Source organism: Schistocerca americana, chromosome 4 (assembly GCF_021461395.2).
Source record: "Schistocerca americana isolate TAMUIC-IGC-003095 chromosome 4, iqSchAmer2.1, whole genome shotgun sequence".
NCBI lineage: Eukaryota > Metazoa > Arthropoda > Insecta > Orthoptera > Acrididae > Schistocerca > Schistocerca americana.
The window spans coordinates 107,734,710-108,784,901 of record NC_060122.1 but is presented as its reverse complement, the minus strand read 5'-3'; the positions used below and the strand labels follow the sequence as shown (position 1 = coordinate 108,784,901).

Below are 1,050,192 nucleotides of genomic sequence, written 5' to 3'. Positions count from 1 at the left end.
ACGAGTTTAGAAAATTGGATTATTTATTCAAGAGAAAGTGTGTCACAAACTGAGCAAGTCAATAATGCATTGGGTCATATCTAGCCCTTATGAAGCAGTTATTTGGCTTAGCATTGGTTGATAGATTTGTTTGATGTCCTCTTGAGGGATATCGTGCCAAAGATTATCCAATTGCCACATTTTATCATCAAAATTTCGTAACTGGTCGGAGGACCCTACCCAAATGCTCCAAATATTCTCAGTTTGGGAGAGATTCAGCAACCTTGCTGGCCAAGGTAGGATTTGGAAAGCACAAAGACAAGTAGTAGAAACTCTTGTCACGTGCAGGTAGGCATTAACTTGCTGAAATGTAAGCCTATGATGGCTTGCCATGAAGCTCAACAAAACGGGGTGCAAAATATTGTCAACATACCACTGTGCAGTAAGGGTGCCACAGATGACAAACCAAGAAGTCCTGCTTTGAAATGAACACCAGACCATCACACCTGGTTACTGGACAGTACAATGGGTGACCATCAGGTTGGCATCCCACAGCTGTCTGGGGCATCTACAGGCACATCGTCACTGGTCATCAGGGCACAGTTCGAAGCAGGACCCATCACTTATGACAGTTCTACTCCAGTCAATGAGATTCCCATCTATATATCTCTCACTTAACCTGTAGTGCAGATCTCTGTCGATCTGGAGGCAGGTGGTGCTGTGGTTCTAGTAGGTCTCTCTTTCTTGTAGCTTTCTAGAAAAATATTCAAAAGATCCTCAGGCACTTTAATCTACTGGTAATGTCACAGAAAATTTCAGCTACTTTCTAATTATCAGCACTGATAACCAGTAAGACCATGTTGTACCCAGATTTTACTGAATTTTTTAAACATTTTCCACATTTTTCAATATTTTCCATATGTGAATGTACAAGTGTATAAATGCTCTTATTGCTTTCATAGCCAGATGTGGCTTGCAATTTTTTTTACACAGTCCAACTTTGAAACAGATTCCCAGCCTGCTAGGATAAAAGTATACTTATTCCTCCCCAAACACACACACACACACACACACACACACACACACACACACACAGATAGAGAGAGAGAGAGAGAGAGAGTAGCCAACCTTTCAACCTTTGCACCACTTTGAAATACTATCAAGATCTGACTGAATAATTATGCATCTTCTTTCAGACAGTACTTCATTGTAGATAACTACATCATCTGCAAAAAGTCTGAGGTTACTATTAATATTGTCTGCAAGGTCATTAACAGACAACATGAACAGCAAAGATCTCTACACACGTCCAGGGGACACACTCGAAGTTACTTCTACATCTAACAATGACTCTTCATTTAAGATAACATGGTGCAGCCTTGCTACCAAAAAATCCTCAATGCTTTCACAAATTTCGCTTGATACCCCATATCAACGTGCTTTCGATAAGAAACATAGATTTGGTACTGAGTCAAATCTTTCCAGAAATGAAGAAATTCTGCATCTAGGCCTGACAACCTTGATCAAAAGCTTTCAGTATGTCCTGAGAGAAAAGTGTGAGGTGGGTTTCACATAATCAATGTTTTCAGAATTTATGCTGGTTGGCATGGAGGAGGTCATTCTGTGCGAGATACCTCTGCATGTTTCAGCACAGAAAATGTTTTAAGATTCTAATACAAGTCGATATCGAGGTTGTTAGTGGAAGTTTCTTCTAGTGCGCTGCTTCTAAACTGGTGTGACCTAAGTCATCTTCAAACAACTAGACACGATTTTTTGTTCGAGGGATCTACGATAGATTATACACTACTGACCATTAAAATTGCTACACCAAGAAGAAATGCAGCTGATAAACTGGTATTCATTGGACAAATATATTGTACTAGAACTGACATGTGATTACATTTTCACGCAATTTGGCTGCATAGATCCGGAGCAATCAGTACCCAGAACAACCACCTCTGGCCGTAATAACGGCCTTGATACGCCTGGGCATTGAGTCAAACAGAGCTTGGATGGCGTGTACACGTACAGCTGCCCATGCAGCTGAAACGCAATACCACAGATCATCAAGAGTAGTGACTGGCGTATTGTGACAAGCCAGTTGCTCGGCCACCATTGACCAGACGTTTTCAATTGGTGAGAGATCTGGAGAATGTGCTGGCCAGTGCAGCAGTCAAATATTGTCTGTATCCAGAAAGGTCCGTACAGGACCTGCAATGTGTGGTCGTGCATTATCCTGCTGAAATGTAGGGTTTTGCAGGGATCAAATGAAGGGTAGAGCCACGGATCGTAACACATCTGAAATGTAACATCCACTGTTCAAAGTGCCATCAATGCAAACAAGAGGTGACCGAGACGTGTAACCAATGGCACCCCATACCATCACATCAGGTGATACGCCAGTATGGTAATGACGAATACATGCTCCCAATGTGCATTCACCACCATGTGGCCAAACACGGATGCGACCATCATGATGCTGTAAACAGAACCTGGATTCATCCGAAAAAGTGACGTTTTGCGATTCGTGCACCCAGGTTCGTCGTTGAGTACACCATCGCAGGTGCTCCTGTCTGTGATGCAGCGTCAAGGGTAACCACAGCCATGGTCTCCGAGCTGATAGTCCATGCTGCTGCTGCAAATGTTGTCAAACTGTTTGTGCAGATGGTTGTTGTCTTACAAACGTCCCCATCTGTTGACTCAGGAATCGAGACGTGGTTGCACGATCCGTTACATCCATGCGGATAAGATGCCTGTCATCTCGACTGCTAGTGATACGAGGCTGTTGGGATCCAGCACGGTGTTCCGTATTACCTTCCTGGACCCACAGTTTCCATACTCTGCTAACAAGTCATTGGATCTCGACCAACGCAAGAAGCAATGCCGCGATACAAAATAAACCGCAATCGCGATAGGCTACAATCAGACCTTTATCAAAGTCGGAAACGTGATGGGACGTATTTCTCGTCCTTACACGAGGCATCACAACGTTTCAGCAGGCAACGCCGGTCAACTGCTGTTTGTGTATGAGAAATCGGTTGGAAACTTTCCTCATGTCAGCATGTTGTAGGTTTCGCCACCGGCGCCGACCTTGTGTGAATGCTCTGAAAAGCTAATCATTTGCATATCACAGCATCTTCTTCCTGTCGGTTAAATTTCACGTCTGTAGCACATCATCGTGGTGGGGCAATTTTAATGGGCAGTAGTGTAGTTACGAGAGGGGCTGACTCAGCACGAAATTCAGTATAGAATCTGTTAGGGATTCCATCGGGCCCTGGACTTTGTTTAATTTTAACGGTTTCTGTTGTTTCACGACACCACTGACTCTATACTCCGTTCCGTTCATCATAAGAATCAAACTCACATGATCATTACACTATGTATTCTTCCGCATTTGCTGGAACCTCATTGGATTTCGTTCCATGTGGAGCAGAAGCCAATCTGTCCCGAGTACAGTTAAGTATGATATTTCTGACTTTAACAAGGGTAATTTTTCTGCAGGAGCTATGTGCGGCCTAAAAGTGCACTGCTGGGATTTCACCATGTAGTTAAATATTGAATCCACTGAAGGTATTACCATGGAGGTAGAATAAGGGGAGATGGCGCTACAGACTTGCGCTGTACGTTGTTTTGAAGCCAGTGGGCGAGGCCTGCCGCCATCTTGGATCCCCCAAAACATTAGCTGACGAGTGTTTACAATTGCTTCTTGTTCGTTATTTATGTCGTGTGCACGTGATATTTGTTTTATATAGTAAATGTTACTCGGTTTTAGTGAACAACACAGCATAAGGGACGCAACTTCAAACGTTTTTCTAGTCTTAAATGCGTATTTGATACATTAATACGTAAAAATGTTACGCTTCTTGCCTCAGTACTGTAATTCCTTTTTGTTTATACACTTAGAATAACCGAGAAGAGACGTATGTGCTATGAAAACAGTGCTTTTGTAATCCATTTCTATTCACTTTCATTGTGTTTGTGTCGATAATTGATAAAGCCAGAACTCCAAAAACAATGATTGATAGTTTAGAGGAACCGATTTGTATTCGTTGCATTTTCAAGTCAAATGCAAATTTTAAATGTTCACGTTTGCAAGAAACTTACCTTATTTCTTTTGGTGTCCCATAGATGTATGCAGGGATGATATAAACAAGCCAGCTGTCATGTCAACAAAGTGAAAAATACGTTAAATTACGAAGGAACAGAACTGAATTTAAGATTGTTAGGCCCATTGCAATTTCCACATCTGCTTTCTTTTTAAATTGTACCTACCAAATGACATTCAATGTGGCAAAGAACAGAAATTTACAAGGTAACACGACAACACAGTGATTAATGTAATGATCTAAGCCTGGACTTCGATAGGGAACTTTGCTTTAACAAATATGTAACCATTTAAGTACTTATAATTTAACCACTGTAACAGGTGTTCCACACATTTTACTGAAGATTTAATTCACTACATGTAGCTACATTAGTTTTACATTAAATTATTGCATTTTAAAACATTAGTCCTCATTTCCAGGATATTTCTTGCCAGGACTTTTCAGTTACTTCAGAATAACCACACAGTGAAAACCAAGTGTAATGCTCACTTCCAGACAGCTCTTCGCCTTGGATTGATAGGAAGTCTAAAGTTAAATCACAGAAATAAAACCATCCTGTAAAACTTTACAGTGCATCAGAATTTCAAGTATATATAAGAAAATAGCACTTAAATAAGTCCACTTACGAATGAAATGTGATTTGTTTAAACTTAAGACTACAGTCAGAACGATTAGTACACCCGTGAGCGACGCAAGCCGGCATTTTTTATCAAAACACTTCACGACTACACGGAATCAAACCACCAGAATCGAATGTTTTGGGGTAGCTAACATGGCGGACCTTCTCTTGGATCGGCTTCAAGTTTGTGACGTCATGACAACTCCTCTTATTTTTACCTCCATGGGTATTACACGTGCGTCTCGCGGGCCCCGAGGAATCGCTTCATGACGTCATCAGTAAGGCTGAAAGCGTGACAGCGCTGCCTGGTGACTAGACCTGTAAACAACTCTGTTGACGTAAGTGACGTCACACGTTGGCCACAGCGTTTGTGCTGACTTGCCATCAGCCATTGTTTTGGAACGTCAAATCAATCCAGATTATTTGAATGAAGCTTCCATTAACAGAATTAAATGTAGAAAGAAGGTTTGAATGCGAATAATCTGGATTATGGTGACATAATAATCCGCAGCGTAGTCAAAGTTACACATTAGAGTCTTACGTGATTGATTGAAGCCAATTGATAACAAATTATTGGTCGAAAGGCAGAGTGATTTATAGCATAACACATATTATGCATTGAGGACAATGTGTATAAATGTTTTTAACGCATTAACTGCAGCTTACCAATGTAGGCTAACTACCACTGAGACGTTTGCAGCACGAATTCGTCTTTGAACCCATACCAGCAGTAGCAAATGCGGAAAAACAAATCAAATATGGTAAAGGATACGTAGTGGAACGCCCATTACATTTTTCCAGTTTGTGTACGATATCTGTAAATAATATGCATCAAAACACGTCGGATGATTGTTCATTTTCTAATATGTGTTTTTTGGTGATGACCCAGTAGTTTTATTTTTTTATTGTGAGAAATGCATTAAATGTGGGAAAGTGCATTTAAATAAGCCACAAACAAATATTAGGCAAAGCCACACGTCTGTCTGTTATCACAACCGTTATTTCTCATTCGCTGTGTTCCACAACTGTCGACGAAATTATCGCTTTTCAACCTAATGTAGACCTCAGACTATGCTACAAATAGTTATTACTCCAGCCAAGGTTTCTAGGGAAATGGGGGGAAGGGGGCGAAATCCAGTATAGTGCTCTAGCCCAGATATGTGCTCTTGCCCAGTGTGTGTTACCGATATGCTTAAATTTTGATCGCTGTTCTTCTGTAAACAAACAGCTATATGCCAATCACATCTCCCTGTATGTAGTTTCTCAAAAATCCAGTTTATGTGATCTTAAGATAAAAAGAGCTCAATGAGGGAATATTAATAGATCCAAGCAGTAAGCCTACTGACATCTCCAAATTGTAAAACTGCTATAGATGCAAGTCACTGATTGTCAGTGTGTATCAGTGGGACAAAACATTTGAAGTAAATCACAAAGCTTAGGTTAGTTCAACTATTACTTCTTAATGTAGTAGGCAGTCACAATTTTCTTCCGTATTTTGATGTACATACATACTACACAAGCAACCAAATGGTACCTGGTGGAGGGTACCTTGTACCACTACAAATCATTTTCTTTCCTGTTCCACTCACAAACAGAGAGAGGGAAGAAAGGCTATCTACCATCCGAACCCAGATTTCTCATGCCTTCTAAATTTTCTCAATAGTGTTGTACAAAAAGAACATTATTTTCCCTCCAGGGATTCTCATTATACTCACACATAGTTTGAAACTACTGGTAACATATCCTGAGTTGCTTCAATGTGTTGCTTAAATCTGACCTGGATCTCAAACATTGGAGCAGTACTCATGAATGTGTCACATAATTGTTCTATACGGGTGGTGTAAGTGATCTTCCCCTCATTTCCAGTCACAAACTATATTCATCTTCCCAGAGGAAGGAAGTAACAACCCTGAAAGCTGGAAAGGTTTTTTTTTTTTTAAGTGCTGTTTTTCTCTCATACTTTGTACAAGTCATTTCATAATTTTACAATGAGTACTGTCAGCTGTTCATATAATGGTAACATTAAAATCCTGTTAATTTGAAACTTAGTGTTAACATTAACTAGCAATTGCATTCGTGAGTCGAAACATTATGTTTAATTATAGTTATAGAAGGAGAAGCTTATAAAATATTTTTTTTTACTTTGTATTTTATTATTACCTTAGGATTTTCAGTTTTCTGCCTGATGTCTAGCAGCAACCTGTTAAAGACTTTCAATCAGAATGTGATATTCCATTCTGAATTGTAGGCAGGGATGTATAGTCTACATGGACATTGTTTTTACTTCCAGTATTTTGCAAGTTCATTTCACTGAACAGAGTAAAATTACCCCTATTATGAACAACAAATACTATTAGGGAGTAAATATGTCGACATGTAAGTGAAAGACTCCGAAGGACTCTGAAAAGACTTCTGTAAGAAGCTGCGCTATCAATTTTACACAATAATTTTACTCACATGGATAAAAAGTTTTGTTAACTTGCCACATCAGATTTGAATAAAATCGCAAGCTTTTCATAGCAGCCTCCATCACTGTCACTAGTAATGGTACTGGTGTGGTGTACTGTAGCAGCACATTAAAAGTGAAACTTCCTGGCAGATTAAAACTGTGTGCCCGACCGAGACTCGAACTCGGGACCTTTGCCTTTCACGAGCAAGTGCTCTACCATCTGAGCTACCGAAGAACGACTCATGCTCGGTACTCACAGCTTTACTTCTGCCAGTATCTCGTCTCCTACCTTCCAAACTTTACCGAAGCTCTCCTGCGAACCTTGCAGAACTAGCACTCCTGAAAGAAAGGATATAGTGGAGAAATGGCTTAGCCACAGCCTGGGGGATGTTTCTCATTCTGGAAACATTAAAAGTGTTTCAGTTGAATTGATTCTGCATTATTTCTCTTGCTCATGTCCTTGACATTAATGCTACCAAGTTGTGTTCTTGTACAGTAATTAGTTTCTATGTTATAACATGTTAAATATAGTAAGTTTAACTGTAACCAAGCAGTAGTTTTCTTTGATGACAATATCAGTTCCAGTGCACAACTGAATTTCAAAATCTGTCTTGTGGGGTGAAAATCTATTACTGCTGCTATCTTGTGCTGACAATGAGATGACTTTCATAGAAATACTGAATTATTTCATTTGTAATACAGTTTCATAGTTTTTGTAGTTGCTCATGACCTTTACACTTGCATGCAATGGATGTAGCATCAGCATACAGAACTATCCTTGAATTTGGGGAGCAGTATTTTGTCATTTACATAAATTGACAAAGGAAAGTATCCCAGTACAAAGTCCTGGGTACCCTGTATTACATATCAGTAATTTTAGATCAGTGTATGCCACTTGCCATTCTTAAGAGTGAAAACTGATTTGTGTTAGATAAGGTTTCATTAAACTGTGAACAATCATCAGCATTATTACCCAGCCGTTTTCCCAGAGTATTTACTATCTCTCTCTACAAGCAACTGATAGAGACTAGCTTTCCCATCTATAGCTTATCGCAGAAAGTTCAGTAACACCTTCAACATGTAAGGAATTGAGCACCAACTATTGGCACTTTTGCAACATCACCATAAGGTTTGATATCCCTACTGAAAGACGAGCAGAAATTTTTTGTTAATTGGTGCATAATAAGGTTCTTTTTTGGTATACCAGTGCTCAGTAATAACTGAAACATCTGGTTTATTAAAACATGCTATTATGTCCAAATCATTGTGCTTACTTCCTAGGCTCGTAAAGTTTTGGAAGATGATCTTTGTTTGCAGGTTGCATTGTCACCACATGTTTTTTCTTTTTTTTTTGTTTGTAACCATAAATATCCTCATTAAGTTAATCAGATGTACTTGTCAAACTGGGAAGAGGACACAAAAAGGTCACACATGTACAAAATAATAATAAAATGAAAGATTCAAAACGAGTTTCTTACAGCAAAATGTAAAACTTAATTGTTTTTGGATATATTACTTACTTATATCCTTCATTCAAAAACTTAAGAAGGCTGTTAGTTTAGTGTCTTCAAGGCATAATGCTGTTTCATTGAGCATCGCAACAATCAAGCCTGAGATGGTAGTGTACTATGATACTACCTATGAAGAAATTGATGCACTGGATGCGAAGTGCATTGTTTAGTCTACCCAGCAGGTGTTCCAGAAGATGGCCCTGTACTATTCTATAGCATCATAAATATTTGTGATGTATATACATTAGTGATATATTCATCACTGACAGAAAATTTAATAATCACATTTTTCCTTCAAGTTTCTGAAATGGCAGTTGATGAGATCGTATCTGAAGAGACAGCTATCAACCCACATTTTCAGCATGAAGTAGGACTACAATTACCAGAATTCTGAAATGTGGATCTAGTAAACCTAGAGTTGCTCTAGGAAAATAAGTAAGATGTGACATGTGTCCCAGATCAAAGATGAGAAAATGAAAGGTTGCTGTATTAGTTATAGCACACAAATATGCAGTGACTAAGAAGTGTGAAATGACTGTGTTCAAAGCTATGTAGACTTGTTTAATTCCTGGTTTAAGTCATTCACATTATTTCATTGCTGTGTTTCCTGCTGCCATCCATTAATACCAGAATGTCAACAACTACTTTGTTACTTCAAAATCTTCAACATGTTCACTGTGGCTGACACAAAGGTCAATAAGAGCTACTAGCCACGAGCTTTTAAGTATCAGCTACAGTGAATGTGCAAAACAAGAAAATTTTTGCAATTTAATTTAAAGTCCTATTCAGCTTCCTTTTTCAGGCGTGTTTATTTTTAAATATTAAAACTGATGAGAGTTTCATTACAAGACCCCTAATTTCGAAATCTGGATGACATCATCCCAGCACTGCAACAGAATATGCACCATACACAACAGGTTCAATGCAATCTCTCCTCTCCACAAATTTGCACCTCAGATGTGTTGTATGTCATATAATACTACAGTTAATTTTCCATATATCTGAGCAAAACGAGTTATTGTGTGTCCATGTTTATCTCATCTAGGCATTGCATCTTTCCCTTAACTTCAGTGTGCTTTACAAGAAAATTTGTATGAAAAGTTTTCTGTGTAAATTACCTATTCTACAGCTAATGCTTGTGTAACCCAGTGTGCCATTCAGGTGGGTTTACTGGTGTGTCAATATAATTGTCAGGTTTGGTTTGAAAGGGGTTCTTGAAATATATTCCCACATAAATTTTTATCTGTTCTCAGTTGCAAAATATATTACACACTGTCAGTGCCATTTCAATGCAAAGATTTTAAATCATGCTGGGGAATATACCAATAACACAGTTGCAGCATACCTCAGAAATTTAATTTTAGTTGCTTCAACCAATGACAATTACGGACCAAGTCTTGCACTGCCCTGTTTTGTGTATTAACCCGTTGGCTGGCATGAAGGTGCTGGTGGTCACAGCAGATTGCTCTGCTGGGGCCAGCACTGATCTCATGGTAACAACCAGGTATCAGCAATTTTACACTTTAATCTTACCGAGGAAAAATATTTACTTATATTTGATATCCCTTACCATTTCAAGACAATTTTTCGGTTTGCGGTATTTTTATTTAAATGACTACAAAGTTATTCATGAATTCAGTTTTAGATACATATTTAACATAATATATTTAACTGTGTAAAGGATAATTCCTGAAACAGTAATTAGCATTCTAGCTGTATCTTTTTAGCCAAGGCTGTACAGATGTATATACTTCACACTAGTTCCTAAACGACTGCTTAACACATTGACTACCATGCTGCTGACAGCAGAGCAGCACACTTAATGCTGTATTCCAGACCTAATCATGTCAGGGCCAAGAAATGCAGCAGATAATCTCTCAGGGAGTACTATAATGTAATAATGTAAACTTATAACTAAAAAGGCCATTTCCAATTATGTCTACCAAGCAAATTATGCTTTGAGTCAGTGATTTCTTTTGCCATAACTGACTAGTGAACACGCATGCCATAGGATGGTGAATATTTATACTTTGCCTGTGGGAAGCAGCTATGCACATAGTCCAATTTATGTTGAAATTATCACCTGGGTATTTTAATTAAATTTGGTCTACTATAAGCAACATGATAAAGGAATCAAAAGAAAGACACACACAGATTTAATTTCTTTATTAACAATGCTCGGATTTCCACATCACCATGGAGGTACCAAGCTGGATGCGTTACTCATTTTTTTACATGGCGAGTTTCCCCAGTAGGCCTATAAACCATGAAACAGACAAAAAAGCTACTTCTCGTTGTCTTCTCTTCCTTGGACTTTCACTTCAGAAACTCTGAAACAGCCATTACAAAAACACATTACACCACTCACAAACCTGGATTCAGTCACTGCAATTCATATCTATTTTACTGTCAAAAATACTGACCATGATCAATGATTAATTGTGAACATTCAAAAGCTTTCAAATGTGCAGGTTACTGTTAGAATACAGTTACTACACAATTTTTGATCAGGAAAAAGTTACGATGATTGCAACTTAAATACTGAAGCCATTTGTTATGAGAATACGCCGTTACCACAAATAATCCTCATAGATGCATTGAAAGAAACTTTACTGAGTAACATAATGCATCAGAATACTATAGGCACAAAGAATGAAATTTCTGCAGATTTACCATACATTTTACTTTTCTTGCGCATGATAAAATTACTAACGGAAGTTACTCACCGTCCATTGTCTGGAATATAAACTATCCTTTCTCGTCTGCAAACACGTGCTTTTGCAGCAAGTATTATCAATTTTTTTCCGTGATTGAAAAGCTTTAACGCACACAAATCCCGCCATCATACACAAATCCACAATGCATCAGCATGCCATGTTCAAAGAATATCCGCGTTTCGAAAACTACCAGCGATATTGGCTTGCATGATGACGTCATGATTCCTCGGGGCCCGCGAGACGCTTCTCGACGTCATGCCATGATATGACGTCATGATTCCTCGGGGCCCGCGAGACGCTTCTGGGTATTACAGCCAGTCGTTGGTAATCTCTGAACTTCTTCCATGTTGGACTCCGAGGAAAGAGGTACGTTTGAGTACTGCTACGATGATACGGAGGCGAGCGACAACAGAATTCCAAGTCACCAAAAAGTTCACCTTTCCTCCTCCACCTTTTGACGTGCTGCTCTGCATTTTGCCATCGTTCGGCATTGAAGTGTCATAAAACTTCGTCCATTATAACGCGTTCATCATAAGAATAAACCTGATGTAAACAAACACAAACATCATGATTGGTCAGCAGCCGTAGCTCCGGAACACTGATGACGTTGTTCCGCTCTTGGAAGTAGGTCCAACTTACGTATGAGATATTTTATTACTATGTTACTGTAAAAGAAAGTTTAAGACATTCTGATATATTAACAGCTATCAAAGTTTTTCTTAATCATACTTTAACTACGTAATTTTTATTTTAAAAATCATGTACAGTCACAGTCTCAGCGCTACTTGTGCTGTGATTGTCTCACTGTGCAAATGTACCGCGAAAACGGATGACTCTGCTTCCTGCTTCGTAGTGAAACACGCACGCGGAACATCGTTAATAGCTAGCAACAAATTGTTCTTAATGTTTTTCGCAACACTGCAGAGAAAAATGAGCTTTGACGTTTATTAGGAAACACCATGTATTAAATGTAAGAAACACGGATGTATCTATAATCGCGGCGTAATCGGAAACGTCTGTAGTAGATAATCGGGGAGATTAATGGGCTATGGTTCAAAATCCGTTGTGACTGACAGTTGTTTTTTTTTTTTTTTTTTTGTTTCATATATCAATATGTGATAATTAACTCGTACTGAACCACCATTTTTTCAAGAAAAATGCATGTCTTCTGGTTTCTGATTACATGTCACACGCAGAATTCTGGTTTTCATTCCAAATACACATTCTTAATTGCCTGTATACACACATCAAAAGAAGTTTTGCATCATCCCAGTCCAGTTCCCACAACTCCTGAAGATAGACGTTGACTGTGGGTATTGTATGACAGACACAGTCGCTTTGACTATTCAGAGATATCACTAAACCTGCCCAAAGATGTAAACAACCATGTACGAGCAGCGCCTATTATGCTCGGTTTACACTAGCAACTTATCACAGCAATTTACTTGCGTGGAGGAACTTGCAGCGCGATTTGCAAGTGTAAACATATCGCCAAGTCGACTTGCGACCGTAGCAATTTATTGCGGAAGTGACTTGCTGAACGTTTTCTGCTTCCAGTGTTAACACCACGCAAGAAGTATCTGCAAGTAACTTGCAGCTTTTAGGATTTAGTTCTATTTCCTGCAAGTAGGAAGAGCAAGTTATAGTATGTCGTCTGCATAACACTCATATTTAACATTTTACTTAATGTCTGGCTTAATTTTATGCAAGCATCTTACGTATTATATGCAAACAAATTTCAGAAATGGAGGAGAAACGGGAATGGATGAAGCAGGATACAGAACATTTATTGAAGCCGTGGAGAGCTACCACAAAATATGGAACGTGCGTAACCGAGGCTTTAAGGATAGAGTGAAGAAGATGAGCGCATTAAATGAAATCTCGTCTATATTCGACTCATCTGTGAAAGAAGTACAGAGACAGTAGCATAACTTGAAGACACAAGCCCCTTTACCACCTGCATCCACTCGCTTGTTGTTTCAGGAGTCTAGAAAAAGACAATGTGTAATTATCACATGTTCTATTTAATTAGCTTGACACTTTCCATTTAAAGAGCATTAGAAAAAAAAACATTTTTATAAGCATATCATTCTGTAAAATGCAGTTTATTTCATAAAAATTTAATTTCATTGTTTTGTTTTCACATACCTTCAAATAATTTTTCCCTTTTCAAGATGTTAAAAATGGCTCTACATACATTGGGTACGATCAGAGCAATCGTGCTGACGGGAATATGAAACAAGTACATTAGGGACTTGTATGAGTCTCCTACAAAGAAGAGATTTGAAAATTCAAACTTTTTTTGATTGTATGTTTCACATAAATAAATGAAATGCCTATTTTATTCGTAGCTCACCGATAGCTATAAATCGTAGAGTGACTAGCAAACGTTCCTTTGCTGAAATAGCAGTACGGAAGTTTGTGTCTCGTTTTGATATGACGGGCGCTATTAACATCAACAAATATTCCAGATCATTTGAGGACATTCTGCAAAAGTTTTCAAAAGTATCTATGCTCTCGATACTAAGTTCTTGCAAAAGGTTATTATAGGCACCATTTTGCGATCTTCTCAGTATCTACTTTTTTTCTTTTTCAGTTTTGCATTAAAATTACAAGAGCTGCAGCATATCTCACTTGCCTACTTGTCATTTTACATTTTGGCTGACACTCGTAGTGGTACTGAAAGCATATGTGAACAGTATCAGCAAGTTGTCGACGCAAGTTCCTTGCCAAAGAACTCGCAGAAGAATCTTGCTTAATTCTTGCACTGCTGTGTAAACACAGCTGCAAGCGGCTAGCAATAACTTGCAGCAATAACTTCTGCAAGCGACTTGCTAATGTAAACCCAGCTTTAGACGGAGATGGTCCGACAGCCGATCAGTTCCTTCCAATCATACCACGTGGATGGAGGTACACGGCTTGTATTGTTTGTATTGTACAGCCGTTATGGCGCCTTCCATGACCATTAGTAGGGTAATTTTTCTGAGCGAGCTATGTGTGATGCAAAAGCATACTGCAGGGATTTCACCGTACTGTTAAATACTGATTTGAACAAAGGGGATTATTTGACAAAGGTGAGAAACTATAAGGAAGTTATTAGCGAGATCTAGCATGTGGTTATCGTAGTGTGAACAAGCTTACATTGAAAGAGTGAAGAAGGATGATTCAGACAGGTAACAAAGTGTGTGGTTATGGGGCTGGTGTCACAACTAAAGTGGAATCCGAATGAGGATAATAAAAGGAAGTGATAATGGGTATTTCCTATAATTTTCAAACTTGTCCATTTAGAGATAATTTCCGCAAGACAGAAACGATGCAATGCATCACAAAGACAAGTCATCACAAGTTAATGAAACAACAAACTAATTACGTTACGGAAGTTACAGAACTCCACTTCAAGATTATTTGATTTCATGAAACTTGTTTGCAGGGCACTGGAACTATAAGTAACTTTCATTTGTAGTTAAACTCAGTTCTGAAATTCAGTAAGATCTCATATAAAACACAGCCAGATTAAATAATACGAACAGTTATAAGATTTCGATTGTGCTCGGGCATTGATAATTTACAGTCAGCCGTCTGGTAATATCTTAGCTTCTTCCTTATTCGAATCCGAGAAATACATTTCAGTACAGTCTGCTACGTTGATAACGAGTCGATCAACAACAGAATCCACGAAGCCCCATCCAGGCGCTGCATTTTCTTTTCTTCTATGTCCCGCCAACGCTCGGCAGTGGCATGTGAAAAACCTGCGTGCGGTTCGTTCAAGTACGTCTGGCAGCTTAACAGTCTTTTTATTTCTCGGGCCAAACTCCCTTAAATTGGCGATTCGGTGGCGACTTAAACCAGCATTCATTTACTGAATAACTTATCAAGCTGCTACGCTAACTACACCACTGGCCATTAAAACTGCTACACCACGAAGATGACGTGCTACAGAGGCGAAATTTAACCGACAGGAAGAAGATGCTGTGATATGCAAATGATTAGCTTTTCAGAGCATTCACACAAAGTTGGCGCCGGTAGCGACATCTACAACGTGCTGACATGAGGAAAGTTTCCAACCGATTTCTCATACACAAACAGCAGTTGACCGGCGTTGCCTGGTGAAACGTTGTTGTGATGCCTCTTGTAAAGAGGAGAAATGCGTACCATCACGTTCCGATTTTGATAAACGTCGGATTGTAGCATATGGCGGTTGCGGTTTATTGTATCGCTACATTGCTGCTCGCGTTGGTCGAGATCCAATGACTGTTAGCAGAATATGGAATCGGTGGGTTCAGGAGGGTAACACGGAACGCTGTGCTTGATCCCAACGCCCTCGTATCACTAGCAGTCGAGATGACAGGCATCTTATCTGCATGGCTGTAACGGATCGTGCAGCCACGTCTCGATACCTGAGTCAACAGATCGGGACGTTTGCAAGACAACAACCATCTACACGAGTAGTTCGACGACGTTTGCAGCAGCATGGACCATCAGCTCGGAGACCATGGCTGCAGTTATCCTTGACGCTGCATCACAGACAGGAGCGCCTGCGATGGTGTACTCAACGACGAACCTGGGTGCACGAATGGCAAAACGTCATTTTTTCGGATGAATCCAGGTCCTGTTTACAACATCATGATGGTCGCACCCGTGTTTGGCGACATTGCGGTGAACGCACATCGGAAGCGTGTATTTGTCATCGCCATACTGGCGTAATACCCGGCGTGATGGTATGGGGTGCCATTGGTTACACATCTCGGTCACCACTTTGAACTGGGGACGTTACATTGCAGATGTGTTATGACCCGCGGCCGTACCATTCATTTGATCCCTGCGAAGCCCTACATTTCAGCAAGATAATGCACGACTGCATGTTGCAGGTCCTGTACAGGACTTTCAGGATACAGAAAATGTTCGACTGCTGCCCTGACCAGCACATTCTCCAGATCTCTCACCAATTGAAAACGTCTGGTCAATGGTGGCCGAGCAACTGGCTCATCACAATACACCAGTCACTGCTTTTGATGAACTGTGGTATCGTGTGGAAGCTACATGGGCAGCTGTACCTGTACACGCCATCCAAGCTCTGTTTGACTCAATGCCCAGGTGTATCAGGGCCGTTGTTACGACCAGAGTAGATTGTTCTGGGTACTGATTTCTCAGGATCTATGCACCCAAATTTTGTGAAAATGTAATCACATGTCAGTTCTAGTATAACATATTTGTCCAATGAATACCTGTTTATCATCTGCATTTCTTCTTGGTATAACAATTTTAGTGGCCATTAGTGTATTTCGCTATATCATTTTTGCTCTTTTCATTTTGCTTTGAATTGTTCATTGCGTTTGGTCTGTGCTGACATTACTTGACATGCGTTCAAGTCGATCGTTGATTCCTTTACTCATTTTTGATTTTTATTACAGAGAGCAAGCTTCCCTCTGACCGAACATGCTGAGCTAACGTGTCGGCCTTGACAGTTGCGAATACATTTGAATACTTAAAGTTTCGTTTAACGTAATTTAGTAATAATATATGTAATACATAAACATGACCTACTTCATGGGTGCAACAACACCAGTGTACATGTGCTACGACTTCTGACCAATCACCGCGTTTGTGTTTGTTTACATCAGGTTTATTCTTATGAGGAACAGAGTATAAAAGGCACTCAGGTACAACGAACAGCTCTCCCTGCCTCACCTCTCGCTACCTCCCTTCTCTCCCCCCCCCCCCCCCCGATTCCTTTTGTATTCCCATCCTCTGCCTTCCCCACTCTCTGTCGCCTCTGCCCAGGACCCTCCACCCCTCTTATGGATCTTCATCCCCCATTAGCTCCTTTTCCCCCTCCCCCTTTCACTTTTCCTCACTTTCCCCCCTTTTTTTATTTTCCGTTCACCTGTCCATTTCCCCCCCACCTGCTCTCGGCTGTGGTATGTCATATTTTAGTGCAGTGTTCCAGTGAATGTTCAGTGTTGTTTCGTCTTTCCAAGTGTTGTGAACAGAAACCATGCTGTCGCTGGGTGTGAATTTTATGTGTTTTACGAACAGAAACCAGACTGTCGCCGTGTTTTTTTAATTGTCTGTGTATTATTTTACCTGTCTGCTTCATATGTATTTTATTAGCATCATCATTCCTTTGTTCTCTGTTTTAAGTTCCACGATTTTTTCGCCATGTCGCCCTTTAAGTCTACGATTTTATCGCCTGTTTTTTATTATATATTATCTTCACCTTTTTAAAACAAAGTCTGTAGGCTGAAGTGCGGCATACTAAGGTGCTGCCAGCCCGCCCCCTTTGGGGGGAATCGAAATTCAATAAAAAAAAAGACGAACAGCATCCCCTCTCCTCTATTCTGGCACATGGCTATGCAGTTTCTTATTTCAGAGTTAGCGCCGTGTGTAGAACCACGCTGGCAGCCAGTCGGCAACCAGTTGCTGCATAGGTCGCCTGCACATTGCGTTCCTTTTCAGTCGCTCTGTATACAGACTGCTTGAAGCTGTCGCGCTGGAATCGGGTGGCCGGTATAAACATCCAAGAATTAACTTGATTTTATCTTGATTTGCTATACGCATCCAGATAATTTCATGGAACAATGCTTGTTTCCCAGTGATGACGCTGTGTTCCAAGATGACACAGATCCAATTTGCATCGTCCAGGACAGGTTTTGTGAGTACGAGGATGAATTATCACATCTCCCCTGGTCAACACAGTCACCAAATCTCAATATTACTGAGTCTCGCCGCGCGGGATTAGCCGAGCGGTCCGAGGCGCTGAAGTCATGTACTGTGCGGCTGATCCCTGCGGATGTTCGAGTCCTCCCTCGGGCATGGGTGTCTGTGTTTGTCCTTAGGATAGTTTAGATTAAATAGTGCGTAAGCTTAGGGACTGATGACCTTAGCAGTCTTCGATGTCTGCTTTGGCAAGAATAGTGCGTAAACGCTATCCACCTCCATCAACCTTACGTGAACTTGCCACTATTTTGCAGGAGGATGCTATAAGATTCCCTTCAAAACCATATAGACCTGTATTTACTCATTTAGAGACGACTGGAAGCTGTTTTGCGTAGTAACAGGTTTCCTACACCGTAATAGGCATGCTAATGTATGGTGTTTTTGTTGTTTCCATATTTTTGTCCGACCCCTGCATATATGGAAGTTTCGATGGATCATTGGTTGCTGCCTCTGGATCATGGGGTTCTGGGTTCGATTCCCAGCCTGGTCTGGGATTTTTCTCTGCCCGTGGACAGGGTGTTTGTGTTGTGCTCATCATTTCATCATCATTCGGGAAGGTGGGGAGACTGAACAGTGACAAGATTGGGAATTTGTACAGGTGCTGATAACAACGCAATTGAGCGCCTCACAAACCAAATATCATCAAAAAAATGGTTCAAATGGCTCTGAGCACTATGGGACTCAACTGCTGTGGTCATAAGTCCCCTAGAACTTAGAACTACTTAAACCTAACTAACCTAAGGACATCACACACATCCATGCCCGAGGCAGGATTCGAACCTGCGACGGTAGCGGTCGTGCGGTTCCACCAAATATCATCACATCATCATCATCATCATCATCATCATCATCAGATCAGCGTTTGGGCGTAGCTTGTGCACTCATATCAGACACATTTTTCGGTGCCGTAATCTACGTATGTCGAGTCTCATCTGTAGCTTATGTGAATAGATGATACGTGAGACAGCAGTGCATGTTATGTCCAACGACAGTAGCTTTTACATTTCTTTGCACGTAATTGTAAGCCGTTTTGGCTGCTCCCGCTTGACAACTGGATTATACGGGAGCAGCTTGCATGCTCATGTTTGTGAATTGTTTTATTCTATTTTTTTATTAGCGAGCTGCACGCCTTTTGGTTTAATTACCATTTGCATTGCAGTCTGGTGTTTTGTAGCTTTTGTTATTTTTAACAAAACCGTCTCCTCCTTATATTTTATTCTACACACATCAAAAAAAGTTTTGCATCACCTTCGGTTCTGTGAGTTCCGGAACCTATTCAGAAAACTGGACTAGAGATCAACATATACATCATTTCTTCACTTTTTAGTGATCTTGAAAACCACACATTGCATGTTGTACCACCATACAGCGACACCTTCAGAGGTGGTGGTCCAGACAGCTGTACACACCAGTACCTCTAATACCCAGTAGCACATCCTCTTGCATTGATGCATGCCTGTATACGTCGTGGCATACTATCCACAAGTTCATCAAGGCACTGTTGGTCCAGATGGTCCCACTCCTCAACGGCGATTTGGCGTAGATCCCTCAGAGTGGTTGGTGGGTCACGTCGTCCATAAACAGCCCTTTTCAATCCATCCGAGGCATGTTTGATAGTGTTCATGTCTGGAAAACATGCCGGCCACTCTAGTCGAGCGATATCATTAACCTGAAGGAAGTTCAAAAGTGGTTAAATGGTTCTAAGCACTATGGGACTTAAAATCTGAGGTCATCAGACCCCTGGACGTAAAACTACTTAAACCTAACTAGCCTAAGGACGTCACATACGTCCATGCTCGAGGCGGGATTCGAACCTGTGACCGTAGCAGCAGCACGGATCCGGACTGAAGCGCCTAGAACCGCTCGGCCACAACGGCGGGCTCTGAAGGAAGTCATTCACAAGATGTGCACAATGGCGGCGCGAATTGTCGTCCATGAAGACGAATGCCTCGCCAATATGTTGCCGATATGATTGCACTATTCGTCGGAGGATGGCATTCACGTATCGTACAGCCATTACATCGCCTTACATGATCACCAGCGGCGTACGTCGGCCCCACATAATGCCACCCCAAAACAGCAGGGAACCTCCACCCCGGTGCACTCGCTGGATAGTGTCTCTAAGGCGTTCAGCCTGACCTGGTTGCCTCAGAATACGTCTCCGACGATTGTCTGGTTGAAGGCATATGCGACACTTATCGGTGAAGAGAATGTGATGCCAATGCTAAGCAGTACATTCAGCATGTTGTTGGGTCCATCTGTACCGCACTGCATGGTGTCGTGGTTGCAAAGATGGACAAGATGGACCATGGCATGGACGTCGGGAGTGAAGTTGCACATCATGCGGTCTATTGCGCACAGTTTGAGTAGTAACACGACGTCCTGTGGCTGCACGAAAAGCATTATTGAAAATGGTGACGTTGCTGTCAGTGTTCCTCCGAGCCATAATCCATAGCTAGCGGTCATCCACTGCAGTAGTAGCCCTTGGGAGGCCTGAACGAGAAATGTCATCGACAGTTCCCGTCTCTCTGTATCTCCTCTATGTCCGAACAACATCACTTTGGTTCACTCCGAGAATCCTGGACATTTCCCTCGATGAGAGCCCTTCCTGGCACAAAGTAACAATGCGGACGCGATCGAACCGAGGTATTGACCGTTTAGGCATGGTTGAACTAAAGACAACATAACTGTGTACTTCCTTCCTGATGGAATGACTGGAACTGTTCGACTGTCGGACCTCCTGCGTCTAATAGGCGCTGCTCATGCATGGTTGTTTGCATCTTTGGGCGGGTTTAGTGACATCTCTGAACAGTCAAAGGGACTGTGTCTGTGATACAATAATCACAGTCAACGTCTATTTTCAGGAGTTCTGGGAGCCGGGGTGATGCAAAACTTTTTTTGAAAAATGGTTCAAATGGCTCTGAGCACTATGGGACTTAACATCTATGGTCATCAGTCCCCTAGAACTTAGAACTACTTAAACCTAACTAACCTAAGGACAGCACACAACACCCAGCCATCACGAGGCAGAGAAAATCCCTGACCCCGCCGGGAATCGAACCCGGGAACCCGGGCGTGGGAAGCGAGAACGCTACCACACGACCACGAGATGCGGGCAAAACTTTTTTTGATGTGTGTATAATAAGTAAAGGTAATAATCTGCGTATTACATCTATTTGCGTTAACTGCTGCTAGAAAGATTTCGTACACTTCATTAAAAAAAAAAATGTTGTTGTTGAAATGATGGGAACTGGCCTGCAGCAACAAGATCTTGTGTGCCAGAATAGAGGCACGTTCCTCGTCTCTGCACGGCAGTCTAAAGCTAGGTATACAGGTGAGAGTTTTTTGCTTTCAGATAGCTTTTGCGAGTAATACGTATCGTGTAAAGTGTAAACAATGCAGAGAGTCAGCTCGCGACAGTGAGACAAGATCTCAGTCGTGCTCTGCGAATTTAGACCTCCCTCGAGGGCTGCTCGCCATAGCTTACATACAAGAAAAACTATACCGGCGTTGTTGGGAGAGTTGAGAGTACTCGTTGAATGGTGAGCCGCCATATTGCGTCCAGGACTTGTGTCTTAGTTTAAGTTTTTGCGCTAACATGTCTTGATAATATATTTTACCGTGAGCATACACACGAAACTGCGTATTTTGAGTTATAATTTGTGACCACAGCACGTTTCTGAGCGAAGGAGGGGGGAGGAGACCAAACTGCGAGGTTATCGGTCTCATCGGATTAAGGAAGGATGGGGAAGGAAGTCGGCCATGCCCTTTCAAAGGAAACATCCCGGCATTTGCCTGAAGCGATTTTAGGGAATCCTAAATCAGGATGGCCGGACGCGGGATTATACAGTCGTCCTCCAAAATGCGAGTCCAGTGTGCTAACCACTGCGCCACCTCGCTCGGTGAGGAATCAAAGTAGTTTTGTAACATAGATTAATTAACATAGAGAAAAAGAAAGTGAAGTTAGGTTTGAAACTAATCATTTAAGTCGGAAAATTGTCATTTAACTTCAAGTAATACAGCTGTATACGAAATTTATCATGAAGTGATATTTATTGATGTTGTTGTTGTACTGGGTGTTGAAGAACAGATCCTCAGTAATTTGCAAATGGTTTCTTAAGTCAATACAAGTAAAACGTTCAAATAAATGTATGTCCGGAAATGCTCCGTTTATTGGATATCCACCCTGTTTTGCTGAAGAACGAGTATGGGTATCAAGGTGAAATCTACTATAATATTTTTCATCGTAATTGTTACTTAACGAAAATAAAAGAGAATAAATGTAGGAGGGGTGTTCAAAAGGAAAAAATACGAAACAACACTGTGAGTATAACTGAAGTCTTTATTCAAAAGTAGCTGCCTGAAGCCTGAGCACAACTATTCCAATGTTTCACGATCCGCAGAAGGATTCCCTTCTCCCAGAATTCCTGTGCTGTGACAGGAGACAGTCGTTCACTGTCTTCTTCAGTTCATTGCCTAGTTTAAGCGTTTACTCTGAGATGTTTTTTTAGCGGACCAAACTCATGTCCAGAGTGTAGGCCGGACGCTCAAGGTGGTCCCACTTGAACTAGGTTGTTTCACTTTGTGTGTCTTGGAGACGTGTGTACGCGCGTTATCGTGCAGCAGAATCACTCCCTCCGAATGCAGCCCAGGACGATTGCTCTTGATAAATTTACAAGGGCTGCAGAGTGTCTTACAGTACACATTACTGTTGATGGTTTTTCCGTGCTCGAGGACGTCGAAAAAGACGGTGAACATCACCTTATCCGTTGAGCGCACAGCTTAGCTGTTTTTAGGGTGGCGTGACGACATACATTCGCGCCCCTAGATGAGTCATTACATTGCCCAAAGTGGCATACGCGAATTTCAACTGGTTTGGCTGTTACTACATTTCGAACCTTTTCATTTGAACATTCCTTGTACCTGATGCTGCAAATCTTAGTATCAAAACCAGTCTGTCTTTAACACTAAGCTATTTAAGCATAATAGTGTCTAGCATGGGATTTTTGCGTCTAATTACAAGGAGTATTTCACTCATCTCCGTCGCTGTCATTCTCGTAAAATTTCCATATTGATGTGGATCTTCCATCAGAAGCTCTACAATGAAATTCTTGCATGCTCCAAAATCAACCTGACCCCTAATCCACTTTTATCCAACGTAAGTGCAGCAGCGCAACATTCTTTCACCGCCAAAGTATTATCCGTTATTACTGTCCCATGCTTCATAGTGTCTCAGAGAGACCACAGATTTCTTGTGTATCATCCAGCTTTTCCTCAGAACTGCTCTTTGCGTGTCTCTATCTGTTGAGATCAAGAATAAGCTCTTATCGCGTGGAACGACATCTGTTTGCACATCCAGGGACAACGTATTTGTACAGCATCTGTGCAGTGTTATTTAATTATCAAAAATAATAATACATGTCTACTACATGTGCAAACTAAGTTGACACTCGGCGGAGTGGCTGGTGGGAGCACACCATAAAGGTACAGGTCGTTTCAAAAAGGACTTTACAACTTTGAAAATTCGTATAAATTAATTTATAGTACCTACAGAGGTGATTGTAGTGTCAATTAGTAGGGAAATACATCATGTTTTGTCTTGTGTAGTTCTCTAGGTCCGAATCGCAACCTATCCCTTAAATGCACAGTGTAGCTGATCAGCTACAATCGATTCCTCTTCTATTCAAAGCGCATGAGTTTCTTTCTTAATCGGATTATGTGCCGTTTTCGTTTGTATACATTCTCAATTCGACTTATAGTACAATAAAAGTGCAACAGATGGTACCACAAGGCTGCTACAGTCGATATTTCATAGAATTGCGTCGCTGCTGAACCCCGCGTTTGGTTTCTGAAAACGAAAGTCCCGAAAGTGTGTTTGTACGCAGATTACTGCGTATAAAAATTTTCCGAGACATTAGTAAGGTATGTGGAAACTATTTAAATCACAATATGTTTATATTCTAATGTATAAATCGTAGAAAATCGTGAAATACTGTTTGTAGCTCTTCAGTTACAATGTGCACTTACCGTATTCCAGAACGCAACCTAACCATGACAAAAAGAGAGCAGGAGAATGATATATTGAAGTGGCTGGAGATCCCTTTATGCAGTGAAGATAGTCTGGACTCATCATCTGATGACCCTTTACTAGACCCAACTTACATTATGCAAGAATATGAAGATTCTGGCAACTGCAGTAATAATGAAAGACGAAGTTTGCGAACACTGCAGACTTCATAAAGCTTACAATCTACTCCTGGGACAGTGCTACCTACTTCTTCTGGAAATAGTTCTTCGATAATATCACCATGTAGCGAAATAAATTATTAGGAATCTGAAAATACTAACAACGAATGCGATTTCACAAGTACGAGTGCGCCAAATAAATGCAGAAATGTTGTTTGGAAAGAGGAACATTTAGTTATTTCTGAAAGCCATTCAAAATTTCATAGAACCACAGGGTTACCTGCTGAAATAATGAACTTAGATAATTCTTATCAGTTTTTTACCCACATATTCCCGCCAGAATTTTTTTGAAATAATTGTTGAGGTATCGCACAGGTACAGTGTTTATAAATATCCCAATAAACCGTTAGCTATACCCTGTGATGACGTGAGAAATTTTATTGGTATCTCTATTGTAATGTCTGTTGTACATGTGCCCAACACAAGAGATTATTGGGATACTGTCACTGGTGATAAATTGATTAGCAGCACAATTTCAGTAGACAAACTCTCCATTTCAATGACGACAGTAACATGATTCCTACGGGAGAAAATTGACATGATATACTTTTGAAGTTGAAGCATGTAACTGACCTGCTGAGATCTCGATTCCAAACAGTTCCAATTGAAGAATGCTTGTTGGTCGATGAGCAAATGTGTTCCACAAAAGCGAGGAGTTATCTCATACAGTATATGCCAAATAAGCCACATAAATATGAGTACAAGCCATTCATTATTAGTGGGATCTCAGCGTTAGTATATGATTTTGAAATTTTCACTGGTGATGAAAACTGCCCTGATAAAAGATTGCCTGGGGAGGAGGATTTAGGAGCCAGTGCAAATACTGTTGTTTACCTCAGCCGAGTACTCCAGAGAAATGTAAACCATAAACCTTATTGTGACAATTACTACACATCATTAGCACGTTTAGTTTACTTACATAAACAGGGCGTTTATTGTTTAGGAACTGTGAGAATAAACTGAGTGACAGATTGCAAGCTTCCAAACGAAGAAGGTTTGAACAACTGGAAAGTGGTATGTGTTTTAAACGTGTGGCAACTGTTGAAGGAGTTGAAGTCTCCAATGTTGCTTAGAGACAGAAATACTGTTATGCTTCTTTCTACTCTTACTGGGAAGGAACTAGTGGGGGAAGTTAGCAGGTATAATACGAAAACAAAAACAAGAATAACAGTGCCATGTCCTCAATTGAAAAAAGTTGTACAACAAATATATGAGAGGTGTAGATTTTTTAGAGAGTATTATGGGCAGACATAAAATTCTTATGAGATATCAGAAGTGGTATCTTAGAATATTCTATCATCTGTTAGATATGGGCATAGAAAATGCATAGATTTTGTACAAAAGAGTAGCACACTGTAAAGGAAATCAAAAGACCATAAAGCTAAGGAAATTCTGCATGGATTTTGCTTAATGTTTATGCCGTGCTGGGACTCTAACACCAAAACGTGGGAGACCAAGCAATGAATTGGATCAACAAATCCAAGCAAAGAAGAGTAGAGGACCAACTGCTCATATACCACCAACGGGTGTAAGACTGGACCAAGTGTGTAATCTCACTTGGAAATAAGGCGGAGATGTAAATTTCCTGGATGTAGTGGATTTACACGGGTTTATTGTGAAAAGTGTGTAGTACCATTATGCTTTCACAAAAATAAAAATTGCTTTAAAGAATATAATATGCAATAGGACTCTTGAACATTCCAAATTAAATTGAAAAGTTTTAAATGAATTCTGTGTTACATTTAAATGAATTTTTGTGCTGCTTCTGCAACCTACTGAAGCTTATGTAATTTTATTATTATTATTGTTATTATTCCTTGCTTAGTGTCAGTGAATAAGTCTCTGTGAGTGTGTATGGACAATCTTCACTTTTACAATGGAGCAGGATTCCCAAGCGCAAGCTGACGTAAAGTTGTCGATGTAGTATGTCAGTTAACTGGTAAATGCATTTTTTAGCTTATCAGCTACAAACCATTAATTTGTATCTAAGAGCCTCAAATTTTGAAATAATTTTTTAACTATTTTTCTGGCTTTTAACACCCCTAAATACTGCAGTGGGAATGTTTTCAATAAAAATAAAAAATTCATGCATTTAAGGGATATGAAGCACTAGCTGCATTTGCATTAAAGATGGCTGCCTTCACTGGACCGAAGCGTGCTAGCTGTTAGTTTTGGTTTGAAGAATCGAAGTTGGCGACAACAGTTCAGCGTAATTTCCGTATGAAATACGCTAAAGGTCCTCCTAGTAGTCCTACAATTTATGAGTGGCATAAATGTTTTGTAGAAACAGGGTGCCTGGTAACACATGGGAAATCATTTGGTCATCCAAATACATCTGACGACGTCGTTGAGCAAGTGAGACAACGTTACAACAACTTTTGATACCACATATCGATGAGGAAGTCCAAGAACGAACTGTTTACTTCTTGCAAGATGGTGCACCACCCCACTATCTGGCTAACGTCCGGGATTTCCTCAATGACTGTTTTCCAGGTCAGTGGATTGGCTGTGATGCGCCAACTGCACGGTCCCCACGTTCCTCAAACCTGAGATTTTTTTTGGGGGGGGGGGGGGATTCATCAAGGATATCGTGTTTGTACCTCCTGTCCCAGCTTCTCTACCTGAACGTAGAGCAAGAATTTACGCCGCCATGGAGCAACTTACTCCTGCAATGAGTGAGTTAGGGAAGAAATGACTTCCGATGGGATGTGTGTGGGGTATTCAATGGTAACCAATTCAAGCCACATACTTACTGAAAGTTTTTAGGGGTACCTTATGATGAATGCAGTCAAACACCTTACTAAGGTCACAAAGTATCAGTGCTACACATTCTTTTTTCTCTGAACCTTGCTTTACCCTAGTAACCAGAACTAGTGCTGCTGTTGTTGTAGATTGACCTTTTCGAAAACCATGCATTGTATATGTGAAATGTTCATTAATTTCAAAGTAATTTCATATTTGGTCTTTCATTGCAGTCTCAATGACTAGCGAAGGCTGGAATTTATTGAGACTGTTCTGAAGCTTGCCATCATGGGCGGGTCACCCTTTTTGTAAACTGACACTGTCCGTGCAAATTTCAGAAGCTCTAAAAGTACATCAGCAGTGAAATACTTATTAATTACCTTAATTAATTGTGTGAGTTGAGTGTGAAAGTTGATATTTTTTAAAGTTGTTATTTAGTCATATTGAAACTTCCGTATTTAATAAGCAGTTATTGTTATCTTGTGCTGCTATAATGCAATTTCGATATGCTTATAAGAGTTGTGGACTAAAGTGCTCTTTTTACGTCATACTGGTACAAGCAAATGATTATCTATGTTTACGTTTCACAGGATTTTAGACATGGAAGACATGATTATCTATGCAGCATCTGCCGTGACAGTGCACGCATTAGTCGCTAGAAGAAGGGCAGAACGACGGCGTAATGCCAGGAGTCGGAACTGGGTTCGACCCTGACTGGGAAAAAAGAGGTGAAGGCTGGGGTATATACTCCCTGTTAATGAAGGAGCTGAGGCCTGAAGATCTACAAGAATTTGGGAGCTTTGTCAGACTACATATGCCTTGTCGATCATACATGGTGGGATTCGCGTAAATGACGCAGTAATGACGGAAGCTATTTCACAATTGTGCGATCTCAACAGTCGTCACTGGTCACCGCCAGCACAACAGCTTTGACTCTTGTGGCTATTCTCTCAACACTGTCCTTCCTGATATGCTGAAATAATACAGATGATGCAACCAAATCAAACACATGCTTTTACCAATTAAGCAATATGTATACACACTGAAAGTATGCACATGTACGTGTAACACATAAACACAGAATCAAACATTTGTAGACGACCTAATTATGCTAAAGCGACTGTGGTACAGCGTACCTAGAGGATCATACATACTTTTTTGCTTCAATAAGCGCGCTTATACTTCCTTTGTTTCATTCCATTACTTCAATAAGAAGCTAGCGCTGGATATACAGCTTTTCTCAACAGCAACACAAAAAAGAGAATTTTCATTTATTTTATAGCTATGTTTATGGAAAATTACTTACTGAAAAATGTGTTGAATATCTCGCACAAAAGCCAAAAGAGTCCTCAACAGTTCACATACCGTATTTCTTGTCTGCAGACCACAAGTGAAAACAATAACAAGTAGAAAGCTCGCCTGAAATGCTACGTTCTGCATGTGCGTCCATACACTTCTAAACTCCTACAATCTAACATACTGTGCTACTAGTACACAGTTATGGTCTTCAGTGCGAAAACTGGATTGATGCAGCTCTCCATGCTATTCTATTCTGCGCAGTACATCATGTACTAAGGAAGAAGGAGAAGAAGAAAAAGAAGATGATGTTGACGAAGAATACGGATCGGGGATGTTTAAATAACTGTATCCTGACAGCGATGCATGCAGCTAAAAGCACTCCGAAGCATAAAGGAACAGTTAAAACACCCAGGGTTCTGCCGCTACCCAAGACATTGTGTGGAATTATTCCATTTCTCTTTCCGGCCCTCACAAGTCTCTCTGCAGTGGGTCTCTTGCTGGTGGTGTTGCAGCTATATCCAGAACAGCCAGGAGCGCAAGGGACTCCCAGGAGCAGCTAGAAGAAGCAAGAAGGTATAATCTTACGATGGAAGCAGCAGCCATCTGGTAAGGACAATACCTAAAACCACACAGGGAAGGGATAGGTCTACTCATAAAAAATAAAATAAAATAAAATAAACCTCAGCTACCCTACAGGATAAAGCGCCTAGAAATACAGATCTGTTTAAGTTTGTTAGAAACAATTCAGCTTTCCAGGATTCTGCGACGTGTTAATGCGGAATACATTACCGGAGACTACGTAGATATCCAGAGAATGTGGAATTGTAACTTTAGATGCTGCTGGAGGACCTAGAACCCACCGGGTGGCGTATGTTAAAATAATACAAATAATGTCTGCTGTTTATAATCATTGGTAACTTACAATCTCTAGACGAATTACAACAATACTTCATCAGTAAAAGGCAAGTATTCTACAATTTTCAACGCTACCAAGACTTTAATACTTACCTGTGTGGTCATCTATGAATCATGTTTCTCCCAACTTTTACGAAGAAGAATATATAAGGAAGTGCATTAAGCATCCAATCACCAGTTGAGGTTCAGATGCAATGTCATATACCCAGACGGAGGAGGACATATAAGCATGAAGGATATATAAGGAGGTGTGTTAAGCATCCATTCACAAGCTGAGATTCAGATACAATGTCGTATACTCTGACTTTAAAAGAAAGATCGTCTGTATTACGCGTGAATTACTTACCACTGATCGATTTAAGCATTGGAGAATGGAGTATTACGTTGTTTGGGTTGGAGGCATACAACAGTATCCTGGATATCAAAGAGGCTAACGATAAACTTCATCTGGAAATTAATGGTAAAAATAGTAGCTTTTGAAGAGAGAGTCTAATTAATTTTTCAGACCTAATCAGACTGTAGATATAATCCGTATTGAGTGTAACATTGCAATGAACTCCTGTCTCAATGATAGATTCATTCATACAGTTTACAAATTCCTCCCATCAGTTGGATCAGAGGGTAAGAGTGTTGAGACTCCCATCAACTCTATATACCTTCCAGTGACAGCACAGACATTGGACTATCTGAAGCTGAGTATTGTGGACCAGAATAATCAACTTGTTGACTTTGGTAGTGAGGAAATCATAGTCTGATCACATCTAAGACAGGATTGATTTAAGGTGTAAAACCAGTACACATAACCCACAGCACAACACTACACAACAGAACCATATGCCACACGGGGTAGCTGCGCAGTCTAGGGTGCCTTTTCATGGTCCGTGCGACCCCCACGTCGGAGGTTTGAGTCCTCCCTCGGGCATGGGTGTGTGTCTTGTCCATAACGTAAGTTAGTTTAAGTTAGGTTAAGGAGTGTGTAGGCTTAGGGACTGATGACCTCAGCGGTATGGTCTCATAACACCTTACCCCAAAATTTCCAAATTCCCAGAACCACAAAATGATAACATGCTTGAACTATGAGTTTCTTAAATCAGGAGACCTGAAACCCTGCAATGACTTCCCTCAATATAGCGGTCCCTGTTGAATATAATGAGCGAATTATATGCCAGGAATACTGTTCACATAAACCTTATGCTTTAACTACATTTAACAAGAAAGACAAAATTAGGATTGTCATCCAGCACCAAGACGTTTTAAGCTTCCCACACAAGAGTTTCATATGTTTGTATGGTGTATTTAGGAAAAATGATGTTTCTCCCACAGTGAGGTTGAAGCATACACATAAGGCTTTGGCATTCCTGTTTCAGGAGATAATATGTGAAATGAATGGGGTTTAGATTACTCTTTTGTACGTGTAATATAAGCTGAGCATCAACCTTTAACACATATATCGCTGCCTTGCCCGCAAATTTGGGAGGTTTAGAAAATGCAGGATGGTTCACAGACGAGCCAGTGGGTAGAACAGTGGAAGAGTACAAGAAATTTACTGCATACATACGTCTAAACCTGCTTATGGGATACTTCAAGGACATGCAGCGAATTATTATGAATGCTAATCATGAACTTATACTGGTATGGAGTGTGGAAGGTAACAACTCACACATTCAAGGGCCCCAAGAGGAGAATGAGAGCATCATCAATAAAATAATATGGAGACTATCTCACATCACTGTAGCAGATGAGGAGCATTTGCAGTTTTTAAAAGTTCTGAATGGTGGTGCATATCTGCTATTAGGTGTCTGTTTAAGGGGGATTTTTGAATACCCAATGCTACTGATGGCAACCAAACAAATGTGGGCTATTAAAACCTCTGTTCAATTGGAGGCACCCAGATTAATAAGAAACTTCCTGGCAGATTAATACCGTGTGCTGGACCAAGACTCAAACTCAGGACCTTTGCCTTTCACAGGCAAGTGCTTGGTAGAGTATATGCCCAAGAAAGGCAAAGATCCCAAGTTCGAGTCTCATCTGGCACACAGTTTTAATCTGCCAGGAAGTTTCTTATTGGCACACACTCCGCTGCAGAGTGAAAATTTCATTATTGACCCAGATTCATTATAGTTGCATTTCAGACCAATAGAAGGAAGAATATAGAAAATCATTCCAGCACATTTGACAATTGCAGTTTAACTGATGCCAAAATCTACTTGAATTTGCAATGCTATCCATATGACAATTGACTGATACAGTGGTGTGAAAATGTATAGACTGTAGAATTTGACTTCTATGCAAAGCTCCTTGCTTCTTACTATGAGGGTGCTGACAAGGAAGGATGTCTACTCGGCCCATGGAAATTCAATTAGCTGGAACCAATCATCATAACAAAATTCCCAAAGCAGAATGAGATAATTAAATCAGGGCTGTTAGCTATATCAACTGAATTTGAATCTTCATCAAATTTCGCAGACCACACTGTGGCATATGCTCTCGTTTTACATGACCATTAAGATGCCAGTATAGTAGAGACATTCTCAGTAAACATTGCATCACCAAGGTCTTTCAGGGATATGAAGTGTGCTAAAACGTGAATGAGTACAAATTGGTTAACACGTTTCTTCCATGGAAGTCACTGGGAAAATCCTGGTATACAGTGTGAAGATACAATGACATCGCTTCGATTATTAGATTACATGGACACCATCACCTATGTCAAAGGGAAGGAGAGAATCACATGGATGTGTCAAATCTTCAACACTGCAACTATCAAGACATGGAATTCTGTGGGCGCCCTACTCTCAATCAACTCAAGAAGAAAATAGTGTTGTGTTTGCTTATGAAAATGTGAAATTAATTGTAAATTGGATGAGAGATATATGAATTTTTAACTTACATTCTGTGTACTTTTTTTACAGATTTCACCCTGCTCACACTTTGATAGTTATATAGTGTGCAACTTTGTCCAGATGCTACATCTATGGTTCTCCTCAAGCACAGGTGACATAATTTTAGACATGTCTGCTATATGTCTCTGGAAGTGGATACCATCACGTATCACTTCCTCCCATAACCCAATACATGCAGCATGATAGGTGAAGATCTACACAACCAATACATAAATTTTATTATTCTCCATCTGAAACTTCACCTCCTTAATAGCACTCATGTTGAGAATATGGTCATATGTGTGTCTCACACATGCTTTATATGTACAATACACTGGGTGATAGGTTTTCTGTAAATAACAATGCCAAAGACATTTGCCGGTAAAGTTCATTTATTTCATTCTCACAGATATATAGATACTACTTTGATCTTTTGATGCAACTTGATTCTTTTTTCACAACACTGATACAATTTGGCTCATGAGATACAATTTGATTGTTCAGATACAACTTGGTTCTTTTTCATAACACTGATACAAATTAGTTCTTCAAATACTGTTTGATTCTTTTACACAACACTGATACAGTTTGAATCTTCTTCACATTTTTGTTCAGTGTAGAAATACCTTTTTATTTACAAACTACTATTAATACTAGTAACTATGACATGAAAGAAAACCCACAGTACACCTGGCAGTAGTACTGGTTGAGAATTTACAATTTTTGGGTCACACAAGCACTGGTTGAAAATATTAACTATTTTTTTTGATGGGCTGGGGTTAAATATTCTACACTAAAAAATAATCATACATGGAGGACTAACAGCATAAGAAACTGAAAAAGTGTTTTACTTAGGTGATGTGCAGGAATTATTTACAAGTGTACACATTTTGAAAGGCTATTTACAAGTATGAATTCTGTCACTATACATGATTTGCATATTTTTTACACAATTTTTGTTGTATTTTCGTTACCACTGTACACATGGTGTGCATATATTTGCAAGTGCAGAACTATGTCAGCATATGTGGTATGCGTATACATTTATACTAAAAAATATTTACACTATAATAAACGGTTCATGCAGTTCCACATACAACCACTACTCACGTGCAATCTCCCTCTTTCTCATTCACACCACTCTCATTAAGCGGATATTGTGAGTACGGGCGAGTTTCAGTCCCGTTCTGACAAATGACCTGCTTATCATCATGAGGCGACAGACCAATTTTCACAATGTACACCTTGTGCCTTTGCAATTGAATACTAGTTAGCTGTACCACATGCTGCAGATGAGGTGGAGAACTACAAATACTGCTGTATGTGCACTGAAAGTGAGGGCCCTTGACGCCACGTAACTCACACCCTCTTCCGACCTCTTGGTAGCACCTCCCAATGTACAATATGCATACATTTTGGCTCTAAGACCCACAAATTCCGCAACCGCTCACCTCGTCTTTCCTCAGGCCAATAGCCTTCTTTTCTGTAGAAAAATACTGTAGGGATTATTGGCTGTGTAGGAAGATGTGTCAAATGCATTGACATGGCATCTCATTACTTCACATGGTTCACAACCCTTCATCTAATAGATGAAGTTACATGGATCCATATAAAGTAACTTTGGATTAGCGAAATGAGTGTTTGCAAACTCATAATGGAATCGGTAAATGTAGAGTTTGGACAGGTCCAATATGCACATCCCCACAAAGACAGGTGTCATGAATGATATTTGGAAGCTTTGCCATTCCACAGAAACTAAGTTCTTATTGAAGATAGCGACTCTTTTAAAATTTGGTCTGCCAATTCATTTCCTTATGCCTCAATGCCCAAACCGTTGCGTTCTAACCAGAATTTCGTGATTAATATAAGAAAATAGTTTCCAAAACCATTCTTTGCGGAACCCCTCTTCTTGGTATCTAAATCAATATACTCCTTTAACCAGAGTGACTGCTTGAAGGACATAGCATGGGTGATTTCAAACAGCTCCATCACTAAGCTGGGACACTACTGGAGGTTTCTGTAATGTAAGACATATCATCAGTTTGGGGGTGGAGTCTCCTTGAAAAACTAGTTGCTCTGGATATAGCGGCAAATCGCTTTGTGCATCACGCAAACTAGGAAGGTCATTGAGGTCTGCATCCTCAACATACTCAATGTCAGAATCAGCCGCCACGCTATAAATACCTCTACCAAATCACTTGCATTCGTTTTCGGACAGCCATCAACACTTGCCAGTCAGCAGCGATTTTTGCATAGCGTGCCCACATACGTTATTTACACCCCCACAGATCTCGTATTTGAAGAAAGGAAGCATGTATTGGCCAGTAGTTCAATGTCGACTTTCGTTTTCCTGCACATAGCTTCCCAAGACAACCCAGGTGACATTTGACGAGTTACTAACCAGGAGCGAATTATATAATTTTATATTTGTGCTTTGATAGTTTAGTTTTTGAATTTCTGCATGTCAATTTACTATTTATTAGACATAGTTCTCGCGTTTTAGTTTGTGTGGGAAAGTAACGGATTTCGTGAAATTTTAAGAGTTCCTAACGAGGAGCGAATTATTCAGTCATCGCTGTGCTTTGGTACTTTAGTTTTTGAATCTCTGCGTCTTAATGTGGTTTAGCAGACACAGTTCTTACATTTGTGTCAGTATCTACAACACTCTTTATGACGTTAATCTATTCAAAAAAGAATTTCCTCAATGGAAATTCATAAGGGTAATGAATGAAGAGGCAAAAGGAAATTTCAACCAAAGGTTGCAGCAAATGGATTGGTCTTTAGTATATAGCCATGATGATGTTGATACTAAATTTAACTGTTTTATAAATGAATTCTGTGCTCTTTTTGAAGAAATATTTCCCAACAAATGGGTCAGAAACAGTGCTTCCAATTCTGTAAGTAAGACTTGGATTACAAAAGGTATAAAACAGTCATGTAAATCCAAAAGGGAAAGTTATGCTGCAATAGGATTCTGTAAAGATGTAGAAAAATGGGAACACTATAGATTATACTGTAAAATTTTGAAGAAACTAATACAGAAATCAAAAGCCCTTTATTATGAGAAGAAAATAGATAATTCTAATAATAAAATAAAAACAATTTGGAGCATTGTAAAAAAAGAAACAAGAAGAGATACAACAAGCAAAGAAGATGTAAATAAAATCAGATGTGAATGTACCCTAGTAGACAACCCCAAAATGGTGCCTGAGATTTTTAATAAACACTTCCTATCAGCAACTCAACAGATTGGTTGCAAGCCCAATGTTGATGAAGCTGTAACTCTCTATCAAACAGTATATTCAAACACAATTTCAGAAATGCACCTTAATCCTATCACTGTAGAAGAAATTCAAAAAATTTTCATGTCTCTAATAAGTACGAACTCTGCAGGAGTTGATAATATATCTGGTAATTTATTGAAATATTCTTGTGTGTGGATATGGGACATTCTCTGTCATATTTTCAATGCTTCCCTTCAGAAAGGTGTTGTTCCCAGTAGACTTAAGTATGCCATTGTGAAGCCCCTTTACAAAAAGGGCGATAAATCTGAACTAACTAACTATCGACCTATCTCTTTGCTGACACCTTTCTCCAAAATTCTAGAAAAGCTAATACATGAAAGAATTACTGATCATCTCATGAAGAATGGAGTTCTCAGCAAGAGCCAATTTGGCTTTCAAGAGGGCTGTTCAACAGAAGATGGAGTCTATGCACTTGCAAATGAAGTCCTAGAAACCCTTAATGAAAAAATGCTAGCACTTGGTGTCTTCTGTGATTTATCTAAAGCATTTGACTGTGTTGATCACCATATTCTCTTGCAAAAAGCAAAATTAGTAGAAATAAGTGGTGTTGCAGGCAATTGGCTACAGTCGTACCTCCAAGACAGAAAACAAAAAGTTGTCTTGAATAGCTCAGGTGGAGTATGTGGCGTGTCCTCAGGTTCTGAATGGAGTTCCATTACATGTGGAGTGCCTCAGGGCTCAATTCTTGGGCCACTACTATTCCTGATTTTTATAAATGATCTACCATCATGTACAAGCCTGCCATGATGATACCACAATTTTTATGAGCAGTAGAACACACAACAATCTTGAGGAACTCATTAATCACATACTCTCAGATGTGGTTAATTGGTTGAAGGTGAATGGTCTCTCATTAAATTCCAGTAAGACCAGCTTTATTCAATTCTGTACAAAAACAGAAAGAGGGAGAGAGATAAGTGTGACATGTGGTAATCAACCAACAGAAAGAATGGAAACAACAAAATTTCTTGAAGTGCACATTGACAAGAAAATGAACAGGTCTTTACATATTATTGATCTCTGTAAGAGGCTTAGCTCTGCTACCTATGATTTACAGGTTGCCACTACATGTGTTGAACCTAACATTGCAAAAGTGGCATACTATGGCAATTTTCATTCAATCTTTGAGTACGGCATTATTTTTTAGGGCAACCAGTCATTAGCCAGGAAAGTGTTCATTGCACAGAAGCGAGCTTTAAGAATTATATGTGGTTTGCGCCCAAAAGTCTCGTGTAGAAATAGTTTTCGTAAACTTAAAATACACACAACTACATGCCAATATATTTTTTCTCTCATTTGTTTTGTTTGTAAAAATATAGAAATATTTCAACCAAAAAGTAGTTATCATGAGGATAACACACAGAGGAAGAATGACATACACAGCGAACTCAGAAATTTGAGCTTGGCACAAAAGGGTGTCCACTACATTGGAGCAAAACTCTTCAATTCTCTTCCTCCTGAAATAAAGACAGAGATTCATAACAAGAGTAAGTTAAGAAAACACTAAAAATATTTCTGCTAGAAAAAGCTTTTTACAGCCTAGATGAATTTTTAACTATATTAATTGTAATATTTTAATATTATGTAATACAAGTTGACATAATGTCATTAAGAATGTTACTTAACCTGGGCTCTGTATCTGTGTGTGCTCTGTATCTGTTTTCTGTAGTGTTTTAATGATTCTAAGAAAATATGTATTTTCTTTTTCTGTATTGCTGCCCAAAGAATTTACTGTATTAATTTTTATATAATTATGTACTCAAATTTCTGTATATGCTATAAGATTATCAGATGTATTTGTAAAAAACTGACTCATTCCACGTCCTTGTGTATCCAACACAGTTGGACCTATGGAACACGAAATATATAAAATCAAATCAAATCAAACAGAGTTCCGCAGTGCGTGTCTATAGTCATTCGATTGTCTGTGTGGCGTTGTTTTCCACCATCTTTTGTACGGATAGGAACTGTGTGTCTATAGTCATTCGATTGTCTGTGTAGCGTTGTTTTCCACCATCTTTTGCACGGATAGGGACTGTGTGATTGCTATGTGTGGATGCAAACTGAGTTGGTGACACTTCACTCTCAGCTCCAGGTTATGTTGGCTTCAGTTACACAGCTTGAAGGTGCACTAGCAATAGTGGTTATCGTTGAAACAGCCGGTTTTCGGTTATACCGGTTCTTTCCCACGTCACTTAAATGTGACTGTTAAAACCGGCCACCATAACTGGTTTCTGTAATAACCAATTTTTGGTTTGTTGTTTTTCTTACTTCCGCTTTGTAGAAATCAACTGAAAAATTTTGACTCTCTCAGTTTCAAGATACATAGAATCAAAGTACCATATTAAATTAATTAAGCAAATAAAAAAAACTTAGTCCACCCACCATTTGCTTCTTTTCTCAAAAGCGATAATTGGTTGGTTCAAATGGCTCTGAGCACTATGGGACTCAACTGCTGAGGTCATTAGTCCCCGAGTACTTAGAACTAGTTAAACCTAACTAACCTAAGGACATCACAAACATCCATGCCCGAGGCAGGATTCGAACCTGCGACCGTAGCGGTCTTGCGGTTCCAGACTGCAGCGCCTTTAACCGCACGGCCACTTCGACCAGCGATAATTGGTTGAATACCATAAAAACCCACCAGTATTCTCCTACTGAGTCAAATTTTTTGAAAGTCTGTACAAAAATCATACTGTAATCGGACATCGTACCATTATTTGGGCATTACAATTAGTCAGGGTGAAAAGGGAGGTTCGAGAACTGTATTTTTCTTGTTAATTTGTCCGTTTTTGTATGGCTGCAGGCAGATAAAGGCATATTATGTAGACACCGGCAGCAGATAACCGACTTTTTATTTTTATTGCAAGCAGTGAACGAAATGTTGTCAAGTTGTTATCATTATTTCACTCCCCTTTTATTATTTTGTAGAAACGGCAGACAAATGATTAATCTTTAAAGCAAATGAACATTGTACTTCATTGCTATGTCACTTCATGCAATATTTCCAGACTGGGGTTCATGTCATTCTGACACACAGCAGATGTCCAGCAACGAATTTACGGAACTATCATATACACTCCTGGAAATTGAAATAAGAACACCGTGAATTCATTGTCCCAGGAAGGGGAAACTTTATTGACACATTCCTGGGGTCAGATACATCACATGATCACACTGACAGAACCACAGGCACATAGACACAGGCAACAGCGCATGCACAATGTCGGCACTAGTACAGTGTATATCCACCTTTCGCAGCAATGCAGGCTGCTGTTCTCCCATGGAGACGATCGTAGAGATGCTGGATGTAGTCCTGTGGAACGGCTTGCCATGCCATTTCCACCTGGCGCCTCAGTTGGACCAGCGTTCGTGCTGGACGTGCAGACCGCGTGAGACGACGCTTCATCCAGTCCCAAACATGCTCAATGGGGGACAGATCCGGAGATCTTGCTGGCCAGGGTAGTTGACTTACACCTTCTAGAGCACGTTGGGTGGCACGGGATACATGCGGACGTGCATTGTCCTGTTGGAACAGCAAGTTCCCTTGCCGGTCTAGGAATGGTAGAACGATGGGTTCGATGACGGTTTGGATGTACCGTGCACTATTCAGTGTCCCCTCGACGATCACCAGTGGTGTACGGCCAGTGTAGGAGATCGCTCCCCACACCATGATGCCGGGTGTTGGCCCTGTGTGCCTCGGTCGTATGCAGTCCTGATTGTGGCGCTCACCTGCACGGCGCCAAACACGCATACGACCATCATTGGCACCAAGGCAGAAGCGACTCTCATCGCTGAAGACGACACGTCTCCATTCGTCCCTCCATTCACGCCTGTCCCGACACCACTGGAGGCGGGCTGCACGATGTTGGGGCGTGAGCGGAAGACGGCCTAACGGTGTGCGGGACCGTAGCCCAGCTTCATGGAGACGGTTGCGAATGGTCCTCGCCAATACCCCAGGAGCAACAGTGTCCCTAATTTGCTGGGAAGTGGCGGTGTGGTCCCCTACGGCACTGCGTAGGATCCTACGGTCTTGGCATGCATCCGTGCGTCGCTGCGGTCCGGTCCCAGGTCGACGGGCACGTGCACCTTCCGCCGACCACTGGCGACAACATCGATGTATTGTGGAGACCTCACGCCCCACGTGTTGAGCAATTCGGCGGTACGTCCACCCGGCCTCCCGCATGCCCACTATACGCCCTCGCTCAAAGTCCGTCAACTGCACATACGGTTCACGTCCACGCTGTCGCGGCATGCTACCAGTGTTAAAGACTGCGATGGAGCTCCGTATGCCACGGCAAACTGGCTGACACTGACGGCGGCGGTGCACAAATGCTGTGCAGCTAGCGCCATTCGACGGCCAACACCGTGGTTCCTGGAGTGTCCGCTGTGCCGTGCGTGTGATCATTGCTTGTACAGCCCTCTCGCAGTGTCCGGAGCAAGTATGGTGGGTCTGACACACCGGTGTCAATGTGTTCTTTTTTCCATTTCCAGGAGTGTATATCAGAAGGATATGTACACACATACCATTTAATAGGCGATGTCATATGTTAACAGCTACATTATTGTCTCTGCAATGCTGTACCAATGCTAAGTGTTTTTTGCTCATTTCTGTCAGCATTACTATTAAAATAGCAATGATCGTTTTTCCCATTTGTTATTAAAAAGCGGTATTTAAAAACAATACAAACTTTATGAATAAAAATTCTTCAATTTTAAAAATGGTTTATTTAAAAACAAAAGAATTTACACTGCTGCTATGGCTTATTGATATTTCGGTTTTTTACCCAGTTATTAGCAAAAAATAAAGAACATCCGATATAAATGAAACCAAATAAATACCGAAAAAAACTGGTCACTCAGAACCAGAATACTGGTATCAGATATAACCGTCGGTTTTCCCATCTCTTGGTTGCAGTGGATAAGCATCCCTGTTGTGGACCGGCTGTGGAAAACCAACGGATGTCCAGCACGACCCATGAGTCTGCCAATCAATCCATATTGGTCACCAGCCAAGTTACTGCTCACACTGAAGTTGTCTTCTCACCTGTGTCCTAGTGGGAGGTCGCCTTAAGACATGGCAGGTTGCAAAAAACTTCCTGACGCTGATGAACATAAAGCCTTCTAGTTTTGTCTGATAAACAGGTTCTAGGCGCTACCTGTGGCTGACAATGCCCCTCAGCTAGATGCAATCACTTGTCCTGTTTCAGAGTTAATCTCTCAGCCTGCAAGGTCTGAGCAGTCACAGAGGATAGGAGACCCAATACTAGGCACATTGTGTGGCTCATTAGAGACATGGCTGCCAAGGAGGGGAAGAAAGCCAGTGTGAATACCTGGTGAAGTCTTTCCAGACGTGGAATGGGTCGTTCCAGATGTCATGAAGAGTACATGGTGCAGCCAACAGCAGTTTGTGGCTCAAGTCGGTACCAATGATGTGTGTCGCTTTGAGTCGCAAGAAATTCTCTCTAGTTTTGAGAGGCTGTTTGCTGTGATAAAGGTTGCAGACTTTATTGTGAGATGAAAGCGTAGCTCACCATTTGCAGCATACTCGACAGTACCGATTGCAGACTTCTGGTACAGAGCCAAGGGGAGAGTCTGAATCAGAGGTCCAGACAGTTCTGCAACCGTGCACATCGCAGAATCCTCGACCCGCACTATAAAATGATGGGGTTTCTGGTTCTGCTAAATGGGTCAGTAGTCCGTTACACAGGGACGTGGTTACGTGGGTAGCGGCGGCTGTGTGGCGTGGACTGGGCAGTATGTAGGTTAGAGGCTCTCGGGGGGGAAAAAATGGGCTCCAGTCTCTAAAAGGAACACATCGAAGACAAGAAGAACATAGGTCTAGGAACCATCAATATAACGGATGTAGAATGAGATTTGCACTCTGTAGCGGAGTGTGCGCTGATATGAAACTTCCTGGCAGATTAAAACTGTGTGCCCGACCGAGACTCGAACTCGGGACCTTTGCCTTTTGCGGGCAAGTGCTCTACCATCTGAGCTACCGAAGCACGACTCACGCCTGGTCCTCACAGCTTCGGTAGCTCAGATGGTAGAGCACTTGCCCGCGAAAGGCAAAGGTCCCGAGTTCGAGTCTCGGTCGGGCACACAGTTTTAATCTGCCAGGAAGTTTCATAACAGATATAATCTGTCGTAGTTGTATTGTGACAATATCAGATTTCCAAGCGATAATAGAAAGCACTAAAGCTCAGATCGTTATAGGTACTGAACCCTGCCTGAAGTTGGAGATAAGTTGAGCCGAAATTTTTGTGAAGGACCTACAAAAAAATGGTCCAAATGGCTCTGAGCACTATGGAACTTAACATCTGTGGTCATCAGTCGTCTAGAACTTAGAACTACTTAAATCTAACTAACCTAAGGACATCATACACATCCATGCCCGAGGCAGGATTCGAACCTGCGACCGTAGCGGTCACGCGGTTCCAGACTGAAGCGCCTAGAACCGCAAGGCCACACCGGCCGGCTTGCAAAGGACCAACCTGTGTTTAGAAAGGATAGGCGAAGTACAGTTGCCCGTAGCGTGTTTATAGTTGTTTGAAGTAATTTAACTTGTAGCGAAATTCAAGTAGGTATTTCCTGTGAGTTAGTATGGTTAGAGCCGGAATAAAATAATGATTGCATCCTTCCACCGAACTTTCGACTCAGATGATACAACTGCTGACAGGTTCAGAGAAAACTTTAGTCTAATTTCAAACATGCACGCATTTAATACAATTATAGTTGGGGGTCACATCAATTTATTCTCGATATATTGGCGAAATTACATGTGTAAATCCAGAGTATGCATAAAATATCACCCTAAATTATGCTAAACGCATTCTCTGAAAATTATTTCGAGCAGTTACTCGAATAGTAAACTGTTGTTGAATCACACTTGACCTCTTATCAACAAATAATCCTGAGCTAACCATGAGCACCAAGTCGGATACAGGAATTGGTGAACACAGGGTTGTCGTAGCGAGACTGAACACCTTGTCTCGCAAATCTATCAAAAATAAACGAAAAATACATCTATATAAAAAAGTAGATAAAGATTAACTTGACGCACTCCTGAGAGACAGTTTCGACTGCTTCCAAATTAACAATGTAATTGTTGACTAAATGTGGCTTCAATTCAAAGAAATAATGTCGACAGCAATTGAGAGATTTATACCATATAAATCAAACGCCGGAGCTGATCCTCCATGGTACACAAAACAGTACAGAACACTGTTGCAGAAACAAAGAAAGAAGCAAACCAAATTTAAACGACGCAAAGTCTTTAAGATCGTTGATCGTTTTCAGAAGCTCAAATATAGCGCAGAATTCAATGCAAGATGCTTATAACAGTTTCCACAACGAAATTTTATTTCGAAACCTAACAGAAAATCCAAAGACATTCTTGCTAGCGGCAAGACACAATCAGTGCCTTCCTGCACTTTTGCAACGGAAATACTATGGATGATTGGATGACAGTGCTGCTAAAGCAGAGTTACGAAACACAGCCTTCCGAAATTGTTTCACCAAAGAAGAAGACGGAGTAAACACTCCAGAATTCGAATCAAGGAAAGCCCCCAGCATGAGTAACTTAGAAGTAGAAATCCTCAGAGTAGTGAAGCAACTTAAATAACTTAACAAAAGCAATTCTTCTGGTCCAGATTGTGTATCAATTAGGTACCTTTCAGTGTATGCTGATGCAGTAGCTCCATACTTAACAATCGTTTACTACTGCTTGCTCGACGAAAGATCCTTAACCAACGACTCGAAAGATGCACAGGTCACCAGTATTCAAGAAAGGCAATGGTAGTAGTCCACGAAATTACAGGCCCATATTATTAATGTCGATGTGCAGCAAGGTTTTAGAACATATATTGTGTTCGAACTTTAAGAACTAACTTCAAGAGAATGGTCTATTGACACACAATCAACACTGATTTAGAGAATATCGTTCTTGTGAAAAACAACTCATAAGAGGTGTTGAGTGTTATCGACAAGTGATTTCAAATTGATCTCGTATTGATAGATTTCCAGAAGACTTTTGACACCAAACCCACAAACGGCTTGAAATCAAATTGTGATCTTCTGCAATATCCAGATGGAAATAATGAAGTACATTGAGAAAGTTCAAAGAAGGGCAGCGCGTTTTGTATTATCGAGAAATAAGGGAGAGGGTGTCACAGACATGATACAGGATTTTGGGCGGAAATAATTGAAACACAGGTGTATATATATATATATATATATATATATATATATATACTTTCACAAAAACTTCATTAACAGTACATTATAAAAGGCTCCAAAGATAATATAGTTTTTTTGTAAAAGAATATGGTTCAAAAAATGGTTCAAATGGCTCTGAGCACTATGGGACTTAACTTCTGAGGTCATCAGTCCCCTAGAACTTAGAACTACTTCAACGTAACCAACCTAAGGACATCACACACATCCATGCCCGAGGCAGGATTCGAACCTGCGACCGTCGCGGTCGCGCGGTTCCAGACTGTAGCGCCTAGATGCGCTCGGCCACCCCGGCTGACAAAAGAATATATATATATAGACAAAAAATTCATTAAAGGTACATTATAAAAGGCTCCAAAGATAACATAGTTCGTTTATCTACAATACTTTGGTCTTCACTCAGCACTGCGAAGAAAAGCAGAGAAAAAGTAGAGGACATCAGCATCGGCATGTTATGAAGTTACTTTCCTACATTCGGCATTTTGAAAATATTATTTTGTACATCTGTCATACTGGAAGTCGTTATATACACAGTTTTACATTTGTTGTAGTTTCCCTTTGCAATGTATACTGACACACTATTTAATTTTTTATTCGAAGATATTTTTAACGCTGTAAGGGCAAATACTGATCAAATGTCTTTTTAATTTTCTTTCAAAAAGAGATATACTTTCCATCATCTTTATACACTGCAGTAAACTGTTGTACATTATGCATCCAGCATTTACATGTTGTTTGTTAATTTTAGCCCAGTTCCTTCTACATGATAGTCATTTCTTCTTGTATTATGTTCATAATATTTTCCATTTAGCAATGCAGTTAATTTTAATTAGATAATTGTTTGATATATATGTATATATATTTCTTTCTTGCATTATGTCCATGATATTCTCCATTTAACAATGTAGAGCTGTTAATTTTTAAGTACCATACATAATTGTTTCATATATATATATATACTGATGCTACTGTTAAAATTTTTTGCTCCCTGAATTTATTCCTGCAGGATTCTCTAGATAATAATTTTGCTATGCATCCTAATACTCTCTTTTTGAATCTTAATACCCTTTTTGTGTGCACATTTGCAGCATTTCCCCAAACCAGGATGCCATATGAGAGGTGCAAATGGTCTGGTCCATAGTTCATTGTTTGTAGAGTATAGCTATTTACTGACCACGACATTTTTCTCATCAGAAATATGCTTGAACTTATTTTGCTGCAAATGTTATTTATGTGAGTCTCCCTTGTCATGTGACTGTCCACTGTTACACCTAGAAATTTATAGCTGTCTCTCTCCTTTAGTTCTGGGTCTCCACACTCGACAGTAATGTTGTCCCAAGTGTGTTTTTTGTTTCCACGTAACTGCATATATGTTGTTTTGTTCCCGTTTATAAAGAGATTGTTTTCCCTGAAATAATTGCTCCCGCTTTTTGTATTTTGCGAAGTCTTTTCGTTCAGGTCATCTATTGTAGAACTGGTAATAACAAATGAAGTGTCATTTGCGTATATGACTGCACTATCGGATAGTTACAAAGTAACAGAAAGGGGAAGCTCGCACCTTCAAAATCGCCAAAGACAGAAAACAAGCAACGGGTTCCATCGAGAGATTCAAAATAACATATACGGAAGAAGGTACCCTTCTTACCCAGCCTGCGACATCGCTTTCAGAGGAATAACTGACAGGCCAACGGACAGTTTCATGGTAGAGGTTACAGCAGACCTCGAACACACCCTTCAGCCATCAGACCGCGCCCAACTACGCTTGCAATCACTGTTTACACGAGGACCGGTCGGCAAGTAAACTGTATGCTCCCTCACATATTGGTAGACCCAACTTAAAAAAAAAAAATTGTGACGTCTGACAAACGATGTACCACAGAAAGTGAATAGTGTTCTCTGTGAAGTTTAAAAATAGTGTCTATGCCGCTGTCGGTGAAGTAACTGATGCTGAATCTCTTATATTTGTTGTTCGTAGTGTGTGTTTTTGCGAGGTAGAAATAAATATTTATTTGAAGCAACCTTTCGCATTCTTTAGCAAGAGATACATGTATGATGAGCATCCCATTTTATAGTGGTTCGCAGAGTATAGGTATAGATGTAGTTTGTCCTTTCCTTGATAAGTTAGTTTTCTGTCATTACTACAAAAACCGACGTGGTGAATTTTCGTGCAGAACATTTCTGCACCATTGAGAAATTACTGTAGTTGTTTGTTTCGTGTTTTATATGCATCATTTTGCATGACAAATTATTTTATCGCAAATTATTTGTAAATACAGCTGAGCGCTGAACATTTATGAGTATTTCTTCTGAAAGGATTGTTGCAAGTTGTCTCCCATCGTAGAGAAAACAATAGGTAACGCAACAATAGGCTGTGATGAGCAACGTTTGAATGCGACATTGTTGTGCGCATTAACGTAGTGTGCTGTCGTGTCTGGCGCGTTCGTTTTAAAACGGTTGGAAGAAGAAAGGAAGTAGATTGGAGGAAGATTAAATAATTTAGAATGTCGACGGTTAGTGTAACGTATTCTCTACTTTATATGTACTTTCAAGAATTTAAAAAATATGTCTGTCATATTTTAATCAAAAAAGTGCACACAATTTTAGAGTCTCTTGGTTGACAGTAAAATGTAGAGCTAATACGCATACTGTTTGAAGTAAAAAACAAACGCATCGTTTCGTTATTCACAATTTTATCTATTTCATGAGAGAAATATTGGTACTGACATTGCCCGAAACATTGTGGTGAAATTGAATTAGCAGTCGCATGTTAGAAATGTTGCCCAAATTTTTCGTAACAGCTAGACGTTCATGTTGCTATATTTCATTGACATTTGTTGATGTATCCATGCTACGCTATTTGCCCAATCATGCTATGCTAATATCATTAATAAATGACGAAAGTGCACATTGCCTACTGCAACCTTTTCCTTACAGTTATTAATGTTATTGTCACCTTATATTTGAACCAGATTCCATCAGCCACTAAGGAAACAAGTGCGTTAATTTGGCTGCAACGTAATCAACAAATGTACAGTTGGGCACCCTGACAACATCGTGAAAGTAGTCTTCATTTACTCTCCTATGAAGTTTGTTAACAACAATAAATCTCATTTTGCAAACAACAGTAACATTTATAAATGTGAAAGTTCTGTGTTCTGTTGATAAATGATTGGTTACCAACTGTTTTCTTGTAATAAAGACTGAATCAACAGTTGATGGTAACCTTTAAAGGAGAGATAGTCATCCTTTTTGTTTTTACCCACTTTTGTACCTCTGTTAGTAGTAAAATTTTGTAATCACTTACCAGTTAACAGGAATGGTATATAGAATGTAGGAAAGTAACTTCATAACATTTACAAAAGAATGTTACAGCAAGTTAAAGCATATAATAACAATTACGTACCTAATAGCCTATCTCCGAATTTTATGAAAAGATAATGAAATTTTAAAATATCTGCTGCATACTATTCACTGTGATAGCTAGAATGCCCAGTAGTGGACAGTAGGGACCAGGTTAACTTCCATTACTGTAAAGTGTTTTTATTTTAAAAATGGTGACATTATTTATAATAGGTTGTCTCAGGTAGTTCAGCTACTAGTAACAAATATAAAGTACAGTAATTGTGATATGCTATAACACTCATGTCTGTTGCCAATGTAGTATGTATTTTTTTAAAATTATGTGTGCAACCTGCTTCCCAGTTCTGGCAGTCTCCTGTACTCTTTACTGTTTTCATTTGATGGCTTTGATGAGCATCTTCTCACAATTGATTTTCTTAGATGGGTTATCACTTTTAATGTGATTTACACATGTTATTGGGACGATCTAATGTTGCAATTTGTAGCATTAGCAGCCAAAATCACTTGATGTGGAATAGTTTATTTCATGACCAGTTTTGACAGTAACTAGCTGTCATTATTAGATTCTCTGATCTCCAAGAGATATAATTACTCATCAGACTTATTGATATATTGACAATGTGCTCCAGTTATAATACAGCTCCACACTGGTTTGTGAATATATAACAGTTGAGAGTCTACCTGAGTTGTTGGCGCATCATTTTTACTAATGTACCTGTTTTTGCTCCTGTACTACTTATTGTTGCTATGAATATTTTGTTTTATAAGTTCTGCATATTTGAGAATACATTGTGGAGCTGTATTATAATGGACCGTGTTCTCAGTAAGTCTACGAGACTGGAGGTGTAACTATATTTCTGAGAGATCTGAGGATAATAGCTGGTTACTGTCGAAACTGGTCATCAATTAAACTATTTCACATGAAGTGATCTTGGCTTCTAATATTATAAATCAACTTCAAAGTTGTTAGTGACTGATGCATTAAAGTTTTGTTCTTGTTCTGCAGTGGAATAGAATATTTGTAGATGAATGAATGAGAGGTATTCTCTGTCTCTGTCTGTCTCTCTCCCCAGCCTTACTTGAAAGGAAAACAGTTTTCAAACAAGGTGATAGCTTAATAAATTTGTTTTACTTCTCATCCTTGTGATGAGTGCAGTAAATATCTTTTCAGTTCTTGTCGTAGTGCAATTTTGGAAGTACTAAAATTATGCCTTTTGGAAGACATGAAATCAAAAAGGGAGGGGGGGGGGATTGTTAGAATAATTATACTTTAACATCCTCATTGATATAAAGGTCGTTAGAGACTAAGCTCAGATTGAACCAAGGTAGGGAGGGTGTTGATTGTGTCCTTTTTGAAGGAATGAACCTTGCATTAACCATATGTGCTGAGTAGCCATAGTTGATTAGCGATGTTAGACAGTTGCTACAAAAACAAAAAAAGCTTCATCACAGATTTAAGCCAAGTCAGATCACAGCTGACACACAGAAGTTTAATGAAGTGAAAAAGAGTGTAAGGAGAGCAGTGATAGAAGTATTAAATGAATTTGAAAGTAAAGTTTTGACAACTGTTTTGATTAAAAACCGTAAGAAGTTTTGGTCTTATGTAAGGCCAGTAAGTACCTTGAAATCATCTGTTCAATTGCTCAGTGACCACACTGACAACAAAATTGAAATACCCGGAAATTATTAGAAGAAGAAATACGCCGGGAAAATTTCAGAAGTCACAACAAAATTGAAGGTGACAAATGAAGGCCAAAATACTGAATTCGGTCTCCTAAAACTGTTTCTCTGCGAAAGATTGTAATATGAATCCTCCTTTCAATTATCGCATGAATACCGAAATCTTTGACCAGTTAGTGTGTCAGTAAAAATTTAAATCATCCAGTCGTTTTTCACAATACACACTCAATTTAGAAATCATCATAGAAATCAAGTGTTTTATTGGGTTTGTGTCAGCAGTGTTGTGTCAGAAGGAAACTGATAGTAGCAAAGAGATTGATATAACAGAAATGATAACTCTGAATAAAGCTTACACTGGATTACTGAATCTGTGAAAATATTTATGGTGTTAGTTTTTCTCACCAAAGGCTCCATTTGTGATCAGTTGAAGACATACAAAGAATTTGCTGTGACCCTTTAGAAGTATTAAGAATTATTTGAAAGTTGTTTCTTTAACCATGGGAAGGAAGTATAAAAATATTGGACATATCCCAGGTAGGCTACTAAAGTTTGTATAATGTGCTGTTGTAAGGCAGTTTTATCTCCTACATTACATAGCTTACCAAGGACAGATGGAAGTGAGGTTGAAGACCCAGAATAAACACCAGATCCTTCTTCAGCCATTGAAAAAATGAGAGTTTTGAATGACTTAAATTTTCATCATTTAAAATTACCAAAAGAACAAAAAACAGGTGTCGAGAATATACATGTGATCCAAGTCTTGTTGCTTAGCAGTAAAATTCCAGCATACAGCATCAAGTGCCACATGTTCCAACAGAAAATGTGCCTGAAGAACTTGGTAGTTCTGAACACACAGACTGTGTAATTTAATGCAAAAAAAGAAAAAAAGAGAAAAAGCTACACATTTGTAGCACTACTGAATACACTGTAAAGAAATCAAGGGTACTGCTAAAAGAAAACGGCATTTTGTAGAAAGACAGCTATAAAGTGCGAAGTAGAATAGTGAAGGTTGCAGGAACACATATCCAGATTTTTTCCTGTGATGGTGATGTAAGTCATCTGCTAATAAGAGACACTACCTGTCTGTCCTTTCAGAAAATGTCAAAAGAGTACAAGACAAAAAGACCCATTTGTATCAGAAGGATATTTTCTTATCCTTCAAACAAAAAAATCCTATTTGTTTTACAAAGTCTGTGAAGTTCACACAATAGAATGAGTTACTGTAAGCACTTGCAGAATGCATAACGTATGTGTTTGCATTTATTACCAAAATGTAAAACTATTAATGAACATTGTTCATTTGAAAGAAACCCACACTGAATAGGTATAAAAACTTGTTTACAATCTGGAAAATGAGAAGTGAACGCTGCAACACTGTTCTGAGTGCTGAAGCAAATGAACTGCATTGGACACAGTGATGAATACAGTCAGTGCATTTGTTGGGTATCTCATTCAGAAACTGCAACACTTGCCAAAGATCAAAATCTAAGAATCCCTGATTAAAATCAAGCATGGAAACCGACATACCTTTACTCGTGATGCGCCCAATTTCAGAGAGCATATGTTCATACAGTTCACAGACCCACTTATAGAGGCCACATGGGTCGGCTCCCCCTGACGTGTTCTGGAGAGCCGCCAAAGAAGTAGCATTATTTAAGCAAGTTTGTTATAGAAAGAACAAACACAATTTATGAAACATAGTACTTTATAGAGCAACACGTAAGATGCAAGTTGCGTGTAGCACTGAACACACTGACTAAACAATGGTAATGAGGAATACGCTGAGCACTCATTTGCAATCACTTAAATAACGCTATTTCTTTGGCAGCTCACCAGATTGTGCTAGGCGGGCTGACCCAGATGCCGTTCATCCTTTTGTCATGTACTATAATACAGAGGTCTGCATTAAATAATGTCATTACATTGTGTACGTGATTGTTTGCAGCATGTTACACACACACACACACACACACACACACACACACACACACACACACACACTCACTGTGTTTTTTCAGAAAACAGTTCTCACCTATGTACTGAAGCAGATACCTCACACCCAACATACAATTTACTTCACTGATAGAACTTTGTAAATTTGTGCCATCACAAACAAGGTTATGGTGTAACCACAGAATGGACTTTTTTTGCTACTGGTTGTGGCAAAAATGCATGTGGTAAGTTGGTGAACTATTTTTCACATGTAGTCGCAAGAGCTAATATACAGTGTCCTTTCGACAATCACAATTGAAGTCCAAAAGATCTGTTTACATTTGCCAAAACTCATTTTCCAGGAGTAACAAAATTGAAAAATATGTTACAAAAATAGTGTGATACTGGGACAGGGGTTCATCTTTTTTTCAATTCACTGAATGGCAGGTTACTGATAAAGCATGTTTCATCATATACTAAATTCATACAAGTTCACCTTTGGCTTCAAAACAAGGCCTCTTTTCCTATTAAAGAAAAAAAATGTTCATCTCAGCTACCTATGATAACCAGTGATGGTTTTGAAAAATTATGGAGACCAGTGTAGAACATAGAAATGAAAAGGTCATATTCACGAGACCAAGTGGACTCTCTTCAGTTTATTTGTGGCCACTGCATGCTAATGTTTGCTGGATAAATTATGAAAATATTTCAATGACATTGCGGATGGATATGGGTGTGTGTGCAAGTGTATACCTGTCCTTTTTTCCCCCTAAGGTAAGTCTTTCCGCTCCCGGGATTGGAATGACTCCTTACCCTCTCCCTTAAAACCCACATCCTTTCGTCTTTCCCTCTCCTTCCCTCTTTCCTAATGAAGCAACCGTTGGTTGCGAAAGCTTGAATTTAGTGTGTATGTTTGTGTTTGTTTGTGTGTCTATCGACCTGCCAGTGCTTTCGTTGGGTAAGTCACATCATCTTTGTTTTTAGATATATTTTTCCCACGTGGAATGTTTCCCTCTATTATATCCATACAAAACTTACATATATTTAAAAAAGAATTAAAGAGGCTACTATTAGGTCAGAGTTTCTATAATGTTGACGAATTGGTTTGCTATCTAAACAGTTAGTGCTCATCTTTTGATTTTTCTGCATAAACTTCGTTTTTCCAACTTGCATATTAAAAGAAGACAAAATAAGTAAAGTGTAATTAAGAAAATGTTATTTCCCTTAATAGATTTTTTTTGTATAAACCCTGTAATTTTCTTTCATCTTGCATGTAAAAAGAAGAAAAAAATATGTTAAGTGTAATTAAGAAAATGTTATTTCCCTTAATTATTAAAAATATAAATCATGTTCTCTCTCTCTTTCTACATGATAGTTCCTATATCATGTATATGATAAAATGGACGATGATAAATTGAATTGAATTGAAACAAAAATCTGAGAAATACCATTATTTTAGATTTGTAAATATTTTATGGCTAATTCCAGCATGTTAATAATTTTGTATCATACTTGGCACCTTTATTTTTCTAATAATATGAAGTTGGAATGAAATTGATTCATAAATAAAAAAGTTATAGCGGTAACAAATGTTTAACCCATCACTCCTACTAACACCACTTTACAAAATTAAACTGTAACCATGGATTCGATCCAAAAATTTGTGAAAAAAATATTGTAACCCTCTTTCATTTTGTACTTTCTTACACCAATGCTTCATTAACTTATGTGACATGAGGGCAACAAAGTTTCTTTGTTTTGTGTGATTTTAAATGAAATGAACCTTATGGAACTTATGTTATGCTCATGTCTTATGACCTATTTATAATTTGAAAATCACCTTTACAAAAACAAATTGGCTTCTGCAAACAGAGGTCTTGCAAAACTTAGTTCGATCTGTTCTCTGTGAGACACAGAGTGCTGTAGACATTGGCGCCCAGTGAAACACCATGTTTCTTGACTTCAGGGAGGAATTTAATGCAGTTCTACACTGTCATTTAATGAAGAAAATACGAGGTTACTGACTACTGGACCAGATTTGTTATTAGATTTAGGGCTTTCTTGCAGATAGAAGTCAACATATCAGCACAAAATTAACAATTGCAAAGATAATTTCAGGAGCACTTCTGAGGAACTGTGATAGGGTCATTGTTGTTTACAATGTATATGTAAATGATGTAGTGGATAACATCAGAAGTTTGATAAGGCTGTTCGCTGATGAGGTAGTTGTCTGTAAGAAAGTAACAATGTGAAATGACTGTAGCGGGTTGTCTAGAAGAAAGTAGCAATGCCAGAACACTGTAGCAAAATACAGACAGACCTGCAGCAGATTGATGATTGGTGCAGGATTGGCAGTTGACCCTGAACATAAATATATGAAACATATCCTGCATAAATCGGTGAAGAAATGACCCACTGTGTGACTTTCATGAGTAGGTCTATTCGTTGTCAGTCTGGGAACCTTACAGGGTTGGACTGATAAAAGAGTTACTTCAGATCCAAAGAAGAGTGATGCTTTTCATCACAGGATCATTTAGCCACCTTGAGATCATTATGGGGATTAATAAAGGCCAGTTGAAAGTCAGATAAACAGGATATGATAGTACGTAAAGGCTATTAGTGGCACCGAAGTTAATGTGTAGTCCCTAGCAAATGAGCCGGGAACTGAAACTGAGGGTAGCAAAGAAAAAGCTGAAATGCTTAACTTTGTTTTCAAATGCACCTTTACAAAGCAGAATGCAGGAGACCTCCTAATTTAATCCTCATACCACTGAGAGGATGAATGAAATAGGTATTAGTGTCAGTGGTATTGAGAAACAGCTCAAATTGTTAAAATTAAACAAACCTCCAGGCCCAATAGAATCCCTGTCAGATTGTGTACTCAATTTGCAGCTGAGTTAGCCTTTTTAACAAACCTCCAGGCCCAATGGAATCCCTGCCAGATTGTGTACTGAATTTGCACCTGAGTTAGCCTTTCTTGTACGTATAAACAAAAAATGTGCCCAATTGTTGGAAAAAACAACTGGTTACACCTGCCTACAAGAATTGTAGTCAAGGTGATTCACAAAACTACCATCCAATATCCTTGACATCGATTTATTGTAGATTCTTATAACATATTCTAAGCTCAAACCTAATGAGATATCTTGAACAGAATGACCTGCTCAGTGCCAACCAGTATGGATTCTGAAAACATCGATCATGTAAAACTCAACTCACACTTTTCTCACTTGACATACTGAAAGCTTTGGATCAAGGCAAGCAGCGCTTGACATACTGAAAGCTTTGGGTCAAGGCAAGCAGGTAGATGCAGTATTTCTTGATTTCTGAAAAACATTTGGCTCAGTACCATATCTAAGCTTATTGTCAAAAGAATGACCATATGGGGTATAAAGTGAAATTTGTGATGGGACTGAGGACTTTTTAGTTGGGATGCAGCAAGTTATGTTGGATGGAGAGTCATCATCAGACGTGGAAGTAACGTCAGGAGTGCACCAGGGAAGTATGTTGGGACCTTTGCTATTCATGTTGTATGTTAATGAGCTGGCTGACAATATTAATAGTAACATCAGTCTTTTTGCAGATTGCACAGTTATGTGTAATGAATATGATAGAAGCTGCATAAATATTTAAACAGATCTTGATAAGATTTCAAAGTGGTGCAGAGACTGACAACTCGCTTTAAATATTCAGAAATGTAAAATTGTGCACTTCACACAATGAAAAAAAGTAGTATCCTATGACTATAATATCAGTGAGTCACAGTTGGAATTGCCCAACTCATACAAATACCTGGGTGGAACACTTGGTAGGGATATGAAATGGAATGATCCCATAGGCCCAGTTGTGGGTAAATCAGGTGGTAGACTTAGGATTATTGGTAGAATGCTGCAAAGTGCAATCAGTTTACAAAGGAGATTGCTTACAAATCACTCATGCAACTGGTTGTAGAATATTGCTCAAGTGTGTGGGACCTGTACCACATAGGACTAACAGGGGATATTGAACATATACAGAGAGGGGTGGCACGAATGGTTGAATGTTTGTTTGATCTGTGGGAGAGTTTTCACAGCGATAATGAAGGAACTGAACTGGAAGACTCCTGGAAATAGAAGTAAACTATCCTTAGAAAGTTTGTTAACAAAGTTTCAAGAATTGGCTTTAAATGATGAGTTTAGGAATGTACTACAACTCCCTATCTATTGTTCACAACCCCTATGTATTATAGAGATTGTGAGGATAAGATTAGAGTAATTACTGCACACACAGAGACATTCAAACAATCATTTTTCCCGTGTTCCATATGTGGTGAATGGAATGGGATGAAACCCTAATAACTGGTACAATGAGATGCATTTTCTGTCATGCACTTCATGGTGTTTGGCAGAGTATAAATGTAGATGTAGGCAGTTGGTAAGTTGTACAAGTAATGAGGTGGTGGGTGTAGAGTCTGAAGCATGTTAGGAGAGATAGTGTTTGATAGTGGCATGGCCATGTGCATTACAAGGGTTCATTTATATTTATCTTGTTATATATATTTATCTTGTTATATATATTTATCTTGTTTATATATCTTGTTACAGGAGACCTTATGGGTAAAAAAGACAAGCACTTTTTCAATGCATACATGTATAAACGTCTCGTCATTGGTATTGCTTGACAGTGTGGTTGCTGCAGAAGACTCTTTGCTGCCCTTGACTTCTTTACCTGTCAAGACTCCAAGTACATCTTCAACTCTCTTGAACAGCACAGAGACCAGGTGGAATGCCTCATGCACATAATAAAATACATGAAACAGGACTTGTCCCCCAATAAATCATCTTACATAATAATTAAAACTTTCTATTCTGAATGATTATTCCGGATAACAAGAATGCATATCATCCTACAAAGAAAGCTTGTTCATTTATATTCAAAATTAATATGAGATTTCACTTCCACTCATCAAAACTATTTATTCCCTAAGGTGGTATCAGCAGTGATGAGTAGGGGTCCAGGAGCTAACGGAATGGGGTTGATGGAAAGACAGTGAAGGAATTGGTTAGGATCTTTGATGTGTGAGGCTAGGTTTCTTGCAATTGCTTTGTGGTGTTGAGCAACAAGAGCGGAAATTCTTTGGGGGGGGGGGGGGGGGGAGCACTATAGCCAGCGTCAATGGGGCATCCAGGGTTGTTGGGTTTGTAGATTTTGGGGAGCATGTGGGTGTATACACCTTCTACATGTTTCCCAATATCCACAAATCCAACACTCCTGGCGTGGGTGTGCCCAACTTCTTTCTACATGCTCCCCAATATTCACAAACCCAATAATCCTGGATGTACCATTGTAGTTGGCTGTTGTGTTGCTACTGAAAGAATTTCTGCTCTTGTTGACCAACACCTCCAACCAGTTGCCCAAAACCTAGTCTCTTGCGTCAAAGATATGAACAACCTCCTTCCCCGAGTTTCCACCATCCCCTGCCCTCTTTATCTCCTGCTGATTCCCTATTAGCCTACTCATCACTGTTGATGCCACCTCCCTGTACACCAACATCATTCATGCCCATGGACTTGCTGCTATCGAATACTACCTCTCCCAATATCCTTCAGGCTCCAAGCCCACCACTTCATTCCCTATATACCTTACCAAATGTGTTCACTTTTTCTTTGAAGGTAAGGTGTACAAACAAATCTTGCCACAGTTGTGGGCACCCACATGTCACCCTCCTATGCCAACTTGTTTTATGGGCCCTCTTGTGGAAACTTTTCTAGCCTCTCAGAAAAGTTCACAATGCCTTGTCTGGTTCAGGTTAATTAATGATATCTTTGTGATATCCACTTAGGGCCAAGAGATCCATCCACTTCCTTTCAGAATCTAAACACCTTCTCTTCCATCTCCTTCATATGGTCCTCTCTTCTTTCAACGCACCACCTTCCTGGATGTTGACCTCAACCTCTGATGGCTCCATCCACACCTTTGCCCAGATTATACCCATGAACACTACCTGCATTTTGACAGCTGCCATCCCTTACACACAAAAAAACTCTCCCATACACCATAGCACCTTTCCCAGTGCACTGAAGGCCTGCCGATGGCCTTCACAGACAGGCAACACCTCCCAAAACTAGTCCACAAACAAATTTCCCATGCTATATCCTCACACACCCTGAATCCTCCCACCACCCCCAAGAATCAGCTACAAAGAAGCACCACGTTGCCACCCAGTATGTCCTGGAACTGTAACAACTGAACCATATTCTTTGCCAAGATTTTGTTTATCTCTCACCCAGCACTGAAATGAGAGACATCATACTCAAGATCCTTTCTACCCCTTCTAGAGTGTTTTTCTGTTGCCTATCCACCTGGACAACATCCCAGTTCATCCCTATGCCAATCCTACTCATAACACTTTTCCTCTGAACTCATATTCCTGTGGCAGATGGAGCTGGCTAGGATCATTGTTGTGTACAATGTGTATTTAAATTATGTAGTGGATAACATCAGTAGCTCGAAAAGGCTGTTTGCTGATGAAGTGGTTTCCAGTAAGAAAGTAACAGTGCCAAACGACTGTGGTGGGTTGTCTGTACGAAAGTAGCAGCAAAATGCAAACTGATCTGCAGGGGTTTGGTGATGGGTGCAGGGGCTGGCAGTTGACCCTGAATACGAATAAATGTAACATATTCTGCATACAAGGTTGGCTCAAAAACTTCCGAAACATTTCTAATTTTGTACCAGTGGTGTGTTGGAGCAAAATACAGTTAGCAGTCCTGCGCACACCTGTGTTTAATGCATAACTGCCGGAAGTTTTATTGTTATTTGTCTGTTAGTTATTGTTTCCTGCTGTACTGAGTAGAATGTTGTGTCACACAGTTTGCGAATTTTGAGATGGCAGAGCTAGAGGAGAATGTAACATGTCAGTTGGATCATGTCATGAAGTCCTGACACAAGATCTTGGAATGCATCGTGTTGCCACCAAGTTCGTTGCTTGGCTCATGCATCAAGACCAAAATGACTTCCCCCTCCCAATCTGTGAAGAGCTGTTGGATCACGCAAATGAGAACAAGATGTTCCTTAAGATGATCGTAACTGGTGATGAGACGTCGGTCTGCAGTTATGATGCTGATGCTGATGGGGTTCAGTCTTCCCAATGGTTCAAGGACTGTTCTCCAAGATCAAAAAAACCTCATCAGGTCAGATCAAATGTCAAAGCCATGCTGACAGTTTTCTTTGACTTTGAAGGATTAGTTCATTAGGAATTTTTGCCACAGGGACAAACTGTTAATTGATGGTACTATCGGGATGTGTTGCGATGCCTCACAATATTGCACCCACACATTCGTCCCTGTTTGTGTGTGACTATTGCAAAAAAAATGAAGTCACTGTGCTGCCTCATCCTCCACACTCTCCAGACTTGGTCCCTGCAGACTTTTTTTTTTATTTCTATACCCGAAAACTCCCTTGAAAGAACAAAAGATTTCTGGTGATAGGCAAGATAAAAGAAAATTTGTGTGATCCATCAAGAGGCTTACCAAGACTGCTTTTGGAAATGGAAATGGCATTAGGAATGGTGCACCAATTGAGGAGCAGAGTATTTCGAAGGAGACCATGCACAAGAAGTGAATGGTGAGTGTAGAAAAATATTGTGGACAAAGTTTCAGAATTTTTTGAACAGATCTCGTATATAGGTGAAGAAGTCAGCCACTGTACGAATACATTGCTGGGCTGAGATTCAATGGAAGAATCTTAAGGAAATGTAGTTCATCCACTAAAGGAGAGGCTTACAAAACACTTATACCGACTCTCGAGTAGGTCTACTGCTCTTTAACCCAGTCCACCCACCCAGCACATCCTACTCCCAGCCTGTCATAGGTTTATCCTAACCCATCAAAAGCTGGGTCACTTGCGAAAGCAGACAGTCACATACCAACTCTGGTGCAAATACTACACAGATTTTTATATTGGTATGACTACCAAACAGTTGTCTACCAGGATGAATGGCCACCAGCAAACTATTGCCAAGAAGGGTGTTAACTGTCTTGTGCCACAACATGCAGCTGGGCACAGCATGTTCAATTATAATGGCTGCTTTGCAACCCAGGCCATCTAGATCCTTCCCTCCACCAGCAGCTTCTCTTAACTACATATATAGGAGTTATCCTTACAACATCTACTCCACCTTCCAAAATAAGAACATTGTCACTGTTAGCCCATCTGGCACTATGTAAGGATATGGACGTGTGTGTGTGTGTGTGTGTGTGTGTGTGTGTGTGTGTGTTCTTTCTTTTTTTTTCTTCAGTATACATTTCACTCTGGCTCATGAAGGAACAACTCAGAAAGCCAGCAAGTTTTCTTCTTTTGTGTGTACCTATCTATAAACCAGTTCTGCTTTTCAGTGAGTGTTCTCCTTTAGTCCAAAGGTATTTACATTCTACAGGAACTTCTCTGCAACAAAAAATTTTATATAACATTGAAAACAATCAATTATTGCCAAAATTATTGAATTGAATAGACAAAAAAATCGACTGACCAAGCGGCGGCAGAACACACACGTAAAGGACTGTTGTAATTGGCAAGCTTTCGGAGTCAGTGGCTCCTTCTTCAGGCAGAAAGGTTGAAGGGGAAGAAAGAAGGGTAAAGGAAAAGGATTGGAGAGGTCTAGGAAAAGGAATAGATTTCAGGAAAGTCACCCAGAATCACGGGTCTGGGGAGACTACTGTACTGGAGGAAAAGGAAAGACTGATTGTTAGGGATTGCATCGGATGAGATCTGAAAATCTGAGAGCTTAAGGGGTGGATGCAGTGGAAAATGTAAACATTTATTTAAAAAATCATTACCGCCATATTTATTAATGTACAAATCTAAAATTTTGCATGTGTAAACTTAAACATCTGTGTTTTAATGGAAAAATATAATAAAATATTCAGGATTAATATTTTGCCAGAAATTTGAATTTTTAATTTTTCATTGTCTTTTTTTTATAAAAAGCTATAACTCAAATTCTGATCATGCAATTAATCTGAAAATTTTGTTGTAGTGACCAGAGAAGATTATAAGACCACTAAACTACAGTTATTAATTTATGGTACAAACTGTACCATTAACAGAGTTTTTAATTTTGCACATCCAAAATTAATTTTTTTTCTACATACAATCATCTAAAAATCAGAATGTAATTGCAGGATCTCATGTTTTTTTGTTACAGGGAAACAGCAATACGTTTCAAACAGTTCCTGAAAATTTCATAACATTAGCGCATATACTTTTTGAGAAAAGGCTTCTGTTAATGTAAAAAATGTAAAACAGAGAAAATGAGGTTCAAAGTTTTTCTGCTCATACTTCTACATGCAATCAGATTACCTCAATTTTAAAATCCTCCATACTTATACTCCTCATCCTCCAGGTTTCTCTTCTCGCCTTTTTGAATCTGCCTGGCCTGTATTTGCTGGTAAGACACTGATCTGTTAACTTTCTTGACCCTGCTCTTGTTAATGGTGTAAAATACTTTTTTTTGTAAACACACCAGGATATATACCAGCTCTCTTCCACACTTCAATTTTGCCATTGTTTCGATTATTGTATCTTAAAACTGCATCATAGACACCAATTTTGAGTTCTTCGAGTCCATAGAATGTCATCAAAAGCTGGGTCACTTGCGAAAGCAGACAGTCACATACCAACTCTGGTGCAAATACTACACAGATTTTTATATTGGTATGACTACCAAACAGTTGTCTACCAGGATGAATGGCCACCAGCAAACTATTGCCAAGAAGGGTGTTAACTGTCTTGTGCCACAACATGCAGCTGGGCACAGCATGTTCAATTATAATGGCTGCTTTGCAACCCAGGCCATCTAGATCCTTCCCTCCACCAGCAGCTTCTCTTAACTACATATATAGGAGTTATCCTTACAACATCTACTCCACCTTCCAAAATAAGAACATTGTCACTGTTAGCCCATCTGGCACCATGTAAGGATATGGACGTGTGTGTGTGTGTGTGTGTGTGTGTGTGTGTGTGTGTGTGTGTGTGTGTGTGTGTGTGTGTTCTTTCTTTTTTTTTCTTCAGTATACATTTCACTCTGGCTCATGAAGGAACAACTCAGAAAGCCAGCAAGTTTTCTTCTTTTGTGTGTACCTATCTATAAACCAGTTCTGCTTTTCAGTGAGTGTTCTCCTTTAGTCCAAAGGTATTTACATTCTACAGGAACTTCTCTGCAACAAAAAATTTTATATAACATTGAAAACAATCAATTATTGCCAAAATTATTGAATTGAATAGACAAAAAAATCGACTGACCAAGCGGCGGCAGAACACACACGTAAAGGACTGTTGTAATTGGCAAGCTTTCGGAGTCAGTGGCTCCTTCTTCAGGCAGAAAGGTTGAAGGGGAAGAAAGAAGGGTAAAGGAAAAGGATTGGAGAGGTCTAGGAAAAGGAATAGATTTCAGGAAAGTCACCCAGAATCACGGGTCTGGGGAGACTACTGTACTGGAGGAAAAGGAAAGACTGATTGTTAGGGATTGCATCGGATGAGATCTGAAAATCTGAGAGCTTAAGGGGTGGATGCAGTGGAAAATGTAAACATTTATTTAAAAAATCATTACCGCCATATTTATTAATGTACAAATCTAAAATTTTGCATGTGTAAACTTAAACATCTGTGTTTTAATGGAAAAATATAATAAAATATTCAGGATTAATATTTTGCCAGAAATTTGAATTTTTAATTTTTCATTGTCTTTTTTTTATAAAAAGCTATAACTCAAATTCTGATCATGCAATTAATCTGAAAATTTTGTTGTAGTGACCAGAGAAGATTATAAGACCACTAAACTACAGTTATTAATTTATGGTACAAACTGTACCATTAACAGAGTTTTTAATTTTGCACATCCAAAATTAATTTTTTTTCTACATACAATCATCTAAAAATCAGAATGTAATTGCAGGATCTCATGTTTTTTTGTTACAGGGAAACAGCAATACGTTTCAAACAGTTCCTGAAAATTTCATAACATTAGCGCATATACTTTTTGAGAAAAGGCTTCTGTTAATGTAAAAAATGTAAAACAGAGAAAATGAGGTTCAAAGTTTTTCTGCTCATACTTCTACATGCAATCAGATTACCTCAATTTTAAAATCCTCCATACTTATACTCCTCATCCTCCAGGTTTCTCTTCTCGCCTTTTTGAATCTGCCTGGCCTGTATTTGCTGGTAAGACACTGATCTGTTAACTTTCTTGACCCTGCTCTTGTTAATGGTGTAAAATACTTTTTTTTGTAAACACACCAGGATATATACCAGCTCTCTTCCACACTTCAATTTTGCCATTGTTTCGATTATTGTATCTTAAAACTGCATCATAGACACCAATTTTGAGTTCTTCGAGTCCATAGAATGTCATCAAAAGCTGGGTCACTTGCGAAAGCAGACAGTCACATACCAACTCTGGTGCAAATACTACACAGATTTTTATATTGGTATGACTACCAAACAGTTGTCTACCAGGATGAATGGCCACCAGCAAACTATTGCCAAGAAGGGTGTTAACTGTCTTGTGCCACAACATGCAGCTGGGCACAGCATGTTCAATTATAATGGCTGCTTTGCAACCCAGGCCATCTAGATCCTTCCCTCCACCAGCAGCTTCTCTTAACTACATATATAGGAGTTATCCTTACAACATCTACTCCACCTTCCAAAATAAGAACATTGTCACTGTTAGCCCATCTGGCACCATGTAAGGATATGGACGTGTGTGTGTGTGTGTGTGTGTGTGTGTGTGTGTGTGTGTGTGTGTGTTCTTTCTTTTTTTTTCTTCAGTATACATTTCACTCTGGCTCATGAAGGAACAACTCAGAAAGCCAGCAAGTTTTCTTCTTTTGTGTGTACCTATCTATAAACCAGTTCTGCTTTTCAGTGAGTGTTCTCCTTTAGTCCAAAGGTATTTACATTCTACAGGAACTTCTCTGCAACAAAAAAATTTATATAACATTGAAAACAATCAATTATTGCCAAAATTATTGAATTGAATAGACAAAAAAATCGACTGACCAAGCGGCGGCAGAACACACACGTAAAGGACTGTTGTAATTGGCAAGCTTTCGGAGTCAGTGGCTCCTTCTTCAGGCAGAAAGGTTGAAGGGGAAGAAAGAAGGGTAAAGGAAAAGGATTGGAGAGGTCTAGGAAAAGGAATAGATTTCAGGAAAGTCACCCAGAATCACGGGTCTGGGGAGACTACTGTACTGGAGGAAAAGGAAAGACTGATTGTTAGGGATTGCATCGGATGAGATCTGAAAATCTGAGAGCTTAAGGGGTGGATGCAGTGGAAAATGTAAACATTTATTTAAAAAATCATTACCGCCATATTTATTAATGTACAAATCTAAAATTTTGCATGTGTAAACTTAAACATCTGTGTTTTAATGGAAAAATATAATAAAATATTCAGGATTAATATTTTGCCAGAAATTTGAATTTTTAATTTTTCATTGTCTTTTTTTTATAAAAAGCTATAACTCAAATTCTGATCATGCAATTAATCTGAAAATTTTGTTGTAGTGACCAGAGAAGATTATAAGACCACTAAACTACAGTTATTAATTTATGGTACAAACTGTACCATTAACAGAGTTTTTAATTTTGCACATCCAAAATTAATTTTTTTTCTACATACAATCATCTAAAAATCAGAATGTAATTGCAGGATCTCATGTTTTTTTGTTACAGGGAAACAGCAATACGTTTCAAACAGTTCCTGAAAATTTCATAACATTAGCGCATATACTTTTTGAGAAAAGGCTTCTGTTAATGTAAAAAATGTAAAACAGAGAAAATGAGGTTCAAAGTTTTTCTGCTCATACTTCTACATGCAATCAGATTACCTCAATTTTAAAATCCTCCATACTTATACTCCTCATCCTCCAGGTTTCTCTTCTCGCCTTTTTGAATCTGCCTGGCCTGTATTTGCTGGTAAGACACTGATCTGTTAACTTTCTTGACCCTGCTCTTGTTAATGGTGTAAAATACTTTTTTTTGTAAACACACCAGGATATATACCAGCTCTCTTCCACACTTCAATTTTGCCATTGTTTCGATTATTGTATCTTAAAACTGCATCATAGACACCAATTTTGAGTTCTTCGAGTCCATAGAATGTCATCTAATTCAAATTAAATTATTGAGGCCTTCATTTGCATTTTGTGTCTTTCCGTGAAGAAACTTCCTCAATAAATCAGGGTTTGCAAGAAACCTGAATGTGGACTTAATTGCATTCATAACAGGTCCTGGTAATGAGTGTCTATGTGAAATCATCTCATTTCTGTTGCTGAACTTACACGAGTTGCCTTTCAGACACAGAATGTGCATTGGTCTTTGGTCAGTGGATAGTTTGTGGAAAAAAATTGCCCACACATCATGCCTCGTTGCCTCTAAATTATGTGTGTTTTTCCTGATATCTTTACCATAAAATAACTGAAGAGAACCTTTCTTTCAGAGTAAGCCTGCCTTTTCCTCCTAGTGGTGTTCCATCCTTGAGTAATTCACCTCTTTCAACAAATGATGAAGCCTACCCCCAAGCCTCTTTTGGATGTGGCCAACACATTCCAACTTTTCTGTTGTTGTGTTATATGGATTTTTATCTGTTACTGCGTTGAATGAAGAGGAGTGTCCATCTCTAAGATATTTATTATATCTAACACCATACTGGTCCTCAGATCTGGAGAACATCCTCACAACTGCAGCAGCCTCCATGCCCCCACTATAATTTTTAGAGCATGCTACTGCATGCTTTTTTTGCTGCAGTTTCTCACTGTCTTCATTGCTGGACATTTTCCTTGTTGCTCACTGGTGGCAGTATTTAGACATAATTTCTACATCTAAAACTTTACCTGAGTCAATACCAATAACAGATGCAACTCCATACACAGATGTATGGCCCCTTTTCATCCGGGTCCCATCTACAGACACACACAGGTCAGTAACAGCTGTAGGAGATTCACTGTCATGAATATCTACCCCAGGTACCCCCAGGGGACTCACAGTCCTGTCTTGAGTACGTGCGCGGTGAGAACGGGGCCCCAAGCTATTGCAGCCTTCCTTCTTTCTTGGGCTGCATTTCCTTTCCCTTCCCCCCCCGTTCCTGTCTTTGCTCTTTCCCCTCCGCCCTCTCCTTTCCCTCTCTTGGTGTCCATGTTTATGTTGGCCCCACTATCCTCCTGGTTATGCTGGCTTTGCAATTTGGTTTTGTTGAGCAATTACCTCATCCTTTTGGCATTCTCTGGTCCCCATCTGGGGTTTGACCTTCATTACTAAATGTCTGTTCCGTAGTGTGAGCCATTTGGAGAAGAGCACCTTACCTAGTGTCTCCGGCGTGTGCCCTCCTAGTTCCTTCCATCTTTTCCTTCACGTCGTTGTCTGATGCTAGGGTACATAGCCAGCACGGTAGCCACCCCCTTGTGGTGGGGTCACTATGTACCCTTTTGGTAAAGCCCCTTGAAAACACAGGGATCACATTTCTAATACCTGAGCTGTCACCTCCTCATGTAAGCCTAGGAGTGGTTGCTTGTCATCCTGGAGCATTGGAACTCTCGGCAATGGCTGCCGTACCAGACGGCCCTTGCTGTGGTTGGGTGGCGCCCGTGGGGAGAGCCCCTGATCGGAGTGGGTGGTATCAGGGCGGACGCTATGCAAATGAAACACATACAGGTCCAGAACTGTGGCCGTTCTATGGCTGTCTCTTTGAATGGAAATGATTCTTTTACTGCTGCTTCTTCTGCCCCTTCCCTTCTGTGGCTACCCCCTGAGGGCAGGGTCAGGCTCATCAGCTAGGGGCGAAACCTTTCCCCTGCTATTTGGTTTGCACCAGGAATGATGGGGATACTTTTATTTTTTGTGGAACATGTTGAAGGCAAGTTTGGCGAAGTGGACTCTCTGAGCTAGCTGTGGTCAGGTTTGTTGTTGATCCAAACTGCTTCAGCTGCCCAGTCTGCCACCCTCTATGCCTGTGACTATCTTGGCTCAGTTCCTGTGTCCATTACTCCCCACCATTCTTTGAATATGGTTCAAGGTGTAATTTTTCACAGGGACCTCATCCTTCAAACTGATGAGGATCTTAGGGACAGTCTAGGATGGCGGGGTGTTCACTTTGTTCGGTGTGTTCAGAAGGGCCCGAAGGACAGTCGCATTGATACTGGTACCTTTATCGTGGCCTTTGAAGGGGATACCCTCTCTGAGAAGGTCAAGATTATGGTTTATCGATGTAGTGTGAAGTTGTACATCCCACCACCTATGAGATGTTTTAAGTGCTTGCGTTTTAGATGCATGTCTTCCCGCTGTTCGCAGACCCCTCTCTGTGGTGACTGTGGACATCCATTCCATGAGAGGAATTCCTGTGTTACCCCTCCTGTGTGTGTTAATTGTCATGGCAAACATTCTACACCTTTACCGGATTGCCCAGCTTATAAGAAGGAAATGAAGATACAGGAGTATAAATTCCTTGTTCGTCTAACCTACACAGAGGCTCGAAAGAAGTATGCATGTCTTCATCTTGTGTCAATGACGTCTAGCTATGCTTTAGCTACATGTTCACCCCTTTCTCCCCTTTCCTCACCCCAGTCTTGAACCTCTCTCCTCCCCCCTCCCCTGTGGTTCCCACACCATCCCCTCCGGGTGCCACTCCCCCTCCCCAGCTGGAGAAGTGTCCCACTTCTTTGGCGTCTGCTGGTCAAGGGTGCCCCTCTCAGGACCTCCCATTCCCGGACCTTCCAGGTCAAAGGTCTGCTGACACACTACGACCACAAGAACCACAGTCTGTGGGTCCCCAGGTCGCCCACTCTCTCCCTCTGTTCCAGATCTTGCTGCAGCTGGCTCCCTTTTGCGGCACAGCCCTCCTCGATCTCAAACAGAAAAGAAGAAGAAACATAAGTCCCAGTACAAGGAGCCTCTGGTGTTGCCAGGGGTCCCGTCCCCACCTTTGCAACCTGACTCTGACCTGCTGTTCATGGATGTCGCCTCCTCCTTGTCAGTGATGGCTGGTGACCTGGTGGCATGACTGGCTTTAGCCTGTTCATCCCCCATTTGAATCATCTTTCTGTGGTTATCCAATGGAACTGTAATGGCTATTACCATCACCTTCCGGAGTTGAAATCCCTTATTTCGTTTTACTCTGCAGCTTGTGTGGTTCTACAGGAATCTCATTTTACTGACGATCACTCACTGACCCTCTGTGGTTTCCGCACTTTCTGTCGCAATCGGGTCAGCCCCCTGTGGGACTCTCCTTGCAGGAGAGCTTCTGTAAATTTTGGAAGGTAGGAGACAAGATACTGGCAGAAGTAAAGCTGTGAGTACCGGGTGTGAGTCGTGCTTCGGTAGCTCAGATGGTAGAGCACTTGCCCGCGAAAGGCAAAGGTCCCGAGTTCGAGTCTCGGTCGGGCATACAGTTTTAATCTGCCAGGAAGTTTGAAATCTTCTCTGGGTGCTTATCCATATTTGGCTCCAGGGTGACTTCCTTTCTCAGTGGAGGGATAGCATCGTGGTTCCCATTCTTAAGCCTGGTAAGAAGCCCCTGTTTGTCGAAAGCTATTGGCCAATTAGTCTGACAAACGTTGTTTGCAAGTTACTTGAGTGGATAGTAGCCTGTCGGCTCAGTTGGGTCCTCAAATATTTGGATCTATTGTCCCTTTACCAGTATGGCTTCTGAGAGGGACGGTCTCTGATTGATCATTTACTTTGATTGGAATCTGCAGTTCGGTAGGCTTTTCCCAGCACCGTCATTTGGTTGCAGTATTTTTCAACCTTCGCAAGGCCTATGATATACCTTGGCTCCATCGTATCTTACTTACACTTCATGAGTGAGGTCTTCGGGGCCCACTCCCTATTTTTATCTGCCAGTTCCTATTCCATCAGTTGTTCAGGGTTCAGGTTGGTGCTGTTTTTAGTTCTCCATGGACCCAGGAGAATGGCATACCCCAGAGTTCTGTATTGAATGTACTTCTTTCCTTCATTGCTATAGACAGACTTGTGGCCTCTGTTGGTCCTTTGGTCACCCCTGCTCTTTATGTATGTGGTTTCTGCATTTGGGTTATTTCCTCATCAATGGCCTCTGCAGAGTGGCAGCTCCAGCGTGCTATATGGCGTGCCTCTGCGTGGAGCCTCTCATATGGGTTTCAATTCTCTCCTTTAAAATTCTGGGTGATCCACTTCTGTCGCCGTACTACGGTCCACCCCAATCCGGAGCTCTACCTCGATGCACAGTGATTACCTGTGGTCCCATAGTTTCGTTTCCTGGGTCTTCTTTTTGAAACCAAGCTCACTTGGCTGCCTCATATCAGACTTCTGAAGATAGGATGTTTCCGTTGTCTCGCTTGGACTATGGTTGTCAAGTTTATGGTTTGGCTGCTCCTTCCACCCTGCACCCCCTTGATCTGGTTCATCATCGTGGTATCCATTTGGCCACCGGTGCCTACCCTACTAGCCCTATTGATAGTCTACTGGTTGAAGCTGAGATCCCCCCCCCCCCCCCCCCCCCTTCTGTTCGGCATGCCCAGCTTCTGGATTCTTATGCAATCACTGTGTGTTCCTCTCCCACTCATCCTTCCTATTCTATCCGCAGGTTTAACGGTTGGGCTCCATCTTGCGTCTCTTCACCGTGATCTTCAGCTTTCTTCTTTGTCCTGTATCCCATGTCCACCCCCCATTAGGTGAAGGGGCATAGGCTGAGGTTGAGGCCTCAACCTTCGTTATTCATTGTCCTCACCCACCCAGCCCCTTCCGTGTTCCCATTCCAGGACTACACAGCCCTCATTCCACCATCACACCCAGTCTTTTTACTTCTCTCCTTTTGTGCTGCAACCTATATCCTTATGAATTAGCATACTGTATCCATTTCTTGATCTCTCTGTACCTTTTTTGCCTCCAATACTACCCTCCAGTACTAAATTGGTGATCCCTAGATGTCACAGAATGTGTCATATTTTCTCTCCAGTTCTGTTCAGTGCCTTCTCATTAGGTACGTGATCTACCCATCTAATCTTTAGCACCCTTCTGTAACACCACATCTCAAAAGCTTCTATTCTCTTCGTGGCTAAATTGTTTATAGTCCATGCTTCACTTCCATACATGGCTATACACTGTATGAATACTTTCAGAAAAGACTTCCTAACACTTAAATCTATATTCCATGTCAATAAATTTCTCTTCCTCAGAAACGTTATTCTTGCCATTGCCATTTTGCCAGTCTACTTTTTATATACTCTCTCCCTTGGCTATCATCAGTTAGTTTGCTGCTCAAATAACAAAACTCATCTACTGTTTTAAGTGTTTCATTTCCTAAAATAATTCACCTGATTTAATTTCACTACATTCCATTATCTTTGTTTTGCTTTTGTTGATGTTCATCTTCTGTCCTCTTTTCGCAACACTGTCTACTCTGTTTAACTGCCTTCCAAGTCCTTTGCTGTCTCTGACAGAATTAAAATGTCATTGGCAAATTGTTATTTCTTCTCATTGAACTGCAATTTTTTTTTATTTCCTGTACAGCTAGCTCAATGTACAGATTGAATAGCATCAGCAATAGGCTACAACCTTATCTCACTCTGTCTCAACCAGTGCTTCCTTTTTATGTCCCTCGGCTCTTATGGTTTTGTCCTCTGGTTTGTGTACAAGTTGTAAACAGTCTTTCACTCCCTGTATTTTACTCCTTCTACCTTCAGAATTTCTAAGAGAGTTTTCCAGTCAACATTGTCTAAAGCTTTCTCTAAGTCTACAAATTGTATAAACGTAGATTTGCCTTTCCACATCCTATTTTCTAAGGTAAGTCATAGGATCAGTATTACCTAGTGCATTCCTACATTCCTCCGGAATCTATACTGATCTTCCCCGAGATCAGCTACTACCAGTTTTTCCATTCTTCTGTAAAGAGTTCGTGTAAGTATTTTGCAACCATGACGTGTTAAACTGTAGTTCGGTAATATTCTTACTTGTCAGCACCTGCTTTCTTTGGAGTTATTATTAAGTTCTTTTTGAAGTCTGAGGGTATTTTGCCTGTCTCATATATGTTGCACACAAGGTGGAAGAGTTTTGTTGTAGCTGGGTCTCCAAAGATTGTCAGTAGTTCTGAAGGAATCTCATATACTCCCAGGGCCATGTCTAGAATTAGGTCATTCGGTACTCTATCAAATTCTTTTCACCGTATCGTATCTCCCATCTTCTCTTCATGTATGTTTTCTTCCGTGTAGATAATATTGCCTCGAAGTTCATCATGCCAAGTGGTTTAATTTCAGAAAAAGTTTCCACATGATGACCATGGGTTTTGCTGAACTTTAGTCATTTGTTTAACCCCATCGAGCAGTTATCAACAGTGCACTCGTGAGTTTTCGACAACTTTGAGACGTAATATCTCCAGTCATATATTCTTAAAAGAAACAAAACCAGGCCAACATTTTTTTCAAATTTTGCGTTCTCTTGAACAAAATACTAATAAAAAAAGATTTCCTGAGCAATTTGCTTATGTATAATTTGATGCAAAATCAGACAAAGAAATAGACGCTTGAAAAACATGTGAAGTTTAACTTTTTATTTCTCCGAAAGTAATTGTGAGGTAAATCTGAAACTTTGCATATAATAACTTGGACTAATACATGGACTTAGAATGTCAAATGTCATTATCCTACTACTTTTCAGTAGTTTACAAATTGAGGACATAGTTGACCATTTTTCTAAAAACACCAAAAATGGCTATTTTTGGCCCGCTTTATTGAGAAAGAATCTTGTGTGAATGCTTTCAAACCATCTTCCTTTGAAAGTCCAGGTTCTAAACCACCTAAAAAACTATATTTGGTTTTGCAGTGTGAGATATAAGGATTTTAAAAAAAATGACAATGTGGAGGTGCATTGAAAATGCACCCATATTTCACTGGTACTCAAATTAAGTCTGGCATCTTTTATTATGTTCTTCAGTTGTTTGGTACTCTTTGTGGCAAATAATGAAAGTCCTGATGACTAGGAAATCAGCCGAGTAAAAAGAAAAAAAAAAAAAAAACTGGAAGTAAGTAGTCTCTTTTTGTTTTTGATTTTTTAGACATCTCTACATCACTCAGCAGTACAAAATTATTTTTATAAAAAATCAAATGGGTCGAAGAGCCCAGGAAAGAAAATTTTTTTTATATTTTTTGTGGCATTAATAATTTAAGGTAATCACATCTGAAAAATGTAATTTTCTGGGTTCTGTCTTGTAAAAATTTCTTCCCAAACAGTCTCATCAGTGACATCATCTGGCCTGCGGTACAGTTTTCCTCATAACATTCTACATCAAATTAATGACATCCTTATAAAATATAAGTAGCTTGAAGTAAACATAAGCTTAGGATCCTAAAAGAGACATCTTCTAGCTTTGGCTTATGACATAGAAATGTATCATCAGCTTGGGATGCTGTGTAAAGAAACCATTATCAGGTTTGAAAAACCTGTGGTAAAGAAACTCACCTGTAGCTGCTGTTGCACAGTTGTCAGACATGGCGATTGGGATGCTGGTTTTCTCACTTTAAAATGAACCAACAGCGGTTAAGCCACCCTGCACCATACCAACTCATTTATACAATTTTTCAAGTACGCACTAATGTTCCTCTTTGACTGTAAACTGTGGTAACACAAGCTGTATTATTTCTTACACCAGAAGTAAACAAACACAGCAATAGCAGTATACCATAAAAAGATATACATAAGAACATTTATCTATAACATGAATCCATTCCAAATAAAAAAGGTCAGAAAGACTGTTCTTCACTAAAATTTACACAATGTGATACTGGTGTAAAACCGGAAGGCTCTTTATAAAATATGTGCTGCAGCTATTGTACAACAAGTTTACTACCATTATCTCCACTGACATGGTTGTGCACAGTCAGACTGAGACGTTTATAATCTGTTTGATTTTGCAGTTATAGCAGCAAAACAGACTAAAATATTTCACGATCAGTCTTGACAAAAGACCCCTGTTTTTTTGAAATTTTTCCCTCTTATTCGGACTTTATTTCTCTTCCTAATCATCAAGACTTGATATTGCTTTCCCCAGAGTGGACTAAACAGTTGTAGAACATAATAAAGTATGTCAAATTTAATTTGAGTACCAGTGGAATGTGTGCCAATTTCCAATGCACCTCGACCTTGTTCTTTTTTAGCACCTTATATACAATGCAAATCCAAATGTAGTTTTTGAGAGAGATTTAGAACAAGACAACATGGCCTTTCTAAAAAAAAATGGTTTAAAAGAGGTTTTCGAATTAACAATATGCAAATCGTTCAGAAATCTTTTTTTTATTATTTTGTTCAAAAGACTGGAAAAGTTGCAAAAGGTGGGCTAATTTTGTTTCTTTGAAGAATATATTGCTGGAGATATTATGTCTAAAAGTTGTTGAAAACACGCGGGTGCACTGTTGATAGTTGTGCATCGCTTCAAAGAAATGACTATATCTCCAGAAATAATGAGTTAATGATCTTGAAACTTTACAAGTATTCATTGGGATCATGTGCAATTGTTCATACTAAATTTCATTGAAATCTTTGTTGTCCTGCGGGAACATCTAGATCACTTGGCATGGGAAGACCCTATACTCCTTCCACCTTTCACGTTCCCCCCTTTGCTTAGCACCTGTTTTCCATCTGAACTTGTGATATTCATACTCTTTAATTTTCCTGTAGGTGGTATCTGTCTTTCTCCTAATGAGATATGCTTCTGAATCCTTACATTTGTCCTCTATCCCTTCCTGATTTGCCGTTTTGCACATCTCATCAGTCTTATTTTTTTGACATTTGTGTTCCCTTCCCCCTGCTTCATTTTCTGCATTTTTATATTTTCTCCTTGCATCCATCAGATTCAATATCTCCGTGAAATCCAAGTCATAATCCATGTACATCCCTGGAAATGTCTTACAATTTAAAGTTTTGTTCCAAAATTCCTGTCTTACCATTATATAATCAGTCTGATAAGTCATGGTGTCTCCAGGTCTCTTCCAGGTATACAACCTTCAGTCATGATTTTTAAACCACGTGTTAACCATGATTAAATTTTGCTTTGTGCAAGATTCTACCAGGTGGCTCCCTCTTTCATTCTTTTGGAAATTTGAAAGTTTGTGGTAAGGTCTTGTGGGACCAGACTGCTGAGGTCATTGGCCCCTAAGCTTACACACTACTTAATCTAACTTAAACTAACTTACGCTAAGAACAACACACACACCCATACCCGAGGGAGGACTCGAACCTCTGACAGGGGAAGCCGCGCGGACCATGACATGGCGCCTCAGACCGCTTGGCTACACTGTGTGGCTTCATTCCTTTCCCCCAGTCCATATTCACCTATAATTTTTCCTTCTGTTCCTTATCTTACTGTTGAATTTTAGTCTCCTATCACAATTAAATTTTTGTCTCCCTTAACTATCTGAATAATTTCTTTTATCTTACCATACATTTCTTTGATCTCTTCATCCTCTGTATAGCTAATTGGGATATAAGGTTGTACTGCTGTAGTAGGTGATTACTTTGTGTCTATCTTGGCTGCTACAATGCTTTCACTATGATGTTCATAGTAACTTACCCACATTACTATTTTCTTAATCATTATTAAACCTGTTTGATTTTGTATTTTTAATCCTATATTCACCTGATCAGAAGTCCTGTTCCTCCTGCCAGTGAACTTCACTAATTCCCACTATATCTAACTTGAACCTGTTATTTCCACTATATCTAACTTCAACCTCTTCATTTCCCTTTTTAATTTTGCTAGCCTACCTGCATGATAAAATGATTTGATATTCCACACTCCAATCAATAGAATGCCAGTTTTGTTTCTTCTGATGACGATATCCTCCTGAGTAGTCCCCTCCTGGAGATCTGAATGGGGGACTATTTTAACTACTACACAATATTTTAGCCAAGAGGTTGCCATATTATTTAACCATATAGTAGATCTGATCCCCCTGGGAAAAATTAGGGATCTAGGTTCCCCTTGCTTTCATCCGTACACAGCATACTTGTGCAAATTTGTTATGTTACAATTTCTAATTTTTAGAATGCTAGTTGTAATAAAACATTGATAACATACATTGTTCTTGTACCATGAACTTGTGTGGATGCCTTACCACTTGCATTTAGTTTTCAATAAATTTAAGGGGAAAATTATGTCATTTACATTCTTCAGTACAGTTTTTTCATAAAATAATTTAGTTGAAATAAACGAGTGTCAAACCTAAATTCAGTGAACTTCTCCGTTATTACTGTTCATGTGCACCATCACATTTTGACATCGATAAAAATAAAATTGTTATAGGATTTGTACAAATCCTAGGACTTTACATGTGCCAGACTAATACCACACATGTCAGCTATCTCACCAGTGCGACAACCACTGCATCTTTAATGTACAGTAAGTAAATTCGTTGTATCCTCTTTCTAAGGAAAATAGCTCATGAACATAAGTCTACCAGGGTCAATGGCTGTATTGTGTAACTACGTGACCATTTGGTCCAGTCTTAAGTCCCTGTTCCCAACTCTGTGTCCTCCCCTTGTGGAAAAGAAATCATTGTGCCTGTGAAATTTGTTTTTGAAAGGCTCCATAATAAATAAGTTATGTACAAATGAGATAAAATATTTCCATAAAAGGCAGATTACATTAGATTTTTATAATTATACTGTAAATGAATGCCAATCTGTTTCTGATTGTTATGTTATTCAGGGCATTTAGCATACAGGTGTATAGTATGTGGCAGTGTTCTGTTCATAATAATACTGTAATATACACTGTTTCCACCACCTCTTGTTTCTCAAGTGTAAAAACGATGGTAATGCTTGTGGTCAGGTCTTCAGTTCATTTATTGCAATTAAATACAATGATTGTGAGAATAGGATGGTAGATGTCTTATCATCTGTAGTTCATACTGAAAAATTTTAAAGGCCTATAAAATTGAAATGTGTTATTCTCTACAGTTTTTGCATTTGTGATAGTGAGATATCTCATGAACTGCAAATTCACAGCATTAATAAACAGTTAGTAACACAGTATCTGTATCTTCCCTACCAATGAGTGCTTCTGAAAAAGATTTTTTATGCTACCCTCTTCACATCCTTTTTCCTAAGTTGATGAATCTTCTCGAAAATTACATACTATCATTTTGGTGTAGAAAGCTGAAACTATCATTTGCAACTGCCACTCTCACAAATAAGGTCCGCCAAAAATGATGATTTTACCACCAGCCACACTAGTTACTTGCTACCTAATGGTTTTTTGTATTTTCCTTATCAAGCCCTTTTTTGGTATATTTCTGGATCTTGTAGATCACATTCTAATGGTGGCACCTGGTAGAACACTGGGCCCTATACTCCATCCTGCCACACTATACATCAGTTGCCCTCTGATAAGATCTACTTCATCAAAGTGGTTGCCAGTAAAACATCATGTGGTACAGACCTGTTGGCATGCTACCACTTTATGTCAACAAAAATAAATTGACATTGACAGCCTGTAGTAGTGTCTATGTACAGGTCACGTTAGTGTGTTAGATTAGATTTGATTAATACCTGTTCCATAGATAGTGAATATTTATAATGATGTGGTACATGTTGATTTAGCAAAAAATTTCTTTACCTGTTATAATTCAGCATCTTTCTTTCTTTCTTTTTTTAAATTAACTGTGTGATTACTAATTTATGTCTAATAACTCATCTATTGAGTAGAAGAAGTTGTCAATTAGAAATTCTTATAATTTGTTATTAAATGATGTTTGGCTATTTGGTAAGTGACTAAAGACTTCTGTGGTAGCGTAATTCACCCCTTTCTGTACCAAAATTAGAAGGCAGAGAATGCTTAGCCTTGCTACACTGCTGCTTTGCTGTGAGGTAAGTTTGAAGTTTCAGGGAGAGCATAAGGGAACAATTGACAGGAATGGCGAAAAGAAATACAGTAGAAGAAGAATGGGTAGCTCTGAGGGATGTAATAGTGAAGGTAGCAGAGGATCAAGTAGGTAAAAACACAAGGGCTAGTAGAAATCTTTGGGTAACAGAAGAAATATTGAATTTAATTGATGAAAGGAGAAAATATAAAGACGCAGTAAATGAACCAGGCAAAAAGAAGTACAAACATCTCGAAAATGAGATTAACAGGAAGTGCAAAATGGCTAAGCAGGGATGGCTAGAGGACAAATGTAAGGATGTAGAGGCTTATCTTACTAGGGGTAAGATAGATACTGCCTACAGGAAAATTAAAGAGACCTTTGGAGAAAAGAGAGCCACTTGTATGAATATCAAGAGCTCAGATGGCAACCCAGTTCTAAGCAAATAAGGGAAAGCAGAAAGGTGGATGGAGTATATAGAGGGTCTATACAAGGGCGATGTACTTGAGGACAATATTATGGAAATTGAAGAGGATGTAGATGAAGATGAAATGGGAGACATGATACTGCGTGAAGAGTTTGACAGAGCACTGAAAGACCTGAGTCGAAACAAGGCCCCGGGAGTAGACAACATTCCATTAGAACTACTGACGGCTTTGGGAGAGCCAGTCCTGACAAAACTCTACCACCTGGTGAGCAAGATGTATGACAGGTGAAATACCCTTAGACTTCAAGAAGAATATAATAATTCCAATCTCAAAGAAAGAAGGTGTTGACAGATGTGAAAATTACCAAACTATCAGTTTAATAAGTCACTGCTTCAAAATACTAACACGAATTCTTTACAGACGAATGGAAAAACTGGTAGAAGCGGTCCTCGGGGAAGATCAGTTTGGATTCCGTAGAAATGTTGGAACACGTGAGGCAATACTAACCTTACGACTTATCTTAGAAGAAAGATTAAGGAAAGGCAAACCTACGTTTCTAGCATTTGTAGACTTAGAGAAAGCTTTTGACAATGTTGACTGGAATACTCTCTTTCAAATTCTAAAGATGGCAGGGGTAAAATACAGGGAGCGAAAGGCTATTTACAATTTGTACAGAAACCAGATGGCAGTTATAAGAGTCGAGGGGCATGAAAGGGAAGCAGTGGTTGGGAAGGGAGTGAGACAGGTTTGTAGCCTGTCCCCAATGTTATTCAATCTGTATATTGAGCAAGCAGTAAAGGAAACAAAAGAAAAATTTAGAGTAGGTATTAAAATCCATGGAGAAGAAATAAAAATGTTGAGGTTCGCCGATGACATTGTAATTCTGTCAGAGACAGGAAAGGACTTGGAAGAGTAGTTGAACGGAATGGACAGTGTCTTGAAAGGAGGATATAAGATGAACGTCAACAAAAGCAAAACGAGGATAATAGTCGAATTAAGTCAGGTGATGCTGAGGGAATTGGATTAGGAAATGAGACACTTGAAGTAATAAAGGAGTTTTGCTATTTGGAGAGCAAAATAACTGATGATGGTTGAAGTAGAGAGGATATAAAATGTAGACTGGCAATGGCAAGGAAAGCATTTCTGAAGAAGAGAAATTTGTTAACATCGAGTATAGATTTAAGTGTAAGGAAGTCGTTTCTGTAAGTATTTATATGGAGTGTAGCCATGTGTGGAAGTGAAACATGGACGGTAAATATTTTGGACAAGAAGAGAATAGAAGCTTTTGAAATGTGGTGCTACAGAAGAATGCTGAAGATTAGATGGGTTGATTACATAACTAATGAGGAGGTATTGAATAGAATTGGGGAGAAGATGAGTTTGTGGCACAACTTGACAAGAAGAAGGGACCAGTTGGTAGGACATGTTCTGAGGCATGAGGGATTACAAATTTAGCATTGGAGGGCAGCGTGGAGGGTAAAAATCATAGAGGGAGACCAAGAGATGAATACACTAGGGAGATTCAGAAGGATGTAGGTTGCAGTAAGTACTGGGAGGTGAAGAAGCTTGCACAAGATATAGTAGCATGGAGAGCTGCATCAAATCAGTCTCAGGACTGAAGAAAACAACAACAACAACAACAAGTTTGGATATGTCCCAGAAATATACCTCACTGCTTTGTAGGTGAGAATTTACTCTACGTGGGGTGCTTGGTTTGTGCGTAGTAGTATGATTGGACAAATGTCTGCATTTAATTAGGCATTGCTCTGTCCACCTCCTTTGTGTGTATGTGTGTGTGTGTGTGTGTGTGTGTGTGTGTGTGTGTGTGAGTGAGTGAGAGAGAGAGAGAGAGAGAGAGAGAGAGAGAGAGGGAGAGAGATATAAGGGGGGATCCAATGAAAGCTTCATAGTTTTGTTGCTGGTCTCGCATTGTTAATAATGTGCTTTACACAGACTGAACTATCTTATTTAACAGTATTAAAGATTATTGTTAGCCACATGTTAAGCTCCTGATGTTACAAATATAGAAAATTGTTGTTAACTAATAAATAGCAATGTTGTTATGTAAAAATTAAACTAACAGTAAGAGATAAACAGTAGCTTTTTAATGGAACTATGGAAGCAGCAGTGTTTTTCAATAGCAAAGGCTTTTCTGTTACTGTTATTTTGTTCAGTTTAGTTTGATTATGCATTTACTGAGTCTCTGAGAGGTTCCCATACCTTTAGGTCAAAACAGTACACTGATTAGCCAAAACATTATGACCACCTGACTAATTGCTTGTTTGTCCACCTTTGGAATGAAATACATCACTTATTCAGTGTATCAGGGATCTGACAGATTATTGGTAGGTTTGTGGAGACGTGGCATTAGTTGCCTATGCATAAGTCATGTAATTCACATAAATAATGGGCCATAGATTTGTGTACTCAGTGATGGCGCCTGATAGTGTCCTAGATGGGTTCCATTGGATTTACATCAGGTAAATTTAATCGCCAAGTTCACTATAATGCTCCTCAAACTACTTTAGCATGTTTCTGGCTCCAAGACACTGTAATAAAACATGGCAAAAATGTATTTGGTAAAGTTTGGGATGTGTTTAGTAGTTTAACACAAGAAAAACTATGTTCAACATACCACGTCTTAAGACATTTTTTTCTCCACAAATATATATGTATATCTTGTGTAATCCTAGGTGCTGCCTCTTGATGCTACCATAGGTTCATTTTGATGTAACTGCATTGACACATGGAATTTATGTAATAGTTTCAATAAGTTTCAGTGCTTCATGTTTACAGTAGATTTTATTTCACGCACTAGACATTTGGCAACGAACGTAAAACTGTTGAGTCTGACCACATGCTGTTGATACAATATTTGGTCTAAGACTGAAGTAAGACTGACCCAAGACTGACATGTGATGGTGTACAAATTGCTTCTATTTATATAGTTTTAAATAATTGCTATCATTGTTACATATTGAATTTTGGATTTATACAATTAAAGCTTTTACACAGATCTTCCAAAATTACATAGAAATTTACATGGAACAAAAGTGAATAATTTCATACAAAGACAGGAAAGAATCTGTTTCTATTAAGACTATAAATTACATGTTTTATCATTGCAACAATATATTTCTTTAATTTGCATATATTATTTTACTGACTTAAAGGAATATCATCCTATCATTTTCAAGTGAACTTAGTGATTAGTTTTATTCAATAAAAGTCCTGGATTCAATTAATCAAGTTTTGTACAAGTAAAATTTTACATTTCTATATGGTTGTAATTACAGTTCTGTTAACTAACACCGATAAAAACATAAGTATCCTTAATTCTGACTAAAAAATCGTTGTGTCATATTTCTGCTAGGGATACAAACAATTTCTAGCTTGATAAAAATAGCTGTAGCTCGATGACTTGGGTATACGTGAATTTTAATCTTTAATTGCTCCATAATCCCAATAGCAAAATTATCCCTACCATGTGCCTGAAGTTTGCATTGTGTGTAAATTATGATGGTGCATTAATTTTTAATCCAATATGTTTCCTTCATTCTATGTGCTGATGTAAACAATGTCAAAACAATAGTTTAAATTAGTGTAAATTACTAATATTGTGTGTGTGTGTGTGTGTGTGTGTGTGTGTGTGTGTGTGTGTGTGCCCTCTTTGGGAGGGGGAAGATGGGATGGAATTAGGCAGGGGGTCCCAAGGGATTGTGGTATTACAACACGGGCCGTGATACTGCTGAAAGATGACATCGCCATTGTGGAAGATGTTATGAATGAAGGAATGCAGGAAGTTTGCAGCTGTCAGCATATCTATGATTACTACCAAAGGTCCCATGCAAATGCAGGAGAACGTCACCCATAGCATAGTATTGCTCTCACCAACCTGCATCCGTAGTGCACTGCATGTTTCGAGCCGCCATTCACCTCAATGACAGCATTTGTGGAGATGACCATTGACCTAGTGTAGGAAAAATTTTGATTTAGCAGAAGAGCTGACATGTTTCCATTGATCAGCAGTCGAATTCTGATTGTCCTGTGCCCAATGCAAACGTAATTGATGATGTCATTGTGTGAGCATGTCAATGTGTAGGGCTGGTCTGCTACAGAGCTCCATGTTCATTTATTTATTTATTTAGTCCTTCAAATCCTATATGTATAGAATATATACAAGGGTATTGGACATGGTTGGGTATTTACAAGATAAAATACAGTTTGTATTGCAATCCTAAGAACTAGATATTGAAGTCATTTAGCAAAGATTCATACACACAACAAACATTACAGAACATACAAAGTAGAATATTAATAATGCATCTTTATTTTTGTTGTTTGGCTTTTACATATTCTGTCAGACTGTAAAAGCAATGATCAATTAAATATGCCTTTACTTCAGCCTTAAAACTACAGAGTTTACCTATTGATTTAATATGGTTAGGTAGATTATTGAAAATCTTTATCCCAGTATGTAGTGTGCCTTTTTGGCACAATGATGTTCTCACCTGTTTCATATGAAGGTCAGATTTTTGCCTTGTATTGTGTGCATGTATATCTTCATTTTTAATAAGATATCTGGGTGTCTATCGATATATCGTTTGATGAAAACTGATGTTTCGTAGATAAAAATGCAAGGAAGAGGAAGAACAGACAGTTTTTTGAATATGGGTCCGCATGATTTCGTATTGTTTACCCCTCCAATAATTCTTAGTATTCTCTTTTGCATCCTGAAAAGTTTAGTATTTGTTGTTGTATTGCCCCAGAAGATTATGCCATATTTAATTACAGAATGCACATAGGAGTAGTATACATTTAACAGGCTGGCTTTGCTGCAACAAGTTTTTAAGATCCGTATCATGTAACAGGTTTTGCTTAGTTTTCCTTGCAAATATTCAATGTGTACCTCCCATTTTGTGTTGTTCTGGAGCCAGAGTCCCAGAAATTTAGTGCTGTGAACACTTTCAGGAACTCTGTCCCTAAGTTCTATTTCTATTTTTGGGTGGTGTCTTCCTTTTACATTATAGAAGTTCAGTGCTACTGTCTTTTCTTTGTTTTTAATTAGCTTGTTGTAGCTGAACCACTGTTCTACACTGTTCATTGTTTCGATAGTGGAGTCTTTAAGTTTTCTTCTGTTTTACCACTAATAAGGAAGCTTGTATCGTCTGCAAATTGGAGGGTAGTTTGGCAATACTTGTTGTACATAAGGTCATTGACGTAGAGGAGAAACAGAATGGGTCCTAATACTGATCCTTGGGGGATGCCATATTTCACATTTTCATAACCTGAATAGTAGTAGCTGATTTTGTTATGGTCAGTATATTGCACTTCAACCACCTGTTTGCAACAACATAGGTATGTCTTGAGCCACTCATTGGATATACCTCTAATTCCTAATTGGTCAAGCTTCTGCAGTAGTGTATTATGGTCAATGACGTCAAAAGCTTTAGATAAATCAAGACATATGCCTGTCACAAACTCACTTGCATCCAGTTTAGTATAGATTTCATTAAGAAATTCAAATATTGCACTTTCGGTTGAATAGCCTTTCCTGAAGCCATGCTGTGAAGGAGAGAGAATTTTATTTTTATTTAGGAAATCAGACAATCTCTTACAAAAAACTTTTTCTAAAATTGTTGAAAATTTTAAAACACATTCTGGATTTCCTTTTTTGAACAGTGGTTTCAGTTTGCTGTTTTTAAGCATGAATGGAAGATTTCTGATGCCAGTGAGTTGTTGCACAAGTGTGTCAAGGGTTCAGCTAAGGCAAGACAGCATTTTTTAATAATTGCATCTGGTATTCCATCAATTCCACATTAGTACCCTGTTTTCAAGGCTTTTATAACTGATAAAATTTCTTCAGTATTTGTGGGTGAAAGGAACAAAGACGTAGACACATTTCTCACACTATTGCATGATGGAGGTGATATTTTGTTGTGTTCTTCCTGTCCACTCACCAACTGTTCACGTATGTTTGCAAAATATTTGTTGAACGTCTCTGCAATTTCTGTTGGGCAAGAAATCATTTGTCCTTCATAACATAAGTTCATATTTTTATATTGTTTGGTTTCACTTGTTGCTTGAACTTCCCATATAGCTTTAGATTTGTTTTTTTAATTTTCAATGTATTTGTCATTTGCCATTGTTTTACCTTTCCTTACAACATTTTTGAGGATCCTCTTGTAATTCTTCAGGTACAAATGAAATTCAGGAGGCATGTTCTCTGTCTTTGCTATATCGTGTAATCTTCTTTTCTCTGCACAAGAGATTCTAATACCTGTTGTAATCCATTAGTTCTTTTTGAAGTTAGGTTGACATTTTTGTTTTTTTAATGGAAATGCAGCTTCAAAGTATGACATGAAGATTTCCATGAATCTTTCAAACTTTTTGTTGGTATTTTCACAAGTATACACTTCATACCAAGTTTCTTCACTTACTCTCTGTACAAAAAGTTTATTTGTATGTTAGTGAATTTCCTTGCTTCTTTTACAAGTTCCTCTTTCTCAGTTGTTTCACTTGGGGTGTGCAAAGCAATAAACTGTGCATAGTGATCACTGAAGCCAGTATTAAGATTTCCGGCACAGTAATTGTGATTTACATTTGTGTTTATTAATATCTGATCAATTGTTGAGGTAGTTGTTGGTGTAAATCTTGTAGGAGAGTCTATGGTGGCTTTTATGTTATATGTTTCCAGTAGGGTCATCAAGCTTTGCTGGTCTTTTGAGATTTCTTGAAAATCAATATTAAAATCTCCACGTATGATCACTGTTTTGTTGAAGTTTTTTATAGTATTTAAAGCTGCTTCTAGTTGATGACAGAAATCATTTAAGTTCCCATATTTTTTCCATAATTTGGGAAGGATGAAAGGAAAGAGAAGGGTACTCATATTGCAGAATGGGAGGGACTTGCTGCCTGTTGTGAGAACTCATTCCTTCCTGAGGACGGAACTAATAGTCTTGTAAGCTAGGAATTGTCCTTTCACTTTTAAATGTGTGTACCAGAAGTACTGGAATCTCAGTTCCTGAAGATAAGTGGTTACCAGTAATTCTATTTCTTTGTAGTTTGTTATTTACTTATGTGAATTTTTCTTTTGGTACAATATAAAAGCATTTTTGTTAACAGCAAATAAAGCCATTTGTAGAGTGCAACTATTTGCACCTGATATTTACTTTGGTGGCAATATGTCATTTTGGAGCTTTGTTTGCAGTTGTTGAATTAACTTTCAACTGAAAATTATGCTAAAGACTAAGTACAAGGTCCCAAACACTATGTGTTCCCAAGAAACAATATAATCTAATAGAAGTCATATCACATATCCAATCTGGTTACAAAAGAATTTTAATTTTATTGTCTTTTCTGTTTCAAGTGATGTTTACTTTGAAGTACTGTATAATTAGCAGAGTGATGAAAGCACATAGTTACAATTTCAGTCAAATGATGTAGGGAATGTTACACACAAATTGTCCCCCTTTAGCTAAGAAAGAACTTTTTGTTGAATAGGATTATCCAGCTTCTGAGAAGATGTCTGTCATTTAACAATATAATTCTTTTCGTGTAAGACACTATGTTTTTTTGGAAATGATATCAAATAAAAATTATCTTTTGCTGGGGGAAATTCATTGCATTATATGACACACTGAATATCAGCATTACATATAATTGATCTTGATACACTGGATGTAAGTGATGTATTGTTTCAGTTTCTAAAAAGTGCTGTTATTCTAAACATCAGCAGAAAAATTTGGCAAGCTTGGTAGTTTTATGTCTGTTGATATGTGATCAATTACCGTATGTGTCTATAAAGTTTCTTTCCTGCTTCAGATTTCTGTCCAGAATGCAGCAAGTTGTGAAAGAAGAAAAAGAAAATCAACAGTCACAAGCAATTTGGAAAAAACTGAGGATTGGACAAATGAAGAAAAGTGTCAACTGTTGCAAGCACTTAGGAAGTATGGACACTTGGACATGAAGAATTTGTGTAAATCAGTGCCCACTAAAAACAAAGAAAATATAAAGCTTTTCATCAACTTGTTATGGGGTACTGCTAACAAATCATCAGGAAACTACACAAAAAAATGCCATTCAAAGAGAGGGGGAAATGCAGAACTGGAAAAATTGTCTGTTATTGACAAATGGCTTCATTTGCTTCTATCTGCCCAGCCAAGGAAAAAATACAGTGAAATAAAATGCCTTCCTATAGCAAGAGCATTCTACTTCATATCACAACTTGAGAAGCATCCAGATCCAGTGTACTGTAATGGCATTGATTTCAGGTAAGTTCCAATCTTCATCATTAAGCTCCGGTTTTGTGAATAATGATCAGGTCAAGCAAATTTTGCTTCAGCACTTCTTCTTCTTCTTTTTTGCGAAAAGTACCACTACAAGGCAGATCTGGTATCACACACTAAATCTATTAAATATTCTGTCCAGCTGTATATGAGAAAAGGCATAATTCAACAAACACTGAGTGATGCCATAATATCTTAAATTTTTCATGATACAATTGTATTATATTTGATGGGATTACAAGCAAAACCATTTTATATCTGAATTCATGCTGTAGTGAAATTCAGAGTATACTGTTTAGTTCCCTGTGTGTAAGATTTAGTTTTTTTGTCATGTTGTTGTTGTTGTGGTCTTCAATCCTGAGACCGGTTTGATGCAGCTCTCCATGCTACTCTATCCTGTGCAAGCTTCTTCATCTCCCAGTACCTACTGCAACCTACATCCTTCTGAATCTGCTTAGTGTGTTGATCTCTTGGTCTTCCTATACGATTTTTACCCTCCACGCTGCCCTCCAATGCTAAATTTGTGATCCCTTGATGCCTCAAAACATGTCCTACCAACCGATCCCTTCTTCTAGTCAAGTTGTGCCACAAACTTCTCTTCTCGTCAATCCTATTCAATACCTCCTCATTAGTTATGTGATCTACCCACCTTATCTTCAGCATTCTTCTGTAGCACCACATTTCAAAAGCTTCTATTCTCTTCTTGTCCAAACTTGTTATCGTCCATGTTTCACTTCCATACATGGCTACACTCCATACAAATACTTTCAGAAACGACTTCCTGACACTTAAATCTATACTCGATGTTAACAAATTTCTCTTCTTCAGAAACGATTTCCTTGCTATTGCCAGTCTGCATTTTATATCCTCTCTACTTTGACCATCATCAGTTATTTTACTCCCTAAATAGCAAAACTCCTTTACTACTTTAAGTGTCTCATTTCCTAATCTAATCCCCTAAGCATCACCCGATTTAATTTGACTACATTCCATTATCCTCGTTTTGCTTTTGTTGATGTTCATCTTATATCCTCCTTTCAAGACACTGTCCATTCCGTTCAACTGCTCTTCCAAGTCCTTTGCTGTCTCTGACAGAATTACAATGTCATCGGCGAACCTCAAAGTTTTTATTTCTTCTCCATGGGTTTTAATACCTACTCTGAATTTTTCTTTTCTTTCCTTTACTGCTTGCTCAATATACAGATTGAATAACATTGGGGATAGGCTACAACCCTGTCTCACTCCTTTCCCAACCACTGCTTCTCTTTCATGCCCCTCGACTCTTATAACTGCCATCTGGTTTCTGTATAAATTGTAAATAGCCTTCGCTCCCTGTATTTGACCCCTGCCACCTTCAGAATTTGAAAGAGAGTATTCCAGTTAACGTTGTCAAAAGCTTTCTCTAAGTCTACAAATGCTAGAAACGTAGGTTTGCCTTTTCTTAATCTTTCTTCTAAGATAAGTCGTAAGGTTAGTATTGCCTCACGTGTTCCAACATTTCTACGGAATCCAAACTGATCTTCCCTGAGGACCGCTTCTACCAGTTTTTCCATTCGTCTGTAAAGAATTCGCGTTAGTATTTTGCAGCTGTGACTTATTAAACTGATAGTTCGGTAATTTTCACATCTGTCAACACCTGCTTTCTTTGGGATTGGAATTATTATATTCTTCCTGAAGTCTGTGGGTATTTCGCCTGTCTCATACATCTTGCTCACCAGATGGTAGAGTTTTGTCATGACTGGCTCTCCCAAGGCCATCAGTAGTTCTAATGGAATGTTGTCTACTCCCGGGGCCTTGTTTCGACTCAGGTCTTTCAGTGCTCTGTCAAACTCTTCACGCAGTATCTTATCTCCCATTTCATCTTCATCTACATCCTCTTCCATTTCCATAATATTGTCCTCAAGTACATCACCCTTGTATAAACCCTCTATATACTCCTTCCACCTTTCTGCCTTCCCTTCTTTGCTTAGAACTGGGTTGCCATCTGAGCTCTTAATATTCTTACAAGTGGTTCTCTTCTCTCCAAAGGTCTCTTTAATTTTCCTGTAGGCAGTATCTATCTTACCCCTAGTGAGACAAGCCTCTACATCCTTACATTTGTCCTCTAGCCATCCCTGCTTAGCCATTTTGCACTTCCTGTCGATCTCATTTTTGAGACGTTTGTATTCCTTTTTGCCTGCTTCATTTACTGCATTTTTATATTTTCTCCTTTCATCAATTAAATTCAATATTTCTTCTGTTACCCAAGGATTTCTATTAGCCCTCGTCTTTTTACCTACTTGATCCTCTGCTGCCTTCACTACTTCATCCCTCAGAGCTACCCATTCTTCTTCTACTGTATTTCTTTCCCCCATTCCTGTCAATTGTTCCCTTATGCTCTCCCTGAAACTCTCTACAACCTCAGGTTCTTTCAGTTTATCCAGGTCCCATCTCCTTAAATTCCCACCTTTTTGCAGTTTCTTCAGTTTCAATCTGCAGTTCATAACCAATAGATTGTGGTCAGAATCCACATCTGCCCCTGGAAATGTCTTACAATTTAAAACCTGGTTCCTAAATCTCTGTCTTACCATTATGTAATCTATCTGATACCTTTTAGTATCTCCAGGATTCTTCCAGGTATACAACCTTCTTTCATGATTCTTGAACCAAGTGTTAGCTATGATTAAGTTATGCTCTGTGCAAAATTCTACAAGGCGGCTTCCTCTTTCATTTCTTCTCCCCAATCCATATTCACCTACTATGTTTCCTTCTCTCCCTTTTCCTACTGACGAATTCCAGTCACCCATGACTATTAAATTTTCGTCTCCCTTCACTACCTGAATAATTTCTTTTATCTCGTCATACATTTCATCAATTTCTTCATCATCTGCAGAGCTAGTTGGCATATAAATTTGTACTACTGTAGTAGGCATGGGCTTTGTGTCTATCTTGGCCACAATAATGCGTTCACTATGCTGTTTGTAGTAGCTAACCCGCACTCCTATTTTTTTATTCATTATTAAACCTACTCCTGCATTACCCCTATTTGATTTTGTATTTATAACCCTGTAATCACCTGACCAAAAGTCTTGTTCCTCCTGCCACTGAACTTCACTAATTCCCACTATATCTAACTTTAACCTATCAATTTCCCTTTTTAAATTTTCTAACCTACCTGCCCGATTAAGGGATCTGACATTCCACGCTCCGATCCGTAGAATGCCAGTTTTCTTTCTCCTGATAACGATGTCCTCTTGAGTAGTCCCCGCCCGGAGATCCGAATGGAAACATTTCTTCCTGAAGATAACCAAACAACACTTCATTCACTTATAAATGTAAATGGAAACAGACAGGCCAAACAACATTTCATTCACTTATAAATATGAATAGAAACAGACAGTGTAAGTACAATTTTTATTGTTATCATTAGTTTAAAAATATGCAGACTGTGGTGATACAATTTGTCAGTGTGTGATAAACTTGTAGCTCTGCTTTGAAGATATAGTGAGACTAATCAAAGTTGCTATATGGTAAAATGTTTTATTTTGCCTTCAAATTCCATATAAATGATATGGGAACTTATGGATCATCATAGTGATTGGAAATTTATTTTGAGTGATTATTAACATTCTCAGTTATAACAATAAACAGTAAAGAAGAGATTGCAAAAATCAGCCAACCAGCTGCAAACCAAGGGTTTAACCCTTGGCCTAGGTTTTGATATTTATAAAAATGTCTTCTTCAGAAGGAGTGGGCCTTGTTATACTGTGGTAAATTATATTATCTGAAGCCAAGCGTCTCTTGTCGTCAGCTTCAGCCTATGCAATTTACCAGTATGTGATATAAACAAGGCCCATTCCTTCTGAAGAAGATATCTTTATAAATATCGAAACATAGGTCAAGGGCTAAATAACCCTTTGGTTTGTAACTGGTTGGCTGATTTTTTTCAACCTCTTCAAATTTATACAGTTGCAGAATCGCAACCATGTTTAAGATTTTGATAAACAGTAAACTGATATTTAGAAAAAAAATGTGGAAATACATAAATATTAACACATATTGCGTAGAGCTCAGGTCATCTGAAGAAGATGTGAATCACACAACAGAAATACTAGTTGTCCATACCATTTCAGGCAATGCTACAAGATTTTTTGTAAATAATATTGCTATATCACACATGGAAAAACTGGTAGAAGCCGATCTTGGGGAAAATCAGTTTGGGTTCTGTAGAAATGTTGGAACACGCGAGGCAATACTGACCCTAAGACTTATCTTAGAAGATAGATTAAAGTAAGGCAAACCTACATTTCTTGCACTTGTAGACGTACAGAAAGCTTTTGACAATGTTGACTTTTAATACTCTCTTAGAAATTCTGAAGGTGGCAGGGGTCAAATACAGGGAGCCAAAGGCTATTCACAATTTGTACAGAAACCAGATGGCAGTTATAAGAGTCGAGGGGCATGAAAGGGAAGCAGTGGTTGGGAAGGGAGTGAGACAGGGTTGTAGCCTATCCCCAGTGTTATTCAATCTGTATATTGAGCAAACAGTAAAGGAAAGAAAAGAAAAATTCAGAGTAGGTATTAAAACCCATGGAGAAGAAATAAAAACTTTAAGGTTCGCCGACGACATTGTAATTCTGTCAAGGACGGAAAAGGACCTGGAAGAGCAGTTGAACAGGATGGACAGTATCTTGAAAGGCTTTAGAGGAACATCAATATAAGCAAAACAAGGATAATGGAATGGAGGCAAATTAAATCAGGTGATGGTGAGGGAATTGATTAGGAAATGAGACATTTAAAGTAGTTGATGAGTTTTGCTATTTGGGGTGCAAAATAACTGAATATGGTCGAAGCAGAGAGGATATAAATGTAGACTGGCTATGGCAAGGAAAGCGTTTCTGAAGATGAGAGGTTTGGTAACATTGAGTATAGATTTAAGTGTCAGGAAGTCTTTTCTTAAAGCATTTGTATGGAGTGTAGCCATGCACGGAAATGAAACTGGACATTAAATAGTTTAGACAGGAGGAGAAAGAAGCTTTCGAAGTGTGTTACTACAGAAGAATGCTGAAGATTAGATGGGTAGATCACGTAACTAATGAGGAGGAACTGAATGGAATTGGGGAGAAGAGAAATTTGTGGCACAACTTGACTAGAAGAAGGGATCGGTTGGTAGGACACATTCTGAGGTATCAAGTGGTCACAAATTTAGTACTGGAGGCAAGTGTGGAGGGTAAAAATCATAGAGGGAGAAAAGGGATGAATACACTAAGCAGGTTCAGAAGGGTGTAGGCTGGAGTAGTTTCTCAGAGGTGAAGAAGCTTGCACAATATAGAGTAGCATGGAGAGCTGCATCAAACTAGTCTCTGGACTGAAGACCACAACAATATCACACATCTGTGCAAAAGCTAACAAATTTTTCTTTTTTTGTTGTTGTTTTAATATTATTGTTAGCTAAGCCATATCTTCATTAGAAACAACCAAGTCTAGTCTGTTTCTACAGTCCTTATAAGAATCAAGAGCAATGAGAGCTCAGTACTAACCACACTAACAACTGGTTGGATGAGTCTACATAGCACTTACATGGAATAGCAATGCATACAAAAGCAAGTTGGCTTCTTTTGACATCCTCTGTTGTGGCAATTAGTGCCATGGGATTTCTCTATGTAACCATGTTCCAGCACTCTTATTGCCAGCATCTTCTGCATCTCACTTGCACCCACAATGTCTTGCAGTTGTATGTCCTCAGAGTCAATAAGGGCCACAATAATAATCCTTCCCCTTCCCTCACACAGGGCTGAAATGCCCAGATTTGTGCACCCCTCCATTTGGGTGTGGGTATAGATGAATTTATACCCTTGAGGAGGGTGTTGTGATCTGTAAGACCTAAGTTTGCCTTTAGTACCTCAGTGACACCATTTTCTATGTTTGTGAAGATATTATGTAATAGGAAAGATAGAAAGTCTGTTATTTTACTGGGTCTGTAAACAGTGGTTTCATGTGAAAGGTTTTTTGTGATACTCAGCAGTTGTCTATTTTCTTCACTTTCAATCAGCATGTTAATGTTAAAATCCCCACATTAAAAAATTTCACTTCATTATTATATAAAGTGCTTAACACTGTCTCCAGCATTAAAAAAAAAAAAAACATGTTTTTGTCACCCAGTGGTGATCTATATGTTGATATGACAATTAGCTTTCTACTCTTCTCCTCAGATTTTATCTCTATGGCACATGATTCAAAATGTCTCTTGATATTTAAATGCTTCACTCCTGTTTTTGCTTTAAACTATAATCCTGTTCTTGTACAAATGCATACTCTTCACCATTTTTACACACACTGCAGCAGTAGTGAGATGCTAATTTAAAATTATTTGTATCTATAAGATTTAGTTCATCTTCCTTCCACCAGTGTTCAGGTAGACAAATACATAAGACATCACCAAAATTATTTAAAGCTACTTCTAAATCCAACACTTTGTTCTTGAGGCAATGTTATTTTTGTCACATTATCCTGAACATTCTGCAAGTATTTTTGTTTTCATCATTATGTGGTAATGTTCCGCTTTTTTCCTAATGTTTGTCACTTACCTGCAAATTTTCAGCCTGGTTTGTCACAGTCTTTCCCTTTTCTTGGTTTGAGGCCATAAAAAATTCTCATTAATTGGAGTTGATGTACCTTGTCTTTGGCTCCTCCTTAAACAGTGATGTGCTTCTACTACTGCTCTTGTTGCTGTTGGTGCTGATGCAGATGGGATTCTTTGGATAGTAGCTGTCTTTGCTTCTTTTACTGATGCTGCTGGTGCTGCTGATGTTGGATCTGCTGTTTTTGTTGATGCTGGTTTTGCCCCTGCTGATGATTTTGTTGCTGTCACTGATGATGATTCTAATATTTTTGCTGAATCTTCTGCTGTTACTGATGTGGGGCTTCTTGTTGTTGCTAATTCTGTTGTTGTTGTTAGTGGTGGTCGTGATGTTACTGCTGCTGCTACTTGCCGTATTTACTTGAATCTAACCGCACTCGAATGTAAGCCACACCTGAAAAATGAGACTCGAAATCAAGGAAGAAAAATTTTCCCGAATCTAAGCCGCACCTGAAATTTGAGACTCGAAATTCAAGGGGAGAGAAAAGTTTTAGGCCGCATCTCCAAATCGAAACAATGTTGGTCTATTGTAATATGACACACAATTTAGGTCGAACGAATGACGATACAGCTAAAGAACTTTGGTTCGAGTCGTAAAGTTAGCAGTTAAGCCAGGTAGCCATTGCTATGCGTCAGGCGTTCCGTCCGTATTTATACGGTACCCTTCGTTTTTCATGTGCTTCGTCTGGTTTGAATTGATTGCTTATTTTTCTTTGATCTGATAAGTGCCGTTCTCTTTGTTATAGGTGTTTACGTCACTCTAAGCTGAAAATGCATTACTGCACTGTGTCATGCATTGTTTGTCGCATTCTGATAATGAGTGTTCATGACCCGTCGCCACTCGTGTCATGGCTTGCTTTGGTGCACGCTATCGCTGCTTACAATTTAAAAGAGCGAGAGAGAGAGAGAGAGAGAGAGAGAGAGAGAGAGAGAGAGAGAGGGGGGGGGGGGGGGGGGAATCATCTCATTAGCGAAACAATGGCAAGAGACTGCTATTTGTTGTTATTTACACTGCTGTTTTCCTTGATAATGATCAACAAGAACCAAATAATAAACTGCGTATGATAGAAAATGTTCTGAACGAGAGTTTAGTGAAAATTTTTCTCCATCTGAAAATCTTTGCAGATGCCTCTTTAGTACATTACTTTCTGCACAGAAATTACAGTCATCTTAGATTTAAAAATCTAGTCAATTGCCGTACTTCATTTCTGACTGTATCACTATTAGGCATATGAATAATACGAGTATAAACATGACATTATATGAGTATTCTTCCGCGTTTGCTATTGTCTCACTCTAGTTTCGTAGTTTATTAGCCAGACAGGATTTAAATGAGATAGTAGCAAACACGAAAGAATACATTGCAAAATGTTTATATTCATATTATTCTTATGGTGAAGAGAATACTGCATGTGATTCACAATTCATGAAAATTCCCATTAGCAACCATCTCTTCTCACAGGTAGGAAAAAATTCAGAACGTAGAATTGGTCACATTGACAAACATCGCAAACACTCTTGCCAGTCGGATTTTCGTAGTACATTAAAAAGGTGCTACATTTGAAGATGAACAATACGGAATTTGTATTTATTTCGTTGGATAATGTTTGAAATTGCAGTGGTCGAAATTCGGAGCGGAGAAAAAAAGCTCGTCTTCCACCTTTTTTTTAATTTATTTACTGAAGCAGAGGTTTTGGCGTCAGTGTTTATCTTTGTGCCTGCAAAGCATGCCTGTGTAGCGCTACATATATTCGATGGCAGAACCTACCAACATATATCAGAACTTCTGCTTACTTTGCACTCTGTTCTAAGCCGCAGGCGGTTTTTTGGATTACAAAAAAAAGTGCAGCTTAGATTCGAGTAAATACGGTATTTTGGTTGTATCAGCTGTTACTGATGTTTGTGATGATACTGGTACTGGCTCTGACACTGTTATTGGTACTGCAGATGCTTTGCTGGCTGGAGTGGCCGAGCAGTTCTAAGCGCTACAGTCTGGAACCGCGTGACCACTACGGTCGCAGGTTCGAATCCTGCCTCGGGCATGGATGTGTGTGATGTCCTTAGGTTAGTTAGGTTTTAGCAGGTCTAAGTTCTAGGTGATTGATGACCTCAGAAGTTAAGTCCCATAGTGCTCAGAGCCATTTGAACCATTTGTGCAGATGCATGTTTGTGTTTATTGATTTCTTCCAATAATTACTGTGTCACAATTTGCTTCATTAAACCATTCCAGTGAAGTCCATGTGAAGTGTGAAATCTGCGCCCAATGCTATCAATGTCAACAACACAGACATTTTTGAACTATTTGCACACAGTCAAAAAACATTCATTAGCAGCACTAATCTCCTTGTTTACACAAGACCAATGGGATCTTCATTAAGAGAATATTTGTGTGTGACAAAATGAGCCAGGTGACTCTCTGATTCAGTGCAATCTGTGGATGTTTTGTTCTTGTATACATCATTTCAGCCTCCAAACAGGGCTACAAAAGCATTTGAAGACAGCTTGATAATTTCTTCAAGGTGGAAATTTTTGATTATCTCAGAGAGCGATGCGCCAGGCTTGACAAAACTAGTGGTTTTCACAATTGATTCTTCATTAAGATATGACGCGATTCTGCATCCATGGCTGTCAGCTAGAATGTGCAGGTTCACTAGGTGATTATGATGGAAATATTGGAATATGGTCAATGCACTGTTCACACCAAAGAGTAAAAGCAGATAATACGACATGAAATTGCATTAAATGACATTTCTTCTGAACAGAGGGAAGATCCAGCACTGCTGACAACCATAGAAACCTTGAAGGAGGAGGAACTGACCAAAGGAGAATTCAGACTAATTAATGGGGTCTTGTATAAGAGAAATTATGATTCAAGGGGGTGGAAATAGTTACTTGTCATCTCAGCTCATCTAGGGCCCACTATCCTGAAGTATTTCCTTGGTGCTCCAATATCTGGTCACATAAACAGAATCCAACTCACGTAAAACTGGCCAAATCTTTACCAATCCATTAGACACATTGTGAACCACTGTAAGGAATACCAACAATGAAAGTATGTGCTTGAATTACCCTGGGGCACCTGATACCAATCCTGCCATGTGCCTGAATTACCCTGGGGCACGTGATACCAATCCTGCCTGCAACACCATCATACCACTGAATTGGAATCAACCTCTTGGGAAGGTTCTTGATCTCAATAAACAGTAATCAATGGATAATAGTACACACTGACTACCTACACTCTAGACGGTCATTAAAGCTATATCAACTGCCAAAACTCTGGAAATTTCGAAGTTCATTGTAGAAGATATCATTTCATCATTTTTGAGCACCCCATGTGATGATTTCTGATTGTGGAAAAATTGTCCAGTCAAGACTGGTATCAGACATATTTTACTTGCAACATCACACACAGGATGACAACTGCCTACCAGCCACAGAAAATGGCCTCACTGCCATCCAAGATTACATACTGTGTCCTCTGTACCAAAAGGTCCTCAATCCAGTGAGAAATTTCACTTGATACCCAATATGACTACTTTTGACAATAAGTGTAGGTTTGGTACTGAGTCAAAGCTTTTTAGAAATCAAGAAGTATTCCATCTCTCTGACTGCCTTGATCCAAAGATTTCAGTCATGTGAGAAGAATGTGAGTTGGGTTTCACACATGATTGATGTTTTCTGAATCCATGCTGGTTGGCATGAAGGAGGTCATTCTGTTTGAGATACTTCACTATGTTTGAGGCCAGAATATGTACCGGTACTAAGATTATACAACAAATTGATGTCAAGGATATTGGAGTATAGTTTTGTGGATCGCTTCTACTATCCTTCTTGTAGATGAGTGTGACCTGTGCTTTGTTTTCAAGACATAGGCAAGGCTTTTTGTTCAATGGATATGATAAATGATAGAAGAGGAGCTAACTCAGCCTCAAATTAGGTATACAATCTGACAGGGTTTCCATTGGGCCCTGCAGTACATATGAGGATTAAATTAGGGCAATTTTCCTGGGTTTCCTTTGTAAAAGAACACTTGAAAATGGAGTTAAGTATTTCAGCTTTTTCTTTGCTACCTTCAGTTTCAGTGCCTGTCTCATTCTCTGTGGACTGGAAACTAACTCTGGTGCCACTAACAGCTTTTAGATACGACCAGAATTTCTTTGGGTTTTCTGAAAGTTCATTTTACAGTATTCTGCTATGGTAGTAATTGAAGGCATCATGCATTGCTCTCTTGACAGCTAAAAGTGTTTCATTCAGCATCTCTTTGTTTATAGCTTTTTGCTTTGTTTTATGCCTATTATGCAATGATCTCTGCTTCTTTAGGAGTTTCTTTGCAATCAGTTTGACTGTATACCATAGAGGTTCCCTCATTTGGTAGTCATTGTTGCCACAACTGCATCATGGTCATTGATGCCAGTTTCGATGTCGCATCCTTAAAGAGGTCAGGTCTGTTTGTTACAATTAGGTCCAGTATGTTCCTATCATGAATGGATTTCTATCTGTTCTAGGTAGTTTTCATAGATGGTATTTAGTACTGCTTCACTGTATGTCTTACCATGATCACCACTAACAAAATTGTAACTTTCCCAATTAATTGGTGGATGATTGGTCTCCACCAATGATTACAGTATGACTGGGGAACTTAATGTACAAGTTAACTGAGGTTTTCTCTAAAGTTTTCGGTTGCATCGGGAGACAAATCTGGTGGGTGATAGAAGGATCTATTTATCATTTTATGCTGCCCATCCCTGATATTGAGTCTTGCCCCAACAATCACACATGCAGCTTCAATTTCTATCTTGAGGGATTTGAGTTTCTTGTGTACTGCAACAACTACACCACCTCTATACCTCATTTGCCTATCCTTTGAATATACACTTAGCCGGCCACGGTGGTCTAGCGGTTCTAGGCGCTCAGTCCGGAGCCGCACGACTGCTCCGGTCGCAGGTTCGAATCCTGCCTCGGGCATGGATGTGTGTGATGTCCTTAGGTTTAAGTAGTTCTAAGTTCTAGGGGCTGATGACCATAGATGTTAAGTCCCATAGTGCTCAGAGCCATTTTTGAATATACACTTAAATTTTCCCCAAAAAACTCACTGCTATCAATTTCAGCTTTCTGTACCTAGTATTATGTGAGATTCACTGTTTTTCATGAGCACTTCAAACTCTGGCACTTTGCTGCAAATGCTTTGGCAGTTTACCGTTAGGATTTTAATACTGTCACCTGTTGGAGACATTTATTTCAATCCTACACTGATACTTCTGGTTTTCCTACACCCATCATTATCTGGAATGGATGGAGAGTCACCTAATATAAAAAACTCATGTGCAGCCCACACACAGTCAACTATCTGAGTTGCAGCTTCTGATGTGTAGAGCACAACAACCCATTTTGGGGGACCCTACAGTTCTTAGCCCCGTGGTGCAAGTCTGGGAAATAACAGGCTAGCTTGTCACAGAACCTTTGAAGTTTCTGGTTCAGTCCTTCCACATGACTTGGAACCAAAGGGCCATGATCAGTTCTGGGGACAATGCTGCAAATTGTGTTACAAGACAGTGAAAAAATAACTTTAAATTAAGCCCACTAATTGTCTTTTAATATGTTGAGATAAAAACTTCTAACATCATCACCATGCAGTTCATTAATATTTGAAATTTGCGTCTCACACTTAGCTAAATAATAAGTGTTCTGAGCCTCAATTTAATCTAACACTGTATCTAAAGAATGATCATGTTGTTTCAAAACAGCAGCACAGATTCCATCATCACAAATACTTTGAGTTACAGTGTCACACAGCATGACATCACTGTATGATTATCCGAAGGACACAAAAATTTGCAGTGCCTAGTTAAACCTTGTAATTCAGTGGATGGATCATTTCAGATATTGCATTTCACATCGCCTGTCAGTGCCGAATTACAGCTCCCAGATCGGAAGTTTGTACTTCATTTTGAGCACTTAACCAAGTATGAACATAGTGATATATCCTGTAGTGGATTCATCAAAACTCAGTAAGAATCATTTGACGCAGAAAACACTGCACATGAACCGTGATTTATTTTCAAAGAATATTCTTAAGAATTTATTTTATTTACTAGCGATTCATCAAGAACATTAACACATTTAATCTCACTATGTAAGCATGGAAGTAGTTGCCAGGGAGTAACTGATGAAATCATAAGCAAATACCTTTTGACAAATGGGAATTTTATTCACTGTAGTGACTAAAAGCATTTTTTAAAAGAAACACATTTAAAATTATAATCAGAAAGCACCATCTAAATATCAAGTTACAGTTTATTCAGAGGCAGAAAGAAACAAGTTTTGACTGTATGAGCTTTCGGGTAGAGAACCTTGCTGCTCCCTTTTGACACGGCTGTACTTACGACTGCTCACAACAGCCTCTGAAAGACTACACTGGTGCAAATCTGCAACACATCAGATTACTTTAAACTAAAGGTTTTAGCAATTTACACAAGCACACAAACTATGCACCCCCGTAGGAGGGATGGAAATGGTACAAAACACTAAAAATTAACATATTAACTTTGCCACCGAAGGTGCAACTTGATTTTAACTTCTAAGAAAAGTCTTATGGTGAAAGGGTGGCAATTTTATATACTAAAATGATCATTTAAATAAAAGCCCATGAAATGCAATCTTATATAAAATTCTACAAGGTTGGCCAAACAAGTTAAGATGCTCTACAGTACACAGATACCGCCTCTCAAGATGATAGGCAAGATAAAAACATATTTCAGAAATTAGGCCATTACACTCCAAGCAAAAAATTTGTTAACACACCAAATCCGACAAACATGACAGTGGCAGCTACTAACGTACGGTAGATTGATAGGGAGATTACCGAACAACCTGAACCGCACGTTTCTCTAACCCACCCCTACTCCACAAGGGAAAAACGGACCACCCAATTTATAAATAACCACCTTCCCGCGGGTGGGAAAACGGAGAAGAGTGGTGGGATGACCTCAAAGCAAAACGGCTGGTGACCTCACCAAGAAAACAAGTAGAATTTAACAAGAGTAAATGAAACAACATATCACCAATCACTTAACTTCTAATAAACTGCGATTTCTCGAGAAGACCTGGTGCAGCACCCCCAAATCGCTCTCCCAAACCGTCCGCTGCCAACCGCTTCTCACGTCTCACGGCGTTGCAGCTTGCACCGGCCAGACCAATGTCGTGAGTTGACTCCTGTTGCTCTCGTATTGACTGCGAAGCCACTACCCTTCACTATATGGTGCTGCCCACTGGACTGATGTGGCAACCTCACATACGCCGATGCTCAAGACGGACAAGTCATCTTGGGTCTCAGTTGTGCAATCGACCAACCCATCGATCCAACCACCAATGACCATTGCCTGAGCAAACATGAGCAGACTGGCGGCCTAACACACAGACTCAGATGCAGGAACTAAGCCCCGACCGGGGGACCACTCACTGAGATCTCTTACTGGTGGAGTGGAAAGACTCTCATTTTGTCGGCTTTAAAGGTTGATCCGAACGAAAGACATACTAGCACTCTGGACGACAGACAGACACGAACTGTATGTGGATGAGAGACAGGCTAGCAAGCTGGGGACGAGAGACTGACCCAGACTGACTGACCGGCGAGCTCATAGCGCCCCTTAAATGCACGTGAACAGGCAATGTTTCCCCTTTCCCACCAGAGGGAGACACCAAAGCTGCGATTGCCACAGCGGCGCCACCGCCAGAAACGGAGGGCGACTGCTTCACACTACATGCTGCAGTGCGCTCTTCAAAACAGCAATTTTTACCATGGCTCAGCGCACTAAAACTCTTACACAGCAACTGATGAGTTCACATCGCTATTGTATACGTTCTGCCCCTCTGTACAATTGGCGATCTAGGAATTGTGAATGAATTTTATCATAAATCTTGGGTGGTAGTAGAGTTAGTATTTTCTGTGTCAATCTATTGTTTATCCTTGCTGATGTTTCTGTTGTATTTTCATCTCAACCAGGCCGTGACAACTAAAAATTTTTTCTAAGTGTTGCATTTGTGCTGTTCTTGTAAAGTTTCCCCTGTGCTGTATAGTTTTTTAAAGTGTTAATTTGTTATTATTGCTGCCATTGGATTGTTGCTATGTGCAATAGTCTGTGCATTATGGACATCTGGACTTTGTCAAATATGGCAGCTACACAGCCAAGCCTTTTGTCTGCTGCACGACTGTGTTCTAATGGGGTTGTACCTCGGTTCCACATGACTGGCAAACCTGGTGCTACTAATGCATCTCTGCTTTTACAGTTGTATGTTACACACACTCTGTTATCCCACAATTAACTGGTATGACCTTTTCAGTCTCTTTTTGTTCTTTTACTTGTCTTTCTATATTTTATTATCTACCTGTATTACGGAATGGCATTGTCATATGTTTGCATTATTTCACTATTTTGAAACATTGTCAACTTGTAGTTTTCACTGCTGTCAGGTATGGTGAAGTTATGTTCAAGGTTTACAGAATTTGAAAGATCCTATTCTACACTGAACCAAACCACCTATTGTTTAACTGCCACCGAATAAGCACAACCCAGCACTGCTCCATGTGCCCTGTCTCGGAGTAGACATTGGCGACACGGTGAAGCATCTTTTGTGGGCTCCTTTTCTTCTTGGAACGTATTGAAGACAAGTAACAAATTCAGCTTGTCCCAGAATTAACTGTTCGAATTAACACAACCTTTGTTCCATAGCATAAGATTCAGCTAGTTGTTCATTGTTCCATACCCCATTCAGGTTTCATCTGTGTATTGAAATTGGAATTTCTCTCCCCATGCATATCGAGTAATGCTACTTAATAGCAGACTTCTACTCAGAGCAATCATTTACTATATCCTGGAACATGAGTTTCAGTTCCCCACACAGTTGAAAGAAACTTTGAGTGCCACTATCGAACCATTCTTGTTATTCATATGGAATGTAACCTCTCCCTCAGTGCACATTCTGCCTTATAAGTTCTTCCGGATATTAACAGTAGTGAATTGCGTAATTCTTTGGATTACTTGGGGTGGCACAGAAGCACCAACAAATTGAGCTGCCATCCATATTACAGTATTCTACCACATTTTACTTAATATAACTGTTCTCGCAGTGGCTCCCACCCTGCTTTCTATTCTAAAACTGAACATGCCTATATACTGATGTTTCACAAGCAATTTATGTAGTAAAACACGTACAGCCACTCCACCTTACCATGTGCTTCGGCAAAGTTTCAGTGCAAAAGTTATGATGACTTTTATTTTCCTGCTGTGTTGAACTGTAATTTTGTAGTCTCACTTAGGATTGTATTCTTTAATTAAACCTATTATCTTGTACTTGTCTTATGAAGTGCTTGCTCGTGACTTTCAAACACTAGTCCTTTATTATTATGCTTATTTGTTAATTTGATATTGTTTTATTGTCATGAGTTATTTTTACAATCTGTCTGTTCAATTTCACTGGTCTTAATTACTTTGCTTTTGTGATATTGTAAATTTGGGTCAAAGGTATCACCCTTCAGGTGTTTGTTGTAAATGATTTATTATTTGTTTATGACACACATTGATACAGTGGGAAGCATCTTTTTATGCAGTTGTCATTTTATAGTTTTATTAGTCAAACCTGTTTAATTTTGGTTGATGCTCAGAAAGATTTAATCGACTAGGTGCTTTCTGCACATTAATATATTTTCAGTGTGCTTAGCTTTTGTTGGGGCAATTAGATTGTCACTTAGAGGATGTAATCAATGGTAATAATAAATTTGAAATAAATTTGACTTACAATGCTTCTGTCCTCCATGATTACAATTACAACTAGGGTTGCCATTCATCCCACTGTATAGGGACCATCAGCGTTATGGATCTTCTTGTGATGACATACTGGCAACACCCAATTTTTTTTCCCTATTTTGCAGAATACTACCACGAGCTTGTTTCGGGCACTGAAGTAACGCCTTCTGTTAATGCAATGTGTAAATGCAGTAACAGTTAGTCTTATTTATGTCAACAAGTTAATGTTGACAAGGTCGTCTCACAGATGGCATCGCATGTTGCGTATCCTGTATTGACAGTGTAAGCACATTCTAGATCTAGCGCCATCATTCGAGAAAATATGAGACTTCTCCAGTAGTACAGAACTGGAACTGTTCAAGCAGCACCATGCAGAAGAATCTGGCAGCTCCCATTTCAATAGCGATTTGATAAGACAGGTCTTTCTAAATGTAATACGAACAAAGAGTGCCAGTTATAATGTTTGAAGTGTTTACTGTGACTATATAGGGTGTGAAGTGTATAGTAATGCGCACTTCGATGACTAAAGTGTTATTGTCAACTGTTTATCCTCTACTAAACTTACCATAGATTACAAAAATGCCTAAGGATGGGAAGAGAAAGTATCACTTTTCGAATTATTATGCAAATGAATGATGTTTTGTCAAGAAAGAACTACCAGTCGGGAAGTCTTGGATGAGATTTATAGCTGCTTCATGTCATTAACTCGTGGAGGTAAAACAGATGTGAGACGTCACATTTCTATGAAGAATCATGCAAATAGATTCTTGGTAGTGTCAACATCAAAGCCTATTTCTACTTTCATCATTAAAGATGATATCGAGGAAGAATTGCTCATTTCTGTTGCAGAACTAACAGAGCCTTATAAAGTTTTCAAGGATCACCAATCCTTCAGTTCTCTTGACTGTACTGTAAAATTGAATACCACAATGTATCCTAAGTCACTGCAAAGCAGACTACAGCCAGAACCAAAGCCACAGTGATTCTTAAAAACATTCTCGCACCACACTCTGTGCCTGAATGCATAAAACTATGCAGGAATTTTCATCTTATGACATAGACATTGACATATCAAACCACAAGGCTGAAAAGATGTTTCCTTTAATTGTTTAATATGTTACCAAAACTGACAGAATCCAACAGAAGCTGTTGAAGTTTGATTTTCTGAATGACAAAACACTGGAGACAATTGCAAAGTTTGGTCTAGACACTTTGAGGCAACTGTGAATTCCATTACATAAATAAATCACTTTTTGTGGAGACAATACTAATACCAAACTCAGAGCACTTCATCAGTGCAGCCTGTGGGATGTGCTTCACCAAATTAAAGAAGAACTAGGAAATAGTGTAGAAGGAATTGGGTGGCCTTCCCATATTCTCCGTAATTCTATATCAAGTGCTGCTGTTGTCTTAACTGTCGACATCATCATGAAAATATTTAATTATTTTTCAGTGTGCACGGTAAGGACAGAGAAGATGAAAGAGTTCTTGGAATGAAAGAGTTCTGCTAATATGTTGATGTCAATCATCAGACTCTTCTCTCACACCCAAAAACAACTGTAATGCCTGCAGCTGAGAGAATTATTAAGCTTTAAATTCCATTGAAACAACTTTAAGATGCTGAAGACAGGCCCCCTAAAATAATGTCAGATTTTTTTCAGTTATCTGATCAGTGAAATTTACTTCACGTATCTGCAGTCATTCTCATCATATGTCAATGGTAGGAATTAAATCTTGAGCCTAATTAACAAAATATAGGTAATGAATCGTTTAGCATTGTTAGAATGGTTATTTCAGCAATTTCAATATTAATGTGATTTTTTTGTGTTTAGAGAAGTCTTAAACTTGTTCTAGCAAAGTAGGGAATATTATAGAGCGTTTCATAATGTTGTTAAACTATTTCATATTATAAATTATGTTTTGCATTATTATAACCAGTAGTACATTGTAAGAAGAGTATAAATACTCGGCCTCGAGTATTGTTAGGGCAGATGAGTGTTGGACCCACTGGAGGACAGATCTGTGTATACAGATGAGATAAGTTCTTGGTGCATGTTTCAGGTTTAGATTTACAATAGAGCAACTTGTGTGTTGGACATTGTCTAAAACAGCATATTAGAACAGTGCAGTGTTGGACTTATAGTGAAATCCATTATGGTATCCTGTATATATTGAACAAGCATATTTTAGCTCATGTATGCAGTCATCGAGGTACACCAAAGGCAAGATATTCACAGGTATTTAAACCGCTTTTAACTGCTCACTAACGGTGGGACGTTACATATGGTGCCCCGGGTGAGGAAAGCCATGACATTTATTGTTGTATTGTGCGGAAAAACATATCACATATAGTGCTCTGTCAAGTGAAGAACTGTTATTGAAATTAACATTTGCAAATATATTGGAGTGCGTGTAGTTTTTGAAACTGTTTACTTCAAAATAACAACAAGTACAAAGTTCGCCATCGGGGAAGAAGGGGACGGCGTCGGTTCAGAAGATGCAGTCTTTTGGAAGTTCTACAACCACATACTTTGGAACTTCAAAAGTAGCAAGACGCAGTTTGTTTATGATGCAGATGCAGCCAAGTACCTGGAAATGGCGGATGTCATCTGAAGGAGGAAGAAGGGAAATTGACTGCCTAGAATAGGTATATACATAGTGTTAAACATTAATTTTGTGTGTAAACATTGTTGAGTTGTGTTAATATAGAATCATTAGAGAAAGGGCAAATGGAATATGTATCATTTAAAGAAATGAAGATATGCCTGTTTTTAATGATTTAGAAAATTAATGTCTGGAGAAGGGAGTGGAGATGATGGTGGTGTAAAATTAGAGGATTCAAAGTTTCACGATGGAGAGAGTAACAGTTCCACAATGGGTGAGACTGCAGGTGTAAAGCCTTGTAATTTTGATATCCTTAATGTTAAAGTTGAAAAGACTAATGTAAATCCAAATAGTGATGATGTTGTGAAAGAGCAAAAAGTTGTCTCGAAGGAACATAGTGATGTAAGGTTAAGTTTTGAGAATATTGAAATGTTAATGGCGATGGCTAGTCTGATCAATAGTAACATTGACAAAAAATTCAGTGGTCTGGCTAGTAACATGAACAGTAATATGAGTAGTTTGAGAAGTGATATGTGTACTAAGAATGACGTAAGTAGTTTAAAGTGTGATACTGGCAGTAACAATAGTAGTTTCCTATTGACAGCAAAATTAGCAAGTTGGAATCAAGCTTTGACCTTAAGTTACAAAAAAGTCAGAAGGACCTTGCAAAGGCTTTAAATGCCTCTATTGAAAATGTCACTAGTAGTTTGGAAGCAAAAATAAGTACAGAAGTCAGCAATTGTATTACTAGAATTAATAGTGTAGTAGAATACTGTGATGGGAAAGTGGAAGAAGGAGTTGATTCCTGTATTGAGAAAGCTAACAGTAATTGTTCTTATAACAGAAAGGCTGTAGAATCTCAAATCCAAGTTACTGCAGATAATTTCGAAAGAGAGTTGGAATCATTGGGAAAAAACCTAGAAGGGAAGTTCTTGACCACTATTGACAGTAAAATAGAAAAGCTAGGCAAGAAATTCTTGGAAATTGAAATTAAAGTAGATAATGTGCAGAATGTAAATTGTATTGGTAATAATGTAACTTCTCACGTAAATTGTAAGAGTTTTAATAATTTTGAGAAATGTGGTAAGGTGCATCCCTTAGATTTTATTAGGGAATTTAATAATCTGCCAAAGAATTGGAATGACCAAGAGAAAATGTCTTTTGTATATGAAATTTGAATCTTACAGTTGGGCAGCTGACATTTCAGAAAAATCTGCTTCGTGGGAAGAGTTCAGGCAAGTTTTTCTAGACCAATATTGGTCTAAAGATGAGCAACAAAGGATATTGGATGACTTCTGGGGTGAATGCATATATGATGATAGGAAGGGAACGATTACAGAGTTTTGTGAAAAGTGGATTGGAAAAGTGAAGTATTTGGATCTTAGTTGTGAGTCAGTTATAATGGGACTGGAAAATAAGTTGCCAAGTAAAATAAAAGACTGGCTTATGCCAGCTCCTAGAGATAATATTAGTAAATTTTTGGGTTATGTGGGAAGAATAGAAAGAGCAAAGGCTCCAGTGGAAGGAAGTAGGGGTTATGGAAATAGGGATAACCACAATAGAGAACCCCATGCTAACAGGGTTAGACAGTTTAAGAACAGAGAGGATACAATAATGATAGAAATTCTGGAAAGGGGAGAAATTATAGTTATGACAGTGGTCATAGAAGTAATAGGAATTTCCAGAATGAACAGAGAAGAGACAGGAATTCCAGAGAAGATAGAGGTTATAATGATGATAGTAGTTACAGTAGTAGTAGGAATTTCCAAAATGCTAGAGGGCATAATGAGCAAAGAAGAGGTAGCAACAATAGGAGTTTTAGAGAGCAAAATGGGTATAATAACGATAATGCTTATAGGAATGGTAGAAATTCCTGGGTTGAGGCAGTACCAGATGATCAAGGGAGAGAGAGGAATGACAGATCAGACAACAGAGAGGGTAGGAATAACAGTGGGAAACACCATATTTTAAACTGACTTCTGCTCCAGTCAGGGTCCAAACTAGGGCAAGAGATTCAGCTGGGCTAAGATTTAGACAATTCAAACCAAGTGTAACCTATAAACATGACTATAGGGCTACTGAAGATATTAGAGTACCAAATATACAGGTAAGCATTGTAGAAACGGTTTCCGAAGAACAGGAACCCACAGATGTGATGGAAACTAACATAGAAAGCATGGATAATTCAGGGTTTGATCAGTATGATGATATAAGCTGTAATAGGTTACAGTGTGAAAAACCATTAAAGTGTTTGGCCTTATGCTCTGAAAAGGAAGACAGGGAACAGTTGGTTAGTCAGGCATTAGAAGGAGAGGATAGTGACAACAAGGTTGGTTTGGATAGTGATTCATCAAGTAATAGTAATGCTAGTGAAGTAGATGAAATGTTTGAATTTGTGTATGATGAGAAAGATAACCTAATTAGCAAAGAGAGGATAATGGTTGAAGAAGTGAGAGATGAGGAAGATGCGTGTTTTGCAGGTGACATTATTGAGGAAGGGGATCATGCGGTTTGTCACTTGACTGTAACAGAACCAGATGATAGTTTTTCAAGGAGAAAAATCAATGAGGATTTGTTGTATGAAGAGAACCCTAAGGATAATAATAATAGTAACTGGCATCCTATAGTTATGGCTAAGTTACTAGGTACACCCATAAAATGCTTGTTGGACAGTGGAAGCGAATTGAATGCACTATCTCAGGTATGTTTTGAATCAATTAAAGACAATAAAGAAGTGGTTATCATGCATGTATCTGGTATAAGGGTAGCTGGTGCTACTGGAAAAATGACTAAGTCGATTAAGCAGGAAGTGCTTTTGACTGTTGAAATTTGTAATCAATTACTTGAGTGTAGATTTTTGGTGGTACCAGGACTCAGCCTGGATATGATTCTGGGGACAGGATTCTTGTGTAAACGGATTGTGAATATAGTTTTTTCTGCCGGTAAATTTAATTTTGTATGTGGTGGGAATAGATTTGAGATGAGTTTCATAGAGAAAATGATTGATGAAGAGAATAATGATTTAGATTGTTCGTTGAGATATCTGGCCAATAATAATGTAAATGGATTAGACGAAGGAGAGAAAATGCAAAGGGAGATACAGGAGAAAGTAAACAGTATTGAAGCTATAACCGAAGAACAATGGGGGGAGGTGAGACAGGTGTTAATGGAAGCTAAAGAGGTATTTTTAGATAGGTTGGGGTTAGTAAAGCAAATTGCCTTTTAAAGAACACGAGCCTTTCTTTGTCAAACCCTATGTTATCCTGTTTGCAAAAAACAAAGCAGTTAGGAGAGAAATACAGAGGATGTTACAGTGGGGAATAGTTGAAAGATCTAACAGTAGATACAACAACGGCTTAGTCCTGGAGAAAAAGAAGAATGGGGACGCGCAAGTGGTTTTAGATGTCAGGAAATTAATGAGATAGTACTAAGAGAAAGGGATAGGCCAGCAAACATAGAGGAAAATGAATAGCTCTTCCCTTGGCTGAGTGTTTGTCATACTTCTTTTCTGATGCACTGTCTTGACTTCTATTTCTAGAATTCATGTTTTCTTCTATCTTAGTATAGTGTAATAAGTAATGAAAAATCAGTGTTATTGTACTATGTTTTTGTGATTGTTGGAGGCTACTACTCTTCTACTATACTGAAATGTATTAAAGTTTATATTTGACTGCAACATGGAGTGTTGGGACTGTGACAAAAGTGACAGTGATTAATATTATGGTGAAGAGCCATAACTAGTGAAAAATAGTAGATAATTGTTTTATTCATGTATTGTAATGTGCTAGGCTGAATTTGTGGCTATCTTAGGTTAATAATTTAGTTTTGGAGGGTGTTATTATCATATGGAATTGTTGTAATTTGCCATTTAATATATCAAAGAAATTGGAGAAGCAGGGGGGTTAGTTCAAGGTTTGTACGGTATTGCAATGATTTGGAAACTTAAGTGAGTAAATGGAAGAATATTGGCAGTCACGGTATGTAACAGCATAAAAAGTATTGACTGTAAGAAGTTGAAGGTGATTCTTGTCCTGATTTAAGAGGAACATAAAATAAAGTGGTTTTGGAAAGTTATATTTGTTGGATTGATGACCAAGTAGACGTAGTGTTGCAGTATATTATTGTACAGTGATTAGACGAATAATCGAGTATTAAGGTGTAATGGAGTGGTGTAATAATGAGTTGAAGAAGTATGACATTTATTATGATGTTGAATCTAGGTGAAGTATGATGTTATGATGATGTTGATGTTGATGAAGTTTGAGGTTGAAATATGAGTAAGAAATCTTCAAGAATTATTATGATGTTTATGAATTTTGAGGTCATTGAGGATTTTGGTGAAAGAGTAATAAAGCTTATGTTTAGGGACTCAGTGTAATGAGATATAGTAGGACATGTTTAATTGGTCATGCGGAATAGATTGATAGTGAAACAGTGATAATTTTGAGAAGGCAGTTAAGTAATCTTTGGAAAGAGGAAAGGTAAATCTGGTGGTGAGCTTATGGTGAAAATACAAATATGAAATAAGATGTGACTTGAACTGTGAACTAATTGATGAAGTCAGGGTTAAGTAGTGGGTCAGCTTAAGCAGAGTAGGAACCTGAGTGAACAAACAGCAGTCAGAGTTGTATTATAAATAATTATGTAATGGCCTTTAACTAGTGATGACAGAATTTGAGCATTTTGTGGGCACAATAGTATTTAAGGAAATTAGTAATAAGTTTGAAGGTGTCAGGTTCAATTGTAGATTAATGGTAGTAAGTTTTTGCGAGTGTTCATTCTGTTTCATGGAAGCATTTTGTTTAGGGGCTTCCACTTTCTTAAAAAATAACATGTAATGTTCTTAATAAAAATTTGGTTTTGCAGGTTGAATTATTATTATGTGTATGCAAGAAATGTATATAAATGACTAATGTAGTGACATTCTCGTAGTTTCAAGATCAAGTATGAAATAAGTTATGAAATAGTGTCTGATTGTATGTATTTATGTTACCACGCATCACCACATTGAATGGAAGGAGCAGAGGAACTGAAGAGAATAGAGGGTGCATAAAGGACCATAGAAATCTAATACACTGCAAGAGTTCGCTGTGATTGAACATCAGTGAAAGTGAACATAAGTGCTGAATTGGTGATGTGTTGAAAAATGTATTGTTAATTGTATTCAACAGCAGGGAAAAAGGATATGTGTATTCAAGTAAAAGTGGTAACTGTAATTGTTTTGAAATATGTAAAATTAAAAAAGCAAATTTGTATATTTGTATAAATAAGATTTTAGAGCCCGTGATCATAGTAGGAATAAGGAGAAAAATATGAAAAAAGTGTATAGAGTTAGTGTCAGTATGATGACTTGCCATTTTTGTATATTTTAGACTAGCAAATCCATCAATTTCCATTTCATATAAATTTATAGATTGGCTGGACGGGGAAAGGGGGGGGGGGGGGGTTTCTGATGTTCCAGGCTTATGGTTACCACACCTGCATCATGTATTACTAGATCAATACTCTCCAGCTATAATTAAATTCAATTACTTATCATAATAGGAAAAAGGCTTTTAGAAGAATAATAGCAATACCAAACGAGAGTAGTTACAATACCCTTTGTACCTAAACAGTCAAAATCAGAATGACATGTGACTTTATATTTGTACTTTGTTGAGTATTAGTGTTCAACAATGCAATGGACCTCACACCCACATTTCTATTCCTACATCTGGACTACTTAATATCACCAGTGTAGTAGGATTGACCAAGAGCTCATGAGATACAGGTTTTAATGTGAATAAATCTATGTACTAGTTGTGGCCTACATCATTGTAGTGAAATCCATTATGGTATCTTGTATTTATTAATCTAGCATATTTTAGCTCATGTATGCAGTCATCGAGGTACACCGAAGGCAAGATTTTTAAGGCAAGGTATTTAAACCATTTTTAACTACCTACCAACTGGAGGGACGTTACAACAGAAAGAGAGAAGGGTCATACACTTTCTTCTTGCTCAATGCAAAGAAAATGTTCAGTTTAGGGCTATCATGAATATCCTGCAATGTTTCAGTCCTACAGTTATGTGTGCTAACCTTGCCACTTAAGTGAAAAGTCGACTCAGCAGAAAAGATTATTTTGTCCGAGAAATGTAATCGATTTAACATATCCACACAGAAGTACTTGCAAGTAATTTTATCAATTTCTTTTTATTGCTTGTATGATCATCAATCTGTACAATTTCAAATGCAAATGGTTTCTCAACACATGCCAAACAATCATATTTGGGATTTACAGTTCGTGAGATGCACGTTGGGTTGATTTCGTAGGGCTGTTGACAAAACGTTGTCTCACTCACTCAGTGATGTTAGATGTGCTTGGACGATCTGATGATTTCTCATGTTTACTGATCATATGCCCCCCTTCTAACAGCCATGTACCGCAAGTCTCTAGAGGAACGGAAGGTTCCAAATGATTGGAAAAGAGCGCAGGTAGCCCCGGTCTTCAAGAAGGATCGTCGAATAGTTACGCAAAACTATAGACCTATATCTCTGACGTCGATCTGTTGTAGAATTTTACAACATGTTTTTTGCTCGAGTATCGGGTCGTTTTTGGAAACCCAGAATCTGCTCTGTAGGAATCAACATGGATTCCAGAAACAGCGATCGTGTGAGACCCAACTCGCTTTATTTGTTCATGGGACCCAGAAAACATTAGATACGGGCTCCCAGGTAGATGCTATTTTCCTTGACTTCCGGAAGGTGTTCGATACAGTTCTGCACTGTCGCCTGATAAACAAAGTAAGAGCCTACAGAATATCAGACCAGCTGTGTGGCTGGATTGAAGAGTTTTTAGCAAACAGAACACAGCATGTTGTTATCAATGGAGAGATGTCTACAGACGTTAAAGTAATCTCTGGCGTGCCACAGGGGAGTGTTATGGGACCATTGCTTTTCACAATATATATAAATGACCTAGTAGATAGTGTCGGAAGTTCCATGCGGCTTTTCGCGGATGATATTGTAGTATACAGAGAAGTTGCAGCATCAAAAATTGTAGCGAAATGCAGGAAGATCTGCAGCGGATAGGCACTTGGTGCAGGGAGTGGCAACTGACCCTTAACATAGACAAATGTAATGTATTGCCCGCATCTCGTGGTCGTGCGGTAGCGTTCTCGCTTCCCACGCCCGGGTTCCCGGGTTCGATTCCCGGCGGGGTCAGGGATTTTCTCTGCCTCGTGATGGCTGGGTGTTGTGTGATGTCCTTAGGTTAGTTAGGTTTAAGTAGTTCTAAGTTCTAGGGGACTGATGACCTAAGATGTTAAGTCCCATAGTGCTCAGAGCCATTTGAACCATTTTTTTGTAATGTATTGCGAATACATAGAAAGAAGGATCCTTTATTGTATGATTATATGATAGCGGAACAAACACTGGTAGCAGTTACTTCTGTAAAATATCTGGGAGTATGCGTGCGGAACGATTTGAAGTGGAATGATCATTTAAAATTAATTGTTGGTAAGACGGGTACCAGGTTGAGATTTATTGGGAGAGTCCTTAGAAAATGTAGTCCATCAACAAAGGAAATGTCTTACAAAACACTCGTTCGACCTATACTTGAGTACTGCTCATCAGTGTGGGATCCATACCAGATCAGGTTGACGGAGGAGATAGAGAAGATCCAAAGAAGAGCGGCGCGTTTTGTCACAGAGTTATTTGGTAACCGTGATAGCATTTCGGGGATGTTTAATAAACTCAAGTGGCAGACTCGGCAAGAGAGGCGCTCTGCATCGCGGTGTAGCTTGCTCGCCAGGTTTCGAGAGGGTGCGTTTCTGGATGAGGTATCAAGTTTATTGCTTCCCCCTACTTATACCTCCTGAGGAGATCACGAATGTAAAATTAGAGAGATTCGAGCGCGCACGGAGGCTTTCAGACAGTCGTTCTTCCCACGAACCATACGCGACTGGAACAGAAAAGGGAAGTATTGACAGTGGCAGGTAAAGTGCCCTCCGCCACACACAGTTGGGTGGCTTGCGGAGTATAAATGTAGATGTAGATGTAGAGCATCCTGTTTCTACAAGAAAATTATCCCACTCATAAATTGTAGGTCTACAAGGTGGATCTTGGTACTTGGTATGGAAATTACGCTGAACTGTTGTTGCCAACTTCGATTTTTCAAACCAAAGCATACAGCTATCATGCTCGGGTCCAGTGAAGGCAGCCATCTTTAATGCAACTGCTGCTGATGCTTCTTACAGTGCTATTCGGCACACGTGAACTATACGAGACAAAACTTGATGTAGTTCCCTACAAATTGACGCTACAATCACCTTTGTAGGTACTATGAATTAATTTATATGAATTTTCAAAGTTGTCAAGGTCTTTTTGAAACACCCTGTAGTTATTTCACTATCTACTCTTTGAAATACAATTTGAAAAGTTAATGCTTGGTTGTAATGAAAGTACAGCCAAGCTTCTGATATAGGATTTTCAGAGAATGATACGATAACAAATGGACATTTATTTAGAGATCCAAAATATGTTTTCAGTGGATCAAAGATGGAAGACGTTCAACTGCGAGGAGTAAAGCAAGCCACCATGTTTTGCTATAGTCTAACTCATGTGTACTCCATTACGCCGGGTGATATGCCAGTATGGCGATGACGAATACACGCTTCCAATGTGCGTTCACCGCGATGTCGCCAAACAGGGGTGCGACCATAATGATGCTGTAAACAGAACCTGGATTCATCTGAAAAAATGACGTTTTGTCATTTGTGCACCCAGGTTCATCGTGCCTGGTTACACGTCTCGGTCACCTCTTGTTCGCATTGACGGCACTTTGAACAGGGGACATTACATTTCAGATGAGTTATGACCCGTGTACTTGTATGAATATCAAGAGCTCAGATGGAAACCCAGTTCTAAGCAAAGAAGGGAAAGCGGAAAGGTGGAAGGAGTATATAGAGAGTCTATACAAGGGTAATGTACTTGAGGACAATATTATGGAAATGGAAGAGGATGTAGATGAAGGTGAAATGGGAGATATGATTCTGGGTGAAGAGTTTGACAGAGCACTGAAAGACCTCAGTCGAAACAAGGCCCCCAGAGTAGACAACATTCCATTAGAACTACTGACAGCCTTGGGAGAGCCAGTCCTGACGAAACTCTACCATCTGGTGAGCAAGATGTATGAGACAGGCGAAATACCCTCAGACTTCAAGAAGAATGTAATAATTCCAATCCCAAAGAAAGCAGGTGTTGACAGATGTGAAAATTACCGAACTATCAGTTTAATAAGTCACAGCTGCAAAATACTAACACGAATTCTTTACAGACGAATGGAAAAACTGATAGAAGCCAACCTCGGGGAAGATCAATTTGGATTCCGTAGAAATGTTGGAACACGTGAGGGAATACTGACCCTACGACTTATCTTAGAAGAAAGATTAAGGAAAGACAAACCTACGTTTCTAGCATTTGTAGACTTAGAGAAAGCTTTTGACAATGTTGATTGGAATACTCTCTTTCAAATTCTGAAGGTGGCAGGGGTAAAATACAGGGAGCGAAAGGCTATTTACAATTTGTACAGAAACCAGATGGCAGTTATAAGAGTCGAGGGGTATGAAAGGGAAGCAGTGGTTGGGAAGGGAGTGAGACAGGGTTGTAGCCTCTCCCCGATGTTATTCAATCTGTATATTGAGCAAGCAGTAAAGGAAACAAAAGAAAAGTTCAGAGTAGGTATTAAAATCCATGGAGAAGAAATAAAAACTTTGAGGTTCGCCGATGACATTGTAATTCTGTCAGAGACAGCAAAGGACTTGGAAGAGTAGTTGAACGGAATGGACAGTGTCTTGAAAAGAGGATATAAGATGAACATCAACAAAAGCAAAACGAGGATAATGGAATGTAGTCGAATTAAGTCGGGTGATGCTGAGGGAATTAGATTAGGAAATTAAAGGTTATTTGGGGAGCAAAATAACTGATGATGGTCGAAGTAGAGAAGATATAAAATGTAGACTGGCAATGGCAAGGAAAGCGTTTCTGGAGAAGAGAAATTTGTTAACATCGAGTATGGATTTAAATGTCAGGAAGTCGTTTCTGAAAGTATTTGTATGGAGTGTAGCCATGTATGGAAGTGAAACGTGGACAATAAATAGTTTAGACAAGAAGAGAATAGAAGCTTTTGAAATGTGGTGCTACAGAAGAATGCTGAAGTTTAAATGGGTAGATCACATAACTAATGAGCAGGTATTGAATAGAATTGGGGAGAATTGGAGCTTGTGGCACAACTTGACTAGAAGAAGGGAACAGTTGGTAGGACATGTTCTGAGACATCAAGGGCTCACCAATTTAGTATTGGAGGGCAGTGTGGAGGATAAAAATCGTAGAGGGAGACCAAGAGATGAATACACTAAACAGATTCAGAAGGATGTAGGCTGCAGTAGGTACTGGGAGATGAAGAAGCTTGCACAGGATAGAGTAGCATGGAGAGCTGCATCAAACCAGTCTCAGGACTGAAGACCACAACAACAACAACAACAACATATGACCCGTGGCTCTGCCATTCATTCGATCCCTTCAAAACCCTACATTTCAGCAGGATAATGCACGACCGCATGTTGCAGGTCCTTTACGGTCCTTTCTGGATGCAGAAAATGTTCGACTGCTGCCCTGGCCAGCACATTCTCCAGATCTCTCACTAATTGAAAGTGTCTGGTCAATGTTGGCTGAGCAACTGGCTCGTCACAATACGCCAGTCACCACTCTTGATGAATTGTGGTATCGTGTTGAAGCTGCATGGGCAGCTGTACCTGTACACGTCATCCAGGCTCTGTTTGACTCAATGACCAGGCGTATCAAGGCCGTTATTACGGCCAGAGGTGGTTGTTCTGGGTACTGATTTCTTAGGATCTATGCACCCAAATTGCGTGAAAATGTAATCACATGTCAGTTCTAGTATAATATATTTGTCCAATGAATACCCATTTATCATCTGCATTTCTTCTTGGTATAGCAATTTTAATGGCCAATAGTGTATAAACCGTGCTTTGCTTTGAGTTGTTAATATCTTTAAATTTTTCATCAAACTGATGCAAAACAGGAAATTTTGGGAATTATCATTAATGGCATTTTATGCTGTTAAGTCATTTCCACTAAATAGGGACATTTTGGTGTCCTGTTCTGCCTTGGAAAGGGTGGAACAGACACTCGCTAATACAATGCTGGAGTTATCTCCTCCCACCTTCCAAGCAATCCTCATTAAGTAATCTCCATGAGTAAATAAACTTGAAGTGTGCAATGAGTGGTTTTTGCCTTTCAAAACTGTCGTACTGTGAGTCAACTGATGCTGTAGATACAGGTGACAGTAATTGAATACACTTGGTAATCCAACAACTCATTTATTAACAGCAGTACATACACACTGAGAAACTCATAATGTTCACATTCGAAATGTCCACGTGGGTGATCACGCAACCACGTTGGGCCACTGATCCTGTAGAGTACACACTCATCAGTGATTGAGTGCGCAGTGCAGTCTCTACACATGACCGGCGGAGTGTGTGAATTGTCTCCTGTTTTTCAGATACCATCTAACTTGCAGGCATGAGAAACATAGTGAATGAGTGGTTCTGTCAAGTTTGCGTACTCACTGGTGGGGAGTGTGTGTCATGGTAAAACAATGTAGACTGCGACTTGAGAGATCGAAGAATGGCATAGACTTCCATATGGACAGAGCTGGGTGCACCGTGCCTGACTGTCCATCAGATATAGAATGTAGTAACTCGAGGACAAAATGAGATACTGTTCTGCTGTCAGTTTTAAATAAAATTTTGATATCTTATCTTCATTTCATTCACTGCAGTGTATGAGCGAAAATCAACCACGTGCAATGTTTACGCAATGCATTTTTTTTACCTCTGTGAACTCTTGAAAATTTCATGCAGTGTTTTACTAAATTTGATGCATTGCATTAAATATGATGGATTCAGTTCGTTATTGAGCAAAGGTATCAGACTGTAAGGTGCGCAAAAATCAGCTGTTTTCACCTAATAGTTTTTGAAAAATGGGATGATAAGTATTTCATATCAGCCAGAACACTGTCCCTCAGCATAGGCATTTGGTGAACAGTACAGATGTAACAAAAGCTGTCTTAGCATGGAATGCAGTGAGCATGTCTGTAGTAGCAATATAGTTAAGAAACATAGCTACAATGTTTCAGCATCCTGTGATGTATGCAGTCCACAACGCAGCACTAAAAACACAGTACATTTAATTATAAGCACCTGATATGTTGCAGTCTTCATTTGTTTCAATGTTTCAGAAAGGATTATCATTTATAATCATTTTATGACTAACCTATTGGTTATGTTAATTTTTATGAAAATGTACTGTATTTGCATTTGTTGCCTGTTCTGGCCATTTTACTTGTAATCCTCGTATTGATACCAAAAATTCCAAACGAATTGACTTGCAAAACGTATTTGTTAATATGAGGGTAAGCTGAAAAGTGACACCTCTGATTTTTTAAATTCTATTCTCAATATTTGTTGAGGTTTTACATATAATGCATATTACTCAATCAACTTTCCTGCTTTGCTGATACAAGTTGTAACACTCTGCCTCTTAAGGGCTGCAAATTGTAGCATGTAGCAAAGTGGTGTGTTAATGTAACTATGTTGGTGCATGAGAAACAGTGTGCTGTAATCGAGTTTCTAGCCGTTCACACGTAGAGCACCCTCTCCTTCAGCATGACAATGCCAGGCCACACACATGCGCTGCAATGCCTGCCAGAATCTGACGCCTTGGTTTCACTGTCATCAGTCACCTTCTATACAGTCCCTTCTCCACCTCATTTGTTTTTCATGTGTATCCAATGTTAAATAGCACCTTTGAGGACTTCACTTTGATAGTGATGATGCATTGAAGACAGAGGTGATGCTGTGGCTCTATCAACAAATTCAACATTCTACAGTGACAATATAAACAAACCGGTAACTCATTGGGAGAAATGTGTTCATTGTTGGGGTGACTAATTTGAGAGATAAATGTGTAGAAGTGAAGAATAAAGATGTATAGTGGTAATAAAGTTATTTCATTTAAAAATCTTTAAGAATTTTCAATACTATCCTTAGTATCAGCATTCCCAAAATGTCAGAAATGTTCATGGTCAACAGACAGCTTACCTGGGAAAGCATAATATAGTAGTAACTCAAGCACAGCATGGATACCAAAAAGGGAAATCAACAGAAACAGCAATTGAGTCATTTACAGAATTTATTGTACACGTCTTGGACAACATGATGCAGCATCTGGAGTTTTTCTTGACTTATCCAAGGCATTTAACACAATCGTGCAATCTTAGTAAAGAAAATAGAAAATACTGGTATTTGTGGACAACCAGCAGACTGGATAACATCATATTTCAGTAACAGGGGCCATGATGTAACCATTAACAACTTATAGAGATCAGAAGCTAGAAGAAGCATTAAGTATGATGTACTTCAACAATCTGTAACGGATTCTACTCTCTTTCAGTTTATTTGTAAATAATGTATAAACATATGAAAATGAAGATAAGAAGCTTACTAAATACTTAGAGGAAAACTCCTGTTTGTACTCACATTCCCCTATCATCGGTGGAGGCTATAATCATCCATTTAATTCAGAATATTACAGTTTTATTAGTAGTGGGCGTGATAAGACATCCCTTGAAATATTACTAAATGCCTTCTCTGGAAACTACCTAGAACAGATAGTTTGAAACCCCACCCATGATAGAAATATAATGGCAACCAAATACTGTACACCTGGCCTCTTTGAAGATGTCCACATCGAAACTGGTACCAATGACCATATTGCAATTGTGGCAACAATGATTATCAAAGTACAAAGGACGGTTAAAACAAGCAGAAAGATAAACATGTTCAGCAAACTAGATAAAAAATAAGTAGTGTGATATCTCAATGAGGAACTTGAAACTTTCAGCACAGGGCAGGAGCTTGAAGAGGGACTGTGGCTCAAGTTTAAAAGACTAGTGTACCATGCACTGGATAAATATACACTAAGCAGAATAGTTCATAATGGAAGGACCCACCAAGGTGTACAGTCATTGTAAAGAAACAGGGACTACTGCAAAATAGGTGTAAAACAAAACATAGGACTATAGATATTCTGGTTGTATGTAAAGGCTGTTAGTGGCACCAAAGCTAGTGTCCAGTCTCTAGCAAATGAGACAGGAAGGGAAATTGAGGGTAGCAGAGCAAAAGTTGAAATGCTTAACTCTGTTTTCAAATGTATCTCTACAAAGGAAAACCCAGGAGAATTGCTTCGTACCACTGAACAGATGAGTGAAATACACTGAGGTAACATCCTAATATTGTGGCGGACCTCCTTTTGCCCAATGTGGCATGGTCTCAAGTCATTGGAAGTCCCTTGCAGAAATAGCTGAACATAAGCATTTCCAGTCAATGATCAGTTCAGTTGGATCAGAGGACCCAGTTCATTCCATTTAAACACAGTCCACACCATCATGAAGCCACCACCAGGTTGCACAGTGCTTTGTTGACAATGTGGGTCCATGTCTTTGTGGGAACTGTGCTATGTTCAAGCCCTACCCTCAGCTCCTCCCAACTCATTTGACCAAGCCACAGTTTTCCAGTTGTCTAGTGACCAACTGATTAGGTCGTGAGCCCAGGAGGTGCACTACAGGAGATAATGTGCCCTTAGCAAAGACACTTGCATCGGTTGTTTGCAACCATAGCCCATTAACGCCAAATTTTGCTGGACTGTCCTAACGGATATGTTCATGATATGTTTCCACATTGATTTCTGCAGTTATTTCATGCAGTATTGCGTGTCTGTTAGCACAGACAACTCTATGCAATCACTGCTCTTTATGGTCATTAAGTGAAGGCCATTGGCCACATTCTTGTCCATGGTCCTCCTGGCACACACTTGAAATTGTGGATCTCGGAATATTGGTGATTTCTGAAATGGAATGTCTCATGGATCTCGCTCCAACTATCATTCTGCATTAAAACTCTCTTAATTCCCATTGTGTAGTCAAAATCACATTTGAGACCTTTTCACATGGATCACCTGAGTACAAATGATACCTCCACCAGTGCACTGCCCTTTTATACATTGTATGCACAATACTGCCACCATCTGTATAAGTGCATGTTGCTGTTCAATGACCTCTGTAGCTTCAGTGTAATTATGAATGTCAGTGGTGTTGAGAAGCAGCTGAAATTGTTAAAATTGAATGAAGTTCCAGGTCTGATGGGATCCCTATCAGATTTTATACTGAATTTAAGGCTGTGTTAGCCCCTCTTCTAACTACAACCTCTCATAGATCCTTAGAACAAAAAGCAGTGCCCAGTAATTGGAAGAAAGTACAGGTCACAACCATCTACAAGAACGGTAGTACAAGTGGTCTACAAAACCACCCTCCAATATCCTTGACATCAATTTGCTGTAGAATCTGAAAACATATTCTGAGCTCAAACATAATGAGGTATCTCAAACGGAATGACCTCTTTCATGCAAACCAGCATGGATTCAGAAAAAAATTCATCACGTGAAACGCAACTCACACTCTTCTCACACGACAGAAATCTTTGGATCAAGGCAAGGTAGATGCAATACTTCGTGATTTCCAAAAGCATACCACACCTACACTTATTGTCAAAAGTACAGTTATATGGGGTGTCATGTGAAATTTTTGACTGGATTGAGGATTTTTTGGTAGGGAGGATGCAACATTTTATCTTGGATGGAGAGTCATTGTCAAATATAGAAGTAACTTGCCACAAGGAAGTGCGTTGGACCCTTGCTGTTCATGTTGTTTATTAATGACCTGTACACAGTATTAATAGTCACAGACTTTTTGTGGATGATGGAGTTATTTGTAATGAAGTACTGAGAGAAGTGGCATAAATATTCAGTCAGATCTTGATAAGACTTCAAAGTGGTGCACAGATTGGCAACTTGCATAAATGTTCAGAAATGTAAATTGTACACTTTGGGGGGGAGGGGGGGGGGGAAGACCACACATAATATACTATGACTACACTATCAATGAGTCACAGTTAGAATTGGCCAATTCATACAAATACCTGGGTGTAACAATTTGTATGGATATGAAATGGAACGATCATAGGGGCTCATTCATGGGTGAAGCAGGAGGTAGACTTCAGTTCATTGGTCTCCAAAGGAAATTGCTTACAAATCACTCCTGCAACCCACTCTAGAATACTGCTCAAGTTTGTGGACCTCACACCAAATAGGACTAACAGGTGATATTTAACATATACAAAGAAGGACAGGATGAACGGCCACAGGTTTTTTTGGCCCACAGAGATACTGAACAAAGTGAACTGGCATAGTCTTCAAGATAGACATAAAGTATCCCAAGAAAGTCTACTAACAAAGTTTCAAGAATCGGCTTTAAATGATGAGTCTAAGAATATAGTACAACCCCTTAAATATTGCTCACATTGGGATCAAGTAATTAGAGCACACACAGAGGCATTCAGACAATCATTCTTCCTGCACTCCATACCTGAATGGAACATGAAGAAAACCTAATAACTGGTACAAAGGGATGTACCCTCTGCTGTGCACTTCTGGATGGTTTTGCAGAGTATATATATAAATTTAGATGTAGAATGCTCCTTTCAACTATTCCATAAGTGAAATAGATTACCTTTCACCCTTTCTCTTTTGTCTGATAATTCCTTTGGGCTGTTCTCACTTACCTCTAAAACATAGGTAACACTATCTTCCACCGACACTTGTTGAATAGCAATATCATTAGTAGTACTACCTGTATCATTCCTTTCATCTACTGATGATAGTAAGATAGTTGCACCAGTTGTAGGAGCATTTGTTTCAGTACTATCATCTACCACTAACACTGGCATAACCACATTAGTAGTTGAAGAAATTAATTCTGCACTGTCGGTTACAGACAAACGGCTTCAGTGGTTGGTATATTTAAATTTATGCTTTTAACAACTGATGACTGGAGTATAACAACGTCATTAGTATGGTTATCATGTTAGATACACTGTTAGGTTCCCACTGATCTATTACCTCAATTTCAACACAAGTATTTTCTAATTATATTGTGGCTGCTGAATTTGCTTACTAATATACAATACGCAAATGTGGTTCTGCCTTGAGCGAACATAATTCTTCTTGTTTTGATACCCAAACCTGTTTCAGAGAAGTTTTTCCATCTTCAGTGGGCCCAATCATTCTCTTAGTATTACATGTTGATGTTCAAGTGTCTTTACATTTACAGTACAGCTATTATTTTTCTCCAGTTTGTCATATGCATTTTTTGTAGATTTTTGGTTTTTCACACTTCTGCAGTGTGGTTGAGCTGTGCTTCCCAACACATACTATTTGACTCTTTGTGTTATGTTCACTTGTAGCATTTGGTTGATGTTCACTTATTCTGCTTGGCTACAAAAGATCAAATTTCTATGACTGATTTTTTTTCTCCTGATACCTGCAATCATCCAGTAAATATTCCCATGGAAACCACTGTTATGGATCATACTATTCAAATATCACATAATTTTTTGAAAATTAGCAGTGAGTGCATACACATTTCAAAGTGCCTTCAATTAAAAATGAAACAGTATATATGTTGTAATTTTTCTACTTTTTTAACTATCTAACAAGAAACAAACTGTTGAAAAACTAAATCAAATTTTATTTTTTCAGATGATTATTTGTATCGTTGCTTTGAAAATATCATAGTCTTAGCAAGTGAAGAAAATCTTCCTATGTGTTCTCTTGGTGACTTTGATGCTTCAAGTCACTATTTGCTGACCTACGATTACAGCAAAAGCCTGCGAAGGCTTAGAAACTTTGCTCCTGAACAAAAGGAACTGTAGTTGAGTCATTCTGACGTGAGATTCAGTAACGAATCTACAGTTTGTCTTCATCATAAAGCCATTTTTCTGACAAATTTTAATTTCTGCAAAGTGCATGTTGTAACCCATTTTCAAAGAACAATATTATTTTCATTCAATGTTACTGAATTTATGCTACATTTATTGCTGCTTTCCAACAAATATCCTGATCTTCTTAAAATGTAATGCTCCAAAATAGTGATCTGCATGGGAAAATTTGCAGAATAATATAGACCTCCAGAGGAAAAAGACATCTTTCAAATTTGATATTCTGTAGAGAGAAAACTTCTCTTTGAAATGGTTGTTATGGCAAGTAAGGATCAGAAATTCTTGTTGATGTATTAGCATTTAAAGGAATATTATTTTTGCAGCAAATTTTGTTTTTAGTTAATTAATGAAAGGCTGCTCCAGTTGCTGTTATGTACTGTATTGAAATCCACTAACAGTTTTGGCCTTCACATTGAGACCATTTTCAAGTGGCCCAATATATCGTGAAATTATGAAGCTAAACATGGCAAGATTCGTAAGATTTATATAAATAGGCTACTAGACAGCAAGGTTTACAAATAGACTACTAGACAACAGAGGCACAGAAGGAAATCTTCCTAAGACAGTTAGTTGTGTTATAGTGTCATTATCATATAGTACAGAGTCAAAGTATGAATGTTATACACTTCCTCCTGCTTATGCAAATGGAGCAAATTATTTGGTTCTTTTCATATTTGATGTGGTCAATGGTGGGCCTAAAGAGGCTTATGGTGGCACCATTGGTTCATGGACAGTTCCTTATAAAATATAAAAAAAGAGCGTTTTAACCTTTTTTCACTCAAAATCCAAGCCATATATTCCTCAGTTCCTGATCTCAAACAGCTTGGAAAATTTTCTTGATATTTTTGCCCGTTTCCAAGATGCAGAAGTTAAAAGTTACCTTATGTGGACATTGTAACCCTTACATTTTATATTGCTTTGGAATGTTATGCCTAGATATTTAATTAATTTGATGTGATAAGCAGCACACTGCATCTGCATTAGCTTATATTTTTCTACATTTAGAACAAGCCACCATTCATCTCACCAACTAGAAATTTTTTTCTAAGTCATCTTGTATCGTCCTACAGTCACTCCATGACAAAACCTTATTATACACCACAGCATCATCAGGAGACAATTGCAAATTGTTGCTCACCCTATCCATTGGATTATTTATGTATATAGAGAATAAGTGTGGTCCAATCGCTCTTCCCTTTATTAATGGTCTGCAGTGGGGCAGCATATCAGATAATTGCTCGAAATCTACGAATGTGGAATCTACATGTTGCCTTCTTCCATGGTTTGCAGGATGTCATGTCAGGGGAGGCTGAATGTTGCATGTGTTATGCTTTCCAGATCCTTGCTGATTTGTGAGCAGGAACTTTTCTGTCTCAGGGAAATTTATCATCTCAAGTCAGAATCTGTTCAAGATTTCTGCAGCAAACCAATGTTAAGGATATTGGTCTATATTTTTATGGGTCCTTTCTTTTACTCTTCATATGTATATCAGAATTGCCTGTGCTTTCTACCATTCACCAGGGATGTTGCACTGTGCGGAAGATTCACTATAAATTCAAGTTAAGTAAGTGGCCAGTGCAGTCGAGCACACTCCGTGAAATCGAACTGGTATTCTGTCTGAACCAGCTGACTTATTTGTTTAAAATCTTTCAATTGCTTCTCTACTCCACGGGTGCTTATTACTATGTCCTCTGTAGGAGAGTCTGTGCAGTGATCAAACAATGGAACAGTGGTATGAAACTTCCTAGCAGATTAAAACTGTGTGCCGGACTGAGACTCGAACTCAGGACCTTTGTCTTTTGCGGGCAAGTGCTCTGCTATATGAGCTACCCAAGTACGACTCACGACTCATCCTCACACCCTTACTTCTGCCAGTACGTCTCCTACCTTCCAAACTTCACAGAAGCTCTCCTGCAAACCTTGCAGTACTAGCACTCCTGGAAGAAAGGATATTGTGGAGACATGGCTTAGCCACAGACTGGGGGATGTTTCCAGAATGAAATTTTAACTCTGCAGTGGAGTGTGCACTGTTATGAAACTTCCTGGCAGATTAAAACTGTGTGCTGGACCGAGATCAAACTCGGGACCTTTGCCTTTTGCGGGTAAGTGATCTACCATCTGGCCTTACTTACTGGTGGAAGTAAGGCTGTGAGAACGGGTCGCGAGTCATGCTTGGGTAGCTCAGATGGTAGAGCACTTGCCCACGAAAGGCAAAGGTCCCGAGTTTGAGTCTCGGTCCAGCACACAGTTTTAATCTGCCAGGAAGTTTCGTAACAGTGCACACTCCATTGCAGAGGGAAAATTTCATTCTGGGAATATCCCCCCGGCTGTGGCTAAGCCAATGTCTCTGCAATATCCTTTCTTCCAGGAGTGATAGTTCTGCAAGGTTTGCAGGAGAGCTTCTGTGAAGTTTGGAAGGTAGGAAACCAGGTACTGGTGGAAGTAAGGCTGTGAGAACGGGTCGTGAGTCATGCTTGTGTAGCTCAGATGGTAAAGCACTTGCCCACGAAAGGCAAAGGTCCCGAATTTGAGTCACGGTCCGGCACACAGTTTCAGTCTGCCAGGAAGTTTCATAACAGTGCACACTCCGCTGCAGAGCAAAAATTTCATCCTGGAAACAATGGTATGTTTGTACAATCCTCCTGTGTGAATGATTTGTTAACCATGAAATTTAAACTTGAGCTTCCCTTCTGCTGTCTTATATTGCTGCACCAGACTGATCAACACGTGGCTGAATAGAAGTCCTCAACCCGGTTAGCGATTTTATATGGAACCAGAATTTACGTCAGGTTCTTGGGAAGGTCTTTTGTTAAATTATGAAGGTGGAAATCATTGTACATTGATATTTTTACAACTGCATGAATTTCCACAAACTTTTGCCTGCCACAATTTGCACATTCTTTTTTTGAACTGAGAGTGCAACAGTCTCTGCTTCTTCACCATTTTACAAAGTTTGTTACTAAACAGGATGGGTCTTTTCTGTCCTTAATTGACTTGCCCAGCATGCACTCCTCCAAAGAATGATTTATCATAAGTTTAAACTTTGCCCTTAGTTCCTCTATGTGTATCATATTGGTGCTAAATGATGTCCATTCATTATCAAAGTGGGATGCTAACAACTGCTTAGCTGCTCTTTGTAGCAAAAATACTTTTCTAGCATTCTTGATTGAGTTATTTCTTGAGTAGCAATTGTTGTTAGATGACATTATGTTATTGTGACTCTGTCAAATGCTTTCTAAGAATCAATAAATGATTACACAGTTATAACTTATATTCATGGTTTTTTTAAAAGTTGCTGTAAGATTGGTAAGGACTTTGTAAAAGTATTGTATACGTTATATCTTTTTCCAGTGTGCTGAATTTCTTTCTCAATTTTCCTGGTCGTACTTACGAGATGCACTCTTTCTGAAAATCTGTTATTTGAGTTTTGTTGTTATTTGATATTCTCAAATAGGGAGACAAGTAATCTGTTATGTTACAATGTATGGATTAAAAATCCTGTGTCAGGATCACAGAAATCTTTATTGATAACTAGTTTCAGCTCATTTAGGAGCCATTTTCTTATTAATAAAATTGTTATTTTGTTCAATGTGAATCAGTTCTGTGACAGCTGCAGTCCAGGTATCTCTTTGTACCTATAGCTACTGATGGGAGTGATACATCTCACTTACATTGACATGTGGGCTATGTAACTGTTACCATTGTCAGTCAGTTTTGTGTAGATGCACTGAACCAGCAAGTGAAAATTTGTACAAAAGCCGGGAATCAAACCCATGTCTCCTGCTTACTGGCAGGTCTGCTAGCCACTGAGCCACCTTGGCCCAGCAGTACGCGTAACTGTGTGGATTATCCTAGCATGCCTCCCTTCTCAATCCAAATCCTCACTGCCGCCCCAGACTTCTTTAAATTTCCTGTTTTCATGGCAGGGAAATTTGTGCAGTTGTACAAAGCATGTGCCATGGTGGCTCAGTGGCTTGTGCACCTGCCTAATAAGCAGGAGAACTGGGTCCAATTACAGGCCTTGGTACAAATATTCGTCTTGCCTGTATGAGACGAGTAAAGTCTCTAGTATTGTGGCATTTGCGAGTCACTTTGTATTAATGCACAATTGTGGCAGTATCAACACTGGATCTATGTATGATAAATGGTGAATGCCGTGAAAAGTCAATCTTTCACTTTAGCATGTATTTGCCCATATGGTCCTTCAACTTAATAAGAACAATGCAGCTCAACACAGCATGACAATGTGTAACGCCTGATGGCCGATACGCACCAGAGAAAATAATAATTTTACATTGATCTTACATTGATTTTTGAAAAAATCTTCAGCAATCATCATTAGTAGGATTTCTCACTTAATTTTAATAGTGCTGTTTGACATGCTGACTCATAGAATGTGATATCTACCCAGCGTAAGAAACTGTTCCTTTTTTTCCCAAACTTCAATTGTTTTTCACTGTCTGAATCACAATCTTCTCATGGTACTTTCTGACAGTTTCTAGTAAATGTTTCTGAATAGCTTTGTTCAATTTAATCAGCTCCATCTGACTTCTGTTAGTATTTATTTTTATTGTTTTCTTCATCAGCCGCATTGTGTCTTCTGAAATTTTGTTTCATTTGTCCCTCTTTGTTCCTGCATCTCTAGCTGTTTCCAGAATGATATTTGTTAAAGCATTATTTCTTATGCTTCAAGATTACAGCTTTTTCATTCCCAATAGCTTCCAACCTGTTTGTTCACTTTAATTGGTATTATTTTGTTATACAGTGGAAACTCGATTAACCGTCATCTTCGGGACCGTGGTCGTGACGGTTGAGCGAATAGACGGATAACAGAAACACTGTATTCCTCCAAAACGTAACCTCAATCAATTATTTTATGTATATACACATATCACTCTCACAGTAAAATAATAATATTTCAGAGCAAAAACAAATGAAACACGATTGTAATAGCAAGTAAAACTATTTATTACATGATAAAAACATCAGTACAGTAGCTACAAAAGTTGCAAAATACGTAATGTACAGTACTGTACTGTACTATAAACTTACAGGTGAAATAGTTTATCTAGCTTGGAAATAGTCAGTCAATTTCTTCTGCCTTTTTGATGTTCGAGCTTTCACCGCGGCAATATTTCATATTTTTCGGAGCAGTAGTGCCTGCGTTGCATTAGCCTCTTTTTGACTTTCAAACCACTCTATACACTTGGACAGCATTGTTTCGGCCTCTGAATGGCTAATAGTTTGTTTTTCTTCATGGTTTGAACACTCGTCTTCATCAGCCCCTTCTTCTTCTTCTTCTTTGGTGGCACTTATGCTAGCAACAGTTTAGTCATCACTCAAAATTTGAAAACCCCCGTCCACTTTGTCACACTCTAACCACTCTGATACTTCTTCTGACTTCAAATTTGTGCTGATTTGTAAATTATTGCACAAATTGAGCATCTTGTCAACTGTCACACACTCAGGTTCCTCCGATTCTTCACCTCTAGGTTGAGGCCAAAGTTTATTCCAGCCGTTCTTGAGATTTGACGCTGACAAATCACTCCATGCACTGGCAACATTGAAAATGGCATCTTTAATACTGTAAGACCTCCAATAGCAATAGCGCTTTCTGTGGCAACTCTTTTTCAGCCAAATGTGCTTTAACTTGAGGTACAAATTGTTTGTGAAACCACTCAGAAAAAATTATTTGATGCATCCAAGCACTCTTCTGGGCGTAATATTGTGCAGGGAGAGCATTCAAATTCAAATTCTTGAATGCATGAGGTTTTCTTGATTTACCAATCACAAGTAGGGGTAGCCTATGATTGCCGGTCGCATTTGCGCAAACCATAGCAGTGATGCGATCTTTTTGTACTTTGAGACCTGGAGCAGCTTTTTCAGAGAGTGATGCTAATGTCTTTTGTGGTAAAGCCTTTCAATGAAGCCCAGTTTCATCACAGTTGTAAACTTGCTCCCTAACAAGATTCAATTCAGGCATTTTTTCTTTAAATTGTTCCTGGAACTCTGCAATTTCAGAGCTATCCGCGCTGAGTTTTTCTCCACTGATATCAGGTTGGCGAATGCCATGACGAAATTTAAACTTGTCGAGCCATCTGATACTTGCTTTAAAAGATGAGTCACCATCAAGTTTGTTGTTCATTTCAACAGCCTTGGCCATTATTATAGGCCCTGAAAGTGGAATCCCCTGACTTCTTGCTTGTATAAACCATCGATACATTGCAGTGTCCAATTCATCATATTTTGCAGGTTTCATTGTCTTTCTTGTTCACACATCTCCATCTATGCTCTGCATCGGTGACACATGTTGTTCTATCTTATCAGCATCACATTTTATATCGTTAACTGTTGTTCATCCAATACCATAAATCAGCGCTACACTTGCCGCAGTTTCGCCCTTTCTTAAGCGTTTTATAATTTCAAGTTTTTGATTAAGCCCTAAAACAACATGTTTACGTTTTTCAGACATTTTATCAATTCACTGTATCACACACACCTGCACTAAATATGTTAGTGTAAAATATTAGTCAATAAAGCTTATTCAAGTGGAAAACAGGTAACATGGCACAGCCTGCTAGATACACTGCGACAATTACAGTCTTCTCGACACAACTGGAAACCGATCCAGTGGTGATTGTTGACTCACAAGTGAGACAAAGACAAGAAAAGGGGGAGATGTGTTAGCACATCAACTGAAGGTCATATTTTATGTGCCATTCTACGGCGGGCGGGTACATTCACTTCCCACTACAATAGAGTAAATAAACAAACGAACACGTCACTGCACCGTAGAGCATTCTGTTATTACAGTATTATTATGTTGTTACAGCAGTGACGGTTAACAGAAACTGACGGTTTAAAGAGTCACGGTTAATCGAGTTTTTTTGTCCCTCTAGCACACAGTGATCTGCTTGTCACTATTGATGCCACCTCCCTTTACACTAACATCTGTAATGCCCGTGGCTTTACCTCTATTGAACATTACCTTTCCCATTGCCTGACAGATTCCAAAAAAATAACCTCCTTCCTAGTCCCCATGACCAACTATATTCTCAATCACAATTACTTCTCCTTTGAAGGCATTACCTACAAACAAATTCAGTTATGGCTATGGGTACCTGTGTAGAACAATCTTATGCCAACCTATTCAGGTCTAGAGGAACCTTTCCTAAACACTCTGAATTCTAAACCTCGCACCTTGTTCAGATTAATTTATGACATCTTTGTGATTTGGATCGAGGGTGAGGACACCCTATCCACATTCCTCCAGAACCTCAACAACTTCTCCGCTATTTGCTTCACCTGGTCCTACTCAACCCGACAAGCCACCTTCCTAGATGTTGACCTTCACCTCAAAGATGGCTGCATCAATACCTCCGTCCATATCAAACCTACTAACCACCACCATTACCTTCACTTTGACAGCTGCCACCCCATACTTATACGTCCTAGCCATCCATGGTCGTTGCATCTGCAGTGACGAGCAGTCCCTCTCAAAATATACTGAGGGTCTCACTGAATCCTTCACAAAATATAATTATCCTCCCAACCTTGTACAAAAACAAGTCTCCCATGCCTTATCTTTCCAGTCTCCCACCACCTCACATAGTCCCACTGTCCAGCCACAGAGGAGCATTCCCATTGCAACTCAGTACCACCCAGAACTAAAGCAACTGAATTACATTCTCTGCCAGATTTTAGACTACCTCTCGTCAAGCCCTGGAATGAGAAATGTCTTGCCCACTATCCTTCCCAGCCCTCGCACAGTGGTATTCTGCTGTCCACCAAAGCTACACAATATATTCGTCGATACCTGCACAACCTCTGCTCCCAACCCATTACCTCTTGGCTCATACCCTTGTAATAGACTTAGATGCCAGACCTGTATTATACATCCTCCCACCACCACCTACTCCAGTCCCATCACAAACATCACCTATCCCATCAAAGGCCAGGCTGCTTGTGAAACCAATCATGTGATCTACAAGCTAAGCTGCAACCACTGTGCTGCATTCTATGTGGGGATCTCTTCATTATTGGCCACCGACAAACTGTGGCCGAGATACAAGCTACCAAACATGACATCCTTCATTTCACTGACTGCTTCACAGCCTGTGCCATATGGATCCTTCCCACCAACACCAACTTTTCTGAATTTTGCAGGTGGCAACTTTCCCTGCAATATATCCTACGTTCCCGTAACCCTCCTGGCCTCAACCTTCATTAGTCAGTGTCCTCTCCCATCCAGCCCCTTCTCTGTTCCCGTACTAGCACTACACAGCCCTCATTCCACCATCGCACCCAGTCTTTTTACTTCTCTCCTTTTCCACTATTCCCCTTCTCCACCTCTCCGCTGCCCTCCGCTGACCTCCCAACTGCATATAGCTGCCCTACCCTCTTTTCACCTCATCCCTGTGTGCTCCAACAGCACTTCACTGTCTGCCACCCCTACCCTACTATCCCTCCCCATCCCCACCCCAGCCTCCTTCTTACCCCCACCCAGTCACCATTCCCATCATGCACTGGTGCTGCTGGTTGCAGTGTGGCCTCAATTGCCTGAGAGAGCAGTCATGTGTGTGTGAGTTACGTTTCCGGAAGTGTGTATGTGTGTGTTTGTCATCTAATTTTGACAAAGGCTCTACTGCCTGAAAGCTATATTTGTGACATTCTTTTTGTTGTTCCTATGTGCAACTCAGCATCTTCGCCATATTTTTAACAATTAAATTGGATTTGAACCAATGTGTTGAGTTCTTCCTAACTTAGTGTCTAGTTTTATTTCACACATCACTAGCTGGTGATAACTAGAAAGCCAAAGATTCACAGGGACAGTATTTAGTAAAGAAACTACTATATGTCTTATAACACATAATTTAGGTAGAAAGTAACAGAAATTTCCTTTTTTTGCAGATCTCTGTACGAAACACTGTATAATATGCTTTGTGGTTATCCTATCAGAAATATGGATACACCAACAAGTCAGTTCTTGCTGAAGTCATTTAAAGAACTAGGGCAAGATATAAAGCAACAGAATTTGGATAAGAGAATACAATTCCTTAATGAGCTGAAATTTGTGAATTATGTAGATCGTTACAGCAAAAACAGTCTGCCAGACATAAAGGTAATATATTTGTGTGCTTTATCTGTCAAATTTTAACTAACAGATTTTGAATCCTGTGGGAAGATAGGATATAATATCATAATTGGTTATCAAAGTGAAGTTTATTGTGACATCTAGCAACAAACTCTTATAGCACCTGAATTTAGTGTTTGACATATACATAAGATATATCCATAACAGCAGCAGAACATTGCTGACTGCTGATTCCATAATACCATACTATCCCTTCTCAAATGGTATTTTAGGATTGCTTTAATAAATTTATATTTCTAGTGTTGAGATCAGTTTAATTCATTAGCTATATCTTGCTACATGAATTATAACGACCAAGTACCATAATAGGGGTTATAGGAGGACCTATGCATTTAGCTAAGTCCAAAATTGTGTCATGTATTATTAAAGGAAACTGTTGTTAACTATTAAAATTCAGTTAAATGACAGTTTTGAAAAGTAACGTTTATTGAACTGATACTGGAGAACAAAAGATTGCATTTTACACACACAACTGTAACCCCATATAAGTCATAATTAAATTCTCCATAACTTCAGAAATGTTACAGACTTGCAGAACCTAATAGTAGATTTGGAATCAGCTGTACAAGGTGCTGCCAGGCCCTGCACACAAGAAATTTTTATGAGGCATGTTCAGAAAGTAAGTGTACCATGGCCATAACGGGCTGTGGTTTTTTTTTTTTATATTTTGATGGTTGGCAACACTGAGTGGTTGGGTGGAGGGAATACCCCGATCAGAGCAAGCATTACAGGAACATGGGTAGTATGTAAATTCACTTTGTTTTGCCCAGTTGCGTGAAAAATGTTGGTTAAAAAATCTCATCAAGTGCGAGTTAAGTGGTGTGATCTACTTCCTACTCACAGAAGGAATAACACCTGCCAGAATTTCTTCATGAGTCAAAGTAGTTTACAGCAAAAGTGTTATGAACAGAATGAATGTGTTTAAGTGGTGTAGGGAGTTTTTTGGAAGCAGAACAAATGTTCATGACAAACAGAGGAGTGAAAGACCTTCCATTTTGACTTATGAATTGGTGCAAAAATACGAGGTGTATTCAAGTTCTAAGGCCTCCGATTTTTTTTCTAATTAACTATTCACCCAAAAACGATGAAACTGGCATTACTTCTCAACGTAATCACCCTGCAGGCTTACACATTTTTCACAACGCTGACGCCATGATTCCATGGCAGAGGCGAAGGCTTCTTTAGGAGTCTGTTTTGACCACTGGAAAATCGCTGAGGCAATAGCAGCACGGCTGGTGAATGTGCGGCCATGGAGAGTGTCTTTCATTGTTGGAAAAAGCCAAAAGTCACTAGGAGCCAGGTCAGTGAGTAAGGAGCATGAGGAATCACTTCAAAGTTGTTATCACGAAGAAACTGTTGCGTAACGTTAGCTTGATGTACGGGTGCATTGTCTTGGTGAAACAGCACACGCGCAGCCCTTCCCGGATGTTTTTGTTGCAGTGCAGGAAGGAATTTGTTCTTCAAAACATTTTCGTAGGATGCACCTGTTACCATAGTGCCCTTTGGAATGCAATGGGTAAGGATTACGGCCTCGCTGTCCCAGAACATGGACACCATCATTTTTTCAGCACTGGCGGTTACCCGAAATTTTTTTGGTGGCGGTGAACCTGTGTGCTTCCATTGAGCTGACTGGCGCTTTGTTTCTGGATTGAAAAATGGCATCCACGTCTCATCCATTGTCACAACCAACGAAAAGAAAGTCCCATTCATGCTGTCGTTTTGCTTCAACATTGCTTGGCAACATGCCACACGGGCAGCCATGTGGTCATCCGTCAGCATTCTTGGCACCCACCTGGAGGACACTTTTCGCATTTTCAGGTCGTCATGCAGGATTGTGTGCACAGAACCCACAGAAATACCAACTCAGGAGGCGATCTGTTCAACAGTCATTCGGCGATCCCCCAAAACAATTCTCTCCACTTTCTCGATCATGTTGTCAGACCGGCTTGTGCGAACCCGAGGTTGTTTCGGTTTGTTGTCACACGATGTTCTGCCTTCATTAAACTGTCACACCCACGAACGCACTTTCGACACATCCATAACTTCATCACCACAGTCTCCTTCAACTGTCGATGAATTTCAATTGGTTTCACACCAAGCAAATTCAGAAAACGAATGATTGCACGCTGTTCAAGTAAGGAAAACGTCGCCATTTTAAGTATTTAAAACAGTTCTCATTCTCGCCGCTGGCGGTAAAATTCCATCTGCCGTACAGTGCTGCCATCTCGGGAACATATTGACAATGAACGCGGTCTAATTTTAAAACAATGCGCATGTTTCTATCTCTTTCCAGTCTGGAGAAAAAAAATCGGAGGCCTTAGAACTTGAATGCACCTCGTATTGAGGAAATTGTTAATGAAGACTGCTGATTGACATTGAATGAAATTTCTGTTATGTTTCCACAACTTTTCAGAACTGTCTTACAGGAGACACTCATAGAAGCGCTGGAATACTGGAAACTGTGCGCAAGATTGGTCCCAAAACAGCTGACAGAGCACCACAAGAAAAATCAGATCAGTAGTGGCCACAGATTTCTTGAGTGATTTGAATTGGAAGGTGAGGGTTTCCTGAGCTCTGTTGTGACTGGAGATGAAATGTGAGTGGCTCATTACATGCCTGAGACATAAAGACTGTCATCACAGTGGCGTCACACCAATTCCCCATCTGCCAAAAAATTCAAAGCCACAATTTTGAGGAAAAAACAACATGGCCTAAGTGTTTTGGGACTAAAAAGGCATAATTTTGTTCGAATTTCTGCATAAGGGGGAGACCATCAATGCACACTGATATTAAGAGTCTCAAAAGATGCATTTAAAACAAAAAAAGGAAGAGAATGCTGATGAGAGGGAGAGGGTGTGTTTGTTGTGTTGTACGACAATGCCCATCCTCACATGGCCTTAGCCAGGATCCTACAGATTATCATCTTTTCACCTCCCTGAAGGCACACAAGAGTGGAATTACATTTTCAGCTGATGAGCAGTTGCATAAAGAAGTTCTCAAGTAGGGGGAGGGGGGGGGGGAGCTGTCTTCTACAAAATAAAAGAAAATCTAGTACACTTCTTTCTGAAAATGCCTCTTATTATTTAAATTTTATAAAGAGGATGCCTTTTTTGTCCATAATTTTTCATTTGATGTGACAATAATTGACTGGTTCATGCCAGAATAGGCCCACTCTTTGTTAGCAAAGCTTCCTTGCCAATAAAGTCACATCACACAATTACCTGAGACTGAGGAGGACTTTTGGAGGGTGGTTTATGGCAGCATGAAAATTCTTTGAGATGGGGCACTTTACATGTCATTCTAAATTTATTTTGTTTTGCTGAGATGACAGACAGGTTTGTGAAAATAGCAGCATATGCTAGTATGGTCGCTACCACATTTACATATATTCAAACTAATTTAATATGTAAAGTAAAAACGCCTTTAAGTTAATAGTCATATAAATTGAAAAGCACTTGCCTTCAGGCAATGTAATTCTGTCATTAATTACATGTTTAGACTTCATTATGGGAGGGGTGTCTTTAAATAGATTTTATGGAGATGCCAAAAAGCAGTTCAGAATAAACTGGTGATGTGTTAGTTCATGTAAACCTACAATTCTTTTAATTCCTGTGAATGGCATCCAAATGTAGGTTGACAACTGTGCATAAACATGTCCAATGTGAATTGTTTATGTAATAAATATTGTGCAATGAAGACATGTTTTGCTTTGTGAATTACTAAAACCTGATAGCACAACTGAATTTACAACTGAGCCATTCCATACCATATCATCAAAAAATATTAAGAAACCTTGAAATCTTGTGTCATGGTAGTTTATCTAGATCAGTGAACATTTCCAAAATTTAAAAGTTGCGGGTTGAGGACTATTTCAGCTCTGGTGGAAATAAATCATATAGATTCGAGAACTCAGGCTTCCATAGACGAGCACTAGTAAAATTTATGTTTTTGCAGTAGAAGCTTGACTTTTTTTTTAATTTTAAAGGAAGGTTTATATTTTTATATTCTTTCTTCGTATATTGAATATCCATAATCTATGTAATTTGTAAATAATATATTTAAATAAATGAGCATTACTGTGTTTTTAAGGTAAGGCCCTTTCATAGATTTCTTTGAAAGTTTTGCAATATTATTATAAATGTTTCTTTATGTTACATAAAAAGAATAAATTTGTAGAAATGATGGGAAGATTGTAAAAAAATATATATGTAAATTGGGTGGGTTACATTCTGAGTCGTGTGTTCTCTGAGGATGCAGTCTGAGATCTTGTACTGAGTTGAATCGCATGATTCATTGTTGGCCATAAAGTTTGTTGGTGCAATTTTTCAACTGTTCTGTCCTAAAATAAAGGTAGATATTATCTGTTGTATGAATGGTGGTGTTTGTTCTTTAGGAGAAATCTAAAATAAGTAATCATGGAGGACATGGATGACGTACGCAGATAGGTGGCGCTAGGTGGGAGTTTGAGTCAGCTGGGGATCATGCTGAGGTAGTCTGTATATTTACAATGAACAGACACTTGTGTCTGGGTCATGCAGTGGTTAATACAATTGCCTAGTAAGCAGAAGATCAAGGGTTCGGAGTTCCGGTCTGGTACACATTTTCACTCATTGCTGCTGGTTCCACACAAAGTCCTGATGCAGCTGATATTGTTAGTTCCTTCTTTTTCCTTTACTTTCTCCCTCTCCTCCCCCTTCAATTTACATAATAAGTTGAAAATAGTAACAGTTATATATATATATATATATATATATATATATATATATATATATATATATATAGACACACACACACACACACACACACACACACACACACACACACACACACACACACACATAGTACAGTGGAACCTCACTTAATGAGCACCTCCCATAATGCACAAGTCACATAATGCGCAAGACAAATTATAAAAAATGACTACTTAACAAGTGATGTTTTACATAACAAGTGTAAATAATGACTCTGTTATTGAGGGATGTTTTGTATAACAAATGGCTACAATTTAGTGTGATTTAGTATGACATTACATTCAACAATATGAACACCTTTCATTGTCAGCAGCGTCATATGCACAATGTCTGTAGTATGTACTGCAGTCTGGGTTTAGTGCTCTTTCTGCTATACCATCTTAGTGCAGCTTGTGATCACACATTTTTCTAAACGTGTTCACACAGTGTTCTTTCGTGTGCAAATTTTAATAGCCTCTGTAGAAGTGTCCCTGAAAATAAAGCCGCAAGAAGACGACTGTAAGAGAAAGAAATCAGAGCTCACAAGGATAGATTTACAACTTCATTTTCTTCATGTCCTGTTCAAGACAAGAATAATAGAGAATTATTGTGAAGGTGTCAGTTAAATTTGATTCGCAGAGTATCCATGTAGATGTAGAAAATGTCCTTAGAAATGAAATGTAAAATCATTGAAAAACGTGAATGTGGTGTGAGCAATGCTGATTTAGCATGCACATACAATAGGTCTACATCAACTATTTGCACTATCCTCAAGAACAAGGTCAAGATTAAGGAGACAGATGCTTCAAAGGGAGTGACAAGAGTATCTAAACAAAAGTTTTGTATTCTGGACTATGCTGAAAGTTGCTGCTTATATGGATAAATGAAAAGGAATTGCAAGGCAACACTATTAATGAGAAGGTGAGAGTGATGTTCACCAACCTTATTAAGAAGACGCCAGGATCACCAGTGGCAAAAGAAATGTTTAAGGGAAGCCTGAGTGGTTCGAGAAGTTTAAGAGAACAACCACCATCTGCAGAGTCATGAAGCACGGGGAAGCAGCCAGCTCCGACACAAAATCAGCAGAGAACTTCATCAGCAACTTCAATACACTCGTAGATTCTGAGGGTTATCTGCCACAACAGGTTTTTAATAGTGACAAGACGGGTCTATTCTGAAGAAAGATGCTGAAGCATGTCTTTATAACCACAGAGGAGAATGCATTGCCAAATCACAAGCTAATGAAGGCTGTGTCATACTGCTGTTCTGTGCCAATGCAAGCAGTGATTTGAAAATTAAATTGCTGCTTGTTTACCATTCAGAAACGCCACAAGCCTTCAAGAAGCATAAAGTCCAGAAGAGCAAGTTGAATGTGATGTGGAGGTCCAACAACAAGGCTTGAAAGACACGGTGATCTTTTTTGTGATTGGATTAATGAGATGTTTGGTCCTTCAGTGAAAAAATATTTGCTTCAGATGAATCTGGGACTCCACGTCTTGCTTGTTATTGACAACGCTCCTAACTATTCTCCAGGCCTACAAGACCACCTTCTCAAAGAACTTCAATTCATCAAGATCCAATTTCTGCCTCCCAACACCACTCCATTACTCCAGTCTATGGACCAGTAGATTATTTATAACTTTAAGAATATATACACTGAAACATTCTTCGAACATTGCTTTGAGTTGACTGAAGCTATCAAGCTCAGTCTCAGAGAGTTTTGGAAATATCACTTCAACATTGTTGCCTGCATCAAGATGATCAAAAAGGCATGGGAAGGGGTTGTCAAGGGAACTTCACTTCTGCTTGGAAGAAACTTTGGCTGGAGTGTGTTGTTGAATGTGACTCTATGAGGCATTTGAGTCAGTATCTGTGGAGCATGTAGTCAATGATATTGTGTCTTTGACCAAGAGAATGGGACTAGAAGGGGATAACAAAGATGTCAATGAATTGGTGGAAGATCACAGTCAAGAAATGACCACAGAAGAGATTATGGAGTTGCAGTGTGTTTCACAACAGGAAGTTGTGAGAGGAGTTCTTCAGAGGAGGAGGAGGAGGAGGAGGAGGAGGAGATAGTAATAGCAATGCAGTAATCTTCTGAAGCAATAAGAGAAATGCTGAAAGCATGGGAATTGGATGCATCATACATTGAAAATCATCACCCCAATAAAGCAGCGGCTATATGCTCTACAAAATTATTTGATTATAATGCTATGTCGCATTTTCTCCAAGTGTTGAAGTGAAGTGTCAGCTATAGATAGTTTCCTAGTAAAAAAGAATTAGTTATGTATCGTGAATAATAAAGTACATAATACCAAACGAGAAAGCGCTGGTAGTAGACACAATAAAAAACTAATTTATTGTGTCTATCTACCAGTGGTTTCTTGTTTGGTAAGTAACAGCATCTTTTTCAACTTTTATAGTCCTGTCTTCCTCAGTTGCGTGTAATATTACAGTATATTGATAATTTTTACTTATGGACCGTCTGACAGCAACTGAATAAAACACAATTTTAGTGCCAAACGCGTTTCGCCTTTATTTTCTGCAAGGCATCATCAGTGGCAGGTTGCGTGGACAATTTCTTATATATTACGCTCCTGTTGCATTTTTGGTGTTGTCCTTCTTCTTATGAACGCCAATTTGCGGTTTTTTCCACAATCCACAGCACTATGCACTGAATGCTTGTTTTAATGCAATGTTTTGGTTTCTGTTGCCGACTGTCTGCCTTGCAGAAAATAAAGGCGAAACGCGTATGGCACTAAAATTGTGTTTTATTCAGTTGCTGTCAGACGGACCATAAGTAAAAATTATTAATATACCGTAATACAGCATCTTTGTTTTTTATATATAAAGTACATGATACTGTATGCATAATTTTCTTTGAATAAATAGCATGGGTAAGATAAACTTTCAGTGCTTTTTCAGCATGGAAGGCATTATCGTATTTTACATTGATTTATACGCAATAAATTGTTTCACTTAACAAGTATTTTGCACTACGTAATATTCTGTAATGAATTATGCTTGCTATGTGAGGTTTCATTGTACTTTGCAATGATATATAATGAATATAATTATTCAATCACTTTTTAGGGTAGGCTAACATATTTTGTATTATTCATGACAAATGGTGATTTTATTCATCAGGCAATATGGAAAGTACAAGTAGGCAGCATTTTCTTGGGTAGTCCTTCAAGTTTTCATACGATAGTGTCCTGGCAAGTGGGAATGAACTGACTGGTGAAGAAAAAAACACTTTATTATGGTGATGTGGTATTCATTCAAACTGATTATATGTGTGTGTTAAACACAAACACATGTGCTGATTCTCTCTGTATAAGAAAATTTGCTGTGATCCCTTTCTTTCCTATAAAGGATCTGTTCACCTAGAGTGCATGAAGTTAGTTTAGAAAAGTCAAAAACTTTAAAATTAGAGATTTTAGCATTATTCCTGGAGAAAAAATGTGCCTAATCTGTACGAAGCCTAGAAGTGAAAAATGAGTAAGTGATGACATTTCCTCAAATGACATAAATGTCAGTAATGAGAACATGCAGACTACTGAAAATTCTGTGCTCAATTCTGGCTTAACTAGCCTAGAAATATCTCCTGCAAAGTTGCATTGGTTGCTAGGGTTAGTTAGTATGCAGCAGCCAAACATGCCTGTTAGTTGAAATCAGCAACTAGGGCATTAAAAACTACAATTTCACATGTGTATCAGGATTAGATGGCTACTGATTGAAGTAATACCCCAGTTGGTTTTTGATAGTACTTGAAGAACAGCCAAAACATCACAGTGAACACATGGATAAAATAAAACAGAAAATTGAACATGCAAATAATCATGAAAAACTTCAATTACTGACACATGTGCCACAAACCTGCTCTCGACAAAAAGTCAATTACACATTTCAGATTTTCTTTGGTGCTACAAGCAAGAGCTCTTGTAATTGAGAAGGGTATTTTATTGATGGCTGAGCAAAAAAGAGGAAAGGCATAATCAATAGGTGATGAAAACTCAGTGCCTGGGGAAAAAGTGAAGTGAGCATCAGCAAAAATACATATGAACAAAAGCACTTTGTATTGTTATAATGGAAGGAAACATTCCACGTGGGAAAAATTATATATAAAAACAAAGATGAGGTGACTTACCGAACAAAAGCGCTGGCAGGTCGATAGACACACAAACAAACACAAACATACACACAAAATTCAAGCTTTCGCAACAAACTGTTGCCTCATCAGGAAAGAGGGAAGGAGAGGGGAAGACGAAAGGAAGTGGGTTTTAAGGGAGAGGGTAAGGAGTCATTCCAATCCCGGGAGCGGAAAGACTTACCTTAGGGGGAAAAAAGGACAGGTATACACTCGCACACACGCACATATCCATCCACACATACAGACACAAGCAGACATATTTAAAGACAAAGAGTTTGGGCAGAGATGTCAGTCGAGGCAGAAGTGTAGAGGCAAAGAAGTTGTTGAAAGACAGGTGAGGTATGAGTGGCGGCAACTTGAAATTAGCGGAGATTGAGGCCTGGCGGATGACGAGAAGAGAGGATATACTGAAGGGCAAGTTCCCATCTCCGGAGTTCGGATAGGTTGGTGTTGGTGGGAAGTATCCAGATAACCCGGACGGTGTAACACTGTGCCAAGATGTGCTGGCTGTGCACCAAGGCATGTTTAGCCACAGGGTGATCCTCATTACCAACAAACACTGTCTGCCTGTGTCCATTCATGCGAATGGACAGTTTGTTGCTGGTCATTCCCACATAGAATGCATCACAGTGTAGGCAGGTCAGTTGGTAAATCACGTGGGTGCTTTCACACGTGGCTCTGCCTCTGATCGTGTACACCTTCCGGGTTACAGGACTGGAGTAGGTGGTGGTGGGAGGGTGCATGGGACAGGTTTTGCATCGGGGGCGGTTACAAGGATAGGAGCCAGAGGGTAGGGAAGGTGGTTTGGGGATTTCATAGGGATGAACTAACAGGTTACGAAGGTTAGGTGGACGGCGGAAAGACACTCTTGGCGGAGTGGGGAGGATTTCATGAAGGATGGATCTCATTTCAGGGCAGGATTTGAGGAAGTCGTATCCCTGCTGGAGAGCCACATTCAGAGTCTGGTCCAGTCCCGGAAAGTATCCTGTCACAAGTGGGGCACTTTTGTGGTTCTTCTGTGGGGAATTCTGGGTTTGAGGGGACAAGGAAGTGGCTCTGGTTATTTGCTTCTGTACCAGGTCGGGAGGGTAGTTGCGGGATGCGAAAGCTGTTTTCAGGTTGTTGGTGTAATGATTCAGGGATTCCGGACTGGAGCAGATTCGTTTGCCACGAAGACCTAGGCTGTAGGGAAGGGACCGTTTGATGTGGAATGGGTGGCAGCTGTCATAATGGAGGTACTGTTGCTTGTTGGTGGGTTTGATGTGGACGGACGTGTGAAGTTGGCCATTGGACAGGTGGAGGTCAACGTCAAGGAAAGTGGCATGGGATTTGGAGTAGGACCAGGTGAAACTGATGGAACCAAAGGAGTTGAGGTTGGAGAGGAAATTCTGGAGTTCTTCTTCACTGTGAGTCCAGATCATGAAGATGTCATCAATAAATCTGTACCAAACTTTGGGTTGACAGACTTGGGTAACCAAGAAGGCTTCCTCTAAGTGACCCATGAATAGGTTGGCGTACGAGGGGGCCATCCTGGTGCCCATGGCTGTTCCCTTTAATTGTTGGTATGTCTGGCCCTCAAAAGTGAAGAAGTTGTGGGTCAGGATGAAGCTGGCTAAGGTGATGAGGAAAGAGGTTTTAGGTAGGGTGGCAGGTGATCGGCGTGAAAGGAAATGCTCCATCGCAGCGAGGCCCTGGACGTGCGGAATATTTGTGTATAAGGACGTGGCATCAATGGTTACAAGGATGGTTTCCGGGGGTAACAGATTGGGTAAGGATTCCAGGCGTTCAAGGAAGTGGTTGGTGTCCTTGATGAAGGATGGGAGACTGCATGTAACGGGTTGAAGGTGTTGATCTACGTAGGCAGAGATACGTTCTGTGGGGGCTTGGTAACCAGCTACAATGGGGCGGCCGGGATGATTGGGTTTGTGGATTTTAGGAAGAAGGTAGAAGGTAGGGGTGCGGGGTGTCGGTGGGGTCAGGAGGTTGATGGAGTCAGGTGAAAGGTTTTGCAGGGGGCCTAAGGTTCTGAGGATTCCTTGAAGCTCCGCCTGGACATCGGGAATGGGGTTACCTTGGCAAACTTTGTATGTGGTGTTGTCTGAAAGCTGACGCAGTCCCTCAGCCACATACTCCCGACGATCAAGTACCACGGTCGTGGAACCCTTGTCCGCCGGAAGAATGACGATGGATCGGTCAGCCTTCAGATCACGGATAGCCTGGGCTTCAGCAGTGGTGATGTTGGGTGTAGGATTAAGGTTTTTTAAGAAGGATTGAGATGCAAGGCTGGAAGTCAGAAATTCCTGGAAGGTTTGGAGAGGGTGATTTTGAGGAAGAGGAGGTGGGTCCCGCTGTGACGGAGGACGGAACTGTTCCAGGCAGGGTTCAATTTGGATGGTGTCTTGAGGAGTCGGATCATTAGGAGTAGGATTAGGATTAGGATCATTTTTCTTCGTGGCAAAGTGATACTTCCAGCAGAGAGTACGAGTGTAGGACAGTAAATCTTTGACGAGGGCTGTTTGGTTGAATCTGGGAGTGGGGCTGAAGGTGAGGCCTTTGGATAGGACAGAGGTTTCGGATTGGGAGAGAGGTTTGGAGAAGAGGTTAACTACTGAATTAGGGTGTTGTGGTTCCAGATTATGTTGATCGGAATTTTGAGGTTTTGGAGGGAGTGGAGCTGGAAGTGGGAGATTGAGTAGATGGGAGAGACTGGGTTTGTGTGCAATGAGAGGAGGTTGAGGTTTGCTGGAAAGGTTGTGAAGGGTGAGTGAGTTGCCTTTCCGGAGGTGGGAAACCAGGAGATTGGATAGTTTTTTAAGGTGGAGGGTGGCATGCTGTTCTAATTTACGGTTGGCCTGTAGGAGGATGCTCTGAACAGCCGGTGTGGATGTGGGAGAGGAAAGATTAAGGACTTTTATTAAGGATAGGAGTTGACGGGTGTGTTCATTGGCTGAGTTGATGTGTAGGTGAAGGATTAGGTGGGTGAGGGCAATGGATTGTTCAGTTTGGAACTGGTATAGGGACTGATGGAAGGAAGAGTTGCAGCCAGAGATGGGAACTTTGAGTGTGAGGCCTTTGGGGGTAATGCCAAATGTCAGACAAGCCTGAGAAAATAAAATATGCGAGCGTAATCTGGCTAGGGCGAAGGCATGTTTGCGGAGGGAATGTAAATAAAACTTAATGGGGTCATTGTGGGGGTGTTGTGAGGGTGACATGGTATTAGAAGGTGGAAAGTGTAACATGAGGTGAAATGAAAATGAAAATAAAAATATATGGGGAGAGATAAAGGTGAACTGGAAAGAAACTGGAGATCTGGAATGAAAAAAGGCGAAAGGGTGTTGGTTACAGCTGGGCTATGTTGGACTTGGGTTGGTAGAAAACGATGTGCATAAAGGTTAGGTGGTTGTGTTGCCGCCCAAACACGTTAAAGGACGGAGAAATTCGGGAAAATTTCGAAAAAACTACGTGTAGTATATTAAAAGGAGTGGTATTGTGGTGGCAGATTATGAAAATGAGGCTAACAATTGTCTGACGAAGAAATAATGGCGTTAAAACCTGTGGGAAGCGGCTAAAAATGATCAGTGATGTGGGAAAAACGGAAATGCAAATAAAGCGAAAGTTATTAGAACTGGCCGAAATGGTTGTTTAAAAGGTGAAAGGAGCTGTTTGTGAACTAGAAACGGTGGATATTATAGCGACGGTAGTGCTGAAAGAGGCAAAAAAAAAAAAAAAAAAAAAAAAAAAAAATATATATATATATATATATTTTTTTTTTTTTGGTTATGGTTTGGAAGTGGGTTACGTATTATTGAGTATATATATAGGCGGGATAAAATAGTATAGCAGATTACGGTAAAAAGGAGAAGGTGAATACAAAGTGAAACTACTGGCAAAAACAGAAAGAGGAAAATAAGACGACAGAAAAGATTTCGAAATGCAACAGTGACAATAACAAACGTAATTGTTGGATTCAAATTAATGATATCAATATAATGGAAGGAAACATTCCACGTGGGAAAAATTATATATAAAAACAAAGATGAGGTGACTTACCGAACAAAAGCGCTGGCAGGTCGATAGACACACAAACAAACACAAACATACACACAAAATTCAAGCTTTCGCAACAAACTGTTGCCTCATCAGGAAAGAGGGAAGGAGAGGGGAAGACGAAAGGAAGTGGGTTTTAAGGGAGAGGGTAAGGAGTCATTCCAATCCCGGGAGCGGAAAGACTTACCTTAGGGGGAAAAAAGGACAGGTATACACTCGCACACACGCACATATCCATCCACACATACAGACACAAGCAGACATATTTAAAGACAAAGAGTTTGGGCAGAGATGTCAGTCGAGGCAGAAGTGTAGAGGCAAAGAAGTTGTTGAAAGACAGGTGAGGTATGAGTGGCGGCAACTTGAAATTAGCGGAGATTGAGGCCTGGCGGATGACGAGAAGAGAGGATATACTGAAGGGCAAGTTCCCATCTCCGGAGTTCGGATAGGTTGGTGTTGGTGGGAAGTATCCAGATAACCCGGACGGTGTAACACTGTGCCAAGATGTGCTGGCTGTGCACCAAGGCATGTTTAGCCACAGGGTGATCCTCATTACCAACAAACACTGTCTGCCTGTGTCCATTCATGCGAATGGACAGTTTGTTGCTGGTCATTCCCACATAGAATGCATCACAGTGTAGGCAGGTCAGTTGGTAAATCAAGTGGGTGCTTTCACACGTGGCTCTACCTCTGATCGTGTACACCTTCCGGGTTACAGGACTGGAGTAGGTGGTGGTGGGAGGGTGCATGGGACAGGTTTTGCATCGGGGGCGGTTACAAGGATAGGAGCCAGAGGGTAGGGAAGGTGGTTTGGGGATTTCATAGGGATGAACTAACAGGTTACGAAGGTTAGGTGGACGGCGGAAAGACACTCTTGGCGGAGTGGGGAGGATTTCATGAAGGATGGATATCTCATTTCAGGGCAGGATTTGAGGAAGTCGTATCCCTGCTGGAGAGCCACATTCAGAGTCTGGTCCAGTCCCGGAAAGTATCCTGTCACAAGTGGGGCACTTTTGTGGTTCTTCTGTGGGGGATTCTGGGTTTGAGGGGACAAGGAAGTGGCTCTGGTTATTTGCTTCTGTACCAGGTCAGGAGGGTGGTTGCGGGATGCGAAAGCTGTTTTCAGGTTGTTGGTGTAATGATTCAGGGATTCCGATCCATCGTCATTCTTCCGGCGGACAAGGGTTCCACGACCGTGGTACTTGATCGTCGGGAGTATGTGGCTGAGGGACTGCGTCAGCTTTCAGACAACACCACATACAAAGTTTGCCAAGGTAACCCCATTCCCGATGTCCAGGCGGAGCTTCAAGGAATCCTCAGAACCTTAGGCCCCCTGCAAAACCTTTCACCTGACTCCATCAACCTCCTGACCCCACCGACACCCCGCACCTCTACCTTCTACCTTCTACCTAAAATCCACAAACCCAATCATCCCGGCCGCCCCATTGTAGCTGGTTACCAAGCCCCCACAGAACGTATCTCTGCCTACGTAGATCAACACCTTCAACCCGTTACATGCAGTCTCCCATCCTTCATCAAGGACACCAACCACTTCCTTGAACGCCTGGAATCCTTACCCAATCTGTTACCCCCGGAAACCATCCTTGTAACCATTGATGCCACGTCCTTATACACAAATATTCCGCACGTCCAGGGCCTCGCTGCGATGGAGCATTTCCTTTCACGCCGATCACCTGCCACCCTACCTAAAACCTCTTTCCTCATCACCTTAGCCAGCTTCATCCTGACCCACAACTTCTTCACTTTTGAGGGCCAGACATACCAACAATTAAAGGGAACAGCCATGGGCACCAGGATGGCCCCCTCGTACGCCAACCTATTCATGGGTCGCTTAGAGGAAGCCTTCTTGGTTACCCAAGTCTGCCAACCCAAAGTTTGGTACAGATTTATTGATGACATCTTCATGATCTGGACTCACAGTGAAGAAGAACTCCAGAATTTCCTCTCCAACCTCAACTCCTTTGGTTCCATCAGTTTCACCTGGTCCTACTCCAAATCCCATGCCACTTTCCTTGACGTTGACCTCCACCTGTCCAATGGCCAACTTCACACGTCCGTCCACATCAAACCCACCAACAAGCAACAGTACCTCCATTATGACAGCTGCCACCCATTCCACATCAAACGGTCCCTTCCCTACAGCCTAGGTCTTCGTGGCAAACGAATCTGCTCCAGTCCGGAATCCCTGAATCATTACACCAACAACCTGAAAACAGCTTTCGCATCCCGCAACTACCCTCCCGACCTGGTATAGAAGCAAATAACCAGAGCCACTTCCTTGTCCCCTCAAACCCAGAATCCCCCACAGAAGAACCACAAAAGTGCCCCACTTGTGACAGGATACTTTCCGGGACTGGACCAGACTCTGAATGTGGCTCTCCAGCAGGGATACGACTTCCTCAAATCCTGCCCTGAAATGAGATCCATCCTTCATGAAATCCTCCCCACTCCGCCAAGAGTGTCTTTCCGCCGTCCACCTAACCTTCGTAACCTGTTAGTTCATCCCTATGAAATCCCCAAACCACCTTCCCTACCCTCTGGCTCCTATCCTTGTAACCGCCCCCGATGCAAAACCTGTCCCATGCACCCTCCCACCACCACCTACTCCAGTCCTGTAACCCGGAAGGTGTACACGATCAGAGGCAGAGCCACGTGTGAAAGCACCCACGTGATTTACCAACTGACCTGCCTACACTGTGATGCATTCTATGTGGGAATGACCAGCAACAAACTGTCCATTCGCATGAATGGACACAGGCAGACAGTGTTTGTTGGTAATGAGGATCACCCTGTGGCTAAACATGCCTTGGTGCACAGCCAGCACATCTTGGCACAGTGTTACACCGTCCGGGTTATCTGGATACTTCCCACCAACACCAACCTATCCGAACTCCGGAGACGGGAACTTGCCCTTCAGTATATCCTCTCTTCTCGTCATCCGCCAGGCCTCAATCTCCGCTAATTTCAAGTTGCCGCCACTCATACCTCACCTGTCTTTCAACAACTTCTTTGCCTCTACACTTCTGCCTCGACTGACATCTCCGCCCAAACTCTTTGTCTTTAAATATGTCTGCTTGTGTCTGTATGTGTGGATGGATATGTGCGTGTGTGCGAGTGTATACCTGTCCTTTTTTCCCCCTAAGGTAAGTCTTTCCGCTCCCGGGATTGGAATGACTCCTTACCCTCTCCCTTAAAACCCACTTCCTTTCGTCTTCCCCTCTCCTTCCCTCTTTCCTGATGAGGCAACAGTTTGTTGCGAAAGCTTGAATTTTGTGTGTATGTTTGTGTTTGTTTGTGTGTCTATCGACCTGCCAGCGCTTTTGTTTGGTAAGTCACCTCATCTTTGTTTTTATATAGCACTTTGTATTGTGTAATATAACTGAAGTATGTTCTTTGTATGAAGAAAAGTAGCCTGAAGTCAAAGTAGGTTTTTAAAAATTTGCTTCTCTTTACCAAAACAGTGTATACTCACAGGATTATCAGGATTGTCTACCGCATGTGTCTGCACTTATCACCAAAATGTTAAATTGCTTCCAAATTACATTTCTATTAAAGAAACAAACCAAACTCTAATTAAATTATAGCATTATGTAATAACCGAGCCTGTATACATTGACTGAGTGATAAATGACCAACCAGTTCTTTACTTCAAACACACATAAAATGAAATAGAAGACTATGATCCTGATGAGATGATTCAGAACAGTCAGTGAGTATCAACTGACAGAATGACTTTAAGTGTTCAGATCACTACTCTTTCAGAATTCTGTGACATATTAATTAAGAAAATTGAAAAATTAACACCACACTCTTTTTATTCTCAATCACAGTCTGATTACTTGAGAATGAAGAAGGAAACGCAGGGTATCATTGAAAAATATTACCTGCACTCTTAATGTGTTTGTTTGCTTTTTTCACATGCAAAATTGTTTGTCTTATTTCTTAGGATCTGGAACATGTTGTAGCTCTGTTATATCAGACTCATAAATGTGGGTTTCTTGAAATTTCTCTTGCTTCTGCTGAATATTTCACTGATGGATGTGCTGCACAGTACAAAAATTGTGAGAATTCCAGAAATAGCTGCTACCATGAACAGTATTTCAATTTGAATTTTGTGCAACCAGCAATGACAAATCTCCATGCGATGGTACTTGTGGCACTGTTAAAACACTTGTCTCAAAAACAAGTTTTCAAAGACTATATAAATATCAAGTACTCCAGTATTGCAGGTATTTCAGTTCTGCTGGGTGAAACTACAGGGCATACAAGTCACAAATTTTCTTTTTCCACACTTTGAAAGTGCAGATACGTTTCCTGGAACACAGTCCATGCGTTACATTATACCGGTTCCTACAACCAAGGTTGGAGCAAAAACAGCTAAGCTGTGATACTGATTTTAGTATCAGACATGATTTCTATGCACTTCTGCCAATAATTCCAGAATGCTCATTGCAGCCCAACTGCTATCTTGCATGTGCATGTGACTCTTCTTGATATTTGGGGATTGTTGAGGAAGGGAAAGGTGAGAAAGGCGATGTTACAGTAAGGTTTGTGCATCGCCGTGGAGCCTTCCTGACTTTCTACTGGCCCTATAATGATGTTTGTGATGTCCCACTCTCTCATATCCTGTATGAGGTTGATGTCACCATATCAGCAAGCTGAACTTATTCTCTAAGCAAAGAGTCTTCAAGGTTGGTGAAGGAAAAATAGTCCTCATAAAAAAAATATTTAATTCGAATCGTTAATGTGTCTTCTCACATGTATAGTTCCAAATGAACTTTAATGCAGATTGCAGCAGCAGCATTTTGTGTAGTGTTGAGACAGTATTGATTTTTGATAACTGTTCAATCACTGTAAACAAAGCTCTAAGTATCATTGCATTGAGTTAATTCAGTTGTGATATAGCAGTTATTGTTGTAACAAAGTTATTGTTCATATGTTACGTTATGTATGACTACATTCTATAGTTTGTAATTTTGTTTTATATTGCACTTTTTGTTGCATTTGTTGTTAATATTTCTTTGGTAGTTAATATTATTTTTCTATAGGATATTGTATGAACGATAACAGCTGAGTGGAACTGTTTCCAAATTCATGACATTATTATTCTTTCTTTTGTGAGTGCCATTAGGTTCTCAAAACTGATTTTGTTGTGATGAAACTTTATATTACTTGTAGAATACTTTCTAATTCCAACACTAATGACAAATTATTATTCTTTTTTTGTGAGTACCATTCATTTCTCAAAACGGATTTTTTTGTGATGAGACTTAACTATTTGTGGTACACTTTGTAATTTTTTTTAGTGATTTTCATGGGGGTAAGTGTCCAGTTTATTTTTTTATTAAAAAAAATTAAATTAAATTAATCTAAAAAATCTTATAAGGCCAATCCTTTCATGTTTTTGTGGATCTATATGTCAGAAAAGATACGCAGGGAAAAAATTGTCAGCCTACTTTTTCCACTTATAGTTGCAACCAGTTTTCGGATTTTCGCAGTTTACTTTAAAATAATCAGGGTGTATACGACCCGGGAGAGCAGGGAAAAACCCGGGAACTTTTTCATCTGGGAGAAAACCGGGAAAAACCCAGGAATTTTTCTGAATCTTAGGAATTTTTCATTGTTTTAGCTTTCAGTTAAATTTGTGACTTTTAAGAACTGATTCTCTAGCAGAGAATGTTACTGTATCCTGCTACTGGAGAATTATACTGCAGCAATAAAATCTAATGTTGTTGTGGTCTTCAGTCCTGAGACTGGCTTGATGCAGCTCTTCATGCTACTCTATCCTGTGCAAGCTTCTTCATCTCCCAGTACCTACTGCAGCCTACATCCTTCCGAATCTGCTTAGTGTATTCATCTCTTGGCCTCCCTCTATGATTTTTACCCTCCACGCTGCCCTCCAATACTAAATTGGTGATCCCTCGATGTCTGAGAACATGTCCTACCAACCGATCCGTTCTTCTAATCAAGTTGTGCCACAAGCTCCTCTTCTCCCCAATTCTATTCAATACCTCCTCATTAGTTGTGTGATCTACCGATCTAATCTTCAGCATTCCTCTGTAGCACCATATTTCGAAAGCTTCTATTCTCTTCTTGTCTAAACTATTTATCATCCACGTTTCACTTCCATACATGGCTACATTCCATACAAATACTTTCAGAAACGACTTCCTGGCATTTACATCTATACTCGATGTTAACAAATTTTTCTTCTTCAGAAACACTTTCCTTGCCATTGCCAGTCTACATTTTATATCCTCTCTACTTCGACCATCATCAGTTATTTTTCTCCCCAAATAGCAAAACTCCTTTACTACTTCAAGTGTCTCATTTCCTAATCCAATTCCCTCAGCATCACCCGACTTAATTCGACTACATTCCATTATCCTTGTTTTGCTTTTGTTGATGTTGATCTTATACCCTTCTGTCAAGACACTGTCCATTCCGTTCAACTACTCTTCCAAGTCCTCTGCTGTCTCTGACAGAATTACAATGTCATCGGCGAACCTCAAAGTTTTTATTTCTTCTCCATGGATTTTAATACTTACTCCGAACTTTTCTTTTGTTTCCTTTACTGCTTGCTCAATATACAGATTGAATAACATCAGGGATAGGCTACAACCCTGTCTCACTCCCTTCCCAGCCACTGCTTCCCTTTCATACTCCTCGACTCTTTATAACTGCCATCTGCTTTCTGTACAAATTGTAAATAGCCTTTCGCTCCCTGTATTTTACCCCTGCCACCTTCAGAATTTGAAAGAGAGTATTCCAATCAACATTGTCAAAAGCTTTCTCTAAGTCTACAAATGCTAGAAACGTAGGTTTGCCTTTCCTTAATCATTCTTCTAAGATAAGTCATAAGGTCAGTATAGCCTCACGTGTTCCAACATTTCTACGGAATCCATACTGATCTTCCCCGAGGTCGGCTTCAATCAGTTTTTCCATTCGTCTCTAAAGAATTTGGCGTTAGTATTTTGCAGCTGTGACTTATTATCATGGTATTACACTATCAAATTTCTTTGTCAAAGATTTGATCAAAGATCTTTGACGTAGCGCTAGAAGGGGTGTTACACTGTCATCAAGTTTTTCATCGAAGTTCAAGATGGCTGACAACAACTTGTTATTAACCTCAGCAGTTGCACGTACCGCAATTGCATTGTGTGCACATGGGGAAAAAAAGTGGGGGAAAAAAAAAGGAACCATACATACGAGGTAGACAGTCATAAATTCCTGGGATCACAACTTGATAATAAATTCAGTATGGAGGAGCACACCACAGAACTGCAGAAACGATTTAACAAATCTGTATTTGCAATTCGAGTGTTAGCAGACATAGGCAACATAAAAATGAAAAAGCTTGCATACTTTGCCTACTTTCATTCCGTAATGTCATATGGTATAATATTTTGGGGTAAATCTTTGAGTCAAACAAAAGTTTTCAGAGTCCAAAAGCGTGTAACACGTATTATTTGTGGAATAATTCACGGACATCCTGCAGAAACCTCTTCAAAGAACTGGGTATACTAACTACTGCCTCTCAGTGTATTTACTCCTTAATGAAATTTGTCCTAAATAATATATATCTCTTTCCAACAAACAACTCAGTTCATACATACAATACCACGAACAAAAATGATCTGCACAAGGACTTAAGAGCACTTACTTTAGTTCAAAAAGGGGTCCGCTACTCAGGAACACTCATCTTCAATAATTTGCCAGCAAACATAAAAAAATTTAGTTATGAATAAAGATCAGTTTAAAAGGAGCCTGAAAGACTTACTAGTGGCCAACTCCTTCTACTCCATTGACGAAATTTTTGATAGAAACAAATGTATTGTATTTATTCATACTATTAGTATTGTTATTTCAGCTTAAAAAAATTGACATGTTCCACATCCATGAGGATCTCCTCAGCACGGATGATCTTTGGAACGAAAAACTAATCTAATCTGGGTGAAGCTGTGGGTTTTACGACGACATGATAAAAGGATTCAACAAAACTTGTTATGTGAGCTGACAGTGGAAGACGTCAAGTCGTACATCAATTACTTAAGATTGGATGAGCATACATTTCTGTATGTGCTCAGTGAAGTGTATCCTCATATCACAAAGCACAATATTCACTTAAGAACTGCTACAACTTCAGAAGACAGGCTCACTGTACCACTCCGATTCCTTGCTACAGGGGAGGGTTAGGTTAGGTTAGGTCAGGTCTGGTCTCCAATCTTCTTAATCTATTTTTGTATCCAGTGTGCCTCACATTGTAAAGGGCCCCATTAGCTTCATACATCTCTATTAATTTTGCATTTGTCGGCACACACCAATTGTATTTACCGCCAAGGTTTATAAAATCACTACAGACTACAGTACGCTGCAGCGATGCTAGCGCTCCATGTGGTAACATGTCACATTGCAGTGAACAGAAGACAAGTGATTTCTTTGATCAAATCTACAGCGAGGCCCTAGATTTGATCAGATATTGGACGACATTTGACAAAGTTCCTATTACAGCATGAAATATCTTTGACAAAGATTTTTGAGAAAGATATTTGACAAAGAAATTTGATAGTGTAATACCAGCCTAAAGTACCTTCCCCCGCGTCCCGCTACTTACAGTTTGGCTGTTAGCTGTGTAGGCAGTAGCAGCAAGCAGCTAGATGCAAACGAGAAAATTTTTTCTCGCGCGCCCTAGCTGCTGGATTCGCGCATACACAGAGTTGTCTGAGTTGTAGTGGGGAGGGTGTTAGTCTCCACGTGACCTGTGTGTGGCGACGTCATTTATCCACTGTGCCAAAAACAGTGGGTGAAAGCTGCAGCATGACACAAGGTCAACCCATTGCCTTCCGCCCGCGGCGTCTGCCTCGAGAGAAGCTGCTCGCGGCGCGAGCTGAGTTCGACAGACTTCTAAAAACAGGTATTGTAAGTAGGTCTGATAGTTCATGGGCATTTCCAATTTACATGGTCCATAAAAAAGACAATTCATGGAGAGTATGTGGAGACTACAGGGCGCTCGATGCCCGCACAATTCCCGACCACTACCCAGTACCCAATGTGACTGATTTTAACAGTACGATTAGCAATGCCAAAATATTTAGTGTGATTGATTGCGCCAAAGCATTTTCCGAGATTCCCATGGCTCCATCTGACATTAAAAAAACAGCAGTTATCACACCATTCGGTTTGTTTGAGTACAATTTTATGCCATTTGGCCTCAGAAATGCTGCCCAAACATGGCAAAGATTCATGCATGAGGTGCTTCGAGAATTACCATTCGTATTTTGTTATATGGACGACATTTTAGTATTCTCTGGTTCTGTATATCAGCATGTCGAACATCTGCGGCAGCTTTTCCGCCGTCTGACAGAGTATGGCATAATTATTAACGAAACAAAGTGCACGTTTGGAAAATGCGAGGTTAAGTTCCTGGGATATTTGGTTTCAGCAGCAGGCCTGTCACCTTTGCCTGAGTAGCGCGTTGAAGCAGTACAACAGATGCCCCTTCCCACAACTTACAAAGGACTTCGCAGATTTTTAGGCATGCTCAACTATTACAGACATCACTTACCTAAATTAGCTGCCGCCCAAGAGCCACTCACAACGTTACTTGCAGGTAAAACTACAACAGGAAATCGTAAAATTCCATGGGGTCCAGATGCTGAAGCAGCTTTCCATGACTTAAAAGAAATGTCTCTCTCGGGCAACACTACTGGGACATCCAAGATTGAGCGCTCCTTTAGTGCTCATGGTTGATGCGAGCCAAACAGCAGTGGGTGCAGCGCTACAGCAAGAAGGTGATGGCAGATGACAGCCGCTCGCATTTTTCTCTAAAAACCTGACTCGACAGCAGCAAAGATGGAGTGCTATTGACCGTGAGTTGCTTGCTATTTACTTAGCCATAAAGCATTTCGCACGTCTGTTGAAGGGAGGCACTTTGCAATTTTTACCGATCACAAGCTGTTAGTAGGTATATTTCAACGAGACACAGAGCTCAATTCACCACGTCAGTGCAGGCAAGTCGAGTACATTGCACAGTTCACAACTGACATGCGTCACATTTCAGGAAAAGACAACCTGGTCGCAGATTGCCTGTCTAGGAATTGTGCCAGTTTGAATTCAATTCATTGGACTGAGTTAGCATCTAAACAGCGAGAAGATCCTTTCTTGTGCCGTCTAATAGAGGAACAGAGAACTGCGCTGCAGCTCAGACGCGTGTCTGTCCCAAATGTTCCAGACGGAATTTGGTGTGATGTAGCAAAAGGAAAGGAGCGCAAGATTTATAGTGCACTACATAACCTATCACATCCAAGAGTACAAGCTACAGCCAAGTTAGTTTCCTCCAAAGTAGTGTGGCCTGGAATACAAAAAGATTGTCGTGCATGGGCAGCGTAATAAAATCAGCAGACATGTCTTTGCACCTATTGCTGACTTCCCGACGCCATCTGCAAGATTTTCACATACTCATGTGAACATTGTGGGCCCACTATCATGCTCTTCAGAACAACGCTATTTGCTCACAATCATTGATCGTTTTACCAGGTGGCCAGAAGTAGTTGTAATACAAGACATTTCCGAGGAGTCGGTTGCAAAAGCACTGTTGCATTCATCGTTCTCCAGGTTTGGTGTTCCGCAAAACATAACAACAGATCGCGGAAGGCAGTTTGAAAGCCAACTTTTCAATGAACTTTTACTACTGTGCGGGTTCAACCACCTACGCACCACAAGCTATCATCCATCTAGTAATTGAATGGTGGAATGACTACGCCTCACGCTCAAAGCTGCATTAATGTGTAGTTCCACTTCATGGCCTGAAGCACTACCGCTGGTCCTACTCGGATTGAGAACGGCCGTGAAGGCGGACTTACAATGCTCTTCCGCAGAATTGGTTTATGGCGAGCAATTGAGGGTTCCTGGAGAATTTATCGTTCCAGCATCTACACAGCTGTTCGCCCCTAAGCTATGCACGCAATTCGCGAGGCAACTTAGCGTTAGAAAGAGAAACATCAAACCCAGTAACCCTGTCAGACATGGAGACCGGAGACTGTTTGTACATAAAGACCTGCAAGCAACGTCCCACGTGTGGCTTAGGGATGATATGGTGCGCCCGCCGCTTGTTTTGCCTTATTCTGGACCATACAGGGTAATCACAAGAGGAAGCCACAGCTTCAAAATCAATAAGGATGGTAATGAAGAGACAGTCTCAATTGAGCGGCTTAAACCTGCTTACACCGAAGAGGGTACACTCCTTCCTCGGTCTGCAAAATCACCCTCAAACGTGGAGGCCAAAGAAACAGCAGATAGTCTCGCCGAGCCCTCGGTTTCAGAAGAGGATAACGAAGCAGCAAGTGCAGAACAGGAGCAGCCATTGCCTGCACCAAATGTTTTCACGAGAGCTGGTAGAAAAATCAAGTGCAAGTTTCCCCACATACCTGGTGCACCCGGTTTCAAAAGGAGGGGGGCTGATGTGGCGATGTCATTTATCCACTGCGCCAAAAACAGCGGGTGAAAGCTGCAGCTGATAGATATTTATCTTTGCCGTAGTCGGCTTGGTTACAAGTTGTTTATTCTTATTAGTTTTTGATCTGTGCTTGGAAAATAAAATGTTTTCTCATCTCATGGAAAAGCTGTTACTTCATAAAATATAAAGGCTCCCATATGTGTTTACGTTAAATGATTCCGCTGCTTCTCTTCGTGTACAGCTTCCATGTCAAATGAAAACAAAACGGATTTCTGTGGCCGGGAGCTATCAAGTAAATTAAAATATATTCACATAATTACGGAGGGCAAAAATACATTATTAGTTTCAGTTTTCTGATTTTTTTTATTTCCAAGTTAGTAGCAGTCAAGCATTAATCGCTTTGCAGGACAATGAAGTTATTTTTGCAATTTTACTAATGAAATTTGGCATTATTAATCTTTCCAATGAGGCAATCATTTTATTTGAAACGAAGTGTTTCATTCTACAGTATTGGCTAGTTCCAAATGTTCGCTGAATCTGAAGTGCACGTTATCATCTTCTGCCATGTATGGCATTATGCCATAATAAAGACCCAAAAATGAGTTCGTAGAGTGCTGGTACTCCAAGAAAAATTACATCCCAAACACCACACTGAAAAGCTTAATATCAGATGGGACCTATTTCATAGTGAATCTGGAAAAAGCCAATTTGCACTTCAGGCTGAATTATACATTTTAGTATGGTTTACGAAATTCCGATGCTCTTTGGAGTATCCTCTGATGCCCTGTTTCTTTTATTATGGTGTAATGTAAGCTCTCTTAGTGCTTTATACACACGAACATGCGGGCTTCCTACACCACTGCAGTTGCACACACACAATAATGTCTTTTTTCTGGCGCTCTCTGGCAAATGGTAAATCGAACCTATTTCTAACAGCCTCCTGATAGTATTGCGAACGGTGGTTACAAAAGCGTTACTTTCAAAGTAAATTTCTTTTTACGCAAGATGAATTATGTTACATGTGAGAAAGTGGGATGGATTTCTAAATCACAGAGCGTTCGAAACTGGATAGTTTGAGGACCAGCCACTTACAAGAATTTCGAGCCGAGACATTTATGTCATAATTTTTAATATACTGGCACATTTGTATGATGTATCTTAAAGTATAACACACGCAAAAAAGATCAATATTAAATGTAAAAGCTTAGCTTCTGTTGTACCGTGTTAATCGTAGAGACCAATATTATGTGTGAAAGCTTAGCTTTTCTTGTAGATATACGGTACTGTGTACATTACTGTAAACCGTTAACTTTTCCTCTTGTGTGTTCGCGCTATGTAACCAGTGATCTTGCTATTGGCTGACTATAACACGTGCCCTTTGCTCTGAATAGCTGCTGTCATCGGCTGGTGAGATCTCGTGGCTTGAGATGTGACTGGCTTACAAAAGGACATCGCAACCTCGGTTTCAGCGCTCCGGAAACTAAAGCGCTGTGTTTGGTGCAATTAGAATTCATACTTTCCTAATACGAAAACATGCAGCATATATGTTGCTGGAAATCTAAGGTCTTCCAAAACTTCTCTCCTTTTTAATAAAAAGTCTCTCCAAAACTTCTCTCCCCCATCTTTTCTTTTTTTTCCGGGAAGTTCTACGCAATTGTATAAAACGCAAAATGATTCAGAGGATTGATAAGTTTTATACTTCAGAGGGAAAATCTACGGAAAACCTACTGTCACTTAGCACAGAAAAAGTGTATTTTCGCCTGGGAAAAAGCATATTTTTTAAACGGGATATCCGGGAATTTTATTTCCTTGTCCCTGTATACACCCTGATAATGCATTGCATCAATGTTTCTGCAGTTACTACCAACAAAATTCATATAAAGCAATAATAGCTGGTATAAGTTTATGAAATTAAGTACAATAGCAGTACACAAAATCTAAGTTCTCAGCTAGACTACTGAGTGTCTGGCCTGGATGACTTGACATGAAAAGACCCGCCATTAAAATGTGTCATGTGACATTGATGAAATCCACAAGTGGGATATGTGGCACGATTGAATTTGTATTGACAGAAGATGCACCACTAAATGGAATATGTGTTACCATTGGTGGGATGAAAGTGGTAGGCCAGATGAGAGCTCCTCATATAAAGTTCTCTATTTAAATTTTTAAACGACTTAGGCTGTGAAGGACTGTTTGTTAATTGCATGGGTTCTTTGTATGTAGATAAACAAATTGCAACACCAAGCAAGTGGCATTTATTACTCAGTTGACTTGGTTTGGGCAGTCATTTCATTAATTACACAATCCCATTTTTATCAAGTGGTATTCTGTGGAGGCAGTTAGTGTGTGAAGGGTATTTTAAGAATAGCGGAAATTATGAACAGCGGTGTCAGCATCATTACTGTTTCTAGTACAAACATTACGTTGTAATTAAAGAGAAATTGCAGCCTCAGTATTAATGTCCAATCACATGTAGGAAATCACATGAAATTAAAGGTTATTAGTTAATCAATTAAGGTGTGTGCTTTCTAGGAGTTTCAATATCAGTAACAAAGATGAGTAGAAGTGCCTTGAAATGTCTTCTGAATTAAAATTCAAATAAAAAGTACTTCATTGTGCTCTTAAATGTAAAATTTTTAGACGAGATCAAATCCAGATCTTAACTGTACAAGAGACCAAATTCCTAGACTGCAACAATGTCAAAACTAAACTCTCACTGATCCGATATCTCAGTAATCCAGCCCACATCCAGCCTCTAGTTGCTCAAGCATAAATGAAATGTACAATATTTAATTCTTGTATGCAGCAATGTTGTTAATTAATTATAAAGTTAAACAGTGGTATACATGTTTAAAATTTTGGCTACCATTCTGTATTGTGCCTTCTAGAAGGAAACACATTATGCTAGACCTCAAACAGAAACTTGAAATTAGAGATGATTTGAACTCGGGTTCTTCACAGGAAGCCATTGCTGCCGAGTACTAAGTTGTAAGAGATACTATATCTGCATAAACTTTAACAGAAAAAGGAATAATCAAAAGCATACAGGAAATGTATAATGAAAGTGATGAAGAAGACCGCACAGGAAGAGGGAATTTGAAGATACCTCTCACTGCTGACATTTCCCTGCAGCACCCTATGCAACAATAAGAAACGTGTAGTACCAGTGTAATTCTTGTAAGGCCATTGTGTAATAAAGCATATTGTCGCCACATACCATCATTGTGACAACTAAAAATTTTTGGACATGTTTCGTAGTGAGTGATACTACTCTCTATGCACACACACTAGGACTAAGTTTTCTATGTAAATAAATGTACATTTGCATTTAATAAAGTATAATCCCTATATGTTTACACTAAATTTAAAACTCTTTCTACAATCTGACATTTCCAGTAGTCTGGCACCCATGTGTGCAAGAAAGAGCCAGATTAGCAAGAGTCTAGTGTATTCAAAAGAAAACTGGTAGCAAAAAGTAATGATGAACATGGCTCGGCTTGAGACTGCCTTTTTCGTAACCAGAAAAACAGGCAATAGTGTGCCTATAAATTTACACCAAATTTAAAATACGCTCAATAATCCAACACTTCTGCTAATCTAGCATCCATGTGTGCAAGAAATCGCTAGATTAGCAAGAATCTATTGGGCTCAAAAGAAAATTGGCAACAAAAATAATGAGGAACATGCTTCTTATTGAGACTGCCCTTTTACGTAAACGGAAAGATAGTGAATAGTGCTGCAGAGCTCATACTAAACTGCAAAAGATTATCACTGCTTACATCAAATGCAAAACCCAAAGTACATTCAACTGTCAGTGAAGACAAGAAGAAGACTCCACAAAAAGTGGACAATTTCAGAGATCTTTTGCAAACTGAAATCTCATGGATACATCAGGAGAACTGGGAATTGTAGTAGAACACTTGGAATATTAATAGTATAATACTTTAAATATAAGAAAACAAATAGGAACAGGGAAAGAGTTGTAGGATTTAGTAGAGCATTCAGTTTAGACTGCAATCAACACATTTCAGTAAACTCCTGAGAGAAACCTGCATATCCATAGCTCCAGATCTAGGAAGTTCTTTGTCTGGATCATGTAGCAATATCTAGGAAAAATTCAAAAGAAGTGACAAATGTCAAGGTGATCAGAAATGGTGAATTTGATTCTGAGCACTACATTTCAAAAGTCAAAATCTGTTCCGTCCCACTAGGCCAAAATAGAGACCCACCCAGAATAACTAAAATAACTAAATGCAGTATAAATGATGATATCCAAGGTATCACTGAAGAGTTCAGGGAATAAGTATGTAGCACTAAAAAGCAAAGCTGTCAAGAACTCTGTACAAGAATCAGTGAAACCACAATAAAGGTACTGTGGCTTGTGTCAATTGGTGTAAGGGTATGCTCAAACATTTGAACAAAGAAATGAAAAATCCATGTACAACATTGTAATGGGAGCCCCGTTTGGGTATACCTGTCGTTTATAATTAAATTGATAGTGTTCTGAGTGCTGCAGTATAGGCTGCAAACATTAAAGGCATGTTCATTAATCAGAGTACTTATGGAGTATGCTGAAAAAAATAATACTTTCACTTTCTGTCACCAGGTGAGGATCTGGTGCTGTAAGCAGTCAAAATGTGGTGTGGGTGCAGCAAATTGGAGGAATGATCAAACACGTGATAATGGTGGTTCTAGCACATTACACTGATTAGGATATGGTCACAAGATACAACATCTGTTCATTGAGGTCTCTGGACTCAGCAACATGCTGTGCCCAAAACACAGCATGGTGTGCAATTGTTTGCAGCATATCCAGTGTAATTGGAGCGATATGTCATTGTATGCTGTTCTTCAGACCAGGAAGAGTTTGGATCCTGCTGGCATGATCTTTCAGGTATCCCCACAACCAGAAGTATCGTTGATTTAGGTCAGGTGATCTGGATTATCACACTTCTTGAAATTTCTTACAGATGATGTGATCATTTTCAAAGGTTTCTCAAAGCAGCTCTTGCACCTGGCGAGCAACATGTAGTGTCATCCCACCTTGAATGAAAATTGTGGTGTGAATACTGTTGTGTTCTTGTAAAGCTGGAACTATGTGTTTCACAAGGAGGTCCTTACGATATGCAGAAGTCACTGTACACCTAACAAGTCTGTGAAGCATCATCTCCTCAAAGAAAAGCAGACCAAGGATGAAGCAGCTTGTTAAACCACACCACACAGACAGATGAAATGAGTGCAGTGGATGTTCCTGCACAAAATGTTGGACTGTGACCCCATATGAAACTGTTTGTGCATTCACGGCACTGTGTAGAGTAAAATGTGCCTCGCCTGTCCAAAGGATATTCCCTGTCCGCGTGTCAACCATATAATACAGGCATGCCAAAAAGGAAGGGTAAATCCACAATTCTGAATTGTGTGAGGATACCAATGTAAAATGGGCTACAAAACTTTTGAGCTGTTGATCAGGGTATAGACAATTCTTGTGACACAGCTCGAGCACTGGCTGAAGGATTTGAGGCATGTGCTGCATAGTCTATTGTAGCTACAGCAACTACATAACAACCACTGCCGTGGGAATGGGCTGCCTCCCTCTTTGTGTTTCACCACCTAATTCACCATATGCTTTAGTCCATTTACTGACACAGAGCATCTTCACAGATGTTTCTGTCAGTGATATTCCCACAGTGCAGTGCTGCTATTGCTGCCATTGTGCTATAACAGCTTTACCAGAAGTGCCCTGTTTCCTCTCAGTAGCCATTGCATTTCATACAGAAAACCAATCTTCTTCACCCTTTACATCAACAGTCATTTACCTGATATTTGTATGAGCTGGAAACTAAATCCTGTGTGTTCCAAGATGAACCAAAACCAAAAAATGTAGCTTGTCCATGAAGCACTTCCAGAAAATTATTGCTTGTTTCGTTGGTTGCACTGGACATGTCACAATTGTTGTTTTAGGGGATCATAGAACAGTTAATGCTGTGAATGATTTACAAAAGTTTGTTTGCTCTAGTCATTGATTAAACCTAGAAAAACAACAGAAATCACCGCAACATTCTTCACTGTGAAAATACCAGTTGGCATGCAGCACAGCCGGCCGGTGTGACTGAGCAGTTCGAGGCACTTCAGTCTGGAACCGCATGACTGCTACGGCCACAGGTTCGAATCCTGCCTCTGGTGTGGATGTGTGTGATGTCCTTTGGTTAGTTAGGTTTAAGCAGTTCTAAGTTCTAGGAGACTGATGAGCTCAGATGTTAAGTCCCATAGTGCTCAGAGCCATTTGAACCATGCAGCACAGTCAATAGTTGAATACTTGATGAAGAGAAACATCGAATTAATGTTTCATTCCCCATGTCCACATGTTTTGTCATCAAATAGCTTATTTTTGTTTCTTTATGTGAAACAAAAAATGTGTGTACAATGATTTTCATCACATCAAGCCACATTTTTGCAGTACCAACACAAGGGGCAGAAAAAATGTCTCCGTAAGTGGTTTGAATGCATGCAAAAGTGTATAAATTTTAAATGTGAATATTTTGAGCTACAATAAAATGATTTGTACAAAATGTTTTGTAAAAAGGCAGCCCTTGCAGTCTTGTACTGCACATGTAATATTCCTGTTCTAGTTGGAGTGCCACTGTAGTTCTGACATAGGATATCTTTAATGTCCTTTGTCCTGTACTTTCTTTTTCTTGTCATATCCTCAACTATCCACAGGTCACATTTAACTGATTGGGAAATATGTGATACAGCTTCTCCAGACATTTCTCATGCTTCCTTCAAAAAAGTTGTATCATCTGGCATTAGTGGTTGGTCTATGCAGGCAATTTAGCATTCCTATACATACAAATCACACTATATGTGATTTGGTACTATTGGGGAATTAATTTTTTGTTGAAGTGTTGGTGTTACATACTGTGCCTTGGACAGTTGGGTTGTTTGGGGAAGGAGACCAGACAGTGAAGGTCATTGGTATCATCGGATTAGGGAAGGACGGGGAAGGATGTCGGCCATGCCCTCTGAAAGGAACCATCCCGGCATTTGCCTGGAGTGATTTAGGGAAATCACGGAAAACCTAAACCAGGATGACCGGATGTGCGATTGAACCGTCGTCCTCCCGAATGCGAGTCCACCTTGGACAGTCAATAGATATTTACACACATAGGCACAGCACTTAATGTTTAGTTAAATTTCCTGAAAGATTAACAAGACTCATCTTTTGCACAATTTGCACAATCTCCTTTACATTCTCATTCAGAAAGTCATCATTTTGTTTACTGAAATGGATGACTGATATTTTCATTTCATTACATATATTGAAAGCATGGAAGCTTCAGTACATGGGACAGTTTATCCACAAAAATTTAATTTTATTGGTATTATTAGCTGCTGCAGATGCTAACCTATAAACTTCCAGAATCACTTTCTTTATTGTTTAACGATATTAGGAAAAGGGTAGTTTGCTACTTTTCTTTTCTGAAGAAGGTTTTGACCAAAAGCTGAATGTGTAGCAGTCTTTTATTGTGCTTGTCTGCATCTTAGCATGTCATCTTTATGGTAAGTAACCATCTATTCTTCCCCTATTATTGTTGATATTCCAGCTTGGACTTTTCATTGTGTTCTTTATTGTTTATCACTAAGAGAATCAAAACGCCTACATAAGCATCGACCACAAATTTGCTGATTCATATTTTTCCCTCTCCACTCTCATGACTTTTATGAGTCAGTGTTTCTACGAAAATTACAAATAGCATACTGGACAACAGATGTCCTTGCTTTACCAATCTTTTTACTGTGTATTCCTCTGTCAAATAACTTTTAAGTTGATCTCTTGAGAACATGTATATGTTAACAGATAAAACTATATTTGTTCTTGATTTAGGAAAGTGAAGTTCACCCCTCAGTTATTCATAGCTGTCTTTTTCAAAGGCACAGTCTGAATCAGTATTGAAGATGTCAGTGCTTTGTTTTGGTTTCTTTGTACATGTAGATGGCAATTTCTTTGTGTCCCTATTCCTGTTGATGTTGGAGGTTTCCCTGAAAATACCATAGTTCGAAGGTCAGAAATTATGTGTAGCTTCTTGTTTCAATCTTGATTTTTATAACCCTGAAATACTCATCACATATATGCCATTATTTAGTGTAGAATCATGTGAAATCTAGATATCGATTTCATGGTAGATTTTGTTATTGTGGCTTTCATTTCAGCTTATCTCATATACACTGTCAATGCAGTTTTGCTTTATTTGCTTAACTTCTGTCTGTGGCCGTTTTAACAAAGCAGTTATCTATGTATTACTGGTCAGTAGGTCTGGATGGTTTCAGGTCATTTTATGGTTGCTGACAGTTGTTTCCGTATTTGTCCCTACATTCTTTGATCTTCTCTCTATAAATGGTAAAGATCACAATTCTCACTACATTGATATGCATGGTTTTGCATCTACCAATATTCTTTGTGTGTGTGTGTGTGTGTGTGTGTGTGTGTGTGTGTGTGTGTGTGTGTGTGTGTGTGTGTCTGTTTTGTAATTCATGTGATTTCTTCCTAACTGTCTTTATATCTTCTACTCTCTTAGCATCATTTTTTGTTTGTTTGTAACTCTTATAAGGCACTGTAATAAAAGTTGATGGTACCCTGTCACCCTTTGTACATTTGATATGAAGCATTGAGTGTGAGTCATATAAAATAATTTTTTCCTTTTCCAGTAGGAGAATTCAACACTGATATTTGTTCCAACAACTTTTTTGTCAAGTTCTGACCATCATCTTATTACTGCTAAATTACAATCATGATTTGTCACAGGCTTTTAGATTGTGCTTCCACAGGCTTTATTAATTTTTGTGCTTTCTAACTTCATCTCAATACGGTTTACACACAGAACTTTCTCAGTTCATCCACACAACACCGAGTCCAACCTACCACTCTCTGGTCCTAAAAAGCTTTACATTAAAGATGTTAAATCTCAGCCACTCTGAACTCAAAGTGAGCATTTCCAAATAATAATTTTTCTTTATAAAGTTTCAATTCAAATTTATATCAGCATTACTCTAACCTGTTTGTGCTAATATGTAAATATTTATCACATAGATGATTTTGTTTTTGTGGTGCCCATCATTAACAGATGTATTGATTAAAAGGAAAACCTCATATAGAAATGTAAAAAAAAATTACAGAGACAGATGGGCTGGCCAGTACTGAGCGTTGCTCAGTACAGCCGCCAGTCACACAAAAGTGATGATAAGAAATAAAACCTGTCTATCCAAAACATGTTTCTTCATCAGACAGGATGGAGGGAAAAATGGGGAAATAAGGGAAAATTGATGCAGGTCACTCACAACCTAGGTTATGAAGGTCAAGGGGAAGGCACGTGAAGATGGAGTAAAGGGTCTCACAGGGAAGTCAAAGGTAGCACATGGCAGCTACAGAGCAATGAAGATAGATTAAGAATTGAAGAGGTATATGTGACGTGAATAATACATTTTGAGTATAGTTTCAGCTGTCTGAGACTGCAGATGTGTGTGCAAGTTGTGCTTGCGTGAGTGTGTGTGTGCGTGTGTGTATGTGTGTCTACTGCTGACAGGCCTTAATGGCCAAAAGCTATGATTGTGTCAATCTTTTTATTGTGCCTATTGTGGCTCAGCATCTCCGCTATATGGTGAGTAGCAACTTTCCTTCTCTCGTATTGATGAATAATACTAAGTAAGAAGAGAAAGGTAACAAAAATAAATAATGAAATGCGATGAAAAATAAAGTCTGAAAAATGGGAGTAACACACACGCACACGTGCCCACACACGCACGCACACACACACACACACACACACACACACACACACACACACACACACACACCTATATACTGGGTGATCAAAAAGTCAGTATAAATTTGAAAACTGAATAAATCATGGAATAATGAAGATAGAGGGGTACAAATTAACACACATGCTTGGAATGACATGGGGTTTTATTACAACTAAAGGAATACAAAAGATCAAAAAATGTCCGACAGATGGCCCTTCATCTGATCAGAATAGCAATAATTCGCATAACAATGTAAGACAAAGCAAAGATGATGTTCCTTACAGGAAATGCTCAAATGTCCACCATCATTCCTCAACAACAGCTGTAGTCGAGGAATAATGTTGTCAACAGCACTGTAAAGCATGTCTGGAGTTATGGTGAGGCATTGGCATTGGATGTTGTCTTTTAGCATCCCTAAAGATGTTGGTCAATCACGATACACTTGTGACTTCAGGTAACCCCAAAGCCAATAATCGCATGGACTGAGGTCCTGGGACCTGGGAGGCCAAGCATGGCGAAAGTGGTGGCTGAGCACACGATCATCACCAAACGACATGCGCAAGAGATCTGTCGGACATTTTGTGAACTTTTTTTTCTAATAAAACTCCATGTCGTTCCAAGCATGTGTGTTAATTTTTACCTCTTTATCTACATTATTCCCTGGTTTATTAAGTTTCAAAATTTATACTGATTTTTTGGTCACCCGGTATATTGGACACAAACATGTGGAGGGGAAAAAACGAGTAAAGACCAAAGAGGAGAAGAGAGTAGAGGTTAACACATGTACAGGGGGATGGTGGCAGGAGATCAGCTTATGGACAAGGTCTGCAGGGTAGCTGCAGAACAGGAAAGCACTAGACAGGTTTTTGGCGTAGGTACTGGGGGATTTGTCATTCGAGCAGATACATTTATCATGCATACCTAGGCTGTAAGGAAGGGAGCATTTGATGTGGAAATGATGGCAGCTATAAAAGTAAAGTTGCTGCTGTTTGTGGGTTTGACAGATGTCGACAGATGTGACTGTCAAAAGTGAAGTAATTATAGTTGAGGATGAAAGTAGCAAATATAATAATGGAGGATATTTTACAGAAGCTTTCAGGTGGGCTTTGGGATAGGTTGTGGTCAATGGGAGAGAGACCATGGCTATGTGGGGTGATGGTGTAGGGAGATGTGGCATCTGTGGTGAAAAGGGAGGGTTCAGGTGGAAGAGGCATGAGGATGAATTTGAGTTGCTCCAGGATGTGGTTTATGTCTTTGATATAGGATGGGAGGTTGTGGGTGATAGGTTGGAGGTGGTGGTCTACAGAGCTGAGATGCATTCCATTGGGGCTTTGAAGCTTGCTATGATATGGTGGCCAGGATGGTTTTCTTTGTGGACCACTTTCACAAAGCGACTCTCCTCCCCTCCCCCAAAACATTCTCTTGCAGCCGTTACAGGAATCCTCACATCCAAGATCACGTCACAATCTTTCTTGAAGAGCTGCATTAATGCAGCTGAATTTCATGCCATTTTGGAGTTGAGAGCAGCCCACTCTGTTACCATCCTCCCAGCAGATAAAGGCCCCACAGCTCTGGTACTTGACTGTGGGAAGTTTGTGGCAGTGAGGCTGTGTCAACCAGCAGACTCCTCAATCTACAAAGCTGTTGCCTCCATGCTCCCATTCCCTTTATCCAGGCCGAGTTGCAGAAAATGTTGCAGAAAATCGTAGGCCCCTCACAAGGTCTCACAACTAACTTCATATATATACTCACTCCACCTGAACTATGAATCTCTATGTTCTACCTGTTACCCAAAATCCACAAAGTGAACCATCCCGGTCACCCACTGTAGCAGTCTTCAAGGCCCCAATGCAATGCATCTCAACTCTGGTAGACCACCACTTCCAACCTATTACCCTCAACCTCCCAGTTGGTTAGTTACTCAACTGTAAAACTTCCCCTTCTTAAAACTTTTTGGCGTGTTTTGGGAATCCCCATGTAAATATAAATATTTTTTTAACTTGTTCATTTGACTATTGTAATTTTTAGTTTTTTGATTTTGCTGTTTTTTATGTTAATTTTTAAAATGTAATAAAAAATGTTGATTTTTATCATCACATGCATCCATAGTAGGGCTGTTGTATGATGATTGAATCAGTCAGTGATTAGCTATTAAGATGTAAGCTTCATTGCAAATCTCTTGGTGGGCATCAATCATTTTGTTAACATTGTGTAGTCAGTCAGTTAATCCATGTGTTCCTGTCAGTCAATTAATTCATGTTCAACTATTAAAATGTTTCATCCTTTGTGATTAAGCCATAAAATATACATTTCTTATCTAGTATGAATATTAGTATGCCACCAGATGACTGTAATATAGTGTCTATGAATATATGTGGTATAAATAAGCATGAAGAAATTGAACATTAATTACTACAGTGTGGTATACATTACTTGATATATGTCTGTAAGATACTTTCATAGCAGGAAGATCGTCAGCATCAAGCGATAGTGCAGCCACCAAAGGTTTTATGCCAAGTAAGCAAAGTTATTTTTGGTGACAGTTGGGTAGAGTGTCTTCCAGTCTTGGCACCACTAAAGGAATTTGCAAACTCTGAAGCACTAGACATTAACTATATATAAACAGTGTTTACAAAACATTCACAGCAGGCAATTGATGACAAAGCAATACGAACATGAGAGGAACATCAAGGATGGAACCGTGTTGCCAACCAACCACTGAGGAAGCAGAAAAGCCAAGAGGTAATGAGCCATATTGGGATGTCTGTACTCTGGTGTGGGAAGTCTGAAAGCCTGCTGCATTAGATGGTACTGCTACATCTTCAAGTACTGGTGTCACTGCTGCAGCACTGGCTGCCACCAGATGACTGTAATATAGTGTCTATGAATATATGTGGTATAAATAAGCATGAAGAAATTGAACATTAATTACTACAGTGTGGTATACATTACTTGATATATGTCTGTAAGATACTTTCATAGCAGGAAGATCGTCAGCATCAAGCGATAGTGCAGCCACCAAAGGTTTTATGCCAAGTAAGCAAAGTTATTTTTGGTGACAGTTGGGTAGAGTGTCTTCCAGTCTTGGCACCACTAAAGGAATTTGCAAACTCTGAAGCACTAGACATTAACTATATATAAACAGTGTTTACAAAACATTCACAGCAGGCAATTGATGACAAAGCAATACGAACATGAGAGGAACATCAAGGATGGAACCGTGTTGCCAACCAACCACTGAGGAAGCAGAAAAGCCAAGAGGTAATGAGCCATATTGGGATGTCTGTACTCTGGTGTGGGAAGTCTGAAAGCCTGCTGCATTAGATGGTACTGCTACATCTTCAAGTACTGGTGTCACTGCTGCAGCACTGGCTGTGAAGTCGCACAGCCTATCAGTGCCCATGGTTGCTCTTTAAAGCTAGCAGCACAGCAGCTCAATCTTCATTCATGATTCTGCTGCACTCTTGTATCATTCTCAGTACACATCATTGTTTCAATCACAATATTTGCTATGCCTTAAGTTTTTGCTCTTGGATTACTTGATGGGCTTGTTATTCTTCTGTAACATCTCCATTGTTGTCTTTCTCTTGGTGTGGTTCTCCTTTTGTTCTCAGCGACTCACTGTTGACAGCCTTGGATGGGTGGCCAGTTTCTGCAGATTCTCGAGCCATTCCCTGTCTAGTCTGATTCTAGCCACTGTAATTGACGATGAGGAGAAAGGCTAGCAGCATCCTATCACCACAAGACTTGTGGAGTTCATTTAACAGCACCAGTAACGTATACTCCTGCAGCAGCAATTACAGCAGCAGATCCAGCAGCAGTTTGAGAAACAGCAGCAGAAAACTGAATTGTTCTGAGGAGAATTCAACTTTTGAAGGATCAAATGTTCAAATGTATGTGAAATCCTATGGGACTTAACTGCTAAGTTTATCAGCCCCTAAGCTTACACACTACTTAACCTAAATTTACCTAAGGACAAACACACACACCCATGCCCGAGGGAGGACTCAAACCTCCGCCGGGACCAGCTGCACAGTCCATGACTGCAGTGCCTTAGACTGCTTGGCTAATCCCGCACAGCAAGGATCAACTGCAAGTTCCTGGTGCCCACACCATGCAGGCGGTTGTCACTTTCCAGGCAGATTGCTGCCCATCCATGTTTGTGCCTTTTAACAATGCTACCTGTATTTGCAGTGGCTGAAACAGCACTTCATTGCCTTGTAGGTCTGTGATGATGCGCTCCAAGAGTCACTCTTCCTTTCTCCCTTAGAGATGTTTTTCTTACTTGAGAAATTGGGCCCTCTTTCAAATCCAGTTGCACTCACTTAGAGGGGATGTGCTCACTGCTTTCAGACTGTTATTCACACTGATTGCATGTGGTCACATTGCATCCTAAGTTTCATCAATACCACAAGCAACCTGGTCATGCGTTTCGCTCGTGGGTGACAGATTTCCAAGGGTTGAGTCACCATTGTGAATGCACTTGTGGGAATTCAGCTTACAGTTCATATGGTGGTCCAGTTGGCTCCTGATCCAAAAGAATGCACAGCAGTCCTAAAGCTGGATAACCCTTCCTTTAGCAATATTTTGAAAATCAAACATTTCAAAAGAGTTGTACCAGTTGTCTGTCCCACAGTTCATCCACAAGTAGCAACAGTCCAGTCCCCCATCATGCCCTAGGGCTCAGACTACTCATATGTCTTTTTCCCTGTGGTGGACCCATGATTAATCTTTTTTCAACATGTTGAAGGCATCTGTATAGACAGCCACATCCCACCGGGCAGGGCAGTGCAGTGAGGTCTCTTGTTATATCCCAACTGCTTCATAGCACACCCATGGGTGGACTGTCTGGATTGCTGAGCCCACTGCATCCATTTTGGGAGAGATAGGTACCTCCACAGTCTGCCATACTGTCAGGACAATGGACACGACTCCCCACATGTGTCAAGGAACAGTGCACAAACTTAAGGCAGTTTTCCTCATTCTACTAAGTTGTTAATCAACCTGACAATTGTGAACCAAAAAGTTCATTTCCAAATGGACACAGGAGCTACCATTTCCTTGGTAAACCTCCAGATGTATGATCCGTCTATGTCCCCTGAATTGGTCCCACCCTCCTGTATGTTATCACATTTTTTGAACATTACGTTTATCTCTGGAATCAGTTCACAATCACAGATGCCTACAAAAAGCCACACAGCTCATAATGCTATTTGTGGCTGATAGTCACTCAGCCAGCAACATTCTCGGTCTGGATGCCCTCTCATTCTTTGGATTCTCCATCACTGATGAGATTCATCTCATCCCGGTCACAGTTCCCTTTCAGAAATTTGATGACCTTTGTGTTGCTTTTGCACCTATATTTGATACCAGCCTTTGGTGTGCCACAGATTTCCAGGCTTATATCTTGAAGCCTGGAGATACTGACAGATTTTAGATAGATTATATAATGGTAAGACAGAGATTTAGGAACCAGGTTTTAAATTGTAAGACATTTCCAGGGGCAGAATGTGGACTCTGACTACAATCTATTGGTTATGAACTGTAGAGTAAAACTGAAGAAACTGCAAAGAGGTGGGAATTTAAGGAGATGGGACCTGGATAAACTGACTAAACCAGAGGTTGTACAGAGTTTCAGGGAGAGCATAAGGGAACAAATGGCAGGAATGGGGGAAAGAAATACAGTAGAAGAAGAATGGGTAGCTTTGAGGGATGAAGTAGTGAAGGCAGCAGAGGATCAAGTAGGTAAAAAGATGAGGGCTAGTAGAAATCCTTGGGTAACAGAAGAAATATTGAATTTAATTGATGAAAGGAGAAAATATAAAAATGCAGTAAATGAAGCAGGCAAAAAGGAATACAAACATCTCAAAAATGAGATTGACAGGAAGGCAAAATGGCTAAGTAGGGATGGCTAGAGGATAAATGTAAGGATGTAGAGGCTTATCTCACAAGGGGTACGATAGATACTGCCTACAGGAAAATTAAAGAGACCTTTGAAGAAAGGAGAACCACTTGTATGAATATCAAGAGCTCAGATGGAAACCCAGTTCTAAGCAAAGAAGGGAAAGCAGAAAGATGGAAGGAGTATATAGAGGGTCTATACAAGGGCGATGTACTTGAGCACAATACTATGGGAAAATGAAGAGGATGTAGATGAAGGTGAAATGGGAGATATGATACTGCGTGAAGAGTTTGACAGAGCACTGAAAGACCTGAGTCGAAACAAGGCCCCGGGAGTAGACAACATTCCATTAGAACTACTGACGGCCTTGGAAGAGCCAGTCCTGACAAAACTCTACCATCTGGTGAGCGAGATGTATGAGACAGGCGAAATACCCTCAGACTTTGAGAAGAATATAATAATTCCAATCCCAAAGAAAGCAGGTGTTGACAGATATGAAAATTACCGAACTATCAGTTTAATAAGTCACAGCTGCAAAATACTAACGCGAATTCTTTACAGACGAATGGAAAAACTAGTAGAAGCCAACCTTGGGGAAGATCAGTTTGGATTCCGTAGAAATATTGGAACACGTGAGGCAATACTGACCCTACGACTTATCTTAGAAGCTAGATTAAGGAAGGGTAAACCTACGTTTCTAGCATTTGTTGACTTAGAGAAAGCTTTTGACAATGTTGACTGGAATACTCTCTTTCAAATTCTGAAGGTGGCAGGGGTAAAATATAGGGAGCGAAAGGCTATTTACAATTTGTATAGAAACCAAATGGCAGTTATAAGAGTTGAGGGGCATGAAAGGGAAGCAGTGGTTGGGAAGGGAGTGAGTCAGGGTTGTAGCCTCTCCCCGATGCTATTCAATCTGTATATTGAGCAAGCAGTGAAGAAAACAAAGAAAAATTCGGAGTAGGTATTAAAATTCATGGAGAAGAAATAAAAACTTTGAGGTTTGCCGATGACATTGTAATTCTGTCAGAGACAGCAAAGGACTTGGAAGAGCAGGTGAACGGAATGGACAGTGTCTTGAAAGGAGGATATAAGATGAACGTCAACAAAAGCAAAACGAGGATAATGGAATGTAGTCGAATTAAGTCGGGTGAAGCTGAGGGTATTAGATTAGGAAATGAGACACTTGAAGTAGTAAAGGAGTTTTGCTATTTGGGGAGCAAAATAACTGATGATGGTCATAGTAGAGAGGATATAAAATGTAGACTGGCAATGGGAAGGAAAGCATTTCTGAATATTAACATCGAGCAGCATAGATGTAAGTGTCAGGAAGTTGTTTCTGAAAGTATTTGTATGGAGTGTAGCCATGTATGGAAGTGAAGAGTGGACGATAAATAGTTTAGACAAGAAGAGAATAGAAGCTTTCGAAATGTGGTGCTACAGAAGAATGCTGAAGATTAGATGGGTAGATCACATAACTAATGAGGAGGTATTGAATAGAATTGGAGAGAAGAGAAGTTTGTGGCACAACTTGACTAGAAGAATGGATCAGTTGGTAGGACATGTTCTGAGGCATCATGGGATCACCAATTTTGTATTGGAGGGCAGCGTGAAGGGTAAAAATCGTAGAGGGAGGCCAAGAGATGAATACACCAAGCAGATTCAGAAGGATGTAGGTTGCAGTAGGTACTGGGAGATGAAGAAGCTTGCATAGGATAGAGTAGCATGGAGAGCTGCATCAAACAAGTCTTAGGACTGAAGACCGCAACAACAACAACATCTTCTCATGGAAGATAGGTTAAGAAAAGGCAAACCCATGTTTATAGTATTTGTAAACTTAAAGAAGGTTTTTAACAATGTTGACTGGAATATTTTCTTTCAAATTCTAGAAGTGACAGGGGTAAAATACAGGGAGCAAAAGGCTATTTACAATTTGTACAGAAATAAGATAATGATTATAAGAGTCAAGGGGCACGAAAGGGAAGCAGTGGTTGTGAAGGGAGTGAGACAGAGTTGTAGCCTCTCCCTGATGTTATTCAATCTGTATATTGAGCAAGCAGTAAAGGAAATATAAGAACAATTTGGAGTAGGAATTAAAGTCCAGTGAGAAGAAATAAAAACTTTGTGGTTTGCTGATGACATTGTAATTTCGTCAGAGACAGCAAATGACCTGGAAGAGCTGAACAGAATGGACAGTGTCTTGAAAGGATGATAAAAGATGAACATCAACAAAAGCAAAACGAGGATAATGCAATGTATTCTAAATAAATCAGGTTAGGCAGAGGGAATTAAGATTAGGAAATGAGACACTAAAGTAGTAAATGAGTTTTGCTATTTGGACAGCAAAATAACTGATGATGGTCAAAGTGGGGAGGATATAAAATGTAGAATGGCAATGGCAAGAAAAGCATTTCTGAAGAAGAGAAATTTGTTAGTGTTGAATACAGGTTTAACTGCCAGAAAGTCCTTCCTTAAAGTATTTGTATAGAGTGTAGCCATGTATGTAAGTGAAACATGGATGAGAAACAGTTTAGAAAAGAAGAGAATAGAACCTTTTGAAATTTTGTGCTACATAAGAATGCTGATGATTAGATGGTAGATCACATAACTAATGAGGAGGTACTGTATTGAATTGGGGAGAAGAGAACTTTGTGGTACAACCTGACTATAAGAAGAGATCAATTGGTAGGACACATTCTGAGGCATGAAGGGATCACCAATTTAGTACTGGAGGGAAGCATTGGAGGTAAAAATCACCTAGGAAGACCAAGAGATGAATACAGTTAGCAGTTTCAGAGGGATGCAGGTTTCAGTAGTTACTCAGAGATGAAGAGACTTGCAGATGATAGAGTAGCGTGGAGAACTGCATCAAACCAGTCTTTGGACGGAAGACCACAACAATATATCTTCTTGTGTCAAGACACAGTCTCCTGTTTCTGTTGGGCACAACCTGTACTCATGTCTCTACAGATAGCCGATAAGTGGGAATGTGATCACCTTCGTGAGCCTGGGGTGACTGAAAATGTTGAAACTAGTAGATGGGCCAATCGCCAATGGCTCCCTATGGTTCTGCAAAGACTTTAAATTGACAATCAGTGCCCATGCACAAGTGGAAATATATCCCATACCACATCCAGAGGACCTCTTCACAAAGCTTGTATGAGATAAATATTTTTTCAAGATAGAGCATGCCGATGCATATTTGCAGATCCCACTGGACCAGAAGTCACAGTGTCATGATTTTTAATACTTCCTTTGGATTATACAATTACAAGCACTTGCCTTTTTAGATCTCTTCTGCTCCAGCAATCTTCCAGAGATACCTGAAACAGTTAACCATGCCTATCCTCTGACAACTTTATTATCTGCATAATAGGTGTCAAGAACACCTGTGAAAGCCTTTGCATGCTCTTTACTGTCTTGCATGATGAAGAACTCAAGTTCCACTTATGTGAATGCCAGGTTTTTCAGGAGCTAGTGTAATACCTCAGACACTTGCTCAACAAAGAAGGGACCCAGCCCATTGAGTGCAACATTGAATCTATTGACTCTTTACCCCACCCCCTGTACGCTTTTTTGAGAAAGTTTCAATTATAACTCTAAATTCCTCCTACAGTTGACCCATATTATATATCTGCTAAATCTGTTGCACTAGAAAGGCATTCAGTAAGGGTGGACAATGTCTGTGAGCACAGTTTCACACAGCTGAAATATCCGCTGTGCTCAGAACCCTGCTTTATGCTCTTTCCCCCCATTACATGCACTAGTTTGAGCTACAGATGACTCTCCGTATGGCAATGCTGCAGTGCTGGTGCATAGGAATGATGACAGTACTGTGCAACCAATTGGTTTTGCATCAAAGACACTGAATCCTTCTCAAGAGAACTACTTGCAAACAGAGAAGGAAAGTTTGGTGATTATGTTTCCAATTAAAAAGTTCCATGTTTACCTGTTCAAAACCAAGTTTATCCTCGTTACAGGTCACAAACCACTGGTGATGTTCTTCGAGCCATGCTCCCTGCTTCCAGAGTGAACAACACAAAGGGTCCAGTGTAGGATGCTTTTCCTCAGCTCCTGTAATTATGCCATTCAATACAAGCCCACAGCACAATACACAAATATGGATGTTGTATCTCACATACCTTTGAGACCAGACCCAGTTTTTGATCAGCCTGAACTCTCATTTTTCTACAATGACACGGAACGGTAGCACACCTTGGACAGGTTTCCCATTATGGTTGTCAAAATCACTGCAGACTCATGCTGGGACCCTGACTTACAGCGTGTCATGCACTTTGTGCTCCATGGGTAGCCCACTTATTTTTCATAGAATGCCATTCCAGAGCTCTGCGCCTGACTCGCTTTTCCCACCATTTGTCAGTCATCATGAGTGTTCTCCTGCTTGACACAGAGGCAGATACTCACTGTGTTGTCATCCCAGTTACCATGCAGCTGCAGGTCTCAGAATACCTCCATTGTTGACAATGGAGTATGTCACAGATGAAAGCCCTTGTGAAGTGAAATGCCTACTAGCCAGAAGAGATATGAAGGATTAGGAAGCCATTGTCCACAGCTGTTCAGCTTGCGCCTAGTGCCAGGCTGCTCTTCCCCAGTCTTTTGCCCCTCCCTGTCGTACCTGGGACCGGACCATATACATGTGGACTTTGGTAGCCCCTTTTGGGCTCTGTATCACTCATTGTTGTAGACACTTAACTCTTTTAAGTACCCATATGTGGTCAGCATTATGACCACCACCAGTGATGTCATAATTGAAGCCCTCATCCAGATTCCAGCCATCAAAGGGCTTCACCAAACCATTGTGTCAGGCAGTAGGCACCAATTCATAGCAATGGCTTTCTAACGATTCTGCACCTCAAGCAGCATAAAAAACCTATTTTGCCCACAGTTTCACCAATTCAATGGTGAATGAGAGTGTATGGTGTGGATGTTAAGCAGCAAATGTTGAAAGTGGTGGGAACCACCGCCACTACAGTTGCACTCATGATGTTTCTGGTCACTTACAGGACCACCCATGTCCATGACCAAAGCTTAGCAGCACTCCTCCATGGGTATGGTGTGGATGTTAAGCAGCAAATGTTGAAAGTGGTGGGAACCACCGCCGCTACAGCTGCAATCATAATGTTTCTGGACACTTACAGGACCACCCATGTCCATGACCAAAGCTTAGCAGAGCTCCTCCATGAGCAGCAGCTGTATACTCTCTCCATCTCCTCCCCCAGAGACTCCGGAACACCAGACCCAGCACTCCAGGCACCATTCGCTGGGCTTGGATGCCGGTTATGGTGCTTACCACGCCTGGCAGCACAGCATTTGACACTCTGAGGACTTTGGAGTGCCACCATACCAACTAACCCCTGTCCACAACTACTGATTGTCAGGCCTGGAATGCCTGCCCTTGCTGATCCCACCCCCACATGAAATAGCTTGCAATCAGGGCACCAGTAGATATTCCAGCATATGCAGATATGGAGGTGGTGGTCTCGCCAGAAGGCATGGAACTTGATGACAGCTGCTAGGCAGCACTGCTAAAACTGCTAGTGCTGGCATTGCCACTGTAATGCTGGCTGTAGGGCCATGCCCATCTTTCGGTGTTTGTGACTGCCCTTTAAAGCTAACACCACAGTGGCTCAGTCTTCAGTCGTGGTTCTGTTTTTGTATCGTTGTTTTTACACTTCATTGTTTTGGTCACAGTATTTGATATGCCTTAGGTTTTCACTCTTGGATTACTCTTTAGACTTTTATTCTGCTGTGCTGTCTCTGTTGTCTTTCTATCTTTTGTTCGTGCTCTCTTATTTTTTCTCAGTGACTTGCTGTTGACAGCCTTGGCTGGTCGTCAAATTTCCCCAGGCTCATGAGCTGTTCTTGGTCTAGTCAGATTCCAGTTACTGTAGAGTAGAAGACTTGAGCCAGTTGGAAGCTATGGATATTGTCGATGTTGGGAGATGACCAGATGTAAACAAACGGGTCCAGTGGGAGAATGAAATACATTGGGGGCAACAAGCAACACAACTAGAATTAAGGTGAAAGTGTTTATTTTATTAAGTGTTCAGCAACTGTTGACTAGAACAGAAACAGAGAAGTTGATAAGAGTGTGTCAGATAGTGGTAGCAAAGATTAAAAAGCAATGATTAAAACTATATTTTAATTAAAAGTGAAAGGAGCCAATAAACAATTCTAGCAGTGACATCAGAGAAATGACATCAGTAATTTGAATGCAAGATTGAAGCAAACTATCAGTGAAAATAATAATTTAAGGTCTTTGTCATTTGAAAACAGAATTGGGCCAAAAAATGGATAAGCTCAGTGGTGCTTTAAACAATAAAATTGACTCGCTGCAAGTTTGTCAGGAAAGTAAATTTGAAAATGTAAAAGAAAACTGGGAATCGAATTCAGTAATGAAAGGGCTTACAAGGCAAAGAAAATTGAAAGCCATTGTAGTGAGCAGATGGAAGGTGCTGTTGATTCTGTCAGGTCAGGTCATATCAGAAGAAGCAGCAATTCAAAGATGTTCTGATAATGGCAATAATTGTGAACTGATTCCTAATTCAGAGCAAACAGATAATGTCAATGTTAAGAATATGGAGGTAGTTGAGGAAATGGTTTATTCAAATAGTGATGCATTTGAAAACATTGTGACAGAATGCCAAGTTGAAGAGTAGTATAAAACACTAGTCACTGAGAGAAATTAAGTGCAGTTAGGTAAGACAAATGTAAGACATAGGCAGAGGTTGTCCGGATTAGGAAGGTAAAGGCTAGCAAAGTGGATTTTACCTAAGCAAATGAAACTGTCAATAATAGATGCATCTAAAAGAATCCAGAGTGTATGCAGGTCAGAAAGGTAAAGGCTAGCAAAGAAGATGTGCCAAAACAAATGAATTTGCCATGGAACTTGCTGTAATAGATGTATCTAATAGAACCTAGTACATTGTCCTCAATGACAAGTATTCATCAGAGGCAAAAGTGTCATTATAAGCACCACAGGGAAGAGAGATAGGACCGTTCTTGTTGTGTATATACATAAATGATATGATGGATAGGGTGAGATGCATTCTGCCATTGTTGCTGCTGATGCTGTAGCATGCAGGAATATTGTCATTGGGTGACAGTAGAAGGATACAGGATGACTTAGCAGAATCTCTATTTGCTATGATGAATGGCAGCTTGCTCTAAATGTAGGAAAATGTAAGTTAACACAGATGAACTGGGAAAACAATTCTATAGTATTTGAATACAGTATTAGTGGTGTGCTGATTGTCACAGACATGTTGATTAAAACCTACACACATGTTCTGCTAGCCACCATACATTGCATTCCTTTTCTGTTCCAATCTTAAACAGCAAAATGTATGTTGGCAGCAGTAGAAACATTTTTCAGGTGCCCCTAAATGCTGGTTCTCAAAATTTCCCTTCACAGATCCCAATTTGAGATCACAAAACATCTCCTTAATACTTTCATGCTGTTTGAACCTACTGGTTACAAACCTAGCAGCACATCCCTGAGTTTCTTTGATGTCTTCCTTTAATTCATACTGATGGGTATCCCAAACAGTCACCCACAGTGCTAAAAAATGAGTCACTAGCATTATACACGTCATATTCTTTGAGGATGACCTACACTTCCCAAAATTCTCCCAATAAAATGAAATTGAGCATTTGCTTTCCCTACTACCAACCTGACATGGCATTCCATTTCATATCATCTTACAGTGTTACACCTGGATATTTAATTGATGTGACTGGCAGGCAGGTAGCCTACTAATGCTGTATTCAAATGTTACAGTAATTTTTCCTACTCATCCACATTAACTTACATTTTTCTATGTTTAGAACAAGCTGGCATTCATTACACTAACTAAAAATTCTCCAAGTCTTTTTTGTATACTCCTGCAGTCACTCAGCAACAACACCATCCTGTAAACCACAGTGACATCAGTAAATAGCTGTAAATTGCTGCTCACCCCATCTGTCAGGTGTATACCTGGACTTAACATTGCAGCCCAATATGAAATGGAATGGGCATCTAAGGACAGAAGTAGGAAGGCGAATGGTCAACTTCAGATTATTGGGAGAATTGTAGTTCAACTGTATAGAGCATAATGAGACTGATACTTGAGTACTTCAAGAGTGTTTGGGATCGCTGCCAGATTGGATTACAGGAAGACATCGATGCAGTTCAGAAACATGCTGTTTGATTTGTTACTGGCTGGTTTGATCAGTATGTGACTGTTACATAGATGCTTTCTAAACTCAAATGGAAAGCACTGGTAGAAAGTCTACGTTCGTTATGTGAGACACTTTTGAGAAAAGTTAGAGAAGTGGCTTTTGCTGCTGACTGTAGATCATGTCTACTATTGACATCTTTAGTTGTCGGGTGTTCTGCTGGATATCAGCGTCGTACTTGCACGATATTTCGGTCACGTAGCTCGTAACCTTCATCAGGCGCGACCTGAGACTGATCCTCGAGTGGACCTGGTCCAGTGTTTATGCCTATGGCCTTCCCCCTCCACCAACGGCTGCAAGCGCTTCCTCTGTGGTCCGCGCCCATTCCCTGCGACCTGCTGGAGCGTTGCTGCTCCGTTTTCCGTCCGCTGCGGTTCTAGGTGTTCCCTCTGTGGTCCGCGCCCACCAACCCGCTCCTGGGGGATATCTATGGTCTGGGGTACCAAGCGTTCCCCCTGCGGTCTGCGCCCGCTCACCACGACCTGCTGGAGCATTGCCGCTCCGTTTTTCGTCTGCTGCAGCTCTGGATGTTCCCTCTGTGGTCCGTGCCCACCAGTCCCACTTCTGGGTGTTCCATCTTCGGTCTGGTGCGCCTGGCAGTCCGTCAGGGGCTCGTTTTCCATCTCCATGTCTCTGGTTCTTCTGTTTGTGTAGTGTTGCAGCTGGCCCCGTTGCTCCTTTAACAATTCCAGAGCCGGATCCCAGGCTCTGCTTAGCTGGTACCCCATGGCACGGTTCATAAGATCGTCAACCATTTTAATTTCTATCGATTCTCTTGTAACACTGTCCCAAAATCTGGGTGTTTGTGCTAGAATCTTCGTATCCTCATACTTCATGGCATGATCTAGTTCTAGACAGTGTTCAGCAATGGCTGACTTAGTCACCTGTCTTAATCTAGTGTGCCTCTGATGTTCTTTGCACCTGATCTCCACAGTTCTTGTCGTCTGGCCAATGTAGGACATGCCACATTGACAAGGTATATTGTAAATCCCTGGTTTTCATAACCCCAGGTCGTGTTTGACACTCCCCAGCAGTCCCCCGATCTTGTTGGATGGACAGAAAACACACTTGATATTGTGTTTACGGAGGATCCTACTGATTCTGGCAGAAATAGAGCCAGCATAGGGCAGATATGCCACCTTCTTTGCTTCATCTTGGTCTTCTTCAGGAACCTGTGGTATAGTGGCTGGTTGGAGTGCCCTCTCAATTTGTCTGTCCGTGTATCCATTCTTGGAGAAAACTGTTTTGAGACGTTCTATCTCTATAGGTAGATTCTCTTGGTCTGACAGGGCACGTGCTCTGTGGACCAAAGTCTTCAGAACCCAATTCTTCTTTGCAGGGTGGTGACAGCTGCTGGCCTGCAGATATAAATCAGTGTGTGTTGGTTTTCGGTACACACTGTGGCCAATTGATCCATCTGCTTTCCTCTGGACTAGTACATCCAGAAATGGCAGCTGGCCATTCTTCTCCAGTTCCATGGTGAACTTGATATTAGGGTGGCATGAGTTAAGATGTTCAAGAAACTCATTGAGCCTGTCCATCCCATGTGGCCAGATCACAAAGGTGTCATCCACATACCTAAAGAAGCATGTGGGTTTGAATGTGGCTGTCTCCAATGCCCTCTCCTCAAAACTCTCCATAACATGTTGGCAACCACAGGGGACAGTGGGCTGCCCATAGCTACACCTTCAGTTTGCTCGTAATATTGGTTTCTGTACAGGAAATATGTGGATGTCAGTGTATGACTGAACAGGTCCAACAGAGCACCGTCAAATTTCTCTGCAATCAGTTCTAGTGAGTCCTTCAGTGTGACCCTGGTGAACAGCGATACCACATCAAAACTAACCATGATGTCCGAATCTGTGATGTGCAGTTGCTTGAGGCGTTGCAGGAAATCTTCTGAGTTGCGGATGTGGTGAATACATTTGCCCACATATGGAGACAGGAGACCTTTCAAGTACTTGCTGTTGTGTACGTAGGTGCCCCAATATTTTTGACAGTTGGACGTAGGGGCACGGCCTCCTTGTGTATTTTAGGCAGACCATACAGTCTAGGTGGCACTGGCGCTTTTTCCTGTAGTTGTCTGATGATCTTATCGGGCATCCCTGTTTCCTTCAAGAGAGCACTAGTCTCCTTGGCCACCTTCTCCGTGGGGTCACACTCCAGAATTCTGTATGCAGGGTCCTCCAGAAGTTGGCGCACTTTCTCATCATAATCCACCCACTGCAAGATGACAGTGGAGTTCCCTTTGTCTGCTGGCAGTACCACAATGCTGTTGTCTTCCCAGAGTTTCTTGAGTGCAAGTCTCTCCTCGGTTGTGATGTTCGATTTCGGCGGCCTGGCCTTGGTGAGGACCCTGCAGGCCTCTTGGCGGACTTCCTCTGCCACATTAGGTGGAAGTGTGGCTGCAACTTGCTCTACTGCACTGACGAAACCTGAAATGGGTACGTTTCTAGGGGTCGTAGCAAAGTTGAGACCCTTGCAAAGTACCTTTAAGGTTGTATCATCAAACTGTATGCCACTCAGATTCGTCACAGTGCGTGTCTCTTCCATCTGCTGTGCTTTCTTACTCATGCGCTCAAACTTTACAGATTGGCAAGATGAGGCATTCCTTCTAGCACACTCAGCTAAAGACCAGGAGGCACGGTCTACCCAATCCCAATCTTCTCTTGTTAAGGAGGCTGCCATGTACAGATCAATGTGTAACAGCTCCCTGGCCACAACATCTAACCTGTGGCACATATCTCGAATCCTCTCTCTCACCAGTGCCATGCTGGCTCTGCGTTTTATCTTGTTCGCCGCTCTGGAGTTGATGTGATGTTTAATTCTGGCAAATACTGGTACCACTTCTTCATCTCGACGCCTCAGCAAAAAACTGAGAGAACTCAGCATCTTCCCTTTCTTCTGCCAAAGCTTGTCCAGCTTCTTGATATTCTAATACATCTCCTCCCCGTAGAGACTTTTGATGTAACTCTTCAGGCTTTCCCAGCGATCTAATGACATCTTGGGTTGTCGGGTGTTGTGCCGGATATCAGCGTCGTACTTGCACAGTATTTCGATCACGTAGCTCGTAACCTTCATCAGGTGCGACCTGAGACTGCTCCTCGAGTGGACCTGGTCCAGTATTTATGCCTATGGCCTTCCCCCTCCACCAACGGCTGCAGGCGCTTCCTCTGTGGTCCGCGCCCATTCCCTGCGACCTGCTGGAGCGTTGCTGCTCCGTTTTCCATCCGCTGCGGTTCTAGGTGTTCCCTCTGTGGTCTGCCCCCACCAAACCCCCTCCTGGGGTTTCATCTACGGTTTGGGGTACCAAGCGTTCCCCCTGTGGTCCACGCCCGCTCACCACGACCTGTTGGAGCGTTGCCGCTCCGTTTTTCATCTGCTGCAGCTCTGGATGTTCCCTCTGCGGTCCGCGCCCACCAGTCCCACTACTGGGTGTTCCATCTTCGGTCTGGTGCGCCTGGCAGTCCGTCAGGGGCTCGTTTTCCATCTCCATGTCTCTGGTTCTTCTGTTTGTGTAGTGTTGCAGCTGGCCCCTTGCTCCTTTAACAATTCCAGAGCCGGATCCCAGGCTCTGCTTAGCTGGTACCCTGTGTCAGGTTCATGAGATCATCAACCATTTTAATTTCTATCGATTCTCTTATAACACTGTCCCAAAATCTGGGTGTTTGTGCTAGAATCTTGGTATCCTCATACTTCATGGTATGATCTAGTTCTAGACAGTGTTCAGCAATGGCTGACTTAGTCACCTGTCTTAATCTAGTGTGCCTCTGATGTTCTTTGCACCTGATCTCCACAGGCACACTAGATTATGACAGGTGACTAAGTCAGCCATCACTGAACACTGCCTAGAACTAGATCATGCCATGAAGTATGAGGATACCAAGATTCTAGCACAAACACCCAGATTTTGGGACAGTGTTATAAGAGAATCGATAGAAATTAAAATGGCTGACGATCTTATGAACCGTGACACAGGGTACCAGCTAAGCAGAGCCTGGGATCCGGCTCTGGAATTGTTAAAGGAGCAATGGGGCCAGCTGCAACACTACACAAACAGAAGAACCAGAGACATGGAGATGGAAAACGAGCCCCTGACGGACTGCCAGGTGCACCAGACCGATGATGGAACATCCAGAAGTGGGACTGGTGGGCGCGGACCGCAGAGGGAACATCCAGAGACGGAGCGGCAACGCTCCAACAGGTCGTGGTGAGCGGGCGCGGACCGCAGGGGGAACGCTTGGTACCCCAGACCGTAGATGAAACCCCAGCAGCGGGTTTGGTGGGCGCGGACCGCAGAGGGAACACCTAGAACCGCAGCGGACGGAAAACAGAGCAGCAACGCTCCAGCAGGTCGCAGGGAATGGGCGCGGACCACAGAGGAAGTGCCTGCAGCCGTTGGTGGAGGGGGAAGGCCATAGGCATAAATACTGGACCAGGTCCACTCGAGGAGCAGTCTCAGGTGGCACCTGATGAAGGTTACGAGCTACGTGACCGAAATATCGTGCAAGTACGACGCTGATATCCGGCAGAACACCTGACAACCCAAGATGTCATTAGATTGCCGGGAAAGCCTGAAGAGTTACATGTCTACTATTATTTTGTGTATGGATGATGAAGACAAGACCAGAGAAATTAGGGCTTGAATGGAGGCATAAGATAGTTGTTTTTCCTTCACTCCATTTGCGACAAGAATAGGAAAGGAAATGACTATTAGTGGTACAAGATACCCTCTGCTGTGTACCATATGCTGGCTTGCAGAGTGTGTTCATAGATGTAGATACAAGTATAAAATTTTCGAAGTTTACATCAGACTAAACAGTGTGCAGAAGGCAGATTTCAAAGATTATTCAATAAGTAGTGATAGGGTGTCTGTGAACTATGTTATGTCCAAAGATTTTGACCTGCATTGTATTATAATGAGTGGTTATAATTAAACTTTCCCTATTTAACACATTATAACATGGAAACTTATTATGGTACTTTGGTAGCATTTGTGGTGTCAGGGAATCCTGCATACTCGTTTTGCTAGATGAACATTGAAACAAATCATATTAATGACTTATATTACAAAAAGAAAAGGTACAATACTTAACTTGAACAATTACACAGATGTGTCGCAAGCAAAGGGTGACACACAAAATAAGCAATCTTCTTCAGTATAGACTATTCCAAGTTCGTGCTACATACAGAGTACAAGAGAAGTGATCTAGCATTGATGCTGCTCTCCAAATCCCTAATCATGAAGCTGCTATTCAACTGGGGCATCATCAGTTGGTTGTGTCACTTATGTCCTCTTCACATAGGGGCTGCGCTCATCCTGGAGAGGGGTTGGTCAGCGTGCTATTGGCTGATTTCTTCTCACAACCTTCCCTTCTTTGTTGTTCCTGACTGGCGTGCTGGTGCTTGACTTTATGTCATAACAGTGTTAATGTTGAGGACATGGAGAAGAGAAATAAGACAGGATCAGTACAATTGAAACTCTTTTGACGTGCTGCTACAGTGTCTAGAAGAGTCTGAGAGATCAGGATTGCATTCTGACCAGTAGGTATACTGGCTACCTCTCTCGATGTGCTGTTCTGCAGATCAGGACATGTATGAATGTTCCCCCGGTAAACCCCGTCCTTCAGGAAGCCCCACAACCAGAAATCACTGGGAGTGGGATCTTATATGGATACCATTCATAATGGTTCAAAGCATGGGATGTTCAACTGCCATGGCACAGCACATGCACTGCACTGCTTAACGATCAGGAATTGCGCACAGTGTTGTCTGCTGCCTGTCATAGCAACAGCAACTTTGTCAACCATTTGTGGTGCAGCTGGTCATCGGCCTATTCCTGGAGAGACGTCCAGTTCTCCAGTTGATTCAAACTCTTTATCATGCTCCGCACAGCAAGTGGAGAAAGAGGACCCTTCCGTGATCCTTTCAGGTGGCGATATTCTCGAAGTGCAGCTGCAGCGTTACTGTTATTCTGATAATAGAGCTTCACCAGTAATGCCCTGCTCCTTTTGTCCAAGCTCATGTTGACATGTCAACAACTGCACTCCAACTGGCCAGGTGTGAGACTATGAATCACAATGACTGATTACAGCACCTGATGCCTGTAGTTGGAATCGGATGGTGGCGCTTCGTTTTATTGGGCAGAATGCAATCCTGCGCTTTCAGACTCTTCTGGACACTGTAGCAGCACATTAAAAGTGTTTCAATTGAACTGATTCTGGTTATTTCTCTTCCCCATGCCCTCAACATTAATGCTGTTGTGATATAAAGTCAAGCACTGGCACACCAGTTGGGAACAACAAAGAAGAGAAGGCTGTGAGAAGAAATCAGCCAATAGCACGCAGACCGAACCCTCTCCAGGACGAGCAGCAGCCCCTGTGTAAAGAGGACATAAGTGGTGCAACCAACTGACGATGCCCCACTTGAATAGCATCTTCATGGCTAAGGATTTAATGTTGTGTAGGTCGACAACGCACAATTTTTAAACTACGGAAACTTGGCGCCACATGTTCCAAGGGCCTGGGGATGAATCCGCCGGGGTCCCGACAGATCCATTGCAGTTTCATTATAAGATGTACTGGGAACAAACCCATCAACAGCTGTTAATTCGTCTACAGAAAGTCTTTTGCAAATTTTGTCAGCCCCGAAAGGACCCTTTTTGTCACTAGGACATTGTTTACTTAAAGGAGGTGCTTGAATTGGCGACCGTCTGACGCGACACATGCTTGGTAACATCGAACGGTATTTTGTCAAACTCTTTCAAAGATTCCTGGCATTGTCCTGATGTGATTAGGGGCATGTTGCATGTGATCCATCAATTCCTCTTCATTTCCATGTGGTTCACATGCATGTGGGTGAACTAGAACGTTGAAGAATCCCTACAGGAAAAAGTCCGTCGGCGTGAGGTCTGGCGATTGTGGGGGCCATGTCCTACGAGCACCTCTGCCAATTACCTGACAGTCAAAATGTTCATTTAAATATCCATGCACAGCATGACTGTTATGTACAGGCACCCCCTCATGCTGTAACCACATGCATAGCCATGTGTTCAGGGGGACATCATCCAGCAAGGTGGGTAGAGTTTATTGCAAAAAGTGAAGGTAATATGTCCCAGTAGGTTGAGGAGGTAGACGGACTGGCCCAGTCAGATGGTCACCCGCAATGCCTGCCCAAATGTTGAGTGAAAATTATTTCTGGTGTCCATGGACGTACGTGATGTGAGGATTTCCCCTTGCCCAGTAATGAATGTTTTGAGTGATGTAAAGGCCATCCCGATGGAAGGTGCACTCATTGGTAAACAACACAGTGGTGGGGAAGTCAGAATCTCGTGCAACACATCACAGAAACCACAGACAAAACCCTAGCCTGTGTTCACACTCCGCTATGGGATTTAGGTCTTGGACAGGATGGAAACTAATTAGATGCTGGCTGTCATCCCTCAAAACCTCCCAGACTAACCAATGATTGACCCCCATGTCATGTCCAACTGCTTGAGTACTTGTCGTAGGTGCTTCCTTGAAGCCCTCGAGAGCAGTCTCTTCAAATGCAGCATTCCATTGTGTTCGAAGTCTTCCAGCATGACCGTGATATCCTGCTAACAAGCCTGTTTCACCAAGTCGCTAAAACTTTTCTTCAAACGATTAGCATAAAACAGTTCATTTGTCTAGGCTTTATGTATGTCATCGATTGACCCTTCACAACAAAACATAGAATAGCAACCAAAATAAATCTATTATATTTACCTGTTCATAGACACATTAATAAAACTTTGCAAATTATTGGTAGAACTGGAATGAAGCTGACCATCTTTTCTCAAGCAGTTCATTTATAAACAAACATTCATGAATGTGACAAGAATGTGACCTAAGAATGCAACAGCAATTTGGCACAGTGGATGCAGTAACAGTTTCTTGTAACAGTCTAGTGGTGGAGTGGGGAAGTCATTGTGGGAAGTGTCGGTATGTTAACTTACGAATTTGTCATGTAAGTCGCAGTTCTGTTTATTGCATCATACAGTTGAGACCATAAGAGTTGTCAGCATGAAAATGATGCATATGTAAAAATGTATATCGGGTGAATTGAAGGAGTGTAGCCTACATATTTTAGAATTTTAAATGGAAAAGTAAACATTAACAAGCCCAGCGAAATGTATAAAATTCCAAAGAAACCAATTAAACAGGGTTCATGATCATCATGTTTAAACACAAGATGGTCAGCCAGCTTTTGGTGCTATAGAAGAAGGGTATGTGTTTCTTTGGGATTTTGCAAAGCAAATTTATGATCACATATTATTGCTCTTAAACTTCCTTTGTATGTTATTCTGAATTTAGTATTAAAATTTAATTATTATGCCATATGTGTTTTTCAATTATTGATAAAGTTTCACAACAGTTAAGTCACTCCAGAATCATAAACAAATCACTGTTATCAGATACCAGACAGTTGGTCAACTTCATCCCCAGGTGGGGGGAACTTGACCAATTCAGTTGTTTTTTAAAATTTTATGATCTGTTAAGCAAAAGGTAATATCGACCAAAAATATTAATAGTACTCCATGTAAAAGGACACCCTCCCCTAACATTACTTTTATTCAACAGAAGTTATAGATACCAAAAATGCTTTCTACCTTTTAAACAGGTTAATATCATCTCAGCTGTTTAACTAAAAGAATTCCATATTACTATGTATATAAAATGTATAAAAAGAAATTACTTCATTTTGTTTGTTACAATCATTATGTACTAGCTCTATAATTCCTATTAATAATTATGCAATGTGACACTAATTATTAAATTTATTTCTGGATTCATTTATGAAATAATAACAGAAATTAATAGAAAATCAATTGTCAACAAGATTTGTAAACTCTTCAGAATATTGTTAGTAGGGTCATTCCACATCAAATCACCCAATAAAAAATAAATTTTACACCCACCTCCTTAGATTTTCATAAAATTTGGCTCAAATGGTTCTAATACCATCCTGACAACACCTGCAAATTTTTTTTGCTGTATCTCTTATTTTTTTTTATAAATTTTTTAAGTTTTTATGTTTTGTGTTTTCCGAACCTTCCAAAATGGTAAATTTAATTTGTATTCAAAACTTAAAAATTGCATATCTTAAAAACTCTTCTAGATAACATCATGAATTTTTGCAGCAAGTTTATTTATTATACATATTTGAAGATAAAAATGATACTATTAAAATATATTAATATTTTCTATGAAAAAAATATATATATGTATTTTTTTCTTTTCTTTTTTTTAACTGATGTTTTGTTTTATAAGAATTGCAATATCTAGAGTCTCAGACCTGATAGAATGCTCAAATTTGTTTTAATTTGCTCTTAAACATATAGGCTACTTGATAAAACAAAAATAATGATGGCTTTTTAACATATTTATTAATTATAGTAGATTACATTAGAATTATGTACAAAGATAGTGTACTTACGACACATATGTATCACCCAACTGATTGCTTGAAACATTGAATTTTTTGAGTAATTTTGTCTTTTTAATAAACATTAATGCTGATTCAACTTGTTTTTCCACTTCATCCAAGAGCTTTCAGTTCTTTTGATACAGTCTTTATTGAAGTAATACATTCTTCCAGTGCCGCTTGATTGACGTGCGTCTACTACACAGACTATGTGCTCCAATGGCACTATGCAAGAATCTTCTCTTTCAGGCCAATAAAATGATGCAGCTGGTCCTGAAGGATGTAGAAATAGAATTTCTGCATCTTCTGCATCATTGAATATTGTTTTTACCAGTCCAAAGTACCAGTTACCATCATAATTTACAGCCACATAGCTATTTATGGATGGTTCAACATGAACCCAATCAGAAGATGAATGGAAAGAAAAGAGTAAGGAGGGTTTTACACTATCTGTAGTCCTTCTAATTTCAAGGTTGTTTGTTGGAAGTGGTTTGAAGGTATGAAAACTTGTTGTTCCAGGAATGGTTCGGGTTGCTGAAAAACGGTTTTCTAGTTTTAACCGTAGCAAATCAGCTTCTTTTTTGTCAATAAAGTGAAAATGAACACACATCGATTACTGTCATTATTTGTTCTTTGTCTGAAAGCTGTAGACTAGCTTTCCTTAAAATTCTTTTAATAGTTCCTCCTAGGCCATCACAAATTGACTTCCCGTGACTTGTTGCAAAAAAAGAGTGTTGGGCCTTCAAATTAAAGTCTCTCAAGTGTTCAGTCAAATTTTTAAAACTGTTTCTATTTTTGTACTGCCCAGCACAACCATCTGTAAAGTAGTGAACTGAGTCAATGTCAGTATGATGTGATGACAGCCACTTTGTAATTTCTCTTTGTACAAAGTTAACAAAACTAGTATCACGTTCTTGGTCATCACTAATAAAACATTGGTTGGAAACAAAAACATTGTTTTCCTCATTTCTTAGAAAAACTCCAACTGGGTGTAGAGTACAACCACCTCTATTCCAGTGGTAACTTTGGATCTCATTTTGTATAACGAAGGAATAATTTTCACTGAAACCCATCACAATAATTGCTGTTTTGGGTGATGGGTCTTCTTTCAATCTTTTAAAGGCTGCTGATTGGGATTTTGCTATAAACAAGTGCGGGGTGAGCTTTTCCAATGACCTAACCAATAAAGAAATGTAGTCTTCAACACTGATACGACTGTTTGATCATTTCTGCCCTGTCTGTGTTAACCCACTGACTGATTACAATTTCTTCTTCTAAATCATAATCTTCACTTAGTTTTTCAGATAAGTACTCAGTTAGTGCAGTATTTGCAGTACAGCTGTCGCAATGACGTAGCATGCAGTTTTGGTTTTCCGTGTTGCACACAAGCATCTTAATTAGGTCTTTATAAGATTCTTCAATTTCCACAGCATCCAGTAATAGTTTAACATTCTGGTGGATACTGCATACACATACAGTGTGTGTGCCTGCAGCACCAGCAAGGATACACCATTTAGGTCTCAAGAAACAAAATTTTGAAAATCCTACTTCTACCTCGGGATTCTCCAATTAGAAAGAATAATAGAGTTCTCTCAAGTTACACAAAATGAGTCTTTTTTGCATGTACACATTTTTTTGAACACTTACTTTGTCTTTTGTTCCAGGTAGCACTCTGGAACTTTCATCCTTTTCATAAAAATCTGTTACAAGTCTTACTGTATTTTCAGAAAGAGTTTTACCTTTTTTTGGACCAGGAGTTTCCAAAATACCCTTTTCGGATTTTAGCTTTCTAGCTTGTCGCACCATTACATTAAATTCTTTCATCACTTTATTTTGACTCCAAGAATCTGGAGCCAAGATCAGGATCTGGATTTTTCTAGACCTCCCAACAGATGAAATCTTCTCTTTCATAAGAGAAATCATTACATCAAAATCCTTTGGTTTCTCAACCACACTTGTATCTTCTTCGTCATCATCAGAACTTGGTGCATCATATTTTAATGCTTTTGAAACCGCTTTTTTGCAGTCTTTTCAATACTGCTAACCTTCCTTTTAAAATAAGACCCTTTACTTTGTTCTGACAAGCCATGAAGCTCTATCAGTGTTAAACCTAAATTATCAAGAGCAATGTTTGTTTGTACGAGGGATTCATTTCTGGATTCCTGTGATTCTAATTCAACCATGACTTCATCATCTGTTTCACTTTCATTGACTTCAACTCTTTATTTTTCCTCACAAAAGTTACGGCATGTTGAGCAAAACTTTTGTCCAGGTTTTATGCTAATATTTTTTGTCAGTAATTGTTTAGAAAGATCCAAGCCTACACTTCTCAATGATTTTTTGATGGGCTTTTTGTGTTTTTTTAGTGGGTCTACACATGTTGTTTGATACTTTTCAAAAACGTTTAAAAAGTAGTAGCTGTGGTATGAACATATATTCTTAAATTCACACAGATTAATTCCAGATCGTAAGTGGATCAAATCTTTTTCTTCCTCACTCAATTCAGATACCAGCTGTAACTGTTTTGAAGGTGTGTAGGTTGTTTGGAAACAGTCAGATTTTTTAAATAACCCTACGCTACAGGTTTGAATATCTGACATACTGATTTCACTTTTGGTCTGATTACTGTTCTGGTTACTTTTATAGGATATTGGAAAAGAATCTCTGTAAACTAAGTAACAGTACTTACTGAAAGTTCGAATAAACTTAATAAAATACTATCCAAGCACTATTTAACACTGTAATAATTTTTTACTTCAAAACACAGGAGTAACAAAACAAAATCCAAGCGTACATTGTTACTCGAAGAAGACAAAAACTTATTTTCGGTGTCTAAGTCACTTGGTACTTTTTATTTTTAAAATATAATTAATATTATTTTAAAAATTAGGTAACTATTAAACAGGTTAAAAAGCCAACATAATTTTTCTTTTATCTAATAGCCTATACAATTAAGAGTATTTTAAAACAAATTTGAGCTTTCTATCAGGTCTGAGACTCTAGATATTGCAGTTTTTGTAAAACTAAACATCCGTTAGCTAAAAAAAAACTTGTAAATTTTTATTCATTTGGAAGGTTTTAATATATCTTTATGGTAATTTTTTTTAACATTTAGATATAAACACAAACTTATTCCAAAGTTTCATACTGATATCTTGAGTATTCTTTAATACACAAATTTTTTTAGTTGTGAGGACACGTTTAAGTTACGATTTCCGACTGCTGAAACAACGCCAAATCTAAAAACTTTAAAAATTTATATAAAAAAAAAACCTATAAGAGATAGAGCAAAAAAATTTTACAAGTGCTTTCAGGATGATAAAATAAGTAATTGTACCAAGTTTCATCAAAATCTGACATGGTTGGTGTCAAGGCCTGGGTGACTTGACATGGAATGACCCAGTACTGCAGAGTGAAGGAGTACTGGACATGCCTCTGATGTGGCCAGGTGTGTTTGTAATTTTGGTAATAACAATGTAATTTTTGCTTTTAAAGTGGAAATTGTATAGACAGTGTGATATAGAAAAATGTGAAAAAATAAAAGCAAGATAAAAATAGCCAATTCTTCAGTAGTTATTACGAAAATTGGAACCATGAGAATCAATAATATCAAAAATTTCAGCTTCAAGAATCAACCCCTAGATGTGAAGAACTGGAGCCAACTATGAGAAAAGAAGATAAGTAAAAAGTTTATTGTAAATCTTACTCCTCTCGCAGCTTATTAAATGCCTTTATTGTGAAATGAGTGACAGTCAACAGGTGATGTGAGGGAGGGTAAGATTACAATTGGCATCGTCGTCTGGGATCAGTTGACTGAAAATGAGGTTCTGTCTGTTGCAGAAGAAGGAGAGTGATCTGTGTCATTTGCAGTTTATGTATAAATGAGTTTCTGATCGCACAAAGAAAGAAGACCAAGAGCTGCTCAACAAAGTCCTATCAACAGTGACGAGGCGCTATCAACAATGATGGATCGGATCAAATGAAAGAGGACCTTAAAACTATGATGAAGGACTGCAAAACAGAGAGATAAGTACAAACTATTTGTGAAATGAATTTGTTTGTGGACTTGTGTGCTTGTTAACAAAATGAATAGAGATGAGGGTAGTAGTGACGTAGAAGTGAAAGATCTAGGACCCAGCCAGGACATGTTTGAAATGAGTGAAATCGTAGTCAACAAAGAAACAGTAAAACTGATATTTTGCAGTTGATTTTGGCAAAAGTAGAGGAAATGAAGACACATAACAATCGCAAATTTAGTGCAGTTAATGATCAGTTAACTGAAATAAGAACTGAAAGCAATTGTAAAATGGACAGGGCACAATACCAAATAGATCAACTTAGGAATCAGGTTTCGGAGCTAAAAAATGGGTTGTCAGAGGGATTAAAAAGTGTGAATGGATAAGTTAATGTCTTAGAAAATAAATTTATTGTTTGGAAAATGATTTCATTGTTGAATCTGCAAAACAGACGAAGAATGTTAATGACTTCAGAGTTGAACAGAAGGCTGTAGCGGAAAAATGGAACAGAACTTTAGTCATTAAGATCAAAAAATTTGAAATGTTGGAAAGAATATGCAAACTGTAAATGTTTTAGATCAAAAAATTTCAGCAGTTCAGGAAAATTGCATTCACAAAAATCTGTATTCAAACAACGGTGATGCGTGGTCCAACATTCCTGTCAAATGTTTTCCATCAGATAATTTACATGCGGTGGATTTTCTGTGCCACTATGGAGATAGTTTTGTGTCAGGCGTAAGTGACAATCAAAAAATTAAATTTGTTAAAAGATGTCTTGAAGGCAAAGCCCTGTCTTGGGTAAATTTAAATTTAAGTCAGTGGGAAACATATCAAAGTTTCGAAAAAAGTTTTATAAGTAAATTTTTATTGGAAGCAGAATAGGGGAGAATAAAAAGTGAAATTCTGAATGGTCCTAATTATAGGAGTAGGGATGGTACACTGATATAGTTTTGTAAGAGCCAGCATAAGAAATTAACACACTTGGACAAACCATTTCACGAAATAACATTGATTGATGCACTTAAAAGGAGATTACCAGAAACGTTGCAGTGGGATTTAGTACATGGACCTGAAAATTGTTGTGAACAATTTTTACAATATGTTAACAGGCTGGATAGGGCAGAAAAAAGAAGTATGTACCATAACAATCAGAATCATAGAGGTCACAATGGTAATAACTACAGAAACAGAGGTAATGGTGACTTCAATCAGGGTCAAAATGTTAATAAAGACAGATTTTGAACATCAGCAGAATAGGAATAATGGGGATAACCATGAGCAATTTTATTGGAGAAACAATCATAGAAGTTACTATTCAGGAAATGGCAGCTCACTTCAGTGAAGGTCCACAGTTTTGGGGCGAGAAAACACAAGAAGCACCAGACCCCTAATTTACACTTGCAGTTAGACAATAGCAGCAGTGTTAACAATACGGCACAGGAATTTGAAGTTGAACAGAAGAAGTATCAGATTTCTCATTTATGTTTTGATCAAAAGTTTTGGGATACTATGTTTAATTATAGTGATGTAGGTACTAATCAAAAACCAGAATGTTAGAGTAATGAGAATTTTGATGTAGTATGTATGAGGTTCATCCAAATGAAACCTGGTCAATGTGTCTACCTTTTTCTTACACGTAAGGTGGCACCATGTAACTGAGGATACGGTGGTGCCATCTATTGGTAGAGAGACTGACGTGTGTACACTGTTTGATGTTGCATAGCGCCATTATGGTTTCATGCCAAAGAGAAGATGGTCACACAAGTAATCGTCCACTAACGAACATGCTGGCAAGTAAGTAGGAACAACGAGGAGTGATTCGATTTTTGATGGTGGAAGGAGTTGGAGGCCGTGAAATGTATCAACGGATGAAGGCCATGCACGTTGAGTACAGTCTGAGTTGTTCAAGTGTTATGGGGTGGCACAAACGATTTCTTGAGGAGCACGAGTCACTGGAAGATGTTGCTTGTCCTGGACAGGCTCATCATGTCATCACATCAGAAATGGTTGCGGAAGTGAATGCTTTAGTCTTGGACAACCGCATAATCACCGTGTGACTTTCATGTGTTTGGACTTCTAAAATAAGCTATTCGCAGACATCGATTCACAACGGATGATGAATTGTGTGACTGGGTCCAGGTGTGGATCCGACAGCAGCCTACTAGCTTCTTCAAGGATGGAATTGACTGGCTAGTGTCCTTATGGAATAAATGTGCCACCAGTTTTGGCGACTATTTTTGAGTATGTGTAACTGTTGGCAACAATTTTTGAGTATGTGTACTATGTATAACTACATTTGAGTTAATAAAATCGTTACCATTACTTTACACTAGCGACCGAGTTTCATTTAAATACACATTATACTAATGATCTCTTCTCTTGGTCAGAAAACAGTGTTATTGATGTGTGTAAATCAGGTGATGACTGTATTGGATCTGAACTAGGTGGTATTTTTGATGTAGATATGAATTATAGCTGTGAAATAACTGAGGTTGGTAAGACTGAGACTGGTAGCTTATCACAAATGAATGGAGGTGTTGATGGAGATGAGACTTGTGTTGTTAATGATGTTGATGAAGTAATTTCGGAAGAATATGATAGTAATGATGACGAGTGTCATCTATTTGTGGAGTTTAAAAGCAATGAAGTTTCAGAGTTATTGTGAATGATGTTGACAATACAGATAAGGTAAGTGATGTATGTGATGATGTAAGTGAGAGTTATAGAATACCAGTACAGTCAAAGCAGTTTTTCATTACTGTCATACAGAGTAGTGATCCAAACAGTAAAGGTCAGTTATCTGTAAGCCTAGAGAAAAATGTGAAAACTTTTTGAAGTTTGTTTGGGACCAAATTGATGATAACGTAGATAAATGTGCATTCTGGAATAAGTTAGCTGTGGTTAGTCAAAATTTGTATCCAAATTGATTGAATGAAATGAAAGAAGATGTAAGTAGGAAGTGTAATTTTGACAGTAATATATTTTGTGCTCCTTTGTAATACATGATATTAAAGTTCTGTTCCATTTTTCCACTACAGCCTTCTGTTTAACTCTGAAGTCATTAACATTCTTTGTCTGTTTTGCAGATTCAACGATGAAATCATTTTCCAAACAATAAATTTATTTCCTAAGACATTAACTTATCCATTCATTGTGTTCAATCTGTACCTGACAAGATGGGTAACCAAAGTAATGCTATGATACCAGTAACGTTGGGGACTGATGACCTCAGATGTTAAGTCCCATAGAGCTCAGAACCATTTTTGAACCAGTAAAGTTGACAAAACCTGCAAAGACAGTGTAGATGTAGCACTTAATGAAATTGAAAGTGATCTTTTGCATGAAGTGTCTAATAACAGTTACGGTGATTCATATTTGATTGATCGGTGGGAAGGGAACCATTTGATTGATACAGGTAGCCCAATTTGTGATATATCTGAACAATTTAGAGACAAGATTACATATAATAAGAATTTTGCGGATATGCCTGTTGCAGGGGGGAAGATAAGAGGTGGTACAGGTGAGCAAAGCAGATTGGTAAGATCTCAGGTACTTTTAATGTTTAGTATAAAAGACAAAACCTTCGAACCTGGATGCTTAGTGATCCCTAGTCTGGAAGAAAATTAATTCTCAGTATGAATTGGATAGTAAAAGTTGAGGCATGTTTTGGATGGAACGTTGAAGAATTGTTTATTTTGGAACCTAAAAGTAATACTTATGTAAAAACTAATTTTTGTATTTTAAAATGCGGGAAAAGTTATACCTACTTGCAAAACATTGTGGACCAAGGTGAGTACCAGGTGTTTGATGACAATATAGATTTTAATGAGACTGAAGATCAAAATTTTGAAAGTGTAGTAGATTCTAAAGTAAGGGAAGCTACAACTCTTAATGACCAACAAAAGGAGCAACTGGGGAGTTTGTTATTAGAGTTTTCAAATGTGTTTAGTGAAAAACCAGGGACAGTGAAAGGCTATCATGGATCATCAACCTTTCTTTCTCAAGCCATATAATATACCACTTTCAAAAAGGAAAGATATGGAGAAAGACATTCAGGAAATAGAAATATGGGGTGTAATTGAGAGAAGTAGGGGTGCTTACAGTAATCCTTTGGTTGTGGTAAGTAAGAGAAATGGTGGAGTGAGAATTGTTTTGGCCTGTAGACATCATAATAAATTTCTTATCAGAGAGAATGACCATCCTGAGAACATGGATGAGCTGTTACACAAATCTGATTGTTTAAAATACATGAGTAGTTTGGACTTGACCTCTGGGTTTCACCAGATCCCACTTGAAATTATTTCTAAAAAGTATACAGCATTCTTGTATGGAGGTAAGTGTTTTCAGTACTGTGTGGTGCCATTTGGGCTAAATGTATCTGTATCTGAATTCGTAAGAGCTTCGGATTCTGTATTGGGAAGTGAAGTGAGTTCAAAATTAATTGTGTATGTTGATGACACTTTGGTCACTGAAAAGATTTTGGAACAACGTTTGGATGTGTTAAGAGATGTGTTTTCAAAATTATAATCAGGAGGTATGATTTTGAAGATAGGTAAGTGTAAATTTGGTGTGGAAGAAGTAAAATTTTTGGACATGTTATATCTGAGAAAGAAATTGCACCTGATAAAGAGAAACTTGATGCGATTGCTAATTTTCCTATTCCTCACAACAAAAAACAGCTTAAATCATTTTTTGGTTTGACTGGATTTTATTGAAAATTTTGTAACCACCAAACTTTGAATGCTCCATGTTTGCGTGAACTTTTGTAGAAGAATACCATTTGAGATTGGAATCAGGAGTGTCACAATGCTTTCAATGAGATCAAAGAACAGTTGTGTCAAAGTCAGATATCGTTCAGACCAGATTTATCTCTTCCTTTTTGTATTGTGACAGTAGTGATGTTGGTTTGGGTGCTTATTTATTTCAGGAGGTTTAAGTTGATGGTGTTATTGAACATAGATCTCTTGCATTTGCTGGTATACTATTGCAGAAACATAAAAAGATATACACTGTAACTGAGACAGAACTTGTGGTGGTACATTGGTTATTCAACAAGTTTAAAAATTATCTTCTAGATCACAAAGTCATCATCTATACTGATCACAAAGCGTTATGTTATCTTAAGTTGTGTAAGCTATACCATAAGAGAATTACTTGTTGGGCCTTGGATTTAAAGCAGGTCAATTATGAAATCAGATACATTAAGGGCACAGACACTGTAGTTGCTGATGCTTTATGTAGGCTTCCCTTAAGGAGAGAATCATCTAAGAACTTTGGAGAAGGAGAAAGAGTTTAAAATTATGTAGTTGAGAGGTGTGAAAGAGGAAAAAGGGATCTTGAAAATCTGCAAAAACATCTGCAGGTATCAAAATAATGATCAGAATTGGAAATTGGTTAAGAGCATGTTGGGTAAGAAAGGAGGAGGAAACATGGCTCAGTATTAAAAGGTACACAAGGGGTTTTTATTCAGGAGACATAAGACTGACTTGGAGGATTGGAAACTATGGTTGGCCGGAACAGTGTATTACTTATACACATGAGAATTTTAGTTATTGTGGATCAACCAGCTGCACACAAAAGATCCAGGGAAACATCTTATTTTATAACAGAGGAAGGAGAGTCAAGAAGAAGATTACTGGCTGTGACAGATGTTAAAGAGTGAAGGTAGGTAACTGAACAAGTAGAGGCCAAATGCAAAACATACTGCCTAATAGTAACCTAGATCTCATGTCTGTGAATGTTTATGGATCTTTGCCTAAGTCTAAGAATGGATTTTGTTATTTTTTTGTGGTGGTTGATGCATTTTCGAAGTTCATAAAGCTGTTTCATCTTAAGAAAGTTACCAGTAAGCAAGTCATATCTACGTTTGGAAACACATATTTTCATCAGGTGGATATTCCTAAAACAGTTTTATATGATATGGTTCTCTGTTTACATCACAAGCTTGGAAACAATTTATTGATCATACAAAAATAAGGCATGTTCTAACCTCAGTAGGAGGAGGAGAGTAGTGTTTAACGTCCCATCGACAACGAGGTCATTAGAGACAGATTAGGGAAGGATGGGGAAGGAAATCGGCTGTGCCCTTTCAAAGGAACCGTCCTGGCATATGCCTAAAGTGATCTAGGGCAATCACAGAAAACCTAAATCAAGATGGCCGGATGCAGGATTGAACCGTCATCCTCCTGAATGCGAGTCCAGTATGCTAACCACTGCGCCACCTCACTCAGTTCTAAACTCAGTGTACCATGTTTTAAGTAACCCTGCAGAAAGATAAATGAGAGAGATTGGAAGACTGTTGAAAGCCAAAGAGAATTCTAAAGTGTTAATTTTGTGTTAGCAGAAAAGCCAATACTGTGTTACGAGTGGAGGCCGAAATGCATGTTTTAGCTCACGCAGGCTGGCGTGAGGAGGGAAGAACTATACTGATGTGAGGTCTGGAACATGACAAGGAATGAGAATTCAGAAAGCGGACGCAATTAGTTTGATACTTAACTTTAATCCATTAATGATGAACGTAGCTCTTGACGGTACATGATTCACAATATTATCTGTTCAGAATACATTCTTGAAGATAGTAATTATAGTAACTGAATGTGGTGCCTTGCTAGGTCGTAGCAAATGACGTAGCTGAAGGCTATGCTAAACTGTTGTCTCTGCAAATGAGAGCATATGTAGACAGTGAACCATCACTAGCAAAGTTGGCTGTACAACTGGGGCGAGTGCTAGGGCTTCTCTCTAGACTAGACCTGCTGTGTGGCGGCACTCAGTCTGCCATCACTGATAGTGGCAACACGCGGGTCTGACGTATACTAACGGACCGCGGCCGATTAGAGGCTACCACCTAGCAAGTGCGGTGTCTGGCGGTGACACCACAGTTAACATCTAAGATAAAGAAATTTTTCAGTATTTATATTGGACCACTTGAAATTCTTGAAAATCCATAACCGAATGCATACATCCGTGTATATCCTAAATCTAAGAAGTTGTTTGGATTACGCAATATCACTGAACTGAAAGTGTATAGAAATGATCCATAAGTATCTAAACCTTTTGTTTATTTGTTCATTTTCCTTTGTAGTGATTGTAGTAGGTAAGATGATGTGATTTTTAAATCTGTTGAGTGAGTTTAAATCTAGTTGCAAATTTATATGACTGTGTGGTTGTGTTTTGTTTGTCATGAATTTAGTATGTAAGATGATGTGATTTCTAAAGTTGTGTCTTATCTATTGACTGGGTTAAAATCTATGATTTGTGCTTTAGAATTTGATACATATATGTCATGAGACTAAATGAGATAATCCTTTTGCATTTTTGAAATGGGACAATGTTCATAATTTGTAATGCAAAAATTGGGAGTAGTATCTTTGTATATCTGTGTTTATCACCTTGTTAGTTCATTTTTTAATTGCATTTAACTCTCTTTCTTAATGTTTCATATGTGAATACTTTTTAATCTTATCTGCCGTAAATCCTACATAATTGCTTTTGCAATATAAACAGGGAGAGCATATGACATGTAATGTGAGGAAGGTATTCAACAGCATATTTAGTACACAAAACAATGTTTCAGGATTTGATGTGAATGCTAGACAGGATGTTACTTATTTGTTGGAGTGTGAGATGAGAACTCTAGGGAGGAAAGTGAAAAATGAGGGCAGATCCACTCTCCACACAGCTGTATGGCTGTACCTTGTTGGACCAGTCGACTTATGATAGACCATAGGTGCTGGGTAATGTCCTCAAGCATCAGTTTTGTGACTGACATTTGTAAATTGTTAGTCAAGACTGCCAAAGACAGTGTTATTTCACATAAATGTATGTTTTTTCAAGTAGGGGGATAGACTTCTCAATACATTGTATAACTTTAAATCAGTATGTAAATGAACCTTCTAGGTCTTTATGTATGTAGGTTAGTTTGTGTGGACAATCCGCAAATGGTGTGGAAGACATTTACTAGTATAGAAAATATAACAAGGTGTATAAATGTCTGCTTTCATACACTGATTTTGGTCCTCAAGCTACTCAATTATGTCATCATTCAAAGCTATTTATGACTGTTTACCTGTATTTATCCTGAGCACTGCAATATTGTATCTGACTGGAACTTGAGTTGTGGACAAACTCATGCTTAACTCTTGTTTTGGGTACCCCTGGTCATCACGACTGTGTGTGTGTGTGTGTGTGTGTGTGTGTGTGTGTGTGCGCTTGTATACTTCACGACTATGTGTGTGTGTGTGTGTGTGTGTGTGTGTGTGTGTGTGTGTGTGTGTGTGTGATTACTCAAGGAGACTGCACAACTATTGATTGAGACTAGATGCTTCTTACAATTGCTCTTTGCATATGATTGTAGTTTTTCATACGATTATGAGCTTTATTAATTTTGTTGTCTTGAAATGTTTTTTTGCTGGTTTATGCGTCTTGTGTTTTGGATTCATTGGTTGATCCCCACATCGTAACCTTAGGCCCTAACATTTTTTTCATTATTTTGTCCTTTCATGAGTCAACATATCCTTAAATACTTTGGCTTATGTGGCTGATTGATTTTGTGCTATATTCCTGCTCAGGACTGAGTTTACTCTTGTGGTCTGTACCCGTCGTTGTGTTTTTCAAGTTGCCTCACACATCAAACACTTAGGCTCTGATTTTTTCCTCTTCTCTTTTGATGACTTTGAAGGTGTGATTTTATGGATGTAAACTTACAATTTGTAATTCTAGTAATTGACCTTGTCTCTGTAGTTATTCCTCTAGGATAGTGGAGCAATGTTGTGGTTTTGACTTTGTATCAATTGCCTTGTGACAGAATGTTCCACAGATCTGAAAATCTGAATGCTATGTTCTGATATATGCACATATTATGACTTGTATAGTAGATGTTATTCTTATGTTTTCTGTAATATATTATGTATCAGATGCTTCTATCATTTGTATTCTATCTTTTGGCATCACATTGTACACCAATTCGCAAACATTATAGTCTGTCACAAAATATTGTAAACACATTGTTTCCAAATTTTGTGAGGGGGTATTGTGAAGGGACACCCTTCTCTAACATTATCTTTTTTCAACAGAAGTTAGTGATACCAAAAATGCTTTCTACAAACTCTACCAGAATGAAGGAGTACTGGGCATGCCTCTGATGTGATCAGGTGCATTTTTAATTTTGGCAATAACAATGTAATTTTTGATTTTGAAGTGGAAATTGTAAAGACAGTGTGATATAGAAAAATGTGAAAAAATAAAAATCAGGATAAAAACAGGCAATTCTTCAGTAGTTATTACGAAAATTGGAACCATCAGAATCAATAATATCAATAATTGCAGCTTCAAGAATCAACCCCTAGACATGAAGAACTGGAACCAACTACGAGAAAAGAAGCTAAGTAAAAAGTTTATTGTAAATCTTACTCCTCTCAAAGCTTATTAAATGAATTTATTATGAAATGAGTGATAATCAACAGGTGACTTGAGGGAGGGTAAGATTATAACCACAACACTATTCCTCTGAAAGACAAACCAATACATTATATTAATTTTTATTCGATTTATAACATTCATGTTTAAAGCCCAAAATTTTAGTTTACAGCTCAAGTTAATGCCCTAATACTTCTCTTTTCAACAAACATATTCCCGTTTCCAAAAATTTCCAATTCAAAAAGTTATTTGCATTTAAAATTCAACCGAATCTTAAATATTAATTATTATCAAACTCTACCATCTGGTGAGCAAGATGTATGAAACAGGCGAAATACCCTCAGACTTCAAGAAGAATATAATAATTCCAATCCCAAAGAAAGCAGGTGTTGACAGATGTGAGAATTACCGAACTATCAGCTTAATAAGTCACAGCTGCAAAATACTAACACGAATTCTTTACAGACGAATGGAAAAACTAGTAGAAGCCAACCTCGACGAAGATCAGTTTGGATTCCGTAGAAACACTGGAACACGTGAGGCAATACTGACCTTACGACTTATCTTAGAAGAAAGATTAAGGAAAGGCAAACCTACGTTTCTAGCATTTGTAGACTTAGAGAAAGCTTTTGACAATGTTGACTGGAATACTCTCTTTCAAATTCTAAAGGTGGCAGGGGTAAAATACAGGGAGCGAAAGGCTATTCACAATTTGTACAGAAACCAGATGGCAGTTATAAGAGTCGAGGGACATGAAAGGGAAGCAGTGGTTGGGAAGGGAGTAAGACAGGGTTGTAGCCTCTCCCCGATGTTGTTCAATCTGTATATTGAGCAAGCAGTAAAGGAAACAAAAGAAAAATTCGGAGTAGGTATTAAAATTCATGGAGAAGAAATAAAAACTTTGAGGTTCGCCGATGACATTGTAATTCTGTCAGAGACAGCAAAGGACTTGGAAGAGCAGTTGAATGGAATGGACAGTGTCTTGAAAGGAGGATATAAGATGAACATCAACAAAAGCAAAACAAGGATAATGGAATGTAGTCTAATTAAGTCGGGTGATGCTGAGGGAATTAGATTAGGAAATGAGGCACTTAAAGTAGTAAAGGAGTTTTGCTATTTGGGGAGCAAAATAACTGATGATGGTCGAAGTAGAGAGGATATAAAATGTAGGCTGGCAATGGCAAGGAAAGCGTTTCTGAAGAAGAGAAATTTGTTAACATCCAGTATAGATTTAAGTGTCAGGAAGTCATTTCTGAAAGTATTCGTATGGAGTGTAGCCATGTATGGAAGTGAAACATGGACGATAAACAGTTTGGACAAGAAGAGAATAGAAGCTTTCGAAATGTGGTGCTACAGAAGAATGCTGAAGATTAGATGGGTAGATCACATAACTAATGAGGAAGTATTGAATAGGATTGGGGAGAAGAGAAGTTTGTGGCACAACTTGACCAGAAGAAGGGATCGGTTGGTAGGACATGTTCTGAGGCATCAAGGGATCACCAATTTAGTATTGGAGGGCAGCGTGGAGGGTAAAAATCGTAGAGGGAGACCAAGAGATGAATACACTAAGCAGATTCAGAAGGATGTAGGTTGCAGTAGGTACTGGGAGATGAAAAAGCTTGCACAGGATAGAGTAGCATGGAGAGCTGCATCAAACCAGTCTCAGGACTGAAGACCACAACAACAACAACAACATCAAGTATCAAGGTTTTGTGGAAAGATTTTTCTGATTAAAAATATCCTGGATTTTGCTAAAATAACTTGTTACATTGTTAATTTCTGTGTTTGTAAAATTTCACCTTCTTGAAATTTTTTGGTAGGCTATGGGAATGCCTGCACAAATAGAAATGATTTTCATAAAATGGTATGTAGTTTTGCCATTTTCCTGGGTATACACCTTGCAGACAAACAGATTTAGTGTTTTATGGATTGTAATTTTGTATTCTTTGATTTTGCTGTCTTTCATGTTAATATTTAAAATGTAATAACAAATTTTGATTACTATTGTACAATGTGGCAATAAATAAGCACATTGTACAATGATTGAGTCAGTCAGTTTATTTATTTATTTATTTATCCATTCGTAGACAATCGGGATTGTATGGATGTTGTCAACATAAATATACACAATAGGTACACAGATTTATAATTATCAAAATTGTAATTAATAAATACTGTAACATAAAGATACATTGTTGAGCCACTTAATAACACAGTTGATAATTTTTACATATATCTATAAATTTATATCATTCCAAGTAATCCTTGACAGTATAAAAACACTTTTCCAAGAGGTATTTTTTTAGCGATTTCCTTACGTTATCTATTTTGCTTATATCTTTGATCCCTTGTGGAAAATTTCTGTACAATTTAATTCCGTTATATAACATGCTATTTTGACTTTTTGATTTGTTTTTCCTATAGAGGTGTAAGTGTTGTCTGTGTCCGGTTTCATGTGTGTGTATGGAACTCTTTATCGGGAACTGATCAGTGTGTTTTTTTAAGTTATATTACTATCTGCAAAATGTATTCACCCGGAACTGTCAATATACCCAAAGATCTGAGTAACTACTTGCAATGGGATCTATTGTGATTTGTACAGCCCTTTTTTGCAACTTAAATATTTTTTTCTGTTCTGCCCTGTTGATCCCCAGAAGGATATACAGCACTCCGTCTTCAGGCCACAAGTGGCCTATTGGGACCATCCGACCACCGTGTCATCCTCAAATGAGGATGCGGATAGGAGGGACATGTGGTAATGCACCGCTCTCCCGGTCATTATAATGGTTTTCTTTGACCGGAGCCACTACTATTCGGTCGAGAAGCTCCTTAAGTGACATCATGAGGTGGAGTGCACCCCGAAAAATGGCAACAGAGCATGGCCACACCCGACAGCACTTAACTTTGGTGATCTGACGGGTACTGTGTATCCAATGCTTCAAGGCCGTTGCCCGAGAAGCATATGCCATAACTAATTATAGAGTGGACATATGCAAAATATGCAGTTCTAGTACACAAGCTACTACATACTGAATTTATTATCCTAAGTGCACAGGATGCTGAAGCTATTCGCTTTCCAAGTACTGTGGTGTACTCTGTCCAACTTTCAGGGTGTATACAACCTGGGACAATCGTGAGATCCAGAAAAAACCTGGGAAGTTTTTCATCCGGGAGAAAAACGGGAAAAATATGAGAATTTTTTAGAATTACAGGAATTTTTCGTTGGTTTAGTTTTGAGTTAAATTTTTGTAATTTTGACTGGTAAGACCCAATACTCCAACAAAGGATATTACTGTATCCCGCTACTGCAGAATAATACTGCAGCATTAAAACAAGAACAAGAGAAAAAACCGAAAATAAAACTTAAATTGTAAAGAAAATGCACCATATAAAATAACACAGTGCACGTACAAGTGTCTGCCAATAGGAAAATGTGTCAAAGGCTGTAGGAAGACTATGCAATGCATCATAATGACAATTGCCTCTGATGAGCGTAACATCACAACTGTTTACATTAGACTCATTTAAGCAGTTATGAGTGGACTCATGCACACACGCAGTTGAGTCACGTATGAGTAATACTTTCTCCCGCTTCTGGTTACAGAAATGTGGCTGTTGGCTGTTAGAATGAGGAAGGAGAAGAAACGGGGACGTCACACAAACTATAGAAGAATATGAGTAATACTTTCTCCCGCTTCTGGTTACAGAAATGTGGCTGTTGGCTGTTAGAATGAGGAAGGAGAAGAAATGGGGACATCACACCAACTGTAGAAGAATATGACTATTCCAAACTTATAGAAAAATTTCGTTCTACCACTTTTTGGTCTTGTGCTTGCAAGACTGGAGTGTATGAATGAAATGTGAAACTATTTGCTAACATTGTAGTAGGCCAAATAGGTATTTCGTATTGGTACTTCGTGAATTATGTTGTCGTACTCTAAAAATGATCATTATTGCCAAAGCAGTTGTGTGTGTTGCAATTGCTGCAATATTATAAAGGCCAATTTGGTTTTATCCAGCACACAGTGACAAAATAGACATCATGAGATTGAGAAACCACACCAGTCTAGGGTACTATTTGCATTAACAGCTTTTTCAGTATTAGACGATGACATTTCGATTTTTCATGTAGCAAAACATTTGTCAGACTTTGTTGATGAGGTAATAGTTCTTTCGCAGAAAAGAAACTGTGCCATGTAAAGCCGTAGCAAGATTAGAGAGAAAAATCGCTAGGACCTAACGACTGAAGAAATGTGTACTGTCTTGTCTGTCTCTTGCCTTTACTGGTTTTAGGTATCCAATATTTAATTTTATGTCACACAGAAAGCAAGTTATTAGCTAATAGGCAATAAAGAGTCCAGATTTTTTGAAGAGTTCTTGTTCTCCCAGTTACAAATAATCCCATCAAGTATTAATTGTGATTTTTTTCTGTATTTTTAAGAGGAGCAGGAGAGGCACTACATGACATTTTAATTTACACTGTCCTGAAATAGCTTGATGGCGTCCATTACGAAATATACATCTTTGAGTTCGACAGAGCTAAATACAGTGACGTGCGGTATAAGAATGTTTGAAGAGGCGTGACACTCCACTTACGCACACTTGAGACCAAATAACATGTCTTACATTTCCTCGAAGATATATGTTTTATGTATCAGACTCTTTAGAAACGTGTGCTACAAAATGAACTTCTTTTTGAAAAGTGATAGTGGTGGAGAGAGAGGGGTGGGGTTAGTCTCCATGTGACCCGTGTTTACTTTTGAGACCAAATAACATGTCTTACATTTCCTCGAAGATATATGTTTATGTATCAGACTGTTTAGAAAGATGTGTGCTACAAAATGAACTTCTTTTTGAAAAGTCTTTTTTTAAATTTTTGACGTTCTGATGCGTAGAACTTTTTAAATTTTTGACGTTCTGATGCGCAGAACAGTCTGAGTTATAGTAGTGGGGAGAGAGAGAGAGAGAGAGAGAGAGAGAGAGAGAGAGAGAGAGAGAGAGAGAGAGAGAGAGAGAGAGAGGGGGGGGGGGGGCGGTGGGGAGGGGGGGGGGGCAGGGGTAGTCTCCACTTGACCTGTGTTTACATATTTATTGATTTTTCTGTTTTCTCTTCATTTACTGCTCTCACATCAAATGAAAACAAGATGGATTTCTGTGGCTGGGAGCGATCAAGTGAATTAAAAGTACATTCACATAATTATGGAAGGCTAAAATATGTTACTAGTTTCAGAGTTTATTTTATTTCCACCTTTCTTACAGTCAAGCGTTAATTGCCTTGCAGAACAGTGAAGCTGTTTTTGTTGGTTTGCTATAGAAATTTGGCTTTTATTAAGCTTTCCTGCTGTGGCAGTTAATTTATTTGAAATGAAGTGTTTAATTCCACACTATTGGCTAGTTTCAACTGTTCGCTGCATTTAAAGTGCACGTTTTCATCTTCTAGCACGTATGCCATAATAAAGAAGCAAACATGTGATGATGCAGTACTGGTACTGCAAGAAAATTTACATCCCGGAAACCGCACTGAAAAGCTTAATATCAGGTCGAGGCCTACGTCATTGGGAATCTGTACATACGAATGTGCACTTTAAGGCGAACTATGCATTTTAGTATGGTTCACGAAATTCCAATGCTCTTGGAGTATCCTCTGATGTCTTGTTTCTTTTATGACATAATATAGGAGAGATCTTTTAATGTTTTAGATGTACGAACTTACGGGCTTCTTGCGTCACCGTAGCTGCACAGGCGCAGTGACGCCTCTTGTCTGGCACTGTCTGGCAACTGCTGAAATGAATCTATTTCTAACAGGTCACGGGAAAATATTTCGAATTGTGGTTCGAAAAGTGCTATTTTCAAAGTAAATTTCCTTTTACGCAAGATGAATTATGTGAATTTTTTAAATCACAGAGTGTTTACTCTCATTTAAAAATCAGCTCTTTGATGACGAGCCATTTAGAAGAATTTTGAGACCAGAAGCTCAGAGATTTATGTCAGTATTAAAATTTTTACTGGCATATTTGTGTGATGTATCTTAAAGTGTAACATGCACTAAACAGATCAACATTATTTGTGGAAGCTTAGCGTCTCTTGTAGCTTATTAATCTTTGAGACAAATGTTATATGTGACAGCTTTGCTTTTCTTGTAGCAACGCTATGTATATTAACTTAAACCATTTTTTCCTGTTGGTGAAATTCGAATTTATACTTTCCTAATACGAAAATAAATAGCGTACGTGTTGCTGCACATCAAAGATCTTTCCAAAACGTGTTTTTTTCCCCGGAGTTTTGTTTTCTAAAGTACCGTATCCATTCAAAGGACTGACAAGTTTTACAGTTCCAACAGAAAGTATACTGTCACTTACTATAGAAAAAGTGTATTTTCACCCTGGAGAAAATGTATTTTTAACTGGGAGATTCGGGACAAATCCGGAAATTTTTTTCCTTTTCCGCGTATACACCCTGTAGTTGAGAGTTAACATGCATACCTAAAAATTTTGTTGATGGTACACATTCTATGTGCTTGTCATTAATTTTTAGCTTGGTACTGTTCAGTTTTCTGTTTAAGTGTAAACTAATACTGTTGGTTTTTTTACATTTGGGGTTAATTTATTAGTCTCTATCCACTGGCATGCATGCTTCAGTATTTCCTCAGCTTTTTCGTTGAGTACACTTTGAGACTCAGCTTTGATTAAGATATTACTGTCATCGGCAAACAGTACTGATTCACCATGTTTAACACTTTGTGGAAAATCGTGGATCTATATTAAAAAGAGGATTGGGCCCACCACACTTCCTTGGGGGACTCCTATGTTGATGTATTCTGGGTTTGAAAGGTATGAAAAGGTATGATTGGAGTTAGTTTGAGTGATCTCCACCTGTTGGACCCAGTTTTGCAGGTATGAATGAAACCGCATGTTTGTTACTCCTCTTACTCCTAGTGCATTTAGTTTGTTTAGCAAAACTGTGTGGTCTGCTGTATCAAATGCTTTGGTCAAATCTAGGAAGATCCCTGTTATTACGTGGTCTCCTTTTTTTAGTGCTTTGAGGCTAACATTTAAGAAATGAGCTACAACTGAATTTGTACTTTTGCCAGCCCAGAAACCAAATTGCTCTTTACTCAGAAGATTGAATTTTGTTAAGTACCCCATGAGCCTGTGTTTCATTATGGTCTCTATGACTTTTGAAAAGTATGACAGTAATGAGATTGGTCTATAATTTTCTATGATTTCTGGGTCACCTTTTATATGTATAGGTAGGAGTTTTGCATGCTCTAGTATTTCTGGGAAGCAACCTGTGGAGAAGTATTCATTGGTGTGCACTAAAGGGTCTTTGATGTTGTCTATACAGTCCTTCAGTGACCACACAGGTACTTCATCTATGCTTGCTGAATTTTTGTGTTTTAGGTCACTCACAACATTGCATACTTCTTCTGCCGTGCTTGGTCGTAGTATCAGTGTGTGTGATATTTTGTTCAGCATTTGTGAGTGCTTTGTTTTGTTGAACTTATGTTGTAGTTTGGTTGCGACGTTGCTGAAATACTTACTGGCAAAGTTTGCTAGTTTTTTGGGGTCATTTATTTTGGTATCAATGTATACAAACTGTATGTTTATTGGCTTAAATTTTTTCCTATTAATTTCCTGTTTGGTGATTTTTCCTTACTGCTTTGATTTTATTATCAGCCTTTTCTACAAATTTGTCATTTTGGTACCTTTTAGTCGCTAATAATGATTTTCTATAGATCTTTCTGTAAGTATGATAATAGTTATGAAATGCTAAATCGTTACGGTAGTTTTTCATTGAGCTAAGGTGCTAGAGGGTTTCAGAGGATTGCCGTATCCCATTGGTTACCCAGCTCTTGTTGTTGCAGTTCTTCAAATCTTCATTCATTGCGCAAGTCCATTTGTGTGTCACAGTCAGTCAGTTGATTTGTGTTCAGCTATGAAAGTATTAAATCAGTCAGTTAATTCATGTTCAGCTATCAAAGTATTAACTTCTCTGTGATTTAGCTGTCAAAAATGTACATTTTTTTATCCAAACAGTATGAATCTACATATCAGTATGCCACCAGATAACTGTGTCCACCCCCAGTAGCTGAGTCAGGAAAATCATTAACTGTGACATGGCATGGACTGGAATTTACTTGGTAATATAGCCTTAAAGTAGCTCACACTACACCTAATAGCATATTGTTTATAGTATATCTTTTGTTGTGGATATACTCCATGGTTTGTGTGCATCATATGTAGGCCACCTTTTACTAAGTCGTGACGATTTGGGTCCAGTGACACATGCAGTTGTACTTTGAACAATTTTTTAATTAAGTGTGGCTTTTAATTGTGTCATTTACAGCGACTCTTAATGCAAACTGCACAGTGTTATCAGGAACTAATGACAGCTACACTGCAGGTAGTGTAAGTGTTAGCGAATCTAAGTAGGACATCTTCTGTGCCACTGTGTTTGTGGCCATTCAGCCATACAAGCAACCTGAAAAGTATGGACCTTTGCCATCAACAATTGCATTTGTATATTTTTGGTTGTCAAATTTCTGATGCAGTGAGACAAGACTGTACTGGTAAAATTAGAGCCATTAAAAAATCTTGAATTTTGTAGGTTGTTTTCTCTGCTGCAAGAACATTTTTCAACAAAGAAACATATTATTGGGGCCAGATTAGAATTTTCTAGTGGAAAAAAGTTCCCAGTTAATTGTATGTGGGCTGGGCTGCGGATCTGTCTGGATTAAGTAGGAATTACAATTTTAAATATTTGTGTGAACAAAATTACAATTGCTCTCCAATCAGAAATTGTTGTAGTATGTTTAACATCTACAGCCCACTAAACTGCACACTCAGTCCAGAGTTTTATGGTAGAAGAAGACTTTATGGCAGTAAGCTCACAGGAACGAGTCATGTGGGAAATCACACCACCTCTGGTGAGGCCCTCACATACTCCACAGCGTGAGCAACCTTGTAATCCACCACATCACGACAATGGGCCACATCAATGTGAGCGCCATTGCCTGATTGTGAATATTGTTTCCTTCATTCCACCATTCTGTTGAATCCCACAGAAGAAGCATGATATCCTTTTTAATGTCACTGGAATATATTTGACAATATTTCTTCTGTTATTTTCTTCTTGTCGTTATGAACCAGATTATAGTGCTGTTCACAAACTGGAGGCACACTATGTCGTTTAATACAGGGACTCCTTCTTGTAAAAAATGCTGCTATTCTTTTGTCTTTCATCTGTAGAATTCTAATATTCATCTGAAAGAGTCCCTTCTGAAGTCCCATGTGTTAACACAATTTTCTGTTTTCTAAAAGAAATTTTAAAATAAGTTTCAGTCAGTGGAAGTAAAATGTTTGGTAAAGTGTCGTAGCTTAAGGGGAGTGCATTGACTGAAGTTAACTTACCACTTTGTTAAACTGATCTGCTTTTGTCGCTGTTCTCTTTGTAGTTAGCATTGGTGGCATTGATGTTCCTGTTGTCATTATCAGATTTTTATTAAAGAAGAGCTATGAAATGTTTCCTTTGTACTCACCCATTACACTGACGGCAAGTAGTTTGTATTTGATGCTGTAGTTGACTGAAGATTATCTATTGATAATGGCATACATTTCTACAATATTGTGTATAAGCATGTGTTATTTCATTGAAGATGTGTGCACCTAAGAAAGTATTTGGAAAATATGTAACGTGTCTTAAAAATCCAGCAAATGATAAAACTTGTTGTCAGCAAAATGGTGTGGATCTGAGCAATTAAAAAAAAGTTAAATCAAACAATAGAAAGTGCAGAATAGAATAACAACAATACCAAAAGCATACACTCCTGTTCTCCACATAGAGGAGGCATTGAGCCACAGACAGGCGCAATGAAAAAGAATGCTAGAAATATTTCATGTTTTGGACAAAGTCCTCCTTCAGAAGCCTGAAGCGCGCGTGCCCACACATGTGCACGCGCGCGCGCGCGCGCCACACACACACACACACACACACACACACACACACACACACACACACACGATCACTGTCTTCAGGCACTAAGAATTGACTTGGTCCCTAACATCTGGACACAATGGTCATATGTGCATCAATTTTTCTTTTGTGAATGTGCATCTTTTCTCCTTCTGAAGAAGGACTTTGTCCGAAAGATGGAATGTTTCTAGCATTCTTTTTCATTTTTCCTGTCTGTGTCTCAACACGTCCTCTATGCGGTGAGTAGCAATAACAGTAAATGCTAGATAGAAACTCAAACATAATATCAGAACTGTTTGAAATGGGAACTGTACATCTACTTACCAGCTGTCAAAACATGAACGATTTTACCATGTTTGTCTCTCTCTCTCTCTCTCCCCCCCCCCCCCCATACCCACCCACTCAGTCACCCACCCACCCACCCACCCACTCACACAACACACACACACACACACACACACACACACACACACACACACACACACACACACACGCACACGCGGGAAAGGAAGACATGATGACCTAATTTTTGAAATGTTTTAAATCATCTTCCTTCCACTTCTTTGTGTGTGTGTGTGTGTGTGTGTGTGTGTGTGTGAGAGAGAGAGAGAGAGAGAGAGAGAGAGAGAGAGAGAGAGAGAGAGAGAATCAGGTTGGAATGGATGGAGGGAATAATAATAATGATAAATGTCCAAATGATATCATGATGAAGGCACTGCTATAAATATCACAAATTAGAGGTTCAGCAGCCCCCTTCCTCGCCGTACATCAGTATCTGTTGGCTATACTTCTGTCTTCCTGTTTCAGATGCTGACATGATAACTGTCACTCAGATGAAGAGAAAAACGATCACACTGTATTAGCAAATTTTTTCATTATGCCTACTACTTTTGTAGTTCCCCTGTGCCTCTATGAACTTTTGAGTTTTAGGAACTGCTTAGTTTGGTATCTAATTAGTATTTCAGTAGTAATCTGGGCTGGCATTGATCTTTTGTGTGTGTTTCTTGTTGCTCACTGAAACCACTTACTTGCCTGTCAAAATTGCAGTATGCTTATAAATAATAAAAATATGTTTTCTGTTTCACATATGGGTGCAGAATGCTGGAAAATGCATAACGGCATTGTCTCGTGTACAAGGCTACAATCCACTGGTTGTTCCAGTTAGTCTTTTAAGACTGATTAAATGCAGGTCAGTTTTCTTAAAATACTGTGTAAAATTGTTTGAATCTAAACAGTAACATTTATTTACACAGAGAAAATATGCATCCAGTTACAATTTTTACATACAGTTAGATTTCTCATGCATTTAATATATAACTAAATTCACTCTAACAGACCATTATATTATTTATATATGTATATATACTTTATATCTGTATGTATAGCAGTGAATTTTAAACTGTGTGTGTGTGTGTGTATGATTATAAATCACCCTGATCCAAACATTAGTTGAAGATATGTAACATTTCCAGGCAAAACATGTCAATGAAAAGTAATTATTAAAATATTATGTTATTCAATTTGCAGACAAAATTGATGTTATGACTTTATGTTTGGTAACAAAAAACTCATCAGTCATCTATTTTCAAGTGTAGTTTGCCATTGCAACTTTGCCTTGGAGGATAGTATATTTGATGAAAAGAACTTTTCTTTAGATTTCATGATTTCTTCAACTTTTTAAAATGCTAAAAGAGAACGCTTGTCCTTGCAATTATGATTTCTCAAATAACCAAACACTGGCACACATGATTATTGTGACTGATATCACAGGAATTGCAGTAAAACCCTGATCTTGCATTTATCATATAAAAAATGAAAAAAAGGAAATCCTAAAAAATTTAACTGTGCAAAGAAAGTACTATAAGCTAATTTGGATGGAAGACTTAAATCTACTGTGTAGCTACATTCTTAGATCCTACTGGATTTAAGGGGAAAGATAAAAAATAAGATAATTGTTGTCCAGTGATTTATGCAAGAAGAAACAGAAGTCTTTGTTGCTATTTCAGATACTCAGTGTTATGCATAACTTAGAACTTTGTCTATGGAAATAAGAGCAAGAACACCATAAGCTGTGGAAATTAAAGCAAGAACACCATAAGCTACATGTTTAATCTAAAAAGCCATTTTGTTAAGCCTGTCAAGCTTTACTTGCAGAATAGATGAGTAGTATGCTTGTAAATTGCTTTTATATAAAGGGAACATTCAGTACCAGTATCATTAATTGTTTTTGTTTTCAGATTAAACATGAAATGTGTGTAAATGCTTTTAAAGAATATGAATACTTATTATCAGTGTCATACTGATATCTGAAAACTTTACTATTCACATGTGCATGTGTTGCTTGACAAGGAATACAAACCATTCTTCAACTGAGAGATCAGTAGCTAAATATATGTCTCATGAAAAAAGAAACTAAAGTTTGAGAATTCATTAATAAGTTGAAAATTAATTGTGAGATCACAATTATTACCATTTTTGTTCACAAAAAGCAAGCTATCAAGAATAATTCATTGTTAATTTGTGGAGCACATACACAGATTGCCTTGTAATTTGTGAGCACCATGAGAGCACTGATTTTTCCAACATATACTGCTTATCTCCAAGGGATTTATGTGAAGTTTTGTGCCCATAATATATTGTGGCAAAGAATAGTTCAACAGTGTGGTGTCCTTTCTTTTTGTAGGTAAGGAAAATGCTACAGATTCTTTGTCATAAGGCTCAAGGGCAAGTTATGCAGAAATGGAACACAGCAGCTAGTAAAAAGTGGAACACCAAGGGCAATGAAACACAATGATTAGTTACATATCATGTGACTAGCAATGTAGATGTAGTTTTGTTTTGTGTTGTAGTTTTTTATACAGTTGTGTATTCATTAACAATAATCATAAGTGCAAGAAATTAAGATAGAGGCACGTACCAGAAATTAGTTTTAGCTGAACCCAACACTGCTGTACCTCTTTGTTATACCATTGTTGCATAAGTGAGTTTTATGATATCCATTTTTTAAAATAAATAACTAACCATGAATTTATGTGTGTGTGTGTGTGTGTGTGTGTGTGTGTGTGTGTGTGTGTCCGTTTTTGTAATTCTGTTGCAGTTTGGTGTGATGAGATTGTCATCATATTTTTGCAACACTACATATCAGATTGTCATATGGCAAAACATCAAGATACATTTTTTAAAAATATCAGTTTTCATACTTCAGTCATTACTCTATGCCAATAAAAAAGATTTGCTATGTCAGCTAGGTCATACTTTGAGCAAATAGCACAACCATTGGAGCATCAGCAAGTAGGAAGAGAGTTTGTGTAAATCACATATGTTGTGTACAATGTTAGAATTTTAGGTACATACAAAAACATATGCATATATGATTGTATAAGTGTATCTGAGGATTGAAATAGGAGACAAGGAAGTTATTTTTTTCTGTACATTGACAACTGATTGGCTAAAAATAATATGCATTGATAAAAATATATTATTAATGTATTAGTGTGTCTTTTCAATACATAACAGATTTAACCCATCTGAAATATTTGGTTTTAATTAGCATTCTTGTGTATAATTAAGTTATATAAGTAAGTGTAAAGATTTCTAGCATAATACATATTAAAAGAGCAGCCTTCAAACAGTTTATTACAGTTGTATAGTTATGTTTTTGAAATATTGAAGAAAGACTAGGAGTGCATTTTAATGTTTTGAGTAGTAGAAAAAATAGTCAAGTTTGATATAAAGCTTTGGTCACAGATGGATTGTCAAGGATTTGTAAAAGGCAGGTGAAAATTTTGTGAGTTATAAGATGTATAACATTAGAATGCTTAACTTCAAATAGGTTTGGAACATTTAACAGTATATTTCTGATTCCAAGTAACGTTTTGTTTAACACATATGGATGTTAGCTTGTGTTAAATTGGAACCCACAAATGAAAATTGTTACCAAGTTTTAGAATCTTTTTGAGAGAAGTGACAAGAGACTTCAATATGTTTAGTGGAAGGAAATATACAGTTTTAAAAGATTACTTTTATTTCTTTTACTAGATTGCTCTTAATACCACATGCAGTTGAGGAAAGCATAATTTTTGTGGTTGTGAAATGCCCAGTCTGTAATAGATTACTGTGTATTTAAAATTCATTTCCCTCTTATGAAATCTCCTTCCACCAAATAAACCATTTTGTTCCACTACAATATTCTACTGAAAGTAGGAATTTTATGTTACTGTTTATGAGAAAAGACTTAATATCTAAAATTATTATTTCAGTTACACTGTTATGTGGTTTTCATAATGTCTAATGTGCAGATGAGATCAGAGAACCTATAATTCCCTGAGGTTATGGTATGTCAGCATTTGGCAAATATGAAAAATGAACTCAGGAATGTACCATAGCTGAAGTAATTGTTTTTAAATTGAAATTCTGTTGCTGTAACACTGTTTTAAGGCAGCTGTAGTTTTTATAACAGGAAAAGCCATGAGCTATAATAAAACTCAAAACTGTTTGGTTACTTATTGTAATAGTGACAGATCAAACATTGTTTCACACTGTGACAATTAGAAATGACATCATCTACCTTACAGTGCATACACTTTTACAAATTTCAGATTGTGATACTTGTGATAGAGAGCAAGTTCTGTTAATAACACTGGGCATTATAAAAACATTGAAATTTTGTAGGAGCATAAGAGTGTGATTTATGCAGTAAAAGTATTGTCATGGTGTATTTTAATATGTATAATTATTTTTCTGAAATATCATCAGGTGGTATTAATTACTGTTTAACAAAACTAACTGATTGTGATTAGAGATGCCTGTTTCATATTTTCATTTTGCAAGGAAACAGAATTCTGAAAACAATTAAAATGGTTTTATTTGTAATTTAATTGAAAGAATTCTGGTTAAATAGATGTATTGTTAGGCATAGTGTATGCACATATTTGTTCATTTTATGTTTAGAAAGCTTTATTATGCTTCACTACATCATTAAACATATTTTAGTTGATATCTTCATAAAGGTATAAAGGTGTTAAATTCCTTTACTTTGATAAGGCAATGCCTAAATAAATCATGTTATATAAATATTGATTGTTTGAAACTGAAGATCTTGCTCATTTTTAGTTAGGTACAAGTGTGGGGGCTGTGTACCATTCTCTGCTATTCTAACGTAACATATTCTACAAATGGTAATATTCAGAATTTTTAGGAAGTCGATTTAAGTTGCCCTTTTGAAGTGCATAGTAGCTTTAATGGTAAGTGTTTTGCACAAAAACTTCTGTTGCAAAGAAGAGAAATTGTGTTCTGTAAAGACATTATTAAGTAATATCAAAAGGTGTTATTGCTGCTGTTGGGTTGTGATTCCCTCTCTGACCGACTTTCCCTCAGTATATTTACAGCTGTTCTTATTATAAGGATGTCTAAACAATTGCAGGTACTGAAAATGTTTATGAAACAGATTGTAGACCTAGTATTTATTGATGACTGGAATATTATAATATGGGTACACAAAAAGAAGATGTTTCAGGGAGATGGGTGAAGAAATAAAGTAACTGGAGAATAACTTTTAAACTATGTGAAATGTTTTACAGAATTATGCCGACATTCATTTAAAAATGAATAAGAATGCAACAATGACAGATATTCATAAAAATAATAATACAGGAATGATAACAGTAGTTATAGTTTTGAAAGAATAAATAAGGTACAGAGTAGAAAGTTGAATTTGAAATTCTAGGTTTCATCAAATGTGATTAAAGATAACTGTGTAGGAGAAGATTGGAAAAGTGTGAGATGATGTTGAGCAAAATGGATATAAGAAACTGATAGGTGGGAGAATAAATACTTACTGAGAAACAACAAATATATCAACGGCTTGGAAACAGATTCTAGTTAGTGATGCGACAATGGCTAAATACTACACTCCATTAGCACTGGATCAAAATAAAATGATATAGGGCAGTGAATCAGTGTTTCATAGAATTTTACAGACTTGAGTGCAACAAAGGCAAGAGAAGACCATAAGATAAATTAAAAATAATCTCATATTTAAAAAATAAAGGTGAGATAGTGCAAAAGCTATTGCATGATTTTAAATAATACCATTATTTTAGAACAATATGTATATGTATAAATGGAATCAAACCTTGATTTTCAAATGGAAATTCATGGATAAGTGTGATGGAAAACCTATAGGGCATCCCCAACTTAATAATACCAAATAGAGTCTGTTTCAGAGAAAAAGTTATAAATGACAAATGACTTGATGGGAAGTAAAGCACAGCCAGTTGAGAACTACAGATGCATAAAGAAATTAATGGCACTGGACGTAGTGCACCTGTAATTGAAGCAAGGACAAAACTCTCAAGTAACATCATAAACATTGTCAACTTTCTATTGTCTTGCAACATAAGATTGCTGAAGGAATGATAAGAGGAATGATCAACTAAAATATCTAAAAAAATGCTCATAAAAGCCTTTCTATATTCTGATGCATTTGAAAGTTAAGTAAAATTTAGTAGTATGCAATGAGATTAACAAAGCACAGAGAGTGGAGGAACATGTAGTTGAAATACAGGGTTTCAGATGGAAGTGCACTAAAAGAAAGGGCAAAGGTGAAATAAACCCATCAGCATCATGAAAGACATCACAGTATGGCAATGGCAACAATAAAGCACACAAAAGATGAGTATCTTCGGAAGAAGCAGCAAACCTTTCAGACTACTTGAAGGGGAAAAAATTATCTACAAAGTCATTACCAATCATATAAAATGTTACATAGGTGTACATATCATTATTTTAGGCTGGAAGCAATATGTTTAATTGGAAAGAAGTTGAGGCCATTGGTATAAACCGAAAAGGATGTAACTGTACATCAATTAAACTGCTGAATGCGATGTTCTTTCTGTCCTTGCTCATGTGTGTGCGTGTTTGTGTGTGTGCAGGTCTTCTTACTGTCGTATCAGAAAGTTCTTGTATATTGCTCAATACAAAGCAAAACATAAAACAACAGAACACACCAATGGCAGTGTAGCAATTCTTCATTTCCCCCATTTTAAAATAAAAAGTGCTTTCGTAACATAACTTATGTTCCACTACTACATATAAATTTGAAGAATACAAATTCTCTAGATAGTGGCTTATTATGGCATAATAGTTAATGATATATTTTATCTGAGTAAAATCAGTTTCTCTTGTAGACTGTGGAAGATTAAAAATAAGAAAGATCTGTGTGAATTAACCAATTCAAGTATGTCCCCTGAAAAATTGATACAATTATGAAGTTGAGTTTCACTCTTACATTTAGTTCACAAATTATTTTAACTGAACTTGGAGGTTATTTTGGATGCTTAATAAGACTTGGCTTGGTCACAGCCATAAATATGTCTTTCACAGTTTCATTTTATCATGTTTAGAAAAGTGAATATTTACCCCAAATGTTTCAGCAGTCTTTTTATATTTGTTTACTTAATTATTGTGTTTTTCCCAGATTTTTATCCATGCCCTGTATAAATATTGCATATGATGGTGCTATTTTTGTATAGTATCACAAACTGGAGTAACTATCGTACATTCCTGGGCAATAAAATTTTGGTTTTTGGACCCTGATTTAACATTATTGCTTTCCTGATTTCAATCTAATTTGAATTTTAAGTTTTTATAATCTGCATTTAAAAGAAACCAAAAGTCACAAAATTGTAATAATTGATGGAGTGGATAAATGAATAAATTTTTCAACTAAAAGGCACTCTAAGATAAATTGATTTGTGATAGTATTCTAATACAAATAAAGCCAACTGCTTATTGCCCCAGTGTTGTAATTAAACATTATTTGAAGTCACAGATGCAATAATGTGTGACCTAGCAACATGATGTTAGAATATTTATATATAAGAATAAATTATCTTACATATTAATTGGTGTATGCATTATTGGAGATATATTCCTATATTATACATTTTTAATACCATGACAATAACTCTTAAAAAATATTTTTACACAAAGATATGATTTCCATTCAGAAATCACTAAACTATTTATGGAGTTGTATCTGAGAATTGTTTTTTTTTTCCTTATAAAGAGCAGTAATACTAATAGGAAGTAACAATTGGTGTATTCAGTCATTGACTGAGATAAAACTGCCTAAAATTATCAGCTACCTACAGACAGAAATATTAGATTAAATAATAACCTAAGCTGATAAAGATATTTTGAGTTCCAGTTGAAAAATTTTCTTTAGCTGACATTGTGTTGCCTTCATAGTTGTTGTATTTTTATGAAAATTATTGGTTGTAAAAGCCTCCAAGCATGCTGTAAATGAGAACTGAGAACTGTCATATAGCTTTGATATAAAGGAATGTCATTTTATTAGTTTAAAATGTACCACTGGTGTTCCTGTACTAAAACAATTCAATATATTAAGTACCCTCCCTTAACCGAGGTGTTCCTATCATTTTCATGGCACAATCATTTTACAATGACTTGTGGTTTTCAGAGGCTGTGCAACTGTCTGATAATAGTTTGATTATTCTCATTCATTGTGAGACACTGCATTACTAATAAGGGTGACTTGTAGAATAAACTGTTGCATTGTGCATCCAGTCCTGTTGGGAGTAGTACAAACTGAGATGTGGTTTACATACTGCCACAGATGTACTAAATACCTTAAAATTTATAATCTGTCTTTCTGCATTTGTTGTGTATCAGTGCGTGGTTTTGAATCTTTAGAAAGACTTCACTTCATCTCCACAAGTTCCTGTAGCAATAAATGACAGTCTTTGTAGAGTATTGATACAGAATGATCTGTTTAAGCCATTCTTCCAAATATTTTTCAGCTCATGTTCCATACTTGATTCGCATGCTTATATCTAGTACGAAGAAGTGAAGTGCTCTGTGCCATGGTTTTCCTGCTCATTATTATTGCTTTTTTAAAAGAAGTTGTTATCTTATGCTTTTTTGGGTTTAGAGCAAAGTTGTGTAATTTTTAATTTGTTATCAAGTATTAGCATTTACACAAAATGAATGAAAGACAGGACAACATGGAAGAACAACTTCAAAAATTTAAGAGGTGAAAATTGGAAAGTATTGCACTGAGGGACAAGACATAAATATATTTTCCTTTCTTAATGATAGGATGAAAGAGCCTTTTTTTAAATCTTAAATCTAGTGTTTCAATAAGTTCATTGCAACTGTTAGTATTAGTTCTAAGAGCCATATCTTTGTTTGTTGAAATTTAAGGAATGCAAAGGCTACCTAATATAGATCTTTATGGGTAGATTAATTTTTGCACTGTTACTTGTATGTTAATTGCCTGTGATGTACTCCTGAATGTCTCTAATGGACAGTGTTCATAGCACAGAAACTGTATTTTATTTTCGCCCATCATGTGTTTCTGCCTAAATAATGTTCTGTCATGTATCCAAGTTCAAGAATGATGTTGAATTGAAACATGTAGAAGATAGATTATCAGGTGGTGATCATTATGAAAAGAAACATGCAAAGACATGTTGCGGTTAAAATTACATTTATATTGTTTAGAAGGAATATTGTGTAAATAACATTCTATTATATCTAGTCACATATAAAGACAAACTCTCAGTTTTGTGAATAAAAAAATCTTATAATAAATAAAGCATTTAACAGTGCAGAAACGGAAATATTGCTGTATTTGTAATGTGATTTATCACAAAATATAAATACAAAAAGTAATCATTGCAACTATATATGATCACAGCCACAACACATAGGACACAGTCAGTGTTGCACCAGATTCACAAATTTGGATCTGTGACAAGGTAATTATCTAAATTCTCTGGAAAAAGACACATTATTCTGTTTTATTTATAGTTAATAAATCACTAGAAAAAGTAACTTGGAAATGAAAAGCACCATGGTGCCAGCTATGTTAACAAGGAAATATGGCACTGACAGAAGAAAGGGAAAAAAAAATTAATTAAAGTGGTTTGGAGTATTCACTTTCATGTTACATGTAAACTGAGTGTTTGCAGCAGAGAGTTTCAAACAAGAAATATATGATGCCTTCCAGCTGAATAAATTAGCACAGGAGAAGTCAGAAGTGCAACAGTAGTAGTATGAGAAGATGATGACAACATTAATAATGGACCATTTTAGCCTAAAATGTACAGTTTGGGAATATCAAATCTTAATTAAGAAGAAAATAATAAAATAAATTGTACTGTGTGATGTTCATACAAATGGCAATTTCTATAAGAAATAACTGAAAATATAGGCAATGAATAATGTGCAGAGCTAAATAAGTCACTCTCTTCGAGCAATGTGAGAAAGTCCCTCATTTAGAGAGAAAAAATTAATAAACATAAATACAGTCACTGGATTTTGCTGCAGAAGGGAGAAGTCCTAAGAATCAACAAGTAGGAAGCAAAATGAATAGCTATACAGAAAAACTGAAACAGTAATGAGATCAGAATATTATTCGCTTATGAGAAGTTCTTCAGCAACAATATCACTACCATTCAGTTTATAATGTTGACCTCTAATAACAATAGTTCTATTTAGAAAACACTGCTGTATCCAAATGCTCAATGGTGCAAGGGAATTGTTGACAGTACTATTGTAAATGGCAGCAAAAGACAGAGAACGGTATGCTGTCTTTTCATTTTAATAATATAGTGTGCTGTCATGTAAAGTCAATGAAGTTACAGTGTGTATGAATCATCATAATGCATTCTGAAAACTTGTCATTGCTGAATCACATTGAAAATGTGGACTGACTTTGGAAGCAGCTTCATGACTCAGTTTTTCTTTCCTTCTGTTACATGTTTTCTCAAATTATAATTGATTTTATTGTTGTGCATCTGCATCTCTTCTATGAATCCATTCTTGCACAGAAGCACATATTTTTATCTAGTCCATTTCTTTCTACTTGGAAGTGATGTAAGAAAAGAGAGTATAAAGCTTTAAGAGGAAGATAATGTACACTTAGAAATAATATTTATTTCTTTAAGAAAACTTGGTATGATTAAGAATTTACATTTGAGTAGTAATGGTTATAGCACATAGAATTTCACTATGTCAGAGACTACTAAATTCCTGTGCACTTAATATGGGAGTCAGTAGAAATGGGCTAAATCTCTTTAGTAGTCAGGGTGAAGTCTCATTCTGAAGCCCTATTATGTGGTCCTGAGAAATTTTATTCACACAGGTTGATCAAGGTTATTTGAGTTAATACCAAATGATTTTTCAAATTGAGTTGCTGCGAAATGTTGAAAGTGGAACTTAGAAGTTGAAAATATCCACCAGTGACAGAGATAACTTGTTCTGATTTGATATCCATAGGTATGCAATAGAGAACATATAACTTCAGATTTTGTGCCATGCTAAGTGACTGGACCATAATTAAATAATTAACTGTGTTTACTAACTGTATTTGATGATTCAACATGATCATCACACAAGGGGGGGGGGGGGGGTCCAGAAAGTGTGCATAAACTCATCAACACATCAGCTGATAGTGTAATAGCCAGTGTAAACCAGGAAATGACCCTGAATGAATATGTTAGTCTTCATAATGACACATTTTTCATGATTTCATAGCAATGAAATGTGATGCATGTACAGGTTGGCAAATTGCAGTGTTGGATTTTGGCAAATTATTTTTTAGGCGACTAGATGTCTGAAGCTTTAGTGTTATATATATTTACAGTTCACTAACTGTTTATTTGTGGCTTGAAAGAAACTATGTTAACATTTTAGAAAGGAAGATTTGGACTGGTTTTCCCCATTTATTGAAGATAGAGTTGTTATCTAACAAATTGTAAATGACTATTCATTACAATAGCTGTATAATCAGACAACAAGAGTGAAGTCTACTACGAAGATCACTATTTAATTTCCCTTAATGCTTCACCATCGCCTTGTAAGAAACGTGTGAATGATTTGTGCCATGTGTGATTTCTTTTCCTCCCAAAAATGTACAGGTAAACTGGAACTTGTCATTGACTGTACTATTCATATAATCATGTAATAGTATGAGTTATTTGTGAAATTAGGTGATCCTCCAGTTAAATATATTGAATCAAATATATTACAGATAATAGAATAATGGGCTATGAATTAATGCAGAAATTTGCCCATAAAAAGATTTCAAGAGAATAATTTCAGCCAGAACTCAAAAGAACATTATCAGCTTGCTACATAAAAATTCAAAAATATTTTTTTCCAATATTTGTTCATCTGTAGCCCAATCTAAGTATAATTTTCAGCTCTGTATCCTTCCACTGCAATTATAAATATGGTCTTCTTTAGCCATCTTCATTTACTAAATACACACACATCAAGTTTGGTTATACATCACACATTTCAAAAAAGATATGTTAAATCACTAGGTTTTTTGAGGTCTGTGTCTTTATTGCAAGAAATATTTTGGTTTGCATAGTCTTCGCATAATCACTGATCTGTCTATGATCTTCCAGAAAATAGCTGATACTGAAACATTAATGAAATCAATTAACATACAGGCAAAGCTTATGTTTCTTGGAAACTACACAGGACTAAGGGGAATGTATAATGCAAATAATGTACTCATATGCACTGTCTTACATTTGGCACTACAAAATACTTCTAACTGTGGGAATGAGGTCACACACATGTGTGCGCACATATACACACTCTCTCTCTCTCTCTCTCTCCCTCTCTCTCTCTCTCTCTCTATGCCAGCTTATGCTACATTCAGTACTGCTGAAGAAACTACAGAGCTAGTATTTGCTGTTATTAGCAATGGTAAAATAGGTAAAACCCTGCATAATTTGTGGCAGGCTTTGGACCTCTAAGATCCTCTAGTACATTAGTAACCTCAAGAAATGGCAACACTTTAAATAAATGACTGCTGAGCAGAATGCAGTTGGCACAGTCGTTTTGAATATAACTTAAGAAGGCTCTACATAACTTTTCAGAATTTAGGTCTTTCTTTCCTAGGAATTTCACATGAGTGTAAAGATAAAGTAAGTGTAAAGCATGCATACTACCAAAATGCACAAACAGATATGATGGCGAATTTACTTGTAATGATTCTACAACAATTTATAGCGATTCTGTACCATATTTATTTTTTTTATAATCCTACTGGAAACTAGACAGGTACACAAGTTGCAGTTCATTTCTGAAGGTATGGTGCTTACTGTATTAAACGTGATTTTATCTCTGTCTGTGATGCAGGGTAGTTAAGTTTATGTATGCTATAGTCTGCCTCAGCATAGCAGTAAACTGAGGGATGCATGCATGTATTAACTACATTTATTGATCTAGTGATCAAAAGTATTTTATTTAAAACTATGTAATGGTGAAATACAACCAAAGAGAAGCCGCCTACGTCCAGGGTCCAAATGAAAAATGTTACCTATAAAGATGTTAATGTGTGTGGTGGGGGGCGGGTGGTAGCATTTATAAGTGAAATGGCTCAGACAGGATTTCTGCCATGATGCCAGCCAGTTATTGCTTAATTTAAGAAAATTCATACCAAAAGCTCATTTGTATTCTGGAAAAATAAGTAAACTGATTGTAAATTATGGGTCATTTGCAAGGTTTTATTACTGCTAGTTTCTTCATTATTGTGCAAAAATTATTATAATATTTATAGTACTTGGTTGTGTGAAATCTTTATATCACATTCAGTGGTAATCACATATAATTTGTGATAACCTGGTAAATACTTTTCTGCATTTACATTAATAACTTTGGAGAGTTGTATCTTTTCTTCTAGGTCATTAAAAGCGTACTGATATAACAGTGTATGGAAAGTTCTGGTTGAGGATTACAAATTATTTAGGAATAAAGGAGATGACTTGCAGAAAGGCAGAAACACTGTGTCGTCAATAGGTATGGAAACAAAAGCTTTGCTAGTTTTTGGAATGAACTTCCTTTTTCAGGCTTGTAGGAGAAACATGCGCACCAACACACACGCACTCACTCACAAGCACACGCCTATCTCATAACATATACTTTTGGAATGAACTTCCTTTTTCAAGTTTATAAGAGAAACACCTGCCCCACTGCTCCTGCCCAATTAAATCACGTGCCCAGCCATCTGCCACCTGCCCCTCTACCTGCGCCCATGGCTAATCCACAGATTACTCCCCACTCTCCCTCGAGCCACTAGACACTTTCCCCCGACCTCTCTATGCCTCCCACCTCGCTTTATCCCTCACCCCACCCTACCCCACCCTGCACCCCCATCTTACCCTGGTACACTTGCCGTGGGCCAGGAAAGAGCTGGTAGTCAGCTGAGCATGTTGTAGGGAGACAAGCATGTGCATGTGAGTGATTGTGTGTGTGTTTATGTGCATATTTCTCCTACAAGCTTAAAAAAGGAAGTTCGTTCCGAAAGCTAGCAAAGCGCTTTACCTTTTGTTTGTGTACCTATTGACGACACAGTGGTTCTGCCTTTCAGTAAGTTGTCTCCTTTATTTCTAAATAATCTGTAGAATTGCACTGATGTAGCCAAATGATGGCACACTGCCACATCATTATATGTTCTTTTACATAACTTCATTTCTATTGATTTTTACTTTCAGTCATTGTTACCGTATATATAGGCCAAAACTTTATTGTCACTGGCCACTGTGGGGTTGAATGCCATTTGGTGGCCTTGCAAGCACATGATGCAGTACGAAAAGTTGTAATGGAACTGGTATTGATCCTGTACTTGATGGATTAAATATGCCCTTACGCTTCTTTGCTACAGCACAACTGCATTACGTACAGGGGTGCCCCATAGTTCTAGAAGGGACAGTGTGGCACCTGGAGATCATATGGCATGAAGGAGTGAGTCAGTTGTGCTACAGTCATCACACAAGTAGGATGTGCATGTATGTGGGAAAATCAACTGTTTTGAAATTAAAATGAAACAAAAAACTATGTCATACAACAATGTTCACATATTGCAACATCTTCATTTACTATTAGAATACTTTGCAAAGGACTGAATTTCAGAACAGTGTGGAAGAATAGATAGGGCACATATCACATGCACACAATCAGAACTTTAATTATCGGTGCATGTACCTTGGGGAGTAAGTTCACCCTCCAAACTGACTATGTCCGACACTTATTTTTGTAGTGAGCCAGGCTATGGCAAGTAATAATCAAATAATACAAAGTGGTGCCTTACAAAGTCTGTTAGCAGAACAGACAAATGCAGAATGATTCCGTGGATGGTATAAGGGTTGTAAGGGGGGAAATCCACTGACCTAAGCAACTCTGACAGAGGACAGATTGTTATGCCCCAGTGCCTAGGAATGAACAGCTTGAAATAGTGAAACTGTTAAGCTGCTCAGACACTGCTATCAGCAGCATCTATGGAAAGTGGTTGAAGGATGTTGAAATCACAAATAGGTGACAAAATGTTGGATATCCATGCCTCATTACAGAACTTAGAAGACAGGGACTTTTCCACTGCATACATTTGTGCTTGAAGCCCTGTCTGACAGTGATTCCATCTTCCAGCAGGATAGCTGTCCATGCCACAATGTGTTAATCATGCTACAATGGTTTGAGGAGCATGATCGACTCATGTTGATGCCTTGGCCACTAAACTCATTTGATCTGAACCAAACAGAACATATCTGGGATGCTATTGGATAGGAATATACAGCTGCAAACCACCAGCCCATAATTTACAGGATTTGTGTGGTACATAGACACCTAGAGCCACAAACCTCAGAAAACCCACTGAGGATTTGTTGAATCCATGTTACACAGCATTTCTGCTGTATTGCATTTTGCACGTGGACCACCGTGCCATTAAACAGATGGTCACACTGTTTTGATTCCTCAATGTAGGGAGGTCAAGTGATTGTAAAAACGTAATATATCTCAGGAAGACTTACGAAGCTCAGTGCTTGATGCAAAGACTGGTATTTCTCCATTGATTTAAGAAAATGTAACATTATGCACCTAGATATATCTAAAAATCCAATATCATTGAACTACATAATTACTGACTATTCACTGTTCCACTTCCAACCATCAAATATCTGACAATATCTGTCTGATGTGTTAGTTGAATGACCACGTCAATACAACTGTAGGGAAGGCATTGGACGATTACTTAAAAAGAAAATACTAGAGAGATACAGTTCACCTAAGAAGGAGTTCACTTAAACATAACCCTTGTTTGAAATTGTTGGTCTGATATCCTTGCTAACTTATGATAACTGAACGCAGAGCAAAGACTCACACATCATGAGTTTGTTCTGTCACTGTGAGAGTGCACAGAAACAGGTAAACAACTCCAGTACTACAATAAAGACATCGTGTTTTGTGGAGAGCCCACCCTCAAAATTCTCATATGAGCTAAGAAATTTGGGCTTTTACAGAAGAACACTGACAATGTTCTTTCCTGTAAACCATCTGAAAGTGGGAAAAGAAAGGGGGAAAAGAGGGAGCCTCCATGACTGACAGTACGGTGCCTCGCTGGATACAGATCTAGCTGTTTCAATACCAGCAGACAAATTGATAATGATATACCAGCAGACAAATTGATAATGATGGCTGAACATCAACATTTCTAAGAACAACTTTAAATTCGCTACAAGTGTTGAGTACATTACAGTGGCCATACATGCTACAGAATTTTTAGTACGAAAAAAATAAGTCTTTTGTGTATAGTAAATGATTATGAAGGTGTAAGATATGCCTGTAATTTTATGTCCACTGTAGAACCATGTGTAGACACTGATTTTCAGTTGAAACTAAATACTGCTCTCTCCCTCCACCCCTTGTTAGTCTGCTTATGCATCATGCAAATGAAAGAAAGATTGTTGGTTCTAAAATAAACCATTATTCTTTATTTGTCTGTTGTGTTTTAAATACATTTAGAGACGCAGAAAGTAAAATGTTTACTGTCATATACAAATAACTGTATGGCAAAGTGATTGTGCAGACATCACCTACTTTTGATAATGTGTGTGGACAAATGTTGGTGCAGTCTGATATCAAATTTCCTCTAATATGAAATATGGAACACATTCAAATGTTTTGACCACTATTGCAGATGACAGTCAGGGTGAGAATCTGTATTACGCTATATGCTATTGCATTCTCCTGCCCCTATTATCATGTGATGGGTGTGTCACCAAACTTGTTTTGTGGGGGATGGTAGGACGAGGGTGTGGTCTTAGGTTAATTTATTTATTTGATAACAGTCAAATCAAAAGCAGTTTATAGAAAATTGAAGGAGGGCATAGATGATTGTCTCAATTTATTGATAACAAGTTTGAATTACCCAGTACAAATCAGATTAAGAGCAATGTATAGAAAGCTATATTGGTACTAGACCAGTACTGGGTAGTATAATTGACCCCATGAAGAAGGTCATTCACAATATGGTCAGAATGTTGGCTTTCTTACACACTCTTGGAAGAATTTATTGAAACTCAGGATAGAGGTTCAGAAACAAACCTGTGTGAATTATAGAGAAACCAGGTATTTGATGAGTAGATTTATGTCTTTTAAACATTAGTATTTTTGTCTAACGTTAAGGAAGAATCTCAGTTCAAAAACGGCAAAGAATTTTTTGCTATAAATGCAGATAGATTATGATCATTCTAACCATGGCTCTTATCAGTGTCAACTACAGAACTTAACAATACTTGTGTTTTTATAACCTTAAAACACAATTTTTATTGTTTATCCATAAATTATTGGACCAAATTGCCGTTAGTACATCATGTAGTTTTTTACTGTGCATTGGATGCAGAAGGGAGCCACCAGAGAATGTGAAGCAAAGAAAACAGCAGGGACAACATGTTGATGACTTAAATAAGTACCATTTAATATTGGATGATTTTGGAAGGAGGATATGAGAAGAAAATTAGTCAAAGATATTGCTTTACAACGCTTAGTTGTAGCTCATAAGTATTGCCATATAAGTGTGTATTATAACATCTTAACTCTTTAGAGTGTTGCAGCAACAGATTTCAATGATGTATCGTAATCACTCATATGTCAGTGAACGTACTTGACTCACAAAAAATGATTCACATATGAAAAATGATTGTAAAGCCCAATGAAGAATGATAAGTCACTCTAGTGAGAAGACAGTGACATTTAATGCTAAGTCAAAATATCACTACAAATTGAACTTTTTCTAGGATTCATCAACATTGTACATATAAAGAAAATCTGAATTTCATTTTAACCTTGATTGAAAAGGTTGCTCTTTTTACAGTACATGGTTACAAGATGTGTGTTAATTTAATGTGACAAAATTTGAGATTATCCTGTGCAATACAATACATGCTACATTCTTGTCAATTCCATTTCTTATTATACTATATCAGAGCTCTTTCCTACCATTGTAAATATTGCAACACGTTCTGTCACAGCATAGTAGTTAATTATTTTTTTTAAATGTTTTATCACTGTTGGCAATATTCTGGCAGTAATTGTACAAAGCTCTTGTAGCTGCCTTTAATTCAGCTTTGTAAACATGAAAGAAACATTGTAATGTGTTTCCCACACACTGGAAAACATGTGGCAAATGTGTGCTATTAGCAGCATAGGATGATTATGCTGGGAGAGCTTCCTGGAAGTGTGACCTGCAGCTTCCAGAGAGACAGGATGAATAGTTTACTTTCAATGCACCAAAATGTATGGCACAGTTCGTACACAAAAAGCTTTGAGAACGCAACATTTTCAAGCAGTATTTAAGTGGAAAGTTCTCCGTATAGCAAATTGTAGATTTTGAAATAAAAATTATCAATAGCATTTTAAACATGAATTATTGATTAATTAACTATAATGTGTATAGTGGCCATAGTTTCTGGAATTCAGATAAAAGGTGGCAGAGTTGTTATTTCTGTGATACTGTGACTTTCCTAAGATGGCGGCAATTGAAGTAGTCTTGTTACTATAGATTAAGACTACATCGTATTATGGAGGGTACTTTTCTTAAATTTTTGTACTTGAAACTGATGTTCTATTTGTACAATAAACAACCAATATCATAAGGACTTTCATTGTCATTTGAACAATAGTTGCTATCCCTTACAGAAAAAAGAGAATGCTGCAGCTCGAACAGCTGAACCAGTACTGTAGATGATTAATCGTGATGGCTATTTGTTCAAGAATTCTTGTTAGGAAAAAGCTTTGCAAGTGCATGGTACAGGCACCACTCACAAGTTTTGCTTCCTTTCAGTTCCATCCACATCCATAAGTAGAATTCTATAGTTGATTATCAGCAATAGTACCACACATTTAAAAGTGAATTGTCAAACAAGTGGTTGATAAGTATCTTACATACTTGTTAGATGTGTCTTATACTTGGCAGAACTAATGTGATATTATCTGTAAAGACACTGGTTCTATTTAGATGCATGGGTCCAAACACATAAATTATAACTTAATGTTAATGACACTTCTCACAGTTGTACGATCATATATTTGTTATGTTAATTATTACTGTTTCTGTTATTAGCAATATAAGGCCCCAGAAAGTGGAGAATATAACTGTACCTGATTTAAAAAACGACCTGCAACCACATAAAAGGAGTTATGATTAATTCAGTCCCCACACAAAACTATTGTAGGTTCTGTTCCACAATCTGTTTTGAGTTTGGCCTGTATTTTGCACTTCTGGTTGGTGCTTCTAAGTAATGTATGTAATGCACTAATAATAATCTTGTACTTTCTGATTTTGGATTCATATACATTCTAAAATTCACTCTATTTTGAGGAGGTAGTGATTTAGAGCCTCTGTAACTTTTTAGGGCAATGATTGTTTGCACACAGTTGTATTGTCACTTTATTAAACAACACGCCTTCAGGCGAAATGTGACATTATTAATCATCTGCCTGACAGGTCATAAATATTAACAAACATCATACCATAAACCAATATACCACACAATAGGTAATGTGCTCCAACGTTATAGCTTGATTTAACATGTTGGTGGCGTGATCCTTGTTAGTACGAGGGTAATCCCAAAAGTAAGGTCTCCTATTTTTTTTTATAAGTACAGTACTTAGACCTGTTTATTTCTACAATGGTTTACATTAGTTTACAGCTTGAACATTTAGCTATTTTTTGACATAATCACCATTTCCGTCGATGCATTTTTGTAGATGCTATGGCAGTTTTTGTATGCCCATGTCATACCAGCTTGCTGCCATGCTGTTCAGAAAGTTGTGAATCTCTTCTTTCACCTCGTCGTCAGAGCTGAATCGCTGGGACCACAGTTAACGCTGACAGGTACTGTGGGACTCTGAAAAAACTCAAACGAGCAATTCAGAACCGGAGAAGAGGAATGTTGAGCAAGGGCGTACACATTCTCCATGACAACACTCACCCACACATCGCTCGCAAACTGTTGCTCTCCTGCAACAGTTTCAGTGGAACATAATCGCCCACCCACCCTGTAGTCCTGACTTGGTGCCCAGTGACTATCACCTGTTCCCTAGGTTAAAAGAACATTTTGGAGGAAAGCAATTCAGCTCCAACGACGAGGTGAAAGAAGAGTTTCATAACTTTCTGAACAGCATGGCGACGAGTTGGTGTGACATGGGCATACAAAAACTGCCACAGTGTCTACAAAAATGCATTGACAGAGATGGTGATTAATGTCGAAAAATAGCTAAATGTTCAAGCTATAAACTGATGTAAACCATTGTAGAAATAAACAGGTCTATGTAGTTATAAAAAAATAGGTGACCTAACTTTTGGGATTCCCCCCGTAGTTATGATTTCTCGTGCATCTCATTAATGATGTCACATTATACATGAAGACAGTCTGTTTCCAACACCACCCAGTTGTTAATACAATACAGCTTTGTACAAACCATGACTTTCCTAAAATTCTAAGACTGTTTGACATTATAAAATGAAAGTACTTAGTTCCAAATATTCTTATGTTGTGTGCTTTTCAGTGTTCAGATGAGTTGTGGATTCCATTTTCCTTCATAATATTATGACAACTGATATACTTGTCTGATTCAGGTGCTGCGAGCTGTGTTATTATGCATATTCACACTGGGATTTCAACCAGGCTATGGAATGTTGTTGCCACATCACTATTTATATCTGAATTTGACCCCTGTCATCCTCTATGCTTATGCTTATTAGTTTTTTGGAACATCTACTGCTATTCCATGATGCACACATTCTTTCAGTGTTTTCCGGCTTTGATTGATGAGATGGCCAAAGAGATCTTAAGAAATTGTATGCTATATCCAAAGTTTTCTTTAAATTGAAACTTCTGTCACGAATTTATTAGGTTTTGTATCATCTTTATTTTGAGAGACTCCTTAATTACACTGGCCCAGAAACTTGTGTTTCATTTCATGATTACATTTGAGGCATTGCTTGGCAACAGGTGATTTATTCAGTTGTTTTAGTCAGGTGTATTGCTCATTTTCTCTGCATTTCTTCTTGACTAGTCTAATAGTCTGCCCTCACATAAGACCTACCACTTTCAAATGGAACGCAGAACACACCCAGATTTTGGAGACATAGTCATCTTTAACATTAAACATAAAACTTTGTACCCTTGTCAACGGGAGCAAAATACACTGAATGCTGTTTTTCCACTGGAGTCTATTGATCTTTGCAGAGATCTGTTCAGTGTTAGCGAAATAAGTGATTCTTGGCTTTTGTTTATGTTATGAAAGACCAATATTGTTATGCAAATGCCACGAGATCCAGCACTACATTAAGATATTACCAGCCATCCCATCAATCAGAGCAGGAAAGCTCTGAATGTGATCTACAGAATAACAGAGTATGCTGTGAAAGAGAAACGAACATTAAACTGTATACGACACGCTTCGAGCCAAATTCAGCTGTAAATAGTCTTGTGGCACCAACAGTATTCCACATGCTGATTGGAGTCACGATAGTGAGTGCAAAATATTATAAGTTGCAGGATCCAATGATGATGTCTATGTCAGTTGCTGAAAAATAATGCAGAAAGTCTAAATTGACAACTTGTCTGAAGACCCAGAGATAATAAAAAATAAATAGCAATATTATGAGAAGGAAAGTTGCTACTCACCACATAGCAGAGATGCTGAGTTGCAGATAGGCACAACAAAAAGATTTTCACACTTAAAGCTTTTGGCCAATGGCCTTTGTCAACAATAGACACACATAAGCACACACACACTCAATGCAAATGCAACTCACATGCACAACTGCAGTCTCAAGCAACTGAATCCACACCACGAGCAGCAGTGCCAGTGCATGATGGGCGTGGTGACTGGGTGTGGGAAAGGAGGAGGCTGGGGTGGGAGGAGGAGGGATAGTGTGGTGAGGATGGTGGACAGTGAAGTGCTGCAGGTTGGGTGTCGGGCAGGGGAGACGTTGGGAGGAGGGGGGGGGGGGGGGGGAGGAAGTAGCGGAAAAGGAGAGAAATAGAGAAAAATAAATAAAAATTTTCAAAAAATGAAAAAAAAAGACTGGTTGTGGTGGTGGAATGATGGCTGTGTAGTGCTGGAACGGGAGCAGGGAAGGGGCTAGACGAGTGAGGACAGCGACTAACAAAGGTTGAGGCAATGAGGGTTATGGGAACGTAGGATTATTTCAGGGAAAGCTCCCACCTGCGCAATTCAGAAAAGCTGGTGTTGGTGGGAAGGATGCATGTGGCACAGGCTGTGAAGCAGTCATTGAAAAGAAAGATATTATGTTTGGCAGGATGTTCAGCAACAGGGCACAATGAGAGGTAATCGATTACCTCTCATCGTGCCCTGAAATGAGAAATGTCCTGCCGACTATCCCCCTTCCACAATGGTATTCCACCATCCACTGAACCTACACAATATACTCGTCCATTCTTGCACAACCACTACTCCCAATCCTTTACCTCATAGCAAATACCCCTGTAATAGACCTGGATGCAATACCTGTCCCATACATCCTACCACAACCACTTACTTCAGTCCAGTCACTAACGTCACCTATCCCATCAAAAGCAGGGCTACCTGTGAAACCAGTCATGTGGTCTAGAAGCTAAGTTGCAACCACTATGCTGCATTCTATGTAGGCATGACAACCAACCTGCTGTCTGTCCACGTGAATGGCCTCCGACAAACTGTGGCGAAGAAACAGGTGGATCACCCTGTTGCTGAACATGCTGCCAAATATGATATCCTTCATTTCAATGACTGCTTCACAGCCTGTGCCATATGGGTCCTTTCCCCCAACACCAGCTTTTCTGAATTGTGCAGGTGGGAACTTTCTCTTTCTACATTCCCGTATCCAGCCCCTTCCCTGCTCCCATTCCAGCACTATACAGCTGTCATTCAACCACCACACTGAGTCTTTTTTTTTCATTTATTTTATTTATTTATTTATCTATATTTCTCTCCTTTTCTGCTACTCCCCCCCCCCCCCCTCCCTACCTGTCCCCTACGTGACACCCAACCTGCAGAACTTCACTGTCCACCATCCACACCACACTAGCCCTCCCCCTCCCTGTCCCAGCCTCCCCCTTTCCCCTACCCAGTTGCCACTCCCATCATGCAATGGTGCTGCTGCTCACAGTGTGATTCCAGTGGCATGAGATTGCAGTTGTGTGTGTGAGATGTATTTGAGTGAGTGTGTGCATGCGTATGTACGTCTATTGTTGATAAAGGATATTGGCTGAAAGCTTTAAGTGTGAAAATCTTTTTGTTGTGCCTATCTGCGACTCAGCTTCTCCACTATATGGTGAGTAGTAGCTTTCCTTCTCATAATCATGTTACATTCCATCCTGGATTTTCCATTGTTTAAAAAATAAATAAAATTTACATGAACAAAAGTACATTAGATTTTTTTAAATAAAAAGATGAATACTGTGATACTAAGAAAAAATGAATTAAAGAGGATACACAAAAGAAAGTGGGTGAGAACCCTGGCAGTGAAAAAGTCAAGTAAGTTGCGTTAAGGCACAGAGAAAAGGTGCAACTTATACTAAGGGTATATGTATGCGTGTTTGGGTGGGGCAAGGGGGGGTGGGGAGCACACATGTCCCTACAATTACATTTATGTCAGTATCTTGGAAAAATAATATAATAGTGAATGAATGCGGAGAACAGATTTGGGTATTGGATGTGCAAGCACAAGCCATGTTGTTGCTGTGACATACCTATGTTCTTGTCATTTGAGACCACATTTATTTATCCACCTGCTGAAATGACATTGGACTGAATTATTTGTACCAGAGAGAAGGCCTGTTGGTGACTATTTCAGCCATCATACTACTTGGATAGCATCATCAAAGATTAAAATATTTATGTACAAAATTATTACATGAGTCAGCTCATCTGGAAGTTTGCCTGCTATTTTACCATTCTAAACATGGATAAATGATCATGAAATGGGCAATATTCAATACCTGAAAACATTTAGTGATACAAGAAAAAATTAGAGTACTTGCTGGAGTCAACTGTTGGAGATGCTGCCAAATTTACAATACAAGCTCTTCCAGATCTCTCCAGTATATTCTTATTTTATGCAGGCAGTTTCCTTATGTTTCTGATGTTTCTCACACCTGTACTCCATATGGTTCTACATGTTCTTTTATTTCCTGGCCTTTGTCTTTATTCTTGTCAGCCACCAAGCATTCCCCATGTTTACTGCCATGTACGGTATTGGTTCTCCCCTTCAACCATCCATTCATGTATAACATTTTCCTTTTCTCTGTTTCTCAATTTAGCTCATGTCAGTAATTTAATTTCTAGTATTTTGATTCACTTCACCATTATAATCTCAGTCCTTGCTCCAATTAAGAGATCTGATCTGTCTCATTCAAGATTTAGCAGTTGGAAATCTTCCTTCTAAGGACTGTCATTGATTTTCTCAGCATCTTAACCAATCCTTTCAAGCTTATTTCTTTCTTATCATTTCCTTCTCTTGTGTGTAATGTGCCTTTCTTCATTTACAGCATATTATCTTTCTTTAGGTTATAGGCTCATAGTTTTCTTTTCCTGTGTCCATGAAGTGGGGGGAAAATTCAAAAGAGGGATAGTGAGTACTGTAAAACAGAAATGAATTCAAAACAAATGTGTAGCACAGTAACTGGTTATAATTAATATTTATGATACAACATGAAAGTCATGTCTTCCTATTTTCACTATATATTGTTCTCAGTAAACAGTGTTGACCTGTAATGTTGATGAAAAATGAGGACAAAAATATGGTTGAAAAAAGCAGTGGACAGTCAATGAGTAGACTGTGAAAGAAGAACGTCAAAGGTATATTTCAACTGCTTATGAAAATCAGTATCTGAGTTTTTCAACACATGTTATGGAACTATTTTACTGCAGATCTCATATTTCTTATATGAGGCTCAAATCATGCAAATAGCAGAACTAAGACACGTTCATAAATTGTGTATTTTGTGAGAACACCAAATAGGAAGAAAAGCAATGATTATAATGGATTTCATCAGAACTGGCTCAGATTTGATTTTGTGTATTCAGTATTATACTTGAATTTCTAAAAGATATTTGAGTTTCATGTAACTAAACTGTAACAGATGCTGTATGTGTTAAGATTTACAAATGATTTATGAACTATTTTAGTATACAGGGTGTTTATAAATGAATATTGGGGTTTTAACACTTTATAATATTTATTATATTAAACTTACAGTTACAAATGACATGTCAAATGAAAGAGCAATTCAAACAGTTTTACCAAGAACCTTATAAATGTTAAATAATAATGAAGTACGCAGCTGGTTGAACTTCACTGTACCCAAGCGCTGGATAGGCCGCAAGGTGCCCAATGACAGGGCTTGCTTTGCGCATGGCCTCCACGTTCACCCGACGTAACGCCATGTGATTTTTTTCCTTCATCAAGGATCATGTGTACGTGCCTCCCCTACCAACAGACCTCCCTGAATTAAGAAATTGGATTGAAGCAGCTGTTGCTACAATCACTGAAGACACACATATCAATGTTTGGGAGGAACTCGACTATGGACTTGATGTGTGCCGTGCGACAAATGGTGCTCACATTGAAAATTTATTAGGTTCTTGGTAAAACTGTTTGAGTTGCTCATTCATTTGAAATATCATTTATAACTGTAAGTTTAATATAATAAATATTATAAAGCATTAAAACCCCGATATTCATTTATAAACACCCTGTATTATTTTTAGGATTACTATTTGAATGAATGACTAATATCTGATAGACCAGAAGTACAAGGCATTAGATTTTCTATTTTGCTGCAAGTGTATTTTTAGACGATAATGGAGACTACAGACTTAAAAGTGTCTGCAATTTTGTTGCAATATTTATCAAGTAATACATAGATGTTAAAGATCCCATTTTCTTGTGCCCAAAACATCTTATCGGCATTGTAGAATATTTAATTATATGTAATAAGAAAAGGAGGCATCAAGGGATCACAAATTTAGCATCGGAGGGCAGAGTGGAGGGTAAAAATCGTAGAGGGAGACCAAGAGATGAATACACTAAGCAGATTCAGAAGGATGTGGGTTGCGGTAAGTACTGGGAGATGAAGAAGCTTGCACAGGACAGGGTAGCATGGAGAGCTGCATCAAACCAGTCTCAGGACTGAAGACCACAAAAACAACAACAACAATAAGAAAAGTGTGCAATGAGAGTGAGATAAGCGATTCATTCTTCAATGCAAGATGAAACATGAGAATGAGACAACCCATACCAAAATTCTATCAATAATTTATAGTTTTTTCTATTTATATGGCAAAACTATGTAACACTCCTAAAACCAACGCCTTGCCTCAAAATGGTACATTTCTCAATATGTGGGAATTACCTAGTTGTTCACACTCAATTAAATTGTTGATTTCTTTATTTCAATAAGTTCCTCTTACACTTTTTATGGGCATGTGCATGGCACATCATCCATCTTAACAATTGTTGTGCAACATTGCTGTATATTTTCTGACTGTTATATTTGTTAGTCACATATAAGCATACTGTTTTTTTGTAATCAACAAACATAGGTACAAGTTTGCTAATGGTGTGTATGCTTTTTTTTACTGTAAACTAGAAATAATGTTTTTTTTTATTTACAGCTGTGCCTTTCTCTTGTCAATTAACTTTTCACCAGTTATCTTTCATACTGTTCTCAAGGTTTGTCTTTCAGCCCAAATCGATTTATCACTGTTAAATTTTTGTCTGGTTATTTTTATTGGCTTATTTTTTCAGTTATAGGAATTTTCACGGTTTATATACTGTAGAGCTGCCGGGCTTTCCTGAATGAAATAGTCTTGGTTTTCTTGTCACATCAAGCATTGATGGTATCTGTCACCTTCCAGAGCTGACTGTCATAACTAATTCTATTGTAATTAATATTGTGGTGTTATTTTATAACGCTACGTGCTCAGCTTCCATAAGTTGGCCCAGGGGATAGTCTACATCTACATCTACATTTATACTCCGCAATCCACGCAACGGTGTGTGGCGGAGGGCATTTTACGTGCCACTGTCATTACCTCCCTCTCCTATTCCAGTCGTGTATGGTTCACGGGAAGAACGACTGCCGGAAAGCCTCCTTGCTGACTGAAATCTCTCTAATTTTACATTTGTGATCTCCTCGGGAGGTATAACTAGGGGGAAGCAATATATTCGATACCTCATCCAGAAACGCACCCTCTTAAAACCTGGACAGCAAGCTACACCGCGATGCAGAGCACCTCTCTTGCAGAGTCTGCCACTTGAGTTTGTTAAACATCTCTGTAACGCTATCACGCTTACCGAATAACCCTGTGACAAAATGTGCTGCTCTTCTTTGGATCTTCTCTATCTCCTCCGTCAACCCGACCTGGTAAGGATCCCACACTGGTGAGCAATACTCAAGTATAGGTCAAACGAGTGTTTTGTAAGCCACCTCTTTTGTTGATGGACTACAATTTCAAAGGACTCTCCCAATGAATCTCAACCTGGCACCCGTCTTACCAACAATTAATTTTACGTAATCATTCCACTTCAAATCTTTCTGTACGCACACTCCCAGATATTTTACAGAAGTAACTGCTACCAGTGTTTGTTCCGCTATCATATAATCATACAATAAAGGATCCTTCTTTCTATGTATTCGCAATACATTACTTTTGTCTATGTTAAGGGTCAGTTGCCACTCCCTGCACCAAGTACCTATCCACTGCAGCTCTTCCTGCATTTCGCTGCATTTTTCTAATGCTGTAACTTCTATGTATACTACAGCATCACCTGCGAAAAGCTGCATGGAACTTCCGACACTACCTACTAGGTCATTTATATATATTGTGAAAAGCAATGGTCCCATAACACTCCCCTGTGGCACGCCAGAAGTTACTTTAACGTCTGTAGACGTCTCTCCATTGAGAACAACATCCTGTGTTCTGTTTGCTAAAAACTCTTCAATCCAGTCACACAGCTGGTCTGATATTCCGTAGGCTCTTACTTTGTTTATCAGGCGACAGTGCGGAACTATATTGAACTTCTTCCAGAAATCAAGGAAAATGGCATCTACCTGGGAGCCTGTATCTAATATTTTCTGGGGCTCATGAACAAATAAAGCGAGTTGGGTCTCACAAGATTGCTGTTTCCAGAATCCATGTTGATTCCTACAGAGTAGATTCTGGGTTTCCAGAAATGACATGATATGCGAGGAAAAAACATGTTTTAAAATTCTACAACAGATCGATGTCAGAGATATAGGTCTATAGTTTCGCGCATCTGCTTGATGACCCTTCTTGAAAACTGGAACTACCTGTGCTCTTTTCCAATAATTTGGAACCTTCCGTTCCTCTACAGACTTGCGGTACATGGCTGTTAGAAGGGGGGCAAGTTCTTTCGCGTACTCAGGTCCAGTGGACTTTCCTCTGTTGAGTGATTTCAGTTGCTTTTCTATTCCTTGCACACTTATTTTGATGTCAGCCATTTTTTCATTCGTGCAAGGATTTAGAGAAGGAACTGCAGTGCGGTCTTGCTCTGTGAAACAGCTTTGGAAAAAGGTGTTTAGTATTTCAGCTTTACACATGTCATCCTCTGTTTCAATGCTATTATCATCCCAGAGTGTCTGGATATGCTGTTTCGATCCACTTACTGATTTAATGTAAGACCAGAACTTCCTAGGATTTTCTGTCAAGTCGGTACATAGAATTTTACTTTCGAATTCACTGAACGCTTCACGCATAGCTCTTCTTATGCTAACTTCGACATCGTTTAGCTTCTGTTTGAGAGGTTTTGGCTGTGTTTAAATGTGCAGTGAAGCTCTCTTTGCTTTCGCAGTAGTTTCCTAACTTTGTTGTTGAACCACGGTGGGTTTTTCCCATCCCTCACAGTTTTACTCGGCACGTACCTGTCTAAAACACATTTTACGATTGCCTTGAACGTTTTCCATAAACACTCAACATTGTCAGTGTCAGAACAGAAATTTTTGTTTTGATCTGTTAGGTAGTCTGAAATCTGCCTCCTATTACTCTTGCTAAACAGATACCTTCCTCCCTTTTTTTATATTCCTATTTACTTTCATATTCAGGGATGCTACAATGGCCTTATGATCACTGATTCCCTGTTCTGTGCTTACAGAGTCAAAAAGTTCGGGTCTGTTTGTTATCAGTAGGTTCAAGATGTTATCTCCACAAGTCGGTTCTCTTTTTCATTGCTCGAGGTAATTTTCGGATAGTGCACTCAGTATACTGTCATTCGATGCTCTGTCCCTACCACCCATCCTAAGCATCTGAGTGTCCCAGTCTATATCTGGTAAATTGAAATCTCCACCTAAGACTATAACATGCTGAGAAAATTTATGTGAAATGTATTCCAGATTTTCCCTCAGTTGTTCTGCCACTAATGCTGCTGAGTAGGGAAGTCGGTAAAATGAACCAATTATTAACATAGCTCAGTTGTTGAGTATAGCCTCTACCCATAATAATTCACTAATAATTCACTTCTATTTCACTACAGGATAAACTACTACTAACAGTGACAAACACGCCACCACTGATTGCAAGCAATGTATCCTTTCTAAACACCGTCTGTGCCTTTGTGAAAATTATGGCAGAATTTATCTCTGGCTTCAGCCAGCTTTCTGTACCTATAACGATTTCAGCTTTGGTGCTTTCAATCAGCGCTTGAAGTTCTGGTACTTAACCAACACAGCTTCAACAGTTTACAATTACAATACCGATTGCTACTTGGTCCCCAAGTGTCCTGATTTTGCCCCGCACCCTTTGAGGCTGTTGCCCTTTCTGTACTTGCCTGAGGCCATCTAACCTAAAAAACTGCCCAGTCCACGCCACACAACCCCTGCTACCCGTGTAGCCACCTGCTGTGTGTAGTCTTCTCCTGACCTATCCAGCAGAACCCAAAACCCCACCACCCTATGGTGCAAGTCGAGGAATCTGCAGCCCACACGGTCGCAGAACCATCTCAGCCTCTGATTCAGACCCTCCACTCGCCTCTGTACCAAAGGTTCGCAGTCAGTCCTGTCAACGATGCTGCAGAGGGTGAGCTCTGCTTTCATCCTGCTAGTGAGACTGGTAGTCTTCACCAAATCAGATACCCACCGGAAGCCAGAGAGGATTTCCTCCGATCCATAGTGGCACACGACATTGGTGCCGACATGAGCGACCACCTGCAATGGGTGCACCCTGTACCCTTCATGGCATCCAGAAGGACCCTTTCCACATCTGGAATGACTCCCTCCGGTATGCACACGGAGTGTACATTGGTTTTCTTCCCCTCCATTGCAGCCATATCCCTAAGGGGCCCTGTTACGTGCCTGACGTTGGAGCTCCCAACTACCAGTAATCCCACCCTCTGCGACCACCCAGAGCTTGCAGACGAAGGGGCAACCTCTGGAACAGGACAAGCAGCCATGTCCGGCTGAAGATCAGTATCAGCTGGAGACAGAGCCTGAAACCGGTACATCAGACAAAGTGGAGAGTCCTTCCGTTCAGCCCTCCGGAATGTCTTTCGCCCCCTGCAACACCTCGAGACGACCTCCCCCTCTACCACGGTAGAGGGGTCAGCCTCAATGTTGGCAGTATCCCGGGCAGCCACAGCCGTAGTCTGATCGGGGGATGCATGGAACGAGCTGGCCATCCCCGACAAACCCCCATCCAGACACCCACAATGATGCCCGTTGGCAACAGCCTCAAGCTGTGTGACCGAAGCCAACACTGCCTGAAGCTGGGAGGGAAGGGATGCCAAATCGGCCCGTATCCGAACACAGCAGGCGCAGTCCCTATCTATGCTAACACTGTTGTGCAAAGAACGTCTGAACTAATCTACAGAGAGAACAAACAATTCGACACAAAATTTAAACGGTTATTAAAATACAAGACCGCCTAGTAAATGCAGTAATGCTGCTACTTGCGCACTGCTGACGCACTGCTCAGTGGCAGACGGCTAACTGTACTGTCAGTAACGTACAAAGACTATTTGAAAGAAATAAACAAATGACACATGACTACACAACTTTACACGTCACAGATATAAAAATGCAACTCTGCCCCTGCTAATTACAAAATTACACAATAATTTGACAGATTTTGAATGCATCAGTATTTAAATAACTGGAACATTTTTTTAATGAGGATCACCTGTATTCCAAAATTGGCAGAATATATTCCAAAAGAAAAGCTATAATGAATAAGACATTGAGTTAATGCTCTGCAAGAAACAATTGCAAGGTGATTCATGTAAACTACCGTAACTCAACTGTCTGTTGAAGTACATCTAACAAAATAGAAGCATTATGGGTAGATATGAAAGTCACCCATTTTCTGACAACCCAAGAGGATGAAAAGCACACTCTGCTCAATAAAAGACAGTCTTGGTCTGAGGGTTCCCCAGATTTGTAACACTCCTAGTGTGCGCAGAAATTGTTTGGTCTCTTCATACATACAGTATCAGGATATTGTGCAGATCACTAACACCACATATATATTGAGATTTGAACAAATTAGCAGTTGTTGGGCAATGTCTCTCTAGAAAAGCTTAGAATTATATTGGATGAGATGTAAACCTTGTTCATTGCACCATCTTTCTGGTGTCTGGTCTTGAGAATGCTATTATGTTTAGAATGCACAACAAAAACAACAGCTACTTTAACAGCAGATATACTCTTAGTGGAATATAGGAACATGCTCTCAATTTTGAGTGGCAACACAGAGGTATGCTGTGTTTTTACTTTTCCACATGATATGTGGTGCTAAAACTATCGCTTCAGTGTTAGCATCAATGTAATTGGTGGTTGTATATACAAATTCTTTTACTTCTGCACATCATCATTTTGATGCATGTTGCCCAGTTGGTAGAGTCATTACATGTTCAATTATGATAGTTGGATCTTGATTACAACAGAGGAAATTGATCATTGAAGCCTGAGTTGGCAAGAAAACTGAAGATTTCATTCAAGAATGTTGTTGCAAGAAACTGTGTTTCTTGCAGTAAGAAAACTATTTTCCTTTCTGTGTGATCTCATTGAATTACAATTAGTCTCTGGATAGGTATGGATTTTGCAATTGTTTGCTCACTGTTGTAGTGCAGACATTGGAAGTTTCATTGGTAACAATAGAAGAAATATGACTGTTTAAGTAATAAATTGTCAGTGTTCTTTCACAGGATGTTAAGAATTGTGTTTGCTTACTGCTCATGGAATTATTGGGAAGAGAGTTGCCTATAATGTTCTTTCTTTTCCTGTGTGCAGTGAACAGAAGAGTAATGGAAATATAAAATGAAAATAATATTTTGAGAAGCAAATGTTGAGTCTTGAGCACCAGGAGTTTTTTGGATGACCAGATGGTATCACCCAGAGATAAAGATAGGAGTACAGATTAATGGGAAAAGAAAGAGGTTATGAAACTGTAACCGATATTTAAGCTAGAACATCATGAAATTAGTTTTTCCTTGCTATATGTCATTAAAAATGTTCTGGAAGATATTTTCTGACTTTCCCACACTTATCCACTGAAAACGAAAAATTGAATTTTGGCTACCTGTCACATGATGAAAAGTGGAGAAGAGTTTCTTTAAATGTCATGGAGGCTTTCAAATTTTAAGGATCTTCTCGAAGTTTGAAATTAAAACTTACCACAGTAGATTGTTGAAATATAATTTTCTGAGACGTGTAAAAATGCTCTCTTCTTGCGCTGCATTTTATGCAATAAGGCTATTTTAAAGTATACAAATGTTCTGATAAAGTAAACAGTAATTACACTCTGATACATATCTTTCTGGATACTGGTTATATTAAAAAGTGTTGGGTAACTTTACCGATTATGTATAAAAAAATTAGATACGCACAATGATCAGATTAATGTTGTTTATTTAGTTGATTTATGGTTCTTTCATTCCTCACATTATTGTTGAAATTCTTGGAGAATTACTTGTCTCTTTACATTGCATGTACCTGCAAAACCATTTTATTTTCATGCATGACGTTGGTTGTTCATTGCTATCCTAAAGAATTTTTTATTTATGGTAGTGTCCTATAAGTACATGGATAACAATGAAAACTGATGTTGTAAATATGTTAATATAAAGTATGTCAAACCATTAACTGTAAATACTGACATTTCAAAACACTGATACACCTTTAACAATTTTTCATTACATCTAGTCTGTATACAGTAATTTTGAATAGTAAAAATATGGACCACATTTCAAAATACTGAAGATATGTTGTCCTGAATCACTATTCATTTTCATTACTAATGGAAGTGTATAACATGAAACAGATCCTTTTCTCACTGTACCACAAATAAGATTGAGGAACAATATTTTACAAGGTATGTATGTCAAAAGTCATTGTTGGCCATTTTAGCTTGACATTGGATTTGATGTTTGTTTGATTGAAGTTGTTATTTTATATTCCAAGTGACAGCTCAAAAATAATTGAGATAATAATACCTGTATGAATTATTACAATGTATACTTGTTTTTGAAAAAGTAACTAATTAACTGTTGGAAGTAGAACTTAATAATTCCAGCATTGAAGAAAGTATCATAGTGATGGTATGATATGCAAGTATTTCTCTTTCTCTAGAGCAGAGGCACACATAGTAAATCAAAGTGGATATATATTCATTTTCTCAAGGCACACATTTTGTAATATCTCCTTTACATAGGATTTCTTTAACCAAATCTGTTTTTACTTCACAGGAGTAGTTCTTTTATCCCTTTTGTATCTACATGTGTGTGAGTACAATATTGTGCTCTTTTCAGCAATTAATGGGTGATTCTGTCAGTCAAAGTTTTAGCTGAAGATGGCCCAAATGCATGGAAAATCTAGCAGAACTGATGATATGTGTACAATTTATTATTCTTTTCTGTTCACATGAGAATGTATTACTGGAAAGGAAGAATCAGATAGCCTATGTAGCTCTGTAAACACTCAAAGCCTCTCTTAATTTGTATTCCAGACTCATTCAGATGATATTTTAATCTGCTAACTTGAATTGGGGCATTATTTGCCAGAGCAGATTGAAAATGTGAATCCCATTCTCTGTCACTCTACTTCTATTTTTGCTGTGGTGTTGTGTGTACATGTGCATTAGGATTTCCTTTTCAGTGCTAATGTTCCCAAGTTATTTCAAAAATAGTTGCTTTCTCTTATTGTCTTTGAGTTCTTCCAGCACTGGATTGATCATTTTATTCCTGTGATGTCTTGCTTATGCAGTTAGGTGCTTTAGTCTGCACAGTAAACTACCATAACTCATATACAGTGTAATACTGCATTTAAAGTATTTATGTTTTACGTAAAAATAAATTTTTCCTGTCTGTTGATTTAAATTCTTCAAGGTATTGTACCATATCATTGTATAAAATATATTAATTACAATCTGCAAAACTAATTTTTTGACCATATTAGAGTGGCCTTCCTCGTGGCAAGACTTGTTTTGGTGGAGGAAGGGTGGCTCTATTTATAGCAGATGATTGGTGTCAGTACGTCACATTTGTGAACTTTTATTATTGGCCTTAGAATATAATAGGCTAGTCAAGACCTATTGGGAGAAGGCAGGAAAGAAGATATTTGTGGGCTAGCCAACTTGTCAGTGATTGGTGACAGCAAATCAGCTCTTGGCACCTGGTGGGCATGTTTTCTTCCTGGTATGTATGAAAATGCAGTGACAATTCTCCTGTAGGTGTTTGGTTAGGGTGTCACATCCATGTCCAGGGAGGCTTCTGCTCTGCAACCACTCATGGCCTCCTGGACAGGGATAGCTGACATCCAGGATAGCATAAACTTATAGCCATCCACTCTGTTAATGTTATTTGGTGTTAAATAATTTCAGGCACCTCTCGAATTTTGCTTTGGCACATTCATGACGTTTTTGCCAGCACATGGGCTTCTGGGAACAAGAAAGGTTGTCCACAGTGAAAGTGGTGTCCCACTATAGTCGATTTCTTATGCTGTGCCAATTGCACAAACTGTTCATGTTCTGGTACTTGTGTGATAACGTTCTTGTTGCCTCCCCTATGTAGGCAGCTCCACTCTCACAACATAATTCATATGCTTCTGCAGTGTTTATTTTGTTGACTTCATTCCTGGTGGAACCTATGATGTTGTGGGTCCTGTGGCTGCTGTGGAAAATAGGTTTGACTCCTCGTCGGCAGAAGATGTTGCCTAGCCATTCACTGATGCCATTCACGTATGGTAAGTACACTAGCAGAAGCTTCTCTTCCTTGCTTTCTTCTCTCGGTTTATTTCGCTTGGCCTTGGTCATGTTCCTTACAACATTCTTCTCATAATTGTTGATGTGAAATGGGTGGTGTAACTACTTCAATTCTTCTTTGCTGCTTTTAGTGTCACTTATCTGACAGGGACGGGTAGTCAGTGTGTGCAGAGCTGAATGGATTCTGAGCTGAGTGATGGTGGCTGTCAGCATGCAGGTACCGATTTGTGTGGGTTGGCTTCTGGTTCACTTTGTATCCTAGTGTACCATTCACAGCTCTGTATATCTCCTTGTCCAAAACTGTGGATGGTAAGTGTACTGGAAGCCGACTCAAACAAATCGGTACCTGCACGTGGAGAGCCACCATCACCCAGCTCAGAAGTATTCAGTTCTGCATTTTTTGACTACCTGTGCATACCATGTAAGAGACACTAACAAGAGCAAAGAAGAATTGAGGAAGCTACACTACATGTTTAGCAGCAACGGTTATGACAGCAATTATATGAGAAAGGCAACCAAGGCCATCTGAAATGAAACGAGAGAAGAGGGGCAAGGAAGAGAAGCTTCCAGTAGAGCACTTCCCATGTATGGAGGGTGTCAGTGAATGACCAGGCAATGTTGTCTCCGACAAGGTTTCAAACTAATTTTCCGCAGCAGCCACATGATGCACAACATGGTAGGTTACACCAGGGATGCAGTCAACAAACTAAACACTGCATGAGTATACAAACTATGTTGTGAGTGTAGAGTTTCCTACATAGGCGAGACAGGAAGGCCAGTCAGCACACGAGTAGCACAAAATGAATGATATGTGGGATTAGCACAGTATAATAAACAGGCAATAGCAGAACACTAGCATGACAGTGGGTAGTGTACCATCTTCCAGGACGCCTGTTTGCTGATGAGAGAGTCATGGAGGCACCAACGCAAAAGTCGAAAGTTAACTGAGGTTATTAATAAGGCAGCCAGACACCATCAATAATGAAGATGGCTACAAACTTCTGGTATCCTGGCTGCTAGCTACCCCTGTCTAATGGGTCGTGAGTGGTTGTGGCACAGACACATCAGACCTTTTTTTTTTAAAAAAAAAAAGAAGCTATAGGAGAACACCACAAAGAAAGTGTGCCCACAAGAATGCAAGCGGTGATTCGCTGACTGTTGCCAGTAACTTACAAGTGGCTAGCCAATGAATAGCTTCCTTCCTACCCTCTCCCCTTTTATCATGAATAGCCTATAATATTGTAGGCCTAATAAAATTTCACAAGAATGATATATTGACACCGATTGTGTGCAATAAACTTTCATCCACCAAAATGAGTCCTGCCCTGAGGAAGGCCCTGGTAATATAGTTGAAATGTTGGTTTTACTGTTCATAATTAAAGTATTTTGTACAGTGACATGGTACAACACATAGAAGAATTTTAATCATCATGACACCGGCAGTGGAAGCCTACATAGTTATTGTCCTGTCTGTGTTTATCATCAGGAAAATAGATTTTTACAAGGTATTTTTTTTTAAAAAGCTGTAAAATGGCAAAATTATCTCAATTATCTTTTAACAGAGAAAGCAGAATATAAAACAACAGGAGGAGTGGGAGAACATGCAGTAGTATACTGTACTACTTTATGGGAAACATGAAATTGAATTCAACTGGATCTCTACCATGAAATTAGTTGGTTCTCTATGAGATATGAGCCGAATAATCTTATACCCAAAGGTTGTTTCAAAGATATACAGGGGCTGTGATATTTGTACACCTACTGTCATGCTCTCGACTTTCTAATAATTGCATTCCATGATTGTCAAATGCCAAGCAAAAGCAGCCATATCACAAATGAGCTGAATCAATATTTAACCATCTACAGCATAAAATCTCTGAGCTGTAACAGTCTTATATAATTATCTATCAACCAACAATCAATGCTAAAATATTTTTCCATATTAATAAATATTACCATCAGATAAACAGTAGGAGTAAAGACTCAACAAGAAAGATCTCAGTGTTAATTTACACATATATGATGCTTGAAACAAGAGTAAGATAAGTTTTTTAAAGTGAGATACATGTCTTAGGCACAAAAGACACAACACAGAACAACAAGTTAACTTCCTATATAAGGTAAACATTCCATTTAACTGTTACATGGAATTTGTCATGTTACAATTGCCTTTATCTTCAAGTACATTTGAAAATTTACCATTTTAAAATATATTTTTACATTTGTAGAAGAAATATATGTATATATATACTTTTTGATTTCATACTAAGATATTCTGCAGGTGTGAATGCTAGGTTCAACTGGCAAACACAGTGGCAAGAATGAAACTTGTATAGTATTTGCTTTCTGTGAGGATGCAAGTTTTGCTGAAAATCATGTTGTTTACTACATATGTTTAGCCTCTTGGAAGATGTCCAAAACACACTTTCTTTCCTTTTAATATATTGGCTTCAAAGTCAGTCATATTTGTGTAATTTACCTGTACCTTATTTTGCTTGACAAATACTTACTTTCGGAAATTGCAAATTCAGAATAATTATGTAAGATATTTTATGTTTGTAATTGAATATAGTTTATCTATCTGTCTTGTGTACCTAAATCACAAATTTGACAAAAACAAGGTTGTTTGCTGTTGCTGTATTCTTGTTGTGTATCTGTAGAAACTGTTTCAGCAGTTGGGCTCTAATGTAGTATATTAAACATTTGCTTGTCAACTTGTTTACAAGAGAACGTAAATAATTTTGATTGGTTATAATGGGCTGTATTTTGCAACTAATGGATAAAACAGATGCATAATTGCTTCAAAAGGCAATTAAATTTCAGTGTTATGAGTATGCCATGTTGATGGATGCTTCTCCATTTTATACTGACTCCTCAGATCTTTGTTTTTCATATCCATTTGTAAATATCACAGAAATAGTTCCCGGTACCTTGTACAGTCTATATTAGTTTCACTTTTCATGCCTTGGTTTGGCTTATAACAATTGTACAGAAATAATAACAGGCATTCTTACACAAACTAAAAATATAACTTGAAATCATAATATAATGTTAATGCTACCTGAGACTTATAATTGTGCTCTCATCTTTCTGTTCACATTTTCCTTTCTTGGTGTATTCCCATGTTAGGGCAGGACGAAGTTGTCAGTTTCCAGTCAGAATTGTCATTGAATACCATTTTGAGTTCAGTAATTACTTAAACTAACATAGCTGGCAGTGTTGTAGCTAGGTGGCTCAGCTGGTGTAGCATCAACATAGGAACAGAAAGGGTTTGTGCTTGATTCTCACATAGTCCAGACATCCTTTTTTTCATATAAGTTGATCTCCATGTCAAATCATGCTTTATTATGTCAGCAAGACATGGTAAATTGTATCATGTTGTATTCTGTGTTGAAACTGTCAATACCTCAACAGCTGTTGGACTGAACTGGTTTTCAACTCATTGCTATACAGGAACATATCAGCTGCCACATTACCACATTACCAAGCTTAGTAAAATACTGTTGTGTTCAGAACAGTGTAGAGTTGATGAACATTTTTAAACCAATGTTATACTCTCAGCTATTTTATGAATTCTGATTGACAAAGCTAAGAGGTGTAAAGCGCAACAGAAGGAGAAATCCGGCAAAAAATATGAAATGAGTAAACACAAATAACCATTCTGTGTACTGAAGAGGCATTGAATAGCCTAATGAACAGTTAAATAAAATAGAAGTGGAACATCAAATCTCAGCATATGTCCATCCATCATTTACTGTGAACTAATTAATATCCAGCAAAATGCGAAGTTGATACTTATAAAGCACATACAATAATATGATTATGGATTTTTTTAAACAAGATAACTACGCTTTGTCTGTCTTCTCCCTTTCTCTTCTTGAAACAAAGGCCCTCAAGCAGGGAGATAAAAATGTATGAGCAAGTATGTCTGATAACAATTTATGGCGGAGTATATATCATAAGACTGAAGAGTAAAAGATATAAGTGGTTGTATAGACAATGCAGATAGTTAAGAGTGTGCTACTTAGTGGCAGTATTCAGCCAACACAAAATTTACTTCCATTCGTTGTTTAGCTACTAAAACCACTTACAATAAAACTGAAACTAGTAAAAATTTTAAAGTACTCAATACAAAAAATAATATAATTACTGTTAGAAAAATCTGAGAACTGAACTTTCCAATTCATTGTCCCACAACTATGGAGTCTCCAGGATCACATACATTTTAGTAAAACAGGACACAAGAAGTAAACTGTGTGAACTGCAGGTACAAAAAGACAATTCCCCCGTCAATCAGACAGATGTATTTTAAGTTATTTGCCATGAAAGCACTATTGTTTTTGAACAAGCTGTTCTTTCATTATTTCCGGTAATTCAAAACCAAAAACTGTTTTAAGAAACATCACAAATGAAACAGTTATGTAATGTAATGTTAAATTCCCTGTTTTATGCTACTATCAGTCATTAAGATCACAAGCATTTAAAAGCACCTTGAAGTTAAGTGAAACATATCAGTCTCAAAAGTATTTATTTAAAGAGTGAAGTAAATCATTCAGTATGTCTATCTTCACCTAAGAATGGTTTCCTGATCTGTACCGATGGTAATATTTGATGTTAAATGGATTTTTCTCTTGCTGAATTATCAAACAAGATTGAATAAAACAGCAACTTTACATACAGAGGCACTGGATGTACATAAAGCAATACTGAATACTGAATGAACAAGAGTGACAGGAGCGGTACGATGTTTGCATCCAGAAGGTAAGGTAAGGTGAATGCTAAAAAATGAAGACTCACAATAAATAATGAAAACATATATAAGACAGATATTTGTAAACAAATGTACTGAGCATAATTAAAGAGTATGAGACAGGATAAAAAGGGAGAAATCTTTAAGGGCAATTATATAGGCAGTAAGGAAAAAGATAAAAATATAAATGCAGAGAGAATGAAGAAGAAAAAGAAAGTAAGCAAGGGAATGAATGCACATACTGCATGTAGCAATGCAGGGTGCAGGAAAGAGTAATAATAAGTTGTCAGGACTTGCTATCGAGCCTCTCATTTCATTTGCTATTTCTGTTCAATTGATTACATATTCCTTATAGGTATTATAATATTATGAGGATATTTTTTCTTTACAGTTATCTTATGCATTTGCAATTTTCATTTATGATGTTTCCTATCCTACCTGCATTTTTCAATTCTTGTTGTTCATTTCTGTGCTGCTGAACTGGGACTCTTAATTACATGTCATTTATACTTCACCTTCCTTGCCTTGCTCTGGAATGTAGGCCATTGATTAGTAACTGACAAACCTCTTCCTTTCACATATACTGTTGTGATTTATTTTATTTTATTCTGCATAAGGAAACTTACATGAGATCCTATGTGAGCAAACAGTTATCAATGTTTCTTTGCACTTGTTTGCTGTGCTGTGATCTCATTTTGCTGAGTAATACATCTTTCTTCTGGAAGCTTTCATTTTAGTATCTCATCTAGGTTTTATGTTTGTTACTCTTCTGAATGGATACTTCTAAACTTGTTTGTAATCTTATATGTTATGTTGTCAGAGTTTTACACTCAGAGAAAAATAAAATTTATGGGAAGACTTTTGCTGGTTATTAAAGCTTTAAGAGATGACTATATCTATTTTGATACAATAAGGTTTTTCACTTTCTACTTGCTAGGAGAAGAACATGAAAATTATATTATGTAAGTTTCTGTTGGTTTTTGGATGACCAAGCCAATATTAACATATGTTACATAGCAAAATTAGGAAGTCATCCACAGTTACTTGATTTATATATATAAAGGGACAGATTTTACAAAATTATTCTATTAATAACAACAAATAGTTTTGGATATGTGAAGCCTCTATTAAATTAAGAGCATTCAAGACAGTTGAGGTTTTGGTTTTGGAAGTCATGAGATTTTTGTGAAATAGTAACCCTGAGAGATATAGAGTTGGTAATTATCAAGTTACCAGTTTGTGCTGATATTTCAAACAAGCTGTATGTGTAATTATTTTAATAGATAAGAGCAATTTAACTTTTGACTGAAATCAGATGTTAGGTACTAAATATGTAAGACAGGCACAATAATTGTTGTGACATATTTGGTCACTTTTATTAAAGATATGCTTTAAGAAAATTATAGTATATTGATTGCATACACACTGGCCATGAGTGCACTACATTAACTGTAAGAAGAGGAATTCTCACTTTCAATAAATGATGCACTCACTGTGCTTAAAAGGAACAGGTACGAGAAAAAATGTGAGTGTAGTGTATTTAGTAATGAGAGCTAAAATTCAGTTATTAAAAAGTCACTTCTTCCAAAAATTATTGATTTCACACCATATTATGCACAGTGACACAGATATGTATTAGTAAAATTGAAATGCTAGAGGACGGAAATAGAAAAGGCATCAAAGACTGGAATGTCAGTAGAGATCCATGTATTAGATTAGAGGCACACAATCTGAAGTGTAATGTCAAATTTTGGTTATTTCTACTGTTACCACATTTCAGGAAATGCAGGTACACTGGAAATGTAGGTGCTGGAAATAGTACAGAAGAAGGAGCAAGCAATATGTCATTTGATGTCAATGTTAATATGTAGTCATTATTGGAAACAAGACAGCATGGTTTGACTAAAGAGTTCTGTCTCCTAATTAGTATCAAAAGCTATCAGAATAGACTGATGCAAAAAATATTCTGTTGAGAAATATTAAAATTGTGTTGTCCAACCTCATTTGTCATGGATTAATACCTGTTATGATTGAATTATTAAGTATTACATTTATATAATAGATACTTTTTGTAGGAAAGTAGCATTTAATGTCATTATTGGTCTAAGATTTCTACCAGTCTAGGTGTGTAATGAATTTCCAATGTGTGTGTGTGTGTGTGTGTGTGTGTGTGTGTGTGTATGTTTGTGTGTGTATATAAATATTACTCTTTGAAAAAATAAATTTGTATTTTTTATAAGTATGTTGTTGTATACAGTCAGTGGGATTATGAAGTGGACTGTATCACTCACTTTTTACAGATAGACTTCATGCAACAAAGACCAGCTTGATGGAAATGTATCAGTTTTTTGCAGGTAAATGTCAGTGTATAAAATATACATATGTAACTCAAGTGTGTATGTCCAAAAGTTAAAAACATAATTGTAGCAAAACTTGCACCACTATTTTTTTTAATCTGTTTCATTTTCTACATCCAAGAAGGACATTTCCTGACACTAGCAGTCGTTGGTAATGCCCTTCCATTCACAGGATGGTGGTAAGAGGGTCCTAGTGTAATCTGTCTTACCATGCCTGATCCAAGCTGCTGCAGTAGTCCTGATCCTTGAGAGCTGGACAAGCATGCGGATGGTCGCCGTGAGCGTATGCTGCTCATACTGGAACTCAGCAAGAATGGAACACTGCTGCTTGTGTTTGGCATGCTTCCCCCCTGCATAGGACATGAATACAATTTTTTATTAGCTGCACATATTACATATGTATAGGTGCATCATTTGTGTTAGTGCATGTTCACGTAGATGTGTTTTATTCTGCACAATATGATTTACTGACTGAAAAGTTTCATTAGTTTACAATAGTATGCTAACTTATTTATTGTTTGTGTGGAGTAATGTTGCTAGCAGATTTTATTTTGATATTACCAAAGATGAAGTCTATTTCACCTTGTATGATCAGTTACCAATAAAGATTCTTTACTGTAGATGGTCATTTACTTCACTGGCATGTAGTATGTTGAAGTACACTGATGTTATTCTTACTGCTTACTTGCTCAATGGTAATATAGTTATTATATGTTATTTTTCTGTATTTACATTTAACTAAAATCTGCAGTTTGTGTTATAAGACATTTCAGAGTATCAGGATGATTATTCCATGTTCACACCAAGTACAAAAGTATGAACATTAGGTTAGATTGCTATGTACCACAAAGTGAAGGTGTTAAACAGCAGACTTGTACATTTAATAGTAGGTGGTTAGATATGAGCTATGGAGCAAAACAGTTCATCAAATGGAGAAACACACACACACACACACACACACACACACACACACACACACACACACACACACACACACCTCCTGGAGACGACAGTGGCCATACATGTGTTGTTGTTGCAGTCTTCAGTCCAGAGACTGGTTTGATGCAGCTCTCCATGCTACTCTATCCTGTGCAAGCTTCTTCATCTCCCAGTACCTACTGCAACCTACATCCTTCTGAATCTGTTTTGTGTATTCATCTCTTGGTTTCTCTCTATGATTTTTTCCCTCCACGCGGCCCTCCAATACCAAATTGGTGATCACTTGATGCCTCAGAATATGCCCTACCAACTGATCCCTTCTTCTAGTCAAGTTGTGCCACAAATTTCTCTTCTCTCCAATTCTATTCAATACCTCCTCATTAGTTATGTGATTTACCCATCTAATCTTCAGCATTCTTCTGTAGCACCACATTTTGAAACCTTCTATTCTCTTCTTGTCTAAACTATTTATCGTCCACGTTTCACTACCATACATGACTACACTCCATACAAATACTTTCAGAAAAGACTTCCTGACACTTAAATCTGTACTCGATGTTAACAAATTTCTCTTCTTCAGAAACGCTTTCCTTGCCATTGCCAGTCTACATTTTATATCCTCTCTACTTTGACCATCATCAGCTATTTTTCTCCCCAAATAGCAAAACTCATTTACCACTTTAAGCATCTTATTTCCTAATCTAATTCCCACAGCATCACCCAATTTAATTCGACTACATTCCATTATCCTCTTTTTGCTTTTGTTGATGTTCATCTTATATCCTCAAGAGTATTAAAAGTCAACATAGTCAAAAGCTTTCCCTAAGTCTACAAATGCAAGAAACATAGGTTTGCCTTTCCTTAATCTATTTTCTAAGATAAGTCGTAGGGTCAGTATTGCCTCACGTGTTCCAACATTTTTGTGGAATCCAAACTGATCTTCCCCGAGGTTGGCTTCTACCAGTTTTTCCATTCGTCTGTAAAGAACTCGTGTTAGTATTTTGCAGCCATGGCTTATTAAACTGATAGTTCAGTAATTTTCACATCTGTCAACACCTGCTTTCTTTGGGATTGGAATTATTATATTCTTCTTGAAGTCTGAGGGTATTTCACTTGTCTCATACATCTTGCTCACTAGATGGTAGAGTTTTGTTAGGCCTAGCTCTCCCAAGGCTGCCAGTAGTTCTAATGGAATGTTTTCTACTCCTGGGGCCTTGTTTCGACTTAGGTCTTTCAGCGCTCTGTCAAACTCTTCACGCAGTATCATATCTCCTATTTCATCTTCATCTACATTCTCTTCCATTTCCATAATATTGTCCTCAAGAACATCACCCTTGTATAAACCCTCTATATACTCCTTCCACATTTCTGCTTTCCCTTCTTTGCTATGTATCAAGTGTGTTTGCGCCCCCCCCCCCCCCCCAATCCTCCCCCTAACCCTCTGCCCTCCTTCTGATGAAGGACTTTCTCTGACAGCTCAATCTAACAGCCCTATTAGATGTGCCTGTCTGCTGTTCAATGCCTAATCTATATGGTGAATAGCAATCTATCCTAAGATTCATATTGTTATTGCATTCTGAATTTTCCATTGTTTGATTTTCCCAGATATAAATATGGTGTAATAGCTTATCAAATCTTTCTTTTTTTTATTTGTATCCTGCTGTTTTACTCAAGAGTTCGTTTTATTAACAATCCTCTCACATTGTGAAAATATTTCTGATTATTTTATTTGTAGCAGTAATATATTTTTGACAACGTATTCATTGTTGATTAATGATGCTTGCTGTCATTCTGACAGTTACCTTCAGTTTGTCTGTCATTTACACGTAATTTCTGGAGCAACATTGTCTTCATTAGTCATTTGACTTCCAGTGAATGAAGAAATCCTCTACTCTTTCCATGCATTGCAGTCTTCAGTTATGAGTATACATTTTCGGGATATCTACATCCAAATTGAAATTAAAATAGTGTGTTTCAGTGGACTGGGAATTCTATGTCTGTTTAATTAAGATCAGACACAATCTCATATTTTTTCCTTGTGTGAAAAGTAAGTTATGGAAAAAGTACTCAGTTTCTTTCTGAACAGTAAGAATTTTATATTTCACACTGATTAATTTTTTTCTTTCAGTCTTACTTATAAAACCTGATTTATTGTTCTAGTTCATATAGAAACAAACATGCAAAAAGTTAGCTGTTAGTTTGACCTCACTTTTTAGTTGAAACTACTGCCTTACCTTGCACTAGAAGTAACTTTGCAGGAACAGAAATCTGTAAGAAAAAAAGGTTCTACCCCTCCTCTTGCTAGAAACAGCTTCTGTGATACACAAGCGCACGCACACACACACACACACACACACACACACACACGGGCAGAATTTTGCATTCACTTAAGAAGAAATTATTATTTACAAAAAATTACTGAACTGTCCATTGTGTATTTAAACTACACATGAAATTAAGAACTGCTTTCAGTATTTGCAGTAGTTGTCAGTGTTAAGCACTGAATGTGCAGTATTCTGATGAATCTGTCTTTCACCTACATTAAATCTCCCTTTTATCTATTGTTACCTTGTTTGAAACTATCCACTGTGTCAGTCTTTCTGTTTCTCATGTTCTTTTCCTCTTGCTTCCCTTCTTTGATTTATTCATTCTAACATGCACACTATCTGATCATAAGTATCCAGACACCTATTAGGTAGTAGACGTCAATATGGGAAGTGTCCACCCTTCATTTTTATGACAGCTTATGCTCCACTGGGGACACTTTCATTGAGATACAGGAATGTCTATGGAGGAATGGCAGCTAGTTCTTCTCAAGAACCACAACCCGAGATGGAAGTGATGTTGGATGCTGGGGCCTGGAGTGAATTCAATGCTCTAAACCCAAAAATGTTCCATTGGGTTCAGGTTGCAGCTTTAGGCAGACGACTTTATTTCACGAATGTTATTATCCACAAACCATTGCTTCACAGATGCTACTTTATGACAGTGCATTTCCATGCTGATACAGTCAGTGCCTGATTGTTCCTCTACTGAACATAGTATGCAGTGCTATAAGTGGTCTCCATATCCTTCTTAATTTAGTGTCTTCTTAACTGCAATAAGGAGACCACACCCTAACCACAAAAAACATCCCTACATTGTAACACCAGCTCCTCTGTACTCCAGCATTGGCACTACGAGTAATGGCAGATTGATTACAGAACTGTGTGGCTTATGAGAAGCTGCTTGACCATTGTATGCTGTCCTTTTTAACTCCTTCCATACAACCCCTGTCCTAGCTGAACTGCTGGTAGCTCTTTGGAACTCACGAGCAATTCATTCTGCTGATTTAAAGTGATTTTAAACAACCAACCTCCGTCGTGCTTGATGAACCATGTCGGATAGTAGATGAGTTTTACCTGGTCTTGGTTTAGTTGTGACTGTTCCTTCATGTTTTCACATCAAAAATCACATGACCAACAGTCAGTTTGGGTAGCTTTAGAAGAGTTGAAATGCCGTGGATGGATTAATTACTCAGGTGACATCCAATGACCAGTCTGTGTTCGAAGTCACTGAGCTTTCCTGACATACCCATTATGCTGATACTGATTCAGTACTGACAACGCAGTTCTCCTTGCCTCTTCTTATATTGGTAGTCTGCCTCTTGTGACATCTAGTGACCAATTTTGCATTACATAGGGATGTCCAGATACTTTTGATCAGATAGTGTACCTTGTTCTAAAGTTGTTCTACACTTTTCAGGCTTGATTCCTTGTCCTGCTCATATAACTTTTATAGTTTTATCCAATTTATTGGTACTAATTTGCAACAATTCAGTAACCCGGAAGAGACATTTACTTCCATTGAATCTTTCTGCTTAATTTGATGCTTTACCATATTCAGTTTTTTATTTATGTGTCACATTTTCATTTTGTCTTTCACATTACTATATCCACCACTAATGTTGGGGGATCTACTTTTGTTTCTTTCTGTGACCAGTTATCAGTAAAGCTTTTTTGTTCCTTTCTCATTACCAGTGACTCTTTTCTACACCAATTTTCACTGTCACTTAATTCTGTTTTTATTTTGATTCCTATTTATTTTGAAAGCCTCATGTTTTCCTGTATTTAATTCAAATGAAGAATTCCCCATAACCCCTGATCCCTTGAGACATTTGTATTTTTCAACATTTCTGTATATCCTCTGTTCTAGCTACTGTTTCCTCATCTTTCCATTTCATCCAATTATCAATGCAGCTAAATATAATTGTTGTGACAGTGCCACGACATTTAACAGTGCCGCCACGACAGTACGTGCAAACGGCGATAGAGGCGCTCCGCAACTCGGCTGAGCGCGGGAGCACCACCTAGCTACGAACGGTGCCAGCCGCATGTCACGGCACGGCAGTCGAATGAGAGATACTGAGTTGTTATCATGTAACCAGTTATTGTTCATAAGTGAGTGTATTTGAATATCCACGCAATTATTGGTGATTAAAGGTTATAACACTTTTTGGCGATGAGGATGGGATATTTTCACTGCGTTGTGGATTTGTGTGTTCGTGACAGGGCAGACATGGAACAGCTTATGCAAGCACTCATTGAACAACAAACACAGCTGACGGCTTCAGGCGTTGTCGATGTCGCTTACTCATCGTCTGTCTTCCTCTTCTCCACCTCCATTCCCTCCTTACGATGAGGCTGCTGAAGACTGGGGGGATTATGAGAAGCTTTTGCTTCAACACTTCTTGGCTTTCGGCGTTGTCAACGCTCCTATGTGTAAGTCGTTATTTCTATCTTGGTTTTCCCCACGGATCTATCAGCTGCTATCTCAGTTAGCCCCTCTGTGGAAACCTGCCTCCCTGTCCTTCCAAGAAATGTGTGACTTATTGTCTAACTATTACCGCAAAAACACCCACGTCGTTGCCGCCCGTGTGGCGTTCTACCGGTGTCGTAAACAACCCCATCAATCTTACTGGGCTTGGGCGGCAGAACTACACGGTCTGAGTAGGAAATGTCAGTTTGTCACAGACACTCATCATGAGTCTTATGCTGATTCAATGGTTAGGGATGCTATTCTATGGCTTGCTCCTGATAAAGAAGTTCGGCAATGTGCCCTACAACTGCCAAACCCATCGCTGTCGGAAGTTCTAAGCATCGCTCAATCCTTTGAAGTGTCTCATGCTGCTGATGAGCAAATAGACGCGTGGTGTGATGTAGGCGCTGTACAGTCAACCTTCAACATGGACACTTTGCCTGCTTCACAGGAGAACGAAGATGTGGCGGCGGTTCACTCGCGTAAACGACGTCGCATTGGGCTGCAACGCTCGCAGCAAAAACAGCAACCACAGAAGCAGGTTCGTTCCACACTTCCTTCTTGTCCACGTTGTTTCATACAGCATGACAGGGCCGCGTGTCCAAAACGTTGGGCCACGTGTAATTCATGTAGGAAAAAAGGCCACATTGCTTCTGTGTGTCAGTCCGCTAAAGTTCCTGTCGACAAGGACGAGGCATTGGACATGGTTGTTAACTGTGTGCTTTCTCAAACAAATAAGTTGTTTGTTACTGTTCGTGTTCTGGATAAAGACATTCGCATGCAAGTGGACACTGGCTCTGCAATAACTCTCATTAATTCTCGCACGTATTTGGAGTTGGGCTCCCCTCCCTTGTCTCCAGTTACGCGAAATCTGAGAACTCATAATAAACAGCAAATTCCTATCATTGGCCAGTTTAATGCTTCCACTGCCTACAAGTCTGTTGTTAGGCCCCTCATGTTTTATGTGGTGGATCATGCGGGCACTGAAAACCTGTTCGGTTATGATGCTTTCCAGTTGTACGGGTTCTCCATTGATGATGATGTGCACCTCATATCTGAGGATATCCGGTATCAACAGCTGGATGGATTGTGTTCTGAATTTTCGTCCGTGTTCTCTGCTGGTCTGGGTCATGCCAAGGATTTTGAAGCCCACATTACTCTTAAACCTACAGCTCGCCCTTAAGTTTTTCCGGGCACGCCCCATTCCGGTGGCGTTGCGTGCACCTGTCAAGGCTGAGATAGACAGGTTAACAGCTTCAGGGATTCTCCTTCCTGTTACCACCAGCGAATGGGCATCGCCAATCGTGGTGGTTTCTAAACCAAACGGGAGTCTGTGATTGTGTGGTGATTTTAAAGCCACCGTCATGCTCAGAGCCTCATTGACACTTATCCTCTTCCCCATCCTGAGGAGTTATTTACCAAGCTCGCTGGGGGCCAGTTCTTTTCCAAACTTGACTTATCGGAGGCGTACCATCAGTTGCCGTTGGATGCTTCTTCCAAGGAATTTCTCGTCATCGACACTCCTTGTGGGTTGCATCAGTACCAGCGGTTACCATTTGGCGTCGCTAGCGAGCCGGCCGTTTTTCAGCGGTTTTTGGAACAGCTCACGGCTTCCGTTCCCGGCTGCATAAACTATCTGGATGACATTGTTGTCACAGGGGCCTCCACTGAGGAGCACCTTCGCAATTTGCATTCACTGTTTCGGGTTTTGCATTCGGCTGGGTTGAAGTGCAATCTGGACAAGTCCCAGTTCTTCCAACCCTCCATTCTGTATCTTGGTTTCCACTTGTCCCGTGAGGGTATACGTCCTCTACGTCAGCACATTGTGGCCATTAATGCTCTACCCCGGCCGTCTACGGTCAAAGACCTTCAGTCATTTCTAGGCAAGATTGCTTATTATCACAAATTCATTCCATCTGCGGTGGCGGTAGCTCATCCTCTGCATCAGCTGTTACGCAAAAACGTCCCTTTCTGTTGGTCCGACGAGTGTGAGCAGGCTTTTGTCCGCCTGAAGGCTCATTTGCAGTCGGCGCCTTGTCTTGCCACATTCCGTCCGGGTCAGCACTTGGTTCTGGCGACTGATGCGTCACAGTATGGCCTAGGGGCTGTTCTCACCCATCGGTATGAGGATGGGTTGGAACGGCCCATCGCCTATGCTTCCAAGACCCTCAATGATGTGCAATGGCGTTACTCTCAAATCGAAAAGGAGGCACTCGCTATCATTTATGCTCTAAAAAAGTTCAGCGTTTTTTTTGTATGGTTCTAAGTTTCACCTCACCACCGACCACAAGCCGCTGGTCTCTCTGTTCAGCCCATCGGCGTCGCTTCCAGATAAGGCAGCTCACCGCCTGCACCGTTGTGCCTTATACTTGTCTCGTTTTCACTATGAGATTCACTATTGCCCCACGGCCCAGCACGCCAACACTGACGCATTGTCGCGGTTGCCGATGGGCCCCGACCCGGTTTTCGATCGTGATGAACTACTCTGTTTCCACATTGATGAGGAAGAACATCGTGCAATCGAGGGTTTTCCACTTACAGGTTCGCAGGTCGCGTCGGCTACTGCACGGGACCCGGTCCTGCGTCAGGTGATCGGTTTTGTTCAACGGGGTTGGCCGGACAGGACCAAGGGCCGGGCATCGGATCCCCTTCGCAACAACCATGCCTTGCGCCTTCGTCTGTCTGTTCGTGATGGTGTTGTTCTTCTGGCCACGGATGGTGCATCTCCACGGGTCGTGGTGCCAGCCTCTCCTCGCAAAGATGTTCTCAAACTGTTGCATGAGGGCCATTGGGTTATTGGGTTATTTCTTGGACAAAGTCCCTGGCCCGCAGGCACTTTTATTGGCCCGGTATTGATTTGGACATCGCCCACATGGTTGCTGCCTGTGGTCAGTGTGCTCAACAACTGGCTGCACCTCGTACAATGCCTTCTCCATGGCCTGATCCGGTGCAGCCATGGGAACGGGTGCACGCTGACTTTGCCGGCCCTTTCCTCGGTACTTATTGGCTACTGTTGATTGATGCCTTCTCGAAGTTTCCGTTTGTTGTTCGATGTCCGTCGCCCACCACTGTGGCAACGACGCTGGCTTTGTCCAAAATCTTTGCTCTAGAAGGTCTTCCATCCAGGATCGTCACGGACAATGGCCCTCAGTTCTCTTCGCAGGCCTTCTGTGATTTTTGTACTGGACAAGGGATTCATCACGTTACAGCACCGCCCTTCCATCCGCAATCAAATGGGGAGGTCGAGCGCCTTGTTCGCACTTTCAAAACCCAGATGAAAAAATTCCTTAGTGATTTTTCCACAGATGATGCTCTGCTGCAATTTCTGAGTTCTTATCGCTTCACACCTCTGCGTGATCGCAGCTCTGCTGAACTCTTGCATGGCCGCCAACTGCGCACTCTACTGCACCACCTTCACCCTGTCAGGCCTTGTGCTGTGTCCCCTAGTGCGGGAAAATACTCGGCGGGCGCTGACGTGTGGGCACGAGGGTATGGATCTGGCCCTAAATGGATTCCAGGGGTGGTCAAGGCTCTTCGCGGCCGCCGGCTTTGTGAAATACATACGGACGATGGCATGGTTGTTCGCCATTATGACCAGATGCGCCCACGAGTGGTGGCCACGCCGGTGCCACTGCCCCTTCCTTCGCCTCCACCAGCCCGAGAAGCCAGTCCTGTTGCTGCTGCCGCTCTACCGTATGTGTTGATGCAGCCGACGTCGCTACCGCTTCCGAGTATGCCGGAACCGGCCCCAGTCATGACGCCTTCTTCTCCGGGACCCATCTTGCTGGAGCACACCCCCAGTTCCAAGACACCTGTGGCTGCTGCTCTGGAGTTTTCACCCATCATCTCATCCAGGAGGCATGTTCCACGCACAAGCTTCCATCCTGGACATTTTCGACCATACTCTCGTATCTCTCCGCGGGATTTTCTCGGGGCCTCACAAGAGGCCATGGATGTCTCCGCACTGTCCATGTCTCCAAGGAAGTCAGTGGTTTTTTTTTAAGGGGGGGAAAAGTGTTGTGACAGTGCCACGACATTTAACAGTGCCGCCACGACAGTATGTGCAAATGGCAATAGAGGCGCTCCGCAACTCGGCTGAGCGCAGGAGTGCCACCTAGCTACGAACGGCGCCGGCCGCATGTCACGGCATGGCAGTCGAATGAGAGATACTGAGTTGTTATCATGTAACCAGTTATTGTTCATAAGTGAGTGTGTTTGAATATCCATGCAATTATTGGTGATTAAAGGTTATAACAATTATCTTTATTCTTTTTATATGCAAGCTTTCACCTTTTACGAAAAGTACCCATTTATTTCAATTTTTAAAATCTTGGGATGTGTGGTACCATAAAAATTAAACACCTCTAGCTGAATACATTTCTGTACCAAATGTTCCTGTTCCTCATTACAACCATAAAATTGTTCATTAAGCTAGTATTTCATTAGTCATTTTAGTCATACATAACATTGCTAGTCTAGTGTATAACATTGTATATGCAAGTGTAGTCAGAATATGAGTTTGCTTCTCTTGCCAGTGGCAACATAGTCCATATTGGTTCATGTCAGTATGTGTAGACTTGCTGTATATAATGCGCTCATTTAATTCCTCATTTTTGCATACAGCTGAAATCAGGGCTGGTTTGAGAACATATCTCTGCACAAGCGAATTATCATTTGGCACTGTCACTTCCTCCTTTTTCCTCATACATTTCCCCCCAGTGCCTATTTTCACTACTAATTGTGATATACCATGTATACAGATCTTGTACTTGGGTGCCTCTTGGCACCCATCTCTGCTTGGTGCCTCAAGTGGCCATTCTAATTGTGATAAGTCCTGTATTAGAAATCTTACAGTTGTGGTGCTGCTGGTGCCCCAAGTGGCGGCTTGTGTTGCTTGGTTAATGGCTGGAATATCTGGTAACAGAATGTACTTCTCACTTTCATGGTAGATGTTAATATGTCATTTAATTAGCCCAAAGACACCACATACTTTTAGTGGAGCCACATACAGAACTGAAGCATAAACTGATCGGCAACAACTGGTGACACAAAATGTTGTCAGTCTGGATTTTATATCCTCTCTACTTTGGCCATTGTAAGTTATTTTGCTGTCCAAATAACAAAACTTTGCTACCACTTTTAATGTGTCATTTTGTAGTCTAATGCTGTCAGCATTACCGATTTAATGTGGATACATTTCACTACTTACATTTTACTTTAATTGACGTCTCTGACAGAATTAAAGTGTCACCCAAAAACTTCAAAATTTTATTTTTTCTTCTTGAACATTAATTCACTTTCCAAAATTCTCCTTGTTTTTCATCACAACTAGATCAGAGCATGAATAACATTTTACATTGGAAATGGGGTAAAATCATGTCTCACACCATTCTCAACTATTGCTTCCCTATCATGTACTGTAAATTTTTATCAACAGCAATTTGGTTTCTGTACAAGTTCATATATAATAATGCAAATACTATGAGTTAAGTCATCTCACTGCACCAAAATGGCTAATGGACTCTTTGTGTTGCAATGTACTTGCCATGATAATCTGTTGCTGCTGTATGTGAGACTAAAAGTGTTTCACTTACCTCAGTATCAAACAGAGATCTCATCGTTTAATGAGCTATTGCATTTTTATTTACATTTTATTTGATTATAAATTAATATCAATATAGTTCTGACATTGTGATTTGTTGATTTTGTATGCAGGTATAAATGAATAATTGAAAATCCAGGATGGAATAATGACAATATTATGAAAAGGATGTAGTGGAGATGTTGAGTCGCACACAGGCACAACAAAAAGACTGCTAAACAAGTCAGCTTATGGCCAAAAGCCTTCTTATGAAGTAGAGAACACACTTACATTTACGCAAATACAACTCACACATGCCTGACCACTGTCTCTGGGTGCCAAGGGCAGACTGCGAGCAGCTGCGTGTGGCAGGAGAAGAAGTCTGGATGGTGGGGGTAAGGAGGAGACGGGGGTGGGGAGGTGCACATATAGCATGGTAGGAGTGGGGACGGTGAAGTGCTGCTTGTGGAAGCATACAGGGGCATGGTGGGGAGGGGGTAGGGCAGCTTGGTGCCATCCGGGGGGGAAGTGGAAAAGGAGAGAAGTAAAAAGATTGTGTGAGTGTTGGTGAAGCAGAAGGTGATATTTTACTGGAGTGGCAAGAGGGAGGGGGATACCTGGGTGAAGAGCAATGATTAACGAAGGTTGAGGACAGGTGGGATTATGTGTACATAGGATACATTGCAGTGAGAGTTCCCACCCATGTAATTCAGAAAAGTTGGTGTTGGTAGGAAGGATCCAGATGGCATGGCTGTGAGGCAGACATTGACATGAAGAATGTTGCATTTGGCAGCATGCTCATTAACTGTGTAGTCCAGCCATTTCTCATTCACAATTTGTTGGAGGCCATCCACGTGGGCAGACAGCTGTGTTGACTGTCATGCCCACATAGGGCACAAAATGGTGGTTGCAGCTTAGCTTGTAGATCACATGACTGCCTTCACACGTGCCCCTGCCTTTGATGGGGAAGGTGGGTGTGGGAGGATGTATGGAACAGGTCTTGCGTCTAGGTCTGTTACAAGGATATGAGCCATGAGGCAAGGGTTTGGGAGAAGGGCTGGAGTAGGGATGGATAAGGATATTGTGTAGGTTCAGTGAGTGCTGGAATATCACTGTGGCAAGGGTGGGAAGGACAGTGGGTAGGAAATTCCACAGGTCTCATATTGTTTCCCCATACTTCATCCATTCTGTCATTTTTGTTACTTTCTTCCCCATATTTTTGCAAATTTTTTCACATGTATTTCTAGGTTATTTGCAAATTTTTATGTGTTTTTATCCTCCACCTTTGTTCTTCTTGGATTCTTACTCTTTCCATCTGAGCTAATACAGAAAATTACAGTCTCACACACTGTTTATGCAGTGTTGCCTGGCTCATGGAATCCCCCCATAAATGATCTTACCATTGAATTACCCATCTCTGCCTACAACACTATGACCTCCATCAGTTTAGATTTTGCCAGCCCTTAACCTTCACCAACCTAGCCCTGCAAAACCAAGTAAATCAAGCCCAAACCTCCTCGCAGTATCCCCTCTCCATCCATAAAATTCTCCTACTGTGCATCCCAAATTCCTGTATCCCATCTCTCACATTCAGATTCTTGCCCTACAGAAACTAGAACAGTATGTGCATTGCCACCTTGAAAACTGTGGAACCTGTTCACCTCCTACTCCTCCCTTGGACTACCACTATTCAGTGCCTCTACAACAGGCTCCAAACCACTCCCACCTGCCCTCATAGCTGACAAACACTGCAATGTTTAACATACCCTTGAAAACTCCTTCCCACCACCGTACAGAATCCAGAACCTAAACAGACTTGGAACACAGTCATGAACCTTCCCTCCAAAAGTCTAAGTCCCTCACTACAGTGGAAACTCCTTTTCACCACCAACCCTACCAATAAGATTCAACTCAAAACCAATGATGAACTCCATTCATAAAATTCTCCTACTGTGCATCCAAAATTCCTGTATTCCATCCAATTGTGATCCACCACCACTGCCCCAAAACCATGCCCTCTTAACTTTTCAGAATTTCTTAACCTTGAACCTTGCCTCACGATTATTCCCCAAATCCTTCAACATGCAAGCTAAGCTTTGTGCACAGAAAGAACTGCAGTCCCCTACCTAAAAACTGACTCCGACATTGTAATTATACCTGTTGCCAAAGGCCCCATCACTGTGGTTTTGAACCCAAGGACTACCTGGCAGAAGGACTCTGCCAGTTGTCAGATGCATCCACCCACAAACCCTGCCACAGTGACCCCATTCCAGAAATCCAACAGGATCTCTGGTTTCTCCTCAAATCCTTAGACCCATCCCAGAATCTCTGGTCTCACAGACCAACATCTTTAGCCTGTTATCTGAAACCTTCCCAAAAGATGCCAACCATTCCTCCACGGAGTCTACATAGTTTCTGTTGCTTTACCACATGATGCCCTGCATGTCACTATTAATGCCACCTCCCTCTACACTAACATTACTAATGCCCATGGCTTTGCTGATATTGAATTCTACCCTTCCCAGTGCCTGATGGCTTCCAAACCTACAACCTCCTTCCTGGTCAACATGGCCAACTACATCCTCACCCATATGTAATTCATCTTTGAAGACAACACCTACAAACAAATCCATGGTATGTCAATGAGTACCTACATGGCACCATCCTATACCAATCTATTCATGGGCCATCTAGAGGAATCCTTCCTAACCATCCAGAATCCCAAACACGTCATCTGGTTCAGATTCATGGATGTCATCTTCGTGATCTGGATCGAGGGTGAGGATACCCAATGCACATTCCTCTGAAACCTCAACACCTTCTCTCCAATTCTCTTCTCCTGGTCCTCCTTGACCCAACAAGCCACCTTCCTCAATGTTGACCTCCACATCAAAGATGGCTACATCAGCACCTCTGTTCATATCAAATCGACCAACCACAAGTAATACTTCCACTTTTGACAACTGTCATCCATTCCATACCAAGAAGTCCCTTACATACAGCCATCCCACATGTGACTATCACATCTACAGTGATGGTCAGTCCCTCTCGAAATATAACAAGGGTCTCACTGAGGTCTTCACAGACTTAAATTATGCTCCTAACCTTGTACAGAAACATGTCTCCTGTGCCTTATCTCTCCAGTCACTAACCACCTCCCAGAGTCTCACTGTCCAGCCCAAAAGAGCATTCCCCTCATGACTTAGTATTATACAGGACTGGAACAACTGAATCACATTCTCTGCCAAGGTTTTTGATACCTCTCACCATGCCCTGAAATGAGGAATATCCTAGCCACTATCCTTCGCACCTCTCCCACAAAGGTATTTCATCACCCACTGAACATTCACAATATCCTCGTGCATCCATATTCCAACTCTGCTCCCACCACCTTGCCTCATGTCTCATATCCCTGTAACAGACCCAGGTGCAAGACCTGTTCCATACATACTCCCATCAACAGCTACTCCAGTCCAATCACAAGCATCATATTATCCATCCAAGGCAGGCCTACCTGTGAAAGCAGTCATATGGTCTACAAGCTAAGCTGCTAGCACTGTGCTGCATTCTACGTGGACATGACAACCAACAAGCCATCTGTCTGTGTAAGTGGCCAGTAACAAACTGTGGCCAATAAACAGCTGGGCCACCCAGTTGCTGAGAACACTGACCAATACAACATTCTTCATTTCAGTGACTGTTCCACAGCCTGGTCATTCAGAATTACGCAGGTGGGAGCTCTTGCTGCAATATAATCTATGTTCCCATAACCCCCCTGGTCTCAACCTTTGTTAGTCACTGTTCTTCATGCACATATCACCTTTCATGTTCACACCCCAGCACTACACAGCCTCCAGCTCAACCAGCACACCCAAAGTCTTTTTACTTCTCTCCTTTTCCACTCCCCCACCCAACCCTCTCCTCTCTCTCTTCCCTGCCTGCACTGCACCAAGCTGCCCTACCCTCTCCCCACCACACCCCTGTATGCTCCCACATGCCCATTAGCCTTACCCCTCCATAGCCCAACCTCCTCCTTATCCCCACCATTCAGATTGCTTTTCCCATCATGCACAATTGCTCGCAGTCTGACCTCGGCGGCCAGAGACAGTGGCCGCGTGTGTGTGAGTTGCGTTTGTGTGAATGTGTGTGCATTGTCTACTTCTATCCTTTTCATAATATTTGTGCAGATGAGTATAATGTATGGTGTGTGTGTGAAATTGTTTTGAAGTTTTGCATTTTCTGACATGATACAGAAAATCATCTTAAAAATGTCATTTAGAGTTTGAGTCTTATACGTCATATGTTTCCACAAAATGAATTTATATGTACTGTGGCTCCTCAAACTGTTCAGCATGGTATTTAAAAGACAGATGCATTCTTATATTTGCGCAATAATTAAAAGTAACTGCATAACTACAGTGTGCTGAGTCTTGTGAGACAGCAACTGATTTTAGATTGTGAGGCAAAAATAGAGAGCCAGAGTTGTAAATAAAATGGATGTTTATTTAGTTGGCGAACAGTTTTGGGGTATGCCTGTTCATTAATGAACATTAGTTGGGACCATACACATACACTCCTGGAAATTGAAATAAGAACACCGTGAATTCATTGTCCCAGGAAGGGGAAACTTTATTGACACATTCCTGGGGTCAGATACATCACATGATCACACTGACAGAACCACAGGCACATAGACACAGGCAACAGAGCATGCACAATGTCGGCACTAGTACAGTGTATATCCACCTTTCGCAGCAATGCAGGCTGCTATTCTCCCATGGAGATGATCGTAGAGATGCTGGATGTAGTCCTGTGGAACGGCTTGCCATGCCATTTCCACCTGGCGCCTCAGTTGGACCAGCGTTCGTGCTGGACGTGCAGACCGCGTGAGACGACGCTTCATCCAGTCCCAAACATGCTCAATGGGGGACAGATCCGGAGATCTTGCTGGCCAGGGTAGTTGACTTACACCTTCTAGAGCACGTTGGGTGGCACGGGATACATGCGGACGTGCATTGTCCTGTTGGAACAGCAAGTTCCCTTGCCGGTCAAGGAATGGTAGAACGATGGGTTCGATGACGGTTTGGATGTACCGTGCACTATTCAGTGTCCCCTCGACGATCACCAGTGGTGTACGGCCAGTGTAGGAGATCGCTCCCCACACCATGATGCCGGGTGTTGGCCCTGTGTGCCTCGGTCGTATGCAGTCCTGATTGTGGCGCTCACCTGCACGGCGCCAAACATGCATACGACCATCATTGGCACCAAGGCAGAAGCGACTCTCATCGCTGAAGACGACACGTCTCCATTCGTCCCTCCATTCACACCTGTCGCGACACCACTGGAGGCGGGCTGCACGATGTTGGGGCGTGAGCGGAAGACGGCCTAAGGGTGTGCGGGACCGTAGCCCAGCTTCATGGAGACGGTTGCGAATGGTCCTCGCCGATACCCCAGGAGCAACAGTGTCCCTAATTTGCTGGGAAGTGGCGGTGCGGGTCCCCTACGGCACTGCATAGGATCCTACGGTCTAGGCGTGCATCCGTGCGTCGCTGCGGTCCGGTCCCAGGTCGACGGGCTCGTGCACCTTCCGCCAACCACTGGCGACAACATCGATGTACTGTGGAGACCTCACGCCCCACGTGTTGAGCAATTCGGCGGTACGTCCACCCGGCCTCCCACATGCCCACTATACACCCTCGCTCAAAGTCCGTCAACTGCACATACGGTTCACGTCCACGCTGTCGCGGCATGCTGCCAGTGTTAAAGACTGCGATGGAGCTCCATATGCCACGGCAAACTGGCTGACACTGACGGCAGCGGTGCACAAATGCTGCGCAGCTAGCGCCATTCGACGGCCAACACCGCGGTTCCTGGTGTGTCCGCTGTGCCGTGCGTGTGATCATTGCTTGTACAGCCCTCTCGCAGTGTCCGGAGCAAGTATGGTGGGTCTGACACACTGGTGTCAATGTGTTCTTTTTTCCATTTCCAGGAGTGTATGTACCCACTTTATTTACTGCTATTTTGGATGAACATTTTAACTGACATACATTGGTTGGTTTGAGAATGGGCATGTTCTGAAGCCATTCACCAACTAAATAGACTTTCATTTTAGTTGCAACTCTGGCTGTCTCTTTTTGCTCCACGATTAAAAGTACAGTGAACCATACAAGCTTGAGCTTGTAGTGGTCAACATGTGTTCATGTAAAAGTGCATCTGAAGACAGATGGAAAATTAATGTACACCATAGTAATGACAACTACAAATGTTTACGTCTGTATTTTGTTGTGATTTCGAAAATAATATTCATTTTACAATAATAAGTACGTCACAATACTTTCATTTTTAAGGAATAATATGTGATTGTTCTCCTTCAAAGGGTACAATAATATAGCAAAAATTGGAACAACAGAAATATTAGATAATGATGGAAACATTCAGTAGCAAGCAAGACTTTTCACTACAATCTCTACTACATCTATTTCTATAGTCTTCAAAAGGTGTATTAACTAAGAAAGCAAGCATTTCAAGCCACAGTTATTAACACTGTTAGATTAGCATGCCTCTGTGTTCACAGTGCTAGATATTAACTAATGGGACATTTGACTGAATCAGTGGTACCACTGGGGAGAATCACATACAACCATCAGTGTAGCCAATATTCCCATTTCATTCTCTGCATGAAACATGGAAAATATTGTTTTGTTATTGTTGCTGAAATTAATGCTAACAAAGGAAAACAGATAGGTTGAACCACAGAATATAAAGTTTCCAAATAACTTCATCCTTTTAAAAATATAAAGTACTGTAGAATTCTCACAGTTTATAGAAACAACCAGATGACTTGGGGCAAATAGGCAGATAAATCTCACACAAAAATAAACTGCAAGCCTTTTTTAGATGCAGGACAACAGATGATATAATTACAAGGTAATATTCGAATTATACTGGCAAGTACCTTTCTTGATTAGATGCATTCATTGTGATCAAGTTCTCTTATTGTGTGTTAATTAAAAGCGAACAACACGAATTTTGAGCTAGGCAACAAGAACTTGGCTAATGTGTAGGGAATATCATACTGTTATAGTTCACAAAAACTGTCTGATAATATTTTTTTGGAGCTCCCAGTTTGTCAGTTTGTATGCTTGGTTAACAAATATATCAATTATAAGTGACACTGGACCAGGTAAGGGAAAAAAAAAAATTCTGAAAAATTTTTTGTTGGGTAGTATGAGTGTTGTCTGGGGACTAAACATTAATTTCAAAGGAAATTTTTCTGAAGCTATATTTATTTTCTCTATAACCATCAATGTCCATACATTTTGTGGTCCAGGGTATGAGTTTTGCTTTTCAATATTCCATGTGCTTGCTCAGTTACCCTTTTTACCACCTCTCATTATTAATTGTTATCTATTTATTCTTCACTTATTTCTTGAAGTTTGTAAATAAGTGAAACTTGACTACATGTCAAAGCTTTCCACCTGAGGGAGAGGACTGTTTCTGGGTGCTACATCAGTTCGTGTGTAGGTGTAGGTATGCAGCATTTCAGGTTGTCGGTTTTATCAGTTCGGTACTGTTTCTGTAACACTTAACAACAAACATGATCTTGATTTGAATTTTTCTTTGACACTGAGTTTGTGTACCATTCTGCTTATACTTGTTCTTCTTCTATCTATCTCTCTCCCTCCCTCCATTTCTTTCTTTCTTTCTTCTTTTTCTTTTTCTTTCTTTTCTTCTTTTATTTTTTTTTTTTTTTAAAAAAAAGAAAAGGTGTGTTGTGACCTTCCCAAACTCCCCTTTCACTGTATAACACAGAAAGCCATCTCATTGTCTCATCACAAAATAGTACTAATATTAGCTGTAAAATCATGGTTTTAATGTACTTTTTGAGCACAACAGTAGTGCATAATAGCTGTGGATAATAGTGGTGCATCATGCAAACAACAGTGGAAAAAGTAGTGCCAATGATTGTGACAAGTAAGTTTCCTTTTGATTGTATCAGGTTTGTATTTTTACTTTCTGTGCAACCATAATATTAATCAAAGAAGTTAACTCATATGACATAATTGGTGGGAGACCCCAAGGGGTAGGTTCAGCCACCTACTGGGAGAGGCTTTTACTATCCTTCGCGCACACCTCCTTTACAAAGTGGTAGCTTGGTGTGCATAAGTGTATCTGATACATTCAGTTGACTGTAATGTGTGTGTGTGTTTGTCATATGGTATCATGTTTGCGCTGTACAGTGATGAGAGAAGGGAGTGGGTGCAACCAGTGCCAGCACATGGCCTACTTCTCTCAAACAGCACAAAGAGAGCCACCAACCTTAATGTTACCATGCAATGAACATATCAGCATCATCAGTGTCATGTGCACTCCCTCCATGAGACACTGTGGAGAGATTTGGAATTTAATACAGAACATTGGCGCAAAGTCTGGTGGTCAGGAACTTAACGCCACCACCCCTCATCCATTTTGCTGGAGAGGCAAAGGGAAAATTGCCAAAAGTGTTGTGACATATCTTTGTGGTTACTCATTCAAGTACTGGCCATGCCTGGCATTGCTTAACTTTAGTGATTTGGTGGAAACAAGAGTGAAAAAGCCATTGGAATCATATTAATGAATGCATGGTTTAATAAAACTGATTTTCTGCTACAGTTTAATATCAGTAATACCAGTACGCAGAAAGAAGTAAGAATTCTTTCACGCCAGTCACCATAATGTAATAATTTTAGGAAGCAGCAATTCATCTGTATTCATAATCTTCAAATAATTATGAAATGTACCAGAGGAAATTTTTATTTTATCATTTGTTAGTGTTTCTCACTATTCTATACACATGCCAAGCATGAAAACAGATCGAGAGTGATTGGTTAGTACCAAAAGTCTATCTTCACCATCTCCACCCCAAAAATATGAAAAGGGATGAAACATATACACTACTTATCGTTGTACTAATTTGAGCAGGGTTTTGCAGGATGTATTGCATCATTATTTGAGTGTCTGCCTTTTCCTTCTTTTTTCTGCTGTATTTTTGTAGGTGACTATGACCTGTAATATTTTATAATTCCTGAGAACTGATTTGATTCTCATTCCTGCAGTGGTGCAGTACTTCATTCACAAAGGAACATTTGAAGACAGAACTCAACTCTTTTTCTGTTCACAGCACCTGTGGCATTAGTTTTGCCTAATCATCTAGCTTGCTTACTTTATTAAATGATGACAGCCCTTCTGATTCTTTAAGATGTTCAGTTAATCCTGTCTGTCAGTAAGATATGCATAGAGATGTGTTTGTTAGATCTATGCAGCAACAATAGTGGCCCATTGGTGCCTGTACCTATCATTGCTGATATAGATGCACTTTCTGATGTGTTTTATCTTGCCAGTCAATCTTCTTTCAAAGATGAACAGTGAACAATTCATGTGAAGGATATCTGGGTGAAGGCAAATGTGGGTACTGGTCTCATGACTGTTCCTGTTCACCATAATAATAGATAAAGGGTGTTGCTGGTATGATGCCTGGACCAACGCAAGTTGCTTCATCCAGTGAGAATTCAGCAGGACTTGCACAAAAGGAAGGGTTTCCTCATGAGTGAGGATGACATAGGTGACAGAGACTCCCAGGAAAATAGTTGCTGTCATAGGAAGAAGATCACTGAACAGGGTGGCAATTCTTCTGGAAAACCTGTAAATCTCAGGGAATTACTTATTACTTGGAAAAATTGAGGAAATCTTAGGGAATTTCAAAGTATGTTAATCATATGAATATTATCCCATATAAATTATTGATTGTGGAGAACTATTGCTTATGACTAGTATATCTGAGTCATGAAGAAAGAAAAGTCTTCATCGTGAAACTCTGCTCCCCCCCCTCCCCCTTGCCACCCGTGAAATTATCAGGGACCTATTAGGACACCATCATGCTCCCCATGCCTGGAAATCTCAGGGAGATTTTTTTTTTTTCAAGTTTGAGTAGCCACCCTGATTGTATTCTTAATATACCTAGTTTGATATTTAAGGAGTTTCTACTAACAGCTGTTACACACATTAGGTCCAAGATTCTTGTTACAACTACATACACATCTACAACCTGCAAACCACTGCAAAGTGCATGGTAGAATGTACTTCCTGCTGTACCAGTTATTAATGCTTCTTCGCTTTCCATTCATGTAGAGAGCAGGGCAAGAATGATTGCCTAATCACTTCTGTGCCCTGTAACTAGTCTAATCTATGCTATGTGTAGCGGGTTCTATGTTTCTATATTTCTCACTTAAAGCCAGCCCTTAAAATTTTTGTAATAACTAGATAGTTGTCTACCTGTGAGTACCTGCTAGTTCAGGTTTTCTAGCATCTCCATGGTGTTCTCCTGAGGGTCAAACAAATCTTTGACTATTCATGCTGTCCTTATTTGTGTTTCTACAATATCCCTTAATAGTCCTATTTTGTGTGGGATTCACATACTTGAGCAATATACTAGGATGGCTGGCACAAGTGCTATACAAGCAGTTTCCTTCATAGCCATATTGCATTTTTCTAGTAGATTCTTCCAATGAATGGAAGTCTGCTACCTGCTTTACCTAAGACTGAGGCTACATGATTCTATTTCATATTGCTACAAATTCTATACCCAGGAATTTGTATGAGTTGATCGACTAAAGTTGTGATTCATTGATAAAGCAGTCCTAGGATACTATGTTTTTTTTTCATTTTATGAAGTGCACCATTTCAAATTTCTGAACATTGAAAGGAAGCTGCTAATTCTTACACCACTTTTAAATCTTATCAATATGTGACTGAATATTTGTACAGCTTTTTTAGACAGTACTTTATGCAAATAAATGCATCATTTGTGGAAAGTCTGAGGTTACTACTAATGTAGCTGCAAGGTTTTTAATATAAACCGTGAACAGCAAGGGTCTCAACACACTTCCCTATGGCACACATTAAGCTACTTCTACAGCTTGTCAATGACTTTTCATCCAAGATAATATCCTGCATTATTCCTATCAATCACAAATTTCATTAGATACCACATATGATCATACTTTCAGTACTAAGCACAAGGGTGGTAATGAGTCAAATGGTTTATGAAGAAAAGATATTCAGTATCTACCTGATTGTTTTGATCCATGGCTTCCAGGATGTCATCTGAAAAAAACTATGATTTGGGTATCACACAGATGACATCTTTTGGAATCCATGCTGGTTGGCATGGGGGAGGATATTATTTTTGAAATACCACATGTGAGCTCATAATGTATTCTAAAATTGTACAACAGACAGCTGTCAAGGATGTTGGATGGTAGTTTTGTACTGGTACATTCCTGTACTTTCATTCAACTACAGACACAACTTCTTGTTCAAGGTATATGTGGTTTTGTGTGGTTTTGGCTAACTCTCAAATTCAGCATAGAAACTCATACAGATGCTATAGAGCCCTGGAGCTTTATTCAGCTTAAGTGACTTCAGCTGTTCCTCAACACCGCTGACACTAATACCTGTTCACTCATCTTTGCTGTGGTGGAAAATTAGACCAATACTCCTGGATTTTCTTTTCTAAAGGAACATTTGAAAATGGAGTGTAGCATATTTATATTTGTTTTGCTACCCTCGATTTCATCTCCTGTGTCATGAAATGAGTGTTTGGACACTAACTTTGGAGTCACCGACAGCCTTTACATGTGACCAGAGTTTCTGTGGGATTAGTGAGATATCTTTCAATAATTTTCTGCTGTAGCAGCCAGTGATGGCTCCACACATTGCCCACATGTCATTCAAACACATTTCACTCAGCATCTCTCTTGTCTCTAGGTTTACGCTTTGTTTGACGTCTATTGTGAAGCACTCTCTGTTACCTTGGAACTTTCTTTACAGTGTCTACATATCTTGGAGGGTCCCTCCCACAATGAACTGTTCTATTAGGTATACATCTGTCAATTACATGATCAACTATTATTTTAAACTTCAATGGCAGTTCCTCTACATGCTCTCATTTATAGTTAAGTGTTTCAAGTTCTTCATTCAGACATAAAATTACTGCCTCTCTATCTAGTTTGTTCAACATATAAATCCTTCTACCTGTTTTAGCTGGCGTTTGTGTATTTGGTTTATTTGTTACTGCTAGATCAAATATACACTGGAAAAAAAGAAATTGCAACACCAGTGAAATAATTAATGTAGAGTAATGAAATTTTTGGAATACATTTGTCCAGATAAGCGATCAACATTGCGAGGTAAGCCACTATAGATGTGAAATGCTGGTACATAAATAACTGGAGTAACCACCAGAATCTTGAATGCAAGCATGCAGGCATGCATGCATTGTGTTTTACAGGTGCTGGAGGTCAGTTTGTGGGATGAAATTTCTTGCTTGTTGCTCTTGGTCAATACAGGGAAGGTTAATGCTATTTGTGGAGTATGCTGGAGTTGTCGTTCGATAATGTCCCAAATGTGCTCAATTGGAGACAGATCCTTTGACTGAGCAGGCAAAGGTAACATGTTGACACTTTGTAGAGCATGTTGGGTTACTCAACGATATGTGGCCGACAGTTGTTCTGTTGGAAAACACCCCCTGGAATGCTATTCACAAATGATAGCATGGCAGGTCAAATTACCAGACTGATGCACAGTTTTGTGATCAGAGTGCATGGGATAACCACAAGAGTGCTCCTGCTGTCACAAAATCACACCCAATACCTTAAGTCCAGATGTAGGTCAGTGTGTCTAACATGCAGACAGGTTCATTGTGGCCCTCAACTTGCCTCCTTATAACCTACACACAGTGATCATTGGCATCGAGGTACATCCAGATTCCATCAGAAAACACAATAGACCTCTGCCCTGCCCTCTAGTGAGCTCTCACTTGAGACCAATGAAGGTGCAAATGGTGGTGATTTGGGTTCTGTGCAATGCACACAACAGGGCATCTGGCTTGGAGCTGTCATTGAAGTAACTGATTTGTAACAGCTTGTTGTGTCACTGTGGTGCCAACCATTGTTCAAATTTTTGTGCAGAGGCAGTACAATGCACCAGAGCCATATGCCAAGCACAATGGTCCTCTGTCTCGGTAGTATTGCACCGCTGTCCGGAGCCGGTCTTCTTCTGTCCACACATTCTCATGATCACCACTGCTAGCAATCATGGACAATGGCTACATTCCTGTCAAGTCTGTCTGCAGTATTGCAGAGGGAAAATCCAACTTCTTGCATTTCATGAACTCATTCAAACTCAGTGAGGTGTTGATAATGGCGTCTTTGTCACCTTAAAGGCATTCTTGACTAACATCAATTCACCAGGTGCAATCGCAAAGGTAACTAGCACTCATGACCATTACAGTGTGTATTTAAAGCAGATATGATATGCCTCCTCATAGTGGTGCTATTAGTGCCACTCTTTAGTCAGTAGTCTCCTTCTCCAGCATTCTGTCCTCCCTTCCCACCTACCTCTGCCCCATTTAGTAGTGCACAAAACACTACTATCTTGAGCTTTTACTGGTGCTGCATTCCTAACTCCATTTCTCAATGGGTCTTTCATCTCCTAAACCATACCCCTCTCTTCCGTTTTCCTGTTCTCTACTGGCCTCATCCAGTCATCTTCCTCATTCATGTCAGCTACTTCACACAACACTAACATTTGCCACAGATAGATTGCTGGACCAAAACACTGACCAATCATACAGTAAGCATAGGTGGACACATTAACCACCCAACACTCAACTGGAAAAATCACAGTTTAGTTAGTGGTGAATGAGATTAGCCATCCTGTGAAACATTACTAAATGATTTCTCTGTGCTCTCTGTTAAAAAGGAGGTGCTCTATACATATCTATGTTTTTTGTACATTAACTTTGTTTTTGAGTTTGCTAACAACTATAATTAACCTCAAAAAGTTTCAGGAAACCAACAATTTTTACCACAGGTTTTTCTGTTGCCATAATATAAATCTTGTTTTGTGTATTTGCTTCAGTTCTTACAGGTAATTAGCAATTATTTAGCTCAAGAGATTAAAAGATGGTCTGATCAGCAGGATTTTTTGACTGCCTTATAATGCACCAGCTGAAATGCAGCCCCGCTGTGAATGATGTCCTTGAACATGAAATGAATTGTTGATATTTGTAAGAAGCTGGAAATCACACTGACTACTATCAAATGATTGGCAGCTGCTATGAGCTGATGTGTTGGAAGAGCTTCCGAGAGTCATGTACCTGTGGTACCTGTACTAAAAGTACTTCAAGTACTATACACTCCTGTGAATCCTGTCTCCTCTGCAGAAAGTATGGGATCTGTCATTACTCATGTACTTGACTGTGAGCGGCATTCCAATGGTACAGCTAGGGATCCTGTGAGGGTGGATGGGTTGATACCTGTTGTCTGGGCTCCAAAGTCATACTTGAGTCATTCCAGCAGCTGGCAGAGAAGGTTAAGAAGACCAGCCATGTGCATTTTGGTTTTGAGTCAAATCACAGGACTGACTTGAAGACTTCAAAGGTTCTGTGATGAGCTAGGCTGCAAGTTCCGGACTTGTTGAGAACTATAGGATCCCCCTAAATGGGTCATGGGTGCAGTACACATCAGAATCTGCTACTTAGGTAGCTGACTGTATATGCGGTACACGCGATGGCCTTTTAGATTAGATGAAACTTCATTCAATCCAAGTAACAATAGCTGTAGGAAACCCAGAAGAATCAGTGTAAGATTGAAAGAAATGCCTCCCACAGGTGAGAGTTTTAAAATCCTAGTGATTAACAGCCAAAGCATTCACAACAAAGCACCAGAGTTTGAAGTGCTCCTGAAAAGCAGTGAATCTCACACAATACTAGGTACAGAAAGCTGGTTAAAATTTGAAATTGCTAGCAGTGAGATCTTTGGAGAAAATTTAAGTGTATATTGAAAGGATAGGCATATTGGGAATGGAAGTGGTGTATTTGACACTGTAGGCAAGGAATACAAATCCACCAAGATAGAAATTGAAATTGTGTGTGAGATTATTTGGGCAAGACTCACTGTTATGTTTGGGCATAAAATGATAATTGGATCCTTCTATCGCCCACAAGTCTCATATTCTAATGTAACCAAAAAATTCATAAGTTGACCAATCATACATAAGCATAGGTGGACACTTTAACCACCCAACACTCAACTGGAAAAATCACAGTTTAGTTAGTGGTGAATGTGATTAGCCATCCTGTGAAACATTACTAAATGATTTCTCAGAAAATGATCTGGGACAGACAGTTCAGAATCCCTCTCATGATGGAAATATATTGAATCTAATGGCAACGAACAGATTTGACTTCTTTGAGGATGTCTACATTGAAACTGGTATCAGTGACCATGACACAGTTGTGGAAACAATGATTACCAAAGTACAAAGGAAAACTTAACCAAGCACAAAGATATATATATTCAGTATACTATATAAACAATCAGCTGTGTCATATCTCAATGAGGAACTTGAAACTTCCATCACAGGGTAGGAGCATGTAGAGGTACTGTGGCTGAAGTTCAGTTGAAATGCACTGGACAGATATGTATCCAGTAGAACAGTTCATAATAGGAGGGACCCCTGTGGCAGACAGTCACTATAAAGAAACTTCTAAAGGAACATAATAGATGTCATACAAAGCAGAGGGCTACAGATAGAGATATGCTGAATGAGATACATTTGGCTGTCAAGAGTGCAATGCATGTAAGCCTTCAGTAATTACTGTAGTAGAATGCTATCAAAGCATTTTTCACAAAATGCAAAGAAATCCTGTTGTGTGTAAGGGCTATTAGTGACACCAAAGTTAGTGTCCAGCCACTAATAAAGGGACAGGAATTGAAATATAGCTTAGCAAAGGAACGGCTGAAATACTTAACTTGGTGTTCAAATGTTCCTTTACAAAGTAAACCTCAAGAGAATTGCCTCAATTTAATCCTCCTACCACTGAAAAGATGAGTGAAATAAGCATTTGTGTCAGTGGTATTGAGAAACAGCTGAAATCATCAAAACTGAAGAAAGCTCCAGGACCTGCTAGTATCCCTATCCGTTTCTATATTGAATTTGCAGCTGAGTTAGCCTCTCTTCTAACTGTAATCTATAATAGATCCCTCAAACAGAAACCTGTGCCCACATATTGGAAAAAAGCGCAGCTCAGGCCCATCTACAAGAAGGGTAGTAGAAGTGATCCACAAAACTACCGTCTAGTATCCTTGATGTCAGTTTGTTGTAAACTCTTAGAACATATTCTGAGCTCAAACATAACAAGGTATCTTGAACAGAATAACCTCGTCCATGCCAACCAGCATGAATTCAAAAAACATCGGTTAAATGAAACCCAACTTGCACTTTTCTCACGTTACATACAGAAAGTCTTGGATCAAGGTAGTCAGGCAGATGCAGTATTTCTTGACTCCTGGAGAGCATTTGACTCAATACCATACCTATGTTTATTGACTGGACTGAGGACTTTTTGTTAGGGAGGACACAACGTGTTTATCTTGGATGCAGAGTCATCATCAGATGTAGAAGTAGCTTTGGGTGTGCCCCAGGGAAGTGTGTTGGGATCTTTGCTGTTCACATTGTATATTAATGACCTTGCAGACAATATTAAGAGTAACACCAGACTTTTGGCACATGATGGAGTTATCTATAATGACATACAGTCTGAGAGGAGCTGCATAAATAATCAGTCAGATCTTTGTAAGAGTTCAAAGTGGTGCAAAAGTTGGCAACTTGTTTTACATGTTCAAAAATGTAAAATTGTACACTTCTAAAGAAACTGTAATATATGAGTCACTGTTGGAATAGGCCAACTCATACCTAAGTGTAACACATTATGGGGATATGAAATGGAATCATCACATTGGCTCATTTGTGGGTAAAGCAGGTGGTAGAACACTGATAAAGTGCAAGCAGTCTACAAAGGAAATTGCTTACAAATGACTCATGTGACTGGTTCTAGAATATTACCCAAAAGTGTGGGGCCTATATCAAACAGGCCTAACAAGGGTATTGAACATATAAAGAGAAGGACAGCATGAATGGTCATAGGTTTGTTTGATCCATAGGAGAGTGTCACAGGGGTACTGAGGAAACTGAACTGGCATACTGTTGAAGATAGATGTAGACTATCCCAAGGAAGCACACTAACAATATTTCAAGAACTGGCTTAAAATGATGGCTCTGGGAATATACTACAACACACTATATATCGCTCACATAGGAATCGTGAGGATGAGAATAGAATAATTATAGCATGCACAGAGGTGTTCTTCCCACACTCCATATGTGAATGGAATGGGAAGAAACCTGAATAACTGGTACAAAGGGACATACCCTGTACCATGTACTTCACGGTGGTATGCAGAGTGTAGATTTAGCTCTAGCTGTAGAACACAATTTCTGGAGCTGAGATAATTATTCCAGCTCTTGTTTATGTGTCTGTCTACCACATATTGCCTTCAGTGTAAAGTGAGTGGTTATGGTTACTCATTCCATTCTTTGTATTTCAGCCACCACTTTCCAGTATTGGTATCATTCATTACTTCATCTCTAACATGTAATTAGACAGTTAATATTTAGAGACTATTTTTCTTTATCTCAGATAGATTTGTGGTACTTTTGATACTGTACAGGCATAATCACTGTGTATGATGGGGGGCGGGGGGGACTTATGAATTACAGTGTGTGTGTGTGGGGGGGGGGGGGGGGTTGGGGGGGGGGGGGAGGTGTAAAAGTATTTGTGGGTAAATCTGGTGATACCTCTGAAACTACCCACCACTAGACACTGGTTTTTGTATTTGATGCTATCCTTCAACTCCTCCTTCAATAAAAAAAATTGACAAAGAAAAAAATATGAAAAATATTTAACTCCAATGATACAGTGATGTACCAAGATAAAAGTGTCAACTTGCCAACAGAATTACTAAATCTGTTCAAGGCCCCTAGTATGGTCTTACAAAAAAGCTTCTAAAAACCATCATAGAAGCAGAAATATTAAACAAAAAAGAAAGAGGGATGTCATTTACAAATTCCACTCATTTCAAATAACTTACCATTCAGCTATATATGTCTCAAATTCCTAGTAAAATTAATGTGTAGTATAATGTCAATGAAGCACAAGGGCAAATATTCCATTGCTGTGGAGTGCATTTAGAAGACTCATTTCTTCTGCCATGGACAACTTATTTGTCTTTGCACCCAAAAGCTTAACAGCAAATGTAGTTTATAAGACTGTACTTTGAATAAGTTATAGCATATACCAATGATATGATCAGTTGCACATTTTTTCAGTGCAGGAAACAAATGGGAAAACAGACTTAGTAATGTGCCCTTTTTCAGCTAGTAATGAAATGAAAAGGTCTATATGTAAAAAGGAAAAGGGCTGTCAATAATTGATGAACAAACTGACAGCATAAAAGTACTGTGTGTCTAGTAGGCATCTTTAGGGTCTTTATAAGTATGATACGGGATAAGTGGTAAATGGGGGTTGGACATTTTCTGGTGAAAACTGTCACTAACTCTGGAGAAGGAAAACTAAAACAAAAATGCTTCACTTTATGGTTAAAGTGAGGGAATGAGCTGTGCAGTGTGTGTTAAAAAGCAGCATATTTGCACTCACCTTTGTAAACAAGGCATAACATCTTAATTAGATGATATACTTCAAAATTACTTGAGGCAGCAATGGTAATAATTGTGACTGAAATGCAAACATCAGCAGACAACACCAAAACATACAGCATTGCTGTTTCCACAGAGATGGTACTCACGATCATGCTCCGTGCAAGCTGGATAGAAAAGAACAGATAAGCAACAATCAGAAAACATAGAACATACAACTAGCACTCAGTCTTTCATACAGTGAAACTCTAATTTCATATTTGAGACACTGGAGTTTATAAGCCTTTTCTCTTTTTTTCCCCTGGATATTTCAAGGTCAAATAACACAAGGAAAAACAAATTGTGATAAACATCTTTAAAATGTGTGGTATTACTGTTGAATATATTTTCTTTGTGTCCTTGAGCAATAAAGAAAAATGTTTGTCATTTGAACTGATACAAAATCAATGAAATTAATATGTGCATACTGAAAACAACAAATAATAAAGTCACCAAGGAACATTAACTCAAGACAAAGACAAAGGACAAACACATACACATTTGAACCCAACTTGGATCATAAAAGTTTTCTAATAGATCTTCACATTCACACACACAGATACACACATAGACAAAACATCAATGGCAGAACACATAGGACTGCCCTGTAAGGCTTGAGTTAACTACAGGAAGTGCTCATCTGTTGTAATGGTGACTATCACCAACATTTATATTACAGCTCCAGATGTTGCATTAAAAGATGAAATTGTGAAAAATTGGTTCTGTCATGCTTGTATTACACTAATACTTGTAGCTAGATAAGTCTGAAGCAGATTTTATTTATAAAGACAAATGTATTTCATAAAAATATATATTGCATGACCACTGAGCACAGTTGTACACATTTCTTGTTATAGTTCATTGTCTTTGAATGGATTAAGACATTGATGTCTTTTGTGGAAGGTTTTCCATTGAACACTATGTACTTTTAATGCTCTGCTTTGACAGTAATGTTCCAATATATTTGATCACATGTGATATTGTAAGTTTAATTTAACAGTGTATCATATTTTCTTTTTCATAGTGCTATTCTTCAATTGTCAAAAAATTTCGCTGTTTACCATATGGATTTTTGAAACATCTTTCCTTTTTCCCTGAGAATTTGCAAGACCTTTCTTTTGTCTAAATTTACTGGAATGTGACTTTCAGCGGTGTAGGCAATTAAATATAATGAATTGTTGCTTTTGTTCCCTATTTGTTGGAAATGGTTAACATTTCTCTTTGTAGTACCATTTCAGAAATATAAAGAAATTAAATAAATTCTAATATTACATCTATTGTTACAGTGAAGAATAGGAAAGTGTCTTAAAAACACCTGCCTCTTACTTCAAGAAAATCTTTATGTTTTGAAAATTAAAAGTGGAAAAAGTAATCCAAGCATCCTGCAACTCAAGCCATACAGGGAAGTATTTTGTGTGCTAACTGTGAGCTGGAAGAGAAAGAAAATAAATGACGTCACAGGAACACAGGACACACATTGCGTTCGTTGTGACTTACATACGTCGATGGCACAGACAGACTGGAACCTTCCCTGGACACTGAACTGTAGTGGAGACCCTGTAGGGGACAACATCAAATTCAGACCTGCATGTAACCTCATTCACGCAGAGCCAGTAATCAGATAAAGAGGGGGGAAAATATATACAAATATGTGTTTGTGTTTTGTGCATGAGAGAATTACAGATAAATAGATAAAAGGAGAGACAGATAGAGAGAGAGACAGAGAGAGAGAGAGAGAGAGAGAGAGAGAGAGAGAGGCACACACAGAGGCACAGAGAGAGAACAATTTATGTACATCATATATGCTCACATCAGAATGTTATGTATATTTTCAGTGATGGTAGAGAATGGTATTGTACCCCTTACAAGCAAATATTGTCTGTAATGTTACAGACAAGAGATAACAACCTGAACTATCTCTGTAATTCGACAGAAAAGAGCAGCAAATTTCATTTGCAAGTGGTGTTTTGCTTCTCTACATTTTTTATCTTTTGTTTTCTTGGACATTGTAATTTAATGGTATGCATTTTATTATGGGACTGAATTTAACTTTTTATATTCATACAATATTTGCTTGAATCTCAAGTATGAGAGACAGTCTTCAGATCACATTCTTTCCTTACAATTTTTTCAATTCTTATCCTGCTTCTGCATCAATAAAAGAATAGTTATTCTCAGAGATCACAGATAATAAATCAAAACTGTTATGACAGTGGATGATTTTGTATGTAGACACATTTTTACATTACATATACTAAAAACAATGAGAATTTCACTTTACATTTCCATTTTATGTGTACAGATTGTGGCTATAACATATGAAAAAAATTATGTTACCTTTGTAATGAGACACTAAACATTTAATATGTGTTTTGCAAGACACAAATACTGCTTATTGCTTTGTAAATGTTTCATTTTTATTGTTCATCAGATATTTTCCCTTTTCATTGTTGTCATACATAAACTCCTTTGTAAGTATCCATTACCTCTGGGAATAATTTATAGCATACCAAACAGTTCTCATTTTTATGTAAATAGCAAAAGTGATAATGAAAAGTACCTGGATATTCTCATGCCTCACAGGTTTTTTTTTGGATTAGCTTGGTTCTTTTTCAGTTTTTGTTGAAAGTAACATATGCACACTTCCACAATTGTTTATGTACATGTTATTTGATATAATTGTAGAGTAATCTGTAAGGGAGAAACTCTTTTCCTTTGTAACAACCTAAATCAAATTATTATAAATAACAGTTATATATTTAAGTTCAACAATCTTGCCAGTATCAACTGTGCTTAAAGTTACAACTTAAGGATAATATAATTCACTTAATAGTATTAAATTAATCTGTTCAAAACACATTTAGGCATTAAACTCTTAGCACATGTAGTCAGAAAAATATTTTTTAGAATTTTGAAATTAAATGGTAATAAATAGGAGTGAAAATTATTTGTATTGTATATAAAATTGAGAATATTGATCATATATTAGGCACTGATTGAAAAGAAATGAAAATCACTATTATTTATTCAACCCACTTTATAGAAAGAATGCAGGTACACTTGGTTGGTGGTAAAATCTCACCTGCACATGGCTAATAATGCATAAATAAAGAAAAGACTGAAAAATATCTCTGGTCTAAAAAATGCTTCATTGCTTCCACATCTTTTTCTTCAAGAGAAGGCTTATGACCAAATCTCTCAGACAGCCATCTTGTAACCAGAACAATAACATAAGGAAACAACAACATAGGGACAATGAAGAAGGAAAAAGGTAGCTACATTTGATTTTTTAAAGTTTTCTTGAAGAATCTGAAAGGATGGAGGAGAAGGTGACATAACTGTGGCAAAATTTAATTAATTAATTTTCATTTTTTGTTAGATATTTGTTCTTTAGCAAGTCCTCCGTCAGTTAATTTTGGCAGTTTTGTAACTTATGATGTCTGTGGCGGTAACTGTAGTGATACCTGAAGGTTTTTGTATTATTTGGAGAAAAGTAAATGGCTACACAACATACCATATTTGGATCGTAGAATGTACATAGGTCATCCATAAGGTTTCCAGAATAAATTTTCAGTGTGTAGCCACTAGTACTAACTCTGACTTCTCATAGCAGCACCTTGTTGAGCAGTTGTTTCTATTGCCATGGTGGTGACTGTTGTGAGGAGTGAGGCACAATTTCTTTTTTCCTTTTGTTGCAGCATATCTGTTCACCACTGTTGGAAAATGGACCAGTATGCGGCTATCTTTTTTTTTGTATGAATGTGTGAAAACTGCACTGAACATATTTAAATGCTGACAGTGTTTGTTGCATTTGAATTTGCCTGAGTAGTACAAGGAAACAAAAAGTGTGCACCCATAATGTCACTGTAAGTCAAAAAGCATGGGTAAAATTTATGCTACATTTCCTTATACACAAACAAAAGTGATTCTATCAAATAGCCAGAGCCTAATTCCAATTTTATTACGTTCTTAACCAGTCATAATACAACATGGTGCTTTGAGTCTGATCCATACACATTACACATAACCAGTGAAATGAGAAGAGGAAAACAGAAACCCAACAAAAATGAGAGGTGTGACGAAATGACAAACGGTCTTTGTCTTCCACAGTGTCATTTACACAGACTGACAGACTGTTACCATTGAATTCTCCGACAAGTATCATCTCTTCAAAAGATTAAGATGTATGTAGAGCTCAAAATTTAGAAAAGCATGGAATGTTTAGTACAGCACAAGAATGCTTTGGTGTATGCCTCAACTACCATGGCTCTGCCTCTAATCAAAAATCAAGTGATGCGCTGCTCTGTTTCTGTGTCACTTAATTTGGCACTTACAGACTACTTTCTTTTCCCAAAACTGAAGGGTCCCCTGAAAGAAACCAAGTATGAGTAAATCTCTAGCTTTAAAAGGCAATGATCAATTACCTGTAAGTTTAATCTCCAACTTTAAAACGCAATGATCAATTATCTGTAAGAAATCTAAAAAAAGACCTCTAAAATGCATTAAAAATTTTCTCAAATTATAAGAACTGTGTTTTGACAGAGAGGGTGATAATACAGAAAGTAGAATGAATACAATTTTTTCTAAACCCTTGTTCCAATCTTGGAAATTCTCTGAAGAAAATGAGCATAATTCACATGTGTAAAAACTGCTGCATAAATAAGCAGAGTGTGTGACCTGCAAATGAGTTTTCTGGAGGGTTGTAGCAATGAGGATAGAAAGTGGAAGAGAAAAATGACAATCAGATATTTGAATATCTGATACTTGACCTTCATATGCACAGAAAGATTGGAGTATAACTTCCAGAGGATTGAATCATATCTGTGCACAGATTGTCATATTAGAGAATTGTTGTTGTAGGACTCGAGCTAGCTGAATTTTAGATGAGCATTATTTAAGATGTACCAGTAAAAGGCAACAAAATTAAAGTTTTAGAAATAGAAGGTTTTTCTAGAACATACCAGAAACAAGTACTGTAATCATTATGTAACTTGAAATGATACATTGGTAATGTGATGCAGGATACTGCTATCAATGAAAATTTGTCTTATAATTTGATCTTTTGTGTAATATGGATGAAATTTCATGTCAATGCAAAGCAACATGCTAGAAAACACTATAAAAATTCTAATGAAGCACAGTGATATGTCACCACAGCTATCACTGATAACTGTCACAATATAGCATGGAGTGACACATATTACGATTTTTATGAATGATATTTAGTCACTGGACTGTGTATACTACAGCAATAAAATTAAAACATGATTCCTGTGTGCACATAAGAGAGCCAAAATTTAAGTTCTCAGAGAAACAATAAAAGAAAGCTGTTTTGATACATACTGAAACTGGAAACAAGATTTCCATTCTAATTTTGGTGCTTAAGGGGAAAAAAATAGATAAAAAATAAAATAAAAAAAGAAAGCATTTTCGCAAGATTCAACAGTTTCGTGAGGCACTTAAGATCATTGTACACACAACTGTTATTTCATCTGCATCCATACTCTGTAAACCACTGTGAAGTAAGTGGCAGACGGTAAATCCCATTATATCAGTTATTAGGGTTTTTTCTCAGTCCATTCACCTATGGAGCATGAGGAGAATGATTGCTTAAACATGTCAGTGTGTCTTGTAATTAATCTTGTCTTCGCAGTCCCTGTGGTAAGAATACATAGGGGGCTGTACTATATGGCTTGATTAATTCCTTAAAGTTTGTTCTACAAACTTTCTATGCAGGTTTTTGTGGGACAGTTAGTGTCTTTCTTAAGCATCTGCCAGTTCAGTTCTTTCAATATCTTCATGACACTCTTCCATTAGTTGAACGAACCTGTGACCATTTGTGCTGTCCGTCTTTGTTTCTGTTTAATATCCTTTGTTAGTCCTATTTGTTATGGATCCCACACAACTGGGCAATATTCATGGACAAGCTGCATTAATATTTGGTATGCAGTCTCTTTCGTAGACTGACTGCATTTTCCTAGTGTTCTACCTATGAACTGTAGTTGCCATCTGCATTACCTACAAAAAAAGTTTTCAATCCAGTCACAAATGTCACTTGATACCTCATATGATAGTACTTTCGATAATAAACGTAACTGTGGTACAGAGTCAAATAGTTTTTGGAAATAGTGGACTACTGCATCTGTCTAGCTGCCTTGATATAAAGCTTTCAGTATGTCATATGAGAGAAGTGCAAGTTCATTTTCACATGATTCTTGTTTTTTGGAATCCATGATGGTTGGCATGGAGGAGGTCATTCTTTTCAGGATACCTCATTACATTTGATCTCAGAATATGTCAGATTATCCAACAAATTGGTGTCAAGGATATGGGACAGTAGTTTTGTGGGCAGGTGTCACCTGTGCTGTCTTCTGACTACTGGGCATCATTTTTTGTTTGAGAGATCTATGGCAGATTATAGTTAACCTAAGAGTTTGTTCACTTGTAACAGTTTCAGCTGTTTCTCAATGCCACTGACTTTAATATTTATTTCAGTCGTTTTTTTGGGGTATCAGGATTAAATTTGGGCAATACTTTTGGTTTTTCCTTTGTAAAGGAATGTTTGAAAATGGAATAAGCATTTCTGCTTTTGCTTTGTTACTCTAATTTAATTTCTTGTCTTGTCCATGAATGATTGGTCTCTAATTGCCACAAACAGCTGTCATATGTGGCCAGAATTTCTTTGGGTTTTGTAAAAAATCTTTTGACAATATTGTGCTACAGTAGTCATTGAAAGCTTCACCTATTGCTATCTTGACAACCAAACACATTTCATTTAACATCTCTCTACCTGTAGCTACTTTGCTTTGTTTGACATCTATTATGCAGCAGTCTGTGTTCCTTCATGAGCTTATTTACAGTGACTACATTCCATGGAGGGTTCCTCCTGTCATGAAGTATTCTTTAGGGTATGTATCTATTCTATCTGGTAATAATATTATGATTGGGAAACTTACTTTCCAGTAAACTGAGATCATCCCTAAAGTTTTCATTTACATCAGGAGGTGAGTCTTTTGGCTGACAGAAAGATCCAATTATAACTTTATGCTCATACATAATACTGAGTCATGCCCAGATGATCTCGCTTGCAGCTTTAGTTTCTATCTTGGTAGAGTTAAGTTTCTTGTCTACTGCAACAAATACACCACCTCCATTTTGCATTTGCCTATTGTTTCAATATGCACTTGAATTTTCCCCAAAAATCCCACTGCTTTCAGCTTCAGGTTTTAACCAACTTTCTGTACCTGATGTTATGAGGGCTTCACTGACTTTTAGGAGTGTTTAAAATTTTGATACCTTGTTGCAAATGATTCAGAAGTTATCATAATGAGTTATCAGAATGTCTTTCCATTCCCATTCCCTTCACATATGGGGCACGATGAGAATGATTGCTTAAACACATCTGTGCCCATTCTCATTTGTCTAACCTTGTATTCAGGAGTCCTATGAGAGTGATGTGTGGAGGGATATAGTACACTGAAGAGCCAAAGAAACTGGTACACTTGCCTAATGTTGTGTATGGCCCCTGTGAGCATGCAGAAATGACGCAAAATGATATAGCATGGACTCGACTAATGTCTGAAGTAGTGCTGGATGGAATTGACACCATGAATCCTGTAGGGCTGTCCATAAATCTGTAAGAGTACAACAGGGTGGAGATTTCTTCTGAACAGGACGTTGAAAGGCATGCCAGATATGCTCAATAATGTTCATGTCTGAGGAGTTTGGCAGCAGGTGGAACTGTTTAAACTCAGAAGAGTGTTCCTGGAGCCATTCTGTAGCAATTCTGGACATATAGAGTATTGAATTGTCCTGCTGGAATTGCCCAAGCCCATCAGAATGCACAATGGACATGAATGGATGCAGGTAATCAGACAGGATGCTTATGTATGTGTCACCTGTTAGTGTTGTATCTAGAAACATCAGAGGTCCCATATCACTCCAAATGCACATGCCCCACACCATTATAGAGCCTCCACCAGCTTGAACAGGGTGCATGGAGTCATGAGGTTGTCTCCATACTGTGCACATCCATCTGCATGATACAATTTGAAATGAGACTTGTCTGACCAGGCAACATGTTTCCAGTCACCAATAGTCCAATGTCATTGTTGACAGGCCCAGATGAGCTGTAAAGCTTTGTGTCGTGCAGTCATCAAGGCTACACTAGTGAGCCTTTGGTTCTGAAAGACCATACTGATGATGTTTCGTTGAATGGTTTGCGCACTGACACTTGTTGATGGCACAGCACTGAAATCTGCAGCAATTTGTGGAAGGATTGCACTTCTGACACGTTGAATGATTCTCTTCAGTCATCGTTGCTCCTGTTCTTGCAGGATCTTTTTCCAGCTGCAGCAATGTCAGAGATTTGATGTTTTACCAGATTCATGATATTCACGGTACACTCGTGAACTGGTCATAAAGGAAAATCCTCACTTCACCACTACCTCGGAAATGCTGTGTCCCTTCGCTCCTGCTGAGACTATAACACCATGTTGAAACTCACTTAAATCTTGATAACCTGCCATTGTAGCAGCAGTAACTGATCTAACAAATGTGGCAAACACATATTGTCTTATATAGGCACTGCTGACCACTATGCCATATCCTGCCTGTTTAAATGTCTCTTTATTTGAAAACACATGCCTATACCAGTTTCTTTGGCACTTCCATGCATACTCCTAGAGGCCTCACTTAAAGCTACTTCCTGAAACTTTGTAAGTAGCCTTTTATGGGATAGTTTGCATCTGTCTTCACACATCTGCCATTTTACATTTTCCAGCATCTTCATGACACTTTCCCATGGGTCAAACAAACCTGTGACTATTCATGCTGTTCAATATCTATGTTAGACCTGTTGGGTGTGGGTCTCACGCACTTGAGTGATATTCTATGGTGGGTTACTTAAGAGTTTTGTAAGCAATCTCTTTTGTAGACTAATCACATTTTCCTAGTGTCTTACCAATGAGCCAGTGTCTGCCATCTGCTGCACAATGACTGTGCCTGTGTTATTGTTCCATTTCATATCACTACACATTGCTTCACCCAGGTATTTGTATAAGTCAACTGATTCCAGTTGTGGCTCATTTCTGAACATTTAAAGCAATTTGCCAAACTTTACAACATTTTGAAAATTTAACATAACCCAACTGATTATTTGTGCAACTTTTTTCAGAGATTACTTCATAACAGATAAACACATCGTCTATGAGAAGTCTGAGCTTACTATTAATATTGTCTGCGATGCCTTTAATATACTACAGCGAATGTCTGAACACACTGCCCAGGGGCATACCGGAAGTTACTTTTACATCTGTTGATAACTATTCATCCAAGATAACATGCTGCATCCTCCTTACTAAGAAGTCCTCAATCCAGTGACAAATTTCACTTGATACCCTTTGAAAATAAGAGTTGGTGTGCCACTCAGTCAAATGCTGTTCAGAGTCAAGGATGTCACAATAAATCACCCAACAAAAGCCTTCATGTGAAATTTACTTTTTTTTTCACAAGTAGTTGCTTTAAACACTCACTGTAAAAAAGCTACTTGGCTATTCTTTATAATCCTTCATTTCAACAATAAATATGACAATTTTTAAAATTACATGAATGTAACATCACAATAGTGCCATGCATGGTTATTTGTAAAAGGTGACCCTTATTGTTAAGGCCAGCAGCCAGAAGACTAGTTTCATGTCGCTCTCTGCATTAGTCTGTCCTGTGGAAACCTCTTCATCTCTGCACATCTATTGCAGCCTACAAACATCCTACTTCTGCCGCCCTTTCCCTGCTCGCACACACTTCCATCTATATTAACTATTCCTGGATATCTCAGGATGTGATCTTCCAACTGATCCCTTCTTTTAGTTGTATTTCAAAAGCTTTTAAACTCTTCTTGCTGTGTTCCATTCACGTATTGAGTGCAGGAAGAATAACTGTTTGAATGCCTCTATGTGTGCAACAACTATTCTAATCTTATCCTCACTATCTCTGTGTGAGTGATACATAGGGGGTCGTAGTAAAGTCCTTGAGTAATCATTTAAATTGCCCCTTTGGTATCTAACAGTTATCAAAAACATTGTTCTGATAATAATTTCTGGGTATGCAGCCGGATCCCGTCGACATTCTGCCACGATATTTCGGCCCAGAGACGTCCGGCCATCATCAGGTGAGTACACAACTACTGAAGAGCGACTGCACCTGGGCTCTTCAGTAGTTGTGTACTCACCTGATGATGGCCAGACGTCTCTGGGCCGAAATATCGTGGCAGAATGTCGACGGGATCCGACTGCATACCCGGAAATTATTAGAAGAAGAAATACGCCGGGAAAATTTCAGAAGTCACATTGTTCTGATATTTTGCAGGTTTTTGACATATTTACAGTGTCCGCTCTCCATGGCATGTCCTGGACATCTTGAAAAATGATGCTGCAGCTACATTTTCTTGAGGGTTGCTTGATATTGCTTGCTCTTTCATGACATCCATATGTTGACTTCTTTCAGTTAAGTTTCTTCAGGCCAGTTATGTATCTGGTGTGATACCTTTTAAAAAACTATTTTGTTTATTAGTCACTAACAGTAATGTCTGTGGAGAAACCAGAATTTACCAGTGTGCCTGCAGGTCTCTCACTGAGAAAAATGTTTTGTTTTCACTCATTATGAAATTCTCTGTAAGTTCAAAAGATTTCATCAAAATCAAGTGTACACAGTTTCTTCATCAGACATTGGTGTTTAACTATCTCCAAATGCACATATTAACTCTACCATTCCACTGTACAGGGCAGGTCAGAAGTCCCAGTACCCCTGTAATTCTATGTAGTATAAAATGTTATTATGCAGGTTGGTAGCTATGTCCCTTCTTACCTTCATATTTGCATGTTTTCGCAGTTGCAGTCAAGTTTTAATTTGTAGCTATGGCAGATGTGAGTGGTTACAGCTACACTGTTGAGGAGTACTTAGTGACAACTGTGTGAGTGCACAAATCACAACACACAGGGAAGACAATGAGACAGATTGTGAGAGCATTCCAGGAAAGATTTAATGATATGAAAGGCAACACTTTTGGACTGGGAAAGATGTGCTTTTGGTTTTGGCAGTGTTAAAAAGACAGGCTGTGGAGTTGAAGGAAGAAAAAAAAAGTGCCACAATCTCTGCTTCAATTGCACAATCTCATTTGAAGTCAACATGTAAAGATGCTTCAGAATTCAATACACTGAGGATGACAATATGCAATATCGCTTGAAAATAGATCTCAAGCTCAGACCATTTTGACCAATGTTCACAAACAAGTTATTGGCTACAGACCGGAATGAGCGTATTTTAGCATGCTGTGCTTTATTAACTCAATTTCAGGTGTAGTGAACTGTGCCAAGGTATACTTTCAGACGGATGTGCTATTTATCACAACTCACATGCTAGAAATATTGTCATGTGGACCAAAGCACTACCACCTCAGCTTGAGGAAAGGGGCGTCACAGAGTGCATATGGTTGCAGCAAGATGGAGTGCCTCCTCATTACACTCTTGCAGTGTGTGTGTTTCCAGGACAGTTGTGGTTCATCAGCAGTGCCAGCTCCCTTGAAATGGTCATCAAGAAGGCCTGACCTTACCACACTTGACAACTCATTTTGGGGAGTCATTAAGGCACATATATCTGAATGTAATTGTGCTATAAAAACATTGCACAATGCTGTTGAGGATGTGTTCAGCACCACAACACTAGACATACTAAAAATATGTCAAGAAGAATATGGTGAACATATCAATTCACTGGACACTTAAACACAAGTAAGTACTTTTTCCAAAAAAACTCTAATCAATTAGAATCACATTTGATTCAAGATGTGTATGTGGCACATACATGGTTCAAGAACCAAAAGAGGAGGCTCTACACATGGAAATCATCCCTTGGGTCACACAAGAAATGATTTTCAAGATGGAGGAGAGAAGAAAATTTAAAAAACAAGAACACTGAAGATACAAGAAAGATGTACCGGTGGTTAAATAATGAACTGTGAAGAAAAACAGAAAAAGAGGAATATTATGCAGTTGAAGAACTGGACAGGAAGGGAAGATATGACTTACTATACAACAGAGTAAAGACATGGGATTAAAACAGAGCAGGAAGTGCTGCTGCTGCTATGAAAATTTTGAGTAAAGACAAAGAGGTAGTGTACAAAGATCATTACAATGTCCTCCAGAGATGGGAAGAATATCTAAAAGAACTGTATGGCACAGATCACAAACCAGAAACTCTGGAACTTGAATGATGAGAAAGGACCAACCATCATAATGGAAGAAGTAAAGTCTGCCATAGCTGCAATGAAAAATGGCAAAGCGGTAGCACAGATACAATACAGGGAAAAATATTAAAATGCTTGAACCAGGATGGAATAAGAGAACTATATGACAGTGGTCTACATCTACATCTACATCCATACTCTGCAAGCCACCTGACAGTGTGTGGCGGAGGGTACCCTGAGTACCTCTATCGGTTCTCCCTTCTATTCCAGTCTCGTATTGTTTGTGGAAAGAAGGATTGTCAGAAAGCTTCTGTGTGGGCTCTTAATCTCTCTGATTTTATCCTCATGGTCTCTTCACGAGATATACGTAGGAGGGAGCAATATACTGCTTGACTCTTCAGTGAAGGTATGTTCTCGAAACTTTAACAAAAGCCCGTACCGAGCTACTGAGCGTCTCTACTGCAGAGTCTTCCACTGGAGTTTATCTATCATCCCCGTAACGCTTTCGCGATTACTAAATGATCCTGTCACGAAGCGCACTGCTCTCTGTTGGATCTTCTCTATCTCTTCTATCAACCCTATCAGGTACGGATCCCACACTGCTGAGCAGTATTCAAGCAGTGGGCGAACAAGCGTACTGTAACCTACTTCCTTTGTTTTCGGATTGCAGTTCCTTAGGATTCTTCCAATGAATTTCAGTCTGGCATCTGCTTTACCGACGATCAACTTTATATGATCATTCCATTTTAAATCACTCCTAATGCGTACTCCCAGATAATTTATGGAATTAACCGCTTCCAGTTGCTGACCTGCTGTTTTGTAGCTAAATGATAAGGGATCTATCTTTCTATGTATTCACAGCACATTACACTTGTCTACATTGAGATTGAATTGCCATTCCCAGCACCATGCGTCAATTCGCTGCAGATCCTCTTGCATTTCAGTACAATTTTCCATTGTTACAACCTCTCGATACACCACAGCATCATCTGCAAAAAGCCTCAGTGAACTTCTGATATCATCGACAAGGTCATTTATGTATATTGTGAATAGCAACGGTCCTATGACTCCCCTGTGGCACACCTGAAATCACTCTTACTTCGGAAGACTTCTCTCCATTGAGAATGACATGCTGCGTTCTGTTATCTAGGAACTCTTCAATCCAATCACACAATTGGTCTGACAGTCCATACGCTCTTACTTTGTTCATTAAATGACTGTGGGGAACTGTATCGAATGCCTTGCAGAAGCCAAAAAACACGGCATCTACCTGTGAACCCGTGTCTATGGGCCTCTGAGTCTCGTGGACGAATAGCGTGAGCTGTGTTTCACATGACCGTCTTTTTCGAAACCCATGCTGATTCCTACAGAGTAGATTTATAGTCTCCAGAAAAGTCATTATTCTCGAACATAATACGTGTTCCAAAATTCTACAACTGATCAACGTTAGAGATATAGGTCTATAGTTCTGCACATCTGTTCGACGTCCCTTCTTGAAAACGGGGATGACCTGTGCCCTTTTCCAATCGTTTGGAACGCTACGCTCTTCTAGAGACCTACAGTACACCACTGCAAGAATGATGAATGGCCTGAGAACTTTCTGACAACAGTAATGATTCTATTACCAAAAAAACAAGGAACCAAGAAATGCAGTGAGCACAGGACAATTATCCTCATTTCACATGCAGCCAAAGTGATGTTAAGAATACTTAATAAGAGACTTTGTAGCATTACATGAGTATGTCCAATATAGTCGGATCTACTTTGCATCACATGAATGTAGGGGAGTTGAAAAAAGCAGTGACCCATGACATCATATCAACTTGAAATTTTATTTATACATGCAATTCATTTCTAAATTTTATTGATTATTTGCAGAGTAAAGAATTTGATTATGTACAACATTTAATAGATAATGAGTTTTAATGAGATAGATATAAATATGTTTTGACATAGCAAATCACCTTGTTGCATTATGCATGATATGTTTTCTCTTCTGCCGTGCTGCTCGAGTGCGCGATCATGTAGTCATTGAGTGCAGATCTGCTGTAACTTTCATGAATGGGCATAGAATTGTTAATTTACAACCCAAATTGATTTAAAAATTATTCAAGGGACCACAGCTCAACTTTGGTGCAAACAAATTGCGCGCGAATTCTCAAGTATCAGCGCGGAGTTTCAGATATGTGGCTGGATATTGGGCATTATCGTCGCGTGTAGGATTCAGTAACATTAACCGCAATTTACAGATGTTAGCTTGATAATAACTATCAAAGACTTATATGAGTGGCATAGTAATTGTATTGATGCTTAAAGCAAGTGAGAAGTGATTTACTGTCGGAAAACAGCAAATATCAATCATTGCATAGTTAGCTTGTTGATACGTAGCTTAGCGACTCATAAACGGACAGTGATAGAATTACTGAAATGATCTTTTAAGCATCAATGACCACTACACACACATCAGAAACTAATTACTCTAATGGTGAGTGACTTCTGGATTGGATGAGTCTTTTTTTTATTTCAGCTAATTGGTATTAATAAACTTCTTTCGAGGTTGAAACTTCATCAATGGTGTCATGCTCATTCAGTTTAGTAGAACGACAGATAGTACTAGCTACACTACTATTTATAGTTTTAAAAGAAAAGAGAGCACATACCTGTTTTTATTCTGAGAAATGTTTGTACTTCAGCCATCAGTCTTCTCAAACCAGAGGCACGAGTGACGCTCCCTTACGGCACTATGATATTGTGAACCACCACACACATGTGCCCCCTTCTCACTACATTTCGGCATTGAAAACCATGAGATACAGCCGCGGTATGAAGAAGGAAGAAAGAAGAGGAAAGATCAGTGAAAGAAATGGAGCAAAGAGAGAAGTGAAGGTCACAACTTGAAAAAGTAATGGAGGAGAATCTTGGCAAGGAGCAGTTTGGCTTTAGTTGGAATACGGGCACCAGAGATGCAATAGGGCTCCTACAAATATTTGGAGAAAGGTTTACTGAAAAAGGGAGAGACCTCTATATGTGCTTCATCGATCTATAAAAGGCATTTGACAATGTGGCTTGGGGCAAGCTGGCGACTATAATGAGGGAAAAGAGAGTGGACTGGAAAACCAGAAGACTTGTAAACTCGTATCTGAATCAAAAAGCCTGAGTTTAAGTGAGAGGAGAAAGTACAAACTGGATTGGACTAAGAAAAGGAGTAAGACAGGAATGTTGTCAATCACCTACTCTTTTCAACTTCTACTTGGAAAATATGATTGACCAATGCTTATTAGATGACAAAGGAGTAGAAATTGGAGGAAGAAGAGTAGGGTGTTTTAGGTTTACTGATGACTTGGTCCTTCTGGCCACAGGGGAAAAATAATTACAGGATTTAATGGAACCCACTGAAGCTAAGGGAAAAAATTATGGAATGAAAATTAACCAAAGAAAACAAAAGGAGGGAATAAAGAAATAAAAATTATGCTGAATGGTGAAATATTAGAACAGGTGCAAAATTTTAAATATCTTGGAAGCAGGTTAGGCACCAACTGGAACTGCAGCACAGAAATTAAAACAAGGATATCAATGGAAAAAGAGGCATTTTATAAAATAAAAGGAGAATTTTCTGCAGCAGTCTGGACAGAGAACTGAGGAAAAGACTCATAAAATGTTTTGCATGGAGCGTTCTTCTCTATGGCACTGAAACATGGACTTTGAGGAAGAAAGTCAGAGAAAGGCTGGAGGCTTTTGAGATGTGGACATGGTGGAGGATGAAAAGAATAAGTTGGATGGACAGAGTAAGAAATGAAGAGGTACTGAGAAGAGTGGGAGAGAAAAGACAGTTACTAGATGTAATAAAAAGAAGAAAAAGAAATTGGATTGAGCTCATATTACGAAAGAATGATGGACTGATAAAAACAGTGGTAGAAGGTTATGTAAAAGGGAAAAAGAAGCGAAGAAGGAAGAGATTTCAGATACAGGATGGCTTGATGGGTGGTACAACATACAGCAGCCTTAAGAAGGAAGCAATAGATCGCAGGAAATGGAGAGGCAAAGGACCTGCTAATTTAGCAAAAAACTGATGACGATGATGTGTATTGGGATTTCTTGCCCACCCTGTGCAATGCATGAAAGACCTGTTTTGGATACGGTGTGAGTAAAAAATTGCTACGTAGGCATCCTTATTTGCCCTGATTGCATTGACTTGATACTCATGATCACTGCATTAGATGTAGGCATATCACGGAGGCAGTGGAAATATTGCACAGTCTGGCTCAGATTTCAGTTCTCTAATAATGTACCATTTCTTCTAGTGATTCCAATTGCAGTTCTGTTAGCATGTGTATTGCACATTAATGTGAGTCATATCAGTGAGCCCCTATCCTCACGGTACAGCCCTAAGTTACTTTGACATCTTCTGTCAGATCTGCTTCATAACCACAGACACTAAATGAGAACTTTACAGAAGGTAACAACAGAGTTTGTATGCTGTTTCCTTAATGGATGCACTGCACTTTTCCACATTCCTGCTATGTATCAATAGTTGTTTGCTAGTCATGCACATCTTCATGGTACAATGCTAGGTCTGCTTTTAACAATATTATGAAATCGAAAGTTGCCACTCACCATATAGTGGAGCTGCTGAGTCGCAGGTAAGGGCAACAAAAAGACTTTCACAAATAAAGCTTTTGGCCGACACACACACACACACACACACACACACACACACACACACACACACACACAAACACAAACACACAAGCAACTGAATGTGGTTTCAGTTGCCTGAGACTACAGTCGTGTGTGAGAGTTTGCATATATGTGTGTGTGTGTCTATTGTTAATGATGGCCTTACTGACCGAATGCTTTATTTGTGACAGTCTTTTTTTGTGCCTGTCTGTGACTCAACGTCTCCGCTATATAGTGAGTAGCAGCTTTCCTTTTCATAATATTGTTACATTCCATCCTGGATTTTCCATTGTTAGGTTTGCTTTTACTATCACTGGTGTTCATGGTGGTCAGAACTGTTTTACTGTTGCTGTACTTTGTATTGACAAGACTAATGCTCCAGGAATCATAGAGACATTGTTGCCCACAAAATTTTAATGTCGAGTGAAGCAGTACAGGCTTTTTCTGGTAATGCCATTGCAAATCTTCTTACTGATTTTACATGTTCTTGCTGTCTGACATTGTTTTTTGGCATAATGTTTGAAAATTTTGAAGATGTGTCAGTTCCCGTAAGTTTACCAGTAATGTTGTAATCAGAGATTATTGACTCATCTCCCCTTTTTCATGAGCATTATTTTGCATTTATGAATATTTCATAGAGCGGCATGATGTTTAATGCCCTTGGTGATCCTGCCTCCGTCTTAGTCGTTCGGAAGCCACTTCTCTCGACTTGTTCAACATCTACATACATATCCACAAGACACCACATGGTGCATGGCAGAGTGTACCACTAAGAAAACACAGAAGAAGCTAAATACGTAACTTGGCACTTTCCAGGTCTGTACGAGATGACAGTAGGAGCCTGACTGACTCTTACTATTCTCCTCATGTCTCCCCTCAAACACTTAATGTCACTCTTGACGTGTTGAGCTTACTTTGTCTGAGCTTCAGAGGCATTTTGCTCCTTAGTTCAGGGTCATATCCATAAACCCAACTTTCCTCACCAGTGGCAAGTTTGGATTGTACTGAAGCAGTTATTTAAGTTCCCAGCAGACTTCCAAGCAATGTTCCTTCTGATTGCCTTGAAGCAGTCATGGTGTAAACCTGTCTGCAAGCCTTCTCATCTTTAATTCTTCTGACAGAATATGCACACATGTAGCATAACTCTAAGCTGCAACTTATTCCCTAGATTAACTTCTCATGGTTGGGATTCACAGTCATATAATATTTCTTAAAAGACGTCATAGTCGCCATTTACTGTATAAAATATTTATTGTTACTATTGCAATTTTGGCCTTATGGCCATTTTCAAGTAACACTGCAAAGTTACATTCTGTCAGAATATAAAACAATCTGACAAGAGTACATGTCGTCATCAAAATGCAGCCTTTTGACTGTGGGAGTCCCACAAGATCTGATGAGTAAGACACTTATTACATCATAATATGTTCTAATAATCTTGTATGTGTGATAGATTACTAGAATGGTGGTAACATTGACAGTCCAGTATATACTTAACAACATATTACAATGTAATAAGTGTCATACTCATCAGATCTTGTGGGACTCCCACAGTCAAAAGGCTGCATTTTGACTATGACATGTACTAATGTCAGATAGTTTTATATTCTGACAGAATGTAACTTTGCAGTGTTACTTGAAAATGCCCACAAGGCCGAAATTGCAATAGTAATAATAAATATTTTATACAGTCAACGGTGACTATAATGTCTTTTAAGAAATATTCCCTAGGTGTTACAGACGTCTTGGATGGTCTGTCTGCAGTCTTTCCGAATCAGATCCTTCACTTTCTGAGCATTTTATAGTGTGATGCAATTTGCTGGCTGACCAGAATTGTTGTCACTATCAATTGGTGTATGCCAATTTTTGAAATACTTATACCAGTCATAAATCTGTGACTGTGTTGTCACCAAAAGTTTTCTCCACTTTTTTGTGCATTTCTGCAGTGGTTTTTCCCAAGTTTTAAACCAAACTGTATGCAGACACATTACTCTTTTGGGTCAGTCATTCCAAAACTGCAAACTCATAGAAACATTACAAACACTAACAATGTATCAAACCACTCAGCTCACCACTGGTGTATGGAGAGACACCTAGTGATATTTCAGTTAACTTTGACCATTTACGCATAAAATTCAAATACTTCAATCTTTTATATACCACCTCGTATCTGAGGTTTAAGAAGCTCTGAAACTATGGTTTAAAACTACTCTTTTGTTCAGATACACAGGTTGCTTCAAAAATTGTGCATATACTTTGAACTGACACAGAACATTTTATCATGTTTCATTACACAGGGGAACAGTTGTGACCAGCAACAGTAGTAACTAGTAGAAGAAGAATGAGTAGCTTTGAGAGATGAAATAGTAAACGTAGCAGAGGATCAAGTAGGTAAATAGATTAGGGCTAATATAAATCCTTGGGTAACAGAAGAGATATTGAATTTAATAGATGAAATGAGAAAATATAAAAATGCAGTAAATGAAGCAGGCAAAAAGGAAAACAAACGTCTCAAAAATGAAATTGACAGGAAGTGCAAAATGACTAAGCAGGGATGGCTATAGGACAAATGTAAGGATGTAGAGGCTTATCTCACTAGGGGTAAGATAGATACTGCCTACAGGAAAAATAAAGAGACCTTTGGAGAAAAGAGAATCACTTGCATGAATATCAAGAGCTCAGAGCAAAGAAGGGAAAGCAGAAAGGTGGAAGGAGTATATAGAGGGTCTATACAGGGGTGATGTTCTTGAGGACAATATTATGGAAATGGAAGAGGAGGTAGATGAAGATGAAATGGGAGATATGACACTGCGTGAAGAGTTTGACAGAGCACTGAAAGACCTAAGTCGAAACAAGGCTCCGGGAGTAGACAACATTCCATTAGAACTACTGACAGCTTGGGAGAGCCAGTCCTGACAAAACTCTACCATCTGGTGAGCAAGATGTATGAGACAGGTGAAATTCCCTCAGACTTCAAGAAGAATATAATGATTCCAATCCCAAAGAAAGCAGGTGTTGACAGATGAGGAAATTACCAAACTATCAGTTTAATAAGTCACAGCTGCAAAATACTAACATGAATTCCTTACAGACGAATGGAAAAACCAGTAGAAGCCGACCTCGTAGAAGATCAGTTTGGATTCCATAGAAATGTTGGAACACGTGAGTCAATACTGACCCTACGACTTATCTTAGAAGAAAGATTAAGGAAAGGCAAACCTATGTTTCTAGCATTTGTAGACTTAGAGAAAGCTTTTGACAATGTTGACTGGAACCACTCTCTTTCAAATTCTGAAGGTGGCAGGGTAAAATACAGGGAGCGAAAGGATATTCACAATTTGTACAGAAAGCAGATGGCAGTTATAAGAGTCGAGGGACATGAAAGGGAAGCAGTGGTTGGGAAGGGAGTGAGACAGGGTTGTAGCATCTCCCCAATGTTATTCAATCTGTATATTGAGCAAGCAGCAAGCGAAAAAAAAGAAAAATTCGGAGTAGGAATTAAAATCCATGAAGAAGAAATAAAAACTTTGAGGTTCGTCGATGACATTGTAATTCTGTCAGAGACAGCAAAGGACTTGGAAGAGCAGTTGAACGGAATGGACAGTGTCTTGAAAGGAGGGTATAAGATGAACATCAACAAAAGCAAAAGAAAGATAATGGAATGTAGTCGAATTAAGTCGGGTGTTGCTGAGGGAATTACATTAGGGAATGAAACACTTAAAGTAGTAAAGGAGTTTTGCTATTTGGGGAGCAAAATAACTGATGGTGGTCAAAGTAGAGAGGATATAAAATGTAGACTGGCAACGGCAAGGAAAGCGTTTATGAAGAAGAGAAATTTGTTAACATCGAGTATAGATTTAAGTGTCAGGAAGTCATTTCTGAAAGTATTTGTATGGAGTGTAGCCATGTATGGAAGTGAAACATGGACGATAAATAGTTTAGACAAGAAAAGAATAGAAGCTTTCGAAATGTGGTGCTACAGAAGAATGCTGAAGATTAGATGGGTAGATCACATAACTAATGAGGAGGTATTGAATAGAATTGGGGAGAAGAGAAGTTTGAGCACAACTTGAATAGAAGCAGGGATCGGTTGGCACTACATGTTCTGAGGCATCAAGGGATCACCAATTTAGTACTGGAGGGCAGCGTGGAGGGTAAAAATCGTAGAGGGAGACCAAGAGATGAATACACTAAGCAGATTCAGAAGGATGTAGGCTGCAGTAGGTGCTGGGAGATGAAGAAGCTTGCACAGGATACAGTAGCATGGAGAGCTGCATCAAACCAGTCTCAGGACTGAAGACCACAACAACAACAACAATGTCATCAGAAGATCAAAACCAATTGCAAGATGATTTATATAAGATATCTGTACTGTGAACAAATTAGTAATTGACCCTAAATAACCAACAGTCTAAAGTCATCCACATGAGTGCTAAAAGGAATATGTTAAACTTTGGTAACATGTAAATCAATCAAATCTGAAGGCCATAAATTCTACTACATACCTACGAATTACTATTGAGAACAACTTAGATTGGAAAGAGCACATAGAAAATGTTGTGGGGTAAGCAAACCAAAGACTGTGATTTACTGACAGAACACGTAGAAGATGCAACAGATCTACTACGGACCATATAGTGGAGATGCTGAGTCGCAGATAGGCACAACAAAAAGACTGTCGCAAAATAAACTTTCAGCCAAAAAGGCCTATTTCAGAAATAGATCTCTCTCTCTCTCTCTCTCTCTCTCTCTCTCTCTCTCTCTCTCACACACACACACACACACAAATGTAACTCACACACACACATGACCACAGCCTCTGGCAGCTGAAGCCAGACTATGAGCGGCAGCAGCATTGTGTGATGGGAGAAGCAACTGGGTAGGGATAAGGAGGAGGCTGGGGTGGGGAGGGGGAGGTATAGCAGGGTAGGGGTGGTTGTCAGTGAAGTCCTGCTGGGGGGCATGCAGGGACAAGGTGGAGAGAGGGTAGGCCAGCCAAGTGCAGTCGGGAGATTTGATGGAGGGCAGGAGAGATGGAGGTAGTGGAAAAGGAGAGAAATAAAAAGACTGGGTTCATTGGTGGAACAGAAGGTTGTGTAGTGCTGGAATGGGAACTGGCCAGGAGCTAAATGAGTGTGGACTATGACTAATGAAGTTTGGGGTGTTGGTGGGAAGGATCCATATGGCACAGACTGTGAAGCAATCATTCAAATGAAGAAAGTCGTGTTGGATGGTATTCTCAGCAACAGGATGGTCCAGTTGTTTCTTGGTAACAGTTTGTCAGTATCTATCTGATACTGCCTACAGGAAAATTAAAGAGACCTTCAGAGAGAAGAGAACCACTTGTATGAATATCAAGAGCTCAGATGGCAACCCAGTTCTAAGCAAAGAAGGGAAGGCAGAAAGGTGGAAGGTTTTAGAGGGTTTATACAAGGGCGATGTACTTGAGGAGAATATTATGAAAATGGAAGAGGATGTAGATGAAGATGAAATGGGAGATACGATACTGCGTGAAGAGTTTGACAGAGCACTGAAAGACCTGAGTCGAAACAAGGCCCCGGGAGTAGACAACATTCCATTAGAACTACTGACGGCCTTGGGAGAGCCAGTCCTGACAAAACTCTACCATCTGGTGAGCAAGATGTATGAGACAGGTGAAATACCCTCAGACTTCAAGAAGAATATAATAATTCCAATCCCAAAGAAAGCAGGTGTTAACAGATGAGAAAATTACCAAACTATCAGTTTAATAAGTCACAGCTGCAAAATACTAATGCGAATTCTTTACAGACGAATGGAAAAACTGGTAGAAGCGGGCCTCGGGGAAGATCAGTTTGGATTCCGTAGAAATGTTGGAACACGTGAGGCAATACTAACCTTACGACTTATCTTAGAAGAAAGATTAAGAAAAGGCAAATCTATGTTTCTAGCATTTGTAGACTTAGAGAAAGCTTTTGACAATGTTGACTGGAATACTCTCTTTCACATTCTAAAGGTGGCAGGGGTAAAATACAGGGAGCGAAAGGCTATTTACAATTTGTACAGAAACCAGAAGGCAGTAATAAAAGTCGAGGGACATGAAAGGGAAGCAGTGGTTGGGAAAGGAGTGAGACAGGGTTGTAGCCTCCCCGATGTTATTCAATCTGTATATTGAGCAAGCAGTAAAGGAAACAAAAGAAAAATTCGGAGTAGGAATTAAAATTCATGGAGAAGAAGTAAAAACTTTGAGGTTCGCCGATGACATTGTAATTCTGTCAGAGACAGCAAAGGACTTGGAAGAGCAGTTGAACGGAATGGACAGTGTCTTGAAAGGAGGATATAAGATGAACATCAACAAAAGCAAAACGAGGATAATGGAATGTAGTCAAATTAAATTGGGTGATGCTGAGGGAATTAGATTAGGAAATGAGACACTTAAAGTAGTAAAGGAGTTTTGCTATTTAGGGAGTAAAATAACTGATGGTGGTCGAAGTAGAGAGGATATAAAATGTAGACTGGCAATGGCAAGGAAATCGTTTCTGAAAAAGAGAAATTTGTTAACATCGAGTATAGATTTAAGTGTCAGGAAGTCATTTCTGAAAGTATTTGTATGGAGTGTAGCCATGTATGGAAGTGAAACATGGACGATAACTAGTATGGACAAGAAGAGAATAGAAGCTTTCGAAATGTGGTGCTACAGAAGAATGCTGAAGATAAGGTGGGTAGACCACGTAACTAATGAGGAGGTATTGAATAGGATTGGGGAGAAGAGAAGTTTGTGGCACAACTTGACTAGAAGAAGGGATCGGTTGGTAGGACATGTTTTGAGGCATCAAGGGATCACAAATTTAGCATTGGAGGGCAGCGTGGTGGGTAAAAATTGTAGAGGGAGACCAAGAGATGAATACACTAAGCAGATTCAGAAGGATGTAGGTTGCAGTAGGTACTGGGAGATGAAGAAGCTTGCACAGGATAGAGTAGCATGGAGAGCTGCATCAAACCAGTCTCAGGACTGAAGACCACAACAACAACAACAGTTTGTCAGTGGCCATTCATGCAGACAGATGGCTTGTTGGTTGTCATGCCCATGAATAATGAAGCACAGTGGCTGCAACTTAGCTTGTAGATCACATGACTGGTTTCACAGGTAGCCCTGCCTTTGATGGGATAGGTGATGTTTGTGACTGGACTGGAGTAGGTAGTGGTGGGAGGATGTATGGGACAGGTCTTTTATCTAGGTCTATTACAGGTATAACATGCACTGAAACCCTTGCCCTCCAGGGACTACAGTAACATGCACAATGCCACCTCAAAAAACTCTCCACCCTGCTCACTTCCTACTTCTTTATTGGAGTACCACTGTTCACCTCATATACAACAACTTCGAAACCTCTCCCAAAACCTGTCTCGCAGACCTACTACTTTTACCCCACCATCCAAAACGCCCTCCCACTACCACACAGAATCCAGAACCTAAACAGACATGAAACATCGTTATGAACCTTCCTTCCAAAACCCTTAGGCCCACAGAAATATCAGTCCCTTCCAAATGCCTGACGTTTTGCCCCGTTCTGAAATTCAGTCATGCAGGACTTGTTGAAGTTCTTCTCTCCATCTCCCAGTCACTACAGTGGAAACACTCTTTCACCACCAATCCTACCAATCAGACTCAACCAAAGACCAATGTTGAACTGTGCCTGACTCAGTTCACTCCTCCATCCAACTGTGATCCACCCCTACTGCCCCAAATCACCCCCTGTTAACTTTCCAGAATTTCTTAAGCTCGAACCTTGCCTCACCATCATTCCACAAATCCCTCAACATCCAAACTAACCTTACATCCACAGAAAGAACTGCAGTCCAGCAACTAAAACCTGATCCTGACCTTATGACACAACCTGCAGTCAAAGGCCCCACCACTGTTGTTTGACAGGCAAAGATTACCTGGCAGAAGGACTCTATTAGCTGTCAGATAGCCACAGTGACCCCATTCCAGAAATCCAGCAGCATCTCTAGTCTCTCCTCAAATCCTTAGGCCCATTCCAGAATCTCTCCCTAGAATCCATCTCTCTGCTCACCCCTACCACTCCCCACACTTCTGCCTTCTACATTCTTCCTAAAGTCCACAAACCCAGCCACTCATGGCGGCCAGCCACTGTGCCCACACTGAGAGAATATCCACTCTCGTAGACCAACACCTTCAACCTATTACCCATAACCTACCCTCCTACATAAAAGATACAAACAATTTCCTCCACCGACTCTCCACAGTTCCTTTTCCTTTACCACATGTTGCCCTGCTCATCATTGTTGATGCCACCTCCCATTGCACTAACATCCCTAATGCCCTTGGCCTTATTGTTATTGAACATTACCTTTCTCAGCACCCAATGTATTCCAAACCAACTACCTCCTTCCTGTTCTCCATGACCAACTATACCCTCACCCACAATTGTTTCTCCTTCGAAGGCATTACCTACAAACAAATCTGGGGTTTGGTTATGGCCAGCCACATGGCATCATCCTAAGCCAAACTACTCATGGGCTGTCTTGAGGAATCCTTCCCAAACACCCAGAATTCTAAACCCCTAAACTGGTTCAGATTTATTGATGACATCTTCATGATATGGATTGAGGGTGAGGACACCCTATCCAGAACCTTGACACCTTCTCCCCAATTCGCTTCAGCTGGTCCTACTGAACCCAACAGGCCACCTTCCTAGATGTTGACATCCACCTCAAAATAGGCTACATCAGTAACTCTGTCCATATCAAACCTACTAACCACCAGGAATACTTCCACTTTAACAGCTCCCACCAGTTCCATATCAAGAAGGTCCTTTCATACAGCCTAGCCACCCTGAGGCCTTTACAGGATGTAATTACCCTGACAATCTTGTACATGCCTTATCTTTACAGTTGCCAACCATACCCAAAATCCCACCGTCCAGCCACAGAGAAGCATTCCTCTCATAACTCAGTACCATCCAGGACTGGAGCTACTGAATTACATTCTCTGCCAGGGTTTCAATTACCTCTCATCATGCTCAAAATGAGAAATGTCCACTACCCTTCCCACCCCTCCCATGCTGGTATTCTGCCATCCACCAAACCTACACAGTATACTCATTCATCCCCACACAACCCCTGCTCCAAATCCCTTGCTTCATGGTTCATCACTGTAATAGACTTAGATGCAAGACCTGTCCCATACATCCTCCCACTAACACCTGCTCCAGTCCTATCGCAAATGTCACCTACCCCATCAAAGGCAGGGCTACCTGTGAAACCAGTCATATGAGATCTACAAGCTAAGCTGCAATTGTTGTGCTGCATTCTACATGGCCATGACAACCAACAAGCTGTCTCTTTGCATGAATGGCCACCGACAAACTGTGGCCAAGAAACAAGTGGGCCACCACGTTGCTGAGAACATCGCCCAGTACAAATTTCTTCATTTCAGTGACTGCTTTACAGCCTATGCTGTATGGATCCTTACCACCAACACCAGCTTTTCTGAACTGCACAGGTGAGAACTCTACCTGCAATATATCCCACATTCCCATAACCCTCCTGACCTCAACCTTTGTTAGTTATTGCCCTCACTGATCTAGCCCTTCCCTGTTCCTACTCCAGCACTCTATTCCACTAATGCACACAGTCTTTTTACTTCTCTCCTTTTCATTTACACCCATTCCTTCGCCCTCTGTCTAACCTCCCAACTGTGCCCAGCTGCCCTACCCTCTCTCCACCTCATCCCTGGATGGTCCCAGCAACACTTCACCATCACCAACTCCTACCCTGGTATCCTTCCCCCTCCCCACCCCAGCCTCCTCCTTACCCCCACCCAGTTGCCTCTCCTATCGTGTGCTGCTGCTCCTCGTAGTCTAGCTCCAGCTCCCAGAGACCGTGGTCATGTGGTCGTTTGTATGTGAGGTGTTTGCATTAGTGTTTGTGTGTGTGTGTGTGGGGGGGGGGGGGGGGGGGTGTCCATTTTTGACGAAGGCCTTGTTGGCTAAAAAATTATTTTGTGACAGTGTTTTTTTTGTGCCTATCTGTGACTCATCATCTCCACTATATGGTGCGTAGTAACTATCCTTTTCATAACATTGTTATGTTCCATCCTGGATTTTCCACTGTAAGATCTACTACAGAAATTGCCTACACTGTGCTCGTCCATCCTCTTTTGGAGTATTGCTGTGCAGTGTGGGATCTTATGAGAAAGGATTAATAGAGTGCACTAAGAAATTCTAAAGATGAGCAGCATGTTTTGTATTATCAAGAAATAGGGGAGAAAGTGTCATAGACGTGATACAGTATTTGGGGTGGACATCATTAAAACAAAGGCATTTCTTCTTGTGGCAGGATCTTCTCAAAAATTTCAATCACTAACTTCTTTCTCCGAATGCAAAAATATTGGAAGAAAATAATGGAAATCAGAGGTTGCATGAAAAGATATACATGTTAATTTTTTCTGCACTGTTTGAGAGAGGAATAACAGCATATTATTGTGAAGGAGGTTTTATGAAACCTCTGCCAAGCACTTAAGTGTGATTCACAGAGTATCAATATTATGAAAGGAGAGTTGCTACTCACCATATAGTGGAGATGCTGAGTCTCAGATAGGCACAACAAAAAGACTCTCACAATTAAAGCTTTCATCCATTGGACTTTGTCAATAATAGACACACACACACACACACACACACACACACACACACACACACACACAAACTCATGCAGACTCAACTCACATGCATGACTGCAGTCTCAGGCAACTGAAACCATTGGTTGCAGTTGTCTGAGACTGCAGTCATGTGTTTGAGTTGCATTTGCATGAGTGTGTGTGTGTGTGTGTGTGTGTGTGTGTGTGTGTGTTACACATGTATGTGTGTCTATTACTTTCATTGTGAGAGACTTTTTGTTGTGCCTATCTGAAACTCAGCATCTCCGCTATATGGTGAGTAGCAACTTTCCTTCTCATTATATTGTTACATTCCCTCCTGGTTTACCATTGTTTGATTCACAGAGTATCCCTGTAGATGTAACTACAGACAGCATAAGATCATTATCCACAGTGTTGAGAATGGCTATGATGTGGGGTCTGAGTGGGGCACAATCAAATTGGGAGTGTGCCTGGGATCAGTGTTGGGGCCAGGCACCACTACTGTTCCTTATTTATGTAAATGATGTGCCCTCTAGTATTACAGGTGATTCTAAAATATTTCTATTTGCTGATAACACTAGCTCCCCATTTCCTACATCTCATCAGTCGTTTTTCCTTCACCTCTTTTCCATCCCCTTGTACCCTTTTGCCAGAAGGAGCAGCCACAGCTCTGAAAGCTTGATAAGTTCCTTAGCCTTTCTATGTGTGTGTTATCCTGCTGTTGCTTAGTCAGTAGATTTTTTTGTCTATCCAGTTACATTATATTTTCAAAAACTAATGAATGATTATTTTTGTTGATGAAATAAAAGGTTTGATAATCATGAGACATATTTTTCTCCTGGAACTTCAGATCAAATCAAAGACCCACAACTGTACAGATGGCCATTTCCAGACCTGATGCAGAAGAATGGAGACATGCTATGAACAAAGCGATACAAGATTTTGAAGACAACAGTACTTGGTAAATCACAAATTTTCCAGGAAGTGGCAGTGTTGTGCAGTGTAAGTGGTCTTCAAGATAGGAGTCAGCAGTGAAGGTAAAGTGTAGCATTGTGCTAAGTTCGTGGTAAAACTCAGAAACCAGAATCCTGGGAGTGATTCCGATGAAACCGTGGTAAGGTGTTCTACACTTAGAATTCTAATGGCTATATCTGTTGAACTAGATTTAAACATCACACATATTCATGTGAAGGTGGCTTTTTTAAATTGCATTCTCAAAGAGAAAACTTTATCAAAGCAATCTGAAGGGTATAATATTTATAATAATAAAGATAAAGTTTTGAAGTGCTATAGGGGTACGGGTTAAAACAATCATCCAGAGTGTGAAATAAAAGGGTAAATGATGTTTTTAACCGTTTTGGGTACAAAAGGTATAGACTAGTACCTTGCTAATTAATAAAACACAAGTTGCTACAATCTTATTTGTAGATGATTTCTACACTTTTTCAAATGATGCCTGTGAGAGTGAATTCTTGAAAAATTAAGCTTGGTTTGAAGCAAAGGGCTTAGGAATAGCTAAAACCTGGTTAGGGATGGAAATTAAATGTGATAAGATTAGTAAAGTGTTAGCTTGAAATCAAGAGAAGTAAACTGATCAGCTATTGGAAAGGTTCAGTATGACAAATTGTAAAATTGCAAAAACTACTATTGGATCTATACTTGATTTTCTGATTTGAAAAGAAAATAAGACTGATGATTTCCTTTACAAAGCCCTAATGAAAAGCTAGATGTATTTGTCAGTACTCATAAAACCAGATATTTTTTTCCATGTGCATTATTTTAGCCAGTTTAATAATTCATATAATGATAAAAATTGGGAATGTGCTAAGACATTTTGATATATTTGAAGGAAACTAAGACTTATTATCTATAATTTACAAAAGCTGATTTAGAATTCTGTTGTTTTGTAGATGCAGACTGGGCAAATTGTTCTTTAGATAGAAAATCATGTGCTGCTTTTATTGTTAAGTTTTGTGGCTCTGTAGTTTTATGCAAAGTGCTAAACAGGCAACTGTTGCTCTTTCTAACACAAAGGCTGGGTATATGGTTCTTTCTGAGGCTTGTCGAGACTTATTTATTGAAGAAGCTTTTGTATGAACCGATAAGCTATAATAAGCATACAACTTTATTTATAACCAGAGTGCATTAAATTTTCTTGTCAATCCACCAAAGCATAAAAGGTCAAAGCATTCCGATAATGTTCGGATCATTAGTACATGGGAAGGTGTATCCAAAAAAGCTGTAAAAATACTTTACTTACAGACAAATGATATGCCAGTAGTAGAAAGGATTGAGGAAAAAGAAAAAAAAAACATTACGAATTTGTGGACTAAATGGGTCTAGGTATTTTTTAAGATGATTATTTAAATGTTTTGAAGTGGGTGTGTTAAGATTTGCCAAAGAATTTAAATGAGTATCTGTGGTCTCACTGTATATATTGTGAGCCACTATCTTTTGTATGTTCTCTTTCATTTAATATAGTTGTTTTTATCTTTGCTTTTGATATGTATGAAACTTTTAGTGTACATTGTGCAGTGCAGTAAAATGTGTGAATCCTCCTTCACATGAAGACTTCTAATGAAGTGTTAAGTGATATGTCAATCAGTCTTCCCAATACAACAAAATAATGACAGGATCCTAAACATGCAACAGACACCTCAGCAAAGGTTATGCCCCGCACAGGAGTCAAATCGATTGGCAAAAAAGAAAGACACTTCATCTGTATTATTGTCCATTGAAGAATTTGAATTAAGTATGGTATCTATGTAGTTGACATTTGCTGGAAGCTATGCAGAAGCTCATACACAGAAAATTATTCATAAAATACTTTCACTATTTAATAATTATCAATTCATAACTTATTTAGAATCAACAATGATTTTCATAATGAAGTAACGATTTCCAAGTTATTAACAAGAGGAAAAGTCATTAAATGCATGAAGAACAACATAATGGAAAACATGATTTTGTGCCTATATGCTATCCAGACTTTTTCAACTTTATCAGTGCTATCCAAAGGCTTCATATGAGTACAGGTTTTGATCTGAGAAAATGTATCTGGAGTAAAAATGTTTCAAGTGTATCAAAAGATGCTGCACTTCTTTCAGCTGCTGCATTTAATCTGTTTGTGAGCTCTCACCAAATGCAAAAGTGCTTAATTAACAACATACTACGAATTCATTTCAGTGTACCTTCCAACAAATCTGAACTATATAAATGTAACTGACATGCCGACACACTTTACCATTACTTTTGATATCCACACTTAGGTTCTATTCTGTCCTCATATCATACCTTAACAAGAAAAACATTAGCCATTAATTAGAGTATGAGGATTAGTTGTAACATATTTAGATACATAGCACTACCTAAGAGATCTCAGTAGAATTAAATACTATTATATCATTCTGGTCTTCCAACAACATGAGCTGGTTCAAACTTCATGAACTTTTGGCTAAAGACTGCACAGTCATCTTTAGACAATGGTTGATGTTTACCATGTAGCTAACAGTATCAGTCTAATGTAGTGATAATGCTGCTTGTGAATGACTGCTGTCTACACAATAATTACACAACTGCAGCAGGCCACTGGGTTTATTGAGGATCGTATGTTACAAGGCTTTAAAAGTTGGCAGACTTTTCATGGAGCCATGGGCAGTAGTAATTCCTGTCTTTCCAAGAACATAATTGGAATTAACCAAATTTAATTAACTGACAAAATAACTGACATAAAAAATTCAGCTTCTCTAAATTTCAATCACCTATTCTCCTTTAACGACTGCAAGGTTTTGAACTTTGACAATATAACTATATTACCATATTATATATAAAAACAAAGATGAGGTGACTTACCGAACAAAAGCGCTGGCAGGTCGATAGACACACAAACAAACACAAACATACACACAAAATTCAAGCTTTCGCAACAAACTGTTGCCTCATCAGGAAAGAGGGTAGGAGAGGGGAAGACGAAAGGAAGTGGGTTTTAAGGGAGAGGGTAAGGAGTCATTCCAATCCCGGGAGCGAAAGACTTAGCTTAGGGGGAAAAAAGGACAGGTATACACTCGCACACACGCACATATCCATCCACACATACAGACACAAGCATGTGTGGATGGATATGTGCGTGTGTGCGAGTGTATACCTGTCCTTTTTTCCCCCTAAGGTAAGTCTTTCCGCTCCCGGGATTGGAATGACTCCTTACCCTCTCCCTTAAAACCCACTTCCTTTCGTCTTCCCCTCTCCTTCCCTCTTTCCTGATGAGGCAACAGTTTGTTGCGAAAGCTTGAATTTTGTGTGTATGTTTGTGTTTGTTTGTGTGTCTATCGACCTGCCAGCGCTTTTGTTCGGTAAGTCACCTCATCTTTGTTTTTATATATAATTTTTCCCACGTGGAATGTTTCCTTCCATTATATTAACTATATTACCATAATTTTTTGAATCAAACAATACCGCTCACTAGTTAATTCAGCCAATAATTGGGATTTTGAATAATTTAGAATCATGAAATGGTTATTTCACAATGGATGCCATACTTACAAGTAGGGGATTTTAGATCAGACATAATAACAATGTTCCCTGTACTTTTGTGGATAACCTGAAATATGTTATTCAAAAGCCAACCTAAAATCAAGTCTTATGAGTCCATATTATGTGACGTACCTTCACTCACGATGTGCATGATTTCAGAGATCATGCATTCATACAGGCCACATTCTGCTTATAGAGGCCACCTGGGTCAGCCCCTTGACACACTCTGGTGAGCCACCAAAGAAACAGTATTATTTAAGTGATTCCTAATGAGTGCTGCACCTATTCTGTAACCCATCTTACTGTTGTTCAGTCAATGTGCCCAGTGCCATTCACAACCTGCATTTTATTGCATCTTACACATTTCTCTATAAAGCACTATGCTTCATAAATCGTGTTTGTTCTTGCTATAGCAAACTTGGTGACAAATGAGGGTTACATTTTCTCTGCATGTTAGCATCAGTGCTAAGTCACCCGATGAATGTCTCAATGGAATAAATATTCCAACCTATCATTGCTCACCGGCAGGCTTTTGCAGAACAACAGCAGGTTCTCACCACTGCCCTAAGTCAAGTGGCATCTCCATGTTCATGGCAGGTCACTCTCCCATCTGTGCAATGGTCATCCTTCTCTGGCATACGATGACTGGCTGAAGACTGGGACTCTTATGAGACACATTTATACCAACATTTCTAGCTTTTTCATGTGAATGATGCAAACCTGTGTAGAGCTTTCTTCCTTTCCTGTCTTTCACAATGTATTTATCAATTGTTGTGCCAACTTGTGCCTCTGCAAGAACCGGCCAGGTTATCATTTGATGAAATGTGCAAGCTTCTCTCTACCTATTACTGTGACAGAATGCATGTGACTGATGTGATGCACGTACTGGAAGCTGCTCAGTCAACCCCTGTTAGGCACACTGTAGGTGTTCAGGATGTCAAGGAAGCGATTGCAACAGTACAACCTTCAACTCAGCATCACAGAGGCTTCCAGTTTTCAGGCCCACATTACCGTGAAAGAGTCTTCCCACTTCAGTTTTTTTTGGCATGACAGGTGCCTGTCACATTGTGCAACTCGGTCGAGGCTGAATAGACTGACATTGCTTGATGTCATTTGGCCTATTTTTTCCAATGAATGGGCTACACCACTGGTCATTGTTAAGAAGCTGACGGGTAAGCGTCACCTCTGAGGGGACTTCAGTGTCATGACAGATATATTCTTTTTGCCCCACCATGATGAGTTGGTCGCAAAATTGTGAGGTGGCCACTACTTTTCCAAGAGTGATTTGTCAGGAGGATACCTCCAGCTCCCCTTGGACGTGGCCACCAGATGCCTTCTTGTTGTCAATACAACTTTCTGCCTGTGCCAATATCAATGCTTGCCTTCTGGTGTCACTAGCATGCCCACAATTTTTCAGCATTTTTTAGAACAGCTGATAGCCTCTGTACCTGGCTGCATCAATTACCTAGATGATATCATTGTTTTGGGTTCTTTCACCAAAGGCCACCTCGACCATCTCGATCGTCATTTTCTTTTTTCCAGTCTGCGGGTCTCAAGTGCAACCTTTCCAAATCTCAATTTTTTCAGCCATCAGTTGAGTAGTTTCTTGTACAGGGGTCAAGCCATTGCATCATCATGTTGACACAATTGCGGCTTTGCCACAGCTGACCTCCATTAAGGAACTAGGGGAATTTCTAGCTAAAGTTGCGTACTACCATATGGTTTTACTGATTGCATCCACTGTTGCTCAACCCCTGCACACACTTTTGCATTATATTGTGCCTTTTTTGCTCCCCAGCTTGTGACCAAGTGTTCATTTTGCTTAAATCTAAGCTTCAATCTGCCTTGTGTCTGGCCACTTTTCAGCTGGGTCAGCATCTCATGTTGGCTACAGATGCCACTCAGAATGGTCTTGGCATGTTGTTGGTGCAAAAATACATGGACAGATCTGAATGACTCAGTGCTTATGCTTCTAAAACTTCAACTCCTCCTCAGCAGCAGTATTCTCAGATTGAAAAGGGGGCTTTAGCAATTGTGTATGCACTCAAGAAATTTCACGTCTTCTTGTATGGCTCTAAGTTCCATTAATCCCAGATCACAAGCTATTAGTTGCCATTTTTAACCCTTCAGCTTCTGTTTCGGACAAGGCAGCACATTGTTTGCAGTGGTGGGCTCTCTTCTTCTCCTGTTATCATTATCAGATCCATTACCAGCTGATGTTGCGACACACCAATGCTGATGCCTTATTTCACCTTCCAATCGGGCCAGACCCAATGTTCGATAAGGACGAGTTGCTTTGTTTCTATTTAGATATTGAGAAGCAGAATGCTGTCTGTAGTTTTCTGATCACTAGTGCCATGATGGGATTGACCATTGCCGTGGATGCTGTACTAAGTGGATTCTCTCTTATGTGCAGCACAGCTGGTCAGAAAAACCTCCAGGCCCTGCCTTGGATCTCTTGCATAGTTATGTCTCCCTCCAGCTCTACCTTTCTGCATCTGATGGGGTTCTACAGTTAACTGTGAAGGATACTGCTCCCCTGTTGAGATTCTTACTTCCTTATGCCATAATGTACTGTGGCTTCTGCATGTCAGTCATTAGGTGACCACTCACCTCTCAGATTTGGCTCCTGGCATGTGTGCTGACCACACACAGACGGAGACATTACATGCTTTATTGATTCACTTATGCTCACTGTTTTCAGCAATATGTGGTCATGACAGCATCTTTTTCACCCTGGCCAATGCCACAGCATCTGTGGAAGTGTCTACGTATTGATTTTGATGGGCTCTTCAGTATTGGCTCATTGTAGTGAATGACTGTTCCAAATCTTCCCACAAGGCGCATTGTTCATCCGCGTGCACAGTGGCCACTATTTCGGCCCTCTCTAAGATTTTTGTAATTGAGGGACTTGTGCATACTGTGATTTATTTTTTGAGAATTTGTATCTTTTTGTCAGGCTACTGGTGTTCATCATCTCACAACTCCTCCATTTCATCCTCAGTCTAATGGTAATACTGAACATGTGGTGGGGATGTTTAAAACTCAGATGCAGAAGAATATATGCGGCAGGTCCCCTGAAGCTGTTTTAGAATTTTTTTTTGAATTTGTACCATTTCATTCCGGTGGGAGACAAGAGCCTGGCAGAGCTGATAAATGGATGCCAACCATGGACCCTCCTTCAATATATAGTAAAATCTAACCTGGCCAAATCTCAAAACACTAAGTAGTTTCAGAAATCACATCGTGTTCTTACACTTGTCTTTAAATAACCTCTCCCAAAATTGGCTATCTGCAGCTGGCCAGTGCATAGATATCTCTGTAACAGATTTCATTAGATTTTGTGATAGGCAAGCATTCGGATAACACTGTTATGTTAGTTTGACTGAAAGACTGTGCCTACATAGCATGATACTAACATTGTATTCATGAAAGGACATTCTGCTCCCCAACATAATATTCATGACAAATACATTTGTAAATAGTCTGAAACTGAGGAATATCTTTGTGTCTTAAAATCTTGGGTGAACTAGTAAATATACAGCCTAAAAGTGTTCTTCTAGTTACTGGACCATGTCATTAATTTTGTTCATTTTACTGCAAATTATTTCATGTGCACTGTCACTTTCATTGTTTTGTCACTGCATATTATGCCACTGTGAAACTTAACAAATACTGTGACTATGATTAATGTTTGGGTGAGTTTTCTCTCTTATGCGTTCACAGTGGAAGAGGTATAAACTGGAAACCGTAAAACTGGAACAGGCCATCAACTATGGTATATTGCAAAAAAAAGTGAGATAACTATCTTTTAAAATTCATTTCTTGTTCAGTCTAATCATTTGATAATATCCTTCATATCATTAGTTTCCTGGATATATTTATGGTACAGCAAGACATGAAACTTCAAGTTATCGCAGAACAAGTGCAACGTCAGACAACAGGTAAGCGGACCATCACAACATGCGTTCCTTACTTTAGCGACCTTGGCTATGGAAGATAGCTTGAAGAAACAGCAATAAATGTAGCATTCCTCATGTTCTGGGGCTCACAGATGGGAAAAGAGTAAAACTACAGAAGTCACTCCACTATCAAAACCAGAGGACCCTGAACCTTGCAGGCGTTGTATCTCATTTTAGTAGCTACTCAGTTAGCCTCACATGGCTGAGTGCTCCCCTTTTCAGTCCTCAAAAAAGATAAAATCCCTGGCAGTACAAAGAATTCAGCCCATGTCCTACACATGACAGACACACTGACAGCTCAGCTACAGAGGTGGACATATTAAAGAAAGACATTGATACATCAGATTTCAATCCTCCACAATAATCTGTCAACTGCTGAAGCCTGTAAAGGGCGGTCTTTGTTTAAACTCTGTAGTTTGCAGCAGATGAGAAGCAAAAACACTGACTTATACAGGGTTATTCATAAGTAGCTCTGGGGTTTCAAAAGACAACATGAAAAGTACAAGACATATAGAAAATAACAAAATAGGGTATCAGTGGATAGTGCAGCTCTCCAAGTTTTTAGCTCACATTACAGTAGCTGCTGCAAGTCATTACAAAAGCAAAAACAAAGCATATTGTCTCATATAGTCAGCATTCAGTTCTCTGCTTGCACTTGTGATCTGTTTCTTTGATCTCCTGATAAATGATTTCCATACGAACTTCACCTTCTCTGATGACGATTGCCATGGCCCGCCTGTTATTTGCTCCATATAAGCAGCCAATTTCACGGAATGTGTTGTACTACCTATTGACTGTTTTGTCTGTTGGAGCCTTTACCTGATATCTGGTATGAAATTGACCTTGAACTGTCACAACTGGCTTGCATTTAGTGAATTCAAGAACGCAAAATGCAAAATGTGTCACTCTTATAGATGTCATGTTCCTACATGCCTGTGCCCCCCCCCCCCCCTTCTCCCTCCAGTGATGTGACAGTGATGTGATCTGAAACATCACCACAGTGTGTATTAAGAATCGAAACTTTGAGAGGTGCTCCTTCCACTGATATGTATCACTTCTCTCTGTGTCTTTTAATTTTTGGGCAGACGCCTTCTGAAACCCCAGAGGTATTTATGAATAATACTATATTTTGAATATAATAGAGGGAAACATTCCACGTGGGAAAAATATATCTAAAAACAAAAATGCTGTAACTCACCAAACGAAAGCATTAGTAAGTTGATAGAGACAAAAAACACACAAACACACACACACACACACACACACACACACACACACACACACACACACACACACAAACGTGTGTGTGTGTGTTTATGTGTTTTTTGTCTCTATCAACATACCAACGCTATCGTTTGGTAAGTTACAGCATCTTTGTTTTTAGATATAATACTATATTTTGATTGACAAGGCAGCAGTGATAACATGGCAAACAGGAGATGTGGTGTAGTAAGCTGCAATGGCATGCGGGGTAGAAAGCCGCAAGCTCTGTTAGTTTGAACCACGTGATATGGCTGGAAGTCCAGAAAATTTTTGAATAAGTGTGATGCGACAGTGATGAGAGCAGCAGAGTCTGAAGCGGCGACTGACCGTTGGTGGCGACAGGTTGACAGCAGACCCACGCCGCTCCTGTGGGCCAATGCTGGAATGCCGGCGCACGGGCAGGCCACCGCCAGGCGTGCCACCAGGCGACGAGGCGCAGCTAGGTGCCACGCGGATCTTGGGTGGCATCATGAGTGCATTGTCCGACAGCCGCCGGTTGGGGAAGGCATTATGTACGCGCAGGAAGTTGCTGTCTGGTGACGATGGTGATGCACCAAACCACCAGCCACCTAGCACACCTGAGTCTGCACACAGTACATTTTGCCAAAGTCAGAGGTAGACAGTTTTGTTTATAAGCATTTTTAAAGGGTAGGGGTGGACCTGGAACAGAAAATATCTACATCTATATCTGTAAAATGTAAACCACTCTGAATTGCTTGGTGGAGGGTACATCTCAATGTACCAGCTATTAGGACTTTTCCCCAGTCCATTCATGTATGGAGTGCAGGGACAAGTATTGCTTAAATGCCTTTGTGTGTGCTGTAATTAATCTAATACTGTATTCACAATCCCTATGGGTACAATATTGTAATATATTGTAATATATTCCTAGATTCATCACTTAAAGTTGGCTCAAAACCTTTCTAAATAGGTTTTCAGAGGATAGTTTTTGTCTTTCTTCACGAGTCTGCCAGTTCAGTTCTTTCAGCATCTTCATGACACTCTTCCAAGGGTCAAACAAACCTATGGGCCATTTGTGCTGCTCCTTTTTGTATCCATTCTCTATCCCCTGTTAGTCCTATTTGGTACAGGTCCCACACACTTGAACAGTATTGTACAATGGGTTGCATAAATGTTTTGTATGCAGTCTCTTTTGTAGACTCTTTACATTTCCCTACTATTTTACAAATGAACTGCAGTCAACCACATGCCTTACCAATAACTTCTTGTCCATGATCATTCAGTTTCATAACCCCACAAACTGTTCCACCCAGATATTTGTATGAGTTGGACAATGTATGCAGCTTCTTTCAGACAGTATTCCATTAATGCATCATCTGCAAAAAGCCTTAATTACTATTAATATTGTCCACATTGTAATAAATATACAAAATGAACAGCAAGAGTCTCAACACACTTCTCTTGGGCACACCTGAAATTACTTCTACATCTCACCCAATGTAACATGTTGTGTCCTCCTTACCAAAAAATCCACTCACAAATTTTGCTTGATATTCCACAGAATCATACTTTTGGTAATAAGCATAGATGTTGTACTGAGTCAAATGCTTTTCAGAAACTAAAGCATCTATGTGACTGCCTTGATCCATGGCTTTCAGTTTATCATGTGAGAAAACTGTGAGTTGGGATTCACATGATCATTGTTTTCGGAATTCATGCTGGTTGACTATGAGGAGCTCATTCCATTTGAGCTCAAAACAAGTTCTAAAATTCTGCAACAAATTTATGTCAAGGGCGTGCTTTGTGGCACAAAAACATATGCTTCTTTGCTTTGCGTTACAATAATGCTTGTATCATGAACAAATAGGAGTAATATTCTGCCTCCTGATTAAAAAAAAAATAGTGGATCAAACTAGTAAATCATCAACATAATGGCCAAACAAGACTGAAACAGTGATTGAATAATGGACAAACAAGACTGGAACAGTGATTGAACACTGCAGAGCTTGCATTGTAATTTCTCTCCATTTGTATGATGTAGACTTCATCCTTTAATTATTTGGAACAGTATTGAGTAACTGTCTGCATTCTGTTCTTAAATAAGAACTAAGTGAGGCATATGCAGAATTTCATATTCCTTAAAGAATTTAACTTCTGTAATAGAATATTATGATTAACACAGTAAAATGTCTTTGATAAGTTACAGAAGAGCTGAACTGGTGATATTTTGACATTTAAATATCTTATTATGTGTTTAGTGAATGAATAAATAGCTGACTCAGTATAGTGGCTCTTTTGACGTGGTGTCACTTCGATTCACTTGAATGGGCATATTTATGAAAGTATTTACTCTAGAAGTCTGTGATTTATGTTGTTTTGTAGTGGATAGCTTGCTCGACACAGAGTTTGGTTTAAAGTATTTTTTAATTGTTCCAAATTTATCCTCATGAATTTTGATGGAAATTAAGCTGGCAAATACATATTTGAGCTTCATAAACAGTTAAATTCAACTAATTTTGCTGTAGGGCTATGATACTGTGAGTCTTAGAAATAAAAAACAACATATTGATATTTTTGTGGTGGATACAAATAATACAATTTTAATTTACTGCAACTGCTGTTCAAAATTCTTTTTTCTTCCAGTATACAAGATCTTCTTATCAGAAATAGGGGGCACCAATATTTCTTGTGACTCAGCAAGGTAGATGTCTGATTCCTTGAGCCTTCTACAACCAACTACAATGGACAAAAATTATACAATTCATGTGTTATGCAATAGCTGTTGAGTACTAAATGCATAAAATATTACGTATTTTGATTCAGTGCAAGTGTTATGGAACTGAATTATCTTTGAGAAAAGTTTCATTGTTTAAAAACATTCTGTAAGAATAATATCTACAATCATTTTTAAAGAAATTATTGCAGTAGTGAAAATTTTAGAATATAAACATCAAATAACAACCACTCATCTGTCAATAGCATACTGTTAAGATGACCACACTGAACAGTATTACAGAACAAGATACAAGCACTGAAAGGGTCTAATGGTCAACTTTTCTATGATTTTCCAACCTCTCTGCTGTACAATTTCATTGAGACCAAGTGAAAGGTATGGCTTGACATTATCACTCTGAATCATATAGTTGTTCATGAAAGAGAATGTTAAATCCACAAAATTGTAAAATGATCTGTATAGCTGGCACTGACAGTGTTGTTCTTATGAACAGGATCATGATCGAGATAATCTCAACTTGGAATTCTAATACATTGTATGGACTATAAGACACACCTTAATTTTTAAGCTATTTTTTACAAAAATAACATTTTTATTATTGGATTGCAAAACCAAACTAAAAAAATTCTTAGTTTATAAAACAAAACTGACCTTTAAGGCCCCTGAAAATATTCATACTTCTTGTTCTTGTTGTTGTTCTTCTTCCTCTTCATCATCATCATTGTCCTATTCATATATAAGATGGTCTTCACTGCCATTGAGAGGGTTACTATGCCACACTCCTTGAAAGATTTAACAATAATGTATTCTCTCACTCTACACCATGACAGTTCTATCCATTGACACACTTGTTTGGTTGTCGGTTGTTTTAAAGCTCACTTTGGCATGAATTCATGTTGCATTTCATCCATCATCCATTTGTTCCATTCCTCTCTCATACACACTGTAAATGATTTATTTATTGAGAAATCAAGTGGTTGCAATTGTGAAGTAAGTCCTCCAAGAGTAACAGCAAGCTTTGTATTTATGTGTCTCAATTTCTCTTTCACAGAATTTTTCAAATGACTCCTAAACTGATCTAGCACAAGAAGAGAACTCTTTTTCAATAAAGCACCTTTACTTCTCTCCCCCACTCTGTTAATCCATAATTTCATACCAGCCTCATCCATCCAATCCTTGTCATGTACACAAGCAACACCACCTGGCAGTATTTCAGAAGGTTTTGGCATTGTTTTGTGCTTGAAAATGATCATTGGATTATGTTTAGTACTGTCAGTGCCTCATGAGAGGACAACAGTGCAGTGCATTTTTTCATGTACCCTTGTTTTTGTAGTTACAGTTTTAGCACCTTTCACGGAAATATTTATGTTACTTGGCACATCATGTCAGAGGAGTTTTGCCCATATTTGCTGTTTGGGTTAGTTCCACACTGATTTTCTTTTGATGTTGAATAATAAAGCAATGGAAGGATAATATTATCTCATCACACTCCTGTGGCATTTTCTGAGATATTTTGGTTTTGGTTTGCGTGGTAAGTGCATGATGCTTCATAAACCTGTAGCACCAACCAACTCCACCCTTAAAACCTGTTAAGTACCATTGCAGCACTAGTTTGCAAATTGTATTTGAATCATTTTTGTATTAATTCCAATGCCATTTTGATGGTGTCTTTCAATCCATTTCAATACATCATCTTCTAGTTTTGGCCATTTTGTGTTCAGTCCTCTGTTTGCACATTTAATCTTCCATATTTTTTTTCAATTCTTCTTTACTAGCCTGCCAATTGTGAATGGTTTTTCTGTTGGTAGAGGGCTGAAAAGCCACCCAGCCCCTCTGTTTCAATGTTCGTCTACATATGCCATTACTTTCAGTTTATAGCCTGCATCTTATGAATACCTTTCGTTTTTTTCCATTATGAAACTAGCTGTTAACAAAGATATTGTTCTGTTAACAATAACACAAATCACTTTCAATTGAAGTTCACTGGCACCATAGACTGCAATGACATATCATGGGCTAGACAGTGTTCTGGGTCTGTGATGGTTGGGCACAAGTAAGGCAGTGTTAGCAATGTTGTGAATCCCCCCACAACTTATGTTTGTCATGTCAGTACTGTGCTGCCAGTTGAATTCAATGTTTCCAGGTAGAGATGAGTTCCCCACAGCATCAAATATTTGGCCATTTTTAAAACTGGCAGGAATTTTAAATCACACAAGTTACATTTTTATATTAATTTTGAATATAAGATGCACCTGAATTTTGGAGGCAATTTTTCGAAGAAAAAAGGGCGTATTGAAGTCCATAAAACACAGTAATGACATTATAAGGTTACAGATTTTGTAAAATTTTGCACATTTGTAGGGATCAGCATTGTACCATACTGGTTTGAAAGTCACATTAGTTCAGGCTCATCAACTTAAGTAATCTGAAATGGTTGGCAGACTGTTTATGAATGGTAGATATAAAAACAATAATGAAGGCAATATGAGGATATGTGCCAACAGATGCGCCAACACATAATCACAGTGGGCAAATATGTCACTCCCCTAAAAGAGCTTACTGTTCACTTTGAAGTATTGTAAATGGTGTAGAACTTATACCACAAAGTCATGTGACACTTGATGACACAAGTCACAGCAGTAAAATACATGCCAGTCAGTTGTACCGAATTAGCGCAGTAATATGGTTTGATATGGAGACTTGATACAATGGCAGCTCCTGCCATTTTTCGATGTGCCCACAGGCGCACCATGAATGAAACTGCCTGAAAGTGCAATAGTCATCCACGACTACAGAAATAAAAAAAAATTAAAAAAAAAATTGTTTAGCACTGAACCAAGATCACTGTTTACCTTTATTAAGAGAACATAAAATACAAACAGTCAAATGATATATATCTCATTGCTACACGTTAAACTGAATGTAAAAGAATTTCATGTGAGAGGAGATATTCACTGACTGAACCCTAGAGACAAATTGTATTTCAAACCACCATTCACTCTGGTCAGTTTACTAAAATCCTTTAATAAATTATTACCCTCAGATTGGTCCAAGCCTTGGAATTTATTTCAAAATAAGTTGTGTAGCTGGTTGGCTGAAAACCCATTTAAAAATATACCAGGTTTCTTTGATGTAAATACTGTTAACATGATAGGTTTGTGCAACAATGAACATGTCACTGTTCCACCATTATCTGCTAGGCAAGACTGAACTTCACACTCTGTGGAGTAGTGAAGCACTCAAGGGCAATATGACTCCTGGGACCAAACTGAAATGGATTGCTGCTAGATAGAGCAATGGCATTACAATAGGTGATGGCAGTTTTAGTGTGGTTTTTCAATTTTAGCCATTGCAACTATGCAGTTGACATTGGATTGGATCAAAGAAAGTGACAAAGTTGGTAAACATATAAACCACTTACAGGAACAAACCTCTGCCTTCTCAGTATCTGCTGAGGAAATGTTTGCTTCAAATTTAGGGGAAGAATTAGAAGTGAACTGCTTGGAAGTCACAGAGGGTAAACTGAATATTGTAGTTAGATGGGGAGGAGAGTTGTTGATAGGCAGAAAGGGAGCACAACAGACCAAGAGTGCAGTGATATTTTGGTAAGCTACCAAATCCTGTACTCAGTTGTTACAAGGAAGGTAGAAAATTGTTGATCAATGCCTTAAGGCAGGTACGGTTTCTGCTGTGGTTCCAAGTCAAATTACAGGACTAAGGTGAAAATAGTGACTTTGGAGAACAACAGATTTAAATCTTCTATGTACAAAGTGTACAGAGCAGTTAATGCATTATGTTAATATAGCAAGGGTGGCACTATGTAATCTCACTGAATTCTAGGAGTATTTGAGTGAGGAACTGATACACCCCACCTGGGCTCTGCAGGAATTTGTACAAAAGCTGTATTTGAGGGTACAACAAACAGGAGAGCCATTAGCAGAGTTATATGTGTAATATGAGGTGCAAGGTATGGTATTGTCTGTGTTGAGACCACAGTCATTTGAAGATTTATGAAATGTATTAATCACAGTTTGGTACTGTCTGTTATATGGACATGAAATGAAAGACAGAGACTGGGATATGGGATTCAAAGGCTACCTTACAGATAACAGGATGCCATGTAGGTGTTTTAGAAGTAGGAGCCCTGGCCATTTTAAACAAGATTGTCCACACATACAGTCGAAGAACAAGGAACATTCTGACTGACTAGAGGTGAGCAATAGGATCAAAGTTAGAGTGAGGAGGCCCAGAATGAGTGGTAGAATAGTGACTTCGTCTGTTGCTCCTATTCCATTTATTTGTCTTAGCGTGAGTGAAAAACCAGACTATGGTCTGCTTGACATAATGCAATGGAAGTGATCAATGGTTCGTCATTTGCTATGTGTAGTACTTATAGATACAGATAAAGAGAGGATTACTCGATACACTGCAAGCATTTATTATATGATACAAACAAATTTAAAATAATTATTTCACATTTTGTATCATTTTAATAATATGTCAGGCACTTCAAATAACTTGATTGTTTTTCACAATACTGGATTTATTTTGAAACTTACTTATGCAGTTTTATTTCCATTTGAAGTCATCGACATTAAAATGGTTAATTATAAACTTTCACATCAACTTCAGAGATAAGATTATAGATAAGTAATTAATTTGTTATGTGAAGGAATCACTTTGGTGTGTAAAGAATCTCTATCCTTCTTAGTGTATTGTGTGAGGTTGTCGTTGTATACGGTCGGCAGGAAAAATATGATGTGAAACTTGGTTTTATATCACGTACATGCTGCATTGTGCCTGTAACTATTTTATTTGAAGAATAATTATTTGAAAGCTTGGAGTAAATGTGATATTTGTGAAAATGAACACCTGTGACTTTTATTATTGTTGTTAAGAAATTCTGCTGCTAAAGAACCAATATCTTTCTGCATCCATCAGGAATCTTAGGAACCTCAAGTCTACTGTGCTGACAAAGGGAAGAAAATGTATTCATTGTCAAGGAAATGAGATAAATGAAACTTGTTGCCTCTATTCCTTATTGTTTAAGAAATTAAGGAATATTTCATCTAAACCAGATCACTGTAAAAAAATGAGTTTTGGAAAAAACATTTTGAATTTTTTATTATTTTTCATGTTATAAGATATAAGAATATGGGCTTGTTAGTATATTAATACTGTGTGTATTAATGCAATAAAATGTTGCAGTAACAGACTCAATAAAGATAACAATGTGTATGGGGCTGGAAATTCCAAAAAATACATTTTAATAAATGACCTGTATCCTGGAGGGTAATTAGGGACTGGTATTAAACTGGTGACAGGAAAAGCATATACAGACTTGTGGGGATAAGAAATAAATTTCTTTTACAATAAAGTGTTTTATTTGGTTTATTGTGTCGTGAAGAAAAGAAATGTAGTAAAAATGACCAATACAGAGCCAAAGTTGGAAGTAGGAGCGGGTGGGGGTGAAGATTTAGCTGACATGGGAAACTTAGACAAAACAATTAAACAAGAAGATGAAATGTTTGAATTAATAGAGCAGAGGCATGATGATGTAAAAATTATGTTAGTGGGAATAGTACAATTTTTTAAACAGAGTTTAATCGAAAATCAGAGACAATTTCAAAATATGGGACAATCACTTATGAGTGTCAATTAGTCAGTTGCTAATCTCCAACTGTCTACAGACTAGAAAGTTGCAATCTTTGAACAGCTATTGGCAAACAGACTCATAATCTTGGAGAGAAAGTAGGGGGTTTGGAGACCAGAGTTTTGGCTGTAGAAATGAGTGTGGCGGAAGTAGAATCTTAACTGAGTAGTGAACTTAAATGAATAATAGAAATAATTAGAGCAGGCAGAAACGAGTCCAAATTAACAATGAAAATAGTTATGCTGAAATCAAAAATATAGATGAAAATTTCAAAACTTGTACCACTAATGTTAAAACTAATATCAAATAAAATGTTTTCCTGCTGCGAAAGAGAAATTCTGACCTGAACAATCAAAAATAGATGAACTTCCAACCTTAGTTATTGATAACTGTTTGGAATCTGTCACTTCAAAGGATTTATATGGAAAGAAGTATCTGAATTTTTCAAAACTGTATCTGTTTTTCAAAGATTATTAAGGTTTCACACTCAGTTACAGCTTAACTGCTGGTCAAAGTACCTGAAAATTTTGTAATTTTCACGCACATATTTCAGTCACTGATAAGAAATTACACAAACTTATTTTGAAGCAATACTGTAACAATGCTATTGAGTGGTGTAGCTATTTTGTATGGAATGCTTGTTTTTAATGAAAAATGTTGTTATTTTGAGCTGACACTTGTTTCAAGTGAGAGAGAGTAACCATAATCGGTGAAAGTAAAGCCATATCAATTTTTGTTCAGAGGTGATGTCATTTTAGTATGAAAGCAATTTTAAAGAGAAGATTAACAGTACAATATGAGAGTAAAGTGCCACAGAGTGTGGAGAGTAAGAAATGAAAGAAGCCGTCTAACATCACTGGATAGCAGTGAGGTATAGTGTAGTATGCCAATTTATGTTCGTAAGAGAACAAGTTACTTTCTTCCTTTTGCTATGGTGTGGGTAGTGCATGATTCTATATCAGTGGGTAGTGCATGGATCTAGGTCATATAGTACACTTTAATGATTTTGTTGAGTACTATCTAAATGATTTACTACCCTGTGGGAAAAATATATCTAAAAACACAGATGATGTGACTTACCGAATGAAAGTGCTGGCAGGTCGATAGACACACAAACAGACACAAACATACACATGAAATTCAAGCTTTCGCAACAAACTGTTGCCTCATCAGGAAAGAGGGAAGGAGAGGGAAAGACGAAAGGATGTGGGTTTTAAGGGAGAGGGTAAGGAGTCATTCCAATCCCGGGAGCGGAAAGACTTACCTTAGGAGGAAAAAAGGGGTATACACTCGGACACACACACATATCCATGTCTGCTTGTGTCTGTGTATGTGCGGATGGATATGTGTGTGTGTGCGAGTGTATACTCCTTTTTTCCCCCTAAGGTAAGTCTTTCCGCTCCCGGGATTGGAATGACTCCTTACCCTCTCCCTTAAAACCCACATCCTTTCGTCTTTCCCTCTCCTTCCCTCTTTTCTGATGAGGCAACAGTTTGTTGCGAAAGCTTGAATTTCATGTGTATGTTTGTGTTTGTTTGTGTGTCTATCGACCTGCCAGCACTTTCGTTCGGTAAGTCACATCATCTGTGTTTTTAGATATATTTTTCCCACGTGGAATGTTTCCCTCTATTATATTCATATCACTGATTTACTACCCTGTTCTATATGAAATGATTAACAATTTTGTATGATTTGGGCAAGGCTAATGGAGAGCTTTTAAATGTTTAATGTTTTCTGTCATATTTAAATTTACTTTGAAAACAAGATTAGCTATACTGTGCAGTTTTTAAATTAATGTATGTAGTGGACAGTATACAAAAACTTAGGTAATCTTGGGGTAACTTGCGAACATTAGATATAATAATAAAGCTAATGATTGAAGGAAGAAAACAGAAGTTATCAAAGCTAGTATTGAAGGCAGGGATCTCAGTGAAAGTAGTTGTGTAACTAGTTATGGTAAACAACAAGGTGTGTGGTTTGAGAGTGGGTGAGTTAGCATGTAACTGGTGACCACTGTAGCAATAAATTGTGTATTCATGCAACTGTGACTGATAAAATAAAAATTTATCAAATATTTCTCTATATTATACAGTTGTGGACCTTCCGTTCCAAACCAGCATGTCTCGGATCAGCAAAACATTCTTTTTCAACAAAATTTCTAGTGCTCAGTGAACTGATCTCATTCTCACACATAAAATACATTTCACACATATTAAATATATTTCACATGTTTTTGTACACCTATTTCACCTGTATGTCTAGCAAAGTTTACCCTTCAATTTCATTACGATGTAGTTCAACTTTTATGGCATTGTATCTCCTGAACTATGTGCTGTGCAGTCATATAATTTTGCAGGTACATCCAGAGGTATATGTGGCTACTGTCAGCAAAACGTGTTTGAATAGAATTAGTAGTAAAGAAATAGTAAATTAAAATGTCATGTATGATGCAGCAGTTTCTCATGTATCTCAGTGTTTATGATATCATATCTTTTGAACTATGTGTTGTACAATGCTATATTTTTGTAAGTACTTTCAATGGAAAATGTGGATACTGTCGGCAAAAGCTCTTGCAAATGGAATAAGTAGCAATGAAATAATGGATTTAAGCCTCTTGCATGATGCAGTAGTTTTACATCCATTCCGTGTTTGTCATATCCCCCAAACTAATTGTTGCAAATGATGTAATTTAAATTCAGTGAATGCTGTCAGAAAAATGTGTCATTCATACTGTTGCTAGTAAAAAAGTAATAAATGTCTTGCTTCATGTGGCAGTTTTACTGCATGAACAGCGACAATGTAGTAAATAAAAAACCTTTTTACTTTCATAATTATATGGGGCTGTCAGTATGAAAAACGTTTGTAAAGATTTGAAACTGCGTGTAAAGTTTTTTGCAAATCTCCAAGTCTCTCATTCTCAAATAATGGATGAGCAAATTATGGGTATTCTCATGCCGTAGCTACATTGCTTTTTCTCCCCCCCCCCCCCCCCCCCGCCTTCCCCCCTCCCCCCTCCCCCCGCCCCACACACACACGCACACACACACCTTTGACACATAGGTGTTTCTTACCTCCACAGTGATTCTTCCCAGGTAGTAAATGATATGTGTACCACGATTATTTGAAATTGATCTAGCGGCCTAGAAGAGATGTGGAACATATGTATGTACATATATACATAAAAATATGGTTATAATAGAGGGAAACATTCCACGTAGGAAAAATATATCTAAAAACAAAGATGTAGTGACTTACAACTACATCTTTGTTTTTAGATATATATACATAAAAATGTACACTGAGGTGACACAAGAAATGAGATAACCTCTAATATCATGGCAGACCTCCTTTTACCTTGCATGATACAGCATTGACTCAACAAGTCCCCTGCAGAAATACCGAGCCTTCTGGCACTATAGCTACTCTTAATGGCAAAAGTGTTGGCGGCACAGGATTTTGTGCATGAACTAATGTCTTGATTATGTCCCATAAATGTTCAATGGGATTCATATCAGGTAATCTGGGTGGTCAAATCATTTGCTCAAATTGTCCAGAACATTCTCCAAACCGCTCATGAACAGTTGTGGCTCAGTGACATGGTACATACTCATCCATAAAAATTACATTGTTGTTTGGGATCATGGAGTCCATGAATGGCTGCAAGTGGTCTCCAAGTTGACAAACATAACTACTTCCAGTCAATGTTCAGTTCAGATGAATCAGAAAATTGAGTCCATTCAATGTAAGTAGAGCTTACAGTGTTACGGAGCCACTACCAGCTTGCACAGTGCCTTGTTGACAACTGGGGTCTATGGACTCATGGGGTCTGTGCCACACTCAAAACCTACCATCAGTTCTTACCAACTGAAATTGGGACTCATCTGACCAGGACATGGTTTTCCAGTCATCTAGGGTCCAAACAATATAGTCACGAGTGCAGGAGAGATGTTGCAAGTGGAGTCTTACTATTAGCAAACGCACTCACATCATTTGTCTGCTGCCATAGATCATTAACACCATATTTCACTTCACTGTCCTAATGGGTCCGTTTTTCATACATCCCACATTGATATCCATGGTTATTTCGTGCAGTGCTGCTTGTCTGGTACCACTGACAATTCTACGCAAACACCACTACTCTCAGTCGTTAAGTGAAGGCCATCAGGTTCTATGTTGTCCTTGGTGAGAGTTAATGCCGGAAATTGGTATTTTCAGCACACTCTTGACACTGTGGACATCAGAATAATGACTTCCCCAATGACTGCCACAATGGAATGTCCCATGCATCTATCTCCAACTACGATTCAACATTAAAAGTCTATTAATTCCTGCCATGAAGCCATAATCACATAGGACACATGAATCACCTGCGTACAAATGATGGCTCTGCCAATGCACTGCCCATATTGCTATCCCAAGACTTTTACCAGCTTGGTGTATAAATTGTACAGTAGGACGCTCTCCTCTATCATCATCTTTTTTTTATAGAAATAGACGATACCAGGAATATTTTCGAATCTTGTATAGGTTAAAATTATCTCAGCTGTTTAACTATAAGAATTTCACTTGATTTTGTATACGATACATTTTATTTCAGGCCAAAATGTAAAAAAATAAATTACTTTATTACAATCAATATGTATGAACTCTTCTTTAAGAATATATAAAATATTGAAATATCTGGTATACTTAAAATTCCTATTATTAATTATGCAATCTTATGCTAACTATTAAATTTACTTCTGGATTCATTTACAAAATAAGGATATAACTTGGTGAAGATCCTTCTTTTGTCAAGAAAGTCTGTAAACTCTTTTGTTTTGTAAACTCTTTGGAATATTGTTAGTACCACAGCATGAGTTAAGGGTACTGGGCATGCCTCTGATGGAATAAGATGTATTTTTATGTTTGGCAATAACAATGTCAGTTTGTGTTCTAAAGTGGAGATTGTAAAGTCAGTGTGATATAGAAGAAAGTGAAAAAAAGGTGCAATCAGAATTCATGCAACAGGCATTCTTAATATTTATCTAATCATCTGGAACCCACAAAGTTAAAAATGTCAGCCTCAAGAATCTACCCCTAGATGTACTGCAGCCAACAACGAGAAAATGAAGATAAGAAAAAAAGTATTTTGTACATCTTACTCCTCTCAAAGCATTTGAAACCAAGCAATTAATCTCTCGGAAGAGACTGAAAAATTTACTGGTGATGTGTGGGACGGTAAGATTACAATTGGGGGCTCATCTGGGATCAGTTAACTGATAATGAAGTCTTGTCTATTGCAGAAGAAGAAGGGACAGTGAGTTGTGCCATTTGCAGTTTATATATAAATGAAGTCCCAATCACGTGAAAAAAGAAGACCCAGGGACTTCCTGACAAAGTTGTATCAACAGTGACGAGATACTATCAACAATGACAGAACAGATGAATTGCTAGAGGACTTTACAACTATGACAAAGGATATCAAAAAGCAAAGATAAGTACAAATTAGTTATGAAATTATTTTTTTTTTTTTTAGAGGTACCAGTGATGACGTGAAAGCTGTAGGACCCAGCCAGGACGTGTTTGAACAAAGTGAATGTGTAGTCAGCAAAGAAACAATAAAAATATTTTGCAGTTGATTTTGGCAAAACTAGAGGAAATGAAGATGGATAAAAATAGCAAATTTAGTTCTGTTGATGATCAGTTAACTAAATGAAAACAGATAACAATAGCAAATTTACTGCAGTTAATGAGCAGATAACTGAAATAAGGACGGACAATGACAGCAAATGTACTTCACTACAAGGACAATTAAGATACCTAAAAACTGAAAACAATAGTAAAATGGATGGGGTACAATGTCAGATATACCGACTTAGTAATCAGGTTTCAGAGCTAAAAAATGGCTTGTCAGAGGAATAAAAAGGTGTGAATGAAAAAGTTGATGTCTTAGAAAATAAATGTACTGTTTTGGAAAATAATCTAGCAAGTGAATCTGCATGACAGACAAAGAATGTTAATGATGCCAGAGTTGAAAAGAAGGCTGTAGCAGAAAAAAATGGAACAGAACTTGAGTAGTTTGGATCAAAAAAAATTTTAATGTTGAAAACAGTATGTAAACTAATGTAAATGTTTTAGATAAAAAAATTTCAGCAGTTTAGGAAAATTGGATTCACAAAAATCTGTATTCAAAAAATGGTATTGTGTGGTCCAACATTTCAATCAAAAGTCTTCCATCAGACAATATACATCCAGTGGATTTTCTGCACCACTGTAGAGATAGTTTTGTGACAGGTATGAGTGACAATCAAGAAATTAAATTTGTTAAAAGATGTCTTGAAGGTGAAGCTCTGCCTTGGGTAAATCTAAATTTAGGTCAGTGGGAAATGTATCAAAGTTTCGAAAAAAGTTGGTTGGAAGCTGAACAGGGGAGAATTAAAAGTGAATTTTTGAATATAATAGGGATGGTACTTTGAAAGAGTTTTGTAAGAACCAACTTAAGAAATTAACACACCTTGACAAACCATTTGGTGAAATGACATTGACTGATGCACTAAAAAGGAGATTACCAGAAAGGTTGTAGTAGGATTTAGTACACAGACCTGATGATTGTCTTGAACAATTTTTACGATATGTTGACAGGCTGGATAGAGCAGTATAAAGAAGCATGTACCATAACAATCAGAATGATAGAGATCACAATGGTAATAACTACAGAAACAGAGATAATGATAATTTATATCAGGGTCAAAATGGTAATAGATAAAGAAATTTTGAATATCACCAGAATGGGAATAAAGGGGGTAACCATGGGCAATTTAATAGGAGAAACAATCATAGAGGTAACTATTTGGGAAACGGCAATGAAGCTCCACAGTTTTGGGGCAGGAAACACAACAACCACAGTACCCCCAAATTACACTTGCAATTAGATAATAATAACAGTGTTAATAATGTGGCACAGATATCTGAAGTTGAAAAGAAGGAGCATTGGATTTCTCATTTATGTTTTAATTAAAAGTTTTTGGATATTATGTGTAATTATAGTGATGTACGTACCAATCACCGAACTAGAATGTGAGAGTAATGAGAATTTTTATGTTGTATGTACTAATGATTTTTTCCCTTGGTCAGAAAACAGTGTTATTGATGTATGTAAAACAGGTGATGACTGTATTGGATCTGAATTAGGCAGTATTTTTGATGTAGAGATATAACTGGGGTTCGTAAGTCTGAAACTGGTAGCTTACTGCAAATGAATGTAGGTGAGGTGTGTGACTTAGATGGTGATGAGACTTGTGTTGTTAATGATGTTGTTGATGAAGTAAGTTTGGAAGAATGTGATGATGATAATGATGAGTATCAGGTAGTTGTGGAGTTTAAGAATAATGAAGTTTCAGAGTTGCTTGCGAATACAGATAAGGTAAGTGATGTGTGTGATGATGTAAGTAAGAGTCATGGTATACCAGTCCAGTCAAAGCAGTTTTTCATTAAGGTCATGCAGAGTGATGATCCAAACAGTAAAGGTGAGTTACCTGTAAACTAGAGAACGAAGCTGAAAGCTTTTTGCAATTTGTTTGGGACCAGATTGATGATAACATATATAAATGTGCATTCTGGAATAAGTTAGCTATGGCTAGTCAAAATTTGTATCAAAATTGGTAGAATGAAGTGAACGAAGATCTAAGTAGGAAGTGTAATTTTGACAGTAACATATTTTGTGTTCCTTCTGTAATACATGATGTTAGTTGTGCTATGGAATCCATTCATTGTGTTCAATCTTTACGTGAAAATATGAGTAACCAAAGTAATTCTATGATACCAGCAAAGTTGATAAAACCTTGCAAAAACAGTGCAGATGTAGCATTTCATGAAATTGAAAGTGATATTTTACATGAAGTATCTAATTTTTTGTTTTGTTTGTTTGTTCTTTTTCCATTGGCATGAATTCAGTATGTAAGGTGATGTGATCTTTAGAGTTCTATCTTATCCATTGACTGAGTTTAAATCTATTTGTAGATTCATGAAACTATATAATTGTGTTTAGCTTGTCATCAGTTTAGTATGCAAGATGATCTGATTTCTAAAGTTTTGTCTTGTCTATTGACTGAGTTAAAATCTATGATACATTATATAATTATGTTTGGTAATGGATTTGTGCTTCAGAATTTGATACATATGTGCCTTGAGACTAAATGAGTAGATCCTTTTACAATTCTGAAATGGGACAATGTTCTTAATTTGTACTATAAAAATTGGGGATAGTATCTTGGTATATCTGTATCACCTTGTTAGTTCATTTTATTTCATTGCATTTAACTCTGTTTATTAATGTTGCATATGTGAACACTTTTTAATCATACTTGACATAAATCCCATATAACTGACTTTGAAAAATGAATAGGGAGAGCATATCTTGTGTGATATGAAGAAGGTATTGAACAGCATATTTAGTACACAAAACAATGTTTCAGGATTTTGATGTGAATGCGAGACAGTGAATTACCCATTTGCTGGAGCATGTGGTGAGAACACTAGGGAGGAAACTAAGAGATGTGGGGGCATCCACTCCCCACACTGCTGCACGGTTGTACCCTGCTAGACCAGTCGAATTACAAGAGATCATAGGTGCTGGGTAAGGTACTCTAGCATTTGTTAACTAAATCAGTGATGTGACTGAGATTTGTAAATTGTTGACCAAGACTACGAAAAACAGTATTATTTAACATAAATGTATGTTTCTTCAATTAGAGGTGTTGACTCCTCAATATATTATGTAACTTTAAATCAGTATGATTTTTTTATCAGCTGTGAATGAATCTTCTAGGTTTTTATGAAAGTAGGTTTGTTTGTAGGGAAAATCAGCAGATAGGGTGAAAGACATTTACTAGTATAGACAATATAACAAGATGTATACATGTCTGATTTCATACACTGATTTTGGTCCTCAAGCTACTGGACTGTGTCATCATTCAAAGCTAACTATGACTCTGTTTACCTGTATTTATCCAGAATATTCTATCTGAGGTTGTGTATAGCTGGCTTTGGATGGAGGGATTGGTGGCAAAGAAGTGTTTCCATGACAGGAATCAGGAGAAGGAGAACAGGTCTTTGACAAGTCCAACATGGTTAAATTTGGTTCTGGGACTAAAGGTGAGGTCTTTGGATAGGACTAAAACTTCTGTGAGGCTGAGAACTTTGGTGTGGAAAGGTTTACAATGATGTTACTGGAATGGGTTTACTCTGGTTTTGGTGGAGTGTTGGTAAGGAGTTTTCAGGGAGGTTGTTGTTGTTGTTGTGGTCTTCAGTCCTGAGACTGGTTTGATGCAGCTCTTCATGCTACTCTATCATGTGCAAGATTCTTCATCTCCCAGTACCTACTGCAACCTACATCCTTCTGAATCTGCTTAGTGTATTCATCTCTTGGTCTCCCTCTACAATTTTTACCCTCCACGCTGCCCTCCAATACTAAATTGGTGATCCCTTGATGCCTCAAAACATGTCCTACCAACCGATCCCTTCTTCTAGTCAAGTTGTGCCACAAACTTCTCTTCTCCCCAATCCTATTCAACACCTCCTCATTAGTTATGTGACCTACCCATCTAATCTTCAGCATTCTTCTGTAGCACCACATTTTGAAAGCTTCTATTCTCTTCTTGTCTAAACTATTTATTGTCCATGTTTCACTTCCATACATGGCTACATCCATACAAATACTTTCAGAAACGACTTCCTGACACTTAAATCTATACTCGATGTTAACAAATTTCTCTTCTTCAGAAACGCTTTCCTTCCCATTGCCAGTCTACATTTGTATCCTCTCTACTTCGACCACCATCAGTTATTTTGCTCCGCAAATAGCAAAACTCATTTACTACTTTAAGTGTCTCATTTCCTAATCTAATTCCCTCAGCATCACCAGACTTAATTCGAATACATTCCATTATCCTCATTTTGCTTTTGTTGATGTTCATCTTATATCCTCCTTTCAAGACACTATCCATTCCGTTCAACTGCTCTTCCAAGTCCTTTGCTGTCTCTGACAGAATTACAATGTCATTGGTGAACCTCAAAGTCTTTATTTCTTCTCCATGGATTTTAATACCTACTCCGAATTTTTCTTTTGTTTCCTACACTGCTTGCTCAACATACAGATTGAATAACATCGGGGAGAGGCTACAACCCTGTCTCACTCCCTTCCCAACCACTGCTTCCCTTTTATGCCCCTCAACTCTTATAACTGCCATTTGGTTTCTATACAAATTGTAAATAGCCTTTCAGTCCCTGTATTTTATCCCTGCCACCTTCAGAATTCGAAAGAGAGTATTCCAGTCAACATTGTCAAAAGCTTTCTCTAAGACTACAAATGCTGGAAACGTAGGTTTGCCTTCCCTTAATCTTTCTTCTAAGATAAGTCGTAGGGTCAGTATTGCCTCACATGTTCCAGTATTTCTACGGAATCCAAACTGATCTTCCCCTAGGTCAGCTTCTACCAGTTTTACCATTCGTCTGTAAGGAATTCGCGTTAGTATTTTGCAGCCGTGACTTATTAAACTGATAGTTCAGTAATTTTCACATCTGTCAACGCCTGCTTTCTTTGGGATTGGAATTATTATATTATTCTTGGAGTCTGAGGGTATTTCGCCTGTCTCATACATCTTGCTCACCAGATAGTAGAGTTTTGTCAGGACTGGCTCTCCCAAGGCCGCCAGTAGTTCTAATGGAATGTTATCTACTCCCGGGGCCTTGTTTCGACTCAGGTCTTTCAGTGCTCTGTCAAACTGTTCACGCAGTGTCATATCTCCCATTTCATCTTCATCTACATCCTCTTCCATTTCCATAATATTGTCCTCAAATACATCGTCCTTGTGTAGACCCTCTATATACTCCTTCCACCTTTCTGCCTTCCCTTCTTTGCTTAGAACAGGGTTTCCATCTGAGCTCTTGATGTTCATACAAGTGGTTCTCTTTTCTCCAAAGGTCTCTTTAATTTTCCTGTAGGCAGTATCTAACTTACCCCTAGTGAGATAAGCATCTACATCCTTACATTTATCCTCTAGCCATTCCTGCTTAGCCATTTTGCACTTCCTGTCGATCTCATTTTTGAGACGTTTGTATTCCTTTTTGCCTGGTTCATTTACTGCATTTTTATATTTTCTCCTTTCATCAATTAAATTCAATATTTCTTCTGTTACCGAGGATTTCTACTAGCCCTCGTCTTTTTACCTACCTGATCGTCTGCTGCCTTCACTATTTCACCCCTCAAAGCTACCCATTCTTCTTCTACTGTATTTCTTTCCCCCATTCCTGCCATTTGTTTCCTTATGCTCTCCCTGAAACTCTGTACAACCTCTGGTTTAGTCAGTTTATCTAGGTCCCATCACCTTAAATTCCCACCTTTTTGCAGTTTCTTCAGTTTTAATCTACAGTTCATAACCAATAGATTGTGGTCAGAGTCCACATCTGCCCCTGGAAATGTCTTACAATTTAAAACCTGGCTCCTAAATCTCTGTCTTACCAATATATAATCTATCTGAAATCTGTCAGTATCTCCAGGCTTCTTCCACGTATACAACCTTCTGTTATGATTCTTGAACCAAGTGTTAGCTATGATTCAGTTGTGCTCTGCGCAAAATTCTACCAGGCGGCTTCCTCTTTCATTTCTTAGCCCCAATCCATATTCACCTACTACATTTCCTTCTCTCCCTTTTCCTACTACTCAATTCCAGTCACCCATGACTATTAAATTTTCGGCTTCCTTCACTATCTGAATAATTTCTTTTATTTCATCATACTTTTCTTCAATTTCTTCGTCACCTGCAGAGCTAGTTGGCATATAAACTTGTACTACTGTAGTAGGTGTGGGTTTCGTATCTATCTTGGCCACAATAATGTGTTTATTATGCTGTTGGTAGTAGCTTACCCGCATTCCTATTTTTTTATTCATTATTAAACCTACTCCTGCATTACCCCTATTTGATTTTGTATTTATAACCCTGTATTCGCCTGACCAAACGTCTTGTTCCTCCTGCCACCGAAATTCGCTAATTCCCTCTATATCTAACTTTAACCTATCCATTTCCCTTTTTAAATTTTCTAACCTTCCTGCCCGATTAAGGGATCTGACATTCCACGCTCCGATTCATAGAACGCCAGTTTTCTTTCTCCTGATAACGACATCCTCTTGAGTAGTCCCCACCCGGAGATCCGAATGGGGGACTATTTTACCTCCGGAATATTTTACCCAAGAGGACGCCATCATCATTAACCATACAGTAAAGCTGCATGCCCTCGGGAAAAATAACGGCTGTAATTTCCGCTTGCTTTCAACCGTTCGCAGTACCAGCACAGCAAGGCTGTTTTGGTTAGTGTTACAAGGCCAGATCAGTCAATCATCCAGACTGTTGCCCCTGCAACTACTGAAAAGGCTGCTGCCCCTCTTCAGGAACCACACGTTTGTCTGGCCTCTCAACAGATACCCCTCCATTGTGGTTGCACTTACAGTACGGCTATCTGTATTGCTGAGGCACGCAAGCCTCCCCACCAATGGCAAGGTACATGGTTCATGGGGGGGTTCAGGGAGGTGGCAAGTTGAAAAGCTGAGTTAGGTAGGGTCTGTGTGCTATGAGCAGTTAATGAGAACACTGTGAGTAGGTTAAGGGTTGGATAGTAATGCACTGAGGTGGCAGTAGGATGTCAGCAGGTGGATAGCTCATGGGAATGGTGTCCGGAATGCACCTCCAGGTGCTGGAGAGCAAGGGATTCCTGTCTGCAACTCAACATGTCATCTTTACAGTGAGTAGCAGTGTATCATTTCCTTATATAATTGATATTCCAGCCTAGAGTTCCCACCGTTTGATATGTTAAAGTAATTGATTTCAATTCTGATACTGGAAATGATACAAAATTCCTAATGTGTTACATCTGTTCCTCAGCTGTTTAAGAAACAGGAGTATTTCATCCGAACTGGTTTGCTGTAAGAAACAATGTCTGGAAAGACAGATTAGAAAGGGAAGATCATTATCACTGATTAGTGAAGAATGATACTACAAGCACCAATCACTCTGTCAGTTTCTCCTGTAGAGTACTAGACACAGGACTTGCAGAGTGATCAATTCTAGTAAACTGTATGTGTTGGGGGAAGTCACCATTAAGTTCAGGATCCAGAGTTTCACTTGGAAATGTAAGGTGATGTTAGCACATCAGTTAGCTGTTTCGATTTCTTGGTTCTAACTTTATCCAACACATGGGCCACGTTGTTGATTGTAGGGAATAGGAATTTCAATTCCTTTGTCATATGGAGTGTAGATGTAAATTTGGTGAGCATTCTTGTGAGTGACCAATTCATATTAAAGGTGTCAGAGAAACAGATAAACAAGAGCCTGATAATTTTAGCCATCTAACTTCCAAGCAGGCTGCCCAGTTGTACCATGTATTTTAATCATGTGTGGATTTGCTTTAAAATGTTTTGGGGTTCACTAAATTTGGTGAGTACAAGAGTGAATTATGAGAACATTGAAAATACCAGGTCAATCAGAGGTTCCATGAGTGATTAAAATCTGTATGAATTTAATTGTGTTCCATTTGAGCCCTCAACCAGGGAAGCAGTACTATCCCATCTGCTAGGTAGTATTTTTTTGTATATCAGATTTAAATTTGTCTACCACTACCTGAATGATTTGGTTATCTTCAGTGAGAATTTTTTGAGCATGTTAGGCACATCAAGGAGCTCTTGTATTGGTTAAGGGAGATGGGGCTCACAGTCAGCCTTCTAAGGAAAAATTTGCTGTCACACATCATTTTTGAACACATAGTTTCTCTCCAGGGAATTACTGTCAATCAGAGCAGTGTTGAAGCTATTCGTAACTGTCAAGCACCTGAGTCCCAAAGATGCAAGGTTCGTCAGAATGATAAATTTTTTTGGAAGTTCATTCCTAACATCACCTAAATTGGAGATTCGTTGAATGAATTGAGAAAGGAAAGAAGGAAATTTGAATGGTATCCTTCACAAAAAGTGACCTTCGAGGGTCTTAAGATGGCACTAGCAACAGTGCCTTATTAACAATTGCTGAGTTTTCAAAGCAATTTATAGCTTAGTTGATGCCCCAGTGATGGGTGTGGCAGCTTATCGTTTTGAAAGAACAGCCATTAGGGAGATGCCAGATAGGGTGTGGCTCTTGCAGTTTGTTGACACTAAGTTAAATATTCAGTTTACAAATTAAAATTGTTGAGTTGTGCTGTTTGCCCTCAAGAAATTCTAGATATATCGGGAGCATCATCAGTTCATTCATGAAATGGATAACCAGGTCCTTAGCTGGATACTAGGAAGACTGAGATGGACAGAGTGCATTGCCAGATGGGTAGTCTGGATCTCCACCTTCCAGTTTACAGTGAATCACATACACAAAGTGGAAAGTGTTATTGTTGATGGCACTAGTTGTATGTTTGTGGAAGACAGTAATGAACATTCTAGCGAAGAGACATGTCAAGGAAGCAGTCAATGGGAAATAATGTTCATTAGTGCTGCACTCACCCATGTGCAAGGGTTGTTTAAGGACATTGTGGAACACCAGGATTCTAACATTAGGTTAAGGGAAATTAAGGTAAAAATGAAGGTAAGTGGAAGAATGAAGCCTTATCATTTAAATGGTAATGTTCTGTGTCGTCCAGAGAGGAAAAATAAATGGATCAAAATAGTTTTACCATCTGAAATAATACCAGTCATATTTAGTACCACAAGTCACCGACTGGTATTCATTTCCAGACACTTGAAACTCAGATGAATGCGGAGAATTTTTTATGGCACATCATGGACAAAGAGATCAAGATGTGGGTCCAGTCAGTGTGCAGTAAGTAAACCAACACTGAGTACCTGACAGGGATTCTTAACTTCCATGGAGATGGTGTACATAGATTATGTACATAGATTCTGTAGGCCCCTTTCCATAGTCATAAACCAGAAATAGGTTCACTCTGTTTTGTATAGATGCCTTTACCTACTTTTTCTGTTTGTTACTAATGCATAATGCTACCATGCAACGGAGCATCAATTGTTTGCAGTCCTTGTTTGACACTTTCTGGCAATTTTCTTATCACATCACAGCATTCATCTTGATGCTATTGTGGGGCTTACATTGTGGAAGGGGAATTGTGCATACCACTGCAATCCCATATTACCCTAAAACTACATTCCAGGCATGTTAACCACAGTTTGTACTCTGCCCTCATAGCCTACCACCATCAGGTTCATTCCAGGTGGAATCAGCCACTTAATTGGTTGGCTTTCGTCTTCAATATTGCTGCCCAAGAATCTCATTAGCAAACTTCTGCCAGCCTTATGTTTGCATGCAAGTCCAAATCACTGCTAGACAATATGTGATGGTTCTACCAACTGTTGCCTAAACAAATTGATGCAGTGCAAAATTGTGACATTTGGAAGTGGGAAGGGGTAATCTGAAGCATAGTCTTTCACAGAGATGCCCAGAGATACAAGAGGAGGTGGCCATATGATCTCAGTCTGTGTGGCAGTGTCTGGGTGCAGAACTTTCTGGTGGTGACTAAGGAGAATGTAAACAGTAATTGGGAAGTTGCTGCCATAGATTATGTAGCTGGTACAAATTCTCTGGTTTGTAACTCCAGTCACTATACTCGTCAAAAACCCACAAAGCAGAAGGTTTTTCTGTGTTTATTTATCCAAAACTAAACCTGTAAGAAATAGTCTAAGAAGTAATTTATATTGATTTTGAGCCTACGTAAGGAAAAAAATGAACTTATTAAAATTGTTGTGTCTATTTGAACTGCCACTGATTTATGTATAAATATAGATTTTTAATGTACATTAAATTTCATATTCATAAAGAAGTCATGATAGTTCTGTAAGCTCTATCCCGATCCATACATGTGATATTTTTTGTAATTTTTTTTAAGCTTATACCTTTATAATTAACTGGAGTCACGAAAATGGTAAAATAAAGAAAGAGCTGCTTCAGCAAGGTGATTTGAACAATATGTCTTAACTGTAGTCCCACCACTGAATACAGAAATGAACATTGTTTGTCTGAATTGTCCTGCCCAGAAACTTGCTCCATGGAGATGTTTTGAGGGTAGGAGGATGAGCTGTGATGGACACAGCACCACTACACTTGTGCCCCTTGGGCATGTTTGAATTTTGCAGTGGCCACCACGGCTACCTATTAAGTGATAGGGGAAATAAGGTCAGTGTTGGCCTTAGAGCAGCGAGGTACTCGCAGACAGTATGACTCCTGGGCCTGAGCTGAAAACATTGAATGGGTGTTTCGCTCGGTGATTGCTTCCAGATATAGCAGTGTCCTTAGCACAGGTGACACACTTGGAAGTCTTGTCAAGTGTGGTGGAAGTTCTCTTACATGACCACATTAACAAGTTTCAAGATGCAACTGCCACATGCTAATAAAGGACACCAAGAAGAGCTTTCGTAATCGTGTGTTAAGGGCAACCTTGAGTAGGTATACTGCAAAATTGCCGTTTGTCTTTTTCTTATTTGAGTACTGGTGCCACTGGGAGCTTTAATGTGGCTTTTCAGTTTTGGCTGTAGTACCTATCCAGTTGCATCCTATCTGTTAAATTTTGATGTTGTCCACAAAGTTTGTGCCTTTTTTAATTTGGCCATATCTGTTATTATGATGTCTATAATAAAGTACAGGGTGGAAAAAAAAGGAATGACCAAATTTTCAGGAAACATTCCTCACGCATAGAGGAGCTTGAATTATCCAGCAAAAGTTGTGTTTCTGATGATTAATGTGACTATGAAGAGAAGTAAAAATAAGCTCTAACATCAAAGTGTTTGTGGACCCATGTCCATACAACATTCTTTCTTCTTCTACATTTGAGAAATGTTTCCTGGAAGTTTAGCCATACCCTCTTGTTACACTCTGTATATCTGAAATTATATACGTCTGTAATTTTGTAGCTTATCCCATTGTATATGTGGGCAATTGTGAATGAGGATAAAGATTCTGATTCTGGTGAGTGTCATGCCACATCAATGACAACCGGTTTCAAACTATACAGGAGTTACTGTAGTCAGTGTATGTAAAAGCATCTCAGACAGTGTTCCAGTGATAATTGTGAAGAGAGCTATTTGCAATGGGCATGCAGTCGGGTCCTTCACAAAAGGCCATTGCTCACAGTGACCTTTAAAATTGCACACCTTCATTGGGCCAAATGGCACAGAAACTCAATAGTAACTGACTGATGGCATGTTGTGCAACTCGATGAGAGTAGTGATTTTGTCTCTTTTCAAATAAAGCAAGATTTTGAGTGCACTTATTGCGTGTTGAACTCACAGTGTGAGGATGCCATAATTCACGATGAAGGTGGTTATGAGATGTTTTGGGGGTGTACTATGGCTGGAGCTCACTCCTTTGGGTTACCATGGACACAAACCAGGTTGTTATTTTAGCATACTTGGTGGCCAAGTGCTGCCCTTCCTTGTACATTTTGATGATGAGTACACCACGAACACTACTGTCCTCTAAGATGAAAACAGTCATGTTCACAAGGCTGTATGCATACATTTCTCATTCAACAAACACTTAGGCTCCCTGTTGCACCTTGACTGGCCTGATAAAAAGTCCAATCACTATCTGATAGAAACTGCTTGGGTCTATTTGGAACAATGGGTGAAATGATTCCTGCAGTTTGATAGCTCTGCTGGATCCAAACATCAATGAGTAACTTCAGCTGGATTAGCATACTGGTGGAAACTTGTGAACTCTCTTCCTCAATGAACTGAGGCCATTATGAATGCTATAGGCGGTGTTACGGGGTATTGGTGATGTGTCCCCGGGTGGTGACTAATTTCTTGTGCAGTATGTTTGATATACATGATGTCTAGAAATAATTAATGGGTATCCGTATACAATTTGCATTCTGTTGATTCCTGAGTCAAAGGTCTCTTTACCAGAGAGTTTCAGCTCTCCTGACTTGTGTATATATTTAGCCTGTCTACTTGTTTTATTTTAGTCAGATTGGTCAGCAATGAATACTCTTTATGCAGACTTGATGTTTATTGTGAGCTGTGAGGTGCAAATGTTGCATCCATATGAAGTTAATAGATGTCTTTAGCAGCTGCATCAAGAGAGAGTGAAAAAGTCACAATTTCATCTGGAAGTGCTAAATAGTAAATAATCAGACACTTACACTTTACAGCTTAAAATCTTTCCTAGTCATTTCAAGTGAGCAATTTTTGATTGAACAGAATAGCAGTGATTATATGCTATCTTGTTACGTCTGTTTGCAATTTAATCATAAAAAACATTAATTTGGTATGGAAATTACTGTTGTCATTGCATAATGCTTTTTGAACACAGATTATGGTAACCGTGTCTCATATTAGTTTATTGAACGTCAATGAAAGTTATTTTGAATGTTGATGAAAGACAGATATTTTTTCTCACATGGTACTTGAACAATGGAGGGTTATGAGTACACAGAGTCGAGAGTACAAGTCTCGATGGGATGACAAACATTAGACAAGTAAAATACACAGTGTGAGTTTGTATAGTCAAAGTGGTCTCACCAGCTGAGTTCTTGCGTGCCATGTCCTCGGCACTGGAGGTCTTGCGCTGCTCGATGCGCAGGTTGGGGATGTTGAAGGGTGGCACGTGCATGTTATCTGAGCTGTACTGGTGGCGCAGTGGGCGGTGGCGCTCTGGGCTTGGCAGTGTCAGGTTATCCAACTTCAGTTTGTTGCGCTGGTTCCTGTGGACACCGCACGTCCACATCACTACTCGAGTCCTCACTCTCCTCACCCACTCTCCACTGTTGCAGCCTGTGGCTAATGACTTGTTTGTCTATGTGATTGTCATATATACAGGGTGGTCCATTGATAGTGACCGGGTCAAATATCTCACGAAATAAGCATCAATCGAAAAAACTACAAAAAACAAACTCGTCTAGCTAGATGGGGGAAACCAGATGACGCTATGGTTGGCCCGCTAGATGGCGCTGCCATAAGTCAAACGGATATCATCCAAGTGTCCGGACCGTTCGCAGGATAGTTACGTTAATTAAGGAAACAGGAAGTGTTCAGCCGCATGTGAGATGTTAACCACGATCTTCAACAAATGATGATGCCCAAGTAGGTGTTTTAGCTGCTGTCGCGGCTAATTCGCACATCAGTAGCAGACAAACTGCGCGAGAATCGGGAAGCTCAGAAACGTCGGTGTTGAGAATGCTACATCAACATCGAATGCACCCGTAGCATATTTCTATGCACCAGGAATTGCATATCGACGACTTTGAACGTCGTGTACAGTTCTGCCACTGGGCACGAGCGAAATTACGAGACGATGACAGATTTTTTGCACGCGTTCTATTTAGCGACAAAGCGTCATTCACCAACAGTGGTAACGTAAACCGGCACAATATGCACTATTGGGCAACGGAAAATCCACGATGGCTGCGACAAGTGGAACATCAGCGACCTTGGCGGGTTAATGTATGGTACGACATGGTGGGAGGAAGGATAATTGGCCACCATTTTATCGATGGCAATCTAAATGGTGCACTGTATGCTGATTTCCTACGTAATGTTCTATCGATGTTACTACAAGATGTTTCACTGCAAGACAGAATGGTGATGTACTTCCAACATGATGGATATTCGGCACATAGCTCACGTGCAGTTGAAGCGGTATTGAATAGCATATTTCATGACAGGTGGATTGGTCGTCGAAGCACGTTCACCGGATCTGACGTCCCCGGATTTCTTGAAGGATATTTGCTATTGTGATCCGCCGACAACGCCTGACAACATGGGGCAGTGCATTGTCAATGCATGTGCGAACATTACGGAAGGCGAACTACTCGCTGTTGAGAGGAATGTCGTTACACGTATTGCCAAATGCATTGAGGTTGACGGACATCATTTTGAGCATTTATTGCGTTAATGTGGTATTTACAGGTAATCACGCTGTAACAGCATGCATTCTCAGAAATGATAAGTTCACAAACGTACATGTATCACATTGGAACAACCGAAATAAAATGTTCAAACGTACCTACGTTCTGTACTTTAATTTTAAAAACCTACCTGTTACCAACTGTTCGTCTAAAATTGTGAGCCATATGTTTGTGACTATCACAGTGCCATCTATCACAAAGCGAAAAAAGTGGTCCAACTAAAACACTCATATTTCTTTACATACTACACGACTATGTAATAAAAAATGGGGATTCCTATTTAAAAAACGCAGTTGATATCCGTTTGACCATGAAAAGTAAATCTAATCTAATCTAACCTAATATGGCAGCGCCATCTAGCGGGCCAACCATAGCGCCATCTGGTTTCCCCCTTCAAGCTAGACAAGTTTCGTTCTTTGTAGTTTTTTCGTTTAACGCTTATTTCGTGAGATATTGTGCCCGGTCACGATCAATGGACCACCCTGTACACAGACACACACACATTATATGTACTGAAAGAAAAAGAAAAGGAGTTGTGCGACATAAACCCAAGTTGGCAGGCATGCTTCTACATATGAAAAATGTCTAGATGCTATTCAGGTTTGCTTTAAAGACACACTGTAACGGTCGTGATTATTATTTATCTTTGCAATTGATATTAGCCAATAATGCCTTTAAGGTGACAAAGACGCCACTATCAACACCTCACTGAGCTTGAACAAGGTCACGTAATAGGGCTACGAGAAGCTGGTTGTTCCTTCTGTGATACTGCAGAAAGACTTGGCAGAAATGTTGCCATTGTACATGACATCCGGCAGCGATATTCTCGAGAATGTACAGTAGCAACGAGACCATGTTCCGGATGGACACGTGTCACTATCGAGAGGGACGACCACCGTGTTCGATGTGTGGCTGTGGCGCCTCATACTGCATCTGCAGCAGCGATGTGAACACCAGTTGGCGCCACAGTGACACAGCGAACTGTTACAAATCGGTTACTTCAAGGACATCTCCAAGCTAGAATGTAATGTGCATTCCACTGACCCCAAACAACTGCCATTTGTGATTACAGTGGTATCAAGCGACAGCTCGCTGGATGATTTCTGTTGTGTTTTCTGGTGAAGGGTGGTTCTGCCTTGGTGCCAATGATGTACATGTTGGTTAGAAGGGGGCAGTTGAAGTCTTGCAATCAACCTGTCTGCGTGTTAGACACACTGACCTACACCAGTAGTTATGATCTAGGGTGTGATTTTATATGACAGCAGGAGAACTGTCGTGGTTATTTCACGCAAATTTTATGTCGGTCAGTTGGTTCGACCTGTTTTGCTGTCATTCATGCGGCATTCCAGGATGTTTTCCAGCAGGATAATGCCCACCCACTGCTGCAGACCCAACACGCTCTACAGAGAGTCGAAATGTTGCCTCGACCCACTCGATCACTGAGCAAATATTGGATATCAATTACGACAACTCCAGTGACAGCCACAGACAGCATTAACCATCCACATTTTGACTGATCCAAGTGCAACAGGCATGGAACTCCATCCTACAAACTGACATGCACAAAACAATGCATGCATGTTTGCATGCTTGCATTCAACACTGTGTTGGTTACACCACTTATTAATGTACCAGCATTTCCCATTTGCAACGGTTTATCTCGCACCTATATTAACCAGTGATCTTGTAATGTTGATCACTTAAATACATAAGTGTATTCTCGAAATTTAATAACTTTACATTAATTATTTTTCGTTGTTGCAATTTTGATAAATGGGGACAAATACCAGGAAACGATCCCGGGAAAATTAGTACCAAATTAGTACCCATTCAGAAACACGTTTCAAGGACGGTACACCCACTAGAAGCTGGAGATGTAAAGATCTTCGTCAGTATAGGTTTCATTGACTAAAAGCACGCAAGGGAACACAGCAGGCAAGTGGAAATGTTTTAGTTCCACACTCCAGAGGGCAGTGAGCTGTAGCTCCATCATGTAGTAGCCACATTACCCTTCGTACCAATGAAGGCACGTCATCCAGCGGGGGCGCCAATGTCACACACAGAAGTGCAGATATGCCTTGATTTTAAGGCATTGTGGGAGAATGACTGGTCATGTGAGGCAGTCGCCCATAACCCTGGACCACATATTGAGCTGAACTGGTGCTGATGGCTTGCTGTCATTATACCATGGCCATTCTACAAAACCCACATGTGGGCGTTGCGAAGGATGATGGTATTGCCTCTCGTAAAGGTAGCCTCATCTGTGAATAGTATGGATGACAGAATTCCCAGCACCAGGGTGACCAGAGTGACTAGCAGCAACAAAACTGTCGCCACAGAGCCAAGTCTGTGAGTAATAAGTTCTGTATGCATTGTAAGTGATACAGACACTGGCAACTGTCGTGAAGACTATTTCACACTTGTTGTCTGGCCTACCCCATGCTGGCAGGCCACCTGTCTGGTGCTGACACTACAGCCACTGTCAAAGATGTTTTATCTCCACCTTCAAGTGGATGTGAATACCGTATGTGCCTACCATATGTCCATATGACCTTTTTTGCTCCTAATTTTCCAGTGATCGTTTCCTACAGTTTTCTCCATTCATCATAATAACTGTAAATTACTACATTTACAAATTTGTCAAGTTATTAGAGGAGATAAAAACAAACATTTTTGTTATGTGACACAGATGTCAAAGGTACAGTTGGGCTCTTGAAGACTTTGATGCTGGACATGATTTTCTTAGCCCAATGTTCACAACTGTTTTGACTTTTTCATTGATAATCAAATCTGATTTACTACAGAATTAAATCCTAATGCTATGAAGGTTGGAATTTCATTACGGCTAGCAGTGGCGACATCGATGGATAAACAATTACATGGTTATTGTTTACATGATTTAGCATTTAGATGAAAGTTTCTACTGATGTTTACAGGTTCTTGAGGGCTGACACTAAATACCTCAAATGCAGATGTATGGAACGCCCAGCATGACATACGCATGCATCCATTCAAATATCAGGGGGTACAAGACTTGTCAGTTAATGACTTTCTCTACTGCGTGCATTTCTGCCAGTGGATTTACATCATTTCTTCTAGACGTGTATTTTGTTTACTGATGAGGGTGCGTTCACAAGGGAAGGAATATTGAACAGCCATGTCTGGGAGTTGGAAAATCCCGAGGCGCCGGCCGGAGTGCCCAAGCAGTTCTAGGCGCTACAGTCTGGAACCGCGCGACCACTACGGTCGCAGGTTCGAATCCTGCCTCGGGCATGGATGTGTGTGATGTCCTTGGGTTAGTTAGGTTTAAGTAGTTCTGATTTCGGGGGGACTGATGACCTCATAAGTTAAGTCCCATAGTGCTCAGAGCCATTTGAACCATTTGAATACTGAGGTGACACACAACTATGTGGGCTGGTATTGTTCACGGCTGAAACCTTTGCCTTACACGCCCGGTGGAGGAAATTACTATACCTTTTACCATGAAATGCTACTGGAAATGCAGGAGAGTGTCCACCGCAAGCAGTCAGACAATGATAATGGTTCCAACATGACGGGACCCCACTCCACTTTGTCGTTGATGTAAGAGGAACATTCAGACATTGTTTTCCCCAAGTTTTTGATTTGTGAGGGATGGGCCAGTATCGAAATCACCACGTTCTCTTGGCCTCAACCCTATGGCTTTCTTTTAGTGGGAGGCGGTCAAGCGTTTAGTTTGTGAGACAACGATAGACACTCCAGAAGAGTTGATTGCCTGGTTGGTTGAAGCTGCAGCCATTATTTGTTCTCAGCAACGTTTCTAAATCAATATTTATCACATGGCAGTTTGGGAACCGTATCTGAACATCACTAGCGTCAAAACTTTATGGTCACTTGAGGGGGGGGGGGGAGGGGGGGGGGGGGGAGCGGTGCGCCTGTGACATTTTTGCTACATAAAAAAGTATTACTTCTTATCTTGTCTAAACGCTCTAAAATTTTGCATATGTACGGTAAATGTTTTACACCCTGTATACTATAAACATAAAAAAGAGAAAATATTGTTTGTTAGTACGTGTATTACAATCGAACGCTCATGTATAGAATAACGTGCAAATAATGTAGACATCAAAAACTGACACTGAAGATGCTTTAAATAAAATGAAAAGCGTCTGGTCCTAATAAGACTTTCGACTGTCGTAAATGACAGAAAAATTTCCGTGTTATTTGAACAGAGAAACATTTGTCGTCAGGAGATAATGCAAACCAAGAAGAACGTACTTGGTGGTGTAGTAAAACTATCTGTGTGAATTATTTTCTACAATTGTCCATCAAAACTGTTTAGTTTCAGCGAAAATTAGTTGACGCAGTAGGAGCATTCGTGATTTCTACATTGAAATAAGCTGTGACTTACCAGGTCATGAAATAAATTGATGGTGACATATCTCTGAGATCATGGGAGAATGAATTTCACGGAATTTCTCGAACATTACGAAATAACGATCGTTTTCGTCGTCGGAGAAGCACCACAAGGTAAAAATGGTTCAAATGGGTCTGAGCACTATGGGACTTAACAGCTGAGGTCATGAGTCCACTAGAACTTAGAACCACTTAATCCTAACTATCCTAAGGACATCACACACATCCACGCCCGAGGCAGGATTCGAACCTGCGACCGTAGCAGCAGCGCGGTTCCGGACTAAAGCGCCTAAAACCCCTCGGCCACAGCGGCCGGCCAACAAGGTAAATTTGAGGAAAAAAAAATGGTTCAAATGGCTCTGAGCACTATGGGACTCAACTGCTGAGGTCATTAGTCCCCTAGAACTTAGAACTAGTTAAACCTAACTAACCTAAGGACATCACAAACATCCATGCCCGAGGCAGGATTCGAACCTGCGACCGTAGCGGTCTTGCGGTTCCAGACTGTAGCGCCTTTAATCGCACGGCCACTTCAGCCGGCTAAATTTGAGGACTTCATGTGAAGGCTGAGGAGCTTTGTCAAATGGGATGGACAGTGATATGATAACTCCGATTCAGTAACAATGTAGCATGACTGGGGTTCTGCCCGTCGGGATAAGTAAAGACTACTCTGCATGGGAAAAATTTTCGAGTTGACAACAATATCGTTGCATGCGCGACGAAAGTGGCTTAACGACCAGTCTGAAGGGTTTTGCTGCGGTACATTCTTTAAGTGCAAACAAAAATGGATGTATGCATGTCTCGTACATTGTGCGTCATTTCAAAAGGGGTAGCCACGCGGAGTAGCTGCGTGGTTAGAGGCGCCATGTCACGGACTGCGCGGCTCCTCCCGCCGGAGGTTCGAGTCCGCCCTCGGGCATGGATGTGTGTGTTGTTCTTAGCATAAGTTAGTTTAAGTAGTGAGTAAGTCTAGGGAACGATGACCTCAGCAGTTTGGTCCCTTATGAATTCACACACATTTGAACTAAAGAGGTTAAGAAACAATGCTTTTACTTGCTAAATTTCATTGTTCTAGTACACAGTATTACTGAGTAGATCTGATGTACTATTTGAGTGTCCTTTTTTGCTTGGATGAGTCCTGCACACATAAGTTACAAAACTAGCTAGAAGAATGATTAGTTTTTTTGACAGTGGAATGGTGATTCTATATATATTGTAACAAAACAAGACCTACAAATTTGGAATGGCAGTAGAGGGTATCTTGAGAAGCACTACGAGGGTAGGAACTCAGGTATGGAAACGTCGTCCAAAGATACTGCAGAACGTCGAATCAGTAGGGACAGCGCCTGTCACGAGGCTACCCGCCTGGCAGCAAACATCGGTTTGGACGCTGGCGTGTCGTAAGCAGACTCGACGTTGAATCCTAAGCTTTCTGGGATCGCAGCGAGGCTCCCGAGAAAGACTCGTCGGCCTCGGGTCGCAGCTCGTGACGTGAGCCGCCAAGTACCTGACGCTGCCGTTAGATGACAAACTCAGCGAGCTGTTCTTTTCAAGACGTCAAAATGACTGCAATGTATTGAAGTTATTGTCGGACTTGTTACACACACTATCATTTTTGCACTCTTCTCAGTAGCAGGCTGTATAGATTTTATGAGCTTTTATCAGACAAGGGGACTAGACGGACTGGCTATGTTCGATGTTCGATTTCCTTTACGTACATTCATAGAACGTGAAAATCTGTGCCCAGCCATCAGTTTACTAAATCAGTGCGACACAGTTTAAACGGCAAAACATTTCAAAGGTGTTTCGCAGAATGTGTAACGTCGAAGACTGGTCTCTGCTTTGAATCTTCTTAACAACATTCTTTTTCTACTTTTACTCAAATTCTATATTTTTTTCAAGTGGAAATTATAATACAGAAACAATGAATTATAATTTTCTACCGAAAACAATCATTGTTTTTTTTTTTAATATGGGTCACATAGAATATGGAATGACTCATATTCTCCAATAATACTGCAGAAAGAATTTTCACTCTGTAGCGGAGTTCTGCTGAAATTGAACTTCTTCACAGATTAAAACCAGATTATTCTGTCAGGTAGTTTCGTCAATAATACTGGTGCATTTCACATGCTCGTTTCTCCATGGAGTGAAGAAAGGAAAAATAGTGGATATTAGCCGTAAACATAGGAGATATAGAGACAAATTCATAGTCGAGTATTATTGATGAATGTAAGTCATTTCACATGTCTGTATCAAATTTCAATTTGTTTCATATGAGCCATAATTTAAAATGATGTTACTTTCATTACACAATTACGGTTCTGTATTTCTTTATTACAGTTTCAACCTGACAAAATATAGAATTTAAATAAAAGTAGAACAAATTACAGGTAATTCGGACCAGAAACCTTACGCACTCAGCTACAGGCATCTACGAAACAGGTGTGAAATGTTTTGCAGCGGAGTACGCGCTGATATGAAATGTGAAATGCTTTGCACTTAACAGCTGTCGGAAATCAACTCATTTTCAGAGGCAACTTGGTTGAGTTTTTCTTTTCTTGAAGAATTGTGCAGCACTGCTTTAGGAGACTGATGTCTAGGCACAGATTTTCAGATCCAATAATATACGTAAAGAAAATCGAACATGGGCAGTTCACAAGGTCCCCCTAAAATGTCACATATACGCTGACAGGTTAAAATCCATACAACCTGCTTTCCGACCGGAGTGCCACAATAATTCAAATACGTTGCAGTCATTATCACATCTCGAAGAGAACGATTGGCTGAGTGCGTCTCGGGAAATACAGATTTTTCACCGTGTGGTTTCCATCTTTTCGCCAGGGTGAAAGTAGATCAGGGGAGAAGAGGCTCTGCGTCGAAGAGAACGTTCACACAGCACTTCTCGAATGGCTCCGCGACCAACGATAGGATTTCTATCGTCAAGGGACTAAGTAACTGGTAGAAGCAGAATATTGTGACCGTTCTTTTCAGAGACTTTGCGACTACGTTGAAAAATAATGTCGTGTGTCTGTGTCACTTTGAAGTGTAGCGCAGCGTTCTATAAAAGTTACTTGGCCTGTCATAGCAATGGGTAATTTACTATATTATAAGTCGCCCCCTAGTCAAAAAATGTTGTTATAGTGAAATACTGATTTTTGTATGAACATGAATCTCAGCCTTTTCATTCTCTCTCTCCCTCTCTTGGCCCGCAGCTCGTGGTCGTGCGGTAGTGTTCTCGCTTCCCGTGCCCGGGTTCCCGGGATCGATTCCCCGCGGGGTCAGGGATTTTCTCTGCGCGTGATGACTGGGTGTTGTGTGATGTCCTTAGGTTAGTTAGGTTTAAGTAATTCTAACTTCTAGGGGACTGATGACCGTAGATGTTAAGTCCCATAGTGCTCAGAGCCATTTGAACCATTTTTTTCTCCCTCTCTTTCTTTAAGGCCGGCCGCGGTGGCCGTGCGGTTCTAGGCGCTACAGTCCGGAACCGTGGGACTGCTGCGGTCGCAGGTTCGAATCCTGCTTCGGGCATGGATGTGTGTGATGTGCTTAGGTTAGTTAGGTTTAAGTAGTTCTAAGTTCTAGGGGACTGATGACCTAAGATGTTAAGTCCCATAGTGCTCAGAGCCATTTTCTCTTTCTTTAAACAGTTGTTTATAGCATGTTAACAAATCCGGTTGAGAAACTTAATGATTTCAGTTTTCTACATATATTTTAATCTCGTCAGTGCACTAAAGCACAAATTGTGTACTGAAATTTTATAATAAACCTTAAACGTTCCGTTATATGCTTTCCACCGGAAAAATTTCTAAAATGCTTTTTGGGTGGGTTAAAACATACTTTTGTCTGGTGGGGTCCATACCACAGGTGCAGCCTACAGTTACAAGGATCGTAAATACTGCCCTGTTCTGGGCACGAGCTCCTATCTTGAGTTCGTTCCTCATGATATCTTCTATAATTCCTTAAAATTTGTCAGTATCGACTGGAGTGAGGTAAGACAGCCAGTGTAAAATGTTAACTTTCCTGAACGGACATCGGTGCGAATCTCTAGTGGCGGCGAGGGAGGATTGGGGGAGGGGGGGTGGGAAGAGAGGGTTGGGTGAAGGCTATCTGTACGCACCTGTCGATGTGGTCGAGCATCTCCTGCAGTACCTCGAGGAGGTTGGTGAACTGGTCGAGGTTGAGGCTCGGGTTGACCGTCTGCGGCAGCAGCGACGGCATCACGCGGGTCGCCATCAGGTTCACCGACAGGCCGTACTTCTTGTCGCTCAGCATCAGCCGGTAGATGTCTGCAACACAAGCACCCCTCCTCAGCATGTGCTCCTCTGTTTCACACTGCTCGCTGCTCTGTTTCACACTGCTCGCTGCAATCTCATAGACAAATGTTTGCAAGAGCTGCAACACTGAGAAAGGATGAATCCTAACTCAGATATCTAGAACACTACATCTACACGTACACTCCGTAAGATACCTAAGTGTGTATCACTCCCCCCCCTCTTTTCCTGTTCCCATCACAAATGGTACGTAGGAACACGATCGTTGCTAGGCCTCCATGTAAGCTCGAATGTCTCTAATGTTACCTTCAAGATCTTTTTTCGAGATATACCTAGGAGAAGATAATACAGTGGTCGACCCTTCTAGGAGCGTACACTCCTGGAATTTTTATAGTAAACAGTAACGTGATTTAGAACACCTCCACGGCAGTGATGCCACAGGAGCTGGATGACCATATCCGTGACTCCTCCATTCTAATTAAACAAACCTGTGACGAAACAAGCGTCTGATTTTCGGATATACTTGATTTCCTCTATCAGTTATATATGGGAAGGATCGAAACAAGGTCCCTGGGCTTAACGAAATTCCATTAGAACTGCAGATATGAGAGAGTCAGCCATGACAAAACTCTTTCATCTGGTGTACGGTATGAGACATCAGAAACACCGCCAAATTTCAAGAAGAAGGTAATACAATGCCATAAAGAACAGTAAAAAAAACGACGCACCTCAAAGGAGTTATCCGAATGGGACGGAAATCGGTAGACTGATATGCATGTACAGACAAACAAATGATTATAATTCCAGAAAAATGGGATGATTTATTGAAGAGAAAAAGCGTCACAAATTGAGCAAGCCAATAACGCGTTGGTTCACCTCTGGCCCTCATGCACGCAGTTACTCGGCTTGGTATTGATTGACAGAGTTGTTGGATGTCCTCCTAAGGGATATCGTGTCAGATTCTGTCCGACTAGCGCGTTAGATCGCCAAAGTCCCGAGCTGGTTGGAGGTCCCTGCCCATAATGCTCCAAACGTTCGCAATTGAGAGACCTGGCTATCTCGTTGGCCAGGGGAGGGTACGGGAATCTCGAAGACAAGCAGTCTCTCGCCGTGTGCAAGTGGACATTATTCTGCTGAAATGTAAGTTCAGGATGGCTTTCCATGAAGGGCAATCAAAGGGGAGTAGAATATCATCGATGTACCACCGAGCTGTAAGGGTGTCACGGATGACAACCAAAGAGCTCCTGCTATGAACAAATGGCACCACAGACAGTCACTCATGGTTATCGGGCCATATGGCAAGCGACAGTCAGGTTGGTATCCGACAGTTGTCTGGGCGTCTCCAGACACGTCTTCGGCCTGGAATCTCATTGACTGCAGTAGGATTATCTTCAGTGATGACTCCCGCTCCAAACTGAGCAATGATGCTCGGCGGAAGCGTGTCTGAAGACGTCCTTGACAGCTGTGGGATACCAACATGATTGTTTGCTGAACTACACGATTCACTTTTTTTACGTTCACCTTGATTATATACCTGAAATTTTGATTAATGTCACTGACGAACAAGGTGAATACTTTCACGAAGACATAATGACGATATCAGGGCCACTTGACTAGCAATATGGTTGGATACTACTGCTGATCACTTCACCGAGCAGCAGAACAATCAGTTCACTGGAGGAAAGCCGTAATAGATGCTTTATGGGCAGAGAAATGAAATAATCATCAGCTGACACGTGATACTCACTTAATCAAGAGGTTCCTGTTGAAAAAATTAAATTAGTGTTATAAAATTTCCATTTTATAACGATGTCATATTGTGACAAAACTACGTGACAGGAAAATCAAACTGAGGTGAGACATTGATTCTGTGCCCAAAACGCCATAGAATTAATCTCTCACATGACAGCCGGCCGGTGTGGCCGAGCGTTTCTAGGCGCTACAGTCTGGAACCGCGCGACCGCTACGGTCGCAGGTTCGAATCCTGCCTCGGGCATGGATGTGTATGTTAGGTTAGTTAGGTTTAAGTAGTTCTAAGTTCTAGGGGACTGATGACTTCAGCAGTTAAGTCCCATAGTGCTCAGAGCCATTTGAACCATTTTTTTGTCACATGACAAATAGTGGTAATAATATTTTTTCGTTGCCCTGTGTAATTACACATTTTAACTGACAGGCGAACTGGTTCTTGATTTCAAATCTAATTTTCCTGGGTGTAGCGTGTGACTAATTACGTTGATACAGTTATACTTCGTACACTGAGCTGCTACTTGCGAAACAATTCTTGGTGTCATGTCTTTAAAAGTGATGATCGGTAATGTGGTGAACCACCTCCATATACCCCAGTGATTCCCAAAGTGGTCTGTATCGACCTCCACGATCGATTCCACCTTCGATGGAGAAAAAGGGGTGCATTATATGCACTGAGGACAAAAATTAAGATATCTAGGAAAATTTGATAAGACACGTCAACCACAGTCAACCCCCAGAGCTCTGCTACGCCTTGCCATTCTCTGCGAAGCAGAAAGAGTATTTTATGCTGCGTGTGATGGGCCAGGAACCGCTTCGTCACACATCAAGAGATGTGTTAATTTTGAACACGACACAAACGGCACAACAAGGGCGGTCCACGAGAGTGGATCCCATTTAGGCAGGTTGCAACCAGAATTCCAGATTCTTCTCACAGAGTTGAAGCTCGCCCCTAAGTGTGTCACTCAAAATGGTTCAAATGGCTCTGAGCACTATGGGACTCAACTGCTGAGGTCATTAGTCCCCTAGAACTTAGAACTAGTTAAACCTAACTAACCTAAGGACATCACAAACATCCACGCCCGAGGCAGGATTCGAACCTGCGACCGTAGCGGTCTCGCGGTTCCAGACTGCAGCGCCTTTAACCGCACGGCCACTTCGGCCGGCTAAGTGTGTCACTGTTTGTCTCATCTGCTGAGAGAGGGGTGGAGCAAATTTTCATTTTCGTTCTCCTGCAGGCAACATAATGCGACATTATTAACAATTTTGCTAGCTTCACTTCATTAGTACTGTACATAGTCCTTCTTCGAGGAGTAGAAAGCGTATCTGGCACAGCCGGTGTTGGGCCTATAACCGTTTCGTCACACATCAAGAGATGTAATAAACTTGAACATGACACAAATGGCACAACAATGGAGACATACGGAAAACTGCAAGCTATCAAGGAACAACTGAATTTGTCAGCCATTGAAGAGGTTTTAAAAACTGCTCTACACAAACCTGCTTATGATACACCTGTACACAAAAGAGTACCTTTGAGCAGCAACACATTTCAAAGGCGTACTGCTGAAATGAGTTCTGATGCTGAAAGCATATTGTGTAATTATCCATTTCTCCATACAGCTGAGCGAATCAGCTTGCCTGATAATGATGCATTTTTACTGGCAATGTTCGTTTTGTTGTTGTTGTGGTCTTCAGTCCTGAGACTGGTTTGATGCAGCTCTCCATGCTACTCTATCATGTGCAAGCTTCTTCATCTCCCAGTACCTACCGCAACCTACATCCTTCTGAACCTGCTTAGTGTATTCATCTCTTCGTCTCCCTCTATGATTTTTACCCTCCACGCTGCCCTCCAATAGTAAATTGATGATCCCCTGATGCCTCAGAACATGTCTTACCAACCGATCCCTTCTTCTAGTCAAGTTGTGCCACAAACTTCTCTTCTCCCCAATCCTATTCAATGCTTCCTCATTAGTTATGTGATCTACCCATCTAGTCTTCTTCTGTAGCACCACATTTCAAAAGCTTCTATTCTCTTCTTGTCCAAACTATTTATCGTCCATGTTTCACTTCCATACATGGCTGCATCCATACAAATACTTTCAGAAATGACTTCCTGACACTTAAATCTATACTCGATGTTAACAAATTTCTTTTCTTCAGAAACGCTTTCCTTCCCATTGCCAGTCTACATTTTATATTCTCTCTACTTTGACCACCATCAGTTATTTTGCTCCGCAAATAGCAAAACACATTTACTAATTTAAGTGTCTCATTTCCTAATCTAATTCCCTCAGCATCACCCGACTTAATTCGACTACATTCCATTATCCTCATTTTGCTTTTGTTGATGTTCATCTTATATCCTCCTTTCAAGACACTATCCATTCCTTTCAACTGCTCTTCCAAGTCCTTTGCTGTCTCTGACAGAATTACAATGTCATCGGCGAACCTCAAAGTTTTTATTTCTTCTCCATGGATTTTAATACCTACTCCGAATTTTTCTTTTGTTTCCTTCACTGCTTGCTCAATATACAGATTGAATAACATCGGGGAGAGACTACAACCCTGTCTCACTCCCTTCTCAACCACTGATTCCTTTCATGCCCCTCAACTCTTATAACTGCCATTTGGTTTCTATACAAATTGTAAATAGCCTTTCGGTCCCTGTATTTTACCCCTGCCACCTTCAGAATTTGAGAGAGAGTGTTCCAGTCAACATTGTCAAAAGCTTTCTCTAAGTCTACAAATGCTAGAAACGTAGGTTTGCCCTTCCTTAATCTAGCTTCTAAGATAAGTCGTAGGGTCAGTATTGCCTCACGTGTTCCAACATTTCTACGGAATCCAAACTGATCTTCCCCGACGTCGGCTTCTACTAGTTTTTCCATTTGTCTGTAAAGTATTCGCGTTAGTATTTTGCAGCTATGACTTATTAAACTGATAGTTCGGTAATTTTCACATCTTTCAACACCTGCTTTCTTTGGGATTGGAATTATTATATTCTTCTTGCAGTTTGAGGGTATTTCGCCTGTTTCATACCTCTTGCTCACCAGATGGTAAAGTTTTGTCAGGACTGGCTCTCCCGAGGCCGTCAGTAGTTCTAATGGAATGTCGTCTACTCCGGAGGCCTTGTTTCGACTCAGGTCTTTCAGTGCTCTGTCAAACTCTTCACGCAGTATCGTATCTCCCATTTCATCTTCATCTACATCCTCTTCCATTTCCATAATATTGTCCTCAAGTACTTCGCCCTTGTGTAGACCCTCTATATACTCCTTCCACCTTTCTGCTTTCCCTTCTATGCTTAGATCTGGGTTTCCATCTGAGCTCTTGATGTTCATGCAAGTGGTTCTCTTTTCTCCAAAGGTCTCTTTAATTTTCCTGTAGGCAGTATCTATCTTAACCCTAGTGAGATAAGCCTCTACATTCTTATATTTGTCCTCTAGCCATCCCTGCTTAGCCATTTTGCACTTCCTGTCGATCTCATTTTTGAGACGTTTGTATTCCTTTTTGCCTGGTTCATTTACTGCATTTTTATATTCTCTCCTTTCATCAATTAAATTCAATATATCCTCTGTTACCCAAGGATTTCTATTAGCCCTCGTCGTTTTACCTACTTGACCCTCTGCTGCCTTCATCCCTGAGAGTTACCCATTCTTCTTCTACTGTATTCTTTCCCCCATTTCTGTCAATTGTTCCCTTATGCTCTCCCTGAAGCTCTGTACAACCTCTGGTTCTTTCAGTTTATCCAGGTCCCATCTCCTTAAATTGCCACCTTTTTGCAGTTTCTTCAGTTTTAATCTACAGATCATAACCAATCGAGTGTGGTCAGAGTCCACATCTGCCCCTAGAAATGTCTTACAATTTAAAACCTGGTTCCTAAATCTCTGTCTTACCATTATATAATCTATCTGAAACCTTTTAGTATCTCCAGGGTTCTTCCATGTATACAACCTTCTTTCGTGATTCTTGAACCAAGTGTTAGCTATGATTAAGTTATGCTCTGTGCAAAATTCTACCAGGCGGCTTCCTCTTTCATTTCTTAGCCCCAATCCACATTCACCTACTACGTTTCCTTCTCTCCCTTTTCCTACTACCGAATTCCAGTCACCCATGACTATTACATTTTCGTCACCCTTCACTATCTGAATAATTTCTTTTATTTCATCATATATTTATTTCTTCATCATCTGCAGAGCTAGTTGGCATATAAACTTGTACTACTGTAGTAGGCATGGGCTTCGTATCTATCTTTTCCACAATAATGCGTTCACTATGCTGTTTGTAGTAGCTTACCTGCTTTCCTATTTTCCTATTCATTATTAAACCTACTCCTGCATTACCCCTGTTTGATTTTGTGTTTATAACCCTGTAGTCACATGACCAGAAGTCTTGTTCCTCCTGCCACCGAACTTCACTAATTCCCTCTATATCTAACTTTAACCTATCCATTTCCCTTTTTAAATTTTCTAACCTACCTGCCCGATTAAGGGATCTGACATTCCACGCTCCGATCCATAGAACACCAGTTTTCTTTCTGCTGATAACGACGTCCTCTTGAGTAGTCCCCACCCGGAGATCCAAATGGGGGACTATTTTACCTCCGGAATATTTTACCCAAGAGGACGCCGTCATCATTTAACCATACAGTAAAGCTGCACGGCCTCGGGAAAAATTACGGCCGTAGTTTCCCCTTGCTTTCAGCCGTTCGCAGTACCAGCACAGCGAGGCCGTTTTGGTTAGTGTTACAAGGCCAGATCAGTCAGTCATCCAGACTGTTGCCCTTGCAACTACTGAAAAGGCTGCTGCCCCTCTTCAGGAACCACACGTTTGTTTGGCCTCTCAACAGGTACCCCTCCGTTGTGGTTGCACCTACGGTACGGCTATCTGTATCGTTGAGGCACGCAAGCCTCCCCACCATCGGCAAGGTCCATGGTTCATGGGGGGGGGGGGGGGTTAGTTTTTTTTCTGGTCATCAGGCTACTGACTGGTTTGATGCGGCCCGCCACGAATTCCTTTCCTGTGCTAACCTCTTCATATCAGAGTAGCACTTGCAACCTACGTCCTCAATTATTTGCTTGACGTATTCCAATCTCTGTCTTCCTCTACAGTTTTTGTCCTCTACAGCTCCCTCTAGTACCATGGAAGTCATTCCCTCATGTCTTAGCAGATGTCCTATCATCCTGTCCCTTCTCTTTATCAGTGTTTTCCACATACTCCTTTCCTCTCCGGTTCTGCGTAGAACCTCCTCGTTCCTTACCTTATCAGTCCACCTAATTTTCAACATTCGTCGATAGCACCACATCTCAAATGCTTCGATTCTCTTCTGTTCCGGTTTTCCCACAGTCCATGTTTCACTACCATACAATGCTGTACTCCAGACGTACATCCTCAGAAATTTCTTCCTCAAATTAAGGCCGGTACTTGATATTAGTAGACTTCTCTTGGCCAGAAATGCCTTTTTTGCCATAGCGAGTCTGCTTTTGATGTCCTCCTTGCTCCGTCCGTCATTGGTTATTTTACTGCCTAGGTAGCAGAATTCCTTAACTTCACTGAATTGGTGACCATCAATCCTGATGTTAAGTTTCTCGCTGTTCTCATTTCTACTACTTCTCATTACCTTCGTCTTTCTCCGATTTACTCTCAAACCATACTGTGTACTCATTAGACTGTTAATTCCGTTCAGCAGATCATTTAATTCTTCTTCACTTTCACTCAGGATAGCAATGTCATCAGCGAATCGTATCATTGATATCCTTTCACCTTGTATTTTAATTCCACTCCTGAACCTTTCTTTTATTTCCATCATTGCTTCCTCGATGTACAGATTGAAGAGTAGGGGCGAAAGGCTACAGCCTTGTCTTACACTCTTCTTAATACGAGCACTTCGTTCTTGATCATCCACTCTTATTATTCCCTCGTGGTTGTTGTACGTATTGTATATGACCCGTCTCTCCCTATAGCTTACCCCAACTTTTTTCAGAATCTCGAACAGCTTGCACCATTTTATATTGTCGAACGCTTTTTCCAGGTCGACAAATCCTATGAAAGTGTCTTGATTTTTCTTTAGCTTTGCTTCCATTATTAGCCGTAACGTCAGAATTGCCTCTCTCGTCCATTTACATTTCCTAAAGCCAAACTGATCGTCACCTAGCACATTCTCAATTTTCTTTTCCATTCTTCTGTATATTATTCTTGTAAGCAGGTTCGATGCATGAGCTGTTAAGCTGATTGTGCGATAATTCTCGCACTTGTCAGCTCTTGCCGTCTTCGGAATTGTGTGGATGATGCTTTTCCGAAAGTCAGATGGTATGTCGCCAGACTCATATATTCTACACACCAACGTGAATAGTCGTTTTGTTGCCACTTCCCCCAATGATTTTAGAAATTCTGATGGAATGTTATCTATCCCCTCTGCCTTACTTGACCGTAAGTCCTCCAAAGCTATTTTAAATTCCAATTCTAATACTGGATCCCCTATCTCTTCTAAATCGGCTCCTGTTTCTTCTTCTATCACATCAGACAAATCTTCACCCTCAGAAAGGCTTTCAATGTATTCTTTCCACCTATCTGCTCTCTCCTCTGCATTTACCAGTGGAATTCCCGTTGCACTCTTAATGTTACCACCGTTGCTTTTAATGTCACCAAAGGATGTTTTGACTTTCCTGTATGCTGAGTCTGTCCTTCCGACAGTCATATCTTTTTCGATGTCTTCACATTTTTCCTGCAGCCATTTCGTCTTAGCTTCCCTGCACTTCCTATTTATTTCATTCCTCAGCGACTTGTATTTCTGTATTCCTGAAGTATTTCTTCTGTTACCCATGGTTTCTTCGCAGCTACCTTCTTTATACCTATGTTTTCCTTCCCAAGTTCTGTGATGGCCCTTTTTAGAGATGTCCATTCCTCTTCACCTGTACTGCCTACTGCGCTATTCCTTATTGCTGTATCTATAGCGTTAGAGAACTTCTAACGTATCTCGTCATTCCTTAGTACTTCCGTATCCCACTTCTTTACGTATTGATTCTTCCTGACTAATGTCTTGAACTTCAGCCTACTCTTCATCACTACTATATTGTGATCTGAGTCTATATCTGCTCGTGGGTACGCCTTACAATCCAGTATCTGATTTCGGAATCTCTGTCTGACCAGTATGTAATCTAATTGAAATCTTCCCGTATCTCCCGGCCTTTTCCAAGTGTACCTCCTCCTCTTGTGATTCGTGAACAGGGTATTCACTATTCCTAGCTGAAACTTGTTACAGAACTCAATTAGTCTTTCTCCTCTTTCATTCCTTGTCCCAAGCCCATATTCTCCTGTAACGTTTTCTTCTACTCCTTCCCCTACAACTGCATTCCAGTCGCCCATGACTATTAGATTTTCGTCCCCCTTTACATGCTGCATTACCCTTTCAATATCCTCATACAATCTGTTCGTCTTCAGCTTTGTTATGGACCAAGAAATCAATGAATAACTGGTCTTCGCGAAAAGTGTGACACCAGACACCAAAGATGAATCAATATTTAATGTTTTGAAAGATTATTTCATGGAAAAAGCGATCCGTTTGTGCAACATAATATTAGGGATAGAAGATGGAGCACCAGCCGCATACGGGCGCTGTCGTGGATTTATAAACCATGTAAAACTAAATGCGCTGGGGATGATTGCAATATATTGCGTCGTCTATCAACAACATTTATCTGTTAAAAATCTAGGTGGTAGATTGAATCAGTCTTTTGAATTTTTCGTTAATGTAGTAAACAAAATTCAAAGCAAAGCGTTGAATTCTAGATTATTTACGCGGTTATATGAAGAAAATGATGAGAGCTTCGATTCATCGCTCCTCACTGATGTGCACTGACTGTCAAAAGGCTTATGATTGACAAGATTTTTCTCACCTTTTGATACTGTGTTAGAATTTTTGGATGCGACAGATCCAATTTTAAAAGAAAATTTAATCACGTGGAAACGTGCCATTGTTTATTAAACATATTTGCTCATTAAATTTAATGAGGTTAACATGCAATTACATGGTGAAACACAAAATTTAATAAATACAAAGTCCATCGTTTCAGCTTTTCTTGCCAGAATGAAACTAATGAAGCAAAATATTGGCTGGCGCGAATTTTCTCAATTTATCATAGACAAACTGCCAGTATGATGATGTTTCAAGCTACATTTAAATGTTCTTCTCACACACTTTGAAACTAAGTTTGAAGGTGTTTTGACTATGGAAATACAGTGTATTATCAGTCCATAAAGTGATATTGAGGAAAGGGATGTCGTATTGCATGAAGAACTAATCGGAATAAGCACTAACGAAGAACTCAAGGTACTGTTTGGAAAGGGGTATCAGCAATTCTGGCTTCAGAGAGAGACATACCTGTTAGTTATCGCATAGGCCTATTGGGCTGTTATAGACTACCGCAAGAATGTTTTGATAACTTTTCAGCCTTCATACCTCGTGCAAAGCGGTTTCAGCACGGTTGCCAATCTTCTTTCACACAAATATAAAGAAACGCATTGTAAGTCACTGAATCAATGACCGAAGAGATTTAATGTTAAACTAACTAAATTGACACCGAATACTTAAAATTTGCTAATGAAGTACCAGATTCATCCCTCCCTTTAAAAGCATTTATATATTAATTGTATTAGATTTGCATTTTGTGTCGTTTAGTTACATAAATGCATAAAACTTGCATTTTTATTTTTTAAGTTTTTCACTCTGAACTTCTACAGTTAAACCTATCAAAGCGAGTAGAACTGTATCAGTCTTAAAAAACACGTTTCAAGTTGATGAATTTGTAGAAATTTAATGTATGAAAGAGAGGTAGTCTACTCTACGAGACAAAACATTTGGGGACATCAGATACACACCACTTTGTAATTTTGTGAGTTCTGGGACTCTAACCCAAACACGTCCAGTTGATGGATTGACCGTACTTACGAAAACATTTGCAAATGACGTGACAGACAACACTGGCGACAATCGAAACTAAATAAGGGGATGTTTTCATCCATACAATGACAGCCAATGTCGTAAAAGAACATCTTTCGGACAGTTTATCACGGTGTTGATATTAGTAGTGTATTTTCTACCGCATTAGTGTTTTCTAAAACAGATATGTTAAAAAGTAGTTATAAATTTGACCGAGATAACTACATGGCCCACGGAGCAATGTTTACTCTGTTTCTTCTTTCCCATTTAGTTTCAGAACTGTCTCTCTGATTATCTAGCTGCTAACAAGTAAATCTAGCTGTTTAATTGGGCAGCAGCTGTTTCCTCGGCATACAATTCCATCTGGCACCACATTCGCGTTAGTTGTGCGAGCACGTCGCAGTCCGCGTTGTGTAACTAACATCCCATGAACGGAGATCGAAAAATAGTGTTAACGTGGAAACCAACAGCTGCCAATAAGCCGATAACTCAACAGGCGCTGGTAAAATGTACACACGAGCCGGCCGCTAATTACGATTTACTGATCACAAATGGAGACTCACCCCTGCGGCAGGCACCAACATGGAACACGATTGTCTGTTTTAGTTTATTAAAAGAATTTTGAAAGAATGCAATTCGCTTCCAAAAAAAGAAAAGAAATAAATAAATTAGGCTTTAAATGTCTATCAGAAGTTTCAAACATGGTCTCGTAAAAGTAATAGTATGGGATTAGAAATAAGAGATGGAATTTACCTACATCATTTATTGTTTGTTGATGATCAAGTAGTCGTAGCACAAGATGGGGAGGATGCTAATTATATGTGCAATCAACTAGCAGTAGCATACAAAACTTGGGGTTTGAAGATTAATTACCACAAAACAGAATACTTGACTAATGATTCAGATGAGCTATACATTGAAGGAAAGAAAATCGAAAAGATAAACACTTTCTGTTATTTAGGATCCATTTTAGAAATCGAGGGAAAATCAGAGTCAGAAATCAATAAAAGAATTAGTAGCGGACGGAGGGTCATTGGGATGCTTAACTCAGTCTTATGAAGCAGGAATGTAATGAGCAGAACTAAAAAATTAATATACAAATCCATATTAGAAGTGTGCTTCTGTATGGAACGGAGGCCTGGACTATTAACATCAAGCACATTAAAAAATTACAAGCTCTAGAGATGGACTTCTGGAGAAGATCGGCAAGAATCTCCAGGAAAGGAAAGATAAGGAACAGCGAAATAATAAGGAGAATGGAAATAAAAGAAAGAATATATGACGTAATGGATAGGAAGAAATTACAGTGGTACGGGCATGTACGACGAATGGAGAAAACCAGAATACCAAAATTGATACTGGAGTGGGAACCGGAGGGGAGAAGAAGAAGAGGACGACCTATGACCACCTGGCTCCAAAATGTAGAGCACACAATGAGGAGAATGGGCGCAGTGGAAGAGGACACACAAGATCGAAACACCTGGAGAAATATTTTGAAAATATAGTTTAAGAACGTTTATTGTTTGTATTGTAATTTCCAAGTAAATTATTATGTTGGATATAAGCCTCTGTAATGAGGAAAAGCTCAAAATAATAATAAAGAAGTTTCAAACGATGAATTATCGTACATCGAATTTCTCAGATTTTGTTCTTCGTTTCGAAATCAATTGTTTCAGAACTTTAATATGAAATTTTGCTGCTGCTCAAATTTGAAGATATTTTTAGTGGTGACCACCTTATTTTCACAGCATCTTGAAACTGAAACCGAGCGAGGATTCGCAGCAGCTAACGCACTAGAATTTGGAGAGAACGTCGCTCATATCGCAATGCCATCATCGCAATTGAAGTTTTCCGAAGTTTCTCTATGTCGATTAAAATACGAGGTTGACCAGTCCTTGCCCAAATCAAGACTGTGCTTTGCCTTTAGTGATCGCGTTGTTGGCGCGACGTTTTGACTTGGGAAAGCGAAGTTAGACTTGATCAAACACAATTTGCGAGCTGATTTAATCATACATAATTGATAACGTTTATACGATAGTGGAACCGGTCGATGTTAGCAGTGTACGGAACTGTGCAAATTCCGACTGCCCCAGAATCTTCATTTATTTACGAATTGTCTGCTATACGACAGTAAGAAGCCGTTTGCAAAATCTTTGATATCCTATGGTTTCTCCTGCGTGTTTGAAACCCACCAAAAGAGTTATCCCCCTCAGTCAAAAGGAAACAACTCGGCGATGTGGTCCAGAAGATCGTGCGATCCTGACGGCAAGCGACCGAAGGCACCACTGAACGGTATTCTCTCATTTCTGTATTGCAGTACTTTCTGAAAGGATAAGTCTACAACGCTACTGGGAACCGAACCCACTAACTGTATGATTCGTTTAGCAGTCAGTTATGGTGACGATTACATCGACAAAAGACGTGTCAAAAATGAAGTTGATACACATGAATATCGAAAAATATTTTAAAATACAGTGTGACTATATTTTTAAAAGTTTAAATGTATCATAGGATTTTGCTGCTATTTATTCCAATAATGTAATTTTATAAATAATAATCAATATTTTATTTATTTCAAAACATCTGTTTATAACCCTCAATATGCTTTACTTGCTTCTCAGTATCCTAGTTCCAGCCCCTAGGAAGGCACCATCCCTTTCATCTATCGAATGGACTGCTTCAAAGTTCACCCAGAGACAAGAAACAAGTTCTATGCATAGGTTGTTTCAAATCGAGAATAAGGCATGGACTGTAGAAAACGTGATGCAATATTTTCCGATAGTAATAGTTCATGACATTTCCCATGTGCAGCGAGCGTTTCCGTGGGGAATAAATACTTCAGATCCAGGAAAGCGGTGCCCATTTTCGTGCGTTACACTGGGTAGTTTTCGCATGAAACCACAAAACTGCTGTGACATATGTTCCATATTGAACTTTCTAATTCGTGATGACGCATTGGCGGTCACAGGCAAATTTAATTATCAGCTCTGGCTAAAAGTCACAAGTTTCACCGGTACCGAATACTTGACCTCGAAATCGAATCTTAGTTTCAGTAAGGGTGCAGGAAAACTCTTAAAAACTATGTGCATGGCTTGATGTATCTTGGGAGTGTCGGGAGGGAGGGGGGCGTGGGGGGAGGGGGGGGGGGGTTGGGGAGCAGACCGTGTTACATAGTCTAGAAAAAAAGTTATTTTAATAGCGGACAAACTGATTTCGTCCGAATTAAAGTTAACCTTAGTATTACAGCTCTTTACCATTGTCCTACATAGAATAGCGCCAATTCACTTCAGGGACAAGAAGTTTCTTTTTTATTTTTATTTTACCTCGGAATCTAGCCGTCAGATCCGGACGTTGTATTAATTCACGAATCTTGTATGATCAGATTTTTTACAAGTAAGGGTTTTTAGATTGACATCTAAAAATAACGGACTGTTCTTGAGATTTGTGGATGATAGCGATACTTTGCTTAGAAGGACCAAAAGCACCCATTAATAGGAGCATGTAGCGAACGATGTTTGTCACATTAATATGACCACCTGTCAAAAGCCTGAATAACCAACTTTTGCAGCGCAGGCGAGTCATTGAGGTTCTGGAAGATACCAGAAGGGATGTGGAGCCATGACTACTCCAGTACTGTGCCCAACTGCGCCATGTTTCTCGGTTGAGAACCCATGATGCATACAGTGCCATTGAGGAGGTCCCGTAGATTATCGATTGAGTTTAAATCCGGGAACTCTGGTGGCCAAGTAAGTACGGTAAACTCATCCTGGTGCTCTTTGGACCGCGTACGTAGACTGCGAGCCGTGTGACAGGTAGCACTGTTCTGCTGGTAGATGCCATCGTACCGAGGAAAAACAAACTGTATGTACAGGTGGACATGGTTCCCAAGGATAGATGGATACTTGTGTTGATCCATTCTGTCTTCCAGAACGACGAGATCACCCAGGGAATGCAACGAAAACATTCCCCATACGACACTGCTCCGTCCTCCGACCTGGATCATTCAGAAGATTGTTGCAGGATGTTTGCTTTTATATGTATCACACCGTACACGCCAACGGCCATCTGTGCGATGGAGCAAATAACGTGATTCCTCTCAAAAGGCCATTTGTCCCGACACAGTGGACATCCAGTTGCGGTATTGGCGTGAAAATTCCAGCCTTCGTTGTCGTTGAACAGCAGTCAGCAAGAGACGCCTGCTGCGGAGGTCCATACGCAGCAAAGTTCACTGAACGGTCATTGAGGAGACACAATTGGTAGCCCCTTGGCTGACACGAGTGGTCAGTTGCTCAACAGTTGCACATCTATTCGCCCGTCACATCCACACCCATGTCATCTACGGCCCGTGGTACGCCGCAGTTGCCTCCGCGCCACTTTTCGACAGCGCCATTTTGCCATACCTGGTATGCTTCAACCACTGCGACATGCTAATGGTTTACAGCCTTAGCCGTTTCGGAAATGCTTCCATCCTTGGGCCAAAAGTAGATGATCACGCTCTTTTGTAAAAATCGTTCCCTTTCCGTATTACGAAAAGGACTGCACTGTTTTTCCGCGTCCCTCGGGACAGTTTATATACCCTCCACTGCCAGTGCTGCCGCCTGTAAGTGGTTAATACACGCTAATGTCGAACATAGGTTCAAATGGTTCTGAGCACTATGGGACTTAACATCTGCCGGCCGGGGTAGCCGAGCGGTTCTAGGAGCTACAGTCTGGAACCGCGCGACCGTTGCGGTCGCAGGTTCTAATCCTGCCTCGGGCATGGATGTGTGTGATGTCCTTAGGTTAGGTAGGTTTAAGTAGTTCTAAGTTCAAGGGGACTGATGACCTCAGAAGTTGAGTCCCATAGTGATCGGAGCCATTTGAACCAACTTAACATCTGAGGTCATCAGTCCCCTAGAACTTACAAGGGGAAGGCCTCAGACACGGCCAACCGATTCGGCTCAAATTTGGCAGGTCGCTTGTGTACAACCTAAAACGAAGGCCTCTAAGATATTTTGGGTTAACACCACGCAATTTTGAGAAAATCACCCCTAAAGGTCATGACGAGCAACCTCATTTTGTTAGTTACAGTTCGTTGCAGTTGTTCGTGGCGTGGCGCCCGTTGAAGTTCATTATTGATCCATTCACTCAGTTTTTTCATTACAGAGGGAGGCTAACCCGCTGACCGAACACACTGAGCTACCGTGCCGGCTACCTTGGCCGTTGCGCTATCGGCGCAGTCGGCGAAAATCGTTTACCGTGTGGGTATAGAAGTGACAGCTCTAAAATTTTCTTACCTCGATGCGTTTTCGGACCCCATACCTGATGAAATGCTCTATTTACAATTATCTATCGATCCCGCCAATTCTGAGTCGATTGCTTGTCATAACCTTTAGGGGTGATTTTCTCAAAAACGCGGGGGTGTTGACCCGAAATATCTTAGATTCCTTCGTTTTAGGTTGTACACAGGCGGCCTGCCAAATTTGAGCCGAACCGGTTGGCTGTGTCTAAGGCCTTCCCCTTGTTAGAACTACTTAAACCTAACCAACCCAAGGACATCACACACATCCATGCCCGAGGCAGGATTCGAAACTGCGACCGAAGCGGTCGCGCGTTTCCAGACTGAAGCGCCTAGAACTGCTCGGCTACTGCAGCCGGCGAGGGTCACGTTAATGTGAGTGCACTGTGTATTTACGAACTGTTTAACAAAGACTGCAGGCATCTTCTGTTTGCGTTTTCAATAGGCTTTTGCTAGAGTTGATGGCTATTCATGACCAACAGGTGGTTTCCAATACAGGCTTGAAGATTGGTACTATTTTCTGCAAGAATAATATGTGTCAAGCTTACTGTCTTATGCGAATGTAATTCACTGTAATCAGTGGAAAAGTAGCCAGTAATATTGATATGCTAGTCATGGGTGAGTACTTTAGGTCAGTTTGACCGCTGAAGGATCTTCCCTCATTAAAATTTTGTTGGACTTACGGAAGTAAGTAAAAATAAATGGGAAGATTATAAAAATTTCTACCCGTTCTATGTACATCAAAACACTGAGTTTGAGTCTGCATAATTTTGACGCTAAAGAATGGAAACGCTTCCTTAATTCTAAGTACGAGAGCGATACTGTTGTTCTACACCTACATCCACGTACGTACGCCAAAAGACAGCCATGTTAAGTACGTACGGTACTCAGCGTGGTAGCGCATGTGTCTTCAGGTTACAATCGCGTGTGGAACGCGGAAAGAATGGCTCCTTAAAAGCTGCTGTACTAATTAGTCGAATTCTTTCTTCACGGTATGACACACAGAGAGACGAAGAATATCTCTAGATGCTTCACCTCGTACTGGCTCCTGAAATTTGGTATGGATTTTGTGGGATTATTATGCAGTCTACCATCTCCGGTTTTTGACATTCTGTGAGTCAAAAAACATGTGACCATTGTTTGTATGTGTCTGAAATCCCCACTTCACTTGGTCCCGTCTGGTATGGGTCCCGCACACAGTGGCAATATTCTAAGACGTCACGCTCAAATTATTTGTAAGCAGTCTCCTTTGTAGTCTGACCACGTCCTCCCAATATCCTGCCAACGAACCGATGCCTGTCAACTGCTTTCCCTACAACTGAGCCTAAGCGATTGTTCCATACTGTCTTATCCAGGTATGTGTGTCGCTGACAGATTCTAATTGTTGTGGATTGACAGGAGACCAACCCACTAAATTTAGAGGAAGCCGAAAGGCACGCGTTTAAGCTCACGCAGGCTGGCGTGAGGTCTGGAACAGGACAAAGAAATTAGAACTTAGAAAAACGGACGCAGATGGTGGAATACTTAACTTTAATCCATTAATGTTCAACGTAGCTCTTGTCTGTACATTATTTACAATATCAATAGCAACTGATAATGGTGCCTTGCTAGGTCGTAGCAAATGACGTAGCTGAAGGCTATGCTAACTATCGTCTCGGCAAATGAGAGCGTATTTTGTCAGTGAACCATCGCTAGCAAAGTCGGCTGTACAACTGGGGCGAGTGCTAGGAAGTCTCTCTAGACCTGCCGTGTGGCGGCGCTCGGTCTGCAGTCACTGATAGTGGCGACACGCGGGTCCGACGTATACTAACGGACCGCGACCGATTTAAAGGCTACCACCTAGCAAGTGTGGTGTCTGGCGGTGACACCACACTCATTGTGAATTTTTTTTTCATTTTTTGAAGTCCAGAATTTTAAACTTCAGTACATTTAATGTAAAGTGCCAAGTTTTGTACCAGTTAGAAACTTTACCAAGATCTTGTTGAATGTTTCTGCAGCCGTTTCTCAGACTAGTATTATGAGGAACTGCATCATCTGATATTATCCTTGCGACGTAAGTGACTGCTTTCTCACCGCTTGGAACGCTAGTATCGCTCCAGCTGTCAAATTGTAACAACTTTCGCAACAGAGAGTGTCGTGACTGTATTATTACACTGCGATAGCACATCTTCAGATACGCTAATTCACTCACTATGTACTGTAGTAAAAGTAGGTCGGACGTCTGTACACGTTAAGTTGGACTGACAGTAAACCTATTTTGTCGGTTTCGGAATGATTTGTATTATATTAAGTTATGAAGTTTTTCATACAGTAATCCATTTGAGGCGCTCAGAATCATAAGGGCCTGAAGCACATCACCGTCGATTGTGAGACAATAGCATTTATTCATGCTCCTGAAATCTGTTGTTGTTGTCGTGAGTCAGGTTTATCTGTGCTGTAAGCCCACACTGCGAACATGAAAATTCACAAAAAAGCTGTATCACTGTTTTCTCTGATATCCACTTAAATGTGAGATCGACGGCGCTGTGCTTTAGACCCTTATGGATCTCAGCGCCTCATTTGTATTCTAGTCAAGTGACCCTGTTGATAGATATTACTATTTGAGATTATTCATTTTGACAAACGGCAGTTCGTGTTTGGAGTTTGTTGTTTATTGTGCGGTAATCGGCTTTCGTGTGCAGTGCAAACACGAACTATGTTGAATCTATTTTAAATGCTAATGGAAAAATGAAGCTGTGAGGCCAGGTCGTGAGTCGTGCTGGGGTAGATCAGTTGGTAGAGCACTTGCCCGTGAAAGGCAAAGGTCCGGAATTCGAGTCTCGGTCCGGCATACACCTTTAATCTGCCAGGAAGTTTCATATCAGCGCACACTCCGCTGCAAAGTGAAAATCTCATTCTGGGAACAGAAGAGTAACTTACCAGAAAAAGTTAGCCTCAAAGGAACTAGAGTCTCCGAGAACAGATCCTTTGATTGAGAGAGAGATGAAATTAAATAAGCCTGATTACAAGCGAATATTTAATAAGGAAGTGCACGTTGTTTTGTGGGTGCAGAGTAAGAATATCTGACTTTCAGCCGGGAAGTACATTCGTGAACTAATACATCTGTTAGGGATCTTGTACATTTGCCCGAAAAAAACGGAAAAGCATGAAAACTACCACTTATACAAAAATGTGAAACGGAGAGTAGCAAAAGCTTACACACTATTGCCTAAATTTAGTTATGTGAAAAACAACAAAATTCCACGACAACAATTATTTCTTTTGTCAGATTAGTTATGCATCTTATTATCATTATTATTATTATTATTATTATTATTATTATTATTACTGACAGCGGTTGTAGTTGTATGGACTTGTTGAGAAGCATAATTTGTATATAGCAGATGCTATCAATTTCACACTCTCAAATTTACCTGAATCTAAAAATCTGTGAACTGCCAGAATGTATATTCACGAGCTGCCACTGCTCGTATGGTTAAAATTAGAGCTAACTCTGCTGCCATTTCGTATAGAATCTGACATGGATCCTATGCTGATGAGAGTAACGCGATATGTAAGACAGATGTGTGGCGCTCGGCTGGTAGCACTGTAGGGCAGAAAGGCGAGCCGGCCGTGGTAGGCTCAGCAGCGGCAGCGGCGGCGGCGGCCGCGCGGGTCGATGTATCGATTGTCGACGCCGCGGGCCCGCCGCGCCGCCCAATTAATCTGCGGCACAATGGCCCGTCACCAGGGCAGCCCGGCAGCGCGCTGGGCCAGCAACAGGTAGAGGGGCGGCCCAGCCCGCGGACAGGGGAGCTCACCGAGGCTATAGTCCTCCGGGATTTTATTCAGATCTCGATGAGATGATGTACACCTGGTTTAGATGAGACAAGATCATGTTGTGTAAAGGTAGGATGAAGCAAACAGCTTGGTGGAATGACACAGTCAAGGCAGCCTGTAAAAGGAAAAAGAAGGCGTATCAAAAATGGCTACATACTAGAACTCAGGTAGACAGAGAAAGTTATGTTGAAGAAAGAAACAAAGCCAAACAGATAATTGCAGCATCCAAGAAGAAATCTTGGGAAGACTTTGGAAACAGGTTAGAGACTTTGGGTCAAGAAGCTGGAAAACCATTCTGGAGTGTAATTAGCAGTCTTCGAAAGGGAGGTAAGAAGGAAATGACAAGTATTTTTGACAGGTCAGGTAAGCTGCTGGTGAATCCTGTTGATGCCTTGGGCAGATGGAGGGAATATTTTGAAGAGTTGCTCAATGTAGGTGAAAATACGATCAGTAACGTTTCACATTTCGATGTACAATGGGATAGGAATGATGATGGAAATAGGATCACATTTGAGGAAGTGGAGAAACTGGTCAATAGATTGCAGTGCAATAAAGTGGCTGGAGTGGATGAAATTAAGTCGGAACTCATCAAATACAGTGGAATGTCAGGTCTTAAATGGCTATACAGGATAATTGAAATGGCGTGGGAGTCGGGACAGGTTCCATCAGACTGGACGAAAGTAGTAATCACACCAATCTTTAAACATGGAAACAGAAAAGATTGTAACAACTGCAGAGGTACCTCTTTAATGAGCGTTGTGGGTAAAATCTTCTCAGGTATTGTTGAAAGGATAGTGCGAGTATTAGTTGAGGACAAATTGGATGAAAATCAGTGTGGGTTTAGGCCTCTTAGAGGTTGTCAGGACCAGATCTTTAGCTTACGGCAAATAATGTGGAAGTGTTACGAGTGGAACAGGGAATTGTATCTATGCTTTACAGATCTAGAAAAGGCATATGACCGGGTTCCTAGGAGGAAGTTATTGTCTGTTCTACGAGATTATGGAATAAAGAGACAAACTTTTGCAAGCAATTAAAGGTCTTTACATAGATAGTCAGGCAGCAGTTAGAGTTGACGGTAAATTGAGTTCATGGTTCAGAGTAGTTTCAGGGGTAAGACAAGGCTGCCACCTGTCTCCACTGTTGTTCATATTATTTATGGATCATATGTTGAAAACAATAGACTGGCTGGGTGAGATTAAGATATGTGAACACAAAATAAGCAGTCCCGCATATGCGGATGACTTAGCTTTGATGGAAGATTCGATTGAAAGTTTGCAAAGTAGAATTTCAGAGCTAGATCAGAAATGTAAGGACTATGGTATGAAGATTAGCATCTCCAAAACGAAAGTAATGTCAGTGAGAAAGAGATATAAACGGATTGAGTGCCAAATAGGAGAAACAAAGTTAGAACAGGTGGACGGCTTCAAGTACTTAGGATGCATATTCTCACAGGATGGCAACGTAGTGAAAGATCTGGAAGCGAGGTGTAGCAAAGCTAATGCAGTGAGCGCTCAGCTACGATCTACTCTCTTCTGCAAGAACGAAGTCGGTGCCAAGACTAAGTTATCTGTGCACCGTTCAATCTTTCGACCAACTTTGTTGTATGGAAGCGAAAGCTGGGTGGATTCAGGTTACCTTAGCAATAAGGTTGAGGTTACGGATATGAAAGTAGCTAGGATGATTGCAGGTACTAGTAGATGGGAACAATGGCAGCAGGGTGTCCACAATGAGGAAATCAAAGAAAAAGTGGGAATGAGCTCTATAGATGTAGCAGTAAGGGCGAACAGGCTTAGATGGTGGGGTCATGTTACACGCATGGGAGAAGCAAGGTTACCCAAGAGACTCATGGGTTCAGCAGTAGAGGGTAGGAGGAGTCGGGGTAGACAAAGGAGAAGGTACCTGGATTCGGTTAGGAATGATTTTGAAGTAATAGGCTTAACATCAGAAGAGACACCAATGTTAGCACTGAATAGGGGATCATGGAGGAATTTTATAAGGGGACTATGCCCCAGACTGAACGCTGAAAGGCATAATCAGTCTTAAATGATGATGATAATGAAAGATCATGTCAGCCGTAAGTTGCACTTTTCTCAAATGACGTCCTGAAAGTCATAGATCGAGGCTGTAGAATGTAGGAGACTTCCAGCGATTCTACAGTTGATTACGATGTGTAAGTGCAGCCTCAGGTAACGACTTGGGCGCATAACGACGTTTTCAGGGGGGGGGGGGGGGGTTGACTACAAGAGAAAGAAGACTGAGGGGTCCTCCCCTTGAAAGTCAAGGGAAAAAGTGTTCAAAAACTACAGCTTTTAACCTGTTTTGAAACTTAAAAATGTGGAACAATTGCTTCACTATCATTCACATTTTTACTCTGATCGAGGTGTAGATGTTCAGAAAAATTCAAGAAAGCTCACTTTTCACTGCCTAAGTAAATGCAGAAAAACTAATTAATTTCATCAATTAGTTTGATCCATTTACCACCTGAAGACGATGGGTGAACAACAAAATACTTTGTGCTTATCAAGTCAGACGACTGATATAGAAATCGTCTGTATTTTCTAATTTAACTTCACAGTCACAGCATCAAAAACAGTCCACTATGTACGAGAAGGCGTAAAAATTTATGAGTAATCTCACATAATGTTGCTTTAGTAACATTAATTCCGAAATTAACTAACGTAAGAACAAAAAGCACTGGTCAGTGTAATACGCAAGGAGCACTTACATGTTGTCTTCTGTTTTTTTTTTTGGAGAAGAAAGACGTTATTTTTGAAACCCGTTTCATGTGGCACAAATCTGAAAAACTGCACTGATAAGACGAACGTCCCCTTCACACTACGTTACCGCTGGCGGATCATTGTTTGCAACAGGGGCCTTCACGTGAGACCAGTCGGTGGTGTATTTGACCGGCCAAGCCTCTCATCGCCGCTTATGAAAAGTCCGCACGTGACAGCGTACTATAGTTCAATTCTTTTATCTTGACGGTTGGCGCATGCCCGCCCAGACGTGGGAGATTGCTGCGTTGCCAGTTGCACGCGCCAAGAGAAGCACCGCCATAGTATAGTTCGGAAACTTCCGTTTAGGGGGGAGCGCGCAGTTTATGAAGTAAAGCCACCAAGGCCTCATTAACCCTTTCGCTGATATAGAGACGTGCTCCCCGTATTCCGCAGTGTGCGCGATTTATCCATCACTGCACTGCTCGCCTGTGCAGACACATGGTGTTTCGACTGCTTTGACACACTTTATCATACGATTTCACAAAAACTGTTTGGCCCAAAAATTTGATTTTTACACATCTTCTTGACTGATACGTTCCCCCCAAAAATGACTTAATTTGGTTTCGATGTTCAACGCAGTTATTGTGCAGCATTAGATGAAGTAAACCATTGGAAGAAATTTTGGTGAGTTTGCAGAGGTAAAAGTCCATAGCGTATACTTTCCGTATGGTCGATTTTAGTTGCCACTAGAATTTCAAAAAATTACATTCAAACGAATAAAATTCATGAAGTAAGACACTTCGATATTGTTTTTAAATAAAGAAAATATTAAGCATTGAACAAGGTTAGAACTTTGAACCTTTCACTTAGCAACCAAACGCCTTAACCATTATGCTAACACAGCTCACCATCCAGTGCTTTACCCGGAGGACTTATAATGTCACGCAAAATACTGAAAAACACTGTTGGTATGACTATGAATTACTCACGTTTCGTCGAAGTAGAATAGGAAATAAACAATTACCACTGTTCTTTATTGCGAAAAAGCTGTTAGTGAGAATGATACAAACACCTTTAATTGCTATCGCCTGAATTAGGAGGCTTATTGCTTGTTTGGTTTAATTAATTAAGAGAATATGAATCAGTTGGTATAAAGAATGCTTTTTCCAAACTTTCTATAAAAGAAAGTCTGCTATCAAGACATTGCTTTTGTTCAATTACTTTATTTATTAATGAACGTTTCTAAAACTGAAGACACTCGTCCATGCTCTGCACTGCAGTCGAACTCTGGCAACGTCGTTCTCTGTTCATTGGCTGACTCTGTTTTGTGTCGTCAGATGCGCAGAACGAACCTAAACTCGGGCGCCGTCGTAAATTACGCGCACTTTAGTAGCAGCAATGGCATCCACAAAGCTCCTCGCGGTAGTATAAAACGCTGATCGCAGCAACAGCGGCAACTGTTCTCCATGGCAGCGTACCACGACACGTTGTGTGAAGGTTCAGATGCTGCAGAAAAGCACTCCCCGGTGGCGTCACCTGCAGGTGCCCGAACTGTTTGGAGATGCTCCTGAATTCTGGGCAAGCAGTCTAACAATAGTAGCAATGACAACAATTTGGGGCACAGCAAATAGTGCCCTAAGGGAAACGTCAAGCGCGTGCTGCTTTGGCACATTGGGAAGTCCTGCTAATATTTGGTGCCCACAATTCGAACAGGACAGTGAGCACAAGCTACTGGTGCAGATAGTACATTCTCTCAGGCACACAAAGTAAGGTGGTTTGAGGTATGCTGAAATAAATGACTAAATCCACTAAACAAGACCCTAGCTTGCTTAACTTTGGTCCAGATTACTATAATTACCATTTGATTTTAATTTAGTTTCAACTCTCGAGGGCAGTAGGGGAGGGGACGTACGTCCCCTCCGCCCACCCCCCCTCTCTCCCCCGGCCTTGGTAACGGGCAGACAGGTGATGGCAGCTGACGTTACTGCATGTACAAATATTACAAAATTTGTATTGCACCGAACTACAAATTATTTATGTTCTTTCTTCTTCAATGTAACGCTATTTTTTTAATAATTTTGGAAAGCCCACATTTTATTTTAGTACCATCACCATCATTCATCAAGTGCTGATATTCGTAAACAGCTCGTGGCTTTGTGGTTGGTGTTATTGACCCTCGATCACGGGATGCTGGGTTCAGTTCTCATCGTTGTGCTGGTGTAAGCTGGCGCCAGCACACCAGGCGCAAAGAGGTTGCGAGAAGATCGATAGAGGCCAAAGACAAACTCGCAGGAAACGTGCTACTAATGCCCTCTCATCTGCCAGTCTTTAGATCGCCACCGCGCCCAGTCATTTCCAGTCTGTCATCCAGTGTACATAGCAGACTTGTACCAGGTGATCAAAAAGTCAGTATAAATTTGAAAACTTAACAAACCACGGAGTAATGTAGATAGAGAGGTAAAAATTGACACACATGCTTGGAATGACATCGGGTTTTATTAAAAAAAAAACAAAGTATTGCTAGACGCGTGAAAGATCTCTTGCGCGCGTCGTTTGGTGATGATCGTGTGCTCAGCCGCCACTTTCGTTACGCTTGGCCTCCCAGGTCCTCAGACCTCAGTCCGTGCGATTATAGGCTTTGGGGTTACCTGAAGTCGCAAGTGTATCGTGATCGACCGACATCTCTAGGGGTGCTGAAAGACAACATCCGACGCCAATGCCTCACCATAACTCCGGACATGCTTTACAGTGCTGTCCACAACATTGTTCCTCAGCTACAGCTATTGTTGAGGAATGATGGTGGACATATTGAGCATTTCCTGAAAAGAACATCATCTTTGCTTTGTCTTACTTTGTTATGCTAATTATTGCTATTCTGATCAGGTAAAGTGCCATCTGTCGGACATTTTTCAACGTTTATATTTTTTTGGTTCTAATAAAACCCCATGTTATTCCAAGCATGTGTGTCAATTTGTACCTATCTATCTACATTATTCCGTGATTTATTCAGTTTTGAAATTTAGACTGACTTTTTGATCACCCGGTACTTCTCCAGCAGTGAGGCTAACGTGGTCTACTTCGGAAGAGCTTGTACCACAGCTCCTGGACTATGTTGAGTTGAATAACTTTCTATTCTTATGAATAAAGAACCCAGTTAATATATGTGTGCAGTTTGTGTTATAGAAAGAGGATACCGGCCACCAATCAGCGTCCTCTCCTTGCTTCCCGTAGTACAAGACTACAGAGAAAACGAGGCGACACAAAAGTCCTCATTTTTTATAATTATACATGTGCACATCGGTGAAGTGGCATCAAATAAAAAGACCTTCACTAAGCGGCGTAACATCCCAAGTGGTGGCTCCCTGTCAGTGAAAGCCAAAAGCAAATTACATTTCGTTTTGCTGATATACGAGTGCAGCCACGGGTAACAGGTGGAATACAATGCTTATACAATTATCAGCTTATTAACTCCATACTGCTATTATTACATGCGGAAGTATCCCTGTCGTTTAGGTTTTAACGACTAAACCGTTGAACTGATCTTGATTAAATGTGGTATGGAGATGGGAGGAACCCTGAGGAACAGCGCGGACTACTTTAAAAAGAAAGAAATAAAATCGGTCCTCAAGATGGTTTGGTAAGGAATGGAACATCTCTTTTTGCATTACTGAACATAAACTAAGTTAAAAAAATATTAACCTTGTTGCATAATGTACATGTATGACGTGTACGTGCCCACACCACTCCAGACACACACACACACACACACACACACACACACACAGTGCTCGAAAGCGATCCTGCACATACAGTGTGGTCGTGTGTTGGACCAGGCGAGGGGTGGGTCCTGATCTATGGTTACCCAAACAGGCAAACATATCAGGGCTGCTGACATTATTGCATGTACAACAGCTTACATACGAATACCCATCGTAACAAAACTTTTGATACGCAAATGCAGCCATAGCCAACAGCTAGTTGTGTGTAATTCTTTCTCATTTGCTAACAAGACGTTTTACATATCTGTTTCAAATGTTCATCCATTTTTATGCTTTTAGTTACTGAAATTAAAAATATTTTACTTTTATTAGAATATATGTGTTTCATTGTTTATTAGTTAAGATTCCCATTTGATAATAAAGAATCTAAATAAATGGAACCTTCGACCTCACAATTACAAGACGTTTATGCACCACACTCAGGTATGGGCATTCTTTTAAACTGTTCGAAATGTTTTGTACCTAACATCGCTTGCAAATATTCCCATTCTTAAAGGTCTTTATCAGGTTTTTTGAGAACTACGTCGTGCTAGTTTAGGAAGTTGATGTCCAGGCACTGAGCTCCAAATTCTATAAGCACGAAGAAGATCAAACAAGGCCTGTCTGTAAGGTCAACTTGTGAAGTAAGCGTACGGCGGGCAGCGCTTGTCAGTACTGTTAGGGTTACGGTCACACGTCAGAGGAAGCTCTATCACCCAGGTAAAATTCATATCTGTATTACAGAGCCGCTATCCTGGAACATAATTTCAGTAGCAGCTTGCCTATCTAACGGCTTCCTGCGGGCACAAACAATAGATTTTCAGTATTGCGCATAACTATTTACTGAATTTAAACATTTAAAATGCTGTCGTAATGTACTCATTGAAAGTTATAATCTTGTGTCAGAAGTTTAACTCAGTAAGACAAGTGTTACAGTTACAACCTGTCTCTTTTTCTGGAGGCAGTGCACAGTTACCCAGATTACATTCGTGTAGTATTTGAGAATGAGAGCACTTAGAAACTTCCATCAAACTGTAAGCATAATTTCAAACCTTTCTTAAACCGTGGAAACATTTCCGAAACGGCAAAATTTGTAAATTGTTTCCGCGCCGCTGTGGTTAAAGTATTCCGTGCAAGTCAAAATGACGCTATTCTAAACCGGTAACGAGGCAACAGTGGTGCTCCACGGGCCTTAGATGAAAAGGGTGAACGGCGGCTGTGGAGATGTACGGGGGAATAGACGTGCAACGGTCGAGCAACTGACCGGAGCTACCAAGAGTGTCTCGCCAACGTTGCTGGCTGTGGGCCTCCGCAGCAGCTGCCTGGAACACTCACCCCTGCTGGGTGCTGCTCATTGCCGACGAAGACTGGAATTTTCACGCCACTACCACAACTGGACGTCCACTCTGTGGCAAAAGATGGCTCTTTCAGAGGAATCACATTTTATGCTACATCGGACAGGTGGCAGTTTTTCAACAATCGTCGGCAGGGTCCAGGTGGGAGGAAGAAGCGCTATGGTCTGGGGAACATTTTCGTGGCATTCATTGGATGATCTCGTCATTCTGGAAGGCACAATCTATCAGCACAAGTATACATTTATCCTTGGCGATGATGTCTACTCCTACAGGCACTTTATTTTTCCTCAGTACAATGGCACCTACTAACAGGAAATGCAAACTGTCACACTGAAGCGTTGCTTTTGTTTCACTTCATTTCGTTACTTTCGAGTAATAATAGTTTTGATATTGAAAACTGTACTATCAATAACCATTTCATACTTTTCATTGATATACGTCGCGTGGCGAAAGAAAAGTGTGGTGTCATCGCCAGACACAACACTTGCTAGGTGGTAGCCTTTAAATCGGCCGCGGTCCGTTAGTATACATCGGACCCGCGTGTCGCCACTGTCAGTGATTGCAGACCGAGCGCCGCCACACGGCAGGTCTAGAGAGACTTACTAGCACTCGCCCCAGTTGTACAGCCGACTTTGCTAGCGATGCTACACTGACAAATACGCTCTCATTTGCCGAGACGATAGTTAGCATAGCCTTCAGCTACGTCATTTGCTACGACCTAGCAAGGCGCCATTACCAGTTTATATTTAACTTGTGATGCCTGTACCGTCAGACCGATGTACACCACTTATGGATTAAAGTTAAGTATTACATCAACTACGTACTTTATTTGCTACTAAAAATTCCCTTAACTGTTCCAGACCTCACGACAATCTACGTGAGCTTAACGCGTGCCTTTCGGCTTCCTCTCATAGTGACTTGGCTGTCTTGCCAAGTCACAACAAAAAGTTTGACTCTCTTATTTATTTTGTGTTACGTTCCACATTCCCTTTTCTCCTTTTCTCCTTTCCCTTCCTTGTATGAGTGACCTTGTAAGATTAAGTGCATGTTGAATTTAGCGGGTAGGGGTGGACCAGAGGTAGAGAAAGCAGGGATAAGATCAGCAAGGGGAAGGTGGCACCAAAGATAACCTAGCTGGCAGAGTGAGAGTACTCAGGTTGGTCTCAGGAGAGGCCGTCGCACCCCCACTGCCAAAGGAAAAGTCTGGACTGGATAGCCGTTGTCGGGGAGCACGCTACGTCCTAGCTTAACGGGACCTGGAGGATGAACGGACGCAACTTGGTGTAGCTCTTCATATCTGGATCAGAAAGGAAGGTATTAGAATGTACTATTTCGTAGTGAAGAACGCGAATGATGTGGGTTTTAAGCTTAATTTTGTCAATGAAAGTTTAAATTTCGGTAAAAATTTTCCCATTACATCGTGGCAAGCTGTTACAGCAACCGGTTTAAAAGTGTTTTAGAACAAAAACAGTCTGGGTTGCGAAATAATATAATATCAACGACGCGTTTCATCCTTTTGGAGCATCATCAGATTGTGTGCAAGAATAAGAAACCAATAAATTAGGCACAAATGGAGGAAAAGCGCGTGGTCCTATCTTGCACGGCTATGCAGACAAAGTGAGCTAAAAGTAATAAAAACATACGTAAAAGTAGCTGGATACGTGACCCATCAGTCACAAAACTACAAACAATACAAAATAGACACCGAGGCAACTGGATACATAATCCATTCGTTATGAAACATCTAACCCAGCAAGAATAACAACGAAAAAGTGGAAATATGTGGCGGAAAAAATTTCTACCCTTATCGTAGCATACCAGCCGGCTCCGTCGTGGCAGTATAAGACAGGGTCACACTAACAAAACCGCGGTACCAGCCCCACACGGCACAGTGTCTGTATTGGAGCGAATAGAAACATTACTATGACAAATTGAGATACAGGTGCTGCGTATAGTGCGGCAAGAAGTACACAGGTGGCGCGGATCACCGGTTTGAGGCAGAATTTCGAAAAACAAAAGTGCATAAAACTAGTAATTAAAATGCATATAAGCAACCCAGCGCAGACACATAAATGCAAATATAAAATAGAAGTATCCCCATACGAATCACAAAGAATAGATAAGATGATTACACGAAAAACAACGAAACAATATATGCCATTAAAACTCCGTCACACGGAGTAAAACAGCTAAATTTTGGAGTACATTCATACCGTACGCATTATGAATCGATAAAACTTCAGTATACCAGCTTCGGGGCAGGATTAAGCATCGAAAACAAGAGACAAAAATATACTTATAGTTAAAATAAAGAAACGTAAGTTATAATATGTAAAGAGGTAAAGTCAGCTGCAATAAAAAAACATCTACAATGAAATATTCACCTGAAAAGCTCCTTTTTAAATATGGTGCCCCCAGTTTGCCACACAAGAACCAACAAATTGAGACTGATGCTATCGACATAAAATAAACATTGCAGCAACATTCGGAACGCTGGTAACATTGTATCACAATATATTTGTTTACTGCTAATCGGTTTTTCGTTCAGCTACCTGCCTTCGTCAGCATAGAGATGCTTAACAACTTCCAGCTCCTCTAGTAGATTCAATTTTTTCCCTTCTGAGCGTGGTGTAGTATCCTTAGGTTTTCTAGTGTGTGGGAACTGGTGGACTTCAGATGCTCAGCAAACATGGAATTTTGCTTAGTCTGACCTTCCTTAGCTAACAAGTGCTCCCTGAACCTGGTCTTGAACCTTCTGTCAGTCTGGCCTGTATATTCTATCTAATGGACTGGTTTCTTGTCTTTGTAGACAATCTGATCATGCCCCATAAGGATGAAATGCGTCATTGACTTAGCTAACAAGTGCTCCCTGAACCTGGTCTTGAACCTTCTGTCAGTCTGGCCTGTATATTCTATCTAATGGACTGGTTTCTTGTCTTTGTAGACAATCTGATCATGCCCCATAAGGATGAAATGCGTCATTGACATTAAATAATTTCGCAACCAATACTGTTTTTGTTCTGAGACCCTTTTAATTTCAGGTTAATTATCATGATTTTGCTGGAATAGGTGGTAGAAAGTAGAGATTTTTTCGTGAGGGGACATGCAGTGTGCGCCTTTAGTTCTCACCGTTGTTTCTTTTGCTAGAAGCTTTTGTTTGTTTTTCATTTGTGTAAAATGTTTTTCTGTAGCTGTAACAATATAATGTTGGTACATTAGTTAAATAATTTTAGGCCTTCTCTTTGTATGAAAATGTACTTGGGCACATGTGTGCGCCATTTGTTGCATGCCTGCTAAAGTGTGGTTAAACTATAATGTCATGTCTTTTCGATCGAGTTGTAAACTCAGTTAAAGCCAACGGTCACAACTACAGTAATTTTGAGGGGTAATTTTATTTAATTTCACTGTTTCTTACATGATTTGTGACTGAGGCCAAGTTTGCGATTTTTGCCTTATGTGATCCTATTTTGTCTGGGCTTATGTTTTGTTGTTACCACATTTCATTAAAAGAAAAGTAAATTCAAAATATTTCGCGAAGCAGTTTCTGGAGGAATGTTAGTTTATTGTGCAGCTTACTTTGTGTGTTGTGGTCAACCATACAGCTATTTCGTTTTGATGTTAAGGCCCCTGCAAACTTATTTATGAGAATACGAGCTATGTGAGAGAGATTTGTCGTGAGAACTTGAATTATTTCTATAGTGTTCCTTGCGCCTGGTGTATGACTGCACGTCGTGTTACTTACATTACCCAATAGTTACATTATACCCTTCCGCAATTCTATATAAAACATTGTAGTGTCGATCCATATTATTCGAGATACAATTACAATCAGTGATTCATTTTAGCGAGGAAAGTTGGTAATTTTAGAGATTGTGTAGAAGTGAACAGAGTGTGTACAAGCATTCCACCTACCTAATATCTTCCCATAACTTGTACTGTTTCAATAATTTTTCTGCATTAAAGTAATCTTTAATATCAGATCTTGCCAACAGTGATACTTGTTCCACTGCCTAAATTTATCTATGTTATCACATGTTGCACCAAAATTAATAAATAAGTATTGCATTTTTCATTTCAGAAAATAATTTCCGTATGTCTTGCTTAATTAGAGGTTTCACTCTACTGGTAGTGAACCAGACAGTTAATTAATATGCGTACTCTTGATGACTTTGCAGAAATTTGCTCACCACTTTCAAGTAGATCTCGGTACATGCCCTATATTGTTCTAACTGCACGTGCACCTCGTTGAATTGGTGTGTACAGTGTAGTTGAGTGAATCGCTCATTTTCATTTCCATCATTTTCCAAGAGAAGGACTGTTTGACCATACTCATATATTATCAATTATAATAATGTATTATTAATTTGAGACCAGTGTGTACAGAGTAGTTGAGTGAATCGCTCATTTTCATTTCCATCATTTTCCAAGAGAAGGACTGTTTGACCATACTCATGTATTATCAATTATAATAATGTATTATTAATTTGAGACCAGTGTGTACAGTGTAGCTGAGTGAATCGCTCATTTTCGTTTCCATCATTTTCCAAGAGATGGACTGTTTGACCATACTCATGTATTATCAATTATAATAATGTATTATTAATTTGAGACCAGTGTGTACAGTGTAGTTGAGTGAATCGTTCATTTTCATTTCCATCATTTTCCAAGAGAAGGACTGTTTGACCATACTCATGTATTATCAATTATAATAATGTATTATTAATTTGAGACCAGTGTGTACAGTGTAGTTGAGTGAATCGTTCATTTTCATTTCCATCATTTTCCAAGAGAAGGACTGTTTGACCATACTCATGTATTATCAATTATAATAATGTATTATTAATTTGAGACCAGTGTGTACAGTGTAGTTGAGTGAATCGCTCATTTTCATTTCCATCATTTTCCAAGAGAAGGACTGTTTGACCATACTCATGTATTATCAATTATAATAATGTATTATTAATTTGAGACCAGTGTGTACAGTGTAGTTGAGTGAATCGCTCATTTTCATTTCCATAATTTTCCAAGAGAAGGACTGTTTGACCATACTCACGTATTATCAATTATAATAATGTATTATTAATTTGAGACCATTGCTGATAAATTCTACAATGTGTAGGATATGTTGTGTGTAGGATATGGTGCACAAAAAGCATTATGAATTTTGCAGCTACTGTTTTGCCAGTTAGGACAATTAAATTAAAATTGTCAGCAAACTAAATTTCGTCAATTGCTCAAACCTCACTTTTGCATAATTCTAATGAATTTAATTTCAGCCCATAATTTAAAAGATTGGCACGATTATTGAATTAATATTTGGAATACAATTCAATAAATAAATTAATGAATGAACCTATGCCGATCTCAATGATAAGATTACATGCTCCCACTACATTTACGTGTTGCTTCATGGTTACTCGTCCCATTAATGTTATGCGTTGCGCATGAAATTAATTTGTTTAACAAATTTGGTAAGAGGTCGATGTTGACTTCTGTTTATGATAGTTTCTCGGCTGTTTGCCTAGAACAATTGAAGTCGAGTCCTTGATCATGAAGTAAAACACCTAGCAAGATAGGAGCGATCCTATAAATAAAAGCCGGCCGCGGTGGCCGAGCGGTTCTAGGCGCTTTAGTCCGGAACCGCGTGACTGCTACGGTCGCTGGTTCGAATCTCGCCTCGGGCATGGATGTGTGTGATGTCCTTAGGTTGTTGTTGTTGTTGTGGTCTTCAGTCCTGAGACTGGTTTGATGCAGCTCTCCATGGTCCTTAGGTTAGTTATGTTTAAGTAGCTCTAAGTTCTAGGGGACTGATGACCTCAGATATTAAGTCCCATAGTGATCAGAGCCTATAAATAAAATATCATTACGTCATTTATATACAAGAACCAGGCGGTAATCTTACAACATAACTCGCAGTGTAAGAGCGTGGTACGAAGAGCAATAAGGTTTGTTTATCACACTTATCTGGTCACCAGACACTCCGTATTTAAACCCAGTCGGGAATCTGTGCGACCAGCTCCGTTGGGCTGTATGCGATATGGATCCTCAACTGAGAATGAAGCGCAGCCGGCATGGTACTGGAATCGGACTCGTCAACGGAGAAGGAAAGAAGGAATGAAAGAAAGAAGAAGAAGAAGAAGAAGAAGAACTAATGGCGTCGAAAGGCTGAACTTGCCCAGAAAGGTAGGTGGTAGAGGACACTCGCAAGTGGAGAAGACAATGAAAGATGGGAAGTATGCATTAACAGACTGCGTGAGAAGTCAACAACAAAAAGCTTCTCAAAGTACTGCAGACCAAGAACCAATATCGGAAAGCTGCACTCAACTTCCGGACTGATAGCTCGAAAGAAAAGGCCTGGTTTTGGTTGACCAATGGTACTCGAAAGAAGGAAACTGAAGCAATGATTTTTGTCGCTCTGGAACAAGCAACAGAAGTAACGGCGTTAAAGCTATTATCGAGGAATCAGCACGAGATCTAAAGCGCAGACTCTGCACAGAACCTGAGGAAATAGTCGACTACATCTTGAGTTGTCGAAAAAGATCACTCGGACTGATTATGAGCAGTGGCACAACGGTGTGCCACAAATGATCCACTCGAACCCATGCTCAAATTTCCATCTGATAGTGATAAAGGACTTGTGGAACCTCAAGCCAGAAAAAAATGGTCGAAAACGAACACGTCAAACTACTGCGGGACTTCCGACTTCAGACAACAGAATATGCCAGACGTTGCAGTTATAGAGAGGAGGGAAGTGTGCATCATTGTCATTGCCATCCAATGCGATGGCAGAATCGATGAGAAACAACTGGAATACTTTATCACGTAGGATTTTAAAATCGAACTACAATGACTCTGGCGTAAATTAGTGAATGTGGTTCGAGTGGTTCTCGTCACAATTGCAGCACTACCAAAAGCTCTTATTCGGCACTTGAAAACTTGCCAACTACAGAAAGCCACTTTACTGGAATATGCATTAATTATCCGCCGATACATTAGGCAGTCGTAAGCGTTTGGGAGGTATCTAACTAGTGATATAAATAAATTCATAATAGTGATCTCATTTTCTGTTTACTGTTAATAATAATAATAATAATGATAATAATAATAATAATAATAATAGCGAGAAGAAGAGGAGCAGCATCAACAAAATATGATTTAAAAACGACAGTTATACAATGATGGAACACTTTCATTACATTCAAATTTATGAAATCCATCAAAGGCGAACGTAAACTTAAATGGAAAAATTAATGCCAGAGAGTTGTATTATCTGAAGGAATGACAAATAATTTCTCTCTGTTCTAAAAGAGAATAAAGTTGAGGTTGTTGCCGACGTGTTCATTGTAGATGTAAATATGGCAGAAGAGTGACTTATATTTGAACTTGCATTTTGAGTGACGTTGCGCTGTTAATATTCTTTGTCGACTGGGATTTATAACGAGGAGATATGAGACCGCCAGTTACACAGCAAATAAAATAAATTGGACATACGGCTAAATGAATTAAATAGACAGTTCGCCTCAAAACTCCACCCCACTCACCTCCCACAGTAAAAAAAGTTATTGAAATAGTCGATCAGTGGTGTTAACGTTGTGCACGAAGAGAGGTGGACCGATATTTTTAAAATCGTGCCAAATAACGTAGCCACACAAAATATTAGGGCAAACTGATTATGGCCGAGTTGGTTCAGTAAATAAACTGCACGAAAGGGAATGAGCAGTAGTACGAGCAGTTACTATCACTGCCCCAACATTCGATGGCGGGTTCAGAAGAGTGGACTTGGTATAAGCAGCATTTTGCTCCATTCCTACACAAATGGGTGGTCTGTCAATGGAAGAACGAAGCATTTATTCGTGCAGATGACTTCGCCATATTCACGTCTTTGTTGAAAGTACCTCATATTCCGCTTATGCGTGTTTACATTTTTATTTTGCTATTGTAATTTTGACGGCACGTCATTGTCAAGCATAAATGTTATCCCATCATGGTAGAGGTACAAGTGGCGTTATCGCTGAGGTGCACGTCAGGACAATCGGGATAACGTTTATGACGCCATAGTCGTCTCTGCAGACAGGTTATAGTGATCCTACACGGCGTGGACCACTTTAGCCACGGGGGTGAAACTCATACAGTGGCCTCCCGTAACAAGACCTTGGTTCGGTGCCAGGTCACTCGGAGCACTGCAAGTTTATCAATCCATCATCTCGATTTCTCATTGGGTGATTTAAAGTCGTCCATAATTGTGTTTCTGATTACAACTTATTGTGTTTATATCATTTTTAGAACTGCATTGTGAATATGTTGCTTGTCTTCTGCTTGATTTTTTTTACATCCGTAATATTGATAGAGAAAATTATTAAAATGGTTAAATTGGCTCGAAGTACTACGAGACTTACCATCGGAGGTCATCAGCCCCCTAGACTTAGAACTACTTTAACCTAACTAACCCAAGGACATCACAGACAGCCATGCCCGAGGCAGGATTCGAACCTGCGACTGTAGCAGCAGCGCCGTTCCGGACTGAAGCGCATAGAACCGCTCGGCCACAGTGGTTGGCAGAGTAAATTATTCTATACTTTTATTCCATATAAAAACAAAAGCTGGTTTCACTGGATATTGTTCTGTGAACATTTTTTCTTGCTTATAAGACCATGCGTGAATTGCTAGATTTAAATGAATTGTTAAGTATAGTCTTCTTTCAAATGAAACGTTATGGCTTCAGAAACCTTTTCAAGTCTCAAATATCTATGATATATGTATGGAGACTGCAGTGAGGAATGAAAATTTGTACCAATGCCATGGTTCAAGTTAGGAGACCCAGTCTGAAAGCCAGCCTAGGTACAAATTTTCACTCGTCACCTCTTCTGGCGTAAGGGGTCGCCAGTACACTGGTCGGCAAAGACGTAGTGCGTAGATCGATAGTAGGCGGTGGATCAGGGTCGCCTATCACGAGAGAGGCCAGGGACACACAGACCAGCAACATGACCGGAGGGCCTCACTCACTGACTCATTGACTCGACTCACATTCCTGTTTGGCGTCTGTCATTCATTCATGGAGTGGCATAGTTCAACACAGGCAACGCCAATACATATCGTCCTGATTGTGACTCTGGCAAGATTTCCGATAGTGTCTGCTAGAGGACTGTTGCGGATGAGCTCGTACCACAAGACACGGACTCTATTCCAGTTAAGTAAATACTTTCAGTTACGTAAATAGAGAACCGTATTAATCCACGTGTGCACCTGTATTGCTGAAAGAGGGTACTGGCCACCTGTAACATCTTCTCCCTATATATATATATATATATATATATATATATATATATATATATATATATATATATATTCTGTTTTATTTCGCATCCATTTTCGTATTTTAACGCATTTAATGGAGAAATCCATGTTTTGACTGAATTGATATTCAACTTTATTTCATCATATGACGGAATGAGTAAGTATTTCTGCTTAGAATGGTTTTGCTTCTTGCAACTGAGTACGTTTTGTAGTATTAGTGACAGAGTATGTGGTTATTGTGCCAGGTACTATAACGGGGGTTGAATAAGTTTCCGTTCGAAGGCGGTACAGTCCAGAAACGGTATGCCAATCAGGCAAAATCGCCGTGAACAATGAATCAGTCGTCCCACCGACGCACCAGGTACCCGTTTGGTAAAACATCGTGTCCTGCTACGTGAAGAAGTCCGTAGCTGCCCATAGTGGTTACAGCCATTTGAACCATTTTTTTGATGCTGCGCTTTTTTCGTCAATGTTGGTACGTCCACTGTGGTGCTGCATGCAAGATCTGCCCCTCATAATGTGGTGCCATTCCTTTTCCCGGAGTTGTGTGCACCACTGCAAGCGCACCTCTTTCTCTGATGCCGCGTCAAGGGAAGCCACAGAAAGGGTTGCCCCGCTGACGGCCCTCGGTACTCCAGAAGTCGTTGCGCTTTCCTTGTGGATATCGTCTCGCTGCAGTCAACTAACGTCTCCTGATTCAAGGTACGTGATACGGCTGCACGATCTGGGGATGCCGAGCGAATAATATCTCTGTCCACTGGGGCACTAGTCGCGTGAGGCCTTTGAGACCCTGCATGGCATTCAGTAACGCCCTCCGAGACCCACTGATTCCATACCCGCGTGACAGTCGTGGACCCCCAACAACGGGGCCAGCAATGTCGCGGAGTAATACACTACTGCCTTAAAATTACTACACCAAGAAGAAATGCAGATGATAAACGGGTATTCATTGGACAAATATATTATACTAGAACTGACATGTGATTACTTTTTCACGCAATTTGGGTGCATATATCCTGAGAAATCTGTACCCAGAACAACTACCTCTGGCCGTAATAACGGCCTTGATACGCCTGGGCATTGAGTCAAACAGAGCTTGGATGGCGTGTATAGGTACAGCTGCCCATGCAGCTTTAACACGATACCACAGTTCATCAAGAGTACTGACTGGCGTATTGTGACGAGCCAGTTGCTCGGCCACCATTGACCAGACGTTTTCAATTGGTGAGAGATCTGGAATGTGCTGACCAGGGAAGCAGTCGAACATTTTCTTATCCAGAAAGGTCTATACAGGACCTGCAACATGCGGTCGTGCATTATCCTTCTGGGTTTCGCAGGGATCGAATGAAGGGTAGAGCCACGGGACGTAACACATCGGAAATGTAACGTCCACTGTTCAAAGTGACGTCAAAGCCAACAAGAGGTGACCGAGACGTGTAACCAGTGGCACCCCATACCATCACGCCGGGTGATACGCCAGTATGGCGATGACGAATACACCCTTCCAATGTGCGTTCACCGCGATGTCGCCAAACACGGATGCGACCATCATGATGCTGTACACAGAACCTGGATCCATCCGAAAATATGAAGTTTTGCCATTCGTGCACCCTGGTTCGTCGTTGAGTACACCATCGCAGGCGCTCCTGTCTGTGATGCAACGTCAAGGGTAACCGCAGATATGGTCTCCGAGCTGATAGTCCATGCTGCTGCAAACGTCGTCGAACTGTTCGTGCAGATGGTTGTTGTCTTGCAAACGCCCCCATCTGTTGACTCAGGGATCGAGACGTGGCTGCACGATCCGATACACCCATGTGGATAATCTCGACTGCTAGTGATATGAGGCCGTTGGGATCCAGCATGGCGTTCCGTATTACCCTCCTGAACCCACCGATTCCATATTCTGCTAACAGTCATTGCATCTCGACCAACGCGAGCAGCAATGTCGTGATACGATAAACCGTAATAGCAATAGGCTACAGTCCGACCTTTATCAAAGTCGGAAACGTGATGGTACGCATTTCTCCTCCTTACACGGGGCATCATAACAACGTTTCACCAGGCAACGCCGGTCAACTGCTGTTTGTGTATGAGAAATCGGTTGGAAACTTTCCTCGTGTCAGCACGTTGTAGGTGTCGCCACCGGCGCCAACCTTGTGTGAATGCTCTGAAAAGCTAATCATTTGCATATCACAGCATCTTCTTCCTGTCGGTTAAATTTCGCGTCTGTAGCACGTCATCTTCGTGGTGTAGCAATTTTAATGGCCAGTAGTGTAGATCGCAGGCTCAGCAGGCCGCGATCCTCCCACCGTTATATTCCGTCTTGTGCCCGTAGCAGACATAGTGCAAATGAATAACAAAGTACCTCAAATGCGAATTCTGAATGAGCAACCCACTAAGTAATTTTTCCTTACATGCAGAATTTAGAGTGCACTGGGAATTCCACCGTTAAATGCGGGGAGAAAGGGGATAGGTGGAAAGAGTACATTGAAGGCCTCTGTGAGGGGGAGGACTTATGTGATGACGTTTCAGAAAAGGAAACAGCAGTCGATAGGAAAGAGACAGGGGTCTATTATTAGAATCACAATTCAAAAGAGCTTTGGGTGGCTTAATATGAAATAAAGGGGAGGGTATAGACGACAGTCCATGGCAATTTCTAAAACCATTGGGGGAAGTGGCAACAAAACGGCTATTCAGGTCAGTGCGTAGAACTTATCATACTCGCGATATACATCAGACTTTCGGACAAAACATCATCCACACAATTCCGAAGATTGCAGGAGCTGACAAGTGCAAGAATTATCGCACAGTCAGCGTAACACCTCATGAATCCAAGTTACTGACAATAATAATATACAAATGAATGGAAAAGAAAACTGCGGATCAGTTACATGACGATCAGTTTGAATGAGGGAAGGCACCAGAGACGCAATCTGACAATGCGGTTGGTAATGAAAGTAAGACTAGAGAAACACCAAGACATGTTCATTGCATTTATCGACCTGGAAAAAGCGTTGGACAATGTCAAATGGTGCAAGATGTTCGAATTCTGCGAAAAATATGGGTAAGCTATAAGGAAAGTCTAGTAATATACAGTATTTAAAAGAACAAGAGGGAACAGTAAGAGAGGAAGACTAAGAACGCAGTTCACGGATTAAAGATGGTGCAAGACAGGGATGTGGTATTTTGCCGCAGCTGTTCAGTCTATAATTCGAAATAGCAATGGCGGGAATAAAAGATAGGATCAAGAGTGGGATTAAAATTGAAGGTTAAAGGATATCAATGATAAGATTCGCTGCTGACGTTTCTGCCCTCAGTGAAAGTAAAGAGGGATTACAGGATCCGTCGAATGGAATAAACAGTCTATTGAGTATGAAATATAGTTTCAGAGTGAATCGAATTAAGACGAAAGTATTGAATAGTAGCAGAAATGAGAACAGAGAGAAACTTAACATCATAGTTGGTGATCACGACGTAGATGAAAATAAGGAATTATACTCCATAGAAATATCGGAACACGTGAGGCAATACTGACCCTATGACTTATCTCAGAAGCTAGATTAAGTAAAGGTAAATCTACGTTTCTAGCATTTGTAGACTTAGAAAAAAGCTTTTGACAATGTTGACTGGAACACTCTCTTTCAAATTCTGAAGGTGGCAGGGATAAAATACAGGGAGCGAAAAGCTATTTACAATTTGCACAGAAACCAGATGGCAGTTATAAGAGTCGAGTGGCATGAAAGGGAAGCAGTGGTTGGGAAGGGAGTGAGACAGGGTTGTAGCCTATCCCCGATGTTATTCAATCTTTGTATTGAGCAAGCAGTTAAGGAAACAAAAGAACAATTCGACGTAGGTATTAAAATCCATGGAGAAGAAATAAAAACTTTGAGGCTCACCGATGACGTTGTAATTCTGTCAGAGACAGCAAAGGACTTGGGGTAGCAGTTGAACGGAATGGATAGTGTCTTGAAAGGAGGATATAAGATGAACATCAACAAAAGCAAAACGAGGATATAGGAATGTAGTCGAATTAAGTCGGGCGATGCCGGGGGAATTAAATTAGGAAATGAGACACTTAAAGTAGTAAAGGAGTTTTGCTATTTGGGGTGCAAAATAACTGATGATGGTCGAAGTAGAGAGGATGTAAAATGTAGACTGGCAATGGCAAGGAAAGCGTTTCTGAAGAAGAGAAATTTGTTAACATCGAGTATAGATTTAAGTGTCAGGAAGTCGTTTCTGAAAGTATTTGTATGGAGTGTAGCCATGTATGGAAGCGAAACATGGCCGATAAATAGTTTGGACAAGAAGAGAATAGAAGCTTTCGAAATGTGGTGCTACAGAAGAATGCTGAAAATTAGATGGGTAGATCACATAACTAATGAGGAAGTATTGGATAGGATTGGGGAGAAGAGAAGTTTGTGGCACAACTTGACTAGAAGAAGGTATCAGTTGGTAGGACATGTTCTGAGGCATCAGGGGATCATCAATTTAGTATTGGAGGGCAGCGTGGAGGGTAAAAATCGTAGAGGGAGACCAAGAGATGAATACACTAAGCATATTCAGAAGGATGTAGGTTGCAGTAGGTACTGGGAGATGAAGAAGCTTGCACAGAATAGAGTAGCATGGAGTGCATCAAACCAGTCTCAGAACTGAAGACCACAACAACAACAAAAACAACAGGCACCAAAATAACCCATGACGGACGGAGCAAGAAGGACGTCAAAAGGAGACAAGCACTGGCAAAAAGGACATTCTTGAGCAAGAGAAGTCGACTAGTATCAAACATAGGTCTTAATTTGAGGAAGAAATTTCTGAAAATGTACGTTTGGAGCACAGCATTGTATGACAGTGAGACATGGACTGTGGAAAAACCGGAACAGAAGAGAACAGAAGGATCTGAGATGTGGTGCTACACAAGAATGTAGAAAATTAGGTGAACTTATACGGTAAGGAATGAGGGGGTTCTCCACAGAATCGGACAGCAAAGGAATATATGGGAAGAACTAACAAGAAGAAGAGACAGGAAGACAGGACATCTGTTGAGACGTCAGGGAATAACTTTCATCGTACTATGGGAAGCTGTACAGGGTAGAAACTGAGGAGGAAGACAGGGATACTTCCAGCAACTAATGGAGGCCGTATGTTGCAAGTGTGAGAAATAAAGGTTGGCAGGGGGCATCAAACAAGTCAGAAGACTGATGACTCAAAAAAGGAAGAAAAATCAAAAGCAGAATGAGGAGGGCGTTACTCCTACCTAGTCCTAGGTGAAATGCTGTTGATTTGAGTAACCGAGCACGTAGCTTGTACATTTGAGTTTTGCTGCGTGCCGCTTTTTTGGTGTTGCAGTTTTAATGGCCAGATTTGTACATTTTTTCCCCTAGACTATTCATCCACGCGGACGTGTTGTTCGTGCCCGCTTCGTTAAAGACCATGTTGCTGCAACACCAGGGAGCGGCGGCTACTGACCTACACCCTACGATGAAGTGGATTTAGCAAGCGTGAAAGAGATTGTGACGGAAGTTTCTCAGCGGGTCGCAGAAGAGCGGCGCTTGTCCACCAGTGGTGTGCCGGCCTTATGAAGAGACTCCACCTCTCGCAGAGGTGCAGCAGAAGCAGCGGTGAGGGGGAGGGGGAGGGGGAGGGGCGGTGGCGGCTGCGGCGCGCTGCCCGCCTCGTCGCCTTATTAATTTAATACTCGGCCGGCAGAAGGGAGAAACTCGGCCGTTATTTCCACGGGCTGGCTGTGAGGCGCGCCGACTAAATTGCGCTAATGAAAGCCCCTCCGTGCTCCGACGAGATAACCTCTCTCACTGCCGCGCCTCTTCTTCACTCAACAGGCAGCGCGAGATTCTCAGTCGTGCTGTCGCTGCCTACTCACTACCTGTGTCTCATAAGGAACGGATCTTTTCGAGCGCCTGCCATTTCTGTTGTAGTAAGTCGGCAGTCCTGAACGGTGGACGATTTTAATCTGATGTCTTTGTGGTTACTATTATGCAGATACTATGTCGTGGTGGATTTAGGTGGGGAATGTTTTGAACTATGGTTGCGCAAGATACGAGGTCGAGCCTGAAATATCACTCCCAAACGCAGAAAAAAGTTGCGCCACAACCATTTCCCAATGCTTTGTGTAGTCCAGTTTGGTTTGACTTATGGATTGCATGTTTTTCTTATTTTGAATTGAGTAAGAGACTCATCCTGGTGCACAAAGGAATTCGAATGCTACTCTCTCTGCAACAAAAAGGAATCAGCGATCCCTACAACCGTTATGTCAGTTCTCCTTTCGTGGAAGCACAGAACGCGGAGCCGGCCGGGGTGGCCGAGCGGTTCTAAGCTCTACAGTCTGGAAGCGCAAGACCGCTACGGTCGCAGGTTTGAATCCTGTCTCGGCCATGGATGTGTGTGATGTCCTTAAGTTAGTTAGGTTTAAGAAGTTCTAAGTTCTAGGGGACTGATGACCTCAGAAGTTAAGTCCCATAGTGCTCAGAGCCATTTTTGAACAGAACGTGGAAGTAGGATGGCAGCCCTGCGGGAGATTCAACTGGTTCAAATGGCTCTGAGCACTATGAGACTTAACATCTGAGGTCATCAGTCCGCTAGAACTTAGAACTACTTAAACCTAACTAACCTAATGCCATCAGATATATCCATGCACGAGACAGGATTCGAACCTGCGACCGTAGCGGTCGCGCGGTTCCAGACTGAAGTGCCTAGAAACACTCTGCCACTCCGTCCGGCCCTGCGGGAGGGAGGCGGGGCTTGTTCCCCCCACACCGCTCCTCTCCCCTGGGCCAGTATAAGTTATCGTTCGTTACAGTCGCGACCGACTGCCACGATATACTGTCCGTATAATAATGGAGCGCTTCACAGCGGAACTGCGTGTTGTCATAGTGAACACGTATTACAAATGTGGCGAATGATGTGCAGAGGCTGTCTGCAAATTCCGTGGAGTATTTAGTCAACGTAATGCACTGAGGAAGTCGATTGTGATGAGTGACTGATAAATTTGACAGAACCGGTTCGCTTGTGGTCATCAAACCATCGAGAGTTCTTCTGAGAGGGCTATTTGTAAAGAACGGTCTCATCGGTCGCGAAATGGAAACCACAGTGAAAATAAAAAACGGTTTATTTGCAACTCTTCGCTACACCTTCAAACTACTTCTCTACATAGTCGCCACTCGGACTTAGACAGCTGTCGTAGCGTTGTACCAACTTTCCAATAACCTCGTTATAGTAGGCAGCCACCAGTGGTTTTCGCCAATTCTCTACGCTGGTCTACAGCTCATTGTCTGTGCCAAAATGTTGTCTTTATAACCATCTGTTCGTGTGAGCAGAGATGAAACTCATGGGAATCAATTACGGGTTGTATTGTGGATGATCAGACATTTTCCATCCAAAACGCTGCCGCGTATTTTCATTCATTGCCCCTGCAGGGAGCGGCAGAGAATTTTCATGAAGAAGGAAACGCATGACAGTAACGTTTTGTGGGCTGTGTGACATCCGGCGAAATCTCTCACCAGGGCTTCATATTTCGCAGGAGACATTATTCTCTAAGCATCTTTAGGTGCTCACTGTGTACTCATAACTGAAAAAAAGACGTGGTGCGATTGACGGGCACGCTAGAGACACAGACCAAAACATCTGTGCAAAGCCTCAGCGGATTTTCACTGTGGTTTTCATTTCACGGTCGATCGGGCTTTACTTTGCGGATAGCCCTCATATATCTCGGCGGAGCGCCTATGCGCATCGGCTACCTGCGCAACAGATGCGTCAGGCGGGTCCCGGACCCTATAGGAGGCAGCGTGTCAGCCGCCAAGCTGGGCCCACGTCTTACCGGCAGCCGGAAAGAGGCGTCAGATACGCCGCTGGAAGTCGCGACGCACAAGTTTACTGCGCGTAGACAACGTGACTGAAAATAGTGCGCAGAGTATGCTGCCACGGGCAGCCCATTTAAGGCCGCGCATGGACCACAGAATGCAGCCTTCGCCGCGTAAGCCGCTGACTTTTGGTTTTGTTTTAGGGTGCAAAAACGCTGAGGTCATAAGCGCCCATGTCATAACTTTCAGTAAGTAAAATAAGTTAAAATCGACTACACGTTGAGCCCAATCGATGGAAGGAAAGAGAACTAAAAACAGGAACTTCCCCTTGAAGGGAGAACTAAAAAATACGCCGTAGAGATTAAATGTTCTTCGCCTTGTTAGCACGACGGATAAGAAGTAAAACGCGGTCGGCAACCCGCGCGCCTTCGCTAAAACAGCCAATAACTCAGTGCAGCCGCGCGGGATTAGCCGAGGGGTCTAGGGCGCTGCAGTCACGGACTGTGCGGCTGGTCCCGACGGAGGTTCGAGTCCTCCATCGGGCATGGGTGTGTGTGTTTGTCCTCAGGATAATTTAGGTTAAGTAGTGTGTAAGCTTAGGGACTGATGACCTTAGCAGTTAAGTCCCATGAGGTTTCATACACATTTGAACATTTTTTGAACTCAGTGCATCCGGGAAGACGCGTCGCAGTCCACCGTCGCTGCTTTGCCGTGTCGTGTATCTGGGGCCACCACTACACTCCGGACCATTATCAGTCAAGGTGTGGCATACAACACCGTACCAGCAGCTTGGATCTGTAAATTACACTAGTTGTTGACTTTGCCTATCAGTGGTTAACGTCCAACACCAGAAAACGTAACTGATGTATTCGACTATTTTTTGAATTACACTGACAGCCTAATTCAAGCTGGCTAAAGCAGTTTGCAGTACCAGCATTCGACCAGACTTTTAACGGGGGCATTACCTGTTGTTGCCGGCCGCTGTGGCGAGCTGTTCTAGGCGTTTCAGTCCGGAACCGCGCGCCTGCTACGGTTGTAGGTTCGAATCCTACCTCGGACATGGATGTGTGTGATGTCCTAAGGTTGGTTAGGTTTAAGTGGTTCTAAGTCTAGGGGACTGTTGACCTCAGATGTTAAGTCCCATAGTGCTTAGAGCTATTTGAACCATTTTTTACCTGTTGTTCTACCAGAACTGGCTTTCTGCCAAGAGTTATTTTGCTGTCTGGGCATTTGGCCAGAATTTATTTGTTGTTGTCGTAATTCGGCCACCGACGAATTGTTGTTTCTTATTTCGGCCTTCAGCCAAGGTTGCCACCACTATAAAGGGATTTGCGTTTACTGGCAGGAAATAAACTCTGTTTCGTTAGCTAAATAAACACTGTTTTCTGCCTTGTCTCACAAATTTTATTGTGGTTATTTTCAAGCACATTACTGATTCCAAAGATGCTAATGCAAAGACAGACATGATGATAAGGCAAAGAAAGTCATCTCAACTTCTTAATGTATCGATCTTTGGCTAAATGTAAAATTATTTCAATGATCCATTTTGACAATACATATGGAATTACACAATTCAGCAATTACACTAACGTGACTAAACATGACTAGGAATAAAATTACCCCTCAGCCAAGAAGTTTTTATTTCAATGATCAGTTTTGACAATAGGTATAGAATTACACAATTCAGCAATTGCACTAACGTGACTAAACATACCTAGGAATAAAGTTATCCATCAGCCAATAACTTTTTATCTATTCCTAGGTATGTTTAGTCATGTTAGTGTAATTGTTAAATTGTGTAATTCCATGTTTAACTTGTCAAAAATGGTCATTGGTGTAATTTTACATGATCGGTACATTAAGAAGTTGAGAAAACTATCTTTGCCTTATCATCACGTTCATCTTTGCACTATCGTCTTTGGAATCAGTAATGAACTTGAAATGGGCCTGTAACCCGAAACCTATGTTGTGCGTTAACCATAATAAAATTTGTGAAGCAAGGGAAAGACAGTGTTCGTTAGTTAATTTACAATGTTACGCCAAAAACCCACGGCTGACTCAATTAAAATGATTAAGACTCTGTTTCTGTACGTCCTGACAATCGTTCTTGTCCCCTAACCGCGAATATAACATCGTCGTGTTACTCTTTCTGCGGAAAACTTCGCCATCGTGAGTGGTAATGTTGCAGTAGGTACTGTAAAATCTATTTGCCGGCGACCACGACGTTTGGATATTCCCGGAACCAGCACGCAACGAATTCTGAGACAAGTTCTGCACCTTTGGGCCTATGAAATCGAACCGACATAAGAACTGAAGCCGAACGATCACGAAAAGCGCCGAGCATTTGTCCCTTGGGTATTTGCGGAACAAAGAGTGGAGAAAAATATCATCGTGAAAATAATGGACATTGATGAGGCGCTCTTTGTGTTGAATAGCCTCGTGAACAAGCAAAATTACGGAATTTGGGGCACTGAAAACTCTCGCGTAATAATGGAGAAGCCATTATATCCATAACGAGTGACTATTTGGTGTGGCATTTGGGCTGGGAACGTAATTGGACCGTACTTCCTCGCAGATCGCGCCGGAATGGCATTTACAATGGAAACGAACACTGCCGCAATTGTTAAGAGCGTTTGGTGGTCTGACGTTTCTGAGGACTATACCTGCATCATCAGATGGATGGATGTTAATCAGTAAGACATCCGCGATTTGTATATAGCATTTTTGGGAAGCCTGTGGTACTCACTATCTTTGAGGGGCCGCAAGCTGCTTTTCCCGTAGTATTTGCGTCTCATAGTGTTTCTGTCAACGGAATTAAGCAATAATAACGTAATACAATAAGACAGGGCCACTTTTTATCCAATCGTTATATGTGCAAATCGACCATGCTTTATGAGCTGATATAAATCCACCTGGTAATGGAGGCGTAATCATCCAAAACGGGTAGTGAGAATAATAATGGGATTTAATAATAATGGGATTTAAATCGAGAGAGCGAGCGGGTCACGCCATGTGTGCATGTGTGCAGTATCTTCCGTTCCCCCCCCCCCTTCCCCCCCCCCCCCCCCCAAAAAAAAGAAAACATCGACTAGCGACGCTCTATGAGGTCGAGTATTATTGTCCAATACAAGTGAAGAGAGTGAGAAACGTCCTATATCAGTGTATGCTGTCAAAGACTCCTCCAGCGGCCGGTAAGAAGCGCCAGGGGGAGTCATGTGGTGCAGACCGATATTGTGAAGTCGAAGACAAAACCCGGCTACCGAGTTGCAGCCGGACCGCATCATGCTATGCTGGAGTGTCCACCCGTTTACCCTGTACTGTAGTCACCTAGATTTCAACTGGAAAACGGTCTCGATTGCTGTTCTACGAATTATTGACGAACCGGCTTGACTCTGGATAATTCTCCTTCTGTGTGCTACCATTTAGGACGACCCGACGCGGAGTGGAATTCTGGACTATCAAAAGATAGTAGTGTAGCCACATTTTCTGTGTAATGAAGTGTGTGTCGCACCGCAGCAGGTGTAGAAAAGCCATCAGACTTCGGAGGAGCAACTGGAAGGCGAGGCGCTAACGAGGCCGCGGTCTGGCGGGCTGCCCAGCTGTAACGAGCCGCCGCACATCACAGCCCCCGCTGCCGCCGACCGGCACGTCCCGGCCGTAATAAGGTTCCGAGAAGGGCGGCGCCGCGCGAATTGTCCAGGTCGAGGCCACAAGGAGGCTCCGGTGTCCGGCGCCTTGCTCACGCCGGGACTCTCAGAAACAGCCTGGAAAGCTTGTGAGGTTGTCAAAGGGGATGCTATGCTGAGGAACAGTGGTCAAGAAAGAAGTTCGACTCGTTGCTCCATTTCCGAGTTATTTAGCCCTGTAGTCAGCCGCCCAAAAATTCAAGCACTTGCGCTCGCAGAATGCACAGACGCCTGTCGCTCCGTAAGTTACCACTTGATCAAATGCTCATTGCCAGTTAATACGACTGAGTACACAAAACATGTGACGTTGGAAGTACAGCGGAAAGACATGTGACCCAACTTCCAGCATTTGAAGCACGCATTGGGGGAAGGGTATAGGGCTTTACATCACAGCAGTAGACCCTCACCTTGACCTTCTCGGATAATGTATTACCCTCGAAGGCCAATATGAAGGCACTGGGGGCAACCTGATTAACCCTCGGACCCCGGTGGACACGCCGAACGGAATGTACACCTCGCCGCTCCAAATTGGCGTTCAGCTCATCGTCAGGCTGCAAAACAAGGTCCCTGTGAAATATGATACACTGGACCATATTTGAGCTCTTATGGGGTGTGATGGTTACAGAAACACTTCCCAGATTGTCACAAGTGAGTAACGCCCGTGATTCGGCTAAGGATGCTGTTTTGATGAAGAATGACCCGGATCTCATTTTGGACAAGCCCTCCACCTCCCCAAACTTGTCCTCTAAATGCTCAACAAGAAACTGACGCTTCATCGTCATGAAAGATTTCCCAACAGCTGTTTAACATACAAGGTACCGGGGCGAATAAGAGCCGCTGCCATCCTTAGCCTAACGTTCCTCCTATGGTGTGGTCTGGGAGGGGAACGATTTGGGGTCGTACCTCTGTGCACTGAATTGAGCTCGTGAATGCCGTTGGTGTTTGAGCACCAGCAAGAGATGATGTACTACGCTTCATCGCGTGTCATCCACCCTGATGCCATCCACTCTGACCAGGAGCCCTCCCCATGGGCACCACCCAGCCGCAGCAAAGGCATGATGGCCATTGTCGGGAGTCCCGATACCCCATGGTGACGGGCATCTACTCCTCGGAATACATGGGGAGTTAACGGCGGAGGCATCAGCAGAGCGATACCTGTGTGGTCAGGGGGCTGCAATCAACAGGGTACATGGTGGCCCCACCACAACGGACTGGCTACCATGCTGGATATCAGGTGCAAAAAGTCCTTTATCATCGTAAGCGCAGAAAGCGATACTGCACAGTTGGTGGAAAACACGCACCTAGGAGGATGACCTCGCCCAAAAGTTGGAGAATGAGCAGAAGTGCAGATCCACGTCGACGAAGGATGCTATAGGTCTCAGCGCATGATGGACGTGATGCACCACGTAAGGCGCCCTTCGCCAATTGGCTCGCTCTTCGGGAAAATTTTGAAAAATGGAGGTCAAACACTACAGGGGACCATCACATAAAAGCTGAAACGTGTGTCACTCCTTTTAGTCGCCACTTACGACGGACCCGCAGGGGGAGTTTGCAAATGACGCTGTATTTTATCGTCTAGTAAAGTCATCATAAGATCAGAACAAACTGCGAAACGATTTAGAAAATGCATCTGTATGGTGCGAATATTGGCAACTGACATTAAGTAATGAGAAGTGTGAGGTCACCCACATGAGTGCTAAAAGGAATCCGTTTACCTTCCTTTACGTGATAAATCAATCAAATCTAAATGCCATAATACCTGGGGTTTACAATAACGAACAATATAAATTGCAAAGAACACTTAGAACATGTTGAACGCAAGGCGAGCCAAAGACCACTCAGAAGATACAACAGATCTACTAAAGAGTCTGCCTACACTACGCTGGTTACACGTCTCACTCACCTCTTGTTCGCATTGACGGCACTTTGAACAGCGGACGTTACATTTAAGATGTGTTACGACCCGTGGCTCTATCCTTCATTCGATCCCTGCGAAACCCTACATTTCAGCGGATGATGCACGACCGCATGCTGCAGGTCCTGTATAGGCCTTTCTAGATACAGAAAATGTTCGACTGCTGCCCTGGCCAGCACATTCTCCATATCTCCCGACCAATTGAAAACGTCTGGTCAATGGTGGCCGAGCAACTGGCTCGTCACAATACGCCAGTCACTACTCGTGATGAACTGTGGTATCGTGTTGAAGCTGCATGGGCAGCTGTACCTGTACATACCATCGAAGCTCTGTTTGACTCAATGCCCAGGCGTATCAAGGCCGTTATTACGGCCAGAGGTGGTTGTTCTGGGTACTGATTTCTCAGTATCTATGCACCCAAATTATGTAAAAATCGAATCACATGTCAGTTCTAGTGAGCCGTGGTAAAAATTTCTGTTTTGAAGAGCGCGCCTCAGCGCGTTGTGTGAAGCAGTCGTCCTCCGTTTCTGGCGGTGGCGCCGCTGTGGCAATCGCAACTTTGGTGTCTCCCTCTGGTGGGAAAGGGGAAAGGCTGCCTGTTCACGTGCATTTAAGGGGCGCTATGAGCTCGCCAGTTGGTCAGTCTGGACGAGTCTGGAGTCAGTCTGGGGTCAGTCTCTCGTCCCCAGCTTGCTAGTCTCTCTCTCGTCCGAATTTGTGGCGCAGTGAGAGAACTCAACGAGTTGTCGCCCGGTCGGGGGCTTAGTTCCTGCATCTGAGTCTGCACGTTAGGCCGTCAGTCTGTTCGAGTTGCTCAGGCAACGGTCATTGGCGGTTGGAGCGATCGGTTGGTCTGTCGCGCACTGAGACACAAGATGACTTGTCCGCCTTGAGCGTCGGCGCATGTGGGGTCGCGACGTGAGTCCGGTGGGCCGCGCCGTATAGCGAGGGGTAGTGATTTCGCGGTCGACACGAGAGCAACAGGAGTCAACCCACGACATCAGGCTGGCCGGTGCGAGCTGCGACGCCGCGAGACGGGAGATCGGCGTGCCTTCCTGCGTCCGTTGAAGCAGCTGGCAGCAGACGGTTCGGGAGAGCGTTTTGGGGGTGCTGCGCCAGGCCTTCGCCAGAAATCGCAGTTTATTAGAAGTTATTGGTGATATGTTGTTTCATTTACTTGTCATATTCTACTTGTTTTCTTGGTGAGGTCACCAGTCACTTTGTTTTGGTGTCGTCCCACCATTCTTCTCCGTTTTCCCACCCCCGGGAAGGTGGTTATTTATGAATGGGTGGTCCGTTTTTTCCTTGTGGAGTAGGGGCGGGTTAGAGCAACCTGTGGTTCGGGTTGTCCGGTAATCGCCCTATCAATCTGCCGTACGTTAGTAGCTGCCTCTGTCATGTTTGCCGGATTCGGTGTTAACGAATTTATTGCTTGCAGTGCAACGGCCTAATACCTGAAATATGTTTTTATCTTGCCTATCATCTTGAGCGGCGGTATATGTGTACTGTAGAGCATGTTTTGGCCAACCTTGTATAATTTTATGTAAGATTGCATTTCATGGGCTTTTATTTAAATGGTCATTTTGGTATATAAAGTTGCCACCCTTCCACCGTAGGACTTTTCTTAGAAGTTAAAATCAAGTAGCACCTTCAGTGGCAAGTTAATCTTTTAATTTTAGTGTTTTGTGCCATTTCCATCCCTCCTACGGGGTGCATAGTTTGTGTGCTCGTGTGAATTGTTAAAACTTTTACTTTAAGGTAATCTGGTGTGTTGCAGATTTGCACCTGTGCAGTCCTTCAGAGGTTATTGTCAGGGGTCATGACTACGGCCGTGTCAAAAGGGAGCGGCAAGGTTCTCAGCACGAAAGCTCATACACTCAAAAATTTGTTTCTTTCTGCCTCTGAATAAATTGTAACTTGATATTTAGAGGGCGCTTTCTGCTTATAATTTTAAATCTGTTTCTAAAATAAAAGGCTTTTAGGAATAAAATTCCCATTTGTTAAAAGCAGTTTCATTTTGAATTCATCAGTTACTCCTTGGCAACTACTTTCACGCTCACATACTGTGATTAAATGTGTTAATGTTCTTTATGAATCGATAGTAAATAAAGTAAATTCTTAAGAAAAAGTTTTGAAAGTAAAATTACGGTTCATCTAGTATAATTTTTTTTCCCAATGGATACCCGTTTATCATCTGCATTTCTTCTTGGTGTAGCAATTTTAATGGCCAGTAATGTACATATTCCTAACATTCCACAGCTTCTGAGGTCTTTCACAGGCATCACTAGTTGTCGAATTTATGCTGGACTCTGAAGACTGAATCGTTTTTATGCCTCATTAGAAGCCAGCTTATCTTTCCTGTTACTGAGACACATAGCAGAAAAGACGCAAGCTACTTCGCATGGTCCTCGAGGTGCCTTCTGCTTACGAGTTTTTGGTGAAATAGCTTTCGAAATTTGTTGGTAGTTGCAGCCGTTCTGTTTGAAAACTTTCCATAAGTGGGTCAGTTCTTTCGTCAGGTTTTTTAGCGACTGATACGCCTTCTACTGGATGTAACAACGTCCTCAAAACAGATCGTTTCTGTGCTGGATCATGGTAGCTGGTAAAGTGCAGATACCGGGACGTTTGGTATATCACGCAACACCCTGTGCCAACGTGGTATTAAAACTAAACTAAACTGCGTCCGAACAGGCGTCGGAAGGTCCAACGTTACTGACCGACCGCCCTGTCATCCTATGCCAATAGGTGTCACTGGATGGGGATACGGAGGGGCATATGATCAGGACACAGTTCTCCCGGCCGTTGTCAGGTTTCGTGACCGGAGCCCCTAGTTCTCGAGCAAGTAGCTCCTCTGTTTCCCTCACAAGGGCTTGCCAACAGCCCTCGGGATGCTGGACGGTCACCCACGCAAGTGTCAGCCAAGCCCGACAGCGCTTAACTTCGGTGATCTGACGGGAACTAGTGTTACCACTGCTGCAAGGCCGTTTTAGTTACCAAAATAAAATGCAAAACGAATGATTGTCCGCTAGGAACACTAATTAGTTGGAGGCTTGCAAATGTTCTCTTACAATGCGACGTAACTGATAGCCTTCTTATCCTAACAGCTACTGTTCTTAAGTGAAAGGCGAAAGATTATGTTCCACTAGTGCCAGCGAAATAGCTGAGCTTGAATCCTATTACAGTCAGTTAATTAACACTGAAATGTTTAGAGCAGAAGGGGAGACTTGGAAGTGATAAAACATTGGAACTCAAATTTAAATTTATAACGTTGTAGCAGTTTTGTATAGTGATGAACAAAGGATTGTTGTAAGCGCATACTGTCTCCTAGCTACAATATTTCCAAACAATTTAAACTGCGCGAACAGTTGCCTGATGCAATTAATGAAATAAAATGCAAGATATAGGGTGTTTCAAATAAGGCGTTTTTCTCTTCAGCTTGTAAAATGATAAGTGAAACGGAAGTTTTTTTAGATCGATAAATGGAGGAAACGTTACTCTTTCTGCTGACTTAAGAACCAAGCTTACTTTGTTATTTTCCAGAGGTATCGCAAGGATTTATTATTTTTTAAAATAGGATATTATTTTCATCGTGTAATTGACGTACTGAAACCCACTGTGTACAAATCTAGTTAAATTAAATTTCTGTCAGTTTTAGTTAGGAAGCTGAAAACGTTGAAAGTGTTGTACACAACTGGCTGTGCTCAGATTTGTGTTCTGGTTCCTAATCTCTGAGGTGTTAGAATCAGTAGCCATTTTTCCTGAATGCAACGAGATGGAAAGTTACAGGTGTCACGGAGCGAGAAGCTTCCTCGATGTGCTGTTTGAAGTCATATTCGGTTATAATGTATGCCTATAGTCTACGCTGCCATATGCAAGGCAGATCGCAACGCAAAAACAAACGAGGTTCGGTCTGACACGTACGCCGACGCAGAGTAGTAAATGCGGCACACACACGTCCCGCGAGTACGGCTGCGTGCCAGCAGACCGTTCATCTGAACACTGACATTTATAAGCAGCGTATTACATCCAACCCTAAAACTTTCAACATTTCTAGCTTCCTAACAAAAACTGTTACAAATGTAATTTAAATTGATCTGTAACAGTTGTACTAAATACATCACCTACATGATAGCGAAAATAATGTTATATTTAAAAAATGTAACTCGTTGCGATAACTATCTACAAAATAACTAAAGAAACTACGTTTATAAGTCCAGAAAAAGAGGAAAGTTTCTTATGTCTACCAGTAGAAGAACTCACAGTAACTAGAAATCCCCAGTTGTGCTGTTCAGTTCTGCTCTCGTTGTCTTGTATGTCACAGAGGAAAACGCCTTATTTCACACATCCTGTATGAAGCTTAACAGTCAAATGCACCGACTATAATTAGCGTTTCTACATGCAGTCCGAAATGACACTAAACAATGTGATAAACTTGAACAATATACAATATACAGGGTGTTACAAAAAGGTACGGCCAAACTTTCAGGAAATATTCCTCACAGACAAAGAAAGAAAATATGTTATGCGGACATGTGACCGGAAACGCTTACTTTCCATGTTAGAGCTCGTTTTATTACTTCTCTTCAAATCACATTAATCATGGAATGGAAACACACAGCAACAGACCGTACCAGGGTGACTTCAAACACTTTGTTACAGGAAATGTTCAAAATGTCCTCCGTTAGCGAGGATACATGCATCCACCCTCCGTCGCATGGAATCCCTGATGCGCTGATGCAGACCGGGAGAATGGCGTATTGTACCACAGCCGTCCACAATACGAGCACGAAGAGTCTCTACATTTGGTACCGGGGTTGCGTAGACAAGAGCTTTCAAATGCCCCCATAAATGAAAGTCAAGAGGGTTGAGGTCAGGAGAGCGTGGGGGCCATGGAATTGGTCCGCCTCTACCAATCCATCGGTCACCGAATCTGTTGTTGAGAAGCGTACGAACACTTCGACTGAAATGTGCAGGAGCTCCATCATGCATGAACCACATGTTGTGTCGTACTTGTAAACGCACATGTTCTAGCAGCACAGGTAGAGTATCCCGTATGAAATCATGATAACGTGCTCCATTGAGCGTAGGTGGAAGAACATGGTGCCCAATCAAGACATCACCAACAATGCGCGCCCAAACGTTCACAGAAAATCTGTGTTGATGACGTGATTGCACAATTGCGTGCGGATTCCCGTCGGCCCACATATGTTGATTGTGAAAATTTACAATTTGATCACGTTGGAATGAAGCCTCATCCGTAAAGAGAACATTTGCACTGAAATGAGGATTGACACATTGTTGGATGAACCATTCGCAGAAGTGTACCCGTGGAGGCCACTCAGCTGCTGATAGTGCCTGCACACGCTGTACATGGTACGGAAACAACTGGTTCTCCCGTAGCACTCTCCATACAGTGACGTGGTCAACGTTACCTTGTACAGCAGCAACTTCTCTGACGCTGACATTAGGGTTATCGTCAACTGCACGAAGAATAGCCTCGTCCATTGCAGGTGTCCTCGTCGTTCTAGGTCTTCCCCAGTCGCGAGTCATAGGCTGGAATGTTTCGTGCTCCCTAAGACGCCGATCAATTGCTTCGAAAGTCTTCCTGTCGGGACACCTTCGTTCTGGAAATCTGTCTCGATACAAACGTACAGCGCCACGGCTATTGCCCCGTGCTAATCCATACATCAAATGGGCATCTGCCAACTCCGCATTTGTAAACATTGCACTGACTGCAAAACCACGTTCTTGATGAACACTAACCTGTTGATGCTACGTACTGATGTGCTTGATGCTAGTACTGTAGAGCAATGAGTCGCATGTCAACACAAGCACCGAAGTCAACATTACCTTTCTTCAATTGGGCCAACTGGCGGTGAATCGAGGAAGTACAGTACATACTGACGAAACTAAAATGAGCTCTAACATGGAAATTAAGCGTTACCGGACACATGTCGACATAACATCTTTTCTTTATTTGTGTGTGAGGAATGTTTCCTGAAAGTTTGGCCGTACCTTTTTGTAACGCCCTGTATATACTTCAATTGCGATGAAAATACGCCTATGAACTCTGACTTCGCTATGATATGGTTCCAGTTGTGAATGCCTTGGTAGGTCACATATGGCGAAACAAAACAGAACAGTCAAGAAACGCAAATAAAAGAAAGGGCATGCTGTCACTGAGAAGTATACGTTCAGTTTTAGTTTTAAGGCAAATCTGATTATGCGACGAGAGGAGCAGAAATCTATAATCTATACTACTATAAAAAGACAAGCCGATGTTTAACGATGTTACCAAAAATATCGAAAAGTTCTTGACCGATTTACTTCAACTTTTTACGCGACGCAAATAAAAATTCGGACTTACGTAGGCTGTACATTCTGTTAAACAACAACGATTAGGTTTTCTATTAAAACGGTCTGCGAGACAGAAAATGTTTTGCCATACTGTGCTGGGAAGACGTGCGGTTTCGTTTTGTTTCTGGCAGTCAGTTTTAACTACGATAGGAACAGGGCATTTAAACCACTGGACTATTGTCTGTCCCATATGTACTCTTTCTTCTTATATTTCATTTTAACCAATAATTGTATACGCAACTGTGTACTGTTTTGTTTTCTTCCTCGCAGTCAACATCAAAGGAAAAGTGAAAAGTTGTACTTATGGTTTATCGGCTTATGATTAGAATACTAGTGAGGAATCTGAATCATCCAAAATTTTGTAATCCTATCCGTTTGCAGATTAAAAGTATGCGAAATACTGTCATTGAATCTACTACTCCCACCGGTACATCCCTTTATTTTAAGCTATTTCACTTCCCAATCGAGGCTTCTTGGGTCTAACAATAAACAATGCTCAAGGTCAGCGAGAGGGGAGGGAGGGGGGGAGAAGAAAAGGATCAGAGAGGGGGAGGGCGGAATGGACATTGAGAGGGGAGAGGAGGAGACGTACACACAGAGAGAGAGAGAGAGAGAGAGAGAGAGAGAGAGGGGGGGGGGGGAAGAAAGAGATCAGGACCTATATCCATTGCCGGGTCCACTAGTCTGAAATAAAATCAGTACAGCGCAGTCTGGGGGAGTCAGCTGAGTTAGGCAACGATAAGTCTATCCGTCGGAGACTTGAATTGTTGCTACGAAGAGTGGCAGCAATGTTGGTTGTGTACAGACCCTCGAGGGGACTGTCTGGTAAAGACTACGTGTACATCGTTCTCATTCCAGTGAAAGAGTTTTTACGTTATTGCACGGTTTCGAGACTTTATGGGTTTTAAATATAATTCGAAAAATCGTGATGTGGTACAACAGCTGAATCCTACTCCTTACCAGTATCGGTTAGACAAGAAACCACCGCCAGACATTTACATCCAGCTTCCGACCCGCCCTAGCTAAGCAGGGGTGGCACCAACCATCTACGGCCGGACGACATGTCTGGCGCAGCGGTTATAAATTGTACAAACAAAGCTTCCTCGTGAATCAGTCTACGAAACAGTAAACCCCCTATTCTTTCGAGAATCGAACAACCATGTATAAAAAAGATTAAAACGTCTCATTACTTTACAAATGAGTTAGTGTGTTAAATCTTTGTCGTTAAGCATGTAAACGAGAAATTTTTTTGGAATTATGTTTTTAGTTTGTCGGAAGATGTTAAGTGTTCCCTTTGTGAAACTCTGGATCAATGTAGTCATGGCAATTCGCACCGCATTGTAAGAAAAAGCTTGTTTTTATGCATCTTAATTTTTCAGATACATTCAGTGGCATACGTGAATACTGTCTGCAAAATCTGATGCGAACAGATGAATTTATCCATGTTATATGGAATGGTTTGAGGACTGCGACTGTTGAATTTATGAAATAATTTCTACCGCTTCAGTCAGTTGTTACTAACGTGTTTCGGCAGCATGTTGCCATCGTCAGGCGCATTGAAGTTACATGTTCCTTACGTTACTTGGAAGTGTGATCAGGTTCATTTGCTGTGTGTGCCAGTGAGGTTGTGCTTCGAAATACTATATACTGTCCTGTATATATATATATATATATATATATATATATATATATATATATATATATATATATATATATTCTTGGAAACTTAGTTGTCTGGCACACATAGCAATGTAACAAATACATTACAGCTTAACGCTTTCACAGTGAGATGTTTACATGATTCCAAAAAGTTTATCACCAAGATAAAGTAGTTTCCATTGCTAAGAAAGTAATATGCAGTGAATATGAATCTTTTTCTAGTTAAATGCATTTATGTCTTAGATACTATGATTACTTCGTAATGCCTATTATTTATTATTAAAGAAAATGTTCTTTCAATAAAATGACCATTCAGTATTGGAGAAGTTTTTGAAGAAATTAATACTGTTGTTTTCTAGTTTATCATTTAGTATCATAGTATCACGTACTGTGCCATAGAGGAAAATTTTTAATTCTTCAAATAAGTCCATTTGATGTCCCCTATGCAATAGATGAAGGTCTTTCATGAAACAGGTGGCCAACGTCCTTTATATGGGTGGCTTTTGCTGACTTATTGTAATTGTTTGAGTGGTAAGCATTTATATGTTCATTCTATATTTTCTGGAAGACTCCCAAGTTCGGTCTACGTACAGAACTTTGTGTGTAGTACGTGCCATTTTATAAATGCCTGATTGTTTGTGTGTGTGTGTTAATGTTGAGTCTCAGTGTATGTTGCAGTTAGTTACGTGTTGTGAAGTCATTCTTAATCTTGTACAGTCTGCAAATGTTTGCTATTTTGTAGGGGCCTTTGCTTGTGGATAGCAAGCAGTGGGTTTCTTTTTCATTTTCTGTGGGACAGTTGGTTTATTATTGTTTGTCTTTACTGTTTGAGGTTGTCAAATAAGTGTGTCATCGTAGCCATTTGCTGCACCTATTTGTTTCATTGTGCTGAGTTCAAGAAGCTTCACATATTTATCCATTGCTATATTTCTCTGTTAATTAGTGCTCTTTATGAAGCACATTTGTGTGTCTCAGGGTGGCAAAGTGAGCTGTGTATTGTGGTGTCTCTTGTTGCAGTTTTTCTGTTGAATTTGAAGGAATTTGATGTTACCATTGTCTTCATATTCCACAATGAATTTTATATTTTGGCCCTGTTTATCGAGTGCATTGGGTACGTTGTTAATATCATTTGCGTCAAAATCACTATATGTGGTAATGTGTTACTACATTTTAAGCTAGAAAAGTAACAAAATTAATATCTTCAAAAACTTCTCTAATGTTGAATGCTGGTTTTATTGAAAAAAGATTGTCTTTAATAATAGGAAATTGTCTTTACCTAGTAATCAAATTACCTAATACGTGCCATGATATAAATGCATCTAGATAGAAAAGATTTCGTCTTTACTGCGTAAGCTGTGACGTGTTCGGCATTGCGCTCAGTGCGCCACACAACCAAGTTTCCTGGAAAAATATAAGTAAATGCACTAATGAAATGATCTAAACACGAAAATCACTTAATGTACACACTGAAATATAAGCATCTTTCTGTACAGGATTGTATTTCGATACATAACCTCACTGGTACACACAGCAAATGAACCTAGCTATCGCTTCAGATTAACGTAATGTACATGTAACTGGAATTCACCTGATTACGAGAGCAAGCTGCTGATACAAGTCACACTAAATAAATATTAGCAAAAATTGACCGAAGCACTCTTAATTATTTAATAAAACAAGGAATAAAATAAAACGTTATGCCAGAGCCGAAGTCAGACAGCACGAACAGCAAAAATATACTAAACGACAAACTTTTCCCGTTTCATCATTTTGTTGGAATTTTCAACGAGAAATGTCTTCATAAAAGTTTGAAACTATGTTTAAAGCTTGTTGGAAGTCTCGAAGTGCTCTCACTCCCAAATACTGGAAGAATATAGTAGGAGTAATTTGTTTGTAGACATGTAAGCAATTTGTAACTGTAATAGTTGTCCTACTGTGTTAAAACTGTAATACAAGATGATACCTCAGAATGAGTAGATTATGACAGCATATAAAATTTTTAGACTCGATAAGTAACTATATGAAGTACTATACATCACTTTTTTTGCCTCTTTAACACTTGATACAGCCAGTTTGGACTCTGAGCAACGAACTATGAACCATGAACCAGGTTTGCTATTTAGTAATACAGTATAGCGAAAACCGTATAAAATCCCTACGCCAGCGACCTAGCAGCTGTAGTGTCAAAATTGCGTGGTGAAGTTAAACGTTGCAGTTTCTGTTGGTAGCACCGAGCACCGATTACGTCAGCATTTTCCCCCACACTTTTCCATTAACCGCGAAGACCATTGTTGTCATTTAGATTTTTGTCCATTAGTTTCACCTCCTGTTTCTAAAAAATGCCAATTTGAAGAAATAGTTTAATAGTTGCTTTAAATATTGTTTTTCAACGCAACTGGTTTACTATTTGTTTACATCGGACACCTTGTTCTCCCATTCACACCGCCAACCCCCTCCAGTGTAATCGGACTTCTTTGTACCATCTTTACTTGCTTGAGACACTCATAAAGAAAGACAGGACGCAATGAAAACCCACACTGAACGTGAAATTATATTCTACTACAATGTGAAAAGAACAGCTTCAAATATTTATCGAAAATTGCGTAAAAATGTAATATAATATAAAGATATCGGCTCTCGATATAGCCGTTTCGCTATCGATATATCGGTGTATCGGTGAAAAGTATCTCCGAGATATACCGTTACATTTAGGAAATGGCATTAGGATATCGATATATCGGTGTACCTGTGAAAAGTATGTCCGACACATACCGTGACATTTAGGAAAAGGCATCGATATATCGATACTTCCTCCACAGCCGCACTCGCCTCATTGAGGCGATCCCCTGCAGCGTGCGGCTGTGCCATGGAGGTAAGAATAGAGGGAGACGCCGTGACGTCACAGCTGCGAAGCCATGTGAAGCCGAGGGTAGCCATCTCAATCCGACCAAAACATTGCTGCTGTAAGCTTGTGTGCATAGGCTTGTTGCTCGCTTTTGGAAGGATTTTGCGCTATTATGGTGACTTGTGTGGTGTTCGGATGTACGAATCGTTCTGATTGTAATGCGAAATCGAAGGGAATAACATTTCATGTGTAAGTTGTCTCGTTAAGTGTGATTTTACAACTTCATTGTGAATGAACGTGTGCTATATCGGTACTTGTACTATAGCGTGTTTTTCTCCTGTATGATTTTAGATTTCCTAAAAATGAAAGTCGGAAAGCTCTGTGAGAGAATGCCGTGAGGAGGAAGAATTGGCGTGCGTGTAAATGGAGCACTATATGTTCTCAGCATTTCCGAGAAGAGGACGTAGACCGAACTTCCCTTTCAACAGTAAGGCTTCGAGAAAATGCTGTACCATCAGTTTTCCCTACACACCCAAAACATTTACAAAAGGTATGTTAATTCAAAGAATTAAATTCTGAGTTTTCAAGTTCACGTTTCAGTATAATACGTGCGTATCGTCGATAATCGAAGTGTTGAGTAACTCACTTTGTCTTCATCATGTACCAAATTAAAAGCTAACACTACATTAACTGGCGCAAAGTATAGGCCTAAACAGGACATTGTGTAGATTTGCCATTCTATGTACCGTATTTCAGTAAATATTGGTTGTATTGAACAGTGTTTCCCAGTAGTGTAACGTAACTGAAACGTCCCAGTACGTATTACAAACAAGATATATTTATGGGGCTTTGGAGGGAGGGTATAGCTAACTTAGTTTTCAGTTTCTATTATTTAGTTTGTCATACACGTTTATTACTGAATTAACGAAATTGTATCGTTTACGTTGAAGACTAGCTATTCGTAATATTACATTAAAAACTATTTTTAATGAGAAGAAACGCGGAATTTCGCCTTTACGAGATTTTTATTGTAAACAAAAACTTTGAAACAACCAATCTGATGACGTTACATGCGTACGTGGTGCAATTAGCGACTGTAATACACGCAGCGCTATAGCACACTGGCAATGTTTTGGTCAGAGTGTCACGGCAGCGAGCCACGCTCCCATGGCTTCAAAACGTAGTACGGCTGGGATACGTAGCGCCATCTCCCCTTATTCTTACCTCCATGGGCTGTGCGGTTGCGGCGCGCGACAAGATGGCGGCGGCTACTCGGCTGCTCGTCTACTCACTGACGACGCGGATGGTGATCTCGGGGTCGGCGAGGCGGACGTCCCAGAGCAGCGGCAGCACCTCGTCGATGATCTGCGACTTGTCCAGCTTGTCCAGCGTCTTCTCGATGCAGCTGAGCACGTTCATCACGAGCTTGAGGTCGGCCGTGTTCTTCTCGTAGACGGCCTTGGTCTTGGGCAGCACCATGCGCCGCACCGCCGTCTCGTCCAGGTACTCGGACACGTTCGTCACCGCCACCAGCGCCGCGCTCTGCACACACACACACACACACAAACGTACATACGTATACACAGGTGTCGTGTGCACCAGTCACCACGGAAGTCACACGCGCCAATGGCCCAAAGCGAACCGCAGTCGTGAAATGAGAGTGTAGTCCATGGAAAGGTTGCAGAACGAGGTACGAATTCATCATAAAACGTTTAGCATACAAAATTCCAAAGTCGAAGACACATATTTCAAGCAAAATTAACAAAACGTCCTCCACAACCAGAAAACAGTCAATACAGCATACGGTTACCCTGTACCACTACTTGTCACGTCCTTACCCGTTCTACTCGCAAATACAGGGTTATTACAAATGATTGAAGCGATTTCACAGCTCTACAATAACTTTATTATTTGAGATATTTTCCCAATGCTTTGCACACACATACAAAAACTTAAAAAGTTTTTTTAGGCATTCACAAATGTTCGATATGTGCCCCTTTAGTGATTCGGCAGACATCAAGCCGATAATCAAGTTCCTCCCACACTCGGCGCAGCATGTCCCCATCAATGAGTTCGAAAGCATCGTTGATGCGAGCTCGCAGTTCTGGCACGTTTCTTGGTAGAGGAGGTTAAAACACTGAATCTTTCACATAACCCCACAGAAAGAAATCGCATGGGGTTAAGTCGGGAGAGCGTGGAGGCCATGACATGAATTGCTGATCATGATCTCCACCACGACCGATCCATCGGTTTTCCAATCTCCTGTTTAAGAAATGCCAAACATCATGATGGAAGTGCGGTGGAGGACCATCCTCTTGAAAGATGAAGTCGGCGCTGTCGGTCTCCAGTTGTGGCATGAGCCAATTTTCCAGCATGTCCAGATACACGTGTCCTGTAACGTTTTTTTCGCGGAAGAAAAAGGGGCCGTAAACTTTAAACCGTGAGACTGCACAAAACACGTTAACTTTTGGTGAATTGCGAATTTGCAGCACGAACGCGTGAGGATTCTCTCCCGCCCAGATTCGCACATTGTGTCTGTTCACTTCACCATTAAGAAAAAAGGTTGCTTCATCACTGAAAACAAGTTTCGCACTGAACGCATCCTCTTCCATGAGCTGTTGCAACCGCGCCGAAAATTCAAAGCGTTTGACTTTGTCATCGGGTGTCAGGGCTTGTAGCAATTGTAAACGGTAAGGCTTCTGCTTCAGCCTTTTCCGTAAGATTTTCCAAACCGTCGGCTGTGGTACGTTTAGCTCCCTGCTAGCTTTATTCGTCGACTTCCGCAGGCTACGCGTGAAACTTGCCCGCACGCGTTCAACCGTTTCTTCGCTCACTGCAGGCCGACCCGTTGATTTCCCCTTACAGAGGCATCCAGAAGCTTTAAACTGCGCATACCATCGCCGAATGGAGTTAGCAGTTGGTGGATCTTTGTTGAACTTTGTGCTGAAGTGTCGTTGCACTGTTATGACTGACTGATGTGAGTGCATTTCAAGCACGACATACGCTTTCTCGGCTCCTGTCGCCATTTTGTCTCGCTCTCGAGCGCTCTGGCGGCAGAAACCTGAAGTGCGGCTTCAGCCGAACAAAACTTTATGAGTTTTTCTACGTATCTGTAGTGTGTCGTGACCATATGTCAATGAATGGAGCTACAGTGAATTTATGAAATCGCTTCAATCATTTGTAATAGCCCTGTAGAGCGAGGGGAAAACGACTGTCTGTATGCCTTCGTATGAGCCCTAATTTCTCGTGTCTTATCTTCATGGTCCTTACGCGCATTGTATGTTGGCGGCAGTAGAATCGTTCGGCAGTCAGCTTCAAATGCAGGATCCTTAAATTTTCTCAGTAGTGTTTCTCGAAAGGAACTTCGCCTTTCCTCCAGGCATTCCTATTTGAGTTCCTGAAGCATCTCCGTAGCACTTACGTGTTGTTCGAACCTGCCGGTAACAAATTTAGCACCCTGCCTCTGAATTGCTTCGATGTCTTCCTTCAATCCGACTTGGTACAGATCCCAAACACTGGAGCAGTGACTGACGCCCGAACAACAGGGAAGTGACATGCATCGAGACTAGAAAATCTGGATTTGAAAAAAAAAAAAAAAAAAGTACTCAAGTATAGCTCGCACCAGAGTCCTACATGCGGTCTCCTTTACAGGTCTACAACTTTTTCCCAAAATTCTCCCAATAACCGGTCGAACATTCGCCTTCTCTTCCACAGTTCTCACATATTGCTGGACACTAGTAATACTATATCCGAACATTACAGGTTTGCTCTTCCTACTCATTCTCATTAACTTACATTTTCCACAGTCAGGGCTAGCTGGCATTCATCACATCGACTGGACATTTTGTGTAAGCCGTTTTGTATCTTCCTGAAGTCACGCGACTTCGACACCTTAGCGTACACCACGGCACCATCAGCGAACAACCGCAGATTGCTGCCCAACCTACCAGCCAAATCATTTATGTGTACACAGAACAGCAGCGATCTTTGTATATAAAGAACAACAGCGGCGCTATCACACTTCCCTGGGGCACTCCTGACGATACCCTTGTCTCTGATGAACACTCAAAATCGAGGACAACATACTGGGTTCTATTATTTAAGGTCTTCGAGCCACTCACATATCCGTGAACTTATTTCATGCAGCTTCCTGCAATACCATAATGCGACTGTGTTGAAATGGCTGGAATTGTGCAACAGGAGTACGTACTCGTCGTCGGGACATGGTTGTACCATAGAATGAGTGCGGCAGACACTGTTCACCTCTAAACTCACCACAGTCACTGCCTGCGTGCTGCGTGGTTAAAACAGAGGGGCGCAGACGGGCCTCTTGAGCGCCATCTGATCGCCAGTGAGCATGACAAATGAATCACCAAAACTACAGCCCCTCAGTCAGCAGACATTGCTCCCCTGCGCCATTCCACAGCCCTTGAGGGTGTTGTACTGCTTTTTGCGGCATGCACACAAAGACAGGCAAACCGACTTACATCATCCTGGCAGGACCTCGCTTTGCATACTACACTATTCGCCATTACAATTGCTGCACCAAGAAGAAATGCAGATAATAAGCTGGTATTCATTGGACAAATGTATTATACTAAAATTGACGTGTGATTACATTTTCACGCAGTTTGGGTGCATAGATCCTGAGACATCAGTACCCAGAGCAACCACCTCTGGCTGTAATAATGGCCTTGATACGTCTGGGCATTGAGTCAAACAGAGTTCGGATGGCGTGTACAGGTACAGCTGCCCATGCACTCATCAAGAGTAGTGACTGGCGTATAGTGACGAGCCAGTTGCTCGGCCACCATTGACCAGACGTTTTCAATTGGTGAGAGATCTGGAGAATGTGCTGGCCAGGGCAGCAGTTGAACATTTTCTGTATCCAGAAAGGCCCGTTCAGGACCTGCAACATGCGATGGTTCATTATCCTGCTGAAATATAGGGTTTCGCAGGGATCGAATGAAGGGTAGAGCCACGGGTCGTAACACATCTGAAATGTAACGTCCACTGTTCAAAGTGTAATCAGTCCGAACAACTGGTGACCGAGACGTGTAACCAATGGCACCCCATACCATCAAGCCGGGTCATACGCCAGTACGGCGATGACAAATACACGCTTCCAATGTGAGTTCACCGCGATATCGCCAAACATGGATGCGACCATCATGATTCTGTAAACAGAACCTAAATTCATCCGAAAAAAATGACGTTTTGCCATTCGTGCACCCAGGTTCGTCGTTGAGTACACCATCGCAGGTGCTCCTGTCTGTGATGAAGCGTCAAGGATAACCACAGTCGTGGTCTCCAAGCTGACAGTCCAAGCTGTTGCAAACGTCGTAGAAGTGTTCGTGCAGATGGTTGTTGTCTTGCAAACGTCCCCATCTGTTGACTCAGGGATCGAGACGTGGCTGCACGATCCGTTACAGCCATGCGGATAAGATGCCTGTCATATCGACTGCTAGTGATACGAGGCCGTTGGGATCCAGCACAGGCGTTCCGTATTACCCTCCTGAACTCACCGATTCCATATTGTCCTAACCGTCATTGGATCTCGACCAACGCGAGCAGCAAAGTTGCGGTACGATAAACCGCAATCGCGATAGGCTACAATCGGACCTTTATCAAAGTCGGAAACGTGATGGTACGCATTTCTCCTCCTTACACGAGGCATCACAACAGCGTTTCACTAGACAACGCCGGTCAACTGCTGTTTGTGTATGAGAAATCGGTTGGAAACTTTCCTCATGTCAGCACGTTGTAAGTGTTGCCACCGGCGCCAACCTTGTGTGAATGCTCTGAAAAGCTAATCATTTGCATATCACAGCATCTTCTTCCTGCCGGTTAAATGTCGCGTCTGTAGCACGTCATCTTCGTTATGTAGCAATTTTAATGGCCAGTAGTGTACAACGCGTTTCCATAAGAGCGTGAAAAAAGTAACAGGACTGAAAAATTTGACGCAGGGAATCTGTGGTGGGAGAAGCCAGCTTAAGGAGATAGGGAAGTAAAGTAAACTTGTCTACCCCTTTGTGTAGTTCTACTGTTTTCCAGCGTGTTTACAAGCAACATTCGTACCAGTTTACGCGTACTGTGCTGTTTATTTACATGCATGTTCTTTATATGCTGCAAGGAAACGAGGAGGACGAGCCTTATAGCCAAGATGCCATGATGCAGGTTTTGTTTGCTTTACTTGCCCATGATTTGGCCCTGTTGTTCGTTTTTACATTGTCCCATGGCAGAACATGCTATGAATCAACGACAGACCCGTTCATCACTCAGTGCTATGCAGACACGTACAGTACAATTCGATGGAGCGGTTTCGGTACAGTACTTCCTGGTCGCTGGATTGGAAGGGGAGGTCCTATTCCATGGCCTTCGAGGTCACCTGACCTGAATCCCCTTGATTATTTCCTATGGGGATAAATAAAGTCACTTATCTTATTGGAGATGGAATTAGTTGCCAGAATTGTAGCTGCCTGTGATGGGATTCGAAACACACCAGGGATATTTGTAAGGGTGCGTCACAATCTTGTTCGCCGATGTCATACTTGCATTGATACTGATGGCCGTCAGTTTCAGCACACTTCGTAAGATAAATACAAATGGTACCTTCATTGTGTCATTAATGGTATTTGCACTTAACTAATGTAAATAAAAAGGTACACAGTACCGTGGTTTTACTCCTATTATCCCCTTAAGCTGACTTCTCCGACCCCAGGTTCGGTACCTCAAATTGTTCAGTGGAGCATCCTCTATGTCCTGTCAAATTTTTGTACGCTTTTACGGAAACACCCTCTACGCAAATCGATTCTTTGCCAAGCCAGCAACAAAAAGTACATGACTCATATTTTCCTCTGTTGTCCACTTTTCGGAAATTGATTCCTTCCAGGAGCGAACAGCTCCAGCAATCAGTACCACACCAAGAAACTCAGTTTGACTGAATCTTCATCTATCCAAATTCTCGTTCAGTTTGCAGCAGTATTTGCATCGTAATGCAGAACAACACGTTGCGCTTCAGCATTGGTGAAGGTGCGTGCAATGTCTGCAGTTCGGTCATCAAAGAACGTGTTGAAAAATTCAGACATTATGAGTGCAAGATCAGTTGCGTGCATTGACCCGGGAGATCCACTTCCAATGTTATTTTGACGACAGCGAGACAACCGGGGACATGGAACTTTTTAACTTTTGTCCCCACTTTACAATAGTGTCATCTTCTTCATCGGAATCCCCATAACAATTTCTGCTGGCAATTTAACTTTCTTCTGAATCCACTTCAATGTTATCTTCCGACCCTTCTTGTTCTGGAACAAAGTCCTCATCGCGTTCAGTTGATGCCAAGTTCCTATGGGACCAAACTGCTGAGGACATCGGTCCCTAGGCTTACACTCTACGTAATCCAACTTAAACTAACTTACGCTAAGGACAAAAACACACACACACATTCTCAAGGGAAGACTCGAAACTCCGACGGGGGGAGCCGCGCGAACCTAGGCAAGGAGCCCTAGACAGCGCGGCTACCCCACGCGGCCCATCACGTTCAATCAAGATACCTTCCCGGTCACTAAGATTACATTCATCCAGAATCGAAGAATGTAGCGATCTGAGATTTTTTTGCGGACCATTTCTGAAAATTTGTGGCATTCACGTTGTGAAAAGTAACACAATAAAATCCACCAAAATAGGTAACATACACTACTGGACATTAAAATTGCCACACCACGAAGATGACGTGCTACAGACGAGAAATTTAACCGACATGAAGGAGATGCTGTCATATACAAATGATTAGCTTGTCAGAGCATTCACACAAGATTGTTTGGCGACATCGCGGTGAACGCACATTGGAAGCGAGTATTCGTCATCGCCATACTAGCCTATCACCCGGCGTGATGGTATGGGTGCCATTGGTTACTCGTCTCGGTCACCTCTTGTTCGCATTGACGGCGCTTTGAACAGTGGACGTTACATTTCAGATGTGTTACGAGCCGTGGCTCTACCCTTCGTTCGATCCCTGCGAAACCCTACATTTCAACAGGATAATGCACGACCGCATGTTGCAGGTCCTGTAAGGGCCTTCCTGGATACAGAAACTGTCGACTGCTGCCCTGGCTAGCACATTCTCCAGATCTCTCACCAATTGAAAACGTCTGGTCAATGGTGGCCGAGCAACTGGCTCATCACAATACGCCAGTCACTACTCTTGATGAACTGTGGTATTTTGTTCAAGCTGCATGGGCAGCTGTACCTGTACACGCCATCCAAGCTCTGTTTGACTCAATGCCCAGGCGCATGAAGGCCGTTATTAGGGCCAGAGGTGGTTTTTCTGGGTACTAATTTCTCAGGATCTATGGACCCAAATTGCGTGAAAACGTAATCACATGTCAGTTCTAGTATAATATATTTGTCCAATGAATACCCGTTCATCATCTGCATTTCTTCTTGGTGTAGCAATTTTAATGCTAGTAGTGTATATAAATCAGTTTAGTCTGACGATTAAGCAATGCGTCAACAACGCGTATTTATTTTAAATGTATTTTTAACATCCAAAGAACCTAGTCTGAGTAACCTTCTATAATACTTAGCTGAGAAATTAGGAAATTAAATACGGGGTCCCCCGGAGACCCCAGCTTGTTAAATCACGTTGACGCCTTACGCTGTGTATGTTAAGGCGCACGAGATATTTTCGGGCCAGTCGTGTTTTGTCGCAGGAAAGCGTCACGCTTACTAGAAGTGCAGCAGGCAAGAGGAGAGTGCTTTGGCAGGGCAGGCTGACCCGGCGGGCAAAGTTTGCGCACGCGGCCCGCTCGGGTTGCAGCCCCCACCCCCACCCCCACCTGACGCCCCCGCGCCCATCGGCGCCTCTCGACAGCTCTTTGTCTCCGCTGTGCTGCTGGCGTCCGATGACAACCCGTGGCGGGCGTCGCTTTCCCAGATCCTGCCCAGCCCTCCCCCACCTGCTGCCTGGCCAGCGAGAGCACTCAGCCGTGAAGCGGCGTCTCCCACCCTGCAGAGGCAAGGCAAGCGCACGGTGACCAGATGTAGACGCATAAAAGAGAGGAAAAACAGCTTCAAAAAGGAGGACAAGGTCAGGAGAAAGAAGACACACGGTAACACACGCTGAAATTTAATAAATTAATCAATTAACAGGCATAACATACATTCCTTAACTTTTATTGGTACTTCTCTGAAGATACAGTTTTCTGTAGAAGTATTGGCTTGCTTAGCAGGTAACTGTGAAAAGATACGCAGGGAAGTTCTTTTAAATTATATTACACCGTTAACACATTCAAGGTTCAGTCTGTTCCTGTCATCAGTCCACTGTGTTGTAATGAGCGAAAATACGTCTTCTGCATTTCCATTGTGCCCTGATATACTGCAAAAGTATTCCGCAAGTTTTAACAATTCTCCCTGAAAATCAATAGACCTACTTTCATAAAAGTTCTTGGCCGATTTATTATTACAAGATAGCTCACTAAATTCAGGATAGTTACTATTCTGTTTCAGAAGCTGCCCAAAATTACAGAATTGATCATAACGTTTTACATCTTAAATTTCGAAAACTTTACATTTATCTTCCAAATACAAAAAGCCTTTTTTAACATCACTGTAGTTAACATCTTCTTTAAGAGACATCCAACAGGAGAAGTCGTGAAACATCAAGGGAAATAGTTTCAAAAATTACACAACGACACAGATTCCTTCTCATACACTTTAACTTTTTTTTGTCAAATCCTTATTCCGCTGCAATTTCCACTTACATTTAACCTTTAGTCAAACAAATTTTTCGTTTAATCGGTCCTCGGGCACCTTACATGCAGAATGTAAAATATGAATCACTTCAAGCACGTAACTGCTCTCCTTTTCTGCTTGAAGAACATTAAGTTGAACAGACATCAATGAATGCATTGCCATAAGTAGGTTTCACATAAACTATTATCAAAAAACCGAAGCAAAACGTGTGGTGGCTTGCTTTTAGGCAGAAAGTAAGATTTCCGAGCTGGATACATTTCCAATATTTTCTGGGAAGAGAGACAACCATAGAGTTTTCATATGAGACGGAACTTGTTTGTAATTTACCTCAACAAATTCGCAGAAAGAGCGTAGCTGTTGTATTCCAACAGAGTAAATAGAAAAAAATAATTATGAATTTTCACGATGACACAATACGAATCAACAGGAAGACAATCAGCTCCATGCTGAATTGCTTTATGTAAAACGTGATCGATAATATCGACGATCCTGCTGCCATCTATAGATGAGTAATTTAAGAAATGAGCAACAGAACGGAAATAACAGCAAATATGAATTTATTACGGTGAACTTCGCGAAAAAGGAGGACAACGCAAAAATGCGTCCGGACCCCAGGCAAAGAGACAAATAGGAGAACTTGTCTGGATCTGTCCGGACGTGTCGTCATGCTATGGAGGCGCATACACAGCATTTGGAAAAATACCCTAATTGCCCTGTTGTAGACAACTCACATCCAGAGATTATTTTCTGTAAGTTCTAACGCAGTTATCACGAATACAGTAGGCATCGAGGTGCAGAGTATACATTACTATATGATCTGTCCAGACATACTTTAAGATTAATACACGTGGAAGCGCGGACCACGCTTACCATATCAAATCTGTTACACACGCCCAATCTTACATTTCATTCAGCTCGCTCAAAGTCAATGTACAAACATAGAACTCGTATCAGCGCCTTCCGGAGGAGTTTCACAATGTTTTCGTTTAAATTTTGTCGGTGGTAATAAACTTTTAAGACGACAAACGGAAAGTGTACGAGAATGCACTCCTGACGACGTTAGAGAAATTTTTGATGTGCAGGAAACTCTTCTCTTATTAAATTTAGGTGAATGTAATACGGGGACGAAATCTGAAGAATACTTATATTTTAATCTGCTCCAAACCAGAACTCTGTCAAAGTCCTCTGACGCGAAATAATTTGAGTTAAACTACGAGGTTTGTGAGAAAAGTAATGAGACTGACAACACTGTGAGTGATCCGGCAACGCTGCGTTGTTCCACTTGCGTAGACAGGCGCTTCCAGATGTTCGGCCCGAGTTGCAGCTCCGTACAGGCATCTAGTGATCTTTGAGAGCGCCATCAATGAAGCTGCGTTTTTGTTGTGTGGAACAGCGGAATTTGGAGCAACGTTATGCAGTCAAGATTGTGATCTTTGAGAAGTTCAAACAGGCCTATGGGGAACATTCCTTATCAAGAGCTCTTGCTTTTTGAAATGCCGAGAACAACCTGACGATGTACATCGCCCAGACAGACCTTCAAAAACAGGCGAGAACGCCGAATGTGTGCGTACTTTCGTCAAATCGGACCAACGTTTAGCAATAAGGGTGATGGATGACCAGTTACACTTAAGTACTTTTACCGCACACCAAGTTTTGACCGAAGATTTGTGCATGCGAAAGGTTTGTGCCAAAATGGCACTTGAACAGGACAATCGATGAAACGTGTGCGTTTATCTTCTTCAGAGGACTGCCAATGACGATGAATGGTTCAGCGGTGTGATGACAGGCGAAGAATACTGTTTTTTTTTTAGTAGGATCCTTAGACAAAGAGGAAAAGTGATGAATAGCGCACTGACTTTTCCTCGGCCGAAAGAAGCTGGAATGAGGACTTCAAAGATCAAAACAATGCTGATTTGCTTTATTCACATAAGGAGTATCGTGAGTAAAGAATTTATTCCTCCAGGACAAACTGTCAACCAAGTGTTTTACAAAGACCTCCTTGAAAGGCTCAGGAAAAAGGTGAAGCGAGTGAGACAAGATATTGCACGAAAGTGGTGCTGCACTATGACAACATCCCCCCATGTCATAGGGCCACTTCCATCGTGCAATTTTTGACCTCAAAAGGCATTCCTATTGTTCCACAGGCCACCTATTCACCTGTGTGGTGTCACCGCCAGACACCACACTTGCTAGGTGGTAGCTTTAAATCGGCCGCGGTCCATTAGTACATGTCGGACCCGCGTGTCGCCACTGTTAGTGATCGCAGACCGAGCGCCACCACACGGCAGGTCTCGAGAGACGGACGACTTTGCTAGCGACTACACTGACGAAGCCTCGCTCATTTGCCGAGCAGATAGTTAGAATAGCCTTCAGCTAAGTCCATGGCTACGACCTAGCAAGGCGCCATTAGCCTTACATAGCAATTGATACTTATCGTATACAGCATGTCTCATCAAGAACGATGTATACAACAAGGATGGATTAAAGTTAAGTATTACAAAAGCTACGTACTTTTCTTTATAGCATTCATTACGTATCCTGTTTCAGACCTCACGCCATCCTTCGTGTGTTTATAGCGTGCATTGCGGTCCCCTCAAATCACACTGTGTCGGCACTTCTGTCGACACATCAACCTGATCTGAGTCTTTTCGATTTTTTCTTTTCCCAGTATTGAAAAATGTATCAAGAGGAGGTCATTTTGGGACTCTGAAGAACGTTCAAAAGAATGTGACCTACATGTTAAAGGCCCTACCAGTTGAAGACTGGAACAACGACTCCGCCGGTGTATAGGTACCGAAAGGAACTACTTTGAAGGGGACAATATTATCGTTTGAAAAAAAAAATGAAAACTTTGGTAGATAAAAAAATCTGTCTCATCAATTTTCTCAGACACCTCGTATGACGAATGATGTGATCATGATTCCAAACTTCGGCGCTCGTCCGTTTCGTTTTCTTGAGAGAAACAGAGCACCAGGTTCATAATCAATCTGTTATTCCGTTTTCTGATCAAATTTTCTACTTATTTCTATCATCATAAAAATGTACCTACTAACTGAAGTGATGAAACTTACGTTACATATTTGGAAGAAAGTAAAATGGGCAAAATACAGTAATACAGTACTAAAACAGTTACAGTGCGAACAGGAGGGGTACATCCTAGGCGAGATTAAGTCTGAGTGCCACAGACGAAAATCCTTTGGATTCAGTTGCTAATGTCAGTCTTTTAATTAATTTTTGTATTTTGAACATTGCAGCACGGTGAGCAATCGTGATAATCTAATATACAAGAAACAGTTCCACGTGAGCTCCCCAGGCCCACCGCACGGCGTTCATGGAGACTAGGCGCACGCCAGAGCTTAAGTAAAGTCTTGGTGTTGACTTAGTACTTACGTACCGCATTTTTAAAATGTGATTACACCTATTCAGGCTGTTTTAGTTTTATTTCTAGACCATGCCCTTTTAGACATATTATAGATTCAGGCATATCCGCCGGCCGGTGTGGCCGAGCGGTTCTAGGCGCTAAAGTCTGGAACCGCGCGACCGCTACGGTCGCAGGTTCGAATCCTGCCTCGGGCATGGATGTGTGTGATATCTCCGTGGTTAGTTAAGTTTACGTAGTTCTAAGTTCTAGGGGACTGATGATCTCAGCAGTTAAGTCCCATAGTGCTCAGAGCCGTTTGAACCAGGCATATCTTCTGAAGAAGGCTCAATTACTTGGGCTGAAACCAAGGAAAGGTTGGTTTCATTATCGCAATTGAGGCTGATAGTTTCTTATACACTTTTCATTAATAGTCCAGACTTACGCAAATATAATATTCCTGTGGAGGTACTCACACCACATGCCCCAGACAGTCAGCTGAATCCATCTGCAACTTTTTTTTTGTGATGGCAAAGGGAGAACTCTACTGTGACCGCTCTCGCCGCTGTCACAGGTGCTTGAAGCAGGTGACTCAGTCACTGCCGTCATTTAATGACGCGATCGTTCCGTATAACGACTGATTTCTTAAAAATAACTTCAAGCCGCCAAGCTTTTCGCACGATACGCTGCGTTTGATTGACGGCTTCTTTCCTGTCTTCAGAGGTGACTCTCGTAACAGCTTCGTTGCTGGCTGCCTCGCCTGCAGACAGCGCAACTTTTTAAATTCATCACTTAATTCCACGTTTCGACGGTGAAGCCAATCAGTTCCTCCTCTTGCCGTGCCATGTTTGGCGTCTCTTTCGACAGAACGGTCTGGAGCGTTATCAGTAACAATCATTCGGGTGCAGGCACGAAACGCGCAAACCATTTCTCTCGACTTACCTTGCACGGCAGTCATCTGGCCAAGAGAGCTATGTGGAGATTTTCCACTGAATATGTTTGACAACCTTGCCTCTGACCTTGTCCAGTATCACACAACAGAAACAAAAGATAAACTGTTTACCCCGCAAATGTAAGAAATTAAAGCAAAATGTTAGTGGGCAATTGACGATGTCGCAAGACAGCGAGCTGCCAGCACGCGACAAGTGTCGCAGTGCTGGCGGTGAAGGTACAGGCGATCGCAAGGAACGAGGGACGGGGGAGGAGAGGGCAACAACGGGCGTCCTCGAATCCAGAATGCACAGTTCTTATTCGTTACAGAATTCTCAGACACGTCTAGGAGTGATTTCCCGTGGCCTTGCTAAAACTCTCGTTCGGCCAGTTGTAGCGTTTCGTGCCTTACGGCATGAGGCGTCTCCAGCCAGACCAGCTCATTTGTAAGAAAAACAGCCAATTTTTAGTCTTGCCGCCCCCTCTCACCCCTGTTAACGGCGAGAGGCTGCTGCGGATACAAGGCGGTCCTCGTGGGGTTCGCTGTCAGTGCTAAAGAAATCCCGACCAGACCACAATGTAGTTATCCGATGCAACGAAACTGCTGTAGTCTTGGTCACTCACTCACTCACACTCACTGGTCATACCGGACTCGAGAGTCCATTACCGCAACAACGTATTTTCGCCATGTGTCCCTGTCTTGGGCTATTTCCTTCCATTCACCTTCAATACCGAGGCTCCTCAAATCAGCGTTCACATTGTCCTCCCATCTACACCTCGGTCCCTCTAAGTGCCCTACCAGTACTCTGCGCGCTGCCCTGCCCTCATCCATTCGAGCTACGTGACCCGCCCATCGCAACCTTCTTTCTTTCTTTTTTTTTTTTGGTCATCAGTCTACTGACTGGTTTGATGCGGCCCGCCACGAATTCCTTTCCTGTGCTAACCTCTTCATCTCAGTGTAGGACTTGCAACCTATGTCCTCAATTATTTGCTTGACGTATTCCTATCTCTGTCTTACTCTACAGTTTTTGCCCTCTACAGCTCCCTCTAGTACCATGGAAGTCATTCCCTCATGTCTTAGCAGATGTCCTATCATCCTGTCCCTTCTACTTATTAGTATTTTCCACATATTCTTTTCCTCTCCGATTCTGCGTAGAACCTCCTCATTCCTTACCTTATCAGTCCACCTAATTTTCAACATTCGTCTATAGCACCACATCTCAAATGCTTCGATTCTCTTCTGTTCCGGTTTTCCTACAGTCCATGTTTCACTACCATACAATGCTGTACTCCAGACGTACATCCTCAGAAATTTCTTCCTCAAATTAAGGCCGGTATTTGATATTAGTAGACTTCTCTTGGCGAGAAATACCTTTTTTACCACAGCGAGTCTGCTTTTGATGTCCTCCTTGCTCCGTCCGTCATTGGTTATTTCACTGACTAGGTAGCAGAATTCCTTAACTTCATTGACTTCGTGACCATCAATCCTGATGTTAAGTTTCTCGCTGTTCTCATTTCTACTACTTCTCATTACCTTCGTCTTTCTCCGATTTACTCTCAAACCATACTGTGTACTCATTTGACTGTTCATTCCGTTCAGCAGATCATTTAATTCTTCTTCACTTTCACCCAGGATAGCAATGTCATCAGCGAATCGTATCATTGATATCCGTTCACCTTGTATTTTAATTCCACTCCTGAACCTTTCTTTTATTTCCATCATTGCTTCCTCGATGTACAGATTGAAGAGCAGGGGCGAAAGGCTACAGCCTTGTCTTACACCCTTCTTAATACGAGCACTTCGTTCTTGATCGTTCACTCTTATTATTCCCTCTTGGTTGTTGTACATATTTTATACTACCCGTCTCTCCCAACAGCTTACCCCTACTTTTTTCAGAATCTCGAACAGCTTGCACCATTTTCTGTTGTCGAACGCTTTTTCCAGGTCGACAAATCCTATGAACGTGTCTTGATTTTTCTTTAGCCTTGCTTCCATTATTAGCCGTAACGTCAGAATTGCCTCTCTCGTCCCTTTACTTTTCCTAAAGCCAAACTGATCGTCACCTAGCGCATTCTCAATTTTCTTTTCCATTCTTCTGTATATTAATCTTGTAAGCAGGTTCGATGCATGAGCTGTTAAGCTGATTGTGCGATAATTCTCGCACTTGTCAGCTCTTGCCGTCTTCGGAATTGTGTGGATGATGCTTTTCCGAAAGTCAGATGGTATGTCGCCAGACTCATATATTCTACACACCAACGTGAATAGTCGTTTTGTTGCCACTTCCCCCAATGATTTTAGAAATTCTGATGGAATGTTATCTATCCCTTCTGCCTTATTTGACCGTAAGTCCTCCAAAGCTCTTTTAAATTCCGATTCTAATACTGGATCCCCTATCTATTCTAAATCGGCTCCTGTTTCTTCTTCTATCACATCAGACAAATCTTCACCCTCATAGAGGCTTTCAATGTATTCTTTCCACCTATCTGCTCTCTCCTCTGCATTTAGCAGTGGAATTCCCGTTGCACTCTTAATGTTACCACCGTTGCTTTTAATGTCACCAAAGGTTGTTTTGACTTTCCTGTATGCTGAGTCTGTCCTTCTGACAATCATATCTTTTTCGATGTCTTCATATTTTTCCTGCAGCCATTTCGTCTTAGCTTCCCTGCACTTCCTATTTATTTCATTCCTCAGCGACTTGTATTTCTGTATTCCTGATTTTCCCGGAACATGTTTGTACTTCCTCCTTTCATCAATCAACTGAAGTATTTCTTCTGTTACCCATGGTTTCTTCGCAGCTACCTTCTTTGTACCTATGTTTTCCTTCCCAACTTCTGTGTAGGCCCTTTTTAGAGATGTCCATTCCTCTTCAACTGTACTGCCTACTGCGCTATTCCTTATTGCTGTATCTATAGCGTTAGAGAACTTCAAACGTATCTCGTCATTCCTTAGTACTTCCGTATCCCACTTCTTTGCGTAATGATTCTTCCTGACTAATGTCTTGAACTTCAGCCTACTTTTCATCACTACTATATTGTGATCTGAGTCTATATCTGCTCCTGGGTACGCCTTACAATCCAGTATCTGATTTCGGAATCTGTCTGACCAGGATGTAATCTAATTGAAATCTTCCCGTATCTCCCGGCCTTTTCCAAGTGTACTTCCTCCTCTTGTGATTCTTGAACAGGGCATTCGCAATTACTAGCTGAAACTTGTTACAGAACTCAATTAGTCTTTCTCCTCTTTCATTCCTTGTTAAGCCCATATTCTCCTGTAACCTTTTCTTCTACTCCTTCCCCTACGCCGGCCGAAGTGGTCGTGCGGTTAAAGGCGCTGCAGTCTGGAACCGCAAGACCGCTACGGTCGCAGGTTCGAATCCTGCCTCGGGCATGGATGTTTGTGATGTCCTTAGGTTAGTTAGGTTTAACTAGTTCTAAGTTCTAGGGGACTAATGACCTCAGCAGTTGAGTCCCATAGTGCTCAGAGCCATTTGAACCAACCTTCCCCTACAACTGCATTCCAGTCGCCCATGACTATTAGATTTACGTCCCCCTTTACTTACTGCATTACCCTTTCAATATCCTCATACACTTTCTCTAACTGTTCATCTTCAGCTTGCGACGTCGGCATGTATACCTGAACTATCGTTGTCGGTGTTGGTCTGCTGTCGATTCTGATTAGAACAACCCGGTCACTGAACTGTTCACAGTAACACACCCTCTGCCCTACCTTCCTATTCATAACGAATCCTAGACCTGTTATACCATTTTCTGCTGTTGATATTACCCTAAACTCATCTGACCAGAAATCCTTGTCTTCCTTCCACTTCACTTCACTGACCCCTACTATATCTAGATTGAGCCTTTGCATTTCCCTTTTCAGATTTTCTGGTTTCCCTACCACGTTCAAGCTTCTGACATTCCAGGTCTCGACTCGTAGAACGTTATCCTTTCGTTGATTATTCAATCTTTTTCTCATGGTAACCTCCCCCTTGGCAGTCCCCTCCCGGAGATCCGAATGGGGGACTATTCCGGAATCTTTTGCCAACGGAGAGATCATCATGACACTTCTTCAATTACAGGCCACATGTCCTGTGGATACACGTCACGTGTCTTTAATGCAGTGGTTTCCATTGCCTTCTGCATCCTCATGTCATTGATCATTGCTGATTCTTCCGCCTTTAGGGGCAATTTCCCACCCCCAGGACAAGAGAGTGCCCTGAACCTCCGCCCTCTTTGACAAGGCCGTTGGCAGAATGAGGCTGACTTCTTATGCCGGAAGTCTTCGGCCGCCAATGCTGATTATTTATCAAAATTTAGGCAGAGGCGGGGATCGAACCCGGGACCGAAGACGTTTTGATTATCAATCAAAGACGCTACCCCTTTTTTTTTTTCTCTCTCCATTTTGTTCGTTGTTGATCGTTGTGTTTGTTCGTTGCGGACGTCACACGACACCGCTCAAGTTCGTTTGTTGATCGTTTCACTCAGTTTTTTTATTACAGAGGCCAGCCAGCTCTCTGACCGAACACGCTGAGCTACCGTGCCGGCTGCCCCTAGACCACGGGTACCTACGTGATTTAATAATACTGATTAAGTCAGGGCTTGAATAGAGTTCGTGAACCTCTTCGTTATGCAGTTTTCGCCACTCTCCGCTAATGTCATCCCTTTTTGCTCCGAAAATTTTCCTCAAAATTTTGTTTTCACGTACTGGAAACGGCTTTTCATTTTGCAACGTGAGAGACCAAGTCTCACACCCATACAGCATAACTGGTAGAATAATAGTTTTGTATATTCTAATCTTTAAATTCCTAGGCAATATCCGTGATGAAAGTAATCTATTCAGTAAGAAGTAGCACGCATTTTCCGCCCGTAATCTCTTCTTCAGTTCGGATTCAATCTCATTTCTCGAACTGATGTCCACGCCTAGATACTTAAATGTGTTCACTTTTTCAAACTGCATGTCTCCAACTCTTAACATTTCCTGATCTACTGCTGTTGGCATTCTAGTAGTAATCAGGTATTTTTTTTTCTTCACTTATCCTTAGACCTACATCTTCACTAGCTTTGATTAACGCATTCGCATTTGCTGTTACAGATTCTTTCCTATCGCTAATGATGTTTAGATCATCTGCGTATGGTACTCTAATATCTTAATATTTCCATTTAACTCCACACCCTCTGAATTATCTGCTGCCATTCGTACACTATATTCTAGGACTAAATTAAAAAGTAGCGGAGACAGGTCATCTCCCTGCTTATGTCCGTTCTTTATTACAAATTCTTCTGACTCCAATTTCCCCACACGTACTCTACCTTTTGTGTTTTTCAAACTCGCTTCTATAAGTCTAACATACTTCTGCGGTATTCCCAGTTCCAAAAGAGTTCTGTACAATTTTGATTTTGATACTGAATCATAAGCTTTTGTAGAATCTATGAAAAGATGATGAACTGGTTTATTGTGTTCCCATTTCTTTTCGAAAATTTGACGCAGGGGGGATATTTGGTCTATAGTTGATCTGTTCCTCCGAAAGCCAGCTTGGTAATAGCCCACAATTTCATCTGCATATGGTTTAAGCCTGCTTAGCAGAATAATCGAGAAAATTTTGGAACATACTGGTAATAGTGATATCCCTTTATAATTACTACAGTCCATTTTGTCGCCCTTCTTAAAAATTGGGATCAGAATCGACTCCTGCCACTCTTGAGGTATCATCCATGAGTTCCATACTTTAGTTATCACTTTGTGAACTACTTCCACCAATTTCTGTCCCCCATTTTTAACTAATTCTGCAGTTATGCAATCTGATCCTGGTGCTTTATGGTTTTTCAATTTGTTAATTGCAACTCTTACTTCCTTTAACGTTGGCTCAGATATCTGGGGTTCTGCTGAATGTATTTCGTATGCCTGCTCATTTCCTGCTTCCTGGTGAACATTTAATAGATGCTCAAAATACGCCTTCCATTTACTGTAGTCTTGGTCAGATAGCAAAATTCTTAAGTACCTTGAGATGTAGTTAGATGGCGTCAATTGGATTTGCAGCTTTTATGAAACACATGACTGTAAAATTTGAAATAATTGTATATTCACCAGTCTAGAATGTTCGGCGATTCCCAAACACTAGTGAGTTCTGGAAAGGCGTTTAAATACGTGCCTTTTGGGGAGAGCGGTGTAGGTCTTTACCATTCTGTTCTCATCTAGAGGAGCAAGACCTGCTGAAGTGAGACGTGCACTTTGCAACTGTTTTTTTCCCCACCCATCAGCCTTCTGACTGGTTTGATGCAGCCCGCCGCGAATTCCTCTTCTGTGTCAACTTCTTCATCTCAGAGTTGCACTTGCAACCTGCGTCTCCAATTATTTGCTGGATGTATTCCAATCTCTGTCTTCCTCTACAGTTTTTGCCCTCTACAGCTGCCTCTAGTTCTACAGAAGTCACTGCCTGATGTCTTAACAAATGTACAATCATTCTTCTCCTTGTCAGTGATTCCCACATATTCCTTTCCTCTCCGTTTCTGCCCAGAATATCCTCATTCCTCACCTTATTAGTCCTCATTTCAACATTCGTCTGTAGGAGGACGTCTCAAATGCTTCGATTCTCTGCTGTTCCGGTTTTCCCACAGTCCATGTTTCACTACCATACAATGCTGTGATGCAAACATACATTCTCAGAAATTTATTTCTCAAATTAAGGCCTATGTTTGATACTAGTAGACTTCTCTTGGCCAGGAATGCTCTTTTTGCCAGTGCTAGTCTGCTTTTGATGTCCTCCTTGCTCCGTCCGTCATTGGTTATTTTACTGCCTAGGTAACAAATGATTCAAATGTCTCTGAGCACTATGAGACTTAACGGCTGATGTCATCAGTCCCCTATAACTTAGAACTACTTCAGCCTAACTAACCTAAGGACATGACATACATCCATGCCCGAGGCAGGATTCGAATCTGCGACCCTAGCGGTGGCGCGGTTCCAGACTGAAGCGGCAGAGTTTAAAAAATGTAGGGGAAGATAGAGGTTGGATTGTGTCTTTTTTGATGACCAAACTGTCTTTTGATCATGTCACGAACCTTAAGCAAACAGTAGACCCGATGCCGCTCTGTTCTGAAGTGGATCTGGCGCCCTGTTTCCCAGGGTTTGCAGCGCGGCCTGTCCGGCTGGCAGGAAGTGCTGCCGGGCGTGACCTGTCCCTCCTTCCCCCCCCCCCCCTCCCCCCTCCCCTCGCCCCACAAAACATCCGGTGTGACGTTACAGACTCGCGGAACTCGTTCATCTCTCCGACGCCGGTCCCCTACCCCTGCGTGTCAGCCGCCGGGAACTTGCTGCAAAAAGCTTGTTATTACTTCTGTTGCAGTCGCTTCTTCCAGCGGACGGCTCCCACCGGCTCTCTACGTCGCCGGCAGAACATTTGTTTAAAGTTGATGACAGGGCGAGTAACTTGCCTCGTCAGAAACAAAAGACGGCGAAAACGCCACTGGAAGAACCACTGAGCTCAGACACGACACGGAGGCGCTCTGGCCTAGCTAGCGTCTCACCGCTGACGTCATGCAACACGCCAGTAAAGAAAACGAACACACACTGGGTATATTGCCTAAGGGAGCACGGCGGCCGTATCGTAATTTGTTTTTATCACACACCTTGCCTGAAAAAAAAAAAAAAAAAAAAAAAGAAAGGGGGAACCAGCGAGAAGGCACGGTCGGATGTCAGTGTAAAGCCGTCGGCACACGGACCGTGCTGTCGAACGTCAACGTTGAGCGTGCTGAGTTCAACGTGCTGCTGAACGCTCAGAAATCCGATATGTGGGCCCCAACGTGGTATACGTGATACAACGCACTCCAGCGGCAGTTGCGGGATGTTTCTAGTTCGTATATCACACTGTTTGCTAAATGGGCGCACGTAAAATTCCCACGTTAGCTCTATTAAAACGCACATTTCCTCCACTGTCCACATGCTAGTCACGTTGTTCTATATGTAATAGACAGAAATAAAAACTTCAATATCCATGTACATGTTTTAAGACGAAAAGGAAAGTGCCATGTCCAATCAATAAGCACACAGGCTTATAAACGTTCCATTACAAACAACGCGATCCAAATTTGCAATAGTTCTCCACATAAGATAAACATTATTTCATCATCCCCACATTATATTAAAACCTCAAGGTCATCGTTACTTGGTCACTGTTCCTACCTGGCAGCAGAATCTTTGCAACATGTGAATTACGAAATGTAAAAGAAAAAGGAGCAAAGTAGCTTTATGCAAGTAGCGCAAGCTGTCCTGTAGATTAAGCCAATCGAACAAGCTCACTGCTCAAAAAAGAAAAAAAAAGCGAACTTATATTTAAATAACATCAAATATTATAGTATATACTTATATTAAACTAATAGTAAAGCATCAGAACCTATTAAAAACGCGAATGTTAGGAAAAGAATTGGTGGTGGTGGTGGGTGGGGGGGAGAGACGCGAACGTCCAACACCTTGTTCAACTTGAATCAGTCACTCTACTCACTACACTGCACCGACAACCCGTATGGGGTAGCAAATCGTAGCATGTTAGTACTTGCTAAACGATTTAATTGTAGCTATTTTACTAATTGAAATTTAACTATAACAAATTGTATCAAGAACAATGCGTTTTTGGTGGATCCTCAGTGTATTGTTGCCTTCAAATGGCACAGTCTCATTATACGCAAGTTATAATATTCTTTTGCCATGAGTATGATGTTTCTCATCATTTTACTGCAACGAATCACACAGTTAACAGCGTGTTTTCGAGTGAGACTCAGTTTTTCTGGTGCTCAGAAACGGCATATATACGTTTAAGCTTGAAATGAATGCCAATATGGCGCCTCACAACTCCGTGCTGAAGGGAGATGGCGTGCATGTAACGTAGTGGCGTTGTTGCACCTGATTGGTTAACGCTCAGACGCACGCTCAGAATATTTGACATGCTAAATATTTCTCTGCACGTTGGGAAAGACTCCCGAACGTGCTATTCCACGCTATGACGTCAGAAACTCGGCACGCACAACGCTCAACGTTTGGATGCACGGTCCGTGTGCCGACGGCTTAACTTCGTACACGTATACGAAGGAGTACCCGAAAAAAACGGAATTATTTTTTAAAAGTCACTTATTTTCTAATTCTTTACAAAATATCCTTAGACCCTTCAAAATACACTCCATTACAACTGAACATTTGTCTCACTGGTGCTCTCACTGTTCAAAATATTTTTTGTAGTCGCCTTTAGAAATGACTGACGGCTTGTCCCTAGTTTTTTTCTTGACTTCTTCAATGCTGTAAAATCGATGCACTTTCAGGCCCATTTACATGCGTGGAAATAAGATAAAGTCGCACACAGCCAAGTCAGACGACTAACGTGCGTAGGCAACGGAACCGTGCCATTTTTAGCCGAAAGCTGTGTAACAGAGATGGCTGTGTGAGCAGGTGCGGTTGTTGTGGTGGAAGGACCAGTCTCCTGTCTGCCAGAAAGTGGGTGTTTTCTTGATTCAACTGAGCTCCAAGATAACCCACTAATCTCTGACAGATGATCAATTGCCTGTCGACGGTCTGTGAGCACAAGCTCTCTAATGTTTTCAATATTTGCGTCGATTCGGGCAGCTGATGGACGTCCAGAACGAGGTTTGTCATCAATCGACATGTCGCCATTTTTAAATAGAGCAAACCACTCGTACAATTGAGTTTTTCCCATAGCGTCGTCTTGGTAAACGGTTTTCAACATTAACACAGTTCCAGAGCATTTTTACCTAGTAGAAAACAAAATTTCACAGTATCTTAAAAAACGAAACAAGAACAAAACAGCGCTAGCAAAAATAATCACTGCAAATGAACAGAACAGGCCAGGTCGACAACACAGGCGGCACTGAACTGGCAATGAGTTGCGCTGTACACGCCTAGCGGCAGAAATGCCTACTATACAAGCTCCGCCCACGACAATGTTACCCCTTTTTTTTACGTTGCATTTCACTATCCGTGCGTACGTAAATAATGACTTGGAATACTATGTGACAGCCAGAACAGGTAAGAGCGTGCATTAACACTGTTAGTGTTTAGTGCTGGTACCAGGCCTGCTAGGGTACATGAGGGGCATAAACAGTCAGATGTCGCGTGATCACTGTGAAGCGCACTGAGATGCCATGTGAGACAGCGTTACCACCACCTGACCGCGGCTGGAAGCAGAGCATCATTGTGGGTCTCCATTTGGCTAGCTTATCCAACTGTGCAATACCCAGATTTTTGGGGATTCGCGTGTGACAGGGGCCGGATGAAGGACTGCATAGCAACACGAGCGCAGGCGACGTCATCAGTCTTACCATTCTGTTCGACCACATCTACATCTACATACATACGCCGCAATCCACCATACGGTGCGTGCCGGAGGGTACCTCGTACCACAACTAGCAACTTCTCTCCCTGTTCCTCTTCCAACCAGAACGAGGGAAAAATGACTGCCTATATGCCTCTGTACGAGCCCTAGTCTCTCTTATCTTTGTGCCGGCCGGTGTGGCTGTGCAGTTCTAGGCGCTTCAGTCTGGAACCGCGTAGCCGCTACGGTCGCAGGTTCGAATCCTGCCTGGGGCTTGGATGTGTGTGATGTCCTTAGGTTAGTTAGGTTTAAGTAGTTCTAAGTTCTAGGGGACTGATGACCTCATATGTTGAGTCCCATAGTGCTCAGAGCCATTTGAACCATTTGAATCTTATCTTTGTGGTCTTTCTGCGAAATGTAAGTTGGCGGCAGTAAAATCGTACTGCAGTCAGCCTCAAATGCTGGTTCTCTAAATTTCCTCAGTAGTGATTCACGAAAAGAACGCCTCCTTTCCTCTAGAGGCTCCCACCCGAGTTCCTGTAGCATGATCAAACTTACCAGTAACAAATCTAGCAGCCCACCTGTGAATTGCTTCTATGTCCTCCCTCAATCTGACCTGATAGAGATCCCAAACGCTCGAGCAGTACTCAAGAATATGTCGTATTAGTGTTTCATTAGCGGTCTCCTTTACAGATGAACAACGTCTTCCCAAAATTCTACCAATGAACCGAAGACGACAATCCGCCTTCCCCACAACTGCCATTACATGCTTCTCCCACTTCATATCGCTCTGCAATGTTACGCCCAAATATTTAATCGACGTGACTGTGTCAAGCGCTACACTACTAATGGAGTATTCAAACATTACAGGATTCTTTTTCCTATTCAGCTGTATTAATTTACATTTATCTATATTTAGAGTTAGCTACCATTCTTTACACCAATCACAAATCCTGTCCAAGTCATCTTGTATCCTTCAGTCACTCAACGACGACACCTTCCCGTACATCACAGCATCGCCAGCAAACAGCCGCACATTGCTGTCCACCCTATCCAAAAGATCATTTATGTAGATAGAAAACAACAGCGGACCTACCACACTTCCCTGGGGCACTCCAGACGATACCCTCACCTCCGATGAACACTCACCATCCAGGACAACGTACTGGGTTCTATTACTTAAGAAGTCTTCGAGCCACTCACATACTTGGGAACCAATCCCACATGCTCATACCTTAGTTAGGAGTCTGCAGTGGGGCACCGAGTCAAACGTTTTACGGAAGTCAAGGAATATGGCATCCATCTGATACCCTTCATCCATGGTTCGCAAGATATCATGTGAAAAAAGGGCGAGTTGCGTGTCGCAGGAGCGATGCTTTCTAAAACCGTCTGACCACGACAGTGCAGGATCGCCGAATTATGCACGAAACACATCGTAGCCTCCTCAGATTTCGTCTGCCATCCGAGAACAACTAATCGACTCCCGGCAACATTCAATGTCAGCCCGCGTCACTGGTCGGAGACTAGAAGGAGCGGGACTAGGGCGTTACCGTCCTGTGCGTAGGCTGCCATTAACACCACAACACAGACGGCTGAGTCTGCAGCGGTGCAGTCACCGGGAAGCATGGACTGCTGGCGAGTGGCGGCTCACTGTGTGTTCAGCTATGAGTGCTGGTTCTGCATTGCCCCGGATGACCGCCGTCGGCGAGTATGGCGGAGAGCTAGGGAGAGGCCTCATTCTTCCAGTACTTTGGAGAAGCACTGCTGCCTTTACCCTGTCGTCATGGTGTGGGGAATCATCGTGTATGACTTCAGATACACCTAGTAGTTACTGGAGGAACTCTGAGGGCACAACGGCACATCACGGACATATGCAACCTCTTAAGCAACCTCTTATGTGACAGTACCGGGGTGTAATTTTTCCAGTGGACAATGGTCGTATACACATGAAAAACTGGTAGAAGTCGACCTCGCGGAAGATCTTTTTGGACTCTGGAGAAATGTAGGAGCACAATTGTCAATATTGACCCTACAGTTTCTCTTAGAACACAGGTAAAGAATAGGGAAACCTACGTTTATAGCTTTCATTGACTTACAGAAAGTTTTCGATTATTTTGAATAGGATACATTCTTTCAGGTTCTGAAGGTAGTGGGGCTAAAATACAGGGAGCGAAAGGTTATTTGTAACTTGTACAGAAACTAGATGGCAGTTATAAGAGTCGACAAGCATGAAAGGAAAGCACTTTTTCAGAAGGGAGTGAGATAGTTTGAAGCCTGTCCCCAGTTTATACAATTTGCACATTGGGAAGAACTAAAGGAAACTATAAAAAAATTTGGAGACGGGATTATAATTCACGGAGACGAAACAAAAACTTTGAGCTTAGTCCATGAGACTGTATTTTTGTCAGAGACTCCGAAGAGAAGTTGAACGGAATGGGCAGTGTCTTGAAAGGGGCATACAAGATGAACATCAACAAAAGCACAACAAGGTTAATGGAAGAATGTAGTCGAATTACATCAGGTGATGCTGAAGGATTTTGATTAAGTAGTGAGACATTAAAATTGGTAGATAACTTTTGCAATTTGAGCAGCAAAATAACTGATGATGGCCGAAGTAGAGGTGATGTAAAATTCATGCTAGCTATAGCAAAAAAATAATTTCTGAAAAAGAGAGTTTGTTAACATCTAATAAAAATTTAATTGACTGTATGTATTTCTAAAGTTATTCGTAAAGAGTGTAGCCTTGTACGAAAATGAAATTTGAAAGATACGTAGTTCAGACAAGAAGAGAATAGAAGCTTTTCAAATGTCGTGCTATAAAAGAACGTTGACGATTAGAGGGGAAGATACTAAAACTAATTGCAGAAAAAGAAATTTATGGCACAACTTGACGCAAAGAAGGCACCAATTGTCAGGATAAATTTGGTGCGTCAGACTGCAGCAGTTAACGATACCTAATAACTGCAGAAAAATCGAGACACATTCATAGGATTTTCGACCTGGTAAACGGTTCAACAATGTAAAATCGTGCAAGATGTTCGAAATTCTGAGAAAAATAGGGGTAAGTCATAGGGAGAGACAGGTAATATACTACAAGAGACAAGAGAGAATAATAGGGGTGGAAGACCAAGCATGATGTGCTCGGATTAAGAAGGGTGTAAGCCAGGGTTCTGGTCTTTCGCCCCTACTGTTCAATCTATACATCGAAGAAGCAACGATGGAAATAAAAGAAAGGTTCAACAGTGGAATTAAAATTAAATGTGAAAGGTATCAATGACAAGATTCGCTGATGGCATTGCTGTCCTCAGTCAAAGTGAAGAAGAATTACAGGAACTGCTGAATGAAATGAACAGTCGAATGAAAATAGGATATACAGTAGATTGAGAGTAAATCGACGGAAGACGAAAGTAATGAGAATTAGCGGAAATGAGAACACTGAAAACCTTAGCATCAGGATTGATGGCCTCGAAGTAGAAAAAGTTAAGGAATTATGCTACCTAGGCAGCAAAATGACCCATGGCGAATGGAGCAAGGACGACATCCAAAGCAGACTAACACTGGCAAAAATGGCCTTCCTGGGCAAGAGAATTCTCCTGGTGTCAAACATAGAACTTAATTTGAAGAAGAAATTTCTGAGAATATACGTCTGGAGTAACGTATGGTAGTGAAACATAGAGTCTGGGAAAACCGGAACAGAAGAGAATCGAAGCATTTAGGACGTGGCACTACAGACGAATGTTGAAAATTAGGTGGACTCATAAGGTGAGGAACAGGGAGATTCTTTGCAGAATTGGAGAGAAATGGAATATATGGAAAACACTGACAAGAAGAAGGGACAGAATATCACGTCAGCTAAGGCATCAGGAATAACTTGCACAGGAGCTGTAGAGGGTAGAAACTTTACAGGAAGACGGAGAAGGTTGGCACAAGAGAGGAATTCGCGGTAAAAAACTGATGACTATATATATATATATATATATATATATATATATATATATATATATATATATATATATATATATATATACTGGCTATTAAAATTGCTACAGCAAGAAGAAATACAGATGATAAATGGGTATTCATTGGACAAATATATTATGCTAGAACTGACATATTATTACATTTCACGCAATTTGGGTGCATTGATCCCGAACAACCACCTGAGCCGTCTATCGACTCGTGCTACACCTTGTGTTTAAATTGCATTGGTTTTCCTTTTCTTCCCCTGACATATTTGTTTGATATGTTGTCTGTCATTAAGTGGCTGCTTGGTTGTCTTTTCCCTTTGCTATCGATATCTGCGTTCTTGCTTCCGGGAAACTGCTATGGAGGAAGTGAGATCTTTGACCGGTGGTAACTTCGTGTGGTGGCGCGGAAGTAAGGGGTTGCGCTCAGAGAGTCTGGTCGACACGGTAGGGCAGTGGCTCGCCAGCGCGGACCAGGCGTGGTCGGTAGTACCGAGTCGCCACGTGATATATGTCGGTTGTGTGTAACGAGCGGGTCGAGTTGGCGGAAGAGCTCCCCGCGGATTGGTTGTATACAGAATCGCCCCACGAGTAGTTGCTGTTCATTTCACCATGGTGGGACGTTAACAAGCTTCTTTAAGTCCTCCTGATATCTTTGTGTGGTGCAAAAGCTGATTAGTTTGTTCTGTTTCAGCGTCCTAGTAATTATGGATCCGCGAAAGTGCCCTGGAATAAACTTGTTGAAGAGGGAACAGTTGTTGTATGAATTGGCCATCTGCCAGCAGCCCACGGAAGGAAGTGTGTCGGAACTGGCAGCGCATTTACGGTCTGCACTTTCGTCTCCGGTGGTCATCACGCTGGAAGTGATTGGTGAGTGTAAGGCGGCAGCAAAATGCTTGGGTGAGGCGGTTGATCGTCTCAGAGATACTATATCCTTCTTAGGGGATGCACAGCCTATTGGTAAGCAATTAGATAGGGTGCGGGCGCAGTTAGCTCACCTCGGTAATTGGGTACGTGACTTAGGGTCAGTTAAATTAAGTGGCTCAGATAAGCAGTTGTGGATGGGGCTGCAGGAGAGAATAAGTGCATTGAAACTTGATTTTGGTTGTTTGGAACTAAAAAAGGGACTCCCTGAGGGAAGAGAGGAATTAGAGTTCCGCGATGGGATGAGTCGTGAGGGTGGATGTGACTCTGTGAGTGCCGGACAGGCGGCGTACTCCAAGTTACTTAATCCGATAATCCATTTGTTTAAGGATATCAGAGAGTTACGTATAGATCATCTTGAACAAGTAGAAAATTTCTTGTGGTTGTTGGTTCGGCTCGAACAGCATGCACAAGCATTTAGAGTTTCTCATCAGCTGATCATGGGGCTCTTGTATCTGCTAGCGGGAGATGAGTTAAGGCTATTCATCTCGTAAGCAATGGAAGAATGTTTGTCTTTAACTCAGCTACGGCAGCGGGTTATTGATAAAAAATTAACCAGAGGACTCCGGCAATAGCTGGAGTGTAATTATATTTCGCGTATGCAACGGAAGGACGAGGGGTTGCGACAGTATGTTGATAGGTTAGTGTCAGCGGCGTTGTTAGTAGGGCTTCCGGAGGAAGAGCTGGTTTCGATAGTTTTAAGAGGCATGCGAGTCGTGGATAAATCTGATTTCGTCTTCAGGCAGCGTCCTGTCAATTGGCTGGAGTTGGATGAGGCAGTGGGTAGTATCTCAGCATTGTCTCTTGAGAACCGGCTGCCCGATGAGGGAAGGAAGCAGTTTTCTCAAACTGATCTACAGGTTAAGGAGAGACGGGGATTTTCCAGCGATATGAATAAGCAGGAGGATCGACAATGTTTCAGATGTGGAAGCGTAGGGCATTTGGTTAGGGAACGTAGTGCTCCTCGAACACCGACAGCTAACAGATGACGCCAAATTCTTGGTAAAAGAGGAACTCAGAGTTATCGAACCAGGTGTGCCCGAGGGATTGCTGCCCCGATCTCCTCGTTGCCATATATTTGCTGTAGTGTGGGAGGTGAACCTGTCTGTGGGACGTGGGATTCCAGAAGTTCTATTTCCTTGTTGAATTTAGATTGGTACTTGGAGTTTGCACATATTACTCACTTTAAATCGATTCCATCCATGGTTCAGAGATGTCGTTTGGATGATGGGCAGCTGTTACCTATGCAAGGATGGGTTCATGGGGGTTTGTCCGTGGGAGAATTTTCTTGGCCCATATGTTTTGCCTTGGTGAAAGGATTGTCGGCTAACTTGATTCTTGGGTGTGACTTTATTAATAAAACTCGTTTGGTTTTGGATTGTGAGGGGCATACCTTTTTCTTTAAGTTTAAGCCTGAACTGAAGTTTGGTTTTTGTGAATGTAAGCAGCAGGTGCAATGTGCAGGTCCTAAGGCCTTGGCGGTCGAAGCAGGCAAGTTTGATCTGGAGCATCTTTCGGTGGAGCAGGCTTCTCGTCTTGATAGGTTGTTAGCTGATTTTCCCCAGCTTCTCTGTGATCGACTAGGAGTTACCAAGGTTCTTCAGTGTAAGATTCGCCCTAGTGATCCGATTCCTGTTAGTCAGTCTCCTTATCGTTTGTCACCACCTAAGGTCAAGGTTTTGAGGTCTAAAATATCTAAAATGCTCGAAGAGGGAGTCATTAGACCCTCGACTTCGTCCTACGCGTCTCCCGTGTTCCTCGTGCCCAAGGAGCAAGGGCGGGACTTCAGAGTTGTTGTTGATTATCGTCGCCTGAATAACAAGGTGGTGTTGGAGTCGGTTCCTCTTTCCGACCTTCATAATTCGTTCACTTGGTTTGCGGGCGCAAATTGGTTCACGGTCCTTGATGATAATCGGGCGAGCTAGCAAATTCTTCTAACGGAGGACTGTAAGCATGTTACCGCCTTTTGCACAGATTGGAATCTGTTCGAATTTAATAGGGTTCCCTTTGGTCTCGCTACCGGGGCAGCTGTATTGACGCGATTGTTGGACAATGTCTTAGGTGATTTGAAGTTGGTTTGTGTGTATAACTACTTAGACAACTTGGTCATCTATAGTAAGTCATTTGAAGAACATCTTGAGCATATCCGGCAGGTATTCATTAGGCTGCGAGTGCCGGTTTGACAGTCAGACCTGAAAAGGTCACCTTCGCTCGTCCACAGGTCTCGTTTTTGGGACACCTGGTATCGGGCCGAAGTATACGTATTGGCCAGGACCGTACAAAGGCCTTATGAACACTACTGCCCCCTAGAGATAAAAGACGAATTGCCAAATTTATTGGCATTGCTAATTATTTTAGGCGCTTTGTCCCCCGCTTCACTCAACTGGCGGCACTCCTTAATGAACTTCGTCGGAAGGGAGTTAAGTTTGAATGGGGAACCGCACAGCAGGCGGCCTTCGACCAGATCAAAGAAGCGATTGCCAATCCTCCGGTATTGGGCGTTCCTGATTTTAGTAAGAGGTTTATTGTGCAAACTGACGCTTCTAACTCGGGGTTTCTGCGGTTCTTCTCCAAGAAGGGGATGGGAAGAGGCAGCCGCTAGCATATGCGTCGCGCCGGTTAATGAATGCTAAACTCAAGTATTCAGTGTATGAGCGCGAGGTGTTGGCGGTCCTCTTTGCTTTAGAAAAGTATCGATTCTATTTGGAGCATCAACCCTTTGATCTTGAAACTGATAATCGGGCCCTGAGTTGGGTTTTGGCTCGCCCACGTAAAGCAGGGAGAATCGTGAGGTGGGTTTTGCGAATTTCCGCCTTTCAATTTACTGTTAAACATATCAGGGGAACTGACAATGTCGTGACCGATGTGCTAAGTCGGGTGTTTGATAGTTCACCCAGCGTTGATCACAATCAGGAGAGCGGGGAAGAGGATTTTAGTTGTATGGTGTTGGGAGAGATTCCCCAGCTTTTCGTCGATCTACGTACGCAACAGGAACAGGACCCTAACCTCGGTGACATTAGGAGAAGGCTGAAAGCGGGCGAGGAGGTAGGCCCCTATGTTGTGAACAAAGGGGTTTTGTGTAAAAAAGGGGGAGACGGTCGCAAATTTTGAATTTGTTTACCAGCAACCTTAGCACGACCAGTGTTTCAGTATTTTCATCAATCTGTTCTCGGGGACATTTAGGCACCTATAAGATATTACAGAAAGTGAAGGAATTTCTCACTTGGCCTCGTATGAAGCGAGATATAAGACAGATGGTAGCACAGTGTCGGGAATGCTGTATTGCTAAGCCTAGTAGTGCATTGGGGCAAGGGTTGCTCAGTTCGGAGTGTGAGGCTTACTCTATGGACAAATTGTAAGTAGATTATGTGGGTCTGTTACCTCAGACTAAGCAGGGTAATCAATATATTCTGGTGGTGATCCATGCCTTTTCTAGGTTTACTTGGCTTATACCGAGTCGAAATGTAAATGCTGTCACTACCATTGCTCATTTACTCAACACCTTCAGTGTATTCGGATCGCCTAAACAACTGGTTAGCGATAACACTCACGCTTTTCGTTCGGCTCAGTTTAGAACGTTTACCTTCAAGAACGGGATAACGCATATTACCACAACTCACTATTATCCTCAGGGATCATTTGCGGAAAGGGTGAACCGCAATTTGAAATCCGCTCTTATCATTTACCATCAGGATTCTCCTAGGATGTGGGATTCAAATCTCCGGTGGATTAGTTTAGCCTTTAACAGCGCGTGTCATAAATCCATCAAGGCAACCCCTGCTTCTCTGATGTTTACTTTTCCTGTTAATTCTCCCCTTACTAATTTGTGGAAGATTCAAGACCTAATTCCGGCAGTTATTACTCCCCAGCTTATTAAAGAAAACTGGGGTAAGGCCAGGTATAATATTCTCGCTGCTCATAACAGACAAGCCGTTCGTTATAACCGGGGTCGGCGTCAGTTTCAGGGCAAGCCTGGAGATCAAGTTTATATTCGTAATTACCCGGGGGGAGGCGCACGAGTCTACAGGCTGGGAAAATTGGCTCCTCGTTTTATTTGGCCGTGTACCATTGAGAGACGATTGGGTCCAGTGAATCTCTTAGTTCGGGACAATCAAGCGGGAAAACAGTATCGAGTTCATCTGAGTCAGGTTAAGTTGAGGTGAACATTTCTCTTGTAGGGTTTGGGAAGCTTTGCTTCCAGCTTAAGAGGGGGAGGTTGAGCCATGTATCGACTCGTGCTACACCTTGTGTTTAAATTGCATTGGTTTTCCTTTTCTACCCCTGACATGTTTGTTTGATATGTTGTCTGTCATTAAGTGGCTGCTTGGTTGTCTGTTCCCTCTGCTATCGACATCTGCGTTCTTGCTTCCGGGAAACTGCTATGGAGGAAGTAAGATCTTTGACCGGTGGTAACCTCGTGTGGTGGCGTGGAAGTAAGGGGGTGCACTCAGAGTCTGGTGGACACGGTAGGGCAGTGGCTCGCCAGCGAGGACCAGGCGTGGTCGGTTGTACCGAGTCGCCACGTGATATATGTCGGTTGTGTGTAACGAGCGGGTCGAGTTGACGGAAGAGCTCCCCACGGGTTGGTTGTATACAGAATCGCCCCACGAGTAGTTGCTGTTCATTTCACCTTGGTGGGACGTTAACAACCTTCTTTAAATCCTCCGTTTCAACGCTGGAGTTTAAAAGTAGACATCTAACAGGAAGGAGCGGTCATTACCCATCAACGTTGCAGAGAAGACGCGAACTCCGGTGACAGAGCGTGTTGTCGCGTGACCATGGCGTTTTGGGTACGCTGGCGATGCGTGCGCGGTCGGATGTGTGGATCCACACATCGTGTACTGCCTGTTCGAGCATAATTGCAAGTTAAGATAGTGGAACGTTTAATCGTTAAGTAATAAGTTTGCGTAACCAGTGTCTCTTCTGCCTTGTGGCCTCCGGCGATCAGGTTTCCTGTCCCCGGCACCGGTGTAATTGAAGACAGTGATCTTTCCTCCTCCTCTCGTTACTGCCCGAGGGGAGGTGTAGTTTTGGCAGTTTAATTGTTTCGCTATTCTGTCGTGTGTTATGAGTAAATTCATGCTTCTTGTTGGTTGATCATGCGGTCGCTCATTCAGGATTGTGTGGTGTAATGTTTCCTTGCACGAGGGTGGCTCTAATTCTGTCAGCAAGTTAAGCCATCTTATTACAAGTTTTAGCTGGCTAGAAGTCGGTGCAATGACCAGCCTGAGAGTGGCAATTGTATTTACGGGCGTATTTAAATTGGTCAGTATTCTGCCTAGCCTGAGCATCCCTGAGTGGGTGATTTGTGGCCGCCTTACACGGGTCCGTCGTATCTGTTATGTTCTAATCATATTCCAGGACACTTTTGTTTAAAAACATTTTTAAATTCCTCCATTCCTTTATTGCCATTAATCGTGTGTTTGCTAAGGCCTTTGATTTTTTTTAATGGCGGTGTTGATAGCTTCACTACCTCACGGTACTTTATTAACAAAGTTCTGTATTTACTTTAGTAGCCAGTTTACTAATGTTCTTTAAATTTTTTAAAACTGTTGTATTGCTATAAATTACTTGATTGCCGTTAGCGGCGTGTTTTGAAAGGCTGTTATTACCGTACTGTTAGCTTCTGTGTTTTAAAAAAAAATTTTTTTAACTGTTGTATTGCTATAAATGACTTTATTGCCGTTGGCGACGTGTTTAAAAGGCTGTTTATTACCGTACTGCTAGTTTCTGTAAGAAATGCCGCTTCAACACGATACCACAGTTCATCAAGAGTATTGACTGGCGTATTGTGACGAGCCAGTTGCTCGGCCACCATTGACCAGACGTTTTCAGTTGGTGAGAGATATGGAGAATGTGCTGGCCAGGACAGCAGTCGAACATTTTCTGTATCCAGAAAGGCCCGTACAGGGCCTGCAACATGCGATGGTTCATTATCCTGCTGAAATGTAGGATTTCGCAGGGATCGAATGAAGTGTAGAGGCACGGGTCGTAACACATCTGAAATGTAACGTCCACTGTACAAAGTGCCGTCAATGCGAACAAGAGGTGACCGAGACTTGTAACCAATTGCAACCCATACCGTCACGCCGGGTGATACGCCAGTATGGCGATGACGAATACACGCTTCCAATGTGCGTTCACCACGATGTCGCCAAACACGGATGCGACCATCATGATGCCGTAAGCAGAACCTGAATTCATCCGAAAAATGACGTTTTGCCAATAGTGCAAGCAGGTTCGTCGTTGAGTATACCTTCGCAGGCGCTCCTGTCTGTGATGCAGCGTCAAGGGTAACCGCAACCATGGTCTCCGAGCTGATAGTTCATGCTACTGCAGACGTCGTCGAACTGTTCGTGCGGAAGGTTGTTGTCTTGCAAACGTCCCCGTCTGTTGACTCAGGGATCGGGACGTGGCTGCGCGATCAGTTACAGCCATGCGGATAAGATTCCTGTCATCTCGACTGCTAGTGATACGAGGCCGTTGGGACCCAGCACGGCGTTCCGTATTACCCTCCTGAGCCCACCGATTCCATATTCCGCTAACAGTCATTGGATCTCGACCAACGCGAGCAGCAATGTCGCGACACGACAAACCGCAATCGCGATAGGCTACAATCTGACCTTTATCAAAGTCGGAAACGTGATGGCACGCATTTCTCCTCCTTACACGAGGCATCACAACAACGTTTCAGCAGGCAACGCCGGTCAACTGCTGTTTGTGTATGAGAAATCAGTTGAAACTTTCCTCATGTCAGCACGTTGTAGGTGTCGCCACCGGCGCCAACCTTGTGTGAATGCTCTGAAAAGCTAATCATTTGCATATCACAGCATCTTCTTCCTTTCGGTTAAATTTCGCGTCTGTAGCACGTCATCTTCGTGGTGTAACAATTTTAATGCCAGTAGTGTATATAAAGGGTGCGGCAAATGAAAATGGGCCAGACGAGTGAATACATTTTGAAACCATTTGTAGTTGCATTGATGTAGAAGGAAAAGACCTACAGCTACTTCCAATGGCATGGACCAACTGCCCATATGGCCGGCCTAACATTGAGGGATATTTACACAATCTTCACATCTGACAGAATTATTAGCAGAGGGCAGTCTGGTCGCGACCCTAGATGGCCACCCAGGTCACGTGATCTGTCAGTGTGCGATTACTTTGTGCTGGGAGCCCTCAAGTCCCAGGTGTATCTCAACAACTCTGACAGTCTTCACGTACTGAAGCAGAACATTCGGATGAGACTGCAGCAATTCCAACAGTCCAGTTTCTATCCGCGTTCAGCAACTTGTTAACCAGGCCCCAAAAGAGCCAAGAGATGAATTGTGATCACTTTCAACATGTGCTCTAGTCAGGCTAGTGTATTTCCTTTCCTCTGCTGTGTCTGTTTGTACCCTGGAACTCTGTTCTCCGGGGCTTGTTTACTGCCCACCCTGTAGCAGTCTTAAGAAATTTAGTTTGATCTGTGAAAGAAAGTGGACGATGTGGCTGCTGAGACTTGGGGATAAAATGGTGTCTAGAATATATTTCTATAAGTAAAATTTCGTGTTACTCGCTATTAAAGAAAAATATACAGCAGTTTTTGTATGCATAATGCATGATACTGCAATTGACTTAGGCATCCCTCGTGTTGCGTGCTATTTAAATATCGTGTATACTTACGTCGTGGAAAACTCTGTTGTGCCGCGACCATCATCCTGACATTTCCTGGAAAACCGCTCTTGCTAATTTGAACTAAAACAGTTTGAAACGATTTAAGGGAAGTGGGGACGTAGCGACCCACCTGCACTTGTATGGTGGTGCTCTCGAAGGCGTTGTAGAGCATGGGCAGCACCTCGCTGCGGATGTCGTCCCGCGGCGTCTTCTCCAGGATGACGTGCAGGTTCTCCAGCAGAGTCACCGTCGCCTGGATCGACTTCGGGATCGAGAAGACACTCCTGCAAAGAATTGAAACTTTCTGTGACTGCCGCATCGAGCGCAGAGTAGAAACAGTGGACGCATAGGATAAGAACAAGTGTCGACTAGAAAGGAAATAGTGGTACACGCTTGAAAACATCACAACACTATTACCTGATTACAAATAAACTGCTAATCAAGTCTACGGGAATTGTGAATCAATACATACATATTGGTGTGCAAAATTTTCAACGTAATCACTGTCTCTTTCAAGATACACTTTCGTTAATTCAAGAAATTCTTGCGTTGTGTTTGAGAAGTTTTCAGCAGATATGCCTGTTAAGTCGTTAGATGGATCTGTGTCTGGTTCTCTTACCAGGATGCTTTAGTTCCGAGGAAAGAAAGATGTCAGCAATTGCCAAATGAAATTCTATAAAGATTAACGTTAACAAACCATGTGTTGGGGACGAGCTGTCTGAGGATGATGCCGGAGCAACCACAGAACACCACCCGAGTGACACCCCTCACCAGACTGCCACGAACGTGTGTTGTGCTGTGCTGTGCTGGGCGATAAATACATGATTACGAATGCACTGTGAAGCGTCTTAATGGCAGTATACGATGTGATCAGAAGTTAAACAAGAGTATACTTGTCCTAAAAAATGTAAATTATGTCCTCTGCAGTGTATAGTTCCCCTAACCCCATCCTCTGAATTTTCTCAATTTCTATCACCTATCCCCAATTTATAAACAATTTCCATCGATAATTTTCGTTTTATAAACAATCTACATCAACAATTTCCACTAATATTACGTCCTCTGAATTGAAAACTGAATTTCACATTGAAAATACGATTTTACCTTACAAATTAAGCATTCCCACTAAAATTTGGAATTCCTGCCAATAGGGCAGGTGAGGGAGGAAGATGGAGAGGGGATGAGGAGGTGTGAGGAGGGGGAGCGAGTGGGCACCCACGAGATGGCTGGGGAGAACCTGTGACATCTTCCAGGGGTGGGAGTATGGGTGGGGTGGGGTGGGATGGGGATAATTAATTGATCAATTAATTAATTTTCATATCGTTATCAGGAGAAAGAAAACTGGCGTTCTACGGATCGGAGCGTGGAATGTCAGATCCCTTAATCGGGCAGGTAGGTTAGAAAATTTAAAAAGGGAAATGGATAGGTTGAAGTTAGATATAGTGGGAATTAGTGAAGTTCGGTGGCAGGAGGAACAAGACTTCTGGTCAGGTGACTATAGGGTTATAAACACAAAATCAAATAGGGGTAATGCAGGAGTAGGTTTAATAATGAATAGGAAAATAGGAATGCGGGTAAGCTGCTACAAACAGCATAGTGAACGCATTATTGTGGCCAAGATAGATACGAAGCCCACACCTACTACAGTAGTACAAGTTTATATGCCAACTAGCTCTGCAGATGACGAAGAAATTGAAGAAATGTATGATGAAATAAAAGAAATTATTCAGATTGTGAAGGGAGACGAAAATTTAATAGTCATGGGTGACTGGAATTCGAGTGTAGGAAAAGGGAGAGAAGGAAACATAGTAGGTGAATATGGATTGGGGGACAGAAATGAAAGAGGAAGCCGCCTTGTAGAATTTTGCACAGAGCACAACATAATCATAACTAACACTTGGTTTAAGAATCATGAAAGAAGGTTGTATACATGGAAGAACCCTGGAGATACTAAAAGGTATCAGATAGATTATATAATGGTAAGACAGAGATTTAGGAACCAGGTTTTAAATTGTAAGACATTTCCAGGGGCAGATGTGGACTCTGACCACAATCTATTGGCTATGACCTGTAGATTAAAACTGAAGAAACTGCAAAAAGGTGGGAATTTAAGGAGATGGGACCTGGATAAACTAAAAAAACCAGAGGTTGTACAGAGATTCAGGGAGAGCATAAGGGAGCAATTGACAGGAATGGGGGAAAGAAATACAGTAGAAGAAGAATGGGTAGTTTTGAGGGATGAAGTAGCGAAGGCAGCAGAGGATATAGTAGGTAAAAAGATGAGGGCTAGTAGAAATCCATGGGTAACAGAAGAAATATTGAATTTAATTGATGAAAGGAGAAAATATAAAAATGCAGTAAGTGAAACAGGCAAAAAGGAATACAAACGTCTCAAAAATGAGATCGACAGGAAGTGCAAAATGGCTAAGCAGGGATAGCTAGAGGACAAATGTAAGGATGTAGAGGCCTATCTCACTAGGGGTAAGATAGATACCGCCTACAGGAAAATTAAAGAGACCTTTGGAGAAAAGAGAACCACTTGTATGAATATCAAGAGCTCAGATGGAAACCCAGTTCTAAGCAAAGAAGGGAAAGCAGAAAGGTGGAAGGAGTATATAGAGGGTCTATACAAGGGCGATGTACTTGAGGACAATATTATGGAAATGGAAGAGGATGTAGATGAAGATGAAATGGGAGATATGATATTGCGTGAAGAGTTTGACAGAGCACTCAAAGACCTGAGTCGAAACAAGGCCCCCGGAGTAGACAATATTCCATTGGAACTACTGACGACCGTGGGAGAGCCAGTCCTGACAAAACTCTACCATCTGGTGAGCAAGATGTATGAAACAGGCGAAATACCCTCAGACTTCAAGAAGAATATAATAATTCCAATCCCAAAGAAAGCAGGTGTTGACAGATGTGAAAATTACCGAACTATCAGCTTAATAAGTCACAGCAGCAAAATACTAACACGAATTCTTTACAGACGAATGGAAAAACTAGTAGAAGCCAACCTCGGGGAAGATCAGTTTGGATTCCGTAGAAACACTGGAACACGTGAGGCAATACTGACCTTACGACTTATCTTAGAAGAAAGATTAAGGAAAGGCAAACCTACGTTTCTAGCATTTGTAGACTTAGAGAAAGCTTTTGACAATGTTGACTGGAATACTCTCTTTCAAATTCTAAAGGTGGCAGGGGTAAAATACAGGGAGCGAAAGGCTATTTACAATTTGTACAGAAACCAGATTGCAGTTATAATACTCTCTTTCAAATTCTAAAGGTGGCAGGGGTAAAATACAGGGAGCGAAAGGCTATTTACAATTTGTACAGAAACCAGATTGCAGTTATAAGAGTCGAGGGACATGAAAGGGAAGCAGTGGTTGGGAAGGGAGTAAGACAGGGTTGTAGCCTCTCCCCGATGTTGTTCAATCTGTATATTGAGTAAGCAGTAATGGAAACAAAATTAGGAGTAGGTATTAAAATTCATGGAGAAGAAATAAAAACTTTGAGGTTCGCCGATGACATTGTAATTCTGTCAGAGACAGCAAAGGACTTGGAAGAGCAGTTGAATGGAATGGACAGTATCTTGAAAGGAGGATATAAGATGAACATCAACAAAAGCAAAACAAGGATAATGGAATGTAGTCTAATTAAGTCGGGTGATGCTGAGGGAATTAGATTAGGAAATGAGGCACTTAAAGTAGTAAAGGAGTTTTGCTATTTGGGGAGCAGGCCGGCCGGAGTGGCCGAGCGGTTAAAGGCGCTACAGTCTGGAACCGCACGACCGCTACGGTCGCAGGTTCGAATCCTGCCTCGGGCATGGATGTGTGTGATGTCCTTAGGTTAGTTAGGTTTAAGTAGTTCTAAGTTCTAGGGGACTTATGACTGCAGCAGTTGAGTCCCATAGTGCTCAGAGCCATTTGAACCATTTTTTTTGGGGAGCAAAATAACTGATGATGGTCGAAGTAGAGAGGATATAAAATGTAGGCTGGCAATGGCAAGGAAAGCGTTTCTGAAGAAGAGAAATTTGTTAACATCCAGTATTGATTTAAGTGTCAGGAAGTCATTTCTGAAAGTATTCGTATGGAGTGTAGCCATGTATGGAAGTGAAACATGGACGATAAATAGTTTGGACAAGAAGAGAATAGAAGCTTTCGAAATGTGGTGCTACAGAAGAATCCTGAAGATTAGATGGGTAGATCACATAACTAATGAGGAAGTATTGAATAGGATTGGGGAGAAGAGAAGTTTGTGGCACAACTTGACCAGAAGAAGGGATCGGTTGGTAGGACATGTTCTGAGGCATCAAGGGATCACCAATTTAGTATTGGAGGGCAGCGTGGAGGGTAAAAATCGTAGAGGGAGACCAAGAGATGAATACACTAAGCAGATTCAGAAGGATGTAGGTTGCAGTAGGTACTGGGAGATGAAAAAGCTTGCACAGGATAGAGTAGCATGGAGAGCTGCATCAAACCAGTCTCAGGACTGAAGACCACAACAACAACAATCAACTTGATAGCAAAAGCGCACCAGGAAACCCATCATCACACTACTCACAGCACCACATCCCGCTATTGGAAGTGTGCTACAGTATAATCAAAACCCAAACTGAGACTCAGTGTGCTACATTTTTAAGATGCTGGTCTTTGCTAACATAGCATGTATGAGACATTTTGGCGTAAGTATGCCACGCACCTGAAGATTTTATTGGGCATTTATTCAACTGAAGTGTAATGGGTCTATCTTTTTTAACCTAACATTTCTCGCTTTTCTTGCAAAGGAATGTAGCTGCACCATTGCTCCAATATTTGGGACATTCGTCATGATGTTACAGATGTTCACTAAAATTGTCGCCAACCACATAGAATAAATATTGGATCTTAATTAACCAAGGCATCAGGGTGTGGACATGGCAGAATCGGCCATTGCGATTGGTAAAATAACAATGGTACAATAGACCAAGTGAGTATGAAATGCGACTTTTCCTGAGATCCATAGTTTTAGAGAAAACCCAGTATTCAACTGGAACAAAATACACTAGAGTGCAAAACGTAAGGACAGAAGTAACTTTTGCATGACATGTCACTGCTAAGTAACAGGTCTCGATGAATTTTGGACCATACATAGAAAGAACTGCCACAAAATAGACAATAACATCACTGACGTCAACGAGATTGACGATGGTCCTGCGGCGTGGCGGGTTATAAATGTTTGCTCCTCGTCGTACTCTTCACTGCAAAATTTCCACCTACCTCAGTACGGTGGCAGATCACCAGCCCCTATCTCTGCATACGTATGTACTGCACTGACGACGTAAAAGCAGCGTTGAAGAAAATGCCGTCAATACGTACTTTGCAAAGTCCGCGTAAACTCTGGTAATCCTGTAAATTCTTATAATACTTCTTGGGTGGAAAATGGTTGCTTCGTTCTCTCAGTGAAATGTCAAAATGCTGAAACGAGTCTTTTATTCTATTTCAGTTAAAAAAAGTACTTACCATCAGCCCACATGTAATTAGCAAACAACATCATTGTCCTAAGTTCACAGTTCATGCAACCCAGTACACACGCAAGGCAGCCAGAAATGTACTTAAATCCAACACGAACAATTAAGCGATTTCACAGTCAATACTCTGTTATTATATCTGAGTTTAACATTCAGTCCTTTTCAGTGGATTTCTATTAAAGAAATTGCTCGCCAAATATTCCATATACGGTTACGAAGCATGCCACGTGGAATTTTACAAAGGCCGAAAGTTCACACGCATTTATCTTTCCAATAAACTAGAACTTCCAAACTTCACAAAACTGTCCGTGAATGCAACTGCTACCACGGCAACATATTCAGGTAACTTCTTCATTTTATACATTATGAAGACTCAAACGTTCAACACGACCTGCACGCCCAATAGCAGACTAGCGACTGCTTCATGCTGCTGCTTCAACAGCCTACAACTACCTGGCAGTGCGCGGGAACTGCTTAACTCTGATTGGTTGATCAAAATGACCAGCCAATCAGAACAATCGTTCGAGATCATTCTCGCGCCAAAATTGTCCTACGTGTATTACTATTCGCAGTTGCAATCACATCATTTCAATATACAAATATTAATATAATGTTTAACAAAACTAAACTATAGGAAAACTAATCTGGGAATTTATTTAGAAAACTATTAATCTGCAAACTGCTATTCTGGCTGCCTTCTTACTAAAGCAGGTACTCTTAGACATACGTCATCAGCAATGAGGGGGAAAAACAACTTTCCCACTACACAGTTACGTAATGTGGTACATTATACAATATTAAATTTCTATGTATGTCCCACTTACACACTCTCACTCATCCTCATTCATTCCACAACAACAAAGCAAATAGATAATTGAATAATAATCTTTTCTGGATTTCATGTTACGAAAATGAAAAGTAGTTTAGGTTTTTAATATGAAAAATCCAAATAAATTGACCTGACATTTTGTGAACTCCAGTAATTGTTTCAAATGATTCTAAGAAACAAACTGTTATTGTTCCTAATTGAGTTTTTTAGTCTAAGTGTCAGTTTGGGGTGTTTTAGGTAATTTCCTCTAACTCCAAAAGTATGACAGATAGAAGGCTGAAATTTTTATACTATATTCTCTTGAATAACAAAAGGCAGTGTATCGACTTTAAACAATAGTTAATGTAGTTGATTTAGATTCTTAAGGATTTGAATATTCAGCCGCACGAAGTGATACAGATACCGCTTCCCACGGCTAGCATAGCGACAGATGCGAATGAGTCATTGCTGAAGACACAACTGGCTGTCTCCTTCACAGCCAATGGCTCCAATGCTGCGGTCTGTTCTGCAAAGTAGCTTACTGCAATAAAGTTATCGCGTATTGACTCGCGACATGACAGTGGACGTTACAAGCTGTGGGACATGGTTTTTAATAGCGTGTGTGATCACCACGGGCGGCAATGCGTATTCTAAAAAGTGCTGCCAAGGTGGCCACAGGCTTGGTAGAGAGTTGTTATGCTACGGTGTGCCATTTCTCCACCAGCGCAGTTGACGATTGCTGAATGGCCGTTGCTGCACGCGACGTGGACGTACTGCAGTACGCCTCCCCAACACGTGGAATATGTGGTCGATGCGATTTAAGTCAGGTGAACAGGCAGGCTAGTTCATTCGCCGAATATCCTCTCATTACAAGAGCTCTTCCACCTGCACTGTTCGATGTGGTCGTGGACTGTCATCTACAAAAACGAAGTCAGTGCCGAATGCACCGCTGAAAATACGACGTGGGGGACGAATACAGTGTCACAATAACGTTAGCACGTGAGTCTATTGAGTTTCAAGAATTTGGCCATTACGCCCTTGCCACATTATGGCTCTCCACATTGTAATACCTGGACCACCAAAACGGTCATGTGCGACAACATTCCTTCTCGCATTACGTATTGCCACCTCTCACCGTATGAGGGTACGTCCAGAAGCACCACTCAGACAGAATCTGGTCTCGTCTGAGAAGAGCACGCGACCCCACCGCGCCTCATCGGTCCAATTCCTACGCTCTTGGAACCATCGCAAACGCCGCCGCCGATATGCGGATGTCATCGCAACACAACACACTGGTCGGTGGGCACATGCAGTCGCCGTGGCGCTACGGAGCATAAGATTAAGTGCCTTGCGGTCCTCTTAAATCTGATTGTAACTGCACTCGCTGTTTGGCGTGGGTTCCCTCTCGCCCGTTGCACAATGCAGCGGCCGTCTCTCCCTCGGGCAGCAGTGCCTGTGATTCGGAATGCTCCCCACGCACGTCAAATAATGCTGCGAACAATACCAACCCTCCTTCCAGTTTTCCAAAGAGTCTTCTTATGTGAAATGATGCAAATGTTGCCTCCGTGCCATGTCGTGATGAGGAACACCACCACACTGCTCGCTGATTGATACACACTCTGTCTTCCTCGTTCCATCAACTGCCTTGAGTTGCGGGGAGAGCCACATTTGGCACTGCAGTCAGGCTTATCTCTCGCCATGTGACGCCCAACTCCCAGTGCGAGACTGGGAGACCTCTGGCAACATGCTCCCCCACTTTCACTCACTTTCACTGAGTCGTTAAAATATCATATTACTTTATGTGCCTCGTTCTTAAGTTTTGGAGAACGTTGCATCTTCTTATAGGTTTCAGTTGAATCAAAAGAATTTCGTAACAAGTACATGCATTTCTCGAGAGCGGAAGTTATCCACCCTGGATCACGTATTAATCAAAATGGTCCACTTGCTTTTGTCCACAGTTTATCCTAAGCAATGAAAAAAAAAGAGGAACAAACGTTTGCCAGACGCAAGTATCGTAGGTGGAATCCAAACGTCCAAACAATGGAAGGGTTCATTTCAGATCTGCCTTTGTTCCTAATACCTCACACCGCAGCGGGGAATGATGAAACTTGGAACACTTTTCTGACATTGACCTCTATCGAGCTTTCTAACAAGGGTTTAATATACACTACTGGCCATTAAAATTGCTACACCATGTAGATGACGTGCTACAGACGTGAAATTTAACCGACAGGAAGAAGGTGCTGTGATACGCAAATGATTAGCTTTTCAGAGCATTCACACAAGGTTGGCGCCGGTGGCGACACCTTCAACGTGCTCACATGAGTAAAGTTTCCGATTTCTCATACACAAACAGCAGTTGACCGGCGTTACCTGGTGAAACGTTGTTGTGACGCCTCGTGTAAGAAGGACAAATGCGTACCATCACGTTTCCGACTTTGATAAACGTCGAATTGTAGCCTATCGCGATTGCGGTTTATCGTATCGCGACATTGCTGCTCGCGTGGATTGAGATCCAATGACTGTTAGCAGAATATGGAATCGGTGAGTTCAGGAGGGTAATACGGAACGCCGTGCTGGATCCCAACGGCCTCATATCACTAGCAGTCGAGATGACAGGCATCTTATCCGCATGGCTGTAACGGATCGTGCAGCCACGTCTCGATCCCTGAGTCAACAGATGGGGACATTTGCAAGACAACAACCATCTGCACGAACAGTTCGACGACGTTTGCATCAGCATGGACAATCAGCTTGGAGACCATGGCTGCGGTTACCCTTGACGCTGCATCACAGACAGGAACGCCTGCGATGGTGTACTCAACGACGAACCAGGGTACACGAATGACAAAACGTCATTTTTTCGGACGAATCTAGGTTCTGTTTACAGCATCATGATGGTCGCATCCGTGTTTGGTGACATCGCGGTGAACGCACATTGGAAGCGTGTATTCGTCATCACCATAATGGCGTATCACCCGGCGTGATGGTATGGGGTGCCATTGGTTACACGTCTCGGTCACCTATTGTTCGCATTGACGGCACTTTGTACAGTGGACGTTACATTTCAGATGTGTTACGAACAGTGGCTCTACCCTTCATTCGATCCCCGTGAAACCCTACATTTCAGCAGGGAAATGCACAACCGCATGTTGCAGGTCCTGTACGGCCCTTTCTGGATACAGAAAATGTTCGACTGCTGCCTTGGCCAGCACATTCTCCAGATCTCTCACCAATCGAAAACGTCTGGTCAATGGTGGCCGAGCAACTGGCTCGTCACAATACGCCCGTCACTTCTATTGATGAACATGTTGTATCATGGGCAGTTGCACCTGTACAGGTCATCCAAGTCCTGTTTGACTCAATGCCCAGTTGTTCTGGGTACTGATTTATCAGGATCTATGCACTCAAATTGCTTGAACATGTAATCACATGTCAGTTCTAGTATAATATATTTGTCCAATGAATACCCGTTTATCATCTGCATTTCTTCTTGGTGTAGCAATTTTAATGGCCAGTAGTGTGTTCTATTATTCAACTTTTAAATGTCAGCATTGACATTAAACTTGCTGTGGTCTTTTTCTGAAATTACAGGAATTATCACTGAAAAGCGAAGTTTCTCGAAATGTGAAAAAGTGGTCCAAGGAATAACTTCGTCATGTACCTAGGAACATGTACTTACTGAAATTTAAAAGTGCTGCATTTGAGAAAATCTTGCCAGTACTGTATTTAACAGTCTCTCTGTTTCATTGTTCTTCTATGACATCAAAATAATCAGTGAGTGAAATCAAAAGCCATTTACAACCTATATACGTTTTGAGATACAAGTTATTCAAAGCTAACACAAATATGCATATTGAAGACAGGTAGATTTGCTAAGATATTAAAGAGACTCAGTTCATCTGAAGATATCAAGTTTCCACGACAGAAGAGTGTCTTCTATTCCAAGGTACAGGATGGTGCACGACCGACGAAATACGGCTTAACCGTTCACGCGTTATATAGCTACTTTTAAAAATATATAGACTTTAATTTGCCATAAAATTCTGTTACTGAAGAATTAACAATATCTTTAAAATAGTTTTAATACATTATGTGGCATTAAAATGTCATCATCATTTCCTTTTATATTAGAAGATCCTTTGCCTCTTCGTGAGTGCAGAACTGAATATATTTAGCAACGGTGCACAAGACACAGCCCCTATTGTTCATTCTATACATCGAAGCAGCAATGACCGAAGTATGAGAAAGGTTCAAGAGTGGGATTAAAATTCAAAATGAAAATATAACAATGGTAAGATTCGTTTGACTTTGTTGTCCTCGGTGAAAATGAAAAAGAATTACAGAACATGTTAATCGGAATGAATAGTCCAATGAGTTCAGAATATGCATTGAGAGTAAACTAAAGAAAGGCGAAGGTAATGAGGTGTAACAGGACTGAGATTAGTGATGAACTTAACAATAAGAATGGGGTTCACGAAATAGGTGAAGTAAAGGCATTCTGTTACTTGAGAAGCAAAATAACACGTGACGGAAGAGGCCAGGGGCATATAAGAAGCAGAGGAGCACAGGCAAAGGGGGAATTCGTGGCCATGAGAGGTGTACTGGTATCAAACATACGTCTTAATTTGAAGAATTAGGAACACAGCATTGTGAATCGTGGGCTGTGAGGAAACTGGAACAGAAGAGAATCGAAGCATTTGAGATTTCATGCTAGAGAAGAATGTTGAAAATCAGGTGGAATGATAAGAGTGAGGAGGTCCACAGAAACGGCGTAGAAAGGAACGTATGGAAAACGCTTACAGGACGAAGGGACAAGATAATAGGACGTGTGTTAAGACGTTACGGAAGAACTTTCATCGCGCTTTAGAGGGCACTAGAGGGTGAAAACTAAGAGGAAAGGCATTAAATTCAGCCGATAAAATAATGAGGGAGGTAGGGTGTATGTGCTACTGTGAGATGAAGAGGTTGGCACACGAGAGGAATTCGTTGCGGACCTCATCTACCTAATCAGTAGACTGATAACTAAAGAAAAGTATTCTTTCAGTAACCTTAAAATCAACGCACTAAAACCTTTAAGATAGGACATTACCAAAAACGAAGTTTTTAGTCTTGGCTGGTGGTTCGTGAACACATTAGAAGACCGCCACCCTGAGAGAGTCCTTTACGTTGGTTTCTCCGGGTACGGCTGTCATTCTGGAACTCGACAAAAGACTCAATTCAGCGCAAGAATTTCAATGAAACCTTCGCCCTACGATGTAACTGCATATATGTAGCAGAGCGCAGCTTGATGTATAACATAAGGTTTCCGGTTTTTTCGCGGTGTTACCCTCTTTGCCATTACACTAGATCCGTCTTGTGGTAGCCATTGAATGTCGCCTTTGTTCAGTCTGAAGGTCATAGGTTGGCCTTTCCACCAATCCGCCTTAGGTGGGGACCTTGCGAAAGCGCAGAGTCGGCTGCTGTCCTTGCTGCGTGTTGCTGCTGCGTCCTCCGGATGATATGGTGCACAGCCCACATGGAAGAACACCGAGCTGGCTACAACTCAGTTGAAACATAGAGAGGGCGCACAGGACACGGACTTTGTTATGCCTCCCTCCTACATCAAGCAAATAATTAGCAAATGACATCAATCCGCATACGTGAACATGAGCGCACTCACTGCTGCATTCAGTTTGTAGTACTTCAATCATGAGACAACCCCAGACAGTATAAGGTCATTGTCTCAGCGAGTATCTCAGGACTCGTATACAGTCTCCACTTGGATGAGCCAAAAGGAACATTATACAGTGATGTCTATCATAATTCAGTGGGTTTAGAATTATACCAGTGTTTAATGGCAGATCAGTGCAAGAGAACTTTGAACCATATTGACACGCACTATCTTCATACTCCAGTTGTGTAGTTAAAAATTCTACCAATAAATCACTCGAAATTGTTGCTAATCTGTTTTGCCAGCTACTTTTGCCATAGCTGTCGCCTAACACTGCTTGGTGCTGTTATCCTAGCCAACAAAGACCGAAAACTGTCGACTGGGAGAAAAACTCATGTAGTCGCAAATTTTTATACAGGGGTAGAAGCGGGCGCCAGAACTATGAAGAACATACTTAAAGGTCCTGACAGGTGGGGTTGTGTGGATGGGGGAGGGGGGGGGATAGGCGTGTAACGGTCACTTTTTCGGTTTTTCTTCAACATCTTGACAACCGCGAAAATGTCTCCTAGCGTAAAATAAAACTATTTTAAATTTCCTACAACAATTTTTTCTCTAGCACTAACAATTCCAGTGTTCCAGGAAATGGAAAAATTGTGGATTATTAAAAATATTGTTCTAATGGTATGAAAGTGACGTTTATTGTTAAACAAAGTTGGTTAAGAATAAATATTAAATGTCTGTACACATCTAAGTCACATATAAGTACAGTAGAACCGTATTAAGAGATAAATTGCGCCCCGAGGGTGTAACAGGGTTGAAAAGCAGAGGTGAAGGTTAGAAGCGTGAGGGAAGCTAGGTCGCCGGGTGGTGGTCGGGCACTTTCCTCTTTTATGGTAGGTCTGATAAAAAGAAGAGCGAACAGGCAGTTCCTTATCCTCTCAACCGCACTACGTCACAAAAAGCCACTACAGGGCCTGTCACAAAATTATAGCGATCCTTCCGCTGCTCGCCTTATTAATCACCGGCGACGCAGTGTGCATACGTATTTGGGGGTCTTCGCTTTCCACACAGCGCATTAACACTGCTGGAGAACAGATATGTATCGCTAATAATACTATCGCAACAGACGAATATGGACAAAATCGACGTAAATCTTTGCACACTCTTGTGCAATGTTAGAGAGAAATTGATTCAGTGCCGGCCGCGGTGGTCTCGCGGTTCTAGGCGCGCAGTCCGGAACCGTGCGACTGCTACGGTCGCAGGTTCGAATCCTGCCTCGGGCATGGATGTGTGTTATGTCCTTATGTTAGTTAGGTTTAAGTAGTTCTAAGTTCTAGGGGACTGATGACCACAGCAGTTGAGTCCCATAGTGCTCAGAGCCATTTGAAATTGATTCAGTCATCCTGTAGCGTTCTTCGAGGACAAGCAATTTCCCCCATTTCAGTTTACTCTGTTAGACTACACTATCCCAGCATTACATGTTCAGCTTTCTTATATGAACAGACAAAATGAGTTCACTGAACTCGCGTTTATAAAGCGGAGTAATTTTTAGTTTACTGAGAATTTATTTACAGTTATTGAGAGAGGTTTTACACAAAAGACGTTCCTATAAACAATGGCTCAGAAGTTCTTAATTTGTGTGATGTCGTCAGTGACCTGTGTAGTGTTGGTGGGAAAGGGGCTGAACTGGTAAATATGGCATCTTGCTACTGTCTTTTGTAGACAGCATGCTGTAAAGCCATATACCCGCGTTGTAGTTAGTTGCTGGTGAATTATGAATGACAAGAAACTTACTGCATTTTTCTCACCATTAATTGTATTAGTGGTAGACTACAAAAAAGTCTTTCATTCAGGAATCCAACACGGAAATTATTAGTCCTAGAGAAAACATAGACATGATATTTTTTGTTGGAAATTTAATGTACTTTAATTTTTCACCGGTAAACATTTTTGCTGGAAGCAGCGATTTTCGAGAAAAAACATAAAAAGTAACCTTTAAATGCCTCCCCTCCGCTACACTCACACCCAACCCTCACGATTTTTAGTATGCTGTTCATGGCAGTCCCTGCTACCACTATAAAAATTTGGGACTACACGAATTCTTTCCCGCAATTTTCCTTCGTTGACTGAGTGAGGAGTCTGTATATGTGCTGTATGTAAGCGAGCCACTTCGTTAACAACAGCGACTTCGGTGGTAGTGGCTCTGTTCGTACCACATTTGCATGTTTCATGTAGAATGAAGTTGGTGAATACGACAGGAGGAAAGTCTTGTGTCCTCAGAGGTGTAGGCGGTATTCTAAAGTATTTAACAGTTAACTAGGGAATTAGTGATTATTCATCATCAATGAAGTCATTCTTCCTATAACGAAACTAGGATCAGCAGAGCGGTCTAAGGCGCTGCAGTCATGGACTGTGCGGCTGATCCCGGCGGAGGTTCCAGTCCTCCCTGGAGGATGGGTGTGAGTATTTGTCCTTAGGATAATTTAGGTTAAGTAGTGTGTAAGCTTAGGGACTGATGACCTTAGCAGTTAAGTACCATAAGATTTCACACACATTTGAACAATTTTTGGAAACTAGGATCCAAAACTACATTCCCTTGTGCGGATGTGTATTGCTGTTTAGTCGTTTTGTCACTTTTTTGGTGAGTACTGCCGTTCAGTGACACTGCACTGGATCAATGGGAAGCGGCGCTACATCAGAACCGATAGCCGTCTGTACGTGGTTTCTGTTTAAATTCACGGACCTGGTGCAGTCTCATTGAAAGCAAAAAATTATACTTGTTTCTGCAGTGTCTTGTAGTGTGGCGATTTTGTGATTTTGGCTCTTAATTTGGATTGTTATGCAGCTTTCTCTGTGTGTGTGTGTTCTAAGGGGGGGGGGGGAGGTGGAGGTTGTTGGTTTAAGTTAGCAGCCAGCAGCAAGCGGAGTATGAACTGTGAGTGCTCTACGTATTACAGTGCAGTGACTGGACCTCGGAAACTTTCTATATATACATAGGTAACTGGAGTCCACGAATCCTTGGTTTTGGGAGCAGCGGCAAGTTTATTCCTGTCTCGCAGGGCGAGGGGAGGCTGGCGACCCATATTCAGACTGACTATATAAGTTTAACGACGGAGAAAATTGATCCAGGTCCGCCAGCAAATTTTACGGAGTATATCTGCAGGCAAAAGGAATGCGTAATTTGTCACGCGCGCGGCACGCTGCTCAAGTTTGCGCGGTTTCTGGCGGCGGCAGCGAGCGCTGCTCCACGGGAGGTGAGGCTGAGCGGCGGGCCTGACCTGAAGGCGGGCAGGATGATGGACTCGTACTCCTCGATGGTGCACTCCTGGACCAGGAAGATGATGGGCTGCAGCACGGCGGCCAGCACCTCCTGCGTCTTCATCTCCTGCTGCAGGCTCGGCCACACGTGCTGGAACCACAGTTTCTGCAACAAGCGCGCCGCGCCACACTCTGTCAGTACCGGGCGTACGGGTGTCTGGCTAGCTGAATTAAATGAGGCTGGCCGTGCAGCTGAGCTCTTATTGCTTTAACCCTTTCAGGAGAGGAAGCAGTACAAATATAGAATACCATTTTGTTTTTCGTTCACAAATTTTTCAGTTTTTCACATTAAGCAAACAAAATATCTGTAGCTCATACTGCAGGATGTACTTCAATGCTTCCCATATCTTCGAATACATACTACGTTACGAAAATTTCTAAATTAGGCTTATCACAAAGTTTGTCAGTTTTGCCTCTGAAGATTTTGGGGTTCAAATATACACTACTGGCCATTAAAATGGCTACACCAAGAAGAAATGCAGATGATAAACGGGTATTAATTAGACAAATATATTATACTAGTACTGACATGTGATTACATTTTCACGCAATTTGGGTGAATAGATCCTGACAAATCAGTACCCAGAACAACCACCTCTGGCCGTGTTAACGGCCTTGATACGCCGGGGCATTGAGTCAGAGCTTGGATGGCGTGAACAGGTACAACTGTCCATACAGCTTCAACACGATACCACAGTTGCTCAAGAATAGTGACTGGCGTATTGTGACGAGCCAGTTGCTCGGCCACCATTGACCAGACGTTTTCAGATGGTGAGAGATCTGGAGAATGTGCTGGCCAGGGCAGCAGTCGAACAATCCAGAAAGGCCTGCAACATGTGGTCGTGCATTATCCTGCTGAAATGTAGGGTTTCGAAGGGATCGAATAGAGGGTAGAGCCACGGGTCGTAACACATCTGAAATGTAACGTCCACTGTGGCGATGACGAATACACGCTTCCAATATGCGTTCTCCGCGATGTCGCCAAACACGGATGCGACCATCATGATGCCGTAAACAGGACCTGAATTCATCCGAAAAAATGACGTTTTGCCAATCGTGCACCCAGGTTCGTCATTGAGTACACCATCGCAGGCGCTCCTGTCTGCGATGCAGCGTCAAGGGTAACCGCAGCCATGGTCTCCGAGCTGATAGTCCATGGTGCTGTAAACGTCGTCGAACTGTTCGTGAAGATGGATGTTGTCTTGCAAGCGTCCCCATCTGTTGACTCAGGGATCGAGACGTGGCTGCACGATCCGTTACAGCCATGTGGATAAGATGCCTGTCATCTCGACTGCTAGTGAAACGAGGCCGTTGCGATCCAGCTCGGCGTTTCTTATTACCCTCCTGAACCCACGGATTCCATATTCTGCTAACAGTCATTGGATCTCGACCAACGCGAGCAGCAATGTCTCAATACGATAAACCACAATCGCGATATGCTACAATCCGACCTTTATCAAAGTCGGAAACGTGATGGTACGCATTTCTCCTCCTTACACGAGGCATCACAACAACATTTCACCAGGCAACGCCAGTCAACTGCTGTTTGTGTATGAGAAATCGATTGGAAACTTTCCTCATGTCAGCACGTTGTAGGTGTCGCCACCGTCGCCAACCTTGTGTCAATGCTCTGAAAAGCTAATCATTTGCATATCACAGCATCTTCCTATCGGTTAAATTTCACGTCTGTAGCACGTCATCTTCGTGGTGTAGCAATTTTAATGGCCAGTAGAATAGTCAATTTCTTTCAAAGTTGTTAAAGTTAAAACAAAAAATGGAGAACCAAATACTGTACAACATAATAAAACAACAAAAGAACACGAAATATACTATTTTCATTTATTAAATATTCTCGCATTTTCTCTTGTGAAACCCAGAGTTCTATTAAATGAGGCTGCCGTAGGTTTTCGAATCGAAACACCGTTTCTGTACCGCTTCAAGGAAAGGCGTAACCACCCTCATCCAGCGTCTTCACCCAAAAATGGATTCTGGATATTACTGGCTTTGGCACACTGAAATGCGATCTGCTGAAGACACTTTAAGGTAAGTCCAAAAAATTTAGTTTCCATTGTCATGCTGTATTCAATCAGCTGGTGTTCCTGTTCGTTAGGTAGGCCAGTTTTTCGTCCAAGCTCGGTCTCTGAGGCTAAATCAGCTGGTAAATCTGATTTTACTAGCCCACATAGAATGGTCCTGGGAATTTGGGAAGTTTTTGCTGTCTTAAAGTAATGCATCTTCTTTTCTCTAACATTTTTAATAGCTGTTTGCATAGCAGACTCATCCCACTGCTTTCGAGATTGTTGAGTCATTTCTGAAGCAATACCTATAAATGAAACCGGTTGTGGAAGTACGGTACAAATGTGGAATACTAGTACGCCATATTAGTGACACAGCCATCTTAAAATTCAGAAACGCAAATACGAGTAAAATCAAAAATTAGATTTAAATAGTCAGCAAATACAGCATTTTACAGGTTAGTGTATTAGATGAACGTGTATTTACAAAATACATTAATAATTTGAAACTTGAAACTTCCTGGCATATTAAAACTGTGTGCCGGACCGAGACTCGAACTTGGGACCTTTGCCTTTCCCAGGCAAGTGCTCTACCGACTGAGCTACCCAAGCATGACTCATGCCCCGTCCTCACAGCTTTAATTCTGCCAGTACGTCGTGTCCTACTTTCCTAACTTCGCAGAAGCTCTCCTGTATACCTTGCAGAACTAGCACTCCTGGAAGAAAGAATATTGCGGAGACATGGCCTAGCCACATCCTAGGGGATGTTTCCAGAATGAAATTTTCACTCTGCAGCGGAGTGTGCGCTGATATGAAACTGCCTGGCACATTAAAACTGTGTGTCGGTAGAGCACTTGCCCGCGAAAGGCAAAGGTCCCAAGTTCGTGTCTCGGTACGGCACACAGTTTTAATCTGCCAGGAAGTTTCATATCAGCGCACACTCCGCTCCAGAGTGAAAATTTCATTCTGGAGACATTAATAATTTATTTATTATGACAAGAATGAAACTGGAAACCACCAATTATTCCTCCTAGTGAATTCGTTGAAACAGTTTTACTACTCGCAGTAGCTGCCAACTGCCACAAGAATGCATCCCAAAGCAGTCTACAGAGCACTTACAAGGCGAGAAACCACAGTATTTCATATTACTATCCCTATTCCATATTTGTACCTCTTCCTCTACAATTCTTTCTGACTGAAACACTTTACTGAAGGTTACTTGAATTAAATGTCTTAGTGAGAAGTTGCAGTATGAAAAAATCTTTCCTGCCATTTATGGGGGGGGGGGGGGGGGGGAGTATTGATAAGGATTTAGAACATGAGCGCACGAAAACTCCTAGATATTCGGGAAACAGACACACATCAGAAAATTGTAGCACATTAGAAAATTATAGCGAAATGCAGGAAGATCTGCAGCGGATAGGCACTTGGTGCAGGGAGTGGCAACTGACCCTTAACATAGACAAAAGTAATGTATTGCGAATACATAGAAAGAAGGATCCTTTATTGTATGATTATATGATAGCGGAACAAACACTGGTAGCAGTTACTTCTGTAAAATATCCGGAAGTATGCGTGCGGAGCGATTTGAAGTGGAATGATCATATAAAATTAATTGTTGGTAAGGCGGGTACCAGGTTGAGATTCATTGGGAGAGTCCTTAGAAAATGTAGTTCATCAACAAAGGAGGTGGCTTACAAAACACTCGTTCGACCTATACTTGAGGATTGCTCATCAATGTGGGATCCGTACCAGGTCGGGTTTACGGAGGAGATAGAGAAGATCCAAAGAAGAGCGGAGCGTTTCGTCGCAGGGTTATTTGGTAAGCGTGATAGCGTTACGGAGATGTTTAGCAAACTCAAGTGGCAGACTCTTCAAGAGAGGCGCTCTGCATTGCGGTTTAGCTTGCTCGCCAGGTTTCGAGAGGGTGCGTTTCTGGATGAGGTATCGAATAAATTGCTTCCCCCTATTTATACCTCCCGAGGAGATTATTAATGTATTTTGTAAATAGACGTTCATCTAATACATTAACCTGTAAAATGCTGTATTTGCTATTTAAATTTAATTTTCGATTTTACTCGTATTTGCGATTCTGAATTTTAAGATGGCTGTATCACTAATATGGCGTACTAGTATTCCACATTTGTACCGAATGTAAAATTAGAGAGATTCGAGCGCGCACGGAGGCTTTCGGACAGTCGTTCTTCCCGCGAACCATACGCTACTGGAACAGAAAAGGGAGGTAATGACAGTGGCACGTAAAGTGCCCTCCGCCACACACCGTTGGGTGGCTTGCGGTGTATAAATGTAGATGTAGATGTAGAGTGGTCAGAGCATATCGCGAAGTTTTTATTTCACATTACAGGCACTCAGTATGGGACCAGTTTGTCACGTCGCGTGTGTAATTCACTGGTACGAATTCTCCAGGAAGGCGCACGACGGCGGCCCGCTTTGCCGATCTGTTCACTGGGTTGCCTGCTACAGGTGCGACAATAATGATTGCATGATTTCTCTACATGTTCTGACCCGTCTGTCCCTTAGCACAACTACTCCATAGCGCATATTACGAACTGAAACGTGGAGCGATGCTGTAATTTATCTGTAGGCCTATCCCTTGTAGTTTTGGCACAGTCATCTTATGAAACTTCGGAGTTATTCCACTGGTATTCCAGTGCGTTCCACTGGTACTTTGACAGAGGACCTTAATCTCCCAGTGCTAATGACATGAATGATTACCCTACATTTTCACCTGGATCGTATTTATGTTTACAAAGGTGTTTAACACTTAGGCAGATTATTTCAGATGACGACAAACTCTTTATCATTGCATGCAAATTCTAGTGTATCGTGTGACAGTCACATCGATTTGTGAATCAGGAGTGAAACAGTTTCTGCGGAAAGCATTTTCACACGGGCTACATAACACTGACGTAACAAAAGTCATGCCATGGCGATATGCACATATACAGATGGTGGTAGTTTCGCATACACACGGTATAAAAGGGCAGTGCATTGGTGGAGCTGTCATTTTCACTCAGATGATTCATGTGAAGAGGTTTCCGGCGTGATTATGGCCGCACGACGGGAATTAACAGACTTTGAACTCCGAATGGCAGTTGGAAATCGTTAGAGAATTCAATATTCCGAGAGCCACTGTGTCAAGAGTGTGCCGGAGATACCAGATTTCAGGCATCACCTCTCACCACGGACATTGCAGTGGCCAACGGCCTTCACTGGATGACCGAGAGCAGCAGCTTTTGCGTGGAGTTGTCAGTGCTAACAGACAAGCAAATCTGCCGGAAAGAAACCGCAGAAATCAATGTGGGACGTACGATGAACGTATCCGTTTGGACAGTGCGGCGAAATTTTTCGTTAATGGGCTCTGGCAGCAGATGATAGACGCGAGTGCCTCTGATGGCAGAACGACATTGCCAGCAGAGCTTCTCCTGATCTCGTGACCACATCGGTTGGACCATAGACGACTGAAAAACCGTGGTCTGGTCACATGAGTCCCCACTTCGTCGGTCCCAATTACAGATGGTAAGAGCTCGTGGTATAGTTGGAGTGTTACGCAGACCCCACGAAATAGTTGACCGAAGTTATCAACAACGCACTGTGCAAGCTGAGGTGGTTCCGTAATGGTGTGCTCTATGTTTACATAGGACTGGATCATCTGGTCCATGTGAACGTATCATTGGGTGGAACTGGTTATGTTCGGCTACCTGGAGACTTCGTGCTCTCAAACGAAGATGGAATTTTTATAGATGACATTGCGCCATTTCACCGGGCCACAACAGTCGAGACTGGTTTGAAGAACATTCTGGACAATTCAAGCGAATGATACGGCCACCCAGATCTCCCGATGTAAATGCCATGGAACATTTATGGGACATAGTCGAGACGTCAGTTCGTGCACAAAATCCTGCACTGGTAACATTTTCGCAGTTGTGGACGGCTAAGGAGGCAGAATGGCTCAGTATTTCTGCAGAGGACTTCCATTGACTTGTTGAGTCCTTGTTACGCCGGGTTGCTGCACTACGAAGGGCAAAAGAAGTTTCGGCGCGTTAATACGAGGCATCCGATGACTTTTGTCACCTCAGTGCAACGTCTTTTTTCTAGTTTCCTTCATAGGACATCCTACACACCTTTTCTGGTCGCCAACATTCCCCATAGATTTAAAGGCAACCTTTGCACGTCCAGCAGCCGTATTTCCTTTGACAGTTACGTTTTTCCTCCTCAATGCAATGAGTTACTCTGCAAGTGGGATAAGAAAATCAAAAAGTGGCTTGTTTATGGCGAGACATCTAGGGAGCAGAAAGTTAACAATCAAACTTGAAGGTAGCATAACCTACAGATGCAGTCTGTAACTGACTATTTCTGTAAACTACTAGAAGGCTTCCCTTTACCCTAGGGATACTCAGTCATAGCCATAACATGAAGCAAGTTCCACTGGTTCTGTGCTACCATATCGTGAGACACATACGTCCCAATGGTACTATGGTTCTGAAAGGATGACGGATACTGAAGCTCAAAAGTGTATCTGCAAGTGGCAGTACAAGTTTCATAAACAGCGAGTAAGAAAAATCTTGGTTTTAAAAAATACGTCAAGCCGCGTTTATTTGCAAACGTAGATACGCGGGATGTAACAAAAAACATACGGTGAGACTTAAAGGCGTTGCACAGAGCGTCTTGAGGAATAGATTGACGAAACGTCATGCAGCGACGCTACAGAGAGCAGAAGCAACAGGGGTCAACACTTGCTGCTAGGCCACCTGTTCGGCAGCAGACGTGAATTTGTACTCTGAAGAACCCCAACTGGTATCCCTGGCGTTGGCTCTAATATCGGGGAAGAATACCGATCAAGCTCTTACACCATTTCATCTGTTGGGGGTGCGTCCACATTTACTTTGGGGGTCCGTTTCATGTTGGCTCCACTTCTCTTCAACATTTATACCAACGACCTACCGTTGACCCCGGGCACGAGGAGATTCTTATATGCAGATGACCTAGCCCTTGCTACGCAGAGCTCATGCTTTGAAACAGTGCAAAGAAACCTGACAACTGCACTTATAACACTGTCGAGTTACTATGGACGGAACCAACTCAGACCAAACCCTTCGAAGACACAAGTGTGTGCCTTTCACCTAAGGAACAGGGAAGCTACTCGTGAGATACCTGCTCAATGGTCAGGCCTCCAGCTGCAGCGTCATCACGCCCCTAAATACTTGGGAGTCACTCTCGATAGAACTCTGACATTCAAAACCCACTGCAAGAACACCAAATGAAAAACTCCACTCGAAACAACCTAATTCGAAAATTAGCGGGGCTCACACCCACTAACTATTCGCTCTTCTGCAATGGCACTGTCCTTTTCTACTGCCGAATATGCTTCCCCAGTCTGGTACAGGTCATCTCATGCCAGAAAAGTAGACATTGCTCTCAACGAAACCTACAGGTTGATCACAGGTTGCTTAAGACGTACCCCAACCGATAAGCTCTTCTACCTGGCTGGAACAGCGCCACCATGGGTACGCAGAGCAGTGGCTGCCAACAAGGAGAGACAGAAAGTGGAACAGAACAGTGTCGATCCACTGCACGCACATAGTCCACCACAGCAACGGCTGACCTCGCGAAAGGGCTTCCTGAGGACGTCTGAGAAGCTCACCGTTTCACCAGAGAAGGCAAGGCTGGAGTTATGGAAGGTGTCGACGCCTTACCTGCGCGGATGGATGTCAGAAGCTGAACAACTACCACCTGGACGCAATGAAAGTTGGTTTGTGTGGAAATCGGTAAACATATACGATCAGGAGCAGGACGATCCAGAGACAACCGAAAGAGATGGGGCTTCATAAGGAAGTCACGTCCTGTGATTGTGGACAAGCACAAACCACAAGCCACGTGCTTCAATGCCCTTTGTGCTCTACATCATGCACGAAGAACGCTCTCCTGGTAGCCACTCCAGGCGCCTGTAATATAAATACAATTTGTACCTATATGTATATATTTATTGATATGTACGGCTACCGTAAATTTGCATGTTTCTGACTCGAGAATAACAGTAATTGATGATGATTGACGCATACTGAGTTTGGTGTTTATGGCCAACACGAGCTCTACTGCAGGTGAAGCCAGCGTAGAGAACTCGCCGAGACCTTCGCCTTTGTGAACTGGCCACAGAAAATGAGTGGTGTTGTGTTCTCTAATAGTTTATTGAACTTAATTTCTTCTACAATACAATAGCTGGCTGTACAATAGATGTAGACGTCCGTCGATCTAGCAGGAGATGTGGTTCCTCTCGGTCGGCTGGTACTTCGATCGGCGGTGCAGTACAGCGGCTTCGGTGATATCTTCTCGGAGACTCTGCTATAACGGTTGCCATTAGCAGCGGACGAAGACTGGTCTGCCTTCGACCGGCCGGGCCTATATAGTGAGCTGGAGCCAATAGAAACCCGGCGTAGGAATCCGTGGCCGGATATGTCGCGGCGACCTCTGCAAGGAAAGGTTCCTATTAATCGACTGAAATCTTCGGCGTGTTTACCTGATGTCTTCGCCTGTTTCGCTGTTGCTTTGTTTCCCTCATAGCGTGGCTGTTATGCGGTGCTGCCTGCCATTTAGGGGTACCCGATGGCAGACAGTACAAATGGTAAAATTTTATGTACGTACAAAGCAATCAACCATATTTTCAGGGCGTCATTCCAGTCCAAAACCGGTTAGAAATCAAATACCAAATAATTTGTTTTCGAATTTATCAGCTTCCTGACTGATTCCATGCGGCCTGCCACGAGCTCCTCTCTCGTGCTAATGTCTTCATCTCAGTGTAGCTTTTCCACCCTAAATCCTCAATTATATGTTGGATGTATTCCAATCCCTGTCTCCCCCTATTTTACCCTCTACAGCTCCGTGTAGTACCACGTAAGTTATTCCCTGATGATAACAATGTGCGACCGCACTGCACAAATGGGGGAGCTCTTGGAACGAGACGACATTCCATGAATGGATTGGTCTGCCCATTCGCCTGACTTAAATCCCATCGAGCATGTGTGGCATGCATTGGGTAGAGGTATTACAGCACATTCACATTCACTGTCGACCATCTAGCAATTTTAAACCGCGCTGGTGACGGAATGGGCCGCCCTTCCAGAACTCCTTACCAACGTTGTGGCCGGCATCGGAGCTCCTTTCACAACATGTGGTGTCGTCCGTGGTGACGACACACCGTATTAAGAACCATTTCCGGCATTTTGTAATGTCCAGAGGACCATAATGAATCTCGGTGACTTCAATGTAATTACTGTGTTGAATAAAAGTGTCAGTCGAAAGAGGTGGCGCACTGGTTAACACCCTGGACTCACATTCGGGAGGACGACAGTTGAAATCCGCGTCCCGCCATCCTGATTTACGTTTTCTGTGGTTTTCTTCAGGTAAATTCCGGGATGGTTCCTTTGAAAGGGCACGGCCGATTTCCTTCCCCATCTTTCCCTCACCCGATGAGACCGATGACCTCGATGTTTGGTCTCCTCCCCCAAATCACCCCCCTCCCCTCCTAAAAGTGTCAGTTCTGTTCGTTGCTTTGCGTATTTGTTTCAGATAAATCCTGAAGTATACTGTAGCAGTTCTTTGTAGTTATAGTCAAAGTTTTATGAAGCTGTGATACTTGGCAGTGTTGGTTCAAATGGCTCTGAGCACCATGGGACTTAACTTCTGAGGTCATCAGTCCCCCTAGACCTTAGAACTACTTAACCCTAACTGACCTAAGGACATCACCCACATCCATGCCCGAGGTAGGATTTGAACCTGCGGCCGTAGCGGTCGCGCTGTTCCAGACCGAAGCGCCTAGAACCGCTCGGCCACTCCGGCCGGACTTTGCAGTGTCGCATCACGCGAAAGTTATCTTCATCCTTAAGTTTTGCCCACCTGTATGTACGTAGTTTTAAAAATGTGTAGAATTGTACTCGACAAAAAATTCTGTTACTGAAGAATCAACAATCTCTTCCATACAGCTACAACATTTTATGCAGCACTTCATGTACAGAACTCAAAATACCTAAAGATTCTCCACAAAAGCGCGCTATATCTAACAACAAAAACAGTAGAAAATTCCGGAAACCGCTTATGCCGGCCTGTTGTGCGGAACGACACGACATAAGTTAAGCCAAACCAATCACAAATTCACAGATAAAAATAAACAAAACGGTAACTAAGGGGAATCGATAAGTAACTGCTCTAATGTAAACTTATAACATCATTGGTTAAACGTCAAACAAAAAATTTTCACACACAACATAAAAAATTCAGGCTATAACTTCCAACAAATGTAGCCTGTGAAAGCTACGTCATAAAATAACTTTAAAAGACGTAAGAAAAACGCTTAAGTGACTAACCGAGATGTTATAGGTAAGTTAAGAATTCCATAAATGTATGGTTGTCAATCTCATATGACAAGTAGGCTACCGTCTGCCCTAGAAAGTAGTATATAATAAAACCACCACTTTCAGATCGCCTGATGATGGCAACAGTGCTGAAACAGGCCTGTCCTGATTAAATAAACATCTCAAAAAAAGAAGCATCTTTTTGGACTTAATTCATACTTATTCCGAAATCGATCACTAGATTGAAATATGGACCAGGGAACACCATGTGTCCCAGGCACAAAGTGCTCGGGGCACAAAGCTTCTCCGTACCTTTGAAATTCGACAAGGGATTCAGGGAAAGAAAACTAATTCCGAAATAAAGATGGCTTGAAAAATTACAAATAAGCTAGAAATGTGGCCATGAAATGAATTCCTAACGTCTGCAGTTAACATAACACATGTATATAATGAGAATTCCACGCGGTTTGCAATAAACAGCTAAATGAAGGAGCAGAAGGAATAAACCCTTGACTTATTTTCATGCTTACTGTAAAAAAAGCTCTAAAAAACGTCGTGTTCTGAACATAAGGATAGGAAATTCTTTCCCGAATAATACATTTAATTACTTCTAAACTGATATCAAATTCATACGCAAATGATAGTTAATGTAGGGACATTTTAAATGAGTTTCATGTGTATTATTTTTATATGCGCTGTGTAACTAGAAGGATCCGAAACAAATTTATCAGTTTTCTGTCAAATGCTTTTGGGAATCGTCTGTAGGATAAAGACGGTGTTGTTTTATGACGGTAATTCTGGAATGGACCTCCGTCATTAACTAAGGTGCCACTGTATTTCTTGAGGCGAAATCTTCTATGAATACTTTTCCGAGTAAGTATGGATACGTAGCTAGAAAAAAGAAAGCACAAGGCGGAGAGAGCTTTTTAATTATGCACGCGGAGCGAGCTGACTTGTTTTCAGTAATTTGCAAGTGAAATACGCCTCTTAAATTTGCTATAAGCGCGCTGAATATTTAAGCACGAAAGTGAAAGACCAATTTCCTTTTGGTTCATTCCAGAGGCATAACTGAGTACTATGATAAAAACGCAGTCTCATCTCTTACCTATTCTTGGCAGTGATAATCATGATATCCAAATTGAAAATTCACGTAATCCTATGAATAAAACCACTGTGCCCGAGAGCCCACTGCCACACTTAAAGTAGGAGAAATAGGAACAATGGGGAAGAAAATGGTTCAAATGGCTCTGAGCACTATGGGACTCAACTGCTGTGGTCATAAGTCCCCTAGAACTTAGAACTACTTAAACCGAACTAACCTAAGGACATCACACACATCCATGCCAGAGGCAGGATTCGAACCTGCGACGTAGCGGTCGTGCGGTTCCAGACTGTAGCACCTTTAACCGCTCGGCCACTCCGGCCGTCGGAAAAAAAGAGAAGAGGATTTTATGAAAAGTTCTGGGACCCAACATAGACGAAACTGGCAACTACAAGTTAAGAAGAAACAAAGAACTATGCAAAAATTATCAAACTCTCGCTTTCAGATGTAATCCAGAGAAGGCGGCTCAGTTTATTTCGGCATGTGAAAAGAATGAAGGACAATAGATTAACGGAAAGAATACTGCAATATTTCAACAACAAAAATAATAAGAATTAAATGAAATGAACACTAAAGAAAAGAAAATATCCAAGGTCAGTTGTGTGTGCAATGTCAGTACATACAAGTTGTGTTTACTATCATCTCTGCACGATACTTTCGCGTTTGACCAGGGTTGGCCTTTAGACTGTAATTCTGGTAGCCTACATAGAGCCAGATATTTGTGTGATTGTTTTCGTCTTGAGCACTGTAATAAGCGTACCATTATTCCAAACTCACTACGATGATCCAGCTGCAGCTACGACAATCTGTCCAGTGCTATATGTCCATACAGCTACGCTAAATCCTGGCCGCTTCTTTGCAGTTCGTTGTTCCCATATCTAGAAATGTCACCTGAATTACGAAAGACCTGTGATTTTTGTGAGGAATTTTGTTCTGCGAATAAATACTATATTATATGTCTACAGCATTGTCATTTTGTAACACTATAACGTTAAAGTAATATTTTTTTATTTTTTTTGAAGTATCATTTCATACAAGCAAAAAGATTTGTTTTCCTGTAGCTTCGAAATTTCACCTGAGGGTAAAACAAAATAGGTTTCAAGTATTTGATTCGCATTTTGTGAAATGATCATTAACAACCGCTGCAATTTTATGCAAGTTATTATTACACCGAGTGTGCCAGTAGGAAACTGTTAGAGTTAAGTGTTTTTACACTCGTCAGTAAACTGTCAGATCCATGTAACGTATGCCTGGTAGACGTCTACACGGCACCGTGTAAAAGGCCGTGATATGGAGAGCTACAGCGCGGTTAAAATTAGTTGCGACTTCTGACAGATCAGTACGGAGCGAGTGGAGGGAAGCTTGGTTGCTACCAGTTTCGTTTAAGCAATTGCCGGACTGCTACTTTCAAGCGCTAAAAAACAGGATTTAGTGCGCATGCGCAGCTATGTATAAATCCGTTTTTGGTCTTTGCCCTGCTTAATGGCATCTCGTCCCATTTCTGGTTAGATTCCCGCGCATAGTGGTGGATAAACACTTGATTTTTATTATCAATGAAGTGAAACGTGAAACAGCCGAACGCGGGACCTGCAAAAGCTTCGAAACGATTGATAAACGCGCCACAGACAAAACATGAGTCACATGAAGGGTAGACGCACTAAACTCAGACAGCTATGCACATGCGCGAATCTGGCAACTTGGCAGCGCCAGAAAAATTTTTCCGGGTAGATTCTGGTTGCTTGCTCTCACTGCTTGCGCACCAAACAGCCATACACCAAGCACCCAGCAGCGGGAAGTCGCGTTACTTATACGCGATTTCAGCTCTGCGCATGCGATTCAAGCTGTCTGGCAGCTGCTTAAACGAACCTTGCGTGTGCTGAGCTCGTCGGCAGGTGACAGTTACGCAAGGCCTGCTCGGCGCGGAAACTTTCAGGTCTGGTTGACTGCATGGACAGCAAGTCGCGGAGGTCGGTCGATCTGCAATGTTCCTCAAACGATTTTAAAGAAACTATTCCGTAATAAACTCTGAAGGTTTACAGCTCAATTCGTCAGTTTCGTGATGAACTGCCTATCATTTCGGTAATCGTCATAGTTATTGAATGGCAATGCGCGGTCGGCCTTATTACTATTGATTTGATAGTGTTAGTTGCAGAGGGTGGCCGGATGCCCTTCCTGCCGCCACCCCGAACCCCCCGGGACGGAATTAGTTTACCCCAGCTGTCTGCGTCTAGTGTAAGCCATGACATTGTACGAACGTGTTTCGAACGTCTGCGAGTCGTGTAACTGAGGTGGAACGTGGGGACCAGCCCGGTATTCACTTAATGTGATGTGGAAAACCGCCTAAACACCACACCCAGGCTGGCTGGCATACCGGCCCTCGTCGTCAACCCGCCGGGCGGATTCGATTCGGGGCCGGCGCGCGCCTACGCGAGTTCAGGAAGCAGCGCGTTAGCGCCCTCGGTTACACTGGCGAGTCATTGATAATAATCCAGACATTTACGGTTATTACCCTACTCATTATTCTTCGTGTTTCGCTGCTCTTCTCAGTTCATATCGATAAAATAAATATCGCACAAGACTAATTTGCAACCGCTTAATCGAATGTTTTTAACAGGAAACGAACTGACGCAAACGAATCGACGCAAACGAATCGACTCTTACCGTCGACACGGGCATCGTATAAGTGACGTGATGAGCCGGCCCAGACTATCTGGGCCGAGTCGAGCTACATACTGCAAAAACCAAACTGTAAGATCCTGAGACAATGCGCCTGACAACGCTTCGGAGGGACCGTCAGGTCAGTTGGTTTGTGTATCGCGCGATACACGCGGAGCTGGGTCGCTCTGAGGTCAAGCCACATTTTACGAGACGCAGTGGGACTATGGCATACGAGCACATGAATTGAGCTCCAAATAACATCAAGAACCTGCCTTGAAATCATCTTTAGTTAACCACTCTGTTCTCATAACGACGAGATAATGGAATATTGTAGACGCCAACACCGTTGCCTCGACAACATAGAGAACCCCTAGGAGTGTTCACATGAGATTAGCTTAGAACTTTGTTAGGCATATCCATTGTACTTCACTGAACGTGGATAATTCAATAAAACCCGGACGATAAACGAAAGCTCCGCAAATCTAAGCCCATACCTAATTACATCTATACGTATAACTCCACTGGGCAACTGTATTGCTCTTCGTGCGACAGGATCTTCAAAGCAAAGCTCGGCTTTGCAAGCCACACCCGAGCCCGCCACAATACGGACTAAACGACTGACGTAGTCGTTGTCGACGGACATGGCGTGGAGGACATCATCATCATCGTCAAAACACTAGCCCTGTATGTAGGAATCTAACTACTCAGTCTTATCATTAAACTCAGTGATTTTCATGCTGTTTACGGGTATACTGCTGGATATAATCGTCTTCGTTATACGTTATTTCGGCGATCCGTCTGTGCGCAATCATCAGGAGCGACCGCTGAGTACACAATGAAGTCGGAACTGAGGGAACAGCAGAAACGGCTGCTCCATTATACTCCGGGTTCAGGCAACTGCGCCTGCGCGAGAAAGGGAAGAGCTGCCGGCGGCGAAGCGAAGAGTTGCAGCGCCGCCGGCTGTAGAAACTGGCGAAAGTGATAAATCGGAAATTAAGATGTTGCGCGTCGAAAACAAGACGGTTATTGTTTTATATCAGATAAAATGAAATCATCGCCACACAGGTACGATCTGAAAAAATACCATTTCAACACACAACACACAATGAAGTACGTCACACAGTGCAGATATTAATCACACATACATATTTACCAGCGATTTAGCAAGTTACTTTTCAAACTCATCAAACCAAGTAAGAACATTTACTGGCTTAACTGACTTGCCCTTGCGCGACAAGAGACCTGACATTGTCTCCGCCCATATTTATTCGCGAACCTGATACAGACGTCAGTCTTTTATTTATTCATGGCAAGCTGGTCGGAAATATTTAAGGTCTCGTGAACTCCGCCAATTCTGATAAACTCACTCGTAACTTTGAGCAATTCATGTAATAAATGTGCACCAAACCGGAGACTACTGAACCTCAACAATAAGTTAAGTTTTTGCCAGATTCGTTTGATAGTCGTTTACCTTTATGTCTATTAATAACGTCATCAGAAAATCATATTTTGATGGATTCATTGAGCACACAATCTCAGTAATGAGAAGCCGGAGCAATAATTTGCGTCTCTTTAAACGACATGTTATGCAGTTCATTGAGACAATGTTCGGCGACGGCAGATTTTTCAGGATGGAGCAAACGTACGTGACGCTGATGTTCCACGCGTCGCTCTTGAACAGTGCCAATAGTCTGTCCGATACCGGCCTTTCCACAATAACAGGGAATTTTATAAACTCCAGGCTTTCTCAATTCCAAATCATCTTTAACAGATCCAAACAGAACTCTAGTCTTAGCCAAAGGCAAATAACATTTTTAATATCATATTTCTTGAGAATTCTACAAATTTTTGAAGAAATACTTCCAGCAAAGGGTAGAAAAGCAACTGTAGTATACGTATAGTATTAATAGAGATATCACTTTCACCAGTTTCTACCACCGGCGACGGTGCAATTCTCCGCATCGCAGGGGGCAGCTCTTCTGCTTCTAGAGCAGGCGCAGTGACCTGTAACCGGGGTACAAAGTAGCAGCCGTTTCTGATGTGCATGTTGTTCCGACGTGAGTGTGTACTCAGTGCTCGCACCTGAAGATGACGGTCAGATGAATCGCCGAAATATCGTGTTGTGAAGACGATCATATCCGGCGGCATACCCGTGAAGAGCATATACATGTAAGACACCGGGAAAATCTACGGAACCACAACCTTAGTCATTGTTACCTCGACTAGGATCCTGCATCTGTCAATTAAAAAAGAAAAGAAACATATTTCTAAATTATGTCAGTTTTGCTTTATTGGACAACTAGCAAACTTGTTCAGCAATATCGTTTCAATCAGTTTGTTCAGTATACAATCAGAGACAGTGAAGATTATCGTAATGTAAATGAAAGTGCAATGAAATTAGTAGTAACATAATTGAAATGTAATAATAGCGGTAAACTTTTCATTTCATGATTGAGTTTGTAAGGGTTGTCACGCTTGATACTTCGTGTTTTCAGCGTTGCAACGGATTTAAATTTTGGTTATAATTATTTCACGCAAAGAGTGCATTATTTAAAAGCTATTTGTGAAGCTCATCAGTTTTGTCTGTGCAGGTAAAGATTATTGTGAGGAAACCAGTTGTGTCTGTAAGCGCTAGAGCTCATCATTTAACTATTTCTGTAACAGCAATTTGAATTTTTTTCCAAATTATTGCATCTGATTTTCTTTAGTAATTTAAAACCCTAGTTAGTACTCGCATATTTCGTTGTTGATACAATTATTCTGTTAGTTAGGTGTGAGAATTATTTAATAATACACGTTTGTTGAAATTATTATGTACATAATAATTTTCTTTTCTGGTAACCAACTAGTCAAAAACGGTGTTTTTCTCCAGTTGGAATGATGATGAAATTAAAAATAGCTTCATCGGTTTGCTGTGGGTTGCTTAAAATTTCGTCGTGCTTTTCTTTGTCTCTTGCCGTGCGTGATTTGTACAACTTCATAACGATCTTTCAGAAGTAACGTACCAAGAAGTAGGAGTAGATGTTTGTAGCGGAACTTGTTGCACACCTCAGCTGCTATTATATCTGAAACGATCACCTGATCCGATTAGGCTCACACGAATCACAGTCATCTGCATAGCCGGTTACGGAGCGGGTTAAAGAGGTTACAGTGTGTCACATTTAATATTTGAAATCTCAGTATCGGACCTACTTCAGCTTCGATAATACTAGCAAATATGATTTCTTGCAGAATACTCTTGAAAACAGTATCGCGTTTATTATGGTGTTTAAAATATTTAACACGGTCTCGTAATTACTTCCCTAGCTCTAGGCTACAGTGTCTTCTCTACAATATACTTTGTTCTCATCTGAAGGGACTTCATTCCGTGCGAGTTGGGAGCGACAGGGTAACGCCAAAATCCGCGGCTCTCCAGCGTTTAACCGTATTTAATTTGGAAGAACGTCACAGGATATTAAAAGCCCTGCCCTGCGATGGCAAAATCTCGTTTAATAACGCACATTACGGGCTTATTACATATTCATAGAAGGGCGGGCTCTGAAAGCACGTCCACCCTCTCCCAGATGAATAATGCAGTATCATCTCTATAGTATTACGTATTTTAAATGAGACATCGATCCTGCGCAGTTCTGTTTCGTTTTCATAAATAATTAGTATGATAAATTGTGATACACTGGTAATGGGGCTCGGGGTAAATGTGGGGTATATGGATCTGTTGATAAACTCGATATTATTAAAAAAACTAAAAAATAACGTCAGAAGAGTATCCGCTGCAGTAAAGAAACGATGCCGTTAAAGCTCTGTTGCGAATTAGGGCTGCCTGAAATTTTAATGGGTATTTCTGTAAAATATGAAACAAGGCTGTGTACGGAACGTAAGAGGATAATGGAGCGTACAATCATAAATAAGTCATCGTTGATGAATAAATGAACGATTGACGTCTGTATCAGGGTCGCGAATAAATATGGGCGGAGACAATGTCAGATCTCTTGTCGCGCAAGCGCAAGTCAGTTAAGCCAGTAAATGTTCTTACTTGGTTTGATGAGTTTGAAAAATAACTTGCTAAATCGCTGGGAAGTATGTATGTGTGATTAATATCTGCACTGTGTGACGTACTTAATTGTGTGTTGTGTGGTGAAATGGTATTTTTTCAGATCGTACCTGTGTGGCGATGATTTCATGTACAGTATAAAATAGGTGATCACCTACTAGATACCTAAAGCCTTTATGTCATGTACCATTTGGTAATGGTGTATACTGGTCAGAGATGAGAAGGGTGTTGTTCTTCAGGAGTTTGTAAGGACACGTTTGTAAGACAAGGCTTCCCGTTGAAAGCTCGGAGGTGAAATTACGGGATAATTACAGGAGAGGATAAATACTGTATAAGAGTTATGTAGGCTGGACGTCCTGTAATTTCTTTTGTGTGACGCATTCATATATCCGATTCGCCTCGATGGGCAATGAGGCGCTTCAGTCTGGAACCGCGCTGCTGCTACGGTCGCAGGTTCGTATCCTGCCTCGGGCATTGATGTGCGAGATGTCCTTAGGTTAGTTAGGTCTAAGTAGTTCTAAGTTCTACGGGACTGATGATCTCAGCTGTTATGTCTCTTAGTGCTCAGAGCCATTTGAACCAATTACTGTAAATGGTCTCCAAGTAGCCGAACATAGGCCTTTCCAGTCAATGATCGGTTCATTTGTACCAGAGGATCCTCTCTATACCATGTAAACAAATCGCTCCCCATTATACAGCCACCACCAGCTTGCACAGTGCCTTGTTGACAAATTGCGTTCATGGCTTCATGAGGTCTGCGCCACACTCGAACTACACTATCAGCTCTTACAAACTGAAATCGGGCCTCATCCGATCAGGCCATGATTTTCCAGTCGTCTAGGGTCGAATCGATATGGTCAAGATGTAAGGTGTCAGCCAAATCCAACACCTTCCATGAAAACCCTGACATGATAAGCAAATCCAGTAGTATGTCACATAGCTCCGAATAAATCGTGACATTAAATTAACCAAAGTAATACGAGTAACGAGTGAGCAAATGGAATACCACAGACTAACACAAGAATGCCTAAATGCTTGTCATACCTTCCCACCGTTAGACAGACGCAGTTCCGAGGGGAGAAACGAGAACAGAAGCCGAGAGCAGAACCGTGTTAAGCTAGAAGCCCCTACGATAAGGGACGGACTGGACTCCCACGTCGGCAGCTAACCACTAGGACCACCTCAGCTGCAAGCTTTAGCATGAGACTTTTTCGCATCTCTGTTACATCAGGACCACCCCCCAGTCCATGTTAAAAGCTAGAGCCCTCCAGAAGAACAGTATAGATCTTACGATAACACAAAAAGGGCCACACCACCCGCAAGTTTTTAGCGTTAGACTTTTTCGCATCTCTGTTACGTCAGGACCACCCCCAGCCCATGTTAAAAGCTAGAGCCCTCCAGAAGAACAGTATAGATCTTACGATAACACAAAAAGGGCCACACCACCCGCAACTTTTAGCGTGAGACTTTTTCGCGTCTCTGTTACGTTGCAACTTTTAAAACATTGCCCCACCATGAAAAGTATAATGTTTCTCATTGGATAGACTGAATTTTTGTAGACGAGGCTTAAGGTTAACATTGAGACCCTGATTGTCACGTAAAAACACAGCCAGACAGTTTTTTAAACCAACTTCGATAAATTGTAGTAAGGAGAAGTTAGGACAGAGTTGCTTCCGAGACGGCAAGGTGAGCAGAGCTGTGCTGTCCGCCGCCCCCTGACGAACACCGACAAGGTAATGAACGCACGCGATGCCGCATTTTTGAGCGCATAAGGCTTCACTCAGAACTGCAGAAGTCTCATCTGTTACACCCCCTTTTTGCGTAATACTAGTGTCGATCGTCAATTAAAGCTCCATGATGTTCACATTTGCCACTTGAAGTAAAAATCTGAAACGCGATGATTTTTCTGTTATATAGTTATTGAGAAGCCACATCAGCCACTATAATTTATGACAAGTTAGATAAGTAATTAAAGATAATTGAGGGTCACTGTAGACCATTTTGATAGTTTTCTCTTTTGTGAAACTTAATTTGAACCTAGATTATAGATGTGATATGGCATAGGTCATCCTTCGATCCATTGTAGAAATTCGAAACCCATTCAGGGAATATTCGTTCGCATTTTTGTTGAACGCAGTTGGTTTTTACCATCCTGTATTAAAACACTTCCTTTTATCAATAGTGCAATTTATAAACAATGTTTTGTGAGTAGAATAAAATTTCCAATGGTAAACTTAACTGCTTTTTCGACGTTATTTTACCAGCTAACTAAAAATAGGAAAGCCTTGAACCCCTTCCACTAAATTTAGTTAGTATTAAGATTCTTTTACAGGGAGCGCAGTGGAGCTGACGCTGAAATCATTAAGTATTTGGTTATATCATCGCTAGTCTCACTGAACTCTTCTGAATTCTACATGTCTTGTGTGGTCTGGCGTCTCCTTACCAGCAACAGGTCCCAGGTTCAAACTAGTCAATTCCCTAAAAAACACGCTCAGAGCGACGTTGCGCGAAAGTGGTAGGGAGACACGATATAGAACAAACAGACACCACGCAGAATGTTAGAAAGAGACCAAGAGAGGCGCTGCAGGCTATATCGTGCCGTCGGCAAAGACAATTATGTCGGTCGTTCGCTGCCACAGCTCATTAATGCCAAATTTCGCCACAGTGTCATAACGGATACGTTCCTCGTACGTCCCACATTGTTTTCTGCGGTTGTTTCACGCAGTGTTGCTTGTCTGTTAGCACTGACAACTCTACGCAAATACCTCTGCTCTCGGTGGTTATGTGGAGGCCACTGTGTTGTCTGAGGTGTGAGGTGATGCTTGAAATGTGGTATCCTGGGCACACTTCGACAATGTAGAACGCAGAATATTAAATTTCCTAACGATTTCCGATATGGAATGTCCCATGCGTCTATCTCCAACTACCATTCGGCGTTCAGTCTGTTCGTTCCCGTCGTGCAGCCATAATAACGTCGGAAACCTTTTTCATGAACCTTTTTCACGTGAATCATACAGGTGAAAGTTACAACTATGCACTGTTCTTTTATACATTGTGTACGCGACACTATCGCCATCTGTATATGTATATCCCCCCCCCCCCCCCCCCCCCCCATGAACCATGGACCTTGCCATTGGTGGGGAGGCTTGCATGCCTCAACGGTACAGATAGCTGTACCGTAGGTGCAACCACAACGGAGGGGTATCTGTAGAGAGGCCAGACAAACGTGTGGTTCCTGAAGAGGGGCAGCAGCCTTTTCAGTAGTTGCAGGGGCAACAGTCTGGATGATTGACAGTAACCAAAATGGCCTTGCTGTGCTAGTACTGCGAACGGCTGAATGCAAGGGGACACTACAGCCGTAATTTTTCCCGAGGGCACGCAGCTTTACTGTATGATCAAATGATGATGACGTCCTCTTGGGTAAAATATTCCAGAGGTAAAATAATCCCCCATTCGGATCTCCGGCCGGGGACTACTCAAGAGGATGCCGTTATCAGGAGAAAGACTACTTCTAGGGATCGGAGCGTGGAATGTCAGATCCCTTAATCGTGCAGGTGGGACAGAAAAATTAAAAACGGATATGGACAGGTTAAAGTTATATACAGTGGGAATTAGTGAAGTTCGGTGGCAGGAGGAACAAGACTTCTGGTCAGGTGAATACAGGGTTATAAATACAAAATCAAATAGGGGTAATGCAGGAGTAGGTTTAATAATGAATAAAAAAAATAGGAGTACGGGTAAGCTACTACAAACAGCATAGTGAACGCATTATTGTGGCCAAGATAGACACGAAGCCCACGTCTACTACAGTAGTACAAGTTTATATGCCAACTAGTTCTGCAGATGACGAAGAAATGGATGAAATGTATGAGGAGACAAAAGAAATTATTCGGGTAGTGAAGGGAGACGAAAATTTAATAGTCATGGGTGACTGGAATTCGAGAGTAGGAAAAGGGAGAGGAGGAAACATAGTAGGTGAATATGGATTGGGCATAAGAAATGAAAGAGGAAGCCGCCTGGTAGAATTTTGCACAGAGCATAACTTAATCATAGCTAACACTTGGTTTAAGAATCATGAAAGAAGGTTGTATACATGGAAGAACCCTGGAGATACTAAAAGATATCAGATAGATTATATAATGGTAAGACAGAGGTTTAGGAACCAGGTTTTAAATTGTAAGACATTTCCAGGGACAGATGTGGACCACAATCTATTGTTTATGAACTGTAGATCAAAACTGAAGAAACTGCAAAAAGGTGGGAATTTCAGGAGATGGGACCTGGATAAACTGACTAAACCAGAGGTTGTACAGAGTTTCAGGGAGAGCATAAGGGAACAATTGACAGGAATGGGGGAAAGAAATACAGTAGAAGAAGAATGGGTTGCTTTGAGGGATGAAGTAGTGAAGGCAGCAGAGGATCAAGTAGGTAAAAAGACGAGGGCTAGTAGAAATCCTTGGGTCACAGAAGAAATATTGAATTTAATTGATGAAAGGAGAAATTATAAAAATGCAGTAAATGAAGCAGGCAAAAAGGAATACAAACGTCTCAAAAATGAGATCGGCAGGAAGTGCAAAATGGCTAAGCAGGGATGGCTAGAGGACAAATGTAAGGATGAAGAGACTTATCTCACTAGTGGTAAGATAGATACTGCCTACAGGAAAATTAAAGAGACCTTTGGAGAAAGGAGAACCACTTGCGTGAATATCAAGAGATTTGATGGAAACCCAGTTCCAAGCAAAGAAGGGAAAGCAGAAAGATGACCGAGCGAGGTGGCGCAGTGGTTAGCACACTGGACTCGCATTCGGGAGGACGACCGTTCAATCCCGTCTCCGGCCATCCTGATTTAGGTTTTCCGTGATTTCCCTAAATCGTTTCAGGCGAATGCCGAGATGGTTCCTTTGAAAGGGCAAGGCCGATTTCCTTCCCAATCCTTCCCTAACCCGAGCTTGCGCTCCGTCTCTAATGACCTCGTTGTCGACGGGACGTTAAACACTAACCACCACCACCACCGCAGAAAGATGGAAGGAGTATATAGAGGGTCTATACAAGGGCGATGTACTTGGAAACAATATTATGGAAATGGAAGAGGATGTAGATGAAGATGAAATGGGAGATATGATATTGCGTGAAGAGTTTGACAGAGCACTGAAAGACCTGAATCGAAACAAGGCCCCGGGAATAGACAACATTTCATTAGAACTACTGACAGCCTTGGGAGAGCAAGTCCTGACAAAACTCTACCATATGGTGAGCAAGATGTATGAGACAGGCGAAATACCCTCAGACCTCAAGAATATAATAATTCCAATCCCAAAGAAAGCAGGTGTTGCCAGATGTGAAAATTACCGAACTATCAGTTCAATAAGTCACAGCTGCAAAATACTAACACGAATTCTTTACAGACGAATGGAAAAACTGGTGGAAGCCGACCTCGGGGAAGATCAGTTTGGATATGTAGGAATACGTGAGGCAATACTGACCCTACGACTTATCTTAGGCCGGCCGCTGTGGTCTCGCGGTTCTAGGCGCGCAGTCCGGAACCGCATGACTGCTACGGTCGCAGGTTCGAATCCTGCCTCGGGCATGGATGTGTGTGATGTCCTTAGGTTAGTTAGGTTTAGTAGTTCTAAGTTCTAGGGGACTGATGACCACAGCTGTTAAGTCCCGTTGTGCTCAGAGCCATTTGAACTTATCTTAGAAAATAAATTAAGGAAAGGTAAACCTACGTTTCTAGCATTTGTAGACTTAGAGAAAGCTTTTGACAATGTTGACTGCAATACTCTCTTTCAAATTCTGAAGGTGGCAGGGGTAAGATACAGGGAGCGGAAGGCTATTTACAATTTTTACAGAAACCAGATGGCAGTTATAAGAGTCGAGGGACATGAAAGGGAAGCAGTGGTTGGGAAGGGAGTGAGACAGGGTTGTAGCCTCTCCCCGATGTTATTCAATCTGTATATTGAGCAAGCAATAAAGGAAACAAAAGAAAATTTCGGAGTAGGTATTAAAATCCACGGAGAAGGAATAAAAACTTTGAGGTTCGCCGATGACATTGTTATTCTGTCAGAGACAGCAAAGGACTTGGAAGAGCAGCTGAACGGAATGGAGAGTGTCTTGAAAGGAGGGTATAAGATGAACATCAACGAAAGCAAAACGAGGATAATGGAATGTAGTCGAATTAAGTCGGGTGATGCTGAGGAAATTAGATTAGGAAATGAGACACTTAAAGTAGTAAAGGAGTTTTGCAATTTGGGGAGCAAAATAACTGATGATGGTCGAAGTAGAGAGGATATAAAATGAAGAATGGCATTGGCAAGGAAAGCGTTTCTGAAGATGAAAAATTTAACATCGAGTATAGATCTAAGTGTCATGAAGTCGTTTCTGAAAGTATTTGTATGGAGTGTAGCCATGTATGGAAGTGAAACATGGACGATAAATAGTTTGGACAAGAAGAGAATAGAAGCTTTCGAAATGTGGTGCTACAGAAGAATACTGAAGATTTGATGGGTAGATCACATAACTAATGAGGAGGTATTGTGTAGAATTGGGGAGAAGAGGAGCTTGTGGCACAACTTGACTAGAAGAAGAGATCGGTTGGTAGGACATGTTCTGAGACATCGAGGTATCACCAATTTATTGTTCCATAAAAACACGGGAGAACTGCCGGATATCAGTAACGTTCTGCCACGATATTTCGGCGCAGAGTCTTCTGGCCATCTTCAGGTGAATGCCACTGTAGTAGTACTACTACAGTGGCATTCACCTGATTGTTCCATAAAAACACGGGAGAACTGCCGGATATCAGTAACGTTCTGCCACGATATTTCGGCGCAGAGTCTTCTGGCCAACTTCAGGTGAATGCCACTGTAGTATGATATCCGGCAGTTCTCCCGCGTTTTTATGGAACAATCAGTACGCCGGGAAAGGTTTAAACACCAATTTATTTTTGGAGGGCAGCAAGGAGGGTAAAAATCGTAGAGGGAGACCAAGAGATGAATACACTAAGCAGATTCAGAGTGATGTAGGCTGCAGAAGGTACTGGGAGATGAAGAAGCTTGCACAGGATACAGTAGCATGGAGAGCTGCATGAAACCAGTCTCAGGACTGAAGACCACAACAACAACAACAACAACAACAAATGTGCATATCGCTGTCCCACGACTTTTGTCACCTTAGTGTATTGTTGTGTCTTGGAAAATTTCGTCTTATTAAACTATCCTTACGTTGTGCTTTTAAGTCAGTCCCGCATGGCAAAGAGCATAAAACATATGAAGCACAACGTAACAGTGTTGTGGTAGCTTGGACTTATAAGATCGTATGCGACTAACTGTTTCGTTACGGGCGATAGTGGCAAAGTGCTCGTAAATATTTAAGGTCTCGTGAACTCCGCCAATTCTGATAAACTCAATTGTAACTTTGAGCAATTCATGTAATAAATGAGCACCCAACCGGAGACCACTGAACCTCAACAATATGTTAATTTTTTTACCAGATTCGTTTGATAGTCGTTTACCGCCATATCATCCTCTCCCAGAGCGCTGTTGCCTTACAGTAATTCATCACCATAGTTCATGTGTTTGACCACAGCGTACTCGCAACCGCACTGCAGATAAGGTCGAGGAAGCGCGGACAGACACTGACGACACGGTACCAACAGGTAGTTCTACACTACTGGCCATTGAAGTTGCTACATCACGAAGATGACGTGCTACAGACGCGAAGTTTAACCGACAGGAAGAAGATGCTGTGATATGCAAATGATTAGCTTTTCAGAGCATTCACACAAGGTTGCCGCCGGTGACGACACCTGCAGCGTGCTGACACGAGGAAAGTTTCCAACCGATTTCTCATACACAAACAGAAGTTGACAGGCGTTGGCTGGTGAAATGTTGTTTTGATCCTTGTGTAAGGAGGAGAAATGCGTACCATCACGTTTCCGTCTTTGATAAAGGTCGGATTGTAGCCTATCGAAATTGCGGTTTATCGTATCGCGACATTGCTGCTCGCGTTGGTTGAGATTCAATTACCGTTAGCAGAATATGGAATCGGTGGGTTCAGGAGGGTAATAAGGAATGCCGTGCTGGATCCAAACGGCCTCGTATCACTAGCAGTCGAGATGACATGCATCTTATCCGCATGGCTGTAATGTATCGCGCAGCCACGTCTCGATCCATGAGCCAACAGATGGGGGCAAGACAACAACCATCTGCACTAACAGTTCGACGACGTTTGCAGCAGCATGGACTATCAGCTCGGAGACCACGGCTGCGGTTACCCTCGACGCTGCATCACAGTCAGGAGCACCTGCGATGGTGTACTCAGTGACGAACCTAGGTGCACTATTGGCAAAACGTCATTTTTTCGGATGGATCCAGGTTCTGTTTACAGAATCATGATGGTCGCATCCGTGTTTGGCGACAGAGCGGTGAACGCTCATTGGAAGCGTGTGTTCGTCATCGCCATACTGGCGTATCGCCCGGCGTGATGGTATGGGGTGCCATTGGTTACACGTCTGGGTCACCTCTTGTTCGCACTGACGGCACTTTGACCAGTGGAAGCTACATTTCAGATGTGTTACGACCCGTGGCTCTACCCTTCATTCGATCCCTGCGAAACTCTACATTTCAGCAGGATAATGCACGGCCGCATGTTGCAGGTCCTGTACGGGCCTTTCTGGATACACAGAATGTTCGACTGCTGCCCTGGCCAGCACATTCTCCAGACCTCTCACCAATTGAAAACGTCTGGTCAATGGTGGCCGAGTAACTGACTCGTCACAATACGCCAGTCACTACTCCTGATGTACTGTGGTATCATGTTGAAGCTGCATGGGCAGCTGTACCTGTACACGCCTTCCAAACTCTGTTTGACTCAATACCCAGACGTATCAAGGCCGTTATTACTGCCAGAGGTGGTTGTTCTGGGTACAGATTTCTCAGGATCTATGCACCCAAATTGCGTGAAAATGTAATCACATGTTTGTTCTAGTATAATATATTTGTCCAATGAATACCCGTTTATCATCTGCATTTTTTCTTGGTGTAGCAATTTTAATGACCATTAGTGTATGTTACCACTGAGTCTTGTACCCCTCTTAGGCTTCAGTTTTCTGGTGAAGGCAGTAGTTTCTACATTTTGCTGCTGGTTAGGTTTTGGGCAGTTATTTTCTATCGATATAAAACAATATGTTTTGTTGCAGTTGACGCGAAATAGCCTAAATTCAGTTAACTACAAAATAAGGGGAAGTAAAGATGTTCCAAATATGTGGTGAATATGTAGAACGCTGTCGTTTGGATAAAATAAATTCCCAGTGCGGATGTATTTCGATCTTGTATACACCATGTGATCAAAAGTATCCGGACACCTGGAAGATAATGACAAGTTCGTGGCGCCCTCCTTCGGTAATGTTGCATTTCAATATGGTGTTGGCCCATAATGAGCCTTGATGGCAGCTTCCGCCCTCGCAGGCATACGTTCAATCAGGTGCCGGAAGGTTTCTTGGCGAATGGCAGCCCATTCTTCACGGAGTGCTGCACTGAGGAGAGATACCGATATCGGTCGGTGAGGCCTGGCACGAAGTCGGCGTTCCAAAACATCCCAAACGTGTTCTATAGGATTCTGGTCAGGACTCTGTGTAGGCCAGTCTATTACAGGGATGTTATTGTCGTGTAAATACTGCGCCACACGCCGTGCATTATGCACAGGTGCTCGATCGTGTTGAAATGTGCAATCGCCATCCCCGGATTGATCTTCAACAGTGAGAAGCAAGAAGGTGCTTAAAACATCAATGTAGGCCTGTGCTGTGATAGCGCCACGCAAAACAACAACGGGTGCAAGCCACCTCCATGAAAAACACGACCACACCACCGCCTCAGAATTTTACTGTGGCACTACACACGCTGGCAGATGACGTTCACAGGGATTTCCCCATACCCACACCCTGCCGTCGAATGGCCACATTGTGTACCGTGGTTCGTCGTTCCACACAACGTTTTTCCACTGTTCAATAGTCCAATGTTTCGCGTCTTACACCAAGCAAGGCGTCGTTTGGCATTTACCGGCTGCTCGACCATGAAATCCAAGTTTTCTCACCTCCTGACTAACTGTCATAGTACTTGCAGCGGATGCTGATGCAGTTTGGAATTCCTGTGTGATGATTTGGATAGATATCTGCCTGTTACGCATTACGACTCTCTTTATCTGTCGGCGGTCTCTGTCAGTCAACAGATAAGGTCGGACTGTACGCTTTTGTGGTGTACGTGTCCTTTCATCTTTTCACTTCACTATCACATCGGAAAAAGTGGACCTTGGGATGTTTAGGAGTGCAGAAATCTCGCGTACAGATGTATGACAAAAATGATACCCAATCACCTGACCACGTTCGAAGTCCGTGAGTTGTGCGGAGCGTCCCATTCTGCTTTCTCACGATGTCTAATGACTGCTGAGGTCGCGGATATGGAGTACCTGGCAGTAGGTGGCAGCACAATGCACCTAACATGAAAAACGGATGTTTTTGATGGTGTCCGGATACGTTTGATCACATAGTGTACTAGCTCTGATGCTTCAGTTGCTTCAGAAGGCTTTTCAAAGAAACTGTCGAAAAGAAGGCGGTGTTGTCACGCGAGGATTTCCTGGATTAATAATTTTTGAGAACATGTCTCTCTGGAGTATAGCGCTTTATTTATTACTTAAAAATGAATATGAAAAGTCAAAACCCCTATAAACTTTTTATAAAAGTTTACTGGTTACAGTTAGTGTAGGTGTAGCGCCTGCTCTGTTCACAGCCACCACTACCATCGTGGTTTAAGATCTGAAAATGGTCTAAAAGAGACCGAAACCGGTATCCTTAAAAATGTGTATTGTGGTTGTGACTGTTCATATTCATTTTTGCTGGATTAGTTTTCAGAAGCCATCCGTCTCAAAACCCGTTACGTCTCTCATGAATAACACGTGCTACTGAATTCCAATGAATATAGTAACGCTGTGGATAATTTCTGAGAGAGGTTCAAATGGCTCTAAGCATTATGGGACTTAACATCTGAGGTTGGTTCAGAGCACTATGGGACTACTTCTGAGGTCATCAGTCCCCTAGAACGTAGAACTACTTAAACCTAACTAACCTAAGGACATCACACACATCCGTGCCCGAGGCAGGATTCAAAGCTGCGACCATAGCGGTCGGGCGGTTCCAGACTGTAGCGCCTAGAACCCCTCAGCCATCCCGGCCGGCTAACATCTGAGGTCATCAGTCCCCTAGACTTAGAATTAATTAAACCTAACTAACCTAAGGAGACCACACACATCCATGCCCGAGGCAGGATTCGAACCTGGGACCGTAGCAGCAGCACGGTTGCGGACTGAAGCGCCTAGAACCGCTCGGCCACAGCGGCCAGGTCTGAGAGAGGAGCCAAGTACGAAAACTTGAGTGACACGAAGAAAGTTGATAAAGTATGTATATGTTAAAAGACTGATATGGAAAGAGACGGATAATGGCAAATACTTTTATGTAGTTATCAAAAATGTCTGTCTTGTTGCCTGACAACAAACTTTCATTATGTAAACATGTAGGTTTTGACGATCAAAAGGACTTCCCTCCGAACCAATAGATTTGGAATGGAATGAGTAGTCGCAGTCCACATCGGATTTATGGAAAGAGCGGAGATTACAACACAGTATATCCCATTGTCATGAATGACTGTTAGAAATAGCGAAACAGTCTTATCTATTGTCAACTTATGTTCCTTTGTTTGGCACATAGCTTACATTAAGGACACCAAGATTCTAATTGTTTTATATATTATTTGTCTGATAGATTTCCACTACGCAGAGTTCACGCTATCGAGGTTGCTGTCTACAGGAAGACTTCCAGTATCTCCACTTGGTATACTGAAGGGCTGCTTTCCTTACATACAGATGAATGCAACATAATGCTTAGACAGGACATAAAGGACGAATAATATGAGGTGCGACAGTAAAGTAATGAGACTGATTTTCTTTGCAAGATGTGGCAACCCTGCAGGCTTGCGTAGGCACAATATTTTTGACCTTGGTCTATAAGCTGCTTTTAGTCCAAGCGGCACATCGATGCAACTGCTCAGTCGTGAGTTGTGCTGTAATAAGTTAACACGTGTTTCAGTTTCTCGTCAAGGAAATGGAACCGCATAATATTCCGCAATGGTATGCCATTTCTTTTTGTGTTAAATTGTGTGAAAACGCGACGACAACTTACGGTAAGCTTCAGAAGGCGTTTGGAGAGGAGGTTATGTCAAGAGATCAAGTTTTTCGTTGGCATAAAATGTTTAATGAAGGCAGAAAGAATTTTGAAGATGAAGTCTGCAGTGGACGTCCATCAACCTCAAGGACGGATGTCAACCTTTCCAGGGTGCGTGAACTCGTACGATCTGATCGAAGATTATCCGTGAAAATGATTGCAGATGAACTGAACATCAATCAAGAAATGGTTCGTCTAATAATCACTGAGGATCTTGGTATGAGAAAGATTTGTGCAAAAATGGTCCCCAAAAAACTCACACCACAATACCGAGAAACACGGAAAAATGTGGCAGCCGATCTGTTAGAGCAAACGGAAATCAATCCAGAATTGTTGAGCCGTGTTATTACTGGTGATGGATGTTGGTTTTTTCAGTACGATCCAGAGACAAAACGACAAAGCTCGCAATGGTGCTCAAAGGGTTCACCAGTTCGCATGTCAAAATCAAAAGTGAAATGCATGCTTGTGTGCTTCTTTGATTCCAAGGGAATTGTTCATAAAGAGTGGATCCCTCCTGGACAAACAGTGAACCAATATTACTACAAAGAAATTTTAGAAAGAGTTCGTAAAAGAATTTTTCGAGTCCGTACCAACAGTGCTGATAATTGGATTCTGCATCACAATAAAGCGCCATCCCATACTGCTCTGTCAGTACAGCAATTTTTAACCTCAAAATAAATTGCAGTACTACCACAGCCACCTTATTCACCAGATATGGCTCCGTGCGACTTTTTTCTATTTCCAAGAGTCAAAATGGCGGTCAAGGGACACCATTTTCAAATAACACAAGCTGTCCAAAAAGCTGTGACTAGGGTCTTGGAAGATATTATAGAAGATGAGTTCCAGAAATGTTACCGTCAATGGCAGAAGCGGTGGAAAAAGTGTGTGCAATCAGAAGGGAACTACTTTGAAGGAGACAACACTAAACTTGACTAAAACGGTAAGCAACATTTTTTTCACGTCAGTCTCATTTCTTTATTGTCGCACCTCGTATGAGCTGACAACATTACCAGAAATCCCCTGGACACTATGGCGTCATTTAAATACGTAAGCGCACGAAGTGATATGACACGAAAACGAATCTGTGAAGTCAGTAGCAAGGAACGCGTATGAAAGGCTTTTATTTGGGGGGGGGGGATACCGAGATGCCGTAGTTTATTTTTATAGGAAAGGCATACATAACGCTACTGCGCTCAATTCTGGAGCACTGCCCCCCTCGTTTTGAGTTCTTATCGAGCAGTCTTGACTGCAGACGTCGGATCACAAGACTTGGTTTGCATTCAACACGATAAGAACAAACAGCGGAAGAAGTGCTGACTCAATGTACAAATAGGGGTTAATAACAGCGCCAGCTGTGGTTGTGGTGGTGCAGAACTGTTCATATCTCTTAGACGCGCATCCGAAACGATCATTCCCTGGCGATCCGGGGGACTTCCTAATGGCAAACAAAAACATCAGTTGAGTATATTCAACAATTGGATGTATGCATGTGACGTTCTGTGCTTTGTAAATACGGTAAATTTAATTAACTTGTAATGATGAACTTGATCTTTGTGATAAATAGATTAGGTGTAATTGTTTTGTTAAAGAAAAAAGTATTCTCTTTTTAATATGATACAAGCCACACAATAAAAAATATAAATATGATGTACACAGAGACGCTCTGCTAGTAATTACAGCTCATTTGAAATTGCAGTAGAGGCGCTCAGGTGTCTTAAATGGACATCGTTGTAAGATGACTCGGATCATATAAGGAATCCTACTGAGCAAATTTACAAAAGTGCTATTCGTTGAAGATTGAAAAACAATTCTGAAGTGACCATCGCGTATCTCTGGCACAGATTATTTGAAAGTAATAGAGATTACACATTTTCACCCGCTCGATTTGCTATTGAAATAGAAGAGGATGCGATTAATGTTGGCAAGACAGACCCTTAATGACGTATTACACAGTGAAAGAGGAGAGAGAGAGAGAGAGAGAGAGGAAAGAGACAGTAAGACGGAAAGAGAATGAGAGAGAGAGAGAAAGAACGTGAAAGAGAGAGAGAGAGAGGAGAAGAGAAGAGAAGTGAGAGAGAGAGAGAGAGAGAGAGGGATGCCAGACAGTTGGGGGGGGGGGGGGTTCAAATTGACAAGACATGTATCTCATCGTATCTGTACGTGGGAAGAATTTAACAAAGCATTGCAAATTTCGAAAAAAACGAGAAAGATTAACCCCCAAGAGAAATTAAGTGAAAAGCCAGAGAAAAATGCAAACATCAGTGCACAGAGAGGCGGAAGCCAAACGCAAGTTGCCCATTGCGTCGGGCGATGCGTTTGTGCGGGCCGTAACAGTGTGGATGCAGGCGGTCGGCAGGTTAAAACACAACAGGGATAGTATTTGCCGTGGCTGGCCTTGTTTGTTGAGCAAACACCTGCTGTACCTGTGGTATTGTTACAGTCCGGGGCCCACTGCACAGGGTCTGGCGAGAGCTCTCGGAGCGTGTTTGAACTCTGCGGCAGCGTTTAAAAGGGTTTATACTTCGCAGCCCCGCATGCGAGGTAAGGTTACAGAATTTAAAATGCGTGGTAGATAGGATCTTGGATTAAGTGCGAATTACTCAAGTAGCTCAATTTGACTTGTTTTGCAATTGGAATTACATCATCATGTTCAATAACTCTACCTATTAATATTGTCCGTAATGTCTCAACATATTTAAACACAGTACATATTTACATCTAAAGCCGTATTAGCCAATCTTTTCTCCTTTGGCGCACACCGAAGTACGTTTTAAACTCTTCAACACCCATACCCGTTATTTTTTCCTCGGATGCATACATATAATACATTTTTTAATTGGTGGAACGACCATGACATACAAATTTTACAAATTTGTTACGTAAGATTCTTGAAAAGGGACATATGAACATAAACAAGACATGCAATAAAAGAAAATTATTCCTCTTAAGCAGGATTATAAAAAAACAGTAAACACATTAATTGCATACAACACATTTTTCGTTATTATGAGACGACTGTGAAACACAAATGATTCACTTCTCATGGTCAGGGTTCACGCTCCACGTTGTGTATCCACCGACATCTTTTACTGATGCAGCTGACTATGCCGACAAAGAGTCAAAGATAACGACGGCCACGTCGACAAAGAATCAGAGGATATCGCTTGCCGCAAAAAAAATTCTGCCGACTCGCAAGATCATGACCAGCATCTCGAACTAGTTCTCACTGGTCTGCAAGATCCGGGGGTGGTCATTAAAGAATAGAAATCTCAGGTGCAGAGGATTGAGGTGACCCTCCTCGGACATGTCCTCAATGACGATGGTATCAAACCTATGGAGCTCGTTCGACAGTTACTAACCCCACAGATTCATGACAAACTAATGGCAAACTACAATGTTTTTTACTCATCTTCAACTTTTACTAACATCAACTACCGCATGCGGCGGCGATTCAAGCTCCTTTCACTTAGGCCCTCGCTGGACCGAGTGCACAAGGAAAGAGGAAACTTGTGTGGACTGATAACATGCAAGCTGCAATCGACCACGCCAAATGTGGGCTCGCGGGAGCGGCCGCCCTGGCACACAGGAAACCAGACGCACAACTCACTGTCACAGCGGACGTTAGCGATTCGGCCGTCAGGGTGTTTCGTAACATGTACAGGCAAGTGAAATGCAAACACTGCTTCTCCAAGAAAGTCACAGCTCAAGACATGGATCGAACATGCGTCAAAATGATCTATGTTCGATCGTGAATTACTTGCAGTGTACGACGAAGTTCGATATTTCAAAGAAGACATCGAAGGCAGACATGTTGCGATCCACACAGGCCACAAACCACTCGCCGATTCAATATGTCAACCATCGAAGGATGTAAAGCCCAGCCGCTTTTGCCACCTCGACCTCATCGCACAATACACTACGGACATCTGTCATTTACATGGAGCCGACATCATCATCGCCGAATACCTTTCGTGGATCAGAGCTATTTGACACCTCCTCAACTATGCCACGCTGGTGGACGAACAAGACCGTGATCCATCCATCACAGATTTACTTAACGGTGAAACCTCTAATTAGCTCATCGGACAATGAGGGATTCCCGGCACTGATGCCCGAATCCTCTGTGACTTCCCAAAGAATGAAATACGACCTATCATCCCTAAGCACTTAAGCTGCCCAATCTTCGACTAGTTTCACAACCTAGATCAACCGATTGTTCAGTCAACAGTATGGCTTGTAACCAAATGGTTCGTTTGGTCGATTGTCAAACGTGATTGCCTGGATCTGGTTGCAGATGTGCCTGATGTGCCAACGTAGCAAGGTTGGTCGCCCTGCACAAGCTCCCCTCGACTGCTTCGGCATACTGCATGCTCGACTCTGGTAAGTGAAACTTGAGCATGATCGCGCCCCTCCTGGAATTGGAAGGCTAGAAATATGTATCGTTCATAAGTGAGAGAGTCGAATACTGCGTAGAAGACCTGCCTACAAAAGGCATCACAGCGAAATCTACCACTTGGTTGTCCAGAAACTATTATCACAAACCAAGGGATGCAATTTGAATCCTCTCTGTTTGACACCCTCTGCCACTTATGTGGCGTTACTCACAATCATACAACTGTGTACCACCCACAGAGTAACAGGCTGGTGGAGCATTGGCATTTCACTCTCAATACTGCACCCATATATCACGTCAGACAGTGGATGGAGTCCTTGCAATGGGCGTTGCATGGCGTTTGTACAGTGTATAAGGGCGACCTATGAGCTTCCCTGGTGGAGGTCCTGTATGGCGAATTCCTTAAGCTCCCAGTACACTTTTTTGTCCCGACACTAGCTCCCGACTAGGCAGATCTCCCAGCGTTAGTGCAAAGTGTGGAGCACCATTTCCACATTTCACAGGTACCAACAGTTACTACACACGCGAACCTGAAAACATTCATAGACAAAGTGCTATCAGATTCTGACTGTGCCATGCTGGATGGTAAAACGATCCAGCCAGCGCTACAACCACGATATGCTGTTCTCTTTCCAATCGTCAAGTGCGGCTTACATAACTTCGACATCTTGCTCATTGTGAGAACGACGATCGTCTCCTTGCATAGGTTCAGACCAGCATGGGTCTTTTGTGATGCCAGCGTACCATGCTCTACGAATCTGAATCCCACAAAAGATGATCAGTCAGCCGTTGACACCCTCCCGGCCACATCACCATCTGACAACCCAGCAGCCACCAACCTTGATGTGCATGAATTCCAGCCTGAAGATATCAGCGTGACACTCGTCGACGATGACACTGTAAAAATCGCACGCCACGATGCCTCTGACACACTCATTGCAGTGATCGCTCGCTTTCTCACCCATGTCCACCGACTACTGTCATCGGTGGATGTTGTGCTCACCATCATTGCACCTACACAGGCTTCCTGCCGACAGTTACTTCGCCGGCCGGTGTGGCCGAGCGGTTCTAGGCGCTACAATCTGGAACCGCGCGACCGCTACGTCGCAGGTTCGAATCCTGCCTCGGGCATGGCTGTGTGCGATGTCCTTAGGTAAGTTAGGTTTAAGTAGTTCTAAGTCTAGGGGACTGATGACCTCAGATGTTAAGTCCCATAGCGCTCAGAGCCATTTTTTTTTGACAGTTACTTCATATTATACCACAGACTCTGCCTCTATCACCTCCCTCGCCCACTTACCATCTGCAGCCAGAGTACCCCACTTCGGCTACCCACAGCGACCCATGGCTCACTTTGGGGCCATAACACCTCTACACCACCACCGCTAGGCAGCAGATGCAGAGAAACAGCACAGCAGCCAGCTACGATACGACTGGGCACATGCACCTGCTCGTGGTTCACATAATCGACGGCTCTTAGAAACATCACTTCCCACAGTGCTCACCACTACAGGGGGGCTCTGTGGGGACATCAGCACCACGGATACCGCTGACCAGTGAGTTCTCATGGTGATGGGGAGTATCTGTGAGCAACGTGAGCAAGATGGTATGGTCTAGAACTTGATGTAATGTGGTTGTGTTGTTCTTTGTATTAATAAAGGCATATTACACTATATTGTGTCGACTACAATTAGAGCACGTCTCCTTGTACGGGTTAGGTAAATCTACCACACTTTCAATATGGCTACACGATTTTAGTCTGCGTTTTCTCATATTTGAAGACATGTTGGTATACATTTCAATTTTCTTATTTGCTTGGAATATTTATCTTCCTTCTTCAGTATAAGTTGGACCCAAAATTTTCCTGATTACTTTTCTTTCTCTCTTATGGAATATTTTAGTGCCCCATTATCTAAAATAAGTGTTCCAGCCCCATTAAGACACTCTGGCTCGATGACTGTGTTGTACTGTTTTAGTTTTGTGTGTTAAATTAGATGCAGTTTTGTTACGGTTATCTATAGTACGCCTGAAAATTGTTTCCATTTTGAGACCACGAATTCCATAACCAATCTTTTCCAGGTCTGTTTCTTGATGGTTCCGCTGAAATATTTGAAATGGGTAACACTCAATTTTTCCCAGATTTGCTTATTAGGACTGTGGGTACCAGGTAGTTGCTAGGGCTGTATTTTGATTTTTGAAATGATATTTGGATTTCTACTCTTTCTGTTGTATCTTTAAGCATTTCTGTTTGTTTTTGTGCTGTTTGAATGTCCTAACTTAGGATCACCAGGCTATGCAATCTATACTGATACCGATTCTTCCTAATTTGATTGGTTTGTCAATTCTAATCTTCTCCTGGATTACTGTTTGTAAGACTCAGCTGAAAAACAATGGTGTCCTTCACCTTGTGTCACTACTGTTTTAATTTCAAAATGTTCTGAAATATATTATAAGAATGTTACAAACGTTTTTATATGTGTATTTTTAAGTGCATATATCTTGGTTGAAAGAATAAAAATGTGTACGAATTTCGCCACGTATAAACTATGAAGACGGTATTGTTGTCTGTGTAAATATGCACATTTAGTGTCACTTTTCTGTGTAGTATGAAACAGTAGAATACAAAATGTTATAATAAATACTGAATATATATCTATAAAGTTTTAAACATGGCTGCGTGGTCAGCGTCCATATACAAATTAAAATTAAAGCAATTACAGCCCTCAGTCGCAAGAATTAAGTCTTTTAATCTGGTTTTGGCACTTCTACGGGTGCCTTCATCAGAAATAAAATATTCAAACTGGACTATAACATAAGTAAAAAAAAATATGGGAATTTTTTTTTATAGAAGTGTATGTAATGACTAACAGTTGTACCAGTTTAAATAATCAAATAGCTCAAAAACGGCTAATTTGGGTTCCACAGCCAATTCCCTGAGCAGAAAAACTGACTCGGCGAATAATAAAATGGATAAGGCTCTGAATGATAGCGTGGAAGAATTACCACGGAAGTAGGCTTTTGGTAAGAAAGAATGAGTACTTTTCGAAACGAAATTGAACCAGTCGATAGTAAACTTTAGTAAGCATGTGTCGTGTGTACAGGCTGCTGTTCGCAGTTTATATGAAACGATGTGTTGTCAGATTAAAATAGTGAATGAAAATACGGCGAAAATGAGACAGTAGTTCAGTCAATACTGATTCAGTCACAAAACAATCTCCAGATGTAGACTGAACAAACAACGGATTAAGTTTAAAATCCATAAAAACAACAATCTTAAATGAAGAACAAGAGTCTTAAATGAAGAATGCTTAAATTTATTATACGCTGGTGACCAAGTGATAGCAACTCAGGTTTCAAGCCCTGGTTCAAAAAATGGTTCAAATGGCTCTGAGCACTATGAGACTTAACATCTGAGGTCATCAGTCCCCTAGAACTCAGACCTACTTAAACATAACTAACCTAAGGCATCACAAACTTCCATGCCCGAAGCAGGATTCGAGCCTGCGACCGTAGTGGTTGCGCGGTTCCGGACTGAAGCGCCTAGAGTCGGTTGGCCACCGCGGCTGGCTTCAAGCCCTGGGCAAATGAACAACTATCTGAGAGGGTCAGTCAGAGGTGTCACTTACGAGGGAAGTGTGTGACCTCTAACGCCGAGAAGCGCATGTAAATGTGTTTAGGATATAAATCGCTCATCCCAAAAAAGAGTGGCGTGAGCCATCCTTATGCAGAACTGAGCGTCTTACGACGAGAGACGTCTGAACCATCATCTATTCAAGACCTAAGAGATGAACTTTGATAACGCAAAGAAATAAAATGTCTACATAATGGAACAAAGAACACACGTCTTGTGATATTGTGACGTGTTGCTATATTTTCCTCTGCTTAAAGTAATTACTCTGTTTGAACAACAAACTTTTTCTACTGGCCTGATAAATGATAATGTTGCACTGCCATTCAGTCTCCAAAGTGAAGGACGGAACAGTATACACACCGACTAAATCCACTTTTCTACATTCAATATTATTTCTGCTTTCAAGCAGACCAGTATCAAACGCAACACTAATTACATTTCAAATAATAATATTAGTGTGTCAATGTCACCTGCCTTTGGCAAGCAAATTGTAATATAGGCTGGTACATAGATGTAGAAAGTTTATTGTGTAACACAAAGTAATGAAGTCCGATGATGAAATTACGATCGTGTAACTTTACTCGAGGTTTTTTTGCATTCAAGTCTTACAAAATCAACGAACTTCCTCATGTAGAACTTATATTGCCTAAATAAGTATACATTAAGAGGTTGGCACCATTTCGTTGTCCTCGGTACAAGCGTATCTGCTTGTACGGAAAACTTTGATTTAACACAGAACGACCTTAATGGCCCGGACAGCAATGGCGCTAAAAGACAACAGCTGCGTTTTGAATGCGAATGTTTTCAAGATGAACGATTTACACTACTGGCCATTAAAATTGCTACACCACGAAGATGACGTGCTACAGACGAGAAATTTAACCGACGGGAAGAAGATGCTGTGATATGCAAATGATTAGCTTTTCAGAGCATTCACACGAGATTGGCGCCGGTTGTGACACCTACAACGTGCTGACATGAGGAAAGTTTCCAACCGATTTCTCATACACAAACAGCAGTTGACCGGCGTTGTCTAGTGAAACGCTGTTGTGATGCCTCGTGTAAGGAGGAGAAATGCGTACCATCACGTTTCCGACTTTGATAAAGGTCGGATTGTAGCCTATCGCAATTGCGGTTTATCGTATCGCGACATTGCTGCTCGCGTTGGTCGAGATCCAATGACTGTTAGCAGAATATGGAATCGGTGGGTTCAGGAGGGTAATAAGAAACGCCGTGCTGGATCCCAACGGCCACGTTTCACTAGCAGTCGAGATGACAGGCATCTTATCCGCATGGCTGTAACGGGTCGTGCAGCCACGTTTCGATGCCTGAGTCAACAGATGGGGACGTTTGCAAGACAGCAACCATCTGCACGAACAGTTCCACGACGTTTGCAGCAGCATGGACTATCGGAGACCATGGCTGCGGTTACCCTTAACGCTGCATCACAGACAGGATCACCTGCAATGGTGTACTCGACAACGAATCTAGGTGCACGAATGGCAAAACGTCATTTTTTCGGATGAATCCAGGTTCTGTTTACAGAATAATGATGGTCGCATCAGTGTTTGGCGACATCGCAGAGAACGCACATTGGAAGCGTGTATTCGTCATGGCCATACTGGCGTATCACCCAGCGTGATGGTATGGGGTGCCGTTGGTTACACGTCTCGGTCACTTCTTGTTCGCATTGACGGCACTTTGAACAGTGGACGTTACATTTCAGATGTTTTACGACCAGTGGCTCTACCCTTCATTCGATCCCTGCGAAACCCTACATTTCAGCAGGATAATGCACGACCGCATGTTGTAGGTCCTGTACGGGCCTTTCTGGATACAGAAAATGTTCGACTGCTGCCCTGGACAGCACATTCTCCAGATCTCTCACCAACTGAAAACGTCTGGTCAATGGAGGCCGAGCAACTGGCTCGTCACAATACGCCAGTCACTACTCTTGACTAACTGTAGTATCTTGTTGAAGCTGCATGGGCAGCTGTACCTGTACACGCCATTCAAGTTCTGTTTGACTCAATGCCCAGGAGTATGAAGGCTGTTATTGCGACCAGAGGTGGTTGTTCTGGGTACTGATTTCTCAGGATCTATGCACCCAAATTGCGTGAAAATGTAATCACTTGTCAGTTCTAGTACAATATATTTGTCCAATGTATACCCATTTATCACCTGCATTTCTTCTTGGTGCAGGAATTTTAATGGCCAGTAGTGTATATTCTGCGCACATTCTTGTGGGATTCTGAGCATTCGATGTCACGCACTTGCCTTGTCAGTACTACGAACAGACACTCTCAAATCAAACTCCGCGATGCTCTAAATCTGACGCCTAAAAATTCCTATGTTGTCCAAGAAAAGGGCCACTTTTTACTGTACGATAAAATACCGCCACATTTGTGAATGAATCGCGGGAAGAATGTTTTGTTAGAAAACTGCGTTCAAGTTTTCAATTTGCTTTATCTCGACGAGAGAATTACGTGTACTTCTTTACGAATTTTTGACCGATTAATCCCTGAAACCAAATTCACTGTTGCTTAGGTTTCCTACAGATATTAGGCGTCTTTCTGCGGGTGCCTGTCGGCTGAGATTTTACAGTATTTCCGATAAAGTACAGTATTTCGTGAGAATCTACATCTACATCTACATCTACGTGATTACTCTGCTATTCACAATCAAGTGCCTGGCAGAGGGTTCAATGAACCACATTCAAGCTGTCTCTCTACCGTTCCACTCTCGAACGGCACGCGGGAAAAACGAGCACTTAAATTTTCCTGTGCGAGCCCTGATTTCTCTTATTTTATAGTGATGATCATTTCTCCCTACGTAGGTGGGTACCACCAGAATGTTTTCGCAATCAGTGGAGAAAACTAGTGATTGAAATTTCATGAGATGATCCTGTCGCAACGAAAAACGCTTTTCTTTTAATGGTTGCCACTCCAATTCACGTATCATGTCTGTGACACTATCTCCCCTATTTCGCGATAATACACAACGAGCTGCCCTTCTTTATACTTTTTCAATGTCATCCGTCAGTCCCACCTGATGTGGATCCCACAGCGCACAGCAATACTCCAGAATAGGGCTGACAAGCTTGGTATAAGCAGTCTCTTTAGTAGAGCTGTTGCACCTTCTAAGTGTTCTGCCAATGAATCGCAGTCTTGGGTTTGCTCTACCCACGATATTATCTATGTGATCGTTCCAATTTAGGTTATTTGTAATTGTAATCCCTAAGTATTTAGTTGAATTTACAGATTTGCGTGACGTATCGCATAATCGAAAGTTGGCTGATTTCTCTTAGTACTCATGTGAAAAACTTCACACTTTTCCTTGGTTCAAATGGCTCTGAGCACTATGGGACTTAACTTCTGAGGTCATCAGTCCCCTAGAACTTAGAACTACTTAAACCTAACTAACCTAAGGACATCACACACATCCATGCCCGAGGCAGGATTCGAACCTGCGACCGTAGCAGTCGCGCGGTTCCAGACTGTTGCGCCTAGAACCGCTCGGCCACTCCGGCCGGCACACTTTTCCTTGTTCAGGTTCAATTGCCACTTTTCACACCATACAGATATCTGATCTAAATCATTTTGCAAGTCGATCATCTGATGACTTTACAAGACGGCAAATGACAGCATCGTCTGCAAACAATCTAAGACGGCTACACAGATTGTCTCCTATGTCGTTAATATAGATCAGGAACAAATAATCCGTGACTGCTGCTCTTGGCGGTGGTGGTGGTGGTGGTGGTGGTGGTAGTAGTAGTAGTAGTAGCAGTATTCATCAGTGGATTATTTTTACAAGGATGTTAGACATGTCATACGGTTATAGTTTAAGAACAAAGACAAGGCTAATTCATATATGCAGGCGTTTACGTACTTACGGATCTAGTTTCACAAAAGTGGGACAGGTAGTTGGTCGTGGGCTATCCATTCAGTTGCCTGAAGTAATTTAGGGAATCTAGATGGCCGGATGGTATCGAAGCGTCCATCCGCCAAAATACAAGGCCTGTCTGCTGAAAACAACGCAACCTCACTCGGTTTATCCCTAGTGTACAGACCGTTTCGCAAAGGAGTTATTCAATAATGTGAAAAGCTAGTGCTGAACTTATCATTCATTTCTTCAAACACTTTGTGTTTCTCAATTCCTGTCCACGCTTTTTCCAGCATTCAAGAAGTGGAAGTACGTCAGATGCACGCCATTTTTGAGATTACACTTGTTATTTACCCTTCAACTGAGTGCAGTAAACATATTAAGTGCTGTAAACATATTTTTCGCCTCCTCTGCAGGCCGATGGATCTAGACGTGAATCAGCTGGAACAAGTGATACGGACATGGTGCTTAGCTGTCCCTGCAGGGCGATCTAATGTAATGTTATGTGTGCCTCACTGTTTTTTTTAACTAATTTGTGCCGGATTTTATTCTGAGAAGCTCAGTAATGTATGTAAATACCGTAAATGTAAATGTGATTCAAAAAGTACTTGAAGTGAAGTGAAGCGCAGCTGAACAGCAAGAAATTCTTAAGCGCACAATCCCTGTAACGATAGTATTAGAGAATTTTTGAGTGTGGACTCTAAAAAAAAGACAATTGATTTTATTTAAAAATAAGACTGTTAATCTGTATCTTGTGGAAAGAGGACGTGTTGCTAGGCTGTCGCTCAGAACGTATTGTTATATTTAATGAAAATTGATATTTTAGTGATCAAACCGAGTGAAGTATCTGTAAGAGTTGCCAAACATTTATGTATACAAATTTTCTGGAAGTGAAGAATAGAAATATCTTGTTTTTGGAAAAGGAGGTGAACTTCATTGTCGTTGCCGTCTATGAATCGACAGAATTGTAAGTGTACAAAGTTCACTAAAATACAGGAAAAGAAATGCATTCTCTATAGTTTTCATTCAATAAGTAACAACCTCTCATAATTTCTTAATTACAATAACTGGATATGTTCTTGTACAATAGTATGGTGCTGAACTCCCTGACCAATTTCGATGTAGCAGGACGTGTAGTTTGAAGGAAGTTTGTGTGCCGTGCATTCTCCTTTTCTCACGAAAAGTAGATTGCTGTTTGATCTTCCTTACTTACAACAGTGGTCCCTTAAGTATGAAAAGCTACGAAAACTTGGGCTCAAAGCTATGCGCAATACGTCCAAGTAACTAACAGAGTCATATTTTAAACCTTAAACGACAGTAACTTCCTCCAAATTGCAATACGTCAACAACTGGTGCAGAAGCTGATCATTCAAGGAGGCAGCAACCAAAACTCAGGTACCAGTTACGACTTAAAGTAAAAATCTCAATCAAAAATCAATCTCTCTCTCTCCAAACACACATATATATATATTGATGTTGTTGTTGTCGTCTTCAGTCCTGAGGCTGGTTTGATGCAGCTCTCCATGCTACTCTATCCTGTGCGAGCTTCTTCATCTCCCAGTACCTACTGCAGCCTACATACTTCTGAATCTGCTTAGTGTATTCATCTCTTGGTCTCCCTCTATGATTTTTACCCTCCATGCTGCCCTCCAATATTAAATTGGTGATCCCTCGATGTCTCAGAACATGTCCTACCAACCTATCCCTTCTTCTAGTCAAGTTGTGCCACAAGCTCCTCTTCTCCCCAATTCTGTTCAATACCTCCTCATTAGTTATGTGATCTACCCATCTAATCTTCAGCATTCTTCTGTAGCACCACACTTCGAAAGCTTCTATTCTCTTCTTGTCTAAACTATTTATCGTCCACGTTTCACTTCCATACATGGCTACAGACCAAACAAATACTTTCAGAAACGTCTTCCTGATATTTAAATCTGTACTCGATGTTAACAAATTTCTCTTCTTCAGAAACGCTTTCCTTGGCATTGCCAGTCTACATTTTATATCCTCTCTACTTCGACCATCATCAGTTATTTTGCTCCCCAAATAGCAAAATGTCTTTACTACTATAAGTGTCTCATTTCCTAATCTAATTCCCTCAGCATCACCCGACTTAATTCGACTACATTCCAGTATCCTCGTTTTGCTTTTGTTGATGTTCATCTTATACCCTCCTTTCAAGACACTGTCCATTCCGTTCAACTGCTCTTCCAAGTCCTTTGCTGTCTCTGACAGAATTACGTCATCGGCGAACCTCAAAGTTTTTATTTCTTCTCCATGGATTTTAATACCTACTCCGAATTTTTCTTTTGTTTCCTTTACTGCTTGCTCAATATACAGATTGAATAACATCGGGGAGAGGTCACAACCCTGTCTCACTCCCTTCCCAACCACTGCTTCCCTTTCATACCCCTCGACTCTTATAACTGCCATCTGGTTTCTGTACAAATTGCAACTAGCCTCTCGCTCCCTGTATTTTACCACTGCCACCTTCAGAATTTGAAAGAGGGTACTCCAGTAAACATTGTCAAAAGCTTTCTCTAAGTCTACAAATGCTAGAAACGTAGGTTTGCCTTTCCTTAATCTTTCTTCTAAGATACGTCGTAGGGTCAGTATTGCCTCACGTGTTCCAACATTTCTACGAAATCCAAACTGATCTTCCCCGAGGTCTGTTTCTATTAGTTTCCCATTCGTCTGTAAAGAATTCGCGTTAGTATTTTGCAGCTGTGACTTATTAAACTGATAGTTCGGTAATTTTCACATTTGTCAACACCTGTTTTCTTTGGGATTGGAATTATTATAATCTTCTTGAAGTCTGAGGGAATTTCGCCTGTCTCATACATCTTGCTCACCAGATGGTAGAGTTTTGTCAGGACTGGCTCTCCCAAGGCTGCCAGTAGTTCTAGTGGAATGTTGTCTACTCCGGGGACCTTGTTTCGACTCAGGTCTTTCAGAGCTCTGTCAAACTCTTCACGCAGTATCATATCTCCCATTTCATCTTCATCTACCTCCTCTTCCAATTTCATAATATTGTCCTCAAGTACATCGCCCTTGTAAGGACCCTCTATATACTCCTTCCACCTTTCTCCAAAGGTCTCTTTAATGTTCCTGTAGGCAGTATCTATCTTACCCCTAGTGAGATAAGCCTCTACATCCTTACATTTGTTCTCTAGCCATCCCTGCTTAGCCATTTTGCACTTCTTGTCGATCTCGTTTTTGAGACGTTTGTATTCCTTTTTGCCTGCTTCATTTACGGCATTTTTATATTTTCTCCTTTCATCAATTAAATTCAATATTTCTTCTATTATCCAAGGGTTTCTACTAGCCCTCATCTTTTTACCTACTTGATCCTCTGCTGCCTTCACTACTTCATCCCTCAAAGCTACCCATTCTTCTTCAACTGTATTTCTTTCCCCCATTCCCGTCAATTGTTCCCTTACGCTCTCCCTGAAACTCTGTACAACCACTGGTTTAGTCAGTTTATCCAGGTCCCATCTCCTGAAATTCTCACCTTTTTGCAGTTTCTTCAGTTTTGATCTACAGTTTATAGCCAATAGATTGTGGTCACAGTCCACATCTGCCCCTGGAAATGTCATACAATTTAAAACCTGTTTCCTAAATCTCTGTCTTACCATTATATAATCTAGTATCTACATAATCTAGTATAATCTATATAATCTAGTATCTATATAATTTAGTATCTCCAGGGTTCTTCCATGTTTACAACCTTCTTTCATGATTCTTGAACCAAGAGTTATAAATATTGACATTATTAAAAAAAAGTCATTTTACGCTACAGTGTAGGCAGGTGGGCCGGTACTCACCCTGGGCACGTAGGGCAGCACGTCCTTGAGCGTGTTGCGGTAGAAGTGCGACTTCTGGGTGGGGTCCTTCATGTTGATCACGTCCAGGAACTGAAGCGCGTGCACCGAGGGGTCGCTGCAACAAACAGTCAGTCACCGGTTACGCGTGACTGCTGGCGTCCGAACATCTGATTGTGATTATCAGGACGAGAAGTATGTTGCCAGCGATAGGGCGACATTTGTCGGTAGACAGCGTAAGGGCGGGTGCAGCGCACGTCACTTGGAATCGATATTAGTAAACGGCGGACAGACCCAATTGGAGGTGACCTTTCTACCTGTTTCCGGCAGCAACAAAAAATTGATTTTCAGAATTTCACAAAATTACTGACCAAATTTCGAAATTTAAAATGCAATCATACTCTTGTCATTAAGAGGCGTAATACTATGTCAAAGGTTTAACACATTAAGACAAGTATTACAATTGGAATGCGTGTACATGTCTCGAGGCAGTGTAACTCACGACTCGCATATCACCCTGACTATATCGATCCAGTACTTCGAAATTAAAGCACTTAGCGACTTCCGACAACGTTAGACATGATTTCAACAGTTTTATCACTTGCAAGCTTATCGCTTAATATCTAACACATTAACTCATTTGTAAAGTAATCAAACGTTTGGTGCTCTTTTATGTACGAGATTTCGATTTGTGAGGTCTCCTGGCAAGACATTTACAAAATCGCTATAATATATAAAATAAATTAAGAAAAATAAACATTTATCTGTATTATTATTGTTTCATTACTGTATGAATGGTTGTAGATTATGTATAAAAGGAAATAACAATTTTTCATTTTTATGTTTGTGCAATATTTATGTATTCATATTTCACAAATAACATCTGTGGTCGGCGAATGTATGTATCAAAGCAGATAATGAAAAATAATTAAAAGATGCTTATTAAATTGCTTGTAAATAGTGGAGGTTAAAAACTTACTCTCCCTGTCTTCTTGTAGCCGTTAAAGTTGTAAGACTTGTGACGCTCGCTGGAATGCGTAGGTAGCCTTCGTTTGTCCTTTGATCGAGAAAGACGCCATTGGAGGTTGATATTTGTAAAAGGTGTGTACTTTCAATTTATGGTGATTTTTTGAATAGAGAAATTGTTAAAATTATTACCTGCAATAATTTATTGCTAGCTTGCCCAACATTTCATTCCACATTCCTAGCCGTTTTCAGCATATTACGAATTTTTCATGACGCGGAGTCGTGCGGCGATTGTGGAACCGCTGCCGCGGCAAATTCAAATTAATTTGAATGAAAACAGTTTTCCCGCAATATAGCGGGTAGGTAACGGTACATTAAAATGATCTCTTTCAGCTTCCTGCAAACTTCAGTGTGAAATTATGGATTTTATTATGTCATTTTCAGATGGACATGGGCAGCTGCTATTATGTTATCAGTTTCGTAAATAATCCATGAGTGATAAAGTTTTACTTGTGTGTGATCAAAGACTGCTGTCCAAAACCTGTTCTGACTAATAACATAATAATCAAATTTCATTTTTTTTAGTTTCATGCTCTCATGTTGGTCGTGGCAGTTAATAGTGTTCATATATTTTTAAAAAATCCACTGCAGCTTTTATCTTTAGTTAACATAACATACTGTAACTTCCGTACAGGTAATAAGAGTACTTTCTGTGCATTCAAGAGATGAAAGTAGCGAAGGGCATTTTTTTTATTCCATAATCTGTTACAGTAATGATACCATGTTCCGTATCTAACAAGCCAGATCAGTGTTATACAAAAATAGTTTGCAAATTAAAGATCGTACAGCCACAGCAGGAAATCTTTCAGTGTTGTGCGTATCCCCACATAATAGGTCAAAGTGCATAAAGTTAAAATATTTTCAACTGCAGAAACTAATAGTGAGAATCGTATTTTATCAGTCGTGCTCGCAACAATAAGCAATATAAAATTAATTAAAATTTTATGCCATATTAACTGCATATAAAGTAAAAAGGATGTGCGGTGGGGATTACGCGACAGATTCTTTAAGGAATCGGGCGTGTGGGGTTACTCGTCAAAACTAAACCGTCTCTATACCAGTCTTGACCCGCTGAGAATATGAATTTGTTTTCCTAACAATTTCTTAGAACCGTGAGAAGTAGTAAACAAACTGAGGAGCTATAAACTTTTAACACAGGTGTGCAAAACGAGGAAAGGAGGAAAGTAACATTCTCATTTACTCATGAGTGTCACTGCCAGTTAATATATCTCGATGACAATTGGATCATACACAAGCAGAAATGCTAAACTAGAGTATTGAAGATAACCGAAAGAAATACGCAATGAGAGGAACAGAAATGCCACTTTTATTCAAAGACTGATATCAAAATGGCTCTGAGCACTATGGGACTTAACATCTATGGTCATCAGTCCCCTAGAACTTAGAACTACTTAAACCTAACTAACCTAAGGACAGCACATAACACCCAGCCATCACGAGGCAGAGAAAATCCCTGACCCCGCTGGGAATCGAACGCGGGAACCCGGGCGTGGGAAGCGAGAACGCTACCGCACGACCACGAGATGCGGGCAAAGACTGATATCATCGCGATTTATGAAGGCTCCTGAGGCATTGCAAAAAAGAAAAAAACATAATTGGTTCGGAACAGAAATGACACTTTTATTCAAAGACTGATATCATCGCGATTTATGAAGGCTCCCCAGACATTGCAAAAAACCATAATTCGTTCTTAATAGCGTGTGTGATCACCACGGATACATCCTGTAGATGGATGCTTGCTGTGGAACATGCTCCAGTGGTGGCCACAAGGCTGGTAAAGAGCTGTTGAAGTAGGACGTTTCATTCCTCCACCAGCGCAACTGACACAGCTGGACGGCCATTGGTGTACCACAGGCATAGACTGATAATTCAGAGAATTGTGGCCACCATACTACTACAGACATAAACCCGTCCAGGTCCGCTCTGTTGGACGTGCGGTCTAACGTACGGCTTTCCGGGCAGAAAGGAGCGCCTGGTCCCCGGCACGAATCCGCCCGGAGGATTTATGTCGAGGTCCGGTGAACCGGCCAGTCTGTGGATGGTTTTTAGGCGGTTTTCCACCTGCCTCAGCGAATGCGGGCTGGTTCCCTTTATTCCTCCTCAGCTACACTATGTAGGCTATTGCTGCACAAACAAGTTCTCCACGTACGCGTACACCACCACTACTCTACCACTCAAACGTAGGGGATACACTCGTCTGGTGTGAGACGTTCCCTGGGGGGTCTACCGGGGGCCGAATCGCACAATAACCCTGGGTTCGGTGTGGGGCGGCAGAGGGGTGAAGTGGACTGCGGTAGTCGTCGTGGGTTGTGACCACTGCGACTGCGGCAGGGACGGAGCCTCTCCATCGTTTCTAGGTCCCCAGTTAACATACAATACAATACAAGGCCGTCCAGGCGATAGCAACGTCATCTGGTGTGGTGCACGTACTGTAAGACCTCTGGTACACACACCATCAGATTATTTGACTTGTTGCTCTAACGAAGTAGGCAAGTGTCAGCAATATGTCTCGTGGTCTTATCGTGGCGTGTTTATCTTCTGCTGTTAGGTCAGACAATAGAAATGCCACTTGCATGCTTAGAGTAGCAGATTAACAGTGACCAACTTTAAACAGAACTTGATTAATTTTCACACACATTTATTAAAATAATAACAAGCATAAAAATAACTTAACTTGGTTCTGGATGCTATTTACAATTGACAATCTGAAGTTCCTTTGGTCTTGGAACGTTAATCTTATTCTCACATATCTCTGATACTTGACAAAGTGTCTACACATTTATCTTCATGGCTATGTACAGGAATATGATAATCTTATTAGGCGCAGACTGAAACTTGACTATAGACTGGTACAGACAAATGCAGACTGGTACAGACTGGTGCAGACAAATGCAGACTGATGCAGACTGACTAATCGAAGGTCAGTACACTCGTTATAATACCTCGCGCGTTCAGGTATCACTGCGCGAGTGTGATCCGCGAGGAGAAAAAGTTCTATGTTAGCAGCAATCTCATTGGCTGCGTTACATATTAATACGCGGATCGGCGGAAGCAGAATTTGGTCCGTCTCTATGGCAGCGCCATCTTGTAGTGCGGAGATGGACGAGCGCTGTGCCTGCACTGTTGTGCTTAGCGGGGCGCGCTCTAGTGGGAAAGTTGTGTACGCGCTGACTACGCGGAACTATGTACACAACACCTGGCGAGGAATGACTGCTAGTCACACAAGCGCACGGTGTAAGTGGTATCAGTGAGTGTGCTGTCCATGTGTAGAATGGAGGAGGCGTGCTATTTATCTGTCTGACCGAGGGCAAATTGTGATGACCCGGAGGCTGGCCACGAACATTTCGGAAACTGCACGACTTGCCGCATGTTCGAGGAGTGCTCTAGCGACTTTCAACACGTCGCGAAACCAAGCTGAAATCACATCCAGACGTCGTGGGACTGGGCGGACACCCCACATTACAGATATCGGACGTCGTAAGCTGAGCAGACAGGTACAACGGAACAGACTAACATCAGACTGTAATGCTGGGCGGAGTACAAGTGTGTCTGGACACACAGTGCACCGAACATTCCTAACGATGGGCCTCCGCAGCCGACGACCCATTGAATACGCCGATGTTAACACCACGACATCGGCAACTACGACTGAAATTGGCACGTGACCATCGGCACTACACGTTGGCGCAGCGGCAGAGCATTACATGGTATCATGAATCCCAATATCTTCTTCATTATGGCGATGGGAGGGCGCTAATATATGTCTTCCACCTGTACTGTGGGATAGAGACAACCTGGCCGTGGCTCCATTACGCTGTGCATCCATTGGTCTAGCGGAGCTCGCGAAAGGCACCATGACGGCAAATGAGTATAGTACGCTGGTTGCAGAACACGTACACCCCTTCATGATGATCATGTTTCCCCAACATCAGTGGCATTTTCCAACAAGATAATTCGCCATTTCACAAGGCCAGAAGTTTGATGGAGTGGATCAAGGAACACAGTGGCGAGTCCAAATTGATGTGATGGATCCAACAACTTGCTAGATATGAACCCGATCGAAGACATCTGGGACGTGACTGAACGTAGCGTCAGAGATCATCGCCCCCTCCCCGGAATTTACGAGAATTAGGTGACGTGTGTGTGCACATGTGGTGCCAACTCCCTCCAGGGATCTACCAAGGATTCGTTGCTTGCATGTTACGACGCGCGCCGCTGTTATCCGTGACAAAGATTGATATGCCGGCTGTTAGATATGTGGTCATAATGTTCAGACTGATCAGTGTGTGTATCCCCGAAGCATTCGACAAGTGATCGATGCGATATAAGTTTGGGAATGGCCAAATGAGTCTGTTCGCCAAATATCCTCTCGTTCCAAGAGCTCTTCTACCTGATGTGTTCCATGCGGTGGCACGCTGTGATAAAAAAAAGTAAAAATGAAGTGTGCGTCGAATGCAGCCCTGAAAAGACGCATACAGTGAACGAGTACAGTGGCACAGTAAAGCTGTCCAGTGACTGTACCTGTTCAAAGACATGGAAGTTAGTACGCCCATGTAACATTATTCCTCCCCAAACACACTTATACCACTAAAGCGGTTATGTTCGATAATGCTGGACGTGCCCGCATATGGCAGAAGTCGTATCATACACCCAGGAACGTTGTCGAACATGATGGTATGGTGTGAAGAACCCTAACGTTGCATGGGCGTACGAAGCTCTAATGCCGGCCGCGGTGGTCTCACGGTTAAGGCGCTCAGTTCGGAACCGCGCGACTGCTACGGTCGCAGGTTCGAATCCTGCCTCGGGCATGGATGTGTGTGATGTCCTTAGGTTAGTTAGGTTTAAGTAGTTCTAAGTTCTAGGGGACTGATGCCCATAGAAGTTAAGTCCCATAGTGCTCAGAGCCATTTGAACCATTTGAAGCTCCAATTCTTTAAACATGGTACAGTCACCGATTCGGGAGATTTGTTGCAGCATGTCCATATGCATCAACAACCCTCCAGCAGTGGGATGCCCTACCACAAGAATTCCTTAGGAAGCTGGTGACCAGCATGGCAGCATGTTAGAGATCACCGTCGGTGATGCTCACAAACAGTATTGGAACCATGTGTTGCCTTCTGTAGTTTCCAGGGGACCACCATGTATCGGGGTGACATCAGTGTAATTCTTGTCTTTAAATCAAAGTGTCGTATCTGTTCGTCTCTTTGCGTATTTGTGCCAGTTACCTTTTGAACTATACTGTAACGGGCCAAGTTACAGCTATCGCGCTATGTTACCTCGCAATGACATATCGTGCGAAAGTTACTTTCATCCTTGAGTTTGGCACACCAGTGTATATCGACAATTATATTTCGCAAGTCACCGTCGGTGCATGGCATCGTAACCCCGAATTTGCGGCTATGATTTCCTATTTCATTTGCGTTTTAAGCGATGGAGAAAATAATTATCTATGCTCCTCTGTAAGTACCCTAATTTTTATTATCTTACTCTTACGATCGTAGATACTAAAAGGTATCAGATAGATTATATAATGGTAAGACAGAGATTTAGGAACCAGGTTTTAAATTGTAAGACATTTCCAGGGGCAGATGTGGACTCTGACCACAATCTATTGGTTATGACCTGTAGATTAAAACTGAAGAAACTGCAAAAAGGTGGGAATTTAAGGAGATGGGACCTGGATAAACTGAAAGAACCAGAGGTTGTACAGAGTTTCAGGGAGAGCATAAGGGAACAATTGAAAGGAATGGGGGAAAGAAATACAGTAGAAGAAGAATGGGTAGCTCTGAGGGATGAAGTAGTGAAGGCAGCAGACGATCAAGTAGGTAAAAAGACGAGGGCTAGTAGAAATACTTGGGTGACAGAAGAAATATTGAATTTAATTGATGAAAGGAGAAAATATAAAAATGCAGTAAATGAAGCAGGCAAAAAGGAAAACAAACGTCTCAAAAATGAGATCGACAGGAAGTGCAAAATGGCTAAGCAGGGATGGCTAGAGGACAAATGTAAGGATGTAGAGGCCTATCTCACTAGGGGTAAGATAGATACCGCCTATAGGAAAATTAAAGAGACCTTTGGAGATAAGAGAACGACTTGTATGAATATCAAGAGCTCAGATGGAAACCCAGTTCTAAGCAAAGAAGGGAAAGCAGAAAGGTGGAAGGAGTATATAGAGGGTCTATACAAGGGCGATGTACTTGAGGACAATATTATGGAAATGGAAGAGGATGTAGATGAAGATGAAATGGGAGATATGATACTGCGTGAAGAGTTTGACAGAGCACTGAAAGACCTGAGTCGAAACAAGGCCCCCGGAGTAGACAATATTCCATTGGAACTACTGACGGCCGTGGGAGAGCCAGTCCTGACAAAACTCTACCATCTGGTGAGCAAGATGTATGAAACAGGCGAAATACCCTCAGACTTCAAGAAGAATATAATAATTCCAATCCCAAAGAAAGCAGGTGTTGACAGATGTGAAAATTACCGAACTATCAGCTTAATAAGTCACAGCTGCAAAATACTAACACGAATTCTTTACAGACGAATGGAAAAACTAGTAGAAGCCAACCTCGGGGAAGATCAGTTTGGATTCCGTAGAAACACTGGAACACGTGAGGCAATACTGACCTTACGACTTATCTTAGAAGAAAGATTAAGGAAAGGCAAACCTACGTTTCTAGCATTTGTAGACTTAGAGAAAGCTTTTGACAATGTTGACTGGAATACTCTCTTTAAAATTCTAAAGGTGGCAGGGGTAAAATACAGGGAGCGAAAGGCTATTTACAATTTGTACAGAAACCAGATGGCAGTTATAAGAGTCGAGGGACATGAAAGGGAAGCAGTGGTTGGGAAGGGAGTAAGACAGGGTTGTAGCCTCTCCCCGATGTTGTTCAATCTGTATATTGAGCAAGCAGTAAAGGAAACAAAAGAAAAATTCGGAGTAGGTATTAAAATTCGTGGAGAAGAAATAAAAACTTTGAGGTTCGCCGATGACATTGTAATTCTGTCAGAGACAGCAAAGGACTTGGAAGAGCAGTTGAACGGAATGGATGGTGTCTTGAAGGGAGGATATAAAATGAACAGCAACAAAAGCAAAACGAGGATAATGGAATGTAGTCGAGTTAAGTCGGGTGATGCTGAGGGTATTAGATTAGGAAACGAGACACTTAAAGTAGTAAAGGAGTTTTGCTATTTGGGGAGCAAAATAACTGATGATGGTCGAAGTAGAGAGGATATAAAATGTAGGCTGGCAATGGCAAGGAAAGCGTTTCTGAAGAAGAGAAATTTGTTAACATCCAGTATTGATTTAAGTGTCAGGAAGTCATTTCTGAAAGTATTCGTATGGAGTGTAGCCATGTATGGAAGTGAAACATGGACGATAAATAGTTTGGACAAGAAGAGAATAGAAGCTTTCGAAATGTGGTGCTACAGAAGAATGCTGAAGATTAGATGGGTAGATCACATAACTAATGAGGAAGTATTGAATAGGATTGGGGAGAAGAGAAGTTTGTGGCACAACTTGACCAGAAGAAGGGATCGGTTGGTAGGACATGTTCTGAGGCATCAAGGGATCACCAATTTAGTATTGGAGGGCAGCGTGGAGGGTAAAAATCGTAGAGGGAGACCAAGAGATGAATACACTAAGCAGATTCAGAAGGATGTAGGTTGCAGTAGGTACTGGGAGATGAAAAAGCTTGCACAGGATAGAGTAGCATGGAGAGCTGCATCAAACCAGTCTCAGGACTGAAGACCACAACAACAATAACAACACGATCGTACGCAAAATACACAATGGTGGCAGCGTAATGGTCGCACAGTGTTCTTCGAATATAGATTCTCTAAATTTACCCAGCAGTGCTTCAAGATACATTGAAGAGCCAAAGAAACTGGTACACCTGCCTAATATCGTGTAAGGCCCCCGCAAGCACGCAGAAGTGCTGCAACACACGTGGCATGGAATCAGGTCTGACGTTGTGCTGGAGGGAACTGACACCATAAATCCTGCAGGGCTGTCCATAAATCCGTAAGTGGACGAGCGGGTGGAGATCTCTTCTCAACAGCACGTTACAAGGTATCCGAGACAAGCTCAATAATATTCATGTCTGGGGAGTTTAGTGGTCAGCGAAGTGTTTAAACTCAGAAGGGTGTTCCTGGAGCCACTCTGTAGCAATTCTGGACGTGTGTGGTGTCGCATTGTCCTGCTGCCCTTGTCCGTCGTAATGCACAGTGGACGGATGTATGTGATCAGATAGGATGATTACGTACGTGTCACCTGCCAGAGTCGTATCTAGACGTATCGGGGGCCCCATATCACTCCAACGGCACAAGCCCCACACAATTACAGAGCCTTCATCAGCTTCTTCAGTCCCCTGCTGACAAGCAGTGTCCATGGATTCCTCAGGTTGTCTCCATACCAGTACACGTAAATCCACTTGACACAATTTGAAACGAAACGCGTCCGACCAGACAATATGTTTCTAGTAATCAACAGTCCAATGTCGGTGTCGACGGGCCCGTGCGAGGCGTAAAGCTTTGTGTTGTGCAATTATCAAGAGTACACGAGTGGGCCTTCGGCTCTGAAAGCCCATATCAATAATGTTTCGTTGAATGGTTCGCACGCTGGCACTTGTTGATGGCTCAGCGTTGAAATCTGCAGCAATTTACGGAAGGGTTGCACTTCTGTCACGTTTAACGATTCTCTACAGTGGTCGTCGGTCCCGTTCTTGCAGGATGTACACTCCTGGAAATGGAAAAAAGAACACATTGACACCGGTGTGTCAGACCCACCATACTTGCTCCGGACACTGCGAGAGGGCTGTACAAGCAATGATCACACGCACGGCACAGCGGACACACCAGGAACCGCGGTGTTGGCCGTCGAATGGTGCTAGCTGCGCAGCATTTGTGCACCGCCGCCGTCAGTGTCAGCCAGTTGGCCGTGGCATACGGAGCTCCATCGCAGTCTTTAACACTGGTAGCATGCCGCGACAGCGTGGACGTGAACCGTATGTGCAGTTGACGGATTTTGAGCGAGGGCGTATAGTGGGCATGCGGGAGGCCGGGTGGACGTACCGCCGAATTGCTCAACACGTGGGGCGTGAGGTCTCCACAGTACATCGATGTTGTCGCCAGTGGTCGGCGGAAGGTGCACGTGCCCGTCGACCTGGGACCGGACCGCAGCGACGCACGGATGCACGCCAAGACCGTAGGATCCTACGCAGTGCCGTAGGGGACCGCACCGCCACTTCCCAGCAAATTAGGGACACTGTTGCTCCTGGGGTATCGGCGAGGACCATTCGCAACCGTCTCCATGAAGCTGGGCTACGGTCCCGCACACCGTTAGGCCGTCTTCCGCTCACGCCCCAACATCGTGCAGCCCGCCTCCAGTGGTGTCGCGACAGGCGTGAATGGAGGGACGAATGGAGACGTGTCGTCTTCAGCGATGAGAGTCGCTTCTGCCTTGGTGCCAATGATGGTCGTATGCGTGTTTGGCGCCGTGCAGGTGAGCGCCACAATCAGGACTGCATACGACCGAGGCACACAGGGCCAACACCCGGCATCATGGTGTGGGGAGCGATCTCCTACACTGGCCGTACACCACTGGTGATCGTCGAGGGGACACTGAATAGTGCACGGTACATCCAAACCGTCATCGAACCCATCGTTCTACCATTCCTAGACCGGCAAGGGAACTTGCTGTTCCAACAGGACAATGCACGTCCGCATGTATCCCGTGCCACCCAACGTGCTCTAGAAGGTGTAAGTCAACTACCCTAGCCAGCAAGATCTCCGGATCTGTCCCCCATTGAGCATGTTTGGGACTGGATGAAGCGTCGTCTCACGCGGTCTGCACGTCCAGCACGAACGCTGGTCCAACTGAGGCGCCAGGTGGAAATGGCATGGCAAGCCGTTCCACAGGACTACATCCAGCATCTCTACGATCGTCTCCATGGGAGAATAGCAGCCTGCATTGCTGCGAAAGGTGGATATACACTGTACTAGTGCCGACATTGTGCATGCTCTGTTGCCTGTGTCTATGTGCCTGTGGTTCTGTCAGTCTGATCATGTGATGTATCTGACCCCAGGAATGTGTCAATAAAGTTTCCCCTTCCTGGGACAATGAATTCACGGTGTTCTTATTTCAATTTCCAGGAGTGTATTTCCGGTGGCAGCGATGACGGAGACGACATGTTTTACCGGATATTCACGGTACATTCAAGAAATGGTCGTACGGGAAATTCCCCACTTCATCGCTACTTCGGAGACGCTTTGTCGTGCGCCGAATTTAGCACCACGTTCAAACTCATTTAAATGTTGATAACTGCCATCTAACAACTGCGCCAGACACTTGTTGTCTTAGATAGGCGTGGACCGCATTACCCTATTCTGCCTGTTTACATATCTCTGTATTTGAATACGCATGCCTATACCAGTTTCTTTGGCGCCTCAGTGAAGCTACGTCTTTATTCCAACATTTCTGTTACAGTTTCGTATCTGCCATATCGACGCGTTGCGACACTGGTAGTGGGTCTGTGAATTCATTCAGTGCGCGCTTTCTCCGCTACTTGATGAGGACCTCAATCACTGGGACAATAGTCTAGAATTCGATGCACAATTGTCTTGGCAGAAGCACCACACTTTCCCGGAAAACTTCGAGCGTTTCTAAGTCTTCCTTTCGACTACATTAATTCTCATTTTCAACGAGGAAGGAGCGGAAAGTAACGCTGAAAACCTTTTTATCCTATGGTTTTGGAGATAGTATGTTGAAATTTCTCGACGGGGTGGTTTGAAGTTTGCGCTACAGAGTGTATTTCGTTTTCACGTGCAGCTCCAGCGAGAGCAGCCCGAACTACGAAATAAACGTGGCGCGCATGTTACTGTCGTCAACTTACGAAGAGCAGCGGAGCGTGGGCCGATATTTGTGTGCCAAAGGGTGTAAACCGAAACAAGTTCACAGGGACATGTGTGGCTTATATGAGGACGACTGCATGGACAGTAGCAATATCTCCAGATGGTGTGCGTTATTCCAAGAGCACCGAGTGAACCCTAGTGATATACCACGCTCCGCGCGGTAACAGCGGCAGCCCAGCGGAATGTCGGAGCTATTCAGACAGCAATTTTAAACGACAGGCGTGTGCTGCTACGAACCTTATAGCAGCAGTTCAACATTTCTGATGGTGCGGCGTACGATATTGTTCGTAAAACGTTGAGATTTCGTAAAGGTACTGTTCGCTGGGTGCCTAATAACCTGACAGACTACCACAACGACCAGTGAATTATGACAACTTTGGGCCACTTAACGCGTTACGCCGCAGAAGGGAACGCCTTTACGAAAGGAATCATCACTCGTGATAAGTGGTGGGCGTAAGACTACACAGCTGAAACCAAGCAGACCTCTGTGGATTCAAAACATGCTGGTTACCCAGTACGAAACAAATTCAAAGTGACTTAGTCTGCTGCAGCACACTGAAGTTGCTCTTACTCACTTGTCGTAGGGGTCACTGAAGGGTGATGGGAGTTTAGATTACCTGCAGCTAAATGTTAAATGTCGCCGTCAATTGGAAACCTGTACTTTGTGCATTTAGTTCATACAGAAGAGCACAAGGATATATGAAAAGTACATAAATATGAATCTCAGTGTAAAAAAAATCACGTCGACAAATTTTGTAAATAGATGATGAAAATGAGCTGCCGAACAATCACTATAGGCCTCCTGTCAAAATGTGTATAAGCAAACAAATTTCTTTGTGTTACACAACGATGACGCCTAGCATGAATAGTCGAAAGATGATACAAATAAAATACTGACATGCAAAAGAGGAATGTTTTTTATCTATATGATAAAGCATAATCTGTAATTTAATTTTTTTTTTTGGGGGGGGGGGGGGGGGGTCATCGGTCTTCTGACTGGTATGAGGCGGCCCACAACGAATTCCCCTCCTGAACCAACCTCTTAATCTCAGATTAGCACTTGCAACCTGCGTCTCCAATTATTTGCTGGATGTATTCCAATTTCTGTCTCCAGTTTTTGCAATCTACAGCTCCCTCTAGCACTGTGGAAATCATTCACTCATGTCTTAATAGATGTCCTATAATCCAGTCCCTTGTCCTTATCAGTGTTTTCCACATGTTCCTTTCCTCTGCGATTCTGCGCATAACTCTCTCAGTCATACGTTATCAGTGCACCTAATTTTCAACAGTCTGCAGCACCACATCCCAATCCTTCGATTCTCTTCTGTTTCGGTTTTCCCACAGTCCATGTTTCACTACCTTTCAATGCTGTGCTCCAAACGTACATTCTCAGAAATTTCTTTCTCAAATTAAGGTTTATGTTTGATACCAGTAGACTTTTCTTGGACGGGAATGCCTTTTGTTTTCAGTGGTAGTCCGCTTTTGATGTCCTCCTTGCTCCTTTCGTCATTGGTTATTTCACTGCATAGGTAGCGGAATTCCTTAACTTCATGTACTTCGTGTCCGCCCGCGGTACCTGAGTGCCGGCACGGTAGCTCAGCGTGTTCGGTCATAGGGCAAGCTACCCTCTGTAACAAAAAAACTGAGTGAACGGATCAACGAAGGACCTGAACTGGTGTCATGGGACGTCCGCCCCGAACGAATATAATGAACAATTTAGAACAACATGAGATCAACAAACAATTAAAAAAAAAAGTGGTCAGCGCGACAGAATGTCAAATCTGAGGGCCCGGATTCGATTCCCGGCTGGGTCGGAGATTTTTCTCCGCTCAGGGATTGGGTGTTGTGTTGTCCTAATCATCATCATCTCATCCCCATCGACGCGCAAGTAGCCGAAGTGACGTCAAATCGAAAGGCACGCGGCGAACGGCCAACCCGATGGGAGGCCCTAGTCATACGACGTTCTAAACTACTTCGTGAGCATCAATCCTAATGCTAAGTTCCTCGCTGTTCTCATTTCTACTACTTCTCATTACTTTTGTGTTTCTTCGGTTTACTCACAGTCCATATTCTGTACTCATTAGACTGTTCATTCCATTCAGCGTATGACGTAATTCTTCTTCACATTCACTCACGATAGCAATGTCATCAGCGGATCGTATCATTGATATACTTTCACTTTGAATTTTAATCTCACTCTTGAACCTTCCTTTTGATTCCATCAATGCTTCTTAGATGTACAGATTGAGCACTAGCGAGCGAAAGACTACGTCCCTGTCTTACATCCTTCTTAATCCGAGCACTTCGTTCTTGGTCGTCCACTCTTATTATTCCCTCTTGGTTCTTGTACATATTGTATTACCCGTCTCTTCCCAGGGCTTATCCATATGATTCCCAGAATTTCGAAAATCTTGCACTATTTTACATTGTCTAACGCTTTTTCTAGGTCGACAAATCCTATGAACGTGTCTTGATTTTTCTTTTCTACCACATCCTATATGTCGCAGCTCTTCTACATCCACATCTACATACATACTCCGCAATCCACCATACGGTGCGTAGCGGAGGGTGCCTCGTACCACAACTAGCATCTTCTCTCCCTGTTCCACTCCCAAACAGAACGAGGGAAAAATGACTGCCTACATGCCTCTGTATGAGCCCTAATCTCTCTTATCTTTGTGGTCTTTCCGTGAAATCTAAGTTGGCGGCAGTAAAATTGTACTGCAGTCAGCCTCAAATGCTGGTTCTCTAAATTTCCACAGTAGCGATTCACGAAAAGAACTCCTCCTTTCCTCTAGAGACTCCCACCCGAGTTCCTGAAGCATTTCCGTAACATTCGCGTGATGATCAGACCTACCAGTAACAAATCTAGCAGCCTGCCTCTGAATTGCTTCTATGTCCTCCCTCAGTCCTACCTGATAGGGATCCCAAACGCTCGAGCAGTACTCAAGAATAGGTCGTATTAGTGTCTCCTTTACAGATGAACCACATCTTCCCAAAATTCTACCAATGAACCGAAGACGACTATCCGCCTTCCCCACAACTGCCATTACATGCTTGTCCCACTTCATATCGCTCTGCTATGTTACGCCCAAATATTTAATCGACGTGACTGTGTCAACCGCTACACTATTAATGGAATATTCAAACATTACATGATTCTTTCTCCTATTCATCTGCATTAATTTACATTTATCTATATTTAGAGTTAGCTGTCATTCTTTACACCAATCACAAATCCTGTCCAAGTCATCTTGTATCCTCCTACAGTCACACAACGACGACACCTTCCCGTACACCACAGCATCATTAGCTAACAGCCGCATATTGCTATCCACCCTACCCAAAAGATCATTTTCGTAGATAAAAAACAACAGAGGACCTACCACACTTCCCTGGGGCGCTCCAGGTGATACCCTCACCTCCGATGAACAATCACCATCGAGGACAACGTACTGGGTTCTATTACTTAAGAAGTCTTCGAGCCACTCACATACTTGGGAACCAATCCCATATGCTCGTACCTTAGTTAGGAGTCTGCAGTGGGGCACCGAGTAAAACGCTTTCCGGAAGTCAAGGAATATTGAATCCGTCAGATACCCTTCATCCATGGTTCGCAAGATATCATGTGAAAAAAGGGCGAGTTGAGATTCGCAGGAGCGATGCTTTCTAAAGTCGTGCTGATGCATGGACAGCAACTTCTCTGTCTCAAGGAAGTTCATTATATTCGAACTGAGAATATGTTCGAGAATCCTGCAACAAACCGATGTTAAGGATATTGGTCTTCAATCAATATCAGGGTCAATATGTATATCTGTATGTCTACCCGCCTCAGCTGGCGGACAGCTGCTCCCGGAAGACACTGCGCAAGTTCCGAGTTGCGGCCCTCTCCCCGGTATGGTGTCAGACTGCCCTGAATGTTCAGGCCTCACTCTGCACTTGCGTCTCCCGTGAAGTCGCTCAAGTTCTGCGGTGGCCGCCGCCTCCTCTCCCGTCGCTCTCTCGCTGGCTCCCCCACCCCCACTTCCCCCTTCCTGGTCTCACCTTTCCACTGCATCGACATCCTTACATATCACTGTCAAGTGCGTAGCAGAGAACACTTCTCATGTCGTTGAGAGTATTAGAGTTTCTTCCCATGCCATTATCCCATGCAGTGCGGAAAGAATCGCAGCCTAAAATTCTTGTGCGGGACACACATATATTGCTACATTCCTCAGTTAACACTGGCTCTTCATATTTTTCAAGAGCAGGCTTCCTTGCGGCGATTGGGCTTCATTGACGCGTGCCGAACCCCCTGTTAATAATACCAACTGTGTGTCCAACTCGCATGAGCAATGATTTACAATAGGTCGCACGAGTTATCTGCAAGTTAACTTCCTTGTACAGGGTGTGGTAGATAAGTAATGAGACTGGCCGCCGCGCGGCGCCCCAGTCGCTCGCAGGGCGGTCTCCACCTGTACGTCACGTGGTGGGGGATCTGAGCTAACAATAGAACCGGTTCGCAGTCGCGTCGGAGCTCTGGTGCAGCGAGGGTCGAGCTTCGCGTATTACGTTGTTTGTGTGCCCGTGACACTTGTGAAAACGCTGAAGATGGATCGCTCGATAGAACAGTGGTATGCAATCAAATTTTGCTTTCGCTTGGGCAAAACTTCTTCGGAAACTTTTGCTATGATTACAGAGGCCTACAAAGAAGACTCCCTATCAAGAGCTCAAGTGTTCTGGTGGTTTAATGAATTTAAAAACGGGAGGGAATCCGTTGAAGACATGGAACGATCTGGACGCCCTTCAACGAGTCGTGTGGATGAAACGGTGGCCAAAGTGAAAGAACTCCTGGACTCCGACCGTCGTTTAAGTCTCAAAATGATCGCCGATGAGGTCTCCGTGAATAAATTTACGGTTCACCAAATTGTTACGCAAGATTTGATGATGAGGAAAGTTCGCGCAAAATTGGTTCCCCGAGTGCTCACCGCCGAACAAAAGCAACAACGAGTGGACGTTTGCCGTGAGATGTTGAATGATTTGGAAAATAATCCACACTTTTTAGACATTGTAGTAACAGGCGACGAATCGTGGACATTCCAGTACGACCCGGAGGCGAAAGCCCAGAGCTCGGAGTGGCACACACCGGCATCCCCGCGGCCGAAGAAAGCAAGAATGTCAAAGTCCTGCATCAAGACAATGCTGATTGTGTTTTTCGACAAGCGGGGGTTAATTCACAAAGAGTTTGTCCCTCAGGGGAAGACTGTGAATGCCGAATTCTACAAAGAGGTCCTTCAGCGATTGCGCAGAGCCGTCAAACGGAAGCGACAGGACCTTGCTCAACGCTGGCGTCTCCACCACGACAACGCTCCGGCGCACACAGCGTTCCTCGTGACCTCCTACTTGACCCGAATTGGAGTTGAAGTTTTGCCACAGCCACCATACAGCCCTGACTTGAGTCCTCCTGATTTCTTCCTATTTCCGAAGGTCAAAAGATGCCTGAAGGGTCATCGTTTCGACGATATTCCGAACATCCAACGTGCTGTCACGAAGGCACTAACTGGGATAACTCAAACAGACTACAGTGGGGCCTATGAAGCTTGGAAAACGCGCTGGCAACGTTGTGTCGACGCCCAAGGCGAGTACTTTGAAGAATATTAACGTTTTGTACAAACTGGATCAATAAATTTGTTTTTCTAGACTGAGTCTCATTACTTATCTACCACACCCTGTAAACTGATTAGATTTTTTACCGTACCAACGAACCGAAGGCTGCCTCACACGTTCTACGCCTACGATCGAGACTATGCGATAATACCATACAGTGTCCGAGATATTCATAAGAAATAGTGTACCGCTCGCAGCCGCTTAAAACGAATTAAAAACTGTGTTTGTAAAATGGTACCAACTGACAGGAAGTTACAGTGTCGATTGTTGTCAGTGGCCAACGATTTCAAACCGACCAGGACTTTCTGCTGCCAGTGGGAGCAGGTCTACGTCAACCAGTTTTCGAGAGAAGATTACATCGCAAAACGCCATTGCTTTACCCAGGTATTAGTATAAGATGACTGATCCCAAATGTGCTTGTAGTCATAGTGTTTTCAGAACCACACAATTCTACATTTTTAAACATTTAATAAGAGTTACGAACCTATAGTCGGCACTGATATCTTTTCAGGATACGACAATATATCTGTATCATTTTCCATATATCACTTCTTTACATATAGCTCCCTCATCTGCAAAACGTCTGAGATAACTATTGTTACTTTATGCCAGCCTCTTGATGTATCGCATAGATATTTCTTTTCACTGCGACGAATAGATTACGTCCATTTCCCATTAGCGTTGCTGTTGCTGTTATTGTGGTCTTCAGTTCGAAAGCTGGTTTGATGCGGCTCTCTTTGCTGCTCTATTCCGTGTGAGCCTCATCATCTCTGAGTAACTACTGCGATCAACATCCTGCTCAATCTACTTACTGTATTCATCTGTTGGTCTCTCTCTACGATTTTTACCCCCCTCCGTCCCCCCTCATACTTACTTCCAATAATGGTGATCCTTTGGTGCCTCAGACTGTGTATTAAGCTATGCTGGTTTCCCCGACGGCCTCGTACGTCTCATGCACTCGTATCTCACCAACAGATGTTTGACCACTGACGTGCAGGGCAAACTATCGACACGACACGTTATTCAAGCTCGGGTAGCCCAGGGAACCATAATGGGCCCCACCTTGTATAACCTATACATTAATGATCTTCCATCAACACAGACACGATGTTAACCATCTACGTGGATGAGAGAGCCATCCATGTGCAAGATTGGAAAGCGCCGAACACACGATTACAGACAGTACTACGAACTGCCGAGCCCCGGTTCAAAGTATGACGTACACTACTGGCCATTAAAATTGCTACACCACGAAGATGACGTGCTTCAGACGCGAAATTTAACCGACAGGAAGAAGATGCTGTGATATGCAAATGATTAGCTTTTCAGAGCATTCACACAAGGTTGGCGCCGGTGGCGACACCTACAACGTGCTGACATGAGGAAAGTTTCCAACCGATCTCTCATACACAAACAGCAGTTGACCGGCGTTGCTTGGTGAAACGTTGTTTTGATGCCTCGTGTAAGGAGGAGAAATGCGTACCATCACGTTTCCGACTTTGATAAAGGTCGGATTGTAGCCTATCGCGATTGCGGTTTATCGTATCGCGACATTGCTGCTCGCGTTGGTCGAGATCCAATGACTGTTAGCAGAATATGGAATCGGTAGGTTCAGGAGGGTAATACGGAACGCCGTGTTGGATCCCAACGGCCTCGTTTCACTAGCAGTCGAGATGACAGGCATCTTATCCGCCTGACTGTAACGGATCGTGCAGCCACGTCTCGATCCCTGAGTCAACAGATGGTTACGTTTGAAAGACAACAACCATCTGCACGAACAGTTCGACGACGTTTGCAGCAGCATGGTCTATCAGCTCGGAGACCATGCCTGCGGTTACCCTTGACGCTGCATCACAGACAGCAGCGCCTGCGATGGTGTACTCAACGACGAACCTGGGTGCACGAATGGCAAAACGTCATTTTTTCGGATGAATCCAGATTCTGTTTACAGCATCATAATGGTCGCATCCGTGTTTGGCGACATCGCAGTGAACGCACTTTGGAAGCGTGTTTTCGTCATCGCCACACTGGCGTATCACCCGGCGTGATGGTACTGGTTGCCATTGGTTACACGTCTCGGTCACCTCTTGTTCGCATTGACGACACTTTGAAGAGTGGACGTTACATTTCAGATGTGTTACGACCCGTGGCCCTACCCTTCTTTCGATCCCTGAGATACCCTACATTTCAGCAGGATAATGCACGACCGCATGTTGCAGGTCCTGTACGGGCCTTTCTGGATACGGAAAATGTTCGACTGCTGCCCTGGCCAGCACATTATCCAGATCTCCTACCAGTTGAAAACGTCTGGTCAATGGCGGCCGAGCAACTGGCTCGTCACAATACGCCAGTCACTGCTCTTGATAAACTTTGGTATCGTGTTGAAGCTGCATGGGCAGCTATACCTGTACACGCCATCCAAGCTCTGTTTGACTCAATGCCCAGGCGTATCAAGGCCGTTATTACGGCCAGAGGTGGTTGTTCTGAGTACTGATTTCTCAGGATCTATGCACCCAAATTGCGTGAAAATGTAATCACATGTCAGTTATAGTATAATATATTTGTCCAATGAATATCCGTTTATCATCTGCATTTCTTCTTGGTGTAGCAATTTTAATGGCCAGTAGTGTATTAAAGTAAACATTGACTAGACCGAAGCATTTCTGTTCACACGCAGGGCGAAACTATTGCGCAAACGTCATCATTATGGACAAGTAACACTACATGCACACCCAGTACGTTCCCGAGAGGAAGTTAGATACCTCGGTGTCTGGCTGGACCGGGAACTTACATGGTGGGGGAACACACACAATACGTAGCCAACAGAGCGCACGTGAGGCTTAAAAGACTCTACCCAGTATTCAACATGGAAACTACACTAAATAGGAGGGTATAAAGGTCCACATACATGACACTGATCAGACCTCTGATGTCGTACGCAGCTCCCGTCTGCGGACATGCATTTCCTACACGTCTGCGCCGCATGCAGGTCATACAGAACAAAGTGTTAGGCATCATTAGGAACACTCCACGCAACAGTCGCACCGCGGGTCTGTACACTCACAAGCGACAAAAACTGCTATCACACCCGACCAAACGGCAACAGCGGGAACCTGATAAACTTGCGCAATAACGCACAAACAAACCGCCAACACAAGTCTTCACTGTGCTTCTGGTATATGACCTATTGGACGCTAACCAATGATGAACTCAACTGTTACAGGTAGGTTGGTACTGGCCGAGAGGACAACGCCGGTTGCAACCGCCGAGTGACAACGCCTCGCAATCCTTGTGCTTGATACCCACTACTAACTTACCTAATTCTTGCTTGATCTGCCGCAGATAGACAGCCATCCGCTACTGCTCTTACTATCCGACGAGCCTATTACAGAGGTTTTCTCCCTTAGCTCTTGCCTCGGCACTTTTTTCCCCCCTACCCTTCAAATCGCAATCCTTTGTTCAATTTTCGACCGAATCTGTTCCCAGATGAGCGCGTATTAACGGTTAACCATCGCAGAACCTACGTCCTGCGAAGACCTCACTTAGTGAACACTAACCATTCTGCAGAGATGGCAGTACATCTTCTGTCTTGGCCATCATGCTTTTGTGGACGTGGAGACGCTCCATCCTGCTAAAAATCAGGCTGTGTGAAAAATTCATTTTCGCCCAGTTCTGCTCAGTACATCCTCATCAGTTACGTGATCTACCCACCTAATCTTCAGCATTCTTCTGCAGCACCACATTTCAGAGGCTTCTGTTCTTGTCTGAACAGTTTATCGTCAATGTTTCACTTACATACTTGGCTACACACAATTTAAATACATCTTTATTCGATGTAGACAAACACTTCCTCGCAAACACTTTCTTTCCATTGCCGGTCTACATTTTGTATCTCCTCTATTGCGGCCATCATAAGTTGCTTCGCTGCCCAAACAGCAAAACTCGTCTGCTACTTTTAGTGTCTCGTTTCGTAATTTCTCAGCATGACCTGATTTAATTCGATAACGTTTCATTATCCTTGTTTTGCTTTTATTGATGTTCATCTTATATCTTCCTCTTAAGAAGACGCTGTCCATTCCGTTCAACTACTCTTCCAAATCCTTCGCTGTCTCCGACAGAATTACAATATCATCGACAAACCTCAAAGTTTTTATTTCTTTTCCCTGAATTTCAATAATTTCTCCAAATTTTTCTCTGGTTTCATTTACTGCTTGCTCAATATACAGGCTGAATAAGATCGGGAATAGGCTACAATCCTGTCTCACTCCCTCCTCAACCACTGCTTCCCTTTCGTGCCCGTCGCTTCTTACTAATGCCTTCTGATTTCTGTACAGGTTGGAAATAGAATTTCCATCGTTGTATTTTATCTCTGTACTATCTTCGGGATTTCCAAGAGAGTGTTCCAGTCAACATTGTCAAAAGGTTTCTCTTAGTCTACAAAAGCCATAAACGTAGGTTTGCCTTTCCATAGCATAGGGTCAACATTGCCATGCCTTTTCCTACATTTCTCTGGAATCCAAACTGATCTTCCTAAAGGTCAACTTCTACCAGTTTTTCTAGTCTTCTGTAAAGAATTCGTGTTAGTACTTGTATTGTGCGAACGCGGTTTATTCAATTGATTGTTCGGTAACATTCACATGTGTCAGCACGTGCTTTCTTTGGAATTGGAATTATTACATTCTTCGTGAAGTATGAGGGTATTTCGCCCGTCTCATACGTATTTGCACATCAGGTGGAAGACTTTTGTCATGGCTGGTACTCCAAAGGCTATCAGTAACTCCGGCGGAGCATCGTCTGCTCCCGTGAACTTTTTGTGACTTAGATCTTTCAGTGCTCTGTCAAATTCATCTCGCAGTATCATGTCTACCATCACATTTTCATCTACTTCATCGTCCTGAAGTAGATTTTCTTTGTATAGATCCCCTATATACTCCTCCCAAATTTCAGTTTTCCGTTCTTAGATTAGGACGGCGTTTCGATCTAAGCTCTTGGTACTCACACAGCTGCTTCTCTTTTCTCTTTTATTTTCTCGTAGGCGGCATCTATCTGTCCCCTAGAAATATATGCTTCTAAATCCTTACATTTGTCCTCTCGCCATTCCTGCTTAGTTATTTTCCACTTTCTGTCAGTCTCACCTTTTAGACATTTATTTTTCTTTCGCCTGTTTCATTTACTACATTTTTATATTGTCCTCTTTCATCGATTAAATTCAATATCTCCTGTGTTATCAAAAGATCTCTATTTGGCATCGTCTTTTCGCCTATTTGATTGTGTGCTGCCTTCACTATACCACCTCTCAAATCTAAACATTCGTTTTATACTGTATGCCCTTCCTCTGTTTCGGTCAGTCGTTGTTCAATGCTCCCTCTGAAACTCTCAAAAACGTCTGGTTCTTTCAACTTTACCAGATCGTATCTACTTATTTTCTTATCTTTTTGCAATTTCTTCAGTTTTAATCTACAGTTCATAACCAATAAATTGCGGTCAGTGCCCCTGTAAATGTCTTACATTATAAAATCTGGTCCCGTAATCTTACATTATTATTATCTTATTATACGCCGAAGCGCCAAAGAAATTCGTATAGCCATGGGTTCAAATACAGAGGTATGCAAACAGGCAGAATACGGCACCATGGTCGGCAACGTCTACATAAAACAACAAATGTTTGGCGCAGTTGTTAGATCGGTTACTGCTGCTACAATGGCAGGTTATCTACATCTACATCTACATCTACATCTATACTCCGCGAGCCACCTTACGGTGTGTGGCGGAGGGTACTTATTGTACCACTATCTGATCCCCCCTTCCCTGTTCCATTCACGAATTGTGCGTGGGAAGAACGACTGCTTGTAAGTCTCCGTATTTGCTCTAATTTCTCGGATCTTTTCGTTGTGATCATTACGCGAGATATATGTGGGCGGTAGTAATATGTTGCCCATCTCTTCCCGGAATGTGCTCTCTCGTAATTTCGATAATAAACCTCTCCGTATTGCGTAACGCCTTTCTTGAAGTGTCCGCCACTGGAGCTTGTTCAGCATCTCCGTAACGCTCTCGCGCTGACTAAATGTCCCCATGACGAATCGCGCTGCTTTTCGCTGGATCATGTCTATCTCTTCTATTAATCCAACCTGGTAAGGGTCCCATACTGATGAGCAATACTCAGGAATCGGACGAACAAGCGTTTTGTAAGCTACTTCTTTCGTCGATGAGTCACATTTTCTTAGAATTCTTCCTATGAATCTCAACCTGGCGCCTGCTTTTCCCACTATTTGTTTTATGTGATCATTCCACTTCAGATCGCTCCGGATAGTAACTCCTAAGTATTTTACGGTCGTTACCGCTTCCAATGATTTACCACCTATGGCATAATCGTACTGGAATGGATTTCTGCCCCTATGTATGCGCATTATATTACATTTATCTACGTTTAGGGAAAGCTGCCAGCTGTCGCACCATGCATTAATCCTCTGCAGGTCCTCCTGGAGTACGTACGAGTCTTCTGATGTTGCTACTTTCTTGTAGACAACCGTGTCATCTGCAAATAGCCTCACGGAGCTACCGATGTTGTCAACTAAGTCATTTATGTATATTGTAAACAATAAAGGTCCTATCACGCTTCCCTGCGGTACTCCCGAAATTACCTCTACATCTGCAGATTTTGAACCGTTAAGAATGACATGTTGTGTTCTTTCTTCTAGGAAATCCTGAATCCAATCACAAACCTGGTCCGATATTCCGTAAGCTCGTATTTTTTTCACTAAACGTAAGTGCGGAACCGTATCAAATGCCTTCCTGAAGTCCAGGAATACGGCATCAATCTGCTCGCCAGTGTCTACGGCACTGTGAATTTCTTGGGCAAATAGGGCGAGCTGAGTTTCACATGATCTCTGTTTGCGGAATCCATGTTGGTTATGATGAAGGAGATTTGTATTATCTAAGAACGTCATAATACGAGAACACAAAACATGTTCCATTATTCTACAACAGATTGACGTAAGCGAAATAGGCCTATAATTATTCGCATCTGATTTATGACCCTTCTTGAAAATGGGAACGACCTGCGCTTTCTTCCAGTCGCTACGTACTTTACGTTCTTCCAGCTATCTACGATAAATTGCTGATAGAAAGGGGGCAAGTTCTTTAGCATAATCACTGTAGAATCTTAAGGGTATCTCGTCTGGTCCGGATGCTTTTCCGCTACTAAGTGATAGCAGTTGTTTTTCAATTCCGATATCGTTTATTTCAATATTTTCCATTTTGGCGTCCGTGCGACGGCTGAAGTCAGGGACCGTGTTACGATTTTCCGCAGTGAAACAGTTTCGGAACACTGAATTCAGTATTTCTGCCTTTCTTCGGTCGTCCTCTGTTTCGGTTCAAGATTTAAGTGAGTTTGAACGTGATGTTATAGTTGGCGCACGAGTGATGGGATACAGCATCTCCGAGGTAGCGATGAAATGGGGATTTTCCCCTTAGGACCATTTCACGAGTGCACCGTGAATATCAGGAATCCGGTGAAATATCAGATCTCCGACGTCGCTTTGACCGGAAAAAGATCCTGCAAGAACGGGTCCATCGACAACTGAAGAGAATCTTTAAACCAGACAGAAGTGCAGACCTTCCGCAAAGTGCTGCAGATTTCAATGCTGGGCCATCAACAAGTGTCAGTGTTATAACCAGGAATAACACAATAACCTCGTCATTCTGGTTTATTAAATCACAAATCACTTTTTAACAATTATGTTAGCCAAGCGTCTACCCAGGCTCACACTCAGAAGTAATGCATAATTAAAGTTTGGTTATACCAATGTCCAAATGTGCATAGCGGGGTGCACGTCCCGTAATTATTCCCAAGTCCAGTGAAGTTCAGTCTCTCCAAGTGAAGTCGCTAGATTTCCGTCGAGCAGCCAGGTAACCTCGAGTGGTGCGGCGAGTCATCCACAAGCAGCTGGAACACGCCGTACTGCACTTCCCGATGAGAACTGTCGTTTGCGGCGGCGGCCGGGTTTATATAAGGCTTGCTAGTTAATGGAGCCGTCGGCTGGGGTCGCTGTTTTCCAGGGAAAACCAATCGCAATGTTTCCTGGCGCAGCCAATTGCTGTGTTCTGACAAACGCGCGCGCGCGAAGGCGGCCAGCGATCGTAGCCGCGAGCCGCCCGGAGAAGTGCGGCCAGCGATGTATTTCTCGGCCACTTAAGGGAGCGTGCGTGTGAAGACGGCCAGCGAAGGAAGCAGCGGGCCGCCCAGAGAAGTGCGGCCAGCGATGTATTTGGCGGCCGCGTACTGGAGCGCGTTGTTCGGTGTTTGTTAGAAGTGGTGTATACCACAGTGAGCATGCAAACCATTCGACGTAACATCATCGATATGGGCTTTCGGAGCCGAAGGCTCACTCGTGTACCGTTGATGACTGCACGACAAAAAGTTTTACGCCTCGCCCGGTTCCGTCAACGCAGACACTGGCTGTAGATGACTGGAAACACGTTGCCTGGTCGGACGAGTCTCGTTTCAAATTGTATCGAGCGGATGGACGTGTACGGGTGTGGAGACACCCTCGTGCATCCATGGACCCCGCATGTGAGCAGGGGACTGTTAAAGCTGTTGTGGAGTGTGTTCAGTTGGAGTGCTATGGGATCCCTGATAGGTCTAAAAACAATGTGACAGGTGAAACCTACTTACGAATCCTGTCTGATCACCTGCAGCCATTCGTGTCCGTTGTGTGTTTCGATGGAATTGGGCGATTCCAGCGACACCCCACACCTCCAGAATTGCTACAGGGTGGCTCGAGGGACACTCTTCCGAGTTTAAATACGTCCGCTGACCACCAAACACCACAGTCATGAACATTATAGAGCATATATGGGATGCCTTGCAATATGCTGTTCAAAAGAGATCTCCACCCCGTCGTACTCTTACGGATTTATGGACAGACCTGCAGGATTCATGGTGTCAGTTCCCTCCAGCACTACTTCAGACATAAGTCGAGTCCTTGCTACGTCGTGTTGCGGCACTTCTACGTGCTCGCTGGGGCCCTATACGATATTGGGCAGGCGTACCAGTTTCTTTGGGTTTTCAGTGTATAACAAATCTGAAACATTCTGTTGCCTCCAAGTGTCTTCCAAGTGTACACTCTTCTTTCATGATTCTTAAACCAAATACCAGTTACCCATTCAAGTAACCTTTCGATATTCATTTATATTAAACCCAAAAAGTCATTGCTGTCAAGTTTGGTTTTAAGTAACTTTCTGTGCCTAGTGTTGTGTGAGTTCAGCTGCTTTATAGGACTGCTTAATATTCACCAGTTCATCACCACGATTTTAATAGTCAGCATTGGCGGCCGAAGACTTCTGGCATAAGAAGTCACCCTCATTCTTGCAGGGCACTCACTTGTCCTAGGGGTGGGAAACTGCCCCTAAAGGTGGAAGAGTCAGCAATGATCAACGGCATGAGGGTGCAGAAGGCAATGGAAATCACTGCAATAAAGACGCATAACGTGTATGCACATGACATGTGACATGAAATTCAGAAAGTGTTATAATGATCTCTCCATTGGCAGAAGATTCCAGAATAGTCCCCCAATCGGATCTCCAGGAGGGGACTGCCAACGGAGAGGTGATCATGAGGGAAAGACTGAACAACCAACGAAAGGATAATGTTCTATGATTCGAGGTATGGAATGTCAGAATCTTGGACATGGTAGGGGAGCTAGAAAATCTGAAAACGGCTCAATCTAAACGTCTCGCTGCCAGAAACAATTCACGCACCCAAGGAAATCATTGCAGAGAAGTCATTTCTGATCTGGGCAGTTTCCCTTAAAGCTATTGCTTCTTCGACTTTTCCTTGCGATCCCAGCCCCCAGCGCTGTAGTCACTTGTCTTGCTGTACGGTTGATGAAGTCCTCCAGCTCTCTGCCACATCATAGCGAATAGGGTTTGATTTCCCATATCTACTGGCCCAGTACGACGCTGTGAATCCACGGCTTAGTGCCGGTCCGGGACACGGTTGTTTGATGCATTTATTTTCACAGTGGCCACATCCTTTCCTTTCATCTTCTCTACCATCTCCTCATAAACTTCAAAACTACTTCATAAGGTTCAAAACTACTTCTGTTTGTTGCAGAATCCTTGAAAATGTTTTCAGTTCGAATATAACAAACTTTATTGAGACTGAGAAGCTTGTGTGCACGAATTAACATGGATTTAGAAAGCATCGTTCGTGCGAAACAAAGCTTGCCCTTTTCTCACACGATATTGTATTGCATTGAACTGGGGACCTAGAAACGACGGAGAGGCTTCGTCCCCGCCGTACCCCTCAGTGGTTTACAACCGCACAACAAGCCACAGCAGTCCACTCACCCCACCGCCGCCCCACATCGAACCCAGGGTTATTGCGCGGTTCGCCGGCGGCGGTGGCCGAGCGGTTCTAGGCGCCTCAGTCCGGAACCGCGCGACTGCTGCGGCCGCAGGTTCGAATCTTGCCTCGGGCATGGGTATGTGTGATGTTCTTAGGTTAGTTAGGTTTACGTAGTTCTAAGTTCTAGCGGACTGATGACCTCAGATGTTAATTCCCATAGTGCTCCGAGCTATTTGAACCATTTATTATGCGGTTCGGCCCCTAGTGGACACCCCCCTCAGCCCTCTCTCCCCCCCCCCCCCCCCCCCCCCCGCCGGAACGTCTCACACCAGACGAGTGTAACCCCAAATGTTTGCGTGGTAGAGTTATTATGGTGTACACGTACTTGGAGAAAGTGTTTGCGCAGCAATTGCCGACAGAGTAACTGAGGCGGAATAAGGGGAACCGGCACGCATTCGCCGAGGCAGATAGAAACCCGGCCTAAAAACCATCCGCAGACCAGCCGGCACACTAATCCGCCGGGCGGATTCGTGCCGGGGACGGGCGCACCCTCCCACCCGGAAAGTAGTGCGTCAGACGGCACTGCTAACCGGGCGGACTCTCACATGATATACTGAGACCTGTGGACAAAGTGCATATTTATAGATTTTTGGAAAACAATTCACACGCTGCCCCATTGCAGGCTGTTAACGAAGGTACGAACATATGGAATAAGTTCACAGAGATGTGAGTGGCTCGAAGACTTCTTAAATAGTAGAACGCAGAATGTTGTCCTCGACGGCGACTGTTCGTCAGCGACAAGGGTATCGTCAGGAGTGCCCCAGGAAAGAGCGATAGGACCGCTGTTGTTCTCTGTCTACATAAATGATTTGGAGAACACGGTTGGCAGCAATCTGTGCTTGTTTGCTGACGATGCTGTCCTGTACGGTGAGGTGTGGAAGTTGAATGACTGTAAGGAGATACAAGACGACTTATAGAAAATTTCCAGTTGGTCTGGTGAATGGCAGCTAGCCCAAAATGTGGAAAAATGTAATATAATGCCGTTGAATAGGAAGAACAAACCTGTAATGTTCGGATAGTATTACTAGTGTTCTGCTTGACACACCCGTTTAAATATCTGGGCGTAACGTTGCAAAACGATATGAGACGGAACGAGATGTGAGAACCGTGGTACAGAAGGAAAATGGTCAAATTCGGTTTATTGAAAGAATTTTAGGAAAAAGTGGTTCTCCTATAAAGGAGATCTCATATAGGACGCTGGTGCGAACTATTCTTGAGTATAATGGTCGACTGTTCGGTATCGGTACCATGTCGGATTGAGTGAACATATCGAAGCGATTCAGAGGCGGGTTGCTAGATTTATTACTGGCAAGTTCGAACATGTAAGTGTTACGGAGATGCCTCGGAAATTGAATGCGAATGTCTAGACGGAAGGCGACTTTGTTTTCCGAGAAACTTCGGTTGCACGATCACTCAGTCTAATCTAAACGCCGTAAATTGAACTAAATATCTAGGTATTACAGTTACGAACAACTTAAACTGGAAAGAACACATAGAAAATGTTGTGGGGAAGGCTAACCAAAGGCTGCGTTTTATTGGCAGGACACTTAGAAAATGTAACAGACCTACTAAGGAGACTGCCTACACTACGCTTGTCCGCCCGCTTTTAGAATACTACTGCGCGGTGTGGGATCGTTACCAGGTAGGACTGACGGAGTACATCGAAAAAGTTAAAAGAAATGCAGCACGTTTTGTATTATCGCGAAATATGGGAGAGAGTGTCACAGAAATGATACAGGATTTGGGCTGGAAATCATTAAAAGAAAGACGTTTTTCGTTGCGATGGAATCTTCTCACGAAATTCCAATCACCAACTTTCTCCTCCGAATGCGAAAATATTTTGTTGACACCGTCCTACATAGGCGGAACGATCACCACGATAAAATAAAGGAAATCAGAGCTCGTACGGAAACATATAGGTGTTCATTCTTTCCGCGCGCTGTACGAGATTGGAATAATAGGGAATTGTGAAGGTGGTTCGGTGAACCCTCTACCAGACACTTAAATGTGATTTGCAGAGAATCCATGTTGATGTAGATGTAGAAACATTACTGAGAAAATTTAGAGAATCGGCATTTGAAGCTGACTGCAGAACGATTCTACTTCGCGTAAGGACCACGAAAATAGGAAACGAGAAATTAGGGTTTGTACGGAGGCATACAGACAGTCGTTTTTCCCTCGCTCTGTTTGCGAGTGGAACCGAAAAGGAAACGACAAATAATGGTACAGGGTACCCGCCACTCACCGTACAGTAGCTTGTGAAGTATCTATGTAGATGTAGATATAGAACTGGTGCCAGCTTCTCGCAATGGAAGCACCGCGGAGTATAAAATTATATAAGTGTGTCTCGTGCATTCTTGGCCACAATTTCTTGAAAATTTTTGGCCACCGCAATTTGTACAATTGGGTCGTTATCTTTATGAACTGTCTTACAACTGATTATGATGACAGATTATACCCGAAGATGGCTCGTTTATGATCGAAACTAGTTGTTTAATAAGTGAAACTGCAGCTGTGTGGAAATTATGGCTTTTGTAGTCAGATCAAAGAGCTCATTTTAATTAATTCATTACATTGAAAACAGTGCTCACATCTGTCTACGGCGTCGTGTGTGGCCAGTTGAGTGTAGCTCACGACAGCCGGTCCCATGGTGTGGATCAAGCTGTACGAGTGTGCACGTAATCGTTCAACATGAAGCGGGAACACAGGACTGTAGATTGGCCAGGCGTACCCGACGATATAAATAGAGAGGAATGAGGTGGTGGTGGGGGATGGGGGGGCGGGGGATACACGTCAACGTGGGGAGACCGCCGAGCCTTTTTACGGGGCAGCTTATGAAACAGCCATTTGGCGCCGAATTATTCAGTTCTATCGTCAGGCTACGAAGCCCAGGCGGATAAAAACATACGGGCGGGGCGCGTTTTAATGAAGGCGGTCAAAGCGCGCAGGTGTGTCCGCCGCACGTGTTCCGTGCTGCTCCCCTTTGCCGCTAGCTCTACACAGAGCTGTTCGCTTTGCGGCACTTGTGTGTGTGTGTGTGTGTGTGTGTGTGTGTGTGTGTGTGTGTGTGTGTGTGTGTGTGTGTGTACACCCGCCGTCCGATGTCATTTACTGGCACCGGAACTAGGAACAAACGTGATACGGAGGTACAAAACTAATTCTTCTGCTCCAACTAATGTAACCGCGGAATAAATACTTTCTCGTTTGCTCGTGTGTAGGTATGAATTTATGTAGCGTGCGGCAATGTGAACTGAAGTGCAGCTAACATGTAGGAATTTTACAAAATAAATAGAACTAAGACACCAAGTCTACAAATTACTATCTCAGATTTTAATCCATTCAAGGACTGCCTCTGCCGCTTCGAAGGAATCTTCTAGATTTCTATAGTAAGCTCGTCTGCTACGGCTTGTTATAGTGTGTGTGATGGTCTGATGTTCGTTGTCACAGTCACATTGAGAAGATGATGGCTTTTCCTATCGGTGGAGACTTTCTACACATATACCACAACCTGTACAAATCTTGTCAATTTCTTCCAAGCACGTCGCGCTAATTCCATGACGGCTGGTGTTGTGGCAAGACTTACGAGGGTGTGACATTCCTCGCGGGCAATGTTATTCCACGTTCCTGACAACTGTCTCCTCATTTGGAAATACACTGTTTACAGCCATAATAATAATGATAATGAGCGTATGGCATTGCCGGCCGGGAGACCCTTCACGGGGCGGCTCGGCCACCGCTCCACAAGTTCTTTAACGCCACTACGGCGACTTGCGAGTGAATGAGGATGAAATGATCTCGAGGCAGAGAAAATCTCTGACCCCGCCGGGAATCGAACCTGGGACCCCGTGCGCGTGAAGCGAGAACGCTACCAAAAGACCACGAGTCGCGGACGCTTACAGCAATTCTGCCAATATTATAGGTGGCTGCCTGGACTGTAATCTGCACATTCTAAGTGCAGGTACATTAGAATGAATTGAGAGATACGGGATTAATTAGATTTCCCATAGTTCTTGAGAAGCGCATTCTGCTTCGACGATCCTGTGGCTGAGTGTGCATCAGAGATGGTAACTACTGAAGTGGGGTAGATCTGACGGAACCTGTTATTGTACTCATCGCTACTTGTCGTATAAGGGGCGTTCAAAGAGAAATGAGCCAGAGGCATAATTACAGAAACCAGTACCTGTATGTTACAACTTTTGACCCTGACTGTTGAGACACTTGTCCCACTGTGAAAAGGTGGTGAATGGCTCTCTCATAAAATTCCCGGGACTGCGATGTGATGGACACCGTAGTCCGAGGTGAATCGTTTGCCCCTCGGAGCCTTTTTAAGGGGACCAAAAATGGCATAATCATAGGGAGAGAGGTCCGGTCTGTATGGTGGCCGAGAACGTCCCGTTTGAATTTCTGCAGGAGTACCGCGACTGTGTTGACCATATGAGGCTTTGCATTGTCGTGGAGCAGAATGGCCCCTCTAGTGGGATTGCCTGGTCGTTTTGATTTGATCGCTTGGCGAAGGGTGGTCGAGGTTTGCGAGTAACGCTAGGCATTCACTGTTGTCACGTGCTGCAGGAGGTGAATCAGAACGGGACCATCTTGGTCAAAGAAGAACGTCAGCATAACCTTTCCTGCACTCGTATGGATAGCCTTGACTTTTTTTTGTGGTGGTCACTCCGGATGCTTCCACTGGAGACTTTGTCGTTTTGATTCTGGTTCGACATGATGACACTGTGACTCATCTCCAGCCACCACTCGTGCCAGGAATGCATTCCCTTCCTGAGCATAGCGCTGCAGATGAGCAAGACAGTGGGCCATTCGACATGCTTCCTAGTGTGGTTGAAGACTGTCAGGGCACCCTTTGGGCACACACTTTGCGCATGTGCAGTCGTTCCTTGATGATGGAGTGAATGCTTTTAACGCTCAATCCGACCACGGCGGCCATGGCATTTACTATCACTCTGCGGTTCTGGGTAATGAGTGCATGTGGACTCATGGAAAGACGTTCATGGAGATCGGTCTCGCTCTCCACACTATACTAGCCATTCATCTACCTGCAGCGATGGGGTATGCGTTTCGCGCTCCACTTTTAGGGGGACGAGAGCTGCCGAAGTGTGCCGCGCATAGCGTTTTCCGACCATGCGGCCTGTATATCTGACATCACCCTCAGCCGTCAGAGTATATGGCACAGCTGTAGTCCACGGAAGTCGAATATGGCCCACCTGCCTTCTCCAGAATTTCAGTGGTTCATGGAGGACATGTGGAACTCCTGCACTCGCCAGCGCGGCCCCTTCCAGTCTGTTCTTTCGTGGTAGTTTCTCTACGTCAAGACTTCCCTCTGGGAGACCCTGATCGACTACGATACAGATGTGGCGCCATGGAGGCGAAATTCCACGGACTACATCCAACGGAAATGTTTCACACTACCGCACTCGCCTGCACGGCAGACGATGGTGAATGTTTTTCATTCCAGTCTTTGATCACAACATCAATTCTTTTGACGATGAACGGTTTCTGTCCGTAAGGACCATTCTCAGATCTTTTCTACGTCATGTCCTAAAGTGATAAGGACATGGTGTAGAAAAGATCTGAGGATGGTAACAGAAGAAATAATTCAGTCGATCGATGAAAGAAAGAAGTACAAATATGTTCAGAGAAATTCAGGAACTCAGAAATACAAGTCGCCGAGGAACGAAATAAATAGGGAGTGTAAGCAAGTTAGGATGAAATGGCTGTGAAGAAATCGGAAGGTCTGACTCAGCACACAGAAGAGTCAAAACAACCTTCGGTGGAATTAAAAGCGAGGGTGGTAATATTAAGAGTGCAAGGAGAATTCCACTGTTAAATGCAGAGGAGAGAGCGGACAGGTGGAAAGAGTGTATTGAAGATTTGTCTGATGTGATAGGAGAAGAGAGAGGAATAGATTCAGAAGAGACAAGGGATCCAGTATCACAGTATTTAAAAGAGCTCTGGAAGGCTTAAGATCAAATAAGCACACGGGACGAAGGATAAAAATCATAATTTCTATAATCATTGGGGGAATTGGCAACAAAACGACTACACACAACCGAGTGAGACTGGCCTTATACCATCAGACTTTTGGTAGAACGTCATCCACACAATTCCGAAGATAACAAGAGCCGACAAGTGCGAGAACTATGGCGCAGTCAGCCCATGCATCCAATTTGCTGACAAGAACGATACACTGGACTCGCGTTAGGGAGGACGACGGTTCAATCCCGTGTCCGGCCATCCTGATTTAGGTTTTCCATGATTTCCCTAAATCGCTCCAGGCAAATGTCAGGATGGTTCCTTCAAAAGGGCACGGCCGACTTCTTTCCTTGTGCTTTCTTAATTCGATGAGACCGATGGTCTCCTCCTCCAAAACAAACCAAACCAAACAAGAACGATATACAGAAGAATGGAAAACATAATTGAGGATTTGTTAGATGACGATCAGTTTGGCTTTAGAAAAGTTGTGCTTTCAACTTTCCTAAACAGAGGCAGTTCTGACGGTGCGATTGATAATGAAAGCAAGACCGAAGAAAAAGCGAGATACGTTTATTGGATTTGTCGATCTGTAAAAAGCGTTCGGCAATGTAAAAAGGTGCAAGATGTTCGAAGTTCTGAGATAAATAGGGGTAAGCTATAGGGAGAGACGGGTAATATACGTACAAGAACCAAGAGGGAGCAATAAGACTTGAAGACCAAGAACGAATTGCTCGGATTAAAAAGAGTTAAGGCAGGGATGTAGTCATTCACCCCTATTATTCAATCTATAGATCGCGGAAATAATAAGGGAAATAAAAGAAAAATTCTAGAGTGGGATTACAATTCAGAGTGAAAGGATACCAATGATAAGGTTCGCTGATGACATTGCTACCCTCACTGAAAGAACAGTCTAATAGAGAATATGGAGTGAGAGCAAATGAAAGTAATGAGAAGTAACAGAAATGAGAACGGTGAGGAACTAAACATCAGTGTTGGTGATCACGGAGTAGATGAACTTAGGGAGCTGTGCTACCTAGGCAGCAAAATAACCCATGACGGACGGAGGAAGGAGGGCACAAAAAGGAGACTGTCACTGGCAAAAAGGGCATTCCTGGCCAAGGGACGTCTGCTAGCATCAAACATGGGATTGGAGGATTGGAGGAAGAAATTTCTGAGAATGTACCTCCAGAGCACAGCTTTATATGGTAATGAAACGTGGACTGTGGGAAAACCGAACAGAAATTAATAGAAGCCTTTGAGATGTGGTGGTCCAGAAGAATGTTGAAATTTAAGTGGAATGATAAGATAAGGAGGTGGTTCTCCGTGAAATCGGCAAGGAAAGGAACGTATGGAATACGCTGACAAGGGGAAGGGACAGGATGATAGGACGTCAAAAAGCCGCTTCGTCTCCGAACAGCTACTGCAACCTACATCCGTTTAAACCTGCTTATTGCATTCTCAAGTATGCCTCCCGCTAAAATTTTTTCCCCCAAGCACTTCATTCTATTACCAAATTAACGAATCCTTGCTATCTCAGAACGAATCCTATCACCTTTACGTACTTTTTGTCACGTTGTGCCATAAATTTATCTCCTCTCCAGTTCGATTCGGTACCCCTCATCAGTTACGTGACATAATATTTGCATTCTTCTATAGTACCACATTTCGAAAGCTTCTATTCTCGTCTTGTCTGGACTCCTTACTGTCCACGATTCACGCCAATAGAAGGCTGCATTACAGACTAGTATCCTGGCAAAAGACTACAGTACACTTAATTTACTTTCGATATTGTCAAGCTTTTTTTTTTTGAATGCGGAATTAATCTTTTTCCTATAACCAGTCAGCATTTCGTATACTCTTCTTTCATTTCCTATTCTAATCCCCACGGCATTGCCTGATTGAATTCAGTACTTTCCATTACACTTGTTTTACATTAGTTGATCTCCACCTTATAACCTCTTTTCAAGACATTATCCGTTCTTCTATGGATATAGTGTCTGTTCTTTCGGACATGTCCTAAAGAACAGACACCATTGATGACCTGCAACCGTATAGAACGAAATTAGAATTATACAGGGTGGTCCAAAAGTCCGGAAACACCCTCATAAAATTCAAATGAAGTAGGAAACAAGGAAACAGAGTCCGTACACACGAGGAACGGAAAGGGGGAAACTTTATAGGCTATGCCACCGACATGGCGGCCATCTTGAAAGCCGCCATCTTGGATTCAACTCCAAAATTTCAAATGGGAAAGTGGTCATGTGACATATCAAACAGATAGCGAATTTCACCAGAAAAACAATGCCGTTGTCATTTCAAACATAGCTTTATTCATTCTCGGGTTATAGCCAGTTACATGTGGCAGCGGTGGAACGCTCGGCAGCATGTGTGTTATGTGCCGAAGAGACATTACGCCGATGTTACACAGTCCCGAGAGACCACCAACAGTCATAGGAATGGCTCGATATGTTGTCCATTATGTTGGATTGTTAACCCAGTCCTGATGATCTTTGACTAACACATCTGCCTGAATTTGACCACACGCATCAACAATGCGCTGCTTTAGATGATGCAAATCCCGTATTTGCACAGAATAAACAAGTGCTTTGACATGACCCCAAAGATAAAAATCCAAAGGAGTCAAATCTGATCACAGCACCACTACGACCAATCCACTTTTGAGGGAACTACACATCCAGGTATGCTCGCACATTGTGCCCATAATGTGGTTGGGCTCCATCATGCTGGAAGGATTCCGGAAATGTCCCACCTCCTTTAACAACGAGGGAAACACTGCTTCATCCAATAACCTCAGATAACCGTTGGCTGCTAACGTACCATCAATAAACAAAGGTCCAACGACTTTGGTTCCCCACACACCACACCAAAGCATCACTTTTTGTGAGTCGACAGTTTTGGAAGCATCAATCCAGTGCGGATTTGTGTCGGACCAGTATCTGTGATTCTGCTTGTTCACTTCACCTGATAAAGAAATTGGCTTCATCACTGAACAGCACCTGATAGGGGAAACGTGGGTTTATCTGCAGCTGCTGTGTCACCCATTCTGCGAACTGTGCCCGACGGTCTGCGTCATCCTCGTTCAGGTGTTGGAGAAGCTGAGTTTTGTACGGGTGCCATTTGTGCTGCGATAAAATTCGCAGTACGGAGGTACGGCTAGCCCCACATTTTTACGACAGGCGACGAGTACTGCGTTGCGGACTCTTGCTAAATGATGCCAACACGCTAACTGTTATTGCTTCACCGGTCACGGATTTTGGTCTTCCAGCCTTAGGTTTATCTGCGACAGATCCTGTTGCTCGGAATTTGGCCAAAAGCTTGGCAACTGCGCTGTGAGTGATGGGCTGTCTGGTTGGGTGACGACTATTGAAATCCTCAGCAATGTCCCGTGTGCTTCTTTCTCCTGATATCAAGATGATTTCAATCCGTTCTTCATTGGTTAAGGACATTTTGTAACCTATAAATAAGGAAACAATGATTAACACGTTAGCATGAGTAAATGATACCTAACAGTTAAACGCATGTGACATATCAGGCATGGGATAGTCACTTTGCACCGTTCCAGACCCCATTTTATGACTTCTCAGTACGTAATACTCACGCTGCCGAGCGTCCGACAGCTGCCGCAAATAATTGGCTATAACACGAGAATGAATAAAGCTATGTTTAAAATAAGAACGGCATTGTTTTTCTGGTGAAATTCTCTATTTGTTTGATATGTCACATGACCACATTCCCATTTGAAATTTTGGAGTTGAATCCAAGATGGCTGCTTTCAAGATGGCCTCCATGTTGGTGGCATAGCCTATAAAGTTTCCCCCTTCCCGTTCCTCGTGTGTAGGGACTCTGTTTCCTTGTTTGCTACTCCATTTGGATTTTATCATGGTGTTTCCGGACTTTTGGACCACCCTGTATATTAATACCTTCAGCTGCTGACGGGCGTCGGTATAGATTCACCTGTCCCCGTTGATAACTATCCGTTCTGTTCCACTACTCTTCCAAGTGCTTTACCGCCTGTGTCAGAATTAAGAATGTCATCGTCAAACTTCGCAATTTTTATTTCTTCTCTTCGAATTTCAATTCTCTTTCCAAACCTCTCCTTGGTTTGCAGACCTTGTGAAAGGTGGCAAGAGCTCTGATGTGGGTGCTGCAGGACTCACATACTGACAATGAACGTAGCAACCCATCTATGATACTATCGTCTTGCTATATAAGCACCCTCATTCGATGTACATATTGTATTTTACATTTTAATTATATCTCTAATTGTGAATATCGACGAATCTTAAACGAAAAAGAGAAAGCATCATTAGCGACTAGACTGTCCACATTAGTTAGCAGGTGTCAGAAGGTAGAGGGTGTTAATGACATTAGTGAAGACAAGGCTGCTGATAACGACATCAAAAACCAGTTACACATTAACGACGTAGAAGGATCTCACGATACAGATAATGAGCCTTTTAGAAATAACATATTGCTGGCGGATGTTACCTTCTCACCCTGCAAGTTTGTGCAGTGTACACGGAATAAAGCTCCTAATAACTATGTTAACAAAATTCGCTGGTATCGTTGCAAAATTCATATGCTCTTGGGATATATGTAACTCACTTTTCATTATCAAGTAGGCCTTAACTGGTGTACAGCAATATAATTTCTTCTTGCCTTGTGTCTGCTGAACCGCGCATACTAACAGCGTAAGAAAGTTAAACAGCTAGTTAATGAGACATACGAAAATCAATGAATTTGTTCTGATGCTACAGTGTACAAGTTATTGCTATCGCTCACCTTGTTGGGTTAAATTATTATGAATTTAAGGAAGCATTGGGGATCTAAAAGATCTAACACCACACTGCCCCGCCTGATAGGTCAGGTAGAATTCCTAGAAACAAACTGTCAGAAGTTAAGAGCGCCGTCATTCAGACGGAATATTACACCACGCCCTGCAGCCGTACTAGAGCAGAAAGTTACGAACTTTTCACCTCACGGCTTCCTACCGTGAATTCTGTATTTCAGCATGTAGAATAAGTAGGCAGTGAAGCCAGCAGGATAGACTTGGCGAACACTTATCATTTTGTTTAAACTCTCTGTTGTTCCGGGAACTGCTATTTTTTTCATAAGAAGCAATACACTAGATGGCTACTAGGACTGTTGATATTTTTAAAAATATCGTGAATCTGACACAAAGATATTTAAAGAGTATCATTATCTGCCCATGATGTGTCGAAAAAAGTTATTATGTACAGATATATCGACGACAAAAATATCGACGTAAAAGCCAAAAAAATATCCGCTGCATATTGTAAATACAGGGTGATTCACGAAGATATGCGAATATTTTAGTATATTATTCTACAAGTATAACTAAAGAAAAAAGTTCATATAAACATAGTTCCGCAAATGTTTAGTTGCGGAGTTACGGCTCGTAAAACATTTTGCCCGAAATTTAGCAACTTCGCTAATTGTGAAGCCATCGCAAAACCGTACGAGGTTAAAGTAAAGTACGATTTCTATTTATTGTGTTGTTATTGATCTGGTGAATCTAATAAAACATGTTCCAGACATGAACGCTATGGAGAGTACCTGTCTCCCGTAACATTTGAAATACTCCACTAATGGTTCGTGAATTCGGAATCCTCCGAGCTGGATAACGTACGCGATATTCGTTAACTGCAGCCCTAGCATTACCATCACATTTGCCATCAATAAACACCACATCGACGTATTCCTCTGTTGTAAATTTGAAACGCATCCTTATTTCATAAATAATCCACAAACTACAACAGTTATTACGTGTTTTCACTTAAATACACTGTTGTTATTATGTTCTTTCACTGAACAATTCAGAAAACTAACTCGTTCCAAGATTAGGGGGAAACTGCTCACTAATGGTTGCCAACAATGACATAAACGTTTCTACATTCTTAATGGAAAGTAAACAGATTTACTTGTATAATAATTTTTGCTGCTCTGGAAAACTACTGCAGATACACGTCTTGGACATGTTTTAATAGATTCACCAGACCAATAATAACAAAATAAATGGAAATTGTGCTTTCCTTTAACCTCTTACAGTTTTCTGATGACTTCATATTAGCGAAGTTACTAAATTTCAGGCAAAATCTTTTACGAACCGTAACTCCGTAACTAAACATTTCTGGGCCTATGTTTATATGAACTTATTAAAATACATTGTGTATCTTCGTGAATCACCCTGTATATTTCCAATTTCAAAGCTGTACATTTAAGTACTGATTTATTATTAGATTCTCTGTACATCAACAAGCTAGCAGCCTGTAAATCCCCCCAGAGCAAGAACTGAGGGGAAAACAATGCACATTCACGCTTGGCGACAACAACTTTGCTAATAATGGTAACTGCAAGTAAGTGGCACAGTCAAAGATGTCGTTCGATTTCGTCAAATATCGGATTTGTCCAGAACATTTCATGTCGACTTCCCCGTTTTTTCATCTCTACAAACGCCAGCGACCTAGCAGTTGTAGTGTCAAAATTGCGCGCGGAAGCTAAACGTTGTATGTTCAAAATGACTCTCCGCGGTGCCGTATGATTGTTAGCCGCGCGTGCCATATGATTGTTCGTTTGCCAAGGTTACTTCCCTTCAAGTGGACTCTCCCAACATTCCACTGTTTCGTTTATCTCAGTAAAAATGTATATTCAATAAATTAATAACTTGTATTTCACCGAGTTTCATTTCGGTATTTTCACTGCAGCATACGGCACGCGCGGCTAACAATCATACGGCACTGTGGAGAGACTTTTTGAACACCCCGTACTTTCTGTTGGTAGCGCCGAGCGCCGATTACGTCAGCATTTCGCCCCACACGTCTCCGCTCACCTCAAAGACAAGTCTCGACATTTAGATTTTTGTTCATCAGTTTCAGCAACTGTTCTTGAAGAATTCCGTTGTGAAGAAATAGCACACTAGTTGCGTTAAAATTATTTTTTAACGCAAGTAGTGTGTTATTTCTTCACATCGGATATTTTGTTATTCCATTCACACCATCACTCCCCAGCGCGATCGGATTTCTTCCATGTGCCACCTATATTTGCTTCAGTCAAAGAGAAGGACTGGACGTGATGAAAGCTCAAAAAGTACTAACAGTTCTTCAAGTAGTGGAAGTAAAATCATTTTCTTCTACAATTTAAAAAGAATAACTTCAAATGTTTATCGAAAATTGCAAAAAAAAAAAGAAAATATAAATTAAAAATATCGGCACTTGATATTGCCATTTCGATATGTATATGTCGATATATTCGTGAAGGGAATACTGCAGATATTGAGTCTTTTGGAGAAAATATTGATATATCGTTAATGTAAATTGAGCAGCAGCCCTAATGGCTACACAAGGAGCAACCCGATTACAGAAGCAGGAAGCAAGAACATCGCAGCAGCAAACGTGAGACACCGGGACTTACGTGTGCTGTAATCAACCACCGCTGTAAACATCGATGATAAAAAGTAAGTGTAACAACACACTGTACTTCTCTGGAATGTCCTACAAGCCCATTTTATAACAAGGAGATTAGAAGATCGACTGATAAATGTTAACAAAAACCATCACAGCTGAATTTAAGGTACGTGTCTTACGTCAGAACCGGCTTGGTCTGAAATACGTTTGCTACTGTTTTTATTAAAGGGATTTTATTTCAGTTGGAGGTGAAGTGGGCAGAAGGGAAGGGAAAGGGGAGGGACTTTATGCGGAATCAGCAGTGGAGAGTGAAAATGTGGGCTAGACCAGGATTCGAACCCAGGATCTCCTGCTTACTGAGAGGCACTTGTGTTAACCACTACGCCACCCGGACCCTGCGGACTATTTCGGCACCCCTCCCGGCCGACCCACATTCCCACTTAGTGCTACTTACCCGCAGTCCCCCGTCCACGTCCTCCATGCTCGCTACTTTGAGATTCCGTATGAGGTCGGACGCAATTGTGCATTCGCACTGAAGATGGTCGATATGTTGCCCATCGAGGAGCATCAATTATGCGAATGAGTGGCGTCTGCTCTTTTGGACACGTTCGAAATGACAGACGCCATGCTGTCACACTTTATGAGGGAACGTGCAGACATGGCGCTCTTAGATTTGATAACTGCAGATCTGAAAATAACCTACTTACTATAGGCGACGTCTTGGCGTCATCAAAGAATGAAGCGGTATCACTGGACTTCGAATAGTGTCTAGCGAGTAACACCCGCCCCCACCGCACCCGATTCCTTAACCAATCGAACGCTTATGTATAAAACAGCGTGAAACGTCTGATCGCTTAACCAGTGAGTTAACGCGTTCTAAATCTTTTACGTTAAACATTAAAACCTTTGTGATTGAAGACATTGTAGTTTTACAGGAATCTCATTGTTTATGAGGTCATATCTGCGAACACATTCATTTCTATCTGTGGATATTGCCTGCAAAATCTATTGCAAATAGAATTAGTAGTAAAGAAGTAACAAAATGTCCCATGCTGACGGTTTACTGCATGAACAGCGAAAATGTCTGAAGCCATAAACATTTTTCTGTCATTATTTTGTTGGGAATATCAACGAGAAAAAGTATCAATATGGTTAAAAATTATGTGTAAAATTAGTTGGAAGCCGGTAAGTGTTCTGACTAGCAAACACTGGCTGAATGTAGTCTGGGTGATTTGTGTGATGTCAGTCACGCTGCCTCAGGACGTACAGACAGTTTCTAACATTAAAAAATGGTTCAAATGGCTCTGAGCACTATGCGACTTAACTTCTGAGGTCATCAGTCGCCTAGAACTTAGAACTAATTAAACCTAACTAACCTAAGGACATCACACACATCCATGCCCGAGGCAGGATTCGAACCTGCGACCGTAGCGGTCGCTCGTTTCCAGACTGTAGCGCCTAGAACCGCACGGCCACTTCGGCCGGCTTCTAACATTAATAGCTGACTTACTGTATTAAACATTTAACATTACAACCTCTTCATAAGTAGATTACGATATTATTTTAAATTTCAGAATTCGGTCAATAATTATGTGAAATACTGGAAGAAATACTACTATCATCCCTGTGAGCAGTTAGATAGCAACCTGCAACTTATTCCGATTGACCAGGCAATTACTTGAACGTTTTAGCAGTTTGTTGATACAGGTAGGTAGGACTAGGTTCAAAATGGCTCAGGGACTAGTATCACACAGTTGTACGGGTAAGTTTGTATGGCAATCATCGACGACAAAGTGGGACAAGAGGGACAATGAGGGCCCCAGAATACTCTTCCATCGTCCCATTCCGGTGCATTCACTTCGTATTAGAAACAGTCCAAAGAAAGACTGTGCAGTGGGGGAACTGAGATTAACAGCGAAATTAATCAGGAAATTGCTACCTCGTAGGCAAAACAACGCGTAACGTGTTAAGTAGGGAGAATATTAGAGACTAGTAAAGGCAGAGAGATACTGTTATTCCTCGGTAAAAGAAGCGTCATAGTATCTAAGGTCATAGTTTGAGGAAGACACGGGAATGAACGTCTGGAGCAAGATGTATGGAAGTGAATCATGAGTGGCAGGATAATCGGAAAATGATGTTTGAGATGATGCATTACAGCGTAATAAAACAGGTGAAACTGTGTACCTAAATACGAAAAGCTGTTAGCCTTTGCGTGGGTAATTTGTACCGATATTTCATGTTCGAACTTTATTTAAGAATAATTTTATGTATTAATACTTGTATATGGATTTGAATAACGTAACGAAAAACAGGCAGGAAAGAATTAAGTAGTTGTTTTGACGAGCGATTGTTGTTCCGGTTCGTCCAGTATATTAAAATAAAAATAAATGTAATCAGAAAATATAATAGAATAAGTGGGCACAGAACTGTGTAACATATTTGGTTCAAAATGGTTCAAATGGCTCTGAGAATGAGACTTAACTTCAGAGGTCATCAGTCCCCTAGAACTTAGAACTACTTAAACCTAACTAATCTAAGGACATCACACACACCCATGCCCGAGGCACGTTTCGAACCTCCGACCGTAGCGCCTAGAACCGCTGGGCCACGCGCCCGGCTTTAGTTTAAGTATTTGTATATTGTGAAAAGTATTTGCAAACGAATGATGGTCAGGCGTATGGGACCAAACAGCTGAGGTATTGCTCATAATTTTCTGGCGAAGCCGCTTCTTAGACATAATCGTGGCTGACGCCAGTGTGTTGTCATTAATTTCTACACTACTTAATTTAACTTAAACTAACTTACGCTAAGGACAACACACCCACACACAGCCATGCTCGAGGGAGCACTCGAACCTCCGATGTGGGGAGCCGTGCGAACAGTGGCAAGACGCCCCTGACTGCGCGGCTACCTTGCGTAGCTCTAGTATGTGGATGTTAATTTGAATAGAGTAGTTTATTACGCGAAAAAAAAGAAAAAAGAAAACGCGGGACAAGGACACAAGGCATAGACCGTGATCTTTCGCGTGCTGGAAGCCGTGCGGGTAATGGGGGCTAGAACGGCCTGGGGCCACACCTGTTTTGATTACGAGGCAGGATCAGGCCTACAGGACTGTTCAGAAGTTTGTCTTCGGCTTATAAGCTTGTGAGCTGTGAATAGAGTGGAGTGAACTGTTTATTGCCCGTCACTGCTGTGCTAAAACTGTTTAGTGATTCGTTCGGACCATTGTGTGTAGGAAAATCATTCATTGCTAAGCACGTTTCTATAAATAAAGCAACGATATAAATCTAACGTGTGCTAAACATACATTAATATCCTTAATTCTCGATTTCATTGCTCAAATGTTCAAATGTGTGTGAATTCCTAAGCGACCAAACTACATAGATCATCGGTCCCTAGACTTAAACACTACTTAAACTAACTTACGCTAAGAAGAACACTCACACCAATGCCCGAGGGAGGACTCGAACCTCCGGCGGGAGTGGCCGCGCAGCCAGTGACATGACGCCTTAAACAACGCGGCCAGATTTCATTGCTCAGTTTACTCTTATACATCTGTATTTTACTGAATGACCTCACAGGCCACCTTAATAATCGTTTACGTAACGGCATAAAGCATCGGTGTGCTACGAAACTCCTGTGCAGGCGAGCCATTTAACAGGTTGTGCACTCGCCCTCTGCAGTAGTTACCGCTAACTGTAGGTGATGTTGCAACTGGAGAATGCTCAAAACTGAATGGACTTATAGAAAAAGAAATGAGAAGCTCCTTAACAGGACTGATGAGGAACATACGGAAAACACGGAGTAGAAGGGACAGGAGATGTGTTAAGACCTCTGGGATCACTTGCATGCTTCTGGGTATAAACTGTAGAGACAGACAGTTCCAAGTATTGCAGAATTACCGCATCTTGCGTCTGCCACCAAGTTTTCCCCACGGACAGCTCCACGTTGGCTGCTCGCGTGCGTACAGCGCCAGAGGTCTCTGCATATACACAGAGTCTCGAAATGTTGTTTACAGAGACATATCACAGTAAATTCCTGGCTCTCCATACACACCAAGACAATTACGATGTGTTCCGCGCCGGGCACGTCGCAGACAGTTGTGAAATTACTTACTCCCTCCCCCGGCACATTTCGTAATTCTCTACTCGGTCGCGCAAATATATTTTCCTCAAGTAAACGAGTAACTTGTGACCAAGATGTATTCTGTCAGCCTCGCCTATCGTTTCAGATTTTTTTCCGAAGTGCGGTTTCCTGAGCCGCAAGTGGCTCGCTCATCAATATGTACAGGGGATAACTTTTGTAATGGCGCATACGCGTGGGTGGTGAGCTTCGGTATTAACCGCGAGTTACGCCGTGGGATGGAGCGAGTATTGTAATAATTTTAAATTCAGTGATATTTACTATTCAATTCATTATCGTTTATTAAAGAAATGCATTGGACAACTGAACGCACATAACAGCAGACTTGTCATGCAGGAGCTTCGAAAGGAGGTGGAGGAGAGGAGGCTTGATGTACTCTGCCTACAGGAGCCGTACTCTCAAGCCGGGTAACTACCCTTTGCAGCCGCTACATGGCAGATTGTCAGCAGTGGGGATGCCCCCAGAGCGGCAATAGTCGTCACTAACCAAACCCTACGGGTAACAACACTCTCGCAACACCCCGACAGTCACTGCACCGCCGTGGAGATACAATCTCCTGCGGGAGTTATAACTATCATAAATATGTATTTCCAGTATGGAGATAACATTGAACAACACTTGGGACACGTAACTAGAGTAGCCACGGCGTTGCGGGGGCGAAAATGGCTATAACAGCTGACATAAATTCAAAATCCCCTCTATGGTACATTGGCACATGGTGGTAAAGTGGAGGAGATGATCATGCCTGTACAGCTTGTGGTGACTAATAAACCTAGTAATCCTCCCACCTTGCGGCGGGAGGGCGCCAAGATACCAACATCGATGGGACACTAGTCACACCGAACGCTGCAAACATGATACATAACTGGAAAGTCGAAGAGAATGCCACAAAAAGCGATTATAATCTTACTACCTTTACTTTAGGAGACAGAGAGTGCCACTGGGCCATGGGGTGGGAGCTGCAACTGAATTACAGAAGAGCAGATTGGGAGAGACTAGCGAGAGAGTGCGACATTCCTCCGTTGCCAGAAGGTGACGTGCAACAGGACCTAGACGTAGACAAGAGGGCTGAAGAACTGGTGAGTGCAGTATCCAGAGCGGTGAAGGCAGCCGTTCCAACCAGGAGGAGGGCCATGGCGGCCTCCCCGTCACTATGGTCAGCTGAGCTAGAGGACTTGCGTCAGTCTGTCAGAAGGCTGAGGAGGCACTACCGGCGCAGTGTCGTCTAGTGGGAAAAGCAAAGATGGCTATTGCAATATCGGGAGGCAAAAGAGAAATTTCAAAAAGAACTTCGAGCAGTTAGAATACAGAGTTGGGAGAGCTTTGCATTAAAGCAATTAGCATTGGATCCATGGGGTGTACGCTATATACTAGTTAGGGAGAAGATCCGCTCCCCAATGTTGATATCAACGATCAGACTTAGGGACGTTATGACGGAATTCTGGCGGGAGACTGCCGAGGTCCTTCTCCGGTCCCTGTTGCCTGATGACGATATGATTGGAGATATCGAAGATCAGTATCAACTACGGAATGAGGATCTTGACAGACTTGTAAACGATAGGGCAGTCTACCCCTTTTCCGAAGAGGAGGTGGCTGCCCACATTAAATCACTGAGAAGAGGGAAAGACCCCGGGCCAGACGGCATTGTGGCGGAGTTTGTGCAGTTCCTAGCACCCCATCTGGTAGCACCACTTACCCACTTATTCAAAGAATGTCTTAGGGAAGAAAAATTCCCTAAGATCTGGAAGGTAGGCAATGTAGTAATTATTAATAAAGGACCTGATAAAGACCCAGCAGAAGCTAAGTCTTACAGACAAATTTGCCTATTAGACATTTTTGGAAAATAATTTGTAAAATTGCTAGCTGACAGACTGACCGCACACCGAGTGCTGTGCGGGATGAGCAGCAGGCAGTTCGGCTTCAGGCCGGGGCGATCGGCAACTGATGCAATCGCCCTGGCTCTGAGGTCTGTGACTCTACCCCGTATAAGTACGTTGTTGGCATCATAGCTGACATCAGTGGCGCCTTTGACAACCTGTGGTGGCCTTAAGTAGTACATGCCATATCAGCTGACTAATGAAACGCCATTATCTGTGCCGTTTATTAAGCACTTACAAAGTGCTGAAGGAATCCTTCCATTTCAGATCGGGTTACGTCATTGACTGTTGCATGCCGGCTCATACAGAGCAGCGACCTGTCATACGTCTTCGACGCGCCACCGCCAATGGCGCCTACTACACTGCTGTCCCGAATTAAAGCAACTAACTACTATTTCCCCGCCCTGTGTGTATTTCACGATATAATCATACAAACTGTTAACAGATTTCGTTTCGATCGTTGTCTGCACGGAAGATGGCATTCCGATCAACGCACAACGATGCCAATAACGACGTCAGGGCACCTATGAAGCAGGGTAGTGTTTGTTGGGTAGTGTTTGCAGGGTAGCCTCACATTCACAGTCATTGTGTACACGGTCATAGACGGTCCGCTATGGCAGAGAGAAGACGCCTACTGACTCTCTGCTGTCGAAGGCCATAGGAAGGATGGAAGCAGGAGAGTCGCAAACTGATGTGGCCCGATGGCTTAATGTGGATCTTTCTGTTGCTTCTCGAATGATGCGACAATTTGTAGAGACTGAAACTGGATCTCGGAGACCAGGACAGGGCCGCCCAAGTGTGAGATTATAACGAGACGACCGTTATTTGGCTGTAAGGGCAGGACAGTGCCGCCTTACTACTGCACTGCAGCTTGCATCTGACCTTTCAGCATCCCCTGGACGTCTTGTACCGAGGCAAACGGTGTACAGAAGGCTTCAGCAGAGTGGCCATTATTGTTGGAGACCTGTTCTCTGTTTATCTATGGCGTGTCTTCAAAGAATGGAACGTCTAGACTGGACCTATCAACATGCCACCTGGACGGTAGAACCGTGGCCAAATGTTCTTTTCGCACAGGAGTCCCGATCTGATCTGGAGAGTGATTCTCGACGGATTCGCATTTGGAAGGAATCCGAACATTGTGGAAAGAGACCGATATCAAGAAAGATCCTTAATGGCGTGGGCAGGGATTATGCTGACCATTCGAACAATGAAATTGTACGGGTGAATTGGCTACGTTTAACTGCTGTCAGGTATTGCGACGAGAACTTGGGATTCCAAGTGCGGCTGTTGCGAGGTGGTGTGGGCCAGACTTGGTATTGATGCCCGATAATGCTCGACCTCATAGAGCACGGGTGATTGCTGTCATTTTGGAAATTAAAGATATTCCACGCAAAGCGTCGCCTGGTCGCTCTCCCTATTTGAATCCCATGGAGCATGTCTGGTATGCACTAGGGAGATAGGCTCCATCACGTCAGCATCTACCAACCAATCTCCAAGACTTGTGAGCAGCTCTGCAGGAAGAATGGCCGTTATTGCCTCGACATAAGATTTGATGACGTCATTCACAGCATGTCACGTCGTCGTCAGGCCTGTATTGCAACCAGGCGTGGTAACACACCGTGCTGAGCGCACTGACCAGTTGCCAGAATGTGTGTGCAAATCCGTTAAGTTGGAAAAAACCATGATCATTTTTCTCTACCGTTATGGACGCTGCAGTTGATTATTTTCTGTATTGTTCATATTGTTTCTACGTTACTATCACTTGTTTATACAGTTTCGTGGCAAAATAGACGTAACATTGCAAGATTTCCCTTTGTTGCTTTAATTTTGGACACCATTGTACATGAGTTCCCGTCACTCAATGCGACCGTCTGTGTGTCCTCATCGCATCGCCATTCATCAGTGCGATATATCGGAACTATGCCCAAAATTTTCCTGTTTTCTCAGGAACACAGAGGGCTTGCCTCCTATAGACTGCGCATCACACAAGCAGAATTCGACGCAGTGATCCAAGCAGGCATGGCGTGGCCATCGGACAGCAACTGGGCCTCTCCCCTTCAACTGGTATCAAAGAAACCGGACGGCCGGCGCCCCTGTGGCGACTATAGAGGACTCAAACCCCTAACATTGCCAAGCGCTACCCTGTGTGCCCACATTATGGATTTTGCTTGCCAACTGGCTCAGAGCATAGGTTTATCGACATTCTACCTACTGAAAGCCTACAAGAATTACCTGTTGGAACAAGACATCCATAAAACTGCAACAACCGCGCTGTTTGAACCGTCTGAATTCCTATGTGTGTCCTATGGCTTACGGAATGCAGCACAGAGTTTTCAGCGATTTATCGACGAATTTTTCAGGGGATTGGACTTCTGCTTTGCGCACATCAATGACGCGCTGGTAGCATCATCATGTCAGAAGAACACGAGAGACACCTACACAAAAGTCTAATGACTTCAGAATAGTCATAAATCCACCTAAATGTGTCATATGTGCTAATTAAGTGACACTTCTTGGATTTCGGGTTTCTGCTACCGGTAATATCCGGCAGCCGAGCTAAGTACCACACCCGGCGCTGAAAACAGTATGCAAACCGCGTCACTATCTGGGGATGATAACCTATTACCGTCGCTTTTTACTCCGAGCTGCTGAAGCTCAGGTGCCACACCACCCCATCCCCACCGGCCACAGAGTGCGTGGTTACTCACCTGTCACGTGGACTGGTGATCCGCAAGCAGCGTCTGAAGCCTGCCATAGGAGCCTCAAGCAAGCTACCGTCCTTGCGTATTCGATCCTTGACATTCCACTAGCACAATTAAAAGAAAACTGCCCACGGTCACTAATTTTTAACGAATTAACCAGGTTTCGACACTGCTAGGAGTGTCTTCCTCAGAATTTCACACCAAAGAATGGTCTATAACATGGTCACAGAATTATGACTAAAAACGTATGATACAAATTATAAGTACGGAATTATCGTGAAAGACTGGCAGTACTTATATGTCATTTATAAAATAATAAATATACCAAAAGGGCATTAGTCACAAAGATATTTAAGATTAAAAAAACTGATGGCGAGCCACTAAGGGCTCCTCGTTACTTGCGTGGTGCTGTGCTACGGCTTTGCAATCTGCCAGAACGGTTCGAAACTTCACCGGGGCACAGAACAAACACCAAATGTGAAGCACCAACAAGGATGTTTGTCTGTGTATATTAATGGCTTTTTTTTTTTTAAATGTGGGTCATAACTTATTGAAAGACCTTCGTATGTTGTGTGATTCTGCCGAACGACGCCGATGGTGTGACGTTGTTCGCATCCTATCCTATCTGATCTACTCGTGAAGCTCCTAGAACTCGGATGCAATATATCTAGAAGTGCCACGTATATTCGCTTGCTCCCCAGGAAACGGAACACTTCCGAGGCGTAGAGGCGTGTTGTGACCCAGCTGCCCACAAGCCGATTATAAAACTGGACATCCAGACGAGCATTCTGTGTCTGCAATCCAAAGATCTCTGGAGACAGTCAGTTCAGTCCTCAGTGCAGATAAAGTTATTTCTTTGTCTCAAGATGATAAAGCGGATGTCGCCATTGGGCTAACTGCAGCGAACACATAGCAAAATCGCTCATGAACATAGATTACAAAGTTCTCTGCCGGACCACGACTTCATGCTTGCTTCTCAACATAATTTCAAATGTGTATGCTGTCTGTGAAATTAATGAGCTGTTACTTACAATGGGCCACAGTACATCGCTATCTGGAGTTCCAAGCACTGTTAAGAGAGGACAAGTCACTCTTTCGTTTGTTTTCATATTCAATGCTATTCCTACCTCTAGACGCCAATTTTTTGTGAGATGACAGGAGTTATCATCAGAGGGCACTGATGGTAGCACGTACATTGCTAATGCATATGGGACATTCATGATACCTCTCCCCTGAATAGTATTTTCTGGAGTTGAGAGGAAGCAAGCAGTTTGGTTGTTCAACAGTAAACGTTGCAGTGGGCGTTTGGGGCTTGGAAGCTACGTGCAGCTGGTAGGGAGATGAACATCTCAAAGTACTTGCTGGGAACGTAATACTGGTCCCAGGATTTTCTTGCACCAGTGTGCAGACAATGCCTTCAGCTGAAAAGACGAAAAACTGCCTACCTGAATCTACCTGTTAGGCGTTTCTGGCCACGGCAGGTACAGGGGCGTAGGAGAGAATGTGGGTCACCTGGCCAATTCCTTTCGACAGTGTCTATAAACTACCATTGTGTAAAGAACTGGCGTCCACAAAAATCCACAAATTGCTGTGTTCGTCTTGGATGGGACGCTATAGATGGAGCCGTCAGGTGCTGTCGTCCCTCAGCCTGCCGAATTTTTGGGGAAGCCTCGAGTCTCCGGAAATTTTTTTGGACGGGACGCAACGTTTATGGTAGCTCTGAAATAGTACACTACTGGCCATTAAAATTGCTACACCACGAAGATGACGTGCTACACACGCGAAATTTAACCGACAGGAAGGAGATGCTGTGATATGCAAATGATTAGTTTTTCAGAGCGTTCACACGAGGTTGGCGCCGGTGGCGACACCTACAACGTGCTGACATGAGGAAAGTTTCCAACCGGTTTCTCATACATAAACAGCAGTTGACTGGCGTTGCCAGGTGAAACGTTGTTGTGATGCCTCGTTTAAGGCGGAGAAATGCGTACCATCACGTTTCCGACTTTGATAAAGGTCGGATTGTAGCCTATCGCAATTGCGGTTTATCGTATCGCGACATTGCTGCTCGCGTTGGTCGAGATCCAATGACTGCTACCAGAATAAGGAATCGGTGGGTTCAGGAGGGTAATACGGAACGCCGTGCTGGATCCCAACGGCCACGTATCACTAGCAGTCGAGATGACAAGCATCTTATACGCATGGCTGTAACGGATCGTGCAGCCACGTCTCGATCCCTGTTTCAACAGATGGGGACGTTTGCAAGACAACAACCATCAGCATGGACTATCAGCTCGGAGACCAAGGCTGCGATTACCCTTGACGCTGCATCACAGACAGGAGCGCCTGCGATGGTGTACTCAACGACGACCGTGGGTGCACGAATGGCAAAACGTCATTTTTTCGGATGAATCCAGGTTGTGTTTACAGCATCGTGATGGTCGCATCCGTGTTTGGCGACATAGCGGTGAATGCACATTGGGAGCGTCTATTCGTCATCGACATACTGGCGTATCATCCGGCGTGATGGTATGGGGTGCCATTGGTTACACGTCTCGGTCACCTCTTGTTCGCATTGACGGCACTTTGAACAGTGGACGTTACATTTCAGATGTGTTACGACCCATGGCACTACCCTTCATTCGATCCCTGCGAAACCCTACATTTCAGCAGGATAATGCACGACCGCATGTTCCAGGTCCTGTACGGGCCTTTCTGGATACAGAAAATGGCCAGCACATTCTCCAGATCTCTCACCAACTGAAAACGTCTGGTCAATGGTGGCTGAGCAACTGGCTCGTCACAATACGCCAGTCACTACTGTTGATGAACTGTGGTATCGTGTTGAAGCTGCATGGGCAGCTGTACCTGTACACGCCCTCCAAGCTCAGTTTGACTCAATGCCCAGGAGCATCAAGGCCTTTATTACGGCCAGATGTGGTTGTTCTGGGTACTGATTTCTCAGGATCTATGCACCCAAATTGCTTGAAAATGTAATCACATGTCAGTTCTAGTATAATATATTTGTCCAATGAATACCCGTTTATCATCTGCATTTCTTCTTGGTGTAGCAATTTTAGTGGCCAGTAGTAGATATGTTGGGACACAAAAGCACTTCTCTTAGTTTAGCCGAGAACCTTGGACGGATATGCTGTAACGTTTCGCCCATGATAATGATCTCTGTGATAAATGAGTTGCTCACTTTAGGCCAAAACGAAAACTCTCAAAACATACTGCCTAAAGCGTCCATGGGAAACAGAATTCGGGAGTGTCGAGTCTTCTCCTCACTGTGCGGAAATTTGCCAGTCAGAGTTGGGTGCTTCCCCAGCGAGGAAGCATTGGCCAGGAGGTAGAGATGAGGAGTCAGAGGGGAGACGGGGCACTCATAGAATCTTATGACTGGCACAAAACCTATGCGGGGGCGGTTGTGGTGGTGCACTTTAGGAGTTTATGCAGTTTTGATGGAAGGGGGCGAGTTGAGAAAGGGGGTTTCTGATTTAGACTCCGGTCTGCAGAGGTGACTCTAGTCTTGATTCTCGTTATGAGTGTGTCGGTTGCACTTGGAGCACTCGTCATGAGCGTAAATTCGCACATGCGTTGGTCATGACTGGGTAGCTGTACAGGCAGTTTATAACCCAGTCATCTCGGACAACTCGCTGTGCCGAGGACAATCTTATTGGTGTCAGGCCTGCCGCCTTGACATTTGGTCTCCTTGTGTTCGCTGCCGTGTAAGTGAGTGAAGTTGGTCCACGGAATGACTGGCGTGTGAGCGTGTCACACGCTGGAATCTGCTGAGATTTCAGAGCTCCGTTAGAGAGTAATTGTGTTCCGTCTAACAGATCGCCAGGCACGACTTTGTATTTTTCGTCCCCATGATAACGAATTACAGGCGCCGCAAATCGCTACTCTGCAGATGACTGCGGCACGAGCGTCGCTTGAGAGAGCGCTGCACGTCGAGAAATGAGTGTAGTACTGCTGCACCAGCTTGTAACCGCAAACAGCATCACAGTCTCGCCACTTGTTCTCAGCTGGACTAACGTAGTATAACTTCTGTGTAGAATAGATCCATCAAAGTCTATTCTGCGTTAGATAATTTCAGATTGCGTAATCCATGATTTGAGCAAGGATACATAGATTAAACAGATAAACTTTAGACTTTGCCAACCATACGCCACCCAATGGAGTGCTGATTATTTGTTGCTTCTGTTTGCGTTGCCAACGGTTCATGATGTAGGTCTCATCTCGCTTAACCTGTGTCTGAGCTGGTGCGTTTCTGGCGCCAGTTTCCATCGATCGTCATTTTGATCTTTGGGTCGACTTCCATGCTTACTTGTCTTCTGTTCATCTTTGGCGGCGCGGATTGAACGGAGCTCGTCCGCTCTGCTAAGGGGTCGGTCGGTATCGGCGGTGAGTGGAGTCACGTGGGACTGTGTACGTAGGCAGGTCGGCAAGAGGACGAGTCGGACAACGAAGGAGCGGGGCCAGCGGCTACGGCGTGTTGAGTCGTGAGGGCAGATCCACCGCCCATGGTGATCTGGTTGTCCTAGAGGTCGGAAGGACAAGCTCCTTCGAGTCAGTTATAAGCTACGCCGGCCGATTGAATTGGAGTCGCCGAGTTGCTTCGGTGGGTTGCTAATTGGGTATGCCAGTGTACTAAAAATCCTTTGGAATTGTTTTAGTTGTTTATCACTTACCTCGGTGTCGTGACTAACTGTCTTGGCGGCAGTTGAGGAAGTTTGGCTACGCCCAACCAACCGACATGAAGCGTAGTTACAGACGTAGCTAGAAGTGCAACGAGTAGTGAGTAAGTCCGGCTCTGGCGTTTCAACACACGCCGAGATACGTCCTCTATTCTATCTTGTAGTTCATTTGGTAGTTTGGCGTGTAAATGTGCGCCGAGATAATTCTTGTCATGTTAACTTTAGGGCATGATTTTTAGCGAACTTATTAATCAAAGTTTAAGGGCTGGCACCGGCCAAGTAACTCACGGTGGCTAATTTGTCTCTATTCAGTTGTATTGATCACCTGTTCTTTAGATAAGATTGTGTATTTTATGTCTAAGTATATTGTCTGCCGTTGATGTGTGTTGTGTTACAGATAACTGGCAGCGGTTGACGCGAGCATACTGGGACAGAGCACCACAGGGGCAGAGAGATATTTAAGGCCCTGTCCTCTCCTTTACATCTTGAGTTACGTTGTCACTGTTGCGTGATTCCATTTTTCCGGTGGAGAATTCTAGCATCTCAAGTTCAGTTGCAGTGCAAAGTTGAGTACATTTCTATGTCATTTCCTGTCTCGTCGATCTCTCGTATTGATTTGAATCCTTGGTCTGTTCGCGTCTATCGCTAATTCACACGTAATATTGAAGAAACCTCATTTTAGGGGTATTGTCATATGGGCATGTTCTAGTTGTAATCATTCTAAGAATACTGTTGATTAATCAACTGAATAAGTAAACTTGAAGCACCTCCTTAATTGTTTTAGTGATTTGGATATAGTTTCGTTTAGGAAATTGGCTAGCCAAATCTTAAAAGATCTGTGTTCTTACCCTTAATCTGTTCCTTAGCTGATTGGAAGTAATGAGAGTTCTGATGGGAATTATATGGACATTTGTACCATTTAAGTAAAGCTTTACCTGAGTATATTTACCTAGTCTTATTCAAATTTCAAGTTTTGTGGGTCTTCTTCCGGTTAAAGAAATTTATTTGTTTTTTGTTCAAGTGATCTGGTCTCGTAAGGCAGTTTCCTGTATCATTGTGATTGTGATTTTATAATGCTTTTCATTGTAATAAAATATGTAGCAACTACAGCGGATTACTATTGTGATGTTGGAGTGTCACTACCATTACCACATTTCAGTGTTGTTTGTCCTATTTCATGATTAACAAACTTTTGTCAATACAATAGCGTTAGGGCCACCATATCATTAGATTTTTCTGGGCATTCAAGTTTTATTTAAAATTCTGATAAAAGTGATAACCTCGAATGCAGGATAGCAACAACAACCACTGTCAGAGGGCAGAATCAACTTAGTAGATGCATGGTCAGGTGGACAAGTGGAAGGCTGACAAGTTAGAGTGATCGCTGCCACAGTCGCTTGCAGTCTTTTGAATCAAGCCGCAAGATCAGTGTACTCTCGCACTGTGTACGGCGACATCTCATTGTGACGCTTTCGAAGCGTTTTTGTCTTGTGAGGCTTTTGCAGCATCTATAAAGGGTAGTCAAGGGAAAGTGAAACCCATTCTTATTATTTCACACGGTGGTGGAATGGGTGAAAATGGTTACACACGCCATAAATCACTTCAAAGAGAACTGCTTACGGGTCATATTATTAGTGACTAATGCCACGTGGAGAAGAGTTTCCAAAAAAGTGGAAAGGCGAATGCCTGCTTTGAACTGAAAACTGACATGCCTCACAACACTTATTAACAGCATATTGCTGAGAGCGCACCTTAGAACTGGAGAACTTCCAGAAAGCAGGCGAGATTCTGGGCGAAATGTGGAGATCGATATATTCGACTACCCTTTCTGCCTTATAAGACGTTAATGGATGTTGATTTTATTTATGTATACTACAGACATCACTAATACACAGACAAGAGAGGAAATGTGCGTATTAATAGAACTAACGAAGGAATTTTATGCCCATCCATTTTCATAAAATTTGCAAGTCAGATACAGCTGACAACTGCCGCTGGAAGCCGCTGCAGCCGGAAGTCGACCGGAGGAAATGTGTTCTGCGTGAGGTATCAACTAGTTTCTAGCGAGCACCAGCCGCAATGTAATCCAGGCGTGGCGAGCTGCACGATGAAAAACGCCCCATATGAGGACAGCTTTAGGCTAGGCGCAAACTGAGACGCGTAAAACACGTGTGACGTAACACCACACTACAGCGCGACACGTACGTGCCGCACGGGTGCAGAGCACATTGCGACGCGTACACCATACTTCGCACGCGCCGACTGGCGACGCTCTGCGCTGACAGAACCGAAGCGCGCGCAGCCTGTTATCTTCCTCAAACGATTTTACAGAAACTATTCACTGAAAATATTTAATTTTTGTCTTACTTGTAGCGTTATATGTCAGCTTCCTGCCCAAGTGTCAATGATCTCGCTAATGACCATTCTTATTGTGATGTACACATTTTAGTAAGACACTACGCAAAACTCAAAAGTTTGCATCGAAAATTAGGGGTCGCTATGATTTTGCGTTTGGTGCATATTACAACATATGTTGCTGCGTATGAGATTTAGCTCACATGTTGAATTTTTGTTTAGACTTGGGAGGAGGTCTCTATCTGCATCCGATCTCGAGAAAAAAATGGATCCCAAGTAGCGCGCTCACTTCCGATCTCACGCCCGCGGGAATGAAACACTCGCAACATATTTCATATCTCCTATACCACTCGAGACATGGAAACGAAAGCACGCAAGGAGGAGAGTGTTTTGCTAATTCTTAAACACACGGAACTTTCTTATCCATATATCAGTACTTATCTATATATCAGTACTTATACTTCCCTTTTTATTTACTTCATTCCAGTGACTAATTTTTTAAGAGTTATCGACAGATAGCGAAACAAGAGCTTACTAATATGAAAATAAACATGAAATTTCTTCTTTTATGTTCCTGGAAACCGACACTATGAAGTTTACCGTAAGCTATTGAACTCTGTGATTGCCAATTACTTATTTAATGAGGCACTCCATTTCGGAATTCTGCCTCAATAGCTGCTGTGAGATGACTTTGGCAAATTACACTCTGACAAAGAAAGTACAATTAAACCAGTCACCAAGAGGAATGTGGCCGTTACTCACAAACGGTGATGCTTCTTCGGATGAGAAAAGCTTAACAACTCACACAAAAATAGATTGCCAACTCTGTTGGAATTTTGGTAGAATCCCCGTAAACCATCGTATTTTTAACACTGAGCAACTGGAATGGAAACTTGCCTCCTCTTCATCTGAGCAGTATTACAATAATGACGAGCGTTCCTTCAGGCGGAATGATAGGCACATGCCAGATACTGGTTACTCACCTACGGCTTGCCAAACTGACAATGTGTGATCGCGAATAAATTGGTTGTTATTGATAAAAATAAACAATTCATCTGTCGCAAAACAGAATGTTCAAGAAATGTGTGTGAATTCTTATGGGACTTAACTGCTAACGTCATCAGTCCCTAAGCTTACACACTACTTAACCTAAATTATCCTACGGACAAACACACACACCCATGCCAGAGGGAGGACTCGAACCTCCGCCGAGACCAGCCGCACAGTCCATGACTGCAGCGCCTGAGACCGCTCGGCTAAACCCTCGAGGCCAACAGAATGGTCAGTGTATTGTTACCAGGGGAGGAATGCACAAGCTACCCATGTTTGCCTTGTGAGTTGAAGTTTGAAAAACATTGCCATGAAAGTAGATCTGCCTTTGTCTGCAGTCCATTTCAACAAATTAAATATATCTAATCATAACACTCTTTTAGGATATTCCCACTTTCGTAATAATACCGACCATTTTCTTCATTTGTGTAGCATGTTATATAATTAGTTTATTGATGATGATAATGTGCATGCAACAATTGAAATGCTTTTTCTCACCACGGCGAACCAATTAACACATTGTTATTTGTGACTGCTTTTCGACTGTTTCTAGCTTGCAGTGGAAATGTGATGTTACATGCATGTAGTACAGTGTGTCGTATTATATTATTACATCCATATCCAAGTTATCACAGTGAGACTTCTATACTTCAGATCTTGGACGCTTTTTACCAGGAGCACAAAGGGATCGCACCTGCGGAGATTATCATTTTATAAATTTTTGTAACATATCGTACAGATACGCCAGCATATTAGGAAGCGAAGTGATAACCTTGTTTTCCTCTCCTGCCTTGCTTCTTTATCACATAATTTTATAATATTCCTTGTTTCCTTATTCACTACCCTCTGTCCCTCCTTGCGATCTGAAAACATCGCGGGGGCATGTGATACAATTCCAGCGGCCAATGGCTGACTAGTTACTGAAGTATGCATTTTTCTTGACAGAAGAAAAATAATACAAAGCAAAACTGTACCGATAGAAATAACAGAAAAGTATAATGAACTAACGAAGAAAGCTGGAGCGTTTAAATGGTGAAAAACGAAACACAACCCAAAGGCAATAAAATTTAGTATAAAGTAAGGCAATATTTATCGTATTCGCAATACTACCACTGCTCATATGCGCCGTTCCGATGTGAGTATATGGCCGGGCTACTTTTCCGCTCGCCGCCTCAAATTCCCCACGGTGGTAGCGAGGCACGCGCGACGCGCGGCGCGAGAAACTTTGCCTCAACCGCAACGCCGCGCGACCTGGCGCAGGCGCGTGTCGCGTCCGAGTCGCGTCGCGTCACAATTTGCACGGTCCCATTTGAACCTGTGAAGTTACAAAAATGCGCGCTGCGCTGCGTCGCCTTTTAAGAGATGCAGACCGCCGGTGGTGACCGGGCTGCAGAGGTTGACGGGGCGGCAGCGAGCACTCACCTGAAGTACTTGATGAGGGACAGCAGCTGGGCGGTGGGCCGCTGGCGCGTGTCGCGGCTCAGCAGGCGCACCACCGCCTCCTGCAGCGGCACCGGCACCCGCGGCAGCACGTTGTGCACCTGCTCCTCCAGCTGCAACAGCACCAGAGCAGCTGTCAGTGGGGGCGCCAGTACTACAGCTCAGCAAGTGTAGTGGCACCGGAACACGACGCATCAGGCTGTGTACTGCCTGATCCAGGCGCAATAACAAACACGAGAGTAGCTCCAGGTAGGGACACCCACTGTACTGTAGTTTGTTATGGAATACGAGGGTGGTTTGGTAAGTATGGTTAATTTCCATGAAAGAATTGAACGTTTTTGTTCCGGCTTCAAGTTTGGTAAGCTTGATTATTCCAAGGATCTTATAAAGAATTTCAACTATGTATAGTGAAAAGTTATTTGTTCACAACGATCTAAATCCCCTTCCTGTTGCGCGTGGCGGAGTTGCCATTGGCCACCTCCGCCATCTCCCTGTTCGACCTCAACCTCTCTTCAATGATCCTACCGAATACCTGATCCTCAGTCTCTTCTTCCCTGGCCTTACCGTCACCTGTGCCATCGTTTATATCCGCCCTAATACCCCGGTCCCATATGATTTCCTAGCCCACATAGACTGCACCTTCTCCTCCTTGTGATTGCCGCCGACATCAACATCCACAGCCGGACACCCGCACAGTACGGCGGTGGCATCGGTTTATTGCCACCCTACAAGGTGACCTCCTCCCTCTCCCTCAACATACCCCCCAGAATCCAATACCACTCCCGACGTAATCCTTGCCTCCCCAAACCTCATTGGGCGCATTACTGCAGATGTCCTTGACCCTATAGATAGCGATCACCTTTCCGTCCTGCTCACCCTATCAGGCAGACCTCATCTACGAGCACTCTGATGACATCACCCATGCCACTTCCTTCCTCCACCGGACTTTTTTGGAGGCTGTCGAGACGCACTTCCCCACCAAAGTCATCCACCCTCACCGTCCTACCTTACCACCACAGGCCGTACTCCTCCTCCACAAATACCGTCGCGGTTAACGCTCGTTCCTCCGTACCTGGGACTGGGACACACTCCTCCACCACCTGTAACTCCAATGCCATATAAGAAACTTGCTTGCGGCCAATAAACGCCGGGCCTGGCGACAGACATATACCTGACTTAATGCTTCACTGCCTATTCTCATCCAAGTACTGGTGAGCCTTCCATCGCCTTACTGGCACGAAACCTTCTCCCCACTATCCTCTCCTACACGATGACCACCCTTTCCCAGACAACCCCACCTATCTGACATCCTTTCCATACCTACAGATACCATATTTGATTACTCCCTCTTCCCTGACAGCCAAGACTGCACTGCCACCTCTCTCGCCCCACTTGCTCCTAGCTTTCAGTACTCGGAGGCCACACCACCATCTGATCTCAAAACCCCCATTGTCACACAAATGCAACATGGCTCCCAGTCATGATCGTATTACATACCGCCTCCTCAAAGAAGCCCCCTCTCCTTCCTGCGGTCCTAGCCACCCTCTATAATGTTATCCTCCACCGGCTTCTATCCTGACCTGTGGGAGACTTCCCAGAGCCTTATCTTTCCCAAACCTGCCAAACACCCTATCAGTCTCACGTCGGTCTTCAGCAAGGTCCTGGAGCCCATGGCATTCATCACCATCTCCACCAGCACCGCCTCCTTCCCCTGACCCAAGGTGGCTTCCGACCTTCCTTCTCTGCCAATGATCTACTCCTCCACCTGACACACCTCCTTTCCACTCACCTCAATTCCCATCGCTCCACCATCTTTGTGTCCCTTGACCTTGAATGCACCTATGACCATGTATGGCATCCCAGCCTCCTCTTCAAACTCCAGACTTACGCCCTCCCCATCAACTATGTTCGCCTCCTTCCTCTCTCACTGCCCCTCCTGTGTTACCATCCACAACTCCAACTCCTACATCTTCTACCCCTCTGCTGGCATGCCCCGTCCTTTCACCTCTTCTCTACCTCTTATACACAGTGGACATGCCGCATCTCCCAACATGTCCATCTCCTGCAATATGCCTATGATACCATCTTTCTTACTCTTGCCCCTCCCTTCAAAGTTCCCAGCGCCTCCTCCAGTCCCACCTTGACCTGTTCACCGCATGGTGCAACCAATGACTCCTTAAGCTCAATCCCTCCAAGACCCAGGCAATCATCATAGGCTGCACCACTCCCTCCTTCCGCCTCCTAGATTTCTACCTTACTATCTATGGCCACCCTATTGCCCTCAATACCACCCTCAAGTATCTTGGCATCACCCTTGACGGCCACCTTTCCTGGACCCCCCCCCCCCCCCAATCTCCTCACAGTACAAGCCAAGGCACGTAACTGTCTCCATCTCCTCACATTCCTCTCTGGTCAAACATGAGGATTAGACCCTTCCACTATCCTACATGCCTATAAGTCCTTCACCCACCCCATCCTATGTTATGCCCACCCCACTTGGATCTCCACCCCCCCCTCCCCAACTACTACAAATCCCTCCAAATCTTTGAGTGCCATGCACTCTGCCTCACTTATTGCATCTGTCTCCCATCCCCATGCAGATCCTTTGTGATCTGATTCCCTTCCCGCATCTCCTCCTGTTCCTAGAACGAATGTGGATCCTGTATGTCTCCTGCAAACTGGATTCCCCCCCCCCATCCTTTGGCTTCCCCATCCTCTCCCATCCTAGACCACTGCTGCACCTGTACCACAGTGTCCCACCTGGTCTTCATGTCCACATCCTCCATACCCTCGCCCAAGGTGGCTTCCAACAACTACCCTTCCCAGATGGTGTCCTCATGCCTTCCATCTACCCCTCCTACCAGATCCCTCCTTCTCCCCCCCCCCCCTCCTCAGGGCTCCCTCTCACCCGACCTCTCCCACTTCCCCCCATACTCCTTTTCCCCTGCTGAACACCTTATTTTTCCTTTTCACCCCTCTGGGCTTTCAGCTCCATTCCTTCTCCCCTCCACTGCCCCCCTCCTACCCCCTCCTGGTTTCCCCCTACCGTCTCTCCCCCCATTTTCTTCCCCCCCTCCCCCCTTCACCTGATGGTAGGTCCCCTTTGGTGCAGTGATTTTTAACGTTTTCGTTGTAGTGTCAGTATTACTCCAGTGCTGTGTGCAGTGCTAGCACCAGCAGTGTCGCCAGCGTTATTCATTTGTGTTCCCACTGTGATGTTTCTTTGTTTTCGTGTCGACTCACAGTGTTCATTCTCCACATGTGTGTATGGCTCTCGTCTATGTAGTTTTTAAATCTACCGTTTCTACTCATCTATTTTCGTTCTTGTTTATTCATCACATTATACCATTCTCTGTTATGTGTTATTTTCTCATTTGACTATGTTTTCTCTGTAACTCTCTTGGCTGAAGAGTGGCATATTATGCCGCTGCCAGCCTGCCCCATTTTGGGGGGTGAAATAACAATAAAGGAAAAAAAATATGGTCATTGCGTCGACTGCGATTGAAAATGGGGAAAACCGAGTTTCGTGCTGTTATAAAACATTTACATTTGAAGGTTTGGACTCCCACACAAATCAAAACAGAACTGAATGAAGTTCACATGAACTCTGCACTAGCACTGAAGACCATGTACTTGTGAACTGATGATTTTAAATGTGGAAGGACAAGCACCAAGCCGGCCAGTGTGGCCGAGCGGTTCTAGGCGCTACAATCTGGAACCGCGCGACCGCTACGGTCGCATGTTCGAATCCTGCCTCGGGCATGGATGTGCGTGATGTCCTTAGGTTAGTTAGGTTTAAGTAGTTCTAAGTTCTAGGGGACTGATTACCTCAAATGTTAAGTCCCATAGAGCTCAGAACCATTTGAACCATTTTTGAACAAGCACCAAGATGACACACGCTCTGACCGTCCACTTGAGGTCTCCAGAAAGGAAACAACTGTCAAAATTTGTGATATGGTAATGCAAGATCTCGGACTAAAAATTCGTGATATTGCTGAGACTATTCGGCATTTCAACTGAGTGAGTGCATAACATCCCTCGTGAAGAATTGGTTGGGAAAATGCTGTGTGCGATGTGGATGCTATGGTTGCTCACATTCGATGAAAAGTGCGTCTGTCATATCACTCCAGCACAATGTCTGGAGATGTTTAATTGCAATCCGAAAGATTTTTTGCGCCGATTTGTGATTGCTTATGAAATCTGGATCAGAGTCAAAATGGTATTCATGGTTACTGCTGGTGGAAGTTCAGCAAAGAAGGCAAAGACCATTTTGTCAGCTGGTGGTGGCCATTATTTTTTATGGATTCCCAACGAATTATCATCATAGATTTATTGGAAAAATGTAAAGTCAGAGAACACTTACTTCAGGAAGACCAGAAAGAAATTTACTGTCGGGAGGCTGAAGGAAGTACTTGCTTCAGAGAGATCGATGGGGATGCCTCGGACTTGAAGCACAGTGCATAAGCTGAGGTGGACGCGGAACTCCCAGCCATTACTGCCGCCGTATTCCACACTCAAACCAGGTAAGTTTGGAAACCATGAGTTGCTGCTGCAATAACCTAGCTTAGGGGGACACAAAGCTGGCTAATTTACATCAGGGTTTAACTGTGCTGTTTTAAAGCTCGCTGGCAGCTCATTGCTACCATCATACACTTTGACACATCTGTTGGTGTTTGTACTTTCTTTCACGGGGTTCTTCCTCCAAATCACTAATCATTTACGCAGTCATTTTCCGTATTCATAATATAGTTTCATATTATGCTTTCCTGCAACCAGCCACCTGTGCCAAGGTGATAGTTACTAATGAAAACTCTTTGTCCACTTTTTAATTGTTCGTATGTTGGGAAGGGGGTAAATAATTTGTTTGATGTCTTATGGCAATAAACCATATTTTCATAGGGATAACTAGTGTCCTTTTGTAGTGAGACGAGTCGAAAACTGATTTATCCATGTGAGGTTGGGTACCTGTATTTTAATTCGTAATTGGCCCACGAGTAATTTCCATTCAATAAGACGTTTTCCCTTGTGCAAGACTGTTTCTCTTAAATTGCATGATCATATGGGTAGCTTCCCTTCTATATAGGTCTCTGGCGATCGTATGTAACAGCATCGTAGGGGTATGCTAAACAACCCAACTGACATGTCACTCTTGCAGCGGCACAGCACCTTAAGACTTTATAACCTCCACTTGATTGCACTGCACCATTAACAACAACGCCAGTAATAACAGCGGTGAGAAGAATCACATATGGATGGTTACTACTTTTATTACTGCTCGCTGCTTGCATCATTATACCTTACAGGAGATTGAAACTCATTGCAAAAGATTATACATGTAGTAGCTGATGTTGGTTGAAAGAAATTTTCCGCAACCACCTGCTTATCCAGTCCGTTCTGCTCGGTACTGATTTGACCTCAGTCATATGTACATGATATAGCATAGAAAACTCGTAAAAGAAATCAGCCATTATGTTTACCAAAACAAGCCATACAGTACACAGACAAATGAACGTTTCGCTCCTACATGTGTACTGCATGGTATGCTATAACGAGACATGTCCCTACATTCTAGTTTTTCTTCAGTATTATTTAATAACACAAATTTATAGTACAAGTCGTAAGGTAAACTGAATAACAAATAATTTGTGATCTGCACAAAACTTTGCATTCGATCAGCTATAACTGTTGCAGTAACTGTATAATGTCAGCCGACCCCACTCTGGTCATTTTCAAACAGACATGACCTCTTCGCCACCAAGAGATATCACGTCATCAAACATCGAGTGAATGTCATAATGATCTATTCTTTACACTTCTACGATAATAGATATACAGGGTGCAAATTATAAAACCGACAAACTGCAGGGACGAATTTCTGACTGGAAATGGAGGAAGAAAGGTCCTTTCAATATATGTCTGAAAATGCTTCGTTGTCACGGTAAATGGTGTCGACTAATGAAAGTTCCTCCGACGACATGCGTGCGTCCCTTGTGTGTTGCAGCCTATGGGATTGATGCAGCATATTGTAAGGAACAGATTGGTCTGGTGTCCATGTCACCGACGCCTCCCTGCACGTTCGTCTGTCTGAAAGGATCCACGATCACACAAAAGCTCAAAAAGGGCTTGAAATGTCATGTGATGATGTGGTTGTGAAGGGTACTTGTTTTGGTATAACCATGCTGCCTCTCGACCATTTCCACTTGCTTGGCCATACACAAACACCATCTTGGCTTGTTCCCAACATGAATACCGAGCCATTCTGCAGCTTACAGTACGCTACGTCAATGACACAGCCTGCTGCAGACAAGGAACACACAGCATGTGGTCGCCAGTGTCATCTACCGTAGCAACTGTGTATTTCCGGACTAATGCTCATAGGACCTTCTTTCCTCCAGTCAGGAATCCGTCGCTGCAGTTTGTCGGTTTCATTAATTTTCATTCTGAAGAATCATTTCAACTGTCACTTACAAACAACTATAAGTACAGCAAATTCTGGGATGTTCCCCACCACAAGGCCACAGCCAACAACCTGTCCCATCCTTTTCAACTCTTAAACTGTAAGACCATGACATCTCCAATGTCCTTGTAAAAGTGATCCCCAGATGAATGATACTACTACTAAATGAATACCTGTCATATACTTTGCATAAAACCTTGACTGATGAATATAACATGAAAGTGAAGCATAAATGTTAGTAGTAGAGGAAAGCAGGCGTCAGAGCATTTTGTTAGTGTGGGTTGCCTACATCAAGGGCAGGTATATACTCAGGGGCAAACCTATTGTTCTCCTCTGATTGAGAGGTACTTAACCTACTGTTCTCCTTTGACTTACTGGTCCTTAAACTATTGTTCTGCTAAAAGGATCCTTCCTTTTGATTTACAGGCACTTAGCCTATTGTTCCCCAACACCCTCCCTACTCCTCCACCCCCCACCCCAGAATTTACCCTCTCACTGCTCCAGGTACACTTTCAGCTCTGACTTATTCGAATAGCCCTTCTCACTCTTGTCAGTTTGATTGACTACTTAATTTAATTGATAAATTAATTAACCTAACCCCCTCCCCTCCCCCCTCCCCTCCATTCCCCAGAAAATGGTGGGAAGTTCAAATCTCATCAGCACAATGCAACACACCACGGCTACCTCCACTAACGTAAAAAAATTGCGGGAGAATAGGCCACTTGGGCTACCTCCACTTACTTAAGCCATTCGATCGCCACCTCTTTCTAGGAATTGGCAGGGAAAGGACAGTCTGTGCTGCATAGGATGGACATAAGTCTTTATTTTGCAGGCACTCTTTATTTAAACAATTTGAGGCAGTACTGCCATCCAGTGTGTCCACTATGAGGTCTGGAGTACAACTGACCTAGTATACAGTACTGCCACCAGAGGGCATTGTCTTCCCTCCAGTGCCATAATCCAAGATGGCGGTCTGGAGGAGGAAAATGACTCAGGCTGTTCTGGGCCACTGGCCAGAGTGGTTGTGCGGTTCTAGGCGCTACAGTCTGGAGATGAGCGATCGCTACGGTTGCAGGTTCATATCCTGCCTCGGGCATGGATGTGTGTGATGTCCTTAGGTTAGTTTGGATTTATTAGTTCTAAGTTCTAGGCGACTGATGACCTGAGGAGTTTAGTCGCATAGTGCTCAGAGCCATTTGGACCATTTGTTCTGGGCAGCTTGGGAGAGGAAGGAGTGTGATTTATTGATTTTGGAACAATTTATTTGACATAGTATATTTATTACACTGATACAAAACAGTCATCCCGACATGCTTGAGGTCACAGTAAATAGTCCACAAACTACTCGTAAATAATGCAGTAGACTGAAGTGCAGAGACACAAACAACTCTAGGGCAAACATGTTCAGCACTGTACTCTGGATGTGTTAACCTAATGTTTGGCCTTTTGTCATAACTTAACTGATTGTTCTATTAAGTGGTTTTCCATGTCACTCTCATTTTCTTAAACTCTTGTACTGCCTTTCATACCAAATTTAGTAATTATTTATGTCCTTCCACCATTTTTGGGTACATTTTTCGAATTTCAAATTCCTTGAACGGCATTTCTGACGAATTCTTCTTTGTCACCCTCCCCCTTTAACTATTGTACTGTGTTTTATATAATAATTATGCAAATTAACCTAGTGTTCTGCTCCATGTCACCCATTCACACACACCCTCCCCTTAACTATCGTACTGCCAACACCATGTTGATATAAAAATTTTGTGCAAATTAAATAAATCGATATTATTCACATGTATGGGGTCGTTTTTTTTTTAATTCACAGCCTCCTACTGGTCGGTAAAATCGATGGAATATAGTTTAAACAAAAGATCGCTACTAAAAAACACAATCCCCCATTCCCTGACCACTGGACCACGCAGGACACTACCGCACACACTCCCAAGAGTCAGGGTGCACTGGCAGCCCCCGTGAAGTGACGACGCAGCCATCAGCTGCTGAACCACGCTCAGGTATCAGTTCACCCCACAAGGATGTGGCAGCGGATCCCTTTCGTACTTGGCACCCAACAAATTCCTGTCGAAATACGTTGCTGGCGCGATGACACATAGCTGTGGGTCCAGCGCTATAGAAATCTATTCCAGTGCTTCCCAGAATAGCGCAGGGTGCATTGTTCCTAGGGATCCTAGTGGGACACGCGAGCTGCATCTAGCAGTGCACATGTGGTTACCTGCCCAGCATGGCTGAAGCATCCCCGCGAAATGTTCGTCTTGCTGTTAACATATGTCTCAGAAACGTTAACCGTTCTCACCATTAAAAGACTTCATCATGTCTGTGCATGCTCGGGAAAACATTGTAAATCATAAAAGCATTGTTAGGAAAGAGAGGGCTGTCTAAGCACAGACTGGGGGTGGGGGGGGGGGGGGGGAATCAGAACAATTACATAACAGCATCCGAAGCAATATCCTACAGAAGAGAAAAATGGCAGGGATTTAAGGGATCCTACAGCTACTGGTCCTGGAGATGTCCTAATGCCACAGTGGCGGATGAGTGACGGCATCCCCATCCGAGATGGACAGTCTGCTTCAACTTGTCTTTGAACACTTGCTTTCTCAGAACTTTCTGTAGATATCTAGCTTCATCTCGTTCAAAACAGTTTGTAGATGCTCCTAAGCCCGAGCATGAAGGACATCTTGTGAATGAATGGAGCATTCTGATTGGCCTTTATTGAATTTACCCATCAAACTGCTGCTGTTGCCAGTGAGGGAGCACCATCATCCATTGTTTTCTGCAGATGAGACTTTCAGAGGCAAAAGTATTTTGTACAGATCGCCAAATTGCACTGACAGTTAAATCCTGCAAAAGTGGCATACAGATCTCTTACTCAATTACACTGCTCTTCCCCTAAGTAAAGAAGATTGAAAATTAGAGCGTGAAACCGATCTCCAACCCGACAATATATCACCGCATACTGCATCTATGTAGTAAACATACAGTTAGAATCCTGCGCCATACAAAATCACCCCTTTTGCGTCATTCATATAGTTATCGACCGCCAGACTCTCCTACATACACAGCAAAGACAGACTGCACCGTGTATACACCTAGCTGCACTTGATATTTCCAGCAGGTGCCCAACAGGTGACCAGAGCGCCCTCAGTGGACCGAAGTCACTCGGAGAACTGTTGTACAAAGGCTGGCTCTGTCCACTTGACACAAAGACATTACTGTCTCTGGTCTCGAACTGCTTGCTTGCTTGCTTTCCTACACCAATCTCCTGGCTCTGGGATTACAAGAACATATGTATTTTTTCACATGGTTTGCCAGAATATTATACCATTTACGCAATACTTCTCGATAGCCCCAGCCTTTGTACAACAGTTCTGCGAGTGACTTTGGTCCACTGAGGGCACTCTGGTCACCCGTCAGGCGTGGATAACCGTCCGACCGCGCCAGAAATATTTAGTGCAGCGAGTATACACGGTGATGTCAGTCTTTGCGGTCGATAGCTATATGAATGACGCAAAAGGGGCGACGTTGTATGGCGCAGGATTCGAACTGTATGTTTACTACATCGACGCAGTAAGTGGTGATATTTTGTCGGGTTGGAGACAGATTTTACGCTCTAATATTCAAGCTTCCGTCCTCAGTGGCAGAGCATTGTAATTGAGTAAGAGACTGCCAGTATTTAACGATCTGTATGGCACTTTTGCCTGGTTTAACTGTCAGTGCAAAATGGTGATCTGCCACTGAAAGTCTCTTCTGCAGAAAACAATGGCGGACAGTGCTCCCACACTGGCTGCAGCAGCGGTTTGATGGGTAAATTCAATAAGGGCCAATCAGAATGCTGCATTCATTGATAAGATGTCCTTCGTGGTATGGAATAGGAGCATCTACAAACTGTTTCGAACGAGATTGAGGCTACGTGTCTACAGAAAGTTCTGAGTAAGCAAGTGTTCAAAGACAAGTTGAAGCAGACTGTTCATCTCTGCCCTCACTCATCCACCACTGTGGCATTAGGACATCTCCAGACCAGTAGCTGTAAGAACCCGTAAATCCCCGACATTAGCATTCTGTTTGTGTAATTGTTCTGATCCCCCCCCCCCCTTTCTGTGCTTAGACAGTGCTCTCTTTCCAAACAACAAGAATGCCTTTATGATTAACGGTGTTTTCCCAAGTGGGCACAGACATGATGAAGGCTTTTAGCGGTGAGAACGTTTAACGTTTGTGAGACGTATGTTGACAGCAGGACGAACATTTCATGGCAATACGTCAGCCATGCTGGGCAGGCAAGCATGCATGTCCTGCTAGAAACAGCTCGCATATCCCGTTAGGATCACTAGAAATAATGCACTGTGTACTATTCTGGCAAGCATTGGAATGGATTTCTATAGGTCTGGACCTGTAGCTCTGCATCACCGCGCCATCAGCGGTGCCTAGGTGAAAATGTATTTGACAGGGATGCCGCCGCCACATCCTTGCGTGGTGAACTGACACCTGTGTGTGGTTCAGCAGCTGACGGCCACATCGTCACTTCACGGGGGCTGCCATACTGAATCTTGAGAGTGTGTGCAGTAGCGTCCTGCATGGTCCAGTGGACAGGGAATGGCGGAATGTGTTTTTTAGTAGCGATCTTTTGTTCAATCTACATTCCATCAAGGTCACTGGGCAATAGGATGCTGCAAATTAAAGAAAACGACCACATACATGTGAAGAATATAGATATAATTAATTTGCATAAATTTTTTATATCAACATGGTGTTAGCAGTACAATAGTTAAGGGTAGGGTGTATGTGAGTGGGTGACATTGAGCAGAACAGCTGGTGAAGTGCAGAACACTAGGTTAATTTGCATAATTGCTATGTTAAACACAGTACAATAGCTTAAGGGGGTGGGTAACAAAGAAGAATGCGCCAGAAATGGCGTTCAAAAGCATGTGAAATTTGAAAAGTGTACCAGAAAATGGTGGGTGAACATAACTGATTACTTAATTTGGTGTGAAAGGCGGTACAATAGTTTCAGGAAATGAGGGTGACATGGAAAACCATTTAATGAAATAATAGGTTAAGTGTCAACAAAAGGCCGAACATTAGGTTAAGCCACCCAGAGTGCAGTTCTGAACATTGGCTTATGCAACAAGTTTGCCTCAGAGTTGTCTGTGTCTCTCCACATCAGTCTGCTGTATTATTTACAAGTAGTTTGCGAGTCTGTAGACTATTTACTGTGACCTCGAGCATGTCAGGGTGAGTGTGTTGGATCAGTGTATTAAATGTACTATGGCAAATCCGTCTCTAAATAAATTGTTCCAAAATAAATAAAGCTCATTCCTTCCTCTCTCCAGTGGGCCAGAACAGGCTGAGTCATTTTCTCCAGACCGCCGTCTTGGATTACACAACAGGAGGGATGACAGTGATCTCTGGTGGCAGTACTGTATACTAGGTCAGTTGGACTCTGGACCTCATGGTGGACACACTGAATGGCTGTACTGCCTCAAACTGTTTAAATAAAGACTGCCTGCAAAACAAAGGCTTATGTCCATCCTATCCAGCACAGGCTCAGTCCTTTTCCCGCCAATTCCTAGAAGGAGGTGGCGGTTGGATGACTTAGGTTAGTGGAGGTAGCCCAAGTGACCTATTTTCCCAACATTTTCTTAGGATAGTGGAGGTAGCCATGGTGTGTTGCATTGTGCTGATGGAATTTGAACTTCTACCATTTTCTGGTGGAGGGGGGAGGGGACAGAGTTAGTCAATCAATTTGATGGGCTATTCCAATAGTTCAGACCTGAAAGTATACCTGTAGCAGTGAGGGGGGGAGGTTGTGGGTGGGAGTGGGGAATGGCGAGGATGGAGAGGTGCTGTGCCTGTCACTCAAAAGGAAGGATCCTTTTAGCAGAAGAATAGGTTAAGGACCAGTCAATCAAAGGAGAACAATAGGTTAAGTACCTGTAAATCATAGGAGAACAATAGGTTTGCACCTGAGTGCATACCTGCCCCTGATGTTGGCAACCTGCACCATTAAACTGAGTTGATGCCTGCTTTGCTCTGCTATTAACGTTACCAACGTGATATTTCCTCCAACCTTTTAGTTCCTGCAGTAAATGAGGTGTTTAAGCTCTAGAGGGGGCAGAGTTGAATCAAGTTTCCACCTCACAGTCTTGCAAAAACAGTTTTCCATGTAGATCTTACCTTTACCTCAGTACGTTTATGTATATCGTTCACTGCACTAAATTGTGTACTGGAATTTACCTTTAAAGTATAAACTTGGGTTTGATGTAAGGGTTCACCTCCGTGTCTTATCTGTGCCGGTTGATACTCAATACGCTGTTTTGCGTCAATTCACTGCTTTGTAATAGCGCATTACGTAGAGGTGCAGGTACAGTTGATTGTGGCTATATTGATATACGTATTTACTTACGAAAAATATGTTTTTACGTTTTGCTCGAGTACTTCCAGGCCTGTGTCCCATCAGGCATTTAATTTCTGCTCCGGATTATGTAATTTATGGAGCTGCTTTTAATTTCCTATAATACGCCGGTTTTTCGGGATGTTTTTCAAGTTTCTGTTTCGTCACATATTTCAGATGAACTGGCGTGTTCCTTCATTTTGTCGTTTTATAATATATTGACATTTGGCTATAAATCCATATTCCATTTCATTCGTTTGATGAATCAGTGATGTTTCTTGTTACTCACCACACACTAATGTTGAACGTAAATATTTTTAATTACGTAATTATGTTTTGTGTTTAATTATAAATTGAGAAATTTTGCTGTCTCCCGTTGTGACAGATTTGTCGTAGCCTATGTGCTTGACTTTAGTTCTATTCATGATATTCTACAATGGATTCCGAATTTTCCGGCTGCGTTTGGTTACAGTACAAGGAAAGTAAGAGCAAGGTTTGTGTACAGGTAAGGGTATTTTGTATATGTGCGAGGTGCGTCTAAAAAGAAACAAAACTGTAACTCCGGAGATACAAAACTGTAATTGGAGATGTGTATTCGCAAACTGGGAATACGATGAAACATCAGCTGTAGAATTTATCGGGGATACGTGGAAATAATTGCCGGGGTGGTACTCGAACCCGGATTTCGTGCTCTATGTGAGCGATCGCCTTAACTGCTTGGGCTATCCACGCACGCTTCCCAGACCGATTCAAACTTCATACGTTCCTTAGCGCTCGCATATTTTCTGCAATTCTCGCACAGGTAGAGACATTATTACTATCGTCGTTTCCGCCTGGTGTGACATTTAACGCAATTTTGCAATGTCTGTATTTTCCAGTGTCTATCTGTTGCCTGAAGAACATTGCAAAGTAGTATGCACACAATGAAGATGTGACTGAGCAAAATTGCGTAGTCAACAGGGAGCGCTGTGAGTGACACCTGGAAAATTTTGCTTCACAAACACGTCACACTTACGAATAACTAGAGTCTGCACTGATGTGGAAGTGTTTTCATTGCAGTGAAGTCAGAAAGGCAACTTGGGGCAGCAAGCAGAATGGGTTAGTCTGTAACGAGCCATTGGAGAAGAACGGTTTCTTGAAACTATTCGGGGAACGATAACATCAACAAGCTATAGAAATTTGTCGATAGCATTAATACTTAGTACATATTTAGGGTAGAAACTGCCTTTCTTAGAGTTGCACTGCATCCTTTGTGAAGAAACGTAAACGATTTCTGTCGTCCAAAGCCAGAAGGAGCATAGATGTTAACGAGATGCACGACGTTGATCGTAGTGGCCATGCCCCTTGCACTTGGAAGGTATCGCACACCAGTGGCCGACAGATCCTCACATAGAAGACTGGCAATCCCACTGCCTCTGGGGAACGCATGTGAGACACAAGCCGCATATCCAAAGAAACCGGGGAAGCTTGCTACATAGACTTCTTGTAAGAACACAACCTCTATATCTGCTGCAGGGAGTATTTGTTGCCGGCCGAAGTGGCCGTGCGGTTAAAGGCGCTGCAGTCTGGAACCGCAAGACCGCTACGGTCGCAGGTTCGAATCCTGCCTCTGGCATGGATGTTTGTGATGTCCTTAGGTTAGTTCGGTTTAACTAGTTCTAAGTTCTAGGGGACTAATGACCTCAGCAGTTGAGTCCCATAGTGCTCAGAGCCATTTTTTTTGAGTATTTGTTGGAGCAAGGTCAACTTATGTTGCATCAAGACTATATTAATAGTGGCTAGACAGAAGGTCTGTGGTCTATGACCACCAGCTGGAGGTATTGTCATAGCAGACAAGAGGGAGAGAGAAAATCCGTGATCTTCACAACCTGCATCTGCAGTAAACGGAGCTGGTGGTCGGAGGTGGTAGATGAATGCCATGACTCTCCATCTCCCCCATCATCAGCATTCTCAAAGTTATCAGCCCATGGGACAAGAGATGGCATTGGTCTGAGTGGTGACTCAACATTCCCTACATCGTGGGCTGCCATGTCAATGGTTGGCGCGGTAGGATCCCCTTTCTGGCTGTCTGATGCCAGCATCTGGCTAGAGGGGGGGGGGGTGATCTGATGCCAGTAGCATGACCAAGGTGAGGAAATGGTCATTCAGTACCGTCCTTCAGCGTGTCTTCCGAATCAGAATCACAAGGTAACTGCTGTTTATGGACATGGACATCTGGGTTGGTGCGTAGTGGACATTCTGTTGCTGCCTCATTATTTGTAAGGAAGGTCGATATCGGCACAACCCTAGCATCTTCTTCTGAGATAAACCTACGGACAACTGGATGCCTGTGGAGGCAGTAAACGTCGTCGAAGTCGTCGAAATTTCTGAGGTTGTGAGGTGTTGCCCTCTTGCAGGTGCAATTTCCTTCAGCACATTGTTCCTTTAAATTCCCACCGAGGGCAGTGTGGGAGGCTTGACTTAAAGTAGAGGGAGAATCGTGGCCTGCGAGGCTATGACAACATCCTGTGGAGGAGAGCTCGTAAGATGATGCTGAAGGCACGTCGACCTTACATGTTCTTCTTGCCCATAGATGGAGCACACTTGGGGTTGGCTGTCATACATCATAATGGCACGACATCCACCTATGGTCAGGTTTGATGTTTCGAGAGATCGATTTTCACCTGACATACTCCGTTGTAGGCCTTGGACGTTTCGAAAGTTTGCCATTTTTCCGCCATATGGCCGATCACATTGCCATTCGATCGAAAAGATGCCATGACAACATCTTCTAGCACCTCAAAGGAAGCTCAAATACTCACAGCGTCCATCTGACAAGCCCCACGTGGTCCACCGTGAAGGCTACGATATGACCATTGGAATGTCTGAACTTAGAGGTTTCGATGTACTTGTTGTGCATGTCAGTGCACATGGCTGCAGAAATCATCTTTACATGAACGGTGTTGAATCCTCTTTCAGTTGGTCCTGAAGGTATTGCTCTACTTCGTAAGCACGTGGTTAAGCATGGTCTGGTTGAAAAGTGGTCTTTATACTGTCATGCCTATATGGTTGTGCAACAGTGCACTGAATGCAAAAACAAGAATAACCCTTAAGTGACAAGGAAATAAACAGAAAGTACTCAAAGATGGTTCCACAGGCAAGCTGCAGCAGACACTGCTAAAAGCCGACTGTGGTGTGGAAGTACCCACTGAAAATTGAGTGACTTGATTAAAAAAGAAAAGAGGTTCTCTGCTGCATCGCTGGGAAATATTGCCTGTTCAAAAAAAGTGCCACATACTCTTACATGAGGTAAGAAGGTAAACTCTGATATTCTGACACAAAGTAGTAGACCACCAATAGAAAATCGTATACAAAATAACCTCACTAGAATAATAATCTGAGACACAAAAATAGCATTAAATTTCCTGGGAAATATTACCCACAGTCCCCAAATTTGTATCTACTACAAAAATGTGGAAGGGAAAGTAACTATTTTTCCTAAGATTTCCTTGAGAAAATAAGGGAAACGAATTGATTTATGAGAAAAATGATTTATATGTATATATAAATCTTTTAACTTTTTTCTTTTCCAAGAAACATTTTGGACATCCATCAAGATTCTGTAAGAATTTAGTGAGATGTGGCTCATTTAAGAAAAAAGTTTTGTAAAAATTGAACTAAATTTCTTATAATATTTGAACACTTTTCAGTCGCTGGCCTCATATTGCCTGAACGTCCATAATGAATAAAACGCAAAATATCACCCATAATCAATAGCAGTCGTGCAGAGCTATCGATTTCATGCTCATTTTTGTTGCTGTCCATTCATAGTGAACTGATTTTTTCCTGTATGATCTTTGCTATCGATTTGATGCTCTTTGTTTCCTGTTCATTTGTAGAGCACAGATATCGATTTTGTGCTCATTTTTTTCTGGTGTTCATTTAAATCTCAGTGCTTTCTTCCCTCTATGATTCTTTGTTATTCATATTTGCTATCGATTTGATTCTAATGTTTGGTTTCTGTTGAATTATAATACAGAGCTATCGATCTCAGGTTCATTTCTTTGCTGTTAATTTATAATGCAGTGCTTTTTTCCTGTGATTTTTTGGTTTTTACCTTTTGTAAGAAATGTATAGATTAAATATCTAATGTTTGCCTATAGAAATGAAAACCATTTTGTAAATTATCTAACTTTTCTTCCATTTCAAATAATTTTGCTCTGCTCAGAAAATATCTTGCTAAAGCATAAATAGGTTTTCTATAATGATGATAATTCTCATTTTCTGATTCCCAAAATATTATGTGTTTCTTATATTTCTTAATTTTGTCTTGATGACTAATTAATAGACAACTATCTTCATTTTTTTTCAAATTCTTCTCAAAATGTTCCTGATTTTTCTTTCCTTACTGATGTAATAATGTGGCAGTAAGTTACATCTTCTTGGAATTTTTTATTATCAATTTTAACAACTTTAGAGGTTCCATTCTAAATTTAAACATTTATTCATTATGATATCTGTATTTAATTAGCAAAATTTTTAATTAGATAAAACCTTAATTTCTTTATTAAATTTTTATTCTATATAAATGAATAAAATTTCTACTGTTATTTACCCATTGTGTGAACAAGAAAGAAAATTTCATAACCAGATCAACATGACACATAAAAATTTACCTTTGAAAAGTGGTTGTGTTTATTGTATGAAAAAGAAACCTTATATGTTTAGTTAAAATCATTTAGAGCCAAGCAAGAAACATTTGTTTGTAAAATTTGAAAAAAGTACTACATTAGTATAACAATTTATGAAGCACAAATATGATTTAAACCTCTCAAAGAAAGACAATATACAAAAGAAAGAAAGTGTTCAGAATGTGCTAAGAATTATATTTGTAAAAAATGTTCAACAGATTATTATCAAAAATATAATAGAAAAATCTGAATATGTTTGTGGTAGGATTGTTTCCAGAGTTAATTTAAGAGAACATCTAAAACACAATACCATGAGAAAACACCGCAAGTTTAAAATGTTGTTTATTTTATTAAATTGTAGTATCCCCAAGGTAATGTGTGAATCCCATCTTTTAACATATATTTTTTATTATCATCTCCACCTAAAACAAATTAATTGCACTGAATGGTGTACACCTCACGTTTTTATGATTTGCTCAAATTCACTGTTCTATATTGATTCACTTTATCATCCAAACACTTTTTTAATTGTCAAAAGTACTTTCACTCTTAACTACAAATGTCTTCACTCATTTAGATTTCTTATCTTCTTTATTATCTATTCTATAAGAACCCCTCTTTGGTCTCAAACTATCATGTTGTTCCACAATCCTGCAACAATTTTTATTTTTCCTTTTTTTAGAACCTTCTTGTTAACTTCAGAAATATTGTATCCACTATCTTGGGTATAATCATTCTACCAAATTCATTCAACATTGTCCTTGTGTCATTGTAGGAATCTTCATTTCTTATATCATATATAAAGGAATCAATATCCATATAACATATTCTATATTTTCTCCATATTTTGGTTTCCATAATATTACAGCAAAAATCTGTGTGTTTCCAATGTCTAAAACACTCATTCTAATTTATATGGGCTTACTGAACAAAATTTCTGTTTTCTACATATGGACTGCTACTAGATTTTCTGAAAATATGGTTGTGTGATCATAATTTGGTTTTGAAACATATTTTATATTTTTTACGATTTGTCATTTTTACATTCTGTCAGTTTCTAATATTCTCTATCATTTTTCCAAACACTGATTTATTCATTAACTAATAACTTTTTCAAAATCATTTTGAGCTTTCTGTCTCATTTCTGTATTCAAATACATACATTAATTAACCAATGAGATCGATTAAATTTTAAGACTCTATGAATTTTTTAAAAAATTTAATCCTTGGTCTAGATAATGTTTAAGATTTCTGTAATGCAAAACATATTTTTCTTTAGTTTTGAAAGTTGTTAGTAATTTATCTCCTCCTTCAGGTGCAAAAGCCAAATCATTATGTAAATCATGCCATTGTTTTATATTTTCTATGTCTACTTCAAATATGTATTCATACTCAGATTCATCCAGAATTTCCCTTATTGTTTTAGGAGTGAAATACTTTGCATCCTGCCAATCAAATCCTCCAGTGGCATACATTGTGACATTGCCCATCCGCATAAGTTGTTTATGTCTAAATTTATAGAATAGTTCGAGTTTTTGCTAGGATCATTATTTTGCACATTCTTATTATAAGCTTTTTCATATTGTTTAATGCTTTGCGAAGTCCACCCATGAATTCCTTTCTAAAGCATTAAAATAATATCATAATTTAATAACTGTAGTTCAATTTTAGTCGTTTTTAGCATAGCATTCCATGATAGGGCTCGTGTTGTCAAATACAATGAAAGATCAGGTTTATAAGCATTAATACATGTAATCTCAAAATTTTCAAGTATGTCTGTTAATATTAGTACATCTGACTTGTTATAGAGCTTTGTATAATTTGTGTGGATATATTCATCAGTTATGTGTGATTTGTTGGGTCTAGAATGAGATCATTTCTTTTTGGCCAATTTTGTCTCTTTTAATTACTCTTCATAATCTATGTATTCATATGAGAAAATGTATATCTTAAACATTTAATCTAGTTGTTCATCTTTAAAGTGTTTCGATGTCTCTTTAAATTGTTCCTTTTTGAGATCTGAAGTAAGTTTATCAATACTAAAGGCATAAATTTTAATGTGTCTAAAGTCTTAATTTTTTTAGTAAACAAGATGTATTTTTCTTCATCGTTGGAAACTGCATCTAAACTGCTTTTATCTGTCGGTAATTCTTTTATGAACAAGGAATATTATATACGGCTAAACTGTGGATATGCATTAGAAGAAAAGAATGATTTTTATAATTAATATTGCAGATTATGTTAGTCGCACTTTTAAATTTTCCGGTAAAATACGTTTCTGTCTTAGTAAATTTCTCTTTAGAAATATATATTTTTGATTTTATAAATTTTTATTTACTCTCTTTGGTTGTTATAGTGCAAACATTTTGTTTGTACAGCTCTTTGGTTCCCTGCATTCTTGTTTAAGCATTTCTACAAACATTTTTGGAGTATCTTCACCCATATATACACTATGTGATCAGAAGTTTCCTGACACCTAGCTGGAAATGACTTACAAGTGCGTGGTGCCCTCCATCGGTAATGCTTGAATTCAATACGGTATTGGCCCACTCTTATCGTATATGACAGCTTCCACTCTCGCAGGCATACGTTCAATCAGGTGCTGGAAGGTTTCTTGGGGAATGGCAGCCCATTCTGCACAGAGTGCTGCACCGAGGAGAAGTATCACAGTCGGTCGGTGAGGCCTGGCACGAAGTCGGCGTTCCAGAACATCCCAAAGGTGTTCTGTACGTGTGACACGTGCGTCATAGTGTGAGTGTGGAATGGCACGGCAGCTGGGAACGTACTCCAAGGTACGCCTGACAGTACAATTCTTCTTGGCAAAACCACTAAATTGGAGACAGATTCACCTTGAAATTTTGTAGCTGCACGGAGCAAATGCAATGTCATGTCCAGTCGTATTAAAACAGTGCCAACAAATTTACCGAGGCTGGACAAACATGGCTGATTCCTCATCTGAAAGAAAGGCCATAGAAATCGGCCAGCAACAGTGTCCAGGCAATCGACAACCTAAGAGAATGTCTGGGGAGAAAGAGGTTGTCCAGCGATTAGGAGGCTCACACAGCAATTATGACCGAGAGGCGGATTTCAATAGTGGAGGAATTGAACGATAGGTGGAAATGTTACAATCACATGCAGTACAATCAACTGTAGCGTCCGCCAGTAGTTCCGCGATTCTCACCTGCAAAACACTTAGAAGATGCGACAGATCTACTAAAAAGACTGCCTGCACTAAGCTTGTCCGTCCTGCTGTGCGGTCTGGAGTCGTTACCAGACAGGATTAACGGAGTACACCGAGAAAGTTCAAGGAAGAGCAGCACATTTGCATGATCGCGAAATAAGGGAGAGTGCGTCACGGACATGACACAGGATTTGGGGTGGACATAATTGAAACAAAGGCGTTTTTCGTTACGGCGGAATCTTCCCTCGAAATTTCAATCACGAACTTTCTCTTCCGAATGCGAAAATATTTTGTTGAAGCCGACCTACATAGGCAGAAACGATCATCAAAGTAAAACAAGGGAAATCAGAGCTTGCACGAAAAGTTATAGGTGTTCGTTTTTTCCGCATACTGTTCGGGAGTGGACTAATAGAGAATTATCGTGAATGTGGTTCGATGAACCCTCTGCCAGGCCCTTAAGTGTGATTTGCAGTGTATCATTGTAGATGTAGATGTAATGCGCTACGGCCACTAGCCAACTGAACTGTAAGGAGCTGTTTTTAAGGAGTATTATATCACAGAGTACATTCAGGTACAGTCAATATCTCTTTGAGAAGTGTGGTGTCACCGCCAGACACCACACTTGCTAGGTGGTAGCTTAAATCGGCCGCGGTCCATTTAGTACATGTCGGACCCGCGTGTCGCCACTGTGTGATCGCAGACCTAGCGCCACCACAAGGCAGGTCTCGAGATACGGACGAGCACTCGCCCCAGTTGTACGGACGACATTGCTAGCGACAGTACGGAAGAAGCCTTCCTCTCATTTGCCGAGAGACAGTTAGAATAGCCTTCTGCTAAGTCCATGGCTACGACCTAGCAAGGCGCCAATTGTAACAGTGCATGTATCTTACGAGTCTCATTTGTATAGTCAAGAGAGATGTATCACAAGGAGTGAATAAAGTTAAGTATATTCCAGCTACGTACATTTCTTGCTACCATTCAATAGTTATCCTGTTCCAGACTTCACGCCCGTCTGCGTTAGATAGCGTGCCTATCGGCCCCCTCAAAATAACAGTGTCGGCACTTCTGTCGACACATCAAGAAGGAACAAAAGCTGCAGTAGAAGAACGTTAACACTGAGAACGTATACCTGCATGTAGTCAACGGGCTTTTGGTGGTCTGACGCGGTCCTCTACGACTTCCTCTCCCGCGCCAGCCTCTTCATCTCAGAGCAGCCTGTGCACCTGACGTTCTCAATTATTTGTTGGACGTATTCCAACCTCTGTCTTCCCCCACGGTTTTTCCCACTGTAGCTCCCTCTAGAACAATATTATTGTCTTAACACACTTACCCTACTAGTTCGTTTTCCATATACACGGTGTTCAAAAAAGCGTCATGTATCCCTACAAGAGATAGTTCTGGTGAAAATTAGAACAATTATTCCTGCAATGATATGTCCAAAAACCTGTACCTTCTGTGACATGGGCCAGTCTGTCCCCTTACTATCTGTTTGTTATGCTGTTTGTTATGTAGAAGAAGACAATGCAGGTATTGCTGCATGTTGTTAGCCTGCATCCTAACGCATCCCTTGGCAGTTAATCATGCACTCTTTTAGATTTACCTGGCTTCATTTGGATAGCATCACATACATTGATCATCTCTCCTGTAACGTCTGCACATTGTCGATGGGCTGGACATAAACTATTGGTTTCAGGTAACGGAGTCAGCTTCGGTAAACTCAATGCGTCACTCATCAAACGTTGCAGTAACTCACTGTCGCGCGATCCGCAGAAAATGGCTTGGTGCCCCGCTGTGCATAAAACACAGTCGTCGTCTTTTTGCTATGGTATGTTTTCCAATAGCACTCGTAGTTCATGGCACAGTACTTGATGATACATAACACTTGTTAATCTGTTTGGTAAAGTGTATGCCACCAAGAGTCTGTCAACGACATTTCATGTTATATATTGATACTAAAGCCATTCTGATGCCTCACCCCCAAGGTTGCTTGACGATTTATATTACAGCCATGCAGATACGTGCAATGAACTGGAGCTGTGAGATGGCCTTCACCAAGCTGCAAGCTATTAGTCACACGTAAAATGACCTATATACAGGGTGGTCCATTGATCGTGACCGGGCCAAATATCGCACGAAATAAGCGTCAAATGAAAAAACTACAAAGAACGAAACTTGACTAGCTTGAAGGGGGAATACCATATGGCGCTATGGATGGCCCGCTAGATGGCGCTGCCATAGGTCAAACGGATATCAACTGCGTTTTTTTAAACAGGAATCCCCGTTTTTATTACATATTCTTGTAGTACGCAAAAAAATGAATGTTTTAGTTGGACCACTTTTTTCACTTTGTGATAGATGGCGCTGTAATAGTCACAAACATATGGCTCACAATTTTAGACGAACAGCTGGTAACAGGTAGGTTTTTTAGATTAAAATACAGAACGTAGGTACGTTTGAACATTTTATTTCGGTTGTCCCAATGTGATACACGTACATTTGTGAACTTATCATTTCTGAGAACGCATACTGTTACAGCGTGATTACCTGTAAATACCACATTAATGCAATAAATGCTCAAAATGATGTCCGTCAACCTCAATGCATTTGGCAATACGTGTAACGACAGTCCTCTCAACAGCGAGTAGTTCGCCCTCCGTGATGTGGTATCGATAGCAACGATGCCACGGATAGTTTCTCAAGTTGGCACTATGAGACACCGAGGACAGCGAACTCTAGCCGGAGCGGGAGAGCTCTACCAGCTCCGTTACAGACTTTGCCATTTGATCAAGAGCAGACGGCCGGGACACTTGGCTTCAGCTTCGCACCTCAGGGCAAAGTTATGTAATACTCTTGTTGCTAAAGTAAAGGTGATTTCAATTCACTCTGCAGTACCGAGAGATTTTCACCTTTTCCTGCTTCTACCCACGCGCCGCCTTCCAGGCGGGATACAAAACGTAATGTTCGCACGTGCATTAACGATGTGCTGACGCATGTTGTCAAGCGTTGTCGGTGGATCACGATAGCAAATGTCCTTCAACTTTCCCCACAGAAAGAAATCCAGGGACGTCAGATCCGTTGAACGTGCGGGCCGTGGTATAGTGCTTCGACGACCAATCCACCTGTCATGAAATATGCTATTCAATACCGCTTTAACCGCACGCGAGCTATGTGCCGGACATCCATCATGTTGGAAGTACATCGCCACTCTGTCATGCAGTGAAACATCTTGTAGTAACATCTGTAGAACATTACGTAGGAAATCAGCATACATTGCACTAATTAGATTGCCATCGATAAAATGGGGGCCAATTAGCCTTCCTCTCAAAATGCCGCACCATACATTAACCCACCAAGGTCGCTGATGTTCCACTTGTCGCAGCCATCGTGGATTTTCCGTTGCCCAATAGTGCATATTATGCCGGTTTGCGTTACCGCTGTTGGTGAATGACGCTTCGCCGCTAAATTGAACGCATGCAAAAAATCTTTCATCTTCCCGTAATTTCTCTTGTGCCCAGTGGCAGAACTGTACACGACGTTCAGAGGCGTCGCCATGCAATTCCTAGTGCATAGAAATATGGTACGGGTGCAGTCGATGTTGATGTAGCATTCTCAACACCTACGTTTTTGAGATTCCCGATTCTCGCGCAATTTGTCTGCTACTGATGAGCGGATTAGCCGCGACAGCAGCTAAAACACCTACTTGGGCATCATCATTTATTGCAGGTCGTGGTTGACGTTTCACATGTGGCTGAACACTTCCTGTTTCCTTAAATAACGTAACTATCCGGCGAACGGTCCGGACACTTGGATGATGTCGTTCAGGATACCGAGCAGCGTACATAGCACACGCCCCTTGGGCATTTTGATCACAATAGCCATACATCAACACGATATGGACCTTTTCCGCAATTGATAAACGGTCCATTTTAACACGGGTAATGTATGACGAAGCAAATACCGTCCGCACTGGCGGAATGTAACGTACTTAAAAGTTTGTGACTATTACAGCGCCATCTATCACAAAACGAAAAAAGTGGTCCAACTAAAATATTCATATTTCTTTACGTACTACACGAATATGTAATAAAGAATGGGGGTTCCTATTTTTAAAAAACGCAGTTGATATCCGTTTGACTTATGGCAGCGCCATCTAGTGGGTCAACCATAGCGCCATCTGGTTTCCCCCTTCAAGCTAGACAAGTTTCGATCTTTGTAGTTTTTTCGTTTGACGCTTATTTCGTGAGATATTTGGCCCGGTCACTATCAATGGCCGCCCTGTAGAGATAAGTTACTGGAAGATAGTTTTAATCTTTGAGGGCTAGCAACAATGGACATGAGGGAAGGGATGGCAGGGAAAGAGAGAAGGAGACATATGATAAAGCACAAAATTATGTAATGAGGAAAAACTGTAGCGTCGGTGGGTGGGAAATGAGCAGAACAACAAACGCAAATTTGCTTTAGTGCCTGACAGAAGGAAAACTGTTTAACTTTTGGGGAACCGTTATGAAGGTGACAGGGAAAAGTATATCAGCTTTTTCCACAAAGCAACAGCGCAATTAATTGTACGCACAGCTTGTTACAGAGTCAGGCGCCAGCAACAGAGGCTGGGGTGCTAGATGAGAGAGACATTGTGTTCCGAGTGTGATGCGGTGACAGGTACTTCACATCTGATGCTTCTGCACTGGACACCGATGAAGTACACACAGCTCGAGGTAGTCTCGTAACTTGTCTGGCCGCAACCAACCTAACTGAAAGTATGAAGCACGGCCAGTGTCATACGGACATGACGATGCACCGGCGTTGTTCTCTATACACGGTGTTTCCGTAAGAGAGAACAACAATTTAATAGGACATAGAGTTTGCTGATGATGCTTTGGTGTACTGTAAGCTGTCGAAGTTGAGTGACTGTAGGAAGATACAAGACGACCTAGATGAAAATTTCCAGTTGGTGTGATGAATGGCAGCTAGCCCTGAACGTGGAAAAATGTAAACTAATGCGGATGAATGGGAAGATGAAACGTGTAATGTTCGGATACAGTATCAGTAGTGTCCTGCTTGACACAGCCAAGTCGTTTAAATACCTGGGCGTAACGTTGCAAAGCGGTATAGGTGAAACGAGAATATGAGAACATTGATAGGGAAGACGAATGGTCGACTTCGGTTTATTGGGAGAATTTTGGGAAAGAGTGGTTCATTTATAAAGGAGACTGCGTATAGGACGCTGGTGTGACCTGTTCTTGAGTATTGCTTGTGTGTTTGGGATCCGTGCCAGGTTGGATTGAAGGAAGACATCGAAGCAATTCAGAAACTGGCTGCTAGATTTGTTGCCGGTACGTCCGAACAACACGTAGATGTTACGGAGATGCTTCGGGAATTCAAATGAGGTTCATGGAGGGAAGCCGATGTTCTTTTCGAGAAACACTATAGAGAAAATTTATAGATCCGGGATTTGAAGCTGACCGCCTAACAATTCTAATGGCGCCAACATACATTAGGCGTAAGGGCCACGAAGATAAGATAGAGAAAGTAGGGCTCATCTGAAGCCATACAGACAGTCGGTTAAAGGCGCTGCAGTCTGGAACCGCGAGACCGCTACGGTCGCAGGTTCGAATCCTGCCTCGGGCATGCATGTTTGTGATGTCCTTAGGTTAGTTAGGTTTAACTAGTTCTAGGGGACTAATGACCTCAGCAGTTGAGTCCCATAGTGCTCAGAGCCATTTGAACCATTTGAACAGACAGTCGTTTTTCCCTCGCTCTATTTGCGAGTGGAACAAGAAACGGAATGACTAGAAGTGGTACACGATACCCTCCACCACGCACCGTACTGTGGCTTATAGAGTTGCAGATATACATTGCAATAGTCGGGTTTCGGCTGAAAGAGTGATCGCACAATCACAAACACAACCACAGTCACAATTTCACATCTTGCGAAAACACGTTCCGAAACGTTTTAAGGACATAGGGGCAAGCGCAAATCTTCCTTCGTGTGGCAATCAGCTGAAATGCTCGTAAAAAGATAGACGCAAGTTGTTGACTATTTCTCGATAAGGTATCGCAATACCTTGATGAGATACTGGTAGAACAGGTATTATTCGATGGGGAACTTTCACAACCACCGATGCGGGTAGACACAGCCGGTGTGTGTGTGTGTGTGTGTGTGTGTGTGTGTGTGTGTGTGTGTGTGTGTATGCATGCTCGGGTATCGCGGCCCGCTGTGCAGCGGGAGCCGGTACACTGCCCCCGGCGCCGCCCCCGGCGCCGCCCCCGGGCGCTCACCTGCGGTTTGCCGCCGTCCCCAGTAATGCAATCGCTGCCCGCCCGTCCAAACAGACGAGCCACGGCCTCTCTGTTGTCAAAACCGCGGATAATACCGTTTATCACATCACAGGTAGTAATTACTTTCCGCTCAAATTCCGTATTTATTAATTAATTTATCGCCTCTGTAATCAACTCCCAAACGCTATTGCATCACAGGAGTAAATTTAATACGCTGTTAATTAATATATAAATCCATTAACTTTTTTCATATTACAGTATTTTTGTGGTGCGATGTATGACCATCGACAAAAAGAAAAAGACAGAAAATGTCATCATTAAATAATTTTTATACCCTGATCCCTGAAACTTTAATAGAATAACTTTGATGATACTTAACGTCCTTCGTCATGGATTATCTTCTGAGCATATTGAGACTATACCCCCTTCAGTAAATTTTCCGTGGCGCCTTTGTCCATTATTTACCGAAGATGTGAAGTGCATTAAAACTGTGCAAGAAACTTGCCGTATCTCTGTCGCCCGGAGGTCTACACCCTACGCGGTCTACTATTCGTGACTCCAGCGACCAATAAGAGACACCAGCGAGCTGCCCCATGGGCCTGGCCGCAGACTTCAAGCGTCTGAGCAGCTGCGAGACAGATCAAATCGTGCTGCGCTAGAGCCTCTGCCTCAGTTACACCCTTGTGACCCGCCTGCTTACTGTCTACCCTCTGGACTACGTTTCTGACTGCTGTACTACGAAGTATTGGCGGATGTTCTGGACCCTGGACTATCCCAATTATTCTCTTGGCGTGTTCTACAATGTACGACGACCCGGCGCAGATTGGAATTGTGAATTATCAAGTGATAACAGTAGAGGAAGAAGTAAAAATGCGGAATTGGTGTATTAATATGGAATACTATGATTTCTCGCCTTGTAAGTGTTGCACTGTAGTTAGTTGCTTAAAAACTAAGTTCAGAAACTGTAGACTGAAACTTCCTGGCAGATTAAAACTCGGGACACTTGCCCGCGAAAGGCATAGGTTCCGAGTTCGAGTCTCGGTCCGGCACACTGTTTTAATGTGCAGGGAAGTTTCATATCAGCGCACACTCCGCTGCAGAGTGAAAATATCATTCTGGAAGAATCCCCCAGACTGTGGCTAAGCCATGTCTCCGCACTATCCTTTCTTTCAGGAGTGCTAGTTCTGCAAGGTTCGCAGGAGAGCTGTAAAGTTTGGAAGGCAGGAGTCGAGGTACTGGCAGAAGTAAAGCTGTGAGGACGGGGCGTGAGTCGTGCTTGGGTAGCTCAGTTGGCTAGCCGGCACGGTAGCTCAGCGTGTTCGGTCAGAGGGTTAGCTGCCCTATGTAATAAAAAAACAGAGTAAATCGATCAACAGCGAACTTAAACGGATGTCTTACGACGTCCGCCCCGAGCAGACAGAAAGTTTCGTGGCTGTGAGTGTTCTTCAAACCTTAATTTAAAAGAGCGGCCTGTTTGACCGATATAATATTTGTCACAGTTACTGCTCTCAGTCCTGTATACTCCAGAGCCATCAAATTTATCATAGTTCCCTTTCAGTTTAGGTTTTATTCATAGTTTTAGATTGTTATTAACCTGGAAGCCACATCTCACATCAGACTTTTTAGAACATTTTTCTATTTGCAGGGACATTTTGCCTTTAAATTTCATAGGAATGGTTTTCATTCTATCTTTGCGGTTCTCTTTTGTGTGTGGCCGGCTGAGACAGGAATCAATGGGTTTAGGGTGACAGGTATATACCTGTTAAACCCTCATATTTTCACGTATGCGGATTTCATTGACAGCAATGAAGGAATAATTAACGATTTATCTAGTGATCCAGTCAATGAACAATCTGCATGAGCGATGGCCTCCAAAAGTGGAAAGGCCAATGTTGAAGTCGAGGGCGGATCATCTGGTGCCACATCTGAAAGTACATCTTCACAAATCTCACCCATTGGACAAATAAGGAAGAGGCCAGGAATGATGGGAAGAAAAGCAGGTCCTTCAGCGATCCTAACCTTGTCTCCATACAAGAGATCTCTTGAAGTATCGGCGACAGCAACAAGAGACGAAGAAACAGAGGCGACCAAAGCCTAGGAACCGGGAATAATCTGATTCTGAGGATGATGTTTCTAGTGTGAGAGATGATTCGTCCACCCTTTGTAGCGTTCTGGACAACAGTGAACCCACTAATGAAGATGGCAATTGTCTCTTTTACTCAGGTAAATTTTCGCAGAAGAAGCCAGGGGAAGAATGGGTAATGTGCCTAATGTGCGAAATGTGGGCGCACAGTAAATGTAAAGGACGATACGTGTGTGGCTTCTGCTGGTGAAATTTCTTCGAGTAAGGAATTTAATAACTGAAAATGTTACAGTTCATGTGTTTTTCTATTGTGCTGTTATGCTTTATAGTGTTTTCTTCGACAGTGAATTATTAGATTTTCCATTATTTGTTTTAACTTTAAAGAGCTTGAAACGGATGAGTATTCCATGGTTGTACCCTATAATCTAAGGTTCTAGAAATGTAAAACTCTGTGTTCAGCCTAATTTAGAAATATTCCTAATGTAGTATGTATTCGAAATTATAGCAACATTAAAATATATTCCAAAGTATGTGCTACAGGCATTTTGTCTGCTTAATGTAAGAAACTGAGAAATTTATGAACGAAAAACAAAATGGTATTCCATATTTGTATCACTATCTCCAGTATGTTTGAAAGGTGGCTACACTGAGCCACAGCGCCACAGATTGCGCCAAAGAGTATTATTCAGCCGCCTCCACTGGCAGTGTTTGTTGAGATGTGGTAGTGGAGTGTGCTTATTGAGAAGTAGCAGTAGGCAGTGTTGGTTGAGATGTGGTAGTGGAGAGTTCTTATCGAGAAGTCGTGGTGGAGAGTGCTTGTTGAGATGTTGCAGTAGCGAGTCGTAGTTGAGAAGTTGCGGTAGTGAGTGCTTGTTCAGAACTTGTAGTATTAATTAATTAATTAAGTCCCCAGCAACTATAAAACCTACGAAACAACAAAACACAAGTGTAGCTGTTCTGTGTGTGGAAGTGTGATTCAACGTACACATCTGGCACGGTTCTTCCTCAATAAGACCAGATATTTTAAACACCATTTATACTGAAGTAATAAAAAAAACAGAAATACTATAATTGCACATAGAAACCAGAAATACAGTCTAATACAAGAACACGAGCCAGATGCTTTGCTGACTGAACCTGTGTCCAAGAGGCATTATTATTTAAGACATTGAAATAATGCAAAAAAAAGGAATTTTTTACCTTCATATATATTGACGAAAAGCACACTCTGATCATTACAGCATCCCCAATCCAACAACATCTGGTGTCTAGCCCATTAAAACAATACTACAAGTTCTGAACAAGCACTCACTACCGCAACTTCTCAACTACGACTCGCTACTGCAACATCTCAACAAGCACTCTCCACCACGACTTCTCGATAAGAACTCTCCACTACCACATCTCAACCAACACTGCCTACTGCTACTTCTCAATAAGCACACTCCACTACCACATCTCAACAAACACTGCCAGTGGAGGCGGCTGAATAATACTCTTTGGCGCAATCTCTGGCGCTGTGGCTCAGTGTAGCCACCTTTCATGTTGCATCATAGTAGGTTTTGCAGTGGATACCAACCTCGTAGCAGTAGTTGTGTGAGGATCAGTCTTAAGACTGAAGAGCACAAAAATCAACAACGCGACACCATCGTCCGCAAAAGAACTGAAACTCGCAGAAGATATGAATGTAACCTTGTACACTTACACACCGTCGGCAGGTATGTAAATGATCACCAGTCTAATTCTGTTTGATAGTTCAACGACCACCAGAGAATATTAGTGTTGTTGTCGTTTGGTATTGTTACTAGGAGGTAGGGTAATAAGGGGGTTGGACAGCACGAGATGTTGACTGGTCTCTGTGAAGGACATGGAACTGCGTCATACTCACGTGTCACCACCTGGGAGAGTTTGAAACAGGCCTCACTGGGGGTGTGCAATTGGCCAGCTCGTCGGGTCGTGCGGTGTCCAGATTTGTGGGACATTCTAATATGACAGTGGCTCGATATTCAGGACTGGTATACTTCTCGACGACGTTCTGGTTGACCACATCTGGCCATCACAATGGAGAATCTTTGTATTGTGCTCTGTGCACATCATAACCTCATGGCATCTGCACCTGCCGTCTGAGAACACGTAGTGGATTGCCTACAGCCTTCTGGTCATCTCGCTCCATTGGTCACGGGCTAACAGCAGTCGGGCCAGGAAATTACCGTCCTATGCGTAGGGTGCTGGGAGCACCACAACAAGGACGGCTGCTTTTGGAATGATGCCGTGTTTGAGAAGCATGGACTGCCGATGAACGCCGTCGCCTTCTGTTCAGCGATAAACCGCGGTCCTGCACTACGCCTAATGACCATCATGAGTGAGTGTGGCAGTGAGCTGGGGAGAGCTGCCATTCTTCCAATGTTTTGGAGAATGGCAGCAGCGCTGCTCGTGGCGCTGTGGTGTGAGGACCCAACAGGTATGACTTTAGTCACGGCTGCTAATGACTGAGGGAACGCTGAAGGGATAACAATGCGTCAGGCATATACCGCATCCTCATGTGTTACCTCCTGTAACAGTTAAGGTCTACAGATCCGTCGCCAAACATGTGACGGACCAGCTGGGGCGTCAGTTCCGTTCCGCTGCCAGTATTCACATTACGGAGGGCCAGTTACATCTGTTATGGAAAAGGTTTCCTCAAGAGAGGGTACAAGGGCTGTATGACATCCTTTGCAACACAATCAATGTGTGCACCTGGGCACGGATGGTACAACGCCACACTGGTAAAGTGGTCTCATGCTGTCAGCTTCTTTGTATAGTTGAGTTGATATTGTAATTACTGAATTGTAGGGCTGTTTATAAATCATCGATATATCGTTATCTTCTTCCAAAAAGTAACGATGAATATTGGCGATATTATCTCCCTGAGATATCGATATCCAGTGTCGATATTTTTATTTTATATTATTTTTTCCACAATATTCGGTAAATATTTGAAGCTGAAGTTAAAATCTTCTGGGTTATTAGGTCACATAATGTTTCTTCTAAAATGTCCGATGTTTCGACCCCTCTGCTGGGGTCTTCCTCAGGATCTTTTGGTGTCCACTACTGCTAGAACACCAAAAGATCCTGAGGAAGATCCCATTTTACAAGAAACATGACGCGGCCTAATAACCCAGAAGATTTTAACTTCAGTGACAACGGGCACGAAAGCCTGCAGACTTACATAAAATTTGAAGTTAATCTTTTGGAACTGTACTAGAACATAATTTTACTTCAATGTGTGCAGAAGTCTTACTACTTTTTGAGCATTCATCACGTCCATTCTCTCACTTTGACTGTGTGAAGCAAGTATATGTGGCCCAAAAGAACAAGATGTCCGATTGCAGTGGTGGGGAGGAGTGGTGAATGGAATAACAAGATTTCCGATGTGAAGAAACAGCACACTAGTGACGTTAAAATGAATTTTTAACGCAAATAGTGTGCTATTTCTTCACATCGGCATGCTGAAAATGATGAACAAAAATCTAAATAACTAGATTAGCGTTTGCGGTGGGCGGAGTCGTGTGGGGGGAAACGCTGATGTAATCGGCGCTACCAACAGAAACCGCAACGGTTAGGTGGTGGTGGTGGTGGTAAGTTCCTGTGCGACCAAACTGCTGAGGTCACCGGTCCCTTGGCTTTTTTTTTTTGACTGGTTTGATGAGGCCCGCCACGAATTCCTTTCCTGTGCTAACCTCTTCATCTCAGAGTAGCACTTGCAACCTACGTCCTCAATTATTTGCTTGACGTATTCCAATCTCTGTCTTCCTCTACAGTTTTTGCCCTCTACAGCTCCCTCTAGTACCATGGAAGTCATTCCCTCATGTCTTAGCAGATGACCTATCATCCTGTCCCTTCTCCTTATCAGTGTTTTCCACATAGTTCTTTCCTCTCCGATTCTGCGTAGAACCTCCCTAGGCTTACACACTACTTAATCTAATTTAAACTAACTTACGCTAAGGACAACACACACGCCCATGCCCGAGGGAGGACTCGAACCTCCGACTGGGGGAGCCGCGTGAGGCAAGGCGCCTCACACGTTTAGCTTCGCCATGCAATCAATTTTGGCACTACAATTGCTAGGTCACTGGCGGCGGCAGGAATGAAAAAATAGGGAAGTCGATACGAAGGGTTCCGATCAAATCCGACATGTGACGAAACCGAACGACAGACCCACTGGGCACATTTTATTGTGCCACTTACGTACAGTTACCATTGTTAGCAAAGCGGTTATCACCAAGCATGAACGCGCATCGTTTATCTTTCAATTCTTGATCTAAGGGGGATAGGCAGGTTGCTAACTTTCTGGTGTACAGCGTATCTAATAATAAAAATAGTTAAATATGCAGCTCTAAAACGTAGTATATTTACAACGTGCACACAATATTTTTATATGCATGTACGTCGATATTTCTTTCGTTGGTATATCGATATACCGGTACTTTCTCGATGTGTAGAGTGCTGCTAAGTTTATTTTTTTTAAATGTCGATATATCTGATTCCAGATATTTTTAAAAATATCAGCAGTCCTACACTGAAGTAAATTCGCATACGCTTCCAACCCGTGATAATTCATTTCGTTTCTTTCTCTTCTCCCGGACGTTTCACTGTGTCATGCGTGTAGTTTTGAAATTTATATATAGTATATTAGAAACAGGTATAACGTATTAAGGCTTTTTGATTTTTTGTGTAAATAAGAAGATGATATTTTACTATTTGAAAAGACCTATGCTTATGTGGTAACATAAACAAGGTTAAAAATTCGCTTAGAAACCCACAGTCCCTCACTGAATCTTGTAAACTGAACCCTGTCTAAAACTATGATGACCAAACATGCTTTCGTAGCTGTGCTACATTTTGCAGTTTAAACGAGTTATCACCGATTATTCGTGTATACTGGGTGTTTCAAATTCAATGCTACGACCATCTGGAGGTAATGGATCACGTAATGTGGTACAACTTTTGTTACAGACAAAATATTCGCTGACGCTTCCTAGCGACGGCAGGCATCTTTTATAATTGATTACGCCCCTGGGAGGCGGCGGAACGTACGCATCTTGTGGCGTTCATATGCAGCGTATGTTGCTTATGAGCCAGTTATTTGCTCCATGTGAAGCGGCGTAGGATGAGCTTCTAAAATATCTAGGGTGGTCAGAGGCAGTCTATAAAGCCCGTAAAGTTGTTGCAGGGAAGGTTGTGATGAGAAATAATTGTTAACAAAAAATCGTTACATTGTGCCGTTTTTGATCATTACACTGAAGTTAGTCAATCAGGCTGTATAGCAGGAGATTTGAAGGATTACAAATTCTAGTTCCGATCCAACACACAGTTTTAATTCCCCGGGAAATTTCAGTTTAAGTTAATCAACAATTTTACTGTCTTAACAAAGGAAAATTATAGAGATAAACTTACGATGGAGCACAGTATCAAAAGCAGTTGAAAGACTGTTGAGCTTAAAGAAATACTAATGAGGTGTTTACTTAATAGGGAGATTAATTGAGACCCTAAAAAGTTGGTCCAAAAACAGAAAAGCCGGACTCAGTATTATACAGGCTGATTTTTTTCCACCTTGCACAAACTCGAGGGGTTGATCGATGAGAGGATATGGAACAAAAAAGGTCTAATGAACTTATGCCCGGAAATGCATGGCTTCTATGCTAGAGACAATTTATTCAATCAGACGGCGGTTTAATACGCGCTGTAGCATAGTTAGAGTATGCGTGGCTTCCTCCTAGAGAGTGGTACTGTTCCTCATACGTCATGCCCTAGCCACTCTCCTGCCATAGTTATTGGTAACGTTGCGTCCGATTCACTTCTCCTGTTGACTCACTTTGTAGTGTATGTGATACAACGTTGTACACAATAGTTCCGTATTCGAATCGAGAGCTTGCCGACATGGCGTTTACTTACGGAAAGGCAAATGGCAACAGGCAGCGAGCAGCAAGGCTGTATCAGAAGACCTATACCCGCCGACAACAATCGCAGCATTCAATGTTTGCAACAGTGTTTCGCCGTTTGTCTGAGACAGGATCGTTTAAGAAAGGAGGAAATTACGAAGGACGTACCCGAGATGTTCGGACATCAGACTTGGAGGAAGATGTGATTAACACTGTGGAAGGCGACTGCCGTGTCAGTACCAGGCAGTTGGTCCGTCAGTACAGGGTAAGCCAGACGGTCTTGTGGAACATTGTCCATGAGAACTGTTACTACACTTGTCACTTACAGCTGTTGCAGGGCTTACTAGCGACAGACTTTCCACATAGGGAGCAGTTTTGTCAGTGGTTTCTTCACCAGGCAACCGCGATTCCGGGATTTGTTTCATCCATCCTACTCACATATGAGACCACCTTTACGCGGAGTGATATCTTCAACTTTTATAACAGTCATCAGTGGGACAGTATCCAGAACCCCCATGGCATGGTGACAGCGAATTGTCAGCATCGGTGCAGCCGGAATGTGTGGGCCGGGATAATTGGTAACCATATTTTGGGACGAGTCTTCCTTCCTCGTCGCCTAACAGGCCGGAACTATCGGCGTTTCCTGCGGGTGACTTTGCCTCCCCTGCTGAAAGATGTGCCATTGATGATTCGAAGGTTATGTGGCTGCTACATGATGGTGCTGCAGCCCACTTCGCCGTTAACGTCCGGACGCATCCAAATCGCGTCTTGCCTGCTCGATGGATCGGACGAAGGATCTCAACCCGTGCCGTTTTATGGTTATGGGAGCATTTCAAAAGTATCGTGTATACAGAGCCCATTCCAAATTTCCAGATACACAGACACTGGAGCAACGCATTCATGCTGCCTTAGACACTGTTCGGTTGTTGCCTGGCCGATTTGAACGTGTGAGACAGAACATGTTTCGGCGCGTACACGCACGCGTTGAGGCACATGCGAACCATTTTCGTCACATACTGTAAATGTGGCTGCATGGCACAGCGCGTATTAAACCGCCGTCTGATTGAATAAATTGCCTCTTGTATGGAACCCATGCACTTACGGACATAAGTTCATTAGACCTTTTCTGTTCCATATCCAAAAAATGTTCAAATGTCTGTGAAATATTATGGGACTTGAGTGCTACGGTCATCACTCCCTAAGGACAAAAACACACACCCATGCCCGAGTGAGCATTCGAACCTCCGCCGGGACCAGCCGCACAGCCCGCAGCGCCTTAGACCGCTTTCTTTTTTTTTTTTTTTTTTTTTTTTTTTTTTTTTTTTTTTTTTTTTTTTTTCATCTGCTCGGGACGGACGTCGTAACACATCCGTTGAGCTACCGTGCCGGCTTCCGCTCGGCTAATCCCGCGCGGCTGTTCCATATCCTTTCATCCATCAATCCCTAGAGTTTGTACACGGTGGAAAAAATCACCCTCTATTTAGCGCTACATTTTGCCCTAAAAGCCGGACTATCTATTTTACATAGAAATAGTCAGTTGGGTATTTCCATTTGTCTCTTAATAATCAGTTACAATTAGTTTCTTGCTTGCTTAAACAAAAAAATCAGTAAACACTGTTATAATTTGCCGATTACCATGGCAATTAAGTGTTCAGTCCTCGAAAACGAAAAGATACTTAATAAGGAACGTCAGTTCAGTCAGATTTATAAAGAAATAACAGTCTGTAGTTAAGTAATAATATTTCTCACTTTATTCAGAACGCTTTTTTTAATCATTTCTTGAAGCTCTTCCCAGGATAATGTTAAGTTACACAACAACATCCCCTCTGCTATTGTCTTGGTTTGCAATTTTTGCGTTCCTTGGTCCACTGAGCGTTTGTTTTTGAAAGAGAACATCATTTTAATGTAAGCATTATGGTCCCGGATTCAGAGTAATATTCTGCCAATTTCAGTATTTCAGAACAAAATTCTCTATTATGCAGTTTCGCGTCTCAACACGGTTAATATCGAGGCGCAAGCGTGGCAAGGTGGGGCGGTTTGACATTGGCTGATGGCGACGATTCATCCCACTTTGACTCGCTCACTGCGCGTTTCGACCTTGTGTGTGACGCTCTTTAGCCTATGAAAAATAGCAGAGGTCACAGACATAAGAAGAGCGCTGGTCGGTGTATCTATATACAGGGTTATTCAGAAGTGATGGTCAATAATTCACTCATGGAAAGTACAGGCCATAAATAGCTAAAAAGCTCCAATAAACATGGGTCCACAAATCAGCTGCCGTCGAGATACAGCATATTTTATGTGGCGCTTCATCAGTATCTAGAAACATATGGCATCTCTAAATGCTAAAGTGGGTCTTCGAAAAGCTGTTCATACGTCTGAATGCAGCACTGAACTCGCCTCTGAAATGAGTTGCGAATCCTCTCAGGCAGTCCAGGGAAATTTTGTAAATGCTGGAAGGCTGCTTCACTCCGCAAGCATAATTCCCCAATATAGTTGATCTTGGCAACATAGACAAGGCTTTTGACCACACACAAAAATCCATGGGATTTAAATTCGGAGACCTTGGAGGCCATGGCGCACGCCCTCCTCTATCTCTCCAATGTTGAGCAAACGTCCGAGTTAGAAGCAGGCGCACTGGTAAATGAAAATGTGCTAGAGCACCGTTGTGCATGAACCACATGTTCAGCCGTTGGTTTAGTGTGACATCTTCATGTACATCTGGAAGTACAGTAGGCAGAAACCGCATGTACTGCTGTCCGGTTAGTCTTTGTGGTTATGGGTATCCGAGCCGTCCTGCCCAGACGTTCGACGAATAACGTTGCTGATGTCGTGATACGTGTGTTGCATGAGGATTGACATCGGTCCAAATGTGGCATTTATGGTAGTTAAAAATACCGTCACTGGTAAATCCAGCCTCGTCCGTGAACAGAATACTGTTTACAAACGGGGGACTCACGCTACACTGTTGTTGCACCCTTTGGCGGAAATTCTCTCAAGGAGGAAAGTCTGCATTGTTGAGGAGCACTATGGGACTTAACATCTGAGGTCATCAGTCCCCTAGAACATAGAACTACTTAAACGTAACTAACCTAAAGACATCACACACATCCATGCCCGAGGCAGGATTCGAACCTGCGACCGTAACGGTCGCGCGGTTCTAGACTGAAGCGCCTAGAAACGCTCGGTCACACCGGCCGGCATTGTTGACGGCTTGCACTCGCTGTAGATAATATGGATAGAGTACTTGCCGATGTAAAATCCCCCACACACTACAGTGATTAGGAGACCCTCTTGGGTAGCAATCGTCTTTGTTGAAGTACTCGGACATTAGTGTACAAAGCGTAACACCCTTTCCTCAACGTCGGGTATTATGGGTCTGGGTCGAACTTCTCGTACATGTTGTGCGAAACGCACGGTTTATCTAAGACGCTAACGTAACCGGCTAAATGTACGCCTGTCGGGCTGCCTGTAGAGAGTGAAAGCTTTTCCGTATAATCGTGCAGCTTCAAGGGCACTGCCATTCGCTTTGCCGTACATGAAGTGCATGTCAGCGTACTCTTCACTGGTGTAGCCTCTGTCCACGGCGCCTTCGCGTTCGTAACTGATTGTGAGGCCGGTACGAGACAGTGCACTGAGCGGGAAAGGGAAGTAGCTGCAAACAAACAGATAGTCGATCCTAAACCTGGAGATACCAACGTAAATACCGCGGTATCCAGGGACTTTTACAGTTGGTTCCAAACTCGAATTAATGCGATACCTCGGCAACGGCTGATTTGCAGACCCATGTTTATTAGAGCTTTCTATCTCTTTTTGGCTTGTACTTTCGATGTGTGAATTATGACTATCACTTCTGAAACACCCTGTATACTTAAAGCTTGTTTACATATTCCTCGTTATGATCACTCCTCGCGCATACATTATTAGCTTGGAACAGGCCGTTGTTGTGCGTTCTCTACATCGTCGTTAAGAAGCCTAACAAAACCCACAGAGGCCGGACTTGTGTATATTTAGACGGAAACGAGCGAAAAAAGCGGGACACATCCGGTTGATGGAAACTTGAAACCCTAGCTGCAGCTGTTCCGCACGTCCTCCACGACCATTCACGTATCTCCACTATGTATACCTCTCTGTGGCAACGTCTCAGCGGAGTTTTAGTTCTGGAGACCGCCAGCAGCATATTGCGCTTTCTACTTTGAAACTGCCAGCAGCCTTGCCAGTTGTCATGGTTCTTCTTTCGCCCTTGCAAGTATGGGAAAGGTTTGGCATGTGTTTCAAGCGACACTAAATGGGAACATGATAGATTACACCAAATTTAACAAAAGAATTGGTTCAAATGGCTCTGAGCTCTATGCGACTTAACTTCTGAGGTCATCAGTCGCCTAGAACTTAGAACTAATTAAACCTAACTAACCTAAGGACATCACACACATCCATGCCCGAGACAGGATTCGAACCTGCGACCGTAGGGGCGCGCGGTTCCAGGCTGTAGCGCCTAGAACCGTACGGCCACTCCGGCCGGCTATTTAACAAAACCATTCAGAAATGTCTTTTATATCACGTGAGACAACATCGCAATTTTGTCAAATAAAGATATGATTGGAGTTCTCGGCTCTTATATCATACAAACTGTTGATGGTATATAGCAACGAGCCACAAACTGGACTTCGATTACTTTATTCAAAAAGTACTGTTATTGCTTTCGAATTTTTCACAGTTCGTCATCAGACGGTTTTTTCATGCTTTCATCAAAACAAATTATACATTGATTTTCTGTGAGTTGCCCTAGGATAAACAATAATTTTCAATCGCAAACGTGTAACCGTAATTGTGGTGCTACGTATTTGTGTTGAAATGCAACTTCCATGAAACGCCCATCTGGAGCATTTGTATTTTCAGTTTTCTTCCAGTTAAATTCATTCTGAAGGACGCCTGTATTTTCACATTCACAAACGTTGGACTTCATTGTAAACCACTTTTGTTCGGTCACAAAACGAATTCTCAATGTGCACCACATGTTCTGACTTACAACAAATCCACATTTTACATATAAACAGCTTACAAATACACAATTTCAAAGATGCTGCAATGCAGTCATACAAAGATATGGAACTTTTTGGAAAAGAAAGCGTAAATTACTGTTATGTTGGATTGAAAAAGTGTCTTACGTTTATTCTAAGGCACTAAATGCAGACAGAAACGATAAATTGAGATTTTGTGAGCTAGAGCGCTACAGACCTATTTTATATACTGATAGAGATGCAGATATTGGCAAGAAGTGTTTGAAATCTTCATGAGCTAACAATGTTGATTATTGCAGATGCAAACAATATTTTAGATTAGTTACTTGCTCTGCGGATAGGTGTACAAATATTATTTATAGGAAACACGTAAAGCATTGTTTGGCAGTTTTTCAGGAAAGGAGTGTTAGCCAATTCATTCTGCTCATTAAGGATATTATCACAGGAAGTGTTTTGTGTGTACGTATTTCTATTTCCTCTAACATGTTCATATGGTTCCTTTTCTGCTAAATGTAATATTTTCGTGTTGCTTTCAATGTTTGTTACTGTAAGGTTTTCTTCTGCAATGTGGGATGCAAATGTAGATTTGTTCAAGTTTCCATGACTTAAGTCACCCAGGTGTTCTTTGCACCTAATCTTCTCCGTGTCTGATCAGTGTACAGTTTTGGGCATGAATGACATTGAAGCTTGTATACTCCTGACTTACTGTAGGGGGCCTTGGAAAGATTTATATCACGGATCACTTTCTACCTTAATTTACTACTTGTAGAGAAGCTCATATTTATATTCTTCTTTTTAAGTAAGTTTGCAGTTTGGTATGGTATTGGGCCTACGCGGGGGATAACTGTATATTTAGATTCGGCTTATGCACGAGGGTAGTTTGTTTTGAACTGAACACAGTGTGACCTGCTGTTCTGTGGAGCTGTGGCTCTTGTCTTTATTTTGTTGTGGAATTTGTCTATTATTATAGGATCATAGCCATTATTACGAGCAACTGTTTTAATTAAAGTGATTTCATTTTGTGGATCTGTGTGACTCAAAGGTACTTTTTACATTCGGTGTACCATGGCTGTGAAATATGTCGTTTGGTGTTAATGGGGTGAAATGAGAAGTTACCAATGCTGACGTCTGTGGTGGTGGGTTTCCAGTAGATGCTTATTTGATGTTTATGGTTATTAGCACAGTTTTTAAGATAAAAAAATTATGCTCAACTGTGATTTTAATATTTTATGTATTTTGCTGAGGTCTGTTGCCAGTCCATCAGTGTCACTGTTTGTACCATCAAAAAGCAGGATTGTGTCATCAACATATCTTCTGTAGTGTATTATTTTGTTGGTGATTTGCTGATTAGTTTGGAAGTATTTTTGTTCTATGTGGTTGATACAAATGTCAGCTAATATCCCAGCTAAGCTACTCCCCATTGCCAAACCATCATCTTTTTGGCAAAACTTGTTGTTGAAGCTCAAATAATTGTGCTCCAGGATGACTGTGAGCATTTCCATGAATTCAGAAAACTCTTTAGTACTAATTTTCTTATAAGTAAGCAGATTTTTTCTCATAATGTTAATAGACTCTTTAGCAAGGATGTTTGTGTAAACACTGACTATGTCCAGTGATGCAAATTTAGTTGAGAGTGCGCTGTGGATGTCTACAATAGAGACTGTGAGTTCATGTGTGTTGTGAATGGTGTAGTTGTTTTCAAAGATATAATATTTGGCAAAGAGGTCTTTCAGCTCACAGCTTGTAAAATATGTAGGACATTTTCTCCAGTTAACTATCAGTTGAATATAACAACTTTCTTCATGTATCTTTGGCTGTGTACATAATTTTGGTGCTGAGGGGTTCATTGCTATACAGCTGCAAATTTCACGTGTGTTACAAAAAAGTTAGTTATTTAGAAGCTTATGGGGTTTAGTTTGAAATTACATTGTGGGATGACACTTCATTTCAGTAATGTTGTTGCTGTTCAAAAAAAATGTTCAAATGTGTGTGAAATATTATGAGACTTAACTGCTAAGGTCACCAGTCCCAAAGCTTACACACTACTTAACCTAAATTATCCTAAGGACAAACACACACACACATACACACACACACACACACACACACACACACCCATACCCGAAGGAGGACTCGAACCTCTGCCGGGACCAGCCGCACGTTGTTGCTGTTCCTTTTCGTGTAATATGACAATGGAGCTTCCTTTATCAGCCTTTACTATGAATGCTTTATTTTCAGATAATTTGATGTTGATATTTTTCATATCTTTTAGTTCAGTATTTCTGTGGGTATTATTTGCTTTTTGATGCTTCATTATCAATTTGTTTGGCAAAAGAAGGAAATGAAAATAATATTGTGAAGAAAACAAAATAGATACGTACGTTGGATAGGTCCGCAGCTCATGGTTTTGCAGTAGCGTTCTCACTTCCCGCGCACGGGATCCTGGGTTCGATTCCCTGCAGGGTGTTGTCGTGTCGTCATCATCATCATCATCATCATCATCATCTTCACCATTCATCGCTATTACGGTCGAAGGAAGGCAATAGCAAACCACCTGCTCCAGGACCTTGCTCCTCGGAGTATGGGACCTCATCATCATCATTTTGGATAGATATTACAGTGTGAGAAATTTAGAACTAAATCGGAGTGGAAGTGTACGTGTGAGTGTAAGAAAGTGTAAATGACAAAAACTGTTCTCGGGAACCAAATTTGAAGTGTTCGGGTGTTTCTTCTTCTTCTTCTTCAGCGTTTGTTCTGCAATATAGCGGGTCCGCTCTTTTGGGTTTCTGTCTCCACGTGACGTGATCTTGCGCTTGGGCAGTGCGGAGGTGCGCTATTGTAAGACGGGAGGCGTTCTGTCTCTCTCACACATGGTAGTAGACCCATCACGCCAGCCCATCTTCCGTTATTATGTTTGAGTCTGCATGAATGCAAGCAGCCTTTAATGCGCGATGGAAATACTTCGTTATGCAAATCAGTGCTAGGATGTTCTCTACAAACATGTAAGGGAAATAAACCTTGCGACCGCTGTAGATGTGTCAGCTGCCAGTTTTGAGCGTGGTCGCCGAGGGGAGAAAGCTGACGGATTCCAGAGCCAATCCGCAGTTGAACAGACTAGGTGCGGGCGAGGCTGCTGGCAACAGGATAGGAGCCCAAAACGTCTCCAGCGGCTCACCTTCTGACGCCAGCAATCGGCGGCTAGCGGACGGCCTGGACACCGTTTTACGGGACCGAAAGCTGTTGTCCAAAGCGGCGCGTTTTGAGACAGAGGACGGAGGACAGACATTACGGCCTGTGGACCTGTCTGCTGGGGCTTCGCTGAAGCGGGTGTCCATATCGAGACAGGGTGCGCCACTCAGTTAACATCTCCAAAATTAAAGCAACAAGCGGAAATTTTGCTAGATTGCTTTTATTTTGGGATAAAAAAAGTGTAATCAGGAGGTAGTAAAGTAGAGACGGGAGAATGAGGACAGGCAAAAGTTAGTAGAGATTCGTGCTGCCGTAAAAAGAGCGATGTGCGAAGCATACAACCACTACCACCGTCATACCTTAGCAAAAGATCTTGCTGAAAACCCAAGGAAATTCTGGTCTTACGTAAAATCGGTAAGCGGGTCGAAGGCATTCATCCAGTCACTCACTGATCAGTCTGGTCTGGCAATGGAAGACAGCAAAACGAAAGCTGAAATTTTAAATTTAGCATTTGAGAAATCTTTCACGCAGGAGTATCGTACAAACATACCGTCGTTTGAGTCTCGTACAGATTCCCGTATGGAGGACATAGTGATAGACATCCCTGGGTTTGTGAAGCAACTGAATGGGTTGAAAATAAATGAATCACCGGGTCATGATGGGATTCCAATTCGGTTTTACTGAGAGTACTCTACTGCATTGGCTCCTTACTTAGTTTGCATTTATCGCGAATCTCTCGCGCAACGTAAAGTCCCGAGCGACTGGAAAAATGCGCAGATGACGGCTGTATATAAGAAGGGTAGAAGGACGGATCCTCAAAATTACAGACCAATATCCATAACATCGGTTTCTTGCAGGATTCTTGAACATATTCTCAGTTCGAATATAATGAAGTTCCTTGAGACAGAGAAGTTGCTGTCCATGCATCAGCACGGCTTTAGAAAGCATCGCTCCTGCTAAACGCAACTCGCTCTTTTTTCACATGACATCTTGCGAACCGTGGATGAAGGGTATCAGACGGATGCCATATTCCTTGACTTCCGGAAAGCGTTTGACTCGGCGCCCCACTGCAGACTCCTAACTAAGGTACGAGCATATGGGATTGATTACCAAATATGTGAGTGGCTCGAAGACTTCTTAACTAATAGAACCCAGTACGTTGTCCTCGATGGTGAGTGTTTATCGGAGGTGAGGGTATCATCTGGAGTGCCCCATGGAAGTATGGTAGGTCCGCTGTTGTTTTCTATCTACATAAATGATCTTTTGGATAGGGTGCATAGCAATGTGCAGCTGTTTGCTGATGATGCTGTGGTGTACGGGAAGGTGTCGTCGTTGAGTGACTGTAGGAGGATACAAGATGACTTGGAGAGGATTTGTGATTGGTGTAAAGAATGGCAGCTAACTCTAAATATAGTTAAATGTAAATTAATACAGATGAATACGAAAAAGAATCCCGTAATTTTTGAATACTCCATTAGTAGTGTAGCGCTTGACACAGTCACGTCGATTAAATATTTGGGCGTAACATTTCAGAGCGATATGAATTGGGACAAGCATGTAATGGCAGTTGTGGGGAAGGCCGATAGTCGTCTTCGGTTCATTGGTAGAATTTTGGGAAGATGTGGTTCATCTGTAAAGGAGACCACTTATAAAACACTAATACGACCTATTCTTGAGTACTGCTCGAGCGTTTGGGAACCCTATCAGGTCGGATTGAGGGAGGACATAAAAGCAATTCAGAGGCGGGCTGCTAGATTTGTTACTGGTAGGTTTGATCATCACGCGAGTGTTACAGAAATGCTTCAAAATCTCGGGTTGGAATCTCTGGAGGAAAGGAGGCGTTCTTTTCGTGAATCGCTACTGAGGAAATTTAGAGAACCAGCATTTGAGGCTGACTGCAGTACAATTTTACTGCCGCCAACTTATATTTCGCGGAAAGACCACAAAGATAAGCCAAGAGAAATTAGGACTCGTACAGAGGCACATAGGCAGTCATTTTTCCCTCGTTCTGTTTGGGAGTGGAACAGAGATAGAAGATGCTAATTGTGGTACGAGGTACTCTCCGCCACGCACCGTATGGTGGATTTTGGAGTATGTATGTAGATGTAGATGTAAAGAATACAGAACGTAAACAACTGCAACATGCATAATGTTAGACACAAATATTGTTCATTTTTTTCCCAACATAACGGAGTTGCACCTACATTCCGACAACTGGTTGATGCCTCCCGTGTGGGGGGTGACTACCTGTGGCAGCAGTACAGACCTGACAAACGACGGAGCATGCTGTGAACGATGTCACCACTCTCATGTTGAGGCAATAACGCCCATTCTTCCTGCAGAGCTGCTCGAAAGTCTTGGAGAGTGGTTTGTGGATGCTAACATGATGCAACCCGTTCCATAGTGCATCCCAGAGGTGCGTGCGCATATCTGCCGCGTCCAAGAAACATCAGCCACAAGGTCGAGCATTATCGTCCAGTAATACGAAGCCTGGCCCCAAAGCCCCTCACCACAGCCGCACATGGGTTCCCAAGATCTCGTCACGATACTAGACAGCAATTAAATATTGCTGATTCACCCGTACAACTACATAAAGAGATATTAGAGTTTTTTTGATCACATGGTTGTGGAGATGAAGCAGCGATTAGTATGATTAATCAATTATTCAAAAACAGTCTTAATCGCATTTATTATTATTATACCGCCAACCGGTTTCAACCCGACGTAAGGATCATCTTCTGGGCGTTTACACCACTGGTTGACTGCTAGCATAGTTTCCTGCCGTTATGTATACAGCAGTGACATCACCAGCAGTCGACCAGTGGTGTAAACGCCCAGAAGATGACCCCTACGCCGGGTTGAAACCGGTTGTCGGTATAATAATAATAAATGCGATTAAGACTTTTTTTGAATAATGGAGATATTAGTGTGGTCAACATAATCGCTACCCACGCCATTAGAGATCAACTTCGATATCATTGGCTGAGTCCCGAAATCATTTTCCATTTTGCCTCCAGATGCGAATCCGTCTACAATCGCTGTCCAGACCAAATCGGTTATTATCTGCGGGAAGAAATTGGCCCACTGTTCAATCGCCCAGGTGGCATCTTGACGACTACACTCTAGACGTTCCCTTCTGTGAAGACGCATCACAGGTACACATACATCAAGCCTTCGACAATAAAGGCCACTCTCCCGAAGACTTCTGTACGCCCTTCTATACAACACGTCCGGGGGATGTTGCGGCGTCAGTTGCCAATTACAGTACACTAGTAAGGCGGTATCGTCGGGCCCTTAAACGGTCCACTCTGATGTCACACCTGGTCGGCCCCGTCCTGGTCTCCGGGTTACAGTTTCGGTCTCTGTAAACTGCCGCATCATCCTAGAAACAACAGAACGGTTCACACTAAGCCATCGGGCCTTCTTAGTTTGAGACTGTGCTGCTTCCATTCTTCCAATGGCCCTCCACTGCAGAGAGCCTGGTAGGCGTCTTCTCTGTGCCATACTGCACCGTCTGTGACTGTGTGCACACGGATGGTGGATGTGGGACTACCCGGCAAACACCACGCCGTTTGATAGGTGCCCTGACGTCATCGTTGGTGTGGTTATCCGTTGACCAGAATGCCGTCTGCAGTGCAGGACACTATCGTACGGTCATCTGTTTACAGTTTTTATGATTATATCGTCAATTAGACACAGGACGGGGAAATACTGGTTTCTTTCTTTAGTTTTGGACACCAATGTACTTAGCATAGCCCGTTGATGTCCCGCGCTCAAGAGCTTCCCGCGCAGACATCTCGCGGAGTCTGTGATGGAAGGTTGACTCTTACGCCAAGTTATGCTTACGGCCGCCGTGGAAATTAGCGGGAAGTGCTGTAATTGGCTGCTACGGAGACGAAGATTTGCAGTGGCAGATCTGCCATTTTGTTTGATAGCGACGATTGGTGGAAAAATAGTTGCTGGCCCACGACTGCCTGGTTACTAGCGCAACGCAGCAGAAGGTCTGGCGGGCCGTGGCTAAGAAAACAGAACACAGAGCCGTCGTGATCGTCGCAGTCGGAAATTACTTACTCTTCGTTACCCTGTCGGAGAGTAGTTGTTTAGAGTCTTATCAGTCCGGTCTACATCTACATCTATAATCTGCATAGATACTCCGCAAGCCACAGTACGGTGCGTGGCGGAGGGTACCCAGCACAACTACTTGTCACCTCCTTTCCTGTTCTACTCGGAAATAGAGCGAGGGGAAAACGACTGTCTACATTGTTCCGTATGAGCCCTAATTTCTCGTATCTTATCTTTCGTGGTGCTTACGCGCGATGTACGCTGGCGGCAAATGCCGGATCACTAAATATTCTCAGTAGTGTTTCTCGAAAAGAACGCCGCCTGCCCTCCAGGGATTCCCATTTGAGTTCCCGAAGCATCCCTGTAACATTTACGTGTTGTTCGAACCTATCGGTAACAAATCTAGCAGCCCGCCTCTGAACTGCTTCGATGTCTTCCTTCAATCCGACCTGATACGGATCTCAAACAGTCGAACGCTATTCAAGAATAGGTCGCACCAGCGTCCTATATGCGATTACACGTGAACCACCCTTTCCTAAAATTCTCCCGATAAACCAAGGTCGATGACTTGCCTTCCCTACCGCATGCTCGTTCCATCTCGTATCGCTTTGCAACGTTACGCCCAGATGTTTGAACGACTTGATTGTGTCAAGTAGGACAGTAGTGATGTTGTTGTTGTTGTTGTCTTCAGTCCTGAGACTGGTTTGATGCAGCTCTCCATGCTACTCTATCCTGTGCAAGCTTCTTCATCTCCCAGTACTTACTGCAACCTACATCCTTCTGAATCTGCTTAGTGTATTCATCTCTTGGTCTCCCTCTACGATTTTTACCCTCCACGCTGCCCTCCAACGCTGCATTTGTGATCACTTGATGCCTCAGAACATGCCCTACCAACCGGCCCCTTCTTCTTGTCAAGTTGTGCCACAAACTCCTCCCCAATTCTATTCAATACCTCCTCATTATTTATGTGATCTACCCACCTAATCTTCAGCATTCTTCTGTAGCACCACATTTCGAAAGCTTCTATTCTCTTATTGTCTAAACTATTTATCGTCCATGTTTAACTTCCATACATGGCTACACTCCATACAAAAACTTTCAGAAACGACTTCATGACACTTAAATCTATACTCGATGTTAACAAATTTCTCTTCTTCAGAAACGCTTTCCTTTCCATTGCCAGTCTACATTTTATATCCTCTCTACTTCGACCATCATCAGTTATTTTGCTCCCCAAATAGCAAAACTCCTTTACTACTTTAAGTGTCTCATTTCCTAATCATTCCCTCAGCATCACCCGACTTAATTCGACTACATTCCATTATCCTCGTTTTGCTTTTGTTGATGTTCATCTTATATCTTCCTTTCAAGACACTGTCCATTCCGTTCAACTGCTCTTCCAAGTCCTTTGCTGTCTCTGAGAGAATTACAATGTCATCGGCGAACCTCAACGTTTTTATTTCTTCTCCATGGACTTTAATGCCTACTCCGAATTTTTCTTTTGTTTCCTTTACTGCTTGTTCAATATACAGATTGAGTAACATCGGGGAGGGGCTACAACCCTGTCTCACTCCCTTGCCAACGCTGCTTCCCTTTCATGCTCCTCGACTCTTATAACTGCCATCTGGTTTCTGTTTTACCCCTGCCACCTTTAGAATTTGAAATGATACTGTATCCAAACATTAAAGGTTTGTTCTTCTGATTCATCCTTATTAACTTACAATTTTCCACATTTAGGGCTAGATGCCGCCGCCAGCGGTCTCGGGCGCTGCAGTCATGGACTGTACGGCTGGTCCTGGCAGAGGTTCGAGTCCTCCCTCGGGCATGTGTGTGTGTGTTTGTCCTTAGGATAATTTAGGTTAAGTAGTGTGTAAGCTTAGGGTCTGATGACCTTAGCAGTTAAGTCCCATAATATTTCACACACATTTGAACTTTTTTTTTTCTTTTTGGCTAGGTGCCATTGGGTACACCAACTGGAAATTTTGTGTAAGTTGTCTTGTATATACCTACAGTCACTCAACTTGGACACACCACGGCATCATCAGCAGACAACCGCAGACTGTAGCCCACCCTGTCCGCCAAATCATTTATGTATGTAGAGAACAACAGTGGTCCTGTAACACTTCCCTGGAGCACTCCTGACGATACTCTTGTCTCTGATGAACAATCGTAGTCGATGGCAACATGCTGGTTTCTATTATTTAAGCAGTCTTCGAGCCACTCCCATATCTGGAAACTTATTCCATCTGCTCGTACCTTCGTTAACAGCCTGCAATGTGGCACCGTGCCAAATGCTTTCCGGAAATCTAGAAATATGGAATTTGCTTCTTGCCTTTCATCCGTAGTTCTCAGTATATCATGTGGAAAAGGGCAAGCTTAGTTTCGCACGAGCGATGCTTTCTAACACCATGCTGATTCGCGGATATAATCTTCTCAGTATAAAGAAAGTTTATTATATTCGAAAAGAGAGTATGTTCAAGGATTCTGCCGCAAACCGTAGTTGGGGATATTGGCCTGTAATTTTGTAGGTCCGTTCTTTTACCCTTCTTATATGCTGGCGTCACCTGCGCTTTTTTCCAGCCGCTTGGGACTTCGTGCTGGGCGAAATATTCACGATAAATGCAAGCGGTCACCCGGACAAACAGAGTCTCACGGTAGAGTTTGGAGCCCTCCACCTCGCACGCCGTCAGTCTAATCGCAGCGCACCCGGCCACGAATCGCAGCCGTCGCCTGCACGCCGAAATTTGCTGTTTGTGGGAACATGCGCTGCTCCGGCTGAAAGGGAATCTGTCAGTCGATTTCACACCCCCAAGGCAGTAGCTTTGTCTTCACAGCAGATTCACTTACCATCACATTCCCTTCATTATCAGTGGGGTGGCAAAGCGTTCGATCACTGACACGTTAGTTGCGATTACAATTAATGTTAATGTTTGTCTTTGTGTCAATAAATCTCATTGTAATACTTCCGGTCAGAATTTTCTCTGTTGAACCACACAATTTCCCTGCATTCCTACTCATCATTATTTCTGAGGGGAAAGAATAATCGATCTCTTAATTAAATTTGTGTGAGGTTGAGCTGGTTGAAGACGACCAAATTGATTCAGCATATTTCCTTGCATCTAAGTGATGTGCACCCTCATGAATGTGGTATGTATCAGAGTTTTACTCTGGTCTTAATCTGCATGTCAGCTAGGGACCCACACACGTCACCACAGTCTACCTTCCACTATCTATGTGGAGGCTACCTAGCCAACGTTACTTCGGTCTCCCAATAGATCGTTTACCATCAAGTCTCAACGAAAAGCCACGTTTTACTATTGTTTCTTCATCTATTCGAAGTACGTTTGGAGCGGCCTAGCGGTTCTGGCGTTACAGTCTAGAACCGCGCGACCGCTACGGTCACAGGTTCGGATCCTGCGTCGGGCATGGATGTGTGTGATATCCTTACGTTAGTTAGGTTTAAGTAGTTCTAAGTTCTAGGGTACTGATGACCTCAGAAGTTAGGTCCCATAGTGCTAAAAAAAAGTAAACAAAAAAGTAAAGAAGTACGTTTCTGTGCCATCGTATACGGTTTTCCTCATTTTCAGATCCTTAGACTGGGAAAAATAAGATTGAATAAATGACGATGGAATATTACTCTGTTCTATTTGCTTTATCTCACGTAAACTTAATGGTAGAACAAAGACGAATGATTGTACACTAGCCAGACGATCAGGCTTGTACTGTAACCAAACGCGGCCGGAAAATTCGGAATCCATTGTAGAATATCATGAATAGAACTAAAGTCAGGCACATAGGCTATGACAGATGTGTCACAACGGGAACAGCAAAATTTGTCAACTTATAATGAAACACAATACATAATTACGCAATAAAAATATTTACGTTCAACATTAATGTGTGGCGTGTAAATAGAAACATCATTGATTCATCAAACGAATAAACTGACAGTATGGATTTATAGCCAAATGTAAATATACTATAAAATGAAAAAATGAAGGAGCATGCCAGTGACGAAACAGGAACTTCGAAAACATCCCGAAAAACCAGCGTATTATAGGAAATTAAAAGTAGCTCCAGAAATTACATAATCCGGAGCAGAAATTGTATGCGTGGTGGGACACAGACCTGGAAGTACTCGAGCAAAACGTAAAAAAATATTTTTGGTAAGTAAATACGTATATCAATATAGCCGCAAATCAACTGTACCTGCACCTCTATGTATTGCGCTATTACAAAGCAGTGAGTGGACACAAAACTGCGTATTGAGTATTACCCAACACGCATAAGACACGAAGGTGAATCCTTACAACAAACCCAAGTTCTTACTGTAAGGATAAATTCCAGTACTGAATTTAATGCAGTGGACGATATACATAAACGTACTAAGGTAAGGTAAGCTCTACATGGAAAACTGTTTTTGCAAGACTGTGAGGTGGAAAGAAGGAATAAATGACGATGGAATATTACTCAGACATTGTTCTATTTGCTTTATCTCACGTAAACTTAATAGTAGAACAAAGACGAATGATTGTACACTAGCCTGATGATCAGTTACAGTAAGATAAAAATAATGTGTATTCAGTACATCGAAAAGAAAATTAAAAATAATGATAAAATTGCTACAGTGGCTTACAGGTTTTTGCTTTTAGGGTGATTGGAGTCTATGATTCCTTGTGGAGCAAAGTAAATAAATATGGTATAAAACAGATGGAATACTTTTAAGCAAGTAAACAGTGTTTCTATAGTTAGTTGCCTAATGCTATAACGTGTCTAGAATGGAAAATTAACACACAGTAGGTATTAGCCATTTTGACTAACAGCGGTGAAAGGTGGACTTTAAATGTTGAAACCACTTAACTACTGCGTTTTTCTCACTGAACAGTGGAAAGAAGAATACTGGAAAAAACTAGAAGGGACGGGATAACCAAAACACGTATCACGGACCGGACTGACGTACTCGTAATTACAACAGCGGTAAAAATGAACTGGCGGTAGACGGGACACGTAGTTGTGGTTAGAATGGATGATATTGCGCAAGACTTTTCATAATCAAGTTCTGCTAGTAGAATGAACCATACTCTCTCACTCTGTCTTGTGATACGCCCTGAAACACCTCTGGTTTCACTTTGACTCGTTTCGTTGATAGATTAACATGGCGCTGTCCAGTCTCCACACGGTCCTACATGGTGACCTGGCGGGAGGAGTGATGTATCTTGTGGGATTCTCTTTGGTTAGCGATGGCCAATCTGAGGGCTGAGCTTGGCTCGGCCTGAGCCGTGAGGCCAGTCTGGAGGTTGCCCCAGTTGCTCGTGAGATTTACACACGTTTTTTTTCGATACTGGCTCTGTTGAGCCACGTGATCGCAGGTTGCTGTTCCACTCACGCTGCCACAAAACTGTTGGGATTGATACATGTTACTGATTAAGCAACGCATTGCAAATATAATCGGTTGCATTCACGAAGGACGAGTCTGTTTTCTTGTCGCACTTAGACGCAGTAACTCTCTTGCCAGTGTTTGTCTTTCCAATAGAAAACAGTGCTTAGTTTCTGTGTGGATCGATTTTAGTTTCAGGTGGATCGGAATATCCATCAAGCTAACGCCATCCATGATCATGCTAGGTACTGAAATTCCCTTTCATTCGGTAAAAGTCAGTTCGATTCTTTCATGTCGTTATATTTGCGCATCGTAGAAAGCGATGTATCTCATTCGTGCTCTGTTTCAATTTCGCTACTGAAAATGGAGTCGTGTGCATATTTTGTAAAATGAATGGCTTTGTGTCTCCCCCCCCCCCCCCCCTCCCTTATCCACGTGCACATACAAACTCACGGCTTGCGACAGGCACACAATGATTGCATGCCCTTTTTAATTCCACTGCCGCTCACAAATGTCTGTGTATTTCGCCACTAGTATTATTACGTATTATCTGATTTTTCAAAATTTTTCGGTAAGCACTCGTACAGCAGACTGATGGCAATATAGCAGCGCAGTCAGCATACGCTCAAGATCAACTTTATCAAATGCTCTCTGAAAAACTCTTTTGTGCTCAGAGGCCAGAGTTTTTGAATTTCTGTAATATTCAGAGTTGTTTCATATTATATAATCTGTGCATTGCGAGGAATCGTCTAAAAGAGTTCATAATCTTTGTGCCTCTTAATTCCAGTTATTCTTCTTGTTGTACTAACTAATCATTTCTTTCTGCGACTAATGAATCTCCGTTGCACTTGGAAGGGTTATCTGTTGTCAGCACCTTAATTATAGTCACATGCGTTTTCACTGGGACTTGCCAGAGAATCGGCTGTAATTAATAATTCATATACTTTGTTTGTTTGAGACAACAGTGAGGCTTCAGCCTGTGCCATATGGTGGTTCACACACCATTAACCACGACAGTCCAGTGAAGGAACAGACTACATTATAAATATTCTCAATCTTTGGCTGGATCTCGGTTTTCGATAAACAGTTCAGATAATGTGTTTCAGGGCGACGTTGTATTCCAGATTGCCAGTTTCACCATATCACAGAAAACAGAACTAGTTTTACGTGCCAAATGAAAACAATTCCGCAGATCAAGTTACTGACTTACCTTAGTAGGAGGCAATATAGTTTAAAAATTTCATTGTCAGCAACATCATTTCTGTCTGTTCTCGTAGGAATGTGACCTAACGCGTTCAAGACAACAACAAAACATCTTGCAACGTAACTACACTACACGTCTTACACAGCTTTATATTTTTTGTTGAGTATCTATTTGTTTAATATCGGTTATTGTATTAATCGATTCCATGTCATCATTGTAACTTTCTTGCTTCTTTTTCTACGTAAATCGTATCAGTAGAAATGTGTAGCAATTACAGCAAGGAAATTATCATTTCCCCTGGTTAGGCAAATAATATGTTAATGTTTATATTTGTATGTATTCTGGCGCAACAAGCTGGGGGAACCCCTGTAAGATAGATGCGCGCTGCATGCTGGCGTGTACGCAAAATGTTCAATACCAGACAGTCCGTAGTGTTGTGTGCTCCAGGAAAGACATACGGTATCTATTCTGCACTGCGTGCGAGGCAATAAGTAGCCTTAGGGAAAACACAATTTGGCTGACGTCATCGTAAGATAATGATGATTAACCTCGGTTTCCTGTAATAAGTACCACAACCATCGATCATAAAAAGAAAGAATTATTATTTATTTCTTTTTATTTTCCTAATATGGCGTGATTAGCGTTATTCTAGAATTCTGTAACATATCACGTATCAAATTCAAAGTGGTAAAGTAATTGCAATCTACCCTATTATCCAAGCTATAATTTGTATCCTACTGATATGAACGAGTTTCATGAAGCATTTGTTTCATCAACGGTACAGAGAAATCCGAAATTACCGTTGCTGCTTCATAGATATGAAGTTCAGTGTGCACTGCAAGTTGTAAACTTCTTATGGACTTAGTAGAAGGGGCTTCAGCCATGCATTGTTCTGATGTCCTACTTAAGTACGGAATCAATTCCAATGCAGCCTTGCAAACTACACTGGTAGCGAATGGATTGTTTCTCCTTTCTTGACGTTCAATCAAAGAAGACAAAATTCAAATTCAATGCAGGGTTTCTATCGCATTTCCAAAAATATAAACCTGTCTCGTGGAGTGTCTAATGCTAAATACTGGCTTCTATCTTTGCCTGTATGCACTACACTACTGCAAGACTGTGATGATGTTAAGTGAAATGATGATATAGGAAATGACATATACATTTAACAGCCATTATTCGATGTGTCAGTGTGTCTTCAAAATTCGCTTGCTTTAGCACTGTGAATACGTCGCGATTTAGCGACACAGTAACTGTTTCATTATGTAGCTAGTCAGATATTGAGATAAAGTGGGGATAGATTACAAATATGTCATTTTATTACTAATGTAAATTAATTCTAAACATAAAATGACACCAGTAAATGGCATAAAAATGAATGCACGGTTCTAACGGCACTGAAAGTTCGCATAATAATCCCAACTCATTTGGCGTCAAAACAAGAATAAAAAAGGATAGAAGCAAGGGATAGATAATAAAAGTGTAACACTGGTTAAGGAAACCTTAACCGATACTAGCACTAAAGTTCATGGCAGAAATTTCTGAACGATGTGATATAAAGACCGGTGTTAGACAAGGAGATGGACTCTCCCCATTAGTGTTTAACAGTGTTTTGGAAAACGTATGGCGAGAGCAAATGTCGAGCCAAAATATAAATCAATCAATCAAATTACGTAGAACTAATATTAGAGTAGATTCCCTCGTCTTTGCAGATGATCTGCAAATTTTAACTAGTGATATTACCACAGCTCAGAAACAAATAGAAATTCTTAAAGAAGTTGCAGAAAAAGTAGGACTACAAATATCATTCGGAAAAACTGAATGTATGACATGCAACAAACAAGCACCAAAGTTTTTGAACACGAAATATGGAAAAATAAAAAGGGTTTCTCAATTTAAATACGCGGGGGAAATCAAACAAGAAAACGGTCTGGAAAAAGCTGCAAACGAAGTTCGCTGTCAAAAAATGGCAACTACGTTCATATTAACACAACAAATTCAAGATAAAAATCACTTTCTACATCCAGTAAACTTACACATTATAGCACTATAATCAAACGTGAATGGCTTTATGGAGCAGAAACTTTAATTTTAAGTAGAAAGAGGGATACTGAAGGACTTCAAAAGAGAGAAAGATAATTAGGAAACATTAGGCCCCAAAATCGCTGATGGAGAAACTGATATATAGGCTGAGAAGTAATGAGGTAGAAGAATACACAAATATACATGGTGACATGAGAAAACGGAGACTTAAATTTTATGGGCATATTAAAACAGCAGCACCCACTAGGTTGAGAAAACTAGTAGTAGAAATCTACGAAAACAGAAGTAAGGCCAAAACTGAGCCCATTAAATAGATCGCTGTGATTAAGTAGGATTTTAAAGTAACCATTATAGCTCAGGCAGACGTTACAGATAGAAAAACACTCAGACAAAAGATATTTGATTGGAAAGTTGGTCACAGGGAAATTAGAAAGCGGACTGGAACACCGTGGTCTGATGAAAGAAAGAGACTTCATTCTGAAAGGGTGAAACAAATTTGGACACCAAGGAAGCGCGACCATCAAACGCGACATTGATTGTTTGTACCTCGCTTCGTCTTATTAGGCCCATACACGAATAATAATAATAAGAATAACAAAATTAATAGGTGCCGTTACAATCTCTGATGGAACTTTTCCCACGACATCGTTGCGTGTTTCCGGCACTACCCTCGCGGCGGAACTGGGTTCCAGCTACGTTCCTCAGCGCACACGTGTTGTGTGAGATGACACAATTACGAACAGTGGGCACCTACTGCAGCTGGTGTACTCACCACTTCTAGCTGCTTGAGATAGGTGGACGCGCTGTGGTTGGCCTGTATGAGCGGCCGGCCCTGGTTGAAGATGGAGCAGATGACCATGCCAAGCGAGAACATGTCGCTCAGGATGCTGCACGACGACGTCGTCTGCACCTCGGGCGCTGCAACACACAACAGGTACACGATCAGCTGTGGACACTGTACACCGAGGTGTAACTGCGTAAACCTTCCCTGTGCATTGACTATATGCTTACTGGCCCTGCAGTAGGATCGCGCAATCATGTTGACACGGTATTTCGGCGGTCCATCTGGCCAGAGGCTGCATGTTCTGTAAAACAGGACGGGCTGTGGCTTGTGGTGGGATGACGACAAAGCACAGTGCCGCTGGAGGCCCAAATGTTACTGATCACACCGTTCAGAGCACACTGTTCAATATCTGGATCTGCAGCCGGTGACTCCCTCACGTTCCCACGCTGGCCCAACGGAATCTTCAATTACGAGGTGCATTCAAGTTCTAAGGCTTCCGATTTTTTTTCTCCGGACTGGAAAGAGATAGAAACATGTGCATTGTTTTAAAATGAGGCCGCGATCATTGTCAATACGTCCCAGAGATGGCAGCACCATACGGCAGATGGAATTTTACCGCCAGCGGCGAGAATGAGAACTGTTTTAAATACTTAAAATGGCGACGTTTTCCTTACTTGAACAGCGTGCAATCATTCGTTTTCTGAATTTGCGTGGTGTGAAACCAATTGAAATTCATCGACAGTTGAAGGAGACATATGGTGATGGAGTTATGGATGTGTCGAAAGTGCGTTCGTGGGTGCGACAGTTTAATGAAGGCAGAACATCGTGTGACAACAAACCAAAACAACCTCGGGCTCGCACAAGCCGGTCTGACGACATGATCGAGAAAGTGGAGAGAATTGTTTTGGGTGATCGCCGAATGACTGGTCAACATATCGCCTCCAGAGTTGGCATTTCTGTGGGTTCTGGGCACACAATCCTGTATGACGACCTGAAAATGCGAAAAGTGTCATCCAAGTGGGTGCCACGAATGCTGACGGATGACCACATGGCTGCCCGTGTGGCATGTTGCCAAGCAATGTTGCCGCACAACGACAACATGAATGGGACTTTCTTTTTGTCGGTTGTGACAATGGATGAGACGTGGATGCCATTTTTCAATCCAGAAACAAAGCGCCAGTCAGCTCAATGGAAGCACACAGATTCACCGCCACCAAAAAAATTTCGGGTAACCGCCAGTGCTGAAAAAATGATGGTGTCCATGTTCTGGGACAGCGAGGGCGTAATCCTTACCCATTGCGTTCCAAAGGGCACTACGGTAACAGGTGCATCCTACGAAAATGTTTTGAAGAACAAATTCCTTCCTGCACTGCAACAAAAACGTCCGGGAAGGGCTGCGCGTGTGCTGTTTCACCAAGACAACGCACCCGCACATCGAGCTAACGTTACGCAACAGTTTCTTCGTGATAACAACTTTGAAGTGATTCCTCATGCTCCCTAATCACCTGACCTGGCTCCTAGTGACTTTTGGCTTTTTCCAACAATGAAAGACACTCTCCGTGGCCGCACATTGACCAGCCGTGCTGCTATTGCCTCAGCGGTTTTCCAGTGGTCAAAGCAGACTCCTAAAGAGGCCTTCGCCGCTGCCATGGAATCATGGCGTCAGCGTTGTGAAAAATGTGTACGTCTGCAGGGCGATTACGTCGAGAAGTAACGCCAGTTTCATCGATTTCGGGTGAGTAGTTAATTAGAAAAAAAATCGGAGGCCTTAGAACTTGAATGCACCTCGTACGACTGCAGTCGGCAAGGGATCACAGAGACAGGCCGGGGACTAATTGAAGGGTGGCTCTTGATCGAATGAACCACGTTTCTTGTTACGCCAGGTCCATGGTCGTGCCTGGATACGCCTCATCCACGGGAACGGCTGCTTGAACGCGCACCGTGCCACGGAAGCAGGCCGGTGGGGACAGTGTTATGCTATGAGGGTCACTGACCTTGGTTTCCATAAGGACTAAAGTTACTAATCGGAGGCACCATGAAAGTTGTGGACTACGTGTTCAAACTGTTCACCACCAGCATTCTCTGCTTTATCGATGTCTTCTCGAACAGCGAAAGCATCTTTCATCAAGTTAACTCTGCGTATAGAAGTGCTACAGTGGTTTGAGGAGCTTTATAGCGAACTCGCGATGACGTATTGGTCACCAGATGCAGCTGTTCTGAAGCCAATTGAACACAACTGGAGCGCTATCTGCGCCAATTGAGCATCCACAGACCACCGGCTCGTAAGCTAAGGGAAACGCGTAGATACTGAACCTAATGATAGTGGTGGTCAAATGGACCGCTGAAATATAGCGTCAGGGTGATTGTACAGTGCGGCTGCAGCTTTGGCAAGAATACCAAGTATATCTAGGTGTTCAAAAAGAAGGGAGACAAGTCTGCGTTTGTAATGTATCATTTCAGACATTTGTGGGAAAACATTTCTAGGAACTGTTGCATTATGTTAAAAATATTACCCAGTGGAGAAACAATGGACAGATAATTTTAAAAAACTGAATTTTACGATTCGATTTTTAATCCTAATATTGATTTTAGGTACACAGACTGTGGGCCGATGGGTACAATTCCTTGTTACGTGGCGTGTCAGATCGCTTTTAAGCCATTTCATCGGGAGGCATGTGTGAATTGTTGGAATCAATTTCCCCAGTATCGAGTTTTCACTAAAAAAAAAAGGAGCGCAGTTTGGCTATCACTAAGGTTTCCCGTGCATGCTCATAGGTTCCTGGTACGTTTGACCTCAGAGACAGATTTCTAGAGACGTCAAACGAGTGTGTCCAGGACTTTATGCTGCGATCACTAATAATGAGATCTCAGGCAGACGTGTGCAGTGAGTAAAAGAGAGAGCAGCAAACATAGTAATGTTGGATCTCTTAAAGGCTTAAGGGCGTAAAGCAATGGGTGTTGTACTGTCGATAACTATACTTTTTTAGAGGCTGCAAATATGCTCCAATGGGACAGGTGGAAGCACGATTTAACAACATACAGGGAATGAGACGTCACTGTTACGATCCACTTCACAATTAATGTGGACGAGGTCTCTGGAGAGGGTTGATTCTCCTTTATGCTGAGTGCGTGAGATATTTTTATGGGAATCCTGTGTTTGGCGGCAAGCATAAGCTGCGAAGAAATCTTTGCTCAAAGGAACGAACATCTAGAGTGGGGTGATGTAAATAAACTGTGATTTTTCTGAAGGAACTAACAACCCTACATTTGAGTAATTGAGGCTGACGATCCTGACTGCAACTACTTGATGAACACAACACTAGAAGCGGCTCCACAAATGTTTTCTTTGACACCGCGGGGCAACTGCACGCCGTTTCGTTTTCGCGTTCGCCGCACGTGGACGACATAAAACACGAAACATTTCACCTTGGTATCTCCTGAAGAGAAAGAAATGATCCGAGCAATTAAAAGGTCGTAGTTCTGCTCGGCTAGTGGACGATCAAACAAATTCAGTCGGAGACAAATTCTCGCTGGTTAGTCCCAGAAATTGTCGGAGCTGCCTGTGAAAGTGAACGTGCGATATTGTGTCACTCATGCAGATTCGTCCGATCTTGTTCCGTTTGCCAGAAGTAAAATTCGATGGTTTTGGAAAGGAATCAGGAAACACTATGATCCTATCAAAATCGAGAAGATCTCCGCTATTCAGCCTATTATTTTCCTGGAGGCTTGGTTATCTGACACATCAGTAGAAGCCTCATTACGGACCTCGCAATACTTACCTTCAGCCACCATTCTTCTCATTGTCAAAAACATTGTGAATAATCTGGAATGCAGCTGCAGCCATAAATTTAACGCTAACACAACTTTTACTCTTGTCATGCTCCAAATGTAAAGATGACGGATAAGAAATAAATGTTTGTTGATGCTTTCCGTCTGACTATTTAGTCCTAAACTTTACCACGTAGCCCGCTCGGTACTTTTTTATTACTTCTTCTGACATTTCCCCTATCAGCCGCCAATAGCGTCATCAGTGCTGTGGAGTGTCTTTGACTCATTTCAGAGAACGATGCTATGCTTCTTTAGTCTTTGAGGAACCAACATGAGTAATCAAAGAAGTCACAGGTAACATGCAGATGCGCCTTTTACAAGCTTAATCGGTATTTGGAAGAATAGAGATGACAGAATGGTTCAAATGGCTCTGAGCACTATGGGACTTAACATCTGAGGTCATCAGTCCCCTAGAACTTAGAACTACTTAAACCTAACTAACCTAAGGACATCACGCACATCCATGCCCGAGGCAGGATTCGAACCTGCAACCGTAGCAGTCTCGCGGTTCCGGACCGAAGCGCCTAGAACCGCTCGGCCACAGCGGCCGGCTAGATGACATAGTTTCACACCTTGTCTAAACTGTAACTTATTGTACGTTATCTGTGACATTTTACTTTAATGACAATCGCGTATCAAGTCTTGAATAGGCCACTAAGAAGTCATTTAAAGTGTTTCCAAGATGTTGGCTGAATGATTTGAATCGAACTATTGGAAGAACACATTATGCACTGAAGAGCCTAGAAACTGGTACACCTGCCTAATATCGCGTAGCGTCCCTGCGAGCATCCAAAAGTGTTGCAAAACGACGCGACATGGATTCGACTAATGTCTGAAGTAGTGCTGGAGGGAACTGACACCGTGAATCCTGCAGGGCTGTCCATAAATCGGAAAGAGTACAAGGGGGTTGAGATCTTTTCTGAACAGCACGTTGCAAGGCATCCCACATATGCTTAATAGTGTTCATGTCTGGGGAGTTTGGTGGCCAGCGGAAGTCTTTAAACTCAGAAGAGTGTTCCTGGAGTCACTCTGTAGTAATTCTTGAAGTGTGGAGTGTCTCATTGTCCTGCTGGAGTTGCTCAAGTAAGTCGAAATGCACAATGGACATGAATGGACGCAGGTGATCAGACAGGATGCTTACGTACGTGTCACGTGTCAGAGCTGTATCTAGACGTACCAAGGGTCCCATATCACTCAAACTGCACACGCTCCACACCATTACAGAGCCTCCATCAGCTTAAACAGTCCCCTGTTGACATGCATGTTCCATGGATTCATGAGGTTGTCTCTATACTCTTACTCGTCCATCCGCTCGATACAATATGAAAGTAGATTAGTACGACCAGGCAACATGTTTCCAGTCATCGACAGTCCAATGTCGGTGTTGACGGGCCCAGGTGAGAAGCAAAGCTTTGTGTCCTGCAGTCAGCAAGGACACACAGGTGTGCCTTCGGTTCCGAAAGCCCACATCGATGATGTTTCGTTGTATGGTTCGCACGCTGAGACTTGCTGATGGCCCAGCATTGAAATCTGCAGCAAATTGCGGAAGGGCTACGCTTCTGTCTCGTTGAACGATTCTCTTCGGTCGTCGTTGGTACCGTCCTTGCAGGATCTTTTTCCGGCCTCAGCGATGTTGGAGATCTGATGATTTACCCGATATTCACTGTACACTCCTGAAAAGGTCGTACGGAAAAATCCCCAATTCATCGCTACCTCGGTGATTCTGTGTTCCGTCGCCCGTGCGCAAACTATAAGACCACGTTCAAACTGGCTTAAATCTCGATAAGCTGCCATTGTAGCAGCAGAAAGCGATCCAACAACTGCGCCAGACACATGTTGTTTTATACAGGCGTTGCTGACCGCAGCGCCGTATTCTGCCTGTTTACATATCTTTGTATTTCAATACGCATGCCTATACCAGTTTCTTTGGCGCTTCACCGCAGTATTCTGAAGGTCCTTCTACATCGAAAGAAGAAATCATTGAACATGTGTTATGGCTAATGTACTACAGGTAAACTACAAAAGATAAAAAAATTATGATACCGTGTGCAGCGAGATCTACGTTGTTATGCTGCGAAGGTGTAGAGACGCCTAAAGATTGCAGAAAGTCTTCTCCGTTTTTTACTGCTTTCATAATCAGTCACAGACTTTACGTGTCGAGGCTGTCTGGGTTTCCTCCTGGATGAACCGTCCAAGCCCTTCGGCTACAAGATTGGCCAGCTGGAACTCAATTCTTGCGAATGGCTGTTGGAAAGATGCGATAAAGGTCCACGTGTCGAAACAAAGATACTGTTCACAGACGAGGCTGGTTTCTCGAGAGATGCGACTGTCAGTTTTCAAAGCCGTCTGTTGGCTGACGCGAATCAACGCGCAGTTGAAGCAAGACAGCAGCGCCGATTTTCGATTAGTTTATCGGCGGGCGTTATTGACGATATAGTCATAGGACCTCATATGTGTAACGTAGCAAATTATTACTCGTTGTCTCCTTGCGCTGAAAGCGTAGCTCGCCTTGGAGCAGAGAGGAGAGCAGAAGTCGGTTCTCAGGCTGGCACAGCTGTGCTGCCTACTGGGACGAGCGAGCTGTGTACTTAGTAACGCTGCACGCAATACTTCACACATACTCTGTAAGAATCTGAAGAATTACTGTTAAATATGAATCTATATTTTTCATAATCAGTATATCAAGTTCTATGGATACACAACCATAGTGTTATAATTTCAAATCACTTAACTTCCATACTTTCGGAGATATAAATTTTTACCTAAAGCACATAATAACCGTCCTGGCATTGTCAAACTGAGGTAGGTACTGTAATGTATTCATATACAGAGGGGTCCAAAAAATGTATGCACTGTTTAAAAGTCCATAACTGGCAAACTAATTGACGGAGTTGTCTCATCTTTGGTAGTGTAATAGTTTGTAGTTCCGGCAATCGCCACACAAGCGTTGTATTGCGTTGTTTTGTTTTATCAGATGACAGTCGCCGGTTAGTCAGTGTTTTGTTCTGAGTTGCACCAAGTTACTTGAGTAAACATGGCTGGCGCAAGGCTTACATTCGATGAAAGGAAGAAAGTTTTGAGGTGGTATTTTAAGTACGAAAACATTAATGAGGTTCGACGGCAATGGCGAAATCAGTATCTAACAGAGCCACCGACACGTTTAACGATTCGTCGCATTCGAGACAAATTTGAAGCCGAACGCTGTGCTAAATGTGTACATAAACAACGATCTGGACGATCTGTAACAATAACAAGTCCAGATAACTCCCGTCGTGTGTCACAACTATTCAGTTTGCACGTGAATCTGGAGTGAGTCGCTCAAGTGTTCGGCGAATTTTGAAGACAGTAAAGTGGAAGTGCTACATCCCACGATTGCTACACGCAATGAACGAGGACGACCCAGATCGTAGAATGGAGTACTGCGAGTGGTTTACTAACATGGTGCGCAACTATGAAGAGTTTGCAGAGATGATTGTGTGGTCTGATGAGGCACAGTTCAAACTCAGTGGTACAGTAAATCATCACAATTACATCTACTAGGCCGCCGAAAATCCGAACGTCCATGTAGACAAAGCCGTGAATTTGCGAGGAGTAAATGTGTGGTGTGGGTTGTCTTACCGGGGCTTGATTGGGCCATTCTGCCTTGACGGCACAGTTACCAGTGAAGTGTACCTTCAGCAGCTTCAGACATCCATTTTACCGTCCATCCGAGACTTGTACGGAGACGGAAGAGTTTACTTTCAACAAGATGGTGCCCCAGCGCACTACAAAAATCGTGTCAGGGCGTATCTCTACGAAACTCTACCAGGAAGATTGATAGGCCGTAGAGGTGCTGTGGAGTATCCACCACATTCCCCAGACCTAACTCCTCTGGACTTTTACCTGTGGGACGTCGTTTATCGACAAAAGCCACGCTCATTGGATGAACTTCGAGAATCCATCGTACATTCATGTGCAAATACCCAACTGAACACGTTGCAGTCAGTAGTTCATGCTGCAGTTCGGCGGCATCGTTTGTGTGTGGATGTTAATGGTGACCATTCGAACACCTACAGTGATAGCTTTAAGTTGGACTTTAAGCTACACTTTCACCAAAAAATGAGACAATTCCGTCAATTACTTTGCAAGTTATGGACTTTTAAACAGAGGATACATTTTTGGACCCCTCTGTATAGTATCAATTAAAACTACAATCAAGAGCATACGTTCATATAATCTAACTTCCTGGAATTTTCTTTACTTTCATCATCACAGATTTCCGACATAATTAAAAGAACTTTCGAAAATTGTTACTTCATCGTGTTTTGGTTGTATGAGTGTTTTGGAAACACTGAGAGTGAATGGAGGACATACATGAAATGATAATGTCATGTTGCGTACAAACTATGTAAATTTATGTGCGAGAAAGTTCTTATGCAACAGGGGAATTTCTGACGTATGTCAGAGTGAGCTTGATTTTGTAAAAGAAAGCCAGAAAGGGCGTTCGGTATTAAATTTATAAGTAATTTATTTTGCGGAAAGGTATCGTATTTTTGTTTTCATTTAATTTTATTTAGTTTCGTAACTACGGAATTTCTAGTCTAATTTACTTGTGGTAATCTTATTGCCTAACATTAGAAATACCTGGAGTAAAGAAGTGCTCGAAATGATCTGATTGGCTGCCTAACATACTAGCCAATCGGAATTTAATGTTTCCCCGCGTCTGATTAGGGATTTGTGCCTCAGACCTATGAATTGAGATAGACGCTCGGGAGCCATCTTCTGGTAAACATCTATGTTTAACTGCGCTAATCAAACTTGTACCAATATGAAGAAATCAGCGCGTTTGGTCGGTTCTGGTGTAACCCATAAAAAGCGAGTACAGTATTGACTATTTTTTGAACGTTTCATCTTTGTGAGTGATTTATTTTAGGAGATTTCGCGTGTCAATATTTCATGCCGTACATAAAATATGCGTGGCGTGTCTCGTGCAAAATAACGAGACATTATGGTGAGCAGTTCTTCAGAAGAAGCCTACTGAACAACTGAATGTGTTAACTCGCAAGTGGTCATGGGTCAGTGACTGTTTAGGACGTTTAAAATATCGGGTCTTACTAAATATCTTCTGGCTGCTTTCGGGTGTGAACTTGTAATTGGTATAGTAATATTACATGATTGACGTCGGGATATTAATTCTGGATTTGAGAGCCATTTTATGTTTTAAAGACAATAAGCCAACTCACAGGGAATTTTAGACTTTTTTCAAACGAGTCATGCAAAAATCCCCATCGCCCGATAGTTTAACTAACTTTCATCTACTACATACAGACTGTAGTTATGTGGCTTTTGTGTGGTACGTGTTAATTCGAATTTTTGTTCGACGCTGCTTTTGTCTGCTAAACCAATATCTACCATCGCAGGGCGAAGGAGCAGATAACCGGAAAAGTATCCAGGCAGATGGACTGATTATTTAAAGGATAGTGAGAGCACAACCCGCCCCTGGGCACACGCTACCAAACAGGCTGACTGGTGCCAGGTACGGTCAGTTCCTATCAGAGGAGGTACCATAGCAGAAACGTGTAAAGTCCCCACAGAAAATACCCTCTACCACGCACCAATTAATCATTGTCAATCAAACCATCCACATTCATTCACTTTGGAAAAGTATCTGATCTGATTTTCTCGTAACATATGCGGCGACAGTTAGACGACGCCAAAGTATTTTCTAGCTCGTTTATTCTTTGAAATAACAGAGATGCATATATGCATTCTCCATGGTTATTAGAGTGGTAACTAGGACAGCTTCTGGAGTAGGGATTGAGGGATTGACGTATTTCTGAGAGATACATATTCTGATTTTCTTCTCGCTAAATCGAGCGAATTAACTTGTGTGCCACTAGCGGTTTGTTTGAATAGAAAGAGAGTGTAAACGGAAAATAATTAAGACGTGGAATCACCGGAGATCTGGACATGTAATGGAGATGGATTTAATACACAGTTTCCTTCATAAATAAGGTTTGTGACTTTTTGTTCCGGAGTGAATGAACGAATGAGTTTTTTTCTGAACCATTTGATGATCACGTTGGCCCTGTAATTAGTGGGGAAGTTTCAGCTGTGTCGAAGAGAGCCTGCAATCACTGAGTCTGTGTTAAATCGTCCAAAAAGGCTTCGTACACATCTGGAATTCGCAATCTTTCGTAAAAGGAACAAATTGTCCACACGATTGATTCTCCCGACTGAATACAGTGTTTAACAGTAATAATAAATGTAAAGATCTTTTACAGCAAGCCAGCCGCTGATTACCAAGACGAAGGACTCCACCAAAGATCCTATTTGGCTGATTTCACGTAATGAAATATTATAATAAAAACTGTACATAGATGAAGGAGAGAAAGAGAGAGAGCGAATGAAAATAGAGATAATATTAATAATCCTCCATTAGTATAACTTTTCGCCTGTCGTATCACGGATCAGCCAAGACACGGGAGGCCCTTACATTACTGTGTAGATTTATGTGTGAAGGTGAAAGGGTCTTAAAGACAACAGATACACGTCTATACAGACAAGACATTACACAAAGTTAGCGGCTAGCTGCATTCATCATCTATTCATAGAGGAAGAGACAACTTAATATTATCCTGTTAAAATGGCCAATCCGTGACAGGACACGTTTTTGGACGTTGCTAAAATAATTTTGTTCTCTGTTTCATGTCAACTACGACGAGCTAACCTAACTGATGCTTGGAAAAGAGAGAAAAGACTCGCAGGTGATATAATTGGATCTACAAATAAATCCGAAAGACAGGACGATGGGCGCAGAGAAAAGTCCAGATTTATATTTTTATTATTATAGCTTGCTAGTATAGTTGAAGTATACGCTTTTTTCTTTAGTGTTATTGGATATTTGAACATTGATTAACTCTGTTCATGTTAGATGTATTTTCATTGACCTGTCCCAGTTGCATTTATCTGTATATGTACATTAAGAAGGTAGACACAGAAGTACTTTTGTGTGAACGGAGTTACATATAGTGACAGTAGAAGGGAGTTACATATAGTGACTGTAGAACATTTAAATGTAGAACATTTATATGGTTTTAACTAGGGCAATGTTTAGGATGAGTCAAGCAGAGCAAATCAGCACGCAACAGCCTTCAGCTGTTAGCACTGATAATAATGACGTAGTAAGAAGTGTTGTAGGACCGATGGCTACAGATAGCGCAATAGAACGCCCTGTAGACACGGCAGGAGGTGTAACAGCAAGTACACAGCAGGGATTAGATCCATTGGTAATTATCATGAGACAGATAACCGAGAGCATGAATACTTTGAAAACCGATATTAACGCGAAATTAGCCTCAGTTACTGAAGGGCAAAATGATTTGAATACGAAATTAGCCTCAGTTAGTGAAGGGCAAAATGATTTGAATACGAAATTAGCCTCAGTTACTGAAGGGCAGGAAAATCTGAAAACCGATATTAAAGCACAATTAGTGACAGTCACTCAAACACAAGAAGAAATGAAATTAGTCCAGACTGAGATTAAGCAGCAGTTACAAGACAGTTTTTCCGAATTAGAGCAGCGGATAGAGGCGAAGACCAAGGAACTCAAAGATCAGGCCGAAGAGACGGAACGAAAATTAACTGCACAAATAGAATTGGTGAAAGTACAATGTGAGGAATCTACTCACCACGTACGTGTCGAAATGAAGGAGTATGTGGCTATTAAGATAGATACTGTACGGGAACAAGTGGAAATGGTTCCGCAATTAATACAAAAGCAAGACGCCATGTCATGTGCAATTGCGCAACTTCCTGAATTGGCACGTACACAGGCTAACCTAAAGGAAAGCGTTGAATATCTGACAGAGCGTCAAGACGTTATAGACCACCAAATTAACGTATTAACGGGTAAATTATCCGAAATCACATTAGAAAACAAAAGGCTAATGTGTGAAAACGTTGAGCAAAATGTTAAGGCAGCATTCCAGAGTTTATCTGGCAAACAGGAAGAGAATTTGTTTGCGAAAGGACTTGAGGAGGTGCGACAGCAGTTAGGTGCTGATTTCGAGCATTGGAAACAAACGATAGAAGAGTCGATGCGCGCTTCACAACAAAGCTCAGAACAAATGAATACAGGGCAGCAGCAGAAGTTGGCAGCGACTATAGAGCCAGTTACTACCCATTCGCACACAATACCGACTTGTGTAAGTAATTCAAACATTAAATTGCCACAAGCTGGTTGTTCGCGTGAATTCTTATCTAACGGAGATTACGAAAGCCTTTGCCATGCCGAAGAAAAAATGATAAAGCATCGGCAATTCCAGATTTTTAACCCTGACGAAAGGGGGGTCCATCCAATTGTTTTTATTCGAAGTTTCAGAGGCGTGTTACCCAGAAATTGGTCGGAGTGGCAGAAGATCAGTTTTGTTACAGGATATATACAAGGTTCGGGGGCGATCTGGGCCTCGGACATGACTTCTGTTTGCTCGACATATGACGATTTTGAGAAGGCGTTTTTAGCAAAGTTCTGGTCAGAAGGGGTACAGGAACGCCTAAGGCAGGAGGTGCTCTACCCAGAGCCTTTCTCCTTTTCGGAAGGAAGCCTTAGAAAGTATTTCGAAAAATATATAAATAAAACGAGATACTGGGACAGACCTATGCCTTTGCCAGACATAATAAACATACTTAAGGCAAGACTACCAACTAGCATCCGGAATCAATTGATTTATGCAACGACAAAGACTTGGAGTCGTTCCTCACGACGTTAGACCATATAGATATTATCGAAGAAAACAACCAGAAAGCCCGTAATAACAGATTCCAATATAGGGAGATAGAACCTCCGCCAAACGGTAGGCAAGGTGGAAGTATGTGTTATGCCAATGGCGATCAATCGACACTTAGAAGGAATGAACGGAGATCGTTAAGTAATGGAGAAACCCCTCAAAATCTCAATAGTAATCCCGGCAATGGTCTTGCGAGGGGCTATTCAAGGAACAACAGGAACGGGAAAAGATACAATCCCGTGTGGGGGAACGAAAGAAATTTCAGACCCCAAGCCTGGAATAATAACGATAATAGGAAGTGGAATCAACCGGGAGGAATGAATTCAAATAGCCAACATCAGTGGGGACGGACATCTACGAATCAACCGGTAATTACCGAAGTGACGGATGATGTCAACCAGCAGACAAATCAAAATCCAACAAACTTGTAAGGACCCACTCGTGCCCCGGAGGAGCGGTCAACAATTGGTTGAGGGGCAACAGGATACGTGTACCCATGTTAACGTATAATGATGGACGATTACTGGCAGATGAACTGACCGAGGACTTAGAACCACAAGATGAGGATAAGGAACAGGTGGCAGTAGCCGAAGTGCAAGTCATTATGGAGACCGTACCTATAGTGGCGGTTTTAGACACAGCTGCAACCACAAATGTTATTTCGGAGGCACTATTCAACAGGATCAGAATTATAAGACTGAAAATAGAGATAATATTAATAATCCTCCATTAGTATAACTTTTCGCCTGTCGTATCACGGATCAGCCAAGACACGGGAGGCCCTTACATTACTGTATAGATTTATGGGTGAAGGTGAAAGGGTCTTAAAGACAACAGATACACGTCTATACAGACAAGACATTACACAAAGTTAGCGGCTAGCTGCATTCATCATCTATTCATAGAGGAAGAGACAACTTAATATTATTAGCTTGTTAAAAACGGCTGGGAATGCATGCATGATGGAGCACCAGCCCATTTCCTGAGAAATGTTCTGGGACACCTGACACAGACAGTTGATGGGCTATGGATTCGTAGGAGTTCTCCAGTTATTTTGGCTAGCTCCTTCCACCGATCTTAATCAGTAGAATTTTTAGACACCACACTAAACAGCCGTTTAGCGATGGCTCCAAGTATAGGCTGCACGTGACAGCAGTCAGATGTCACTAGGGACTCGGCAGTTTCGCAGTAACAAAACAGTGCGTTCTCAATTGTTTAGAGCATTTTGCACGCCTCCCGTAACAGCACAGAGCTTGCAGAGAAAGAGGCGTCTTTCACCCAGTGGCGAACCTCATGAGGTATGCATTTTCGAGCTCATGCTTACTGGATATTTTTGTCTAGTTTTGGTCCATACTGCCACCTCTTAAAATATGGAATATCTTCTTTTTTAGCATCTTGTATAAGAGCAGAAGAAACGGATGGAGAATCACCTGTGACCCAACTAAGCAGACGGTAGTACCCCACTTGAAGTAAACTACCAAATAACTGTCCCTCCCCCCCCCCCCCCCCTCAACCTGATGCCAACCAAATATAAAATATAAGGAGGTGTCGTCTAAACCTACTCAGGCGACCCTGGCAGTAAATGCCATAGAAGTAAAGATTGCACTTTCCTCCTTTTGTAAATAGGCGGTTTAGGTTTATATGTAGGTAACGCCACGTAGCTCTCTGTATGCAAAACCCCGGTCTGTGGCTGGTTGGCATTGTTGGAATATTCGCTATTGTAGTGTTGGGCAGTTGGATGGGAACAGCGCGTAGCATTGCGCAGTTGAAGGTGAGCCGCCAGCAGTGGTGGATGTGGAGAGAGAGATCCCAGAGTTTTGAGAGGTTGCTATAAGCGGACGAGCAGGAGGGGTGTCTGCCAGAAAAAGGAAATTTGTAAAGATGGATGCCATGTTCCCGAGTATCGTTAGTTGCGATGGCAGTGGGAACAAACTCTTTGAGACTGGGCCGTGGACTGATGGACACATGGCATGACGATTGAAGTTTCTTATTACAACACGACCATGGCCTTGTCCGTCCAGAGGAACGGCTGCTCGAAACATGCACCGCCTTACGGACGCAGACCGCTGCGGGCGGTATTGTGACATGGGGGACATTCATCTGGACTTTCGTGAAACCTGTGATGACAATCTAAGGCAGCTGTGGACAGAACTACGGGCCACGTGCATTCCTTCATGCTTATCGTTTTCCCAGATAGCGATGGCATCATCCAGCGGCTTAACTGCCCTTGTGACAGGGCCAGAATCGTGCTATAATGGTTTGAGGACTATGATGGTGAGCTCACGTTCATGTCTTGTCCAACAGATTCTCCTTATCTGAAGCCGATGAAACATATCGGGGACGCTGTGGAGCACAAACTCCGAGCCGCAGATGACCGGCCTGTAATTTACTGGAATTGCGCAATACGTATGTAGACATCTGGGTAGCCACAAAAGACTTTCGGAATACACTACTGGCCATTAAAATTGCTACACCACGAAGATGACATGCTACAGACGCGACATTTAACCGACAGGAAGAAGATGCTGTGATATGAAAATTTTTAGCTTTTCAGAGCATTCACACAACTTTGGCGCCAGTGGCGACACCTACAATGTGCTCCCATGAGGAAAGTTTCCAACCGATTTCTCATACACAAACAGCAGTTCACCATCATTGCCTGGTGAAACGTTGTTGTGATGCATCGTGGAAGGAGGAGAAGTGCGTACCATCGCGTTTCCGACTTTGATAAAGGTCGGGTTGTAGTCTATCGCGATGGCGGTTTATCGTATCGCGACATTGCTCCTCGCGTTGGTGGAGATCCAATGACTGTAAGCAGAATATGGAATCGGTGGGTTCAGGAGGGTAATACGGAATGCCGTGCTGGATCCCAACGGGCTCGTATCACTAGCTGTCGAAATTACAGGCATCTTATCCGCATGGCTGTAACGGATCGTGCAGCCACGTCTCGATCCCTGAGTCAACAGATGGGGACGTTTGCAAGACAACAACCACCTGTACGAACAGTTCGACGACGTTTGCAGCAGCATGGACTATGAGCTCGGAGACCATGGCTGCGGTTACCCTTGACGCTGTATCACAGACAGGAGCGCCTGCGATGGTGAACTCAACGACGAACCTGGGTGCACGATGGCAAAACGTCATTTTTTCGAATGAATACAGGTTCTGTTTACAGCATCATGATGGTCGCATCCGTGTTTGGCAACATCGCAGTGAACGCCCATTGGAAGCGTGTATTCGTCATCGCCATATTGGCGTATCACCCGGCGTGATGGTATGGGGTGCCATTGGTTACACATTTCGGTCACCTCTTGTTCGCATTGACGGCACTTTGAACAGTGGGCGTTACATTCCAGATGTGTTACGACCCGTGGCTCCACCCTTAATTCGATCCCTGCGAAACCCTACATTTCAGCAGGATAATGCACGACCGCATGTTGCAGGTCCTGTACGGGCCTTTCTGGATACAGATAATGTTCGACTGCTGCCCCGGGCAGCACTTTCTCCAGATCTCTCACCAACTGAAAACGTCTGGTCAATGGTGGCCGAGGAACTGGCTCGTCACAATATGCCAGTCTCTCCTCTTGATGAACTGTGGTACCGTGCTGAAGCTGCATGGGCAACTGTACATGTACACGCCATCCAGGCTCTGTTTGACTCAATGCCCAGGCGTATCAAGGCCGTTATTACGGCCAAAGGTGGTTGTTCTGGGTACTGATTTCTCAGGATCTATGCACTCAAATTGCGTGAAAATGAAATCACATGTCAGTGCACCGATACACTATTAAGAACCTGGTCATAATGTTGGGGTTCATCAGTGTTGGTGGGAAACATACCATCTTGGCTCGGTGCAGTAAGTTCTGCGAGATTAAAGTTTGGTAGTGTATTGAGAGTCACAGATGAATGGGAAGTCTAGCCAGGATTTCTCCCTGACCTCACACTTTGCCGAGTGGCCGAGCACAAGGCAGTTATAAAGATAGAGCGCGAAGCCACTTTGCCATGTTTATATTGCTGCTTCACTGCAACCAGGTAGAACTGCATCGGTTTCTTTTATAAAACTTGGCGCCGTCCGAAGTGGCCGTGCGGTTAAAGGCGCTGCAGTCTGGAACCGCAAGACCGCTACGGTCGCAGGTTCGAATCCTGCCTCGGCCATGGATGTTTGTGATGTCCTTAGGTTAGTTACGTTTAACTAGTTCTAAGTTCTAGGGGACTAATGACCTCAGCAGTTGAGTCCCATAGTGCTCAGAGCCATTTGAACCATTTTTTATAAAACTTGTTCAAACAAACAACTAGGCATAATCTGTGTGCCTAGGTAGAGAATCATCACGGCCACAAAGTATGACGGGAGAAATCAATGGGCATCGAGCTGTGGTTGGTTAAAGGTTTTCCTCTTTCGCTCTGACGGTTTTGTGTAAACCATTGCGGACACCTTACACTACTTTTGCATATACAGTACCCTTTCTCTTCTGCCCTGTGTAACTCATTTCTTGGGACCAATTAAGCAAGTGATCTGAATTGAAGAGTCCTACTGATTGGATTACGTCAGTAATGGTTATGCGGGAATAAGCAGAGTATACTGTCCGTCTATGTCACACGCAATGTGTTGTAACTTCTTTAGTTATTCGATACAACTACGTACGCACGATGAAGAACTGTGAAATAATGCAAGAAGCCCACATTTAGTATTTTTTTTAATGTCTTTTGCGGCGTGTGTCCTCTTATTGTACATACAATGAGGTGACAAAAGTCATAGGATAGTGATGTGCACATAGATGGCTGTCGTATCGCGTACACAAGGTGTAAAGAACTGTGCATTGGCGGATCTCTCAGTTGTAGTCAGGTGATTCACGTGGAAAGGATTCGGACGTGATTAGTAATTAACAGACTTTGAATCGGGAATGGTAGCTCAAACTAGACGCATGGGGTATTTCGTTTCGGAAATTGTTAGGGAATTCAATCTGCTGAGATCACAGTATCAAGGATGTGCTGAGAATACCGAATTTCCGGCATTACCTCTCACCACGGACAACGAAGTGGCCGACTGCCTTCGCTTAACGACCGAGAGCAGCGGCATTTGCGCAAAAGTTGTCAGTGCTAACAGACAAGCAACACTGCATGAAATAACCGCAGAAATCAATGTGAGAGGTACGACACACGTATCAGTTAGGACAGTGCTGCGAAATTCGGCATTAATGGGCTATGGCAGTGGAGAACCGACGCGAGTGCCTTTGCTAACAGCGTGACATCACCTGCAGCGCCTCTCCTGGACTCGTGGTCATACCGGTTGAACCCTAGACGGCTGGAAAACCGTGGACTCGTCAGACGAGTACCGATTTCAGTTGGTAAGAGCTGATGGTAAGGTTCGAGTGTGGCACAGGCCCCGCGAAGCCATGGGCCCAGGTTGTCAACAAGCCACTGTGCAAACTGGTGTCGGCAGTATTTACATGGGATGGACTGGGTCCTCTCGTCCAACTAAACCGATGCTTGAATGGATATGGTTATGTTGGCTGCTTGTAGACCATTTGCAGCCATTCACGGACTTCTTGTTCTAAAACAACGATGGCGTTTTTGTGGATGACTGTGCACCATGTGAATTATGGGCAATTCGAGTGCCCGACATGAGCCCTCTGAAACATTTATGAGACATAATCGAGAAGTCCGTTCGTGCACAAAATCTTCCACCGGTAACACTTTCGCAATTTTGGAGGGCTATTGTTGTATATTTCTGCAGGGGAGTTCCAACGGCTTGTTGAGTCCATGCGTCATCGAGCTCCTGCGGTACGTCGGGCAGAAGGGCGTCCGACAACGTATTAGGTGATTTATCGAGCCCCATATAACGCAATGCATTTGTGTGAATGAACGGGCCGAGTATTGTGAAAAGCTCCTTTCCTACATTGGACGAAATAGATAAACTGATACATAGGTAGTCTTTCAAGGTTCATTTTCAAAATTTTTCATTTTTGACATACTGTTTCAAGTGGATAACGTTGGATATTTCGTGAGGTATACTGAGAAGTGGCAAAGGTAGAAAATAATATCGAAATTTACCTCCAGAAAATGTACGCTTGATGCAGGGTTGGTACTTGACCTTCAACATAAACAAATGTAAACTTTAGCCCGTAAACAGGCAGAAATACGCGTTGCATAACTATAAGCTTACAGAGCAGTCAATGGAAGCAGTGACGCCCATAAAATATATACGAGTATGCACACGGAGCCATTTCGAGAGGAGCAACCACATAAAACTAACGCAGGTAGGGCAGATACCAGACTGAGATTCATTCGGAGGATCCTCAGGAAGTGTAATCCACCCCCAAACGAGGTACAGTAAAAAATCCTCGTCCGACAAATATTGCATATTGGTTGTCAGTCCGTGGTTCGTACCAGACAGGGCGGATGGAAGAAATAGAGAAGATCCAGAGAACAAAAGCGCGTCTCGTAGATGGTTCATGTAGCAAGTGCGAGAGTGTCACGTGATGGGTATGCGCAGCCGATTCCAGTGGCAGCAGACGCTGCAAGAGAGGCATTCAGCACCAATGGGTTGTCTACTGTTACACTTCCGATAATGTACGTTACTGGAAGAGTCAACCAATATACTGTTTCCACCTTACCATAAAGGCAAAATTAAAGACGAACACTCCTGTCTGAGGAACATTCGCAACTGAGCATTATACTAGAGGCTGGAAATACCGCCTCACTTGTAACGTTCTTTTTATTTAGAACACGACCTGTTTCTGACTCTTATATGGTCACCATCAGGTATTACAACTTCGTGCTGTGACCCTGAGCCCCACGGTGGACGAGTACAGAACGCGGGATCACAGCACAAAGTTATAACACCTGATTATGAGGATATAAGAGTTCGAAACAGGTCGTCTTGTAAGTAGAAAGAACCTTACAACTGAATATGTATTTTAAACCTCTGTTAAAATTAAAGAGATTCGACCGACACGGAGGCAACAATCCATCTTCCCGCCAACAATTTGTGGCTGGAGCAGGGTAGGGGTGAGAAGTGGCTCTGGTGCTCAAAGTACCCACGGCTAAATATCACGAAGTGCGTTGCGAAGTGTGCACTACTGCCCATTAAAATTGCTGCACCACGAATATGACGTGCTACAGACGCGACATTTAACCGACAGGAAGAAGATGCTGTGATATGCAAATGATTAGCTTTTCAGAGCATTCACACAAGGTTGGCGCCGGTGGTGACACCTACAACGTGCTCACATGAGGAAAGTTTCCAACCGATTTCTCATACACAAACAGCAGTTGACCGGCGCTGCCTGGTGAAACGTTGTTGTGATGCCTCGTGCAAGGAGGATAAATGCGTGCCATCAGGTTTCCGACTTTGATGAAGGTCGGATTGTAGCCTATCGCGATTGCGGTTTATCGTATCGCGACATTGCTCCTCGCGTTGGTGGAGATCCAATGACTGTTAGCAGAATATGGAATCGGTGGGTTCAGGAGGGTAATACGGAACGCTGTGCTGGATCCCAACGGCCTCGTATTACTAGCAGTCGAGATGAAAGGCATCTTATCCGCATGGCTGTAACGGATCGTGCAGCAACGCCTCGATCCCTGGGTCAACAGATGGGGATGTTTGAAAGACAACAGTTCGACGACGTTTCCAGCTGCATGGACTATCAGCTCGGAGACCATGGCTGCGGCTACCCTCGACGCTGCATCACACACAGGAGCGCCTGCGATGGTGTACTCAACGACGAACCTGGGTGCACGAATGGCAAAACGTCATTTTTTCGGATGAATCCAGGTTCTGTTTACAGCACCATGATGCTCGCATCCGTGGTTGGCGACATTGCGGTGAACGCACGTTGGAAGCGCGTATTCGTCATCGCCATAGTGGCGTATCACCCAGAGTGATGGTACGGGGTGCCATTGGTTACACGTGTCGGTCACCTCTTGTTCGCATTGACCCCAGTTTGAAGAGTGGACGTTACATTTCAGATGAGTTACGACCCGTGGCTCTACCCTTCATTCGATCCCTGCGAAACCCTACATTTCAGCAGGATAACGCACGACCGCATGTTGCAAGTCCTGTACGGGCCCTTCTGGATACAGAAAGTGTTCGACTGCTGCCCTGGCCAGCACATTCTCCAGATATCTCACCAATAGAAAACGTGTCGTCAATGGTGGCCGAGCAACTGGCTCGTCACAATATCCCAATCACTACTCCTGATGAATTGTGGTATTGTGTTGAAGCTGCATGGGCAGCTGTACCTGTACATGCCATCCAAGCTCTGTTTGACTCAATGCCCAGGTGTGTGAAGGGCAGAGGTGGTTGTTCTGGGTACTGATTTCTCAGTATCTATGCACAATTGCGTGAAAATGTAATCACACGTCAGTTGTAGTATAATATATTTGTCCTACGAATACCCGTTTATCATCTGCATTTCTACTTGGTGTAGCAATTTTAATGGCCAGTAGTATAGATGTATACGAATGAACAGTTTCTCGTGCGCTCGCAGTTCGACATACTCCCTAGCAGCGAGCGTGCGTTGGCTGTGAAAATTCAGAGCGTTCCGAAGAGGCCGTAACTTGCTGGGTCGGGCCGTGCAGCCTTCTGCAGTGGAACGAGCTCCCAGGCGACATGCGGACCACCCAACTTGGATCGCGCCCCGCCAAGTTTAACACGCAGCGCCACAGTGGCGTCGCGACGCCCGCGCTGGCCGTCGTACTTGGCTGGGAAGTCAGCGTGGTTCGGCGCCGCTGGAACGGGCGCACTCGTGTGTGAGTCGCCTTGCCGCGCTCCTCCCGGCGCCTCTGCTTTTCCTCTACTTCCCCCCCCCCCCCCACCACCTCTACCTGCAGTCTGACACCGCGGCGCCTCTCCCGCCAACAGCAAACTGCAGCGAGAGCCAAAAGTCGAGCAACGCAATTACTGGTTTATCCGAGACGTCGCGCGCGTCTCCAGCGCCGCGACGGCCGAGAGAGTTCCCGTGGCTGCAGCCATAAAAAGAAGTGGGCAGACTCGCTGACTTTGAAAAGCGTCGTAGGTTTTCTCACGAGCCACCCGAAAATAACTCATGTGGAAGTGTTTAGGTAACCCCCTTTCGGTTCCGTAAACAAAACAAAAATGTCGAAGTCAAAGATCATGGCACGGAATCTGCTTCAAAGAACATGGACTGTTGAATTTGAACCACATTCTTCCGTCCGCGTTTGCTTGTAAATAAATTTGTTTTCGGATATGTTCCGCACGGACCTACTGCATCTTGAGTGTTTTTTATTCGGTTTCTATCAAGTAGCAGGAAAACTTATTCTTTACTGTCTGTACGTATAGAATATCAGTTTTTTTAACCTATTTACTTGCTGGGAAAGGAAAAAAAAACTTTTTATATCTCGTTAACAAGTCACGTTAAATAAGTCACGGTTACAAAGTACTAACACGAATTCTTTGCAGACGAATAGAAAATCTGGGACAAGCCAACCTCGGGGAATGTTGGAGCACAAGAGGCAATACTGACCCTACGACTTATCTTAGAAGATAGATTAAAGAAAGGTAAACCTACGTTTCTAGCATTTGTAGACTTAGAGAAAGCTTTTGACGATGTAGACTGAAATACTCTCTTTCTAATTCTGAAGGTGGCAGAGGTAAAATACAGGGAGCGAAAGGCTATTTACAATTTGTATAGAAACCAAATGGCAGTTATAAGAGTCGAGGGGTATGAAAGGGGAGCACTGGTTGGGAAGGCAGTGAGACAGGGTTGTAGCCTATCGCCAATGTTATTCAATCTGTATATTGAGCAAGCAATAGAGGAAACAAAAGAAAAGTTCGGAGTAGGTATTAAAATCCATGGAGAAGAAATAAAAACTTTGAAGTTCGCCGATGACATTGTAAATCTGCCAGAGAGAGCAAAAGACCAGGAAGAGCAGCTGAACGGGATGGAGAGTGTGTTGAATGGAGTGTATAAGATGAACATCTACAAAAGCAAAACGAGGATAATGGAATGTAGTCAAATTAAATCAGGTGATACTGATGGAACTAGATTAGGAAATGAGACACTTACAGTTTGGGGAGCAAAATAACTGATGATGGTCGAAGTAGAGAGGATATAAAAATGTAGACTGCCTATGCCAATGAAAGCGCTTCTGAAAAGGAGAAGTTTGTTAACATAGACTGTAGATTTAAGTGTCAGGAAGTATTGTATGAAAGTATTTGTATGGAGTGTAACCATGTATGAAAGTGAACATGGACGATAAATAGTTTAGACAAGAAGAGAATAGAAGCTTTCGAAATATGGTGCTACAGAAGAATGCTGAAGATTATACGGGTAGGTAACGTTGCAAAAGGAGGAGGTACTGAATAGAAATCTGCAGTCTTAGGGAATGTAATACAAATGGTGTTTCCGTAAGAGCGAGTAAAGAGTTAACACGACGTAGAGGATGCCCCACTGAACAATTTGAGGTAGGGAACCTGGGGTGAGAGAAGCTAGCTTAAGGAGATAATACGAACAAAATCACATTACTGTGTACATTTTTGTTTACATTAGTTACAAAAAAATGGTTGAAATGGCTCTGAGCACTATGGGACTTAACATCTGTGGTCATCAGTCCTCTAGAACTTAGAACTACTTAAACCTAACTAACCTAAGAACAGCACACACATCCATGCCCGAGGCAGGATTCGAACCTGCGACCGTAGAGGTCGTACGGTTCCAGACTGTAGCGCCTAGAACCGCTCGGCCACTCCGGTCGGCGGACCCTAACAAATAGCACTGGTGTCTTTCGAATCAAATCACAAGCAGCTACAGTTCCGCAATTAATTCCATCTCCGTATCCACTGCGTCCTCATGCACAAATGATTGCAGATATCCCCATAGGAAATAGTGAAGGGGATACAGGTCAGGTGACTTCGCAGGCCATGGAATAGGACCTCCCCCTCCAGCGAACAGGAAATACAGCATTGAGATGGTTGCGGACATCACAGCGAAGTGAAGCGGCGCACCGTCATGTTGTAGCTACTTCCTCTCACGAATATCCAAGGATACGTTCTACAACGACTCAGGTAGAGCTCCTTGGACGAACCTCAAGTACTCAAGTACAGGTGGCCATTCAGACAACCTACTGCATCATGACTTCCTACTTATCAGGCTCGTCCTCCTTGTTTCCTTGTAAGAAGTAAAGAATGTGTATACCTAAATAAACAGCACAGCACGTGTCAACTTGTACGCAAGTTGGCTGTAAATAAGCTGGAAAGCAGCTAGAGAAATCGGTATACAAGTTTACTTTCATTTCTCATTGAGCTGGCTTCTCTGACCGAAGGTTCCCTACCAGAAATTGTTCAGTGGAGCATTCTCTGTGTCCTGTTATATTTCTGCACGCTCTTACGGAAACACTCTGTAGAAAACTTATTTACAACCAAAATTCTGCAATGTTAAACTTTCAGACAGAGGGAATAGATATAAACCACAACAGTTAATTTTCAAATCCAACCAAGCCCTATTAGCGCAGCTTCAATAGGCGTGGCTTGAAAATGAACTTGGTAGCTCGAAACGAGTCGCCAGCATAACTAAACGAAACTGAGACAAAATTACAATAAACAATATGTTTCTGTTTGTCTCGTAGTTTACTCGCAGTCGTCTTCCGTAACATCGTAGGTGGTAGTGGATCACGGTCTTACCGTTTTTCATAGCTAATATTCTCAGATGTGTAACGGGGTGTCTACAGTGCGGAGTTTAAGGGGAGCAGTGTTGTAAGTGAAGCGACGTATGCGGAAGCTACGGCACCTCGCAATCCGAAGCCGGTTGGGCTGGGCAGAACCCAAGCAGGCAGCCCGATGTGACCGGGCCGGCAGCTGTGGGCGCCAAGCCGGAAAATCCCCCTCGCCTCTGCCGCTCAGCTGCTGTTCAGTGGGCCCACTCAGCCCTTCCACTCCACTCCTCCCCTCTCCAACAGCTCCAGTGCTGTCGCGCCACTCATCGCAGAGTGGATGTCCCAGCCGCCTGCTCCTCCTCTGCTAGCAATTTGTGACGTCACAGCGCGATCATCGTTCTCTCGCAGCACCTTTATTGCTTATAGAGGCAGTGGCACAGAATTTGTGGGTGGATTCCTCGACGGCTACTTGGTAACACAATTTCATATCTATCAATGAAAAAGCCAGTTGTGGGTACTATACAGGGTGAGGAAAAATTCGCGCACTCTGACATCGCAGCGCGTTTCCTCACATACCGGCAATGTCTCTCCCAAAATTTCTTCCTGCGCATATTTCGGGCTGTAAATACACGTTAAAGACTGGCAATCTGGCAACACTATAATCGACTGTACCGTAACTACCTAGTCAGGGGATAGTAGTAGCTCTGTGCAGTTGGTACAATGGATAGCGCTTTGGGTTAGCATGAGGAAGGAGGGTTCGATTCTGCGTCGAGGCTTAGTTATTTTTGTTTGATTGTTGAATCTGGCGTCTTAATCGTCATTCAGTGAGTACTGTGCGTCTTCTACACAACATTTGCACTTAGGTACTACGAACAGAGAAATGGAAATACAATCGTTTTCATGCGGCTGCTTTTAAAGATGCCTTTTGCACGGCGTGGACGCCAATTGTTTCGTGCCGCTGTACCTACTAGATTCCAAACTTGTTTTCTGGGCCGGCCGGTGTGGCCGAGCAGTTCTAGGCGCTTCAATCTGGAACCGCGCGACCGCTACGGTCGCAGGTTCGAATCCTGCCTCGGGCATGGATGTGTGTGATGTCCTTAGGTTAGTTAGGTTTAAGTAGTTCTAAGTTCCAAGGGACAGATAACCTCAGATGTTAAGTCCCATAGTGCTCAGAGCCATTTGAGCCAACTTGTTTTCTGTGTATCATCGCCCAATGGTCCCATCGAAGTTATTTGCAGAGAACGTTGCTAGCGCTACTGGTCACGTAAGGACCTAATGTAATGGTCCTTATCTTTTCCGATATAGGTGTATACAAAATTCACTGCATCGACTGCAGTAGTTTCTACATCGGACAAACAAGATCAAGTTTCAGTATCAGATTTTAAGAACACACGAGAGATTATGAAAGCAATTATTCAAGTTCCTACCTACACTTTAAAAATAAAAACCATAGATCGAAGGCCATCGAAAGCGCTTTGAAAATTCTACATAAGATACCAAAAAGACAAACCATGAACATTTTTGAAGAAGTAGAAATTTATTAACATGCAGATAGATATCCGAATGACATCCTAAACGAACAAACGGACATTAAACAAAAAAAATTATCTGGAAAACTTTAGTGGCGTAATATAAAAGTAAAAGGGATCAACACAACGTGATAAACAAGAAACAGTAGACAATATTAAGATTGCACATCTACATCATAGAGTATAAACAACTGTCGAGTGACCACTCGGATGCGCAGAACAAGAATTCTATCTGCAACGTACGCTGTAGCTCCAGTTGCGCGGTTTCGGGAAGGTGTGTTTTGGCTCGTATAGCTTTTAGCGTGTTTTGAGTATTATTACTTCGTTGCTACAGATAAATCACTTTCAGCAGTACCGTAAGACTTTGTATACGTGTTTTACAGACATCGTAACAATTTGATACTAGGAACGGAAGGTGCCTTAAAGGTGTGAAGAGAAATGGTGGTTTTCTTTTTCTCCATAGTGTCATAGCTCATATTACTCTTTATTTACATTATTTCAGTGGCGGGATTAGAAGTGACCAGCAACACGTTTTTACTTTTTCTTTTGCAGTTATTTATATTATCGAATCTCTGTTATAATTGCTTACGTTACAATTACACTGTAGACGGCGCCAAAGCGTCTCAACAAAGCAACTCGTCTGGAACTATGAAGTTGTTACAATAAACACGGTAAGCGATTTGACCTCCTGTTTATCCGTTATTACGAGTATTTTCAATTTTTCTGTATTTATTCTTCTGCTTTTTATAGACAAGTAAAAGGTATAACATTGTTTCGCCATTTCATCTGAAAAGTAAAACCATTCATTACACATAAAAAAAAAAAATGCAAGATCAAAGCTCAGTTTTGGAGTAATAAAAGAAGTGACCGCCAACGCTATGTTTTTTTACTATTGCACTGATTCATAATGTCGAATCTGTTCTAATTAACTACGTTACAATGACCCTGTATAGGACACTGTCTTATGCAGAAATTCTTAGATATACACAAGGGTTTGAACTTACATAAATATGAGGAAAATTAATCAGACTGTCATGTATAAATTTTTTATGTCCATGAACATAGCATCAACATGTATATATTGACTGATAGTTTACTTAAACACACTTGCAAATTTATCTAGTACTTGTCTCCTAAACAGATGGCCATATAGTCGCAGAAATTATCTTTACAATACACGTCTTTTTAATACCGTGGCAGTTTGGAACCGCGTGACCGCTACGGTCGCAGGTTCGAATCCTGCTTCGGGCATGGATGTGTGTGATGTCCTTGGGGTATTTAGGTTTAAGTAGTTCTAAGTTCTAGGGGACTGATGACCTTAGATGTTGAGTCCCATAGTGCTCAGAGCCATTTTTTTTTAATACCGTGTCTCCACATTTTTCAACATATATAGTTCCTCACATCAATATATTTACAGTTATATATTTCTTGTAAATAACTTCGAAAAGAAACTGCTCCTCCTTTCACACACATCTCTTTACTTCCGTAGCAACGAAAATACTGCACCGAAGCTGTTACTAAAACTCAAACGTGCGTGTAATATTCAAGTTTCACAATTATCGCTAATGGTAGACAAGCTAATGGTACGGTTGGACGTAAGTATGATGTAAGATAAAATCTCATTCTAGTATTACATAGAAATCGGAACGGATCTATCATTTTACGACTGTCAAAAAGATAATACAAAAATTAGCTATTATTCTTCGACAGGAAGTAAGTACGTGACCTATGTTAAGAACGCAGCACACGAAAGAGTTTGTATTCAAAGATGATTTATAGACGCCACTCAATCTAGATGTAAGTAGAATATAAGATAAAATATCATAGTACTATTACAGAGACGCAGAATAAAATGATATATAAATGTAATGTCGACATGAACACGTGATAATGCCACACACGCCGAAACAACCGAGTCGTAAACTTATTTAGTCAACAAGTACTGAACAACTTGCACGTAACTCTGCCAGAAGTATAAAGAAGATGGATGTCATAGTAGAGACGGTGTTCAAGAAGGTGACCACCGCATTTAATACATTCATTACATCTTCGTAGAATATTCTAGACCACTATAAAAAGTTCAGCAGGCATCACACGAACCTTATCAGCTGGTGCAAGTATCGTGGGGAGAAGTGTTTCTCAGTTCGAAACGGGTATGTACTTGACTCCGATACGCTCTCACGAAATAAATGAATGAATCAAGACGCGTTATGTCACGGAAACGAGGTTGCCAATCACTTGAATATCCCTTCCGCTCCAGCGGCTGGCTACGAACGTACAGAGTAGCTGGCCTGACAACAGATGGAATGCAATTGAACGATAAGCAGTTGTACGTAGACAGAAACAGTGCACTATATTTGCTGAACTCTCAGTGCGAGTGCATTGCTTTTCCTTGGTGTTCCTGATGTTCCAAAAGCTCCTACTACCTGAGGATTACTTCTAAGACCGTAAGTTCGTATTCCAAAGTTACTGTGTCTCTACTCCTATATCAACTGCTTCAGTTTCTGCCCAACCTTTTGAAACATCCCGTATACGAATGAATAGTTCTATAAGGTTTTTTTACTATTCCTTCGAAAGAAACCTATTCTCGAATGAATTTTTGAAGTAATAGCTAGGTTGTCAAATGTTTCTCCCTGTCACGTAAGTAAACGAGCCTACGCGACATACCGGGGCAGCGGCGGTGCTCTGCGGGATAGGGCGAGCGTCCTCCTTCACAATTTTAATTTTAAATTTGTGTGTTACTGGACTTGTAAGTGAGGGCGTTATCATCTTCGAAGTTGCATCACCGTACTCAAAAGAACGCTTCACAACTGAACAAAAATTGTCACCTAACGTGGTTTCTGTTGTAACCACGGACCCAACCAACCAACTCGCGGACGCGCGCCCTGACCGTGACATCGCTGGCCACAGTTGCTGTCGCGGCCATCGGCGTCTCAGGGCGTTACCGCCGACGGAAGAGGTCGCGCCATGGCTGAGCTCGGGTCCGCAGCGCCATCTGCCTTTTGCACATAAGGAGGAGCGCTGGCCCCGAGACGGACAGCCTATTGTCGATTGTCTATTGCTAGCCTTTCCTGGAGTTTATAGCGGAGCCATTGCAGTGTGATATTTGCTATTGTATTCGACTAGGCTCAGTACACGAATTACGCTTGGATATTAGTTGGACTTGTATTGCTGGTGCACGTTTTGTCAGAAAGAAAAATTTATCTCTTCATTCTAGCTGGCGCAATTCTTGTTATTAATTATTTTTCGGCCAACAGACATAGCTACATCCTGGTCACTACCCACACTTTATACAATTTGTGGTGCCTGCCCCAAAAGTACCTACGAGGACCTTCGGTTTGGGAGCCGTCATAAAAGTTTCAAAGTAGCTACACATACGTTTCCTTTCTATCTCATCGTAGCAGGTACTGGCTGGTTAGATCATTTATAACCCTCCGCCGTGCTCCTCATTTTGAAGGAAACTGCGTAGCCTGTACGCTACTCCTGGTCTTCTCCTTGAGTCTTCAAACTCAAGACGTCTCTCTGACAGTAACTACTGCGTTTAGCAGGCGATATTTCCCATTTAATACCGCATCGCAGTAACGCCGAGTACTTCTCGCAGATCTGCTACTCGTCCACAAATGAAACGGGTGAAAACAATCTGGGTTGGTTATTATTCTATTAAATTCCAGTATGTCGGTAATCAACACCACAATCACCATAGATGTTTTGAACGCACGCATTAGAAGGTATATTAGGAAGAAAGGAACAAAGGGCCGGCCGGTGTAGCCGAGCGGTTCTAGGCGCTTTAGTCCGGAAACGCGCGACCGCTACGGTCGCAGGATCGAATCCTGCCTCGGGCATGAATGTGTGTGATGTCCTTAGGTTAGTTAGGTTTAAGTAGTTCTAAGTTCTAGGGGACTGATGACCTCAGATGTTAAGTCCCATAGTGCTCAGAGCCATCTGAACCATTTGAACGAGGAACAAAGTCAATGCACTGCAGACAAGTTAGAAAACAAGTTCCTCGACTGCCATGATTACGCCATCCTGTTCTTGTTATTTTGCTCAGATTTTCTTGAAATATGTTTTAGAATTCGGTTTAATCCTTGTATATTTGGCAATTTTTTGAATGACGGTCTATACTCCCCTGTATGGCACTCGCCTCCATAGCCGATGATGATGTTTGGTTTGTGGGGCGTTCAACTGCGCAGTTATCAGCTTCCGTACAAATTCCCAACCTTTGCTGAGTCCAATCTCACCACTTTCATGAAAGATTATGAGGACAACACAAACACCGAGTCATCTCGAGGGAGGCGATAACCCCAAACCGCGCCGGGAATCGAACCCGGGACCCCGTGCTCGGGAATCGAGAACGCGACTACGAGACCACGAGCTGCGGACTCCATAGCCGAGGTTACTAACAGATACTTGTGTGGTGGCTCTCGAGTCGACTCTTGGAGGGCGGAAGGAATTTTCGCCGCTATTATTTGACTTGCAACTGGAGTCGAGGTCGCGACGTAAAGTTGCTGATAGCCAAATTTTGTGACAACGTCCTGGATTACATCCCAAACCTCTTTTCGCACCTCAAATATCGAAAGCTTTCCCCAAAATAATATTATCAGGGGAAGTAAAATGGAAACTGAACTCTGGCCGCTTCTGATAAGGTTAGTGCGATGCCTGCTGAACTTTACATAGTGGTCTAGAATTCGCCACGAAGATGTTATGTCTGTATTGAATGCGGTGGTCGCCACCTTCTCTAATATGATATCCTCTTCTTTGTACTTCTGGCAACGTTACCTCCAAGTCGTTTATACTTGTTGATTAAATAAGTTAACGACAAGCTTGTTTCGGCGTATGTGCCATTATCAAGTGTTCCTGTTGACAATAAATTTACGTATCATTTTTTCTACGTCTTTGTAATAGTACTACAAGTTTTTATCTTATATTCTACTTACACCTAGACGGAGTGGCGTCTATAAATCATGTAATGAATCCATTCAAAAGTAATCACCCGCACGCGTTAAGACATTTATCCCACTTGGAAACGAAACGATGAATTCCTGTTACTTAGAACGCGGTCGGCCGCTGAAAGCTCTGCAATCTCGTCCACTCTTCCACTTCCACCTCCGACGTCGTCATTGGTGTGAAAAGCACACGGTGGAAGATTCTGGTTATACAGAGGCTCTTGCAGTGTTTTTCTACCAAATCGCTGAAGCTTAGCCTTTGTCCGTTTGGCACTGTAGGGGCGGGCGTTATCGTGAAACAGGATGATTCCGTCCGGTAGTATTCCTGGACGTTTTGACTTTAAGGCGCGTCACAGTTTCTGCACAGTGTCTTCATAGCACGTCGCATTGACTGTGATTCCATGCTCTAAGAATTCGACAAGCAGAGGTCGTCCGCAGTAGAAGAAGGTTATCATGACCTTACCTGAACTTGTGTGAATAGCTTCAAATTTCTTTGGTGAGGGAGATGTGGAATGTTTCAACTGTTGGCTTTTGCCGTCTGCTTTCGGTAAGTCGGAGTGCTATCAGATGCAATCATCCTGTTGCACGACAGCGCCCGCGTCCACATTGCCAACCGGACGGAGGCTATCTTTCAGCGATTTCGTTGGGCAACACCACAACATCCTCCGTACAGTCTGGATCTTTTACTGCGTAATTTTTACATCTTTGATGACGTGAAGAAAGACATGCTCGGACGTCGGTTTCAGTCGGATGAGGAAGTATAAGAGTCGGTGCGATTGTGGATCTACCAGCGGCCGATCTACGAAACAGGAATTGGTCTGCTTTCCCAGTGGGGTAAATGTCTTAAAATGTGTGCTGATTACTTTTGAATGGAACCATTACATGGCCCCGTTGTGGCGGGTGTTCAATTCTCGTTTGTCTGGCCGTCTTATCAGTTAATAAATATACACTAAAGAGGCAAAGAAACTGGTACACGTGCCTAATATCGTGTAGGGTCCCCGTGAGCACGCAGAATTCCCGCAACACGACGTGACTTGGACTCGAGTAATGCCTGAAGTAGTGCTGGAGGGAACTGACACCATGAATCCTGCAGAGCTGTCCATAAATTCGTAACAGTAAGGTTCAAATGGTTCAAATGGCTCTGAGCACTAAGGGACTTATAACTACTTAAACCTAACGAACCTAAGGACATCACACACATCCATGCCCGAGGCAGGATTCGAACCTGCGATCGTAGCAGCAGCGCGGTTCCAGACTGAATCGCCTAGAGCGGCTCGGCCACAGCGGTTGGCTAACAGTAAGTATTCGTGAGGTTGTCTCCCCTACTCCTACACGTACATCCGCTCGATACAATTTGAAACGAGACTCGTCCGACCAGGCAACATATTTCCAGTCATTAACAGTCCAATGTCGTTGTTGACGGGCCGAGGCGAGAAGTACAACTTTGTTCGTGCAGTCATCGAGGGTAGACGAGTGGGATTTCGGCTCCGAAAGCCCATATCGATGATGTCTCGTTGAATGGTTCGCACACTGACACTTGTTGATGGGCCAGCATTGAAAGCCGCAGCAATTTGTTGAAGGATTGCACTTCTGTCACGTTGAATGATTATCTTCAGTCGTCGTTGGTCCCGTTCTTACAGGATTTGTTACCGACCGCAGCGATGTCGGAGATTTGATGTTTTATCGGATTCCTGATATTCACGGTACAGTCCTGAAATGGTCCTACTGGAAAATCCCCACTTCGTCGCTACCTCGGAGATGATGTGTCCCATCGCTCGTTCGCCGACTATGACGCCACGTTCAAACTCACTTAAATCTTGATAACCTGCCATTGTAGCAGCAGTAACCGATGTAACAACTGCGCCAGACACTTATTGTCGTATATAGGCAGTGCCGTATTTTGCCTGTTTACATATCTCTGTATTTGAATACGCATGCCTATACGAATTTCTTTGGCGCTTCATTGTAAATGAAAGGGAAGTAGTCATAGAATTAAATGTAGATATGTCACTTAGCTTAGATTCAAGGAAACTTTATAGTCGAATTATACGTGTCTAATTTCATTGGACTGACGAGGAAAACTATCAATAACATCCTCAGGTGTAGGAATCACTGTACAGTAAGTTTTCATTCGATGGCACTAGTTGCTCATTCATTAATTGAAATCCACAAGATGGTGGCCAATGAGAATCATAGAAAGAAGTGAATGTGAAGTGTTGGCATAAGAGCCAACACTGTGTTGCTAGAGGAGGCCGAAATGCACGCGTTTAATTACACGCAGGCTGGCGCGAGGTCTGGAACAGTTAAGGGAATTAATACTAGCAAATAAAGCACGTAGTTGATATAACACTTAACTTTAATCCACAATTGGTGTACATCGCTCTTGTTTAGACATTGATATCAAATGCTATGGCGCCTTGCTAGGTCGTAGCAAATGACGTAGCTGAAGGCTATGCTAACTATCGTCTCGGCAAATGAGAGCGTAGTTGTCAGTGATCCATCTCTGGCTAAGCCGGCTGTACAACTGGGGCGAGTGCCAGGACGTCTCTCTAGACCTGCCGTGTGGTGGCGCTCGGTCTGCTATCACTGACAGTGGCGACACGCGGGTCCGACGTATACTAATGGACCGCGGCCGATTTAAAGGCTACCACCAAGCAAGTGTGGTGTCTGGCGGTGACACCACAGAATATATTATCAAAACTGTACATATTATCTGTAGGGAGTGAATCGCGATCATTGTTTCGATAAATTACACTTATTTTCAGTCTATCGATAAAAGTTTTATTTCCTCAAAATTACCGGTGTTCGGCAATATCCGTCATCTTCAGATCATAGTGACAGCTAGAGTGACACCAGCCTTAACGGACCCAGTACTAGTTCCACTGTCACGATCATGTGAGGGTGAAGCTGGTAGTGATTCCGGTAAGTCTTATTACTCTGTAGCTACGAGGGGGTGCTGAAAAGTAATCCATCCACATTTTTCAGGCGAAAATCCTTAAAGCTTTACGCATAAAACAAACGTTATTAACATCCTACATATTTTTCTTCATGTCCACATATTTGCTGCCCTCTGCCGTTAGAGGGCTGAGAATTGTAGCATGTAACATGACGGCGTGTAACGTAACTGTGTCGATCCGTGAGAAACAACGTGCTGTAATCGAGTTTGGAACCCGAAGAGTTCGTCCACAGCATAATAATGGCAGACCACACACGAAAGCTGCGACGTCTGGGTCCGCTGCCATCGATCATCCTCCATACACTGCCGACTTGGTCCCATCCTATTTTTATCCGTTTCCATAACAAAAGACAAAGACTTCACTTTGATAGTGATGAAGCGGTGAAAGCAGACGTCAGATTGTGGCTCCGTCAAAACAAAGTAAAACATTCTCCAGTGACGGTATCAGCGAACTGGTCTCTCGTTGAGAGATATGTGTCCGTCACCAGGGTGACTATGTTGACAAATAAATATCTAGACTTCAAGAATAAAGATGTGGATGTTTGGTTTATTTAAGAAGCTTTAAAAGTTTTCACGTAAAAAATTCGGAGGAACTCATCTACATGTACATCCACACCTACATCTACATGGATACTCCGCAAATCATACTTAAGTGCCTGGCAGAGGGTTCATCGAACCAAATTCACAATAATTCTCTATCGTTCCACTCTCGAACAGCGCGCTGAAGAAACAAACATCTATTTTTTTCCGTGAGAGCTCTGACTTCCATTATTATTATGATCGTTTCTCCCTATGTAGATCGGCGTCGCATCTCGTGGTCGTGCGGTAGCGTTCTCGCTTCCCACGCCCGGGTTCCCGGGTTCGATTCCCGGCGGGGTCAGGGATTTTCTCTGCCTCGTGATGGCTGGGTGTTGTGTGCTGTCCTTACGTTAGTTAGGTTAAAGTAGTTCTAAGTGCTAGGGGACTGATGACCATAGATGTTAAGTCCCATAGTGCTCAGAGCCATTTTTGAGATCGGCGTCAACAAAATGTTTTCGCTTTCGGGGGAAAAAGGTGGTGACTGAAATTTTGTGAGAAGATTCCGCCGCAACGGAAAATGTCTGTTTTAATGGTGTCCATCCCAAATCCTGAATCATGTCTGTGACACATTCTCCCGAATTTCGCGGCAATAAAATACGTGCTGCGCTTTTTTGAACTTTCTCGATGTAGTCCGTTAATCCTATCTGGTAAGCATCTCAGACCGCGCAGCAGTACTCCAAAAGCAGCTGGACAAGCGTAGTGTAGGCAGTCTCTTTAGTAGATATGTTACATTTAGTACGTGATCTGCCAATAAAACGCAATCTTTGGTTAGCATTCCTCATAACATTTTCTATATGTTCTTTGCAGTTCAATTTGTTCGTAATTGTAATTCCTAGGTATTTAGTTGAATTTACGGTCTTTAGATTACATTGATTTATCGAGTGATCGAAGTTTAACGGATTCATTTTAGCACTCATGTGGATCACCTCACACTTTTCGTTATTTAGGGTCAATTGCCAATTTTAACACCATTCAAATATCTTATCTAAATTTTGCAATTTGTTTTGATCTTCTGATGACTTGACTAGACAATAAAAGACAGCATCATACAGAAACATCCTAAGACGGGTGCTCAGATTGTCTCCTAAATCGTTTGAGTAGATAGGGAATAGCAGAGGGCCTATAACACTACCTTGGGGAACACCAGGAAACGCTTCTTTTTGATTCGATGACTTCCCGTCAACTACCATAAACTGTGACCTCTCTGACAGGAGATCATGAATCCAGTCACATAACGGAGACGATATTCCAAAAGCATGGAATTCCACTCCAAGCCGCTCGTATGGTACAGCGCCAAAAGCCTTTTGGAAATCTAGAAATACGAAATCAATTTGAAATGCCTGATCAATAGTACTCAACACTTCGTGTGTGTAAAGGGATAGTTGTGTTTCAAAAGCACGCTCCGTCCTCAGGCCACAAGTGGCCCATCAGCACCATTCGACCGCCGTGTCATCCTCAGAGGAGGATGCGGGTAAGAGGGGCGTGTGGTCAGCACACTGCTCTCCTGGTCGTTATGATAGTTTTCTGTGAACGGAGCCGCTACTATTCGGTCGAGTAGCTCGTCAATTGGCATAACTGGTCTGAGTGCACACCGAAAAATGGCAGCGCGCATGGCGGCCGGATGGTCACCCATCCAAGTGCCAGCCACGCCCGACAGTGATTAACTTCGGTGATCTGACGGGAACCGGTGTATCCACTGCGGTAAGGCCATTGCCTGTGTTTCACAAGAAAGGTGTTTTCTAGATCCATGTCGACTGTGTGTCAATACACTGCTCTCTTCGGGGTTATTCATAATTTTCGAACACAATATATGTTCGAAAATCATGCTGCATATCGACGTTAACGATATGAGCCTGTAATTTAATGGATTACTCTTACTACTTTTCTTCAATATTGCTGTGACCTGTGCAACTTTCCAATCTTTGGGTACGGATCTTTCATGGAGGGAGTGGTTCTAAGTGATACTTAAATATGGAGCTATTGCATCAGCATACTCTGAAAGGAACCTAATTGGTATACAGTCTGGACCAGAAGACTTGCTTTTATTAAGTAATTTACGTTGCTTCACAACTCCGAAGATATCTACTTCTATGTTACTCATGCTGGCAACTGTTCTTGATTCGAATTCTGGAATATTTGCTTCATCTTCTTTGGTGAAGGAATTTCGAAAGACTGTGTTTAGTAACTCTGCTTTATCAGCAATGTCGTTGATAGCATTTCCATCGCTATCGCACGGAGGAGGCATTGACTTTTATTTCTTTTCTTTTCTTTCCGCTAGCATTCTTGACATTACTTTTCAGCACGGCCTTGTACGTGAATGATGGGCGACAGTACCCGAAACCGATAATTCTTAGACAGTGAAAGAGCGATCGACAGAGTGAAAATAAGTGTAAATGACGAGGGTGCAGTCGCTCTGGCGACAGCTCTTCATGTCGCTTTGCTGCTCTTGCATCTTGAAGCATACTGGACAACTCTGTGCATTGCTGGATACAAGTACAGAAACAGGATTTTAAACTTACTGTCAGAATAAAATTACGCCACGGAGCGGGACTCGACCGGCGACCTCTGCAGGCAAGGGCTCTCCCGACTCACGACTCACCGTCGCAACTTTATACTTCCAAGTGCACTGGTTCAGCGCAAATTTACTCTTTAGGAACACGACACATTGCATCTATTGTTACTGGTATGCACGTGCTTTCAGTGAGAAACATTCGAAGACGTAACTGTAATGTCAAAATAAACGAATTTCTTTCGTGAAAGGACCGGTAGATCAAGAATTCAGTCTATCAAAACATCCAGCAAACAACTCCAACAACGCCTGATAGTTCGTTAGGTCCCAAAGGTGTGGCGGAGAGAGAGAGAGAGAGAGAGAGAGAGACGTAGACAGACAGACAGACAGACAGAGAGAGGGGGGGGGGGGGGGGAGGTAGAGGAGGATCCGAGGAAGCAATCAGGTGATGGAGTTCGTTAAGAAGGCTCTGGACTTGTGTTCGGGAGATCGTGGTTCGTATCCCTGCGTGGCTGCTCAACTGTAACTTTTCCATGATTTCCATAAATCGCTTAAAAATGATGCACTAAAAGCAGACGGCCAATATAACTCCCATTCTCTTCCACTCAGAGCGGCCCTCTCTATTAAATTCGTCCTCGACTGGCATTAAACCCTAATTTTCGTTCCTCTCTTCCTTTCTTCACAGCATTTTACAACTTGTCTTAAACAGCTCATGTCCCATACTTCGTTGGCGCTATTGACAAGTTTATGCGAAGTTAAGCCTCCATATAAAACGACGAAGCGTAGCAACAAGTAGCTAGCAACAGGTGGCAACATCAAAGAGAAGAACAACTTTATCACTCGAAACGCTGCTATTATTAGGTAAAGGTAAACGAAAACCTATGGCAAACATTTTCCGGAAAAAGAAAAACCAGAAAAAGATTTTGAGACTGGAAATATAGGAGGTAGAAGTAAACTTCCGTTGGTGTTGCTTCGTCTCTGAAATATATAACGTCTCACTGTGGATATTCAGAATCTGAAGTTCCAATCGTTTGTGCTCAGTGTCATTGAAAGGTACCCTTTCTATACTCCTTCCCCAGTTAAATGTATCAGATTCCAGCCGCGAATGATTTCTTTATTTCATCCTGACAAACCGAACTGCAGGTTTAATGATAAGTTTCGCCCACCAATTTTAAGTGTTTTAACACGGAAACGCTCTAAGGTGGCTCGCTGCCACTTCCGGTCACACACGCGAGAAATGAAAATTAGTCCCTATCTCCAGTGGAGCACTGAAAATTTTGAAACTTCCTGGCAGATTAAAACTGTGTGCCCGACCGAGACTCGAACTCGGGACCTTTGCCTTTCGCGCCCAAGTGCTCTACCATCTGAGCTACCGAAGCACGACTCACGCCCGGTCCTCACAGCTTTACTTCTGCTAGTATCTCGTCTCCTACCTTTTGTTTCGGTGACCCGCAATCTCAAGTATAACAAAATTTGCTACTGACGTTTTCTGTACCATCTGCATTCTGACTGACAGTTGTTGCTTCGAGTTCTAGGTAAACAACAAGGGAAGTTCAAATGGTTCAAATGGCTCTGAGCACTATGGGACTTAACTTCTGAGGTCATCAGTCCCCTAGAACTTAGAACTACTTAAACCTAACTAACCTAAGGACATCACACACATCCACGCCCGAGGCAGGATTCGAACCTGCGACAGCTGCAGTCGCGCGGTTCCAGACTGAAGCGCCTAGAGGCGCTTGGCCACGCCGGCCGGTCAACAAGGAAAGTAAAAGCGGGATTTGTATCCTTACTTATCATACACTACTGGGCATTAAAATTTCTACACCACGAAGATGACGTGCTACAGACGCGACATCTAACCGACAGGAAGAAGATGCTATGATATGCAAATGATTAGCTTTTCAGAGCATTCACACAAGGTTGGCGCCGGTGGCGACACCTACAACGTGCCGACATGAGGAAAGTTTCCAACCGATTTCTCGTACACAAACAGCAGTTGACCGGCGTTGCCTGGTGAAAGAAACGTTGTTGTGATGCTTCGTGTAAGGATGAGAAATGCGTACCATCACGTTTCCGACTTTGATAAAGGTCGGATTGTAACCTATCGTGATTGCGGTTAATCGTATCTCGACATTGCTGCTCGCGTTGGTCGAGATCCAATGACTGTTAGCAGAATATGGAATCGGTGGGTTCAGGAGGGTAATACGGAACGCCGTACTGCATCCCAACTGCCTCGTATCACTAGCGGTCGAGATGTCAGGCATCTTATCCGCATGGCTGTAACGGATCGTGCAGCCACGTCTCGATCCCTGAGTCAACAGATGAGGACGTTTGCAAGACAACAACCATCTGCACGAACAGTTCGACGACGTTTGCAGCAGCTCGGAGACCATGGCTGCGGTTATCCTTGACGCTGCATCAAAGACAGGAGCGCCTGCGATGGTGTACTCGACAACGAACCTGGGTGCACGAATGGCAAAAAGTCATTTTTTCGGATGAATCCAGGCTCTATTTACAGCATCATGATGGTCGCATCCGTGTTTGGCGACATCGCGGTGAACCCACATTGGAAGCGTGTATTCGTCATCGCCATACAGTCGTATCACCCGGCGTGATGGTATTGGGTGCCATTGGTTACACGTCTCGGCCACCTCTTGTTCGCATTGAACAGTGGACATTTCAGATATGTTATGATCCGTGGCTCTACCCCTCATTCGATCCCTGCGAAACCCTACATTTCAGCAGCTGAACATGCTGAACGCAGCATAAACGGTTACTTTTAAATTTGAGTGATACGTTCACAATATCGTGCATGACATAGTGGGAGCTATATGCGCAGCTGAAAGAAAATTTGAACTTCAGGAACTCTGAAAGAATGTTGATGTGGAAGAAATCAGTGATTGAGTAGTGCGTTCACAGTATGACAGAGCTGTAATGACAGCTCATCTGCTATCGATGAGATATGTTAAAATTCACTAAAACGTATTGGGGGTATAATAACTACAAAATTGTTGTATCCGACGACAGAAATCTATCGAACAGGATACATCATTATATTTATCGGAAACAAGTATCGTCGAAATTCAGAAGAAAAGGCGAGCAGATAATAGTCTGAAGTGTTGGACGAACTGTCGAACTTACACCTGTAAGATTCTGGTTGGAGTAATGTAATGGTTTGGGTTTAGGATCACTAGCGGCCCGTAAATAATGTAACAAGGAGGCTGGAAACCCGAAGAGGTACTGAAGAAAAAGCGCTAAGATAAATATATCAGAGAATTAATTCGTAGCTCGTATTTAGTAACGGTGTAAAGAATGAACATCTTCGTAGTAGTTTTAGACCTAGAGAAACCCACGGACAATGTGAGCTGAAACATAGACGAAATATTGAGAGACGGGGGCAAAAGTTCAGCAACAGGTCAAAAATACTGAATACCTAGAAAAGCAAAGTGACAGTAATAAGAGTTGTAAATAAATAATGGTGATTCTACGTTAACGAGGAGCGTAAGAAAGAACTGAGAAAACGAAAAAGAAATCGTAATAAGAACATATGCAGAATAAGAGCTATGGTAAAATCTGCAGACAACGCGTTTTTTCTCGGTAAAGCTGAGGAAGATTCAGAAGATTAAAGGAAAGAGAAGGAATACCTTATTCAAAACAAGGTTATGAACAAAGTGAACTAGTCAAGAACAATTGCAGAAAGGAGAATAAGGGTATGTTTACATCAAATCAGGTGGAGATATATACGAAAGAAAATTAATCAAAAGAGCTGTATCGCAAGCAACATGAAACAAGACGAACGGACAAGGAAGGTATTAGAAAAAAATATGTGCAGAAATTTTTTCAAGTACAGAAGTGAATGTAGGAAAGTGTTCATCTGGAGTACAGCTTTGTAAAAGATGTTAAAGGATGACTACGGAATAACCGGTAAATAAGCATCTCGAAACGAGGTAGACATTTAGAGAAGGAAATGGAGAAAAATGGTTCAAATGGCTCTAAGCACTATGGGACTTAACATCTAAGGTCATCAGTCCCCCTAGAACTACTTAAACCTAACTAACCTAAGGACACCACACACACCCATGCCCGAGGCAGGATTCGAATCTGCAACCGTATCAGCAGCGTGGTTCCTTACAGGCGTAGAACCGCTCGGCCACAGCGGCCGGCCGAAATGGAGAGTTAATAAATAAGCATATGGGAGGCCTCAGATTGGAATGTGTGAAGCAGATCATAATTGGACATTGTAAGTGCGTAGATATGAGAGTATGAGAGAAAGGGAGACGGAATAAGCCGGCCGGAGTGTCCGAGCGGTTCTAGTCGCTACAGTCTGGAACCGCGCGACCGATACGGTCGCAGGTTCGAATCCTGCCTCGGTCATGGATGTGTGTGATGTCCTTAGGTTAGTTAGGTTTAAGTAGTTCTAAGTTCTAGGGGACTGATGACCTCAGATGTTAAGTCCCATAGTGCTCAGAGCCATTTGAACCAATTTGAGACGGAATAAAAATAACATATTCTGATGACTTGAGAAGCAAACTAAGTATAGTGTTATCGCCATAAAACAAAGACAAATACGACAAGCGAAGAAAAAAATTATGTGGTTCGGCTTAATAGCACTAGCACGAAAAATTTTCACATTTATAGTTGCACTTGCTGATGCATAAAAAGACTAGAACAACATTAATCCAAGAAATACCTAAGTTGCTCGTAATTTTATAGTCAGTATAGGTGATGTATATAATTAACGTAAATTAGTGTCGTATACGTCGAAAGGATATCACTATGACAAGAGGAGAAATTTATAAAACAATTAGACAGTTGTATGTCTGCATCTTACTTCAGCTGAATACTCACTAATTGTGCACACGTGCACTGTATTGCCAAGCGGATCAACAGTATAATGAAGAGGAAAGTGAACTTCGAAGGAAAAATAGCATTAAGAACAATTTAGGTTTAGCAAACAAGCTAACATGTTAAGAATCCAACAAATGTCAAATTAGTCTCTTCTGATGTACACAGTCTATTCTCAAGCGTTCCTCTGAGACACTGTAAAGATGCTTGCTCACCATCAATGTATGTACACATCATTTACCCAGATGAAGAACTGGGCATAGTCAGCACAGTAGAATGTTGCTTAAAACAGTTATTATTTCTGCTTTCAAGGGAAGTGTTGCAAGCAGCCAGAGGTCTTGCAACGGACTCACTTGAGAGATAATCATTGGCAAAACGTGTAGTGTGTCGGAACAGATATACCGATTATAATCTTTGTACGTGGAAAGATTCCACTATACAACTCTAGAAGTTCTTGGAAAATATATACTAGTGGCATACTACTATAAAGGTGAGCATGAAGTTAGAGAGCTTCATCGTTAATTTCCTAGATGTATATAGACAGAAAATAGTGAAGATAAATTGAAAGTTTACCGAAAAGATTCCCTTACTGACTTAACGTAGCTTCCTCCCTACGCTCAACATTTTACAAACAACTGCAGTCCACCACATGATCCACAGCGATCTTTCAATCCTGATGACGCAAGACCACTGTGACCAGGAACTTAACAAAATGAAAACAATAGCCACAAGTAGTGAATTAAAACGCTACATTATTGATGACATTCTCAATGAAACATATAAACGAACTAGTCAGATTCCTGCTGTACTTAGTGAACTACATATACCAAAAAGCACATGGTGCAGTTTGTTTTCTTCACCTAAAGTTTCCAAGATTGAGTAAAATTCTGAAGGCAAATGATTTCTCTCTGTTTCTCTAAGTTCGGTAAGTATTAGCTAGATGTTCCTTCAGTCTGAAGGATAAACAATCTGCTATCACGAAAAGGGAGGAAGGCTGTCGTGTTTAACGTCCCGTCTACAACGTGGTGATCAGAGACGGAGCACAAGCTCGAATTAGGGAAGGATGGGGAAGGAGATTGGCCGTGTCTATTCTAAGCAACCTTCCCAGCATTTACCTTTATGCGATTTAGGGAAATCACGAAAATACTAAACGTGGATGGTCGGACGGGGGTGTCAACCGCCGTCTTCCCAAGTCCAGTGTACTAACGACCGCGCCATGTCTCTCGACGAGGAGGATTGTACGATTGTACGTCAGGAAAAATGTGAAGACATCGAAAAAGATATGATTGTCGGAAGAACAGACTCAGCATACAGGAAAGTCAAAACAACCTTTGGTGACATTAAAAGCAACGGTGGTAACATTAAGAGTGCAACGGGAATTCCACTGTTAAATGCAGAGGAGAGAGCAAATAGGTGGAAAGAATACATTGAAAGCCTCTATGAGGGTGAAGATTTGTCCGATGTGAAAGAAGAAGAAACAGGAGTCGATTTAGAAGAGATAGGGGATCCAGTATTAGAATCGGAATTTAAAAGAGCTTTGGAGGACTTACGGTCAAATAAGGCAGAAGGGATAGATAACATTCCATCAGAATTTCTAAAATCATTGGGGGAAGTGGCGACAAAACGACTATTCACGTTGGTGTGTAGAATATATGAGTCTGGCGACATACCATCTGACTTTCGGAAAAGTATCATCCACACAATTCCGAAGACGGCAAGAGCTGACAAGTGCGAGAATTATCGCACAATCAGCTTAACAGCTCATGCATCGAAGCTGCTTACAATAATAATATACAGAAGAATGGAAAAGAAAGTTGAGAACGCGCTAGGTGACGATCAGTTTGGCTTTAGGAAAAGTAAAGGGACGAGAGAGGCAAGTCTGACATTACGGCTATTAATGGAAGCAAGGCTAAAGAAAAATCAAGACACTTTCATAGGATTTGTCGACCTGGAAAAAGCGTTGGACAATATAAAATGGTGCAAGCTGTTCGAGATTCTGAAAAAAAGCAGGGGTAAGCTATAGGGAGAGACGGGTCATATACAATATGTACAACAACCAAGAGGGAATAATAAGAGTGGACGATCAAGAACGAAGTGCTCGTATTAAGAAGGGTGTAAGACAAGGCTGTAGCCTTTCGCCCCTACTCTTCAATCTGTACATCGAGGAAGCAATGATGGAAATAAAAGAAAGGTTCAGGAGTGGAATTAAAATACAAATCGTATCAATGATACGATTCGCTGATGACATTGCTATCCTGAGTGAAAGTGAAGAAGATTTAAATGATCTACTGAACGGAATGAACAGTCTAATGAGTACACAGTATAGTTTGAGCGTAAATCGGAGAAAGACGAAGGTAATGAGAAGTAGTAGATGAGAACAGCGAGAAACTTAACATCAGGATTGATGGTCACGAAGCAATGAAGTTAAGGAATTCTGCTACCTAGGCAGTAAAATAACCAATGACGGACGGAGCAAGGAGGACATCAAAAGCAGACTCGCTATGGCAAAAAAGGCATTTCTGGCCAAGAGAAGTCTACTAATATCAAATACCGGCCTTAATTTGAGGAAGAAATTTCTGAGGGTGTACGTCTGGAGTACAGCATTGTATGGTAGTGAAACATGGACTGTGGGAAAACGGGAACAGAAGAGAATCGAAGCATTTGAGATGTGGTGCTATAGACGAATGTTGAAAATAAGGTGGACTGATAAGGTAAGGAATGAGGAGGTTCTACGCAGAATCGGAGAGGAAAGGAATATGTGGAAAACACTGATAAGGAGAAGGGGCAGGATGATAGGACATGAGGGAATGACTTCCATGGTACTAGAGGGAGCTGTAGAGGGCAAAAACTGTAGAGGAAGACAGAGATTGGAATACGTCAAGCAAATAATTGAGGACGTAGGTTGCAACTGCTACTCTGAGATGAAGAGGTTAGCACAGGAAAGGAATTCGTGGCGGGCCGCATCAAACCAGTCAGTAGACTGATGACCAAAAAAAAAAAAAAAAAAGTCAGTACTGTCAGTTCTGCTATCGGGGCAGGCTCGGCAGCCAGTCTGTACTGGGATCAGGGAAAACAGCAAAAATTGCGGATTGAAAGGGCCAGATTCATCCTTTGCTATACATTGCTTAGGCTGGAAGCGCCAATATGTGACCCACCAAGAAATTGTACACCGACAAAGTTGTCCTTATTACAAGCACTAGAAATAAAAAAAGGTATGTATCCTCACATTAACTACACAACGAGCGAACACAGCTGGCCGTTGTGGCCGAGCGGTTCTAGGCGCTTCACTCCGGAACCACGCTGCTGCTACGGTCGCAGGTTCGAATCCTGCCTCGGGCATGTGATGTCTTTAGGTTAGGTTTAAGTAGTTCTAAGTCCAGGGGACTGATGATCTCAGATGTTAAGTCCCATAGACCTTAGAGCCATTTGAACAACTTTCTTTTTTTTTTTTTTTTGGTTCCTGGTGTGGGTTCCTGCTGTCATGTCCTAGTTCATGAACCACGGGAAACGTTTGAGTGGCCAAGTAAGTGGTCCCGACAGTCGGGATACCAGTTACTTTGGAATAAGGCAGGGCATCTCGGACATATTCTGAGTCGTGGTCACCTTTGTGCTCATACGGCGAAGACTACCAAATCCACCGGTTAGTCCTTCAACAACTCAATGGGACTCAGGGCAAGTAAGGCTAGCAACCTGCTTCCCTGGTACTTTAAATATGATGTTGGCAACAATCAAAGCAAAATGTCTCGGACTTTTGGAGGTGACGGAGTCCCACCTCTAACTGCCAAACCAGGGACTCCTAAGATACTACTTGGCAAACAAATGGTAATGAGATGCGGAGCTGTTAATATCAATGGGGGCTACTCTGGGAAGAAGGTAGAGCTGGCAGAGGCTGCAAATAAGATGGGGCTGGAAGTTTTAGCTGTTAGTGACATTCGGGCAAGGGGTGAGAAAGAAGAGGAAGTGGGAGAATACAAGGTATACCTGTCAGGAGTCAAAGCAGGAATAGCACAATGGGGTGTAGGGCTTTACATCAGGAGAGAAATGGAACCCAGCGTAGTTGCAATAAGGTATGTAAACGAACGACTGATGTGGATAGATTTGACAGTGTCTAGCAAGAAAATTAGGATTGTGTCAGTATATTCGCATTGTGAAGGGACAGATCAAGTTAAGATGGATAGTTTTTATGATGCACTCAGTGATGTAGTTGTTAGAGTAAAGGACAAGGACAGTCTTCTGCTCACTGGTGATTTTAATGCCAGGATTGGAAATCGAACAGAAGGGTATGAAAAGGTTATGGGTAAATTTGGAGAGGATATGGAGGCCAACAGGAACGGGAAACAGCTCTTGGATTTCTGTGCCAGTATGGGCTTAGTAATCACAAACTCCTTTTTTAAACATAAGAACATTCACCGGTATACTTGGGAAGGCAGTGGAACCTGATCTTTCATTGACCTTATAACAGATCAGGAATTCAGGAAGGCTGTGAGGGACACACGTGTATTCTGGGGATTCTTTGATGACACTGATCATTATTTAATCTGCAGTGAAATTGGTATTGTGAGGCAGAAAGTGCAGGAGGTCAGGGCCATATGTAGGAGGATAAGAGTGGAGAAACTTCAGGATAAGGAAATCAGGCGCAAGTACATAACAGTGATCTCAGAAAGGTACCAGTTAGTTGAATGTAGTCAATTACAGTCATTGGAAAAGGAATGGACAAGATACAGGGACACAGTACTAGAAGTGGCTAAAGAATGTCTTGGAACAGTAGTGTGTGAAGGTAGGATGAAGCAAACAGCTTGGTGGAATGACATAGTCAAGGCAGCCTGTAAAAGGAAAAAGAAGGCGTATCAAAAATGGTTACATACTAGAACTCAGGTAGACAGAGAAAGTTATGTTGAAGATAGAAACAAAGCTAAACAGATAATTGCAGCATCCAAGAAGAAATCTTGGGAAGACTTTGGAAACAGGTTGGTGACTTTGGTTCAAGCTGCTGGAAAACCATTCTGGAGTGTAATTAGCAGTCTTCGAAAGGGAGGTAAGAAGGAAATGACAAGTATGTTGGACAGGTCAGGAAAACTGCTGGTGAATCCTGTTGATGTCTTGGGCAGATGGAGGGAATATTTTGAAGAGTTGCTCAATGTAGGTGAAAATACGATCAGTAATGTTTCAGATTTCGATGTACAATGGGATAGGAATTATGATGGAAATAGGATCACATTTCAGGAAGTGGAGAAAATGGTCAATAGATTGCAGTGCAATAAAGCAGCTGCGGTGGATGAAAAGTCGGAACTCATCAAATACAGTGGAATGTGAGGTCTTAAATGGCTACACAGGATAATTGAAATGGCCTGGGAGTTGGGACAGGTTCCATCAGACTGGACAAAAGCAGTAATCACACCAATCTTTAAACATGGAAACAGAAAAGATTGTAACAAGTACTGAGGTATCTCTTTAATCAGTGTTGTGGGTATAATCTTCTCAAGTATTGTTGAAAGGAAAGTGCGAGTATTAGTTGAGGACCAATTGGATGAAAATCAGTGTGGGTTTAGGCCTGTTAGAGGTTGTTAGGACCAGATCTTTAGCTTACGGCAAATAATGGAGAAGTGTTATAAGTGGAACAGGGAATTGTACCTATGCTTTATAGATCTAGAAAAGGCATATGACCGGGTTCCTAGCAGGAAGTTATTGTCTGTTCTACGAGATTGTGGAATAGGAGGCAAACTTTTGCAAGCAATTAAAGGTCTTTACGAAGATTGTCAGGCAGCAGTTAGAGTTGACGGTAAACTGAGTTTATGGTTCAGAGTAGTTTCAGGGGTAAGACAAGTATTCAACCTGTCTCCACTGTTGTTCATATTATTTATGGATCATATGTTGAAAACAATAGACTGGCATGGAGGGATTAACATATGTGAACACAAAATAAGCAGTCTTGCATATGCGGATGATTTAGTTGTGATGGCAGATTCGATTGAAATTTTGCAAAGTAATATTTCAGAGCTAGATCAGAAATGTAAGGACTATGGTATGAAGATTAGCATCTCCAAAAGGAAAGTAATGTCAGTGGGAAAGAGATATAAACGGATTGAGTGCCAAATAGGAGGAACAAAGTTTGAACAGGAGAACGGTTTCAAGTACTTAGGATGCATATTCTCACGGGATGGCAACATAGTGAAAGAACTGGAAGCGAGGTGTAGCAAAGCTAATGCAGTGAGTGCTCAGCTAAGATCCACTCTCTTCTGCAAGAAGGAAGTCAGCACCAAGACTAAGTTATCTGTGCACCGTTCAATCTTTCGACCAACTTTGTTGTATGGGAGCGAAAGCTGGGTGGATTCAGGTTACCTTATCAACAAGGTTGAGGTTACGGATATGAAAGTAGCTAGGATGATTGCAGGTACTAGTAGATGGGAACAATGGCAGGAGGGTGTCCACAATGAGGAAATCAAAGAAAACTGGGAATGAACTCTATAGATGTAGCAGTCAGGACGAACAGGCTTAGATGGTGGGGTCATGTTGACGCATGGGAGAAGCAAGGTTACTCAAGAGACTCATGGGTTCAGCAGTAGAGCGTAGGAGGAGTGGGGGCAGACCAAGGAGAAGGTACCTGGATTCGGTTAAGAATGATTTTGAAGTAATAGGCTTAACATCAGAAGAGGCACCAATGTTAGCACTGAATAGGGGATCATGGAGAGATTTTATAAGGGGGACTATGCTCCAGACTGAAAGCTGAAAGGCATAATCAGTCTTAAATGATGATGATGATGATGATGAGCGAACACAATTCAATTATTCGTTCCTTCTAGACTACGTAATATTGTACCTTCTACAGAGGAGAGAAGCCGATGGCCATTATTCGCATAGCTGTGGCTATTATTCACAAACAGGTAATTACGTAAATAACAATTTAAATAATCGACATTGTGATGACGGTGCGCTTAGCTGTATTCCGGTGTATGCTTGGTAATAGAGCAAATCTTACCCTAATGAACATGACGAGGTTGTACAATACAGGTAAAACTGTTTCATAATATTACAATAGTGAACAGTTTAAGTCTGCATCTACATACGTTCCCCGCAATCCACTGTACGTACCAATACCAGTCATTTATTTCCTTTTCCAGTTGCAAATAGAGTGAGGGATAAACGACTGTCTCGCGTCCCCGCACTAGCCTTAATTTATCTTATCTTCGTACTTGTTACGCGAAAAGTGCGTTGACGGCAGTAGAATCGTTCTGTAGTCAGCTTCAAATGCCGGGTCTCCAAATTTTCTCGATAGAGTTCCTCGAATAGAGCGTCTCCCTCCCTCCAGAGATTCCCATTTCAGTTCCCCAAGTGTCTCCGTAACAGAGTCCGCACAGGATACGGTGGCCGATGTGCACCGCCCAGTTCCCGCCCAAAGCGGTGTGTGACTTAATTTGTTTGTTCGGAAGTTGGAAACCGACGTGTCTGCCCCTTTCGGCCGGTCGGTGTTGGCAGAATCGAGGCGCACGCCGTGCAATCTTTCTCAAAAGATTTTACGGAAACTATTCGGCAAAAAAATTAATTTTGCATTTCTTATACCTTTATATGTCAGCTCCACGATCATATGTCCATCATTTCGATAATGGTCATAGTTAATGTGATGTTTGCATGTTAAGAAGACACTGTGCAAAATTCGAAAAAGTTTGCAATGAAAAATAGAGGTCGCTATGATTTTGTGTTTGGTGCATATGATATATGCTGCGTATGAAATATAGCTGATGTACTGAATTTTTGAATTTTTTTTAGGGTTGGTTGGATCTCTCTCTCTTCCTCTCTATCATCACCAACCTGGAGAAAATTGATGCGATGTAGCACGGTCATCTGCGATCGCGCGCACTAGCGATAAAGCCAGAATGAAACATCCACAACATTCCTTATATTTCATAAACGGTTCGAGATATCGAAATGAGATTTTGGCAAATGACAGGAAACAAACAGAGTATTTTCCCATGTGGTTAGTGTTCAAAACTTCATTATCTACCACGTTATTCAACTAACTATAGACTTTTTACATGACTTTTTTAATCTTATCAGGTAGGTTCATTGTCAGTAATTAAAATTGTAATGTAAAATAAATACGTCCTACTCGCAATGATCCCTTTAATTGAAAAAATAGTCAAAGATTTATAAGCACCCATTATACAATACGTGTAATAAATACGTAACTAAAAGAATTGTAATTACATATTAATATAATGAAATAATAAGCAACCAGCTGCATAAAAGAAATTTAATTTCTTTGCAGGTTTCGGGCACTTAGTGCCCTTCTTCAGAAGGTTATGCCTATCGCATTATTTGCGAGAGTCAACAACAAAGAGTATACAGCTAAATGCCGTGGTCTTGTGGTTCATAGTGTGTGTAACAAAACTAGGAACCTGATTCCTGCAGTACTTTTACAGCAACTTGTAACCTACAGTTTGTATTATTCTCAATGTAAGGATGAACTCACAACTTTCTCACTTTTCTCCTTCTGTACCGGTGGTAATAATAATACTGTATTATAATATCATCACCAATACTGTCACTAGACATTGTATTATAGGGGCCACGGTACACAAAAAAGCGCGCTACGTACGCCATTCGCCCACACCCAGTGAGAATGATTTAATTTTCTTTTCACACCGCAAGTGACTTGGCAGTAGAGGAGACTCGTGTCGTATCTGTATGTATGTGATAGGCTACTCGAGTCGTCCAGTCTTCCCGTCTCACGTTTGTCAGGTAGCCGGAGACCTGATTTCGGTGTCCCCGTGTGAGTAGGCCCTTACTGCGGCTCTTACACACTAGTTGTCCGATAATGTGGTCTTCCATGTACCGTCATTATTAAATTCTAGTGTACGTACAATTTATCATGCAGCAACGTTATCATACATGTTTGTGTAAGATGCAGAAATTCCGTTGTTGACTTAATTAAACTACTACAGCCAACAACTCTGTAGAGGTAGCTTAAAGCGTGAAATGGGTGGCAAGTACTGACGTTAATAATGATTTAGTGATACAATAAAACATGTGTTGGATGGAATACGAACATATTTTGAGTTACGGCACAGTCCAGGGATTAGTTTAGCCCGTCAAGAGATTGCTTCTATAAAAAGATTTATATTAATACAGGGTGTACATAAAGTCCGGGAACAGTTTCAATTAGTTATTGCACAAGGAAAAAACGCTGCACAGATTTCATACATATATCATTTAGAAGAGAAACCCTGAAAGTTTTTTTTTTATGTATACCGCCACAGCGTGGTTTGGTAATTTGCCGATACTCAGCGCTAGTCGCAAACATGGCGAGTTCAGGTGCGGAGCGAGCCTTCTGTGTGTTGGAGTTCGACAAAAACAAGTGTGCTACAGCTGTCCAACGGATGTTTAAAACCGAGTACCGTAAGAAGCCATCAACAAGGAAGGCCATTTACCACTGGCACAATAAATTCGTTACGACGAGTTGCCTGTGCCCGGCAAAGAGGAGCGGATGTCCCAGCGTGAGTGAAATGAATGTGGAGCGCGTACGAGAGACATTCATAAGGAGTCCAAAGCAATCGGTGCGTCATGCATCCCTTGAACTCGAAATGGTTCCAATAACAGCGTGGAAAGTCCTGTGACAGAAGCTTTCGATGAAACCATTCAAATTGGAGCTAGTGCAAAAACTCAGTGACGATGACAAAGACAAGCGTTTTGAGTTTTGATCGCAGTTGCAACAATTGAATGAGGATGGGGATGGCATTGTTGATCACTTAATTTTTAGCGACGAAGCCACTTTTCACACTACTGGGAAAATGAACAGGCATAATTGTCGAATCTGGGGTACAAATCATTCACACGAATGCATTGAATTTGAGCGTGATTCCCCAAAGTAAATGTTTTTTTCTGCGTTGTCACGTCGAAAACTGTACAGTTCATTATTCTTCGCCGAGAGCACTATCACTGGATATTCCTACTTGGATATGTTGCAGCAATGGCTGATGCCTCAAATGGAATCGGATTCTCGGTTCATCTTTCAGCAGGATGGGGCTCCACCCCATTTTCATTGTGAAGTTCGTGCGTGCCTGAACACGGAACTACCGCATGGATGAATCGACCGTGATACAGAGGGTTTCATGAAATGGCCTTCCCGATCACCAGAGCTCAGTCAGTGTGACTTTTTTCTGTGGGGACACGTTAAAGATCTGGTGTATGTACCGCCTCTACCACGTGATGTAGCAGAGCTCCGGAGAGAATAAGGCAAGCGACTGCCAGAGTCGACGATGCCATGCTGGGACAGGTATGGCCAGAATTCGATTACCGCATTGACGTCTGCCGGATCACTCATGGTTCCATATCGAATGTTTACAAAAAAGAAAAACTTTCAGGGTTTCTCTTCAAAATGTAATATGTGTGACATCTGTACAATGTTTAACTCTTGTGCAATAAATAATTGAAAGTGTTCCCGGACTATATATGTACACTCTTTTCCTTTCATAAATTTGAACGCCATTCTTTTGCCGCAGTACATATTTATTAATATCTCACACGTGTTCCACATTTCACGCTAACGCATTTTTGTGAATATATGTAGCTAATACGGTTTTGTTTTTATAAGCGTTACTTGTAGTTTCGGAAACAGTTCAAGTCTTAATTTTTTCATTATTAAATTACTACTTACATTTACTCGTTTTTTCGGCCGAAATGTGCGGTTCTTCTCATCTGGTCACAGGTTAGAAGTTGCGATGTCACTTCAATTACGAGACATCGACACATACACACAATCTCCTTCGCCTTACTGCTCCGTGATCCCCTTTAAATAATCTCTAAAACACAAATCAAATCATCCGAACACCTCGAACCCTTTATCCACTGCCTGACAGATATTGGATCCACTTTCACATTTCTATGTACTCACTCATCGAATACCCACTTCCAAATATGTGTTATAATAATAATATATCTGAGCTAAAATAAGGGCATGTTCACACATACACAGAGGAAAGACAATGGGGTACCCTAGAGGAATAAGTGAAACGTATCTCACACACACACACACACACATACACACACACACACACACACAGCCGGCCGCGGTGGTCTAGCGGTTCTAGGCGCGCAGTCCGGAACCGCGCGACTGCTACGGTCGCAGGTTCGAATCCCGCCTCGGGCATGGGTGTGTGTGATGTCCTTAGGTTAGTTAGGTTTTAGTATTTCTAAGTTCTAGGGGACTAATGACCACAGCTGTTAAGTCCCATAGCGCTCAGAGCCATTTGAACCATTTTTGAACACACACACACAGACACACACACACACACACACACACACACACACACACACACACACACACACACAGATTTAATTAATGTTAGCTCTAACCATAACATTGCCAGCAAGATAATTCTGATTGTTTTTCAATTTTTTAAATACTTAATTGAAAGTAATAAAGAGCATTTTTCGCGTTGATTAACATAAAAAAGTTAAAGCCCCCTTGATGATGCTGAAACTTCAGCGCTACCTGTCTGGGTAATAGAAGAAAAGAAAAATTGTGTTTCGCTGAAGGCAGATACCATGCAAAAACAAATTTAAATAAGTATACATGGTGTTTCCGTAATTGCTTAACTGAACAATCTGAGGTGGGGAACCTGAGGCCGGAGAAGCCTCTTTAAGGAGATAATAGGAATAAAATCACATTACTGTGTACTTTTCTATTTACATCAGTTATAGTTAACTGCAAATACTATCACTGACAAAATGAACTTACCATTTGTACTCTATCTTGGTTCAAATATCTCTGAGCACTATGGGACTTAACCTCTGAGGTCATCAGTCCCCTAGAACTACTTAAACCTAACTAATCTAAGGACATCGCACACACCCATGTCAGAGGCAGGATTCGAAAATGCGACCGTAGCGGTCGCGCGGTGCCAGACTGAAGTGCCTAGAACCGCTAGGCCACCACGGCCGGCATGTATCTTACAAAATATGCTGAAACTGACGGCCGTCAATCAGAATGCAAGTACGACATCGGCGAACAAGATTCCGATGCACCCTGACAGATAGCTCTGGTTTAATTCGAATCATATCACAGGCAGCTACAATTCTGACAACTAATTCCATCTTCGTATGCACAAGGGTGTCATACACAAGTGAGTTTAGGTATCCCCATAGGAAATAATCAAGGGGATTCAGGTTTATGTGACCTGGCAGGCCGTGGAATGGGACCTCCCCTTCCAATCCAGCGACCGCGAAGTGCAGCACTGAGGTGGTTGCGGACATCCATAATGAAGTGAGGCGGTGCACCGTTAAGTTGTAGCCACATCCTCTCACGAACAGGTAAGGGTACATTCTCCAACAACTCAGGTAGAAGTATTCGCAAGAATCTCAAATACAGGTTGCCACTCAGGTGACATCATTACTTCCTAGCAATCAGGCTGGTCGTCCTTAATTCCTTGCAGGAAATAAGGAATATACACCTCAATAAACAGCATAGTTCTTGTAAGCGTGCACACATGTTAACTGTAAATAAGGTGGAAAACAATAATGCTAGACAAAGCGGCAGACAAGTTTACTTCCATATCTCCTTAAGCCGGCTTTGCCGATCCCAGGTTCCCTACCTAAAATTGTGCAGTGGAGCATTCTCTACGTCCTGTTACATTTTTGCTCGCTCTTACGGGAACACCCTGTGGATGGCAGCATGAAAAAGGCGTTTCAACTTTAAAAAAAAAAAACGAATTATTTCATTCGACGTGTTAATTATTACTGTGTACATATACAAGGGACAGAAAATGAAACATCTTTTTCGAGGTTAGAAGAAGATAAACGAGTGATGGGAAGATTGTGCAACGGGGTGGTGGTGTTTCACATTCCCTGGCAGGACCCAGCTGAGCTGGTCTCGCAGACGTGGGCTGACAAGTCTACTGTCAGCAGCCAGTCTCTCACAGACTCATTGTTCATCACGGCACAACAGAGCAGCGAGTTTGGTGTCAGTCAGTTGAATCTCACAGGCCACAGAAGACTGCACTCCTTCTAGCTTGTGTGGGCAATCTGAGCAGGCTGGCTCATTGTGACAGAAGCGCCTGTTCGCATAACACCCGGACAGTATGGCCGTCTTCCTACTCTGCTGTACACAAACAATAAGTGCACTGAAGAGCCAAAAAATGTTGTTACACCTGCCTAATACCGTGTAGGGCCCCCCGCGATCAAGCAGAAGTGCCGTAACAAGACGTGACATGTACTCGACTACTGTCTGAAGTAGTGCTGGAGGGAATTGACACCATGAATCCTGCAAGGCTGTCCATACATCCGCTAGAGTACGAGGGGGTGGATGTCTCTTCTGAATAGCACGTTGCAAGGTATCACAGATATGCTGAATAATGTTCATGTCTGGGTTGTTTGGTGGCCAGCGGAAGTTTTTAAACTCAGAAGAGGGTTCCTGAAGCCAGTCTGTAGTAATTCTGGACGTGTGGGGCGTCGCATTGTCCTGGAATTACTCAAGTCCGTCGGAATACGAAATGGACATTAATGCATGCAGGTGATCAGATAGGTTGCTTACGTACGTCTGACCTGTCAGAGTCGTATCTAGACGTATCAGGGGTCCCGTATCACTCCAACGGCACGCGCCCCATGCCATTACAGAGCCTCCACCAGCTTGAATAGTTCCCTGATGACATGCAGGGTCATTGGATTCATGAGGTTGTCTATATTCCAGTACACATCCATTCGATACAATTTCAGACAAGATTCATCCGACCATGCAACATGTTTCCAGTCATAAACAGCCCAATGTCGGTGTTAACTGGCTCAGGCGAGGCGTAAAGCTTTGTGTCATGCAAAGAGTACAGGAGTGGGCCTTTGGCTCCGAAAGCCCATGTCGGTGATGTTTCTTTGAATGGTTCGCACGGTGATACTTGTTGAAGGCCCAGCGTTGAAGTCTGCGGCAATTTGCGGAAGGGTACACTCCCGTCACTTTGGAGATGCTGTCTCCGACGGCTCGTGCGCCGCCTGTAACGCCACGTTCAGACTTACTGATCTTGATAACCTGCCATTGTAGCAGCAGTCACCAATCTAGCAACTGCTCCAGACACTTATTGTCTTATATAGGCGTTGCCGAAGGCAGCGCCATGTTGTGCCTGTATTTAAATAGGCAAGTACATCAGTGGTTCAATATTAGCGACTTTTAGGTTATTGTCATCTGTATGCAACTGAATGAAGTCTATTTTAGATCTATCACCCCACAAATACAGAGCAAAAATTCAGACACATTTGAAACAAGTCACTGCTAACACTGAACATACAGATGACGCACTCTGATACAAATATAATCTTTGCTCATTGTTATTCACAGTTGGCAACACTACATAACATTAAATAGAAGGGAGAGGTGGATAGATCAGGATGGTCCATCGCATAGACTCCATGCTCCCCCGATGTCACGCAATTATAATTCATTTTGTGGGGTTACGTCAAGAATCGCGTGTGAATGACCCCAGTCATTGACATTACTAACCCTCCTGCACAAAACAGTGAAGAATCAGAAATGTGGATGCCGCAATATTTATCTGTACAGGGACAGAGCTCGAATAGCACCTCGGCGCTATAAAAATGATGAGTGGGACACACAGTGAATTTCTGGCGTAACAGAAAAACACATTGAGGGCTACTAAACTTTTTACAACAAATAGTTTCCAAGTTATGATTTTTTAAAAATCGTAACAGGACTTAATGGTCATTCTGTACGTCACTTGCCCTTGGTATAAGTTGTGTAGAGCTGGTCCCGCAGGTTTCTCACGCTTAGTAAGTGGTTTCGATTGCATCCAGATAACGGCGTTTTGAATGATTGGTCTGTCAGCTGCAAATCAGTGTTTCGTCTAACTATTGAATATCCACTTCACGAACGATCCCACAGTACTATCCGTGCTCTTCAGTTCGCCTCCTTCTGTATAGCCGCCCTTCACGTGGCCACGGAGATGCTGGACTTCACCCACCCCCCTCCTCCCTCCATCTGGCTCAGCACGCAACCTCTGTTATTGGCAGCCGCTTTCCTGTCCGCCGCTCACTCAAAGTAAACAGCCGAGATGCGTTTGTTTAGGCTCGCCCGCAGACAACAATACCAACTTCTGGCTGGAATAAACAGCGCCGCTTGCTTTCAGCTCTGTTGTCTCGGAGCACAATGCGAGTTGACTTTTCGGTGTAGCGGGAGTAGCGGGCAGCTGCCAGAAATCGGCAATGGCGAGCCGCAACCGTGCCTGCGAGAAGGAGGCTTCAAGACTCTACATCTACTCCGAAAAACATCCAATAGAGTGCGGCAGCAGATTCCTTGTGTACCCCTAACTCTTCCCTACTCCCGCCAACCATCCCCTGCACTATCCACTGCTCTCCCTTTCCAGAAGCTCGTTTAAGTTGCGTTTTCTCTAGTTTCATCATCGCAGTCATTTACTGTTATGATACTATAATCACGTGCTTAACGGCGCATTGGTCCACCTTTGGAAAGCACAGGTCACGCAATTCCTGAAAATTATGGCAGGTGGTTTGTGGGTGAAGAACTGCCTCCTGAAGGAGTGAGTAGTATGGTAACAGGGGTTCTACACCACTTTTGTTATCAAATTGATATGCAAGTTAATCAAATTGTGAGAGCTGATTGTTTATGACCTTAACCTATTGTTCTGCTAAGTGGTGCCGCTCGGGATTAGTCGAGCGGTCTAAGGCGTTGCAGTCATAGACTGTGTGGCTGGTCCCGGCGGTGGTTCGAGTCCTCCCTCGGGAATGGGTGTGTGTGTTTGTCCTTAGGATAATTTAGGTTAAGTAGTGTGTAAGCTTAGGGACTGATGACCCTAGCAGTTAAGTCCCATAAGATTTCACACACATTTGAACATTTTTTGCTAAGTGGTGTTTCATGTAACCCTCCCCCTCCCCTTAACCTATTGTTCTGTTACTGATTTATGACCCCTGGGGACAAACCTGAGAAATCCCTACCTCACTGCACCCCACCCCACCCCACCCCACCCCACCCCAATCCACCCCCTCCTCCTCCTCCTCCCCCACCCCTCTGGGAAATTTCCTCCCCAATATAAGCACAATATGATATCAAATTCATTGACTAATTAATTAACTCGATAAAGTAATTAAGACCTCCCCTCTGAGAAATCTCCCAGCTGTCCCCTCCCAACCAGGACTCCCCCTCCCACACCCCACCTAAGAGTTGGCACAAAAAGGACTCTGTGGTGGAGAGGAAGGATCTCATGATGAGAAATTGAAGTCAGTGTCAGTTATATAACGGATGATATACAGGGTGTTATGAAAAGGTACGGGCAAACTTTCAGGAAACATTCCTCGCACACAAAGAAAGAAAATATGTTATGTGGACATGTGTCCGGAAACGCTTACTTTCCATGTTAGAACTCATTTTATTACTTCTCTTCAAATCACATTAATCATGGAATGGAAACACACAGCATCAGAACGTACCAGCGTGACTTCAGACACTTTGTCTGATCGTGTGAGACCCAACTCGCTTTATTTGTTCATGAGACCCAGAAAATATTAGATACAGGCTCCCAGGTAGATGCTATTTTCCTTGACTTCAGGAAGGCGTTCGATACAGTTCCGCACTGTCGCCTGATAAACAAAGTAGGAGCCTGCAGAATCTCAGATCAGCTATGTGGCTGGATTGAAGAGTTTTTAGCAAACAAAACACAGCATGTTGTTATCAATGGAGAGACCTCTACAGATGTTAAAGTAACCTCTGGCGTGCCACAGGGGAGTGTTATGGGACCATTGCATTTCACAATATATATAAATGACCTAGTAGATAGTGTCGGAACTTCCATGCGGCTTTTCGCGGATGATGCTGTAGTATACAGAGAAGTTGCAGCATTAGAAAATTGTAGCGAAATGCAGGAAGATCTGCAGCGGATAGGCACTTGGTGCAGGGAGTGGCAACTGACCCTTAACATAGACAAATGTAATGTATTGCGAATACATAGAAAGAAGGATCCCTTATTGTATGATTATATGATAGCGGAACAAACACTGGTAGCAATTACTTCTGTAAAATATCTGGGAGTGTGCGTGCGGAACGATTTGAAGTGGAGTGATCATATAAAATTAATTGTTGGTAAGGCGGGTACCAGGTTGAGATTCATTGGGAGAGTCCTTAGAAAATGTAGTCCATCAACAAAGGAGCTGGCTTACAAAACACTCGATCGACCTATACTTGAGTATTGCTCATCAGTGTGGGATCCGTACCAGATTGGGTTGTCGGAGGAGATAGAGAATGCCCAAAGAAGAGCGGCGAATTTCGTCAGAGGGTTATTTGGTAACCGTGATAGCGTTACGGAGATGTTTAGCAAACTCAAGTGGCAAACTCTGCAAGAGAGGCGCTTTGCATCGCTGTGTAGCTTGCTCGCCAGGTTCCGAGAGGGTGCGTTTCTGGATGAGGTATCGAATATATTGCTTCCCCCTACTTATACCTCCCGAGGAGATCACGAATGGAAAATTAGAGAGATTAGAGCGCGCACGGAGGCTTTCAGACAGTCGTTCTTCCCGCGAACCATACGCGACTGAAACAGAAAAGGGAGGTAATGACAGTGGCATGTAAAGTGCTCTCCGCCACACACTGTTGGGTGGCTTGCAGAGTATAAATGTAGATGTAGATGTAGATGTAGATGTAGAAATGTTCAAAATGTCCTCCATTAGTGAGGATACATGCATCCACCCTCCGTCGCATGGAATCCCTGATGCGCTTATGCAGCCCTGGAGAATGGCGTATTGTATCACAGCCGTCCACAATACGCGCACGAAGAGTCTCTACATTTTGTACCGGGGTTGCGTAGACAAGAGCTTTCAAATGCCCCCATAAATGAAAGTCAACAGGGTTGAGGTCAGGAGAGCGTGGATGCCATGGAATTGGTCCACCTCTACCAATCCATCAGTCACCGAATCTGTTGTTGAGAAGCGTACGAACACTTCGACTGAAATGTGCAGGAGCTCCATCATGTATGAACCACATGTTGTGTCGTACTTGTAAAGGCACATGTTCTAGCAGCACAGGTAGAGTATCCCGTATTAAAGCATGATAACGTGCTCCATTGAGCGTAGGTGGAAGAACATGGGGCCAAATCAAGACATCACCAAGAATGACTGCCCAAACGTTCACAGAAAATCTGTGTTGATGACGTGATTGCACAATTGCGTGCGGATTCTCGTCAGCCCACACATGTTGATTGTGAAAATTTACAATTTGATCACGTTGGAATGAAGCCTCATCCGTAAAGAGAACATTTGCACTGACATAAGGATTGACACATTGTTGGATGAACCATTCGCAGAAGTGTACCCGTGGAGGCCAATCAGCTGCTGATAGTGCCTGCACACGCTGTACATGGTACGGAAACAACTGGTTCTCCCGTAGCACTCTCCATACAGTGACGTGGTCAACGTTACCTTGTACAGCAGCAGCAGCTTCTCTGACGCTGACATTAGGGATATCGTCAACTGCACGAAGAATTGCCTCGTGCATTGCAGGTGTCCTCGTCGTTCTAGGTCTTCCCCAGTCGCGAGTCATAGGCTGGAATGTTCCGTGCTCCCTAAGACGCCGGTCAATTGCTTCGAACGTCTTCCTGTCGGGATACCTTCGTTCTGGAAATCTGTCTTGATACAAAAGTACCGCGCCACGGCTATTGCCCCGTGCTAATCCGTACATCAAGTGGGCATCTGCCAACTCCGCATTTGTAAACATTGCACTGACTGCAAAACCACGTTCGTGATGAACACTAACCTGTTGATGCTACGTAGTGATGTGCTTGATTGCTAGTACTGTAGAGCAATGAGTCGCATGTCAACACAAGCACCGAAGTCATTACCTTCCTTCAATTGGGCCAACTGACGGTGAATCGAGGAAGTACAGTACATACTGACGAAACTAAAATGAGCTCTAACACGGAAATTAAGCGTTTCCGGACATATGTCCACATAACATCTTTTCTTTATTTGTGCGTGAGGAATGTTTCCTGAAAGTTTGGCCATACCTTTTTGTAACACCCTGTTTTTTTATTTATAAAATTCAATTTCCTGGGGTTGGATCTCTCTATTTGGTGGGAAAATCTCACATCCAGCAACAAAATGTCCTAATTACGAAATTACACAGCTACACATTGGAGGTGTTGAGTTGTTGGAAAATTTCTCTAAAGCACAGGGTAAATTCAGGATAGGATCAGGAGAGAGCTCGTTAGTGGTTTCACCACACACTACGCCAGGAATAGGGGAAGAGCGTGGGTCCACCATATGTTGTAGTCGGGATAGGGTTTGAAGGTGGCTCCACCATGAGTTATGGCCAGGGATAGTGTTTGGAGGTGTGTCCACCATATATTATGGTTGGTATAGTGTTCGATAGTGGATTCACTATGTGTTCTGGGTGGTATATGATTTGATCTGCCAGGCCATATGGCTGGGATAGAATTCAATGATGGTAGGTTTGGAGTGTGGTCTGGGGGCCCCATGTGAAACCAATATGGGCACACACATATAAAGAAAAATAGCACAATTGATCTAGATGTTGACAACTTTATAGTATTTCCAAGCAATTTTAGAATACGTGATGAGAAGTGATGTCATTATCACAAGAAAAGAAGTGACATAAAATCGGTAAAATTAAAAAATTGATGGAAGATACATATAAATTAAGGGAAAATACTCCAAAATGTGGGGAAATTGAGGTGGAATGAGGGAGTACTTGCACGTCTGCTTGGTGCAGGAAAATTCTTGTACATGGGAACGAGTACGTAACAGCAGGAGGAACACAAGATAAAGTTGACATGGAAGCACTGGGAATAGGGAAATATTTTCGTGGGCGGCAATAAGACAGCTGGAACAGATTGTTTAACGTGGATGATCACCAACTGGAGAGTAATTAAATTTATTTATGTTCAGTCACAAGCCCAGGTGTGACCCCAAAGTTATCGCCAAATATCTTATGGATTTTTATGAAGTGTTCTTAGCTAAAGAGCCTTGTATTACCAGCTTGGGACCTGCAGTATCCAACTACAGAATGGACCGCATGTTTGACCCCGTTCTAGACTTTTTTTTTTTAACTCTAACAAACAGTATTTACAGTGTGCTCCTCTGTACTCTCTACCAATCATACGTATGTGGTGACAGTTAACGAATACCTTACAGAACAGTTGCTGCATTCTTTTAACGACTTTCTATCGTGTGTCTGTTGAGGTAATAGGAATACATACAAGCTGACTGCTGTTCTTGATGCTTTCCTCTAAACTGATATAGATCTGTATTAAAGGATGATAGAAAGTATATGGAGTAATAAGTGTAGAGGGGTTGTAACGAGGTATTGTGGGGCGGCGAATAATTTGTAAAAAATCTAATTGCTGTATAAATGCTTGCATGTTGAATGTAGAAACACTTCCCGGCCGATGCACCATATGTGGGGCGGCGGTTAGAAAAATGAATCGTTTAACTGTTGCAGTACAAATGTTTGAATGTTGAATCAGTTTCTGGCTTTTAGAATGTTGTTAATGCTGTCTTTCGCCGTTCTCAACACTGGCTCTCTATTTACTTTTTAGCACCCAGAAAGTGATTTAACAAAACGTGAAGCCAGTAATTAGAGTTCCTAGTGCCCACTTCATCTGAGAATACCATTATAGCTGCAGCTTATAGCTCTGAGGAATTAGGAGATTGTCCGGGATTTCTAATAAAAAACGATTTTCCAAAATAGTTGAGTATATTCTGAAATTCACTGATAAAAAACACAAGTATCCCTACAACCTAACTAACAGAGCAGTTCAGAGTCTAATGCGCTGATGCAACTACAAATGTCCGAATTAAATGTTAAAAAGAATGCTCGCCATAATTTGATGAAAATATTTCATCAAACGCCACACTAAATATTTGGTAGAATGTCTGTCCCGCGACGGCACGTGAAAATACGACAATACGCAAACTGAAGGTAGATAATGAAAATCATCCCAGAATTAACACTTCACTTGAAATGTTTTCGTGGTTCCGCGTATCTCTAGTAACTTAATACGGCACCCGAGGCTGTTTGTAGCAATGATACCGACGCGACGCGACTCCCGACACAGATGCCGTGCTATTCAGCGTCTGGAGAGAACTGGGGCCTTCTCTTCCTCGCGCAGCGTTCTTATATATATAGCCGCGGTGCGGACGGCTAAGGGAATGCCTGATCAAATCGGCTCTCTCGACTAGCCGCTGGGCTAGTAACGCACCACTTCAAGTTACATAATAATTTATAGCTTCTTTTGCTGATGGCCGATGAAGCTCTTAATTTAAACGTGCATTCATCACGCAGGTAAGTATTGATAATAAAATTTTGACGTGGCTAAGTTAAATATTTTGGGCGAGAGAATTAATTTAATTGCTCTGCACGCAGTAGATGAGCTCTGAACTGGCCCTTTTGAGATCCGCTATCGCTATAATTTTATAGGTATTCAAAAGAAACTTTTCACATCTTCATAGTCATAGCGGACCTCCAACCTATTTAAATCTAAACATCCTAGCCTTATTTATTAGTCTACTTAATCTATCTTGCTTCCTTCAGTTTTGAGATGAAAACCAGAAAATCATGAGTTTCCACTATAATCTTAATTTGTGAAATCCAAAGTACTGTTTTTATTAAATCATTATGAAAGATGAATCTAAATATAAATTTTGAAGTCTCTAGCTCTTTTCTGTTGCGCCAATGATTTTTTCAGAAAAACGTCCAAATTTCGAAAATGGCTGAAGTTATCGAACTGATATTTAACACACATTAATTTAGTATTATTTCTGACATGCTAGAAAAGTTTTAGGTCATTTGCTTGATTTTTAAGGTATTGCGCAACATTTATGACGTCAGAGCTAGTTACAGCAGACTGGTTGGCACACAATGGAAACTGATGTGAATTTACTACAGCGTGAGTAGGCTGCTTCCCTACAGTATGAGTTAATGGTAGGCTGACGATGCATTACTTAGAGAGCGAGATGTTGCAGCAGATCGTTTACCACTCATTTAAATGTTTTTTTTTCGTTTTCTCTCAGGATTTATGAGTTGTGTGGTATAACCTGCATCCGACTAGTATAAAACTGGCTGTTTTGTGTGACTTAAGAGCTCTATCTGCCTGCGATCGTTAACAGCAAACCTCACCATACCGCAGTCAGTAGAGGAATTCCAACGAATGTGTAATAAATCATGTCTATCAAACTGATGGAAAACCTATTTCGGCACCCTCCTCTAAACAAAGGCTGATGTGTGCAAAAGTACTCCATCCCTCTCCCACATCTCTGACATAGATCCAGTCTTTTATTTTATACCTGCAGTGATTCTAGGTTAGTGACAGGGGTTTGTGCGGTACTGCAATTCCTATGTATACATTTTCCTGACAGATGTTTCTGGAAGACACTGTGGTCTGCTCTCGAAGATAGAGCAGCATGGCATGTAATTTTATGTGCCAGACACCTCTGCAATGCATTTGTCTATTTTCTCATAATGTGTCGCTGTTTCACACATTTTTCGTTGATTACTATCATTTAATAGGACTGATGCGAGCACAGCACAATTTCCGAACTGTATTCAGATGTGAACAGTGGGCGCTATGTAGTGCATGGACCACAAACAATCTATGTTTTATTTCCCTTTGGTTAGAAGGTAGTAATTTAATAATCTTAAATTTTATCACCATAGTGAGTGGGATTGAAAACTTACAGGTGAATGTATGTCATGTTCCAAATATGTTTCCTTTATTGGAGTATTAACAGCTTTTCATCTGACATAACTAACATATTGGAAACCACACTGCTTTAACATTATACCATGTATAAGTGCAGAACCTTGTAGCCTTAGGAGTGTGTTCTATGATCGTTTCTCTCTTCTTAGCACCTTCTTGGTATGGAATCCAAACGCTACGACAGTCCTACAGAATTAACAGCAAAAGAGTTTTACGTAAAACGTCCCAAGCACCTTCCATCTGGAGCTACATTATGCCTAAGTCATGCGTTTCTTCTTCTTCTTCTTCTTCTACTTCTTCTTCTTAATAGCCTGTTATATCGCCACAATACTCTCAGGTGTATCAGGTTCGAATCTAATATACACCAATAAAGAGTACTAAACTCCTGAGCATGCAAGCATTTAGAGAGATCGTGTGTAACTGGAGACATGAGTAAGGCTGGTACGGAAGGTCTTTCCTGTTGGTTGGTTGTTTGGTTGAGTTGGGGGTAGGGGATTAAACAGCGAGGTCATCGGTCTCATCCGATTTGGGAAGGATGTGCTCTTTCAAAGGAACCGTCCAAGCATTTGCTTGAAGCGACTTAGTGAAATCACAGAAAATCTAAATCAGAATGGCCGGGTGCGGGTTTGAACCATCGACCTCCTGGATGCAAATCCAGAGTGCTAACCACTGCTCCATCTCGCTTGGTCCAGGTACAGTACTGGTATGAGAGTACCAGTCTATATCACTAGCGTCGGTGAGTACAAGTTTGGAACTCTTGTTATGCCCTTTCCGAAAGCAAATTATCAAAGTGTACTGATTGAGTGGAACTCGGCTCGTTCTGTTCCTTCATAAGTCATCGAATGTAGCAGGTATAGTACCCTCCTACTTCTGGCCAGTTACAAGTCAAATTGGAGACAATGTTGCAGGGAGAGCTGATTAAAGACAGAGGAAGAGTTATGAGATGTCTAGAGAGAGAGCATCTAGAGGTTTGCTCAGGATCCTTAACCGATAGGTTCAAAGAAGGGGTAGCTCGTTTTGAAACAGAGTTAATGCCATTTCAACACTTCACACAGATCTCAAAGTTATAGAAAAACAAAGTGTGTGATAGTGTACAAATTTTTAGTCATAGACTGTTTGGATGTGGTACAGTAGAAAAACAATAACCAGACTGCTTATGAGAGGACAATAGAGGAATCCTCTCTCGTGACTGAGAGTCTGTGGGATATGGTACCCGTACAGTACGGGCGGTGGAACATTACAAAGGTTTGTGTAAGCAACTTGGATCATTGGCCACATGCTCCAGTGGACCAATATACTTAGGCTATATTTAATATGCTCGATGCCAATGTGCAGATGGTACATGTTTTCAATATATCAGAAGAGAGGGACGTGGTAATGCCTTATGAAGTTCTCCACCAGGTGACTTTAGCAAAGTTTTTATAAAGGAGATCAGGACAAGTAGAGTGTGATATTTATTGACCGTCATTCGATACCGATGAATTATAGGCGTTACGCTTTTGAATTCTTTGTGCAGTCCGCATATACTCTGCATAATTGTGGATTTCCTCTTGTACATTAGTGTGCTATTTTTCCGTTGTTATAGCCCTCTGCTTAGTCAGCGACTGCTGGAGGACCAGACAACCTTCGAACTATGGAACAGTGCTGTCGGAACATGATGGGCTTTCGAGAGAATTAGCAGGGTCTGTGACTTGGTGAGGGACATCTCTTACTCGTGGACATGATGTAGATTCAGATGCTACATACTGAAGAGTGGAAGATTCGTGAGAATACGGCAGGTACGCGAAGCTCTGACGAAAGGGGAGTTGAGATGTGAGCTCTATCAGCAGCAGAAGTTCCGTCTTTTGTTTTCTCGATAAAGAAGAGGCAACATTCCTCCGAGTTTTGTGTGCCTATAAATGGATAGAGTGACATCCTAGTAGGTAGAATAACTTTACATTTATATCTATATGTTTACATCTCGAGCCATCGTATGGTGTGTGGCGGAGGGTACCCTGTACCACTACTAGTCATTTCCTGTTCTATTCCACTCGCAAATAGAGCGAGGGAAAAAGACTGCCTATTTGCTCCATAATTTCTGTTATCTTGTCTTCGGAGTTCTTTCGCAAAAAGTACATTGGTGTCGGTAGAATCCTCCTGTGGCCAGCTTCAAATATCTATTCTCAACAGAGTTCGTCAGAAAGAACATTGTCTTCACTCCAGGGATTCCCATTTGTGCTGCTTTGCGAGTGTAATCCAAATGCTTGACAAAAAATTACTCGCCATGCAAAGTGACTCTCACGATCAGTTTAATAAAATAGCCTATCAGTTGGATATCAATGACATGCCGCCTGGCAGATGGGAGCGATGGCTGGGATACCACAGAAATGATTCGGGAGTCACAGCAGTAATGAGACGTTTTTCCGCTGTGGCGACATTTTTGGACGAAATTTCAATCTCCCACCTACACAGGGAGAAATGACCACCGTAATAAAATCAGCTATATTACCGAATTTATAAGGTGATATGTAGCATAAATCTGATATTTACAACTTCTCTGTGCTGCTAAGTTAAGAGACTTCGTACATGACGAAGCATTTGGTTACTTTTAGAGAATTCGAAATTGAGGAAGCATCCTGTGACAGAGGTAGATCTCAGCCCTCCATCATGACCCAAAAATGATGTTTAATAACCTAGTCCTGTGATGCAAAACGGAACAAATATTAAACTGATTAGAACAGATTTTTTTACCTGATCAGAGAATACTTAGAGGAAATATAGCCTGTGACATATTGTTACAGGACTTTCACAACAAGTAACGATACTTTACTGTTGTGAAAACGCATGTATGCCCCAATTTCTTCTGTCTTCGATAATAACTTGTATAAAAGGGAGAAATCTATATTTGCACGGGAAATTCGAAGTGCGTGGTCAAGAACATCCCTGTCTCGGACTGGGTAAAGTGGATTTTTTAAACTGGGGAGAGGCTCTGTTCGGGTGGATTTGCCATTAGGTCTTGCAGTGCATGATGGCAGAACAAGTGGGCATGAGGTTTCGGTCAACCAGAAGTTGCAGATTCGTTGCAAAGAATGTGCCAACCTGTCGGGTCTTGCCTATGGCTCCAAGTTGGTTGGTTGGTTTAAAAGAGGGGGGAATGGACCAAACTGCGAGGTCATCGGTCTTGTTCCCGGTAAAATAATTATACAAGGGAAAGAAGAAAAGAAAGGAGACGTGCAGCACGGTAACAGGAGAAAAGATGAACCAGAAGAACGACAGAAGGACAACCAACACCACTACGGATATAACAGGAAAATAAAACCACAGAGAAAAGCAAGAAACAGGTAGGAGGGATAAAAACAAGAGAGCAGATGACCGTGGCTGGCCGATCACGAGAATAAAAAGGAAAAGCCAGCCACTCTGCGACACATTTAAACACCCAGCCTAAAAGTATTAGAGTGGAGAACACAAAGGGACAAAGCACATGCGCGAAAACTTATATAGAATGATCAAACCCACTGTCAAGGATAAAATGTATAACTAAATTAGCCGATGAGGCGTTGTTAGCTAAAATTAATGGCAACGAGACTGGTAACTGAAGATTTCGTCGCAGGGCAGCCAAAGAAGGACTGCTCACCAAGATATGGGCTACTGTCAGCAGGGCACCGCATCGACACTAAGACGGGTCATCACGGTGCAGCAGGTAGCCGTGTGTCACCCAAGCACAGCCAATGCGGAGCCGACAGAGAACCACAGAGTCCGTGTGAGAGGCCCACATGAAGGTCTTCCACACATTCGTAGTCTCATTAATGGCATGCCGTTTGTTATGCGTACTGAGGTTATGCCATTCCATCTCCCAAAGCTTCAAAACCTTGCGACGTAGTACTGAACGCAGGTCAGTTGCAGAGAAGCCGATCGTAAGAGATTTCCGCGTAGCCTGTTTGGCCTGCCTATCGACAAGTTCGTTGCCTGGGATGCCGACGTGACCTGGGGTTCAGACAAACATCACTGAACGTCTGGACTGTCCCAGGGCATAGATGGACTCCTGGATGGTCGCTACCAAACGATGACGAGGGTAGCAATGGTCGATAGGTTGTAGGCTGCTCAAGGAGTCAGTATGCAGAAGAAACAAATCCCCAGCACATGAAAGGTTGTGCTCAAGAGCACGGGATATAGCCACCAGCTCTGCAGAGAAAACACTGCAGCCATCTGGCAAGCAATGCTGTTCAATATGTGCTCCATGGACATACGCGAAGCCGACGTCCTCATCAGCCATCGAGCCGTCAGTGTAAGCCGCTTCATGGCCTCGGTACTTGTGAAGACTCGAGAGGAAGTGGCAGCGGAGAGCCGCGGGGTTAACTGAGTCCTTAGGGCCATGTGAAAGGTCCAGGCGAAGCCGCGGCCTAGATGTTCACCATTGCGATGTACTTGAATGGACCTCATGTATAGGTGGTAAAGGCAAGGACTCCTGTTCAGAAAGAACGGACACAAACTGCAATTGGAAGCCCTAACATGGGCCACCGATGAGGGAGATGAAACGCTGTGAGTGGGAAAAGGACACAGTAATTCGGATGCGCAGGAGAACTACGAATATGTTCAACGTAACTGGCCAGCAGTTGTGGCACGCCTAACCTGCAATGGAGGGACTCCGGCCTCCACCAGGACGCTGGTCACTGGACTCGTCCTGATAGCTCCTGTCGCTAGGCGAGCACCACAGTGGTGCACTGGGTCGAGTACGCAACGCTGAGGGCGCCGCCGAACCATAAACCATAGTCAAGGCGGGATTTAACAAGGGATCTGTAGAGTTGCAGCAGCGTAGAGCGATCTGCACCCCAGTTGGTGTTTCTCAGGCAGCGGAGGGCACTGAGGTGCTGCCAGCACTTCCGCTTAAGCTGACACAGGTGAGGAAGCCAAGTCAATCAGGCATTGAAAACCAATCCTAAGAATCGATATGTCTCCACTACAGTGAGTGGGTCGTCATTGAGGTAAAGTTCTGGTTCCGGATGAACGGTGTGACACCAACAGAAGTGTATGACACACGACTTTGTGGCCGAAAACTGGAAACTGTGAGCTAGAGCCCATGACTGCGCCTTGTGGATGGCTCCCTATAGGCGCTGCTCAGCAACACCAGCACTGGTGGAGCAGTACGAAATGCACAAGCCGTCTGCATACAGAGAAGGTGAGATGGACGGCCCTAGAGCTGCTGTTAGGCCGTTAATATCCTCTAAAAATAGAGGTACACCCAATAAGGAGCTCTGTAGAACCCTATTTTCCTGGATATGGCGGGAACTATGGGAGGCACCAACTTGGACACGGAAAGTACGAAGCGACAGGAAATTTTGGATAAAAATCGGGAGTGGGTCTCAGAGACACCACTCGTATAATGTGGCAAGGATCTGACGTCACCAGGAGGTGTCATACGCTTTTCGTAAATCAAAAATGACGGCAACCAGGTGTTGGTCTCTGGAAAAGACTGTTCGGATGACAGACTCGAGCGACACAAGATTATGTGGTAGAGCGACCCTGGCAGAAACCGCCCTGACATGGAGCCAGCAGGCCACGTGACTCCAGAACCCAACCCAACTGTCGACGCACCATATGTTCGAGCAGCTTACAAAGAACGTTGGTGAGGCTGATGGGCCGATAGCTATCTACATCAAGAGGATTTTTACCAGGTTCGAGCACTGGAACGATGGTGCTCTCCTGCCATTGCAATGGAAAGACACCATCGCACCAGATCCGGTTGAAGATGACGAGGAGATGTCGCTTGTAGTCAGACAAGAGATTTTTAATCATCTGACTATGGATCTGATCTGGCCCAGGAGTTGTGTCGGGACAATGTTCAAGGGCACTGAGGAGGTCCCACTCTGTAAATGGGGCGTTGTAGGATTCACTGTGGCGTGTAGTGAACGAGAGGACTTTCCCATCCAGCCGCCATTTGAGAGTGCGAAAGGCTGGGGGGGAGGGGGGGGGGGTTATTCTTCAATGCAAAGGCTCGAGCATAGTGCTCGGCAAAGTGCTCGGCAATCGCGTTTGCGTCGGTAGATAACACGCCATTTATGTTAACTTTGGGATTACCTGTTGGGGTCTGGCACCCGAAAACACGTTTGATCTTTGCCCAGACTTGGAGGAAGGTGATATATGGCACCCAATGGTCCAGACATATCTCTCCCAACACTCCTGCTTCCGTCGTTTGATAAGTTGACGAACGCAGGCACGGAGCTGTTTAAAGGCTATGAGGTGCTCCAGTGAAGAATGCCGCTTATGCCAATGTAGAGATCGCCGACGCTCCTTAATTGCTTCAGCGACTTCTGGCGACCACCAAGGAACTACCTTCCTCTGGGGGCACCCTAAAGAGCGAGGGATCGCGTTTTCTGCCACAGAAAGGATTGTTGTAATCACCTGTTCAACCATCACATCGATGTTCCCGTGTGGGGAAGATTCAATGGTGACAGCAGAGGTGAAAGTTTCCCAGCCCGCCTTGTTTAAAGCCCATCTGGGCAGGCGTCCGTGGGCCTGACGCTGGGGCACTGACAGAAAGATGGGGAAGTGGTCACTACCACACAGGTCGTGTGCTCTCCATTGGATAGATGGGAGAAGTCCTGGGCTGCAAATTGCTAAATCAATGGCCGAGTAACTACCATGAGCTACACTGAAATTTGTGGCGGCCCCAGTATTTAAGAGGCAGAGTTCGAACTGAGACAGTAAAGTTTCGGCATCTCTGTCTCATCCAGTAAGCACAGTGCCATCTCACAAGGGGTTATGGGCGTTAAAATCTTCCAAAAATAGGAAAGGTTTAGGGAGTATATCAAACAGTGCAGTTAATACATTCAGGTGTACTGTACCATCTGGAGGAAGGTATACATTGCACACAGTTATTTACTGCATCGTCCTTATTCTGACACCCACAGCTTCCAGAGAGTTTTGAAAGGGCACAGTTTCACTGCAGACTGAGTTTAGAACATAAACGGAAACTCCACCTGACACTCGGTTATGGTCGCTACTGTTTCTGTAGTATCCCTTATAGCCATAGAGGGCAGAGGTCCGCATGGCCGGGAACCAGGTTTCTTGGAGGGCAATGCAGAAAGCCGGTGTACAGCTTAACACTTGCCGTAACTCAGCCAGGTGATGGTAAAAACCGCTGCAATTCCACTGGAGGATGATGTCATTGTGAGACTGCGAAGGCATGGAACATTCAGTGAGGCAGTTTAGGCTTCAGGGTCACCTGCTGCCATCAACTTATTACTTGAGCAGTCTATATCCATTGTGTCTGAGGGTCTGGCGAGATCTAGGTCCTCAGCAGATGCCAGAATCTCCAACTTATCCTCAGACGCAGAGCTTGTAGGTAATGGTAGTGTGGGTTCCACTGCAATTCCCTTGGCCTTCGGGATCTTCTTTTTGGATTTCTCTCTCTGTTCGTTGGGTTTCCCTGGCTGGGAGGACTTCACTGATTCTGTCTCCAGGAATGAGGATGAGCATGAAGCCCTACGACCAGCTGCTTTTGGGCTCTTTAGCCACTGGTGGGTGTCATCTTTGCCACTAGCAGAACCTGGGAAGCGAGTGACCCAAGGGACCCGTTCCTAGCGAGAGGAGCCAAGGAAGTTGTACACTTCTCCATCTTAGAAGTGGGGACTCACGTCCCCTATGGTTGGGGGGGGGGGGGTGTTGCTCCTGAAGTAGGTGGTGCAGAAGCAACAGGGAGGGAAGTGCCACCCACCATCAAGGGGGCAGGCGTAGTCTTCTGGTTCTCAGAGGTGTCTGTAGTTGATGGAGCTGATGGGGCTAGAACTGTGGTAGACGATGTCATGCATACAGAATGTAGGCGTTCAAATTTCCTGTTGGCCTCAGTGTAGGTCAGTTGGTCCAGGGTGTTGTACTCCATGATTTTCTTTCTCTCTGGAGAATCCTGCAGTCTCGTGATCAAGGTGAATTTTGCTCTCTGCATTTTACATGGATGGGAGGCTGGGCACATGGAGTGTTGGGATGTGATGGGCGTCCGCAATCTCGACATGTGACGCTGGAAGTACAGCAGGAAGGCTTATGGCTGAACTTCCAGCATTTAAAGCACCGCATTGGGGGAGGGATATAGGGCTTTCATCACAGCTGTAGACCATCACCTTGATCTTCTCGGATAATGTACCACCCTCAAAGGCCAAGACAAAGGCACTGGTGGTAACCCAATAATCCCTCAGACCCTTCTGGACAAACTGAATGAAATGTACACCTCGCCACTCTAAATTGGAGTGCAGCTCATTTTAAGACTGCAAAAGAAGGTCCCTGCGAAATATTACACTCTGGGCCATATTTAAGCTCTTATGGGGCGTGATGGTTACAGAAACCAAGCGCGTAACGCCCGTGACGGGCAGAGGATTCTGTTTTGATGAAGACTCATTTTAGATAATCCCCCCCATCTCCCCAATCTTGTCCCTTAAATGTTAAACAAAAAACTGAGGCTTCATCATCATGAAAGATTCCCCATCAGCTCTCGAACAAACAAGGTACTGGGGCGATAAGAGCCACTCCCATTCTTAGCCTCACGTTGCTACCAAGGTGTGGCCAGCGAGAGGACAATTTGGGGTTGTACTTCTTTGGGTTGAATGAGCCCTTGAATGCTTAGAAATTGCTAGTGTGTGACCACCAGCAATAGATGATGTACTATGCTTCATCGCGTGTCAGCTGCCCTGATGCCACCCACTCTGGCCAGGAGCCTTCCCCATGGGCGCCACCCAGCCGCAGCAAGGGCCACCTGGTAGAATGACCATTGCAGCTACCTCTTGGCGATCCCTGTGTGGTCAGGGGGTTACAACCAACAGGGTACATGGCGGCCCCACCACAACGTAATCACTACCGTGCTGGAGATCAGGTGCAAACAAGTCCATTACCATCATATGCGCAAAAAATGATACTGCACAGTGGGTGGAGGGTGATCTCACCCAACAGCTGGAAAATGAGCAGAAGTGCAGATCCACATTGATGAAGGCTGTGAAAGGTCTCAGCGCACAATGCACGTGATGCACCATGTAAGGCGCCCTCCAACAACTGGCTCGCTCTTCGGGAAAGTTTGGAAATATGGAGGTCAAACCCTACAGGACACCATCACATAAAGGCCAAAATGTGTAAGACTCCTTTTAGTCACCTCTTATGGCAGGCAGGAATACCTCAATCCTATTCTAACTTCCAGACCCACAGGGCGGTATGGCTCCAGGGGCAAGTTCCAAATGGGGCCCTCGCAGTGCTGTCTGGATGACTGGCTAGCAAAGTACCACTATGGTGGGTGAGCAGCAAGAGAAGCGAACATGTGTGTTGCTTGGGAAGATTCAGCATGGCTAATGTTTGCAGTGGACAATTGTCCCCCATCATGTAAATTGATCAGCTGGTCATACTGTCTCTGACTCCTGGAGGTCTTGTACAGTAGACATGTGAATATCCGGAGATGGTGCTGAACTGTCAATGTGTTTGACGTACTGTGAGTGGCACAGCTATTTCTCCATCTTGCACTGTGGTCATGAGCCCAGTGGCAGATGGCACTCTCTTCGCAATCACTGGTATGTCTGCTCCGTTGGATTTTTTCACCAGATATGCTTAGTGAAGACATTGTGGTAGAAGAGTGTGCTTGTGTTTTTAAACGATGGTACATACAAGACCTGAGATGTATTCAGCACTGTGATCTACTTGTGGCAGAAATTTAATTACGCGATTAGCGATGTTTTTGTGTGTGATTCTCAAAAGTTGAAAATATTTTTTTATTATGAATAAGTATATTGTAAGCTGGTGGTGCGGGTTTTAAGTGATCCATTTGACTCCTGTAAATTGTTAAACTATTAATTCGATAGGGACTGCAAATGGACTAGTTCCCTCTATTATTGGTATCTAAATTGCATCACCTCTCCCTTTGTCCCCAGCATTAACCAATAGGAACACAGCATTCTGAGGAGGAATAAAAAACTGCATCTGCCTGTTTGGAGACATTGGTTCACACACACACAAATAACAAGTACCTCTTGAGAGAGGCAGAGACAGGAAGCGAGTCCAGAATTTCCTGATCAACAGAAAGCCACCACTTCATGCTTTGTTTGGTGCCACAAGATTTAGGCCGACAGGCAGGGATGGGAAGTGCAGACGTGGGCTCTACCAAAGTGGGCGAGCCCTGTCTCCAGCCAACTGATTTAATAAAGACTATGCATTCATATATTACTGGCATTGAATTGAATATCGTTCATGAGACCCTTCCTCTCAAGTGCAGACTGTCTTAATTTTCCCACCATTTTTAGTGCGAGGAGTGGGGAATGAGGGGCGACGGTTGGGGGTGCGACATCCTGTGGTAGTGGCATTTTGCACTAGCTCAGTCGATCCCTGCAAGTCAAGGTGTGCACACACAAAAAAATTTCTAATAAGACAACAATTCCAATCAGAATCTAAGTAACAACATAATTAGAATATGTAGTCGCTGGAAGTGATCTTTTTCAGCCAAATAAAGAGAGCCAACTCCTGAAAACTGAATTTTATAAATAGTGTATTCTTGCTATGTAATTGACTTTGATTTCAGTTTCATATCATGAGATTCTTCCTCTGGCGTGTAGAGGCCTTTACTCGCCAACTCCCAGGTGGGGGAGGAGAAGGGGAGTGGGGTATTGGAGGGGAGGGCTGGGGAATTTCTCAGAGGGCAGGGATTAAGCAATTTATCGATTTAATAAATTAATCAGTTAATTTGATATCAAAGTTGTGCTAGTATTCGAGAGGGAATTTCACACAGGGGAAGGGGCGGAGGGTGAGGGAGGGGTAGGGGTTTCTCAGAAGGATGGATTATCGCCAGGGGGTCATAAACCAATTAAGAGAGCATTAGATTAAGGGTAGGGGGGAGGTTACATGAAAATCCTATTAGTAGAACAGTAGGTTAAGGTCATAAATCAATCAGCTGTCACAATTTAATTAATTTGCATATCAATTTGATATCAAAAGTGACGTAGAACCCCTGTTACATTACTACTAGCGTGCCAGATGTGTTTCATTGGGCTCAGATCAGGCGAATATGGTGACAGAGACATCAAATAAATGGCTCTGAGCACTATGGGACTTAACATCTATGGTCATCAGTCCCCTAGAACTTAGAACTACTTAAACCTAACTAACCTGAGGACATCACACAATATCCAGTCATCACGAGGCAGAGAAAGACAGAGACATCAATATGAGTTCACTATTGCGCTCGTTACCCCATTTTACCACGATTCTGGCCTTGTGACGAGCACATTTATCATCATGGGAGATGTCACTGGTGTTGTGAAAGACAAAGCATGACGGTTCACAACAATATTCATGTAGTCGACAGCTGTCATGGTGTTTTCGATGTGCCCAGATGTATGTCGCCTGTAGAATAACACAATGCCCATCAGCCTTTGTCTGTAGTGCAGTGCATGTTTTGGCAGCCATTCACGCGGGCGACCTAGACGCGACCATTGACCAAGTGTCACAATTAACGTGATTCATCCAACCAAGCAATGTCATTTCCATTCATCCAACGTCCAATCTCTATGATTCCCTACTCACTGCTATCACAACTGACAATGCTGTTTGGTAACCATGTGCTACTTCTTGCCACTATCTAAAAGAATTGAAACACAGTAAACTTCAATACACTCTGCTTTACAGTGTGTTTGTGGAGGGGGGGGGGGGGCGCACTTGAGCTCTCTCTCTCTCTCTCTCTCTCTGTCTCTCTCTCTCTCTCTCTCTCTCTCTCTCTCTCTCACACACACACACACACTTGCTGCAGAAGGCAGCCCAGCAGCCCAGACCAGTTCATGGCAATGGACAACTTAAGTGTCTCTTCTCATTTCCTGGCATCCTCACTGTCTTGGTACATCTCAAGAACAATGGACAGAGGGACAGGTCGATAGATCCTCGTTCCATATGGCTGCCAGAGGATGGTACAGTTGATCTTGACGTCTCTGCTATGCCACAGATCTTGCACCACTGTTATCTTCCACAAATGTTGGAGTTTGATGTCCTCCTAACCTAGAACAACTTGTCCAATTCTGTTTAACGAATATCCTTTCATCTAGTAGCAGTGTCTTAGCAGCAAGATATATTAACGTTTACATCCATAGCAAAGGTCCTCGTTGACTTTTTATTTTAGTCAGAAATTCTTGGAGTTGTCCTTCATAGTTCCTATTTCTGGCCCACATGGAATATTTACCAGTTTGTCACAATTTAAGAACGGGGCTTGTGTCAATGCTGTACCAGTCTCCGTTTGAGTGAAAGGTATGGAACTTATTGTGGCTTCTTTTCCCGTCAGAATGGTGTTCAAGCTATTTTCACTCAAATGAGAGTTTCCTGTCCAAGCAACCCCCTGAAGCAGCAAAAAAATGTTCAAATGTGTGTGAAATCTTATGGGACTTAACTGCTAAGGTCATCAGTCCCTAAGCTTACATACTACTTAACCTAAATTATCCTAAGGACAAACACACACATCCATGCCCGAGGGAGGACTCGAACCTCCGCCGAGATCAGCCGCACAGTCTATGACTGTAATACCTTAGACCGCTCGGCTAATCCTGCGCGGCCCCTCAAGCAGCGCTTGATGGAACCCATCAGACATTCGTACCAGCCTCCCTACCAAACTGCCTGTCATGGTATGTACTTCCAGGCGATTCCGTGGCGAGCACATTAGTACTGTACTTTAAAGTGCTGGATTGTTCAGAGGAGCTCTCACAGCTCTGCGTTTTCTGCATGGAAAGTCGTAGCACAGTCTCAATAAACAGGAGGGTTTATTTATTAATTATCTTAAAAATCATTTTTTAAGGAGCGAAAACGTGCTTCAGCACAACAATTTCTGGAGAGAAGACTACCGTTTTTCTGAAGCAGGAATACAATTCTGTACCCATTTTGCAGGTGTTGACACTCTGAACTCCTGCGAGATGGGTATGTCCATGGGTGTTAATTTTCGCTCTTGATGCTACCTGATGCCTGTTGTCTCCAAGTCGCAAAAGCAGTGCGCTGACTCATCCTACATCTCATTGAATCCACCCTGACTGAAGCTGACTTGCGCAGTTAAGTGTAGTACCAGTTCTATTTCCGCTGACAACATATCAACTGTAGTAAGAAGAACCAGTGAAAATTATACATTAATTGGTTGTTTCAAGGTTGTAATTTTCTATTAGTAATCGACTCCGATCAGGACTTGAATAGTGTGGTCTTCAGAGGCCAGCCGTGCTGGGAAGCCGTGCGGTCTGAAGCGCTTGCCACGGTTCGCGAGGCTCTCCCCATCCTAGGTTCGAGTCCTTCCTTTGGCAAGGGTGTGTGTGATGTTAGTATAAGTTAGATTAAGTAGTGTGTAATCATAGGGAACGATGAACTCAGCAGTTTGGTTCCATAGGAACTTACCACAAAATCATCATCTTCACAGCCATGGATCTGCCAGACATGTCCCTTTCCTCAAGGCCGTATCTCCTACATCTTGTAGTAAAGTCGGCTGATATCACAATTTATTGCTGCTTTCTAAAGTTGTAACTGGTATGTGCGCATTTGTAGATTATCCTATCGTATCAAAATAAACCTTCTGTCTTGAGAAGGATGTAGTGTAGGATGACTCAGATATCGTTATCTATAGAGTTTTGGTGTTAGCGACTAAGTTGTAGAGATTCGATCAGTGATTGGTGAATGAAACATGATTGACTCCCTGTGTCTAGGGTAGAAAGTGTCAGGTTACTCCTACCAGCTGGTCCTCTGATGCCCACATAAGCAGTTTGCAAGTATTACATCTTACACGGGATGCCCTTTCCCATTTCAAACACGGCACGATTAAGGCGCAGGAATCAACAGTTCTTTTCCTTCAGGATGTCTTGTAAGATGTATGCCTCAGCCGCCTTCCATGAATGTATTATGTGTAATGATTAACTTGGCCTCCCCTAGTTCAGCTGATTGGTGCTCTACTCTTTGTTTCCCATAGAGCCACGCCTGGAAGAAGGATTGCAAAGGGAACCAACCGTATGTTAACCTTTATTCATAACCTAATCACGGATAGCACTGTGATGTATGAATGTGTGGTTGATGAAAGTGCATGTGCGATCGTAAAATCAATAAAGCTTTCTTGTTTCTAATGCTAGAAGTGTGGGTATGTCCGTTGAATTTTAGCCTTAAACATTATTTGCGTGTGACCAGCCGAGAAACAATGGTTTGTCCTGTTCCTATTAAAAGTTCGTCTTGCGATAGGTTCCCTCCGCAATCTTTCTTCCAGGCGTTGCTCTACGGTAAGTAAAGAGTAAGCCAATGGGGAATTTTCTACCGAACTCTTGTTTCGAATTTCGTTTAATATCCCTTGCAAGTCTTGAGTAAAGGCCGCTGGTATTTTTTAGCATTCACCCGATTCGGGGAAGCGTTTGGCGCTGCGGTGTTGTTTCTCGTGAGGGCAGGCCACACGCCACCCCCACTCTGGGGGTTTATATATTTATTTATTGTTCCGTGGGACCAAATTAAGGAGAAGTCTCCATGGTCATGGAACGAGTCAATACATGAAATTATAACACGATATTAGAAACAGATAAAATGAAATATAAAAAAAACATATTCAGGTGACAAGTCGTAAGTTTAAATAAGGAAAATCAACAATGTAACACTGTAATTTGCTTAATTTTTTAGCTCTTCCAGCAGCTCCTCGACAGAATAGAAGGAGTGAGCCATGAGGAAACTCTTCAGTTTAGACTTAAAAGTGTTTGGGCTACTGCTAAGATTTTTGAGTTCTTGTGGCAGCTTATTGATAATGGTTGCAGCAGAATACTGCACTCCTTTCTGCACAAGAGTCAAGGAAGTGCATTCCACATGCAGATTGGATTTCTGCCTAGTATTAACTGAGTGAAAGCTGCTAACTCTTGGGAATAGGCTAATATTGCTAACAACAAACGACATTAAAGAAAATATATACTGTGAGGGCAATGTCAGAATTCCCAGACTATTGGATAGGGGTCGACAAGAGGTAATCGAACTTACATCACATATAGCTCGAACAGCCCGTTTTTGAGCCAAAAATACCCTTTTTGAATCAGAAGAATTACCCCAAAAAATAATACCATACGACATAAGCGTATGAAAATATGCGAAGTAGACTACTTTTCGTGTTGAAGTGTCACTTATTTCAGATACTGTTCTAATGGTAAATAAAGCAGCATTTAGTTTCTGAACAAGATCCTGGACATGGGCTTTCCACAACAGCTTACTGTCTATCCGAACGCCTAGGAACTTGAACTGTTCCGTCTCGCTTATAATATGCCCATTCTGTCTGATCAAAACATCGGTTCTTGTTGAATTGTGAGTTAGAAACTGTAAAAACTGAGTCTTACTGTGATTTAGCATCAAATTATTTTCCACAAGCCATGAACTTATTTCATGAACTACATTATTTGATACTGTTTCAATATTACACACAAGATCCATCACTACCAAGCTGGTGTCATCAGCAAACAAATATTTTTGAATCAGCTGAAATTCTAGAAGGCATATCATTTATATAAATAAGAAACAGCAGTGGCCCCAGCACCAACCCTTGGAGAACGCCCCACTTAACGGTGCCCCATTGGGAGTGAACATCACTACCACTCTCAATATGGCGGAGAATTACCTTCTGCTTTCTGTTCTTAAAGTAAGAGGCGAACCAATTGTAAGCTACTCCCCTTACTCCATAATGGTCCAACTTCTGCTGTAATATTTTGTGGTCAACACAGTCAAAAGCCTTCGTTAAATCAAAGAAAACACCTAGCGTTCGCAACTTTTTATTTAATCCGTCCAAAACCTCACAGAGAAAAGAGAATATAGCATTTTCAGTTGCTAAACCATTTCTAAAACCAAACTGAACATTTGACAGCAAATTATGTGAATTTAAATGCTCCAGTAACCTTGTATATACAACCTTCTCGATAGCTTTAGCAAACACCGATGGCATAGAAATAGGTCTAAAATTGTCAACATAATCTATGTCTCCCTTTTTATAAAGTGGCTTCTCTACCGAGTACTTTAATCGGTCAGGAAACCGACCACTGCTAAAGGAAAAGTTACAGATATGGCTAAGTACTGGGCTAACATACATAGAACAATACTTCAGTATTCTGCTAAATACCCCGTCATATCCATGAGAGTTCTTGGTCTTTAGTGATTTAAATATTAACTCAATCTCCCTCTTGTTAGTATCTTGGAGGAGCATTTCAGGTAACAGTCTCGGAACACTTTTTTCTAAGCGCTATATGATTCCCTGTTGGGACTAGGTTTTTATTTAGTTCGCCTGCTATATTCAGAAAGTGATTATTAAATAATGTACATATATGCGACTTATCAGTAACACGGACATTCCCACTACACACTGATTCTATATCCTCGACCTGTCTTCCTTTACGACTGACCATATGGTTCTAATTTTATCCTGAGACTTAGCTATTCTATCTGCATACCACATACTTTTTGCCTTCCGAATAACATTTTTAAGCACCTTACAATACTGTTTGTAATGGGCTGCTGCATTTAGATTTTGACTGTTTCTAACGTTTTGATATAATTGCCAGTTTGTTCTACAAGATATTCTTATCCCTCTAGCCATCCACCCAGGCTGCCTGTTTGTGCTAGTACCCTGTTTTGAACGTTCGAACGTAAAGCAACTTTCAAAGAGCACGAGAAAAGTCTTGAGAAAAGCATTATATTTATCGTCTACTGTATCAGCGCTATAAACATCTTGCCATTCTTGTTCCTTGATAAGGTTTGCAAAGGTCTCTACAGCAACTGGATCAGTTTTCCTAAACAGCTGATGACTATAGTTAACACGTGTTGCAGCACAAAAATCTTTTAGAGTTAAAATTTGTGCATCATGATCTGAAAGGCCATTCACCTTTTTGCTAACAGAATGAACTCCTAGTAATGAGGAATGAACAAAAATGTTGTCTATGGTTGTTCTACTGTTCCCTTGCACTCTCGTTGGAAAGAATACGGTTTGCATAAGATTATATGAATTAAGGAGGTCTACCAGCATCCTCTTCCCTGCACAATCACTTATACAATTAATATTGAAGTCACCACATATAACTAACTTTTTGTATTTCCTATAAAGTGAACCAAGAACCTCCTCTAGCATTAGCAAAAATGTTGTGAAATCGGAGTAGGGGGATCTATAAATGACAACAGTTAGAAGTTTAGCTCCATTAAATTTAACCACACCTGCGCAACATTCAAACACCTTTTCAGTGCAGTACTTTGAAACATCAATTGACTCAAATGGGATGCCGTTTTTCACATACATGGCTGCTCCCCCACACCGCAAAGAGCTCCTCGAAAAGCTGGCAGCCAACCTGTATCCTGGTAAAGGAAGCCTCTGAATTATCTCCTTATTTAAGAAGTGTTGCATCAGGCCATAGGGCTGTCAAATTTTAAAAAGCTTCGTGATCTCTTGGTCTAGCGTGTACTGCTTCTAAGCGCACTTAGGATGAAACATTCTGCTTGCGATTCCAACTAGTCGTTTCTTAGATTATTCGCGCAGTAATGAACTTCAGTTATCAAGGGATATATGTGGCTAAACTTCGCGTCTGTAAAATTTATCGGTTTTCAAGTAAGTTTTTGGAAGAGCGAGTCGTTTTCATTATCAGGAATCCGACAAAACATCAAATCTCCGACATCGCTGCCGCCGGAAAAAGATCAACGACGACTGAAGAGAATCATTCAACGTGACAGAAATGCAACACTTCAGCAGATGGCTGCAGATTTCAATGCTGGGCATCAGCGAGTGTCAGCGTGCGAACCATTCAACGAACCATCATCGATATGGGCTTTCGCATCAGAAAGCCCACTCGTGTTATAAGGAATGTATCGGAACTCTCCATTACATTAATTAAATACTACACTGAGTATCGAAAACAATGCAACCAACTTAAGGCTATTTTTTGCATTGTGTAAGATTCTGCGATTCTCTAAGGAAATAAATAAGCACTCAGATATCGATAGTAACAATTTGAGCCTGAAACATCGGAGCGCTATTCTAAGCATTGTTGTGAGACGAGGTCTGTCTGCGAGAGTAAAATTTCAGTAGTCTTGTTCGAGAGCTCAAAGACGTCACGCTGCCCTCACGTCGGTGATGGCAGATCTTACCACAATCAAGGCATGATTTTATTTATATGGGCAGGAGAGAATTAAATGGCTTATCTACGCTAGAAGATGGAATTCAAGATAAAATTCGCAAGCATAGCGTAAAGCGCAATTGCAGGGTTAGGCTCGTGACAGTCGAGTTTGCAGCAATCCCATGTTTTACTTATCGGCCAGAGAAGCCTCCTTATTCTCCAAATAATAATAATTATTCTCCACATCTAATTCATGAATATGATGTGGTTATTAAAAGTTAATGTAACTTTGAATTTTAAATAATTTGTTAATCTGTCACTCAGCCATTACTGATACTTATAAGGTCATTGTCAGGCATTTCGTCGTTATCAATACTTGTCAAACTATTATTGAGTTCTGAAGTTTTTAAATAGACTTAATTTATGAAATCCCTTCTTACAAGTTACTTAGTAGTTAACAGGATCCGTCGATTGGACTGGGAAGTACTGTACCATTCATCATGGAAGCGCGAACGAATCTGGCATAGGTATGAGTATTCAAATACAGTAATATGTAAACAGGCAGAATACGACGTTGCGGTTACTACTGCTACAATGACAGGTTATCAAGATTTAAGTGAGTTTGAACGTGGTGTTATAGTCAGCGCACGAGCTATGTGACACAGCATTTCTGAGGTAGCGATGAAGTGGGGATTTTACCGCACCACCATTTCACGAATGTACTGTGAATATCAGGAATCCGATAAAACATCAAATCTACGACATCGCTAGGGCCGAAAAAAGATCGTGCAGAACGGGACCAATGATGACTGAAGAGAATTGTTCAACGTGACACAAGTGCAACCCTTCCGCAAATTGCTGCAGGCTTCAACGCTGGGTCATCAACAACTGTCAGCGTGCGAACCACTCAACGGAACATCATCGATATGGCCTTTCTGAACCGAAGATTTACGCCTCACGTGGGCCCATCAACATCGACATTGGTCTGTTGATGACTCGAAATATTTTGCCTGGTCGGACGAATCTGTTTTCAAATTGTATCGAACGGATGGACGTGTACGGGTATGGAGACAACTGCGTGAATCCATGGACTCTGCATGTCAGCAAGAGACTGTTCAAGCTAATGGAAACTCTTAAATGGTGTGTGGCGTGTGAAATTGGAGCTATATGGGACCCTGATACGTCTAGACGCGTCTCTGACAGGTGACACGTACGTAAGCATCCTGTCTGTTCACCGGCATCCATTTATGTCCTTTGTGCATTGCGATGGACTGAGGCAATTCCATTAGGACAGTGCGACACCCCACGCGTCCAGTGGTGCTATACAGTGGCTCTAGTAACAGTCTTCTGAGTTTAAACAGTTCCCCTGACCACCAAACTACGCAGAGATGAACATTATTGAGTATATATGGGATGCGTTACGACGTGCTGTTCAGAAGAGAGCTCCACCCCTTCGTACTCTAGCGGATTTATGGACAGCCCTGTAGGATTCATGGTGTCAATTCCCTCCAGCACTACTTCAGACATTAGTCGAGTCCATGTCACGTCTTGTTGCGGCGCTTTTGCGTGCTCGCCGCTGCCCTAAACGGTATTAGGTAGGTGTACCAGTTTCTTTGGGTCTTCATTATATGTCCATAACTGAGTGAAGGGATCAACGATGAACTTATGTGACGTCCTCTACGACAAAATGCACCGAACAATAACGAAATAAAACGCAGAAAAGTATTTTTTAGTCTATATTGTTTACGTCACTGGTCACGTTATTTAATTTATATGACATCTGAGAGGTAAATTAGTGGAAAAATCGTCCCACGTACATTTTCATGAATGTCATATGTTATTTGACTATTTGTTTGCTTGTTTTAAATAAATTTTCAAGGCCTTGGGACAGATTTGGAAAGCCCAAGTCAAATCTCGGTAAATAATGATGCGAATGGCGTTATTCACAATCAGTAATATAGTAAGTCACACTGTGCCAGACTACAAGAGTAGCAATTACTCACCGGATGTGCTCTCGACATCACGTATTACAGGATGGTATTCGTCATACAGACATGGAAGACATAAACTGAAACTTCATGTTAATACAAGTGTTTTTTTTCATTATATTACCTCTCAAATGTCATATAAATTAAATAATATGACCAGTGATGAAAAACATGTAGATTAAAAAATAAGTGTTAGAGGGAGCCGATCCATCGCCTCACACACGTTCGTCTTAGAAACCCGAACGCTTCTTAACCCCCATGAGCTCTAACGTCCGGCGCCTATGCACAGATACATAAGGAACATGATAGACGTGGAAAACTTCTCTTACGATTTTCTCGGAATTTCCAGAGTTGTGCACCGTACTACTTGCATAGTATTTTGCTTTAATGGCCTACTAAAGGTATACAAAGTTTGACGTAAGTCTGCGATCCCGGCATAGCGGCCTCCCCTTGTGAGAGCAGACTGGGCTGTTACAGACCGCGTTTCAAGTTCCGCAGCGCGATGAAGCATTAAAGCAACGAGGAGAGGAGGTAGTAAAAGTTTCGCAAAAGGAGGAGTTGCTAACCACTGCCGCTGAGCGACTTCCTCTCTGTGCAGATGAAGACTCTCCTTCATCTTGCAGACGAAGAAGAGCGCTAGCGAACTGACAGGGAACTGCGTTGGTCGCCCGTTCTCCTAAGCTTAAGGCGAGTGATGTAAACATGTAGTGGCCCTGAAGTGCAGTGCCACCGGGCTTCAGAACTATGTACCGTCAGGGCTTGCAATTCCGTCTCTTTTACTGTAAAGACTTCTCCGTTTTAAATATGGTTTCACTCTTTTAACGATTTCTACTTCTATATTTTATGGATAACTGAATGAAATATTATTATAATGTGTATCGTATTTTACGGTTTTCCCAAGTGAGGAATGTCTTACAGCGGACGCGCCCATCTAGCAGTCTCTTTAATACATCGGTTACATGGAGTAGTGTAATGGTTACACAGTAGATAAATCCCGAAAGTTGGACTAGGACTGTTGATATTTTCAAAAACATAGGGAATCCGATATATCGACAAAAAAAAAAAAAGAAAAAAACATTACCTTCTCTCATATATCGAAATAAACCATCGATATACCGACGGAAAAAATAAGACATAACGGCCACAAAAAAATGTCTGCAGTACATTGTAAATATACTGTCGGTTTTGAAGCTGTATATTGAAGTATTGATTAGATATTCCGTACATCAACAAGCTAGCAGCCTTCTTTTCCCCTTGCAGCAAAACTGAAAGGAAAACGATGCAAGTTCACGCTTGGCGATAAGCACTTTACTAACATTGATAAATTGATGTGAGTGGCACAATAAAAACCGATGGGTCCATTGTTCATTGTCGTCACATATCGGATTTTTTTCCGAAACACACCTTGTCGGCTTCCCCGTTTCTTTATTTTTGCCAACGCCAGCGACCTAGCAGTTGTGGTGAAGTTAAACATTGCAGTTGCTTTTGGTAGCGCCGAGCGCCCATTACGTCATCTAATTCCTCTGACACGTCTCTGTCCACCACAAAGGACAATCTCGTCATTTAGACTTTAGTTCATTCTTTTCAAAAACTGTTTTTGAAGAATGTCGATGTGAAGAAATAGTACACAAATCGCGTTAAAAGTTGTTTTTTAACTCTACTGACGTGCTATGTCTTTACATCGGAAATTTTCTTATTCCATTCACACACCCCCGCCCACCCCCACCCCCCCCCCCACCCCCTCCCCACCCCCACCCCCCACCCCCGCTCCCCTCCCCTCCCCACGCCACAGTGCAATCGGACTACTACTTTTGTGCTAGTTGTTCTCCCTTCACGCAGTCAAAGAGAAAGACTGGGTATGATGAAAGATCGAAACGTAGTAAGACTCCTTCACACAGTCAAAGTAAAATTACGGTCAACAACAATTTTTAAAAAATGAAAACAACCTCAAATATTTACCGAAAATCGTGAAAATAATAAAACACAAATAAAAATATCGGCACTCGACATTGCAGTTTTGACATCGATATACCGATATATTGTGGGGAAGAATATCGTCGATATGTATCGACATGTTTTGGAAAAAATTTGTCAACAGCCCTAGTTTGGACTGGCGCTGTCTGCTGGATGGTCGATGGGTTCGCTAGCTAGGTAATCGCTCTGCGCCTTTTGTCATTTGCTGTTTGACACTGTCTTAGCCATCGCGTTAGTTCGGCACTGGACTTTTGACGCTGTTTGTGCGCGGGCATTCCTCTGACTTGCGTTTCCTATTGTTCCGTGCACATTTACGAGTCATATAAGACAACAAAAAATTTGCAATTTTCAGTTTAATAACGATTTTCACTTATATTACAGCGAATAGTTTTATCTCAGTTAGTGTTCTAGTAGTGCTCTATAAGTGTGAACACCCGGGTCAACGTCCTAGTTAAACGCGTTTCCACGCTACATCAATTTACAACTTCAGACAAAGCTAATGCATAACAATCAGCGCATGCACCTACACTGGTACTACTGTATGACGTCACTGCAAAAACAAATACTGCGCGAAGAAGACATAGAGAGAAATGTTTCAGTTGCACGGTTAACCATTGTTGACCTCTTGTTAGTATCGTAGTCATTAGCCATTCAAATCTAAAAGAATTTTGAAACTTCCTAGCAAATTAAAACTGTGTACCGGATCGAGACTCGAACTCGGGACCTTTGCGTTTCGCGGGCAAGTGCTTCGCAGGAGAGCTTCTGTAAAGTTTGGCGAGGTACTGGCGGAAGTAAAGCTGTGAGGACGCGGCGTGAATCATGCTTGGGTAGCTCAGTTGGTAGAGCACTTGCCCGCGAAAGGCAAAGGTCCCGAGTTCGATTCTCGGTCCGGCACACAGTTTTAATCTGCCATGAAGTTTTATATAAAATTGTTTTATGAATATATAGAGAGTAGTTCAACTACCAGAGATTAATGTGTAAAGCATTTGCTGAACAAAAGAAGCTTTACGCTATTCGTTTATTAGTTTCAACCGGCGAGCGAGTACACTTTTCACCTCTAAAGCGCGAGATTCTCTTAACACCGGGTTCTTTTCTGTTGCATCCCTGACGATTGGACCATGTGAGCTGGTTTGCGGTCTGGCTGGCTGTAGAAAATATTCCAGCCAGGGAAAGGCTGACCATCACTGCTGCCTGCATCGAGGCTGATGCGGACTCGAGTCAACAGCTGGAAAGAGCAAACCACAGGCAGTTGAAGGAGCGCAAGACAGGAGGTAAAATATCCTCCGGTAAGAAAAGTACTGCAGGAAAACTGACTTCCCGGAGCGCTGGTGAAAGTGACGGAAAGATATAGAATTCCCACCATTTATACGCTCGTTTAGTCTCAGTCTGTCTCCACAATCTTAACAGCTAGAAATATGACCGCGCCTACCCGTCATCTGTGATTTCGTACAACTTCATGGTACTATAAGAGAACTGGTCCAGGATGAGCAGTAGTAGTGTGTGGTGGTGGTGGTGAGCACTCGCAGCCATAGTCGGGATACTTTTGCGTAACTTTATTCACAAGACGATACATGCTAGGGCTGTCGATAACGTATCCATACATCGAGATATCGATGATTTATCCAAAACATATTGGTAATATCACCGACACGTATCGCAGACACTGATATATCGATATCAAAAGGACGATATCGAATGTCGATATTTTTATTTTATTTTATATATTTTTCGCAATTTTCAGTACATATTTGAAATTGTTGTTTTTAAGTTGTTGTAGAACATAATTTTACTTCCACTGTGTGCAGGTGTCTTACTACTTTTTGAGCTTTCATCACGCCCAGTCTGTCTCTTTGACTGTGTGAAGCAAGTAAAGATGGCACAAAGAAGAAGTCCAATCGCACTGGGGGAAGGAGGTGTGAATGAAATAACAACATATCCGATGCGAAGAAATAGCACACCAGTTGCGTCAAGAAACAATTTTTACTGCAACTAGTGTGCTGGTTCTTCAAATCGGCGTTCCTCAAAAACAGTTGATGAAACTGTTGAACAAAAATCTAAACGACAACATTGGTCTTTGCGGTGGACCGAGACGTCTGCGGCGAAATATTGACGTAATCGGCGCTACCAGCAGAAACTGCAACGTTTAACTTCACCACGCAATTTTGACACTACGACTACTAGTGAGCAAAGTGGTTGTTGCCAAGCGTGACGTATTTCCCTTTCAATTCCTGCTCTAAGGGGGATAAGGAGGTTGTTAGCTTGTTGATATACAGAACGTCTAATAATAAATCAATATTTAAATGTAAAATTCTGAAAACCTGTTTCGCCTTTATAGTCCATAAATGTTAGTTTAACTTGCGTTCTGGCGGCAACCCATGGTACCATGAGATATCAGGGCCCCATATCGTATCGCTGACGGGAATTAACTCAACAAGGTTCATGAGATCATGAATGTTCTGGAACTGCTCATCCACCTCACTTAAATTCTACTTCTAAATGACTTTAAAGTAATCACTAGGTACCACAATACCTGACTGTACCACGGCAAGAACACCAGTTTGATGTGGAAGGATTGTGACAGACAGACAACACTAAAGAAAGAAAGAAAAAAAACTGGATCAAAACAAAAACAAGAATTATTATACTGGGAGTATGAATTAGAAAACGCCCTCAGTTACAAATTTTTGAATTTCATTAAATACACGATGCATTTCTGACCCTGTGGGCTCGTCATCAGGTGTATCTTATTTAATAGAGGGTTTATTTTTTTCTCTTGAATGAGGAGAACTGCATATTCGTGACATGAAAAGGTTTCATGTTAGGTTATGAATTTCGTAAGTCAAATGCGTAAAATATGTGTGAAATAGTGGAAAAAAAAGGAAAAATGTAAATTTTCCACATAATCCAAAAAAAGCATTTTTAACTTTTTAGAACCATGATACATGCTTTTCCCCAACCTGTTTATACATATCAGTTCACTCAAGAGGCACATTTGCAAACACATGCTTTTAAACATTTTACAGATGTTTTTTGTATATAGTGCAATCAAAGATGAATTTATTCGTAGTGCCAGAGATCTAATACTAAAAAATTAACATACGCAGGGAATAACCTTAGAATAGGTCTTTAAAATTACCGAAATAACTTTGGCTCGCGAACTCCTGTTTGTTCATTTAACATAGATTCGAGGTTTTGTTTCTGCGGAGGTATATCTCCAGTTGCTCTAACAGATTTAGGGTCTTGCCTTTGGCTTCGTTATGTAGTACTACTAAATTGTTTCCTAGACTGTTGACGACATGTTTTCTTTCCAACATATGCTGTGCAAAAACTGATTTTTCGAAGTTGTTGAACACGAAAGCATTTACGTTTTCTTGGAAACGGGTTTTGACGTTTCTGCCTGCTTTGGTACGAAGTAGGCAGCAAAAGTGTAGCATGATACACTGTACACTCCACTGTTGTGTGTTTGTGTATTTCATTTTATGTTATGGACTGGTAGGTTTTCTAACCTATTATTACTGCCACATTTTTTTTTTTTTTTTTTTTTTTTTTTTTTTTAGAAGGTTGGTGATTTTTTGTGATATGGGGTCCTGGTATGGGACACTGCCAAATATTTTCTCTCCTTTCACAGTGTGGCAATTTGTTTAAAACAAAAGTAACAGTCGCGTTCTCTCTGCATATGTCAATTGTTTAGTAATTAGAACTCTGGCACTACTAATAAATTCATCTTTGATCGCATCACATCCAAAAACATCTCTAAAACGTTTACAAAGATGTGCCTCTTGAGTGAAGTGGTATGTACGAACAGGAAGGAGAAAATAATGTATGATGGTGCTAGAAAGTTAAAAATGCTTTTCTTGGATTATGTGGTAAATTTACACTTTTCATTTTTTCCACTACTTCGCACATATTTTACGCCCCTTTTCATGACGCGAATATGCATTTCACCTCATTCAAGAGAAAAAGTAAACCATCTATTAAGATAAATTACCCCTGATGACGGATCCACAGTGTCTGAAACGCATCGTGTATTTAGTAAGGTAAGAAAATTTGTGACTGATGGCGTTTTGTAATTCATATTCACAGTGTAGTGAATACAATCACGTTTGATGCTGCAAAATATGGATAAACTTAAAAAGAATATTATCCTTCAGCGTAAGATAATAAAATCAAGGAAGTTGAAAACTTCTTTGAATCGAAATACAATGTTGACGCTTGACTCAGTTGTCAGCTTGTTGCTTACAAGAGATGAACTCACTTTTGACTTCTGCACATGCACATTCAGACATCCGCACACCGTCTGTAAGCGATACGTACACATTAATTACACACTTGGTGCTGATATTGCAAAGTCAAATGGTGAGGTCCTTCACCTACTATAGATGATTTCGTATAGTCGTGAGTTGGTTGGTGATGCGGGCCTTTGTGTTGTAAGCACTGAGTACATGTGTTATGTAGGTGTCCCACAAACGTAGTGACTTATTTCCATAAGGGTTTGATGAACTCTTTCCACTCAGCCAATCCCCTCTAGATTAGCTAGCGTTCTCCTTAGATGAGTGCCAAAGGAAACACCTCTCAGCTGTCAAAATTTCCCAACTATTTTTTTATTGGTCTAACGGTTTCGGCGGTATATTACGCCATCTTCCGGCTACCTGACCGACGTGTAGAAAGATTACAACCTCGCTTCCGGCCAAAACAGGGGCCAGCATTCAAAGACTGGCATCTGTAGATTTTTGATAGAGCGATCATTTCAAACGTCTTGGTACTTTTCAATGCAATTTAAACTTCCGGATGTGAATCTTCTTGAGTACTGGACTACTCAAATGAACTAAGTCCGACCGGCCGGAGTGGCCGAGCGGTTAAAGGCGCTACAGTCTGGAACCGCACGACCGCTACGGTCGCAGGTTCGAATCCTGCCTCGGGCATGGATGTGTGTGATGTCCTTAGGTTGGTTAGGTTTAAGTAGTTCTAAGTTCTAGGGGACTTATGACCACAGCAGTTGAGTCCCATAGTACTCAGAGCCATTTGAACCATTTTTGAACTAAGTCCCCATCGCAGTTCTAAGGTACGGCAGCTCCGTAGTCATGTCCAGTGACCTGCTGGGGAAATGACTGATGATTTCTACCCTTTACATGCTTCCGTTATCAAAAATCTACAGATATCAGTCTTTGAATGCTGGCCCCTATTTTGACCGGAAGCGAGGATGGAATCTTCTTACACGTCGGTCAGGGTACCTGAAGATGGCGTAATGTATCGCCAAAACTAGCAGCTGAAAAGGATTTGATTTGACATTCTATACTAAACAGCCGAGTTCCACCAACCATCTCTGGAAAGATGGACGAATAGATACTTGTCCTTAGCCTGTCAGACATCAGCAACCTGCATACATGCTGCAGTAAGCTGGAAGTGAAATTGGAACCTTTAACTAGTTATATAAAAAGGTGAGCCATATTTCAAAATCCAGTCTTTAGCACATACACGTTCCACAGTCAGCACTTTGGTTGGGACTGGTGTTTTTAATTCATATCTCAATAAATGATCCAGAACAGTCACGATATACCAATTTCCATCTGAGCTCTTTATATACATACAGCTGTTTCTCTCTTCCCCAGAGGTCTCTTTAATTTTCCTCTAGGTGATATCTATCTTTCCCCTAGTGAAACATACTTATGAATCCTTGTATTTGTCCTCTAGTCGTTCCTGCTTAACCATTTTGCACTTCCTGTCGATCTCTCTTTTTTTTTTTTTAATGTCTGTGTTCCCTTTCGCATGCTTCATTCGCTGCTTTCTTATATTTTCTCATGTAATCAATTGAGTCCTTTATACCGGCCGAAGTGGCCGTGCGGTCGCAGGTTCGAATCCCGCCTCGGGCATGGATGTGTGTGATGTCCTTAGGTTAGTTAGGTTTAAGTAGTTCTAAGTTCTAGTGGACTAATGACCTCAGAAGTTGAGTCCCATAGTGCTCAGAGCCATCTGAACCATTTTTGAGTCCATTATCTCTTGTGTTATCCAAAAATTTAAACTAGCCCTTCTCTTTTTACCTGCCTTTACTATTTCATCTCTTAAAGTTACTCATTCTTCTTCTACTGTCGTTTTAGTTAACCGTTATCCAATGCCTCCTCTGAAACTCTCAGCTCCTCTGGTTCTTTCAACTCATCCATGTCCCGTTTCCTTACTTTACTACCTTTTTCCAATTTCTTCAGTTTTAATCTACAGTAAATTGCGGTCAGAGTCTACATCTGGCCCCCGAAGTGTCTTACAGTTTAGAATCTGGTTCCTAAATCTCTGTCCTACCACTGTGTAATCAATCTGAAACCTTCCGGCGTCTCTGGGTCTCTGGAAGGCCTTCTTTTATGAATCTTAAACCAAGTGTTCGCGGTGGTTAAATTATGCTCTGTCCAAAATTTTACCAGACGGATTCCTCTTTCATTTCTTTCTGCTACTGTTTTTCCTTCCCTTCCTCTACCTACTGTCGATTCCAGTCCCCCATCAAAGTTAAATTTTCGTCTTCTTTAACCATCTGAATAATTTCTTTTATCTCATCAAACATTTCTTCAATCTCTTCGCCATCTGCGGAGCTAGTTGGCATATGAACTTGTACTACGGTGGTAGCTATGGGTTTCGTGCCCATCTTGACTACGATAATGCGTTCACTGTGCTGTCCATAGTGGCTTACCCTAATTCCTATGTCCTTATTGGCTATTTCAGACACCCCTACATTTACCCCATTTCATTTTGTATTTACAACCCCAGAAGTCCAGTTCTTTCGTGCTTCTGAACTTCGCTAATTCCCGCCATATCTGAATTCAACCTAACCATTTCCCTTTGTAAATTTTCTAAACTACTCGTCCGATTAAGGGATTCCACGGTCCGATAAGTAGAATATCAGGTTTGTTCCTCGCGATGATGACATTCTCCTGAGAAGACCTTGTCCGGAGATCCGAGTGGGGGACTATTTTACCTCCCTATATTTTACCCAAGAGGACGCCATCATCATTTAACGATACAGTAGAGCTGCATGCCCTCGCGAAAAATTATGACTGTAGTTTTCTCTTGCTTTCAGCTGTTCGCACATCAACGCCGTTTTGGATAATATTACAAGGTCAGATCAATCAGTCATCCAGACTGTTGCCCTTCTAACTGCTGAAAAGACTGCTTGCCCCTTTCAGGAACCACACGTTTATGTGGACACTCAACAGATACCCCCCCCCTCCGTTGTGGTCGCAACTACGGCATGGCTATCTGTATCGCTGCGGCACGCACGCCATCGATATCAAGGTTCATGGTTCATGGGCTCAGATGGGAAACCATTCCTAAGCAAACAAGGGAAAGGTGGAAGTATACACAGGATCTATACAAACCAGATAAACATGAAGGCAATATTGTATATAAAAATGGAAAAGGACGTAGGTAAAGATGATATGGGAAATATGATACTACAACAAGAATTTGACAGAACTCTGGAAGATCTAAGTCGACACAAGACCCCGGGAGTAGACGATATTCCTTTGAGAGTATTGGTGGCCTCGGGAGAGCCAGCCATCTGGTGAGCAAGATGTACGAGACAGGCGAAATACCCTCAAACTTTAAGAAGAATGTAATAATTCCAATTCCAAAGAAGTTTAATTAGTTATGGCTGCAAAATGCTAACACGATTTCCATACAAGAGAATGAAAAAACTGGTGGAAACCTACTTCCGGGAAGATCAGTTTGGATTCCGAGGAAATGTAGGGACACGCGAGCCAATATCGATTCTACGGCTTCTCTTAGAAGTTGGGTTAAGGATATGCAAACCTACGTTTATAGCATTTTCAGACTTAGAGATAGCTCTTGACGATGTTGACTCGAATACTCTCTTTGAAATTCTGACGGTAGCAAGAGTAAAATAAATTGAGCGAAAGGTTATTTACAACTCGTACAGAAACCACTCGGCAGTTATAAGAGTAGAGGCACATGAAAGATAAGTAGTGAGTGAGAAGGGAGTGAGACAGGTTTGTAGCCTATCGCCGATGCTATTCAATAGCTACCTTGAACAAGCAGAGAAGGAAACCAAAGAAAAATCTGGAGTAAGTGTTAAAATTCAGGGAAGAAATAAAAACTTTGAGGTTTGTCCATGACATTGTAATTCTATCAGAGCAGTTGAATAGAATAGGCAGTGTCTTGAAAGGAGGATATAAGGTGAACATTATCAGCAAAAGCAAAGCGAGGGTAAGAGGTTGAAGTCGAATTAAGTCAGGTGATGCTAAGGGAATTAGACTAGGAAATGTGACACTTGAAGTAGTAGATGAGTTTTGCTATTTTGGCAGCAAAAGAAGTGATAATGGCGAAATTAAAGAGGATAGGAAATGTAGACTGGCAACGGTAAGCTAACCATTCCGGAATAAGAGAGATTTGTTAACATCGGACATAGATTTAAGTGTTAGGAAGTCTTTCCTGAAAGTATATATGTATGGAGTGCAGCCACGTTTGGAAGCGAGACATTGACGATAAACAGTTTGGACAAAAAGAGAATAGAAGCTTTCGAAATTTGATACTACAGGAGAATGTTGAAGATTACATGGTTAGATCACGTAATTGGTGAGGAGGTACTGAACAGAATTTGGGAAACACGAAATTTGTGGCGCACCTTGACTAAAAGAAGGCGTCGGTTGACGGGACACCTTCTGAGATATCATGGGATCACCAGCTTAGTATTTAAGGGAAGTGTGGGGGATAAAAATCGTAGAGGGAGACGAAGAGATAAATACGGTAAGCAGGTTCAGAAGAATGTAGACTGCAGTAGGTATTTGGACATTAAGAGTTTTGCACAGGGTAGAGTAGTATGGAGAGCTGCATCAAACCAATCTTCCGACTGAAGACCACAACAAACAACAACGATTTCCATCTTTTCTACAATACGAAGACCTGTCCGTTCAAAAGGTGGGATTGTTTCTGGGAGTTCTTACAGAAGTGATTTGGTTTGGCACACATCATGACGCTTACTGCCTGAGTCACAACGTGAAACGCCACTGTAAGCTCGAAAGCTCTGCCACTAACAGATTTGTGGGTTGGGTTGTTTGGGGGAAGAGACCAAACAGCGAGGTCATCGGTCTCATCGGATTAGGGAAGGACGGGGAAGGAAGTCCGCCGTGCCCTTTCAAAGGAACCATCCCGGCATTTGCCTGGAGCGATTTAGGGAAATCACGGAAAACCTAAATCGGGATGGCCGGACGCGGGATTGAACCGTCGTCCTCCCGAATGCGAGTCCAGTGTGCTAACCACTGCGCCACCTCGCTCGGTAACAGATTTGTGCTACTGGTAGGTTAGTTGCTCTTTTGCCACTGTTTCCTGCCAATGGACTATCATGGCATTCTTTTAACACTTGTTTTCATGCTACTTGAGTCCTTTAGCAGTGCTGTTGTACAGTAACCCGTCAACATCTTCGAATTTAGGATCTTATTTACAGAACTGGCGCTGCATGTCAGCCTCTAGCGCTTTTACTGATTCCCGTCCCCTGCTGATTGTGAAACGACTTCTCTGCTCAATCCATCTGCATTGCTGCGTCATTTCCCACGTCGGTGAAACACCTTGAATTTGTACTCAAACATGAGACCCATCTAAGATCCTTCAGGTTGAGCAATCACTTCAGTTCAGCGTGATCGTTTGCTACAGTGAATTCTCGGCCGACTGAGAAACATCCGTTGTACTTTATGCCATAGATAACTGCACATAATTCCTTTTTGGTTCATGAGTAGTTACATTCGGTTCAGTTCAGAAAATGGGAAGTCAATAGATCTGGACGCTCTTTTCCATTGATTTCCCGTGATAAAAGAGCCTCCACAGCAAAATTGTTAGTGTCCATAGTTAGGATGAAGGGTTTTGAGAAGTTTGGATAAGCCAAAATGGAGCAGTTGTCAAAGCTGGTTCTAGTGTTTCCATCGCTTGTGAACATTTGGAACTCCACGTAAAAACTGCTCGTTTTTTCAATAACTAAGTAACTGGTCATGCCCTGTCAGCATACCCCTGAATGTATGAACAGTAGATATTCACACTGCCTAGGAATACATGCTGTTCCCTCGCATTTGTCAGTTCTGATACCAGTTTTAAGTTAGGTTGGACTCCGTCTGTGGTTATTATGTGTCCTAAATATTCCACTTCAGATACAGCGAAATGACATATTGACACGGATAGGGAAAGATATACTCTACACAGTCTCCCAGAGAAGGCATGTCTTGGATAAAAATGATAAGTTCGCCAAGGTAAACCAGACACTGAATGGGTGTTAATTCTCCGAGTACAGAATCCATCAGTTCTTGAAATGTCGCCGGTGAATCCAAAGACCAAAAGTAAGATCGTTGTTGTTGTGTACACCTGTAGGCATAAAAATTATGTTTTAACTCTGTCGTCCGGATGTAGTCACCTGACTGTACCTACCGGCTACGTCACAGTCAGAGAAAATTATACACGAATCAAGATATCAAAGGGGTGTACATTATTTGACAGTGGATCAATATCCGGTAAAGTTGTCCTTCTTTTAATCAACACAATATCTCTACTTCTATTCTCCTTCAGGTGATAACTTCTTTATAGTTACTTACAAGGGGAGGCCGCCAATTGTGCAATTCAGATTCGATTCATACTGCGCATAATAAAAGCTCATGGCCAGAGGTGTAATGTGGCAAAGCACCAAGATGCACTTCTCAGCCGTTGTCGAGAAAATCGACAGTTAAAAGAATCCGTTGCGGTGAAATACTTTCTACGATTAATAACTTTCTACAGCATCGTGGCGCAGCGGTAAGCGCTCGGGTTCGTAATCCGAAGGTCGCCGCATCGAATCTCGCGCCATGCAACTTTTTTTATTATTAGTTTTTTGTAATTCAAATATATATATATATATATATATATATATATATATATATATATATATACACTCCTGGAAATTGAAATAAGAACACCGTGAATTCATTGTCCCAGGAAGGGGAAACTTTATTGACACATTCCTGGGGTCAGATACATCACATGATCACACTGACAGACCCACAGGCACATAGACACAGGCAACAGAGCATGCACAATGTCGGCACTAGTACATTGTATATCCACCTTTCGCAGCAATGCAGGCTGCTATTCTCCCATTGAGACGATCGTAGAGATGCTGGATGTAGTCCTGTGGAACGGCTTGCCATGCCATTTCCACCTGGCGTCTCAGTTGGACCAGCGTTCGTGCTGGACGTGCAGACCGCGTGAGACGACGCTTCATCTAGTCCCAAACATGCTCAATGGGGGACAGATCCGGAGATCTTGCTGGCCAGGGTAGTTGACTTACACCTTCTAGAGCACGTTGGGTGGCACGGGATACATGCGGACGTGCATTGTCCTGTTGGAACAGCAAGTTCCCTTGCCGGTCTAGGAACGGTAGAACGATGGGTTCGATGACGGTTTGGATGTACCGTGCACTATTCAGTGTCCCCTCGACGATCACCAGTGGTGTACGGCCAGTTTAGGAGATCGCTCCCCACACCATGATGCCGGGTGTTGGCCTTGTGTGCCTCGGTCGTATGCAGTCCTGATTGTGGCGCTCACCTGCATGGAGCCAAACACGCATACGACCATCATTGGCACCAAGGCAGAAGCGACTCTCATCGCTGAAGACGACACGTCTCCATTCGTCCCTCCATTCACGCCTGTCGCGACACCACTGGAGGCGGGCTGCACGATGTTGGGGCGTGAGCGTAAGACGGCCTAACGGTGTGCGGGACCGTAGCCCAGCTTCATGGAGACGGTTGCGAATAGTCCTCGCTGATACCCCAGGAGCAACAGTGTCCCTAATTTGCTGGGAAGTGGCGGTGCGGTCCCCTACGGCACTGCGTAGGATCCTACGGTCTTGGCGTGCATCCGTGCGTCGCTGCGGTCCGGTTCCAGGTCGACGGGCACGTGCACCTTCCGCCGACCACTGGCGACAACATCGATGTACTGTGGAGACCTCACGCCCCACGTGTTGAGCAATTCGGCGGTACGTCCACCCGGCCTCCCGCATGCCCACTATACGCCCTCGCTCAAAGTCCGTCAACTGCACATACGGATCACGTCCACACTGTCGCGGCATGCTACCAGTGTTAAAGACTGCGATGGAGCTCCGTATGCCACGGCAAACTGGCTGACACTGACGGCGGCGGTGCACAAATGCTGCGCAGCTAGCGCCATTCGACGGCCAACACCGCGGTTCCTGGTGTGTCCGCTGTGCCGTGCGTGTGATCATTGCTTGTACAGCCCTCTCGCAGTGTCCGGAGCAAGTATGGTGGGTCTGTCACACCGGTGTCAATGTGTTCTTTTTTCCATTTCCAGCAGTATATATATATATATATATATATATATATATATATATATATATATATACAATAAGTTATTAATGAATTGCTTATGCATGTTGGTGAAAAGCGGATCGCTCTCCAATTGTATCACCTCCATTTTTCCGTTTTTTTAACAGGGTATACCAAAGCTCTCCCGTCCGCACTGATTTTCGACGATGTTGTAAGTTGCGCTAGGGACCGCATCTACCTTCTTTCGAAGTTAGCAGGCAACTACGCTGTTATGCGGAGGCTCGTTTCGGCCCATTCAAAATCTGTCCTTCAAGTGTAGCGGGCGAGTAACGGAGTTTATATTTCATACCTGCCACAGCAAATTTGTGTTCGTGGGGTCTCTATTCTAATTCGAACGTTTGACTTACGCTATACGTATTCGTTTCGTAATATCGTTTCTACGTCTTCCGTTAACTACACGTGGTTAACATTATGAAGACAATTAATAACATTTGTGAAATACAACTTTGTTTGCGGAAAACATAATGATGTTCGAAGTCGCCAGTTTTTCCACGACAAACGACTTTCAACAACTTACTATGTGCATAACTGTTGCAACTGATTGCCGGGAATTATATATATATATATATATATATATATATATATATATATATATATATATATATATATATATATATTTGAATTACAAAAAACAAATACTAAAAAAAATAAATGCTCGCATGGCGCGAGATTCGATCCGGCGACCTTCGGATTACGAACCCGGGCGCTTACCGCTGCGCCACGACGCTGTAGAAAATTATTAATGGTAGAGAGTATTTCACCGCAACGGTTTCTTTCAACTGTCGATTTTCTCGACAACGGCTGAGAAGTGCATCTTGGTGCTTTGCCACATTACACCTCTGGCCATGAGCTTTCATTATGCGCAGTATGAATCGAATCTGAATTTCACAATTGGTGGCCTCCCCTTGTTAGTAACTTTAGAGTTACTGACACTTCACTAGGTTGCACGAGAACCCTTTTCTAGCTGTTCCCTAATCGTATTTTCAAGTTATACGGAATTCTATATGATCATTGAGCAATGGGTACTGCTCATCATGTAAGTATCCTGAGTTGAACTATGGCGTTGTTGGAAAGTTATCGCTTTTTCAGAAAATATCAGAGTAACTAGGTAGCACTGCTGAAATTATTTCCTGGCTCTCTGGCGACAAATGATTTACTTTAGTGAGCAGCTCTTGTTAGTATGAATGCTTCATGAACTGATTTCCTCACTCTGTCATTAGCTGGACAGTTTACTACCTGCACGTCTTCCTCCTTTCTAACATTTCTTGTTGATATAGGTTCAATACTGTTGCCGCAATAGTTCCTCGTGATAACTCAGCTCCTGCCTCACTTATATTAGGAAAGCTTAGTAGAGCAGGCAGTTCCCTACTCGGTCATTCTTTACTTGACAACTTGGCGTCGATATACAGAGTTTTGTGCCGCTGCTGGGTTTACGCATTACATCAGCGGCGCTAACATTCCTTTGAGTCTGGCCTTTAGCTCCAATTACAGCCGTAATCGTTACGACCCAATCGTTTTTTTTCTGTCACACTGATGTGAGCGTGATTAGCTGCCAGGAAATCTAACCCCAATGTATCTTCGTAGCGTTTCTCTTTGCTCCTTATAGCTTGCATTTTGGCCACATACTCATATTGTCCTACTACTAAGCTAGTCACAACTTCTTGGTAATTGTGCGCCTGGTTCCACTTCGCCCTTCGATTGTACAGCTTGGCTGCCGCTAAACTTCTTCCTTAATTATGCAGCACCACATCAAAGAAATTTCAGCCCCTGTGTCGACTAGGGAATGGACATTTTCTCCGCGGTAAACTGCCTTAACGAGCAGATCTTTAGAACTGTCATCAGTGGAGTTCGCAGTGACTGCTGCTTCCTGGAGGTTGGAGGTAGCGGTGGCCCTTCCGAGACCATATGTCGTTATACGTACGTCTCCCAAAGCTCTCCACCTTCGGCCTCGAGTTCCCTCACTGAGGTTTGGCGCTATGTGACCTGTCCTGTTGAATGGGCCGAAACGAGCCGCCGCATAACAGCGTAGTTGCTTGCTAACTTCGAAAGAAGGTAGATGCGGTCCCTAGCGCAACTTATAACATCGTCGAAAATCAGTGCGGACGTGAGAGCTTTGGTACACCCTGTTAAACAAACAGAAAAATGGAGGCGGTACAATTGGAGAGCGATCCGCCTTCACCAACATGCGTAAGCAATTCATTAATAGTATATATATATGAATTACAAAAAGCTAATAATAAAAAAAATGTTGCATGGCGCGAGATTCGATCCGGCGACCTTCGGATTACGAAACCGAGCGCTTACCGTTGCGCCACGACGCTGTAGAAATTTATTAATCGTAGAGAGTATTTCACTGCAACGGTTTCATTTAACTGTCGATTTTCTCGATACGGCTGAGAAGTGCATCTTGGTGCTTTGCCACATTACACCTCTGGCCATGAGCTTTTATTATACGCAGTATGAATCGAATCTGAATTTCACAGTTGGCGGCCTCCCCTTGTCAGTGTAAGTAGGGGGCGTGTTGTGAATGAAGTTATGTAACAGTAACCGGGCTATGGCTGTTAGTACTGATCACCTGCCCATCCTCAAGACCCCATACCCCGCCACCGCTCACCCTAAACCAGATTCCGTGAAAAATAGTGTCGGAAGTTGGTTCCTCAGGTGCCTTTCCGATCACCATTTCTGAGGAGAGAAGAAAACTTAGTTTTTCATAGCGTGTAGCAGTGATCGGTATTATTCGCCGGATTCGTACGTGGTATTCGTACGTGGAACTAGCCAAAGCTGATGAAGACACCAGTCCTCGGTCGTAGCACTTCTCTTCGGCTATGCAGCGGAGGGAGACGCAGCACGGAAGGAAGGACTGCTGTAGATACTGGCTTTGCTCGGCGTGCATGCGAACTGTAGTAATGCCAAATTTTTAATCACTGGAGTAACCAAGTAGTAAGTCGTGATAGAGACACAGCAAGGTGTGAAATGCAGACTGTTGTAGCGTAATTACTCTCAGAAATCCAGCAGTTACATGCGAATGCATAATGTAGGAGGGACATGGCTGACGTAAATAACAGCTGTCAGAGTATAATCGATTAAATTAAAATGGACTCAGTGGTAGGCAAGAACTTTTCTTTGATGCCTACAGTTACAGTCTTCCGCGGCATATACTATGAGGATGCTCACGTGCTTTTAGTAAACTGGAAAAATGAGTGAGTTAGGCTTCTGGAGTGACTAGGACAAAGTAACAGCGGCGGAATTAAGAATCCAAGTTGAAGCATTCGATTTCATCGTGGGTGATACCACGTGCAGTAATGCAGCTGTCCATGACGAATTTAAATAGACAATTGTGCAACGGTACAAGAGAAAGAGAACACCAAGGTTTTACAGCGAGAAACTCAAACAGCATGACGGAGCATTATGCGGATAGAACTAGGGATGTTAATGCTAACACGTATGAGCTCAGTGAGAACGATTGGCACAATGAGGGAAAAGTGTTTGAAGCTGGACGATGGGCGTTAGATACGTTTTCGAATGTGCTACAGCGTGAAGTCGACCAAACAGTCAGATTGGCACCTTGCAAGACATTTGAAGAGGCAATACTAACAGCAGTTCAATTTGTTGAAGAACTGCAGAGACCTGTCCTTCAAGTGTAACGAGCGAGTAACGGAGTTTATATTTCATACCTGCCACAGCAAATTTGTGTTCGTGGGGTTTCTATTCTAACTCGAACGTTTGACTTACGCTATACGTATTCGTTTCGGAATATCGTTTCTACGTCTTCCGTTAACTATACGTGGTTAACATTATGAAGACAATTAATAACATTTGTGAAATACAACTTTGTTTGCGGAAAACATAACGATGTTCGAAGTCGCCAGTTTTTTCACGACAAACGACTTTCAACAACTTATTATATGCATAATTGTTGCAACTGACTGCCGGGAATTATATATATATATATATATATATATATATATATATATATATATATATATTTGAATTACAAAAACAAATACTAAAAAAAAAAGGTTGCATGGCGCGAGATTCGATCCGGCGACCTTCGGACTACGAACCCGAGCGCTTACCGTTGCGCCACGACGCTGTAGAAATTTATGAATCGTAGAGAGTGTTTCACCGCAACGGTTTCTTTTAACTGTCGATTTTCTCGACAACGGCTGAGAAGTGCATCTTGGTGCTTTGCCACATTACACCTCTGGCCATGAGCTTTTATTATGCGCAGTATGAATTGAATCTGAATTTCGCAATTGGCGACCTCCCCTTGTGAGATGACAAAAGTCATGGGATACTTCCCAATATCGTTTGCCTGACGTAATGCAGCAGCTCGGCGTGACATGGACTCAACATGTCGCTGGAACTCCCTTGCAGACATACTGAGCAATGCTGCCTCTATAGCCGTCGATAACTGCGAAAATGTTCCGGTGCAGGATTTCGTTCACGAACTGATCTCTCGATTACGTCCCCTAAATGTTCTATGATTCATGTCGAGCTGTCAGGGTAGCCTGATCCGTTGCTCAGATTGACCAGAATGTTTTTCAGATCAATCGCGAACGATTGTGGCCCGGTGACATGAAGCATTGTCATCCATAATAATTCCACCGTAGTTTGGGAAGTCCACGATTGGCTGCAAGTCGTCTAAGATAACTAATCCCAGTAAATAATCGGTTCAGTTGGACCAGAGCCCACAGCATTATGGCATTATGGAGCCACTACCAGCTCTCACAGAGCCTCGTTGACAACTTGGGTCCATGGTTTATGCCGATCCGCGCCACACAGTAACCATAACGTCAGCTCTTACCAGGACCCACATAACCAGGCCGCGCGATTCTCCAGTCGTTGTAATCCAACCGATATAGTCGCGAGCAGAGAGAGGCGCTGCAGGCGCAAAGGCAAACGCGTCGATCGTCTGCTGCCATAGCCCATTACCGCCAAATTACGCTGCCCTCTCCTAAAGGATACGTTCGTCGTACGTCCCACATCGATTACTGCGGTTATTTCACAGTGTTGCTTGTCTGTTAGCACTGAGAACTCTATGCCAAACGCGGTCGCTCTCGTTTGTTAAGTGGAGGTCGTCGCCATTGCAGTGTCCGAGGCGAGAGGTAATGGTGTTCTCGGCACATTCTTGACATTGTTTGTCTCGGACTATTGAATTCCTAACGATTTCAGAAATGAACGTCCTATGCGTCTAGCTCCATCTAACATTCCGCGTCCAGAGTCTTAATTCCCGTCGTGGCCCCTAGTGTCCCCTCCTGCCATAGTAATTGCTAGTGTTGTGTCCGATTCACTTCTCTTGCTGACTCACCTTGTAGTGGATGTGATATAGCGTTGTGCACAATGGTTCCGTTTTCGAATCAAGAGCAATTGAGGCAAATGGCAACGAGCGGCGGCCAGGAAGGTTGTATCAGGAGACCTATCCCCACCGACAACAACCACGGGACTCAATGTTTGCAACAGTGTTTCACAGTTTGTCTGAGACAGTGTTGTTTCAGGATACAGGAAATCGTGAAGAACGTACCCGAAATGTTCGGACACCAAACTTGGTGGAAAATGTGAAACACTGTGGAAGGCGATCGCCGTGTCAGCACCAGGCAGCTGGCCCGCTAGTACAGGGTAAGCCAGACGACCGCCTGGAACATTCTCCAGTACAACTCTTACTACCCTTATCACTTAAAAAGTCTGCTGGGCTTACTAGCAACAGAAGTTCCATATAGGGAGCAGTTTTGTCACTGCTTACTTCACCTGGTAAAGACGATTCCGGGATTTGTCCCATCCATCATACATCTACAGACGAGGCCACCTGTACCCGAAGTGGTATCTTCAGCTTTCAAACCATTACTCGGTCAGATCGTATTATTAACCCCCGCATGGTATGATGACAGCGAATAATCAATATCGGTGTAGCCGGATGATGGTTGGGGTAATTGGAAACTGTATTTTGGGACCAGTCTTCCATCCACGTCGCCTAACAGGCCGGAACTACCGGCGTTTCCGGCGGGTGATTTTGCTTCCGCTGCTGCAAGAAGTGCCACTGATGCGTCTAAGGATTATGTGGCTACTACGTGATGGTGCTCCAGCCCATTTCGTCCAGATGCATCCAAATCGTGTCTTCCCTGGTCGATGGATCGGACGAGTGCGTCCAGTTTCATGGCTCGCTCGTTCACCCGTTCTCAAACCGTACGATTTATGGTTATGAGGTCATCTCAAAAGTATCGTGTATGCAGAGCCCATTACGTGTAGAGACACTGGAACGGCGTATTCATGCTGCCTTTGAAACTTCGGATGCAGCCTGGCCGATGTGAACGTGTGAGACGAAACGCGCTACGGCGCGTACACACGTGCGATGAGGCACGTGGAAACCATTTTCAACACATACTGTAACTGGCTACATGATACAGCGCGTATTAGACCGCAGTCTCTATAACAATGTGTGGTCGAATAAATGGCCTCTGGCATGGAAACCATGCATTTCCAGACATAAGTTCCGCATCCTCTCATCGGTCAATCCTTAGAGTTTGTACTCGCTAGAAAAAATTTCCCTGTATTGTATTTATTTATAATTTGATAAAAGGATTCAAAAAGAACGGCAAAGGAAAATTTGAGACTGCTAATATATGTCTTAGATATGATTGTGCACTACTGGCCATTAAAATTGCTATAAGAAGAAGAAATGCAGATGATAAACGGGTATTCATTGGACAAATATATTATACTAGAACTGACATGTGATTACATTTTCACGCAATTTGGGTGCATAGAGCCTGAGAAATCAGTACCCAGAACAACCAACTCTGGCCGTAATAACGGCCTTGATACGCCTGGGCATTGAGTCAAACAGAGCTTGGATGGCGTGTACAGGTACAGCTGCCCATGCAGCATCAACACGATACCACAGTTCATCAAGAGTAATGACTGGCGTATTGTGACGAGACAGTTGCTCGGCCACCATTGACCAGACGTTTTCAGTTAGTGAGAGATCTGGAGAATGTGCTAGCCAGGGCAGCAATCGAACATTTTCTGTATCCAGAAAGGCCCGTACAGGACCTGCAACATGCGGTCGTGCATTATCCTGCCGAAATGTAGGGTTTCGCAGGGATCGATTGAAGGGTAGAGCCACGGGTCATAACATATCTGAAATGTAACGTCCACTGTTCAAAGTGCCGTCAATGCGAACAAGAGGTGACCTAGACGTGTAACCAATGGCATCCCATAGCATCACGCCGACTGATACGCGAAATTTAACCGACATGGAAAAAAGATGCTGTGATGTACAAATGATGAGCTTTTCAGAGCATTCGCACAAGGTTGGCGCCGGTGGTGACACCTACAACGTGCTGACATGAGGAAAGTTTCCAACCGATTTCTCATACACAAACTGCAGTTGACCGGCGTTGCCAGGTGAAACGTTGTTGTGATGCCTCGTATAAGGAGGAGAAATGCGTACCATCACGTTTCCGACTTTGATAAAGGTCGGATTGTAGCCTATCGCGATTGCAGTTTATCGTTTCGCTACATTGCTGCTCGCGTTGGTCGAGATCCAATAACTGTTAGCAGAATATGGAAACGGTGGGTTCAGGAGGGTAATACGTAACGCCGTGCTGGATCCCTACGGCCTCGTATCACTAGCAGCCGAGATGACAGGCATCTTATCCGGATGGCTGTAACGAATCGTGCAGCCACGTCTCGATCCCTGAGTCAACAGATGGGAACGTTTGAAGACAACAAGCATCTGCACGAACAGTTCGACGACGTTTGCAGCAGCATGGACTATCAGCTCGGAGGCCATGGCTGCGGTTACCCTTGACGTTGCATCACAGACAGGAGCGCCTGCGATGGTGTAATCAACGACGAACCTGGGTGCACGAATGGCAAAACGTCATTTTTTCGGGTGAATCCAGGTTCTGTTTACTTCATCATGATGGTCGCATCCGTGTTTGGCGACATCGCGGTGAACGCACATTGGAAGCGTGTATTCGTCATCGACATAGTGGCGTATCACCAGGCGTGATGGTGTGCGGTTACACGTCTCTGTCACCTCTTGTTCGCATTGACGGCACTTTGAACAGTGGACGTTACATTTCAGATGTGTTACGACTCGTAGCTGTACCTTTCATTCGATCCCTGCGAAACCCTACATTTCAGCAGGATAATGCACGATCACATGTTGCAGGTCCTGTACGGGCCTTTCTGGATACAAAAAATGTTCGACTGCTGCCCTGGCTAGCGCATTCTCCAGATCTCTCACCAATTGAAAACGTTTGGTCAATGGTGGCTGAGCAACTGTCTCGTCACAATACACCAGTCACTACTCTTGATGAACTGTGGTATCGTGTTGAAGCTGCATGGGTAGCTGTACCTGTACACGCCATCCAAGCTCTGTTTGACTCAATGCCCAGGCGTATCAAGGCCGTTATTACGGCCAGAGATGGTTGTTCTGGGTACTGATTTCTTAGGATCTATGCACCCAAATTACGTGAAAATGTAATCACATATCAGTTCTAGTATAATATATTTGTCCAATGAATACCCGTTTACATCTGTATTTCTTCTTGGTGTAGCAATTTTAATGGCAAGTAGTGTTTTGCTAAGTACTATTTTAAACAAATTATATAAAACCTTTTAATACAATAGTGGTACAATCATTTTTAAAATGCAGTGAGAAACGCGGTCTTCAAACACGAGAGCTGGGGGAGCGGTGGGCGACGCAGCAGAGCGGGGAGCGGCGGAGGGTACTTTGCGCGGATCAGAGGCGCTTTGTTCCTGGGTCGGCTTTACGACAGCTAGAGAGCCGTGTAGTCGGCGAAGCGTCTCCCATGCAGCGCCGTCGTAAATCGGAATACCGCCCCCAGTCGCTGCTGCGCGTATAAAAGTTTTTATACGCGACCAGGTGGGGGCTGATTATGGGCGAGCGTGTGCGGGGGCGCGGCGGTGCCCACCAACACCCGCACCGCTCCACTACTCCTGTCGGTCTGATGCAGTTACTGGTCGGGACTGCGGAGGTCATTCGGGTGCAGACAGCAGGCTTACTCTGTACTCGGGGGGGGGGGGGGGGGGGCTGGCTAAGAGACGGGGGAGGGGGACCGCTCCACTCATCATCACCACCGACCCACTGTGCTTTTGTCGGTGGACACAGAAGAGGCCGGATTGGTAAGACGTACAAAACTAATTCATCAGCAAATAATGTACGTTCACTGTTCGCCATGCCTACGCCGTGCTGTGGACGGACTGGTTATACACTGAAGCTCCAAAGGAACTGGTGTAGACGTGTTTATTCAAATACAGAGGTATGTAAACAGGCAGAATACGGCACTGCGATCAGCAACGCCTATTCTGTATGAGACAACAAGCGTCTGGCGACGTCGTTAGATCGCTTACTGCTGCTACAATGGCAGGATATCAAGATTCAAGTGACAGCAATTGAAAGAAAAACAGCCCTCGATCACTATTTTTAACGAGTTAACCGGGTTTCAACACTGCTAGGAATGTCTTCCTCAGAATTTAAATCAAAGAATGGTCTATATTCTATAACATGGTCACAGAATTATGATTAAAAACGTATGATAGAGTATAAGTACGGAATCATTGTGAATGACTGGCCGTACTTATATGTAATTTATAAAATAATAAATACTCCAAAAGAGCATTAGTCACAAAGATATTTAAGATAAAGAAAACTGTGATGGTGAGCCATTAAGGGCTGCTCGTTACTTGCGTGGTGCAGGTTGCAAAACGGACCGAGGTGCCCGCGTTAACAAATGCGGCCAGGTGAACATGGCAGAGCAACGAGCGCGCCATCTAGTAGCCGTAGATACAATTAGGCTACTTCACATTGAAATATAGACAGAAATGATTATAAATAAACAGTATTTGGTGTATAATGGGAAGCAATGTTTGTTTGATAGTAGCATACAACATAACATTTTGTCTACATCAAAGCTTATAACAGTAAGATAAAACATGAAAACATCATTATGAAAATGTAGATAGGACTGAATGACAACTTGTAGAAAATTATGGTGTCTACAAAATTGTCTGAGATACTTGCTCCTCTTACTATATAGGACAAACAGGAATTGCCTTCACTACCAGATATAAAGAACACTTGATAAGAAAAAAATGGTGCTAGCCCCCAAAATTCGTCTTTTGCCGACCATCTTCTAATTACAAGTCATTCACCTAAAGCCATCTGCGATAGCAACATTTTGCGCACCGAAAAGAAAGGGCGTAGATTAGATATTCTAGAAGAATTAGTGATTTTCAATCATTGTGCTCGAAAGGATAGCCTCATCCTTAACGAACAGCTACAGCTACGTAACAAAAATATTTTCAACGATATAAAGCCGTTCCTCGATGTCTGACTTCGGGTCTGCTTGTGCAGGTTGCCGAAATGTTCTTTTCCTTCTAAGGTAGTCCTATGTTTTTCAATTATCAATTGTTTCTTGGCTGCGTTTCACGTCAATATTGCTTTCTACAAGTTGTCAATCAGTCCTACTTACATTTTCATAATGATGTTTTCATGTTTTATCTTATTGTTATCAGCTTTGATGTAGACAAAATGTTATGTTGTATGCAACTATCAAACAAACATTGCTCCCATTATACACCAAATACTATTTATTTATAATCATTTCTGCCTATATTTCAATGTGAAGTAGCCTAATTGTATCTAGATGGCGCGCTGGTTGCAGTGCCATGTTCACCTGCCCGCATTTGTTAACGCGGGCACCTCAGTCCGTTTTGCAACCTGCACCACGCAAGTAACGAGCAGCCCTCAATGGCTCGCCATCACAGTTTTCTCTATCTTAAATATCTTTGTGACTAATGCCCTTTTGGCATATTTATTATTTTATAAATGACATACAATTACTGCCAGTCTCTCACGATGATTCCTTACTTATACTCTATCATACGTTTTTAATCATAATTCTGTGATCATGTTATAGAATATAGACAATTCTTTGATTTAAATTCCAGCAGTGTTGAAACCCGGTTAATTCGTCAAAAATAGTGATCGAGGGCTGTTTCTCTTTCAATTGTAACTATTCACGGTCTCTGAACGTGCAGCCATGTACAAAATTTTGAGATTCAAGTGAGTTTGATCGTGGTGTTACAGTCGGTGCACGAGCGACGGAAATAGCACCTCCGAGGTAGCGATGAAGTGGGGATTTTCCCGTACGACCGTTTCACGACTGTACTGTGAATATCAGGAATTCGGTAAACATCAATCCTGAAGTGCAAGCCTTCCGAAAACTGCTGCAGATTTCAGTGCTGGGTCATCAACAAGTGTCAACGTGCGAAACATTCGAGGAAACGTGATCGATATGGGCTTTCGGAGCCGAAGACCCACTTGTGTACCCTCGATGTGTTCTCCTCGCCTGGGCCCGTCAACACCGACTTTGGACTGTTGATATATGCAAACATATCGCTTGGTTCGACAAGTCTCGTTTCAAATTGTATCGTGTGGATGGACATGTACGGGTTTGGAGATAACCTCATGAATCCATGGACTCTGCATGTCAGCAGTGGAATGCTCAATCTGATGGAGGCTCTGTAATGGTGTGGGACATGTGCAGTTGGAGTGATATGGACTCCTGATACGTCTAAATACCACTCTGAGAAGTGACACATATGTAAGCATCCTGTCTGACCACCTGCATCCATTCCTGTCCATTGTGCACTCCGTCGGACTTGAGCAATTCCAGCAGGACAATGCGAGCCTCCATACCTCCAGAATTGCTACATAGCGGCTCCAGGGTGACTCTTCTGAGCTTAAACACTTCCGCTGGCCACCAAACTCGGCAGACAAGAACATTATTCAGCATATCTTGGGTGCCTTGCAACGTGCTTTTCGCTCCCCTCGTACTCTTACGGATTTGTGGACAGCAGTGCAGGATTCATGGTGTCAATTCCCTCCAGCACAATTTCAGAGATTAGTGGAATCCATGCCACGTCGTGTTGCGGCACTTCCGCGTGCTCGCGGGGGCCCTACACGATATTAGGCGGGTGTGCCAGTTTCTTTAGCTCTTCAGTTTATGATCGTCATGGCCCAGCACTCGTCTTTAGAGGGGGTCGTTCATGAAATTTGCGATGTCATCATAAGAAATAACTTGTGCGCTGAACGTCAATGTGATGTCGTCAGTCATACGATCACACCGCCGCCTGCGAGATCGATCCGCCGGATGCGATTCTCTCGATAAACGGAACAGAAGAACGGCTGTGTTAGCCAAAGAGTACACAGCCAGTCGCAGTACTTATGCTCGCCGCTAGGCGCCGCTACGGCACTTCATGTGCAGCAGGAGAGTAGTGCAGTTGTGCCAGTCTACAGTTCGTAGCCGCGCTCAGTGGTCAGCCAGCGCCGATGTTAGTCATCGTCTGCAGCTCAGTCGTTGCTACCATCAAGTCTTTGTAGCTCCATTCCAAGTTAGTCTTCAAATTCACTGGATTCGACATCAAGATCACGAGAAATTAATTCGTCACTGCAAGATTTGTGACTTGTAAATTATGTCATTCTACAGACGCTTAATCTAGTCGTGTCTTCTATAATTGTCAGCCAACTGATCATGGACTACAGCAAAGTTAAGTAATAAATACTTTCTTATTTTGTACTACTGCTAATTATTTGTGTTTTCCTGTTGCAGCTAACAAGCAGACTTGGCGTATTAGAACCCACGTTTCCACCTCCTTGGCTACCTCATATTTGCCACCTCATGTTGATGGACTGGATTGTGGTGGAAGATCGAGAGCCATCAGTCAAAACCAGGCCAGCTCGAACGTCAGTATCTGCAGATCCCGAGGGTTGGCGCCAGCGTGGCAGCATGTGTAAATCAGGCGCCGCACCTCCGCTCTCCGGGAACGCTACGCGACACCAGCCCCCAGTCCGGCGCTGCCATCAAGGAAGCCAAGGATAGCGCTCAGGTGCCAGTTCGTCAACACTGGTCGTGTCCTCAGCTCGGCTCCTGCTAACGACGTCACAGTTAGTTACGTCCGCGAGAACCACCGCAACTAGGAAGATAGTTTACTGTCGAGTTGACAACAGACTTTATTCAGAGAATGGTAATGCTTATAATGTTCTACATGACTGCTTCTCAAAAGAGAAGTAAATGTGTTTGATTATTCAATTATTCCAAATATTCTGTAGTGCGCCCATGTACCCTGTTCTGCCTACGGCTTCCTAGTCTACAAAGCACTGTTGTGAGCATCCGACATACAACAAAATTGACCGTAAATGTCAATTTTCAATTTAATCATTATTTAATTGTAGAATTCACAGACAATAAGTTCCCAAAGTTTCTGTGATGAAATCTCATCCAAACTGCCTAAAAAATAATTAAATGTATGACGCGACCTTCCCGCCACGTCCACTTTTCGAAACTTCACTTCAGTACTGGCTGAATAACGGTTCCTTGCATCTCTTTCGAGAAAGCTTGAAGGGGTACATCTGGAACGCTGTGATATATAGATCGTCTGTGACACTGTATCATATCTTATAAACAATAACAAACCATTTACCTTGTTTATGCAGAAGCAATGCCCTAAAATCACACTTTCATCTACTACAGTTGTCAGAACTGCAACATATGATTCAGTTCTTGTATTTAAAGATGGGAACGTAGCGGGATGAAAGTAATTAAGAGAATGAGAATTAAGATAGAGAATTTCACTCAGGAATTTTTGAGAAACATAGATTTCCAGCGTCTCTCCAGCTGAAAAGTCACTTGAAGACCTCGTACAGGAAACAAGCCAGAGAACAAGACAGAAGAGAGCCCTTCAAGGGAAAAAGGACCACGAGTATAAATCTGGGGCATTATGATGAGGTAGCATAAGAGAAACCGTTAGGTTGAACTTTAAACTGCATTTCCTGAAAATTACGTTTTTTTTTTAAGTTTCTGTACGTCTTTCTCGGAATCTATGAAGGCTAAAATAATGAAGTTTTGTACATTTATTAATACGAACCCAAAATATATTGCCTCTCGAGTAAATTTTGAAATTCTAAGTGCGAGGTATGAGGCACCACGCTTGGAATTTTGCATGAATTTTATACCATACTTACAGAATTATAATTAAAAATTACTAAATTCTCCTATTCGATATGTTCAAAAAACCTCGTGAGGTAAGTTTACTATGTGAAAAAGAGTTGAAGCAAGGAAAATTTTGCAGTAATCTCTTGAACAGTTTATGGGGAAAAGGTACATATTTTATTTTTTGTGAATAATTTTTTGAATTCCGTAAAAAACTTCAATATATTTAATCCAAGGAACTTAACTGTAAATGTTTTAATTTCACCTAAAGCACGGTACAAGATTTCATCGCAGTATCTTCAGAATTGTGGATTTGGTACATCTTTTAAATAGTGGGTGTTTTTCATCAACGTTCCGCGTTAACATTACGTAGAATAACCAGACATCTTGAGTCATCATACTGGCACAACTTTGTGGCGTTTCGTCATGAAGACAACTGGCAATACAACCTGACGATGTTATTTCGTATGAAACCCGTTGTCACATAATAAATGTATAAAAATAGTTGTAATGGTTACTTATTAATCAATAGCCCGCTCCTATTCCACAATCGGTTCCGTTCCTTGAAGCGTCAGTGTCCCATGTGTGAAACAGTTTCAGACATCTTAATTAGTTCAGAAATGAGTTAGTGTGTTAAGTATTTGACGTGAAACGTGTGAAACCTTCATGGCTGAAGACGTAAAACACTAATTATGTTGAATTTATTATTCACTGCACGAGTACAGGCTCTGCGTAATTCGCGCTGCGTATTAAGAAGCACAGAGCCGCACTGTGTCTACAAAACGTATGTCGCGAACGTTTTCGGTACTGAAGACGCGGTAAATTTCGACAGCATGCCTGACGCTGAAGGTTTACTGCATGAGCAGCTAACAATAAACCTCTTTCCCTGAATATAGTCTGGGTAATCTGCGCCCCATGAGTTACGCTTCTTCAAGACATACTGTTTCTAACTTTAATGGTTAACATTTTGTGTTAAGCCTTTAACATAGGTTTGGATCTCTTAAGGAGTTGCTTATAGCAGCAGTTTAAATTTCCGTATTCAGTCAATTTTTGTAGACTCTGGACTCCGCTAGACACGCAGCTTGCAATTGGGAGTGGTGTTTACATCAAATTAGCAATACAGATATTAATTTGTCAGTGCACACAGAAACCAGAATGCAATCCTGACACCAGATGTACGTGAAAGGAAGGCATTAAGTGAGCGGGAAGTGAGACAGGTTTGTAGCCTATCCACCACGTTATTCAATCCAGTCAATAAAATCTTGAATTAAGCAACAGAAAGAAGATATTAAAACTGTAGGTGCTGCCAATGCTATAGTAATTCTGCCAGAAGTGGCACGGATCTTGGAAGACAGGCTGAACGGAACGGGTAGTTTCTTAAGAGGAGGATATACGAAGTACATCATACATCAGTAACAGCCAAACATCAGTATCAGAAAGGAATCTTGAAATAAATCGGTTAATGCTGAGGAAGTGTGATTAGGAATTGAGATGCTGAAAGAAGTAGCCGAGTCTTGATATTTGGGCAGGAAAATAACCGGTGATGGTAGAAGTAAACAAAATCTGAAATATGGAGGAATCGACGAGATAGACTTTGATGTGGTGACAGTAAGAAAAGCTTTTCTGCCAAACAGAAATGTGTCAACAGCAAATATAAATGCAAGGAAAGTACGGAACTAACAGTGGACGGAGGGGCCGATGGATTCACCACCAATAGAGACGTTGCCCCATCACTATGCAACTGACAGAAGGAAAGGTGCCTGTGCAGAATGCACGAGGAAGACCAAGACTTTAGTACATAAGGCAGATTAAGCAATGTCTAAAACTGATAACATACTATCAACTGAAGAGAATTTCGGAAGATTAGAGAAAACTGGAAGGAGAATTGCTGCCGCCCAATCTACACATTGAGAACTGAAGAAGAAGAAGGAAAAGAAGAAGAAGATGCTGATGAAGATGATGATGAGGAAGTAGAAATGAACAAAAAATCTTCACTGAAAATATTTATTTGGAATGCAGTCTTGTACAGGACTGAAACGTGGACAATAATGAGTTCAAACGAGAAGATCTACTTACAGACACTTAAAATGCATTACCTCACCTGAAGTGGCAATGAAGGTACAAGAAATGGATTGGGTGTATCTTATATTCCATTCTTGGACAATAATGAAAAACTTCATGAATCTACTAGCAAATTTACTCAACTTCTGCCACATATGACGCCCTAAAGACCTGAAAAATAAGAAGGAAACCGGCACCTTAGCTAACTGAAGAATTAATTAAAACAGCCCAAGACTACCAGAAACGGTGCCCATCAGGCATAAAAACCACATCCTGAGCCTGAAAATCATATTACTTACAAGCAGAAGCGGAACAAAATCAGTCAATCTGTGAGTAATGCAAAACTCAGACATGTCCACGTATTAAACCTGTTCTCAGCCATGCTCACAGGCATGTGTAGCCACATCAATACAGATCAATGAAGCAGGCTGGTACTACTTCCAAAACGCACCTGTGCTGCCATGCAAATCGTATTGATAAAGCCGATCGATACTTTTTCAACAAAACACAAATGCAATGCATGGCAGCCTACATGTTGAGCCCTGGAAGACTATTTCTCGCCCCTTACATGTAGTCTGCCCTGTGCAGTAGGTTGATTTGGCAGGCCAATACTGTTCCCACACAACATGCCTGATACGCAAGGCAGCCTATGTGCCATGAGCAAAGAAAAAAAAGATTTTGCCTTTATATCCGCTCCTATTGTAGCTAGCAGGTTATAACTCTACAGTGCTGATACTCGTGAGGCCTGCTGTTTCTGTGCCAAATTTGTTTTAAATCGAGGTTTGCGAGCAGATCCACAACGAAATTCCAAACAAGTAATTTGTACCTCTCTAAGTCTGCATCTGATATATGCATCCATAACGCAATTCTCACAATGTACTCGCTAGAATGTCTCACGAAGAAATCGCAGTTGACTACTTACAGACACTTAAAACGCATTACCTCACCTGAAGTTGCAATAAAGGTACAGGAAATGGATTGGGGGCATCTTATATTCCATTCTTGGATATTAACGGAAAGCTTCATGGATCTACTAACACATTTACTCAACTTCTGACACATATGACGCCCTAAAGACCTGAAAATAGAAGGAAACCTGCACCTTGGCTAACTGAAGAATTAAAACAGCCCAAGAATCTCAGAAACGCTGCCCATCAGGCATAAAAACTACATCCTGAGCCTGAAAATCATATTACTTACAAAATCAGTCAAGCTGTGAGAAATGCAAAACTCAGACATGTCCACGTATTAACCGACAAAACAAATAGAGAAGCTGTGCTACGGAAAAATCTGTGTGGTTGTGGTATAGGCAAAGTAAAAGCTGTAGCGGTTGTCACTGTCCAAGCCGACGAACTGAATTGGTACTTTACATTACCTACAACGGCAACTGACCCGCAAACGAAACAGGGGATTACTGCATACTTCATGGGGGTAAACGACTGCAACCACGAAAAATTCTGTCTAAGACATGTTACTAGGAGTAACATCAAATAAGCCATCATGCGTAGTTGATCAGCGTCTACTGGACACGATAGCAACACAATCCTAATGATGAAGTTTATTATTGATCCACTACTGCCCACTGTAGCAGATATCTTCAACCACTCCTTAACCACAAGTGCATTCCCTGAGGCCTGGAGCCGGCCGGTGTGGCCGAGCGATTCTAGGCGCTACAGTCTGGAACCGCGCGACCGCTACGGTCGCAGGTTCGAATCCTGCCTCGGGCATGGATGTGTGTGATGTCCTTAGGTTAGTTAGGTTTAAGTAGTTCTAAGTTCTCGGGGACTGATGACCTCAGATGTTAAGTTCCATAGCGCTCAGAGCCATTTGAATCATTTTTGAGGCCTGGAAAGAGGTATTAGTTAAGCTATTACCTAAAAAAGGTTGTTGCCTCAGCTCCCTCTGATTACATCTACATCTGTGAAATCTGCAGACATATTCCCCAAGCTGCCGTACGGTACGTGGCGGTGCGTACCCTGTACCTGCCGTTTCCCTTCTGGTTCCACTCGCAGGTAGGCCCAGGAGGAAACGACTGTCCACGTGCTTATGTATGAGCCCTAATTTCTCGTGTCTTATCTTCGTCGTCCTTAAGGGAGATGTATGTTGGCGGCAGTAGGATCGTTCTGCAGTCAGCTTCATATGCCGGTTCTCTAAATTTTCTAAATAGTGACCCTCGAGAGGAACGTTTCCTTCCCTACAGGGATTCCCATTTGAGTTCCTTGTGTGTTGATTGGCGACTCCATGGAGTGTCCTGTGCACCACGACCAGGTAATGGATATACTTGGAAGGAGAGACAGCATTTGTCGTATTTTTTTGTTTTATTAACCGCAAAATCGATTTTGTGATCGCTCTAAGCTTGTTGACACCAGTGCCTACCAATTTAAATTGTATATTACAGCACTGAGGATGGTCACTAAGTGACCGAAAATCGATTCTCCATGCCCTACAAAAATGTAAAACGCTATTCCCTACTGACCTAAAAAACAAGCTTGTAAGAACGCTTATACATCAAATTATAGATTAAACCGATTTTATTCTAGAAGCCCTTCCTCAGGAAGACTCATGGTGCCTTCAACTTGTTATGAATGCCTGTGATCACAGTATCTCTGATGTTTTTAATCATATTTCATCATCATATGCACAGTTACCCTGGCTGAGTGAAGACAAGCGCAATGATTTCCATACCCCCCTGTCTCCCCTATTGTTTTTTGAATGAAAAATGTTACTCATCTCTCTCCTCGAGCTGAAAGCTCCTGTCTGAACGGCATGGCGTAAAGGCCGATTGCCATTAGAGCAAGATCCTTTCTGTCCCACTCCATCGTTCAGCCGCTTTTCCAAGTGCTTCTCAGTAGCAGGAACCAACTTCTGGCATGTCCTCCCACATTATAGCAGAGAACTGAATAACATCTCCAACTTCAGAAGACGGTTAATGATATATCTACTACAGTAACAATAATGAATACCATTGCCCTGTGTTTGCTCGTTACCTTGTACAACACTTTTTCCAAGCTGATCTTCGCCCTCTCGTAGTATTCTTGGCCAATGCAGTCTCCTTAATTTTTCTTTTCCCAGAACTCGCTATATCTATATTTACACCTACGTTGTACACATTTAAATTCTTCTTGTATGTGCCACTGTCATTATTCTTACTGTTATTATTACTATTATCACTATTAGTGGCAGCAGCCATAATACCACAAGTACTGACAGTATTAACTTTAGTGCTTCATAGTTAATATGATTTACCCACACTACCACATCAGACACTCACGTCATTTCAGCACTATTTGTCATATTAAAATAGTTACATCTTATGAAACTATGATGTAAAAAAGATATATTGTATGTAAAACCATAGTCCTATGTAAGAGAGGGCTTGATAGCCCTAATCAGATCACGTTAAATAAATAAATGAATAAATACAGGGGGTCCCTTCTAAGAGTCGTCAGGCACATGTCCTCTGGTGTTTCGATGGATATTTGCAATTACATTTTTGTAATATGTAGCTAGAATCAGCACAGACAAATTCTGCTCAATGGCCATTGCCAATGGAAAGTATTGGTTTGTTTCATGGTACAAAGTGATCTTCGAAACGGAATTGTACATGCTCATTGGACAGAGCAGTACCAAATTTGTCTTGTGCGAAATACGATTTAGTGGTGTGTATTAAGAGAGACAGTAAAACAGAAAGAATAACCAGTACTCCAGCAGCGACTTAGTTGCCACCCTGGCCCATGCTGGCTGCTGTCAGCATGGAGCTGTACTACTCAGTCACTGCTGGAGTTCCACTGATTACTGTCCCTGTCAACACGTACCGATAAAACAAATATCGCACTAGACAAATTTGGGACTGCTCTATGGAATGAGCACGTAAAATTTCACTTTAAAAATAATTTTGTTTGTAATAGGAAACAAATCGACATTTTCCATCTACTCTGGGCGCCCCTGGTAGACATAATTGTAGACATGATGAACAACACTTGTGTGGGCTGACTGCAGCTACACATTGTCAAAACGAAATTGCAAGGTACACAATGGTGGCAACGGAAATGTCGCAGTCTCTCTCGAATACCTGCTCTATAATTGTACCTAAATGAATCTCGTGAGAGGTATGTTGTTTCTCTTCCATAGAATATGATACGAGTTCCCCGAGCATCTCTGTTACACTTTCATATGGGCTATACCAGCCTGTGGCTTCTGCTTCTATTCCCTAAATAAATGATGTAAGTACATTGTGTAATAAAATACGGTTATTAAACAGACCCTAATTATGATAAACAGTGAAAGAAAAAAATTATCACTGTCCACTTTTCTGTCCAGCTTACCCCTGCTGCTCAGCCCTGCCCATCTGCATGATTAGGCCCTGCAAGTCCGATACTGCCAACACAACATGCCTGTCGTGCAGAGCAGCCAAGTAGCAAGTAGGGGGGGGGGGGGGGGGTAGAAAACATTGGTTTGCCCTGTCACACCTCATATGCGAGCTAGGGGGGTCAACCCCTACATTTCTGCTTCTTATATAGCAATCAGAGTATGCACAGAATTTACTTGAAATCAGTCCAGTTGTTTAGGAGGAGATACTGGATATATACATACATACATGCTTTTTTATTTATATACTAACCTTTTCCCTGTGGCATATGCTTTCAACACATTTAATGCACACATTCCTTTCTCCCCACATTCTGTTGGTCCATCTCCAGCTCCCCCTCCCCCCCCCCATCTGCCACTCTCCTCTCTCTCTGTCCATTTACTCCTCCCCCTCCACCCACCCATCTGTATCCTCCTCCCCATAACCACTTTCAGCCCATCTCCTCCTTGTGCACAGTCATCTCCTCCACCTCTCTACCCTACTCCCATCTCCTACTCCCATCTTTCTACAATCTTCTTCTCCCACCTCTAAACATCTACTTCAACCCCTCCCTCTCTCTCTTTGACAATGTCCTCTTTCCTGTTTCTCTGTGTCCATCTCTTCCTGCCCCCTCTAGCTATCTGTCTCATCCTGGCCCTCCATCTATGTCCATATCCTCTTCTCCCTCCCACTATTCACCTCCTTCCATCCCTCACCATATGTATCTTACCTTGTCCCCTCTCCCTGTCCAAATATCTTTGCCCATCTTGGTCTGTCCCTTTCACTTCCTTCCCCCTCTCTGTTCATCCCCTTCGACCCTCCTCTCTATGCATATCCCCTCATGTCCTGTCTTCCCCTATAGTCCCTTCTTGCTTTCCTCTTGCTGTCCATCCACTTGTTCTTATCTATTTCTGCACATTTCATCCTCCCATCTCTTTTCATCGCATCTTCCCACTCTGTATACCCATATCCTCTTTGTTCCAGTCTCTGGCCATCTCCTTCACCGCCTCCCTGACTATCTCTTTCTCCTCTCCTCTCTGCCCCTCTCTTACTCCCTCTCTCTTCTCATCTCCTCTTTATCCCTCTCTGCATACCAGCTCCTCCCCAATCTATCTGTCCAAGTACTCCTGCCCCTCTCTGTCCATTCCCTCCTCCATCCATCTCAACCTTCCCCCACTCATGCCCATCATCAGCATATGCGGCTTTTGCAAAACAGGTTGATAAAGCATGCTGATATTAATCTCACAAATCACTGTTGTACAGTGCAGACTGTTCTGTGGAGTGCAGGTCTGTAGACTGCCCAGCAGTGCAGGTCCATAAGGCAACTGTCACTCAACATGCTTGTTGTGCAGTGCAGCCTACAAAGCAGAAGATGAGAAAACAATCTGCCTATATATCAGCTCCTTTTGGACATAGAAAGTTATAAAACTCTTGGCGCTTGTGCTTATGCTTATGCAGTATGTTGTTCATGTGCCAGATTTGTTGAAATCGATCTAGGGGTTGGAAGGAGATCCTGGACATACTAGTACACACACGTGTGCTGCTTTACACATATTAGACTTTCTAGCTTCGCTTGTGTAAATGTGTCACATGTAATATGCACATTTCATGGTCCATCTGCTCTTCCTCCCTCTCTGTCCACCACCACCTCACATCCCTATAACTTCATATCCTCTAAGCCCACTCCTCTTCCCTTGCCTTTTTCTGTTCATCTCCTGCACCCCCTTTGTACATCACTTCCTCCCCCTCCCTCCCTGTCTTTATATCTTCTTCCCTCTCTCTGCCTATCCATACCCTCCTGCCATCTCTCTCCATCTCCTATCCATCTCAACCTTCTTCCTGGCATGCACATTGACACATGTAGCCCCTGCAAAAATGCTCAATAAAGCTGGCTGGTGCTTATCCCACATCTTGTGCAGCATGACCTGTGTGTCAAGGACTTGAAAACCGCTATTTTACCATGGCTTGTAGGTTGCCATACAAAGCCAGCCGATTAAGCAGGCTGATATGACTCCAACAAAACATGCCTTTTGTGCTGGACAGCCTACATGTGGTGGGATGGGAAACTGTTTTTTGGCACTGAGGTGTAGCCCACCCTGCAAAGCAGGTCGATACTATTAAATCAGAACACACCTGCCCTAAAGAGCAGCCTACATGGCAGGGGCTTAAGTATCTGTAAATATTAGAGCCCCTTGTGTTGATCCTCTCTGGGCAAGAAGTTTGTGTGACCTAATTCAGTCCAGGGGCCTGGGAGAAGTTGTTACATATCCACACATACGCTCAGCTTTATATACATTAAGATGCTTTGCCTAGATATTTATTTATTTCCTCCCTCCAATTGGGCCTGTTTACCTCAAGGTTTCAAGTGAAAATGTATTTGACATAATTGTCTACACCTCCTCCTCCACCTCATCTCAGTGTCCATCTCATACTTCCTCTGTCTCTCTGTCCACCTTGTCCTCCCATATCTGTCTACCTTTTCCTCCTCACTCTATCTGTCCTTTCATCTTCTCCTACCCCCTCTCATCTGCTCCATCCTGTTTTACTGACTAGATCTTCCTTCCCTCTCTATGTGTCCATATTCTCTTCCCCCCCTCTCTGTTCATCTCCTCCAAATGTCCTACCCTTTCTATTTCCCTACTACCCCAAAACACCTGCTACTTCCTTCCTTGTCCCTCTCCCTTTCTGTGTTTTCCTCACCTTCTCTCTGGCCAGTTCCTCCCCCCACCTACTCTATACATAACCTTTTACTTCTCTCTCTAACCATCCCCTCCTCAACCCCTCTCTGTCCACCTTGTCTGCCCCCTCTATATATCCACCTTCTCTATCTTCTCCTCACTCTCTGTCTGTATCCTCAACCACTTAACACTATCCATCACCTGCTCCCTATCACCCTGTTCCTTCCCACCTTCCCCCCACTCTCTGTCCATCCATACCTGCTCTCTCTTTTCAACCCATGTCCTCCTTCGCTCCTTCTCTGTCTATTCCCTTCTCTATCCGTCTTAGCCTTCCCTCAGCCATGTCTACCTGCATGTGTAGCTGCTACTAAACTGATTGATGAAGTAAGCCAATGCAACTCCAACACAGCATGAATGTTGTGTAGGGCACCCTACATGTCAGGATCTTGATAACAGTTTTTTGCATCTGATATATAGGCTGCCATACACAGCAGCAAAGAAGGTATGTCGATACTAATCCCACACAATAAGCCTGCCACGAAGGCCAGCCTACAGTTCAGGGGCTGAAAAACACGTTTTTGCACATTCCTGTTGCACCTAGGAAGTAAAAACCCCACAGTGCTGATACTTGTGAAGTTTGCTGTTTGTGTGCCAAATCTGGCTGAAATGGATACAGAAATTTTGGAGGAGATTCCAGAAATATATACATATACATACACGCCTGCAGGCGAACGTTTCCAGAAGAATATCCAATTTTTATTCTGCCACATTTTTACAAACTAATCTAGTAATTTTAACTGAACACTACTCATCAAATTATCCTGTGGCTGCTAAGGACGCCAAAATAGTCCTGTAATTCCATCTATCCAGCCTGCTTCACACATAATTAATGTGCCCACTAACCAATATAACCAAAAACATTTCATTTGTGATGACGATGCTGCATTAGACTTTTGAAAATGTGGTTTATGTTGTGAAGTGGATTTGAAACAAATTATGACTTCAACGCTTATGAAGAGTCATGTTACTTCATAAAATGGAAAGCTGCTGTGCTTACACAAATGCGCTACTCGCTTTTCTGCAAGGACAACCAAACACAGTTCCACTGCAGTACATGTGGGGAAACAAGGAATGGAAATTCATCTAAAATAAAATAAACAGTATGCATCTGGCACCAAAACAAACAGCCTTTAGTCACAGAGACGGAATTTAGTTATATTTTAAGAAAACAAGAAAATACAAGTAGCTTACGATTACATTCGGAAAATTGTCTTTATAAACAGGTGAGTTATCTTGAGGACCTGTTCTTTTTTTAAAATTTACATTCGATGCTTATCTCTTCACCTGTTTTCGTCTGTTGCTGCAGAATACGTGCGTAGGTATTTAGATAGCGCAGTTGTAGCTAACTAGTAAGAACAATCCCTATCGCATTGCAAGGCAAGCTGACGATGACCTACTCCGCACCTCTTTGACTACTGTCTCCTTTCCGGCGTGGAGAAGTAGTTCCTCGTGTCATCTTAAATAATAAATTGGCACGCAGGATGAAGTGTATTGGTATGAAAACGGTGCAAACATTTACGACAAATTCATTTTCGAAATTTGTTTCCGGCCAGTATTTAACGAAACTGGCACACAAACTGCGCAGATCACTCTTACAATTCATCTAACACTTGCGTAGAAGTTGTACAAGGGAGCTGATGCAACAAGTATTAAGTTCAGTGACATATCGTTCACTTACTCGCTTGTATTCAATTCAGCGTATACTGGACGTTAATCACAGGGATTGTCTTTAACACAAGCACACTGAGTTTGAATTCATGCACCTAAAAAAGAAATACGTTGTCCTCAATACAAATGTTGGTGGGAAGTCCACAGTGCTTTATTAGGCGTGTCGTATTGAAAGTCGTATCCAGTAGCCTCCATCCGACCTTCGAAGTGACTTAACTATGCAGACAGTTATAGGAGGACCTGCGCACTCAAAACACCAACCACATGCCGGTTTGAAAAAATGTTTTTACTTTGTCTAACATTCACTAACCTCAACTCTTTTTAAACAATATGTTTTAGTCCCTTCTTCTCCAAATAAATACATGATTTCGTTATTGTAGTGTCTCTAGAGAAGAACATTTTCGGTTTCGCCAATACGTGGTTATTGTAGTGTCTCTAGAGAAGAACATTTTCGGTTTCGCCAATACGTGCATGATATCCAGACTTTTACGGTAGTGTTGGTTAATCCTATGCAACATTCAGTATTTCAGGACGCCCCCTTGAAGGATTTTACTTCGACGGCAAGGCTGCCACTTTCTCAGCTGCGCTGCCAGTACTCACCGATGTAGTCGAGGTCTGGCTGCGCCATCTTGGGCAGGCGGCTCGACCACGGCTGACACGGCACCGACTCCAGGCCGTCCATGTCGTTCACGCGATCTGCAACACAACATCCACTTCAGCTTTAACCAGTCACCAGTGTTGTACGTATACAATGATATGTATGACATCATATTCTGAAATGACAAAAATTTTCCTTCAATAATGATATTCGAGGTTTGGAACTTTAGATGTGGCAAGTATTTATTTACATCTCGTACAAAATAGATTCGTGTTTCTAAGTTTTACTGACCTTCAGAGTAGTCACCAGCGCCCCTCCCACTCCCCCCAAATTCTATAAGTCCCTCTAGATCCTCGAGCACCATGCACTCCGCCTCGCCTTCTGTATACGCTTCCCATCCCCCTTGCAGATCCTCTATGACCTCATTCCTTTCCCCCATCTGCTCCTATTCCTCGAACACATCCGCATAGTCTACACCTCCCGCCGCGTTGATCCCCCTCACTCCCTGGTTGCTCCTCTCCTCTCCCATCCCTGACCCCTGACGCACCTTCACTATTGTGTCACCCCCTACCCTCAATCTCTACACCCTTCATCTCTTTTCCCAAGGTGGCTTCCGTCAACTCCTCCTCCCAGATAATGCCCTCTCTCCTTCCATTTATCCTCACCCCCCCCCCTTTACTCCACACCTAACCTCTCCCTGCCTCCCTTCACCGCCCCCCCCCCCCAAAGTCCTCTGCCTTTCCCCACTCCCTTTCGTGTCTGCCCAGCACCCTCCCCCCCTCTTATAGGTTCTTGTCCTCCATTGGCTCCTTTACCCCTCCCCCCTTCGTTTTTCCTCTCCTTCCCCCCTTTTTCTTTCCCATCATCTGTCCAGGATTCCCCGTCTGCCCTCGGCTGTGGTATGTCATATTTGCCAACTTTTTAGTGCAGTGTTCAAGAGAATGTTCAGTGTTGTTCATCTTTCCATAGTGTTGCGAGCAGAAATCATGCTGTCGCTGAGTGTGAATTTTATGACTCTTGCGAACAGAAACCAGACTGTTGCCGTGTTTTTTAATTGTCTGTCTATTATTTTACCTGTCTGCTTCATCTGTATGTTATTAGCATCATCAACCCTTTGTTCTATGTTTGAAGTTCCACGATTTTCCGCCATGTTACCATTTAAGTCTCCGATTTTATCGCCCGTTTTTATTATTTATTATCTTCATTTTTTAAAAACAAATTCTGTAGACTGAAGAGCGGGACACTAAGCTCCTGCAGTCCGCTCCCTTCGGGGAGGGGGGGGGGGAGGGGGAATCGAAACTCCATAAATAAAAAAAATAGTCACCAGCATTGTGTATAGCCCGTTGCCAGCTATGTGGAAGTCATAGGATACTCTTAGCAGTGCCAGTTGTGGACAGTTCGAGCAGCGCGGTCTATTGCCCGACGAATTTGTAGCACTTCTGAAGCGAGTGCCGTGAAGTGTTTCCTTCAGTTTAGAAACCGAGTTGAACTCAGGAGGGCTTAAGTCAGTGTAGTGCAGTAGGTGGTATAGCAGTTTGCAGCCCCATCAGCCAAACAAGTCAGTAACGGCTTGCACTGTACGTGCTGGAGCATTGCCCTGCAAAATGATGGTCAGGTCCTGCAGAAAGTGTCATCACTTCTGTCTCTATGCTGTTCATTTTTGGGACACAACCTACGACCAGCTTAGAGACTGAGGTTGTGACACTTTCTGCAGGACCTGACCATCATTTTGCAGGACAGTACTGAAGCACGTACAGTGCAAACCGTTACTGATTTGTTTGGCACATGGGGCTACTAAGTGCTATACCACCTACTGCATTCCCCTGACTTTAACCCTCGTGAGGTCAACTCGATTTCTAAACTGAAGGAAACACTTCACGGCATTTGCTTCAGAACTGCTACAAATCCGTCGGGCGATAGACCACGACGCTCGAACTGTCAACGCAACTGGCACTGCTAAGAGTATCCTACGACTTCCAAATCGCTGGCAATGGGTTATACACAATGCTGGTGACTGCTTTGGAGGTCAGTAAAACTTAGAAACACGTATCTGTTTTGTACAAGCTGTAAATAATAGTTGCCACTATTAAAGTTCCAACTCTCGTATTAAATCAGTAGAACGTTATTAACACTGGAATCATATTGGGAATTTGCTAAGGCTATTTCCTATGTGCAGCATGATATCCTGAAGCAAATTTTTTGAACAGTAAATACAGCAGGTTAATAGTTCTTACCTGTACCACAGAATATAATGTGTACCGGTTTCCTATCGGCCACGTATCAAAAGACACGCAGAAACAAAGTTGATTTCTGAACCACAGTGTTACATGCTGGGTCCCGTGTTGTATCTGGTATACAGGGGGAATCACCTAAACTTGGACCACAAATATTGCGGAAATGTAAAGTGTTACTGATGTGCGGTTTTCACAGAATGGATTAGACACCAGGGGCTCGTACTGTCAGCCAATCAATAGATTGTAGTAATTCTTATAAAATACATTTTTGTGCAAAAATACGCTTTTTTTAAACGGAACAATGCCTATTGACATTAACAGTCAAAGTATAGTAAATCAGAATGTCAGTGGTGTTTATTGTAGAATTCTAGTGCAACTCGTTTACGAAATTTCATATTTTGACAAGTTTCCACTCCGACACTTGTTTGTGCAGAAAAAACCGACATACTTATGGTGGACGGAGAGCTTAGGATGATTGCAGTTAGTTCTTGTACGTGTGTATGTGGCAACGTCAACCACCTCAACAATTATTTATCAACCTCTTCAATCATTTACATGAAAGTACTACTGTAATACCTAGACAACGTAACAGAAGGAAACAAATAAATACGGAACAGAGGGAAATTAATGTTCTTGCTGCTTTTGAAGTTGGTCCGCACGTTAGCTCCCGCGCAAACGCACATGGAAGTGGCATGAGTCAGGAAAGTGTCCCACGCATTCTCGATCGACATAGGTTCCATACCTATCACATTTCTCTCCACTAAGAGCTGCGTGGAAACGACAATGAGAATCGTGTTAATTTTTGTACATGGCGATTAAGACGGGATATTCCAGATGTATCATGTATCTTGTTTAGTGATGAAGCCACATTTACTAATCATGGTCAGGTAAGCCGCCAAAACATGCAGTATTGATCTGTTGACAATCCCCGTTAGCGCCGTCAGGTGGAACGTCAGCGTCCAAGGAGTGCAAATGTGTGGTGTGGGATAGTGGACCATCAGCTCGTAGGCCCGGAACACTGAACACGCACATGTATCACAGCGTCCTAACAGACCATCTTCCACGGATTCTAAAGGACGATCCAGTGCAGACCAGGGGGAACGTTTGGTAACACTGCGCACGAAGTACTACAGCATGTCTTCACCAGTTTTTCCAAATGGTTGGACTGGATGAAGAAGACCTGCACCTTGGCCGGCCATTCCCACCAGATTTGACGCCTCTATACTTTCTACAGTGGGAAAAACTGAAAGACGCTGTATAAAAGGACATACTAACTTCTCCAGACGATATCAACGACGTATGAGAATTACTGCAGCCTGCTCTGACTTCTAAGCTGAAACGCTAGCAGTCTTTTCATAACACACTGGAAGTGTGCGCTGCCGCTGCCGGTGGTCATTTTGAACACAACCCGTGATGGTCAGTTGCCTCGTTACGGGTTAGTGTGTGCTACAGCAGACACCGGACAAGTGTCGGTGTGACAACTTCTCCATATACGATACCTGGCAAACGACTGGCACTACAATCCTGCAGCAGACACCACTCACATTATAATTTACACTGATTTTAGTTTGTTAATGTCAGTAGGCATTGTTCCATATATTAAAGTGTAAGGTTGCACAAAACCGAGCGAGGTGGCGCCGTGGTTAGACACTGGACTCGCATTCGGGAGGACGACGGTTCAATCCCGCGTCCGCCCATCCTGATCTAGGTTTTCCGTGATTTCCCTAAATCGCTCCAGGCAAATGCCGGGATGGTTCCTTTGAAAGGGCACGGCCGACTTCCTTGCCCGTCCTTCCCTAATCCGATGAGACCGATGACCTCGCTGTCTGGTCTCCTTCCCCAGAGAACGCACACACACGTTCGCACAAAAATACACTTTCTAAGTATTTTTTGATTGGGTAACAATACGAGACCCTGACTGCCAATCCACGCGACCTATATAACGATGACCTTCTGCTTTATTGTCAGATGATACAAATTTTATCCTTTCTGCAGATGATGGACATATGAAAATAAACCGTAGGTCCAGTCCTCTTAACGAGGTGGTTCAAAATATTAACTGACAGTTGTAGGTAAATGGATTCTCACTACATCTTACCAAGACTCGGTACATGCAGTTCACTACGTGTTATAAAACTCTAGAAGCTACATGAAAGTCTACTCAAACACTGAAATACAAAACGAGATACTATTATATTTTTTGGGATGCCAGGAAGGTCACATTCCAACTAGAAGAATTATTGAACCTGCTTACTTAATCTGCATTTACCGTACACAGTTTTCTTGTTGTAAGTGACTGATGATGACGGAGCTAATTCATGCAGCATAATGCTGTTCACTAATGAGAAATTAATAATTTTTTGAGGATGTTTTCATAACAGAGAGAAACATCGCTTAAGAATTATAATGATGTTAAGTTAGACTTATTAGACTATAATATAATGAATATTAGCAATAATACTGTACTGTCTCATAGTGTTAAGTCATTTCTTTTTATTTTACAACGAAAAAGAGTCACTTTTTGACGTTTTCTTTGGCGCCTCATAGACCCACTTCTCGTTATTGATGCACTGCCACCGATGAGGTGCATTCTTTGAAAGCCCAAAGTATATGGGTAAGACAACGGTTAAGCTGACAGTTACATTATCTCATTCCAGATTGCCTCGAAACGGTGACTTTCTGTAGCTCTCTGTTAAGTGAAGACGTAAAAATGTCCAGAATAACACATTGGTGATTTCAGTACATTTCAGTCTAGAATTTTTATATCTTGAATGTACGTTTTTGAGTTTCCAGTTAAGTTGACGATCTCATTAGCATACAGTTTTCGACAGCCCTTCTTTTTCAGATCTTGCGAGTTGTGGTCTTACGTGTAGACCTGCTCGCTGGCTGGGCTCCTGCTAGATCGCTGCTTATTAGCGGAGTTTGATTCTAGGAGGCTGCTATGTCGTTAGACGCAGACTTCTCTTTTGTGCCCCCCTTTCGTTATTCCACTGACGTCAATTGTATAGTTTATTTGCACCTCGTTCAGATTGCACTATGTAGCTGTAAAGCTGTAGATACAGGCATTCCTGATTTAAACTACATAATTGTAAATGTTTCTTTAGTCTGTAGGCTGGTCCATAGATACTGAAACATTATTCTAAAAAGCTATTCTGAGTGAAAGTGAATTACAGGATCAACTGAATAGAATGAAGTCTAATGAGTACAGAATCTGGACTGAGAGAAAATCGAAGAAAGACGAAAGTAAAGAGACGTAGCAGGAATAGCAACAGCAAGGAACTGATTCATAATCACGAAGCAGATGAAGTGAAGGAATTCTGCTACCTAGGCAACAAAATAACCAATGACGAACGGAGCTCGGCGGACATCAAAAGCAGACTAACACTGACAGAAAGGGCATTCCTGGCCAAGATACGTCTACTAGTATCGAACATAGGCCTTAACTTGAGGACTAAAATTACTGAGAATATATGTTTGGAGCACAGCATTGCATGTTAGTAAATTCGGACTGTGTAAAAATCGCAACACAAGAGAATCGAAACATTTGAGATGTGGCTCTACAGAAGACTGTTGAAAATTATGTGGACTGGTAAGGTGAGGAATGAGGAGGTTCCTTGCAGAATCGGAGAGGAAGGAAATGTAGAAAACAGTGACAAGGAGAAGGGACTGGATAATAGGACATCCGTTAAGACGTTAGCGAGTGACTTCGATGGTAGTGGAGGGAGCTGTAGAGGGCAAAAACTGTAGAGGAAGACAGATATTGGAATAGATTGAGCAAATAATTGAGGACGTAGGTTGCAAGTGCTACTCTGAGATGAAGAAGTTGGCACAGGAGAGGAATTCGTGGCGGGCTGCATCAAACCAGTCAATAGACTGACTGAAAAAAAAAAAAAGTAATTTATGTCTTCTACTTAACAGCGGTCGGAAATCTAATCTTAAAAGTTGACTTTTTTAAGTTTTTTATGAAGGCATTCGAAAATGGCCAGCCCGTGACGTGCCCTTGCTAAGACCTCAGTTGTTACATTTAGGTAAATATTAATTTTAAAAAATGGGTAGCAATCTTCCCAAGATTGCCAACTAACACTTGACAAAGCGTAACTGTCCTGCATTAGACGTTGCCTTCGCTGTAAACGTTCGCCTGTTTAATTATTCAAAGGGCCTCGTACGTGACCCATCGCAGTTGGACAGATAGTTGGCGGCGCCGTGTTCGCAGTCGATGACATTTGTGAGTCGGGGTAACGAGAGCTGCCGTGAGGGCTGCCTACGAACAAGGGGCGCGGCGTCACGCGAACAGCGCGTTATGCGCTGTGGTGAACCTGCAGAGCCGCGCAGTGGCGGGGCGGTGCGATGCGGCGCTCCTGCAGGCGCCTGCGGCCGCGTCACACACACACACACACACACACACACACAAACACAAAGCGAGATACAAAAGAGCTGCCGTGCCGCGCTGGTAGCCACCGGCACTATTCGTCACGCAACAAACGTTCCCGCATTCGCGCTCGAAATACAACCGAAGGCCTGTTTACCGCCAGCAGGTAACGGCTTTGCACGCATGCCATGGCGTCCAGATGGTTTGGAGAGGCACAATGCGGTAGCAGAAATATGTCTGCGTGTCGAGTCATTTCGTTTGAGAACTGTTTTTTTTATCAGCATGTGGCCAGGAAAAAAAAGTAAACCTAGTCAGGAAGCTGGTTGAACGAGTACGTACTGTGCATCAAATTTTGTGTCCGTAGACTGACAAAATCTTAGGCACGTCATTGCAATGAAATACATCGATGCTAAGCCGACGGCGAAAAATTTTTTTTTGAAAATTTAAAATGCTGTCATAATGCGCTCATTAAAAGGTCTAATCTTACGTTAAGGATTTAACAAAATGAAATGTTGCTTTCTGGATAATTCATAAAATACCCCTCAAACGTTTAATTAATGGCAAAAGACATTCAGATTAGATGTTCTCTGTGTAAATAAATCTGCAAGTAAGGAGAAAAGGTCATAATTTAAAACAAAAATGTATTTTTTTATACTGTTCGTATAAAGAATGTTCCACAGAAACGTTTATCTATCGAAAAATGTTATGAGACACTCTGCAAAGCAAGTTTTAGGCAGTCACAATAATTCGTTTCGCCTGTATATAAGCAGGAGCTGTTATCCTTCTCGGACTCTCTCCCCCGTTTTTGATTGCTGTCTCATGAAAAGTATATGTCGCTATCGTATCTGTAGCTTTTCGTTAAACAATAAGGTTAATTTAATGATAACAGCCAAGTTTGAATCAAGAAACCTACTTTGCTCTTCCATTAACGCCACAACTGAATTTACGAGGGATGCCCAGAAAGTAATGCACCGCATTTTTTTTCTCAGCCGAAATAATGCTACGAATGCGAAACGTTACGTATGTTTTATGTATTTAGTGAGCGCGTCAAGTTTCCGTCACTTCCTACTGATAGCGTAGCTGCAGGACGGTTTCAAAATCGCGTCTATAGGTGATGTACGTTACAAGCAATATGCCGCCATTGAATTTCTCACTGCAGAGAAAGAAAGTGTGGGGAATGTTCACAAACGCTTGTGCAATGTCTATGGAGCATCTGCTGTCGACAGAAGTACAGTTAGTCGCTGAGCACGGAGGGTGAGGTCATCGAAAGGCGGTTCGGCAGAGCTCCACGATTTGCAGCGGTTGGGGAGACCATCCACAATGTGACCCACGAACCACTCTGATGGATCTACGCCGAATGACCGTTGAGGTGTGGGACAATCTGGGCCAACAGTGCCTTGAACTTGTGGATCGTATGCCACTACAAATACAGGCATGCATCAATGCAAGAGGTTGTGGTTCTGGGTATTAAGGGTACAACCACTACCGCGGAAGGTCTCGCTATATGTTGGTACAGCATGCAATGTGTGGTTTCAATGACCAATAAAAAGGGTGGAAATGATGTTTATGTTGATCTCTACTCCAATTTTCTGTACAGGTTCCGGAACTCTCAGAACCGAGGTGATGCCAAAGTTTTTTTGTTGTGTGTAGTACATTTTTTAAACGTCAGTGATATTATGAAAATTACGCAAGTACAGAGCTACTAGAAATGATTCATTCGTTTTCAAAGTTGCATTTTTTTCTAAAATATTGCATGTACAACGGTGCTAATTGCCAAGTTAGCGAGTGTGCATTGCGCCCATCAGTTGGCGTTACGCTTGGGCTGCATTGAAAAACTGACCATAAAGCTAGAAAAGAGTTTTTGTGTGTTGGAATGTGGAGATGTGTATATGTTACGGCAGTGCAGTGCGCATTCGGAATGAAATATGAACAAGAACCGCACATATAAACAGAGCGTTGTGCGTTGGTAACGACAATTTATGGAAATTGGTTGTATGGTACCTGAAGAAAACTTCACTAGTCAAGATCACTAAAAAGCATTTTACTGGGTGACCGGTTTCGACAGAACCATGCTGCAATCATCGGATGTTATGCTGTAATATTTTAAAGCATAGGAACAGATGATAACAGCATAACTCTGTCAAAATGGGTCATCCGATAAAATGATTTTTCAATGCTATTGGCTTTTGAAGTTATCTTCAGTTTTCATACATTGCAGACGGCCCCCATACTGACAGTGTCAGAAATATATAACACTGGTTGTCTACAAGCACCAGTCGCACATTATGCCAGATGCAACCGAGGAGAGGCTGATGGAAACTTTCGTACGCAGCCCTAAATCATCAAAGGTCTGCGCAAGCTGCGAACTGTAGCAAACTGTGCGCAAGGTTTTGCGACGGCGGTTACATTTCAAATCACACCGTCTGCTGCTCGTGCAACAATTAAAACCACGAGATTATGGCCGATTGCTAAAATTTTGCATTACAATGTAGGAAGTACTTGAGGATGAACATTTCGCCTCCAAGCTGATATTCAGCGGCGAAGCCACCTTACATTCAGCTGGAAAGGTTATCCGCCACAGTGAGACAGTGTCTGACACTGAACATCTTGACGCGTGAACAAGATTTGTCTAAGGTTAAATTTTTCCGTGCAGTGTCACAGACGAAAATGTATGGGCCGTTTTTCTACTGTGAGAACACTGCATTTGGGTACCTCCTACCTGATTCCGAGAATTTAATCATCCAACAAGACGAGAACCCCTCATTGTAGCATCTATCTTCGTCGCTACCTAAACGATGAACTTGCGCATCGTTGGATTGGTCGTAATGGTGACGGTGATAAGGCTGTTCTCCCCTGGCCGCCCCCGGTCGTCTCACCGAACACCTTGCGACTTTTTCTTCACTGCCGAGAACGCTGGAACGGCTCAGAAAACTCATCAACGCTACTGTGAGACATTCACAGGGAGTTACTGAAAAAGGTATGGAACGACTGTCGTTTTTACCTGTGTCGTGTGAAGAGAGCGGCACTCATACAACATTCATAAAGTACAAAATGCAAACTTTGTGTTGTGTGAAGCCATGCTGCTCTTACATTTCAGTAAGATAATGGCCGCTCACATACGGCGATGGTTTCTAATGCTTGTCTTCGTGCTTGCCAAAATGTACCTAGGCCAGCTAGGTAGTCGGACCTCTCCTAAGCTGAGAGCAAAATTTTGTACATGGCTGCACGTTCAGAGACCGTGAATAGTTACAATTGTAAGAAAAACAACCCTCGGTCACCATTTTTATCAAATTAACCTGGTTTCAACACTGCTAGGAGTGTCTTCTTCAGAATTTAAAACAAAGAATGGTCTATATTCTATAACATGGTCACAGAATAATGACTAAAAACGTATGATAGGGTATAAGTACGGAATGATCATACTTATGCCCTATGATACGCTTGCATATCATGTTATAGAATATAGACCATTCTTTGTTTTAAATTCTGAAGAAGACATTCCTAGCACTGTTGAAACCAGGTTAATTTGTTAGAAATATTGATCGAGGGCTGTTTTTCTTTCGATTGTAAGCTGAGAGCGTTTGGACCATTATGGGCAGGGTCCTCCAACCACCTCAGGATTTTGACGATCTGACGCGGCAATTGGACAGAATATGGCGCGACGTCCCACAGCAAGACATCCGACAAATCAGTCAGTGGCGAGACAAATAGCTGTTTGCATAAGGGCCAGAGACGGACCCACGTGTTATTGATTTTCTCAGTTAGTGAAGATCTTTCTCTTGAATACATCATACAATTTTTCTAAAATTGTAATGATTTGTTTGCCTGTTCGTGTACTTCACATTTACCGATTTCCGTCCCATTCTGAAAATTCGTTTATGGCGTGTCGTTTCCTTGTCGAAAGCTCGTTTTACACAAACGACTTCCTGGTCAAATTCTACTACTCGAAGTGCGTGCGCCTTTAGTGCCTTCGTTTCAATTAGCGACCAACCACGATGCGAGTACGTCTGTGACGTCAGTGATCTATTCAGGGTGATTTTTTTCCACCGTGTAAAACTCTAGGGTTGATCGATGGGAGGATACGGAACTTACGAACGGAAATGCGTGGTTCCATGCCTGAGGCCATTTATTCAATCAAAAATTGTTACAGAGACTTAGGTCTAATACGTGCTGTACTATGCAGCAACATTTACAGTATGTGTTGAAAATGATTTACAAGTGCTTCACCGTTTGTGTGTACGCGCCGTAGCATGTTCTGTCTCACATGTTCACATCAGCCAGGTTGCATCCGAACATGCCAAAGGTAGCGTGAATACGTTGTTTCAATGTCTCCACATCTGGAATGGGCTCTGCATACATGATACTTTTTACATGGCCTCCTAACCAGAAATCGCACGGATTGAGCACCGGTGAACGAGCAGGCCATGCAAATGGACCCCTGGTCCGATCCATCGACTAGGGAATACATGATTGAGATGCGTCCACACGTTAACGGCGAAGTAGGCCGGGTCGCCGTATGTAGCAGCAACATAACCCTTCGAATCATCAATGGCACTTCCTCCAGGAGCTGAGCCAAAGTTACCCACAAGAATCGCCTATAGTTCCGGCTGTTAGGCGACGTGGAAGAAAGACTGGTCCCAAAATACGGTCGCCGATTATCACGGCCCACAAATTCTGGCTGCACCGATCCTGATGATTTGCTATCAGTTCTGCGTACTGTCACACAGATGAATGTTACCAGAATTGAAGATACCACTACGCGTAAAGATGGCCTCATCTGTGAATAGGATGAACGGCAAAAATCCTAGAATCGTGGTTTTCTGGTGGAGAAACCAGTGACAAAACAACTCCAGGTGTGAAAAGTCTGTCGCTAGTAAGCCCTGGATGCGCTATAGCCGTAAGGATAGTGACAATATTCATGGATAATATTCCACACGGTCGTCTGGCTTACCCTGTATTGGCGGGCCAACTGCCTGGAACTGACACGGCATTCGCCTTCCACATTTTTCTCGAAGTCTGGTGTCCGAACATTTCGGGTACGCCCTTCGTGATTTCCTGCTTCCTGAAAGGATCCTGTCTCAGACAAAAGGCGAAACACTGTTGGAAACGTTGAATGCTGTGGTTGTTCTCGGCAGAGATAGGTCTGCTGATAAAACATAGCTGCGCGCAGCCCGTTGCCATATGCCTTTCCGTGTCGGAAAACTCTCGATTCGAATACGGAACCATTGTGTACAACGCTGTATCACATACACTGCAAGGTGAGTCAGCGAGATAAGTGTAGCGGACGCAACATTAAAAATTATTGTGGCAGTAGAGAACGCTAGGGCTTGACGCATGGGGAACAGTGCCCCCTTTGGAAGGAAACCATGCATACTAGCGTGTTAGACCGCAGTCTCTGTAACAATGAATAAATTGTCTCTAGCATGGAAACCATACGTTTCCGGACATACGCTCGTTGGACCTTTTTTATTCCGTACCCTCTCATTGATCAGCCATAGAGTTTGTACACGGTGGCAAAAAGATTGTGCCGATAGTGGAGTTCTAAACTTCCGAGTATGCTGCACGCTGGGCACGCATAAAGACAAGGCACTACGGAGGAGTCTGCTAACATCGGAAGTTATAACCTATAGTGGTCGAGCTCATTCCTATTAAAGAAATAGATTTTGTGCTCTCGCGTCTTCTTAATCTTTACTGTGTTGTTTGCTTTGATTTTGTGGAAGACTGAAAAGTTACAGAGGGTCCTGGTATCTTTTGTATTAGTGTCCTACAGAAGAGACGACTTATCTGAAAGCAAAAAGTATTTACGTTTTACAGAGAAAAAAGACAAGGCTATCCATAAATCAGAACGTGAACAGATAAACACGTTTTAATGAAAATTATTTCAACAGCGAAAATTTATCGTCGTTATTTGCCACCTAACAAGAGAACAAGATATAAGGGGTAAAGCAGAAAGGCACTATTTACTGCGTTGTACATATTGCCTGATGTGTTTGCAAGCATACACTTTCTCGAGAAAGTAAATGTATATGTTCCGAAATGCTCCAATAACACTTCTCCTATTCTTTCAGTTCTCAGGAGAATGATCAATTTACAGTACGCCCTTTGACAAGAACTTCCACTATGAATTCCGCTTTTGTTGTTAATAAATTCTATTGTCATGCCATGTTCCTACATTTTCCTACTACATTTCGAATACTCCGTAAAATGGGTAGTCCCTCATAGCCTCACTTTCACCACTCAGACCAGAGATGGCTCTCACAACATCGGTAATTTTGGCGCTGAGGTCTAAACGGAAACGACCACTCAAAACAGCCGGGACTCAGTAAGAGAGTAAAACGCCATGGGCTCTGGAGCAGACGCACCTGTCTCGAGTAATCAATTCAGACAAGAAATTCGATTATGTAAAAGGGGCTTTAGAGTGTATTTTTCACTAATTTCAACTTGGTGCCACTGGCTATTCCTGAGGAAAAGGGATCTTAACATTCGGACAAACGGACGGACAACGAACTTGAATCCCCTTGAAAATTGTGACTTATCTAGGTTAGCGAGCCAGATATTTTCATTTCTTACGTTTCATTTCTTGCCTTCTACTGTCGGATAATCATTGTGCATGTTTTAAAACAATGTCTTCTTTACGATATATGGCAAGGGAGTATGGGAGAAATCGACCGGTCTAATAACGCGTTTTTGATTAGCGTAAATCACAAAGGCACGTTGCAGCTGCGTCTCCGTAAATCACACTTGCTCACTTACAATGTAAGATCATGGTAGTTTTTTTTTTTTTAAAAAACGTTAGGGTAGGCTACAGTCGACTAATTGTATTGGAAGATACAAGGGGTTTCAGAAGTTATGGTAAATATTCATGGATACAACAGGAATGAAAATTCGAAACAAAAAAGTCAAATAAACACGGGTTCTAAAACGCATATCTTAAGAGCTGTGAGCAATTCTTGATCTTATATACTGTTAAACAAATCGCTTCTACTGCTAGCTCTTTGCTTTCCATATTCTAGGAAGTGGTAGTATGGACCAAAACAAGAAAAAATGTCCAGTAAACATGTGCTCTAAAATGAATACCTTAAAAATTTACGAGCACTTTTTCATTACAAGAGTTTTGTATCAGATTGAAACACCCTGTAGAACACCCATGGACACTCAAGATAGAACTTCTTAAATCCTCCAACAATTGCGTGAAGTTTTTATTACGAATCTGTAATGGGTATGTGGTCCTAGGAAATGACCATGAAGACACTGCGAACACCTTGAAACTCTGGGAGTATTGGGGGTGATATGCCGGTTTAAAGAACTGAGGAAGATAGCTCTCTGGGCCTTCGTCACCTCAATTCTCCAACTTCCTGCTTCCACACGGTGCCCCTGTCAAACCGAGCGACTCAGTTATAGGTTGGGTAAAAAACCTCAGAGGAAACTAAACTAATGAGCTGAATAACTTTGGAGGGCTGTGGAAGAACACTGGAAACCACCACTGAAATTATCCCTAGAAAACCCCAAGACACTACTCAACTCAAAATGTTCTCGAGTTTTAAGTTCCCCATTAGATTCTCCCGGGAGGGGTATCAGGTTGAGAGATGCTTCACGAAGAGTAGGCTGCTGCGAGTGGAAATATTGTTTAGGAAGACTGAGTGTAAGATACATCTGTCAAGGAAAACTGGACCTACTCAACAGAGGAATGGAGACAGTTGGCTATTAAATATTGCATTTTCGGGCAGCAACAACGTTATATTATGTGGCAGGTGTCATTAGAGCACAGTTAATAAAGTAATTTCTTGAAATAATGGATAAACTAGGCACTCATTTTTTCGTGTTTCCCACGCAGGTCTCGTTGTGATCTCATGGCTCAATCGTCGAAAATCTAGGTGGTGACGATTCCAAGCTCGGATGCAAAGAGGCCTAGGTGTTATTCTGCGATATTCAAAAGTTTTATAGATGTGCTTCATAAACCATTCTTGAAGATTAAACTTTTGCAACTTAGCACAATGGTGATGTAAAAAAAGTAATCAGCACTCCGAATTTAAGTTACACTTCTTTTTTATTATTTTTGTTGCAATATCACTTCACAATATTAAACATACTTGAAAATATCTTCTTCACTGTTAAAGTTCACATTTTATAAACTGACAACAATTTGCCTCTTTTCAACATGACGACCAAGACTTGACTGTCTAATAACCGCTTACGAGCCCAAAAATCAGAGTTACGAGTACGTCAAAGATCATAGTGACAAAGAAAGAATTCACATAAGAATAATATCATTGCAATATCAACATATCGATGTATCAAAGTACCTCTACATTAATGAAATCAAATCTGAATGTTGTCTCAGAAATATGTTAACTACTTTACAGAAACACAGTAGAATATTGCTGGTATCGAGAAGTTGAGGTGAGGTGCCGTAATGATTACGTAATTTAAATCCCATTACAAGGGGAATGTCGGGAATCATGCTGACATGCAGGAGGTAGGCTGGCGACTGTCCTCGCCTCGCTTAAGAATGGACACGTTGTGAAAAACCTGGAGGACAGTGAGAACCCATGCTGGTAACTGTGGACCCCTGCAGGGACTTAGAAAAAGCACAGGCACAAAAGCGTCAAGAATGCACACGCCGAGATGTGTGAATATTTTAGCTGGCAGCAACCATTTTACCTGCCTCAAAGAAAGCGAGAACGTGTCCCACATGCACTGGGATGAAGCGTAGACACAACAGCCAAGAATTCGCACAGGGAAGTGTGTGCAACTAAAAAACCGCAGAAGATGTCAGCCTGCTTAAAAGAAAATTAAATAAAAAGTAAAAAAAAAATATATTTTCTGGACAGTAAGGAAGCAGCTTATACATCACGAACGCTAGCAGATTCTTAGATGATGCACAAACATGAGACTATCCAGGCCTCCTTCAGAGGTGGCAGTTGCAAAGAAGTTTTGTGTTTCTGCTTTCACAGCAACTTACAAGGGAAACTCCCCAGTGTAGCCCCGTCAGATTTAGTGATAAGGTGGCCCAGTCAAAAAATGAACACAGATCAACCATAAAAACAGGAAGAAAGTGTGTTGAACTGTAAAAAAAGAAGCAAAATAGATACAGTGTACGATCCGACTTGTGCAACATCGAGCGAATCTCAAGAACCTCGACTTCGTGTGTGTGTGGTCATGGTTGCGGACTCCAGAGGGAGAAATCCGTGTTCGATTCTGAATGGCGCCCCATTTTTTTTCTCACAAAATTATGAACTGTCCGTCCGATCACTGACGTGTCTGATCACTGTATTCAAGTCTGTGTCTGTGTTGTGCTGTAACATCCCTTTGCAACAGTGAGATGTAAGGATGGGGATTCCTATTTGTTCTACACAAGTACCTCGTATTGTGACTCTAGCGTTCCGTTTTGGAAGCTGTGACTTAAGATAAACTCTTCTGCGAGAGAAGAGCATCTGTGAAGTTTGGAAGGTAGGAGACGAGGTGCTGGAATAATTGAAGCTGTGAGGACCGCCAGTGAGTCGTGCTTGGCTAGCTCAGACGGTAGAGCACTTGCTCGCGAAAAGCAAAGGTCCTGAGTTCGAGCCTCGGTCCGGCACACAGTTTTAATCCGCCAGGAAGTTTCGAAAATTATGCCTTCTACGCCTTTTACTTCATGACTTATAGGGGGAGAAACAATGGTGTTGCGTAGTTTCTATGTTCAGTTATCTGGCTCTCCTGTTGCAGCCACGAAATCTAGAGATCATTGTCACTTGGTAGAAAGGCAAAGTCCAACCTTGATAATGTTTTAAGAGCAGAGACATAAGTTTGGGATGTATAGATGTGTGACATGTACCAGAAAAAGGCGAAACGGCATAGAATAGACGCCTTTGAAATGTGTTGCTGGAGCAAACTCCGTAGAGTTGTGTGTACCGCATAGAGAATGAGTAGGTCAGTACTACAGCGTATAAAACCAGACTGCTCCTTGGTAGGTCTGATACTGAAACAAAACTGACCTATTTTGGGACACTATGTGAAGATGCTATACGAAGTTGACAGGAAGTGCAAAATGGCTAAGCAGGAATGGATAGGACAAACATAAAGATGTAGGAGCATATATCTCTAGGGGTAAGATAGATATTGACTACCGGAAAATTAAAGAGCCCTTTGGAGAAAAGAGAACCAACTGTATGAATATCAAGAGATCAGATGGCAAACCAGTCCTAAGCAAAGAAGGGAAAGGAGAAAGGTGGAAGGAATATGTAGAGGGTCTGTGCAAGGGAGATGTACTTGAGGCCCATGATATGGAAAGGGGAGAGAACGTAGATGAAGATGAAGTGGGAGATATGATACTGCGACAAGAATTTGACACAGCTCTGAGAAACTTAAGTCGAAACAACGCTCTGGGAGTGGACAACATTTCGCTAGACCTACTGATAGCCTTGGGAGAGCCAACCCTGACAAAAATCTTCCATTGGGTGAGCAAGATGTATGAGACAGGCGAAATACCGCCAGACTTTAAGGAGAATATAATAATCCAAATTCCAAAGAAAGCAGCGGCTGACACGTGTGAAAATTACCGAACTATCAGTTTAATTAGTCACGGCTGCAAAATACTAATATGAATCCTGTACAGAAGAATGGAGGAACTGGCAGAAGCCAGTTTGGATTCCGGAGAAATGTAGCAACGCGCAAGGCAACACTGACCCTACAACTTCCCATAGAACATAGGTTAAGGAAAGGCAATCTTACGTTTACAACATTTGTAGACTTAGAGGAACCTTTTGACAATGTTGACCGTAATACTTTCTTTCAAATTCTAAAAGTGGCAATGACCAAATACACTGAGCGGAAGGCTATTTACAATTTGTAAAGGAACCAAATGGCAGTCATAAGAGTCGAAGGGTACGAAAGAGAACAGTGATTGAGAAGGGGATGAGACAGGGTGGTAGCCTATCCTCAATGTTATTCCATTTGTACATTGAGCAAGCAATAAAGAAAACCAAAGAAAAATTTGGAGTTGGAATTGAAATAAAAACTTTGAGGTAATTCTGTCAGAGATAGCAAATGGCTTGGAAGAGCAGTTGAACGGAATGGATAGCATCTGGAAAGGAGAATATCAGATAAACAGCAACAAAAGCAAAACAAGGATAATGGAATGTAGTCATATTAAATCAGGTGACGCTGAAGGAATTAGATTAAGAAATGAGAACTTAAAGTAGTAAATGTTTTGCTAGTTGGGAAGCAAATTAACTGATGATGGCCAAAGTAGAGAGAGTATAAAATGTAGACAGCAATGGCAAGAAAAGCGTTCCTGAAGAAGAGACATTTACTAACATCGAGTATAGATTTAAGTGTCAGGAAGTCTTTTTAAAAAGTATTTGTATGGAGTATAGCCATGTATGGAAGTGAAACATGGACGGTAAACAGTTTAGACAAGAGAATAGAAGCTTCTAAAATGTGGTGCTACGGAAGAATGCTGAAGATTAGACGTGTAGATCACGTAACTAATGAGTATGGTATTTGACCCCATCACGCATTGCAGTTTAATGAAAAAAATATGAGCTTGCGGAGCATCGGAGCAGACCAGCGATTAGATTCAAGAGTTTCTTGCAGACAGAACTGAACACGTCGCTCTTAACGGAACTAAATCGAAAGCTGTTAAGGTAATATCCGGAGTACCACAGGGAAGTGTGATAGGACCGTTGCTGTTTACAATGTATACAAATGGTCTGGCAGAAAGCGTCTGACGCTCTTTAAGGCTATTCGCAGACAATGCAGTTGTCTACACCGAAGTGGCAACACCAGAAGATACTATTAATTTGCAGAACAACCTGCAGAGAATTGATGAATGGTGCAGGCTTTGCAAGTTGACCCTGAACGTAAATAAATGTAACATATTGCGCATATATAGGAAAAGAAATCCACTACACTATTGATGACAAACAGCAGGATACAGCGTCTGCCGTAAAATATCTAGGCGTAACTATCCAGAGCGACAAGTGGAGTGACCACATAAAACAGATAGTAGGAAAAGCAGACACCAGACTCAGATTCATCGGAAGGATCTTAAGGAACTGTAACTCATCCTCGAAATAAGTGGCTTATAAGGCGCTTGTTCACCCGATTCTTGAGTATTGCTCGTCTATCTGGTATCCCTATGCGGTAGGACTGATAGAGGAGATAGAGAAGATCCAACGAAGAGCGGCGCGTTTCGTCACGGGATCCTTTAGCTGGCGAGAGAGCGTTACGGAGATGCTAAACAAACTCCACTTGCAGACAGAGAGGCGTTGTGTATCACTGATGGATTTACTGTTGAAATCTTGGGACAGCACTTTTCAGAAGGATTCGGACAACACATTACTTCCCCCCACATACGTCTCGCATATTGACCACGAGGAGAAAATTCGAGAAATTAGAGCCAATACTAAGGTTTACCGACAATTTTTCTTTCCACGGACTATTCGCCAGTGGAACAGGGTCGAAGGGATCAGATAGTGGTACCGAAAGTACCCTCCGCAACATACCATTAGATGGCTTGTGGAGTATGATGTAGATGTAGGTAGCCGGCCGCTGTGACCGAGCGGTTCTAGGCGCTACAGGCCGGAACCGAAGGGTCTGATGACCTCAGCTGTTAAGTCTCATAGTGTTTGGAGGCATTTGAACCATTTGATGTAGGTAGATGTACTGAACAGAATTTGAGAGAAGAGGAGTTTTTGGTACAACCTGACTAGAAGAAGGGATCGGATGGTAGGACACATTCTGAGGCATCAAGGGATCACCAGCTTAGTACTGGAGGGAAGCGTGCGGGACAAAAATCGTAGAAGGAGATCAAGAGATGAATACAGTAAGCAGATTCAGAAGGATTTAGGTTGCAGTAGTTACTTGGAGATAAAGAGGTACAGTATCATGGGGAGCTGCATCAAACTAGTCTTTGAGCTGAAGACCACAACAATAACAATGTGAAGACACGATTCTCTCTAATCTGGAAAGATCGAAGGGACAACGAGAAGAGGGTGACAAAAGATGAGCTGAATGGATGGATGGCACAGCAGAAGCAAAGGATTTCAACATGGAAAGTGTGTGGGACAAAGTGGCATGCCCTAATTTGTGGGGTCACAGAGGGTCGGAATCGACTAAAGGGATAGAACGAGAGAGGATGGGAATGTGGACTAGAAAACAAGACTGACGTCGTTGTATTTAGGTTGGAGTTCCCGCGATAAGGAAAACCGAAGAAAAACAGTGGTACGGCACGTGGGCAACGCTTTAGAAGGGAGCGGTGATCGCCAGCGAGGCAGCAAAACACTCTGCTGGCCTGAACGCCGCCTTGGGCCAGCGGCTGCAGATTAGGCCCGCCTCTGAGCCGTGTTTTCTGAGCTCCCCTGGGGATCTGAGGCTCCGGCGACGTAGCCAAATCTGAGCAAACACCGGCACGCCGACCGTCCCGTCTTGCGTCTACTGGCTCCGCTCTGGCGAACGCTGGTCAAATCTCGGGTGCCTCTGTACGCCGTAGTCTTAAGTATCGTCATGTTGTTATCTAGATCTGCAAACTAATGTCCACTGCCCAGCACAGGGAACTCTCTAAGCCCGATTCGTCAAATTGTTGTCTAGATGTGCAAACTAATGTGCACTGCTCAGCACAGGGAACTCTCTAAGCCTGATATACAAAGGAGTGACTAGAACGAGCAGAAGTAACGAACCTCGGAGTAGTGAAGCAACTTCAATCACGTAATAAAAGCAAGTCTTCCGGTTCAGGCTGTATACCAGTTAGCTTCCTTTGAGAGTACGCTGATGCAGTAGCTCCATATTTAACTATTATACATAACAGCTCGCTCGACGACAGATCGTTACCAAAAGAGTGGAAAGTTTGCACAGGTCACGCCAACATTCAAGAAAGGTAGTAGGAGCAATCCACTAAGTTACAGGCCCATATCATTAACGTCGATATGCAGCAGGATTTTGGAACATATACTGTGTTCAAACGACGGCCAGAGTGGCCGAACGGTTCTAGGCGCTGCAGTCTGGAACCGCGCGACCGCTGCGGTCGCAGGTTCGAATCCTGCCTCGGGCATGGATGTGTGTGATGTCGTTAGGTTAGTTAGGTTTAAGTAGTTCTAAGTCTAGGGGACTGATGACCTCAGAAGTTAAGTCCCATAGTGCTCAGAGCCATTTTTTTTGTGTTCGAACTTTGTGAATTACCTTAAAGGGAACGGTCTATAGACACACAGTCAACAAGGATTTAGAAAACATAGTTCTTGTGAAAAACAAGTAACTCTTTACGCATACGAAGTGTTGAGTGCCATTGTCAAGGAATGTCAAATTGATTTCGTATTTCTAGAATTCCACAAGGCTTTTGACACTGTACCACACAAACAACTTCTAGTGAAATTGCCTGCTTATGGAATATCGTCTTAGTTATATGAGTAGATTCCTTGATTTCCTGTCAGAGAGGCCACAGTTTGTAGCAACTGACGGAAAGTCATCGAGTAAAACAGAAGAGGTTTCTGGTGTTCCCCAAGGTAGTATTATACGCCCTCTCCTGTTCCTTACCTCTATAAACGATGTAGGAGACAATCTGAGCAGCCGTCTTAGGTCGTTTGCAGATCGTGCTGTCGTTTGTCCTCAAGTGAAGTCATCAATAGATCAAAACAAATTGCAAAACAATTTAGAATAGATATCTATATGGTGCAAAAATTGACAGTTGACCCTGAATAATAAAAAGTGGTAGCTCAATCGCATGAGTGGAAAAGGAATCCGTTAAACTTCGGCTACAAGATAAATCAGTCGAATCTGAAGGCCGTAAATTCGACTAAATACCTAGGAATTTCAATTACGAACAACTTAAATTGAAAAGAACACATAGAAAATGTTGTGGGGAAGGCAAGCGAGAGACTGCGTTTTATTGGCAGGACACTTAGAAAATATAACAGATCTACCAAAGAGACTATCAACATTACGCTTGTCAATCAATTTTTAGAGTACTGCTGTTTGGTGTGGGATCCTTATCAGATAGTATTAACGGAGTACATCGAGAAAGTTCAAAGAAGGGCAGCACGTTTCGTATTATCGTGAAATAGGGGCGAGAGTGTCACTGACATTATACGGGATTCGGGGTGGACATTACTAAAACAAAGGCGATATTCGTTACTGCGAAATCTTCTCACGAAATTTCAATCACCAAACTTCACCTCCGAATGCGAAAATATTTTGTTGATGCCGACCTGCATAGGGGAGGACCGATCATCATAATAAAATAAGGGAAATCAGAGCTCGCACTGAAAGCTACAGGGTGTGTGTCAGGGGGAAAGGTACGTGTTTTGATGGGTGATAGCATTACTGATTCTGATCAAAAAACTTGATGTGGATATATGCCCTGTTCCGAATGGTTTCCGAGACAGAACACTTTTAATGTACATTTCTACTTATTTTGTGTATTATTCACTGTCATTGTTTATAACGTACTACAGTAATAAAGAGGAAGTTGAGATGAACATTTTGATACAGGACGCTTGTGGTCTATCAAGTCTGGAAACTGCCTCAAACTGGCCTACAAAAAGCACCTAAGCTACAGCGCATGCTCATAGCGCGAGATTTTCAATATTCTCGCCATCTCTCCGCGTAAACTGTAAGTCCTAGACAAAAAATAAATAGGACCTTTTTTGTAGCAAATTCAATTTAGTTTAGTTGTGTACTGAGACACATTCTCGTTGGAGTATGAGGTTTTCCAGTTATTAAAGAAAAATGTACAAAAGTGATATTAAACGTGTTCTATCTTGGAAACAATTCGCCATAGGGCATATGTCCACACGAAGTTTTTTTTCAGAATAACTATCCCATCTCAAAGCATGTACCTTTCCTCCTGACTCACCCTGTATAAGTGTTCGTTTATTTCCGTGCGTTGTTCGACATTGGAATAATAGAAGTGTTCGACGAACCCACTGCCAGGCACTCAATTGTGATTTGCAGAGTATCCAAGTAGATGAAGATGTAGATGTAGAACAAACATAATATGGGATAACTAGCATAGCTGCTGAATGCTGCATTATTGTTCTTTGACGCTAACAATCGGCACGCGTAAAACTTTAATATTCATTGAGGATTATTTCACATGGCGCGCGCGCACTGTTCTTGACGAAGTAACTAAAGTGGCGTAAGGAAGAAACAATTTGTGTGTCTGACATTGTAGGTAAGCGTGAAATGTGTGTCGGTAGTATATTTAACAATGAATTCCACCTTCAGTTCTCCTTAACACTATTGTAATTGGCAGTTGACGCTTTTTGCTGTCTCATACCAACTTAGGAGAAAACTGAACAGAAGAATGTTAATTAGCGACTACTATCATAAGAAGAAGAAAGACCAACTGATTATTAGCTGGTTCAAATTGGTCTGAGCACTATGGGACTTAACATCTGAGGTCATCAGTCTCCTAGGCTTAGAACTACTTAAGCGTATCTAACCTGAGTACATCACACACATCCATGCCCGAGGCAGGATTCGAACCTGCGACCGTAACGGTTGCGCAGTTCCAGACTGTAGCGCCTAGAACCGCTCGGCCACTCTGGCCGGCGCTCTGGGATGGGTTAAGGAAGATACTGCAAAGGAAATTGGAGAAAAATTGTCAGTCGTTTGGATTGCGGATAACTGCACAATGGTGTTTATTAAGAAACTGCCAAAAATCAAGGATACTTTTCTCGCCATCAGCAATCGCGTAGTGAACTGCGTGTCGACGAATCAGCCTCAGAGTTCGTCTCCGCTTGCGGGAGTTTCTCGCGTCCGGAAAGAGGAGCAGTTGAGTAGGCATCTGATCAGGAGTCGTACGGGTAGTTAGGGACAGCGTGTGTCGCACCGAGAACCAGACACTTCTCGCCGATCTGCACACCAAGTGGTGCTCGTCTGTGTCCATAACATCACAGTCGACACACAACGGGGTGTCTGCGAGGTGAATCCTGCGAAGGCGTCACCGGCGTACTTGCTTCCCATCGACAGTAAATTACCACGCAGACTGGACGTCAGTTTCAATATAAGGAGCGCACACTGATCGCCAAACTGAACGCCAGTCGACGTGGGGAAGCTTCCCCTCAACCACATTCGGTGACCTGTGCTGCTGAAGCAAACCATAGTTCGCATAGTTCGCCTTCGTGGATGTCACGTGCGCTGACAGTATCACAGTACAGACGTAGGTCAGTTCGAGGAAAAAGTGGTGGACGTAAAAGAAGGGCGGCGTAACTTCCGAAAGCTGGATAGGTGCCGAGAGAGTGTGTGGTGTAAGGCCGTCCAGCAATACGCTGGTAAGGCACGTTGGACTACGGCGCTACAACGTCAAGTGAGAGCCAATGAATAGGACTACAGCTCTGTCAGGTACATGATACAGACATAAACAGCCCCTACGCCGCGGGAGGGTGAGAGTCTCGTACCTTATCTCGAACAGTAACCCGTGCCAAACAAATGAACCCAATGCCGCTAGCATGCGGCGGGCCATGGATGACGGAATAGGAAGAGTCTGTGCCGCGTGGGGGATACGTGACGCCAAATATACATTTACATACTGTGTCCGTTGCAGAAGATCGAGTGCTCATAAACAGCGATCTAAGGGCCCAGCTCGTAGTTGAGAAAGTAGACACCGGCAGTTGAGAGCAATTGTCCGCCGCAGATCACTCGCTAAATCGAGTCTTAAGCATCGGATAGTATCAGATGCACGTAAAGGAGCAGCGATGTCCGCCGGAAGCCCTACAGCTACACCTATAAGCATGGAGCTCGACTGCGGACGTTAAGGAAGCTACCAGAAGCATTCCGTAGGTGGTAACCCATATCAGTGATTCCCTGATCTCAGCACCACTACGAAGAACGATGACGAGGTCGTCTGCATAAGCAGTACAGCTGAATACAGCTCACCGAGAGACATCCCAGAGAGGCAAGGGTTCCATGACGAATGCATACAACAGTGCAGAGAGCGAGTAGCCCTGACACATTGATCGACGGATCGAGATGGGAGGAGTGAGACAGCCATTATAGAGTGCACGAGACTCAGCTCCACGAAGGAGAACAGAATTCCTGAGTCCGTCTCCGCCACGCCGCAACCTCCCTTCCGAAACTAATCAAGGCGTTTCGGAGAGCAGGCTTTGCACAGAGCACCCACCGTGACTGGGCAGACTGTAACATCAGTAACAAAGGAAGGACGTTCTGTATTGAGGTATGGGTACAAGAGCGGAAATGACCTGCCATTTCATTGAAAATCCAGACAATATAATGCTATATAGTTATATTAATCAGCTGGGTAAAATATGTAACGTTGGCAAATTGTTGATATGGAATTGTATATGAAACCCTCTTTCCTTGCGGGGACACAGTTCTCAAGCGGTGACGTTACCTTCAAACAGGACCATGTATTTATTAATTGCACACTCTCTGAGGTGTTTCGACTCGAAAGACTCAGTGCACACTTACACATCTCTGTTAGCTATAGACACAGTGTCCATATTACTGAGCACATGTAGTACCTTAGAGAACAACTCATTCTGTTCTACATGAATAAGCTTCTCTGACTGGTTCATGCTTTCCGTCTTGTGAAAATCTTTTCGTGCTCAGATTATTAATACAGTTTTCCTTTATTGAAAAAGAAATGCTTCCATCTACAAGGCAGGAGGCCATTCACAGTTGGCATACAATGAACAGTAAAAGGTCTTGGTCCCAAATTACCTTATTGCCGCGTTTCGATACATCATCATCAGTCATAGCTGTGGTAAGAGCAAGGAAATACAATACAAAAGATGCCCCAGCAAAATTATATCCAACAGTGGACACCTATTTCCTTCAATACTTAAAATGAAGGATAAAAGCAAACCACGCCAGAGTGGGCACATAAAGTAACGAAAATTTAGCTCTCATATATGTCGATCCAGGTGTCATATTGACTGTACATCGAGAAACGTAGTGGCAAGGAAAACTATTTCTGTCGACAGATGGTGTTAGTTACCTTATAGACAATAGTCAGTTGTCAAAGATCCTACCCAGTGGGAAGCATAGGATGATTATATCGATTACGTCTGAAAGCCTTGGAGGAAACCATACAGTATATTTTAGAAAGGAGAAATATGTATGCACAGACTGAAAATAAATGTAACAAAATATACACACCTCATGCTGTATGTTATCTGTCAAGAATATAAAACAATGACCAATTAATAACAGAAAAGTACACTAAAACTCATTGTTTGACAACCATCTGTTGTCTATATGGTTTCTAACACCGTTTGCTGACAGCTGTTCTTTTCCTTACCATCACGTTTCTCGATGTACAGTCGGTATGGCCTCTTTAACTTTTGAAGTCCTGCCGTCATCAGTTGCGTGTAATATTACGGTACATTCTTAATTTTTATTTTTTTACTTGTGCCACCGTCATCAAAATAAGTGTTCAGTTCCTAGTTCCGTGAAGTGTGGAAAACAAAAACCAAAACGGCAATTATTAGAAGAAGAGCAAAGCCAAAAAACGGAACTTAAACACAGCATGTAAAAATCAGCCACGGAACCTGCCTCTGAAGATGCCTAGCAGAGAATAAAGTCGAAACGCGTATGGCACGAAAATTGTGTTTCATTTAGTTGTAGTTAGACGGTTAACAATATACCGCAGTAAGGTCAGTATGGCACCTGGTTCCACATACAAGGGAGCTATATTTTCAGTACGGTAGCTTATGTGCCCAGTTTGGTGTGATTGGCCATTGTACTTCATTGCAAGTAATGATTGAAACTATTGGCGACTGTGGCATATTTTTTCACTGACGCATCTTTTATGTTGTATTTCTTTGTTCACAAAACAACTATGTTTGATAGTGATGTATCTAAACGCGTCGAAAAATTCGTTTGCGACCAACATTTTCCACAACTCATTATGTGGTAATTAATATACCCAACACCTTCTATAGTCTTTTCTTTTTGTATAATCAAGCGTCTGTCGGCTCTTACTCTTATTTTGCAGCACCAAGTGAACTATTCAGTGACGGCGTAGCAGATGTCCCACTAAACTATCCCTTCGTTTGATAAGCGTGTTCCATACGGTCCTTTGTTCACCCAATTCGTACAGAATGAAAAAATGAAACTGACCTGGAAAATATTTCACGCACCTTGGGATAGGCAGCCAAACCTACACCATCCATATCCAGAGCAGGGCAGATGATTTAAGTTGTGCCTCCTGTCCTAAGGCACGTGAAGTATTATCCAGGTCAGGTTCATTTTTTTCACCCTGTAGTACTTCCACTTCCAACATTACTCCAGAGGACCATATTTCTAATGCGTCCAGTTTCTTCGTCTCAGTTCTCAGTCCATGTTTCAGTTTCATACAGTGCTGTATTGCAGACTTATCCTTCCAGTAATGTCGTTCTTAGAGCAAAATCAACATCTGATACTAGTACCTTTATTCAATATGGTTTCATCGCCATTGCTGACCTGTGTCTGACATCATCTTAACTTCTTTCATCCTGCTTTCTAGACAGCATAATCGTTTCGCTATCTCCACTGCTATGGCGATACTAAATCTATTCACAAGCAACTCTTTATTTTCCTACTGCTCTCCAACATCTTACTCTTTTAACCATATTCTGCACCAAGTACGCCGTCCGATCCTTTTAGCAAGTATTCTGAGCGTATCGAGACTGCCGCCAATAATCATTGCACGCAGCCACGCCAGATATAGGGTGACAATTGAGGCTTTGAGATCAGAAACGGGACTTGTCATCATTTTTGGGGTATACGAGTTATTACTGTAGTTGGTATTTTCACACGACTCTGCATATGTTGGTTGTAAAATTGGACTTGTTCACTGATTTTTCCCTGTCAAATTCAGTGTTGGCTTGGTTCAAATGGCTCTGAGCACTATCGGACTCAACTGCTGAGGTCATCAGTCCCCTAGAACTTAGAACTACTTAAACCTAACTAACCTAAGGACATCACACACATCCATGCCCGAGGCAGGATTCGAACCTGCGACCGTAGCGGTCGCGCGGTTCCGGACTGTAGCACCTAGAACCGCTTGGCCACTCCGGCCGGCTTTCAGTGTTGCAAACACGTTTCGTTCAGAAAGAGAGCTCGTCACAGAGACAAGTCCCTATATTGCACGAAAGAACGTGAGGCGTGAGGGCAGCACTGTAGCGGTTTGCAGTAATCAGCTCTGAGATTTCCAAATGGCTTCGGTGACGGAACCGTCAGACGAGCCCGAAGATGATTTATATGAATTTAGAAGGAAGAAAAGACGCCCCGAAATGTGGAAGAGGAATGTGATTAAACAAAAGAAGGTCAAGGGTTTGGAGCATGCCAACTGGAAAGGAAACATTGTTCCTAGGAGGGAAACAGGTGCAGATTGCAGGTAAATAGTCATACAATGTTCATTGCTTGAATTCTCTGTACATAATGTAATATTCTGTAGCAGAGGCAAGTTGTGTAGAAACATTGTACTGAAGTGTGAATATAAATTCTTTTCATGGACGCAAGTTTAAACTTATGTTTTAGTTGTAATACAGGAAATCGGCAATAATATGTTATTCGCCGATATATAGGTTAATAGTACGCTAATATCTGTTTACAGATGCCGGCGTAAATGTTTTGAGAAGTTCTCATTTGCTGAGACGGAATTATTGTTGACAGAATTCAACAATACGCCCAACAAAGGTGGACAGGATGGGTATTTGAGTGCTCACATTATTCCATTTAGTTCCGGAATTATGTAAATCTTTGATCCACGTTTTGTAAAATCTTTAAGCAAACAGTTAAGGCATATATTTAATAGGATTACAGTATTACGATTATGTAGATTTTTGTTTTATGATACTAATTCACTTGTATCTGTAGGTTAAAGTTGGCTTCAAGAAACTATGGTATGCAAGAAAGCTTTTATTGAACTCCATGGCATATCAAAACTCCGAGTGGAGAGACTGTGCCACTTAAGCATTTTTCAGTACAATGAATGTTATTTACATCAAAAAGAGGATATGCCAGTCGTTTCCTATTACAATTTTCTATTAGTTGCCTTCATCCTATGATTACAGATTGTTGCCATAACATTGCATTCTTCCTCACGAGTCTGTGGGACTAACTATAAGGTTTGGGAATAACGCTATTCAGAATTATACAGTTTTTTCGGTATATCTCAGAATATCAATTGAGTGACATATCCCCTTTTTGATCTCAACGCCTCAATTATTGAAATATACGAGTAAAACGTAAATTAGTTAGAAACTAAAGCTTGCACACACTTTATTCGACACGTAAACGTCACTACAGATATTCGGATTCAGATTATGACATGTTCGCTCCTGCCATCATAGGCGATGTAGTGGCGCAGTCGAATAGCGAAATTCTGCATGACCCGCTGAAGTGTCGGAAGATAGGTGTTGCCGAAGACCTCCTGAATGGCTTTTTTCAGCTCAGCAATGGTTTTGGTGTATTTGCTGTACATGTTATCTTTAATATAGCCCCAGAAAAAGGAGTCGCACGTGTTCAGATCCGGAGAATATGGTGGCCAATCGAGGTCCATGCCAGTGGCATCTGGATACTCCACAGCCTGCATGTAATACCCAAACACATCAAACACTCCCCTGCTTCGATGGAGTCGAGCTCCGTCTTGTATGAACCACATCGCTTCGAAATCAGGATCACTTTGGATAGTGGGGATGAAATCATCTTCCAGAACCTTCACGTGCCATTTGGTATCGTCATGTCATCAAGGAATATTGCACCGATTATTCCGTGACTGGACATTGCACACCACACTGTCATCCGTTGAGGGTTAAGAGACTTCTAGATCGCGAAATGCGGATTCTCAGTCCCCCTAATGCACCAGTTTTGTTTGTTGACGAGCCCATCCATATGAAAGTGGGCTTCGTCGCTAAACCAAAACATAATGCACATACTATTTCCCACCATGCCCCGCGGCCAACCGTGTAGTTTCGACGTCCCAACGCAAAACGTTCAGAAGTAATGACGATTTTATTTCATATAGTTCAGTAATTGTTACCCTGTAGTTGCTGCACAGAAAGATTTTTATGTCTTCGCTCTGCATTGAACTTAGACGAGAACAGTAGACTAATAACGACACTAAACATCTTCCTCTTCTGAACGGTTTGAGGCAGTTGATTACACTGAAGAGCGAAAACATTAAGACCGCTGCCCACCGTGTGACTCAGTGCTTATGTTGGCGATAAGGAAAGTATGTAAGCGGAACAGAGACGAATGGAGAAACTTTCTAGCCACGATACGGACCGCAAATGGGAAAATCGACTAACATATGCCACTCCTACAAAAGGCAGTTTTTAAAGTAAACAACCTGTTGGAAACGGCGCAGCTGGTTGGCTGTTTCCGTGCTAATTTCGTGATCACATACAGAAAATGGTCGCAGAATGGGAAAATCAGGAGTAGAAGGCAAGGTGATGAACTTACACGTCTCATCACGGAACAGGGAAATCAGAGGCTTGCCCATTTTCTAACACAGGATATGCTATGATCTGTGGCAGACCTGATTACACAGTGCGAGGTCGATGGAGACGCATGTGTCTCGGAGAACACCGTTCAGCGCAAATTGATATATGTGAATGACCTCCCTTGTTATATGAAACAAGGAGCTAGACTGACACGGTTTGCTGATGATACAAGCATTACTGTTAATCCAGCCGGTCACAGTGGCCGAGCGGTTCTAGGTGCTTCAGTCTGGAACCGCGCGATCTCGGGCATGGATGTGTGTGATGTGCTTAGGTTAGATAGGTTAAAGTAGTTCTAAGTTCTTGGGGACTGATGACCTCAGATGTTAAGTCCCATAGTGCTCAGAGCCAATTTTTGTTAATCCAGTACAAGAAGCCCCAATGGAAAATGATATAAATAATGTCTTTGAAAAAGTTATTAATTGGTTTTCTGCAAATGGGCTTGCTCTGACCTTTGAACAAACACAGTACATCCATTTTTTTCTGCAAGGAGTACAGTTCCTTCAGTAAACATAACACCTCAACAGAAGTCAGTAGCCAGGTTAGAGCGTATTAAGTTTTTTTGGTGTACATATAGATGAGAATTGGAAAATTCATATTGTGGACCTCGTAAAGCGACTATGTTTAGCAACTTTTGCAATCAGAATAATTGCTGGTTTTGAATGTACAGAAATTAGTACGCTAACACACTTTGCATACTTTTTTCTCAGATCTCATGTGGAATGATATTTTGGGATAACTCAACACTTAGGCAAAAAGTATTCACTGCTGAAAAGAAAGGGATTAGAATAATGTAAGGGGCTCATAGTCGCCCAGCTTGCAGGCATCATTTAAAAGCTTAGGAATTCTTACAACATCCTCATAGTATATTTATTCAGTAATGAAGTTTGTTCTCAGCAATATGGACCAGTTTAAAAACAACAGTGACATTCATGATTATAATACCAAAAGAAATAAAGACTTACACCATCCTCTAGTTAACCTATATTTGGCACAGAAACGGGTAAAATATGCTGCTGCAAAACTTTCCGATAAATTATCAGACGAAATAAAATGTCTGACAGATAGTAGTAACAGTTTCAAAAATAAACTGAAGTCAAACCTCCTTGACAACTCCTTCTGTACTATCGATGAATTCTTAAATAGGAATAAATACATGTATAGGTATGATATATGCAGTTTGTGCCATTTAAGGGAATTTTTAGATTTCAAAAAAGGGAAGCCTTGATTCATGTGCGCATTTCTTACGCACTTGACACGTTCTACATCATAACGGTTCCCTTGAGACTGATCAATGGAACACGTAACTAACTAACTAATTCATGAACGTGGGGCTCCACCGCAGATGACCCCTAAGTGTTCCCTTTTGGTCTAATGCCATCATCAGTTATGATTTCTGTTGGCACGGGATCATCGAGATTTGACCGTGTGTCAACGTAAACGTGTCTCCTGGTCGGAGAAATCGGATTTCCTGTTACACCATTCGGGAAAATGGATGTTCGAAACACGCACCGCACCACAAAACACCGCGGATGCAGACTGACAAGAGCAGTATTATGCTATTGGGGACGTTTACCTGGGTTTCCTCGGAATCTTTGGTCGTAATCGAAGGCAACATGACAGTCGTGGAACATCTGCATTCCTTCATGCTTCATTTCTTCCGTTGTGGCGATAACAGCTTCCATCATGATAACTGTCCATGTCACGGCAGAAACAAGGTACAGTGGTTTGGAGACCACGCATTTGTCGGTCAATTTTGAGAGATGTGCACTTGAACAAATACCGGCAGATGCTGGTAGCAGAGGCCAGCAACGCGCTCACATGCTACCGGCAGGCAATTTACGGCAGTCTCACGTTAAGTGAGAGAAAACATCTGGCCTCACACAACTCCAGAAGGAGATGAAGGAAATATCAGATCCACACAACGCCGAATCACTACTGTACTGCGTTTCAAAGGTGGACCAACTAGCCGTATATGCTAGTGGTCGTAAAATGATTTGACTCTTGAGCGTATTAACATGAGGATGAGGTCCGTTGAAACTCACAAATTTACCTTATCAGAACAGCCGATGAAATTCCTCCACAGTGTTAGTAACATCAGAAAGGCGTCGTGTTGAAAACCTAAGAGGTAAGGGGCGATGAAAATGCTATGAAACATCAAAATGCCTCAATCGGTAAGCGCCTGGTAAGCCCGTTACCCTGCAGGCAGGAGTGTAGCGTGGGTTGTCGCATCGTAGGGGCTTCGCTGCACCCTCCGGCCAGAATCGGCGCGCCCTAGGGTCCTGTTTGCTGGGCTCAGGCGCTTATTAGCCGTCTAGAGGGGTGGAGTGGGCTGCTCTCGCCTCTCCACTCCCAGAGACAAAAGCGCCGTTTCAAATTAATTTTAATTTGGCCTCTTTGGCTCCCTCACGCGTTATTAAACTGCTACAAAGTGGACTGCTTTCGCGTCTTCCGCACCGCTAGCATCTTCAAAAATATTCTCGATACACATACTTGTATAACCAGTTTTATACAGAAGTGACAGATTTTTCTACAATCTCTCTTTGCCGCTCAATATCACCATAACCATTTTCCCCGAACTGTTGAAGACTAAATCCGTTTTATGGAGTTCGTTTTTAAAGTCTCATTTCCGAGGCATGATTTCGTAGTTGCATACCAGGCCTTCTGTATGTCAGTCTGGTGTATCATTTGACATACACTGAGTGTGATGATGTGTATCGCCTTTCTTTGAGAGAGAGAGAGAGAGAGAGAGAGAGAGAGAGAGAGAGAGAGAGAGAGAGAGAGAGTGAGTGAGAGAGAGAGAGAGAGAGAGAGAGAGAGGGAGAGGGAGGGAGAGGGAGAGAGAGAGAGAGAGAGTGCAGAACGCTTTAGAGCATCGCCTCGATTATTACGTCAGATGCCGGCCCGTGTGGCCGTGCGGTTCTAGGCGCTTCAGTCTGGACCCGCGTGACCGCTACGGTCGCCTCGGGCATGGATGTGTGTGATGTCCTTAGGATAGTTAGGTTTAAGTAGTTCTAAGTTCTAGGGGACTGATGACCTTAGAAGTTAAGTCCCATAGTGCTCAGAGCCATTTGAACCTTTACGTCAGATGTAGACTAAGTCAGACTGGTCCAATAAACCTAAATCCCTGAAACAACTAACATATCGTACGGTGAGATCCTAGAACACCCGACAGCACAGTGTTAATATGGGTTTCACAGAGAACATGCTGTGTCAACCAAACGATGTTGTTGGGTCTTCAGTCCAAAGACTGGTTTGATGCAGTTTTCCATGCTACTCTATCTTGTACAAGCCTCTTCATCTCCGAGTAACTACTACAACCTACATTTTTCAGAATCTGCTTATTGTATTCATCTCTCGGTCTCCGTCAACGATTTTTACCCCCCAAGTTTCTCTCCAGTACTAAATTGGTGATCCCTTGATGCCTCAGAATGTGTCCTGCTAACCGATCCCTTCTTCTAGTCAAGTTGTACCACAAGTTTCTATTCTCCCCAATTCTATTTAGTACCTCCTCATTCGTTACGTGATCTACTCATCTAATCTTCAGCATTCATCTGTTGCACTACATTCAAAGGCTTCTATTCTCTTGTCGTCAAAACTGTTTATTGTCCATGTCTCACTTCCATACATGGATACACTCCATAAAAATACTTTCAGAAAGAACTTCCTAATGTTTAAATTTATACTCGATGTTAACAAATTTCTCTTCTTCAGAAACTTTTCTCTTACCATTACCACCATACATTTTACATCCTCCCTATTTCGACCATCATCAGTTATTTAAACGACATATCTTCAAAAATGCACTGTGTTGTATATGATGCCCATATAACTAAGAGATTTGTTTCCCCGCCTGAACTGAGGGCCTCCACACACTGTCAAACTTGGATTGTAAGCAACGTGGCTGGTACAAATTGTATACGGATTGTTCCAAAATGTATTTCTCTGTAGGAGCCGCATGTTTTGATGACGAAATAGGGCGCCAACAATCTTTCGTCTTGCCAATAGAGGCATCGATATCAACCGCGTTGTTCTAAGTCATTTATCAAGCTATTATTCACCTCAAAGGAAACTGTATGGCTCCGGAGACATTTTCAAGTCGCGAACATGTATATATGGATACTCATGTGACGAATGAAAATTTCTACCAAGGGCGGGTTTCGCACTTGAGTCTCCTGCTCACTAGGCAGATGTGCTGACCACTACGTCACTATGGCACAGTGGCCAGTGCTCTCACGACTGGACTGACTGCCCTACCATGCCTCCCTCCTTAATCAAAATTCCAATTTACATCTCTATCCACTTGCTATTCCCCCTAAATTCGAACAGCATTGCAGAGGCTCTCCAACTGTTTTGGAGTAGCATCTTAGGATCGAACGAAACAGAAAAGCGCTTATGCCTGGGTATCAGGAATTCAGGGGGAATATCAGGTGGGGAGAGAGGTGAATGGGAATTTGAACTTAGGAAAGAGGCGTGCTAGGATGGTCTGTACAGCTGTGCACAGCCATTGTCCCAAGGTGGCGTAGTGGTTTACACGTCTGCCTAGTGAGCAGGAGACCGAGGTTTGAATCCCGCCCCCACCCCTCCACACACACACACACACACACACACACACACACACACACACACACACACACACACACACCAAGAAAAAAGTTTTGCATCACCTCGGTTCCGAGTTCCGAAACATGTACAGAAAATTGAAATAGAAATCACCATAAACCTCATTTCCGCCCTTTTTATTACTCATGTTGTACCACCACACAGCGAGATCTTCAGAGGTGGTGGTCCAGATTTCTGTACACACCGGTACCTGTAATACCCAGTACCACGTCCTCATGCATCGATACACGCCTATATTCGTAGTGGCATACAATCCACAAATTCATCAGGCACTGTTGGTCCAGATTGTCCCACTCCTCAACGGCGATTCGGCGTAGATCCCTCAGAGTGGTCGGTGGCTCATGTCGTCCATAAAGAGCCCTTTTAAATCTATCTAAGGCATGTTCGGTAGAGTTCGTGTCTGGAGAATATGCTGGCCATTCTAGTCGAGCGATGTCGTTATGCTGAAGGATGTCATTCACAAGATGTGCACCATGGCGGCGCCATGAAGACGAATGCCTCGCCAATATGCTGCCGATATGGTTGCAATATCGTTTGGAGCATGGAATTCACGTATTGAACAGCCGTTACGGCGCCTTCCATGACCACCGGCGGCGTACGTCAGCCCCTCATAATGCCACCGCAAAACAGCAGGGAACTTCCACCTTGCTGCACTCGCTGGACCGTGTGTCTAAGGCGTACAGCCTAACCGGTTTTCCTCCAAACACGTCTCCGACGAATGTCTTGTTGAAAGTATATGCGACACTCGTCGGTGAAGAGAACGTGATGCCAATCCTGAGCGGTCCATTCGCTATGTTGTTGGGCCCATGTTACCGCGGTGAGTGGTGTCGTGGTTGCAAAGATGGACCTCACCATGGACATCGGGATTGAAGTTGTGCATTATTCAGCCTATTGCGCACAGTTTGAGTCGTTACACGACGTTGTGTGGCTGCACGAACAGCATTATTCAACATGGTGGCTTTGCTGTCAAGGTTCCTCCGAGCCAAAATCCGTAAGTAGCGGTCATCCATAGGGCGACCCGAGTGATGCAGGTCATCGACCCTGTCTCTCTGTATCTCCTCCATGTTCGAACAACAGAGCTTTGGTTCACTCCGAGAAGTCCGGACGCTTCTCTTGTTGAGAGCCCTTCCTGGCACAAAGTAACAATGCGGACTCTATCGAACAGCGGTATTGACCGTATAGGCATTGTTGAACTACAGACAACACGAGCCGTCTACCTCCTTCCTGGTGGAATGGCTGGAACTCACAGGCTGTCGGGACCTTCCGTCTAATAGCCGCTGCCATGGATGGTTGTTTACATCTTGGGCGGGTGGGCGGGTTTCAAAAATGGTTCAAATGGCTCTGAGCACTATGGGACTCAACATTTGAGGTCATCAGTCCCCTAGAACTTAGAACTACTTAAACCTAACTAACCTAAGGACATCACATACATCCATGCCCGAGGCAGGATTCTAACCTGCGACCGGAGCGGTCGCGCGGTTCCAGACTGAAGCGCCTAGAACCGCTCGGCCACTCCGGCCGGCTGGGCGGGTTTAGTGACACCTCTGAACAGTCAAAGAGAGTGTGTCTGTGATACATTATCAACAGTCAACGTCTATCTTCAGGAGTTCCAGCAACTGGGGTGATGCAAAACTTTTTTTGTTATTAGCTACTCAGCTTAGACGTGGACAAAATACTAATATGTACTTATTCGACTCGTGCCCCGCAGTTTCTTACGAGGGCAACGGAACTAAAAAGTGTTAAAATTGGGCACAGGAAATCACTATCGAGTAAAGGAGTGCCATCAACTGATTCCTCTGCATTGGATACCGGGATATATTCGAATCAGAGGCAACGAACTTGCAGACCAACTGGTGAAAATGGTGTAGCATGTACTTGCCATCGATGTACTACTACCACACACTGATTTTCATAGTAGACTCGCCAACCAAACAAAAAAGGGACGGAGAAAGGTTGTGAACATCGACTGTAACCTCAAAGCACGTGACACTAGGTGATTCAACAACAGATTTCTCGCCACCCTTGGTTTCCCATCTCAGCTCTCACGGAAAGAATAATTGGTACTATTAACAGACCATGAACAGGTCTCATGAATACTAATAAAACATCTTATAACTAAATTTTCCATGATTCATTAAAGTCTGATCTTTGTCTACGATAAGGATGAAAGCTGAAGTAATTAATTAAAATTTGCGCCATGGTCGGGATTCGAACCCGAGTCTCCTTGCTGACTTGGGGAGTCCGTGCAGCAATGTTGACCACCGTGCTGCGGTGATATAAGGGTCAGCGTTTCTGTGTAGTAAGTAAGGAGACCGTGTTTCGAGTCCCGGCCACGACATAGATTTTAAGTCATTTCTTCAACTATCATCCTTATAATAATCACCACTAATAAAACAAGTCATTTGTTAAAATGTTTCTCCAGGCTGTGATTTCAGCATAATTGGCGAGGAAATTGTACATATATCAATAGAGTGTGATAAATAAATCATCCAGAGAATAATTACAATGCACAATATTTTAAAAATTAAGGACAATTAGCCTCTTAGAATTTCATGAAAAGGTTAGAGCTTTATGTAGAGGTCTGCTGCCACGTCTATTTGCCATTTTATAGGTCTTTCTGAAACGAAACTTTACAATTAGAGTATCTTTTCTTATTTTTCATTTCGTATACATAGAACTATTTTATGCTAACATATGGTGTCTTTTTATTGTAATGGTTCATTCAGACTAACGTACTTCGTTGACTACTTGTTTCGTTCAAATATGTTTTTATAATTTGTTATGAGTTCAGGCAAATGTCCTGCGTGTATAATTATATGAAATAATGTATCTGATGAAATTTGATTTGCCTGAAACCAAACAAAATTAATAAGTAAAAAAATGAATGAAAATCGGTTCGAGCTCTCGAAAATGTAACCTCTCCTTCACGTGGTACCGGAACAGTGTCCGCTGATTAAAACGAGTAGTTGTTTTCGGAAATTTTCATTTATTCCGCTAGCAACGTAGCGTTTTGGAAACAGGAGAGGTGAAGGCTTTACGCCAACATCAGGAAACGTGCTGCTGCTCCTCAGATCCACCTCCCCCCCCCCCCCCCACTCATCACTTCATTTTTTTCAACCAATAAGCAATACATTGCAGTATGTATCCATTGAAAAAGTTAAGTGTGAAAACCTGAAAGAGAAGACTGAGTTCTAAAAGATTTCCAGAGAATAGGGGAATATTTTAACATACTGAATGTCCAGACGTAGTACGAGTTGTTTTGAATTTACGAGGACAAAACTGTAATTTTTTTCTCCATTTCGACAAACGATTGGTGACGAGTAATTATTCGCATTTGAGGAATGGTAATAATACTGATTCCATAGAACACAACTTAGAAATCTGACAGTGGATTTTCGACCGATGTGGAATGAGCGTGACCAAACAAAATCTAAAAGAAAGTGTTAGACGGAAGGGTGAACCTTTCCACTGATTAGTTTTTATATGATTGAAAATCTAAATACACAGGTGAGTTTTACTTACTTGTACATGAACTCAATAATATTTATGCTTTGTGATTTTTAAAGATAGGAATGCTATACATTTTTAGTACAGTGCTTAGTTAGTTGCTGTACTTTGTTGGAGGATACTGATTTAATTGTGTCAGAAAAGCTGTGAACCACTGATGCAGACGCAGTGGGGCGGTTACCGAGCTGGAGTACTTGGGAGGATAACTTCCGCAGTTATCCAGTTTTAGGTTCACCACGGTTTACCTGATTTTATTAAAATGAATGCCGCGAAGATCATTTTGTAAAGGACGCTGTCGATGCTCTTCCCTATCCTTGCCCTATCTGAACTTGAGGACCTGTAACGATCTCCTTCGACAACAGTAGCGTAATTAAACTCATTCTTCTTTGCTATCCGCCTTTTAATTATTGCCTTCAGAGTTTCCTCCGCAGAGATTCTGGAAGTTTAACTGAAACCAGTAGGCCGATAAGTGAGGACCTACGGCCTGTTGCTCAGGTCAAGGATTCTCCGAGTGCAGTCAGACAACACCAGGGCACTTAACGGTGGTAGAGGGGAGCACACTAATTAGCCTCGTGCCACAGGTCAAAACAAAAACAATTTAATGAACGCAATAGAGCAGCTGGTGGATCCGAACACGCCAATTAAAAACGTTCTCATTCTCTTTCGCGAGAGTAATTGTGTCGGGTCGCGGAGTGGCTTGCGTAATTAAACTGAGGACCACGTGTCCGATCGCAGTGAGAGATCCTCCGCCACTACGTCGGAAAAAAAACATTGACACATGTCTGCTACCCCTCGTTTCGCGAAAATATATCACAATTCGTGACTCTTATTTCTCAGTGACATTTCTCCGTGCTAAAGACATGCATAAGAAGGGATATGCACAACTGACGCACGGGAATACATATCCGACAGCCGAAAATAATCATGACAAGCATGACAAGACGTGATAGTACCTTCAGCAGCGTTCTAAACGCTTATTACCGCAACTCATGGATGAAAATGATAGTGGAGTACATGGACTTACGGTTAGGACTATAGGCCCTATACACACTCACGAGTTCTGGGAGTAGTGTTTAATCGGATTTAACTTATCTAATTCTCCAAAAAACATACGTTAATTAAACACTTCGATTTTTCACAAATTAGTTTCAAAGGAGATGTATTTTCTAGAAGTTATATGAGAAAATTCCATAACGTGGTGAGGTTCAAACAGAAATGTTACCGAAGCTTTAAATTTTCTATCTTTGGACGGAATGTCGTCAAAGGAAGACTAACATAAGTCGAAAAGAGAGTTTAATGGTTAACAATAGCAACCCCCCCCCCCCCCCCCCCCAAAACTGCGTTTTATTTACGTTTCAGTTTTATTGCTTTTAGAAAACAGGCATAAAAATTAATTAACACTTTGCAACACTGGAAAAGGAACGATCTGCTGTTCGCTTCAGTGAGCCAAGACTTAACTTCTCTCGACAACAGTATGGAAAAAGCACGTTGTTTTGAGCAGAATAAGATGTTTTTCACGTGGAATGTAAACCTCCATTCTCCTGAAACTTTACATCCATATTACTGGGCCGTGGTAAAAATAGCTGTTTTGAAGAGCACGCCGTAGCGCGTAGTGTGAAGCAGTCGCCCTCAGTTTCTGGCGGTGGCGCCGCTGTGGCAATCGCAGCTTTGGTGTCTCCCTCTGGTGGGAAAGGGGAAAGGTTGCCTGTTCACGTGCATTTAAGGGGCGCTATGAGCTCGTCAGTGGGTTAGTCTTGGCCAGTCTCTCGTCCCCTGCCTGCTAGTCTGTCTCTCGTCCGCATTTGTTATGCAGTTACTGTCTGTCTGTCGTTCGGATCAACCTTTAAAGCCAGCAAAATGAGAGTCTTTCCACTCCGCCAGTGGGAGAACCCAGCGGGTAGTCGACCGATCGGGGCTTAGTTCCTACATCTGAGTCTGCGCGTTAGGCCGCCAGTCTGCTCGAGTTTTCTCAGGGAATGGTCATTGGCGGTTGGATCGATCGGTTGGTGGGTCGCGCACTGGGAGACACAAGGTGACTTTTTCCGCCTTGAGCGTCGGCGCACGTGAGGTCGCCACGTGAGTCTGGTGGGCCGCGCCGTATAGCGAGGGGCAGTGGCTTCGCGGCCGACACGAGAGCAACAGGAGTCAACCCACGACATCAGTCTGGCCGGTGCGAGCTGCGACGCCGTGAGACGGGAGATCGGCGCGCCTTCCTGCGTCCGTTGAAGTGGCTGGCAGCGGACGGTTCGGGAGAGCGATTTGGGGGTGCTGCGCCAGGTCTTCTCGAGAAATCGCTGTTTATTAGAAGTTATGTGATTGGTGATATGTTGTTTGATTTACTCTTTTTAAATTCTACTTGTTTTCTTGGTGAGGTCACCAGTCGGTTTGCTTTGGGGTCGTCCCACCATTCTTCTCCGTTTGCCCACCCGCGGGAAGGTGATTGTTTATAAATTGGGTGATCCGTTTTTCCCTTGTGGAGTAGGGGCGGGTTAGAACAACCTGCGGTTCGGGTTGTTCGGTAATCCCCATATCAATAATCAATAGAAGCTGTCTCTGTCATGTTTGTCGGATTTGGTGTGTCAACGAATTTATTGGTTGGAGTGTTCAAAAATGGCTCTGAGCACTATGGGACTTAACATCTGAGGTCATCAGTCCCCTAGAACTTAGAACTACTTAAACCTAACTAACCTAAGGACAGCACACACATCCATGCCCGAGGCAGGATTCGAACCTGCGACCGTAGCAGTCACGCGGTGGTTGGAGTGTAACGGCCTTATACCTGAAATACGTTTTGATCTTTGGAAACTCTGATATTAATGCCTATGATCTTGAGAGGCGGTATCTGTGTGCTGTAGAGCATCTTAACTATTGTTTGGACAAACTTGTAGAATTTTATATAAGATTGCAATTCATGGGCTTTTATTTAAATGATCATTTTAGTATATAAAGTTGCCACCCTTTCACCGTAAGACTTTTCTTAGAAGTTAAAATCAAGTTGCACCTTCGGTGCCGAAGTTAATATTTTAATTTTTAGTGTTTTGTACAATTTCCATCCCTCCTACGGGGGGGTGCATAGTTTGTGTGCTTGTGTACATTGTTAAAACTCTTAGTTTAAAGTTATCTGGTGTGTTGCAGATTTGCACCAGTGTAGTCTTTCAGGGACTGTTATCAGCGGTCGTAACTACGGCCGTGTCAAAAGGGAGCGGCAAGGTTCTCTGCCCAAAAACACATACAGTCAAAACTTGTTTCTTTCTGCCTCTGAATAAATTGTAACTTTGGTATTTAGAGGGTACTTTCTGATTATAATTTTAAACCTTTTTCTTTTAAAAAATGCTTTAGGCACCATTAAACTGAATAAATTACCATTTCTTATAAAGGAATTTGCTTATGATTTCATCAGTTACTCCCTGGCAACTACTTCCATGCTTACATAGTGTGATTAAATGTATTTATGTTCTTGATAAATCGCTATTAAATAAAATAAATTCTTAAGAATATTCTTTGAAAATAAATCACGGTTCAATTACTAGCAATTTCATTTTAATATCTACACTGAAACACCTTGTACACTCAGAATTCAAAGGATACTTCTTACAAACCAGCAGTGCGACCCACCCTATAATGTTGCTCAATTGTGGGGTGCCCATACCAAATACGACTAGCAAGTGCTATTGAGCGTATAGAGGGGAGGGAAGGGAAGGCATGGAAATGTGATGGCACAACACTACGCCACAGACGTCCTCATGTGTTAACTCTGAGGCGACAGTGCCAAGAAGCCATTTTTCACATTACAGTGCTCTTCTGCACATGGCACGTGTCTCTTTGCACTGTCTGCCTGATGTTGCGGTTCTCCTGTGGACAGCAAAAACCCCAGATCTGTTCCCGACAGAACATGTGTGTCACCATTCCAGACGTGAACTAAGTCCCAGTGCTGGTGTCCAGGATATCAATAGCTGTTCATCAGGTTGCCGCAGGAGAAGACGCAATGGTTCCCAAATGGATCATTGCACGCCTACAGCCACGGGCGGTGGGGTGGGTTGGAGTGGGGGGAGGGGAGTGGGGGTGGGGGGTACAATGTCTTACTTGTACATGGGTTCCTACTGCAAAGTGTGAAATATCCTTTCGATCTGGAATGATTGTGGAGACCAGGAGGTCCTATGTTAAATGATTACTGTATCCAGCATTGCCTAAGCCTTGTGTCCAGCATCAGTGTGACTGTCTGGAGGAACGTGTCGGTATCTCTGAGAATGTTTGTGTGTTAGATGCCGATCTACCATGCATTGCTGTTGTTGAGATTAGGAAGGTTGACCCCCGATTCTCACGGGTACATAAAACAACTTGGGCTTAAGAGTTATATTAACTTGTTTTTAAATTTCGCTTGTTCATGCCACAGTAACTGAATTTAAGTGCGGTGTGCCCTACACGAACTCTTTACAGACGAATGGAAAAACTAGTGGAAGCGGACCTATCTTGGAAGCTAGATTAAGGAAAGGCAAAGCAACGTTTCTAGCATTTGTAGACTTAGAGAAAGCTTTTCACTATGTTGACTGGAATACTCTCTTTCAAATTCTGAAGGTGGCAGGGGTAAAATACAGGGAGCGAAAGGCTATTTACAATTTGTACAGAAACCAGATGGCAGTTATAAAAGTCGAGGGACATGAAAGGGAAGCAGTGGTTGGGAAGGGAGTGAGAGAGGATTGTAGCCTCACCCCGATGATATTCAGTCTGTATATTGAGCAAGCGGTGAAGGAATAAAATAAAAATTCGGAGTAGCTATTACAACCCATGGAGAAGAAATAAAAACTTTCGCCGATGACATTGTAATTCTGTCAGAGACAGCATAGGACTTGGAAGAGCAGTTGAACGGAATGGATAGTGTCTTGAAGGGAGGATATAAGATGAACATCAACAAAAGCAAAACGAGGATAATGGAATGTAGTCGAGTTAACTCGGGTGATGCTGAGGGAATTAGATTAGGAAATGATAAACTTAAAGTAGTAAAGGAGTTTTGCTATTTGGGGAGCAAAATAACTGATGATGGTCGAAGTAGAGAGGATATAAAATGTAGACTGGCAATGGCAAGGAAAGCATTTCTGCAGAAGAGAAATTTGTTAATATCGAGTATAGATTTAAGTGTCAGGAAGTCGTTTTTGAAAGTATTTGTATGGAGTGTAGCCATGTATGGAAGTGAATCGTGGACGATAAATAGTTTGGACAAGAAGAGAAAAGAAGCTTTCGAAATGTGGTGCTACAGACGAATGCCGAAGATTAGATGGGTAGATCACGTAACTAATGAGGAAGTATTGAATAGGATTGGGGAGAAGTTTATGGCACAACTTGACTAGAAGTAGGGATCGGTTGGTAGGACATGTTCTGAGGCATCAAGGGATCACCAATTTAGTATTGGAGGGCAGCGTGGAGGGTAAAAATCGAAGAGGGAGACCAAGAGATGAATACACTGACCAGATTCAGAAGGATGTAGGCTGCAGTAGGTACTGGGAGATGAAGAAGCTTGCACAGGATAGAGTAGCATGGAGAGCTGCATCAAACCAGTCTCAGGACTGAAGACCACAACAACAACAACAACAACAACATGCCCTACACAAAAAATTACTCTGAGTGGAGGGTAATGAAAGACAGCAAGGGCTGAGGGCTTGCTTCCATTTCCTTTTTATTACTGTTACGACATTTAATGAAACGCACGTGCTACGTTCCTCAGCATCCGGATGCACTGGGTGATTGGCAGTGACGGGTGTTGCCTTCTGTTGACTAAGATATTATGTTCCGTCAGTGCTGCCGTCACATGGAGACAAACGAACTACTACACAAGGAGTCAGTTTCGGGGGATTCGGAAGCGGCTAGCCGCAGCTACAATGGCGGCGACCACGGGGCCACGGGACTCTAGCAGATGCTTTCACATTACGGGAGTTTCGGCTAGGGCCTCGGGAGACGCCACGGTGAGTTGCCTGGTAACCGGCAGTGACCTGCTGGTAGCATAGCTCGGCACATTGTGGCCGATGCTGGCCTGGGTGCTTTTACGACTTACAGGCCCTCTCGCATGACAGAGCGATCCGCTGAAAATTGTTCTTCTTTGAATCTGAGATAGTCCCACACTGTTGGATGTCTGACAAGCTTTCGCCAATGCAGCCGGTGTATTTTTTTGGAAGCTGGGTTCTCAAGCCAAGTGATTTCAACGGTTGCTAAAAAACAAGTGCCTTGTTTTGGAATCAGGTGATAACATCACAGACGTACCGGTGGCGTCAATAATTTGTGGTCTTCCTACTGGGGAACTGGCTTTGCCCACCCCCTGGAGGGAGACAGTGTGGCTGTTTTTGATTTCGCAATTGGTTTAAAGGGACTGTGCTGCATGCAATTGGCGGGACAAGTTTCTGAGCGTGTATCATGTAAAGTGACATTACTCGGAATTGGGGACATTGACTGAGGGAAGTTATTTGAGGAGCACAGGAGTGAGGATTTCGTTAGGGGACAATGTGGAGTACACATCGGGGTTCCTTTTTGGAACTCCGAGGAGTGACTACTTCCTTTGGGGATGTATAGTGGCTTCATTCCGGAACTCCAAGGAGTGAGGAGTGCATTTCGGGTACGATGTTGTTTACACATCGGGGACCATTCCAGAACTCTGAGGAGAAGAGCTGATTGCAATGTGCATGCGTCGTGGAGATGGCTTGGCAGGTGGTGCTCAAGGCGCACGTTCTAGCCTCAGCACGGACTTCCTGGATGCGGACTTGCAGATTCTTCGTAGCACTGAGCACAGGATTTGCCCGTGACGGGCACTTTTATGGCTCCGGCACGTAGGGAATCTTCCGTGGTGCTTTACACCCTGAGTGGCGTAACTTTTCTGTTTCACGGTTGTCTATTAGTGTCACATACAGTCATTCAGGTAGTTACCGTTGATTGTGGGGAGGCGTCGCAAAGATAATCTCATCCATTCATGCAACTTTGCCAAGCATGTATTCCTTCTGTGGTAATTGTGATCTGCATGTGCTTTGCACGATCTGTTTTCTATATTGTGTACTGTGAACATCATAATTCATACACTATTATGTTGTACTAAATTAGTCATTTCAATGAATAGCACGCATTCTCTTCATTTATTTTTGTTGGATATTATATGTCAGTTACTATTTTCTCACAAGTTTCCAACTTAGGTTTCACTGCTAGTGTCACAAAACATCCATAAGAGTTCTGATATTCCGTTGCTGGATTGCCTGAAGAGCACTAAGAGAGTCTGAGCAGACAAGAAACATCTCTCCACCTAGAAGTCTCATTTGCTCCAGTGCTTTCTTGGTCGCCTACACCTCTACTCCGTACACGGAAATGTGTCTTGCTAGACGGGGTTTAAAGATGCAATGAGGGAGACAGTTAACTAGCCGACATATTACCCCACGCCTCCCGTTTATATGGCCTGGTAAAATAATATAAAAATATTTTTTAAAACTATAGGCTGAGTGTTTATCTTGTTCTGCTGCGTCATGTTCACATTTTATGTGAGCTTGGCAATCATCCAGGAAGGATAATTTAGTGCACCCTTGTCTAACAACTGTTAGACACCATTTGGAGAATGCTAAGAAACTCCAATATAGACTGATGAAGCAAATCAGTATGACCCCCAGCTTAATTTCGTGTTCATTCTTGGTAGGTTTCCGATGATATGTGACGCCAAATGCCTACGTACAGGCCACGCAATTCCCATAAATTACTGGATGGTGGTTTGTATGTGCAGCACTGCCATGCAGTAGCTCCCTGATGGTGCTCCATCGCGTTCACATCAAACGAAGACATCAACGCGGCATCACCACCATGCTCTTTAAGCGACTGTACCACGACTGAGGCCCTATGACACGAATTGCTATACTGCTGGAAGATGCCACCGCTTTTATGGTAACATCTGTTACTGCCAGAGGTTCGTTGCAAACCCAGGTGACTGTTTCAAACAGCATAGTACTACCCCCATTGGCTTATGCCCGTGGTGTGGTGCATGTTTGGTGCCGACGTCCGCTTGAACGACATATCTCTACTCGCTCCATGAACTGGTGTAACATGAAACGTGATTTACTCGAGCAGGTAATGTTGTTGTTGTTGTTGTTGTTGTTGTTGTCTTCAGTCCTGAGACTGGTTTGATGCAACTCTCCATGCTACTCTATGCTGTGCAAGCTTCATCATCTCCCAGTACCCAATGCAACCTACATCCTTCTGAATCTGCTTAGTGTATTCATCTCTTGGTCTCCCGCTACGATTTTTACCCTCCACGCTGCCCTCCAGCAATAAACTGGTGACCCCTTGATGCCTCAGAACATGTCCTACCAACCGATCCCTTCTTCTAGCCAAGTTGTGCCCCAAACTTCTCTTCTCCCCAAATCTATTCAATACCTCCTCATTAGTTATGTGATCTACCCATCTAATCTTCAGCATTCATTTGTAGCACCACTTTTCGAAAGCTTCTATTCTCTTCTTGTCCAAACTATTTATCGTCCATGTTTCACTTCCATATATGACTATACTCCACACAAATACATTCAGAAACGACTTCCTGACACTTAAATCTATACTCGATGTTAACAAATTTCTCTTCTTCAGAAACGCTTTCCTTGCCATTGCCAGTCTACATTTTATATCTTCTCTGCTTCGACCATCATCAGTTATTTTTCTCCCCAAATAGCAAAAATCCTTTAATACTTTAAGTGTCTCATTTTCTAATCTAATTCCCTCAGAATTACCCGACTTAATTCGACTACATTCTCGTTTTCCTTTCGTTGACGTTTATCTTATATCCTCCTTTCAAGACACGGTCCATTCCGCTCAACTGCTCTTCCAGGTCCTTTGCTGACTCTAACAGAATTACAATGTCACCGGCGAACCTCAAAGTTTTTATTTCTTCTTCATGGATTTTAATACCTAACCCAAATGTTTATTTTGTTTCCTTCATTGCTTCCTCAATAAACAGATTGAATAACATCCGGGAGAGGCTACAACCCTGTCTCACTCCCTTCCCAACCACTGCTTCCCTTTCATGTCCATCGACTCTTATAACTGCCATCTGGTTTCTGTACAAATTTCGCTCCCTGTATCTTACCCCTGCCACCTTCAGAATTTTAAAGAGAATATTCCAGTCAACATTGCCAAAAGCTTTCTCTAAGTCTACTAATGCTAGAAACGTACGTTTGCCTTTCCTTAATCTTTCTTCTAAGATAAGTCGTAGAATCAGTATTGCCTCACGTGTTCCAATATCCAAACTGATCTTCCCTGAGGTCGGCTTCTATCAGTTTTTCCATTCGTCTGTAAAGAATTCGTGTTAGTATTTTGCAGCTGTGACTTTTTAAACTGATAGTTCGGTAATTTTCACATCTGTCAACACCTGCTTTCTTTGGGATTGGAACTATTATATTCTTCTTGAAGTCTGAGGGTATTTCGCCTGTCTCATACATATTACTCACCACATGGTAGAGTTTTGTCAGGACTGGCTCTCCCAAGGCTGTCAGTAGTTCTAATGGAATGTTGTCTACTTCCGGGGCCTTGTTTCGACTCAGGTCTTTCAGTGCTCTGTCAAACTCTTCACGCAGTATCATATCTCCCATTTCATCTTCATCCACACCCTCTTCCATTTCCATAATATTGTCCACAAGTACATCGCCCTTGTATAGACCCTCTATATACTCCTTCCATCCTTCTGCTTTCCCTTCTTTGCTTAGAACTGGGTTTCCATCTGAGCTCTTGATATTCATACAAGTGGTTCTCTTTTCTGCAAAGGTCTCTTTAATTTTCCTGTAGGCAGCAGCTATCTTACTCCTAGTGAGATAAGCCTCTACATCCTTACATTTGTCCTCTAGCCATCCCTGCTTAGCATTTCCTGTTGATCTCATTTTTGAGACGTTTGTATTCCTTTTTGTCTGCTTCATTTACTGCATTTTTATATTTTCTCCTTTCATCAATTAAATTCGATATTTCTTCTGTGATCTAAGGACTTCTACTAGCCCTCATCTTTTTACCTACTTGATCCTCTGCTCCCTTCACTATTTTATCCCTCAAAGCTACCTATTCGTCTTCTACTGTATTTCTTTCATCCATTCCTGTCAATTGTTCCCTCATGCTCTCCAAGAAACTCTGTACAACGTCTGGTTCTTTCAGTTTGCCCAGATCCTACCTCCTAAAATTCCCACCTTTTCGCAGTTTCTTCAGTTTTAATGTACAGTTCATAACCAATAGATTGTGGTCAGAGTCCACATCGGCCCCTGGAAATGTCTTACAATTTAAATCTCTGTCTTACCATTATATAATCTATCTGAAACCTTTGAGTATCTCCAGGCTTCTTCCATGTATACAACCTTCTTTCATGATTCTTGAACCAAGTGTTAGCTACGATTTAGTTATGCTCTGTGCAAAATTCTACCAGGCAACGTCCTCTTTCATTTCTTCCCCCAATCCATATTCACCTACTACGTTACCTTCTCTCCCGTTTCCTACTATTGAATTCTACTCACCCATGACTATTAAATTTTCGTCTCCCTGCACTATCTGAAAGATAGAATTCATCAATTTCTTCGTCTTCTGCAGAGCTAGTTGGCATATAAACTTGTACTACTGTAGTAAGCATGGGCTTCGTGTCTGTCTTGGCCATAATAATGCGTTCACTATGCTGTTTGTAGTACCTTACCCGCACTCCTATTTTTTTTATTCATTATTAAACCTACTCCTGCATTACCCCTATTTAATTTTGTATTTATAACTCTGTAATCACCTGACCAAAAGTCTTGTTCCTCCTGCCACCGGACTTCAGTAATTCCGACTATATCTAACTTTAACCTATACATTTCCCTTTTTAAATTTTCTAACCTACCTGCCCGATTAAGGGATCCGTAGAACGCCAGTTTTCTTTCTCCTGATAACGACGTCCTCTTGAGTAGTCCCCGCCAGGAGATCCGAATGGGGGAGTATTTTACCTCCGGAATATTTTACCCAAGAGGACGCCATCATCGTTTAACCGTACAGTAAAGCTGCATGCCCTCGGAAAAAAATTACGGCTGTAGTTTCCCTTTGCTTTCAGCCGTTCGCAGTACCAGCACAGCAAGACCGTTTTGGTTAGTGTTACAAGGCCAGCTCAGTCAATCATCCAGACTGTTGCCCCTGAAACTACTGAAAAGGCTGCTGCCCCTCTTCGGGAACGACACGTTTGTCTGGCCTCTCAACAGATACCCCTCCGTTGTGGTTGCACCTACGGTACGGCTATATGTATCGCTGAGGCACGCAAGCCTCCCCACCCACGGCAAGATCCATGGTTCATGGGGGGGGGGGGGGCAGGTAGTATATTTCATTTATTGCGCAGTACAATTTCTATGTTCCTTGACCGAGCGAGGGGGCGCAGTTGTTAGAACGCTGGAGGACGACATTTCAAATTCCCTAATCCGATGGGACCGATGACCTCGATGGTTGGTGCCCTCCCCCAAATCAGCCAGTCTATGATCCTATAGCCACTGCTGTCGTGGTTGGCGATGTAGTTCAGTCAAAATGGGAACGCGTAGAGAGTGGTTTTCTGTAGAGTCCCCTGTTCAGTAATGTGCACTGACCACTTGTGCTTCCACCACCATTGTACTCTGCTGCTAGTTCCCCCTAAGATCGCCGTAGGTTCACTGTCTCACGACCATTTTCCATCGACAGCAGCCCGTGAATAGCAAACCAGCGCTGCCCATTCCGAGCTTGTACTCCCTGCACCATAAGAATCTGTCTTCTGTCAAAGTCAATTACGTCAGTGGATTTCTGCATTTGGGACACAAGATGGAACGAAACAGCATGGTGGAAAGAACAAACGGAAGATATAGTCAGAAGAAGGGTAAGAAGAATAGAGCCTTTAGGGTATGGTTTCTAGAAATGGGCATTACAAACAAGAGTACCTGATAAGAAAAGAATGGTGGCAGAGGAGAAAAGAGGGTGGGCTGAAGAGAGGGCTACGGTGATGGAAGTGGGTAGTGAAGGTACAAAATGATCCTGTATTGTATGGTTAAAATTAAGACGAGGGATTATAAATGGAATATCTTTGAATAGCAAATAAAATTGTATATGGAGTAGAAAGTAAGAAGAGACTCGAGATCATTTGGAGAAATTATTTCGAAGTATTCCTCGAAGAAGATCTGGATAAAGAGAAAGATATTGAGTCCTAACAAGAGGAAATTCAAACAGAAAATGACTTAACATGGAGAGAAGTGGATTAGGTATGATGATGGGAGGGAAGGCACAGGGTTCGGATGAGCTGAGAATAGTGACTGTGAGGCCAGCGGAAGAGATGGGGATAAAATGACTCCATCGAGTGCTGGAAATCGTGTGGACAGAGAGGAAGACCCAAAAGACTGAAAGAAATGAATAATTAACCCCATTTCAGGAATAGTGATAGAAAAGAGCGCAAAAACTATTGGGGAACCACACTGATGACCCACTGTGAGAAAGATCTTTGAGAAATTTTGGAAACACCAATTCGGACGAAAGCAGAAGGAAATATGAGAGAACAACAATGTAGTTTCAGTGCAGGACGTTCGACCGGATAATTTTCGGAAGAGGACAGCTACAGGTACTCCACTATGAACATGCAATAAACCTAATGATGGTAATCCTAGACATTGAAGAACTAAAGCATGGTAGTCTATGGAGAACAGAAGGGTAGAAAAGCAGACTCTGTTGTGGATAAGAGAAACGTACAATGGGTGTGTAAGCTGTGTGAAAGTGGGAGGGGATAAGGTCATGTTGGCTGACGAAGAATAATGGCTTGAAGCCGTGAAGTGCACTCTCACCTGTGCTCTTCACTGTGCTGACGCTTAACGACCCAAGTAATCGGTGAAGGAAAGAAGAAAGCGATGGTGTTGCAAGACGTGTATATTTCTATTGTCTATTGTCAAACCACAATTTATGAAAGATGTTTATATTTTATTAATAGGATTAAGTAGGAATAATTAATATTTGTCATGTTGGAAATAATTGTGGTAGCAGGGAATGTCTGCACCAAAGTATTGTTGGCAGGAGAGACCGCACATTGATATAATTTTAAAAAGGGTGGGAGAGACCGCGTATGGATACATTTTAAGAAAAGAGCGGGAAAGACCGCCCATTGATACATTTTGTAACGGTAGCAGGGATTGTCTGCACCAGAAAGCATTGTTGGCGGGAGAGACCGCACTTTAGCGCTCGTAGGAAGTCAGAAGTAAGCGAGATGTGAAGCGAGTCGGTAGCAGGTCTGAAGCGAGAGGTTGAGAAGAGCGGTGTGCCTGCCAGCCACCAGCTATGATTTACAAGATATTATAAACGGATGTACAGAGACATCAGCTAACTATAAGAGGAACTAATATTATTGAATTGTTTTTTTTTTTAGAAACTCAAGACTACTGAAGGTATGTTTGCGCAATGTTAGTTGTAAGATTATTGTAAAAAGTAAGTCCCATTTGAACGTTTGTAAAATCATTTCATTCAGAATATAATTAATTTTTGCCAGCAATATTGCATTACTGATTATAATCCATCCCAAAAACCATCAACGTAAAACTTTGCAAAATTTTGTTGATGTCAAGGAAAAGTTTAATTATGAATTACGTAACTTCAGTCAAATTAATTAAAAAATAGCGTCAACTTTGGTAATAAATACAGCTACTTATTATGACAACCCACCAGCAGCTAATAGAGTATAGTAAAACAGAGTAAGTATATTCATGTCGCAGTTCGATGTAGCAGTCAGATGGCGATCCAGTAACAATAAATAAGGTAAGGAACAGTTTTGGGTTATTGCAGGCAACGACTGAAGGCTACGACGACGACACATTCTATGTTTCGTCGAAATAATCAGAATATCACTTTTAATAAGCAGCATTTAAATTTGTATGCGAAGATTCAGAAAGAGAATTAATTTCAAAGGGAAGATTTCATTTGTTATTATTAAGCAAGAGATAGAAATCCTAAGGGACGGTTTCATAGGTTAAATGATGACTAACTGAAACCCTCAGCTGCCGACAGGTGTAGTTGATATACCTCGATGTGAACAGCTGAAAATGTGTGCCCCGACCGGGACTCGAACCCGCGATCTCCTGCTTACATGGCAGACGCTCTATCCATCTTTTTTTTTCCTCCAATTTATTAGTCATAACATTCCACAGTAGTACATAATTTTCAACTGACATTTAAAAGTAATAAAACAAACTAAAATTAATTACAGGTTCCTTGGCATTTTAGAAAAAATCCAAGTCTGAACCAGATAGTGATGTTCGGCACTTGATAGTATTTGTTTTTCAAAGATCAAATTGTCTCTCGTTTCTTCATGTTCTGAATCGCATGATCGGAAATGGAGTTCACATGACTGTTCTTCTGAGGAAATAGGCGTATGTATCATAATAATTATTCATGGGTAGTAGCTTGTGATGCTGGTCGGAAATGTACGTCCAAAAATCTCCTTCGCTCCTTTCTTTACTGGACAGCAGGTAAAATACCGCGTGTCCCTTCAACCAGTTGACGGCATTTTTCTTCCAGGTGGGGTATAGTTCTTCTTCTGGGTATAAAAGGCACGCTGGCGCTATCAAATACGGCGGTTTTCTCTGCATAGTTGCTAATTTTTTTCTGATTGACAACCATATATTATTAGCATTTCCACAGACAAATTGATGTTCATCTGTATCAATAAGGTTGCAAGTGGTACACAAAGGGGAATTAGCCAGGTGAATGGAATGTAGTCTGGAGTTCGTTGGAAATTTCCTATTCACAAAATAGTACCACAATGACCGCACTTTTGTTGGTAAATACGGGTGGTGTATGTTCCTCCAGATATCATGCCGAGAGTGACCGACGTATTTTTGTTCTATGATGTTCTTGGTCTGAAAGTTCATTAAGCTTTGGTATATTTTCTTGACTTTGATGACATCTTTCTCGGGTGTTCCAAGTGTAATGTAGCTATATTTTACGAAGAAATGTTTTAGGTGGTAAAGTTCATTTGGGATGTGGTGAACGTCAATTGGGGCGTCCTGGCTGGCCGGCGCTATTTCATTTAACAGAAATGCGGCAACACTGTCGACTGACCGCATCCACAGTTTATATGTTTTACAGACGTACAGTGATTGTGCTTTATTGTACACGTCTGTATGATTCAATCCTCCGTTCTCAATCGATAGAATCAACGTTTGGTACTTGACTTTGAAGATGTGACCGCGGCCTGGCCAAAAGCAGCCAAAATCCTGTTCGCCACTTCCCTCGGCATTGGCAAGGCTTGCGCCACGTAATTTAATTTAGAGGACAAATAGATGTTGACGAGAGCCACTCTTTGTATCTCATCAAGAGAACGGAGATTGTGCTGACGTATACAGGCACGGATGGTGTTGAGGATGAGCCACCGATGACACAGATGGATAGCGCGACTGCAGGGACTTATCCCATGCACGCTTCCCGTGAGACTCACATTCCCAACTGTCCACAACTCCAGGTTGTTGTAGAAGGGAAGGTTGCGTAACAAAAGAGATATATAGATGAGACGGGAATGTTTCAGTGTTTGCAGACGATTTGTTGAGTTGGGGAAACGAGGAGGAGGAAATGCAGGAGTAGTTGGGTCTATAGCAACGAACAGAATGAGGGTAAGGCAAGAAATTTAGCATAAGTAATGAAGTGATGATCACAACCATGAAGACGCAGACAGTCGTAACTGGAATACCAACTAATGGGGACCGACTGAGAAAAGTAGTGTGTTTCGAGTAAAGAGAATGGAACGAACAACACAGAAATAAATGAGCGGAGAAGCCTGATACGGAACAAAGACGTCCCTCAGGACAGCAAAAGGATTATACAGGGTGTTTCTGTAAGAGCGTGCAAAAATGTAACAGGACATAGAGAATGCTGCACTGAACAATTTGGCTTAGAAACCTGGAGTCGGAGCAGCCAGCTTAAGGAGACATGGATGTAAACTTGTCTGCCGCTTTGTCTAGCGTTACTGTCTTCCAGCTTATTTACAACTAACTTCCGTTCAAGTTTACTCGTACTGTGCTGTTTTTCTTATCTGTATTTTCTTTATTTACTGGAAGAAAAGGAGGAGGACGACCTTGCTTACTAGGAAGCCATGATGCAGATTTTGTTTACTTTACTTGTCTATAAAATGGCTTTCTTTTATCGTATTTACGTTGTCCCATGACAGAATGTGCTACGACTCAACGACAGACCCATTCACAACTCAGTGCTCTTCAGAGACGTACAGTACAATAAGATGGAAAAGTGCCGGTACAGTTTCGCAGAACTCACTGACATGAGCAATCACCTTGTGTATGGGGAAGTACGTTGCAATAATCTCGCTGCTGAATGGAAACCATTTCCTAGTAGACACAATCCGTCACGACGAGTGTGTATTTCTCTCGATCGATGAGTGCAGGAGACCGGTTTATTGGAAAGAAGAAACGAGGGATCTGGCAACATGAGGACCACTCGCATACCTGATTTTGAAGAGGAGTTGCTGAGAAGTGTTGCAGCGCACCCCATACAGGTAGTCGTCGTACTGCACACGATATGGTCGCTCCATACTAGCGTGTGGCGACTACTCCACGAACATCAATTACACCCGAATCACCCACGAGGCCATGCAGTGCTTGTGACTGACTTTTGGTGCAAAGTCGCATTGAGTCAGACGTTTCTCCAACAATGGATTGATCGAGCAGATTTTCTCCAAATCGTGTTGTTTACTGATGAGGCCTCATTTGATCGTGATGGTATTTCGAACAGCAGGCATAGCCAGCCATGCGTGGTATGAGGAAAACCCTCACGTAGTAGTAGGGTCACACCATCAAGTGTTCCTATCATCCCCAGGTTCACTACCTAAAATTGTTCAGTGGAGCATCCTATACGTCCTGTTAAATTTTTGCACGCTCTTACTGAAACACCCTCTACAGGGTGTTACAAAAAGGTACGGCCAAACTTTCAGGAAACATTCCTCACGCACAAATAAAGAAAAGATGTTATGTGAACACGTGCCCGGAAACGCTTACTTTCCATGTTAGAGCTCATTTTATTACTTCTCTTCAAATCATATTAATCATGGAATGGAAACACACAGCAACAGAACGTACCAGCGTGACTTCAAACACTTTGTTACAGGAAGTGTTCAAAATGTCCTCCGTTAGCGAGCATACATGCATCCACCCTCCGTCGCGTGGAATCCCTGATGCGCTGATGCAGCCCTGGAGAATGGCGTATTGTATCACAGCCGTCCACAATACGAGCACGAAGAGTCTCTACATTTGGTACCGGGGTTGCGTAGACAAGAGCTTTCAAATGCCCCCAGAAATGGAAGTCAAGAGGGTTGGGGTCAGGAGAGCGTGGAGGCCATGGAATTGGTCCGCGTCTACCAATCCATCGGTCACCGAATCTGTTGTTGAGAAGCGTACGAGCACTTCGACTGAAATGTGCAGAAGCTCCATCGTGCACGAACCACATGTTGTGTCGTGCTTGTAAAGGCACATGTGCTAGCAGCACAAGTAGAGTATCCCGTATGAAATCATGATAACGTGCTCCATTGAGCGTAGGTGGAAGCGTAGGTGACGAAAATAAATTGAGCTCTAACATGGAAATTAAGCGTTTCCGGACGCATGTCAACATAACATCTTTTCTTTATTTGCGTGTGAGGAATGTTTCCTGAAAGTTTGGCCGTACCTTTTTGTAACACCCTGTATATCGGCATACTGTGTCCAAATCCCGGCGCATACTTTGGATACCTAGATAACGAAATGAAGAGAAAGAAGGAAGATGCAAGCTGAGACCTTAACTTTTCCCGGCGAACTGAATGTCCAAACAGCTTACGGGTTTGCTGCCGGGTGACGTCGTTGACCACCACCGATATTTCGACAGGAGAACACCCTGCCATTCTCAAGACACAACTGGAAGGAGGAAGCAATGTGCAAGGGAATTTTAATACCTCGGTTCGACTCACAGAGGAGAAACAAGGAAGATACCACACACAGAACAAGTAACCGCAGAGTCAACACACAACCAAAGACAACCAACATCAGAAATGTCGATAGTGACTATTAACGGGTGAGGTAGCACTAATTCTGTCCCTCTGTTTTTTGATGAGAGACAGAGCCGGATTCGAAGCAGCATTTAAAAAAAATACACCATCTCTGTTTATAAGGTTGCTTGATAGTTTGATTTCAATAGCTTCCTTAATAACACTGTCCCAATAGCTGGACGTGCAAGCCAGAATCTCCGTGGTGTTGTATTCCATAGGATGACCGGTGTCAAGGCAATGTCCTGCAATAGCGGATTTGCTTGGCTGTTGTAAGCGTGTGTGACGCTTATGTTCAATACACCGGTCTTCCACAGTTCTGATTGTCTGACCAATATATGACATGCCACAACTGCAAGGAATACGATAGACACCAGCTTTACGCAAACCAAGATCATCTTTTACGGACGCCAATAGGGCTTTAAATCTTAGAAGGTAATCGAAAAACACATATCGCATCATATTTCCGCAAAATACGGCCAGTCCTTTTGGAAATGCTTCCTGCGTAAGGCAAAAAGGCAGTAGACTTAGGTGTCACTTCGTTGCTATCGTCACTCACCCGTTGCACAGAAGGCTGATGGCGCAACGCACGTTTGATCTGCCTCTCACTATAACCATTCTGACGAAAGGTGACTTCGAGATGTGATAGCTCAGCTGCCAACCTTTCAGGGCCTGAGATAACGTGGGCCCTGTGAACCAAGGTACGAAGTACTCCTTCACGCTGAGCTGGATGATGACAACTATCAGCTCGCAGATACATGTCAGCGTGAGTAGGCTTCCTATAAACAGAATGTCCCAACGTACCATCAGTCTTCCTTCTGACCAACACATCAAGGAAGGGAAGACATCCATTTTTTCCACCTCCATAGTGAACTGAATATTAGGGTGGATTGAATTCAGGCGTTCCAAGAACCGATTTAAATTCACACTACCATGAGGCCAAACAACAAAAGTATCGTCTAAATATCTGAAAAAAACACGCAGGTTTCAAGATCGCTGACTCCAATGCACGTTCCTCAAAGTCCTCCATAAACAAATTGGCCACAATAAGAGACAACGGGCTTCCCATTGCAACTCCACCAATCTGTTTGTAGTACCATTGAATACAAATCAAGTGGAAGTCAGCACATGTCGAAACAAATTTGTGAACTCGACACCAAACTTAACCTCAATTAGGTGCCACGAATCAGAGTGAAAAGAGAAATCACATCAAAACTCACTAAAATATCAGATTCATTCAAATGCAATCCCTGCAATCGACGTAAGAACTCTGCCGAGTTCTTAATGTGGTGTTCACACCTACCTACTAGTGGGCTCAACAAACTAGCAAGATGTTTAACTACACGATATGTTGGAGCACCAATATTAGAAACAATAGGCCTCAACGAGACTGCCTCTTTATGGACCTTAGGGAGGCCATATAATCTAGGTGGTACAGCACAGTAAGAATTAAGACTCTTGATAGTTTCCTGTGACAAAGAACTTTTCTTCAGGAGGTTATTAGTCTTTCTCTCAACACTCTTACTAGGATCAGCACCGAATTTGAGAGACGCCGAATCAGAAAGTAGACACAGCATCTTTTGAATGTAATCGTGCTTGTTCAACAAACCGTGCCATTTCCCTTGTCCGCAAGTAAAATAACAATATCAGGATCCATTCTGAGTGAACGTGAAGCAGCCGCCTCAGCTGCTGTAATGTTACACGTGGGTGAACGGGCCCCAGTCAACACACGACAAGCTTCCCTCCTAAAAAACAGAGGGACGGAATTAGTGCTACCTCACCTGTTGATTAACAGTCACTATCAACATTTCTGATGTTGGTTATATTTGTGTTGACTCTGCGGTTACTTGTTCTGTGTGTGGTATCTTCCTTGTTTCTCCTCTTTGAACAGAGGTATTAAATTCCCTTGCACATTGCTTCCTTCTTGCAGTTGTGGCTTGAGAACAGCAGGGTGTGCTTCTGTCGAAATATCGGCCGTGGTCGACGACGTCACTCGGCACCAAACCCGTAAGTTATTTGAAGATGCAAGCTGGTAAGATGTCAAAGATGGACAAATTAAGGAATGAGAGGACCAGGGAGTTAGTGAAGTAGGAGCCATTACAGGATCGAGCAATCGAGGCTTTGATGATGTTGACATTGCAAGCGAATGAAGCAGAAGACACACACACATGAAGGGAAGGGAAATAGATCGACAGGTCTGGAAGGAGAGAAGGAGTGTATGCGAAAGGAGGGAGAAGACTGGATCAGGGTGTAGATGGAGAGAAGATGCGATGTTCCTAACAGACCTGGGAACTCAGCAAGGTGATGACCCTCGCTAGAACGATTCCCCATTCGCCTCTGCTCTGCTGATACACTTTCCTTACTAGTTCGCGTGCCCGCGGTGGGCGGTGGTGGTAATGTTCCAGCTCTTGAGTGTAATGTCCCGCTGGCTGACAGTGGGAGGGTGGAGCAGCGCCCGCGCCCTCGGCCGCTGCCAAGAGTTGGGCGCTTGGCGCGGCGCGGCCCGGCCTGCAGGCCGCCTGGGCAGGGTGGCCCTGGCGCAGCTCGCTTACTAAATATAGCAGAGTGCCGCGGCGGAGCGGGCGAGGCGAGGGCGAGGGCGGCCGATCGATACCTGGGGTCGACACCTGCTGCTCGGGCCCGCGACCTGTGGCGGCGGCCGCCGCCGCGTGCTGGGATTCGTCGCCCGTTTCAGGGGAATTACCGCGTCTTCAGGGCAGCCAACCTGTCCGCGCGTGCAGTTAGCACTCCGCGCGCCGGCGCTGTGCTTTACACGCGTGCTGTGAGGCACCAGGTAGCGCAGCGCACTCGGCGCCTACTGTGGGTGACCCGGTGCCGCGGGCGGCCGAATGAAAAGTGGCCCTCAGTGCAGCCAAAGGTCAGGCATTCGTCGTGATTAGTTGCTTCCTCCCAGTCTATTTACGGCTACGGAGCAGCACGGCTAACTTCCCAGGTGTCGCTTATGACGGGCCTCTCCAACTTTGCACCAGGCATAACTTGGACAGGAATATTTGTTTTGAAAAATTCTGGAACTGGCTGAGAAATGCTTCCTCAGCAGATACTGGTTTATACAAAAACTCCCACCACTAGCATAGATAATCTACAACAGCACCTACATCTCCACGATTACTCTGCAATTTACAAGTACAGGGTGACAATTATTGAACTGTATGAAAATTGAGCCGTGTGTCGGCTCTCAACATATATCGCGCTGCTAAGATTGTTCTGAGTCCTTCCATTCCATCGTTAATTGATTCTTTCATATTTATCGTTATGCTGCGTACGATTTTGTTGAGATTCCCCTCTGGCGGCGTGTCTGGTCTTATCGATCTTCGAGTCGTTGCTTCGTGTTAGCCTTGTGTCAGGGAATAAGATCTTTGGGGGGATGGCCGGTTGGTTGCCTAGCGGTGACGAGTCGGTCAGTCGGTTTTTAAAATCGGGAATTTGAGAATGTCGTACGATGAGACCGCAGCGTGGCGTGGCGGTGGAGAGTTGGCTGTTGTTCCGAGAAGCCGCGTGGTCTGTCCTGGCGGTGTGAGACGTGTGAGACGAGTTGACGGGACAAGGCTGTATGTAAGCTCTTGCTGTGAACACCCGGGGGCCACGGCTGTGGTTCCGAGTCACTACTTGGTGGGAGCGGCAACGGATGTCTTTAAATTGTCCGTCTGGAGGCGGGAATGACTGACTGGTAGTAACTCGCCTAACCTGCGGAGTGGTATTTCGCTCCCGTGGGTGCAGAGAAGACGAGGGCTCCGGTCACAGAGCGCGTGGCTGCGTGACTGTGTCCAGTTGGGTACGCTGGCGACGTGGACACGGTCGGGTGTGAGGAACCCTTGCATCGAGTTCACCTGCTGTTTCTCTGATAAACTCCAAGTTGGTTAAAGGTTTAGATGTTAACTGAAGAATTTTGGTTTGTGCAACCAGCGTCTTTTCTGCCTTGTGGCCTCCTGCGTTCGGGTTTCCTGTCTCTGTAGCCGGTGTATTTATAGACAGTGATCTTTTCCGCTTCTTATTAGTACTGCCCGGTAGGAAGTGTATTTTTGGGGAGGGATTATTGTTTCAGATTACATGTTTTCTGCCTTGTGGCCTCTTGCGTTCGAATTTCCTGTCCCTGTCGCCGGTGTAATTATAGACAGTGATCTTTCGACTTCTTGTTAGTACTGCCGTGGAGGAAGTGTATTTTTGGGCAGGGATTATAGTTCCTGATTTGATTCCTTCTCCTCCCCTGGCCTCGCGTGAGGTCGATGTCATTGCTGAATGTGAGGCGTTGTGGGTCTGTTAGTCCGCTTCTAGCCTGAGCATCCTTCTGGAGACAATTGTGGCCGCCCTTACACCCGGTCGGTTAATTATTTCTATCCCAGGACATTTTGGTGGCAGGACATGGATTAAAGTTGTTAGTTATTGTAAAATGTTAAATGGTTGTATTTTACTCTGATTGTTTTTGGCCACTTTTTAAAAAGGTTAAGCTTGCCTTTCATTGGTGGGTTTTTTAAAATTACGTGGCTTTAAAATTGTTAGTTATTGTAAAAGGTGAATGACTGTATCTTTACTTTGATAGTTTTAATCTACTTGGCATCCTTTGAAAATGCTAGTTCTGCCTCCCTGTTAGCGAGCCCTTGTAATTTAATATCTTGTTGTGGCAAAATTTAAAAGAAGTGGCTCCCTACATGTTCGGTAGCGAAATTGTATGCAAATTGGTGTTTTTGTTTCATTACTTGGAAAGCTTTAGTTTTGTTATTAAATGCTTTATCAAAGTCTGTTTTAATTAAAATGGCTTGGCTATTAACGGTAAACTAAAGTTTTTAATTTAATTACTTGGAAAATTTTGATTTGTTATCAAATGTTTTATCAATGCCGGTTTTAACTAATATGACTTGATCGTTAACTGTAAACTAAATTGTTTTGAAAAGGCACTCATGCCTGCTAGCTTTTTTGGATGTGTTCCTGGTCAAGTGGTAAGGAAATGACTTTTAATGGTTGAAGTAATCAATAAAGAAATTGTAAATTGCAACTCGACAGTAACCAACTAATTTTGGCTCCGTTTCCCAACTGGGGGTTTCCCTGGATTAATCGTAACACCCGTCTCACATATAAACGTTGCTACAGATTCTCGGATTTAGGTTATGACATATTTGGTATGCCTGCCACCATGGGCGATGACGTGCCGCAGAAGAATAGCGAAATTCTGCATGACCCGCTGAAGTGCCAGGAACATCGATGCTTTCGATTACCACCTTAATTTCAGGCTAGCAGTGGTTTTGGGGTTATTGGCGTAAAGCTTGTGTTTATTATAGCCCCACAAAAAGGAGGCGCTAGTGTTCAGATCCGGAGAATATGGCGGCCAATCTAGGCCCATGTCAATGGGTACCCCAGAGCCAAGGTGCGCCCCCTAAAGTGCTCCTCCATGACGCCAAACATTCCACTTCTTCGATGGCGTCAAGCTCCGTCTTGCACGAACCACATCTTGTCGCTATCAGGGTCACTTTTCACAACGGAGCTGAAATCACCTTCCAGAACGTTCAAGTACCTTTCGGTAGACACGGTGCCATCAAAGAATATCGCAACGATTATTCCGTGACGGGACATTGTACACCACCAAGTCACCCTTTGAGGGTGCACAGACTTATGAACCGCGAAATGAGGATTCCCAGTCCCCCAGATGAGCCAGTTTTGCTTACTGACGAACGCATCCAAATGAAAGTGGAATTCGTCGCTAAACCAAATCATAATGCGCATACTAATTCCCATGATGCCCGGCGGCCAATCGTGCAGTTTGAACGTCACAATGCAAGCCGTTCAGAAGTTACAACGATATTATTTTCATACCGATTAATAACTGTCACGCTCCAAGTGACTTGCAGACGGTTCGTCAAACCACTTTCAAGCTTTTTTCTACTCTTCCACTCTCGTTTTAATTACTGCGACCCCAAATTCACCAATCATATCCGTGGCGCTCTCTCCCCTATTTCGCGGCAGTACAAGACGAGCTGATCTTCTTTCGGAAAAATTCTTTCTGCTGGAAATGAGGATGCACTGAACTAGCGGGCATAATTTGATCGGCATTAGTGGCTTTTCGAAAAATTCCGAACAAAGTCCGTCGTTGTCAACAGCAATACTGAGGCGTAAGTAATTACGCTGACGATCGTTATTTTCTAATCTACAAGTGAAACTGATCTTTTCATGAAGTTCCACCGACCCCTCATCATCCCCCCCCCCCTTCCCTTCTCTCACGCACTTGTTCTTAAGTGTATACTGATCGCCTGAAAATGGAAGATATTTGCCAGCCTGATCTGTCAAATTTTTACTTTTGACAAGTGTTTACAGTGATTGTTTTAACAATAAAAAATATGTGATTGAGGTGATAAAATATTTAGGCTCAGGCAACGTTTCCAATACAGTAATTATTTTCTGGTTGAAAGACACAGGAATCAGTAAACTAATATGGAAGGTAACCAATACTGCCTGTAAGTACAGATTAGACGACAGCAGGAGCTTCTGAAATGTGGTACCACATACAAATTCAGAAGGTTATATGGGCGGATCGGTAACTAATAAGGAGCTACCGTGTCGAAATGGAGTGAACAGCAACCTTTATGACGCAACTTGACTAAGAGAGAGGTTGGTAGGGATCGTCCTTGGACTTTAAGGTATGTGTAAACTGCTACTGGAGGGAAGTATGGTGGGGGTAGTAGTTGTAGAGGGCTGACAACAGAACATAGGATCAAGTGGCCTTACGTTACAGTAGATATGCAGAGATGATAGATGGACTAGTGCGAAGAACTGTATCAGCCTAGTCTTCGCCTTAACGCAACGAAAACAAACAATATATTTGCAGTGACTGGTATCCTACAGGATAATGTTTTTAAGTTATTCTAGTAGTATTCTATGCGGGAAAGTTATTAATTAATGTTAAGTTCTTGGCACACACACATAGATCTTGTAAGTAGCTACACTGCCTGACAGAAAACGTGAAGCACCAAGAAGACGTGGTCTGATGTCCACGTAACGTCGTCCACGTAGATACCATCGGCGGGTGTGTAAATGGTCGGAGTAGCGATTGTCTGTGGAAGGCAGAACGGCCACGAGAGCGCGTTAGTGTTGTTCATGATAGAGGTGTCATCAGACCTGGCAAGGTAACCAAGAGGAGTGAACAACGTCAGATGCTGAGCGATCACAGAGAAGGTGACGGAAATGCTAGGTACTCGTATGAGACAGCGCTATCAGCACCTGATAGAGTTTATAAGGAGTCTCATTGTAGGGCTCCATTGGCAGGCTGGTCGATTCGTCCAGTATTGAGATTTGTAGGGCATGTGCGACCCTATGTGGGAACGAGAGAGGAGCATACTAGTCGCCAAGGGTCCGGTTAGGACTGTTGATATTTTTAAACAACATCGGGATCCGATATATCGATATTTAATAAATTACCTTTACTGGCTCACTGTATTTCAAAAATGGTTCAAATGGCTCTGAGCACTATGGGACTTAACATCTGAGGTCATCAGTCCCCTAGAACTTAGAACTGCTTAAACCTAGCTAACCTAAGGACATCACACACATCCATGCCCGAGGCAGGATTCGAACCTGCGACCGTAGCAGTCGCGCGGTTCCGGACTGCTCGCCTAGAACCGCAAGACCACCGCGGCCGGCGCTCACTGTATTAAAAAAAATAAATATCGATATGTCGATATGTCGACAGAAAATGTATCAATCTACTGAGCAGAAAGAAAATATGGGCTGCACATTGCAAATATACTGCCAGTTTTAGAGCTGTATGGCTCAAATGGCTCTGAACACTATGGGACTTAACATCTGAGGTCATCAGTCCTCTAGAACTTAGAACTACTCCGACCTAACTAACCTAATGATATCACACACAGCCATGCCCGATCCAGGATTCGAACTTGCGACCGTAGCGGTCGTGCGGTTCCAGACCGAAACGCTTAGAACCACTCGGCCACTTCGGCCGGCTTAGAGCGGTATATTTAAGTATTGATTTATTATTAGATATTCTGTACATCAACAACCTAGCAGCCTGCTTATACCCTTGAGAGCAAGAATTGAAAGGAAAACGATGTACGTTCACGCTTGGCGATAACCACTTTTCTGACAATCTTAACTGCAGGTGAGTGGCAGAACAACAGGTGTCCGATGGGTCCGTCGTTCGGTTTCGTCACACATCGAATTTGTCCTGAGCGCTTCGTGTCGACTTCCCTGTTTTTTTTATTTCTGCAAACGCCAGCGACGTAGCAGTTGTAGTGTCGAAATTGTGCGGTGATGTATAACGTCACAGTTTCTGTTGGTAGCGCAGAGCCCACTGCAAAGACCAACATTGTCATTTAGATTTCTGTTCATCATTCTCTGCAACTGTTCTTGGAGAATGCCGATGTGAAGGAATAGCACACTAATTGCGTTAAAAAGTATTTTTTAACAGAACTGGTCTCCTATTTCTTCACATCGGATCTCTTGTTATTCCATTCACAAGGCCACCTCCCAGTACGATCCGAGTTCTTTTTGTCACCTATACTTGCTTCACACCGTCAAACAGAAGGACTGAATGTGATGAAAGCTCAAAATGTAGTAAGACTCCTTCACGCAGTGGAAGTAAAATTACAATTTCTAAAGAGCAACTTCAAGTATTTATCGAAAATTTCGAAAAAAATATAATGTAAAATAAAAGTACCAGCACTCGATACTGCCATTTCGATATTGATATATCAACATATTTGTGACAAAAATATCGCCGATATATACACTGAAGCGGCAAAGGTATAGGCTTGCGTATTCAAATACAGAGGTACGTAAACTGGCAGAATACGAGACTGTGGTCGGGAGCGCCTGTAGTATAGCGAAATAGACGACAGAGGGATAGAGAAACATTTAAATCGCTCAAAAGAGGAAAGGGCGCTGGACCTGATGGGATACCAGTTCGATTTTACACAGAGTACGCGAAGGAACTTGCCCCCCTTCTTGCATCGGTTTACCGTAGGTCTCTAGAAGAGCGTAACGTTCCAAAGGATTGGAAAACGGCACAGGTCATCCTCGTTTTTAAGAAGAGACGTGGAACAGATGTGCAGAACTATAGACCTATATCTCTAACGTCGATCAGTTGTGGAATTTTGGAACATGTATTATGTTCGCGTACAATGACTTTTCTGGAGACTAGAAATCTACTCTGTAGGAATCAGCGTGGGTTTCGAAAAAGACGGTCGTGTGAAACCCAGCTCGCGCTATTCGTCCACGAGACTCAGAGGGCCATAGACACGGGTTCCCAAGTAGATGCCGTGTTTCTTGACTTCCGCAAGGCGTTAGATACAGTTCCCCACAGTCGTCTAATGAACAAGATAAGAGCATAAGGACTATCAGACCAATTGTGTGATTGGATTGAAGAGTTCCTAGATAACAGAACGCAGCATGTCATTCTCAATGGAGAGAAGTATTCCGAAGTAAGAGTGATTTCAGGTGCGCCGCACGGGAGTGTCGTGGGACCGTTGATAATCGAATTTTATATAAATGACCTTGTGGATAACATTGGAAGTTCACTGAGGCTTTTTCGGATGATGCTGTGGTATATCGAGAGGTTGTCACAATGGAAAATTGTACTGAAATGCAGGAGGATCTGCAACGAATTGACGCATGGTGCAGGGAATGGCAATTGAATCTCAATGTAGACAAGTGTAATGTGCTGCGAATACATAGAAAGAAAGATCCTTTATCATTTAGCTACAATATAGAAGGTCAGCAACTAGAAGCAGTTAATTCCATAAATTATCTGGGAGATAGGCATTAGGAGTGATTTAAAATGGAATGATCATATAAAGTTGATTGTCGGTAAAGCAGATGCCAGACTGAGATTCATTGAAAGAGTCCTAAGGAAATGCAATCCGAAAACAAAGGAAGTAGGTTACAGTACACTTGTTCGCCCACTGCTTGAATATTGCTCACCAGTGTGTGATCCGTACCAGACAGGGTTGATAGAGGAGATAGAGAAGATCCAACGGAGAGCAGCGCGCTTAGTTACAGGATCATTTGGTAATGCGAAAGCGTTACGGAGATGATAAACCCCAGTGGAAGACTTTGCAGGAGAGACGCTCAGTAGCTCGGTACGGGCTTTTGTTGAAGTTTTGAGAACATACCTTCACCGAGGAGTCAAGCAGTATACTGCTCCTTACTACGTATATCTCGCGAAGAGCCCATGAGGATAAAATCAGAGAGATTAGAGCCCACACAGAGGCATACCGACAATACGAACAATACGAGACTGGAAGAGAAGGGGGAACCGATAGAGGTACTCAAAGTACCCTCCGCCACACACGCCAGGTGGCTCGCGGAGTATGGATGTGGATGTGGATGGATGGATGTAGAAGACGACAAGTGTCTGGTGCAGTTGTCAGATCGGTTGCTGCTCCTAGAATGGCAGGTTATGAAGATTTAAGTGAGTTTGAACGTGGTGCTATGGTCGGTGCACGAGCGATGGGACACACAGTCTCCGAGGTAGCGGTGAAGTGGGGATTTTCCCGCACGACTGTTTCACGAGTGCACCGTGAATACCAGGAATCCGGTAAAACATCAAATCTCCGCCATCGCTGCGGCCGGAGAAAGATCTTGGAAGAACGTGACCAATGATGACTGGAGAGAATCGTTCACTGTAACAGAAGTGCAACTCTTCCTCTAATTGCTGCAGATTTCATTGCTGGGCCATCAATAAGTATAAGCGTACGAACCATTCAACGATACATCGATATGGGCTTTCGGAGCCGAAGGATCAGTCGTGTGCGTTTTACGCCTCGCCTGGGAACGTCAAAACCGGCACTGGACTGTTGATCACTGGAAACAGGTTGCCTTGTCGTTTCGAAGTGTTTCGAGCGGGTATGGAGACTACCTCATGAATCCATCGACCAGAGTTTCAGCAGGGGACTGTTCAAGATGGAGGAAGGTGTGTAATGGTGTGAGGGGTGTGCAGTTCTGGGACCCCTTATACCTCTAGATACGACTCTGACAGGTGACTCGTACGTAAGCATCGTGTCTCATCACCTGCATCCATTCACGTCCATTGTGCATACCAACGGACTTTGGCAATTCCAGCAGGGCAATGCGATACCCCACACTTCCAGAATTGGTATAGAGTGGCTCCAGGAACACTCTTCTGATTTTAAGCAGTTCCGCTGGCCACCAAACTCCCTAGACATGAAAATTATTGAACATATCTGGGATGCATCGCAACGTGCTCTTCAGAAGAGATCTCCAGCTCCTGGATAGCCCTGCAGGATTCAGGGTGTCAACACCCTCCAGCACTACTTCAGATATTAGTCGAGTCCATGCCACGTCGTACTGCGGCACGTCTGCTTGCTCGTTGGGGCCCGGTTTTTGCAAAAAATATCGATACGTCGATATTTTATCAAAGCACTAGTTCTGGGCGACCACATCTGATCACCACAAAAGAAGATCGACCTAATGGGCAGCAAACACGTGGTAAAGCCTTGACATCTGCGCCTTTCATCTGAGGGCGAGTAATGGACTCATCGCAACATTCTGTGTCATACTTCACCACTGATCGCAAACCACCTCTAGCCGGAATAGTGAACTACCTTCTCATGCGTAGTTTGGCATTAACGCCTCAACACATACGGCGGCGTTTAGAGGGGAAGTGACCGGGGAGCTTAGACCCCTGCCGATTGGCGCCGCATTGCGTGGAGCGACGGGTCGCGGCTCTGCACTGTTTCGGATGAACATCGTTGACGAGTATGTTGCCGACTGGGGGAGAGGTCAGAGGTCACATACTTCTGCAGTTTTGGAGAGGCGTGGCGGTGTTATACCCATGTCATGATGCGGGGAATCTTTGTGTATGACTTCAGGTCAGGACTGGTAGTGATTTACGGGAAACGGTACGTCATGGACACCCTGTGTCTTCGTGTGTTACCTATGAGGCGAAAACAGTGCGGTGCCAGTTTTGAAAAGGACAGTGCCCGCACACGCGTAGCACGTGTCTCTATGAACTGTCCGCGTGATGGTGTACTCGTGGGGCTCAGAAGTCCCCATATCTGTCCACAATACAATGTGTTTTTGCGACACCAGTGCCCGAGGTATCGAGGACCAGTAACAACTATAGTGGGCCAGCTTGCCTCAGCAGGGGACACAACTGCTGTACGACACCCTTGCCAACCCAATCAGTTCCGTTAAAGCCTGAACTTCATGCGTCATTTTCGAAAACATGGAAATAAAAATACATGGAACTCTTTCTATAACGTGGCTGTTCAAATTGTAAGTTGGTGACGTCATTTTACGTAACGTGGTCATGCCATTTGGTTTTTGTATGTCTTCGACGTGCACATCGGAGAGAGGGAGAGAAAGTTACGTTACTGTTAAAACAATCTTTGGCCTTGTCATGGCATAGTATTTGTCTCTGCGTAGTCTGATACAGTCTCAGTTGAAGTGTGGCAGGTGATGGACGTATTCAGTAGTGCTGTGTTGGCTTGTGATTGTATCAGTTAGATAAATGTTTATTGTAAACGATAACAAGGATGAATATGATGTATACAATGAAATGTGAAAGGAAAATAAGTTTTGAACAATGGAACTGTTTTGAAGAGAAGAAGTTTGAGGTAAGACTGCAGCAGTGAACAGCTAATTTGTTGGAAAGATTACTGTCAGCTAGTTAACTTGCTCAGAGCTGAGAGAAAGACCGCCCCACTTCCTTGAGTCATGGATTAATTGATTAAGCTGTTTGACTTTTATAGAAATTCTTTAAAGCATTGTTCACTTTTTTGGGTATAGTATTGTTCAGACCCTTGTTGTGTGTGAAGATCATGCGAAGTATTACTCTGCCTTTTTGGATATACAGTTCATTCTAAAATCGTTGTCTTGGCATATAATTTCCTAGGAATTTTTACTCTCCTCACCCAACTGTTTGTCATTACGCATTACCAAATGCAACAGTTTGAATGTGTATTTAGAAACAGAAATCTAGCTTAGCCGCTCCCTGCTTTCTGTTTGCTGTTGTGCTTTCGAGAACGTTGTCAAGAGGCGAGATAAGTGGAAATTTTGATTACGGCCAGATAATGGATTTTGTTACCGTTGCGGATTTAGTACAAAAACAAGCTCCAGTCAGATCAGTTACAGTTCAGTTCAGTTTAGGTTCTGTTTAGTCAAAGGTTAGCGTAAGTTGGATAACAGTTTGCGAATACATAGCTTTGGTAATACGTAGACTTTTATAGAGCGGTGGGTAAAGTTGGGCTGAATTTCATACAGCAATAAGTATAGTGGGGGGTTACAAAGTTAAGTGCCTACTAGATAACAGTAGCAGTTTCAAATGCAAATCACAAGTGGTTCTTGTTCATAATGCTTCTGTACGTATTCCACTACCTAACTGCAAGTAGGCAGCCATATAAATATTTTTTAATACAGAAATATTCGCATCTTTGGTTCAGTTGACTCATTCCAGAATAAAATATTCCTCACGAATATAATTTGAGCACAAGTTACTAGTTAAAAAAAACATCTCCTGCTGCCAGTTTTCTGAACGACTAGGTAATACATGGCGTGGTGCACAGAAAATTAAATTTATTTCCTGGAACGGCAATCGACACGTGTCACACACAAAAGGTCAGGAAGATCAGAAGTTTTTTTCTGCGAAACACACGAGTTCGTCTCACTTTGTGAGCTCCGCGTATATAGTCACAAGCTTCCTGGTGGCGAGTAGGGAACGGAGGAAATCGCGTGGGGTTTTATGCGAGGCGGCAGCAGTTGAAGCGCAGGTTGTTAAATGTGACTAACGAGCCGTGAAATTTATGAATGCGACTGCCGGAACTTTAAATAGGACGTGAAGTTTGGCGTCTAAATGACGCTGCACCTAGAAGCAGCGTGGCGATGTGCGCCAGAGTAGAGCAAGCTTTAACTGTGAATTAGACTGATCCCCTGCTGACGGAAGTGATATGATCGTAACGTCGTTTGTGGAGTAAGGTAGTTTGTCGAAATTGTAAGGTATCAAACGACTTTATGAATATGCCTGTAATGACTTTGCACTGAGGATCGTCGTGAGGCAAACGGAGGTCGTTATCCTTTGGGGAAAATTCGTGGCATGGTTTATGAAAGATCCCAGGTTTACTAGATATCAAACAACATGGAGAGAGTAATTTTAGGGAGAACTAAATGCAGTAGTTGAGAGATGTATTACCGATGACGAATCGGAATAAAATCATCGGATGAAGTAAACCATGAGAGTTCTTAATCAAAAAAGGAACAGACGTGCCATTAAAATAAATAAATTACAAAAAGACACTTCTGTGAATTTTATAATAATGAGCCCGCTTGTAACAGAAGTCACTGAGTTCAACGATATCTTATAACAAACTTGCGATATGACGGAGCTGAAGACAGGAATAACCCGAGGGAGTAGTTTGCTGCACTCTAGTAAAAAATGAGAGCAGGTCCGTTGTACTAAGGGATTCAACCACTCTGCTACGGCTAAGAATTCTGTTGTAGTCACTTAAGATGGAAAGTCTATTTTATGTCCACGATATAGTCATTTAATTTTTGACATTCTCTTGTAAAGCCACATTTCAAAAACTCAAGTTTTCTTCTTGTCTGAAATTTTTTTCGTCCATGTTTCACTTACGTCAAGGCCGCACTCAAAATACCCCGGGAAAGTCTTTCTGACACTGAAATCCATATTCAACAAATTTCTCTTCTTCAGAAACGTCTTTCTTGGTATCGCCATGCTGTATTTCATATCCTCTGTAATTCGGTCATCGTCGCCTATTTTGCTGCCCTAGTAATGTAATAATCTACTGTTTTCAGTGTCTCATTTCCTAATCTTGTTCCCTCAGCATTGCCTGATGTAGTTCGACTGCATGATTTTACCTATGTTTTATTTTTGTTGATGCTCCTTTTGTAGCCTATCAATTCCGTTCAACAGCTCTGTACAGTACTTCGATCCTTTTGACAGAATGGGATTGTCATCGGTAAAGCTCTTAGTTTTATTTTCTTCTCCCTGAATTTAAGTTACCTTTCCAAATTTATCCATGGTTTTCTTCGCGGCTTCTTCAATATAACGGTTGAATGCCAGCGGGGATAGGCTACATCCCTGTCACATTCCCCTCTCAACCACTGCTTCCTCTTCATGTCCTTCGACTCTTACATCTGGAGTTCGATTTCTGTACAAGTTTTAAATAACATTTCACCCTCTGTTTATTATTACTGAGTGGTACTGTGTGTCCGCCTTGATGCAAAATATTTATGTTTTTTATTTATTTATTCCCCAAACTCACTTCAGCAACCATATCGCCATCATCAGTACGTTCTCTACTTCTAAAATATGTCAAGAACTGCAAACTTACAAACACTGTAAAACATTTTTACATGAGTACTGTTTGGTTCCAAACTTTTACGTTCTGTTAACCGTTTCATAATACCTTATGTACTCTACGTCACAGCATCGTTTTCACGTTTGTTGCCGCCGTGACAGAAATATTTTCTGTGTTTTTTGTAGCCGTTTTTTTCGATATACAGTATGTTATCTGCAGCTGTATGAGTGGCTGTTAGTAATCAAGTATGAAAAAGTGAACTTACGCATGTCAGAGTTATACTACTGGGATTTCAGTAGTATCGCTGGAAGAGTTTCAGTGTGCACTAGGTTGCTATGTAATTTGTCATGTACTCACGTTCGTTGGACGGCATGCAGCTTCTTTTAAACACAATAAAACATAACTTTTGTCACCTTGATCGTAAACCAAAACATTACGCCATTTTACTGTTCGTTTCGAGAATGGTTCAAATGGTTCTGAGCACTATGGGACTTAACATCTGAAGTCATCAGGCCCCTATAACTTAGAACTACTTAAATCTAACTAACCTAAGGACCACATCCATGCCCGAGGCAGGACTCGAATCTGCGACCGTAGCGGTCGCGCGGGTCCAGACTGAAGCGCCTAGAACCGCTCGGCCACACCGGCCGGCTGTTTCGAGAATGCATCTCGTATTGCGAGAAGGTTTTGAAAATTCTAGGAGGAGTTCTGGCGACTTCTGTTCCTTGTTAATGTCTCTATGTGTGATGGGGTTGTGTGTGTGTGTGTGTGTGTGTGTGTGTGTGTGTTTGTTTATGTCTGTTTCTGTCCTGTGTCCTGTTTCAGTTGCGTTGTTGCAAAGTTTTGTGTTTTCATTTATCATGTTTTTCCCTTCCGCTGTAGCCTTTTGCATGTAATAATTTTCTTCTCTTGTTAGTTTTTGGCATAAACTGTAGCCGTGTTGCAGGATGTGTAGATCAGTTTCAATATTACTGGGGTTGTGGTTTTTATTCACTAGGTGTTCTGCGATAGTGGAAAGTATGCCAACACTCTATAGAGCTCTCATGTACTCTGTGTACCTTGTTAGGAAGTTTTTGCTCGTTTGTCCTATGTATTTCGCCTGACTGGAGTTAGATATGAGTTGGTATACTCCAGCAACGCTGAGTTTGTCTGAGGTTTCTGTGTCTCAGCCTTTGTTGAAGTATGTTGTTTATTCTGAATGTTATCGGGATACATTGCTTTTTCAATATATTTCCAGTTCTGTGTGCTATTTTATTATTGTACGTTAGGGTGTACCATATATTTCTTTTTCCTGATGTGATGTGCTCTGCTGTGTTTTCTGTGACCTGCCTCTATGTTTTCAGATCCTTTGGTTGTGCAGTTGAAATGAAATGGTTGAAATGGCTCTGAGCACTATGGGACTTAACAGCTGAGGTCATCAGTCCCCTAGAACTTAGAACTACTTAAACCTAACTAACCTAAGGACATCACACACATCCATGCCCGAGGCACGATTCGAACCTGCGACCGTAGCGGTCGCGCGGTTCCAGACTGAAGCGCCTAGAACTGCTCGGCCACTCCGGCCGGCTGTGCAGTTTAATGGGTGATCCCTATTATTATCTTTTATTTTTGCCTTGTTGTTCAAATGGCTCTGAGCACTATGGGACTCAACTGCTGTGGTCATCAGTCCCCTAGAACTTAGAACTACTTAAACCTAACTAACCTAAGGACATCACACACATCCATGCCCGAGGCAGGATTCGAACCTGCGACCGTAGCAGTCGCACGGTTCTGGACTGCGCGCCTAGAACCGCGACACCACCGCGGCCGGCTTGCCTTGTTGTTGAGTTTGTTTATAGTGTCTGCTTCGTGTCCATTTTCAACATAAATTTGTTTGATTATTTGATTATATTTAATTCCTGGGTACCGTTATCTGGTTTAAGAGGTGTTCCAATTATCCTGTGGAGCACGTGTGAGTGAAACCGGCATATTTATAGGCTTCATGTGGTTGCATGAGCTATGGACGATAGAGCTTGTGGATGTCGATTTTCTGTAGACGGAAAATTCATGGTGACTGTTGTGGTTTGTAATTGTAAGATCGAGAAAATATAGTTTCTTGCATTCTTTTCGATTTCCACTGTGAAGTGCATTTGTTGCTATACTGTGGCGATGTTACTGTGTTACATATTGTTGTTTTTATGCAAACACGGACCACTGGAAGAGTTTCAAGATAAAATGATTGTTTATTACTGTGGCACCAAAATTTCAAAGAGAATATACCAGTCAACGAGTCTTCAGTCTAACGTAAAATGTTAATTTCATCACATGAAAAAGGTCCTTACCGCGAATCATCTAGCCGCAATGGTTCACATACACAATATGGAAAAAAGGGGAAAAAATGAAGCATCCAGGAGGGGAGGAAAAAGCGAAACGTAGCCTCAATGGTTGAAAGTGTACGTGATATTATTTCAGTGATTACAAAACCCACTCGCCGGCCGGTGTGGCCGAGCGGTTCTAGGCTCTTCAGTCTGGAACCGCGTGACCACTACGGTCACGGGTTCGAATCCTGCCTCGAGTATGGATGTGTGTGGTGTCCTTAGGTTAGTTAGGTTTAAGTAGTTCTACGTTCTAGGGGGCTGGTGACCTCAGATGTTAACTCCCATAGTGCTCAGAGCCATTTGAACCATTTTGGAACAAAACCCACTCAAGTTTACAAGGAATTTGGCAGTATGGGCCGACGGCACACGATGTTTGAAGTGTCCGTGTATCAAGCAGAAATCTACAGTTACCCGCCTTTGAATGCTGTCCCCTATATTGACGGGAACCGAAGTTCGAATCTTTCTGCACGTCCATCAGAGGACCCGAAGATGGCATAATAAATCGCCGAAACTGATAGCCTAATGAAATAACAGTTTGAAAATGAGACGGCGGAAAGGTATTGGATTTGACACTCTGTACTAGAGTGCTGCAACGCTCTGTGTTTGACCGGTCGCGGCTCGCCTGTTGACGGTGGGACCGAGCAGCTCGTGTCCGGCCCCACACGACTCGGCTCGGTCACGTACTCGCCCCATGTCTGATGTCCGGATTCGGGACACGCGGATAACCGAGCATGACCGGTCACCGCTGACGTCTCACCTCGCTCCGACCCGGCTCGCTGCACTGTACTTTACTGTACAAATCCAACGCCTCTCTTTCTCTCTCTCTCTCTCTCTCTCTCTTATAATACAAAAGTAACATTTCCAAGAACGGGTACGTGACACAGCTAAATTCATAAAGCACCTGGAAAGTAAAATGATATTTCAATAAATCGCGGATAGAAGACGTCTCATTTCCAAACAAAAAAGATATTTTTCCTTTCATTTATAGGAAACATTAAATAAGTGCTTTCCCTGTAATCTAGAAGACAACCATCTTCATAAATAAAGCATACAAAGAACATTAAACATTTACAGACGTAACTTGTCATACGTTCAATTGTTTGCAACATAAACAAAATTATAGTTATTGTTGATCAGCAGGAAATCACTAACGCGTTCCGCATTTAATTGGCTGCGGCAATTTGTTAGTAACATGCCGGCTTTACTAAAGCACCTTTCATTAGGTGCGCTTGTTGCTGGGATACATAAAAAACGTCTTGCAACTGCAGCCAGGCCTGGAAGATCTGTTTCATGTCTGCTCCACCACTTTAAGATGTCATCATCATCTCTGGGGTACATTAAAATGTACAGATCTACTTCATCTGCTGCGGATGATCTGTTGTTCCTCCATTCCTTGAAACGAGCTCTCTTTCTGGGTGGTGATGACACAGTACTTGAAGGATCTATGATAATAAACAAAAGAGACAAGTAATACAGAACTGATATGGAAATCATCGAAACATTCCCGTAGGAGACCGATGACCTCGCTATTTGGTCTCTCCCCCCAAGCAACCCGACCCCCGTTCCCATAAAAACGAGATGTTTTACGTTAATGAAATATTATACGAGTCACAACATTCCCGTTTCTCTATAATACACATTCCACTAACTATGCAAAAACGATTATGTTGATGATTGAATGTTGTACCTGCGTACGTAGCACACATTTGTCGCACATTGTTAAGAATTTCCTGCTTTTCACTTATTTCAAGCATATTAAGATAACGGAAGGACGGCCAAAGAAACGATCTTTGTGAGGTTTCTTGCAACTGTGTTTCTTTAAATGAGTGGTTCCCAACTGGAAAAACAATAAAGTGGAGCAGTTTATGCACGATACGTACCCAGTAGACGCAATGTTTTCATCTACAACAAACAGAAATGTACTCCATACTTGGCTTCTTAGACCTTCCCGTTTCTTTAATGTGTAAACATTGGTTTCAATCTTACGTCTTACTACACTGGCTTCCTCGCGCTGCATGATTACAGAGAGAGACACACACCACAAATAAGAAGCCCGTACTGGCTGCAGTGTCACACGGATAATAACACGTGTAATGTGTTTGAAGTTATGTGCTACGTATTCGGTCACGGCTTCTATGCTCGGTCACTAGAACTAGTGCGGGTAGCCTATCCAGTTAGGGTGTGCTCGGCTCACCTCGTATTTTGTGCTCGCTTACTCGGTCATGCAGTTCTCTACTCTGTACCCTCAATCACTACCAACTGCGCCCTGAAGTCGTACTAGTTTTGTTTCGGCGTAACGATAAACGCCGGCATGACTATCAAGAACAGACGAGCAGAGAGGGCTGTGAGACGACGTCAGTCAAATAGGGCGCTGATGGACCCCTCTCCAGGACGACATCGAGACAGCAGCGGTCTCTACACGAAGAGAATACAAGCGCCGCGCCGCCTGGACGCGGCCCGAGTGAAAGACGAGCCATCATACAAACGCTACGGCAGTGATTTATGAACTGAATTGTTTTGCTTGGATTGGAATTGTATTCACCGAAGGACACTGATTATTTGAATGTCGGCAATTGCTTGCGACACACCTTTGTGAATATACAAAGAATTGTCGTTTATTTTACTGTAATAAACTTCATTAATACGTTTTGCTTGAATTGCTGTCTAGCGATCCGAAAAAGCAGCTTTAGTAGGCATCCTATATTAGGCGAGTGGGCAGAACCCAACAAGTTTGATGCCATTCGCCAGCAGTCCATCCTACCCGGTGTCGGCACCACACAAAGTGTAGTCTTGTGTTGTGTCAACGACAGCCTGCGCCTGGGACCGCAATTCCCTAGTTCGGCTCCCACCTATGGTGCGAGGTGACACAGAATACTGGAGGAAGACCTTTACTTCTTTTAGGATGGTAGGTGAAGACGTGTGCTCGGTGCACAATACGGTGACCCACCCTTGTGGTGGTTCGACATGCCTAAATGGAATCTCGACGAGTATGCCTGCTGTAACGTCGTTGTGTCCTGACACAGCAAAGAGGATAGGGGGTCTGAGGTCTGTCTGCATTTTCCGAGTGGCGAGAAGCAAATTCGGTAAAACAAATTCCCTGTGAAGGCAGGCTGGTGATTTGGATCAGCGCCAACAGCGCCGAACACTATCACAGGTTACCTACGAGAGGCGCGGATTCTGGGACTCGACAGATGGCTGCATCAGAAGACTCGTGGAATTCAGGGGTCGGATTAGCACTACGTGTCAGGGAGCAGACTAACTACTGCACTGAAGACCAGTTCTAAACATTAGAAAAAGAAGTGATGCAACTTGTTGCACAACAGAAGACAGTGTCTGAAGCCACGGAGGCGGATGCTAAAAAAAGTATGGAACACATGAAGTACAAACTTGAGAGCAGCACTCCAAGTGAGCAAAACAGACGTCGTAGCTTACCGAGGCTGGCTGGCTATGAGCGACTCGGAGTCGGCGCCCAGCGATCTGACTGAGAACTCCCTCTGAATACAAAAACATTGGTTTTTAAATAATCGTGGCTGCGCACCATTTCTCCCTTCCTATAGTCACCCCACACTAGTCCACCTACGCTTAGCAAGCTTCGGCGAATCTGGCGAGTCATTCTGCACTTCCAGGGCGCCTCTGGCCAACCACATTTAGATTCCTCCCCTTCTCCTACTCGGTAGGTAGGGATTCTTCTGTACTTTACATTAACCAGCTCCAAGTTTGGCAGCAACAGCGTTCCGCGGAAAGCTAAACATCACTGCCACTCCTATTATGGCCAGCAACAACAGTGTTTTACGTCACATGACCCTACCATCCGCCTTTCTGTGGGTGGGGGCTGCTGTAGTATGACTCTAACCTCAGCAAAGCCACTGACGTTGCAGTTCTCAGGAGCACGTATCGAGATTGCTGCCTCTGCTAAGATGTGCTTTTTCGCGACCGCCTTCTACTGTTGACACTTCACAACAGTCTCTAGGCGGTGGGTGGAGTTACCCGTTAATTCTCTGAAATGAAACTTCTTCCGTGGGACAACTGCCCAGAGCGTCTGCAGTTTGCATGGCTCTAGTGTTACTGTTAAGTTCCGGTAACCTATAATCCGTTCATTATTAGAATAAACCTCGTGTAAAAATTACACTATGTATTTTCCGCGTTTTCTGGGACCTCATCGGATTTTGTTTCACTTGGAGCGGAAGCCAAGTTGTCTCGAGTACAGTCAAGCAAGATAATAGGGATACATTTTATGAGAACTTTTAATATTGCAGCGCCTCAGCAATCGTGAATAATGTAATCATTATAAAGAACCCGCCGCGATTGCAAATTGAAATGGTTCTGTATTAATGTTGGACCATGCCTGTTTAGGAAGTTTGTATTTTTAGTGTGTTCCGAAGAAGGCTTGGTTATCCGCGCCGAAACTTAGGTCAACATCCGGTTTCAATTTGCAATCGAGGCGGATTATTTATAATCGTTATATGCTTTTTACGCTGTGTGTTACGCGTCGACTCGGCGATAATTCGGGGCAACAGCTTTACCGGGGCATTTAACTTGGATAGAACTGGCCAGGTAAGTGACCCATCTAACCTGCAGCAATGAGAACAGTTGCAGTAAAGAACTAAAAAGACTCGAAGAGAGAATAATATAGCTTTAAATGTCATTTCATTTTTAAGCAGAAGGAAACAATATATGGTAAAACTCTGGCGATACGCTTGTCAGATGACCGGACGGAAAACATAACATGCTCTCGATCTTAGCTGACATACTATTGTAATAAAAAACAAGAGTGCGGAAAATTTCTAACGTTAACATCGGTAATTTTTCTGTATGAACTGTGTGTGGCATAAAAGTACACTGCTGGGATTTCACCATGTAGTTAAATATTGAAGCCACCGAATGTATTACAGTCAGTCGTCTCATAATTTCTGAACTTCTTCCACATCGAACTCCGAGGAATACATTTCAGTGCAGCTACGTCGATAACGAGGCGATCAGCAACAGAATCCCAAGCCACAAAAAAATCCGCATTTCCCCTTCCTCTTTTATGACTGGCTGTTCTGAATTTCACCATCGTTCGGCAATGACGTATCACAAAGCTTCGTGCATTACTTCCAATACGTTTGACAGCTTAAACGTCTTGTTATTTCTCGCGACAAATCTCTTTACTTGGCTCCACATAAATTCTATTTCGTTCAGAGTGTAATGTTAAAATGACATCTGTATAAACACAGCATTTGTACAGCGTGCTCGACGCCGGGAAAATTGTTTTCCGTGTTTCTATGACACTTACCAATCTGGCTCGTGTGAGACCACATCTGACCTACAAAACAATGAGCATATTCAAACACATTTTTTTCATTTTTCTCCAAAAGTTTGCGTAATGTAATATAAGTTAATCACCATACATTTGATGAAATTCTTACTTAAATGATTTAGGTTTTTAAACCGAACAAAAAAATTATAGATCACAGCGAGTTTCGAACCACAGTCCGCCAGCACTCATGTGTATTTAACTACGAGGCTATCTATTACGCCAAGCATAAATTAGAATTAGCCTTTTTATTTTTAGTGTCTCTCGAGAAACATCAAGCTGATTCTTCTCTGTAATCTTGCGAAAAACGTTACCAACTCGTTTCTCGCCATTAATGCTGTTCTACTTGCGTGTTTTAATACGAAGCAGGAAGCAATGTCATCCATTTTCAAGCTACGTATGAACAGCGAGATAATCAGATCACAAGTAGCGTTTACAGAAACTGTGACTGTACACGACTTTCGAAATAAAAATTACGTAAGTAAAGGACGATTAAGAAAAACGTTGGTGGTTGTTAATACATCAGAATGTCTTAAAGCTTCATTTATAGTGACGTAGTAGTAAGATGTCTAACACATTAGCTGGACCTGCCTCCAAGAGCGGAACACCAGTGTACGTGTGCCACGGCTTCTAACCAGTCATCGCATTCATTTTTGTTTACATCAGGTTCATTCTTATGATAAACGAGGTATAAACGCTGCCACTTTTGCCTACTCTCTGCATTGTCTCTCTGATTTCCTATCTTTGAGTGCCCTTAAGGGTAACAATGTACAAGTCATTACGTCGTCAATATATGACAACGTTCGCATTCAATCCAACATTGGCGCAATGGCACATCCGAATGCACGACACCCAAAATATGGCCCTTTTCAAATCGCTTAGGTATTGATTACGTTGTGCGACACGAGTTCTCGGGATCTCCCTGTCGTTGATCACATCTCCTATATGCCCTACCAGATCTGGTAGCAAAACTAAATACGAACGACAGTAATGCACTCTGGTGCTGTTCGGCCATTCACAGAGAACTGTAACTCTAACCATTTACAAATCCTCCGATGGTGTGTACGAAGTTACGCGGACATCCGACTATTTCTTGAAGTTTCAGTTCTTTTGTCAGGATTTGTAATTACATTGTAGCGAGCATGCTACAGGCCACACGTCTGTCCTGAGAGACTGAACTGAACAAAGCGTTCTTTGAACATGGTTCAAATGGCTCTGAGCACTGTGGGACTTAACATCTGAGGTCATCAGTCCCCTAGAACTTACAACTACTTAAACCTACTAACCTAAGGACAACACGCACATCCATGCCGGAGGCAGGGTTCGAACCTGTGACCGTAGCGATCGCGCGGTTCCAGACTGTAGTGCCTAGAACCGCTCGGTCACAGCAGCCGGCTTTGAACATGAAACTGAGTAATGACAACGGGTGGTCTGACGTAGTGTAAACACGGTAGGGCAGCGACGCGCTTTGCAGACGATATTTGTACTCTCCTTGATAACACTCGTTCGATGCATTCACATATCGTGCCCAGTTGCGCTACGAATCATGGCACCGATGGACGGAGAGGGAACACACAGTATAAGCAGCCTAGTTTACGATGCCGTGTTTACACTGCTGCACTCGCTGAAATAAAAAGAACTTCGGCGGCACTGCACCGGTCTACGCCGCATCGTTGTTAGGTACGTCGCAAACACGACGGTCGATAATTTGAACACCTACTTGAAAACTACGGAACAGAACAGAACTGCAATAATACGGTATCTATTTCTCCAGAAATGATCGTTATATTTCCCCGTAGACATGATATTTCAGACAGTTATTTTAATTAGTAGCTGAGTGATTGATTGTTAGTATCACGGTCCACCTGCCTATGTCGACATCTGCGTACAACTACAATAACTCTGAAGCTAGCGCACAGAATTGTTGTTGTTGTGGTCTTCAGTCCTGAGACTGGTTTGATGCAGCTCTCCATGCTATTCTATCCTGTGCAAGCTTCTTCATCTCCAAGTACCTACTGCAACCTACATCCTTTTGAATCTGCTTAGTGTATTCATCTCTTGGGCAACCTCTACGATTTTTACTCTCCACGCTGCCCTCCAATACTAAATTGGTGATCCCTTGATGCCTCAGAACATGTCCTACCAACCGATCCCTTCTTCTGGTCAAGTTGTGCCACAAACTTCTCTCCTCCCCAATCCTATTCAATACTTCCTCATTAGTTATGTGATCTACCCATCTAATCTTCAGCATTCTTCTGTAGCACCACATTTCGAAAGCTTCTATTCTCTTCTTGTCCAAACTATTTATCGTCCATGTTTCACTTCCATACATGGCTACACTCGATACAAATACTTTCAGAAATGACTTCCTGACACTTAAATCTATACTCGATGTTAACAAATTTCTCTTCTTCAGAAACGCTTTCCTTGCCATTGCCAGTCTACATTTTATATCCTCTCTACTTCGACCATCATCAGTTATTTTGTTCCCCAAATAGCAAAACTCCCTTACTACTTTAAGTGTCTCATTTCCTAATCTAATTCCCTCAGCATCACCCGACTTAATTCGACTACATTCCATTATCCTTGTTTTGCTTTTGTTGATGTTCATCTTATATCCTCCTTTCAAGACACTGTCCATTCCATTCAACTGCTCTTCCAAGTCCTTTGCTGTTTCTGACAGAATTACAATGTCATCGGCAAACCTCAAAGTTTTTATTTCTTCTCCATGAATTTTAATACCTACTCCGAATATTTCTTTTGTTTCCTTTACTGCTTGCTCAATATACAGATTGAACAACATCGGGGAGAGGCTACAACCCTGTCTTACTCCCTTCCCAACCACTGCCTCCCTTTCATGTCCCTCGACTCTTATAACTGCCATCTGGTTTCTGTACAAATTGTAAATAGCCTTTCGCTCCCTGTATTTTACCCCTGCCACCTTTAGAATTTGAAAGAGAGTATTCCAGTCAACATTGTCAAAAGCTTTCTCTAAGTCTACAAATGCTAGAAACGTAGGTTTGCCTTTCCTTAATCTTTCTTCTAAGATAAGTCGTAAGGTCAGTATTGCCTCACGTGTTGCAGTGTTTCTACGGAATTCAAACTGATCTTCCCCGAGGTTGGCTTCTACTACTTTTTCCATTCGTCTGTAAAGAATTCGTGTTAGTATTTTGCAGCTGTGACTTATTAAACTGATAGTTCGGTAATTTTCACATCTGTCAACACCTGATTTCTTTGGGATTGGAATTATTATATTCTTCTTGAAGTCTGAGGGTATTTCGCCTGTTTCATACATCTTGCTCACCAGATGGTAGAGTTTTATCAGGACTGGCTCTCCTAAGGCCGTCAGTAGTTCCAATGGAATGTTGTCTACTCCGGGGGCCTTGTTTCGACTCAGGTCTTTCAGTGCTCTGTCAAACTCTTCACGCAGTATCATATCTCCCATTTCATCTTCATCTACATCCTCTTCCATTCCATTTCCATAATATTGTCCTCAAGTACATCGCCCTTGTATAGACCCTCTATATACTCCTTCCACCTTTCTGCTTTCCCTTCTTTGCTTAGAACTGGGTTTCCATCTGAGCTCTTGATATTCATACAAGTCGTTCTCTTATCTCCAAAGGTCTCTTTAATTTTCCTGTAGGCAGTATCTATCTTACCCCTAGTGAGATAAGCCTCTACATCCTTACATTTGTCCTCTAGCCATTCCTGCTTAGCCATTTTGCACTTCCTGTCGATCTCATTTTTGAGACGTTTGTATTCCTTTTTGCCTGCTTCATTTACTGCATTTTTATATTTTCTCCTTTCATCAATTAAATTCAATATTTCTTCTGTTACCCAAGGATTTCTACTAGCCCTCGTCTTTTTACCTACTTGATCCTCTGCTGCCTTCGCTACTTCATCCCTCAAAGCTACCCATTCTTCTTCTACTGTATTTCTTTCCCCCATTCCTGTCAATTGTTCCCTTATGCTCTCCCTGAAACTCTGTACAACCTCTGGTTCTTTCAGTTTATCCAGGTCCCATCTCCTTAAATTCCCACCTTTTTGCAGTTTCTTCAGTTATAATCTGCAGTTCATAACCAATAGATTGTGGTCAGAGTCCACATCTGCCCCTGGAAATGTCTTACAATTTAAAACCTGGTTCCTAAATCTCTGGCTTACCATTATCTAATCTATCTGATACCTTTTAGTATCTCCAGGGTTCTTCCATGTATACAACCTTCTTTCATGATTCTTAAATACGGTGCCAAAATTATCCCCTCTATTTCTTGTTCCATTTGCATTACCAACTAGTCAAACATGACAGTATGTCTGCCTTCTCATGTTCCGTAAGTTTTCTTAAGTTACATTCACGCTCCATACAGTGAATTTACGACGTGGAGAGAGCTAGCATAACATTTAATAATGATTTTGTAAGTGTGCTTCGTAAGAAAAATGACACATTACTCCGAAATTTTCCTACTTAAGCAATGTGAGGGCACCATTTGCACCTACATTGGGTTTTAGCAATTTATTAGGTCCCGTGCCTCTCTGAACTTGGACAGTGCTCTAGAATCAGTCTTTCATAAGAGAAGCACTGCAGTTTCCAAGAAGTCTTTCAACAAAACCAGGCTTCCCATTTGCTTCCCATTGATTTCATTTGTTAATTCTGTTTCGAATCGCTCCATAACGTCAGGTAAACGAACGACCCTATTGGATATAGACGTTTACAAGTAACTTTGCAATCTGATACTACTGGCGACTATCTCTATTTTCATAGGAATTGCCTTGTATTTATCCACATTGAAAGGGAACCACCTTTTCGTACAGCCAGACAAAATACTATTTCAATTATTCTGCATTTGGTTACTGTGATCCAGTAGCATAATTCAACAACAGTAACGTCAATGAATGAACTGAGAACACTGTTGACCCAATCAGATAAATCTTTTATAATGGGTGGTTTCGTGAAAGGGGCACAAACACCAAAAAATGATCCCTGAGAAGATACGGAACAACAAAGAGAGTGTGGATATATGGCCGGAGATGCACACTGACTATGCTGTAGGGTATTAGTTAACTCACCTTGCCCGTCCACTACAGTGCAGTGCATGACACAGTGATGAGACCACCGTTAGACAAGCTGTTCGAAGTTCCCTGACGGGCCTTTAAGCATTCGCGAAAACAACGCTGCAGCGACTTACGCACGTGTTCAGATGTGCGTTCCTACCACCGAATAGCGTCGCAGGCATCATGAACGCGTTGTTCCTTAGTCTGCACGTCCGGGATGGGCTTCGCATAGGCGACATATTTGAGGTGCCACCACATGTAGAAATCTGAAGGGTTGCGGTCCGGCGACCGAACGCGCCACGCGAATGGACTACCTCGTCTAACCCATCGGCGGGAACAGATGTTGCCGGAATGCCTCCAAACAGGAACTGGAAAGTGCACTGAAGCACCATCACGTAGCAGCCACGTTGCCCTTCTTACCACCAGCGGTACGTATTCCAGCAGTGGGGGGGCTTCCGTGCTGCAAGTGCTGCTGTGCCTCGCCTGTGAAGCGTTGTGGAAGGGGGACTGGTCCCACGACACGGCTGGAAGCTGCTTCATTGTTTTCGTGTCGCTGCTTGCGAAACACGGGCGCGGCTGTAGACCCATACTGCGTGTACCACTGTAAGTTTCTTGGGAGTGTATTCAAATCAAGAGTGGAAATGAAAGATGTTCTGAGTTCCAAATCTGACATTTGTCAGGAGAAGAAAAAAAACAAATTTATCTCTGTTCGCAACTTATTTCTATCCAGAAATTTCAGATGATATCCTGATATTGCAGAACTATTATACCCATCACACAAAAAGTAGCGAGATGTATTAGAAAATAAATACGTTCTTAAGAAAGTTCTGAGTATTATACCATGGAAACAAGACATTTTAACCGCTAATAAGAAAGTTTCTATAAGTTGATTCCTGCAAAGAAGAAAATAACAACTAGCCACTGTTAATAATGTTATGTATTTACACAACTTCAGCCATCAGCAGTTTCGAACAGAGGGGCTCATCTTCAGATGGCTGTTTATGTTTACATTACATCTGCTGTTGTTTCATTAGTGGTTGGCTGGTTATTTTCCTGGAACAAGTAACGTAAACAACAAAAATCTCACATGTTTATATTAATGGGACCTCCACAACCGTCAAGAGTCATCAAAGTTAAGGTCTCCGACAGTTCTAAATTTTGTTATTTCCTAGAAGGAAAGCACATCCTGATTTCACGAGATGAGTTCTACCTTTAGGAGCATAAAAAATATTAGTCCATGAAAGTCGAATAAGAGAGATTAAATCAAGTTAAAAACGTGCATTCCCAATACAGGGCATAAAACAGGAGTAGTAGGCCAATGGTGGTATTGATCCACATTGCAGCTTGCCTATATCAGGGGCAAGAATACATTCAGGGCCAAACCTTTTGTTCTCTTTTGATTGACAGTTCGTTAACCTGTTGTTCTGCTAAGAGAATCTGTCCTTAACCTAATGTTCAGTTAAGTGGTTTTCCATGTGAACCACATCCCTCCCCCTCCCCCTCCCTTGTCCCAACCCCTTTGGAAACCTCTGACTCTCCCCCTTCCTGTCGCCAATATAAGTAAATTTTTGATATCCAATTGATTGACTTAATAATTAAAACAATCAATTAACGAACCCCTCCCCCTCTGGTAACTGCCCAGTCTTCCCCGTATGGAAATTGGCATAAAAAGACTCAGTTGACTGGCCATTTGACAGGAAATCGATTGCAGTGTATGGGATATTGTTTAAAGCATTTCTGGTAGACAAAGCAATGTGAGAAATATTATTTATTTGAACAGTTTCCTTGATACAAGGCAGTGTATGAAATATAGTTTAGTTACTTATTTAAAGAATTTGGCAGGAAATAGATTGCAAGGTATGGAATAATAGTTAAACAATTTCTGATAGATGAGGCAATATTTGGAATATTGTTTATTCAAACTGTTTATGGGATACAAGCAGCTGGTCGGAGTGGCTGAGCTGTTCTAGGCGCTTCAGTCTGGAACCGCACGACTGCTACGGTCACAGGTTAGAATCCTGCCTCGGGCATGGATGTGCGTGATGTACTTGGGTTAGTTAGGTTTAAGTAGTTCTAAGTTCTAGGGGACTGATCACCACAGCAGTTAAGTCCCATAGTGCTCAGAGCCATTTGATTTGATACAAGGCAGCGTTTAGAAAATAGTTTATTTATTTTAAGAATTTGTCAGGAAAGTGACTGCGCTTTGTAGAATACTCTTTATTTATACATTTTGAGGGCAAGACAGTATGGAATATACAAAATGTTGCAGCACTTTTTTTTATTCCCGTCATGCAAGGAATGCCATCACGAAACACTTATCACACGTAATTACACAGTTAAAATTTATTACACTGTGAGGAACATGCCATCCACCGCCTGCCATCTTCTGGCCCAAACACAGTGGTGGTTCGTGGCACCACAGCAACTGCCGAACCGGTGCACATGCTGGTGTCCAGCAGACTGCACTACTGTAGACCCACTCTGGGCCTCATGACCACTGTCATGTCAGCTACCTACACTATCATCAGCCTCGTGCAGTGCACAGCCTGGACGTCACACGAATCCCCAAAAAAAGCATCTGGTGGGGTCACCCGTCTGACATTTAATACCCAAGAAATTCGCCAACTGCCCCCCCCCCCCCCTAACACTGCGGACAAGATCAGACAGGTCGGCACATTCTTACTACCTAATCACTTATCAGAGGCTGAGCTAATGCATTATTTCCAATCGCCGGCTCCTTGTGACCACCCCTGCCTTTTACATTGTACTGTCGCATGGACTCACCTCATCCTGTTTCTTCGTGGGATGCAGAAAGGCACAGCACTCTCTGACTTCTACTCACTTCCAACTTAAAAGGGAACGATCACATAGACAAAGTTGTCTGGAGGGTGAAGGTTAAGACTGAGGAACCGTTACAAGATGCAGAGGGGCTGTCTGAAAAACCACACTGGAGTTTTGCTGTATGGGATCCTTATCAGATAGCTTCTAAAAAAGTGACTCTTTTCGAGATATTAGACTGGCACTGATATGATTCAGCAGTGTCTGCAATCATTAAAAGATGTCCTTATAGAATCCAACGCAAGTATGTGGTTCAATGGATAGACTTCATCCCACATCGCAGATAGCATGTACACAGAAAGTGTAACACTATCAGCGCCTCTCGTGTTTGCCTGAAAACCGCTTTTTATGCAGGGTGACAGTGACATAGTCGTTATTATTGTGTTTTTAATAACGCAGTCCTTACGCAAAATGTATGTTGCTGGAGGTAGAACCCTTCTGGGGTCAGCTTCAAACGTCGGCTCTCAATCGTGTTCCTCGAAAAGAACACCATCTTTCCTCTGCAGACTCCCACTTGAACTAACTGGTGGGTGTAATTTGACTACTGAAAAAAAAAAAAATACTCGCCATGCAAAGTGACTCTCATGAGCAATTTAATTAATTAGCCTATCAATTTGATATCAATGACGTGCTGTCTGGTGGGCAGAAGCGATAACTAGGATACCACAGATATGATTTTTGAGTTGGAGCGGTAATCAGGCGTTGTTTTAGTTGCGGCGATATCTTTTACAGAAATTTCAGTCTCGCACCTACACAGGGAGAGGTGACCATCGTAATAAAATCACTAGTATTATCGAATTTATAAAACGATACGTAGTTTAAACCTGAAATTTACAACTTCTCTGCACTGTTAGCTTAAGAAACCTCGTACATAGTAAGGCCTTTGGTTACTTTATGGGAGCTCTAAAGTGAGGAGGCATCCTGTGACAGAGGTAGGTCTTTGCACTCCATCAAGAGCCAAAAATGAGTTTAATATTCTAGTCCTTTAATGCATGGCATGAAAGAATTAAGCTGATTAGAACAAATTTTTTTCTACCTGATCAGAAAATACTTAGAGCCATAGCTATTTTTTTCCTGGTACATCGTGGCTGGGGGCAAGGGTAGTCACGAGGAGTCAGTGACTGGAATTAACGGATTAGCTCAGCCTGTGACAAGTGATCAGGTAGAGAGAATGAGCCAATCTTTTTACACTGGGGGTCTATGTTGAGGTAGAAATGGTTACGACTACTGTATCATCCAAGCCATAGCTATTTGTTTCCTGGTACATCATGGCTGGGGGCAGGGGTAGTCATGAGGAGTCAGTGACTGGAATTAATGGATTAGCTCAGCCTGTGACAAATGGTTAGGTAGAGAGAATGAGCCAATTTGTCTGATCTTGTCTGTGGCAGCGGGGGCCGGCAAAGTGGGTAGCGTGCTGGGTGAGCAGTGACAGAAGCGGACGTGGTTTACGAGTATACTCCATCGACAACAGAGATATTCAATATCAAACACTGACAAGTGTTGGTAGTGTTGATAGCATCTGAATTCCTCCACTCCAATCATCCTCAGATGCCCTCCATAGCTGGGGTTCGTGCACTCTGGTATGCACATCTGTCCACGACTGCAGGTATTTACTTCGACCTCTGGTCGTTGGCGCTGGTGGCGTATCAGTGGATGGACCCACTATATGTGGACTTTAGGACATGAGCGCAGGGGATGTGCGATTGTTTCAGTGATCTCTGACATCTAGCCATCAACTATTGCTACAGACAGGATTGTAATTAATGTGTGTCACGTTAATGCTTCTCAATACATCGCAGCGGATTCTGTCTTGCAGTGGTATCTGCTGTTGTCTCTATCCTATCATGCAGCAGGCCCTTCCTTGTTCCAAATGTAGAGGAGAGAACCAAATGAGGAATTTTATAGCACTTAAATGCAATCGCAAGTCAAATTCCCGATTGATCAGTTTATTATTTTCTCAATAGTTGTATTGCAAGCACGCATCTGTCTAGTCCCTCCAATAAATTGTCTACTGACGTAGCATGCAACTGAGCAGAAATTTGAAATTTTCAGCTACCTCCAATGTGAAGGAGTTCCTACCAAATGACCTAACTGTGCCGGTATCCACTGACAGGAAACAAGAGGGGGAAAAAACCTAGTTGGGTTTGGAAACCGTGGCTTGCAGGATCGAATCATGGAAAATATTCCAGGCCTAGAATCTACCAATATGAAGCAAGGAAAAACAGTCCCACACAAAGGGTATCGATTTAATTAATCAGTGAAGCAATCTGATTGAGTGAGGGAATGTTTCCTAGACATCCACAACTGGGGGTTTACAGGTACCAAATATCAAAGGAATGCCGCCGCCTGACGCTTTTGTTTGGGGATTAGCATGATGGTCTGTGCACCGCATGATGCAATAGTTGACATGACAGTGGCTGCAAGGGCCCGAGCAGGTTATGTGCAGTCGGTTGGATATAGTGCAGTTCAGCATTTGATGTGGGAGTGTGAGCTGGTGCTGAGTGCAGCCAACAGATGGCACATAGCAGATAGTTGATGGCATGTGCTTTGTGATCTAAAGATTTTTAACAATGTAATGAGTGTTTCATGATGATATTCCTTCCACTGTTGGAATAAAAAAGAAAAAGCACTGCAACTGTTTAAATACTCCACACTGCGTTGTTGCCCTCAAAATGTTTAAATGAACAGTATTCTGTATAGTGCAGTCAATTTAGCGACAAATTCTTTAAATTAATACATAAACTATATTACAAAAATTGTCTTGTATCCTATAAATTGTTTAAATAAACCATACTAAACACATTGCTTTGTCTACCAAAAATTGTTTAAACAGTATTCCACACACTGCCTTCGATTTCCTGCCACATGGCCATTCAACTGACGTTTCCTGTCTATTTCCACACGGAGAGAGGCATGGGGTAGAGCTGGGGGTTTACCAGTGGGGGAGGGATTAATTAATTGATCTATTTAATTAACTGGTCGATTTATTTGATATCAAAAGTGTACTTGTATTGGCGAGGGGGAGGTGGAGGGTTGGAGGTTTCCAGAGGGGTTGGGAGAGGGATGAGGAGGAGGAGCAGGAGCAAGAGGAGGAGGAGGAGGAGGAGGAGGAGGAGGAGGAGGTGGAGGTGGAGGGGGAAGGGTGGGGGTACCATGTAAAACCACTTAAACAAACAATGGGTTAAGGATAGATCACTTTCAGGGGTCATAATCCGCATAGCAGAACAACAGGTCAATCGGAAGAGAACAATAGGTTTACCCCTTAATGTATGCTTGCTCCTGATGTAGGCAATCCGCAGTGTGGGGTGATAGCGCCATTGCCCTACTACTGACAGGAGACCCTCTCAATTACAAGGCCTGCCAGAAAGCCTCTCGTAGAGCAGAGCAGAACAGAGGTCTGGGCTTCAGGGCATGCGAAATATGGATCCACATGGAAAGTTAGATAGGCGGTTTTTCAAGCACTGTGCTGATACACACCCATGAGGCCTGTGCCAAGCGCACACTAATATTGCAAAGGACATTTTTTATGTTAATCTGTCTCTGTTGGACGACGTGAAGTTCGAGGCTGTCAATAAAAGTTGGTGGGTTGCCTTATTCACCAACAGTTACACTATTATTCAACGACAGTAATTATACTAGACTCGTCGCGATTTATAAGGTTGACTGGACGTTAAATATGTGGGACATATTTCTTAGTACTGCGTGTGGTCAAAGATGCATGGTCTACAACGTGTTCCCATGCTGGCCACAAGGTTGATAAGCAGTTCATGTGTTAGGGTGATCCACTGCTCCACCAGAGCGGTTAGTAACTGTGGGTGGTCGTTGGTCCAGCAATTTGTCTCCGCAACGCACTCAACTCTTGAACAATGAGATTTAAGATGGGGAAACGGGCAGAACAGTTCATTTGTAGAATATCCTCTCGTCCAAACTGATATTCCACCTGCACTGTTCGAGGCACGTTTGAAAAGAGGCACATGCGGAAGCATTACAGCGTCACGGTAACGTTGACAGCTGAGTGTACTGTGTTCAAAGATTTGCGATGGTGCCACGAGCACAGGGACTGCAGCCAGAGGGATCTTCTCGGATGAGAGCAGACTCCGTCTGCGTAGTGATTCTGGATGTACCCTCACAAGGCGAGAGGTCGCAACAGGTAATGCACCCGGGAACTTTGCCGAAAGCGATCATTTTGGTGATGCAGGTTTTATGGTGTGGCGAGGCACAGTACGGCATGACCTCCAAATCTATGAATATGGTGCGCTCACCGGACAACATGACTGTGACACTGTATCACCGTGTGCGTCTTTGCAGGGCTGCATTCGGCCCTTACCTCGCTTTTGTGGATGACAGTGTGCGACCGCACTGAATATAGCAGTTGGAGGAGCTCTCGGAATGAGAGGATATTCTACGAATGGACTGGACTGCTCGTTCCCCTGATTTAAATCGCATCGAGCACGTCTATGATGCGTTGGGGAGACGTATTAGAGCACGACCTCATTCACCAGCGATCATCCACTAATTGTTAACCGAGCTGTTGGAGAAATGGAACGCTCTGCCAATAAGAACACCTCACAAACTTTGGCACCAGCATGGAAGTACTTTGCAGAGTATGCATTGACATCTATGGTGATCACACGTTCTATTAAGAACCATGTCACGTCTTTTCAAATGACCAGGGGACCATCATGAGTCGCGGAGGCTGTAGTGTAATTACTGTCACTGAATAAAAAGTCGTTTCGGTTCGTATCATAGCCTGTTTCTTTCAGTTACCCTCTGTTCAATACGGTAGCAGTTCTTTCTCCGCACAGCCCAAGTTTCATGGATCTATGCTATTTGACACTGACACATAATACGAAAGTTACTTTATTCGTTAAGTTTTATGGTTCAAATGGCTCTGAGCACTATGGGACTTAACATCTGAGGTCATCAGTCCCCTAGAACTTAGAACTACTTAAACATAACTAACCTAAGGACGACACAAACATCCATGCTCGAGGCAGGATTCGAACCTGCGACCGTAGCGGTCGCGCGGTTACAGACTGAAGTGCCTAGAACCGCTCGGCCACTCCGGCCGGCCGTTAAGTTTTACACACCTATGTGTTTTGTACACAGCCACGATGTCTGTCAGTTTTCGATTTAAAAAACAGCTACAAATCTTTTGTTCTAAGTGTCGTTAATGGTGAGGCAATACGTTTTATTTGCGATAATACAAGTGCAGAAACATGGGATTGGGTTTTTTACTGGTAGAACTGTTGTCAATAAAAACCACTTCTCATGTGTTTTATATTTTGGAACTCCATATGGACCACAGCTTGGTACAAAGATGATGTGGCACCTACTGACACATTTATGAAGGAATTTCTCCATGGTTTGGCTCTTGCATCATATCTAGGGCACGCAACAGAGTAACTAGAAAACAACAGCACTGAAAGCGGTTTTGTGATAAAATGCACTCAGAACGTTTTCATTTCCTCTTTTTAAATATCTGTGCCGCCATATCCTCAAATACACTGGTTTTTAATCTTTTGACGCAGCGAACTGTTTACAGTTTACGAAAATATTTTGTAGAAAGAGGGTAACGAAATATAAATTGTTCCCACTTTAATGTTTACGAATGTTTCTTGTGTTTTATGGTCCGGAAGTAGCTGTTTTCTTTGGGGAAACAACAAATTATTTTATTAAACCATTTTCACCAGCTTTTATGTTTCCACTAACATAGAGCACTTTTGTTTGTACGTAAATGAAAATTATATACCAAGAAAATGTAAAATAAATGCGCTTTTAATCTTTCATTGGTTAAGACTTTATAAATTACTGTAATACATTTTCTCACAAAAGATTTCATTTGTAAGTCGAAACGAAAAGAAAAAAGAAACGTGGTTTCTACCAACTGACGATTAAGAGAAATGGTCGGCTGATTCGAAACACTAAACTGAAACAAAACGAGTTTTTAATATTGGAGGTACATACTAATTTATATTATGCACATCAACCATAGGTAGGTCTTTCATGCTTAATCATGTCGCAATGAAAATATGAAGACCAGAGCTGCGTAGTTGTGTATGCAACAATGAGGCTTAATTTCACCTGTCTTTCTATTGTTGTACGCAAGTAATTGTACAAAATTTAAGTTATCAAGAGACACTCAAGGCACAAACCGTGATCCGAATGCTCATCTGTGGGTGCGGTGTGGAAATACAAGGCCCACATAGCTTCTCTCATTTCTTTGCATGTATTTTGCCTGATTGCTAGGCCATAGCAGTTCTGAATGTGGTCTATCATGGAATGAGTCAATCCTCCATTCCCATCGAAGGTTTTCCCCTCATCTACTTTTTTTTCCTTTCGTAATTTATTTCAACCTCTGCCTGGCACCCATTCTCTTCTGCACATGTCCTGTACATTCACGTTTGCTTATACTTTCACTGTTCCCATAAGGTTTGCTTACCAAAACTTCTCTGAATGGTTTAGAGTTTCCATCTCCCAGATACTGGACATAGCAAACATTATGCCACTCGCAAGAGCAAAAAATTTTTTTTGACACGAACAGCCTAGATGCCTCCACTACTATGGCAATAATTAACAACACAGTCATCACCATGTTTATTTTTTCTCCCTGTCTACGTATCTACAGTATTTGGACACCATTGCAACATGAATAACCTTACCAGCGTCAATACTAGTTTCTGTGACAACACCATTGTTGGAGGTTTCACTCCCTTTTTTCCCATGCGCATCAAAAGCTTCTGTGACGTAACGCTTGTTATCATTTTCTTCCACTGCCTCTTCCACAGCTTCCTGCACTGGTTTCTGTGTTACATCTTCAACAACGCCGGCCGCTGTGGCCGAGCGGTTCTAGGCGCTTCAGCCCGGAACCGCGTTGCTGCTACGGTCGCAGGTTCGAATCCTGCCTCGGGCATGGATGTATGTGATGTCCTTAAGTTAGTTAGGTTTAAGTAGTTCTAAGTCTAGGGGACTGATGACCTCAGATATTACATCCCATAGTGATTAGAGCCATTTGAACCATCTTCAACAACAGATCCTACTACGTAGTTGTCAGCATCAAACTTTGAAGTTACACTAGGAACATTTAGGGTACCACGTAGCTTATCACTTGCTGCTTTGCCCTTGCAAATTGTTCCGCAACCCATACACTAACCTAATATTCATACTGTAAAGTTCAGTTTTCTTGTATCAATTATTTACAGTTTCTGAAATAGATATTTACAGCTGTATTTACGAACGTTACAAGTTACATTAAGGAAGGTCAACATGCGATTCTACTTTCAGAGAAACGTTTCCTTGACTTTTTTGCAGCACACACTGTTTTAAGAGCTTCACGTAATACACTCATATCACCGAGTTCACAAAATTCCTTCCCTTTATCAAATAAATCATGTTTCTCTTCGAAATCTCTAAGTTTTATGAGAACCACTGTTTTCCTTTGCAGTACGTCTGTTCTACAAATCAGAAGTGCACTCACATTTTCCAACAATGATGATGATGATGAAGTAATGCTTCGCTTTGCTAGTGAAGTATCATTTCGTTTCTTTTGCTAGTTCACACGATTTTTAAACACTTTTGCCCTAGCTCTTGGCATTTTCACAGCGGTAAATGAAGCACAAAAAAAAAAAAAAAAAAAAAAGAAACTGGACATCAACTTTCATACAGTATAGTGGTAGCAAACAATCCAAAGTCAAAAAACAAAGAGTAGCTTCATGAAAAACAAACATTTTCGGACAAATAGTGTACAAAGAATGGCTGGAAAGTGGGATATTTGAATTCATGTCATATGAATATACAGCCAAAAGTTTATGGTCAGAAGCGTATAACTAAACTGCAATACCCGATCTCACAAATCTATAAAAATAAAATAGTTGTAATTCTTGTAGTCATGTATGACATGTGATTTTAAAGAGAAAACTTGGATTAATCTAGTAGGTGAATAAAACGAAATCGACTTTCCTAACCAAAATCGCGTTTTGTATCCCCTTAAGCCCGTGGTCATATTGCTTTGGGTCATCAGTGTATATGGCAGTTTCGGGAATAGTTTTCTTCAACAGTCTTCTGTAAACATCATATGTAGACTGCACAATTAGTACTTGATGAAGTATAATGAGCAAAAGCAAAGGATAACACTCGTCTGTCACTGTTCCACTTAAATTTTTCCTTTTTTTCTTGCATACACGACCTAAATTTTTCGTTATTCATTACCTGCACAGTGTTAGTGAGAAATATATTGTGTTAAATGTTGTGACTTGGCGAGACAGCCAAGCCACTATGAAGTAGCCGAAAGGCACGCGTTTAAGCTCACGCAGGCTGGCGTGAGGTCTGGAACAGTTAAAGGAGTTGAGTCTAGTAAAAAAAGTACGTAGCTTCTGGAATACTTAACTTTAATCCATAATTGGTGAACATCGGTCTGACGGTACATTCATCACAAGATAAATAGCAAATGATAATGGCGCATTGCTAGGTCGTAGCAAATGACGTAGCTGAAGGCAATGCTAACTATCGTCTCGGCAAATGAGAGCGTAATTTGTCAGTGAACCATCGCTAGCAAAGTCGGCTGTACAACTGGGGCGAGTGCTAGGAAGTCTCTCTAGACCTGCCGTGTGGCGGCGCTCGGTCTGCAATCACTGATAGTGGCGACACGCGGGTCCGACGTATACTAACGGACCGCGGCCGATTTAAAGGCTACCACCTAGCAAGTGTGGTGTCTGGCGTTGACACCACATTATATACCAATACAAACAAACAATGAAACTGAAAAATTTACAACCGTCAATGAAATCAACTGCTAGTGTTATATACAATTCATTGCGAATCTTCTTCTAGACCCTCAACCTTGCGTGAAGACATTGTCTTCGTTGTTTACGGGTATAAATTTAGTGCTTAGTTCCAAAGGCTGTTTGGTGAACCAGATATTCTTACATTTTTAAGGCTTTATGTCTAGGAATTGCCTATATAACACAGTGAGAGCAAAACAGTGGCAAAGATGCTTGCTTTTCCTCTGTAAACTGTACACAGCTGTGCAAGTTCCTTTAGTGTTACTTTTCCACCAGTATTAATCACTTCTGTTGGAACATCAGCACTTAATTAATAACTGACTATGATACTAAAATGAAAGTAATTTTGAGACAGGGACTGATTTAACCCCGTGGCGAGTTTTGTTTTATGGCCACTATGAGGTGGCTCTGGCTCTGAGCACTATGGGACTCAACTGCTGAGGTCATTAGTCCCCTAGAACTTAGAACTAGTTAAACCTAACTAACCTAAGGACATCACAAACATCCATGCCCGAGGCAGGATTCGAACCTGCGACCGTAGCGGTCTTGCGGTTCCAGACTGCAGCGCCTTTAACCGCACGGCCACTTCGGCCGGCTCCACTATGAGGTGGTTCCATGCATATATCTACAAAGTTTCTATTAGCCTGTTCATTATTCTAAGAACAGAAGTTGTGGAATCTCCTTTAAGCTTTCCCTCACTGACGAGAAAGATCTCATCAAATTAGAAGCATTGTCACCAAGACTGCATGGCTTACCAAAAATTAACAAACCTCGCATTGCGTTTAAGCCTATTGTTAGTGCTATCGTTTATCCGATCTAAGGGATTGCCAAACACTTTGTCACTCTTCTACGGTCATTTATACGAAAAACGTATATTTATATAAAAGATTCTAGTAATATTACCGAAAGATTAAAATCCTTTAGGTTGAATCCAAAAGATGTTATGGTCAGTCTGTTACACTGCTGTTTACTATCTTCATGATGAAGTGACCCACAGTTGGAAATTAGAAGTGTAAAGTATTTTCGCTAAGGATACGGCAGATCTAATTAAACATTGTCACAACAACTTACTTTCGACGAGACAAGAAATTCTATGAGAAAACTGGTGGTGCTGCTTATGTCGCAAAATTTGAAGAAATAGCCTTTCATAGGGCGAAGAATGTTGGTGTCGGTACGTTGACGATAGTTCCGTTTTGTGGCCTCGTGGAGAAAAAGAAATATCAGAATTTCCAACTTCTGACAGCAACATGAATTCCAATGCAAAGTTAACTGTGTAAAAGGGGAAAGAAGGTCAAATTTAGTTTTTAGATGTACAGATGCTCAGAAAAAGAAACGGAACCTCAGGGCACTTAGTGTACAGAAAGTCAACTCACAGCATCCCAAACGTACAAGAAGCGTCATTAAAAGAATCTGTGAACTACAGACTATTCCCCACAAGAGGATCCACATCAGACATCAGCGAGACTCCGTGATCTTAACTACCTGTCTGGTGGCTTCACTAACCGATCGTTGCGTCGATACGAATAAACAGTTCGGTTTCCTGAGTTGAAGTTCGAAACTGCTGTTTGAGTCTTTATAGTTTCCGATTATGTCTTCAGCAATGGAAGACGAAACGTTGGGCAGAGTATTGTGCCTTGGAGATCGACCTAATACCCTTAAAACGAAAATCAGCGATAACGCAAATATCTGTCTTAAAAGCCTGCAATACATTACCCAACAGCGTTTAAAAGAGTACCTGCAGCAAATGCACTGTATGTATAAATGGTCTCGTACCCTCTCAGAGCTGTACTACCGGTCAGCGCCTCCTTGGACAATTCCTCGCGAGCTCTTCTGTTCGTCCCGCTCTGGGAGGCATCGTCACCCAGGGTTTGGGATTGAGAGCGTTACACGCTCGGCCGGGCGCCGGTCCCGGAACACGGGCTGGCTGGGGGCTGAGTGCCGCCCCCGGGAGGCCGTGCCCTGTGCCCGGGCAGGGCCACCCCCGTCCCCACCCCCACCTGCACCCCCCGGCCCCCGGAGGAGGCAGGTCAGCCGGCGACTGATTTCCAGGGGCAAACACGGAGGAGGCCGAGGCAGTGAATCGATTCCAGTTTCCAGTCGGGTGCAGCCGGTCTGTTTGCAGCGGCGTCCCGCGCCCCAACCTAGGTCTCCGGCAGACTCCAGCTGTCTCCCGGGTCGAGCTCTCACAGAGAAGCTTTAAAACTGCCGTGGCCGCTCAGTAAATACACTGCCGTCCAAAGGTTGGAATACATGACAACTGGGAGCACTTTTGTAAAAATCTATGTCGGAATCGGTGCTGAGACAATTAACTACTAGCCGTCAGTTTTACATACAAAGATTATAACTTTTTTAATTTTTTACATTTTTGGGTCATCAGCCTTCCATCTCGATTGATGCGACCCGTCACTAATTCCTCTCCTGTGCCAACTCCTTCAACTCAGATTCGTACTGATTCCCTACGTCCTCAGCTGTTAGTTGTATGTAATCCAATCTCTGTTTTTCCCCTACAGTTTTTACAAAAATGTGTGTGAATTTCTAAGGGACCTAACTGCTTAGGGGCCGCGCAATCAGTGACATGACGCCTCTAACCGCGCGGCCACTCCGCACGGCGACAGTTTTTACGCTCTACAACTCCCTCTACTACTATGAAAGTTGTTCGCGGATGTCTTAACACATGTCATAACACACTGTCCTTCCTTCTTGTCACGGTTTTTTTATGTTCCTTCTTTGAGGAATAAGCGAGAATCCTATCATCCCTTATCTAGTGAGTCTACCTATTTTTCCACAGGACCTGCATCATGTGGTTGTGCATTATCCCGCTGAAATGTAGGGTTTCGCAGGGATCGCTTCGATTTTCTTCTTTCCGGTTTTCCCATAATACGTTTCACTTCCAGTCGATGCTGTGCTACAAGCGTACTTTCTCAGAAACGTCTTCCCCATATTAAGTCCTATGCTTCATACCAGATGACTTGATTTGGTCAAGAATTCCCTCTTTGCCTATGCTGGTCTGATTTAATGTCCTCCTTGCTCTACCCGTTAAGGGTTATTTTCCTCCCAAGATAGCAAAATTTCTTAACTTCGTCTACTTCCTGGTAAACAATTTTGATATTAACTTCTCGCTATTCTCATTTCTGCTGCTCCTCATCACTACTGGCCATTAAAATTGCTACACCAAGAAGGAATGCAGATGGTAAATGGGTACTCATTGCACAAATAGATTGTACTAGAACTGACATGTGATTACATTTTCACGCAATTCGGGTGCATAGGTCCTGATAAATCGATATCCAGAACAACCACCTCTGGCCGTAATAACGTCCTTGATACGCCTGGATATTGAGTCAAACAGAGCTTGGATGGCGTGTACATGTACAGGTGCCCATGGAGCTTCAACGCTATTCCACAGTTCATCAAGAGTAGTGACTGGAGAATGTGCTGGCCAGGGCAGCAGTCGAACATTTTCTGTATCCAGAAAGGCCTGTACAGGACCTGCATCATGTGGTTGTGCATTATCCCGCTGAAATGTAGGGTTTCGCAGGGATCGCATAAAGGGTAGAGCCACGGGTCGTAACACATCTGAAATGTAACGTCCACTGTTCAAAGTGCCGTCAATGCGAACAAGAGGTGACCGACACGTGTAACCAATGGCACCCCATAGCATCACGCCGGGTGATACGCCAGTATGCCGATGACGACCACACGCTTCCAATGTGCGTTCACCGCGATGTCGCCAAACATGGATGCGACCATCATGGAGCAGTAAACAGAACCTGTATTCATCCGAAAAAATGACGTTTTGCCATTCGTGCACCCAAGTTAGTCGTTTAGTACACCATCGCAGGCGCTCTTGTCTGTGATGCAGCGTCAGGTGTAACCGCAGCCATGGTCTCCGAGCTGATAGTCCATGCTGCTGCAAACGTCGTCGAACTGTTCGTGCAGATGGTTGTTGTCTTGCAAACGTCCCCATCTGTTGACTCAGGGATCGAGACGTGGCTGATCCGTTGCAGCCATGCGGATAAGATGCCTGTCATCTCGACTGCTAGTGATACTTGGCCGTTGGGATCCAGCACGGCGTTCCGTATTACCCTCCTGAAGCCACCGATTCCATATTCTGTTAACACTCATTGGATCTAAACCAACGCGAGCAGCAATGTCGCGATACGATTAACGGCAATCACGATAGGCTACAATCCGACCTTTATCAAAAGCGGAAACGTGATGGTACGCTTTTCTCCTCCTTACACGAGGCATCACAACAACGTTTCACCAGGCAACGCCGGTCAATTGCTGTTTGGGTACGAGAAATCGGTTGGAAACTTTCCTCATGTCAGCACGTTGCAGGTGTCGCCACTGGCGTCAACATTGTGTGAATGCTCTGAAAAGCTAATCATTCGCATATCACAGCATCCTCTTCCTGTCGGTTAAATTTCGCGTTGTAGCACGTCATCTTCGTGGTGTAGCAATTTTAATGGCCAGTAGTGTATATACTTGTGCTCATTATATTATACATTGCGTTCAACAGAACATGTCATTCTTCTTCACTTTCACTAAGACTAGCAATGCCACCAGCATATCTTATCATTGATATTCTTTCGCCTTGAATTTTAATCCCATACTTGAACCTTTCTTTAATTTCAGTCATTGCTCATCTGTGTATAGGTTCAAAAGTTTTACAAAAAGAGCGCATATCTGCCTTGCCACTTCTTATTCCGAGTACTTTGTTCTTGTTCCCGCTTGATCTTGTACATATCTTTCCTTATAGCTTGCTTCTATTTATTTTCAGAATTTCGGCTTGTTGTCTCACAAGAGCTTGATAGTTAACAGCTTATATGACACTCATAGCTGTCACATTTTTTTGAGGAACGTGCCGTATTCGATGCTACATGCTTGAAGAGCCGTATCGAAAATCGGTCATTTCACCTGGAAGCAATTGTGGGCAAGACTGGATGAGTCCTTGGCGGAGAGAAATTCGTCTCCCATAGTCTTCTACACGTTATGTAGCATTAAGATGCACCGAAGCGTGATGTGGCAGGAAATTATTGCCCATAATTAGAAGAAAACACGAAATGTGCCGCATGTGTTCGCAGACACGAAGTGTACGCACCACACAACTTCCGTCCGACGAAAATCGACCGAGCGAGGTGGCACAGTGCCTAGTACACTGGACTCTCATTCGGGAGGATGACGGTTTAAGCCCGCATCTGGCCATCCTCATTTATGTTTTCCGTCATTTCCCTAAATCGCTTCAGGCAAATGCCGGGATGGTTCCGTCGAAAGGGCACGGTCGCCTTCCTTCCCCATCTTCCCTAATCCGATAGGACCGATGACCTCGCTGTTTGGAACCCTCCCCTGAATCAACCAACAAACGAAAATCGAATTTCAGATACCGTTATTCGCTGTATTACCGATTTCGCTAACCGAATACGAAATTGGTTTTCCGAGCATCAGTTGTTTTACGCGAATGGTTAAAAAATGGTTCAAATGGCTCTAAGCACTATGGGACTTAACACCTGAGGTCATCAGTCTCCTAGACTTAGAACTACTTAAACCTAACTAACCTAAGGACATCACACACATCCATACCCGAGGCAGGATTCGAACCTGCGACCGTAGCAGCAGCGCGGTTCCGGACTGAAGCGCCAAGAACCGCTCGGCCACAGCGGCTGGCCACGCGAATGGTGTAAAAACATTTGCGGTTCCAATTTCGTCAGCGCGAGGTTATCAATATTCTCAAAAAAATTTCAAAAATTTTCAAAAAATATTAACTCCTTAGATATCTCAGTGACAAGGAGGAGGTAAAGCAGATTGTTCCACGTGTTCATAATTAAACTGCAGCTACTCTCGGAGATGTAGTGTGGGCTGTATTATCCTATGGCAGCGAAATTTGGGACATATGCTAATGCGTTAAAGCGAACCGATTTACCCCGGAAAAAAAAAGATTAGTTCCAGTTTCGTCATCCAGGTGCAAATCTGGCGGTGTACACCATCTGTCTGGCTGTATGCGATCCACGCTGTCGTTTAACAAGCCATAAAGTGAGTGAACAGTTCGGCTTCGAGAAGAGAGACCGTGCGCTAATAGTGAAACTCTTGTATGTGACCGGCCGCAGTTGCAGTGTTGCCGAGTGAAACGTCTGAGGAGAGACTTGATGTCATTAAGTGGTTTAAAGAAAGTGATAATCAAACTCGAGAACTCGGATGAGCTTAGTGTGGCACCTGAAAGAGAAAAGCGTCCTCCCCCGAGGTTGCTGTCGCTGTAACTGGCCAAGCAGCACGTGCCGCGGGTAGTCATAGTGATCATGCAGTGTCACGAGAATTATCCATGCCATGGCCAACAATACGGAAGGCTAGCGGTTCTGTTTCACACTGGTACCCGTGCAACGTCCAGACGGTGCAGCAACTGAATGCTCACGAGCCGCAGCATCATTCTGACTTTGCTCTTCAGTTTCTAGCAAGGGTCGAATTGATGAAGTGTGGCTGGGAAATGTTCTTGGAGTGACAAGGCACATTTTTACACTACAGGGTGTAACGAATACACAGAGGTGCTGAATTTGGGGTACTCTTAAACAGCGTGTTGTGCACGAAGAACTATTCCAGTCGCCGAATGTGACTGTGTGATGTGGAGTCACAGGCTGTTTCACTCTCGGTCCGTTTTTCTTTTAAGAGAATACACACAGAGGGCCTGTCATATGTACCGTTACCTCTCTACGCTATCGAGACCTCTTTGTACAGCACGTGATTCCTGCTATGGAGGAGCGGAACCGTGTGGAAACCTCTGTCTTTATGCAAGATGGGGCAACATCTCATTTTGCTGCCCAGTAAAACAAATGCTTGCTCAAACTTACCACGAACGTGTTACCTCCAAGGGTTTTCCGGCTGCGTGGTCTGCAAGAACACCTGATCGGAATCCATGTGACTTGTGGCTCTACGGGTATCCGAAAGAACGCGTTTACCAGGGACACGTTAGGTGTCCACTTGATCTGAAGGACAGTCACTGTACGGGGATACGTTGTTCAGATTTCATTGCGACTGCTGTGAGCATCTACATCTACATCTACATCCATACTCCGCAAGCCACCTGACGGTGTGTGGCGGAGGGTACCCTGAGGACCTCTATCGGTTCTCCCTTCTATTCCAGTCTCGTATTGCTCGTGGAAAGAAGGATTGTCGGTATGCTTCTGTGTGGGCTCTAATCTCTCTGATTTTATCCTCATGGTCTCTTCGCGAGATATACGTAGGAGGGAGCAATATACTACTTGACTCTTCGGTGAAGGTATGTTCTCGAAACTTTAACAAAAGCCCGTACCGAGCTACGGAACGTCTCTCCTGCAGAGTCTTCCAATGGAGTTTATCTATCATCTCCGTAACGCTTTCGCGATTACTAAATGATCCTGTAACGAAGCGCGCTGCTCTCCGTTGGATCTTCTCTGTCTCTTCTATCAACCCTATCTGGTACGGATCCCACACTGCTGAGCAGTATTCAAGCAGTGGGCGAACAAGCGTACTGTAACCTACTTCCTATCTTTTCGGATTTCATTTTCTTAGGATTCTTCCAATGAAGTCTGGAATCTTCTTTACCGACGATCAATTTTATATGATCATTCCATTTTAAATCACTCCTAATGCGTATTCCCAGATAATTTATGGAATTAACTGCTTCCAGTTGCTGACCTGCTATATTGTAGCTAAATGATAAAGGATCTTTCTTTCTATGTGTTCCCAGCACATTACACTTATCTCCACTGAGATTCAATTGCCATTCCCTGCACCACGCGTCAATTCGTTTCAGATCCTCCTGCATTTCGGTACAATTCTCCATTGTTACAACCTCTCGATACACCACAGCATCATCTGCAAAAAACCTCAGTGAACTTCCGATCTCATCCACAAGGTCATTTATGTATATTGTGAATAGCAACGGTCCTATGACACTCCCCTGCGGCACACCTGAAATCACTCGTACTTCGGAAGACTTCTTTCCATTGAGAATGGCATGCTGCGTTCTGTTGTCTAGGAACTCTTCAATCCAATCACACAATTGGTCTGATAGTCCATATGCTCTTACTTTGTTCATTAAACGACTGTGGGGAACTGTATCGAACGCCTTGCGGAAGTCAAGGAACACGGCATCTACCTGTGAACCCGTGTCAATGGCCCTCTGAGTCTCTTGGACGAATAGCGCGAGCTGGGTTTCACACGACCGTCTTTTTCGAAACCCATGCTGATTCCTACAGAGCACATTTCTAGTCTCCAGAAAAGTCATTATACTCGAACATAATACGTGTTCCAAAATTCTACAACTCATGTTGATCATGTCGTTTTACAGATGCAGCGTCTCGTCGACGTCTCCGATGCTCGTACTGCACGAGTTTTGTAAGCGGCGGTTTATAATATCACCATTAGGTCTTTCTCACTTGTTTGATCTTCGCTTTCCATGTCCCGTTACTAATCCATTTCATACGGAAACATTTCTATACTTCTTTCTTCCTTTCACAGCGCCGGATTTTCACCTTGTGGCGAGAAGTGGAACTAATGTTTTTACAGCGTAAATAGGTTACGCGTTAGCGCATTAGTATATTTACCAAGTTTCGCTGCTAAACGACAATTACACCCGCACTGTACCTCTGTGAATGGCTGCACATTAATTACACTGAAGAGTCAAAGAAACTGGTACACCTGCCTAATATCGCGTAGGGTCCCCGCCAGCAAGCAAGAAATGCCACAACACGACGTGGCATGGACTCGATTAATGTCTGAAGTAGTGATGGAGGGAATTGACACCATGAATCCTGCAGGTCTGCTCGTAAATTCGTAAGAGTACGATGGGGTGGAGATCTCCTCTGAACAGCACATTGCAATACATCCCAGATATGCTCAGTAATGTTCATTTCTGGGGTTTTGGTGCCCAGCGGAAACGTTTAAACTCTGCAGCAATTCTGCACGTGTGGGGTGTCGCAATGTCCTGCTGGAATTGCCCAAGTCTGTCGGAATGCACGATGGACATGAATGGATCCAGTGATCAGACAGGATGCTTACCTACGTGTCACTTGCCAGGGTCGTTTCTAGAAGTACAGGGGTCCCATATCACTTCAACTGCGCACGCCCCACACCATTACAGTCTCCACCAGCTTGAACGGTCCCCTTCTGACATGCAGGATCCATGGATTTATGAGGTTGTCTCCATACCCCTACACGTCCATCCACTCGATACAATGTGAGACGAGACTCGTCCGACCAGGCAACATGTTTCCTGTCACCAACAGTGCAGCGTCGGTGTTGACGGGCACAGGATAGGTGTAAAGCTATGTGTCGTGCATTCATCAAGGGTACACGAATGGACCTGCGGCTCAGAAAGCCCATATCGATGATGTTTCATTGAATGGTTCGCACGCTGACGCTTGTGGATGGCCCCGCATTGAAATCTACAGAAATTTTCAGAAGGGTTGAACTTCTGTCACGTTGAACGATTCTCCTCAGTCGTCGTTGGTCGCGTTCTTGCAGGATCTTTTTCCAGCCGCAGTGATGTCGGAGATTTGATGTTTTACCGGTTTCTATTATTCACGGCACACACGTGAAATGGTCGTACGGGAAAATCCCCCTTCACCGCTACCTAGGAGACGCTGTGTCCCATCGCTCCTGCGCCGACTGTAACACCACGTTCAAACTCAAATCTAAATAACGTGCCATTGTAGCAGCAGTAACCAGTCTAACAACTGCGCCAGATACTTGTCTTATTTTAGGTGTTGTCAACCGCAGCGCCGTATTGTCTGTTTATGTATCTCTGTATTTGAATACGCATACCTATACCAGTTGCTTTGGCGCTTCAGTGTATAAGCACCTGGTACAAGAGGAGATGTTCCAACACCTTATCAATGCCACTTCATGTATCCGAAATGGTTCTGTTATATGGACCCATATCAAGCGAGTTGGGGAAAAAGGGTTGGGGGAGGGATCACCGTTGCAAGATTATTGCGCTCAAACATTTTGGAGACTTGGAATGTTAGAAAATTTCCCACTGTGAAAATATACACATTCGTTCTTCTGCTGGCGTAATCAAATGGTTCAAATGGCTCTGAGCACTATGGGACTCAATTGCTGAGGTCATTAGTCCCCTAGAACTTAGAACTAGTTAAACCTAACTAACCTAAGGACATCACAAACATCCATGCCCGAGGCAGGATTCGAACCTGCGACCGTAGCCGTCTTGGGGTTCCAGGCTGCAGCGCCTTTAACCGCACGGCCACTTCGGTCGGCCTGGCGTAATCAGCGAATGTTTTGTTACCAGCCACTGCTTATGTACGAAAGCCTTTTTCACTAAATAGAGAGCGCTTGCTGAAGTTTATCATTAGCGAGCTGTACAGAATGTAGGGACGTGTCCCAATCCGTTTCGTTTTTACATTTCAGTAAATATAACCTCAGTTATTTCCACCTATAAAGATAAGGTTTGCTTGTCTGCAGTTAGTGATAAAATCGCTTCGCCCACGGTAACCAATATTTTAAAAAGCACGTAGCAATCTGATAAACTAAACATTGTTCAAACGCGGTAACGTGTTTCACGAAAAAACCGGTTCAGAAAGCTGAAACCCGGCAGCCAAAACCGCATTTACAGACTTATGTTAGCGTTCTCACGACAGACGGCATTACTAAATGCATTTCCTTATTGTAGTCAGCTGGGGAAGCTGTTTGTGCTACCATATAGCATGTAAATTACCAATGAAATCGCTCCATGCTGGGAACCAACAACTACGTGACATCAATAATTAAATGAAAGCAAAAACAAAATGTTGTCATATTAAGAAGCTGATGTATGAATAGAACAGATTGCTTTGATGATTAAAACGTGAACGAAATGTATTTATTTCAGTACCGTTTGTATAAAACAAAAATTTACAAACCTCAGGACCACTTTGACAGGGCGTGGAGACAGTTATTAAGGGGAGGGAAGTGGGAAGACGTCGTCTCGCCACTATTAGTGACCATTCGTTGTGTAGAGTCGTCGGCGGCAGGCGCTGCGTCGGTACGATGCGTCGCTTCGAAGCTGTGCGGCGCGAGCAGCTGCGTTCATTGGAAGTTGCGACTTTGCGGCAAGAGCCAGGTACGATCGTCGCGTTGTCTGCCCGTTGCCGGTTGCGGGGCCGAAGCTGTGATATCGCGGGGTCGGCAGGCGAATGTTGGCGATGGATGGAAGAGACCCTATGATGCCCTCTTGCTTCCACACTGTCTCACAGACCCCCCTCTACACCTCATCCATCCCTCAGTTCCACGGTTCCTCGAAATTTTTCTCCTCTCGCGGCGTTGTCATTGGCGGACTCAGTTTGCAATACCGCAGTGACTGATCGCCATTTCGTGGCCACGCCTCCCAGTGCAGTACGGAAATTCTTTATCTTGTGCGCGCTGGTGTGTAACTCGGGAACTGGCATCTTTATCGCGATTTCACATTCTTCCGATTTTTTTCTGCATTCCGAAGTTGTTGTGAAAGCAGCTACACAACACTTCTTTGTAACCGCTATCTCTGCGGTAGGCCTGCGCAGACTCATGCATGTGCTACATCTCAGAGGCTGCTGGGGTCCGTGATTTACAATGAACGTCCTTAATGTCCAGAGAAGATCTTTTTAAGAAGCTGCCTTCTTTAACAAGGTTCCCTATGCGAAATCTTCCTCCTTTGTGACACTCCTCCCAGCGTGCGTGGGGTCCTGGAATTGTCGACACGTTCTTCCTTTCTAAGGCAGGTAAAACAACTGTTGCCATGCCAGGAGAATCACATGCTTTCGTGAGTTCATTCTGGGTGTTCCATCCTAATGGCTGCCGGGGTCCATCACTTTCCAGCACGCTACTATTGGTATACTAAAAGTGAACAACACTAATGCTCTATATAAATATGAAGATGATATCTGTACATGTCCGAAAGAACAGATACAATCTTCATATGGTTAAGGCTAACCGGCCATTGACCTCCTTCTGTGCGGATGCACACGCATTGCCCGAACTCTTATGGGACGGTAAAACTGTCTGACGCGAGTAACGAGTGTAATGGGCAGAGGCACTACAAGTATGGACATTAAGTTGGAAATGTGGGTCTCACGGGGAGCGTGCAAGGGATAAATCCCTGCAGTTGCACTATCCTCTGGGCCCTCGGTGGCTGAGATGGATAGAGCGTCTGCCATGTCAGCAGGAAATCCCAACTTCGAGTCCCAGTCGGGGCACACATTTTCAACTGTCCCCGTTGATGTATTTCAACGCCTGTCGACAGCTTATGGTCTTGATTTAATTATCATTTCACACTAAAGCTCTCTTGTTGCAACTCTACCGATAGATCGTAGTAGTTACTTGACATCCGACATTTTTTTTTCCTTTTTTATCGTCAAGCAGCGTATAATGTTCGTGGCTCGACGATGAAGTTGAGCGTGTGCGTCGTCTTGCACGAGCAGTGGGGAATACTTACGTGACAGCAAGCAAGAAGGAAAAAATGGCGTAAGAGAACTATAGTTATGGTATGAGCACTGCTTTTGGCCAATAGCTGCTCAAAATAATTTGCTTTTCTTGATTCCTGGTGTATAAATCATACTCCTTTAGAACAAACTAACCTTTCTGAAAAGTGTGTGACATTGCAGTTCATAGCCACATGGAACCACTGATCATATTCAGCCCCTGGATGTTTGTTTTTCTTCTGCGCCTGTAAAACGTGTTATTGCGCTATCTGCTGTTATGGCTTAAACGATAGCCAGTTTCACGATTAGCTCCACCACAGACTCTTTAACATTCGGTTATATGATAGCCCTTTCGATCAGTTCTCATCACCTCGTAACACCAATATCATTCTATACGCATTCTGTAAGAGTGAATACTAACTGAAAGTCCTACAACGTTTTTCACTCCCAATGGTGCGAATTTTTGTAACCTCAGTGGCGCGCCACTTTTCATTCGGTGTTAATTGTGCAAGTTAATTTTCGTTTTTAATATTTCTTGAATGTCGACGATGTCCATTTTGTGACGTGTCATACATACATCCCATAGAAGGTTGATCTCTGCACCTTCCGGACACATTTTCTGTCGCCCCCCTGATGCACATGGTGAGTCATTAGAAGCTAATATTTTTCCTGTCATATCTGTTTACTCAACACTTTGAAATGAGACTTACTAATGATTAAAATTGCGATCTCACAGTCAAGGGATTTCTTGTGACACTCTCATTAAATCATATTGATGGATGAGATACAGAAAATTACATTTAGAGGTGAGCGAATTTGTAACTTAACAATACAATATTTTATATGTTATACCTTTGCCACTATGTTATCGTACGGATTGCATCCTATATAAAGACTTTGCGACCAACCAGTAATCCCCATTACCAGTTCTTTAAAGATTGGAAGTCGCATTTATGAAATGGCTTCAAACGTCTGGTTACTTAAAAAAAGTGTTAAGCAAAGCTTAAGATGCTAGTCTTTCTCGTATCTCTGTTTGTGACGTCATATCTCCTGAATTATGTGCCTTACAGTGTTACATTTTTATGCACACATTCGACGGTATACGTAGATATTGTCTGCAAAATTCGTTGCAGTTGAGCTAATAGTAAATAATCAATAAATTAAAATGTAATTCTGAAATTATACTGCATGACCAGTGAAAATATAGTAAGCTATAACTTTCTTTGCTTTCATTATTTTTTACAGCGTGTCAGCGAGGAAAAGTTTCGAAAAGATTTGAAATTACATGTAATATTTGTTTAAGATCGCTAAGTGCGCTCATTCTCAAATAATGGATAAATATAGTTCGGGTAATTTGCAGGGCATGGGCTACACTGCCGCTTGGGACAACACAGTTTCTAGCTTTAATACACTCCTGGAAATTGAAATAAGAACACCGTGAATTCATTGTCCCAGGAAGGGGAAACTTTATTGACACATTCCTGGGGTCAGATACATCACATGATCACACTGACAGAACCACAGGCACATAGACGCAGGCAACAGAGCATGCACAATGTCGGCACTAGTACAGTGTATATCCACCTTTCGCAGCAATGCAGGCTGCTATTCTCCCATGGAGACGATCGTAGAGATGCTGGATGCAGTCCTGTGGAACGGCTTGCCATGCCATTTCCACCTGGCGCCTCAGTTGGACCAGCGTTCGTGCTGGACGTGCAGACCGCGTGAGACGACGCTTCATCCAGTCCCAAACATGCTCAATGGGGGACAGATCCGGAGATCTTGCTGGCCAGGGTAGTTGACTTACACCTTCTAGAGCACGTTGGGTGGCACGGGATACATGTGGACGTGCATTGTCCTGTTGGAACAGCAAGTTCCCTTGCCGGTCTAGGAATGGTAGAACGATGGGTTCGATGACGGTTTGGATGTACCGTGCGCTATTCAGTGTCCCCTCGACGATCACCAGTGGTGTACGGCCAGTGTAGGAGATCGCTCCCCACACCATGATGCCGGGTGTTGGCCCTGTGTGCCTCGGTCGTATGCAGTCCTGATTGTGGCGCTCACCTGCACGGCGCCAAACACGCATACGACCATCATTGGCACCAAGGCAGAAGCGACTCTCATCGCTGAAGACGACACGTCTCCATTCGTCCCTCCATTTACGCCTGCCGCGACACCGCTGGAGGCGGGCTGCACGATGTTGGGGCGTGAGCGGAAGACGGCCTAACGGTGTGCGGGACCGTAGCCCAGCGTCATGGAGACGGTTGCGAATGGTCCTCGCCGATACCCCAGGAGCAACAGTGTCCCTAATTTGCTGGGAAGTGGCGGTGCGGTCCCCTACGGCACTGCGTAGGATCCTACGGTCTTGGCGTGCATCCGTGCGTCGCTGCGGTCCGGTCCCAGGTCGACGGGCACCTGCACCTTCCGCCGACCACTGGCGACAACATCGATGTACTGTGGAGACCTCACGCCCCACGTGTTGAGCAATTCGGCGGTACGTCCACCCGGCCTCCCGCATGCCCACTCTACGCCCTCGCTCAAAGTCCGTCAACTGCACATACGGTTCACGTCCACGCTGTCGCGGCATGCTACCAGTGTTAAAGACTGCGATGGAGCTCCGTATGCCACGGCAAACTGGCTGTCACTGACGGCGGCGGTGCACAAATGCTGCGCAGCTAGCGCCATTCGACGGCCAACACCGCGGTTCCTGGTGTGTCCGCTGTGCCGTGCGTGTGATCATTGCTTGTACAGCCCTCTCGTAGTGTCCGGAGCAAGTATGGTGGGTCTGACACACCGGTGTCAATGTGTTCTTTTTTCCATTTCCAGGAGTGTACTTGACTTATTGTGTTAAACCTATAACGTAAGATCATGTCTGTTAACGTTTAGATTATGACAATATTTCAGATTTTTAAATTCGGCCAGTAATCAAACGAAATACTTGAAATGAAATTTTTGTTGCTCTTAGATGATGCCGATAGACAGACAACCTGCATTTGTAATCATTGGGCCGAGTACCCGTTTTAGCAGTTAGGTAATGTGGGTAATTATGCAGCTGTTGCTTTGTATCACGTGTATAATACCTGTTTGGCTTTAATTATTTAAAAAATGTTAACTTTGTCAAATCTTGCAAACGTAAATAAATAACTGATCCTCATCTGATGGATCATGATACTATTTTTAATCTTGGTCTCATAGCATTCAGTTGGTGAAAGTGCTACGTCTTTTCCTTTGGTGCCTTTTCTAACCTTGGTCCGCAATGTTAAGGGAGCACATTTGAGTCACACGTGGTCAGACGACATTATAGCGGAGTAAAGAAGCCAATACGAGCAGGTAGTTGCGCATTGCAGTGTTGGACGAAGGGTTCAAACGTCTTTAATTGCAGCAGTAAGTCGACTCCTTTACTTCGTAGCCTCAGATGCAAGACTTTCGGGGGTATAATAATGATGTTCACTCCACAACTTCATCAAAGACGATGGTTACAGAAAAGCAATACGGCGAGGGGAAGCTATAATTGTTGTAAGAGACAACGAGACACTAGCGCCTACTGAGAGGCGGCGAAGGGGTTCTCTATCCACAGCCACGGAATCTGTCACAGGTTCTCTCTCCGCAGGTCCATATTTAAAGCGCTCAACAAAGGTGCACGGGTGCCACTGCGCTGAGTGTGTTCCTGAACTGTGGGGTGCTAAGGGGACCTTTTCCGTTTCATTAATGCACGTGTCAATGTTGCAGACCCCCCCCCCCCCCTCCCCCGTGATCTCGTAAGAGGCACTAAACATCCTTTGCTGCTTCAGATCACGTTCAAATTTCGTCGAATGATTTTGAACAGTCCCTACTGGTCCCTTCCTGAATCCTCCCTTCCTGAATTCCAGGGTAAAACTTGCAGTCGCTTTATACTCCAAAAAGGGATCAGATCACGCTGCCCGGTGTTGCCGAGCGGTTCTAGGCGCTTCAGTCTGGAACCACGCGACCGCTACGGTCGCAGATTCGAATCCTGCCTCGGGCATGGATGTGTGTGATGTCCTTAGGTTAGTTAGCTTTAAGCAGTTGTAAGATCTAGGGGACTGATGACCTCAGATGTTGAGTCCCATAGTGCTCACAGCCATTTGACCCATTTGATCAGATCACGTTCCATGGTGTTTCAGCAACACGATGTCATTAAAGAAGGGATGGATAGTTCGACGGGTGTTGGCAGTGCCGAGAGTTCTCAAGAACATCGTTCTGTTGCACATCGCACTGCAAGCTGTCGTTTTCGACCGCGAAATGTCTGTAAATGAAGGCTCCAAGGGAAAGGGTGGTTTCATTCACGTACTTTATGCCACTTCCTGAGCCTTTCTTGGCGACTCTGAGCGGGCGTGTGTCTGAAATGTTTTCCGCAGCGTGATTTCAACACTGGGAGGCAGGGCTTCGACGTCCTTGTTCTCTAAATACATAAATGATCCGACGGTTAGGTAGAGCAGCAATCTACTACTGTTTGCTGATGACGCTGTAGCTGAGTGATTGGATGGCAGTTTGTTATAAACGCAAAAAAATGTAAGCTACTGCTGATGAATAGGAAAAACATTCATGTAATTTTCCAATACAGTGTTACTGGTTGACACAGTTATATCGATTAAATGTCCAGTCCCAACGTCGCAAAGCGATATGAAATGGAACGAGTAGTAGGGAAGGTGAATGTTCGACTTCGGCTTATTGGAAGACTTTTTGGAAAATGTAGCTCATCTTCACAGAACACAGAAGATCGCCTACACACCGATGAGCCGAAATATGACAACGAAACTTTGTCTCTAAACCTGGTTCTGGTCGTATGTAGAGTATTCCAGCGGCAAGACGCAATCAGTGCCTTCTCTGCACGATAGCAATGGACATATTATCGAAGACAGTGCTGTCACAGCAGAGTTACTAAACACAGTCTTCCGAAATTCCTTCACCATAGAAGACGAAGTAAATACGCCAGAATTCGAATCAAGAGTCAACATGAGTAACGTAAAAGTAGATATCCTCGGAGTAGTGAAGCAATTTAAATCACTTAACACAAGCAAGTCTCCCGGTCCAGATTGCATACCAGTTAAGTTCCTTTCTGAGCAAGCTGATACAACAGCTCCATGCTTAACTGTCGTATACAAAGACTGGAAAGTTGCACAGGTCACATCAAAATTCAAGAAAGATAGTAGGAGTAATCCACTAAACTACAGGCCCATATCATTAATGTCGATATACAGCACGATTCTGGAGCACATATTGTGTTCCAACATTATGAATTACCTCGAAGAGAACGGTCTATTGACACACAGTCAACACAGATTTAGAAAATATCGTTCTTGAGAAACACAACTATCTCTTTATTCGCAAGACCTGTTGAGTGCTATTGACAAGTGATTTTAAATTGACTCCGTATTTCTGGATTTCCGGAAGCCTTTTGACACTGAACGGCACAAGAGCGTTGTACAGAAATTTCATGCTTACGGAATATTGTCTCAGTTATCTGATTGGATTCGTGATTTCATGTCAGAAAGGCCACAGTTCGTAGGAATTGAGGGAAGTCATCAGGTAAGACAAGTGATTTTTGGCATTCCCCAAGGTAGTGTTATAGCCCCTTTCCTGTTCCTTATCTATGTAAACGATTTGGAAGCAGCCGATGACGCTGTCGTTTATCGACGAGTAAAGTCATCAGAAAATATAAAAAAATTGCAAAACTATGTAGAAAAGATATCTGTGTAGTCCGAAATTGGCAGTTGACCCTACATAACGAAAGGTGTGAGGTCATCCACATGAGTGCTATAAGGAATCCGTTAAACTTCGGTTACATCATAAATCAGTCAAATCTAAACGCTGTAAATTCAACTAGATACCCAGGAATTGCAATTACGATCAGCTTAAATTGGAAAGAACACTCAGAAAATGTTGTGAGGAAAGCAAACCAAAGACTGAGTTTTATTGGCAGGACATTTAGAAAATGTAACAGATCTACTAAAGAGACTGCCTACATTATGCTTGTCCGTCATCTTTGGAATATTGCTGTGCGGTGTGGGATTCTTATCAGACAGGTTTCACGGAGTACAACGAGAAAGTTCAAAGAAGGGCAACACGTTTTGTAGTATCCCAAAATAGGAGAGAGAGTGCCACTGAAATGATGCAGGATTTGGATTGGACATCACTGAAACAAAGGCGTTTTCGTTGCGGCAGAATCTTCTCACGAAATTTCAGTCACCAACTTTCTCCTCCGAAGACAAAAATGTTTTGTCGGCGCCGATCTACATAGCAAGAGACGATCATCATAATAAAATAAGGAAAATCAGAACTCTCACGGAAAGTTATAGGTGTTCGTTTTTTTTCCGCGCGCTATACGAGATTGGAATAATAGAGAATTGTGAAGGTAACAAACTGACTGTTCTAAAACATATTAGGTATATAATACATTAATAAAATTAAAGTTTAAAATTTAAATGTGATTTGCGAGTACCCATGTAGATGTAGATGACCAACTGTTTAATAGCTTGTTTGTCCGTCTTTGGAACGAAATGAGTCACTGATTTTGTGTGTGTCCATCAGACACTTTGTTGCTAGGTTTGTGGAGATATGCGCCATTAGATGTCTGCGCACAGCTCATATAATTCGCGTAAATAACAGGCCGCTGATCTGCGTAAGCGGCGATGGCGCTCGATATAGACCCAGATGGATTCCGTAGGATTTACATCAGGTGAGTTTGGTCGCCGAGACGTCAGTGTGATTTCAAAGATGCTCCTCAAACCACTGCAGCACGGTCCTAGTTCAGAGGCACGGACAATTGTACTGCTGAAAGATGACATCGCCGTCGAGGAAGACATCACACATGAAGGGCTGCTGGTGGTTCCCCGCAGTCAGCATTTCCTCGACTACCACCACAGGTGCTATGCAAGAACAGGAGAATGTCTTCCGTAGTATAGGGCTATTACAAATGATTGAGGCGATTTCATAAATTCACTGTAGCTCCATTCATTGACATATGGTCACGACACACTACAGATACGTAGAAAACCTCATAAAGTTTTGTTCGGCTGAAGCTGCACTTCAGGTTTCTGCCGCCAGAGCGCTCGAGAGTGAGACAAAATGGCGACAGGAGCCGAGAAAGCGTATGTCGTGCTTGAAATGCACTCACATCAGTCAGTCATAACAGTGCAACGACACTTCAGGACGAAGTTCAACAAAGATCCACCAACTGCTAACTCCATTCGGCGATGGTATGGGTAGTTTAAAGCTTCTGGATGCCTCTGTAAGGGGAAATCAACGGGTCGGCCTGCAGTGAGCGAAGAAACGGTTGAACGCGTGCGGGCAAGTTTCACGCGTAGCCCGCGGAAGTTGACGAATAAAGCAAGCAGGGAGCTAAACGTACCACAGCCGACGGTTTGGAAAATCTTACGGAAGAGGCTAAAGCAGAAGCCTTACCGTTTACAGTTGCTACAAGCCCTGACACCCGATGACAAAGTCAAACGCTTTGAATTTTCGGCGCGGTTGCAACAGCTCATAGAAGAGGATGCGTTCAGTGCGAAACTTGTTTTCAGTGACGAAGCAACATTTTTCTTAATGGTGAAGTGAACAGACACAATGTGCGAATCTGGGTGTTATAGAATCCTCACACATTCGTGCAGCAAATTCGCAATTCACCAAAAGTTAACGTGTTTTGTGCAATCTCACGGTTTAAAGTTTACGGCCCCTTTTTCTTCTGCGAAAAAAACGTTACAGAACACGTGTATCTGGACATGCTGGAAAATTGGCTCATGCCGCAACTGGAGACCAACAGCGCCGACTTCATCTTTCAACAGGATGGTGCTCCACTGCACTTCCATCATGATGTTCGGCATTTCTTAAACAGGAGATTGGAAAACCGATGGATCGATCGTGGTGGAGATCATGATCAGCAATTCATGTCATGGCCTCCACGCTCTCCCGACTTAACCCCATGCGATTTCTTTCTGTGGGGTTATGTGAAAGATTCAGTGTTTAAACCTCCTCTACCAAGAAACGTGCCAGAACTGCGAGCTCGCATCAACGATGCTTTCGAACTCATTGATGGGGACATGCTGCGCCGAGTGTGGGAGGAACTTGATTATCGGCTTGATGTCTGCCGAATCACTAAAGGGGCACATATCGAACATTTGTGAATGCCTAAAAAAACTTTTCGAGCTTTTGTATGTGTGTGCAAAGCATTGTGAAAATATCTCAAATAATAAAGTTATTGTAGAGCTGTGAAATCGCTTCAATCATTTGTAATAACCCTGTATGATACTGCTCCCTCCAGCTGAGTCCGTGGCACGCTGCATGTTCGGAGCCACCGTTTACCTCAATGAAGGTGTTTGTGGAGACGATCAGTGTGGAAAAAATGTGATTCGCCCTAAGAATCGACACGTTTTCATCATTGAATATCGAATCCCGATGGTCCCGTGCCCACTGGAATCCTTACTGACGATGGCGTTGCGTCAACATGTGAACACACAGTGATGGTCTGCTCTGGAGCTCAACGTTCAACATTGCACGATGAACAGTAAGATCCGAAACACTTGTGCATGCACCAGCATGGTGCTCTTTCGGCGGAGATGTCACACATCTATCCTACTTTGCGCAGCAATGAAGCCTACGAATCCCACGTTCTGTGAAGATACGTGGACATCCAACTATTTAGCTTCTAGTCATCTAGTGGTAGATTCACTGTCCTCCTGTCTCTTTCCGTACATGCTCACGACAGCAGAACGAACATCGACCAGCTTCGCCGTTTTCGAGATATTCTTTCACAGGCTCTGCGTAATAATAATCTGCTCTCTGTCAAAGTAGCTTACCTCACTGGCTCTCCCAATTTGCAGCCCATACCTTCGCTAAGGTGATACGCCGTGAGTGTCTGCTTCGGTTCAACACTTTTGCTACCGCGTCACGTGTCCACAACTCCACCAGATGGGCAGTGATCATTATGCTTTGGATAATGAGTGTAGCACACTTGTGTGTCCCCTTCTTGAATACTGATGAAGTATTTGGAATCTATAGCAGATCGGATTAAAGGCAGGCACCGAAGCAATTCGCATGCGTGCTTTCCCATTTGTTACTTTCAACGTACGCGAGTGTTGCGGAAATTATTTGCGAACTCAAATGAGGAACTCTGGAGGGAAGACGACATTCTTTTCGCGAAACACTACTGAGAAAATTTAGAGAACAAGTATTTGCAGTTGCCTAAAGAGCGATTCTGTTATCACCAACGTACAATTTACGTAAGGACTACGAACACAAGGTAACAGAAATTTGTTGTTGTGTATTCACCAACAGCCGTGTACTGTAAGATAGTATTTCATTTTATTCTGAAGGCAACCAGTTTCGTTGTTTCATTATGCAACCTTCAGGCCCTTGCATAATAAGTGTATACATGTAATATATAAGGTTGTACAAAACAAGCTTACAGAAAGTGACGGGTAATCATAATACCGCTGAAGCGTATGGAGACACGTAGAAAGCCGTTTTCCTCTCACTTCATTTACACGTGAAAAAGAAAAACAATGTCTAGTAATCGTACATTCTACCCTCCGTCATACACCATGTGGTGACTTCTGATGTATTTCGGGAAATGGCGATAATCTTTGCAATACGCTGTTCAAAAGAATAACGGTAACACGTGTATCAACGTCCAGTATCTATTTGCATATGGACGTTACATATGGTCTTACTGCAAGGCTTGAGATCTTCGCTGTTAATGTAGGCAACAAAATAATTCGTCATCTATTGACTGAGTTATGCATTGCCGTGTCAAGTGACCCCTTAGAAGACGGGCAGTACTGATGTCTCAGTGTCTTTTAGTGAGATAGACAGATGACAGTTGTCATTTGTGCAAGTAGTATCCAAGCAAGCACACGCAATGCAACATCTTGAAGCAGTGCAGATTGCAAGGGCGGTCTGTTTGACCCAAAAAGGATTGACCTTTGGTCGTATTACTGCAGGTGCCAATGTCTCTCCGTGTGTCCGCCATAGGTTGTGGACACGCTACAGGGAGATATGCCAGTACACAAAGCGAGTTGGACAAGGTCACGGACGCATTAGTTCGTCATGTGAAGACATATCCGGCTATCTCTGCTTCGCGGCGTCCTACGGATACGGCCAGAGCACTGCAAGACTGTCTCGGGAAAGCTACTGGAGCCGTTGTAATGAATTACCTGCCTGACACAACACGTTGCAGCTCGCTTTAAGTTCTACCATTCTCATGTCAACTGGCAGCTTCGTCACGGCCGCCACGCGTCCAGATATCTTCTGACGCAAGGTGATGGCCACGTTCGTGTGCAGAGACGGGTGCTGAGCTGTACCTGCCAAATGTTCTCCAGGAAATCAACAGACGTCCAAAGTTCGGTGATGTGGGTAGGATTCATTGTTAACAGCGATATGGATATTGCAGTTGTCCATATTCGCCTTGGTGCAAGGCAGTACATCGAGCAGATCCTGTTGGACCATGTAGTGGCTGCTGCATACGATGATGGCCATGAACTCCGTCTAAGGCCATGGTCTATTTGGGGGGCGTCAACAGTGATCTCTTGGGATGCCTGGATGTTGAAGTATTGGAGTTGCCGGCGGTTAGACTCGATCTAACCTCATCGTGCGTACGTGGAACATGGCTGACATGCGTTCGTTCTGTTTCACCACAGTCATTCCAAGAACTCTCATGGGCTGCCATTGAAGAATGGGAACGGATAGCACAAGGCGATCTCTGCAGAGCAAGCCGTGTAGGTGTCAGGCAGTGATAAACGCTCACAGTGGGCATACACGTTGTTGAAACCCTCGAAGTCCAACGAAAAGCACCCAGATTCAAGATATGAATGATTTCTTCCGGGGGCATTTGGGCATTTTAGTTTTTTTTGTGTAAAACATGTTAGATATAATGACATTTTGTTGCGTACTTAATTTCTGAAATATAAAGATATTATTTGGTACCATACCCAGTCCTCAATTATTGCTCAGAGTAGTATGGCAGTCGTCCTAATTCTTTTGAGCTGTGTAATTTGGATAATTATTAGAACACGTTAACGCTTTGCTAAATAAAAGCCATTAAAATAATACTTAAATCAGTACCAGTTTCATTAAAACTAATCACCAAGAGTGTTAACATATCAGTTTCCTAGAATACTCACGTGTTTAGGTTACGTGTCTGTGACAACTCGAGGTTGTAGCAGGGTCGAGCAAGTAAGCAGGCGCGACTTAACGCTGGAGTGCTGACAGCTAAATACCTAAAATAAAATTAAATAAGGAAAATGGGTCGTTAAAATTGGGCAAAGTTTTTTTCCGACAGAAATACCCATTGAGTTCCAGTGGTGGACACTGCGAAAGAGCAGATCTGCGTCGCATAGAACGCTACTCTCAAAACTCTGCGAGTCCACGTGTCAGTACGGAACACCTTCTGCAATCGCACGCCCGCACACACACACACACACACACACACACACACACACACACACACACCTATGCACACTGAGGCTAACAGCATTTCTTCCTATTCATCATGGGATGGGACTGACGGGAAACTGTTCTTCAAGAGCTTGTGGATCGTACTTCGATGTAATGAAGCAAATGTTTATTTTCACATGATTCTTTTAGAAGAACGCTGCATTTCTTCGCTTCCAAAATACGCAGAAACTCGATTATTTCGTTCGCAGCCCTCTGCAGACAAAGAAGAACGAACGATAATTCTGCCTACGGTGGCTCCGAGGCCCTTTCCACTGCCATGGTGGAGGAACCAGACGATACGCAAAACAAGTCTGCCTGGTGGGGTGGAAATGTAATTGCCGCTAATGCTGTAACGACTGAGTTCCCAGAAACATGACGCGCGGGCAACCCGAATTCTTAATGACGCAACATAGTTACCATCTTCTGTTTCCGAGAACAAAGGCACGGCTTCCTTTCTTTGTCACAAAAGAGACGACATGCAGCGACCAAACCGAGCTAATTTTCTATGCTGTATGCTTGCAGTAAATTGTTTCCTCCCATGGCACGTTTTATTCTTTTTATTTTTGTGAAAATTGTGCTTCAGTTTCGGGTAAAATACACATTGCTGACCATTTACTCTTCAACAGCAAGGAGGATAGCAAATAACGAAATTTTACTTATTGTTGGAATACACTATAGTTGGGGGAATACATGATTAAATCTGTAGGTTATTTGGGTGTATACAGGGTGTGTAATTTACTCCACAGAGGTACCGCCTGTGTGGGAAACAATGGCGGAACACGGCTGGACTCTAAGCTTGGACGGTACGAACTTGAATGTCATTTCATTCTGCTTGAACTCTACGCCAGCCTAGTGGTGGTGAACCAGTTTCTAAAAAACTACGTTTATATGTCACATCTGTTTTTATGCTGTATGTCACTAACGCGCTTCTGATAACTGGAAATATCTGTACTCCAGTTGTATGCGCCGCCGTTTCAACGGGAGTACAGATTTGCCCAGTTTTTAGAGTTAACGACGCACAACATCAATGCCTCTTTAAGTCAGTATTTACGGCAACTATGTTTGATACATCAGAAACCAAGATGCTAAAACGACCTTTTGTCCAGTGCGTACTTACTATCAAGCACGCAACGTATTATAAGAATATTTATCAGTTTTTTGCAATTTTATGTTGACATCATTGCCTCTTTCTTTTATAGTTCCAGATGATGCTCCACATATACTGAAACTAGTCGCATATTTCAGTAAAGTTTTATTTATATGTGTGTGTGTGTTTTGTGTGAAAGGAGAGAGGATGAAGCCATAGTCTACTCCTCGCGAATAACATCAAGGGTGCTTCCAAGGCTAACGTCCTTATTCGACGGACGGATTTCCATCAACACCCTCACATGCCCTCACTTCATGAGACACTGCAGAGAGGTTTTATATTTAAAGCTGGACATTGGCACAAAGTCTGTGATCAGGGATTTTAGGCCACCACATCATCTCTCCCTCTTGAGCCAAATACTGGCAGTGAAATTTTTTTGCGCCACGAGGATTCGAACCGGCTTACCCCAGGTCGTGCACCAAAGCACAAGCGTGCGTTAGCGATCTCGGCTGAGGACGCCGGTTGGGCAAAGTTTATGCAACAATTATTGTATAACATTTCCTTCGCTCAAATACTTGTCTTAGTACATCTTTCACAGTAACATTTCTCGAGAACTTCATACTGGGAATATTATTCCCACGATTTTTCACAGAGAGAGTGTTGTGTGTGTTTTGTTCAGTTTACCTTAAAGAACCTTGCTTTAGACACTTTGTCACCGACGTAGACGTGAAGTAGTTTGCCTTCATGTTCCAAAGACATGTTTAAATAAAAATAAACATCTATAAAAATAACCAGTGGATCATATCCCTTCTTTAGTGCTTAGATACTTACGAAGAAGCCGGCCGGGGTGGCAGAGCGGTTCTAGGCGCTACAGTCTGGAACCGCGCGACCGCTACGGTCGCAGGTTCGAATCCTGCCTCGGGCATGGATGTGTGTGATGTCCTTAGGTTAATTAGGTTTAAGTAGTTCTAAGTTCTAGGGGACTGATGACCTCAGAAGTTAAGTCCCATAGTGCTCAGAGCCATTTTAACTATTTTTTAACTATAGGCCCTATACATACGAAGGAGTCTGAACTCATATCACCGTCTGCAGACTTAATACAAAACAAACGTAACTGTTAATAGTTAACTATGTGCATAAAGGCAGCAAGTGCAGGTCAAGCATCGGAAAGAGACTGTGTGTGTGTGTGTGTGTGTGTGTGTGTGTGTGTGTGAGGGGGAGAGAGAGAGAGAGAGAGACAGAAGATAAAACTGCGTGCTAAAACGCGATCTTGTTCGCAGCGCAGTTCAAGGTGCCAGGTGGTTTCGGAAAAGGGCATACTGGGCTACAGAATGAAACAGTCATTCAAGAACTGATATAGTTCAATACAAGCTCATTAGTGTGATTCAGCACAACTTATACTGCGGTTCGTCCGAACAACACAAACAGTTTTTGAAGATACAACACATGATGCGTTTGCCTTGCAGAAAAGACTAATCTGGACTTGACATGTTTCTTAAGGTTTTTGGGAGCATATTTGAATACGTTTACTGTAAAATATTTTTCCCACAGTAATTACAAGAATCGAAATAAACCACGCCTGCTTTATTATTTATCGAGCATTCAAATGGTTCAAATGGCTCTGAGCACTATGGGACTCAACTGCTGTGGTCAAAAGTCCCCTAGAACTTAGAACTAATTAAACCTAACTAACCTAAGTACATCACACACATATCCATGCCCGGGGCAGGATTCGAACCTGCGGCCGTAGCGGTCGCTCGGCTCCAGACTGTAGCGCCTAGAACCGCACGGACACTCTGGCGGCTATGGAGCATTGCAACACTAATTCCTTTCCTTATAAAAGCAGCAATGACTCATTTTTAAACGAAGAAGATGACACTGACTTAAAGATGTTCGAAAAGGATTTTACTATCGAAACATATGAGAATTATCTTTTTCATATCACTCCCGATTTACTTGAGTCACTTGCACGAATCATATGATCGTAGAACATCATTCTACGTTTTCTCAGAGTTACATTTAGTTGCTCTATCATCTTGTACAGATCTTCATTACTTCGATCTGTTTTACTTGCCCCCCTCCCCCCACAATATTTTTCTTATTCTATCTTTCATTTTCATGTTTTCTATTTCTCGTGTCTAACTCAAATCCAGGCATTCGCCTGCGTGTAATCATTCTGCTTTTATTACTCTAACGACTGCTGTAACTTTTCTTAATACGAGATAATTGTTTTATTGCACACATCTTTAGCCCGAACTGTCATTTGCATCTTCCTTGCTCTGATTGTATTAGCTTCCCCGACACAGCCATTCTTCTGTTACCTCACCAAGAATTTAAATTTCTTGTCTCATTTAATAGTTCTTCCGCAATCTATGTTCGAGAAATTTGGAGCATCTGTTATATTTGCCAAACACCGTCAGAGTAAAATCTCAACAACAAAAAATAATTATTGTACAATAAAGAAATTACGGTAATACATTTGTGTAGGTAACACATTTTCGCGATTAACATTGCAGGATCACAGCTTAATGTAAACCCGAGATAAGCCATTGTAAATGTGAAATGGTGGTACATTAATAACCGTTGTAACAGCCAGAATATTGAACGCAAGCATGCAAACGTACATGCGTTAATTACCTTAGACGCTGGACGTGGTGAGTTGACGTTAGTCAAGAATGCCATTAAGGCGACAAAGACGCCATTATCAACATCTCAAATGCATTGTGTTGGTACCGTATGTCAGTTCGTGCGATGAAGTTCCTTGCCTGTTGCACTTGGTCGGTCAATACAGGGACGGTTGATGCTGTTTGTGGACCACACTACAGTTGTCGTCCGTTGATGTCGAACATGTACTCGACTGGGAACAGATCTGGTGGTCGAGCAGGCCAAAGAAACATGCTGACACTGTGTTGAGAACTGTTGGGTTATAACAGCGGTATGTGGGCGAGCGTTATCCTCTTGGAAAGAACTTCCTGGAATGCTGCTCAAGAATGACAGCACACCAGATCGAATCACCAGATTGGCGTACAAATCTGCAATCAGCGTGCGCGGGATATCCACGAGAGTGATCCTGCTGTCCTACGAAATCGCACCCCAGGTCCAGGTGTGGGTCCGGTATGTCTAGCACGCAGCCATCAGCCATCACTGGTAGCGAGAATGAACCAGCTTTCGTCAGAAAACACAACAGAGCTCCACCTTGTCCCCTAATTACCTCTCGCTTGACACCACTGAAGTTGAAAATGGTGGTGGTTTGGGGTCAATGCAATGCACGCTATACGGCGTATGGCTCGAAGCTGTCTTGAAGTAACCCATTTGTTACAGTTGCTTCACTATGGTGCCAACTGCTGCTGCAGATGCAGTACGATGTGCCGCAGACATACGCCGAACGCGATGGTCTTTCCTCTCGGTAGTGCCGCATGACCGCCTGGAGCCCGGTATTCCTGCTACAGTACATTCTCTAATGGCACTGGAGAGGTTTCGCAGACATCACCGTGCGAGTTTTCTTGTCTGTTCAGACTCTCTTAGTGCACTGCAAGCGCTTCACCAAATGTATCCGGTAGACCCGCTGATTCAGCTCATCCATGATTGCTTACAGCAGCTCCAACGCCGTGGCAAGGATGTCATCTTTTGCTGGTTACCTGGCCACGTTGGGATACAGGGTAACGACATGGCTGATAAAGCTTCCAAGGAAGCATGCTGTGCTGTCCATCAATGCCCATCCCGTTGCACGCCATTATCTCATTTTCTGACAGATGCATCATGCGTCAGTGGGAGACTGAACGGTTGCAGGTGTCGGACAACAAACTGCGGTCACTCAAACCGACCACAAAAGCTTGGCGGACTTCGTGTCAGCCTCGCCGCTGGAAGGAGGTTTTGCTTACCAGAGTGCGCATCGGGCATAGCCCTTCCACACATAGCTTCCTCCTCTGGGGGGAGGATCCACCTTTCTGTGAAATTTGTGGCGTGCCGCTTCAGCACATTGTGGCTACGTGTGTCCTGTATACCGATAATGGGGCAGCCCTTGGTCTCGCTGGAGATCTGCCCACCGTCCTCGCAGATACCGATACCAGTGTTAACAGAGTGGTGAAATTTTGTAACCTATCAAGCCTCATCTCTAAACTGGTGGGGAAGGGCGGCAGACTCTAGTACGTTATAAAGTGCTCTGCATGTGGGGACAGCCTTCGTCCCCACGCATGAGATTTCCTGTTGATTTTTCGTCAGGGCGCTGATGACCTTGATGTCGAGCGCCCCCTCAACCCAACTCATCATCAGTACATTCTCGTGGCCACCGCTGCCAGCAGTGATGTACAGTGGTTACATTCGTGCCAAGTCTTTCTTCCAGTTTCGCGTAACCCAATTGCACGACCTCTTCCAAACTGGGTGAGGTGTTGATAATGGCGTATTCGTCGCCTTAAAGGCATTTTTGACTAACGTCAACTCACCACGTCCAGCGTCTAAGGTAACTAGCGCTCATGACCACTACAGCGCGTATTTAAAGCAAACCTGATTTGGACGCTTATAGTGGCGCTACTAATGCCACTCTTATGCAACTGGCGCGAAATTTGAATAGACATCATCTGTCAGATGTAGGAACAGTCCTACCAACTTCTGTTTATGTCGCACAACTCCTCCTTCGTGCTGCGACTTCGTCAGTGTATGTTCTGTTTTTGTGTAAGATAACGAATGGCCTGTTGTTTCTGCTGTTCTTTTCGAAATGATGATGTTTGATGTTGTCGTTGCTACATGTTGTTGTTGTTATGATCTTCAGTCCAGAGACTGGTTTGATGCAGCTCTCCATGCTACTCTATCCTGTGCAAGTTTATTCATCTCCCAGTACCTACTGCAACCGACATCCTTCTGAATCTGTGTAGTGTGTTCATCTCTTGACCTCCGATTTTTACCGTCCACGCTACCCTCAAATACTACATTGGTGATCCATTGATACCTCAGAATATGCCCTGCCAACAGATCCCTCCTTCTAGTCAAGTTGTGCCATAAATCTCTCCAGCCGCGCGGGATTAGCCGAACGGTCCGAAGCGCTGCAGTCATGGACTGTGCGGCTGGTCCCGGCGGAGGTTCGAGTCCTCCCTCGGGCATGGGTGTGTGTGTGTTTGTCCTTAGGATAATTTAAGTTGTGTGTAAGCTTAGGGACTGATGACCTTAGTAGTTAAGTCCCGTAAGATTTCACACACAGTTGAACAATCTTCTCTCCAATAGCTACATAGCTGGATAGTTGCCAAAAACTAATCTCTGAATTTTAGATTCTTGTTTTTACAGCCCAGTTGCATCTGGTCATCTCATTGTTGTAAAATTTTGAAGAACGCAGTTCATCAGAACAGGTGATACATTATCATCTTCAAATGGTTCAAATGGCTCTAAGCACTATGGGACTTAACATCTGAGGTCATTAGTCCCCTAGAACTTAGAACTACTTAAACCTAACTAACTTAAGGACATCACACAATCCATACTCGAGGCAGGATTCGAACCCGCGACCGTAGCACGCAGAGAGGTTGGTTGCAGGCCCTCAACTGGCCTACTCCTATCCAACACATAGCGCGTACAACCGCTCGGCCAACACCTATTCGCACATGGAAAGCTTCAGATACCTATCCTATTAGTCTGTAAACTAATTATGTGAATTTTGGCTGTAGAGCCAAGATGTTCTGATTGTCACCGACTGACGTATTCCGAACTGTAGGCCTCAGTCAGGCGTCCAAAGAGCGTTATGAATCGTACTGGTATAGTTCTCAGAGTCTCAGTAGTGTTGTTAGAAGAAACTGCGGGAAGGAAGATGGTGGCGCGCCCGCCCCTCTGCCCTCGGGGACAAGAGTGGCGGCAGTGACGAGATACCGCTGTTGGTGGGGGGGGGGGGGGGGGGAGGGAGGGGAGGGAGCCGGGTGGTAAGGCGCTTACCGCCCACCGCGGGATTACGCGAGCCGCGATCTGCCGCCGCTGTCGCAGGTAAGGAAAAAAGGGAAAAAAGTGTTCGAGGAGAAATACGACAGCCAGCGGGGAGCAGAAACCTGCGCTTGGTCTCGCGAGGCGCAACCCCGAGGGAGCAGGGAGCCCGGGCAAACCTGCAGCGGCGCAAGTCAACAGGATCACCAGCTACCAGGGCGCACCACGCCCCGGCGAGTCTTACGACCGCTTCCGTACCGCAGGCCGTGTCACAGATCAGCTCTTCACGTCTCTCAGTGGAAGCGCTGATATCCCTCACTAACGAATCATTTCTGAGTGTAGTCCTACGAGGGTGAGTCAAATGAAAACCTTAAATATTTTTTAAATATTATTTATTGTGCAGAAGTGGTACAAAGCTGTATCACTTTACAACATAATCTCCCCCGCCGTCAATGCAAGTCCTCCAGCGCTTACAAAGTGCATAAATTCCTTTAGAATAAAATTCTCGCAACCACTCATGCACCGCGTGGCGTACCTCTTCATCAGAACGGAACTTCTTTCTTGCCATTGCGTCTTTGAGTGGTCCAAACATATGGAAATCACTTGGGGCAAGGTCTGGTGAGTATGGTGGATGAGGATTTCAAAATGTAGGTCTGTGATTGCTGCAACTGTTGTACGGGCAGTGTGGGGCTTTGCATTGTCATGTTGCAAAAGGACACCAGCTGACAGCAATCCACGTCGCTTTGATTTGATTGAGGGCCACAGATGATATTTTAGGAGATCTGTGTATGATGCACTGCTGACAGTGGTCCCTCTAGGCATGTAATGCTCAAAAATGACGCCTTTTTCGTCCCAAATAAGTGTCAGCATAACCTTCCCTGCTGATGGTTCCGTTCGAAACTCCTTTGGTTTTGGTGATGAGGAATGGCGCCATTCCTTGCTCGCCCTCTTCGTTTCCGGTTGGTGGAAGTGAACCCAGCTTTCGTCCCCAGTAACGATTCTTGCAAGGATCACCTTCTCTTTCAAAGCACCGAAGAAGTTCTGCATAGGCGTCGTTCTCTCATTTCAGGAGTCAGCTTCCATGGCACCCATCTTGTAGACACTTTGTGAAATTGGAACACATCATGCACAGTGTGGTGTGCTGACCGATGACTAATCTGTAAACATGCTGCAATGTCATTCAGTGTCACTCGGCGGTATTACTTCACAATGGCTCCAACTGCTGCAATGTTCTGTGGAGTCACAACTCGTTGTGTCTGACCTGGACGAGGAGCATCTTCCACTGAAGTCACACCATTTGCGAACTTCCTACTCCATTCGTAGACTTGCTGATGTGACAAACATGCATCACCGTACTGAACCTTCATTCGTCGATGAATTTCAATAGGTTTCACACCTTCACTACGCAAAAACCGAATAAAAGAATGCTGTTATTCCCTTGTGCAAGTCGCATGTGGGGCGGCCATCTTTATACTGATACTGCGACGGTATGTGTGCCTCTGCACTATGTTGCCACCTACAGGCCATTCTGCACGCTATTTGTAGCACGCTTGCCAACTTACAGGATAACGGCTCGAGATTTCGATTTGTTATTACAAATTTAAGGTTTTCATTTGACTCACCCTCGTATTAAAATTACTTCCCGTTTCAGTGTTGCCACATTCCCTGGCCGCTACCGCTCGGTTCTAGGCGACACACAAACACGGCGGAGTAATGTTGGAAGCGGCCGCCGCGAGGTATGACAGAAATGGAGGAGGAAGGAGGATTGCGTTTAACGTCCCGTCGACATCAACGTCATTAGGGATGGAGCACGGCTCGGATTAGTGAAGGATTGAGAAGGAAATCGACCGCGCCGTATGAAAGAAACCATCCCGGAATTTAGTTGGAGCGATTTAGAGAAATGACGGAAAACCTAAATCCGGATGGTCGGATGCTAACCACTGCGCCATCCCGCCCGATATGACAGAAATGAAAGAATCTCTGTCTACAGCTGACTTTAAGCGACCAATAAGTAAACTGCGGCAAACGACACGGTTTATTAGGCCTGAATTTAAACTCATGATCTAACCTAATCACAACCTCGCGATGTGCAAGGTATCCGAGAAAATGGCGATAAAAAATCTGCGGTAGAATTAAAATAACGATCACTTTTATCGCGGACTTTAAGAGGCTAACCTTTAACCTTTACGAGAAAACTCAAGGCAGAAAAACTGCGTAATATGTTTCTTTGCACAGCCATCTATCGCAGTGAAATTTAAGTTTTATGGGCAAAAGCAAACTGCAATTTCTCGCTGTCACTCGATACCTGAAACCTTCGTCACTCTGGTTACACGGTATGCCGAGTTACCAACCGATGAGCAGTTCTCATTTGCGCTTGGTTACAGATTATAGACGACACATGGAGATTCCGAAAGAAAAAAGAGTTATAGGAAGAAAAATAAGGGCAAATAAAAAAGTCAGAACAATGATGGAAACGGAGCGGGAAAATATTAGAAATAAAAAATTACATTTCACACATTTAAGTGAATAAAAATAATGAAGTCTTTTGATTAGATTGAGAAAAATAATAAAGTTCGTTGCATTTGACAGTATTCGAAAGTTTAATCTTCTACACGTAAGTTTTGTACTTACGCTAACGACAATGCTACGCCATTACACTGCGAAACGTTGTCGTATTTATGTTTCTGGTGTCTCAGTCGCAGCATCTGGCAGCCTTCGAAAATGCGGCTTTACGCAGCGTCTTGCGAAACTTATGTGACATAAGTCGATCTCTGTGATTATAATGGTCACCAGCTCGTGGTCGTGCGGTAGCGTTCTCGCTTCCCACGCCCGGGTTCCCGGGTTCGATTCCCTGCGGGGTCAGGGATTTTTTTTGCCTCGTGATGACTGGGTGTTGTGTGATGTCCTTAGGTTAGTTAGGTTTAAGTAGTTCTAAGTTCTAGGGGACTGATGACCATAGATGTTAAGTCCCATAGTGCTCAGAGCCATTTGAACCATTTGATTATAATAATGTTATAAATGACGCTGAATCACGTCTTGTACGGAAGGGTACACAACAGTGTTTAGTTAGTGCCGTGTTTGAAACGTATGTATTTCGTTAGCATCATCGTGTGTGTGTGTGTGTGTGTGTGTGTGTGTGTGTGTGTGTGTGTGAGTGTGTGTGTAGGGTGGGGGGCGTGTTTTCATGTGTGATGAAATAGGAAATAAAAGTGCCAGACCAAGGATTCGAGATCCAAACACATGGAGAAAGAAAGCCGGATAAGTAACAGGAAGTGAAGTACTGTTGTGGCTGTTTGGCAACGGCTAACGTTTCGGGCCTGACATTGAGTGCTCTGATTGGAGAAAACCAGACAGAACGCGTGAAGTATCAACTGTCAAGTAATTTTAATCGGACTGTAGTTAGAGTGTGTCACACAGCCCCACTCTTCGCATATCTCAATGGAACAGTTTAGTACCCCGCATAAAGTAACATTTCTGTCAGTGTACTTATCTGATTTTCATCGTGACTTGCGTAGTTAGTTCAATACAGTAGGCTGCTCATGAATTGCGAAACTCTTGTTGTTTTCTTCATTTGTGTGGCCAAAGTGGATGTAGCTGCTTTATAACTATTACCGGCATTTAAATCCGTCTATACAAGTAGGAGAAAGCACAAAAGCACTCTGAAGGACGTCACTTAACAACAGTGATCGAAACGTCGGTAGTTTTACGTATTGACAATGCGGTCACAAACACAGAAAAATTTTATTAACATTTCGTTTTACTGATAAAATACATCTTCAGTGATGGCATTTTATATCCAACTTTCGCAGTTGGAACGGGATGTAAAGAAAAACACATTTTCTCTGACTTACGCTGTTGCAAAATGTAAGTTGGTTTCATCTCCGCCTTTTTCAAGGTTTAGGATTTCCTTAACGCAATGGAGATTATTTACCGAGATTACTACAGCTCACGACACTTATATCATGAAAGTTACAACAGGCAGCAGTGTTCTGTTAGTTTTCCAGTGAGGTCATACCAGCCAGCCTGGCGCAGCGTGGGGGCGTTAGACAACCGCTCCTGACGCCATAGCATACGTCTGACGTCACCATCCGTGACTGATGTCACTCCTCCGACGAACTCGTAGTCAGTTTTGTGCTGCTTGCGCAAGCCTACAAGTGTTTGGAATCGACGCTCGCCTCAGAACTTTCAGTCGCTCGTGCGTCACCTTGATAGAGGACAAATCTGTGCCGAAGACCTCACCATAACTGAACAGAACACTTATTGAAATCGTTTTCATCAAACAAGAAAAAGAGATGTGTATATATTAATTTTTTTCCGTTGTGTAAAAGTTGAATGAATACTCACAAAGGAGCAACGAACTGTATCGTAGTCATTCAGGGGACATTGTAATGCCCCTTTTCTAAAAACCTACATTTTATGTAAAAATTTGTCTAAAAGTTTTCCAACTTAACTGTCGATGTTGAAATTTGTATTATCCGTATAACAAAAGAAGGCACAGCCTTCAAATTTTGTGACAGCAGCTAGGAGAAGCCTGACTGTGCGTACTTGTCTTTCGGCTCTCAAACTCTGTGATGCAGGAATCGTAAGCTGTAGTTGTATTGATTTCAGAATACACTAACTTATTGTCAGTTACTTATATGATGTCTTGTGGTAAATCCTCCATTTCATGTTTAATTTAATTGTTCACTCCATCGTGAGTTTAATCTTTCAGCATTTCTAGCGGGGAAGACTCAAGACTTCGATGTGGTACCGATCCGCCATTGGCGTGATTTCGTTACTAATTTACATTCTTATATGGATGTGCGGAACGTGGTATAATTCAGAAGAGAATTCTGAGTTTCTTTTTTTTATTTATTAAATTAATCAGACTGGAAGGATGAGCAGATTACACATTTTAAAATTCAATCTGTCCACGTCCTGTATTACACCGCCTGCTTCACGTATTTCAAGCTACATGTGCCGCTATAATCTTTCTCTTCCACTCCCTCTCTGGTTTCTAGTAGAAAGTTGATGTTTTCGTATTATTCTGTCAAACAATAAGTTGTTTCAACATATTAAAGTATTCACTATGTTTATTCCTTCTTCAGCTTTTCTTTATAATACATCTCTGCTTTTTACTTTAGCTATACACTCGTTAACAACTTAGACAGCGCAGGGTCAATCGTAGGACAATAGTTTGGATCTGAGCTTCTAAATTAGGTCTGTGTTCAATAAGCCTTTTATTTACTCAAAATATCGACATATGCTACATTAAAATGACAGAAAATAACTAAATGAACACAGAGTCTCGTAATATTGACTGAGAAATTGCTCCAATGGAATGAGTCAAATGAAATGCAGAAAGCAATTTTGCAAGCTGTTTTCATTTAATATGAGGGTGCTTCAGTAATTGGAGGATAATAATGGTACAGATTCCAACAGCAATGTTTATCAAAGCATATTGGCTGACCGTCTTTTTAGCTTCATTTGTTTATATCTTTTTCTTCAAGTATAACTGTTCACCACCATGCACATACCCAATACACTTCCGCCTTATTGACCGTATTAAATTAATCACCATCCTTTCCGTTGCCAAAACGTTCGTAAATCAGGTCTTCACAGTTCTCAAAACTGCACGCATTGGCGTCAGAGAACCGGTTCCTTGGTCAATGCTTCCTTCGTTGCGTTCGTGAGATGTTTAGTGCTGCTTCTAATGGCGCAAGTGTTTATCAGTGTCTAAAATACGTAATAGACTTTCAGTTTTCTCCTGTTGGCACTCTGGTAGACGCTCAGTCAGCTGTTTCATGGCTGAGTTAGCATCATTCGGCTTCATTCAGAGACGAATGTTTTTATTGTTCGGTATAAAGTGAAAATCAGTTTTGTTTGGTATTTTTCACATTTAAATCATCAAAAATGGACCGGAAAGGCGGAGAAATGCACCGATTCTATGAAGACAGAGAAGCCAGAGGTGATGCACTCAGCGACAAAAAGGGCTTTGAAGAGGAAAACGACATCAAAGTAGCCGAAAACGGTCGTCCACTAGCCAGGGCGATCGTTATTATCGACCAGACCTAAGTTTCAAACGGTGTCCCTCTTTTTTATATGAGAATTACTTGGCAAACTTTAAACGCGTTTTTCTCAAAACCTTCTTTTTCGGCATGGCTGTCGTCCCCCACGCAACATTTTTCCTCCGATTTCAAAGGATTTTTGGTCTCCCTTGAAACAAACAGTTCTCTTCAATTCACTGTAGCAAAATTTTTTATGTTGATATTTGGTATTTTTTCCCACCAAAATAGAGGGTTTGAAAAATGTTCATTATTTCAAATATCTATAATTTCAATATATATATATATATATATATATATATATATATATATATATATATATATATATATACAATTTTAGTTCACCGTATATATCCCTATTCTACTGGGGCCCCCAATAGGTGGTCACCCGCAGAGGATGGCCCTGCAGCTCCGAGTAAGTGCGCTGGCATGCGCGACAGCGGCATCTCCCATCCGTCGTCAAAGTAATGTTCTGTACCGTCGTCACGAGACCGGTGCTCCGTCGAAATGGAAGCTGTGTTATGTTGGATGTCCTCGGCTTGTTCACTACTACTGGTAGCATTTTCATATTGGATTCTTCGGAATCCCCTCAAGGATTAACACCTAGTATGTAGTAAAATTAATAGCATTCTCATCATATTTCTCGGCGGCGCCCATCTTTCCATATTCGAACCTAACACTGTCCGACTGCGTATATTCCGTGCACCACCTGCACATCCGGCTGAAATAAGGCCTACTCAGAATCGTCCGACGGCGTATATAACGCCTCGGGCGTGCAGCGCGAACCCTGCGGTTCATCCTCATCCGACGAAAGGCAAATAACTTCCTCCGGGGCCTCCATATCCGACGAGTCCGACGCCACTTCCGCCTTCATAGATAAACAATGAATAATATGACAATCAGCATGCACTACGTTCAGACGTGATATTAACGCTTCATCACCTATAGCAAACTCATTTGACACAAATATGACCACGCCTCGATGTTTTATAACCATCCCTGGTTTGTTCTTCCCATTAACAGGGGTATAAAAGGCGTAGTGACAGCTTTCTGATTACAGTAGATGCTACTTCTGTTGGCGGGAAACGTCACTTTGTTAACACTGTATTGGCTATTTGGAATCTTATTGAGTATTGTATTTCTGAAGAGCCTTTTGCACAAGGTAATTTAACACATACACATTCATATTTAAAGTTGAGTGAACGTAAGCTCTTAACGAAGGTTAGGGGTGGGCTCGAGTTTATGTTTGGTAGTATAAATGGTGTATTTGATGTTCAAAAATGTAGGAGTAGGAAAACATCATTGATTTATATAACGAAATATGATGCCGAGCCTATTTCAAATTTTAATGATTCCGCTCTGTCTTTTAACGTTCGTGTTCGAAGATGGGCCAAACGTACCAATTTCATAGATTATACGGACCCATTTTTAGTTAATAACTGGTCACGTATTCGTTTCATTGAATAATATTTTGAATCCTTTCAGGCTAACAAGCTTATAGTGAGGTCGTTGTCGAGTGTCATTTGCAGTATAATGGCTGGGCGGGCCGCGTGGTACGCTGGTATAACCAGGCCTTTCGGTTCAAAGGTGGTGCGTAAAAAACAATTATATCTTTATGGCGACACAAATATTGGCAAGTCAACTTTGATTGAAAAAATCGTGTCTCGCAAACAACATGTATATCTTCCATTTTGTTCCGAATTCGGATTTGGCGGATATGACCCCCGTGTTCATAATGTAATTGTCTTTGAAGAATTTGAGTGGTCTAGGTGGCGTCCGTATGCGTCAATTCTGAAGCGCATAGTTGAGGGACGACCTGTGACCGTTAACGTGAAGAACAAACCAGGGATGGTTATAAAACATCTAGGCTTGGTCATATTTGTGTTAAATGAGTTTGCTATAGGGGACACGAGACCGGTGCTCCGTCGAAGTAGAAGCTGTGTTATGTTGGATATCCTCGGCTTGTTCACTACTACTGGTAGCATTTTCATACTGGCTTCTTCGGAATCCCAGAGCGGTACGCAAGTTGTACGCCATCCTGAAATGTCCAACACATAATACAACCATGCCAATGCTTGCCACCTAAAATGTAAACAATATTCATAGTGACAGGTACACTGCCACCGTTCTTTTTCCTTAGACAACTTGTGAACAAGCCTATATTTTGTTCTACCCTGATTGGGAGACCTCACTACCCGTGAGGCCATTTTCTAGGATGGCCTTCGGCTGTGCGTCTGAGGTATGACTTTTGAGGTATTATATATTGAGGCTCTAGTAGTTATACCACAAAGGCCTATAACGTCCCTGCCTAAAATCGTAGTACCTATGGGCACATCTGATTCCATTAGGCATGAACACAAACTCTCTATATGCTTCCCTGAGGCTCTAGTACTTATACCACAAAGGCCTATAACATCCCTGCCTAAAATCGTAGTACCTATGGGCACATCTTATTCCATTAGGCATGAACACAAACTCTCTATATGCTTCCCTGAATTGCCGTATTAAATCATCAAGATTTGGCTTATAATACCAGAGTTCTTAAAGTACAATTACAGCAGCTGAATAATTAATCTTGTTTCCATAAAATGTAATTGCTAATTCATCAATCCTTTCTTGACTGGTTGGAACAAGGAAGGCGAGGCGTAGGTCGTCCGGGTAATTTCTGATATGGTCCCAGTTGCCATAAAAAAACGCCAACGCAGACATTAGCTGTAAATAACAATCTTCCTTGTTCCTACCAGTCAAGAAAGGATTGATGAATTAGCAATTACATTTTATGGAAACAAGATTAATTATTCAGCTGCTGTAATTGTACTTGAAGAACTCTGGTATTATAAGCCAAATCTTAATGATTTAATACGGCAATTCAGGGAAGCATATACAGAGTTTGTGTTCATGGTTCAAATGGCTCTGAGCACTATGGGACTAAACTGCTGTGGTCATCAGTCCCCTAGAACTACTTAAACCTAACTAACCTAAGGACATCACACACATCCATGCTCGAGGCAGGATTCGAACCTGCGACCGTAGCAGTCGCTTGGGTTCATGCCTAATGGAGTAAGATGTGCCCATAGGTACTACGATTTTAGGCAGGCTCTTTATAAATACAATACTCAATAAGATTCCAAATAGCCAATACAGTGTTAACAAAGTGACGTTTCCCGCCAACAGAAGTAGCATCTACTGTAATCAGAAAGCTGTCGCTACGCCTTTTATACCCCTGGCGGCGAGCCGTTGCGCAATGGTCTGGAACATGTCCAAGCCGGTCAGGCACGTCCCAGCCTGCACGCGGCCTTGAAGCGGTTGCGTCATCGCGAAAACGCGGAATCGGCCCACAAGTAATACTAGGTGGGACCGATTCGCTTTCTACTGGGGCCCCCAATAGGTGGTCACCTGCAGAGGATGGTCGGCATCATATTTCGTTATATAAATCAATGATGTTTTCCTACTCCTACATTTTTGAACATCAAAGGGATGGTTATAAAACACCGAGGCTTGCTCATATTTGTGTCAAATGAGTTTGCTATAGGTGATGAAGCGTTAATATCACGTCTTAACGTAGTGCATGCTGATTGTCATATGATTCATTGTTTATTTCTGAAGGCGGAAGTGGCGTCGGACTCGTCGGATATGGAGGCCCCGGAGGAAGTTATTTGCCTTTCGTCGGATGAGGATGAACCGCAGGGTTCGCGCTGCACGCCCGAGGCGTTGGATACGCCGTCGGACGATTCTCAGTAGGCCTTATTTCAATCGGATGTGCAAGTGGCGCACCGAATGTACGCAGTCGGATGGTCTTAGGTTGGAATATGGAAAGATGGGCGCCACCGAGAAATATGATGAGAATGCTATTAATTTCACTACATTTAAACATTATGACGTAACAGATGAGTTTAAGTTTTTCGCTAACAAATATACATCAGTAATAATTAATAAAGTGGTTATGTATGTATATAGAATTAATGTAAGAGTGGAATGTTTAACATTGGATGATAGAGCAAATAAGAAAATATTTGAAGACCAAGGTGCCTCAATATATAATACCTCAAAAGTCATATCTCAGACGCACAGCCGAAGGCCATCCTAGAAAATGGCCTCACGGGTAGTGAGGTCTCCCAATCAGGGTAGAACAAAATATAGGCTTGTTCACAAGTTGTCTAAGGAAAAAGAACGGTGGCAGTGTCCCTGTCACTATGAATATTGTTTACATTTTAGGTGGCAAGCATTGGCACGGTTGTATTATGTGTTGGACATTTCAGGATGGCGTACAACTTGCGTATCGCTCTGGGATTCCGAAGAAGCCAGTATGAAAATGCTACCAGTAGTAGTGAACAAGCCGAGGATATCAAATGAGTTTGCTATCACCATAGGGATATATATATATATATATATATATATATATATATATATATATATATATATATATATATATAGGTGGCCCATTCTTGGATCTGCGGCCAGGGAAGTAAATTCATAATGCACTATTACAGTCCAGGGACTTGTAGTGGCATCACGGTATTTGCTTCCAGAGGAGGATGCATTCGCCACCGTAGCCAGGGGAAACTGCACTGCTCTAGCGAACTACTTCCCATCTCCATATATATATATATATATATATATCCCTACGGTGAACTAAAATTACATCTGTCTCCGACCACACCAGTCAACACCGAGTGAGGACAGCCGTGAGGGTGGCATACAAAAGAGTTCCCCCGATAACCCGTGGACCGTGACAGGCTTTCTCACGACAAGTCCCTAAAATTCTCCCCTGACTCCTCTGACTCCCCACTTTTGCAAAAACCCTACATGAAGAGGAGGAGGAGGACACCCATCGTTTGTCACAGTGACCAGCGAGAACTTCGCTTTACTTATATGACTGCAGGGGAACCCTGCATAAATTTCCCATGCTTGGCTTACAGAACACAACACGAAGGAGACTGGCCTCGGCTGCCGTAAGCGTTCCACTCATTTGTCGAACGCATCACATCTAAGGACAGATTCGGGTAACACTGCCTAAATAGCACTGACTGGATGACAAGATCTGGAGGGAAAGACAACGAATTTGCTCCCAGCGCTTGAGCAGCGCCATGGTGGCCCATTCTTGGATCTGCGGTCAGGGAAGTGAATTCATAATGCACTATTACAGTCCAGGGACTTGTACTGGCATCACGGTATTTGCTTCCAGAGGAGGATGCATTCGCCACCGTAGCCAGGGGAAACTGCACTGCTCTAGCGAACTACTTCCCATCTCCAGACTCTCTGTGACTGACCTCCTGCGTTCGAGGCCGGCCAAGGGATGAACACCTGGTCCGCCCGTTTCTTAAAAAAATTACAATTTTCAGTGATATAGGGTCTGCGGCTTCGATGAATTTTTTGAATAATTTCGTGTTGCTTTCAGGTGCCATTCTTTTTATTTCATGTATTATTTTACAATTTCGGACTTAGGTTATTTTCAAGTATCTAAAACGGAAGCATTATACATTGGATACATTAGTGACACTTGTGTTTTTCATTTAGGAACAAGTCATATCTGTAGTTATACTAGGAGCGTTACAACTTATTTCGTGGATGATTTTTCAGTAGTAAATTATGCCATGTATGTCGTTGCTCCTCTGACTCCATGATATACAGAGATTTAACGCTATTTTAAGAGCACGTTACTTTCGAGCAGTTGCTGCAAAGCTCTTATATATACGGTACGTGTTTTAACGTCTTTAACACTTGGAAGGTAATAATTAATTTTACAGAAATTTGTTTATTAACCTGCATATGCTTTTGTTCTCAATTATATTTAATTTTCGTTCATCATTGGTGTAAATATGACTGTATGTAATTTCTTTAAAATAACTTGGTAAGTATTTGTTCTTTTACTGTGTGAGGACGTCATTTTTGACTAGTTGATACAAAGTTCTTATATATAAAATCAATCGTAGTACTCGAGTGAAACAGTGCTGAAAACTATGATAGTCGAGTAGAAACTGCTTTACGGTAGTGTGATACTTTGTATTACAGACATATTTGTTAATGAGTATAGCGATCATTTTACATTCTATGGTTCTGTAATGCTTCGTCGTAAAACTGCTAAAAAGTTGTTTAGGAATTATTTCGCAGGTCTTTTTGCTTACTTACAACTCTGTCTGACTGATCTTTTAGCTGGATGTAAATTACAATTTTGTCCATTACATTCATAATTTTTCGTTTCTGTAACTTATGAAATCTTCGAAGTGATCCATCTATATTAGGTGTTTTTTTGTAGTTGATGTCTTTCAAGTGTGCAGCAAATGTGGATTGGTTATTGTCCCTTATTGTCATGTGTTCTTTAAATCGTGTACCAAGTTTTCTTCCTGTTTGACCAATACAAAGTTTTGGACATTCTTCACAGTTAATTTTGGAAATTCCTGATTGCAAAAACGGTTCTGATTTCCGTGGTATGTGTCTCAATAAACGTTGTAGAGTGTTAGTTCTGTAGCTGGAGTATAATACCGTACTCTTGAAACTTACCACTGAAAAAATAAATAATTGAGAAAGAACTAGATCTTCCCCGAAATGTAGCTGTAAGTAATTTTTGTCCTAAAAACTTAGTGGACACATTATTCAAAAATAAAACCAATTAAACACATGCCAACCCCATAGATTAAATAGCTTTTACCAGAGACACAATGAATCACAGAAAAATAAAGTTCTTGAATGACCATATCTAGATATTATTTCCGACGAAATTACTCGATATTTCTTTTCGTGTGTTGCCAACTTATTATTGATTCGACGCTGGATTTGTATAAACGCATTTGACACTTCAAACACATCTTTCAGGACCAAACTACAGGGTTTAATTTTTGGATAGACGCCCTTCCCTGCCTGGTCCACTGTTAGATATCTCTGTCTTACCTTTCATCACATGATGGAGTACTACCTACATAGTTCAACTCTTTACACACTTTAATTTGATATCCACCAGTCTCTAAGTTATTCTCCGATCTTCACAATATAGATATTCCGTCTTCTCGAAATTAATTTTCAGGCCCCATTTGTGAATTAATGTAGCTTTACTGGTATATAATAAAATCCCCTTACTGTACTGACTTTTTAATAAATTAACAGAACATATTTTCCCAGTATCATTCGTATTTCGACTGCAAACGAAGAGGCGGGCTAGCAGCGGATGCAATCAATCTTCAGAAAAGGTTCTACATATTTGATGGAAATATTGCAATATATGGAAACCAGACGAAAGTAAACCACCTTTCTTAAAACACACTCTGGTGGATGATTTTTATGGTTTTTGGAACTTTTTAAATTATTTTATAGTACAGTTAAAACAGAATCACTGATGCCAATAATAGTGTGATGGTGATGCGTGTGGTGCATTTTTTTAAAAATTGGTGCTTCAGTTGGCCGTCCTTGGTGGCAGAGCGGTTCTAGGCGCTTCAGTCTGGAACCGCGCGACCGCTACGGTCGCAGGTTCGAATCCTGCCTCGGGCATGGATGTGTGTGATGTCCTTAGGTTAGTTAGGTTTAAGTATTTCTAAGTTCTAGGGGACTGATGACCTCAGAAGTTAAGTCCCATAGTGCTCAGAGCACTTCAGTTCCAGACGAATGGGCGGGCTGTAAGTGGGTAAAACCCAGTGTGTAGCAGCGTCCGTCTACTCGGACTGAAAGGGCGCGGAAACCTTGCATCAACTGCAGAATGCGATACAACCTGTGGGTTTTGACGAATGACGTCATAGTTTACTCACAGATATTGATGTCTATATTTGCGAGCCATAGATAATAAATCGGTTATCTTCTGTGGCGACGCGTCATCATTGCAAGCTCAAATAAATGAATGTGCATTTGAAAGACAGGGCTAAACACTGTATACGGTTTTTGTCACTTGTATTAATTTAAATCATCTGTTCGTACCAATTCGTTCGGTACTTATTTTCATTATTAGTGAGTTTGAGATATTTTGGAAGAATTGTTTTTCGTTCTAGGCAATTCTTAGTTTTTGATTTTCGTTTGTAGGTGTGGATTTATCTGTAATACCTATGGATGTGGAAGACTTGAAGCAGAGTTCGTCAACTGCACTACGCCTTCTCTAGGACCAGTATTACTACGATATTTTTCAGCCAATACTGGTACTGTCGAAGAACAGGATGCTAGTAGTAGCGGAGGCGAAAAAAGCAACACCTGTAAAATTTGTATCTCGTACTTCAGTTGACCTACGAGGGTAATCCCAAAAGTATGGTCTCCTATTTTTTTATAAGTACAGATCTCTGTTTGTGTGACAGTTTGTCTCACTGTTATGAAGAGTGCTTCACATGCTGTGTGTAAACATGCGCACGCCGCGCTGAGGCGCTCAGTCCTGGCTTGGCAGCCGTTGAGAATTCAGCTCCCGTTGGATGTTACCGCCAAGGGCGAATTGAGTGCAGTTATACGGTTTTTGAACGCAAAGGGCACTGCGCCCATTGAAATCCATCGCCAATTGACGAAAGTGTTTGGTGAGTCGTGCATGGATGTCAAAAATGTTCGTGAGTGGTGTAGAGAGTTTGTAGCTGGTCGGACCGAAATTCACGACGAACAAAGGAACAGGAGGCCGTCAATTCCTGAGGAGACAGTGTTGAAGGTTGAGCAAAGCATGCGTGAAGATCGGCGGATTACCCTGGATGATCTCTGCACGTTGGTTCCTGAGGTTTCCCGAAGCATCGCTCACAGAATTTTAACGGAAACATTGAACTACCGGTTGGTGTGTGCAATATGGGTGCCACGCATGCTGACTGAGGACCACATGCGGCAACGAGTTGATGCTTCCCGCGCATTTCTTCACCGCCTTGCAGCCGAACAGGACAACTTTCTGGACGCAGTTGTCGCGGGTGACGAAACCTGGGCATACCACTTTACACCTGAGACCAATCAACAATCACGCCAGTGGTGGCATCATCTTTCGCCTAAGCCGAGGAAATTCAAACAAACACATGACAACCGGGTCTGAGATGGGAAAGGGGTGTTGTTGGTCTACTTTATGCCCACTGGGACCACAATTAACGCTGAAAGGTACTGTGAGAGTCGGAAAAATCTCAAACGGGCATTTCAGAACCGGAGAAGAGGAATGTTGAACGAGGGCGTACACATTCTGCATTACAACGCTCGCCCACACATCTCTCGCCAAACCGTTGCTTTCCTGCGACAGTTTCAGTGGAACATAATGACCCACCCACCCTATAGTCCTGACTTGGCGCCCAGTGACTATCACCTGTTCCCTAGGTTAAAAGAACATTTGGCCGGAAAGCTATTCAGCTCCGACGACGAGGTGAAAGAAGAGGTTCATAACGTTCTGAACAGCATGGCGGCGAGCTGGTATGACATGGGAATGCAAAAACTGCAACAGCGTCTACAAAAATGCCTCGACAGAAATGGGGATTATGTCGAAAAATAGCTAAATGTTCATGCTGTAAACCATTGCAGAAATAAACAGGTCTATGCACTTATAAAAAAATAGGAGACCTTACTTTTGGGATTACCCTCGTATGTAGGTCAACTGAAGAATAGGATACTACTGCTAGCAAAGGTGAAGAAGTGGGCATACGTTAAATTTGTATCCCGCGCTGCAGTTAACCTACACAGATCAACTGAATTTCGGGATACAACTCATATATGTCAACTGACGTATTCCATGCTAACGATTTTAAGCACTAGTATCCTATTTTCAGTTGAGCTGTATAGGTCAGTTGAAAAATACGATACTAGGACTCTAAGTAGCGATAAAGTTAACAGTATATTCGAAATATGAATGTACGTGATAAATGTCTACCATCTATTTTCTGTATCCTACATTCCTTTGTTTCTTAACATTCGTCTTTGCTGTTAAATCTGTGCAATACGTCATCTCCTGTAACTACTGACGTCATTGCTCAAAGGCGACGGGTTGTATCCCATTCTTCAGTAATCCCGAAACCTTCGCAGGCAAGTCGGCGAACAAATGACGGTGGAAGTGGAAGGCAGAGGCACCAGCGTCCTCTGTGCTGAAGTCGAGACGACCCGTCACCTGCCGCCGAGAGGCGGCGTCGGGGCAGAAGACAAGTGAGCGGTACTCACCGGTGAACTCGAGGCCGCCCAGCTTCCAGGTGCCCTTCTTGGTGACGAGGATGCTGGAGGGGCAGACGTTGCGGTGCAGCACGTGTCCCGAGTAGTGTAGGAAAGACAGCGCCTCCGTGATCTGCGGCACAACAACAACAACATTACTGGAGCTCAGTCGTGTAGGGGGCGACAGGCAAGCACACTGGTGGCCATTAAAATTGCTACACCACGAAGACGACGTGCTACAGACGCGAAATTTAACCGACGGGAAGAAGATGCTGTGATATGCAAATGATTAGCTTTTCAGAGAATTCACACAAGGTTGGCGCCGGTGGCGACACCTACAGCGTGCTGACACGAGGAAAGTTTCCAACCGATTCCTCATACACAAACAGCAGGTGACCGGCGTGGCCTGGTAAAACGTTGCTGTGAAGCCTCGTGTAAGGAGGAGAAATGTGTACCATCACGTTTCCGACTTTGATAGCCTGTCGCGATTGCGGTTTATCGTATCGGGACATTGCTGCTCACGCGTGTTGGTCGAATATGGCAGAATATGGAATCGGTGGTTATACGGAACGCCGTGCTGGATCCCAACGGCCTCGCATTACTAGCAGTCGAGATGACAGGCATCTTATCCGCATGGTTGTAACGGATCGTGCAGCCACGTCTCGATCCCTGAGTCAACACATGGGGACGTTTGCAAGACAACAACCATCTGCACGAACAGTTCGACGACGTTTGCAGCAGCATGGACTATCAGCTCGGAGACCATGGCTGCGGTTACCCTTGACGCTGCATCACAGACAGGAGCGCCAGCGATGGTGTACTCAACGACGAACGCACATTGGAAGCGTGTTTTCGTCATTGCCATACTGGCTTATCACCCGGCGTGATGGTATGGCGTGCCATTGGTTACACGTCCAGGTCACCTCTTGAGCACTTTGAACAGTGGACGTTACATTTCAGATGTATTAATACTCGTGGCTCTACTCGTCATTAGATCCCTGCGAAACCATACATTTCAGCAGGATAACGCACGACCACATGTTGCAGGTCCTGTACGGGCCTTTCTGGATACAGAAAATGTTCGACTGCTACCCTGGCCAGCACATTCTCCAGATCTCTCACCAATTGAAAACGTCTGGTCAATGGTGGCCGAGCAACTGGCTCGTCACAATACGCCAGTCAATACTCTTGATGAACTCAATGCCCAGGTGTCTCAAGCCCGTTATTACGGCCAGAGGTGGTTGTTCTGGGTACCGATCTCTCAGGATCTATGCATCCAAATTGCGTGAAAATGTAATCACATGTCAGTTCTACTATAATATATTTGTCCATTGAATACCCGTTTATCATTGCATTCCTTCTTGGTGTAGCAATTTTAATGTCCAGTAGTGTAGTATGTTCGTCAGCGTTTTCCTGTTGTACACTGCCTCATAGAAAAGAGTGAAACGCCCAAAAGGTGAACAGGAAACGAAATGTAACTTCACGGTTTGATAGGATATATAGACTGTTTTCGTAAGAGCATGCAAAAAATTCAACAGGACATAGAGCATGCTCCACTGAACAACTTGAGATATTGAACCTGAGCCGGCCGAAGTGGTCGAGCGGTTAAAGTCGCTACAGTCTGGAACCGCACGACCGCTACGGTCGCAGGTTCGAATCCTGCCTCGGGCGTGGATGTGTGTGATGTCCTTAGGTTAGTTAGGTTTAAGTAGTTCTAAGTTCTAGGGGACTTATGACCACAGCAGTTGAGTCCCATAGTGCTCAGAGCCATTTGAACCATATTGAACCTGAGATCCCAGAAGCCAGCTTAAGTGAGATAGTAGGAATAAAATGATATCACTCTGCACTTTTTATTTACATTAGTTAGAGCCAACTGCAAATTCTATCACAGACACAATGAATGTACCATTTGTACTGTATGCTACAGAATGTGCTGAAACTGATGGTCATCGACCTCAATGCAAACATGACATCATTGAACAAGATTCTGACGCACCCTGGAAAATATCCGTGGTGCCTTTCGAAGCGCATCACACGCAGCTACAATTCTCGCAACTAATTGCATCTCCGTATCCACTGGGGTCTCATATACAAGTGACTTTAGACATCCCCGTAGGAAATAATCAAGGGGATTGAGATCAGGTGACTTCGCAGGCCATGGAATAAGACAGCGATCAGAAAATACAGCATTGAGATGGTTGCGGATATCCACACTGAAGTGAGGTGGTGCACTGTCGTGTTGTATCCACATCCTTTCACGAACAGCCAGTGCTACGTTCTCTAACAATTCAGGTAGAACTCTTTGCACGAACCTCAAGTGCAGGTGGCAATTCGGAGGGCTAAAAATGGTCCAAATGGCTCTGAGCACTATGGGACTTACCGTCTGTCATCAGTTCCCTAGAACTTAGAACTACTTAAACCTAACTAACCTAAGGACATCACACACGTCCGTGCCCGAGGCAGGATTCGAAGCTGCGACCGTAGCGGTCGCGCGGTTCCAGACTGAAGCACCGAGAACCGCTCGGCCACACCGGTCGGCTCGGACGGCCGGGTAGAAGATATGGGCCAGTGAGATTGTCGCCTACAATGGCGGCCGAGATATTAGCAACAAAACGCGGTTAATGGTTTGACTCTACTACAGCGCGGAGGTTTTCCTCACCCCACACATGGCTATTCCATATGTTCGAAATACCATCACGACCAAGTGAGGCACGATTTGGAGGCCTTGTGGTCGATCAATCCATTGTTGGGGCAACCACTGATACAATGCGACTCTTGGTGCAAAGTCAGTCACAAGCATTGCATGGATTCGTCGTGGGTGATGTGGGTGTAATTGCTTTTTGTGGAGTACTCGACACATGCTAGTATGTGCAGCGCCCATTTCACGTGCAATACGACGAGGTAGTGGGTTCCGCTGCAACAGGTCCCACCACCTTCTCTTCAAAATCGGGTGCGCGAGTGATCCTCAGGTTGCCATGTCCCTCGTTTCTTTTTTTCAATGGACCAGTCTCCCACATTCGTCGATCGGGAGAAACACTCCGTCCTCATGACGGAGGATGCCTGTTAGGAAATCGCTCCCTGTACAGCTTTTCAGCAGTGTAAGCGTTGCAACTTACTTCGTCACACACAAGGTGCATGTCAGTGAGTTCTGTGCCGGCCGCGGTGGCCAAGCGGTTCTAGGCGCTTCAGTCCGGCACCGCGCTGCTGCTACGGTCGCAGGTTCGAATCCTGCCTCGGGCATGGATGTGTGTGATGTCCTTAGGTTAGTTAGGTTTACGTAGCTCTACGTTCTAGGGGACTGATGACCACAGATGTTAAGTCCCGTAGTGCTCAGAGCCAGTTGAGTTCTGCGAAACTGTACTGGTACTGCTCCATCGTACTGTAGTGTACGTCACTGAATACCGCTGCGTAGTGAATAGGTCTGTCGTTGATTGATAGCACGTTCTGTCGTGGGACAATGTAAATACGTCCGCAGCTCGGGGTCTAGAGGCTAGCGTTGGTGCCTCTGGATCACCGGGTCTGGGGCTCGATTCCCGGCCGGGATGGGGATTTTCTCTACCTGGGGACTGTGTGTTTGTGTTGTCCTCATCGTTCCATCATCATCATCATATTTGAACGTGACTGGATTGGCTTGTGAAAAGAAAATGGTCTGTGTAAAAATTGGGACTTTCTACGGGTGCTGATGACCGCGCAGTTGAGCGCCGCATAAACCAAACACCACAATGTAAATACAACATAGTAACCTTATGGACAAGTAAACAAAAATTGCTAGTGGTCAAGCTCCTCCTCATTCTTTCCTTGCCGAAAATAAGAAAAAAAAGTACATGTAAATAAACAGCACATTACGTGTAGACTTATACACATGTTAGTTGTAAATAAGTTGGAAAACTGTAATGCTAGACAAAGCGGTACACAAGTTTACTTTCATACTCCTTAAGTTGGCTTCTCTGGCCCCAGGTTCCTTCCCACAAATTGTTCAGTGGAGCATTCTCTAACTCCTGTTACATTTTTGCACGCTCATACGGAAACACCGTGTATCATGGTGCTTGAGCTATTACAAAATCTAGTAAGATTTACAAGGATCTTGGTAGTATAAGCACGAGCATTGTCCTGTTGAAAATGCCACCAAGATGCTATCGCATGGAGGGTAACACACGAGGGCCCATGATATACTGCTATACTATAAGTGTTCCCTCAATCACTACAGGTCGTGACGTGAAGTTATATAGCTCCTCATATCCGTGACGATAGGGGCAGCACCACTCTGCCTCTCCAAAAAATTGGAAGAATGGGACCTTTTCTCAGGCCGCTGGTATATCAGCCGACGACGCTCATCCTGGGGAGTGCAAAACCGCAGTTGAGTGCCGGACACAGCGCGATGCCGTTCATCAGTAGTCCATGTTTTCCAGCCACGGCCAGCCTACGCGTGGGACGCCAATTCCCTAGTCGGGCTGCTTCTAGTCTTCGATCAGTCGTGCCGGATGACACAGAATGCTGCTGGGAGTCCATTACTTCTTGACAAATGGCAGGCGCACATGTGAAGGGGTTACCATCCAGTAGCACTGTTGATATTTTTAAAAATATCCGGAATCTGATACATCAATATTTAAAAAGCATCGACATCAGCTGTCTTAATATCGACGTCACGTATCGATATATAGTTATACCGATATAAATATCGACGTACCCGCCTATAAAAATGTCGGATGCACACTGGAAATATACTGCCGGTTTTAGAGCTGTCTATTTAAGTATTGATTTATGATTAGATATACACTACTGGATATTAAAAATGCTACACCTCGAAGATGACGTGCTACACTCTGGTTGGTCATTCATCTGTCGCGAAAACTGCAGCTTCAAGCATTTGCAAACTCGCTGATTGTGGGTATCCGTACGAAATCGCGTTGATATTCGACAATGTTTCCAGAACGAGGTTTTCACTCTGCAGCGGAGTGTGCGTTGATATGAAACTTCCTGGCATGTTAAAACTGTGTGCCGGACTGAGACTCGAACTCGGGACCTTTGCCTTTCGCGGGCAAGTGCTCTACCAACTGAGCTACCCAAGCACGACTTACTCCCCGTCCTCACAGCTTTACTTTTGCCAGTACCTCGTCTCCTACCTTCAAACTTTACAGAAGCACTTGCCCGCGAAAGGCAAAGGTCCCAAGTTCGAGTCTCGGTCCAGCACACAGTTTTAATCTGTCAGGAAGTTTCATTTGACGATGTCCTCTGGATGTTAACCTTTTCTGTTAGGCTGTAAATTTCGTGAGTATGTGAGTATGTTCTGTCAAAAAATTCTATGTTATTACAGCAAAAAAGGCTTCCCTCATTACCCTTCGCCTTGGTTGTAGATTAAGTTAAATAATAACCGTTATGAAAACCGTCTTAAGTTGCACAGGAAGAACATTTATTTATTGATGACCAGCTTAGGATTGCTTGTCGATTATCAAATCAGTCATAAATGTAAGTGTTGCGTTACACCAGTCATGCAAGAATGACGAACTCAGTGAGTATGACGGTAGGTAGAGGTCATCGCTTCTTATTGCCAAAAGGAGGTTCCGATACATCTATATTGTCCTCAGTATGTCATGTTTCATTTTAGTAAAAAACGCATCTATTATTGACGCCTTACTTTTTTACATGTTGTGTTGCACATGGCATGTAATTCACAGATAGTTTTACGTAGTCTGTAACTGAGCTAGATAGCTTTGACTAAACATTATGTCGAGAATTGTTTCTTGAAATTTCCATTGGGTGTTCCTCTATTTAGTGTGGAGCATATTGAGGAATGCCTGGTTAGGAGCTGAGATCATTTCAAGGCGGCCGCAAAACACGTTGTATTTTGAGACCTTGGTAAAACAAGAGCCAATCACTTCCCCCAAACAGTGCCGCGTACTCGTGTGAAATAGCGTTACCAGTACCTGACGGAGTCCGCAGCTCGTGGTCGTGACACTCAACCAAACCGAATTACACTACTGGCCATTAAAATTGCTACTCCAAGAAGAAATGCAGATGATTAACGGGTATTCATTGGACAAATTTATTATACTAGAACTGACATGTGATTACATTTTCACGCAATTTGGGTGCATAGATACTGAGAAATCAGTACCCAGAACAACCACCTCTGGCCGTAATAACGGCCTTGATACGACTGGGCATTGAGTCAAACAGATCTGGGATGGCGTGTACAGGTACAGGTGCCCATGCACCTTAAACACGACACCACAGTTCATCAAGAGTAGTGACTGGCGTATTGTGACGAGCCAGTTGCTCGGCCACCATTGACTAGACGTTTTCAATTTGTGAGAGATCTGGAGAATGTGCTGGCCAGGGCAGCAGTTGAACGTTTTCTGTATCCAGAAAAGCCCGTACAGGACCTGCAACATGCGGTAGTGCATTATCCTGCTGAAATGTAGGGTTTCGCATGGATTGAATGAAGGGTAGCGCCAAGGGTCGTAACAAATCTGAAATGTATCGTCCACTTTTGAAAGTGCCGTCAATGCGAACTAGAGGTGCCCGGGACGTTTAACCAATGGCACTCCATACCATCACGCCGGGTGGTACGCCGGTATGGCGATAACGAATACACGCTTCCAATGTGCGTTCACCGCGATATCGCCAAACACGGATGCGACAATCATGACGGTGTAAACAGAACCTGGATTCATCCTAAAAAATGACGTTTTGCCATTTGTGCACCTAGATTCGTCGTTGAGTACACCATCACAGGCGCTCCTGTCTGTGATGCAGCGTCAAGGGTAACCGCAGCCATGGCCTCCAAGCTGATAGTCCATGCTGCTGCAAACGTCGTCGAACTGTTCGTGCAGATGGTTGTTGTCTTGCAAACGTCCTCATCTGTTGACTCAGGGATCGAGACATGGCTGCACGATCCGTTACAGCCATGCGGATAAGATGCCTGTCATCTCGGCTGCTAGTGATACGAGGCCGTTGGGATCCAGCACGGCGTTCCGTATTACCCACCTGAACCCACCGATTCCATATTCTGCTAACAGTCATTGGATCTCGACCAGCGCGAGCAGCAATGTCGCGATACCATAAACCGCAATCGCGACAGGCTACAATCCGACCTTTATCAAAGTCGGAGACGTGATGGTACTCATTTCTCCTCCTTACACGAGGCATCACAACAACGTTTCACCAGGCAACGCCGTTCAACTGCTGTTTGTGTATGAGAAATCGGTTGGAAACTTTCGTAATGTCAGCACGTTGCAGGTGTCGCCACCGGCGGCAATCTTGTGTGAATGTTCTGGAAAGCTAATCATTTGCATATCACAGCTAAATTTCGCATCTGTAGGACGTCATCTTCGTGGTGTAGCAATTTTAATGGCCAGTAGTGTATGAGGGGGCAAGCAGCACTGCCGTGGGGTGAGCTTGTGTAGTACTCATTTCTGCCGCCAGGCGTGTACGGAGAAACTCATTGCCAGTTTATTGCCACCTGTGTTGTCGACCTGGCATGTTCTGTTCATCTGCAGTGATTGCTTTTGCTACCGCTGTTTTGTTCTTGTTTCGTTTTTTATGAGGGCAGGTTCACGTGAACAGCGCGCAGCTGGAGAATTTTGTTTTCTACTGTAAAAGAGCTACTGAAACAGCTGACCAAGATGACGCTATGGGGAAACACTCAAGCGTACGAGTGGTTTGCTCGTTTTAAAAATGGCAGCATGTCGACTGGTGACAAACTTCGTTCTGGACGTCCATCAACTGCCCGAATCGGCAAAAATATTGAAGAAATACGAAAGCTTGTCCTCACAGACCGCCGACAGATAATTAATCGAGTGTCAGAGATTAGTGAGTTATCTTGGAGCTCGGTTTGCGAATTTTAACGGAAGGTTTGAGAGTGAGAAGTGTTGAAGGGTTGCTGCCAAGTTTGTTCTGACAATCAAAAGGAACGCCGAGGTGGAACATGTTGTGCTTTGAAACAACAGCTTGAAACTTCTCCAGATTTTCTGTCAAAGGTCATTAATGGTGATTAGTCATGTTGCAGAAACAGAGCAACAGTCAAGCCAATAGTAGATGTCATCGTCACCCCGTACATAACATTTCATCAAGTCAAATCAAACATCAGAACAATGGCGATTTGCTATTTTGATGCTAAGGGCACGATTCATTCAGAATTGGTTCTCCCAGGTCGCACCGTCAGTCAAACCCTTTATTTGGGACGCGCTACGTGTTCATATAAAAAATGTGGCAGACAGGAGATTGGTTCAGTCACCACAACGCCCCTGCACACATACCCATGTCTGTTAGGCAGTTTCAGGCTAAAATGGCATGGTTCTGCTGCCCCAAGCAACTTACTCTCCTGACCTCCCCCCGTGAGACTTTCTCTTATTTACACGCACGAAAAGGAGCATGAAAGGATGGATGCCGATTTGACAACACTAAAGAAAAAAATGTTTCGAACCGTGGAAGCACCGGTGCGACAAATGTCTTGGCTGTAATGGAGAGTATTTTGAAGAGGATAAGGTTGTTTCCTAAAAAATTTGAAAGTATATAACTTTTAAAAAATAATTCCGATGTTTTTGGGTACCCCTCGTAATGGATGCATCCAGGCGAGAGGAGGTGTAATTTTATAATGACAAGTCGGCTCATACTGCGAAATTCTTTGTAAATTTTTGATATTGTTGCCACTGAAATAACATCAGATACACTCTCGACCTGTGAAGTTTCATTTCGTTTCTTCCTCTCCTTCTGTTTGCTCCACTTGTTTTTGTCGGACGGTGTAAATATGCATGTGATCCATCTCCTAGAGTGCATCATGCTCGCCATTTGAGAATAAAAGGAAATCTTGACTCGCCCACAACGTCTGCACCTGGAGGTAGGTCGAAACTCGTGCCCGTGTTGCTTAATGCATTTCCTCAAGCCGAGTCTCCACGTTCGTTCGTGCTTTGGTTTTCAGTTTTGTACTAGATGGTTATACACTCAGACGCGTATAGAGTCTTAAAGTGCTTCGTATAGCAGTTTGGCATTTCAGCGGGAGACCACCAACAGGTAGGTTCAACTGCATACAAGGAAAGGATTTTATCCTAGCTTACCTGTGTATAGTGTGTTGCTATATTTTTTTGTATGATGATGATGTTGATGATGATGATGATGAGGATGGTGAAAAGCGAGAGGGTGAAACCTGGTGGCGCTAGACGACGCACTCCTGTCGGATAGCATAAAGGGGCTCCATGAAGCATTCCGAAGTTAGGGTGTAGCGAATAGGAATTCAACTCCCTCGAAATAACGGGTGTTCGGGAAGTAAGGACGAATTTGAATTTTGCGCCATTTTGTCATTTGACGGTTGGCAGCCGTGGTTTTTTCATGTTTGTTATCTGCGATGCTTCCCATTAAGACTGATAGCTTTCGTGTGGTGAGCATTGTTGTTTGATGTTTATTTTCGTCATGGAGCAGATGGCAACGTATCTACGTGATAAGAAGTTATTACAAAAACAGCGAAAGTCCCATGGCAACCGTGAATTCCGTGTAGCGATGCTCCAGCATTATCACCAATTGATCCGGAAGTTTGAGACCGCGGGTTCTGTTTCAAACGTTAAGAAAACAGGACGACCACGTTCCATCCGAACACACGAAAACACTGCTGTAGTGCGTGATAATGTGACCGTAAACCCAAGAAAATCAGTTCCCTGACGAACTCAAGAACTGAATTTATCACCCAAGTTCACTGCATGTGATCGTTTCAAAACATCTGGAAATGCTTGCGTACAACTTATACAAGAGTTAAAGCCTGCAGATCACGGAAAGAGACACTGATTTGCTCAGTGGGTCTTGGCTCGACACGCGGAGAACATCACAAAAAGAATAATTTTCTCAGATGAGGCGCACTTCCACCTCAGTGGATATGTCAGTAAGCAGAGCTACAGAATTTGGAGTAACGAAAATCCCCGAGTGACTGTGTAAGATGAGATGCACCCACACTGCACGATTGTGTGGTGTGGGTTCTGGGCAGGAGGAGTGATTTGTCCGTAATTTTTTGAAAATGATGAGGGAATTGCTGTCACTGAAAGGCGGCAGTTACTGAACCATTCCTTCTGGTTGGTTTTTCCTTCTTATTGATGAAAATGGTGATTTTTTGTTTCAACAAGATCGTGCGACATGTCACACATCCCGTGAAACGATTGCTCTGCTCAACGAAGAGTTTTCTCAAGAAAATGTTTCTTTGATTGGCAACCAGGTGTGGCCTGCTAGATCATGCGATCTTACGCCTTGTATCTTTTTTTTTTTTTTTTGTAGGGATTTGTCAAATCAAAAGTGTATGTGAAGAAACCAAAAAGAATGAACACACTGAAGGATGAAATTAAAACGTTTATTAACGGCATACCACCAGATATGTGTGAAGGCGTCATCGAGAACTTCAGTGAATGCATTACTCGTTGCTGCGTGGCCTTGGGTGTTCATGAGGAGGAAACCATTTTTAATACATAAATGGGAGAAATTACTTTAAAAATTACGTTTACAATAAGTTTTGTATGTTCTATAGCACCAGATATGTGTGAAGGCGTCATCGAGAACTTCAGTGAATGCATTACTCGTTGCTGCGTGGCCTTGGGTGTTCATGAGGAGGAAACCATTTTTAATACATAAATGGGAGAAATTACTTTAAAAATTACGTTTACAATAAGTTTTGTATGTTCTATAGCACTTTAACATTCGTCACTACTTCCCGGACATCCTCTGTTGCTGGAGCACTAAACTTTCTCTTGCACGAACAGAGCCACCCCAAAGATTTTAAAATTCGCTCATTATTTGAAGGGAGGAATTGTCCTAGTTATCTGGCGATGTCCTAATAAAGTATTTCAGTCTTGTTCTGATCTGATAGTTCCCTCCTTCACTACTGCAGACACGGTCGAATGACATATGGTTAATAACCAGAGATAAATAAGTATACCGTAATCAGGTATAGACCTATCGGAACTTGGAAACTTGACTAACTGTTCTCTGTTACAGCAAGATGTCGCTAAAAACGGAAGTATGGGATGATTACCATCATTATTTTCACATCCAGTTGAGGAGTGGGGCCTTAAACCGCTCCTGTCCAGAGCCTGTGTATCGGCAGAATGACTCATGCGTGAACAGTGACAGATGGTCTGAAGCGGGTTCAGTCGAGTGCGTAGTTCTAATTTTATCCAGCAGAGTACAGGAGCGGACAGACATTCAAGAAACTGGTCAAGAGAATCCAGAATGAGATTTGCACTCTGCAGCGGAGTGTGCGCTGATATGAAACTTCCTGGCAGATTGAAACTGTGTGCCGGACCGAGACTCGAACAACTCGGGACCTTTGCCTTTGACGGGCTAGTGCTCTACCATTTGAGCTACCCAAGCAAGACTCATGCCTCGTCCTCATAGCTTTACTTCTGACAGTACCTCCTCGTCTCCTACCTTCCAAACTTTACAGAAGCTCTCCTGCGAACCATGCAGAACTAGCGCTCCCGAAAGAAAGGCTGTTGCGGAGACATGGGTTAGCCACAGCCTGGGGGATGTTTCCAGAATGAGATTTTCACTCTGCAGCGGGGTGTGCGCTGATATGAAACTTCCTGGCTGATTAGAACTGTGTGCCGGACCGAGACTCGGCCTTTGCCTGGTTCGTAGGAGAGCTTCTGTAAAGTTTGGAAGGTAGGAGACGAGGTACTGTCAGAAATAAAGCTGTGAGGACGGGGAGTTAGTCGTGCTTGGATAGCTCAGATGGTATAGCACTTGCCTGTGAAAGGCAAAGGTCCCGAGTTCGAGTCTCGGTCGCGCACACAGTTTTAATCTGCCAGGAAGTTTCAGCTCAAGAGAATGTTTTTGTGAATTATTCTGTTTATTTCTGGAAGGTTTTTTTGTTTATTTATGTTCGTACAGTTTTGTATATGCTTTTAGTAGTGTAAATGATGCGTGGATGTGGTCTAAATTAAATTTGTAGATCATTGTTCTACTGATAAACGCTGCACGAAGTAGCGTGAGAAAATTTTAAGACTGTATGAATGCAGACGACGAGGAATTTTGTATCGTAATTTGTTAAGAAAGTTTATGGTAAAAGAAAAGCTAATGCGAGTGAAAATGAGAATAGTCAATAACGCAAAGATGAACAAAATATCAGAATGTTAAATATTTATTTCGGGAAAAGCACAGTTCGAATGTGTGTATTCTTTTGATTGGTTAGCCATGAAAAACGCGGACTAACGTGGGAGAATAATGTTCTTATATTGGCCTTAAAGAAAACTGATCAATCAGAACGGAGTATTCTTCGTTTCTTTTCTCATGGAAATATAGAATGCTTACAGCAGTGTAAGTGGTCGGAGCCCAACTTTTCAATGTTACAGACGTGTGGAGTATGAGTTCCGAAGGAGGTTATAATTTGTCGCTTTTAGTTGTGCTACATCCCTCAAAAGTGCTTTAAAGTGAAGGCATATTTATTCCAGTGTGTTTTTTTTTTTTTTAGAAAGTACGAATTTTTAAGTAATTCTGTGTATGAGAAAAGACAGTAATTCTGCGTGGCATGCCGAGCAGATGGGTGACTAAAAACTTGAGTGTATTAGACACCGATAAACTTAATAGTGTGGCGAGCATTTTCATTTAAGAACAATCCGTGCTTAGCAGTTATTCAGATTTCGGGAAATCGTTACCATAAACTTGCTAACGTGAATGAAAGGGTTTGTGTATGACTGTGGTAGGAATAGCACGGGCTTGGCAGTGAACGTGCAATCCTTGGCTTCAGAATATACCGAAGTTTCCACCTATTATCCAAAATTAAGACCTTTCCCCGATTCTTAGAACAGTTACGTAGTATGCAGCCTGGTGCGAGTGGCAGTACAGTAGCTTTCTGCTCGACTTCCCTGCCGGCGATCTGCTGCAACGAGTTCACAGGTAGGTGCTGGTGAAAAGGGCGAAAACAACCACGCCGTCACACAGTATAGTGCATTTATTTGCAAATTCAGTACATATCTACTATGTACAGGGTTATTACAAATGATTGAAGCGATTTCACAGCTCTACAATAACTTTATTATTTGAGATATTTCCACAATGCTTTGCACACACATACAAAAACTCAAAAAGTTTTTTTTAGGCATTCACAAACGTTCGATATGTGCCCCTTTAGTGATTCGGCAGACATCAAGCCGATAATCAAGTTCGTCCCACACTCGGCGCAGCATGTCCGCATCAATGAGTTCGAAAGCATCGTTGATGCGAGCTCGCAGTTCTGGCACGTTTCTTGGTAGAGGAGGTTTAAACACTGAATCTTTCACATAACCCCACAGAAAGAAATCGCATGGGGTTAAGTCGGGAGAGCGTGGAGGCCATGACATGAATTGCTGATCATGATCTCCACCAAGACCGATCCATCGGTTTTCCAATCTCCTGTTTAAGAAATGCCGAACATCATGATGGAAGTGCGGTGGAGCACCATCCTATGGTACGTTTAGCTCCCTGCTTGCTTTATTCGTCGACTTCTACGCGTGAAACTTGCCCGCACGCGTTCAACCTTTTCTTCGCTCACTGCAGGCCGACCCGTTGATTTCCCCTTACAGAGGTATCCAGAAGCTTTAAATTGCGCATACAATCGCCGAATGGAGTTAGCAGTTGGTGGATCTTTGTTGAACTTCGTCCTGATGTATCGTTGCACTGTTGTGACTGACTGATGTGAGTGCATTTCAAGCACGACATACGCTTTCTCGGCTCCTGTCGCCATTTTGTCTCACTGCGCTCTCGAGCGCTCTGGCGGCAGAAACCTGAAGTGCGGGTTCAGCCGAACAAAACTTTATGAGTTTTTCTACGTATCTGTAGTGTGTCGTCACCATATGTCAATGAATGGAGCTACAGTGAATTTATGAAATCGCTTCAATCATTTGTAGTAGCCCTGTATATAACAAGGTGCACATGTGAAATTGATTTTGAGGCCCAGGACTCGGTAATCTACATTACTGGGACGTTTACTGAAACCAGCTGCTCCAGCGTCCAGGCTTCAGGCAGCAAGAGATGTTCAGCATCTTTGTAGGTTGCATGTACAGGAATGTAGATAAACCGCTTCAACTTTGTTTGCGCCTAGCCACTGCAGTTCACATTCGGTTCAAAACCTTCGTCTGACTGGGTAGTTGGAAATTAGCTTGGACTGCCACGCTTTCAGGACGGGACGGCACGCACACGGAATCGTCGTTGGACCAGTCTGCTCTCCCGCTTCGACGCCTCCCGGATGTGCTCTCGCCAGCTTCTCCCGCGTATCTCCACGCGGCTCAGGCTTCGTCAGCTACCGCACGTCGCATACAGCAGGTTTTCGCGCGCGCGTCCAGTTTTGTGTTTTTTCGCAGCCCTGTCAAGGGAGTTCGTACATCTTATACTATAGTGTTACATCTGGAATATTGATAACCCATTATCTCAGAACCTCTGACAAATAGTGATCTGAAATTTTTGGTAAGTATAGTTTCACTCCTTTTCAGTTTACTGTACCAGAATCATAATATACAATCAAATAATTAGTTAGTTATGAGTTTCTTATAATTTATTTTCAGTTTTCTTTAAATCCACTTTTCCTTCTGCAAGTCAAAAACCATTATAGGTAGAAATAATTTGGTGGTTCAGCAGCAGAAGTAGCAGCAGTATACTAAGAGGTAACAGAGTGTAAAATCAGATGTATGTATTTGTAACACTTCCTGGACAGTGTGTCAAATATTTTTAAAGAAATCGTTTTAGGAAATCAAGTTGAAACTTTTCATTTGATATTAGCTCACGCATAGAAGCATGGCAGCTCCTAGAAACAGCCAGGCCCATAATCAGCATTATCTGGTTCCTGATCTTGATCATCCCGCAAACCTGAAAATTTCTTTGTTTTCCGGCCTCTCGCTTCTTTAGTCATTTCCTCTGTTGCACGCTCCACTTTCATGATCCTAAGTCGGTCCATTCGCTGGAAGACTTGCTGTGTGTTGGCTCATGGAGTGTTACCAAGTTGCTCTAGTTCCTTAATTCTTCCCTCATTACCATCATTAAACGTTATCACAGCATCATAAACAGCCAAGCATAGAGTTTTCATTCCTACAAAGACGTTTTTTGGTATGTGGGTCCAAATGAAGTCATTGATAGATTCATTCAGGTTATGCGTTCGACCATCGAGACATTTGGAAAGAAGGTCAGCATGAGCTATCTTTCTATATATTGGTTTAATAGCTTCCATCGCTGCAGATGGTATGCTATTTTTGTGCCTAAATTGTTCCTCTGTACCTGCTGTCTGAACTTTGCGGTACTTGCACCATAAATCAGCAGTAGGTGGGCAAAGACCATGTATAGGTCTATCCATCTTTTTGTTTTGCAGCTCCTTGTATTGGCCGTGTTTGCAGTTAAAAATTTTTGAATGTGAGGTCCGCCAGTTATGCAAAACACAGTTTTTCTCGGTACCCAAACATGTTTCGGCACTACTGTGCCATCATCAGTGGGTTTTGGTTTTCATTTATTCTTTACATTTGGTGTGCATGAATTTTCTGGATCACTTTCGTGTTAATTACTACAGGTGGCTTGTCATGTTTTCGTATGGCAAGCACTTCCAGTCTCCACATCATGCTGAGATGTTGTGATGCATACGTAACTATAACAAGTATTTTCCACAAATAACGTAGTAAAACACTTTTTCACTACACCAGAACACAGTGTGATTGTGGTTTTTATAGGTGTATCATCAGTGGATAATTTGTGGAACAATGTAGCCCACACTGCTATTGTCATCCTTCGTTGGTCGTGTGTATTTTTCCTTATTGCCATTCCATAATACTGCTGGAGTTCATCAATATTTTTGTCTGTAAGTCTTCCTTTACCATTTACAGCCCCCACAAAATACATGTACAAATACCACCACTTCTGTTTACACACTGCATCCAACCTCTTAACAAGATCATTAACATGAACTCAACGAATAAACGGCTGTAAACCACAGCCTTCTTGATTGAATAGTTCCAGATAGAGAGTCAGTGCAGAATGACTGGATTTTTTTTACACTTGCACTAATAACTTTGAAATAATAAAAACTACGCTTTCAGTTGGAATTAATCAGGAATTAATTAAATTATTCAGGAGAGATCAAATATTATTAAGATATAATAATCGGAAAACGTGACACTTTGACCAATTTCAGCACACGTACTTCACGAACGAGATAAGTGCTACCCATTTCGTCCCCGCGGTATTGTCACCTGGATTTCTGTGTGCAGTGTGGTGTATCTAGGGCGGTGAAGTTCTCTGAGCGCCAGGAGTGCTAGGCTGGTTTGTTACAGCTTCATCCCCGGCCATTTTGGAGCCCCTTCACAGCCAACCGCGTCACCGAAACGAGTTTTCTTCCCGACCGTGCTGGCTCCCTTGACCGTCAGGCAAATCCGTCTCATTCTCAAACTTACCAATTTCTTCTATCCCGTGGATATACGTTGTTCCAGCGAAACCCTTTGTTGACGTCCCCCTTCTGGCCGCTTGTCTTCTCACGCCGCCAGAGTACTGTAAACCATTCATAATTCGCCCTTTTCAAAGAATCTACGACGACCGAAGACCTATCATGACCCGTGAAATTTTATTGTAGTCATTAGCTTTTAGAAATAAATATCTCACGAACCAGCTTGCGTACCTTTTTCGGTACGCTTTGTCATTTATTGTTGTCTCTAATGACTACTGTGCCTTTATAAACGAACCATAGAAGTGAATTCTTAAATCGTTCCTTCAAGAGTGTTGGAAAGTGACTTCGGGGAGCGTACTTAAACTGATACGCTGCACGTAACTTAATCTCGACGTGATTCAACACTGAGGTAATCGTTACTCTCTCGCATTATTCACAGCTACACATGAAAAAAATATGCCTTTCTATTCATTATCGTGCACTACTAACACAGTTGACTAAGCAGACAAGTAGCACTACCTAACGCGGAAATGAGAATTTACGGAAGTCTTATTTAATTCAAAAATCATTGTGAAACGTGATAACAATATAACACGCGTCCTTAAAGTAAAGACAGTAGAAAACGTCACAAAACCAACACTGTCTGATACGTGTCTCCCTAGATCAGACAGAAATGCTCAGACGACCACGTCCGCTGACTGACCCAATTCAGCCAGAAATAATTCGGAAACACCACCGCTGGCGAGAAAACCTTAAGGATGGTGCGAAAGATACGTTGAGTTTAAAAATGACCAACCATAATCTCTCGCTCCCGTTATAACTTTTAAATCCTTGTCTGAGGTCGTCTTCTGTTATATCAATGTCTTTTTGAGTCATCAGTCTTGTGACCGGTTTGATGCGGCGCGCCACGAATTCGTCTCCTGTGCCAACCTCTAGCACTTACAACCTACGTCCTCAACTATTTGCTAGATGTATGCCAATGTCAGTCTGCCTCTACAAATTTTGCCCTCTACAGCTCCCTCTAGTACTACGGAAGTCATTCTCTGATGTCTTAACAGATCCCTTGTCAGTGTTCCCTGTCCGATTTGTAACATTCTGCGTGGTGTCTGTTTGTTCTATATCGTGTCTCCCTACCACTTTCGCGCAACGATGCTCTGAGCGTGTTTTTTAGGGAATTGACTAGTTTGAACCTGGGACCTGTTGCTGGTAAGGAGACGCCAGACCACACATGACATGTAGAATTCAGAAGAGTTCAGTGAGACTAGCGATGATATAACCAAATACTTAATGATTTCAGCGTCAGCTCCACTGCACTCCCTGTAAAAGAATCTTAATACTAACTAAATTTAGTGGAAGGGGTTCAAGGCTTTCCTATTTTTAGTTAGTTGGTAAAATATCGTCGAAAAAAGCAGTTAAGTTTACAATTGGAAATTTTATTCTACTCACAAAACATTGTTTATAAATTGCATTATTGATAAAAAGAAATGTTTTAATACAGGGTGGTAAAAACCAACTGCGTTCAACAAAAATGTGAACGAATATTCCCTGAGTGGGTTTCCAAGTTCTACAATGGATCGAAGGATGACCTATGCCATATCACATCTATAATCTAGGTTTAAATTAAGTTTCACAAGAGAGAAAACTATCAAAATGGTCTACAGTGACCCTCAATTATCTTTAATTACTTATCTAACTTGTCGTAAATTACAGTGGCTGATGTGGCTTCTCAATAACTATGTAACAGAAAAATCATCGCGTTTCAGATTTTTACTTCAAGTGGCAAATGTGAACACCATGAGCTTTAATTGACACTAGTATTACGCAAAAAGGGGGTGTAACAGATGAGACTTCTGCAGTTCTGAGTGAAGCTTTATGCACTGTTATGCGGCATCGCGTGCGTTCATTACCTTGTCGGTGTTCGTCAGGGGGCAGCGGGCAGCACAGCTCCGCTCACCTCGCCGTCTCGGAAGCAACTCACTCCTAACTTCTCCTTACTACAATTTACCGAAGTTGGTTTAAAAAACTATCTGGCTGTGTTTTCATCTGACCAATCAGGGTCTCAATGTTAACCTTAAGCTCCGCCTACAGACATTCTGTCTATCCAATGAGAAACGTTATACTTTTCGTGGTGGGGCAATGTTTTTAAAGTTTGCAACGTAACAGAGACGCGAAAAAGTCTCACGCTAAAACTTGCAGCTGGTGTGGTCCTTTTAGCGTTATCGTAAGATCTATACTGTTTTTCTGGAGGGCTCTATCTTTTAACATGGGCTGGGGGTTGGTCCTGACGTAACAGAGACGCGAAAAAGTCTCACGCTATAACTTGCGGTTAGGGTGGCCCTTTTTGTGTTATCGTAAGATCTATGCTGTTTTTCTGGAGGGCTCTAGCTTTTAACATGGGCTGGGGGGTGGTCCTGACGTAACAGAGACGCGAAAAAGTTGCACGCTGAAATTTGCGGCTGGGGTGTGGTCCTAGCGCTTAGCTGGCGACGTGGGTGTCCGTCCCTTATCGTAGGGCCTTCCAGCTTAACACGGTTCTGCTCTCGGCTTCTGTTCTCGTTTCTCCCCTCGGAACTGCGTCTGTCTCACGGTGGGAAGGTATGACATGCATTTAGGCATTCTTGTGTTAGTCTGTGGTATTCCATTTGCTCACTCGTTACTCGTATTACTTTGGTTAATTTAATGTCACGATTTATTTGGAGCTATGTGACATACTACTGGATTTGCTTATCATGTCAGGGTTTTCATGGAAGGTGTTGGATTTGCCTGACACCTTACAGATTCTGCGCAGAACCAATTCATTCCTTTTCAGTCCACCTAATTTTCAACGTTCGTCTGTAGCACCACATCTCAGATGCTTCGATTTTCTTCTGGTTTTCCCACAAACCATTCTGTGCTCCAAACGTACTTCTCAGAAATTTCTTCCTCAAATTAAGACCTATGTTTGATACTAGTGGACTCCGCAAGGCCAGGAATTCCCTTTTTGCCAGTGCTAGCCTGCATTTGATGTCCTCCTCACACCGACCGTCATTCGATATTTTGATGCCTAGGTAGTAGAATCCCTTAACTTAATCTACTTCATGACTGTCAGTCCTGATGTTAAGTTTCTCGATGTTTTCATTCCTGCTACTTCTCATTACTTTCGTCTTTCTTCGATTCACTGTCAGTCCATTTTCTGTACTCATTAGTTTTTTTCATTCCATTCAACAGGTCATGTAATTCTTCCTTATTTTGTATCAGGATGTCGTCAGTGAATCGTATCATTGATATCCTTTCACCTTGACTTTTAATGCCACACTTGAATCTTCACATAATTGCTTCTTCGATGTAAAGATTGAACAGTACGGGTGAAAGACTACATCGCTGTCTTACACCCTGTTTAATCCGAGCACTTCGTTCTTGGTTGTCCACTCTTAGTTTTCCCTCTCGGCTCTTGTACATATTGTATACTACCCGTCTCTCCCTATAGCTTACCCCTACTTCTCTCTCAATTTCGAACATCTTGCACCATTTTACATTGCCGAATGCTATTTCCAGGTCGACAAATCCTATGAACGTGCCTTGATTTTTCTTTAGCCTTGCTTCCATTATCAACGGCAACGTCAGAGTTGCCTCTCTGGTGCCTTTATCTTTCCAAAAGTCTAACTGATCGTCATCAAACACATAATTAATTTTATATTCAGTATCTACCACCATGCAATCTCGAGAATGGTCCCTCGGTTTAAAAAACTAGTGGGGAGAGATTCATTGTATGATTAACCACTCTCTCTCTTCAGGCTTCGCTTTTGCCTATCCTTCCCATTGCCTTTTCACTTCTCTGTCGTGTCTAAAACGACACTGACTACCGAAAGATCCCTCTGTTAGAAATGTAAGAGGGGTTTGAATCTCGCAGGCAACAACCTCGATACGCGTCTCTTATGGCCCATTCCCTTCTCTGTCTCCATGTAACGTTAATTTTCTTACACCCACACAATTATTTAACGACAGCCACTCATGAAACAGAATAAAGGGAATTAAAATAGCAAAAATGGTTCAAATGGCTCTGAGCACTATGGGACTTAACATCTATGGTCATCAGTCCCCTAGAACCTAGAACTACTTAAACCTAACGAACCTAAGGACAGCACACAACACCCAATCATCATGAGGCAGAGAAAACCCCTGACCCCGCCGGGAATCGAATCCGGGAACCAGGGCGTGGGAAGCGAGAACGCTACCGCACGACCACGAGCTGCGGACTTAAAATATCAGCCATCGGCATCAATGAAATCAAACACCTAGTCTGATCCCTCTTCTCACCAGAGGTTTTAGTACAGTCTTTCCATGGTGAATTTAACGTGGCAGACTCGATAACGGCTCATCAAACATGGCGCGCAAGTGATAAATTCAGTCAAGTTATATGAAACAAACCAGTGGGTACAATTCAACCTTTTGCCTAACCTAATGGCTGCTGACGCAGGCATCTGTAGAGAAGGCATAATATGTACACATGCTCCGGGAGCAGAGCTCTTCATCCACGTAGTACAGAGGTGACTTCTGATACTACTGGCGACATTAAACGTACAGATAACCGAATTGTTATTGTGCGGGCTATGGTGATTAATATATTGAAGTACGTAATTCAACGAATTATATTATTTGTTTATGGAATGTCGGGCCACACCCTGACTGAGGTGGCAAGTTGCCTACCATACATGTGCCCGCTCAGTGACCCTGACGGTACACTGGAATTCTATGCAGTGTCAGCCACTGCGTGAACATTCTATTGATTATTTTTATAGTAAACGTTCTTTTATGTAGTGAGACATGGTGAACATTTTCTAGGTCGTAGATTGCCTTGCAAGCGATCCAGTTGTACCACCAAAATTACATTGTTGCATAGTTTTTGAAATAGTCTAGATCATAGACTTTGCCGGGACGATTCGTGGTCACATTGGCAAGGCCACGACAACCATTACTTCTAGCCTCCATAAACAGAGAGCTGAAGGCACTTAAATTCCGATCACAGCTGTCAGAATTACAAACTGAATGACGACAATCACCAGTCAATTACATCTGTAGTAAACAAGTACATGTTGTTGTTGTTGTGGTCTTCAGTCCTGAGACTGATTTGATGCAGCTCTCCATGCTACTCTATCCTCTGCAAGCTTCTTCATCTCCCAGTACCTACTGAAACCTACATCCTTCTGAATCTGCTTAGTGTATTCATATCTTGGTCTCCCTCTACGATTTTTACCCCCCACGCTGCCCTCCAATACTAAACTGGTGATCCCTTGATGCCTCAGAACATGTCCTACCAACCGACCCCTTCTTCTGGTCAAGCTGTGCCACAAAGTTCTCTTCTCCCCAATCCTATTCAATACTTCCTCATTAGTTATGTGATCTACCCATCTAACCTTCAGAATTCTTCTGTAGCACCACATTTCGAAAGCTTCTATTCTCTTCTTGTCCAAACTATTTATCGTCCATGTTTCACTTCCATGCATGGCTACACTCCATACAAATACTTTCAGAAACGACTTCCTGACACTTAAATCTATACTCGATATTAACAAATTTCTCTTCTGCAGAAATGCTTTCCTTGCCATTGCCAGTCTACATTTTATATCCTCTCTACTTCGACCATCATAAGTTATTTTGCTCCCCAAATAGCAAAACTCCTTTACCACTTTAAGTGCCTCATTTCCTAATCTAATTCCCTCAGCATCACCCGACTTAATTCGACTACATTCCATTATCCTCGTTTTGCTTTTGTTGATGTTCATCTTATATCCTCCTTTCAAGACGCTATCCATTCCATTCAACTGCTCTTCCAAGTCCTTTGCTGTCTCTGACAGATTTACAATGTCATCGTCGAACCTTAATGTTTTTATTTCTTCTCCATGGATTGTAATGCCTACTCCGAATTTTTCTTTCGTTTCCTTTACTGCTTGCTCAATATACAGATTGAATAACATCGGGGAGAGGCTACAACCCTGTCTTACTCCCTTGCCAACAACTGCTTCCCTTTCATGTCCCTCGACTCTTATAACTGCCATCTGGTTTCTGTACAAATTGTAAATAGCCTTTCGCTCCCTGTATTTTACCCCTGCCACCTTTAGAATTTGAAAGAGAATATTCCAGTCAACATTAAGCTTTCTCTAAGTCTACAAATGCTAGAAACGTAGGTTTGCCTTTGTTTAACCTTTCTTCTAAGATAAGTCGTAAGGTCAGTATTGCCTCACGTGTTCCAGTATTTCTACGGAATCCAAACTGATCTTCCACGAGGTCAGCTTCTACCAGTTTTTCCATTCGTCTGTAAAGAATTCGTGTTAGTATTTTGCAGCTGTGGCTTATTAAACTGATTGTTCGGTAATTTTCGCATCTGTCAACACTTGCTTTCTTTGGGATTGGGATTATTATATTCTTCTTGAAGTCTGGGGGTATTTCGCCTGTCTCATACATCTTGCTCACCAGATGGTAGAGTTTTGTCAGGACTGGCTCTCCCAAGGCCGTCAATAGTTCCAATGGAATGTTGTCTACTCCGGGGGCCTTATTTCGACTCAGCTCTTTCAGTGCTCTGTCAAACTCTTCACGCAGTATCGTATCTGCCATTTCATCTTCATCTACATCCTCTTCCATTTCCATAATATTGTCCTCAAGTACATCGCCCTTGTATAGACCCTCTATATACTCCTTCCACCTTTCTGCTTTCCCTTCTTTGCTTAGAACTGGGTTTCCATCTGAGCTCTTGATGTTCATACAAGTGGTTCTCTTAACTCCAAAGGTCTCTTTAATTTTCCTGTAGGCAGTATCTATCTTACCCCTAGTGAGATAAGGCTCTACATCTTTACAATTGTCCTCCAGCCATCCCTGCTTAGCCATTTTGCACTTCCTGTCGATCTCATTTTTGAGACGTTTGTATCCCTTTTTGCTTGCTTCATTTATTGCATTTTTATATTTTCTCCTTTCATCAATTAAATTCAATATTTATTCTGTTACCCAAGGATTTCTACTATCCCTCGTCTTTTTACCTACTTGATCCTCTGCTGCCTTCACTACTTCATCCCTCAAAGCTACCCATTCTTCTTCTACTGTATTTCTTTCCCCCATTCCTGTCAATTGTTCCCTTATGCTTTCCCTGAAACTCTGTACAACCTCTGGTTCTTTCAGTTTATCCAGGTCCCATCTCCTTAAGTTCCCACCTTTTTGCAGTTTCTTCAGTTTTAATCTACAGGTCATAACCAATAGATTGTGGTCAGAGTCCACATCTGCCCCTGGAAATGTCTTAAAATTTAAAACCTGGCTCCTAAATCTCTGTCTTACCATTATATAATCTATTTGATACCTTTTAGTATCTCCAGGGTTCTTCCATGTATACAACCTTCTTTCACGATTCTTAAACCAACTGTTAGCTATGATTAAGTTGTGCTCTGTGCAAATTTCTACCAGACGGCTTCCTCTTTCATTTCTTAGCCCCAATCCATATTCACCTACTACGTTTCCTTCTCTCCCTTTTCCTACTACCGAATTCCAGTCACCCATGACTATTAAATTTTCGTCACCCTTCACTATCTGAATAATTTCTTTTATTTCATCATACATTTCTTCAATTTCTTCGTCATCTGCAGAGCTAGTTGGCATATAAATTTGTACTACTGTAGTAGGTGTGGGATTCGTATCTATCTTGGCCACAATAATGCGTTCACTATGCTGTTTGTAGTAGCTTACCCGCATTCATATTTTCCTATTCATTATTAAGCCTACTCCTGCATTACCCCTATTTGATTTTGTGTTTGTAACCCTGTTGTCATCTGACCAGAAGTCTTGTTCCTCCTGCCACCGAACTTCACTAATTCCCACTATATCTAACTTTAACCTATCCATTTACATTTTCAAATTTTCTAACCTACCTGCCCGATTAAGTGATCTGACATTCCACGCTCCGATCCGTAGAACGTAGTTTTCTTTCTCCTGATAACGACATCCTCTTGAGTAGTCCCCGCCCGGAGATCCGAATGGGGGACTATTTTACCTCCGGAATATTTTACCCAAGAGGACGCCATCATCATTTATCCATGCAGTAAAGCTGCATGCCCTCGGGAAAAATTACGGCCGTAGTTTCCCCTTGCTTTCAGCCGTTCGCAGTACCAGCACAGCAAGGCCGTTTTGGTTATTGTTAAAAGGCCAGATCAGTCAATCATCCAGATTGTTGCCCTTGCAACTACTGAAAAGGCTGCTGCCCCTCTTCAGGAACCACACGTTTGTCTGGCCTCTCAACAGATACCCCTCCGTTGTGGTTGCACCTACGTTACGGCTATCTGTATCGCTGAGGCACGCAAGCCTCCCCACCAACGGCAAGGTCCATGGTTCATGGGGGAAGCAAGTACATAGTTAATATGGAAATCTTTCCCGCGTATCGACTGACCTCGAAGTTCTGAAAATATCTACGTGTTGTGAAAGGGTTGGACTATCAGACAGTGATATCTGCACAGTTACGTGACTACCATAAAGCACTTTTGTTACCAATCCCAAAATGGCGATGACAGTTAGGAAAAGCCGTTTACGTTCAAATTTTGTTCGACGCCCAAGCGATCTTCGCGTGGGAACACTTTCATTTGATTTCATCCCTCTTCGTGAGAACCAAGGTTTCACCCCCCAGGACAGCAGAGACATCACACCGTAGTTTTACAAAACTTCTCTAACTCTGTTCTATAATTTTCTATTAATCCGCGCAACGCAGGGAGGGGGTTTGGGTAGGTTGGAAGTGGTACTTTATGCCCATCTTTTGAAAATATTGTTATATATTCAATTGATTTACGTTCGAAAATTTTTCAATAACATTTTGTAGTTTGTAGTTGCCGTATACCAGATTCCTTCATTGTTTTAAAAGTTTATTTAACAGGTAACCCAAAAGTTGAAGTATTACTTTTTAGTAGTGAATGCGATGTTTCTCAACATTTGTCATATTCATATTTTCAAGCTCAGGACCCTTCTTATGCATCTATTTATCTCCAAAAATTATATTGTTAATAATGGCCAACTACAATTAACGACATCTGCACATTTTTAATTTTTTTGTCGTGGCCCTGAGGAACCCCTACCCTCTATACACATATTCCGGAAGATGCGTATGTGTTGCTAAGATTGTACTAAAAGATATTTTCATGTTCTGGACCCTGCTTGTAATTAGTACCTGCTCAGAAATGATGTTGTTAGTAACCGTTAAGACAATTTACGGTATTTGTTTCTTTTGTAATTCTTTTTTGTAGTGGGAGTAAAGTCCCCCCCACCCCCTTCCCATTAGTAGTAAGCGTAGTCCGTAATGCTTTGGTATTACTAGGGTTAATAGTACCATATGTACACTGCATTTTAAGAAACTATCTATAACACTGGTAAATTATGCCTCTTCCAAAGTATTCAAAAGTATTAACTCATTGAATGAGTATTATTGATAACAATTTTCGATACGATTGGGTGAACTCCTTTAAATGTCATTACCTTTATGTTATTAACTGGGATTTTCACATTGTATTCTTTGCGCAACAGGTGCAACTGATCTATGGCATATTGTAATTTACTTTCATCGTCAAATACAATAAACTGATCGTCTGCTGTTCATGGTTTGATACTGTGATATTTGTAACCCACAATATATTTGTTGTTGGGTCCATTTCCTTAAGATGTCATTAATGTATAAATTAAATAACGTCGGTGATAAAATGCATCCTTGTCTGACATCTTTATTCACAGGCGTCATATTATAACTTCTTGCTCCTGTTGTTATCATTATGTTAGTGTTTGTGTATATATCTTTCGCAACCTTCATGACGTGTTTACGGTAACCTTGTTTCCCTAGTATACTCCGTAGTATCTGCCTGTTTGCAAGACTGATGGCTTTTGTGCAATCTAAAAAGGCTGCATGCGTTTCCGGATTAAATTCGCTCCTGTGCAGACCTGCCTTTGTCTTCCTGTAATCATTATGTTGCTCTAAGCAGACTGTTTCGCTTATCGCTTGAAGTCTCTTGCCAGTCATTTTAGCGTTTATCATAGAGGTTGTGTCTACCAAGCTTATGCATCTATAATTATCAGAATTATTCCGTTAATCTTTTTTAAAAATAGTGATGACAACTGCACGCATCCATACATTAGGTAAAGTCCGCAGCTCGTGGTGTTGCGGTAGCGTTCTCGCTTCCCGCGCCCGGGTTCCCGGGTTCGATTCAAAAAAATGGCTCTGAGCACTATGGGACTTAACATCTATGGTCATCAGTCCCCTAGAACTTAGAACTACTTAAACCTAACTAACCTAAGGACAGCACACAACACCCAGCCATCACGAGGCAGAGAAAATCCCTGACCCCGCCGGGAATCGAACCCGGGAACCCGTGCGTGGGAAGCGAGGTTCGATTCCCGGCGGGGTCAGGGATCTTCTCTGCCTCGTGATGACTGGGTGTTGTGTGATGTCCTTAGGTTAGTTAGGTTTAAGTAGTTCTAAGTTCTAGGGGACCGATGACCGTAGCTGTTAAGTCCCATAGTGCTTAGAGCCATTTGAACCATTTGAACCATTAGGTAAATGCCCGTTCTTCCAGCACGTATTAAATAGATGAAGCGTTATTATCTGTACCACCATATTTTATAAACTCAAAGATTCAGTCCATCCTTCCTGGCCACCTTTCTATTTCATTAATCTTGATAAAAGTTTCTTCAAGTTCTTCATATGCCAAAAGGCTACGCGAGTAAGTTTCGTCTGTGATATTGTCTACTACTACCCATTTTTCACTGTACCGTAAGCCATTGCAATGTGTCTCCTAATCTCCTTGTGATATTGGATTTATGTTGGCCGTATCCTTCTCCGTGATAGTAAGATCTTTCATCACTTTATGTGCTACTTTCCAGCTGTGAGGAAGTAGAGCATTAACTGAGACTTAATAACCCACAAAAAAACAAAAGAGTTGTTCCTTGCAGCCTAGATTCCGAAACTGCAAAATTCGCGGTGTCGTTAAGAGTGGATAGCGGTAGCGACTGGAGAGAGACACAGCGGTGTTAATGAAAGACCTAAGCCCCAAAAGGCAGAGGCGGGTAGGGGTAGCAGTTACGACTCTCCAGAAGTAGGTGGGCGTTCCCGTCGCGCCATTAAAGCCGCAGTTAGGCCGGGTTAATCAGCGCCCCGCTCCACGTGTTTCTCCAGCCGTGAAGAGCTTCCCGCAGTAACCACGGGGCGTCATTGTCTTCGAGCAGAGGACCCTCCTGCACACAGCAGCCACTTCACTGCCAATTCCCGCAGCCGAGAACATCGTCAAAGCAGCCACTTACAGACACTGTCTCTCAATCTGAGTATCCGTCTACCGACATGACAGGTAATCTGGCCTGCCTTAGATACACATTTATTATGTTCCCCGCTTTTATTTCGCTCTCAGTATGTCAACTGATGTTTGGGAGATTTTTTGCTATACTTACCGATTTAGAAAAAAATAAAGCTTCGCAACACAATGTCGATGTCGTGAGACTAGAGCCTCCCGTGTGGTTGACCGTTCGCCGGATGCAAGTCTTTCAATTTGACGCCACTTCAGCGACTTGCTCGTCGATGGGAATGAAATGATGATAGGACAACACATCGAACCCGGGCCCTTAGGACTGACATTCTGTCGCGCTGACCACTCAGCTACCTGGGACTGACACAATGTCGATATTGTGGTAGGACTGACTCCGAACACAAATTCGTAATTTTGTATTGTTTATAAATACGACTATTTCCAAAGACTTAGTACACATCTGTACACGTATTTCATCAGTTTTTCTAGTGAATTTCGGCCTGCAGTTGCATCTGAAATTCTGAAAATATTTATAATTCTGCATGTAACTGATTGTCGTTTCGGAAAAAAGAAATGTTGCCGGCAACTGATTCTCGGAGGTTTTACACCGTGCGACTGAACGGAGGACGTTAAATGTATTTGTGGTTTTGAGCCGTGTGGCATGACCTCTTCTCCGAAACAGGATAAGGTTGACACACTGAATGACACAAATGAAAGCCAGAAGCTCTTCATACTTCTAAAGTATTGAAGGCAGCTAAGTAGACGAAAGAGATACCAGCAGGTCGTCTCTACATTTCACTCCTTCTCATCGCCCCAACCAACCTCTAGCAGCAGTGTCAATACCTTATTCCCACAGCATTTTTACGCAAATAATGTCGTATGCATACCAAATATGGGTAAAATCGCTCCAGACGTTCCTGATTTGTGGCTTTATGTGACAAGTTTTTCCCACAAACCCTCAGCCATAGGGGTGACAGGGTTATCTTACAGTCCGAGTAATTTTTTCTAGATAGCAAGTGATAGGTTTGCCAACTACGATAGAAATTCCTCCAGGTATTTCAGAGATGCTGATGTGTCACTGTCGTTGCACACTCCCACCCCTCCTATACTCTCTCGGAGGGTTAAACGCCATCGTGTGTCACCAACAAGTTTGGCGAGTCCAAAAACCATGGATTTCAAGCTAATTTCGGTTGTTATCGAATATTTTTACACTTCACGTCTTCTCAATTTTACGAGACGAGAAAATGCACTCGGTTGAGGAGCTGGTGACGTCACAGCCTGGAATTCCGCTTTCCACTACACGGAGGAACGTAAAATAAAGACTCTGGCGCGACAGATTTTTGTCTCGTGGAGAAGAACAAGACGAATAAGATGAGACATCGTTTTACGTCATAAACGGGACATAGGAGCTGCCATATTTTATGGCGTTAAACATCGTATTTGGTTGGTTTTTCTTCTCATATAATACGTGATATGAATATAAGCCATTTCAAAGCATCGGATAGCTGATATCTCTGAAAACGCATAGGTTAATTACGATTTGTTACAGTAAAATGGCACGACACTATATATCGATAGGTAAAGGCTTACTGTAGTTGATGTTTTCAGTGTTAGAACTTAGGTGGTAGGAAAGTGTACCGTTACATTGATGTTGCGCAATGATGATACATCAAAAGCGTGTCTTTTTGGTACAATATTCACATATCAAATAATGACTGTTGTACATACAGTCTGTAGTCAGTGTGTGTGTTACGGGGAGTCCCAGCTTGGCTACGTTAAAACCGATGTCGAGTTGTATGTGTCGAGAACTGTGAGCTATGAAGAGAAGGGTAATAGGTTCGTGTCCACCTCTTCCTGTTACTTTCTTCTCACCTTGTGTTTTCTAAAATATTCTGGGTATTTCCTATTTATTTAACAGAAGTATTATCTCAAAGGTCGGTGTTATTTATAATACATAATGTATTTGCTGCAATTCTTGTCGTAAAGGACAACGCCGGGCGCGGTGGTCTAGCGGTTCTAGGCGCTCAGTCCGGAACCGCGCGACTGCTACGGTCGCAGGTTCGAATCCTGCTTCGGGCATGGATGTGTGTGATGTCCTTAGGTTAGTTAGGTTTAAGTAGTTCTAAGTTCTAGGGGACTGATGACCACAGCTGTTAAGTCCCATAGTGCTCAGAGCCATTTGAACCATTTGAACCAAAGGACAACGACAGGAATGTTTCTCCAGTGGCCAGGAATCTTAACGTGGCTGACAACCAATGTCAGATTAGTAAACACAAGTTTCACATTTCTGCTACTGAAAACTTTCCATGAAATGTATACAGGTATCTCTGGGATAAAGGTCTGACTGAAGTCTGTCTAGAGGAAATAAGGTAGCGGATTAATTTCCATGGTTGCTTTACATGTTCCTTAGCTCGAGATGATACACAAAGCTTTCGTAACCCTTAATATGAGGGAGTAATTTGTTGATTAATGAGTTTTCCACAATACAACACATAACAAGTGTTGTACGTCAAAGTTGCTTCTAAAGCTTTCTCACGAAGTAACTAATGCAGGTATTTAATAAGTTGAGAAATTTTAGTTTCAGTTATTGCAAATTGCTTATCTATTAAGAAGTATGTCCAAATGGTACTGATGACTATAATTTTACCTTCCTACAATACACTGTTATATATTAGTGTTATGTTACAGTTATGTTACAGAAAAGATTCGTAATCTTCATTGTTTTGTAGACTGAATAAGTTACGTTCTGGAGGTGAATTAGTAACATTGAGTCCTGCTGCTTCACTTCACCGTTAGTAGTATATCCAAAGTCAGATATTTGTAAAATAAGAGTTCGCGTGGCTTGTATAGCGCCGTGTCTGAGAGGATGTTACACGCTACTTGCAGTTTTGTGTAAAAGTGATTCTGCTGCTTCTGTTATGAATTTTGTGAATCGTTATAGTTTATTACAGCTTACGACCAAGAATTTCCGGTAGTAGCTTATTAATGTTGTGGATAGCTTTGTATGCAGTTCCTTGACATTTCTTTTATTACTATGATCGAGTACACTGCAGAAATGTTTGGCGTTGTTGGCGTGGTTAAGAAAATTCATCATCCTTGTCAGAACTTCCACATCGGTACTAAGGAAAATAAAGATACTACTATTGTACCTTAATTGGAATAATACTCTCTTCATTTAAAACGACTCAGTAAAGGGCAATGATCTTACTAAAATAGCATTTTTGATTTGTGTGGCTTCTGTGTCAAAGAATCTGGAATTGGAGTACCAGTATTACTGCTCTTTATGTTAAGATTAGTTACGGCGACGCCGCGAATTCATGGAACTTCTGAAATGCTTTACGCGGAATCTATCTGCAATTTCTAGGAATAATTTACATTAGCTAATGAGTTTAGCACAACTAGAAAGCTACAATTGTACTGACTTGTGTTCCGTGTCTATGTCTGAGCGGCATTCGATATTCTCAGGTGAATGACAGTGCATTCGTACAGGTAAATACTCGATGTACCACTTAATTGCCGGCCGGAGTGGCCGTGCGGTTCTAGGCGCTACAGTCTGGAGCCCAGCGACCGCTACAGTCGCAGGTTCGAATCCTGCCTCGGCCAGGGATGTGTGTGATGTCCTTAGGTTAGTTAGGTTTAATTAGTTCTAAGTTCTAGGCGACTGATGACCCCAGAAGTTAAGTCGCATAGTGCTCAGAGTCATTTGAACCATTTGAACCACTTAATTTGCGCATAGCAGTTCTCGTAAATGGATTTAAATCAAAATATTCAGTGATTAACTAAAAATAAATTATTTATTAACCGCTATCTTAACCCGGAAAAAAGGATTTTATTTAGCCTTGTCAGTATTTACAAGGTAAATCGGCGTACAGCACTGAATATATCTCTTTTTTGCGGGGTGTTCTTTAGATTCTTGTTTACCCTTCAGATGCGCCGCTTATGTAACATGCAAGCAGGTGAATCCTACCCACGCCAGATGCCAATAGAATGAAAAATAAAATGTTAATGATGTTTTATGTTTTGAAGTCATGTGGTGGATTAAGTTATGACGTTGAGAGCCACTCCAAGCGTAATAGCAGAGATTTCTTAACACCCTGCTTCCTTTAACTGCTCTAAAGGCAGTGAGGTGACACAAGTCAACGGATACCTCCTAATGTCGCGTCGGATGTTCTTTTGCCGGCGTGCTGCAGCAGCCCGACGTGGCATGGACTCAACAGGTAGGTCGAGCCCCCCGCAGAAATATTGAGCCATGTTGCCTCTATAGCCGTCCATAATTGCGAAAGCGTTGTCGGTGCAGTATTTTATGCACGAGCTGACCTCTCGATTATGTCCGATAATTGTTTGACGGGATTCATTTCGGACAATATGAGTGGCCAAACCATTCGCTCTCGAATTGGCCACAATCTTCTTCAAACCAATCGCGAAGAATTGTGGCCCGGTACAAGGCGCACTATTATCAATAAAATTTTCATAGTTGTTTGGGAACATGAAGTCCACGAATAGCTGCAAATGGTGTCCAAGTGGCCGAACATAGCCATTTACAGTCAAGACTCGTTCAGAGGACCCAGCCCATTCAGTTATAAACACAACCCACACCACTGTGGAGCCACCGCCGGCTTGCACAGTGCCTTGCTGACAACTTGGGTCCATGGCTTCGTTCAGTCTGCACCACACTCGAACTCTATCGTCAGGTCTTACCAACTGAAATCGGATTTCATCCGACCAGGCGACAAATTTCCAGTCGTTTATGGTCCAACCGATATGGTCACGAGCTCAGGAGAGGCGCTGTAGTCGATGTTTTGCTCGTCTGCTGTCATAGCCCTTAACGCCGTATTTCGCCGCACTGTCCTAATGGATACGTTCGTCGTACGCAGCACTTGATTTCTGCGGTGATTCCACGTAGTGTTGCTTGTCAGTTAGCACTGACAACTCTTCGCAAACACCACTAGTGTTGGACGTTATGGAAGGCCATCGGCCACTGTGATGTCTGTGGCGAGAATACCAAACTTCAAGTATTACCTCTCACCACACTCTTCATACTGTAGATCTAGGAATATGGAACTATCAAACGATATCCGAAATGGAATGGCCCTTGCGGCTAGCTCCAGCTTCGTTCAAAGTCGACCATAATCACGTTGGACGCCTTTTGTGCACGGGATACTACAATGGTTCAAATGGCTCTGAGCACTATGGGACTCAACATCTTAGGTCATCAGTCCCCTAGAACTTAGAACTACTTAAACCTAACTAACCTAAGGACATCACACACACCCATGCCCGAGGCAGGATTCGAACCTGCGACCGTAGCAGTCCCGCGGTTCCGGACTGCAGCGCCAGAACCGCTAGACCACCGCGGCCGGCACGGGATACTACAGCCACCTGTCTGTGTGTATACCGCTATCCCATAACTTTTGTCATCTCAATGTATGCAACCGTTGTATTTCCGAAGGAGATCGAGAAAAAAATCACGCGGCCTCAGGTCAGGATTAAGTTACCTTATTTAGCGAAGCATTCAATGCAGAACGAGTTCACGTTTCGATAAAAATTTAGGGTCAATGTAAGTAAATGTACGCTGTAAGAGTATTTGTGGGAGCTGTACATACTCGTCGCGTTTGCCCTCAAAAGTTTCGTATTGAAATTGCAATTCCATGGGTTTTACGAAATGGTTCTGCTACGGAAAAGCAATGTTCGTCTGGCAACTCGGGACGTTGAATCAGTGTAGCAACGTTTACTGCAATCTGTAGAACTCTCCGAGTACATACACACGCACAAATATAGATGAGCCCAAACATAATGACCACTTCCCAATGTGAGTTTGAATGCCACCTAATTGTGCTGCAGGCATCTAGAGAAGTATTTAGCAGAACACAGACAAATGGGGAACAATTCTAGCGACGGTACGAGTCATAATAAGGAACTCCACTAACAGAAAAAGGGAAGATTATTACGACCATTACTGAATAATGGTGACAAAACCAGCGGCTTTATTTGAATCTAACGTCGTTTATTATTTTTAAAACATGCTAACAGTTTCGACACCACGTGGTGCCATCATCAGGCCACGAAAGTAAACTGCCATGCACAACCGTTTTCAGTTGCAGTGAGCAGAACCGTATACAGGGAGCCAAAATTTATTCGCTACATACGATTTTGTTCCCTGCCCTTGAAAACGGTTGTAGACGGCAGTTTACGTTTGGGGCCCGAAGGTGACAATTTGGTGTCGAAACTGGTAGCAAGTTTTAAAAAGAATAAACGACGTTAGATTGGAATGTATCCGCTGGCTTTGTCATCACTTTTCAAGTACTACGAGTCCGTCAGCAGTCCCACTTGATGGATTACCAGAGATTACGGCCGTTCTCCTTGAACGAGCGTCTCGCAAACGACGAAGCTACTCGGAGTTTTGGGTACTACGGTGGGGAGCATCTTTGGAAAGTGGTTGAAGGGCGGTGGAACCACGAGTAGGCGACGAGATGCTGGACGTCTGTATCTCATCAAAGAATATGAAGATCGGAGCCTTTGACTATTTTATAAAGCAGGAAGGTCGGCGAACTGTGGCAGAACTGACGAGAGAGTACAATGTCGGTGGAGGCATAAACGTTTCGGAGCTCACCGCACGGCGCACTTCGTTGAACTTGGGACACGTTGGCAGACGAGCCAAACGTGTTCCGATGTTGACGGAATTACTAAGTGCGATTGCTCTTGGCAAGGGACTGTCGAGTCTGGACAGTGGATCAACGGAAACGTGTCGCTTGGTCCAGTGAATATCGTTTCTTGTTAGACCAGGTCTGTGGTCGTGACCGTATAGGCCGTATAGGCTGTTATCCAACGGCTGCTGCAAACATGCACTGTGCCACAGACACAAGACGTATTGAGCGGTATTACTTTATGGACATTCATCTGGTCTTTTGTCTGACGCGTGGCAGTGACAGAAGACACCGCCCTGACAGCTGTGGACCACGTGAAGATTATTGCGGACCACCTGCATCCCGTCGTGCTATATGGCTTCCCTAATGACCATGACGTCTTCCAGCAGGATAACGGCCTATGTCGCAAGACTAGAGTCGTGCTACACTGGCTTGAGGAGCGTGGCAGTGAACTCACACTGATGCGTCTGCTACCAAATTCGCTCGAGCTGAGTTCGATGGACGCTGTCGCACGGCAGCTGCTCGCTCACAGACCACCGCAGTGGCTCGCAATTTTTGGGAATTGCAAAGTTATAGACACATACCATCTATTCGTTTTACTACTGATTTATTTCGTATTTAATATATCGATTATTTATTATCGTATTTAATATGTAGATTAACATTTGATATCCCAAAATTTCAAATTATACCAGTTTCTTCTTGAATTCCTATGGCCTACGTTTCACTTCTGCATAAGTCTGTGTTCCAGACATACACCTTCCACCTTCCAAAAATTCTTCTTTTTCATCTGATACCAGTCGAGCTTTTATTGAGGACATGAAAAATTAAGATCAAGAACTCGTCAAATCACGAAAGTCATTACTATGCGTGGGGATGGCTAAAACAGGATAACGTACAATACTCTGAGGCGATTCCACCGCTCGATTCCGACCATCCTTGATGGTGGCATTATGTATGCACATCACATACATACTCCGCCGTCCATCACAATGTGCATGGCAAAGGACACTTTGTACCACTACTAGTTATTCCTCTTGCTGTTCAACTCGCAAATGCGGCGAGGGAAAAACGACTCTCCATTTGCTTCCGTAGGTTCCCAGATCTGATCTTCACGGTCCTTACGCGAGATATACGTTACTGGCTGTAGGATCGTTCTTGCAGTCTGTGGCACACTTCGGTTCTCAACACTTTCTGAACGACGTTTTTGCTAAAAGAACATCATGTTCCCTCCATTTGAGTTCGCTAAGTAACCCCGTAACACTCGCTTACAGATCGAATATGCCGGTAACAAATCTAGCAGCACGCCTCTGAACTGCTTCTAAGTCTTACCTTAATCCGACCGGGAGGGGATTCCAAACACTCGAACAGCACTCAAGGGTTGGTCGCACCTGTGTTCTATCGCTGTCTGCTTTGTAGATGAGCTACGCTCGCCTAAAATTCTAACAATAAACCGAAATTGATCATTCGGCTTCCCCAGTACCACCCTTAAGTGCACGTTTCATTTCATGTTTACAATGTTACGCCTAGATTTTTAATCGATGTCACTGAGTGAAGCTACACACAACTAACACTGTATTCCAACATTACGGGACTGTTTTTCCTACTCATCTGCATTAGCTTACATTCTTCTACATTTACACCAAGCTGCCACTCACAGCAAGAACCAGAAATTTTGTCTAAATCATCTTATACCCTCCTACACTCACTCAAAGACGATACGTTCTCGCACACCAGTCATCAGCGAACTGTCGCACATTATTGCTCAACCTCTCCGACAGATCATTTACTTACACAATGAAAGCAACAAACTGTTATTTCCCTGTCCTCTAATTCACGGTATAATCACACAAATTGATGGCCGTACGATTGTGTTCTGCACGGAAGATGGAATTCCGATCAACGCACAATCACGCCAACAATGGCGTCGGGGCAACTCTCAAATTGAGTATGACGGATAGTCCCACATCCACAATCGCTGTGTACACAGTCAGAGACGGTGCAGAATGCCACACAGACGACGGTTACCAGACTCTCTGAGGTTGAGGCCCACTGGAAGAATGGAAGCAAGACAGTCGCAAACTGATGTGGTTCGATGCTTAATTTGAATCGTTCTGTTTCTCGGACGTGGCGACAGTTTATAGAGACCGAAACTGTGTCCCAAAGACCAGACTAGGGCAGACCACGTGTGACGTCAGAGACAGAGGACCGTTTTTGGCTGTAAGGGCACGACGGTACCGCCTTAGCACTGCACGGCAACTGGCATCTGACCTCGCAGCATCCACTGGACGTGTTGTATCGAGACAAACGGCATACAGAAGGATTCGCCAAATTGGCATTATTGTCGGAGACGTGCTGCATGTGTACGTCTGACGCGTCTTCACAGAAGGGAACGTCTAGATTGGAGTCGTCAACATCCCACCTGGGTAGTCAAACAGTGGGCCAATTTTCTTTTCACAGGTGAGCCCGATTTGATCTTGAGAGTGATTCTTAACAGATTCGTATGTGGAGTGAACATGGAACACTATTTCGGGATCCAAACGTGGTAACAGACCGATACCGAGGAGGATGCCTAATAGTGTGGGCAGGGATTATGTTAATCACTCGAACAGCTCTTCACCGTCAGGTGTCGTGACGAGGCCTTGGGATCTCATGTGCCGTTGTTGCGAGGAGCTGCCGGCTGAGGCTTTGTACTGATGGCCAATAATCATCTACCTCTTAGAGCACAGCTGGTTGATATTTCCTTGGAAACGGAAGGTATTGCACGCATGGGGTGGCCTGCTCGCTCTCCCGATTTGAATCCCATAGACTATGTCTGGGATGCACTAGGGAGACGCGTTGCATCACGTCAGGATCCACCAACCACTCTTCAAGACTTGCGAGCAGCTCTGCAGGAAGAACCGGCATTATTGCTTCATCATGTGACTGATGCCATACACTACTGGCCATTAAAGTTGCTACACTACGAAGATGACGTGCTGCAGTCGCGAAATTTAACCAACAAGAAGAAGATGCTGTGATATGCAAATGATTAGCCTTTCAGAGCATTCACACAAGGTTGTCGCCGGTGCCGACACCTACAACGTGTTGACATGAGGAAAAAAAAATGGTTCAAATGGCTCTGAGCACTATGGGACCCAACTGCTGAGGTCGTAAGTCCCCTAGAACTTAGAACTACTTAAACCTAACTAACCTAAGGACATCACGCACATCCACGCCCGAGGCAGGATTCGAACCTGCGACCGTAGCAGTCGCGCGGTTCCAGACTGTAGCGCCTAGAACCGCTCGGCCACTCCGGCCGGCTGACATGAGGAAATGGCATATACAAACAGCTGTTGACCGGCGTTGCCTGGTGAAACGTTGTTGTGATGCCTCGTGTAAGGAGGAGAAATGCGTAACATCATGTTTCCGACTTTGATAAAGGTCGGAAAGTAGCCTATCGCGATTGCGGTTTATCGTATCGCGACATTGCTGCTCACGTAGGTCGAGATCCAATGACTGTTAGCAAAATATGGACTCGCTGGGTTCAGAAGGGTAATACGGAACGCCGTGCTTGATTCCAACGGCCTCGTATCACTAGAAGTCGAGATGACAGGCATCTTATCAGCATTGCTGTAACGGACCGTGCAGCCATGTCTCGATCCCTGACTCAACAGATGAGGACGTTTGCAAGACAACGACCATCTGCACGAACAGTTCGACGACGTTTGCAGCAGCATGGACAATCAGCTCGGAGACCATGGCTGCGGTTACCCTTGACGCTGCATCACGGACAGGAGAGCCTGCGATAGTGTACTAAACGACGAATCTGGATGCACGAATGGCAAAACGTCATTTTTTCGGATGAATTCAGGTTCTCTTTACAGCATCATGATGGTCGCATCCGAGTTTGGCGACGTCGCGGTTAACGCACATTGGAAACGTGTATTCATCGCCATACTGGCGTATCACCCGGCGTGATGGTATGGGGCGCCATTGGTTACACGTCTCGGTCACCTCTTGTTCGGATTTTCGGCACTTTGAACAGTGGACGTTACGTTTCAGATGTGTTACTACCCATGGCTCTACCCTTCATTCGATCCCAGCGAAACCCTACATTTCAGCAGGATAATGCACGACCGCATATTGCAGGTCCTGTACGGGCCTTTCTGGGTACAGAAAATGTTCGACAGCTACCCTGGCCAGCAAATTCTCCAGATCTCTCCAACTGAAAACATCTGGTCGATGGTGGCCGAGCAACTGGCTCGTCACAATACGCCAGTCACTACTCCTGATGAACTGAGGAAGCTGCGTGGGCAGCTGTACCTGTACACGCCATCCAAGCTCTGTTTGACTCAATGCGTATCAAGGCCGTTATTACGGCCAGAGGTGGTTGTTCTGGGTTCTGAATTCTCAGGATCTATGCACCCAAAGTGCGAGAAAATGTAATCGCATGTCAGTTCTAGTATAATATATTTGTCCAATGAAAACCCTTTTATCATCTGCATTTCTTCTTGGTGTAGCAATTTTAATGGCCAGTGGCGTAATATACAGCATGCCCCGGTAGGTGTATATTGCTGCCAAAGGTGGTCACACCCCAGACTGAACACATTAACAAGTTGTCAAAATTTGTGCGCAAATCCGACATGTTTGAAAAAACGAAGAAAATTATTGTTTATCACTATATATGTTGTAGTTGTTTATGTTCTGTATTGTTTATATTGTTTCTACGTTACAATCACCTGTTTATATTGTATTGTGGCAAAATAAAAACATTCTTGTAAAATTTCTGTTTGATGCTTTAATTTTGGACGCCATCGTATGTAGAGAATAAGAACCCTCCTCTAACTGTTCCCTGGGGCAGTCTCGATGATACCCTTATTTCTGATGAACACTTGCTGTTGAGGACAACGTACTGAGAACCTAATCCGTATACCCGGACCTTCGTTAACAATCTTCAGTGGGGCACCGTGCCAAATGCTTTCCGGAAATCCAGATATAAGGAATTTGCCTGTTACCATTCATCCGTGGATTGCAGAGTATCGTGCGACAAAAGAGGACGGAAGATTTTTCTCTCAAGGAAACATATTTTACTCGGACTTACAATATTCTTATTCTGCAGAAAACCAGTGTTAAGGACACCGACCTGAAATTTTGCATGTCAGTTCCTTTACCCTGGTTATAGACGGGAGTCACCGGCGCTTTTTTCCATTCGTCTGCAACTTGCCACAGGGGGAGAGATTCGCTAGACAAGGAAGCTATGTAAAGGGCCGTTTCGAAGCTGTAAAACCGAACTTGAATTCGTTACGGACCTGGCAACTTATTTGATTTCAACTCTTGCAGTTGCTTTTCGACGCGAGTGACGCCTATTTCTGTGTCGTCCACTCGTGCTACTGACGGTCTGAATCCGGGCATCTGTAATGCATCGGATTTTTTTTTTTTTCTGGAGTCGTGTTCCGACGCGCGTGGGTCAGTGGGGAGCGGTGTAGAGCTCTTGTCGGCTGCACTCTGCGCGTAATGAGCAGCGAGCGCAGGCGGCCGGGCGGGCGCGAGGAGTGCCTCAGAGCACATGCTGGCCGCTTCCCACCCCACGCCGCCTCGCGCAATATCAGCGGCGGGCAGCGCGCGCTAAGCGGTCTGGACGGCTGGAGCTTGGAGGCGCGGCGCTGGAGACAGCGCAGCCCTGCGGCCATTAGGGTCGGCTGCTCTCTGTGGCGTTCCTAGTGCTCCAGCCGCGCCTACACGGAGCACGTGTTTTAAAAGCACAGTCCGCCCCACAGTGCAATCAGTCGCCCTCAGTTTATCTCAACAAGTGCACGTTTTCGCGGTTAAGCGGTAAAGTCGCAGACTTTTTCTTTCTTTTTTAGTCATTATTGTTCAGACTGATTCGATGCGGCTCGCTACGAATTTCTCTCTTGAGCCAACTTCTGTACTGTGTCCAGACTAAGCGCCTGCAACTTTCGCTTCCCGCGAAACAGACCGGTACAGCGGGCCCCGGACCGAGTAGGGGTCAGCCTGGCCGGTCGTCCCGGAAAGGCAGACGCTTCCCAGAGACCACCAGGAGGCTTCCACGGCGCCGCAAGAGGTCGCTACAGCCGCAGACCTCTTTCCTTCCGCTCGACACGCGACTGCAAATAGAGCCGGCCATATCCATGCAGGAGCCTGGCGACACCCCCATCTGCTCCTATTCCTCTACACCTCCCGCCGTTTTGAACCCCCCTCACCCCCTGGTTGCTCCTCTCCTCTCCGATCCCCGCCACCTGCCACGTCTTCACCGTTGTGTCCCCCCTACCCTCCATCTCTACACCCTACATCTCCTTTCCCATGGTGGCTTCCATCAACTCCCCCTCCCGGATGATGCCCTCTCTCCCTCCATTTACCCCTCCTATAAACTCTGATCCTCACTCCCCCTCCTTTCCTCTGTCCTTTTCCCAGGCTCCCTCTCCCCCCCTTCCATCCTCTTTCTTCCTCACCTCCCCTCTCTCTGCACCCTTCACTCCCCCGCGTCCTTTTCCATTTCTCTCCTCTGCCTCCTCTCATTCCCTCTCGCGTCTGCCCTTCTCCCCCTTTATTAGTCCTCTCCCTCCTTGGTTCCCCCCCTTTTCGTTTTTTCCTCTCCTGCCTCCTTGTTTTTTCCCCCTCCTGCAGGTCCCCCCCCCCCCCCCCCCCATCTGCCTTTGGCTCGAGAGTGTCGTCTTTGTGCTGCCACTTTCGTGCAGTGTTCTACAGTGAGTGTTCTACAGTGCGTGTTTTACAGTGAGTGTTCCGTGTTGTGTTTTTTGGGACTTGTTGCGAACGGCCATCATGCTGTCGCTGGGTGTGCCTTTTAACTCTTGCAAACAGAAACCAGACTGCCGCCATGTTTTTTAATTGTGTGTCTACTATTTTACTTGTCTGATTCCTGTGTCTTTTATCTACATTGCCAACCCTTTTGCTTTCTGTTTTAACTTTCCGCAATTTTACGCCATTTTACACTTTAAATCACCATTTTATCGCCTGTTTTTCCTTGTTTCTTTCTTCTTCCTCTATTTAAAAAAAAGTCGGTAGGCTGTAGAGCAGCGTAGTAAGCTGCTGCCAGCCCGCCCCCTTCGGGGGAATTGAAACTCAATAAAGAAAAAAAAAAAAAAAAAACCTGGCGAGGCAGTTCACGCCGAGCGAGTCCACCGGTGTCATCGTAGCCGCCGCGTCATCGTCCACCGCCGCCAGCGTACCGGAGCCATCCTCGCAGGGCCTCTACTCGCCCTCGGACTCAGGTGACGGCAACGTGGACTCCGCGCCGCTCTTCACGAGACGCCCGGGGCTTGGTTTGGTGAAGTTGTATGGGTACTACAGACAGTGTATGTTTCGAAGAATCTCTGATTTAGTTATTGGTAGGCTTGGAGGATCAGTCCTACCCCACGAATATTGTTTTGTAAATTTCGAAGAAAGACTTTAGTTTGAATAAAACCGCTGTAACTCACACTCTGAGATTTTCGTATCCGCGGACGGCGGATATATTATTCTGCATCTCAGAGTAGCATTTGCATTCTACATCCTAAATTATTTGCTGCATGCATTGCTGACTTACTCGACTGCTTTGTCACTCCATGAAGATCTTTGAGCGCGTTTAGTCCAGGCTCCGCCCAATTGTTTCTATCACCTTGGGGTGAAGCGGTTTTATCAAAGGAAATGGAACCACAGGTACCATTCATGAAAGTCGGTTACTTACTGCCAAACGCCTTAAGAAAAAAATGGCTCTGAGCACTATGGGACTTAACATCTATGGTCATCAGTCCCCTAGAACTTACAACTACTTAAACCTAACTAACCTAAGGACATCACACAACAGCCAGTCATCACGAGGCAGAGAAAATCCCTGACCCCGCCGGGAATCGATCCCGGGAACCCGGGCGCGGGAAGCGAGAACGCTACCGCACGACCACGAGCTGCGGACACACCTTAAGAAGAAGAAAGATATTCAAATGTCGTTCCTATATCTGGAAAAGGCCTTCGACCGTGTCCCACATCAGCTTATTTGGCATGCATTACGATCTCACTATGTTCCTAAAGGCTACGTCCGATGGGTCCAACTGCTGTATCGAAATGTCTTCAGCAATGTCCGATGTGCAGTAGGAACATCACCCCCTTTTACAATCAATGTCTGAGTACATCAACTTTCAGCACTGTCACCTCTATCAGTTATCCTCTGTATGGACACTGTGACATACGACCTACAGTCACAGTAACTTCTAACGATGTTTTACTGGTAAGACAACACCGTGAAGATCTCCAGGAACAGACGTAGCAATGGGATCAATGACTTGGCATGTTTGGCCTTCGACTGAATGTCACGAAGAGAGAATACATGGTGTGTGGTGTTCAAACTGATGGCAGATCCCCTGGAGAAAGTGGAGCAATTCAAGTATCTTGACTCACTCGTATGCAGTGACGCTGTAAATCTACCGGATGTCAGTCCACTTGTTAACACGGCCTGGATAAAATGGCTCCATGTGACCGGCGTCCTGTGTGATCGCCTATGCCTTTCCGCCTTAAGTAAAAGGTTTATAGGACTGTAGTACGCCCAGTCGCACTTTGTGGGTAGGAGTGTTGGCCAACGACAACGTAGCATGAGCAGGCTCTCCATGTGGCGGAAATGCCTATGCTCCGACTGTACCTTGGCCTGTCCGATTTGACCATGCAACAAACTTCGACGTTCAACGGCCACATGGACATGCACCCGCCTCAGACAAACTACGGGAAAGCAGGTTAAGACGGCACGGACACGTCATGTGCAGTAAAGCAGACTCGGTGGCAAGAACAACTATGCACCTGGACATAAATGGCCGACGATCTCGTGGTAGACCCAAGACACGATGGATGGTTTAAAATTGTTACTGGTGAGCCTCTAATTACATATTTATAGAAATAGTTTCCACACAAGATAACAGAAGCTAGCCTTCTCAAATCCGCTATGGTGGGTAAATTTATTCACATTGGCAGAGGCTTAACATTTCCTTTACTCCTGATTGAGTTTTACATGCGGTCACTATTTTCTATCACATTTTCTGGCAATTAGAATGAATCACGAAGATCTGCTCCACGATTTCCCTATCACTGGACTGGACCTATGAGGTGCCTTCTCGCGGTATTTCAGAAAAGATAACTTCTGAGTCACCAGTATTGCCGCATTTGGGATGAGAAGTGGCTAATTACAACAGTAATGATTTTGACCGTATAAATTTGTGTGTTACGCAGAAATTAGAGGAACACTACAGAAGCATAAATACTAAAGTGGTAGCTCTTGCCTTTCACAAGCTTACTTTCCTTGTAACAGTGGTATTATTACACAGGCTAACTCCCTTTTTGGCAGCAACTTCTTGGTTTTTCATTCTGGCCCACAATTAGGTCTTAATACGTACATCAAAAAGTTTGGCATCACCCCGGTTCCCAGAACTCCTGGAGATATACGTTGACTGTTGGTATTGTGTCACAGACACAGTCCCTTTGACTGTTCAGAGATGTCACTAAACCCACCCAAAGAAGTGAACAACTATGCATGAGCAGCGCCTATTAGATGGAGGGGGTCCGACAGCCGATCACTTCCAGCCATTCCACCAGGAAGGAGGTACATGACTGGTTTGCAGATCAATCATGCCTGGACAGTCAATACCGCGATTCGACCGCGTCCGCATTGTTACTTTGTGCCAGGCCGAACTCTCAACAAGGGAAGTGCCCAGGCGTCTCGGAGTGAACCAAAACGATGTTGTTCGGACACGGAGGAGGTACAGAGAGACAGGAACTGTCGATGACATGCCTCGCTCAGGTCGACAAAGGGCTACTACTGCAGTGTATGACCGCTACCTATGGCTCGGAGGAACCCTGACAGCAACGCCACCATCTTGAATGATGCTTTTCTCGGAGCCACATATCAAAATTTCTCTCCTTCAGTAAAAGATCTAGGAGTGGTAATAAATGAAAATCCAAATTGGATTGAGCACATAACTGCAATACGCAAGAAGACATCAGCATCTCTCCATGCCCTACAAAAATATAAAAACCTTTTCCCTCTTGATCTGAAAAAGGAACTTCTAAAACACTTTTACTTCCAATTGTTGATTAAGAGGCTGTTATCCTGCAAGGCATTTCCCAGGACAGCTCACGGCACCTGTAACTGGTTATGAGAACCTGAGTTCGTTATATCTGTGCTGTTCGACTAGTTGATCGCAATTCACCATCATATGCACAACTGTCCTGGCGTCCTTTCTACTGTCTTAAGAACGTGCACTGTCCCCCATATCTCTCATGGGCATTAACGCTCTTAACAATACAGTAGAGGCACCCGTTCCCAGAATCATTTCTGTCCCACTCCATCGTTTAGGCACTTTCTCGAAATCTTTCTCGGTAGCAGGAACATGATTCAGATAAGCTACCGCATTATATTAGAGAACTGAACAACATTTATAACTTAAGAAGATAGTTACACAGCTACTAAAGCATAAATAGCGATTGTAACTGCTCCTCTACACATCTTTAACTCTTGAACATCCTTCTTTGCAACCACATTTTCCTCATTTTCCAGTATTCTCTGCTGGTGCAGTCTCCTTAAATTTCCTTTCCTCAAATCACGCTATATCAAAAGACATATGTTTTGTACACCTATAAATTCTTTTCATATCTGCGACAATTGTTATTATTATTATTATTATTATTACTGTTACCAGTATTAGTGGCAGCAGGAGTAGTACACATACTACCAGTATGAACTTTATTAGTTCATAGTCAGTATTATTTACCCACATTGTCACTACAGTCACTTAAATCATTTCAATATTTGATGTCCATTGACACTGTTATTTTCTGGGAAACTATGATTTCAAAAAGGTAATGTATGTGTGGAATCCTAGTACGATGCAAAAGAGGGCCTGATGACTATAATCAGATGAGGTTCAACAAATAAAAAATTAAAATGATATATAACAGCTGTTTGGAGGATATTCTTACAATACTGGCCATTAAAATTGCTAAACCACGAAGATGACGTGCTACAGACGCGAAATTTAACCGACAGGAAGAAGATGCTGTGATATGCAAATGATTAGCTTTTCATAGCATTCACACAAAGTTGGCGCCGGTGGCGACACCTACAACGTGCTGACATGAGGAACGTTTCCAACCGATTTCTCATACACAGATAGCAGTTGACCGGCGTTGCCTGGTGAACCGTTGTTGCGATGCCTCGTGTAAGGAGGAGAAATGTGTACCATCACGTTTCCGACTTTGATAAAGGTCGGATTGTAGCCTGTCGCGATTGCAGTTTATCGTATCGCGACATTGCTGCTCGCGTTGGTCGAGATCCAATGACTGTCAGCAGAATATGGAATCGGTGGGTTGAGGAGGATAATACGGAACGCCGTGCTGGATGCCAATGGCCTCTTATCACTAGCAGTCGAGATGACAGGCATCTTATCCGCACGGCTGTAACGGATCGTGCAGCCACGTCTCGATCGCTGAGTCGACAGATGGGGACGTTTGCACGGCAACAACCATCTGCACGAGCAGTTCGACGACGTTTGCAGCAGCATGGACTATCAGCTGCGGTTACCCTTGACGCTGCATCACAGACGGGAGCGCCTGCGATGGTGTACTCAACTTCGAACACCGTCATTTTTTCGGATGAATCCAGGTTCTGTTTACAGCATCATGATTGTCGCATCCGTGTTTGTCGACATCGCGGTGAACGCACATTGGAAGCGTGTATTCGTCGTCGCCATAGTGGCGTATCACCCCGCGTGATGGTATGGGGTGCCATTGGTTACACATCTCGGTCACCTCTTGTTCGCATTGACGGCTCTTTGAACAGTGTACGTTACATTTCAGGTGTGTTACTACCCGTGGCTCTACTCTTCATTCGATCCCTGCGAAACTCTACATTTCAGCAGGATAATGCACGACCGCATGTTGCAGGTCCTGTACGGGCCTTTCTGGATACAGAAAATGTTCGACTGTTGCCCTGGCCAACACATTCTCCAGATCTCTCACCAATTGAAAACGTCTGGTCAATGGTGGCCGAGCAACTGGCTCGTCACAATACGCCAGTCACTACTCCTGATAAACTGTGGTATCGTATTCAAGCTGCATGGGCAGCTGTACCTGTACACGCCATCCAAGCTCTGACTCAATGCCCAGGCGTATCAAGGCCGTTATTACGGCCAGAGGTGGTTGTTCTGGGTACTGATTTCTCAGGATCTATGCACCCTAATTGCGTGAGAATGTGATCACATGTCAATTCTAGTATAATATAGTTGTCCAATGAATACCCGTTTATCATCTGCATTTCTTCTTGCTGTAGCAATTTTAATGGCCAGTAGTGTAATTCTTCAGTTAAAGAGGTTTATAGTGAGTAAAATTCCGAATAGTTTACTCGTTGCTATCCAGGTACGATGTGAATCGTGAAAACTCGCTTTTCCGTTGATGAATTCTACATGATGTTGCAAATTCTATGGTGTGCAGCGTCGAATGTTTCATTCAGTGACAGCGTTATTTTAGTAGTTACGTTAAATATCGATCACAGCTGCAAACTGTACGGTGGTTACCAGTCTAGAAGTGCACGCACATTGACGAGGTCCTGTTTGCTGCCGCGGCGGCCCGTAGCGGTTTCAGTTGCGGAAGGCCACGTAACGGGCGAGCAAGAGTGGTGTGATCGCCAGCAACAGGTGTTGTGCTGACGCCGACCCGCGGTAAGTGGGGTGTGTGTCGCCGCAGAGCCACCCCGCAGGTGGGCCGCCTTCGGCGATGTGCGTTGCCTGCTGGTGCGCTCACGTGGGCGTCCCGCGCTTCTGCGTACTCGACGGTGCCATCGAGTACACAACATTAACTGTGGCGAATGTGACACTTCCTACATTGGACAGATGGGCAGTTCATTTAACACGAGGTTCAGGGAAATCCTCTTCCTACGACAGCAATGCTGCGTCATTTAACTTTCACCTGCATTTTTTATTTATTTATTTATTTATTGTTCCGTGGGACGAAATTAAGGGAAGTCTCCATGGTCATGGAACGAGTCAATACATGAAATTATAAAACTATAGAAGAAACAGATAAAATAAACACAAGAAACGTATTCAGACGACAATTCGTAATAAAGAAAATCAACAATGTAACACTTGAATTTGCTTAATTTTTCAGCTCTTCCAGGAGCTCCTCGACAGAATAGGAGTGAGCCATGAGGAAACTCTTCAGTTTAGACTTACAAGCGTTTGGGCTACTGCTAAGATTTTTGAGTTCTTGTGGTAGCTTATTGAAAATGGATGCAGCTGAATAGTGCACTCCTTTCTGCACAAGAGTCAAGGAAGTGGGTTCCACATGCAGATTTGATTTCTGCCTATTATTAGCTGAGTGAAAGCTGCAAACTCTTGGGGATAAGCTAATATTGCTAACAGACGACATTAAAGAAAATACATACTGTGAGGGCAATGTCAGAATTCCCAGACTATTGAATAGGGGTCGACAAGAGGTTCTCGAACTTACACCACATATAGCTCGAACAGCCCGTTTTTGAGCCAAAAATACCATTTTTGAATCAGAAGAATTACCTCAAAAAATAATACCATATGACATAAGCGTATGAAAATATGCGAAGTAGACTACTTTTCGTGTTGAACTGTCACTTATTTCAGATACTGTTGTAATGGTAAATAAAGCAGTATTTAGTTCCTGAACAAGATCCTGAACATGGGCTCTCCACAACAGCTTACTATCTGTCCGACCGCCTAGTGAGAGCCACGTCGCTATAGACAATCGTCACTTTGTTTCCGTTTTCTGTCGTTTTCAGCTGCTTCAAATTTCATGGAAGTATGCTCCGTCTTTGCAACTAAATGATAGGTAGTTCTGTTTTTGCCATACACATTTAGCTTGTTTTCTTTACGAACCATCGTCAGTGACGTGTAATAAATGTTTGTTTTTATATGCACTCAACCGCCAAAGAAACTGGCATAGGCATGCGTATTCAAATGCAGAGATACGTGAACAGACAGCAATGTGGTCGGCAACGCCTTTATAAGACAAAAAATGCCTGGGTCGGTTGTTAGACCGGTTACTGCAGCTACATTAGACTGAAGTGAGTTTTAACGTGTTGTAATTGTCGGCGCACGAGCAATTTCCGAGGCAGCGGTGAACTGGGGATTTTCCCGTGCCACCATACCACGAGTGTACCGTGAATTTCAGGAATCCGCTAAAACAGCAAACCTCCGATATTGCTGCGGTCGGAAAAAGATGTTGCAAGAACGAGACCAACGACGACCGAAGAGAATCGTTCAACGTGACAGAAGTGCAACTCTTCCGCAAATGGTTGAGGATTTGAATGCTGGGCCATCAACAGCTTCAGCGTGTGAACCATTCAACGAAACATCATCGACATGGGCTTTCGGAGTCAAAACCCCCTTCGTGTACCCTTGATGACTCCATGACACAAAACTGTACGTTTCTCTTTTACTCATCAACAATGACATTGGACTGTTGATGACAGGAAACATGTTGCCTGGTCGGACGAGTCTCGTTTCGAATTGTATCGAGCGGATGGACGTATACAGATATGGAGACAACCTCATGAATCCATGGACCCTGCATTTCAGCAGCGGACTGTTCAAGCTGGGGAGGCTCTGCAATGGTTTTAGGGCGTGTGCAGTTGGAGTGCTATAGGACCCCTGATACCTCTAGATACGACTCTGACAGGTGACATTTACGTAAGCACCCTGTCTGAACATGTGCATCCATTCAAGTCCATTCTGCATTCCGGCGTTCTTGAGCAATCCCAGTAGGACAATGCTACACCCCACATGTCCAGAATTGCTACAGAGTGGCTCCAGGAACATACTTCTGAGTTTAAACACTTCCGCTGCCCACCAGAATCCTCACACACACACACACACACACACACACACACACACACACACACACACACACACACATATATATATATATATATATATATATATATATATATATATATATTGTGTTATGTAGTAGTTAAAAGTATATTACTATGTTACGTTTTCTCATGTTATTTTCTGTTTCTCAAGCTAGAAACACTTTTTCAGCATAACTTTCGTGAGTTTAAGTTACAACATGTACTATGTTGTTAATCCATGTTTGTCTTCCTGGAGTGTGTTTATTTGGACTCCATACTCCAAATGGCCGATTTTCAGCGATTTCCGCCCACATTTATCACAACACTTCGCTTGCACTTTTCGCTTTGTGTTGTACGTTTGTGTCTTTACAGTGTGTAGCGTTAACAAATGTTGCTGCACGTTCATCTTTTGTCTTTTGTATGTGTTGCGTATGTGTGGTTTGATATCTGTTCATACGTCTTGTATGTGTTTCTGTGTTTTTTAATGCGTGAATGTGTTACTCTTTGTGTGTGTGTGTGTGTGTGTGTGTGTGTGTGTGTGTGTGTGTGTGTGTGAGAGAGAGAGAGAGAGAGAGAGAGAGAGTATTAACTGATTATTATGGGTATGTTTTATATTTCTGTTTGTTGTTGATTTCGTGACTGACATGACCAGTGACTTATCGCTTATACTGATTTAGTCATTGATTTCTTTCTTTCTCTTCGTTCATGAGTTTTCCTGGAATGTCAGGAGTTTTTTTGTTGCGATTGTTCACTCTAGTAACTTCCATATCCTGTTCCATGTTGTATGGTTCATGTCCATGTTGTTTCAGGTATTCAGCAAAGATAGAATGGTTGTTTTCATACTTCCAGTTTCTTACACGTTCCTGTTATCAACTTCTGGAATTTCTATTTATCACTCCCAGATATACTGATTCACTTTCTTCATATTGTAAATGTGATGTAACCGGTCCTTGGTATTTATCCGGTTTGCCCCTTATTGTTTGTAAATGTGACTGGAGTGTTTTTCCTGTTCCGTAAGCCATCTCTAATCTTTGTTTCTTCAGTATATTTGCTATTCTGTGTATTTATTTGTGTCTGTATGCTATAGATAATGATGATGCAAAAGGGGATAAGAGGTGTCTCATTAGTATTTTCGAAGAAATCGAGATTTATAACCACTTAAATAAATACCTATAAAAGATACCAAACGTAAGAACAAAGTTGAAAAACAGACTCCTCTTAGACGATTTCTATACAGCATTGAACGATTTGTAACTGGTTTTTTCCCTTGTTTTTGGAGAGGGGATATCGTTATCTTATTTTTATTGTGGACCTCCATGTCACAGATAGTATAGAACGTAAAAAAAAGAATACATTTAAAGCACCATGAAGGGAACTGTCACCTTAAAAATGTTGCGAGAGTTGCCATCGAAAAAATGGTGTGTTCTTGGAGAGAAAAAGATATAGCGTTTAGTAGGGAAGCAGGGTGTGGGAAGAAGTCTGGATGACTGATAGATTGTATCGATGGAGAAGAAGTGAGTGTTAGAGAGACAGAAACATAGGATTAGCTAGGGGTGATGGGACTGTCACGTGAAGGAGAAACTGAGTAGAGAAAGATTGGAAGGTAAGTGGAAAAAGAGCAGCGAAAACTGAGGAGAGAGAAGAAAGAGAGCCCCAGTGATGTGAGCTGTGTGGGGTTGCTACCGTGTGTAATGTCAGAAAGGCTTTCATTGCCCGAGAGAGTGAGACGCGTGAAATTTTGTTAGGAGAGAATGTTAGGCCAACAAAACTAAGAGTCCTACCTTCAAAAAATAATTGGAGTTCTGTAAACTGTTTTAATCTCTGAAGTAGGCCTCTGGTATGATTAATTTGAGTCTACCTGGATTCCTGTGTCGAGCATGTCTTGATGAAAAGAAAACCACCAAAATTTCGGACTTTTCCGTCTTTTTTCCATCTAAGCGTATGATCGAAACACCCAAAGTTACCAATAAATTATGCAACTACGGAGACGCTGTTTGATGAAATTTTCCTCTACTGAAGCCACGTCAGAGAACAGCTATTTTCACATTTTTCGAAAAAGGTCCTTTAGTCGCTCTGAAACGTGCAGCTTCTCAGAATTGTCCAATGTGACACGAAATTTTGTGGGAGAAGTGCTGTAAGGCAGTAGACTGTGAAATTTAAAAGAAGACATAGTTCCTATCTCTAACGTGTATGACATCTAAAACCACAATGCGATACAAGTACATCCCTAATAACGGTGAAACGATTTTTCACAGATTTGCGTTCCACAAAGGTCCAATGAAGAGCTTCAGGACTGTTTAACTACAAGCTGGCCCATGTCATGTATCTATGTCTGACGACACAGCTCTGCGAAAAGCACAAAAAAACTGCGTTTTACAAGTTGTTTGACGCCTTTGAAGATACAACTGACTTCGAAAGGTGGGAATTGGTTATAGATGGAGGATTTCTTTCGCGTAGAGTGGCATTGACTGCAAAAGAATTATTTTCTTCTGCAATTAAATAGTGTGTAGATTACATCAAGCGTTGTTACGGCAGGAAGGTCACGATTGTGTTGATGGACACCCTGATGTGACGAGTGACAGGAGCACGAAAGCAGTTGAGCAGAGCCACCAAAGTAGCTGCTCCTAGTGGCGCGTTTGAGGAAACAACATTAGTAAACATGGAAAATGATTTGTTTCTGGCGAACGAACAAAATAAACAGCGCCTCATTACCTTACGGACAGAACAACTCTAGGGTCACCATTTCGGTGTTCAACAAGCCACTGGGGACGCCGGTGCTCTGCTGGTAGCTACTGCTGTTTGCGTTACTCGGCGAACTGACTGCGTTGTTGTAGATAGAGAGGACACCGACCTTCATGTGATTCTGAAAGCTTCAGCCCCGCATTTTTTTCTGGTGAAGGCAGACAAAAGCAGACAAGGCGGTGCAGTCTACAACCTCCTACATTTGAACACTTTTAATTAACATTTTCGGAACAGTGATCAAAATTTTTTTTAAATTTCAGTCTCGATCACACCACGTATGCTTGAAGAACATAGGTTTTATGATCTCTTTGACGAAATTCTATGAACACGTATGTACTCTTTTGTTCAGAAAATCATAGGACCCAGTTCTATCCATGGCAGAAATGTACCTTAGAACAGTACATAAATATTTATATCACAATCTTAAACTTCCAACTAGAAATATTACGAAATATAACTCCATTTTTAATAAATCAGTTTTATGACATTTAAAAAAAATGTATGTAATATCATACCACTATGCAGCTGATCATTCCATTATTACATATATCTCCAATGCCAAATAATGTTAGTATAAGACAGACAGACTGAATCTAGCATAGGTGTATACTTGCAGTCAAGTCACAACTCACATATCGATATGATGCCACAATGCCAAAGACCTTCACAACATCGTTGACTTTGAAACCATTGTGGTAGTACCACCTTAGCCCACAGAGGGCACACTGAGTCTATATCGTCCGTACAGTTATTTTTAAAACTTTTCATTGACATTTTATACAATATTTAAGTAGTTCCATGGTTGTAAAGAAATATTTTATACGTAACTATTTTCATATTGTTATTGTACTTTGTTTTTTTTACGTTTTGACGATTATGTGAACCTGTTTTACACTGATTGGTTGACGTGAGGTAGAGGGAGAAGAGGTAGGCTGAGCATCTTCGTATTTAAGCGTATGCCCGTCACTTACTGGCACCAGTTGACACCACAGCAGCTGAGAAGAGTGATCCACCTACCATCTTCGAAGGTTGCCATGGATATAACAAGTCTTATTGTATTTTATCCTTATAACCATTTTGTTATATTTTATTGTCAATCTAGTAAGTTTTCTATTACTTTCTAAATTAAATTACGGGTCTAATGGTGGTCATGTGATATGACCGAAACCAATGTTCTTGAAGCATACGTGGTGTGATCAAGACAGAATTTTTGAAAGAAAAATTCCTAAATTTGAGGTCGTCTCGAGTATTGAAAGACAACTCTCTGTTCTTACACGCTGGGACACGATTTCGTCGTTTTTCGGCAAACGAAAACCGGCAATCCTCGAAGCAATGGAGACGAAAAACAATCTACAGAAAGCAGCAGAGATATTCAGCAATTTCAGTACTTTTCCTGATGAGACTAAGTTCATAACAGCGCTACTGAATCGCTACTGAATCTTTGGAAAACGATATCATTCACCTTCGCCTCTTTGCCTCTTACAGAAGCAGCTGCTTGGCAACGTTCCCTGAGGAGGTATCTGCAGGTGAAAGCTTGGAAAAAGAACCAACTAGATTCATTGCGACCGATGCGTAGGCTTCAGAATTCAACATCTTGTCAATTATAAGTACTAAAGTGGCTGCAAACGCAGGACTGTTGGAAACCATTTACTGCATTTACGGGACAGGGTGCTTGGCCGTTGTTCCTGCAGGGAAATCGACATTAAGTGTACCACCGTTTGAAAACAATGCAAAGGCCAACCCTGCACCAATGTTCCAACTGACATGTCTATTATTGAGGAGTGTGACACAGGTAATGACGTTTTTGTGGAGGGAAGAGCGATCCCAGCCAGGATATGAATACGGAAGAATGGGACGAATTAGACGTATTATTATTTGGACCCTCATCCTCTAAGCGTACAAAGTGGTAGTGGTGTACGATTAAGAAAACGGATAGTATAAAGCCAAACATTAATCTTTTACTCGAAGTGAAGCTACATATTTTAATTGTACACTCCTGGAAATGCAAAAAAGAACACATTGACACCGGTGTGTCAGACCTACCATACTTGCTCCGGACACTGCGAGAGGGCTGTACAAGCAATGATCACACGCACGGCACAGCGGACACACCAGGAACCGCGGTGTTGGCCGTCGAATGGCGCTAGCTGCGCAGCATTTGTGCACCGCCGCCGTCAGTGTCAGCCAGTATGCCGTGGCATACGGAGCTCCATCGCAGTCTTTAACACTGGTAGCATGCCGCGACAGCGTGGACGTGAACCGTATGTGCAGTTGACGGACTTTGAGCGAGGGCGTATAGTGGGCATGCGGGAGGCCGGGTGGACGTATCGCCGAATTGCTCAACACGTGGGGCGTGAGGTCTCCACAGTACATCGATGTTGTCGCCAGTGGTCGGCGGAAGGTGCACGTGCCCGTCGACCTGGGACCGGACCGCAGCGACGCACGGATGCACGCCAAGACCGTAGGATCCTACGCAGTGCCGTAGGGGACCGCACCGCCACTTCCCAGCAAATTAGGGACACTGTTGCTCCTGGGGTATCGGCGAGGACCATTCGCAACCGTCTCCATGAAGCTGGGCTACGGTCCCGCACACCGTTAGGCCGTCTTCCGCTCACGCCCCAACATCGTGCAGCCCGCCTCCAGTGGTGTCGCGACAGGCGTGAATGGAGGGACGAATGGAGACGTGTCGTCTTCAGCGATGAGAGTCGCTTCTGCCTTGGTGCCAATGATGGTCGTATGCGTGTTTGGCGCCGTGCAGGTGAGCGCCACAATCGGGACTGCATACGACCGAGGCACACAGGACCAACACCCGGCATCATGGTGTGGGGAGCGATCTCCTACACTGGCCGTACACCACTGGTGATCGTCGAGGGGACACTGAATAGTGCACGGTACATCCAAACCGTCATCGAACCCATCGTTCTACCATTCCTAGACCGGCAAGGGAACTTGCTGTTCCAACAGGACAATGCACATCCGCATGTATCCCGTGCCACCCAACGTGCTCTAGAAGGTGTAAGTCAACTACCCTGGCCAGCAAGATCTCCGGATCTGTCCCCCATTGAGCATGTTTGGGACTGGATGAAGCGTCGTCTCAAGCGGTCTGCACGTCCAGCACGAACGCTGGTCCAACTGAGGCGCCAGGTGGAAATGGCATGGCAAGCCGTTCCACAGGACTACATCCAGCATCTCTACGATCGTCTCCATGGGAGAATAGCAGCCTGAATTGCTGCGAAAGGTGGATATACACTGTACTAGTGCCGACATTGTGCATGCTCTGTTGCCTGTGTCTATGTGCCTGTGGTTCTGTCAGTGTGATCATGTGATGTATCTGACCCCAGGAATGTGTCAATAAAGTTTCCCCTTCCTGGGACAATGAATTCACGGTGTTCTTATTTCAATTTCCAGGAGTGTATTACTGTGATACAATTTTATAAAATCAAATCTGATTCAATTTACTGTTATTGAATTGTGATTCTTTATTCTTAATAAAGCAATAATAAACCTAACATATTTATTTTCAATAATACCCTATAAACCAATTCTTGGCCTTTATATAACATTATTATGGTCGTTTCACAGTTTTCAAAACTGTAATCACGATAATGCATAGGTTAGACAGTATGAAACAATAGAAAAAATAAGAAAGTGAATATTGGAAAAATTCATTGAATGGAAAGTAGAAGGTTGGTGTTGGTCGTTAATTATGTGATTCTCATTTAAATGAATAAAGACGCTATTTACTTACCAGCTATTTTTTTTATCTTTGTAACTTTTCTCCCATAGAATTTTCCGTCAAACTGACCATGTTCAGCTGTTCAGATGCTGCGATAAAAGAACGTTTATCGACAAGGTGTGAAAAGTTATCGTCTTTTCTGTAGGAAAAATTGATCAAATAGCCAAGCTCTGCTACTCGATCGATACAGAATTTAAGGCTCTATACATTTGGTAACTTTGCCTTTTTAGATTAAACGCCAAGTTCTGAAGGAATTTAAAAAGACCCAAATTCTGATGTTTTTTTCATCACGGCAAGATCTCCATTCAGAAATCGGAGCGAGTTCAGATTATCCGTGTGGGAGACTTGCTTGAGTGATTAATTTCCAAAATTACAGTAACTTTTGGAAGGCAACCCCCTTTTTGGACTTAATTTGCACAAGGATCCATGTGGGAGGAAGGTAAACGAATGCAGAAGTGAGGCACAGTGCATAACGTTTAAGGATTTGGAGGGACTGATAGAAGTGGAGTGGAATTACTTGCAACATTCGCAATGGAGAGGATGAATCGTAACAAGGATTTGTAGGTGTGGAGTATATGCAGGGCTGTCGTCCTAGAGTTTTGCCAGTGAGTTGTACTAATAATTGCAGTCCATTGTCGGCAGCCTGCTGGATGGTTAGTAGGCGAGATTTACATCCTAACTGCCGATCTTGGATTATTCCAAAACACTGTAGCACATTAAATGGCTCTGAGCACTATGGGACTTAACTGCTGACGTCATCAGTCCCCTAGACCTTAGAACTACTTAAACCTAACTAACCTAAGGACATCACACACATCCATGACCGAGGCAGTATTCGAACCTGCGACCGTAGCGGTCGCGCGGTTCCAGACTGTAGCGCCTCGAACCGCTCGGCCACTTCGGCCGGCTGTAGCACATTAGTTAACTGGGTAGGACGGTTGTTAATTGGTGAGGTGGAAATCGTGGAGGCGATTGTTGCGGGTGGAGTGTTCTATAATAATGCCTGGGTTTTGGTGCGGTTGATCTACAGGAGCCAATGGTGGGCAGGAGGTACATTGACTGGAATGGATTTGGAGGGATCGTCGGTATTTCTGGAGTACAGGATAGAGAACAAAGAAAGCACCAGCATACTGAAGGAGGTGGACTAGTGGAGTTGGTTTGGGCATGTCGGCACTGTGGAGGATATAAGAAGGGGAGAGAGGGCAGAGCCTTGAGGGATGTCTGCAGTGGGAGCGAAGGTACGAGAATTGGTATTCTTAATAGTGACGAACACTTGGCGACTGTAAAGTCACAATTTTATATCTACAATTTTATTACTGAAATGACTGACGTTTTGCGATGTATGTTGGTATCAAACACGCTATAATCTTGCAGAAAGATATGAACAACAATATTACCGCTGATTCATGTATAATATTTGTTGTTTTCTGGAATGTTAGTTATACTGACTAATGTTCTTCGGTCTCGTGCTCTCGTTAAGATTATCTTGAAACCGCTACAGCTCTATAGATATATTATACCAGAAACAAGTAAAAGAGCTCATCACAGCTGATTATTAGGTGAGACTCTAAATTGATTATTCTTCTACAGTTACATCATCACCTACGTTGACGTACATCTGGAGGAACGCTGAAACATGGCGAACAAACATGCAGTCACACGGCGATTCTTTACAGACTCAAGAACTTGCAGTTAAATAGTGTTACCAGCGCTTTAATGACATTATGTCACTAAACATTTTACGCAAACGAGTTTAGTTAACTGTACGTCACTTGAAACCAAAATCTCGTCCAAGTAACATTCCAGCACAACATAAAACACCACAACAAATTAAATAATACAGTGATTCGAGAGGAATTTTCAATAAGGTGGACAATGTTAGCTGGAACTGAGTAAGTCTGGAGTTTGAAAAGGAGACCTGAATGCTATACACGGCCATAGGCTTTCTCCAGGTCGACGGAGACAAAAATAGAGGATTTTTCGTTGCTTGGGTGGCGGGGTAGATGAGTGGGGTACAGGAGATGATTATCAGAGGTGAAGTTGAGACAAAAGCTACACTGGTGAACAGATAGTAGTTGGTGTTGGTTCAGATGTTCATGGGAGCATCGGGGGAGGATGGATTCATAGAACTTGCTAAACGCTGAGGTAAGACTGATGGGGTTTAGAAGAAAGCATCAGTAGGGGAGGTTCGAGCGGCTTGATGAAAAGTAGGATCCTCATTTAAAGCTTCACATGTCTCCAATCGTTTCTGAAGAAGAGAAATTTGTTAACATCCAGTATTGATTTAAGTGTCAGGAAGTCATTTCCGAAAGTATTCGTATGGAGTGTAGCCATGTATGGAAGTGAAACATGGACGATAAATAGTTTGGACAAGAAGAGAATAGAAGCTTTCGAAATGTGGTGCTACAGAAGAATGCTGAAGATTAGATGGGTAGATCACATAACTAATGAGGAAGTATTGAATAGGATTGGGGAGAAGAGAAGTTTGTGGCACAACTTGACGAGAAGAAGGGATCGGTTGGTAGGACATGTTCTGAGGCATCAAGGGATCACCAATTTAGTATTGGAGGGCAGCGTGGAGGGTAAAAATCGTAGAGGGGGACCAAGAGATGAATACACTAAGCAGATTCAGAAGTATGTAGGTTGCAGTAGGTACTGGGAGATGAAAAAGCTTGCACAGGATAGAGTAGCATGGAGAGCTGCATCAAACCAGTCTCAGGACTGAAGACCACAACATCAACAATGTCTCCAATGTATTTACGGTTTCTATAAAATAATTTCTGAAAGCAGGTTAGCAGCAGCAGAAATTTGTATCTTATTTTAATGAAAATAATTAGTCGTTATCGCAAATAACGCTTTATTTCAGTACTGGTGATCTGTTTGAGTCTTAGTAGACCGTCTTCAGACCAGAAGGTGAAACAGTTGGTGATCTTCATAGACAATGAGCAACTTTCCTCCCTTGTTAGACACAGATTTGACGCCTGAGATAGTAACCTACATCATACGAGTATGACGATAATATGAAATTTATATTTTAACGTTTTGGTGTGAAATACGCTCAACATACAGATTGTGTTCATAATTACTATGGTTGTGTGAAACTATTGTTAAGGGTGGCACCATATGTTGCTTCCTCAGTTTATATATGCTTACACTTTTTTACTGTGATCCAATGAGTATTTAAATCTTTATATACGTATACTTTTGATTTTGTTTTTTGTTCTTTTTTCTTGAAGCTGCTTAACTTGTGGTATTGTTTGCCAGTAGACAGTTTGATAATGCCCAAGAGGGTGAAATTAGCTACCGGAAAAATGATGAAATAAACCGGTTATTTCAAAAATAAAACAGCCTACGCAGAAGATGACTTCATTCACGAAATACTGAGAAGTCATAAAAGTAAAGTTTAAAGCTGCCTGGATACACCCGAATAAAGTTTCATCACAGTAGCTTTCGATTTTTTTTATTTTGAAAGTACTGAAGGCGCGATCTGTTTTACCTGCTAAAAAAAATAACCAGCAGTGTAGGTTGCATAAAATATTTATTCATTAAAGGCAACCGGTTTCGACAGACTTTGCTGTCATCTTCAGGTCTGTCACAAAGTAGATATACATGGAATATGTCTCCTATCATGAGTCAAAACGTAATATTTGAGACAAAAGTTTTAGTTCGTTATTGCAAAATCCGGAAGTGGAACTGTAGATTTACACGTCTTAAAAATATTTTCGTTGTAAAACGTGTTCGTTTTACGTTGAACCTCATGCATGTTGTCAAGTGGATAAAAATCAGCACATTATAAAAGGTTTGTGATAGGTAGGATGCTTCTTACTTAACAAAACAAACTACCCAGTAGCGCATCTTCTTACATAAGTTGGAAATGGTCTAAGTAGTGAAAATCCACTTTAAATGGCGTATAAGGTACAACTGCCAGGTAGTATTGAAAAGATAACATTTCTATAGCGTGTTACAGCCACTAGATAGCTCTTACACCGGAAACATGTAACACGCCGTAAATAACTCTCTTTTCATATTTAAGAACAGTAACGTTTACAAAACTGTACCTTGCTTATAAATTGAAACGCATTTTTAATTCTCACAATCCCATTTGCACGTTCTTATTGCTGCATGCATGACAGCAAAAGTAAGGTGTTTACTCTGCAGTAGCTTATTACCTGCTTGGGAGGATTTGTATATGCTTTGTGGTTTGCTGGTGTCTGCTGAAGCTATGCACCGTGACCTCTCCCCATGTGCGCCTGGTCTGAAGTGGTTAATTTAAATATGAGAATAATTATTTACGGTCAATTACATGTTTCCGATGTAAGCGCCTTATAGTGGCTGTATCACACTATATAAATATTATCTTTGCAGTTATACCTGACAGCTGTACGTTATACGCCGTTTAAAGTGGATTTTCACTGTTTAAGACTATGTCCAACTTATGTAAAAAGATGTGCTACGACGTGATGTGTTGTTATGTAACAAGCATCTTTGCACAAGATGCTTTATATTTTTAAATATCATACTTATGACAATCTTTTAATAATGTGCTGATTTTTATCCGTTTGACAACGTGACTTGAGGTTCAATGTAAAATGAACACGTTTTACAACAAAAAGATTTTTAAAGTATGTAAAGGTACAGTTTCACTTACGGTTTTTGTAATGCCACGATAAAACGTTTTTCTCAAATAGTACGTCTTTACTCATGTTATGCGACGTATTCCATGTATATACACTTTGTTATAGACCTGAAGATGACAGCAAGGTCTGTCGAAACCGGTTATCTTAAATAAACATTTTATGCGAATTATGCTGCTAATTTTTTTCTTAGCACAGTAGCTTTCATCACGCTGCCAGTACTGCTTCAGCATGCAGCAGACGAGATGTCTATTGAACTCAACATTGCCGATCAACTGTAAGCAAGAAAGTCTTTCGAACCGAACGTAGAGTAGGAATGCCTCTGGAGTCAGCATTGTGTTCTGTGCATGTTGTATTCGTAATAGCCGTGGTGAATTACTGTTATTGCTACAAATTCAGATGGAAATACGTGAAAGGAGAAGAATTAGATGCTGTTTGTTTGATCTAGCATATTCTGCTGCTTTGGTTGCATTTTTCAGGCTCTGAGCACTATGGAACTAAACACCTGAGGCCATCAGTCCACTAGAACTTAGAACTACTTAAACATAACTAACCTAAGGACATCACACACAACCATGCCCGAGGCAGGATTCGAATCTGCGACCGTAGTGGTCGCGCGGTTCCAGACTGTAGCTCCTAGAACCGCTCGACCACTCCAGCCGGCGCATTTTTCAGTGATGTATTAACTCTATTATATGTGCAAAATGTGTAGGACTGTTGAGCAGTGTCGTCGGCCATTTGCAGCAGTCGTTTATACTAGTGCACTCCGTTTGGTATTTACACACATAAAAAGCAATGAATATCCACTTCTTGATAGTGATGAAATTGAAAAGAGACTACATGGAAATTAGACCTTCCGTCCCCACTAGCCTCCCCATGAAAATATCTGACAGCTCATAGTTGCATTATTTACTGCAAGTTTTCTTGTTTTAAACTGCAATGTACTAACGAGTGCTATACAGTGTTTGTGAAATATTTCCTGAAACGATGGTTTGCGCAATAGGAAAGAAAAACTGTGTCTGTATGTGTGAGACGGTCGAAGGGGGAGAGGAGAGGTGAGAGGATGCAATTAACAACAACTCTTTACAGAACAGAAAACTGAAAGTAGATAAGAAGTTAAATATGTTCCGCTAGCAAGATCTGTGAACTAAATAAACGCTGTAAGGCATGAAATGTTGTACTGGGTGAAATCTCAGCATGTTTCTTAAATACATGTCCTGTATAATTCTCGTACACAACACATTATATATATATATATATATATATATATATATATATATATATATATATATATATATATATTTGTGAAACAAATCTCTTCTACTGCAAGCTCTTTGTTTTCCATATTTTGCGAAGTGGTAGTGATGTGTTGGCAGAAGAGCCAACACCGTGTAGCTAGAGGAGGCCGAAATGCACGCGTTTAAGCGCACGCAAACTGGCGTGAGGTCTGGAACAGGACAATGTAATTAATATAGCCAATAAGGTACGTTGCTGCTGGAATACTTAACTTTAATCCATAATTGGTGTACATCGCTTCGCTCTTGACGGTACATGTTTTACAATCTCAATATTAACTGGTAATGGCGCCTTGCTAGGTCGTAGCAAATGACGTAGCTGAAGGCTATGCTAACTATCGTCTCGGCAAATGAGAGCGTAGTTTGTCAGTGTAGCATCGCTAGAAAAGTCGGCTGTACAACTGGGGCGAGTGCTAGGACGTCTCTCTAGACCTGTCGTGTGGCGGCGCTCGGTCTGCAATCACTGACAGTGGCGACACGCGGGTCCGACGTATATTAATGGACCGCGGCCGATTTAAAGGCTACCACCTAGCAAGTGTGGTGTCTGGCGGTGACACCACAGGTAGTATGGATCAAAACAAGAAAAAAAGTCCAGTAAACATGTGCTGTAAAGTGCATACCTTAACAGCTATGAGCACCTGATTACCTTAGGTACTTTGGAACAACTCTTCTAATGAACAAGTGCTCATAACTGTTAAGGTATGCATTTTAGAGCACATGTTTACTGGACTTTTTTCTTGTTTTGGTCCATAATACCACTTCCCAAAATATCAAAAGCAAAGAGCTTGCAGTAGAACAGATTTATTTGAAAATATTGAAAATCAAGTATATCTTATAGTTCTTAAGCTACGCATCTTAGAACCCATGTTTGATACACCCTGTATATGTATGTATAGACGCAGACCTAGGCTGTGTATTACGCCATGTAAACGGTCAATATGAGATCAAAAGTCAAGTGACTGAATGCATTTCATGATAATTGATACAAAAATCAGACTAATAAAACAAAACACACAAGCAGTTCAACCATTTTAATACATGTTAATCTGCTATGGTAAAGTTTGCTTTCAGATTAACATGCCTGAAATTTTAATACTTAGGATGCCAGCTACCTCCTTCACCTGTGTCATATTGTCCATTTCCTGTGATACTGTTACATTGGTCTGACTCAAGAGATGGCACTGAAGGGCTAAAATATGTTGGCAAGGGACAATTGGACAAGAGTGCGATAGTGGACCCTCTGAGATCTTAGTTCTGGTGGCACAATGATGTGTAACGTAGCAGCTCGAGATATGTGTTAAACTAGAAGATGGAAAGTGATAATTATGTTGTTAGTTAGCAAAGCCAATGAATATGAATGCGAAATAAATGCCGTGGTAACACATTGACCTGTAGTATATGCTGGTATCTACATTTCCGCCATAATTAACGCACTTCTCGATGTAAAAATTATACCTTCAAGGTAAATTCAGAGAACTTATACAGTGGATAGCCTTACGACTAGTAATTTGCTGCATTTTGTCTATGATTATCGAACATAATTTACGAGAAATGCAAGGTGCGTCCATCACTTAGCTTTTACCGACAAATGTATTATGCAAACTCCCCGCTCTCCCCCCCCCCTCCCCCCTCGTCTCTCTCTCTCTCTCTCTCTCTCTCTCTCCCTCTCCCTCTCCCTCCCCCTCCCTCTCCCCCCTCGTCACACTCTCTCTCTCTCTCTCTCTCTCTCTCTCTCTCTCTCTCTCTCTCTCTCTCGTGTGTTTGTGTTTGTGTGTGTGTGTGTGTGTGTGTGTGTGCTCCTTCAGTTTGCTCTTCACAGCAAAGAGCAAAGTTTATTCCAGGTACTGTAACGAAGATTTCCTCTGACTCATAACAACAAAGCGCAATTTCAACGGTTAATTACATGTGCAATGATAACTATATTTAATTTGCACGTCATTAATACATCTATTTGTGTTTAAGTGTAAATGAAATTTAATGTATTCTGCAGATGTGCTGTAACATATAATGTAACTCTGATTTTATGCAATTTATATGTAAAGAACTTTGAGCGGGAACGTCGACGACTGAAGAATGACAAACGCCAGAGACGTCAACTCCTCCAGGTCCAGCCACGTCCTCCACCTTCCAATATTTGTAATTTCTGTGGTCGCGTGTTTCTTGCTAGGATTGCAGAAAAAAAGCAAGTTTGAAGAGGGGAAACAGGATTTGAGGTTGCCAATGAAAAAGAGGAGCCGCAGTAGGGGAAAGTTACAACAAAGAAGATAGCAAAATGGAAGATTTAAGACATCAAAATTTGTCGGTTGTTCGACATAGAAGAATAGAAGAATCGAAACAGCCAAAGGATGAGAAAGACCAGATGCCATCACAAAATACGAGTATACGGAGAATTCGCTGAGGCAGTGTATTGAACAATTATCAGCTTATTTTTTCAAAATTTTGAAAAACACAGCCCTCAGTCGCGAACACAATTAATTTGTGACGTAGGTTTCGGTGTCACAAGGACAAAATTTAAACTAAAAGTTATAGCATAACGTACCAAAAAATACGAAAGCTGGGGTCATATCTGACAGCGTCAGATAGTCAGCACTAAAATAAAATTCAACAGAGGTGCAAGCCACTAGCGGCTGCCATGTGTCCTCTGCTACAGTCAGCACAAAACTGAAACATCATGTGACTTGTGCGCCACGGCAACTTCAAGACAATACCGCCATCTGATGGCTAATTGGTAAAACAAGCTATTTTGTAAACATCTCTCGTAACTGCAGAGAGAAAAATGAATAAACACCTGAGCGGTGTACATGAAGTAATTACAATAGCGGGATACTGCATGATATAAAATACAACTAATGAATGCCTGGCTGTACTACAAAAATTCCAGAATAAATGCATAAAGAAGACATACACGAAATAATCCATTAAATGACATTACTGCTTGCTATAATAGATACGTTATAAAAACCAATTTTTTTTTAATTGACGTATACGAGCCGTAAAAAGTAGAAAGAAAAGGCATCTCTGAATCTGAAAGAAGTAGTTGGTACATCAAAGTGTTAGATGTCGTCAAGCAGCGGCTTTATACCACTGAAATAACTTCTCGCGCGCAACTGCACCTGCTCGTTTAGAAAAAGTCCGTCATTCGAAAGTAAATGCTTGAAAATTTCCAGCTCCTCCAAAATATCAAGTTTACGGCTTTTTTTTCCGTATGCAAAATTTCCAACTTCTGAACCCCTTTAGGAGAGTGCCCTGTGATTAACAGGTGAACTGCAAAAGAAGAATTGGGAGCACACGAACAGTTTTTCCTCAGAAAATGTTCTTTACAGCGAATTGAAAAGGCACGTCCTGTTTGACCAATATAATAGGCACCGCAAGTGTCACATGAAATCTTGTAGACACCAGAAGTCTGCAGAGGGCTAGTAGAGGACTTTAAATTATGGATGACATTTTTTCTCAAGTTGTTATTTATAGATAAAGCAATATTACATTGGTATTTAATCCGAAGCAGCCTTTGAATCTTGTATGACATTGGACCTAAAAATGGAGTTGAGAAGAATTTTTTCTCCGATTCTTCTGGGACGCTGATGAGAGAACCAAGTGTAGTACCTTTCTTGCCAGTCTTCTTTCTGAGGATATCATCTACCACCCGAGCTTCGTAACCATTACTGACGGCCACAGTTTTGTATTGACTGTAGCAGAGGACACATGGCAGCCCCTAGTGGCTAGCACCTCTGTTGCATTTTATTTTAATGCTGACTATCTGACGCTGTCAGGTATGACCGCAGCTTTCGTATTTTTTGGTACGTTATGCTGTAACTTTTAGTTTTAATTTTGTCCGAAGAAGGTGTTCCTTGTGACACCGGAGCTTAGGTCACAAATAATTGTGTTCGCGACTGAGGGAGGGGGAGAGAAGGGAGGAACGGGGGGGGGGGGGGGGGAGGAGAGAGAGAGAGAGAGAGAGAGAGAGAGAGAGAGAGAGAGACGAGGGGGGGGGGGGAGAGGGCTGGGAGTGTGCATGATACATTTTCAAAATTTTGTATTATACAACAGTTGCTGATTGACAGCCATGTTAAAACCCTTAAGTTTATTTTTTGTTGAAGAGAGACTGAACTACAGAGGTAATATTCAAAGAGTTATGAAATGTTAGTGTTTCACAATGTTTCATGTTTAGCGAATTTGAACTGTGAACACACTAGTATTGGGACAATCTGCGTTCTAACCCAAAATACTGTTATCCAAGATGGCAGCGATGACGTCATCCAAGATGACGACAATCAAGATGGCGGATTTTGGAGAGAATTTTGAATTTTGGTGGGAAAGTGCCACCCCCCCCCCCCCCTCGCCCAGAAAAATGGCACGAAGTTCGAATTCCAACATGATAATGCATCACACCTAAAAATTGGCGGGAAATAAGGACTTGTCTTTATTATTTAACCAATTTCAAGCAGATGTGTTCGCCGCTGGATCTGGACTGAAACTGGCTTAGTTCATATCAGTGCCAGCAGAGGGCGCTACTGTGACGGCAGTTCATGGCGCAAGCACCGTCATTCAAGATTGCTGCACCCGATGTATACACCAGGAACTCCAGAGCCCAACTGGCTTAGTTCATATCGCGGCCACCAGAGGAGGCTACCGCGACGTCGGTTGATGACACAAGATCGTTCGCTCTCTGTCGCCCCGCGCCACCGGCCCATGGCCGTCCGACCGCTTACGTCACACACCCTCGGCCGCCACCTCCATACACGCGCCGTACATAGTCTTCTGTAAATATGCTAACTAAACTCGCGCATCTAACCTATCAATTACCTAACTACTTAATTCCATTTCAATTTTAATTATATTCAATAAATCAATTTACAGTTTCAATATTCAATTATCAAATGAGAAGTTCCACATTTTCCCAATATCAGCGCGGTGTTCATTACCTAGCCACGTAGCACCCCCCCCCCCCCCGCCCCACCCCTAGAATGCTGCACTCTGCACTCCTATTGGCTGCTGCATTAGTCACGCAATTCGACTTCATAGAACCTAGAACTTGGAGTCCATTTCCACCAATGCCACACCCACCTGGACTTGGAATCGAAGTGTCCACAACGATCCCTGAGTGCATACTGCTCATCACACAGTCGCCCGTTGAAGAGACTTCCCTATCGCGAACGCGGTTTCTCAGTCCCCCAAATGCACCAATTTTGCTTACTGAGAAATCCACCAATTGCAAACGTACGACAACAACAAGGTGCGTGCGCATACGCATATTACGTCCCATCGTAACCCGCGGCGAACCGTGCAGTTTGAACGTCCTAACGCAAACCGTTCAGAAATTATGGCGATTTTATTTCACATAGTTCAATAATTGTCACCCTGTATTTCTGCTCAATGAAACTGGGAAGGACTGGAACGACTCGAAGGCAGTCAACACTTGTTGTTCTCCTTATTCTTGTCCTCTCTCTGTCTTGTTTTAACATATTGGACGAAGATACTCGTATGTAATCCCACCGTAGTACCAGGAGAAAATACTAGAAAACATGGGAGCTGCGTTTATCTGGGCTCTCGACTGTAACAGAAGGGAGATTAAAGAATGGGCGGTGATTGGGGCTGAGTACTAATCCAATCGATTAGAGCCAGCTCCGGCCGCCTCCGTCTCCGCCCGGAGCTCGTATCTGGCATCTCCATCAACGGAAAGCCAGCACTCCGAGTTTCGCAGGAAAGTGATTTAATTCCACGGAGATGCATCTGGAATGAGAGCGAGTATACCCGGGGGAAACAGCGCAGCCTTTGTCGCGGCTGCCGCTGGCGTGGAGAGAACGGAGGTGGGGCTGCAGAGGGAGGAGGGGAGCGAGGGAGGGAGTGGGGGTGGGAACAGAGTCCCGGCGGTGTTTTAAACGCGTTTCAGCGTCTCGCCGCGGTTTTTAGAACTCCGTGGCGAGTGCTTTACTCCTACAGGCTTCCCCCCGCGCGTCTCGGCTGGTAAAACGCGCTGCCGTCGACAGCCAAAGACCTGCTGGCGTGACCGACTCACAAACTTTCGCAGTGAGAAATAAAATTCTTTCATGGATTTTTCCAGCCTTTACTCACATAAATGGCACCATAAAGGGTTTGGCTTCGTGGAATGTCGTTGTCAAATAAGCTCTTTAAACCGGCCGCTGTGGTCGAGTGGTGCTAGGCGATTCAGTCCGGAGCCGCGCGCCTGCTACAGTCGCAGGTTCGAATCCTGCCCCGGGCATGGATGTGTGTGATGTCCTGAGGTTAGTTAGATTTAAGTAGTTCCAAGTCTAGGGGACTGATGACCTCAGATGTTAAGTTCCATAGTGCTTGGAGCCATTTGATCTCTTTAAAAATGTCAAAAACGTGATTAATAAAATAAATTTTCACAGCCTCGCTTCGGGGACCTATGTCATGTTCGAAACGTCATGTAAGATGCTGAAAACTGACTCATCAATGATTCTCACTTTTTGCACTATCACCCCGATTGGAGAGTTGACATGCTTGACACAGACATCACATCAAACATCACCTGTCAATGACTGGTCGGCAGATGATGTGTGAAGCGACTGCTGTGTTAAGCAGGAATCTACAGATACCAGTCTTTGAATGCTGGCCCCTGTTTTGATCGGAACCGTGGTTGGAATCTTGCTATGCATCGGTCAGGGGCCTGAAGATGACGTAGTGAATCGCCGGAACTAGTAGCAGAATAAAATGACAGTTTGTAAATAGTGTTTGATGTGAAATTCTGTAGTGAACAGCCGAGTCCCGCAACATCTCTGAAAAGGTGGACGTACAGAGAAAGAGAATCGGCTACCTTGAGACCATTTGCAACCTTTCAGGTATTTTATGTTCCGAACCAATAGTGGAATTTTTATGGATGACAATACGCCACATCACTGGTGCACAGTTGTTCGTAATTGCTCTGAAGAACGGTCTGGCCAGTTAGAGTGAATGACTTGGCCATCCTCATCGCCGACATGAATCCCATCAGACGGTTGTGGGACATAATCGAGTGGTGAGTTCGTGCACAAAATTCTCCGCCGGCAACACGGACAGACGGAACCATGACAAGTGGTTGGAGATGTTCGGTAGAGTATCTCCTAAATAAGATCCTGTCAGATGTCTCGCACAGAGGACGAACGACATCACAGTGGCCTTAGTGGCGAAATGAAAAACGCGTGCGTAAATGAAGGTATTAGCCTCCCCTTCTCGCAGGAAGAGGTAACTCTAAGAGTAGATAAACTTAAGAATAGAAACGTGCCACTCCCCGATTCGATATACACAGGAACACTGAAGAACGTCATTGGATTGATCACCCCATATTTGATTAACCTTTTTAATAAAGCCCTTCTACAAGGAAGAATCCCTGCACTCTGGAAAATGGCAAACGAAGTTATTATTAAAAAGTACGAAGATAGAGATCCAACAGACGCGAAATCGTACAGACCTATCTGTCTCCTGAACATACCTGCTAAGGTGCAGGAGAGGCTCCTGTGGTAGATTACAGGCGCATGGGCGTCTTCTTGGCTGAACACCGCGCCAATATGGATTTAGAGAACATGAATCGATAGATGACGCCATAAACCGCGCCTTACAGATTGGGGGGGGACACGAAAGAGAAATATGCAGTCGCTGCACTTTTTGATATTGTCGGGGCTTTTGATAATCTTTGGTTCCCATCACTGTTTGCTAGACTAAGGGAAATTCGAATACCTACCGCCCCGTAATCCAGCTTTATGGACTACTACAGGGGGAGAATTGTAGAATGGAGGGCAGCGACACAGAAGTTGGTTAAGAAATTAACCAAGGTCTGTCCACAGGGATCAACCTGCGGGCCCATGTTTTGGGATATAGCGATTGTGCCTCTGTTGGGGATCTTGGATAGGGACACACGTATGGAAGGTGTTGTCGCCTATGCGAACGATCTTTCGCTTGTAGTTTCTGCACGGTTCAGACTGGAATTAGAAAACAAATGTACACGAACATTACAGACGATCAATTACTTTTGTAATCAGAACAAACTGAAAATATCAGGAAAAAACCATTTACTTATCGCTTAAGGGAGTACTGCAGAGGAATCCAAGTATAAAACTGAATAACAGCAATATACAAATAAAACAGGTTACAAGATACTTCGGACATATCTAGATGACCGGCTCTCCTTCAGGGAACAAGTAAAATTGACTGTAGACAAAGCTGCTAAAATCATGCATAAACTTGCCAGATTAAATTCAGTACAGTTCCGATTACCATTACTGACGATGTATCATAAAGCATTATTTGAATTCATTTCATGCTTTGCTGCTAGTGCCTGGGCACATTGCCTATGTCTAGCGAGCAACAAAACAATAATCCGGAGAGGACAAAGAAGTGCGCTACGTAAGATGGCGGGAGCGTTTAGCACAACACCAGTGGAGGCCCTGTATGTCGTCTTAAGAACATGTCCAACAGGCCTAACTATACGTTATAGAGCTGTCTCATATTGGTTGAAATAAGGTGAACTAGAAAACGGTGTTCCAAATAAAAGAGGAAAACATACAAATCAAACAACATTTACACAAATGGAAAATAGACACCTGGCAAAGAGAATGGGAGATATCAGATAAAGGCCGTCGTGTCTTCTCTTTCTTTCCAAATATATCAGAGAGGCTAAAACTAAACCATGTGGATCCTAGTCGTGGCGACGTCCACTACTTGACAGGCATGGACCTTACCCAACATATCTGCACCGTATGGGACTAAGGCAAACCGAGATATGTACATGCGGCAGTCCAGGGAACATCTGAACATGTATTAAGGTGTAATTTACCTGACCACGCAAGACCTGCTGCGGGAGATGACGATGTCAGCGCGATTGTCCGTGATCCTGATAAATGGACTACTCTAAACAATGTGGCTGACGAAGTGTCGAGAACACTTCTTGAAATATATAAAAATCAACATCCTGCTGCCAGAACAAGAACACAGATAGAAACAATACCACAACACAACACATGGCAAGACGCAAGTTCCGGCGCAGACACGGACACTGGAACAGACGTAGACTAACACTGGTACCGACGCTGTAGAACGGCCAAATTCATTATCACAGCTTCATAACATTGTAACACTGATTTACACAAATCAATTGATATATAATGCAGGTTGCCCTCAGTCGGCTATCAACCTTGTCACTTGACTTGCTACATGTACTGTCTGTGTACCATTTTTATAAATTACTATTTATGTGTAATCATTCTGTACACATCAATATAAATATTACAAACCTAGTTAACAGTATATGAACCATGTGTATTTAGTTTCAATTAATTCAACTATATTTTGAAACATCGTATTCCATATCTTACCAACACTTGATGTCTGACAAATTAACAAGTTCCTTTTTAGTATATTCAAAACATTTAAGATATATTACTTACAGGGAATTTACATTACTTGCTCTAAAATGTAGTATTTTTAATACTTTTGCTGTTTTTAAATATTTGTATCTTTATTTAATGTTTTACACTGCAGGCCATTATTTTGTACACCAAGAAGAAATGCAGATGATAAACGATTATTCATTGGACAAATAGATTATACCAGAACTGACATGTGATTACATTTTCACCCAGTTTGGGTGCATACATCCTGAGGAATCAGTACCCAGAACGACCACCTCTGGCCGTAACAACGGCCTTGATATGCCTGGGCATTGAGTCAAACAGAGCTTGGATGGCGCGTACAGGTGCAGCTGCCCATGCAGCTTCAACACGATGCCACAGTTCATCGAGTAGTGACTGGCGTATTGTGACGAGCCAGTTGCTCGGCCACCATTGACCAGACGTTTTCAATTTGTGAGAGATCTGGAGAATGTGCTGTCCAGGGCAGCAGTCGAACATTTTCTGTGCCAGGAAGACCCGTACAGGACCTGCAACATGCGGTCGTGCAATATCCAGCTGAAATGTAGGGTTTCGCAGGGATCGAATGAAGGGTAGAGTCACAGGTCGTAACACATCTGAAATGTAACGTCCACTGTTCAAAGTTCCGTCAATGCGAACGAGAGGTGACCGAGACGTGTAACCAATGGCACCCCATCCCATCATCCCAGATGATACGGCAGTATGGGGATGACGAATACACGCTTCCAATGTGTGTTCACCGCGAGGTCACCAAACACGAATGCAACCATCATGATGCTGTAAACAGAACCTGGATTCATCCGAAAAAATGACGTTTTGGCATTCGTACACCCAGGTTCGTCGTTCAGTACACCATCGCAGGCGCTCCTGTTGTGATACAGCGTCAAGGGTAACCGCAGCCATGGTCTCCGAGCTGATAGTCCGTGCTGCTGCAAACGTCGTCGAACTGTTCGTGCAGATGGTTGTTGTCTTGCAAACGTCCCCATCTGTTGACTCAGGGATCGAGACGTGGCTGCACGATCCGTTACAGCCATGCGGATACGATACCTGTCATCTCGACTGCTGGTGATACGAGGCCGTTGGGATCCAGCACGGCGTTCCGTATTACGCTGCTGAACCCAATGATTCCATATTCTGCTAACATTCATTGGATCTCGACCAACGCGAGCAGCAATGTCGCGATACGCGATACCGCAATCGCGATAGGCTACAATCCGACGTTCATCAAAGTCGGAAACGTGTGGTACGCATTTGTCCTCCTTACACGAGGCATCACAACAACGGTTCACCAGGCAACGCCGGTCAACTGCTGTTTGTGTATGAGAAATCGGTTGGAAACTTTCCTCGTGTCAGCATGTTGTAGGTGTCGCCACCGGCGCCAACCTTGTGTGAATGCTCTGAAAAGCTTATCGTTTGCGTATCACGGCATCTTCTTTCTGTCGGTTAAATTACGCGTCTGTAGCACGTCATCTTCGTGGTGTAGCAATTGTAATGGCCAGTAGTGTGTAAGACAATGTTCGTATTTTGGTAAATCTGTCACTAACCATTGCTGAATTTGTAACGATATACTTCATTCACAATTTCATATAGAGAAATTTGGACATGTACAACTTACAGCTACATGAATATTCTTTTTTTTTTACATCTAGAATTGTATACGCTTGAATTTGGCTCAAGTTGGTTCTAATTATTTTTGAAATTTCATCTTTCATTTTTAATTATACCTTTATACTTTAATATATTTATATTGTTTTTATTAGTTATGTGGATTTCAAGCATCACTTACTGTATTAAATGGCATACAGACACACAGAGCCACAGCCACAGCAGGTCCGCCTCCTCGTGGTGGGGAATGGCAAAGGCATGGCGTGCTTGTCAAGCCAACCGAACTTGTGGGCAATCATGACGGCTAAGTGACCTATATGCTGTTTGACTTGTTACTTGTTTTAAGTGGCTCACGGCCCACGTTAGTAACCCAGGTAGCGGGCTACTCTGTAGTAGCTTTCGCAATTATGGACGGCTATAGGGGCAGCAAGGCTCAATATTTACCGCAGGGGACTCCCAGCTGCTTGTTTAGTCCATGCTACGGCGAGTTGCTGCAGTACACCAGGCATAACGAGATCCTACGCGACATTAGGAGGCATCGCACGACTTTTGTGACTTTAGTATATGTCCTAACAGGCCTGTCAACAATACTAAACGGGAATAACACTGCTGCAGTCTGACGGTCGTCCACCTCTCACAGAGAACTGCAACTGTAATCATTTACATATCCGTCAGTGGTGTGCACGTGTATGAAGTTATACTGCCGTCGGACCATGTCTTGTGGGTGCTTCCGCTTTTTTGTCAGACTTCCTGGAAGATTAAAACTGTGTGCCGGACCGAGACTCGAACTCGGGACCTTTGCCTTTCGCGGGCAAGTGCTCTATATCAGCGCACACTCCGCTGTAGAGTGAAAATTTCATTCTAGAAACATCCTCCAGGCTGTGGCTAAGCCATGTCTCCGCAATATCCTTTCTTCCAGGAGTGCTAGTTCTGCAAGTTTCGCAGGAGAGCTTCTGTGAAGTTTGGAAGGTAGGAGACGAGGTACTGGCTGAATTAAAGCTGTGAGGACGGGGCGTGAGTCGTGCTTGGGTAGCTCAGTTGGTAGAGCACTTGCATGCGAAAGGCAAAGGCCCCGAGTTCGAGTCTCGGTCCGGCACACAATTTCAATCTGCAGGAAGTTTCTTATCAGTGCACACTCCGCTGTAGAGTAAAAATTTCATTCTAGTGTGATAGAGATTGATATCTCTATGCTCCAAAGAGGGCGTGAACATATGTGCTGCGTTTGGACAGTGGGAACAAGCAGGTTACCAGCTATTATTGCCGGCAGAGTCCAAATGGCTTTGTGTTGGGAACAAGGACCGTAGTAAGGAGTCACTGCAGCAGGAGTCGAGTGTTACCTAGACTCCAGCTGTTGTCGTGCAGCGGCGAGATTAGTCGTGGCCTGGACGTGACTTGGGGGACAGACGGGGAGCTGACGCTGTCTACGGGACAGCAAGGCGAACACACGACGCGCGCGTCACGCAGCACATCTGCGTGGGTGATTAATGTCTGCCGCGCTCGTAATCTGCGCTCTATCTGCACACGGGGCAACAGCTGCCGCTACAGCTCGGACTGCTACTGTTGGCTTTGTTTCCCGCTGGATTCTGGGTAACACCAGCGGTGAGTGCAGCCCACAGGGGAACAATACGGCGTACGGTAACCGCCCGCAACGCTTCTGTGCGTGTGACTCTAGAAACTCTCCTCGCATACCTGCATTCGCGCCCTACGGTGTCTCAGACTGGTCTGTGAATACTTGTATACAGACAAAGGTGACCGCCGCGAATTTGAGTGTCGTTTGCTTATTGTAATGTTCCTTCTGCCACGCTCACCTCTTAGATGCTTAGATTTTTTTTCCTTTTTTATAGTCCTGCTGAATTGCTGCCATTCTTCTCTCTCCTTCTCCATTTTTCAGTCTACGATTTACTCAGAACACCATTAAATATCTCTTGCATTTACTTCAATGTTGAGCATCCCATGGAGTTCTATCTCTTCTCTGACTGTCTATCTTTTTATTCCTTTTTGGTGCTGTCTCAGAATTCCTACTCGTAGGTTTCTTATAAGTGGTAAGACAACCCAACCTAGAGTCCTTTGGGTCTAAAAACACTTTCTTTCGGTCTGTCAATGCTGATTGTTATCTTGAGATAAGCCGGCCGGGGCGGCCGAGCGGCTCTACGCGCTTCAGTCTGGAACCGTGCGACCGTTACGGTAGCAGGTTCGAATCCTGCCTCGGGCATAGCTGTGTGCGATGTCCTTAGGTTAGTTAGGTACAAGTAGTTCTAAGTTCTAGGGGACTGATGACCTCAGATGTTAAGTCCCATAGTGCTCAGAGCCATTTTCTTGAGATAATAAACTTCGGCAGACCTAAAAATACATTTCTTTTTAGAAATAACGATATAGTACAGCTCCCACCTGACAACTATGGTAAACTTCCTTTTTCTATTGTTTAGTTTGTCTTCTACTTTTCACACTTAATCTACCTATACACATTCCAGTATTCCATTTGAGTCTTAATCTAACTATACACTAAAACAATGTGTAACTATGAAAACTGTTCATTACGAAACGTCTTCTGAATCATTTATCTTTAGTTGGCTGGTTGATTTGTGGTGAGCGGACCCAACAACGAGGTCATTGGTCCCATAGGATTAGTGAAGTGTGAGGGAAAAAATAGGCCGTGCCCTTTCAAAGGAATCATCCCGGCATTTGCCTGAAGAGATTTAGGGAAATCACTGAAAACCTAAATCAGAATGGCTGAACGCGGGTGTGAACCATCGTCCTCCCAAATGCGAGTCCAGTGTCCTAACCATTGCGGTACCTCACTCGGTCCATTCATCTTTACGCGAGTTATAAGACGCTCTACGTAGAGATTTCGTCTGCTAGGAGTGAACCAGGCTTTAGGTGCATAGCGAATGTACATCTGCATACTGTACTTTGATGTGGCAGCTCAGTGACCGATCCTGGCTCAGCACGGTTGAGATTTGAACTAGCATGCCCAAGTGGACGGTAAGACGAAGCACACCACACATTTGTTTCCGGTGCCGCTGCAGCTGGATGCGTCACGCGCGCGCTGCCTTCATTTTTCACGGCTCTGATTGACAATTTCTCTAATGTTTGGTTTCGACAGTTTTTCCTTCACTGCAACAAAACGGAGTTTACAGTGGCGAGAACGCTGCTCCCAAGCGCACTTTGGAGCAGTATTCGCAGAATTTTCAGCTTTCATAGACTTCGTTCCGCGCTCTGAGATCAATATTGGCATTTAATTAATTATCTGTGAATGTAGCCCACCGTTAGTATCCCACTGACTTAATGTTATTACCGGGTTTAGAAATTATATGGAGCTTATTGTTTCTATTTTTGGTGCTTTGCTTTCTTGTAAAACACGTGGTCCGTTGAAGGACATACAGTATGCAATGTTGCTACCCATTCGATAAATAATAATTCAAAGTTATATTATATCCTTTTAACTCATTTTTCACCCTGATGCAACTTATATTTATTACTTTTCTCCTTGGTTGTTTCCATGTGATCATTTATTCTTATTTAAATCGATAGTTGATACGAGCACAATTTACTAAACATGTTCTTCCTTCAGAGGAATCTTTACTCAGATATGCTGCCGTCTGTTGCAATAGTTTTGATCTCTTTGGACGCATTTTACAACAAGTGTAAGGTAGGTCTGTGTTGCCGAGAACTTCGAGAATTCATTACGATCCTGGACATGTTGTCAGTGACCGTGTTTATCGTGAACGGGTGTTATATCATACAACGTGGCGTTTACGTCTCCAATGCACGAGTTCTCTCTAAGAGAGCGGATGCAAATACACTCGCAGATCGCAGTGCAAGCTTTGAGTGTGTTGATAATGATTTTAAATTTACTCAAGTACATTTTCATGGTCCCTTTACATTCACCGATCAACTATGGAAGCCCTTCCTATTCCTGAAATCATCGTCAACAGAAGTCAGACCGCGTTGTTAAAATTCATGGGTCAAAATTTCGTATCAAAAGGCAAATATTTTCAGGGTTGTTGTTGTGGTTTTCAGTCCTGAGACTGGTTTGATGCAGCTCTCCATGCAACTCTATCCTGTGCAAGCTTCTTCATCTCCTAGTACCTAATGCAGCCTACATCCTTCTGAATTTGCTTAGTGTATTCATCTCTTGGTCTCCCTCTATGATTTTTACGCTCCACCCTGCCCTCCAGTACTAAATTGATGATCCCTTGATGCCTCAGAACATGTCCTACCAACCGATCCCTTCTTCTAGTCAATTTGTGCCACAAACCCCTCTTCTCCCAATTCTATCCAATACTTCCTCATTAGTTACGTGATCTACCCATCTAATTTTCAGCATTCTTCTGTAGCACCACATTATGGAAGCTTCTATTCTCTTCTTGTCTAAACTATTTATCGTCCATGTTTCACTTCCATACATGGCTACATCCATACACATACGTTCAGAAACGACTTCCTGACACTTAAATCTATACTCGACGTTAACAATTTTCTCTTCTTCAGAAACGTTTTCCTTGCCATTGCCAGTCTACATTTTATATCCTCTCTACTTCGACCATCATCAGTTATTTTGCTCCCCAAATAGCAAAACTCCTTTACTACTTTAAGTGTCTCATTTCCTAATCTAATTCCCTCAGCATCACCCGACTTAATTGGACTACATTCCATTATCCTCGTTTTGCTTTTGTTGATGTTCATCTTATACCCTCCTTTGAGGACAGTGTCCATTCCGTTCAACTGCTCTTCCAAGTCCTTTGCCGTCTCCGACAGAATTACAATGTCATCGGCGAACCTCAAAGTTTTTATTTCTTCTCCATGGATTTAATACCTATTCCAAACTTGTCTTTTGTTTCCTTTACTGCTTGCTCAATATACAGATTGAATAACATCGGGGAGAGGCTACAAACCTGTCTGACTCCCTTCCCAACCACTGCTTCCCTTTCATGCCCCTCGACTCTTATAACTGCCATCTGGTTTCTGTACAAATTGTAAATAGCGTTTCGCTACCTTTATTTTACCCCTGCCACCTTTAGATTTTGAAAGAGAGTATATCAGTCAACATTGTCAAAAGCTTTCTCTAAGTCTACAAATGCTAGAAACGTAGGTTTGCCTTTCCTTAATCTTTCTTCTAAGATGGCATTTTCAGGGTATTTACAACGAAGTCATACTGGTTACGTACTCAGAATAAGTTCAAAGATGAGTCGAAGCCTTTCAACCGTTTATTGAAAAACTTGTAATAAGAAGTCACACTGCATTTGCCCAGAATGTACGTCTGACAAAGATAGAAAAGATTGTGAACCTGCGATTAATACGAAGGTCGGTTTGAGTACTTCAAACTTTCCTAGGCAGTGACCTCTTGGAAGTGGTTTGCACTTGGCATCCTCTGCCATTTGAGATATGCTAGACGTCACTTACCAGGGGAATACAGTTCAGCATTGGCTGCAAACCACTGGGCATCTCGGATAGTTTGCATCTACGGAAACCACCGCCAGTCACGAAAGAAGCGATAAAATACGGAGAAAAGCCTAAGCCCAACTTAGGCTGAAACGCTTTAGTCTGTAGTCTGAGCTTTACACCCTTAGCCATCGAACGAGACAACTATACAAACTGTGTAGTTTCACGTTACTGCAGGTGCCGTTTAAGATGTGCGTCTACAATATGCTTCGACAAATAGCAACGACAATGAAGACGATGTTATGTAATTCGCTTTATGGATTTGGATAAAAACTTTTATTAATGTACCTGTTTTGTAATTGTGGGGCCAGCTGTCTCCAAAATTTAACTATACATTAAGGAAAGTGACTTCCTTCACTAAGGCCGTATTAGAAATCAAAATCTCTACTTGGTTCCGGGATGAATATGGCAGCGAACTCACCGAATGTGACAACGCGCTTCATGGTTTGCAAACTACAATGTGCGTTCGCTGTCATTTTCATTTCGACGAAAGCTTGCGTGCCGAGTAATAGGTCCCAATAAATACAGCCTAACTGAAAAATACATCTTCATTCAATAAATTTGTGAATGTGGAGACCACTATGAAAAAGATATGTAACTAGACACACTGAATTCGAAGTAAAGTGACACGTTTGGTTCCTAACTGACAGAAAAGTTCGTGTCTATTTGTTTTAAATCAACGAACGTAGGTTGAATATTTTTACGGTTCCGAGTCTAAATATCTAAGAACATGTCTTTATTGTCCGTCTTTGTGTCTATCTGTCCGATTCTTAAAAACCCTTCTTCTCATGAATAAGCAGACTTATCAAGCTCAAATTTATGTCACATGCTAGGGGCTATGATGCCTTGGCCCTGTATAAGATTGAAGAGTCTACGTCAGTGCAACAACAAGATACGTCCATGTACATCACATATATTGATACTCGCAAACTCACTCATCGAAACCTGTAAGGTACTTCCACCGTTGATCCACAATGATGAAATTTGCCAAGAAGTAAGGTTTCACAGTACAAATAAAGGAAAAATCCGAAAACCCTTGACTTGTAAAAATGTCACACGAGAAAATATTGCTTTTATCATTTGTTATCTGATCAAGCTGAAATTGAAACAATCAGTAGTTCTCTATTAAGATTGACTGGGTCGCGATGGTACAAGTCAAACATTACGCTAGGAATGACTTCATTGTTCATACACTGAAGAGCCAAAGAAACTGGTACACTTGCCTAATATCGTGTAGAGCACACGTGAGCACGCAGAAGTGCCGCATAACGACGTGGCATGGACTGGACCAATGTCTGAAGTAGTTCTGGATGGAATTAAACCATGAATCCTGCGGGCTGTTCACAAATCCCAGGAGTATGAAGGGATGGAGATCTCTTCTGAACAGCATGTTGCAAGGCATCACAGATATACTCAACAATGTTCATGTCTCGGGAGTGTGGTGTCCAGCGGAAGTGTTTAAACTCTGAAGACTGTTCTTGGAGCTATTCCGAAGCAATTCTGGACGTCTGGGGTGTCACATTGTCCTGCTGGAATTGCCCAGCTCCGTCGGACACGAATGTATGCAGGTGATCAGGCAGGATGCTTACGTACGTGTCGCCTGTCAGAGTTGTATCTAGACGCATCTGGGATCCATCACTCCAACTGCACACGCCACACACCATTACAGAGACTCCACCAGCTTGAACAGTCCCCTGCTGACATGCAGGATCCACGGATTCATGAGGTTGTCTCCATACCCTTAGAAACTAGACTCGTCCGACCAGGCGACATCATTCCAGTCATCAACAGGCCAATGTCTGAGTTGACAGGTCCAGGCGAGGCGTAAAGCTTTGTGTCCTGCAGTCATCAAGGGTACACGAATGGACCTTTGGCTCCAATAGGACATATGGATGATGTTTCGTTGAATGGTTCGCACGCTGACTCTTGTTGATAGCTCAGCACTGAAACCTGCAGCAGTTTGTGTAAGGCTTGCACGTCTGTCACGTTGAACGATTTCTTCAGTCGTCGTTGGTCTCGTTCTTTCAGATTCTTTTTCCGGCCGCAGTGATGTCGGAGATTTGATGTTTTACTGGGTTCCTGATATTCACAATACACTCGTCATCGCTATCTCGGAGAAACTGTGTCCCATCGCTCTTGCGCCATCTATACCACCACATTCGAACTCACATAAATCACGATAACCTGTCATCATAGCAGCAGTAACCAATCTAACAACTGCTCCAGACACTTCTTGTCATATAAAGTCCTTGCCGACCGCAGGGCCGTGTTCTGCTCGTTTACGTATCTCTGTATTTGATTACGCATACCTATACCAGTTTCGTTGGCGTTTCGGAATTTATCACATCATCTGAGATCTAGGAGTGATTACAACACGTAGATAAAGGGTTCGCATACTACCTTGATATGCCACATCTACGTGCAGTAATCGCTATATCAGATGCTGGATAAATTCCGAAGCGATTCATATGAGCGATAAAGTCATTCCTTATCTGATAGTTGACTTTTACCATTGTGAACCAGTCAGCCTGAATGCAGAACTGCTGTTATTATTGAAATTAAAACATTCTCGAAAGTCTTGGAATCCTGGGACCTGTATCTTGACAGTATCGATGACGATAACAGGCAAAAATGGTTGAGATTTGCGATTCGCCGGCTGATCAACTGTCTGTACCCTTATACGTAATTAAGTTTGTACGAACCTATGAGTCCTACTCGCAAGTGGCCAGTTTTATTTGTTGAAATGACGACACCATAGAGACATCTGGTAGAAGCGTGTCTTCATAACAGACTCAGTTCTGCGAGAAAGAGGATCGACGAGCTTCTACAGAAACTCCATATTTTGTTGATGTCACTCATTGGTGATGAGATCTGGTAGCGCTACTACATTGCGGGAATGCTGACTGCTACGTTTCACCCGGTGTTGCAAATGGTCACTGGCATTTGCTATAGGGTTAATATCCTGTGATTTCGCAGGCCATTCGATTTGTAGTATGATGCCTGACGAGCCTTCGTCAAATCAGTTACGTGTGCGTGTAGTCCTGCGGAAACACGGCTGTTGTCATCCTGAAAAATTGGACTGCCGACAGCACGCTCATCACGCTGTTACACCCAACACAGGGCTGTCAGTGCTCCGTGCTCCCGACGCCTTACGTCACTGGGAGTCAGGCCAAATCGCGACTCATCAGACTGTAACACCCGCCTCCAGTCACGACCTTCCGAGTTTCTATGTTGTTTGCGTTTTTAACGGCGTGCAATTTTATTTGCCAGTATCAGCAATGCGCTTTGCAAACAATACATCTCCAAATGACTGTTACCCGCAGCTCCCTTCGCAATGTTTGTTAGGGAACTGTTTGAGATCGACCTGCATTCACTGACAACAGCAATTTCTCTCAGATTTGAAACCGATTGTCATCGAAAGGGTGTTTGACCTCGACTTCGGTCTCTATGGAATGGGATCTTTCCACGACCACTGTTCGTACGCTGTGAGTGGTGCAAAATTCTTAGTAGACACGTAGAACAGTTTGCGTTAATACATCAACGAATCGAGCCGTTTCATTCACGATGTTGTAACTCGCACGTTTAACACGTCCTCGCCGGCATGTACCACCGATGCCTAACTAGACCGTGTACCACCAGTGGCTCATGCTGCACTGTGCCATCGAGGGGCATGTATCACGCTCGACTCCACCAATTATGCTACTACCAAGACAATACCGTATTATATGTATTCCTAGATTGCGCTCTACGAAAACAAGTTCGTTGTTTCCGTACTCTAGGTAAATGTAGTAAATGTTAGGTTTACCAGCAGTATTGGTGGAATTAGTAGGGAAATAAAGATAAATCAACGTGTAAGAGAAAAACTTGGAACCAAAGCAGTTTCTTTTGATGCAAGTGTAGTTTTCATGTGGAATCATAAAAAATACATGTAGTGCTTCATCAATAACAAATCAAAAAGCTTAAATAAACAATATGCTGCACTGTGTGAAAAGTAAATGATTTACTTCAGTCTTATCCAGTAGCCTAGCACAGACTGAGTCCTTTTCCTGCCAATTTCCAGACGGGGGACGGGATGGGAGTGGAAGGGAGGCGATGTGGGAGAGCCAACAGCGCCCTCTGGTGGTGCTGTTGTGAAGTGGGTCAGCTGGTCTCCGAAATTCAAAGTGCACACACAAAATTTGATATCCCTGCCAATAAAATTGAATTTAATTACTATTAAAAACAGTCTTGGTCACGATTTATTTAACAAGGTGACCGATTTCGACCACTACTGTGGTCATCTTCAGACCATTGGGTAGCAACCTCTTTCTGTTGGAGAATCACTAGTGAGTCTCCAGCAAAAAGAGGTTCCTACTCAATGGTCTGAAGATGACCACAGTAGTGGTCGAAACCGGTCACCTTGTTAAATAAATCGTGATCAAGACTGTTTTTAATAGTAATTATAAGACATTGATCACTGCTGTTCCCGTAATGCATTCAAAAGTGAAAATTGAATTTCCCGCCATTTTTTAAATTTCCCGCCAAAATTTCAATTTCCCACCGTTTACAGGGATTGAGGGAGGAGAGTAGGGATGGGTAGGAAAGGGGAGGACAAGGGAGATGAGGGGAGGGCAAGGGAGATGAGGGGAGGGCAAGGGATGTGAGTTAAAATGGAGGGAGGGTGGCGACCTCAGAGAGAAGGCTAAATACCCACCCTTAGGTGGTACGATAAAAAAAAACCCTCACGAATGAAACATAAAACTAAATCTGCTGTTGAGGCACTGTCGCCCAACACCAAAGGTAGGGTGCTGGGAAGGTTAAAAGTCCGCCGCAGAGCAGCTAAAAGTGGGCAGTCTAGCAACATGTGGACGACAGTCATATGTGAGCCACAGTGACACTGATGTGGCTCTTCTGGACGGAGGATATAGCCATGTGCTAGCCACGTATGGCCAATGTGGAGCTAGAGAACCACAGAGTCCCTGCGAGAGGCTCACAAGGAGGTCTTCCATACATTTACGATCTCCTTAAGGGCATGCAGTTTGTTGTGCACACCGAGATTATGCCATTCCGTCTCTCAAAACTGAAACACCTTGCGGCGTAATGATGATCGCAGGTCAGTTACAGGGACGCCGATCACCAGAAATGATTTCTGTGTAGCCTGTTTGGCCAGCCTGTAAGCAAGTTCGTTTCCTGGGATTTTGACGTGGCCAGTGGTCCATACAAACAGCCGAGAACGACTAGACGTTTCAGGGCATAGATGGACTCCCGGATGGTTGCTACCAAAGGATGGCGGTGATGATGATGATGATGATGATGATGATGATGATGATGTTTGGTTTGTGAGGCGCTTAACTGCGCGGTTATCAGGGCCCGTACAAATTCCTAACCTTTGCTGAATCCAATCTCGCCACTTCCTTGAATGACGATGAAATGATGAGGACAACACAAACACCCAGTCATCTCGAGGCAGGTGAAAATCCCTGACCCTGCCATGAATCGAGCCTGGGACCACGTGCTCATAAAGCGAGAACACGACTGAGAGACCACGAGCTGTGGACAAGGTTGGCAGGGGTACCACTGGTCAATGGCTTGTAGGTTGCTCAAGGAGTTAGTACAGAGAAGAAACGGCATGAGTGGATGCAGTCAAGAGCATGAGAAATGGGCGCCAGGTCTGCAGTGAAAACACTGCAGCCATCTGGCAAGGAGTGCTGTTCAATATATCCTCCATGAACAGACGCAAAGCCAACGTGACCATCAGAAATCGAGCCGTCTGTGTAAACTACTTCATGGACCCAGTACAAGTCAAGAATCGTGAGGAAATGGCAGCGGAGAGCCACAGGGTTAACTGAGTCCTTCGTACCATGTGAAAGGTCCAGGCGAAGCTTTGGCCTAGGAGGTGTACGTGAATGGACCTCGAGTATAGGTGGTAAAGGCAAGGACTCCACTTCAGACAGAAGAGATCGGACACGAACCGCAATTGTAAGCCCGGACCTGGGCCTCCGATGCGGGAGATAAACCCCTGTGGATAGGAAAAGGAGACAGTCATTCTGATGCTCAGGAGAACTATGAATGTGTGCAACATAACTGGCGAGCAGTTGCGCACGCCTGATCTTCAACGGAGGGACTCTGGCCTCCACTAGGATGCTAGTCACTGGATTCGTCCTGAAAGCTTCTGTTGCCAGCCAAATGCCACAGTGCTGCACTGAGTCGAGTAAACGCAACGCTGAGAGCGCCACTGAACCATAAACCAGACTCCCATAGTCAAGGCGGGATTGAACAAGGATTCTGTAGAGCTGCAGCACTGTAGAGCGATCTGCACCCCAGTTGGTGCTGCTCAGGCATTGAGGTGCTACAAGCAATTCCGCTTCAGCTGAAGAAGATGAAGCCATGTCGATCCAGAGTTGAAAACCAGTCCTAAGAATCGCTACGTCTTCACTACAGTGAGTGGATCTTCGTTAAGCTAAAGTTCTGGTTCTGGACGAATGGTATGATGCCGAGACGAGTGCACGAGAGACGACGTCCCTTCTGAAAACTAGAAGTCGTGGGCTAGAGCCCATGATTGCACCTTGTGGATGGCTCCCTGTAAGCGCCAGTCGGCAACACCAATACTGGAGGAGCAGTACGAAATGCAGAAGTCGTCTGCATACAGAGAAGGTGAGACCAATGGCCCGACAGCTGCTGCTAGACCGTTAATGGCCACTAAAAACACACTCAATACAGAGCCCTGTGGGACCCCATTCTCCTGGTTGTGGGGGGAACTATGGGAGGCACAAACTTGGACACAGAAAGTGCGGAGAGATAGGAAATCTTGGATAAAAATCGGGAGTGGCCCCTGGAGACCCCAGTCATATAATGTGGCAAGGATATGATGTCGCCAGGTCGTGTCGTTAGCTTTTCGTAAATCAGAAAAGACGGCAACCAGGTGTTGGCGTGTGGAAAAGGTTGTTCAGATGTCAGACTCGAGGGAAACTAGATTGTCAATGGTAGAGTGACCCTGGCGGAAACCGCTCTGGCATGGAGCCAGTAGGCCATGTGACTCCAGGATCCAACACAACCGCCGACAGCTTACAAAGAACGTTGGTGAGGGTGATGAGCCGATAGCTATCCACATAAAGCGGATTTTTACCGGTTTTGAGCGCTGCAATAATGGTGCTGTCCTGCCATTGCGATGGAAAGACGCCATCGCAACAGATATAGTTGAAGATGACGAGCAGATGTCGCTTGTAGTCGGGCGAGAGATGTTTGATTACCTGAATGTGGATCCGAACTGGCCCAGGAGCTGTGTCGGGGCAATGTGCAAGGACGCTGAGGAGCTCCCACTCTGTAAAGGGAGCGTTATAGGGCTTTCCTTTCCACCCGCTGTTTGACGGTGCAAAATGCTGGGGGATAATTCTCTGACACGGAGACTCGAGCATAGAGCTCAGCAAAGTGCTCGGCAATTGCATTTGCGTCGGTAGATAACACGCCATTGATGTTAATGCCAGTAACACTTGTCGGGGTCTTGTACCCACAAACACGTCTGATCTTCGTCCAGACTTGGGAAGGTGACGTATGGAACCCAATGGTCGAGATGTACCTCTCCCAACACTCCTGTTTCCGTCTTTTTATAAGCTGACGAACGCTGGCACAAAGCCGTTTAAAAGCTATTAGGTGCTCTAGGGAAGGTTGAGAGCTCGCCAACGCTCTTTAATGGCCTCGGCGATTTCCGGCGATCACCAAGGTACTGACTTTCACTGGGGGAACCCTAAAGAACAAGGGATCGTTTTCCACCACAGAAACGATCGTTCCAGTGAGCCGCTCAACCACCACATCGATTGTGCCATGTGAGGGAGATTCAATGGTGACAGCAGATGTGAAAGATTCCCAGTCTGCCTTGTTTAAAGCCCATCTTGATAGACTTCTGGAGGAATGGAGTTGGGGGAATGACAGGAAGATGGGAAAGTGGTCACTACCACACAAGCCATTGTGGGCTATCCAGTGGACAGATGGGAGAAGACCTGGTCTGCAGAGGGATAAATCAATGACCTAGTAAATGCCATGAGCCACACTGAAATGTGTGGGGTCCCCAGTATTTAAGAAACAGAGATCGAGTTGAGACAGTAAAGTTTTGACATCTCTATCTCTGCCAGTAAGCACAGTGCCGCCCCACAAGGGGTTATGGGCGTTAAAATCTCCCAAAAGTAGGAAAGGTTCAGAGAGTTGATGAATCGGTGCAGCTAACGTGTTCAGGAGTCCTACACCATCTGGAGGTAGATATACATTGCAGACAGTCATTTCCTGTGTTGTCCTTATACCGACAGCCACAGCTTCAAGAGGCGTTTGAAGTGGCACATGTTCACTGCATACTGAGTTCAGGACACAGACACAAACTCCACCTGACATTCTATAGTCGCTACAGTTCTGTAATATCCCCTATAGCCACGAAGAGCAGCGGTCCACGTTTCCGGGAACCAGGTCTCCTGGAGGGCAACGCAAAAAGCAGGTGTAAAGCTTAACAGTTGCTGTAGTTCAGCCAGGTGGTGGAAAAAACCGCAGAAATTCCACTGGAGGATGATGTTATTGTGAGGCTGGGAAGGCATGAAGCATGCAAGGAGGCAGGTTACTCCTCAGAGTCACCTGCTGCTATCGACTGAGTATTTATATCCATTCCTATTGTGGATGAGGCATCAGTGAGATCCAGGTCCTCAGGGGACGCTGAGATCTCCACATCTGCAGGTGCACAATTTGTAACGAGTGGTGGTGTTGGGGCCACTGGAGGGTCGTTTTTCTTAGCAGACGTCTTTGTTTGCTTGTCTTCTTACTTCACTTTAGCGGCTTGCTGGGAGGACTTCTCTGAAGTAGCTTCAGGCACTGAGGAGGGCCGTGAAGCTCTTTGTCCAGCAGCTTTTGGATTCTTTAGCCTCTGGTGTGTGTGCTGTGGCATTAGTGGAGACCTTCCAAGAGAGGGTCCCAAGGGACCCCTTCTGCACGAGAGGAGTTGGAGGAGGCTGTTGTTTCTCTGGCTGGGGGGAGGGGACCAATGTCCCCTGCATCTGGGGGGGGGGGGGGCTTACTCCCGAAGCAGGTACTTTGGGACCGACAGAAGGAAATTTTCCTCCTACCACCAAGGGGGGTGGATGTATTCTGGAAGCCTGGAACCCTGGAGGGCCCACTGTTCGCGGCACAGTGTGTGGTACATCTGGTACTTGTGATGGCGATGGTAATGTAGCTGCAGCGTATGTGGATGTCAACCGAACTGGGTGTAACCGTTCTAATTTACATTTAGCCTCTTGGTAATTCAGTCGGTCCAGGATCTTGTACTCTATGATTTTTCGATACTTTTGGAGCACTGTGCAGTCTGGCAGGAAGGGGGAGTGCTGCTCTCCACAGCTGATACAAGTGGGAGGAGGTGCACAGAGAGTATCTGGATGCAGTCTCGAATTGTGGCATTGGAAGTGCAACGGGAAGACATGTGCCCGCACCACACGGGGGGGGGGGGGGGGGGAGTATGGTTTAACGTCACAGCGGTAAACCGTCACCTTGACGGGACTTTTCAGGCAATGAATCACCCTCAAAGGCCAAGGAGAAGGCACTGGTAGCAACCATGCTTTGGGGGCAAGGCCCCCCAGATGCAGGGGACATTGGTCCCCTCCCTCCAGCCAGATGAAATGAACACCCCGCCGTTCTAGATTGGCGCGGAGCTCGTCGACAGACTGCAAGAGGAGGTCGCGATGGAAAATAATCCCCTGGACCATGTTGAGGCTTTTATGGGGAGTGACGGGAACAGGAATATCACCCAGCCAGTCACAAGCGAGTAACGTCTGGGACTGGGCTGGGAATGCTGTTTGAATCAAGACTGCACCACTTCTCATCTTTGACAGGGCTGTCATTTCCCCAAACTTATCCTCAAGATGTTCAACAAAAAACTGAGGTTTCATAGGTAGAAACGAGTCCCCGTCCATTCTGCTACAGACTAAATACCCAGGCGAATAATGGCTCTCTTCTTTCTGTAGCCCTACGTTCCTTCCATGGTGTACCGAGGGAGGGGAACGAGTTAGGGTCATATCTGTCAGCACTGTACTTCACCTTGCTCTTCTTAGAGACTGCTGGCGCCGAACAATCACCAGCAAGTTATAACTTAGTCCACTTTATTGCGGGTCATCTGCCCTGATGCTAGGGGCTCTTCCCATGGGCGACACCCAGCCACAGCGAAGGCCACCTGGCATGATGGCCATTGCCGGGAGTCCTGATGCCCCAGGAAGACAGGCATACATGGGGAGTTTACTGCTCAGGGGGAGCACCAATGGTGGCTTTCAGAGTATGTATGTAGATGGAGAGATTACAGTACTCCCGTTACGCTCTGAAGTCGCCTAACCATTTCGCCCACTGATAGAGTACCTGCAATCTCCCATTTAAGAGACGCCATCCTGCAACCTCCCACATCAGCCGTGGATGCAGACAGGCCCGGAACACGGCTTGCAAGGCGAGTCACATAGGTGTGGAGCGCGCTGGCTGCCGAGGATGGTGGCGAGGGTGGCAGAGTGTGGTGGGAGGTGGGGGGGGGGGGGGGAGACGCCGCTTTCTGCGAGCCATCTGTAGGCCGATGCAGGGCGCGTCTGCCGAGCGCAACTTCTCAGGCGATAGCAAAGAGTTCTCTACTGGTGGCTCCCAGGTCGGAACCTTGGGGGAAAGAGTACGGAGGTGCTACACAGGAAACTAAAGGAAACTATTGCCTCTGCTGCGCCGTAGCTTACGTTGGCAAAGATCGCTGCTAAATCGCCTGTATCAGATAAAACAAATACGATAATTCCATCCAAAGTGACTTTCTGATATTGCGAATATTCAAAGTTTCTTTTCAGGGGAAAAACATTGTTGTCTTGGCTCCTGTAAGGTAAACATCTGATAGGGAAATTTACGCGAACAGCTTTTTTCCTGCTGTGCTTGTGGCATGAGATGCACATACACATGGAAGGAAAAACAGAACAAGAAATGAGAGAAGAAAGGAAGGATGAAAAAAAAGAAATAAAGAAATGGAGAGAGAGGCAAAGAGAAAATCATCTCCATCAACAAAGACAGAGAAAGCGTTATTCGATCTTCATAGCAAAAGTGCTTGTTTGACTCCTAAACTAAACTTCTTCTTAAAAGATAATATTCGGGATACTGTCTGAAACAAAGGAAAAATGGTTTTGGAAACTGGCCTGTAGAAACAATAAAAACTTTACAGCGAACTCAAATTTGATAAAATATTTGTTGCTACACTTTCTACACAACTGATGAAAGGCAATCCTCTCTGTTCGTTCAAGCGTGAAAAACGATAATGGTGCTAAGAATTTGCTGAAAATACACGGACAGTGTGTACGCCTCGGTAAGTGTACTCATTCGGACAACATTGCTGATCTGATCGGTTTCTTTAAGTCAAGGAATTTGACCCATGAAACTAAAAATGATTTTATTTTTCAAAAATCGGCAGTCATCAACTCGGTCACGCAGCCAGGTTAAGAGTTATGTGGAAGCCTTGGTCACTACTTGGGACCAAACCTTACACACCGGTCTCAGTAACTGCTCTAACGTACTTCATTTACAATTGCATTTACGATCGCGCATAGTTACGGTAAATTTAAAAACCACTTTCATTTCCGAAGAGGGCTTCCAAACTGCGTCTTTCGCTCCACGGAGAGTGTCATAACTAACTCACCAAATACTCGACAATAGCTGGAGGGTTTTCAGTCCAAACATTGCAGAAAGAATAATGATTCCAGATGAAGCGACCGAGAAACGAAGTAACATTGAACCCATAAAAGTTTCACACACTATCAGTACTGCAAATAAAAACAGTTTCCAATGGTCTTTGATTGCAAAATGTTTTTGTGTGGAAGATTTGATTTCTGCAGAGGGGGCTTTTATGATTACGTAGGTGAAGAACTGAACGAAGCGAAAGGAATTAATGGTCTCCGGCGGCGTGTGGTGCGATGCCCGGTCGTTGTTGACGGCATCTCCCGTTTCTGGCAACTAACCTAAGGACATCACACACATCCATGCCCGAGGCAGGATTCGAAGCTGCGACAGTAGCGGTCGCGCGGTTCCAGACTGTAGCGCCTAGAACCACTCGCCCACTCCGGCCGGCTGTGGGCGACCCTTTGCCAATTGGTCCTCATACCGGCTACGTCACGAATCAAAGGCAAAGACGACGTATCCTGCTACAAGGGAAGACGTAACAATACAGGTTGTTTCAGAAGTGAAATTCAATATTGAGGGATATGACAGGAATGATCATTCAAAACAAAAAAGACATGTCACCATGGGCTCTAAAACACGTACCTTAAGAGCTGTGAGCAATTCTTGATCTTCTGTGCTGTCAAACAAATCTCTTCTAGTGCAAGTTCTTTGCTTTCCATCTTTTCGGTGCTGGTAGTACAGTCCAAAACAAGAAAAAAAAAGTCCGGTAAACATGTGCTCTAAGCCGGCCAGTGTGGCAGAGCCGTACTGGGCGCTACCGTCTGGAACCGCGCGACCGCTATGGCCGCAGGTTTGAATCCTGCCTTGGGCATGGATGTGTGTGATGTCCTTAGGTTAGTTAGGTTTAAGTAGTTTTAAGTTCTAGGGGACTGGTGACCTCAGCAGTTAAGTCCCATAGTGCACAGAGCCATGTGCCCTAAAATTCATTCCTTAAGAGCTATAAGCACTTGTTCATCTTTGCTACTTTGAAACATAACTCTTCTAATGATCAAGCGCTCGTAACTTTTAAGGTAAGCGTTTTAGAGCACGTGTTTGCTGGACATTTTTTTCTCTCATTTTGCTCCATACCACCACTTCCAAAAATATGGAAAGCAAAGAACTTGCAGTAGAAGAGATTTGTTTCACAGGACAGAAGATCAAGAATTACTCATAGCTCTTAAGGTATGGACTTCAGAGCTCGTGTTTACTTGACATTTTTGTTTTGAATGATCATTCCTGTCATATCTCTGAATAGTAACTACCACTTCTGAAACACCCTGTATATGTTTTAGGGGTGCCTAGGTTTCGTTGACGCAGTGTATTCGAGAGGAGAAGAAATTTCATACTGCTCATAGGCATGCTCAGCAGCCATAATTTAGATTTGGAAAATATAACAGTGGAATATGAAAACTTATTATACTGAAGTAATGGTCATGTATGAGTAAAGGTTCATACACACTTTGTACAAACTGCACACCATAGAGGGGTTGGACAAAAATATCGACACATCGCGGGAATTGCATGCCTGAACATACACTACTGGCCATTAAAATTGCTGCACCAAGAAGAAATGCAGATAATAAACGAGTATTCATTGGACAAATATATTATACGAGAACTGACATGTGATTACATTTTCACGCAATTTGGGTGCATAGATCCTGAGAAATCAGTACCCAGAACAACAACTTCTGGCCGTAATAACGACCTTGATACGCTTGGGCATTGAGTCAAACAGAGCTTGGATGGTGTGTACAGGTACAGCTGCCAATGCAGCATCAACACGATACCATACTTCATCAAGAGTAGTGACTGGCGTATTGTGACGACCCACATGCAGAGTCACCATTGACCAGACGTTTTCAGTTGGTGAGACATCTGGAGAATGTGCTGGCCAGGGCAACAGTCGAACATTTTCTGTATCCAGGAAGGCCCGTACAGAACGTGCAACATGCGGTCGTGCATTATCCTGCTGAAATACAGGGTTTCGCAGGGATCGAATGAAGGGTAGAGCCACGGGTCGTAACACATCTCAAATGTAACGTCCACTGTGCAAAGTGCCGTCAATGCGAACAAGAGGTGACCGAGACGTGTAACCAATGGCACCCCATACCGTCACGCCGGGTGATACGCCAGTATGGCGATGACGAATACACGCTTCAAATGTGCGTTCACCGCGATATCGCCAATCACGGATGCGACCATTGTGTTGGTGTAAACACAACCTGGATTCATCTGAAAAAATGACGTTTTGCCATTCGTGGACCCAGGTTCGTCGTTGAGTGTACCATTGCAGGCGCTCCTGTCTGTGATGCTGCGTCACGGCTCAGCGCAGCCATGGTCTCCGAGCCGATAGTCCATGCTGCTGCAAACGTCGTCGAACTGTTCGTGCAGATGGTTGTTGTCTTTCAAACGTTCCTATCTGTTGACTCAGGGATCGAGACGTGGCTGCACGATCCGTTACAGCCATGCGTATAAGATGCCTGTCATCTCGACTGCTAGTGATACGAGGACGTTAGGATCCAGCACGGAGTTCCGTATTACCCTACTGAACCCACCGATTCCATATTCTGCTAACATTCATTGGATCTCGACCAACTCGAGCAGCAATGTCGCGATTCGATAAACCGCAATCGCGATAGGCTACAATCCGACCTTTAACAGAGTCGGAAACGTGATGGTACGCATTTCTCCTCCTTACACGAGGCATCACAACAACGTTTCACCAGGCAACGCCGGTCAACTGTTGTTTGTGTTGGAAACTTTCCGTATGTCAGCACGTTGAAGGTGTCGCCACCGGCGCCAACCTTGTGTGAATGCTCTGAAAAGCTAATCATTTGCATATCACAGCATCTTCTTGCTGTTTCGCGTCTGTAGCACGTCATCTTCGTGGTGTAGCAATTTTAATGACCAGTAGTTTAGATTCAGATGCTAGCGACGATACACTGTTGTATTCCTTCATCTACATCAACATAGGTACTCCGCAAGCCACCTTATGGTGCGTGGCGGAGTGTACCCTGTACCACTACTTGTTATTTCCCCTCCAGTTCCATTCCGAAACAGAGCGAGAGAAAAACGACTGTCTGTATGCCTCCATATGAGACCTATTTTATCGTATGTTATCTTCGTGGTACTTATGCGCAGTGTATGTTGGCGGCAGTTGAATAGTTCGGCACTCAGCTTCTAATGCCGGTTCTGTAAATTTTCTCGATAGTGGTTTTGAAAAGAAAGTCGTCTTCTCTCCAGGGATTCCCATTTGAGTTCTCGAAGCATCCCCCTAACACCTAGGTGTTGTTCGGACCTACCGGTAACAAATCTAGGAAGCCGCCTCTAAATTGCTTAGATGTCCTCCTCCAATGCGATCTTTTGACCACGTACAGTACCTGTGCAGTGTCCTCAGTACGCTGTGAGTGTCAGTCCTGCTCAGAACAGTGTTACGTGTAGCTGAGAGTGCATTATATCGGACAAAAATGAAGTCTAACGTGGGCAGATTGTTTGTGCTGGTATGGTGGTTGATTCCGTAACCAAGAAAGCTGAAGTGTTTGTTGTTTCAAGAAGCACCGTATCCCTTGCTTGAGAGATCTGGAGAACGCGCTAGCAACAACAACCGCTCTACCAGGAACGTTTTATCGTGCGTTATCTTGTTGAAAGATAATGTCATGGATACCTCATAGATAGTCGCAGTTACCGACCATAGCACACCATAAATGTAATAGTTCATGTCAAAAATTATCGACTATGTGAAGCGGGTATGATTGTGTTGTGCACCCAATGCCTTCACTTACCCTGCGACAGGTAACAGACCTGTATGATGATAACGTTTGGGAACTCGCAACACTCTATCCTCTCGGAGCCTCTGTAGAGGGTCGAATGATGAGAGCGATTAAGTTAAAGGTGAAAGTTTTACAGTAGTGAAGTTAGTTAAAATGTGAAGGAATACAGGGAGCCAGACGACGTATGTGTGTTACAGTCTGTTGCGCAGTTCAATGTTATGATTTTTTTTCTCTTGTGTCATCAGTCTTCTGACTGGTTTCATGCGGTCCGCCACGAAACCCTCTCCTGGTCCAACCTCTTCATTTCAGAGTAGCGCTTGTAACCTACGTTCTCAATATCTGCTGGATCTATTGCAATCTCTGTCTTCCTCTACAGTTTTTGTCCTCGATAGCTCCCTATAATACCATGGAAGTCATTCCCTGGTGTGCTTACAGATGTTCTATTAGCCTGTCTCTTCTCCATGCAAGTGTTTTCCACACATTACTTTCCTCTCCGATTCTGCGCAGAATCTCCTCATTCCTTACCTTATCAGTCCACCTGACTTTCAACGTTCTTCTGTAGCACCACATCTCAAATGCTTCAATTCTCTTCTGGTCTTGTTTTCCTACAGCCCATGTTTGACTACCATACGAGGGGCGTTTGAAAAGTCCATGCAAAGTCAGAGAGATGGCACCACCGGTGCGTATCGAGGTCATGTTTAGTTAGTAGCATCTTTGGAAAGAACGCACACCAAGCTTCAGCCATATTGGCCTATTTCTTTGTGTTTGGCATTGGCGTGAACCAAGGAAGTCGAGTGATTGTCAAAAAATGGATGAAAAAGAATTTCGTGTGGTGATTAAACATTATGAAAAGCAAAACGGCTTAGGAGACTAAAGAAAAGGTTGATAAACATTATGGTGACTCTGAACCTTCGATTAGAACAGTTTATAAGTGTTTTCAAAATTCTCGGAGTGGCCACAAGGCCACAAGTGATGATGAACGTTCTGGACGCCCTGTGGAAGTTACGACTCCAGAAATCATTGATAAAATCCAAGATATGGCGATGGATGACAGAAGAGTTAAGGTGCGTGAGATTGCTAGTGCTGTGGGCATCTCGAATGAATGGGTACATAATATTTTGCATAAACATTTGGACATGAGAAAGCTATCCGCAAGATGGGTTCCGCGATTGCTCACGCTTACCCAAACCGGAATCGTGTGAAGTGTTGCAAGGATGGTTTGCAGCTATTCGGGAAGAATCCGCAGGACTTTAAGCGTCGTTTCGTCACTGTGGATGAAACATGGATACATTACTATACTCCTGAGACCAAAAAACAACCTAAACAATGGGTTACCTAGGCAGAATATGCACCATAAAAGGCGAAGACCATTCCTTCGGCCGGAAAGGTTATGACGACTGACTTTTGGTATTCGCAAGGGATAATACTCATCGACTATCTGGAAAAGTATAAAAATATTACAGGTGCATATTATTCATCGTTACTGGACAGCAAAAAAGTCCTTTTCCAACACGACAATGCACCAGCACACACCTCAGCAGTTGTGGTCGCAAAATTAATGGAAATATGAGTCCAACTCTATTCTCCAGATTTGGATCCCTCGGACTACAATTTGTTCCCCAATTTGAAGAAATAGCTGGTGAGACAAAGATTTTATTCAAACGAGGAGGTGATTGCAGCAACTAATAGCTATTTTGCAGACTTGGACAATGCCTATTATTCGGAATGGATCAACAAATTAGAACAGCGTTGGAGGAAGTGTATAAGTCTAAAAGGAGACTATGTCGAAAAATGAAAAAGGCTTACCCCAAACACGTAAGTAGTTTTGACTTTTGCACGGGCTTTTCAAACGACCCTCGTACAATGCTGTGCTCCAAACGTACATCGTCAGAAATTTCGTCCTCTAATATTTGATACTAGTAGACTTCTCTTGAGCAGGAATGCCCTTTTTGTCACTGCTAGTCGTGTTTTGATGTCCTCCTTGTTCTGTCCATCACTGGTTATTTTGCTGCCAAGGTACGTGAATCCATAAAGTTGATCTACATCTTGACCATCAGTCCTGACATTAAGTTCCTCGCTGTTTCCATTTCTGGTACTTCTCACTACTTTTGTCTTTCTTCGATTTACTCTCAATCTATATTTTGTACACATTAGACTGTTCATTCCATTCAACAGATCATGTAATTCTTCTTCACTTTCACTCAGGATAGCAATGTCAGCGAATCGTATCACTGATACCCTTTCACCTTGAATTTTAATTCCGCTCCTGAACCTTTCTTTTATTTCCCTCATTGATTCTTCAGTGGACAGCCTGAAGAGTAGGGGTCAAAGACTACATCCCTCTCTTACAAGCTTTTCAATCCGAGCACTTCGTTCTTGGTCGTCCACTCTTATTGTTCCCTCTTGGCTGCTGTACGTAGTATATTGTGTATTACCCGTCTCTCCCTATAGCTTCCCCTTATTTTTCTCAGAATTTCGAACATTTTGCACCATTGTACATTGTCCAACGCTTTTTCATAGTCTACAAATCCTATAAACGTGTCTTGATTTTTCTTTAGTCAGGCTTCCCTAATCAGCCGCAGTGTCAGAATTGCCTCTCTGGAGCCTTTTCATTTGCTAAAGCCAAATTGATCATCATCTAACACTTTCTCAATTTCCTTTTCGATTCTTCTGTATATTATTCTTGTCAGCAACTTGGATGCAACCGCTGTTAAGCTGATTCTGCGATAATTATCGTATTTGTCAGCTCTTGCAGTCTTTGGAATTGTGTGCATTATATTTTTCTGACAGTCAGATGGTACGTCGCCAGACTCATATTCTACACACCACCGTGGATAATCATTTTGTTTTCACTTCCCTCAAAGATTTTAGACATTCTGATAGAATTTTATCTATCCCTTCTGCCTTATTCGATCTTAAGTCCTCCAAAGCTCTCTTCGATACTAGTATACTGTGGCCTAATTGGGTCGTCGGAACGCGGAGTTAAGCAACACGAAGGAGAACACTTTATGACTGGCCAGCTCACCGCTCGCCTAGGTGTCAACATCCAGGGTGGTAATCGTGTCAGTTACGTCAGCCGAGCAACACAAAAATATTCCACCGATCTACTCGGGAAGGAATGGCAAAAAGCGGTATTTAAAGAAACGGCACCCATCTCGTGAACTTCGTCCGTCTTGAGGCACAGCAGGGACGCAGAGCCAGTGTCACTTAGTGCCGCCAGCAGTTCGAAGTCGTTACTGCTATGGCAGTCACCGCCGTAATGCAGGTAGTCGCCTACGACGAGCTAGAGTGAAGCCTCCACCGTAACTATCATCGGACACTGCCGAAGGGCAGACGCTTGTCACGGGAGTCGCTCGGGTTGCGTTGTGGAAACGCACTGTCACCATCGTTCTGGGACTCAGCTTCCACAAACGCCATATGGAGGGCCAGAGCCAGGGACCCTGGTCCACCGATGGCAGACAGCCGCAGTTGGGAATGGTCATCACGCTGTCACGCTGCCACGCCCCCCCAGTCGCTAGCACAACAGAGGCCCACGTCGCGTGATTCCAGCCGCCGCAGTGCGACCCAGGAAGACCGGAGCGCAACAGATTCCAGTTAACGCTAGCGGGCGCGCGCGAGAGCTGCCTCCGGCCCCCTTCCACGCCGCCAACAATATTTCGAGCAGAAGCAAACCTCGCCTGGAGCACCCACAACAAACGCATTGCAATTGATCAATAAATGATGTTATTCTGTCATCAGGAGCCATCTGTCGACACACCTCCACCATCCTCTTCCTCACGCCCAGCGGAGAACCCAAGTTCAAATCTGGCGACGAGCTGTGGAGTCCCGTGCCTGTTAACAGACCTCGTTTACACTGGCGTGGGCGTTTACACCTCCACACGCAGGTACGTCCATCGAGGTAATGCATGCAGGAAGTGAACTGACAATGTGGTGACATTCGTGTGCCGAATGTTGTCTGTCGTTGGACAGCTCTATCTGTTGCCATGTCAAGTGGAGCATCAACAATAGTCGCCATGGTTACAGTGCCTGGCACTGCTAGATCTCATCATGCTGTCTAAGTGGATGCGCCCCCCTCACTGCGAATCAGCCCATTGGTTGACTCAATATGCGGGACATGTCTGCACGGTCCTCCATGGCTGTAAGAACAGTTTGTCTGTCCTCTCACGCACAGGTCTCTTGGGACCGCTGATACGCCGCATGGAGCTGATGCTTGCCTTCCTGAACCCATCGATTCAGTATTCAGATGAAACTCGTCGGATTCCAGACCAATAGAACAATGTGAATTGGTCTGGAAAGATGATATGGTGGCACCCCTATGCCAAAGGTCGTCGTCGGTTGTGCCACCTTTAAAGCACAATTTGTTGCCATGTCAAGCTTAGCAGCAACAGTGATCGCAATGTTGATGGCCCATGGCATTCCTGGCGTCAATTTACTGTTGCCTCGATACCTGTCTCATTGTAAATGTCTACTCCCTTACTCAAAGTCGTGTGAAGTTAGCACCCCTTTTTCCAGAAATATACATTTTTTTCACAGTTCTTGATAGATGTAGCATAGTTCTAGAGTTCTTTGTACAAAATTTCAATAGTTCTGCAGAATTTAGCGACCAAAACAACAATACTCGAAAAAATTTTCGTATCGAAAATGTTCTTTGGCAGTTTCCGCAAAATGTAAATAAGTACAAGAGTTCTGAGCACAGTTCTGAACAGAGCTCCAAGAGTTCTTTCGAAAATCCAAGTAACATTTTTTGGTGCAGCTAATAGTTTACGAGATAACTGCATTTTAATGAGAAAATCTTTTCACTTACTGTGAAGTTGGCACCCTTTTTTTCAGAAATACATATTTTTTTCAGAGTTCTTGATAGATATGGCATAGTTCTAGAGTTCTTTGTACAAAATTTCAATAGTTCTGCAGAATTTAGCGAAGAAAACAACAATATTCGAAAAATTTTTCGTATCGAAAATTTTTTGTCAATTTTCGCAAAAATTAAACTTGTACAACAGTTCTGAGGACAGTTCTGAACAGAACCCCAAGAGCTCTATCGAAAATCCCAACAACATTTTTCTATGGCGATAATGGTTTGAGATAAATTGATTTAATATGGGACACACTTTCTTTACGGAAAATATAAATATATTCGTACAACAGTTCTGATGACAGTTCTGGACACCACGTGAAGAGTTCTATCGAAAATCCTAGTGAGATTTTTTTGTGCAGGTAATAGTTTAAGAGGTAATTGCAACTTAATTAAGAATTCCATAAGAGCTCCTACTGTGAAGCTGGCACCCTTTTTTTCAGAAATATATATTTTTTTCAGAGCTCTTGATAGATAAGTCATAGTTCTAGAGTTCTCTGTACAAAATTTCAATATTCAGCAGAATTTTGTGACGAAAACAACAATACTCGAAAAAAATTTTCGTATCGAAAATGTTCTTTGGCTGTTTCCGCAAAATGTAAATAAGTACAAGAGTTCTGAGCACAGTTCTGAACAGAGCTCCAAGAGTTCTTTCGAAAATCCAAGTAACATTTTTTTGTGCAGCTAATGGTTTACGAGATAATTGCATTTTAATGAGAAAATCTTTTCACTTACTTTGAAGTTGGCACCCTTTTTTCAGAAATATATATTTTTTTCAGAGTTATTGATAGATATGGCATAGTTCTAGAGTTCTTTGTACAAAATTTCAATAGTTCTGCAAAATTTAGCGACGAAAACAATATTCGAAAAAATTTTCGTATCGAAAACATTCTTCGTCAATTTTCGCAAATTGTAAATAAGTACAACAGTTCTGAGCACAGTTCTGAACAGAACTCCAAGAGTTTTATCGAAAACCCAAGTAACATTTTTTTGTGCAGCTAATAGCTTACGAGATAATTGCAATTTAAGAAGAAGATCTTTTCACTTACTGTGAAGTTGGCACCCTTTTTTTCACAAATGTATACTTTTTTCAGATTTTTTGATAGATATGCCATAGTTCTAGAGTTCTTTGTACAAAATTTCAAGAGTTCTGCAGAATTTGGCGAGGATAACAATATTCGAAAAAATTTTCGTATCGAAAACATACTTCGTCAATTTTCGCAAATTGTAAATAAGTACAACAGTTCGGAGCACAGTTCTGAACAGAACTCCAAGAGTTCTATCGAAAACCCAAGTAACATTTTTTTGTGCAGCTAACAGCTTACGAGATAATTGCAATTTAAAAAGAAAATCTTTTCACTTACTGTGAAGTTGGCACCCTTTTTTTCAGAAATGTATATTTCTTTCACAGTTCTTGACAGGTATGCCATAGTTCTAGAGTTCTTTGTATAAAATTTGAATAGTTCTGCAGAATTTAACGAAGAAAACAACAATACTCGAAAAAAATTTCGTATAGCAAACATTGGTTATTAATTCTCGCAAAAAGTAAAATCGGACAACAGTTCTGAGGGCAGTTCTGAAAAGAACCCCAATAGTTCTATCGAATATCCTAATTACAATTTTTTGTGCAGCTAACACGTTACGAGATAATTGAAATTTAAGGAGGGAACCTCTTCACTTACTGTGAAGTTGGAATCCTTTTCTTCAGAAATATATATTTTTTCAGAGTTCTTGATAGAAATGTCATAGTTCTATAGTTATTTGTACAAAATTTGAATAGTCCTGCAGAATTTAGCGAAAAAAACAACAATACTCGAAAAATTTTTCGTATCGAATACATTCTTTGTCAATTTTCGCAAAAAGTAAATTCGTACAACAGTTCTGAACAGAACACCAAGAGCTCTATCGAAAATCCTAATAATATCTTTTTGTGGCGATGATATTTCATACGGTAACTGCTTTGATGTTAGACCCACTTTCTCCACAGAAAAAGTAAATTCGTTCAACAGTTTTGATGAACAGTTCTGGTTAACACCTCAAGACTTCTATCGATAATCATAATAACACTTTTTGTGGTTATAATAGTTTGTATGGTAATTGATTAATTGTGGGGCACACTTACTCAAAAAAAAAAAAATTATGTCTGTTCGTATGCTCTGATGCCAGCTCTGGATAGCATTGTAAGAGTTCTATCGAAAATACTAGTAACATATTCTGTGCAGGTAATTGTTTACGTAGTAACTGCCTTTATTAAGGAATGCTTATGAGCATTTCCCGTGAAGTTTGAACCCCTTTTACGATAAATACAATTTTTTTTCACAGTTCTTGATATATATGCAATACTTCTAGATTTCCCTGCTCAAAACACGAATGTTCTACAGAATTTCGCTAAGAAAACAATAACTCGGCAAAATTTTGGCATGGTAAAAAATTATTTGTCAGTTTGGAAAAAATAAATTTGTATAACAGTTCTGTTGGCAGTTCTGGATAGCACCGGAAGAGTTGCATTGAAAATGATAAGAACATTTTTGTGGCGATAATAGTTTATACAATATTTGTTTTAATCTGATACTCACTTTATCTAATATAGCAAAATTCGTAGAATAGTTCTGATGACAGTTCTGAATATCACCCACAGAGTTCTACCAAAAACTATAATAACATTATTTGTGACGATGACATTATATGAGATAATTAATGTGGGACTCACTTTTGTCATGTAAAAGTAATAAATTCGTACAAAAGATCTGATGGCATTTCTTAATACGACCCTAAGAGTTCTACCGACAACTGTAATAACATTTTTTGTGGGGATAACAGTTAATGAGATAATAGCATTTTCGAGAGACCCACTTGGTCTATATTATAATAAATTGGCACAACCCTTTTGCTGACAGTTCTGGATAACACAGAAAGAGTTCTTTTAAAAACCCTCATAACATTTTTATGGTGCCAGTAGATTATGAAATAGATTGTGTGTTCACTCTGCAGTGGGTGTGCGCCGATGTGAAACTTACTGGCAGATAAAAACTGTGTGCCGGACCGGGTCTCTAACCCCAGGCTGTGACGAAAGAATATCGTCACAATATCCTTTCGTCCAAGAGTGCTTCTGCAATTTTCGTAGGACAACTTCTACGAAATTGGGAACGCAAGAGATGAGGTATTGCTGGAAGTACAGCTATGAGGACGATCGTAAATTCTCACTTTTATTTTGGAAAACCGAAAATCGAAAACCCAGATGTATATTCTACTAAATACAAAAAGTCTAAATGTTCAGCACTATACAAATGCCAGTACACCTTCTTAAGACTGACTGTAGTAACTGTAGGTGGAAGCGTGGGATGATTCAAGGAGAGAAGGCTCGTCAGTGCAAAACAAACAGATGGCTGAGCGAGCAGATACATTCACACGCGCCACTAACCAGATGGTGTCACACCTGTCGAGAATCGCACCAGAGGTACAATGAGCTGTGGTGGAGTGCTGTTGGCGTGGTTACTATGCAACTTACTTGATGGGCATCAATACACCGTTATATTAATGTACAATACTTGAAAAACAATGTCATTCACACACTCCGAGTTCCTTATCACTCAGTACTAGACTAAATTACCGGCCTAGTGATAAGCAGCCTATGTACCTCACCGACTACACATCTTCGTGTTATAAGAAAAAAAGAGAAAAATACCAAGGGAAACTAAATATGTATCCGGATAAACCGGAAATCCGGATTACTGAGGACCAAATAAACGAGGTTCTTATTTACAAATTTCAAACTTCTTATTAACTTTAATACTGTATCCCCTCAACATTATAACACCTCTATCAGTCATGCATTGAATTAGGATTTAAACATACTACTTAGTTCGTTTGTACGATATATTCAGTAAATATACTTACATTTCTATACATTGTAAAGACTTTTAACTCTCGCTGTAGTGTAACTCATGAAACTTCCACACTTCCTTTCTAACTAGAACAAATGTTCGCAACAATATTAACGACAGCAATTTCAAATTTATTCGTTACACACAGCACATGTTTTTACGTATCCTAGCGGCTGGTGATGTTGCCACATAACTTTCATCCATGAGGGTCCTGGGCATATTTTTAGCTGTTAGTGGGTCCTGGATGTCATGAGAGCTCAAAACAATTACTGTTTTACGTAATAAAATTCATCTGGTTCTTCCTGATTCTAAAAATATACACTTCATGTGTGCCTTTCAATGTTGTATGATTCAGTATCGACGCTAATGCTCTCTTGATGAGATATGAGCCGATTGCTCGTTTTTATCCACTGTGCCCTTTCGAATTTCATTTCAGCGATTAATTTATTTGTTTATCAACGTAGTAAGTAGTACAAAGCTAGTCCAGAATGTAAACTGCACTTAAATTCTGTTTGAACTGTTTAATAGTCAGTGTCCGCTGTCTGAACGTCAAATTTCAGATTAATACACTGCGCCTGGTTGCGTTATTTTATAGGAATATTATTATTGTAAGTGGGAAGTACTAGATAATGTTGAAGAAATCCAAAGCATATTGTTCGAAGAGCATAATATTATTCGAAATTTACCTGTACCAATAGGTGCAGCCAAAGCAGCATTTGTGATGCTGTAATTACCTCATAGATAACGATATTTGTCTATTGTAGTTTTGTATTCCAATCAGAATTTTGAGAGCATCAAAGCCTCAGAGGGGTAAAATCAATAGATGATATTGAATTGAAAGCCTTCATCAGTCTCTTGTTTTTAATTGTTGTTAACAAAAGTAACAGATAAAGCCTGGAAGATCTGTGTGGAACTGTTGGTGATGGCATTGAAAAATTTCACCTTCCAAATGAACATAAAACGTTTCAAATTTATTCTGGAGAGCCTTAGATTTTACAGTCGCGCTATTCGTGATGAAAGGAGACAATTAGACAAGCTAACAGCTATTCGGGAAATATTTACTGTGTTTGTACGCAACTACCACAAATCTTACATCCTTCGAGAAAATGTTACAGTAGACAAGAAGCTGGAAGGATTCTGTGGAAGGTACAGTTTTTGCCAATATGTGTCAATCAAAACAAACGAGTATGGATTCTTAAGTGTGGATTCTTAAGTATTTTACCTGTACAATTTGGAAATATACGCTGTGTTGCAACCAGAAGGATTTACCAACTGAGCAATAAACATTTTGATGTTGTTCTGTGACTGTGTAAACCTATATATCAGTCAGGTCGAAATGTGAAAGCGGACAACTGGTTTACTAGTACTGGAATGATAATAGAGCTATGAAGGGAGAATTTTTCTTTTGTTGGCATGATGAAGAAAGACAAGCGTGGAGATTTCTCTAGAGTTTGCTATGAGTAAAAGAAGGGCTGCCCACATTTCCTTTTTTGGCTTCCACAAGACTGAACTCTAGTTTCCTCCGTACCTAAAAAGGGGAAGTGAGTGATCCAGGCATCACGTTTGCATGAAGATAATTCGATAGATGCTGACATTGTAGATAAACGGAAGCCATCAACCGTAAATTTTAAAATAGCGTTAAGTGTGGTATTTTCACAGCGGATAAGCCGAATGCTTTGTACAACGCTGCAAGAAATGTGCGCCGCTGGTCAATGGTTGTATTTTTGTAATGATCAGTACAGTTGGAATCTATGCACAAGTGATTTATTGTGGCAACAGTAAGAACTGTATCAGAAGGAAAGGGTTCCTGAATCTGCTTTGTTATACAATGTTGTTTTCTTCGCTAAATTCTGCATAACTATTGAAATTTTGTACAGAGAACTCTATGACTATGACTTATCTATCAAGAACTCTGAAAAATATATATATTTCTGAAAAAAAGGGTGCAGCTTCACAGTAGGAGCTCTTATGGGGTTCTTAATTAAGTTGCAATTACCTCTTAAACTATTACCTGCACTAAAAAATTCTACTAGGAATTTCGATAGAACTCTTCACGTGGTGTCCAGAACTGTCATCAGAACTGTTGTACGAATATATTTATATTTTCTGTAGAGAAAGTGTGTCCCACATTCAATCAATTTATCACAAACTGTTATCGCCATAGAAAAATGTTATTAGGATTTTCGATAGAACTCTTGGAGTTCTGTTCAGAACTGTGCTCAGAACTGTTGTACTTATTTACAATTTGCAAAAATTGACTAAGAATGTTTTCGATACGAAAATTTTTTCGAACATTGTTTTCGTCGCTAAATTCTGCAGAACTATTGAAATTTTGTACAAAGAACTCTAGAAATATGCCATATCTATCAAGAAATCTGAAAAAAGTATACATTTCTGAAAAAAAGGATGCCAACTTCACAGTAAGTGAAAAGATTTTCTCTTAAATTGCAATTATCTCGTAAGCTATTAGCTGCACAAAAAAATGTTACTTGGATTTTCGAAAGAACTCTTGGAGCTGTGTTCAGAACTGTGCTCAGAACTCTTGTACTTATTTACATTTTGCGGAAATTGTCAGAGAATGTTTTCGATACGAAAATTTTTTCGAGTATTGTTGTTTTCTTCGTTACATTTTGCAGAACTATTGTAATTTTGTATAAAGAACTCTAGAACTATGGCACATCTAACAAGAACTGTGAAAAAAATGTATATTTCTCGAAAAAGGGGTGCTAACTTCACACGACTCTTACTCAAGGCGTGTGACGTGCCTGCACAATCTTCCATGATCGAACGAACAGTTTGTCTGGACTCCCAGGCACCAGTCACCTGGGGGCGCTGAGATCATGCATGGCGCTGAATGTGGCCCTTCTGAATCCATCGATTCAATATTCGAATGACACACTTGGGAACCCAGACCAACAGAAGGAGAAATATCGCTGAACGACAAACCGGTGAAGAATTTCGATAGGTGCTCTGCAGACGTCTCTCCCGCTCTACGCGAGATAGACATCTCTCAGAAGCCAGCAATGAAATGTTCTTCCTGATCGAGAAGCCGAATGCATTATTTTTCCTTGTGTACAGAATGTATATGATGTTACCGCTACCAATTTTGTGAGATTGCATGGAAATGACAATCATTAGCACATCTACGAAAGTAGTACATCTACATCTACACGATTACTCAGCAGGTCACAATTAAATGCCTGGGAGAGGGTTCCTCGAACCACCTAGAAGCTATTTCTCTACGGTTCCGCCCTCGAACAGCGCGCGGGAAAGACGAACTCTTAAATCTTTCTGTGCGAGATCTGACTTTTATTAATTTATTATGATGATCATTTTTCCCTACGTACGAGGCCTGTTCAGAAAGTAAGCTCCGATTGATTGCCAAATTGAAACCACAGAAATGTTTTACTTGTAACAATTAGCTACACCTTTCAGCTACTTCTCTACGTAGTCGCCGTTCTGACTTAGACTTTTGTCATAGCGTTGTACCAACTTTTCAATAGCCTCATCATAGAAGGCAGCCGCCAGTGCTTTCCGCCAATTCTCCACGCTGGCCTACACCTCGTTGTCTGTGTCAAAATGTTGTCTTCAAAGACAGCGGTTCATGTGACCAGAGATGAAACTCAGGGGGAGACAATTGCGGACTGTATTGTGGGTAATCTAACATTTCCATTTGAAAACGATGCAGGAGCATCTTCATTGCCCTTGCAGAATGCGGCTGAGAATCGTCGTGAAGACGAAACAGCACGACAGTTATGTAATGTTAGCTGCATAGCTTCAGGCGAAATTTCTCACCAGGCCCTCGTACTTGGCGGCAGACACTATTTTCTAGACATCTTTACGCACTCACTGCGAGCTCAGAAATGAGAAGAGCGACGTGATGCTAACTGCGGTTATACTAGAGACACTACCCAACACATCTGTGCAAAGCTTTATCGGATTTTCATAGTCGTTTCCATTTCGCGACCGATCGGAGCTTACTTTCTGAACGCCCCTCGTAGATGGGCACTAAAAATTTTCACACTCTGAGGAGAAATTTGGTGATCATAATTTCATTAGAAGGTTCTGCTGCAGCGAAAAACCCTTTTTTTCAGTGACTACCACACCAATTCGTATATTATATCCGTAGTGCTCTCTCTCCTGCACTTCTTTGAACTTTTTCGATGACTCCCGCCAGTCCTGCGGATTCTACAGCACACACCAGCACTCCAGAAGATGGCAGACAAGAACAATGCAAGCAGTCTCTTTAGTAAACCTGTTAAATTTTCTAAGCGTTCTGCCAATAAATCGCAGTCTTCGGTTTGCTTTCGCCACAACATTACCTATGTGTTCGTTCCAATCTAAATTATTCTTGATTGTAATCCCTAAGCATTTGATTGAGTTTATAGCCTTTAGATTTATATTGTTCATCGTGTAACTGAAATTTAGCGGATTCTCTTTAGTGCTCATGTGGATTGCTTCGCACTTTCCGTGATTTAAAGTCAATTGCCACTTTTTGCGCCACACGGATGTTTTGAGTAAATCATTTTGCAGTCGGTTTTATTCACCTGATGACTTTACAAGGCGGCAAATGAGTGCATCATCTGTAAACAATCTAAGAGGACTGCTCAGATTGTCTCCTAAATCATTTGTGTAGATCAGGAACAACAGAGAACCTATAACACTTCTTTGGGTAACGCAAGATGTTACTTCTATTTTACTCGATGACATTCCGTCAATTGTTAATAACTATGATCTTTCTGATAGGAAATCACGAATCCACTCATACAACTGAGGAATGGGCGAGGCGGGCGTTGGTGCCGATGACGGAGGGGGGTGGTCGAATGAATCTGAAAAGAGAGACATATTCAGATGGATTCCAAGCTCCTAAGGGTAAGGTTTTCTTAAAGAATAAAAAACAAAAATTAATTGAAATTTGCTAAATCTGTATGACACAACAAAGAGGAGTGCCCCAAGAGGCTGGAGACGAACATTTAATGTAGACATAAATTGCCTTGCACAATAAGAATCAGTTGTTTCTCTAAGAGAGAGAAATGTAAATTCTCTTAAATTTGATAGAGAGCACAGAAAAAGACACCATGTCCGTTGTTGTAAATATTAACGTTGCTGAGGTAGCAGAGAAGTCGACAAGAGCATTTCCAGAGGAAGCGGAATATCTGGGAAAAGCAGTATGTTGTCAAGTGAACCATAATTAGAAACATTTGAAAGTACTTAGGAAATTTTGACTAACAAAGAAGAAAACAAAGGAATAAGAAAGAGCTTGATGACATCAACGAAGGAGCTAAACCCCTTACTACACAACGAATGGATAGGTTAAAGACAGTTTAGTCCTCATCGGTGTAGCACATCTGAGCCCAGTATCAATGCAGATATTTATAAGTCTCTCAAAGCACACAGCGTATATTACATCTAAGATACACTATCCAGAGTATGTTTGAAACATTGTTTATTGTTTCATCATACAACACGGGTGGAAATTATGACAGCTATTCCAAGTGTTTAATAATATCTACTGCTTTTCTTTTTGAGCTTTCTGAGCTCATGAAGGTTAACATTAGATTTAGTGTAAGGATTATCTTATAAGCAATGTACGACCCTACTGATTTTCAGCTATATCTAACTGTTGTTTTTGTGGCCCTCAGTCGGAAGACTGACGTGCTGCACCTCTCCACGCTAGCGCATCCCGTGCAAACCCCTTCGTCTCTACATAGCTACTTCAAATTGAACCTGCTTACCGTAGTGAAGGGTCAATCTTCCCCTCTAATTTTAACCCCCGCCCCTCCCCCCACTTACACACACTTCCCTCTATTTCTATGTTGATAATTCTTTGTTCCGGTCATTGAAATAAAAACATAAAATTTTGCTTAATCACGCTTTAAACACACGCATGAAGATTTCGATTTTTTCAAACTTGTAGTCATCGGTCAAAATTTTTGTTTAACTGCTTTTATCGAACGCAGTCGGACATTTTAATTGATTGACGGCGTTGTAGAGTACTCCATGATAGGCTGATTAATTTCAGTTCTCTACACAAGATCGCAAGTAATGGTACATTTGGCATTCACTGTGCAGTGGCTTTCAGGGAACAATAGGCTCCCGTTCATAATGGAAAGTTTGTCGCACGCGAGACATCGTTTACTGCAGCCGGAGTGCTCAGACTGCTGGCTTTATTTCTTTTCTAGCAGACAAGTACGCAGAGAGTGCCGCGAAATGGCACTCAAAGGGAAAGACCATCTGCGTTCTGGGCCTGTCAGCGGAGCGTTCTTTCCAAACAATGCAGCACGCAAAACGAGCCACACCTCGTCCCACCACCAGTACCCGTTGCCTCTTCTACCTGCTACATGGTGTCTGGTACCTCGTACCTGGTATCTGGTATATGCTCGTGGAACAAGAGCCGGAAACGATGCTCCTAGCGGGTAGGCAGTCACGAACTCGAGGTTCTTGCGTAATTGGGGCTGCGGTGTGCCTCAGTTCGTTATCCGCTATTGGCCAACGGGCCAAAGGGGGAGGGGGGGAGTTTAGGAAAGAAGTTTAATCTCTCACTAGACATCTTCTCCCAGGTCGCTGACGCTTAGTTGTTCTAATTTCGATGACAGCATACTCAAGGGATAGCCATAAAGCCGTTTTTCTCAGGTACATGAAAAAACCAGATGGCAGTTATAAGAGTCGAGGGACATGAAAGGAAGGCAGTGGTTGGGAAGGGAGTGAGGCAGGGTTGTAACCTCTCCCCGATGCTATTCGATCTGTATATTGAGCAAGCAGTAAAGGAAACAAAGGAAATGTTCGGAGTAGGTATTAAAATCCATGGAGAAGAAATAAAAACTTTCAGGTTCACCGATGACATTGTAATTCTGTCAGAGACAGAAAAGGACCTGGAAGAGCAGCTGAACGGAATGGGCAGTGTCTTGAAAGGAGGGTATAAGATGAACATCAACAAAAGCATAACGAGGATAATGGAATGTAGTCGAATTAAGTCGGGTGATGCTGAGGGAACTAGATTAGGAAATGAGACACTTAAAGTATTAAAGAAGTTTTGCTATTTGAGGAGCAAAATAACTGATCATGGTCGAGGTAGAGAGGATATAAAATGTAGACTGGCAATGGCAAGGAAAGCGTTTCTGAAGAAGAAAAATTTGTTAATATTGAGTATAGATTTAAATGTCAGGAAGTCGTTTCTGAAAGTATTTGTATGGAGTGCAGCCATGAATGGAAGTGAAACATGGGCGATAAATAGTTTAGACAAGAAGAGAATAGAAGCTTTCGAAATGTGGTGCTACGAAAAAATGCTGAAAATTAGATGGGTAGATCACATAACTAATGAGGAGGTATTGAATAGCATTGGGGAGAAGAGGAGTATGTGGCACAACTTGACTAGAAGAAGGGATCGGTTGGTAGGACATGCTCTGAAGCATCAATGGAAAACCAATTTAGTACTGGAGGGCAGCGTGGAGGGTAAGAATCGTAGAGGGAGACCAAGAGATGAATACACTAAGCAGATTCTGAAGGATGTAAGTTGCAGTAAGTACTGGGAGATGAAGCTTGCACAGGATAGAGTAGCAAGGAGAGCTGCATCAAACCAGTCTCAGGACTGAAAACCACAACAACAACAACAAAAACATGAAAGGAAAGAAAACATGGCTGACCGCAAAGAAGACATCGTTCTCAACAAAGTCACCACTGAAACGGAGCCAATTGTATACAAGCATGAGTGGAATTCTGAACACAGATTGATGGGGGCTGCGGACTGTTGTGCCAGATGTATATGCAGCATTGTGATTTTAGTCACTGAGCTGGAGATTAATTTTAATAGCTTCACTCTGACATGAGAGCAGCTGGGACAAGAGAAAGAAGTAAACACAAATTTCTGCGCAGATAGTAGTATTTGCGCCTGCGATATTTTACAGATTGAACTTGACATATACATAACAGCATTTGTCGTAATTCTGGAAACTGCACACAGTACCTCGACTGCCCTAACGAGCAACAGGCTTAACACGTGCACCAGAACTCCGCAAAAGGCTCGATTCGAAAAACAGCCGCCTTTTGATTCTAGTGCCATCCACGATCGCATAGCACAACGATGAACAAAAACATTGAGACCAGTTACTTAACAACGTGATCGTCTGTCACTGGAACGCAAAACAACAGCGATTCTGCCAGACATGGCTTCCAAAAGCTTTCGGAGGTACGACGCAACGAAGTCACGCAATTCCCGTCAACTACGAGCTGTTGTTTTGTGGTCGCGAAGGTGACACGCCACAGCGTCACTCGTGTGTTCTGTCGGGTTAAGATAGGAGAATTTGTAACTCCTCACTATATTTCGTTACTGTATGGAATTTAGCTCAACTTTATGTCCCACTCTACGTATAACCAAAAACTATGTCCTCACAAGCTACACTTTGACTAAACAGAACCTAATAAGAACTGAACTGCAGCTGATTTTTATTTAATTTATTTACACCTCAAGTTCCATAGAACCAAATTCAAATCTCCAAGGTCATGGAACGTGTCAGTACATGAAATTACAACATAGAAGTAATAAGAGATAAAAATAAAACTTTTATGAACCCAAAAAATGTCAATCCATAAGTTTAAGTAAACGCAATCAAAAATACAAGAATCAGCTTAATTTTTCAAGGAATTCCTCAACAGATTAGCAGTGACATGTCCGAAAGAACAGATACCATCTTCATATTTTGATGATATATGCTAATTCCTTCTCTACTTAGAAACATGACGCCCTCTGAAGGTGATTCCTTAGTCAGAGGGACATTCCTTAAGCATGTTTACCTATCAGCTGACTTCAGTCTAAAAAAAGGGAAGCTCTAACACCAACTACTACAGGAATTTTTCCATGAGTGATTCCACCACCACCCACTACACTGTCGCCTATAAGTTTGCCAGCCTCCCCTTCCCACACAAATTGAGGTGCAGGCCATGCTTATTGAAACCTGATCTACTGAGAGGATGAATTGGCACCACTGCAGTGTGAGCCATGCGCTCTGCCATCAGTGCATTCCCCAGATCCATTTCAACACGCCTAACAGCAGCATTAAGATGAGGCCAATCATGACGCTGAAACAGTTCCACGAAATGCACATTAGTGCCAGCAGTTTAAGTAGCTACCTTCAGCAAAAAAAAAAAAAAAAAAAAAAAAAAGAAGAAAATGGTTCAAATGGCTCTGAGCACTATGGGACTCAACTGCTGTGGTCATAAGTCCCCTAGAACTTAGAACTACTTAAACCTAACCAACCTAAGGACATCACACACATCCATGCCCGAGGCAGGATTCGAACCTGCGACCGTAACGGTCGTGCGGTTCCAGACTGTAGCGCCTTTAACCGCTCGGCCACGCCGGCAAGTCAGCACCTACATCATATTCCCCGTCCCCATCTAGAATATTGCCCGCTCCACCAACTAACACTACCTGATCCTCCTTCATAAAATTCTTGCGTAACTCCCGTATGCTGTCACTCACCTGAGCCAACCCTGCATTAGGTTCACAATGCTGGTGACCTGGTACTCACTCCCCAACACTTCCTGCAAGTGCTGGCCCACACCTCTACCGTGCAAACTACCTAGCAGTAGAACCTTCTTTGCTACTAACCTAGGCCTCCTATCTGCTGACGACTGCTGCATGATCCCTACATCTACAGCTACAAGAGGCTCCTCTCCACTCAACTCTAACAGTTGGTCAAATCTATTGCATATACGCAAGGTACAACTGTCTGAATACCTCCTCCTCCTCGCTACCCTCTTGCCAACTGGCAGTTCTTCAGTGCGGATGTACAAATGCATCCGACCTCGCGTGGGAATCTCATAGAGGAAATGGACAGGGATTTGCACATAGGTGGCGCTTGATGGGAGTGTGGACCGGCCATGAGGCGTGCCGAGACAGTGCGCGCGGTTGCGATAATGGTGCATACTGGATGCCGCAGTGGTTAACGCACCTGCCCCGTAAGCAGGAGAGTGTGGCTTCGAATCTGGGTCCAGTACACATTTTCATTCGTCGCCGCTGATTCCACGTAATGTCTCATTGCAGCTGATAGCAGTGATCCCCTTCCTTTCCTTTCTCCCCCTCTCCACCTGCAATTTACATTTCAGAAATGTTATTGTCCGCCGGCCGGAGTGGCCGAGCGGTTCTAGGTGCTACACTCTGGAAACGCGGGACCGCTACGGCCGCAGGTTCGAATCCTGCCTCGGGAATGGATGTGTGTGATGTCCTTAGGTTAGTTAGGTTTAAGTAGTTCTAAGTTCTAGGGGACTAGTGACCTCAGAAGTTAAGTCCCATAGTGCTCAAAGCCATTTGAAGCATTTTGATATTGTCCAAAAACAACTACCTCAAAAACGTTGGTTAATGAGAGGATGCATTGTTATGCTGCTACAGTCATTATCTGCGAATGGATCCTCTAACGTATGCAGCACACAGGCTTACAAAATGTTTACATGTCATGCCACATTAAGCGTTTTCCTGAGCGTAATATGGTGAGCATGGTGAGCACAACCCAACAAGACCCCCATACAGTGACCTCACATCCTCTTTACTTTGCTGTTGCCAATACACACGACGGCAAGTAACTTTCCCATGCATTCGCCAATCCCAAACTCTTCCATCGAATTGGCACAGTGTAAAGCGTAGTTGAGTCACTCGTCTCGAGGCATCTATTGACCAATGGCGTCGCTCTTTACATCACCTCAAGCATTGCTTTGCATTGACTATAGGAATATGTGACTTATGTGAAGCACCTCGATCACTACATTCTTTTTAACTCCCTACGCACGGTCCTTGCGCTAGGTGGACTGCTGGTAGCCGTGTGGAACTCTACAGTGATTTGTCCGCAGCTCGTGATCTAGCGACTAGCGTTACTGCCTCTGGATCACGGGGTTCCAGGTTCGATTCCCGGCCGGCCTGGGGATTTTCTCTGCCCAGAGTCTGGATGTTTGTGTTGACATCATTTCATCATCATCATCATTATTTGTGATAGTGACTAGATTGGATTGTGTAAAAATTGGATTGTGTACAAATTGGGACTTTGTGTGGGTGCTGATGACCGCGCAGTTGAGTGCCCCAGAAACCAATCATCATCATCTAGAGTGATTTCTTGGACTGATTTCAACGATTTTTTACAAGCACCCTCGGCAATGCTCGATACGTTCCGACCCTCCATACATTAGGTTTGGCTGTTACTTCGCGTTTCCACTTCACGATTACATTACAAGCATTCGCTTTGGGCAGCTGTAGAAGGATTGAAATGTCCGTGATGGTTTACTCGTATTGCACCCACTTGCTAGTCTATGTTCGATATCACTGATCGCTCCTGACCGACCCGTTCTGCTGTTACTGCCTGTCTGCTCACAGCACAATACACCCCGCCTCCTTTTATACTGGCGGCCTCCCGTCCCGTGACATCTAGTGGCGGGGTACTCGGATACATTTTATCACATAGTATACGTGAGTGTCAAAATTTTTCCATAAATCTACAACATTGACATCAGTTATATGGGGCTAACATTATGTGCATCTGTGTTTAAGACACTTCCTGAAAACCACAATGACCTCAGGCGCCAGGTGCCTCAGTGACCCAGGATAAACTCCTACTGGAAGGGGAAACAGACCTTTGTATTCGACAGGGAGCTGTCTCAGCGACAGATCGAGAACCGCTCGGCCGACTACTGTCTAGTTTCGCATTCCGTAATTACAGGCAGAAACCGCGCTGCGTGACGTCACGAGGTATTTGCGGCTCGGCCGCCGGCAACGCTCCTGCTGGGCGGCGGCGTAATTACCGCCGTAGCCGCAGAGACAAACAAACAGCGCGAGAGCGCGTCTGCGGCGGCCGGCCAGCTTCCGGAAGCGGATTGGCGGCGCCGGAAATCAACGGCGCGGCCCGCCGAGAGCGCTCTCCAGGGCGGCGGCGAGCCGGCGAACTGCGGGCGGCCGAAACAGCCAGTCCAGTGCGGTGGTGCGTGCCGTCCCGCAGTGGGAATTCTGAAGGTGCACCTTCCGTAAATGGCGTATTTACACTAGTGTCCTGATGCACAAAAAAAGGAAAGATCGATTTACTGCTCCATTCATTTTTATTTTAAACATCATAACGTTTTAGAAGCATATCATCAACAGGGGGACATCGTGACCACTTCCGTTGTGTAAAAAGAGAAACAACGTTTAGGTCACTTTTATATTTTGATGGATAAGCGACTTCAGTTTTATGTAAGTCATCCTCTGATACATATTTAAATGTTCAAATGGCTGTGAGCACTATGGGACTTAACATCTGTGGTCATCAGTCACGTAGAACTTAGAACTACTTAAATCTAACTAACCTTAGGACATCACACACAGCCATGCCCGAGGCAGGATTCGAACCTGCGACCGTTGCGGTAGCGCGGTTCCAGACTGAAGCGCCTAGAACCGCTCGGCCACACCGGCCGGCGATACATAATTAACTCGAAAGTCAAAAAAGGGTACGATCAAGATCGTCGAAAGAAATTTATCTGGGAGAGGGGGGGGGGGGGGGGGGGGGGAAGGAGTGGAAGATTGTGAGCTTGGCATTTTTTATACAAATTAGCTGACGAGGTGATAAGTTTCAAGACGTATCATGTCATTCCTTTATCTTCCGCTCCTCCCCCCCCCCCCCCCCGCCTCCCCATCAATCAAACCTTTCCCCCCGTGGGTGGATGGCACAAAGATAGTCGAAAGCCGACATAAAAAGACACATACTAGCAGTATGAAAAACTGAAAAATTAATCGCAACGGGATAGTGTGAGAAAGGGTCCAAGACGGGTAGGGTTGCTTATTTGGTTCGTTGGAAGCCCCTAATTTTGATCTTTGCTTATTTTCGTTTCTCATCTTCATTCATGTACTTATACAGGGTGGCCCATTGATAGTGACCGGCAAAATATCTCAAGAATATAAGCATCAAACGAAAAAACTACAAAGTACGAAACTTGTCTAGCTTGAAGGGGGAAACCAGACGGCGCTACGGTTGGCCCGCTAGATGGCGCTGCCATAGGTCCAACGGATATCAACTGCGTTTTTCAAAATAGGAACCCCCATTTTTTATTACATATTCGTGTAGTACGTAAATAAATATGAAAGGGTGGAAATAAACAGCTAATAAAGATTGCATATTATCTTCTCGTTGTATCCAAGAAATTGAAATTTGGACAGAAAATTTTCGGCAGATCGCTACACTAACAGTTGTACACTCCCCAGTTAGCAGTCACTGCAAGTTCCATTCCCGGGCCCGCATCTCGTGGTCGTGCGGTAGCGTTCTCGCTTCCCACGCCCGGGTTCCCGGGTTCGATTCCCGGCGGGCTCAGGGATTTTCTCTGCCTCGTGATGGCTGGGTGTTGTGTGCTGTCCTTAGGTTAGTTAGGTTTAAGTAGTTCTAGGGGACTTATGACCACAGCAGTTGAGTCCCATAGTGCTCAGAGCCATTTGAACCATTTGAACCATCCATTCCCGGAATAGTGCGGAAAACGCATAACGGGAGAATAAACGCAGGATAATTGAAGCTGTGATTCTAGCAGGGTCAGTGAAGTTGACTGGAGGAAAAGATTTCACAACGGCAGAAATATTTACAGAATTAATGATGACAAGATTGTTTTTTAGAACGAAGAAGGAGAAGAAAAGGGGACATCACACAAATTATATGGACGAATATGACGACTCCAAATTTACATACAAATTCAACGAACACATGAATTTTATATACCAAACTCTTCAGAATGACGTGCGCTACAAAATATAACGTAATTTTGAAAAACCGTTTTTCTTTAAGATTTTTTACGTCCTATCTCAAACGCTAGATGGGGAGGGGGACACTATCAAGTTTCTGCACCTGCTCGGAAATATCGTAGATCCGAGGCTGGCCATAGACTAAGTCGGCCACTAACTATCTACAGGCGCCCGCCAGCTCAAAGTAGTGAGCACCGTTACCTCGTCGTACAAGAATGGAAATTCGTCGGTTATAATTCCTTTACAGGCTACTGGAAAAGATGACAGAATGACCAAGGAAGAGGTCAAAATTGGCTAAGACGATGGTGTGCAAATTAACACAGGAGGCACATAATACTGGGGGGGGGGGGGGAGGTGGGGGGGGAGGGATTTAAGTACGTACCCGACGGATGAAGAAGAAAAGTGCGCACATACATATTCGGTTGATGATGAGGGTAAACCTACCCATACATATTATGAAATGTAGATATGTATCCATGTGTGCATATTTTTTCAACATATCAGTTAGTGTCTGAGCAGAATCGCTGTGGCGGTTAAGATCACATACTTATGAAAGGATTACGGGTGAGGGTGAAAAAGAAGTGTGGTCTAAAAGGCACAAATGCCCAGATTCTGCTCGTCCAGTATTTGAGAAAGAGAGCATTCACCAACTTGAAACAAACTTTACACATAATTTTAAGCCTTTACGAAACTCTTTCTCGCTGACATTCACTGTGGCGACGCTCCCCTCCCAGTTGCTCGCAAGTTTTCACGACCCACTTGCCATTCTAGTCTGGTCTGGTCTTCAGTTCGCTTGGCCGGCTAACATCTGCTCGCTCCACACAGAACCCATTTAACACTAGAGAGGGGTGCACGTCAGTGCAGCGATCAGCTGTAATAATATTTCTTTCCACCAACTAAAATGGAGCGTCGCCCGAATTCTGCCTGCCACTAAATCAATCGGCGAGTTGGGTGACGAGCAAATAAGCGCGGCCACGTGCTGCAGGTAAAACCGTGCCTGATTGGGCGAGGCGCCCGCTGACTGCGCGAATCGGTTCTTGTCGGGCGGCGCTCCCTTGGGACGCATGGCTGGACCCACCAACTCGATTTGTGAGCACCTCCGCCGCTACACCTGGGGGATGGGTGGCGCTACCGTAACGCTGCCGGCGGTGTGTGTCTGCCCTGGAGACACGGGCTGCGCTCGTCCAGTCCTGACGGCCATCGAGTACAGTCTGCATCTACTAGCGAGTACAGTACCCCATCTTCGTGAAGTACTACACTACTAGCCATTAAAACTGCTACACCACGAAGACGACGTGCTACAGACGCAAAATTTAACCGACATTAAGAAGATGATGTGATATGCAAATGATTAGCTTTTCAGAGCATTCACACAAGGTTGGTGCCAGTGGCGACACCTACAACGTGCTCACATAAGTTTTCAACCGATTTCTCATACACAAACAGCAGTTGACCGGCGTTGCCTGGTGAAACGTTGTGGTGATGCCTCGTGTAAGGAGGAGAAATGCGTACCATCACGTTTCCGACTTTGCTAAAGGTCGGATTGTAGCCTATCGCGATTGCGGTTTATCTTACCGCGACATTGCTGCTCGCGTTGGTCGAGATCCAATGAATGACAGCAGAATATGGAATCGGTGGGTTCAGGAGCGTATTACGGTAAGCCGTGCTGGATCCCAACGGCCTCGTATCACTAGCAGGCGAGATGACAGGCATCCGCATGGCTGCAACGGATCGTGCAGCCACGTCTCGATCCGTGAGTCAACAAATAGGAACGTTTGCAAGACAACAACCATCTGCACGAACAGTTCGACGACGTTTTCACCATCATGGACTATCAACACGGAGACCATTCCTGCGGTTACCCTTGACGCTGCATCACAGACACGAACGCCTGCGATGGTGTAAACGACGATCCTCGTTGCACGAATAGCAGAACGTAGTTTTTTCGGATGAATCCAGGTTCTCTTTACAACATCACAATGGTCGCATCCGCGTTTGGCGACATCACAGTGAGCGCACATTGGAAGCGTGTATTCGTCATCGACATACTGGCGTGTCACCTGGCGTGATGGTATCGCGTGCCGTTGGTTACACGTCTCAGTCACCTCTAGTTCGTATTGATGCCACTTTGAACAGTGCACGTTACATTTCAGATGTGTTACGACCCGTGGCTCTACCCTTCATTCGACCCCTGCGAAACCTTACATTTCAGGAGGATAATGCACGACTGCATGTTGCAGGTCCTGTACGGGCCTTTCTGCATACAGAAAATGTTCGATTGCCCTGGCCAGCACATTCTCCAGATCTCTCACGAATTGAAAACCTCTGGTCAATTGTGGCCGAGCAACTGGCTCGTCACAATACGCTAGTCACTACTCTTGATGAACTGTGGTATCGTGTTGAAGCTGCATTGGCAGCTGTACCTGAACACGCCATCCAAGCTCTGTTTGACTCAATGCCCAGGCGTATCAAGGCCGTTATTACGGCCAGAGGTGGTTGTTCTGGGTACTGATTTCTCAGGATCTATGCACCCAAATTGCGTGAAAATGTAATCACATGTCAGTTCTAATACAATACATTTGTCGAATGAATACCCGTTTCTCATCTGCATTTCTTCTTGGTGTAGCAATTTTAATGACCAGTAGTGTACATTTAGTTAGTTAATGAAGTACATATTCCATAGATCGCTTGTACTATTCCTTCATGAAAATGACGTGGAACGAATCAATTTACAGAATATGTGTGCAGGATTAGTGTTAACATTTATGACAGCATTATTATTTTATTCCTACTCATGCAACTACATTTACAAAACCAGTCGTTTCTTCTGTTTTCTTGTTTTTGTTTTTTTTTGTTTTTTTGTTTTTACGGTTTACAAGTCTTTTGGTAGAAATTCATCAATGGAACAGAAGCAGCTGTGACGACAAATTATTTTAAAAATTAGATTTACAGCTTGCTTCGCGTCAAACATTTTATGTTAGTGTGCAAATGATGAAATATATTTATTGGTGCATATTGAACACTTCGCTGAGCTAGTGACAGCTTTAACAATGCGTAATAAAGATCATTTTTTCCCTGTGTTGTTGTAGGTATGTACGTCGCTGTTTTTCTCAAATTGTGATGGATTAATTGTGGGGAATTTTACGAGCGAAAATATGTATTGTGACGTGCAGTTAAATTGACTAGCTCCTCGAAAAGGTATTTACACGACGGACATGTTGTTCTTACTGCTCGCTGATGTGCAATCAATACTTGCTTTCTAAGTGATGAATAACACCAGAAAATTATTCCTTACGACATTATTGAATGGGAATACGCAAAATATGTCAGGAGCTTGATACATTAGTTTCCAAGGTCAGCAATTATACAAAGAGCAAAAGTAACTGAGCCTAGTTCTTTGAGTAGCTCAGTAAAACGCTTCTTCCATTTCACGTTTTCGTCAATATTTACACCAACAAATATGGAGTATTCTACCCTACTTACTGACTCAAGTACTAAATCAACTGTTGGTATAACTCTATTTGTTGTACAGAATAGGAGGTAGATGTTTTTTATTTTGTATTTTCTTTTTTTTTTAATTTAGGGAGAGTCCATTTTCAGAGAACCACCTAATAATTGATTAGAAAATATTATTTACCAACTCTTCTGTTGCTTCCTCTCTAAGGCTATTTATTATAACACTAGTATCGTCTGCAAAAAGTACAAATTTTGTTTTTTAAATGTTAAGTGAAAGGCCATTCACATATATAAGGGATAGGAGTGGACCCAAAATTGAAACCTGTGGGACTCCATTTTTGACTTTACCCCACTTATTAAAATTTTCTACATTCTCCACATTGTGCGACTTACTCAGCACAACGCTTTGCATTCTGTTTGCCAAGTATGATTGAAATCAGCTGTGTGACGAGTGACCAATTCCATGAAACCCGAGGTTTTCAAACATCATATCATGAGCTACACAGTCGAAGGCCTTGAAGAGATCACGAAAAATACCAACTGACGATTGTTATTATGTAAGGTTTGTACTATTTGATGAGTGAGTGCATAAATAGCGTTCTCAGTCATCAACCTATCTCGAATCAAAACTGTGATATGCTAGTAAACTGTTTCCTCTTAAGTGTGTGACTACTCTTGTGTAGCTTACCTCTTCGAATATTTTGGAAAAAATTGTCAATAAGGAAATTGGACGATAACTCGCTAAATCCGTTATGAGAGCTTTCTCACGAATTGTGTAATAATTACATATTTTAACCTGTCTGGAAAAATTCCCCATGTCACTAATGCAGTACATATATTACTAAGGACATTGCTTACTACGTTTGTACAAATTTTCAAAATTATGTTTGAAATTCCATCAAACCCACAAGAGTTTCTGGTTTTTGGAATTTTTTTAACTGTATTAATTTCAGTGAAGGATGTTGGTGCAGCCGGCCGAAGTGGCCGTGCGGTTAAAGGCGCTGCAGTCTGGAACCACAGGACCGCTACGGTCGCAGGTTCGAATCCTGCCTCGGGCATGGATGTTTGTGATGTCCTTAGGTTAGCTAGGTTTAACTAGTTCTAAGTTCTAGGGGACTAATGACCTCTGCCTGGGGCATGGATGTTTGTGATGTCCTTAGGTTAGTTAGGTTTAACTAGTTCTAAGTTCTAGGGGACTAATGACCTCAGCGGTTGAGTCCCATAGTGCTCAGAGCCATTTGAGCCACTAATGACCTCAGCAGTTGAGTCCCATAGTGCTCAGAGCCATTTGAACCATTTGATGTTGGTGCTACTTCTAATCGTGGAATAATATGTTTAACATATTCTCTTATTTCTTCAGTTGAACCATTCAATCCTCTATTTGCTACCATATTTGGAAAGTGGTTGTTAAAAATACTTGCAACTTGTGAATTATCAGTCACAAAACGCCATTTAGTTTAATTTTTTTTAATGTAGACTGACTGATGGTCATGTCTATCATTTAAAAATGTCCTGCCTTATTTACTTCTGTCAGGACATGCATACTTCTGGACATTTTAATGACTTTCCTTATACACAGTGTTTTTTGTGACAGGCAAGTAATGTCAGATCTTTACTTACTCTGACCATTACATAAATTTCCCTCTTCCTTTTACGTGAGATTTTAATTCCCTGAGTTACCTATAACTTACTAGCGTTTTTTAATGGATCTTCTGTATAATTTTTTAGGATAGCAACTTTTAAATATTTACACAAATTTACTATGGAATAAACTGAATTTGAGATTAGTATTATTTCATCCCACAACAGCCCTTTTGACTTACTCGTAAAATATTTCATCCTGTTCTCATTAATAAGCCTCACTACTTTCCATGAACCTGCCTCTGGGGTTTAAGATGCCATACTCTTCATTTTCATTCATTTTGTATCATGATCAGCTAGTTCATTAGCAACTGGGAACATATTAATTATCTCAACCAGAGCACTGTCTATAAAAATGTTATCAATCAGTGTCTCACTATTTACTGCAAATGAGTTGAAAATTGGGTACTGTAATTAGATTAAAACACGCAATTAACAATTCTAATTCTTTTTAACTGTCCATATGTTTTAAAAATCTACATAAAAATCTCCTCAGACTTCTAACTGTTTCTTCTTGTGTGACAGGTAGCTCAATAATGCATCTAGATTTCTCATAAATAGCTGAAAGTTTCCTAAATGAGCTCTATAGACTGCTACAACTTTCACAGAGGTAATCTGCGGTAACAAATCACAAGATCAGGCTTCAAGGTTCTCATCAACACAAAATCTATTTGTTTCAGTATGTTTGAATTTGTGTCCAAGTCTTACGTATGTTGCAACTCCTCTTTTTCTTCTTTGTGTTTGAAATGTAACTGGCTGGTCGCTAATTTCGATTGCTGGGGTTGTCAGAACCAATGATGATTATAGTTCTCGATACTAACTTATATCTAGATTATGTGGTGTATATAATCAGATATAAGTAAAGGAGAGTGTTGTATGTAGTGGATGGTGTACCTAGAACACGTTGGTTTTTCGCCGAAAATTCAGTCTACGACATGAAGGATTACAGACTAGAGACTACCATATTTGCTTTTTGTTGCTGTTGAATTTTTTGCAGCGTTTGTAAATATTTAATTTTTGCAGCACTTGTAAATATTTCGTGTTCTACACATTTCGCACTTAAGAGCTGTGTAATAAGCTCTAAGAAAAAGAAAGGAGATATATATATATATATATATATATATATATATATGACAAAACACGAAGAAATTATCGGAATGGGACGGAAATCGGTAGATGTGATGTAAATGTACAAAATGGCTCTGAGCACTATGGGACTCAACATATTAGGTCATAAGTCCCCTAGAACTTAGAACTACTTAAACCTAACTAACCTAAGGACATCACACACAACCATGCTCGAGGCAGGATTCGAACCTGCGACCGTAGCAGTCCCGCGGTTCCGGACTGCAGCACCAGAACCGCACGGCCACAATTACAATATCAGAAAAATTGTTTGAATTATTCAAGAGAATGAGTTTCACAGATTGAGCAAGTCAATAACGGGTTTCTCAACCTCTGGCCCTTTTCAAGTGGTTATTCGGCTTGGCATTGACTGATATAGTTGTCGGATAATCCCCCTGAGGGATATCACACCAAATTCTGTCCAACTGGCGCGTTGTATTGTCTATGTCCATCTGGCTGCAGGGTCCTGCCCTTAATAATCCAAAGTTTCACATTTGAGGAGAGACCCGGCGATCTTGCTGACCAAGAGAGGTTTTGGCAAGTACGAAGACAAGCATTAGAAACTCTCACCATGTGCAGGTGGGCGTTATCTTGCTGAAATGTAGGACCAGGATGGCTTTCCATGAAGGGCAACAAAACGGGACGTAGAATATCGTCGTCGTATCACTGTGCTATAAAGGTGCTGCCGATGACAACCAAAGGGATTTAGCTATGAAATAAAATGGCACCCCAGAACATCGCTCCTGGTTGTCGGGCAGAATTTGGCACGATATACCTCAGGAGGAAACCCAACATCTCTGTCAATCAATGACAAGCCGAATAACTGGTTGTATATGAGATGAAGGAGCTTGCACAGGATAGATTAGCATGGAGAACTGCATCAAATCAGTCTCAGGACTGAAGACCACAACAACAACAACTAACTGTTGGCGTGTTCTGGTGTAATAACGTAACAGACAGACGATCAGATCAGTAGTGGCAAGATTTTTTCGATTGCAACATTCACATATTTCAGTTGAACATTTGTTTCTAGATGACCATGTTGTACCTTGGAACATGTTTTCTCAGCTGTAAAAAACCTTAATTTTTTGTAATTGTGAAAAAATTGCAGCATAAATAGTGAATGTCATATTTTAAAACTGGATTAAGGAAAGATATTAAACTTCTGTTTCGGGACTGACTAGGGGCGGATGTCTGAAAAGAATACCAAACTAAAACACTCTTGCCTAATTATTTCATTCAGCCTGTGTTGTAAATTTTAGAAACTTTTTTTTTTAAGTTGTCATCAAGCAATAAAGGTTCGCCATCACATCATTTGTTTTAGAGTAAGAGAAGTAATTAAAAACAAAAGGGGAACTAATTATGGAAACAACACTTTATGGTTCTTTCATACTGTCTCCTAAGAAGAAACGTGCAATCAGTAGCTGCGACAGCTGCGACAATATCTGCAATTTTGTCCTGATCCTGAAAAAATAAAAGGAATGTCGGAATGAAATAAGAACCCAAGTCCTGTTAATGCTGTACCAAACACATAAATAAATTATGAAGATAAAGGTTTTTATTAGCTATTTAAGTATGTCTCCTTCATCACCTGCATGGGTGTTCGTTATTTGGCCAAGTAAGTCACCAGCTAAACTAGTTTTCAAGAAAATATGTAAATTGCGTTTTTTTTTTTTTTTTTTTTTTTTTTTTTTTTTTTTTTTTTTGATGAATTGGCCACTTTAGATTATAGAGTGCAGGAACGGTCACTATTTAGATGTATCTGTGCGTCCTTTAATTAGAGACATATTCCATATCACTTCAGGCAGGAGGTTACCTTCATAGACTTGGATGTTACTGAATTTAGCGTATGTTAAAATTCATGAGTAAGAAAGAAACATGTATTCTTTTGCTTTGGTTTTTTTTTTATTTGAAAGATAATTGCTTTATGATTACAATGGTATCCTCCGCTTATACATATCTGTCAAAGTTTTTACTGTCGCCTTTTGATTTTTTAAAAATAATTTACAGATTTTTTTTTCAAAAATGCCAATCAAGAAAAGTTAGATTTTTTCCTGTTGGTTAGGACCATGTAGTACTACATTATCTGTAAAGGAGAGCTTCCATTTTTAAGTTGGGCAGGTTTTATTTTAAAACAATTATTTTTTTAACTTTCTAGGGTAATGTATGTCTTCACTGAAGTTGTTTCTTACTAATTTCTTTGTTACAGTGTTTACTTCCATTGTCGTTGTTGCAGTTATTTCCTATCACTTTCGCTGCCCGGTGTGGCCGAGCGGTTCTAGGCGCTTCAGTCTGCAACCACGCGACCGGTTCGGTGGCAGGTTGAATCCTGCCTCGGGCATAGATGTGTGTGATGTCCTTGGGTTGGTTAGGTTTAACTAGATCTAAATTCTAGGGGACTGATGACCTAAGATGTTAAGTCCCTTAGTGCTCAGAGCCATTCGAACCTTCCTATCACTTCCTTTGTTGCAGTTATTTCTTTTCACTTCAATTGTTGCAGATATTTCTTACACTTCGTTGTAGTTTGCTCTCAGTTTCTTTGTCATCATTGTTCAGTGTTAATTTGTTTACTGAAGAGGCTTCTAAGAAATCTGAGACCATCCAGTGAGCTCAGTGTTTACGTGAGGAATTTTCTAGTTGACACAGTTGCAGTGTGTTTTGTGAAAAGGGCTGTTTGAAATGTCTTCTGACTGGGGCCACAGGAAAGTGAAGTGTGCTGACTACTTGCATGTCCAAAAAAGAGTGATATATAAGACAAACAAAAAAAACAGGCTTTGTTCAGGTTGAGAATAGTGTTCTCATTTGAAGACTCTGTTTCAAAGTGAAGGTGTTTCCAGCGAACTAGATTGTGACGCACCCTGACAAATATCCCTGGTGCATTTCAAAAATGGTTCAAATGGCTCTAAGCACTATGGGACTTAACAGCTGAGGTCATCAGTCCCCTAAACTTAGAACTAGTTAAACCTAACTAACCTAAGGACGTCACACACATCAATGCCCGAGGCAGAATTCGAACCTGCGACCGTAGCAGCAGCGTGGTTCCGCAATGAAGCGCCTAGAACCGCTCCACCACCGCGGACGGCTGGCGTCTTTCGAATCACCTCACATGCAGCTACAATTCTGGCAACTAATGCCATCTCCGTATCTACTGGAGTCTCATACACAAGTGACTTAAACACCCTCATAGAAAATAATCAAGGGAATTCAGGTCAGGTGACTTCGCAGGCCATGGAATAGGATCTCCCCTTCAAATCCAGCGACCAGCAAATACTTTACTGGTACTGCTGTATCGTATAGTACTGTACGTCTCTGAATACCACCGAGTAATGAATGAGTCTGTTTTTAATTCATAGCACGTTCTGTCATGGGACAAAGTAAGTACGAAACGAAAGGGGCATGTTATGGCCAAGTAAAGTAAAGAGAAACCTGCATCATGACTTCCTGAAAATCTGGCTCGTTCTCCTTGCTTCCTTGCAGGAAATAAAGAATGTCCATGTAAATAAACAGCACGCTATGTGTAAACATGTACGCATGACAGTTGTAAATAAGCTGGAAAACAGTAATGCTAGACAAAGCGGTAGACAAGTTTCCTTCCATATCTGCTTAAGCTGGCTCCTCCGAGCGCAGGTTCCCACCTCTAATTATTCAGCGGAGCTTTCTCTACGCCCTGTTATATTTTTGCACGCTCTTACGGAGACACCCTGTATGCGGTCTACTTTATAAATGAACCTATTCTCCTGTCCAGACTCTCGGCTGATCCTTCCCATTTCAGAAGCTGATGAAAACCGTCGGAACTGTGCTTTTCGATAGCTTCTGAGTAATTCGAAATTAGGACCCAACGTAACCCAATCGGTGAGTTACTAAACGTCTGGCATTGTTTAAATATCGGTAAAATATACACGGCGCCGCATTCTCAAGTGTTGCCCACAAAGTATGTGAAGAGTCTCGTATAAACAGTAAATTAGTTCACAAAAAAACTGGAAATTGTAAACTACACGACTTCGATTGTTTGCAACAAAATGTTCAAATGTGTGTGAAATCTAATGGGACTTAACTACTAAGGTCATCAGTCCCTAAGCTTACACACTACTTAACCTAAATTATCCTAAGGACAAACACACACACCCATTCCCGAGGGAGGACTCGAACCTCCGCCGGGACCAGCCGCACAGTCCATGACTGCAGCGCCTTAGACCGCTCGGCTAATCCCGTGCGGCTGTTTGCAACAAATTCATACGTTTCCCATACAGGCTCCACGACAAAAATAGTGAAGTACCTAAAAGACGTGATCAAATGTCAATAAAACTTCGTACACGTATACACCATCAGTGGGTTTGTGTATGATTAGAGCTACAGTTGTTTGTGACCGGGAGAGCGGCCACGAAACTGCATTAATGTTGTTCATGTTTAATGTTGTTACAAGCCTGGCAGTATGTATAACAATCGCCAACAGCGTCAAATGATGAGTGATCATTCTAAGGTACACGTACATGCCACGTCCCCGTAGGAGTCAGCATCATCAGTACTTGATATTCCTTGGCATCCATTTGGCTGGCTGGTCGAACCATGCAGTATACTGATCTACAGGGTGTTACAAAAAGGTACGCCCAAACTTTCAGGAAACATTCCTCACACACAAATAAAGAAAAGATGTTATGTGGACATGTGTCCGGAAACGCTTAATTTCCATGTTAGAGCTCATTTTAGTCTCGTCAGTATGTACTGTACTTCCTCGATTCACCGCCAGTTGGCGCAATTGAAGGAAGGTAATGTTGACTTCGGTGCTTGTGTAGACATGCGACTCATTGCTCTACAGTACTAGCATCAATCACGTCAATACGTAGCATCAACAGGTTAGTGATCATCACGAATGTGGTTTTGCAGTCAGTGCAATGTTTACAAATGCGGAGTTAGCAGATGCCCATTTGATGTACGGACTAGCACGGGGCAATAGCCGTGGCGCGGTACGTTTGTATCGAGACAGATTTCCAGAACGAAGGTGACCCGACAGGAAGACGTTCGAAGCAATTGATCGGCGTCTGAGGGAGCACGGAACATTCCAGCCTATGACTCGCGACTGGGGAAGACCTAGAACGACGAGGACACCTGCAATGGACGAGGCAATTCTTCGTGCAGTTGACGATAACCCTAATGTCAGCGTCAGAGAAGCTGCTGCTGCTGTACAAGGTAACGTTGACCACGTCACTGTATGGAGAGCGCTACGGGAGAACCAGTTGTTTCCGTACCATGTACAGCGTGTGCAGGCACTATCAGCAGCTGATTGGCCTCCACGGGTACACTTCTGAGAATGGTTCATCCAACAATGTGCCAATCCTCATTTCAGTGCAAATGTTCTCTTTACAGATGGGGCTTCATTCCAACGTGATCAAATTGTAAATTTTCACAATCAACATGTGTGGGCTGACGAGAATCCGCACGCAATTGTGCAATCACGTCATCAACACAGATTTTCTGTGAATGTTTGGGCAGGCATTGTTGGTGATGTCTGGATTGGGCCCCATGTTCTTCCACCTACGCTCAATGGAGCAGGTTATCATGATTTCATACGGGATACTCTACCTGTGCTGCTAGAACATGTGCCTTTACAAGTACGACAAAACATGTGGTTCATGCACGATGGAGCTCCTGCACATTTCACTCGAAGTGTTCGTACGCTTCTCAACAACAGATTCGGTGAACGATGGATTGGTAGAGGCCTTCACGCTCTCCTGACATCAACCCTCTTGACTTTCATTTATGGGGGCATTTGAAAGCTCTCGTCTACGCAACCCCGGTACCAAATGTAGAGAATCTTCGTGCTTGTATTGTGGACGGCTGTGATACAATACGCCATTCTCCAGGGCTGCATCAGCGCAACAGGGATTCCATGCGACGCAGGGTGGATGCATGTATCCTCGCTAACGGAGGACATTTTGAACATTTCCTGTAACAAAGTGTTTGAAGTCACGCTGGTACGTTCTGTTGCTGTGTGTTTCCATTCCATGATTAATGTGATTTGAAGAGAAGTAATAAAATGAGCTCTAACATGGAAAGTAAGCGTTTCCGGGCACATGTCCACATAACATCTTTTCTTTATTTGTGTGTGAGGAATGTTTCCTGAAAGTTTGGCTGTACCTTTCTGTAACACCCTGTATAAAACATCCGCATATAACAGTCCAGCCCTCGCTGGACTGCGTGGCAAGGTGAGGGCAGCCGTACTCATCATCAAGGTCAACATCGACCACGTGTGGCCTCCATAAGGCAGGGTCGCCGTATTATGTACGAAGCACAGTGTAACACCTGCACAATTGCGTCCGTCATGTGAGAACATTTAGTGCATTCCCTGCCATTATCTGTGTCTTCTTCCACCACTAGTCAGAGACTAGCAGTAGCCAGACTAAGCTGCACAAGAATGATACACAGAAGAATGGAGAAGAGAACTGAAGGTGTGTTAGATGACGACCAGTTTACCTTTACGAAAGATAAAGGCACCAGAGAGGCAATTCTGACGCTGCGGTTGATAATGGAAGCAAGATTAAGAAGAATCAAGACCCAAGAGGGAATATTAAGAGTGGACTACCAAGTACGAATTAAAAGTATGGATTGAAAATGGTGTAATACAAATATGAAGTCTTTCGGGCCTACTGTTCAATCTGTACATGAAAGAAGCAATGATGAAGATAAAAGAAATGGCCAGGAGTGGAATTAAAATTCAAGGTGAAAGGATATCAATGTTACGACTGGTTGGTGACATTGCTATCCTGAGTGAAAGTGAAGATGGATTACAGGATCGAAGAAAGAGGAAAGTATTGAGAAACAACAGAAATGAGAACATCGAGAGACAGGGTTGGTGATCACGAAGTAGATGAAGTTACGGAATTCTGTTACCTAAGCAGCAAAAAAAAAAAAAAAAAAACTCATAGCGAACGGAACAAGAAGAAGATCAAAAGTAAACTAGTACTGGCAGAAAAGGCATGCCCCTGGATAAGAGAAGTCTACAGGTATCAAACATAGGTCATAATTTGAGGAATAAATTTCTGAGAATGTACGTTTGGAGCACAGCACTGTATCGTACTGAAACATGGATTGTGAGAGAACTGGAACAGAAAAGAATGGAAGCATGTGAAATGTGTTGCTGCAGTCGAATCTTGAAAATTAGATCGACTGATAAGGTGACGAATGATCAGGTTCTGCGCAGAATCCGAGAGGAAAGGAATATATTGAAAACACTGATAAGGAGAAGGGACAGGATGATAGGACATCTGTTAAGACATGAGGGAATTTCTTCCATGGTACTAGACGGAGCTGTAGAGGGCAAAAGACTGATGACCATAGCTGTTAAGTCCCATAGTGCTCAGAGCCATTTGAACCAATTTGAGGGCAAAAACTGTAGAGGAAGACAGAGATTGGAATACATCCAGCAAATAATTGAGGATGAACTTTACAAGTGCTACTCGGGGATGAAGAGGTTGGCGCAGGAGAGGAATTCGTGGTTGGCCGCATCAAACCAGTCAGAAGACAGATGACTGGGAAAAAAGTAGGCTGCCTTTAACACAACGCAAACGTTACGTTTAACGCCGTGTCATGAACGGAAGGCACGAACTGTTGATGAATGGCCTCGGATTGTGTTCTTCGATGAATCGCTGTTCTACACTAGAACAGATGACGATCATTGGTGAGTATCGTGGGATCTGAGGACACATCCCAATGTTCTGGGGAGGGACAGCGGTGTTATTCAGGGTGTGATGGGTTGGGCAGCCATCGGGAATAGCTTCAGGTCACGGCCGATAGTGAGTGAGGGAGCTCTGACTGCAAAACAGTACGTCACGGACTTGCTGTGTCCTCATGTGCTATGTCTCATGTGACACTATTGGGCTACCATTTTTCTGAACAGGAGAATGATGGTCCACATACATCTGTACTTTGTGAGTGATGTTGAGTTACACTCGTGACGAGCAAGATCCCCAGATGTCCCTGGTAGGAGATGTGCGGGAACAGCTCCGACGTCAATTCCGTCCCATTTCGAGGATACCTAGGACCCGTTACAGCAGTTTGGGGTCAACGTGCCCCATGAGAGGATAAAACGGCTTTGTGACGCTCTTCCCAATTGAAAAAGTGCACACACCCAGGCCAGAGCGGGTGCAACATCATGCTGATAAGTGGACTCACACTGTCAAGCTCTTTGTAATCTTGCCGCGATCATGGAAGCACTGCAACAACATCACACACCCTATCAAACCGTGAAGTTTCAACTTTTTTTTCTGACTGTGTTTTTCTTCTCGTTCCATTGGCTTAGATGCCATTGTTCTAGACAAAGTATGAACGTTTGGTGAACAGACGCCACTTATGTCATCTAAACATGTTAGCACACTGGACTCCCATTCGGGAGGAAGCCAGTTTAAATTCCCGTCCGGCCGTCCAGACTTAGGTTTTGCATGATTTTCCTAAATTGCTCGAGGCAAACGACGGAATGGCTCCTTTAAAACGGGCACGGGCGATTTCCGTCCCCATCTGTCTGTAATCCGAGTTTCTGATCCGTCTCTGTCTCACTGTCGAAATGACTTAAAAATCTTAATCTGTTCCTCATCTAGACATGTACATTGTGGACTGAAGGTGGTTACGACCGTATCATATAAAGAGATTGTGTCAAAATAAATAAAACTTTAGAACGAGTACCTCATCCATCTCCTTTTACAAAATTCTACTTTAGTGCCTGGCAGGCAGCAGAGTTTGCTGAACTGCTAAGTTTTAACATATGTGGGTTGCTCCCTGGTTTGTTTTAGCTGCGACCTAATCCACTGTTCCCCCCCCCCCCCCCCCCCCATGAACCATGGACCTTGCCGTTGGTGGGGAGGCTTGCGTGCCTCAACGATACAGATACCGTAGGTGCAACCACAAAGGAGGGGTATCTGTTGAGGGGCCAGACAAACGTGTGGTTCCTGAAGAGGGGCAGCTGCCTTTTCAATAGTTGCAGGGGCAACAGTCTGGATGATTGACTGATCTGCCTTGTAACACTAACCAAAACGGCCTCGCTGTGCTGGTACTGCGAACCGCTGAAAGCAAGGGGAAACTACAGCCGTAATTTTTCCCGAGGGCGTGCAGCTTTACTGTATGGTTAAATGATGACGGCGTCCTCTTGGGTAAAATATTCCGGAGGTAAAATAGTCCCCCATTCGGATCTCCGGGCGGGGACTACTCAAGAGGACGTCGTTATCAAGAGAAAGAAAACTGGCGTTCTACGGATCGGAGTGTAGAATGTCAGATCCCTTAATCGGGCAGGTAGGTTAGAAAATTTATAAAGGGAAATGGATAGGTTAAAGTTAGATATAGTGGGAATCAGTGAAGTTCGGTGGCAGGAGGAACAAGACTTTTGGTCAGGCGAATACAGGGTTATAAATACAAAATCAAATAGGGGTAATGCAGGAGTAGGTTTAATAATGAATAAAAAAATAGGAGTGCGAGTAAGCTACTACAAACAGCATGGTGAACGCATTATTGTGGCCAAGATAGACACGAAGCCCACGCCTACTACAAGAGTACAAGTTTTTATGCCAACTAGCTCTGCAGATGATGAAGAAATTGAGAAAATGTATGATGAGATAAAAGAAATTATTCAGGTAGTGAAGGGAGACGAAAATTTAATATTCATGGGTGACTGGAATTCGACAGTAGGAAAAGGAAGAGAAGGAAACGTAGTAGTTGAATATGGATTGGGGCTAAGAAATGAAAGAGGAAGCCGCCTGGTAGAATTTTGCACAGAGCATAACATAATCATAGCTAACACTTGGTTCAAGAATCATGAAAGAAGGTTGTATACGTGGAAGAACCCTGGAGATTCTAAAAGGTTTCAGATAGATTATATAATGGTAATACAGAGATTTAGGAACCAGATTTTAAATTGTAAGACATTTCCAGGGGCAGATGTGGATTCTGACCACAATCTATTGGTTATGAACTATAGATTAAAACTGAAGAAACTGCAAAAAGGTGGGAATTTAAGGAGATGGGACCTGGATAAACTGATAGAACCAGAGGTTGTACAGAGTTTCAGGGAGAGCATAATGGAACAATTGACAGGAATGGGGGAAAGAAATACAGTAGAAGAAGAATGGGTAGCTGTGAGGAATCAAATAGTGAAGGCAGCAGAGGATCAAGTAGGTAAAAAGACGAGGGCTAGTAGGAATCCTTGGGTAACAGAAGAGGTACTGAATTTACTTGATGAAAGGAGAAAATACAAAAATGCAGTAAGCGAACAGGCAAAAAGGAATACAAACGCCTCAAAAATGAGATCGACAGGAAGTGCAAAATGGCTAAGCAGGGATGGCTAGAGAACAAATGTAAGGATGTAGAGACTTATCTCAAGAGGAGTAAGATAGATACTGCCTACAGGAAAATTAAAGAGACCTTTGGAGAAAAGAGAACCACTTGCATGAATATCAAGAGCTCAGATGGAAACCCAGTTCTAAGCAAAGAAGGGAAAGCAGAAAGGTGGAAGGAGTATATAGAGGGTCTATACAGGGGCGATGTTCTTGAGAACAATACTATGGAAATGGAAGACGAGGTAGATGAAGATGAAATGGGAGATATGATACTGCGTGAAGAGTTTGACAGAGCACTGAAGGACCTAAGTCGAAACAAGGCCCCGGGAGTAGACAACATTCCATTTGAACTACTGACAGCCTTGGGAGAGCCAGGCTTAACAAAACTCTACCATCTGGTGAGTAAGATGTATGAGACAGGCGAAATACCCTCAGACTTAAAGAAGAATCTCAAAGAAAGCAGGTGTTGACAGATGTGAAAATTACCGAACTATCAGTTTAATAAGTCACAGCTGCAAAATACTAACGCGAATCCTTTACAGACAAATGGAAAAACTGGTAGAAGCTGGCCTCGGGGAAGATCAGTTTGGATTCCGTAGAAATGTTGGAACACGTGAGGCAATATTGACCCTACGACTTATCTTAGAAGAAAGATTAAGGAAAGGCAAACCTACGTTTCTTGCATTTGTATACTTAGAGAAAGCTTTTGACAATGTTGACTCGAATACTCTCTTTCAAATTCTGAAGGTGGCAGGGGTAAGATACAGGGAGCGAAAGGCTATTTACAATTTGTACAGAAACCAGATGGCAGTTATAAGAGTCGAGGGGCATGAAAGGGAAGCAGTGGTTGGGAAGGGAGTGAGACAAGGTTGTAGCCTCTCCCCGATGCTATTCAATCTGTATATTGAGCAAGCAGTAAAGGAAACAAAAGAAAAGTTCGGAGTAGGTATTAAAATCCATGGAGTAGAAATAAAAACTTTGAGGTTCGCCGATGACATTGTAATTCTGTCAGAGACAGCAAAGGACTTGGAAGAGCAGTTGAACGGAATGGACAGTATCTTGAAAGGAAGGTATAAGATGAACATCAACAAAAGCAAAACGAGGATAATGGAACGTAGTCGAATTAAATCGGGTGATGCTGAGGGAATTAGATTAGGAAATAAGACACTTAAAGCAGTAAAGGAGTTTTGCTATTTGGGGAGCAAAATAACTGATGATGGTCGAAGTAGAGTGGATATAAAATGTAGACTGGCAATGGCAAGGAAAGCGTTTCTGAAGAAGAGAAATTTGTTAACATCGAGTATTGATTTAAGTGTATGGAAGTTGTTTCTGAAAGTATTTGTATGGAGTGTAGCCATGTATGAAAGTGAAACATGGACAATAACTAGTTTGGACAAGAAGAGAATAGAAGCTTTCGAAATGTGGTGCTACAGAAGAATGCTGAAGATTAGATGGGTAGATCACATAACTAATGAGGAGGTATTGAATAGAACTGGGGAGAAGAGGAGTTTGTGGTACAACTTGACTAGAAGAAGGGATCGGTTGGTAGGACATGTTCTGAGGCATCAATGGATCACCAATTTGGTACTGGAGGGCAGCATGGAGGGTAAAAATCGTAGAGGGAGACCAAGAGATGAATACACTAAGCAGATTAAGAAGGATGTAGGCTGCAGTAGGTACTGGGAGATGAAGAAACGTGCACAGGATAGAGTAGCATGGAGAGCTGCTTCAAACCAGCCTCAGGACTAAAGACCACAACAACAACAACAACAACAATCCACTGTTGAATGTCAGCTGACGTTTACGCACCCTCCTAGTGGATACTCACATCGAGTAACAACGGGAAGTTGATGTGCGCGATTTCTGCAGCATATTACACTGAAGAGTCAAAGAAACTGTTACACCTGCAAGCACGCAAAAGTGCCCAACATGATGTGGCATTGACTCGACTAATGTCTGAAGTAGTACTGGAGGGAACTGACACCATCAATCCTGCAGGGATGTCCATAAATCCGTATGAGGGTGTGGACATTTCTTCTGGACAGCACGTTGCATGCCATCTCAGATATGCCAATAATGTTTATGTCTTGCGAGTTTGGAGACCAGCGGAAGCGTTTATACTTAGAAGCGTATTCCTGGAGCTACTCTGTGGCAACTCTTGACGTATGGAGTGTCGCATTGTCCTGCTGGAATTCCCAAGTCGGTCAGAATACACAATGGACATGAATGAATGCAGGTGATCAGACAGGATGCTTACGTCTCATCTGCCAGGGAGATCTAGACATATCAGGGGTCCCAAAACACTCCAACTGCTGACACCCCACACCATTATAGAGCCTCCACCACATTGAACAGTCCCCTACTGACACGCAGGGTCCATGGATTCATAGGTTGTGTCCATACCCATACACATCCATACGCTCGATAAAGTCTGAAACGAGACTCTTCCGAACAGACAACATGTTTCCAGTCATCAACAGTCCAATGTCGGTGTTGACGGGCCCAAAATGGTTCAAATGACTCCGAGCACTATGGCACAACATCTGAGGTTATCAGTCCCCTAGGATTTAGAACTACTTAAACTTAACTAACCTAAGGACAACTCACACATCCATGCCCGAGGCAGGTTCGAACCTGCGACCGTAGCGGTCGCGCGGTTCCAGACTGAAGCACCTAGAACCGCTCGGCCACTCCGGCCTGACGAGCCCAGGCGAGGCGTAAACCTTCGTGCCGTGTAGTCATCAAGGATATACTAGTGCGTTTCGGCTCAGAAAGCACATATCGATGATTTTTCGTTGAATGGTGCGCACGCTGATTCTTGTTGATGGGCAGCATTGAAATCTGCAGCAATTTGAGGATGGCTTGCACTTCTGTCACGCTGAACGATTGTCTTCAGTCATGGGTGGTTTTGCAGTATCTTCTTGCGGCCAAATGTCGGACATTTGGTATATACCTGATTCCCGACATTCACTGCACACTCGTGAAATGTTCGTACTGGAAAATCCCCACTACATTACTACCTCGGAGATGTTGTGTCCCATCGCTCGTGCACCGACTGTAACACCACTTTCAAACTCACTTAAATCGTGATAACCCGCCATTGTACCAACAGTAACAGAGGTAACAACTGCGCCAGACAGTTGTCTTATATAGGCGTTGCCGACCGCAGCGCAGTATTCTACTTGTTTATATATACAGGGTGTTCCATTGATAGTGACCGGACCAAATACCTCACGAAATAGGCATCAAACGTAAAAAACTACAAATAACGAAACTCCTTTAGGTTGACGGGAGAAACCAGATGGCGCTATGGGTGGCCCGCTAGATGGCGCTGCCATAGGTCAAACGGATAACTGCGTTTTTTTTTCAATAGGAACCACCATTTTATTACATATTCGTGTAGTACGCAAAGAAATATGAATCTTTTAGTTGGACCACTTTTTTCGCTTTATGATAGATGGCGTTGTAGTAGTCACAAATACGTAAGTACGTGGTATCACGTAACATTCCGCCAGTGCGGACGGTATTTGCTTCGTGATACACTGTTGTTGTTTTCAGTCCTGAGATTGGTTTGATGCAGCTCTCCATGCTACTCTATCCTGTGCAAGCTTCATCTCCCAGTACTTACTGCAACCTACATCCTTCAGAATCTGCTTAGTGTATTCATCTCTTGGTCTTCCTCTACGATTTTAACCCTCCACACTGCCCTCCAATGCTAAATTGGTGATCCCTTGATGCCTCAGAACATGTCCTACCAACCGATCCCTTCTTCTTGTCAAGTTGTGCCACAAACTCCTCTTCTCCCCAATTCTATTCAATGCCTCCTCATTAATTATGTGATCTACCCATCTAATCTTCAGCATTCTTCTCTAGCACCACATTTCGAAAGCTTTTATTCTCTTCTTGTCCTAACTATTTAGCGTCCATGTTTCACTTCCATACGCTACGCTCCATGCAAATACTCTCAGAAGCGACTTCCTGACACTTAAATCTATACTCGATGTTAACAAATTTCTCTTCTTCAGAAACGCTTTCCTTGCCATTGCCAGTCTACATTTTATATCCTCTCTACTTCGACCTTCATCAGTTACTTTGCTCCCCAAATAGAAAAAGTCCTTTACTACCTTAAGTGTCTCATTTCCTAATCTAATTCCCTCAGCATCACCCGACTTGGTTCGACTACGTTCCATTATCCTCGTTTTGCTTTTGTTGATGTTCATCTTATATCCTCCTTTCAAGACACTGTCCATTCCGTTCAACTGCTCTTCCAAGTTCGTTGCTGTCTCTGACAGAATTACAAAGTCATCGGCGAACCTCAAAGTTTTTATTTCTTCTCCATGGATTTTAATTCCCACTCCGAATTTTTCTTTTGTTTCCTTTACAGATTGCTCAATATACAGATTGAATAACATCGGGGAAAGGCTACAACCCTGTCTCACTCGTTTCCCAACCACTGCTTCCTTGTCATGCCACATTGTAAATAGCCTTTCGCTCCCTGTATTTTACCTCTGCCACCTTTAGAATTTGAAAGAGAGTGTTCCAGTTAACATTGTCAAAAGCTTTCTCTAAGTCTACAAATGCTAGAAACGTAGGTTTGCCTTTCCTTAATCTCTCTTCTAAGATAAGTCGTAAGGTCAGTATTGCCGTGATACATTACCCGTGTTAAAATGTACCGTCTTCCAATTGCGGAAAAGGTCGATATCGTGTCGATGTACGGCTATTGTGATCAAAATGCCCAAGGGGCGTGTGCTATGTATGCTTCTCGGTATCCTGGACGACATCATCCAAGTGTCCGGACCGTTCGCCGGATAGTTACGTTATTTAAGGAAACAGGAAGTGTTCAGCCACATGTGAAACGTCAACCACATCCTGCAACAAATGATGATGCACAAGTAGGTGTTTTAGCTGCTGTCACGGCTTATCCGCACGTCAGTAGCAGACAAATAGCTCAAGAATCAGGAATCTCAAAAACGTCGGTGTTGACAATACTACATCAACATTGATTGCACCCGTACCATATTTATATGCACCAGGAATTGCATGGCGACGACTTTGTACGTCGTGTACAGTTGTGCCACTGGGCACAAGAGAAATTACGGGACGATGACAAATTTTTTTCACTCGCTCTATTTAGCGACGAAGCGTCATTCTCCAACAGCGGTAACTTAAACCGGCATAATATGCACTATTGGACAACGGAAAATCCACGATGGCTGCGACAAGTGGAACCTTGGCGGGTTAATACATGGTGCGGCATTAAGGGATGAAGGATAATTGCCCCCCATTTTATCGATGGCAATCTAAATGGTGCAATATATGCTGATTTCCTACGTAATGTTCTACCGATGTTACTACGTTTCACTGCATGAGAGAATGGTGATGTACTTCCAACATCATGGATGTCCGGCACATAACTCGCGTGCTGTTGTAACGGTATTGAATAGCATATATCATGACAGGTGGATTGGTCGTCGAAGCACCATACCATGGTGCTTCGACGTTCCAGGATTTCTTTCTGTGGGGAAAGTTGAATGATATTTGCTACGTGATCCAACGACAACGCCTAACAACATGCGTCAGCGCACTGTCAATGCATGTGCGAACGTTACGGAAGGCGAACTATTCGCTGTTGAGAGGAATTTCGATGGACATATTGCCAAATGCATTGAGATTGACGGACATCATTTTCAGCATTTATTGCATTAATGTGGTATTTACAGGTAATAACGCTGTAACAACGTGCGTTCTCAGAAATGATAAGTTCACAAAGGTATATGTATCACATTGGAACAACCGAAATAAAATGTTCAAACTTACCTACACTCTGTATTTTAATTTAAAAAACCTACCTGTTACCAACCGTTCTTCTAAAATTGTGAGCCATATGTTTGTGGCTATTACAGCGCCATCTATCACAAAGCGAAAAAAGCGGTCCATCTAAAACATTCATATTTCTTTAAGTACTACACGAATATGTAATAAAAAATGGGGGTTCCTATTTTTAAATAAACGGATATCCGGTTGATCTATGACAGCGCCATCTAGCGGGCCAACCGTAGCGCCATCTGGTTTCCTCTTTCAAGCTAGACGAGTTTCGTTCTTTGTAGTTTTTTCGTTTGATGCTTATTTCGTGAGATATCTGGCCCGGTCACGATCATTGGACTACCCTGTATATGCGCATATATGCGTATTTGAATACTCATATCTATACGAGTTTCGGTGTTTTAGTAACCCGCATTCAGAAGACGCATTGAGGAAGTACACAAAACAGTTTATGTACTTATCTTGGTTAGAAAGACTGTCCCCTTTTCCCGAAAGATAATGAGCGTCTCTTTGTGCCACTCGGATAAATCACATCCTACACTATATGACACCTGTGAGTAAAAATGAGCGTGGACAATCTGGTAGTCCTATGAACATCTGCTGCACCAGTGGCTTTGAGATAATTTGTGCCGCAAGATGTGCGATGTAGATGTCAAATGTCAGATGTCAAAGTGAATCGACATTGCATTTCAGTTGTCGGGAGGTAAATATTTAAATAATGTTAGTAGAAAGCGTCTACAAGCCCAGAAAAGTATACAGTTAGAGGATTTGAAGATTTGAAAGGGCGAAGACATGACATGACATGACATGCTTACAGCATGGGAAGCCGAAAGAACCTACGAGAGTGATCATAAGCCCCGCTCTTGAGAAATCATTCATTTTGAACGCACCTGCGCTTGTAACAAATCACAACTGGGAGTGCCAACCCCTCTAAATGAACTAGAAAAATGCATACATGGAGTGGGCCACACATAATATGAAATGAGCTGTTGTCACAATTTAATATCCATATCTGCGTCAGGCAGATTTAAGAATGGGCAGATATTCGCTGTCATCCACAACCAGGAAACTCACGGAGTGTGAAGATGAGCTCTTTGTCATCACAATCGCTTCTGAAATATGAAAATTTGGATTCTATTCTGATCCCACGAGTTAAATGTAGAATGTTGTGGCCTTCTGCTGTCAGAACACCTAGGGTTCCTCGGTCTAGGCTTTTGTATTCTGGTATTCAGTATGATCTCATTTGACATAATGGCTATAAATTAACAATAAAAAACTAGGAAGCTGTCTCATTATACTCTGTTTTATAAATTTCCTGATTTTACTGAATTATAAAGTTTCTGGTTAGTCACATAAAAAGTGGCAATTTTCATTATAATCGGGATTCAATTGCTACACATAATTGTTGTACTATTGTGGCGAAAATGCGCTGTATTATTATGAGAGGTACAGAGGCGAGCGAGTGCCCTTGGATTAACCCCAGTTCACAGCTACCAGCGCCACGTCGTCATACCATGCCTGTGCATAGTGTACAACGTGTTGCGCCGTAATCTAAGAATGAAATTAAAAATTAAAACAACTCTTCCAATCTTAGTCAGTATATGCTTCAATATATTAATATTAACATTGTCAAGTTTCAACACGATCTAATGAATATGGTTCGCTAAATATGTTATATTAATAAAAAAAAAATAAGTGGCGATAAATAATGAAACTAGAAATCTAAAAATTGTTGAGAATGTGCGAATGTATGTAACAATCAAAAGTTACAAGTCTCAATCAGGCTGGGGAAATATTTTGGCTAAAATCGGCGTTTTTACGAAAATCTGAAGGCGCTAATTATTAGATTCAGAAAGATGAAAATTCGTGTCTAGACTCAGTTTCACATAAAAACACTAAGTATGTGACTCCATTAAGCTATGTCTAGTTTTCAAGTAACTTAAATTGATGAAATAATACAGCTGCCCCAAGTTTCAAGGCTTTAGTGTAAATAACAATCATTACGAAGAATCGTAAAGAGGCAGTTCAGAGTTCGTGTTCTATTGTCAGTTCCATTCTAAAAATTCTTGCCGGCAAAATTTAAATGCAGTAGAGGTAAAACTTTTTCAGTAACTAACTCTAATCATATAAAAGTTAAGAAAATTGTAAATTGTTAAACGACAGAGCTATTAAATAATGTAGGCCTATGTCCAAGAAAGGGGCCATTTAGATGCTGCTGCCTGTACCTAGAGCGGTTGGCGGCAGATGTTCCATTCGGCGGTTTGCTGCGCCTATACACAGCACAAATACAGTCAGAGAGGCAGTAGAGAAGACACTTCGCACCGGGATATCAACCCGCGTCAGTCAAATGCCTGTTTGCGCTGTGCCTCGGACGACGTCACAGCCGGATAGCCGCGAAACGCGTCTTCGATATAAGTAGGAAGTGAATTTTCGAGGACTGTACAACGACCTGGATACCTCAGTTTTCACTAAAGTAGCTATTTGCGCTCCGCCCGTGATGTTATGAAAACCGTATGACCAGATTATCTTCCACAGTTAAAAAATGGTTCAAATGGCTCTGAGCACTATGGGACTTAACATCTGTGGTCATCAGTCCCATAGAACTTAGAACTACTTAAACCTAACTAGCCTAAGGACATCACACACATCCATGCCCGAGGCAGGATTCGAACCCGCGACCGTAGCAGTCGCGCGGTTCCGGACTGAGCGCCTAGAATTCCACAGTTAACTTTAATGACTAAAGTCAGGGTGATAGACCATTATACTTGCAACATACCGTAGAGATCGCCTCTGAACTGCTAATAGTGGTGTTTCATAGGGACCTGATTATTATTATTATTATTATTATTATTACTATTATTGGGAGTATTATTTTATACTGTGCGTGAGAGTACATCATCAGTTAGAACTCAAAACTTTTATTTATAGTCGTAGTTCCTCATCCCGCTGAATAAATAGATACGAGGGCAGTTCAATAAGTAATGCAACACTTTTTTTTCTCCGCCAATTTTGGTTGAAAAAACCGGAAATTTCTTGTGGAATATTTTCAAACATTCCCGCTTCGTCTCGTATAGTTTCATTGACTTCCGACAGGTGGCAGCGCTGTACGGAGCTGTTCAAATGGCGTCTGTAACGGATGTGCGTTGCAAACAACGGGCAGTTCGAGTTTCTTTTGGCGGAAAACCAGGGCATCTCAGATATTCATAGGCGCTTGCAGAATGTCTACGGTGATCTGGCAGTGGACAAAAGCACGGTGAGTCGTTGGGCAAAGCGTGTGTCATCATCGCCGCAAGGTCAAGCAAGACTGTCTGATCTCCCGCGTGCGGGCCGGCCGTGCACAGCTGTGACTCCTGCAATGGCGGAGCGTGCGAACACACTCGTTCGAGATGATCGACGGATCACCATCAAACAACTCAGTGCTCAACTTGACATCTCTGTTGGTAGTGCTCTCACAATTGTTCACCAGTTGGGATATTCAAAGGTTTGTTCCCGCTGGGTCCCTCGTTGTCTAACCGAACACCATAAAGAGCAAAGGAGAACCATCTGTGCGGAATTGCTTGCTCGTCATGTGGCTGAGGGTGACAATTTCTTGTCAAAGATTGTTACAGGCGATGAAACATGGGTTCATCACTTCGAACCTGAAACAAAACGGTAATCAATGGAGTGGCGCCACACCCACTCCCCTACCAAGAAAAAGTTTAAAGCCATACCCTCAGCCGGCAAAGTCATGGTTACAGTCTTCTGGGACGCTGAAGGGGTTATTCTGTTCGATGTCCTTCCCCATGGTCAAACGATCAACTCTGAAGTGTATTGTGCTACTCTTCAGAAATTGAAGAAACGACTTCAGCGTGTTCGTAGGCACAAAAATCTGAACGAACTTCTCCTTCTTCATGACAACGCAAGACCTCACACAAGTCTTCGCACCCGAGAGGAGCTCACAAAACTTCAGTGGACTGTTCTTCCTCATGCACCCTACAGCCCCGATCTCGCACCGTCGGATTTCCATATGTTTGGCCCAATGAAGGACGCAATCCGTGGGAGGCACTACGCGGATGATGAAGAAGTTATTGATGCAGTACGACGTTGGCTCCGACATCGACAAGTGGAATGGTACCGTGCAGGCATACAGGCCCTCATTTCAAGGTGGCGTAAGGCCGTAGCATTGAATGGAGATTACGTTGAAAAATGTGTAGCTAAAAGATTGGGGAATAACCTGGTGTATTTCAATGCTGAATAAAACAACCCCTGTTTCAGAAAAAAATGTGTTGCATTACTTATTGAACTGCCCTTGTAGTAGGAAGACTTTCTTTCAGTGAGCACAAGAATAATGCGGACTTGCAGACTGGTAATTATAGTCAGTGTGTTCTCCATCGCTTTCTGGCTGAGCGCAAAAACAGTTTTCAGACTCTTATAAACGGCGACTGTAATTTATCCGCCGCCCCATGCTATGATCGATGTGGTCATGTAGACGTTAAGCCTGCAATGTGCCATAAATAAATGAAGGAGGATCAAAGTTTTCAAAGTAGCGGCTTCCTTTTTAATCTTGCTATATTAAATAGCTTGGAGAGGGACAAGTCGTCTGGTGTTGTTTAATTAGAATTCCTAGCAGTTTATTCTCGCATCTTTCCACATCCCGAAAAAGTCTTCTTCGAGATGGAGTTTAGGATGCATGATGGTCAATCACTTCGATGTAGGAATGAGTGTGGTTTGGACAAAGCTGGGCGAACGGCTCCTGGGGTCCATTGCAGCGAGAAATGTTTTTCAGTGTTACCTTGTTCTGGTGACACTCTGATTTCCTGCTCCGTTGTAATCAAACGTACGGTAATTTTGAGATGAAAGTATCTCCACTCTCGGATCTCCCCCTTCAGAGGGTGGTGTTCCATCAACGTTACACGATACGCAATCTGTGTTGGTTTGCGTTCAGGACAAATACACACCATTCGAGGCTTAACTCGAATGGGAAAGAGCGTTTATCACGTATTGTGGATCGGTTTTGCACGTATTGTGGAACGGTTTTGCTAGTCTTAGAGAGTGAAGGCACAGAAGTCTTCTTGTTGCTTCTTGGGGTCAAAGGACGCATATATATTTCCAGCTACTAACAGAATTTGGTATTTAAATGCTAATGGAGAGCAGTATCGCAGTACTAGAGTGCTGAAAACTATAGAATATCCGATAATTCTTTGGACGATCAATTCCTTTCGTCTCTGATATGATCACTGAAAAGTCTAGAGCTACTTTTATGCCAGAATGTTGGAGGCAAAAATGAGTTAAATTTTTTTTACGCGTCGACGTCGACGTTAGCAGACATGTAAGAGTACATCAATAGTTCTTTGATGGGGAAGTAGCAACATTACTGTGAGTCACGAGAATGGCAAATCCTGTGGCTGATTGCCCGCTTTGTCGCCACAAACACGAATTATCGCAACCGAGAAAATTCGTTTGGGCTGTTGATTAATGGGTAGTGCACATTTTGTTCTATGTCTTTCGTATTTCAGCTACTACTGTGTGGGGGAAGTTTCTGAGATGAAAACGCGAAGAATCTGACTGTATATTACACGAACTTGGGGAACCACTCAAACATAGGATTCTCGCTAGTCTGAAACGTCGTTCAGATCTGGTTGCTGTGAACTACCTCTCTTAAGGGGAGACACTGGCACTAACATATTTGTAAATCCATATCTCTTACATTTTTTCTTAAATCTCACTCAAATTTTGTACGCTTATTTAGAGGGATCCAAAATGCTTTAAATAATTTTACATCATTTTTAATAAATTACAATTATGTGAGAGAATTTTGAATTTTTTATGACATTATTATTTTGCGGTAGACTTTTTCATTATTTATGGGCAAATTTCTCTCTTTTGTACAGTACAGTAATCTACATTAGTTAGTGTAGATTTACGTGAAGTAGCACCTTGGTGAATTATTTCAATTATTTGCAATAATTTTTCTGGATTTGAATATTTTTAAAGACAAATTTTTCATGTATTTTCCTCCGTAAAATTGTTTATAGTGTGTAGACTAAAACTGAGTTCAACTTAAGTATTGCATCTGTTTAAAGCAATAAGTTTGCCAAATTTAATAAAAATCGGTTCTACAGTTCGTATCTTACCAAACTTCCCAATATCCACATTCCGGTCGTTCTACACCGTCTCCTGGAGCTCTTTCAGCTCCTTCACTCTTTTGTCTAAGAATTTTTTCTATAATCTGCACTGAAGGATGTGCCTTTGCAGTTCTTTGGTCAGCGATAATCCGCATTATCTGTTCAGTGGAGACACGGGTACAAGGTCCAACTTCTTGAGGATGTGAAGTCTTGCTTCAACTCTACATTAAACACTGCTGTAGCTTCCAAAGCAGAAATATGCACTACGGAGTCAGCGACAAACACAGTATTTGGATATCTCTTCCAAATAGAAGCACCGAAACTCTCATTAGGGTTCTGCACTTTCCATACAGTCATTTTTCTAGCAGCTGTGGTCAGACTAGTGGTCGAGATGTTGGTTTAACAGCCACTGCGAGGTTAATCTTATGCCTATAACTTCCCCACATTTCTTACTTCTCAGGAATTTGGACTGTTGATAGTCCACGTTCAGGTGAATTGCTTGTTGACAAGTAACGAAACCAAACAGTCCATACTGCCTTTCTCTTATTATCCACGTCTGTGAGATTATTTCTAATCGCCGCTATTATAATATACCTGTAGGTTGTTAGTTCTCTCCTTTGTTAGCCGGGGTACTTCCTCTCAATTGCTTCCCATGCTCCAGTAGCTCGCCTCTAATTGTCTGTGACAAATCTTTCTAAATAAAGCCCAAGCACTCAAATTTTTCAGTACTGCGACCTTTTCCATAGGTCCGACACACGGCTACAGTTTTGAAAGCACTAAAGTCTCCATTTCCTCAATACTTTATGCATCTTACTCCGTACTTTTACAAAGATCTATGGAAACACGCAGAACAGTATTGAGACATTAGGTCTACGCCTCAGACTTTTCCATTGTCGACGCTAATGACAGATGAAGTGAAGTATGTCACCTCTTCATCCGGGAGACGACATAGGAAACTGATACATCTTTGCTGTTAGTTGCCCAACAGTTTTCTGGAATAGCCTCCTGAAATGCCACTTTCATGCTCTATTCATCTATATCTGCAACTGCTTAGAGGAGAGTAGTGTTCACTGCAGCATGCACCAAATTCACATTTCCTCCACAAACAGAGTACTAGCAGTCTTTTCTATGTGCTTCTGTTATCAATTCTACATCCGCAACTGTGAAACAGTTATTTCTATCATGATTTGCCTCTCCTGGCACAATACCTGTTCTATGTATTACTTGATATGCACTCAGGACCATTTTGCCTCTTTATGTTCGTAATGTGGGCCGTACTACGCTTCTTAGTTTACCAGGCCATGGAAATATAAGAAAAGACAAATTAACTGACACTATACTCAGATTGCACTTAACAGCAGAAAACTTGTTTCTGAAGCTTAAGAGCAGAAGAAAGATCGAGCAAAAAAGTCGTTTCTACAGTGGAAACCTGAAAATGTGGCGTTTAATTTTTGCATGCAATATGTAGTTCGAATTTCAAAGTAAAAATATGAACTAATAATCCCAAATATACGTACTTTCAAATAAGCGAATAAAAATATTTTGTCGTTTCTTTCGTGATTATTGCCACCGCGTCCACTTCAAAAATCCGGAGAGCTGATGTTAAGCTATACGGCACAACAATCTATATTCGAAATATCACCAGCTGTTCACCAAACAGGCATACAGTTCTGAAATACACAAATTAAAAAGATGAATGGCTTGAATGCACCAATTGTTCGGACGGATTATGTCGGACCAAATCGCGCGTACCGTTGTTGGAAACAGCAGCGCGTAGTATTGTCGCTGATCGCAGTAGCCAACGAAGCAGGCTAAATGAAACTCGCGTGCGATTTAGCGCTAATCTGATGAAATTTCGAGGTTGTTAACTGCTACTCGAATTTTGCAGTTAATGTCAAAGCATACCTATTTTTCCCTGAACGCCAAATGTGTTTCAATCAGCAGCCTGTAATACAATAAAGTGACATTGATCTAATTCTTGCGCTACAAATGAGCTTTTGAGTTTCATTAAACAGATTTCCGTCCAAATTTAGCTTCCCTTTATAGGCGATTTGGCTAATCAATCAGCTACTGCGATCATTGCAGAGTTGCCAACGGCCACCTCCAAAAATTTGTTGCTACTGACTACTTTAGCACAAGCTGAGATCTTCTATTCATTGATGTGTGGACAATTTAGAGCCAATGAACAAGCCCGTTTTGTCAAGGGTAGTGTGTTAAAAAAAAACAAAAAAAAAACGTTGTAGGTTTTGGTTAATATCATAGCCACCGAAATGCAATATTTTTGTCTGTTACAATAATACGAGAATTACTTGCAAGAAGTAAAAGAGCAGATCCATGACATAAATTTATAACAATGCGTGGTTTTCATGTTTAGATGTCAAAAAAAGAGAAGCACACTGATAAACCAGGTTACCTGCTTAGTGATGTGTTGATCCACCTTTGGAACGCAGCGTAACAGCCATTCTGAGTGGCACGGTTTCGACGAACTGTTGACAGGTTGCCGAGGTATGTGGCGCCAGATTTGTACTCACAGGTCACGCAGTTCCCGCAAATTACTGGCCGCTGATTTGCGGGCGCGGAGCTGGCATGCGATAGCATTCCAGATGTGTTCCATAGCAGTAATTATCTCCCGAAACTGGACATTGTCACTCATGGCACGCCATTTGAGTTATTCAGATATCGCACTATACAGGTATACAATGACAAAGCTGGCCAGTTTCCGCTGTTAAGCAAATATCGAAATTCTTGCAGCTCCCTCAACGAATTTTCGCTCTGCAGTGGATTTGAAATTTACTGGCAGATTAAAAGTGCATTTATCTGCCAGATGGTTTCAAATTAGCACACGTCTCTAAAGAGAGAAAATTCATTGTATAAACAATCGCCTAGGTTGTCGATCAAGCTATTTCATTCTACGTATTCTTTCTTCCAAAAGTATCAGTCGGGTAGGATATTCAGGAGAATTTGTGTGAAGTTTGGATGGTAGTGTTAGGTGCTGGCCGAAGTAGGGCTGTGACGGCAGGTCGTGAGTCGTGTATGGGTAGTTCAGTCGGTAGCGCACATGCCCGCGAAGGGCAGAGGTCCCAGATTCGAGTCCCAATCGGCCATACAGTTTTACTCCGCCTGGAAGTTTCAAATGAGCACACACACAGCGGCCGACTGAATATTCATTCTTGACATTCTAGTTGTTTTTGCTCCGTAACGCAAGGCTACGATGGCGGATATCGATAGGCAACATGTATTCCACACTCCAGGAAAACTGGAGTGTTGATTAGTAGTCTCCGTCCATCAGTGCTAGAAACAACGGTCCTACGTGTGCTCGCTGGCGTCTGAGGTGTGACGAAGGCCAGTGGGTTGGTCTCCAAACATTTGGCATAAAGCTGGAGAATCTACTCCAGCGTCACAGCCAAAAATTTAGACGTCTCACTCGCAGCGCGGAAACTGGACCTAGGTTCGTGAAAGACCCTAAAACGGCCACGGTCGATGTACGTACAGTAAGCTGAATTTACTTCTTACGTCCTTAATCACTGAAGTTAGAGCACCAATTATCGGCATGTAAATAGGAGGGGAGTTCAGTGAGTAATCCAACACTTCTTTTCTCTCTGCCAGTTTCAGCTGAAAAAATCGGAATGTACTGTGGGACATCATGGTACATCCCAAATTTAGCCTCTACAGTTTCATGAAGTTCCGACAGATGGCGGCGCTATATGTAGACTTCAAGGTTAGCAAAAAAAATTTTTTTCAGATGACTGTCAACAGCATCGATATACTTGGACTCAAATGGCTCTAAGCACTATGGGACGTAACTTCTGAGGTCATCAGTCCCCTAGAACTTAGAACTACCTGAACCTAACTAACCTAAGGACATCACACACATGCATGCCCGAGGCAGGATTCCAACCTGCGACTGTATCAGCAGCGCTGTTGAGGACTGAAGCGCCTAGAACCGCTCGGTAACAGCGGCCGGATGATATACTTGGAGAAACGCTTGATACAAATTGTGCTGTCTTACAAGAACAGAGCATAGTGTATATCAGTTTTGTCAAAGTAGACCTACTTTAAAATGGCGACTATAACGGAGAGCTATCAATTTCTCTTGCCGGGAAACCAGAGCATCACATATATTCGTAGGCACCTGCAAAATGTTTAAGGAGACCTGCCAATGAGCAAAAGCACGCTGAGTCGTTGTGTGAGACATCTGTCGTCATCACAACAAAATCGCGCTAACCTGTCCGATCTCCCACGTGTCGGGCGGTCGACGTGCAACTGTGACTCCTGCATTGCCGGAACGTGCGGACAGTCTCATTCGAGGTGATCGATAGAACACAATGAAACACCTCGCTGAACAACTGGATGTCTCTGTTGGTAGTGCTGACATACTCGTCACCATTTAGGGTACTCAAAGCTGTGGCCCGCTAGATTCCTCACCGCCTAACGGAAGACCATAAAGAGAATCGAAGGACCACCCGTGTGGGATTC

General features: G+C 42.1%; 1 protein-coding gene across 1 annotated transcript; it reads right to left on the bottom strand.

Annotated features, from left to right (window-relative positions):
• Positions 1 to 223,984: 223,984 nt before the first annotated feature.
• LOC124613288 (protein kinase domain-containing protein ppk32) lies at positions 223,985 to 941,300 on the bottom strand. Its single transcript, XM_047141982.1, has 19 exons — positions 941,115 to 941,300; positions 901,250 to 901,457; positions 817,105 to 817,413; positions 758,572 to 758,667; positions 634,468 to 634,613; positions 577,788 to 577,918; positions 570,139 to 570,141; positions 518,097 to 518,211; positions 471,864 to 472,009; positions 456,746 to 456,899; positions 421,009 to 421,258; positions 358,385 to 358,553; positions 348,485 to 348,666; positions 321,923 to 322,179; positions 294,129 to 294,134; positions 285,775 to 285,834; positions 284,388 to 284,405; positions 254,534 to 254,674; positions 223,985 to 224,066 (listed from the first exon to the last, which is right to left on the bottom strand). The coding sequence occupies exons 1-19, from the start codon at positions 941,298 to 941,300 to the stop codon at positions 224,040 to 224,042; spliced, it is 2,604 nt and encodes an 867-aa protein (XP_046997938.1). The 3' UTR covers positions 223,985 to 224,039.
• Between the last annotated feature and the right edge of the window lie 108,892 nt (positions 941,301 to 1,050,192).

What these genes read in the sequence shown, in the direction of transcription:
- LOC124613288 (XM_047141982.1), bottom strand. Translation starts at nt 941,300, where the DNA reads ATGGCCGCAGGGCTGCGCTGTCTCCAGCGCCGCGCCTCCAAGCTCCAG. An exon ending in ATCTCAAGCAGCTAGAAGTG is followed by an intron (nt 577,919 to 634,467) that starts GTGAGTACACCA and finishes GTGCTGTTGCAG; the next exon opens with CTGGAGGAGCAGGTGCACAA. An exon ending in TGCTGCCCTACGTGCCCAGG is followed by an intron (nt 472,010 to 518,096) that starts GTGAGTACCGGC and finishes CGCTTGTTGCAG; the next exon opens with AAACTGTGGTTCCAGCACGT.